At 36.9% G+C, this 1,131,743-nt stretch overlaps 4 protein-coding genes, 2 long non-coding RNA genes, 4 other non-coding genes and 2 pseudogenes across 17 annotated transcripts; 5 read left to right on the forward strand and 7 right to left on the reverse strand.

Annotated features, from left to right (window-relative positions):
* Positions 1 to 2,479: 2,479 nt before the first annotated feature.
* PXDN (peroxidasin) lies at positions 2,480 to 139,947 on the reverse strand. Of its 4 annotated transcripts, none has more exons than XR_013172484.1 (24): positions 139,724 to 139,947; positions 75,151 to 75,222; positions 73,797 to 73,868; positions 69,198 to 69,269; positions 64,406 to 64,477; positions 63,968 to 64,039; positions 61,032 to 61,201; positions 57,810 to 57,927; positions 54,138 to 54,307; positions 51,158 to 51,430; positions 49,792 to 49,908; positions 45,817 to 45,975; positions 44,195 to 44,307; positions 42,457 to 42,613; positions 36,140 to 36,248; positions 35,397 to 35,554; positions 27,426 to 28,929; positions 24,013 to 24,147; positions 23,065 to 23,273; positions 11,012 to 11,132; positions 10,463 to 10,595; positions 7,596 to 7,709; positions 5,458 to 5,641; positions 2,480 to 5,155 (listed from the first exon to the last, which is right to left on the reverse strand). XR_013172484.1 is itself a non-coding variant. In XM_077153060.1 (23 exons), the coding sequence occupies exons 1-23, from the start codon at positions 139,930 to 139,932 to the stop codon at positions 5,522 to 5,524; spliced, it is 4,449 nt and encodes a 1,482-aa protein (XP_077009175.1). In that variant the 5' UTR covers positions 139,933 to 139,947; the 3' UTR covers positions 2,481 to 5,521. The 4 variants fall into 4 exon arrangements, 2 of the variants coding, with proteins under 2 accessions (XP_077009176.1, XP_077009175.1); XR_013172483.1 differs by having other exon boundaries at positions 2,480 to 5,158; XM_077153060.1 differs by having other exon boundaries at positions 2,481 to 5,641.
* On the forward strand, positions 127,880 to 127,985 carry LOC143678502 (U6 spliceosomal RNA). Its single transcript, XR_013173304.1, has one exon. It is a non-coding gene; the product is annotated as a U6 spliceosomal RNA (small nuclear RNA).
* LOC143677269 (uncharacterized) lies at positions 138,846 to 178,896 on the forward strand. The gene is made up of 3 exons (XR_013172485.1): positions 138,846 to 139,255; positions 176,944 to 177,062; positions 178,580 to 178,896. It is a non-coding gene; the product is annotated as an uncharacterized LOC143677269 (long non-coding RNA).
* A 1,142-nt stretch (positions 178,897 to 180,038) lies between these two features.
* Positions 180,039 to 192,892, reverse strand: LOC143677270 (ribonuclease H1-like). The gene is made up of 5 exons (XM_077153063.1): positions 192,688 to 192,892; positions 184,756 to 184,852; positions 183,584 to 183,638; positions 182,449 to 182,533; positions 180,039 to 180,208 (listed from the first exon to the last, which is right to left on the reverse strand). The coding sequence occupies exons 1-5, from the start codon at positions 192,731 to 192,733 to the stop codon at positions 180,054 to 180,056; spliced, it is 438 nt and encodes a 145-aa protein (XP_077009178.1). The 5' UTR covers positions 192,734 to 192,892; the 3' UTR covers positions 180,039 to 180,053.
* Positions 192,893 to 215,943: 23,051 nt separating this feature from the next.
* MYT1L (myelin transcription factor 1 like) lies at positions 215,944 to 841,648 on the reverse strand. Of its 5 annotated transcripts, XM_077153065.1 has the most exons (26): positions 841,574 to 841,648; positions 780,609 to 780,708; positions 655,870 to 655,985; positions 498,441 to 498,587; positions 445,532 to 445,691; positions 412,209 to 412,263; positions 411,994 to 412,027; positions 411,631 to 411,693; positions 377,032 to 377,390; positions 355,194 to 356,171; positions 350,583 to 350,717; positions 345,767 to 345,857; positions 343,878 to 343,985; positions 338,295 to 338,506; positions 329,209 to 329,459; positions 326,767 to 327,003; positions 324,942 to 325,063; positions 323,993 to 324,061; positions 289,079 to 289,141; positions 280,211 to 280,294; positions 278,482 to 278,703; positions 237,744 to 237,835; positions 229,232 to 229,335; positions 219,231 to 219,374; positions 218,769 to 218,903; positions 215,944 to 218,182 (listed from the first exon to the last, which is right to left on the reverse strand). In XM_077153065.1, the coding sequence occupies exons 6-26, from the start codon at positions 412,261 to 412,263 to the stop codon at positions 218,156 to 218,158; spliced, it is 3,585 nt and encodes a 1,194-aa protein (XP_077009180.1). In that variant the 5' UTR covers positions 445,532 to 445,691; positions 498,441 to 498,587; positions 655,870 to 655,985; positions 780,609 to 780,708; positions 841,574 to 841,648; the 3' UTR covers positions 215,944 to 218,155. The 5 variants fall into 5 exon arrangements, with proteins under 5 accessions (XP_077009180.1, XP_077009181.1, XP_077009179.1 ...); XM_077153066.1 differs by lacking the exons at positions 780,609 to 780,708; positions 841,574 to 841,648 and adding an exon at positions 706,516 to 706,618 and having other exon boundaries at positions 355,200 to 356,171; XM_077153064.1 differs by lacking the exons at positions 780,609 to 780,708; positions 841,574 to 841,648 and adding an exon at positions 706,516 to 706,618.
* Positions 306,468 to 326,993, forward strand: LOC143677273 (uncharacterized). Its single transcript, XR_013172486.1, has 5 exons — positions 306,468 to 306,514; positions 320,935 to 320,986; positions 322,693 to 322,829; positions 324,447 to 324,613; positions 326,805 to 326,993. It is a non-coding gene; the product is annotated as an uncharacterized LOC143677273 (long non-coding RNA).
* LOC143676057 (high mobility group protein B1 pseudogene) lies at positions 472,883 to 473,497 on the forward strand (annotated as a pseudogene).
* Positions 706,897 to 708,310, forward strand: LOC143676058 (UV excision repair protein RAD23 homolog B pseudogene; annotated as a pseudogene).
* Positions 841,649 to 881,894: 40,246 nt separating the features above from the next.
* Positions 881,895 to 882,000, reverse strand: LOC143678485 (U6 spliceosomal RNA). The gene has a single exon (XR_013173291.1). It is a non-coding gene; the product is annotated as a U6 spliceosomal RNA (small nuclear RNA).
* Positions 882,001 to 916,899: 34,899 nt separating this feature from the next.
* LOC143678482 (U6 spliceosomal RNA) lies at positions 916,900 to 917,001 on the reverse strand. The gene has a single exon (XR_013173288.1). It is a non-coding gene; the product is annotated as a U6 spliceosomal RNA (small nuclear RNA).
* An 88,405-nt stretch (positions 917,002 to 1,005,406) lies between these two features.
* On the reverse strand, positions 1,005,407 to 1,005,569 carry LOC143678410 (U1 spliceosomal RNA). Its single transcript, XR_013173221.1, has one exon. It is a non-coding gene; the product is annotated as a U1 spliceosomal RNA (small nuclear RNA).
* Positions 1,005,570 to 1,120,539: 114,970 nt separating this feature from the next.
* Positions 1,120,540 to 1,121,813, reverse strand: LOC143677274 (L-lactate dehydrogenase B chain-like). Its single transcript, XM_077153069.1, has one exon. It carries the CDS (start codon positions 1,121,738 to 1,121,740, stop codon positions 1,120,736 to 1,120,738), a length of 1,005 nt encoding a protein of 334 aa, XP_077009184.1. The 5' UTR covers positions 1,121,741 to 1,121,813; the 3' UTR covers positions 1,120,540 to 1,120,735.
* Positions 1,121,814 to 1,131,743: the final 9,930 nt, after the last annotated feature.

Consider the following 1,131,743-nt stretch of genomic DNA (forward strand, 5'->3'; position numbering starts at 1 on the left):
CAAGTATAAAGGCTTAAATACTCAATACCACAAGAAACAAAAATGTAGTTACTGTTCGGTACTTTTGTTATAGTCACCTTGATGATAACGTGTTAAAGGAAGCTTAGGAAAGGTAATTCTATGTGAAATTTTAATGGGAATGAGCTTCTTCAATGAGACAGGTATGCAGTAGTGAAATGAATTATAGCAGGAGCTGGAATTTTAGACAGACTCTTTGTTAAGGTACAAAGCACTGTGCTCTAGAGGATCTATGCTACGACTGGATATCAGATCTGTGTTTTCCTTGCAGTTGTGCTCTTAACTTGGCCTTGTGCAATAACTTTTCCTTTTCCTCTTCTGTATTGCAGAGGGCACAAACAGGATAGTTCTGGAAGCTGTTCAAGCAGAGACTGCCCCAATGTACTGCATGGCAGAATACAGGAATGTTCCGTCATGTCTGATGGTTTCTGGTCTAGATGATCCTCATGGCTGATAACCTTTGTTTTACTCATCTATCTATCCTATCTTCAAGATGCTAGGGTCTCACGGCTATCAGTGTTGGGAGAGATGAAAATGCTGTGATGGTTTGAAACTGTTTGTACCCCAGAAAAGATCCCGTTCTAAAAGTGAGTCCACTCCTGTGAGTGTAGATCTTTTGATTGGGTTATTTCACTTGAGACATGCCCCAGGTGGGCCTTAATCCTTTCACTGGAGTCCTATATAAAACATGAAATTCAGAGAAGCTGAGAGAGAAAAGGCAGGGAAACAAAGAGAGACAGAAGCTAAAAGAGAGAAAAATACACAAGCTCACAAAGCAAGACAGAAGGAGTGGCCAGAGTTGAAAGCAGAGGAAGCTGGGAGAGAAGGACCCTAAGACATCCCCCTGTGCCTTCCTATGTGACAAGGAGTCCCAGATCGCCAGCAGCCTTTCTTCAGGAAGAAGGTATTGTCCTGATGTCTCAATGTGGACATTTTCACAGCCTCAGAACTGTAAATTTATAAGCAAATAAATCCCCTTTGTGAAAAGACAATCCATTTCTGGTACATTTTTTTCATCAACTTTAGCAAACTCAAACAGACTTGTTACATAAATTAAAAATTGCACAAATCAGATAATTTCCTTAAACTTTGTCAAAACACATTTTTTTGGCTAAATATCAAATACATTTAAAATGCATCCAGGGAGGCTCACTTAAACCATTTAAGAATCCTTTGGTGACCCTTTTGATTAAAAATAAACAATTATTTACGGTATTAGCATATCAGTTTTGCACACAGGAAAGTGTTTTTTTTTTAAAAGGCGATAGGAATATTTCTATGCATTCACCCATTTAAAAGATCAAGATTCAAAATCATTTTTTGCTAGTTTTACACTATGCCTTTTGTTTACACCAAATGGCTATGTAGTACTCGTTTCCTGTCCCCACACCCCTGTGTAAAATCCTGGCTAAAAAAGCGTTCAATTTATTGCTTAAGCGGTGAAAAGCAAGTGTTATAGGAGCGCGGGGATAAAATGAACCTCTACGTCCGTAAACGATCGCGTCCGTAAACGATCGCGTCCGACTTCCAGCAGCCTCCGCAGAGCGCAGTTAGACCCGAGACTCCCAGATCTCGCAGAGCACAGCACAGAGGAGCAGAGCAGAGCAGAGCAGAGCAGAGCAGAGCAGAGCAGAGCGCAAGGAGCAACACTCCGCGCTGGAGCCGAGCGTGGTTGCAGCGAGACTGCCAGGGACAGCTCGCGCTGGTCCTTGCAAGTTTCAGGGGCTACGTGCGCTGCTGCGGGAGGTGCGGTTCCAGGTGCTCTAGAAATGAATAAGGCATAAGGTAGCTATCTCTCTGGGGGAAGGAAGAGCAGGCCGGCCCAGCTTGAGATGTAGGACCCGTCTCCACCTCATTCTAGTATTTCTACCCAGTTGGTGGCTGGCATGCCCATCTGTAGCAGCTCAAACCATAAACTCTTCAAATTCAGTTAGTTCGTTATAATTTTAAAATACTCACGCTTAAATCAAACGGAAATCTATTTGCGATTAGTTTCAAATTACCTTAGCCGCTGTGAGGAATGACAGAACTATCGGTCTTCAAATACAATTCTTGAATAATGGTAAGAAATGGTTTTAAATTTATTACCTTCTCTGTGAGCAAAGTTAATCACTGGATGCTGTCTTCCTAGGATTTGAAGAGATCATCACTGAAAAGTATTAAATAATTTTAGCATATAATCTGCTATTAAAAGGTATGCTCATGAAAGCAGCTTGTTTCTCAAAAATTTGGAAACATTTTGGAAAATGTTTAAAATCATAATTTGATTTTTCCCTAATGGTTCATTTTCTGGTGATAATTTTATAATGTAAACGGTTATGAGATTTTCCCCACGCCTTAATCTCCTCTCTTTACCTACAGAACAGCTGCCTCTCTTACACTTGGACCCAGAGCCCAAGTGGATCTAAGGGTGTCACACTGTGTCACATAATCTAGTCACAGGGCCACATGTGAGTATGTTTTTGCAGAGAAAAAGTTTGTCTGCAGTGCCTCAGAGCTTCCCTTACTATGCTGGTTTTTCATCCGTTCACTTTCACTTGGGAAAAGCAGACTGCCCATCATTTACGTCCCAGTGTGAATCTAAGTCAACTTGTGGCACACATTTTTCCTTCTGGCAAATGTCTTTGTTCACACTACAATTTCCATGCAACAAGGGGGGCAGGTGTAGGGGTTTATTTCAAGGGCTCAACTCCCACCTGCCTACCATTAAAAAAAAAAGAAAAAGAAAAAAAAAGCCAGACTTGTCTCTTCTAGTTACTTCCGAGAAAAGAGTCCATTTTAACTAATCCCCACTTCCATTGTTTTCACATTTTTGTATGAAATAATTAGTGACTCTCTAAGACCTCCTTTCCTTTTCATGCTTTTGATCTCACATGGTGAGATTATAAAAAAAAGAAAGCCATTCTCCATTTGAAAATGTGGCCCATTTATTTCAACTGAAAGGCATTATTACACAGTGCAAACACTTCTTTGGTAATGTACTGATTATACTTAATAAAAAGGCATCTGGCTGTTGGCAACAGTTAGAAAAGTAAATAAATATGTACATTTTGCTTCATATTACAGCAATCTCCTTACAGTGGCTACTAAAGGAAAGTTCATTCAGGCACTGCCCACTGTTTTGGTAATCTATAAAAAATTAAACTGGTGATTCTGCAGACATTTCAATTGGAATTACAGAATTTTATTGCAAATCACAGACAGCTTTCCCACCCTCTTCAGTTCACTGACAGCATAATCATTTTGACATCTGCCCAGCCCGGGTTCCTTTCACATGTTTTACCAACATATCCAATGTCTCAGCAATGCCACCACAAATGCACTTCCACTCACATGTTTAGACATCAAATCATTCCCAGAAGACCAATATGTAATCTGCTGACATTTTATACCTGAACAATTTACATAACCATCAGTTTTCCTTAGAGAAAGTCATACATTTCCTAGTTTACAGAAATTCATTCCAATATTTGAATGATACATTTGACTTGATATTTCCGAACATGTTCCGTGACCAATGGAATGCCAACCAGTTTTATTAACCATTTAAAAAACATGAGGATATGAAGTTAAGCTAACCAATTTTATACATAAAACACTGTAAATACACTGTAAATATTCTTACAACTGGAATGTTAAATATATCCCTGGCAGGTGTGGTACAGTCACAATGCACAAAAGCATTTGGTTGTCTCTTAATTGTAAGAAGGATGCTAGCACTAGAATATGTTGAAAGCAAATCATACCAGACCTTATAACTGTGTCCATTATGTGCCAGACATTGCTAGAAGACATGCACACACCCCTCAGCTCCCCAATGAGGGTCTCAAAACAATGCCATAAATTTCGGGCTTCCTTCTGAAATGATTTAATTATGTTAAATTTCACAGAAAAAAATAATAAATCTTCAGGAAGGCTATCTTCCTGCTCTCCACCCCATCTTCTATCCCAAGCCACACTCAGAGGGCCTTTCACTTGTGCTGCCCTCCACACTGCTATACTTAAGGTGGGCACATCAACCACCACCTACAGTCTGTTTATTTTCTTAAATTCCCAGGTCTTTCTCCTGGACCTAGACTGGGAATTCTATGTGGGCAGAGGCAGTTTCATTTATCTTTGTATCATCTATACCCAGCAAGTTACCTGGCACATAGTGGGCACTCTAATACATGCTTATTGAACTCAACATGTATGTTTAATGAAATGTTTCTTAGAACATGCCTCACTTTGTATTGAGAAACGAATGTAAGGTTTTGGTCAATTGAAAAGAGAGAGACCATGAGGTATGATAGTTGCTTTTCACTGAATTCTCTAAGAACTTTTGCATAGTGGAAATGATTTTTCTGCCATATCCAACACCTCAACAAATGGGCAAAATTTCTTTGAACGTAATGCATTTTAAAAATACAGATGAGGTATAGGGATTGATTTTTTTAAAAGCACACACACAACCTGAAATTAGAAAGTACCCAACGTTCAAATTCCTCTCATCAGAAGAACAATCTAGGGAATTGTTCTGGAAAGGTTTTCTTCTGTATACTCTGGTCAGGAAGGGTGCCTTACAAACATGAATAGAGCCACAGCTGTCTGTGGACAGATTCTGGCACCCATTCATTCAGTAGGTATCATCAGATACGAAATGGCATTAGAGAATTTTCACATTCTGTTCATGACTAGGCAATATGTATGCAAGAAATAGATGAAAACAAAACCTGGTTTTGAAATGCGGTCTAATGATCAGTACAGTCATGTGTGAAAGGAGTTTCAAACAAAGAAAGTTACAGGCTTTACATATGCTTTAAGCAAAGGGAATGTTATGTTTTATGATTAAATGCTGATGAGCTGTGAAATGTTACACAGGGAACTGAGACTAGGGAATGCCATCCAATGCTGCTTTCGGGGGAGACAGGGGAGCCCAAATTTTTCTACTGAGACGCTGTTTCACTGTGAACACTCTCGTAAAAGATTCTGTTCAGTTTGCCAAATACTGATTTTCTTTTTAAATGTGGCTTGAAATGTAACCCAGATTTCGGCGTGCTTCCATCTCTGGCAGCTCCATTATTCACACACATCTGCAGGGAACACGTTTGCAAGCTTCTGGTATCAGAACCAAGCAGAGCTAACTTTTAGAGGTATCCTGCTTTATTTAAAAAGAAATGGTGTTATTAGTTTAAATCAATTTAGGAGCCTAAATGATTTAACTGTGCAATTTAATAGTAGCACCAATTTTTTCATTAAAAAAAATTAAATAAAAACCTGAGAAGTCTAACATGAAGTTAGGACAATTTATCTACTTCCCTTCCCATACATTTGCACTATTATTTCTCCTCCATGAACACACTGGTAAAAAGCATCCTGCGCCATATTCTGTAACAGCACCAGTTGAATGTTGTCATGAAATGTCTTGAGTTCTTGATGTTTCCTTCTGTCTGCAGTTACCTGTTTTGGCCATCTGATCTCAAGATGACTTGGCAGAGAAACTCCTAGGAACTTTTTAAAGAACCTAAGGTTTTGTCCCTGTAGTTTTTTTTAAGCAGACTGGGCAACATGCCCCTTTGATTTTCACTGGAGCTGGACAGTCTGCTGGCGGACAGGATTCCACAAAACAGGTGATCTGCCCATCCTGAAGAAGAAAGATGTGGTTCAAAAATATATCGATTCCTTTAATAATTCATTCACACACAGTACTTCACATTTACTTGTAATATGTTATTTTGTACCACTTTTGATCACGTATATACATTTTACCTCTTTTGTGGACTGTATAATAAAGGAGGTATTTTCTTTGCAAAGAGCTAAATAGATAGCAAGACAAAACCTTATGAACAAATAAGAATTTGATGCTAAAACCCATATGCACACCGCTTCTTCCTGCACACCGCTTCTTCCTCGAAGACTCATGTTCCCCAACCTCCATTGCCCTTTTCCCTCTTCTTCCTGACCCTGAGCAGATTACAGTATTCCAGCTGGGCACACCTGCCTTGCCTGGCATCTGGGATAATGACTGATTGTGCCCTGTGGATATCCATACTGAGGAGGGAGGCAGAATTGGACCAGAAGTGGGAGGGGACACAGCTCTTTCTGTTCTGCCTTGTTCGTCTCAATCTAGCACAATAACCAGTGACACTGAAAGAAGTCTCTCCTAGTGTCCTGTTGGACAGGAGGACAGAGTCCAAATTTCCCACACTGGCATTGGAAGCACCCCTACTGACTGGTGCAGACCTTCTTCACTGTCCTCATCTCCCTAGCACTTTCTGCTGAACTTTCTGTGGAGCCTTGGTTGCAGCCAGACTCCTCCACACTGCTGGTCCCCATCGTATCCTCCATCCATCTATGGCTGAGCAGGCTGTCTGTGCCTTAGAGCCTCTGCTGCCTCATCTGAAGAGTCCTCTAACCCTTCTCCTTTCTTCAAGCTAACTTCTCTATTCACTTCAATATGCCTCACACTGTCAGGATCCTCAGCCCTTTGATAATGAATAGTCTCTTGCTGGGCACATTTCCACTTGTCATTGGACACTCTGCATCTGACCACTGTCAATACAGTGTCCCGCAAAGAATCCTGGGCTTAGAGGTTGCAAGGTATGAGGATAAGTCTGGGTCCTATCCAGCCATCCCCTCTGGGATTTTGAACCCCCGGCCAATCTGCATGGTTTGGGAAGAGCAGCCAGGGTTGGATTTCAGCCTCCACTTGCCCTCTCTCCTGGGCACCATGTGCATGACCCTCACAACCATATACTGCAACCCCAGTTTACAAGACTAAGTTCTTCATTCTTAGTCACATCTGGCAAATCACTTAACAGCTCTAAGCTCAGATTTCTCACCTGCAAATTGGAGTAACAATGACCTCATAGGGTGCAAAAACACAATGGCTTAATGGTATCATAAATTATTTCTAGGACATTAGGGTATAAGCAGATGAACAATTTCAAAATAGGAATGAACTTTGTACATACTGTTTTCATTCAGAAATATTTATCAATGTCTTGTCATAGACAACTTTCAGTAGAAGACAATGAGCTGCGGGACAGGGTCTACTTATTACTTACCTTTATAAATGCCCTCATCACCCCCCCACCACCACCACCATGACTGATGTAGAGTCAGTGCATGCAGGTGAATGTTTAACCGGCTCTCTGCGCAGAAAAGAGTCTGTTTTGTAGGTTTCCATGGTGTAAATACCCTATTTTTAGGGTTTCTGCCATGGTCTCTGTGAAGGTACCAATGTGAAGTCACTGAACAGGGGGCTGGGGAGGGAACACACAAGCTCGTTACAGCCCTCCCGTATCTCGAGTAGGCGCCTGCTGCTCACCCTCGTTAGGCATACACTCATGGAGAGATTCTGCACCTACTCATGCTTTCCTCTGTGAGTGCACCTGGAAATAGAGGAGCTGTGCTGGTTTGACCTGGTATTTCTGTGTGAAAGAAAGAACGGGATACAGAGAGATGCCTGGGGAGCAGCTTTGCTTCTGAAACTGGGGCCAGCCCACCTGAGAAGTTACCACCCTTCAGCTTAGTATATACAGCTCTTGGGAATTCCAAGTGTGATTTGCACTGTGAAATCTGATCTCCATACTCACTTTGCATTCACAAACAGTGCAGGAGTCTTTTTTCCACTTTGCATTATTTGTATGAGATTTACCCTCTGCGTCAGTGCATTCAGTTTTACTGAGCCGGGATTCAAGTTTCTTTATCTGCAGCAAAGCAAAAGAAAATACAACAAGGCAGAAGTCGTCATTGCTCACTTCAGATTAACATTTTTATCTCTTGTAGTAAATATGTTTCTTTGTTTGAAATAATGGCTTAAAATTAACAAGGCTTGAGGTAAGAATTCTAAATGACTTCTAGGGAATCTCAAATCTAGATAGTAAACAGGTGATTCCTGTTTGACCAAAATCTTTATGCCAATATTATATGAAGGCTGTCTTATCTGATTTTAAAAGTACATATACTTTAAAAAGGGTGGACAAAGTTGGTGCAATGACAGAGTTCTCACCTGACATATCAGAGACCCGGGTTTGATTCCCGGTGCCTGCCCACGCCAAAAATAAATAAATAAATACTTTTTTAAAATAAGTATCTATACTTTAAAATATGGCAAACATTTATTAAAATAAACTTGGAAACAAAGAAAGTATTTTCACAGGTCTTGTAAACCAAGACCCAATCAGTTAAAGAAAACTTTCTGCACTATATTTTCAAAGGAATTAATGATTGTGACAATTGATTGAAACCCAATATCAAATCTTGTCTATTTCTCTAGGAACAAAACCACTGATATTTATCTGGAAACTTGGTATGCAAGAATCCTCTGAGGCCTAGTGTGGCCAAATTCTGACTGAAGGAATGTGACTTCTTGGTAGTGTCCACTTGAGGTGGGAACATGCCATTCTCGTACCCTTATCCTCCCTCTTGCTGGGAGGGTGGTGGTAGCTGGAAAATTCTTGGGCCTGAGGTGACTTTAGAAAATGAGGCCACACAAAATACAGCAATAAGGGAGCAGGAGCCTGAGTGTCTGAAAATGGGGGAGCACGGCCAGCTTGGGCCCTCCACTTCTAGTCTTATGTGAGAGAAAAATAACCTTCGCTCTCATTTAAACCATTGCTATTTTGAGTTTTCTGTCCCTTGTACCTAAAACTAAACCTAACAGATAAGTGAGGTCTGGAATAGGCAAAGTGTTATTTGTCATCTACATCCGAATACTTCTAATAAACATTTTAATAACCTATGTTTAACGCTGTATGAGATTGTATTCTTCAATAAAGGCATTAGTTGCCATACATAATAATTTTTTAAAGTTCCTACAAGTCTATCTCAATGAAAATATCTTCCGTTTATTTCACACATGTGGTTCTCAAAACCGTCTAAGAGCAAATTATTTTACTTATGAAAAATATTATGCCCCCCAAAGTTGTCAAATTCACCTTATTCCCTGTATTTTTATAATGTTCCACGCCATTGAGAGTCTGGTCTTCCAAGATATTTAATGAAAATAATTTAGGGAAATATCTCAGAAACAGCTTCTAAGTAAAACTATCTTTTCTGCATGAATCATTTGTCAGCATAATTAATATTTAAGTTACCAAACCTTAGCACTATCTAGTCTAAAACATGCAGAAAGAGCAGGAGGATCCCTACTGCTTCAGAAGCAGTGGCACAATATATATATGGAAAGAACTCAAAAAGCTGCAAACTACACCATCTCTGTTCTCTGGAAGCCACCCAGGAGATTCGAAACATTCATTTCAGTATCTGTTGGCTGACTGTATTTTTAAAATTTAAAACCAAAGAGAAAGAATCACATAACTCTGATCTAGTGTTTCCCTCAGAGATAATTATAATAAAATCAAACATATCTGCAGAAACAAGGTAGAATATAACCCTCAGTGCTGCTAGAAAGAAGCTAGGGGGCAAGACTAGAAGATAATTAAAGTCTCTTCCAAACTGAATGACTGAAGAACCCACTTGGAAGAAAAGAACTGAGGATACAAACTTCAAAGTATCACATGGCCACCACTTGCATGCATGCTTCATGGAAATTCCATAGCATGAGTTATCCATATAAATATGAACATCTGCAGTTTGCATACTTTTTTTATTTTGCCTTAAAGAATTCTTTCTATTTCTCTTAAATGAAACTAAAGGGATAACCCCAATAAACAGAATAAAAAAGGTAGAGATAAGTATTCATTATTTGGGGAGGAGAGGGGTGTTAGTAATTTATTGTTTGCAAAACCTCTGAGATAGTCTCAAGGGCCTTCTCACATCCAGAGATACCTTATCAAACTATCAAGCACCAACCTCAAATAGCTCCTTACCATTCCTTGAACAATCATTTAAAAGTTACTGCTAAAGAAGTGACTAAAGAATAGGATTTCGGGTTTGGAGTCCCCTCAAGTGTCCTACTCCTGAGCACATGCATGCCAGGTTCACCCTGCATCAGTGTTTCCAATATGCATCAGGCTGCCCCAGCTGGCACCCCAGAGGAACCTCCCAACTACCACCCGCTCCATCCCCCACCTAATGGTTGGCAACCTTACAGCCAGCAATGCCCCCTTCTTCAGCACTCAGGTATTCTAACATCCCCAAGTGGCTGCAGCCAGTCTCAGAAGAATTGAGGACAACAGTTCAATGTAGCCAGGCTGCAAACAAAATAACAGTCACTGGGGATTTAGTCCATGGAATCTGAAGTATGTTGTTAGATGCTGCAGCCAAATATACACCTTCAGAATTGCCTATGAAACAAAAACTCAAAAATGGACAGCACAATAATACCTAATTGTAAAGTAATCATGTTAAAACACTGAATGAAGCTGCATCTGAGCTATAAAAAAAAAAAAAAGAATTGCCTATGAAGTAAAATGTTGTTTATGAAATATGTAGAATGGATTTATGCCATTGAAAATGTGGAGTTAAAGAAGACGGGGTGGTTTTGACTTCCTGTTACCTGTTTTCTGAGGTCTGTGATGGTCTTTTGCATTTCCAGAACGAACTCTTTGAAGTCATTTGTCCCTGGTACATTTGAGTGCTCATAGGATGCTGAAGTGGCATTATTGAAATGTTTACTGTGTTTTACAACACTGCAGCAAGGAGGGGACAAAAAAAGAGAAGGAGGAGAAGAAGCCAAGTATGATCGCAACAGTTACAGGTGGTGTCATTTTATACAAGTTCAAACCCTGCCTTCTGAGCCCAAAGGAAGAACCAGGTTCTTGAATGGCATGGTCCCTAGTCCACTGGGATGGCTGCCAGGCTCTGAGCTGACACAGCAGGGCAGAAGGAAAAGGACACAGACTGCAGGCCTGTCCTGCCCCCAGCACACCAGAGTGGGTTAATAATACTGGTCACAAGAAGGCCCAGTGGCAACAGAGGCAGCTTGTGCCAAATGAGCAAGTCCCTGGAAGATAAAACAATGGCACTACCGGTGAGACTTGCAGAGTTCTTTCCAGGAGTGTGGGAAGTTGGCTCTATATGTGTTTACCCATGCAATCAACCGTACCTCAGTATTTTCCGTGGTCTTGTATTCTTTGTTGGCTTGTCTTCCCGGTAGCTGAACTCAAGAGACCTCCTGCCTCGGAAATGGTAGGAAAAGACATTAAACTGTCCCCTAGTCCTACAGTCTAAAATGAAAGCATAAAGGGGTATATTAGCTGTAGAATAATCTAATCTTAGGAGAAAATAAGTACATTTTTTCATATATTAACTTAAAATATGGCATTTTTGTGAAAACAAATTATGCTACCTGACACAATGTTTTAGGTGACTAAATATCCTCCCCTCTTTCAGTTTGATCAAACAAAAAAAAACTGGTCTGTTTGGTTTAACTGTCTCCTTTACTCTAGGACCCAGGCCATTGTCTACATTTTCTATGAAGAGTCCTCCTTCTCTGTCACATGTGCTTCCCAAACAGCCTCCTAACTGGTCCCCCTGACTGCAGCTGACTCCACTCAAATACATCCTTCACAATACATCCATGCTAGGTTTGAAAACCCTTTTGTGGTTTACCTTCCCCTATAGATGGTGATCCAAGTACTTAAGCTTTCTGAGAAGTGACTCCATTTATTTCCATCACTGTCCTCTTCACATCGTACTTTCAGAGAACTTTATAATGAAATTCCCATGTACATCACATTGTGTCTTGCCTCTGGGTACTAGTCTTGGGGATGACAGCTGTACCTTTTCCTTCTTTTTCCTCCTGATTCCAGTTCATCATCAAGACCCTGCCAAAGTTTCCTTCTTAGTGCCTATAGACAGAGTTAGGTACCCCTTAACACTGCATCACTCCTGGGTCATGGCTATACATTCCTAAATAAAATGATCTGTCGTCATGTCTGCTTCCCCAACAGAAGGTGTGACCACGCCTTATCTGGCTGGTATCACCAGTGCCTAGGACAGTGCCTGGCTGAGAAAGGGAATTGAGATCAATTACGGCCCTTTGCAAAATTCTAAAGCTCCTAGCTCTTGATCTTGGGCCTCTCACCTATGAAATTTATTCCTGCAAAAGAGAAGTTAAGCATACCTATAATTATGCCTAAGAGTCATTCCCAGAGAACCTCTTTTGTTGTGCAGATGTGACCTCTCTCTCTCTCTAAGACAACTGGGCAAGGGGACTATTGCCCTCTTCTTCTACATAAGGCATGACTCCCAGGAGTGTATATCTCCCTGGCAATGTGGGACAGGACTTCCAGGATGAGCTGGGACCCAGCATCAAAAGACTGGCTAAGCATTCTTGACCAAAAAGAGGAAGAGAGAAATGAGACAAAATATATTTTTGGTGGCTGAGAGATTTCAAACAGAGTTGAGGTTATTCTGGAGGTTATTCTTATGCATTAAATAGATATCTCTTTTCAGTTTATGTTGTATTGGAATGGCTGGAAGGAAAAATTTTAAACTGTTGAACTGTATTCCAGTATCCTTGATTCTTGAACAGGATTGTATGACTATATGGCTTTTACAATGTGACCATGTGATTGTGAAAATCTTGTTTTTACCAAAGTGAAAAAGTGGCTGATATCCAGGATATGAACAGATGAGTAAAAACTAAGGACAAAAATAAATAAATATATAAATAGGCAGGGGATATAAGGTAAAAAAAATTAGATAGATTGCAATACTAGTGGTCAATGAGAGGGAGAGGTAAGGGCTATGGGATGTATGGGTGTTTTTCATTCTTCTCTTTATTTCTTTTTCTAGAGTGATACAAATATTATAAAAATGATCACAGTGATGAATATACAATTACATGATGCTATTGTGAGCCACTGATTGCATACTCTTGATGGACTGTATGGTACATAAAGATATCTCAATAAAAATATTTTTAAAAAAATTCAAAAGCATCATGAAGGGACTGGGGTCAAAGTTTCACAAGAAGATATAGACTCATGTGTCCTACTAATTAACACTACAAATATAAATAAGGCATTGCATGAACTACTGCAAAGGTCTGAATCTTATACAAAGAGTGTATAATTTTGGGATAAAGGGGGAACAGTGTTATTACAAGCTATGGGCTGTGTTTAACAGGAAAACATCAACAGTACCACAACAACACCAGGGGTACATAATGGGGAGAGGGATAAGAATTAAGGGGACGTTTGGATTTTCTATTTGGTGAGGGTATGTTCTCTTAGGAACAATGAAATTATTTAAAATTGAGAGCCCTAATGGACTGTTGACTTTGGACATTATACATGAGGCCCAGTAGATGGAGGTGGCTAAAAGATGCACTGACTGAGAAGTAGATTGGCGAACAATGGTGTAAACATATGATCAAACACAGTGCTGTTACAAAAAGGAACAAAAGCTGTGAGGCATGCAATGATGTGAATGAACCTGTGGGACAACTGTGGGGCAAAATAAACCAGAAACAAAAGAGCAAATATTGTATGATTTCATTTAGAAAATAGAAAACTGGGGCCTAGAGTGTAAGCTCTTAAAGCAGTCACATTAGTCCAGAGTGGTAATTGTTATTTCTGGGTTTTGAGGGGCTGTTTTAAATATGTATAACCTGGTATTTAGAGATAAAAATGTAGCCGATTAGGTCGGGATTAAGGTAACTCAGAACACAGGGGTAAGGAAGACATTGCCTATATTTCAGAACTTCACCTACTCTTTGAGACCAAAGGAAGAAAGTTTTATTATATCCAGAACCTAAATTTTCTGAGGCACATAATCTAACTCAACTTGTCTGGATAGATCATTTAAATAATACAAACACAGGGAGCCCAGAAGAAGAATGAGAGCCTTTACACCTGCATAACCTAACGTAATGCCTGGATACATCCCAGAGATTATTAAGCAGATAATCAAAAAGTATTTGCAAAGGACATTTGATCTTTGATAAGGCAGTCAAGCCAACTCACCTGGGACAGAACAGTCTCTTCAATAAATGGTGCCTAGAGAACTGGATATCCATATGCAAAAGAATGAAAGAAGACCCATATCTCACACCCTATACAAAAGTTAACTCAAAATGGATCAAAGATCTAAACATTAGGTCTAAGACCATAAAACAGTTAGAGGAAAATGTAGGGAGATATTTTATGAATTTTACAATTGGAGACGGTTTTATGGACCTTAAACCTAAAGCAAGAGCACTGAAGAAGGAAATAAATAAATGGGAACTCCTCAAAATTAAACACTTTTGTGCATCAAAGAACTTCATCAAGAAAGTAGAAAGACAGCCTACACAATGGGAGACAATATTTGGAAATGACATATCAGATAAAGGTCTAGTATCCAGAATTTATAAAGAGATTGTCCAACTCAACAACAAAAAGACAGCCAACCCAATTACAAAATGGGAAAAAGACTTGAATAGACACCTATCAGAAGAGGAAATGCAAATGGCCAAAAGGCACATGAAGAGATGTTCAATGTCCCTGGCCATTAGAGAAATGCAAATCAAAACCACAATGAGATATCATCTCACACCCACCAGAATGGCCATTATCAACAAAACAGAAAATGACAAGTGCTGGAGAGGATGCGGTGAAAGAGGCACACTTATCCACTGTTGGTGGGAATGTCAAATGGTGCAACCACTGTGGAAGGCAGTTTGGCGGTTCCTCAAAAAGCTGAATATAGAATTGCCATATGACCCAGCAATCCATTGCTGGGAATCTACTCAAAGGAATTAAGGGCAAAAACTCAAACGGACATTTGCACACCAATGTTTATAGCAGCGTTATTTACAATTGCAAAGAGATGGAAACAGCCAAAATGTCCATCAACAGACGAGTGGCTAAACAAACTGTGGTATATACATACGATGGAATATTATGCAGCTTTAAGACAGGATAAACTTATGAAGCATGTAATAACATGGATGGACCTAGAGAATATTATGCTGAGTGAGTCTAGCCAAAAACTAAAAGACATATACTGTATGGTCCCAATGATGTGAATCAACATTCGAGAATAAACTTGGAATATGTCATTGGTAACAGAGTCCAGCAGGAGTTAGAAACAGGGTAAGATAATGGGTAATTGGAGCTGATGGGATACAGACTGTGCAACAGGACTAGATACAAAAACTCAAAAATGGACAGCACAATAATACCTAATTGTAAAGTAATCATGTTAAAACACTGAATGAAGCTGCATCCGAGCTATAGGTTTTTGTTTTGTTTTGTTTTGTTTTTACTATTATTACTTTTATTTTTTTCTCTATATTAACATTCTATATCTTTTTCGGTTGTGTTGCTAGTTCTTCTAAACCGATGCAAATGTACTAAGAAACGATGGTCATGCATCTATGTGATGATGTTAAGAATTACTGATTGCATATGTAGAATGGTATGATTTCTAAATGTTGGGTTAATTTCTTTTTTTCCGTTAATTAATAAAAAAAAAAAAAAAAAAGAGGCCGTTCATCCTCTCAACCAATCCTGCTGCAGTTGGATTACAGGGTAAGTGAAAAGTCCACAAAATATCCTGCTCTGCTGCTGAGGCTTGAGACAATTGTCCAGTGAATGGGGTCCACCTATTACTGTCCACATGCATGGGGACCCCAAAAAAGACACTTATTTATTACAGGTTTTGTACTGTAGCTCTTTGGTTAGGCTTTCCTACTGGGAAGGCCAGCAGCAGTCCTGTAGCTCTGTTCACAGCCATGAAGGTGTACTTTGCATCTTCAGACAATGGAAGAGGTCTTATATAGTCTACCTGCCTCCAGGTGACCAGGAGCTCCACACAGCCAATGTGGCCAAGTTGATGTGGAAGCATCCTGGGCCGTGTAAAGGAGTGTACCACTTCCTTTAGCTGCTGTTATGTTATAGGCAGCTGAAATTGCTGTGCCAGTTGCTACAAGGTTCAGTATCCTTAGTGCCCTGTTTTTGGTGCAGTCACTTGGCAGCCTCATGTGCTAGGCTATGGATCTTCACCAAATCGTCCACTTAGACATTGCCTGGTAACGAATCAGCATTATGTGTGGAAACATGGAAAAGAGCTACCTTGCATTTATGGCAAGGAGTCCAGATGTCTTCCCATATCGCTTTTCCCCATAGAATGACCGACTACTGTCCACTGCTCTTGTTTCTATGTAGCCATCCACACAGTCAGGCCTTGGTACATGGCCCAGTTGTCAGTACAAATGGTCAGCGCATCTCTGGGTTCATGAACGATGACCATCACACCGCTCTTAGTTCAGCTCTCTGCCTGCTTTGCATAGTTCTAGTCTCCCACCAGATGGTGTGAGTGCTAGTCTGGACAGCCACAGCTGCCTGTGCTGACCCATTGGTGTACCAAGTGGAGCCAGCTAGGCTCCTATGCCCATCAACCATTTGGACTTTTCAAAGGCAGCCTGCTAGGGGACATCCCATTCCCAAGCTTTCCTTTTTTGAACAATATGTACAAAGGTTTTAGGATATGTGCTAAGTGCCGTATGAACGGTCTCCAATATCTTAACAAACTCAAGAATGCCATTAAAATTGGAGCTGAAGGGATATAGACTGTGCAACAGGACTGGATACAAAAACTCAGAAATGGACAGCACAATACTACCTAACTGTAATATAATTATGTTAAAGTACTGAATGAAGCTGCATGTGAGAATGATAGAAGGAGGAGGGCTGGGGAAATATTGAAATCAGAAAGAAAGATAGATGTTAAAGATTGAGATGATATAATCTAGGAATGCCTAGAGTGTATAATAATAGTGAAATGTACAAGGTACAATTTTAAAAATGTTTTTGCATGAGGAAGAACAAAGGAATATCATTATTGCAAGGTACTGAAAATAGATGGTAATTAATATTTTAAAATGTCACCTTCTGTGTGAGACAAAAGCAAAAAATGTTTATTTGGTAGAAAATTAATATTTTGACTAGTGCATTTCCTAATATAACTTATGTAGATAGTTTGATTGAATGCCATAAGTACTTGGAATCTCAGGTAGGACATGAAATGTTGTTGGTTTGTCCAGAGTGATGCCCCAATGAATCCCAGAGTGATTCGATCAGTGAGTGGAAAAGTATCTGCAAAGCCCCCTTCGGGGAGTGGTGAGAACGGGGAGAAATTCAACTTCCCCAAGTTGAAATCTTGATATTCTCACAAACAGTGTGGACAACCAAAGCTATAGGCAGAGCCCCCAGTCTTGGGGTATGTTCATATGAAACTTAACCCCACAAAGGATAGGTCAAGTCTACTTAAAATTTAGGCCTAAGAGTCACCCCCAAGAGAGCCTCTTTTGTTGCTCAGATGTGGCCCCTCTCTCCAGCCAACACAACGAGCAGTCTCACCACCCTACTCCTCTCTATGTGGGACATGACTCCCAGGGGTGTGGACCTTCCTGGCAACGTGGGACAGAGATCTTGGAATGAGCAGAGACTCAGCATCAAGGGATTGAGAAAAACCCTGGAATGAGCTGAGATTTAGCATCAAGGGATTGAGAAAACCTTCTGGACCAAAAGAGGGAAGAGGGAAATGAGACAAAGTGTCAATGGCTGAGAGATTCCAAACAGAGTCGAGAGGTTATCCTGGAGGTTATTCTTAGGCATCAAGTAGATATCATCTTGTTATTCAAGATGTAATGGAGAGGCTGGAGGGAACTGCCTGAAAATGTAGAGCTGTGTTACAGTAGCCATGTTTCTTGAGGATGATTGAATAATGATACAGCTGTCACGTGACTGTGTGATTGTGAAAACCTTGTGTCTGATGCTCCTTTTATCTACTTTGTCAACAGACGAGTTGAACATATGGAATAAAAATAAATAATAGGGGGAAGAAATGTTAAAATAAATTTAGTTTGAAATGCTAAAAGGGGTAAGGGGTATGATAGGTATAATCTTTTTTTTTTCTTTCCTGTGTTCATTTCATTTCTTTTTCTATTGCCTTTTTGTTTCTTTTTCTGAATTAATGCAAATGTTCTAAGAAATGATGAATATCCAACAAGGTGATGATATTGTGAATTACTGATTGTGTATGTTTTATTTTGTTTCTTATTTTTTTAATTAATAAATAATTAAAAAAAGTATTGGCAAAGCCCTGGAGGGATGGGAGAAAATTATGGAACTAATAAACTTCACCACCTGGGAAACCCCAGATACTGTGTCAAACATTAGGGACACCCAAATCAGCAGGCCAAGCCCTGGATCTTGAGACTTGCTCTTATGAAGCTTATGTAGGCATGGAGAAGCTTAGCTTACCTATAGGTATGCCTAAGAGTCACCTCCAGAGACCTCTTTCGTTGCTCAGATGTGGCCTCTCTCTCTCTAAGCCCAATTCTGCAAATAAAACCATTGCCTTCCCCCCTACATGGACTTAACATTGAGAGATGAAAGTGTCCTTGGCAGAGTGGGGGACAACTCCCAGCGATGAGCCTGGCCCTGGCATCGTGGGATCAACAATGCCATCCTGACCAAAAGAAGGAAAAGAAGTGTAACAAATAAGGTATCAGTGGCTGAGAGAATTCAAATAGAGTGAAGAAGCTACCCTGGAGTTCACTGTTATGCATGCTTCAGTTAGACATTGCTACCTATCATAACTTGCCAAACCCCAACCAAAACCATTCCTACCAATCCTAAAAAATACCTAGGGCATTATATAGGATTCTACAGGGGTTCCACACACTAAGGTAACTTTCCAGAACCTACAGCCTCCAGATATGTCCTTGGACCAGATAAGTCCCGAAATGCAGAGGGGCCAGCCTCTCCAGAACATCAACTAGTTGCATCCCCCTATCCCATACTATTAACAGCCCCTTCTAACATGAAAAAGTTAGAATGGGACATAGCCCAAATACCCCTAAAGAGTAGGAGAAAGGTCAAAGGTGATGGTGGAGTTATGCAGAGAAGGTCAAGTTTAACAAATGAGTGTGACTGCTGAATCATTGTATTGATATTTCTGTTGGTTTCCAGTGTCTTAGAGCAGCTAGAAGAAAAAATGAAAAATTGTGGCACTGTAACCCATACCAAACTTTAGAATCTGTTCTATAACTATTTGTTAAAATGTACTTGGAAATTTATTGCTCTTTTGTATATAAGTTATATTTCACAATTTAAAAACATTAAAAGGGTGGGCCTTGGTGGCTCAGCAGGCAGAGTACTTGGCTGCCAGGTTGGAGATCCGGGTTCAATTCCCAGTGCCTGCCCATGCGGAAAAAAAAATTTTTTTTTTTAATTTTAAAAATGTACACAAGAGGAGAAAGCCAACATGAGAATATACTGAAGCAAACATCTTTGCTTGCTGTCCCTGTCCTTTCTCCCCATGAATGGGCTGCTTATCTTTTCAATGATCTAGTGTTTTTTTTTATTTTAGCTAAAAACCAAGTTGCCAGGGTTCTTCAATACCAAGACCTCTTGCCCACTCCCCTACTGCCCAAATAATAAAATTGCTAATTCCAGTAACTGTACTTTAGTTTATTTTAACAGCTAAACATTTGGCATTGGATTCTAATCTAGAATGCTGGATCCATCTCACTATAGTCTGATAATCAATCATCTCAGAAAAACCAAAAAGAATGGTGTTTCTTGAATGGCTCCCTGGGACACAAATATATCAGATCAACAGCAGCAACTCAACTTCAGAGTCACAGCCTCTCACCCAGTAATGTAACGGCCCTCTGATTAGAGCCTGATTCCTTGCCAGAACTTTTCTACCATCTCTTTCGAAGCTAGCCTGGAGCTTAAACATTTCTGTAACAGGAGAAGGATGATTGCTTTCTGCTCAAAACTCCCATTCCAGATTGTGTAAGTTTGGAGAAGCTGCCCTGTAGAAGCACAAATAAAACACTAGAGTACTACTCTGTGAGAACAAGGCAGGGTAGATGCACCCAACTTAACTGCCAGATGCACAAATAACTGCTGCAGGGTAGGCCCCAGCTCCAGATACGACAGCTTTGACTGAAATGTGACCACTGGGGCTTCTGTGCCACTGTCTTGGCATCTTGGCCAGCAGTTTCCCTCCAGCCTCTACCACGCACTATAAAGGTTGCTCAGGCAGGGCCCCTGGCCAGCTTGGACTATTAAGTCATCAGCAGATTGTCTTCCCTGGACCTAGCACTGCGTTATTAACCCAGCCCTCCCGGGTGGTGCTTATCATAAGGACAGATACATCCACAGTGTAATTGCACTAAAACCATTTCATACCTCAGAAAAAGCCTGTAAAATGCAGAAGATGACCAAAGTTCTAAAGCTAAAATCCACATTTTAAGCATCTGTTCACTTATACGAAATAGTACCAGTTTCAATGTGATTTTTAAAATAATCTAGTCCAGATGTACTTTAGGGTTGAAATAAGAATTCATTTTAAAAGAGGAAAATGTTCATCTTTCTAATTCTGAAACATTTTTCATAGCCCATTTTCCCCCATTCCCCATTTTTGCTCAGAAACATACATCCTATTTTAACCAAGTAATAGAAATCAGTATCACCAATAATAGGACAAACTGACACCATGTGCTTCCTTTGATATGTGCTGAAAAGAGAATGCAACATGACTTATGTAGTATTCTGCTCAAAATGCATAACCTGAAACTAATCATGATCAAAAAAGAGAAAGAGAGAGAAAAACAAAAATTGAAGGAAATTCTATAAAAACGATAAGGATAAAGCAAGACTGAAAAAAGGTTCCAGATTCAAGGAGACTAAAGACACATACAAATGAAATGTAATTCATGATCCTGGATGGAATCCTGGATTAGCATATAAAATTATATGAAAGGGGAATATTTTGGATCAATGGGTAAAACATGAATAAGGTCTGTAAATTAGATAACAATATTTTATCTATGCTATATTTCCAATTTTCATCATACACAATGAAGTAAATTACTTAGGGCTATATAGGACTGAAGTAGCATGATACAACTTCCTCAAATGTCTTAGAAAAACCATATGCAATATAAACATATATATGTGCAGACATATATAGAGAGAGAATGGCAAGTGATATATGTAAAATGTTAACAACTGATGTAAATATAGGAGTTTCTTTGTACTATTTCAGTAATTGTTGCAATTATTTCAAGATTAGATGTGTTTGTATTCTTCCCTGTTACCCATTAATCCTCCCAAGAAGCTTCAAAACTTTGGTCCAATCAAATAGGAACTATATCTCCCCAGGAGTTGCCGCTTAGTGTTTATTTAGTGTTTATGGGCACAAGTTTAATGCTTTGATTAAAAAAAAGTGAAATGGTTAAGAGGTACAGCTCAAGAAAGTTTATTTTAAGTCAGTCTTTCTTTAAAGCTGAATTGAAAAGTATATAGCAATCAACATTCAGTCCTGTGAAATCTTAATTTAGTTTTTTTCTTTTTCTGCTGTATTTTAGATATGTCTTTTGGGTTAAAATAAAAACAGATAAAGCTTAGAAAGCATTCTTAAAGCTTTGTCAGCTTAGGGCCATGCCTGCTATTTTGAAAAGGAAAAGTATCCAGAAGAAACTATGTCAGAAGTTTCAAGTAGCTAAATTTCTCAAACAGTCCAAATAACAGTAAGGAAAAGGCTTGTAAAATGATAATGAGACACAGACTGGCTTTAAAGATTAAGTCTTTAAAAAGTGTTTGGATTTTCTGAGCAAAAGAACAGAAAATCTGGCACTACTGCTTCTTAAGCAGCTCAAGGTAACCTGGTAAAGTTATCAGAAAATGAAGTTTTTGCATCTGAGAATAGCAGAAATTGGCTTTTCCCAATGATTTTCACAGAGAACAATTTTCTGCAAAACACAAGAATCGAATTCTCTGCCATCTGTTTCAAAAAGTATTTTGAACTGACTAAACCAGTGAAGAATATATTTTAAGCAAACAAAAAACCAGATCAAGGTTTCCAAGAGATGCAGATGATTTAAAAAACTGTTAACAACCATATGCAATTTTAATTTTTGATTGAATTCTTCTACCATAGTACAAATCCTATTTTTCATAAATACATACATACATACACACACGAGTAGAAGCTGTTAAAATATAGTGCCAATATGTCAAACCGGATTTTGATAAGTAGCATTAAAATAAAAACCCGACGTGAACTACTCCTTCAGGAAAAAAAAGGAGTAGAAGAGAAGACAATCCTGCATTATTTTCTGAACTCTGTTTGTTCTTAAACTACAGATCCTTCAATGGCAACACAAAGTCCAAGGCATGTTGGGTTAGAACCACGGTTCTAGCGCTGTCTTCCCCCCTAGCCAGCTGGGTGGCCTGGATGAGACACTTCATCTTCCTGGGCCTCATTTTCTTCACCCACAAAATAACAGGGTTAAAGTAGATGTGTTTTAAAAGCCCCTTCCAGCTTTAATAGACTATGGATCACTGATCATAGTTTGAATAAAGCCAAAAAAACATTCAAATTAGAAAATGGAAATCTGGATTGACCACAAACGGGATTTAAGAACGTAACTAGGAACTGAGAATATGACTACAGGAGCCACATAAAACTGTCTGCTGGTAGAACAAGCAGCTGACAACTAATGAGCAATGTGGATTGGGGCAAAGCAACGAAACATACATGGGTTGCTTGGATGGGTGAACTTCTCTGACTACTTTTTAAAGAGCTTCCAAACTCATAATGAGACCACCTTATATCTGCATGGCACATTTTACTTCTTTAGAAGACATTTTATAGTATTTTTCTCTGATTACGTAGATCATTATAGAAATTTAGAATACCCAACATAAATTTTTAAAAAGAAAAATTGACATTTGATAGAATTCTTTGGCAGGTTTCTTTTTAAGCACTATCTGTAGGTAAGGATATATGAGCTAATATACTAGTACTCATATTTAGACATATACACATTTTTAAATAAAAATTAGGAATGCACCTTATTAATGTTTTGCTTCCTACTTCTTTTACTTAATATTTTAGTGCCCATGAACATTATCCCGTGTCATTAAAAGTCCTCAAAATCATAAATTTTTTTTCTGGCTCCACAGCATTCCTCAATATGGAAATAATTTAACAAATCCTCTATAACTAAATATTTTGTTTCCCACTTTCAGTATTATGATGATACCTGCAAGCACTTTAGGACACATTAAGAATTCACCAAAACTGGCAATGAAAAAAGAAAAATAAATCAGAAGTGATAACCAATGAATACTTTAAAATACAAACCTTCACAGCAATCCTGCCACATCCTTAGATCAACTTTGGGAATCTCATCACAGCTACCATATCCATGTGGGAACTCCACCACTTTAAACACATCCTTTTGTACACGCGTGATGTTGTCAGAATTGTCGCACAGTATCCTGGCCAGGGACGCTTGCTTGATTTGGGTTAGCTGAGCGGGGGAAAGCACCCCAGGGTTTTCATACCATAACCTGTATTTCCCCAAAATGAAAACAGAATCAGATAATCACAAGGAGTCTCAAAGGTCAGAACTGAATTAAAACAGTCCTCTACCAAGTTTCACTAACAACACAGAAATCACTGGTTTCAATTAGGGAATCAGTTAAAAATGGATTCAAACATGGCTCACTTTCCTTACTCAAAGGGGACAAAAAGAGAACAAACCAAAACCCAAGACTGGAGTACAAACAACAACTGTAAGCAAGTTCAGTTGCTGGAACTAAGGAGAATGGTCTGCCTCTCAAAAAACAGGCATGGCAAATAAGCCATCTAATAAATTACCCAGAAATAGATATTGCCACTAAGACATGATTGTCTTTTCAACATGTTGAACTAAACCAGTAATGATAAACTAATACTGATATTTTTAAAATACTGCTAATAGTTCAAACTCCTCTAAACTCTTGCAATGGATTAACTGTATGGATTTTCCAATAGGTTTCCACGAACAAAAATATTATTAGTATAAATACTTAATATGAGTATTATGAACACATGAAGTATCCTAGCACGGCTATGTTCCAATGCTGTGGTGACAGGTAAGCACACAACAATGTGCAGAGCTGTCCATAAACAATATTAAAGGGTTAAGGCAATTTTTTAATAGTTAGCATGGATGTGGGCCCACCACCAAATTATTCCTCTCTTCCCTGACTTCCCAAAATGGTAAGTTCAAGGACAGAATCTCTTCTCCATTTCGTTCGTCTTTACCTGTCCCCATCTCGCAAGCGTTTGAACTGTGTGCTCAGCAGGCACATCAGCGTCGGCCCAAGTCTGCTACCAGGAACCAAATCCTCCACCATGAGGGCAGGAAATAAATCTATGTTTAATGGTGAACCATATAACCTACCAAAAAACAAAAAGCACAACTTCTTAAATCTATTTGACAGAGTTATATCTGGTCAAAATCAAAGTAAATGTGAAAAAGAGTAATTTTTTTCCTATCACTCTTTTTCATTAATCAAATTTTCACCGAACGAGGAAAATTTATCTTTATTTCTTTAAAGAAAGCATCTATCCATCCTACTTTAGTGGATATACTTTATTATAATAAGTTTTGAAATGCTGTACAATATAAGGAAGAAAATTAAAACCACACCTCTTCCTACTATTCAGAGGGAATGACCCTTCACATTATAGTGTATATCCTTCCAACCTTTTTTCCATAAATATATGAGCACAAAAATTACATAAAGTTACATGTCTATATTTTTAAAAGAATAAAATTGCAGTTTTATATATTGAACTTGTATTTGATCTAAAGAAAATATTTACTAAGCAGATAGGGTATGACAGACCATGATAAGTTTGAAATGCTCAAAAACAAACATTTTTATCAAATTCTGCCAATTCCTTAGAAATACATCCTTACAAGCAAAGACTTGACAATTTTATTACAAATCACTCTTCTCTAATCTTTTATAATATCCTATGAACTCCAAGAGGCAAAAGGTGGTTTAGTTTCAGTTACTATTAAAACTCAAGAAAAAAAAAAACTCAAGAAAATTTTTAAAATATTTATTGTAAAATTCAGACTGTTCTTTTTCAGACAGCTTAAATCAGTGCTACTGGGCTAACATCTATCATCAAAGTAGAAAAACTTGCTACTGAGCTAAGAAGATGTGTGTAGCTTTTATGTCCTCAGTGGCCATTTATCTTACAAGTAAAATAAATACAATTGTGTTTAAAACTAACATGGTCTTTGCTATTAGTTTAAAAGAAGGATACACTAAGCTCATTTTCCTCTAAGTTCAAAGATATTAATATCGAATTTCTAAGAGATCATAAAATATCAGTTATGATGCAAATATAGTTAGAAAGACTCCTGGAAGTCATCTGATCCAGTGACTGGATCTGATCCAGGGAAGGTTGGGTACATCAGAACAGCACATGGACAATTTTCCAAACAAAGCAGCCCTCCTGATCCTGGAGTGGAGAGAGCCTACTCCCTTCCTGCTCCCTGCACCTCCTCCAGAAGCATTCCATCACTACAGGATTGGAATGACCGTCTCATTTAGGCATGATGGGGATTAAAAAACAGGTTTAAACCTCCACTCTAGTTCATTGTGCTACTTTCACAAAGTGAGAAATGGAGATCCTGGGAGGTTGTGTAGCTCCCACAGGTTCACGCAGCTAATAAGAGGCAGAGCTGGCACTCTAAACTCAAGTTAAATTCTGTTCACTTCCCACTTGCCTTCTAACTTTGAAATTAAAAAGTTACATTTTAATTGGGTCCCAGGAAAACAGATGGTTAACTATATGCTTCCCTAAAGTCTGTAAGGAAAAAAATCCAACTTCCTCTTGGAACTCTCATAGGCAACGATGGCCCCTTGATTTATGAACTCATATCATTATTTAACTTTTCATGTATACATGTTTTATTTCCCCGGCTGACCATTCCACTTAGCAAATAATGGGTTGTCATAAGAAAAAATAAATTAATGACTTAATATATGGTAAATAATATTTGAATTCTTTACCAGGGGTCTATAGCAAATGACTGAGCATAGGTTCATAAATCTGCAAGAGACTTAAGCTGGACTGCTAACTCCTTTGAACTTTTTCAAACTAAGTTTGGCAGAGGAGAGAAATGACTGGAAAAAGTAATCCATTTCAGTCTGGACAAGAACAAAGGAGTATATTTAAACACATAAAATATAAAGACAGTTCACATAAATCCTAATTAGGTAAAATTGTGACCAAAAAAGTTGAAAAATATGTGCTACCAGTGGAGTATGTGTACATTTACATTGGCCAGTAATTTAGTACTATTATTGAAATGAATTTGGAACATGTTAAACTTATTAGGACACAATGTTCATTTCTTCATAACTTGCAATAAATTATGAGTAGAAAATCACTTTTCTCTAGAAGGCATAGGTCAGATCTTAATTAGTTACTGCTCTAACGTCAGTGCTAAAAAATTTGAGAGGGTTCAGAAAACATGCTAAGTGAGTCTTAAGCAGGAAATTTTTTAAACAAATATTTCATATAAGAATTAACATATTTAAATTACAACATGGATAGACTTAAGTGCGTGGGCTACTAAGGATCATTATAGTAAAAACTCTCATGAGTAATTCTTTTTTATTTCCAAAGAACTTGGTGTGCATAGCATGAACAACAAAGTTTAATGAGCAAAGGACAGACAGGAAGAGGCTTTAAAAATAAGAGAGCAACTGGAGACCTCTAAAAATATAATTTGTAATTAGATTATTTTAGAGGTTTACTGGAAAGATACTGTAAACCAGAAAACCACAACCTTAATCCCAGCTCTCGTACTTAATAATCAACTGCATAGTGCAGCGGTCTTTGCTTGACCTGTAAAATAAAAGGGCTACACAAAAGGATCCCGAAACTTCCCTTCAGATCTGTTTACCCAGGGGTGGTTTCATCTTCTTGGGGATGAATGGTCCTCTAACGTTTCTTCTGGATTAGACTATAAATGTAGTCCAATGCAATTTACTCCCAGCATGGATTGCTGCTGCTCAGGAGACTGCACAGGTTTGCTGTCTGTGATTAATCAAGGACGATACTGAACTGTTGGGTTACACCATGCACACACGGAAAGGTTACAAGCCATAGGAGTTGGCTTATTTCAGGACCCTACTCTGTCAACACCAAATTCAAGCTCTCCCTCTTCCAGACAGGAGGTGAGAAACCTCTACCCCAAAGCCCAAACACAGACACAGTTTCTGTTCGGGCAGTTTTCCATTCAAATGGTTATTTTTCTCCCTAGTCAGACTCCTTTGCCAGATAAGCATTACTTTTCTCTCTTAACTCATAACTTAGCTCAGTGAAGCTTATCTCATGAGCACAGCTGGATGCATACAGATTTAACTTGATCCATCCTGTACTCACGGTTGTATTCCTTGCCTTTGCAACACGGCAGGGCAACCAAGTCCACCTTACTTGCCAGGTGTGTATTCGAGATTCTCCATCTGGGGCCCCATTTCCTTGACCTTTCTAGACTTCTCTTATCTAACCTCTTTTGAACACAAACAAAAACTTAAATATAGAGACAAACAGTGATAACAACAACAAAACCCCCACCATTTGGGTTTTTCTCCCCTACCCGATGTTTGCATATGAAGATATAAAATTATGGTTTCTTTAGAGCTCACCTTTTCAATTTTTCCCGGATTTCAGGATTCTTAATTTCATTTTTCAGATCTTCAAAAGAATAAGCTGACGAAAGGTTGCAGTAAACCCTGTAGTCGTAATAGGGCGGAATTCCATGGTCCCGGCCTCTCTGGATGTTGATGGCAGCCAGATCCAGGGCCACCGTGTGTGCCATGGAGAAGAGTCTCTCTGTGAGCTCTGTGTTCAGCAGCTGGGAGGGCACACGCATCTTCCCCGCCACCCCAAACAGTCCTCTGAGAAGTGGGTCGATGCCTCCCTCATTCACAATTCGGAAGGGAGAGAAGAAGGCTTTGTGCAGAGGTATGTGGCCTTGAGGGATGGGCTCAAAATTCTCATCCAGTCGATAAAGGAGTGGATTGATGAGGGTGTGGCCAAACCTAAAAGCTGCCGTCGCGAAGGCATTAAAGATTCCAGCATTAATGCCGGGGTCGTACCCTTTATATTCCCCCAGCATCTTCATGCCCACCTCTCCAAGGATCTTAGGCAGCCAGTGGTGATAGGTGATGTGCTGAATCTCCGCACCAACGATCTTCCTTGTCTCATAATAGATGGTGTCTCCATCCCAGTGGGGGTTCAGTTTGAGTAACTCTGTGGCGATGCGATTATGCTCTCTAAACCAGAGTGTGTGCATGCTTGTCAGGCCCAGCTGCTCATTGGCTCGATGATCCCCCGCTAAGAAACAAGGAATTGGACTTTCATTTTCATCTCTCTTACATTCAGTCGGTGGCCCCGTTGCAAAAGGAAGCAGTGGCTTTCCAGATCTCTGCACAATGCCCTGTCTCAAAAGCCCCCGGTGGCTGGCCAGGTCCCGGATTTCTCGTGCCTCGTGATCCGTGCTCCCATAAACATTGGATGCATCAATATAGGAAGTGAGCTGGTTGATCTGTTCCCGAGGGTAGACAGAGTTCATGAGCAGGGAAGTCATGCCACTGCCACAGACAGGGCTGGATCGCACAAAGAACATACAGCGGGCCCCATTTCTCACTCTGGGGTCATTGGGGGGGATCATGACTGAGAAACAAGGAGGATCATTGCTGCACACAGAGCTACAGTGCTGTCCATCTGAGAAGCGTGCCTGACTCAGGGCCACCACTGTGGAGTCCAAGTCATGGTCTAGGAACTGGCCCCACTGCATGGTCATGTGGGTGAACTGCGCATCAGGGGTGATGGTTTCAGTCCCTATAAGAGACGTAGACACCAAGCGGGGCATGGGGAGCACGTACCCATTGTAGAGTCTGTTTGGATTAATACCTCGAGGGGTGTTGAATCCATTTTCGTACACGGATTTTAATAAGCGTTCAAAGGCAGTTAGAGAGGCCCCCCACATAGGATGCTGGAGATTATTGCATGTCCCATCATGTGTCCTGTACTTCTGGTGGAAGCACATATCCGAGCAGTTATTCACACGGCGGTGTGCAGTGCAGCCAGAGAGGTTAGCGATCAGATTCAGGTACTGGGGGGACACGAGGTCATTGTAGTGGTAACCTAAAATATAAAGCAAAAGCAAGACAAAATGTTTTTCCATTGGAACACAAGTATAAAATTTTGGTCACCTCCTAGTTCCTTCTCAATTGCCCCCATCTCTTTCTCTGTAGCTTGCCATGTTACTGAACACACTCTTCCTTGCTGTTTCACAGAATTTCCTCCTTGTCTTACTCTGCTATTTTTCCTTCCCCCAGCTACAAACAAAGGTCTTCTCTCTACCTTGCCTATTCAACCAGTCTCATGATTTCTTTAGCAATTCAACCAGTCTCATGATTTCTACTGTCAACTCTTAATTCCATTCTCCATCACTCAACTCCTAACCACTTTCATGAATCCAAGTTTACTTATTTTCAGTTTCTCTCTAACAATTCCATTGCACTTGAAAATAAAACTTAATATAGCCAAACACGAACAGCCTCTTCTCAAATCTTGCTCCAAGTAGTGCAGGCCACTCACATCACATAGCAAGACCATTGTCCCAGACTTAGATCATCAAAATCTCAATTATCTTTGATATTTCATTCTTCTTTGTTTTCAATATCCCATCAATCGCCAACCCCTGTGTATTATGGCTCTAAATATTCCTCCTCAAAACTGGGCCCTCCTCTCCATTCCTATTACCATAACCCCAGGCCAGATTTTCACATTTCCTTGCCTTAAATTCAAAAAAGCTTTCTAACTAATTCCATGATACTAACTTGTTCTCCAACTGATCTATATGCACTGTTCTGATGAGGTCACTTTCTTGCTCAAAAACCTCAGTCTTTGTCCATAGCTATAGAAGAAATTCTGAAGTGGCGAATTACTCCAAACAGGTATTCCTAATTCAATCTCCTACTCTCCTTTAAAACATCTGCCCCAGTCAAATAGAATATTCCCTGGATCCATATACACTCCCATACTTCTTTGTCTTGCCAGTTCCATTCCTCCAAATGTATATATCCAAGTCCTTCTTTTCCTTCAAAGCACCTTCTCTACAAGGCTTGTTCTAACAGCTTCATACAAAGACACCCTCTCTTGAGTTATGAGTTATCTTCCTTCTAATATATCTCAGAGACGAGGTCTAGCTATCAACACCAACTCAGCACACATTTTTAATGAAGAGAGACAAGAAATAACCCCTTTCATATGTGTGTGGGGGACGCAGTCGAAATACTCATGCAAGTATGCAGGAAAGAACAGGGGGCGAAAATTTTTCACAGGCCGGGGGAGAAGCAATTAGAAATATAATCACCGGTCTGTTGCTTGAGAAAATAAGCTTTGCAACTGCACATATACTCAGCTTTTCTTGGCCATCCAGATATTTGGGACTCACTTGGACTTGAAAGGCTTTAGCAATACACACTTCTCAAGGACTAAACCGGTGAAACTAAAATGTCTGGCTTTATTTTCACAGTTAAACTTTTAGGAAGTCACAGAAAATTCTCAATCTTGAACATCAAAAGAGCCAAGAAAGAAAAGAGCCAAGAAGAAAATTCTTCCTCCCAAATTTTCAGTCTGTGGGCTCAATGACAAATCTCAGTAGTTTTCTTTAAGCACTATCATTTTTTCCAAGGCTTTTAGCCATAGGTTTAATAACACACATGCTGGATGTTAGCAGCCAGGAAGCAGGCAGTAGTACAAATCTTTCACACTTGCTTTCCAGACCTGGCTTCTGCTGTGTGCTTTTGTAGATGGGACCACACAGAGCTCAGGGTATAGAATAGGGTATCCACCAACATATACAAACATGAACACTCAAACAAAAATATCCTTTTATCAAATTAATTATCATTTTTTAGGCTTTATGGAACCAGATAAAGTAACACAGATAATGCTTTACAAACCGAACCAACTTGCAAAATTAGGTAGGGCTGGCTATCCACTGTGCATAAATAACTTCTTGAAAGTAAACTTTTCATCAGGAATTTAGAAAACTGTACTTGCCATTTCAGGCCAATTTTATTCACTCTTAACGTATTGTGCTTTAGAAATAAAAAAAAATCTCAAAATGTAGAGAACTAACAATGGTTAAAGTACTGAAAGGTGAGGGAAGATATCTAAAACTAAGGGAATGGGTCAAATAACTGCTTACAAAATGAAAAATACCATAAATTATTGCTTGTGAAAATTTTTAAAATTGTATTCCTAAATAGTAAATTATTATGCCCAATTTATAGAATAAGTATATGTGCATGTGTGTACAGATACTCCTAAACTTGACCCTCTCTCAATCTTCCCCCTTTCATTAAGTGGAGACTCCATTCTTTCTATCAGCTGCTAAGGCAAAAATCCTAAGGTATCTGTGACTCCTCTCTCTTGCTCCCTACATCCTGGCCATGAGTAAATATTGTCACTTCTACCTTCAAAATACATCCAGAATCCAACCACTTCTTACCATATATACCTGGCCCCGGTCTCCATCATCTCTCACCTGGATTACCACAATAGACACCTACCTAGTTTCCTTGCATCTGCCGTTATCCCTTTATGGCCACATCACACAACAACCTGAAGTTTTAAAATATCAGTCAAAGCATGTCACTTCTCCACACAAAACCCTCTCAAAGCTTCCAATCTCACGTAAAATAAAATAAAATTCTTAAAATAGCCTACTAGGCCCTTACTGGTGGGACAGCCTGAAACTCCTCTGCCCTCATCTCCTACAAACCCACCCTTTCCTCACTCTGCCCCAGCCTCACTCACCTCGCTTGACTGTTCCTCAAATATGCCAAACGTGATCCCATCTCAGAACTTCTGCAATTACTCTTCCGTCTTCCCCAAACTTTCGTCTCTCAGAGAGCTGCATGGTTTACTCCCTTGTTTTTGTCAAGTCTCTGCTCAAATGTCATCTTTTCAGTGAGTTATTTGGTGACCAAACTATATAAAATGGTAGCCCCCATCCCATTCAGCACTCACTCCACATATGACCAGCCCTGTATACTTTAATCAATGTCACCCACCATGTGCTAATTATATGTACTGAATTACCTGCTTATTGTTAGTCACCCGCTAGAATTTTAGATTTTTGAAGGCAGCGATTTCTATGTGTTTTGGTCACTGCTATAACCCCAGATCTGGAACAGTGACTGGCACAGGGTATACACTCCACACATAAATGTGGAATAAATGGATTGATTAGTACATGCATGTATAGTTGACTCCTGCTTAGAGAAAAAGCAAATGCAAAAAGATTATCACAAATTGTCGGGGATTTGGACTGGTTTTCCTTTTATCTTTTTGCTTTTCTAAGCTTCCAAATTTTTCAACAAGTAGCATGTAATTGTATGAAATTAGCATACAATCCCTAACAAAAGCAATTTTCAATCATAGCTTCAAGTCAGGTACGGATTCTAGATTTGCTCCTAGCAGCAGCAGGAGAAATAGGTTCAAGGCATCAGCTACCTGAGGCCACCACAGCAAATGTTTAAAGATCCGAACTATTAACAAAATGGAGAAAAGTAAGCAGGAGCAAGAAGTAATATTTAGCAACTCCTACTTAGTCCTCTACATCAGAAAAGAAGTAAGCTATGCAACAGTGTCAAACCAGGGACTTATGAAGGGAACAGAGAGATGTCACATAAAATATGCCCAATTCACAGGACTAGATACAAAAACTCAAAAATGGACAGCACAATACTACCTAATTGTAATGTAATTTTGTTAAAACACTGAATGAAGCTGCATCTGAGCTACAGTTTTGTTTGTTTGTGTTTTTTATATATATATTTTTATTATTATTATTTTTATTTTTTTCTCTATATTATCATTCTATATCTTTTTCTGCTGTTTTGCTAGTTCTTTTCCTAAATCGATGCAAATGTATTAAGAAATAATGATCATACATCTATGTGATGATATTAAGAATTACTGATTGCATATGTAGAATGGAATGATTTCTAAATGTCGTGTTAATTTTTTTTTAATTAAAAATAAATAAATAAATAAGAGGGGGAACAAATATTAAAAATAAATTTAGTTTGAAGTGCTAGTGGTAAATGAAAGCGAGGGGTAAGGGGTATGGTATGTATAATCTTTTTTTTTCTGTTATCATTTTATTTCTTTTTCTGTTGTCTTTTTTATTTTTTTATAAATCAATGCAAATGTTCTAGAAATGATGAATATGCAACTATGTGATGATATTAAGAATTACTGATTGTATATGTAGAATGGAATGATATCTTAATGTTTTGTCTGTTAATTTTTTTTTTAATTAATAAAAAAATTTAAAAAAAAAAGACCGGAGTGGCTTGGTTCAGGGTAGAGATGGTAAGAAAAGCATGGATTCTGGATGTATTTTGATTATAAAACCAACACAATTTGCTGACAGATTGGATTGTGGAGGACGAAAGAAATAAATCAGTCGAAAATGAAAAAAAAAAAATACGCCCAATTCATCCATGTACCCTCAGCACGAAACCCTGTGTCTAACAAACATTGGTTGAAAGAAAGAATGAGCTCTGACATTTCTCTCCATGAGTGTGACTATGGGGTAAGGCTAGAGATTTGTCTATCAATAAAAGCGGTAACTGTTCAGAGGCCCCAGACCCTGACAATTCCCCACAGGTGATCAAGGGAGGGCCAGGTTACCAAGCCCTTGACAGATCTGAGAGACCAGGAATTGTGGTCTGGACACAGCACTGAACTTGCCAGTGACTATATGTTTAAGCACAGAAACTAGGCCTTAAAATATAACAACATTGAGAAACGGCTCAGAGTAATTACCACAATCCTGTGATAAGAAATCATCCTACAATTTGCATTTCTACATTTCTTTCATCTCACATATTCATATTTAAGGTAGCCCATGACAAACTCTGGGAACTGTTCTGTTCACTGCTTAAGTATACTTTGAAAATTATTGCTTTGTTTTCTTCTTTTCTTTATATATATGTTATATTTTACAACTAAAAAAGGTTAAAAATAGAATATTTTTTACCTTTTATTACAAATTTCAAATTTCAAAAATTTGAAAATATTTACAACATAGCTCACTACTCTAGCAGAGTCGGTATCTGCAACAACGTTTTACGTTATTTTGAGAATGCACACAATTTTGATATTTAATCAAATGGTATTTAAGATACTGTTTAATTTTTAGAATTCAAGTAACTCTGATAAAAGGTATTTGTAAATTTTTTTTCTTCCTTGCTTTAATTTTAAATTGGTTTATGAAACATATCGTACAAACAGGCTTTACAATTACTACTTAGACTTTTTTCTTTAAATATGCTCATGGATAAGCTAACTAAGATACACATTTTAGGTGGTTAGGATTTCCATATGTTAATTGTAAAAATATTTGTATCTTCGTATTTTCGTATTTGTAAGAACTTTCTACTTGATATTTTGAGAGCATTCAGTTTTGACAGGTGATCAAGTGGTATCTAAGTTAGTTTTTAATACTTAGAATTGAAGAACTTTGGTATCCAAGTATGTAGATTTTTTCCTTGCTACCTTAATTTCCAATTGGTTTATGAAACTTACTTTGCCAACACAGGCTTGACAATGATTATATGGATATTTTATTTAAATGTGCATATGGTTAAGCCAACTAAGATATGCATTGTTGGTGGTTCTAAGTATATTGTTTTTCTTAAATAAAAAATATGTAAAATAATAATAATAATACTGTGTTTTTAAATAACTTGTTTTTCCTGAACATACAAGATATCTTCATTGAAGACAACATGGAGAGTACTGAAAAATCATAAAACATAAAATTTTAAATCATCTAGTTCTCTCATTTATAAGAGTAGCTCTTGCTGCCATAATTTCCAGCAGTGTGTGTATATAGAATTTAAAATGAATTTAAAATAAATAGTTGTTGCACAGAAAGTACTGAAAAATGATACTTTATGCAGTAAAAACCAGGTTCTTCTAGAATTTCATTAAGAGTTCTATGACTAATGATAATAACACAATAATGGCAATTCTTATTTACCAGGCAATGGCCATATGGCAAAAACTGAACTGAGTATTGCAAATCACCTCATGTAATTCTTGCAACAACCTCAGAGATACTTTTATTAACCCATTTTACAAATGCCTGGACTCCTAATAAACATTATTTTTAATAGTCACAAGACATTTCATCATATGGCTATAGCATCATTATTAAGTATCACCCTACAAGGACTTCCATTAAATCTCACTTATAATTCAGGGACTGGGCTGCATTGTCACAAGTCTTGCTGTGAAAGCCAACACATAGCCCACTCAGGTGAACATTTTGTGTAGGTTTGCTAGAATTTGAGTAAATTTCATCTGACTAAAAAAGTTTATTAGACCCAAAGCGAGAAGAACAGGTCTTTCATAGCTTGATAGAATTCATATTTTTAAAACTATTTTATAATGCATAAACATTGTAGAACAGAATGTGTTAGAACTTTTCACTAGGGACAGTGTTGAATGAGACATTATTGGGGTGTATTTAACATCTAATACCTAGATAAGGGAAGGAGGAAGGACAAAAATTAAGTACTAACTTGTTCCATTTAAGTCGACCATTAAGCCATGCTGTACATGCTCCTGAATAAGTTGCAATGTCCTTTCAAATATTTCTCCTGCTCGTGCTTGTTCAACAGTGTAAGGATCTCTTGGATACCGAAATAAGGCCAGCAAATCATTTGGAGAACGAGGACGGCTGACAGGAGTTGAGGAGGAGAAAAAGAAAAAACGAAAAATCAAATTAAAGAAATTAAAGTAGATGAAAATTGCTATATTCCAAAAAAATTATTGGCATTTAATATTTCTATAGCTACTTTTTACTGACATGATATACTATACCTTACTTATCTGAAATGGAAGGCAACAAAACAAAACAAAAAGAACAAAACAAACAAAAACCAAAAGATACTAAAAACAAATAATTGTATCAATAGAGAAAAGCACAGATATTCTATTTCAATTAAGATACTGAAAAACATTTTGGAAACACCAACATGAGACAAATACACTAATTCTGTATTTTGTTTTTGCCACATCATTACATAACAGGGCAGCCAAATGCATTGAAATTTCAACAATTTCAGCTTTTGTTTGGAAAATGCATGTCTTTCTGTTATCTTCTCCCCCAGAAAATAATCAAGTATATAGACGTTTAAATTAAAAGTTCCTTCATCAGATAGGAGATATTCAAATCTGAATGCTAGAATTGCACACGTTTTTTAAAATCCCTAAGAAGCTCAGTGCTTTGAGGGTGAGAATTCTGTTTAAATTTCCACAATACCTGTCAAACAAATGTGTACGGGTTGAATTTATTGCTCTGTCAACAGTTGCAATTGCTTCAACAATTGATGTGGCTACAAATGGATCCCCATTTCGACTGACATCAGGAACTAGGAAAACATGAAATCCCAAATTACCAGAAAAAATATATTATACAAGTTACTCATAAAAAATAATGTCTAGACACTACATCATTTAGACTTAAGGCATACTTTTCTCCAAATGTTATTTCTGCTTTTCATACCAAAACTTAAATTACTCTATCACAAATTCTACTAGAAGTTATTTTTAAATGGTACAGAAATTACAAGGCTTTTTAATTTTGGAAATCACGTGACATCCAATAAAAGGACAAGGGAAAAGTTAGTTACAACATAAAATGCTGACGTTTTTATAACAAAGCATGACAGCAGTAACGGGAGGTATTGAGGCCAAGCCAGATGGCAAGACTGGTGAAGAGAGAGCAATCAGTGGTGATGTTTTAATTTTAGGTGGATTTCGTTTTCTCTTATCCTCCCACCCCCATCCCCAACTCATAAGATATCGCTGCCTAAATAGCTTGTAATTTGAACATGTGACCCAGGAACTATCAGGGACTGGTTAACAAGAAAGTACACTCATTCTGCTCCTGTTTCCTACAAACTGCTCTGATACCACCAAATGCTTTCTGCTATTAAGCTCTGAAGCTGGAAGAAATATGTAGTAAAAAAAGAAAACTATAATCGCATTCTCTACCGCCTCGGTCACCGAGGCTCACGGTTCTGGAGTTACCATTGTCCCTCTCCATGGATCAGCCACCAAACGGGTCCAGCCTTCCTTCAGAACATTTTCTAGCTGACCTTTCCTCCCAATCCCGCCATAACCACCCCAGGCCAGGTTTCCTGCCCCTGTATCAGAGACCATGACAGCAGTCTCCCTTCTGACTTCCTCTTGAAATTACTATGCATACATCCGAGCAGAACAATATTGGGGATGGAGGGGAGACGGCAATGCCTGCACATATTCCTTGTGCGATCCCGCAACTCCCAACTCTCGCCTGCAGTCAGCCTGGGTCATGTGACCAGTTTTGACCAATGGGCTACAAGTAGACTTGAAGGTTCAGTTCCAGGTCAAAGTGTTTCGTTCCTGTTGTCAGATTCCTCAGCACTCTCTCCGCTTGCTGTAGGGACCCTGAGGCCTCACGTTATAGAGGTGGGGGTCTCCATTGGGCGCGGGGGGGGGGGGGGCTGAGTAGGCAATTCGGCATGAGTGAGAAATAAGCCTCTGATACATTAAACCACTGAAATTTTTAGGGTTTTGTGTATTACTGAAGCATAACCTCGTTCTCTGCCCTGAATAATACATTGTAGTTGTGTGAAGGTGGGTGCTCAAAATGGAAACGACTTTATTGCTTTTTAAATTTGTTTTGTTTATAAAACTGTAGTAGCAATAAATTTAGCAATGGCGATAATAATGACAGCCAATATTTACTGTAGACCATCTGTCATTAATCCACAAAATTAGTTGTTTCTGTCTTTTGTATTTTTTTTATAATCAATGCATAGGGAACCTTTCAGAACCAACATCCTTGCGTGTTTCAAGTGAATCTTTCCTGCACAATCTTTGTACCTGTTACCATTTGACCCCAGGCCTCCTCACTTTCTTTGAGCAACAAGGCTAAATAAGTAAAATACTATTATCTCCCAAATAACCATAAAGATCCTCCCCTCTTGTTACACATTCCTCACCCACCTTGCTAATCCTTACCTTCAATTCCCCGGGTATAAGAAAAGGTTTCAGCATCAGACAAGTTTGTACTGAAATGCAGGCCCCAGCCCCGAGTGACTTTGAGCAAGGTATTTAATCTCTTTATGCCTTCTGCATTGATAAAATAAGGATGCTGCTGTTTGCCTTATATTCTAAAAATTGTATGAGGCAATGTATGCAAAGATGCAGTTAGTAGTAAGTTCTCCTTCTCCTATCTGTTTATCCAAACTATGAAACTTCAGGGCACTGCTGAGGTTCAGAAATGCTGAACCTCAGATCAGAAAATGCTCAGTGGTCAGTTTGCTCCTCAACCTTGATATCACACAAATTCTTCTCCATCCGGTCTTATACTTCTTCTTTATCTTCTAGAGCACTTGGTACTGTGTAGCAGAGAAAGCCACTGAAGAAAAAAGCACCCAACCTGTTTCTTGCATTTGTTAACTGCAAATAACAAGGGGGGCATTTCCAAGCACTTCCCAAATAACCTATTGCATTTTTCTAGTAAGTTCATTTTCACATTTTCCAGTAAGACCATTGCATGCTCCTTCCCAGACAATCCTTGTCTCTCCCCAAACTTCTTGCACCACCACCACCTTCCACCTCTGCTCCCTGTTCCTTTGGATTGTAATTAATCAGTTTTACAACACCTCATTTTTCCAACTAAATATTAAAGATCTACTTACCTGAGTCTCTTTCCAGCTTTCTTCCTGTCAAAGGCCAAACATTCCATGTATGCACTAGGTCCCAACCCACTCATGTATTGGCTCTTTGTTATCCCAACCCCTCACAGACTAATTTGTACCAATGCTATCAGAATATGATTAAGTCGTAGAACCTCCCATCTTACACACACAGAAACACACCCAATTTTAGTCCCGAATGTCCTGTCCCATTTCTGTTTTCATCTCATTTCTTTTTTACTTTTCACTAAGTGTAAAGTACTTAGAACATACTAAGCACTAAAGTAAGAGTTTACTATATGAAATGACCCTGTTCCAATCTGTCTTTTATCTTTTAGAGTTTACTAAATGAAATAACTCTGTTCTAGTCTGTCTTTCATCTTGGCTCTTGCCAACTTACCAACAATATACATCTTAAGCCCAACGCAATTTTTTCCCTTCAACATACTGGAACTGTGTACAGCATTTCACTCAGTTGAAAATGATCATATTGAATTGCTCCTGGAACATAGTTCCTTCTGACTTTCCTCCTGCCTCACTAGAATTCAGACTTGGTCTCTCTCTTGCTCTTCCTTTATCTTTCTCTGTTTCTCTCTCTTTCTTCTTTTGACTAACAAGAACACAGAATTAGATTAATCATAATTCTTGTTTTGTGATGCATTTTCATCATTGATTCCCCCTCCTTTTTTTTTTTTTTTTTTTTTTTGGTGTCTTTTGGCTGGTTCCTCCTTCTCTACCAGCTCTCTTAATTGCTGAACAATCCCAGGGCACAGCAATCAGTTGTTTTGTCGATCTACAGACACTCCCTAGGTGATTCATCTAATCCCATGGTTTTCATATCATTAAATTTGTATCACCAGCCCTGATCTCTCTTCAGTTCCACACTCAGATATCCAACTGCTTACTCCAGGCATTTCAAATTTATCAACATTTACACAACTATTGATTTTCACCCTCCTCCAAATTGCATTCTCCCCTAATCCTGTCTCTCAATAAATGGCACCCAATTAGCTTAAGGAAAAAAACAGGACTCATCTTTGATTGTACTTTCCCACCCTCTGAAAGTCCATTGATCAGCCAATCCTGTCGGATCTGCTTAGTAATATCTGCAGAATCAGGCAATCATCACTGCCTCTACTGCTGTCAATACTGATTCATGTCACTACCTTTTCTCACTTGAACTAACACCTCAATGTCACCTTCTTCCTCCACTTAACAGTTGCAACCTTTCCACCCACACCAAAGTAATCTTTTAAAAATATAAATTTGCTTACAGAACTCCCCTGCTCAGTCCTTTCCAAGGTCTTCCCATTACATTTAGAATAAAAACTAAACTTGCTTGGGCAACAAGGCCCCACAGGATTGGCTCCTAAATCTCCAATCCTATTTCCTACAACTGCTCCTCTTACTCACCATGTTCTCCCACCCTGGTGGTCCAGCTTGTTTTGATCTCAGGTCTTCACACACACATGCTGTACCCCTAGACTGGCCTGCTCCCCCGCCCTCAATTCCACATGGCTATCTACTCATAATGTACTTGCTGAAGGAAGTCTTCGTGCCCACCCTAACTAAAAGTGACACTCTCCATCTCTCCCTAAGCCCTTGCCCTGCTATTTTTTTATAGACTGATCTCCATTTGAAAGTAACTATTCATTTATTGTTTATTATTTGTCTCCCTCCACTAGCATATAAGCTCCATGGAGACAGCTTCATCTGTCTTGCTCCTTGTAATATTTCTAACACATAGAACAGGGACTTACACTAACATTTTTAGATATTTGTTGAATGAACAAATAAATGAATAAGCACTAGGCAATTATTTGTAATTAACTGAGTTAACCAGAGAACCTTTATGTTTATTATCTTTTACAAAATGCTGTACATTTATCAATAAATCTCACTATCAGTGAACAAAACTAATCCAATTTTCTTTGCTGCTAACATAAGGTATATATATGTATATTTGGTGAGTTTATCAGCCACTTTGAATGCATGAAATATTTATACACTTATAATTCATGAAATTGAAAAGGAATTTTACCTAGACAAGACCCCCATCTTTTTGTGTATCACATACAAGGACCCAATTGCCTCATTTGTTGAGCCTAACATTTTTGTTCCAAGTAGACAACATCAAGGCAGTCAATTTTACATCATTTTGTGCTTCCATTATTGATTCCATTGTTTCATTATTAGTAATGGTTTAAAATGAATTTGTTTTTCTACAAGCAATAATCAGAGATAAATAATTCAAAATCGCTTATCCATGTATACAAGGAAAAAACTGGAAAAGAAACTAACCAAAATAATGTCTTTTTTCTCTTTGGGTAGGAGATGACTTTAAAATTTTATATATAGCTAATTCATGTTCAAAAAACACATATTTTTCAAGTCAAAAATAAATATTTGGGGTGGGTCACAGTGGCTCAGCAGGCAGAGTTCTCACCTGCCATGCCAGAGACCCAGGTTCGATTCCTGGTGCCTGCCCATGCAAAAATAAAGGAAAACACTTTTTTTTTTTTTTTTAGTTATAGGACCCATCAATTAAGTTTTACACATATTATTTTAATGGGAAAATAAGACCATTTACATTTTTCCTAGAATAAGCAGGATTCCAATTATCCACTTATAGCTCAACTTTATTACAGTTCTAACACTTTCTGAATACTATGTGGGATGTTTGACATGCAGATTAATAAGACTTGCTCCTTTCCTTGAGGTATAACAAGTTCAGTGGAAAAAACAGACCCTTTACAAAATAGTAGTAAAAGCAAATACAGAGCTACAAGTGAAATGCTGCAGAAGTTCAGAAGATAGCCTGATTGCCTACCTGAGGAACTAAGGAGATTTCTAGAAAAGGGGGATATCTGAGCCTGAAGGAACTTACCTGGTGAAGTCAGACTTTCCAGTATAGAAGAGAGCGTGAACGAAGGCAAAATGTCACATTGGGCACACATGCTGATGAAGCATGTGGCTAAAACTAAGTGTACAGAGAAAGCTGGAGTGATGGAATATGCAAAAGATGAAGTGCAGGTAGGAGTCAAATCGTAAAGACTTTATATGCAAACCTAAAGCATTTGGATTTTACCCTGGTGGCAACAGAAATCTTGAAGAAGTGCTACCAAAATATATTAAGATTCATTATTTTAGAAAGATGACTCTGGAGGCAGTAAACTAAAATGGTATGAGGCCTATTGCAATAATCTGAACAAAATTTAATGAGAGCCAAAGGTAAGACAGTGCCATGGGGATAGAGGTAAGAGGGAAGAGACCACAGGAGTAGAATAAACACAGTTCTAAGAGTAATGGCTGGATTTAGGGAAAGAGAAGGGCTGACAAATTATCTAGATGTTTATATTGAAGGACACTCAGAATGTAAAACATCCCAGAAGTATGTGTAGCCAAACCCAGAAAAGAGAAGCATAGAACCATTTAAAACACCAACTGTGTGACTTTTGCCAAGTGTTGACTATGAATTATACATTTAAACATGGCAGGAATTAAGTGACCACTAAACCAGACTAGGAAATCACTGAGCAAGGGAAGTTTTGCCAAGTAAATAGACCACATTGGTTTGTAGAATCTCACTACAGTAGAAAAACCAAGAGCTTACGAGTGGGAACTGGGCCACACCACGAAGCTGTATATAACACTGGGCGAGCTACCACGCCAATCTGGGCCCTCAGTTTCCTCACTTGTAAATTAAGGATGTGTCTCTTGTCTGCTAAGGCATTCTAAAAATCCTAAACTAATAAGCACGCAATTACGTTATAGGCTTGTGCATGCTTTTTTGATTTTTGGGTTTTTTTCCCCAGCTGCCTTTCATACCCATCAGGTAAAATATGTTATTCAAGTGCTAAGAAATACTGCTGTGAACATGTATTGCTCTTACCATTTACACTCAGGACCATACTAACTGAGGCATATCCAATAGTGTTCCGGGCCACACATTCATAACGGCCTGCATCCGCCGTGCCAACATCATTGATAGTCAAGAAGCCCTCTGGGCTAATGTGGAATTTTCCACTTTCCGTTACCTGCACCCCATCCTGGCACAAAAAAAGAATAATAATAATGATGATGATGATAAGAATAAGAATAGAAATAAAAGCAGAAGCGGGGGGGAGGGTGGTTTTTATTTTGTTGTGGGTTTTGTGGGGGAGGGGTACCATTTGTTAGGATTTCTCAAAAGCAATGTATTAGGGATTGTCCTCAACTCTGTCCACAATTAGAAAGAGAAGGACATTTAATCCAATTCAACCAATACCAACTCAGCAGAAAAACTTTTCTTATACATTTCTTCATCGCTGAGACAGAGCTTGATGCCAGAGTTACAAAGACAAATAAGACACAGATTGTGCTCCAAAGGATTTTCCAGGTAGTAGGGGTGAAAGAGGGCTGGACACAGAGGGTAACTTCTGTCGGATAAACACTCTGGTAAGGAATGCACAGGGGGTGATGGAAGCAGAGTAATGTGGCACCTGAGCTGAGACTTTGATGATTCAGAGCTAAACAATGAGAGGACAGGTGAGCCTTCCAGGCAGAGGAGTAATACAAATGCACAGGGTGATGTGCAGAGAGGAGGTAATCAGTGTGCTAGTAGAGGAGTAAGGGGTGAGGCAAACACGGTGGATGGGTGGAGGACAGGCATAAGGGAACACATCCTCCCTGCTTAAGAGCTAACACTATATTCATTGGTTGCCAGGGAACCAAACCTGACCAACCCTGTACCTGACAGGAAATCATTTCATATTAAGATACCTGTTTACAATTTTTAAAATACTGCTAAAATTTTTTGCATTGGGTGTAATGGAAACAAACATAGAAAAACTAAACAATAGCTACAAAAAAAACACTTCTTTTTTTCTGTGATTTTTTAAGATTATTTTTTATCAATTTATATTATATATTCACATACCATGTAATCATCCAAAGTGCACAATCAATGGTTCACAATATCATCGCACAGCTGTGCTTTATCATCACTATCGACTTTTTTTTCCTTTTTTTGTGAAAAATAATATATATACAAAAAAAAGCAATAGATTTCAAAGCACATCACAACAATTCGTTGCAGAACAGATTTCAGAGTTTGGTGTGGGTTACAGTTCCACAAGTTTAGGGTTTTTACTTCTAGCTGCTCTAAGACACTGGAGACTAAAAGAAATATCAATATAATGATTTAGCAGTCATTTTCATTTGTTAAACCCCACCTTCTCTGTATAACTCCACCATCACCTTTGATCTTTCTCCCACTCTTTAGGGTTTTTGGGCTATGCCCATTCTAACTTCTTCATGTTGAAAGGGACTACTGATAATAAAAATAACACAACTCTTGGTTATGGGAGTATGGATCTATTAACAGGATTTTTCTTTGCTCGCATCACCGAGAAGAATGTGTAAAGACAAATATTTAGAGTTTCATTATTTTGTTTCATTTTCATAAGTTAGGGGTACCCTCAGAATTTCTTCAATACAGGATGTACAATTTGAACTCTTTTCCTGCCATTGAAAATCTGGAAAAGAAATAGGCAGGTACCACCTACCCTTAATAAAATTTCCCTTAACAGAAGTACAGTCAGAATGCCTCTTCTGTGCTCTGAAGACACCCAGCACCCGAGATTGATTACCTTATTCCATGTTATCACTGGCTCAGGCTCCCCCTGGGAACTGCATGGAATCTGCACATTGGTGCCAACCTCCACTGCCATATCACTTGGAATGCTGGCAAACACTGGTGTAACTGCAAGGCAAGTGACAGGCCGCAGATCAGTGTTACGAATCCATGAAGATTTGTAATTTATACAGAAAAAGTTTAGGTAAAAATGAAACCCCCTCTTTCCTCTCTGACATCCAAGATGCATCTTCACAGAGTAAGAGAGCTGAAGGGGGCCAAGAGATCCACTGTCCAACTTCTCACCCAAATGAGCTGAAGCCTTTGAAAGCACAGCCATATAACTCCTCCCTGCTGAGGAGCACAGAGCCCCAGAGCCTTGGACATGGCTTAAAGACCTCCTGAGTTACCCTGAGTCCTCCAGTACCTCCCCCACCATTCCCCATGGGGAGACTCAGCTGCTGGGGACAGTATCCCAGAGAGGGCTGTGCAGGACACTGAGGAACACAGTGAACTCTGGAGAAGGACTGATTAGAGAAAGAAAATATGTAATTAGACTGAAGGGGTTTTCCTTGTGTGAAAAGTTGAGAACCTTAGTTAAATGTGGCAAGTTTCTGGGTGACCTTTCATGAATTCCATTCTTATGAATGTTCTCTCACTGGACAGGCTGAGTTTTCAGATACCCTAAATCGCAACAATTCAGCCACCTGAAGCAAAGCTGATACAACCCAGAGCCAATAAGGCTGGGCTTACTCTATCAAACAATCTACTAATAAGAGACATGAGAAGAATCCTCTCTCAATGTCCCAAAACCAGGTTTCAAATGATCTTCAGCAAAGGGTCACAAAGGAATTCAAAGACCCCTAATTCTACCTCATTCTTACCACTCTCCTAGTCTCACCAGTTTGACTTTTAGAACAACACGCTTTGGGTAAAAAGCTAGGAGATATGTTTTCATCTTTTTTACCCTGGCTCTGTCAAAAAAGAAGTGAGGAAACAAATGTGGCAAAACATTAAAGTTGGTAAATCTGGGTATCTGGGCAGGGAGTATATTGGAGATTTCCATACTGCTTTTGTATTATTTTTGCAATTGTCCTGTAATTTTGAAATAATTTCAAAAAAAAAAAAAAGAAACAGTTATGAGACAGCAGAGATTCTTCTAGTAGGAGATACAATTCAAATGGCATATCCAAAAGGACCAAAAGAAAACAGGAGTCTTATCAGAGGACAAACAAGGGCAAAACACAATTGGCCCTTAAAAAACACCATTTGGCTTTTATATCCAGGTGAGTGGACATTGCTCACTTAATCATCTTAGAAAAGACAGGTAAGAAACTTTCCTTTTCTAAAGTAATAATGGTTAGCAAAAAAAAAAAAATAAAGATTTGTTTTACTTTAAGAAGTTAGCCTTTTCTGAGTTCAGTACAGGCCATCATTTAAAAAAATCTTTTTACTAACTTATGTAAAGAGACTTTAAGAGACACTGTAAACACCTTGGGAATATAAGTTATGAGTGATGGTGAACAAAATGCCAAAAAGGGAAGAGTGAACTCTTTATGGTCAGCAGTCAAATTCACATCAGCAGAACAGCATTGGAACAAATCAATGGAGGAAGCCTCAACCCACCCAGACGCATACCTCTTGGTTGCACCGTCAGATGTGCCTCCACCCTCTGGGAGCCGATGATATTGACAGCCTGACATTCATACTGGCCCTGATCGTGCAGGGCCACTCCAGAAATCCTCAGCGTTCCCGACGAAAGGACCAGGTGGCGTCTGTCAACAGAGAGCTGACTCCCTGAAAGGCACAGACATTATTTTAGCTGTTTATCCCCCACAGTGCCCAACTGGTTTTGTTTTTTTGGTTTTGTGTTGTTTTTGTTTTGTTTTTTTAACATTTTTTATTGTTAACCACAGCATATACACAAAGGAAAGAAAGAAAAAGCAATGATTTTCAAAGTACACATCAACATGTGGATACAGAACAGCTTTCAGGGTTTGGAGACTAAAAGATACATCAGTATAATGATTCAGCACTCACACTCACTTGTTGAAGCCTACCTTCCCTGTATAATTCCACCATCACCTTTGATTTTTCTCCCACTCTTTAGGGGTATTTGGACTATGCCCATTCTAATTTTTTCACGTTGGAAAGGAGCTGTCGATAATATGGAATGGGGGGTGGAACTATTTAATGTTCTGGAAGGGTTTGGCTTCTCTGCATTTCAAGACTTATCTGGTCCCCTAACTGGTTTTTGATGTTGTTAAAAGGCAAGGATTAAGGAGAACCTTATCTGAGAAAATGCAAGTATTACAGAATGTGTCTGTCAGCATGAGTTACGGCAGAGAGCAATTTAGCCTTGCCCTCCAGTAAGCAAATCATTCATTCATTCATTCAACAAATGTATATTAAATGTCCGTTATGATGCTATATACAAGCTGGGTACGACCAATATAGAGATGAAGAAAACACAGTCCCTGCTTTCCGAGTAAGTCACAGCAAGAGGGGGTGAGAGGGACAGATACTAGAGGCATCTATGATACGACAGTAAGGACAAAATCAGAGTAAGGCAGAAAAACATTGGCTCAGAGGACAGGCTTCAACACAGACCCTGATACTGGGTCAGGGATGGTTTTTCTGAGAGAAATATGTTGAACTGTGTATTTAAAAGCAAACAATAACCCAACAAAGGTCTTGATACATTCTTTTTTTTTAAGGGTAGACCTCCCCAGGTCTCATATATTAATTGCCTGAGAATAAAGAATTTCAGTGTGGATGGTGCACTGCGCATGGCTCCCCCAAGTCTGCTCTTCAGAATTCCTGGAAAGGGTTCCTCAGTGGGACTAAAGGGTAGAGCCAGCCTTGGCAGGCATTTGGATTCATTCCAATGTTCTCGAAGAGGTTCTCAAGGTCACAAGGTTACATAGGCTGTGATCTTTGCTTTCATTGAATCTGAAATAAAGTTCCGTAAACTGCCATTGTTGTAAGCCAAGCAGGTAAAGTGCTTCAGGAGTTTGGTGTTGATGATGTGTGAAACATTAGGTCCCAGGGCATTTTTCCGCTTAATCACTTTCTGAGCTCGAAATCTGATGAGGGTGTCCAGAAACCACATGCATCGGGCCTGGTGATCTCAGCTCTCCTCATTTGATGGCAAAGATTTCAGTGCTTCTATGACAAAGGAGCAGTGGCTGTGCTCGTCAATCATCTTCAGTATGTCTTCTGACTTGACACTCCTGAAAGCTTCAGATGGGCTCTGAAGAGCTTCGTACTCCACGGGGGAAAGAAGATCTTCAAATTTATAAATGTCTTCAGGCCTGGCTGCATCCGCATAGCAGGGAGGGAGGTAGACGTAGTTATCTTGCAAGTCATCGTGGATGGCGTCACTGACCAGGTCACTATACATTTGTTCCAGGGCAGGAAATAGACTGAAAGCTGAAGCTGAAATAGACCCTTCACCACTGGAGTCAGGGCCCCTCTGCCCGCGGGGGCCTGTGGCCAGTGCCGCGTCCCACATCAGAGGCCCAGCGAGTTGTGGTGACAGCTAAAAATGGTTCGCTATTCACTTGACCCAGAAAACCCTACAAAATCCTGCAGATCAAGAGGTTCAAATCTTCGTGTTCACTTTAAGAACATCCGAGAAACTGCTCAGGCCATCAAGGGTATGCATATTCGAAAAGCCACCAAGTATCTGAAAGAGGACACCTTACAGAAGCAATGTGTTCCATTCCGTCCTTACAATGGTGGTGTTGGTAGGTGTGCCCAGGCCAACGGTGGGGCAGGATGCAGGGTGGGTGGTCCAACAAGTGCTGAATTTTTGTTGCACATGCTTAAAAATGCAGAGGGAAATGCCAAACTTAAGGGTTTAGATGTAGATTCTCTAGTCACTGAGCACATCCAGGTGAACAGAGCTCCTAAGATGCACCATAGGACTTACAGAGCTCATGGTCAGATTAACCCACGCACAAGTTCCCCTTGCCACACTGAGATGATCCTTACTGAAAAAGAACACATTGTTCCTAAACCAGAAAAAAGAGATATCCCAGAAAAAAACTGAAGAAACAAAAACTTATGGCTCAGAAATAAATTCAGATTGCAATAAATGCAAATTAAAGTTAAAGCTGAAACAAAAAAAAAGAGAGAAATAGAAAGTTTTAAATATGGTCCACTATTGGTTTCCAGAAAATTCTATCCCACGTTATTAAATTTCCATGAAAATGTTAATTAATTGTATATTAAAAATCAGGGTTTAGAGATTTGGAGGAAGGTGAGCATAAAAAAGTAGAAAGTAAACATGCTCATGTCCTTTCAATAATGAGAGCTCACGTTGGCATTTCATAGAATGATATATGCAAGTAATGTCTTTGTGCCAGTTTGAATCTGTGGTGAACCCCCAAAAAGCCACGTCTTTTAATCTTCATTTGATATTGCTGGGTGGGAGCATTTGATTGTTTCCATGGAGATGTGACCCATCCAATTGTGGATGATAACTTTTGATTAGATGATTTCCATGGAGGTGTGTCTCCACCCATTGAAGGTGGAGTTGCTTGCTTGAATCCTTTAAAAGAGGAAACATTCTGGAGAGAGTCCCTTTGGTAGAGCCATGAGAAAGTCAGCAGATGCCACCATGTTTGCCATGTGCCCTTCCAGCTGAGAGAGAAACACCGAACATCATCGGCCTTCTTGAACCAAGGTATCTTTTCCTGGATTCCTTAAATTGGACATTTCTATAGACTTGTTTTAATTGGGACATTTTCTCAGCCTTAGACCTGTAAACTTGTAACTTATTAAATTCCCCTTTTTAAAAACCATTCTGGTATATTGCATTCTGGCAGCTAGCAAACCAGAACAGTCTTTAATAATGGGAACAAAACAAAAATGGAGGGCATCAGATGTCTCTGTCCCTTTTCCCAGAGCCTGGATCATAGCACATTTAGTCACAGTTTGGCACTGTGCAGAAGTTATTATGTTTTCTAGGCCTAGGTCAATACAGAACTTTTTTCTTGTGTTTATGTACCACAAAAGGGAGTACTGTAGAGAAAATCAAAGATACTCCAGATCAGACATCTTACCTTTTTATATACTCAAAAGAAATGAAGGCGAAGTCTCAAACAGATAACCATACACCAGTCTATGAATGTGCTGCTATGAAGTGGCATCACTCATAATAATGAAAATGTGGAAACAAACCAAGTGTCCATCAACAGATGAATGGATAAACAAAAGGTGGTTTATACATAAAACGGAATATTGAATTATTCAGTTGTAAAAAAGGATGAAGTTCTGACACATGCAACAATTTGACAAGCCATGATGGCCACTGTTGAGTGAAATAAACCACACACAAAAGAACAAATATTCTATGACTTCACTTATTTGAAATACCAAGAATATGCAAATTCATAAAGACAGATAGTAGATTAGGGGTTTCCAGGGGCCAGGAGATGGGAGAAATGAGGAGTTTCTTCATAGTGGCAGAGTTAGCTTCTGCTTGGGTGATGGATAAGTTTTGGTAAAGGACAGTAGTGATGCTGGCATAGCATTGTGTGTATAACTAATGCCACTGAATTGTATGCTTGAAAGTGGTTAAAATGGCTGAGAGAAAAGAAATCTTACCTCCTTTAGTCCATGCAATGACCGGTTGTGGATAACCCTTTGCTTCACACTGGAAATCAACTGTCTGACCCTCGATAACAACTCTGTCTTGAGGAGTCACAGTGAACTGAGGAAGAGCTTCCAAAAGGAAAAAACTCAAATTACAAAAATTTTAAAAGACAGCATTGGGTAAAACTGCCACACATCAAAGTAATTTTTCCCTCACCTTAGGAAATCATACTTCCATTAGTAGCAAGAAAATGATCAGAGTTATAGTAGATCGCCCTACTGCTTTGTGCAATGTTGATGAACAGGTAAGAAAGAAAATTAATCCTCACGAGTCCACAAATAAGTGAAGCAGAAAGAATATTTAATTGTGGGTGTTTTCTCATTGTTATGCTGAAAAAGTATGCAAAATGATGCTATTCATTTAACAACACCACTAGCTATAATACATACACAGTAGGGATAACAACATATTTCAGTCTTTGGAAGCACAGATGACCTTAAAAGATTTGTCTAATTCCTCTGCTTCATATTTACAAATGGTTAAAAAATGTCAGCTTGTGTATCTGTGTACACTGTTAAATTTATTTTATTGTTATTGAGTGAAAAAAGCAAGCTACAGAAGTGAATGTCTAGTACGATTCCATTTTTAAAGAAGTAACAACCATAGCAACACATAAGTGAAAACCACACAATGTGATTGCACATCTAAACGTGCACAGAAAAAACTAGAAGGATGGATGGGAACAAACTGTTAACACAGTAGCTACCACTAGAGGCAAAAATGGCCTTTGGAAAGAAGTGGAAAGGAGGTGATTTCGTTACATTTTGTGCTTTAGAAATGTTTTACAGTTTTCCAATAAATGTTCCATTTTGCAACTTATTTAAAAATGAATACTTATTTTAAAACGAATACTCATTTTACAGCCAATTAAGCCACTTGGAAAAACATGCCAAAGTCTTAAAATATATACATACTCTCGGCATTCTGTGTCCAAAAGTTCATCCTAATAGAGCATTCAAAATGTATGTAAGATGTATTGATTAATTCGATATACACATGCCCACACATATGTGTATACATGCATTTGCTTATTCAACAAATATTTATACAAGCCAGGTGCTCTAAACACTAGGGATACCCTGTCTTCACAATGCTTCTGTTAAGAAAATAAGTAAATTACCAAGTAATAGTCAACGAGTCAAAAAGTTTTAAGTGCACTGGATAAAAATACAAGTTAGGGGCAGCATGGCTGGGGGTGGGAATAGAAGCCAGAGCAAAAGTTGCTTTATTAGAGAGTAATCACAAGGTGACAAGCATGTGACATACTGGGGGAGGGCGGCATAAAAAGAAAACACCTTTACTTGTATTGATATTTACCTTGTACGATGATAAAAGCTGTGGCATGGATGCTGTCAATACTGTTGGATGCAAAACATGTGTACTCTCCGCCGTCTTCCTGTATGACGTTTTGTATATAAAGGCCACCAGAAGGAGTGATATTCACTCGAGGATCAACAGGTAAGGGCGTCCGATCCCCTTTTGTCCAGGTGATGCGTGGTTGAGGGTGGCCCGTGGCACTGCATTCCAAAGTGACACTTTCTCCAACCAACACTTCCGTGTTCTGTGGCTGTATTACAAAAGTGGGTCGAGCTGTCACAATCAAAACAAAAGAAATTCTGAATAAATTTCTTCTAGTTTAATCATAGTCCTTTGCTGGAATTTTTCTGTTTTTAGGCTGCTTGCACTAATTTGTCTCTAAAAATAAGCTAAACAAACAACATTTAATCACACACTGTTCTGGTTTGTTTTCAAAAATGTACAAACAATAAAAATGGTCCACTGCTTTCTGTCAAACAAAATGTACGCAGTCTGAGAACAATAAGCACTTACGTTGGATTGGTTAAGTGGCAGATTTTTTGTCTAAACATTCACCGAACTCTACTGATAATTCTTACTTTTGCGTAGTCTAAAGGCATCATGTCAATTTTGTGAAACCTTGCTGTTGTCTTCTTTGGCCCAAAATACTATTATCAAAGTGTATTTAGAACATATATAAAGAATCAATTTCACTCACAAAAAGAAAAACGCAAATTAAAACTACCCTGAGATCATATTTTTCAATTCTCAATCTATGTATTTGATAATCCATGTATTCAATAATGAATTTTGAGGGTGAGTTTGGGTGGAAACAGAACTCCATACATTGCTAGTGGTAATATATATAGTACAGTCCCTACTTGGACAGTGATATAACCATACATATCAAAATTAAGAATTCATGCACCCTTTTACCCAGCAATTATCTTTCTAGGAATTTGTCACATAGATATACTTACATGCATCTAAATGACAGTACTGTATTATATCATTTTGTACAATGCTGTTGTACAGTATTATATCATTTGCTCACTGTTTTATAAATCTTTGTATTCCCTACAAATAGAGTACAAGTTCTTTATATGACCCGGAGCAGTGTCTCATCTTTGCATAGGCTCATAGCAATCTGATGTTACAAAGAAGCTAAATATTATGTGTTTAAGCTAATGGATATTTGTTAAATTAAGGACTTTTTATTCAGCAGCACTATATTCCTTTTGCTTAGTTTGGAGCTGAAATTTCATAACTAGGTATTCTCACTCACTTAATAAATATTTGTTGTGTCTATCCTGGGAGGTACCAAGCTGTGCTGGTTTGAAAAGGTTTATGCACCCTAGAAAAGCCAAATTGTTATCCTAATCAATCTTGTGGAAGCAACAGTTTCTTCTAATCCGTATTTAGTACTGTATGTTGGAAACTTTAATTAGCTTATCTCCATAGAGATGTGACTCAATCAATGTGGGTATTAAACTTGACTAGGTGGAGACGTATCCCCACCCATTCCAGGTGGGTCTTGATTGGTTTTACTGGAATTCTTTAAAAGCAGATGCACATACCACTGGCCAAGTTGACACATGAACCTGACCATGACACAAATAATACAAAGAAAAGACCAGTTTTTAAGGAGCTAAGAATCCAGATGCAGAAACCAGCACAAAACCACTTATAAGCCATCTGACAGGTTTATAAAGTGCCAGGGAAACATGGACACTAAAGTGACTCATTCCACAGTGGATGAAGTTAAGGGAAGACAGAAAAGCTCCATGGTGGAAGCTACAACTGCAACTTGGCCTAATGAATCTTACTCTGTTGCTGACCTACACACATAAGAATGATACTGTACACCCATCATGAGTCCGAAGAGTGATTTATGCTGTTTTCCCCATTGCCATCATGGATTTAGATCACTCCATTCAACACTTCTCCAAGCGTGCAGCTCCTCTACTGATCAACGGTCATGGGTTAAACATAGATGAGGGCAGAGGTCGCAACCTAGCAGGCTCAGGACAGATTACAGTCCACACAGCTGTGTTTTGGCTGGTTTAAGCAATCTTTTAAAATTATTTTATTCAGTGCAGTATTTTTAACATAGGAATTTTGCAAAAAATCCAGATTTCTGGCTTCTTAAAAAAAAAAATCAAAGACCCCAGCCAAATAGAGAACTTCTGACCAAATGGCAGCAGCAGCACTGCCCCCTTTAGATACGGGGTGAGTGGGTGGGGTGGGGCATGGGTGCTCAGCCCACAGGGCTGGCTTGCAGCATCCTCTGCCTTGACTGTGCACAAACTGAGTTTGTGCACTGGCCCCTTCTGACCCCAGATTAGGGGATGACCATGCCAACAGAGTGATTGTAATGAACCACGTATGACCCTGTGATTCAAAAGCAGAGTTAGTCAACCCTGATACATAACAGGAATTTCAACTTAAGACTTTAATGGCTATTATTATTTTGCTGAGTTGGGGAGCAAGTAAATGAAGGGAATGAGCAGAAAGAAAGATGTTTCTGGAAGAAACTCTTAGTTTTCCAAGGCTGTTGGCAAGAAGGAACCAAAAACTGGTGGCTTAAAACAACAAAAATGTATTGTCTCATTGTTCTAGAGGCCAGAAGTCTGAAACTAAGGTGTAAGCAAGGTCATGGTCCCTCTGAAATCTACAGAGAACATGTCTGGCCTCTTCCTGGCTTCTGGCGGTCACTGGCAATACCTGGCATTTCTTGGCTTGAGGCAGCACAACCCCCATCTCTGTCTCGCTGTTCACATGGCCTTCTCCTGTGTGTCTGATGGTGCCCAGTTCTTCCCTTCTTAAAAAGTCACCAGTCGAGTCCACTCTAATCAGTCTGGCCTCATCTTAAGTAACCCTACTTCAAAGACTCTACTTCCAAAGAGAGCCATGCTCACAGAACCAGGAGGTTAGGATGCAAACATATCTTTTGGGGGGACACATTCACCCCATAACAAAGCCCTTATGTGAAATAACATACCTGGAGACCCAAAGTATCTGAGGGTTACTTCTTGGGTTTTCACTTCTCCTGCCACATTTTTCGCCATGCACTGGTAAATCCCCTGGTCTGTCTCTTGAGTGTTTTGAATCATCAAAGTTCCATCATCCAACAAGTTTAAACGGGAATCTGTTTTCATGCTCAGCTCATTACTAATAAAGATAGAAATCCGGTAGTTCATAATTTTAAAGCACAGGGTAATACCTAATCCCCAGTAAATGGTTTTTGAGTATTAGAAATGGGATTCAAATGTCCCAGAGTATACCATGAACTATTTAGAGAAGGTGGGTATGTCATACTTTTCAGGGAGCATTTTTGGAGAGTTGCCTCTGATTTAATAGGCAATTTCAGAAAAACTACCTATTAATCGTGTGTCTCTGTTTAATTCATTTACTTACCTTCATAATTTATATGTTCAAGCAAGAGCTAATGTTTTTAATACGTCGTGATTCTAAAAGGGAAAAATGTGAACATGGGGGATAAAGTCAGTGGAAACATTTTCCTTTAGTTGCTATAAATTTATCTATGAGAAAAGGCTTTTACATTATTAAAAGCAAATGGTAAAGGGCGGGCCACGGTGGCTCAGTGGCAGAGTTCTTGCCTGCCACGCCGGAGAACTGGGTTCGTTTCCCAGTGCCTGCCCATATTTAAAAAAAAAAAAAAAGCAAATGGTAAATACTGCACTAAACAACATCTAAAAATAAATTTAAAAAAATATCTATAAGCTTCTGATCCCTTCCTTTTCAGGATATACAATAAACCAGAGGTATCGCTGTAGCTGCCATAATAGCTCATCTGGTGGATGTGCAATTCCCAGGACACCAATTCTTATCCTCCCCATGACTTTGGTGAGACTTGCAAACAATCATCATCTCTCGCTGGACAGCTGCCACATCACACAGACGTTACCAATTCCTCGTCCCAGCCAAGAGAGCCATCCAATGACAAGGCCCGTCCCCTGAAATCTTCGTGCCCTGGCCCCTCTGTCCATTGCTGCCCACCCCCCACCAGCTCCCACACCACACCCATGTGAATTGGCTTTCATTCCCTTTGTTCAAAAAACACACGAAGAGGAGACAATCTGGAGTCAAGCTGAGACCATGATACCAGCAGAAAAAAACATACCAGCAGAAAAAACATACCAGTACACATACCAGCAGAAAAAAACAAAGCCAATCTACTGAGCTTTACAGCCCAATATAAAAGGAAGCTCAGTTTTACCAGATCATCAAGTCAGATAAAGCAATTTTAAAAATAAAGCTTCACTTCCCGTAGTTCATGCAATTAATCACCTTCAATGCTAAAAATGGCTCTACCTCATTTTCCTAAGAACCCAACAAAGCCAGGAACTTGTGTTTGATTACATGTAGGGAAGGAACAAACGTGTCATTTTGTGAATGCATTTCCCCAAGGGCAGCATTAACAGTAACCTCAAAGAGGGCTTCCAAATGCTCAGTAAAGATGCTGCCCCATGGTCTCTCCATGTCCTACTCCCCACCCGGTTTCCTCACGCTCTCCCTGCCCCCCATGGCCTCTGGTCACCCATCCACCAAAACCATTTTATTTTTCCCATTCTTAAAAGGTTAATGCATCCTCATTCACAGTTTTCTGGATGGAAGTAACGATGATCTCAATCTTGGTAATCTCCTGACTATACAACCCTGTCTCCTTTCCACAAGCACAGTGAACGAGCAGGAGGGGCTTCCCAGTAGGGACTCACGGGGCAGGGGGGGGTGGGTCGTGGAAGGAGCCCCAATACAAGAAGTCATGCCTTGGAGCTTCGGTTCTGGCTCTGCCATGTTTGGCTCTGGCATCATAACTTTTTTGTACCAATTTGTTCATTTTTTCATTGTAGTTGGGAACCAGCTGAGCCAAATTTATGGCTTCTCTACCTTTTAAGTTCAGAATTCATAATAATCCAGAATTCCTTCCAAGTTATATTCCAGATTTCAAATCTCTTCTACTTCAGAGTTATGTGAGATAAAATCTTCGTAGACTGAGACAGTATCTCGCATTTTTTTCCCTGGACAAACAATTGGGTCCAATGTCCATGTTATTTTACATTTCCAATGACAAAAAAAAAAAAAATCTAGACCAAAAGAAAAAATTCCCTATGTCTTTTTCATTCTGTATCTGACAACTCTCAAATGCCAAGCTCACTATTCTCATCTCAACTTTTTTATAGATATTATTTCCCTCACATGACCAAGCCATATTTGCCTTTGGGAATCTCCCCTCATCTACTAAGGACTGATGACTCAGTGAGTGTCTGAAACATCTGGCAGTGAAAACAACTGGAATCTGTGTCTTCTGAAATGTCTCCCTTGCTCTGTCATGACTAAACATGGCCAGTTAAAGTGAAAATGCTAAAATTAAGATCACAGCGGTGATTTGGTTCAGAAAAATGTGTGTACTGACTTCCTTGTACAAATATATTTGAGAGGGAATGGTAAGGTGGCTTTATTCTTAAGATTTCCTTTTTAGGATTGACTTCATAATTTAAGCTCGCAGCTGTCCCATCTCAACATATAAAACTGTTAGTGATCTGCCCTTAGATCCTTCTTCAGACCAGCTGGCATTGCCCCATATATGCCACTTTTTGGTTCACCCATACCACAAGGCTTCCACTTACAAAATGGGAACTGTCCCCTGCCCCATTCCTTTACACCTTCTCAAACTACTTTCCTCATCTCTCATCTCTACTCTTCTTTCAAGCTTTGCTGACAAACCTCCAGCTCCTTAAAACAACTGGGGTGGGGGTGAGGTTGGGTCACCTCCTACACTTCTATCACAGCATGTAATACACTGTAACAATCAGCTTAGGACGTCCCTCTGTGGTCTGTGAGCTCCTGGGGGCTGAAGGCAAGGGAGAAGGAGCATCTTCTGCCTGAACTCCCAGCACAAAGCACAGTATCAAATTCTTAATAGGCCCCTGCTGATTGTTTGTGAAATGAAACAGGGAGGGGGAACTTTGTTTCAGGAGGCAAATTAGACACAAATAAGAACTCAGGAATAGTTGTTCAATTAAGGGCGTAAGGCTGCAGCTACCCAGGCTCACTCCTGTCTCGCCGAAAATGCTGTCCTTAACAGAGATTCACCAATAACACCCTCATGTGGTCAGGTCTAATCATGAAGCTCTGGATTCAATGACGGTTATATTAACATCAGGGACCAAAACCCTGCAGCGTCTGGCCAGATCGAATCAGCTGCAGCCAGAAGGGAAGTGGAGGATAGAAAAGGAACAATACTGTTCCCTTCCGGTTCCTAACCCCAGGCTGCTTCTTTAATTCAAACCACTGTGTCCCGGCAAGGAGAAAGTGTTCTGCCCTTTATATACGAAGACCTACATCCTCTCATCTGCACTGCTGTGCCTAAGCCAAACCATTTGAGAGAGGTCCTGAAGGCCAGCACAAACTCTGTGTCTAGCACAGTTGCTACTAAAAAGTAGAAAAGATGCAGAAAAGAATCAATAGTTTTTCCCTTAATGTTTTCCCACACGTGGGAGAGGAAAAAAGAAGCAAAGTGGGAGCTGGGAAGTTGATGGGGGTAGGGGTGAAATGCACAGTTCAGTAAGTAGAGTACCTGGATATTATTTTAAGAAACACTATGTGCCAAATGTGGTCCAATGACAGTTCTGCTCACCATCCAACTTACTTGTTTCGAAGCCATATGATTTCAGGTTTGGGGTTGCCTTCTGCTCTACAAGTGAAGTATACTGTGTTCCCAGAGGTCACATCTGCATCCTGTGGTTCTGATGTAATCCTTGGCCTTTCTGTGCCAAACAAAGAAATGGAAACCTTATTAGTTTTCAAGTGTCAAGTAAAATTAAAGAAGATCAAAAAAGCAAATTCCTCATGTTCAAAAGAACACAAAATGTCCAAAAGCGTATCTCAAACACAAATATTTTAGTGCCTTCACAAAAATGACAGATTGGCTTCTCTATAGGGAAGATCATTTTATTGCATGAGTTTTTACAGAGCCTTTTTGTAATGCCTCAGGGATGCCACTCTCTAAGAATCTTATTTAATGTGTTCAGACAAGCATCAAATAATCGCCTTCCATGGTCTATCTACTCTTTAAGACAGTATAACCCCTTTACATAGGGGACACTCAGTTAATAACTATTTTTAAATAAATTTAGTTTGAAATGCTAGTGATCAATGAAAGTGAGGGGTAAGGGGTATGGTAGGTATAATCTTTTTTTTTTCTTTCCTGTGTTTGTTTTATTTCTTTTTCTATTGTCTTTTTATTTCTTTTTTGAATTAATGCAAATGTTCTAAGAAATGATGAATATGCAACTAAGTGATGATATTGTGAATTACTGATTATGTATGTTGATGTTTTGTTTCTTAATTTTTTAATTAATAAATAAATTTTAAAAAATAACTATTTTTATTGAATAAAATTGAAAAATAATGATTTTTATCTAGAAGTCAACCTGCGAGTAAAAATCTATAGAAAGCCTAGTGCAGCGTAGATGACAAAGCTGCACTATATGTCCTTCCTACGTGTCCCTCCTCTAACACCTCTGCCCCCAACAGATATGGGCTTCTCTATAGAAGCCTAAATGCTTCTAAAACCCTCCTGAATGTTCGCTGTTTCCCACACTCTGATGTTCTATGAGGAGATTCTCAGTTGCTTATATAGGTTCCCAATCATTTACCTCTAGTGCAGGGATCTCTCATGAACTCCAAGCCTACATATACAACCACCTCCAGGATAGCTCCCTTTGGCAGACAATAAGAAAATCCAGCATGATCATTGAGCAGACCTCCGTTCAACTCTTGCCTTAGTCACTTACAAACTTCGAAGATTTTTGAAAAGATACTCAACCTCTCCAAGCCTTAAGGTACTCCTTCATGTACCATATACATTTGTGGTGACACATACATGTGTGTGTATGCAGTACACTGCACAATATCTGATGTCTCAATAGTGCAAAATACGGTCAGCAATGTTCTTATTAAATAGCAGTCCCAAAGAAAGTGCTTCAAACTTGACATGTCTAAAATTTAACTCATACTACTCTTGAACAATTCCTTTCCATTTCTAAAGCAGAGAACTGTCTGTGTCCATGCATTCTGTAACCCACGTCAGAAACCTGGGATGCATTTCTGACTCAGGCCTTGCTTCCTACAGTAAGATGCGGGGCTTTCTCAGATCCTCCTGCTCTAAGGCCTTTGGAACCTCTGGGATCCCTGCACCAGCCTTCAAATGTTCTCCCTGCTTCCACTCATAACGCCCTTTGATTCACTCTCTGCACAGCTGCCAAAGGGCTTTCTAGAATATAAACCTCATCCTGTCTTTCTTTTATCATATCTTTCTATGGCTCCCCATCACTATCAGAAAAGAACATTTTCAATAATTTTTTTCATTACTAATTCATTACTCAGACTCTACAACTCTGTGAATATACTAAAAACCACTCATAGTACCCTATAAAAGGTGTCTTTTAGTGGTGTGTGAATTATATCTCAACAGAGCTGTCATAAAAAATAATTGCTAGTTACTCAACTAAACAACCTCAAAATAATGCAACCTCAACAATCTTATATTATGCAACTGTTTTAAAGTTGTTTCATCTGAGAGGGAGTTAAGATTGCAGGATTTTTATTGGGGAGTTTCCTAAGGGGCAATACCTGTGGGGGAATTAGGGCTGCAGGACTGGGTGAAGGGAGAAGTTGGGCTCAGATGCAGTTACAATACTGGTCTCAATTGATGCCAAAAGGAGCCCGGGAACTGGGGTATCCTGCAGAGTTTTGCCACATTGAAGTGAGGGAGGGGAGGCTTTGTAGCCCCTTCACCAACCAACATTTGGACATGGATGTAGATGAGAGAGCAAAACTTGCGGGGGGGGGGGGGGGGGGGCACCTCCCTGCAGCTGAGGACAATTATTGGGAAAAATATATCCACAAACGATAAAATATATAAATGAAAAAAATTATGAAAAATTCATTTACATTATTAGTAAGATCATGTATATTTACTGATTTTTAGATTCCTTTACGTTGTTGTTTTTGGTTTGGGTTTTGGTTTCGGTACATGGTCCAGGAATCAAACCTGGGTCTCCCGCATGGAAGGTGAGCATTCTACTACTGAAATGTTGTTTTTAATATAGAAGAAAAAAAAAGGATGCTTTGGATAAACAATTGAAAACTTAATTACAGCAACAAAAAAAAGGTGACATGTAAGAAAACAAAATGTTGAACAATTCCTTGTGTGTTTATAAGGAAGATTCTGCCCTGCAATCTGATTTTTGTTTCTTTTCTTATGGTAATTTATTTTTATTATGGCATTACATAAGTACAGTAAAGTGCACAAACTTAGTGCATACTGATTGATGAACTTTTACATACATATATCCCCATGTAACCACTACCAAGATTAAGACCCCAAACATTTCCAGCTCCCACCCGGGCTCCCTCATGCCCATTCCCACTTGATATCCATCACTGGGCACCACCCTACAAGTAACTACCACCCTCACTTCTATCACCATCAATTAGTTTTGTGAGTAGGGCAGCTCAGTTCTTAAAAACAGATACTTGGAGGGGATGTGAGGGAGCAGTAGTGGCAGTTTGTTCCATTTTGCTTTGCAATGTCACAAGGGAACCTTAAAGAAGGACCTGAGTATATTACCAAATAGTCTCTTATACATCCTATAGAGCAGTATTTCTCAAAGGAGGCTCCTTATCTGATTCCAGTCATGAAGTGATTTTTAGAAGGACATAGCAAACGAAGAGCTGGGGGTACATCATAAAGCCGTGGTACATCATAAAATCATCACTGGAATGCCAACATACCAAAACAGACATTAAACCGAGATGCCCAATAGAGCTGAGCTCCACCGGCATAAGCACCAAGTGCTTAACTCACCACAGTTAAGCTCTTCTGGGGTGATGGTTGCCACGGATCGTCCCTGGATTCTTCTAGGATATTCACAGGTCGCTGCCGCTTGGGCATTACCAGAGTTGGCATAGGTTTTCAGCAAATCTGCCAGCCACAGGATTTCACAGTCACAGCGAAGTGCGTTAGAGTCCAGCCGCCTTTGCAAAGGAAGATGCAGCCAGTGAGAAATGGAAATCAGTAAATGTCAACCCATCCTAGACAGACAAGGGCCTCTTGATCCCAAAATCACAAATGAACTTGAATCAACAAACCCATAGTGGGGCCTAATGGATATAAAGCTTTGGGATAAGATTATGTTTTTTACAACAAATTCTGAGACAGTCCAGCCCTCAGAACCTTGGACTAGTTGGGGAAGTGAAGTCTATATACATAATTCAATACAAAGAAAAACCCGAGTGAAAAAAAAATGACCTAGAATAACACTAGATAAAGATGGAACAAGGCAGTGAATGATTAAAATGAGTGCTCAAATATATTTTAAGCTCAAGACAAAAGGACAAATATGGGCTGCATCAATCAAGAAAAGTTTTAAGAATGAGATAGGACAGGAAGCATGCAGAAAAACCAGTGATAACAATTACAAACACAAAACTATCACCATCATTGAACTCAACTATCAGGAACTGTATTACTACACATTATCTCACTTAATCCTTAAGCATCCTAAAAGGTAGACTATTACAGTAGAGTTGCATCCTATGCCTAGGGTTTATTTCTAAAGCCATAAGGCAAAAAAATCATATATAAGTGAATTTTTTCTGGGAAATTTCTGATGACGTGTCACGCTGAAGCCTGACATATCTCTCAAAAAAGTATAACATAGGCAGGTAGTTGTTTTGGTTTTGTTTTGATTTTTTGGCCTCCACCATTGGAATAGATTGTTGTTTCTTCAGTTCAACCCCATAAAAAGGTGTAGTAATGATAGAGAAAGGAGTGCTAGAAATAGCTGGACAACACTTAGAAGACACATACTATCATCTGAGTTTTCCATGAATTGACTCATTATCAAAAATCTTATGAGGTAGGTACTAGATCTCCAATGTGGAAATAAAGAGACGAGATCTAGAGAAGTTCAAGTGAATTACTCAAGGTCAGAAAGCTAGGATGTGGCAGAGCCTGGATTTTAAGCTAAGCTATTTCCCTTCACAAAGTTCCTACTCAACACAGCCAAAAGCTCTCACAGTGAGAGAGGAGACTGAGGACTGAGTGAAGTTCCATTTCCCAGCCATGTTTCTCCAGGATTAGCTCCTAGAGTTAATTGACAGAAATTGACCCCACTAATGAAATCGTCACTGTTTTGACAAACAGGTAGAACAATAATCTATTAAGTAAATTGCAGAAATAATGCAATTCCAGTATGGTATGATTTCTACGCTGTGACTTGGAGAGGTTGACTAATTCACACAAGCACAACTCAACAAGCCATGGTGGACCCCATATCTGAACCAGTTCCATGTGACTCTAAAGCCTACTGCTAAAAAATATAACCTGTACATTTCAGTACAGAACTACAGGCTTAAACTCTGATGGGTAAATTAGATAGATGGCTGGTATCTAATGGTCCTTACTGGAGAGCGCCAGAGGAAGAAACACACCAGTCCTGCATGTTTCAGAAATGAGAAAATTGACACATTCAATGAGGCCACTGCTATCAGGAACCCAGAGGGAACAGAGGAGATGGGATGGGTGGGGAGGGCAGCAGTGGATTCACAAGGACAGTTGCAATGCTGGAAGGGGAGGTTAGAGAGTTCTTTGGCACAGATACAAGAACAGGATGCCATGAGCCCTCTCTACCTAGTACTGGTAAAATGTTACCATTGGATCTAAACCTAAGATTTTATAGAGTGAGCCACATAGCTGAGCAAACTGAAGAGAGAAAGGGAAGTATCTAGATAAAAAAGATAGCATTCGTCTAAAAGGAGTTTGCCAAACATATGGAAGGAAGCTGAAAATAGAGAAAAAAGGGCTGTCAGTATATTCAAGATTCTAATTAAACTTCATCCACCTTAAAGTCTTCTTGGTTCTTTTCTGCAGTAATTTATCTGGCAATTTCTTTGCTACTCTCTCTCATCTATCAAATACGAAGGAATTTTATCCTATTGTCCCAACTAGAAAGTAGTTCTTAGTTTGGCTGGTGATTTCTTACCTATCCTAAAGAAAAAAAATCAGAAATAGTCTTAAGGTATATGTCTTAGTTTACTTTATTTCACTGAAGAGAATCAAACAAACAATACACCCCTTTTGGATCGGAGCTTGTTTCTCCAAGTTTTCTATTTTTCTCTTGGGTCTAGTTCATTGAATTCTACAGAGCAGGCACTCAGTAATATCTAACTGAAAATAATGACCTTCAAGATGATGAAGGAAAACACAAAAAAAGATGTCAAATAACTTTCTTTTGATTGTAAGACATTACTTAGTATAAAGAGAACTTTATACTAAGTAATGTCTTATATGTGTGGAGGCCTTTAGAAAATGGATAGTCTTCAGTGTGTTTAATAAATTTTAGTTATATGCACCCTAAAATAAAAGGAATGGAATACAGTATAGAGACTCTCTCTAGACTGATGTTAGGTCTACAAGAGAAATATGCACAACTGCATTAAAAACTAATTTCAAGAATTTAAAGATGGTTCTAAAAAAATGTCTTCCTCTCCTAATTTTGGTGACTGATCTCATGGTCCCTATAAAAAGACTAATTTATCGCCACATTCTGAGTCATCCATGTATTCAGTTTTACATTTTAATTGATTTAATCCGTTCTCCATATGTCTTTACTCTTTCATAATGCATATTCTGATTATTATAAGCACTCCATAATCCCTGATTAAAAAGAATCAGGTAAATGAATAACACAGAGAAATCAGATTTTGCTGAAAAGGGAACACAAAAGGTATTATACTTACAATCTTTTCATAGATTCCAAGTGATTAAATGTTCCTGGAACTAAATGTGTAATTCGGTTGTTATGTAAAAATCTGTTGAAAGAGAGAATACAACAAACCAACTTTTTTGTAGAAAGAGTATAAGCAGCACATTAGCTTTTATTCATAGTTCAGTGATCATATTTACTTAGTAGAAATGAACTTAAAAGCAATGTTAATTAGTTCAGAAAAGAACTTGATTTTTTTATTTACTATCTCATGACCATTCACAAATAGGGAAAATTATAAATCCAAATTCTGACTTGTTAATTAGACTAGCAAGATAGATTTTGCAGCAAAACAGTTTTCAGATATTTTAATAGACACTGACCTAAACTCTACAAAGCAAATGAGCAGAAGCCAGAGACACTAATGACCTTTAAGTAAAAATGTAAAGTTAAAGAGCAAAATACAACTTACAGCCTCTCGAGCTTTGGTAAATGTTGAAATGATTCTGGATCCAAAGTTTCTATCTGATTAAAATGCAGGTATCTAGAGGAGTTTTATAAAAAGAAAAAGAAACAATTTAAACTTAATTATTTTTTCAGATCCAGGTTTTCTGATCAAATTGAAATGTCAATAACTTCCTAGATTTCTTATACTACATGGGAAGCTAATGAAATCATCACATAGGAAGATTAAATAAAACTGAAGAAATGGGCACGGCCTTTCATAAAACTGTTTGGCAATATTTAACATAAAGTAAGGTCTACACACACTGAGTCTCTGTAGCATTTAAGCTGAAAACCCAGTCCTATTGCATTCACTTTCAAAATATATGGATATTTCAGTGGCTCAATATTGTGAATGTAATTCATACCCCTGAACTGCATAATAGAAAGGGAATAAAACAGGAAATTTGGGGTTATACTTATGAAAAAATAGATATTTCATAAAAATCCATCAACATAATCTTAATTGTAGTGCATATAAAATTATGTGACTAACTTCATTTAAATCTATGCCATTCAAGATGTCTCCTTACTTTCAGCAATTTACGCATTTTTGGTATAATTTTGAAAATAACATTTTCACCAATTTTTCTGAATACTGTTTTCTTGAACACTGGTTTTCTCACTTTGAAATTCAGTACACTCCTTTTTTTTTCTTATGTAAAACATAAGCGCTCACCCTTCTAACTGGGTGCATAAATGGCTTACTGCTTTTGTTATGTGAACCTCCTTTCCACATACAGCCAGAAGAGAGGAAGCCATTTCCACATTCACTGCCAATAAGCACAGTTTTTAAATGTTTACTACTTCAAGAGACTCTGGGGACCCAAATGAGTAATCGAATTAAAATATTGACAGTTACAGTTCTTTATCATAAATCGAAACAAAAGAAAGCTTTCTCAAAACTTACTCTCAATGCTATTAGAGATTTGCATTAACTTTTTGAAATAACTGTAAATTTATGGTCACCAGCTGTGGTAGTTAGATTCAGTCGTCAACTGGGCCTGGTGAAGGCACCTAGCTTTGTTGCTGTGGACATGAGCCAATAGTACATGAACCTCATCTGTTGCTGATTACATCTGCAGTCGGTTAGGAGGTGTGCCCTCTGCAATGAATTATGTTTGACTTAATTGGCTGGTGCTTAAATGAGAGAGCACGACGTAGCACAGCCCAAGCAGCTCGGCATTCCTCATCTCAGCACTCACAGCTCAGCCCAGGCCTTTGGAGATGCAGAAAGAAGTTACCCCGGGGAAAGTTGTTGGAACCCAGAGGCCTGGAGAGAAGGCCAGCAGAGACCATCCTGTGTCTTCCCACTAAGAAAGAACCTCAGGTGAAAGTTAGCTGCTTTTCCTCTGAAGAACTAACAAAATAAATCCCCTTTTATTAAAAGCCAATCCATCTCTGGTGTGTTGCATTCCGGCAGCCAGCAAACTAGAACACCAGCCTTCAATTATTGGTGCCTCTGTCCCATTTTAAATCTGGCTCTTTCCCTGGCCCAGACCACTAGACAAAACCACCACACATTTATTCCCCAAGCACCTGAGAACATATGGAACAACACAAAATGTGGCTGATGGGCCTCCAGGACCCACAGGCAGCTGCCCGTTCTTTTTCTCAGTGCCCACAGGGCACTTTTGAGCTTCCCTTTCGTCCCGCTCTCTTCCCTGTCTCCTATGGACCTTTCTGTACTCTCACACCAGCAAACAGGAACGGGAAATGTGAGAAAACATAGGATGAACTGCAGCAGGAAAAGGAAGGAAATGCAAATGCAGTGACTATCACAGGTTAGTACCTGTATCAAGGATTCTGAAGGAGAAGGATTAAAAATAACAATAATAACATGTATGGTGTACTTCCTATGTGCCCGGTAATGTAAAGAAATAAATTATGGTCCTTGGCCTCCTGGAACTTACACACGGTCAGGGGGACAGACACATAAACCAGAGAATATCAACAGAGTATGTGATGCACAGAGGAGACATTTTTCATCTAGCCTGCAACATTAGATAAATCCCGTGCTTAGCCTGGAAAAAAATATATAGGCCAACCGAGAAAACAAAAGGAAGATATACAAGTCCCCTATGCATAGTGGTTTATTTTTTTTAAATCATTCTTCTTGAACTCACAGTAAAGGCTGGGCCAGGAAGGAGACTGAACAGGTGGGCCTTAAGCAATGTCCCTCAAAAAGCATGCAGGGAAAATTACTCTGGGATTTACAGAATCTAGCATTGCTGGAACTCCAAGGAATCTTGGATGCCATTTCATCCAAACCGCTTGCCAGACAGTTGAGGAAACTAAAGATCAAAGATAGGAATTCACTTCCCCAAGTATATTTAGGTCCTTACTGAATTTAAATCCACATTTCCTGACTCTGGCCAAGTTTTTTTTTTTTTTTTTTTTGCATGTGTTTGCTTAAAAAAAAGGGGGGGGGGTTACCAAAGCATTTTATAGTAGAGCATCACCACGGCAGCTCAAAGCCTTTAGGATACACAGATACTTTTGGAGTGGGAACCCCAAAGTGATATGTGACGACGGGCCTCCCAGGGAGCCTCCGGGAGACGCCCGGAAGGCTGCACACCACCGTGGAGCCCCACACGGCCTGCACGCGGGAGGCTCTGACACTGTCCCTCTTGGCTCTGAGACTCGGATTCTTGTCATCCACCTGGCATATCACACACTAAACCGCTTCAGAGAGGCTCCAGGCTCTTCAATTTCCTCCTGAGCTGGCAAGAATGCTCTTCTTGAAGCAGCTCGATTTTGAAGAGGGGGATCAGCTGGGGAAGTCGGATGAGCCCTTCCAGAACCAATGGTCCCTCCTCCTGTCCTCTTGGCACAGTGTGCACACATCAGTGACAATACCTGCTCCGGGTCCTCGTTTACCGCCCCACACACAGTACATTCCTCCACGACGATGATGACAGAGTCCTCATTGTCTCTAGATCTTCTCACTTACTCAACAATCTTCATTGAATGAAATGAAAGTCTCAACTGCTGAGGCTCCTAGCAACCTGATACTGATTTTAAAGGCAGCCTGACTCAAAATACTCTCCTGGGATCATCAAATTGTTCAGTCAAAAAATTCAGCATCTAAGGTTTCCAGGCAGCTGGGTGATGGCATTTCCCTTTTTACAGTTTACAGCTCCTCCTACCCCCAGACCCACTCCCAAAAGGCTTTAACTGCTTTTTAACTAAATGATTTCAAAATAGTGAATTAGCTAAAATTTACGACTTTGAAAATAAACGTCATCCAAATTATGATAGTATGGTATTGATATTTAGCAAAATGTACGACAGATGTAGATCTGCAAATAGCCACGACTGCAAATTCTAATTAAAACTGATCCTTACAAAAGATCAGTTTTACACAAATGCTTATCCAGAAGCACACCATAAACCACAAAATCAAAAGACAATTTCCTCTGCCAGGTACATGTGGAATTGTCTGGCTACGACTATGGAACGACTTCATATATGTTTTTGATATTTCCTCCTATTTTCTTCCCAGACTTTGCCCCTTTCTTCTTTAAAAATTAATGCTCACCTAATATTAGTCTTTTCAGTACATGTAAATTACAGCCATGATTTTATAATTGTCTGCTATGAATATCTTGTTGCCCCATTTTATGTTAAAAACTTGTTGAATACAATAACAGTGCCTTCTAAAAACTCCCTAAATCTAGATGTTTTCTAGATATTCCTATGGGTTTTTGCTAGGCTCTAAACTCTTTGTTTCAGACTCTCTGAAGTAGAAATTATTCAACCCCTTACATATAACTTCTTCTCCTCAAAGTATATTTTATGCCATATACAATAAGCACAGGAAAGCCATTCCTACTTGAATAAATAAATACTTATTTAGATATATAAGCACTCTGTGCATCTCTAAATCACATGGTTTCAGGGAGAGTTCTCCAAAGCTCTTAAATTTTCTGAAAATATGTCTGTGCTCATTCAACCAATGAAACTTGAAAACAAATAAATATTTGCAGCAGGAGAATGTCATACTGCATTACAACACACTTCAGCTGTTTTCCATTCACTTTGGTAAAACTGTACAATAACTTGAAACTTTTCAGAAATTGGCTTAGCTAATTTAGTGAAAGATGATTGGCCAAGCAAACAAACCAGGGGAAAAAAAAATCCTTCAAACAGTATATTCTATTGAGAAATCAACACGCTGACTTCATAGCAAAGTCTGATTTCATTGACAACAAAACCAAAAATGGGGTTTTATTACATCCCATGTATACTAATTATAAATACACAAACTTTGATACATTTGCTTTCTCCAAAGTAATGACACCATAAATGAAGAAAATAAAAGGCATATGTGCAGTCACAAAAAGAAAAAAGAAATAGTGTGCAATAAAACCAACCCCCTCTTCTCCCATTGCACTGGATCCTTCTACCACAAAAGAGCTTTACTTGCTCCCGTTAAATTGTGAGCACCACCAAGACAGGGAATCTGTCTTCTTCTCTGTATCACAAAGGCATAGCACAAGATCTGGTGTACAGTAGAAACCAAATAAATGTCTGCTAAATGGATGTACAGATGGTTGGAGAGAAGGGCACTTTGACAGAAGGATGAATAAATAGTCAATCACTGCTTTTTCATTTTCATGCACATATTACTGGGTTTAGCTATCTCCACCCCATTTAGTATAGGCATGCATCATGCAAAAACAGTTCATGTTCCTATGAGAGGCAAAAAGGCAGATGATATCAAAGAAATTAAAGCTCAGAAGAGAAAGGGCACTTACAGTTGTTCTAGAGAGGCAAGTCCCTTAAATGCTTGCCTGTCAATTGACTGGATTTCATTCTTGTACAAATAGCTGAAACAAGAAACATTGGGGAGGATTAGCACACAAACAAGAGGTAATAACTTCAGGTGGAAAAGAAGAATTAAGTTGACATGTGGAGACAAATTTAAAATTAAGGACTGTATTAGAGTATGAGCAAAACATTTACATGGTAAGTATGGTTCCTCTCACAGAGACTCACCTCCCCTTTCTAAAAAGAAAATCTCAAATGGATCAAAAATAAATGTCTAAATGTTTTGTTAATTTTTTTAATTAATAAAAAAATAAAAAATAAATGTCTAAACTGGAGGTGGTCAAATCATTCCTATTTGTCATTACATAATTTATAGATCCTTAAACTATGACTTATAAATTGTTGATAACACATTTGCTTAAAAGCCCGAACATAATAAAACCACTTCACCAAAAACATGTGCAAAATGTTCATTATAGGGAAAAAAATGCATTGAATATGAAATTCTATAGCTGATATTGACAGAGTGTGAAAATATCCAGAAATGACTTGGGGAGTAAACAACATGAAGACTGAATGGCGTCCTGACTCACTCTTGCACCCAAAGCTTTATTCTTCTAAAACAGAAGCAGCAAGAGCTTTCTAGAAGGATCACATAACTCGGTCTGCCACCTATTGTTGGTTGGCCTGAAAGCTAAGAGTGGCTTTCACATTTTTAAATAGTTTAAAAAGATCAGAAGAATATTTTATAGCATGTGAAAATTATATGAAATTCAGATATCTGTGTCCATAAATAAAGTTGTACTGGAACACAGCCGTACACAACCATATCTATACACTCTATGACTAGCTTTGGGCTTCAGTAGCAGAGTATTTGTAACAAATACCATATGATCCACAAAGCCTAAAACATAGATTATCTGACTCTTTACAAACATCTGACCTCTAACCTAGCAAAGATGAAGGTTTCATAGCAAAGTGTATCGCAATTCCAAAAAGAACTACAAAACTGCATATATTGAAGATACTCATCTATCTCGGCGTGACTTGTGGTTTCGGAGCTGTCTCTCTCATAACACAATTCCGTAGCAGCAAAGATTCAATGAACTCCATAAATTGGGCTTTAAATTATAGAGCATTTCTATACTCAGATACATGGTGACATATAGCGCCATTGGTGTCTCCTATAATCAGTGTGGCTTCATCTTTGATGCAGACAGGTGTACAAATCAAAATCCAAGCTTTTTCTACATTTTGCCTGGAGGCAAAAACTTCTTTACAAATTTGCTTCCCGATGAATGAGTTTTTATGTACTTATCCTGCCAAGCCACATTTTTTGCCTTAATACTTACTATACTACATGTTTTGTAACAGAGGACAAAGTGTTGTAATATATTTTAATTAATAATGTTTGGCACTGAGCCAAATTTAAAGGGACCTGCTCTGTTTCTTTAATTGTTGCAACCCACTAAATGGATCTCACGTCTCCCTCTTTGTACATTTGCTAAGGTTGCCTCACAAAGCCTTGCGAGCCCTTGAACGTGACAGCCCAGTGCCAGCACTAGAGGCACAATATGGCACTTACTTAATCAGGCTGCACGGGTTTGAATCCTTGGGCTGCCCCTTACTAGCTGAGCGATGTTGAATAAGACAGTTAACCTTTCTGTGCCTCAGTTTCTTCTGTAAATGGAGATAATAGCAGTACCAATAGGATGCTTGAAAAAAAAATAATTAATTAATATGTTTAAAGCTCCTAGAATACTTCCTAGAAGAAAGTAACTACTGTTTTGATCTCCATTATTATCAGTGTTCTTAAGGAAGGTAAGTCTGAATGTGGGTTTTTGTACCCAACTTTTTACAAATAAAACAAAAAACAAATATCAATGCTAACATCACATTGCAAGTATTTTTAAAACATCATAGTAAAGGTATTCTTTTAAAGAGTATGTAAAGCAAATGAATCAAACCAATATGAGTGGCTACATGCTTAAAGACACTGGGCAGCCTTTGTTTTCATAAGAATAGTTGGGTATGGGTCATCTATTAACAAATTATAATTTATTTTTTAATTCATCATAGACTTAACCCTTTGAGTGTGTGTACTAACTTGCTCAAGAGTTTATTTCATCATTGGGAAATCTGAAAAACGAGAGAGATTTTTGGATTCAGAAGTAAGTGGGGTTCCTGGAAATATACGAAAATTTAACTTTTAAAAATATACTTTGGTACTACTCACTACATATACAAGGCTGAAATGGTCAATAAAATTCAGAAGAGTTCTTAACAGTATTACACTATCTGCTAGAACGGTGCTTATGAAAATGTGCCCTACCAATGAGACACAAACACACAAAATGTGCTCTACCAATGAGGTCCGCCTCTCCAAGAAGAATGAGATGGGAATTCCAAATAGCTAGGTACGACTGTCACACCAGGATTCTTTCTCTCCTTAGCTCTATTCCCTGCTCTTTGGCTTTTTTAGTCATTGAGGATCATCAATGACTAAAAAATCCCCTTTCTGCCTACTGTGTTATCCCTCCCCAGGATCTGCCCTTTGTATGGTCAGTGGGTATGATGGACATGCTTCTGTAGGACAGAAGGAAGAAAGGTTGCACATGAACGCTTTGAGAGTAAGTGGCCAATAGACAAGACTTTAAAAGTATCCTTTAAAAAAGACTGTCTTAAGTGAAAAACAGAGTATCCAAACTACTTAACATAAAAAAAAGTTTGCAGAGTGAATACTAAGGTGCTCTTAAGTAATTAAAAAGCAAACTAAAATAAAACAAACAAGATATTAAAAAAATACAAAACAACCACATTACAAATGTTGGTATCAGCTAATGCAATCTGCTTTCCAAGAAATGTAAAGCTCCCCTCTGGAACTTGCACAGCATTTAAAATGAAAAATAAAATAATAATTATAAAAAGGCAAGCAAGCAAAGAAAAGCTCAAAGTATAAAGAGAAGGTCTGTCTCTCATTTTATAAATGAGTAACAATAGCTTTAGTAATGGCCAAACAGTATTAAAAATTAGTATAGTATGCCCAAAATGATGGAGAAAATTTATACATAATACTTTCAAACATCTTTTTTGAGGAAAACATTTGAATAAACATTTAAAGTTAGCTCTGTGGCTAACAGCTACTGACATCTAAAATCTTAACTGATTTCAAACCTGTACATACACTAATACAATATTGTTTTTTTAAAAAAATCAACATAAAGTAGTTTAGGTTCACTTATCACATAAATTTTCAATAAAAATAATTGCTATAAATCCTTCATTAAAAATGAGTGCATTGGGTGGGCAACGATGGCTCAGTGGCAGAGTTCTCAGAGACCCAGTTTCGATTCCCAGAGCCTGCCCATGCCAGAAAAAAAAAGCCAAAAAAAAAAAACATGAGTGTTTTTGACCTGAAACCATTGATCTGTATTCCAGTAGCCTTGATTCTTGAAGATAATTGTATAACTATATAGCTTTTACAGTGTGACCATGTGACTGTGAAAACCTTGTGACTGACATTCCCTGTAGCCAGTGTATGAAGAGGTGAATAAAAAATAAGGACACAAAATTACTAAATAATAGGGGATATAAGGGGGACGGTATGTTTCAGGTGTTCTTTTCATTTTCATTTTTATTCTTATATGTATGTTTTAGAGTAATGAAAATGTTTAAAAATTGATTGTGGGGATGAATGCACAAATATATGGTGATACTATTGAACCACTGTACACTTTGGATGATTATATGATATGTGAATATATCTCAATAAAATTGCATTAAGAATGAGTGTATTCAAAAAGATAGCTAAGTTCTAAAACTAAGTACAATTTACTAAAAACACATAACACGTGTTTCTCATCTATCTGGAACCAAGAATTACATCTGAGTGTTTGCTTAATACTTTCTTATTTTTAAATAAGTGCTTCTTAAGAGAATTAAACCAGTACTTCCTGGAGAGGTCATTTCTAAACTACAAAGCTGACTTCATCCAACAGAAGATTTTTAAAATGATAATGAATCAAGTTAGTTTAAAAAGTAAAATAAAATTTAATTACAAAAACATAAGAAGCAGTGCAAACCACTCAGAGAGAGACTAGGAAAATTACCAGGAATTGGCAACATGCCAAAAGGATTCATAATTTACATCTTTACATCTCTCCTACGGCTGGAAAGCTCCTAAGCGATACTGTAATTCAAAACTGCTATGAAAGCTTCTATTTTGCAAAAGGTATGTCAGTTCATATCAGCAAGCAAATGTAAGTTATCATCTTTCCTATCTCAAGAATCCTGATTTTTAGTTCTAAAATGATTTTCAGTAGCTATGCAATTAAAATTGTACTCAATCTATTTTATTTAAGGCTTAAAAGCTAAATACTAAAAACCACGTAACGTAGCACTTTATACTGACAGAAACTCATTTTAACAATCCCAGCCAAAACTGCACTCACCCGAAAATAAAACCTCTTTCAAAACTGAATGTATTTACAATAACGCACAAACAGTTGATAATTTAGCCCAGTGATTAAATAGTCCAAATACAGATAACATATGCTTTGGAGTTAAAAAACTGATCATGCACTTACAGATATTTTAAATTTTCCAAGTCTTCAAATGATCCACTAGGTATCTTCTTGATCTGATTATTGTTGAGAAGCCTATGAAAGAGAAATTCAATAAGATTTTTTTTTAAATCTACATTCTTATAGTCTTGGGAAAAAGTCACATTATTAAGCTGCAGGCCTTAATATCGATGTACACTAAATGCTACATTAACACAAAAAATGTCATTTTTGGTATATAACCCTTGTGATTACAAATTTTCCTGAGTAATGATTGCCCATATCACCCCACATTATTTCACCTGTGCATACAATACAAAAATAACTCTCTCCCATACACAGGAATATATACCTTGATTCTGCTACGTCTTAGATTTTCTACTTTAGCCATGATCTTGGTCAATTTAAAGACAATCATAGAAATATAGGGTGGTCTGGCCAGGTGTGTTATTAAAAGTAGGTCAACTAGTTCAATGAGCGATTCATTTTCACAGATAAGGACACTGATATGCAGTGCAGCTAAGCGATTTGCCCACTGAGGGCACACAGTCAATTGGTGACACGGTACCTGCTTCCCTTTCCCTGCACATTCCCCTTTGCCAATCACTCACCATCCTGGTGCAGAAAAGCAGATTCAAATAAGCTTTCAGTGTGTTAACTGTACTGTCAATCACTCGAGCAGTGGTCCTGCCTCTTCCCCTAGTTTATCTACCTTGGACGTCTAAGTACTGGGACATAAATGAACTGGAGTAAAAAGTCTCATGGGCATGTGCTGGACGTAAGAGGAACACAAATCTTCCAACCTTACCATCAAAGACGCAAAAAAGCATCTACAATCAAACCTCCTCTAACAAACAAAAAATGATGCTATAAGCAGGGTGCAAGGGTACTTCAGTGGTAGAATTCTCACCTGCCACGGGGAAGACCCGGTTCAATTCCTGGTCCATGAACTTCTCAAAAACAAACAAAAAATTCATCCAATGGTACTGCAATAACTGGATACTCATATGGAAAAATAATGAAATGTGACCCTGCCATACAGTATATGGAAAAAAAAAGTGATGCTATAAACAATCACTCAAATGAAGACACTACGTTATGGATTATACCCAACACATAATAGTTAGGTAAATGGATGCCATATAAGATAGAAGGATAAATAAATAAAAGAACTGCTGCCAAGCACAGATTTTCATAGACCTGGCATTTTAATTTGCATATGATTTTCTCCATTTCAGTCTCACTTTTCTTCATTCATATCCACTTACGGTAGGTAATAGGCTTTCGCCATACTAGCTGAGATTTATCTACAGATAAATGGCATAACGATGTCTGTATATTTTCCCCCAGTGGTAAACAATAGACTATTTCAACTTACAATGTATTCAAGTTTTTCAGTCGTTTGAATGTCCCAGGTTGGATCTCTCTAATTCTGTTAAAGCGAAGATCCCTGTAAAGAAACAAGAAATGCATTTATACATGAGAGAAGTCTGTAATCATCACTACTCTGCTTTTCTTAAATATTTAGCTCCAAAGTTTGTTAAGGCATTTTAAAAACACTCAGTTCACTCCTTGGATAAATCATCTCTTTGGGGAGGTTAAGGTATGTATGAATCTATCTGAATGACAGAGTGATGATATGACATTACAGAAATCTGCTTAAACAGTTATTATGGAGAAATAGAAAGTTACGTTAACTTGCTCACTATATGTCCCAACTTCTGCTAAAACATTGCAAAATTTAATACATGTTTTCAGATAATAAACACGGGTTACATATACATATAATCTGGAAAAGGACATCATAATAAAACTAGCTGTGTGACTGTGTAAATATTTTGGCTTTTACTCCAATAATTTTATGAACTGGAATAACTTCATGAGTTATTTATCAACTAACTACCTAGAACAATATTGCGCTAAGGAAGTTGAGACTGAATGTCTGAAAATCACAAAACTAATTAAGTATATGATTCAGGGAATGCATGCATTTTTCTTTCCTTAGTCAAGATTTATTTCAATGCCTGGAAACATTCAGACTAATTAAAATTGTACTACTGTAATTTCTTAAAATACATAAATATAAACTTTTCATAAAAACTTTTGAAAATGTTGACACTCAGTGTATGCATTTTTAATCTACTGTCTCCAAACAGATATTTTAAATATAGTTAAATGTACACTGATAAAGCAATTATTCCCCCCAGCCCCAGGGGCAGAGGGAGGACTCAAACTGCCCAGGAGAGACCAGAGTGCATATAAATTTGACATAAGACATTGAAATGCTGAGCTGACCCTGCAGAAGTGAGAAATGCACTGATTGATGCTTCTAGATTTAGTTCTCTCAGGCAGAGAGAGAGGAGGGTGACACTGCCCATGTGGAAAGCAAAGTCCAGCGATGGGGTAATCAAGTTAAGGTAAAAATAGACATGAAAATAACTTGTCAACCCCCAACCAAAACCATTCCTGCCAATCCTAAAGAACACCCAAGGCAATATATAAGATTCTACAAAGATTCCATGTACTAGGGTAACTTTCTAGAAACCTACAACCTCCAGATAGGTCTCTGGCCCAGATAAATCCTGATCCAGAGTTCTGGAGGGGCCAACCAATCCAGAACATCAGCTAGTTCCATCTCCCCATCTCATATTATCCAAAGCCCCTTCCAACATGAAAAAGTTATAATGGGCACAGCCCAAATACCCCTCAGGAGTGGGAGAAAGATCAAAGGTGATGGTGGAGGTATACAGAGAAGGTAGGGTTTAACAAACGAATGATTGCTGAATCATTATATTGGTATTTCTTTTAGTCTCCTGTATCTTAGAGAAGCTGGAAATAAAAACCTAAACTTGTGGAATTGTAACCCATACCAGACTCTGAAATCTGTTCTACAACTAATTGTTGCGATGTGCTTTGAAATTCATTGCCTTTTTGAATATGTTATTTTTCACAAAAAAGAAGAAAAAAGTTGATTGTGATGTAATAAAAAAGACAAAGAAAAAAAGAATAAACATAGAAAATCTATATATTTTTAAAGCCATGAAAGTAGCTGTGAAAAGTAAAGAAGAACAGAAACTTCTGTTTTAACCCTCCTTAGAAGGCCCATCTCTTGCTTGAGTTAAAAACTATAAAAGGTAACAAGGATGATAGTCACTACGAGAAACAGAAAGATCAGTTCCCTTGTCAAATCAACTTTAGAGAAAAATCAAAATTCCTTCCTCACAGGTCCAAACCATTTATCCAGCCCAACAGGGAAGATGGGGTAACACTAGGTTCAAATCACAAATAAGTCCTTCCATTATGAAATTTACTGAATTCTTTCAATGTTTATCAGCTTTTAAGGAATCTGATTATTTTCAGCCAACTTACTAATTTTAGATGATTTATAGAATTCGTTCTGGTTTATGGTTCAATAAAACGCTTCTTAAAAAGTATTTGTTTGATTCATTAAAAATAATCATGCTTAGCTTAAAAGTCAGCAAATGAATTTGTGGAGCATTCCAGCATTTATTGCATTGATTTGGGTCAAATTCCTGGGAGGGAGGGTCATTTTCCTTTCTGTCTACCCAAGTAATCAAAACACAGAAATTTGACTTGTGTTTCCAAACTGCAGATGCCTCGTCCTTGATTGCTTCCTTACGTGATTCCCTTTATCTATCAATATACATTCTCCATGACCACTCTCTATCCCACACTGACAAGTCTATTTTTAAGTAAATGGGAATGTAATTTATATTCATATACAAAATATCACCTGGAGTTCTGAACTGGGGAGGTGATGAAAGTAAACAAGAAAAGATGCTGATGGAGGAAGATAGAGGAGGGAAAAAAACAACTCATCAGTGGATGAAGATTGTTAATGATGAACTATTCAATACATAAATATGGATCAGGCATTTATAAAGAAAGAATTTTCACTAGCTAAGGCTTCAACTTAAACACAAATGACTAGAAACAGGCTCTCTTATCTCACACAAAATAAAGGTGTGAGTTTCATAGCATTTGAACAGATACACCCTGTACAGACACTGAAGAACATTTTCTCCTGGAATACCACATCACATGATAGATTCAAAAGTTGAAATCAATCTAGTTATTTCCTACTTAAGAAACCAAAACCTTAACTCCAGGGTAAAGATGGAGGGTTACACACACACACACACACCACACACAAATATTTATACATGTCTATTTCCTGTTCCCTGTACAAATCCACACTCCAATGGCACAGAGAAGATAGTGGCAGCAACGTTGTGGAAGCTAAAAAAAGCAGACTGATGGGGTGCGACGGTAATTTATGGTAGAATTCTCACCCACCATGCGGGAGACCCAGATTCGATTCCTGACCCGTGCACTTTCCAAAAAGCAAACAAACAAACAAAAGGTCAACACATGGTGCTGCAATAACGGGATACTCACATGGAAAAAGAATGAACTGTGACCCCCGCCATACAGTATACAAAAAAAAAAGACTGATGAGGGATAAAAGATTTGACAATTTAAAATCAAAACTAGGCAGACTGCACAAAATGCCTCAAACCAATCTTAATTACATGGCAAATTCATTCCCAAATCACAAGCTGGTGTCACCAAATCCTCTGGTTGAAAGTGCCTGACTGTTGATCCTGGATAGAGGGTAAAAGAGAGAGTCCTCTTTCCAAAAAAAGGAGAATCTTAGCAGATAAATTGAAACTATAAAGAAGAACCAAACTGAAATTCTAGAACTAAAAGACAGAAGAGCTGAAATGAAAAAAAAAAAATTGTATAGGCTTCTAACACACCGGATTATAAAGAATGAGGGAGTGAAAGTGAAGGCAGAACATTAAAAAAAATACCATATAATTATATATTTGCTTGTATGTTTTATTTTTCTATCTGATACCACAGCACAAGAAAAGAGCTAGAATGGCTCTCACCGAATTAAAATATGTGTTTGGAATAAACTGACTTAAAATACAGGTTGTGTAATGTACAGACGTCACTTCTGGAGGTCCTAGGGGAGTGACCTCAGAAATAGCAGTCCTCCAGAAAACTGAAAATACAGTAGAAGGAAGGAGAAAAGGAGGGAGGGAGGGAGGAAGGAAAATTTAGAACCAGGTTAGAGGAAACTCCTTTTATGGCAAACAAGAATTCAGAAACTAAGAAAGATTAAGTGATTCGCCTAAAGGCATCCTCTCTGTAAGAAGCAGAACTAGAAGTGAAATTAAAATCAGCCCAGAGAAATTTCCTGAGCCCCAAATTACTCTCGTTGGAGGCCTCCAAGAAGATTTTAATCCTTGCTGTGAGATCAGAATGCACAAGATAGCTCCCTCCCCTCACTCCAGCAACTATGTTCAAGAGTTTTTCAAAATTTTATACTGCTGCTTCTTCTGACCTACTTAAGGAAGTTAGGAAGCCAATAACAAATCCTCTTAGGTTAAAGAATAACCTGGAATAACTATTAAAAATGAAATAAGAGGTTTTCAAATTAGAGTCTCAAAAACAGAACTCAGGTATATTTATATTTTATGTGTTAAAAAACTAGCAAACTTCTCTAAGGCAAAAAAAGTTTTCATTTATTTGATTTTGGTTTTTGCATGTGTTTCATTTTGTTTCGTTGTTGTTCCCAGTATTCCCAAAATCTTGATGGAACCCAAAAGAAAAAAATAATAACTACCAGAAAATAAAAAGGGGGAAGAATCGCACTCTTTGTGATGAAGTATCTAAGCACAAGTTTATTATATGCAATATCGAAATTCATAATTCATTACAGAAACATAGAATGATTAAAGTTTAGAACTAAAAGGAAATTAGAAATCAAAGTTTTACTTTGGAACCCCTTTCACAGTAACATCTAACAGTCAAACCACTCAGTAATGGTTACTAGAAACATAATATTTAATATAATCATAATAAAGTTCCTAGGGGTAAAAATAAAAAAGGAAAGTCAATCATTAAAGACTGTTATAAACTTCGTTTTATTATAATCTTCAATAACATTCATTTTTAAGATATCGTTGACCGTTTTCCTATTCACCAATGGACATGTGCTTTAATTTTAAAAAATACTGTTGTAATATCGAACTCAAAAATTCCTCATTTTAATCACATTCAAGTATGCAATTCTGTAGTATTAATCACATTCTCAATCCTGTGCTGCCATCACTGATAATCCATTATCTCTACTTTTTCATCCCTGCAAACAGAAACTTCACCTTTAAGCTCTAATTCTTCTCTTCCCGCCCATCCCCCATCTCCCACCTTCACCCCTGGCAACCTATAAACCGCTCTCTATCTCCATAAGGTCTGGTTTTTCTAGGGGTTTCGCATAAGCAGGCTCCTACAATATTTGTCTTTTTGTGCCTGTCTTATTTCACTCAACACCAAGTTGAGTGACAAGTGACTTAATTTATTTTTTAATTTAAAAATAACTTAGAATGATCTGTCAACAAATTCAAAATGATACACTCTATTCTATTTGATTTGAGAACCAACAGCAATTCAGTTATAAGCTGAAATTTAACCATGTCAGAGCATCATAACTTGACAAAAATTATGCTTATGACCTGACAGTTAGACCTGTTACATTTTATTCTTTCGCAGATTTATTTTGTATTTTCAGGCTATCTTTCTAACTGATAAGATCCAGCATATTACTAATTATATTGATTCACTTTTAGCATTTATTACGATGTCTTTTGATGCATTGTCTTATGAGGCACAAGATTATGGTTTAATGTCATTCATTCACTTTTTTATTTATCAAATACAGTTGAGCAGCAATTATAAGTTGTTCACCGTAAAATGGAAGCCCACTGAAGGGTTTCAAGCTTGCATCACAGTGGTGGCAGAAAAAAACAGATGGAGAAAGTGGGTGGGTTTGAGATACATTTTCGAAGTAGAATCAATATGGAATGCTGATGGACTGGACGTGCGGTGGGCAGGAAGCAAGGAATTGAGGAAGATTCTTTCTTAGTTCAACTACTGGTGAATGTCAGAGCCATTCACTGAGAACGGAGGGATTTTAAAAATATTTTTTATTGTGAAATAAAACATATATACAAAAAAAGCAATAAATTTCAAAGTACATTTTAACAATTAGCTATAGAACAGATTTCAGAGTTTGGTATGGGTTACAGCTCCACAATTTTAAGTTTTTCCTTCTAGCTGCTCCAAGACACTGGAGACTAAAAGAAAAATCAATATAATGATTCAGCAGTCATACTCATTTGTTAAATCCTATCTTCTCTGTTATGACTCCTCCTTCTCCTTTGATTCTTCTAGAATGGAAGGATTTTGAAGGTTGGGAGGGATGATGGAGAACAGGTTGGGGGACCAGTTAGAATCAAGGACTCATTTAGGGTATATTAAAGTTTGAGATGCCAATTAGACTTCCAAGTCGTGAGGCCAAGTAGAATAGTAGGTCTGTAGCTCAGAGGAGAAGTCCAGCATGCATTTATAAATTTAAGAGCCATTAACATAAATCCAGGAGCTACACTTGAAATAACAGAAGTAGGAAAGTGTGGAGGGAGGACAGGGCAGGGATGGGGAGAGGAGAAAAGTTAAGGCAAGTCCTAGGGAAGTTTTGAAGAACATTAACTTTCAGAGGTAGAGAAGATGGGGAAAGCTAATGAAGGAGACAGAACACAGCAGCCAGGGAGGCGGAAGGATAACCTAGGTCCCTGAAATTGAAAGAGGAAAAGGCTCTCAAGGTGTGAAAACTCAACTCTGAGAGGTTTCTACTGAACCATGCCAAATAACTCTCAACAATGTTTGTTGTAAAATATTTTATCAGGATCCACGGAACGCACTTACGTCCATATTGAAATACATTCAAAACTTCTCTTGTGAGGAATAATTTTATGGAATCTTTGAACAGGAATTTTTTAAAACTCTTCTGAGATTTAATCCAGAACACACTAAATCTCGTTGAAATTTAAACATGTAATTCACAACTGCTCTCCTTCTGAGCCCTTTAAATAAAGTGTTAAAGCGTGATGCAGTCTATTCCCATTACAATCACTCACTTTTAGTGAAATGGTAACCCATAACAAACTCTGAAATCTGTTCTACAACTACCTATTGACGTGTACTTTGAAAATCATTGCTTTTTCTTTCTTTGCTTTGTATATATGTTATATTTAATGATAAAAAGACATTTTAAAAAACAAAAAAATAAATTTCTCATATTTAATATTTGCCACTGAAAAAAGTAAACTCAGTTGTGCTGGTTGTGCAGAAAATGTTAGAATAAGAGTTAACATGTTTTTTTTTTTTTCACAAAAGAAGACTCCATAATATCAAAACACAAAAATGAAAAGAAACTGCCCATTTATAAAAAAATAATAATAATCCAATTCTTAGTTGGAATGTCATATTTCTAAAATCTAATCTTGCAGATTAGAAGGGATGAAATTCTTACCTTGCTGTTGAACATTGGAAAAATATTCTATTATAATGTACATCAAATTTTTAATTCATTAAAAAGTATTTGCAAAGTTGCCTTGGGGGAATGACGAGAAAGGGAGAAAATTCAACTTCCCCCTGTGGAGAATTCCTTATATTCTCACAGGCAGTAGGGACAACCAAATCTTGGGGTTTGTTCATATGAGCCCTCAATCTTGGGGTCTGTTCATATGAAACTTATCCCTGCAAAGGATAGGCTAAAGCTACTTAAAATTAGGCCTAAGAGTCACTCCCAGAGAACCTCTTTTGTTGCCCAGATGTGGCCTCTCTCTCTCTCTCAGCCAGCACGACAAGAAAACTCACCACCCTCCCCCTCTGTACATTGGACATGACTCCCAGGGGGTATTCCTGGCAACATGGGACAGAAATCCTAGAATGAACTGGGACTCAGCATCAAGCAATTGAGAAAACCTTCTCAACCAAAAGGGGGAAGAGAGAAATGAGACAAAATAAAGTGTCAATTGCTGAGAGATTTCAAACAGAGTTGAGAGGTTATCCTGGAGATTATTCTTATGTATCATATAGCTATCACCTTTTTAGTTAAGGTATATTGGAGAGGCTGGAGGGAAGTGCCTGAAAATGTAGAGCTGTGCTCCAGTAGTCATGTTTCTCGAAGATGATTGTATAATGATACAGCTTTCGCAATGTGACTATGTGATTGTGAAAACCTTGTGTCTGATGCTCCTTTTATCTATAGTACGGACAGATGAGTAAAACATATGGATTTTAAATAAATAAATAATAGGGGGAACAAATGTTAAAATACATATAGTAGATTGAAATGCTAGTGATCAATGAAAGGGAGTGGTAAGGGGTATAGAAAAAATAGGAGAAACAAAGGCTAAAATATATTGGGTAGATGGAAATACTAGCAGTCAGTGAGACAGAGGGGTAAGGGGTATGATATGTATGAGTTTTTTCTTTTTTCTTTTTATTTCTTTTTCTGAATTGATGCAAATGTTCTAAGAAATAGTCATGGTGATGAATATACAACTATGTGATGATATTGTGAGTTATTGATTATATAGTAAGAACGGATGATCATATATAGTAAGAATGGTCGTATTTGTATATTATGTCTAAAAAATTTAATTCATGAAATTAGTAATTTATGTACATGTGTCTATTTAAAACTGTATTTCTATTCGAAATTACAAAGGCTATATTCTTTTTTTTGAGACAGAACTGTCAAACAGAGTCAAGAAACCTTGGTTCTAGCTCATGTGAGTAGCCAGGTGACTCAAGCCCAGTTGAATATTTCCTTTATTAGTGAATTTCTTAAAAAAATAAATGAATAAATGTGTTGAAATGTTTGAAATCTTTATCCCAAAGGTAGAAAAGCAGCTCATAGACCAAATCCTGTCTGCACATATGTTGTTTTGTTCACAGAGTTTGGACCCCTATGGTGTTTATTTTGTTTTGTTTTGTTTTTTTGCATGGGCAGGCTGCGGGAACCAAACCTGGGTCTCCAGTGCAGCGGGCGAGAATTCTGCTGCTGAGCCACCATCGCCCACCTTTCCGTGGTGTTTTTTTAAAAATACAAATTAATTGTCAACATTTTTTAAATTGGGATTTATACATTAAAATTGTTCTAATTGTTTTTAAAACTTTTTGAAACAATCTAAAATTACTGAACCTTGCATTTCCAAAAGGCATATTCAACCAGCACTGACAGCTGTCACTTGAGAAAGGGAGGTGTCACAAGACCACACTTTTACTTACACCAATCCACTTCGGTATTTTCAACTCCTGGTCTCTATAGGCATTTGACTTGCAGCCCCAGCTCTAATGCTTAACTCTCCCCAATGCCGAATTAAAATAATTTCTAATGCCTTCAAATATTTTAGTCAAAATATGTCTGGTTGCCTGACCTAAATGGCATTAGGTGTAAGGGGTCATCTAATGGACAAATATTAGACTCTCTCACATGACTGAAGCAGAACGAACAATCAAAGCTTCGGAGAATTGACCTGCACATTACAATCTGCTGACAATACACACTTGAACACTCCGATCCTTCTCTCTTTCCCTCTCCACCTCTTGACTCTGCTTCTCTTTATACACTGACTCCCTCCACAATGTGGGAAACACAGCCTCCGACCTGAAAGACTCCTTCTTCCGTCACATTCAAGCCCCACTGGGGTTGTGTGCAGAGGGGTCAGGGAGCGAGATATTCCCAGGAAAGAAGAGACGCAGGCAGACTACGCCAGAGATGACAGTGGCCTCCAAGGTGACATTTCTTGGGAAATCAACCATCACATTACAGAAAAGCACACACTATCTTATTCATATGTAGTTCTGAGGATTTAATGAGAAAATCTATATGGGGACGAGTAAGTGGCAAAAAAAAATAGCTAAAATTACACAAGGCTTTTTATGATTGCAACAGCATTAACCCAAATGTCACAGGGCATTATCCATTAAGTAAAAATGCGGTATCTTAACACTGCATGTCCCAGTACTCCAAGCACCGACTTGCCTGAGAATATGAAAGTTCCAGTTCACTCCTAAATGATATCTGCCCCATTATAAATACTCTCTCTAGGAAGTCTGGGGGCAGAGTGGGTGATGATGGAGGCCAGCAAAGTGAAGCTCTCTCATAAAAGCACGACTGCAGCCAGGAGTTCTGCTGTGTCTGTGTCCTGGGGAGCTCTGAACAGAAGCCAAGTCACAGCCAATGCCCTGCAGCTATTTTCTCCCTCCAAGGAGAGAAAGAAAACTGCATATGCTGCTTCTGTTTCTTATGACCAGTCAGCACTTTCAGAGGGATTTCCTGCAGTAGAGGGGTTGGGCTGCCAGTGACCCAGTTACTTCCTTTCTATCACAGCCCTTTGCTTGCCTGCCACACCCAGCTCTCTGGTAGGGACAGAGACAGGGAATGGGCAAGTGCGGCTGCGTGCTCTTCCTGAAGTCCCCGACTGTGGACATTTAGCCCTTGTTGCTGCGGCGCCCTGCTGTCTTCTCCAGTTCAGCATCTTTAGGAGCTCCAGGCCATATGACAAAGTCATCGGATCCCCCAACTGTAGGCTGGGTTCAAGTTCTCTCCCACAGGGTTCCTGAGTTCCAAGCAAATTAGGAGAACTGCCTGAGGACCCTTCAGTGAAAGTTAAAGAGCTCCCAGGTTATTTTAGGAATTCAGCGGCTGGTCTGCCCAGAGCATAAATAGGATCTCTGAGGAGCGGCTTTTCCCTGTCATCACTCCTCAATCCAACAGTCTCATATGCAACTAGTATAAAATCCCAGGCTTCTGCTCATCATATCTAATCCTCACAAGAGGAAGCGAGGTAACAATTTTTTAAGTAATGAACAATGAAAATGTCTTGCCTCAAGCAATATAATAACAATAATATCTCGCTGGCATCTCCAGAAGTATAAGCAAGAGCATACCCCATTTAGCACTAAACTACATCTACCCCACTAAAAATAAAAGCCAAAAACAATGTATTTTCAATTGATTACAGATGTTATCTCTAAGTTTTTAAATCAGCTTTCGTATATAAATTAGCAAAAAGCAATTATATTTTAATCACAGATAAGTTTGACTTTTGCTTAAATAATAAACTCACCCAACCCAATGTTTGCTAAACTTTTTTCACGCATCTTCCTAAAACCACAATGCTGCCAAAAAAGCCTTCCAAAATTCAGGTCTGGGGTGAAAATTTTGCATTTCTAAAAAGAGGGGCTTTTCCACTGGCAATAGGTAAAAGTTGTGTCAGCGAAGATGGGGAAAAAAAAAAAGAAGAAGAAAGCATTGTGCTTTGTATAACGCAGTGCATCAAAAAATGCTTTGGCAAGAGAGGGGTAGTAAGGGGTATGGTATGTATGAATTTTTTTCTGTTGTCTTTTTATTTCTTTTTCTGAATTGATGCAAATGTTCTAAGAAATGATCATGATGATGAATATGCAACTATGTGATGATATTGTGAATTACTGATTATACATGTAGAACGGAATGATCAAAAGTTAAGAAGGTTTGCGTTTGTTATATATTTTTTAAAAATTAATAAAAAAAAGAATGTATGTGCTTGTACATTGTTTTATCAATAAAAATTTTTTTAAAATGCTTTGGTGTGGGACATGACTCCCAGGGATGAACTGGGACCTGGCATCATGGAAATGAGAAAGTCTTCTTGACCAAAACGGGAAGAGAGAAATGAGACTAAATAAAGTTTCAGTGGCTGAGTGATTTCAGAGTTGAGAGGTATCCTGGAGGTTATTCTTATGCAATATATAGACATCCTTTTTTAGTTTATAGTGTATTGGAGTAGTTAGTAGGGAGTACCTGAAATTGTTGAACTGCAATTCAGTAGCCTTAATTCTTGAAGACAATTGCATTACTATATAGCTTTTACAGTGTGACAGTGAAGTTGTGAAAACATTGTGGCTGACGCTTCCTTAATCTAAACTATGGACAGATGAGCAAATAAATTAATTAATTAAAAAATAGGTAAATTGCAGTACTAGTGGTCAACAAGAGGAAGGGGTATGGGATTATGTTTTTTTTTTCTTTTTTTCTCTTTTCATTCTGGAGTATGCAAATATTCTAAAAATTATCATTGTGATGAATACACAACTATATGATGAAACAGTGAGCTACTAATTGCATACTTTGGAGAGACTGCAATGAATATGTAGAAATATCAATAAAAATATATTTTTTAAATGCTTTGGACTAAAAAAACTTGTCCTAAACTAGAGAACTATACTAAATTGTTGAAGAAGCAATGTAAAGCTATCTTTCCCATAAAACAATCTCAGCTGGCTTTATAAAAGGAATTAGAACCCCTAATAGTTAAGACTAAAATATGTTTAAGATCTAAGTTTCACCACGCGTTTCAGCTTCCTGCACGAGTCCTCAGACAATATTCTTTAAGGATGTTTAAACTAGCACAAAATGAGAAAATGGAAACTAAATCCAAATAATAAAAAAATACAGCCATTATTCTAGCTGCAACAATAAGCTTTGTCCGGAGACAAGGGGGAACACGTATAGGCCTTCCCAGGCAGTCCTGGCAGGAACAAATGGAACTTCTCGGAAGGTTATCTCCACAATCTCAGAGCTGAGTCAATCAGGGAGCTCATATTTGCTTTGGACCCACTCTTTGTTCTGCATTAAAGATGTCTGGAGGCTGAACTTGTTTGTATGCCTATGCTAAGGTTTAGAAATGAGGTATAATCACTCATCCTTTGTTTCTGTCAGTGCCCGTTCCTAAGAAAGCTGGAAAAAAGAAAGTTACTTAAACACCCCAGTGTGTTTCAGCTGATAAAGCAAATGTAATTCAAGGACAGTGCTTTCGTTTTTAGAGTAACACCTCCTCTTCTTTAATTTAGTAGTCTGGTTTTCTCTACAATTAACTGTGGACTAATGAAAGTATTTTTTGATAGCCTTCCTTCACCTGGACTGACCTTTCTATCCAAATCCTTTCCAAACTTTGCAAACCCTATTTGCATTTTTTCCTGATCAGAATGATAAAAATCTTGAGAACCCAAAATGATCCTGAAAATCATCTTTCCAGAGGCAGAAATTGAGGTAACAGGTTCCACTGCTTACCCAAGATCACAAAAGTAGTGGGAGGTTGTGTCTCCTGGCTCAAACAGTGCCCAGATATCCTGCCCAACCTAGCCTGCAAGACAGAAATCCTCCCAAGAGAGGATACTTACTAAACATACTGTACTTCCAAGCTACAGGATGATTAATCTTTCTTCTTCAAAGCATGTAAGTTATACAAACATAGATGGCATTCAACTCATATAAACATAGTACTTTTTTATTTAAATATATTTCAATCATTTCCTTCTTATGTAAATCATGTAATACTCAAATCACCATGACCACATCATGTTAAGTGTGAATTCCTGTGTTTGTTATGGTCCTTTCTATATTTACAGGTTTTAAGAAATAAGGTATTTTAATAATATGTTGTTGTTTTTTTAATCTTGTATGCTGCATGATCAGGGTCACATTTCATTCTTTTTCCATGTGAATAGGCTGTTATTGCAGCATCACTTGTTGAATTTTTTTGTTTTTTTTTTGGCCGGCGGAGGGGGTGGTGCATGGGCCAGGAATAAAAGGCAGGGCACCTGCATGGCAGGCGAGACTTCTACCACTGCACCTACCCCCTCACACAACAATATGTTTTTGATATAGAATACAGACCCCAAAATACTGTTCTACAGCATCCTGACCATCATTCGGAACCTGATTTTACACTCACAGACAGATGAGTGTTGGGAACGATGGCCAATGCAGGGATTATTTCACTGTTGGGTAGCTCTTGTTATTATCAGGTTCTTCCATTTGTAAAGCCAGCATCTCCTTCCCTGTCACTTCCAGACCTAACCTTTGGAGTCACAAAGAATAGCCCAGTCCTTTTCTGGTCATTCACTCACTAATATTCATTAAGCATCCACCCCATGGTGGACACTGTCCTAGGAGCTGCAGACACAGAGATCAGGAAATTGCTGCCACTGCCCTCCAGGAATCTACAGTCTAGACCAGAGATTCTCAAACTTTAGCATACCTTAGAACCACTAAGAGACTTGTAAAAACTCATTACTGTACCACAGCCCCAGGGCTTCTGAGTCAGAAGGTCTGCGGAGAGGTGAAAAATGTGAATTTCTGAAAAGTTCCCCGCTGACACCCATGCTTCTGCCCAGGAGACACACTTTGAGAACCGCCATTCTAAAAGGCTAGAGAAGCCTACGAATACTTAAGCCATAATTTGGACTACCGCATACAGTACGTGGGAGAAAAGAAGGGTCTAATTATGGCTGGAGGAGTGAAAGGAGGTTGCAGGGAGTAAACGACGCTTGGTTTAAGGTCTGGAGGACGCGCAGTAGTTTGCTAAATGGGTGGAGAGGTTGGTTTAGAAGGGAACGTCTGTGCAAGACACAGAGCTGAGAGTAACCTCTTAGAGAAGCCACATGTATTCCAGCAGAGCCTGAGCACGGCATGCATAGGGAGGAAAGTTTGGGGGGGGGGAGGCGGGGTGCAAAAACAACACTAACTTTAATTTTTTGTTTAATTATATCAAACACAGGAATGGTTTCAAAGTCAAAACTATTAAGACACATCCAGAGAATGTAGCTTCCATCCTATTCTTTACCCTATGCCTTCTCCCTCTTCTGTTAATAGCCATACATAATTATTTTAATTTATTCTTCTTTTTTCTCTTTTTGAAAGCATAAACACAAGTATGTACGTGCATCTATGTACCTCTTTTTCTTACATGAACCGTACATACACTTCTGGGATTTTCTTTTTTCATTTAATATATTCTGAAGCTCACTCCATAGCAGTTTACACACCAGTTGGCATTCATTTTACAGCTGCATGGCACATCACTGTATGGATTATCACAGATTTTCCAACCATCCCCTTACTGGGGAACATCTGAGTTACTTCCAGGCTTTTGCTATTATAAATAGAGCTGCAATGACTAGCACTCTGCATATATCATTTCAAATTTTTTCTAGTGTATTTATGGAATAGATTCCTAGATGTCGGACTGCCAGGTCAAAGGATAAACACTTATAATAATAGCGAACATTTGTTGTGTTCTTGCTAAATGCTGGCCACTCTTACAAATATAAGCATACCTTGTTTTATTATGCTTTGCTTTACTGCGCTTTGTAGATATGGTATTTTTTACAAATTGAAGGCTTACGGCAACCCTGCGTCAAGCAAGTCTTTCAGTGTCATTTCTCCAATAGCACAGGCTCACTTCTTACCAGTGGTACAATTTAATTAGGGTATTATTTTGGTTTGTTAAAGCTGTTAGAATGCAATATACCGGAGACGGGTTGGCTTTTTCAATAATTTTATTAGGTTACAAATTTACAGTTCAAAAGCCATGAATATGTCCAAATTAAGGCATCAAGAGGAAGATACCTTCTCTGAAGAAAGGTTGCTGGCATCTGGGGTTCCTCTGTCACATGGGAAAGCACATGGTGATGTCTGCTGGCCCTTCTCTCTTGATTCTGGTTTCAATAGCTGTCTCCAAGTGTCTCTGGTATTTCTCTTTTGGCTTCTCTGAGCTCTCTGAGTTACATGTGTCTTTTTATCTTCTCACAGTCGACTCCAGCAAGGAGATTAAGACCCACCGTGAATGAGCTGGGTGACATCTCCATGGAAACAACGTAATCAAAAGGTCTTACCCAACAATAGATCTGCCCCCCACAGGTATGGATTGAGAGAACATGGCTTTCGGGATGAGCTGGGACATGGCATCAAGGGATTGAAAAAGCCTTCTTGAGGAAAAGGGGGAAGAGAGAGATGAAACAAAATAAAGTGTCAGTGGTTAAGAGATTTCAGAGTTGAGAGGTTATCCTGGAGGTTATTCTTATGCATTATATAGCTATCTCTTTTTAGTTTATGTTGCATCAGAGTGGCCAGAGGGACATACCTGAAACTCTTTCCTCAAGGGAAGAGATGATGAGTATCTGAGCAGAAACCTGATGTGATCAGATGAATATATTAGAAATTATTCTCATGTGGCGGAAAGGCTGAAAATCATAAGCCTGAAGATAAAAAAAAAGTCAAAAGGCAATAAAAATGTCCAGACGAGAGATGACAAGCTTATACTACAGTAATGGGATTTGTATGAGGAGGAAAGGGGGCAATACATGAGCAAAGAGAAAAGGTGAAACCACAAGCATAAGGTATAATGGCTTACAAGCTCCCGGCTGGGGAGCTGACAGGTGGTGCTATGCACTACAGTAAGGAAAAGACTGGAGTACAGCTGGGGGAATCAACTATTAGATATTCTAGGTGGAAAGGTCAGACAATAGGAAATACAGTCCCTGAGATGAACTGGGCCAGAGATATGCACACATACTGCTCTTACCCCACTTTTATTTACCAAAGCATTTAGACCCCACAGCAATCACATCTCTAAGGCTTACTTCAGTTTGTCTTAAATTATGGCATCAAGAGCACAATGAGATTCCAAGCACAGTCTGCTCAATGGAGGTAACAGTGAGACTAGACTAGGACCCTTGGGAGAAGCAATCTGCCATGCGTACTGAGCATCCTGCATGTTCTTTCCAGGCATGTTAAGAATGTAAGGCTTTCACTCCAATTCAGCCAAGCCATTTTTCAGAGTTGTGTTTGCAAGTAACCTTGAAGAATGAGGTAATGTCTCCTTCCAGTCATGAAGCAGTCTTGCTTACAACAAGCCCTAAAAGTGGCACTTTCCTCCAAGCTCAACATTCCTCTCCTATAATGTAACCCACTGCCTGTGCAGGCAACCATCTAGCTCCACCTGCATCAGCCCCCTTGGGGTTTGAGGAGCATGAGAAAGCAATGTGAGCATGAAGCTCATGCCGCATGCTATGCTGGGAGTAAAAAGCCCTTTTGTCTCTGAGCCAAGAGTCTTCTATCTTCTGTCAGCATCTATGAACCCCAACACTACGTTCCTTGAGCTGAACACTGTTCTTCAAATAAATAAAGCAACTAATTGCAACTGTCCTTCAAATAAACAAAGCAATGAAATTGAATTAGGCTTTCATGGCAGTCATAACATATTTTTATAATGAGTTTGGACAATCAATGTTCATGAAATTTAACCAAAAGAACTGCTTTTCATCAATGCTCTCTCCCAAATCTAGTATTTATATAGCTGATTTTTAAAAATATCATTTCAGTCAATTCAGTATTTATTGAGCAGCTTTGGAAAAAAATGGAGTCAATCTAGAAAGCACAAGACTCTTTTTTACAAGGTATGTTATTATTTTACTAATGTTTTTACAATCCAAACCAGTTAATATTTAACATGATGTGGCTTCTACAACTGAAGTCCTGGGGTATATGATTAATACATTCATAGCAGAGGACAGATATGACTGCTTGCTCTTCAAACAACAGATTCCCTTTACCATTTGTAAAAGTTGAACACACAAAGAAAGAGGAACAATTCATCAACAGCTCCATGCTCAGAAAACAAAAGCACAAGATTTTACTGTATAAAGATGCTAATTTTATTTCTATTTATTTTCATCCCTATCTTCTTCTTTTGACAAATAATTAGAGGCAGAATACAAAAATTACACACAAAAAACAATAGGTGAAATAGTTTAAAGATTCAGGGAAAAAGGAAAACGAGAGTAGAAAAAGAACAGTATTAACATGTAGATGCTAGAGGTTGGATACAAATTTATCTCTAAGTATCCTGGCCACCAAAGCAAGGAGAAAAAAAAATGATCAAGTGTAAGAGTCATTAAATCCAAAGCAATTCTTAGACAGCCATTGAGGAGAAATGAAGCTTTAAGTGATACTAGACTTAAGCAAAATTTTTCTAAAGAATCCTCATGAATATTAGCTACCCTAGTTGTGGTAAATAATATCCTTAAAAACTACTCAATAACCGATTTTATGTGGATGTTTTGGTCTGTCACTGTAAGGCAATGGCCTGAGTTTAATATACAATTCAGTAAAAGCCATTATACAGACTTTATCATGTTTATCTTGGCTCATCGTTTTGGCCTCTAAACGTCTTTCTGGACCCTGTTTTGCATTTGAGAATTAGCTAATCCTCTTGGGCATGTGTTGTAGACATGTATAATTGGCATGCACTCTCTTTATCCAAGTTTCGGAACACACAGACTCACAGACAGACAAGCCCAGATTGGCAAAAGAATAAACAAACATACAGTAATGAAGAGCATGTAAATGGAGGTTAGAAGGCCTTGATTTAGGTACTGGCTGTGTCAGTTTACCATGCATTCCTGGACAGTCCAAGCGATAATGACTGAACCTCCACTTCCATATCTATAGAAAGGGTTCATCAATCTTCGCTTGATTGTCTCAGGGGGTCTTTGTTACGATACTCTCTACAAAGAAAAAAATGGCCCTGGCTTGCCTCCAACTCCTTGAGGAGTTTGCAAGAGCTTCACTTACTCATCACCCCCACCCCCCATGCCAAGGTAACCCCTGAGACACCGCAGTCTGAGAACCACTGACAATCCAGAGTCCACTTTGGGGACCCAGCACACAGTCCCTGACCCAAGCAGGGCAAATTTCCACGACAGCAAGGATGTTTACCATTGACTCGAGCATCTACAGCAATGTTATAAACACAGCAGGTTTCTCAATATCTATTCGTTAATGAATAAAACAACATAAACATCTAATAACACCTTCCCCCCCAAAAAAAGAAGTGCCCCTGGACACTGCACATGGCAGCCACGATATCCTCAGGATACATCTTTTTAAATGCATAATTATTAATGCCCCTTTGGCATCCAAGTGTTTCCTGTTAGCATGAAAAACATGATCATCCAAAGAGACCTATTGTCACCGATCCATAAAAAATTAGTTTCTGGATACATTTGTTTAATATGCTATAAGACTGTGTTACCAGCTAACCAGTCTCCCCTAAGTCCACAAATACCTCCTTTGTAAGATTTTATTAAATGCATACCCACATTTAATAATAAAGCAAGCAATATTATATATCAGTGGCGTATGGATAGATATCAAAAGATATATATGTAAGGAGACACATTTTTTAAAAATATTATATATGAATGGAAAGTATACCACACAAGAGGTCTGAGGACAGGTTGGTGTCCCAGGCCTCTTCACTGTGACATCCTGGCCAAGTCAGCTAACGTCTCTGAATCCCAATCTCCTCAGATAAGAGACAAGGAAAGCCACCCCAGGCCTGCCCTGGGTCTCACACAGCAAGGAGATGAGGGGGAAAAACCAAAACACACAGACACACATACATACATGTGCTATACGTATTACCCATTAGACACGGCTATTCTATTATTTACCTTTTGTTTCCAAATATAAGTAGTAATTCAAGGTGGCTTATAAGTAGTGATTCAAGTAGTACAGTGTCCTGAGCTCTCAAAAACCTTGAGGAAAGCAGAGTTTTAATTTATGCTTTGTTTTCAATTACTGAACAAACCAATGTATATACATTTCTCTGACTGCTAGATTCATAACATTTAGGTCGAATGATATAGTAAATTATTTCTTAAAGAAATGTCTCAAAAAAAAATCAAATATATTCCACACCTCTGGCAATTAACTTTTCATTCCCTTAGTAAGGATGGATACTTCCATTCTGCCTGGTAGATAAACTATGTTTTCATCTCAGTACATTGCAATTCTCCCTCTGAGCAAAGTAAAAGAGAAACCTGACTTCAGAAATTATTGGAAGAGGGGCACTGTCGAAGAATTATAAAATTTGTGGGAACAGGAGTTGTTTTCTTTCCTTTGTTGGACATGTTAAATAAAAAGTAATGGAAACGCTCCTTTCTATTGGCAATTTATAGTTAAGTAGCACTAAAAAGTTGAAGTCATCAGGGATTTGAATGCCCCGGCTGTATGTAGTTCTTAACTATTTCACCCATGGCATGAAATGCTTCACTGTCGATCATGAAACGGACTGAGGATATGTGCAATCATTGACTCAATGCTTTCGGTCAGTGTTTCTCAAACTCTCTACGGAAAAGGACCAATTTGGCTGGTTTTCTTTCCCAGTGCATCAGGGACTGACACTTTTATAAAATATGATAAAAACATGCTTGAGTGTCACACCAATGTCAGGTTTGCTATGTAAGTTTCTAAACGTTTATTTTAAGTTTCTTTCTTTATCTTGTTGCAAACCAGTAATAAGCAGTTTGCACACTAGCACCAGTCTGCAGGCCACATGCGAATCAGTGAACATGGACATAAGCTAATTACTGAGCAATAGTGGCTTATGTTGAAAAGTGAAAAACCAGCACATCTCAGGAATAGTGTTACTCAACTTCGTTTTGGTGGCAGTCCCAGCGAAATATGATGGAAGGGTGGATATTAAAGCTCTTTGCTAAAGACAAGAAATGTACCAGGGTATTAGCATTACCTAGTTTAATCATAAACTAACTTATAAATCACCCTCTGAAGTTAGGTAATTTGCCAAGTTCTCCCAGGTGGGCAAGAGGCAGTGTTGTGATTTAAACTCAGGCCTGCACGAATCGAGGGTTAAAATGAGATAGTTCTGGATCATCTAAGTATTTTATTTCCCATGGTATAGGCTTGAGTTCTCCGTTGTATGTAGCATTCATCCAGATTTCAAAAAAAAAATTGCAGATTTCGAAAAAGAAGACATAAAGATTTAAGAGGCACTTAAGTGCTTGGGATATAATTTTGTCAAATTTCTGATACATTGTTGTCTTCTCCCCTGGAATTTAAGTACCATGAAACTAACAACCATGCCTCTCTTGGCCATCATAAACACAATACCTGGCAAATGGTGAGTTTGGGCTCAATAAATGTCTGCTAAATGAATACACTGGATAAAAGTAGAGACAAATTACTAGAATAACTTTCAGGAAGGGCTGGATCACCGTTTCTGCCCCATCGGAAACCAGCTTCTACTGCAATTAGAAGTCAAAAACGAAAACTATCCTTCTGAAAGTTTGAATAGATTGCAAATTGTTTAAAATAGGGGCTTGATCTTATAAATCTGTTCTCCAATGCCAAACATCATCTTTGAGAAAGAAGATGGCTTTAGAAGGCAGAGAGACTAAATTCCACAGCCTTCTCCATTACCAACACATCCAAAATATGCAGGGACTCAGACAGCTAATTCTGTCTCAGCTTCTCGAAGGCTGGATGCTCAATTAAATTAACTCTTGAGTAATCTTCTGGGAAATAAGATTAGGAATTATTGAAAATTATGATTGGTAATAATGGATATAAATAAAGAGCAATGAGGAAGGCCAAAAAAAAAAAGTCACTTTTCCCTCCAACATGTTCTTAAAAAAAAAAAAAAACAATTCCAAGAGAATGGTAAAAATTATAGAACAGGAAACTTTATTTCAAAAGAAAACTGACTTTTGGATGTAAATCAAGGTACTGGCATATTCAGAAGAAGAATATAATTTTATTAAGGTTTTTTTTAATTAGAAACCTTTCTGGGATTTAGTGGGATTTTATATTCTTCTCCATAAAGGTGGTAATATCACCTTTTGTAATGCATAATATTAAAATAATCATAACACTGTAAACTTTGTTTCATGGGGTTTATATTTTTCAAATCAACCTAAAGACAAAGCACGGACAAGTGCTATTGCAGAACAAACTTTAGAGATTGTGAACCATTGAAAACTATAACTAACAGGGAAGTGGAAAGAAAAGGGAGAACAGAGGGAATATTAATTTGCTAAATTCCTATTCTTTCATAGTAGCGGATCCTCAGGTACAGTCTGTAGTAGAGTAAATTCAGAAATTAATATTCTTATTACTTAAAGGTTGCCAGAAGTACAGCTAAATGACAAAATATTAAAGCGACTCTCTCTAAGGAGTAAGATTACTTGGATGGGGCAGGTGAGGGATTACTTTTTATTTTAGACTATTTTGAAAATTTTTCCTAAGAAGGGATGTCACCTTAATTAAAAATAAATCTATGGGCGGGCCACGGTGACTCAGCAGGCAAGAATGCTTGCCTGCCATGCCAGAGGACCTGGGTTTGATTCCCGGTGCCTGCCCATGTAAAAAAAATTTTTTTTAATAAATAAATCTATGAGTGTCCATCATTCAAAGAATGGATAAATAAAACTTGGTATATACCTAAAATGGTATATTATTCAACTGTAAAAAGGAATGAAGTACAACATAGATGAACTTTAAGGACATTCTGTTGAGTGAAATAAACCAGATACAAAGGACAAATATCATATATTCCATTTATATGAAGCTTCTCAAATAAACAAATTCATAGAGACGAAAAGTAAGTAGAGGCTACCAGGGGCTGGGGGGAGTGTGGGAATGGTATGTTTCTCGCTTAGTAGGTATACAGTCTCTGTTTGGGGTCATGAAAAAGTCTTGGTAATAGACGGTGGGGATAGTTGCACAACACTGCAGACATGATGAATGCCAAATACCACTGAAGAATACACTTAAAAATAGTTAAACTGGGAAACATCACGCTATATATAGGATACCATGCTAAATTTCCTTTTAAAAACAGAGGCAGAGAACTGGATATCCATATGCAAAAGAATGAAAGAAGACCCATGTCTCACACCCTATACAAAAGTTAACTCAAAATGGATCAAAGATCTAAACATTAGGTCTAAGACCATAAAACAGTTAGAGGAAAATGTTGGGAGATATCTTATGAATCTTACAACTGGAGGCGGTTTTATGGACCTTAATCCTAAAGCAAGAACACTGAAGAAGGAAATAAATAAATGGGAGTTCCTCAAAATTAAACACTTTTGTGCATCAAAGAACTTCATCAAGAAAGTAGAAAGACAGCCTACACAATGGGAGACAATATTTGGAAATGACATATCAGATAAAGGTCTAGTATCCAGAATTTATAAAGAGATTGTTCAACTCAACAACAAAAAGACAGCCAACCCAATTACAAAATGGGAAAAAGATTTGAACAGACACCTATCAGAAGAGGAAATACAAATGGCCAAAAGGCACATGAAGAGATGCTCAATGTCCCTGGCCATTAGAGAAATGCAAATCAAAACCACAATGAGATATCATCTCACACCCACCAGAACGGCCATTATCAACAAAACAGAAAATGACAAGTGCTGGAGAGGATGCGGAGAAAGAGGCACACTTATCCACTGTTGGTGGGAATGTCAAATGGTGCAACCACTGTGGAAGGCAGTTTGGCGGTTCCTCAAAAAGCTGAATATAGAATTGTCATACGACCCAGCAATACCATTGCTGGGAATCTACTCAAAAGACTTAAGGGCAAAGACACAAACGGACATTTGCACACCAATGTTTATAGCAGCATTATTTACAATTGCAAAGAGATGGAAACAGCCGAAATCTCCATCAACAGAAGAGTGGCTAAACAAACTGTGGTATATACATACGATGGAATACTATGCAGCTTTAAGACAGGATAAACTTATGAAGCATGTAATAACATGGATGGACCTAGAGAACATTATGCTGAGTGAGTCTAGCCAAAAACTAAAGGACAAATACTGTATGGTCCCACTGATGTGAACGGACATTCGAGAATAAATGTGGAATATGTCATTGGTAACAGAGTCCAGCAGGAGGTAGAAACAGGGTAAGATAATGGGCAATTGGAGTTGAAGGGATACAGACTGTGCAACAGGACTAGATACAAAAACTCAAAAATGGACAGCACAATAATACCTAATTGTAAAGTAATCATGTTAAAATACTGAACGAAGCTGCATCCGAGCGATAGGTTCTTGTTTTGTTTTGTTTTGTTTGTTTTGTTCTTATTATTATTACTTTTATTTTTTTTCTCTATATTAACATTCTATATTTTTTTCTGTTATACTGCTAGTTCTTCTAAACCGATGCAAATGTACTAAGAAACGATGATCATGCATCTATGTGATGATGTTAAGAATTACTGATTGCATATGTAGAATGGTATGATGTCTAAAAAAAAAAAAAAAAAAAAAAATGGTCAGCACAATACTGCCTAACTGTAATGTAATTATGTTGGAACGCTGAATGAAGCTGCATCTGATCTATAGTTTTTTTTTTTGTTTTTTTTCTTTCTCTTATATATTTTTGTACTTTTTATTTTTATTTGTGTTTTCTCTGTGTTATCACTTTATTTCTTTTTCTGTTGTCGTGCTATTTCTTTCTCTAAATCGATGCATATGTACTGAGAAATGATGACCATACACCTATGTGATGATATTAAGAATTACTGATTGCATATGTAGAATGGATTGATTTCTAATGTTGTGTTAGTTAATTTTTTTAATTAATAAAAAAAAAGATAATTGTATAATGATATAGCTTTCACAATGTGACAAAAAAAAAAAAAACACTGAATGTAGCTGCATCTGAGCTATAGGTTTTTGTTTTGTTTTGTTTTGTTTTTACTATTATTACTTTTATTTTTTTTCTCTATATTAACATTCTATATCTTTTTCGGTGTGTTGCTAGTTCTTCTAAACCGATGCAAATGTACTAAGAAACGATGATCATGCATCTATGTGATGATATTAAGAATTACTGATTGCATATGTAGAATGGTATGATTTCTAAATGTTGGGTTAATTTCTTTTTTCTGCTAATTAAAAAAAAAAGAGAGAGAAGGGGTAATTGGAGCTGAAGGGATACAGAATGTGCAACAGGACTGGATATAAAAAATCAGAAATGGACAGCACAATACTACCTAATTGTAATGCAATTATGTTAAAACATTGAATGAAGCTGCATGTGAGGTATAGGTTTTTTTTCTCTCTATTATCGTTTTAATTCTTATTCTGTTGTCTTTTTATTTCTTTTTCTAAATCGATGCAAATGTACTAAGAAATGATGAATATGCAACTATGTGATGATATTAAGAATTACTGATTGTACATGTAGAATGGAATGATTTCTAAATGTTTTGTTAATTTTTTTTAATTAATAAAAAAAAGAAAAACAGAGGCAATAAGAATAAAGTATGAACATGAAGTTGCTAAAAATAAGTCAATGAATAAATAAGGGGCTACCTCTGAGTCCAACACCAGAGACAATTTGGGGCCTGCGATTCCCAATATCTCTGCACCAAAAGACCCTCCTTCTCCCTTCACCCACGCATGCTCAGGGTCTCCAGTTATTCTTCTAACAATTCTCACTCAAGATTTAGGGCTTTTAGAGAATTCCAAGTTCTGACACGTTACCAGCTGTCTTCTATAGGCTGATAGACGCAATTAAAATGGTATGGGTTAGGAGGCAAGGGGCAAGATGGCAGCACAGGGAGGTGTGGAATTTAGTTAGTTCTCTAAAGCAGCTAGTAAATAGCCAGGAACCATCTAGAACAACTGCTCGAGACACGCATCGTAGACCAATCTGGTGTGGGTGGAATGGCCAAGATCACCGTGCAGAACTTAATGAAATTGTTCAAAAATTGATTGCAGTGATAAATGCACAACTATACGCTATACCATAAACCGGTGACAGTACATTCTGGATGATTATGTGGTCTGTGACTATATCTCAATAAAATTGCATAAAAAAATAAAAAAAGAGAACCTGGAAGGGAAGGGAGAGAGCAGGAAACCTGCCATGTGCCTTGTCATGTGATAAACTAAGAATTGCTACCAGCCAGTCTCAGAACACCACAGTCTTCGGGAGAAAGTCAACCAAATTGGAAAGACAGAAGTCAATTTTCACTATTTGCAGCTGACATGATCTTAATAGAGAATGTCCCCCAAAAATCTGCACAAAGCTACTAGAGCTAACAAACAAATTCAGCAAAATGGTGGGGTACAAAATTGACACACAAAAATCAATAGCAGTGTGCTTTGAAATGTATTGCTTTTCTGTATATATGTTTTTATCACAATTAAAAAAATCAGTCGTGTTTCTGTACACTAGTAATGAACAATCTCAGGAGGAAATCAGGAAAAAAAATCCCATTTACAATGCAACCAAAAGAATTAAATACTAGGGATAAACTTAATCAGGGATGTAAAGCACTTGTATATAGAAAACTACAAAACATTGCTAAAGGGCGGGCCATGGTGGTTCAGCAGGCAGAGTTCTTGCGTGCCATGCCGGAGACCAGGGTTCGATTCCTGGTGCCTGCCCTTGCAAAAAAAGAAAAACACTGCTAAGAGAAATCAAGGAAGGCCTAAATAAATGGAAAAGACATCCTATGTTCTTGGACTAGAAGACTAAATATCACTAAGATGTCAAGTCTACCCAAAATGATTTATAGAATAAACATAATCCCAATCAAAATTCCAACAGTCTTCTTTGCAGAAATGGAAAAGCCAATTATCAAAATTTATTAGAAGGGTCAGGGGCCCCAAAAAGACAAAAACATATTGAGAAAGAAGAGCAAAATTGGAGGACTCACAAGTCCTGACTTTAAAGCTACAGTGGTTAAAACACCACGGTACTTTCACAAGGATAGACATACTGACCAAAGGAACCGAATTAAGAATTCAGAAGTAGACCTTCACATCTATAGCCAACTGATTTTTAACAAGATTACCAAGTCCATTCAATTGGAAAACATAATCTCTTCAACAAATGGCACATGGAGAATTGGATATCCATACGCAAAATAATGAAAAGGATCCTTATCTCACATCAAATACAAAAATTAATTCAAAATAGAACAAAAACCTAAATTTAAGTAAAAGGACTATAAAACTCCTAGAAAGAAATGCAGGGAAGCATCTTCAAGATCTCAAGTCAGGCAAAGGTTTCATAGACTTACATTCAAAAGTACAAGCAACAAAAAGAAAAAAATAAATGGGAACTTATCAAAATTTTAAAATTTTGTGCCTCAAAGGACTTTGTAACAAAAGTGAGAAGAAAGTATATGGAAACTACATATCTAATAAGGGCTTAATAACCAGAATACATTAATAACTCAACAATAAAAAGAAAAACAACCCAATTAAGAAATAGGCAAAAGACTTGAATAGGCATTTATCTAAAGAGGATACACAAATGGCTAAAAAGCACAAGAAATGATGTTTAACTTCACTACATTTTAGGGCAATGCAAATCAAAACCACAAGACATCACTTCATGCCCACTAGAATGGCTACTATTAAACAAACAGAAAATTAGAAGTATTGGAAAGGAAGTGGAGAAACAGGAATATTCATTCATTATTGGTGGCAATATAAAATGGTGCAGCCAATGTGGAAGACAATTTGGCATTCCTCAGGAAGCTATGTTTAGAATTATCATTTGATCCAGCAGTCCTACTACTAGATATACAGCTAGAAGAATTGACAGTATTTGCACACTAATGAGCATACTGGCATAATTGCCAAAAGATGGAAACAACCCAAACGTCCATCAGCTGGCGAATGGATAAACAAAATGTGTCTCCAGTTATAACAATATTCCAATGGAATATTATTTGACTATAAAAAGGAATTCCTGATGCATGCAACAACACGGATGCACCTTGAGGACATTATGTTGAGTGAAATAAGCCAGACACAGAAAGACAAATATTGTATGATCTCACTGATATGAATTAATTATAATAAGCAAATTCATAGTTAGAATCTAGATTATAGGTTATCAGGGAACAGATTGGGATTAGGGAACTGATACTTAATTTGTACAGCATTTCTATTTAGGTTGATTGTAAAAGAGAAAGTTAGCAGACATTGCAATGTGCCTTCCCAGCTGACAAAAAAACCTTCAAACATCATTGGCCCTTTCTTGAGACAAGGTATCTTCCTCTGGATGCCTTTGTTTGGAAATGTTTATGGACTTAAAACTGAAAACTTGTAACTTAATTAATTCCCTTTATAAAAGCCAACACTTTTCTGGTATATTGCATTTTCAACAGCATTAACAAACTAAAACAGATGGTGATACAATATTGTGAGTGTAATTAACAGCACTATAGCAGTATAGGTGAATGTGGTTAAAAAGGTAAACTTTAGGTTGTATATGTTACTAGAATAAACATTAAAAGATAAAACTAGGACAGTATAACACAATGAACCCTATTGTAGATGATGGGCTTTAAGCAATAGTACAAGTATAAAAATGTTTTTATCATGAATTATAACAAATGTACAACACTCATACAAGGTGTTAATAATAAACTGGTATATGGGAAAAAACATACACCTAATGCAAACTACAAAAAATAGTTAATAGTACCACTTTAATAATCTTTCATCAATTATAACAAAGGTAACTACCGTTAAAAAAGAGTACAATTACTAAAAAATGCTATCATCAATTGTAACCAATGATCCACACCAAGGCAAGGTGTTGGTGCCGGGTTTGTGTACTGGAATCCTGTACTTTATGCAAGACTGCTCTGTAAACCCACAACTTCTCTAACTAAAAGAAAAAAGGAGTCAGACAGGAGACCTCTGGAAAAGATTTTTTCCTTAATGAAAGGCTAAAATAAATGAAGAAAGCCCTTTCTCCTCACAGCCTGCTTCCTTTTACCCATGAACTCTACTGTGTGAGAAACTGGTATTTGGAGCTACTAAAGTCATCTTGCAAGTATGACGAGACAAGCTGTAGGGAGGCACCTCCAAAGTTCCAAGTTGGCAGAAGGGAGAGATGGATAGAACCCCAGTCCTGAACGGCACCTCACACTGATGATTCAATCCTAAACTGCAGACTTTCAGACTCTTGCTATGTGAGATAAGTGTCAATTGGTCAAACCACTATTAGTCAGATATCCTGTTATTCACAACCATGGTCTCCAGATGTATTTTTTTTTACCATAAAGTTTTTATAACCTCAAAAGAGAAGCAAGAAAACACTTCAGGGTGTTTGGGCAGGAGAAAACAATGGTAGTACTAATAGAGGAAAAAATAGAGAGGAGATTTGAGATTGAACAATTAAAGGAGTGTGATGGCTAGGTTCTGGTGTCAACTTGGCTAAGTGATGATGCCCAGTTGTCTGGCCAGGGCAAGCCAGTGCTACAAGGATATTTCATGGCTGGATGATAAACTGGAAGACTGGTGTATTAAGCCATCAGTCAGTTGATTGCATCTGTGGCTGATCATATCTGCAGTCAACCAAGGTGTGCCTCCTACAAAGAGGCAATCCAATCAATCTTTCACTGCTGCTTCAGCCAGCGAGCCTCTCTTGTGGAGTTCATCCAGGACCTTCATTGGAGCCGCCAGCTTCACAGCTCACCCTATGGATTTTGGACTCTTCCATTCCCATGGTTGGGTGAGACACCTTTATAAACTTCATATTTACATATCTCTCCTGTTGGTTCTTCCTTCTCTAGAGAACCCTGCCTAACACAAGGGGAGCAGCGGCAATCCTATATGCTAAATTGTGCAGGCCAGAGAGAATCATGGAGAGGGCATCGTGAAAGGAGAATAAACCTCAGTCACCCTGAAAATATTATCCAACCTTGACAATCTGTTATAATCTCGGAATTGAACAGTCCTATGTAACCTCTTCCTTCCAAAAAATGTTTTTAAATTATTTATATTAATTTTTACAAAGTTCTCTGGCTCCAACATTAGTTAGCATCTAGGATATTGTTACTTTTTTCAAAATGCCCCATTTACTAGTCTTATACTAACATTCAATTATTCAGTCATCTGTTTATTTTGAATTTACACGTCCCATTTATTATACTCCCTAAAAAGTAGTTGAGGCATCCAAACCAAACCCAGATCAAGCTCCTCCTCCCACCAGAACCCACCATGTAAAATCCATTTGCGCACTCAACCATCTGCCTCAGAACTCACAGACCTGTCACTTTTGCCTGGCCTGCTCCTTATGTGCTTTGAGTCTTGTTTCTCCAAAGTAGACTGAAATTGTTTTAAACAGGGACCCCATCTCTTCTACTTTTAAAAAATCCCACCCCCTTCCTAATTAATACCAAAACATTGCCTCACATCAACTAAGTTCTCAATATCCCGCTGGTTTATTTGGAAGGGAAATGTTCCTCCCAGAAAAGGAGTCAGGTAAATGCCCAGATAATAGATATTGTAGGCACCGCACACCAGGCAACAATTCGGCTCTGCCCTTGTAGTGTGAGCGCAGCCACGGGCAACAGGTAAACGAATGTGCATGGATGTGCTCAATCAAACTTTATTTATGGGGCTGACATTTGAATTTCCACGTCCTGCAATGCTAGTGTTCTTTTTTATTTTTTTCAACCATTTAAAAATGTAAACATACAACTCATAAGTCATATTAAAAAACAGGCAGCAAGCTAGATTTGGCCCCCTGCCCAGCACCTGAAACTAGAGTGAAGGAGAGTGAGGTGCCTGGGGCACAAAATGTAAGAAGGAACTCCCTTTCAGGGGTATGTAACTGCTCACCAGGGGCCATATTTTCCCCACCCTTGACTTAGAAAATCAACATATTTCTAGCTTTATGTTTGGGGAGCAATGCTTTTCAGGCCACGTGCAAGGACAACCAATTGATGCAAAGCCGTCCTTTCTGCCTTACAAATAAGCAATACAAATCTATTAGTTCATGCATATTGTTTCCTCTGGCAAACACACACATACACACATGCTCCTTCCATGATGAGTGCTAAAAAATGAAATCAGTATTTTACCTGCTATTCAGGACAGAAAAAAAGGGGCCAGAATCACATTATCAAACTGACTTTATCCAAGGCCACTTCATTCCTTCCCAGAAAAATCGTCACAGCACAGGGGTTAAGGTGGCATAGCAAGTAATTTAGAGAGCAGAAGAGCCCTCCCTCTCATTTTCTAAGCAAACAAGGAAGTATGCATAATCAGCTGCAAGGAAGAGCATGAAATCCATTATTTCCAACTAAGTGTGTCAATGAAAACTCAAGCAGGCTGACATCTTTCTAATTAGAAACAGCCTAAAAAACAGCAAAGAAATGAGGAGCGAGTTTCAAGCAGAAACATGTAAATGCAATCCTAGGCAATGGGAAACTGGAGCTCTTACTTTCTCTGAAAAAAATTGTATATTTCTTCCTGCTGTGAAAACAGGTCACAGGGGCATATACATGAGTATTTCTTCTCGGTGGAAGAAAATGCAATGGTTTATGACTGGATGCTTTCCCCAATAACACAGAACATGTAAGAGCAGCTCGCTGATAGGTCTAACCAGCTCTGGGGCTAAGTCTGGTTTCCAGCTTCTGGCCTGTGGAAGCCAAACAGGTTAAGGATGTAAACATTCAGGGACAATCAAGAGACAAAGAATTGTGCAGGCACCAAGACACCCTAAGGGAGAACACCAGACAAAGGGGCCAGCCTGCCTCAGGTCCAAGCATGTCAATAGAGGGGCTCTAACCTGCCCCAAGCCCAAACTCGGGCTAGCTGAAATTCTTCTATACACAAAGTTCAGGTACTTTCTTTCCCTTGGGAAAGAAAAAGAAATTGATGTTAGTATATATGCATGCAGACCCATTTTTTCCTTTTTAAATGCAAACTGGAAGCAGGCAAGAGGGTAGCTAGTCTTTATCAAACTCTTCTAAATAAGATAATCAATCTTTTCTATAATTTCACTGCAGGCAGGTAGAATGTTGCTTGTAGAGGAAGCAAGACAACAGCCCTGAAATCAAATCCCAACTCTGTCACTTAACTGTCAATGGTATCTTGGACAAATGTCCTCATCTCCTCATTGCTTCTGAATCTCATTTTTGCTTGCCTATAAAATAAAGGTGATAAGAGTACCTCCTCATAGAGCAGAACTAGGAGTGCACCTCAGATCCATTTTCAGGCCTGTACCCCTGTCCTTTTTCATCCTATGGCATATTCTTGACAGGCCCTTCTCCATGTTACGCTAAAACCAGTGCAATTAACATTTAACTTGTCTAAAGATGCACTGATTGAAATAAAGACTAACTTTACTTTAATATAACCATTGACCTTAAATGCTAAAACTATTCCAAATTTAAAGCTATGAAAACATGGCCAAGTCAAGTTTTCCCCATGCATCACAACAACTGAAACTATTACAGGAAAGGGCACATGTTTGGAGATTCCTTGTCCTTCCTCTGATGACAGATTAGTCCCCAGAATGGCTCAGAGAAGAGCACAAGTGGAAAGTCTGACTGGTGCAAATTCCACAGCTGTCTTTCCGTTATTCAAGACCTCTTTGTTCTCAGTTGATCAACAGATGCCTGTTGATCAGGTCAAATACTACTAGCCTGGGGCTATCGGATTCAACTGCTCTCAGCAGCTTTCACTGACTGGTAAGCTATCAGTAGGGAACAATGGATTCTACACACAAACTGAAAAAGACTTCACCACAACTTTGTACATTCACATTGAGAAATATATATATATATATATATTGCCACAATATACTCACCTAATATAAGAAGCAGGTTGTCAAATATATGATGGGGGAAAGTTCATTTACGGGCAAAAGCCTAATAAATGCAGAAGGAATAACAGAATTGGAATAGCAGTCCCCACCAAAATAATGGATGTAGGCAACGATCAACAATGAGTGCTAAGAGTATTCTTTGAAAAGGCGATGGGGAACTCTCCCTGAGCAGGTCAGACCCAAAACACTGGAAAACAATGCTGGGGCAATACCAACATCCCAGAAAAGAAAGACAACCAAACACTATGTGCCTCCTGATAAAATGCAACAAACACTGCACAACCTAAGAAGGAGACATGCCAAAAATAAAGAATCTGACCTTGCCTCTAGATCTCACCACAGGTTACAGGAACACAGGGGAAAGAGATCCATGTCAGTCACAGAGATGAAATAATCAACATGCAGACTGTGGGAAATCCTATGGGCCAAATTATCTTTTTAACAAATGAAAAAAATAAATACACTAAAATAAAGGATAGGGAGACCAACAGATTAAAATAAACTTAAGTATTCCCGGTGCCCGCCCATGCAAAAAATAAATAAATAAAATAAGCTTAAGTAGTAAATAAACTAAACGCACCTTATAAACTGTCTCTGAATCTGACTCAAACAAACCAACTATTTGTAGACACCAGGCACACAAGTGCACAGGCCCAACATGGCGACTGATACATAAAACACTGACTGGATAGTAGCTGATATTCAGATATTATTATCTTTTACATGTGATAATGTTATTATGCTCATTTTTATGTCCTTATCTTTTAGAGGTACAGAATGAAGTATCTATGGATGAAATGAATAATAAAATAAAGGAGGAGCACAGGCACAAAATGGTGGAGTAAGAAGTTTTACCAATGGCTTCCTCCACTAGAAAAATGAAAAAGCTGAAAAAGAGACTGGAATTGACTAGGTGGTAACCCTGGAACCAGAATGGCTATTAAAAACAATGAAAGGAGTACCAGCGGAAGCAAGAGGCTGCCAAGAGGTAAGTTTTTGCAAAGGAAGGCACAAGCCAGTGACAAGCCCCCACTGCTCAGCCCTACAGTGGCAGCAGCTGCAGAAACAGCTGAGGCTGTGGCAACAAGGCCTTGATGCCAGGAGCAGCAGCTTGGGCAAGAGCTGTCAGGAAACCACCTCCTCTAAAAGTTGAGGTTGTAGGTTGAGTCACTCAGGGGTATACTCGAGGGACCAGCACAAAAGCTGGCCTCAGTTTTCAGCCTTCTGGGTAGCAGTGCTTCCAGCCTTCCACCAGCATCCCCCTGGATGTCAAGAGTTAGTGTGCCTTCTTTGGCAGTCTTTTTTGAGGAAATGGAAAACCAATCCTCAAGTTTATATGGACATTCAAGTGTTCCCAAATAACCAAAACGAACTTGAAAAAGAAGAGCAGGTTTGGAGGACTTATATTTTTCAATTTCATGTTTCATTCAAAGTGACAGTAATCAAAACAGTGTGGTGCTGGCACAAAGAGAGACAAAGAAATCAGTGGAACAGAATTGAAAGTACAGAAATAGACCCACACATCTATGGCCAATTGCTAAGGACATGAAGTGGGGAAAAATAATCTCTTCAACAAATGGGGTTGGGAAAATTGGATATCCACATGCAGTAGAATGAAGTTAGATCCCTACTTTATACCATAAGCAGAAGTCAACTCAAAATGAATAAAAGACCTAAATGAAAAAGCTAAAACTATATAACTCTTAGAACATCACATAGGCGCAAATCTTCATTACCTGGAATTCAGCAATGGATTCTTAGACGTGATACAAAAGTGTGAACAACAAAAGAAGTGAGAGATAAATCTGATTTCATCCAAACTAAAAACATTTTTACATAAAAAGAAATTATCAAGAAAATTAAAAGACAGCCTGCAGAATAGGAGACAATAGTTGCAAAGAATCTAATGGAAGAGGGTTTAATATCCAGAATACATAAAGAACTTTTACAATATAACAACAAAAAGACAAAAAAAAATTTTTTAATGGGCAAAGGGATTGAGAAGACCTTTTTCCAAAGAAGACATACAAACAGCCAATAAACACATGTAAAGCTGCTCTATATCAACAGCTTTTAGGGAAATCTCAATTAAAACTACAATGAGAAATCACTTCAAAAAAGGTGGCTATTACTTTTTTTAAAAAGAAAAATAAGTGTTGGAGAGGATGCAAAGAAACTGGAACTCTGGTGCATTGCTATTGGGAATATAAAATGGTGCAGCCACTGTGCAAAGCAATATGGCAATTTCTCAAAAAAAAGTTAAATAGATAATTACTACCATTCGACCTGGCAATCCCACTTCTAGGTTTATAGCCAAAGGGAGTGAAAACAGAGTCACAAACAGATAATCTGTACACCAATGTTTGTAGCAGCATTTTTCACAGTAGCCAAAAGCTGGAAATAACTCAAATGTACACCAAAAAAAGAATGATTAAACAAAGGTGTAGTGTTTTACACATTGGAATATTATTTGGACATAAGAAAAAACAAAATTATGAGACATGAGACATGCTGCAACATGTAATAACCTTAAACACATTATCCTCAGTAAATAAGCAAGATACATAAAGACAAATATTATATGATATTATTTATAAAGATGACTAGAAACAGCAATTTGCAGAGATAGAGAGCAGATTAGGGGTTACCTGGAGAGGTTTTATGGGGGAAGGGGAAAGAGGAAGTTTTTGTTTATGAAAATAATAAATACATAAATACACATATATGTACATATATAATAAAAACTGAAAACCAAATTTTGAGTTAAAAGGAACAGTTCTCTTACTTAATGTTCAAAAAAATGAGATTACCAGTTCAATATGCAATTATCAGAAGAAAACTGCAATATTCAAAGTAATTACTGTCTCCAACTTTCAGGCTAATAGGTCCCTCTCTCTTCTTCAATTCCTTCCTTACAGACACACACACACATTTTTCTCACCCTAATAACACAATGTCTTGAACTTTCTCTCAAATTCATATCTTACCCCGTTGTCACTGTCATTAAACCACTTATCACCCTCACCCAAGCCATCCACCTTGCTGCTACCAGATAAATCTCCCAATCTTAAGGTAAAACACCTTTCCCTACTTGAGCTTTTCAACCTGAATTCAGAGACCTCCATGATCTAACCTCAAGATCCTTACCCCACACACCTGGCAACATTTCCCCAGTATATCCTTTGCTTTCCAATTTCTGTGATTTTGATTATATAGTTCCTGCAGTGAGTATGTGATTCCACACTTCAAAAATCAAAATCGACTCATTATTCAAAGTCCAAATTAAATAGCCACATTGCCATCTTGACAGGTATATCTCAGAGACAGCATCTAGACCACTGCAATAAAGCAAATATTGCAATAAAGCAAGTCACATTTTTTTTTATTTCCCAGTGCACATAAAAGTTATGTTTACACTATACTGTAGTCATTAACGCGCAATAGCATTACATCTAAGGATACAATGTACACACCTTAATTAAAACGTGACACAGAGACGCAAAGTGTGTGCATACTGTTGGAAAAATGGTGCCCACAGACTTGCTCAACACAGGGTTGTCACAAACCTTCAATTTGTAAAAAGCATTATATCTGCAAAGTTCAGTAAAGCAAAGAGCAATAAAACGAGGTATGCCTGTAAACACTTCTCAAGTTGCCTGGACCAGAGCAAATGTCTTTCTCCTGTATCATCCCACAGCAACTGTCTCGTTACTTGGGACTACTCTGCCTAAAATTCTGATTTTCATTGGAAATATCTTACGTCCTCTATTAAACTCTAAGATTTCCAGCCTCTGAGGTCTCTTAACTCCTCTTGTGTCACCTACAGAGCCTGGTCCAGGGCCTTGCAAAGAACAGGTGCCCAATTAATATTTATTGAATCAAACAATGGCATGGTGTTTGGCTATTCTCCATCCAAAATAGTCCATACACTTTTCCTTAAAATAAAACAGTATTAAGTAAACCCACCTTCAAACATACTGATCAGTACAGTTTTAATCCTATCATTTTTGTTTGCTGTAAGAAAATCCTCAAAAGAGGTGATAGCACATCTATGTGATGATATTAAGAATTACTGATTGCATATGTAGAATGGAATGATTTCTAAATGTTGTGTTAGTTAATTTTTTTTAATTAATAAAAATAAATAAATAAATAAATAAAAATTAAATAAAAATAAAAAAAAAAACTATCCCTATCCAGCATCTTGGTGCAACTATCTTTCTCTTTCTCTTGAAAGGCTGCCTGGGTGGCTCTGTTTTCCCCTGAAATAAAGTCTTTGCTTAAACCCCTTTGTTCCACCTCCTTCCTGGTGACTTTGCAGAGATTATGTTTCATCAAACTGTATAGTATGGGGCTTTAAACTTCAGTTACATACATTACTAATTTGGCAGGGCTTGTTACATTCCCAATTTGGAACATTATGACTATTTCTCATTTTTAAATTGGGCCCCAGATCCCTCATCTGTCTTCCTTGGGTAAGACTTTACTTTAGCCAGGGTCACTATTAACTATGTTAGATTAAGGAACAAAATCCAAACCCCAAATTAAGAAAAATAAAAACCTTTTACCCTCCCCCCCCCCCAAAAAAAAGAGGTGATAGCCTAGAAAGGTTTTTTTTTCCAACGTCACCTATTGCAATATTTACCCACTGTACTCCATAAATAAGAAGTTTCCTTGGGAACTTCTGCAAATGATATGGCCTTGCCCTCCAGATTCCTACAGGTCTTGGACGTTGCATGGTAAGGAAACTAATATCCAGTGTCACACATTTGGGTGAACTTTGATCCAGAGTACTGATCCAGGCTATGTCTGGCCAGACCCAGGACGATTTAGTTTATTCCTATCCTGCCATTCCCATGATACAGACCGAGGTCTGAGAGAGAGAGAAGCACACCCTGGCTGGCCCTCTGATGACTGTCCCGGCAGGTAAGAGGACCCTTCTCCATTTCAACACTTCTTTCTCCTGTCTTCCAACTTACAAGATTCTTAAGCACAACTGATTGCTAAGATAAAATCTAAACACAATCCTTCTTGACCTCAGGAAACTACCTGAGGAGATGGGATTTACGACTTTAGATTTTTATTTTTTAACTGAAGAGAAGCCTTTTAAAAAGTGTAGACTTTCTCCATTACAAACACACATGTGTAAGTACAATACTCTCTACCTTCTCTATGAGTCAGAACCATAACCACATTGCCCAAGTACACAAAAACTATAAATGTTATAATAAATCATCTCGAGAACAAAATTATATAATGGTCACAAATGCTACAAATAACAGTTAACAAACCCAGAAGATAAGAAAGTTATTTAAAATTGTGCATACATAACGCTTATTATTTCTTACACGTCAGGAATTTCTTAATAAAATAGGAAAGATGAGAAAAAGCCAAAAACAAGCAGGGGTGCAAATTTATCCTCTTGGCCTTTAAGAGATACTCCTTTTCATTCAGGAAATGAAATGAACTGATTTTAGGACAACGAAATATGAGCATTTTATCTTTTCAACTTCAGCTCAAAGTTTTGAACATTGGTTAGTCATCCTCTCTCTAGGTTTCCAAGGCACTCTGTTCTTGTTTCTGTGGCAGAACTCTGTACTGAATTGCACTGATGTTCAGATATCTTCCATCCTTCCCACCCTCCCCACCCCACAAACTGAGAACTTGTAGAGCAGGGCATCACGGAATGTATATGCCATCTTCCCCAGAAAGAGCCTGGCTCAGAAAGGTGGATGCCGGATGAAAACTGGTGTAATTTCTTAATGAAATTTCTGCAAATCAATTTCCACATTTAAAAAAGATAATAGATTCAACTCAACAACAAAAAGACAGCCAACCCAATTACAAAATGGGAAAAAGACTTGAACAGACACCTCTCAGAAGAGGAAATACAAATGGCCAAAAGGCACATGAAGAGATGCTCAATGTCCCTGGCCATTAGAGAAATGCAAATCAAAACCACAATGAGATATCATCTCACACCCACCAGAATGGCCATTATCAACAAAACAAAAAATGACAAGTGCTGGAGAGGATGTGGAGAAAGAGGCACACTTATCCACTCTTGGTGGGAATGTCAAATGGTGGAACCACTGTGGAAGGCAGTTTGGCGGTTCCTCAAAAAACTGAATATAGAACTGCCATATGACCCAGCAATACCACTGCTAGGTATCTACTCAAAGGACTTAAGGGCAAAGACACAAACGGACATTTGCACACCAATGTTTATAGCAGCATTATTTACAATTGCAAAGAGATGGAAACAGCCAAAATGTCCATCAACAGACGAGTGGCTAAACAAACTGTGGTATATACATACGATGGAATATTATGCAGCTTTAAGACAGAATAAACTTATGAAGCATGCAATAACATGGATGGACCTAGAGAACATTATGCTGAGTGAGTCTAGCCAAAAACTAAAGGACAAATACTGTATGGTCCCACTGATGTGAACCGACATTAGAGAATAAACTTGGAATATGTCATTGGTAACAGAGACCATCAGGAGATAGAAACAGGGTAAGACAATTGGTAATTGGAGCTGAAGGGTTACAGACTGTGCAACAGAACTAGATATAAAAACTCAAAAATGGACAGCACAATACTATCTAATTGTAATGTAATTATGTTAAAACACTGAATGAATCTGCATCTGAGCTATAGTTTTTGTTTGTTTGTTTGTTTGTGTTTTTTGTTTTTTCCTTTTTTATATATTTTTTTATTTTTTATTTTTATTATTATTTTTTCTCTATATTATCATTCTATATCTTTTTTTGTTGTTTTGCTAGTTCTTTTCCTAAATCGATGCAAATGTACTAAGAAATGATGATCCCACATCTATGTGATGATATTAAGAATTACTGATTGCATATGTAGAATGGAATGATTTCTAAATGTTGTGTTAGTTAATTTTTTTTAATTAGTAAAAAAAAAGAAAGGAAAAAAAAAAAGATAATAGATCACGAGTTTACCCCACGAATGCAAAAGTGGTTTACATTCAAAAATCAATCAATTGCCTGCCATGTGGGAGAGCTGGGTTCGATTCCCAGTCCATGCACTTCCCAAAAAACAAACAAATAAGCAAAAACAAACAAAAAGCCAACCAAACAAACAAAAACGCAACAAATAGTGCTGCAATAACAGGATGCTCACATGGGAAAAAAAATGAAATGTGACCCTGCCATATAGTATACCAGAAAAAAAAATCAATCAAGGTAATTCATCATCTTAACAAACAACAAAAAAGAAAATCCACATTATCCTGGTGAATGCGGAGAATGCTTTTGACAAAATGTGACTTCCGTTCATGACGGCAACTCTTAGAAAACTAGGGATAGAGGGAAACATCTTCAACCTGATTAACAGCGACTGCAAAAGACCTACTAACGTCATGCTTAAAATTATCCCCCCAGAGAAGGGACAGGGCCAGGATGTCTTCTCTTACCGCTTCTATTCAACATTGAACTGGAGATCATAGTGCAATAATGTAAGAAACAGAAATAAAAGACAATAAAAAGACAGACAGGAAAGGAAGACGTAAAACCGTCTTTGTTTTGCTGTGCTATGATCATCGGTGTTACGGGGAAAGCAAAGTAGCCTTCTTGCAAATAAAACTTTACTGAGACACAGTCTGCCCATTTGCATTGTCTGTGGCTATTTCCTTGTTTCAGCAGCAGAGTTGAACAGCTGTACAGACACTGGAGTCTGCAAAGCCTGAAATACTAACTACCTGGCCCTTTTAAGTAAAAGTTTGCCAGCTACCAGTTTATGTAGAAAGTGCTTCATAGATTCTATTACACAGAAATCTACAAAAAGGGAAAAAACAAAACAAAACATGAGAACTAACAAGTGAGTTTATCAAGGTTTAGGATACAAGGTGACTATACAAAAATCAATTGTATGTTTTTGTACTAGCAAAGAACGATCAGAAGTGAAAATTACAAAACAATACTATTTATAATAGTATCAAAAACATGTAATCTTTAGGGAAATGTTTGAAATAAGATGGACAAAACCTGTATGTTGAAAATCACAAAACATCACAGAGAAATTAAGGAGACCTTTCTAAAACAGGACACAAAAAGCACCTACTATAAAACAAAAAGAGCAACACTAAATTGAACAATAAAGATCAAAAATTAAAACTTTTTTTCATCAAAAGACTAACAAAATAGAAAGGGAAGCACAAATTGGGAGAAAATATTTGCAAAACATCTATCTGACAAAGCACATCAATTCCAACATTTAAAGAGACTATATAAGGAAATCTTATAACTCAAGTGAAAAAAAGGCAATCTAATTAAATAGATGTCCAAAGACACTTCATCAAATAAGATATTTGATGGGAAGTAAGCACCAGAAAAGATTCTGGATTAGGGAAGCATTAGGGGTATTCGAATTAAAAATCACAATGAGATACCACTTCATTTCAAAAGACTGACCAAATCAATTGTTGGCAAGAATATGGAGCACTAGAACTTTTATATATATTCATAGTGGGAATGTAAATGTTACCACCCCATTAGGAAACAGTTTGGCATTTTCACAGACAGTTAAGCATATACCTACCATGTAACTCAGGCACTCCACTCCTGATATTTACCCGAGAGAAAAAAAAGTATATTTCCATGCAAAGACTTACATATGAATGTTCTAGTCCAAGCAAAACCAGGAAACAATCCAAAGTACATCAACAGGTAAAGGATAAACAAAAATTCTGGCCTAACTATACGACGGAATACTATAAAGCAGTAAAAAGAAACTATTAGCATACACAACATGGATGAATCTCAAAATAATTGTGTTGCGTGAAAGAGCCAAACAAAAGAGGTCATAGTGAAATATATCATTTATATGATATTTTTAAAATGCAAAATAATCTTTAGGAATAGAAAACCTATCAACAATTCTCCTGGTACTCGGGTAAGGTACAGAGTGAAGGGGGAAGGATTGATTGCAAATGGGTTGCAAGGAAGTATTGGAGGAGTTGGTATAATTTTATTCTTGATGACAATGATGATTACACAAGTGTACACACATCAAAACTGATCAAACTGCACACTTTTCAAAAGTACAGTCTATAGTATATCAGCTACACTTAAATAGAGTGGTGAAAACTTTTAAACAGCACTAGGGTGGACCCACCTTATCCAGCCATTATATATTCATCAACTTCAGTTTTGTGAACTAGAGCTGGGCCAGAACAGCAACTGAACTTGCTCCCTCGGTCAAAGTTTTACATGTACTTCCAACAAAATTGCTCACGTGGTGTCCCAATGCAAAGGAAATTAAAAGCAGAATTTTAGGAGGGGAGGAGGATGTGCAGTTCGCACTGATGGCAGATAATCAGGATCCATGAATGCCTAATATTAGGAAAAATGACAGATAAAATCAAAAAAGCAAATGGAACTTTAAAAGCACAGATGCCTGGAGCCAGTTGATAGAGAAACAAAAAGTGTCATATAACACAACAAGCGGTGAGAATAATCACGTGCAGAATAATAACTTATACGTACAATGATGATCTTAACTTACAAGAGAATAAATAGCATTAGAATATAAAAAAATTACTAAAAAAATATATAGAGAGAGAATGGCAAAACTGTGTGCCTAGATGTGTAAGCCCTGGTTAGCTGGAAACCTCTCTCCTGTGAAATATCCCATCTTTGGTGATGACAATAAGGGTTCCCATGCCTTGAAACATTTACACAGCCTTAGCACTTTATCTTGTAACTTAACAAATCCCCTTTATAAATGCCAGTCCATTTCTGGTATATTGCATTCCAGTAGCATCAGCAAAAACTGAATGTTCCTTCTCCAAATGTTCTCTCCAGGCATCTCTTGCCACATCTTGCACCACTGTTTCTTCTCTCCAAGGCAAACCTTCTCTGCTTCCTAGGAGCTTCCGAGCCTCCTAATAGTGGCTTTTCATGGCTGTCATGATAGGGACTCTGGCCCCTTTCCACAATCACAGCCTTCCCTGTATCAGCTCCCACTGCTAACTGTTTATCGCCTTACCATTTTCTAGTTCAAAGTCCCCAGACAGTGCTAAGCCTGACCCTAAGTAACTGGCCAGCACATGGACCGGCTTGTCCCTGGGTCATGTGCCTATCCCAGTTCCAATCAGCTGGGATCTGGGAAGAAGACAGTCAGATGACATACAACTAGGACACCAGGCAGTGACGGCACTGGACGGGACTGTTTCCTTTGAAGAGGGTGTGAATAAGGCAGGCATGCTGAGATTCTGCCTACTTGTTACAATAAATGTTAAATGTAAACTATTGAACGGGTTAACTGAGGTTATTTCCACAGAGAGACAGTACACAGTCTTTGAGTTCAGCAAAATAAATGGATAAGTCATGTTATCCCACTGGGCACTCATCCAAGACTTAACCAACTAGCCAGCAGAAAATCACACAGCCACAGCACAAAACCGAGCTCAAGAAGTAACTGCTCTTCTAAGGGAGATTTTTTTTTTTTTTAAACATTTTTAATTGTGAGACATAAAAAATAAATACAAAAAGCGGTAACAGTCTAAGCACATTACAACAAGTAGTTATAGACAGATTTCAGAGTTTGGTATGGGCTACAGTTCCACAAGCTTAGGTTTTTCCTTCTAGCTGCTCCAAGACACAGGAGACTAAAGGAGATATCAGTTTCAGTCGTACTCATTTGTTAAATCCTATCCTCTCTGTTACAACTCCTCCTTCTCCTTTGATCCTTCTTCGAATCTTTACGGGTATTTTGATTATGCCCATTCTAACTTTTCTAGTTGGAAAAAGGTGCTGATAATATGTGATAGAGGGATGGAACTAGTTGATGTTCTTGGAGAATCTGCCCTTTCTGGATTTCAGGTTTTATCTGGCCTAGGAACCATCTAGAGGTTGTAGTTTTCTGGAAAGTAATCCCAGTGCATGAAACTTCTTTAGAATCTCAGACAGATCCCTAAGTGTTCTTTAGGGTTAACAGGAATGGTTTTGGTTGGGGTTTTGGTTGGTTAATTAATTGGTAATTAGCAATATTTAGCTGAAGCTTGCATAAGAGTAGCCTTCAGAATAGCCTCTCGATTCTATTTGAACTCTCTTAACCACTGATAAGTAAAACTTAATAGTTCCATATTTTTTCTATAGTCCTTCAGGGGACTTTGTCAATATTTTTTAAGTATCTGCCCAACATACTCTGGGATGTACCTGGGTACTATATAAAGCTATACAGAATTACAAGCCCCCATTCCCATTTTGGGCTCCATGTGTTTGCGTTGTTTAAATGAGCTATGCAGATAGATCGAGTTATAGAAATGTAGGCTTTGGACAAAATAAAGCCTCTTCCTTTGGCGTCATACAGTTAGGTGAAGTTGTAAAATACAAAGTCATCCTTATCCCTGTATTCTGATTTACCTTAGTTCCGATCAGATCGGCTTCATTTTTATCTCGAGCTGAAGCCTGATCTCTTTTTCTGTTTCTTTAACAGTTGTTGTATGCAATAATGCTGACTTTCAGAGCTGGAGAACTTCAACTCTGAGTCTTAGGTTCACACAGGTAGCCAAAGTTCCAGGGATATACAAGGTTATACATATATAGAACAGCATCCCAAAATCTAGAAATAACATTCACAGCTCCAGATTAAATGTGACGGCTATAAGAGTTTACAATTGAAACCACAAATTTTCTTATAAGCATTTTCTATATGAGACTGTACAATATTTGTTCTTTTTCTTTCTGGCTTATTTTGCACAGTATAATGACCCCAAGGTTCATTCACCTCATTACATGCCTCACGACTTCCCTCCTTTCTGTAGCCTCAAAGTATTCCATCATTGGTATACAGCCCAGTTTGCCATTCTTCTTCTCAGCCACTGTATCCTCCAGCCACCCCCTTCCATTAGGGATCATGGATAATGTCCAATGGAAACAATCCATGTCTCACATTATCCTCACTAAGTTGTACAATTGTCAACACACTCAATTTTAGACAATTTTCATTGCTCCAAAGAGAAAAATAACCAATAAATGCACTTTCACCAAATAAAAAGTCTAAAGCAGATCTATTTTTGCTTGTTGCTTTTTTCAAAAGCTCCACATGAGATTGTGTTTTAATCTCCTCTAGTAATGAAATTCATTGTAAAATAAAATCAACAAATATTTATACCAAATAGTTACTCTTTTCCTAAGAGGCATAAGAGTATATAATGTATGGACTTCCTACACACAGAGAATATAGGAATTTTTTTAGGAAGACTAGAAAAGCACATGACAATTACTACATGAGAAAACATTTTTTAAGTGCTAAACGAAATAGTTTCAGCAATCACAGAGTATCACTGGACAATAGAGGTGCAAGGACAGACATGTATAAAAGGAGTTCATAAAGGGTGGGCTGGAGATGAATTGTCAGGAAAGGTTTCATTGAGAGGGGACACAAAATAGAACCTTGTAAAGAGAGTAAAATAAATCAGTCTTAACCAAAATAGTCACTATTGGAAGTTTTCTGCATGAACCTCAATTTTAATTAAGGCTATTCTATCTTACTAGCTTAACTTACCTTACTCTTAACTCCTTAGCTGGGAGTCCTAGAGCAGTCTTCTTTGCACTGAACTTTCAGAGTTCATGTGATCTAACAGTCCTTCTCACATGAGAAAATGAAGGCCTAATGTGGTATCCATCAGATGGAGTTGACTTATCACCAGCATCCAGATAATAGCTAGATAGGATTCTTGGAAGCAATGAAAAAATGTAATCATTTAATTCATTTTCTGATGGGCTTCATTCACTCCAGAACCAGCTGAGAAAGACTATTAGAAACAAGAACTCAGAGAAACCTCAGGGCAAAGAAGCCTGCTCCAAGATTAAGGAAATAATGAGGAAATTGGATTTTAAAATTAGTGCATTCTGAGACTAGGAGATAAGTGGCTTGGGCCTCTAAGTGGGGCTCCTCCCAATGATGTCCTTTTCTATAACTCTCTAATTTGGCTGGAGCAGGGCTGAGGCAGGATAGAGACTGATCTCTCTCTTGGTGCATGCTACACTACTGGGGGTGTTTAACAGTCTGACTCCCCTTCTGGAATGTGAGTGCCCAGTGGACAGGTCATGGCTGACACTTAACAAATATTCAAAAAAAAAAAAAAACCAAAAAACAAGTAATCAGTAATGGTGGATGGATGGACGGAAGGACACAGTCATTGATCGAAGAAAATGACAATTACACAGTCATTGACCTAAGAAAATGACACAATGAAAAAGGTACACACAAGAAAACAAATGCTCAAGATTAATATTTAGCTACCTGTTGCCATGCCAATACAAACATCCCACATGTCTGAATAACTAACAACGAAGTCGAACTGTATCCATATTAATTGCTATTTTTAAAAGTTAAAAAGCGTCTCTGCTGGTAATAGATTTTTAGAAATATTTGCTTCAAGCCAGGAAGCAACACACCTAATTCCTTAAAGGAAGCCAACCGGCTAAGACTAAGATGAGGAGCATATGACCAAGAAAAGTCAGATAAATTGCAGCCTTTGTTTTCCATTGGTGAAACATACTCTCTTGCATTTTGCTTACAAAGTCATGTTTCTTTCCTACACTTCTGGGTAAAGAAATCTTCCTGCTGGGAACTGAAACAGCATTTAATTTTTCCCCCCAGAAAGAGAAAATATTATCTGAGCGTTCCAATCACTACCAAGACAAAATCTTCCCATCACTACCAATGACAGCCTTGATCTGTTATAGAACACTATCTATCTGAAATAAATTTAGAAACTAAGCTTGGAGACTTAATGTAATGCCTGGATACATCCTAAAATATATTAAGCAGATAATCAAAAAGTTTTGACAAAGTCCTTTGAGGGATGGGAGAAAATATATGGAACTATTAAACTTTATCATCAGGGAATCCCGATACTGTGTCAAACATCAGGAACATTCAAATTAATAGGCCTAGCCCTTAATCTTGAGGCTTACTCTTATGAAGCTTATGTATATAATGGAGAAGCTTAGCCCATCTACAGGTATGCCTAAGAGTTATTTCTGGAGGACCTCTTTTATTGCTCAGTTGTGGCCTCACTCTCTTTAAGCCCAACTCTGCAAGTGAAATCATTGCCTTCCCCCCTAACATGGGACATGACATCCAGGGGTGTAAGTCTCCCTGGAAGTGTGGGAGATGAGCCCCAGGGATTTGGGATCAACCGTTCCATCCTGACCAAAAAGGGGAATAGAAGTGTAACTAATAAAATATCAGTGGTTGAGAGATTTCAAACAGAATCGAGAGGCTACTCTGGAGGTCACTCTTATACAAGCTTCAGTTAGACATTGCTACCTATCATAACTTGCCATGCCCCAACCAAAACCATTCCAGCCAATCCTAAAGAACACTTGGGGTAATATATAAGGTTCCATGCACTAGGTAACTTTACAGAAACCTACAACTTCCAAATGGGTCCCTGGACCAGATAAGTCCTGAAACCCAGAGGGCCCAGCCACTCCAGAATGTCAGATAATTCTATTTCCTAACCCAATGTTAGTGACAGCTTCTTCCAACATGAAAAAGTTAGAATGGCCATAGCCCAAATACCCCTAAGTAGTGGGATCAAAAGATCAAAGATGATGGTGAGATTATACAGAGATGGTAAGGTTTAAGAAATGAATATGATTGCTGAATCATTCATTGTATTTCTTTTAATCTCCAGTATCTCAGAACAGCTAGAAATAAAGATCTAAAATTGTGGAACTGTAACCCATGCCAAACTCTGAAATCAGTTGCAACTAATTGTTGTGCTGTGCTTTGAATCTTATTGCTTTTTTGTATATATGCTATTTTCACTAAAAAGAAAAAAAGTCTACTGTGATGATAAAAGAAATAATATTTATTCCTTCTAACTTCCTATGTTCTGGAGCAGCTAGAAGGAAAAATCTGAGAGGATTGTATGGGAGCCCATGACCAACTCTGGGATCTGTCTTGTAATTACTTGTTGAAGAGTGCTTTGAAAACTATTGCTTTGTTTTTTCTTTGTTTTGTATATATGTTATATTTTATAACAAAAAGTTATAAAAAAAAAAAAAACTAAGCTTGGAGATATTTTTCTATTTAAATAAAAAATGTCTGCTTCAATTAAAGACAGCCCAGAAAATAATGCAACAATCAGGTCCTCTGAACTCCCGGAAGTACCACCTGCTCATCACAAACCATCACAAATGCTCCATTTGTACCAGTCTTTCTGGAGTGAAGTAACTGCAAGCTCTCTCTCTTCTCAACTACTTTGGCACTGCTTTCATTTCTCTTTCAGCACTTATATTTAAGTTTGCATGATTCAATACAATCAAAATTATGGTATTTAAACAATACTCCCATTTTAAAAACATCTGTTATATCAGGCACTGTGTTAGATTTTTACATATACACTCTTCATTATTCTTTAGAATATCCCTATAGATGGAGAAATTGAAACTTCAACAGATTAAATAATTTACCCAAGTTTGTGCAACTGAAAAGTAGCTCAGCCAGTATTCTAACACAGTGCTCAACACACCACCCTCTCTGCCTGCTACGGGCTACTGCCATGCAGAAGTGTTTTTTCTTAGGCTTCAATTAGACATTATTATCTTTGAGAGCATATTCTTCTATAGATCGAGGTCTTTATAGGCTTCTCAAGTGCAGCGTAGGCTGTCTTGCAGTATAATTTTTAGTGGGGTCCACCACCCTTACCCACCAGACCACGGCTTGTAAAAAAACAAGGAAACCAACTTATTCCCTTATATCCACAGCACCTACTAGGCGGTGCCTCCATAGTATGTTCTTTATGACTTTTTAAACTGAATAATTAGTTAAAGACTTTGAAGTCAATATAACCTCAAAAGCAAGATACTTTCTCCCAAGAGGAAGATTAGATAGAGACGGGTCAGAATTTTCAGAGTCCCGTAATTCTGCACAGAACAGTCTTAGTTCTGGTTCTTGTCAACTAATATAAACCTTGCAGCACAAATCCCAAAGAAGGTTTTGCGTTAGTGAGCAGGGACTGTCATCAGCTTGCTACAAAGCAAGAGCTTCACAAAGCAAAGTCACCTACCCCTTCAGTTTCAGTGTCTTTATCTGGAGTCGCAGGGTAATAAACATCCCCTCATCTAACAGATGGCAGGGGGTTGAGTTCAATGATGTTTTGAACATTTACACAGTAAAGGATTTGAAGATAGCAGACACAGCTAACTATTGAGCAGGGACCAAGCAAGAAATAGGCGGATCCCCAAATGGGAAATGTCAGGATCCAGGATAAGCATAAAGCTGTCATGTGCGTTTAGTAATGGACGCAAATACTACAATTGCTTTAGTTCTGAGAACATACTGGATATCAAAGCATTTGGGAGAAAATAAGCTAGAATCACCAAAATGCAGTTACTGGTCATTAGTGTGATACCTTTGTTACAACTGATGAATCAATATTAATATAATTACATTATTAACTATAGTCCATAGTTTTTGTTAGTTTCACTTTTCGTGTTGTGAAGTTCTGTGGTTTGTTTTCTTTTTAAATTTATTCTGCTGACATACATATTTCCCACTTTAACCACCTTAAAGAAAATCACTCACAATTCTATCAGAGAAAAACATTAACATTTTTGAGTCTTTCCTTAGAAATGCACATATACAGAAATATTTATTTGCATGCATATGTACATTTAAGTATTTATGTATTTAAATGCATAAATATATATGTATATATGTATTTCCAAAAATTGGGTCACAATACATGTCCTCTAGAATGTACTTTTTAAAATCTAGCAACATACTGTGACCTTTTTTCTATCCCACATTAATGCAAAAATGCTAATAATAGTGAGGAGGGTATAAGGGAACTTGATACTTTCTGCTTGGTCTTTCTGTAAACCTTCAACTGCATTCAAGTTTCAAAAAGGCAATAAAAAATGCTATTTTTCCCAATAAGATTGTGAGTGATTCTTATTTTTGTGCTTTCCTTCTCTATTTCCAAAATTCTCTACCATGAGCATGTACAATTTGCATAAAAATATTTTTTAAATATTTTGTAAAGGGCGGGCCACAGTGGCTCAGCAGACAGAGTTCTTGCCTGCCATGCTGGAGACCCGGGTTCGATTCCCGGTGCCTGCCCATGCAAAAAAATATATATATATATTTTAAAAAGGAAAAATAAACAGGATGGTGCAACTAAATGGGTAAGAGAACAAGTTTCATAATCTCCTTAGTTTATGAGAAAAAAAAGCTGCTCAGCCTTTTCCTTCCAGCAGGAATGGCTAATTTTACATATCTGTTCATTTAACCAAAGGAGTTCATTTAAGCTTCATATGCTTAAAGTAATAAACAGTGATTAACAGTTGAGGGGTCCTGAGAGTGGGGCCAATTTCCAAAGATCTTACAAATTTATACAGAAATTTAGAATTGTAAGAAGTAAACAAGAACAAGCACACACACTCACAAGCACACTTCACATCCCTGGCATAAAGGTATTAGAAAATGGGTAATTTACACTCTAACTGCAAACAGTTGAGAAATACAGTTGACGCCTGATTCGCAGAAGCTAACAATCCAACCCGAGAATTGAAGACTCCTCATTTTCTCCTTCTAGCCCTTCACCACTTCAGCAATTATTTCTGTAATTACCCAGGAGAGACATTGTGTAAAACCTAAATCTATCTGGTCACTTGCAAAAAGTCTTTTGTTAAGCAAGTGGCTTAAAAAACTCTGGCTATGACTTATGGGTTACAACTACTGACACTATTTTACCCTTTCCACAGATACTCTCACTTGGCAACTACATATCCAAGATACAAATTCCTTTAATCCCAAAATAATAAGCAACAAAATTTTTCTTGGAAAAATAGAGATTTTTTTTTAAACCACATTTACCCATGGTGTTATAGTCCCACACTAGGGGCTGAATTGGGTGGAGGGTAAAATCACCCCCATAAATCACAAAGCACAGAAACAATGGGAACTTCAACATGCTAGACATTTGATAGACTTCTCTGATAGAAAAAGCAATAAAAGCTCAGAGCTTGTTTGTATACTTATAGAGCAGCACCCAGTGGAAGAGAGCTCAAAAAAAGAAGTTGAAGGGGCAGAAATGCAAATATCTGATGCAGATCCATGGCGGTGGGGGAGGAGGGTGAAAATGAATTAGTGGAGGAAGCCCAAAAGGAGAGCACAGTTAATTATGCAATATTAAAGTTCAGCGAAACTATGGCAGAGATTGAGATGCTCAAAATTCCCTTCTTCCTCCTGGGCACATACCCAAAACTACACTTCCCAGAGCCCCTGCATTTAGCTCAGCTAGCATGTGTCTAGTTCTCACCAATGCAATGGGTAGAAATGATGGTGTCATTTCCTCATCCAGGAAGTGAAGGGCAAGTGGACCTCCTCTAGGTTCACTTTCCTCTTTTCTCCTTCCATGGCAGCTTTGAGGGCCAAGAACTAAAGGACGGAAAGACCTGGACTCAAGTCACAGCTTAAGAGTAGAGGTTGGCAAACATTTTCTTAAAGGGCCAGAAAATAAATATGTTGGCTTGACACAATTGCTCTGCCTTTGTAGAAGGCAATCATAGACAAAATATAAACACATGGGTGTGACTGGGCTCCAATAAAGCTCTATTTACAAGACTAGGCTGCTAGCCCTCGGCCAGAGTTGGCCAACACCTGGCTTAGGGCAGAATGTCCAAGGACAGCTGCTCAAGCAAGAACATCTGCACTGGATTTGTGAGTGAGAAAGAAGCTCACATTGCTTTAACCCACTGAGATTATGTGATTGTTTATTGTAGTAGCCCCAGCTAAAGTTAAATTACCCTGACAATACATGAGCATTCCTAAGGCAAGGGTTGAGTAGTTTTGATTCTCATTTTTATAAATCTGGACCTTAGGAATTTTAACTCAGTCATTACTTTATTCAAATGGTTATTTATTTTTAATAACTAGCACATTTTGCTCCAGAGGAATTTTAAAAGGTAAAATAAAATTAAGGAAAAAAAAAATTGAGGAATTCCACTTTGGACCAAGATGGAATAATTCCAAGATGGAGCCAACTTATCTTCCTACTGACAATATATATGAAGCAATTGTTTTCAAGAAATTGTACATCAGTCAATGAAGACAGTGATCCCTGAGAGACAGAAAATAAATGAGGTGACCCCTGCAACATCCCCAGCTCACGGCCACAGAATGTTTCCAGGGGAAACCCAGACAGAATCTGACAGATTCCCTGCCCATTAGAGATGCCGCTGAGTCTAGGGAGACCAAGACAGGACAGATACAACAACTCAAGAAAAGCAACTCCAGGAATCTGCCGAGCATCCCCTTTCAGTTTCAGCTGAGTACTGATCAGCATGTGTGGGTGGGAAAACTACCCAAGGCTGGGAAAGGACTGTCCAAAAGGATTAGAGGTTAACAATGCCAGCACTCTCCACAGAGCCAGGAAGAGTACCGATGTCCACCAGCCAGACCGGAAAAAAGCCTCAGTATTCACGTGGCACTGGGTAGAGTACAGAGAAGGGTTTGCCTCAGTAGTAGAAAATATTTAGCCACAGACTGAGCAGTACTTCAGTCCTGCCTAGCAAATCATAAAAAGCGAAACCCAAAAAGCTCAAACTGTTTACAAGTAATTTAACTGCACTGCAGAGCAAAGCTCAAGAGTAATTATAGAAATTCTATAGTGATCATAGAAATCCAGTGTACAAGGCAAAATTCACAATGTCTGGAATCTAACAAAAAAAAAAAAAATGACCAGTCATGAAAATAAGCAGAAAAATGCAAGTCATCATGAGAGATTTAATCAATCAATCAAAACCAATCCAGGACTAACACAGATCACAAAATTAGCAGACAGGAGCATTAAGAGTTATGATAACTGTATATCATAGTTTAAAATGTTAAGGAGAGAAACAGAAGACCCCAATTTTCAATTAATTAAAACTACAACGTCCAAAATTAAAAATGCACTTGGTAGAATTAACAGTTTAGACACATGCAGAAGGAAAGTCTAATGACTCTGAAGACATAGCAATAGAAACCATTAAAAAGAAAGCATGACAGAGTAAAACACCAGTAATAAATACACAAGTGAACAGGGATCAGCAAGCTGTAAGACAAATTCAAGCAACTTAATGTATGTGCAATTTGAATCTTCAAAGGAAAGGCGGAGACAAAAAAATTTGAAGTATTATTGTGCCCACATTTTACAAATGTGATGAAAACACAGACCCAGAGACCCAAGCTTTAAAAATTCCAAGCACAAGAAACATGAAGAATACCATTTGCCATACCACCACCAAATTGCTAAAACCAGTGATAAGAAGGAAATCTTACAAGCACTCAGAAACAAATGACACACCACATAAAGAATAAGGATAAGCAGGGCGGCAGATTTCTCACGGGAAAGCACATAAATGAGAGGACAGTGTGGGGAGGAACTTCTTGAAGTAGTGCAAGAAATAACTGCCAACCTGGCATTCTCTTTGCAGCAAAAAATATCATTCAGAAATAAAGAATGTTTTCGATATACAGAAGCTAAATGATTTTATCTCCAACAGATCTGCACTACCAGCAGTATAAAAGAAAATCCTTGATATATGGATCTGCACAAAGGAACGAAGAGCAAGAAAGAATGGAGCTCTTTTGCTCTTATTATTTAAATCTCTAAAAAGATAATCTACTAGAAAATAATTTTAAAATGTCCTGTGAGATTTATAAATATGTACAAGTAAAGGGTCTGACAGCAATATCACAGAGGTCAGGAGAAAGAAATGGAAATGTATTACTGTAACGTTCCTATACTATATATGAAGTGGCATAATTTGAAGGTAGAGTGATAAATCCTAAAGCAATCACGAAAATAACAAAAATAGTGTTACAGCTAACAGCTAACAAAGAAGATAAAATTGGATTATTTAAAAATGTACTTAAGTCCTTGCTTTGGCAGCATGTATAACTAAGAAATTGGAACAATACAGAGAAGATTAGTATGGTCCCTGTGCAAGGATAACATGCAAATTCAGGAAGCAGTCCATATATTTAAAATTATAAAATGTTCTTTCATCAAGTGTAACAAATGTACCACACTAATGCAAGGTGTTAAGTATGTGGGCACTCTATTTTATACATGATTTTTTTGTAAACCTACAACTTCTCTAATTAAAAAAAAAAAGAGGAAAAAAATCTTGTCCCCCAAAAAAGCATTTAATCAAAAGGAAGGTAGACTTCTCCCCTACGTGGGACATGACGTCCAGGGGTGAAAGTCTCTCTGGCAACATGGGACATGACTCCCAGGGATGAGTCTGGCCCTGGCATCATGGGATCGACAATGCCATCTGTCAAAAAGGGGGGAAAGAAGTGCAACAAATAAGGTATCAGTGGCTGAGAGCATTCAAATACAGTCCAGAGGCAATTCTGGAGGCCAGTCTTAATGTAAGCTTCAGCGAGATATTGCTATCTATCATGGTTTGCCAAATCCCAACAACCATTCCTGCCAATCCTAAAGAACATCTAGGGCTTTATCAAAGATTCTACAAAGGTTCCATGGACTATGATTACTTTCCAGAAACTTAAAATCTCCGGATGGGCTCTTAGGCCAGATAAGTCCTGAAACCTAGAAAGGCCAGACTCTCTAAGAACATCAACTGTTCCATCCCCCATCCCATATTATCAACACCCCTTTCCAACATGAAAAATATACAATTTAACAAATGAGTACCACTGCTGAATCATTATATCGATATTTCTTTTAGTTTCCAGTGTCTTGGAGTACCTAGAAGGAAAAACCTAAAATTGTGGAACTGTAACCCATACCAAACTCTGAAATCTGTTTTATAACTAATTATTGCAGTTTGCTTTGAAATACATTGTTTTTTATCTATACTTTTTGTTTTGTTTTGTTTTCACAATTAAAAAAAAAAGATGGCTGTAGGTATGCCTTGCATTATGCTAGGCTTTCCCAATGCTAGCCAGTGGGGAACTGCATTAAACTCACTCAAAAACTTCTTAAAAATAAGGATTGCAAGGTCCCTTCCCTAGATATTCTTATTAAGAAGGTCAGTTGGATTCTCTTCTAATAGGTGAAGTTCTACTTTCTGTACTTTTTAATCTCTATATATTTTTATATTGTCTGAATTTTTAAGTAATAAGTATGCTTATTTTGTAATTTAAAATCAAGATAAGTTTTTAAATAAAAACGAAAAAGAAACTGAACAAAATCAGAAAAAAAAGAAGGTAGAAAAGTAGGGGGAAAAAAACAAAAAATAAATATGATAAACAGAAAACAAATAGCAAGAGGATAGATTTCAATGCAAGGGTGTCAATTATCACATTAAATTTAAATGCTCTAAATATGTCAGTTAAAAGGCACAGATTGGGGCGGGCCACGGTGGCTCAGCAGACTGAGTTCTCACCTGCTATGCCAGACACCCGGGTTTGATTCCCTGTGCCTGCCCATGTAAGAAAAAAAAAAAAAACTAACCAACAATAGGCATAGATTATTATATAAGCTAAAAACGCAAGACAAAACTATATAGTAACCAGAAGAAATGCACTCTGAATATAAAGACAAATATGTTCAAAACAATAGAAGGAAAAAAATTTTAAAGGATGGAAAATATATAATGTTAATACTAATCAAAAGAAAACTGGAAGGACAATATTAATATTAATATTAGATTTCAAAGCAAATTGCACACATTTTTAATTAATATATTACCCCAAGATTAAGTAAAGTCATTTCATAATGATAAAGGGATCAATTCTTCAACAGAATATAACACTTCTAAACGTTTGTGCACCTAAATAACAGAGTTTCAATATAGATGAGGCAAAAAGGGATAGAACCATAAGGAGAAATAGATAAATCCACAATTGTAGTCTGAGATGTCAATACTTTTCTCTCAAAAATAGAGCAACAGAAAACCAATGAAGATATAGAAGATTTGAACAAATTGAAATCCATAGACTATTCATATAACAGAATACACATTCTTTTTAGGTGTACATGGCAAATTTTCCAAGATAGACAATATTCTATACCATAAAACAAATGTCAATAAATTTAAAAGAATTCAAATTATACAAAATACATTCTTTAGCTATAATGGAATTTAATTAGAAATCAATAACAGAAAGATCTTGGGAAAATCCCCACATATTTAGAAACTAAAGAACACATTTCTGAATAACCCATGGATCAGTGAAGAAATAAAAGAAAATTACAAGGATTGGAGAGGATGTGGAGAAATAGGAACACTCATTCCTCATTGGTGGCAATGTAAAATGGTACAGCCACTGTGGAAGACAGTTTTGTAGTTCCTTAGAAAGTTAAGTATAGAACCACCATATGACCCTGTCATCAAATCACACTTCTAAGTATATATCTAAAAGAACTGAAAACAGGGACTCAAAGAGATATTTGAACACAGATGATCATAGCAGCATTATTCACAAATGCCAAAAAAATGGAAGCAAACCAAGTGTCCATCAATCAATGAATGGACAAACAAAATGTGGAATGTACACCAAATGGAATCTTTTTCAGCTATAAAAAGGAATGAAGTTCTGATACATGTGGCAACATGGATGAACCCTGAAGACATCCTGTTGAGTGAAATAAGCCAGGCACAAAAGGAAAAACAATGAGTGATCTCACTGATATGAAATAATTATAATAAACAAAGTTGGAGAGTCAGAATCTAGAATACAGGTCACCAGGAGATGGTGTGGAGGTAGGGTATAAGGAATAAAAAGGAAAATTATAAAGTATTTTGGAAAGAATGAAAATGAAAAAAAGATGTATCAATATTTGTTGGATGCCATTAAACCTGACTTAAAAGGAAATTTATAGCATTAAAGACCTATTTAGAAAAGAAATGTCCCAAATCAATGACCTCAACTTCTACTTTAATGAACTAGATAAAGAATAACAAATTAAATTCAAAGTAAGTGGAAGACAGGAAGTAACAAAGATCAGAGACAAAATAATGAGACAGAAAACAGAAAAACCAAAGAGAAAATCAAAGAAATAGAAAGCTGGTTCTGTGCAAAGATTAATAAAATTGATAACCCTCTAGTTAGACTAATCAGGAAAAAAAGAGAGAAGAATAAATTTCTAATATCATGAATGAGAGAGGTGATATCATCATTCTTCAGATATTTGAAGGATAATAAATACTATGAACGACTTCATCACAGCAAATTTGACATCTTATATAAGATGGGCAAGGTCCTTGAAAACACAATCTACCAAAGCTCAAGAAAAATAGCTACCATGAATAAATCAAAATCATTGTTAAAAACCTTCCTACAGTTTGTTCATATGAAACTTACCCCTACAAAGGATAGGCTAAGCCTACTTAAAATTAGACCTAAGAGTCACCCTGGAGAACCTCTTTTGTTGCTCAGATGTGGACTTTCTCAGTCAACACAAGCAAACTCACTGCCCTCATTGTCTCTACATGGGACATCACTCCCAGGGGTGTGGACCTTCCTGGCAATGTGGGACAGAAATCCTAGAATGATCTGGGAATCAGTATCAAGGGATTGAGAAAATCTTCTCGACCAAAAAGGGGAAGAGTGAAATGAGACAAAATAAAGTGTCAATAGCTGAGAGATTCCAGAGTAGAGAGATTATCCTGGAGGTTATTCTTACATATTATACAGATATCACCTTTTTAATTAAGGTGTAATGGAGAGGCTGGAGGGAACTGCCTGAAAATGTAGAGGTGTGTTCCAGTTGCCATGTTTCTTGAAGATGATTGTATAATGATATAGCTTTCGCAATGTGACTGTGTGATTGTGAAAACCTTGTGTCTGATGCTCCTTTTATCTATTTTATCAACAGACGAGTAAAACATATGGATTAAAAATAAATAAATAACAGGAGGAAAAAATGTTAAAATAAATTTAGTAGATTGAAATGCTGGTGATCAGTGGAGGGGAGGAGTAGGGGGTATGGTATGTGCGATTTTTTTTCTTGTTTCTTTTTATTTATTTTTCTGGATTGATGCAAATGTTCTGAGAGGTGATCGCAGTGATGAACATACAACTATGTGATTATATTATGAGTTACTGTTTATATACCAAGAATGGAATGATCATAGGATAAGAATGTTCGTGTTTGTATGTTGTTATGTTTTAAAATAATTTAAAAATTAAATAAAAGCTAAATTAAAAAAAACCCTTCCCACAATGACAAATTCGAGCCGAGTTGGCTTCATTAGTAATTTCTACTAAAGATTCAATGAAGAAATAAAAGCATTTCTATATATTCTTTCTAAAACTTGGACAGCAGGGAGTGCTTCCCAATTCATTCCATGAAGCAAGATTTACCCTGATAAGCTAAAACCAGACAAAGACATTCTAAAAGGAAAACCAAAGACCAGTATCACTCATGGACATAGATGCAAAAATCCTAAACAGAGGTAGGGAGAGATTACAGAGGGGAACACAAGAAAACTTTGGGGAATGATGGATGTGTTTATTACTTTGATTATAGTGATGGTTTCAGAGAAACAGATACGTGTCCACTAAATAATGTGTACTTTTTTTTCTCATGTGTACTTTTTAAAATGACAATTATGTCTCAATGAAGCGTTTCTTTTTTTTCAAGTGAAAATTCATCAGGGGAAATAACAAATAAGTGAAGTCACTGGTTAAGCTTCTGCTTCAGATCTTAACATGGAACAAAAGTCTAGATGATCCTGCAAGGAAGGTCTTTGTAAGCCTCTGGAGTCTTCATTCTGTTCGTAATGCAATAGAATGTTCGGGCAGAGTGGATGCTTAACCAATGACTTCAATCAGAATACTTGCCCTAACTATGAACACTGACTCCTCATTCTCTGAGCTCCTCAGAAGGGCTGGGAATAGAGACACAATAAGGCATGATCCTTATCTTCAACAAACTGATCACCCAGTGGGCAATCAAATCTAGAACAAATCACCATTTAAGAAAAAGAAAAAAGAAAGCCTGAAGTAAAACCTACAGGTGAAGACCAGAATGCTCTACAGAAACACAGCGGAAGGTCTGATTATTCTTGACCCAAGATCACTGCACTAAGTTCTCTAGGGGTCAGTATCTCCAAGAGATATAATTCATTAAACAAGTACAGCGCTTTAATTTTCATGCCACTTTCCATTTACATCACATGAATAATCATTAGGTCACGATATTATGGTGGGTTGAATTGTGAGCCCCATTTGGACACGTTCTAGGACTTAGTCCGCATCCTGGGGGGTGGGGAACCCACTGAAATCAGGATCTCTTGACTTTGTAACTTCATTTAAGGTGTCGCCCAATTGAATCTGGTTGGGCTTTAATCTGGATTTGACTGAAGTCCTTAATGAGCAGAAAGAAATTCAGACACAGAGAGAGAAAGCCATGGGAAGAACCCAGAAGTCAAGGGATCCTGGAAATCAACAGAATCCAGAACAGAAAAACGAGGTTGCCACCATATTCATTGTCATGTAACAAGAAAGCCAAGGGCCAAGGAGAATTGGCAGCTTGTTCCAGAGAACCACAGTCTTTGGGGAGAAAACATCGCTTGTTCATGCTTTGATTTTGGACTTCTCCTGGCCTCAAAACCGTGAGCCAATAAAGGTCAGTTGCTTAGGTGTTTTAGCAGCCATGAAGCCAAGACAGTTATTTCTTAGCTTCATCTATTTTGCTCGTGAACTTTGGGGCATTTGAAGAGAAACTAAGTGACTAGGGGGAAAAAAGTATGATTCCATCTTTGAAAGTAAACTTAAAGACAAATAATATATAATTCAATAGAATGATCTACTTGTAAAGATTTTGAAGTTATTGATATTATTTTAAAATAACCAAAGGCATTCACTCACCAATTAACATACTTATGCTGAGCTTCCTACAGGTAATATGCAGCATGCACAGTTTAACAAAGCAACAATCTAATCTTTCATCTTATGGAGCTAATGAGCTAATTAGAGATATTACCATGCCTGTTCAGTTTCACTTGTTTTAAACTGCTTAAAAGAACCATGCCTATTCAGTTTAACTGCTCTTAATTTACCAAACTAATTTACCAAAAGCAGGTACTTTTAAATAAATCTCATTTTCTTCTGTACCCAAAAAAGACATGATTAAAATAATTGGTAAATCTGGAGATTGTAAGGTACAAGGAACCTAACAATTGTGGACACTAAGTACCAGAGATGGACAATTACCCCTCCTAGGTCATAGTCAGGATACAGAATTGGTTTCCCAATTTCCAGTCCTGAGCTTTATCTATGGAGCTCTGCTGGTGGCCCCAGCTTACATGGTCTACCTGCTTTTCTGTTTCAGTTTCTTCTTTGTTGTCAACTCCAAAAGAAAAAGCCCAGCCTCTCCAAACAAAAAGGGTTAAAAAAAAAAAAAAAAAAAAAACCCTCATAATTAGCAAATAGGAATTAAGCATAATGGATGTTAATCAGCCAACTTAATGATTTTCCAGATTAATGAAGAGATTAAGTCTGGAGTCTGTGGACATTTTTGTCTTTGTTTTTCATCATATTTTAAATTTTGAGCCTTTAATCAATGTACTGACAGCACTCATCTAACCTTCTTCTAATAAAAATGGCCTATTTTTACCCCTAGACAACCAGCCCTCTCCCACTTTGGGCCACATATTCAGGAAAAGCAGATTCCAGCCATGGCTCCAGATGGAGGCAGGATCCCCAGGTCTGGGGGTCACCCAGTGATCTGGCTCAGGAATGGGCATGTGACATAGACAATCAGGTCCATTAAAGCTATTCTCCAAAATGTCTATTGTGTACCCAAGAAAGAGTGATTCATTCTCTTTTGGTTGGACTTTGTACTGTCAGAAGATAAGTCCACAGCTACCAGTCATTGCCAAACAGGAAAACTGAGTCAAACCAACAGAGAAGGAAGCTGGGTCAAGCCATCAGGGGGAGAAAACTATGTCATGACAGCAGCATTTGGACCCTGGGTTGAGACCAATTTGAAGTCACAGCTGCCTTCTGGACTTCAGAGTCATGCAAATGAATGTACTTCCTTCTTTACAACCGTAATAATTCTAACTCAGATAGCTAATATAAGGACTATTCCTTAGACATATTAAAAACATACAGGAGGGAGACAAGTTCTTCTAAAAAGCACAAAACTTTCAAATGTTAAATTTGTGGCTGCGTCTAAGCAAACAACTTACTCCTTGAATAACAAGCTAGCTTCCCCAGTAATGCAAATGTTACAGAACACAAATGATGGACTATCTGTGAGCTTATTTTTGAACACTGGGGAGATTCTTCTCCTCTGAACACAGTACTGTGAGTACTTAATAAAGGTGATTTCATCAATCACCACCACACCTACTTCCAACCCAACATTCAAGCGTGATCCCTTCAGAGCTGTCAGTAATGTGAGAAAATATTTAGGTCTGCCTGCCATTTTGGAAAGATAAAGGATCAATACCTACATTTTTTTTAATCCTATGATACTTTTCAAATATGTTTGTGATGTGATCATAAAGACCTCGACTTCATCATAACACTGAACTTAAAAAAGTAAAGAAATAATTTCTTTTACACATATGCCAAAGCCTCAAACTAAAAGACCGCTGTCCATTGCATGCGCCAATGTCTGCTGAGGCCAGATGAGACGTGATATTGCCTCTCACAACTATCGACTTTTGTAAATCTCCTTTGCAAAGGAGGAGAGGTGAGCACTGCCCACGAGCAGAGTGCCTCGGAGGACATGGTCAGGAATGCTGGCAGGAAAAAGAAATGGAGACGGCGCAAGTACTAAAAATGCTAAAAGAGTCCAGCCAGACAGAGCTATTCTACGGCCCACCACACCAGCCCATTCTCCTAATCCCCAGGGAGCACATTTGTACCTCAATCCACTTACTTGTAAGGAGAGCTCATTTCTGTGAAAAGGTAGCCAATTTTACAATGGAAGTTGGCAGGAAAATTAAATTCTCCTTGTAATCAACCAAGTTTGGGGAAGCCACAATGGGGAAGTGGGGATGGGGGAAACTAGCTATAATAGGGTTGGCAAGTCCTGACAGGACAAACGAAAACCCTTCAATGACCCAAAGACTCATGTCTCAACTTGGGTGTCATGATCCCCCACATGGACCTGTGCAGAGCCTGGAGGAAGGCTGGAAACCCATGCAGTATGTAGGATGCAAGCAGCAGCACCGGGACCTTCCACCCATGCAGAAATGGACTACAAGGGCAGCCACTCTGCCCAGAGAACAAAGGTGCCACAGTTTCCAGAGAGTTCTGCCTCCACCGCCTTCATTCCCACAAAGCTCTGTACTTTCCTTTATGGTCCTTCTCATCACACCCCTAGGGATTTCTTCTGACTTCTGCAATGTCCCCTACTAGACCATGAAACCAATGAGGACAGGAGCTACGTGTTTTCAAACTGTGTGGTCACAAAATACAGAACAGGACCAAACACATAGAATGTCATCAGAAAAGAGGTGAATTAGTAAACAAAAAGTCCTTCAGACAGACCCAGGCACCCAGTGAGAGTGCCCTCCTTCATGGCTGCCATGCAGCACTGCCCCTGCTGGTACCACCCCAAGCATCATAGCCTCAGATCTCCTCCAGCTTCAGGGTTCCCTGCTCAGGGGCTGCAGTTTGGCATGACTTCCAAGGCTTTAGAATGATCTGGACTCTCAGATGGATGTTAGTTTTGAAGTGTTGATTTCCATGACCTCAGCAGTAGAGCCAATGAAGAAAAGAAAGGAGGTCAGGAAATGAGGGGTGAGAATGAAGGGTTGAAGTCTTGCATGCCCAATGCCAGGACACGGTAAGGCATGACTTTCAATAAGGAATTTTTAAAATGTTGCTTCCCCGAAAACACTGGGGTAGAGACAAGGTAAAGAAGAGGACAAGGTAAAAACATTACACTTCAATTTTTAGTATTAGCTTTTTAATTATCATTATGGCAAACTCCTATTATAGTCTTGAATATGGTACAGCATTCAAAAGCTAAACAAACATTTCTACGGAGACCTCTGAGCTGAACTCAAGTATTACACCCTGATAGCATTATGAAGTCCTCTTAAATGGTTAGAGAGCAACAAAATCAAACAGAACCCTAAGATGCTAATATCACAGGTTGTCAGGCTGATATTTATTCTAGAACACCACATTTTACTTTTCTACTTGGAGGTGAACTTAAGCATCAACCAAAACCTGAATCACAAGGTGGTCTGGTACCATTGTTTTCTGCCCCAAACCAAAAATCAAAACAATTAATCGAATCAAAATCAATATTAGGTCCTGCTTGAGCGCACTTCTGAAACATCCTGGGAGGAAAAAAAAGATTTGATATTTTCCAGTGTCATCTGAGCAGAGACTGGAGGAAAAAAGCTGAAAATGAAAATGAAATGTTTCTGCGTATATGGGATTTATAAGGCGACTAGGTTCTACCAAGCAACTCCACCCAAGAAACTAGCAAACTGGGTCCCTACCATAGCCACATGATGCTCCTTCCAAGTCTGGTTCTCCTTTCTTTTGCAATTAATAAGAACTAGAAAACAAGTGGCTTTGCCAAGTGTGCACAGAGTTTTCAATATGGGAATTGTCTCTTCTTATTTCAAAAAAATATGCTGCCCCATCACTACTGCCTCTATACTCTTGCCCTCCCAGCCACACAGCTACACATTTCATGTTATCTCAGAGAACAGGCAAACAGCACTCAGCTAGAAAGTGTCCAACCAAGACTCACTTCCAGCTACTCACTTCCAGCTACTCTGTCATCCACTAATTACAGTAATATAGGGACATACTTACTCTTTTTAAGCCTGTTTCCACATCTGTAAAATGGGTATGAGTTCATCTCATTGATAATATACTTAGTTCAATTTGGCCAAAATTCATGAGCTCAAACAAAGTGTTTTCAAAATATTTTTTGAAAAATTCATGAAAACATAAGGTATATTTGTTTAAATAAATATAAATAAATGGGGCAGGCAATGGTGGTGCAGTGGCAGAGTTCTCACCCATCATACCGGAGAGCCGGATTTGATTCCTGATGCCTGCCCATGCAGAAAAATAAACAAATAAACGAATGATTTTGGAACTCTTCCTACGTTCACAATGATGTCACTTCACCCTCACACTCACAGCAGCTCTTAAAAACACTATGTTAAGTTTTAGTGGCGTACCATCCCATGCACCGTGGGGCAGAGGGCCCTGCTTTTTTTTGTTTTTTCCTACAAACCTCATAATTCAGAATTTTTTTTTAAGTAATTAAGATTTGGGGCAGAGCATATTACAGTGTTAGACTTTGGCCAGTGGTGAATTGGCTGCAGTGTCCAAGTTTCGTTCACCGACTCACTAAAAAATAAAAAGCATCCATATCCAGAGAAACCTCAACCTGTCCCATTATAAAAATCCACTGCTCTGTGGTATGCCGCCTGCTTGTATATCAGACATCTGCTGACTATTCAAAGGTAAGAATATTTCAACCGCCCCACCCCCGGAAGAATCCCGCAGGAAGCTGCCTAAAAAAAAAATCCAACGACCGCTAAGGCGCTAAGGCGTTCTGTAGATGTACTTCGTTTTAAATGTAAGAAACACTAATCACACACTTCCTGAATAGTTCACTAAAAATTTTAAAACTTTTGCAGAGCTCTTTAGTCATGCCAAAAGTTCTCTGGCTTAGCTGCGAAAAGTGAAAACTATTCTTGGCATCCAAAGGACAATTGAGGGACACTGAATTATGTACAGCACCTAAATGAATGCCAGCCTCTAAAGATTTGAAAACAGCTAATCAAAGACTCATCAGAACAGGCAAGTCCTGCAGCGAACTCTGGTGGCACTTCCGTAAGGAAGTAAACACGCATTTCGGTAAGGAAGTAAACGATGGGAATTCCTACTTTTTGAGAAGCCCTAAACCCACGCGGAGGTCGGTTTCAGTTTTACGTGTTCTCGGAGGGATCAGGGGAACGTGCACTTTGTAAAACGTTTCGTTAGTGCGGATGTGCACTACTAATAAACTTTAGCACATCAGCTGAACGCAGCAAATCCTGGTTATGACATAAAGGGAAAGGTTGGAGGGAGTAAGTTCTGTATGAGATATCCTGGACCTATTCCAAGTACTTCTGATTTCTTTCCAGAGTGGGTTCTGCTCTTTCGAACTCAGTAACGCGCAGCAAGGTCTCTTCCTGGGAAACTTGGCAGACCGGCTCGGAGGAAAATGAAAGGAAAGTAAACTGAAGACAGCAAGTCCATGCATCCCGCAGGTCACTCCCCCAGGGAAAGGAATCGCTGGACGCGTCTGGGAGGATGTGGTGAAACTGGTTCCAGGAGGGTCTGCAAGCTGCGGTCGCAGGTAAATAAAAGGTCCTTCCAGATTTCAGCTGCGCAGCGGAGGAGGGGCGCAAACCGCGCTCCAGGAGAAATGCGGAGAGCCAGAGGAAGCAGGGAGGAGAGGGATACCGGAGAAGAGGAGGGGCCCAGATGTGAAGGGGTGGATGAAGAAGGCGGGGGTGAGGGAAGGAAGAGGAACGGAGCAGAGAGAGGGAGCAAAGGAGGTGGGGGGAATGGGAGCCGAGCATTGGGGCGGGAGGAGCCAGGCGGGAGGGCAAAGTGGGGATTTCCCTGGCTTTTCCCAACAACTTCCAAATTAAGCGGTGGAATTTGGAGTTTGTAACAAAGGCGGCTCCAGCCCGCCGCCAGCGCGAGGAGCTCGGGCCAAGTTCCGGCTCCGCACCCCGCGCCGCTGCAGCCACCCAGGGACAGACAAAAGGCTGCAGCGGCGGTCCCGACCCTCCCGAGCCCGCGGCGGGGCACCACTTACAGGATGGAGGTCTGCGGCGCCACGGCGGGCACGGTCTCCAGCATCAGATGCATGCACCGCACCGTGGTGCGGAAACACAGGCAGCGGCTGGGGCACCCGCCGCCACCCCCGCCGCCCGGCTTCGGGGAGACCCCCACCAGCACCCCCCAGCTGCAGCACAGCAGGAGCACCAGGCAGCAGCGCCCCGGACCCCCTCTGCGTGGGGCCATGGCCCACCGGCACCGGCACGGACAGACGGACGGGTGGGCTGAAAAGCGGGCGGAGGGGCCGAGGCGGTGCTCGCGGCGCAGAAGCGGGAGCGCCGGGCGCGTCCACCCGGCCGGGTTCCCCCAACTGAGCTGGCTCGGGTGGCGGCGGATTTCCCAGCTGTGGGCAGGGGGAGCGTGGGGGGAGGGGGGCGGCCAGCTGTGCACATGCGCCGTGGCTCCTCCCTGCCGGCCCCCCTCCGACCCCGTCGGGACTCCCAAAAGGCCCGCGGGGCGGAGCGAGGGATGCGAGGGGCCCCAGCTCGGGCGGGGCGGCAAAGCGTCCAGGGGTGAGGACTTCCAAAGACTGCCCGGGACGTAAAGCTGCTCGGGGGTGGAGAGTGAGAGAGGATTTGCGTCCTGGGTTTGAATCCCAGATTCTCTTCGGAACCGGGTGTCCTTGGCAAAGTTGCTTCGTTGCTCTTAACCTAAGTTCCAATCTGTGCAATGATTGTTGTTGAACACTCTTTAGAGTGCTTACTGTGTTCGAGGCACCATTCCAACAAGCTCGCTCGCTCTCTTTCTGCTTCTGTGTGTGTCTGTGTGTCTGTGTTTCTCTGTCTGTGTGTAACCACGTAACTCTCAGAACAGCCCAGCAAATGGCACTATCATCATCCTGAGTGAGGAAACCGAGGCCCACGCCCAAATAGCACAGAAATAGAGAGGAACTGGGCAGGAGCAGACGCCAAGCGCTCGGGCTCCACGAGGCCATGCTATGCTGCCTCCTACCTAACTCAGGGTCCTGTTAGGATATTTAGAGAGAGTTTATGAAGAGTCCTGGGCGCTGTGCAGGACCAGGTGGGTGCTAAATGGCCTTTAAGCCCCACCGTTGCTGGATGGAATGGGGAGAGGAAACCCTTGGTCCACCACCACCCCCCAAGTTGGATTTGTACAGATATAACTTGGAACAGAGGGGAAAAGCTGAAGTTAAGATATATTTTGAATGTCTTTTAACGCTTTACCTACGCGTCCTCGGCCGTTTCTCCCAATGACTCTATTTATCCATTCTTTCCATTTTACAAATAAGTAGTTAGCTCAGAGTCACACAGGGATAGATTCAGAATCTGAGCCCAAGCGCAGTTTCAACAAAACTCCACGTGCTCCCCTTTTGCTATCCTGCCTGTGAGCCCCAGAACCTGGGCAACAGCAAACGGCAAAACATACCTTAATTCCGAAACATTTTGCCTTGAAAGTCACACACATCGCTTTGGCTCACGTTCTATTGGCAAAAACTAGACACCTGGCCACCCCTTCTGTGCAAGTGGGGGTGGGAAATATTGGTTTTGGTCGGACAGCCATTTCCCAGAGAAAATGCTGTTCTGCGGAGTAGGAACCACGACTTTTGGTGGAAAGTAATGAAGGTAAGTTTTGAATCCAGACAATCTGATTCAAGGTCCTATGCTCTTAACCTTTATATCCTACACCTCCACTCTCACGGGGAGTCACAATACCTGCTCCGTGTCTCTGTTTCTTCATGGATCTGAAAAGCTTGTTATACTGGATGCTCAAAGGGTTCCTTTTATTACTACAATTCTAAGATTGTGAGTGAAAACAAAAAATGCTTTAAAAGAAACTAAAACTCTTTCCCTATCTGCAATATCTGGGGCCTTGACATGCTACAGGAGCACCACAAACAGAGGTTGCCTTCCCTTTTCCTTTTCCCTCTTCCTTGCCAAGGAAACACAAGCTTCATAAAGATGTTCATACTTAGGCAAGTGGCAACTATGATTTCATGTGTGTCATTGGAGTTAAAATCCCTGTTACAATGTGTCACCTTCAGAGTCACCTAGAGATCAACCATCGAGGTGTCCTATATCCTAAAGATTCACAAATCTCATTCACAGAGTGCTCCTGGACTGCACATACTTTTCCAGTTATCTTTTAGACATCTTACCTGGACAGTCCACAAGAACTTTCAGCTTAGCATGTCAAAAACCCAAAACATTGTTCTCCCTAAAAATACATGTATTTTTTTTCTCATGAATCCTTGATTTGATCTTCCAAGTGCTTTCTCGTATCTAGCAACCCTGAAGACAGAAGGAAGACTCAACTCATATTTAATCAGTTACAAAATCTTATTAATTCCAGTTGCTCAACATCATTCAATCCATATCTATCCTCTATCCTCACTCCTTATAACCATTGCCTGATTTCTGGCCTTTATCCTCAACCCTGTACCACCGCTGCAGACTCATTATGAATTACCCTGCCTCTGGGATCTGTCCCATCCAGCCTCCACCAGCAGACAAAAACATAGCACAGCTCTGGCCCTGCCACTTCCCTGTACAAACACCTCTGCTGCCTCTTCAATCTAAAGAGCGAAGGGGGAATTTCACACTGCATGCTGACTCAGCAACTCTGACATTCCAGGTCAGCAGTCAGAATTGTCTCCAGAGAGGCTTTTGTTTTGCCTTTGTGATTTTGTTTGTTGTATTTATCTTTGTTCCTGTATTTTATAACGGATGCCCAGCCTTCATCCTAGGCATTCTGATCAAATCTGCCTGCGATGTGGCTCAAGATGTGATGTTTTCTTAGCTCCCCCATCTGCCCTGTGGCCAGGTTAAGGTATTCCCCATCTACCCTGTGGCCAAGTTAAGAGACCCAGGCCTCTGTTTCTAGCCGTTCTGTCTGCCGTTCCTTTACCCAAACCTCTCCTTCCACCTGGAGCCAAGTTCTTTCAACTCTGTTGCCTGGCAAACTCCTACTCAGCCTCTAATACCAGCTCAGTTGTCTGGCTTCTCCCCTGTGAACCATTACAGACCCCCTTTCTGACCTCTCGCTTCCAGCATCTTGTCCCATCGTTATATTTCTACCGCTAGATTCCCTTCATGGCTGTGAGCTCTGGATGAGGGACTAGAGTCCCCTTGCTGAACAAAGGGTGAGTGCTTAGGAAATAAATATTTGTTGAATACCTACCCTGTCCTTTTGCGCAGTGCTGCCCCTTTCCTGATGACCTAAATGGCTTTTGGGCAGCCACGTACTTCCAGATTTATCCTGGCACTGACCTGGGCTAGGTGATCCTTCAGTATTTTCTGCTTTAGGTTTGTTTGGGTTTATGAATCATCATAAAAATTATCACGATGTGGTCTCACTAATATGAACTAATTATAACGAGCAAACTCTAGGAATTAAAATCTAGAGAATAGGTGAACGAGAGATAGAAAAGGGTAGAGAGTGATGATACTTAAGGTATACAGAATTTTTATTAAGGTTGGTTGTAAATGTTTGGAAATGGGTAGAGGTGGTGGAAACACAATACTGCAAGTTTAATTAACAGTTGAATGTGAGTGTGGCTAAAAAGGGAAGTCTAGGATAGTGTATGTCACTAGAGGGAAAGCTAAAGGACAAAATATAAGACTATAACATAGCGAAAACTGTTGTGGAAGATGACTGTAATAAACTATTCAAAGATAAGTAAATTCTTACATGAGCTAGAACAAATGTATGTCACTATTATAAGGTGTTAATAATAAGGTGTATATGGGAAAATATAATTAATGCAAATGAGCAAACAAAACCAAATTCCAAGAGAAGTACATAGCACGTAGCATTTCCTACATTAACCTGATTTCAAAGCCTTTTATCTTGGAGTATTTAGAGAGAATATTTTTCTATATTCTTTTCTTATAGAATACAGAGATATAAAGGGAATAATATTCTATATATTTTTCAATAGAGAACCCATAAGAGTAAACTTTGAGCAATTAATATACTGCACATCTTCAAAACCATCATAAAATATCATTGCTCTAAGCTAGGCTTTGGATAAATATTGCACAGTTAGCATTCTGGAGTCTGGATTTTCATATCTCCCTCACAGGCTGTTTGAGGGAGGCTCCTTGTCATTTAAAAATTATTTGGACTGATGATTTCGCTCCTCTCCATTCTATGGGAAAGGAGTAGCATGGTGGAAGCATGCTGGAAAGATGGCCATCTGACCAACACAGGGCCTTAGAGGGCTGGCAGTGAAATAAATGAACATTTGTTACTTCTGACCTTATTCAGAGTCTTAACTTCAGCCATAAAGGTTCATCCAGATTTGATTGAGGCAACTTGGAATTCTACTCTAAGTTTCTCCTGCAGTAGGAAAAGAAGCAACACTATTTCTTAATTGCTTTGTTGACATCTGGCGGGAACTCTTAAAAATGGGTAACAAACCGTTATCAGGTCATTAAATGGAAAAACTATTTGTTACACACCAGGAAAAAAATTTTTTTAATTATGAAATAGACTTACTTTTTAGCAACATCCAGACAAATCTGAAAATGGGAGAACATCAAATAGTCAAGCCAGTGATTCAATCTAGAATATTGTCTACTATGATTGCCTCTGTACCTGCCTGTCTCTCGCTCCCTTGATAGAAGCTGATTAAAAACTAAAATATCTACATCAAAAGACAAAAAAGAAAATGAACATGATGCTTTATATCATTTTACTTTCTCAACAAAGCTGTTAGTTGAGGATGGGTATCTCATTTGCGATGTGGGGAACCTGAGACTGCAGATACTAAATAACTGGTTAAATGGCCTGGTACCACCTAGAGAGTGGCACTGCTCGGAGTGTGACTTCAGAGTCCCTGGTTACCATCTAGTCCAGTCCTGTTCAAAGGCAAGTGTGCGCATGCATCTCACACTTGACGCCCTCTGAACACCCCCAATTTACTGCCACCCACAGGAGGCAGTTGCATTTCAGGGCAGTGCTGGTTGTCAGCTTTCCTTTTCAAGTCAGTGGCAGTCTTCCAGGCCAGCCACTTGCATGGTATTAGACCAGGAGGTATGGCGGGGAAAATGGAACAGTGAATTAGGAAAGAAAGAACTTAGGTTTTTGTCATGACACTTTTGCTTGTATTGCACTAAATGTGCTTCCTCATCTTTTCCTCGTCAGTTCCTATCTCTGCCCTCTAGAGGTCCCTAGCAGACTAACACTTACAGGATCTTGACCTCCAAATAGGTAAATTATTTAAATACTATCACTGCCACTGAAATTTTCTTTTCCCCAGGGTCCAGGTGAAATATTCCCATTTCTCTGAGATGACCAATTTGCAAACCTCATTATGTGACCCAAATCTTTTTCTCTGTCCCACAGTAAACATTTCTTTCAGGTGCTGACATTCTTTCCCCCGCTACCCTCACTTTCTTTATTAAAGAAGTTGTAGGTTTACAGAAAAATCATGCATATAATGCAGATTTCCTTTATACCACCTGTGTTAGGGTTCTCTAGGGAAACAGAACCAATAGAAGATATCTGTAAATACGAGATTTTATGAAATTGTCTTACACAACTGTGGGTATGCACGAGTCCAAATTCCATAAGGCAGGCTGCAGGCTGTCAACTCCAATGAAGATTTTCAACGAACTCCCCAGGAGAAGCTGGCTGGCTGAAGTAGAGATGAATATTCTCTCTGCTGACCGCTGAAACCATCACTTCTTTTAAAAGCCATCCACTGATTGAATTAAATGTCTCTCATAGTTGAAGACATTCTCCTTATTTGATTGTCTATGTAATCAGTCATAGATGCAATCAACTCATTGATTATTCAAGTCCACAAAATGTCTTTGCAGTAACAGACCAGTGCTTACTTGATTAGACTTGGCCATTACTTGGCCAAGTTTACACATAAACCTAACCATTATACCACCCTATTATTAACACCTTGCATCAGTGTGATGCATTTGTTACATTTCATGGAAGAACATTTTTTTAAATAATTGCAGTATTAACTATAGTCCAAATACTCCACAATAATAACCACATATACAGAACTTACAATGTGCTCAGCTCTATTCTAAGTATTTGTGTATAATAGCTAATTTAGTCCTTAGAGTAATCCTATGAGATCATCATTAGTATTGCCCCATTTTTCATATAACTAAATAAAGGTAAATGAGGATAAGTAACTGACCCTAATAATAAGCTTAATAGATATTAATAAGCTTAGTAGATATTGTGCCATGATTCAAAACTATGTCTATTGACTCCACAATGTATAAACTTGACCTGGATGCTGAATGAACACCCCTTTAAGCTGTCAGCTGAGTGGTGATAAGTGGAATGAGGATACCACCCAGACTGGTGAAACAGTTACCTGAATGGATGAAAGGGAGCAGTGCCCATCATTCACACTAGAATACTACAAGTGTCACATGTAATTGGGTAGACCGTTCAGAATGTCGTCGCCTTGGTAGTAGGGCAAAATTAGTCCTGGATTAAATACTGCACTTGCTTGCTGAACAAATCTTAAAAGCAAGACTTTAAAAGGATCAGACGTTTCCTTAGCAATTTAACTACATCCAAAGCTCAAAGGTCAAGAATATTTACAGGAATGCAAAAATATCCAGTATTTTGCAAGGTAAAATTTAATGACATTCCTTTTTAAGTGCTGATATGCATACAAGGAAGCAAAGATAAGTGAGATAAAAGACACTATCATAGCATTGACTGTCTCTTTGGGGTTCAGTACTATTGAACTAGGTAAATCAGGTCTTGTGGTAGGCACTAGAGACACAGTGAAAATAATAACTACCACTATTTGAAAACCTGCTCGGTGGCAGAAACTGTGATAGGTAGTTAGTTACAAGTATTTTATTATTTGATCCCCGCAACAACCTGTATACAAACATTTTATGATTTGATCTTCACGATGCCCTGTGAAGCAGGTATTATTATCCCCATTTTGCAGTGAGAAATGAATGCTTGGAGATTTTAAGTAGCCTGTCCAAGGACTTGTAGCTAATAAATGGAAGGAAGGAAGGAATAGAAAAGAGAAAGGAAGATAAAGACAAATAGTAGTGACTCAGCATTTACCATCCACCAGACTTTATCTGTTGCGAGAGACCTTGGTAAAGAACCCCATTGCTGGGCTGCTACATCCATGTTCCAGGTGCTGTTAGTGTGGGCTCCTAAAATCTTCTGGAGAATTGTCTAGTTTACCAGGAGCCATTTCGCCTGGAAATGCCTGGAAGCTTAGGCTCCTTCCCCCCTGGTACAGCCCACAGCCGATGATCTACTGATATAAGGTTGGCCTCCTTGCGCCAAGGTTAGACAATACTGTGGTGCCATTCGTGTTTCAGAGCTGATTCTAGAAATCACATCTCTGTTGCCATTTTCCCTTGCTCAGTCTGCACTCCTCACCTCTCAGTGCTCTCTGAGTAAATCACTTGCTCCCAAACCCTGGCTCAGACTCAATTTCTGGGGATCCCATCCTAAGAGGTGTATGCTACTTCACTTGGTGTTCACAAAAATCCCTGAAGTAAATATTCTATAGAACCTGAGACCTCATTTGATTGTCATGGCTTTCTCTATTCGGCTGTTTGCTTCCCCTACTAGATTAAACACTCTTCAAGGGGCTCTAGGAAAAAGAATGTGGACTTTGGAACAAGACAAAACCAGGAGGCAGCCTTATTGCTACTGCTTCCAATTGTGTGACACACAACTACTGTGGGTTGACTAAGTAAGTCAAAGAAAGAATCAATGACTTTCTCACCAATGAACCTTATGGTGTCTGAGTAAACGCTAGTGTCTGGGAAGCATTTGAGCCATTCCCAGACAATGAGTCAGGCTCCCTCACAGAAACTGCCTGGGTCAGACCCAAAGGTTTCCATTCTGCATCCATTTACCCACTTATTCAGTAGATATTTCTGAGTATCTACTATGAACATCTATCTGCTCAGCCTCCTCCAACCCAACTCCAGGTTCTGCGGAAACCAAGTCAGTGGAGGTCCCAGGAACAGGAAACAGTAGCTCTGGGTTCAGGACTGAAAACTGGGAAGGTAAGTGAAAAGACAGCCAGGGAAACAAAACAGAGACAGAATTCCAAGGATGGGTATGGCACTATCAAATTGTGTGATTGCTACCTATCATAACCTGCCAAACCCCAACCAGGACCATTCCAGCCAACCTAGGGCAATATAAAGATTCATCAAGGGTTCCATGCTCTAGTTTAACTTTCCAGAAACCTACAACCCCCAGATGGGTCCCTGATCCAGATAAGTCCTGAAACTTAGAGGGCCCAGCCTCTCTTGAACATCAGATTGTTCCATCTCCCTACCCCATATTAGTGACAGACCCTTCCAACATGAAAAAGTTAGAATGGCCATAGCCCAAACACCCCTAAAGGGAGGAATAGAAAGATCAAAGGTGATGGTGGAATTATACATAGAAAATAGGATTTAACAAATGAATATGAGTGCTGAATCATTAAATTGATATGTCTTTTAGTCTCCGGTATCTTAGAATAGCTAGAAGTCAAAACCTAAAATTGTGGAATTGTAACCTATGTCAAATGCTGAAATTTGTTCTATAACTAATGTGGTGCTGTGCTTTAAAATTTATTGCTTTTCGTATATATGTTATTTTTCATTAAAAAAAAGAAAAAAGGTTGATGGCGGTGATAAAAAATGTTTGCACCTTCTAGCCTTCTATATTCTCGAGCAGCTAGAAGGAAAAATCTGAGAGGATCATATGGTAGCCCACGACAAAGTCTGGAATCTGTCCTGTAACTACTTGTTGAAGAGTGCTTTGAAAACTATTGCTTTTTTATTTCTTTGCTTTGTATATAGGTTATACTACACAATAAAAAAGTTTAAAAAAATTGTGGTCTGAAGTGAGATTTAAAAGACCCATCTACTTCAAGGGTTAGTTAGGAGGCTAATTGAGTAAATAGACTAGAAGAGGACCTAGTTCGTGGTAAACTCTCTATTAGCTTAAGAAAAAATATAGTTGAGGTAAAGGAGGAGGTATTGATTGCAAGGATAAGCTGTTGGACCCAAAGTAAGGAGGCAATGAGAGGGAGATGTCGGATGAGTCCAGAAAACTGTTTATCGATGCACTGCAGTCACATAGACTCCTTGAACTTCTAGGAAATTTAAAATGCTAACTGGGCAGAGTCATCCATCTCTCTAGCCAACCATCCACACACCCACCCATTGGTTCTTCCTACCATGTACTAAGCATTGGATTAGGCACCCAACACATTTTTAACAGTGGCAAAGAAAAAAAGAAACCCTAAAAACCTTCCTCTGTTAAGAAGTCATATCCCAATTGCTTTTTTCCTGGTTGACCTCCAAATTATGGATTATTTATATAAATTAAACTATGAATTTAGATCCACTGAGTTCTGTTTTTTTCAGTGGATTTCTCAGGTCCATGCCTGAGTCTCCACCCCCACCAGGGTTACTAAGGCAGGCTAAGTAAGGCACGTGTGTGGGATAAGAGTTCAAACTTGGAATGTTATTCTCATCAGAGCGGCCCTGGGGCATAGACTGAGCCATTCCCCATCCCCACCAGGACTGAAAAACTGGTCGGGGGCAGGGCCAGGGGCTCACCTCTAACCCTAGTGGAGGCTTCAGGGAATTCCAAAGCCTACCTCATGAGGAGATAGACTGCGTGGAAGCTTCTATGCATGACCATCAGTATCAGTAAGGGTCCCAACAGAAACTGGATGGCACATTCAAAAGGGTTAATTGACGAGAGTTTAATTGAGAGACTCTTTGTAGAGAAGGGGGACAAGTTAAGGGAACCTAAGAAAGCACCAGAGAATTAACCCCACCTCCATAATTCCATCCTGCTAATATATTGGGACAGGTGGGGGAGGAAAGATGCAACCTGTGGAATGGAGCTGTGCTCTTAGGTAGAAGATAGTAACCACCGCTTAACTACTGGGTAGGGAAGGAATAGGGGAGCCATTGAAGATGAGCCACCCAATGTGGGTTCTTTACTTGGCGCTATTTATTTATTTATTTATTTTGTATGTTGTATGGTGGGGGTCACATTTCATTATTTTTCCATATGAGTGTCCTCTTATTGCAACACTATTTGTTGAATTTGGTTTTTTGTCTATTTTGCTTGCTTGTTTGTTTTTTGGGGGAAGTACATGGACCGGGAATCGAACCCAGGTCTCCCATATGGCAGGCGAGAATTCTACCACTGAAGTACCCTCGCACCCCCTCTCTCAGCATTCTTAATGCACAGACACATTGAACAAATGTGTGTGCGTTAAGAGGAAACTTCCCCAATCTGCCTCCCGGGTAGTGATTCTTCTCATGGTTTTTATACACCTTAGAGACAAAAATAGATAATCATCTTGGATAACAAGTAACAGGGGTCTGGGGAAATTCATTAGCTCCTTATCTCAGTTATTTACTACTTTCTTTAAGATTTACATCTTCTGAGATACCTGGGGCACAATGTCTCCAAGTCTGGGTGCATACTTTGCATATTTCTCCTCTGTGAGACAGAAACTCAAATACACAGCTTGCTTACAGTTTTAGGGTTACATTTAAGACGCTAACACTGCACCATCTCCTGTTGATGACTCCCACTGGCTACTCCAAAAGGTAAAAGGGTCTTGGTGTTGCAGTCATTAGAGGGTCCCCTGGACAAAGAATCAATCAAGAAAGACAGAGATCGGATCTGGAGGGCGCAAACAGAATAATGAACATGCCCCTCCTTCAGCTAAGTTGGAAGTGAACAATTAACATAAGGTTTTTTTTTTTTTTTTTTTTTTTTTTTCGGTGCAGGGGATGGGAATTGAACCCAGGAATTGAACTCTGGCATGACAGGCAAACATTCTACCACTGAACCAGCTGTGCACCCTAACACATGCTCTTCATTACGAAAACCCATAATCGATGGCTTATAGGTCCCAGCCTATGAGAAACTCATAATTTGGTGGGAGCTCATAACTTTATAAATAAGTATTTTGGATATAAAGTTATCATTTCGGTAGATTGCCCAGTGAATATAGCTTGTGTAACCCACGTAACCTGTGATGATGATAACAGTAATAATATCATTATGATCATTGTTAATTTTTAATGCAGGCTCAAATCATGTGTTAAGCATTATGGTAAGACCTTTAAAAAGCATTATCCATATGCATTATAGTTATATAAGATATTACCATTGGTGATGATGGAATTATACAGAGAAGGCAGAGCTTTAACAAATGAGTATGATTGCTGAATCACTATATTGATATTTCTTTTGCTCTCCAGTATCTTAGAGCAGCTAGAAGTAAAAATCCGAAATTGTGGAATTGTAGCCCATACCAAATTCTGAAATCTGTTCTACAACTAATTGTTGTGATGTGCTTTGGCATTTATTGCTTTTTTGTATATATGTTATTTTTCACCAAAAATAAAATAAAAACAAAAAAATTAAATATTTTTTTAAAAAGATATTGCCATTGGAAGCTGGTGAAGGGTACAGAGGACTCTGCACTACTTTACAACTTCTTGTAAGCTCATAATTATTTTGCTCTAAACAGCTTTCTAAAGCTTTTTTGAAAAGTAAAAATAAGTAAATACAAAGCATTATCTAAATTAATCTTTACAACAGCCCTAAGGTGGCTTGAATTTGTGTGTACCCCAAAAAAGCATGTTCTTAATGTTTATCCATTCACATGGATGTGAACCCATGTAAGTAGGACATTTAGAGGCTACTTCAGTTAAAGTGTGACCCACCTCAGTGAGGATGGGTCTTAATCCTATTACTCGAATCCTTTAAAAGAGGATGAAATTTAGAAGCAGAAAAACAGCTACAGACAGAGCAGTCAGAAACTAAACACCAGTGGAACCCAAAATTGCTGCCATATGCTTTGCTATGTGACAAACTAAGGACCAAGGCTCCCCGGCAGCCAGCCCCGAAAGCCATAGTCTTCAGGAGAAAGTATTACCTTGATGGTGCATTGATTTAGATTTTCTTTTAGCCTCAAAAACGTACACTAATAAACTCCCATTGCTAAAGCGGACCTATTTCATAATATTTACTTGAGCAGCCTAGGAAACTAAAACAAGCCCTGAAATCTAAATACTATTATTACCTATTTTAATATTTATAGATAAGGAACACAAAGCATAGAAATATTAAGTGGTTGTCTCAAGATCACCAAGGTAGGATAAAATGGGACCATGTTCCATAGTCCTCTCAGCCATTGTGGTATATCATCTCCTCGGGCTGCTTCATTTCTGAAGAAAATGAAATAGTATCTTTTTTTTAATCTCTAAAATAAAATAGTATATATTTTATATGATTGCTATAAGGATTGAGTAAGATAATGCTTTGTTGTTGTTAATGTTTTTTATTGTGGTAAAATGTATATAACATAAAATTTGCCATTTTAACCATTTTTAACTGTGCCTTCAGTGACAATCATTACCTTTACAGTGGTGTGTAGCCATCACCGCTATCTAGTTCCAAGAGATAATGCTTTTAAAGCTCTTTCAAAATAGCTGCCAAGGCTGCACGTGCTCCTTGGCTGTACCTCTTGTCCCCTTTCCAAGCTCCTTTTGTGACATCTCCTGTCAGGCTGTTGTTCTCCTGGGAATTGATCTTCCCGCCCACACTACTTACTCTTACCCCCAAAAATGCTCATCTCGTTCACTTGCGTTGTTCACTGGTTGTTCTAGTTTGCAAGCTGCCAGAATGTGATATACCAGGAACAGAACAGCCTTTAAAAAGGGGAATTTAAGTTGCAAGTTTACATGTTCCAAAGCTGTGAGGATGTCCAAATTAAAGCAACGCTATAGAAATGTCCAATCTAAGGCATCCAGGGAAAGATACCTCAGTTCAGGAAGGCTGATGAAGTTCAGGGTTTCTCTCTCAACTGGAAAGGCACATGGTGCACATGGCAACATCTGCTAGCTTTCTCTCCAGGCTTCCTGTTTTATGAAGCTCCCCCAGGGGCATTTTCCTTATTTCTCTTCAAAGGTCTCTGGCTGCATGGGTTCACCAGCTTTTCCCAAAATGGTTCCTTTTTAAATAGGCTTAGCAAACCCCACCTTGAATGGGTGGAGACACATCTCCATAGAAACCATCTAAACAAAAGTTACTCCCCACAATTAGGTGGGTCACATTTCCATGGATAAAAAGCTCCCATCTAGCAATACTGAAATGAGAACTAAAAAAACATGGCTTTTCTGGAGCATACCACAGATTCAAACCAGCACAGTGTTCCTCACCCTTCAATACTCAATTCTAATGTCATCTCCTTTGAGAAAGCCTTCTGTATCTGACCCACCTGGAGGAACATTTAACTTTTTCTTTAGTGCCCCCATGGCATTTTTCTCTGTTCCTCCATTATAGCCCGTGACATCTCAAATTGTTAATTAACATTTTTATCCCTCACTTGACTGTGAAGGCGTAGACACTAATAACCACTAGTTAATGAGCAAACAGGGAATTAATGAATAAGGAAACAGCAGGCTATACAAAGGGCTCCTGTTGTACTCAGCTGATTGTGAATCTTCCTCTTTATACTACATGGGAGCAGGGGTTCCCTAGCTTATTCAGCATTGTAGCCCCCTGCCCAGCAAGTTTCCTGGAGTGGAGGCTCTGAAAATCTGTTCATTAAATAAATATATAAGACAATGATTATTTTTGTTAAGCAGGCTTCATTGGTTTGAAGCTGTATGTACCCCCAGAAAAACATGTCCTTAAATCTAATCCATTTCTGTGGATGTGAACCCATTGCAAGTAGGACCTCTTGATGAGGCTACTTCAGTTAAGGTGTGATCCGCCTTATTCAGGATGGGTCTTAATCCTGTAAGTGGAGTGTCACGGTCAGGTTCATGTGCCAACTTGGTCAGATGGTGGTAACTGTTTGTCTGGTTGGGCAAGTGCTGGCCTGTCTGTTGCTGTGAGGACATTTCACGGAATTAAATCATGATCACGTTGGCTGCATCCACAGCTGATTTCATTTAGAATCAGCCAAAGGGAGTGTCTTCTTTAATGAGTGATACTTAATCTAATCACTGGAAGCCTGTTAAGGAGAATTCAGAAGAGACAGGCTCTCTTCCTGCTTTATGGACTTCGTCCAGACCCTCCATTGGGATCATCAATTTCACAGCCTGCCCTACGGATTTGGGACTCTACGTTCCCACGGTTACATGAGACGCTTTTATAAATTTTGTATTTACCAATATTTCCTGTTCATTCTGTTTCTCTAGAGAACCCTAACTAATACAAGGAGTTCTTTATTAGAGAATGAAATTCAGACAGAGAGAGAAAGCCACAGGAAGCAAGAAGCTGAAATCAATGAAACCTAGGAGAGTTTCTCCCAAGAAGGAAGCGACCAAGAGATGCTACCATATGCCTTAATATGCAACAGAGGAGCCAAGGATTGCTGGCAGCTGGTCTTCAGGAAGAGAGCATTGCCTTAATGATGTCTTGATTTAGACATTTTCCTAGATTCTGACCATGAGCAAACAAATTCTCATTGTTTAAGCCAAACCATTTCATGGTATTTACTTTAAATAGCCTAGGAAACCAAAACACAGGCCAAGACAGGGAAGCTTTGCCATCATGTTTACCACCTGGAAAAGAGAGAGTATAGGAAGGGTTGAAAGAACAGACTCTGGAGGCAGCTCTGCCACTTACCAAAGGTGTGCTCTCCAGCAAGTTCTTTTTCTTTGTCTCGGTTTCTTCATCTGTAAACTAGTACCTACAACCTAGGGTATTGCAAGGGTTAAATGAGTTCATAGACAGAGAGCCTTTCAAACAGTGCCAGGTACCCAGAAAGTTTTAGCTCTTGTTAACAGTATAAGCCAAGTCTCATTTAAAAGATGCCTTGGCACAGGGCCTTTTGGTGTTTTTTTTTTTTTTTTTTTTTTTTGCTTGTACATCCCCTTTCCCCATGTCTCCTTTCCAAGTAAAAGGACATTTCAAGGTCTATCAAGCATCCTCCCCAGTGTTTCCAAGACTTCCTTGGATGGAAAGACTCAGGTTGTGTCTTTCTGATGACCTCCCCTCTGAGTTTCTTTCTGTGCTCCCCCAGCATATGCCCGTAGCCCAGGCTCTGCCCCACTTTGTCCACGTGACCTCAGCCTCATTTCCCAAAGTGCTACCAGGCAAAGACCATGTATTCTTTTGCCCGACATGCTCAATGACCAATTCCTGAGACACCAGGGTTTCAAAGAGAGAAAGAGTTTATACTAGGCGCATAGTAGGAGAGCAGATGGCCTAGTGGCCCCAAATCTGTCTTCCCGAACTGCAGTAATTCTGATTGTTTTATTAGTGAAAATGATGTACAGAGTTTAGGACAATAAGAATGCGCAGATTGAGTACATGCTTAGTCACAGAACGCATGTAGGAAAATGGTGGGATGAGGTACAGGTGACTTGTAGGTTAAAGTCGAAGCTACTGTGCATGTCAGGTTGGCCCATTTTGATTAGCTCCAGTCTCAGTTATCAAGACAAATTTGGATTTGGGGTGGGTTAGTTCTGGGCTGACCCAGGACCCTTCATTACTAAACATTAGGGACTGTCTTTAGTGCTTATAAGACTCTAAAGTTGAAAAACTGGATAACTGGGTGCAAATGAAGGTTAGTAACAAGGATTTTGCAATCACAGAGGCAGAAGCAAAACAGTCATTATCAGAGATCAAAGCAGTTGGATTACAATTTAGAGATTTCACGAATTTCCCTCTGTCTACTCTAATAAACCAGAAAGCAAAATGGAATATCCATATAATGACTCAGTAATTAAAAATCATCCCTTAAATCCTGATTTCTTGGTTACAAAAGCATCTCTGACACAGGCTGCTTAACGTGGCAGATCGTTTGCAGAGGGTAAGAGAAGTACAACCCGGAGCAGTTAAGTTAATAATTTCTGTTTGTCCCCACCTCAGGGAACTTCTCTCTCCCCAGCCTTATCCTCACCTGTCCCCTTATCCTCACCAGTCCCCAGGCCAACTGCTCCCACTGTTCCATCCCCTGGGATTCCCTCATCTCCCTAAGGAGCATTTTAATGTATTTGAAGCATTTTGGAAACATACTAAACATTTTTGCCGTTAGGCAAAAACACATGTAGTCAGGGCTCCCCCGTTCCTCTGCTCCTTGCTGCTCCTGCTTCCTTCTTGTTACATTAGAAAGGAGTCCAAATTAACAAGTATTTTTGAATGGCTATTTCAAACTGAGCTCAGTGGTGAGGGAGAGGTAGACGTATTCCTGTGTTGTGAACGACCAGTAGGAGTAAGTAAGGTATGTATGTATGTATGTATGTATATGCAGTTCACATATAGTGTAAAGCAGAATATGATCACAACTCAAGTAAATTACCAGAAAAATACTTAGGCAAGGGAGGGTACATACAGCTGGACAAATAAGAGACAATTTCTTGAGTTGGGACTAGAAAGTTTGGTTAGAGTTTTACAATAAGAAAAGCTAAAAGTGCGTCACCCTGGGCTGTACCCTACTAAGAAATATTTCTTGAGTAAATGAATAGCAAAGGAGGCCTTCCACCTTGAGAGAAATGCATACCTCTTTAGAATGTTTTGAGCAGATATTTTCATTCTCATTAGCTTTGCTTTACTTTTTTGATATGAGAAGCACTCATTCAAACTCCACCTCAAATATTCAATCATCATTCCCAACAGGTATTATTTTTTCTACATAAAATGTCATTCCTTCCAACATTCGCTGAGTCCCTACTGTACTTCTGCCATTGGGCTAAGGGGTGGGGTCGGTTGTAGAGATGAAATATGGTTTCATCAGGTAAAAAGACAGATTACTCAATAAGTAATTATAGGTGCACGGGTGGTTTGTGGTAGAACGCTTCCCTGCCATGTGGGAGACACGTGCGCCACTTCACCCCTCCCCCACCCTCTCCCCCCCAAAACAGGAGATTACACAGAGCTCTGGTTGGAAAAACCATTGCTTTTCAAATATTAGCATGCATCAGGATCAACGTGGAGGGCTTGTTAAATCATGGATGGAAGGCCCTACCCCTACAGGCTTTGATTCAGGAGACCTGGCTCGAAGCGCAAGAATTTGCGTTACTAACAAGTTTCCAAGTGACACACCCATGGCTGGTTCCAGGAACACGCTTTGAGGACCACTGTTCGTGATGGGCTTGAAGGGAATGCTGTGCCTCCCGCTACCAGGGGACCAGGCAGACCCAAGCTAAATCAGTGATTGGCATCTCCTGGGGAATTTTTAAAACCTATTTCCCTCCACCGTCTCCACCAGGTGGCAGCGTTGAGCCACTGGTATGGATGGGGTGAGTGAAACTGGGAAGATAAAAAGACTATCACTGATTGAGAAAAACCCTAGAATGAGCTGAAACTCAGCATCAAGGAATTGAGAAAACCTTCTAGACCAAAAGGGGGAAGAATGAAATGAGACAAAGTGTCAATGGAAGAGATTCCAAACAGAGTCTAGAGGTTGTCCTGGAAATTATTCTTACACACTAAGTAGACATCAAGATGTAATTGAGAGGCTGGAGGGAACTACCTGAAAATGTAGAGCTGTGTTCCAGTAGCCATGTTTCTTGAAGATGATTGTATAATGATATAGCTTTCTCAATGTGATGTGTGATTGTGACAACCTTGTGTCTGATGCTCCTTTTCTCTACCTTGTCAACAAACGAGTAGAACATATGGAATAAAAATAAATAATGAGGGAACAAATGTTAAAATAAATTTAGTTTGAAATGCTAGTGATCAGTGAAAGTGAGGGGTAAGGGGTATGGTAGGTATAATCTTTTTTTTCTGTTTTCATTTTATTTCTTTTTCTATTGTCTTTTTATTTCTTTTTCTGAATTGATGCAAATGTTCTAAGAAATGAGGAATATGCAACTAAGTGATGATATTGTGAATTACTGATTAGCTATGTTAATGTTATATTTCGTTTGTTAAATTTTTTTAAATTAATAAATAAATTTTAAAAAAAAGACTATCACTGGTGAGTGGCCTATTTATGACTTTTTAAAAAAGACACTGCATAGCCATCACTAACACCCATGGAGTTCTTACCATGTGTCAAGTGAGTCTGAGTGTTTTATGTGCAAAAGCTCATTGAACACGCACGAGGTCTCTATGAATTATTAATCCCACTTAATAAATGAAGACAAGGGGCAGGTCAGCCAAATCATTTGCCCTAAGGCATGCAGCAAAAATGTGTGGGGGTGGGGGTGTTGCAAATATTTGTACCCAGGTAGTCAGGCTTGAAGGCCGTCCTTATATACCTGCTCTGCTAAATATCCTCCCAGTACACTACAGGAATATGTATGGAATTTGAATGCAAGAATGAGTTGCTTTTCGACATTAAAAACTGCTTTCTGAGCAAAGCTGCAAAGTCCTGCTTTTCAGCAAAGGCCTGAATTGGCTAGCTTTGGCGTGTGCTGGAGCAAACAGCCGAGATCATGCCAATGACTGAGAATTTTTCCAGTCCTTTCTCTTCAGCATAAATTTCTTCATCTACACAACTGCAGTGAAACCCAACAGGACAAGCCAAACACAACAGCAAGGTTATGGTGGGAAAATGTCCTACACATTAGGCTAAAGATGCAAAGGCAGACACCGCGGGAACGCTTAATGCAAACAGCAGGTTAAGGAAAAATCAAAGATCACCAAAGAAAGCGTCCCCTTCGTGACCAAAGCAGCATGAAAAGTGGAATGAGGTCATGAAAAAACTGTGAAACCCACGTCTCCTCAGCAAGGAATGATTTTCATAAAGTACAAAACTTCCTTGGCCAGAAGTCTCAAACGAACCAGCGTACAGTAGGCTGTTACAGACTGCTATTATATGTCTCCTGGGTGGAAATGAATTAGAGCATTTAATAAGCACCCACCTTTCATTTTGGCAAACGCACATACTCTCCAGCCAAAAGTATACAGTGTCACGCTAAACGCGCTTTTGGCTAACAGGGTTGAATATCATAATTAAAGTCCTGCCTTAAAAGCTCTTCTAATGTGTCCAAAGAAGTTGATCACCATAAGGACAATAACGCGGCCAATTTCAACTGCAGCCAAAGTCACTGTTGATTCAGCGAATCCAGTCCCCGTCTTGCAGTCCCTTGATGAATGTTTTCGAATTTGTCAGGTGCTTTTGCACATAATCATTGTAAATATGTATTACAGGACCTAGCAGCATTTACCTGGCAGCCAAGGAATGTGAACCATAACACTGCATAGCCACTGAAACTTGAGCTGCGGATGTGTTTTCCATCCCTCACTATAGAACTAATGAGTTTGCTTTATGAGAAAATTCCAGAACCCTCCTTTGTAAACTCAATACAACTTCAGAAGAGTCTCTTCGTCCACATCATACGAAGTTGCGGCATGTATTTGAGACCTGGCTTCAAAGGCACAGATCCAGCCTCGAGTCAAATGTCCAAATTTCTCATCCCATGACAACCAGACATAGAACTGGCGTGGTGGAAGAAGAAATCTAAGTTATCCTTCACTTATAGTCTGACACTGCCTAAGGATTTGTTCCCACAATACAGACCGGGTAATTTGACACGTCAGAGCGCTTGTCCTCCCTGCCAGGCTTGTATCTGCATTGCAAAGTTATGTTTGACGTTTATACACTTTCTGAATTTTAGTGTGGGAAAATGCTGTTGCTTGCTAAGAGGAGCATAGATTCCGGAACAAACAGATCTGTTTTCAAATCCAGCTCAAACTGCTACCGATTGCCCAAAATTTAGACTCTGTAACCACTCACAGCCTCAGGTCTTCATTTGTGAAATGATAACATAACCCCCCTAGTTAATGTAAGTGCTAAAAATTATTAGGCATGTCATTTGGTTGGAACTCATAAAAGCAAAGGCAATTATTGCTAGTGTTCCACCCTATTGGTGAGAGCTATTATAGTAAATTAAACTTTCCTTCTCAAATAAGGAATAAGGTATATGTACTGTTTTTGGAAGAAAAAAAAGGAATTTAGGTCTCATGTGTATGAAACAACCTCAACTTACATTTCTGAACTCTTGACCTATGAGTCCCATTGTCAAAATCACCTTGATTAACAAGTAAAGCACCCATTAGGATTTTGAATGACATTACCTTCTTTGGTCCAAAATAGTTTTCATGCATATGGAAACTCTGCTTGATTTTATACCCAAACCACACTTCACACCACAAAACCAATAAAGCCATGGGTAGAGAGACATAAATACCAGTACTGGCACCTAATTTGTTTCCAGTTGGTGGGATCACAGCTAATATAATGACACCAGTTGGACGTCGTCCCCAGTAGGAATCCTGGATCAGCCCAATACTAGGTTTCAAACATCACAGAAAGCCCACGGGCCCCTGCTTTAGCTCTCTCACACTTAGAAAACAAATGACCTGATTCTCGAGAGACCACAAAAGGCAATGCGTGAGTGTAAAGGCTGCCGGTGTATTAATTGAATTATTTAGGCTTGTATTATTTTTCTCTTTGTTTTGCCTTTGATGCTAGATGGATCGGAGACTGTATTTGGGCGGTATGTCATCTGAAATACTCTAAGGAAAGCAGAGGAAATAGAGACATTACTTTTTTTTTTTTTAATCTTTGCCAAGGGTCTTAGTTTGCCAGACTATCTATGACAAATACCACAGAATGGCTTAGACAACAGGAGTCTACTGTCTCACAATTTTGGAGGCTGAAAGTCGGACATAAGGTATGGGCAGGGCTTGCTTTCTCCTGGAATGGGTAGCATTCCAGCAATCCTCTTTCTCCTTGTGTCTGATACTCTGGTTTCGCTGACTTCTGGCTTCTACTTCCACGTTCAATTTCCTTCACTTATAAGAACCTCAGCCATATTGGAGCAAGGCCATCCCTCATTCAGCTTGGCCACACTTTACTAACACCCTCAGAGGTCCTACTTACAAATGGGTTCACACTCACGGGAGCATGTATTAAAACTTGAACTTGTTCGTGATTCACTCCTCCCCACTAGGACTGAGCAGTCTTCTTCAGCTTGTAAATCGCTGGCTTTAATACCTGCAGCACAAATTAAAAGTTCAAGCTATTTTATTTTATTTTTTTGTTACTGTTTCAATTAAATGACCGAGATCCCAGAGTAACAGTGACTTTTGCTTCATCTCTCAAATCAGTAATTGTGAGTGTCAGCAATGGATTACTTTAAAGCTATTTTTGCACTCAGAGTGTTAATGAAATTAAACAAATGCCTTTGGATAAACCTGGAATTCCTCAGTAATTTGCAGAGTTTCACAGGCTAGGTGCTCCTAGGATGAAACTCCTAGGAATCCAGGAAGACACTGGTTCTTCCCATGGGATTGTTTAAGGCCTGGAAAAGAATTCCAGGCCTTTACTGTGCGTTTCCCAGAGAGGTCAATGTGTGTGGCCCCTCACCGAACAGGGCCGGTGCAGGCGAGAATGTGATTCCGATTGACCAAGCTTCAGATTTCCTACCAGAGGCCTCCATTCAACCTTCACTTTTATCACATTCCATATGTTTTTGAACCTTCTTGGTATCTTCGCTTCACTCCTTCTCTACCAGACCTTCCTTTTACTCTACTTGGGCCAGTGGCTCAGTAAATTCCCCAGCCTTCTGCTGACTTCTCTCTCGATTACCTTGCTCAGACCTGTGATGGAATTCCCGCCTCTGAACCAGGCAGAGGCCTTCGTAAGTCAATTGTTTGTTAGTTTACTCAGAAAGCAACAGTCTTACCTTAAGGGAGCCAACTCACGGAGAAAGCTTAGGGCCAAGCTTAAGTGTTCTAGCTGCCAGGCAAGGAATCGGTCCCCCCGGCACTCCATCCCATGTCCTTCCACATCCCTTCCCCCACTCAGGTCTCACTCTGGTGTTGTGGGAACAATAGTGCTTGGTAGCAGGAAGTCCCAGGTAGAGTCTAAGTTAAAACCCTGGCCCGCTGTCTCCTCTGTTCTCTCTACCTGTGCCAGTGAGCGGCTCTTCTTCTCCCCCCCGTCCACCGCATCCCCATGCTTTCCACCTCCCACTGTAGCTGCCACCTCTTACTGGCAAGAAAACTCATGTGGCCTGATACTATTGTTGGAAGAGAACCAGCGGTGTCAGCTACTGCACAAAAGCAGTCATAACTGCTGACTGATTGACCAATAATTAGAACAGTAACAGGAACAACTAAAATCTACCAAGTCTTTCTCTGCCAAGCATTGTCCTGCATGAGTCACATGCATTTTTCACTTTGCCCTCATGACAACTTTCCAGGGAGGACCAATTATTACCCATTTTACAGATGAGAAAACAGAGTTGGAGAAATTGAGTAATTAACTCAAGATCCCATAAGAAATATGTGCAAAATCTGGTTTTAGGCCCAGGTCCATCTGACTCAAAAGCTTGAGTGTTAATTGCTTTGTCTGTAAGGATGGGTGGTAGGGTGTAGTGTTGGGCTAGCTCCTCCTCTCTCTATGCTGGTTTGTACCCCAGAAAAGCCATGTCCTTTAATCTTCATTCAACATGACTAGATGGGCGCTTTCTGATTGTTTCCATGGGGATGTGACCCACAGAGCTGTGGCTGGTAACTTTTGATTAGATGGTTTCCAAGGACATGTGTCTACATCCATTCAAGGTGGGTTGCTTACTGGAGCCCTTTAAGAAGGAACCATTTTAGAAAATCTGTAGAGCCACCAGAACCGACAGAGCCAACAAAATGGAAACATCCCGGAAGAAGTCATTGGAGAAGCCTGGAGAGGAAGCCAGTAGACCTCACCATGTGCTTTCCAGTTGACAGAGAAACCCTGAACATCATCGGCCTTCTTGAACCGAGGAAGCTTTCCCTAGATGCCTTAATTTGGACATTCATATAGCCTTGCCTTACTTTGGACATTTTCATGGCCTTAGAGCTGTGAACTTGCAACTTAATGAATTCCCTTTTTAAAAGCCATTCTGTTTCTGGTATATTGCATTCTGGCAGCTTACTAACTAGAACAACCATCTTTTGCCTGACTCATATGAAACCACTCCCCTATTTTTTGATACCATGGGTTAGCATCTTCTCAATCCACAGTCAGCTCTAAATGATGACAGAAGAAAATGAGGAAACAACTGGAAAACCCATCAATGATGGCCATGTCTCACATGGCCTCTCCCTGTTCTTTTGCGAAGCCCTGCTATGTCTGTGTGGCCTGGTTGTTAAAGAGCATATCTATGAGAACAAATGTGCTTTCCCATAACCCTTCAAAGATGCATGGTCCAGTGCCCAGTGAACCATTCATTACGGGAGTAATGATAAATAGTGCAACCGCTACTGCTCACGAAGGTGTGCATAGCCAGAGCCAGGGACAGAGGTGGACATTGTTGAATTGGTTGTGTGTTTTGGCAATGCTCTTATTGGTTTAGTAGGAGCAGTGCACAATTTTCTATAAGGCAGAATTTTATTTTTTTCCGCTTCCCACTGTACTGAGTTGTTTCGCTTCAGCCTCCACCTTCAGCACCAGCGTACCACTCTCCAGCATTCCAAAGGTTTCCACTCATGCAGACTGGCTTGGAATCCACAGCCCACTCCCAGGTCCAGCAGGGTGGCTGCTCCTTTCCCACCAGAACCCCTTGAGAAACTCATCAGCTGTGTGAGACCTGACAGTGTAGGGAGTGAGGTAGCAAGCACTTGCAAACTGACCAAAATGCCGATGGTTTTACAATACTTCTATCCAAACTATGTTCCCGGGCAGTGGCACAAATGAGGCTCGGCCTGTGGCCTTCTCTTTCCACTCTGGCTTAGGAAACCTGTTGAGGTCCTCTAGGTACAAGAATGTCTCTCCCCAGCCCATCACCAAGTTTCACCAAACTGTCCCAGCAGCTCACAGCTGCTCCGTGGGCCTTGGGTCCATGCATGGGCCCTGGAGGTGGCCCTGGTGTTCCTTAGGAAGGGAATCTCAGGTTTCTTTGAACATGGGGGTGACATGGATGCCAGCTGGGAACATCCCGTTGCCCCATGGTTTGCACAGCTCTTGAAAAGCAATACAGCTTGGGTGAGCCAGAGTCTTGGCCTGCAAAAGGCCCAGGGTTGGTCAGTGACCTGAGAGGGGGAGTGAGAGTGCAGATTCCAGAAGTACCCAAGCACCTTACTTTACTGGGCCATACAAGACAAAGGCCAAATAGTGGGAGCTAACCCCTTCCCAAATTATGTGCATTTGTCTATTCTATACATAGATCTAACCTGGAGTAGTCCATTCTTTTATTCAAGGTCAATTCTTTATTTACCCAATTAGAGATCCATTCATTTATTCAGCATTCCTTCAAAATAGCATGCTGGTTTCCTTCTTGATAAATGCAGTACTGATAAGTTGCAGGTTTTTTGTGCCCCTAGTATACAGGTTGGTGAGTTACTTTTAGGAACGGTCATTCCACTAGCCACAACTCCATGGTCTGTGGGAGTGAGTGTTAAGAATGTAAGATGATATAAAGTTTATGTATGTTCTATATTGGTCTTTGGCTGTGTGGCCAGGATTTGATTATATATAAGTGATATGATGTTTAGGATACAAAGCAGTTCATAAAGACACACACCAATTCACACACTTGAGTTCTGTTTTTTTTTGTTTTTATTTCCAGAGGAATAAGGCTTGATGTCATTCCAGAACTATGCAAAAGCCCCCACTCCAGAAAATAGAAACACCATCATAAGCAGATTGCATAATTTCATTATTATGAACTAAGAGGTAACAGATAAATAGGTTAAACACTAGATCTAAAGTCAAAGCCATTATTTGTGGTAAATATCCCCCATGTTAAATTGCAACCTTATATAGTGCCCTTTTTTGGCAACCAGTTTATCTTGGAACTTAGATCCGTAAGTTACAATGCTTAACATTAAATCATCTAAAGATTTTCTTTTTAATTTAATTTTTTAAATGAGATAGATGGCTAGATATACCCACCTAGAGTTGTTTTAGACCAAAATTAATACTATTATGTTTGGGTAGCTTTGCATTTTGGGGCTTTGATCACCTATTTATCTGTGAGTTAGAGCTGACTTAATTGCTTTCTGAATATATATATATACTGAGGCTGCCCTTAAAATAAGCTCCTCACTTTACCTCTACAGGGTCTGGTGGCTTCCATTCAGGGTCATGTCCTTAGCTGGTTCCTCAATGCTCATAAGATACCTAGTCCCATATTCCATTCTGCTAGGCAGCTAAACCCAAGGTTTGGCACTAAACCTAACACATTTCTGAATTCTAGTTATTTGCCAAGGAATATAATCTAGAATTCACTGCTTCTCAATACTTGGAAAAAACTCAGTGGGAGATACGGTATTTATTGACAATTGCCTAAGGACATGTATCGATTCCCTTAGAGGCTATAAATTTTATCCTTTGGATAAACTTAGTCATCAGAGAAACCTGTCCCTGAAACATATCAAAATGTTTTACTTGATTGAATTTTAGGTTGATGCTGCTTGCCCACACTGAGGGGCTATTTAAAGTCAGCTCTATGAACCTGGCTTCTCTTGAGAGCATTGTTCACTGCATTGTGGTGCCTCTACCATAAGGACCCACGGGAGAAATTTCACTCTGGTCTCAGGTCCAAGAATACTTGAGTTTATTTGCACAACTCAATTGCTTGTATCTTATGATTACTTTATATCAGCCAACTGATTGTGTTTCTCTTGTATTTTTTACTAGGAAAACTGAAGCTGAATTTTTTATTTCCTATCAAATGTGCTGGTTCTCATGAAAGTGAATCTGTCAAAACTCTTGTTCTTGTCTTACCTTTCTACTTTTGCTTTACCCTTTAACTGATTTCATAATCAGATTTTACTTTTACTTTTTCTTGTCATAGTGTATATATCTCTGAAAGGTGCCTTTATTCCTTTGTGAATTAAGGTGGGCTACGATAAACTATTTCGTTTGCCTGCAGTATAGTGTATGGACAGGATGAAAAGAGAGAGAGCATAAATAGGTGGTGGGGTCCAATTGACTGTTAGCTGTGCAGATCTGAAGCCCATGAATGAGGTCAAAGTTTGAGATAGAGATTTGGAGATTGTTTATTTATCGATGATAGTGAAACCCATGAAATTGGATGGTTTTTCCAAAAGTGTGTAGAAAAGAGAAAGAAATAGGCTAAGAAATAGAAGTCAAGAAGCTATTGGCATTTAAGAAGATAGTAGAAGGAGGAAGCTTATGAAGGAGAATAGGAAGGAACAGAGGAAGAGATACAAGGAGAAAAAGAGAAGCAAAGAGTTACAATAATAGAGAGTAAAACTTGTAAATTATCAGCAGTGTCAAATCAGAGAAGCCTAATGAGATAAGGATTTGTCAACATGACATTCTTGGCAGACCTTGGCAAGAGTAGTTTCAATGGAGAATTATTGGGTGGCATACCCAGATTTCAATGAGTTGAGAAGCAAATTAGAGGTAAGAGAAGGGGAAAATAAGTTATAGATTAAAAGAGAACATACAGTCAAGGGAAGGTGGTTAGGCTGAAAATACAGAAGAGATAATAGGACTTGATGTTCTTGAAGAAGCAGGGAGTGGGGGCTGTGCTCACGGGCAGATTTGCAAGAGTTTCCTTCAACCAGGAGGAGAGGTGTGCTGGTTTGGAGCTATTACATACCCCAGAAAAGCCATGTTCTTTAATCCTCATTCAGTATTGCTGGGTGGGATCTTTTTTATTGTTTCTATAGAGATGTGATCCACCCAATTGTGGGTGGTAAATCTTGATTAGATGGTTTCCATGGAAATGTGTCTCCATCCCTTCTAGGTGGGGTTGCTTACTGGAGCCCTTTAAGAGGGAGCCATTTTGGAAAAAGCTCAGAGCCACCAGAGCTGAGACAGCCCACCCAGCCAGAGACATCTGGAGACGCAGGAAGGAAACACCCCTGGGGAGCGTCATGAAACAAGAAGAAAAAAGAGAGAAAGTCTTCCAGACATCATCATGTATGCTCCCAGCTGACAGAGGTATTTTGGATGCATTGGCCTTTCTTGAATCAAGGTATCTTTCCCTGGATGTCTTAGTTTGGACATTTTCATGGCCTTAGATCTGTAAACTTGCCCAGTTTAATAATAAATTCCCCTTTTTAAAAGCCATTTCATTTCAGGTACACTGCATTCCAGCAGCTTTCACAAACTAAAACAAGAGGTATCACATCCAACTCCCGAGATGAAAGGGAAGCCTTAGGGTGGTCTTAAGGGAGGTAAATTTACCTCTTTTCTTTAACCTAAATTCTGCAGTGAGATCTGCCACCACATCTGGCAGCTTCTGTGCTGCTATCTGGAGTCAGAAGATAGCCCCCGAGGGAGAAGGACCAGTTCAGCAACTGGACTGCTGTTGAGAAGTAAGAGTCCTGCTGAGAGCCGAGAATTTGAACTTGAAGCAGGCAGTGTCAACAACTTTTTTTCATCAACTAAATGAAATCTCACAACAAGAGCAAAAGAGGTTGTGGAGGTAAGAAGGAGCTTGTGGCCAGCAGGGGGTGCTTCAAACCTACAGTCTTTGAGCTGGGGCATGAGAGTGACTCGAAATCCAGTGCAAGGCTGAACTCTGAGCATTCCAACAGGCAGCCACGTTGTCCTTTGGGTTGAAGAAAGAGGAAGTGAGACTTGTGTGTAGGAAAGGACTTCAGTTTGGATCTGTCAGGAAGCTCAGTGGCTCAGGATGGTCAGGGGGAAAAAAAAAGTGAGAGCCCAGGAACTGAAGTCACTGAGCAAAGCAAGAAAGAGGAGGCAAGCGAGAAGGGGTGTTAAGAAGACACAGACCGAAATGATGAATATGCAACTATGTGATGATATTAAGAATTACTGATTATATATGTAGAATGGAGTGATATGTTAATGTTTTTGTTTGTTGTTAATTTTTTAATTAATAAATAAAAAATAAAATAAAATAAAATAAAAAAAAAAGAAGACACAGACCTCAGAAAAGCCTGTGATGAGTGTTGTTAAATAAATGTGGTATGGCTGGTGCTTCAGAGAACAGGCCAGAGGTTTATAACAGATTTTTATAGTTTATAACAGATTTATATACCATGTCAGCTTTGAGAGAAGATACGAATTGAGCTCATTTTAAATAAATTCAAAGATGACAAACCAGTGGCAAAAATAATGAGAATATTCAGAAGAAAATACAGAACGTTCTTTAAGTATAGAGCACGGTGGTGAATTTGTCTTTCAGCACAAACCAATTATATGTTATTTCTTGTCTCATCTGAGCAGACGCTGTGGGATGTACTCTCTCACTCTACAAGAAACTTGCTTTTGAAATTAAATGCGATAAGAATGCAGTTCTGGCTTATTAGGAGTTAATAATACCCAGGATATGTACATAAAATTTTAATTAGGTTATTTAAAATTTCGTGCAGAGGGGAAAGAAAAACTAGTATTAATGCTAATGATTGACACCTAAACTGAATGAAACGTCAAAAGGTCTGTGGATGATTACATTGTCAAATACAGATTCTCCTGTTTTTCAAATACACACACACATGGTTTATGTGCATGTATACACGTGTGTACACATGCAAAATTTGAAAACTATAGATAGCTGTTGTATTTTTAAAGTGCCTCTTTCCTTACCTCTGCTCATCAGAGGTGTAAATGGAGTGGAAGGGGGTGGGAGCAGGCACGCATCTCCAAATCTCTTGGCAGGTAATTATTTTCAGCTCATTTAGACGATTTTACCCCTTAATGTATTGTAGGATAATTTCACAGTTTATTTTGCATCCACTTAGTTTCCAATTTCCCCAGGAATGTGATAGCTATTACCCGTGATTCACTTCAGGTGGGCCTGTTTTTGGTCTCTTCCAGCTCCTGGCAGACTGTGAAGTGACAGCAATTAGAAGTGGAAATAACATATTCCGGACTCACACAGGGTAATGCAAATCACATTGTTATTCAGGGAACCTCAGAGACAAGTGGATTCCTGCTTCGTCAGCATTTCAAATAGACTCTGAGCTGGAGGTCAAGCGTCTCCTGCCAATGAACACAAGGCTTGATTCCTTTGGTGGGAGACACAAAGTGAGGCAGGAAATCTACGTTATCCCCTTTGGATCTGTCCTCCTATAGTCACTTTGTGCTCTGGAAGTTACAAATGAAGGTCAGAGACACCGTGGGGATTTTCATGGGCAATATGCAAAATCTTTTTAAATTTTCAAAGTAATTAATCATATAGAAAATTCAAACAATGTACACAGAGGAGTCAACCGAAGTCTCTCCCTCATGCCTCTCCATCCCCCTCCAGTGCAGAGGTCGTCATGGTTAAGGATAAGACAGCGATGCTTCCAGACCTTTCTCTATGAATTAACAAACATGTTTTTGGGCTATTTAAACCAGAGAATTCTTAGATCAGGAAAAATATCTTCAAAGATCATTTTGCTTACTAGATCCAAAGCTGGGAGTGCTTGTTGAAAATATAGATTCCTTAGGGGGGACAAAGTGTCAAATAAATTGGGTAGATGGAAATACTAGTGGTCCATGAGAAGGAGGGGTAAGGGGTATGGTATGTATGAGGTGCTTTTATTTTTCCTTTTTATTTCTTTTTCTGGAGTGATGCAAATGTTCTAAGAAATGATCATGGTGATGAATACACAACTATGTGATGATATTGTGAACCACTGATTGTACACCGTGTATGGAATGTGTGTGATTTATCAATAAAATTGATAAATTTTATCAATAAAAATCAAAACAACAACAACAGCAAACAGACTCCTTAGCCCCTTACCCTGATATTTTGAGTTGGTAGCCGTAGGATAGAGAGGGTGGCGGGGGTGGGCGAGGGGGTTGGAGGGGCTGGCATCTGCATTTATAACACACTTCCCAGATGATGGAGTTCTAGGGCTTTGGGAGAATCCATTTAAACCATAGATGGGGCTGAGGAAGGCAGCAGAAGAGGTGTTGACAGATTCGAACCCCACCCAATCCACTGTTCTTGTCATTTTGTCACATTGTCAGAGCCGAATATGAGGAATTAGAATATTATTTTAAGACAAACGGAATGGTGGAAATCAAGACCATTTGGATTATACTGTCCTTTATCACCATTCTAAAAACACAACTTTTTTAAAAATTAAAGACGTTGTGGAGTTACAAAAGGATCATGCACAAAAGACCGAGTTCCCATATACCCGCCCCCCGTTTTTAACTTTGCGCCTTAGTGTGGTGCATTTGTTGCTACTGATGAGAGAATATTATTATGATACACTATTGCTGTAGTTCATAGTTCACATCAGGTTCACTGTCTGGGTTCTTCAGTCCCATGTGTGATTTTAAGATTTTCGTTCTAGCAACATATATAGCACCTAAAATTCCCATCTTTAAGCACAGTCAGATGCAAGATTCAGTGGTATTAATTACAGTCCCAGTATCATGTTGCCATAACGCGTGACTTTTGATGCTGCTTTTTCGGCGATGGGTACATTTTGAAATTCAGCCCACTTTTGGGCCCTGGTGACGGTCACCGTGGATGGCCATAGCCAGCACTCCCCGAAGTGTCACTGACGGCCAAATCTGAGGGAAGTCACTTGCAAACTTTCAGACGTGGGCTCCGAGCCCAGCCCTGCTCTGTCAGCCTGACCCGCATGAAGCCGGGCTCGCGGCTATTGAATGAAAAGGGTCTTTTATAGTAAGGCAAACCATGCCTGACAAAAACCACTGGGAAGCAGCAGCCTTCCCGGACAGCTCTCTCACGGAGCCCTTCTGACTCCCATGGATAGGTTCCTTTTGTTGCTCTTTCTATCATAAAAAATATATGGAGGTACTAATGCACACCTAGATTCCCCCATGACCAACCATATTAGTGGCGCAGTTTTCTTCCAAGAGGAAAATAAATTTCTCAAAAGAATGGGCACTGGTTGTGTAGGTCCCAAGCAATTAGCTTCTAATGATGGAATGTCTGGCACTGCAATATCTGTGCTTGAGATTGGTTTGAGGTCTGCACGGGATGAAGTACATTTTCAAATGCTGGTTTGACTTGTTCTTTTAAACTACACCTTTTGGCTTTAGAAACAAAGCAAAGCAAAAGTAAGAACGACAATGAAAACCACTTCTTTCCTTCTCTCTTCTCATGCAGCTTCAAGCAATCTCTGACTTGAGCTCCCACTTTTAATCAAAGGTCTGAAGCCCTTCCCATCAGGCTCGCTCTCTCTCTTAGGTTTCTCCAAGCCTCAGGACAACCTCCAAGCATCTGCAACACAAAATGTCCAAAACCAAATCCTCACCCACCTCCATCACCAGCACTTTTGCAAGCCTCTCTTTGGGACTGGCATCACCAGCTGCTTCTGCAACAGCTCAACATTCCTCTGTCCTTTAAACAGCCAAGCACTTCTTCCGGATATGTTTTTGCATCTCTCTCCCCTTTCCTCTGATCTCCAATATTGCTTTAACCTGGGATCTTTCTCAATATACCAGATGGTAACAATGACCTGGGATGTTGATTGGAAATGTTTTCCAAACCCCTCTCTGGGAGAACTGGATTCAGTAGGGTTAGGATGGGTCCTGGTGATTCTTATCTACAGGGAAGTTGAGAAACATTCCCGTATTAAAATAGCCATTTAACTGGCCTCCCCCTCTGCTCCGTTTTCTGATCCACGTGCCAGCTTTTCCAAAGCCACAGCTCTGGTTGTATTACTTTTAGTGGTTCCATTGCCTTCAATCTCAACTCCCTATCCTTGGTATATTAGCTTCTTGGGATTCCCATAACAATACCAAAAACTAGGCTTAAAACAACATGAATTTATTCTCTCACAGTACTGGGAAGTTAGAAGTCTGAAACTAAGATGCTGGCATGGTTGGTCCATTTCAGAAGTTCTGAGGAAGTCTCTGTTCCCTGCTTTTCTCTTAGCTTCTGGTGGGTGCTGGCAATCCTTGACCTTACTTGGCTTGTAGACTTCTCATCAATCTCTTCCTCCATTGCCACATCAGCTTCTCTTCTGTGTGTTAATTTATTCTCCTCTCCTGTCCCTTAAAAGGATACTGGTCCAGGATGATCTCGAGTGATTTATTCAATTACACCTGCAAAGAGCTTTTTCTGAAATAAGGTCACATTCACAGGTTACAAATGTGAGGATTGCACATATCTTTTTTTGGATGGTCACTATTGAATTCACTACACCTTTCATTCAAGTCGCTCTAGCCCTTCACTCCAGCCTACCTGCAACCTTTATCTCCTTTTTCCCTTTCAGAATCCTCTTTACAACTACCACTTATGAACAGCTCTTAACTATCAGGACTTGAAAGAACTGTACCAGGATCTTTACAAATGTATTTGCCCATCTTTGTGACAGCGCTTATGTGTGTCTGATTACCCCTACTTGATACATGAGCAAATGGAAATCCAGAGAAACTGAGCAGCTTTCCAAAGTCACAAAGCTGGTAAATGATGGCGCTTGGATTTGAAACCAGTTTATCCCGATACCAAAACCTTTGCTTTTTTTTTTTTCCACTTCCAGACAAGTCTGAGTACTTGCCCTGCCACTTTTTTGATTCATGCTCTTTCCTCTGCTTTCTTACTCAGCTCTACTCATCCTTCAAGATCCAAATGAGGAGTCTTTCCCCTGAACCCTCACTTCCCGAGCTCTCCTTTGGCCTCCCAAGGTGGGGATTTTCTAAGTAGAATAAGTGCCTTTTTTCCTCGCTATTTGGAATTTGGGTGCATGTCTTATTTCCCCTGCTGGACTTTGAGAGCAAGTCAAGGGCACCACCCCCGCCCCCCTCCCGTTTTTTTTTGTTTTTTTTTTTGCCTCACCCGGGGCCTGTCCTCTCTTCAGAATGTTATGAAAAGTGGTCTAAATGAAGTTGACAATTTAAGGAATACTTGGAACTAAACAATGTTAAAAATTTGAAATTGGTGGGGAAGGGAAAAAGGAGAAAAGAAATGTATAAATGTATTCATTACAGTCCCCACCTGTATTAATCCTCTCTTATTCTTGGCCAATTTTCACAAAGCAGCTGAATTTGCAATTGAGGATGCTTGGTGGAATTTCTTTAATTTTTCTCCTTAAAGTCCTGGTGGCAAACTTGCAGAAATACTGTTTCTCACTGGCAAGGAACTGAGCTACTAGACTGTAAGAATGCAAACTAGCTGCCCTCCTCCCTGCCCTGCACTGCTTACACCCTTGCCTGGTTCAATGCTGCCCCCTGCTGGTTGGACTTCAAACTCGTTCCTACGGTTTATTTAAGGTCAGTGCTCAGGTGCTTCAGGTGAAACCACATTCACTGAGGTTTGCGTTGCTCTTCTGGCTCCGATTTGAAGAAATGGATGAGCGTTTGTATTTGTGATTAAGAGAAATATTACTGTTGGGCAGACACTCAGCAACTCGGGTCTTGATCTTAAATTAAGATACAGACCTATTTACAAAGAAAAGATCAACCCACATATTTGAGACCATCTTTGGCAATAGTCAAGATTAATCAGAGAAAAAAACATTCCAAATGAAATCCTAAATTATTGGCCGGCAAGGGCTTTTACGGCACATCTACTGTATTAGGTGGCAACCACCTCTTCCCTCTGCGTGCCAGTGAGGAAGGAGAGGAAAAGACGGAAGAAGCAGCATATTCTGTAAACTCCTGTCAGCGGGGGTACTGTACTGTTGATATCCATGTACCCCAGCACCACTGATAAGGAAAGTTAGGATCAGCGAGGGAAAATGGCTCCCCTAAGTCACACAGCCAAGGGAATTGCTAAGGAAAGAACATCTTCTGACTCACAGTTCAGTCTTTCTTTTCAACTCTGCTGCCTAGAAACTCATTGTCATTTTTAAAGAAAGTGAGCCAGAGGTGACATTTCTTCTGACCGAGAAAGAAGTAGCATGTAGGTTCGAGTCCGACCAAGAAAAGCTGCCACCCTCAGGAATTTCTGGATTCCTGAAGTCTTAGGGAAATCCAGCCAGCAGATACGCATCAACTAGGCTAGGCTTCCCACCCTTTAAAAGTAATCCTTACTTGTATTTTTTCTTAGAACAGGAATGTATGGTCAATGTAGAAAAATGGGTAAATAAATTCAAGCAAAAATTTTTAAAGATCACGCAAGATGACTTTTATATTTTTCTATTTATGATATTATATTGTTTCCCTATTTCCATACTTAGTTTTTAGGACTGCTGTAACACAGCAGCACACACCAGGTGGCCTAAAACAACAGAAATGCATTGTCTCACAGTTGTGGAGCGTATTAGTTCAAAATCAAGGTACTGGCGCAGCCATTCAACCTTTAAGGTCTAGAGAGAAGAATCCATTCCATTCCTCTCTTCTGGCTTCATTGGTATCTTGGCAGGAATTCATGGTCTTCTCCTTCTCCCATCTGTCTGTGTCCGAATTTCCCCTTTCTGTAAAAGACACTAGTCATATTGGATTAAGACCCATCCTACCCCACTATGACCTTGCCCAATTACATCTATTATGACCCCATTTTTTTTTTCCTTTTTTTTTTTTATTAATTAAAAAAAGAATTAACAAAACAATTAGAAATCATTCCAATCTACATGTACAATCAGTAATTCTTAATAACATCACATAGTTGCATATTCATCATTTCTTAGTACATTTGCATCAATTTAGAAAAAGAAATAAGACAACAGAATAAGAATTAAAACAATAATAGAAAGAAAAAAAACCAAAAAAAACAAAAACAAAAAACCTATACCTCACATGCAGCTTCATTCAGTGTTTTAACATAATTGCATTACAATTGGGTAGTATTGTGCTGTCCATTTCTGAGTTTTTATATCCAGTCCCGTTGTACAGTCTGTATCCCTTCAGCTCCAATTATCCCTTCTCTTTTTTTTTTTTTTTTAATTAACGGAAAAAAGAAATTAACCCAACATTTAGAGAGCATACCATTCTACATATGCAATCATTAATTCTTAACATCATCACATAGATGCATGATCATCATTTCTTAGTCCATATGCATTGGTTTAGAAGAACTAGCAACATAACCGAAAAAGATATAGAATGTTAATATAGAGAAAAAAATAAAAGTAATAATAGTAAAATCAAAACAAAACAGAACAAAACAAAAACCTATAGCTCAGATGCAGCTTCATTCAGTGTTTTAACATGATTACTTTACAATTAGGTATTATTGTGCTGTCCATTTTTGAGTTTTTGTATCTAGTCCTGTTACACCGTCTGTATCCCTTCAACTCCAATTGGCCATTATCTTACCCTGTTTCTACCTCCTGCTGGACTCTGTTATCAAGGACATATTCCAAATTTATTCTCGAATGTCTGTTCACATCAGTGGGACCATACAGTATTTGTCCTTTAGTTTTTGGCTAGACTCACTCAGCATAATGTTCTCTAGGTCCATCCATGTTATTACATGCTTCATAAGTTTATCCTGTCTTAAAGCTGCATAGTATTCCATCGTATGTATATACCACAGTTTGTTTAGCCACTCTTCTGTTGATGGAGATTTCGGCTGTTTCCATCTCTTTGCAATTGTAAATAACGCTGCTATAAACATTGGTGTGCAAATGTCCGTTTGTGTCTTTGCCCTTAAGTCCTTTGAGTAGATACCTAGCAATGGTATTGCTGGGTCGTATGGCAATTCTATATTCAGCTTTTTGAGGAACCGCCAAACTGCCTTCCACAGTGGTTGCACCATTTGACATTCCCACCAACAGTGGATAAGTGTGCCTCTTTCTCCGCATCCTCTCCAGCACTTGTCATTTTCTGTTTTGTTGATAATGGCTATTCTGGTGGGTGTGAGATGATATCTCATTGTGGTTTTGATTTGCATTTCTCTAATGGCCAAGGACATTGAGCATCTCTTCATGTGCCTTTTGGCCATTTGTATTTCCTCTTCTGATAGGTGTCTGTTCAAGTCTTTTTCCCATTTTGTAATTGGGTTGGCTGTCTTTTTGTTGTTGAGATGAACAGTCTCTTTATAAATTCTGGATACTAGACCTTTATCTGATATATCATTTCCAAATATTGTCTCCCATTGTGAAGGCTGTCTTTCTACTTTCTTGATGAAGTTCTTTGATGCACAAAAGTGTTTAATTTTGAGGAGTTCCCATTTATTTATTTCCTTCTTCAGTGCTCTTGCTTTAGGTTTAAGGTCCATAAAACCGCCTCCAGTTGTAAGATCCATAAGATATCTCCCAACATTTTCCTCTAACTGTTTTATGGTCTTAGACCTAATGTTTAGATCTTTGATCCATTTTGAGTTAACTTTTGTATAGGGTGTGAGAGATGGGTCTTCTTTCATTCTTTTGCATATGGATATCCAGTTCTCTAGGCACCATTTATTGAAGAGACTGCTCTGTCCCAGGTGAGTTGGCTTGACTGCCTTATCAAAGATCAAATGTCCATAGATGAGAGGGTCTATATCTGAGCACTCTATTCGATTCCATTGGTCGATATATCTATCTTTATGCCAATACCATGCTGTTTTGACCACTGTGGCTTCATAATATGCCTTAAAGTCAGGCAGCGCGAGACCTCCAGCTTCATTTTTTTTCCTCAAGATGTTTTTAGCAATTCGGGGCACCCTGCCCTTCCAGATAAATTTGCTTATTGGTTTTTCTATTTCTGAAAAATAAGTTGTTGGGATTTTGATTGGTATTGCATTGAATCTGTAAATCAATTTAGGTAGGATTGACATCTTAACTATATTTAGTCTTCCAATCCATGAACACGGTATGCCCTTCCATCTATTTAGGTCTTCTGTGATTTCTTTTAGCAGTTTTTTGTAGTTTTCTTTATATAGGTTTTTTGTCTCTTTAGTTAAATTTATTCCTAGGTATTTTATTCTTTTAGTTGCAATTGTAAATGGGATTCGTTTCTTGATTTCCCCCTCAGATGACCCCATTTTTTAAAGGTGCACATTTTGAGCTACTGGGGATTAGGATTTCAGCTTTTTATGTTAGATGGCCTTGATTTGGCCGGGATGTTTTAATAAAGGACCACAAACCAGCTGGCTTGAACAAAGGATTTATATTCCCACAGTTTAATAAAGCCAAGGTTTCCGCAGACCGCCATACTCTGGTGAAAGCTGACTCCTAAGCCTGTCTCCTATGTGTCCAATTTTTTTTTAGCTTTTAAGGACCCCAATCATATAGGATTAAGACCCACTCTGGTTCCGTTAGGGTGGACCAGTGTTTAGCATTTGAACATATCTTTATAAGGTTTTTTTTTTCTTTTAAGAATAAAAAAGAAAAATGAACAGTCCAAAACAACCCATCTGGTTCATTTCAGTGTCTTCACTGCCAAAGCTGGGACAAGGATCACTTCAGTTTCTCAGCCTTCTTTTTGTCTATGATGACCAAGGAATCTGTGGCATTGAACTTTAAATTTCACTTCGTTCTTATTTTTCTTGCTTTTGACAGATTTGGCATCCTTTTGCCTGGCTGTGAGAAGGAAGTCCTTGAGTCCTGCTGGGAGGCAGGCTGGACCAGCAACCCAGATTATATCCCCTTCCCCACACACCAGAGAAACTCAGCCAATGGTAAAACGCATTTTTTCCTTGCCCCATTTTCTAGTTCATGAGTGAGGGAGGCTGGTGTCCTGCCCTGCAAGGCACCTCCTTTGCCCAAGATTTCCCAAAGCAGAGTTTGGAAACCACTGGGATAAGTGATGTAGCCCTCCCAGCTAGTAAGTAGCTAGAGAGCAGGCATATCTTTGGGCCAGATGGAGGTGAACCTCTGGGCATTGCCTATTCCACAAGAAGCCGGGTCTCAGGAAAAGCTTACCTGGCATGAATAAACAGCACTTTGGTACTAAAAGTGAGGCTGCATTAATAAGGAGTGGAGAACATCTGTCTGGAAGGAAGATGTTTCCTTGCCACTAAAAACTCTGAGGAATAGCTCAGCTATTGAATTATTGATTTATCAGTAAAGTATTAACTAGAATCAAATCCAGACTAAAAGGCAGACAGACTGACTCACTAGATCTGGAAAAGTGAAGGAGGCTTTCCCTCTTGTTCCATAGGAATAAAATAATTTTTAAAATGTGGTTCGACTGGTCTTCATCTTTTTCAGAGAAACCTCAAGTATTTAAAAATATTTTTGAATCAACACTTCATCGGATTTCTGCAAATATTTTTGACAGTATTGCAAAATGACGTGATAATTCATAGTACACAGTTAACCTTGCATCAGAACTGAACCTCAAAACTTGACTGTCCAGAAACAAAAAGACAGATATCGTGCCTCACTTATATGTACTAAATAAAATATACAAACTCAAGAGAATAGAAATTAAGAGCATGGGTTATCAGGTTTTGGGGCCTGTTGTAGTTTCCTAGATTGTAACCTCTTAGAGCAGTCACTTCTATTCTGGAGTTATTTATGTATAACCTGGTCATTCCCTGGAACGTTGGGTATTTGTGACACCTGAGACTGAGAATTCTGAAGCTATGAAAGTAATTACTCCATGCAGCAACTGTTAAAAAAAGTTGAAAAAGTGATCAGACTTCAACCAGAGATACGAAGCTGACCAGGATAGGACTAAGGTAAAACAGAATACAGGGTACAGGATATGGGTTATATTTTGAAACTTCAGATTCTGTATGAGACCAAAGCACAAGATGTTTATTTGGTGCAAAATTTTTATTTTGGGTAGCATACTATCAAACTTAACTTGTATGGTTAGTTTATTTGAACACCATAATTACATGGCATCTTGAATAGGAATTGAGATTTTGTTGATTTGTACAGGTGATGCCCCAACACATCCCAGAATGATTTGGGAAGAGAATGAAAGTATTTCCAAGTCCCCTTGGAGGACTGGGGAAAGGAATATTAAACTCCCCCATCTGCGGAATTCGTGATATTCTTGCAGGCAGTGGGGACAACCAATTCAATAGGCTGAACCCTTGATCTTTGGGTTTGCCTCTGTTGAAGTTATCCTTGCAAAGGAGAAGCTACTTACGATTATGCCCGAGTCACCCCCAGAGAACTACTTTCGTTGCTTACATGTGGCCCCTCTAAGTCAGGTGAACTCACTGCCCTCCCCTCTACACAGGACCTGAGCGCCATGTGTAAACCTACATGGGATATGACTCTTAGGGGTGTAAATCCCCCTGGCAACATGGGACACGACTCCTGGCGATGAGCTGGGACCCTGCATCACCGGAATGAGAAAGCCTTGACCGAAACAAGAGAAAAATGAAAACAAGTTTCTCTGACTGAAAGAGTTGAAACAGTCAACAGCTTATTTTTGTGCATTATATACATAGCCCCTTTTAGTCTGTAATGTGGCTAGGTGGAAGTACCTGAAACTGTATTCCAGTAGCCTTTATAACTACAAAGCTTTTACATTGTGAAAACCTTGTGGCTGATGCTCCCTTTATCCAAGTATGGACAATGAGTATATATATATATAAAAAAAAGACAAAAAATATATAGGGGGAATTAAGGGTAAAAAAATGGGTTAATTGCAATACTAGTGGTCAACTGAAAGGGAGGGTTAAGGGGTATGGGATGTATGGGTTTGTTTTTTCTTTTTTATGGAGTGATGCAAATGTTCTAAAAATGAACATGGTGACGGTAACAGTGATGATATTTTGAGCCACTGATTGCATTCACTGGATGGACTATGATGCATGAAAAGGTATCTCAATAAAAATATTTGGAAAAAAAAACCTGACTGTCAACATGAGAATGAAGCAACCAGTAATTAAGTAGAAAGTCTGCTTTTATTACAAATTGTACTTGACAAAGAATTACATCAGTGATACTACAACCTGCATGGTCTCTCACAAACGGAGTTTATCCTCACAAATTGGTGTTCTAAAACTTGCAAAGAACGTAATTAAATAACAGATAAGTTAAAAAAAAAAAAAGCATACTTCTGCTGTGCATTTGACCTGTGCTTACTTTTCTCCTGTAATGCTTTTTCCTATTCCTTTTTTTTTCAATTATCCCTAAAATATTAAGACTTACATGTAGTAGGAAAATAGAATTTTTAGAAAAGTAAATTTGTGTATTAGAATTTCATAGAAGAGAAAATGTAGAAAGGTTGGTATATTAAAATTCATTCGGAAATGACAATTTTCCTTTCCTTAAATAGTATCTTTAAAACAAGTTTTCTGAATTCATTTATTTTTATTAACTGAGTCTAATTTCCTTCCATAGGGATGCTGAAAAGTTAATGAGAAAATAATGAGTTATCAAACTTCTTAGGGAGTGCATGAGTTTTGAAAAGACGTAAAGCCACACACTGTCACCAGTATTAACTTTAATTTTTATTTTAATATATCCTTATCAAGGTAAGGGATGAATTTTTTAGCAACTAGGTCTACGGTAAGCCTACAATGAGCTTAACTCTTGTTGGTTTACTAAGAAAAACCTTTTACTCCATCTCTTACTTTTTAGACCATTTTAAAGATTCATAACAGCATAATTTAGACAGCTTGTCATTAAGATTTAAGTTAGTTAACTGCCTTCCAATGTCATGATAGATTGATATAGCCCTATTATACCTAAGTTAACTTTGGCTATAATAGGAGCAAGTAAGGATTTCTCACCCATTTAATATCCATTCCTTGGGAAGCTTGATCAATCTTCTGAAATTCTGCTTTATTGACAACATCTCTTCCAGAAGCTGTTTTCCATCCATTGTCTTTCCAGTTACCAATCCATTCTGTCATGCCTAAGCAATTGAAAACAGCCTGAGAATAAAATAATTTCCAAAGGCACTTATCCTTTCAGTTTTCCAAAAATTTCCTTATGCTCTCAAAAACTATCTAGTATCTTTTCTTTTCTAAAGTGATAACCATGTTGGGCCATGTAGGATTCTGCCAAGATAAATTCTCTAGAATTTGGAGAGTTCAGACAAAGCACAATGTTATAGATGAAATCAGGAAGGCTAGAAATCTCTCCTGGAAAGGGGAAGACATTATCACCTTTTGTTCTACATTTTATCCCTTCTTGACACAGGATTCAGGAGCTGACATTTCACATGGCTCCTTTCCTTTTATTTTCAAGAGTAGACCTTTGTCTCATGGACAGTCAGACGCAAATTACTTTTCTATCATTTAGAGAATATAAAGCCACAGAGCTATAGATTTGGCTCTCATGTACCTGGTTTTGAATGCAACATACTTGATGCCTATGGCCGAGGATTGAAAACAAATAGCGAGGGTGGGGGGAAAGCTGGTTATCAGTGAAAACTGCTAACTTTCAGATTAAGATGGAAATTGGTGTTAGTGTATGGATGTTCTCTTGGCACAGCTGATTCTACATTTGGGAATTTACCGAGATAGTAATTGGACAAGTATACAAAGAAAACAGGCACATCTCCTATTGAATAATTATTTTCCAATCTCCTATCTATACCTGTTTCATTGTTTAAAGTGGGAAAAATTGAAAGGTCATTAATTTGTTCAAGTGAAAAGAACAGGTAAGTTCATCAAAAGTGAAAATATACTTCATCTAAGACATATGTCTGCTCTGCCAAGTGGGAAACAACCATGACATGTTACTGTGCCAGACTGAAATTGTAATGTACCCCGGAAAAGCCATGCTCTTTTTTTTTTTTTTTTTTTTTTTTTTTTTTTTTTTTTAAGGAAAGACAGAGAGAAGGAAGGAAGGATAGAAGGAAGGAAGAGAGGAAGAAAGGGAAACATCTTTTAAACATTTTCTTGTTTTATTGTATTTTGTTTCTCCGTTTTCGTTACATGGGCTGGGGCCGGGAATCGAACCGAGGTCCTCCGGCATAGCAGGCAAGCACTTTGCCCGCTGAGCCACCGCGGCCCGCCCGCCATGCTCTTTTAATCTAATCTTGTGGGTGCAGACCTACTGTGGGTGAGGTATTTTGATTAGGTTGAGATGTCGCCAAGGAAATGTCACCCATCCAATTCAAGATGAGTCTTAATCCACTTCAAGTCCTTTAAGGGAGAGATGTTGTAGAAGAGCTGAGAGAAGCTAAGAAAGAAAGAAAATGCCCCAGCAGAAGCCAGAAACACCCTCAGGAGCTGAGAGAGCCATTTTGAAGCCATGCGCCTTCCCATGTGACAAAGGAACCCCAGAAACCAGCAGCTTTTCCTTTAAGAAGGTACCCTTCATGTTGATGCCTTAATCTGGACATTTTCACAGCCTTAGGGTTGTACTTTGCATCTTAACAAATCCCCTTTGTAAAAGCCAATGCATTCTGGCAGCTTTAGCAAACTGAAAACTGGCTAACAGGAAAAACAAATCCATATATAGTACACTATTTACAAAAATAAACTACTATGTACAAAGTGTGGAACCTAGAAGCGAATTCCCTTGACACACAGAAACCACAATGCCTTGTTGTATCAATCTATTTATGCTATTCCCATGCAGATTGTGGAGAGCTGCATGCTTATTTGTGGTTTTCCTTAACCGGGTACATTCCCATCCAACATAGATGAGAAAAACAATCCCAAACTAAAAGCCATAATGCTTCCTATTTCCAAACAAGCAGCTGTATGAAACAAGGGCCATTATTGGCCTCGATAGTTTGGACTTCTCATAACCCCTCATGTCATCTTGCTAGGAGATTTGGACACCAGCAGGGAAAAAAAAAAGAGTCAAAGTTAATTCTTTAGACTCCTACACTTCTTTTTAATTTTTATTCTTATATGCATTTTTTGGATAATGGAAGTCTTTAAACATTGCGCTGATGAATGCACAACTACATGATGATACTGTGAGCCACTGATTGTACACTTTGAATGATTATAGGGTATGTGAATAGGTATCAATAAAATTGCATTTAATAAGAAAAATGGGACTATGGAAAAAAAAAAAAAAAGCAAGCAGCCCCTTAGTACCCTCCCATGCACATTTCCTGGATAAAATCAGTAGACATAGCAAGTATGTCTGGCAACCTACCAACTAATCACTGTCCCTCTACTGAAAAAGTACCTTTGATGACAAACTGGCTATCTGTTCCAATGGTGAGTTCATTCATGTTTTGGCTCCTGGCTTGCTTAATGGCTTTGTAGGCTGCCTGTAAGAAAGGTTCTCTATATTAAAACAAATTTAATGTTTTAATTTAACATAAAAGATAACACACAGTTAAACCTGGTTATCCCGGTCTGCATGAACCTACTGTTATGATACCATGTTTTGGGCAGGCCACAGTGGCTCAGCAGGTAAGAGTGCTTGCCTGCCATGCCCAAGGACCCGGGTTTGATTCCCGGAGCCTGCCCATGTGAAAAAAAAGATACCATGTTTCCCATCTGGCTTCTTGATGCAGGATGGCAGGCAGCACCACAGATCTACGAATCCAATGGCTGCAGGGGAAAAGCTTCAAGACTGATGATGCCCGCTAACTGAAAACTCTAGTTAAGTACTACCGTAGGTGGTACTTGGAGATTACCAGCAAGGTGTTGGGAGGTGGGGGAGATACTGTCAGCCTGTGAGCACAGTGTCCTCTCTACAGGATATGCGTAAATTTTGAAAATGATCTTCAACTGTTTATGGGAGGATTTTTGCTGCCCCTTTGTTATACTTCTATGGTGGAACTGGATAGGAAAATCAATGTTTGTTCCATTCATTACTTTACTATATTGGAGGAGGCGGGAAGGAGGGAATGATTCATCTTTAACAGTTAAGAGCTATTAAAATGACAAAAATTGCACAAAGAGCCTGGAAAGGGCCAACAACGTCTGGAAGAGCATCACTACCTTGTTAATGTAGCTCGAGTACAGAATCTAGAGGCAGAAGAAAGTCCAACAACATCAGGATGAGATGGCAATGGGAGCTTTAGGTGCTGAATGCACTCAGAAGGCTCTTTCTAGCTAGACTAAAAGTCTGGGGGCAGGGACCAGGCTCCCACCAACTCTGATGAGACTTCAACACTAAGAGCTTACATATAAATCATTCTCCACAAGTGTCACATTCTACTCCCTTCCCTCTTAATCATTACTTTGCAACTTTTCAGCTGGGAAGACTAGGCCATGAATATAATTCAGATTTTTTCCCTTCCCAAGAATTAAGCATGTAAACACAGAATGCACGACGTCAAGTGACGTGTGTTATTAATAAGGCAACTTACCTGCAGTTCAGCTGTTTGGTTTGTCTGCCGTCCAGAAACCCTCTCACATGCATTTCTGTTTTGAGATTTAGCAATAATTGGTTAAAATTGAATTGCCCATAAAAAGTTCTCATGCACTTCAAGTGTCAGAAACCATTTACATGTTCACAATATTTGAATTCTTTAATCACAAATTATTGCAAAGAATGCAATGTCTTACATCTGAAAATACAAACAGCATCACTATTTTCCATTAATCAACTCTCCAAATGTATCTGGTTGGAATTTTATATCAGGGGCATGAGATTTCCCAGGGATTGTCTGAAGGAATATGCCGCTCTTTGATTTGGATAGCAAAATTTTAGTGAGGAAGCAGTTATCCACAGACATTTAAGTCATCGCACATCACACTTTTAAATGCAACTGATTTGGGAGGTATGGCCATATATTTGAAAAGCCTACCAGTAAGTTCTTTAAGAAAAGAAGTAAATTTAATATACATCGTTTTCCCCCATGAACTTTATGCAAACCCCACAGAATTTCACTCTAATATTTTCTGCTTAATATTTTTTCCTGACCAATTCATCAGAAACAAGTACATAATTTAAAATTTCCATAGAGCTTTTAAATGTTGTTTCTTTTTGGAATTAAGATGATATAATATTGAATGCATCAAGAGATTACAGATTTTGATATTCAATAAAGTATAATTCTATTGAAATGTACTCTAATGAGTTGGATGGCACACTTTTAAAAAAATCTGTGAATGAGTAATATTCACTGTTAATAGAAGGTAGGATATAATATAACTATTTTCTTAAAACTACCCACATGCCTTTGTATATCTTGGATATCATGGACCCCCCCTTAATTAAGTGTTTGGTACCCCGTTCTATAAAATTCATGTGATAAAACTTAATAAAAAGAAAAAAAAGAATGACAAGATTCAACATCATCATGGTCATCTCAGGTGAGAGGAAGAAGACAATGGGATGCTTGCTCACAGGTAGGTATTCTCGTCGATTCTGAGTTTTCCCATATGGCGGTGGGTTCAGCATTAAATAGAAATATACATCTGTGGAAGAATGAGGCCCTTACATGTTCTAATGGTTAAATATGATGAATTCTAATATAATTCTTTAAAAAATTCTGATACAGTGCTTAAAGGCTAACTGCGTTTTTATCTTACTTACAGAGGATGGCCACGTCCCCAGTGGACTCCAATTCCTGCTTCTGCACCATCTCTTCCATTATTTTTGCAGCTGCCATCTATATAAACATCTATCTGATCTGCAAAACATCAATTGCTTAAGAATTATGTATGCTCCCTAAGGGCAAAGACACAAATGGACATTTGCACACCAATGTTTATAGCAGCATTATTTACAATTGCAAAGAGATGCAAACAGCCAAAATGTCCATCAACAGATGAGTGGCTAAACAAACTGTGGTATATACATACGATGGAATATTATGCGGCTGTAAGACAGAATAAACTTATGAAGTGTGTAACAACATGGATGGACCTTGAGAACATTATGCTGAGTGAGATTAGCCAAAAACAAAAGAACAAATACTGTATGGTCTCACTGATGTGAACTGACATTAGTGAATAAACTTGGAATATTTTGTTGGTAACAGAGACCACCAGGAGATAGAAACAGGGTAAGATATTGGGTAATTGGAGCTGAAGGGATAAAAATTGTGCAACAGGACTGAATATAAAAACTCAGAAATGGACAGCACAATACTACTTAACTGTAATACAATTATGTTAAAACACTGAATGAAGCTACATATGAGAATGATAGAGGGAGGAGGGCTGGGGCATAAATGAAATCAGAAAGAGATGATAAAGATTGAGATGGTATAATCTAGGAATGCCTAGAGTGTATAATAGTGACTAAATGTACAAATTTTAAAAATATTTGCGCATGAGAAAGAACAAAGGAATGTCATTACTGCAGGGTGCTGAAAATAGATGGTAATTAATATTTAAAAATTTCACCTTATGTGTGAGACTAAAGCAAAAAATGTTTATTTGGTACAAAATTTATACTTTGACCAGTGCATTTCCTAATATAACTTATGTAGATAGCTTGATTGAACACCGTTAAGTACTTGGAGTTGCTTTGTCCAGAGTGATGCCCTGATGAATTCCACAGTGATTCGATCACTGAGTGGAAAAGTATTTGCAAAGTCCCCTTCGGGGAATGGTGAGAAGGGGGAGAAATTCAACTTCCCCAAGTTGAATTCTTGATATTCTCACAAGCAGTGTGGACAACAAAAACTATAGGTTGAGTATCCAGTCCTTGGGGTTTGTTCATATGAAACTTAATCCCACAAAGGATAGGTCAAGTCTACTTACAATTTAGGCCTAAGAGTCACCCCCAAAGAGATCCTCTTTTGTTGCTCAGATGTGGTCTTTCTCTCCAGCCAACACCACAAGCAAACTCACCACCGCCCCCGTCCACGTGGGACATGACTCCCAGGGGTGTGGACCTTCCTGGCAACGTGGGACAGAAATCCTAGAATGAGCTGAGACTCAGCATCAAGGGATTGAGAAGACCTTCTCAACCAAAAGGGGGAAGAGTGAAATGAGACAAAGTGCCAATGGCTGAGAGATTCCAAACAGACTCGAGAGGTTATCCTTACGCATTAAGTAGATATCACCTTGTATTTCGAGATGTAATGGAGAGGCTGGAGGGAACTGCCTGAAAATGTAGAGTTGTGTTCCAATAGCCATGTTTCTTTTTTTTTTTTTAATTTTTTAAAAATTAAATTAACACAACATTTAGAAATCATTCCATTCTACAAATGCACTCAGTAATTCTTAGTATCATCACATAGATGTATGATCATCATTTCTTAGTACATTTGCATCGATTTAGGAAAAGAACTAGCAAAACAGCAGAAAAAGATATAGAATGTTAATATAGAGAAGAGAATTAAAATAATAATACTAATAATATATATATAAAAAGGAAAAAGAAAAAAACAAAAACAAAATGTACAAACACACAAACAAACAAAAAACCATATTTCAGGTGCAGCTTCATTCAGTGTTCCAACATAGTTACATTACACTTAGGTATTATTGTGCTGTCCATTTTTCAGTTTTTGTATCTAGTCCTGTTGCACAGTCTGTATCCCTTCAGCTCCAATTACCCATTATCTTACCCTGTTTCTAACTCCTGCTGGTCTCTGTTACCAATGATATATTCCAAGCTGATTCTCAAATGTCGGTTCACATCAGTGGGACCTTACAGTATTTGTCCTTTAGTTTTGGGCTAGACTCACTCAGCATAATGTTCTCTAGGTCCATGCATGTTATTACATGCTTCATAAGTTTAGTCTGTCTTAAAGCTGCATAATATTCCATCGTAGGTATACGCCACAGTTTGTTTAGCCACTCGTCTGTTGATGGACATTTTGGCTGTTTCCATCTCTTTGCAATTGTAGATAATGCTGCTATAAACACTGGTGTGCAAATGTCCGTCTGTGTCTTTGCCCTTAAGTCCCTTGAGTAGATACCTAGCAGTGGTATTGCTGGGTCGTAATCCATTCTGCCATTCTATGTCTTTTGATTGGGAAATTCAGTCCATTAACTTTTAGTATTATTACTGTTTGGATAATATTTTCCTCTACCATTTTGGCTTTTGTATTATATATATCATATCTGATTTTCCTTCTTTCTACACTTTACTTCATACCTCTCTCTTCTGTCTTTTCGTATCTGACTCTAGTGCTCCCTTTAGTATTTCTTGCAGAGCTGGTCTCTTGGTCACAAATTCTCTGTGACTTTTTGTCTATAAATGTTTTAATTTCTCCTTCATTTTTGAAGGACAATTTTGCTGGATATAAGAGTCTTGGTTGGCAGTTTTTCTCTTTTAGTAATTTAAATATATCATCCCACTGTCTTCTAGCTTCCATGGTTTCTGCTGAGAAATCTACACATAGTCTTATTGGGTTTCCCTTGTATGTGACAGATTGTTTTTCTCTTGCTGCTTTCAAGATCCTCTCTTTCTCTTTGACCTCTGACATTCTAACTAGTAAGTGTCTTGGAGAACGCCTATTTGGGTCTATTCTCTTTGGGGTGCGCTGCACTTCTTGGATCTGCAAATTTAGGTCTTTCATAAGAGTTGGGAAATTTTCAGTGATAATTTCTTCCATTAGTTTTTCTCCTCCTTTTCCCTTCTCTTCTCCTTTTGGGACACCCACAACATGTATATTTGTGCGCTTCATATTGTCATTCAGTTCCCTGATTCCCTGCTCAAGTTTTTCCATTCTTTTCCCTATAGTTTCTGTTTCTTTTTGGAATTCAGATGTTCCATCCTCCAGTTCACTAATTGTAGCTTCTGTCTCTTTAGATCTACCATTGTAGGTATCCATTGTTTTTTCCATTTTTTCTTCTTTGTCCTTCATTCCCACAAGTTCTGTGATTTGTTTTTTCAGATTTTCTATTTCTTCTTTTTGTTCAGCCCATGTCTTCTTCATGTCCTCCCTCAATTTATTGATTTGGTTTTTGAAGAGTTTTTCCATTTCTGTTCGTATATTCAGCATTAGTTGTCTCAGCTCCTGTATCTCATTTGAACTATTGGTTTGTTCCTTTGACTGGGCCATATCTTCAATTTTCCAAGCGTCATCCATTATTTTCTGCTGGTGTCTGGGCATTTGATCAGATTTCCCTGGGTGTGAGACCCGGCTGGTTGAAAGCTTTTTCTGTGAAATCTCTGGGCTCTGTTTTTCTTTTCCTGCCCAGTAGGTGGCGCTCATGGCGCTCGTCTGTCTGCACGGCAGTCAGCCGGGGAAACCGTGCGTGGAGGCGGGGGTCGCTGGCCGCCGCGGCTTGGGAGAGTGCTGGTCCTAATTGCCCAGCTGGCCCGAGACGCCAAGCGTGACAGGAGGGCCCCGCTATCCAACGTTCCCAGTCAGACCGGGGAGCCACGTGCGTGGAGGGGACCCCAGTTGCCAGCCGCCCCGGCCGGGAAAACGCGCGCCCCTCGGGTATCTCACCGCAGCAGATTCTCCCTGCCCGTTCAGCTGTTCTTGAATGGGGTACGCTGTCTTTTTGGTCTCTGTCGTGGCTCCGGGAGCTGTTTCGTATTGTTTGTTTCTTTAGTTGCTTTTCTGGAGGAGGAACTAAGACCCGCGCATCTTACTAAGCCGCCATCTTCTCCGGAAGTCCTAGGGCAGCAACTTTTAACTGAGGCTCTTTCTTACGTGGGAAGGCACAGGATGGTCTCTGCAGGCCTTCTCTCCAGGCCTCTGGGTTCCAACAACTTTCCCCGGGGTGACTTCTTTCTGCATCTCCAAAGGCCTGGACTGAGCTGCGAGTGCTGAGATGAGGTATGCTGAGTTGCTTGGGCTGTGCTATCGCCATGTTTCTTGAGGATGATTGAATAATGATGTAGCTTTCACAATGTGACTGTGTGATTGTAAAAACCTTGTGTCTGATACTCCTTTTATCTACCTTGTCAACAGATGAGTAGAACATATAGAATAAAAATAAATAATAGGGGGAACAATTGTTAAAATAAATTTAGTTTGAAATGCTAGTGATCAATGAAAACAAGAGGTAAGGGGCATGGTATGTATATATATTTTTTCTGTTTTCGTTTTATTTCTTTTTCTGTTGTCTTTTTATTTTTTTCTGAATTGATGCAAATGTTCTAAGAAATGATGAATATGCAACTAAATGATGATATTGTGAATTACTGATTATATATGTAGAATGGAATGATCACATGTTAATGTTTTAGTTGTTTATTAAAATTTTTTAATTAATAAATAAATAAATTAAGAAGAAAAAAAAATAATTGTGCATGCTCCGATACACAGCATCTTGTGTTTATTCACCTGTGGGTAAAGTGGACAGATCATGGCAGTCATCCCAATACCCCTGGTTTAGGCAGGTGGGTGAGAGTACTGGGCCAAGTGTGATGTGGGATCTGAAGATGCCTTCAACAGAATTACTGGGCTCTTTCTGAAAAATGGCAAATGAGTGTGGCCAGACAGAGCTTTGGAAATCACACCATGTGCAAAGACAATGGTATTGTAGTGGGGCGCGGACAGAAAGACCACACAGTATCAAATTGCAATTATATCAGAGGCATGAGATTCCCCAGGGATTGTCCGAAGGAATAAGCCGCTCTTTGATTTGGATAGCAAAATTTTAGTGAGGAAGCAGTTATCCACAGACATTTAAGTCACTGCACATCTCACTTCTAAATAAATGCAACCGATTTGGGAGGTATGACCATATATTTGAAAAGCCTACCAGTAAGCTCTTTAAGAAAAGTAAATTTAATGTACATCGTTTTCCCCCATGAACTTTATGCAAACCCCACAGAATTTCATTCTAATATTTTCTGCTTAATATTTTTTTCCTGACCAATTCATCAGAAACAAGTACATAATTTAAAATTTCCATAAAGCTTTTAAATGTTAGTTTCTTTTATTGGAGTCTTTATGAGCCGGGCGGTGACTGCCTCAGAAATCTCAAGGAGGAGCTCCGATTCAGAGACAGCACCGTGAGGCTTGCAGGGTGGGCTTATAAAGGCTGAAACCCGCAAGCTTATTCACAGAAGCAGAGAAGTGGCGTTTGTTTCACAGACCCACACCCTGGTTTTGCAGCTGTAAAGCAAGCACACTCATCTACAGAAGCAAAGGGTGCTACTAGCTTTTGCAAAAACAGGTTTGTGTGATTCCCACATCCTGACCCCATTACTGGGTGTTCTTCATGGGTCCGGGGGGGAACTTTCCACTCGGCTGGGGTCGAGCTCCTGATCCCTTACAGTATTAGTGTAAATGCCCTATTCAACGGCCAGTCTTCCCTCTACTCCCAAACTCTTTGGTCCTCACTGGAGTCCAGTCTAAATTAGGTGTTCTTCCTACAGGTTGGTACTTAGCCATTATAGCATTTATTAGAATACACAGTAAACTTATTAATTTCTATGCTGTTTCACACACTAAATCTCAAATCCTGCTTACGTAAATCAGTCTCTACAAGTGTCACATTCTACTCTACATATTCTACAGTCATTGGCTCTTCTTCACACACAAATCCTCCCCTGGGTAAAAGGTGGCTAAATGAACCCAAGCTCTGACCCCTTTTTATCCTTCCTTTCCCAAACCAGTGGTTTTTAAAATTGTTCTGTGAAGTGTTACTATGGTTATGAGATTTAAAATGGCCTTAGGAAGCCATTTAAGAAGTTACTTTTATGCAGGGATAGCCAAATGTCACAAACTGCCATAAGTACTGGAAACTACAGGCAACAAGTTTCTTGTAACTGAGTAATACCTCCTCTATGACTGAAACCAACCACTACGTAAAGAAATCAGTAAAATGTCTAACTTAAAGGACACTGGAAAGCCCCAAATATCCCATCATAATTCTTTACAAACAACTTACATAATCTTTTCCTTAGAAACCACAAGATGGGGGGGGGGGGGCACACGTGCAAGAATAGTATAGTAGGATTCTCCCGCCATGCAAGAGATCTGGGTTTGATTCTGTCCATACACTTCCCAAAAACAAACAAGCAAAAATTTAACAAAGTGTCACAATAACGGAATGCTCACATGAAAAAATAATGTAATGTAATCCTGCCATACAGCATACCAAAAGAAAAGAACCTCCAAGATGGGACACAATTAGGGTTGCTACCTGAATCTGTGCTTCTGGAATTCCATTTCTAAAAGCTTTCAATGCCTTGAAGTTCAGTATGTAATTTCTCAGTCAACAAGAGGTATGTTTGTTTACTTCAGCTTTTAGAACAATGCCTGGCGCCCAGGTGGCTGGTCTGCAATATCTCACTGAAGGACTCAACCATCATTCCATTTGCCAGTTACACACTGCGGGCACAAAACTCTCTTCCTGCCAAGTATTACATCACACACCGCGGGCAGGAGGAGCTGGAGTTTAAAGTTCTTTTCTTTTCTGGTTTTCAAACAGTTCCCAACATCTTCAAGAAAAGGTTAATATGGATGGGAAAAATGTCTTTTTCCCTCAAGCTGAATTGAAGCAGTATTTTTTAACCCCACCTCCAAGCTTCTTCAGCAAGGGGGAGCAAGAACGCAAGGTTTTCACATACTTTGCACCCACACCCACTTCAGTGTCGCCGGGCCCTCTGGTCAAGGGCACTGGAGAGAGCACCATCTAATCCTTTTAAGAAAAATCTCTGCAGATTGTGCATATCAAGGGGGGGCGGGTCACTAGACCCCCTAAGGGATGGTGGTTCAAGTTTCGCAGTCCCTGACACCTGCACAGTTTCCCCGCCCGCAGCTATAGGAGCCTGGACCGGGTTGGTCCGGGAAGAGGTGGAGGGAACGAGGGGATGCACTTAGGGGGCCCTGCAGGGAAGAGAAGAGAACTGACCCGCCAGGCTCGGGACCTGCAGAAACATTTCACCTCCCGAATCCGCCCCCCTCCGCCCGCGTTTCCCAACCGGGGCGCCGCGCAGGGCTGGGCAGCGAGCCCAGGGCCCGGGGGGAGGGGGCTGCGCGGGAGGGCGCGGGGCCCACGGAAGTTCCAGTTGGTCTGGGGACTCCGCCAAGCCGCGGCCCGCTTCGTCTCCGGACAGGCTCAAGTCCACGCCGCCCTTCCTCCACGAAAATCCCCAATTGTTTCCGCTTGGTCGTTTTCCTGTGTGCGCAATCTGGCTTTGCCACCCCTGCACCACGAACCCACTTACACCGATGGCTCACCGAGTACGTAGGTCCCTAGGGACGCATGTTCCTCAGCTAATGCGCAAGACCAACTCGTGGGAACAGCTGTGGGCAATTAAGGGTCTCGGCGAATAAAGGACACGCGCGGGCAGCGACCGTGGAACCCTCCGGACCCTCCGCTGTAAACTTGGAGGCTTCGGAGAAGTAATTTTCCAAGTTCTGACGCAGGACAAGGAGGTCCGATTCCCCAAACCAGTGTCTACAGCCGTCTCGGGAAACCCTTAGGGAATTCGCCCCGGCTCTTACTACGGGGGTTCCCCCCACCCCCCAATTCCCTTCTTCGCAGCGGAGGACGGTCCCCGGCGATCGCGCTCCGCGACGTCTTCCCTTCCCAAAATAGGCTCCGGGGAGCAGAAAGCCCGGCGCCGCGCCGCCTCCCGCCGACCCTGGCTCACCTGAGCCCCAGCCAGAAGCCTGTCCGCGTTGTCTCCAGGAGCTCATGTCGTCCTTTTCCAGTCCCAACGCTCAGCGTCGTCCGGGCTCCAGTTATGGGGTGTCTTTGGTCTCCAGTCGTCTTCGCCCGAGCGCAGTCAGTAAGAGCGAGTTGGTAGGGTCGAGGGAGGAGCTCTCTGGGACCGCCCAGCCTCCCGCCCTGAGCCCGAGGGTACTCCGGGGACACTTGGCTGCCCGCATTTCGCCGCCCCCTCTCCTCAGCCAGCCTGGAGGTTAAGGGGCTGGCCCGGGGCGTGGGGGGTCCCAGTCCACTCCTAACGCGCCCCCATCCCCACCTCATGCTTGGGCGCTTCTGAGATGCCGGGGAGACCCTTTCTTCCCAAGGGAAAGCCCACGGGAGACTTAACTCCTTAAAACTGTTGTATTCCCAGAATTTAGGAGAGCGTCTGACACTGATTTAGACTCTCCTAACATATCTGCTTAACGAATGAACGTGTGAGCGGATGAATGAACTAAGGTTTGCGCTTTAACGGAGCGCGGCGCACTGAGCCGGAGGTCCGGGGGACTCCAGAGGCGGGTGGGGAGGTGCCTGGAAGGAGAAAAGTCTAATAAATGCTCGGCGCCAATACAGTCCGGGACCCTCTGAGAACGGGGTGTGGGGGGGAGGGGGCACCTTCTGGCCACTGTGTGGCCTAGAGGCAGCGGAGAGAGGTGTTGAATTAAACTGCTTTGGATGGATTCAGGAGGAAAACTCAGGTTCCTCATTGTGATGTTTTCTGTGTTATTAGACTGTTGGATTCTGCTGTAGAGAACAAGAGACGGGAGGAATAAAACGTCCAAGTTGAACCCTAGTCAAGTTATTAGTCTGCGAGCATCATTAGTTAAAAGAGCACGTGTGTACACAGAAAAAGCCGGTGAGACCAAGTAAATATTAAATATTTATGATACGCTAAGTAAAGTGAGGCCTTCAATTTTTGTGACGTATGGCAATTATTTGATTAATTTTTTATCTTCCACATGAACTCCTGGACGGCAGGTTAACCAACCTGCACAGCCCCAGTGTCTAACAGTGTATCTGGGACCAAGAACTGATAAAAGTTGGTTGAATAAATATATAAATGAACTACTTGCTCCATGGACTTCTAGAGGTTAAAAGATCAGATAATGGAAGAGGAGAAAAGAGAAAAGTCAGTTTTAGAGTGTGAAACCTCATCTGCTATTAAAGTATATCCTCCGTATCAGACTCACAGATTTTCAGAACCTTGGAGGCAGTGGTCAGAATTTCTTTATTCTTCATTTAAATGCAAAGCACCTTTCCAGAGCCTGGTTGCCACCTTATCCTGGAGCAGTGTTTCCTTCAGGCCGAATTGTATTATGTTTTAATTCCTGCTGAAGCATAAATTTCAGGCTTTTAATTCAATGCAAATTTACTTAAACAAATGGGGCTATTTGTAAATAAATACCAGTTTTTTAAAAATTTGTCACATTGCAAATAAAAAAGGAAACATTTGCAATTGTTAGTGTGGGCACAGTCCCAGAGTTTGGACTGTGAATCTTTTGTTGCTAAAAGATTAGATCAGTGGGTTCCCAATCTGGGGACAGTTTTGCTCCCCAGGGGATTTTTGGCAAGGTCTGCAGACCTCTGTGGTGACACACGTGGGGATGGGTATACAAAGTGCTACTGGCATCTAGTGGGTACGGGCTAGAGGGGTGGCCCCCTGCAATGCTTATCCAGAGTGTCCCCCCAATAGTGCAGAGGCTGAGAAACCAAAAATAGACCTGAAATTTCTTTGAAATCTCTGGTTACAATCAAACCAGTCAATTGCGACTTATGCATGCACTCAGGAGCCCTGGCTGTACCACTGAAACCCCCAAGTATGCTTAAAATATAAAGCAAGTGCAAACAGCCCCTCTGCCTGCCAGGTTGGAGCCCCCGCTTCATAACAGCCCTGTTGTTTCTTTCAAGCCAACGTTATCAAACTGCTGGCTCCACTACTACTGTTGGTGTGACTTTACACACATTACTTAAGTAGGTGCTTGGGTTTCATGGGAAATGGTAATAGTATTTGAGGATCAAGTGAGGTAATCCATGGAAAGCCCTTTGTACCTCGTTAAGGAACCTCCTTCTGCTTCTCCCCCCTCCCCATCACCAGAAGTCCAGTCCATCCCCAAGCTTTGTCCAATTTCCCTCCCAAACAACCCCCAAATATCCACTTACTGTAGCTTCCCCTCTCTGTTGTCCTAACTGCCATCCTATCTATGAATTTGCCATGTCAGCTTGTATTTGGATTTACTGCAGTAGTTTCCTAACTGCTTTCTCTGTTCCTACTTTGGAACTGAACTGTGAAGTTAGAATGGTAAATTGCTTTATATATCATCTTAATTTGCTTCAACTTCCGTTTTTACTCAGGAAACTACAAAGAAGAAACAAAAAGCAACTGAAGCAGGCTAAATACCAACAACCCTTTGTGGTGATAATTTAAGACCCCTGCCTCCCAGAGAAAGGAAGAACTGTGATAAACAAGTCAAAACACCACCAGTCTGCTTATCTTCACTAGATAAGCCCATTCCTACGCCAACATTTTGCCTGGGCAGCTTTTGCAGATTTATGGAACCCAAGCATGGCCTGCTGCAGAGACCACAGATGATTCAGGTACTCCTTGCCTCCTTCTCCCTGTTCCCCTTCACCCTTTCCTCTAAGCAAGTATATAAATTGTTTCCCCGCCCCTTTTCTTTGAGAAGTAACTTCCTTTCAGTTTTTATCTCAATACAGTTATGCTGCACCTTGGTTTTAGAGTCTGTTTTCAATTTAACAGAACCCTCTGATCCATTCTCCACAGGGTAGCTGGTGATTTATTCCAAAACACAAATACAACACTGTTGTTATATTGTAGCAAGCAGGCCCCCCTTTCTCTCCCTTAATTGGGCTGCCTTTCTGTAGAAATCCCCAAACCCCCTCTCCTGACCTTCAGGACTGGGTAAAACTGCAGGCAAGTGAGATAAGACACCTGGGATGGAGACCGTCCCCTAACAGCTCATCTGCTTCTGTAAACTGCTTCGCGCCTTAAACTGACCAATTATTTTTCCTTTAATATTGCTATTTACTGTATTAGGCTTGCCCTATCTGTAGCATGTAATAGTGTCTATAAAAACCAATGTTGCCTTTTGTTCGGGGCTCAGACTTTCGAGGTGACTCGGCTGAGCCCCATGCGCAGGGACTAATAAATTGGATCCGTAGTCCCAGCCTGCTCTAATTTCGCGAAACTTTCCTGGAGGCCTGTGGCCTCGATCCTGGTTTTCGTGCTGAATTTCCTCTTTATTTTACCTGCAGTAAAGAATGTTTCAGTGCCTTCCCATTGTGTTTAGGGTAAAAACCAATATGTAGCCTATAGGACTGTCAGTGATTAGACCCCCTATTTATGTTTCCAGCCTCCTTTCACTGCATTTTTCTTCCAGCTGGCTCTTCTTCAGACAGTCTCCCTTCTGCACTTGGGAGAGAAGGGCTTTGCACATGCTGTTCCACCAGTCTGGATGCTTTTCCTTCTCTTTCATCACTTAGCCAATCCACGGGTCGTCCTACAGATCTTAGCTCCTCTGGGAAGTCTTCCATGACCCTGTGCTCTAAGTCTTAGAGGGGTTTCATGCAGGCTCCCTAGAAGCAGAGTCTGAGAGAGGATTCACGCGCACTTGCCTTATTGAGGAAGTGAGCAAGGAAAGCAGGATATAGAGCCAAGCATAAGCTTGATCCCAGAAGAACCTTTGATCATGAATTATATCATTGGGATCAATCCCACAGCGAGGCAAACATTTTGTACCCTGGGGCTAGTCAGTCACTGGCTGCAAACCAGGGGGAAGGGAGTTGAACTCTTGGAGGCTTCTGTTTGGAGGAGAGCATTCCTCTGGGGAATGGGGGAAAGTGGGTGTTAGCTTAGAATTGTTGCCGCAGTTGCATGATGGACAAGCTTGCCTGGTAAAGGGTGCCTGGTGGGGCACCAGTGGTCCCATCACTGTCATATCATGTCAGTCATTTGTCTTCTCTGCAATACTTGTCAGTTATACTTTTACTTCCTTGCGTGATGATTCTATTTTTTTAGTGGGTTGCATGTTAGCTTATTCATTTTTGTTTACCCATATCCTTACTGTGGGGCTTAGGATAAATACGCAGTCAAAAAATATTTGTTGATTGTATGAATTTGTAGGCCCCCTTCCCCTTTTCCTTCCTCCATCCATTCGGAGAATCTGGATGTGGACCCTTAAATCAGATATGCCAGATGCCAGTTCCAAATTTGCTCATTATTAAGCAGTTACTTAACCCCTCCCTGTTGCTTCCTGTTGAAACGGAGCTCGGAGGATATTAAGGAATGATGAGAAAAAAAGAAAGGAAGAAGGAGAGAAAGAAAGACACAGATGGGCTCAGGGGGTCTGAAGCTTGGGTTTACTTCAGACAGACTTCAGACAATTTTATTCTTAACCAGATCCTGGTTATATACCACAGGATGACAATAGGCATGCATGCATTTCCTGAGGGAACAAAGTTCTTATCTTTCAGTGTTCTTCCTTCCTACTTAAAATAACCATTTGGGGTAAACAAACATTCTCTTCCTCCTAGACTGTCTTACATGAATCAGATAACATAAAGCAGCTTACTGCGGCCACCACCCTAATGCCATCTACTCCCAAGTAGTTCCGCAGGTTTTGTTAATCCTATCTCCTACATTTCCCTTTTTATTTTATAAGCCGAGGTGACCGCGCCTGTCTTAGGTTGCCCTTAGGCTCTGAAGGGTCTTACCCGGCATTGGCTGCCAGTCAAGCTCTCTGACTTTGATTATTTGTTGTTAAACACAGCTGAGGAGGAAGCAAAGTATAAACAGCCCCAAACCTAAGATTATTTAGCTCTTGGGTAAGTGATTGTGTAATATCACCTCCCTAGGCTACATGTAAATTATTCTGAGATAATTCTAATACCCCTTTTTTGTAATTCTAAGATATCAGGATTTAGATCTGTAATCCCTAAAAGATGCCTTTTTACCTTTTCCCATTCTATTTCAGATAGGTTATGTTAAAAGAGGGTAATACAAAAACTGCTCTCATTCCATTTACACTTTAAACTTTGTAAAAAATTTAAATTATACATTTGATCTCTAATATGAACCAATGTCATTTCTATATCATTTAGTCTATTATTAATTTGCTCATCAATGAGATTGTCTATGCCACAGTTCACTGGTGTTTTTCTAACAATGCTGCATCTGTATAGTTTGATGCGATGCAGTTCCAGCGACTGCAGCCACTGTGATGCTTCCAATGATTCCAATGGCAGCTGCAATAATGAGTCCAATTAGTCTCTTAGTCCTTTTTAGATATTCTTTTGCCAAATGGATCAGGACTTGTGTTTCTGGAGAGGATTGCCAGGATCTTGACATCTGCACCAGCAGCCAAATACCTCTTCTCCTTGCTGCTACAATCGTCTCATTTTTCTGCAATATAAATGCTTGGAGACAAGTGAATAGAGAATAATTCTTATAATTAAAAAAAAGTTTGATTTCCCTTATGTATATAGTGTTTATGGTGGCTATTTAGAGAGAAGTTATAGTTACTAGAATACGCTATAAAAATTGGTCCCCGTCCTAGGAAAATTTCCCATAAATTTCTCTGACTAATGTATTTATCATCCCAAATTTTGGCAGAAATCATCCTCTATGTATTAAACTCTGGTTTAGCTTGCCTGTCCATATAATCTCAGTTATCTTCAAGTTAGAGATGGGAGACCCCACAGGGGCCGCATCTCTTACAATTCCATAGGAATCATTAATTGTGATAACTGCTCAATCCATATGACATAACTGCCATCCATTCCAACTTTCTTTCCCATCTAACAGGCAAGTATCCTTTGTATCCATAGAGTTATGCATACAGGTCTTTCTAAAAATGGGAGAATTAAATTTGACGCCAGTTTTCTTCTTACTGGACCTGGGAATCCTAAACTTGTATTCAGATTATTTTGATAAAGTTGGATTGGCCCATGTTAGGGCTCACAGATAAACCCAATAAGTATAAATATGTCCCTGTCCTCCATCAATTAAAATTATATGTCCTATGATATACATTACCCATTTAGTTATTTTTGTCCGGGTTGACATGTCTGGGTTTTATTCTCTTCGAGGGAATCCAAACCGAGGTTCCATCATCTGGAATGACAAGAGCAAATCCCCTACCCCACACCTTTACCATTCCTGGTTTCCATAAATCATCTTTAACATCTTTCCAATAGATTGGCTGCAGCTGCAGTTCTGTTTGGGATATATCATTTTTCTTTTCCACATTGCTAAAATGTTGTTCTGCTGGAGTCTGTGATGAATTATCATAAATGTTTAAAAAATTTAGAGTAAACAATGCCTTTGCTAATTGATCTTTAGGTTTACTTATTTTCATAACATCATCCTCCTGATCATCATCTCCCCCTTTTTGTTTTAAAAGCATAGACTTTAGCGTCCGGTTTGCTCGTTCAATAATTCCTTGCCCTGAGGGATTGTGTGGAATTCCTGTAATATGAGTAATATTAAAAGTAGTACAAAATTTTTGAAATTGTTTTCCTATATAAGCAGGACCATTGTCTGTTTTAATAGATTGAGGGCATCCCATAACAGCAAAAGTATTAAGTAAATGTGATCGAACATGGGAGAAACGCTCTCCAGATTGTGCAGTAGCCCAGATGAAATGAGAACAAGTGTCTATGATAACATGTACATATTGCATTTTGCCAAAATGTGAAATGAGTAACTGCCGCGGTCCAGCCGCAGCAGAGGGAACGGGCTTGAAGGTGTGGAGGGTCGTCGGCACGAGAAGAACACCAAGAGACAGCTTAGAGTGCTCTGAGAAGAGTCGCTTAAATTTATTTTTGCTTAACTGATTTTATACCCTTATTTTTGGCAAAAAACAGGTATCACAGGATCATGGTTACGTCATGGCTTACATTTTAGGTAAGGTTACAGGTTCAGGGAAGCAAAGCGAAAGTACACATTCTGATTTTCTTAGGAACATGTACATAAGATTTCGATAGCAGCAAGATATTAGCTTAAACCGCAGACATTGTGTTTGCAGTTTTTCTGAGTTTAGACTTTCTGTTCCTATTATTCTACAGGTGAGGCTATATGTCAAGACCTATTTTAATCTGGTTTATGATTAAAAGGTTACATTGTCTACTTAGATTTTTTATTGTTTCATTAGCATGGACCGGCACCGTGGTGGGGGAGTGTCATGGTTAGGGACAGGTGTCAACTTGGCCAAGTTGTGGTACCTGTTCATCTGATTGGGCAAGTGCTGGCCTGTCTGTTGCAATGAGGACATTTCATAGGATTAGGTCATGATCACGTCAGCTACATCCACAGCTGATTCCATTTGTAATCAGCCAAAGGGGAGTGTCTTCTGCAATTAGTGATGCTAAATCCAATCATGGGAAGCCTTTTAAGGAGGACTCAGAGGAGACAGGTTGCATTCCTGCTTTGGCTGGTGAGCCTCTCCTGTGGAGTTCATCCAGGCCATCCATTGGAGTCGTCGGCTTCGCATCCTGCCCTGTGGATTTTGGACTCTGCATTCCTACAGTCACGTGAGACACTTTCATAAATTTTATATTGGTGATTGGGTGGTGATAGGTATCAGTTTTTCTTATTCCTTTATTTCCTTTTGAAGTTTTTGGACAGGTTCCCTGAACCAGGGGCAGCATGTTAAACTCCATCTTAACTGTGATTTCACTAATTGTTGTAAAAGATCTCGTTTCGTTTTAGGCCCCAAAAAGACACTAAGGGGGGCTTGCTCTTCTAAGTTTTTCTATAAATGAAAAAGAGTTAAATCTAACGTGCCTACCGTTGACATTTACAATTTTATGGCCATCTTCATTGTAAACTCCTGTGTATGGTAATGGAGGGTCAGGGAATCTTTTCCCATTGACATTAGCTTCTTTAGGGGGTTCCCACCATTTGTCTCCAATTTTGTATTTCACATTAGGTGGTCCTTGCACGGTGGGAAGTAAATTTCTAGGATGGCTCAATGCAGGGTTTTTTAATTGTAATTGTTTATTCTCTATGGGGTACTTTTCTGTGACTTGTTCTAAAAGCACTTCTGCCTGCTGCATCTGCAGCATGACTTGCTTAATGGGGGTATACCAACCTAATTTTTGCCAAACAGTCATTAACAAAGTTTTGCAATTTGTATCATTTTTTCCAGTTCTTAATACAAAATTTTTTGCTTTTTGATTCATTTTGATATAATGCTTGGAGAACAACCAGCAACAAGAAACACATAATTAGTGTCGTTAATCCCAGTATTTTTCTATTACACCATTTTATGCCTCGTCCTCTTTTGGGGCGTTGAAGGCCTTGCCACTGCCCTTCCTTCCAGGGAACTGTGTCAAATCGGGGAGGAAAAAGAGGACGCGACAAGTAACATCCATTTGCCATAATTCATTTGCTTTTTGACCTCGAGGATTAACCCCTGATGCAAATGGGAGTACATTCAAAGGTTCACAGGTTAGACAAGTCCTGTCGATGTCCTGAGCTTGCTGTTTAGATAAAGATGGAACTTTCTTTCCCAGCCCTTTGCTATTGATGTCAATTTGTGAAGTGTTGTGGGATCTTGAATTAAACTCACAAGACTATCTGCTTGCTGATTTTGTAATGACAAAGGACCCGGAAGATTGGTATGAGCTCTTATATGCATGATAAAAAGAGGATTAATTTGACTTCTGACTAATGTTTGTAAATGTAAAAACATTCAGGAGAGTTCATCTCTTTCAAACAAAGAAGCTGTCTCAATGTGAGTAACTGTTTGGCAAACATATTCAGAATCAGAAACAATATTAAGAGATTGTGGAAAATTTTGTAAAACTTGAATTACAGCTGCTAATTCAGTACGCTGGGCTGAGGTATAAGGCGTTTTCCAACTTTTGTTTTCCCCTGGGGTGACATACGCAGCCTGTCCATTGCTACCGTCAGTAAAGACAGTAATAGCTCCCTCGAACGGGGAAGCCCTAACTATTTTAGACAAGATCCATTGTGTTCTTTTTAGAAATTGCAAAAGTTTTGACATAGGCAAATGATTATCAATTTGTCCTTTGAAGTCACTTAATGCTATTTGCCAAGAGGTATTGAAAATATATAGACTTTGAACTTCTTCCTTTGTGAGATCACACACTATGCGATTAGGATCGCAACCTCTTAATTGAAAATATCTTTGGCGACCTCTGGCTATTAAAGAAATGATTTTTTGCAGATATGTATGTAAGTGTTTTTGTTTATTGTTTGGTAAAAAAATCCATTCTAAAACACCATCTTGCCAAAATAGGCCTGTAGGAGATTGTAAGGTAAAGAAAATAATAAAATCAACAGGCTTTTTCTATATCTATTTGAAGAAGCTGTCCTTGGATGCGTTGTTCAATTAATTGTAACTCTTGTTCAGCTGCAGCTGTTAACTGCTTTTTGCTTAATAGATCGGAATCTCCTTGTAAAATATCAAACAAGTTTTGTAACATATAATTAGGAATCCCTAAAGTGGCAGGTAGCAAAAATGAACGCAGAGTGCCAATAGTGACGTGTACCCATAGTAAATGACCAGATTTTTTAAATTGAATTCATTGGATTCATTTAAAAGGAATGCAGGAATGTGGATTCTTTATAATTGGTTGTGCGTTTTGCTAATTTTAAATTTATTGCATGCAGTTTTATAGTGGCCAAATTTCGATTTGCTTACATGACCGGGCCCAATTGGGTCCTCTGGGAACTGGCTAGGGACCAAGAGGAGCTTCCTGGGACCTAGATATCTTTATTAAAGTACACCTCCTTCTGGGGGGATAGCCAGTCCTCCCAGCTAGAGTGTACATTTTAATTATTTCTTACCAAGGTCATGTGATAGCAACATCAGTTGCATGTAATGGCAACATCAGGTAAAGAAAAAGACTCCACAAGTATATTTTTTCCTTGCATTCAGCCCTCAAGTCTGATCTGCTCCCAAAATAAGCCATGGTTATTTTAGGATAAATTTAGTTTATACATATGTAGTTTATATAAAGACTGGACAAAGCCTTACGATATTTTGGCTTAAAGGAATATAGGTATTTATATGATTTGAATATGATTTATCCAGTAATAGATTCATTTATAGTCTTAGTATTTAGATTAATAGATTAAGCCACCTGGTTTAGGGCAAGAAAAGAAGCAGTTTTTGCCAGTATGATGATACCCAGGAGAAAATCAGTATTTTTTATACAGATAACAACATGATAAAAGTTAACATAAGTTATTTTGATAAAACACAGACTCTTTGCTTTTTAACTAATTATTTAGAAATTTTTTTTTATATCTTTTCATTAGAACAGGCTGAGTCCAAGAAAACATTGTCATTTTAGACTCATTAAATCTTTCTTGATTTTAACCATAATTTCTATTTTTACAAACCCTCAGCACTTATTATATTAGTTTAGGCTTTGTCCTATATTTTTCTCATTTAGTAAGTTATTCATTTTAGGATAAAACTATTCTGTTTTCCTATTAATAAAAATACATCTTTCATATTTTTCATACTTAAATCATTACTTTGAACAAATATTTTACCACATATAATTACCATCAAAATTAAATTTGTTAGAATAATGTTAAATACTTAAAATACTTTAATTAATGTTTCAAATATGCATTAACTATCAATATGTAGTTTTTAACAAGAATTTTTCATTTTAAAGTTCTTAAAATATATTTCTTTTTAAAATATGAATAGGAGCTAAACTCATGGCCAGTTTCCAAATTGCTGTTTGTAAAAGGAGATGGGATTACTATTCCCGTTCTTTGCCACAAGGTTTTATTTGTAGCATAGGTATAATTTCAGTAGAATAATTATTTAGATTAAACCAAGGTAACTTAACAGAACACTTTGAGTCAGAACTACAGTCCTGAATTGCACACCCCTTAGGGGACCGATCTATTATAATTCTACAGGAACCATTAATTAGTACTGACTTTTGTTTGGCATGGCATTGTTCCTATTGAATATTTTCTGACTCAGGTGTATATGAATTTTTATATAAAGGCAGCTCAGATTGATGTAAAATTTTTATAATTATGCATCCCATCTTAAGTTATTTATTTGCTTTCCTTTTCCCTTGCCTCAGGTTTACACTTCTGTGTTTCTATTTTGAAGTTTTTTTGTTTTTTTTTTTTAAGAAATAGCTTCTTTCTTGAAGAAGCTTTTTTAACCTCTTTTTCCCAACTAGAGTTACCTTGTCCCTGGCTATTATTTCCTGGCTGTGTCATCTTTATGCTATTAACTATTTCCCTTTACTATTTTCTTCCTAACAACAAGAACACAGTTTCTTTATTTTTCCTAAACTCCCTTCTGTTATTGCCCATGTGGCCTCACTGTATTGTCATGGAAAACTTTTCAATTCAGAACTTTCTTCACTCCTTTTCCCTCAGTGTCTCCCATCTCACTATGGGGAGTCTGCTTTAGACTCTTCTCTGCTTTATCCACAAAGTCTTTTTCTTTAAAATACAAATAACTCTTAAACTTTATTAGAACCTTATTTTAGTAATGACACCCTAATGATGTTTTCAACACACAAACATACAAACATACAAACATACATACTCCATACTCCTCCAGCCGCCTATTATGATTACCCATTACCCTGATGATCCAAGGAAAATGCTTACTTTACCAATATGGCTCGAGTCCTCTTCTATCGGCTGGACACATGTGCCTCTAATGAGACTTTTCCTTGGTTCCTTAATATTGATTTGGAGTCTTCTTCGAGCCCCACGTTGGGCGCCAGATGTTGCTTCCTGTTGAAATGGAGCTCAAAGGATGTTAAGGAATGATGAGAAAAAAAGAAAGGAAGAAGGAGAGAAAGAAAGACACAGACGGGCTCAGGGGGTCTGAAGCTTGAGTTTACTTCAGACAGACTTCAGACAATTTTATTCTTAACCAGATCCTGGTTATATACCACAGGATGACAATAGGCATGCATGCATTTCCTGAGGGAACAAAGTTCTTATCTTTCAGTGTTCTTCCTTCCTACTTAAAATAACCATTTGGGGTAAACAAACATTCTCTTCCTCCTAGACTGTCTTACATGAATCAGATAACATAAAGCAGCTTACTGCCGCCACCACCCTAATGCCATCTACTCCCAAGTAGTTCTGCAGGTCTTATGTTAATCCTATCTCCTACACCTCCCTAAACCACAGATTATTATAATTCTTTTCTTTGGCTTGTATGATGACAATAGCATCACCCATGTGTTAGTTATCTGTTGTGACATAACATATTACCCCCAAACTTTGTAACTTAAAACAATAAACATTTTTTCTACCACAATTTCTGTGAATTGGGGTCTGGGCACAGCTGGGCGAAGTGCCTCTGGCTCTAGTTCTCTCAGGCAGTTGCAGTCAAACCATGGGCAGGTTTGCCGTCCCATTTGATGACTTGACTGGCAGGCAGGACCTGCTTCATAGTCCATTCACACGGTTGTGGGCAAAGCCTGTCTGCCTTGCCGTGTCCACCTCTCCATGCGTCTCCTCACCCATGGCTGCTGACCTCCCCCTGGGCCAGCCACCTTTTATTTATTTATTTATTTTTGTATGCTGTGTGGTAGGGGTCACATTTCCTTATCTTTCCATGTGAGTGTCCCGTTATTGCAGCACCATTTGTTAAATTAGTTTGTTTTGGGGGGAGTGCATCGATCAGGAATCGAACCTGGGTCTCCTGCATGGCAGGCAAAAATTCTGCCACTGAACCACCCTCGCACCCCCTGCAAGCCATCTTTTAATAACCTAATCTCCTAGTCTCAGAGGTGGTATGTCATCACCTCTGCAGGACAGCTCTTCAACACATTCTCCTCAGCACATCCAGCCACGCTGAAGGGAGAGAAACTCAGGAAGATGTGGATACCAGGGGAAGTGGGTAGTTCAGGGTGGGGAACGGGCATCAAAGTGGCTGCCTACCACACCCACCGCGGAGAGTTGTAATGTTTAAATTCAAGCAGGTGGGCATTAACCCTTCTGGAAAAACTTCTTAGAAGAAGTAATGTGTAAATCATCTTTTCCTTAAGATGAGTAGGCACTTCCCAGACAGGAGGAAGCAGAGAGAATAGCACATACCAAAAGAAGCATACAGGGTTAAAAGACTGCTAGTCCTTTCAGGAAACACAATATCCAGACAGGGTAGAGAATGTAACCACTGGGGACAATGGCAAGAGGCAATAGCCCAGGAAGGAAAATTGACCTTGAATAACGAAGTGTTAAGGTTTCTGTGTCCTTGTCCTAGAAACTTGCCCAGCAACCTTTGTCTGCAAAGTGGATGTGACTGTACTGGCAAAGCAGTCCCACCAGCTGTGCTCCTTCAGGGGACACACACACACACATATATGTAATCTTTATGTGTATTTAGGCGTATGTGGGGACAATATGGAACATGCTTGTGTGAATGTGTATTTATGTGGAAAAAGAAAGATATGGTCTCCCTGGATAAATAAAGCAGTCTATTTAGAGACACCTGTACAAGACACTTGGTGCACAGTTTTGCAGTTGCCTGTGGCACTGTTGCTTCCTATGAGATGGAGCTCGAAGGATATTAAGGAATGATGAGAAAGAGAGAGAAAGAAAGAGAGAGAGAAAGAGGGAGGGAAGGAGGGAGGGAGGGAGGGAGGGAGGGAGGGAGGGAGGGAGGGAAGGAAGGAAGGAAGGAAGGAAGGAAGGAAGGAAGGAAGGAAGGAAGGAAGGAAGGAAAAAGAAAGAAGGAAGGGGAAGGGGAAGACTTAGACGAGAGACAGAGGGGATCAGGGGGTCTGAAGCTTAACCTTAACAAACAACAGACAACTTTATTTTGAACCAGATCCTGCTTATATACTGCAGGGTAACAAAAGGTATGCCTGCATTTCCTGAGGAAACAAAGTACTTAACTTTCTTCATACTTAAAGTAGCCATTTGGGGGTAAACAAGCATTCTCTTCCTCCCAGACTGTTCCAAACAAAACAGATAACAATCTCCTCAATTTCCTGTCGACACCCCAATGCCAGCTGCTCCCAATAAATTCTGCAGGTCTTGTTTTAACCCTTTGGCTCCTACATGGCCCCTAGATTCTGCTGTCTCAGTCCTTTAATGGGCTGTGTAGCAAACCAAGTGTCAGTCAAGTTAGGGTCTTTTCCTAACACAGCACCTCCTACTATTCCTTCTTCTGCTTTATGAGTTATATCATCATCCTGCCATAATCGAGCCAACCTCGTTTCTTGCTTAGCTTTGCGGGTTTCCATTGTTGATGATACAAAAAGATGTGCCCAAAGCCCACAACAAGTGGCAAATCAGGCATTCCATCTTCCTATGTTTAATCGCAGATGCAGGGAGACTGGTTTGGTCCTTAGGCTCATGTTTCATGAAGTTTACTTGCAGTGAGCTTTCCCTTTTGGATTTGAGATGTGGAGGTGACCTGCCCCTGCCGGCTGTGCCATTAGCTCTCCTTTCACATTATGTTTTTCAGTGGTTTTTATTGTTCCCATTTTAGACTTACAGGTACCAGATGATTAGAGGATATATTAGTTAGGGTAATATTAGTTAGTGTAACAAATAAATGCCAGTATGTATAATGCACAAATATAACAGAAGTTTTTTCTCTCTCATGTAATAGCCCAGGACAGGACCCGTTTTCCTCTGCATATTAATTTAGTAATCCAAGTGCATTGAGGCTCTGGCATTTTTGAGTTGTGACTTCGTGATAAAACTGTATAGAGGAAGCACTGGGGACCCCTCAGAACTTCATTTCTCCTGCCCTACTTCCTCTTTGAATTGCCTCTTGAGTTTCCTCTTGACACCTTTTGAGATTTGAAATCCCTGCCAAGGTGATCTACAGAGATAGCCAGTCAAGCCTCTAGATCATTACATTTGACCAATACAAAATAAAGCCCATCTCCCATAAACCTGCCCTTAAAAGATGGACAAGCCCTCATCCAATCAATGAGTCAAGCTAACTTCCTTTATATGTCTGTAAAAATCATTTCCCCCGCTTCCTTCCCCCCACCTCCCGCCAGAAGCTCAAAGCTACTTCTGTTCTTGCAAGTGATCTGGGTTCCTTTGTTAGAGCACAACTTTGGTGTCCTGAATAAAATGCAATAGCCTGCAAACTCGACTTCAATTTTTCTTTTGATGTATGGTTGTCTTCATGTTGTCGTGGGGTAAAAGCTTGGAAGAGCACCTCAGAAACTCTTATCAACCAGGTTCAGAAGTGGCACAATCACACCTACTTAGAGTCCATTGACTAGAAGCCAGTCATGGGCTAGACCTGCCTAAGAAAGGAGACATGAAAATGTAATCCGGCTCTAGAACCAGGAAGAAGAGGAAAGCACAGGTTTTGTTGAACAGCTAGCAGTCCCTGTTGTGGTAGATTTCTGTAAATTTTTGTCAAGTCCAGGCTGGGATCTTAGGCTCCACATCTGCGTTCCACAAAAGGAAAGACACGTGTCTGACTCGGTTTCTCCCTAGCAGGCTCTGCTTCACTTCTTGGCCCTGGTGATGGTATGACATCTCGAGCCTTTGATCTCGCAGACATCACTTTCCAGGACTATTGAAAAGAATATGCGTTGGAAGAATGATGCTTATTCTTTCTAATGCCTTATTAATAGTGGTGGCAATTTCGTGATGGTTTCTGGGCAGTTTGTACTGATGTACTGCCACTGTGCGTCTTGGAAAAGACACTTTCACTGGAGACCATTTAGCCTGGCCTCTCATGACAGCCTTGACCATCCAGCACCAAAGGCAGAATTCACCTACTGCAGTTTGTAAAGTAATGCTTTTCAATATAGCAATGCCTAATAGGTATTTTGGGATAGGAGATATGCATATACCGTGTAAGTTTTTTGGGGGGGTAACTGACCAATCTGCATTAACAGCTGACATTGCACGGTTTTAATTCCCTGGCCCTGCATCCTGCTGTAGTCAATGTGAAACCTCTGGTCCATGGCTATTTCTGATATATTAAGGGGTTCACTAATGCTAAAACCCCATGTTCATTGGTTGGGGATCAAAACATGGTTAACTCTGTATGTGGCCTCCAATCCCCAATGTTCTCCAAAACTGCTTTTCTTGGGGATCTCAACATGTCCCTTAATCAAGGGGAAAGGGGGCTTCCCAGACCTCCTCAGCCAGGGAAGTGGAGAAGCTCCTTGTGGGGCATAGGACATCATCATTCTCCTCTAGTGCCCTGGTCTAAAGTTTAGTGAACCTTTGTTTCTTGGGCAGCTTACTCTATAATTTGACTAGCAGTGCATTTGGCTGCCCACCAATATCCTAGGTTCCAGACCCTACGGCCACTAGATTCACCCACTTCTACTGGCATGACAGCAGTTTGGGCCACCACGTCCCTTTGGCACTTGTCCCATGGCCCTAACTCCTGCCTGGTTGCACCACCTCTCCCCCAGATATGTTACTGTCTGAGTGGCCTGTGAGATGGGTGGCTCAACCCTCTGACTGAGAGCTGGCATTAAAGCCCCATAACACTGGTTGAGGGCTGTCTGCAGGTTGCTTCACACATTCCTGTAGCAGAGTTTACACTATTGGCTCCAACAAGGTTGGGTGCAAAAATTGCCTGTTTTATACCTGTAGCATATCTTAGAGCTTGTTAATAGTGTACCACTGGGGAGCTGGGTGCAGTAAATCCCCTTTGCTGGACCACCCTTCCTTACAAAGGAGTACAAGCCAATCAAGAAGTTAGTATGTTTCTAACTTGAGGGCAAGAGTGTGCATGCACTGACAGCAAGGAGTGAGCAGTTGGAAAGCCAGTTTACTTAACTTACTTGACTTATGCCCTGAAAGCAATGTACCATCAGCATCCATGTCCCATAATCACAACAACCAATATGCTAAAGTTTCTTGGGCTTTTACCTATCTTGAAGACCCATTTCTCTTAATTTAGAGGTGGTGAAATCTTGGGAAGTAATGCGTATCTTCTGTTCAGTCTGGGAATCCTCACTGTCTCCCCACTTCAAGACTGTGACCGTTTCAGATTTGATTTTCTTTTGGATCCAAGGGTTGACCAGTTTGCACCTCCCCACTTCCTCTTCCCAGTCCGATTGTGGATCTTCCTCATCTAAGGAAGAAGTCCATGGAGTCTGCACCTTGGGGTCCCATTTGGGGGAAGTAAGGGTACGCCTTACTTGGATCTTATGTAATTTTCATTCCCTTATTCTAGCATAATGACATGCCAAAGTTTCCAAGTCCTCATCCACTAGCTTCAACCTTGTATTTAAGGCCTCCTTCAATTCTGGCTGAGCAATCTGCATAGCCTTTTCTAACTAAGCTCCTCTTGTAGGTGGTGAATGGCCACTTCAGCCTTCGGTGTCTTTTCAGTAGAGGCACATGCCACTTTTAGCAGGGGCCAAGCTACTGCTGCAGCAATCTAGTGGCTTTTCTTTTCCTTATGAAATTTGAGCTGTCCTACGGCCTGTTGCAGGAGGGCTATTAGTCCAGCCAGAGAGTTATAAGCATCTCCATATCCCCTCGGCAGGCCTCATTCATGTAAGAGGTATAGCCACCCCTCCCCACACTGATGTCACAGGCCACCCTGGTATCCCACCCACGGAATCTCCCTTTCCCAAATTCCTGCCATCAGAAGTGGGGACTTCTTTGGTCTCCTGTCTGGTTCTCCAATTGTCCTGGCCCACAAGGGCCTTTCCAGTCAAGAGACCAAAGAAAGCACCAATCATGCACTGAGACATGAACTTTATTATGGAAATTTACTTATACTGGAGTGAAAGAAAGAAATCAATCAGGGAAACAAGTACTCTGAAGGCAGTCAGTTCAGAGCGTGGGTGAAAGTACTCTGCATTTAGGTGAGAATCAACAGGGCCAGTTATAGGGGCCTGAAACTAAGAAATTCCATTGAGTAGGAGGACATGGGTATAGCAGAGGGGTCTCGTGACATGAGGGTAAGATGAATTAATTATAGTTTGTGTTAGTGGGGAAAAGATTATGGGTAATATCTCAAAGTTTCCAGGAAGGGAGAGTAGGGTACAGATTAACATCTTACCCACAGAGAGGGTTCTGGTTTCATGCATACATTGATCACCTGTACATTCTTTGTTTCTAAAGAGGTTAGCTTAAATATCAACTGACCCAGTCATGCAAGCAGCTGCATGTTAGAGTTTCACAAAGACTCAGAACAGCTCAATCCCTGGGCTCCTACAGATGTTAAATAATGTCACTTTGACTCTCACTTCCCAATAGTCTTGGACAGGTTTTTTTTTTTCCTCCTACACATATGTTTCACATCTACTCTTTTCATCTTACATGTAAGGGGAAAATAATTGTTTAAACCTGAGAAAAGTAAAAACCATGTTTACCTAATGAGTGCTGATGCATATTAGATGTTAAACAATTTAACTTCTCAAACTCCTTCCCCTAAATGATCTTGGACGAGTGGCTCCCCCACCCCTGACATATTAAATGAAAGTAAGTTCAATTCCTATTCTTTCAACCTCACACATGAGGAGAAAATAAAATGGTTCTAAGCCTGAGAAAAAGAAAAACCCATGATTGCCGAGTAGTTTTTGTTAGATGCGTTTTCCTTAGCTGTTTTTCCTGCCGTTTGGGGTCTCTGCTCACTGGCCCAGGCTGGCAGGGTCTGGGGATGGAAGGCTGTTTGCTCATTATTTCTGGTTAATGGTGCATGGGTTATCACGACCCAGATTTTATCCTCACCCTTGATAAAGACGGGATTTTTTTGCAGCCCTGGGAAGTGAACCCTTGGGGCTCAGTTCTTTGGTCTCTTTCCAGGCTCCCTAGTTAATGAGTCCAGGAAAGGCTTTGCTGTATATGCAGAATCATGTTTTTATTTAGAAGTTAGCTTTTGATGAAGTAATGTTTTGAAAAAAATCAGTGTCCAACTCATTGATTCAGTTATTTAACTATTAACTTTGAACATCTGTTCAAGATCAATGTTTGCAAATTTTTTCCCCTTGTGGGTGAAGATCAAGTATTAAATCAGCAATACTGCAGAAAACCTCAGGGGCAGAGGTTGAAGGAGGAAAGGGGCGACCTGGTTTAATGCCAGGGGAGGTGCCCCTCACCATGAATGAGCAGGCTTAGGGTGAGGCAGGATCAGGGAGGGGAAATAGTGGGGAAGATGGACCAGCTTCAGTGGGGAAGTCAGAGCAGGACCTTAAGGAATGATAGGCTTTTTACCATACAAAATCATATAAACACATATTGTAGCCCTGAGAACAGTTCTTAGACTTCTTAGACATTCACTAATTATAAATAACTATATTTTCTTAATATTATTTCTCTTTTCAAGCTCTGATATGTCATTCATCTTTCATGACTTCTTTCATGATCCCATTATCTGCTTCTTCCCTCTCCTCTTCTGTCTCATTTTTGTCTTATCATGCCATTCATACAGATATATATGTACACTCATCTTCTGCTTGTCCATACCCGTCTTTGTTTATTTTCTTATCTTGACTTGATCAAAAAATAATTGTGGCAACTGTAAGAGTATATAGAATACTATAGGAATAAAAACCGTGCAAATTACAAAAAGAAGAGAGAAAAATTTGGAAGTAAAGATGGGATCAGAGATTGGACATGATTCTAGTCTGCCTAAACACAGAAGATTCCAGCATCTCCTTCTTTATTTGGCCTAACGTAATTCAGATTTTATTAAGACCAGTTTGCCTGCTCTTTTTATTGAATTAGATGCAAAAAAGAAGTGAGCCCCAAAGCTAGGATATAGCTGTTTTATCATTTTAACAGGTACATTAATTTTGTTTGCACATATTATAATGGGATTTGATCTTTACGTTTGTTCACTTAGCCCAGAGTCTGAACTGCCACCGCTAACTTTTTTTCTTTTGTCATAGATGTTGAAAAATAACGCCAAATTCTAAGAGGCTTTTTTGTTGTTGAAATGCCACAACGATAATCAATTCTTACATTGTGTGGATCTTCCTGTTGACATAGACCAGTAACTGCCCAGGAGCATTCCTTGAGCAGATAAAGCCCTATGGGCAGGCAGTTTGCTTAGGAAAGAAGGCATTTGGTGGGAAGGGAGAGCAACAGTGCATAAACTGTGCTAAGGGCTAGACATCCATTTCTTATATGTACTTGGGAAAACTGAGGTCTATTTCCTGACAGATAGGGAGCGGAAAGAGGGCAATGGGCTCTCCTTTCCATAATAAAGAAATGGAATCCAGACAGAGGCCTGCCATTTGAATCTTGAGTTGAATCTCCTTATGCACTAGTCTGTCTTCAGTCTGCCTGTGACCTTTCTCTAGGGCCTGGCCTGCAACAGTTTTTATCCTGTAGCATCTATTCTCTCTACCTTTCTTTCTGTACTCCTTGTTTTCCTTTTGTTCTGAATACCCAAGAATTTAAGTAACAAGACCTTGGAGTATTTCCACAAGAATGGGAAGCTGTTGGTTGTCTGCATTCACCACCTTATAGCTCAGCTCTGGAGCCGCCTTCTACGTGCTCCAGAAACTTCTCCTTCCATCCTTCCGCCCTTCCTTCCTTCCTCCCTCCTTTCTCTCTTTCTTTTTTTTCCTTTTTCTCTTTCTCTGCTTCTCCTTCTCTCCCTTTTTTCTCTTTTCCTCCCTCCTTCCCTCTTTCTTCCTTTCCTTCTTTCTTTGGTTTTTCTTTTTCCTTCCCTCCCTCCCTTCCTTTTTTTTTTCTTAATAATTCCGTTTCTTTGCTCATGGTGAAGAAAGTCTGATTACTTCTTTTAACACTGTTGCTGTAAGGCAAAATAGATACAGCAGGCCAGTTTTAGACAAAGGAGTCTGGGGAAACCAGGTAAATCTTGCCACTCTTTTTATTATTTTTCTTTGCCCCAAAACTCTTCCATTCTTACCTAACCTTAGGGATGTTTACTTTCTAATTTGGGTTGCCCTGAGTCCCCTGCATCTCCCCTCCTCCTTTTCTGGCAATTAACTTGACTTAATTGAGGCCAGGAGTGTGGTGAATGCATCACTGTCCTCACTGAGGAAGACCTTACCAGAACCCTCCTTAGGCACACAGCTCCTGTGCTGGCTGGGAGGTCACTGTGGGAGCCCGAGCAGAAAGCTGGTCTCTCAGCAATCAGAACACTCATCAGCGTCATCTCAACTTGCTGCTAGTGAGCTGCTTCTTCATATATTCTTTATCTTGCCTCCTGTATTTTTTCCCACAAGCATTTTCCATTTTATTAAAGGATCTTCATAACCATCACTTGTAATAGCTTCATGGTATTCCATAAAGTAAATTGATTATCATTTACTTAATCATTCCTATAAAATTGGACTTTTGGGTTTCTTGGGGGGTGAAGGTGAGGGGATGCTTTTGCAATTGTTTCGGTGAACACCTACAGATTGGTATCTTTAGAGTAGACTTCTGAAATTGAATTGTTGGCTCAAAAGTATTTTATAGGATTTTTTACATTATTACCAAACTGCTTTCCAAGAATGTTTATATCAATTCTCGGCCATATGGCTTATAAGGGCAAATAAATGGCCTTTAATAATTAAATTGACAGAGTTAAGTGTTTGATAAGAGCTCAGTGACATTTACAGCCACCGTCTGCATTAACTTTATTTGTTCTGGAAGATAGAGCTTCCATCCTATGGGTCTAGAGAGAATTAAATGAATGGAATGGAACCTAAGAATATAATGCATAATCATCTCCTCACTTTTATGAGCTCTGGTGAATCATTAACACTTCCAGAAAGTACCACAGTTACATATGAAATACTGACAACATTAGCTTGCAAGAACTACTTGGATGATCTTGAATCAGTAGAAAATTCTGGTGGGAATACATTTTGAAATTCAACAAAGCATATGGGGATTTTGTCCTCAAATTTCGTATTTTAAGGGGTTGTATTTATTGTAAAGGGTATATGATGGTTTGAAGCTGTATGTACCCCAGAAAAGATCATGTTCTTAAAGCTAATCCATTTCTGTGGGTGTAGACATTTTGATAATCATGGGTGGGACATTTTGATTAGGTTATTTCAGTTGAGGCATGCCCCATTTGGGTCTTAATTCTCTTACTAGAGTCCTTTATGAAATTCAGAGAAGCACAGTGAGAAAAGCTAGAGAAGCTGAGAGAGAAGGACACATAGAAGTAGAGAGAAACTGAGAGGAAGTCACTGAAGCCAGAAGCTGGAAACAACAAAACCCAGAAGAGAAGGGAGAGAACCACCAACACTGCCACGGGCTTTGTCATGTTGACAGAGGAGTCCAGGATCTCTGGCAGCTTGTCTTTGAGGAGAGAGAGCATTGCCTGTTGATTCCTTTATTTGGACATTTTCACAGCCTCAGAACTGTAAACTTGTTGAGTTAATAAATGCCCATTGTAAAAGCCAACCCATTTCTGGTATATTGCATGTTGTCAGCCTTAGCAAACTAAAACAGAGGGGTTTTAGAGTTTTTAATTTTGTCTTACTAACAAAGATGATGTGAAATTGGGTAATTCATTGTTGAATCATTTTTGAAGGGTAATTTAAATTTTATTAGTGACTTTGGCACTCAAATTCTTATTGATAATCTGCTGCTCAAATCATCTCCTCACAAATGTTAAGTACTTGTGAATAATTTTAAAGCACCTAAGTAACCCATAATGGGACAAATTGAGAATGTCACATCTTCTATTTTAATATATATTTGAATTTCAAATTTTTTATTTAAATATTTTAATCTAATCCATGAGGGAGCATCAGACAAATTCTAAATTGAGGGAAATGCTGCAAAACAACAGCCTTGAACACTTAAAAAATGTCATGTCATGGGAGACACAGCAAGACCAAGGAACTCTTCTAGAATACTGAGATGAAAGAGGCATGACCACTGAATGCTGCATGTTTCATTTGTTGGATACTGGATAAGGTGGGAAAAATGGATATGGTTGGTTCAACTGTGAAATTTTAGATATGAATGTATGTTAAATAATAACAGTATGATCTTAATTGGGATCATTGTTTTATGGTTGTGTAGGAAAATGCCCCTGTTCTTAGGAGATAACATATTCAAGTATTCAGAGTCTTAACAGTCATTGTGTCCGCAACTAACGGCCAAATAAATAGTTCAGCAGGGAGAGAAAGAGAGAGAGAGGGAGATAATCACAAATGAGGCAAAATGATTTTTTTTAAAGTAAGACAGTGAGGATATTAAACTATTCATAGAGTTTTTCAAACATCATTCAATCTTATATGCCTTAAAGTAGAGAACTAAACCTCCTCTGAAATGGTTTTATTTTACTTTATTTTTTAAAAGAGAGAGAACTAACTTTGGAATGAAACATTCAAAGTGAAATCTGCTGGCTCCATACAGTATTTTCCACAGTCAAGTGAAAATGCAGACCCGATTAGAGAACTACAAATGTGGCAACACCTTTTTTTTTTATTTAGAGTAAGATGTGTTAACATCCAGCATGACAAAATTTGTACAAAGTTCACAATTTTAAAATGAAGTATCACAGCAACTTGTGATTCCACACATTTATAGCAAAATTAAAATGTCAACAAATCCATGCCGTGTAGTACAAAAATAAATCAAACTTCAGTTCCACAGAGAGCACAATAAATAGTTTATACAAAATTCTGTCTTAATAAATGATTACTTAAATTAACTTAGAAATGAATATGAACAATAAGTTATAATAAATAAACTCTGATGACTCACAATAATTCCATATGAAAGGTCAGCATTCTAATATGTGACACTTTTGTGATCCCTATATAATAGTCACAGGTAACTTTTGATTTGATATTATGTACCAACATTAGATGAGCAGCAGATTTGTGCTTAAAATCCCTTTCCATTGTACATAGGTGATAACAATAAGAATCCAAAACTGATACTATCTATTACTCTACTAAAAGCATTACTATATTGGCAAAGAAGCTGCAGACACAATGCAGTGGGGAAATGCATATGCCATTATGAACAATGGGGGGCCCTAAAAGGAGGCTAGGTCCCTAGATGATATATATGGCATCAGGTGAACAACAAGCACCTTGCTTCAGCTCTCAAAAAGGCAATTCTGAGCATGGCAGCTACAACTAATAGCACAACAGAAAGAGGGCGCTGTACAGAGAAGATACTGCAGAGCCCCAAAGTAATTACATAATCTTTTTCCCAGCTAGTTATTAAAGTCCTCGTGGAAAACTGTAAGCTTTTGTACAGTGAACAGTATAAAGTGCCGCTGGGATATACATATATTTATACATATATATATATACCGAGGTTGAGTATTGTATCAGAATATTTGTTGTGAGATCCCTGTAGTCTCCCTTAGCAATATTATTGGATCAGCCGTGAGGGCTTCCTCTATAATTTGTCCAGGTTCAGTGTCACAAGGCTAATGACACAAGGAATTGCACACCTCCGTACGGATATATAGGACAAGGTAAGTGCAAATAGTCAACTGGCACATTGTGGGGACAATGACCCTGTAAGTCCTGTTCTGCTAAAAATATTTTTTTTTTATTTTTACAAAACCCATCTTTTTTTTTCATAACAAAATTTTAAAGTACTTTTGTACTTTCTGCATAACATCAAGACATGGAAGGAAAAGAGATGCTATTTAATGGAAATCAAGTCAACATCAGAAAACACAATACATCATCAAAGGTACTCAAAAGGGAGAAATGCAGCAATAAAAAGTGGTCTTATGCATACATATAGTGCAGTCATTTGGAATAAAACAAACAAATCTTGAAGGTATAAACAAGTCTAAAATGATCTAGTTTAAAGCAAAAGTGCTGAAGTATATTTAGTTACTTTTAAATCTGATTGCATTCATTCTTAGAATAGGTCACAATAAATCAAACGACAAGGCTATGTAAATGCTGTATGGTCAACTGATCACCAACAAAAGTTAAGAACATAAATGTCATTTTAAGAGAACTCTGAATAGGATCAAAAGTTTATTCAAAGTCATAGTTGGGGTGAGGGGGTGAGGAGGGAGAAACTTTACTGAATTGCATTTCCTACCCAAACCAGCAGAAAATTCAGTCCAGTAACACATCATTTTCATTTATCCCTCAAATATATAATGATAACAGTAACAGTAGTAATAATTTTTAAAAAGGGAAAATAAAGGCTCTTAAATTACCTTTTAACTTAAATCGAAAACCCACAAATTCTGTGAGATAAACTACATTGTAATAACAGACAGTTCAGAGGGGCACAAAACTTAGGGGAGATAAGAGAAGGTTGTTCCAAAGTTTATTGAAAATGAAAAAGGAAATCTTCGTGTTGTCCACCTCTGACAAGTTCCTGTCTTAACTGAAGTTTCCATATTCATACCATGTAATGCTTAGGAGTTAATTTAAAAGTGCTGTTTAAGCTGCTTTGAATCTTCTGTCAAGTTTCCATGGCTTGATGTTGTCTTACAATAAATTACTTATTTCATTTCTTACAGTTAATCCATGCCATTTCCTTGGAATTCAAAAAACCTCATTTATTGCCCCCACCATCCACCATCCTCCTAAAACAAACAAACAAAAAGATCACATAATATTTCCAAGCATTGTTCAAAAATAAAGCATTTTTGCAACCAATTCTTGCTATGAAACAATATGCACACAAAATGTATTTCTTAAATTCCATAAAATCCTCCAACATGAGGCAAAATGATAGTGTTTAAAAAGTGGTTGCAGGACTGCAACATTCTCATTCAAAGCTGTGTTTTTTTTGTCCATTTCAGTTCAAAATACTAAAACATTTAATCACTGAAGCATTAAAAAGAATTTACACTCTATTTTGATCAGCTTACCTCTTCAGAAATATATATACCCCAAAAATGTGCATACATTAGCAGCTATAAACATTACATGGCATATCACACTATGTCAGCTTATATGAAAACGTACAAAATGTGAATGTATTCAAAAACTATTCTGCAGTTACTATCTTTAAAGCAAGACATAAAATCATTATGAAGTCTTGTAAGCATAACACTGTTTCAAACAGAAATAAATATATAACACTTTCTGGTAAATTACAGCAGCAAAAAACAAGAGGCATCCTTTTTTTTTAAGCAAGATTTTCATCACTAGAGCAGCTGTTCAGACCTGAATTCCTCTCACAGCCTGCTTTATATTTTCCAGTAGGGCTTTATTTTCTGGACTCTGATAACGATCTTGATTTGTATACATGTCCGTCAAAGTAGTCACGTAAGCATCAAAATTTTGTTCATTGATTGGATCCTACGAGATATTAAATAGTAGTTCATATACAACTTTTATTTTCTTAGTATATTCACATAAGCATAAAATAGTATAATAGCATAGTGCCACCATTTTATGATATTTAAAATGCCTATTTAGGATGTACTTAATTTTAAGGGATTCATTGGAGCAGCCCCACCAAGGTTTTTAGCAGTTAACTTTATGGTTTTGGGGTGAAAACCACAAATATCCAATGGTTGAGGAACCATAAAAACAATAGCAACAACAACAACAAAAGACATCTACTTCATGATGTGAACTGTGGAAGACCGCCAAATTCCTTATCTTGCACTCTCAATCACTTACCATATGTGGCAGCTGGATATTAGCTAGACTATGAATTAAAGACTGGCTTAAATTGGCCAGTTCATGAAGAAGAGACTCATTTTGCTGTTCAATTACTTTGTTCTCCTCTTCTATCGTCTTCAGGTTGCTCTCCATTGTGGTAATCTAAAATGCACAAATTTGTGTAACATGTAATATAAGGCAAGCCGGTAGGAAGCATGCGCTCTTGCAGTGAGTGACAATAGCCCTACCGGATACAAAGAAAGAACCTTTTATTTTTTTCTTAAATAAAAAGGCTTCAAAATTTTTGTCACTTTAAGGGTTTGCTTATATGCTTCGGATTCCTTGCACATGAAAATTTGATAACTTGACTAGAACGGCTTGTCTTTCTGAGGTGGGATTAATGCAGGGTAAGTTCCTGGGCTGTATCAACTAGTACTCAATCTTTTAAACATTTTGTTTGTTGTCACACATAGATTATTCTATGCTTACGGTTTCCTTACACTATTCTCTATGCTGGCTTGAGGGGATCGTGTTATTCATTTGGGTTAGCGTTCAGCTGATTTCCTGCCAACAGTTACTCTTTCTTTCGTCTGAATCTAACTCTGCCGCAGATAAATCCTAAAAATATTAATTCATTTGTGGGGTCTCAGATAAATATCACACAGGCACTGTTTTTATCTACATGTCACAGTATTAATGTATTTGTTTATCAGATACAGGCCTATCATAGTGTCTTGTACCACTCCTTTCTCTAATATGCCAGAGAGAATTTCATTTTTGGCAAAGTCAAGAGGCCTTCAGTGTGGGTGTCTCCCTGACTTCCAACTACAAGTCAGACATCCACAACTAATTTCCCAGATATGGCACAAGAGCTGCCCATATCTACTTGAAGGTCTCTGCAATTTTGCATTACACAGTGTAGGGTCTAACGGCCACCAAGGCATGCCTCTTCATTTGCTCTGGGTTAATCTCCTTGGACAGACCAATTCAGGATGCCAGTAGCTCTCTGGTCTGTCCACCTCATTCCTTCTACTTTTCCCCACTTGTTACTCTTGAATCCATCTAATGAGTGTCTCTTTCCTTCTGCCCCCTCCATTTCACCTTGTCTCATTTTATTATCTTTCTACTGTGCTTGGGTTACCATGATTTTTAAATCTAATTTTCTCTCCCTGTATTTGAGTTCCTCTTATCTGTCATTCACCAGTCATAATCCCAGACACTTTGGAAGATACCCTTCAGGGTGATGTGTTAAGTGTGGGGCTTCTTTTGAAAGGAATTGGCCATCCATGCTGATCTCTGAGTTTAGCTCTGTGGAGGGCCCATCAATACCAAATGGCCTTATTTCAGTGCATTCAAAATGTAGGACTCTCTCATTTGTTTTTCTTATAATTATCACTCAAGTTAATGTTCCTATCCTAACTCCTTGGATAATACTAACAAGCTCCTGAGCTGACTAATGTATAGCCAGATCCACCTAGCCTCTGCAGTTAGGCCACTGGAGTGCAGCTTTTCTTTTTCTTGCAAATTTTCATAGTAAATTTTGTGGCTTTCTACAGGAAGTTTTGTTATATGCACTCAGAGCTGATGGCAGTTGGCCCATTGGGTAAGTTTCTAGAGATGAGAATATCAGTTTAAGCAGATATGAGTTTTTTATGCTTGAAGTATAATTTAGGGAGGTGGCATAATTGTTACAAGTTACAAGAGTTTTAAATTAGAGAAGTGAAGAGGAAACAAACAGGGAGAGGCAGTAGAAGGAACGGGAACAAATATTTACACATTTAGTGAGTGGAGAGTGTATTTTCCTCACCTTTCCAGCAGTGGCAATTCTCCTACATAGCCATGATGTCTTGGTTGTACCTCCAGTTCCTTAGACTCTCTGATTTGTGCTCCCAGTTTCCCCTCAGCCTGCCCAAAGTCCTTCAGGAAGCCTTTCCAGTCTACTCTAGATCTACTGACCTTTTGCCATTAATTGTTCTTTAATTGTTTCATGAGTATTTCTGTGGTGTGACTTCCCACAAGAAGAGAGAAAAAACAAACTTCAAGGACAGGAACCATGCCTTAAGCTAAGTTTCAGGCTTTTTAGTAACTTCACTTAGTGAGGTGACCTTAACCCTTGGTGCTTGTCTGACAGCTTTCCACCAAAATTGGTGGGGTGTAGAGGGCATCATATTTTAGATCCACCTCTCAACTTTTTCAATACTGAAAAATCTAGACCCTTCTGAGAAGTTTGAAATGTTTATATATGCTCAGAAATTTCCATAAATCTAAGAGAAGTTAGGTCACAACTTCTTACATTGCTTGACTAGAATTGTTAGCTAAGGCTCTACACTGGTCTAGGTGAGCCTACTGTTCTTGCATTTTCTTTGCCCTTCTCAAGAGTGGAACAGTCCTTACTTTGTTGGCTCCACTCAGCAGTGGAACACAATATACAGTTTCAACAAATGTATATTCAAAGCCTTGATAATAAAGGGCGCAGGTGCTCCCTGAAGGCCATAAGTGTTACGTCATGCCTTTCATGGTTTAGGAAAATTATAATAGTCTGAACCAGAACAATATGCCAAGCTCATGCTAGTTTTCAGAGGGGATGTCTGAAAACATAGCTTTCACCATTTAAAAAAATAGAACTTCAGATACGAGCCAAATCTCAAAGACTTGGCTTCTTAAAATTGCATCCCCTTACCCTTAAATATTTTGCACATCTAACTCAGACTTAAACTCAAAACTCCAAGCTTCTTATACACGGTCATCCCTGATCATGTTTACTTACCTGATGCCTTTCTCTCAGTAACAAACTGAGAGTCCAAATGGTGCTACTGGCTTCAGCTTTACTAGACTAGTTGGGTAAATTTTATTTTTGCTTTAGTTTTATTTCCCAGAAAATAAAAATAACAATACTTGCCCGATGTACATCTTTTATTTATTAACATATCATTCCATTCTACATATACAATCAGCAATTCTCAATATCCAATGTACATCTTATATAGAGATGAGAAGACTGTTTTACAATAAAAAGACATTCAGTTATTCCTAGGGCTTCTGAGCTAGTCCAAACTACACTAAAGCAAAATCCCTGGAACTACCTGAAGTTGGTTAAGACATTATAGCACTAATAGAAAATAGAGCACTGCTGAGAAAGGAGATGGAGAAAGGAGCATTTCTTTAGTCCTTCCTATAAAGGTGGCCACCATCTGAGAATGGGATGGATCCATGCCTGTGAAGGTTCATGAACGGGGTACAGAACAGGAGAACAGAAGGTAGGCCTCTGTGAATGCCTTACTTTCAAATCCACGGGTATCAGGTTCTAGATGTTGCTGGAACATCTGTTACCCATTTTGCTCTAGAATGGATTTATGCAAGAAAAGGACTGGCATTGTATATAGAGCACTAGACTTAGGTTTATGAGACCCAACTTAGAGTCCTGGGAATGTTTCTCAATAACATTGTGCTCCTCTAACTTTCTTCAGGGAAAAGAAGGAAATTGTTCTCTTTCATTGACATCACTTCCCTTATACTAACCTGAGTCAAAATTTTTGAGGAAGTCTAGTTTTCTGTAGTTAAGAGAGGAACTATCTCAGGAATCAAACTCTGTTCTTGACTCTCTATTTTGGAATTTAAGCCATCTGTGCAGGCTGCTAGCAAATAGATCCAGTGCATATTCTGATCATGTGAGAAGAAGTTGTCATTATTGGCAGGCAGGCTAATCAAATCCTACATTTTTATTTATTTATTTATTTGCATGGGCAGGCTCCAAGAATCTAACCCAGGTCTCTAGCACAGCAGGCAGTAACTCTGCCACTGAGCCACTGTTGCCCACCCCCAAACCCTACATTTTTAAACAGACAAATTTATGCCATCTTTTTTTTTTCTTTTGAGCCTTTACATTTCTTAAGAAGGACAATCTTTGTCTAGATCAGGCACCAGCAGTACAGTCTGCAGGCAGAGCCTCAGAGCCCTCTGCCTGTTTTTTATGGCGCACAAGCTAAGAATGGTGTTTACGTTTTTAATGGCTGAAAATAATTAAAAGACGAATAACATTTCATGATATATAAAAATTACATTAAATTCATGTTTCTGGCCCCATATAAAATTTCACTGGAGGACAGTCAAGCTTATTCATTTATGCTTTGTCTATGGCTATAAAGGGCAGAGTTGAGTTATTGTGACAAAGATTGTATGGTCTGAAAGCCTTAGTTATTTTCAATCTGGTCTAAACTGAGTACCCAGGATGGTGTGATATGTTTTTAAAACATTTTCAGAATAAGCATATTATGTGTAAGAATTCCAAGAAATGAATAATGGGATGGTAGAAGGAAATAAACTCAAGGAATGAGCCCTGATCAAGGAAAATGCCTTCTATATTAGTGTTATGTATATGGACACACATTTTTTGAAGGATGGATATGAATGGGAAAAGGAATAGAAATTGGTGTTTAGGGATTATGAGGAGGCTGTATTACATAGAGACTTAAAGGTCACAGATAGAGCAATCTATAACCTGATAAATGATGAGAAATACTGTGGCCCAAGACTCTAGCCACAGGGCTAACTAGCCTACCAGACTTAGAAGGTGCAAACTAATACAGGAATGCTTGCACTGGTCCAGTTAGTCCACTGTGGCAGTTTGAATCTGGGGTGGACCCCAGAAAAGCCATGTCTTTTAATCCTCATTCAGTATTGCTGGCTGGGAGTTTTTTGATTATTCCCATGGGGATGTAGCCCACCCAATTGTGGGTGGTATGTTTTGTTACCAATTTTTGTTTGTTACCAATTGTGACTCCACCCATTCCAGGTGGGCATTCCAGGTGGGTCTTGATTAGCTTACTGGAATCGTTTAAAAGAAGAAGCATTTTGGAGAAAGTTTGAGGGCAAGAGAGCCACGCGAACCACGAGAGCCCACACAGCCAGAGACCTTTGGAGATGCAGAAGGAAAACGTCCCTGGGGGAGCGTCATTAAACAAAAGGCCTGGAGGGAAGGCTAGGAGATGCCACCATGTTTGCCAGTGTCTTTCCAGTTGAGAGAGAAACCCTGAACATCATCAGCCTTCTTGAACCAAGGTATCTTTCCCTGGATGCCTTAGATTGGACATTTCTATAGGTTTGCTTTAATCTGACATTTTCACAGTCTTAGAACTGTAAACTAGCAACTTAATAAATTCTCCTTTTTAAAAGCCATTCTATTTCTGGTATATTGCATTCCAGCAGCTAGCAAACTAGAACAGCCACCAAGACAGAATCTATCTAATTCTCTTCCATTAAGCAATCTAACCTCAAAATACAATCTCTCTTTTATCTTCTGATATTTACTCCCATCTACTCTACCTCCCTAACAAAACAGCTATATGAATAGCTAAATATGACCAAGTCACCATAGTATATAGTGCCACTGCCACATGTCCCCAACTCCTTCTGCTATTCTTTTGTTCCTGTAGTTCCACAGGCCTAGAGTGTTCTCTTCGCTTTGTCATCTTGCTCTGTCGAAACCCTACTTTTATCTTTGGGTCCACTTTCTTAAAGGCTCCTTTGGAGATTTTGATGACAAGGTGTCCTTCCATCTCTAAAGTCCCTTCATACTTGCCTGGCTAATATTCAGTCCTACTTATCTTACTCTGCCAGGTGTTAAAATGGCTCCCCTGCTTATCTCAGTCTCTTACTTTTCTGATTCTTAATAGGCACTTTTTCTGGACTCTGGTAGCAAGCAATTTTTACATGTCCCATGAGGATGGAGAGTAAATTTTACTCATCTTCGTATTGTTTTGCTTGAATCCATGGTAATAAGTAGTCAATAAATGTTTGTTGGTATGAACTAAGTTGAATTAGGATGAAAACCGATCGTCTTTGGGTGTAAAGAGTTGTCTTGTGGAATCCAGAATTGAGAGGTGAATGCCCAGCATAGGTGCCTGGCATGGCATAAGCACCTAAAAAGTTCAATTAATTGAGACCGGGAAAATGGCCAACCTTAGAAGCAACTGCGGCAAGTCTGCTAGTGTTGGAATGTTACGAAGGTCAGGTCGAATGTAAAAAGTCTGTATTGGGGCAATATTTCTGATCAGCATATGTACTGAGGTAAAAGACCTAGTGAGAGAGAGCCCTTCTCGCTAAACCGCGGAGCATAAGCGTATTTGGATTTTTCAGGTATGTGTTTGTTTTAGTTACAATGACTTGACCCAAAAGACTTGACCCTCAATACTGTTAAACACATTCCAGTTCAGTGAAATCATCTATTCAATTAAACAAAGAGATATTTGTCCTAGATTTGAATTCCTACAACTGGGTGATGAACAAAATACATTTGACATTTTAATAAGAGCTGCTTTTGGGTTAGAAATGGTAACACTAACTCCTTTGTACAGAAAATGGCAGGGAACATCTCACCCTGAACAGATATTTGAACAGATAAATGCTTTGATGGAGTTCCTTCTTTCCCTGTCTGAAAAAGTCTCCCTGTTCTCTAACCAATTTAAAGTATATAAGTATACAAAAATCTAGATAGATAGGGCCTAAGTTAAAAATGAGACTTATAATAGAAATAAACGTAGCTACGAAAGCACCAGTTGATAATATTAAAAATAAAGCTACTTCTTCATACGTTTCTAAACATTTCAGTTGGAAAAACAAACTCTGCTACTTTAGATTTCTAGGGTTTTGGTTTCTCTTTTGCTGCTAACTTGACCCATGACCTTGGAAGCTTTACTCTACTTCACTGGGCCTCAGATACCTCAGCTGTAAAATGAGAGGCTTAAATTAGATTGACAATTTACAGAATTTTTTTAAACAGCATAATATATTTTTAAATTGGAATTTTAGTATATAACTTGAGGCGTACTGGGGAGGCCAGTGCTTCTCTCTGAGGAGGGTCGCACAGTCACCTCTGTGAAGCCAAAGTTCTCAGAAACTGACTCCGAAGTCCTCAACCCACACACTTTAAGGGAGAACTCCACAGGAGTTGTTATTTACTTCATAAACATCTCCCTGCTTGTTTGTGCCCTTAATCTGTTTAGAAAAGCATGCATTTCCTTTGTTACAGTGTGGCTTAAATTTGTTAGATGGCCTCTTAGAAAACTTAACCTTATCTCAGGTCAGATTTGACAAAAATATACAGTGGTGAAGATTCTTTCCCCCTTTCTGCTAATGCAAGTGTGAAAGGGACTAGCAAAGCATTAGGACCTTTTAATTGTACAGCATTTTTCAATACAAGTGGGGAGATAGTGATTAATTATAAAAAGTAAAGCAAAGGGGAACACAGGGTTAATTTATAAACTTGGAAGGTTAGACTGAAATGAATGAACACATTTGACTCTTTATATGGGCAACCTGGTGAGGCATATAAAGAAAGGGAGCTTTTAAAAGCATCAGCAGAAATTATTTTCTATTAAGCCTTTTTTTGGGGGGGAAGGTGCATGGTCTGGGAATCGAACCCAGGTCTCCGGCATGGAAGATGAGTATTCTACCACTGAACCACCTGTGCGCCCTATTTTCTATTAAGTTTTGCATAAGGCTTCACCTGTTTAATGCTAAGACTTTATGTTGACTCGGGTGCCAACTGCCTATCTTAGTATTCGAGAACTATTGACCCTTCTTTAGCGGCATACCTGTCCAGCCCTGCAAATTGCAATGCTTAGGAAATAGGTAGGAACTTGGGACTGCACACTATCTGTTGTTCTTGGCTCACTCTTAAGACAAGGATTTGCCTTTCAGTATATAAGAAGATCCACTCCTGGGCATATTTGGGGAGGTCCTGTCTAAGTAGCTAAATCAGTGAGAATAAGTATTTACCCTTACAATTCATTTTTGACATCAGATGTAAATAAATGCAGTTAGGGGCAAATATTCACTTAGATATATGTATAAAAAAGAGCCAGTGATGATAAACACAGAGAAAAGATGATTTGAGATTTACTGTATAACTCTGGTCTAAATGTCTCTCCAACCAAATTGGATTTGGTGGGATTACATATTCTCTAAGGGTAAATTTAGTTCTAGGTGAGCACATTTATCCTGACTTCGCCATTTGCTAAACTCAAACAGTTGAGGCTTTATTCACAGCTGCAGGGTGAGAGCTGTTTGTGGGAAGGAAGGGTACCAGAGCAGTTTTCCATCAATCAGTGAACAAAGACGTTACAAAAGGGTTTCACCACAGAGGAAGGGATTTAAGTAAGAGGGCAGGAAACATTTCCTGGGCCATTGAAATACACCCCAGGAGATTTAACACCACTGCACAGATGGGAAAATTCAGAATCATCAGGACTTGCTTAGAAACATGTCAAACAGAGGAAATGATTTTTCAGATTTTATACCCTTATGAACAGAATAAAACATCTGACCCAGTCAAACACATCTTTGCTGATTTGGTCATCTAATTTTCTCTACCAGAAAAGGACAGCCATGGAATATTCCAGTAGCCGTAAAGTCCTCTGGGAAGACCAAGAACTTGGCTGGTCCAGTGACTGAGAAAAACCACACAGCTGCTACTTCATTCACAAAAACCAAAGTTTTACAGAAAACTCCAACCTGTATCAGGCCAGCCTTTGGCCTGGACAAACATACAGAATTTGGTTATGGCTTCGGCACAGTTCTTAGGGCCAAGGCTAGAGGGCTGATTGGGGAAATCCCATTCAGTGATTTTGGCCATTGGGGGGTCCCCATGCCTGGAGAAATTGTGCCCACTGGGGGTGGAGTCAAGTCTGCTGCCCACTGTGTGGAAGAGGATCAAGAGGCAGCATGGCACAGCTGTTGATCACTAACTGGCTGTTCTTATAGAACCTTGTGCAAGTTATTTAACCTCTCTCAGCCTCAGTTTCTTTGTCTGTAAAACAGGGACAATTAGAAGACCTATCTCATGGAGGTTAAGAAGGCCACATTAATTAATCCATGTAAAGCACTTAGAATAGGTCTGCTGGAGAGTAAACACTCAGTAAATGATAGCTGCTAATATTATCCTAATCAGCAGCCCTCTGGACTCATTCCCAGCCAACTGAACTAACTTTACAGAGGTTGGGGAAGCATCTCTTAAAAATAATCAATAATGCTCTCCATTGTTGGGAGGGTGGCTTTGCTGTGGATGGGCGGGTCCAAGTTCGTCGCGCTGGATCGGAGGTAGAGATCTTAGCCCCAGTGGAATAAAATACCCCACCTACCTGTGTTAACAAAGTGAAGGAAGTCACTCCATCAGCAATGCAAGTCCACTCCCAGGGCTTACACCGGGTGAGGTGAACTCTAATGCAGCCCTTAGGAAGGCAGCAAGGCCTTCGATAGGCAGAGTGCACAGGACTTGGTTGTCGGAAAGTCCTGAGGGCAAATTCCATTGACTGATTATGTGACCTTGGTTTAGCTAAGGAACCTTATCTCTCTGAATCTTAGGTTCTTTATTTGTAAAATGAGGGGAATAAAACTTACCTTATAGGCCACTGCTGAAGTGAGATTCCATGACTGAAGTCACTCTGACATCTGGCATTTAGTACATACTATAAATGGTTGTTCCCTCCTCCCTTCCTCAGTGCAGACCTCTGTCAGTGTCTATCACTGGGCGTCTCTGCAGCCCTAGGTCTTAGGACCTGAGAATTTGCTTATACGTGGCAGGTTTTTCACAGATAACAGAGACTGAGGAGTTAAGTTCTAAGTAATAGACATTCTCTATTTGTGATCCTGGTAATGTTGGCTGCCCAAAATAAAGTGATTAAATAATATTAAGGGCCTCAAATAATAACTACTGTGCTGCAGGGACAGGTGATCCTTTGAGGATGGTTGTTCATAAATGGTGTTTTTTTTAAAAAAAAACACAAAACAAAGAGAAAAGACAAATAGATGGTCACTCCCTTAAAGCAAATATTGCCACTACTACTATTTCAGCAGATGACCAAGACAAAAGTTGAAAAAAGGAAGAAAGAAAGAAAGAACAACGAGTAAAAAAAAAAAATGAAATGCCAGCTCTTCTAAAGGCTGATTTGACAAACAAATCATACATATATGTATGTTTCTCATACATATAGCTAAAATTTAGGGCTTCGAAAAACTGTTACCTGAGTTCTGAGTTTAATCATATCAGCTTCCATTTGAGAATTGGATTCATTTAACTCCTTGATTTCTTCATCTAACTGTTTGATCTCTTCATCATTTTCTATACCTGCAATGACAAGCATTAGTATGTTAGAACTACTATAGGTGAAAGTTGGAATTTTGAGTTTTGCTTGTTTTTTTCACATTTGGAATTGAATTTGCTGAGAAAATATGTACCTTGAATTAAATAAAAAAGAGTCACAAACTGTGTGGCTTTCTGTCCTGATCCGTACCTTTCTACAACTAAGGTGCCTAAAAAAAGTAAAAAAAAAAATCAACTGAGGGCACACACAGAACCCCTGCACTGAAAGGTCAAAGCTTCCCAGGAAAAATTAATTAGGGCCTCAGGTTCCAATCCTGAGGCCCTGTCCCTGTTCTGGATATTTTTACTAATTTCCTATTCAGTGTCAACCTTAATTCATTGTGCATACACTCATTCATTCGCTTGCTTTCTCACACTTTTACTCTGTGAATGTGCTAAACTCTTAAAAATGTTAAACAACATTTTTAAGCTCTGCAGACATAAAAGGATTTGATCTATTGAGCGGATGAACTGGGACGATCCAAGAAATATTGTATAGGCTGGTTGAATAGAGATAGATGTTTCACTTACTCTCTCCACTTAGATTTCGAAAAGACAAAGAAAAAGAGAAAAGAGTGGGATAAACGGGATTGGTTCTTAGTTTTTAATTTTGTTTCTTTGAGTGAAATGAAAAAGGAAATGATAAATCAGAGTAAGCAATCTCCCAAAAAAAGAATCACGTTTCTTCTACAGTAATCATGTCAGTGTTCAGAGTTCCCATTTAATTATCCTCTCTTCTGAATTATTTCCCCCCATAAATCAAAATCTTTGGGTTAAAAAGGGGGAAGAGCGAAATGAGGCAAAATAAAGTATCAATGGCTGAGAGATTCCAAACAGAGTCGAGAGGTTATCCTGGAAGTTATTCTTACGCATAATATAGATATCACCCTTTTTAGTTAAGGTGTAATGGAGAGGCTGGAGGGAACTGCCTGAAACTGTAGAGCTGGGTTCCAGTAGCCATGTTTCTTGAAGATGATTGTATAATGATAAAGCTTTCGCAATGTGACTGTGTGATTGTGATGAAAACTTGTGTCTAATGCTCCTTTTATCTACCTTATTGACAGATGAGTAAGACATATGGATTAAAAACAAATAAATAACAGGGAGAACAAATGTTAAAGTAAATTTGGTAGACTGAAATACTAGTGATCAATGAAAGGGAGGGGTAAGGGGTATGGTATGTATGAATTTTTTTGTTTTCTTTTTATTTCTTTTTCTGAGTTGATGCAAATGTTCTAAGAAATGATCATGATGAATTCACAACTATGTGATGATATTGTGAGTTACTGATTATATATGAAGAATGGAATGATCATATGGTAGGAATGTTTGTGTTTATATGTTGGTATGTTTAATAAATAAAATAAAAATAAAATCTTTGGGTTAAAGCAAACTTTTCAGATAAACTGAAGTTGGACACGTCAGTGTTTTTCACACTTTCATCAGTTGTGCTTTTGTCATAACCCAGAGGTGTCAGGTGTGGATCCTTAATCTGAAATAATGGGTACCAGCCCCATTAAGCAGTCAAGGCATGTAGGGGGCCAGGGACATAGATCAACAAAGTGTCACTTTTTACCAAGTGCAGCCCCAAAATATTCAAACACATTAAAAAATGCTGCCAATATAAATTTTCCCCTTTCTCAGGAGTGGGACCTGATCTTTTTATTTTTTCCTTTTCTTGTATGTGACCAGCTATTCATGGCCATCTTTCAAAATTAGAAAAATAAAATGGATTGAGTTTATGTATTTGGTGCATAGGAGGTCCTCAATCAAGGTACATCCAATGTAATTATTTTCCTATAATAGAAGTCCAGTTATGCCTCCATGATAAAGGTGTCCAGAACCCAAAAATCTTGATTGTAAAGCAACTAACTCATGAATCAACTTATCATTTAACAAGAATTCATTATAAAATTCCTTTAAATTAAGGTATTCCAAATGCATTTATGAAATGTGTTGTGTAGTCTGAGGCAAGCAGTCCAAAAATATTGAGAACATCTATTGTGTAAACTGAGGCATACAGTAGGTGTAGATACTATGACATCTTCATTTATCAGAACTGCTCTGGGTGTATTTTCCAAGTTTGTTTTTGTTAAACTTTCTGAGAAGTTCTTCCAGTTATAGTTCTTCAATTTTTTTATGTTGCGCTATTTTAGAACTTCTCTTTTTCTAGGGGTGCTTCATATTTTCTGTAACTTATAAATGAGATGTTCAATTATATATTTTCTGAAAAACACAGGAAATCCTATCGCCTACTCTGCCACATCCTGAAGTCTAGCTGACTTTTAAAATTTCTGTACCCTTAAAAATTCAGGCTATTCTTTTCAAATGACTGTTAGTCATTCTAAATTTCTTCTCTTTGAGTGTTACTGAGAAGGAAAACACTTCTTTCAGGTCCTTTAGGAGATGCTCTGTAATCTTTCCATAATGGATAGCTACACTGTGCAATGGAAATGCAATATATAAGAAAAGAAAAACACCAATACTCCTTTAAAAATTAAATTAAAGTGCCTGCCCATGCAAAAAAAAAATTAAATTAAAATTCTAAGTTTTACTTTATATATGATAGCAGAAGGCATTAAAGAGTAGAAACATTATTATATTTAGTGACAATTAATAGTATTGGTCTGTTAACAAGAAGGCAGGTGTGCAGCTTCTTACAGAGCCTTAGACAGTGAACTTCCAGAGCTACTTGATCAAGATATTTAATTGTGAATAATTCTCTATGGGAAGTATTACAAAAAGTTCTATGGGCCTGCTTATTCCTTACATCAAGATTCCTGTTTCCATGATTTCCTTTGGAAGTCTATAAATGAAATAATAATAAAACTATTCAATTTCAGGATAAGCAATTTGAGGTCATTATATTAATATGAAATTCAGAGAATTGTGGGGAAAAGAACAGTGTATCTAACAATTCCAGTTAAATCATTTTAATTGGCTTGTCGGTGAAAGCTTGGAAGATCATTTTACATATTTCCAATTTACATAAAAGAGTGTCCAATAATTCTAATTTTCTATTTAACTTTCATGGAAAATCAATATGTAGACAGGGGAGAGATCCCACATTACCTGGTGAGCACTCACTAAATGGTAGCTAAAGAAAAGGTTAAATATCAAGTATAGCTTGAGATGGCCAGAGTACTGAAGAGCTTGTGTGTCTACAAGCTTACCTATGTCTTCACTAAAAAGTCAAACAAAATCATTTTGGCCTGCTGATGAAGCAATATGAGTTGACAAATAATTAAAAGAACAATACAAGTAAGAAATATTGAATGCAGTCAAGCGTAGTGGGCTTCAATTTATGTTTACCTGTCTAGAATTAAAAACAAAACTGGGGGCGGGGGGATGTGCAATGGTTGCTCAATGGCAGAATTCTTGCCTGCCAGGCTGGAGACCTGGGTTCAATTCCCGGAGCCTGCCCATGTCAAAAAATAAAAACAAAAACTAGGGGTGCACATCTAATTCAGTGGTAGAATTCCCGCCTGCCATGTGGAGGACCTGGGTTTGGTTCCCCACCCCCCCAAAAGAACAAAAAACAAAAAATATTGTGAACAAAATTCCCTATGATATACATATCACATATCTGCTTCTCCATGTGTATATGTATAAATATAGAAATACATATATGCAGGGAGACACATAAAAAAACAAAAAACAAAAAGTTCTCCCTTACAAGTTTTAAAGTTGTTATGCAAAATTTTATTGCCAGTTTAAACAGTTGCCAAAGATAAATATTTCTAGCAAATTATATATTGTAGCATGTTTTAGATATATTTTCAACAAAACCTTGGATGGAATATTTAGTTTATGATAAATGTCCACTGTACAAACTAATTGCAAATCAGGCTTTGTTGTCAAACCAAATCTGCGAAGTCTAACAGAAATCGGATGTCGTTCTACAGTTAAACAAAAATAGCAATATGGGTCCTCATGATAGCGTTTCATTTCTAATTTTTATGTAAGGATGCATGGCTACATGAAGATCAGGGACCTCACTGTGGAGTTTTGGGCTTGATAAGATATGTGGTGCCTTCAATATTTGTCTCTAAAGCTCTCTCAGACCTGCCCTCTCGGGGCTCTGCCTGAGGAACAAAGCATTTTTGAACTGATTCTTTGCTAGGTGCCCTGGAAGTGTTTAAATCCTCAGGCGATTCACCATTGTAAAACCAGGGAGAAGCACGTCTTTCTTCTATGAAGATGGAAAAGAGAACTGGTAGACCACGAATGTGATTCCCAGTCCAACAGATTTCTAAAGAGTACAAGTGGAATTTGAAGAGGTGGATATTAATTTCCCTACAAGTATCCATATCCATGTGCCCTCTAGAAAAATCCTTGTGAAGCCCCACAGCCTGTGTACCCAGCTTGAAGTTCACTTCCGGAGTGGAAGGAGCACCAGACTTGCATGAAAGACCTCTGATCCTGGCTCATCCCTTATTATGGAGCACCCTGGGACAGTGGCTGGGTCTGGAGGAGCTGGTTCCCCAATAACCATGTGTTGCTGTCAAGTTTAGGTGAGAGCTTTGTTACTTGAGAAGTAGGATGCCAATGTGAATAATTACTATTATAATACCAACAGCCAAAGCCCATCTAGGAATAAATAACTTTGGCTCGCTTGTTGGCCTAGAGGTTCCATTGTCTGTTCCTTAGGGAAGTACCAGCTGCAACCTGGCCTGGCTTTTCTATGTACCCTTGGGTTGGAAAATGGTGTTGAACCCTTCACCTTGTAGATGGGTGGGGTAGAAAACATTTTAATAGCTGTTTTACAAAGTACCCTATTATTTTCAGGAAAGGAACTGCCTGTGGAAACTTCCAAAAGATTAAGTTTCTCTAGTAAAAAGTCAGGATTTTGAAATTAGACAACACTGGTTAACTTCACTAGTAACTTTGATCAAATTAATTATTCTCTTTGAATTTCCTTTTCCTTATAGGTAAAATGGAAACAATATCCCATTCTTCAGGGTTATTGTGAATACTAAATATAATAAAATATATAGGGCTGGCAATGGTGGCTCAGTGGCAGAGTTCTGGCCTGCAATGCTGGAGACCCGAGTTTGATTCCTGGAGCCTGCCCATGACAAAATATATATATAAAATCCCTAACAGTACTTGGTGTTGCAAATGTTCAGTAAAAGTTAGAGCACTCCATAGCTTCATTTCTTCTATGATAACAAAAGAAAGAAAAAAGCATAATCTTATTTCTTTCTACACTAAAGACTTAACAACAAAAAATAATAACTTCAGGCAAGAGTGCTAACAGGCATAGAAAAGCTTCTTTTGTGAAAGTGCTCTGGAGGAGAGACCACTTATATACTTTCAAGTAACACTTGGCTGCTCATAGATAGCAGACTACTAACTAATTATATGAGATCACTCAGTGGGATAAGGAAAATGATAATCGCAAGGAAGGGAGAGATGAGTGTAGGCTCATCTCAGAAAAAGAAATGGTATTTAAAAAAAATACTTAGACAAAAAAGTACACTAGAGCCAGAAGGGAGCCTCAGGCATACTTATACTAGTTCCTTTCCTTTTCAGATAAATGCTTGAGAGAAAAAGCTAAAATCCAAAACAGGGAGTAACCTGCCCAAGTCAGCGTTAGCAACACAATGATGGATGTGACCCTATAACTCACACTGGTCTGCTTAAGGCTTCTTGGTATTGTCATCAAGCTAACCCAGGGGTGGGGGTGTGGAAGGGCTGGGGAGGTAACTGTGATTCTTGAGTCATTTGTCTCTTTGATTCGCAAAAAAGCATACAAGTGATTTCAAATAAGATTTTGCATTCATGAAATCCAACAAAAAAGAGAAAAAGGGAGAGAGCCCAAGTGTCTTTTCTACAAACATTGTTAGAGCAACACAAAACCCAAATCCTTTGATTTTTTAGGTGGATATAACTGCAGTGGATAACAGAATATTTGTGTTTCTCCCCCTGAAGAGCAGAAGTACAGTTTCCGCCTGTGCCCTTTAATTAGCAAAATTGCTATAGGGATGATAATTTTCTATATCCTGCCTTACTGCATTTTCAGGAAAAGAAACACACTTCAGGGTTTAGTAAGTGATATGTCTAGCCCCTGTACAAACGGTGCCATTGCAGACAGGATAAAATAAAAAAAGAGAAATCCAGGCTTCCAGCATGGATGGACTTTAGCTTTAGAAAGATCTGAGTTTGAATCTACTGCTGCCACTTCCTCTCCGAATGACCTGGGCAGCTCAGTCTCTTTGTAGATATACATGGGAGCAATAAGTTTCCCAGGAGAAAAGTTTTTTTTTTTTCAGTGATGAATCTTAGAATAAGTAAACTGTGTATTCAGAAACTTGATTGAATCAGAGAAATCAGGTGATAGCTGCCAACAAGCAGCTGGAGCTGGGTTCAGCTGAGTGACCCTTTGACCCATTTAGTGCCTGGGTAAAGGAACCAATTTAGTTGGTTCCTTGTCAGGGGATGGAACCTTGTTGCCAATTCCTCTAATTAATAGTTACAGACAAATTGCTTATTTCTGCCTTTCAAATAACGTACTTGCTCTTTCTGATTAATATTTTGTGTTTGGCAATTTTTATAGAAAGAGGATTCTGAATTTCTGATGCCCTAAATGTTAATTCATACCAATTGCTAAAAAAAAGATGCTTTTTGATGGCTCTGACAGATCCACAACTCTGTGGAATTGTCCACTATCTGCCCATGATTGACTAGTCACTGGTGTCAACATTTCTTCTAGGATATATAAATCTGTTCTCTCATTCCTCCCTCTCTCTCTCTATTCCTTCCATGTTTTTCTTTTCTTTTTTGAACTTGCTCACCATATAACCACTAGTATCTTCATTAATGAATAATAAATGGTGAAATGTTACATAAAGTATTTTGCAACGGGCCTGGCACATCATTGGAGCTCATAAATAATTTTTTCTGGTAATGAATGCTCCTCCTTAATGATTGTGGGTGAAGGAGACATTGGTTGTTCTGGTGTCTCAAAGTTGGGTTCCTTAAGCTGGTCGTTTGGTACCCCAGGGAGAGCAGAACACAGGCTGATCTGAGAACTTCTTGGAGGCAGGGACTCTATCTAATCTCCATTTCTGTAGTAACTAAATGTATGTTGAATAGAAGGAAATCAGTGCTAAGAAATGGAATCTAAGCCTTTAAGATATATAAGGAATCAAGAATCTGTTTATTTTTCTGGTAGGTTGATGGGACATATGTTAAAGAATAGTTTGGACTTGCCATGGACAGAGGAAAACACTTTTTGCAGGCAGGTACATGTTGAACTGGGACAGCTATTGTCGCTCATTCTATCCGTAGGGTCTCAAACTATTAAATGACAGCACTCTCATGACTTTAGCCCAGAGATTCCATACATCTTTATGTTAGGTTTGCTAATCATATTTTGTATCATTGTCAGCTGACCTTTTGAGGAAGAACCAACTCTTGAACAATGTTATAGTGCAGAGGAAGTCATGAGCTCTATCTGAGGACCAGTTTTGTAGGACAGATACATTTATGATAGATTGAGCAGCCTTTAGCCCAGGAATGACCCAGGTTCTGTGGGGCATGAAGAGTAAATATTCTTGGAGTTTCTCTTAAGAATCTAAAAGTAGGTATGGGCTTTGAAAGTGAGGGTTCAGAAGTTTCTGCTTCATTAGTTTCCTGGTAAATCCAGTTTTGCTTAAGGCTCATTCTTTATTTCAATCCTCCTAAGATGGGGAGAATTGGAGGTTAGACTTCTTCTCATTTTGCTGAACGGTTACATGTTAAAATATTTCCAAGGGGAGCAGAATCAACATGGGAAGAAAGAAAGTTGTGTTGTTTTCCTCTGTCCTTCATGCTTTTCCTCAAGTCTCTTAACTATTCTTTCTATAGAACTTTACCACCTTGCTGCAGGTAAGTAGCAACAGATACTTAAGAGGAAGTTGAGTTTGCGGACAGATTGAAGGAAATCAGGCAGCCAGACAATCTGAGAATGAAAGGACACAAGGAAGGAAAGAGAGGATATAATGTTGCTATGTCTTTACTGTCCTGCAGCCCAGTATTCCTTTTATTTTGAACATCTAGTTAAAGCACAAAGAGGAAGACCTGAGGGCCTGAAAAGGGAAGAGGTAAAGAAAGCAGAGACTCTCATGAGATTCATGGGGAAGTTCTTTTGACTCTTGGTTCATAATTCTGGTGAGTAGTGGAGTCTGGGAGAAGACTTTTAGAAAAACTGCTTTCCATATGTGTTGATTACTTTTTAGATACGGCCAGAATTTTTGCTTCTGCTTTCCAAGAAAAGTCATCTATAACTGTCCTATTAAATCAAAGTCCTGGTTAAATCAAAGGATACAAGAGCTGAGGTTTTATTATACAACTGTGACCTTGTTCCTGATCAGTAGATGAAATGAAGAATGTGAAAAGACTGTGGTTACCATTACTGGCCCGCTGTTTGATGGTTAGCATCTGTTCTCCAGACAGCTTTGCTTTCTTCATTGCTGATGTGGCTCTGGGGCATCCTGACAAGCTGAGGACAACAAGAAATGAAATGGCCCATTAGTCACCAGTTTTAGGAGAACCCCAAAGTCCACCAGAGAAGATGGTCATAAATAAGGCACTGTAACAACATTAATTTTATTAGGCTAGTTGCCAGAGAAAAGCTCTCTGAAACTGGGAAACACAAAAAAGTAAAGACCAATGTGTACAGCATGCTATAATGTTTATATCTGTATATTCATATACACTTGTGAATGGATGGATATATAAGAAACTGGTTATGGAGTTGCCTTTGGGAATGAGGTCGGGACCCTGGGTGTTGAGGTAGGAGAGAAACTTCCTTTTTACTGTATACCTTTCAGAGCTGTTTGGGTTTTTTTTTGCATTGACAGGCACCAGGAATCGAACCCAGGTCTCCAGCATGGCAGGCGAGAATTCTGCCACTGAGCCACCATTGCCCCACCCTGTTTGGAATTTTTATTGTTTAAACAGACAATTTAAATATCTCAATATGGAAAATATTAAACTTACACAAAGGTTGAATTTTAAACTTAATTTCAAATTTATTCAAAAGTAGAGAGAACAGAAAAATAACTTTACCACCCCAATTCAGTAATCACCTCTCATGACAAATACTTTTCACCTATACCCCTTCCACATTCCCCTGTCAGATTATTTTGAAGTAAATCCAGATCTTAACACATAACCACATGCCACTGGATTATGTACTTGAAAGTGGTTGAAATGGGAAATTTTATGGTATATATATATATGTTACCACCATAAAATTTTTAAAATACCAACTCCAATATCATTAACTTACCTAAGTTTTTAAAAACTAATTTTAAAACAGACTGTATAATATCAAATATATCAAATGTTCCCAGTTCCCAATTGTCTCAACTATTTTTCTTTAACAGCTGGTTTGTTTGATTCAGGACCCAAAGGCTATCTTTGCATTGCATTCAGTGGATATATCTGTTATGCATTTTAATCTAATGACCCCTCTTCTCTTTTGTGATGTGCATTTGTTCAAGACATCGGGCCATTTGTCCCAAGTATATCTTCTCTGGAGTCAAGTGTATGGGCTTTGTGACAACTTTCTCAGTATTTTAGAGGCTTTCCCTCCCTTACATCTTGGTTCATGACTATATTTGGAAGGACAGCCACCCAGAATCCAGCTAGATTGACTACTGCTAAAATTATGGACAGGGTATAGCACTTAATGTGCGGATGAAATTAAAAATTATATGTATGCATGTATGCGTGTATGTGGGTGTACTACAGTGTGTTAGGGCTATATCTATATCCATCTATCTCTATATATATATACTTACTAATATATACTTTAATATCTCCTTAATAGTTACAGTAATTTAAAGTAAGGCTTCTAATATCTCTCAGACAAAATTTTCCAGCACATTTTGCAGACATTTTGGATAAAACATATTTTGAGTAACAGGCATTTTCACTGTCCTTCATAATTTACATTGAAGGCCTAAGTTGTTGTCTTTTTTTATATGATATTTGTATTTATTAACTATATTAGAATATCCATAAAATACTAAATAATCACCAAATTTGTTGCTTTTCCTAAAACCTTGCAAAGGTGAATTGTGAGTATTTTCTATTGATATTTATAGTGTCAGACGCGGGCAACAACTAAAGCAGTAATCAAATATTTAGAGGAGAAAAGATGAACATGGACTTGAACCTTATGAAATCCTCCATAGCTATGAGGACCAGGTCTATTTCCAGTGACTTCTTCCTTCCCCAAGGAACTACGGAGGCAAAAATACAGGAATAGGGCACCCCTTAGGACTCCCTGGTGGGCATGCTGTGGGTAGGTAAAGTCAAATAGGAACTGTGGGTGCTGCTCCTGCCGCTCTCATTCCATACCTACTGCAGCTCCCAGCTCTGGCCAGGGGTCCCCGGGAGCAAAGGCACTCTCCTAACGGTAGCTTGCTGTTCATGTTTCCTGTTACAAGCTTCCTTTTGTATATTAACGAGGCTAGTATCACATTTATATCTCTGCTTTTTATGGGCTCTATAACCCAGTATGTTGTATTCCTTTTGAAATTTCTGTGTACCTCAAATTCCATTTATTTTGGCCTACGAAATAATTTTCCCCTGGGCTTCTCTTTCAGGCAGTGCTGATGGGGGAAGGCAGAACAAGGTGTAAGTCCTTAAGTGGTGGAGGTCAGAGGAGCCCTGGCGACACAATGCCACAATCACCCCTCGGTCCGGAAAACTCCTTCCGTCTCACTTCATCCCTGGCTCTCCTCTCTGTCTAGAACCTTGAACAACTCTGTGCTGGTTTGAAAAGATGTACGTACCCTAGAAAAGCCATGTTTTAATCCTAATTCCATTTTGTAAAGGCAACTGTTTCTTCTAATCCCTATCTAGTACTGTATATTTGAATCGGTAATTAGATCATTTCCCGGGAAATGTGATTCAATCAAGAGTGGTTATTAAAAATAGAATAATGCTATCTAAAAAGTCTAAAAATACAGCCAAATTAGGATTTCCCATATTGAGGAATTTGGATTTTTCAATTTCAGAATCAGAAGTTTATGGAATCTAAAATCCAGAAATATCCAGTTGTCAGACAATAAATTGAATGCTTCAGCACCATGGGTAATAAAAAGACTCTAAAAATATATTTGTAGTAAAAAAATATATTTTTAGTCAAAGTGACATTTTAATGTCACTTTCTTTGGTAAATTTATGCCAGAGAAAAGTATTCTTTGGCTGTTAGAATTAAAGATTTTGATTATGTGTGTACATTTGCACACATTGTCATTAATGTAGGAAGTCTCTAGCCAACTTCAAAGAATTAAAAATGGATGGTCCCAAATTAGGTGCACAAAACCAGTAGAGTTCTGAACACTTGGATTGGATATGTTTTGGAGTCCTGAGACTTCGAATGAGTTCAGATGCAGACAGGACAGCTTTTGGGTTCACACCTTAGTGAATAGTACCAACCTGAAACATTTCACAGCTTTTTATTCTGGGAAATAATAAGGAAAGTTTAAAAATGTTAAAACTGGCCCTGCAGTTAACTTGAGGTTGTACTTGCTTACTTGAAAAATCTGGTGCTAGGCACATATATCTGCTTCTCCTTTGTAAATACCACCCTAGACTCACCCTTCTTTACTGTTCATATCTGAACTTCACATTCTAATTGAGTCTTAATGTGCTCTAAATCATTCAAAAGTTGTCAAACAAGAACATTGGATAGGTTAGTAGATTTGGTAGGTTAGTTTTTTGGCACTGGCATTAAATACCCCTCCAAACAGAATTCTGGGTACTTGTTCTCTCCCCACCCCCATAAGAACAGTGTTCACTATTGTTTACCTTTTAAAATACACAGAATATGTAGGAATCATACTTTATAAATTTCTAATGTCTGACAAAAAACTCATTTGGAAAGTGAATGTAATTTTTATCTCCTCCCTGCTCCAAGTTTTGCTTCTGCTTTTGGGAGTGGTTTTGTTTCCCCTATTTTTAATCCCCAGGGAAGATTATTTGCACAAATTTAGTCTTTGAAAGTAAAACCTAAAATGAATAGAAAATGGTAAACCCTCCTTAAACAAAAATTGAAATGTGGATAATTCTTTAAAATACTTCTTTACAAACTTTTCTTCAGTTTTCTCTCTGTTGACCATAGTTTTGGAGAATCATGGCCAATCATTTTGGAGAGAAATACCCTTTTGCTGCATTATCTCTTATTTTCTTACTTTTAGTTTTGTTTATTTGTTTAATTTGTTGAAAATAAACCATGCTGTATGCTGGTAAAAAAAAAAAAGTGGTTGTTAAATTGGATTAGGTGAAGATCTGTCTCCACCCATTCAGATGGGTCTTAATTGGTTTACTGGAATTCTATAAAAAAAGGAAACATTTTGGAGAATGCAAAAGATTCAGAGAGAGCAGAGAATGCTGCAGCACCATGAAGCAGAGAGTCCACCAGACAGTGCTTTGGAGATGAAGAAGGAAAAGGTCTCCCGGGGAGTTACATGAAACAGGAAGCCAGGAGAGAAAGCTATCAGATGACAACGTGCTCACCATGTGCCCTTCCAGCTGAGAGAGAAACTGTGACTGTGTTCACCATGTGCCATCTCACTTGAGAGAGAAACTCTGAACTTTGTCAGCCTTCTTGAATCAAGATCTCTCTACCTGGATGCCTTAGATGGGACATTTCTATAGACTTGTTTTAACTGGGACATTTTCTCAGCCGTGGAACTGTTAACTAGCAACTTATTAAATTCCCCTTTTAAAAGCCATTCTGTTTCTGGTATATTGCATTCTGGCAGCTAGCAAACTAGAACAAACTCCCTATATGGAAAGGGAGCAGATTTCAGAGACAACTACTGTCTTCAACAACACTAATGCTAAAAGCAGTGTCTGCCATCAGCGTAGGGAGTTCAGGAAACATCCACTGAGGTCCTGCTCTATGCTAGGCTGTACTCTTCACTATGTGAGGGCCCCTGGCGAGGGAAATGTGAGGGCCCCTGAGGCTTAAATATCATTAACTTCACCATAAATCTGCCTCTGATCATGGGCTTCAATTTAATTTGTAAGATAAAGAGCCATCAAAAGATCTTCTTAGGACCTTCTAACTCTAAAACAGAACTGTTAGATTTTGTGTGTTTGTGTGTGGGCAGGCACCGGGAATCGAATCCGGGTCTCCAGCACAGCAGGCGAGAACTCTACCTGCTGAGCCACTGTGGCCCGCCCAAACTGTTAGATTTTAATATCACTTTCCTTCTTCCTGAAACTGAACACAGATTGAACCCATAAGCACAGAATTCTTTTATCAGGATTTTACCTGGTGTTTAGTCCTCTTTACATTTATATAGCATTCAAGATTTAGGTAACAACATTCAATATGTCAAGATCATAATCAAGTCCAGAACTTACACAATATGCCATCACCAGGTATTACTGTATTGTATTGCATTATAATGTATTATAATGCATATACAGAATATATGACACGATCTAAAAATTAAAAAAATTTGTTGTGTTCACTTACAAAATGGGAATAAAATAAAATATCCATTTTTCAGTGTTTATGAGGTTTAAAAACAATGTGTATACATGAGGCCAAGGATTTTAAAAATATATTTTTTCTTTCAGTGCTATGGCCTCATACTAGAACAATACCTGAAATATATAATAGATTCTCCATTTATATTTTTGAAAGAATGAATATATACAAATCCATTTTGTGATACAAGTAAGTTAGAGTATTTAAAGATATATTTTCTATAGACTGAACAGACTACTTAGAACCAATGGCCTAGATTAGTGAATAAAAGGCCCATATGCAAGTGGAGATAATGAGGTTGTCATAACAACATAAGTCTTGGATGTGCCGGAGATCTTGGAAGATGAAGGAAGTGTCCTGGAAAAGGAAAAGCAAGAGTAATTTTGCCAGGTTCCCAAGTTAAAAGAAGACTCTGTAGCACTGCCAAAGACAGAAAAATGCAGCTGCAACCTCTTGGCTTCAAGAAGGGAGAAAGGTCAAAGATAAAGAGCAACATCAGAAGGACTGGCCTGAGTTCTTGTGTGTTAAGGCTACTATCAGTCTCAGTAATAGTTGAAATTGCTAAGAGAATATGTGTTGCTTTCTGGCTGTGATTCTGGTACAGCTTTGTGCAGGTGTGATCCCCCAGAAAATAAGGGGAAACCCGTGCCTTCTTTGATCCAAACATCTCTGGACATTTTCCCCTGAACCTTCTTGAAAATCACACCACACATGTTTTGAATGACATGGAATGCAGGGAGAGGGGATCAGTCTGCAAAGGCAGGCTCAGCCATTATAAACTAGTTATACTCAGATTCCCCAAAGACCTGTCATCTTTCCATCATCACTGTTCACACAGTGAAGAGTACAGCCTAGCATAGAGCAGGACCTCAGTGGATGTTTCCTGAACTCCCTACGCTGATGGCAGACACTGCTTTTAGCATTAGTGTTGTTGAAGACAGTAGTTGTCTCTGAAATCTGTTCCCTTTCCATTCTTATGTTCTCCAGCCTTGACAAGTCCTTATTACCACATGTCAACTCCTGCAATTATCCCTTAGTTGAGTTCCCTGACCTCAGTCTCTTTCCCTTCCAATGCATCCCATGTACTGCTGTGAAATAATCCTAAGAAGCTCAGTTAGGATCCTGTCACTCCCTCCATGAAAAACTTTAAATGGTTCTCACAGGGCCATGTCTAAATGCTTGAATTATTCCCTAACAGCCCAACATGAAGGCCCTACACTACCTGGCAGGGATCTTGACTCCTACGGCTTTCTGCACTAATTCTTTAGGCCAGCCCAACTATTTTTACACGCAGTTTGGCAAATGTTGCTCTCTGTTTGTGTTTGTGTTCCATGTACTTGTGCCCATGCAACTGACCTCCTAATTCTTCTCTACACTTTTCTGTATATAACAGCACTCCTCCTTCTCTAGGAGACGTCCTTGGCCTAACCCCTTCGGTCCTTTTTAATGTCTTTTTTCTCTTTGAGTTGCTATACTCTTCTTGAGTGTAGCTCTCATTTGACACCTATCATTTTGCTTTAATTAGCTGTCTTTTCATGTATCTAATCAACTAGATTCTAATCTGAAAGCTCATCCTATCCTTCAGAAGTCCTGGCATATTGCTGGTTACATACGGATATTTCAGGAGCATTAGTAGATTGAATGTATTTAGTTAAAACACATATAAATAGAAGATGAAAAAGACTGACTCTATATAGTGCAGAAATCCTAGTTAAACAAACTTAATTTTTCTTCAAGATTCAGCTTTTACAGGACCCTTTCCCTAAATGTCCAACTTTACTGTCCCCTCATTGCTTTCTGGATGCTCTCTCTTTTATAAGATATGCTACAGAAGTTTTGAAGGATCCGTTCATATATGCCACTATATCAGATTCTAAATTTTTTAGGGCAAGCCCAATAGTCTTTATTTATTAATTTTTTTACTTTTTATTTTATAATATATACAAAGCAAAAAAAAAAAAAAAAGCGATGGTTTTCAAAGCACTCTTCAACAAGTAGTTACAGGACAGATCCCAGAGTTTGTTATGGGCTGCCACACCATCATCTCAGATTTTTCCTTCTATCTGCTCCAGAATAAAGGAGGCTAGAAGGGATAAATATTTGTTATCACACAATTGATTTTTTTTCTTTTTTGTGAAAAATAACATATATACAAAAAAAAGCCATAAATTTCAAAGCACAACACAACAACTAGTTGTAGAACAGATTTCGGAGTTTGGTATGGCTTACAGTCCCACAATTTTAGGTTTTTACTTCTAGCTGCTCTAAGACATTGGAGTCTAAAAGAAATATCAATTTAATGATTCAGCAATCATACTCGTTTGTTATACCCTATCTTCCCTGTATAACTCCACCATCACCTTTGATCTTTCTCTCACTCTTTAAGGGTATTGGGCTATGGCCATTCTAACTTCTTCATGTTGGAAGGGGCTGTGAATAATATGGGGTAGGGAGATGGAACTATCTGATGTTATGGAGAGGCTGGGCCCTCTTGGTTTCAGGACTAATCTGGTCTAGAGACCCATCTGGAGGTTGTTGGTTTCTAAAATGTTACCCTAGTGTATAGAACCTTTGTAGAATCTTGTATATTGCCCTAGGTGTTTCTTTAGGATGGCAGGAATGGTTTTGATTGGGGTTTGGCAAGTTATGAGAGGTAGCAATGTCTAACTGAAGCTTGTGTAAGCGTAACAGTGTAGCCTCTAAACTCTATTTGAACTCTCTCAGCCACTGTTACCTTATTTGTTACACTTCTTTCCCCCCTTTTGGTCAGGATGACATTGTTGAGTCCTTGGTGTCAGGGCCAGGTTCATCCCTGGGAGTCATCTCCCTTGCTGCCAGGGAGATTTTCACTCTTGGATGTCACGTCCCATGTAGGGGGATTGGCAATGGTTGCACTTGCAGAGTTGGGCTTAGAGAGAGAGAGGCCACATTTGAGCAACAAAAGAGGTTCTCTGGAAGTAACTCTTAGGTATACCTATAGGGAGGCTAAGCTTCTCTGCTACATACATAAGATTCACAAGACTCACTTTATCTTTTACTGCACCTGTTGGCCTCAGCTACTGAAATCCCAGAAGGATCTTGTCAGAAGGTGGTTTCTACTGTGAAGTGGGCCTGAGGCACAGACAATACTGGCAATGAAATAGGTACTGGTTTTATTTCATTGAAAAGGTGATGTTTCTTGCCTTTACAGTAATAACTTTGAATGTTAACAGACTAAACTTACCAATTAAAAGATGCAGACTGGCAGAATGGATTAAGAAATATAATCCAGCTGTATGCTGCTTATAAGAGACCCATCTTATACACAAGGATACAAGCCGACCAAAGTGAAAGGACAGAAAAATATGTTCCATGCAAGCTGTAACCAAAAGAAAGCAGGGGAAGCTATACTAATATCAGACAAAAATAGACTTTAAATGTAAAGATATCATAAGAGACAAAGAAGGACACTGTATATAATAAAAGGGAAAATGCACCAAGAAGCAATAACAACCATACATGTGTATGCTCCCAGTCAAGGAGCTCCAAAGTACATGAGATGAACACTGGCAAAACTGAAGGGAACAATAGAGATTTCAATAATCATAACAGCAGGAGACTTCAATACACCATTCTCCTCTACAGACAGAGGAACCAGACAGAAGATCAACAAAGAAATAGAGAATTTAAACTATTTGATAAAGGAACAAGACCTAACAGACATACATAGGTCGTTACATCCCAAAGCATTCTTTTCTAGTGCTAATGGAATATTCTCCAAGATAGATCACATGCTGCGACACAAAACAGGTCTTTATAAATTTAAAAACACTAAAATTATTCAAAGCACTTTCTCTGATCACAGTGGAATGAAGGTGGAAATCAATAACCACCAAAGAATGAGAATTTTCACAAATATACAGAAATTAAATAACACATTCTTAAACAACCATTGGGTCAAAGAAGAAACTGAAAGAGAATTCGGTAGCTATGTGAAGACAAATGAAAATGAGAATAAAACATATCAGAACTTATGGGATGTGGCACAGACTGCTCTGAGAGGGAAATTTATTGTCCTAAATGCCTACATTAAAAAAGAAGAAAGAACAAAAATTGAGGACTTAACTGCTCACCTGGGGGAACTTGAGAAAGAATAACAAACAAACCCCAACGCAATAGAAGAAGTGAAATAACAAAGATTAGCAGAGTTAATAAAACAAAAAATTGGTTCTTTGAGAAAATCAGTAAAATGGATGGATCACTAGCAAGGTTGACAAAGAAGAAAAGAGACAGGATGCAAATAAAATTAGAAATGAGAGGGGAGTTGTTACCACAGACCTTGAAGAAAAGAATCATAAGAGGATACTGTAAACAACTATATGCCAACAAACTAGCCAACTTAGACAAAATGGAAAAATTCCTGGAAATACATGAACAAGCCACACTGACTCAAGAACCAGTCACCAATAAAGAGATTCAAATGGTCATCAAAATTTTCCTACAAAGAAAAGCCCAGAGCCAGATGGATTCACAGGGAAATTTTATCAAACATTCCAAAAAAACTAACATCAATCCTGCTCAAACTTTTCCAGAAAATTGAGGAAAAAGGAATATTACATAACTAATTTTATGAAGCTAACATCACTTTAATACCAAAACTGGGTGAAGATGCTATAAGAAAGGAAATTACAGGCCAATCTCCCTAATGAACATGGGTGTAAAAATTCTCAACAAAATACTAGCAAATCAAATCCAACAATACAGTAAAAGAATTATACAACACAACCAAAAGGGGTTTATACTAGGCATGCAAAGATAGCTCAACACAAAAAAATCAATTAATGTAGTACAGCACATTAACAAAACAAAAGGGTAAAATCACATGATCATCTCAATTGCTGCTGAAAAAGGATTCAACAAAATTCAACATCCTTTTCTGATAAAAAAAGATTTCAAAAGATAGGAATCAAAGTAACTTCCTTAATATGATAAAGGGAATATATGAAAAACCCATAGCAAGCATCGTACTTAATGGAGAGAGACTGAAAGCTTTCCCCTGAAACCGATAGCAAGCATCGTACTTAATGGAGAGAGACTGAAAGCTTTCCCCCTAAGATCAGGAACAAGACAAGGATGCCCTCTGTCACCACTATTATTCAGCGTTGTATGAGAAAGTTCTAGCTAGAGCAATCAGGCAGGAAAAAGAAATAAAAGGCATTCAAATTGGAAAGGGAGGAGTAAAACTTTCATTATTTGCAGATGACATGATACCATATGTGGAAAATCCTGGGAAATCTACAAGAAAGTTACTTGAGCTAATAAACAAATTCAGCAAGATGGCAGAATATAAAATTCATGTGCAAAAATCAGTAATGTTTTTATACACAAGCAGTAACCTGAGGAGTGAATTAAGGAAAAAAATTCCATTCAAAATAGCAACTAAAAGAATCAAGTGTCTAGGAATGAACTTAACTAGGGATGTAAAGGACTTGTACAAAGAAAACTACATAACAGTGCTAAAAGAAATCAAAGAAGATCTAAATAGGTGGAAAGACAGTCTTTGCTCATGGATAGGAAGGTTAAATATAGTTAAGATGTCAATCTACCCAAATTGATCTATAGATTCAATGCAGTACCAATTAAAATTCCAACAACCTACTTTTTTCTTTGTTTTTTTGTTTTGGGGGTGCACGGTCCAGGAATCGAACAGTCTACTTTGAAGACTTGGAAAAGCTAGTTACAAATTCATCTGAAAGGAAAAGAGACCCCAAATAGCTAAAAGCATCCTAAAAAAAGAAGAACAAAGTGGGAGGATTAACACTTCCTAATTTTAAAACTTATTATAAAGCCACAGTTGTCAAAATAGCATGGTACTGGCACAATACAGAAGTACTGACCAATGGAATCAAATCTAGAGCACAGAAATAGGTGACCAAATCTATTGGTCAAATGATCTTTGACAAGGCTGCCAAATCCACTGAACTGGGACAAAATAGTCTTTTCAATAAATGGGCATGTGAGAACTGGATATTAATAGCTAAAAGAATGAAAGAGGTCCCTCATTTTACACCCTATACAAAAATTAACTCAAAGTGGATCAAACACCTAAATATAAGAACCAGTACCATAAAGCTCCTAGAAGAAAATGTAGGGAAATATCTTCAAGACCTAGTAATAGAAGGTAGCTTCCTAAACTTTGCACCCAAAGCCACAAATAACAAAAGAAAAAAATAGATAGATGAGAACTCCTCAAAATCAAATGCTTTTGTGTCTCAAAAGACTCTCAAAAAAGGTAAAGAGGCAGCCAACTGAATGGGAGAAAATATTTGGAAATCACATATCAGATAAAAGTTTGATATCCCGTATACATAAAGAAATCACACAACTCAACAACAAAAGAACAAACCACCCAATTATAGAATGGGCTTAAGATATGAAGAGCAAATAGAAATGGCTACAAGGGAAATGCAGATCAAGACTACAATGAGATACCACCTCACACCTATAAGAATGGCTGCTATTAAACAAACAGGAAACTACAAATTTTGGAGAGGATGTGGAGACATTGGGAACATTATACAGTACTGGTGGGAATGTATAATGGTGCAGCCACTATGGAAGACTGTTTGGCGGTTCCTTAGAAAACTAAATATCGAGTTGCCCTATGACCTAGCACTAATTGGTATGCACCCAGAAGAGCTGAAAGCAGTGACACAAACAGACATTTGCACACTGATGTTTATGGCAGCATTATTCACAATCACCAAAAGATGGAAACAATCCCAGTGCCCATCAACAGAAACAGTGGATTAACAAAATGTGGTATATATATATATATATATATATACGATGGAATATCATGCAGCAGTAAGATGAAGTGATGTCCTAAACCACATGACATGAGCCTTGAGGACATAATGCTGAGTGAAATAAGCCAGACACAAAAGGATAGATACTGTATGATTCCACTTTTATAACCATGGTAAGGGAAAAATCAGAGGCTTATAATACAGGATATATGGAAGCTAGAGATGGGTGAACGGTTAGCTAATGAGGTTGAACTCAAATGCAAGCGAATAGATAGAAGTGAAGGTGGTTTATAAGTGGGTCTATAAGTAATATTACCATGCTGAAAGTGAATATAATGGAAAGGGGTTGTATAGACCGATGTGTCCCACCAATTAACTACCAATATAAATAAGTTCTTGCATGAAATACTTAAAAGGTATGAATCTTGTACAAATAGTGTATAAATTCTGGGTATGGGGGGAACTGCTATTGCATGCTACGGGATATGTTTAACAGGAAAACAACAGCACCACAGCAACAAAGGGATAAATAATGGGGGGACAGACAAGAATTAAGGGGAGGTCCCAGGGATGAATCCAGACCTGGCACAGTGGAATCAACAATTACATCCTGACAAATGCGGCAGAAGAAGTGAAATTAATAAAGTATCAGTGGCAGAGAGAGGTTAAATAGAGTTGAGAAGCTACTCTGGAGGTTGTTCTTACACAAGCTTTAGGTAGACCTTGCTACCCATTATAACCTGCCAACCCCCAACCAGGACCATTCCAGCCAATCCTAAAGAACACCTAGAGCAATTTATAAGATTCCACAAGGGTTCCAGGCACTAGAGTAACTTGCCAGAAACCTACAACCTTCCGATGGGTCCCTGCTCCATTTAAGTCCTGACACCCAGCCCAGCTTCTCCAGAACATCAGATAGTTCCATCTCTCTACCCCATATTAGTGACAGACCCTTCCAATATCAACAATTTAGAATTGTCATAGCCTAAATAACCCCAATGAGAGGTATGAAAAGATCAAAGGTGATGGTGGAATTATACGTAGAAGATAGGGCTTAACAAATGAATATGAATGCTGAATCATTAAATTGCTATCTCTTTTAGTCTCCAGTATTTTAGAGCAGCTAGAAGTAAAAACCTAAAATTGTGAAATTGTAACCCATGTCAAAGTCTGAAATACGTTTTACAACTAACTGTGGTGTTTTGCTTGGAAATTTATAGCTTTTTTTGTATATATGTTATTATTCACAAAAAAAGAAGGACAAAAAGTTGATTGCAATGATAAAAAAGTACTTAAGCCTTTAGCCTCCTACATTCTGGAGCAGTTAGAAGGAAAAATATGAGAGGATCATATGGCAGCCCATGACAAACTCTGGGAGCTATCCTGCAACCACTTTTTAAAGAGTGCTTTGAAAACTATTTTTTTTTTTAAATTTCTTTGCTTTGTATATATGTTATACTATACAATAAAAAAAGTTTTAAAAAAAGAGTTAAGAGGAGGTTTTGATTTTCCATTTGGTGAGGGTGTGTTTATTTTTATCTTTCTCTTGAGAAAAATGAAGTTGTTAAAATTGAGAGTGTTGATAGACTGTTGACTTTGGACATTATACATGATGTGTAATGAATGGAGGTGGCTGAAGGATGCACTGACTGAGAAGTAGATTGGTGAATGATGGTATATATATATGATTGAATATTGTGTTACCATAAAAAGGAATGAAGTTGTGAGGCATGCAACATTGTGAATGAACCTGTGGGACATTTGGTGAAACAAAATAAGCCAGAAACAAAAGAGCAATTATTGTATGGTCTCATTTAGAAAATACTTTTAAGAAACAGGGGCCTAGATGATAAGCTCTTTTATCAGTCACATTTAGCCCAGAGTGGTGATTATTATTTCTGGATTTTGAGAAATGTTTTATATGTGTATAACTGGTTTGAGAGTTAAGAATGAAGCTGATCAGGTTGGGATTAAGGTAATTAAAAATAGAGGGGCAAGGAAGACATTGTCTATAATTTAGAGCCTCATCTACTGTTTTAGACCAAAGGAAGAAAGTTTTATTTTGTCCAGAACCTAAATTTTCTGTAGCACATAATCTAAACTCAACCTGTCTGGATAGAACATTTAAACAATTCAAACACAGGGAACCCAGAATAAGAATGAGGGCCTTTAATCTTGTATAGTTTAGTGTGATGTTTGGATACATTGATGCTTGCATACATCCCAGAGTATATTAAGCAGATAATCAAAAAGTACTGGCAAAGTCCCTTGAGGGACTGGAGAAAAAATATGGAATGATTAAACTTCACCATCGCAGAAACCCCTGATAGTGTGTCAAACATTAGGGACACCCAAATCAATAGGCCAAGCCCTTGATCTTGAGGCTTGCCCTTGTGAAGCTTAACTATATAGCAAAAGAGCTTAGCCTACCGATAGCTGTGGCCTAAGAGATACTTCCAGAGGGCCTCTTTTGTTGCTCAGATGTGGGCTCTCTCTCTCTTTAAGCCCAACTCTGCAAGTGAAATCACTGCTCTCCCCCATACACAGGACATGACATCCAGGGTGAAAGTCTCCCTGGTGGCATGTGAGATAACTTCCAGGATGAGCCTGGCCCTGGCACTGTAGGATCAACAATACCATCCTGACCAAAAGGGGGAAAAGAAGTGTAACAAATAAGGTATCAGTGGCTGAGAGAGTTCAAATAGAGTTGAGAGGCTACTCTGAAGGTCCCTCTTATACAAGCTTCATTTAGACTACACATTGCTACCTATCATAACTTGCCAAACTCCAACCCAAACCATTCCAGCCAATCCTAAAAAACACCTAGGGCAATATATAAAATTCTACAAAGGTTCTTTGCACTAGGCTAACATTCCAGAAACCTACAACCTCCAGATGGGTCCCTGGACCAGACTTTCTGAAGTGCAGAGGGGCCAGCCTCTCCAGAACATCAACTAATTCCATCCCCCTATCCCATATTATCCATAACCCCTTCCAACATGAAAAAGTTAGAATGGGCATAGCCCAAATAACCCTAAAGAGTGGGAGAAAGATCAAAGTTGATGGTGGAGTTATACAGAGAAGGTTGGTTTTAACAAATGAATATGATTTCTGAATCATATTGATATTTGTTTTAGTCCCCAGTTTCTTAGAACGGCTAGAAGTAAAAACCTAAGCGTGTAGAACTGTAACCCATACCAAACTCTGAAATCTGTTCTACAACTAATTGCTGTAATGTACTTTGAAATTTATTGCTTTTTTGTATATATGCCATTTTTTACAAAAAAAATTTTTTTCTTCTAGCCTCCATTACTTTGGAACAACTAGAAAGAAAAATCTGAAATAATGGAATGGTAACCCACAACAAACTCTGAAATCGATTCTGTATGTACTTGATGACGTGTACTTTGAAAATCAATGTTTTTTTCTTTTCTTTGTATACATGTTACATTTATCAATTTAAAAAATGTTAAAAAAAATCTATACTCTACTAATATAGATCCAAGACAATACCACAGGATTCAAAAACATAGTACTTCCTCATGCTAAAATGATGTATAAGACGTTAATTAGCTCATTATATATAGATATAATTAATTAGCTAATTAATTAATTAAATTATTTGATGTAGACACCTATACTGAGAAGATATGAACTTTCTTATTGGCCTTCTAACAGTATGATAAAATCCAACCAGACAATATCCAAGCCCTCCCTTTACCCCCTTTTTTGGAAATGGACCGATCTGGTAAACTACATAGTTACTTTCTGTATTTTTTTATTATACTGGCTTAGACTTCTCAAAGTTAAGTTTACTGAAATGTTTATTAATATTTAGCATATGTATACAGAATTGATTATTTGCTGCAACAAACTGAGCTGAATTAATTTTTCAGATGCTATACTGAAAGAACATGTATGCATAACCACTTGAATATGTAACATATCGTTGGTGCAATTTTCATCAGGAAAAAATAGTAATTAAATATCTTTGGAGTAGTTGTTTGCTTTAGGCCGAAATGGAGAATAATCACCACAGCATTCTTCCACAATAAACTCCTGGCCAGTAAGCTGTTTTATCATTAGGGCTCATATTTTAGCACGTTCAATATTGAGCCACCAAGTAATAAATGTTGAATTGGAATTTAAAAAACAAAGTTATGTTTCTTATTGAGTAGATTTCTGAAAACTTTCCTTAGTGAGTGCCTTTAAATATTCATATGCATTATGTATGCCCCCATCAAGAATTCTCCTACCTTGAAAGTAAAATAGTCAGAATTAAGTTACCTGTCATGGCATGGATAGAAAATAATGAAGAAGAATGTTCAAATAAAGCAAAATCTAGTGGAAGTAAAGGAAACCAAATAGATCCATAGATATCTAGACCAGTAGTTCCCAAACTTGAATGTGCAGCAGAGTGACCTATAAGCTGTTTAAAATACAGATTCCTAGAGTCCCTGCTGGGATTCAGTACCAAATTTGATGACAGTCTTATGTTGCTTCTCGTAGCATTCAGTTAATAAAATTGCCCCCTGGGATTAACAAATAACAGCATTGTTAAATGAGTGTTGAGGTTAAGTAGAGTTCAGGAAACTAAGTTAGGGAAGAAAGACTGTTCCAAAGAATCAGACATTTTAACTTAATATCCTGGTATGCAGTTTCTTCCATTCTGATTCAGTGCCGACATTGTCAGTGTGAGGTCAAATTTGGAAGTACATTTTGTTGAAGGAGCTGGCCCAGGCATCTCTGTTTATGTTGCCCAACTTTCCTTATAGGAAGAGGATGCAGCGCCATCTAGTGATGGCTCATGCTAATTTTAACTTTGCTGTCTGCACCGGTGGAGTGAGGTAGTGTGGGGTGGATAGAGCTGGATAAAATTTCTTAGGAAAAACATCTACACTTCCACCTCCTTTCTAGTGATGTAAACCCCAATGATTGTTTCAGTGTAGTGAGAGGGTTAAGTTTTGAAATTAAGATCCAGCAGGCCATAAGAGAAAACCCTACTCTGATTAAATCTAGGATGTTTCTAAGATTAGATCTGGAAAGTCATAACATCTTAGTGATGGGAATTAGGAGTTCTGGGCAGCTGATAGTTAACCTCTCCCTTTCCTGCTTGCCTTGGGCTCCAGACTTCTTGGCACCAGTGGCCTGTAAGTAGATTTCCAAATTAAGGTTCCAGGCAAATCCTTTAGATGGGTTTCAAAAAAAGATCTTGGGAGGCCACAACATATTAATCAGGACATTAGTCTAAAAGGGACTTTTTCCCCAGATGTACATTATAGTTGCAAATACCTAAATAAGTACAAATTTCCAGAGGGGGAAATGGTTAAAAAGGCATTTTGATGATAAGTGAGTGCATACTGCGAAGGAAAATTAGTAATTCAAGAGAAGATAGGGATATAAGTTGTCCAGGAACTTTCCTTCAACTGCCCAGGCAGGGTACAATGGGAGAACTTAGTTGGCAGCAAAGAACCCTGGACAGTGAGAATCAGCGAAACGTACTGTTATTGCACCTAGCATGTCTGCCCTGGATGCATGTGCCACAGCTCTGATCTATAAAGAAGGAAGATCAGGCTGTGGAAGGTGCTGAGATTTGATCATAATGAATAGTCCATAGCAAGCACTCCCTACATCAAGTTCAGCACATCAAGATGCAAAAGTTTCCTTCACACTCACTTTTACTATTGTTATTTATTTTACTATTTATTCTTTTACTGTTACTCTTAAAATACCATTACTATATCATTTTTATGACCCATAATATACTACATATATATATATAATCTATATACATTACACTACTAATACTAATATTATATAATACTATTTATTTATTTGACTACTAACTAACTTATTCACAATCATTGAGAGCATTTTATCACAGGCAAAAACTGGTGCAATGCAATTAGTAACAATCTCTTCTAAATTTAATATCAAAGTACAAAATGTCTTCACTGGAGCAGAAATTGTAACATCTGCTTCTTGGGATTCTAGGGTTTCACAGCAGTGGTACCCCAGGGGTGTGGGGGAGGCTTTAAATCAAATATGGAAATGAAATTTTCAAAAGCACAGGATTAAGCCTTAAGAATGGAAATACAACTTTTTTTTTTTTTTAAACATGGGCAGGCACCGGGAATCGAACCCAGGTCCTCTGGCATGGCAGGCAAGCATTCTTGCCTGCTAAGCCACTGTGGCCACTCGGAAATACAACTATTTTAATGACTAAAATGACTGAAAATTTATGAATTCAAAATAAAACATCATCAAGGGAGTCCATTCCCCAAAGGGAAGAAAGGGTTTGAAAGAGCATGGCTGGATTACCGGTAGTAATTATTAGAAAAATAAGACCATTTCACGTTTATACTCAAGTGAATTGAGACTTCCCAGAGGTGAGAGTTATCTGCATTATTTGTCAGCTCATATAGCAGTGACACTTCCTAGAGATAATACAATGGGCTCCTCTCCCCTCAAAGCCTACCTCAGAGGCCACAACCTGTGCCGGGATGTAGCAAGTGTAGCAAGGGAACTCTATGATTACACAGATTCCCGCACAGCTGCCCCTGGTTCTCGCTCCAAAAGCTGTCTGGCCTTCTGAAGGGGAAAATATATAAGTCAGCTTGTGTCATTTTCATAAACAAATGTCAATCTAAAAGCCAAAAGGGACGATGGGTAAATGCAAATCTCTTCTGTCCAATCCCGAAAACCTGGCCCTTGCTCAAGAGATCAATTTCGGAGCAACTGCTATTCAGTCTCTGTCAAAAATGCTCTTAGGAAAAGAAAGACTGGATAAAAACCAGTTTGAAGAGTCATTCTTGTAGGATGTCTAACTTCACATCTACATTCCTTTATGCAACATTTATTAAGTGCTGTCAAGTACAGAAATAAATGCTAAGAAAAAAATGGATGATAAAATTAATAATAATGGCCAGCCCTTATATAGTACTATGCTTCTTATGCCCCATGTATGTTCTTAGGACTTGACATAATATTCAGTACTTACAATAATACTTAAATAACCCTAAGGATGCAATTACTATTGCTATTCCCATTTTACAGAGGAGAAAAGTGAGGTATAGAGAGGTTAACTTGCCCAACACCACATAGCCAAGCAGTCTAACAGTAGAATTTGAGCTCTTTACCTTTTGTCCTACTTTTCTGTATTCATTGTTTAGTGATAGATGATTTTAATCACAGTCCCTGCCCTTGAGGAACTCACAGGCAAATAAGGGCATAAATCCAAATGAAAAAGTATCCCATGTGATCTGACCACATGAATGGTATACAATGAGAGGGAGAATTTAGGCAAGATTCCATAGAGGATGTCAGGTTTGAGTGGGTATTTAAAGATGGATATTTATTCGAAAGCGGTAAAGAGCAATAAAAGGGCAGGAAGAAGCATGAGTTAGGGAGTGCCAAACAGTTTAGGACATCAGGAACTTCAAATTTGGGCATGGGGGAGACCAAGGGACGGAGTGATAAATGGGGCTGCAGAAATTAGTAGATGCTCTACAAAGGCAACCTTATTTGCCTTGATATGAAAATTAGATTTGATTTCTAGGCAATAACAAAGGATTAGAAGAGTTTAAGATGGAAAATAAATACAGTAAAATTTGCATTTTAGGAAGTTCTACTTGGCAAAAGCATGAAGATGACTGTGATGGTGGAGCGAAGGGTTGGGAAAGGAGGGAGGGAGACCAGTTCGAAGCTCTTGAAATAGGCTCTGTGAAGAAAAATAGGCATTGAACCTAGAGCAGCGGTGGTGAGGATGCAGAAGAGGGGACCAGACTTGGTTGCTAACAGGATGGGCACCTGACTACATTAGCTTAGATCACTTTAGAAATTCTTTCCCTGAATTATGACTTCAAGGGACAGTCATAAATTTTTATTTTTAAAAAATTAAAAAAAAATTTTTAATTAAAAAAAATTTCTTGATTTTTTAAAATCAAAGATCCCAGAAGTTAAATAGCAACATGGCCTTAATAATGAAGAATAGCAAATTCTGCTTCATCTCCTTGTAACCCAGAGTCCACTCCCAAGTGCAATTCTTTTCAACAAATTTTGTAGTTTCTTCTTGAATGTATTTCATGTTTTTACTGCTATGTCTTGATCTTTAAGTTGTAGACCTTATGCTGTTCTTATTGTAGAAGACTGGCGTTTCGTTTTCTTATACCATCCACTCTACTTTTTTTTGCTACCTCCCAGTACAACTGTTGTTCATAGCTCAACCATCCTAATTGTTCCAATGCCGTTCTTTTTATATTTTGGATTACTGTAAAAAATGGTCAAAAATTATTCCCCTAACTTTGTTGAGACTCTGGCAATGCCTTCCTATCCTGACTTTGGGCCAGTCTTGTGACTTGCTTTGGCCAGTTATCACATGCTATGCATACAGAGGCTTGAAAAGCATTAGCATGTTGGGGTTTGCTTCCTTGTAAGTCTTTAGAGCTCTCTGACCACTTACAGGTGAACATGTACAGACTAGCCCTATAAATAATAGCAGACATTTAGCCCAGTTAACATCTGATGTCCCAGCTTGACAGCCTACATCAGCCAAGAGCCAGTGTCCCAGTCTGACAGTTGACTGACTGTTTTAGATGAACCGGCCCTGAGTCCAACCTATTGGCTGAGTGCAGAACCACCTGCTGATATGTAGAATTGTTAATAATAATGAAACAGTGGCTGTTTAAGGCCACAAAGTTTTGGGATACCTTTTTATACCGCAAAAACTAACTGATATCCTTGTTTACCTCTTTCTACCCTCAAATTAATAATTATCTCAATTTTTAGCTTGCTTTGTTTTTATATGTATGTATTATCAATTTATTACCAAGCTATTTGATATAACTATAAAGCACTTTTTATTACAGCCAACCAGATCAGATGATGGCAGGTCTACTTTTTTCTTGAGATATCATTCCTGTAGTTCTTCATTCTTCTATTTTTATCTTACATAGACTGCACTGTCATTCTTGAGTTTCCCTTGCAGTATACTCTCCTGTGTCAGATCTTGCGTTTCTTGGATACCACATGTTTTTCTTTCTTGGTTTACTATTCATTTTGGAGGAGCACACTCTATAGTAGAATTCCCATGCCTATTTGTGAAGTACAGTTTTTGGCCTGTTAGAAAATATCTTTATTTTTTACAATGGTATTTTAATTGGGCAATTAATTCTAGGAGGGTAATCATTTTCCTAAGAATGTTGAAGGCATGGTTCTATTCATTTCTAGTTTCCAGTGTTCTTTTGAGAAAGATAATGTCTCTGAGATTCTTTCTTTCTCTCTTTTCTCTGTGGGAGAATTTTGGGTTTTATTTTCCTTTCTACTCTAGGCTTTCAATGTCTGATGATGATGTGCTTTTGTGTGGGTATCTGTCACGGACAGTTTTAATGTCACTTTGGCTAGATTATAGTACCTAGTCATTCACGCAAACATTAATCTAGTGCTGTTGCTGTGAAAGTATTTTATAGCTGTGATGAACACTTATAATCAGTTGACTTTAGGTTGATGATCTTTGAATATATATGTGGACCTGATGTTATCAGTTGATTGACCTTAATAGTAGTACTGAAGTTTCCCTGAAGAAGAAGAAATTCTGCTTGTGGCTGGCAGCTTCAGCTCCTATGTATATCATCTGTCTCTATGTAATCTACATATCCTACTCTTTTTCTGTTTCTTCTCTGATGGAACCCTGACCAATATGTTATTTGATACAGCATGTGCGATGTGTTGAGATATCTCTTCTAAGGTAAAGGCTGTTGCATCTGTCCCCTCTTACAACCAAAAAATGCCTCTTTGGACTTTGGAAGCAACACATTCCTCATTTGGGTATACTACTCCAGCCCATTTATCAAATGGCCTGAAAAGGTGCTAGTTTTGAGTGGGGTCTAAAATAAGGGAAAGCTCTGCAATAGGTCCAGGCTACTGTACAAGCTGCTCTGCCACTTGGGTCAAATGATTCAGAAGTGTCTGATGGTGCTTGAAAGGTCAGTGGCAGATAGAGATGCTCCTGAAGTAGCTGGTTTAATAAAGTAGTGGAAAAGACTTTTGAAGATTCAGTTATAGTGCTAGATAGGGCTAAAACAACATTCTCCAGAAGGCTAGATGTGCTTTAAATTAACATCCAATAGATGGTATTGTTTCTCCCAAAGCAAGTTATCATGGGTCCAGGGACCCAGTGGAAATGGGAATAGCATGACTCACTATTACCCTTAGTGATTCACTAGCAAACTTTTTGCTTCTTATACCTGCAATCTTATGGACTGCTGGCCCAGAGATCTTAGTTCCAAAAGAAGGAGGACTTCTACCAGGAGACACAACAATAATTCCACTCTACTGGATGTTAAGACTTTCACTTTGAGCTCCCCATGCCTCTGCATCAATAGACAAAGAAGGGGGTTACTATACTGGCTGGGGTGATTGATCCTGAGTACCAAACTGAACTTGCTACTACCCATTGGACGTAATAAATATGTCTGAAATACAGGAGATCCCTTAGGGCGTCTGTTAGCACCACCTGTGCCCTATGATTAATCAATGGAAAACCACAGTGACCCAATTAAGACAGGACTACTAATGGCCCAGGCCCTTCTGCGTGAAGGTAAAGAACCACTAGGCAAAGAACCATGACCAGCTGAGATGCTTGCTGTGTACAAAGGGAGTACGGCATGGGTAGCATAAGAAGTTACTTATAAATACAAGCTGCACCATGCGACCAGGTATAGAAATGAGGATTATAATGAGTATTTCTTCCTTGCTTGTTAAGGATATGTTTGTATACATATATACTAAGCAATTTTTTTTATTTTCTCTTTTTTCATCTAAAATAAGATATGATCATAATAGTTAACTTTACATCACAGTATTTAAATTATAGAATATGGAGAAGAGTGAGTATTACCCAAGAACTTTCCATCCTCTTCTGGAGAAAGGTTTAGTGTGTTTTCAAGATGTATGTAGGAGAGCTGTATTATATTAGGGGGAATTATGGTTTTGTTATTGTCTTTACTTGCAAATTAAGTGTGATTTAAGGAGATGTGCCAAATTGTGTACGGGTAACAAGTGGTGGATTGTGGACTGTGATGGTAGGTTTTATGTATTAAACCTAGGCTATAAAAACAAACAAACAAAAACTAGGCTATAGTACTCTGGTAGAGGATTGCCCTCACCTGTGGGGTTGGGCTGACTTCCAGTAGTTGGAGTCAGAATTGAATTGGGATGAGTTACTGCAGTCTTTGCAGTGCTGACTGAAATTTCTGTTACCAATAGTTTGTGTCAGAAGCTGTTAAAGACATGGGGAAGTTTTAGATACCCGACACACATACATATACATACACGCACACACACACATATATATATACTGCTGGTTATATATATATATATATGGCTCTTCTAGGGTACATAATCCTTTCACACTGGCACAGTGCCCTACCCCACTTCTCCAGGTGATTGCTTCTCTTTTACACTAGCAGAATGAGAAGCTAAACCAGAGGAGCTCTGGTCTGGGATACTCAGTATAAGCAAATTACCAAGACTAGGCTCTGGGAGCAAAGAAGGGAAGAGAGCTGGGGGTTGGTCCTCACCATTTCATTTAATATTCTTTTCTCAGTAAAATAGTTCATGCTTGTTTTTTAAAACAGCTTTACTAGTATCCCAGATCAGAGCTCCTCTGGTTTAGCTTCTCATTCTGCTAGTGTAAAAGAGAAGCAATCACCTGGAGAAGTGGGGTAGGGCACTGTGCCAGTGTGAAAGGATTATGTACCCTAAAAGAGCCATGTTTTAATCCTGATCCATCTTGTGGGGGCAGCCATTTCTTTTAAACCCTATTCAGCACTGCAGTTTGGAAACTTGATTAGATTATCTCCATGGAGATGCGACACACCCAATTGTGGGTATTAACCTTTGATTAGAGGGAGACGTGACTCCACCCATTCCAAGTGGGTCTTGATTAGTTTACGAGAGTCCTTTAACATTTTGGAAAAAGCTTCAGAATTGTGAGAACCACGAGAGCTCATACAACCGGAGACCTTTGGAGATGAAAAAGGGAAATGCCCCCAATGGAGCTTCATGAAACAAGAAGCCTGGAGAGAAAGTTAGCAGACATCACCATGCCTGTCATGTGCCTTTCCAGTTGAGAAGGAAACCCTGCCAGCCTTCTTGAACCGAGGTATCTTTCCCTGAATGCTTTAAATTGGACATTTCTATAACCCTGCTTTAATTTGTACATTTTCACAGCCTTAGAACTGTAAACTTGCAACTTAATAAATTTCCCATTTTAAAAGCTGGTCCATTTCTGGTATATCGCATTCTGGCAGCTTGCAAACTAGAACAGGAACCTTATTAAATTTTTTCAATTAATACTCTGTTTTTAAACCTACTCTTAATTCCTACTTTCAGAAGAATCTGCTGGCTATTATTCATGGATTTTATGGGGCTCTATAATGCAAGTTAGCTCTCTTCTCTTTTTCTTGGTTTCCTTTCCCCACTTCCATCTGTCTACTTCTAGCCCTTTCCCTCACTTTTTTCCCCTTTCCTTCACAATTAAGGTGCTTAGCAGAGTACAGAAAGTTGACACCTGAGTCACTTGTCTAGCAGCTTTATAGCTCCCATCTTTTTTGGATGTCTGTTGTATGCTATTATTTTCTCTTATTTATTTTTCATCTCGTGGAATTATAAAATGAGAGTAAGTCATTTTAGTGGAATCTGAGAGTCACTGGAGATGAATGTGTATTCAATCTGTATAAAGAGTTTGACCAGAATTCTCACTAAAGATACCTACTAAAATTTAGTACTTGGGAATATGTTCAAATTTTTATAAAAAGTATATGCTTCCTTTTTCTCCTTTCATATCAGTCAGTATGGTATGGATTGCAGGTTGTGCCCAATATCTGTCTCCCCTGCATTGATAAAATCCCTAAGTGTGGGCAAAACACATAGCTATCCACACCTTGGGCTAGGTGTGGCCAGGTGGCTAAATGCTGGTCCATGGGAGGTCAGTGGGAGTATTATCTGCAATTCTGGTAAGTGTCCTTAAAGAACGAGCCCTTCTGCATCCATTTCCTGTTTCCTGCTGGTTGGAATTGGGCAAGATGAATGTTGGTAGGGCAGCAAAATAGACCTTGCTGGAGAAGCAACAAGATAAAAAGCAGCTGTGATCCTGATGATCATGGAGCTACCATGTCCACCCTAAACTGCTTGTGTCATGTGATAAAAAATTAAATTTCCATCATATTAAGTTACTACTCAAGTTTGATGACAATTTAACTTAATGCCTAATACAGACAATAAGAAAAATGTTTCTCTTTTGGTACCTTTTTTGCTTGTCTCCCAGGAAGCTCAGAGCTAAATTTAGTATTAATCATATTCATAAATTAATTTTAGATTCTTAGTACAAATATCTTCTCATTTTCCTGTGAGTGCTATATTCTCTTTCTTATATTTGGATTATACCTATTCCATGAATATGAGCCTGAATGACATAAACAGCCTCAAATGATATTTACATATGGGGGGATATAAATTACAAACAAAGAGACAAATATGGCAATGAAGATGTGATTCTCTTAGGAAAGGGGGGTAATACCAGTGATCAGCAATCCTCTTGGTCAGGGGGCAACTGCTATCATCTGCCCTTGGCTTTACTTTCATTGGTTTAGTTCTGTTGCTTCTTACCTGACCTCTTTCACCACCTGACTTGGAAAGAAGGATTAGTTGAGAAGGTGTTGTTGAATGAGTGCAAAATGATAACTGCTAAAACAGCTTGCCATGCAGGTCTGCTAAAATAGGACCAGCAGCCCTATCTTTAGTTACTGGGCCAGCTCTACACATGTTACACTCTGTTGTGTTTCCTAAAAGAATTCAGGAAAATCACTGAGTATACATAAGAAGTTGTAAACAGATTGTATTTTGTCTAGATCTGTAGAATTTAATATAGTAGCCACTAGCCACATGTGGCTATTAATATATGGCTATTTAAATTTAAATGTAAATTAACTGAAATCAATAACATTAAAAATTCTTCTTCTACAGTAACCAAATTTCAAGGGCTCAATAGCTTCCTGTGTCTAGTACTTAATGCACTGGACAGCGTTGGCCTGGAAAATTACTTATGTGCTGCAAAAGTCACATGATAAGGCATGGGAAGAGATGAAACAGTATCACCCACAAAGTAAGGTAGGGGGTAGGAGAGGGGCATGAAGGGTCATGTTTAATGTATTTTAGTTAGGGCCAGGCCTTTAAGATTGGAGGCTGGGAGACAGTTTATAGTTTGGATATATATTTGGAGAATAATACATAAACATGCATTAGAATATGTGCTTGTTTGAAACTTATGCACCCCAGAAAAGCTGTGTTCTTTAAATTGTAATTCAATCTTATGGGGGCAGCCATATTCTTTTAATCCTAATCCAATATTGTAAGGTGGGACCTCTTGATCGGATTTTTCCATGGAGATGGGACCCATGCAATTAGGGGTTTAACATTTTGATTCTCCATGGAGATGCAACCCCACCCATTCAAGATGGGCCTTAATTAGTTGACTGGAATTCTTAAAAGAGCTGACACAGAGAGTAGAGAGTTCAGATGCATGGAGAGCCAGCACAGACACATATGTCTGGAGATGCTAAACTAAGAAATGAAATCCAGAGTTTGCCCTGAAGAGCTAAGAAAAGACCCACAGACGCTTAGATAGAGGAGGCCACCGGAATCAGGGGCTGAAAGCAGTGAAACCTGGGAGCAAAGGGCCAGCAGATGTCACCATGTACCTTCCCGTGTGACAGAGGAACCCAGATGCTGCCTTTCCTCTGAGAAGGTATCCTATTTTTGGTGCCTTAATTTGCATATTTTCACAGGCTTAGAATTGTAACTTGTACCTTAATAAATCCCCTTTACAAAAGCCAATCCATATTGGGTATATTGCCTTCTAGCAGCTTTAGCAAATCGAAACAGAATACAACCACACTGAAAAAACACTTCATAATCCTGAAAATCTACTGTTCATTTAGAGTTGAAGGAGATGTTGTGCTTATCAGAAATGATTTGGAGCAGCTAGAATGCTTGGATTATAATTTGAGTCCCAGACACTAATTATGGGGACATCAAAATTTTTGTTTGTTTATTTATTTATTTAGATTAATTCACATACTGACAACAGCTAAGAGGTCAGATTCTACATTTCTAGTTTATTAGAGATAAAAAAAGCCTTGTTTGTTGGTTTTGCTAATTTTTTTCTTTTACACTGGTGTACTCTATGACATTATAACAAGCTAGTTTTCTGGGAGGCAGAGACTACTAAATTTTTTATTTCTCCAAAGATCCTAGCCCTCTGGTGTACAAGCCTGAAGAATGTCCTCCCTTAAGGGTGAGTGAATTTGATGGGATAGTTGTTTTCCTGAACAGGTTGTGTTATATGACTCCTTGTAGCAGGCCGAAGTGAGATTCTTCTGCTGCTCGTGAAGAAGCAAGCTACCATGTGGTGAAAGAGGCATGTAGGTAGGACCCGAGGAGGGCTTCTAAGAGCTGCAAGTGGCTTCGCTGGTATCCGACATGAAAATGGGAATCTCAGTCCTATACCTTAAGCAACTGAATTCTGCTGAGAACCTGAATGAGACTGGAAGTAGACCCTGAACTTCAGACGAGACTGCAGTCTGCTAACACCTTGTTTTCATTCCGGTGAGACTCTGAGCAGAGGACCCACTTATGTCAGGTTGAACTTCTGAGCCATAGAAATTTTGAGATAATAAATGAGTCTTATTTTAAGCCACTAAGTTTGTAGTACTTCAGAAAATGAATTAGAAAACTAATTGAGAAGACAAATACAGTGCCCATGCAATAAATGATAGTTCAGCTTTACAGGCTGTACTTCCAGGTCATTTTTAAGGTTAAATTTATTCATTCAATATTTGTTGAATACTTATTAGACCCTGGGAATATAAAGATGAGATAGTGAATGTGAAAGTGCTTTTGGAGGAGAAAATTCTGCAAAATAAAACATGGTAGTTGTTCCACCCCTGGTAAACACTATACAAAAATATTTTGTTGTTTCAGGCAGAGGAGGTCTAACAGATGTAACCTTTTGCTTTTAATGCTTCATGGTGCCCTACGGGATTCATAGTTTGAGACAGATGTTGGATCTAAGTCCTTTCCTCCCAAATCCCTTCTGTGAAATAATAAAATATGGATATTCAAATAAAAGAATTGGAACTATGAGATACTTTCAGGAAGCTGTAGCAGCAGGTGGAGACTACGCATTAGAGAACCACATTGAAGGGCACCTGATAAGGGAAACCTCGTGCATGAAGATGCCCATCTGGCCTAGTAACTGAGCAAGAAGCCTGACTCTAAAGGGCAGTCGATTCAATTCAGTTCAAAATCTCTCTCAAACAACCACAGGACCAACAGAGCAAATTATCCAGAGGAAACAGTGCCCAGGATAAACAGTGAAGCCATTTAAATTCTTTCAAATGGGAGGCAGTGAAAAGAATGTGGGGAGTTAAGGGAACTGTGTTTCCTTTACCATCTGCAGTTCATTACAGCAGCCCTAGTTGAGCCTGATCCTCTTCTGGGGGTGGGATGTGGGAGGAGGATGTGGGGGGAGGCGCCTTAAAGCATAAACAACTGGCCATGTGTGGAACTGCTCTGGTTAGAGTGCATGAGGCCCACAGCCCTACGCTCCTTGCCTGGCACAAAAGAGCATAACTATGCCCTCAAATAGCTCTCAGCTTGAAATCTTCCCTTCTTTCCTCACAACACTCTCATGGAGAATAGTCTGTCTTCATGGCTCACATATGAACCCAATTCTCTAGGGCTAATGGTGGCCCTCACCTGCCAAGCCTCCTTTGGCATCAAAACAAATTCTAGGATCACTGTTGGGGATTGAATCATGTCTCTGACAAAGACATATTCAAATCCTAACCCTTCATCCTGTGGGATTCATTTGTGAACTGGATCTTCAAAGATTCTATTTAGATGAAGCAAGATTGAATCAGGCTGGGCCTTCATTCATATGACTGGAGTCCTTATAAGCAGAGGAAATTTCAGGTGCAGTCAGTTGTAAAAGCCAGACAAGGAGAGAGAGAGAGATTGGCATGTGATGGGGGCAGAGTCTGAGCCACCACCAAAATGCTACAGACTCCCGGAGAAAGCATGGACTGTCAAGACATAGACTTTGGATTCTGACCTCCAAAACTGTGAGACATACATTCCTGTTGTTTGAACCAACCAGTTTGTGATATTTGTCAGAGTAGCCCTGGAAAACTAAGAAAATTAGAGAACAGGCCTTGACCAAAGCACATAGCCATTTCTTTCTTTTCCTCCAAACCCAGCAACTTGGTTAGACAATGAAGGGGATGATACCGAAGGGTTGCCAAGTGACATCCAGGAACTAGTAATTTCTAGAGGTAGAGCACAATACAATTACCAATTCAGATATGGGTTGGCCCTGAATGTAAAGGTTTTCCATTCTCTTTCTAGTCCATTTATATCTTCTACTCCTTCATTTGGAACCACCCTCACCTTGACTCTCTCTTCCTTTCCTCACCTCTTATAGCCCACAGAGAACCCCCCAAATTAGGAGATGCTCTTTCTTGTTTTGCAAAATGAAGTATGATTTATTTCAATATGCTTGGGTAAAATAAAAACTACCTCCTGGTCTGAAAAAGCCCCTGGCAATGTCTTCTTCATCCCCTGACCCTTCTACTTGCCAACAGCAGAAACAGGAAGAGAAGAACAGAGAGAAAGCATAGGAAGAGCTAGAAGAGGTTAGTTGGAGAAAAGGTGGGAGTGTCCAGAGAGGGCCTTTAATGAGAAGCTATGAGGAACATTCCCGAGGTAGCAAGGCCCTGGGTTTTCGTCTACTGCATAGACTGCAGTTGCCAGAACTGTGATGTTTTTTATGAACTGACTCTCCAGAATTTGGATTTATTGTCAGAGAAGGTCTTGAGAAAACAATGTCACAGTGTCTTTTGTTTATTTGTGTGGCCTTTGGTAAGGGTGGCCAAGGTCTTAACCTTAAAAGACAGAAGAAAAGTCCCCGCTTATCTCTCTATGCTCATTGTCAGCCAATGGAAACATCTTCATCATGGATGAAGGACAGTAGGGTGTTCCAGCTAGAGAGGACAACCTGGGTAAGGAGAGAGCTGCCCCTACTTGACTTCCCCCTCTAGCCCCAGATAATAGCTGGTGATGTTTCCTATGAGACCAAAATAAGAAATTTATTAGACAAGTTGTAAGCTCTTCATTTAATAACTATTTCTTCAATTCCTGCACTGTGTGAAGTCCTGTGCTAGGTCCTCCAGAGATGCCATTACCCCTGCAAATGAATTAGATGTAGCTGGCCCCAAGGATGAGGTGGAAACTGATGGGGACAGTAACCTAGGGAAATCCCAGCTTTTATACTCACTGGTAGTGTGCTGGGAGGAAAGTGATCTCTATGCATTAATCACCTCATCTCTAAAATGGAGACTATATGGACTTCAGGATGCTGTGGTTGGATGTTTATCTATGTTGTGGTATAAAGCATAAAGTACTATTCAGGGTCACAAAAAGGAAGGATAGTGTAAAGGTTTCCTTTTTACCTTGGGCTCCTGGGTAGACTACATCTCCTGACTTCCCTCACATTTGGTCTATTTTATTCTATGTGACTAAATTCTACCTATGGAATACGAAAGGAAGTGAGGTGTTCCACTTCCAGACCTGGCCCTTAAAAATCTCCTACACGTGATTCTCCATGTTTTTTTCCTTCTCTCTGGCTGGCTGGAATGGAGACAATGCTTGGAAATCATGTGTGAAGTTGGCAGAGCCCTATTATGTTCACTGGCTCCATTCTGAATAAACTTTTACTCTGCTTGCACCACTTTTGGGTCTATTTGCTATAGTGTTTAGCTTATCTTGATATTTATATTACATAAGATGATATCTGATTGAAAGAAACTTCACAAAGTATCTGACACATGGTAAATACCTAATACATGGTGATTTGCTTATACTACAGTTCTATTAGAAAATATCAAACAAAATAAGCATTCTAAAAAATGATATGTCCTTTATACATGATGCCCAGTGACTGGAGGTAGCTGAAGGATGCTCTGACTGAGAAGTAGACTGGCAAACGATGGTTAATACATATGATTGAATAGTGTGCTCCTACAAGAAGGAACAAAGTTGTGAGGCATGCAACATTGTAAATGAACCTGTGGGACTATTTGGTAAGGCAAAATAGGCCAGCAACAAAAGAGCAAATATTGTATGATCTCATTTAGAAAATATTTATAAGAACAAGGGCCTTGAAAAGAAGTGTAATTAATAAAGTATCAGTTGGCAGAGACAGTTCAAATAGAGTTGAGAGGCTACTCTGGAGGTCCCTCTTAACACAAGCTTCAGCTAGACCTTGCTACCTATCATAACCTGCCAACCCCCAACCAGTACCATTCCAGCCAATCCTAAAGAATACCTAGGGCAATATATAAGATTTCACAAGGGTTCCAGGCACTAGAGTAACTTGCCAGAAACCCACAACCTCCAGATGGGTTCCTAATCCAGATAAGTCCTGAAACCTAGCCCAGATTCTCTAGAACATCAGATAGTTCCATCTCCCTACCCCATATTAGTGACAGACCCTTCCAGTATCAACAATTTAGAATTGCCATAGCCCAAACACCCCTAAAGAGAGGGATGGAAAGATCAAAGGTGATGGTGGAGTTATACAGAGAAGATAGGATTTAACAAATGAATATGAATGCTGAATCATTAAATTGATATCTCTTTTAATCTCCAGTATTTTAGAGCAGCTAGACATAAAACCCTAAAATTGTGAAATTGTAACCCATGTCAAACTCTGAAATTTGTTCTACAATTAATTGTGGTGCTGTGCTTTGAAATTTATAGCTTTTTGTATATATGTTATTTTTCACAAAAAAAGAAGGAAAAGCATCGATTGTGATAATAGAAAAATATTTAAGCCCTCTAGCCGCCTATATTCTGGAGCAGCTACAAGGAAAAAATTGAGATGACCGTATGGTAGCCCATGACAAACTCTGGGATCTGTCCTGTAACTACTTGTTGGAAAAAAACTATTGTTTTTTTCTTTCTTTGCTTTGTATATATGTTATACTATACAATAAAAAAAGTTAAAAATCACACACAAAAAAGAACAGGAGCCTAGACTGTAAACTCTGATAGCAGTCACATTTAGTCCAGAGTGGCAATAGTTATTTCTGGATTTTGAGAGGCTGTTTTATATATGTATAACCTGATATTTAGAGTTAAGAATGAAGCTGATCAGGTTGGGATTAAGGTAATTAAAAATACAGGGATAAGGAAGACATTGTCTATAACTTAGAACCTCATCTACTCTTTGAGACCAAAGGAAGAAATGTTTATTTTGTCTAGAACCTAAATTTTCTGTAGCACATAATTTAACTCAACCTGTCTGGATAGATCATTTAAACAATCCAAACACAGGGAGCCCAGACTAAGAATGAGGGCCTTTAATGCTGTATAGCTTAATGTAATGCTTGGATGCATCCTAGAGTACATTAAGCAGATAAAAAGTATGGCAAAGTCCCTGGAGGGATTGGAGAAAAAATATGGAACTATTAAACTTTACCACCACATAAACCCCTGATATACTGTGTCAAACATTAGGGACACACAAATCAATGGGCCAAGCCCTTGATCATAAGCTTGCCCTTGTGAAGCTTAGCCTACCTATACTTATGGCCTACGAGATACTTCCGGAGGACCTCTTTTGTTGCTCAGATGTGGCCTCTCTCTAAGCCCAACTCTGTAAATGAAACCACTGACCTCCCCCTTACATGGGACCTGACATCAAAGGATGAAAGTCTCCTTGGTGGCGTGGGAGATGAGCCTGGTCCTGGCACTGTGGGATCAACAATGCCATCCTGACCAAGAGGGGGAAAAGAAGTGTAACAAATAAGGTATCAGTGGCTGAGAGTTCTAATTGAGTTGGGTGGCTACTCTAGAGGTCACTTTTATGCAAGCTTCAATTAGACCTTGTTACCTATCATAACTTGCCAAAGCCCAACCAAAATCATTCCACCCAATCCTAAAGAACATCTAGGACATTATATAAGATTCTACAAAGGTTCCATGCACTAGGGTAACATTCCAAAAACCTGCAACCTCCAGATGGGACCCTGGACCAGATAAGTCCTGAAATGCAGACAGGGCCAAGCCTCTCCAGAACATCAGTGAGTTCTATTCCCATATCTCATATTATCAACAGCGCCTCCCAACATGAAAAAGTTAGAATGGGCATAGCCCAAATACCCCAAAAGAGTGGGAGAAAGATCAAAGTTGATGATGGAGTTATACAGAGAAGGTAGTGCTTAACAATGAGTATTACTGCTGAATCATTATATTGATATTTCTTTTAGTTCCCAGTTTCTTAGAGCTGCTATAAGTAAAAACCTGAAAGTGTGGAACTGTAACCCATACCAAGCTCTGAAATCTACAACCGATTGTTGTCATGTGCTTTGAAAAATTTTTGTTTGTATGCTGTATGGTGGGGGTCACATTTCATTCCTTTTCTATGTGAGCATCCCATTACTGCAGCACCATTTGTTGAATTTTTGTTTGTTTGTTTGTTTGTTTGTTTTTGAGGAAGTACATGGGCTGGGAATTGAACCTGGGTCTTCTGCATGGCAGGTGAGAATTCTACCACTGAACTAACCTTGCACCCCTCTGATGTGATTTGAAATTTGTTGCTTTTTTATATATATGTTATTTTTCACAAAAAGAAAAATAAGTTGATTGTAATGATAAATGCATAGCTATGTGATGATATTGTGAATCACTGATTTTATACTTTGGATGATTATATGCTATGTGAATATATAATATATACCAGTAAAAATAAATAATTAAAAAAAGATCAAAGGAGAAGGTAGAGTTATAAAAGAGAAGACAGTAAAAAAAAAAAAGGTTATGTCCTCATTTATAATGAACTGTAGAGAGGCGGCAAATAAACAGATTAATTTACATGGTCCAGGTAGAAAAATTTTAAGAGGACTTAGGGTGTGAATTTTTCCATTATTTCTTTTGGTTAAGGCCCAGTGAAAGATAGTATGACTTTCTCTAAATTCCTTAATTTGTAATTCAGAGGTAGAATCAGTGAACTTAAATTTTTCAGAATCTTCCTAAACTTATTTAAAATGGAGTGAGAATTGAGATGACTGCAACTAAGTATGTTTGGTATACTTACATATAAAGAAGTAGGTTCAACAGTTAAAGAAAGCTTTCCCCCTTCTCTCCTCCCCATTTCCTCCCTTGCTCTTCCAACATGTATCTCTTTTCTGAATTTACTGGGAATACAATGTGCATTGCATTTGAGCTCAGCTCTTGAGATTCCCACCTTGCACTTGTTGAAGCATCTTTCCACTAAGATGGAGTATGGCTGATGGCCTCCTGAGTGTGTTCAGACCAGGGAAGCATGTTTTTCTAGCTTCCTCTCTACCTATTCTAGAAACCTAACCCTTTTCACGCCACTGGATCCAGACCTGGAATTTTGTTGTTTTGTACCCTTTCTGCACACGTGGTGAATATTTGTGTCAGATATTAGGTATTATTTCTTCAAATCTGCATCTATTAAACTCACAGCAGCTTTCTATTTTTAACCACAACACTGAAAAATATTTTTTAAAATGTATTGAGTCATTGATACATTACAACATTTCTTAAATACTGATATACACTAGGCACTGAACTAGTTACTAAGGATATGAATGAAAAAAAGAAATGGTCCCTGCCTTCAAGGAGCTGACAGTCTAGTGGGGGCTAATACATGGGAACATATAGTTACAGTACAGTGTAGTGAATACAATATTCAACAGTGGGACAACAAGGAGAGGAGCACTCTACCTAGAGAAATTCAGGTGAGATTTCACCAATTAGATAAAAAAGAGCAGAGCCCAAAGGGGCAGTACAGCATAGAGGAGAAAAGCAATGACCTGGAGAAGTCAAACTGCCTGGGCTTGAACCTTGGCTCTGTAACTGACAGCCTATGTAACCTTGGGTTAGTTATTTAATTTCTATTTGCCTCAATTTCCTAATCTTTAAATCAGGAGGCCTATAGTACCATTTCATTGGGTTGTTTTAAGATTAAAAGGGTTAATATACTAAGGTGCTTAGACTCTGATTCACACATAATAAGCTACAAATTGTCTCAAATAACATAATTTTGAAGGATGAGTAGGCATTAATGAGTCATATGGGGAGATGGGAAAGAGGTGTTCTAGATAATAGAAAAGTACAGAGGCATGTAATGTCATGATGGATATGGAAACCTGCAAGACATTCCTTTTGGTAGCTCAGGATGCCTAGCTAAGAGGGTAGTGGAAGATGATACTGGCGGAAGAAAGAAGGCCAGGTCAAAGGAGAACCATGTATGCATGTTATGAGTTTGGATTGTATTTCTCAATTGACCCATCTGTTGGGGATTGAATCATGTCCCCCACAAAAGACATGTTCAAATCCTAACCCTGAGTCTTGTGGGTGTGACTAATTTGTATATTGGATCTTTGAAAAAATAAGGCCAATGAGATTTGGCCTTAATTCAATATTACTTATGGTCCTTATAAGCACTTATAAGCACAGGAAATGTGGACACAGTCCCTCACTAGAAGCCAGAGAGGGAGAGAGAGATGGTCATGTGACAGAGACAGAAATGCATCCACAAGCCAAGGACTGCTGGCATACCAGAGTCTCCCAAAGCTACTGACTTGATGTAGGATTTATAGCCTCCAAAATTGTGACAGAATAAATTCCTGTTGTTTAAGCCAAAGTTTGTGGTGTTTGTCATAGCAGCCCTAGCAAACTAAGACAGTATCCTAGCTTCTTTGTCTTTTCCTACCCATCCTCGACCTCACACTTGCTCATTTGAATCACATTATAGCCAACATCCTCGATTTCTTCATTCCTTGCCCTGTGTCTCATGTACTCTGAAAGTCTTCAACCCTGATGGCAGAGCATTATGAGAGAAATACTACCTCTCCCTGCTGGCCTGATTAAACCACTACTGATAAAGAGTCCCTGGTTTCAGCTGGGTCCTGCTTAGCATCACCATTATTCATTTTGCTCTACTGTATCCTGTCCCTTTCGCATTGCTCTTACAGACGTTTCCACTTCACTTAATGATGCTGCCCACCACTCTTTTTCTCATCTGTGAGCTGATGTCTTTGTTTCCTGTGATAAAATTACTATCTTCACATATGATTAATGCTAACTTCCTGCCTGCCCTCACTTACCAATGGTTTATAGCCACACTCATTCTGCTTGATTCACACCTTTATCTTGTCCTTGACTCTGTTGTGTTTTTTTTTTTTTTTTTTTTTTTTTACCTCCACCAAGATCTTATTCCATTAGGTCATTTTGACCCCTTCTGTGTCTTTAATTTCTTTCTTCCTCCTGGTTTCTTCTCTTTAGACAATAAGTATATTCATGTTTTTCTCTTCCTATAAAATTCTCTGAACACATATGGCCCCCGTGGCCCCTGTGGCCCTGTAACTCAGCCCCTGCTGGATAACTCATTGCTGCTACTGGTTCGGGCATGGCTGCCTGTGACAAAGTGCTGATAATAACTTGACCTTCAAAATTATTGATGAGATGAAGCCTCCTGATGGGAATAATCTTTCAATCTCAAATACTCAAGAAATAGCAGGCATGAATTTATCATGAAGGGCATGTGTTTTTAAAATGCACCATCTATAATTAGGGAAAAAAGGAACTTCAGTATTTTTTTATTATTTGAGTATCAGTAGCATGTCTCAATAGAAACATCTGTCTGATTTATATTTGATCATTTGGCTTCAAATGTCCTATTTTTCATTTTAAACACTGCTTTTCTAGAAAGGCCTAGCTAATCCCAAAAGACTATATAAAACATTTTTTATTTCTTTTATATCAGGTCTATTTTTATTCAGACACCCCTAAGCTCCAGGGAAAAGGAACTTGGAAAGAAATATTCCTTCCCAATCCTTTAAATATGTAAAAGATATAAAGGACTTCAATTGTTCCAGGAATTACTACAAAGTGAAATAAAAAAAATCACAACTAGTAGGTTACTGTAGATGTGTCAACTGTAAACATCACTGTTTGGGAGAGAGGAACCCTGAAATACCATGCAGCGAGTATAATCTCATGAAAAGGAAATTTAAGTGAGCAGGCTTGATGTACAAAGAAGACCCGGAAGCTATAAGAAACTTGCTTCCTTCTTCCTTTACTGTTTACCTTTTGGCACTCCCTAAGAAAGTAATTCTTTAACCATCTAACTGCATTGTCATAATTTGGGAGAAAGGAAAATGAAATAAAAAGGACTTGTACTTCAGTCTAGTATATCCCTCTGACTCTAAAAGTTGCTTTGATTTCATAGCACATAGGATATGCATCTAAAAGGATGGACACTGGTCTTTTGAGGGGTCTTAAATATCACCTTTAAGGTTGGAGAAAGCTGCCTGTCTGCTCCAAAACATCCTAGCAAGCCCACATTCCTTGCAAGGAAAGAAGAATATTTTAGATTCTCTTATTTTTATACATTTAGCTATGTTTGTGCTAGTAATACAATTACTATTATTAATTATTACTGTTTTTTCTTCTTAATAAAATGAATGAAAATTTGTGCAAACAGATAAAAGCCACAGGTCAAGTGTGCCTACAGGGCCAGATAATCACTTTTACCAAGCATCACTTGACCTCTGCCTTTGTTTTTTTTCACACATGACATAACGCCCTACAGAATGGGGTATTTGTCACCCTACACCAAGGTTTTCAGAAACACAGGTCAACACACAAGCCGATTTCCCTAGACTAAACTGTCTTTCTCTTTCTCTCCTCAGAGATAACTAATGTTAGCAGGTTCAGAGTGTTTTTGGTTGAAACTTCATAGTAAAATAAGGTATCAAGGTCTCCTTGTAGCCCCGCCAACCAAAGGTATGATATCGAATGCACATTAAATCGGAGGTAGTCTATGATTTTTATTCTTTCCAGCTCCATCTTACATGTGGAATAATAATGGTCAAGACTGGCAGCTCAGTGTTCTTTCCAGCACAAGCTGGTGATTCTAGGCTAAGGCTGGTGGTCCTCTTTGCCATGCCCTGTGCTTTGGTGGCCTCCTCCAGGGACCTTGGACACTGAAAGAGGGAGCTGTGTAGGCCTGTGGCAAAGGTACTATGTTAGAATGAAGCAGAAACCCATAGAGCTCTGAAAACACATTATTTGCAGATGAGAAAGGGAGTACAAAGGGGGAATTTCTAGGAAGGAGAGTTCCCTCATGCTGCAAATTGTCTGAGTAACATGAGCCCATAGGTTGTGATTTTCTTCACACAGTATGATCTGAGCTCAAAGATTCCATCAGCTTTGCAAAGATGAGTTGTGTGCATTTGCACAAACTCTCTACTTCACTTTGCCTGAGTCCCTGTTGAGATGCATCCCTTTGGAGAAAGGAGAGCAGGTGAGATGCATAAACCTAAGGAGGTGCTGGCTCAATCTTTTTAAGTATCTGAGCATCAAGTAAAAGAGTAAACAGAAATATGTGGGGATGAGATCCCCATGGTGGCAACCTTTGTTTTGGCATCTGGGGAGAGTCTTTGTGAAAACCACGCAGGGCAAAGGCAGGGAGGATGTTCCATTTGAATCCTTCTGACCCCGAAGCCTGATCTTTTAACTTCTGTGTTGCAGAACTCCCTCACAAATAGTGTTTAGGATATAAATAAGCAATGCCCCTAAACAAGCCGCCTTACAGAATTCAAACGAGTTCGCCCATTAAAGGAGAATGAGAAATACCTTTCTGGAGCAATATAATCTGCCCAATAGAGGCTACTGACAAATTGTTATTTTCTTGACTCTAATTTGACAATTCAACCAAAGTTTTTGAAATGAGTAAATGCCATCTCAAGCAGCTTATATCTACTTTGTAAAATTAAGTGGACAAAAACAAAGCAAGGAGAATAGTTGTCCTAAATGGTGAGACCTCTGTAAACTGTTTAGCTTCATATAGGTGCCAATCTTCTTGAAGAATGAGTTTCTTGAATTCAAGCTATGCATGTATGTAGTAAAATAAATGAAATTTGTTTTTAATGGTGTCAGATTAGCAAAACATGAATATGCTATTATTCATCTATTGTATGGACATATTTTTTAAAGTTTTATTCATCCTTACTTAAAGATTTGGGAAGTGAGAACTTTCCAGAACTTACCTGTCCAAATCTATTCACTTCTAGGAATATATCTAGTGCTTGCACAAGTACATGAAGATGTAGATTATACATAAGGGAGTTTATTGTAGAAATATTTTTAATGTTCAAATTCAGAAAGGCGACATAATGGTATGCATGCCCAATGGATTACCTGTTACTATGAAGAAGAATGAAGTAGCTCTCTGTGTATTAATATGGAAAGGTTTATCTGTCTAAGAACAAATGCCTACTATTGGGCCCTGGGTCTATAAAGGTGAGAAACAGCCAAGGTTCTCGTACTTATTCATTTATCTACGATATATTGTGATCTATTTGCATAAAAAGGAAAAAAATCCTGGTAAGGGGTGTGTGTGTACTTTCATGTACATATGTGCCTATAATTGATGTGTGTGGTTTTATATTTAAAGGCAAGCAATAAGCAAATGACTATTTTTGGGAAGTGAGTTCAGAGATTGGGCCAGGGGAAGAAAATTCCATTTTTCTTTTTAAACCCATTTATATTGTTTGCACTTTCCACATGAGCAGGAATTTCTTTTATATTTAAAATTTTTTATACATATTCTCGTCTTCTGTACGGGAGACCTGTACGGACCCATGCACCCAAAAAAAGAAAAAGAAAAGAAAAGAAATGAATGAATGAACATGCCATTGTTCTTTTTGATTTGCTTATCAACTTTGGCTTCATTCTGTTTTTGGTATGGTTTCACAGACAGATTCAAGTCACATCTATGCAATTTGTGCAGAAAATAGCATGATAAGAGAACAGAAAGGAAAGCGTTACAAAATTTCCCTCAAAGGGCATGACATTTGCACTGTGTATAAGATACATGAACTTTCTCCTGCATATCCTCTCCAATCTGGTTTTCATGAAGCAGGGGGACACCAAACCTCATCTAGTCAATCAGCCACACATGATTTGTCTATACCATACAAAACTCTAGTATAATGATTGTCTAGCACCGTTTGATTCAATGACGCAGGCCTCTTCTAAAACGATTTAATTGCACATATTTCTTTTTTTAATTAAACAAATAAAAATTAGTAGAGTTGATGGGATTTTTTGGAAATTTCTTAATATATTTTTAACCTAGGCATTAAACATGAAGCCACTGGGCCAAATGCCATCCCCTTGCCCAGAGTGTGTCCTGCCTGAGATTTTAAACAAAGATAAAAAACTAAATATACAGCTATTTGTGTGTCTCTCTCTGTGTGTGTGTATGTGTGTATAAAATTAAAAGTTTAGTTATCTTTTTACTGCGGATTATGTTAAAAAAAAAAAAAACTTAAAAACCCCTGTCCTCATATGTGGTTGAAGGAGTTTGTGCTTTAAAAAATATTTTGTGTTTTTTTCCATATTTTTTTACATTTTCCCAAACCTCAGAACTTCACTAGTTAGGTATAATAGTTTTCATTCATTTCTTTTCTTTTCTTTTTCTTTTTTTGGGTGCGTGGTTCATTCGGGTCTCCCACATGGAAGATGGGCATTCTATCACTGAACCAGTCGTGTACCCCCATTGCTTTTCTTTTTAAACAAGAGTGATGATTAGAAGCTGCAAATGTTTACATTATAACCAGCTGTGTTAGAAAGCTTCCAGCAGTGCTATGAAAGAAAACAACCACGAGGGGAACTACTCACCTACGATGTGTGAGGAAACTACCGCTGACGTGTCCTGATCCATCGCATCCTGGAGTGGGACATGACATACCTTCCGTCTTCACTGACTTCCAGGAGAACTGGGAGCCATTTAGGTACCCATCTTTTTGCCTTTTGGCTGCTAGGGGGCACCCCGAAGCACTGCGGTGGGAGGCATACTTTCCAGTTATATGACCCTGACCATCACAACCAGGAACTGGACATCTGGATAGCAGATAGATGAGATAAACTTTATTGTCTTGCCATCATATACCTGGTAGCCTCTATAACAAAGTCAAAATAACCTGACATGAAGAAAAAAAAGAACAATCATGCTCCACTGGCTAAGAAAAAGGTGGGGGGGAAAGGAAGACACCACTTAGTGGAACAATTAAATATTTCATCCTCGCAGAAATACTTATTCCACAGAATGCTTTTCTGGAATAAAATTTCTGTTTTTTTTGTGAGGAATGACTGACTCCAGCATATGAAAAAGAAAAACTATATTGTTACAGCAAGTAAAATACAGGTGTCTGTTTAAAAGACACTGATTTGGAAAAAAAAATAGCTTTTATGGTAGAAAAATGCAAAGTTATAGAGTTGTAGATTAGTTTTTAAAAGGCTATTTCATAAACCCGTGTTTTTCTTAAGAACCAAATACATTTACTTGGTTAGCTGGACTCTCCAAAGGCTATAAAATAACCTTCCAGTTAGAAAATATTTTAAGCATCAGAGATAATATTTAAGTAAAATCTCTTAGTATAGTGTTGGTACAGAGTCCATGGTCAGTATAATTTTGAGGAACAAATGGAAAAATTATTTCCTACAGCTGAAGTTCTACTTGATCAATCAGTGCTTTCCAAACTTTTCTGTTACAGGTTATGTCTAAGAACAGGGGACATAAAATGAAAAACATGAAGCATGCATCTCAAAGAATGCAGCACTATGAAAATGTGCCACTCACATGCTCCAAAGATTGTGGATTTTGGTTGTAATTTTTTTAATGGCAAAGTTTACATTCTACAGAATTTGTATTACTTATTTATTTGAACAAATTTTAATAATTTTATTTTAATGAATTTTCATTAAAAAATGTTCTCCAAAGAAACTGAATAAAATTAAAACATCAAGTCAGGCTCGCACCACATTTATCTTACTTTTTTTGAGACACAGGCATACCAGGTATTTGTACAGAGAGAAAAAAGACCACCATTTGAGCAGCAGGGAGGGTGATATATCTCATGTTCACCATTTGATGCTTAGCACAAACCATCTGTCTCAAGTCCTTTTTATAGATTTCATTTAATTATACAAGCTAACAATCAGTAAAATATTCATTTCCGGTGTTATATTTAAATACTTTCATGAATCTGCTTTTCCTCCTGAATTAAATGGCTTATACCACCAAGGAGTAGAGGTAAGTTCCTTGTGATTTTGGTTACTCAGAACATTAGATGGTCCTTTAGCTTATTAATGGATTCTAATCTTTTGTTGGACATCACCTGTCATTTAGACAATTCCTTTCTGATAATCATCAGGTGCACTTTGGTTTTTGGTTGAAATTAGTGGTGACCTTTTTCTGACTTTCCAGTTTCACGAAATGTCAAGGAATGGCCACTAGGACCTGTGGATTCTTTTCTTTGCTAATGCTCACAGCTTCATTCAAACATTTAAAATTGCCCCCCACTCAAAGTCATGCTGTGTATTTTTCGGTTTCACTGGGCACTCATACCTAATCGGCTCTTGATCTTCTTTGTCTTCTTTGCTTTGTGCTATCCTGATGCCACTTTTCTTTGCTCTCGGGCAACCTGAAAGACTAAACAAGGAAAATATTTTCAGAAAGCAATCATGCATTGTTAATTCTGGCAAGCTTTTTTTTAACAACTAATGTTGCTTTGACTTGATCTCTCCAAAAGCCTTTGTTTCTAGACATGCAAAAAAATATCTGAGGATGAGGGTGCTTTTGGATGCTGCACCTCTGTGCTCTCTCAAAGACTTCAGCCACTGTCAATCCCTTTTCAAGGGGAGTTAAGGGATTAGGGTGAGCTAAGATGCTTTAAACAGATGGAGAAAACACTGATCACCTTGTAGAAACAGAAGCATTCAGGATCATAAGAAAAGAAAAGGAAAGAAGCTGGAGAACATTTTGTTGCGACTAAAGAGAGAGAGAGGGAGAAAGAAACAGGAGTCAGAAAGATGGACCTATCCACACACACACAAAAGGGTTAAGCAAGCAAAAGACAATGTAACTCTCCCTAACTCTTTTTATTAGTTACTTGATTTGTGAGAGCCAATTTTCCAAACCTTTCTTTCATAAACATATGTCTTGGGCAGGAGTGATGTATTCCAATATATTCATGTATTCCTGAAGTACAGATCTCTGCTTATATCTGCAGAAGGCATGGTGGAAGTTGAACATGCTTATTTTATTTAATTTTCAAATTTTGGGGATATAGAGACTCATGTTTATTTAAGGCAAGTTTTGAGCTGGTACAGAATAATATTCATATTCCAGTATATCTTAAGGAGGATATACAGAATAAATGGGATTCTTTGCAAAGAATTAAGAACTGGAAATCAGACTAGAACCAGAAATTAGAAAGTTTATTAATGTGTCCTATGATCATATGGAAATTGAAACACTAATACTGACTTAATAGCTATGTCCCAGGTAGGATATAGGCCATTCTTTTTCTTGAGGTTGCAGCATACCTTTTCTTGTCATTTTTTACCTTTTTTTTTTTTTTTGCATGGGCAGGCGCTGGGAACCGAACCCAGGTCTCTAGCATGGCAGGCAAGACTTCTGCCACTGAGCCACCGCACCACCCTTTACTTCTTTTTTAAACATGCTGGTTCTCAGGTAGAAATGGGGCTTATTCCCCATAAAGGGAGACTTATTTTCCCATTAACCAGGCCTTCACTGTCCTTTTTCCTTAGTGTATCTCAAAGTTTGTGCTGATGGCCTCGCTCCTGTCAGCTGTAAAGCAGCCCTCTCGCACAGGCAGAAAGCTGGGAGCGAGAGGGTATGTTAAGGTTTTTCTGGGACGGAACACGGGTTTTTCTGGAGCTGGGCATGTAATGCATTAGGCATAATGATAAATGCCAGGGACTTACAGCTAAGGACTTATGCTTGTGCTGCTGACAACTGCTGACTTCTTCCTCTCTTAGTCCTTACCATTACCATTTAAATATGTTCAAAACTATCTACTTCATATCTCCCTCCTTCTATTTTACATTGTCTCTTTCTTTCACAAAAAAAGAAAAGGAGAAGAAAATGTGCCTGAGCTTGCCGTTTCCTGTCACCTTTATTTCTCTCCTACCTTTTTCAATTAAAAACAAAAAAATTGAAAGAGACATCTTTGTTGCCTGTACTTTTTACCTTGTGCTTCTAATCCAGACTTCTGCATTTTATTGACTGCTGAACATGTCTAGCAGGATATCCCAATTCCTCTTTTAATGCATCCCATTAAAATCTAAACTCATCCACTTCACCATCCCAAAACTATCTTCAATACTTATTTGTTTCCTCTTAGTGAATGGCATGAACATTTGTTCATTCACCCAAACTGGGTTCATCCCTTGTGTATTCTGTTACCAAGCCTTGTTTATTTTATATTCTAAGTATTTTTACAATTCATGCTTTTTCTTGGCATACTTTCTTTCATCTCCAGATCTTTACATACGTGGTTACCTTTACCTGCTCTTATATCCCTCTTTTGTCTACTTACCCATTTCTATCTGTTTGACCTCAGCTTAGATGTCCCACCTTGCAAGAAAACTTATTTGGCCACCCCACATCATTTTGGGAATTAATTCTGTGTGTTCTCATAGCACTCTCCCCTTGCCCATTTGAGCATTACTCACACTGTATTGTAGGAGTGTATTTACTTATTCATATGCCCCTCTAAGTTGCCTATTACTTTAGCATGTAAACCATGTGTTTGTCCATATAAACCATGAGCATATAAGCCACCTAATCTAATGCCTTGCACAGAGTTAGTGAGAGTCAAATATTTGTTGAATTAGTGAATAACAGAGGAATGGATTAGTATGGGAATTGTAGTATCCACATCTCAGAACCCCTATTTTTCCCACCTTTCCCCCATGACTAAGAGCCTAATTCTAAGATAGGGAAAGAAGCTAAACTCCCATGATTCTGAAACCAAAAAAGCCTGGCTTCCTTATTTTTAGCCTTCATCTTTCACCTTTTTCTCTTCTTCCCCTTCATCATTTCCCATGTACTTAGGAGTGAGGTGTAACATGGAACATCACTGAGACTTGGGTTGGGGGGTGACAATAAAAACAAAACCAAAACAGAACAATTGAACAATGACCATAAACTCAAGTTTTGGCCTGGTTCTGACAATAGTTGTTACTTTGAAGAAGATGACTTAACACGGGGGCTGAACTAGAATCCTAGAGGGCCTTTATTTGTGCTAAGAATTCCATAATCTGACTTTCCATTTTTCTAGAAAGTTGGTGTCTGTCTGTTAGAAGATGGACTGCCATCTCTGCCTGTGAGTTCTGCAGAGGTGTCTATATTGCTTGTGAGAAGGCTCTCTGTGTGGTGGTATGGAAGCTGGGAGGAGCGGTGGCTGTGGTTGCTCTCTCCATGGGCCTCCTTCATTTCTGGGCTGCTCAGTCCTGCTGCTCCACAGGTATCCTTCCCTACCTCTTCTAACTGGCTTTGACTACTGTTTTCCAGCATTCTGCTGCCATCCCATACCTTCTTACACCAGTAGCGTGGCTTTCCCTTCAGTATTAACTTTTCTACAAATCCAAGGAGGGCCACGGTGTCACTGACTGTACCATAAAGTACAGTCAATATTTACTTCTTGTTCATTTTCATGCTTGATGGAAAAAAGAAAACTTTCGCCACAACACCATTAAGTACTATAATGCCAGGAATACTAGAGATAAGAATTACTCAATATTTTAAAACTCTTTTGCCTGCTTAAAACATGGAAATGAAAATCTATTGCTTGCCACCTACCCCAGAACAGAGATCCTTTACAGAATTACTATGCTAGGAGAGGTTCTGGTTAGCCATCTCAACCAAAGATAGCATTGAGTGTAGAAGAATATGAAATGTGATATCAGATGGGCAAACTGAAATTTCAGTTCTGTCACTTACCAGCTGTGTAGTCTTGGACAACTTATTTACCATCTCTGATCCTCAATTACCTTATCTGTATTTTAGGGTTCAAAACATTAAAGGCTTTATATAAAACTCACATCTGAGAGTGATGCAAATGTTCTAAAAAATGATCATGGTGATTAATATACTACAATGTAATGATATTGTGAGCCATTGATTGCACACTACATATGAAATGTTTGTATGTTAAGAATATTCATGTTTGTATGTTGTTTTTGTTTGATAATACAAAATAAATTAAATTTAAAAAACCCTACATCTGATAAAATATATATGGTACTCAATAATTTTAGACATTTTTCTTTCACCTTTTCTCTCTGTTTGTGATTTCTTTAAGGTCCAAATTTCAACACAGCAAAAATTACTCAGACTTGGCTTTCTTCTTCAGTTTTGAGCAATGTAGAAATTCATTCTGCAGAATTGTTCCTGACAGGGTGTGCTCTGTGTCAGAGAGTAACCACATCCTTTGTGGGTGTCTGAGCTGTGGCTCTGAGCATCTGCTTAGGGCTAACATTGAGAATTTAGGTTAACATTGAGAATTTAGGTTTTTAGTATTTGGACCAATCTTCCATTTAAAAAAAGTATTATGTTCTTTTTACTGTAATTATTCTTCCAGTGAGTTCAAATAGAACATATATTGGTGATTCTAAAGCCTTTATTTCTACTCTTACCCTTTCTCCTTTTCTGATCTGGATATAACATAGGAATCTCAAATTTAATATGTGTAGAAAGAATTTGATTCTCACTCTGTCAGGCAGGCTTCTTTATTTCAGAAAATGACATTACTTTTTGCCCATCTGTCCAACTTAAGAATATCTGATGCATCCTTGAGCCTTTCATAATTAATATCTGCCTTATTTGTTCTCTAATAATTATATATGTTTTTTAAGTTGCTGCAAGATACATAACACATTACTGTATATTACATTTATTTGTTTTAGTGTCTCTTTTTTCCATTAGATTATGTAGCCCTTGAGGTTAGAAATGTCTTAGTAATCATTGTTCCTGGTCTCTGGGGCATACTATGTGCTCAATAAAATATTTACTGAATTTACTAGGATTCTAGAATTCTGGACATTTTGGATTATGTTTTAAATAACAGTTTCCTAGATAGACGCTGTATTTATCACATTTGCTATAATTGCTTCTGGGCTCTATTTGTACCTTTATCTGAAATTTTATAAATTTTGGAAACACTTTCAGAATTCCTGTCTTCTTTGGGTGAAAGAATAGCCAGGGGGTTGGAGGACATGTATAGCTCACAGATAGGAAAGCAAGTTCTAGAATTAGAATCTAGAACAATCCAGCAAACTGGAGGATTTAAGAGAAACCAGAGACTTTGGGTTCACAGGAGATGTGGTGTGTTCAAAATGCCTTCTAGACTCCAGATAGAAATGGCGATGTGCAGATCATTAAGCCAGAAACCCAAGGCTGAAGAAGAAGTTGACCACTTCACTGAAACTCTGGCTAAATAAATCTGTAGTCTGTGAGAGGTGACTTCAATGGAGTTAAATCACTGCTGAGTTGAATAAGCTTCTAATAGCTCCTTTGGGGAAGAGTCACATCTTCTGATTTTGTGACAAGGACCCAAGATTTCTCAAATGGGGACTTACTCTCTTTTTTTCCCTTCAAGTTTCATCAAACCTGGATGTTCGTTGTCTTTCATCAGTACATATTGATTTCTCTAATTCATAGCAGGTAAGACCTTTGAGGTCTTTGACTGGACTCCCCCAATCGCATTAGAATGGAGTTAGGTAGATATTGTCAGACCCTTCCGTTGGCATCATAAAGGTTTATATTTTGTATATTATTAAAAGAGTAAAATTAAAGTGCCCCAGGAAGAACATAGGAGTTCAATGTATGGATTGCTTAAGATCTCTGTAGCCCTGTTTCCTGATTTGTAATTAGGATAGTAACAATAATATCATAGGATAGTGAGATTTTATGTGCAAACTTCTCAGGACAGTTCCTGGTACATAGTAAGTGTTAGATGCACTTTTGTCTTCTATTATTATTTAGTATAATTCTACCTTGAGACCATTCTGGACCCTTAAGAACTACAGTTGTTCTCTTAGGGTGTTCCAGTGGGAATCAAACTCATAAGTATAACTATTTGTGAAAATGTAGACTTGTTTCTATACTGGATAACAACTTAAGGACTTTATATCTCTTGCTATTTGTATGATACTATGAAAAAGCTAATAAAAAGAATAAATCAAAGAAAACAAGAAAGGAGTCCTAGGTAAACCCTTCTGCTAAGACCATGCTGAGAAGGCAGTGTTCTGATATGTCTTAGAAAACTGTGGAAGAATAAGAAGGTTTTGGTGAAGTGTCAGAGAAAAATAGTAAAGATGACTAGAAAATATGATTTTTGAAAGAAAGCTTAAGAAACTAATTTTTTGTTGCTGTTGAGACCAGAGACCCAAGATAACATCTAATAATGACTATATGGATAGCCTGATATGTAAGTTGGTGAACAGAAAATATCTTCACTGAAGACAGAAAGGGAAAGGCAAAGCATTTGATGAAGGATTTTGATAGAACATCATATACAGCCTATAAATACTTGTTAAATTGAATTCAGGAAAGTTTCAGATGTTATAGAGAGATGGAAAAACATCACTACCATTAAAAGCAAACACAATTCCAGTCCATTTAAAATAGTGCCATTTTTTCCAGTAGGAAGCAGACTATCTAATCTTCAAAGACTTTCCTGGCCATGTAGTTCTATGATGAGAAATGACTTTGGATTCCATCTCTGCTCCTTAACCTCTTAGATTCTCAGTTTCTTCAAATGCAAAAAGAAATGAAATTACCTAACTTCAGTGTGGCTTTGAAGATTACATACAAAAGCATGCTTTCTTAAGTTCCTAGAACAGTGTCTAGTACAAAGCTGGTGCTAGGTTACGTTTTCTTCTATGACAGTAAAATTAAGGAGTAGTGAACATCCTGGAATTGTGAACAAAATTTGAATTGTGTGCATTTGCCCTGGGAGTGGGAGAGAGAGGATCATAGATATTCACAGATTCTCAAAATGGATATTTGATCATGAAAATATTAAGGATCAATGTTCCATGACTTCTCATTATAGCCTAGAAAGGGAAATGAAAAAAAAAAAAAAAAAAGAAAGGGAGATGAAGACCCCATCGACTCATATAACTGAGGCAAATAATATCACAGTATACTTGACTTTCAATATGCTAAAACTCCCACAGGATTATATATAGTAAAAATATGCCCTAAACAAAGTCAAAGGTGGATTTTCAAGCTTTGTGGATTAACCCTGGTATTATTTACTCCAGGCATAGAGCATAACTTAATTTTAAGCTTCAGTTATAGTTTAAGCACAGCTTATACTATATTAATACTTAACATTCTAAAATATAAATGAAATTAATAAGAATGTTTAAATTATGGCTGAATTTACATGATGCCAACTCCCCTCCTCCCCAAAATAATCAGAACAGAAACAGACATTTGGATATGAAGTGACCAGCAAATATTTACTTTTAAATTGTGTAGACACTAGTTGATACTGGAAGTTCTGGCAATGTGAAGATTGAGACATTTCCAAGATAGATTAAAATAAAGAGTAGTGCAGAATATGCTTGGAGGTTTTATATTTAACTGGGGTTCATTTTAAAAAAAAAATTATTTAATCTAAATCAGTGTTTTACTCTGGCAATCCTTTTTGAAAATTGTTGCTTACTATTATTCTATATTCAAATCACAGCGACAAGCTTTGGATTGCCTAGTAAAACCAGGACAACGTGAAGCTAATAAGACTTCTTTTGACCATATGGTCTATGGTAGTGGTTGTATACTGGGGGCAATTTGCCCCCAGGAAACAATGTCTGTAGACATCATCAGTTGTCATGAATGGGGTGGTGGTGGTGGTGGTGCTACTGGCCTCTAGTGGAAGAGACCAGGAATGTTGCTAAACATCCTGCAATGCATAGGACAGTCCCACAATAAAGAATTATCTGACCCCAAATGTCAATTGTGCTGAGGTTGAGAAACCCTGGTTTAGAGAATGATGCTTTCAATACATAAGTATGAAGAGTTGTCACATAAATCTCCCAGGGTTATAATTCAGTTCTCTTGGTTGGCTGTAACAATTAGTAGACACGTCCTATTTCAACAATGCTCTCAAAAGGTTGAAAAGTGAAAACAGGAAAAAATAATTTACTGTAGGATTGCAATAACGAAACAAACCCGCAATTTGAGTGTTGACTCCCAATTTAAACTGTGTGAGTGAGCCAGGTGAATTGTCCCCCTTACTCTGACCATTTAAATTTAGGCACAAGGGCAGCCTCACCATTCATCCAGAATGTTCTCACTCTGTTCAATCATTTGTGCGAAATGACCTTGCTTCTTGCAATTGGTAGATAGGTTATTTACCATTGACACTTGGTTTATGCATTCATTTTCTTCCTTTCTTTTTTTTCTTTCCCTGTAGGGAAGGTGTTTAAACAGAAGATCTCATCTGCTTTTGGACTGCCCACTTTCTAATCTGAAATTTCCAACAGGGACCAGGAACAAATATTTTATAACCCAGTTTATTTATTTCACTGTGTTTGTAAGATGCAGCAATGTTTTTTTCTGTTGTTAGAGATTTCACTTTAGATGGGTCTTAATTCAGGAATGTTCATGTCCTTATCTTGGCAATGACCTGTTGATCATAACTGAACATGACATAGAAGTTCATTATATAGAGTAGACTCATGTACTGAACCACAAGCTTTAGATCTTAGACCCACTTTTGCATAGACAATGCACCAAAAAATTCTTTCAATTTACTTCTAACTTAGGGCCTGGTATAAAACAGGTGGTCATAACATATTTACTGAATGTCAAACAGCATAATTAAAAAAAATCCTATGTGATTTATTTCTTTGCTATATTTTAGACACTACCTTCTTTTGGTGAGAGAAGTGTCTAGAATTTGTAAGGTTAAGCTGTAGTTTTTTTGTAGAGTTCTTTGCTTATAAAAACTGTACAGCTTTGTGGCTCAAATATTAATATTAAGTAATCAACTCTCAATGGTATTAGAACATTTGTCCTCTCTATGACTGTTCTTGGGGATTTTAACATGTACTAGAGGTGTCTGTTTTCATTCACACTTTCAATTCAGAAAGACATACTACTAGATTACTTTAGAAATGTTTCAAACAGATGAGCCACTTGCACTATAAGAGAGATATCACAAGAGGGGCACTGGTACCAGTGCAGTGATAAAAGTCTGCTTTCTAAGTAAGGCCCTGATTAAGACAGCACTGCTTTATGGCTCCAAGCATCTCAAGCATCTCAGATCCTTAGTTTTACCAGTGAAGTCAAACTTTAGGCCTACCCCAAAGCCCCAGAATATTCCTGTGCATGGATGTGGTGTTGGTTAAATAGGAAAGAATGGTTTTGAAGAGAAGAATAAGCATCTCTACATACCTTCGATGAGAAGCGTAGTTTCCAGTAATATGTCCAGAGCCATCACAACCAGGGGTGGGGCACCTACAATTAAAATGTAAATTGGGTAATTTACTTGAAAGAAATAAAATTCCCCAAACAATTAACTTCTTTATGTATCCAACTTTCTTTATTGCTTAACCTCTCTACTTGAAAGAACCTAAATTGAGTTAAAAGTTCCCCGGCTAAGTTGGAATAGTGTTCATTAATCACAACAATCAGATACAAACCTTTGACTACTTTTTTCCTTCCAAAACCAATGACACTTTCCAGAATGATCATGAATTTCAGTGACTGCTAGAAATTCAACAGTCTCTAGGGCATAGAGCCTTCCTGGTCACTTGGTACTTTTTTTTAGAGTCTCTATTTCCTCCAAGTACCCTATGTTTTTCTTCCCTTATTATTACTTTAAATTCAATCAAACCCAGTTACAGCATGGCTATTATGCCAATCCAAATATGAAGCATGATTTATACATTAAAAGATATACACAGTGGTCCATGAGAAGGCCTTTTTCTGATCTCCTAACATTGGCATTATAAAGGAATTTCATTCTACTTGCTCTTCAGGATATTGGTTGACCTGGTTAACGCCAGGATCCAGTGTGGACAGCATAATTGACTGCAAGAATGAAAGATCAACAACCTTCAATTCTTTCAGGCTATCACTGTGCATTCAGACAGATTTGTGGTTCCTTGGAATCTTTGTCACTTTTAAATAACTTGAGTAGAAGATAGGAGACCACTCTCGATTAACCAGATCAAGACAGTAAAACTACTCAGAAAAGTTTATGTTCATCTACACTGCATCCGTTTAAATACCTATCTATGGAATTCTATCCAGTTTCTTAATTACTACATTGTCATTGCTTTCTTTAGTGGGAGAGATTTTTTGGAAAGAGCTTTGTACTTATTACCCTCCACAATAACTTTCTAAATATGCCATCTCATGAATAATCAAATAAATACTACAAAGACATTTTCACTTTAAGCTATTTCAATTGCATTTACACCCACCATGAATTAAAAGGACAAAAGTTAAGAAAAATTCCTTTTTCTTTCAATTAAATTTTTAACTCTCAAACAGAATAACAAGACCCAGTAATTTACTAGGCCACAGGACTACCTAGTAATAAAGTCAAGTCATGCTCCATCCCCCACATTCTGATTCAATGGACACCTGAATTCCTGTCAAGAACAAAAATCTTAGATTGTAAATATTTAATAAATATATACTATTTCTAGAGATTTCAATGTACTTTCCACTCAGAATATCACCCTTAATATCGAAATATTGAGACCAGGCCAGTAAAATTACTTGCTTATAGACTGACTTTCTCAAGATAAGATGAGAGTATCAAAGAGTGGAATGGAAAATAGAGTGAAATTGTATTAATTTCAAGTGTATGAATGTCATATTTTGACACCTAGATGTGTAAACAATCTTTTGGTATTTAGAAATTTTTCAATTTTCTTTTATTCTTAAGAAAGGGAACATAATTCTAGATCTTGGGGTTTTGAAATTGATATTTACCATGCTGTATTAAAGATTTAAGATTAATTTATGGTCTGTGTCATAGGAGAACAAAAAAATAACTGAATGAAAAGGTGGTAGAGAAATAGTCAGTGTGCTCTTATCCATGCCCTTTTAGCTTAAGTGGAATCATGATTTTTAAAATGGGAGTTTGAAGTAGAACAAAATTAGGTATTTTAAACAATACGTATCATTGAACTGATTTTTGTTAAAGTAACAGCTGTCTATACACACTTGTAAAAAAGCTTGATCATTAAACTGCACACAGTCAAATGCTAAGTAATTATTTCCTAAATAATAACAGATGACTGAATTTAACAACTGCTTTTCTAAATGACACCTCAAATGGATAATCCCCAATTCCAGAATGTTCTCCTGGGGAAGAAAATTTGAAAGCAGTAAAAAGCATTCTATCTTAAGAGGAGCTAAACTTCATGCAGGTTTCTGTTTTGAGAATTTATAAAGAAACAGAAATAATATATACTTGGCATTACTTTTTCCTCGAAAAAAAAATCCTTAAACTCTTCCTAATTTAAGTACTTAGTGCAAATTTATTTAAAATTTATTCATTTTAATATGAGTAGAATTTTTTTCTTTTCTTTTTCTTTTGGCAGGGGGAGGTTGACATATTCTGCTCCAATTTAAAGTGAGGTGTTATAACCAAAATAATACAAACGAAATCAGGTTTTAATACCTATCAAAAAAAGAGGTTTCTCAAAGAAAAATTTTTAATGTGTTTAAGTATCATTTCTCCATCATCTGATAGGGAAAGAGACATTTAAAATGTGCTTCAACATCATCAAAATTTTTTTTTTTAAAAGTATATTGGCTTGGCTCATTTTCAGAACTTTCATTGCTGGGAAAGGGAAAAAAAAAATGTCAGAAAGAGGGCTTTCTTCCCTACAGGTTTGTTGTTACTTTCAGGATTCCAAATTAGGCACATGCAGTTTGAATCTCAGATCTGCCACTTGTCAGCTGTGTGAATCTGGAGAAATTGATTAACCTCATGATGGTTGGCAGTCCACATCTGGGGCTAGAACACCCTGTTTCATCTGTATCATGAGGATGAAAATGTTGTAAGATATGTAAAGTGTTTGCTCTAGTTGTCTCATGGTAGGGCCTACTTCTCTGCTCTTCCTTCATTTTGCTAATCCTGTTGGAAGCTTAAACAAAACAGCCCAGTGCTGCAGTTAGAATCCTTGATTCTCACGTGTAGGTGCGGAATTCTGAATACAGGCTTTAAAGAACCTACTGCATTTATTGTTAGCTTGCCTTTACAATAACCCATACTCTGGTTTTATGAGAGCAGTAATTCAGCTTTCTCATCTTTAGGTGGTGCTTCTGGACCACATAGATAGCTGAAAATTATTTTTCAACTGTGCTTTCTTCTAATATCTCTATGTATTCATTTTTATCTTATTGTCGAAAATTTTAAGGTTTTTTCAAACTCTTAGATTTGCATACAAATTTCCTAGTTTTAAGAAACCTTAACATGCAGAAATACAATTTTTTGAAGTCGATGAGTGAGGAAGTGATTTTTCCTCTAACAAAAGGAATCTTTGCTTCTTCAATGGAGTCAGCTCCAGGATCCTTGGTAATGTGAGCAGTGTAAAATCGATTTACAAAAATTCGATTTGCATCTACCCATCTAAGAGTACATCTTTTCCATAAAGGGAGGCCCATGTGGGATAATCAAAATCCCCTGCGGATAAAATCAGACAGTGGCATGTGCTGCACAGCTTGGGTTTTGAAATGGCAGAAGAAACTGACTGAGTTTCCATGGAAACTGCCCCCTCAACTCCCTTTAAAGAAGGCACAGGCTCCTAGCACTGAAGTAATCAGGCCGCCATAGGGGAAGAATGATGTTTTAAAAGAACGCCACTAACTTAATGGTCCGCCTTGCTTTCCTAGTACTTATCATGAACAATAGCACCAAGTCTATATTAAGTTCCTATGGTTAAGGATATAAAGTAGCATTAAATAAAACACTTGATATATATATAAATTTTTTTCTCTTCAGCTCCAAAGGTACTATTGGGAAAAACACTTGGAGAAAGCAAATGATGAATAGATCATCTCAAAATCTATACTTGCTGCCTCAAGATATAAATATTTCTGGTCTCTAATTCCCTTGCTTTAACTTCGATCTTGTGTGTTGCCTTGGAATTAAAGTAATACGAAGAGAAGAAAAATTTTGGTAGTACATATTATTATATGGCTAGAAATTTGGTCCTATATAAGCAGTTAAGATGGCCATGGAAAAATCATAACAAAACGCTTTACATATTGTTTATGCTCTGGGTTACATGTAAATTCAGGCAAAATCTAAAAAAAAAATAATCAAGATCACTCACAAACTTTTGGTATTCCAATTGCAGTGAGCTAGTCCTTCTCAAGTAGGAACAATCTGTTTCTGTTGCTTTTTGCAGATGTAAGACATCAAAGAACTCTCTAAACCTGAATATCACAGACGTCCCTTTGTGCACATTGTTTTCTTTTTCTTATTCACCATCAAATAACCCCTGCTATTTGTAATGTGAATAATGCTCCTTCCAACTGTGTAGACATTTCGTCTTGAATGGCCCTAAATGTTTCCCCAAACCTATGTATGAATCGTCATTGATTACACCTGCACTGGGGATATAAGATATTATCCCTGAAAACCTATAAAGGATTTTTTGTAGCTGTGTATTAAAATACATTTTGATAAAATGTGATTTCATTTTCACATATCACAAAGATGTGGCAGCACATCAAATCAGTTCTCAAGTTTGCCTCTCATTTGTCCTTCAGCAAGACATATAAGTTATTAATGTTTTGTTTCTTTCTCCCATTTACAAAACCACAATATTGAAACTGAATAGTGGAAATGGAAATTGTTCAGTCGGACTGTATTAGTACTATTGCTTACTTATGAGAATGTCTGAATGAGCTTCCTCCATGTTCTATTTCTCATCCTCCCTCTTTCAGAAGAAAGAATCATGAGGATTAAATAAATGTTTTAAAATTATATCATGGAAGACATTAAAAATATGGCATTTTCTTCACAATTGGACTATCCTTAGGTGCACACACACATTAAAGCACATTTTACTAAACACTGTGGACTAAAATAGATGAATCCATTTTATATCAATCCCTTTAGCAGTAGGAGTTAGTAAACTCCTTGAGAAAGAGTCCAAGACATATCCAACATACATGGAATTTGTTCTCCATTATCAGAATAAGCTGCCAATGTGCTCTTACAGAATACGATGTGGGTTAAACAGCAAGGATTTGTTTAGGTCAATCTCCCTCTTACCATACATCTATCTAGAGAGTTAGCTCATACTAATGGCTGAGAGGGCAACGTGCTCCTCAGAGCTTAGAAGTCTAAGGGCCATTTCCATGTAGTGTCTAACTTAGTGTCTGAACAGAGGCATGCCTGCTAGGTGAAGCTGAGCTATTACAATGTTCAGTATATTTTTTCCCAAAATCAATTTATAGTAAAAAATTATTTTGAAGAGACACATGATCTCTCATCTTGATGGACTCAATTACATACTTTTTTATCTTATAAAGGCTCAAAGCCCTGCCAGCACATTTAAACTATATCTGCTATTGTCTCTGCAGCTGACCTAACCTAATTGAATCAGCCTTACCTAAAAGGTTGACTTTCAGACATTCTATAACAAAATTCAGTTTATGAATGTCTTTTTCATTCATGCATTTGTTTTAAGTCAACTCTATCAAGAAAATTTAATAAGTAAAACACAAAATGTGTAGGAACATATTTTTCATAATGCTCTGTAATTTTCTTCAAAAAGGGAAAGAGACCATGTTACTAACAAGCAACATGCATTGCTTTTGCCCAACTTCCCTAATATATTACTTGACATTTAAGGAAAGAAAAAACTTTTAAAAATCACTTTTCAATTGGTAAGATACTCAAATATTTTCTGTTTTATTTTTGAAATTCAATAGTAGGTATGCATATTTTGAACTTTATCCCACTCTAGAAAAAAGTCACAGACTATCCCAAATTTTACTGTCTTTTCACTTAAGTGCAGCTTCCCCTGCCTTTTCCCTCAGATAGAAACCTAAACCACTCACTTATATGCTCTCTTCTCATGCCTCCTTTTCCAAGGTCTCTTATCAGGAAATACTATGGCAGACATTGGGACTTATCTAGAAATATCAGATAACACAGGAGTACTGGAAGCAAGATCAGTGGGAATAGACAAGTAATAATGGAATTTTGGGTTTTGTGAAGTGCAGGTTTGGGAGTAGGCAAGGAAGACCACTTGAACTGCCATTCATGTCTCCTTTGGATAAGGGTGGCTCAAGATTCCCTCTATTCCTGCTTAATGCTTCCCCCAGCTCTGAGGTCCCACTCTTCTCATAAGCTTGCTCAGACTGCTCCAATTCTTGCATGAGAGAGATTTATCCACAACACACTCCTTAAAGTTTCTCTCATTCTGCTTTGTTCAACGTGAGTCAAAGTGAGAGGACTTGTAAAATGTAAAATTTAGGAAACTCCAGTATTATGGAAACCTATACACTTGAAAATGTAAAATATACTCATTTCTAATAGTAGAATTTAAGTGGAAGATATTCTTTCTGTAAAATGTAAGCACAGAACACCTTCTTCTTCTGGCTCCAACCACTTTTTCTTTCATATCATATTCAAAAATAAGCAAACAAGTACATAAATTAAAAAAACAACAAATAATATTTAAAAATTACCCTTAGCATATTTTTTCTAAACATCTTTTTGATGATTCAGACAACATTTTGGAATAGATTAGGCCTCAGGTTACTAATAAAGCAGAACTGTCATCATGCAAACAAAACTGGAAAGTGTTGATTATAGAGACTTGTGGTTGATAGAATGCCAGAGGATCTGTGCAGTTTCAGGAGCAGTAGGTGAAAATAGGTAGCAATTTGGGAGATAGAGAAGCTTTATTAGTTCCATGATGCCCAATAAGTGTCCTAACCAGAGTATATATCACATTCTATAAAGTTCATTTTGATGACCCACTTATCATATAACCCATTGATACACAGATATTTACAAGCAGGTTTAAATTTTGACTCAGAGGATAATGTGTCTACCATCAGCAATGGGTTTACCCCTTAACATACACTGCATGAAGTCCCACCCTTCCACCCTTCCCACTGATTCTGGTGGTCCCCATAATTTCCTTAGTAGAGCCTTAGAGGTGGTATGCTGAGTTGGCTTTAACTTTGTATAATATATCACAAGGACTCTGGGATACCTGGCCCCCAAATAGAACAGTGAAGAATCTGGTCCTACTCCTGGGTTCATTCTATACAGGATATTTTAAGTTGCTAGTTTGACTGTTTGGGGGAAACAGAAAGGGGGCTGCTATAGCAACTTTATTGTTCATGCTGCATGCAGTTTTTTTTTAATCTTCTTTTTTTTTTAAAATCATGCAGCCTATAAATCTTAACTTATAAATCATCTGTCTTAATAAAGCTACCCTCATTTTCCAGGGGGTGGAAACCTAACTTGGACCCCCTCATTGCCAACACTGTGAACGGCTGCACCGCTGAATGGCATCCCAGATACATCCAGCAAATAAGCTCCTGTCCAGTGTGGCAGAACGTACCTAGCACATCCTGATGTCCCATTCATTTAACGGGATGTGTCCATAGGAAACTGCTGCCAGAGCACATGCACGTCCCAGCAGCAGTGAAGGCAGCTAAACAAGAAGCTGGGACAGCTGGAGTCAGTATTGGAATTGGACTCGAAGGACCCATGCAAAAAAAAAAAATACAAAAGGTGACTAGTGCAGCTGACTCAAGGCAACAGAAACCACCATTTCTAATCTTTTGTCCTTAATTTGACAACTGAATTACATTAAGGGGCCTTTTTGCATTCAACAATAACTTTCATAATGCAGATGGGGCTTCTGATTTGACATGCAAGGAAATTTTCACAGGGCTTGAACTTTGGCAAGGATCTAGGGATAAGAAAGCAGTACTCACCTTTGTTGATTAAATTAATGCTAAGGCAGTTCATATCATTTATATGTAGGGACGAACAAAATTCTAAAGGACTTTTATGCATGCTGTTGTACAGAAATTCTTTCTGGTTCTGGGGACAAGATTCAAATGTCTAAGAATGAGTGCGTCTAGTTTATTTTAAGCGCATCTGTTAGATGGTCCGGAAAAGTTCTCACCAGCGTTCCTTGCCTCTAAGAATGAAAAAGCATTTGTGATGGTATCCAATTGGCCTTTAATGGTAAGTAGTCAAAGATTGAGTGACAAGCCATTTATTGTCAAAGCTTATTGATTAGGAAGGGGACAGCGAGGGGGACGAGGATTCTTTGCAAGGACTATTAGTTTAACAATGCCAATTTTCTCACCACCATGAACCAATTGGATTGCGTTTAAACAGAGACCAACTGATCTACCACAACCACAAGCACTATGCTTACTTCTACGACTACTACTACTCACAAGCATGCACATACAGATTCATACTCCACGCTCAGAAAGGCAAAAAGGGAAAAGTTAGGTGTGGCTGCACATACCAGTACAGTTCATACATTGATTTTTTTTCTTTTTTTCCCCAAGTCTAAACACACTGAGGCCCAGAGAAATTAAAATACTTTTTCTGGTAGTTCAGACACAAACTGTAGCATGAACCTACAATGGAAGTCCCACTTGGCTGGGGACTTGAAGGCTATAAAAGCCCACGATGACACATTTCCCTGTGCACGGATGGTTTAAAACTCCCTTTAAGTTAAATGAAGACAAGAAGTTTATATAAGTTAAAATCAGTTCAGCTTCCTGAAGCTTATAAACTTCAACTAGTGTTAGGAGAATTGGGTCTTCTAGGATAGAAGAAAGGAAGGATTCTAGAGCCTCAGAGTCAGGGGGGAGAGTTGCCACAAATTTTCCTTTTTAGCTTAAATGTTGTTTCTCCTCTGTTTTCCACATTTGACAGAATTGTGGATCTTTTATTTGTAAGTTTCTATTTTATCTCATGGAGAAAGCATTTAAAAAAAATTTAAATCAGGAGAATTGAAAGACCCCATCCTCCATTTTGAGACCCATGTAATCTTGGAATTCTCTGTGATTTCTTACAATTTGAGTCTTCTCTCTTCCTTTCCACAAAATCCTGATGCCTGTCCCATCCTCTTGTTTATAGCTACCTGGTTTTTAAACTTTTTTTTTTTTTTTAGTTTATTTTTGTTCTTTCAGTACTTCCTTTAAAGAACAGAGTTCTAGCATGTTCTCCCTTTTTCGTGATGGCATCTGCCTTTTCCCCTTGTGTTACATCTTGTCTTTTTTTTTCAAATTTACAAACAATTTCACAGACTCTTAGTTTTGGAAGAGGTTTTAGAAATGAACTAATCAAATATCCTTATTCTACAGTCAAGGAAACTGCTCTGAATAGGTTAAGTGTCTTGTTTAAGGTTACATGGAGAATGACAAAACTGAGATTTTGGAAAAATCTCTCATCTTCTATTTTGGTGCTTTTTTACTCTACTGGACTCTTTTAAAATATCCCTGTTTATCTCAACAATTCTCATTGCACAAATCTATTGTACTATCTAGTTCTCATCTCAGGTACAGGTTAATTTAATTTAAAAGCACAAAAATTCATTAGGCTTACATATGACTTTTCTTGTGTCTTACAAAATGGTGAAGAGTGAAGGCACCACTAAGAAGAGTGAAATAAATTTTCCTTAGACTTATGTTTTCAAGGATATAGCCATAACAGCTTTTAAAAATCAAAGTGTCCATCGATTTGCATTATTTTGATTCGATTATTAGGGAGGCAAGCAAGAGAGAAGAAATGGGAAAGTTAGAGCACCTAAAACAAATGCTGTTTTGTATTTGTTGAGCCCAGATGCTGTTTCTAGAATCATTAAAACATGTTCCACTGAGGAAGATACTAGAATCAACCAAAGACTATTCAAGGAGAAGAAAAAAATTAAAAAGGAGAAAGCTGAGTAAGGAAGGCTGGAGGGAATGAAGAAAAGGGAAAAGGGAAAAGGGAGGCAGAGTTGCAAGGAAGCTGCTCATGCACATGTTTTACAATTAACTCCATAATTTTAGAGATGGCTGTATCTAACATGATCCTCACAATACTGTGATTTCCAGGAGGTTGAGAACATGAGGAATGCTGAGATGGACTATCTCCTTTATTAATGAGCAGAATGTCCATATGTGTCCCCGTGGGTAGAGGCCCAACAATGGTGGTACTTGCTTTTTAGGCCTCAGTCCCACTGCTCTAATCTCTTGGAGAGAAAAATATTATTTTCTTGAATAGCTTATGACTTTTCATTAATTTCATTGAATATCCTTAAGATAATTAATTTTGGAGAACTAAGTGGGAACATGCTGTTTTCCCAGCTAGGTTTGAACACTGGTGGCCATTTTCACTTTTTTCCCTCAATGGCTGTTGAAATTATGAGCAAATAATGCAAAAAGCCTGCTAAATCAACTTTGAATGTTTGCTAGAGAAGTATGAAATCTCTCCCATCTGGAATTTGTTTAAAGAGTAATTTTGGGGAAATACACTAAATGAAAAAGATAAAGATATTCTTAAAAGAAAAACAAAAATTAAGCAGTGAAAAAGCAAATGGAAAAGAAAGACTGAAGTCAGACTTGACTTTCTCAAGACCCTGATCTTTGTTGTGACAGAATTTATTTGATATGACTAGATTGCAGAACTCCAGCAGCGCCCCAAATTTACTGCATCTTAAATGTTTTCAGCTCTGTGTCCTAACATCTAAGAGGGATAGAAATAAAATATGCCAGTTACAACATTCCAAGAGCGACCAGAAGGGAAGGACTTGAATTGTGTCATTTGAGAGAAGGAAAAAAAGGAAAAGGAAAAGTACTTGGGGATATTTAGCCCAGAGAAGAGAAGACTGAAGGGAAATGAAGCCATTGCCTTAAAATAACCAAAATGCTTTTGTGAGAACACTGGAAAACCTGTTCTTGTATATTCCTAAGGGGCCAAGGGAAGGGAAGATTCTTCCTGACAGCATAGCTGAACAAAGAAAGAATTGCTTTCCTGGCTGGGTGGCTGTGAGTCAATCTCTATCACTCGAGGTATTCAACATTTGTTTGGAGGACCCCTACGAAGCATGAGGAATATCACAGAGGAAAGGTTAGATCCAATCGCTTGTGGAACAAATGATTATGATTTTTTCCTTAGCACCCGGACTCAGTAGTCACTTTGGGGAGCAGTCACTGTATATCCAGATTTCTGCTCTGAATCTGTTATAGATCAGCAAACTACGTAGGCAAGGATTATAGAACTTGAACAAACTAAAAGTGGATTATAGAAATGGCATAAAGTGAAAGTAGATGAATGCTTTAGTGTATAGACATTGAAGGATTGATTTTGGCTGCTCAGAGGCCTGCTCTAAATTTCTTTTCTTGTTTTCACTTGGATTTCAGGTAGCTAAGAGCATTGTTCATCTGGGAGTTAGAGAGCTTATACTCAATTTAACCTTAGCTTCCTTTCCAGGAAGAGTTTGGTGAGCTATATTTTCCTCTCACTGGATTTCTGCCATCAGCAGCTGTAGCCCCAGAGGCCATCAGTGTATGGGTTCCATGTGCTGGTCCCCAACAAACCACTCTAGGGCAAGAGGCAGGAATGGAGGACATTTCCTGTGCCTCCTCTATTGGTGTCAGCACGTTAGGTAACTAGGCTTTTGCATATGATGTGACTGGGCACAGCTTTGCATGTGTCTCCATGGAGCTAGTTTATGCATATTTCCTAGGTGTTTTTGTGTAGGTGCTGGGTTGTGAGCAAGAGGACTTAATATTTGCTTTGATGTAGGTGCAGGCAAGGGTGAGTCTGCCTATAAAGTGAGATGTGAAAGGCAGGTTGCAAACCTTCCAAGCATAGCATGCAGGCTCATCAGCTGAGTGTTCTTTGTTTCCCATAAGTGCTAGGAAGTTAAAGCTTTGAGGGCTTCCAGTCAACCAGACCTGGGTTTAAATCTAGACTATGCCATTTACTAAGCATATGATACAGAACAACTAACTTAACCTTTCCTTTTTTTTTTTTTTTTACATGGGCAGGCACCGGGAATCGAACCCGGGTCCTCGGGCTTGGCAGGCAAGCATTCTTACCTGCTGAGCCACCGTGGCCCACCCTAACTTAACCTTTCTGAGCCTAGTTGGAAAAGCAATGCCGACCAGCACTCTTAGGATCCTTAGTAGGAGTAAGAAAAGAACTAGAGTAAGTAGAATTCTAGTGAGTGAGCAAACGTGAGAGAGAGCGGGACAGAGAGAGAGAAAGGGAGACTAGGTTACAAAATTCTTAGGCTTCCTGGGAGCTTTTAGCCCATTGCACATAGGCATAGGTGATTGCATAGAGTCCAGTTGAATGCAAATGGGACGGGATAGTATAAAGGATGACTGGTAGCTCCTCTGTGATATTTAATAATTATAACACTTACTCAGTGCTTACTATTTGATGGTTTAAACAATTACATAATAAGAGCTAACAGTCTTGTGTGCTTTTAATGTAGTAGCATTCTAACAGCTTTTATACATATTAGTTCACTTCTCACAGCAACCCCATGAGGCAGAGTCTAGTAAATACCATCAACCCCTTTTTATAGATGAAGCAGGCACAGAGATGCCAAGTAATATGTCTAATGCCATGAGTGCCAAAGCTGGGATTTGAATCCAAATTGTCTAGCTACATCATCAATGTGTTTAACCACCATGCTATGCTGCTCCTGATAGGGATATATTTATGAGAAGATTTAAGCAGGTACAGAGAAATAAGGACAAGCAGAAAATTAAGTAGCTTGGTATAAATAGTTGGGAGAGGAAGACTAGGTCATTGCAATGGGAAGAAGGATTAGGATAACTGGAAGGAAATGGAGCAAATGTAGGTGAAGAACACTTTTATAACAGCTAACAAGGAGGGCATCTTTTTTATGGTTTAAATACAGATTACTTAAAATAGGGGTTAGGAGGAAGGGAGAGTCAGGACAATGAGACAATGTAAAGGAACAGGGAATGTGAGGGTACCACAGATGAATCTAGACCATCCCATTATGCTACTTAGAACTTCTCTGGCTATAGATGACAATGATGGTCAACAAGGAGTGGGCTAGGGAATCTGGGTGTGGGGTATGTTGGAGTTCTGTATATGGGATTTGTTGTATTTTCACAACTATCTTGTAAGTTTGGAATTATTTCAAAATAAAAAGTTTCAAAATATATAGGCATGGAGAGGGATGGTCCTATTCACAGCAGGTACAGAGCAAAAAGCACTAAGAGTCCATACCACATGAATAAGAATGATCTGAATAAAGAAGAAAGGAAGGGGAAGTTGCAGGATGTACAGTCCTCTTATGAAAACATTGGATGATGTTATTATTGAAGTGTTTACATTATTAGCAAGTGAAATTCTGCTGTGCTCCATGGAGAAGCCATGGGAACGCTGTTTATTTGTACTTTCCTGAGACTTTCTAGCATTGGGTCACAATACTCTCAGTACCTGAAATGCATATTCCTTTGCTTCCTTCTATCTAGTGGAAGTACAATCAATGGAGGTTTGGATCAAACATCTGTAAGGTTTCCCTCAACTACTAATCGCAAGTTTGAAGCCAAAGGCTACTGGAATCTGGTCAGGAAGAGAAAGCATAAATTACCAAAAGGAAAATTAGTAGAAAGCAGAATTCAGTGCATGACAGATGTCAAAAGAGTGGCCCCGACAATCAGGACCATGGGACCTCAGAGTAGGGAGGAATCCTTCAATGACGTCATTGGTTATCCTTGAGAGCAAGGGTTTATGTTTCATATTATTTTACTTGCAATTCCTGCTCAGTCCCAGGACACTGCATCGAGTCTGGAATAAATGTTTGGTGATTAAATATAAATATGCTCATTAATTCAAATATGTAAATTCAGGTCATTGTCACCACATTACCACCCTCTTATTAGTTATTCCCCATTAACATGTCTAGTGAAAAATGTTCCAAATAAACGAACATGTTATAGAATCTGCTGATTGTTGAAAATGTAAATATTAACAATGTTTATCTTTATTTACTGTACCTTTGGTGGAAGCTAACTTTGGCACTGATTTTTAAGAAAGCAGGTTTAACATGTGGCTGTCTCAGCATGTATTTCAATACTTCACTTACCCAATTCCAAAAATGCATTACTTTAGAAAAAGAATCGCGTTTTAAAAATGATTATGTTGCGTAAGCTGTAAAGGAAGAACAGGAATGATTTTCTGGAAAAAGGAAGAAAGGAAGAAAACTTTTCTAATTGGGAAACATTTCAGAGGACAAGATTGTGGTAATTTTTAATTTTCATATCTTATTAGCAGTTTGGTTTGAACAAGCCTCTCGGAACCCCATCCTTTCCTCCCAGAAGGCAGGCAGGTATTACCAGTCCTAAGAGGAAGGCTCTCAGAAGGTTTTGCAAGGAGTGGAGAGAATAGTCTGCCTCCTCATTTTCTAAATTCATTCACCCCGTGGCACTAGTTGGGCCTGCCCTGGGACCAGGAAGGGAGGCAGAATGAGGGAGTGGGTTGCCATGGTGACATGGGAGCAGTTCTCACCCTCTTCCTGCAGTTATCCCGGTGGTGCAGAATGATTTTATAATGCACGGGGAAAAAAAGAAAGAAAGAAAACGTGCTTATTAGCTGCTGAGCAGCTGGGAGCTTAGCTGGGAGAGCTGCTATAAGAATCTTTGAGCTGCCCAAGTTTAAGTTAAGTGGGGTAGAAGGTAAGGATGCTGCAGTAAGGGGCAGGGGAGAGGCTTTTCGGCTTGGCTTGGGGGTTCAGTTTAACCTATTTCTTCCCCAGGAGCTAGCAATGTTTAGCTATACACAAGTCTTCTCAATGTTTCTATTAAATCTTGAGCGAAGAGTCCTTGCCGTCAAGCCTGGCCTTTCTGTTGTCATGGGGTCCACCGGGAGAGATTTTAAGTTACACTTATTCACAGTTAAACAGGCATTTTTGTATGTGTCCTGAAATACAGATGAAAATCATGTGCCTGCTATAATCTTCTTTTCTACATACTGTTTTACCTCTACCAAAGACAAAGCATGAACTCCATTATGCAAAGACAGCATACCATTAAGACAGGGTCTTACTGGAAGCTGACCCAGCCTATTGGAAAGAGCACTGATGTGGGAATCATGAGACCCGATACTGAAAGACTGCATCTCACTAAGATTCCCCACTGAATAACAGCTGTGTATGCTTCTCAAAGACATATACAGCAGTGACCTAACAGGAAAATGTGCCTCTTCTGTCTCTAGCTGTGGTTCCAGAGATAATTGTAAAGGGTTTGCTTATGCTCGAACCTTGTGGAAACATCCCAAAAGCTTGCCTTAGTAAGCTGTTTCTCTCTCTTCAGTTTTCATCTTTGGACCAGTCCCTTATTTTAGAAGAAAATGAAAGAGTGTCTTCTTCCTTGATGATCTAGGACCCCAGCACTTACTTGCTTTGCCTGCTAGATAAAAATGGGTGAGAGCCATGATGAACTCTAAATCATCCATCCTGTTCTGTGTGGGTTTCTGGAAGGGGTATTTTATTTGATATATGTTTTTTTGTTTATGTGATCTATCATGCCTACTGTCAATTGGAAATGTTAATCAATATCTTTTTCTCTTCTCATTATAGAAGACTGGGTTAGAAGTTCTGTCTTTGCGAAAAGCAGTTTTGGAATGTTAATTAAAGTATGAGACTCATTTGTAAAAGTCACAAGACACTCAGAGCATTGTTATCATGTTAAAAGAGTTTCCTATTTGGGCAAACAGTTTCAAGTGTGTGGAAACTCATTCCCTTAAGCAATCACCAGATTTTCTGATTGTCATTCCCTTCCATGGATCTTTTATCCATCCTGCCCTCTGCTGTAGCTATTTGTTGTAAAATGGACACCTTAAATATTTTGAAAGCATCACAAAGTCTCCACAAAAAGGTAATGAAAGTGGCAGGAAATGAAGAATAGATAGAACCAACAGATGAGGACATGGTGAATAATGAGACTCTATTTATTAATATCACAGTCCTTCCTGGTTTCTGGAATCTGTTTACATGCATTCCAAAGAGTATAATTAAACATCAGAAAAATGTCAATATTTTGATTAATTGAAATATGAATTCTTTAAGTATTAAATGGAAATCGCCACTGTTCCTAAGCACTTTCCTTAATCCAAAGGCCAACTTCTTAAAATAATATAGAAATTTAAGTGTGCTTATACCAAGCATCTTCATGAGAGCTAATAGGAAGGGCACTGGCCTAAGGTGTCAGATTTGCTTCTAGACCTAGTTATTCTACCAGTAGGTTTGTGATTCTGGAAAAGTCACTCAACATCTTTGTTCCTTAATTGCATTGCCTGTAGAATGAGGGTAATGATCACTTCTCTTTTTGCGGCACTCTAATCACAGTGTGGGTACACCTCTTCTCTGCAATCATGGCCTCTGCAGAGTACTGGACAAAGCATGTTCTCATCTGAGTCCCACAAAACTCTTGCAAAGTTGAGGGGAAGATATTACTGTTAATGTTTTCTAGACAAGAAAACCAAGATTCAGAATATTTAATAGATTTTCTCAAGGTCACATAGCCAGAGAGTGGAAAAGATCTAATTGTGAGGTTCTCTGATCCTAACTCTTACATCTCTCATCACATGGAAAAAGCAAACTTCTGGCCCAACTATACCACTAGGCTAGGGTATCCCGAATGAAATTTCTCTGTCTTGGTCATCTCTATTTTAGTATCTTGAGGTCCTGGCACAAAGAAAATGCTCAAATAAGTACCTGTTGTATGAACTGATTGTGTGTGGGAAATGACAAAAGAACATTTTGAAAGAACTGAACAGCTAGCAAGTATAAGACAGTTATAGATTTGATTACCATTGACAGTAGACAGCATTAAATGCTCCCTGAAATTGAAACTGAGGCCATCTTCAGACATGAAATTAGGATGAGTCAAAATGGATTCTTCATGAAATATGGTATTTGTAGGAAAAAAATACCCCTTCTTTATTGATTGATAAATAATCAAGGTGAACTTACTAAAGTCTCATGAAGGTATAACTGGCATGTAACTAAGAAAATGAATGTCTAATCTGTTGTATAATAGACTGTCTGAAGAAGTAAGGGGCTGGTCTGGCTTAGAATCTCCAAAGGGGGAAAAGAAAAACAAAGAATTCCTCAATGTCTTCAGCACTGTCTAGGAGAAGAGGTGTTCTAACCTACAACAAACAACAAAGGAACAAAAAATTTTTCTATTTCTTTTATGCTAGAATCTGAAAATGCATGTCATCCAAAAAAGGCAAAGGAACTGAAGCAAGAAGTCAAGGTAGTTTGAAAAATAAAGAAATGACAGAGAATAAGATGATCAAAATATGCCAATTGGGAAAATGTATTTAGAATTCAGAAAGGGGGGAGAAGAGAGTGAAATTAGTAAATGTGATTAGATCTGATGTGAATATGATGGGCTGATGGACATTTTTATTTGATGATTTTAAATCTGATTTGCAATTCTGATATAGAGTATTTTTAAATTTTACCATATTAGACAAGAGAGAGAAAAAGACATATTAGGAAAATGGAATCCTTTTATCTTTGAAATATTTTGATTTTAGTTGTTGGAGGATCAAATATAAAAAGTTTGATTTCATTCCTTGTTGGAATTGGGTTACATTTTCAGTGTTGAGTTATTAATTATCTTTGTCCTTTTGTTTTTCCTGATTCTCCCTATCCCCTCAATCAGTCTTATACTACACTAACCCTCAACCCCTTGCCCCCCCATAGTTAAACTCCTTTGGCCTTGCCCAACAGACAGTCACAGGCAGGTTCTTTTCTCTCTGTCTTATCTCAGACTTCATTCTTTTATTTAACAAACGCTTATACAGCTTATACTGGATGCCAGGTATTCTTTTAAGTACTTTACAAATATGAACTCATTTACTCTTTACAATGATCTATCAAGTAAGGAAGGGTATTTTCACCATTTTGTAGACAGGGAAGCTAAAAAGGCTAAACAACTTCCCAAAGCTCACAAAGCTTGTGAGGGGGCAGCATTGTGTTGAACAGGACCCTCAGCAAACCCCCTCCCCTGCACCAATTCAGGTCCATCCAGAACCTGTGACTGCGACCTTATTTGGAAATAAGGTCTTTGCCGATGTAATCAAGTTAAAATGAGGTCATACAGGATTAGGGTGGACCCTAATCCAAGATGACTGGTTTTCTTATAAGGGAAAAATTTGGACACACAGGGGAGAAGCCTGTGTTAAGACAGAAACAGAGATCAGAATGATGCATCTACAAGGTGTTCTGGATTGTCAGAAGCTACCAGAAGCGGGAAGAGGCAAGGAAGGATTCTTCCCCAGTGCCCTTTGGAGGGAGCATGGCTCCGCTAATATCTTGATTCCAGATTTTTAGCCTACAGAAGTGTGAAAGAATTCATTTGTCTTGTTGAGCCACTCAGTTTGTGGCACTTTGTTATAGCAGTCTTGAGAAACTAAGACAGTAGTCAAACCAGGATTTGAGGCAAGGGGGCCTAGCACCAGGGTCTATGTCCTTAAACACTCACTACTCGTTGTTTACTGCCTCTTATCTTACCTCTTATTTTGCCTTTAGAATATTGGGACTTTAGAAGTAATCAGCTATTACTGAGAGGTTGGAAGAGGTTTAACTCTGGATACATTCTGTCTTATATTACATTTTCAAAAACTCAAGGATTTTTTAATGTTTCTTTGCTTTTGGTGAGTCTTGATTAATGCAATCTAAATATTCAGACTAGATTTTTAAAAGAACATTTTTAAAGAAAATAAGTAATAGCTCCCAAATACTTGCAATGAAACAATAAAAAATGATTTTTTACTTAATCTGAAAACTTCCTTCTTTGGTATCCTTGGGGAAGTAAAATCTCAAGTTTTCATGGTGAAAATCTTATAATATGAACAGGATGAAAAAAAAGCAGAAATACCTCAGGGAGATGTCAAATCTTCCAACGCTACATATAGAGAACATTATCAAGTCACAATAGGATTATTCTGACAGTAAGATTTGACTGAACCCAAACTATAAATCAGGTTTATGTTGGCATAATTGGTAAAGATCTCTCTCATGAAAGTTAATCAAAATGACTGAAAGTTAGTGTTCAGTTAAATCCACTAATTATTTATTCAGTGTCCTTGTGTCAGGCACCATTCTGGATACTGGGAATACAGCAGTGAAAAAACTGGTCAAAACCCTAGTTTCATGGAGCTTATATTTTAGTGGGTCTAGGAGTGTTCTGACCCCAAATATGTGACCTTAGCTAAAGTCATGAGAACTAAGCTAAAACTATTACTTAAAACAAACAAAAATATAAAATCTAGCAAACAGATATAGCCTTCTTTGGGAGGCGATAAGCTTTGGGGAACAACGTATACTCAAAGTTTTAGGACTGAAAATTTATCGACTGAAAAACTTCAGATGCTGAACTATCCAATAACTTCAATTTAATAAATATCACAGTGCTAGAGAGGGATGAGGGTGACATTCGAGGGTTGGAAATCTAATGCATGGGCGAGCCCGAAGAGAAGAAAACAACAGGGAGTTTTAAATCAATGGGGAAGGAAGTAAAGGAGAGAGAAAGACAAGAGAGTAGGGCTTACTGGACATGAATGAAGAGGTTTACACAAAGGAATCTAATAATGGAAACAATTTCTGAAAAGCCAATTCTGCTAAGGAACAGGTCCATGTTCAAAATAGCTGTTGTATTTCATTTCATTTCCTTTCATAAACAACCCAGATTTTGAAAACAGGTAAGGTCTGTTTTATTATTTTTTTTTAAGATGAGTTTTAAATGTGGGGAAGTGGATATGAGTTTAAATGACCTAAACAGTACTTTGTTAATGTTGTCACATAAAAAAGGAGCCCAGATGCAATAACAGTCCCCCTTTGGAGACACTAATGAATTTCTCTTTTCTAAGTCTGTTTAATGTCAATCACATCATATACAACCTGAAGGGATAGCTGTTCTCGTTGGTTTGGCTTATTTTACATGGCTTTATAAGATTATTTCTGGAATTTTCAGGACCTAGATTGACTCATACCTGAAGCTTGGGTGTTACCTTGGTAGGAGGTCAAGGAAGGGAGTTAAAATGAACATTTTTGAACAGAGATTTGTTACTGGCAATAATCTAATTATCACACAGTATCTACTTCAACTCCTTGCCATGAGAGCATCCACCCAGATTTAAATCTGGTTACTACTTAACACTTACATTGGGGAGCACTGAAAGAAGGACAGTTAAAATGGAATGTAAATTAAGTAGCCATGTATCCTCATGAAAGAAATACTTCGATTTTTACCTTTAACAAGAAGGACTTAGCACACGTAGATTTGTAGACTATAGAATCTTGTGGACAGAAGACAGCTTAAGAAATCTTAAAATGTATACCCCCTAATTCTTATAATAACCTTTTAAAAATGTATGCATATTTAATGGTACAAGTATTATATGATCTCAAGGGAATTTAATATATAATGACTTTGAGATGCCCTCTCCTTCCTTGACACTTCTGTTTATCAAAGTTCATCCTCTCAGTTTTGGTAACAGATGGTGGCGATGGTGGCACAACGTTGTGAAGGTCAACACCACCACTGAATTGCTTAACTGAAAGGAGATAAAAATGGGACATTTTGGGCTGTATTTATGTTAACTGAATAAAATTAGGAAAAAAAAACCCTGTAGAACTGTACAACAGTTAATAATACAATTACAATAACATCGTTTCATCAATTATAACAAAGGTACCACACTAATGCAAAGTGTAAATAATGGGGAAAACTGTATGTGTGTGCGTGTGTGGGGTGATATATTGGAATTGAGTACTCATTGCATGATTTTCTTAAACTTACAACTGCTTGAATTTAAAAATAAATATTCTATCAAAAGAAACAGAAACAAAATAAAACAAAACAAAAATCTAACCAGTTCACCCAAGTCCCAACTATCCCACCATTTCCACAGTTGACTGAATTTCCTAATTCCTCAACTGAATACAGTATCTCACACTTATAAAATCCTAAGCATTTGGACTTATTCTTGCTACATTGGTGACATTCTACCTTGCTCCTGTGATTATGTGGTAGCTATGGCATGTACTAGAATATAGGTTTCCTTAGGGTAGTAGTCAGTTCTTAATTGTTTTACATTCTCCTCTGCACAAGTCATCAGAGTGTTTTGCATATAGCTGGAAATTCACAGCATTGAGAAAATGAGTTAATGAATACTTGAGAATACATTTAGTTTATTTGTACAATACAACCTTGTAAGGAACTAAGGAATTCTGAATGTAGAACTGTTGAGGGTAATGGACTGGGTCACATACAGGACAGCCACTTGACCCTGGGCAAGTGAGGTCACTTCCCTGGGGGACAGTCTCCTCCTTTATGAAGTGAGGGGATTGGGCAAGACTATCTGAAAGATTCATATAAGTTTGAAAATTCTGTTGCACTAGGTAAAAATGAGGCAATGATAATGTGTGAGTTTTATAATGTCAGTATTTGTATATAGAAGACAGAATGGTATTGGCTGTCATATCTGCAAGTAAATGCAATCTACTTGCTATTTAATATGTCAAACATGAAGTCTCTGTTCTGCACTCCACACAGAGGAGACAAAATAGTAGCATACAGAAAATGATATGGATCCAATCTAGTTCTTGGTGTCCAGCTCATGTTATCATCACCTGAACTAAGACGGATTACTTAGCAAATAATGGAGGAAAGACATGCATCCTTTGCTACTGGGCTAAGAGTTAGAATGGAAGCAATGCCATGGCCCAGCAAGAATGACAAGCTGTCCTTCAGCTGTGCCATTTATCCAAGTTTCAGACTCACAGTAGTGGTCTTCCTGGCAGTGCAGGAGGATCACTATCTAAGAAGAACCGAGAGCTAGGATCTGACCAATGTTAACTAGAGGTCAGCAGAGTTTGAAAATTTTAGTCAATATAAAATACAGCTATCAAAGTATGAAAACGAATACTTTTCCATACATTAGCTCATTTAGTCTTCATAAAAATAGGTAATCTTATTAACTCTATGGATGAGAAACCTAAGATTTATGAGATAAATGACTTGTTCAATGTCTCCAGCTAGGAAGAATTAGACCCCTGCTAAGGTGGCTCTATAATAATAATTGTGCAAATGAAATTCTCATATCCTTAAGAATCATATCTCTTTGTTAATGCATTAAAGAAAAATTAGCATAACAAATTTTAACTAATCCCTGGGTAACTATAATAACTTAAATCATGTACAATTTTGATCTTTGAAATATAATTTTATCTATACACATACTTAAGGGTGAGGTTTGAGGGCTGACAGCCATTGGGTTCTCTCATCAATACACTGAAAATCTTTTATGCTATCTCATCCTTATGTGTGCTCTTTAAAAGTATCTACAGGAGTGTTGTCCTCTATGGTCAGGGAGACATTCTGGAGGGAAAATATCTGTGGCAGGATGCCAAAAATTTGCAAGTATTTTAATTTCAAGAAAATAATCAGACTACCCTAGGACCTTCCCAGGGCACATTAAAACAGAAACCCAGAAGGCCTGAGATTGAGTACTAGTTTTAGGTGGAGTCTGAAAGGTCAGTCCTTGGACTTCTTTTCATTATCTACACTCACTTCCTGGTGATCCTATTTAGCTTCATGACTTTAATATGCTGACAACTTCCGTAGTTATATTTCTAGCCCAGTCTTCCCCACTGGAACTCCATACTTGAAAATGCAACTCTCTTCTGAACTCCTATACGGATGTACAACTACTCTACATCACCACAGGAATATCTAACAGGCATCTCAAATTTACACATCTAACTCAAAACTCGATTCTCTCTCTAAAATCTCTCCTGCAGTCTCACCATTTCAGGTTAATAATAGCTGTTGCTTGAGCTTCGGCTCCAATGCCCACTCTTTCACATACCACATAAATCCTATTAGTTCTACTTTCAACACACACCCAGAATCAGACCACTTCTTAATACCCTCACTGCTATTAACCTGGTATAAATCACCAATACCCCTAACCTGGATTATTGCCTTAGCTTCTTAACTGGTCTTTCTTTTATTTTTGCCATCCTATAATTTATTCTCTACACAGGAACCAGAGTTTTGTAAAAATTTGTAAAAATATGTCAGATGATGTTATTGTGCTGCTGAAAATTCATCTCATTCAAAAGAGAATTAAAAGTTCTACCGTGACTTTAAGCCCTTACTGGATTTGGCTTCCAGCTACCTCTTTGCTTCGTGCTCTAAAATTTTTCCCCTTGCTGTCCCCTCTAGTGGCCTCCTTGGTGACTCTCTAAGCATGCTCTCCCTTCAGCGATTGTATACTTCTTGTTTCCTCTGCCTGAAATACTCTTCGCTTTGCTCACTACAGTATCCCCAGAGACCTTAAAAAAGTGTTTCCATAATAGAAGGAGCATCTTAAAGCAGAGAGGTAGGGTTTTAAGGTTAATTCCATTAAAAAATACAAGACCTTGGTCTAATGTCATTTTTAAAGCTTAGATAAAAGGACTTTAGTTATTCTATAAATTATATATGCATATATATATAATATATATATAATCACACTTTACAAAGTACTTGCACATCTATGGCCTATCTATAATCTTCTGAACTCTGCAAGGAGACTGCCATTATACTACTTTACATATGAGGAATGTTCCTCAGAGGCTATACATGTTTCAAAATGCCTGAATTATTGGAACTGGAGGATTTTTGTTGTTGCTTTTTTTGTTATGATGGACATTGCAAAAACATTTTTTTCAGAAATAGAATGCACTACTGAAATATTGTTACATGATCTATATGTTAAGCAAAAAAGTAGGCCTTAAAATTATAGATGCATCATGATAAACCAAAATGCTAATATTTCTTTTAGAGTGGTAAGGATATACATTTTTTTTTTTTCCTTTTCCCTACTTGCTCAATTTTCTGAAATGGGCTTATATTGGTTTAATTAATTAATTATAAAATCATTTAAAAAAGTCCTTGCCTGATTAATAACATATGTGCCTGTAGTATGTGGTATTGTATATAATATATATATTTTTTTATTAAATTTTTTATTTTGAAAGTATATATTTTTATATAATACTTTCATATGGAATATTTTCATATTAATCAAATAAAAGTACATAATAAAGTAACATCAGTAGTTGACCATAAGAGGATAAAATGAAAAATAAGAAGTGGGGAAATGAGAAATAGTCACTCATACATCTGTGATAGGGCACACAGGAGCAAGGAAGCCATAAGTACTGGGGGAAGTGTTTCAAAAGAACCCAGTAAAAGCATTAAAGCTAAAACTGAGGTGCTTTTTATCGATCCTTAGAGTTATAATGAGCCAAAACAAGTCGTCTATTTATGAACTAAATTAAATTTTTAGAAAATGTATCTTAATGGATCTTCAGGATTCAGACCCTAACTATAACTGGGAAAAGGGAAGTACACAAGCTTACCCCTGTGTAGCAAGCTCTTCTCATAAGTAGGCTAATAAATGGCATAAGCAAGCTTGAAAGAAAAAATATATTTAAAATACTACTGGAAAAATAGTCTTCCTAGAACTTTTAAAACCCCAATTATTAATAATTTATATGCTAATAATAAGTCAGACTTATTTAGACACTAAGTAGGTGGCTCAAGGACCTCTATTTGGCAGCATTTTGCCAACTAAATTTGTATTTCTATATGTATTTGAAAGTGGTAAACTTGAATATCTTTTAAATATAATTTAGACTTTCCACTAATTTATATACATAATTTGAAGCTATTTTGCATCATTCTGAAGCAATTAAATAAGGTACTTTTTCATTACTTTATTCTTTAAATGTCTTGCCTTTCCTTGCTAAAAGGAAAGTTGATATTCTTTTTTTTTATTAGAAAAGTTTTAGGTTTATAGAAAAATCATGCATAAAATACAGATTTTTTCATATACTACACCATTATTACCATCTTGTTTTAGTGTGGTATATTTGTTACAATTCCACTAATTTATATTTAATTCTGCCCTATGCACATGTAATAATTCCACTCTGAAAGCAGTAACACTGTGAAATTTATGCCACATCCAGTTTTAATCTGTCTACAAACCATTTTGAAAAAAAAAGAGAAACTGCACAAAATATAAACATATAAAAGGACTAGCTTATCTGTCAAATGTTGAGAACCCACATGTTGAGAACCCAGATGCTAAAAAGTGATAATAAACTTTTCAGTAACAGAAATAAAATATCTATGAATGTTTATTAGACTGTGCTAAATAATATATATATGTGACAAATAATATATTATATATACATATATAACAGTAGACATGAAAGTCTAAGATTCTATGGGGCACTCCCTGTCCAATATGATAGCTGTATGATACATGTGGCCATTTACATTTATACTGGAATTAATAAAATTTAATACAATTAAAGATTGATTTCCTCAGGTGCAGTAGCCACATTTCAAGTGCTCAATAGAATGGGTGGCTGGTGGCTACTGAATTTGAAAATGCAGCTACAGAACATTTCCATCATTTCAGAAATCCATCCATTTGACAACCCTGTAAGATTCATTTCATAAAGGTAATTGCATTCTCATTTGCAGTATTGGAAAGTATCAGCTCTTAATATTTTTTCTTAAATAAAAATCAGATTTAGAGCATATCTTCTCTCTTTATGCTATTACAACCTTCTCAAATTCTCTTTGATGGTAGACAAGATCTCTCTGTCATAAACAGAAAAAACTAGTAAGCACCTATAGAACCTAAAGGCTTTAAAAAAAAGGTAGACAAATAAATGGAATTCTACTATGTCATGGACATATCTCTTTCTGTAAAAATGCAACAAAGTAATATAACAGATGAGATGTGATTTTCCTTGAAATGTCATGCCTGAAAAATCACATAGCATGCTTAGGAGTAAATACATGGATAAGTTAAAATGCCGTTTATGAGCTTTTCTACTCCCCTGCCCTCTGTTGTGTACTAAATAGCCTTTTAATCCATTCAAAGTCTTTCCAACCTAGAAAGAGGTAGACAAGCTGAGAGCTGCCGTTGCTCACACTGTACACAATGGCCACTCTGTAGAAACAGAGATGGCTGCTAGATAATAGGAATGAGTCTCCCTCCTGAAATCGCCAGGAAAAAAAAAAATGCCCTCCAAAATTCTTTCAATAATTTCCCAAAAGGAGCATCTACTTCGTTTTCAATTTTGTTCATTTTGCTCCAGGGAACTATAAATTAGTTAAGTGTTTACTAGATTAAAACCTCAAATTTACAATTAAAAGCCAATGTAACCTACTCCTTACTGGTCAGACATTTCTGTCACAGAGGGCTTGTTTCTCATCCAGTTTTGTGGTCCAGGGATTTGATACGAGTATGGAGTTCCCTCGAAGTCGATGAGAGGTCATTTCTCAGAATCACCCCAGATGAGCCAAGAATGAGAGGATGAGATGAAAATGGGGCCAGAATTCCCAGTAATTAAGGAGAGGCCATATTTAATTAGATGTGATATATGAAGAGGATTCAAAGACAATTTAAAGTGCTTTAAGAAAGGAAATGTGTTCCAGCTTAGAATCCTAGCCTAGGAAAATATATCTTTAAAACTGAAATTACTAGAAGCATAAGGAAAAGAAAATTTTCATTTTGTTCACCTACGTCAAATATGCTGTATACATCTTAAAAGAAAAGGAACTAATCCAGAGATTAAAAAATAAATTGATTTAAAAAATACTTTTCAAATAGTTTGAATAGGATGTATTATTTTACGTTAGATTTGATGATAAATGATTTTGTTTAAAAATAAGTATCAGAAATATCATTTGCTAGTTTGATGTCTGTATTAAATATTTCATAATTTCAAACTGTGCAAATGGAATAAGAAATATTATTTCATAAGAACTATCTGTCTCATGGCCTTATTCTGAGTTTAAAATGTTCCCCAAGTTTATTACAATTTTAAGAAACCAAACAAACACAAAGCCACCTTTGATTGATTAAGATTTAGAGATTAACTTTAACTTCAGTTCGCTAGGAAGTATTCAGAGCTCCTCAGTCTCAAGTTCAGGCACTGTAGTCATCGTAAACTTCTCTATAAATATGAATTGTTAAAGTGGTGAAACTAATTTAAGTCAGAAAGCCAGTAAAGACAGCAGGTTGAAGGTAAAATAAGATATGAATGTCAGTGGAATCCACACTCTCCTTAACAAAAAAAAAATGTTATAATTCTCCCAGAGTGGAGTTTGTTAAGGTAAGATTCTTTGACTACAGCAACTAATAAAGAAGGTATAGCTCTAGAGAGCTTTTCAATGAGATTTTAATTATTTTGCTATGTAGCTGATTCTGGATCGGGGAATCTTGTCCACTTCATCGTGTTTCATTTAGTATTGATGAAAATGGATGATGATATATCAATGAACAAATTAAAATTTTCATTGTCTTCAAGCAATACAAAGACCAGATTTTCAAGACAAGTGAGGTTTGCAAATCCTTCATTTGGACAATAAGAGAAGCTACAGAGACATGTTCTCTGACAGAATATATGGTCCAAGTAAACATCTAGGGTAATTTTGAAAAACACCCTTGTGACAGGCCTTACTACTTAAGGTTTATTCCAATAAGCCATTATTTTTAACATTGACACTTCAAATGAATCCATGACAATCATAACAATCAAATCTGGCCAACTCGTCACCCCTTCCTGGACTTAACCCCTTCTCCAATCTATCCAGTTATCCAGGAAAGGAACGCTCAAATTTCTCTAGACTCCATGCTCTCCTTTACCTCCTATAATTGATCAGAAATCAAGTTTTACCCCTTTAACTTTCCATCTTTCTTAAATCCTTCCCTTCATCTCTATCCCCACAACAGTAGTCCCAAATATTTCCCCCTATAATGATATCCTATCTCTAACCTTTTCTGATCCAATCTATTCTCTAGACTCTGCCAAAGGCATCTATCTAAAATGACTTGATAATATGATCATTTCAGGATCCTGCTGAAAGCCCTTCTGACTACCCCTAAGCGTCAGGACAAAATTCATTCCTTACTAGCATGTCAGATAAGACTTGTCATGATCAAGTCCCTGCTGCAGGCTTGCCATATGCTTGCGAAGCTATTTGTAATAAGCCAAGCGCTCCCTGCCCTATAATCTCTGCACATTTCTCTCTCCCTTAATTTGAACTCTCTTTTGCCCATTTATCTGTTGCTAGAACAACTCCGACCATCGTTCTAGATTTAGCTCAAGCTTTACCTTTTAGGAGGTTTCCTAATCATCAGACATCTTCCCTGTCCAAATCCCAATTACACTGCAAGTGCCTCCTCTTTACTGGTATATCACCTTGGGAATGTCTAGTATGTTATATATTTTATTTTGGTCTGCCTTAAAGAATTGACCATGAGTTCTTTGAGGGCAGAGACTGTATTTTACCTCTGGGTCCTCACTGGATGTTTTTGAGATATATAAATGAATGAAACCTTACTCAGATTACTGCTTCTTTAAATGTCCTCTCATGGTTTGTGATTCAATCTGGGAATCAATGAACTTAATAAGCTTCAAAATTGCCCCTTTTTAAACAAAAGAACCATGGGGTTACAAATACAGATGCAGAAACTATGTAGATATGAAAATACCAGGTTTTGAACTGTGTATTAAATGGTGTAAGTATACCAAACCGTGAGATTAAAGCAAAAATTATTTTATTTTAGAATACATACACACACGCGCGCGCACACACACACACACACTACGTACATACTATACAAGCACGTCAAAAAGAAATTGGTAGACTAGAAAGATTTCCCAGTTGTTCTAAAATGTATTGGCACAAAAATGTATTTTTTCTTAATCGAAGGATTTAATGTAAAATCTTCCAAAGCCAGAGGCTCAAAAAAATTTTTGAGTGAATTCAAATTCCCTTATTGCCATGACATCAGAAAAGATATTGGGTACAAAGTCTTTAAGAAATTTTAGATAAACTTTTACATATTTCGTTTTTGCATTCAGTTAGTATTATCACAGGGCACCACAAACTAAAAAGAGACATGCAAATTTTGTGCAAAAGCACCGATAATAATAACATCTAGTATATGTTTACTAGTGCTTTATATGGATTATTTTATAATAATTTATTACTAAGTTATATAAATTTTTACAAAACCACTTATTGTGGTAAGTGCTTTATATGGGTTATTTTATTTAATTCTTATGACAATTCTAAGAGGTAAGTACCATTACTGTCCCCAGTTCACAGATAAGGAATCTGAGACTAAAGGTGTTAAATAATGTGGCCAAGTTCATAACTCTAGGATACAAAGGCGTTGAGACTTAAAACCAGACCCTCTGACTTTAAATCCCATTTTGCACAAAGAATCCCTTTATGACAAATAGTATATCTTGATCATTAAATTTAATTCTTATCCTCTCCTGCCTTCTTTTTTTTTTTACTTAACTTCCTTTTATTAATACTCTATGATTTTTTTTTTAACTCAGCAGTGTAGGTAAACCATAACCTGCATCAAAACTTTGAAGGTGGTTGGGCACAGACAGACAGAATAATAAATTTAAATTGTCGTTCATTTATCACTAGAAAACTTCATAAATGCTTTATAAAGCAAAGCATCCTTTATAAAGTGAATGGCTACTGAAGTATTTTTTTTTTTGAGTGTAGATTTGCCTAGTTAAAGGGAATTCACAAATAACCCCAAGCCCAATCACCAACAGCTCTCAGTAAAATTGGGCTACTACCTACTATTCAATGGAGAAAGAAACAGGAAGCATGATTTATACCAGGGATCTACTTAAAAAACAAATGGCCAAATGACTAGTGATCAACATGTATTCTGCCCAGTCTTCATGTTCTCACCACTTGTAGGCCTTTTTATCGAGACTCAGTGGCGTTCACGTGAATGTACTCACTATGGCAATGTCACTACACTTCAGAAACTGATGGAAAAACAAGGCGTTTTTCTAGTGAACTCTCCTTTAACAAGAAACCCAATGATCAAAGTCACTCCATTTCCTAAGAATCCCAGCTTTCTTTATTTGTCACGTTTGCATGTCCATTCATGCATGTATGGGTAAGTGTGTGTACATATAATTTGAGTCATCCTCAAACATTCTTATTTTAGAAATTTTACTATATTGTGCTTACTTGTATTTCCTACAACAGACTCATTTAAAATCAGCCCTATTTATAAAACTGTAAATAAAAATAAATCTGTGACAGCTGTATTTTTAGGGCATTTAAAAAATGCACTTTTCCCAACATTTTACAGATGTTGAACTCTAAACGTACAACTAAGTTCTTGCCAGAGCAAGGACATAGTACATTTAGCTGATTGTGAGAAATTAATGTGAAAGTTTTTATCAGAAGTTATGTTGATAACACTGATTGTGATGTATTTTCTGAAAGTTTCAATATTATTGGACCTGATCACTGGTTTCACACTCTGTGTGGGTGTTAAGAAAATACTGCATGAGACCAAATGTTGAGAATTTAAGAGAAAATATTGATGGCTGTGTTTATAGCCATAGTAAAAAGTATAAACCTTTCACTACTAATTGCAAAACCACACACATGTAAAATGTCATTATTTTTTAAAAGGAAGCATGGTGTGATGTTGTGCAAAAGGTATTTGGTTCAAGTTTTGTTACCACCACTTAGTGTCTATGAATCTTGATTGAGAGATCTAACAAACCTTTGTCTCAGTTTCCACCTCTGTAAAATGGGTCTGACCATACTTGTCCATCTTTTCTTAAAAACTGACTTATCAAATGAGAAAACTTATGCAGAAGCTCTTTGAAAATTGCTAAACACCATACAAATGTGAAGTAAGGTGCTACTGGGAATATGGGGTAGACTCACTAGAATTAAATAATCTCAGTTATCTGGGCAGTACTCACCCATGGTCACAGTGGCTCATTTACATAAGACTGACTATACCAGATGTCCTCAGCCCTTCTTCTCATCCAGACGCATTCATACTCACGCACATAAATGGTCATAAAACACACTCAGGAATTCTCAGGAAAGGGGCTTCAGTTGTAGAATTAAATTATTTTTCTAATAGAAACAAGGATGCCAGTGGGAGGATACTTGAAAGTGAAAGATCATGTCTAGATTTTGCCTCTTACTCTTCAATGTGGAGTCCAGAATGGCACAATAACTTTCTGTCATAGAGAAGCTAATTATACACCAAGGTCAGCTCATTCTTTTGAAAGTGAAAATACAGCTGTCTGTTAAAGAAAGTAGACCTGAATGCAGGGCAGTCGAAATGTTCAAAGCTTGTGTGGATTTAATATTGTAAACTGTGAAGGTAAAAGATTATAAAAATGAGAATTATTTCTGAGAACCTGATGCGCAGTAAAAGCAGATGAACCTCTTGTACCGTAAACAATGGAAACTGGAGGATGAGTTAAAAGTTCTATTAGATTCTGGTAAATAATCTTCCCTGTTGTGTGTATTAGGTTTTTAGCTGAAAAAATACGGTTTAGTATGTTCTGTAAACAAGTAGCTTTTAGCTAAAGGTAATATATTCTAAGTTAAAAATTTTAATTGTTTTACTTGATGTTTATTTTAAAATAAGTAGCATCTGTGTAAAAAAACTGTTTTGGTGAATGAATTTAAAATTCCTATTATGTCTAACCTAAAAAATACCTAGGATAGATGCCTAGGGACTTACAGAATAGGAAAGGGAACATTTTATAGGATAGGGAACCAAAAACTAGCTGTCCTATCCCATTGATAATTAAATAAAAGTTAAAACATCCAGAAAAAAGACAACAAAACAGTGGCCTTAAATTCCTTTACCTGGAAGCAGTTACACTAATGACTGGACTCATGATATTACAACATAAAGATTTGGTTAATAATGGGGTATCTAAACTTAGCCAACCAAAGTATAAATGGAAGCCAAATTTTGGGGTACATTTTAAGAGTTAATTGTCTCTGACCAAAATCAGTTTTGATTTGGTTTAAATTGGGCACCAAGATGGCTAAAACACCTAGATGACATCTGTGTCTGCAATGGAACAAACACCTGGAAGTAGGAATAATATTTCATGGCGATGACAATGTGGTTCCTTAAAAAAAAAGGAGATTGACAACGATATGATTTGCAAGTTCTTTCAAGTTGCCACTTTCAGGTGAGTTTGAGCAATAAAATTTGAAGAAGAAATTTCCCTTCAGAATCAGAGCTCACTTTAGGCAGAGTTCTCACCAAAAATAAAAAGTGAAAGAAAAATTCACTTTAATTTATGCATTTTTATTTTCTTTTTTTTTTTTCTGTTTGACCTGAGGTCTCAATGAATATTACAAGCGAAGGAGGAATCCTCACAACACCCCTGTGAGGTAGGTTGGTGGAGGGTCTGTACAGGATAATTATTGACTCTACCTCAAAGCATCAACTTGAAAGGGCCTGCAAGTCAAAGGAGCTTTCTGAACTACATACAGTTATCCTTGTCTATCACCATGAAGTTTCAGTTTTATTCTACAGTGCTTCCCACCTCACTTTTGAACCAATGAATTGTATTTTCTATATCAAGGGAATCGAGAAAGCATTAGCTCCAGAGTTTGAATAATATTAATGTACACATTAAATTTTAATACATTTTCAGTTTACATAATATAGACAAAAATTTATTATTTTTTTAAATCCTCCACTTGTTGCTCTGGATGAGAATCAAGCAAAGTGTTATCTCAGTAAGTTTAAGCGGCTTGAGGCTTGAGTTTATCTGGCATAACACATCACCTTGTCCATGATAAAGAATGTCCAGTTCATGGTCAACTCTCAAAGTTAAGCAACAGAAAGAACAAAAGGCAAATTTCTAGGAAATTCTGTTCATTAATTGGTTGTAATGGAGAAATTATTATAATTACTATTATTTGAGGTAAATGGGACCCACTTTCTAATATGTCTTTATGAACAGTTAGAGAGTGCTGCATTATAGAAGAAATAGTGTGATCTGGTAAGATATTGCTGCTGGAGGAACTGACCAAACCTCTTAAAAAGTACATAAAGAATAGAATGTTGAAAAGGACACACGCACAAATTATTCTAGAGAAATCTACTGAAAATCTTAAAACAGATTAGTCCATGTTTCTTTGTTATGGGGAAGCCACCCAGTAGCCTTTCTGACTCAGATGAAAAGGTAATTGATGGAGCAGTATCATCTATTAAAAGGTTAAAGGGAAAAAACAGTATTCTTTATGGTTTTCTCAGTTGAGACAGACAAGTTAACTGGTAAAAATTGGTCATTTAAATATTAGACTTCTTATAGTAGCCATTTAATTGAGGATCCATTAATAGAAATGGGCCATTCAAAAAACTGGTGAGGTTTTGATTTCCTAGAAAGAGTTGATCAAAATTTTGCAAAGACAGGTTTAGAAATGGTTGTAACTTTTAGCTTAGCAAAATTAAGGAAAAGCCATCCATCCACTGGAAGATAAAGTCTTGCTTCCAGGAAGAGGGAGAAAGGAGACAAGTGACCAATCCTATACTGCTCTAGAGGATGTGACGGACAAACCACCTCTCTCTGAAGATGCTGATGGTGAAGAGGATCATTACACCCAGCTTCCAAGATGAAACAAGGTAAGAAGGAAGTGCTGAAACTGTAGAAATAGGACCGGTGAGTTTAGCAGGTCTGCTTGGAATTTCAGAGCAACATGAACTTCCAAGCCCAGTGTCAAGGGATGCAAACAAATGAAAACTAAACCAGTCAGACAAATATTCTGGTCCCTGGGGGGTTTGAGACACTAACCAGTTAGTTGAAAGCAATGCTAGGTACAAGTTATACAAAGGCTATTTTCTTGTTTACAGCTGGACTGATGGAACTGGAGATATGCCAAACTTTTGCAAAGTATTCCTCATCAAGAAATTCAAAGGAATGTTGCCATACTCTGATGTGTTGGCCAAGTTCCAACTGCAGTTAACCACGTTTTGACCATGAGGGAAATATGGCTTCATGCCATGAAAAAAGATGCCTTAACAAAGTGGGTTGAATTGTTCTTGCTAATGCTGTCCATTTTGAGATTCTAAAAGCTACTTTGTCCATTAGGCACTGCTTTGGATGATGCTACAGACTTTAAAGCTGTTAAGTAAGAGGATACCCTCCAGGTGTTTAAATTCCATGAAGATAACGCCAAGAGTCTTGTGACGAAATTGCTAGTTCAGGAAGTCACTGAACATGAGCAGGTGATCTATGGCACTAGCGCCTTGAACAGGGATCCTGTAAAAAATGACATGGGTGTGAAACAAAATCCTACACTTTGCGATAACCCTGGTCTATCATAAAGGGATTGGGGGATGTGGGAGTGGGGGCAGGATGGTTGGGAAATGAATCAAATATAGGTTTGAGAACAGCATTTTCTTTACATTGGTAGTTAAGCCTTTCCCAAACAAAATGAAAACCAAGCAATTTGATTTCATCATATTTATAACATGTCACATGTGGAAAAGATCATTAAAGACTATGATATTTGAGACTCTTGGTTTTCATCATGCTGTGGAACTGTCTTTTAAGTTTTGTCCTTCTTTCTTTACATATACTTGGATGTCTAATCCAACTTGAATAGCTGCGGTTTAATATACTTTCTATAACCTGTAGTGACTTCTTCCAAAACATGTCTGGGAACCGAATACAGAGACTGCAATATTAACTGTAGTGGATTATCACACAAAACCCATAAGACCTTAGTCTGGGTAAGAATGGAGGTGATTTAATCATTTTTCTATATTTACATCTGAAATATAGAAAGAATTACAGGCATAGAGGAGATGGAGGGAAAACTATTAGAATTAGATGTGTGTCTGTGTGTGTTGTTGAATACCATGACTACACAGATCAGTGAACCGTAAGTTATCATCTCTCCTAAAGAGTATTAAACTACAACTACAGTGTACTTAAGGAATTAGCTATGGTAGTGGTAGATTTTTGTCATTAAGTGCTATTTAAATATCCATATTTTAAATAATCATATTAAGTACAGACTTTTAAAAATATCAAGTTTAGAATTTTTAAATTGCAATCATTTCCTAAAATTTTGAGTAACTCTGTAAAATTTCCCTTCCGTGAGTAATAAATATCTGAAGCGGAAATAGTTATACTTTAGAAAATTTAAGATAGAAAGCATATGATATGAAAAACTAGAGAAAAATGAAAGGGAAAAAAGCAGAATGGGTTTGCCCTGAAAAGTGGCTAAAATCATGAGGACACAAATTCATGTGTGCTAACTAAAGGCACTGACGTGCAAGAGGTGATTTTTTAAAGACATTTTTCTTTTTAAGCCACATATTTTTGTGAACTATTAAAGTGAATAGATTTTTTAAAAAGGAGAATTATTTTCATTAAATCTTACTTGAGTTCTTGTGAACTGGTGGCCAGCATACTTCGAATGCTTTTGTCAGCCAGTGGGCAGCCAGACAGACTGTAAGACAGGTCAGGATATTCAAGTAAGTCAACCCTCTAATTAGTTTAAGTCTCCCGAACAAACACAACATAAAAATTGAAATTAAAAAGTTTAATGCAGAAAAGCGATGGGGCAAGTGCTGTATATTGAATTTTTGTTTAATAAACTCTGAATATGTTTAAATATAAATTCAAGAAACTTTCTGATAATAAACATTTTTTTTTGAAAATAAGATAAAATATTTGCACTCTTTGATGTTAATGTTTAAGAAAGTACTTTGCAAATTTAGGTAATTTCTTTGAAAATGAAAGACATTATACAACACACAAATTAGCATGCTTTTAAAGGTCAACATATAGCACTTAAAGGGTTGACACATAATTCAACATTTTTACTTTGACAGCATTGTTGAGGTAAGCTGAAAACAATAAATTGAAAAGACAGAATCCACCATGAAAAAAATGAAGTCACACCTTCTATGTGAGGCGTAATTACCAGTCACATGACCACTCCCATCACACCCTGGTGTTGGACATCTGCCACCAAACAAAAACAAAAACAGCCAAAATAGTAAGTATGTTTAAAAAAAAAACTTAAAAAAGTTTCATTGTTTCCAGTTTAGCTGCAATGTCTGCAAGGGATTTAAGCACCCTAAAGAAAAGCTGCAAAATGCACAGGATTAAATGAAAATGGCGTCTCCATACAATAGAGCATCATTAAGAACAAGCAAATACACAGTTAGCTTCTCACTTTACTTGAAACTAGCAATTTGAAACATTTATATGCTGCGAGTGTCGCATGCTCAAACCGCAAGGCATATACAAATCCGATTTTTAAAAATAAGCCAAAGAAAGGGAAAGTTTAGAAGAGTAATAATTTCACCTCACATTATGCTTACGTTATTAAATCCTTTTTGTTCTCCTTGCACTGAGGATACTTGGGCTTGGGACTTGGGATGGTCACTTCCCCAGGATACCTTCTTTCTTCTAGAGCTTCCTGGAATGGATCCAAGTCTTCTGGCTGCAGGCAAAATACAGCTTCAGAGACACATGGATGATCATATAATACATAGACCAAAGTAGGAGGAATTTCCTCCTCTACATTTTCCACTTCTCCCTGCAGACTTTTAAAGATGATTACATATCTTTGTTCTGATGAGGCCCCTTCTGAAAACAACAGCTGGGCTTTGCTCCTTTATATGTGGTGGGCCTCAGTTTCTTATCAACTGTTCGAAACTACTGAATTAAACCACATATTGAACATATGGATGGGGCATGGATTCAATCTTACAGTGGCTGTAATCATGACACTGGACAGGTAAATGACCTGACAACTAGAGAGACCATTTCAAATTTGGTCTTTCTTATCTACTGTGCAATAAATACTTGTTAGTGAACTGTAGTCACTGGTGATACTTTCATCCAACTCATACTTGCAAAAGATCAAACCATACGTTTAGAAAAATATTTTATAGTTGAGTTTTACTAAATATTGGTATTTTACACATATGTGCTTTTAAGATCTAAAGCAAAAGAAATCAAGCAATTTTAAATTATCCTCACGCAGCCAAAGCCCCATCCCTTCACCTTTTTTTTTAAATAGAAAGTGTCTCTTTTTGAGAATTGGGTCCAATTGCAGTAACAGAGAAATCCCTATAGATGGCAATATTCAACAAATGTGTTTCATGAATACATGTACCTTACTCAAGGTTTTACTTCACTGACAGGCTATATGATGAAAATACCTCTGTCTATTTAGGAGGGCTTAATTTTCATTAAAGTCAATTTGGAGATTCAGCTACCATGACTTATTTGGTAGGAGAGTCCATTCTCTTTTACAATGTCTGGATACTTCAATCAATCTGAAGAATAAAATAACAGGCTTTGAGATGTCTTATGAACTGGAGCCTTCCCAACCAATTCTTACATATAGCCAGTGATCTTTTTCTCCACTTTCTTGTTTCAGTTAGAAACTACTGCTTTGATGGTGGTCTCCCTACTGTATTTAAAAGGAATTTTCATTTTCATTGAATAAAGAAGTCATAAGTTTCAGAACTGAACACTGGAGAAAGTCAGTCCAATAAAGAACAAATTAGTTTTCATTTCTTTTCTTAGCCTAAAGAACTATTTTAATAACCTGAATCTCAAAATTGTTAACTACTTCAAAAATATACCTTTGACATATGTGTTTTGCTAATACTGTAGTCAATAACGATTTAGGTGATTGTATTGAAATAATTTATTACAAAGCTGGAGTTAAATATTTTAGGTTTCTGAAATAACATACTGTTGCTAGGTTCAAAGAGCTAGTTAATTAAGAGCAAATAATTAACCATTTAAGAATTTGAGATTTTCATAATTCTCTTCTGGCAAAAAACATCTTGTGTCATTATAGGTCACCCAGACAAATGAACTGTATGTTGTTTATACATTTTTTTAGAGAAATCCTTTGTAACAAAATACCTTTGTTGGAAAATAAAATTCGGATCATTTAGAATACAGTCAATAGTTTGTTTTACTCAAGTCAATGTTAGTCATGAATCTCTTCTGGGTCCAAATAAAAGGTTTATTTATTTAATTTTTTAAGTTCTAATTGGCTAAAGGTCATATTGAAAGAGAAAATATATTTTCTCTTAAGGTGTGCAAATGGGATTTCCTTTCAGCTGAGGCCCAGTTTCAAAGTCTAGGAGTCAACATAGTTAGGTTTCAATGAAAAGGACATACAGTAATTTCTTTGGACTCATCCTCATCTATCCTTCTAGGTTTCATTTTGGTGTAGTCTACTGGCAAATCCCAGCAGTCCCCCTCGTTCAGTTGGAAACACCGATTGTTCATCACTGCCTGTTGTTGGGGAGACATGGGCTCCAGGGGAGTCAAAATGGGGCAACAGCCGTCTCGCGGCCTCTGCTTATTCATGCTGAGATCCAGAGTCCCGTTTTCATCCACCTCCATATCAGGATTCTGTCAAAATAGAAAGATATGGTAATGTGGCTGCGTCTGACTTTGAAACTACGATTTTATCCTGTCTTTTAGCCAATACAGAATTCACAATACTTAAATTCCTCACTCACAATCTCACTAAAGATTACATAACCCCCCAAGGTAAGCAGAAGTGATCTGTTGGCACATTTCTGTTTCTCCATGCTTAGCTGTGATATTGGTTGGAGAATGCATCTATCTGTCATTTATTCAGCTATCTATCATATATCTATCAATCATCTATCTAATCTATCAGTTCAAAAATTCTTTCATTTTGTCAATGCTATAGTTCAAGAATTAGAAAGGAAGAACACAAAAGCATTAGAGATTAGAGAGATAAAGAGGCAGGGAGATAGAACTGGAATTTATTTTTAAATACAAAATCTTAGAGAATTTTCCACCTTAAGAGAGGGCAAAATGCACTTAGTTCAAAATATCTCTACTATAGAGATTATGGTCTGACCCACTCTAAGATTCAGCAAACCTGCAATTTATTCAGGTGGCTTAAAAAAACGTTTTTTTTAAAAAAATGTCTGCTTTGAAACAAATCAAGAATTCTTCATAGGTTGCCTTTTTTGGAGGGAGGATAGAAGGAAGGACACAAGGAGGACAGAGAGTAAGAAAAATAAAAATACCACCAACAACCTCCTTTTTTTTCTCAAAGAGTTATTACTCTGTTGAGAGAAAATCTGATTTCAGAGCTAGTGTGAAAGCTGCTGCCTACTCAAATGTCTAGCAGCTCTCTTTCCTCTGTGTACTAGCTAGCTGAAGGAAGATGCTTGGAATGAAAATTCCATCCCTTAGGCTGTTACCTTGATAAATTATACAGTATTATTCTGCCTGAACTCTTTTTTTTTTGTCAAAGTGCATTCTTGATTGCAGCTTTGATACTAATTTAGGCTTCATAATGTTGGATTTATTATCTCAATCTTAGTTTAATTTTAGTAAAGTGAAAAAAAATTGGAAGGGGTTACTGTCTTTTCTTGTCACAGAATTTATTCATGCTAGTCTCACATTTTAGCAACCCTGATCACAATGAAAATTGCATGCCCCTGACGATTCTCCAATATATAGGAATAATAATTAATAAAAAGAAAGCATTTGCAAAATATAAAATTACTGACCTTTCTCCATTCATAAAATTACAATTACTTATGCAAACTACTGTCAGTGTTGTGAGCTCATGGTGCATAGCCAAGAAGCTTTAGATAATAGAGAAAGAAAACCTTTGTTTTGCTGGAGAAGAGGTGAACATGTCCGCTTGCTCAGCCTCTCCTCTGAGAACACAATACAACTGGCTCCCTGGCACTGCCCGTCTCTCTCTGGCCACCTAGTGGCCTCTCGAGGTAGCTCTTTCTTAGTTCTGTGCATTTTAAATAACTCTTTATCTTCTGCTGTCAGCATGAGGAAACGAGTCGAATGATACAAAAATTAAAAATATAAAACCTTTATAAATACTGCATAACATTTTAGCACACACATATATATTTAGACTAATGAGTGCTGCTTGCATGAATGATTAGTGTGAAAATCAGATTTTTACTTTTTTTGTTTCTCTAGTGCTGGATAATATAATGGGAATGGGAGGGGGGAGGCAATCGCTGGCAACAATGTTAGTATAAATACTAACGTTTAAAGTTCACGCCATAGTGCTTCCTTAGTTTTGTATTCTTTGTGCAATCATTTAAAATGACATGAAAATAATGAGCTATACATTGCTTACAGAAATGATTTTGGACCATAAAGATTAGGTAGGGTCTATTTAAACATAATCTAAAAGACCTAATACTTTATCCTCATTCAGAAAATGAGCACTGTTAAAACAATGGTGCTATATTCAAGCTACTGTAAGCAGAGTTGCACTGCTTTTTTCAAACTAAAAAAAAATGCTTTTATGTAATCATCGAATCTCCAAATTAAAGCAGAATTTAATCAGAGGCTCATATTAGCCCTGTGTTTTTAAGGTCGTCTGGTTGACTTGGATTTAAGTGACTCAGCACCATTATTTTTACTTGACTGCATTTAAAAACAGCTCTAGCTCTTTTTTTTTTTTTTTTTACTGAGGGCAAAGCTGACTTTCAGCCTCCACGCGGGGAAGCCCGTCCCCCTCCCCTCAGTGGCCTCTGCCCTGGGTCGGGCGGGGTGGGGTGGGGTTGTGGCAGCTTCATAGACAAACGGAGCGTTTACCCGGGCTGCACAGAGGTCCTGAGGCTTAGTGGAGAGGTTCTGAGGCATCTCTCGGCAACGGGTGGACAGGTTGAGGATGGCCGTGGCAGCCATGTGGGCCGCCTCCATGTCATGCGTGTAGTCGAAGCTGCTTTTGCTGCAGGTGCTGCTGGCACTGCTGCCGCCCCCGCAGCTCATGTTGCTGCTGCTGCTGGGGGCGTAGCTGCTCGTGGTGCTGCTGGTCGGGCTCGAGTTCTTACAGTACCGCTTATCTGGGGGGAGAGAGCGGGGAGAGAGACAGGACAACAAAGATGACTCAAAAGTCCTGGCACTCCACGCAAGTGAAACCAAACAACGGCCCCCCACCCCGCCCCAAATCCCACTGTCGTCCTCTTTGACCCCTCCAATCTACATCCGAATTCCCACCAGCCCTTTATATATATAATTTTAAACAGGCATTAGTATCAATCTCTGGGACAGGACGGCTTCCTGGTGATGACAATAGGCTTATTCATAGAGAAAAATAACCTCCAGGCCTTTTTTTTTTTTTTTTAAACATTGTGCATGTTTAAATGAGGAGAGAATTGGGTGTGGGCAAGAAAGAGACTATCCTGTGTGCATATATCCCTTAAAACAGGGTGTTTTTTAAGCAGATGCAAACAACTTCATGTATTAAGTAATACATTTTAAGGCATATACCTGGCTAGGATTTACAGCTAGAGTTAGGGAAGGCAAAGAGACAAGGCATAACAGTCTGGTGCTTTCTCACCACTTTAATGCTTGCTTATTAGCTCATTTGGGGACTGGAATCTTCTCCACCACTCTTCTGCCAAGCAACCGGCTGGCCTATCCAGCCAGGGGTGGCCGTGGAGGCCAATCCCAGCTCTCTGGTATAATATGCCACGACCCAGATTCACCAGAGACCTGGGCACCACCCACTAGGCCTGCTGGGACCGAGCATGCAGACCAGGCAATGTGACTGAAACATTCCATCCTTTAAGAAAAGATTTATTCTGTAATTCTAATATAGAGTCAAGTGAGTGAAAGGGAGAGGGAGAAAATAGCATATACCTGTGGACATAAATAAGCTCAACCTAAATTTTACAACAATGTAGAATGGCTATTTAGTGATACTCAGATACATAGGGCACATACCTTATGTGGTACAATAGCTTTTTATATTTAATAGCCTCTCTGTCTTCCTGTATGCTACTCCACATACAGGATTCTGATCGCTTAGTATTCCTTTCTGAATAGCCATCCTCACTAACAGCCAAACAGGCACTTAAGAGCAAGCGTTATTTTTTAGTGCTGTTTAAATATCTCCTTTGGTTCATGGGTGAGAAAATGATCAATGATTTATTATGATGGGTTCTTTTTTTTTACTGACATGTTTATTGCTTTTGCTGGGATCAGTTAAAGCCACGGGATATTCGTTTGCCCCAAAGTCAGATATTTTACTCCAAATCAAGTGGAGTAAGTAATTTCCTACAGGCGAACCCGGAGGGTGTTGACAAAGAACCCCCACTACCCCCGCAAATGCATCTTCCTCGACCATGTCCCAGTACCTTCCTTAGAAAGCCACTCCTTTGTTAAGCATGGCTTCTCTGAGTGGTTTTCTCTTTGAAAATGAAAATATCGGTGAGAGGGTAGCACACTGCTTCTTTCACACCTTATTTCCAAGCCAGGATCAGCCTGCTTCCCTCTGTGAACAGCAGGAGGGCGTGGCCCAGAACTTGATGATAGGGGCATGAGTGGGATGTCACCAAAAGAGAAACATCCACTGAATACAAACTGGGACTGGTTTCCAGTTTTGCTTTGGCAAAGGAAAGATAATTCTGTCAGAAGCTATGATTCTGTCCACCATTGAAAGGTGGTAGGAATGAATCTAGCAACCTCTCCCTGGTCTCTTTGTTGTTTTCAACATGGATATTAACCAGCTCTATAACTGGAGGTCTCCTACCCTTTAGGAGAATGTCCTTAGTGTGTTCCCTCCTCAATTGGGAGGAAAAAGCAAAACAATATAAAACAAAAAAGCTTCTAACACGGCTAACAAGATCATTATGAGAAATACTAAGAAATTACCCCAAATAATATACAAATGCTAAGAAATTACCCCAAATAATATTAATAGTATACAAATAAAAAAGAATGGAGCATCCATCACTGATGACTTTCAATTTTGCATCGAAGAACATGGTTTGATGACATGAAAGAGATTGATTATTTTCACATCATAGAATGGGGGTACTTCTAAAGCATAGACTGCCACACAAGAAGCAGGTAGCTTGCTGGCCCAGAACTCAGAGTTGCCAAGCCCCTCTTCACACCTCAATGTCCCTGCCTAAGACTATAAAGCAAACTGTATCAGCAAGCAACTACTTTACACCCAGTTTCCCTGCATGCAACAAGGGTCAGTTTAACAAGAAAACTATGAAGTACAATCACTAGCTTGTAGACAATGTTTTTTATTGATGGTAATCTAAATTGGCACCACCATACAGAAAAATTAGCCCATTTATTGGGGGAAGGGTACAAGTACTACTGAGAAAAATATCCCAAAATGTGTCTTTTCTCCTTTAGTTGTTAATTTGCCTGCTATAAATAGCAAAACTATTGCTATTGCCCACACACAGGGCGATGGGGTGGGCAATGGTCTCTAACTGAACATGGATAAGCCAGGGGCTCTGAGAGAGCAGCCCTCCCAGCTCTCAAGGTGTGTGCAACAGGAGCTGGGAAACAGATTAGCTTCTGATAGGCCCTTGAAGTGGGCAGAGGAGACTTGGCCTAACCAGAGGGACGTAAAATAGACCCTTGTGAAGTAACCTCTACCATCACTTCATTGAGCCAGTGACTGATAATTTATACTTTGTGGTACTCTGAGGTGGGACTAACGCTCATGGTTTCCCATCTTTCAAAATTCTGTTACCAAAATAGGAGTGTAAAAGTTGTAAGAGAAGTGAAAAGTTACTTATGAGGGACTTTTTTTTTTTTTTTCCTTTTCCTTCCAGTGGAGGACTAGTCAATGGTTCAGGGGAAAAAAAATGTGCTCCACATAAATAAGAAAAATAACAGGGTTTTGTTTTGAAATGAATGAATTTCAATTTAAAAAAAAGGAAAAATGCGTCTATAAAACAAATTGGAACAAACACAGATCATCTCATATTAGGGCAGTTATGTAGCATTGCCCTAATCAGCTCCTATAAAGGATGATTTTACTATATGTGTTGTGGGTACAAAGAGAGAGATTGTGTTCCTTAATTGGAGGGAAATTAGATATTTCATACTATGAAATTCTCTCATTGTTCCTTACGTTGGTATAGTGGCCCTTTACAGAATACCTTAATTGTGAATTGCTCATTTCACAGATGCAAAAGCTAAGGTTTAGCGAAGTCAAAATTAAGGACTAGGAAGAAGAGTCAAGACTGGAATCAAGGAAGTCAGGCTTCCTGATCTAGTCTGGTATTTTATCTATTAAAAAATGCTTTCTCTGTGAAAATATTTTATTAAGATGAATCTTTGACAGTATCGCATTTCTTTCTCTTATCTTACTTGATGACTTTACATTATCTTAAAGCTATAACTATTAAAGAAAACAGACATAATGATACAACTACTTTAACAAATGTTTAAATTATAAGCTTCTACTTTTGGATTATGTCAAGTAGGTAAGACTCTTACAGAACTGTAGCAAGTGACTGAACTGCCAATAATTTGATGATGCACCTATGGACACAAATCATTCAAACAATCAGCTACAGCATAATTTTCATTTGTATCCTTTTTACTAAGGGAAAAAAGTCATTTTTTTGTTTTAGTCAAAATCAAAATAAGAGTTTCTATACTTTAACTCTTTCAGGCGACAAAGGCCTTTAGTTTTAATAATTGAAGCTTAGCCATAAAATGTTTATAAAACTGTTAATCTCAGTAATCGTAATTATGACCACTTCTTACCATTTACTCTGGTTCATGACCTATTTCTCCCCTGTTTGGCAGGCATTGCACTGTGACACCAGGGTGGCTATAGGGCTACAGGGCAGCACAGGATGCTTCTCATGAAGGTCCTGCCTTTCTCATCTTTCCTGCCCCAGGGCTGACAGAGCTCCTACTTTATCAGGTTACAATAGTTTAATAGTAATAAAATGTACTTTCCTTTTCTATAGGCAAACAAAGCTATTTCAAATCAAATCATTTTTCAGTCAAGCAGCTGACAAGAATTTGTTAATTTTCTTACAAGTGCTCAGCCTATCACAGGATATTATGAGAAATAGAATCGCTTCTAGTCTAAAGTGCTACAGTTGCACTGGATAACACCAGGAGTCCATTGGATCTTAAAACATATTGAGAAATACCTCCTCAAGTATTTTATCCCCTCTACTGCAGGACAAAGAAAAACCATATGGGATTTGTACTGATTAAGTATGGCTGTATACATAAATTAAAAATAAACCCACCTTCCAACCAAACCAAGTTGTATTAACCTACTATGCTTGTAAGAGTCTTGTTAAATTTGCATGTCTTATTTTCCTGGACGTCCTCATTTCCTGCAAGGAGCACTGCCTTTTGTGTTTTAGCATCTTCTTATAGATAATAGATAAATATGTCCTTACTATCCTGAATTTCTATGAAAACTAGTCAAAGATGGATGCAATCAAGAGAGATGGATCATGAAGCTTTTGCTATGTGGAACATAGGTAATTTTTAGGCCTATTTAATTTAATTCAGACCTCCAAACATTACAATTTGTAAGACTGATTGTGATAGTTTTTACATGGGCTCATATTTATACCTCACCACAAATAAATTGAGAGATGGATGCAAAAACTCATATGTAAAAAAAGAGCTTTCTTCTAAAACTATCCTTGTTAGACATAATCTTTATGTAAATAGCTTACTTAAATGATTTGAACTTATTTCAAATCTAAGTAAGAATTTTGGATTCCAGTGTCTTGCTTAATCAATCAGTAAGCATTCTTTGCTTGGCCACCATGTGCCTGACCTGCATTGGAATTATAGGGTTCAGAAGAACTTCAAGACAAGGCCCTCTCTCCCACCAGGAGCTTACAATCTAATGAGAAGACAAGACATCCATGCATGAAATTAAAGGACAAGACACAGTGCTATACGGTGGGGTATTTATAGAAGAAAGGCATACTGTTCTACACAAACCGTATTTGTAAAGTAAGTGAAGAGAACTGCAGCTGAATGCAGGCTAGAATATTGCAGAGAGGACTTAATGAAGGAGATGTTTCCAATAGATGTGGGAGAGCTCATGGTCAGGTAAAGAGGAGAGCAGTCAATCCCAGAGGTTTGCATGGAGTGAGGAAGGTGTTTGCAGGGGGGAAGGTTCTGTTCCAGAAAGATGAACAAGTGGAAGATGCTGGGAGGGGAATAATAAGGGGAAACACTGCCTAAGGCATTTACAATGAGCTGAGGCTGACCCTGAATAAAGGCTGTAAGATGGAGAGGTTGAATAATCAGAGTGACAGACATTGTGTGTGAGGAGTGAACAAAGAGGAAGTTCAAAGATGCTCAAAAATTGTTAAATTCTAGAAGATCTAGAATTTGGGAATAATCAAAAGGGAGGGAAGTCACTGGGGAGAAGTCTGGGAGTTTAATGTGTTAAAAGAAGCCACGTGTGATATATTGGCAGGAGATACAAGTGGAGATTTCTCAGACCAGTGGTCAACAAGTTCTTTCTGTAAAGGACCAGATATTAAATATTTTAGGCTTTGTGACCCATAAGGTCTTTGTCACAATTACTCCACTCCGGTCTTGAGTGAAATAGCCCTAGATAATGCATAAATGAATGAGAGTGGTACTCCAATAAAATTTTATTTATGGGCACTGAAATTTGAATTTCACATGATTTCCATGTCTCACAGAATGTTATTCTTGTGTTTCTCCCAACTATTAAAAATGTAAAAGCCATTCTTAGCTCACCATAAAAACAGGTTGTGGGGTCGAATTTGACCTGTGTGCTGTGGTTTAAGACTCCTGCTTAGGACAAGGGGACATGGGTTCAAAGCTTAGGTGAGAGGAAGGGGTCAGAGATACAAAATAGAAACTATTAGTTCTTTCTCATCCTTCCCCCTCTTAGTAATTTCTTATGTGTGGGTTTCCATGTCCTACAGAAGAGAGTCCAAAACTCAGTATGGCAAATGATGTGAATGCAATTGGCTCCCCACCAGTCTCCAGCTGCCTCCTGTTCTTCCTTCTCACGTCTTAATCTAGCCACACCAGACCACTGGAAGTTTCCAGGAAACCATGTGTTTCTCTGTCTTTGCACAATTTCTACTCAGATCTCACGATCTAGTTAAAAATTTTCCACTGCAGCAAAGCTTATGCCAAATCCTCCAGGCAGACAGGACTCTTTGCTTCATTCTGTTGTCAGTATGTGTTTCACTATATTGTATTTATTTTGCAATCTCTTCTCTGAAACTTATTATCAAGAAGGAAAGAATAGAAAGATTGATAGATAGATGGTTGATAGCAACTGGTATGGTGTCTGGAACAATGTAGGTGATTTAATAAATGTTTGTTCAGTGTCTTGACTGCAATTGGTATGACCTAAGAGATGGTTTCCAGAGACTAGGGAAATGGGTTCTGCTTTTTCCGTAGCCTGTTCTGCATGTGCATGATGTTTGGCTCCTTCTTCCCCAAGTCTTATCCCCCCCCCCCCCCCCACCACAACAGACTCATTCCATTGTCCTTCTTTAAGACTAATGACTCAATTATTTGGGCGCTGAAGCAAGGCCTTGGGAAAGCATGTGCTTGGAGAGTAACTCCACACTGCACCAACTCTGTAATATCTACCACCTTATGCCAAGGTATAGCAATGGCTCTTCTCAGCTTATATCCCATTGGTAGCTTTGACCCAGCCAATCCCATTCTTTAGTTGACAGTTTCCTTGATGATTTAAAAATTTTTAGATAAATCTAGTGGAATAGAGTTTGTGGTCTATTTTCTCCTCAATACATTTGGTAAAAGGCTGTTTCTTTTTCCTTTCAGTTTCCTGAAGACCTGAGGTCTTCTTTCTGTATTATCAATGATTCTTCTTTCCTGGTGGCTCAGATGAAGAACATGGCTCTACCTAAGTTTCTGACAAGAGGTATTTTGCTAGGATACATGAAAATTAATAATGATAATGAACATATATTAATTCAGCTCTTTATAGTTGACCAAATGCAACCATACACACCATTTAACAAATTTTCACAACCACCCTATCATACTCCTGCTTTAGTCTGGAGGAAACTAAAGCACAGAAAGGTTAATTTGTTTAACATCATACACCTCATAAATGGTAGAACTGCTAATAGAACCTAGTGGGTTTGACTTCTGGCCCACTAAACTGTATTGTGACCATGAAAATGTGATCACAACTTTACCCAGAAGTTTCCTTTTATTATAAGATTAGAGTCTAGTTTTAAAAAATTAAAATGAAGATAAAATCTATAAAAAGAAATGAGGCCATATAGAAAAAAAACAGATGTGTAAAACTAACATCTAATGAAAGTATTCATTGAATTACTATAAATATCAATTAATTGGAAGTCAAATATGCAAAATCCTCAGATATGTGGATCTAATTTCTTTCAATCCTTCATTTGTAATTGAATACATTAAATTACAACAAAACCTGAAATTAGAAAGTTATAATTACAAAATAAACAACTAAATAAAACAGAAAAAAATTCTTCTGTTATATCCTATAGCTACTCCTTTATTCTACTTTCATCTATGTTCCTATTTATCTAGTTTTGATAACACACAAGGATAATTAATATATGATATGTAAAAGAAATACTAGATTTTATTCACTATACAATAATTAATTGTGACTAGGGCAAGAATAAAAACATAGTTGAAAAAGATGTATAGCAACTAGTAGTGAATTGAAAAAAAGTTTTCACAACTCCCCAAGCATTCAATTAAAATGATATTTTTTCTGTCCTGTAATTTTAGTCAAATATATTTTTCAAAGAGGAGCTCAAAAATCCTTAAAACCTTATCTCCTTCCCTCTGAGATTAAGCTTTTTACATCATCAAAACTTTTACACTCCAAGTCCCAATTCATAAAATTTGCCAACTAAATATATGTATCTTGGAATCTAAAGCAGAAATGTGGTTAGGCAAAAAAAAAGTAAATTCAAAGAAATACAGTCTTACCCTCTAATGTTAAACTACTTACTAAATAGGCTCTATAATGAAATGGTAATTCGTTTACACCATTGATAGCTGGCTCAGATAAGAAAGAGTGAGAAAAAAACCAAAAACAAATACTTATTCTTTCCTGTGAATCCCAGAGTAATTTGTTTCATCACTTCTGTTTTGGTGGTATACTATTGTAGCTATGAGGGCAGCAAGTAACAAAGTTATGCCATAACCTGGCAGCCATGCTAAAACTTTCCTTTTCATCCTTCTCTATTCTCAGACAGAGAAATAGCACAGGATCCTTGAATTGCTATAAAGAGAATACGTAAATCAGCAGTTGTCAACCCTTGACTGCACATTAGAATCAGTGGTAAGCTTTTAAAAATGTCACTGCACAGGGAATACCCTTAGCTATTCGGACTTAATTGGTGTGGGGTGCAGCCTGAATATCAGAATTTGAAAAAATCTCCCCGGATGAATCTAATGTGCATCCAAGGTTGAGAACACTGTGGCAATGTAAAGCTTCTTCAAAAAGCCAAGAACTCAGGGGTTCTAATACTGGCTCTCCTTAAATTATCTCTCTGTGACCATTTATTTAAAAATAGATTATTAATCTAATGGCACTGCCTTAACCAATACCATGGAAACCTGTGAATCAATGACGACTCCATAGCCACACACTGCAAGCTGCAGAAATGTGTTTCTTTGAAAGTATTGAGGGAAGAATATCTTCCTCCATCCCCTATGCAACCCAGGTTCTCATTAACCCGTACTTGTGTGAACCTGGGAAGCTCTAAGCATATGATGCCATGGTGTGAATGTGGTTTTCTTTTGGTACCCATCAAGTGACCACAAAGTGCCCGCCTTATTTTGTAGGAAATGGCTATACACAACAACAACATTATTAAAGGCAAATGTGTCTCTCATGTATAAGAGTGTGCACCTCCTACCATCATATCCTTTGGGGGATATATCCCTGGTTTGCACCTTGGGAGCTATGGCTCGCTTGCCATAAGTATGGTTGTCGTAACTGTTGTACTCAAATGAAGTCTTGGAATATTTCTCAAGCTCCTTGGCCAAGTTGGAACGAGGAGTGGTTGTGGGGACATTGTTTCTGTAGCCATATTGAGGAATCTCTAGTTGCTTTACAAAGCACATTGGCCTGTAAGTAAAACAAAACAACAAACAAATGGTTTGCTTTATTGCAGCCATGTATTAGATATGACTAGAATTAAAATAAGAACATCTTATTTCTTAATTGCATTAAGGAAGCAGAACCTTTCACTAAAATCATAATTGAATTTTCCTGGGAAAAGACAAAATACGTTTTAATTATATAGCACTAAATAAGTTATCTATCCAAAAGATAATTAAAAGGACAAAATTAAAATATTAAGAGTTTTTTTCTTTCTTTCTCTTTTCTTTTTTTTTTAAGAGGTCTGGTATGTGTGATGAAGAGATGAGATATTAAAATGGTCAAATAACTTCACATCCATGGATTTTCTTTTACAGTATCTATAAACAATTGTAGAAGTTACACAAAAATAAAGATAGGTAATAGAAAATTTCCCTTTAAAATAAGAAGAAATGAAAGAAAGACTCACAGGAACATAGAATGAGACAAAACGAGATAAAAATTTATCTAACTGGACAATAGAATGGATTATATGATATGTTTTGACAAATACTAGCACACATTTTCAACATTTTTACCTAGTTAGTATATTTTTCTAACCGCTGGAATAAAATATTCAAATGGAGGAGGACTCAAATATTTCTTATTCATTCATTCATATTCTATTTTGTTTTGTGGGTGTATGTCTGTGAGTATGTATGCATGCCTGTACATAGGCATGTATATTTCATAGGTAGAATTTTTAATCTTTTCATTTGAAATAATTTTACACTCATAGAAAACTTGCAAAAGTAGCCCAGTTCCCATAGACTGTTCACCCAGCTTCCCTTAATGTTAACATATTGTATAACCACAGTACAATGATAAAAATCAGGAAATTAAGAATAGTAAAATATTATTAACAAAACTATCTATTTGGATATCACCATTTTTTCCCATGAAAGGCTTTTTTTCTTTCTCTTCCAGGATCCATTCCAGGATCCATGATGCATTTAATTGTCATGTCTCCTTATTCTCTTCCAATCCATGACTGTTCATCAGTCATTCTTTGTTTTTCATAACATTGACAATACTGAACAATACTGGCAAGTTATATTGTAGAATAGATGAAAATATATGTTGAAACATACAATTTTATAGTCTATTAATCCATTTCCTTATACTTTTTTCAAGGTAAGATATTTATTAAAAGAATACAAATATTTTCACATAAGCACCATCTTTTACACATTACAGCCAGAACAAAATACTGGATTTTAAGGTCAGAAAGTTTTCTGATGATCTTTTATCATTTCTAAATTATACAAAATGTGTTAAAATAAAGACCTACAAAAGGCTAATGCTTTAGTTGGGAAAGTGAATGGTAGTGAATTTATGCATTAGTGTCAGTTTGCTGCCAATTTGTGAAACATAATCATTTTTTTAGTTAGATCCCACTTCTTGATTTCTAGTATCAGATCTGCAAATATTGCCTATACCTCAAACACAAGTGTGAAATTTTAGCAGATTAATGAAATTAGGATACTGGCTGGTACAAATGTCTACTGTGGAGCTTGTAAACATTCTTTGACAACAGATGTGTAAATGATATCTTGCTTTGTTATCCCTGTGGGATGGTAAGGTAAGTAGTTTTAGTCTTTTTTTTTTTTTTAACTTATTTTCCACAAGCATTGTTGGAGTGTGAAATAAATATGCTTTCATTTGGAACATCTCTCTTTCTAAAGGTTGTGCATATATGTACACTCAGAAGATCTACACTCACTTTGGGGATTGAAACATAAAAATAATGTCGTGGGCGGGTCACAGTGGCTCAGCAGGTAAGAGTGCTTGCCTGCCATGCCGGAGGACCCAGGTTCGTTTCCTGGTGCCTGCCCATGTAAAAAAAAAATAAAAATAAAAATAATGTCGTACTTTATATGATTGTGAAAGTAATACGTGTTCATTGAAAAATATTTGGAAGCTACAAAAAGTATTAAAATATTACATAGTTCTCTCTGAGATAAAATTTTTAGAGTTTGGTGTATTTCTACTGGTTTATTGCATTTAAATGACATTTTTTCATCTAAATGAAATTTATTCACTTAGAATCTTACACTTTTACCTATTCTATAATTAATTTTACGAGGTGCTTAATTTTCCTTCCTGTTGTTTACATTTTAAAAGTAGTTAATGGCTGAATGATATTAAAATCAATTATACCACAATTATTTAGTTATGTTCAACTTTTAGACTGCCTTCTGTTTATTTATTTATTTATTTGCTATAACATATTATAGTCTAATAAGCATTATTGCATATAAGTGTTTTTCCCTCTGGTTATTTCCTAAATTTAGATTGGTAGCTCCAAAATTTTAATAACTGGATTTTTAGAAAAGGAAAGTGTTAGCTTTTTTATGTTGCTTAAGAGCATATCTATGCTACTTTTATAGTGTCTTAGTTAATAGATTAGTGTACAATTTATTTACCAGTTCACCAACCCATATATTTTGATTTCATTAATTTAATATACTAATCTCATCAAATTAACAAAATAATACAACAATTATTTGAATGTCTATTATTTTTGAGGCATTTTTCAGGCACTGGGAGAAGGGGATGATACATGAGGAAAATCCTAGGGCAAGCCTTTAGAGATCATGTGGAATGTAATATGTTAACAGACTCAAATTGCTATCAGATTTCTGGGGAAGAAGTAACCTCAGACTATGGGATCCAGGTAAGTTTTAATGGAGAAGGCAGTTAAGATTCAGGGTGGGGCTGAGAATGCATTCCAGGAAAAGAAATTTCCAACTCTAACGGTGAGGCCAGAAAATTAAGAGCATCTTTGGGGAATAGCAAGGAATATGGGAGTTTGTAGCCATATTAGTAATTTATCCATATATCTACTAAGGAAAGTCAAAGAATTTAGGGTGTGAGAGAAGCATACTCCCCAAACTGTGATTAAAGAGAGAGAAGACTGGAGATAGAAGCGCTAGCTAGAAGGCAGTAATTCAATGACAAAACGGAGGCTGCAATGGAGGCCTGGGAAACGGGGTGGTGAGAATAAGATTACAAAATTGAACAATATTGAAAGCATTTACTTAATTCACAGGCTCCTACTGGAAAACTTATTTAAAGACAGTTTTAAAAAATCTTAAGCTGTTAAAAGATTGTATGTTTAAAATTTTGCCTTCTTCTTTCTTTCTTGTCTCTTTTCTTATCCTGTTGAATGAGTACCAGCTGTGTACTGGACACTGTGGGGAATACAATTATGACTAAGATAGAGACCTTGTCCTCAAGGCATTCACAGGCCAGGAAATCAGTGCAAGAGATGAGAATCTTCTGAAATTGGACAACAAATGAGAGTCTTAGAGGCAATGCCAATATGTTAGCTCAGTAGTGAGGCTCCACCTCCTAAAGCCAGAGGCTGTTATAGGACAGTTAGTCAATACTGCCTGAGTTGGCCCCCTGGAGTCCTCCCCAAACAGCTGGAGTAAGTTCATTTTCTTTTTACTAAAGGTCCTATCCCACTCTACTCCCCATGCCCAGGAGGAAATCGTAGATACACAAATTTTGGTTCATGGCCTTCTGATTTGTTGTCATTCCATGTAGTTTTACCTCACATCAACCCAAAGAAAGGGTTCTTTAAGTTATAATGCTAAAGAGTCAATATAAAAGGCTGCTGATTTTAGGCTTTCAAATTAAAATACAGACTTTTGTGTGACCAAGGTGATATTTACAATTAAATATATTTCTTATCAGTCTTAAGCTGACATATGAGAAGTGGAGCTTCTCATTTAAACACATGCTAAATACTGACCCGTGGAAATAGAACTATACTTACATCTGCAGTGCTGGGCACCTCTGGTGAGTTTTCAAAGAAGGGTGCTGAGCATAGGATTCTTTTGAGCTTTCTGGGGATTTGGCTAAAGTTGGCAGAGGAAAATTAATTCTTGTCTACGATTTTCTAAAATTCCCTTTGGTTTATAATTATTCCTTCTCAGGGGTACATATCCCTGAGGGCTCTGAAGTAGGGGGTAGATTCTCATAGAGGCTCAGACAGTAACTAACAGGAGGATGGGGAGAGGAGGAGCTTAGGCCAGTGGTATCACTTATTTATATTCAGTCTTTTCTAAAAAATGTGTGAGTACAGTGATGGAAAAACTGCAATGAATCAGGTACACTGGGAGTATTTTAAATTGGTAACCCATACAGAAAAATCTAGAAGTCCATATACCAAAATTAAAATGGAGGGATTACCTTTGAATGTTAGCATCATAGATGGTTTTTATTTTCTTTTTTTTACATATTTAAGTATTTTACATTTTCTATAAAATTTTAACTTTTCTATTGAGGGAGAAAAGGGAGTTTAATTACTGAGATAAAACCCTTTATGAAAGCTGTGAAACAATATACCGCAAGGACCAAAGAGATATTCCTACCTTTTGCCCAGAGATTTTCACTTAGTGATTCATCTGAAAGAAATATTTTAACAGAAGCAAGATACTATATAAACAAAAATGCTTATTATTGCTCTCTTTTTAATAGCAAAGGTTGCAAACAACTTAAATGCCTCAGCATTTGAAAGCATGTTGCTGGTATGATATTAAGTAAAAAGAATCTACAATGGTTGGCATGATTTTTACATGGACAAGGATTTGAGGAATATGCGACAATGAAAGGATATAAGGGTTTATAAGGGTTAGGGGAGAAGGGATTTCTTCCTCTACCTCCTTGCTCCATTAATCATCCTTCTGTAAATGCAAAAATTAAAAAAAAAAAACAGTGGGTTGAACTCAGGTCCTTTCTTGTTTTAACACTCAGTGATTTCAGGTAAGTCATTTAACCTCTCCGCACTTCAGGTTTTCTTGCTTGTCAAGTAGGGATAATGACGCCTACTCTTGCCTACCTCTCAGGGGTGTGTGAGGGTAAAAGCAGATGATAGCTCTGAAGGCTTTTTATACATAAAAGTTCCATACAAATGGAAGGCGGTATTACCATCACTATTACATTTTCAAGAATATTGGCATCATCTTGTAGGTTGACATTATGCCTATACATCCAAATTAAGATAAAATTAATTTGGGCATATCCTTAATTTTTTAAAGCTTCCTCTCCACCCCCCTACTCATGAAGTATGAGAGTCAGAAAGAAAACCAGAAATAATTCTATCATTTGAAAAATTATACTGAGTAAACTAAGACCCAGGAGGTGAAGTAACTTACTCATCCTTACACAGCCACTTAGTGTCTGAGCTGGGGGTGGGACCCAAGTCTCTGACTCCTAACAACCACCCTTTATTCCTGTCACCAAGTAAGAAAATCAGCCTTATCTACTGTCCAAAGCATGTTGACATCATTTTTTATTTGTTTTAGATGAACTCTCATGAAAAATGATACATTTCATGTTTGGAAAATACCTTAGGACTCGGTCTGATGCCTGATTGGATTTTGATACATCACAGCTCTGGTGTTTTTCTTGAGCCTTTGCCAGTTTCTCTGCTGCAGCAATAGGGCATCCAGAGAGGCTGCAATTACAGAAAAGGAATTTAATTGTCTTGTCTCAAATAGTTTCACAACACACTGATCCAATTACTACCTTCTACCTTCTCTCCGTTAGTCAGCATAACAAGACTCCAAGGGGATGGGCGAGATGGGGAGTGGGGGAGTTTCTTAAACCTGTCACAGGCATTCCTTATAAAATAAATTTGGAGAGGGAGGTTTATTAATTTTTTTTTTGGCACTAAAATAATGTTTCTAGTTTGTATGCTTTCCTTTTGGGTTCCAGCAGACAATGCTGGTGCCAAGGCCAGGTATAAAGTATACTAAATCCTCTTGCATTGCAGTAAGACAAATTCCTTGTCATTCAAGAGAACATGAGCTAGTTAATGTTTTCCATTTAGTGATGTTCAACATTTTTGGAGATGAGACTAGAACAGCATTTGTAGGATGAATTTTTAAGAGGCCCCAAGAAGGGCAATTAAATAATTGGGACCAGAAGATGGAGCTCTAAGCTGATTCTCTGAAAATTATTGCCTGATAGAGCTTTTGTTTGTCTGTTTGACTTTAATGTTTTGTGTTCACCACAGGAAGAGAATCAGATGTGGAGAAGAAATCAGAATAATCCCTAGAATGACAATAAAATGTTTTTTGAAACTAAATATTTTGGGTTTGGTCTATATGGAAAAGCCTACAGACTGACTGAGTTTATCGTTCATCTAACTTCGGTGTCTGCGGTACCTGTATCTATTTATAGATACATCTACACATGTGTACAGACACTCTGTGTAAATGTAGTCTCAAAAATATATGAGTGTGCTAAGGTTTGATGAAAGAACTGATACTGTAAACTTTACACTGAAGAGCACTTAACACAAACCTTACACTATGCCAATTATTTACCATTTCTTCCTTCTGTAGATTAAGCACAGGAAACTTTTTCAGGGGTACAAAGTGGTGATTTGTTTCATTATAAATTTAACACAAGTAACCAAATTTGTCAATGAGAAAAACAAAAATTAAGGCAAAGTGAAACAACAATTTCCTCTATTCAGATAAAATTTTACTTGAGATGGTGAAATTAAAATATAAACTGTAAGACAAAATTTTAGTAGAATCACTTTTTGGCTACTGAAAAAAGGTATCTGATGTGAACTGAATATTATAGGCAACTTAATAATTCTTATAAAGTGTGACTGGGACAGATAAAGAGAACCAGAATTTGTCAAGAAAAAAACTATGATTTTGAACCTGCTTATTTTTAGCAGTCAGGGAAAGTCTATGTACATGGCATGCAGTTATCCAAAATGCTCCCCTAACCAGCTCTTCTGGACTTCTACTAGTATTGTGATGATGTCTTTACTGATGACCTGGAGTTCCAGCACAATCATAGTAAATTACATGCTATACCATTTGACAGTATTGTAATACCTAGCACTGTATCCGTGTTGGATAACTGAAGCTTTACTGCATTGTGCCTAGTTTTGTAAAATGGTCATTGATTTCACTTTAGATATTATAATAATCATGGCCACCTTCTAGGGGACTGTTATTCCACCATGAGAAAGTGAGTGAGACAACTAGAAAAATTCAATCTGCAAAAAAAAAGTAATCTAAGAATTTGTCTTTCCTGTGCAATATATGACAAGAGTCTTCATTCTTTAAAAATGATACAATGAGGACCATCTGTCTCCTCAGGCCTGAAAGAGAGGTGCACATGAAAGAAGGCTCCCTCAGAAGGGTTTGCCAGAGATGCCGCTGTTGGGAGCTGCTTTCCCTCCAGCATAGCGTCCAGTGGTGCTTTGCTTACCTTCTGTGAGAGTTCCTGTTGCTATTTACATGCCCTCGCCCTGTGCAGCCTGGAGTAGGACACTTGAGAACATTTTCATGCATGGCAAGAACTTGACAAGGAGAGGCAAAGAAAACAGCCCAGTATTAAAACATAGAAATGGTCAGAATACAAGAATATGTAATCATTTTACAAAGGCTGTGTTAGTTTTCAATGGACAGTCCTACGAGCGTTTGTAATGGGCATCATCAGGAAAACACAGGTAGGAACAAAAGAAGGTTTGTTTTCCCTTATTCGATTGGCATGCAAAGCAGGGTGTGCAAGAAGAGGATAGTTATAGAGGTTAGGAATGTAATAATTAAATAGTTTCAGATGGGATAGTGAAGCAAGGGGGTCCCAATATATTTCCATATATAAGTACTGAATATAACATGTAACAACACGTAGCTTGGTAATTTAAAGTACATGCCTATTCTTTGGACACACACAGTGTTATGAAAGCATGGTGGTCACAGGTGAATAGAAAATGCTAAACCTTATTTTTAAATAAAGTGAATTAAATAATTACTTTTCCTTTAGGGCTTAAGTACTTTATTACCCTTTAAATAGACTGCATATGAATAGTAAACACTATGCATTTTATCATGTGAGATTAAACAAGTGGGAAAAGCAGCATGGACATTTTCTCATTTATCATATGAAGTTGATAACCAGCCTGCTGTTAGCAGAGAACTGTTTAAACATTCCCAGCAATGAAAACGGACCTGTACTTATTACCCTCCCTCTTTTGAACACTTAGTGGACACTTCACTACCTTGAATTGTGTGAAATGGCTAGTGGGGGCTACAAGTGTGGGTCATGAGAACTGACTCACTTCAGCAAGATGTTTTGCTCATCTGAACTGTTTGCAAACCCCAGAAAAAAGAGTAGCAGGAATACCTGTAGGAGTTTTCCCTGCCAGTAAGGTTTACCTAATGGCATATAGAAGCTATATCAAAAGAGTCTGCCCCAAATAATTACGTAATTGTATTTTCTAAATTTTTTTCCTTCTCAAGACTAAGCTATGTCCCTAAAATTTGGAGATCGCATTGGGCATTGCAACATATTTCCACACGGTATTGTTATTTTTTGAGTCCATGACTAATCTCCTTACTACTGTGTAAGTTTCTAAAAAAGAGTCCATTTTAAATTTCTCTTTATAGCTCCTGCCTAGTCCTTAGATATGGTGGATGTCCAATAAAAGTGATTAAGAATTAGAGTTGACTTTTGATTCATGTTGGGTTTGGGAACATGACTGGAACAGGTTCATAGGTGGCCTCCTTTCTGTGGGAATCTAGCACGTTCCCTACCTCTTTACTCTCCTGTCTCTTCCTTTTCTAAGCAAACTCTTCTGCCTGTGTTCTCATCTGTCCTCTTCCAATTCTTCCAAGACCTTCACTTACTACATGTTTAATTAAATTTTTTTTTTAGTATTTTCCTATACCTTGTTTTAAATACTTTCTTAAACATAGCTTCCCTTTCAATGTTAATAAAATTATCTCTCTTTTCTTTGGTGCTAAACTTTTCAAATATAAAAATTTCCTGGAGAGAGCAAACACCTTGCATGTTTGCCTATGGTATGGATCTCAAATGGATCATGTCTCTCTCCTGCCAAGGGGAGACATGGGCTCCTAGCGAACATCATCAACTGGAATTCACACTTGAGATGAAAGCTATTTGCTATCTTTAGTTTGCACCCTTTGCCTCTATTTCCCAATCCCACAAGTATTTTTCAAACTTCTGCATTCTGGATAGTTCTTGTCATTCACTATTCTTTTAACATTTTTCTCTTACATGTCAATAGTAGTCTTTTAATCAGTAAATCCAATGACATCTTTAATATTTATCTTTTGGATTTCTTTGAAACCCCAGGCATCTCCATGTGTGGAACTTGGTCAGACATACTATTCTCTCCTCGTTATCTCTGTTTCCCCTCTGACTTATTTGCTGCCTTCTCTTACCTCGCCAGCTTCTCTTTCTTCATTTCACCTTTCTATATATTTATATCTAAATGTTTCATCTTGTGGTTTCTCCTTTACTCTCACTTTATACCTTCTTTCTGGACAATTTTAATCTCTGTTCTTGCTGACGTTGCTAAAAGGAGGCTATCTGGATAGATACCTCTGTAGTAAACTTTTTTCATATTTCCAAAATAGTTTTCCTAAATGCCTGCTAGGAATATCATACTGCACTTTAAATTCCAGTGGAAAAAGTCCAAAGCCATTATTTTCCTTATTAAATGTGATTCTATCTTTCAATTCCCTATATATATATTAATGATATTTCATCCATACTAGTTATTGAGGCCAGAGTCTTGGGAGTCACCTAAATTTCCCTCCCTTTCTCTTGCCTCTCACTTACAACAGTCTTCAAGCCCAGCCAGCCTTGTCTCTGGAATTTTCTTGAACCTGTCCCAGAGTTTTCGTTCCCGCTGTCACTGCCTTTTTTTGGGCCCTTATCTCTTGTGTGGACTATTATAATGACCTTTATAAAATGTCTTGGATTCATTCTCTCTCACATAAAACCAGCTAAAGCATTACCTCAATGTAGTCTTATGGATTCTTCCAGAAATTATCAGTCCCTGATTTCTCATTTAAGCTTTAACAGGATGCTGTAAAGTCTCTATTATGCAATTATATTCTGCCCGTGCTCATTTCTCTTTTCTCCACTAGGCTGTGAGCTCATTGAGGACCAGAATTGTGCCCTCTGTGGAGCTCTCACACTGTATTACAAACTGAAGGTACATACTACTTTATTGAATTAAATTCAACAGAAATAATGATTAGGTGAAGCTGGACTAGAGAAAACTAAGAAAAAATCAAAATGCTCCCTATGGAATTCTTTAAATTTCTGTCTACATTTTAATGATATTATAAAGAACGGTATATATGAGCAAATATTTAGAAATGATTCTCTATAGAGACTCGGGAATGGTTTGTAAGACTGGTGTCAGAGCTGAGTTCCTACTTATTTATGGGCTAATGTTACAAGATGACATGCTCTGACCCCAGAGGATGCATGAATATGTCTAATATCCAACTTGTTAGAACACAGTCCATATTTTCTACTACATATTTCCACATATTTATTCATTTTCTGTGAAAATCGGGAGATGGTAGACTTTCTTAAATATTCTACTTTGAAGGGGAAAATGCATGCCTTAAAGAAAAAAAATTGTTGAAAGAAGCTCTTTCTTCTTAAGACATCAGAGCTTGCTCCAAATGCCTTATTTTGCAGCTAAAGAAAGTGACAAACAGAGAACTTGTAACATGCCTAATATCACGAAGCTCATTAGGAGTGAAATTGGAATACCAAACCCAGGCTCAGTGGAAATAGGCAGGCTTGAGCTCTGAACTCTGCTATTTACTTAGGCAAGTTTGTACCTGCTCAGATTAATATTTTAAAATATTGAGCATCTTCAATATTATGCCAGGATCCCTGGAAAAGAGAAGGACAATGGAGTCTGTGATTCTCATTTTCCTCTCTGAAAAACAGGAATAAGACTACCCTGCAGGGTTTCTGTAGGGGATTCAATGAGTTAGTGTATGCTGAGTGCCAGCCCAGCACCTGGCACAGAGTGTATGCTGAGTAAACAGAAGCTAGTGTTAAACCATGCCATCTTCCTGTTCATGTAACACACGGGATCATGTCCATTCACTTCACAATAGCTCTCCAAGTTTATGAACAAGACATTTACAAAAAACATATATATTTATTATTTTCATAGCCATTTGAAAACCTGGAGTTACAATATTTTCTAAAATATCTCATCTGAAAATGTTCAGCTATACTTGGTTTCTAAGCCTCAAATATTAACATTTTTTCTTTGACCTTTCAGATTTACTTCTCAAATATTTCAGAGTTACCTAGTTTAATGGGACAATCCTCAAAGGTCAACTAGTCATCTCTATGCTTCTCTAGAAACTGTCTTAGATAACGAGGAAAATGCTTAACATACCTTAGACTCAAACTCAGGGTCTTAAATTCATAAAATCATTTCTGAAAATGCGCCTTTTCCATAAGCAATCAATTATAATTGGTTTAAATAGTTGTTATACTTTATATGAAGAGCAAAAAATAAAAAAAGGTATACATCTTTTTCAGAACTAAAATAAACTTTAAAAAAATTTATTCCATATTACCAGAACCTAATTAGAAAGAGCATATAAGATTAAACCCCACATGATTTAAACCTTCTTATTTAAAATCTTACAGTGTAGAAATATTGGGACAACTATACCATGAAACAGACTTTACAAGTAAAATGCAATAAAATATTTTACAAAACTATTGATTCAGATGATATAGAGACGTCCAGATGATTGAGCAAGAGGACTCTAAAACCTTTTTCCTCAGGGATTCATAGCAGTTTAGTGCTGGAAGGGACGCCTTAGAGATTATCTAATTCAGTTCTATACTTTTTTAGAAGAGAACTAGAGAAGTGACTTGTGTCAGGTCACAGAGCAGGTAAGAACTGAAACTGAGACTAGAACTCAGGACTTGCTACAAGGGAACCACATTGCAGGAAGATACACTTCGTGGTGAGCTACTAGATTAGGGTTAATCTAGCAGGCAAATGGTACCAAGAAAAACACTGCATGCTGGAGGAGAAGGGTAAGATTACTCTGGCCCATTGATAAATCATCTAATCCTCGCTGAATTGCTCATCAAGATAGGTAGGGCTCTAGCTAAATAATGTTGCACTGAGCCATAAGATAGAAATGACAAAAGGTAAGAGGGATGATATAAACAGATTTATAGATGTTTGTATTCCCAAGGGAAAGTAACATGGACTTACTTTCTGGAGGGACCCTATCTTTGTGCGGGCATCCGGATAAACTGCGATGATGAGGATAAAGCCCAGTTACGTGGCCAGTTCCATCACACCCAGGGGTTGGACACTTGCTCTCTTTCTTTTCTGTTCTTGAGGGATCTAAAAGCGACAACAGGTGTCAAGAGAATGAAATTTTACCAATTGAAGACAAATGTGATTATATAACAATCTGAAGAAACCTTTACTAAATAAAGAAATAAAGCAGGTGTCAGGGGAATAGGCTGTGAAATCAGACTTTTGCTTAGGAAGTTCTCTGATTTTGGGTGATTTTTTTTTTTGACCTCGTACAGTGTAATCATGGTCATAAATTATTTTCGTTTCGCTCTGAAGAAAAAAGAATATCCCTAACCTTAACTCTTGATTAATTATTTTCCCGTGTGTTACATGATAAGCTGTGTGCTCAAAGAAATCAACATAAACAGTGATGAGCCAGTGACCTTCTTAGAGAACTTTATACTGTTACCACTCATTAATTTCTCTGTGAAATTCAACCAGAGAGTATAATGACATTCAAAAACTCTAGCTGAATTTCTTTCTCATTGAGTGCTCTGATTGTAAACACTGTAAGTTACAATTTTTTTTCTGGCATTGAAGTTTACTCTCTCGAGGTTAAGCAACACTGTTCTTGAGCATACCAATTCAGCGCTTTTCTGACCAATAAACTGAACTCTCAGAAGGCACTGTAAGCAAATGACCAAAATGGTGGAAATCCCACCTGAGAGAGATGATGGGCAATCAAAAATGTTTCAGAAGCCGCTGGAGCAATCATTTGTTTTGATTTCTTCATCTGTACTCGGAAACCAGAGGAAGGCTTTTTATAATGCTGTGCATGCATACACAAAATTAAGAGGTAATGGTTTTTTATAGCCCTGTTGGCTTCTTTGCAATACCAGTCAATGGAAGGATTAGAGCAGAAGTTTTGTCAAAAATTTAATGCCAGATGCCAGAAATGTAATGATATTGCTAATAAAATTATTTCTACACCCAGAATTGATCACAATTCATAAACATGCAGTATAATTCCAAAAAAATATTTCTAAGACAAAGCTCAGATAAAATAGTAAATATAAGTGTGAGAAACACTATATTTTAAGCCAGTTTTTGAAAACCAGTTGCTAAGGTCACCAATAGTTAGTCCTTAGTATGGTAACTAAGATTTGGTCCAGAAAATGTTATAGTTAAAATTTCTTTAGGAACTCTACTACGATTGCTAGAAAATATATGTTTTACTTTTAGTTAAGAATTCACTTCATATCAAGAAACAGTTTGGTTTAAAATTTCCTGTACTCCTACAGACTTTCTTTTTAAGTCATTTATCGTAATTCGAAACAGACAAAGGACTCACAGAAATATATAAATGCTCTCATGCTCATTCCCCTCCTTATTTATTATTTTTTTCAAAACTACCAATTTATTCTGCTTAATGTGACTTTCACGTGCTGGAATATTTTAAATTGGTTCTGGTGTTGAAGAAAATATCCTTTATAAAACTGTCATCTATTTGTTTGCCATTATTTAGGGATAATAACCTCTGAGAACAAGTCTAAAACTATGTTATGGTGACTTTGAATATAAAAAGCTATTGAAGTTTCTCTTATGCATACAAACTTAAAGGCTACTATTTTATTGCCTTTTGAATTATTTCAAAATACTATTGATATAATTTAATTAATGTAAATATAAAACAGTAATGGCACAATAACAGTTTCAAAGGACAATACTGATGATTTAAAATCATGAGCTATAAATAAGAGATTTGCAGCTCAATATGAAAGACTTTTAAAGGTAAGAAAAGTAAATTATAACTAACTTGAATAATTAAATAATTTTCACCAGGACCTTATGGTTTCCCAGCAAAATATATTGTTTCAAAGATTTCGTAAGTGTTTTGAAATTAAGTTCAGATTTGTATAAGAAAAATAGAGTTCAAGAGTATTTTATTTTTTTGGAAAGACAACAAGGGTATAATCTCCTCTCGATGTATGGAATCTACCTAAGGTAGGATATGCTGTTTACCTTCACTTTACCTCCCCTTGATTTATTTGTATTCCCAATTCATTTTGAAAGCAAACATAAGCAAATAATAATAACAAAAAAACAGAACAACAAGTTAGCAAACAGACCAACAAGTTAACAAAAACCTTTCAACAACTTACAGAAAAAAAAATTGTGTGTTGAATTTAGCTTGCTCCCCCTTCCTTCTTTTAAAAAATGGACAATTGAAAAGGATAAAGATAGAGGAATTACAGTATTAACTGTTTTCATTTTAGCTCAAGATTGTGGAAATGTTATTTATTCATAATTTCAAATCAGTCTGAGAAGATTGTGTGTGAATGAGAATTGGTTTGCATGTCCTCTCCATCTTCAATAAAATAACAGAATTCTTGGAAATAGAGACTGTTGCTATGCCATGTTATCATAGGAATTGCTCCTTAGCTGTGCTGGTAAAATTTTATTAACACATAACTTAAAAAGAACAAAAATGGGTATTAATCTCTTTGCCCCATCACAATTGTAAGAGTAACTTCGGGTACTTTAGTGGTCTTCTGTGGTTTTGTTTATTTGGTTCTGAATACAACTGTAGACATCTTTAAAAGAGACTTGGAAGCAATGTGTAAAACCTTTTGATACAAAACTGAAATGAACTTTGGTCAGAGAAAGAAGATCAGGAAAAACTGGGGTGGCAGAAAGTCCAAATCCCCAACTCTTCACCCCAATTTTAAGGAATATACACATTTCAGTTATGACTCTTCATTTGCAACCTTGGCCCCATTTATTTAAGGGAAGCAAGCTGTCTGAATTCCATTTCTTGTGGGAAAAAAAATGAGTCAAAATCTGCATAAAGTCACTGAGTTTAAAGGGAAACCAAAGAAACCACAGAAATCAAAGAAACTACAGCAACGTAGAATATGCACTGCCAGATCAGAACACATGTTCATGTAATATATCACTGCATTTCTCAAAGCCAAAAGTCCATTGTAAAAGCCACTCTACAGAATTCTAAAACATACTCTTAAAATACACTTGTTCAATTGAGCAGTTACACTAGAAGAGAACACTATTTCTTCCTAACAGGGCTTATTTAGCTCCTGTATGAATCTAAAAATTTCAACTAAAATTTCTAATACATAATTTTAACACATCTTATTTTAAGTGATCGAGCTATAGCTTTTAAAAAATATATTATATAAATTTCATAGTCTTTAAAACTCCCAAACAAAGCCCTGATGCCATACTAAGCTAAAGACCTTTTTAAAAACCACCCCCTCCATTATATATCACATCTTACACCAGTCTAGTCTTCAACTTTATAACTGAAGCAACTTTCAGGGCTTAAGCACTTGCCAAATCAAAAACCCAAAAGCCTTTGGCTAACGTTTTTCTCCAATTTGGATTTCAGTTATAACAATGCCCAACTTGTCACAGAAGTCATGTGCACACATTGAGAGGAGAATACACACCTATGTCACAATAGAGAAAAATACTGGTTTTCTAATTGTCTGAAATTTATACAGCAACTGATTTTCAAACCAAATTGTTTGACCCTCATTGTTAGATCCCCAGTAAGCAAACTCAGTATTCATAATGAATAGAATAAAATGCAACATTGAAAAAGAATCTTTTTTTTTGGCACTAGTATGGAAGGTTTTAAGGAACTAACCAATTTCATACTTTAAGGAGATTCTTACTTCGTTCAAAAAGAATCTTGTAATTGAGTTATCCACAATGCCAAGATTCTACATGAGGTTAAACTGTAAAGTGCCTTATAGTGAAAGTGGATACCATTGTTATTGCAAACATGAAGTCAATCATTTAGATGGAAAATATATAGTCAACGATACATGTAAATATGTGCCCACATAATTCATTTGAGTTTTTTATATTAGATTATATTGGAGAAAAGAACCATCATCTGTTTCCACAATGGAATGGAATCAGTGAGGTGGAATGAGTATACAAAAGAATTGCTATTGACCTCAGCCTAGGCCACATCATGTCTTGCAAAAAAAATGTTTCCAATACCTTACTATCTTAAGATAATTAATGTGCAGTAACTGCCCTTATCTTATGTAATCGATCATTTGTTACTATCAGAGATGTTTTCTATGGGGGAGGTTTCATCAGTAACTGTCATTAAATCATGAAGCTGCCTAGCCAATTCAGTTTATAAAATATGTACTCCATCTCTGATCGACTAATTGTTACATAGATCCTTGGCACTCAATGTAGATTTTGGTTCTTTTATAATAGCACCCGGCTTACCCTAATATTTTCTATCACATGGTGTAATTTTCCTTAGTACTATCTTCCCAAATAATGGTATTTTCAACTTAAATATTGTATTATTCATCTGCTCTAATAATATGACATTGGGCAGCTTTACGTATTTCTCAGAAAAATATTTTATTTGCTCTTTAGAAACATATTCACAAAATATAATACCGGAATCAGCTCTAAGCAATATGTGTTTGAGATATAATTTAGTATAATTCATACTTTCACTGTAGACTATATGCGACACTTTATTCTAGCTCATGTTTTCATGAGGCAACTTACGTTAGGTAGAAATATTACCTTTACCATAGTATGGCTTTTTGACATGGCTGTCACTGGACTTAGGCTTTCTCTCCTCCCCGGAAAGTTGTCTTGGAGATTGCTCCTCATATGATCTCATATTATCCCTCCTTCCAGCTTCCATTGCCATTTTTTCCCTCATGGCCTTTGCTCTTTCAGTTTCCAAAGCAATAGCTTTCTCAAGAAGGGTTAAATTACCCTTGGTCATATCAAACACTTCTTCAGACCTGTCCGAGTTAACAGAGGTGGTATCGTCATCTCTTTCATGACACCCATCCTCTTTTGCACAACTAGAAAAAGTTCTAGATCTGGGACTCAACTGTTCTTCAAGCCTCATTAAGTTCATCATGTCTGAGTAATTCCTATCCGGTGTTCTTCCGGGGAAGTCGTCCTCTTGCCTGACATGCTGACGGATGTTCATATTCTGCTGTTGATTCCTCTCCTGTGGATTTGTTTCACTGAGTTTCCTGGCCAGATCAAAGCACTGATTCCTCAGGCACTCCAAACTGCTCAGACACACCTCCTCATCACTCTCCTCCACCATTTTTTCCATAAGTCCATTGTTCATGGGCTTCCCTAACATTACATAATTCATATTTCTATTATCTTGTTGTGACATACTGTCTGCATAATTTCTGTCATTAATGTTTTCTGAAAGCACAACACCATGTCCTTGTGCTAATAGTTTAAGGGAGTCCACTGTTTCTCTAACGACATCACTGTCTAAGTCTAAACTTAACTCGCTTTTCCGACCCAGGTTTTCATTTTTGTCACTATCGTCTTCCAGACTATTGGAGGTATTGCTGTTCATTTCTGACTCAGTCCTGGCCCGGTATGCTGCGTCCTCAGCAATTTTGCCGAGATTTAACAATGACTTGGCCACCAGTTCATCATAATTATCATATTCATCATTATTGTTATCATCCTTTTCTGGGTCTTGCATTATTCGAGTATTGTGACAATTCATTTGATGGTCTTCTGCAAAGAAAAAAAAAAGACAAAAAAGAAAAGAAAAGAAAAAAATGGCTAGAACTTGAAGTTTAATTGCAACAGCATGGATAGCAAGTTAACTGCAAGTCAAACACTGTTTATCATATACTAGAACCGTAAGTCCCATTTGCAGCTGGGTTTAAAGTGCTGACATAAAGAAAATGGACTGTGCTAAAAAAACAGGAGGCCATTTAAAATATTTTGCTGTGAATTATTAATTTCCTTAATTAGCCTGAAAAAAAGCAGTAACCATGGTAAATATAATTTTTAAAAATATTGTTTATTATTTCTAAATTTTTAAGAATAACATTTTCTTTATTGGTTTGATTTATAACCAGATGCATAATAATGATATTCATCATGTTATTAGACTTTCTAAGAGTTTATAAACTTTACTTGTTGCCAACTCTTAAACATATGTTTGCAGCAATAGTTTTAAAATTATTTATTTTCACAACAATACTTATTCAACACAAAAAAAGCCTCAGGTTCCTGAGGAATTATGCAGAGATGGCAATACATTGGGAGTTCAGTTTCATAAGCATATGCTTGAGTTGAATTAAAAGTTACTTTGATTGGTACCTTTGAAACATAATTTATCATGATAGACAATGAGGCAACAAGAATTCTAGAGTAAAAGGTAAGTAAGTAAATCAGACCAACTATGATTCATATATTTGTATCTCAGCAGTTTTGAGAGAGTGGGAGGGGAAAAAGCGCACAGTGACCAAATTCTTATAAAAGACAGAATTGAGATGAGTTACAACTGTAACACCTTCAATACGTTGTTTAATTTGACACCGTGTTACTATATTCATCTATCTGACAGTCTCAGAAAAATTTTGGTGAGCTGGTGGAAATTTGTGTGCAAGTGTCATACTAGATTTCAAACATCTATTTAGAAAACTAGATTTCAAAAACGTATTTAGAAAACTCTTAAGTATTTACCTTTATTCACCCTGCTGTCTTGCATATTGCAAGATACAGATAATAATAGATGGATTCTCATGTTTTGACCCTGCACCCCCGTTTTCAATTGGATTTGGTTAATTGTATGCCATTTTCACATCTTTTCTTTGCTTCAACTTAAAAAAAAACAGAGTAAAATAAATTTTTAAAGTTTATTAATAATTTGAAGAAATGAGGTATATTGACTAGTGAAAAATTCCATTTAACAAAGAATCAAGTATATGGTGCCTCCAGTTTCTTTGTTATGGATTTTAGGCTGACCTCTGAGAAAAGGCTTTTGTTAATGAACAGGATTTGGACCTCAATATATCAGTAACAGAAAAAAACTTCATTCTTGGCCTACATACTGTATAACATTTTTAAATATCTGAAACCTTTCTAAATATCAGCAAAACAAATCAATCATTTTTTTTGTCATAAAGCATCATTAAACACGTGAAACAAACATTGTCTCTCTTCTGGATAATTCCCATAAGTTGTTTTCTTTAGTATAAGGATGAACGTGTTCCCAAAGAGCAGCAAGAAGAAAGAAAACCAGTGAATGCAATTAGAAACACTGTGAAAGCATTAATCTGAAACGTGAGCCTTGTCATGGGCTTAGTTTAAACGTCAAGGAATTGTAGTCAATCCTGTTCTAATTTTTTAAAAATATAAGTTTTATTCTCCTCTCAATTAATGCACTTTAATTTTTATATTCATGGGCTGTGATTAGAGAATTATCCATAGGAGAACCAGGTTGAATGACCCCTGTACAAGGAGGCTTGTGATTTCTGATAGCCAGCCCCACCGTACCTCTGAAGAACCAGCATGAAACAAATTGAGAAGTCATAATTCAAAAACAAAACAAACATGCAAAGTCTTGACACATTTTGAGAAGAAACCATGGTAATGTAATATTTACTATTTTCATAAAATTTCAACTAAAGTTCTCTTCTGAAATTCATTCTGCCATCCTGAAGAATGTAGAAAAAAAAGAAATAATGAAAGTGGTGAACAATATCATCTTCCTCATTGTATCTAAACCCACAATACAACCTGTACTTGCAATATGACATGTCTATATTTTGAAGTGTTTCTTGGGTCTTCTTTTTCAAAATTCTTCACCTTCATATCAGACTTGTCATGTACCTAATTATTAGTTAACTCTCCACACTCGAGAATCTCAATATTATATAAAGTTTATTTACCCCAAATAGGAAATAATTTCTGCCTAGTTATTTCTGAGCTTCCCAAAAGCCTTCATATTGCCCCCTCTGCAAACCCTCCTTCCTTCGGGCATTATTACATTGTTAATGATCACATCTCACTTTTTTGATAACCAGTTATTTATTTCATCTCCTCATTCAATACATGGGTTATGTTCCCCTGAGGAGATTAAAACAAAAACGAACAAGTATCTTTACCAGCTTCACAAACATGCAGTGGAGAAAAGGTGAGTACAAAAGAAGGTCTTTTAACCATCTGAAAATTGGGAGGGAGTAGAACATCTCCAACATACAGCCCAGCTTAAAATTCTAATAATGAAGTACAGTAAGGGTAAATTTTGCACATTGCTTTTGTAGTCGTATCTGAATGAATATGAAAACAGATGTCATATTACCTCATCCCCATCATACTTTGCTGCTTATTATTTAGTTATATAACTCTAATAATCCAAACTTTCAGATCCTTAATTAGTTCATCTGTAAAGTGGGGATAATAAAAAACTGTCTGGCACTTCTTAGAGATTTGCTGAAAAAACTCCATGTTAAGTGCTTGGCAGATGTGGTGGCTAGTCATGGTGGCACTGATCCACAGAGCAGATACCTGGGAGAACATCAGGTCATTAGCAGAAGAATTCTGGAAACAGGCAAGAGCAAATGTATTAGCATCTGAATATGCAGCCTTTTGCACTGGGTTAGCTCTTTTTCAATGAGTTACTATGCTTAGTGCCACCACAGTGTCATGACTGACAGCAGTAAACTGTGCAAATGGCTGGTGAAAATGGCATGAATGGCTGAAAATCCTTTCAGGTTAATAGAATTTCTCAAGCTACCAGTATTCAACTATTTCACAATGCATGTGAAATAAAGTCAACTCGTAATTATCTGGATTAATGGAGGGGAACAGTCAATCTGTCAACAGACTTTAAATATCTACTATGTGTCAGTCTTATTTTGAATTCAAAAATCATTTACATTTAGTTTTTAGAATATCTTCTCTGATTTTATAGGATCAGGCCATTTATCCTCTAGTTGCATTTTTGCTGGGCTAGCAATGAAGTGACTCACGAGTGGAAATGGGCTATGAGAGATGTACCAGAGTTTTCTGTGCCAGTCTAGGACTAACAATGTGGAAGATTAGCCCACAAATTACATGTTCCAGCCACAAAAGTTTCAGGAGACAATATTACTAGTTATTCTTCTGGTCAATGTTTTATTAAATACAGAAAATGTAATTGTGATGCAAAAAGCATTTTATCAGGAGAGTTTTTTAAATTACTGATTTATGTTCTAAATAAAAGAGCATAATTACTTAGGTGGATTTTTAAAGCGAAGACCAAAGTATTTCTGTTTTCTTTTTAAATTCTTTTCACTAGCAGAGCTGTACAGTTTTACACGAATATAAACTCTGCATCCCCTGCCCCCGCCACCTTCCCCATAGTAATAGACTAGGCCATGTGTTCAGTATTGGGGTAGAATCACAGAATTTTAACAGTAGAGTGGAAGTCAGAGACAGCATTGTTCAACCACTTCCAGGTGAGGAAACTGAAACCTAGAAAGGAAAAGTGATTATGGGGTTAAGCCCATACACCTTTCCCATGTTTCCATCAGTCAATTACAAACCTCATTTTTATTGCCATCTATTACACGTGTAAAACACACAAATAATTCCTACATAAGCTTTATGAATTGTAAGTCTGAATATTATCTCCTTTGAGTCAGTTTGTCATGAACAATTCATGTTTCACATACAATTAGAAAATGAAATAGTTTTCTTAAAAAAAATGCCATTGTTGCAGGGTGTTTTTTCTCCATTCTCATGACTGGAGTACAGTATGGCTAGGACTTTGTGGATTATATCTATGTGATATTCCTTTATAAATACAAACACTAGCTTCTTAGTAGTTTGTCTTTAAAAAATATGCCTAAGATAAAACTCCTGAAGATTTTCAGATTCTTTAAATATCTATCTTTGATTCAGTTTCTACTGTCTTTCTAACCATTAAGTAGCCCATGGGGAAGCAACTATATAACTGATTTTAAAAGTGTGGACTTTAACAGCAAAAGGAGATATAATTCAAAACAGAATTTCCTATAGTCTTTGCTAAATCAAAGAAGACATGGTCTGGTAGTGCACTAATGAATTTCAGATAATGAAAGACCACCACTACTTTACATGATATAAGATAGTTTTTTTGATTATAGAAATAAATGGATATCAAATATATATATATATATTCACTTGTAAATATGAAAAGATATTTTAATAGCCATTGCAACTAAAAGAAAGAACAAAAAGTGACAATAATTATATATACCTAATTACATGAATAGCAAAGCACAGTATATTCTTGTCTTGTGTAAGTGAAATTAATGAGTACAAAAAAAGAGTTGTAAAAGTCTCAGGGTATGTGGCTATCTATTCTCCAAATGACCCAATGAAATGTGCATTAGAATGCCTATTATTTTCCTTTTATTATAGATGACAATACTGAGTTGTAGAGAGGTTAATGATTATCCCGAGTCACTCTATTATTAAGTGGCAGGGCCAGCATGCCATGTCCACAGTGCAACACTGCCTCTATTTCAACATCAACCAGATCTGTACAATTCTTATAGACCTAGAAATCCAGTAGGCTAATTTCAGACTAGTTCTTGCTAGACTTTTAGCTCTGGGTTAATAGATGTTAACAAAATTCCATTTTGTTTAGCCATTGAGGATTTTGTTGTTGCTGTTTTGTTGTCGTTCTTAGCAATCATCTGATTTCTTCTGCTTTTAATGCTACACGTTGGTTTGATATGATTTGAGGACTTAATTCCAGTGCCAGTCACTGAAACTTCTATTGAAATATCAGCTGGTCAACCACCATCTATGAAGGTCTTGACCCACGGGCACAGAGCCATTCTGATATGGATAGGAGATTTTAAAAATTAGGAAAATCATGGATTATGGACAGATACTGAAGAGAGCACTGGGGCCAAAACTTCAGATAAATGGCAAGCACGAGAGACCTGAATAGGTAGAAAGGCAGGAATGTAGGATGGAGCTATGCAGAGATGGAAAACAAAGGAGCGATAGGACAAACTTTGGCTACCTCATTATTCTGTTTACAATGACCTGTATTAAATGTAACACACATAGTCTGCTTCTTAACACCAGACAGAGATAACACAAGGACATTTCCCCCACTCTTCTGTCCTTCAAATAATCTAGATACACTTTGAGACAAATGTGGTGTCATTCCCTTCATGAGTAAGAGAGCAGTAATTCTACAAACTTTGAGGTAGCCAAAGTTTGTCCTATCGCTCCTTTGTTTTCCATCTCTGCATAGCTCCATCCTACATTCCTGCCTTTCTACCTATTCAGGTCTCTCGTGCTTGCCATTTATCTGAAGTTTTGGCCCCAGTGCTCTCTTTAATACAAGAGCTTCTGCCAGAGACAAGTGCCTAGCCACCAAGGAGGCAAAGGGAGCTGGCCTGACCTCAATTACTCTCCAGTCCAAGTAGAAGTTCGCAGAGGCAGTGTGACAGCCTGGGTTCTGGTAACAGCTTTTCTCCCAACTACTAAGCACTGGGATCCTAGAATCCTTCTCTAAGTTTCCCCTCAGCTGAACATGGATGAGGTTTAATCAAAGAACTCTAAGACCCCTTCAACTTCAAAAGTTTTATAATTTTTCATGGATGAAAAATAAATCTTGAAGATGAAAGTGGAATGGGCATGTCATCTATCCAGAAAATATCAATGTTGGCACCTAGACTTAAAGAACAAATTTTTAGATGAGATCTTAATATACTTGAAACAACAAAGGCAAATGTTGACCTCATGTCCTTTTCATACTTCCCGAGCTTAGGAAATGAGAGGCCAGAGAAGAACATGGTAGAAGTCATGCTAACTAGAAGGCATGTTCCACCCCAAATAAAACCTTCCCCACCAGCTCCCTGACTCAAATGGGTGCTAGAGAGGAACAAAGAACTATAGGTTGGGGACTTCTGCATTAAGTTTCATATGACAACTTTCAGGTGTTTTCTAAGTTAATGTTGCCTAACAATAGCTTACTCCTGGGAGTCCTTGATACTTTAGTTTAAATTTCTAGAGCTTCAGATTATCTGAGAGCATCGTGGCAAGACTGACCCTGCAAACTACTCACAGTGGTTACTAAAAACGCCCTCCCTTCTATAATAGTCAATGTGCTTTTCAGTTTGCTTGACATATGCACACATGATATAATTCTAACTTGATCTATTTTTTCTTATGCTTCTAACCACAAGGTGTTTTCCTACCATAACCATTCCTCTACAATCCCAAAGCTCCAAATGTAAGTTGTCTATTTAAATAACATCATCAGTGACAGAACATTTATATTAAAAAAGCACCACATGTAGATGTGACATGAGGTACTAGGGGCACAGGGATATCCCTATATACTCTACTGTTGAAGGACCATAATGTAGATGGAGTATTTGAATTTTGTCTTTAGATTCTAGTAGAAATACTCAAAACCTCTTAAAGTTGTTTAAAATATGCAATTGATAACTAGCATATGATTGCCCTACTGTTTGTAAACATTTATTTAGAATTAGCTGGGATTGTTTTTTTAACAAAAGAAAGTAGAAATACTGCATTTTAGCATAAACTCCCTTTGTAGAGACAGCATTTCAATGGACACTATGTCTACATATACTGTATCACTTTACAAATCATGTCCCACAGGTTCTTACTTTTTGGAATAACTGAGAGATGCTAATAATTCTTAGAGAAGAGAAAGGTAAAGGGTGACTTGGTGTGATGGTTGGGTTTATGTGTCTACTTGGCCAGGTAATGGTGCCCAGTTGTATGGTTAAGCAAGTACTGGCCTAATTGTTACTGCAAGGACATTTCATTGACGTAAATCATCAGTAAATTGATTGCATGAATGATTGATTACATCTATGATCAAATAAGAAGAGTATTTCAGCAATGAGAGACATTTAATCTAATCAGTGAAGGCCTTTAGAAGAAGAAGTGGTGACTTCAGCAGTCACAAAGGAGAATTTTCATCTCTATTTCAGCCAGCTGGCCTCTCCTGGGGAATTCATTGAAAATTCTCATCGGAGTTGCCAGTTTGCAGCCTGCCCTATAGAATTTGGATTCATACCCTATAGAATTTGGACTTGTGCATCCCCATAGATGGGTGATACTTTTATAATTTTTAATAAGCTCATATTTAAAAGTATCTCCTGTTGGTTATGTTTCCATAGAGAATCAACTTATTGATGAAGGACTGGGTCTATGACCTTCCTTCCATTTTAAACCTCTGCCCTCTATTCCTTGACTGCTCTGTTGGCAGTGCAAGGAAAAGAGGAACTGTTTTAGATGGAAAAGCAAGACACCTGAAGAGAGTAATACTAATGTCAGACATTATCACTCTGCTACTTGGATTTAGAATTACATATAGAGTCACTTATGAAATTTCTTCCACCTCTGACAAAGCCCAAGTACTGTCGGACTTTTCAGTCTCTCTGTTCCTACTTCAGACAGTAGTTTCTATGTTGTTATGGGTGCTAATTGCTGTGGAGATGGTTTGTGTATTATATACAATTACTCACAAATATATTTGCAACCCTTTGCCTGAACTGTATGTTGCTTCCTCTATGATTATTTTTGGGTTTCAGTCTCTTTACCTTAAACATCTGTATGTTGAAGAGGTTGACCTACTTATCCACCAATAGAACTAATTTACTGGATTTGAATTTGTTTGCTCTGTACTATTGTATTTGTTACTGTCTTATGCTTTCTTTCTGTCTTTGTAAATCAATCTACTTTGTGGAACGGTAGCAAATGCTTTCCTAAACTCCAGAGAGGTGTGTACATCATTGCACCGTTGTCTGCCAATTCAGTTCAGTGCTGGGGGAACTCAAGCAAGGGATACATATGCCAGGCACAATCTTCTCTTTATAAATACACGGCGGCTCCTCAATAAATTATGTATTTCTAAAGTGTTTAGTGACTTTGGCTTCTGTCACTGTCTTAATGCCTTCCTCAGAACAGAAATGAAGCATACGGGCTTGACATTTCCCAAGTCCCAAGGATACTGATTGTCTAAAATAATAGCTACCTTAGGGATATAAGCATTGGTTCACATTTTGGAAGATCTGCCACAGCTGATTAAACTGCAGCAACATATTTATCACAACAATGATCTTACACAAGAAACTGAGGCATAGAGAACAATTCTTACTTAAGATGTGAGGCATGTCTGAAATTCATTAGGCATTTGTTTACTCGGGTTATATGTCTCCCTTTCTAGCTATCTTTGTATAACTGCCAAGTGCAAAAAGTTCTCAGAGAGAAATACATTGCAACTGTATCATTTTTTTTATCAAATCACTGATAATCATCACTATTTTGCATAGGCCAGGAAATACTGGGCAAAGGGGAAGTGCCAACAGGAAAATATTTTTTAATTCATTTACAAATATTTATTGAGCAAATGCTTTACAGTTGAACAAGTGAATCAAAGGGACAAAGTCCTTGCAGTCATGGAACTAACACTGTAGTTTGCAAAAGAGATAAAAAGTGAAAAGGAAATAAATATGTAACATCAGATACTGTAATGAACTTTGAAGAAAAGTTTCTATGAAGGATAGGAGGATAGAAAGGGATAGTTATAGGGGTGCTATTTTAAGTTGAGTTATTAGGCAAGAACTCGTTGAGAACTAAACCTAGGGTCTATCTTGGACAATGCTCCATGTGCATTTGAGAAGAGGGTGTTCTGTAGTTGGGTTGAGTGCTCTATATGTATCTATTAGGTCTAGTTGGTTTATAGTATTGTTCAAGTCTTCTACTTCATTGTTGATCTTCTGTGTAGATATTCTATATATTACTGAAAGTGGGGTATTGAAGTCTCCAACTATTATTGTAGAACTGTCCATTTCTACCTTTAATTCTGTCAATGTTTGCTTCATATATTTTGGGGCTCTGTTGTTTTAGTGTATATATGTTCAAAATTGTTATATATTCTAGAGGAATTGACACCTTTATCAATATATAAAGGTGTTTCTATTGTAACAGTTTTGGACTTAAAGTCTATTTTATCTGACATTAGTATAGCTACCTCATCTCTTAGGCAAGATCTCTTTGAAAAGGTAACATTGAGGAGAGGTTTGAAAAGGTGAGAAAGTAGGTGATACTGGGTGAAAAGCATTCCAGGCAGAGGGAACAGCATGAGCAAAGACTCAATTTAGAAGTGTGGTCGGTATGATAAAAGAATAACAAAGGCTAGCTTCCATGCAGACTGTGATAGAAGAGTTGTAGGAAATGATGTTGGAGAGATGGGGCCAGATCATATTAATGATAAATGAAGACGCCACCTCCAGACGTCATCATGAGATGGGGAACATTGGTAGTGATAAAATATGAACAATCTTAATGAAAGCAATAGAATTACTAATCTTAAATATTAATTTCCACTATCTTAAGCACTACTGGAAGCCAGGCACTTTCCTAGGTGTCTCTTGTACATAATATTATCTTCAATTTATAAATGAAGAAATAGAACTCAAGGAGGTTGAGTGTTTTGTTCAAGGTTGTGTGACTAGGAAATGATTCTAGGACTCTGACTCACAACAAGGGCTGCTTCTACTGTCCGATCCATCACTGTCCAGAAGGCTCTTTCTGTGAGGCCTGAGCTCACAGTCCCATGGTGAGTGAAGCTGGTCAGGTCAGCAGGAAAGAGTTATTAATAGCAAAGTAACAGAAACTACCCATGGCTTTGACCATTCTGGAGGAGACAAAATCTCCTCAGATCTCTGTTTCTATGTTGAGAAAGTTCAGGATGCAGAGATTGCTGCCACGTTCCAGTACCAATATGGAAGAAAGAGCCTATGCTAAATAGAACACAGTTTATGTTAAACAAACTCTGAGGGTAAGGTTTCATTGGATTGTAGTTGTTAATACAACTACTTTGTGTCTACTTTGAACAGTAAATAAAATTTATATTCGGGCTCTTTCAGGAGACTGAAACATTTGGAATTCAAAGAAGAGGAGCCCAGGAATTTAACAATTGAGCAAAAAATTTTAAAAAGTTATTTGTCTCATCTAAAGCTTGGGGAAAGAAAAGGCAAGACTAGGACTTGTGTGCATCTATGTGATTTTATATTTAGGTATGAAGAATTTAAAATTTATTCTTTTAGGGTATCAGGAAAAATTACTAAATTGAGCATCAGCTGGACTGGGGGTGTGGGAAGAAGTTAGCAGAGCATGACTTTTCAACAACAACAGAAATGCTCTGCATTCCACACCATACAATAATGCAGCCGGTGGTCACTTGCGGCTATTGAAAAGTGTGAGTATGACTGGAAACTGAATTTTAAATATCATTTAATTTAAAATTATGAAATGTAGTTTATTTAAACTTAAGTAGTCTTGTGCCACTAGGAGTTACTATACTGGCTAGCACAGGGTCGGAATTTGGAAGTTCTGTAAGCACTGACCTCTAATTTTGATTTTTATAGCATATATATTATACATGGGTATGCAAATATATATATAATTTAGACATGCATTTATAAAATTTTTATATGAACCATTTACCAGCAGGCCATTAGGCATGTCTAAAATAATTTTCATCATTTCAGTATATCATGTAGGAGCTTCTTTAGGACTGAAGAGCATTGGTTTTGGAGCATGATACTCTGGTGTATTACAACCTAACCTGAGAAGAGGTACATCGTTTACTCATCTAACAGTTTGAGAGCTACAGTTATGCCTATTTTTTTCTATGATTCTCTCTAGTACATAGAACAGTGCCTGGCATGTAGTAGGTGCTTGATAAATATTTGTTGCTTCAATGAATAAATCGAAGAAAGAAAAGCAGGTGGGCCAATATATATTCCTAAATCAGAGTTACCAAAGAAAAGTCAACTTGTCCTGTGGATTTTGGCAGGAAAAGAAAGTAACTCATCTCTCCCTGGAGTCATTTAGGCACTTACTATAATATCTCTCATCCTGCTGCTTATCATAAAAGTCAGAAATCACACATCCTATTTCATGACTACAGTTAGATCTTGTTGTTATTCAGTAAAATCTCCCTATGTGCTGTAAGCCAGGTAAGGTGGAAAGTGTAGGGAGAATTCTGTTTTAGTAAAAAACACGCATTAAAATTTATAACAAAACATTTAAAGAAGATTACTGACTTCCTGATTTTAACTACTGTCATTTTATAGGCTAAAACATGATTTAAAAATTATCATTAAGATAAATGAAGTAAACTGGAGGCAAATAACAATTTTTCATGAGGGATCTAACTTGTCTAATACTTTTTAATATATAAAATGTGAGTTATGTTTCTTAAAGTTTTACTCATCAGGGATCAAGTTTAATGGAATTCAGTTTTGAGGGCCCTTCTAGTTGGTGACATTTAAGTAGGTGGTTTATTTAAGTTTGGGAATTAAAAAAACCAGGATACTCATATCAGAATTATGACTATTATTCTTGTTGAGTTCTTATATTGCAATTATCACCATTGAGTTAAGTAGCTAAGATTGAGAACAATATGAATAATTATCAGATTTGGATAATTTTTGTTTCAGATACATGCAAATTATCATCAATTTAAAAACTTGTGGTGGTTATATACCATGAACCTGGTGGGTGAATGTGGCTTTCAGTTATTTTTAGAAAATAAAAATTAAAAAATAATTTTATAGCTCAGCCCTGAGTCAGTGATATCAAAGAGTGAGAGTTAAGGTTCTTGATGTAGTTTGGGGTTTTGAATACCACTCTAGTTTGGCTTTTACCTTATTTGATTGCTTCCTTTAAATGGTTTTCTATTCTACTGGAGTAGAGTCAATGATAATGTTTTTATAAAGACAAAGAATCTGCTTTTGGACAAGTGAAACTAGTTTTTTTTAAGGCAAAAATATCTTCGTTTGAAACTGAAACTGAAATTACACCATTGTTAACACAAATTGGATGAATTTATGTCAATAATAAGAGTTTTACAATAAAGTACACATTGATGCTATGCCACATGTAATGCATAGGGTTTTCACCATATCATCTCCTGGCTTAAACATTTACAATGGCTTTCAGCTGTTGTCTGAGTCAAATTAAAACTCCATTTTCTGGTAGTACTTGAGTTACAGCAAGGCAGAAGCTATTTTTATATAGCATTATCTCCTCCTTATCTCTGCCACTCATATCTCCTTTCTATTACTTACAGATGCTATGGCATGTTCCAGCCTCTGATATGCAGCCTTTTCATTTGACCAGAATGCTTTTGCCACTAATGTTATCCAGCCTCAGTTTGATGCATTCTTTAAGGCTCATAATGTTTTCTGGAGATCTCCCTACTCTCTCTCCTCCACCCAGGGACAAGGCATTTAAAATCAATAGCTCTGATATTAAGATGGACTGAAAAATACTAATTATCATACATACAAATACACACACACACACACACACACACACATACACACACACACACATGCACCACTGTCTCCCATGACTGCCCCCACAACAGATAGGTCAAAATGTTACTAAAATAATCGTAATAATTTGAGTATTCATTTATTCATTACCTGGCAGAGATAGATAGTTTCTTTTGCTACTGTTGATAATGTTAAATTAGGTAGCGGAAAAGTCTTTGTAAAAATTCTGCTCCCATTTTCCAGAATGCGTTTGAAATATCTGTGGGTGTGCCTATGAATCTATTTAATTGGGAGGGAACTTAAGGGGGCAGCAGTGCCCCTTTTCTTCATTTCTAGTTAGTCATATTTAATCCCTATCAGATACAAATGAACCTGATCAGTTTTGAAATACCCTTCAGAGACAAAACTACACCTTTCCTTGGTAATCTAATTTAAATGTAACAATCTTCAATATCAGAAAACTTTTTTTTCTTATTTCCAACTCAAATCCTTAAAGCCTCTATTTCAGATGATGATTTCTAATTCTGTCCTTGTAAAGAACCCTCATTCCTTAGCAATGTGGAACATGACTCTCAGGGGTGAGACTGGCCCTGGCATCATGGGATTGAGAATGCCCTCTTCATCAAAAACGGGAAAATAAATGAAACAAAATAAAGTTTTGGTGGCTAATTGATCTCAAATAGAGATGACAGGCCATTCTGGAGGTTACTCTTATGTAAACTTCAGCCAGATATTGCAAATTGCCACAGTATTCCAAGCCCCAAACAACAGTATTTGTGAAAATCCTAAAGACTATCCTGGGCTCTATCTAAGACTCTATAAATGTTTTACTTAGTAAGTTTTTCTATTTTTTCAGAAACTTAAGTCCTCCAGATTGTTTCTAGGCCGGATAAGCATTGAAATCTAGAGGTACCAGTCTCTCCGAGAACATCAACCAGTTCCATTCCTCTATGCCATAAGGTTGACACCTTTTTCCAGCGTGAAGAAGCTAAAATGGTCATTGTCCAGATATCCCTGAAGATTAAGAGAAAGATCAAAGGAGAGGGAAGAGGTGTAACCGAGACATTAGGATTTAACTAATGATTATGACTACTGACTCATTATATAGATATTTCCTTTTAGTTCCTAGTGTATTAAAATAGCCAGAAAGAAATATCTGAAATTGCTGAACTGTAATCCAGTAACCTTGATCTTTGATAATGATTGTATAACTATGTAACTTTTATCATGTGACCATGTGATTGTACAAACATTGCGACTAACACTCATTTTATCCAGTGTATGGGTAGATGATTAATACAATTAAGACATACATGAAAAAAATATATAATACTAAGTCGAGAATATGGGGAAAAATACCCCTACATAAACTATGTACAATAGTAACAGTATAACTTCAATAATCTTTCATCAATTGTAACAAATGTAACTACTGTTAAAAAAATAGTAGAAGTACAAAAAAAGTGCTATCATCAATCGTAACAGATTCTCCACATTAATGCAACTGTTGGTGGTGGTGTGGTGGAATACTGTATTTTATGCATGGTTGTTCTGTAAACTCACAACTTCTCTAATAAAAAAATAAAAAAAACCCACATATTTTTCATAAACACAAACCCTTCTTTCATATTATATTTTGTGTTTCTTTTGGGAAAGGTGGTGTCTGTTTAGTTTTTGAGTTTTCTATGGAACCCAGTGTCCTTCTGAGTACATAGCAAATACATAACTTTTTTTTTTTTTTTTTGCATGGGCAGGCACTGGGAATCCAACCCGGGTCTCCAGCATGGAAGGCGAGAACTCTGCCTGCTGAGCCACCGTGGCCTACCCTCAAGCATTTTTATATACTGTAACTTCTTTAAACTTTGAAACAAGACAGTGTGGTGAGCAAAAGTAAAGTATTACTATATTAATTTTGACATCAAATTTAAGTCCCTTAATGCTAAGTGACTTGCTCAGGATAGGAAATACAACAAGAGAGAGAAAAAATACCTCATCCGTAGGTGTGATAACTGATAAACCAGCACTTGAAATAAAAATTAAAATTGACAAGACAAACCAAATAATTTCTACTCATTCCTCAAAGTGACCTTAATAGCAAATAAATCCTTAAAATGGACCTTAAAAACAAAAGGAATAAAGGGAATAAAAACATAATAGGCCTACCAAATTGTATCTTTTGCTTTTGACTGTCTTACAAAAAACGATTTCTCTGGTTGCTTTATACACGTTATGTGCATCTTCGATGTACATGACATTACATTCTCAGCAATTTTTTGTTTGTATTGAGGCACCTGAAAGTTCATGAGATTTTTATAATTACACAAAATTAAGTTTTGAACAGATAATTTTTATCAGACTGAAAACTAGAAATGTCTAACATTACTCATTCCCAAGGTACAGTGCCTCAACAAACCTGCGTACTAAACTTCCTAAAATAAGGTTTTCATACTTGCATACTAAACTTCCTAAAATAATGCTTTCATGAACATAGAGAAAGATTAATTTTTAAGATGACAAAGAATCATCACATTCTTTCTCCCCACTGGGTCCACAGTCATTCTCAAGTCGAAAACTTGCCTACTAAACATATCATCTTTGTTTCTATGTTGGTCTCAGAACTCATTGCTTTTTCTGCTGACTGCCATAGAAAACTGGTTGGCTAATTCTGATTTTCATAGTCTGCCAGCCTTTCAACTTGCTTCCCACATCAGCGACATTTCCTTGAGAAAGATATAAAAGGATAATTGGCTAATCAATACGGAGAACAACATCATAAAGAGAAGGTGGGGAATCCAAAGGCCACAATACAGACCCCTCATCACATTCATTCTGTCATTCTCTTATGAAAATTCAAGCTTATCTATTACAAATTATTGGAATGCTTTAGCAATTTGTGGAATAGTGCAACATCCTGGTTGAAAGAAAAAATACTCTGAAAGTTTCCCATTTTTTTGTGTTTGTTTCTGTGAGAAAGAATTCACTTTAAAGAAAGTCAAGTTACTGAAAGAGAGGAAATGGCCCCTTAGAAGACAGTCTCATCTGCAGGACAGTTTCATGGTCCAGGCAGTGAGAGTACATCCAGAATTAAATTTAATAGGCATTTATTAGTAGCACACCAATGGTTATTTCAATAGATAACAGAGAAGTCACATAACACTAATTGAACAAAGATGAGCCTTGTTTTGATTCTACTCGACACATTTTTGCTCTGTCTCTGGTCAGTTGAAGTTGTCTTGCTTAGAGTAATGATACAGTATATCTGAAAAAGTTCTTATCATAACTCTTTGCATTTTCCCTTGTCAAACTATCGAATTCCTTTTTGGATGTGAACTTCCAAGGATGCATCAACCATTGCTAGCTAACTGATAAGGAAAATAACATGCTACAGGGAAGCCATAAAACTTTAGTAAAGGAAGGCAGCTATAGTTGACCTAATTTAACCTCATGATAAAGTGAACCGTCCTTCAAAGTTCAATTATCCAAGACTGTCCTCAGATTTAATAATGAGTAACAAAGAAAGAAATTTACATATTTACAAGTACATTTCAAAACAGAACATTTTAAGAAGCAATTATGTATTAAATGTGGCTGTAGCTAGGAAAGTTTTCTTTAGCTCGGTTAGCAAATTCCCATGCTCTTTTTCCTGATGGAATCTTTGTTACGGTCTATAGGGAGATGCAATGTGTGTTTAGGAGTATGGATGTGAACATACATGTACACAAATGTATGTGTATACATATTTTTTTTAAAGATTTACTTTTTTATTGGCTAGAATATGAAAATAAATAATAAAATTTGTTGACATTATTAACCATTTATTCCATATTTCTCAAATCACAAGAAACAAAATGATATTTATCTTAATGTATGAAATCTGTTAGAAAAATCTGTGACTAGAGAATAAGAACTTTCTTAATTTTGAGAACATTAAAAGTTCCCTTAATCAAGGGAACATTTAAAAAAAATAAATTCAGATTATACTGAATAATATATTTCGAAAAGAAAATTCTTCATGTAAAGACCAAAAGACTGTGAGGCTGTCTGCCCCATACAAATTATTTTGATTAATTAAATATGAATTTATATAATCTAATATGAGCCATTCAGAGATTCCTCCCTGTTGTTCAAAAAAAGCATAAAATGACAACAGAAAGAACATAATCTTTGTATTTTTAAAAAATGACCAAAAACATTAGGATTTGAACATATATCCATAATTTTCTGAAATTAGTTTAATCTCTCTAAGCTTTTGTTTCTAGTTAGTACAATGCAAGTAAAATAATTTCTATGCTGCCTACATTACACAATTACTGCAAAGGTCACAGGTATGGACATCTGTGAATATACCCACTGGAGAGGTACTTTGGTTCATGTGCAGTCACAATGCTGGAGGATCCTTGGAATTAAAAGAAATGCTTAATTCTCATATTATAAACAAAGTTTCTTCTATAATCTCTGGGCTCATATTGTGATATCCTGGTGGCTTGTATCATTTTGTTTTATCTAAAATCAAAACCTCTCAATGAACTCTACATTTCAATTTATAATAGAGATAGAAAATGCTATACTTAGTGAGCCAATAGAGTCATCCAATAGTATAAACAGTCTGAAACTTTATATTTACTTTAGAGCTGATGTCAGCTTAATTTTTGTCCATGTGGCTCCATTACGATGCCCTGATTTCTTCGTAGTAGATTATGATCATCTGCTACATGCAGTTTGTGCACGTGCAAGCCAGATGCTTGGCATTGTGTGAGAATGTTCTCCTCTTACTGTTTTCTGACTGCATTGCTTTTCTTTTAAACTTTAGATTGATGCTGCTGCTTTTACTTGCTAAGAAAAATGCACAATCAACCTCAAAAAGAATCTGCTGATGGCCTAGAGACATAATAGTCACTATCAGTGTAAACCAAGGAGAATGAAAGGCCGATTTCAAGATGATTACCCAGTACTCTGGTGGTCAAACATAAAAAAGGTACACTCTACAGTTTTCAGAAATGTACAATTGCCACCAAATCCATTCAAACGGGAAGACAAAAGAACATGCACTATATGGAATATCTTCTACTCATACTATATTTCTCACATTAAAGATGTTTCTATCATGGTAGAAAATTACATTTGTTAATAATGATTTCCACACTAAATTTAGCAGTAAAGTTAAATGTGATGCACTCGTTAAGTGAGGATATGAAAATAGGAGATACATGCCTTTCGAAGACTTATTTTAATAAATTAAACATAACTAGGAATTTGTTCATGTTAAATGACTGCTCAATCATCAAAGCTATACATTTCCTTTGTTCTAGGATCTTCTTGAAGGTTCCTGACTCTGAGGGACTATGAAATACCTGGAGAATAATCCACCTGGAATATCTTCATGTGATACTGTCTATATGGTGTCTTAGAACACCTATTCCAGGAGCTCCTCCAAAGGAGATTTCTCTCTATAACAGAAAAGCTTTGTGAAATAGTTTCCAGACACCAGGTCTCTGAAGTGATTCCTTCTTAGGAGGAAAGCTTTCATTTGCCTTGGAATTCAAACAAGCTGTTGAGGTCTCCCTCCAGAGAACTTGCAGCAATCAAAATCACAGTGAAGGGTCCTCCAAAAGGGCCATTATTTTTTATTCTAAATGATTCCTTGGGACTTAGGGTTTGCATGAGAGCTTATTTGAAAAGGAGTAAATTATTGTACTTTATTGTCAAGGATGTTCAGAAATTGGATAGATTTGACTTATAATGGTAGCAGATAGCCTAATAATCTCATAACCTTTTCACCATGGCAGAAACATTTTTTAGTAGCTCCAGATGATTCCTTTAAAGTTCACATGTTAGATGATTATAGAAAATATTTAGTGAGGGAGCTGGATGTTGGATGTGAATTCTAAAACCAGCATATAACAGTTGATTATTTATCCTTGTCTTGGGTCTTGCTACCTCTAAATTGGTATTTGCTTTCTGGAGTGTATTTCTTTAGAATGCTTCAGATTCATCTTCTTTATTAAAAACTCAAGTGCTAGTCACTATGAAAGATATGGTTAGGTAATAAGAAATACTGGGATCTGAATTAGAATTTTGCAATAATTTGCAAATAATTTTTTATAATTTTGCAATAATTTGTTGCTACTATCATACATCCATTTATTATGTGCACACAGTTTTGATTTGTTATATGACTTTTCAAAATAATTGTTCTTTAAGTGTTCAAGTTGGAATAAACAAACCCTACATAAGCTCAACAGCCACATTCTAAAGCTACTTCAATAAGGTATCTGACACCTCTTCATAATATGTTGCTTTGTACTTTTAAAGATAGATTATTTAAAAGATAGATCATTTAAAAAGATAACTCTAAATCAACTAAAATTGAAAGTTTAATTCTAGCAAATGGAAAACAGAACTCAAGATTCAGTTAAGGCCCTTGGTAGAAAAATACAGACTTAAAATCTCTTCTATACCAATCCAGAACTCACACAAACTTCCACAACTTCAGACACTAACATCTACTGCTTTCCAAACATAGAGCAAGAATATGAAAGAACAATATTTTATACAACTTTTATACTAAGCCATAATCCAGTTATAAATCATTAATCAGCCTCAACAATGAAGGATTTTTGCCAAAACTACACACATTTAACACAGTGTCTGGAAATAATCTGCTGAACTGGAATATTTCCACATATTTTATTACATAGAGCTACTGTTTTTATTTCTCAGCATGAAACTTCCAGTCATCATATTGATGATATGGGGGCATTATGACCAAAGTAGATTTAGTAGGATTAATGGGGACTTTATTTGTATGCGTTCTCATACATCTGATTAGGTTGTCTCCTTATCCTGCTCTATAATATCAAGAGCGGAAACAAATATTTAATTTGGAGACCAAATTTTAATTCATCAAATTTATGTATGTTATTTATATATATGTATACCTATACATACAGGTATGTTTGTTTATATATGTGCATGTGATGAATTATTTTCATCAGAAAATAATAATCTAAGAATATTTCATAAAACTAAGTTTTCATGGTACAAAGCTATTATGACTTCTGAAGAAGGAATGGTTAATTTATGCTTGCTGCTTCGGACTAGTAACAACCAACCCACACCTACCTGATCTAAAAAATCTCTCTCCACTGGCTGACAGCAAAAGTGGTTTTTTTGTATTGAGAAAGGAGCTCTTCTGGAATTCAGACTCTTCAAGAGCTTTTAAACCCAAGGGAGAAATGTAAACAAAAGTTTTCTTCATTTTTTAAACATGCTTTGATATTTCTATGTGGCAAATTCTAAGACAATGAAAAAAGACTATATCTAGGCTCTTCAGAAAACTCCCACTTTTCTTGAGAAATAACTTTTATGGAATGATTATTTTTTAAATCGTATTTTAGTCTCACAGTAACAGAAAAGTGGAAATAAAAGCAAAAATATTTTAACCTTATTGCCTAAAACATCCTCATTGCCCTGGCAGCATGTTCTTTACCTGTAGGTCTTATTCACAAGGTCAGACACCTTAAGTAAGAAATAAATATAGAAACACAACAGTGTGTTGTTTTGTACTTTTAAAGATAGATTATTTAAAAGATGACTAAATCATCTAAAACTGAAAGTTTAATTCTAGCAAATGGAAAAAAGAACCTAAAAAGCAAAACAAATATATTATTTGAGAAACAAATATATTCTCAAATATAGAAGTAAATGACGGGTCAATTAATATTTCATTCCAGTAGTACACTCCTCCATTCCAGTTACACGAAAGCCCCTAAAGTAGAGCTTAGGCAATAGACAGACAAAACCTCTCTTCCGAAATGGTACAACAGTACCAACAGAGTTTCTACATGCCCCTAAAGAAGCATGTGGATTAAAGCCATTTCAACAACACTATTTTGGCTCATAATAGTATCTTCTGGAAGAAACATTCAGGAAAATATAAAATTAAACTCTAAGTATGCTAAATTAACATTCTTCATAAACTTTGCTAAGCTAGTCAAATGTGCACACCAATAATTTCTCAACAAATTACTGTGACAACCAACCTAAAGATCAATTTGACTAAATAAAATCTAAAGTCTTACAGATAATTTGAAGGAATTCTTTAAAACAATAATGATAGATAAAGGGTTATTTTTTTCAGTACAGACCAGGCAGACTTATCGGACAATCACCAATGTGCCATGAATATTAATACCGAGCAATTAATATTGAAAAAACTATCCAAACCAAATCACCATTTGATGCTTTGCTAATATTTTAAAGATTACCATTTTCTTCTTCTTCCTCTTCTTCTTCCTCCTCCTCTTCTTCTTCCTCTTCTTCATCCTCCACATCTTCTCCATCATCATCATCATCATCTTCTTCTTCTTCCTCAATCTCTTCCTCTTCTTCTCGATCTACCTCCTCATCCTCTTCATCCTCATCCCCTTGCTCCTCATTGTCCTCAGAATATTCCTCCTCTTCATCTTCTTCCTTCTCATCCATATCTTCAGTTCCATCACTTTCATAACATTCGTCTACTGAGGAGCTGTCTGCTTTAACTGCAAATGGTTTTCGTTTAGGAGCAGGTTCTTGGGGCTGTTTATCTTGTGTTTTTCTTTTTTTAGCCAAAGGGCAACCATATACACTGTTAAAAAGGGGGAAAAAAAGAGGAGAAGATATGTATTACTATCGCTGAAGGTCAGAGCTGTAGGAGTCCTTGACCAAGACACTGAGGGTTTAGTATGCATACCATCGAGACATATACTGGAAAGATATAATATTCTCATACACACTCAAAAATCTGTTAATGAAATTATACTATATGAAATATAACATGTATTTTCAAGTTAGCTTTAATATTTAGGCTAGAATTCCAAATAATAACATGGAGATCCTAAACAAAATCTTGAGGATGGTTTAAGAAGCATTTGCAAAATAAGCTTATCATGTAGTTAAGTATCAAGTAGTTAAGTTAAATATAATTCTCCAGAATTATAGAAAACTTGAATCAGCATTGAAATTGGCCCAAAGTTGGGTAAGACCTTTACAATAGGGGCAAACAATCTTCCTTTGAGAATGGGAAATTTTCCAAAGCCACACTGCTGATTATAGTTCCTTTCTTTCTAGAAACCTGATAAATGCTACAAGGTATGAAGGAAATAAACAAGCAAAAAAAACCCATCACAACAAAAGCACTGTGGACAAGTATTCTACTTGTTTAAAGTAGGATGTATGATCTACCTCATTAACTGAATGTTTCTGTGGGGGATTCTTGAAAACTTTTAGACCTGGGAGAGGTTAAATGTTCATTCAGTCATGAATCTATTCTGTGCACAATTATTTTGTGATCTTTCTGTATACCAGACCCTGTGCTATGCAGAAAATTCAGAAGTGAAAGGGGCAGATCTTCACTTCAGGGCTTTTATGATTCAATGCAGGACTTGGACAAGTCAATACACACAATTTTAGAATGATTTGCCATGTTATATTATGGCATTCCAAATACCTGGCATGTCATAAACACTCAATAATTATATGTTGAATGAATGGATGACATGTGATAAATACTATGGCAAAAATATATACAGGGTTTTGTGTCATAAAAAAAAAGAGGGACAAGCAGCCACAGGAAGCTCTCTGGGAAGAGGTAATGCTAGAGATGATCTTGAAGAATATATTCACAATATCTGAGAAGGAAAGAGAATATTTTGATATATTTCAAGAAAAATACAGATAATGTACAGTCATGAACTTAAGAAAGGCACAACAGGAATTTAAAAAATGCAAAAAACAAACAAAAAAACATAATTGGAGCTTAGAGTGTGTATGAAGGTGGGAATGGAGATGGGAAAGGGAAGTATGAGTTAAGAGCTGGGTAGAGGTTAGATCAACCTTGTGAGCTAATGTGGGATTCTTGATTTTCTTTTTTTTTCCACATGGGCGAGCACCAGGAATCGAACCTGGGTCTCCGGCATGGCAGGCGAGAACTCTGCCATGGAGCTACCGCTGCTGGGGATTCTTGATCTTTGTGCAGGAAATAGGGTGTTTACTGGAGTTCTTTCAAGCACTCAATATTGTGACCAAGTTTGTGTATTAGAAAGGTAATGGCAAGGAACAATAAGGAGGACATATTAGAGGGAATGTGAGATTGGAGACAGGAAGAACAGAATGCAGTTAATCAAATATCTTTGCAGTGGCAGTGGGATGGAAAAGTATGTTGATTGAGAAAGGTACTCAGATCATCAGACGTGCTGTCAGATAAGAAAGGCCAAGAAGGCAGTTTCTTGAGTTATTCTCTGCAGTACAGTTTTTGGGGCACCATCTTCCAGCAATGAAGTGATGAGCAAAATTAAAACTGTAGTTAGTAGAAGGTGGTGGGGAGAGAAGAAGTGGGAATATGATAATTTTTGTTTGGAAAATGATGAGTATGAATTCATGCAGGTTTTATTGGTTTAGCAACTTTGGATGGTGGTTCAACTTTGAACCTCAGTGTCATCTTTTGTAAAATGAGTAAAATACTCATCTCCCATGCTTGCTTTAAGGGTGAAGTGAAAAGAAAAAAACTGTAAAAGATTAATGCAGTACTTGGGCACATGATAGGCTTTCAATGAGCGATAACTGCGGTTTAATGATAAAAATATTACTGGTATTATTGTTATTATTTAGTTATCTGGTTATCCAGCAAATATTTTTCACCTTACATCTTTGGAAATTTACTATCGTACTATTTGTTTCTACTATCAATACATCTAAGACAATTTAGACTGACCATACTAGAAAAAGAGGATAGCAAACATTTTATGTTTTTAAAACCAATTGATTATATACTTTCCAGTAATGATAAAATAAAAATGCCACCTGTCTCCAGCTTGGCAATGGCAAGTAAACACCCTTTAGATGGTGTAAATACAGCACAACGGTGGGGTTTACTGTTGCACTCTTTCTCCTCTCATTCACACATTAGCTACCCAAACGTCAAGATGTTCACTTGTTGCTCAGACCTTGAGATGATGGTGCTGCAAAATTTAGAGCAGGGTAATGGAGACAGTCCTTTAAAGTAGATGCTGTAATCAGAAGTGAACCTAACTTGGTTTTATTCAGAATAACTTGGACCACTGAGATACTGGAGGACTTGTCTGGCCTAGGAGGACACTTGAGGGGCATGGGCTCTGAGCTGTAGGACACTGCAGTGGTATGTGTTTGGGTTCCAACATCATGAGATGGACATGTCTGGTTCATTAGGATATTAGAAGGCAGGATGTATACGTTTTCTCTCTTATTCAGAGGGGTCTTTCCAGTTGCTCTTGCTGGTCTAGTGCTCATCCAGAGATGGCAAGTCACCCACAACTATAGAGATAGTTCTATTGTTCTGTTCCACATGCCCACTCCCATTTGCATGTTGTGTTTTCTTAACTCATGATACCTGTCATGGTTCCCATTTCCTTAGAACCCTTTAGGGTTGGTGGAGTGGGTGGGTAAGAGGGAAAAAAGAAATAAGTAATAGCACCAAAAAAAGTTGAGTAAAGAGACTGAAAGAACATGATTGTGAGTCTGAAAAGTAGTAATTGGTGTGAGATCAGAAAATCAGATGAGAGGGAATGAAAAGAAAATTAATGAGTTAACCTGTGTTTCTGCCAGTCACATTCTGTGGTATAATCACAATCAAACCAGTTTTTTTAGGTTTTTTTTTTTAATATGTTAAATATTTCACAAACAAACTGAATATATTCAGGATGGACATGTGGAAAGAACGTCGAGTCCAGTGACCTGGATTCTACACTTAGCTTTTCTAACACCTACCTGGGTGATCTGGACCATATCACTTAATCTCTGGGTGGTTCTCAGTCTACCTGTCTGTACAGGAAAAGGGTTGCCCATTCCTTTCTTCTCTAAAAATGTAAATTGTTTAAATTTCTAAATGATTTCCTTCTCTTTGGACATTCCTAGTGAAGTATAGGTTTAAGTATTTTCTAAAATACTTATATTTTTACATGGATTGACTTTACCTTCCCATCTGTCAGTTTATAAATCATTTGGATTCAATTTGTTGACTATTTGGAATTAACTGGCCTCAAACTTCAAGCATCTTTTATAAATTCACATGATTTGATGATCAAACTTTTCTGTATATTCAGTGATGTAAAGTGTAAATAAAATTGGCACCTCCCCCACTACAAACAAATTCCCTTCGGACACTTTTCTATTAATCCATTCTCATTAACTGTCAGTTCCTAGTATCTGCTTTTAATGCAACATCAAAGTTCTAGCTCACAAGAGAGATTTCACCCTATCTGTGTTAAATAATATGTGGTTGAAGAACCGACTCAAATGCACAGATGTCCTTTGGTTCAGGAGACTCAATAGTTTGGAATATTTTAAGGCAATGCCTTGGAAAGCAATTCTGGAGCATGAGATTGGGTGATGAGGATTCTCCTACACCTACAGTCTGTGAACACGTCTGGTGATGAAGTGGGCAGCAAACCTGGAAGGAAAGAATTTTGCACATCTGAAGAAGAGCAGGCTACTCCCCTTCCTCCTCTCCACCTGGCATGTGTTGCAGAGCCAGCTGCTGGATGAGTGCTTGGGTTGCCTCAGGGCTGCAATCACATCCAGATTCAGCTAGGCTTGTGACTATCAATGCATGGGAGACTTTCCAAAAAGGCAACAACAAAACCACCATTCTGGAATGTCACCAGGTTGATAGAAACCAAGTGAAATAAATGGTAGAATCTTATGAACAATTTGCTGCTGGGATCCTAGTGAGAAAGCTAGTGAAATGAAAGGGGCAGAACTGTGAATGGTCCTCAAGCCATATCTTCCATACACAGATAGGATTCAAGATTGATTTATCTTTTGGAATTCGTGTCACTGTCTCATTTCTTTATTCTGCTTTTCAAAATTATACTTAGGCAGCCGCCAGCTGCATGTTCCCATAGTGGCTAGTGATGTCAGGATTATGATAGTTGCTCAATGAATAATGATGAGTGGACAGACCATAGTTTTTTCATTTATTAAAAATGAAAGCACATGAGTCAATGTACTCTTTTTCCTTCACTAGACTGAGAAAGCATCCTGTGTTTAACTGATTCATATATTAGACCTGCAGTATCAAAAACAATAGCTACTAGTCATATGTAGCTATTTAATTAAAATGAAATAAAATGGAAAATTTAGCTCCACGGTTGCACTAGTCACATTTAAGTATCCACACGTGGCCAGTGGCTATCATACTGGACAGAACAAATATGGAGCATTGCCATTATCATAAAATGTTCCATTGGACAGCTCTGTGAGAGCCAGGTACAGTGCTTGGAACATAGTGAGTGCTCAATAAATGTTTGTTGAATGAAGAAATGATGAAGAGGACTAGATACTGCAGAGAAGAAGAGGAGAGTGGGACAAAGGAGGAAAGACCTGAGCTTAGGAAGGTAGCTCATTATTCCAGAACTGTGACTTCAAGAAAGGCCACTCTTCTGCCTCACTCTGAGACTGGCAGCTTAAGAGACTATATTCCACATGGCTACAGCAAAATCAGGCTTTTCCATCCCTGGAAGACAAAGGCAATACTCAGGACAAAGGTCTTAGATGATCTCTATAGATGAGTTAAAGCAGAGGAACTTCCAGTATGCTTCAAAACTGTGGCTGTGTGCTCCTGCACACCTCCGAGTCTTAAGGAGAACCCTCACTGCCAAATAAATTTTCTGCAATATAATTTACAGGCATTTAACATTTACATGTATATCCTTTTCCATATTCAGATCATTTTACATAATATATAATATCTGAAGATTACAACAAGAATCCATTCTACATGAAATAGAATTGAAAACATCAAAGCATTAGTATTATTATTCCTAAGATCACGCTAGCTAACTAGTCTACTGCTGACAAAAATCTTTTCTTGTAATTTTTTCAGATTGTATCTCTAAAATAATTCTTAATGCAAACACAAAGTATGAAAATCAGTAGTGACCTGGTGTTACAGAAAATTATGTTAAATATTCTCCTTACGCTTCATAAAATTTCCTAGTGCTAGTAACAGAAAAGAAAGTTCAAAGCAGCTTCAGCAAAATGAAAAGGGAAATAAATGGCTGGACTAGAAATGAGACAATCTGGGTTTTAAGAATTGTAACCCTGTTTAAGCTACTTGTCTTCCTCAAGTCCCAGTTTCCTCAAGCAAATGGAAGAATAGCATTAAATTATCTCCAAATCCTCCAAACTTTAATGAATATTAATAAGCTCATTTGGAAACCTCTAAATGTCTTTTAGTTGCTGTAGCTTTTAAATTGTTTTTGACATTAACTGGTTTTAAATGATGTTTTTTCTTTTGTATTAGGTTATTTTTCTAGAAAATTGGTTACTTGACATGGAGTTCCTGTAGTGAACCTGTATATTTAAAAGATTAGATATTAAATGCTCTCAAGGTCAGTTTACATGTTTTTTTTTTCTTTTGGGTGCATGGTCCGGGAATTGAACTCAGATCTCCCTCATGAAAGGTGAGCATTCTGCCACTGAACCACCCATGCACCCTACATGCTATTTTTAATGGTCTTTACCTGACGTTTTCATTTATTCAATTTTAATATAAATAAAACAAAGGGTTTTAATGAGTGAGAAATAAATGTGGTAGAATACACTTTGCTCACAAAGCTTTTATTATGGCTGCTAAGAAGAAGCAAAAGTTTGTAGTTTAATAATTGCTTCGTCTCCTGGACTCATACCCTATCTAAGGGTGAATGTTCATAAAATTTAGAATGATCAAACAAAGTAAACTCAGAGGCTTGGACAATCTTCAGGTGGGGTCAAGATCACCAAATAACTCAGTGTGTTATAATCTCTTCTTTTAGGAATGATATTTTGGTTTTGTTTGGATAACCTTAACTGTGCTAAGGTTAAAATAACTATTTTGGAATAATAGAATTTTTTAACATGATTCTGGAGTCCTGAGTTCTAAACTCAGTTGGGGTCATACCAAGACTACTTAGCACTTACTATACATGTGCCTGGTGTTTTCTAAAAGTTTTACATCTATGAACTCATTAACTTCTTACAACAGCCCTATAAAGTAGATACTACTATAATTCCTATTTTGAAGGACTGAGATTTTAAATAACTTGCCTAATGTCACACAGCTGAGTAACACTAAACCTGCTATTTCACCCTTCCTTTCATCTCCCCCAGGTCTTAATTTTGTGATTTCTAAAGAGGAATAGTAATCCTGCCAGTTCCCTGATCCCAACAATATTATGCACTTAGTGGGCCTTGTATCACTTTCCATCTCTCCTATGTTCCTTCAGAAGAACTGTTTTCCTTTCCATAAATCCTTCAGCTGATGAAGTCAAACTCTGATTTATTCAGTATTAATGCCAATATCATCAATAGTGCTGATAAAATATTGATGTTAATGCATATTTGTAATTTTATGCATGATCTGTAACCTATTTCTCTTTAGTCCATAAGATCTCAGAAGATAAAAACAAATTCTTTTTCATAATTGGTCTACAATGTGCTTGATACTTTACCTATATTTTATCTAATCATCATGCCCCCTCCATACAGCAGAACTTATTACCCCATTTTATGGATTAAGAAACTGAGGCCCAGAGAGTTTACCCCAAATCACAAAGTTAGTATATAGTGCACCAGAGATTAGAATTGAGATTGGTTTGCCTTTGAAGCCTAAATGCTTTCCGTGCAACCATGTTGCCTATATATAAAAATAAAACCATTACCTAAACAGTGGGTCAAATCTCAGTGGGAGAAGGGTCACTTGTACAATGAACAATGGCAATGGCATTTTTATTGACTTACCTTTACTGGGTTTATCTGGAATTAAAACTACCCCACTGGATTTTAGTTGAATTTTCATTTTTGTTTTAGATTCTTTCTTAATCTAGGCCACAATTTAATTTTAAGGAATGAAAACAAAATAGACCACACAAATAAATTTAGTATTACAGAACTTTGGGTCCAGAAAGAATTTCTGCAAACTTTCCAGGGTTCTCTGTGCGAAGGATTAATCAGCTTTTCCTCCCTTCCACCTTCCTTCTTTCCTCTCTCCTTTTCTTTTATTTGCACTTCTCTATTTCAGCCACGCATTATCAACCTTGAATTTGCCTCAACAGCAAACAACAAGTGCGAGACATTCTGAACTTTTGCAATGACACTCCCTTCCAGAAGTATCTGTTACACTTAATGAACTTTATTCTTAGATCCTTCTTTGAAAAGCAACAGGCCACCAGACCAAGGAAAGAGAACATGGGTCTGTTCACTTAGAATTGGTATCTTGGAGATACAAAGAATATTGTGAATCTTCTTTCATACTTAGTCTGTCTGACTGATGCTTCCTTCAAACTACCTCACAGATGGAGGGAGACCAAGTGAGGTGTGGAGAAGGTAAGTGGGCTTCTCAGGAAGTCTGCAAAGCTCCAAAGATGCTGAATGGCCTTCCTATTTCCAACTCTGCTCTCCTCTGGTTGTGTTCTCAATCACTCACAGCTGGATTACTCCTTGGCTGGCACTTCTAAAACTTGTCTTCCCCTATTGCTATCATCTTCCTTGACATCAAATACATTTTCTTGAATTACACCTTTTATCAATCACTCCTCTATTCATAATTCCTTCAGTAGCTATTTTCATGCTAAGTCATATTTACATTCCTCTGTTTGATTTTTAAATTTGTTTTTATTTAAACATAATTTAAAGTGTCAACCTGTTTGAAAATCATTGGTCCTCCAAATCTCACCCTCAATGATTTTCCACTACCCGAAAGTAAGCAGTTTCAAAATTTTAACCAATTCTTTTGTTTGTTTTTGTTGCTACTTCTCTAAAAAATGCTTATACTACTACTTATTGATTTTACAATTTTATTATTCCCTACTGACTTTTAACTATAGAAGACGATGATCTCACTTCATATGAAATACCCTCTCACCACCCTCCATCTCTTGCCTTAGCGAACAAGTGAACTTTAGTACTTTCGCTTTCCCAGGATACCTATATTGTTATTTTGTTAGATCACTATGCAACTACTCAATAGCAGAATCAGGCAATATACTATGAGTACTTTTACTCTACTGTATAACTTTTATTTTTTCTGTATCAAGATATCTTTGATTTCTTAATTTTCTTCATATTTTTAATTAATTGATTTCCAAATCGCACCTAGGTGTATAAAATTCCTGTCCATAAGTTCAAATTCATTAGGCATTCTATCCATTTCATTTTTAAAAGGAGTCTCTATTTTGGCCTGCTCACTTGATTTGATTTGGTCTAATTTAGGCCTTTGTTCAGCTGTCATCTTGGAATCCCCCTTTTCCATCTTCACAGGAACGTATTTCACTCCTGTGTTAGATTTCCTGTTCCCTGAATCTCAAGGCTTTCTCTTTCTTATTAGAGTTTCTTAGCTTGGTGAAACAAATCTTCCAGTAGCTTATTAAGGAAGAAGTCCTGGATGGTAAATTTTTTTGAAATCCTGAATATCTGAAAATGTCTTTCTTCTTTACTTATACTTAAGTGATGGTTTGTCTTGGTAAATAATTCTAAATTGCAAAGCATTTTCCCTTGGAATTTAAAGAGTTGTCAGTGTTGACAAACCCAATATCATGAGTTTTGATCCTTTATATGAGACCTGGCCTGTGTTTCCTCTCATTGGAAACTGATAGGGTCTTTGATCCAGTGTTTTGACGTTTCTTAATGAATTCTCTTGATAGATGTGTAAGCTGGGCACTTTGCCGACTGAGAGAATTTGGAAATTCAGTTGAAGAAATTAAAAAAAATTACTTCTTGAATTATTTTCTCCTCATTATTTTCTCTGTTCTTTTTTTCTGGAATTTCTATTATTTAAATATTGGATTTCCTGAACTAGTTCTTTAATTTTCTTATCTTTTCTCATCTACTTTTCTTTAACCATCTTATCCTTCTAAACTGGGAGATGTCTTGAACTTTACATTCAATCCCTCTCTGAATTTTCATCTCTTGCTGTCTTTTATTTTCCTAAATTTCTTAGATCTGTTAATGGCATTATCAATAAACTACTTTCTCATCTCTTTAAGGATATGATCATGATTTTTGAAATTTACTCCCCTATATACGAATCACTGTTTCTTCCAAGTTGTATTCATGTTTTTTTTCATATTCAAGTTTCATATTAGAGGTTTTTTGCAGATGTCTTCTCTTTGCCTGTCTGCATACATTTAAGGGAAGGCCTTGAGGTTGAGTGTGAGCTTCATGAATGCTAAAATGGAGAGGCTATTTTGCCCAGTAATCCATCATGAAAACTTTTTTGTTTTTTCCATGTGGGTTGGTCAGATTCCCTAGAGGAGGCTCTTTGAATCTACTACATGGAAGGTGAAATCTTGGCAAACATCCAAAGCATCTAGTGGGGGAAGATGTTTTGGGGTTTCAACATTCAGCCCACGAATGCCACAAAATCCTTCTGTTTTCAGAAAGATTTCTCTGACCTCAAGTCTATAGGTGACACCAATGATAATGTCTTGACTTATTCTCTCCAGAGTATAACTCTATAGACTTATTAAATCTCTTGGGTGAAAATTGTTTAGTTCGCTAGACAACATAGAACAGAGAAGAAGTCTGGGATATCTGTTACTGAAACTACCTGTATTCAAACAAGATAGGCCAAGTTTCCTGCCTTTAGCTCCATCTTCCCCTCACTTCTAGAAGTACATAATGCACCAATTCTTGGACTTTAGTAAAATCTAAGCTGCACAGTAAAATCAAGTTGTCTCTTAGTTTTCTCCAATGTCAGCTTAAGGTGCATTGTTGTTTTTTTGGGGAGGGCTGCTGGCAGCGGTGGTGGTGATGTGGGGGTGTCCTGCTAAGTCAGACACCATTCACCTATCTGTTTTCCAGTTTGCAAAAATTTGATGCTATTTCCTCCTTTCCTACTATTTTACCCCAGTCCATTTGCATTTTTCATCTTTAAAACCCTGTCATTTTAATAAGCTTTTGGAAGACAGTGGAACTAATAAGTATGTTCAACCAGTCATCTTTAACTTAGACCTTGTTTACTCATTTTTAAAGACCTTTAAAATTTTGTTTACCTTTCCTAAATAATTTGAGATTCCTCTACATGCCCACACTTACCCTTAATGGTAGCCCAACTTTCATCATTTCCATCATACATTTCTATGTTCTGTGTTCACTCATGAGTCCTCTTGCCTGGAATACACTTCTCTATTCCTTGAAGAATTCAACCCAAATATCCATTTGAATTCTACTTTCTCAGTAAAAACATTCCTGATCAGTCTAGAATTTAGTATCATATATCTTTATGAACTCTGTACCACTAGACATTCAGCATCTAAGTGTAAACTACTTATATTGTTCTTGACTTTTTCATGTGTGCTTGTCTTATATTCTCAATTTAACTGTTTTCTCCTTGGTTTTAGGGACATCGTATTATTAATTATTCTAAACGTCACTGTACCAAATGAAGCAGTTGGTATTTAACACATTTATTTCTACGGATTAACCTTATTGGCATATTTGGTACAGGACTAACAACCATTAGGCTCAGTTTTATCAGCATTTGGCTTTCAATGAAATACTTACAGTCTCCTTTCCCTCTATCTATATATATAAATATAAACCATATTTACTATACTTGCCACTTTTAAAAAGACTAAAATGTTGAGAAAGTTATATAACAAAATTATTTCTTCAGTCAATAGACTTCTCAGGAGCAAGGTGGGAAAATTAAGTTGCTACATAAATACCTCTAAACTACTATGGTTCTCTTTAAGTGACTTTATATTTTAGTCAAAAACCTCAGATGGTTAATAAGCCTTCCTAAAATGGCCAGTTTATTTAGAGATAGTGGCATGTGTAATGGAAGACTCTACTTGCCAATGCAATACCCTCAGAACAGAAGAAATTTGAAGGTGGAAAGGAGCTTAGAAGTCCATCTTTTCACTTAGAAAATGAAGACACTAAGCCTGAAAGATTGTGATATACATAAGATCAATGATTCAGTTAACATTGGACTAGATTTCCTGGTATTTAAATGACTGCCTCTTCTACTATGCCAAAATAAAAGTTGAGATAAACAACTGTCAGGAAAAAACAAACGAAAATTTTATAAGGAGGTATATGCTATCCATGTAGTTTTAGTATTCACTGCCTGTTATTTGATTAAAGGAATATATTGGGGGAAAAACAGCTGAAAATGGGCATTGCACATGCAGTAAGGCTGTCAACTTACATATCAATCTTAACTTTCTGAATATTAAACGTTGACATGAAGAGTCTAGGTCAGAAATGTGCAAAGTCATATTTAATGGCAGTATAGACTATCTAGTCTGCATTTGTAAAGAGATGAAGGTATTGAACCTGTTTAGTGTGTTTTTATGCTTGCGGCAGCTACTGAGACATCATTAGCAAATGATCGCTCCACTTTAATACTATTACAATGATTTAATACTGTATTTATTACTATTGTAGCTCTCTTTTCAAAATACTCATGAAGTATTTCAAGTGTAAACAGTACCTGAATTATAGTAATTAAAATTGATAGAAGACCTGAGAAAGAGTCTATATAAGACTTTATGATTCCACCATTTACATCTTTGGCCCAGGGTGAAAATTTACACACTGAAGCAGATGCCTGTATATTATAAGAAAGAAGGAAGGGAAGGAGAAAGTGAAGGAAGGAGAGTGCTAAGAAGGAAAGGATGTTATTTAGGCCTACTTTGTTCTAAGATGCTAGCACAAAGCTAATAAAAGTAACAATACAGAAATATGAAATACAAGAAAAAAAATCCGAAATGCTAAAGATTTCCTACTCTTCCCCAAATACACTCTAGACTCCTCTCCTTTAGATGCTCTAGGACATAGTTCTTTGTTTTTATATGATTAGAAGTTATTCAACTGAGAAATATTAAAATTCTGGTTGTTGGAAGGTTGAAGTGTTCTTGTATTAGAAGGATTAAGATATTTACACCTTCAGCTTGGGGATAGAGGAGAAACATTTGAATATTCCAGAGTAAAAGAAATGTGATCAGTCATATGATCATAAATAAATATAAAAATTATGCATACACACACTCTAGGCAAGGTACGCATCTCTATAGAAATTGTAAGGCTTAAATATATGTTTTCTATTGAGTTACCACAGGTAGAATATAAGCTTTTACTCCACATAGATTTTCAAAGCTATGCCATAGTTTAATGAACAGCTGGCAACAATAATAAGCCTCAAAAATCTGGTTATTTTAAATAGGATTAAAAAATAATTTCTCTGTGATATTTTCTTGATTTTAATTTTTGTGGCAATGGTTAATTACAAGCTGTTATGCCCTTCACTTATTTTGTTAAAGTGTGTAGCTTTAAATTCTACAAATCTGCCTTTATGGTTTCTCACCCAGTGTTTAGATAATATCCCAGTTAGGAAGTGCTATTTTCATTCTATTTATTTACTTGAAAAATAATCATTAGAAAATATTTTTCCAAAGAAAATACATAACGGATTTCTTCATCGTACATGGGGTCCCACTCTAAAATATGCCATGTGGAAACTCAATCTGGATTGCATATTTAATAGAGCTTAATGTTACTGTATTTGCTGTATTTTGACTGGAAATATTATACTCATAGCTATGAATCTACATTTTTCATAGTACAATTTTCTCCTATTTCTCAACTCAGATGACAAGAAGGGTAAGATTTTCTTGTGACACACAACACTAGTTTTTAACAGGCAATGCTTCTTTTCATGCAGTTAGCTAGTAAAAAGCAACGGAAAATTCCCTGTTTGTTTCCAATGGAGGTGAAATCAGAATCTTATGGGAAAGGTGCTTTAAGGACAAGCTCAAAATACTCACTGAGCTGCTACTTTTCAAATTCTCTCTTGTATTATTTGAATACATTATATTTGCCCAATTTGTCAGCAGCCTCTTTACCTTTGTGAACAGGGAGGGTGCTATTCCGGGCATGTCCAGTGCAGTTGTGAAACCCCAGCAAAGATGACTTGAGGCCATAAAGTGGCTCTCTAGAATTTCTAATTAAGAGAAGATTAAGGCAGCAGTGCATGAGATGAGAAGTGTTGGTGCAGTTCACAGCACAGTGTTTTTATTTGGATATAATGCCATTGGAGTATGGTGGCTGGGTGTGGGGTCGTGAGAGATATACATGACAAAAAATACAGTAGTGGGCCTGGTTTGTTTACCTTTTTCATACTAACATTTTAGATATTTGTCTGTCTCTATCAGACAAGTGGAATTGTCCCCAGGCCTTTGAGGAAGAAAAGTGACTTGGCACCTAGTAGATCTTTAGCATGGTTCTTATTTATTTAGTCTTAATGAACACACTTCTCACTTAAACTGAGTACATGAAAAGCTTTGGTGAAAAGGCCTTATATCCATTTCCAACAGATCTCTCCATGGGAGTGTTGTTTTATAAGGCACACAGAGTCTTATTCAGAAATAGCCTCTTTAAATAGTTAAACCAGGTTAGTTCATTGCTCTCATGAATAAGACCTGCATTGTGGATTTTTTTTTTAAAGAAGTACAGTATTGCTTCTTTCATGTCCATGTAGAAACCCTGCTGATGGGGCCTGGGAAGGGGAGAAAGCTATTCTGCATTGAATCTAGGTAGGTGCTACTTCTCTGCTTAATATAAAATCATTAGAATCTGACTCATTAATTGGGTGGATATAAATGATACTGCAACAGAGGTGCCTGAAAACATTTCATCAATCTCCATATTTAACAATACTAGCTAAATAAGAATTTTCTTAGGAACTGCCTACCTCCTCCTCTATGTAAGTAGAACCATAAATCATCATCCTACAAATGCAAATGCTCTCAGACTTCTTAGCAGGGAAAGAACACTGAGGAGATAGAAGATCTGGATTTTAAACCTCTTCACCTATTGTGTGACCTTGACTGAGTCACTGTCACTATGGTTCCCAGGTTCCTCATTTACAAAAGGAAAGGATTAAACAGATCCTCAAGGGTTTTCAACTCGTTTCTGGAGCTAAAGTGATGTCTGTCCCAGGGGTCTCTTTGGAAAGCAAGGAGTGGGCTACAGAACTCCAGCAGCTTTCAGCCACAGCAGATCCACATTTACCTTGTTTTTTTTAAATACCAGAGTTCCATTTTCCATGTAACATGTCTTTTTTTTTTAGTGGGACAAAGGGTTCAACTGACTCACATGAATGCTTAAGCCTTTTTATTCTAGGGTTCTACGTGAATGTGTTTAATTTTTAAGACACTCTTACTGCATTGTGTTTTCTCATGTATTTTTCTGGAAATACGCCAAGTATATATATGTGTGTGTGTGTATATATATATACATACATACACAAACAAAAACCAGACATCAAAAAAAAAAAAAAAAGAGCGTGGATTAGACTACACCCATTTAGGCATGTTAGCTTCTCAGTGCTTGATAGAAGTTAATGTGAGAATTGATAATATGAAAATCAGTAGCAGTTATATCATGTTGCTGGGAAAAATAAAGAACACTGAAACAAAAAGGTCAGCTCCTAAAATGTAACTATAAATTAGAGGACATTCTGTTAAAATGGTGCATACAAAAAAAATGATGCATACTTGGACTCCTGGAGCCACAAGCCTCCAGCTATGACCCAGAAAGTAACTGCATACCCCCTTTGGAGAAGACCAAATGCAGACAGCCCTTATCCATCCCTTTTCAACTCACTGCCTTATGTAGGTCAAGGACTTTGGCCCCCTGAAGCCTGGGTCTGAAGTTCTTGGTCTGATTGACAGTTTGAATTTACTTTTGGCTTGGTTTCAGGAGCACCAGTTGGAACACAGGGCCATGGCTCTGCTGAGGTGGAGGTGCCCTCTGTGTGTGTTCCACTTGAGACCTCAGGTCCTTTGCCGGCATCCCACTTTTAGGGCGTGTTACCCCTTCAGCTGAAGAGCTGAAGCCCACATATAATTTTCTTTGCCTTAAACTGACTTTAATATAAAATTTCTCACTACTGACCTAAGAAATATTTATCAGTTTCATTACTATTTCCAATCCTGCAATAATGATGTAATAACTCTCTGAAGGTGAAAGCACAGGCCAAAAGAAGTTAAAACAGTGAGGTTGGGGCTAGGCAAACTGGTTCAAATTCTCTTGCTGACACCTAATCTGGTTTTGCAGTGGTTGAGTGGGGTAATGTTACCAAAGATTGGTTAGTTTTCTTTGCTATAAAGTTGCTATAGAGTATGGCTGCTAAAGTCCCATGTGGCGACAACCTTTGCCAGAAGGAAACTTGTCCACATGAATATGTTCTTCTCCCATTCTTTTCCTGGAAAATGCTCATATGCTTTGGGAATTATTATACTGTTAGAAATTGGAATGATAAACACTAAAAGAGGATTTGAACTCAGGTATCTAACAGCAGATTAAAATACTGGAAAACTGCAAAACTTAAAATGGTAGTTCTCCAAATGGGTGGCAGCCTCTTGATGCTTCTTCACTATTTATTCGTTATCATTAAGGTTTGCCCACCTTGTTTTTTAAGAGAGAGAGGAGGGTCAATAGTCATGACACCATCTCAGCTTCAGTTAAGTTTACTCAACTTACTGATATATATCTTAACGTCCTGGATCTGCAGCTGGGTTCCATGTTACAACTACTGAAATAAAGAACTATAAAACAGTGGAATTATGGTAAACTGCATATAGGACCAAAAAAATGGTATCATTAAAAGTACATAGGGGGCAGGCTGCGGTGGCTCACCAGGCAGAGTTCTCGCCTGCCATGCTGGAGACCTGGGTTCGATTTCTGACGCCTGCCCATGCAAAAAAAAAGAAAAAAAGTACATAGGATGTGCTCTGCGCAAGTCTAAGTTGCAGGCTCACCACCTTTTCTAATTACTATCTGTTGGACTTTGAGCAAGTCATTTGACTTCATTAAGTTTCAATTCTCTCCACCTAAAATGAAGGCAATAAAATTTCTTATGTATGTAAAAGTATATGCAATTTGCGAATATATTGAGAGTCCACTTTGTTCCACAAAAGGATTTAAGGTTAAAGTGAAAATGACCTGTAAAACATAAATCACTGAATGATAAAATCACATTGTGTTATATTTCCTCTACTTCCTGTACTTTATACTGAACTACATATCTGAGAAAGTCAATAATCTGAATGTAAACTGGATTCTTCTCTTTCCCTCACTTAAGTCCAATCAGTTTTTGAGTCCTATTGCATGTGTCTCCTAAATGTCTCTCGAATCTCTCCTCTTTTCTCTATACCCTGTCGCTGTCTCAGTTCACGTAAGTTACATTTCACCGGGGTCATTGCAACAGCTTCTTCTTCATCTAATACACCTCTGACTGACTGACCACAGAGCTGAAAGGTTGTCTTTCTAAATCATCATTCCCTAAGTCAACATTGTTCAAGATTTCTTTCCCTTTTTTTCCTCTCTTCTCCTTACATGGTAAACAAGCTCTTTCATGATCTGGCCCTACTTATACCATCATTTCCAGGCACTGACATCCTAAAGCCTAAGTTTCAATTACTCCTTATCTGGACATTGGAGGACAGTCCATGACCTGGACTATTCTTATATGAACTGCCTCATTTCTTGCCACATTATCCTATCTCTAAACATCAGTCATGGTGGCCTTTTCTGATCGTACATGCTTTCTTTATCCTGTACATTTCATTCTCCCTCCACCACCCCCGTCATCACCCTGCTCCCTTTATAGACTAATTTTTTGTTCTTACTTTACCACTCCCCTTCGATGACACTGTCCCTGCAAAGGTTGGCCTCAACACCTGGACGGGTGCTACTCATTTTCTGTGTTACTCTGTGCTTAAGTTTTGAGAGTACCTGCTCTTCCTGAAGAGCAGGGTTTGTATCTTGTTAACTACTGTAATCTCAGCACTCAGCACAGGGCCTATCTCATTCTAGGTGCTTAATAGTTTTTGATTGACTGACTCAATGAGTTAGTGAATATGGGAAGCTTTCTCATGCTCTTGATCATACATTTCACTCTTGTGCCTGAAACGTCTTGCTGGCAGATTCCACTTCTCCTTCAAAAGTCCATTTGAGAGTCTCTTCCCTTGTGAAGACTTTCTGACAATTCAGAAAGATGTACTCACTTTTTCTTTCATATTCCATTGCATCTCACACTTAACTCTTTTATAACACTTAGGACTTTGGAGTTTATTTGCCTTTCAGCAGAGAGGCTGCAATTCCTTTAGGAAGGAAATTGCTGTTGTTGCTTTTTGCCTTTCAGCCGAGAGGCTGCAAATCCTTTAGGAGGGAAATTGCTGTTTTTGTTGTGTTTTTTTTCCAGTTATCTATTCCTCTGTGAATAGCCCAATTTCTGATATGCAGGTAGTAGATATTAGGGCCCATCACAGAATAACGCAATAGGTAAGCAAGAGGAATTATTCTAAGGAAAATATATATAATATTTTATAGTGGATTATAAAATTAGATAGAATTAAACCTAACCCACTATGCTTAAATGTAGAAAAGAAATCTACTCTTTAAGGGAAAGTTGTGATGAATCCTTGTGTAAAATGTGTTATTATATAGTAATCTGAACAGTCCAGAATGATAGACTAAATCTCAAAGGCAGCCAGTGTTCATCTGTATTTTACATATTTGAAAATACTGTAGAAAGAGAGGTATGGTGACTTGTCCTAGCTCCTCCAGCTAGTTAGAGCCAAAGTTGGACTATATATAAGTTTCCTACTTCTGTTTTCCAAAATGTTGTCAAAATTTGAAATTTTCTGTCCCAATCTTTTCTAAATTAGTGTGAACATGCAGAGTTCCCATTGCATTTATAACGTATAATGAAAGAAAATGAAAATGATTATTGCCAACAATTTGTTAGCTATCTAAAGTTTTGTCTTCTTGCTTAGTATTTCAGTCATGATGGCAGAGGTCTAATTATAAAAAAACCTTGGTCTGCAACTTAAGAAGTCTTTTCACTGGCTGTTCATTTCTCTGGTACTTCTCTGATGTTTCTTCTTCCTGAGCTTCCTGGACATTTCATCCTGCCTTACATATCACTTTGTACATCTGCTTCTGTTATTTTCTCACACATATCATAAATACCTTCAAGGTGGGAACTGGGTCCTTTTACCTAAACATTATTTCTGGTGTGTAGTTGGCACTAGATAACTGACTATAACAGAATACCTTTTTAGTGCTCTAAAATGTCATGTAATCCTCCACCTGACCACAATAGAGATGATCATTTCAAACTTATATAGTTTCCTAACAAATATTATAATTTTGGAACTAAAGCAATTGGATGAGTTTTCAAATTGGTCAAATGAGGAGCATGATTTGGGAAGTCCAAACCACTCCAATCTGTTTACTCTTTCCTACTCTCATTCTGATGTTTCCAAGATCATATTAACACATCGTGCTATAACAGTCTGTTTGTCTTTCATTTCATGAACATGTGTATTTCTGGAAGCCAGGAACTGTATTTTATGTAGTTTTTAATCAGAACCAGCAGTACTTGATGCATGGTAGGTGCTTAAAAATGTTTGCTGAATTTCTATCATCTGACTGGTTCTACTGATGCTGTCAGGTTGAATTCTTGAGAGCAGCAGCAGTGGAGCTGAAAGGGATTCTAAATAAACGTGCAAAGGCATATGAATAGAATTATGCAGGAAGAAAATGAAAAGACTTGCAAGGTTGTGTTGTAGAATATTTAATTTCTGTCTGGGGCTCAAATTTTTATGATTTTAAAATCCAAAGTCACTTTCATATAAGGTTCAAACCTAGAACCTCAGTATGGCAAAAATTGCTCCAAGAAAATGCTTCTCAACTACTATACTTGTGTTATCTTTTTTTTCCTCTGGAAAAGGGTACAAATTTCCAATTAAAATATTAATTAACTTGATTCATTCTGTATTATTATACATTTGAAGTGATGCAAGAATTAAAAAGAAAACAGCCCACATAAGAAACTTGAAGATGATAATTTTAACACATCAATTATGGACATTTATTATTTCAGTCCTGTGTATCTACAGCCTATAGAACTCACACATTCTATATTCAACATTCATTAAACTGGTACCAATGCTGTGTGAAAGGCTTTATGCTTGGCACTTTGGAGGTGTCTTGGACAAGGTCCCTTTTCTAAAGGAACTTAGAGTCAAGTACAATGAGAAGACTGACAGTCCAGTGCTATGCTGTATCATCATTAAGTGGCATTCATTGGACAATATTTACTGTGCTAGCAAATCTAGCTTATACATTTTACTCTGGTTATAAGGATAGAAATAACTAAATTAACCAGAATGTTCTTGTTGTTTGTAGCAACTACTTATTCATAGTGATAGAGGACAATTCTAAAACCCCAATGGAATAGGCAGGAAAGAGAAATAATATCAAATTTTAAATTTTATACATAAGATAAGTTCTTAGTATTTTTAATTCTTCTTTTTTTTTTTTGCATGGGCAGGTACCGGTAATTGAACCCTGGTCACCAGCATGGCAGGTGAGAATTCTGCCACTGAGCCACCGTCGCACTGTCCCTTAATATTTTGAAGGACAAATTTGACCCAGAGTTTATCCAAATGCATAATAATTGGGAAGGTTTTACCAGAGTTAGCTGAACCCCTGAGTATTTAGAGGGCAGAGTGATGTCTATACCAAGCTTAAAGGCTTGGATGGTAGGGGAATCAGGTTCATGTCTGCCCTGTTCTGTCTTTTGTCCAAACATGTGAAACCAAGAAGATTTTGCTATTTTAAAGCATTACAGGTGATGAGAAGAATGTTCTGCCATTGTTCTGAAGTTAAATGATGGAGAAAGGTCATAAGCTGAGAGGAAAAACAAAGGTATTTGGCACTGTTTACCAATTTGAAATTAAAATCCAGCTAGCAGTTACTGAGTACGTAGAATACCCTCATTCTAGGGTACTTGCTGGCCAATGGGAACAGAGATGACTAGGGCATAGCACTTATTTTCAATGATCTCCAAGTCTAGAGGTGACACACAAATGCATTCAGAACTCAACAAAAAGGAATTGTTGAGGCATACAGAAATCAGGTTGACTGAGGAATCCTGAGACTGCCAAGTTCCTTATGTGCATGGAAGTTACATGTGTGGATGCTACGTGAAGGATTTGGTGATTTGTCCCTTTATTATTGGCTCTGCCCCTAAATGGATATAGTTTGCTTTGTGGCTTTCGTGTCTGGCTACTTGCTTCTTCTCTACTCTCCACTGCTTAGAATGAGAGGCTGTGCAGGCAGTGGGAAGGGAACCATGCCAGGTGACCAGTAGCGAGGATATGTGATCAAACACGTTTTTACCTCCTGCCAGGCATGAAGCATCACTCTCTCTGCCTTGTAATTCGTTCATTTAACGAAGGAAAAAAATATGCATATATTTCTAGGGTCACTGTAGGAAGGCAGGAACTGTTAGGCAAACTCATTTACAAACACTTAAGTAAATGAATTCATGCTTTAAAAGGAAAAAGTTATGGGTTAATTTATTAACCATTCTTTTCCCAGAATTTTCTAGTAATGACACTGTAGAATAAATGATAAATCTTTAAATATCGATCTTCTTAAAAATAAGAAATATTTTTTCTAAAAGTTAAGAAGCAATTATTTAAAAAGTAATTGTATTCTTTGTTAATAAAAGGGTGGTATATGGGAACTCTGTATTTTATGCATGAACTTACAACTTCTCTAATAAAAAAATTATATTCCATTTTAGTTATAGTAGGATGACATGGTAATCCTTATAGGCTGCTGATGAGAATATAAACGTGTCCAATCTTACTGGAAATACAGACTGTTTTTATTGTTTTTGCATGGGCAAGCACCAGGAATTGAACACAAGTCTCTGGCACGGCAGGCAAGAACTCTGCCACCGTGCCACCACTGCCTGCCCAGAAAGACTGTTTTTAATCTTAAGACAGTTCATGTCATTATGTTCTCTGACTTAATAATTCTTTTTTTAATAATCTAACAAAGAGTGATAAATAATTTACCTGCAAAGATAATTACGATACTTTGTTTACAGCATTGGAAGAGTTAAGAAATCTAAATAATTTCAATACGAAGAGGAGAGGTACATAAATTATAATACATCCACAAGAAGGAAGTTAGCCAGCTATTAAAATTAAAATTTAAATATTTAGTGACATAGGTGAAGGTTTATGTTATAATGTTAAGTAAAAAAAAAAGGAAATATACAATTACATCTATGATATGAACCTAATTAAAACAAGAATGGTGAAATGCATAACAAATGTATGAAAAATATCTAGCACTAGTTTATGATCCTCTGGCCAGAGGTCACAGTGTGCTGAGAGGCACCAAGCAACCCTAATGCTATAGATACTAACACAAGGGTGTGCACATTCCATTATTATTTTTCTTTCATAATTTCATTTTTAGCTAGTTTTTCTTTAAGAAAATAAGTATTTTTCCATCTTCAGGGTTAACTTACATTAGAGCTAATGTAGTATTTTTATTGACTTCTTTTTTCTTTTTTGCGAAAAATAAAAATATTTTAAAAAGCAATAAATTTCAAAGCACATTGCAACAATTAGTGGGAGAACAGATTTCAGAGTTTGGTATAGGTTATAATTTCAAAAGTTTAGGTTTTTACTTCTAGCTGCTCTAAGATACTGGAAACTAAAAGAAATATCAATATAATGATTCAGCACTCATACTCGTTTGTTAAACACTACCTTCTCTGTGTAACTCCACTATCACGTTTGATCTTTCTCCCACTCTTTAGCGGTATTTGGGTTATGCCCTATCTAACTTGTTCATGTTGGAAGGGGCTGTCAATAATATGATATAGAGGGATGGAACTATCTGATGTTCTGGAGAGGCTGGTCACTCTAAATTTCAAAATTTATCTGGTCCAGGGACCCATCTGGAGGTTGTAGGTGTCTGGGAAGTTACCTTAGTGTATGAAACCATTGTAGAATCTTATATAATGTTTATTGATTTCTTTTGCCAATAACATCCCCTAGGAAAGCCATTTAAAATTTTAAAAGCAAACTCTTTTTTAGCTTTTCCTAGTCTAAATTACTCCAAAATTGAAAATCACCATAGATTTGTTTTTCTCTTTCTCCCAAGTGAACTGGAGAATGGGAAGGCCTATGTTTTACGATGTCATTTTGAGTTTTCCTGCTGGGGACAGCACATACCAAGGCCCTGTCCCAGCCTTGGCTCAGTTAAAATGAGGCTGAGGAAGCTATCCCTTCAAAGGTGGTAAACAATGCATTAAATTATGCTGATTCATTTCTGGTGTGGGAGAGGAATCCTAGTGCTAGCCCCAGTTAAAAGAAAATCTCCTTTTCCTCTAGGTCTCCACTGTTGCCCCCCCCCCCCCCTCAAGTTTTTTCAATTATTAGAAATCAATTTGGGCTAATTTAAGAAGCTTTCTGACAAAAAACTATATATGCCTCAGGGAAAGTTGAATTCATTAGTCACTGAAAGCACTGTGCCCTATTTTAATAATCTGATTAGCGCTTTCTGAGATTGGCTGCGGAAGGGAAGTAGGAGGATTGACTGGATCTGGAAGGAAGGAAAAGTCATTTTAGAGTGGAAGAGCAACCAGGAATGGAGTGGGAGACTGTCAGCTAAGGGGAAGTGAACGAGAGAGGAGATACTAATGGGGATTAAAGACAGGCTAGAGAACATTGCTTTGAAAATTATAAAGTATTTTACAAATATTAATTGTTATTGTTTTTATGACAAAACATTTTGAAGGCAGGTTGAGAGACCCCCAAAAAGGAGGGGATAAGGAATCAGTTACAAAATTTCCTCACATGATAATTTTACCAAGACTCCCTTGTGGCAGCTGCCATTAAAATCACTGTTATGTCCTAAGGCAAACCTGCTGCAGGTGGCTGATGTCTGGCCTGAAATGAAAAGACAGGTCTATTAGACCATAAACGTCCATCCTTTCTCCTCTAAGCAGTCCAACTTCTATTCTGCTTTCTATCAACTCCTCTCACCCCCATCCTTACTGCATCCCACCTGGAAGAGAAAAGGATGAGGAAATGGAGGAAGGAGTGGTGTGTCCACAGATACCCACCATTACTGGCCCACCATTGGTGGAATTCTCTATTCTCATACACAGAGCTGACTGTGATATGATTAACTTCGACCTGCATCTGAATGAGAATGAGGATAAATCCTGGGTTTCAGTGCAGTGAAACAAGCTACAATTAAGATTCACAGCTTCAGGATTTGCAGTCAGGTAGGCCCTTCAACGAACATCACTGTCTCTTGGCCTCCCTACCCTCTTAGCTCTCAGTTCTTATTCCTGGTATAGGTAGGCCTGACTGCACAGAGCTCCTCAGCACTTCTGATGAATAAATGTAACCATTATTATTCTACTCCTCTCCCTCTCCTGTCTGCCCACTTTCTCTGCCCCAGGCTCTCTGGGGAGCAGACAGTTCATTCAGAAGCATAACAACTCATTTGATTGGCTGAGGGAGATAACGAAGTGATTCAAGAGCATCACTGAATCATAATACACCATTTATAAGTAGAATTTCTTTCAAGATGCCCACCCCTCCTCCCATTTGCTCCTCCCTAGAGTTTTAGGAAATGCATCCACTTATATATGAAGCATATTTCTGGTGATGTCAAAATGTAGCACTAGATAATATTCACAGCCTTGTAGAGTGGCTACTAAATTACAATGAATGGATCTTTTAAATCTGTTGAATTATACAGGTGTAGCTCAGAGATTTCCCTTAACAAGAAAGGGAAGGGTCATTTATCTTAATGATCCATTCAGAGGTATATAAGATTTCACAATAACCCCTACCAGGTCCAGGATGGTTCTTTCTGAATAACAGAATGTAAGAGCCTCAAAGAGTTTTTACACAGTCTCCAGGACATGCCCAGATTATCTTTCAGCTGCGCTGTTTTTGTTCTTTATTGTGTGATACTTGTGTGATATCGGCAATTGGGCTGTTTCACGTTGAGGCTGAAGGGCAGAAAATGGCCAGGTGATCACAGTGCCTAGGTCTTCTCAGACCATATCCTGGCCCTAGGGGAAAGGAAAAAGGCAGGAGGGTATGGCTTGACTGCTCTGAGCAACCCAGAACTCCCAGGCAACAAGTACTGATGGAGCAGAAGCACTGACTGGCCCAATCTTGGTTCTGGGTGAGTTAAAGTCACAGAACAGGGCTGAGCCTAGAGAAGCTGGGTCTTGCATGCCACTGACAATGAACCAAACAGGACTGATCTATCTGTCCCCAAATAGCTAAACTGCATTATTTTAAAATATTTTCAAAGAGGGTAAAAGTTATATAATCTTCCTTGATTATCAGTTCCATAAATCTATGGTGTGAACAGACGTGAAACTGAAGGTAATTCATTTCCAATTATACTGTCATCATAGGTCATTGCTTGCTTTTGTTTTTTCTACTGGTTGAAGGCATCCGAAGTGAAATCGAAGGACAATACAACTGGGGACATCGGCTGAGAGGATTGGGAGGGAGGGGTGTGTCCATCTTCTCCACTTCCTGTGGAATTGTGGAAATGCATCACAAATATGTCCAGAGCTAGTACAGCACACAAAAAGGGTTTAAGTCTATGAGTTGAAATGCCTGAGTTCTCCCTCTGAGTCTGCCAAAATGAGCAGTATGTATTTGGTGATTTATAACTTCCTATTCTGCAATTAAATCTTACATACAGAGCAGGGGACTGGGATAGATTTGTAAGGTAACTCCTGGCACTAAAGTTCTTTGAGGCAAAGTTTTTGTTATTGTGTGTTTGCTTGTATTTGCCTGCCTTTTTTTGTTTTCAGATTCATTTCTGGTGTTGGCTTAGTTTGTTAGTTGCTTACCCAGAACATATTTTGATCTTTTTATTACCTACACAAACAAGCAAACCATTTAGTCAGGTTTACACCCTTTGCCCATGTAGTTCTGGTTCCTTTCGGCAGTGGTTTTCAAACTCAGAAAGCATCAGAATCACCTTGAAGACATGCCAAAACACAGATTACTGGGTCCCATCCCCAGAGCTTTTGATTTAGCAGGTCTGGCACTGAGCCCAATAATATGCATTGTAGCATGTTTCCATGTAAACCTGATGCTGTTGGTCTCGAGACCACTCTTTTGAGATCCACTACCTTAGGGGAAGGTGACCTAACCTCCCAGCTCCAGAGGTAGGTTTTATAGTTAAGAAGATCCCATTAGCTTGTCAGCAAATGGTTCAAGAATGGCTGGGTAGCCCAGTTTGAGTTCTGGGATGGTAAGGAATGCTTGTTAATGGCTTTTTGGAAAGCTCTTCCTCACTTGTCTGAGAGAGCCCCTAGAAATGACTTTAGCCTTACTTTGGACCTTGGGGGCAACTGTTTAGCCAGGAGCTGCCACGTTTTCCCATGAAAAAGAAGGAACACAGAGGAACCAAGGGAATTGAAAGAGCGCTATAGGACAATGTAACATAAGCCACTGTACTGTTAAGCTAGATGCTCACCTTTGAATTTTCAGTTTGGATAAGACTATTAACTTTGTCTTGTTGAAACCAGTTGAGTTGGATTTTCCTAGTTATTGCAAAAGAAAACATCTTAAATCATGCAGAAATATTTCAGATGAAAATAATAAAATTTCATCAAATTGAAACACTATTATAGTTATGGTAGAATTTCTTCCCTGTTAATTTTTGCAGGAAGGTTAGGAAGGTTTTTGATGTTTGGGGTTTCAATCACATTTTGGGGTCTAATATTTTCTTTTCAGGAGAGAAGTCAGTCAGTGAAAGATGGAGGACCCCAAAGTCAAAGACTAGAAGAGAAACAATTGCTTGCCCAATGTCAGTATGCAGAAGGATCACCTTGGTTATTCCTCAGTATCCTCAAAACTTGACTACTACTACTACTACTAATATGAATATCTCAAATATAGATTTAAGGAACTGGATCAGAAAGCTGTTTTAACCAGTAATCATTATTTATGACTGCAGATTCCATATTCTTATAATTTCCACTTGGAATAACCATCCAAACTAACTTAAATGGATGTGAAAAGGGGATTTGCATGCTTTCAGTCCCTGCTTCATTTGCTCTCCTAGCATACCCATTTCTCTAATAAGTAGGGAATGCATGCCTCTAAATATATGTACCCAATAAATGACTGTAGTCAGCAGCTTCTCTTTCAATGAGAATAAGAATCACGTCTTCAACTCAGATTCCATACACATAAAATGGGGAACTAGCTCTTTGTACATCTCCAGAGTCTAAAGCCAATAATATGCAGGTGTATTTTGTTGTTGTTTGTAATTGCACAGCTCGGTCAACTCCCTCTGACATCCTGCCTTTTAATTTTTCATTGCCACATCAGGGTTCTATCTCTTGGCACATCAAGATCTAAAAGCTGCTGTCCTGTATTTGATATAATCCCAACCCAGATGGTGGTAGCTAGGGCTGAACTGTGGTGTTCTGGGTGAGTAAACCCTAGGCAGTAGCTGTACTATGCACTGATTTCTGGTATATAATCTGTTGAATTTTCAGAGCCATGTTTATATATATATATGTTTAATCATTGCAAGAAATCAAAGATTATAACTGGACCAATACAGAGTGTATATATTATAGATTCTCTATCAGATGGTTTATTATTTTTAGAACTTTCTGAAAATACATTTGTTCTGTCTTTTTTAATGTGGAATTATTTAAATATATTTAATTTTGTCAGATATCAAAAATATGCCCTGAAATGCATTACATGTTTGGGTCTCAGTTAAATGCACTGTCAGTCACACTGTCTTCTAAAATATCTGACAGAATAGACAAAGTACAGAGATCTGTCTATTTGGGCAGACACACTGCAAAAGAGAGGTTTTTACTGTTACAATAAAGGTTAACTGCCAACATAGCCCAAAATGAGGTTTGTGTATTTGCACATGCACAATTAATATTAAAGCAAGCATCAGAGGGGTGATAAGTGTGGGAAATCCACTTGTTCTGATTCTTCACTTCACACAAATAAGTCCCTAGATCTCAAAATTTTTGCTCCATGTGCAACTGTGCCATGCAACCAAATTAATGGTAAAATATGTATGCCCTAACTTCTGATTTATAATATCAGTGACAATAGTAAAAAGGACAGTCATGCTATAAAGTTTATGGATGGAGTGATGGCATGCACAATGATGTCTCATAAAGAGGAAAGCAGGAGGGGAGTTATTTGTTCTTGTGGATTCATGAAGTAAAATACAGATAGACTGACTTGGTAGCTGCGTGTGCAGAATTTTTCATGAACATCCCACAGTGCACCCTGTTGTACAGCAGCCATACATTAATTAGAGCATTCAGCAGACACTGCAATGTGTTATATGCACCCAAGTGAATCTTCATTTTTCACATGCAGGGCCTTACTAATTAAAATCAGCTTTGCAATTAAATGTGGAAAATTGTGTTAAACTTTCAAGCGTAGTTACAAAAAATGTAATTATTTTGAGGGTACTCTATTTTAATGCAAATGAAATTTTCATCAAAGTGAAACCGGTAAAAAGGGAGGTATAGGGATTTCTATTTCTCTCTCTCTCTCTCTGTTCCTTCTTCTGCTGCTGCTTCTTGGGTTTTTTTTTTTTTTGGATTATAGATGCTCTTCTCAGTGGCAAGTTGCAATGCTTCACTATTTCTCTGCCAGTGCCTGGCTCTGTTCCAAAGCTTTTAGTGAGTGCTATCTGTCAAGGCATGAATAATACAGCCCCTAGGCTGTTGGCAGAATCCAAATGAGGCATACATCAGGAAGCAAGCACTCAACTTTAGCTCCAGAACATGCTTCTGTGAAGACAGGCAATTATTCACCCGAGGCTGCAGCCATGGCAATCACACTGGTGGGTGAAAAGGTATATGAAATGGGGAAAAAAAGAATCTGAATAAGAAATGGCACAACAAGTCAGAGAAAATCCAATAACTTTCTAATAAAAAAGAAAAGCTACTATTTGAAGCTTTTAATTTTAGAGTTTCAAGATCAAGTGATTTGACTCAGTGTTTTCTAAATTGGGAAAGATTTAGATATAACACCAAAACCCATCATCTAACTTTTGGATGTTTGCTGAGTGTGCAAGGACTCTAAAACTAAATTATATGTCAAATATTTCATCAGGACCCCTTTGTTCAATAAATGAGTAATTAAAAAAATTGCAGCCAAAGGGAAATATAAATCAAATCCACTAAATTTCAGAAGTAAATTCAGAGGGTTCACAAAAGGTACAGAAAAAGAAACAGATATATAAAGAGTGAATCCACTGCTTGTAAACTTCTTGCATTGTGTATGCATGTATATGTTGGGGAGTCCATGGGGGTTCATACAAAAACCTATTTAGGAATAAGTCAGAGAAGCCAGTTAATTTAAGATATTCCAGTAGTATGTTATTACAAGTAAGGCTAAAACCTCAAATTCCTCTGTATTGTTTACTATAAATCCGAAGTAGACATGAATAATTTCTTACTATTCCTACTTCTAGTTTTCATTAGAAAATTTTAAAAAAACTTTATGATCAAGAAATTCACCCAAACTTTGACATAAAATTAGTTTCTACAAATATTCCCTTTCTCAACTTCAAATTTCATCTTATCTTTAACTCAAACACCACATTATATCACCAAGGAAAGAAAAATAAACATTAACTATGAATATAAGCCACTAGAATTTTCAATCTTAGTCAAATGTTCAAAAACATATTTTTGCAGAAATGTGTTAGAATTAGGCTTGTAAACTAATTCCCTAATATCTGTTTCAGTAATATCCTGGATTAAAATAATATCTCTTTACCTGAGATGTGAGCCATACTAAAATGATTATAGTGAAATGTGTGGTTTCTTTCTCAACACATCCCCACTCTCTACAAAGATGTTAATCTTGGGTTTGGATTGCCAACAGGAAATGCAACCCCTAAGAACAGCCACTTGGTTCACCTGTGCTTTCCAGGTATTTGGCATTCAGGACTGAGTTCAGCAGCAAAATCTCCAGACTTCCTGCACATGATGTGGTGGTGCTCACACTTGGTCACATGCTCTATTTGGGTTTGGTCTACTAACTAGACCCCTCTCCTGGAGCCTGCCCTGCCGACAAGATTTTGGGGGAAGGTCACAACAAGAAACATGCCAGTAGCTTCCTAAATTTCAAATTTGATAGCTTCTAAGATTCTGTTTCATTTCTTTTTTTTTCCCCTCAACCACAAAAAAATACCTGCAGGCACATGAGAAAATTTTTTCTCATGGATGTTTTGAATGCTTTTTTTTTTTTTTTTTTTGGCTTTTATAAAGGAGATTTATTAAGTTACAAATTTATAGTTCTAAGGTCTTAAAAAATGTCCAAACTAAGGCATATAGAGAAAGATACCTTGTTTTGAATGCTTTTAAGTCACAAACCTGTTTGTACAATGGGGAAGGAAAGAATTCAGGATTGAGAGAGTGGAGGAAACCCGGGAAGTTCACTACCATGGACTTGGGAATCTAAGAACCAAATTTGGGAAATACTTAAAGGTGATTGGGATTTAGCTTCTGCATCTCTAAAATGAAGGTCTATGATTGGATCCCATGTTTGAGATATCAGTATCTATGTCTATCTGTAGGTATAATTTTTACAAAGTTGTATGCTTGCAGAGTAGTAGAATATATTGAGTCACATGCAGAGCAATATAACAACGAATCAAAATAGAAAGTCAAATCTGCTATGCACATAAAAGCCCAAGTTAATGTTTTTGTTTCATAATATAAGAGTTACTTCAAGCCCTGATTGCAATTTTCATGCTAATAATATAAAGCCTCATTTGGGCAAAACAAATCGCAAATTCATGCATCATGGTATTAATGATATATCTTAAGATAAATATTTGTTATATTTGTTAGCTTAATTACAGCCTGGATTTGATTACTGTGTCAGGGCACAAAAATGTTGACTAAGCTTGGATCCCTGCTGTGCAATATATGGGAATTAAAAAATATATATCTTTGTTGCCAAGAGAGTTTGTTTCTCCTGGGGAAATGATATAATCCTTTTATCAGACAATTGGAACTCTATAGTTCATCCTTTTCATTTTTGCCCATAGTGCCAAGAGATCAAAACAAAATTCAATACTATATCAAAATTGTTGATATATCCTGGGTTTCTGGTATAATTACGTTTCCATTTCCCTTTTGTCAGTCCTAATCTATCTTTTAATTTAAACTGTTCAGATGTATATACATTTATTATCAGCTACCTCAGATTGTTTTTGAACTACTAACTACAATGAACTATTAACACAAACAAAATACCTATGGTTTGATTATCATTTATTGAATGGCACAATTTTTGAATTGAATGTAAGTAATGCACATTAACTCCTGCACACCCCTACCCGAATTTCAACAAGTTCTTGAACTGTGATTTTTTTTCTTCAAAAATCAATGTTCCGGGCGGGCCGCGGTGGCTCAGCGGGCAAAGTGCTTGCCTGCTATGCCGGAGGACCTCGGTTCGATTCCCGGCCCCAGCCCATGTAACAAAAACGGAGAAACAGAATACAATAAAACAAGAAAATGTTTAAAAATGTTTCCCTTTCTTCCTTCCTTCCTTCCTTCTATCCTTCCTTCCTTCTCTCTGTCTTTCCTTTAAAAAAAAAAAAAAAAAAAAAAAAAAAAAAAAAAAAATCAATGTTCCTTTCACAGGAGCTGCCCAATGATTGATTTTCCCTCATTATTCCCAATTTCTTACAAACCCACAACTCTACTTCTACGACACTGAAAAAAATTAAACAATTAGTTCCAGCAATTACCAGAAAGGGACAAAATATTACAGATGAAAAATGATTAACTGCCCAGGTCAGTGTATGTCCTACAAAGCAATAAAATGCTATATTAAAATTCTGATTTATACATAAAATTTTGATTTTCTCAGACATGTTCCTCTGTTAAAAATAAAGGACTAAAATGGCAGGTATCATTTCATCCTTTAAGACACATTATTTAAAACAAATTCTGATTGTTTTACATTGCTGATTTCCCACCTGCTTTAAATTATGTTCTGCACACTCAAATAGATATGTCAACATACTAAATTATTTTTTTTACTTGGTTATGAACTGATGTGATGCTTGAATGAAATTGTGGCCTTTCTTAGAATACATTCATTGAAAAACTTATAATGATTAAAAAGTCCAGAAAATTTCATTAAAAAAATCTTTGGTTGCCATTCTTTTGCCTGATTTGAGGAGGACTGATGGTCTCTGAGTTTCAGCAGGAACTTTAAAGGAAATATAAATATTATAACTGTGTATGTGGAGTTTATGCATGTATTCACGTACATGAGTAGAAGTCAGGAGGAAAAAACTTGAGAAACTTTTGTAGTCAACAAATATTTTAAAACTAGGGGGAAAAAGCCAGATATAATTAAAATCTTACAAATTAAAAATGGCAAGTCATAAAATGTCAGTGCATAGTCTTAGCTATTACAACAAAGGGCAATTTTTCAATTTAAGAACTGAAATGTCACTTTAGTTTAAAATTATTGATAATACATGGATATAAAAAAATAAAACTTAGAAAACCTCACTTGATACTTCTCTTAAAGGAAAGTATATACAGTGACATAATTTTAGAATGATAATGAGTTATACATAACAAAGTCTGCAACTCTTTTATTTTAAAATTGAAGAAATGAAGTCCTTAAATGTTAAGTAACTTGTCTAAGGTCCCTCAGCCAATTAGCAGCACAGGGGAAACTAGAATCTGGGTCTCTTGACTGAGAAATACTTCTTTTTCTGGCTATACCACATTACATCTCTTAATCAACTATTTCTATTAAAATAATTACACACAATATAATTCATAGTAAAAATGATGACAAATTATTTTAAAGTTAAAAAAAATTGTTGAATAAATTTCCAATATGAATTCTCTGTGAATCCTCCTTAAAATATCATCTAATTAGTTCCTTAAGATTCGGGCTATTATATACCTACACATTAGCATCATATCTCAAGAGGAACATGAAGGCTGACCATCTTCAAATCATGCCCAACTTAGCTTTAAGTACTCCATTTTTCTTTTTTGAGCAAGGAAAATGATTTCATATACAGATTTGTATATCCATCACATAGGTAGGGCAATAGATATTTTAATTGTTAAGAATATGAATGTTTGAAATGATTCTTTGGAAACATTATGATTTTCCTGCAAAACTGTGATTATGAAATTATATCTAGTTTCCACTTTTAGCCAAGGATAATAATTTCTTTTGATAACATCATGTATGATACAGTTTTACTGTAGACTAATGAAGAGATGATTGGTGAAAAATTATATTTCATTCACAGTTTACTAACTTGATTTTTATTGAAAACATAAACAATGCATGTTTTTAACTTTCAGATGAAAATTTTAATCACATTCCTTCAGAAAAATATCAATATTTAAATAAACTAATTTAAATCAGATAATTCAATAATTTGCTTTTTATAAAATAAAAGTATTATAAAATATTATATTTAATAATTAAAATTATATAATTTCTTACAAAATATGTAACCACATTTTCTTTGGTATATAACAGATGAAGCCTGATATTACCATGTATGCTCATTAAAAATGTCCTGCCTCCTTAAATGCCAGCATGGGGATTTTTGGAGTAATTTGTAACATTTCCCTTGATTTTACTAAAGACTATCAAAATAATTGCTCTATTTCACCCATAAATTAATATTCAGCTCAAAAGGAAATAAAATATAAGGCAGGAAAAATGGTCACCCTGAGGTGCTGTGGTCATATCTGCTTTTGAATCTGAGTTTTGATTACATGTGCCTGGTTTTTGGTGGTTTGTTAGATTAGGGATTAAAAAGAAGCATAAATGAATTTTAACAGTAATGCCAAAATCCTGCATTTGGTTCTTTATACAAAACCAAGTCTTTAAAGGTTAAATTACATTCTGTAAGCAAGAAATTCCTTAACAGCAGCTCAGAAACAACATAGAAATCTTGATGAAATGTACTACATCATCTACTGATGGTAACATGTGTACTCCAGTCCCTAATGTATTTGCTTTCTTGCCTCTGCTAATCTTCACAAGTATCTCCATAGGACAAGATAATTGTCCTAGTTGTCTGATTTGTGAAAAATTAGCCTAAACTTTATTATCACCTATAAACATTTCCAACTCATCATAATTGAAACCTTCTTATTGAAAGGCAAACTGTATTTATTGTATAGAGAAAAAAATGCTTACCAGAAAAATAAAATAAAATAATCTAGATTCATCTCTACATGACTTTTAGTTATAGGTATGTGAGATATAATTTTTGCTGGGATGCATTTTTAGCAATATTTACCTACAGAATTATCTTCTAGATGTCCTCTATACCCATCATTATTGAAGACCTGAAATCACTGTACTCACGGGGATGAAATAAGCATTTGAGTCCCCACCGCTCGTTATTGTGATCTGTCCTCTACTCTCACCTGCAGATAAAACGTCATCTCGAAGCTGCCTGGGTGCCAAGTTAAAGCTTTGTTTCTCATGATGAACTCTGCTAAATTATAGAAACCACGCTATTACACAAAGGTCAATAAAATTGCGTTTTAATTCACCATCCATGATATACCATCCTGCAGCTACCAGAATGAGAAAATTGGGAAGTAGAAATAAGCCTTCTCATAAAACAGCGGGAGGTTAGTGAGTCGTCAGTTTGCTTATCATATATGCACATGGGGAAAATGAGTGCACGGCTACTCTTAATTTGTGTCATCTTATGTATTATCATACAGTCTACCCTGTGAGATAGTATAGCTTATGTTTTGAGATTCTGTACAAGAGTCAGAGGCTGAGTTTATATGAGAGGAAAAAAAGAATGTATAGTATGTCTCATTTTCATCCTTTGATTTGGATCCCTAAATACGACCACTTGGGACAATGTGGTTATCAAGTCCTTTCAGTTACATCGTGAAAAAAAGTAGGCATTACCTTCTGTGTCTTGCATATTTGCCACTAACATGACCACTGCCATCACAGCCAGGAGTGGGACAGCTGCAACAGGAAAGAATTAATTACACAGGTGTTGGTGTGCTGCAGACAGATTATACTGAAAGCCTCAGCGGGTATCAGAGAGAGTGAGGGCAATAAAGATAGAAAGAGAAATCAAATAACTGAAAGGAGGGGAAAAAATTAGGGGATGCTTTTTATTAGCAAGTCTCAAGGGAATTAATTTCATCAGTGCAGTGGGGCATAAGCAAACCACCAATGAACTTGAAAGTGCATTACAACCATTAAAAGGCACGAATTTTCTAAATTGCTAATGGGGATACATTTTACCCGCAGAGCACTAACCTGAACAGCTCTTGTATGGCTGGTTCCACGGGAACTGCAGAGAGATGGAAAATATATAAAAATTTATCATCTATTACAAGTACCCCTCTTCTATAGAAAATTACCAAAAAGGTTGTGTAAAAGCAGGGGTCAGAATGAATCGTGCAAAAAGATTCTGAAGGATGAAGGTCACCCTGAGCTGAGCCTCCAGTGATTTAGTGGAGCAGCAGACGTACCTCGAACACCTTTGGAGCGTGTGCGATGGCGCTTCTCCTCGGTATCCACCTCCATCTGGGAATAGATTAGCAGGCAGTCAATGTTCTTATCCTGCATGCACAGACTATCAATGCATGGGATGCTACACTCTGCCTGGCATTTTATTGACAGTATTTTAATTCTGTTTTCACCTTCTACAAGGAAGCCATCTACAAAGGCTGGGTGGGGGAGGGGCTGTGGGACTGGAGAAGAGAAGGGTCAGGCAATCTAAATGGATTATTTACAGAATAATAAACTACACCTTCATCTTGAGGGGGACATAAAATCAGGAGACCCCTGTACTCTGTAACAAGATAGGTTTTAATGATCCTTGAAGTGTAAAGTATTTATGCTCTTTCAAAAGATCTGATTATAACAAATTCTGAGTTGTACTTTATGCCAAAAACATAATAGACAGCTGTTAAGTTTGCAAGAAGATAAAATATATATACTTAATGCTTAAATTCTTCTTGTAATTCAAAGGTTTAATATGGTTAAGTACTTAAGAGCGAAGAAGGCAGTTACAGCAGAAGGACACAGTTTTTACCATTGGGTCCTTAGACTCATTGCCTAGGTCCTGGAATCTAATTATCCATCCATGGTTTTCCAAATCGCTAGGCTTATTTTAAAGGATCTAGAGTTTTTACTCGTGGTAATAGATACTTGTTTTATACTTCAGAGATTACAAAGCATTTCCATATATTAACTTGTTTCATCCTCACTACAATTTCGCAAAGAAAGTATTTTTCTTATGACAATTTTATAGATGAGAAAGCTGAAATTGAGACCAACTGAATTGCCCAAGTTCATATGGGTAAAAGGTTTTGGTGTAGGGACCTGAAATTAAGCTACTTGTCATCTTTAAATTACAGGAACACACAGCCACACAGGTGGAATGTACTAGTATATTCATGCACCATGTATTTCCGCAATGTTTGAATAATTTATACATGGCAAAACTGCATAGTAAGAATTCTTTTCATTATAACAGAGGGGCTGATAAGAGATAAGCAGTAAAAATGACAGCTCATCTTGACCTGATTACAGGAATATAACTTTACTGCCCCCATCTGTGATTGCTTTACCCTGTCCAACAGCTACAGCTGAATTCCTAGGCAGAAGACAGGATGCCACAAAAGGTTATATAGGCATACGTTACTGCACCCAAGACATCAAAAACATTTTCCCCACAGGTTGTGAAGATAAAGGTCAGAATGGAGGAAAGAGGACTCGAGTTAGATACACATTGCCCTATTAGATCCCTATTATAGAAGAGAACAGGATAGATCTGCTATTGAAATAAGTTAGTACCCAGGCCCAATTCTCAACAGATTTAATACCAAAGTCTCTTAAAACCACATTGGCAGCTCCTGATTTAATGTTTAAATAAATTTTCCACCAAATATTTATTCATTAATGCTGTGTGCTGAACATGGCATTTGGGTATACAAAAGATACCTGTGATTAAAAATAAGCTCATTTAATAAGCCTGACATCTTAGTGACAGACATATATGACCAGACATGACAACGTGTCAGCTGTAACTATATAAGAATTTCAGAAAAGAAGCCAATGTGGACTGAATCATTCAGGGCATTCTTCTCAGGGAAAGGTGAGGTACTTAAAAAGACTGGCTTGATGGAACAGAGAGGAGAAGGGCTTGCATTAAGGGTCACGCAGAGAGTTAAATAGTGAGAGGAATTTTTGATTGATTCAGCTGAATATACAGCTACTGTAGTTTCCTGAGCATGAGAGTCATTATTACTATGGTAAGTCTTTATTTTAGAAAAAAAATAATAATTTTGCAGCAGTTTGAGAGAGCCTTGAGGGAGAATATGTGTGGAATCAGAAGAGTAAATTAAAAGTAAGGGATATGATAGTGGCCTAGATTAAATATGTAGCTTAGTCTCATTGTTGTCTAATTCCTGGATTGGAATTGTCCAGAGAAGAAAGGAATGGAAAGGAAAAAATGAATTTAAGAAATCCTGGATGGAAGCATCAACATGATGTTGTGGCTTACTGGACCTCTTTTGGGTATTCTGCACATTTTCCATTAGTAGAGCATATGCATAGGGCATTAAACCTCTGACTAGAGGCACACTGTGTGGATATACTGTAAGAAGTAGCGCCCTGGGTAAGACATTAATGCTCTGAAATTGTTATTTCCTGGGGAAAAAATTTCAAAACACTTTGAAATTCTAGCAAAGTGAGATAGAACCAACATGACATGAGGCAAAGGATGTGTTAAAATTTGAGAAGCCTACTGTAATGGAGAAAATCACTTTACATTCTGTAGAAATAGAGCATTTCCTGCTATACAGTACACTCATTATAGAACTGAGGATACAGATAAAACGAGATAGAATACTGTCTCTTAGGAATCTGAAATTGAATAAAAAAACATTATGTTTGAGAAAATACATTGAGAAATGTTCTCAATGTATTATAATGGGAGAGTGGACCAGGAGCATCTGATCCATACTTAGGGAAGTGGAAAGTGAGACTTCCTGGAGCAGTTGAAATTTGAACAGAGCTTTAAAGGTTAATTAAAGGTTTTCAGGTTAAAAAACAAACAAACAAACAAACAAACAAACAAAAACCAAAGGAGGTGGGGACCATGTTCCAGGCAATGGGAATAGATTGTGCAAAGACACGGAGGTCTGAAGGTACTGTGGTATATTCTCCAGGGGGAGGCAAGAGTTGAGTTTCCAGTTAAGAAGGGGAAATGCCAGGATGTTTGCTATAGGGCCTCTTTTAACAGGGCATGGGTTATTCTTAGTTGTCTAGCAGGGATGCCACCCAATCACACTCTCTTGGATAATATGTTTTGCTTATCAATGCTTATACAGCATCTCATTTTAATACTGCTGGGTGCAGGTTTAGTAAAGAATTTTTTTATCAAAAGTGTAGAGAAGGTAACTTTTCTATATATGTATTAAAAATAAAACAGAACTAAAACAAAAAATCCCAAGCCAAAAAAACCTGGCCTCATTAGTAATTGCTCACATGATTAGATAAAAATTATTTTAGTTTTTACATTTAAATTCTTATTCCGTTAGGGATTTAGTTTTTCATACAGGGGGACAACTTTATTTTCTTGTAGATGGACAGCTAATTTTGCCACAAATAACTTATTAAATAAATCATACTTTCTCCACGGCATCAAAATATCCTTCTTTGGGTCTATCCAGTTCCACTCATCTATTTGTTTATTTCCGTGCTACCTCTTTATAAACAAATATTATTTGGATTGCAGTGGGTTTAAAATTTGTTTTATTCTCTGATAAACAAGGTTCCCTTGCTGTAAGTATTAGATGAGGTAATTTATAGAAAATGTGTAGCACAGGGCCCAACATATACTAGATACTAAATAAATGATGGTTCGCTTTTTTCTCCTTCAGCTAATGCAACGAAAACCTGAAGAGCTTCAAAATTTTATTTTTGCACAGATGTTTAAAGATATGCAAAGTGCCAGTGAGGTCCAGGAAGTTTTTCATTTTCTGTTTACACCCAAAAGCGTGTGTGTAAAGATTACCCAACACCTATAGACTTAGTCACACATTTTGCTACTTCATGAATTTCTATCTCTTATTTTCCTCCCCTATTCCTACCTGCCATATAAAAGTTTTTGAAGAGGAACAGCAGGTTTGTTTTCACCTGCAGCTTTCCCACAAATTGATTACTTCTATAACAGCATCAGGTAAGCTGTATTTTTTAGCTAACTTTTCTAGTGCTTCTGAGATTGAAATGGCAAGTGTTTCATTTAGTGAGGTTGTGAATGTCTTGGCAGCAATTTTCTAATGTATCAATTCTGATCTTCTCTAGAACTTAAGAAAGTTAACATCTATTATCACTGCTTCTGGATGTTGTGATTACCTGTCGAGTAATTTACATTTATACAAATTTTACTTAATGCACTACTTTAGCACTAACTCTTTTATTTTTAAGCCCAGTGTTTGTTTTTGAAATAGGAACAGATTTTCTAAGTTGTTTTTTTTGCATAAAAAAATTTATTCAAAAGCCTTGAATTTAAAAATACACTTTGTACCAACAAAAGATATCAGAATGGCTTATTGAAGAGAGAGCAAATGAATTATTTTATAAAATCTATATCTAACATATAGAATCAGGATTTATTTCATTATTTTGATCTTTCTTTCTTCCTTCCAAATAAAATATATCCTTTCCTCAAGTTGACAGTAAAGATAGTACAGTAGTAAGTACTAAATATATCAAAATCTCAAAAACTCCTTCAAACCCTCAGAAGTTACTTTCTGAGACTGAATACTATTTCAGATCACAATAATAAACCTCATCAGAGGAACTGTACTTTGTATCATACAACTGTGAAAGCCCATTACATTCACTTTTTAACATTCTCCAAACCTGGCTCTTCATTCATCCGTGACTATTACTCTCCCCTCCACTGGCAGTCTTTCCAGGAGGGACAGGGACAAAAGGATGTCTGGATCACACTCTAGATTGTTGACAGCTTTCATTTTTACACACAAAAACAGCTCCATTTCCCCCTCCCCTACCACGGTCTTTTTTCAATTATTCAAGAAGTAATTATCCATTTTGTCAATTACCCAGACCCTATCTTTCACCTCCTGCTGCTCAGCTTTTGGTCATTTCACTGCTCATTAGCACCATCAAGAAGAGTGGATTACAGAAAGGACAGAAGCTGAAGCTCAATTTTACTAAGTGTGTGAATGGTAAGAAAGTCTGGGGAAAGGTATAATGAGAAGAAGCTAGAAGCTGCTGGCAAAAAGTGAAGTGTGTAGATTTAACAATATGCAGATTTTATCCTATGTACTTCTTATATCCATTACTTACTTTCTCTTAGGAAATTGAGAACTGACCCTATGTATGTAACTTCACATGACAGAAACTGGTTTAGTATTCCAGTGCAGACTCAAAGAAGTTTTAGCCCATAAAAATTCAACTTTAAAGATCAACAAGAATCAGAAATGTTATATTTTAAGCATAAAATACATTAATATATGCATAATAATATTTACTAAGTAGTATTTAAACTAAAACTCCAACAACTAAAAGTTATTTTCCAAAATTTGATAAATGTCTGTTTTTTTGTTGATCCCAATGTTATGAAAATACATTAAAAATGTAGAATTTCCATCCACTATTCATATTAAAAGGATTGAAAGGACAGGATTATTGTCAAGACATTGCAAAAGAGCTAGAAAGATAATGGTTTAAAGTTCATTGCGTTAGGAATTTAGTTTGTCAATTTCAGTTCTCTTACCTAATGGAACAGAAATAAGGAAAATCTAAACAAACAAAACATAGGGAATAAAATGTCTTGGGTTTTTTTGCTTCTGATTTTTCCTTTGCCCTCTACTCTCTCTTTGTCAATTATGATGATAATCAGTGAAATTATCTTAAGGAAAGAGATGTCCCTTGGCTTCTTCACCCCTAGATCTGCATAGTTGTGTGGGTTTAGGGTGGAGGCAGGTCCCAACAAAGACAAGAGATATTGAATAGATAAAAGAAAAATTCTTTTGACAAAAAATTAAAAATCAAATGAAGAGCAGTTGTTGATCACTTTCTATCTGTGACTTTGGTATAGAGTTTGACATTCTCTAAGGTGAACTGGAAAGTGAAATGATTTCCTTGTAGTCAGGAACAAAGAGGACACAGTGTCATATATATTCTCACCCACGGATGATTATTTTGTGGGTAATATTTTTTTAAAAAATGTACGATAGTATAAGAACTAGTATATTTTAAGTTCATTTGGAATGAGGAAATTTGAAGGCCAATTATTTTATGAACTGCCCAATAAGTGGTAAGCTGCAAATATGTGGTTACAAAAGAATGTAAAAATTCATCATTAAACTATGACCTTATAAAACATGAACTGCACCCAAACAGGGAATAGAGAAATCGTTCTCTGCCCCTCACCCCCCCCTTTTTTTTTGGTTATGGATTCCTTATCAATAAGGAATATAAAAAGCTGTGTGGGCTAAGTCAAACTTTGACTTTTCGACTCCAGTCACCAATCATAGATCCCTGCTAATTATTCCCTAAATAGAAGTCCTGAAGGGCAATAGTCAGGAACTGATATATAACTATAATACCAGGAAGACCTAGAAAACATATAATAAGTATATAAATCCATGTTTGCCTGTAGATTTGCTTTGCTTCTGAGAAAACTCTGGAAGACTAATTTCCATCAGTATATTGTATCAGATATGCCACTTGCACAGGCATATGAAGCATTTTGAGTCTTATGAGGAAAAAAAACACATTTTTCAAACAAAAATTATATATACATGGCCTGACAAATAATACTTGCACCATTTCTTAGGGTAAGAAGTAGTCTGTGAGATATAGCTTTAAAGCCAAATTACTGGAACTTCAAGGATATTTGGAAAATTTGCTGGTATCTAGAAATAAAATAGCTGAAATCAAAACAGTCTTAGAAAATTTAGCATAGGTACTTGCTCTAAATGGCTCAAGACTATAAAACTAAAATGATATAATAAAACAAATATTATCAAGGAACATTAAAAGTAAATCTTATCAACAGCATAGATCAAACTCTTAATAGTTTGGGTTCTAGCCCTTTAAAAATAATGCTACAAATTCTAAGAAAATAGCAATCAAAAGGATGGCAGTTTGGAAAAAAGAAAAGTCCTTTAATAGGCACCCTAGAGAGGAAATCTATCATTTTGACACAGTCAACTTGTGAGAGCAAAATAACTGAGGTATGCTACTAATTAAAACACCATGTACCAGAGGACACCATATTGTACTCTGAACTCAGTGAATGTCCCTGGGCATCTTCACCTTATGACCTGTGCATGTATGGGGCAGGGGGAGCAGGAGGATGAGGGTTAGTCCCATAGAGGCAAGAGACCAGTCGTAATGAAACTGTTTTCTCTCCCTTCATCTTATCACATGATAAGTCTCTGTCTCCAATCTTATATGATGTTAAGCAAAAAAAAAATCATAACTTTTATGCAAAAGTGAGACAAAGAAACTTTTTTCATGATAAATAAAAGGTTATTTTTTTTACTCAAAATTTAATTTTTTGTTTCGAGTTATCAAGTATGTTCTGAAATACTGCAAATAACCACATGCAGACCTATCAAGTAGTATATCCCTAACAGCTAGAAAACAGGCAAACAGCTAATATATAAGCATCTGTGTGTTTTACAAGGTGCCAGCCTCTCTTTTCTACTGGAAATTCCCCTCACCTGGTTTGCTCTCCTACTCTGCTCCACTTCAGGGTATCCTAAGCAATCCTTAACGGCCTAAACAGTTAGTAATTCTTTGAGCCCAGCTCTGACCATTCCACTGCCTAGCTGGTTTTGTGCTTCTCTAAAACCCCAAAGCCATAATGGCCTGAGATGTAAATTCTGCATAGGAGCTGCATCTGAAAGTACTTCCTTGCTCTCTGGTTAAAGCTTTGAAAGGCAGAAATGTGATGCAAGGGCATTCTCAGTGGAAAACACGGAGTGTGTAATATCTGCCAGAGCCTGAGTAGGCTCTAAATGTTCTGGTACTGTCCTTTCAGCTCCACATGGCAGGGCTCTTGCTCCTTTGTTTAAAATGCTTTATTAGAATAGTGCTGGCACATAGTAAGAACTCAACAAATATTTGCGGAACTAATGAATAAATATGGATAAATTTCTTCTGCCTATTCCTTAAGTGACAAGGGCAATCCTTTAAGAAATTGCAGAAGTAATCGTATATTTAAGGTATTATTTTGCTTTTTAGTCATGTGTACTGATTTCTTTAAAGCAAAAGAACAATAGTATATTATAGTATGCTGTTAAATCTGGATTTTAAGAATAAAATCTCAGGTTTACAACTATTGAAATATAAAACATAAAAGTAGATAAAAATGTCAGGAGGTTAGATGAGAAAAAAAGGAACTATTTTGCATTTTTTAATCGTGTTCTTCTGTCCTTGAATGTCCTCTTCCCTTTTCTCTGCTTAATCAAATTCTACCTATTCTTAAAGAACTAGTTCAACCTTACATATCACAGAAACAATTTTCCACTATACCACTTTCTAGAGACCTTCCCTTTCTCTGAACAATTATTCTACATATACTTACTAGTTCTCTAATCATGTGATTTATGTATTTAATTGTTCAACTTAATTTGTAAATTCTTTCAGAATGGGGGTCCAAATATAAAACAAATACTTGCTCACTTTAACATGTCTCATAGGACCCAGTACAATATTGGGTTTTTAAAATACTGATTGATTAAGACAACTAACTAGTAGGAAAGAGAAATGGCTGCTCAAGGTAGGACAATTTTTTTCTGCCTTTAATCATCATGGTAATAGTCTCAAAACAGCAAATTTTATTTATTTATTTATTTAATATTAGGGAAGTTGTGAGTTTTCAGAACAATTGTGAATAAAATATAGGATTCCCATATACGAACCCACCACCACCTTGCATTGATGTGGAATATTTGTTACCATTTATGATAGCATATTTTTATAATGTACTTTTAATTAAAGTCCATGGTTCAACTTAGAGTTCACTGTTTATGTAGTTCTGTTCCATGAATTTTTTAAAAAGTTTCTGTTACCATATATACAATCTAACATATCCCCTTTTAATCATATTCAGATATGTATTTGAGTGCTGTTAATTGCATTCACAATGTTGTGCTAACATCACCATGATCCATTAGCAAAATGTTTCCATCATTTCAAATACCTTTTCAGCCTTAACTTCTTATTACCTGTCCCCAACTTGTCCCCTGGTAACCTATATTCTAGATTCTGACTCTATGATTTGCTTAATTTAATTGTTTCAAAGTAGTGAGATCATAAAATATTTGTCCTTTGTGTCTGGCTTATTTCACTCAAAATGATGCCTTTAAGGTTCATCCGCATTGTTATACGTATCACAGCTTCATTTCTTTTTATGGCTGAATAATACTCCATTGTGTGTATACACTTTTTTTTATCCATTCATCAGTTGATGGACACTTGGGTTGCTTCCATCTTTTGGTATTTGTGAATAATACCACTATGAAAATTGGTGTGTAAATATCTGTTCCAGTCCTTGTTTTAAATTCTTTTGGGTATCATGTAGTACTGGGATTTCCAGGTTGTACAGCAATTCTATACTTAGCTTTCTGAGGAATTACCAAATTATCTTCCACAGCAGCTGCACCACTTTACATTGCCACCAGCAATGAGTGCGTTCCTATTTCTCTGTATCCTCTCCCACACTTACTTTCCATTTTTTAAAAAAACTAAGTAAAAGTAACACTTATCCACTGTTGGTGGGAATGTCAAATGGTACAACTGCTGTGGAAGGCAGTTTGGTGGTTCCTCAGGAAGCTAAGTATAGAATTGCCATATGACCCAGCAATACCACTGCTAGGTATCTACTCAAAGGACACGAGGCCAAGGACACAAATGGACATTTGCACACCAATGTTTAAAGGAGCATTATTTGCAATTGCGAAGAGATGGAAACAGTCAAAATGTCCATCAACAGATGAGTGGCTAAACAAGCTGTGGTATATACACATGATGGAATATTACGCAACTACAAGACAGAATAAAGTCATGAAGCATGTAACAATGTGGATGGACCTTGAGGACATTATGCTTAGTGAGACTGGCCAGAAACAGAAGGACAAATACTGTGTGGTCTCACTGATATGAACTAACATTAATGAATGAACTTAGAGAATTTCAGTTAAGAACAAAAACCATTAGGAGACAGAAATAGGGTAGATATTGGGTAATTGGAGCTGAAGGGATACAGATTGTGCAATGGGACTGATTATAAAAATTCAGAAATGGTTAGCACAATACTACCTGATTGTAGCACAAAAATGTTAGAACACTGAATGAAGCTGAATGTGAGAATGATAGAGGGAGGAGGCCTGGGGGCACAAATGAAAACAGAAGGAAAGATATATGATAAAGACTGAAATGGTATAATCTAGGAATGTCTAGAGTGTATAATGATAGTGACTAAATGTACAAATTTTAAAATGTTTTTGCATGAGGAAGAACAAAGTTATGTCAATACTGCAGGGCTTTGAAAAGAGATGGTGATTAATATTTTAAAACTTTAACTTATGTGTGAGACTAAAGCAAAAATGCTTATTTGGTACAAAACTTATATTTTGACTACTGCATTTCCTAATATAACTTATGTGGACAGTTTAATTGAACACTGTAAGTACATAGAACCTTGAGTAGGGCATGAGATTTTGTAGATTCGTCCAGAGTGATGTCCCGATAAATCCCAGAGTGATTTGAACAGTGAATAAAAAAGTATTTGCAAAGCTCCCTTGGTAGAATGGTGAGAAAGGGGGAAAACTCATCTTCCCCAAGTGGAGAATTCTTGATATTCTCACAAGCAGTGGGACAACCGAAGCACTAGGTGGAGCCCTCAATCTGGGGGTTTGTAAGAAAACAAAAACAAAAAAACGTCACAGGATTTAGTAAAAGTGAGTAGTAGTTGCTTGTTTTCATTTGGTTAGTTAGCACATCAATTTTATTTTATAGGCCTTCCTTTCTTGCTGACCATTCAGGCTTTGATTTTGTCCTTAAAAAGGAGGAAGGTACTGATTTATTAGTCCATATGGTGTTTCATCCCCTTTTGGATGTTACTTCATCCCTGAAAGCCGAGCTGGAAGGTCTCATTAGTGTAATCAGGAACAGAGAACAAACTTTTGAGGTTAAATTATAGCAAACTATGCCAGCAAGGGCTTTTAGGTTTGAAATGAATCAAAGTTGCTTGAGTGAAGTGATTATAATAAATATTTTTTAGCTACCAAAGACTATACTAAGCATTTTTCAACTAAAGGATTATACTGGGCATTTTTCCAACTATCCAACTATCATTTTTAATATTTCTTTTTTCTTTCTGCTCCTCAGCCAAACTCATTTCAAGTGTCCTGTCTTCAAATTCACTGATTGTTACTTCTGCCAGCTCCAATCTGCTCCCTAAAACCCTCTTGGACATTTTTCATTTCAGTGATTGTGTTCTTCAACCTCAGTATTTCTGTCTGTTTCCTTCTTTAAATTTCTATCTCTTTACTTAGACTCTCATGTTGTTCATTTGTTGTTTTCCTGATATCATTTACTTCTTTCTTTGTATTTTCCTTCATCTCCTTAAGTATTTTAAAGATAATTTTTTAAAGGCTTTGTTCAATATGTCCACATTCTCATCTCTTTCATTGGTGTTTTCTGGATTTTTATCCTTTCCCTTTGGATGGGCCACTATTTCCTGTACTCTTGTTTGTCTTCTTTCATTGTACACTCTGCATTGTAATATTTTAAAAGGTTAACTGTGGGATTTGTTCCTTAGGTATCTATTTCTTGATTTTGTAACTAGCTGGTGATTTTCTGGATCTTCAGTCCTTCAATCAGGAAGGTTTTCCCAAGGCAAATACAGTGTTCAGGGTTTTCCCTGTCTTTCTTGGGCCACTGTTTTGTCCTGGGACTTTGATTGTTAGTTGCTTAGGAGTTCCCCTATTTTACTGTCGGTTGTCCCATATTTCCCAGGCGATAATCCTCTCTCTCCTGGGTATCTGACACTGGCAGGCCTTTGTCCTAGATTGGTAACTTCTGTAATTTTCTTTACACTCCTTTCATTGTCTCATATCACTTTTACTCCCAGGGAAAATTTTGGGGGGAGGTTCACTCCTACAAGATTTCCAAAATCAGTCTTTCCCAGCCAAAACAGGGCCAGGGACTAATGAAGTGGGCAGAAACTGGCTCTAAAGCCCTGGTGAGAGGATAAGGAAGGGCTCCAAGAATCAAATGTCTCCAAATCTGAGCTTTCTTGGCCTACACAGCCCTGAGAAGCACTGCATATTTAAATGTCTACAACCTCCACCCCTTTGTGGGTGTAGGATTTGATTTTTAAGTGCTTTACAGATATTAATCCATTTAGTCCTCACAATAATCTTGAATAAAAGGTAATATTCTTGTGCTCTTTTTATCAAAGGAGGAAACCTAGGCACAGAGAGTTTAAAAAACTTGGCTAGATAACATAACATGTAACTAGTAAGTAGCAGAGCCAGAACTTGAACCCATAATTTTAGAATCCTTGCTCTTAATCAAAACTCTTTCTTGTCAATGCTATGGATTGTATGTTGGACTAGGAATGTGATTTTCAGGGCTAGTGTGCTCACACTTCCCAAGTGTCGGAGTTGGCACTCAGCCTTCAGTCTTTCAAATATAAGAAAATAAAATCCACCCCCCCAAAAGCATCTTTTCTTTCAAACACATAGAAACTGTACTAGAAAGTTACCAGCACATAGGCACTTGTAAATTTTGATTAATTGCATGAATGAATGGATGAGTGAGTGAATGAAATAATTACAATGACCTAATGCTTCTCTTGGTTAGCTGCACTGTTAATTGTTATTATTAACTTTATTATAGTTAAAACTTTCATAATACAAATAAAAAGCTACAAGAAAATATTCTCTCTACATGAAGCCAAAAGAGAGACACTTATTTTTACAAGCATGATATGTATGTCATAGGTAGGTTATTATCAACAGAAGGTTAAGTGTGAATGCTATAATGTTACAAAACAATCATTTGATTTTATGCCAGAAAAGGAATTTAAACATTGTGAGAAATCTCACACAACTTCAAAAGAAGCCACAGAAAATTTGTTTTAATGAAATCTTGGATTTCCTTTATCTATGGAGGGATTCTTTACAACTAAATGTAAGCTTGAAGTTCTAATGGGAGATTTGAAAGCACTTTAAAAGTAAATCAAAGTTCAGAAAGCCCCAGAAATGACAATAGAGTAATCAAAGTAATGATCATATTTTAATAACAAAAAAAAGCTGTGATTTTATTCCAGTAAGAGATCATCTAACAATTTATATTAATAAAATGTCTCTCAACCGTTAATGCATAACATAAAAGTTTATAGGCATCAAAAATAATTTGGGGTTAAGTATTATGAGAAAGGAAAGAGAAACTTAATTTACTTTGGAATCTGCTTTTGTAGAGCAAGTCTTCTGCCACTTGGGTCAAGCAGATACTGAACAAGAGAGTGTCATTGGTGACCCGGGGGCAACTTGGAGCTATTTTGAAGCTTTATTGGTTCATAGTAAGAATTAACAACCCAACAAAATGAAGTTTATTTCATATTTCATCACTGTGCTTATAATCACAGTGTGATACTTACTTTTAAATACAGAAAAACAGTTGAGCCTAGAAAGCACCTATTTCTAGAACTTCAGATGAAACACCAAATAAGTTATCATTCAAATTCTAAGCTCTTTTTTTTTGGTAAAAAAGTTATTTCTCTTCTGGCTCCAAGTACAAAAATAATAATATATACCTGTATTTTCATTTAAAAATCTGATTTTCTGAACTTGAATGTGTTTCTCATTACTTCTCCTACCCTGCCAGCAAGTTCTGGCAGAAAACATATATAGTCACACAATTTTAGGACTGGGGAGAGACCCTCACAATCTCATGGCCAGGAAGCTAGTATCCAGCCATGAATACAGTCTGTTAGACTCAACAGTATTTAAAAAATTGAACCATCATTTGGAAGTTTTATGTAAAAATGTATATTTCAGATTTTTCTAGAAAAATATGACAATCTGCAAACACTAGCATTGAATTTCTCTTGGCCACATTTGGCCAAAGGTAAATAGCAGCATTTCATTTAGGGATGATAAGCATTTCTCAGCACCACAGTCCCCCTCCTACCTAAGGTCTTATATCTAATCCATTTCTCGCAGTTATAACAACCACCTACACCCTTCAGGCACTTGACTTCGTTGCTCCTGATCTGGCCCAATCTAGGTCAGAAGACAGGTCCAGTCATGAGACTTACTTTTTCAAGGCTGCAGATGGTGGTTAGTTTATAGTGCATCTTATTCCCTGGATTTTCCTGCTCTAGTGCTCTTTACTCTTGAGTATAACAGATTCTCAGGAAAACAAAGCAGAACATCTAAATTCTAAGGTCTTTAAGTCATGGGAATGACAGACCTAAAATATGTGATCTTTAGTAGGATTTTATATGATTTTCAAATAAATAGTATTCTATCCTAAGTTCAAAATTCAGGATCCACTTAGTTAGGATTTCTGGTGGCAGCAGAGTCCCAAGGTCTGGGACTTCAGAGGATTGGGTTGATACTATTTCCACAAATATTAACAATTCAGAATATGCCAATTTCTCCTAGAGTCTGCTTATGTCTCTATCATATGAACTTTTGCTCAAGGGCTTAATAAAAAGTTTTTGTACATGCCTTCAGCAGATTATCACAATCTTAGCTAAAACAATTACTTATATAGAATCTCTATGGTAGAAATCACGCCAAATCCTGCTCATATCTCTTGCACCTCCCGGAGTACTGCATACACAGCAGGCACTCAACAAATGTCAAACAGCTGCCTATCCGAGATGGAAGAATGAACAGTCAATGTGCAGGCCCATGGTATCACAAGATTTTGGAATGTCTGTGAGTTTGGCTTTCATGGTTTTAGAGGTATGTAGCTATATCCCCTTGAATCCTGTGGCCTTCTAGATTAAAATTTCTTAATATTTTTAGGTTTTTCCATGTCAGCAATTGTTCCCATCATTTGATCACTTGAGATGCACATTTCCATGTGCACTGTGGTAAAAAAAAAAGAACATATTTTTTAGAGGCAGATGGTTGACAGTTTGAATACTGGATCCACATTAACCAACTGTGCAATGCTGGTCAAATTAACCTCTTTGAATCTCAGTCCTCTCAGGTATAAAATTCCTACTTATCTCACTGGGTAGTTGGGAGAGTTGAATTATATGATTTTTTTGAAGAACATAGAGCCTGGTATGTATTACTTGTTGAAAATGCCTTTCTTATTATCGTCTTACAATAATTTTCTAGAGCTATTATATTTTCCCAATGGAATGGAACACAGAAATTCTCATAATATCCAAGGTTTGGTCATAACATATTGTTATATAGGGTAAAATGATGCCTTCTGTTTTTTTTTTAAATTATCTTTTCATAATACCCAATATTTTAGTGGCCTTTTGAGTTTCTGAAACAGTACACTGGGTTAGTGGCCTCAGAGTTTAATCTCTATAATGACTCTCATAGTCTAAAGTTTGGTTGTGGAGTGCAAGGGTAGTTCAGTGGTAGAATTCTAGCCTGCCATGCAGGAGACCCAGGTTCGATTTCCAGCCTGTGTGCTACCCCACCGCCTCACCCCCTCCCCACCCCCAAAAAAAGTTCAGCAAATAGTGCTGCAATAACAGGATAGTCAAATGAAAAACGAATGAAATGTGACCCCCACTATATAGCATATCCCCCAAAAAAGTTTGGTTGTATTTACAATATCTGAAACATTCATGTATATGTGTGTGTGTATCAGGTGAGGTGGAATGCACTATTTTCTTTTCTATTGAAAGTAATTCTTTGGACCCTTAGCAATATCCTTAAATCCAAATAGCTCTATTTTTAATAGACTTTAGACTTCTAAATTCTCTAGACCAGGAAGTGAATAGCTGAGAAAGTCTTCTTAAAAACTGCAATCCTGGAAGCCTGGGGAAATGGGTCATTTCATAGTAGAATTAGCTCTCTGGAGCCATCAACACACCAGGAGAAACTCAGCCCCAATTGCTACAGTTTGTGATATTCTAGGACAGGAACACTGTGTTACTCATCTTTGCACTCTTTAGCTTCTAGCATGGTGCCTGGAACAGAGCAATTTCTTATTAAATATTTGCTGAGTTGTACTAAGCAAAAATACCACAGTTTCCTTAAACATAGAATGGAGGCTGGGCAAGCCTTCTTGACACTAGAGAAAGAAGTTATTTAAGGGTCCCAAAAGATCTACAGAGTAAATAAAAGGAAAAAAAGTGAAACATTTCCTAAAACAGAATATTCCTACATATCATGGGGACACTTCAAAAACATTAACTAAAGAATGAACCTTTGAAAAGGACTAGCTAAGGATCATTTCAGTGCCTTATGTTTGACACTTTTTCAGACAAATGTGATCTGAAATAAAAATCATTAATCTAGGCCTTTGGGCACCTCTGAAATCAATGACCAATAATGTATGGTCAAAGGAAAACAGTATTGGTTTAAGAAGCATGGCTAATATTCTTTTCCTTTCCATCCCTACGCCTTTCCTTTCTTTTCCCTCCCTTTTGCTGAAAAGGAATGAGGAAACATGGCACTTTCCGAAGGAGATGACAGCTGTCTAGTTTTCACACCTCTGTCATAACAGTCTTCACTTTCTATTCTGTGCTATAGTTATTTACAAAGTTATAAACTATTTATAAGCCAGTATATACTTTTGCAGGTAAGATCTTTTCTAATTCATGGTTACTCTCTGAATAGCACTATTTCTGATAATTAAGAGATGCTTAAATAATTGATAAAGAAGAAGACAGAAAACTCAAAAACAAATTATTATATATGATAAGATGAAATAAATACCAAAATTTAAAAATTACTATGCAGTATTATGTAAGGCAGTAGTCAAAGACTTGGGTTCTATAAGCTAAACTTCTAGATCCAATCCTTTCTTTGTCTCTTCTTGGCTATAAAATCTGAGACAAGTTATTTAACCTCAATGTTCCTCAGTTTTCTTCACCTATTAAAATGTGGGTAATAGTACCCATGTAACATCCCAGCAATGTTGGGAGAATCAAAGAAGAGAATTTTGAAATTTTTCTGGAAAAAAGAACAATTCTAAAATCTAAATGAAGAGTTTTAGTATGTAATACTAGGTCCAGTTCTGCTCTTTTAAGTATGCTTTGGTACAGACCAACAAGTTCAGAGCTCTGGGCATTTGGTGCTATAGCTCAGGCTATGAAAGAATCATGCAAAGAACCATAGTCAATGACTTCCTTAGCACATACCACAACGGGCATATCTTGGAATAGTGAAATCAGGTCTGTATATGTACCCTGATGTGCAGCTAGGTGGTCCCTGGATGAACCTTGGCTTCCTTTGCATCTGCCTGCCCATTTTATAGTCGAGGCCCTAGCCATCTGTATGACTAATTGAGACATGCTCTCCTGTCAAGATCTGTACCACTTCCACTATTCTCCCCTCTTAGTAAATGACCTTGCTACTATCTTTACAAATAAGAGTAGAGCCACCTAATTGAGTCACTCATGCTTATCTGGTGCATGTCTCTAACTTGATCTCTTCTTCTAGTTGTCTTGGTCTTTGAGTAAGAAGTCTCCCTCCACAACTCTTCTCATCCAAAAAGCATAACTTGATCCAAAAAGCATAATTGCATTATTTAATTCTTACAATTCTGCATATTGTGTCTGTCCTTTGCATAGATTATCTCTTTTATGCCTTACAATAACCCTTTGTTGGTGGAATTATTGTTTCTACATTATAGACAAAGAAATAAACTTTAAAAGGTTAAGCCACTTTACCCAAGATTAGACAGGCTGGTAAAAACACCAAAGCTAGAATTCATATCCAGATTCCAAAGCCTCCATTCTTAATGATTATCGTATTCCATCTCCCCATTCCATTGATGCTTTCATTAGATTATTTTTCAAAAACGTAACTTCTGAGGACTTGCTAACTTCTTTCTAACGTGTTCAATTTGTTCTTTCCCCTTCTGCTTTTGGTTAGGCTGAGTCCTCTTCATTGAATAAAACTTCTTTTGACTCTGTAGTGCTTTCAATATATGTCACATTTTTCTTTTTTCCTTTGCTGCCAAACTTTCCAGTGTTCTACTCCTATGCATCCTACTCTGTTTCTCATGAAGTTTGAATAGTGTACTGATACCACTTCTAAATTATTTTTTCAATGATCGCCAGTGACTTATTTCATAAGTCCTCAAAGCCTAATCAGTTTTCATTCCTTAAACTCTTTGCCCAAATTAGCATCCCCTTGATTTCATACACCGGTTTTACCATTCAGCATTCTATTCTGAGCCCACTGCTATCATATTTACTCATCTTTCTTTCTCCATCATTCCCTCTTTAGCAATGGACTGCAAACCAGTATCTTTAACCCTAAACTCTCCCTTAAACCTCTGATTCCTTTTTTCTAGAGGCTTATAGATTCTTGCTAGCTCAGATTTAATTGTTATAGCCACATTCTTCTTTCTCTCCAATATAGGCCCTTTGCTGAGCTACCACATTTCTTTATATTACACCTTTATTAATTGCTTTCACCTGTATTCTCCACTAGCATTTAAAAAAATTTTTAAGACATTTTTTTTCTGTATTATGCTAGAATGCTCTGCCTCCATTGGTTTGTAAGCATCTTATAAAGAGTGATTTTGTAATATCTCAGCATCAGTCAGTCGTTTATTAATCTCCCGAATAAACGAAGTAATCATTCTTTTAGCCTTAAATATCAAAATAATACTTGATTTTCCCCTTTTCTTCATTCCCGTATCAAATTATTTATCAGGTTCTAGGCTTTATTGCTCTTGTTTGTTTGTCTTTGCTTTTGCCTTTTTCTTCCATCTCCTTGGATACTACATTAGTTTAAATCCTTATCCTAGTAAGGCTGAATTATTGCAACAGTCTTCTGCATGCTTTTTCCATCCCTAGTTTGCTTTCTTGTCAATCAATTGCTTTTACAGTTCTAATATTATCTCTCATTTCCATCATGACAACCCTTGATGGGATTGGCTCTCTAGTCTCAAGTCTAAACAACAGTGCTTGCTTTGCTTTGCTTTCCTTCTTTTCCATTACTGGGCTGAAAAATACTGAAAGGAGTACACACAGTAACATATCAAATAATGCAATGGGAACGAAGCAGAAGTTATAATCTCCTTCTCCCTCCAACCAATTTCATCACTAGAGGTAACCAGCGTTCTCCACACTCCTAAAACATAATGGATAAAACAGAGTAATTTTTTCACTGTATGTTAATTGTTTACAAAACAGACTCCATTATACATAAAATTTTCTTTGAGTTGCTATTTTTCATTTCAAAAATCAATGTTTCTGCAAGTCAATACCTGTAGATTAAACTCACTTTTAATGGCTGCTTAATATTACTCAGAATGCATATATTATAACTTATTCAATGAACCCCCTAAATTTCTCTGCTAATGAACATTTAGTTTGCTTTATTTCATTTATTTCTTTTGTACCACTAGAAAAAAGTGTTGCAATAACTATCACTGCACATACATTGTTGTATATATTTGCATAACAGCTTTCTAAAAAGAAATTGTCAGTTTACATTAAAAATATAAAAATCCATCTTTTAGTAATATATGATCATGTTTATTTCTCTAACGACTCACACCAATCGACCTCCAAAGTCTTTTTCCTTGAAAGAAAGAAAATATATTATTATTGCTTAAATTTGTTTTCCCTGACCTAAAAGTTCATTCTCACTTTCAGGACTTGAGTCAGTCTCTTTCTTTCTCCATGTTTGCCATGTCCAGCCCAACTTATATTTGACCTTTTCTATGAAATAGCTCACGATGAAGCCAGTCAGCAACAATCTCTCTTTCTCTAATATATACCTATCTCAGCTACAAATATACTACTAAGATGGAGGCAAAAAAGAAGGGATAAAATACATGGAGGCAAGAAAGCAGTAGGTTGAAATAAAGTACCAAGAGAAAACAATCACCAATCAAGAAATTTAAATCCGGTGAGACTGCCTTTCAAAAATGAGGGAGAGATTAAGACATTCCCAGATAAACAAAAACTAAGGGATCATTACCACTAGACCTTCCCTACAAGTAGTGCTAAAGGTAGTTTTTCAGACTGAAAGAAAAGGCAGTGAATTGAAGTGGCATAAAGAAATAAAGACCTCCATTAAAGGTAACCATATGGGTGATCTTAAATGACAGTATCATTGCATTGTATTTTCTGGTATATAACACCAGTTCTTACTTCTTACAGGTACTAAAATGTAAAAGGTTAAAAGGCTTTGATGAATCTATGGTATTGGATATACAGTGTACAAAGATGTAATTTGTAACAAGTACAAAAAAGGTGGCAGGGTGAAGGGGTATAGGTACACTGTATACGTGTGCTAATAAAGTGAAGCTAATAACTAATCAAATGTGATTATAATATATTTGTGATGCTAAATTTCAACCCTATATGAAAAATACGAGAAAGAAATGAGAAGGGACTCTATATGGTACAATGCAAAAAATAAAATAGATATGAAAGTAGGCATTAATGCAAGAACTGAGGCACAAAAGGTATAAGATTTACAGAGACTAAATAAGAAAATGGCAGAGGAAAGGCCTGCATTATCAGTGGTTATTTTAATTGTTAACAGATTAAATTCTCCAGTCAAAAGGCAGAGACTGGAAGAATGTATAGGGACTCGTGGCACAACTATATGCTGTTTATAAGAGACTCACCTTAAATTCAAAGGCATAAGTAGGTTGAAAGTGAAAGGAAGGAAAAAAATATATTTACCATGAAGTAGTAACACAAGGGAGCTGGGATATCTATACTAATAGCAAATTAAATAGAGTTTAAGGCAAAACTGCTATAAGGCATTACATATTGAAAAAGGGGACAATTTAACAAGAAGACACAGCAATTATAAATATATATGCATCTAACAGCAAAGCCCCAAAATATATGAAGCAAATACTGTCAGAGTTGAAGGAAGAAACTAACATTTCTGCATAGCAGTAGGATACTTAAATATACCATTTTTGGTAATGGATAGAGCATATAAAAAGAAGATCAGGAGAAAATAGAAGACTTGAATGATATTCTAAATCAAATGGATCTATATATATATATGTGTGTGTGTGTGTGTGTGTGTGTGTGTGTGTGTGTGTGTGTGTGTGTGTGTGTGTGTGTGTATACACCCTCTCTAGGGTACATGGATCATTCTCCAGGTTAGACCACATCTTAGCTTATAAAACAAGACTCAATAAATTAAAAAATATTGAAATTATACAATGTATCTTCTGTGACCACAATGGAATAAAGCTAGAAATCAATAACAGAGGGGAAAAATTCATAAATATGTGGTTTTAACCAATGTACTCTTAAACAAATTATGGATCAAATAAGAAATCACAAGGGAATTTAGAAAATATCTTAATGTGAATGAAAATGAAAATACTACATACCAAAACTTCTAGGATGCTGCAAAAGAAGTGCTAAGGGAGGAATTTATAGCTCTAAATGCTTACATTAAAATGAAAGATCTCAAACCAATGATCTTATCTAAAAATTAGAGGCTCTACAAAAGTAAGAACAAACTAAACTCCAAGTGAGCAGAAAGAAGGAAATAACAAAGATTAAAGTGGAGATAAATGAGATAGAGAGTAAAAAAAACAAAAGAGAGAATCAATAAAACTAAACGCTATTTCTTTGAAAAGATAAATAAAATTGACAAACCTTTAGTTAGATTGACAAAGAAAAAAAGAGAAAGGAGGACATAAATAATTAAAAACAGAAATGAAACAGAGGCATTAATACCCCACAAAATAAAAAGGACTATAAGAGGATACTATGAGCAATTGTATGCCAACAAATTTGATAACCTAGTTGTAATGAACAAATTCCTAGAAACACACAAACTACCTACACTGACTCTAGAAGAAACAGAAGATCTCAACAAACCAATGACAAGCAAAGAGATTGAATCAGTCATCAAAACCTCCCCAAAAAAGAAAAGTCCAGGATCAGGTGGCTTCACAGGAAGACAACTCCAATTCAGCTCAAACTCTTCCAAAAAATTTAAGAGGAGAGACCACTCCCTAACTCTTTATATAAGGCCAAATCACCCTCATACCAAAGCCAGATAAAGATACCACAGAAAATAATACTACAGACCAATATCTCCTATGAAAATATATGCAAACTGTTCAACAAAATACTAGCAAACCATATCCAACAGCATATTAAAAAAATTACATACCATGTTAGGCCATGCCTAACATCACACTCAATGGTAAAAGACTGAAAGTTTTCCCCCTAAGATCAGGAACAAGACAAATATGCCTACCGACACCACTGTTATTTGACATTGTACTAGAAGTTCTAGCTAGAGCAGTTAGACAAGAAAAAGAAATAAAAGGCATCCAAATTGGAAAGGAAGAAGTAAGCTTTTCCCTGTTTGCAGAAGACATGATCTTATACAAAGAAATACTCAAAGTCCTGAAAAATCCACCACAAAGCCCATAGAGCCAATAAATGAATTCAGCAAAGTGGAAGAGTACAAGATCAACACTAAAAATCAGCAGTGTTTTTTTTTTTTTAACTAGCAATGAATACACAGAAGAGGAACTCAAGAAAAAAAATTCTATTTACAATAGCAACTAAAGGAAACAAATATCTAAGAATACATCTGTGATGGTGAGGTTCTGGTGTCAACCTGGTCAAGCGATGAGGCCCAGTTGTCTGGTCAGGCAAGCAGCACTGGGCCTAACCAATGCTGCAAGTATATTTTGTGGCTGGTTGATAAACCAGAAGGCTGGTATATGAAATCATCAATCAGTTGATTGCATCTGTAACTGATTACATCCACGATCAACTAAGGAACATCTCCCACAAAAAGACATTCTAGGGGCGGGCCGCGGTGGCTCAGCGGGCAAAGTGCTTGCCTGCTATGCCGGAGGACCTCGGTTCGATTCCCGGCCCCAGCCCATGTAACAAAAACGGAGAAACAGAATACAATAAAACAAGAAAATGTTTAAAAATGTTTCCCTTTCTTCCTTCCTTCCTTCCTTCTATCCTTCCTTCCTTCTCTCTGTCTTTCCTTTAAAAAAAAAAAAAAAAAAAAAAAGACATTCTAATCAGCTGAAGGTTGTCAAGGAGGAAGAGAGATTCTTTCTTTGCTTCTTCAGCCAGCAAGCCTCTCCTGTGGAGTTCATCCAGACCCTTCACTGGAGCTGTGAGTTTCACAGCCTGCCCTGTGGATTTTGGACTGCTCCATCCCCACAGATGCATGAGACATCTTTATAAATCTCATATTTATAGATCTCTTCTGCTGATTCTGTTTCTCTAGAGAACCCTGACTAACACAACATCTATCCAAGGATGTAAGGAAATTGAACACAGAAAACTACAAGCATTGCTAAAATAAATCAAAGGAGACATAAATAAATGGAAGGACATTCTGCGTGTACGAACTGGAAAACTAAATATTGTTAAGATATTGGGTCTATTCTACCCAAAGCAATTTACAGATTCAACACAATCCCAATCAAAATTCCAACAACCTTCTTGGCATAAATGGAAAAGACTATCATCAAATTTATATGGAAGGATAAAAGACCCAAATAGCTAAAGCCATATTGAAATAGATGAATGAGGTTGGGGACTCAAATTTACTGATCTTAGAACTTATTACAAAGTAATAGTAATTAAAATAGTATAATACTGGTACAAGGACAGATCTACAGACATTGGAATAGAATTGGGAGCTCAGAAATCAACCCTCATAGTTATGGCCAACCTATTTCTGGACAGGGGTAAAGACCATTCAATTGGAAAAGAATGGTCTCTTCTACAAATGGTGCTGGGAATATTGGATGTATTATGCTAGACAGTGAACATGGACCCCCTACCTCACACCATATACAAAATAAACTCAAAACTGGTCAAAGACCTAAATATGAATCAGAAGTATAACCTCCTAGAATAAAACATAGGTAGCATATTCAGGATCATGTGAGAGGCAATAGTTTCTTAGGCTTCACACTCAAATCACAAACAACAACAACAAAAAAGAAGATAAATGGGACCTTGTCAACATGGAAACTTTTGTTCGTCTAAGGACTTTAACATGAAAGTAAAATGGCAACCAACACATGGGAGAAAATATTTGGAAACCACATATCTAATAAGGGTTTAATATACTGAAAGTCCTGAAAAGTCCACAATAAAGCCCTTAGAACCAATAAATGAATTCAGCAAAGTGGCAGGGTACAAGATCAACACCAAAAATCAGCAATTTTTTTTTTTAAACTAACAATGAACATACAGAAGAAGAACTCAAGAAAAAAATGTTATTTATAATAGTAACTAAAAGAAACAAATATCTAAGAATACATCTGTGATGGTTAGGTTCTGGTGTCAACCTGGTCAAGTGATGAGGCCCAGTTGTCTGGTCAGGCAAACACTGGGCCTAGCCATTGCTGCAAGGATATTTTTGTGGCTGGTTGATAAACCAGAAGTCTGGTGTATGAAAGAAATCTTTCAACTCAACAACAAAAAGAAAATCAAACCGATTTTAAATTTGGGTAAAAAGTTTGAATATGCATTTCTTCCAAGAAGATACACTAATGTGCCAATAAGCACATGAAATGATGCCCAACATCATTAGCCATTAGGGAAATGCAAATCAAAAGCACAATGAGATACTATTTTATATCCACTAGAATGGACCTGTAATTATAACAGTTGGAGAGGATGTGGAAAAACAGAAATACTCCTTCACTGCTGGTGGGAATGCCAAATGGTGCAGCCTCTATGAAAGACAGTTTGGCAGTTGTTCAGAACATTAAGTATAGAATTATCACATAATCAGGCAATCCCACTCCTAGGTATATGACCAAAAGAAGTAAAAGCAGGCACCCGAGAAGATATTTGTATACTGATGTTTATAGTGGCACTATTCACAATTGGAAAAAGACTGAAGCAATCTGTGTCCGTTAACAGATGAATGGATATACAAAATATGCAGATACACACAATGGAATAGTATCCCACCCTAAAAGGTAATGAAGTTCTGATTCATGCAACAGCATGGATGAAACTTGATGAGATCATGTTGAGTGAAATAAGCCAGACACAAAAAGACAAATATTGTACTCTCTCACTAATATGAAACAATTATTAAAGCAAACATATAGAGTCAGAATCTAGAATATAGGTTACCAGGGGTAGGAGTATGGGTAAAGAATAGGGAGTTGAGGCTTCAGATATAAAGAGTTTCTACTTGGGATGATGAAAACGTGTTGGTAATGGGTGGTGGTGATAGTAGCACAATATTGTGAACATACTTAACAGCACTGAAATATAAATTTGATTGCTGTGTAAAGGAGAAATTTTACATTGTGTATATATGTTACTAGAATAAAAATTAAAAACAAATAAATCATGGGACTTTATGATACAGTGAACCCTAAGTTAAATAAGGGAGTATAATTAATAGTACAATTATAAAACTGGAGTTCTATCAGTTGTTAGCAATTGTACCACACCAAATGTAAGGCATTAATAATAGGGTGTTATACAGAATCCCTGTATTTTATGGACATTTCTGTAAACTGACTTCTCTAATAAAAAGAATGAAAAAATCACAACTCTTTATAATAATTATAAAAACCACAAGTGTGAGTAAAGAACTGCTTTTAATAAGTAGTAAACAGCTCTTTACATTCATGAACTGACTTATAAGATTACTTCTGAAATTATATTTGGTCTGTCATTTGACACAGAAAAAACATTACCAAAAACAACCCATTTATATAGGTATTTGTAATTACCATTGTGTCACACTTTTTTAAATTCCAGTTTTAAAAAAATAATTTTTAGCTCTTTCTCCGCCGGCCCGCCCTCCTTCTCCCCTCTCTTTCTCCGCCGGCCCGCCGTGCGGCGCCCATGCCCCGCAGCGGCCGACCCGCCCGCCCTCCTTCTCCCCTCTCTTCCCCCTCCTGCTCCGGCGGCTCTCCAACCACCACGGTGACCTCTTCCGCCGTCACCGGCTCCTCCGCCACCAACCTCGACAGCCTTGCCGCCCTCACCTTTCCTCCTCCAGAACAGCTACTGGGGGAGTGGAGACAATACAGAGCAGCTCCCGGAGCCACGACGGAGATCAAAGGGACAGCGTACCCCATCCTGGAACGGTTGACTGTCTGGGAGAACCAGCTCCGGTGAGAAAACCGAGGGATGCGGGCTTTCCTGGGCGGGATGGCAAGCGGCCGGAGTCCCTCCCTTCCTCCTTCCCAGGCCAGCTGGCAGAATTGGGAAGGCGGTTCCCTCAGGCCGCAGCAGCTGGCATCCCCACCACGCGAGGCCCCCCGGACCAACTGAAAGAGTTGGGTCAGAAATCCCCAGACTGAGGAGAACGGTGACCAGGGGGTCCCTTCCAAACACGTGACTCCCCGGTCCGCCTGGGAACAGTGCACTCTCCCGGGCTGCGACAGCAGGTGCCTTTCCGCCACGCTTGGCGCCCCGGGCCAACTAGGAAATTCGGTCGGGCGCTCTCACGTGCTGCGGCGGCCGGCGACCCTCCTCGCGTTCGGACCCCCGGGCCGGCTGGCACTCTTCCAAGACACTTCGGCTGCCAAACCTCCCCTACAGCGAGAGTTTTCCAGAGTTACAGGACCCACAGCAACTTTTACTGGTGGATCCCATAGACAAACGTGTGCCACGAGCGCCACCTACTGGGCAGGATAAGAAAAACAGAACCCAGAGATTTCACAGAAAAATCTTACAACCTGTGGGGTCCAACACTCAGGGAAATCTGACTAAATACCCAGACGCCAGCAGAAGATAACGGATCACGCTCAGAAAATTGAAAATATGGCCCAGTCAAAGGAACAAACCAATAGTTCAAATGAGATACAGGAGCTGAAACAACTAATGCTGAATATACGAACAGAAATGGTAAACCTCTTCAAAAACGAAATCGATAAATTGAGGGAGGACATGAACAAGACATGGGCTGAACATAAAGAAGAAATAGAAAAACTGAAAAAACAAATCACAGAGCTTATGGAAGTGAAGGATAAAGTAGAAAAGATGGAAAAAACAATGGATACCTACAATGATAGATTTAAAGAGACAGAAGATAGAATTAGTGATTTGGAGGATACAACATCTGAATTCCAAAAAGAAACAGAAACTATCCAGAAAAGAATGGAAAAATTCGAACAGGGTATCAGGAAACTCAAGGACAATATGAACCGCACAAATATACGTGTTGTGGGTGTCCCAGAAGGAGAAGAGAAGGGAAAAGGAGGAGAAAAACTAATGGAAGAAATTATCACTGAAAATTTCCCAACTCTTATGAAAGACCTAAAATTACAGATCCAAGAAGTGCAGCGCACCCCAAAGAGATTAGACCCAAATAGGCGTTCCCCAAGACACTTATTAGTTAGAATGTCAGAGGTCAAAGAGAAAGAGAGGATCTTGAAAGCAGCAAGAGAAAAACAATCCATCACATACAAGGGAAACCCAATTAGACTATGTGTAGATTTCTCAGCAGAAACCATGGAAGCTAGAAGACAGTGGGATGATATATTTAAATTACTAAAAGAGAAAAACTGCCAACCAAGACTCCTATATCCAGCGAAATTGTCCTTCAAAAATGAGGGAGAAGTTAAAACATTCTTAGACAAAAAGTCACTGAGAGAATTTGTGACCAAGAGACCAGCTCTGCAAGAAATACTAAAGGGAGCACTAGAGTCAGATACAAAAAGACAGAAGAGAGAGATATGGAGAAGAGTGTAGAAAGAAGGAAAGTCAGATATGATATATATAATACAAAAGACAAAATGGTAGAGGAAAATATTATCCAAACAGTAATAACTCTAAATGTTAATGGACTGAATCCCCCAATCAAAAGACATAGACTGGCAGAATGGATTAAAAAACAGGATCCTTCTATATGCTGTCTACAGGAAACGCATCTTAGACCCAAAGATAAATATAGGTTGAAAGTGAGAGGTTGGGAAAAGATATTTCATGCAAATAACAACCAGAAAAGAGCAGGAGTAGCTATACTAATATCCAACAAATTAGACTTCAAATGTAAAACAGTTAAAAGAGACAAAGAAGGACACTATATACTAATAAAAGGAACAATTAAACAAGAAGACATAACAATCATAAATATTTATGCACCGAACCAGAATGCCCCAAAATATGTGAGGAATACACTGCAAACACTGAAAAGGGAAATAGACACATATACCATAATAGTTGGAGACTTCAATTCACCACTCTCATCAATGGACAGAACATCTAGACAGAGGATCAATAAAGAAATACAGAATCTAAATACTGCTACAAATGAGCTAGACTTAACAGACATTTATAGGACATTACATCCCACAACAGCAGGATACACCTTTTTTTCAAGTGCTCATGGATCATTCTCAAAGATAGACCATATGCTGGGTCACAAAGCAAGTCTTAACAAATTTAAAAAGATTGAAATCATACACAACACTTTCTCGGATCATAAAGGAATGGAGTTGGAAATCAATAATAGGCGGAGTGCCAGAACATCCACAAATACATGGAGGCTCAACAACACTCTCTTAAACAACAAGTGGGTCAAAGAAGAAATTGCAAGAGAAATTAGTAAAACCTAGAGGCGAATGAAAACGAAAACACAACATATCAAAACTTATGGGACGCAGCAAAGGCAGTGCTAAGAGGGAAATTTGTTGCCCTAAATGCCTATATCAGAAAAGAAGAAAAGGCAAAAATGCAGGAATTAACTGTCCACTTGAAAGAACTGGAGAAAGAACAGCAAACGAATCCCAAAGCAAGCAAAAGGAAAGAAATAACAAAGATTAGAGCAGAAATAAATGAAATTGAAAACATGAAAACAATAGAGAAAATCAATAAGACCAGAAGTTGGTTCTATGAGAAAATCAATAAAATTGATGGGCCCTTAGCAAGATTGACAAAAAGAAGAAGAGAGAGGATGCAAATAAATAAGATCAGAAATGGAAGAGGAGACATAACCACTGACCCCACAGAAATAAAGGAAGTAATAACAGGATACTATGAACAACTTATGCCAATAAATACAACAATGTAGATGAAATGGACAAGTTCCTAGAAAGGCATGAACAACCAACTTTGACTCAAGAAGACATAGATGACCTCAACAAACCAATCACAAGTAAAGAGATTGAATTAGTCATTCAAAAGCTCCCTAAAAAGAAAAGTCCAGGACCAGACGGCTTCACATGTGAATTCTATCAAACATTCCAGAAGGAATTAGTACCAACTCTCCTCAAACTCTTCAAAATAATCGAAGTGGAGGGAAAACTACCTAATTCATTCTATGAAGCCAACATCACCCTCATACCAAAACCAGGCAAAGATATTACAAAAAAAGAAAACTACAGACCAATCTCTCTAATGAATATAGATGCAAAAATCCTCAATAAAATTCTAGCAAATCGTATCCAACAACACATTAAAAGAATTATACATCATGACCAAGTAGGATTCATCCCAGTTATGCAAGGATGGTTCAACATAAGAAAATCAATTAATGTAATACACCACATCAACAAATCAAAGCAGAAAAATCACATGATCATCTCAATTGATGCAGAGAAGGCATTTGACAAGATTCAACATCCTTTCCTGTTGAAAACACTTCAAAAGATAGGAATACAAGGGAACTTCCTTAAAATGATATAGGGAATATATGAAAAACCCACAGCTAATATCATCCTCAATGGGGAAAAATTGAAAACTTTCCCCCTAAGATCAGGAACAAGACAAGGATGTCCACTGTCACCACTATTATTCAACATTGTGTTAGAAGTTCTAGCCAAAGCAATTAGACAAGAAAAAGAAATACAAGGCATCAAAATTGGAAAGGAAGAAGTAAAACTATCACTGTTTGCAGACGATATGATACTATACGTCGAAAATCCGGAAAAATCCACAACAAAACTACTAGAGCTAATAAATGAGTACAGCAAAGTAGCAGGCTACAAGATCAACATTCAAAAATCTGTAGCTTTTCTATACACTAGTAATGAACAAGCTGAGGGGGAAATCAAGAAACGAATCCCATTTACAATTGCAACTAAAAGAATAAAATACCTAGGAATAAATTTAACTAAAGAGACAAAAAACCTATATAAAGAAAACTACAACAAACTGCTAAAAGAAATCACAGAAGACCTAAATAGATGGAAGGGCATACCGTGTTCATGGATTGGAAGACTAAATATAATTAAGATGTCAATCCTACCTAAACTGATCTACAGATTCAATGCAATACCAATCAAAATCCCAACAACTTATTTTTCAGAATTAGAAAAACCAATAAGCAAATTTATCTGGAAGGGCAGGATGCCCCGAATTGCTAAAAACATCTTGAGGAAAAAAAACGAAGCTGGAGGTCTCACGATGCCGGACTTTAAGGCATATTATGAAGCCACAGTGGTCAAAACAGCATGGTATTGGCATAAAGATAGATATATCGACCAATGGAATCGAATAGAGTGCTCAGATATAGACCCTCTCATCTATGGACATTTGATCTTTGATAAGGCAGTCAAGCCAACTCACCTGGGACAGAACAGTCTCTTCAATAAATGGTGCCTAGAGAACTGGATATCATTATGTAAAAGAATGAAAGAAGACCCGCATCTCACACCTTATACAAAAGTTAACTCAAAATGGGTCAAAGATCTAAACATTAGGTCTAAGACCATAAAACAGTTAGAGGAGAAAATGTAGGGAGATATCTTATGAATCTTACAACTGGAGGTGGTTTTATGGACCTTAAACCTAAAGCAAGAGCACTGAAGAAAGAAATAAATAAATGGGAGCTCCTCAAAATTAAACACTTTTGTGCATCAAAGAACTTCATCAAGAAAGTAGAAAGACAGCCTACACAATGGGAGATAATATTTGGAAATGACATATCAGATAAAGGTCTAGTATCCAGAATATATAAAGAGATTGTTCAACTCAACAACAAAAAGACAGCCAACCCAATTACAAAATGGGAAAAAGACTTGAACAGACACCTACCAGAAGAGGAAATACGGATGGCCAAGAGGCACATGAAGAAATGCTCAATGTCCCAGGCCATTAGAGAAATGCAAATCAAAACCACAATGAGATATCATCTCACACCCACCAGAATGGCCATTATCAACAAAACAGAAAATGACAAGTGCTGGAGAGGATGCGGAGAAAGAGGCACACTTATCCACTGTTGGTGGGAATGTCAAATGGTGCAACCACTGTGGAAGGCAGTTTGGTGCTTCCTCAAAAAGCTGAATATAGAATTGCCACACGACCCAGCAATACCATTGCTAGGTATCTACTCAAAGAACTTGAGGGCAAAGACACAGACAGACATTTGCACACCAATGTTTATAGCAGCGTTGTTTACAATTGCAAAGAGATGGAAACAGCCAAAATGTCCATCAACAGAAGAATGGCTAAATAAACTGTGGTATATACATACGATGGAATATTATGCAACTTTAAGACAAGATAAACTTATGAAGCATGTAATAACATGGATGGACCTAGAGAATATTATGCTGAGTGAGTCCAGCCAAAAACTAAAGGACAAGTACTGTATGGTCCCACTGATGTGAACGGACATTCGAGAATAAACTTGAAATATGTCATTGGTAACAGAGTCCAGCAGGAGTTAGCAACAGGGTAAGATAAAGGGTAATTGGAGGGGAAGGGATACAGACTGTGCAACAGGACTAGATACAAAAACTCAAAAATGGACAGCACAATAATACCTAATTGTAAAGTAATCATGTTAAAACACTGAATGAAGCTGCATCCGAGCTAGAGGGTTTTTTTGTTGTTGTTTTTTTACAATTACTACTACTTTTATTTCTCTTCTCTATATTAACATTTTATATCTTTTTCTGTTGTGTTGCTAGTTCCTCTAAACCGATGCAAATGTACTAAGAAACTATGATCATGCATCTATGTGACGATGTTAAGAATTGCTGAGTGCATATGTAGAACGGTATGATTTCTAAATGTTGTGTTAATTTCTTTTTTTTTCTTTTTTTCTTTCATTCCGTTAATAAAAAATAAAAAAATAAAAAATTAAAAAAAATAATTTTTAGGGGGTGAAAATACTGAAATAATAAAGAATAATAATAAATAAATAAAAATAAATAAAAATAAAAAATAAAAGAAAGAAAAAGAGAATAAAGAACAGAAAAATTAGGGAAGCTTGTGCCTACAAATAATAATAGCATTCATAATTTGTGAAGTGTGCCCATGTTCAGGGAAGGTAAGTTACACTGTTACATATAGAATTTTCAGAAATGGAAATGCTTTGAAAACTCTTAAATGTGTATCGTGAATTTTATAGTGAGAGGGATTGATTTGGAATTATTAAAAAATCTATTTAGTTTTTTTTTCCCACTTACTATGTCCCTCTACCTTTTTGAACTTCAGTTTAATCATCTATAAAATAAGAACAATGTTTTGCTTCACAGGCTTAACAAGATCAGATGGGTAAGAAAGCTCATAAGACATGGAAGGACATTGTAAATTTTAAAGTACTTTACATATATGAAGAGTGATATAGTTAGTACTAAGTTGTGCAATTACTTGATATCATACTGTGCAGTAACTATCCTTTCACTGACTAGATAATTATTGTCCATCTGTTCATATGTCAGCTTGTCCTTCTCAAAGAGAGAAATATGCTGCTACTTAAGACACGCCTCTCACCTCAAGGAGCTTTCAGAGTTCAGGAGTTTTAAAAAAAATTGACAGAAGAAGAGCTAGCCGGATGATAGGAAGAAACTCTAAAGAAACAATGTAGAACAGAAGACAGTAGAGGAGCAAAGTTCTGGAAGGGCTCTAGATGAAAAGGAAGAGTATGTAAGTTGTGATGATAAAACCTGGAAGGGGTAGGACTGCATCAAGTCCATTGGCAGTCACATACTGACTATCTCTGGGAAGTGGATGAGCATAGGTAAAATCATCTTGCTACGGTGCTGATGTACAGAAGCCCCACACATCAGATGACAGGATGTAGAACTAGTTGATGTTTAAAATCCCTTCTACCCTCGATGTTCTATGAATTTGTTTCTCAGGAGATCAATGGTGGGTTTCTAGAGAGATGTTTAGGAGAAAGGTAGGAACAGCATTCAAATTTCAACAATGTAGTGAAGAGGTGATAAGAAAGGTTGGGATTTCTCTGTGTAAGACTGGCTTTGAAAGGATAGATTAGTTAAGACATTTGAGAGGGACTAAAGAAAACTTCTCTCTCTCTAACATTCTTTTTTTTTTTTAAATCTCAGGATAGAGTTGCTCTAACTATCAGAGAGGAAGAGGTGATATATATAAAGAGAAGAGGCAACGAAATGGAGTAAGAGAGCTTAGAAGAAGAAAAGTAGAGACGCTTTGAGATAGGATGGAAGGAAGATGGATAAAGGGAAGAAATAGAGAAGTTTTGTGGTAAAGGATGAGGATTCATGTTAGATAAACTTTATTGCAAAGGATTAGTTTACTGGGAATTGTGGCCTGGAAGAGATATTTATTCCATACCATAAAATGTGAGTACTGCTATTTAGTACTTTGTATATACACAGTGTCTAAACCTGTGTATAAAGAGGGGCAGTCCTACTTCACAGTAGACTGCATATAACCAAAAGGGAAGAAGTCACCATTTACCTTGCAGGAAGTCTTTTCTCCTAAGAACGGAGGCAGCGTGACTCAGTGGGCAAGACACAGGCTCGAGAGTCAGGAGTTCTTTCTATGTTTTAATCCTGGCCTTTTCCAGCTTGTGACTGCAGTGAAGTCACTTAATTTCTCTGTGCCTCGATTTCTCCATCTGCAAAATATGAAAAACAGTATCAGGCACTTAGTGTCTAAAACTGACCAATCAGAGAGAAAAATAAATGGAGAGAATCCTTTTTGCAATAATGAAGTCAATAATGAAGCTTCACTTCCTCTATAGATCAAATGCCCCCTTTTATATCCATAAACATTACATTACCTTCTGAATTTACTCTCCTAGATTTGAGTCTTGTTTTTTTTACTCTGAGAAATGATCCCTTCTAGGACATGGTCAGATAGTTCTGTCTGGGGCCAGCTGGCCCAGAAAGTATCATTCAGTTCTGTAGACTGCGAGAGAGTCTGCTCTACATGAAAAGGTTCTTTGAATCCTTGGCTTAAGTGAACCTGTACCTTTGGGGCATTCTTAAGTGAACTCTTGACTAGATCTAAGAGGAACTCAGTCTACACAACAATATCACAGGATAGTCACAAATTGGAACTTGAACTGTGATCTTTGTTCTGTGATTTCTCCAAGAACTTCAGGAACTATAGGACTAGGCTAGTCTCCTTAAAATTAATAGAGCAAAGCATTTTCTTATCCATTACATCATCCAGCCCTCAACCTAGCTTTATCCTAACTTTATGAATGAAGAGAGCGACACCCAAGAGAGTTGAAATATTTACTCACAGACTATTCAGCTAGTCAGAATGGAATCATTATTTAAACTAAAACCTCTTGTCTGCAAATCTATCACTCCTTCCTTTGTAATAATTCCTGTTCAAATTCCTAGGAAGGGGTGAGCTACAGAGCAGGGAATTCAAGTCCTGGCTGTCCTGGAGGAGATTTTGGGTGATGGAGGTGGTGCTGAAGTAAAAGGAAGACAAACTTGCCTCTCACAATTTCTTTATATAACTACAGGTAGTTCAAAAGTTTTCAGTGCTTATTGTGTTTGTGGTTTACTAAAACAAAAATCTCGGGGATTAAAAAAGTATACATATATTATATATATATATATATATATTTTTTTTGCATGTGCAGGCACCAGGAATCGAACCCAGGTATTTGGCATGGCAGGCAAGAACTCTGCCTGCTGAGTCACTGCGACCCACCTTAAAAATATTTTTATTGACAAATCTTCACATGCATAAAGTCTAAGCATGGTATACAATCAATGGCTAACAATATCATCACATAGTTGTGTATTCATCACCATGATCATTTTTTAGAACATTCACATCACCTCAGAAAAAGAAATAAAAAGAAAAAAGAAATCTCAAATTCGCTTTGTGATTCTCTATTTTCTTCCTCTCTGATAGGTAGGAGCATTGTTCCCTGAACATTTAGCTCTCTGATATCTCTTCCTGCTATAAACAAAATGTCTTATCTGTAGTTGGAAGTAAATGCATATCACTTTTGTTGGAAAGATCAGCTTATTCCATAAATGAGAAATAAATAGATATGAAGGTAAAAAAAAAAATTCTAAACATTCATTGTTTTGTTAGTTAAATGGCATACACATCTCTCTGTAGCTTGCCTTTCCAATTTAGTTGAAGAGAGGATTTTGTTTGGTTTGTTTTTGTGTTAATGTAGTCAAATATAAATCTTTACTTTTTGGTTATATCTTTTATATCTTATGTAAAAAACCCTTCCCTAGTTGATGGTCACAAAAATCATCCTCTACATTTTCTTCTAAAAAGTTTGAAATTATTGCTTATAACATTAGCTTTTTAATCCTCTTGTGGGTGTATGGTATGGAATAGGGATCACATTTTATTTAGTTTTCCCGCTTAGATAATCTGTTGTCTCAACAGTATTTATTTTGAATCCCATCCTTATTTCTCTGATTATAATTCCACCTCTGTCATATGTCAAGTTTTCATTTCTGTGTGATTCTGTTATTGGGCTTGCTGACCTCTTCCACTGGTCATTTTGTCTATGTTTGTGCCAAAGCCACAGTGTGCTCATAAAGGTTATAATAAACTTTTTTTTTTTGTATGCTGTAAAATATATATATATATATACGAATCCTTCATCTTTCCTCTTCTTTTTGAGGATGTTTTGGTTATTAGAGTCTTTTGCAATTCCATATGAATTTTTAAGAAGATTTACATTTTTGCAAAGAATGCCACTGGAATTTCAGTTGAGATGGCACTATTCATAGTTATCCATATAGTCATTTAGATTTAATTTTTGTTCAAGGACTGCTGAAAATGAAAACAGCTAAAATTCAAAGGTCACATTGTTGGGAAAAGGCCTTTTTCTTCTTACGCTTACTAGCAGTGTGTATGTAATATACACTAAACATTTAACTTCCCTTTATGATAATAGGTTTATGTTGTATGAGATTTGATATTTAATTTGCAGAAATCACCACTTTAACATTTAATTCTAATTTAGTTTCAGAGTTAAGTTCCTGTGGCTGTATGCTTTGCCTCTTTCAGTCTGAAAGTCCATAAATGCTAAGGTTTTTGTACAAGCTATTATAAAGATTAAACTGGAGGATAAAGTTGTATAACCTCATACTGAGTGTTTACATGGTTTATAAGATGAAAAGGGGCATAAACTGGAACTAGGGATCTTGTGAAACTGTAATTACTTAGTAATATTTGTTCGGCAAATGAATGGATGATTAAATGCATCAACAGATTAAAGATGAGCTGCTCTCATGAATTTGATGATCAAATTTCATATTTTTAGTTCAAAAAATTGTGTTTGGAGAATAAAATAATGAACTTTGTATGACTGCTCCCAGAATTGACAAGTTTTGTATACTTATGGTGTTTAATTCAATAATTTATGTTTATGAAATTGAAGATTATAGAATGTTATAAGAAAAAAAAAAGAAAAAAAAGAAAAAACTCATACATTCAATAACACTTACCCCTCCCTCACTGACTAGTAGTATTTCCATCTACCCAATTTGTTTTACCCCTTATCCCCCCTTTTATCTATCTATCTATCTATCTATCTATCTATCTATCTATCTATCTATCTATCTATCTATCTATCTATCTATCTATTTTCCATATTTTTTCATTCATCGAGTAAATGGAGCACCAGACACAAAGTTTTCATAATCACACAGTTACATTGTAAAAGTTATATCTTCATTCAATCATCTTCAAGAATCAAGGCTACTGGTACACAGCCCAACATTTCAGGGACTTCCCTTCAGCCACTTCAATACACTATAAACTTAAAGGAGATATATATATATATAATGCATAAGAATAATCTCCAGGACAACCTCTTGACTCTGAAATCTGTCAGCCACTGAAATTTTATCTTGTCTCATTTGTCTCTTTCCCATTTTTAGTCAAGAAGGCTTTCTCAATCCTATGATTCTGGGTCCCAGCTCATCTTGGGAGTTCTGTCTCATGTTGCCAGGGAGATTTATACCCCTGGGAGTCATGCCCCACGTAGAGAGGGGGAGGGCAGTGAGTTCATCTGCCAAGTTGGCTTAGAGAGAAAGGCCACATCTGAGTAACAAAAGAGGCTCTCTGGGGGTTAATATTAGGTATAATTTTAAGTAGGCTGAGCCTATGCTTTGTAAGAATAAGTTTCATATGGGCGCACCCCAAGATTGAAAGTTCAGTCTATTGAATTGGTCATCTCCATTGCTTGCAAGAATATCAGAAATTCCCCAAAGGGAAAGTTAATTATTTCCCTCCTTTCTCCCCAGTTCCCCAAGGGGACTTTACAAATACTTCTTTATTCACTGCCCAAATGAATCTGGGCACACTAGCCAGGACAAACCAACAAAATCTCATTCCCTATTCAAGTTTCCACGTACTAATGGTGTTCAACTTAACTGACCATACAAATTAATTTTTAAGGTAATGCCAAAATACAAATTTTGCACCAAATAAACATCTCTCCCTTTGGTATCATACAGAAGTTTAAGTTTTGAAATATGGATGATATCATCCTTTACCCTGTATGCTGAGCTATCTTAGTCCTGTTCAGATCAGCTTCCTTCATATCTCTAGTCGAAGTCTGATTCTGGGATGTTTTAAACCTCCTTATAGGTCCAGTGAAGTAAGAGCCTGGAAATGCTTGGAGATGATGCTCTCTAGAATTTTGAATTTAATATTGACATTTGAGTTAACCAGCTTAAAATAGTTAACCAGTATAACATTTATAACTTTAAAATATTATATCAACTTTCTCTGTAATTCCTTGTCAGAGAAACAAGTTGCTACACAGTTAAGTAAGACACAAAGGGACATATTATAGGATCCTTTTTTCCAGAACTCAGCAATCCCTTCCTCCGAACGTGAAATTGACAATCCTAGTCTTTTTATGTTGACCATTAGGAACTGAACTGTGAATCCTTTCCTTCTATACTTCATTTTCCTAGGGAATAATCTGATCCACCTAAAGAATAAGTATTCAAGCATGTATGTGTTGCCAAGAACATTATGACACAGATCATAGAAGAGTCACACTCATTACTGGTTCTCCAAACCAGACAGGACCAGATTTTTCCTCATGCTTTTCAACTTCTTGAAAAAAGGATGTCTTCCCACCCTTTCCTTTGTCTATAATCATTTTCCTTAAATGCTATTTTGAGCTTTTCATTATTCCAATCCTCTGGACTGTGATGGCTTGAAAGCAAGCAGCATTATTTCTTATTTCTTGGCCGTTATAGACTATGTGCCTGGCATATAGCAGGTGATTAATAAGGCATTGTGGATTTGGTGTTCAAAAGAAAAATCCTATTGCTTGTAGGATTTGACTTGATCAGAAAATGGTATATAAGTGACTGAAGGAATGAGTAAAATGTTTGATGGTTAGAAGATCTGAAAAGAGAAAAAATTGGGTTATTATAGTACTACCACTTACGACCTCATGATCTGAGCAAATTGTTTTACAAACATTAATTTCCTTGTAAGGAATTTGTCAATGTTTAAATTAAATAATGCACATGAAGTGCCTAATTTATCACAAGTGCTCAATAAATGGTAGTAGCTTCTTATAAATTACAGTTATTTATCTATTTATTTATAAATTTATTTATAAATAGATACCTACAAAATTTATTTAAAAATAGATACCTACAGAATATTTCTTGGTTTTAGTTTCTTACTTCTAAATGTGATTTTGTAAACAAACACCAAAAACTGTATGTAAAAAAATCTGGTTCCTTAAAAAGGAATATTAATAATTCAACAAACCAATATTCATCAACGGCTTCCTATTGGCACTTTGGTTAGTCTAGAGTAACTCAGTATAAAACAAGGTAGACAAGATAGTGCTACCTACATTCAAAGGAATGCTCAAAGGAAGAAAAGAGAAAAATGAGGATCCAACAGACTTTCTAGTCTTAAATATGCAGAAAAAATATTCTTTTTGGGTATAAAGAAAAATAGAATATATGAAAGAACAGAAAAAAATGTAAACAACATTTGTGGAAAAACAAATTCCATGGCTATCATTAAATTTATTTAAAAATGTATAAATGAGAAATATAGCATACAATCTATCAAAATGAAAATTTAAATGATTTAATATACTTATAGCAACATTTTTAGTTAATGCTTTGATATATGTAGTATGTTTTACCTTTTTTAGTAAATTCTTTTATAAAACTAGTTACTAAAAGAATTTTGAAGCTAATATTTAATTGAATGCTAGTAATATTAAGAAACAATTAAACAACTGAATGATATATTATTGAGTGACAAGCAAACTACTAATTATGGCCCTACTATTATTAGCATAAATTTAAAATCTGAGTTTCCTATTTACTAAAGCTGTCATGTAAGTGAAAGAATACTCATTTTTGGGTTTTATATTTTGTTAATAATAAAAGATTGTTAGACAATGCTCCTCAAAAGAAAAAAAAAGGAACAGGAAATAATGGAGAGCAATTCTTTGCATGTTAACATCACTTTAATCAGAAGATAGCTTCATGTGACTCTAGAACAGAATAGTTGCACAAAAGTCAAATGCTTCTCTCACTAGAGTAAGAACAGAAACAAACTGGTAGCAACCTCTCCCTGCACAGTTACATCAAGAATTTATCAAATCCTTTCCAGAGAAAAAATTAAGAACCTATCAGAATTCCTCTTCGTAGTTCCTCAATTTATTTTTTTAACATTAAAAGTCAGTAGCATAAATTTTCTCTGGGAAATTTATTTTAAGAAATCAAGGTCTCAGACCTAATTTATTTCTGTTTATGTGCCTTTGAAACACATGCATTCATGAGTGTCCATATAAAGACCTAGAAAATAAAAGAAATGAACTGAAATATATTATTAATACTAATCCACTATACTGGGCACCTTCCCTATCTTAGCTGTTGTCACACTGTGTTTAGTTGCCTATTTATTTGTCATCTCTTGTAGACTATAATTTCCTCGAGGGGAATGGATTTTTAAAATGTTTGATTTTTAAGTCAATTCCACTATTGTAGTATCCCACAATTTTTTCCCTCTTAGATTTCTTTTCTATTATATTGACACACAGCCCCAGGTATTTATTCAGAAGGAGATCTAGAAGTAAATTTTCAGAGTCCAGAAAACATATTTATTTTATCACATACGAAATTCTAAGTACAAAATTATTTTCCTCAAGAACTATAAAGGTGCTGCTTTCCATTTGAGGCCAATCTGAAGTCTTATAGGAAGCCCATTTTTCTCTCTAAACAGCAATTATAATCTTTTCTGTATCCTTGGCTTTCTATATTGGACTAGGCTAGGGACTTTTTTTTAAAACCATGATCCATGAGAACATATATATTTGACATGTTGATCCAGTGTGTGCATATTTTGAATATGATATAAAAAACTGAAACTACAGCTGAAGTATTTCACAAATCAAAATTTGTCTTACTATGTATGATGTCCTATAATATTTTCCATTCTATTTCTTTTTACGTTTCATTGTTCTGAGCTCCCCAGAGATTGATTTCACAACTGACTGATGAGTTGTGAACCACATTTGGAAAAATATGAGTCCAGGCCAACGGAGGTATATTTTCTTCATGATTACTTGACTTCATTATATAGATTTGTTATATTTCAATTGCTATTCATCCTGTGCTACTAACATAATGTGCAAAGCTGCCATGCCACTAAGATGATGGCCCCCTGATCTCTTCTGACCTCATTCTTCTTCTTCATTTATGATAATCAGATACTGACAAAATCATTCCAGATACTAGTCGCAAAGAAAGAACAGTTTTGAATTAATTGCATATAGGAGTAAATACTAATAAAACTTTCCATATTATATTATATGCTTCAGTTGGTCTGCAGTGTGAGACCACTTGTAGGTTTGGGTTACCACTGAGTTTCACATCACCTATGAGACTATTTGGATGTATTTAAAGGACTCCATAGTACATCTCACATTATTATAATAATTGGAAAGAGTCAGATCAATTGACACTATTCATAGCCACAGACACTTTTAAAAACATGTTTTTCAGGAGAAATATTGGGCACAAACACTCTAGCCTTGGGAATTACTAAGAATCAAAACTATGCTTCTATGTTACTCCAAATTAAAGTTTATGTTCTTCTCCAAAATTTGAAGCTACTATCCTTGAGTGCTACACCCACTACTTTACAGTTGAGCTTGGTTTCTTTTCACAACCTTATTTAAGTACTGTGGACCCCTGTATCTTTACCTCTAGTTCACATTTCTCAACTCAGCTCTACATTTAGTTCCAAATTATATTTAGATTTCTCTATTTATTTATTTCAGATATTCCATTAAAGAAAAGCAAAACAGGTTGAAGGACAACTTATCAATACCCATTAAAAACTTCTTTTAGGTTTCTTATTTTTGTGACTAGTAAGATGTCACCTACGTCATCTTTTCCCTAACAACATATCCAACTGTCCTAGGCCATTCAGTTCTACCTAGTACATGTCAATCAAATCTATTTTCTCCTCTTTTTTCTATTTCTTTATTCCTATATCCATAATCAACCATAGTTCATAATTATTGCATCTTCTCTGGTGTCCACAAGGCTTCTTTTCCTGTGGTCTTCACCCAGCTTTCATTCTGTACATTCTCTACATATTTGTAAGATAAACCTTTGTGGAATACAAAGCTGATCACATCTCCTTCTTGTTTATAACATTTTTTTTTTAGTGTTTCTTCAGCATCTTCAAGATAAGTCAACATCCTTGAGTCATGGTACAACAGACTTTCATGGCTTGGCTCCTGCCTACATGTGCCCAGCCCCACCTGAAGCACTGCTTCTCTTAACACCATGATGAACTGTGTCACTTTCCTTCCTTTTCTCACACTGTCTGTGCCTTTGTAAGCATCCTCTGTGTAGATCCTCTCTCTTTCCTCATCCAGTCAATTGTTATCTTCTGGAAGAAGTGTTTGCCTAAGTGTCACACCTCTCATACTGGACTTTCATTTATCATAAAACATCACATTCATCCATTCATTCATTTTGCTTCATTCAGGTTTTCTCTTTTCATATCTGTCTTATTTTAGACAGAAGAATTCATTATTACATCATCTTGTAATGGCTTACTTGTCTATTTTCTCCATTGTATTTTGAAATTTATTCTGAAGCTGTGTAGAAACACTCCTTTCACATTTTGGTTATTTATAGGATAAAAAGGAGAGTGTGCCAAGGTAGTAGTACCCTTACTGGAAGAATTCCTGGGTGGATTATCCTATTTTTCTACTTTTATAGATATTTATCTGCATAGAAAGTGCCAATAGGTGAGAGGTGTAGTCAGCTGGAAATCAAGAAACACCATTTCCATATATAACTCTTCTGGTCCAAGGGAAAAAAAAAACACTTCATTCAGAAGAATAAAATGGGCAGTTTAGGGTGTGCCAAGAAATTTAAGGTAAGAAGTCTGTAAATTGAGTTTCTATTGAAAAATTTTGTAAAAAGCTATGTAGTATGTGGAAGTTAAGTCTTACCTGGCTGCTGGACCAGGGCCTACTGCTTATTGAGGTAGTATTTAAGGATGAAAGGCTCACTCAAGGTGGGCCACTCTGTTGGTGTGCTGCTATTTTACCAATAAATTCAGTACTCATGGTAAAGTCTTGGTATATTCTAGAATCTTCTTGGAATGTCAATGTGTAGTTGGTCCACAGATATAATGGGTGGTTCTAGAGTTAATAAATTCCTCATTTCTGAAATTATCCAATAATAGCTTAACCACCACTTGTCAAGAATGTCATATCCTTGAAAGAGCAAGGATGGAATTCCAGCTCTGCTATTTATTAGCTTTATTACCTTTCAGATTCATAAGCTATCAGGAGGTATGAGTGAATCAACCAAAGTTTCTGTGCACCATGGATCAAACCCACTTCTGCCTCTGATGTCTGAGGTAAGATTCCTTTCAGCTCCCGGCTTCATTTTCTCCTTGAATTTTAGGTGTTAGATTCCCCCTTGAATGATTCTTTTAAATCCCCATTACCAACCCTTAGCCCCAAAAATTGCTTCTCAGTAATTGTACCTGAGAGTATATCCAATTATCACTCACCAAGAAATTGGATTATATCTCTGCCTCATATTGCTAGGATAGTAAGCAAAGCTGACACCCCTTGAGGCCCCAAGAAGAAAAGTTATGCTCAAGATCACAACTTGTTGTATCAAAGATAAATCTCTTAGATCTCAGCATAGCAAGTATTGATGGGCATGTGAGGGCATTTAGACATGTGTTACCTTTGCTAGAATCCTAGTTTGACTATAGCTTTGGCTGTTGATTGGATGCTTCAAGATGAGCCCAATTTCACATCATGTGACTGTTCTGGTGGCCTTTTGGAAGCAGACTGGTCCTCTGGTTCACTTACTCCAGGTCTAGACCAATTGAAGTACTCAGAAATAAGAGATGACTCTTGTAAGAAGGGTTAGAACCCTGCTGGCCTGGGTGGGTGCCAAGAAGAGTAATTAAATTCTGTCAATATAACATGTTCCTGTGGTTTCTATAAAGTGCACACTGGTCTGGTTTCCTTGAGCTACAGAAGAACTGCCATCCTCCCTGCAGATGCTCAATTGTTTCAGGTCACAGGTAAAGTTACTCCTCTATTAACAGTTCAATAAATACATATGTTTAAGAATTATTTGCCAAATACATCATATTATTTGATCTTGCAGGGATTTTCTCTCTATATATATATACATCCAGAGTTTTGGATAACTATTCCTTTAATCTATCTATCTATGAAATGAACTATTAAAGAAGGGCCAGATCAATAATAGATAGCCTCACTGGACTTTGTAAATGAAAATAAACATAAGTAAAGTGCATGATGACTGTTAATGGTTCATTTTTTACCCTGAGGTGGGATGTGAAGGAATTTTGCTTTTTTCTACAGAGCAGTTGGAGAGAGTTCAGCTGCCTTCTAACTAGTGGAAAACTGGGGATATAATACTTTGATAACAAGCTCCTGTACTTCTGAGCCACTTTTCATCAGAGACCTCCTAGTTCCTTACACACAGTGACTTAATTAGTCCTCCCTGCAGCCTTGCACATTAGGTAAACATTACAATACATCCTTCACAGAACTTCAGGAAGGCAAATAATCTTGGAAGGAAAGGAGTGCACTGTAAAGCTTCAAAAACTGTGGATGAGAAGTTAAAGTAAGTGGTTAAAGAAATAGGTGACTCTGGACTTAAGGAAAACTGCATTGTCTCCTTCATCCAGGTTTGCCTCTTCAACAGGGTGAGCAAGCTTCTAATTGTTGGCAGCATCACAAATGTGACAAAATCTGTGTCTGTCATCAAGGACAGACACTTATTTTATTTGTAACTGGGTGACTGAATGCATAGCCTACAGCTCAATAAGCTAAGGAATGAATGTAGAAAAATACATTTAGATAAAAAGATAGCCAGAAACTCACTGTAATGCCACAAAGAATTATAACTAACGGAGAGAAGAGATGCTACAGACAGATGTTTCACCAGGGAAAGCAGAAGATAGGAATTGAAGGAAAGAAGAAAATCATATAGGCACAGAAGATTCTGATGTGCAAGTCGGGGTGGCAAGAACAAAATTGCAGAGCTGGGCAGTAATAGCTGAAGAATAAAATTGGAGATGAAAAGTTGGGGGAATCAGAATTAAACAGTGTGGACTTTTTTTTCCCTTTTAGGTTCAAAGAGCTATTGAATTGTTTGGAGCAAGGCAGTCTTATAATCAAAGCATGTTTTAGGATAAAATTTCTTGGTCATAATTTAAAACAGGTTATTATTTTATATTATTTTATATACTTAGGAATCAACATAGGAGTTAAGCTCCTGGTACAAAACAGATCATAAACATGACAGTGTTTATCTTCCAAAGGGGGAAAGCATGGTCCTAAAAATACTTGTAATGTTAAAGAGGAGAATGTAATGTCAAAGTGTTCTAGTTTGCTAGATGCTGGAATGCAACACACCAGAGACAGATTGGCTTTCAATAAAAGGGAATTTATTTAGTCAAACATATAGTTCTTCAGAGGAAAGGCAGCTAACTTTCAACTGAAGTTCTTTCTTACATGGGAAGGCACAGGGCGATCTCTGCTGGCCTTCTATCTAGGCCTCTGGGTTCCAACAACTTTTCCTGGGGCTATTCCTTTTTGCATCTCCAAAGGTCTGGGCTGAGCTGCAAGTGCTGAGATGAGGTATGCTGAGCTGCTTGGGCTGTGCTATGTTGAGCTCTCTTTTAAGCACCAGTCAATTAAATCAAACATCATTCATTGCAGGAGGCATGCCTACTAGATGTAACTGCAGATGTAATCAGCAACAGATGAGGTTCACCTGCCATTGGCTCATGTTCACAGCAATCGAACTAGGCACCTTCACCTGGCCAAGTTGACACCTGAATCTAATTACCACACAAGGCAAACACTCAGTCTTGCAAAGAATCTTTCGAACTCTGGGGATTTGATAACAGCAATGAAAAACTAAAAGGTATGCATGACTCACAATGTTTACAAACAGCTTTCATGTTCATTATCTCACTTTACCCTTACAAGAAGCCTATGAAGTTGGAGGACTGCTATTTTGATTTGCTAAAGCTGCTGGTATGCAATATACCAGAAAAGGGTTGGATTTTTCAACGGGAATTTATTAGGTTACAAATTCACAGTTCTAAGTCCACGAAAATGATGTGGCATGAGAGAGTAGAAGTCCCACCCTGTCCAAGGGCTTATGTAGCAGACCTGCTCTCACCAAACACTGAGGTGAGGGTTCCAACACCTCCAAGCATTGGTGAGACACCTTGTTCTCAGTCCCACCGTCCTCAAACATCTGGGTAGCAGCCGGAGTCTCTGCCATCTTTGAGACACACTCTCAACCCCCTTAGACACTGGGTGCTGGCCAGCTCTCTCCAATCCCTGGGTAATATGTTTCATCCTGGGGCAGCAGCATTATTCCTGAACAATAGGGCAATCAAGCTTCCCTCAATTACCTAGGCACCTGAGAGCCCTGGGCGGGGTGGGGTGGGGCGGGTAACACTCTTCCTAAACAATAGGGTAGAATTCCCATCTTCTCAGACTTTGAGGTAAACTCACCTTTTCCATATGCATGAATGAGTTCACTCTCCTGGCTCAAGGGTCTTAGCTCCAGACCTTAGTTTTTATGGTTCTGCCTCTGAAGTCATTTTTTCCTTCAATCTGTTTCTTTTCTGTTCCCTTTAGTCCAGACTGGCACTGGTTTCATCCAAACAGATCTCACAAAAAATCTGCTGGTTGCTCATGTAGTACATAGAGGTTCCAACCATCAGAAGAAAGGACTTTCCACAAATCCTTCCCAGCTAACTCCATTTCCAAGCCTGTCATGCACTGAAATGGCTGACTGGTTAAATCCTCACATAGGGTTCTATTCTCTGGGGATTCACTTTCTGGAAGCTCAGAGTTTTCCAAACCATCAATTACTGGCTTCTTTGTACCCAAGAGTTCAGTTCTCAGCTTATCCCTTTCCTCTTGCATTTTACTGTATGCTGCAAGGAGAAGTCAGGTTACATTCTCCACATTTAGTTTGGAAATTTTCTCAGCTAAATATCCAAACTCGTCACCTTCAAATCCTGCCCTCCATCCAACACCAGTACTCAATTTTGTCAAATTCTCTACTACTTTAAACCAAGGATCGCCTTTCTTCCAGTTGGCAATAACACATTCACCATGTCTGTTGCAGGTCTCATTGGAAGGACATTTAGCATCTGCATTTCTATGAAAAGTCTCTTCAAAGCAATCTAGGCCTTTTCTATCAAGCATCTCACAGTTCTTTCAGGATCTCCCCCTTATCCATTTACAGAGCTGTTTCAGCATTTTTGGTATTTGCCAATCACAGTACCCCAACTCTGGTATCAAAATCTGTTTCAGTTTGTTAAAGCTGCCAGAATGCAATACTCCAGAAATAGATCGTCTCTTTTAATGGGGACTTATTAGTTACAAATTCACAGTTCTAAGGCCATGAAAATGTGCACATTAAGGCATCAAGAGTAAGATACCTTCTCTGAGGAAAGGCTGCTGGCATCTGGGGTTCCTTTGTCACATGGGAAGGTATATGATGACATGTGCTGGTCCTTAAACTCCTGGGTTCTGGTTTCAATGGCTTTCTTCAAATGTCTTTGGGAATTTTCTCTCTTTTGCCCTCATAAGGACCCCAGTAAAGGGATTAAGACCCACTCTGAATGGGCTGATCACATCTCAATTAAACCAAAAGGTCCCAGTCAAAATAGGTCTGCCTTCACAGGTTTGGATTAGAAAAACATGGCCTTTTGTTGGGCACATAATAGGCTCAAACCAGAACAGCTGCTATTATCAACATGTTTCAAATATAAGGAGACCAAGGTTCAGCAATGCTGAATGATTTCCTTCAGCTAACTGGGTACCATGGGAATGTTATTTAATCTCTGTGCCTGGATATTCTTGATTATAAAATGGGATTACCACAGCACCTTCCTTGGAGAGTTATACCATTCATGTAAAGCAGTTATTAGAGCACCTGGCACACAGTGAGCATTCAAAACATTATATTAATTATAATTACTATGTTCTTTGCCAAGTCCAGAGACTTACAGCTGCACTGCCTTCAAAATTATTATAGAGAAAAGAAAAGAAGTATGATGAAAGAAAGGAAGAAAGTAAAGGGTGTGAAGGAAAGGGAAGGAAATTTCTAACTAACACTTGTCAGTCATCTATTATGCACTAGAGTCTATACTAGTCTCTTTTTTTTTTTAATATATATTTTAACTTGTTTATTCCTTTCAACATTCCTGTGAAGTAACTAACTTTTGTCTATTCTGCAGATGATGACACTGAGAATCCCAGGTGTTATGTAACTCATACTAGATTACATACCAGTAAACAAATTGGGATTTGAACATAGATATGGTTATGACTCCAGTGCCACGCGGTTCTCTGCAAACAACTGAGGGAAGACCAAAAGAAAGCACTACAAAAAGTCAATAAGAGATTGGCACATAACATCAAGGATAGGGATCATTAACTATTTCCTTTAATGAAATTTTAACCTTAAAAAGAAAATTTACATTTACTTTGGTTCAAATATAGCTTAGTAAACATAGTTCCTTCACTCACTCAAGAAAGAGGTACTGAGACTTTTGTCTCCATCAACATTGTTTTGGGTACTGGGGATATAGCAATGGGAAAAACAAAGTTATTGCTCTCATGGAGCTTACATCTAGTCAGTAAGAAACAATCTAACAAATAAATAGATATCTGATGTGTCAAATGGGGTAAACATTAAGAAGAGAAATAAAGAAAACAGCATAAAGAGATAGAGAGCACAGGAAGATGCTGTCCAGTAGGTTGGCCAAGGCAGCATCTTTGTCTTAAAAATATGGACACAGGAGCAGAGATATTCTTCCTTTTGCCTCTCAACTCCCCAAAAGAAAAGGTCTTTGGAACTTGATAATGGGGAAGTGCCTTGCACCCTAACTGTATAAGTTTTCATAGATGCCATAGCACTATTAGCCTTCCTAAATGACGCAAACTGGGACAATTCCTTGGAAGAGAGGTTTCTATATAATTAATGGGAATTCCATTCCCATACACCAACAAAACCCCTGAATCAGCTGATACAAAAAGCAGCTTTCATGGGCATTGGGAAGACATACATGAAAGAAGAATTAAAAAGAAAAAAAAAATTAGAATTAAGAGTCAGAGAGACTGACCTGCTTCATAAGAAAAGCAAATGAGTAATGCAGAAATATATTTATGTGCACACATCTATATTTAAATCATATGAAAATATGAAATCCCTTAGGACCAACCATTATGTCTATCCAAAATATTTGGATTCCCTCTCTTGTCAAATTCAGCTATGTCATTCTGACAATAAACCAACCATGATACATCTAAAGCAAAGCTTATTTTCCTGGTATGGATTTTACTTCACAGATGGCAATTAAAAAGCACCTACCTGCTTAAATTACAATTTAAAGGAGGTGATATTAAAATCTTGCTAATAATTGAGTCCAAAAGCCCGCCAACAGCTGTGCTGTCTTACCGTTAAAGACAAGCATAAACAGAGGTGCACAGTGTCATCTGGGAGTTCACGTTCAGTCAGTGTCACTGACAGTAGAGAATGGTTTGGGCTATTGTTTTATTCATAGACCCCCAGGAGTCAGAACTGAAAGTCACCTTAGCCATTATTCACTCCGACCTTTTCATTTTATAGATGAGGGCAATAAGGCTCCTTGAGCTTAAGTGACTTAGACAATGCTTTTTCTTCTACGAGACCTCCACCTCAACTTTGCAAAAGATATGCAGGAGAATGAAAAACAATAACATGGGAAATGCTAAATGAGTTAAGATAAATCCACTTCCTAATATGAATGGGACAACCATTAGTTCTGCCAAACAGACTGACGCTCAAGTTTTTGATTGATCAGTTACTAGAAAGTTCCTTGGTCTAGTGGCCAAACTGCTCCCAGTAGCTGTTTCTTCCTTCATAATGGAAGAACAATACCTTCTTCTTAGGTTGTTGGGCATAATAAATGAGGTTATATAGAAAATACCCAGCCTATAACAGTGCCCAATAAATGTCTCTTTCCCACAGTAAAGCATGTAATTATGAAGACTTTGTAGGAATGTTTTAAGTGATTATGACGTAATTTTCAGAAAATAATATAATGAAAAATTATGTCTATTATGATTATAACCATAAAAAGCACAATGGACATGGATAGTTATTGGCAAGAAATAATTGCCAATGTTATAATACCTGTAACACAGTTGCGGGATTTTGGAATATGTGCTTTTTAGCTGCAAACTTTCTCTATTATTGCTATGCTCCATACCTAACCTAATGGTGATAACAATGCTGTTATTCTTGAGATGGCCCCAAAGCATTAATAGATATATTAAATTCTAAGTTCAAAAGAAGACCTATTAATAACTAGATTATCTGTAAATAATGTAATTTAATAATGATATTGGAAATTTTTGTTTTGCTCTATTAAATTTCTCATTAATTAGTATTTATTCTTGTTAGGAGGCAAAATTAGATCATATCCATTGTATTGCTTCTTTTTTATAAAGCATATACCTATAACATATATTATAAAAACATTCAAATGGAACTAGTGGAGGCTCTTGATTGTGTTTTATTTAACATAAAGAAAATCACTCCATTTTCCCCATAATAGTAATGGATTATGCAAAGACTAGTTAGACACTGACTACAATTTATATTTTCATTCTTATTTATGACTTTGTATGGGAAAGTAAAACAGTGGGCATGGATTGAGCCTTGGATTATGAGTTGGAGATAGAAAGGAAGTAAGGCAAATGAACTTAATGCCCCTAGTGTTCTTGCAATAAAAATGAATCCAGCTTACTTTGTGATATCATACTTGAGACCAGGAATCATGTCTTGTTTATACACTTCACATCAGCCACATTCCCTGGCACTTTTTAAGGGGATAAGATACACAATGAAAAGATGAATGAAAGGGTCTCACTCTAAACTGATATTCAGAAGTCCTGCTTTGGGCTGGTCTTGGAAATTATAGTAAATAAGACATCCTTTTTTCCCACATATGTATCAGAACATACTACTGTGTAGTAGGTGCTAAACACAACTTGGTGGATTTAATTGGAATCAGAGGAGCTGCTGTATGGAATGAAGTGTGAAGCTCGTATGTTTTCAGGTGGAGCCCACATAAGTGCTAGATTCCCAAGGCTGAGACATATTTCTATTTCTTTTTATAGTTTTCAACGTTTTGGACATCAAAATTCAATCAAGGATTTAATTTGTTAACTTATTATTTTTATGTAGAAGTCTATGTCTCCTGAAAGTACTAAGAACTTATTACACTAATGAGAGAAGACATTTGTGTTTAGTATACCAATACTTCATCTGTAATATTAACTTTATTTCTCACTATTCATACCTTTATCATATGCACATATTCACATGTGCATACACACATATACAACATACATTTTCCACCTGGAATTCAAAAAGTTAACTCCCACAATATAAGACAATATAGGTTCCAAGTATGATAACTCCATATTTAAATTTCCAAATGACACTGAGAAAGTTAGATTTTCATCTCTTTTCCCCAATCCCAAATATTCCTAGGGCATGACATAACAACAAGTTTTTGCTTTTGTTTTTAATTTTAGTTTTGCTCTCCACCTCTCAGGAACCAAATAAGTTCTTGTAGAAATACAATGAATCAATCCCTTGGATTACAAAAAGAGTCTGATGTGTCCTAGAATTCTTTCACTGCCCCTCCACCAGGTCATTAATCAAAAGAGAGTGAGAGAAGCAGATGGGAGGGAACAAAGGGACAGAAGAATGGAAGGACCTAAATTGTTAGTAGATAGCCACCAGGCTGGGATAGGGTGAAAATAACACTTGAAAATGGAGAAAATCTTTGGGGCAGAAATATTCTGATTGGGTTATATACTGCAGTTTTTATTTTACGTAAAAGAAAAGTTAAGTTTTCATCATTTGGATCAGATTTAGGCCTAGCAAATTGGTTTAGTCTATCTAGTTTTGTGCTTTGATCTGTTTATTGCAATGTACACATTGTAAAGCTGTGTGATGTTAATGACTAATTATTAGTCCTTCAACCCTCAAGAACTAGGAAAGAGCCATAGTATTAATAATGTTTTTCCAGAACCCAGACTGTATTAAGGGCTATCTGACTGAACTTTTGAAAATGGATTCTCCTTTTACACTTGCTGTTTGTATAAGAAATCATCTCCTCCACCTGTCTATCACCTATTGATTAACGTAATGTTTGTACAAGGGGAAACCACATAGGGTAAGCATTGCTTTAAAAATGTCTACATTTGCTCCACTCTACTAAAGCAATCCTGGGATGAGCAGTTGATTTAATTGATTAGACAGATGGATGGCAAAGGTTTTAACCTGGGTTAAGAATTATCTTATTTTAATAAAACATTAAATGCTGACTTTCCGGTAAGGAAAGTTTTATTGTCCTTATTTCTCAAACAAAGAAATTGATTTTGGGGATTGAGAAATGTTAAGTAACAGGCCCAAATAAATTCAAGTTCCTTTTGACCATACCTCCCATCCCTCCCATCCCAGACCCTTCTCTGAATGTAAATGCCCATATTGGTTTTGTTTGCATCTACTATAACTTTCATGTGTTTCTAGGCATACACATACACATAAACAAATACACAAACAACCTTACACTAATACCCCATATTTATTAGCATCACTACGTGTAAAAATACATAGAATTATTTTATTGTAAAAATTTTATACTGTACACATTCTTTTGCAGTTTATTCTTCAATTATAGGTAGAGTAATTTCTATGCTAGTATGATTAGCTACACCTCAATATTTTCAATTGGTGGATATTATTCTGTAATATGATGATAACAGTTTATAAAATGAGCAAATACCTTGATATATATTTATGTTGTTTCCTATTTTTCACTGAACAGGCAATGCTCTAATAAATATTTTTGTATTTGTCTCCTCAAGTGTATATGTTTTTATTCCTCAAGGATAGATACACATTTAAAATTTTAACAGATACTGACAAATGGCCCTAATCTATTTATAATCAGCATATAAAGTACACATTTTCCCTATTTTTTTTGACAATCCTTGGTATTATCAAACTTGCTAATTTGATGGCACATGTATTTTTCAAATTACTTGAATCTGGCCAAATTGTTTTTATTAGCCATTTCTGTATCCCCTTCTATAATTTAGCTAACTGTATCCTCTGCCTTTTTTATTACATTGTTTATATATATATATATCAAATATTTATTCTTCTCATGTTACATATGCAACAAATAATTCTCTGTGTTTCACTGGTCTTTTAGCTTTGTTTATAGTCTTTTCTTCTACCTAAATTTTAGATTTTGATCCTTCAACTTTGTTCTTTTCTTTTTATGACTTCTACTTATTGCATTGCAGATTAGAAGACTTTTCCTACTCTACGGTAAAAGACATACTCCAGATCTTCTCCTAATATGTACATATGTTTTTGAAACATAGATCTTTAATTTAGCTGAAGTTTGTGATTGGTATAAAGTAGGAACATAATTTCCCATTAGTATAGTTCCAGGGACCAAACTTGCCTGTGCACAGCCTCCCTTTTATAGCTACAATTCCTTCAGTTAACAAGCACTTTTGAGCCCCTACTGAATGCCACACCTTGGCCCATGTGCTGCATGCATACTGTGAACAAGGCATAGTCTGAGTCCTCTTGGCTCTTCACCTGGTAAGTTAAGACAGACAAGCAAATGAACACATAGGAAAAGAAGTGACCAGATGATGTGATGGACAGCAGCCAGGAGGGGCTATTTTGGATTGATAAAGTAATCTGGGACCAGAAAGGCATTTTTAAGGATGTGGTATTTGGGTTCTGAACTGAAGGTAGAGACAGAACTGGCTAAGCAAAAAGCTAGTGGCAAATTTTATAGGCTAAGGAAACAGCAAGTCCATAGGCTTGAGGAGAGAAAGGGCTTTTTAAGTTAAATGGACAAAAACGGAGACCATTTTAATTAGAATTTTGTGAGGGAATGAGTGACAGAATGTTAAGTTAGAGGTGTAGATGGGATCAGATCATCTCAGGCTTCTCATGCTATTGAATGGGGTCTAGATTTTATTCTGAGGGTAAAGGGAAGTCACTGAAGATTTTTTCTTTGCTTGTTTTAACAACTTTTTATTGTGGTAGCAAGTATGCATTTCGAAAATTTCCATTTTAACTACTTTTAATTGTATAATTCAGTGTTATTAATTATGTTTACAATATTAAAGGACTTTAAGAAGGGGACTGGTTGGTATATTTTGATTTCTTTTTAAACAGAAACTTCTTGCCTGGTCTTAAATATTCTATCTGGAGAACTGATAGTGGAGGCAAGAGTAGACAAGGACACCCTTTGCAGGTAATAGGTCATTTACTCACTTCTGTAAGACTCAGTGATATTCAGACACTTAGAGAGGAATGGAATATGATTTTTATTTTCATTTGTTAAACATGTAAGTATACTGAGATCCTACTATGTTCAAGACATGATGTTTATGGAGGGGAGTTTTACTAAAATAAATAGTAGTTCCAAAATGTTCTGAGTATAAGCAAGACATAAAATGTATTAAAAATCTCAGGATTCAAGATTTGTAAATTAGGTATCTCAGGCAAATATCTTAACTTCAACTAAGTACTTAGACATAGTCCATTAGTTGTAAATGGAATAATCTTTGAATATTGATTAAATATGGTCTTGATTTGCCTTGTTAATCCCACAGGCATACATTTACTGATAATATCTAGTAATCTTCCAATTTGGGAGTGGCTATTTGCCATGATACAATTTGGGATTCTCTTATTCTCCAAACAGTTAAGAAGACATGTCTTAGCTATAATATCTAACTCCAAATGGTCTGATAAACTATAATTTAAGCTCTGAGTTGGTTAGTATCTTCTCAAATAAATATAAATGCTTTTTATTTTAGCGGGTTCAAGTTTCTCCTTGACACATTCAGCTTCCAATAGCATTCATTTAAAATAGTTTTTGGATAAAAGGAGACACAAATTCAACTAGTTAAAATGTTATAGAACTCACATTAAGAGATTTTTCAATCTCTCCTTTTCCTCCTGATTACTATTCTCTGAAGTGAAAATGATGTACAAGATGTAAATGCACAGGGTCAATCTTATATCCTTAACTAGTCATCCAAAAACAATCATTTCCAGTCTGCAAGCTGATATGATCAAATTGGTCAAATGTGATAAAAGGTGGGTCTTCAAACCAAGTGTGACCAAAATACTGACAGGGATATTTCATCACAAAGTATTATTACTACCTGAGAAGTGAAACCAAGTACTCAAAACAAGCACATCACATTCCATTTACATTCAAGGTTCACTGCTATGCTTTAGGACTGGGTAATTTTCTCACCAACTAGAAAAAGAAACACCTCTCACGATAATTTCTGGATTATCCTCCTACACTACAAAAGAAGTGTTATCAATAATTCTGTAAATATTATATTCCATTAAACCTAATCTTGTTTCTCTACCCTCTGAAAGACTTTTCCCTAATTGGGCTTTTGTGACTAAAGTATATAAACTGGGGATCAAATGAAGATAGCTCCTGGAACCATTTGTGAGTCCCCTTACTCTGTTCTTGGCTCTGATGTCAAAGCCTGGTGTTAAGTAGCCACTGACCACAACCCCCTTTCTGAGGCTATTCATTTGGATTGACCTGATCACCAAGTAAAGTCAATTAGCCACATACTGACTGTGCTGGTTTGAATCTATGGTGTACCCTAGAAAAACCATGTCCTTTACTCTTCATTGAATATTGCTGGGTGGGAGCTTTTGATTGTTCCCATGGAGATGTGACCCATCCAATTGCAGGTGGTAACTTCTGATTTGATGGTTTCCATGGAGGCGTGTCTCCACTCATTCAAGGTAGGGTTGTTTACTGGAGCCCTTTCAGAGGGAACCATTTTGGAAAAAGCTTCAGAGCTGAGAGAGCCCATGCAGCCAGAGACCTTTGGAGATGAAAAAGGAAAACGCCCCTGGGGGAACTTCATGAAGCAAGAAGCCTGGAGAGAAAGCTAGCAGTTGTCATCATGTTCACCATGTGCCTTTCCAGCTGAGAGAGAAGGCCTGAATGTCATTGGCCTTCTTGAACCAAGGAATCTTTCCTTGGATGCCTTAGGTTGAATATTTATATAGCCTTGCTTAATGTGGACATTTTCACAGCCTTAGAACTATAAATTTGAAACTTAATAAATTCCCCTTTTTAAAAGTCATTCTGTTTCTGGTATATCGCATTCCAGCAGCATGAAAACCAAAATGTTGACCATATGGCCTGTTACCCTGATAAAGCATCCCAAGCTGAAGGGCACTCTGAGGCAGAATTCAAACTGTCCCTTTCACTTCAAATGGGTTTCCAGAGCATGTCCAGTTCTCTCTGTTGTAAAGCTGGATATGAGATATAAATAGTACATATCTTGGAATATTATTACTTATATTTTTCTTCCCCACATTTCCTTGTAGGCTAGTCTTAGCTCTCCCCAATAACTGAAGGAGAATTAGTATCACTATAGCCATAATCCAAACTTAAAATAAATTAGTAAATATTCTGCTTTTTAAAAAAAATTTTATTTCTCTAATAAGTCATTGAGTATCAGAACTGAAGGACAGGAGGAAACAGGGTCTGGGGTTAAAGCCATGATAATAGACCAAAAGACAGTAGATAAAACAGATTATTCTACAGCAAATCTCAGGGGGAGACTAGCTGCAGGTTCCCTGGTCTAGAAGAGAAAATAATGAAGAAACAGTGAGCTCCTAGAAAATCACTGGCCTGAAAGGCCTGAGGGAGGAGGCCTAAAGTATTTTTTTCGTGGCGACCTCACAAGCTCCTGGAAACCAGCTGTCTCCCTTAGAATGAATGCTAGACAGCATGAATCCCAAGGAGTCGCATTAGCTGTTTATCTCAGCTGTGTAGTGAAACTACCGCTAAAAGGTGGTGAGGAAGGCTAGTTCATAATCAACTCCCTGAATATTGCCTACCGATTGTTCACAAGCCTTGTGTGCCAAGGCTTGACTGTGCCCCATCTAAAACGGGGTGGACAACCCTCGCCCTTTTTCATCAGGTCAAGAATACCTGTACAAACCCTTTCCAACAAAGCAGGTCAGGTGTTTAATATCCAGAGGGCAAGAAAGGGAAAGTCCCAGCACCTGCAGAAGGACCAGGCAGTAGGAAACCCATCCCCTTTATAAATCATTATCTGGTATGATGACTGAGTACAGCCTCTTGTACAGGTAATACAGTGTTGTTGTTGTTCTTTTTCCCCAAATAACACAGAATACAAAGTAAAGTGGTTAGATTAGAAGAAACTTCAACAGTTCATCTAATTAATCTTCCTTTCAGACTAATCTTGTTCTTCTTTTTTCAGAAGAGAGCTGTGGGACAGTTTAGTCCTTTAAGATAAAAGGAATATTCAGACTCATGTTAACTCACTCTTTCAGCTATAAATCTTAAAATCAATATGAAATGTATTTTCAGAGATGAGATCTTCTTTTGGAGAGAAATATAACGCAGTGATAAGATTGAACACTATTCATTGCCTTAGATACCTTTGAAACAGCCTAATTTAGATTAAATTTAAATCAATTAAAACAAATTCAGGGCAAAAGTTTTCTTGCCAGCTTGCTTGCTTTATATATGAAAACCTGGGCTCTCTTTTGAGAAGATTTTTTTACTCTGATTTTAAAATACTTCCCTCAAAACAAATGTCAATTTCAAATAATCCCCCAAATTTCTATCTTAGCTATAATTTAGAAATTAACATATTATAAATTGTATCTACCTTCTGCCATTATACTTACTAAAACCATTCTCACAAAAGGTACCTAAACTCACCAAAATCAGGAGCATTTCCTCATTCTTCCTTGACCTTTTGTAGCATTTGATACTTTAGTCATTTCATTCTTCTTGAAACTTTCCTCCTATGGCTTTCTGTAATTCACTTTCTAATTCTGAAGTTGATCTTTCTGCTCCCTAATCTACTAAGTCCCCAAGATTCTATTCTTGTGTTCTTGTTTTCATCCTCAGCAATTTCATTCACTCTAGGAATTTAACTTTCATCTCTAATTAAACAAGTTCATGATGCTTTATTTCCAACTCTGTTTTTATCCCTCAAAACTTCTATCTTGGGCCACGGTGGCTCAGCAGGCAAGGATGCTTGCCTGCCATGCCAGAGGACCAGGGTTCGGTTCCCGGTGCCTGCCCATGTAAAAAAAAAAAAAAAAAAAACTTCTATCTTCAGTTTCTAAGTGTCTGCTTGGTGCTCTGACCCCAGATATCCCAGAAATACCTCATACTTAATTTCTTTCATTGTTAACCAGTTAATTCTGACTTCTCTTTTTGGAAATGCCACCATTATTTTCTGTTACTTTTCCTTGAAATCAGAAAATTACTTTTGACTCTTCCCTTTCTTCTTCACATCTTCAATCAGTTGTAGGATTTTGAAACTTTTCCAGTCTTAGTTCTGAAATGACTCTTACACCTTAGCAGTGGCTTCTATCTACTCCCACTATAGCTCCCTGAGTCTAGGACTATCTCAACAACTTTGGGTTGGATCTCTCTTTATGTCTAAACTATAGTCTAAACCACCCTGTGCACTATGATTTTTCACTTGTTCTTTTCTTCCTTTGTTTTTCACTGTGGACATTTTTCATTAAAAAATGTAATAAAGAAATCCAATATATAAAATGGATATCAGTTCAGCTACTCTGGCTGAAGTGTGGGTGAAGAACATGTGGTCTTGACAGATTGAGTTTTGCTTATTCCCTAAGTAGGCCACTGTACTTTTTCAAAGCCCCAGAGATAGCAGGGCATGGTTTGAACACCACTGCAACATACCACTGCCCACAGTTTGCTATTGTGCAAAATTCTGGAGTGGTTCCCACAAAGACAGAGAATGACACATAACACTTTCAGTCTGAGAATGCACTTTCTCTCTGTATTATAGATGATCTTATCACTAAACTGTAAGATCCTTGAAAGTGAGGGCTGTGTTTTATTTACCTAGTACGGTGTCTTATAAAAAAAGTGGCAAGTGATTTTATTTTATTAAGTCAGAACCAACTTCAAAAACAACACATGTAAGAAACACATAAACTGATTTCTTTATAAAAATAACCGGTAAATTAGAAGATAATCAATGTGATTTTTTTCATCAACTGAATAGTCTTTTGAGAAAAGCTATCTAATTGCTTTCAGCAGGGAAATACATATGCTTAAGCATTCTTGAACATGTGGCAATAACACTGAGATCCTCAGTGGACTAACCTGGGACAACCAGCACATTCACCAAACACTCTACTTGCTTATATTAGCATACTCATTTACATAAATTTACTTGCAACATTCTTGTCACACACACACATCAACTCCCAAACTGCACACGGGGTACATTTTTAAAAAGGTAGTGTGACCTATTGCAATTATATTCCAACCCAATATTCAGAACAAGATACATAAAGCAAAACAAATATCTAAACCAATCAATTACATGCCTGATTAGGATAAAGGCAGTCAGAGCTTTAGCAAAAAATTGAAAACTAAATATCTAGCACCAAAGCCTTCACATAATCAGTGATTTAAAATAGCAGTACCAGAACTGACTCCCTTTTCCTTATTTACTGTTCATTTGTTTTAACAAGCATTTGTTGAGCACCACTATGAGCCAAGCTCTATGTTAGGAATTTAACATTTAATTCTAATTTAATCATTATAATAAAATAGTGGCATGGGTATTATTGTCCTCACTGTGAAAATACCTTTTAAATTCCAACAAGCATTTATTGAGGTTCCAATGTATGAACACAGATAGATAAAATCTGTCTCAATCTGTTTATTCAACTCTCTTGCCAAGGATATGAAGAGGAATCTGGGGTGATAGTTTCTGTGGGAGACCTGCTAATAGTGGGTTCTATATTTACCTGCATTTGAGAAGCATGATGAGAAGTGGAGGCTTAGAGAAACTTAGGCAAAAAGTAGGAGTCTGTGACACTGGAAGGAGATGAGAAGGGAATGGTTTGAGATTAGCATAGAAAAGCTTGAATTCTGATCCTGAAATGGTTATAGAGGAATTCTAGGAGGTACAGTGGTAGGAAAAGGGAGACTCAGATTGTAATATAAAAAAGAAAAAAAATACCTAAATTAAACACAAAACAACAATTACAATTAACCACTTCATGCCCTACCAGCCACTAAAAACTTAATGCCTTAGTAATACAACTTCTCAGAACTCATTGATTTTTTATAAACAAGAAGTCCACTACACTGCCCAGAAGGGTTTGTTCTAATCAGAATCTTCTCCAAACGTGGTAAAGTGTCTCTGTAGAGCCCCAGCTATCCAAACCACAGCAGCCTTTGCCGCCATTCCATAATGCACCCAGATGCTGTGGGGAACTTCTCTGACTGTCTTGATTGCCCCTGGTGCTGTAAGCACACAGCTCTTCTGAGGATACAGTAGTGATCTCATCCTGCCAACAGCCACCCCATCATTGTCCTTTCTGTCTGTATGTTCCTAAATGCCACTCCGGATCTTGTTTATAATCCTTCAATGCCAGGAGTAGTGAATTCTAAAAAATAAAAACATTTCCTTTTTAAACTAAGAATTGGAAAAAATTATTAGCCTCTGTGTGTTTACTCTTGGGCAATGAAACGGTTACGTTGAGGTATATGATAAAATTTAGCATGTTTTATAGCTTACAGATTCATATATTGTCTCTAAAGCATTCAATTCTTACCTGTCATTCGTTCATTCATTCCTTCATATATTCCCCTTTCCATAAATACAAATTGAGTGCCTAGTTTTGCCAACTATTGTTTTGCTGCTAAGGATTCATGAAGAGTAAAAGAAAGCAACTGACAACTGAAATTTAAATACATTTAAATGAATTTAAGATATTTTGTGGTTACCTTTATTGGAAATTTATTTGTAAGCTGAAGGTATATCATTAGATATATGATAGTCTTGATATCAAATTTTGTTGTTTGAAAAACTCTCTGAAAATGTGATATAAGTTGATAAGAAAATATGACTGAATCTGTATGATATGATTCCTACATCATTTGAGATAAATTTAATATATCTTGATATCTCTCTACTTTTTGATATTGTTTTTATGTCTGTCAGAATGACTGTATAGCTTAGTCCTCTTTTAAAGTCAGTCTAATTGAGTACAGTTAACTCCATAGAGACAGTGCTGGGGCAAGTGCAGGCTGGGTGGGCGCTGGGAGACTCTGAGCCTCATGGATGAAAAATAACTAGACATGGGCAAAGGAGACCCTAAGAAGCCAAGAGGCAAAATGTCATCATATGCCTTCATCGTGCAAACTTGCAAGGAGGAACACAAGAAGAAGCACCTGGACACCTCAGTCAACTTTTCAGAGTTTTCTAAGAAGTGCTCAGAGAAGTGGAAGACATGTCTGCTAAAGAGAAAGGAAAATTTGAAGACATGACCAAGGCGGACAAGGCCCGTTATGAAAGAGAAATGAAAACCTATATCTCACCTAAAGAGGAAACAAAAAAGAAGTTCAAGGATCCCAGTGTATCCAAGAGGCCTCCTTCGGCCTTTTTCTTGTTTTGTTCTGAATATCGCCCAAAAATCAAAGGCAAACACCCTGGCCTGTCCACTAGTGATGTTGCAAAGAAACTGCGAGAGATGTGGAATAATATCACTACAGATGACAAGCAACTTTATGAAAAGAAGGCTGCTAAGCTGAAGGAGAAATATGAAAAGGATATTGCTGCATATTGGGCTAAAGGAAAGCCTGATGCGGCAAAAAGGGAGTCGTCAAGGCTGAGAAAAGCAAAAAAAAAAGGAGGAGGAGGAGGAAGATGAAGAAGATAAGGAAGGTGAAGATGATGAAGACGATGATGAATAAGTTGGTTCTAGTGGAGTTTTTTTCTTGCCTATAAAGCATTTAACTCCCCTGTACACAACTCACACCATCTAAAGAAAAAAATGGAAATGTAAGGCTGTGTAAGATTTGTTTTTAAACTGTAGTGTCTTTTTTGTATAGTTAACACACTACCGAATGTGTCTTTAGATAGCCCAGTCCTGGTGGTCTTTTCAATAGTTGCTAACCTTGCCTGGTACAGTATGGGGGTTGTAAATTGGCATGGAAATTTAAAGCGGTTCTTATTGGTACATAGCACAAACTAGTTATAAATGGGATGCTAGTTTTTTCATTTTCAGTTGTCTTATGCAGCTTATCGAAAATAATTGTCATTTTGTTAACTGAATACCACTCTGTAATTGCAAAAAAAAAAAAAAGTTGCAGCTCTTTTGTTGACATTCCAAATGCTTCTAAGGAAATACAGTTTTTTTAATTAAAAAAAAGTCAATCAATTATTTTATACTTTTCAGAAGTCAATCTGAGGAACTTCCAGGGAAGATGGCGGAGTAGGCTGCTCCAGGACTCAGACCTTCCACCAAACACCTACTAAACATGCAACAATTGTCTGAAAACAACTATTTTGAAACTCCAGAGGCCAGAGGAACACTGTACAGCATCCAGGCAAAAGCAGAGGAAGAGACAGATAAATTATGGTAAAGAACTGTAAATTTTTCTCTCTGCATGGTGGCAACTGGCACTCATCTCCCACTCTCATGGCAGGCCTCTGCAGGGTCCAGTCCCTGGCTAGCTGCTGGTGACAAAAAGTGATGTGAAAATCCTCTTCCCTAAGAACAGGGGTGGGCACAGCTAATTACTAATTATGGCTTTTGATTAGCAAATTCAGATTGCTGAGTCTCAGCTCTAAGGACAGCTATTGTTTCAACCCATCCCTGACCAAGGCTGTGACATCCATTGTTTAATTCTCTCCAGCCAAACAGGCAGAGGTGGTGGAGATTCCTCAGGGCTATAGAGGATAGCTAGCTGAAGGGCTATATTGCTGGGCATGCCAAGAAAGCTCAGCTTTGAGACACCATTGGAGAAGTTTTTGGAGACCTTCTGTTCCCCTCAGGGCACTTTGGAGTCAGTCTGTACCCCCATCTTAGATCCCTGACCCTGTTGAGGCTAGGAAAGACTAAATTGGGAAAATCCTCTTTGGGGTGACCCTCCTCTCAGAATTTGCCCTCCAGGCAAAAAGTAGTGTGATACATGAAACAAATGTTAAAAACTACAGAGGTGATCGATTTGGGACAAAGGTTGACCAGTGTCAAATAGGAGAGGGCGGTCTGTCTCCTGGGAAAAAGAAGGAAAATCAAACTCATGTAAACAGGACAACTCTGAAACAGCTAACAAGAAAAATCCCAGAAGACAGAGGCCAAGTAAGTCAGGGAAAACTCTGTACATATCATTCACCTTGGGTAGACCCTCCTAATAGGAGCGTAGAAACTCCAGAAAATCTCTGCCCTATTATGACCTGGTTAGAAAACTAAGAAACAGAGATCACAGGGAGTAATTCCAAAAATTAACTTTTTTTAAAAAAAGATTTTAAATTCTTTATTCTTTAATGTAGTGCATGATAATGTTAATTACTTTCATCATATAGTGCTGCACTTATCAAAATCAACTTTTTTCTCTTTTTTGTGAAAAACTAACATATATACAAAAAACAATAAATTTCAAAGCACATCACAACAATTAATTACAGAAAAGATTTCAGAGTTTGGTATGGATTACAATTCCACAATTTTAGTTTTCTACTTCTAGCAGCTCTAAGATACTGGAAATGAAAAGAAATATCAATATAATGATTCAACAATCATACTCATTTGTTACCTCCTATCTTCTCTGTATAACTCCACTATCAACTTTGATCTTTCTCCCACTCTTTAGGGGTATCCGGGCTATGCCCATTCTAGGTTTTTCATGTTGGACAGGGCTGTTAATAATATGGGAGGAGGTAGAACTAGTTGATGTTCTTGGAGATGCTGGCCCTTCTGCATTTCAGGACTTATCTTGTCCAGGAACCCATCTGGAGGTTGTAGGTTTCTGGAAAGTTACCCTAGTGCATGGAACCTTTGTAAAATCTTATATAATACCCCAAGTATTCTTTAATATAGTGAGGAATGGTTTTGGTTGGGGTTTGGCAAGCTATGATAGGTAGCAATGTCTAAAGGAAGCTTGTATAAAAGTGACCTCCAAAGGAGCCTCTCAACTCTACTCAAAGTCTCTCAGCCACTGATATCTCATTTTTTGCACTTCTTTCCCCCCCTTTTGTCAGGACCAGGCTCATCCATGGGTCATTTCCCTCGCTGCCAGGAAGACTTTTACCTCTGTTGGATGTCATGCCCTACGTAGGGAGAAGGGTAATAGTTTCACTTGCAGAGTTGGGGGAGAGAGAGAGAGAGAGAGAGATGGACTCAAAGAGTAGATGAGTTTCTAAAATACAGACAATGTCTTCCTTACCCCTGTCTTTTGAATTGTCTTAATTCCGACCTGATCAGCTTCATTCTAATCTCTAAATACCAGGTTATACATGTATAAAATAGCCTCTCAAAATCCAGAAATAACAATTACCACTCCGATTAAACGTAACTGCTGTAAGAGCTTACAATCTAGGCCCTTGTTTTCTTAAAAGCATTTTCTAAATGAGACCATATTTGTCCTTTTGCTTCTGGCTTATTTTGCCTTACCAAATGTCCCAGAGGTTCACTCACAAGGTGGTATGACTCACTTCTTTCCCTTCTGTAGCAGCACAATATTCAATCGTATCTATACACCAGCATTCTCTAATCTACTTGTCAGTCAGTGTATCCTTCAGCCACCTCCATTCATTGGGCATCATGCATAATATCCAAAGTCAAGAATCCATCAACACTCAATTTTAGATAATTTCATTGTTCCCAAAAGAAAGATAACCAATAAACACACCCTTACCAAATAAAAAACCAAAACCTCCCATTAACTCTTATCCCTTCCCCCAGTATTTACCCCTGGTGTTGCTGGGGTACTGTTGATGTTTTCCTGTTATACACAGCCCATAGCATGCAATAACAATTTCCCCCATACACCCAGAACTTATATACTCTTTGTACAAGTTTCATACGTTTACAGAAGTTCATGCAAGAACTTATTTCTATTTGTAGTGCTGATCAGTGGGACACATGGGACTAAACAACCCCTTTCAACCACGTTCACCTTCAATATGGTAGTATTACTTATAGACCCACTAGTGTACTGCCTTCACTTCTAACAACTCCCTTACATTTAAGTTCAACCTCATTAGCTAATTAAGTCTCCTATATTCTGTATTATAAGCCTCTGATTTTACCTTTAACATGGTCATAAAAGTGGAGTCATACAGTATTTAACCATTTGTGGGTCTGACTTATTTCACTCAGCATTATGTCCTCAAGGCATACCCATCTTGTCATGCGGCTCAGGATGTCATTTTGTCTTAATGCTGTGTATTCCATCATATGTATACACCACATTTTGTTGATCTACTCATACATTGATGGACATTTGGATTGTTTCCATGTTTTGGCAATTGTGAATAATGCTGCTAAGAACATTGGTGTGAAAATGTCAAAGCTTTCAGCTCTTCTGGGTATACACCAAATAGTGCTACTGCCGGGTCATAGGACAATTTGGTATAAAGTTTCTAAGGAACCACCAAAGTGTCTTCCATAGTGGTTGTACCATTATTCATTCCCACCAGCAGTGCATAAATGCCCCAATTTCTTCACATCCTCTCCAACATTTGCAGTTTCCTGTTTGTTTAATAGCAGCCATTCTTAAAGGTGTGAGGTGGTATCTCATTGTAGTCTCGAGCTGCGTTTCCTATATAGCTCATGAAAATGAGCATTTCTTCATGCGCTTTTGAGCCATCTGTATTTGTTCTTCAGAAAAATGCCTATCCGTATCTTTAGCCTATTTTATAATTGGGTTGATTTTTCTTTTATTGTTGAATTGTATGATTTCTTTATGTATAGAGATTATTAAACCTTTATCTGATGTGTGATTTCCAACTACTTTTCTCCCATTGAGTTGGCAAAGTCTTTTGAGTCACAGAAGCATTTGATTTTGAGGTTCTTTCATTTATCTATTTTTTTTCTTTGGTTGCTTGTGCTTTAGGTGTAAAGCTTAGGAAGATACTTCCTGTTACTATGTCCAAAGATATTTTCTTCTAGGAGTTTTATGGAACCAGTACCATACATTTAGGTGCTTGATCCACTTTTTGCACAGGGTGCAAGGTAAGGTCCTCCTTCATTCTTTTGGCTATTGATACCCACTTCTCCCATGCCCATTTATTGAAAAAACTACTTTGTCCCAAATCAGTGGATTTGGGGGACTTGTCAACAATCAGTTGACCATAGATTTGGTGGTCTATTTCTGTGCTCTCAATTCAATTCTATTGGTCAATACTTCTATCTTTCTGTCAGTACCATGTTGTTTTGACTGCTGTGACTTTATAATAAGATTTAAAATCAGGGCGTGTTAATCCTCCCACTTTGTTCGTTCTTCTCTGCCCGCCCCCGCCCCCCCCCCCCCGCCACATGGGCAGGCACCCGGAATTGAACCTGGATCTCCGGCATGGCAGGTGAAAACTCTGCTGGCTGAGCCACTGTGGCCTGCCCTGTTCTTCTTTTTTTAGGAGGGGCTTTTAGCTATTCAGGGTCTCTTTCCCTTCCAGATGAATTTGGTAACTAGTTTTTCAAGTCTTCAAAGTAGTTTGTCAGAATTTTGATTGGTACTGTGTTGAATCTATAGATCAATTTGGGGAGAATTGGCATCATAACTATATTTAACCTTCCTATCTATGAGCAAGGAATGCCTTTCCACCTATTTTGATTCTCTTTCGTTTCTTTTAGCAATTTTATGTAGTTTTCTGTGTACAAGTCCTTTACATCTTATTTAAGTTCATTCCTAGGTACTTGATTCTTTCAGTTGCTATTTTGAATGGAATTTTTTCCTTAATTGACTCCTCAGCTAGGTCATTGCTTATGTATAGAAACATTACTGATTTTTGCACATTAATTTTATATCCTACCACTTTGCTGAATTTGTTTATTAACTCAAGTAATTTGACTACAGATTTCTCAGGATTTTCCAAGTATAGTGTCATGTCATCTGCAAATAATGAAAATTTTACTTCTTCCTTTCCAATCTGGATGCTTTTATTTCTTCCTCCCTGATTGCTCTAGCTAGAACTTCTAGTACAATGTTGAATAACAGTCATGACAGAGGGTATCATTGTCTCATTCTTTTTTTTTTTTTTTTTTTTTTTTTTTTTTTTTTTTTTTTTTTAAAGGAAAGACAGAGAGAAGGAAGGAAGGAAGGAAGAAAGGGAAACATTTTTAAACATTTTCTTGTATTCTGTTTCTCCGTTTTTGTTACATGGGCTGGGGCCGGGAATCGAACCGAGGTCCTCCGGCATAGCAGGCAAGCACTTTGCCCGCTGAGCCACCGCGGCCCGCCCTCATTCTTCATCTTAGAGGGAACACTTTCAGCTTCTCACCATTGAGTACAATGCTGGCTATGGGTTTTTCATATATGCCTTTTATCACATTGAGGAAGTTACATTTGATTCCTACCTTTTGAATTGCTTTTATCAGAAAAGGCTGTTGAAGTTTATTGAATGCTTTTTCAGCATCAATCAAGATGATCATGTGATTTTTTTCCCTTTTGATTTGTTAATGTGCTGTATTACATTAATTGATTTTCTTGTATTGAACATCGTCGCATTTCTGGTATAAATCCCACATGGTCATGGTGTATAATTCTTTTAATGTGTTGTTGGATTCACTTTGCTAGTATTTTGTTGAGAAATTTTGCATCTATGTTCATTAGGGATATTGGCCCATAGTTTTCCTTTCTTATAGCATCTTTACCCAGTTTTGATATTAAATTGTTGTTAGCTTCATAAAATGAGTTAGGTACTATTCCTTTTCCATCAATTTTTTTGAAAAGTTTGAGCAAGAATGGTGTTAGTTTTTTTGGAATGTTTGATAAAATTCCCCTGTGGGCTTTTCTTTATAGGAAGATTTTTTTCTTTTTTCTTTTTTACATGGGCAGGCCTGGCAACCGATCCTGGGTCTCAGGCATGGCAGGTAAGAACTCTGCCAGCGGAGCCACTGTGGCCTGCCCATTTAGGAAGATTTTTAATGACTGATTGAATCTCTTTACTTATGATTGGTTTGTTGAGATCTTCTATTTCATCTTGAGTCAGTGTAGCTTGTTTGTATATTTCCAGGAATTTGTCCACTTCATCTAAGTTATCTAGTTTGTTGGTGTATGGTTGTTCAAAGAATCGTCTTATGATTTTTTAAAATTTATTTCTGATATTTGTATCCTGTCTCTTTTTTTTTCTTTTTCAGCCTTGCTAGTGCTCCATTAACTTTATTAATTTTCTTAAAGAATCAACTTTTGGTTTTATTGATTCTTTCTACTGTTCTTTTGTTCTCCCATTCATTTAACTTGCTTTAATCTTTGTTATTTCTCTTCTTCTATTTGCTTTGGGGTTAGTTTGCTGCTCTTTCTCAAGTTTCTCCAGGTGAGCAGTTAAGTCCTTGATTTTTGCTTTTTCTTCTTTTGTAATATAGGCATTTAGGATAATAAATTTCCTTCTCAGCATAGCCTTTGCCACATCCCATAAGTTTTGATATGTTGTATTCTCATTTTCATTCATCTCCAGATAGCTACTGATTTCTCTAGCAATTTCTTCTTTGACCCCCTGGTTGTTTAACAGTGTGTTATTTAATCTCCATATAATTGTTGCAGTTCTCATTCTTTGTTGGTTATTGATTTCCAGCTTCATTCCATTGTGATCAGAGAAAATGCTTTGAATAATTTCAATGTTTTTAAATACACAAAGGCCTGTTTTGTGCCCCAGCATATGATCTATCCTGGAGAATGTTTCCTGAGCATAGAGAAGAATGTATATCCTAACGTTCTGGAGTGTAATGACCTATATATGTCTGTTAGGAGTAATTCATTTATCAAATTGTTTAAGTTCTCTATTTCCTTGTTTACTAGCTGCCAGAATGCAACATACCAGAATCAGAATGGCTTTTAAAAAGGGGAATTTAATAAGTTGTTAGTTTACAGTTCTAAGGGTGAGAAAATGTCCAATTAAAATAAGTCTATAGAAATGTCCAATCAAAGGCATCTAGGGAAAGATACCTTGGCTCAAGAAGGCCGATGAAGTTCAGGATTTCTCTCTCATCTTTAAAGGTATATGACGAACACAGTCACGTTTCTCTCTCAGCTGGAAGGGCACATGGTGAGCAAGGCGTCATCTGCTACTTTCTCTCCTGGCTTCCTGTTTCATGAAGCTCCCCAGGAGGCATTTTCCTTCTTCATCTCCAAAGGTCACTGGCTTGTGGGCTCTCTGTTTCTCATGGTTATGTTGTTCTTCTCTGTTCTCTCTGCATCTCCTTTCTCCAAAATGTTTCCTCTTTTATAGGACTCCAGAAACTTATCAAGACCCACCCAAATGGGTGGAGACATGTCACCTAATCCAGCTTAACAACTACTCTTGATTAAATCACATCTCCAGGGAGATGATCTCATTACAGTTTCAAACATGTAGTATTGAATAGGGATTATTCTGCCTTTATGAAATGGAATTTAGATTAAAACATGGCTTTTCTAGGGGACATACATCCTTTCAAACTAGCACAATCCCCAAGAGTTAACATTTAAAAATTTTAAAAGGTACAGTATGCAACAAAAGTACAAGAAAAACAAAGAAAAAGTAAATGATGGCTCATTCAAAGTATGTGGATATAAATTCAAAAACACCAATGAAAAAAGTGAGAAAATGGACAAACCAAACAAAGCCTTTAAAGAAAAGATCTTAGAATTGCTTAAAGAGGTGAATGAAAGTAAAGTAAAATAACTAAAAGATATCAGGAAAACAATAACTGAGCAATATGAGGGTCTAAGTAAAGAGACAGAAATTTTAGAAAGGAACCTAACAGAACTATTACAGTTGAAGACCACAATAATTGAGATAAAAAATTTCAAGTGTTTGAAGAGCTGATTGGAGCTCACAGAAGAAAGAATAAGTGAAACTGAAGGCAAGATACTGGAAATGAGTCAGGCTGAAGAGCAGAAAGAAAAAAGGAAATATTAAAAGTGAAAATAACCTGAGGCAGGTATGGGATACCATGAAGTGTACCAATATATGCATTATCAGAGTCCCAGAAAGAGAAGAAAAGAGAGAACAGGGCAGAAGGAATAGTCACAGAAATAATGGTGGAGAACTTTCAAAACTTAGTGAAAGACATGAACATGCACATCAAAGAAGCTCAGAGAATATCAAACAGGATATATGAGAAGAAACTATACCCATCATATACTGACTACAATGTTAAATGTAAAGGAGAAGGAGAGTTTGGAAAGTTCCAAGAGTAAAGTTGGTGTGTTATATACAAAGGAGTCCCAATTAGATTGAGTGCTGATTTCTTATCAGAAACCATGGAGGCAAGAAGGCCGTGGTTTAAAATGCTGAAAGTGTTGATGGAAACAACTGCTATCCCAGTATTTTATATCTGCTTTTATATATGATGAAAGAATTCATCATAACTAGACTAGCCCTACAAGCAATGCTAAAGAGAGTTCTTCAAATTAAAAGGAAAGGACATTAGACAGTGGTTCAAAGCAGCATAAAGAAACGAAAGATCTGTGAGAAGGTAACCATGAATAATTAAAATAATAGCATCACTGTATCGAATTCTTTGGTGTGTAACTACACTTCCTACTTCTTCAGGTACTAAAATGCAAATGTATTAAAACTATTGATACATATATGTTTTTGGAAAGACAATGTATGAAGATATAAGTGGCAACAAGTACTAGAAAAATGGTGGGAGGACAGAGGTGTATAGGAAAAGTATATATGCATGCTTGAGAAGATAATTGGTATCAAATGAAATATAATTGTTACATTTTTAGGATGTTAAATTATTACTTCACGGTAACCTACCATTATGTTAATTTCAGGTTAAAAAGAACTCTCAATTATTAACTGCTTTCTAATGCATTTGGGAAATCACTAATGCTGACACCATCTCCATAGTAACTAATGTGCTCAAAAGGAGGAAAAAATGGGAATAAGACAAAAAGTGGAACAGGATAAAGTAATGGGGAATAATAACATGCTTTTTGTTACATTGCCTTCTCTGGAAAGATATATATGCTAGTAAAACTATGCTTTTCTAAAAATGAAAACCACCTACACTTTATCCTACAAAATTTTCACATAGTAAGTGAACACACAAAATAAATTATTGTTACATTAATAATTTTGTTTTGGCAATTTGACCTTTTCAATTAAGTAATTTTTTTTTTTTTTTTGCATGGGCAGGCACCAGGAATTGAACCTGGGTCTCCAGCATGGCAGGCAAGAACTCGGCCTGCTGAGCTACCATGGCCCACCCTCAATTAAATAAAATTTTGAAGGAAGGATGGAATTAAGTCAAATTATGATATAAATTTATTATTAGCATAAGTTGAGAAAGGCTGTGAAAGTTCCATATTCTGGCTTTGTCTTGGTCTACTGCATATTGAACATAAATCGACTTACTTAAAATATGATGCCTTCTTTTCCTTCAAGAAGATTTTAAACTATATTAAGAGAAGAACTGATATGTTCATCTTTAAATCCTTGCTTTGCTTTGGTCTGCTTGAGGTTGTCCCCCGAAGAGGTGCTCAGTGCATTTTAAGATGAGTTGGAGTTAATTGCAAATTTATCATATTATAATTCTAACTTTAAGAAACTATTCTTTTTCTTTTATCAAGCATTAAAACATTGACACAAGCTCTTCACATTCCCTGGGGTAGAGAGTATTTGGGAGTGTCTCCCTCAGTGCAATGCCAGCCAATAGTGCCCTTTCAGTGGCTCAGCACACATTCCACCCACTGCAGTTGGCTCCCAGGGGAATCCTTTGTCTCCACTCACAGTTTGATTCTTTAGAGATTCTCTGGAAAGAAGGAACGAGTTCCTGGCACCTGTATCTTGCAGCTTAAGCAGATGATTTTTAAAAGACATGTGCAATTGACTCTAGCCAATAATTTCAATGGCAGCCCATCTTTCTCCTTTAATATGGTTACCTTTGAACTTGATGATATTCTGACTGTATAAGAGTTATTTTTTTCTGGTGAGACTGTATGATAAATGTATTTAAGTTCTCATAAGTAAATGGTTTTATGTAGCTTCTTTCCATACCTACTACACCCTTATCAAATAACCTTTGTTTTAGACAATTTTATTTATAGAATTTTGTATTCCAGATGATAGTGCTATATCCTTATGTTGAGCTCTGAAGTTAAAAGCAAACAATAAAAAAACCCCTGCATGATACAGGTGACTATTTATTAATCCTTGAGCAATTAAATTATTTTTGTACTCAAAATGACAGTTATATTAAATTTAGTCACATTAATCCATTTATTTTCCAAGAAACTCTGTTCTAATATATTACCTTTAATTAATATTAATACTAAATTATAATGGGAATCCCATGAAAGTGGTTATTATTTCCTTATTGATTATTGCCATTGGAAAAAAATTTTGAAAAAGGGGGCCTCCAAATTAGAGCTTGGAAAAACTAGAGCTCCTCTCCTGCCTGCCCCCAACCTTAATCTCCAACCTTATCACCACTCTCTGCCCTGAAGGTAGGAGAATCTCTTTACCATCTTTTCCCTATTAAACCTAATGTCATTTTAAACCTAGGATTCTCAAGTCATCCCTTATCTCCTTCTCTAAGCCCCACTTGCTTGGCATATTTCTGAATCTGAAACCCATCTCTCACTCCTATCCTGTGTAAAAGATTCCTTCTCCTCTCCTCTACTCAAGCATATTACTCCAACAATTCTCTCTTCCTTCTCCTACACCATTATCTGTCCCTTGTCTACTGGATTACTCTAGAAAATCAGTATAGGGAAATAGTTTAGAGCAATTAAGAGTCTTTGAAGCTAGAATGCCTGAGTTAAGTCTCAGTTCTGCAATCCATCCCTATGTCCATGAAGAAGTTACTTTGTCTCTCTTTACTTCACGGTTCTAATTCTTAAAGTGGGAATAATAGTCTTGAGCACTTAATAAGTTTGTTACAAGAATTAAATGAGATAATGTGCTTGCCAAATTAACTAAGTTATTGGAAGCTTACAAAATAACACTGTATCTCCCATGATAAAAATAAATTCTATTAATCCTACCTACACTCCAGCTAACATTTCACTTCTCTACTCCCCAATTACTTAAGAACTACTCAAGAGAGTTGTATGATCAATATTTTCATAACTTTTTACCACTATGTGACATTCTATATATTTTATTTTAATATTTTTATTGCTTGTTTTTATCCCATCTTCCTAGAAGATAAGTTCAATAAAGGCAGGGATGGGATTTGTGTCTGTTTTGTTTTCTGTTGTGTCACTGGTATCTAGAACAATGCCCATCACATAATCAGTGTTCAATAATATGTGTTGAAGGAATGAATGCATGAATATCAACAAACAAAAATTTATCAAATTACTAAGATAACGATTAAAATGAATATTAATATAAAAACCACCTCTATTAAAATTAAGTCCAAAATTTGACTAAAGGAGAATTTGACTAATTAGCGAATAAGATAGAATTTTTATCTTTTTGGTTGACAATGTTTCAATACAAAAAGATTTTTTTTCTAGAAAAATGACTAATGAGAAAACCTCAGAAAAGGTACATTTTCTTCTAATCTTAATTGAAGTATCATATCCCTGAATGAAAATTTTAAAGTGATTCTTTTTAGGATCTCTTTTTTTTCTATTAATATAAATACATCTTCTTTTAGCCTATCTTGTCATGGTCAAATAAGGTTCCTTAGGCATTACCATGTTACCCATATGTATATGGACATATACAATGGTAAAATAATATCTGTCCATAAATCACCACATAAGTTAAGTTTCAATTAAAAGGTCTTTATATCACAATACACTGTACTAATCTCTCTCAATCAGAATTAGATGTACATGAAATTATAGAAAATTTTCACCAGCAGCTATATAATTTAGTGTACTTATATCACCTCAAATCCCCTTGTCCCCAACCACCTCCTAACTCCCAGCAACAAACACTCAAAAACTCTAACCGTGGTACTGTAACAGAAATTAGGATTTAAGGGTGAATTTTTTTCATTTTTTTATTGTGTAAAATAACATATATATAAAAAAGCAATAAATTTCAAAGCACAGTGCAACAATTAGTTGTAGAACAGATTTTAGAGCTTGGTCTGGGTTACAATTCCACAATTTTAGATTTTTACTCTTAGCTGCTCCAAGACACCGGAGCCTAAAAGAAATATCAATATAATGATTCAGCAGTCATACTCATTTGTTAAATCCTATCTTCTCTGTTAGAACTCCACCTTCTCCTTTGAACGTTCTCACAATCTTTAGGGGTATTTAACATTCTAACTTTTTCATGTTGGAAAGGGCTGTCAATAATATGGTATATAATAGTGGGATGGAACTAGTTAATGTTCTGGAGAGGCTGGCCCCTCTGTGTTTCGGGATTTATCTGGCCTAGGAACCCATCTGGAAGTTGTAGCTTTCTGGAAAGTAATTGCAGTGCATGGAACCTTTGTAGAATCTCAAATAAAGCTCTAGGTGTTCTTCAGGATTGGCAGGAATGGTTTCAGTAAGGGTCTGGCAAACCACGATAAATTACAATGTCTAGCTGAAGCTTGCATGAGAGTAGCATCCAGTTGAGAGTAGCCTCTCAACTCTATTTGAATGTTCTCAGCCACTGATATCTTATTTGTTACAATCTTTTCCCCCCTTTTGGTCCGGAAGGCATTGTCCATTTGGTGGTGCCAGGGCCAAACTTACCCCAGGAGTCATATCCATGTTGCCAGGGAGACTTCCACCCCTGAATGTCATATCCCACATAGCGGGGAAGGTAATGATTTCACATGCAGAGTTGGGCTTAGAGAGAGAGAGAGGGTGTGCACATCTGAGCAACAAAAGAGGTACTCTGGAAGTGACTTCAGGCATAACTATAAGTAGGCTAAGCATCTCCGCTACATAAATAAGCTTCACAAGAGCAAGCCTCAAGATCAAGCGCTTGACCTATTGACCTGAGAGTCCCTCATATTTGAGATAGTATCAGGGATTTAACTAGTGGTAAAGTTTAATAGTTTCATATTTTTTCTCCCATCCTTCAAAGGACTTTGCTCATACATTTTTTTTTTTTTTTTGCATGGGTAGAATCCAGGAATCAAACCCAGATCTCCGACACGGCAGGCGAGAACTCTGCCACTGAGCCACCATTGTGCACCCTGCCAAAACATTTTAATTATTTGTTCAACATACTTTGGGATATAACTGGGCATTACATTAAGCTATCGAGAATTACAAGCCCTAATTCCCACTCTGGGCTCTATGTGTTTGGGTTGTTTAAATGCTCTACTCAGACAGCTTGGGTGGGCCATGGTGGCTCAGCAAGAGTTCTTGCCTGCCATGTCGGAGATCTGGGTTTGATTTCTGGATTCTACCCAAGCAGAAAAAAAAAAAAATGTCAGAGACTCGGGTTTGATTGCCGGTGCATGCTCATATGAAAAAAAAGATAAAAAAGTCAGACATCTTGAGTTAGATCGTGTGCTAAACTTAGGTTCTAGACAAAATAAACCTCTCTTCCTTTGGCCTCATAGAGTAGGTGAAGTTCTAAAATCCAGATAATGTCTTTTTTACCCCTGAATTCTGATTTATCTTACTTCTAGCCTGATCAGTTTTGTTCTTATCTCTAATTGAAGCCTGATCTTTTTCAATTTCAATTTAACAACTGTTGTATGTGGCAATGCTGACTTTCAGAACTGCAGAACTGCAGAACTCCTACTCTGCATCTTAGGTATCACACAAGTACCCAAAGTTCCAGGGAAATACATATACAGAACAGTCTCTCAAAATCTTGAAATAACAATTACCGCTCCTGACTAAATAAGAGCTTACACTCTAAGCCCCAATTTTCTTACAAGTATTTTCTAAATGAGACTATACAATATTTGCTTTTTTGTTTCTGGCTTATTCTGCATCGCATAATGTTCTGTAGGTTCATTCACAATGTTGTATGCCACATGACTTGTTCCTTTCTGTAGTAGCACAATATTTGATCATATGTATACACCAGTTAGCCAGTCTACTTCTCAGTCAGTGTATCCTTCAGTCACCTCTATCCTTTGGGCATCATGTATAATGTCCAAAGTCAACAGTCTATCAACACTTTCTATTTTAGACAATTTTCATTGCTCCCAAGAGAAAAATAACTGATACACCCTCACCAAACAAAAAATCTAATCCTAACCGTGTTAGTTTGCAAGCTGCTGGAATCTGATATACCAGAACTGGAACAGCTTTTAAAAAGAATTTAGAAAGTTACAAGTTCACAGTTATAATCCTATAAAATTATCCAAACTAAGGCATCCAGGGAAAGATGCCTTAATTTAAGGGAGGCCAATGGGTTAGGAAAATCTCTGTCAGCTGGACAGACATGTTGTAGGCAACTACTGGTCCATTGCTTCTGGGCTCTGTTGCTTTCAGCCTCTGTTCCTGTCGGAGTTCCTCATTTTGCTTCTCTGGGGCAGGCTTTCATCTCTTGGCTTCCCTTAGCTCTTTCCACATTCTGGCTTGCTTAACATCTCATGGCAATGTCTACTGGGCTCCAATCATCTCCAAGCATCCATGTCTTTATCTCTTAAACATCTGTTCTCTGTTGGCTCTGAGGCTTCTGTCATTTCTGTCAGCTCTATGATTTCTAACTCTCTCCAAAATGTTTCCTCTTTTAAAGGATTCTTTTAAAGGATTCCTCTTTTAAAGGATTGAGTCTTACTAATCAAGACTCATCTAAAATGGGGGAGCCACATCTCCCTCTAATCAAAAGTTCATATCCACAATTGGGTGTGTCACATCTGTGTGGAGATAATCAAATAAAAAAGATTCCAATCTACAATATTAAGTTAGAATTAGAAGAAATGGCTACCCCCCACAAGACTGCATCATGATTAAATGATGCTTTTCTGGAGTACATAATATTTTCAAACCAGCACACTCCCCTTAACTCTTTTCCCCTGCCCCCATTATTTACCACTGTAATTGCTGTGGTACTACTAATCTTTCTCTTAAACATAGCCCATTGCATGCAATAGTAGTTTTCCCCCTATACACTGATATTATAAGCTCTTTGTACAAGAATGATACCTTTGAAGTAGTTCATGCAAAAACTTATTTATATTTGTAGTGTTAATTAGTGGAATTCATGGCTCTATATAACCTAAGGGGTGATTTTAATTGCTGAAATCATTATATAGATATTCCTTTTTGCTTTTTGGTATATTGGAGTAGACAGAGGGAAATACCTGAAATCTTGAGTTGCAGTCCCGCTGCCCTGATTTCAGATAATTGTTCTATAGCTTTTATCTTGTGTCCCTGTGATTACAAAAACCTTGTAACAAACCTTCACTTATACCCATTTATCCACGTTTTTAACTTTAGAGTTTGTGATCACTTAAGACAGCCCCTAACATTTATTAACAAAGGGTCCTGGGTCAGTCCAGAACTAACCCACCCCAAGACCAAAGTTATCTTGATAACTGAGACTGGATTTAACCAAAATGGGCCCAATGATGTGTACAGTCACTTAGACTTTAACCTACAAGTCATCTTTATTTCATTATAATACTACAAATCATGATCATCATCATATTAAGGCCACCATTTCCTTACATCCATTCTGTGACTAAGCATGTAATAAATCTGCACATGTGCAATAATTAGATCACCTCTAATTACATCATCCAGGGCCACTGTGCTCATTATCCTAAAACCTGGCCATCTTTTAATTCTATAAAACTATTAGAATTACTGGAGATTGGGGAGACAGATTTGGGGCTGATAGGCCATCTGATCTCTAGCTACATGCCTAAAAATAAACTTTCTCTCTTTGAAACCCCACTGTCTCAGGAATTGGTCATTTGAGTGTAGCCAGCAAAAGAATCCACTGCCTTTGTCCAATAACAGTATGATATGATGGGCAAATAACATACAGGTAAAATAATAAAATATCTATTTAACCAGGTTTCTGGAAAACAGGCACCTTCCATCTTAGGTATATGGTGAAATTAAGCCTATGTTTGGCATTTTCAGATATCCTCTTAGAGTCTCCTTTAGCTCCCCTCTAAATATTTGCATCAATATTATAAATAGATCTGTAGTTATAAGACTTCAGAGGTGGATGGTAATTGAGTGACAGGGGAAAAATCTAGCCTTCCTCGCCCTAAACTCAATTCTAGCTTCATACATAGGCTAGCACTTTAAAAGGAATGGTATCTGTAGTTATGTTAAAAATAATTCAATCACAACAAGGACTCAGTGTTCTTATCCCTCTACCCCCTACCTCTATTTTGGGATGCAAACCCTTTTATCACTGAACAGAATGACATTCACAGCAGGTACAAGTGACACATGGAAATTTGTTGGATCGGTTGCCCTAATTGGATATCTGAATTTACAAGGATGATTGGACAAGGAGGAGGTGTTCAAACATGTAAGTTCAGAACCCCATTTATGGTCCATTTCCATGTAAATGAAGAGAGCCAGCAGCTTAAGTGCAAAACACGTGATAATATGCCAAAGCCATCCCCCAGACTGAAAGAATTAAGCCTTGAGCGAGAAAACCCATAAAAAATCAAAGAAAACTGGGATTTTTCTTACCTTTCCCTCATGTAAGATTTATGCAAGAAACTCCCATTAACACTAATGAGAGTCATGCATGTAAATCTCCCATGAAACGATGGGAAGATTAGCCTCATCAATCACTGATATTACAATTTCTGGGGCAGGCTTGTAGCAGGCAGACTGCTTTGCAAGGATTGGTTTTGCCTGCCTTTCTTAAAGTGCTGGAACAGCAGGCCCTCTTGCAGACAGCAGGGTGGGAAAGGCCCTGGGAGGAACATCCCCCAAAAGAGCAGAGCAGTGGGACATCATGCTAGCTATCTCTGAGTAATTTGAATAATTCAGAGAACATTGGCAAAAACCACCCACCTGCTCCATGATTACATAGTATTAGAAAAACAAAACCAGTGACTCCATATCATGTGGATGGAATCCTTTTTCCCCAACCATCCTGTACTTTAAAATTCTTTCTTAGGAAAGCAGGCAAAATGTTTAAAATAATTTCCCAGAAACTACCTATCCCTGTCGTACTGTCCCATGCTCATACAGTAGTACTATGTATGCACCAGCATTAGAAAAACTATTTTTCTTTTTTTTTTTTCAAGTAAGATTTACGTTTTCTTTTTAGCAACTCTGTTCATGCTAGTGGAAAAATTTCTCTCTTCAATTCTTTTTATCAAATTCGTTTGAAATGTCTGGCTCTCCAAAAACCTTTCTCCTTCTCAAGGTTATTTCTCTGTGTTTGGTGCTGATGACACGTCATCCATTCCTTTCCATAACTCCTTCCCTCATCAATTTTTGTCAACAATTTTGGGGAATGCATCCTAACTTGTCATAGGACTGTCAGATTTTCCAGGGCCACAGTCGCCTTCTGCATTTCTGGTGCCCTTAGTATACTTAACACAGTGACTGGTGCACTGTCTCTCCATGAATATTTGGTAAATACAAACATAAACAATTAATTTTAAGGAAGGAAATGTGAAACATACGCAAAACATTTTAAAGGTATCACAATATATATTGTGAAAAAAAATTCTTCCTCCCCCAACATCCATGTTCCCTTGACATCTATTTCATCTAATTCTTTTACTCTGAAGCAATCACTGTTACCATTTTTTTGTATCCTTTCCTGACAAGCATATACATATAAACAAGCTTTTAAAATATACAAATGATAACACTACACATGCAGTTTTGCACTCCGCAATTTTTCATTTAACAATTTATCTTAGGCTAGGTCCATATCAACTACATCATTAAACAAAATTATGCTCCATTGCATGACCACAACTTAATTTATTTAACCAGTTTCTTATTGACGGATACTTGTTTCCCAAAGCTTGTTCTTACAACTCTACAGTGAATGCAATTATAAAACAGCCAATATTTCTAAATTGTTTACTATGAGATAAATGCCATTTTGATTCATTTAATTCTTACCACAACACTCTAAGTTAGGTGTTAATAATGTTTATTCCTGAGATACAGAAAAGGAAACTGAAGAATATAGAGATCAAATAATTTGCCCAAGGTCATGGAGCAAGTAGAGGTAAAGCCAAGATTTGCTCTTATGCTCTGTGGCTCCAGAAGCCATGCTTTTAACTGCTGCACTATTGCTTTGCAAATACAAGTTTGCTTAAATGTTTTTGAATATTTATTTGCTAAATATCTAGAAGTGAACTTACTAGTACGAAGGGCATATCTGTTGTTCATTCCATTGCCATGGCAAAACTGTCCTCCATAAAGGTGGGACCAATTTCAATACCACTGTCACCAATACTGACACTATCACTCTTTTGACTGTTGTCAGTTGATGGGTAAACAATGCTGTGACATTATAATTTTAATTTGAAATTATGATGTTAATGACATTCAGCATCTTTTCTAACGTAAAAGCCATTTATTTCTCCTCTGAAATCATATTCCATAGCATCCACTCATTTTTAGTTAATATATTTTATTTGTTAAATTTAATATGCTAATAAGTCACTAAATCCATTCATTCTGCTATTTCCACTTGTTTCTTGATCATCTGTTTACTAGTGCAACCCAAAACAAAGCATGCACTAATATTTTCATCTTTTTACATTATTTTGAAAGTGGTTTTTATTGGGGAAGATTTATTCATTTCTCTTTACTTTTAAACTTAGGACCCTTTCAGGTCCTAAATATGTTATAAATAATGCTTTAGGAAATGTCTGCTTACTTCCATCTAAAAAGTTTACCTTGGATTGAAATTATTCATGAAAACTACCTATAAGTTAAGTGCTAATACCATTTTTATTCTAGTCAAACTAAGCTTATGTCCTGAAGGCTGAGGGAAACAATGCACCTAAAGATAATTGTTTTTCTCCCCCAAAAGAAAAATTTTAATTTCAATGGACATTCTAGAATTTTCTATAGAGTATGGTTACAGAAAATTCTCCCAAAAGTATAGGGAGAAAAAATACGTATCATTAAACTTTAGTACTCTTTTGAAAGATACATTTTACAAAGCTTAGCATATTGAATCATTTTACATGGTTTCACTATTTGGAAGGAAATTTAAAAGTTCAACACAGAAGATTTTTATGATAACAAAAATTCATCCAGCTACATATAAAAGGGAATGCTGGCATTAACAAAGAGGTTTATTAAAAACGCTTAAATGGAAGATGCTATTAGTTACTTAAGCCAAATATGCTTCTTTAAACATCATAATAACACTAGATCTTAAAGAGTACACCATCTTTCTGTCAAGCAAAAATTAAGACCCAAGGAAAGGATATAAACTATTATTAGGGAGGAAAAATGAAAGTGGTAAATAAAGTCAGTATTTATTTAAATCAGATAAACAGAATCTCCCAGCAAACTCCGCAGGACACAATTTTACCAATCAGAGATTTAATTTTTTTTATTTATTTATGTTTTACCAGTCAGATTTTTAACAGGTGAAATTTCAATGGGGAATTTGCAAAGTTCCCTCCTGCTTTGTATTGGGCATCCAGAGCAAATCGTCAGACCTTAGGTTGTAAACTACTAGAAGACAGAGATCACAGCACTAAGCTAAATACCTTGCCCACAGCATTTGTTTAGTAAGTGTCTTTGTTTTAATTTTTTTCATAGTCTGATGTTCAAAACAATTGTACCAGTAATTTTAGGAATTACTTTAGCATACTCTACTATCTTCCAGGTTTGGTTTTTTTTCATTAAAATTTATAAAGCAATACTGGTGGGGTCACAAACTGATTTAACTGCTTGAGATTTCTCTGAATTTGAATGTATAATTTGAGCAAAAAAAAGTTATTCTCTCCTGGTGTCTTCATATTTGGAAGGTTCCCTAGTTCTACTGCAAGGGGAAGTAAGAGGGAAGGACAGTCAAGTTCTGAAATTACTGTTTGGAAGATCCAAGTCACCCTGAAGCTGTTATGGAAATGTGGGGAATTATGCCAATGCTGGAGGCCTCCCAAAGTCATCACAATGAGTGATGAGTCATTTGTGGCACAACAAAGGGCTCAGGAAGTTAGATCCATTCATTGCCAGCGGGACCTCAAGCAAAACAAAGAGATATGTTTCTGTTGATCCTCCTCCCTTCCATCCCCCTCAGGTGGCCACTTTCTTTCTAAATACCTTTATAATGTATGGCTCATATCTAGATCTGCCATACCCTAAGTGATCCTTAGTCCCAAATGACCTTGCCCCACTTCCCACCTTTACTTCAATCAAAATTCCCACTGACTTAAGGTGAGTGTTCTCTTTTGGGAGGAAGGAAATGTCATGATTTGCAGTTTCCACCACACTTTAGGGTAGAAGATAGATCAGCACTTTGGTATGCTAGGCTCCAAAAGATTGGTTCCCTAGGACTTTGATAATGCCAAGTCATGCAAAATGTTTTACAACATAATTTAATAAATATAATTATAATGGAGAGTCACAAAAGTCATGAAAATTATCATTTGAGTATTACAAATGAATTACTGAAAACAATTGAAAAGTGTTCTTTCATGAATTAGGAATGATGTTAAGAAAATATGATTTACGATTATTGTTTTCTGGGATGGGGAATAATCATAGAGTGGTGAACTACAAAGTTATATTAATAACATTTGCACTACAAGCAAAACAATTTAATTTGGTAGGCGATCTACCAGTTTTATGAATTTGTGTGTGCGTGTTTATACACAAACATGCACATGCACAATACGTATATACACATACAAAGAATATATCTTATAAATACATATGAAATAGACATAAGAATAATAATATGTAATTCTGCATAAGGCTTTGTAGATAAGGTAGAGGCAGTTTATAATGGTTAACAACTGGCTTGGGATTAAAATGCCTGCATAAGTTTAGATCCCACTGATGTATTTACTAATTGTGTAATGCTAGACAAATTATTTAACTTCTTTATGTCAGTTTGCACTAATATAAATTATGGATAAGAATATGATAAGAATAGTACTACCTCCCCCCCCCAAAAAAATTAAAAAGAAACAAAATAAGAAAGAAAAAAAACCAGTATAACTTCACAGTGCTTTTTCGAGGACTGAGTTTAATATGCTGGACAATACTTTTAGAACCAAGCTTAGTACACAGTACATATGTAATAAATGTTTAGTTATTAATATTGTCATTTGTAGTTTACATTAGTTTCATGTAATCTATCTCATTTGGCCTTCATATAGCCCTTTTATGTTTTTTACAGTGAAAGACAGCCTTAGAAGGGATTTTCCCAAATGCATACAGTTATTGGCAATGCCAAGACTAAAATCTAATGATATTTGTTATTTGACTTTGAGAAAATTCTTTTTGAGGGGTCAAATAAATTTATAAAGTTGGACCTATTTCAGCAGATTGATTTCTCCTGGACACATGATGCACTTTTCTTTAAAATAGTCACCACTCAGAATACAATTCATAAAGTTTTTTGGGGAAGCAGATATTGATTTTATTTTAAGTAAAGTCTTTAGCATGGAAATTGAATGCAGAGTGTGATTTTCTCTTTGGGCTCTGGTTCAGAGGAAATTGGATTTCCTAGAGTGCCAGCTGCAGAGACACTACAGGTGTTCATGGCTCAGCAATCACTGTAGCTAATTGGGACACACTAGGACAAAAAAATGCCCTAAATCTAAATCTTGTTCTATGGTATTTTATTTCTCCCACAAGAACAAGCCCTAAAGTCTTTCTTAACTGGTGATTCTAAAGGAATCTGGCTGCTACAGAAGCCAGAAAATATGACACTTGGGGGTTGGAAGAATCACAGGGTAGGAAGAAATAAGAGTTGTTGAAGGCAGCAGGATTTAGATTGTATGCAACAGTCACTGCTTAAACCAACAGTACTTGGTACTAAGAACCCTTCCATTTGAGAATTTCTGATTCTGAGTGGTAGCCCAAAGGGTAGGATTAGCAGAAGGCCAATCCTGAGAATGTACAGTTTGAAAAACTATGTGATAGCAACTAAAATAGAATCTAGAAACTTGAATACAATAATGTTGGGCATAAGGGGTAGAAAAGGGTGGTTAACAGATGAGTGAAAGGAGTTAGTAATCAATTTCTGGGGTTGAGAAAAGTTATATAAATTCTTATAGTGAACTCTTCTGTTATTTATACCATTCCATTTGAAAGAGTAATGAAATAGAATCACAAACATCATGTCTTCTGTGGACCACAGAAATCATATAGTACACATATTCATTTTATAAATACAAAATCTAAGTCAGGTTGTAAAGAAAGATTTTATAAAGCTTAACAAGTAGCTAACTTTTCTTATGTAAAGAAGGATCTTATAAAGCTTAGCAGTAGCTTATTTTTCCTGCTTAATTTAGCTATTTACATATATTTTAGCTTCTGAATAACAGAAATATCCAGCAAAAACATTTGTGTCATCTTATATTCACTGCTATACATTTGGTGTGAGTTGAAAAGAAAAGAGTTATGGGCCCCATCAGGCTGAAGATAAACAATCCTGGCGCCAAGATTACTTGTTGTAAAACTGTTAAGAAATGCTTGTTGTAAAACTGTTAAGAAATGCTTGTTGTAAAACTGTTCGTTATCTGCTTTTTTGCAAAACAGCACCTGTGACCCATGCTCAACCCCCACCCCCCTCATCTTACCCATTAAAAAGCTTTTGCAAACTCAGACTGGGGCTCTCTGTTCCTGCGTGTTCAGCGAACCCCACACATGTGTGGAAAATAAACCCCTTGCGTGTTGCATGAGAGAACGTCTCTTGGAGTCCTCCTTTGTGTGGCAAAACTCTCGAATTCTTACAAGGTGAGGTTAATTCTCTTGTCTAAGTATGGAGCTGAACATGCCAAGTGTCTTGTGTTCCTCAACAGTGCTTTGATCCCTCCCATCTTTGGATTTTTAATTTTTTCCTACCTAGTAAGTTATTGCCAAATTTATCCATCTGATGAAATAATCTTACAATACCTAGTTCTAGGGTTACTTCCTCTGCAAAGTCCTCTTTGACCTCTCTAATCATAGTTAAGATCTCTTCTGTGTCCTCAGAAATCATATGGAGATTGTGATTGATTCAATCAGTAGGTACTGAACACTTAATATGGACCAGGAAAATATGCTGGGCTCTGTGAATATAGAAAGGAATAACACACAGATTTTGCACTGAAGGAAGGAACATACAATCTTGCCATTTTCATAGTGCTTGCCACACATTATGTGTGTTCGATTTATCAAGTCTCATTCATTATATATCTTCAGAGTCCAGAAGAGTTCATGAAAAAAAAAGTATTCAACATTGTTGAAAGAATGAGAAACCGATGAATAAATATTGTATACCCACATTTATTCTTTGGTTCCCGTGACAATAAAGGTATGGTCTACAAACCCTTTTGTTTGATTTTTCTCATATCATATTCCAATGTTAACTTTTGAATATTTTATTAGGTTTTGAAATAGACCGGGATTAATCACTAAAATTTGAGGACTACTTGGAATTAGTGATTTGTTTTCAATCTAGATCCCAAACAAAATTCCTTTCCATCCTGTTGTAGAGCAGTCTTTCTTTCTATGCCATAGAGGGCTTCAAACACAGACTTGACTATTAATCAATAATGTCATCTTAGGGTAGTAACAAACTCTCTGATCTTTGCTTTATTGATCTCTAAAGTGGAAATAATAATCACATATACTTGCAGAGGATTTAAGTGCTTGGCCAGTGCTGAGAGTTGTTGGGCTCTATCAGGATAGGTTTTATTATATCAAATTCACACATGAGGATGATAAATCATGTATTCAAGCACATGATACCTCTCTATAGTGTTAATATTGACTGTGGTCCTGGATGATGTACCATAATAACTAAGTTTTTGTATTGTATCTTCTGGCATTTCATGACGTATAATGAACTCTTGAATGCTAGAGAAGGTTACCTTTATTGGCAGATTATGTTGAATATTCCATGCCATAGTTAGTATTTTACCTGAGAAATTTTTGATACAGAGAAAAAAAAATTGCTCAGTTTTAAATAAAAAAGAAAACACCTCTTTATCCTCAGGGCAGATTTTGGAAAATTTTGAAAGTTAGCATTCTTGAATAAATGCTTATAGCTCACAGATCAGGTTGAGAAAAACTAGGTAATAAAACGTGAATTTTTTTTCAAACTGACAAATGAACAAGGTAAAAATAAATGCTTAAATTTGGTATGAAAATTCATTAGTAGAAATTATGCAAAGTTCTCTTTGTCTTATTAAGAAATTTAGCCATAAGCTAAAGTTTTGCAAGGAGCACAGCTTTTAAGATTCACAGCGGCACTAAGGGAGTTTTATCAACAGTAATTGACAACAACCTATAGGAACACTGGGCAATGTAATGAAGCCCTAATTAAAGACCTGCTCAATTTCCTTAAAGATGAAACATCCCTAAATAGAATTAATAAGGGAACTAGAGATCTGATTTTAAGGGAGCTTTGTACAAGGGAGTTTTTGTACAACAGCCTAAAGATAAATGAGAGCTAGTAATATGATTATAATTAGGTTTTGGGTAATGTTGTAATTTGATGACAGAAGGCTACTTGGTCTATTTTTAGCAACAGATTCTAAATTTTGACTTTATATTGAATTTGTTTATTAAAATTAAAGGAGCTATTTATCAAATTAAAAAAATGTCCATTCATATAGCTATCTTCATGTTTTTTTTCAAAATAACATTTTTAGGTAAATATGCAAAACCTTTGCCTGCATGTAAAGTATAAAATATGATACAGAACCATTACCTTTATGTGGCTCCTTGGATATCCATATATTTGCGTGACCAACTGGAACCTTTCTTGACAGAATTTTGTGGATAATTTGAGAGATACAAGCACTTGGTTGGATTCAATAACTACATTTTTTTTCTTCTTCCACCAGATGTGGTCACTCTAGAGAAGAATAAAAATGCAAAGTAATGAGGTTTATATTCATAAGGAAGCAAAAATTCTACATGAGGGATATGATTAAGACTTTCATTTGTTTACTTGTTTTTAATGCATTTGTGGTGAGAAGGGTAATAAGAGCCAGACTACACAGACACATGGAGGTGAACCTGGGAGGGATAATGGGATAATCATTTCATATGGCAACCAATTGATTTTATAAATGATTCCTTATAGAAAAGTCTCTTTAGAAAATCACTAAAATAACTGAAGTTATTAAATTACTGTGTGTAATGTAAAAGTTACACAAAATTGTAAACATATTCATATAAAACTGTATGAAAGAATTATTTTGTATTAAGTTTAAAAAGTATTATGAAAGTATAACTATTTAGAAACTAGCTCAAATGAACAATAATGGGGAGCATATATATTTGTACAAGTATTACGTAGTTTTATATTATCAATAGACATATGTGTTTATTTTTGTCCCTCTAGGTTCAAAAAACAGTAAATAAACGGCAGTCATTTCCATCTAAAAGATCTTACAAGAACATGTTATTTGCTAAATAAAAATGGAAACAAAATGTGGCACTTTAAGTAGTAATTTTAAATTTCTTATTTGGGGATTACAATAAAGCAACAACAAAATAAAGTGTTTAAAATGAATTTTATGCATAATCTTCTATGATTAGTATTTATATAGTGGTATAGTTATTTTTAATATGTTCTGAGATATGTACTTACAAAATTGGCTAAGAATCATTCGGATAGCATTCAATATAGTGGTGTTATGAAAATGTAGGATAATTATTTCAGCATATGAAGAACATCAAATAGATAAATTTAAATAAATCTTACAAATGAACCAACTTACAGCAAACTGATTGATTGAGGATACATTATTAGGAAGGGATATTAAATATGATGAAAACATCTCTATTTAATATATTGCCAGCACTTTGTTAAAAATTCAAACTTAAGTTTGAATTTACAGCTTAACAAATTCTCCATTTAAAAGTAAAAACAAAATAAAACAAAACACTGAAACTTTAGTAAAGTATTATTCAGATAATTTACACAACGACTTCCTCTTCTTTATCCTAGAAATTCATCCCCATCATTTTTAAGCATATTATAACATTCTATAGGTTGATTACATGGTTCATTACATTGGGAAAAGTGTTTTTCCTATTTCTCACAGTTCATGGAAGATAGAAAGGAGAAGGACCTATTGATCATCAAGGCCCACGCCCTACTGGAGTTGGCTATAAGCCCTTGACCGCAGATAAATCTGAAAAGAGTCAAGAAAGGACAGATTTTTTCATTAAAGCGATAGCATCTATAATACAGAATTTTGTTACAACATGAAAGATTTGGCGAGTTCCTTCTCTTCTCAAGGCACATTCAGAAATCAGAGTGTTGAAAACTGCTATTTTCATTTCCCTTGTGAAATGTTTTGTACTGCTCTTAGCCTTTCAGGGAGACTGTTCTTCAAATATCACGTCTCTGCTCACACCCCCAGGTGACAGGATGACTCAGCTCGTTTCCTGGTTCCCTTGCCCTCACCAGGAGCTAGGTAGGGTACACTCTCACAAACAAAAGACTCTCCTTTTCTGGAATAGAAAAATTAGGGTAACTTTTACATGCAATATATCTCTCCAATGTGCATTTTCAGTCTGGGTATCATTTATGCGATAAAGATGAAAAAACTTATGGACAAATGGACTATAGGCTAAATGCCTGTAAAGGGTGTTTCAGTTCTCTTCCTAAGTATTCTATTTATCTTCTGATTTAAGACAATTGGTATATAAATTAGAAAGTTGGCTAAATTTCTTATAATCAGAAAAAAAAAATACAACAAAATGGACTGAGCTGATTACTCTTTTAATAAAATGTCCACTTTACAGATGGAATCACCAGACTCTATCGACAAAATCACCAGAATCATCTATTAATGAGTGAGTTATTTCAGTGACATGATCTTACAAAACTTTATCTTTTCCCAATTATCTAGGAACTGTAGGAAGGAATAGACCCCTTCTGTTTGGGGGGCTTAGAGTTTACTGTCACAAATGTTTCTTGTGATATTTTTTAGTGGATTTCCTAGGATAAATTATTAAATGGGGTGCTAAGCAGGTAGCTTAGTTTCTGAATACAAATAAGAAAAGCTGAGTGAGATATCAACCACACTTCTGTCCTTAGCTAAAGCTTCATTTGTACCTTCTCAATCATCCACCATTTTTCAAGTCTGTTCCAGTTTCAGATGAGAAACTATGGAATTTTCTTTATGGCACTTACCATAATCTGAAATTATGCTCTACATTTATTTTGAACTTTTTGTTTTGAGATAATTGTAGCTTCATAGGCAGTTGTAAGAAATAATATTGAGATCTCATGCAGAATATAGTACTTTTTATCACAACCAGGATATTGACACTGATACATTTCACAAATCTTGCTCAGATTTCCCTGGTTGTGCTTCTATTCATTTGTGTGTATATTTATTTTATGCTTTTTTATCACAAGTATAGGTTCATGTATCCACCACCATAGTCAAGATATAGAGTATTGACAACATCACCATATTCCCCCTTTGTTGCCCTTTTATAACCACACAATTCCCTTCCTTCATTCCCCATTCTTCATCCCTGGTAACCATTAATCTGCTTTCCAGTTCTATAATTTTGTTAAGAATGTAATAAAGATAGAATAATGCAACATATAATCTTTGGATTGATTTTTCTATAGAGATTAATCCAGATTGTTGCATGTCTCAGTAGTGCATTCCTTAGTATAACTGTGTAGTATTCCATGGTATGGATGTAACACAGCTGGCTCAACCATTCACCGTTCAAAATACATTTGGGTTACTTCAGTTTATGCCTATACGAATAATAAACTGCTATGAACATTTGTGTACAGGTTTTAATTTACAAATTGTTTTCCAGAGTGGTTATACCAGTTTACAGCCCCACTAGCAATGAGCAAGGGAACTAGTGTCTCTGTATCCATGCCAAAAGTTGTTGTTGTTACCATTTGTTATTTTAGCATTCTGATAGGTGTACAGTTTAGATATCTAATATTTAGCACCTCATTAGAGTTTTAAATTTTCCTTTCCTTAGTGGCTAAAGAAGTTGAATATCTTTACATGTGCTTGTCATCTGTGGAAATGTCTGTTCATATCTTTGCCCATTTTCTATAGCATATTTTTTTACTGTTGAATAATAGTAAAAAAATAGCTCACACACACTTTTGTTTCCAATGTATTTGTCCAATAGAACACAGCAACAGAAAATCAGAAAATGGGGAGAATCTACAGGTTGGGGCTGACAATATCTGTGTGTCTCTGCATCAGGCCACACTTCCTGCCTGGTTTTAAAACCCTTATCTATAGCTACAGCTTCAACTCTCTCTGGGTCTCAATAACAAATTCTTCATCTCTATAGGTCTAAGAGCTGTAACTACTCCACCGTCATTAACTCTAGGGGGCTTCACCATCCCGTGTGGTTTCCCTTAACCCTGTCCTCACAGACCTTTATCAGTTCCTCTATAACCACTCCTTTCAGCATGGCATCTATTTCATTGTGGGACACTAACTGAAAATACTTGTTTTTTTATTTCTAATCTAATTATCTTCACAGCAATCCTACTCTACTTCTGTCTTCATTGGAACTGTACTTACTATTATAAAATAGTTCCTAAGATTGCTTTTTTAATTCTAGATAGAATTATCCTAGCATCATATCTAGCACAGAATAGACACTCAATTAAGGTAGCCACACTTTCCATGATCATGCATCCTTTGTGAATAATAGCATTCAGGTTAGATTCAAATTTAACATATGTGACGCCAGGTTCTTTTTTCTTATTCTCCAATTTATAAATGAATACTTATTTTATTTTTCCTACTGGTCTTTTCAATAAATGCACACTATCTCTTCCCATGCATCACAAAGTAATCCTAAATCATTTTACTCTCCATTAGTATAAATGAGTAGAGCCTTTTAGTCAACAGCCATTTAGGATGGAAATATGTCTACTGTGTATAAATACTAATTCTTGATCAAATGCCTCACATCACAAAGGAAAATAAAACTAGCTGTGCTACTCACCAGGAGGCATTTATTGGGTTAATGACATTTATACTGAAAAGTCCCTTTCTCAAAATTTTTAGGCTCTTTGCCTTTCATAATCACTGAGGTTAAAAAAATAAAAGATTAAGTAGACAGAAAATAGTATTGTTCTTTAGGCTAATAATTATAGGTGAATTATTTTTTTCAGGGTCAAATATTTTATATTTTTAAAACCTCTTTCAACAAAATACACCACATTATTTACAAACTATTTTTTTCTTGATTTAATTTCATCAAAGATACTACATATTTTCTTTTGAAGATAGCAAATTGTTCCTTGAAAAAGCATGGCTGAGCCTCTTGGGTGTGTTTAGGAATCAATTCTCTTCTGACTAAATTGGAATAGAATTACATTTTTAAAAAGTTGATAAAAATACAGAATCAGTGACAATGGACTTGTAGATCAGTGTCCAATTCCTCTGTTTTTTCCACCTTCCACATGTTATCAAACTCCATTTTAGTAAGCTTCTTGTAAAAGTTTTCCATCTCTAATGTCTGCTTTTCTTGCAGTGACAAATCTTTCCTCTGGCAGCTGTTTTGTTCTGCTCCAGGCTCTCTTCACCTTTTTTTTTTAAACATTCTTTGTGTGTGTATGTGTGTGTGTGTGTATGAAATATAACATATATGCAGAAGATAACAGATTTCAAAGTACATTTTAATAGATACTTACAGGATAAACTTCAAAGTATGATGTGGGTTAAAGATCCATAATTTTAGGTATTTCCTTTAAGCTGATAGAAGGAAATACCCCGAAGAATACCTTTCTTCTTTGAAAGAAGATATTTTGTCTTTTAATCTCCAGATTAAAAAGAAATATCAATATAATGATTCAGTAGTCATACTCATTTGTTAAATCTTATCTTCTTTGTTTCAACTCCTTCCTCTCATTTACTCCTTCTCTCATTCTTCTTTTTTTTTTTTACATGAGCAGGCACCGGGAAACGAACCCGGGTCCTAGGGAATGGCAGGCAAGCATTCTTACCTGCTGAGCCACCGTGGCCCACCCTTTCTCTCATTCTTAAGGGATATTTTGGCAGTGAACATTCTAACTTCTTCATGTTGAGAAAGGGTATTGACATTTTGGAGTAGGGAGATACAACTGGTTGATGTTCTTAGACAGACTAGTGCCTCTGGATTACAGGGTTTATCTGGCATAGGGACAATCTGGAAGTTTTAGGTCTAAAAAATAAATTGAGGGAAACTATTATAGAGTATCAGAGAGCCTTGGGTATTCTTTAGAGTTTTCAAGAATACGGATGGTTGGGGCTTGGCATACAGTGGGATTTGCAAAATCAAGCTGAAGCTTGCCCATATGAGTAACCTCCAGAATAGCTTCTCGACTCTATTTGAAATATTTTAGCCACTGAAACCTTATTTTGATGCATTTCTTTTCCTTCTTTTGGTCAAGAAGGCATTGTCAATCCCACAAAGCCACGATCAGGCTCATCCCTGGGAGTCATGTCCCATATTGCCAGGGAACTTACACTCCCAGAAGTCATGGCCCACGTAGTAGGGAGGGTAACGAGTTTATGTGCAGAGTTGGGCTTAGAGAGGGAAAGGGCACATCTGAGCAACAAGAGGCCCTCTGGATGTAACTGTTAGGCATAACTATAAGTAGACATAGTTCTCCATTACAGAAATGAATTTTATAAGAGCAAGCCTCAAGATTGAGGACTTGGCCTACTAATTTGAAAATCCCTAGTGCTTAAGAGAGTATCAGGACTTTCCCAGGTGGGGAAGTTTAATCAATCCATATTTTTATATCTAGTCCTCAAAGGACTTTGCAAATATTTTTTAAACATCTGCCCAACATACTCTGGAGTGTATCAGGGTATTATATTAAGCTATACAGAATTACAAGACCTCATTCCCTATGCTAGACTCCATGTGTTTAGGTTGTTGAAATGAACTAACCAGACAGGTTAACTTAGATTGTGTGCTACAGAAAATTTAAATTTTGGATGAAATAAACATCTCTTCTTCTGGTCTCAAACAGATAGGTGAATTTACCAGAAAGAATCTTCTGTCATTTTCCAGAAAGGATTGGAGGCTGCAATATACCTCCAGTTAAGAGCTTTTACTGAACTTTCTAAATGAACGTATCATACTGTGCTTTAACTGTAGCTTTCCCTATTATTACCTGACTCCACTATGAGATCTTGAAGGAGAGAGGCCAGTATCTACTGGATTCTATATGCCCAGAACCGGAACAATTGTAGACATGTAACCTCTGCTGCATAGAAGTTTACAAATTTAGTAAGCAAACCAAAGAAGTATTAAACTAGCAAACAAATCTCTATCTACCATTTTATGGCTGTCAACCAGTTCATAGGCACATTAAATAATATAGTAGTAGGGAAAGACTACAGGTTTCAGGAATAACTCAACGTGTCTTTAGGGACATTGGGTTTCCTTTCTCAGGGCTCCAAATCATTTCTTCATTTTAACATAGCATATGGTAAAAAAAGATTTTATGTAAAAACTTAATCATAGATTAGTGTATTATTAATGGTTGAATTATAAAATTCATTTATGTTTACTTAATCTTTATTAATATTCATAATTTATAAAAGGCAGATTTTGACTTTTCCTATTTAACAAGGAATATGTGTTCTTTGATTTACTTTTAGTTATGTAGTGAATAAAAAGCATGATTTGTCCAAAACTTTACAATTGATAACATCACATTTGTTTCACAGATGGATTATATACTAATGCCATAATTTAATTATGTATTTTGTGATGAAAAGTTATAAGTTGACCTTCTGTTTAGAAATGCTGCATTTGGGGCTGAAGAAAATCATATTTCTCTCTTTTTTCTTCCTTCCTTCTTTCTTTCTGTCTCTCTTCCCTCCTTCTCTCTCTCTGTCTTCCTTTCTCTATTTCTTCCCTTCCCCTTCCCTTCTTCCCTCATTATTTCCTTTCTTCCTTTACTCTTTCTTTTCCTCTCATTCTTTTAAAAATTTATTTCCAGACTCTGAGGGAGGATAGAATGTTCCAGACTTATGCTTGCAAATACTTCTTCATATATAATACATTATAGATGGTGTTATCTTTAGTCTCAATATATGAAAAATCTTCTTTGGATATAACATTCATTCTATACAATTCCTCCTTTTAAATAATGAAAGATCTAATATTTTTAATGCAGGAATTTTGATCATATGAATGTAGTTTACAGAGCCAGAACAGATAATTTTGAAGCAATTTGCTCCCTGCTAATTTGTATTTTCTTGTCAGTGTTCCTTATGCTTGTTGTTTTTACAATGGCCCATTAAGAATATATAACTTAAACAGTATATGGCTCTGCATTAAAGAAATTCCAAAATTGCAGACTGGATAAAGAGCCACAGTAGTCAGAGTAGTTCATGGGATTTGAGTGAAGGATAGAACTGAGTGACTGAGTCATGAGCATACTCACTGGAACTCTAGTCACTGCCAGGACTACCAATAACTTAAGTCCCTTGGAAGTCCCTCAAAACAGTGCTGTTCATAATGAGACCTAATTTACTTTATCAAGTTTTAAACACAGAAGTTGAAACAGCTGTGTGCTTTGATAAAAGGAAACTTCTTTCAACTACTTTGAAAACTTCTGGGAATTCAATTAACTGCTAGAACTTGTTGCAATAAAGAAATGAACATTGATCAGTTATCAAATGTGTTTCTTACTAAAAGGAAAGGGGGGAAGGATAGAGGCTAAAGAACTTTAATGGGCTCTTTATTTCAAAGACAAAGTTTGTAACTCTATTCTCTTTTACTCCCTCTTCCTGACATGTTGACCACCCAATGGACCTTGAGATATCTGGGTTCTAGGAAATACTTCTTTATGAATTCTGAAATCTGAAAGAGTTCAGTAGCCAGACTCCAGATTGTTTGTAGTCTGAAAGGCTGTAGTTATGAGCCATCATAATGAAAAATATGAAGTATAGATTTTTTAAAAATCAGCTATATGTTTTCATCAAAGTTATTCATGTACATAATTTGAGTCAAATAGCTCTATATGGCTTGCTGCAAAAAACAATATGCCCCAATTTTTAACTCCATTTTATTTCCAACTCTTCAGAAAGAATAACTTTCAAGTCTTTTAGATATTTCTTTTGTTAAATATATTGCCACTTTTACATAGTTTCTCATCATAAACAATTTATTTATTAATTTCCCCCAAAGAGGATAAAGAGGTTGCATTCTTGAATACAAACATCCTTTTCCGTGCCCATTTCTCACACACTTTCTGCCCCCAAACATACTTATATCGAACATTTATTAAATTGTTTCCTTACTGTGAAAATACCTTGACAGATAAATCATGTTATACTACAGTTACTTTTCCTTATCTGCACAATTTTTCCTCCCTGGATTTAGGAATTATTTTTGTGCACTTGCATAATTTTCTATGTCCCTATGAATTCATCTCCAAAATCCACCCCTATTAAGTAACCGCTTCTTACTGCAACCAAAAATATCAGGTATCGATTTTATGCTTTTAATCTTATGCAAAGCTGTCTATGTGCTCCAATTTAACCTGGCACTTCATCTTTGATGGTGCTGAGTGGTCTGGGATGATTTCATCTCATTGCCACCCAAGAATCCCTTCTCTCTCTTATAATGTGTCCCCTATTTACCTCATCCCATGTCTTCTACTTTCTTGATTTACTTCCTCTTTTTGTTGGGAGACATCATGTTGCAGTTTCTTAAGAAAATGTTCTGGGAGATAATTTTTAACTATTTGCATATCTTGAAAAAAATCTAGATTGGTAATAATTCTCCCTTGGACTTCTGAAGGCATTAAACCATTGTTTTCTACCTTTTGAGGATTTTGAACGAATCATTTCCCCTAGATCCCCATACTTGGACGGTATTTGGATTTTCTCTTTGTTTCCAGTGTTTTGAAATTTCACAATAATGTATACATGTGTGGATCTAGTTTCATTCATCATGTTATATGCTCTGTGAATCTTTCAGGGACATTTTCTAGTGTTATTTCTTTAATGGTTCTTTTCTCTTCATTTACTCTGTTCTTTTCATAGAAACTTGCATTATTAAGACAATGGTCCTCCTAACAAGCCCTCTAATTTTCTTTTTCCTAGTTTCAATTTTTTTTTTTTTTTTTTGCTTTTTGTTTTGCTATCAGGTTTTACTCCACTTACCCTATCATCTTCTAGTGATTTTTAAACATTTTAACACTCATAATTTTAATTTCCAATGATCTCTAGGTTATTTGAATCATCTTCACACTCTTTTATTTTTAGAAATATTCAGTACTTTCTTATCTCTGTCAGGAAGTTAATGATAGTTTATTTTTTGGCTTGCATAGTTTCCATTTCCTGCAACTTGTTTTTTACCTTATTATTATCACTTTTGTTTTAGCTTCTTTCATATTAGGGGATTTGCTCAAATATCTGGAGATTTGTGGCTCAAATATCTGCTCAAATTTAATGGGAAATATTAGAAAAGTTATTGAAAAGCTTTTACATGTGGTGGGATTTCTTGACCATATGCTTCTCTGTAGATGTTACAGTAGATTGAATTATGTACCTCAGAAAAAATATGTTCTTAATCTTAATCCATTCTTGTGGGTGTGAAACCATTGTATGTAGACCTTTTTTTTTTTTTTTTTTAACATGGGCAGGCACAGCCAGGCGAGAACTCTGCCTGCTGAGCCACTGTGGCCTGCCCAAAAGGACCTTTTGAAAATGTTATTTTTCTGTTAAGGTGTGGACAGCTGAATCAGAATAGGTCTTACTCCTTTTATTTTCGGGCTTCTAGTAAAGGTTACAGGGAGAAAATCACCAGATATAAGAAGAAGCTGGACGCTGACAGTACCCAGAGGAGAATGGAGATGTTGCTATGTGCACTGATATGTGGTGGGAAAAATAAGGTCTGTGGATCACTTGCAGCAGGCCCCAGAATGCCACAGTTTTCAGGAAAGCATTACCTCACTGACACCTCAATTTGGACTTGTATTAGCTTTAAAACTGTGAGCTTGGGGCACGAGGGTAGCCCAGTGGTAGAATTCTCACCTGCCATGTAGGAGATCTGGGTTCAATTCCTGGCCCATGTACTTCCCAAAAAACAAACAAACAAAAATTCAACAAATGGTGCTGCAATAATGTGACACATACATGGAAAAAGAACAAAATGTGACCCCTATCATACAGCATACACAAAATACACACAAATACACACACACACAAAAAACTGTAAGCCAATAAATTCCAGTTGTTTAAGACAACCCATTGGATGGTATTTGTTTAACAGCCAGGACACAAAAACAGATACTTTGATTAGGTGCTTCTTTGGGTAGTGCCCAAGTCAGTCAAGTGTAGTAGTTAAGAATTGGACTCCAGAGCTGGATGGCATGCATTTGAATTTCAGTTCTACTTATTATCTGTGTGTCCTTGGATAGTTACTTAATTTAGCTTTGTATCAGTTTCCTCATTTGTAAAGTAGTGACAGTGATAGTAATAGTACCCATCAGAGAGGTATAAAATTAAAAAAAAAAATTTGCAATGACCTTGATATTGTGCCTGATATATAGTATGTGCTTTAGAACTTTTTAAAATAAATAATTTGATAAAAACTGAGTCTATGACTTTTTTATCTCTCATCTGAAGGATATCCACCTGTGAGACAGATGGAGGAAGAATGCAGGTATCTCAATATCCAATATCTGAACTTCCCTTAATTCCCAGCTGTTAGCATAGCATCCAGTCCTCAACTATTTCTATTATCTCCCAAAAGATTATATCTGCTTGATTCTTCCAAAGAGTAAAACTTGAGTTTTCTACTGGTATAGGGAGGGTTTGGGGATGTGTAAGTGTGTCTTAATTTTTCAATCAGTTTCCCTGTTTTTAGTCCTAATTTCTATCCCACCTCCCAGGGTACCTGGATCTGTCAATTCTGGAGACTCTGGAAGATTCTCCTACAAAATAAAGTCATTTAAGACTCTGTCTTTATTTTAACTTGACTCTAAGTAAGACTTGGGATTGAGTCATAATTGTATGCCTGTAACCAAACAGCAAAAAGAATTTTCTAACTTTTGTCTCAACTGTATATGCACTGGATCATTATTCCCTATTAATTTTCACTCTATTGCCACTTTTTTCACGACATTTGAACTTATTCCAATCCTACCTTTCTTCCTTTCTAAAACATTCTTCCCCCACCTTTCAGTTCCAACCTTCCCAAGTTTTCCAAACACTATCCTTTAGCTTTTGTTTTATATTCACTTCATTATTTTCCATGACCCCTCTTTTTGGATTTCTCTAATCTACTATTATTACTATATGTTCAAACACTAGATTTCCTTAAAGATAGGGACTATGTCTTATTCATATGCCTTATTTATATTTATATCCTTATATTTGTAGTCATTTATATTTATATATCTTATTTATATTTTGTATAACAAAAAAGTACAGCAGAAAATAAGCAGTTACAAAATTAATATTTGGTAAAGTAAAAGCATTTACCTTACTCTCATAGTGCCTCATCTTTATCTCATCCACATTCTTTTTGGTTTTACCTTAGAATTTAATACTCAATACAATTTGTGTCTAGCTTATTACATTATAAGTTTAATTGCTTGTCTGATTCCTGAGCCCAGACTCATAACTGCAAGTTTATATTCCCCTATTTTCCTGCACTATTTCAAAAGCATTCAGGAGTAACTGCCATGTCTAAAGATGATGTTCAATGTTGGAGGTCAGAGCTAGTTACAGACTTACCCTCAAAGATTTTACAGTCTTAGGCTTGTTGATATTTATACTGTTTTCACATATATAAATTTTGCATATGTTTTGCTTTTTTTAAGATTAAATGTGTTCCAGGGGAAAAGAGGCCTTTGATAATTTCTAACCTATCACCACATCTCCATGCTCAAGGCTAACTACACTACAGACTCTCTTTTTTATTAGAAAAGTTGTTGGTTTACACAAAAATCGTGCGTAAAATGCAGAGTTCTCATACACCCTGTTTTAGTGTGGTACATGTATTACAACTGATGAAACAATATTTTTATAATTGTATTATTAACTATAGTCCATAGTCTATCTTAAGATTCACTGTGTTGTGCAGTTCTATATTATTTTTATTTTTTTAAATTTTTGTTCTAATAACATACAAGCAACCTAAAATTTCCCCATTTAAACACATTTGAATAGATAATACAATGATATTAATTATCTCCAGCTTGTTGTGCTACCATCACAACCATCCATTACCAAAACTTTTCCATTGTCCCAAATAGAAATTCTTTACAATTTAAGCATAACTCCCCATTTGCTATCCCCACCTAGCCTATGGTAACCTATAGTCTAGTTTTTTAATCTACGAATTTACTTATTCTAATGATTTCTTATCAGTGAGAACATGCAATATTTATCCAATTGTGTCTAGCTTATTTCACTCAACCTGATGTCTTCAAGGTTCACCCATGTTGTTGCATGTATCAGGATGCATGCATTACCACTGAATAATATTTCACTGTATGTATATTGTAATGCTACATATTCATGCCATGAGATTAATCTCTATAAAGGATATCAAGAAATGTAGGCTAAGGAATTTTCAACAAATTTTCATTTTAATACCTATTATTTGATGCTAAGGTCTTGGGAGAGATACAAAGGTAAATAGGATCTGGCTTCTACAGAGCTGACAGTGAAGTAGAAGTGAGGAAGGAGATTAGCACAGAGAGAGGTTTTGATGGATGCATCAGGTTTTGATGGATGCATTTTGAATTCATATATGTTGAGCAGACTTCACTTTATTTCTTTTCACTTATAGAACCCAGCACAAGCTGTAGCTTAAAGAGGCACTAAGTCCCTTGCTGGTGAGACTGTGTCCTGAAGACAGTTGGAGATCTAAATCCATACGTTCAGGGCCAGATTAAATGATTTCCAATTGTTAACACCAAAGGAGATGTCCAAGAGAAATTGAGAAAAATTAAATTTAAATGTTTGGAAGAATAGAAAACATTCTTAACTAGCAAGCATGGGGACTTTGTGGCTACTATGTGGGTTTCAAAAGTGATAAAAAAAATGTGATGGGGAGGCTAAGATAATTATTACATCCCTGGAGGTGATTAAAAGTGTATGTTCAGAGAAGAGACTTTAAACTGTCGGTAAAAAGTTTTTAATAGTGACTTTCCTCTCTTTTTCAGTACTGATAATATATAGAACTCTTAATAATTTATATAACTTCACTTTTTGAAAACTTTAAAATTTTTCAGGTAAAACAACTTGTTATGTAACACCTAAAATGTCTAATTAATAAAGTCCATGTAAGAAAACAGAAATATAGATTTTTCCTTTTTAGTAAAATAGATAAATTCAGAAAACCTGGTTAAATTTTTTTTTCACTTAAATAGCATTTCCCTATTGCCTTTCATTAGAAAATATGAAATAGTTCTAGTTTAATATATTGTGGATCTTGAATGTAATAAAATCAAAATTAAGAAAGGAATACACTTCTAAAGACTCATCAAATTATAGAAATAAGTAATATTCAAATGAAAGTATAACAAAAAATCCTTAAATAATTACAATACTCAAAATTCAAGGCTACATAAAAAGTCACATATATATTTAAATTAAAAATATATAGCAATATTAAAACTTTAACAGCACAATATAACCTCTCTCACCTTGCTATATGTTTCAATTCTTTCAAATAAGCATCCTGCTTAGAGTTACTGCTATTTGATTAAAATGATCATCTGACACAAACTACCCGGAAATTTTAAACTATACATCCAAGGTGACCATTTTAATAATCTTTCCCCCAACTTGAATTTACCAGCCTGAATAACTCTGCATTATTTTCTATACTATCCCATAATGGGACATAACAAGGTATAGCCTTGGTTTATCGGTGGGCATTTTGTTTTCCATAATAGCATAATACTTCTCTCTACTGTATTCTATTCCCAAATTGATCAAGCATGACTTACATAACTAGAGCTGATGACAATGTTTCTTGATGAACATGGAAAAATTCTTCTTATTTTGGACCCTAACAGTTTGTTAGGTCTTATCAACCTCTCTCTTTTTTCTCTCTTCCTCATTTCCCTCTCCCTTCCAGCATACACAGAAACACTTGAAATCTAGATTCTAGCTCAAGTTAAAACAGAAAGAAACCATTAGGCATAAAAGAATAGCAAGATAACTCAAATTCTTAATATGCAGAGAAATGATTTATCCTTTTGAGAAGCATGTATGTCTTCCTGCTTTTTGGATGTAATGCCTTTTTTCCATTTCAGCCCTTTCCCCTATAAATCATCTACATTCCACTAGTTTTTCTTGTTGAAACTCTACTCATTTAAAAAATCCAAGCCCTATTGCCTCTTTCTCCAAAATAATCAGTTTGAATTCCTCCCAAAGTAATCTATATTCTTTACATATGAAAACACTCTTTAGATTTCAATATAGCACTAAAATTTTACCTGATTATTATTAGTGATAAACAAATTCTTTCTCCAATTAAACTACATGCTGTCAAAATCAGCATAGAGTAAAAATAATGCTAATGATAATAAAAATAAAATTATTATTAATTATATTATATATAATTATATTATTGTTAATTAATGCTAATGATAATTATAAAAATAATGCTAACTATAAAATTATGAAATGATAATTGTAAATGCTCATATGAAACTTAATATGTACCAGGTATGTCTAAAGTAATTTATATATTTTAATTCATATAATTCTCAGCACAACCCTTAAAGTAGATACTATGTAATCACCATTTTACAGGAACAAACTTTGAATAATGACTCTGCAACTATACCAACTGTATAATCATAAAAATATTCCTTGATCTCTCTAACTTCACTGTATTCATCTTTAAAATGGTGTTGATCATAAAACATTTTCCTTACAGCAAATTTCCTTACTATAAATGTAAATAAGATTTATTTCTCATTCCTATGAAAATGCTGAACTAGCAAGATCACTACCTACACTATAGCACAATCATTTTTAAGAGAAACTATAGAGGACAAATTTCAAGTAAGGAAGCAAATTAGGGTGGAATTGTGGAGGAGACATTTAGATGTGGTTTGTGTATTGGTTGGTGGTTAGGCCTAGAGCAGGAAGCAGACCCTCATAACTATGGAAAGATAAAATGAGAAAGGAACTGCTAGAGTTCAGTTCTTGCTTCTCCCCCATTATTGACTTCAAAAGAATTTACAAACAAATTATTAAAGTTAATACAAGTGTTTATTAATATGGCTGATATATAGTACAGTAGTATGATTCACAGGAGTATCATTTCAAAAAGTACTTATAGTAGTATCAGAGAATGTGAAGTAGCAATTATAAAATGAACAAAAGACATGCAAAACCAAAACTGTATTAAAAGGTGTTAAAGAAGACCTAAATCAATGGAAAGATGTATCACCTAATCACAATTAGGAAGACTTAGAATTGTAATGATGTTAATTTCCCCCAAATTGATATATTCTATGTAATTTCAACTGAAATACCAAATGTGATTTTTAAGGAACTTGACATTTACATGGAAGACTAAAGTGTCAAGAATATCTAAGATACTTGCAAAGAAGAGAATCAGAGAGGGGGACATTGCTCTACCAGACTTCAGGGCTTATTCTAAAGCTGTATCATATAAGAAAGTATGATATCGACTAGGGATAGAAAATTGACCTGTAATATACAGAGTTTGGAAAGAAATCTATGCATGTTGCTGAAACTTCGGTTTATTATAATTTATAAACTTCAGTCTATAGTAGATAAGTCATGCCAATAGTGGAAAAAGGAGACATTCTTCAATAATTGGAGCCATTAAAATGGTTATGTAACAGCAAAATATGAAATTGTATCACTACTTTACATCATATACCAAGTAACCTCAAGATAGATTAAGGAGTCAAATATTTTTTCTTGAAAATATAATAATTATTGTGTTAATTTGTTAAGCTGCCAGAAAGTAATATATCATAAATGGGCTGGCTCTTAAAAAGAGAATTTAATAAGTTACAAGTTTACAGTTCTAAGGATGAGAAAACGTTCAAATTAAGGCACCAACAAGAGGTTACCTTTCCTCAAGAGAGGTTGATGCTGTCTGGAACACCTCTGTCAGCTAGGGAAGGCACATGGCTGCATCTGCTGGTCCCTTGCTCCTGGGATCTATTGCTTTCAACCTCTGCTTCCTGTGATTTCCTCTCTAAGCATCTGTGGACCTTCACTTGGCTCCTCTGGAGCTGGCTTGCTGAGCATCTCGTGGGAAGGCACACTGTGATGGCTGCTGAGCTCTGTATTTTCAAACATCTAGGTCTCCTGTTGACATCTGTGTCAGCTCTAAACTTTCTCCAAAATGTTTCTTCTTTTAAAGAGCTCCAGTAAACTTATCAAAACCTAACTGGAATGGGTGGAGTTATACCTCCATCTAATGAAAAGGTCATACCCACAACTGGGCACGCCACAACTCCATGGATATAATTTGATCAAAAGTTTCTGTTTTATATTGTATTGAATCAGGATTAAAAGAAATAAAATTTGATTAGGATTAAAGCATAGTTTTTCTGGGGTACATAACAGATTCAAACTGGAATAAATATGTATTTAGTTCATAGTGTAAGGTAAAACACATCTTAAAAAAACAATAAAAGTATTGACTATAAAAGAAAAAGATGTAACCAGAGGCACTACAAGGGATGTGGGAGAGGTGGTGGTGATGGCAGGAAACAGCTCGGACTGTGCCCAGGGCTGGAGCCCGAGCCCCTGGAGGACAGCCTTGGTCCCAAAGGCTGAGGAACTGAGAAGCAGAAAACTGGAGCCTAATGCAGAAGCACGGAGCCCACAGGAGTACAGGATGGGGAGACAGGGACTAGGAAGCAAGCTTAGCCACATTCCTTGAATGCTCTACCCTCACCAGTGCAGCTCCCTGACCTGTGACTCACTCCATACCCCACCTACCTGAACACTGTCACCTGCCCCACTCCCTGAGCTCAAAGTGCCTCTGCTCCACCAATCCCCAGCATTGGTAACTGCGCCACGCCCTCACCCCAAGTGCAGCCCAACCCACATCTCTGCACCCCGCCAGAACACCATCTCCTCCGCCTCCCTGATACCTGCAGGCTGTCGCCAGTGCAGTAAGGCTGTGGGCACAAATCTCCATACCCAGGCTATACCCGACCCCCGCCCATACTGTCACACAGCCTCACCACACACACCCCGCCCCAGTACTACACATCAGTTTACAGTACTCCTAGACGTGCATATGTGCATGGCCCCCAATCACATCCTTAACCTCTGGGAAGATAAGGTTATGGCACTCCTAGAAATGCTCATGCGCACACCTTTCAGTCATGCTTCTCAGCTCTGAGAAAACACTGACCTGCTCAGTCAGGTCACATGCGCCCCCTGTCCATGAAAGCATAATGCTGACCCACTGCACATTTCTATGCATGCACACAAAGGGCCCCATGCCCTAGACCAGTGCACATCAGGGTTATGCCCCCCAGATCTGTGCACCCCCACAGCTACATCCTCCCTGGCTGCTAGGTGCCCATGCTTACTACCACCAGCATAAGATCCCCAACCTGCGCATATACCTGCGTTGCAATGCATCAGCATACTGTTGTGCCCTGTCTCGTACCCTGCATGCTGCTACATGTCCACCTTGCAAACACAAAGCTTTAGACTACAGAAGGAAATCAACTCCCAAAGTAAATCGAAGACCACTAAATATATCACAATGCAGACAAATATAGCTCAGCCTAACGACCAAATTAAAAAACCACAGGAGACACAGACATTGGAACAACTAATCAAAGATGTTCATAAAACTCTACTTAATAAAATAAGTGGGATAGCAAATGATATTAGGGTGATCAAGAAGACAGTAGAAGAACATAAAGAGGAATTTGAAAGAATAAACAGAAAAACAGCAGATATCACAGAGATGAAAGATTCTGTTGACCAAATAAAAAACATGCTAGAGTCATGTTCAGAAACACCAGATTTGAAAAGACAGAAGAAAGAGAACAAGATAACTGATTTCGAACACTCAAAAGAGCAAAAGGTAAAAAAGATGGGAAGATTGGAATTGGATCTCAGGGTAATGATAGACAAAACAAAATGCACAAATGAATCATTGGTGTCTCAGAAGGAAAAGAGAGGAGAAAAGGGCTAGGAAGAGTAGCTAAGGATATAATAGGGAAAAACTTCCCAACCCTTATAAAAGACATAAATATACAAGTCAGAGAAGCTCAATGAACTCCAAACAGAATAAATTCAAATAGCCCTTCCCCAAGACACATACTAATCACTCTGTCAAATGTTGAAGAGAAGCAGAAAATTCTTAAAGCAGCAAGAGAAAAACAATTTACTACATACAAGGGAAACCAAATAAGACTGAGTTCAGCCTACTCAACTGGCACTATGGGGGCAAGAAGGCAGTGGTATGATATATTTAAGATCCTGAAAGAGAAAGATTTCCAGCCAAGAATTCTGTACCCAGCCTATCCTTCAAAAACAGAGGGAGAGATTAAAACGTTCACAGACAAACAAATCCTGAAAGAATTTGTCAACAAGAGATTGGCCCTATAAGAAATACTAAAGGGAGTTCTAAGAACTGAAAAGTAAAAAAAAAAAAACAAAAACAAAACCCAGGAGGAGAATGTCTGGAGGAAGGCACAGAATTGAAGAGTACCATAAGGGTAACTTAAAGAATAAAAAGAGAAAGCAGGAAGAAGATATATAGATCTGAAAAATAAAATAAAAAAGATCGTGGGTTCAAGAAACGCTTTTTCAATAATAATTTTGAATGATAACAGACTAAACTTACCAATCAAAAGACACAAATTGGCAGAATGGATTAAGAAATATAATCCAGCGATATGCTGCTTATAAGAGACTCATCTTAGATACAAGGATACAAATAGATTGAAAGTGAAAGGATAGAAAAAGATGTTCCACGCAAACTGTAACCAAAAGAAAGCAAGAGTTGTTATACTATATCAGACAAAATAGACTTTAAATGTAAAGACATCATAAGAGACAAAGAAGGACACTATTAATTAAATATATATTAATATATTAATATATAAATATTAATATATTAATTATATAAATATATTAATTAAAGGGACAATTAATCAAGAAGATATAACAATCATGAATGGATATATTCCCAATCAAGGAGCTCCAAAGAACATGAACAAACATTAGCAAAACTGAAGGGAGCAATAGATGTTTCAATAATAACAGTAGGAGACTTCAATATACCACTTTCCTATATAGATAGAACAACGAGACAGAAGATCAACAAAGAAATACAGAAGTTAAATAACTTGATAAATGAATTATACCTAATAGACATATATAGGTCATTGTACCCCAAAATGCAAGGATATACATTCTTCTCTAGTGTTCGTGGTACATTCTTCAGGAGAGATTATATGCTGGGGCACAAAGCAGGTCTTAATAAATTTAAAAACACTGAAAATATTCAAAGCACTTTCCCTGATCACAATGGAATGATGTTGGATCTCAATAACCACCAAAGAACGAGAACATTCACAAATATATGGAGATTAAATAACACAATCTTAAACAACCAGTGGGTCAAAGAAGAAATTTTTAGAGAAATCAGTAGTTATCTGGAGTTGAATGAAAATGAGGATACAATTTATTACAAGCTGCAGCAAAGGCTGTGCTGAGAGGGATATTTATTGCCCTCAATGCCTATATTAAAAAACAAGAAAGAACAAAAACTGAGGCCTTAACTGTTCATCTGGAGGAACTTGAGAAAGAACAGCAAACTAACCCCAAAGCAAATAGAAGAAGAGAAATAACAATGATTAAAGCAGAGTTAAATGAATGGAAGAACAAAAGAACAACAGAAAGATTTAATAAAACCAAAAGTTGGTTCTTTGAGAAAATCAATAAAATTGATGGGTCACTAGCAAGACTGACAAAGAAAAAAAGAGAGAGGATGCAAATAAACAAAATCAGAAATGAGAAGAGGTACATTACAACAGGCCCTGGAGAAACAGAAGAAATCATAAGAGGATACTATGAACAAGTATACACCAACAAACTAGACAACTTAGATGACGTAGACAAATTCCTGGAAACACACAAACAAGCTACGCTGACTCAGGAAGAAATAGAGCTCAACAAACCAATCTCAAAGAGATTCAACCAGTCATCAAAATTATTCTTACAAAGAAAAGCCTGGGCCAGAAGGCTTCTCAGGGGAATTTTAGCACACATTCCAGACAAAACTAATGCCAATCCTGCTCAAATTTTCCAAAAAATGAGGAATAAGGAATGCTATGTAATTCATTTTATGAAGCTAATATTATTTTAATACCAAAACCAGGTAAAGATGCTATAAGAAAGGAAAACTACAGGCCAATCTCCCTAGTGAACATAGATGTAAAAATTCTGAACAAAATATTGCAAATCAACTCCAACAACACATTAAAAGAATTATACACAATGACCAAATTTGGGGTTTATAAATTTAAAAACACTGAAAATATTCAAAGCACTTTTAATATTTTACACAAGGAAATCAATTAATGTAATACAGAACATTAACAAATCGAAAGGGAAAAATCACATGATCATCTCAATTGATGCTGAAAAAGCATTTGATAAAATTCAACATCCTTTTCTGACAAAAACACTCCAAAAGATAGGAATCAAAGTTTATACCTCAATATGATAAAGGGCGTATATGAAAAACTGATAGCCAGCATCAGACTCAATGGAGAGAGACTGAAACCTTACCCAAGATCAAGAATGAGATGAGGATGCCTACTGTCACCACTATTGTACAACATTGTGCTAGAAGTTCTATCTAGAGCAATCAGGCAGGACAAAGAAATAAAAGGCATCCAAATTGGAAAGGAAGAAGTAAAACTTTAATTATTTGCCATGACATGGTAAAATCCTGAGAAATCTACAGCAAAGTAACTTGAGCTAAAAAACAAATTCAGCAAAGTGATGGGATATAAAATTAATGTGCAAAAATCAGTCACATTTCTATACACAAGCAATGACCTGAGTAGTCAATTAAGGAAAAAATTCCATTCAAGATAACGACTAAAAGAATCAAGTATCTAGGAATGAACTTAACTAGGGACATAAAGGACTTGTAAACAGAAAACTACATAACATTGCTAAAAGAACTCAAGGAAGATCTAAATAGGGGAAAAGACATGCCCTGCTCATGGTTAGGAAGGCTAAAAATATAATTAAAATGTCAATTCTACCCAAACTGATCTACAGATTCAACACAGTACCAATCAAAATTCCAACAACGTACTTTGAAGACCTGAAAAAGCTAGTTACCAAATTCATCTGGAAGGAAAGATACCCCAAGTAGCTAAAAGCATCCTTAAAAAGAAGAACAGAGAGACAGGGAGAAGATGGCGGCTTAGTAAGACGCGCGGGTCTTAGTTCCTCCTTCAGAAAAGCAACTAAAGAAACAGAAACAATACAAAACAGCTCCCGGAGTCACGACAGAGACCAAAAAAGACAGCGTACCCCATTCTGGAACGGCTGAACGGGTAGGGAGAATCCACTGCTGTGAGATACCCGAGGGGTGCACGTTTTCCCGGCTGGGGTGGCTGGCGTCTGGGGTCCCCTCCACGCACGTGGCTCCCCGGTCTGACTGGGAACATTGGATAGCGGGGCCCTCCCGTCACGCTTGGCGTCTCGGGCCAGCTGGGCAATTTGGACCAGCACTCCCCCAAGCCACGGCCAGCGACCCCCGCCTCCACCCGCGGTTTCCCGGCCGACTGCCCCGCAGACAAACGACCGCCACGAGCGCCACCTACTGGGCAGGAAAAGAAAAACAGCCCAGAGATTCCACAGAAAAACCTTTCAACCAGCTGGGTCCCACACCCAGGGAGATCTGATCAAATGCCCAGACACCAGCAGAAAATAATGGATGACGTTCGGAAAATTGAAGATATGGCCCAATCAAAGGAACAAACCAATAGTTCAAATGAGATACAGGAGCTGAGACAACTAATGCTGAATATACGAACAGAAATGGAAAAACTCTTCAAAAACCAAATCAATAAATTGAGGGAGGACATGAAGAAGATATGGGCTGAACAAAAAGAAGAAATAGAAAATCTGAAAAAACAAATCACAGAACTTGTGGGAGTGAAGGACAAAGAAGAAAAAATGGAAAAAACAGTGGATACCTACAATGGTAGATCTAAAGAGACAGAAGCTACAATTAGTGAACTGGAGGATGGAACAACTGAATTCCAAAAAGAAACAGAAACTATAGGGAAAAGAATGGAAAAACTTGAGCAGGGAATCAGGGAACTGAATGACAATATGAAGCGCACAAATATACGTGTTGTGGGTGTCCCAGAAGGAGAAGAGAAGGGAAAAGGAGGAGAAAAACTAATGGAAGAAATTATCACTGAAAATTTCCCAACTCTTATGAAAGACCTAAATATACAGATCCAAGAAGTGCAGCGCACCCCAAAGAGAATAGACCCAAATAGGCGTTCTCCAAGACATTTACTAGTTAGAATGTCAGAGGTCAAAGAGAAAGAGAGGATCTTGAAAGCAGCAAGAGAAAAACAATCTGTCACATACAAGGGAAACCCAATAAGACTATGTGTAGATTTCTCAGCAGAAACCATGGAAGCTAGAAGACAGTGGGATGATATATTTAAATCACTAAAAGAGAAAAACTGCCAACCAAGACTCCTATATCCAGCAAAATTGTCCTTCAAAAATGAAGGAGAAATTAAAACATTTATAGACAAAAAGTCACTGAGAGAATTTGTGACCAAGAGACCAGCTCTGCAAGAAATACTAAAGGGAGCACTAGAGTCAGATACGAAAAGACAGAAGAGAGAGGTATGGAGTAAAGTGTAGAAAGAAGGAAAATCAGATATGATATATATAATACAAAAGCCAAAATGGTAGAGGAAAATATTATCCAAACAGTAATAACACTAAAAGTTAATGGACTGAATTTCCCAATCAAAAGACATAGAATGGCAGAATGGATTCAGCTTTAAGACAAGATAAACTTATGAACCATGTAATAACATGGATGGACCTAGAGAATATTATGCTGAGTGAATCCAGCCAAAAACTAAAGGACAAATACTGTATGGTCCCACTGATGTGAACGGACATTCGAGAATAAACTTGAAATATGTCATTGGTAACAGAGTTCAGCAGGAGTTAGAAACAGGGTAAGACAATGGGTAATTGAAGCTGAAGGGATACAGACTGTGCAACAGGACTAGATACAAAAACTCAAAAATGGACAGCACAATAATACCTAATTGTAAAGTAATCATGTTAAAACACTGAATGAAGCTGCATCTGAGCTATAGGTTTTTGTTTTGTTTTGTGTTGTTTTGTTTTGATTTTACTATTATTACTTTTATTTTTTTCTCTATATTAACATTCTATATCTTTTTCGGTTATGTTGCTAGTTCTTCTAAACCAATGCAAATGTACTAAGAAATGATGATCATGCATCTATGTGATGATGTTAAGAATTAATGATTGCATGTGTAGAATGGTATGATCTCTAAATGTTGGGTTAATTTCTTTTTTTCCGTTAATTAAAAAAAAAAAAAAAAAAGAGAAGGGATAATTGGAGATGAAGGGATACAGACTGTACAACGGGACTGGATATAAAAACTCAGAAATGGACAGCACAATACTACCCAATTGTAATGCAATTATATTAAAACACTGAATGAAGCAGCATGTGAGGTATAGGTTTTTTGTTTTTGTTTTTTTTGTTTTTTTTTCTTTCTATTATTGTTTTAATTCTTATTCTGTTGTCTTTTTATTTCTTTTTCTAAATTGATGCAAATGTACTAAGAAATGATGAATATGCAACTATGTGATGTTATTAAGAATTACTGATTGTACATGTAGATTGGAATGATCTCTAATTGTTTTGTTAATTCTTTTTTTAATTAATAAAAAAAAAAAAAAAAAAAAAGAAGAACAAACTGGGAGGATTAACACTCCCTGACTTTGAAACCTATTATAAAGCCACAGTGGTCAAAACCGCATGGTACTGGCACAAAGATAGAAGCATTGACCAATAGAATCAAATCAAGACTACAGAAATAGACCACAAAATCTATGGTTAACTGATATTTAACAAGGCCCCCAAATCCTTTGATTTGGGACAAAATAGTCTTTTCAATAAATGGGCATGGAAGAACTGGATATCAATAGCCAAAAGAATGAAAGAAGACACCTATTTTACACCCTATACAAAAATTAACTCAAAGTGGATCAAACACCTAATATAAGAACTGGCATCATAAAGTTTCTAGAAGTAAATGTAGGGAAACATCTTCAAGACCAAGTAATAGGAAGTAGCTTCCTAAACTTTACACCCAAAGCACAAGCAACAAAAGAAAAAATAGATAAATGGGAACTCCTCAAAATCAAAGGCTTCTGCACCTCAAAAGACTTTACTGAAAAAGTGAGGAGGCAGCCAACTTAATGGGAGAAAATACTTGGAAATCACGTATCAGACAAAAGTTTGATATCCTGTATACACAAAGAAATCATACAACTCAACAAAAGAATAAATAATCCAATTATAAAATGGGCTAAAGATATGAATAGGCATTTTTCTGAAGAGCAAATACATATGGCTCAAAAGCACACGAAGAGATGTTCATTTTCATTGGCAATAAGGGAAATGCAGATGAAAACTACAATGGTTGCTATTAAACAAATAGGAAACTATAAATGTTGGAGAGAAAGTGGAGAAACTGGGACACTTATGCATTGCTGGAAGGAATGTATAATGGCACAGCCACTGCAGAAGTCAGTTCGGCGGTTCCTTAGGAAACTAAATATTGAGTTGCCTTATGACCTAGCAATAGCACTAATTGGTATATACCCAGAAGAGCTGAAAGCAATGACACAAATAAACATTTCACATCGATGTTCATAGAAGCATTATTTACAATCACCAAAAGATGGAAACAAACGAAATGCCCACCAACATATGAATGGATTAACAAAATGTGGTATATACATACGATAGAATATTATGCAGCAGTAAGACAAAATGACATCCTGAAGAACATGACAATATGGATAAGCCTTGAGGACATAATGCTCAGTGAAATGAGCCAGACACAAATGGACAGATATTGTATGATTCCACTTTTATGTCCATGGTAAAGGTAAAATCAAAGGCTTATAATATGGAATATAAGGGACTTAGAGATACATAGAAGCTAGAGATGGGTGAACAGTTCGCTAATGAGGTTGAACTCCAATGTAAGGGAATAGATAGAAGTAAAGGCAGTTTTCTATTGAGCCCATAAGTGATATTACCATATTGAAGACAAACAAGGTTGAAAGCGGTTGTATAGACCTACATTTCCCACTGATTAATACTAAAATTATAAATTAGTTCTTGCAAGAACTACTTCAAAGGTATGATTCATGTACAAACAGTGTTTAAGTCCAGGGTATGGGGGGAAACTCCTATTGCATGCTATGGGCTATGTTCAAAAGGAAACCATCAGCACTACCACAGAAATAGCAGAGATAAATAATGGGGGGAGGAACAAGAGTTAAGAGGAGGTTTATATTTCCTATTGGGCGAGGGTGTGTTTATTGTTTTTCTTTCTCTTGGGGACAATGAAATAATCTAAGATTGAGAGTATTAATGGACTGTGGACTTTGGGCACTATACATGATCCTTGACGAATGCAGGTGGCTAAAGGATGCACTGACTGAGAAGTAGATTGGTGAATGATGGTGTATACTTATGAATGAATGTTGAGCTGCTACAAAAAAAGGAATGAAGTCGTGAGGCAAGCAATGATGTGAATAAATGTGTGGGACATTTGGTGAGGCAAAATAAACCAGAAACAAAAGAACAACAATGGTATGGTCTCCTTTAGAAAATGCTTACAAGGAAACAGGAACCTAGATTGTAAGCTCTTATAGCAGATATATTTAGTCTGGAGTGCAAATTATTATTTCTGGATTTTGAGAGACTGTTTTATATTTATATAACCTAATGTTTAGAGATAAGAACGAAGCCAATCAGGTTGAGGTTAAAGCAATTCAGAACACACGGGTAAGGAAGACAATGTCTATATTTTAGAACCATACATACTCTTTGAGACCAAAGGAAGAAAGGCTTATTTGGTCTGGAACCAAAATTATCTGTAGCACATAATCTAACTCAACATATCTGAATAGCTCATTTGAACAATGAGACACAGGGAGCCCAGTATAATAAAGAGGTTCTTTAATCCTGTACAGCTTGATGCAATGTCTGGATACATTCTAGGGTATATTAAGCAGATAATCAGAGAGTACTTGCAAATTCCCTTGAGGTACGAGAGAAAAAATATGCAACTATTAAACTTTACCATCAGGGAATCCCCTGATACTGTATCAAACATTAGGGACACCCAAATCAGTAGGCCACATCCTTGATCTTGAGGTTTACTCTTGTGAAGCATATGTGGGTAGCAGAGACACTTAGCCCGCCTATAGATAGTCCTAAGAGTTACTTCTGGAGGATCTCTTTTGTTGCTCACAAGTGGCTTCACTCTCTCTCAGCCCAACTCTGCAAGTGAAATCATTACCCTTCCCCCTACTTTAGACATGATATCAAGGGGTGAAAGCCTCCCTGGTGACAAGGGACATGACTCCCAGGGATGAATCTGGCCCTGGCAGATTCCATCTTGACCAAAAGGAGGAAAAGAAGTGTAACTAATAAAGTATCAGTGGCAGAGAGAGTTCAAAAAGAGCTGAGAGGCTATTTTGGAGGTTGTTCTTATGCAAAGTTCAGTTAGACATTGCTACCTATCATAACTTGTCAAACCCAACCAGGACTATTTCAGCCAATTCTAAAGAACACCTAGAGCAATATATAAGGCAATATATAATATCTATAAGGGTTCCATGCACTAGTGTAACTTTCTAGCAACCTACAACCTCCAGATGGGTCCCTGGTTCGGATAAGTCCTGGAACCTAGAGGGCCCAGCCTCTCCAGAACCTCAGATAGTTCCATCTCCCGACCCCGTATTAGTGACAGACCCTTCCAACATGAAAAAGTTAGAATGGCCATAGCCCAAATATCCCTAAAGAGAGGAATAACAAGATCAAAGGTGATGGTGGAGTTATACAGAGAAGACAGGATTTAACAAATGAATATGATTGCTGAATCATTAAATTGATATCTCTTTTAATTTCCAGTATCTGAGGTCAGCAAGAAATAAAAACCTAAAATTGTGGAATCATAACCCATATCAAACTCTGAAATATAACCTACAACTAATTGTGGTACTGCACTTTGAAATGTATTGCTTTTTTTTGCATGTATGTTATTTTTCACAAAAAAAAAAGATGAAAAGTTGATTGTGATAAAAATATTTAAGCCTTCTAGCCTCCTATATTCTGGAGCAGCTAGGAGGAAAAATCTGAGAGGATCGTATGGTAGCCCATGACAAACTCTGGGATCTGTCCTGTAATTTCTTGTTGAAGAGTGCTTTGAAAACTAGAGCTTTTTCATTTCTCTGCTTTGTATATGTTATACTATATAATAAAAAAGTTAAAAAAAAGAAAAGATGTATGCAAATAAGAATTCGCTCATCAGAAGACACCTTAAAGAGAGTAGAAAGTCCACTTTCAAACAGGGAGAGGGTGTATTCTTGATTTGCATCAAGAATACATAAAGAGGTAAAAATAGATGAGGACATCACATACAATTCAATAAAATTTTGGGCAGAAAACACTAATAAGCATTTTATCCAAAATACATAAAAATATTGTTAATAATTATTGATGCAGAAAATGCAAAGGAAGATGTGATTAAAAAAAAAACTATTCTCCTCCCATCCGATGGCAACACTTTTTTGTCTGACTTGAAAAATACCAAAACCAAGTGTTGAAGCAAGAAGAAAATGACAGGTTCTTAGAGGTTTAATTTTATATCCAGGGGAAATACTAGCAAATACTAAAGTATGAAAGGATCTTAGAACTCTTCTGGATTAATGAATCTAAATTGTGATCTCCGATACGCTAAAGATTTGGAGGAGATATTTTAGAAGCCACCAGAGAGTGGAGAAGTGAGCTGGGGTCCTGTGATGAAGCAGTTCTATCCTCAACTAGAACTCCATTTCTGTTTAATATAGAGAGCTTCCCATAATATATAGGAAAGTTCCATGGCTAAAATGTTTGAAAGATACAGTTCTAGAACAGCATCCTCATTTCATAGATGAGCAAGTCAAAGACCACTGAATTGGACCTAACTTATACAGCAAATCAGCCAAGGCTACATCAGAATCTTGCTACTCATTTTCCTGACACACAGATCCAGATATTTGCCATATCCTTTCATTGAAAGGGAATGAATGTCTTTTTTGTGGATATATTTATATTGACTAAAATTGTAAAGTGTGAACATTTAAATCTCTAATAATTGCAGATTTAATGCATCACTCATTTATAAAGAAACATATTCCTGAACAGTTTACTTTCAGGCAAATATCTGAAAGATACTATTTCTCATTACTTATAATGCCAAAAAATGATACAAAATTCATCTCAAGATGAAAGTTGTATTTTCATATTCATGATTACTTGGTTAAAAATGACACAAATCTTTAAATAAAGCATGAATGTCAAATAATAAAACACTTCACTGAACACTAATATAAAACGGACAGCATATGAATTTAATGTAGTAGATTTAGAAGTCAATTAACAACCTACTTTCCTGACACAATACCACTCAAAAATCGGCAACTATATTATTTTTGACTAGCTTAGAACTCCCTCAACAATCACACAAATTTGTTGGCTTTGGGGAAAGAAGATCTTCATCCAGACCAGAGAGGAGGATATGGGAATTAGGCAACAATGAATTATGTGGCAAAAATTAGACAAAGAAATTTTTATTAACAAAGTGGTGGGTGCAGCAAGAGAACATTTTCAATTTTGAGACAAGTTTTAAATAGTAATTCAAATCAGTTCTCCTCTGTGGAGAACTGTAAATCCTTTAAAAGGGTAACCCTACAAAATTGCTGTATAATTTAACGCACTAGATATTTTCCCTCTCAAGCAAAACGCAGTTTGGAAGAATGATTTCAATAAAGACATAATGTTATGTCATGGTCAGCTTCATGTGTCAACTTGACTAAGTGGTGGTACCTGTTTGTCTGGTTGGGCAAGTGCTGGCCTGTCTGTTGCAATGAGGACATTTCATAGAATTAGATCATGATCGTGCCAGCTGCATCTGCAGCTGATTCCATTTGTAATCAGCCAAGGGGTGTCTTCTGCAATGAATGATGCTCACTCTAATCACTTGAAGCCTTTTAAGGAGGATTCAGAAGAGACAGGCTGGGGTAATGTTCTCCAGGAAGCTGTGTATGCTCTGAATCAGCATCCGCTGTATGGTGTTGTTTCTCCCATAGCCAGAATCCATGGGTCCAGGAACCAAGGGGTGGAAATGTGTGTGGTACCACTCACTATTACCCCTAGTGATCCACTAAGAAAATTTTTGCTTCCTGTCCCTGCTACCCTAAGTTCTGCTGGTCTACAGGTTTTAGTTCCAAAATGGGGTGTGCTTCCTCCAGGAGAAACAACAATGATACCACTGAACTGGAAGTTAAGATTGCCACCTGGCCACTTTGGGCTACTTATGCCTCTGAATCAACAAGCCAAGAAGGGGATTACATTATTGTCTGGGGTAATTGACCCTGACTATCAGAAGGAAGTAGGACTGCAACTACATAATGGAGGTAAAGAAGAGTTTTCTTGGAATATAGGAGATCCCTAAGGCGTCTATTATACTACCATGCCCTGTGATTAAAATCAATGGAAAACTGCAACAACACAATCCAGGCAGGACTACTAATGGCTCTGAGACTTCAGGAATGAAGGTTTGGGTCACTGCACCAGGCAAAGAACCATGGCCAACTGAAGTGCTTGCTAAGGGTAAAGGGAACATGGAATGGGTAGCGGAAGAAGGTAGTGATAAATATGAACTTCGACAATGTAATCAGTTACACAAACGAGGACTGTAATGCTGTTTTGTTCATGTTATACTATTTAAGTTGTAAGATATCAAGTTTAAGAATGAATACTGCCCAAGGATTTGCACCCTATTCTGGAGAGATGTAATGTGTTTCCAGTTATATGCAGGACAGTTGAGTATTATCAGGTAAAAGAAAAAAAGTGTGCTTATTTGTTTTCATTTGGAAATTCAGTATGGTTTAAGGTGATATATATAGGTGCCAAGTTGACAAGGGGTGGACTGTCATGGTTAGGGACATGTGTCAACTTGGCCAAGTTGTGGTACCTGTTTATCTGATTGGGCAAGTGCTGGCCTGTCTGTTGCAACGAGGACATTTCATAGGATTAGGTCATGATCATGTCAGCTGCATCCACAGCTGATTCCATTTGTAATCAGCCAAAGGGGAGTGTCTTCCACAATTAGTGCTGCTAAATCTAATCATGGGAAGCCTTTTAAGGAGGATTCAGAGGAGACAGGCCCCATTCCTGCTTCCGTTGGTGAGCCTCTCCTGTGGAGTTTGTCCAGATCCTCCACTGGAGTCGTCGGCTTCACAGCCTGCCCTGTGGATTTTGGACTCTTTGTTCCTGCGGTTACGTGAGACACTTTTATAAATTTTATATTTGTGAGTGTTCCCTGTCGAGTTTGTTTCTCTAGAGAACCCTGACTAATATACGTTATATTTTAAAAAGTCAGTTTTCTAGACATGCGTGGAGTTATCTGGAATTCTGTGGAAGTACCAGCTTAAATGAACAATGAAACCAACTCCAATATATTCTGGTGGTGTTCCTGAGAACCCCCTTCCTTTCTGGCTTATCCTGGCACAAGTCCAGTCTTAAATTGCAGCCATTTTTGAAAATTGAGCAGATAAATTTTAGGAAACAACTCTTGGCTTTGGTGTTAGTTTTAAAACCTTTTTTTTTTTTCAGTCTTTTTTTCTAATGTTATTTTCATGTCACATTGTAGAAATTATTTTTCTTTTATATGAAAAAAAGTACTAAAATTGCTTTTGAGAAAACTACATCTGATTTTGTCACCTTTTTTAAATGGATGTGTAAACATATATATGTGTATGTGTAAAATTATTAATAATTACTACCTCTCTTTGGTAAGAGGATAAGGTTTATTTTTACAGATTTGAAATGCATTTTGTACTTGTTTGCTGCTTTCTTTCTAACATCTCTCAAGAAAAATAGAAGTAGGAAGGATTGGACATAATAGTAAACTCATCGTTCTTACATATTCTTCCCAGATGAGATGTTCATACTCCTTTTCAAGATAATCTACCTATGTTTCATTTTTCCATCAGTCTATATATTTCTCCATCCACTTACCCATCCATCCATCCATCCATCCATCCATCCTCCCAGTCAGTCATTTGTTCATCACCCTTCTCTAATTTTTGATCCCTTCCTTTGTGTAAAGGCACTCTGCTAAATGATGGTCCCTCAGAGTTGAATAAATCTAGTTCTGCTACTCAGTTAGATCACAGTCTTTTTAGGGATCAAGTTCCTGAAGTGATATCGAGGGACACTGAAGAGCTGCTAAGAGACATTTTCCAGCTAGATTTTGAGATATTTTACTTTATTGCAGTCTCTTTTTTGGATGTGATGTTCACTTTACCCTAGAGAGAAAGATAAAGAACTGTGAATTGTATCTGCTCTAGATATATACTCATATCTATTGTATCAAGTCTAGGCATTGAGCAAATTATAACATACATGTCTCAAACCTAAAATGTTAAAACAAACATCAGTTATGATAATTCATTAGCTTGAAAATAAGTGAAACATTCAATGATATAAATATTTATTTCAGGATACAGAGAAAAGCAACAGGAATGGAGCAAATCTAAGTTTTAAGTTCATTTACATGATTATTTATATAGGTGCCCTTGGAAAAGTCATTTAACATCTATTTAAATAGTCATGTGTGGTAAATCTCTATAATTACATTCAAGTGCATTCCTCGTAAGTTACTTTGAAGTTGAAATGAGACCAAAAAATGATCAAAACACTTTTGAAAGTATGAAATGATACTAATACAATGTAGGAATGATTAATGCAGGGCTGATTAACATCACTAGTTGTGAAGTTAATAATAAGACCAGTGGGAATAGAAGGTATGGGCTAGTTTTTAAAAAAAACAACAGAATGGTGCTTTATAATGCAATGCACAGATAAATTCTGATCCCCCAGTGGCTTTCTGATTTATGCCATGGAAATAAAAATATTAATATGTAGTAAAACCTCACAAATCCTGACTAACCGGGGAAAAGCCAATTCGAATTTATGAGCATTTTTCAAAAGAAATGTAGTTCTATTACTATAAAATGCACATAGTAATATGAGCTACTGGATAATAAAACTGTTGTACAGTCCTTGATTAATAATTAGGTTAGGATAATGTTTAATCATCTTTGATTTATTAATTCAGTCAAATATCTACCAAATATTTGAAAGTTCTATTACATGTCAGGCATTGGGGATAAAAGGGTACACAAAAGTATTAGCCTTTCCTCATAAGTTTACTGTCTAGTGGATGAACTGGAGAAATTAATGGATAATTATCTTACAGTATCATAAAAATTGTTACAATATAGGAAAGTACAGGATGGTTTGGATCACATTGGAAAGACTGCTTTCTATCCTTTGGGAAGGGAAGGAAGGCTTCTCATAAAGAAGTAGCTCTACACTGAGAACTTATGTATCAGTAGGAATAAGTTAAAAAAAAAATGGAAAGATTGTTTGAACTTTGTCCTAATGGAGTGAAAACCATGAAAGATTTTAAAGCATGGAAACTTAGATGATAGAATTTGTATTTTTTTAAATTCACTCTGGCTGCAATGTGAAGAAATGATAAGGAGAAGTAAATTTCGAGGAAGGTAATGTGGAGGCTACTGCAATAATGTAGACATGATGTAATAGTGACCTAAAACCAGAGTACAAGCAGTGAGGGAAAGAGAAGTGTTTGTTGATTTGAGACATATTTTAGCAGAACAATTCATAGGACTGGACAACAGGGTGAGAGTGAGGAATGAATCAAAGATGATATGGGAGTCATGTCTTCGACAACTGAGGGAATATTGATGCCATTTACAAAGAGAAGAATCACTGGAGAATGGCAGGTTAGGAGGGAAAGTTTATTTTAGTTTTGTACATTTTTATCTTGAGATAAATCTGGGACTTCTAGTGGAGACTTGCATGGGGAGCTGGATATACGGATTTGAAAATAAAAATTTTAGCATTTGGGTTCTATGTTACATTAATTGCTATGTTCCTAAAAAATGTTTGCATCAAGATTTTATTGAATGATTAACATAAATAATCCAAATGACATGTTTGTTAACTGTCCCAAATATAAGACATTCCTTGAAATCTACGCAGGCTTCCATGATACCCTTTGACATATCTTTGGCAGACTCTGCTTCTTCTACTTGCCCCTTAAAAACTGCTGTCCTCTGGGATTTCACTGACTTTTGTTATATGTTCTTCTTCTTCTATCTTGACTATCATACCACTTCTCAGAATTTTGCCTATCACTTACGTGCAGATGATTCTCAAATGTAGTCCTGAACACATCAGTCAATTTCATAGATGTGAATCTAAATGTTTCAAAAGTATCTACTGGAATGTTTCATATGCAGTTCAAATTCACCACATTCAAATCTGAATTAATCATTACTCTATTGTCTTTTCTACTGAATATCCTCTTGCTGTTCTATTGTCCAAAGAAAAAATCCATGAAGCATCAGAGATGATTTCTTTCTTCTCCTCATTCTCTTATTCTAATGGGTATTTCTTTACACTGTTCCATCTTCTCCATCATTACTGCCTTATTAGTCCAACCTCTTAAGTTCTGTTAATTAGACTAACAAAGCCAACTAATTGCTCACTCTGCCTCCCATATTTCCCTTCTTAAACTTTTCTCCAAATAGCCATTAACATTCTGATCAAACATCTCCTCTCTTACATTCTTTTACTGGGTTTCTATTTTCTACAGAAAAAAAAAGTTCCAAGTGTTTTGGCCCTCCATTCATTTTTCCACACAAGGCTCATCACCCCTTCTCCAGCTTTTATTTCGTGCAACTGCTTGTCTTGAACAATGTACACTAGTAATTCTAAATGGGATATAGGCCCTGTTCATTCTTTGTTTTTATAAGACAGACAACTGGGTATAATCGTTTGGCCAAACTGAAACCAGAACCTAACCATCACAGTTCACATGTTTATATTTTTTCTACTCCCTGAATGCTTCTTCTTTCTCCCTTTATTTAATTCATCATTTGGTATCATATCCAGGGAAATCTTCTTTTCACCCTTTCCTCATTTCTCCCTGGGTGAGGTAAAAACCCTTTTGTGAATTCCCATGGTTCTCTCCACATAATTTATCATATTTGTGCCTTATGTTGGAATTATTCATCTCACCCATTAGACTCTTAAGACTTGAAAATATGGTATTTTCTTTATATCCTGTGGGCAAGTCATGAGACATTCTATTGAGAAGTCATTCAATGAATATTTGATGAATCGTGCTTTGTTAAAAAATCTTAATAGAAATGCTGTCTATTTGAATGAGGGTTTAAAAAAAATCTGTTCATCAACTGGTCCTATGGATGACTGGAAACTTTTCTGTGAGCCCTGAGACCGTTTCTACCTTCCATAAATTGTGTCAAAGTTCTAACCTATTTTTTAAAAACATGCCAACAATTTTATTTTTAGTTTCATACAAAATTTTATATTCTTTCCTTTAAATTGTGCTTATTCAGTTTTAGTTGCTAGAAATGACAAATACTCTACTGAAGTTTACTAGCTAAGACCAATTAGCTGCCTTAAATTCGAGCCACTATAGGTTCAAATTATTGTAACACCGAGTTGATATGATCACATGTTCTTTACTTCTATAAAATTAGTTGTTATCTTTTATTCACATTAAAAAATGAGTGATAAAGACTATACATGATAGATAAACTCAGAGAAAGGAGGTATCAATGTGTAGATTAAAATGTCAGGTAAGGTTGAAAAACTCACAAAGTAGGTGGGATGTGGTGAAAACTACAAGGGAAATATGGTGAACAGTCCAGGTGGAAGGAATAAGCTAAGCAAAGCGAGAGAGGTGGATGTAAGCTTAAAGGGCAAGGAGCCAAACTGGAGACAGGGGAATAATAGAAACTGATTTAGTTAGGCAAGATATATTCAGTTAAAAAAGAACTTTAGGCATCAGTCTGACAAAGTTTGACTTTATGGAGGAGGCTATGGAGGACATTTGGAGACCTCTGAGCAGTGAAATGGTATAATAATATGAACAAACACAGAAGGCTTATTTTGTGACAGAAACTGTGCTTATTTAATAATTTTGAAACAATCCTGTTAAAGTGGCTATGTAACTATCCCAATTTTGTAGTCAAACAAACTAATTCATTGAGAGGTTAAACATTTTTCCCTATTCATGTAGCTAATTAGGTGGTAAAGCTAGATTTGAAACCTAAGCAATCAGGCCCATGAGCCCACACTACCCTGTGCAAGGGGTATTTATTGAGAGTAATCTTATGGCAATGCACATGAAAGAATAGAGGAATTAGAGACTAGAGGCAGGGAAGTCATTTAAAAGATGATAAAGGCATTGGCTCCTTTGTGTCAGATGAAACATAAAGAAAGAGGAAAAGTTTTTTTCAAGATAGAAATTCTGTCAGAGGTGTTTGATCTTATGTGGGCCAGGCATCCCTCTGAAAATATGATAAAACAATGGGTGGAAAATACATACTCAATTGCTATACATTTAACATTGTGCATACAATGTCATGGAATTCACAGTCACCTGGAGATTCACCATCCTCCTATCTAGAATCCTCATCTTGTTCATAGAAATAAGAGAAAATCATAAGTAGGAATGAGAGTCTTGAGGAATGTTCAGTCTTATAGGAGATTAAAGACTGAAGTCTATCACAATATGAGAAAAATATAAGACCATATATAATCTCAATTGTGAGGTTCAGACTGTAAGAACTATAGGAGGAAGAATAAACAAAGCTTTTCTAAGTGTGATTATTATGTTCTTCATCCACATATGATGTAAAAGGCAGATGGAGCTATATTATAAATGAAATAGCTAAATGTAACGAAAACCTGGAGAATTAAAATCCTACAGTTCAGAAAACAACTAAAATTAACTACTACAGAGCTTTTGCAATTAACCAGTGCCACCAAATAAACTGAAAATTGTATAACCAAGAGAAACTGTTGGTAAGGCAGCAGGTTTCTGTGACATTTTAAGTTGGGCCTATTCCCACCCTTCCATCCTCTCCATCTCTGTGGTATGGTATCCAAAAGCCAGAAAAATTGCAGACAAAGGAGAGATTTGATGTGTTTTGGAGCTTAATAAAACCATCATCTCAGAGTACAGTCAATATTTTGTATAAACTTGTAGCTCCCAGGGATACCTCTATTTGATCTGCTTCTCAGCTCAGCTGGAAGCATAGAGGTAATGAGAATTGGCCTATCTGGCGGACATTATGGAAATACTGTCAAACTGTCAGCAACTCTCAACTACCTAAGGCTGTGATTTCCTTTATGGCAAAGGAGAGTCTGGTTGGGAGTTAAAAGGAAATCCTGGAGAACAAGACAATTATAGAGAGCTTCGAAAATCTCCAACTTATTCCTGCAGATCCAAAGGCTATGCACATGCCCAGGAAACTCATGGAAAAGGTGAACCAGCAGTTATTCACCTTTGGTTTACCTGGAGGCCCTGTGCAAGCAGAAATTGAAAGCTGAGATTGTACTGTAAATTGTCTGAAGTTTGAAAGCATGCTTCCTCAGACAGATCCTCTTGGAAAAGAGAGAAGACCCTGAGGTGACAGTTCTCAAGAAAATTTTCCGACCAATATTTAACTAGCTTATACTGGCCCAGATGTGATCTCAAGGAAACCACATTTAAAGACAAATGAAAAAAAGCAGGAATTAAAAAAAAAAAAAAATATATATATATATATATATATATATATATATATATATCAAGCAGAGAACTCGGTGACCACACAATGCAGGAAATACATATCTACAGAATTGGCTCAGGGAAGTTGCTAAACAAATTAACAGCAAAAGAAAAAAAGTCAACAAAACACAACAACAGCAAAAAATCTTGGAAGGGTGGATGAATCTCATACTAGAAACTGTTAAAATATGTTATCTAAAATCTCTGGCTTTCATTAAAAAATTATGAGACATGCAAAGGCACAGGAAAGTATGGTACATACCCGCAAAAAAATCAAACAACACAAAATGTCTCTGAAGAAGTTCTGATTTTTGGACTTATTGGACAAAGACCTCAAACCATATTCAAAGAATCAAAGGAAGCAGTGGTAAAATATTAAAAGGAAGTATTAAAACAATGTCTTACCAAATATAGAATAATAATAAAGAATTAGAAATGATAAGAAATACAAATACAAAGTCTAAAGATGAAAAGTACAATAATGAAATGAAAAATTCACTAGGAGGTGTTCAACAACAGATTTGAGCTGGCAGAACAAAGAATCAGGGAACTTGAAGACAAGCCAATAGTGATTGGTCAGTGCAAAATGCAGAAGGGAAAGAGAATGAAGAAAATTGAATGGAGCCTCAGAGATACACAGGACACCATAAAGCATACCAACATGCACATATGGAAGTCCCAGAGAGGAAGAGAAAGAGAGAGGGCCAGAAAAAAATATTTGAAGAAATAATGATAAAAAAAATCCAAATTGGAGAAAAATATTAACCTACACATTCAGGAAGTTCAATGAATTCCAAGTAGGATAAACCCAAAGAAAGGTGTACTTGAATATAAATAGCTAAATTCATGAAAAGCAAAGAAAAATTTTAAAGTGGCGATAGAAAAAAGGTTTATCATGTACAAAGGCAGATTCAAATAGAAGTTTGTTTCCTGTCAGAAACCATGGAGGCCAGCAAATAATGAAATGACATCTTCAAAGTATTGAAAGAAAAAGACTGTCAACCAAGAATTCCATATCCAGCTAAAATTTCTTTTAAAAAGGAGACATCACTACTGACTTTACTAAAATAAATGGGAAATAAGGAAATAATATAAACAACTTTATGGCAACTATAGATAACTCAGAATCTTAGATAGGCACAAACTAATGAAATTCACTCAAGAAGAAATAGACAATTTGAATAGACCTATAACAAGCAAAGAGATTAACTCAGTAATATAAAACATTCCAATAACAAAAATTCCAGGCCTAGATGGCTTCATTGATGTATTCTACCACCACTTTTTTAATTGTGTAATATAACATATACACAAAGCAAAGAAAGAAAGAAGCAATAGTTTTCAAAGTACTCTTCAACAAATAATTACAGGACAGATTCCAGAGTCCATCATGGGCTACGATATCATCCTCTCAGATTTTTCCTTCTAACTGCTCCAAAACACTGGAGTCAAGAAGGAATGAAAACTTTTTTTTTATCATCACAATCGATTCTTTTTTGTGAAAAATAACATATATACAAAAAAGCAATAAATTTCAAAGCACAGTGCAACATTTAGTTGTAGGACAGATTTCAGAGTTTGGTATGGGTTATAATTCCACATTTTTAGATTGTTACTTCTAGCTGCTCTAAGATACTGGAGACTAAAAGAAATATCAATATAATGATTCAGCAATCATACCTGTTTGTTAAACCCTACCTTCTCTGTATAACTCCACTGTCATCTTTGAGCTTTCTAATCCACTCTTTATGAGTATTTGGGCTATGCCCATTCTAAGTTTTTCATGTTGGAAGGAGCTATCAATAATATGGGGTCAGGAGATGAACTAGCTGATATTTTGGAGAGGCTAAGCCCCTCTAGGTTTCAGGTCTTACCTGGTCCAGGGACTCATTGGAGGTTGTAGGTTTTTAGAAAGTTATCCTAGTGAATGGAACCTTTTTGTAGAATCTTATATATTGCCCTGGGGGTCTTTAGGATTGCCTGGAATGGTTCTGGTTGGAGTTTAGCAAGTTATGATTATCTACTACACATTTAAAGAAGAATTAACATCAATCCTTCACATGCTCTTCCAAATATTACAAGAGTAGAGAGCACTTCCTAACTCATTTTATGAGACCAGTATCACCCCGACGTTATAAACAAAGATATCAAAAGAAAACACCAGATTGATATCCCTTATGAATACAGAAGTGAAAATTTCAAATAAACACTAGCAAATCACATCCAGTAACATATAAAAATGGTTATACAACATGACCAAGTGGGATTTACCCCAGGAATGTAAGCTTCTTTAATATTTAAATATTAGTTAATGTCATACACCATATCAATACAATAAAATAAAAAAAACATGTTATTCTCAATAAAAGAAGAAAAAGCATTTGATAAACTCCAAAACCCCTTTATGATAAAATCACAACAAAATAGGGACAGGAAGGAACTTTTTCAACTTAATAAAGGATATCTATGAAAAACCTACTAAATATCATTCTTAATAGTGAAAGATTGAAAGATTTCTCCCTAAGATCAGGAGCAAACAAGGATGTTCACTCTCTCTTCTTCTATTTAACATTGTTCCTTTCAGGGCAATTAGGCAGGAAAAGAAATAAAAGACACCATATTGGAAAGGAAGAAGTAAAACTATGTCTATTGAGATATGGCATGTTCTTGTATGTAAAAAATCCTAAGGATTTTCTAAAATAATAATAATAATAAAAGATATTAGAATTAATAAATGAATTAAGCCTGCTTGCAGGGTATAAGATCACTATACAAAAATTAATTGTATTTATATATACTAGAAATAAGCAATAGTAACAAAAAGAGTAAAATATGTATGAACAAATTTAACAAATAAAGGCAAAGCTTCCACACTGAAAACTAGAAGGCACTGGCATTTTTTTAAGAAATTAAAAAGGAGCTAAATAAATGGAAGGACATCCCATGTTCATGGTTCTGAAAACTTAACATTGTTAAGATGGTAATACTTCCCAAACTGAGTTACATATTCAACATAATCTATCAAAATCCCAGCTTTTTTTAAAAATGAAATTGTTAACATGATTCTAAAATCTGCATAGACATGCAGTGACCCAAACATGCAAACAATCTGTGAAAAAAGAAAAGTTGGAGGACTCACAATTTTTTATCTCAAAATTTACTACAAAACAAAAAAGTTAAAGTTATCAAGACATTGTGATACTGGCAAATAGATAAATGGAACAGAACTGAAAAACCAGATGGTCTATTGATTTTCATCAAGGGTGTCAGGAATATTTAAAGAGGAAAGAATAGTCTTTTGAATAAATGGTGCTGGAACACTGGATATCCACATGTTAAAGAATGAATTTGGACTTCAAATCACACCATATGGGCACCAATGGATCATAGAACTAAATGTATAATATAAACCTATAAAACTCTTAGAAGAAAAAAAAAATTAAACCTCATGAGGCTAGGCACTGGTTTCTTAGATACAACACCAAAAATTTAAGTGACAAAAGAAAACAAATAGATAAAATTGAACTTTGTCTAAATGTTTTTCTGACAAAGGACACCACTAAGGAAATGGAAAAAAATATATACAAATTTGGCAAAAGAAAATCTGCAAATTATATGCCTGACAAGGAATTTATATCCAGATTATATGAAGTGCTTTCACAACTCAACAATAAAATGGCAAATAACCCAATTTAAAAATGGACAAATGATTTGAATAGAAATTTCTCCAAAGAAGATGTATAAATGGCCATTAATGACATGAAAAGATGTTCAACATCATTAATCATTAGAGAAATGTAAATCAAATCCATAATTAGATACCACTTAATACAATAAAGAATGGATAAAATCAAATTAAGAGACATTAAAAATGTTGATGAGGATGTGGAAAAACTGGAAACCTCACATGTTGTGGGAGGGGATATAAAATATTGCAGCTACTTTGGGCAACATTTCAGCAGTTCCTTAAAAGGATAAAAACAGATTTAACATATGATCCAACAATTCTAGTTTTAGATATATACCCAGGGGAAATGAAAACATGTCCACACAAAAACTAGTATATATATATCCTCAGCAACATTACTCATAATAGCCAAAATGTGGAAACAACCCATCATTTTCACCAAACGATGAATGGATAAACAAAATGTGGAATAGTTACACAATGAAATAATAGCTGGTTATAAAAAGGAATGAAGTACTACTTATACATGTTACAACATGGATGGACCTTGAAGACACTATGCTAAATGAAAGATACCAATCTCAAAAATCTCCTTTTTTATGATCCCATTTATGTAAAATTTCCAGAACTAGGCAAATCCATAGAGATAGAAATTAAATTAGTGGTTGGCAGTGTTTGGGGAGAGGGAGAATGGAGATTGATTACTAATGGTTACAAGTTTCATTTGAGTGTGTTGAAAAGGTTCTAAAATTAGACTATAGTGATAGTTAACAGCTATAAATATAAACACTGAATTATAGATGAATTTTATACTATGTGAAATATATTTCAATAAAGGTATTCACAAGCAAACTATGGGTTTACACCACAGAGAGAGCAAAGGTAAAGTTTTTTTCTCCTGTTTGTGGTACCTTCAGTTTTAGTTTTTACAATTTAACAGTGGCCACAAAATTGCTCCAGGAGCAGGGCTCCAGGAGCAGGGCAATGGTTCTGTCTTCCTAGTACCTGCACTGCCAGTGTCTTTCTCAGAGATATCTTTCATGGTCAAAGAAGACGTGACCAAACTGTACTTTGATGGGTCTGGTCTGACTAGTAATGAATGCAACATTGTCCTATTAGGGCTGGATAGCTCTTCTGTATTTCAACAAAAGATTAAAAACACACAAAGAAATAGGAAGGGATGGCCCAGGTAAAGTAGATGAATAAAACATTAGAAACCGTCAATGAAAAGGACCAGACTTGGGATATAACTGAAAAAAATGATCTTAAACATACTCAGAGAGCTAAAGGAATACAAAGTCAAAGAACTAAAGGAAATCAGGAAAATGACAGATGAGTACAAAGAGAATATCAGTAGAGAAATTGAAATTATGAAAAGGAATTAGTGCTGAAAATCATGGAAAATAAATTAAAATTCTTTTCTGTGATCACAGAAATGAAATTAAAAATTCCCTAGAGTAATTCAATAGCAGACTGGAATAGGCAGAATAAAAAATCAAATGAATATGAACATTAGACAACCGAAATTATTCAGTCTGAAGAGCAAAGAAGAAAGAATGATGAAAAATGAACACAGCCTGAGAAACCTTTGGGCATCATTAAGAGTACCAATATATCCACTTTGGGAGTCTCAGAAGGAGGAGAAAAGGAGGAAAAAGTGCAGGAGAAACATTCAATTTAATTGAATTCAATTTAATTGAATGTTAATGCTTAATAGCTGAAGACTTCACAAATTTAACAAAAATCCTGAATATACACATCCAAGATGCTCAGTGACCTCCAAACAGTTAAAACCCAAACAGACCCACAGCACAGCATATTATAACCAGACTGTCAAATGTCAAGGATAATGAGTATTCTAAAAGCCACATGACAGTAGCAATGTACTACATCCAAGGGATCCTGAGTAAGATTAAGTGTCAATTTCTCACTGGAAGTCATAAAAGCAAGAAAGTGGTGGGATGGCATACTTAAAGTGCTGGAAGCAAAAACATGCTATCCAAGAATTCTATTTCTAGCAAAACTGTCTTTCAAAAATGAGGGAGTTTCACTATTGCCAAGAGATTTAAACAATACAAATGTTCATCAACAGATGCATGGATAAACAACCTGTGGCATACACATATGATGGAATATTATGAAGCTGTAAAACAGAATAAAGTTATAATCCATGTATGTAGATGGACCTTGAGGACATTATGTTGAGTGAAATCAGCCAGAGACAAAAGGACATTTACTGTATAGTCTTACTAATATGAACTAACATTAATGTGCAAACTTTGAGAGTTAAAGTTTAGAATACAGGTTATCAGATAGAAAGAGGATAGAGATTGGGCATTTAATGCTGAAAGAGTACAGAACATTTAAGAGGACTGATTGTAAAGATCCAAAAAAGGTTAGCACAATATTATCTGATGGTAGCACAATATTGTACATACACTGAATAAAGCTGAGTGAGAGCATGGTTGAAAGAGGAATGCTAAAGGGCATGTATGACACCAGAAGGAAAGACAGAAGATAAAGACTGGGATTATATAATTTAGCGAATCATAGAGTGAACAATGATAGTGATTAAACATAAAAATATTATAAAGATTTTTACGTGAGGGAGAACAAATGAATGTCGACATTGCAAGGTGCTGAAAATGGAATGGTATATGGAAAAATACAATCAATGCAACTTGGTCTATAGTTAAAAGCAACATTGTAATATGCTTCCATTAAATATAACCAAGGCAATATACCAAAGCTAAATGTCAATAAGAAGGGAATATAAGGGAGGATATGGAATTCTTGGTGGTGGTGGTGTTTCTCCTTTTTATTTTATTGTATCTTATTTTTAATTCTATAGCCTTCTTCTTTCTTTGCAGAAGACATGGAAATGTCTTTATACAAATTGTGATGGTGAATGCCTAACTATGTGAGTATAATGGGAACCACTGATTGCATACTTAGGATGTACTGCATGGTGTGTGAATAAAACTGTTTTAAAAATTAACAGAAAGATACAGGTATTGGAGAAAATGTGGAGAGAAAGATGTACCTATTCATTCACTGTTGGTAGGGAAGTAGAATGGTGCAGCCCCCTTGGAGGGCAGTATGATGGTTCCATAGGAGATTAAGTATAGGGCTGCCATATGATCCTGCAACCCCATTATTATATTAGGTATATACTTGGAAAAACTGAAAGCAGGGACAAGAATGGACAGTTGCACACTGAATGAAGTTGTGAGGCATGCCACTAGGTGAATGAACCTTGAGGACTGTATGTTGAGTGAAATAAACCAGAAAAAATTTCACATTATATATAAATATAACACCACATTAATATGGACTAAATATAATGTGCAAACTCCGAAAATTGAATTTGAAAACATAGGTTACCAGAGGAAGGCTTACTCTAAAGATTTCGAGATTGTAAACTTTTATAGCAGTCATATCGATTCATAAGTTGTAATGGTTATTTCCAAATTCTGAGATGCTGAGCTCTTTGTGTATAACCAGGTCATTACCTGGAATGCTGGTTATCTGTATGACACCTGAAACTCAGAGCTAGAGTCCTGCAGCTGTGAAAGTCAGCATTACCCTATACAGCAACTGTTTCAAAAGTTGGAAAAGAGATCAGACTTCAATTAGAGGTATGAATGAAACTGATCCGGTTAAATCAGACTAAAAGCTAAAAGATTATATAGACTGTGTTTTAAATTTCAACTTCTGTGTGAGACCAAAGGAACAGATTTTTATTTGGTGCAAAATTTATATTTTCTGTAGCATACTACAAAAATTTAACTTGTATGGTGCAAAATGTATATTTTCTGTAGCATACTACAGAAATTTAACTTGTATGGTCAGTTTATTTGACATCATAATTACATGGAGCCTTGAATAGGGAGTAAGATCTTCTTGGTTTGTACAGGTTAATGTGATGTCCTGATATGTCCCAGAATAATCTGGGCAGAAAATGAAAGTATTTACAAAGTTCCCCTGAGGGACAGGGGGAAAATGTATAACTATTAACATCTTCACCTGGGGAATTCCTGATATTCTCACAAGCATTTGGGGAATACCAATTTAATAGGCCAAGCCCTTGATCTTGGGGCTTGCCTTTATGAAACTTACTCCTGGAAAGGAGAAGCTAAGCGTACTTGTAATTATGCCTAAGAGTCACTTTTGTTCCTCAGATGTGGCCTCTCTCTCTCAGGTGACTCTGCAGGTAAATGCACTGCCCTCGTCCCTGTGTGAGGCATGACTCTGGGGATAAACCCGGGCCTGGCATTGTGGGACTGAGAAAACATTCTTGACCAAAAGGAGGAAACGAAACGAAACAAAATAAAGTTTCACTGGTTGAGAGATTTCAAATAAAGTCTAAAGGTCATTTTGGAGGTTATTTTTATGTATTGTATAGATATCCCTTTTTCGTTTTTAGTGTATTAGAATAGCTGGAATGAAACTGTTGAACTTAATCCAGTACCCTTGATCCTTGAAGATGGCTGTATAACTATACAGTTTTTAGAGTGTGACCATGTGATTGTGAAAACCTTGTGACTGATTTTCTATATCCAGTTTATGAACAGATGAGTAACAAAATAAAGGCAAAAAAATAATAATAAATAGTGGAGGGATGTTCTGGGTGTGCTTTTTTATTTTTATTTTTATTTTTTCTGGAGTAATGAAAATGTTCAAAGGTTGATTGTCATGATGATTGCACATCTCTGGGATGGTACTGTGGACCACTGATTGTACACTTTGGATGGTTATATGGTAGGTGAATATATCTAAAAAATGAGGAAGTGAAAGGTTAAGACATTCCTAGATAAGGAACAGCTGAAGAAGTCTGTCATCACTAGAGACTAGACTAGCTGTGCTAGTTTGATTCTGTTATGTACCACAGAAAAGCCTATGTTCTTTTGATCCAATCTTGTGGGGCAGACCTATTGTTGGGTGGGATCTTTTAATTAGGTTGTTTCCATTGATATGTGACCCACCCAATTCAAGGTGGGTCTTAATCTTTAGCTGGAGCTCTTTATGACAGAGAGCTCATGGAGAGAAAGAGCTTAGAAAGAAAAATGCCCCAGGAGAAGCCAGAAGGACTCACAGGGGCTGAGAGCAATTTTGAAACCAACTCAGGAGAGAAGGACCAGCAGATGCTGCCATGAGCCTTCCCATGTGACAGAGGAAACCCAAATGCTAGCAACCTTCCTCCTAAAAGAATTTCCTCTCTTTGGTGCCTTAATCTGGACTTTTTTTATGGCTTTAGAATTTAACTTGTAATTTAATAATACTGTCTGTTTTTAAAAGCTAACTCATTTCTGGAATATTGCATTCCTGCAGCTTTGGCAAACTGAAACAGCCTTTGGTACCATTGACGTGGGGAGCTATGAGATGCAAATACTAAAAATGCAGGCACAGCTTTATAAATGGATAAGAGGAAGATTTTGGAGGAATTGTGAGACGTTTGAATAGAGAAAACGCAGATTGTTTTGAAGAGACTGGTGATAGAAATATGGACTCTAAGAATACCTCCAATGAAGCCCTAGACAGAAATGCTGAATATGTTTTTACAAACTGGAAGAAAGGCAACTCTTATGTTAAAGTGGTAGAGAATTTGGCCAAATTGAGTACCGGTGTTGGATGGAAGGGAGAACTTGAAAGTGATGAGCTGTCATATCTAGCTAAGGAAATTTCCAAACTAAATGTGGATAATGCAGCCTGGCTTCTCTTTGTAACTTACAGCAAAATGCAAGAGGAAAGGGATAGGCTAAGAATTGAACTCTTGGGTACAAAAAACCAGACACTGATAGTTTGGAAAACTCTTGAGCTTTTGGAAAGTGAAAGCACAGAGAATAGTGTCCCACGTGAGGATTTAACCAAAAATGGAAGCAGTCAGCCATTTAAGAAAAAGCAAGGATTGGAAATGCAGTTATCCAGGAAGGATTTGTGGAAAGTTCTATTGTCTGAGGGTTGTGATCCCTGTATGCTGTGAGATCTGTATGAATGGTACCACAGCCAGTCTGGATAAAAGAGGACAGAAAAGGGACAAATTGAAGGAAAAATGACTTCAAAGGCAGAACATGGAAGCTGAGGTCTAGCACCAAGCAATCTAAGAAATCTCAGGCCAGGAGAGCAGATCTATCCATGCAGTGGAGAAGGTATTAACCCTGGAGGCAATGCACGAGACTTCCCCCTTGCATTCTGGCAGCTTTAGCAAACTGAAACACTGGCCTTATAAGAAGTGCCAAAGAGAGTTCTTTAGGTTGGAAGGAAAGGACAACAGATGATAGATTGCAGCCTCATGAAAAAATAAAGATCTCCAGTGAGTGTATTTAAACTTACATGGGTAAGTTTAAATACTAGTATTATTGTGGTTTTTTTTGTTTGTGATTCCACTTTTTATACTTCTTACAGGCTCCAACTGGCAAATGCATAAAATGTATTGATAAACCAGTGACTTTTGACTCATAATGTATAAACATATAATTTGTGGCAAGAACTAAATAAAGATGGATGAATAGAGAGGTATAGAATCACATGGCTTATGTGTACTATTGAAGTTAGGCTGGTATCAAAGCAAATGAGATTGTTAGGTTAGGATGTTAAATTTAAGACCCATGGTAACTACAAAACAAAACAAAATATTGGAGAGTATTGAAGCTCAATGACACAGAAATTAGATTACAGGTTGTCTGAGGTAAGGGGAGGAGAATGAGAAGTTAATGCATAAAGGGTGTAAGGTTTCAGTCTGCAGAGATGGGAAAGTTTTAGTAAATGGAAGGTGGTGAGTATACCATGCCATTGTAAATGTGATTAATCCCATTTAATGGTATGCTAGGGAATGGTTGAGATGGGAAAATTTATGTTGTTTACATGTTCCCATTGTTAAAAAGAGAGAGAGAGAGAGAGAGAAAGAGAAACTAAAAAGACAACAGCAATTAAATGCAATGCATAATCCTTAATGGGATCTAGCAAGGGAAGAGAAAAGTCTCAAAGGAACTTTATAGAGGCATGTGAAAAAAATGGAACATAGACTGTAAGCATTTTGTCAATGTTAAATTTCTTGAACTTGATAATTGTACTTAAATGATAAAAAAATAAATATCCTTGTTCTTAGGATATATATATGGCAGCATTAACTGTTCAAGGAGCATGATATATACAATGCACACTGATATGTCCAGAAAACAGATGGATAAACAGTCAGATAGATGGGATTATATGGAAAATGTGGCAAAATGCTGAAATTGGTGGATGTGGGTTTCTGGGAAAGAGGGTAGAAGAATACTGAAGTTATCTGTATGAGATTTTATTATTTTTGTAATTGTCCTATAAGTTTGAAAGTATTTCAAAATACAAAATAAAATTTTAAAAATTATGGCAACATCTATTAACAGGGCTGTTGGGGGATCTAATATTATTAACACTATAAAGTATTAAGTAAACACTGGGGCTTGTTTTACAGATGAAAAACTGAGACCTATGAGTTTGAATCTGTTGTTCTAGTTCACAAAGGCTTTCAAAGGAAATGTCCTTGCTGGTACTGAACCAAGCATCGGTTGACATTATTGACAATTTTAATAGCATAAGAGTGATGTCAAATTTGTTTATTAATCTTTTGCAAAGCGATCAAAATTCTTCTCATTGTTTTCAAGTTTTACCTCAGCAAATAATGAGATCATAAATAGCCATGTCAGTCATTTCATTTATGGTTTAGGCAAGGCCATATATCAGATGTTCTGACAGATACTCTACTATGTTTAATCTACATTGTTTATTATTTTTAGAAGCCACTCAGGAATTATTTTAAGAGTTAATCAGAGAAAAAAAACAATGTTTCCCAAATGTAGTATATAACATTATGACAGTTATATTAATAGGACCATTATGTAAAAATGCTTGATTGAAATTTAGAAAATAATAGTCACACTTGTGAGGGGATATAGTTCCAGAAAGAACACATTATAATTTAATTATAATGCTGTTCATTTAGCAGAAGTTCACATTGGGGTCAAATTATTTCAACCTTTCAGAAACAAGGTAAACTCTCAGAGGTTTTTCCAGATGGAATGGGAATACACTTAATGATTAAAGACAAAATCACTGGCTTTCAGATATGCTGTACAGCACAAACTCTTGTAGCATATCTTCCTATATAGTCTTTTCATCATCCATGCAGAAGAATGTAAAGCACAGGCTGTAGTTGGTGCCTTTTAAGCCAGTCCTTCCTATCTTCTCTTAATCCACGGGTAGCCTCTGACATTGAGCAGTCTCAGTGATAATGTGATTCCTCAGCATAGTCCCTGAAGCATGTATAATAAGAATTTGGAGTACTGAATGTTATCACATGAGCTGTGAGGTCAGATCTCTAGAATGACCCTGAAGTTTCTATTAGGGATAATGGAGAAGATTTCCTTATTGGTTTCTCACACAATGCATTCTACGTCAGTTGAAATACTTCTGCTTTGAGGAAATATATGCCATACCAAACTGCTGTTGCTTTTCCCAAACCTTTAAGGCTATGTGCACACACAGATGAAAATTCCCCCTTAGTTCTTGCCCTGAGCAATACTCAGTTGATTGATGAGTGCTGCCAACTGGTTACATTTCTTGGTATGCAAAATACAGTTGGCCAATACTACAACTGTAAGGATGAGAGAAAAGAAATGATTGACAGTGATTGTGACAATCTGCTATCCCCATTATCGTTATCATTTTATATGGGCAGAGAAAACAAAAGCTAAGCAATAAAGGACCTCTCTTGTGACCTTAGTTTCTAAAACATCTACTTCACAGTCTGAAGTCATTTTATTAACTATGTAAAACTGCTAAACTTCTTCCAATCATCTATAACTAACAGGCAGCTCTCCTTATAAAGGTAGTCACTCTATAGGAAATTAGTTTAACCAGAACCTGGAATTTTGAAGAGTTCAGCAGAAAGGAAATAAAAATGTTGATGAGGATGGTGAGAAAATGGGCACTTTGGAGGACTGATCAGAGAATCAACATTGGTACCAAAGATGTGTGGCAGGAAATTTAAAGAACAAAAGACGAGAATGAGCTTAGAGAAGGTGGTGGACAGGCACCAGACAAATCAATAAATAAGTTGATTTGTTGAACACCTACTATACACAGATTATTTTGCAAGAGGTTGCAAGAGCTAATAAGGAACAGTTCCTCTCTCAAAAATGGTTATAGGCAGTGTCTGTCATGGATTTCAAAGATCCCAGTCTCCTGGTACCTGTGCTATGTTTAAACTACCTTCCTTGAGAGGGGCTAGAGCTGTTGACTTGCTTCTAATGAACAAAATATGGCAAAATGATGTTCTTTGATTAGGTTAAAAAACACTGCAAGTTCTGTTTTGCTGGTATGCTCTCTGGTTCATCTTACAGTGCTTGGTCTGATGGAGAGGGCCACCTTGCAAGGAATTGGGGATGGCCTTCAGACAAAAGTCAGCTGAGGCCTTCACCACAGGAGGAATCAAATCCTGACAACAACCACTGAGTGAGCCTAGAAGCAGATATTGTCTTAGTTGAACTCTGAGGTAACTGACCCTGATCAAACTCAAGAGAAACTATAAAATTCCATGCTGAATGTCTAACTCACAGAAATTGTGAGGTAATAAATGTGCTTTTTATTTAATGCCACTAATTACTGGGGTACTTTGTTACATGGTAATAGGTTACAAATATAAAGATTTAATTGGGGAAAATAAGTAAAATAATAATCTAAATTTAAAAGTATTTTAAATGCTAGAGGAACAAATACAGGTATTATCAAGTGAATAATCATCCTTCATGAGCAACTATATGAATGTGCCCATCAAATTCAGTATGCCCAATGTAGCATTCTTTTATTTATTTTTTCCCAATATAGCACTCTTCAAAACACAGCTCCTCTTTATTATCCCACTGTCCCCACAATGCTCTGTGAAGACAAGAAGCTTCTTTGACTAAGCTTAACATTTGCAACTTTGCCTTACCAGTGGCCAAATTCTGCAGTGACTTTCCTATTTACAGCTTCTTTTCTATATTGACTTTCTTTACCTTTTCTCAGGTTCACATTTTTAACTATCATGAAAGAACTTTTTGCCTCTATCTTCTCTGTTTATTCTGTCCAACACATTATTATCAGATTAAATCTCTTAGAAATCTGTTCTAATTATGTTATTCTCCTTCTGTAAAACTATCAATTATTCTGCATTATCCTTGACTTGATAGGCTCCCTTGAACTTCTCTATCTCTTGAAACCTATTCATCTCAAATACAACCTTCTAGGTAAAGTCCACATTGACCCCCCTCTTCAAACTGATGATGACTTCTCCTTCCTTTGAATCCTTAAAATATTTTGTTTTATGCTTCATTCAGGCCACTTGTTATGTTATACCTTTTATTATGGCTATTTATGTACTTGTTCTTTGCCCTATATATATCTCAAAGTCCCAAACAGAATGAATCTTATTCATAATAGTATCCCTCATGCTTCATTTAGTGCCTGGAATATAATGAAAGCTCGATAAATGTTAGTGGAATTGAATTTGATCCAGTAAATCCGACTGTTTAATGACCTACCCTAAGCCCAAATAGTAAGGCATCAAAGTAGCTCAGCATCTACCACAGGGATTTTGGATTAACCCCATATTTATCTCTGACTTTCATACTCCATGAAGAATTTGGTCCATTTTCTCAGATTTTCCTTTCCTTATCCACTTTAAGTAGACAAAATGTTGCAGTAATGACAGCTGCACCAAAAAGATATATACATACATATATTTATATATGTATATAATATTAAAGATCATTGTTACCATGTCAACAGAAGCACTCTACCATATCACTGAAGTTTCAAACTCATCAATATAATAAGGTATATACATTTAGACTGGATATTAAAATGTATATCACATAGTTTTAAGCACTACTTTCAATAATATAAATTGTTTAATTGTTTACTATGGTTATTTAAGGCAATAGGTGTAAGGCTAAAGCAAAAAATGGAAAAAATATGTAAAGTAAAGCTAGGAATAGAGGCTTAAATCTCTTAAGTCACTCCACTCCATTTCATCTGGAAGTTGCATGTCATACTCTGCCCTTTTTCCTTACCATTTTAATATGCTCTAGAGTAGCATTTTATAATTAATAAAACACAAAACATTTCATAAACAAAGTCATTTAGCAATAGTGATAATCTTCTAGTAGGCATGATTATTCCTATTTAACTGGAGATTGGAGTATTTCCATATGTTTCCCACAGTCCAAGGCTAGGAAAGGAATCCAGGCTTTCTAAACCCTAGTCCTTAGTTATTCTGTGCTGATAGAATCTTAGACAAAGGGCTTAAATCATTTCTTTCAGCTTTTATTTATAAAGGTTCTTTTAATATTTGTTAGAGATCTATGGCTTCTCTTTTTGGCCTTTTGATATTTTTACATAATAAATATTAATATGTATCTCCATTAATTACTACTTCATGGTTCTGATTTTATCTTGTTTTAAAATGCTCCTATTTACATCAAGCGGTTAACAAAATTCTCAAAATAAAATTAATTTATTATGTCTTCAAAAAACCCAAACAGTACTTTTGTGGACAAATTGTCCTTGACTTTGCAAGCCCCAAATGCCCTTCAGGTTGAGAGATGACATAATGCATAGCCACTATGAATTTATGATTCATTTATAACCTCCACTGTTCTGTGCAATTGGGATTTTCTATGATACCAACAGTTGCAGTCCCACAATTTATCACTTGATTGCAACTGTTTTCTATTTTTTGGTTGTTTCTTATATATTACTGGTATTTCCTATTTGTAGGAAGAAGCCAGGTTTTAGAGTACTGGGCAGATAGAAACTTTTAATGCCAAATGAAGTTGAAAAGCACTGTAACATACACCTTATTTTTAAAAAGTCTTAGTGCCATTCTTATTCTTTCCTTAAATTTTCTTTGGAAAACTTTCTCATCACTGGATAAGGGCTGGGCAGCCACAAACTAACAGACAAGCTGAAGCGCCAAGGTTTGGAAACTCCATGGGTCAGATTTCTGAAATTATTGCAAGGGATAGGTGAGGAAGAGACTGGGCCATGAGTACATCTATATTCATCTGTTGCCTGAGGGTATTACAATAGCTTGTGAGCCACTTGTTGGTCTCTCTCATTAACAGCAAAAGTTTGGCATTCCTCATTAACAGCAAAATTTTATGCTATTAGGCAAGGTTGACTTTTCAAAATTATATTTTAAAAAATCTGCAAAATAAGTGCTTAATCCAAAATAAAATATGATGCATATTTATTGGTCTTGGTCCTTAACAACTGCAATGTGCCATGTCAAAGAATTAGATTTAGTACCTATTACATAAATATTACTCATTTACATGGGACTAAACAGATGCTTCTCTGGTAAGAGCTATTTCAAATCAAATAAGCCAAAAGAAGAAAAGAAAAGACTATAAAGTTCAAAATTAATATATAATGGTATCTTTTAAATATTTACAGTATTTAAGAGAGCACGCTAATGTGGAAAACGATGTGCTAGGAAGACAGATTTATTTGTTCTCTCCCACCCCCACCCCAGCTTTGTGATCATGGTTGAATTAGCCACCACTCTGAATTTTGGTTTCTAGAAAATGCATATATAAATACCTACCATACATGGTTATTATAGAAAGTAAACAAGAGATAATGTATATAAAAGCTCCTAGCAGTGTGGCTGGCATATAGTAAGCATTAAACAAATATTACTTATTATAATACTATAGCTAAACCATAAGCAGCACAATCATTTCAAGACCAGAGGGGGGAAATGTCCTGAATGGAGAAGACTTGTTTGTTTCAGCACATGCATCAAGGAAGGTAAAGTGATGAATGGCTGCAATTTCTTTAGAAAGAAGAAAAGAAAACCAATAAGGACAGTCAATAAGAAAGACAGTTGAAATATCATGAAACTTTTTCTGTTTAGAAAGTTATAGCATACAGTCAGGAAAATGAGAAAATTATAATAAGGACTTATATTAAAAAACAACAACAACAACACTCTATCACTTGGGTTTATAGTTCTGGTGATGAGACCTGTTTTTATGATACCAGACGTTAAGAAGACAATCGACCTGGGAGACACTGGGGGAACCAGCTGACTCAACCCATTTAATTGCTACCTAATATGAGAAAATCCTAGTTGCTGGATCATGGATGAAATAGAAAGAGAGTCTGGTGGGAAAAATAATGTCTAGGTACAATCTGTATTAAAGAGGAGGTCAAGTTTGAAGTTGGTTGATTTCCTGGAACAAAATGACAGTTCTAAAAGTAGTATTACCAAAGACAGTATGTATTTTTAGTCTATTTGATATTGAATACATATCACTGTACCCAAAGTGATGTGCTTCTGATCTGAACTACACTTTTAAAGAAAAAGTATAGTCAGCAATCAATTTGAAGTTAATAATTGCAACCAGTTCTATGGGGTTTGTATCATATTACAAACAAAACCACAGGAGCCTAACTCATTTCTCCATTAAACCACAAGGAAACAACCCTCTCAACTACCTTAAAAATACAGATGGAATCCTACCTGGAAAATTTTTTCTAGTTTTTTGTTTTCAATTTGGCAAAAAAAAATACCAAAACCAAAACAAAACAAAAAACCACAACATTTAAAAGAAATTTACCTAATAATGAATATGATAAACAGTGGGTTATTATTGATGTCAAATAGAACAGAAACTACAAAAATAGGTTTTACAAAGAAAGACTCCCCTGTGGAAAATGTGAAATGTACTGTTATTTGGAATTTATAATTAAAGGGTCAGGTTTAAACTATTTAATTTTGAGCGAGTCCTGGGAACTATTTGCAATTTTGTTAAAATAATGCAAATGTCATTTAAAACACACTGAGTTACAACTAAGCATGCAAATGAAAACTGCACGTCAATCCAACAAGAAACACGTATGGAGTGCTTATAGTGTTTGTTATTGTACCTGAAACTGCTTTATATGGGGGAGTTTTCTGGAAGAGTACAGCCTTAGGACATCCATCTATTTTTTTCTCTCTTATTAGGCCTTTCCTAATAAAGCTAACAATTTAGTTAATGAAACAGTTTAGATAAGCATGAGGGAAATAAAAATCATGAGTGTGCTTCATATACAGTATTGGGAGATAAAATCTAGAGAAGAAATTGAAAATAAAACGTTATTTACATAGTAACACAATAAGTTTTTTTAAAAACAAAAACAGCCAATGGTAAGAAATGTGAGAGTTGGGAGCATCTTCAGAATTCCTCAGGTCTAAACCGTTTCATTTTATAGAATTCAGAGATCAATAGTCAACAGTGAATGGTGAAAAGGAAAATAGATTTTAGAGGTCCACAGACCTGGTTTAAATTCTTCTTACTCTCTCTCTCTCCTTACCTCTTTCCCCCCTTACTCCTTACGTATGCTTGGGCCAGTTAGTTTACCTTTTCCTATCTGTGAAAACATTTAATAAAACATATATTAGAATTGCTAAGGAAAATTAAATGAGATAATGGATGAAACACACCTGACACGTTATTTCTGTGTTCAAGTCCTTCTCCTAATAAATTAAATGAGATAAGTCGCTGTGTAGTGAAGAATTTAACCTTGCCCTAAGAGTGGTCTGGACTTTGCTCTTGGCTTCTGAGAAGTAATCTCTAAAGCCTTACAGTCATACCTAATAGGAATGATTTTGTTGGCCTGCGGTACACTTGGGTCTCTGGAGAGTCTAGCAATACAATTTAGGGTGGGGGGTTGGAGTCATACATTATGATCTTACCCTCTGGATGGGCTGGAAACTAAGATCAGCCATATAAGCTCTCATCCATGCCTATATGATGATGGTCTAATAAAAACTCTGTCACATGTAACACTGTCCATGACTCCATAAGAAGACAACTAGAAGCTCCATGTTTTGGAACTTTACTGAACTCTGATCATGTGTCTCTTACCTTTACTCATTTTAATCTGTATATTTTAACTGTAATGAACCAGAGCCATGAGATAACAGATTTCAGTGAGTTCTACGACCCATGAGCGTGCAACTGGGGTCAAAAGGAAAGATGTTCTTGTGGACTGTACCTCTAACTTCACAGTGGCAATCTGAGATAGAATCTGTATTTAGTTCAAGTCTCTTTAAATTATATCACTCTGCAACTTAGCATACATGATAATGAAGACGTGGCAAAAAATCTTTTATTTTCACTACCTCCTTAAACTGCATTTTCATGAGTGTCTTTCATAGTATGAATTCATAATCATTTTTTAAAAATATAAGAACAAACTCCAGAAAATCCACAGCTCTAATATTTATTCATTCTATCATTTGCTGCTTTTGGGCATAAACTAGGTCATTGAGGAACACAGTCTTTGGCATGCTTGCTATGCATTCTTAAATTTGCTCTGAGCACTTAATCATAAAATAATAATACTTGATAATCAAGTCACAAAATCTCATATCTTTTAATAATGACAAAAAAATAAGAAATGAAGAAAACCAATGTGAAAGACAGGGAACAAGAGATAGTGAAGAAGAAGTGCAAGGTTTGGTGTGATTCCAGCAAGTACAACAAAATATGAGGGCTGAGTTCAGTCTTCCAATTCCTCTGAGAAATGGGTTTTCTGAGACACACTAAGGTAGAACACAGGGTAAGTGTTCAGGAACAACTGGGCACTGTCTCTACTGACTTCCTATTCCCTTTCTGGATGAGGATGGACCGTGGTGATTCTAATTTTAGCCTGAGAACCAACAAGGGCTTAGAAGTTTAAAAAAGTTATCTAGCAAGGGTAGCGGTATATAACTTCTTGCAGAATGATGCTATAAAAAGTAAATACACAAGGATTGTAGTCTAGCAAGAAATTGAATTTATCCTGACCGAAAGACAGTGCTTGGGCAGAAAGTACTACTGGCAGTGGTAGCTTCCCTTCCTTCCTCCATTAAGGAAGCTATCCAGAGACTTTCCACCTACTGCAGCTCTGTGTGGTGGCATGGATGAGGTTCTGAATTTCTGCCTCAATTCAGAAAGGCTTCATCTTCCCTTAAAACCTGTGTGTGCTTGTGGTCTCTGCCCACAGATCTATGGACCAAGTGAATCACTGCAGGGGGAAAAAAATGCTGGATTGCAAACAAGAAGTTGGTTTTGATTTCACTTTTTTTTTGTATGCTGTATGGTGGCCTCACACATTTCATTCTTTTTCCATGGGAGTATCCAGTTATTGCAGCACCATTTGTTGAATTTTTGTTTGTTTGTTTTGGAGAAGTGTATGGGCTGAGAATCGAACCTGGGTCTCCCGTGTGGCAGGCAAGAATTCTACCACTGAACTCCCCTCGCAGCCCCAATTTCACTTTTTTTTTTATCAAGAACTATAGCAAAATTACTTAACTGTGAAGGGCATCAGTGTCTTTTGAGCAGAAGAGTTAAGCTAGATTGTTTGCTTGGTTCTTCACATTACTCTGCTCATATATAGTCAACTAGCTTGTGCCACCCTGATGAGTGACTCACTCCTTGATTATATTCTGCCCTCATACTTCCAGTTTAAAATTCTATGATTAGATAATGTCCTCTGAATATCTCAATTCTATCCAAGAGGAAATTACACAAAAAGACAAGAGTGGAGTTTCAGTTTGTAAAGCTGCTTCGGTTCCTATTGAGAAATACTTTGGTGACCTTTGATAGCATGTTATAAGCTCATGCTATAGGCATTAATAAATGAAGGCATTTTCTCATCTGTGGGTTTTAAATACAGTTTGAGCATACTTAATAATTGAATTTATTTATTGACAAATAATTATCACTGAACATTTATTCCTTAATCAAAAAGGAGTGACACTAGCTAATTAGTGATGGTAGAAATAAAAGGCATTGAATCAAGGTTTATATCTTTTTCTCACCAATTTTTATTTACTAAACCATCCAAAGCAGATTGTCCAAGTTTCAGGGTGCTGTTGAAGCATCTAGTGTGTTGTCAACCACAGCTCTCACTCTGCAGTGTGAACTTCTTCGTGGGGTGGTGGTTGGTATCACTCAGGGTGCCATCAACTGGCTTGGAAGGAACCTTAGTGTTGTTGGCTTCTCTCCCTCTGTCGGCTTCCAGAAATTTAGTAGAGATGTGATACCTCCCCCTTCTCTTATTTTTCATGGTGTGCATATATTCAACATTGATTCATTCTTTTAATGTTATTTTAGACCTGGGGCACACTATTCAATAATGTCTTCATCCAGGTTGACACAACATAGACATTCTAAGTAACTGAAATGCTCACTTTTTGTGCACTATAAGCTTAAATATATTTAATTTTTAAACACACACGCATACTCATACAAACAGTAAATAAATATTTTTTGTGTCTTTATTTAGAACACCATGATTATGATGAAATGCTCTTTGGAAGTTGAAAGGGCAAGAGCATGAACATCAGTTTTTGTTTTTTTCTACAGAAAAAAAAATTGTATTACAGATACAGATGGTTTTGTATTACTTCATCCACTAGTTAAACATTTAGTGAGGAAGTCCTGTGTGTCAGGCACTCTGAGAATACATAGATTAAGCAGGGAACCTGGAAACGAGTAACCACTATTCTTAGCAGAGACTGTGGATTTGTTTCTTGGAAAAAAAAATTCCTATTGTCAACTTTCTTGGGGGACTTTCTCCTTTTATAGTGGGTTGCCTCACACTGCCTACTGCTCTGTCTGACTGATGCTAAGTGATCATGATAAAAGTTTTGCCTTTAGAGGTTTCAGAGGTGTAGATGGCGCTTGACTCCTTCCCATCTCTAACAGTAGACAGGGCTGCAGATTTGCTTTACTCTTGTGTGTCCTGGCCCCTCTTTCTGGCTGCAGTATACTCTCAATGTTCTTCATCTGTCCTACCTAATCTCCTCTGCACCCACCCGTGAGTGCCAATCTTCCTATTCCTCATTTCTGTCTCTTTATAACTCAAGTTATTTGCTTTACTACTCCTTCTCTTTCTTGGGTTTTCTGTGGGTGGTTCACGATTTGCAGCCAGAGCAACTAGTGTACTCCTTTCCCTTTACTTGCTGATTTGACAAATCACAGTGAGGTTAGCATAAAGCTGAGCTTTGTACTAACCTAAATAATTCAGTCATAGCTTACTTAAATGGTATAAATTAACTATTAGTGTCTTTTCTTCCCTCCCCAGTACAAATTTTTCCCATTTTGCTGTCATCCTGGATGCTTGTTAGTGCTGAAATTTTGTCTCTGGATCACAGTTACGAGCAATCCAATACTGTCTCTGCAGAAGCAAGTGAAATTTCCATTAGTGAAGTCCAACTTTTCAAAGTTCAGGGTAAAATTTGGATGCCAATGGGATGAACAGAAAAGGCTCTAGGAGTTGGTTACTGCCTCAGGGAGTGGGGTCCAGCCCTTTCAGTGGTTGAGGAGATCAATATCTGTGATCACCGATAATCCAGTTTCCATGGTACATCAGGCAAGAAGACCCGAACAAAAGCGCAGCACTTCCAGGTTGTTAATGCTACCTCTACCACTTTAATCATAATTTTGAGGAAGGAATAATTCCATTAGTCTTATTTTAAATGCAAATGTAATATTTTAAAAGCCATATTGGTTTTTGGTTGGTTAACAAATGATTAAGAGTGGTGCTGTAAAACTCTGTGCCAGACATAAAGGACATTTCTGCAGGCTGTGGAGGATTATGTAGTTTAGCAACTAAATGGCCAAGGCTTCACTTCCCAAATTGAAAGTCTCAGTACATTGCTGGTACTAGTGGAGATGAAACTATTATGGCACAGAATTTTTACAGAAGCCCTGCCCAAACAACCCTTCTTAGCTTATATTATAAACTCCTTCCCATATAAGCTGAATTCTTCTACAGCATGGTAGATAACACACTGCTGAGCAAGATTAGTTGGGGAAACTCTTATTTAAAAATATCTTCAAGGTCTTTTCATGACTCATGGTTACCAAAAGACCTCTCTGGCCCCTCCAGTCCACCAAACTCACTGTCCTCTCTGCATTCTTCTACTTAATGCCCACATAAGTCATCTGACACCTGGTCATATAGTTACCAAGATATTTTCTATTGTTTCCTTGGATCATTTAATTCCTATTATTTACTCTTCATATGAATGTTTAATTTTCTCTATTAAATGATAGGTACCTGAGGACAGATACCATGCTTGTGTTCCTTTTTATCTTATTAGGACCTTCTACATCATCAATAATAGTCATATACATAGGCAATTACTGTTTGTACAGAACTTTATAGTTAACGGAAGATTTTTACACCTTTGATATTTCATCCTCACAATGACCCAAGGAGGGAGCTAGATCATGTATTATGAATATGCACATTGGTATGCTCATATGAGTTCTTAAAGTCCCACAGAGGGAAAGCGGAAGGGCAGAGGTTTGAATACTATATTATGACTTTACAATTTCATGCTCTTTACCTTCGCCACACTGTCTCTCCTATACTTACTGAGTTAGATCATATTCTAATAAATAAACACATCAATTAAGGAGAACTATTGTATTCCTTCTCATACCCTTTATAAAATATTTCTCTCTCAGGAAATAGACATTGTCTTTTTAATTGCACTAAGATTTCATGCTGTGTTTGAACATAAAGAATATGATATGGCAATTAAACCCCTGGTCCACTAGTCTTAAATCACACAATCTTGGAACTTATAATTTTACCTCCCCCAAACACAAGAAAGACAATGTTAAATATACACAACATTGTACTAGGTTATGCTCAACTATGATTCTGTAATGCTCTGGACTAGTAAGAGATTGTGCCTCTCAGGGAACATTTGGCAATGTCTGGAGACATTTTGAGGGTAACACCTGGAGGAAGAGGATGGAATGTTAGTTGCATCTTTTGGATAGAGGACAGGGATGATGCTAAGTACCCTACAATGCACAAGACAGCTCCCACAACAAAGAATTATCTAGCCCATCAATGTCCCCAGTTAACATTGGATGGCCTTTGCAAAAATAAACTAAGAAACAAAATAAAACAAAACAAAGCCTTGATTTGACAATCTAATTAGTGGCAGCTAAATATGCAGTCATGTCAGCAGGGCAAGCCAACAGGGAAAGTGGGGTCTATAAATGTTTTGTTTGTTTGCGCCCCACCACTCCTGTGGAGACATTAAGTAGTATCAATTGCTTTCTTAATGATAGGTACAGAGCCCACAGTGATGGTTCTAACATCTGGGTAACCTGCTGATAACTTCACTCCCAGTACCTCCTGAGAGATGCAGAAGTAGAGTCTAAAATAGGTTCTGAACCTGCAGAAAGCAAGTACAGCCCAGCAGGAACTACAGAGAATTCCACGCAAGAACCAATATGTAGCAGATTAAAAGCATTAGTGATTGGAGAACAAAGAAAAATTCATTGCAAAACAGACCCACCTTAATTTTTCCAAAGATCTAAGGCCCAGTTCTTTTCTTCAATTTTTTTTCAACAACATAATTCCTTTAGCTGAAATTATCACTCCCCATACTTTAAATTACTGTTGTTACATGTTTGATACATTTGTGTTCTTATTTTACTTTCTAATATTCTCAAGACTTTTGTCAAATGTGGTACAGAGTCAGATTTGGTTATCAGGGAATCATCTGTACTTACACCAAAATAAAACAACATTTAGTTTTCAGTCTTTCCAGAGGATTTCATCATGCTATTAGTTTGGACCCATCTGTTTCCCTCATTTGGAAAAGAGAAAGTAGGCATGATAGGAAATCACTGGCTAATACATAAAAGCTTCTAAAAAGTTAATGATAAACAGATCTCATTAGTACCAAGAAAAATAGACATCTCATATAAAATTTCCAGCACTTATCTTTATGTACTTTTCTCAGTAAAAGTTATTAGAGCACTTATTTACGTCTATCCTTAAAAGCTAATTGTTATAAATGTGGTGAGAAGATGGAGATGCAGATATTTACCAACTAAAATCTGCTTTAGTTTCATTTTAAGCTCCAATTAAAATTTCCTATTAAAGAATGAAAATAGAATAGCTGTTGTCTTTAATCCAGGATTGCCAGAAGTTCTGACAGTGTCAAGATAAAGCTCAGTAGATTAAATACTAGTGATCAATGAGAGGGAGGAGTAAGGGGTATAGCATGTATTTCTTTTCCTTTTTTCTTTCTTTTGCTGGAGAGGTGCAAATGTTCAAAAAAATGATCATGGTGATGAATATACAACTATGTGATGATATTGTGAGCCACTGATTGTACACCATGTATAGAATGTTGCATGTTAAGAATGTTCATATTTTTGTTTGTTGTGCACAATAAAAATATTAAAAAAAGATAAAGCTCAGTTGCAAGTCAAATGTATATACAGTTATGATGTATGCTATGAGCTTAATCACCAACACAGAGCAATCTCAGTAAGGCTAACCATCTTAGTTTATTTATTTACTTGTTTAAATGATAACATTTCATTTTACCTTTCTCTGAGAGGGTAGTTTTGCCTATTAGCTTATATGGGAAGTATGGGAACATAAGAATGTTCAAAAGACCTATGATAATATAAGAGAACAACAAGAAGTATCAGTGCCTATTGAGTGGGCAAAGGAACCCCAATCCCTCTGTATCTGAAACTGGATCAGATACCACCATTACCCAGGAAGCCAGTGAGCACCAGGAAACTAGACCTTTACATAACTTCTTGTCTCAAGAATAGCACAATACAGGGGTAAAAATTATTTTCTTGTCTTTTGAATTGAAACAGTTTAGAAAATTAGTGCCAGAGTTATTGTAAAGACAAATCTGGGAGAAATCACCCAAAGAACAAGTATTCTCTATAGAGGCTGGTCAGCTTGATAATATTAGACCAGATATGCTCATAGATAAATGGATGCCTCAATGGATTCTTGAATTTTCTGAATGATGACATCAAGGTCCAGATGGGTTTTTCCTCCACACCTCCTTCTCATTCTCCTTGGTAATCTGAGTCCCTGAGAATTTAGGCAAAAATCTGGAGGAAAAAAAGAAGAAAAGCCCTAGCAGGATGGGGTTTCAAAAGAAAAATTGTTGAAGTTGAGAAAAAACTGTCTTAATACTTATATACACACAAAAGAGACAAGTGAATTCACAATTTGGTTTAGCTCTCCAGTGCCAATTAAGATGTTTCCAATTATCAAACCTTCACTGGCACCATTTCTGTCTTTCAAATTTCTTTTTGCTTCTTAATCAATCCTAAACCATTAGTCTCTTTATGTCCTGTTCAAAACTCATATCAGAGATGTCTCTCCTGCTCAAACTTCTTATATTTTGATGCTCTCAGTATGCATGTATAAAACATTACTTCAGATCTCCAAATGGAAGCTAAACAACATTAAATTTTGACCCAGTTTAATAATATGTCACACTTTTGATAAGAAGAGGAGAAATATATACAACGGTACATATACTTAACATAACATGCTATTCAGATTTCTTGGCCACGTGGAACATATAGGTCATGTCCTCAAAAGCAGTGTATTTCCAGGCCAAATAGGACTGAGGATTCCACTCCTTCAATCTTATTGCTTGGCAGCATTTATTTATTGGCTTTTGATAGAGTTTTGACATAGAATCATTCTAATCTTAAAATAATAACTAATTAAATTTGACTATTTTTTACATTGTGTACATGTGTCTGGAATGGCACTGACAGAAAGTGAGTACCATATTAAAATTCAAAAAACAAAACAAAACACTTTTACAAAGTAAATATACTCTCTCACCAATTGGTCAGGTACCACTAGTATGTCATTTGTAAGTGGTTAGGAGTGGAAGCTTCTTCTCTGAGCCCCATTTTTAATATGTGTAAAATGAAATATTAATAATTAACTGTGAGTTCTTTTGGAATTTAAACTAATTCATTCATTCATTCAATCAGTCAGTTACTTTCAGGGTTGTTGTCAGGATTAAAAGAGATAATTCACTTAAAGTACTTTGTATAATGTCACTTGGACCAGCATCAACTCAATTAATTGTAAAATAGCAGCTATTACTGTTTTATCTCATGTCACAATCTTTCTTTAAAAGCAGTCTCTTTGATTAGGTTTCTCCATTCCAAACACTTCAGTGGTTCCAGATTGCCTAACAAACTAAACACGATTCTTCCTCTTACTGGTGTGCCCTTTCCTGAATCATATAAAGAAATCTTTTTTATTCAATATGGTAGATGGATATCATTTTGTCTATATCTGAATTCTTACAGAATCATACTTATACTATCATGTGAGACTTTTAAATATTTTTTTCATGCCTGTTGTAGTCTCCTGGATTTCCCTTATAAGAAATCATATTGTTTTTGAAAGATTCTGATAAATGCCATGTGCGTAGTAGGTGCTCAAAAATGTTTGAATAATGTTGAAATGTTTAAATAACACCTCAAGCTGTGGAGAGAATTATAAATTACTCATTAATTTGAGAACTACAAGTAAAACATATGCATATTTTCTTTTTATAGGTAGGTTGTTGATGTGGTTTAAAACCAGAAAGTATATGGGGATTTACTATGAACAGTTTTCTTTCCTTTCTAATCCATCATCTGCCTAATTTCTAGCCCTTCTAAATATATAACATTGTTTTTGTTTTTTCAGGTATCTTTAGGTGCTTTTTTATTGATTCTTTGTATGTGTAAGCAAAAATAATCCCATTCCCTTCTTTTTATTACATAAAAAGTGTTCTGCTACATACTGTTCTGCCGTTTGCATTTTTCACTTGACAATATATCCTTAGCATACATATTTCACATTTTAGTATACCTTGTGATACATTTATTTGGTATCCTATATTAAAACATTAAGGCTCTAATTAATTTAATCCCTAAAGAATTGAGTCCCAGATCATTTAAGTCAATTGTCCAAGGTCACAACAGGGGTCCAGATTTCTTGCTTCTCTGTAGAAGCTCTTGGCCCTAATAACTGTAACTCCAGCCTATATCTAGTTATAATACCAATAATAGTTTTCCAGGTAAATATTAATCCATATTGTAGTCCTGTGTGTGATGAATATAAGCAGCTTTTAAAAACGAATGATATCATCATATAACATTGTAATTAAAAAAAAAGCATTATAATCCTTGAAAACTGAATCCTTTGTGCAAAGAAATGCAATACATAACATTGGTGCATTTAGTGCCAATTGAAAATTCCTTCACAGAAGAGCCTTCTGTTGCTATGGACACCACACTCTGGTTTAGAAAATTCCTCCACACCTTTACACATTCCAGGCGAAGTCTGCATATTTTCCCTTTAATTCTTCAAGTAATCTCTGCATGCAGTGACTTACACTTAAGAGTTTAGATGCAAAGGGGTGGGGATTACCCACCACTACAACAATCCATCAATAGAACAAATATATTTACATGGACCCAAATTTGAAATATTAATTCACCCCTGTCTGCCAAACAGTTTATCTCCCACCTCTGCCTGGCCTCCTCTGTAGTGCTTAGTTCTGATGTGTGTCATGAAAATTGTGCACCAGGGTTGCTGTGAAATTCTAAATCAAAGGTATGCCAACCCTCCAGGGCAAGACCTCCTCTTTCCCTAACATGGAAGTCAGCCCAGAGTGCCAGGGAGTCAGTGGGATGATGGCAGCGGGCAGGGAGAAGATGGCCTCAGCCTCTGAGTCACCGCCAAGTTATCAGACCACAAGAGTATAACCAGGATGTCATTTGGATAAACTGGATGCTGCAATATTAGATCAAAAGTATGAACTGTAACAGGGAGCCTCATGTCTTTAACACAGCTTGCAATGGCTTCCACTGTGGAGGTGAGTTTGATATATACTCAAGTACCTTTCCCAACATTTAAGTTAAAAGAGGCATGGCAAACACAGGCACACATCCTGTTCAGTCCCTAGGCCTTTCCCCAGCTCTCCACCCAACCCTTTCTTTCTTATTCATACTTCTGAGTGAAAGCAGATGCCTTGTGGATACCTTATTTTCTCCTTCAAGAGAACACAGAAGCAAACTGTTCTGCCAGGTAGGCATAGCCAGGGTTGGTCTTGATTCAGGTGAGGTAAAAGAGTAACCCAAGGATATGTTCACATGAAATTTCACCTAGGAATATTTCAACATAACAGACAGCTGTGCATACAAGGACAGTGGATTTTCTCCACAGCTCAGTCAAAGGCAAGTACCACTTGTCTATGTGCTGGATGGAGCCTACTAATACAAAATATCAGATGACTAGAATTACCTCTTATCAATCTTTTTTCAGTTATGTGCTCTCAACTGCATTTGTGAGAATTGTCTTAAAAGTTCAGAATATTTAATGCTAACAACCTGAAAATCGGAATTTTTCTTAAATTATAAAAATGAAAACAAATTGTTCTGCTCACGTTTACATTAAACTCACATTATATCCTCAAAATAGGTGCTGTGCAGCTGGGACAGATAACTGATAAGCTCAACATACATGAAATAACAAGGGAAAAAAAGGTATCCCCTAGTAAACCAATAAACAAACAAAATCAGCGCAATGTGATGCATTTCACAGAAGTGTTAAGACTTTCAGTTGACAATTATAAAATCCTTTGAAGGCAGAAAGAAGTTTATTCTGGGCAATATCAAGGTCCTCAACCACTATATTTAAAAAAATTTTTTATCATCACAATCAACTTGTGTGTGTGAAAAATAACGTATATAAAATAAAGCAAATTTCAAAGCACATCACAACGATTAGTTGTAGATCAGATTTCAGAGTTTGGTATGGCTTACAATTCCATAATTTTAGGTTTTCACTATATCTAGATGCTCTAAGATATTGGAGACTAAAAGAAGTATCAATATAATGATTCAGCAATCATACTCGTTTGTTAAAGCCTGCCTTTTCTGTATAACTCCACCGTCACCTTTGATCTTTCTTCCACTCTTTAGGGGTATATGAGCGATGCCCATTCTAACTTTTTCATGTTGGAAGGGGCTGTTGATATTATGGAATACAGGGATAGAACTAGTTGATGTTCTGGAGAGGCTAGCCCCTCTGTATTTTAGGACTTATCTGGTCCAAGGACCCATCTTGAGGTTATAGGTTACTGGAAAGTGACCTTATCAACCACTATTTTAAGGATAGAAGCAGAAAGTTAAAGTTTCAAAGGAAGGTTCAAAGGAGGTTTAAATAATACCTTGAAGAAAACAAAAAAACAGAAGGAAAATATTGGCATTTTGGTAAGTGAATGAATACAGCATACACTTTAAGTTAACAATCACACCCAAAAAGCCCTTAACTAAGGTTAAAGCTCATGTAAACAATGGTGCTGGCACTGAGCTGGCAGGGTAACACCGGCTTCCTCTTAGCTCTAGCATACAGCCTGGAAATTTCTAGTCTTTCTGTTGTTATATATTTGATACTAGCTGCTTTCTATTGGTCTGTTCCAGTTTTTAAGTTATCCTTCTGAAGTTATAAAAATAAAGCCTTTGAATGTTAATTTTTTTCTTTGAATGTTAATTTAAGAAACAATCATCCCAGTTCTTATTCTCTTTGGCATTTTTATCTTTTAGTATAGGAAGAACCTGTAAGGAGAACTAAGGAGAGCCTTCCATGGGCATGGGAGGAGTAGGGGAAGAGGTGAAGGCTTCAGTTCCTTGCCTAGCAAAGTTCATATTGACTTTACTACAATACAGTGTCCTTATTATCATCCTAAATTCTCAATCCTTAAAAATCAGATTCCTGGGTGATGTAACAGTGGCTCAGCGGCAGAATTCTTGCCTTCCATGCCAGAAACCTGGGTTTGATTCCCAGAGCCTGCCCATGCCAAAAAACAAAACAAAACACAAAAACAAGTATCCTACTTTAAGGAGAAATTTTACTATTCAAGGGTAGAGTCTCAGTCATTCAGCCCAATTATAAAATACATCATGGGGAAACATTGTGATGATCACTGAAAATGATTGACCGTATTTATTATTTGGAAATAATATTTCCAAATAATAATTATTATTTGGAAAGTTGAAACCCTATTTATTATTTGGAAATCAACCATTTGTTTTCTTATGTTCGATACTATCATATTCTTTTTATTTATTAATGACTATAGTTTATATCTAAGACAAGAATGATTGGGTTAATCTCCAGAAAATATAATTTAATATCATAGTTTTGCAAAAGCTTCTGTTTGATATCAGCTGAAGTAAATAAGTATTTATATACAGGGCCCATAGCAGTATTTTCCAGCCACTCTGCACTCGGTGTTCCACAGAGGATCCTACATGAGTAAAGTACAGACTAGAAGAGTCAGAGACATGAGGAAGATAACTTATTTTCTCTATCAGGAATTGCTGTTATTGGCATTAAAGCATGAGAAGGGTGTAATAAAGAAAATCTCAGACTGGTAACAGAATATGCTGTATCTTCCTCCCTATTTTGTTATCCGACAGTTTGCAGGAATAATAAGTAAACTTTGTTAATAACATGCTTTGGTTCCTCTTCATTTCTGCCCATGATAGAAGAGCAATTGTTTCTTCGTTGGGTTCAAAAGGTTCCGCTTTTTGGGATCATTTCTCCTTCTTATGACAAAATGTTATTTTTTAAAAGAGTGCATGTCATTGGGGGCTGGGACAATAGTGATTAGAGACAACACTTTTCCCCATAGGGTTTTCAGATCTCTTTAAAGAGATGGCATGGTATTTTCCCAATCATTTATTATAAATCACTTTTGTACTTTTCTCAAATTTGCAAAATGAATAGATACTGGGGAGAGGTAAATTATTCAGAGACTCTGCCAGATTTGAGTGCCCTAACAAATCACCTTATAAAATAGCATGAAATAAAGACAGAATTTTTGTGTGCACTTCCTGTATTTCAATTTAGGAAAAAAAGTACAACCTAATCAATTTCAATAAAAGATTAGACTATATATGTGTGGTTCAGTTTTTATATCAAGAAACATATAATTCAATATGATAACTAGTACTGCGCATTTCTTTAAAGCAATTCTTACTTGAAAACCAAAGTTAAACATATTCAAATTAAAAGCCAACTGTGACTTTTATCAAGTTTGACCAGCCCAGAGTAAACCAATATCCTAGTTTGGAACACCATGTGATCTGGCTCCTTGAGAGAATACAATTTACATACTGAAAGTGATAGTCTGAAGCCCTTAGCAAGAAGAGTGTAAGAACCTGCTTTCTTTAGAAACCTTTCAATTTTTTTATTCTTAGTAGACAGAATATGTCAGAGAGACTGAGATGAAGTGTTTATTGTACTTGGTTGTATTTTTTTTCCTTAAACCATGCTATACATTTAGAACAGCTTATTACTAAATAGGACTCTCATTAAAATAAAATATATCTTCATGAGTGAAACCTTTCATGTTCACAACTCCATGGCTGAAACAGTTACCTTCAACTAGTCAGAACATGTCCTCACAGTTTCTTGAAAAACAAAAACCAAAACTCTAAGCATTCGATGCATCAGATATCCTAGAGGTATTTCAAATTCATATGTCCAATGCTAGGCATAGTATATGCCCCCAAACCTGACCCCATGGCCTGTAGCCAGTATCATCTACTGATTTCTGGGCTTTCCCAGGAAGGCAAGGCATGTGGCTCAGAGTGTGGGCCCTGCAGCCAGACAGAGCAGATGTGAATCTCAGCTTAGGCAGTGTCAGCTTGGATTAGGTTAGGTAACCTCTCAGGGCCTAAGTTACCTCATTTATAAGGTAGCAATCATTTTGTCTATGCCACATAGTTGTAAGTACTATGTTATATTAAACAATATTTATGAAACATGAGACAAGAATCTGGCACATAGGTCAGGAATGTTAGTGGGACAAAAAAAACATAAAACAAATAATAAACAAAATTCAAGCCATCAAAAACAAAGATGCAGGTTTTGGCAGGTATTACAATCACCATGAAGCCATTCCAGTGATGTCAAACATAATCTACCTCAGGCTGAAGTCAAGCAAGAGTCAGCAAATGACTTATGGGCCACTTTGGACCCACAGACTATTTTCAAAAAGTAAAGTTTTTCTTCCACCGGCCCGCCGCGTGGCGCCCACGCCCCGCAGCAGCCGACCCGCCCGCCCTCCTCTCCCCTCTTCCCCCTCCTACTCCGGTGGCTCTTCAACCACCACCATGCCTTCTTCCACCTTCACCGGCTCCTCCGCTACCAGCCTTGACAGCCTTGCCACCCTCACCTTTCCTCCTCCAGAACAGCTACTAGGGGAGTGGAGACAATACAGAGCAGCTCCCGGAGCCATGACGGAGATCAAAGGGACGGTGTACCCCATCCTGGAACGGCTGACTGTCTGGGAGAACCAGCTCCAGTGAGATCACCAAGGGGCGCTGGTTTTCCTGGGCGGGACGGCAAGCAGCCGGAGTCCCTCCCTTCCTCCTTCCCAGGCCAGCTGGCAGAATTGGGCAGGCGGTCCCCTAGGGTCGCGGCGGCTGGCACCCCCACCACGCGAGGCCACCTGCACCAACTGAGAGAGTTGGGTCGAAAATCCCCAGACTGCGGAGAACGGTGACCAGGGGAGGGGGTCCCTTCCAAACACGTGACTCCCCGGTCCGCCTGGGAACAGTGCACTCTCCTGGGCTGCACGGCTGGCGCCCTTCCGCCACGCTTGGCGCCCCGGGCCGACAAGGAAATTCGGCCGGGCGCTCTCCCGTGCTGCAGTGGCCGGCGACCCTCCCCGTGTTTGGACCCCCGGGCCAGCTGGCACTCTTCCAAGACACTTTGGCTGCCAAACCTCCCCTACAGCGAGAGTTTTCCAGAGTTAAAGGACCCACAGCAACTTTTACCGGTGGAGCCTGTAGACAAACATCTGCCACGAGCGCCACCTACTGGGCAGGATAAGAAAAACAGAACCCAGAGATTTCATAGAAAAATTTTTCAACCTGTGGGGTCCAACACCAAGGGAAATCTGACTAAATGCCCAGACGCCAGCAGAAGATAACGGATCACGCTCAGAAAATTGAAAATATGGCCCAGTCAAAGGAACAAACCAATAGTTCAAATGAGATACAGGAGCTGAAACAACTAATGCTGAATATACGAACAGAAATGGAAAACCTCTTCAAAAACGAAATCGATAAATTGAGGGAGGACATGAACAAGACATGGGCTGAACATAAAGAAGAAATAGAAAAACTGAAAAAACAAATCACAGAGCTTATGGAAGTGAAGGATAAAGTAGAAAAGATGGAAAAAACAATGGATACCTACAATGATAGATTTAAAGAGACAGAAGATAGAATTAGTGATTTGGAGGATGGAACATCTGAATTCCAAAAACAAACAGAAACTATCCGGAAAAGAATGGAAAAATTCGAACAGGGTATCAGGGAACTCAAGGACAATATGAACCGCACAAATATACGTGTTGTGGGTGTCCCAGAAGGAGAAGAGAAGGGAAAAGGAGGAGAAAAACTAATGGAAGAAATTATCACTGAAAATTTCCCAACTCTTATGAAAGACCTAAATATACAGATCCAAGAAGTGCAGCGCAACCCAAAGAGAATAGACCCAAATAGGCGTTCCCCAAGACACTTAATAGTTAGAATGTCAGAGGTCAAAGAGAAAGAGAGGATCTTGAAAGCAGCAAGAGAAAAACAACCCATCACATACAAGGGAAACCCAATTAGACTATGTGTAGATTTCTCAGCAGAAACCATGGAAGCTAGAAGACAGTGGGATGATATATTTAAGTTACTAAAAGAGAAAAACTGCCAACCAAGACTCCTATATCCAGCAAAATTGTCCTTCAAAAATGAGGGAGAAATTAAAACATTCTCAGACAAAAAGTCATTGAGAGAATTTGTGACCAAGAGACCAGCTCTGCAAGAAATACTAAAGGGAGCACTAGAGTCAGATACAAAAAGACAGAAGAGAGAGATATGGAAAAGAGTGTAGAAAGAAGGAAAGTCAGATATGATATATATAATATAAAAGGCAAAATGGTAGAGGAAAATATTATCCAAACAGTAATAACACTAAATGTTAATGGACTGAATTCCCCAATCAAAAGACATAGACTGGCAGAATGGATTAAAAAACAGGATCCTTCTATATGCTGTCTACAGGAAACACATCTTAGACCCAAAGATAAACATAGGTTGAAAGTGAAAGGTTGGGAAAAGATATTTCATGCAAATAACAACCAGAAAAGAGCAGGAGTAGCTATACTAATATCCAACAAATTAGACTTCAAATGTAAAATAGTTAAAAGAGACAAAGAAGGACACTATCTACTAATAAAAGGAACAATTAAACAAGAAGACATAACAATCATAAATATTTATGCACTGAACCAGAATGCCCCAAAATACGTGAGGAATACACTGCAAACACTGAAAAGGGAAATAGACACATATACCATAATAGTTGGAGACTTTAATTCACCACTCTCATCAATGGACAGAACATCTAGACAGAGGATCAATAAAGAAATAGAGAATCTGAATATTACTATAAATGAGCTAGACTTAACAGACATTTATAGGACATTACATCCCACAACAGCAGGATACACCTTTTTTTCAAGTGCTCATGGATCATTCTCGAAGATAGACCATATGCTGGGTCACAAAGCAAGTCTTAACAAATTTAAAAAGATTGAAATCATATACAACACTTTCTCAGATCATAAAGGAATGAAGTTGGAAATCAATAATAGGCGGACTGCCAGAAAATTCACAAATACATGGAGGCTCAACAACACTCTCTTAAACAACAAGTGGGTCAAAGAAGAAATTGCAAGAGAAATTAGTAAATACCTAGAAGCAAATGAAAATGAAAACACAACATATCAAAACTTATGGGATGCAGCAAAGGCAGTGCTAAGAGGGAAATTTATTGCCCTAAATGCCTATATCAGAAAAGAAGAAAAGGCAAAAATGCACGAATTAACTGTCCACTTGGAAGAACTGGAGAAAGAACAGCAAACTAATCCCAAAGCAAGCAAAAGGAAAGAAATAACAAAGATTAGAGCAGAAATAAATGAAATTGAAAACATGAAAACAATAGAGAAAATCAATAAGACCAGAAGTTGGTTCTATGAGAAAATCAATAAGATTGATGGGCCCTTAGCAAGATTGACAAAAAGAAGAAGAGAGAGGATGCAAATAAATAAGATCAGAAATGGAAGAGGAGACATAACTACTGACCTCACAGAAATAAAGGAGGTAATAACAGGATACTATGAACAACTTTACGCTAATAAATACAACAACTTAGATGAAATGGACGGGTTCCTGGAAAGACATGAACAACCAACTTTGACTCAAGAAGAAATAGATGACCTCAACAAACCAATCACAAGTAAAGAGATTGAATTAGTCATTCAAAAGCTCCCTAAAAAGAAAAGTCCAGGACCAGACGGCTTCACATGTGAATTCTATCAAACATTCCAGAAAGAATTAGTACCAACTCTCCTCAAACTCTTCAAAATAATCGAAGTGGAGGGAAAACTACCTAATTCATTCTATGAAGCCAACATCACCCTCATACCAAAACCAGGCAAAGATATTACAAAAAAAGAAAACTACAGACCAATCTCTCTAATGAATATAGATGCAAAAATCCTCAATAAAATTCTAGCAAATCGTATCCAACAACACATTAAAAGAATTATACATCATGACCAAGTAGGATTCGTCCCAGGTATGCAAGGATGGTTCAACATAAGAAAATCAATTAATGTAATACACCACATCAACAAATCAAGCAGAAAAATCACATGATCATCTCAATTGATGCAGAGAAGGCATTTGACAAGATTCAACATCCTTTCCTGTTGAAAACACTTCAAAAGATAGGAATACAATGGAACTTCCTTAAAATGATAGAGGGAATATATGAAAAACCCACAGCTAATATCATCCTCAATGGGGAAAAACTGAAAACTTTCCCCCTAAGAACAGGAACAAGACAAGGATGCCCACTATCACCACTATTATTCAACATTGTGTTGGAGGTTCTAGCCAGAGCAATTAGACAAGAAAAAGAAATACAAGGCATCAAAATTGGAAAGGAAGAAGTAAAACTATCACTGTTTGCAGACGATATGATACTATATGTCGAAAACCCGGAAAAATCCACAACAAAATTACTAGAGCTAATAAATGAGTACAGCAAAGTAGCAGGCTACAAGGTCAACATTCAAAAATCTGTAGCTTTTCTATACACTAGGAATGAACAAGCTGAGGGGGAAATCAAGAAACGAATCCCATTTACAATCGCAACTAAAAGAATAAAATACCTAGGAATAAATTTAACCAAAGAGACAAAAAACCTATATAAAGAAAACTACAACAAACTGCTAAAAGAAATCACAGAAGACCTAAATAGATGGAAGGGCATACTGTGTTCATGGATTGGAAGACTAAATATAATTAAGATGTCAATCCTACCTAAACTGATCTACAGATTCAATGCAATACCAATCAAAATCCCAACAACTTATTTCTCAGAATTAGAAAAACCAATAAGCAAATTTATCTGGAAGGGCAGGGTGCCCCGAATTGTTAAAAACATCTTGAGGAAAAAAAACGAAGCTGGAGGTCTTGCACTGCCTGACTTTAAGGCATATTATGAAGCCACAGTGGTCAAAACAGCATGGTATTGGCATAAAGATAGATATATCGACCAATGGAATCGAATAGAGTGTTCAGATATAGACCCTCTCATCTATGGACATTTGATCTTTGATAAGGCAGTCAAGCCAATTCACCTGGGACAAAACAGTCTCTTCAATAAATGGTGCCTAGAGAACTGGATATCCATATGTAAAAGAATGAAAGAAGACCCGCATCTCACACCTCATACAAAAGTTAACTCAAAATGGATCAAAGATCTAAACATTAGGTCTAAGACCATAAAACAGTTAGAGGAAAATGTAGGGAGATATCTTATGAATCTTACAACTGGAGGTGGTTTTATGGACCTTAAACCTAAAGCAAGAGCACTGAAGAAGGAAATAAATAAATGGGAGCTCCTCAAAATTAAACACTTTTGTGCATCAAAGAACTTCATCAAGAAAGTAGAAAGACAGCCTACACAATGGGAGATAATATTTGGAAATGACATATCAGATAAAGGTTTAGTATCCAGAATATATAAAGAGATTGTTCAACCCAACAACAAAAAGACAGCCAACCCAATTACAAAATGGGAAAAAGACTTGAATAGACACCTACCAGAAGAGGAAATACAGATGGTCAAGAGGCACATGAAGAGATGCTCAATGTCCCAGGCCATTAGAGAAATGCAAATCAAAACCACAATGAGATATCATCTCACACCCACCAGAATGGCCATTATCAACAAAACAGAAAATGACAAGTGCTGGAGAGGATGCGGAGAAAGAGGCACACTTATCCACTGTTGGTGGGAATGTCAAAGGGTGCAACCACTGTGGAAGGCAGTTTGGCGATTCCTCAAAAAGCTGAATATAGAATTGCCATACGACCCAGCAATACCATTGCTAGGTATCTACTCAAAGGACTTAAGGGCAAAGACACAAACGGACATTTGCACACCAATGTTTATAGCAGCGTTATTTACAATTGCAAAGAGATGGAAACAGCCAAAATATCCATCAACAGACGAGTGGCTAAACAAACTGTCGTATATACATACGATGGAATATTATGCAGCTTTAAGACAAGATAAACTTATGAAGCATGTAATAACATGGATGGACCTAGAGAATATTATGCTGAGTGAGTCCAGCCAAAAACTAAAGGACAAATACTGTATGGTCCCACTGATGTGAACGGACATTCGAGAATAAACTTGAAATATGTCATTGGTAACAGAGTCCAGTAGGAGTTAGAAACAGGGTAAGATAATGGATAATTGGAGCTGAAGGGATACAGACTGTGCAACAGGACTAGATACAAAAAATCAAAAATGGACAGCACAATAATACCTAATTGTAAAGTAATGATGTTAAAACACTGAATGAAGCTGCATCTGAGCTATAGGGTTTTTTTTTTTTTTTACTATTGTTACTACTTTTATTTCTTTTCTCTATATTAACATTTTATATCTTTTTCTGTTGTGTTGCTAGTTCCTCTAAACCGATGTAAATGTACTAAGAAATGATGATCATGCATCTATGTGATGATGTTAAGAATTACTGAGTGCATATGTAGAACGGTATGATTTCTAAATGTTGTGTTAATTTCTTTCTTTTTTTTTTTCTTTCTTTCCGTTAATAAAAAAAAAAATTTTAAAAAAAATTATAGAATTAAAAAAATCACTTTTTCCCCTAAACTGTGAAAAAGATAGTCAAGTTTATTAAAATAATTGGAAGGATACCATTGTAGAAGATGCTTTTCTCCATTGGTTCCATAAATTCTATTCCAAGAAAAAAAAAAAAAAGTAAAGTTTTATTGGAACACAGTCACACCCAATTACATATGGACTGTGGATGTTTTTGTGCTACAAGTGTTAAGTAGTTGCCACAGAGACAATCTGACTGGCCAAGCCTATAATACTTATTATCTGGCCCATTACAGAAAAAGTTTACTGACCCCTGGTAAAGAGCTAAGTGTCTAAAACAAAACAAAAATGGCTTCTTGAAACCATTGATCATGAAAGGTAGGGACTAAGGAATATGACTAGAGAATTTGTAAAGATTTTTTTCAACACACTGCATCTTCTCAGTATTTCTTAATTTTTGCCCTCAATGTAAATGGTAACAACTATAATAACCAAGTATTCTAAAACCAAAATGAGTTTGTATCCTAGTTTTCAGAGAGAATAAGGACTGTATTTTAATCTGTGGAGAATTTGAAGGGACAAGGAACTCCCAAAGCAGACCCTGGTGGCAACTGGGAAGAGGAGGGAAAAGGAAGCTGTATCCCTAGAATATGGAAGAACAAGGGAACAAGTATACGGCATATCACACTAGTGTTAAAGGTGAACCATGGAGTTTATATTTTGTTTGCCTGAAGGCTTCAGTTCCTGCCTATACAGAAAGTCATTTGTTCTGAATTACAGTACCCAGAATTCTAAAATTGACTGCCTTCTTGAATATCAAATAAGTCTAGAAATTTATTAGAGTCTATGTAGAATAAATTGAGGAATGTGTTTGAATGTTAGCTTAATTACCTAATAATCATGAGATCTACTTTCACCCATGTGGTTAGCATGCTAGTTTGTCATTCTGGGTGGCTTAGCCTGTGTATAAATGCTAAGCGTTTACAATATTTCAACAAGAGACATGACAGAAGTCCAAAGCTACCTTATTTTGAGGATTCTCATGTTATGAATGGCCTTGAATGTAGCTATTCTCGCTTAGCTTCCTAAGGCTGCCACTAACTGGGTGACTTAAAACTAAAGAAATTTATTGTTCACAGTTCTGGAAGCTGGAAATATGAAATCAGGATGTCCGTAGGGCCACTTTCCTCTGAAACTTCTAGGGTGAAATCATTCTTTGTCTCCTCTAGCTTCTGGTATTTGCCGGCAATCTGTGACCTTCCTTGGCTTGCCAAGTGCCTTGGCAGCATGTCAGTCTCTGCCTCAGTTGCCACATGGCATTCTGCCCTGTTGTCTGTCTGTTTCTTCTTTCATTCTTACAAGGATGCCATTCATTTTGGATGAAGCGTGACCTATTACAGCCTGACCTCATTTTGGCTTAACTAATTCCACCTGAAATGACCCTGTTTCCAAAAAGGTTATATTTTGAGGTACTAGAGGTTAGGACTTTAACATAACATATTTTTTTTTGGGGGGGGGGGGAAGGACACAATTAAACCCATAATACATTCTAAACTTACCTGCTACCGGAGTCCTTAAAATACCATCCCTTACCATACTACCACTACTAAAGCATGATTTGTATAGAGGAAGAACAGTGGGAATTGGGAGTAGACTAGTTTACTTTTTATATGTTGAATAAGCTTCTTAAGAACTAACTCATGAAACCAGTCCTCTACCTCAGGCACTTATCATCCATGTTTGGATGACTCTGTTTTTCTCATGCATTTTTTTTAAGTTTTAACTAGCATCTTTTCTGCTGACCTATTTACTTGAGTTCTCTTTGAGTCATACTAAATAGCTTTCCACTGACTACATGTTTTCCAGTGAGTGACTCAGGACAGTTCTAAGACCTTATATCTATGGACATAAGTCTATGGATTTCATTTCACTGGTGCCAAAACTGTTCCTTGGAGATAATTATCATAATTATGGATCATTTTGAGGTACCTTTGATTGCAAAAAGGCATAACCATAAAGATTTGGTCCTCAATAACTGTATTTGTTAGGTATAGTATTAGCACATCCTTTTAAATGTTTGCTACAGGGTAATATAGGAAAGGATGCTCCAGGGATGGTGTCATGGTCAGGTTCATGTGTCAACTTGGCCAGGTGGTGGTGCCTGGTTGTCTGGTTGGGCAAGTGCTGGCCTGTCTGTTGCTATGAGGACATTTCATGGACTTAAAACGTGACCACATTGGTAATATTGCACATGCAATCAGCTAAGAGATGTGTCTTCTGCAATGAGTGATGCTTAATCTAATCACTGGAAGGCTTTAAGGAGGACTCAGAAGAGACAATCACTATTCCTACTTCAGCCGGCCTCTCCTGAGAGTTCATTGAGGACCTTCACTGGACCTGTCAGCTTGTGGCCTGCCCTACAGATCTTGAACTCTTAAATCCCTATGGTTGCCTAGCCAGCTTCTCTTGAGAGTTCACTGAGGACCTTCATTGGAGCTGCCAGCCCACGGCGTGCCCTACAGACCTTGGACTTTACATCTCCACGGTTAGGTGAGACACTTTTAAGCATGCAAAGTAGAAACACACTTCACAGGGAACTTTTTTTCTCTGACAGCTTTTCCAGTCTTAAGAGTACTGTAGCAGCTCCAGTGGGCCCAGGAAATCTGCGAAGTGTCTTTGTAAGACAGGGGCCTCAGAAACAGGAAGTCAACAGGTAGGTTACAAAATTAAGTTAAAACAAGGGAAAGATAAGTAGAGTATCACAATGCAAAGTGACTAAACCAAGCTTTAAAAATCAAAAGGACAAAATTAATGCAATCTTTGAGTTAACACTTTCTTTGTTAATTTTCACAACAGTTTCCAGAGGAAAAAAGGTAAAGAAAAAAAGTCATTTTAAGTCATGTCTCAGTCAATATCAATTCTTAAAGTACCTTGGGTTTTTTGGGGGTGGGGGTGGTATGGGAGAAGACACTGACAGTTAAAGAAAATATCTAGAACAGCTATTGTGATTTTATTTAAAGTTTCAATTAAGAAATTAGTGGACACACAAAAAAAGGAGAAAATATTTGAAAATCACATATTTGATAAGGGTTTAATATACAGATTATATAGAGCAAACCTTCAACTCAAAAACAAAAAGGCAAATAACCCTATAAGAAATGGGCAAAAGATGTGAATAGACATTTCTCTAAGGAAGATATACAAATAGCCAAAAAGCACATAAAAATTACTCAACACCATTAGCCAGTAGGGAAATGCAAATCAAAATGAAAATAACAAATCATGTATCACTGACAGAATGGCTACTCTCAAAAATCCAGAAAATTACAAATGTTAGAGAGGATGTGGTGAATAGGAACTCAAACTTTGTTAGTAGGAATGTAAAATATTGCAGCCTCTTTAGAAGTTTGGCAATTCTTCAGGAAGTTAAATATAGAAATACCACCTGAACTAGAAATCCTACTTCCATATATATACCCAAAAGAGTTGAAAGCAGTGGCTCAAACTTAAACTGATATTTCACACTCATGTTCACAATGGCATTATTCACAATTGCCAAAAGATGGAAGCAATCCAAGTATCCATCAACTGATGGATGGATAAATAAAATGAGGTCTGCACACACAATGAAATATTATTTAGTCCTAGAAGGAATGAAGTTCTGATAATGCAACAACGTGGATGCAGCTTGAAGACATCATGTTGAGGGAAATAAGCCAGACACAAAAGCACAAACATTGTCTGATTTCACTTATATGAAATAATGAGAATAAGCAAATTCATAGAGTTAGAATCTAGAATATAGATAATCAGGGAATGGGAGGGAGATAGGGAATTAAGCTTAAAATGTAAAGTTTCTATTTGGGATGATGGAAAACTTTGGTAATGGACAGAGGTAATGGTAGCACAACATGTGAATGTATTAACAACACTGAGTTATATATTTGAATGTGGTTAAAAGGAAAATTTTTAGATTGTATACATATTAGCAGAATGAAAAAAAATTTAAAAATTCATGCAACCACCCAACAAAAACAAACTCTAAATTAAACTATGGGCTACAGTTAATAATAGTTATAAAAATGTGCTCTCATCAATTGTAACAATTGTACCACACCAATTGTAACAACTGTAAAAATTGTACCACACCAGTAACAACTGTACATGTTTAATCAATACAAGGTGCTAATAATAGGGTGGTATATGGGAATCCTGTACTTTATGCATGATTGTGCAGTACATCCACAGCTTTTATTAGAAAAACAAGAAAGTAATGAGGGCAACTTGATGCGAATGAAGAACTGGCTTTTAATATCCCACCCACACTCATACCTATACATACAACAGAAAAAAAATTTGCTATATGTGGTTATATAATTTCAAGGAGGAAGATTCACAAAAGTACTAATATGTACAGATCTTTCAGAAAAATATTTAGAGCCACAAGATTCTAAATCAATGAATGATTAACAGTTCCATAGCCACAGAAATAAACAGTGAAAATGATTCACGTGTATTTTGGGTTAAACATGTCCCGGATGGTGCTAAGTCCATGCATTTAAAACTATTAGTTTTCTTTGAAACCATGGGCAAACTTAGACCTTCCTTAGCTAGTCATTTTGTGAATATTAACTAATGGTAAGAGGAGAAATAGAATTTAACATGCTTCTATTTGCTAGATTATTCTTATCAATATACAAACCTGCCATCACAAGAATCAAAAAACTTCCCTTAACCTCAGTGTTTCTTTCTAGCTCCATTTCTCTGCTCCCCTTCATAGAAAAACCTTGAAAAAGTTGTCTGTTACAACTTAGTCCACATCCTCACTTCATAGTCATCCTTCAACCCACTTTAACTAGCTTTTCTTCTTACTATTTCATTCAGTTTGCTTCTGTCTGTCAAAGTCACCAATGACCTCCATGTTGCCAAAATCCAGTGGTCGTTTTTCCATTCTCACCTTACTGACCCTCTTAAGTTAGCTTGCTTACTTCCTTCTTCCCTCCCTTCTTCCCACCCTCCTTTCTTCTCTCCATTTAGTTCACCATTTAGTACTTCTCAGTCTTTTTTTTTTTTTTTCTGCTTGCGCATACTTCCTTGCTCAGTCACTTTGTGTTAATGCTCTCTGGAGGTTCTTCATTTTTCTAGTTCTTACATTGAGTTACCTAAAAACATACTCTGAGATAGAGAACTGTAGGCAGCAGATGCAAGGAAGTGTACTCTTGGCAGATATTCCTATAAGGAAGCACAGAAGGCAGATGTGAACAGAGGGAGAAGTTGACCCCAATGTGGTCACAAGTGAGGCTTCAGGCAATCATATGGCAGGCTCTGGAGCTAAAATGGCTCTTCAGAGCTGCCCCAACCTGAGGAAAGAAGATTGGACCCTTCTATCTTTGCACATCAGTCACTGGCCATGGTTGCTCCCGAGAGAGTATATAATCCTTGGAGAGGCACCTTCCTTGGCCAAGTGCTAGGCTCTGTGAAGGGAAGAGCTGTGAGCAATGAGCTGCCTATATTCCTAGCATCTGGAAGATGGGTGTGTCAGCACTGAAGAAGGGATATGGATGTGCCAGTACAATCTATATCTTCTCATTAGGTGATCATATTCAGTGTCATGGCTTTAATGACTCTAAAATGTATAGCTCAATTCTGGTTATTGTCACTGAGTTACAGACTTTCATGGACAACTGCCTCCTTAACATCTCTTCTTGATTATCTAATAAGCATCTCAATTTAGGAGTCCAGATAAGAATGCTTATTCCAAACTTCCCCACAGTATACCTACGCAACAGGCTTCTCTCCCAGTTGTCTTCTCTCAGTATAAAACACCACCATAATGCAGTTGTTTAAGACAAAAAATTAGTAGTAACAATTTACTCCTCTTTTTCACTCTGTTTCCATATCTAATCCATTACCAAGTCCTCTTTGGCTTAACAGTTTTATCTTGAAATAGATTCCCTGATCTATCTACTTTTAAAAAAATGTCTACTGCTACCATGCTAGTTCAAACCACTATCATCTCTCACTTGGAAAACTCTATTAGCCTTCCAAATGGAAACATTGATACTTACCATATAATGCTGCCACCTTTTTGCAACATAGAACTGTAATTCTAAAACTTACATCTGATTATGATATTTCTATGATTAAAATCTTAGTATATCTTCCCTTTGTTCTTAGAATAGTGAGACTTCTACTATAGCCCCCAAATTCCAATCTTCAAACTTTTCTTTCTACTTTGAACATGCTAAATTATTTCCTATGTAAATCCTCTGTACTCAGTGCTCCCTCTGCCTAGAATGCTTTGTTCCTAAGTTTTCACAGGGCTGTTCTAAGACTTATTGCTTACAGTCGTACAAATTGTGCATTGCACAACTTCAGGAGCAACGATTCACCTCAGTAGGAATTGCAGATTTGTATAATTATAGCAATGTTCCTGAAGATGGCAGTAAATGTCTTGAAAAAGAAGAATCTTTTTTTTCTATGTCACACCAAGTCACCAAGAGGATAATGGGGAAATCTGCTGGCTCCTGCTGGTCTATCAGGTCTCAGGTCAAATGTTATCTCCCCAAACTTTCTCACCTTTCCAATATATAGGAACTTGTTCCCTCATTACTTTCCATCAAACATGCTTGCTTTATTTTAAAATGTGTTTGTCACCATCTGATACTATACTGTTTATGTATTTGTTTACATATATATATATTTTTGTCTCCTTTCTAGAAACCATGAGGACAGAAACATTAGCTGTTTTGCTTCTCACTCTGCTTCCAACAGAGAAGCTAGGGTCTGAAACATAGCACACATCACATAGATATTACTGAATAAAATAATTTATTGCTTAACAGTATTGCCACTGATGAGAAAAATAATACAACATGTAGTTCAAACTAATGGTGATTTAATAGGACCAACTTCGTGAAAAAAGAAATGACATTAAATGAGTTATTCCTCTAAATGGGTTTCTTATAAATAATAGTGAAGTACTGGATGTTAAAAAGATGACCCTGATGAAGAAAATTCTGTACTCTATTGTTCTTAAGGAAGCAGAGGAGCTGACATAACAAATCATTAAAATAATTTTCCAATTATGTAAAAATTTATTCATATCAAATACTGAATTTCCCAACAATAAAAAAAGTGGGGTGGCCAGTAAATAAGTCAGTAAATTCTTAAATTAGATCAATCCAGTATTCTTTAGACATCTGAAAGCAAGTGAAAATACAACAATTGGAAATAAAAGCAGTTTTATTTCAGCAGAAATATAAAAACTACAATGTATTTGAGCAGGGACTGAATCAGGAATCAGGAAAGCCAAAGAGAAAAGAGATGAGATGAGACAGAAAATAAAATTTACTCATTGAGAATGACTTAAAAAGGAAGTTAGGTATATATCAATTCAAACAGAAGTTGGCCTAAAGAATGATGGTTCCAGTTGTTCAGAGGAGAATCCTAGCATAGATGAATTTTGAGTTGAAACAAAAATGAATTGCTGAACATCAACTTGAAGTCAATAGGGGAAGCATGAGATGAAGATGAGATAGAAGAAAGATGTAACTAACAAAGGAAAAGCATGAATGAAGTTTAGAAGGCTGGTAGTACAAACTAATGTTCCACTGAAGCATTTTCAGTAACTGAGGCACTGTGTGGGACAAAGAATAAGCATTCAAAGTAATTTAGTAACTGAACGAATGATGGACTAAATAAATGAATGCCAAATGTCTAAACTCTTGAAAATGTTTATTCCTCTTTTAAACTAGACAGAAAACTGGGAAAAAGAGAAACAGTGGGAGAAATAATAAACTTTCATGAGCTTTTAACCTCCAACAAAGAAAATACTCAACTGTTATCATATAAGAAGACTGACTGCCATCTGTCATGAGAAAGAAAAGCCAAAATAGATGATGAGAAGTGGATTGTAGGGAAGTGGAAACAGTAGGAGAGAATTTTAGCAAACCAGATGAATTAAAAATAGCAAGATTTTGTATGTTGAATGAAATGTCAGAGAAAAAAAGACAAATATTGTCATGCCTCAATCATGTGGACTAACTATGATATAAAAATTCGGTGAACTAAAGTTGAGAGCACGGGCTATCAAAATGAGGCATATTGTAAAGGGTTATGAGCTCTTACAGCAGTCACATATATTCAGGAGGTGTAACTGTTAATTCTAAATTCTCGGATACTGAGATGTTTGATTATAACATGGTCTTTCCCAGAAACTTCAGGTATTTGTGATGCCTGAGACTCAGAGTTAGAGCCCTGAAGCTAAGAAAGTCAGAAGTATCCTATACAGGAACTGTTTACAAAGTTGAAAACACAATCAGACATCGAGTAGAGATATGAATGAAGCATATCTGGATAGGACTTAGTTATATAAAAAACAGGGTAAAGGATGATATCATCCAAATTTTAAACTTCAACTTCTATGTGAGACTAAAGGGAGAAATATATATTTGGTGCAAAATCCGTATTTTGGCTAGTGCACTTCCTAATTTAACTTGTATGGTCAGTTTAATTGAACCCATAAGTACATGGAATCTTGAATAGGGCATGAGATTTTGTTGGTTTGTCCAGGTTAGTGTGATGCCCCAATAAATCCCAGAGTGATTTGGACAGTGAATAATGAAGTATTTTCAAAGTCCCCTTGGGGGAATGGGGAGAAAGAGGGAAATATTCAACTTCCCCATTTGGAAAATTTCTGATATTTGCACAAGCACTGGGGACAACCAAATCAATAGGTTGTGCCCATGATCCTGTGGTTTCCTCCTATGAAACTTATCCCTGCAAAGGATAGGATAAGCCTACTTAAAATTAGGCCCAAGTGTCACCCCCAGAGAACCTATTTTGTTGCTCAGATGTGGCCTCTCTCTAAGCTGACATGGCAAGTAAATCCACTCCCCTCCCCTGCTACATGGGACATGACTCCCAGGGGTATAAATCTCCCTGGCAACACGGGACAGAAATCCCGGGATGAGCCAGGACCCAGCATCAGGGGATTGAGAAAACCTTGACAAAAAGAGGGAAGAGAGAAACGACACAAAATAAAGTGTCAGTGACTGAGAGATTTCAAACAGAGTTGAGAGCTTATCCTGGAGGTTATTCTTACACATTGTATAGATATCCCCTTTTTAGTTTATGGTATATTGGAGTGGCTAGAGAGAAATACTTGAAACTGTAGAGCTGTGTTGTAGTGGCCATGTTTCTTGAAGATGAATATATAATATATAGCTTTTACAATGTGTCTGTGTGATTTTGAAAACCTTGTGTCTGGTGTTCCTTTTCTCTAGGTATGGACAGACGAGTAAAAAGTATGGATAAAAAATGAATATATAATAGGGGGGCACAAAGGATAAAATAAATTGAGTAGCTTGAAATACTAGTGGTCAATGAGAGGGATGGGTAAGGGGTATGGTATGTATGAGTTTTTCTTTTTTATTTCTTTTGCTGGAGTGATGCAAATGTTCAAAAAATGATCATGGTGATGAATACACAACTATGTGATGATATTGTGAGCAACTGATTGTACACCATATATAGAATGTATGTATGTATACAAAGAATGTTTGTATGTTCGTTAAGTTTTACAATAAAAATATTTTAAAAAGTAGCAGGGTTTAATGAGAAGAATTATAAAGTATTTACAGAATTGGGAGTCATATTCATCTACCAGTTTTAAGAGCTAATGTAATAACAATGCAATTATTGAAAGTAAAATGAAATTTATTAGATCTTTCTAACAAAGAAAAAAATATATCTAGAGTGGGTATATATAGTCAGTTATACTGTGATACAGTAACTAGATACAGTAGAACAAATTTTCGCACAATACATTTACAATCACATAGAATAAGATAAAGGCCTGAGCAGAAAACTGCAAGAGTAGGTGGATCATGAGTAAACTTTTCACCTTTATATTTGATTTCAAAATGCTCAGAAAAAAAAGCATTAAAGTTAAAAGAGTAAGTAAATTAGACTTTGAGCATTAAAATCCCTATATACAGGGCGGGCCGCGGTGGCTCAGCGGGCAAAGTGCTTGCCTGCTATGCCGGAGGACCTCGGTTCGATTCCCGGCCCCAGCCCATGTAACAAAAACGGAGAAACAGAATACAATAAAACAAGAAAATGTTTAAAAATGTTTCCCTTTCTTCCTTCCTTCCTTCCTTCTATCCTTCCTTCCTTCTCTCTGTCTTTAAAAAAAAAAAAAAAAAAAAAAAAAAAATCCCTATATACAGATCCTTGTTTGTCCATATTCTCCTCAATTTGCTCCCAGTAGGATATTTTCCCCCTTTGGGTAGTGTATAATTTAGATCCTTTTGTCATCAATTATGTGACGCACCATGCCGGTTTGAAAGGATTATGCTCCCTAGAAAAGCCATGTTTTAATCCTGATCCATCTTGTGGAGGCAGCCATTTCTTTTAATCCCTATTCAGCACTGCAGGTTAGAAATTTGACTAGACTATCTCCATGGAGATGTAACATACCCAATTGTGGATGTAACTTTCTAATTAGAGGGAGATGTGATGCCACCCATTCCAGATGTATCTTGATTAGTTTACAGGAATGCCTTAAAAGAGGAAATATTTTGGAAAGAGCCATGACAGCCCACACAGCCAGAGACCTTTGGAGATGAAGAAGGAAAACAACCCCTGGGGAGCTTCATGAACCAAGCAGCCAGGAGAGAAAGCTAGCAGTCTTTGCCATGTGCCCTTCCAGCTGAGAGAGAAATCCCAAGCTTCATTAGCCTTTCTGGAGTGAAGGTAACATCTTGTTGGTACCTAGATTTGGACATTTTCATAGCCTTTCCTTAATGTGGACGTTTTCTTAGAACTGCAAACTTGCAACTTAATAGATTTCCCTTTTTAAAAGCTGTTCCATTTCTGGTATATTCCATTCTGGCAGCTTGCAAACTAGAACGGATTTTGGTACCAGAGAAGTGGGGTGCTGGTGTGATTTGCAAATACCAAACATGTTGGCACAGCTTTTTAAAAGGATAAGGGGAAGATTTTGGAGGAGTTGTGATGAGCTTGATAGAGAAGGCCCAGAATATTCTGAAAAGACTGTAGGTAGAAATGTGGACTTTAAGATACCTCTGATGAGGCTCTAGATAGAAATGAGGTGTGTGTTATTGCAAACTGGAAGGAAGGCTATTCTTGTTTTAAAATGGCAGATAACCTGGCAAAACTGAATAGTGGCTTTGGATGGAAGGCAGTTTTTAAAAGCCATGAACTTGGCTATTCAGCAGAAGAGATTTCCAAATTAAATGTGGAAAGTGCAGCTTCGTTTCTCCTTGTTACTTTTTAGTGAAATGAGACAGGAAAGAGATAAGCTGAGGACTGCACTCTTGGGTATAAAGAAACCGGAAATTGATGGTTTGGAAAATTCTGGGCTTCCAGAAAGGGAGACCCCAGAAATATAGTGCCCCATGTGAGGATTTAACCAAATGTGGAGCCAGACAGCCATTAAGGAAAAAGTTTAGGATTGGAGATGGAGTTATCCAGGAAGCATTTGTGGAAACTCCTTCTGTCTGATGGGCATGATCCGAGCCTACCGCATAGAAAGCCAACAAGAGAGCTATGGGATCTGTATAATTGCAGTTGCTGCCAATCTCGAATAAAAATCTCAGAAAAGGGACAAAGTGAAGGTAAAATAACTTCAGAGGCAGAACTATGGAATCTAAAATCTGAAGTAAAGAAAACTTGGGCCAGGAAAACTGACCTGCCCAAGTACTTGGAAAGGGTGAATTTGCCCCCAAGCCAGAGGGTGGGCCTTCTGCCTTATTGCAGTAGAAGAGCTGTGCTGCCTCAGGCATTGAAGAGGGTGGAGCACATTCTTTGAGGACTGGGAAGAACCTGGCTGCCGCCACATGGAGGGGTTGAGCGTGTGCCCCATAGACGGCAGTGACCCCATGTGCAGCCCTGAAGCTGGGTGAGGGTGGAGCTGAGAAAAAAGTGGTCTCCCAAGTTTGCATTTGGAGAGAGGTGGGCCACTGCTTAGGCCCCTGGAAAGGGAGGGACTGCCATTTTCTAAAACCCTGAAGATAAATGACTCTCAGATTTTGAAGTCTAATGAAGTTTGCCCTACAGGTTTTCAAGACTGCTTGGGTCTCATGACCCCTGTGTTCCTTCCAATTTCTCCTGATGGAAATGGGGGTATTTATCTTTCTTTGTATGTTGGCAGCAAATAACTTCTTCTGGGCTTTACAGGTCCAGAGTCAGAGGGGAATTTTGTCTTAGGACAGACCATGCCTATAGCTAACTTTGGTGAGATTTTGTGCTGTTTCTGACTTTGTATTGCATTTTTATTGTTACTAAAATGGTTTAAGGCTTTCTGATATTGTGTTGGAATGCATGTATTTTGTATATGGTAAAAATATGTCTATTTAGGGTCCAGAGGATGGAATGTTGTAATGTGCCAGTTTGAAAGGAATATGTACCCTAGAAAAGCCATGTTTAATCCTGAACCATCTTGTGGAAGCAGCCATTTCTTTTAATTCCAAATCAGTACTGTAGATTGGACACTTGACTAGTGTATCTCCCTGTGGCATATTTCTCAGGGACTGGAGCCTAGCCATGCTTAAAATTTTTTAATCCTTCTCTCCCTCTCTACATTCACTCTCTGCCCTCTGTACCTGTAACCCCCCTCTCTGTTCCCCCCTTCCCCCTCTTGTTGTAGACCGCCCATTTCCGTAGCTCACCACTAAACCGCAAGCCTTCCTGTTATTCTCTTCACTCCTCTATACCTAACCTAAGCCCTCAGCCTAGCGACTGCCTCCTGCCTTGTGTGATTGGCTGTCCCTTCCTGACGTGTGCGCCCAAGACTCCACCCCTCCCCGAGAGTACTTAAGCCCCACGCTTACCCCGCTCTGGGTCGTCCGAGCCCTGGGGTCTTCGGACCCCAGACGTCTCACTCCTCGGGTTCCCGGGTGGCCCATCCCGGAGTGTAACAATAAAAGCTTAAAACCCGCATCTGGCCTGAGTGACAACTTCTCGTGACCGCCGGCTGGGGAAAGCGCCGGCTCCAGCTTACCCAGGTTAATTCCTGCGAGCTCGCCCCAAACCCACCCAGTGTACCAGTCGCACGGCCCAGCTGAAGCTATCAGCGGCATCTCCCTAGAGATGTGACACACCAATTGTGGGTTTTAACCTTTGATTGGAGGGAGATGTGACACCACCCATTCCATATGGGTCCTGATTAGTTTATTGGAATCCTTTAAAGGAGGAAACATTTGGAAACAGCCATGAGAGCCACGAGAGTTCACACAGCCAAAGACTTTGGAGATGAAAAAGAAAAATGCTGCCAGAGGAGCTTCATGAAACAAGAAGCCAGGAGATAAAACTAGCAGACTTTGTGCCATGTGCCCTTCCATCTGAGAGAGTAACCCTGAACTTTATTGGCCTTTCTAGAGGGAAGGTAGCATCTTGTTGGCACCTTGATTTGGACATTTTCATAGCCTTACCTTAATTTGGACATTTTCAGGTCCTTAGAATTGTAAACATGCAACTTAATAAATTCCGCTTTTAAAAAGCTGTTCCATTTCTGGCATATTACATTCCAGCAGCTTGCAAATAGAATACCCACCATGGGAGAAAAGATTCCTATACCCAAATAAAACCCTTGTGCTGGTTAGAAAGTGTTGCATACCCCAGAGAAGCCATATCCTTTAATCCAAACTCAATATTGTAGGGTGGGTCCCTTTGATTAGATTGTTTCCAATGAGATAAAATGCACTCAATTGTGCCTGTGACCTTTTGATAAGACAGAGCTGTGACTCTGCCCATTTAAGGTATGTTTTGATTAGCTAATTGGAATCCTTTAAAAAGAGAAAAATTTCAGAGAGAGTTCTGAAGTGACAGAGCCAACAGGAGACCCAGATGATTAGAGATACAGAAAGAAAATGCCTCATGGGAGCTGTCTGAAACCAAAAGCCAAAGACCCCAGCAGATACTAGCCATGTGCCCTCCCAGCTGACAGAGATGTTCTGGACCCATCAGCCTTTCTTGAGTCAAATTATCATTTCCTAGATGCCTTAGGACATTTTTATGGCCTTAGAACTGTAGACTTGAAACTTACTAAATTCCCTTTATAAAAGCCATTCAATTTCAGGTATATTGCGGTTCCCACAGCTTCAGGAAAACAAACAACCTGGATTGTTTTCTAAAACACACATACTTAGGATTGCTATTAATCTACCAGCTTCCTGAGAAGTGAATGTCACAGTCAAAGAGAATCTGACAAATGAACTAGAGAGATGAAAGGTAAACTCGATTCACCAAAGATGAGGCAAAGAAGTTCAGGCAAAGTTTCATGTCAGTAAGAAACACAGCCGCCCAGGCACCATTTCAAGAGAGAGAGAAATGGCTGCTCAAGGGTGGCAGGGGATACAGTTTTTATGGCTTGGAGTAGGGAGTTGGCGATAGAAGTTAGGTGGGTTTTCATTGGTGAGTTTTTGGGAGTTGGTGGCCTTCCATTCGTGAAGTTTAAAATTTAAATACTGCCTTAGTTATGCAGGGTTGTAACTGTCAAAGGGTGGAGGTTGAGTAATGGGAGGTTATCGCCACAGGGCAACTGCTGGAGGGTGAAGGAGATGCAAGCTGGCATGGATTGACCTGGGAGAGGCTTTCTGAAATATTTGCCAGGGGTAGGTGACATCATGGGGGAAAGGGTCTTGTCCTCGAGGCCTAAGAGAAAAGTCTACAGAGAAAAATCAAACATTCTGGTTAGCATGGGGATGGGCAGTGAACTAAGTATTCTTACTAAACAGATCTGGTCCAATCTGTTAGCCCATTCAGCACGTTGTGTGTATAAGATGAGCACTAGGGATTGTTGTACTTGAACAGATTTATCAGAAAACAAATACAATTAAACAACCACAGTTTCCCCTTGTTGACCCTGCTGCATGCTTATGCACAGAAAAAAAATGCTCAAAAGGATGTTTTCTGTTTTCAATTCTCATAACGTATCACAAACCAAGGAATTACAATTTCTTTGTTTTCTATATCATAGGAAAGAGGAGCAATGCAACATCCTCTCTATTACCTATTCCTTTTTTTAATCTTGTGTTCCTTTGTCCGGTTAATTTTCTCAATGTTTAGTGTTCTGTTCTCTTTTCCTGAAAACAAAATATTATGTACACTTGTTAAAACAGAGGACCTGTTTATCAATTCCAAGTATAAGCTTCCATGGCCAAATTTCCAAATTAAACAATATAGTATTTATGCCAGTTTGAAAAGCTTTGTTTATGTATCCCAGAAAAGCCATGTTTTAATCCTAATTCCATTTTGTGGGAGCAATGGCTTCTTCTAATTCCTATTCAGTTCTGCATATTGGAAACTTTAATTAGATTATCTCCATGGAGATGTGACTCATTCAAGATTGGGTGTTAGACAATTAGGTAAAGAGGTGTCTTCACCCATTCTAGTCTTGATTACTTTACTGGAATCCTATAAAAGAAGAAACATTTTGGAGAAAGCAGGAGATTCGGAGAGAGTAGAGAAGGATGACAGAATGCCACAGAACCACAAAGCAAAGAGTCCACGGCCAGTGAAATTTGGAGATGAGGAAGGAAAATGCCTCCCGGGGAGCTGGAGAGGAAGACATGTCGTGTTTGCCATGTGACCTTCCAGCCAAGTGAGAAACCTGATTATGTTTGCCATGTGCCTTCCCATTTGAGAGAGAAACCCTGAACTTCATCAGCCTTCTGGAATCAAGGTATCTTTCCTTGGATGCCTTTGATTGGACATTTCCATAGACTTGCTTTAATTGGGACATTTCCAGTCTAAAAACTATTAACTTGCAACTTATTAAATTCCCCTTTTTAAAAGCTGTTGAGTTTCTGGTATATTGCATTCTGGCATCTAGCAAACTAAAATAGTATTCATTAAGTTATTTACAGAACCAAAAAAAAAAGCTGTTAGTTTCTAAAGACCAATCAGTGCTTAAATTTGCCATTCAAAGTGTACCAAAAAAAAGCAAAAATTTAGACGTTAAGAACAGTTTTAAAACTCTATACAATTGTTCATCTAGAACTTACACTTCAAACAAAAAAGTATGATTTTTTTTTTTTTTTTTTTTGGTAAAACAAAACAGAATTTACTGACTTCCTTCTGTAAACAGCTAAGTACACACATAAACATTGCTGTGGGATTTTGGTGTAGTCTGGAGCCAAATGATAAAAATTTCCCAGGCTGCAAACATCAAAAAGTCACTGTTAACTAGCTGAGTCTTCTCAAATCTTAATGGCTGCACAAATCCCCTACAGAACTTGTTAAAATGCAAATTATAAGTCAGTAGGTCCTGGGAAGAGGCCTGGTTTCTGTATTTCTACTAGCACTCAGACAATGCCAATGCTGATGGTCCCTGCACCACACCAGGGGGTTAGTTCATGCTCCTTATGAGACGAACACTCATCTCGTACAAGTTAGTCACTAAGAAAGGTTTTTGTCACTGATCTGTCCACCATATACCCATTCAACAGCCCCGTCTCTCCACTATATATTTTCTCATTTGTGAAAGTGACCAGAGATTTCTTTATGAGCCTTAATAAGCACCTGGGTTCAAATATTGGCTCTGAACTATGTGATCTTAAGCAAACTACCATAATCTTGCTAGATTAAGTTTCATCATCTACAAAATACTTGCAAAAGTAATCTACAATTTAGGGTTGATGTAAAGAATACATGCGTTAATGAATGTAAATGACCTAACAAAATGCCTATAATAGAGCAAGTGACAGAGCAAGTGCTCAGTTAATGTTTGTGGTTGTTGTTGGCACTGCTGTCGCTATTATTATGATGATCATAATGAGGACATCAATGATGATGAAGACGATGACGATGCTGTTGTTATGCTGTCTCCTATTGGGGCCTGAGGGAGCCAAAAAATAGCAGTCCTGTCTCTTTCTGAATTTGGAACGAAACAAAAAATTAGAGTGAAACATACAGATGGAGATCAAATATTGCTTTACCTTTGATAAAACTGAACTGGAGCATGACATGGTATTATAATCAAACAAGCTTCCTAATGATCCAAAAAGTAAAACCTGGACCTCCAAACTGCAAGCCTCCTCTTCCAGGGGCAAAACCTGCTCTGCTAAGACTCTTGCATGGTCAGGCTGAGAATGCATGGCTGTTCTATTAAGGGGATCCTTCAAAATGGAGAAAAAAACAGCTGACATATACCTGCTTCTCCTAACTTTGCCAGTGAAAGAGGTCGGCTTCTTCACCCAAAAAGAGGAACACAAATGCTCTTTCCTTATGTTTCATGAGGGAAATGTGGGCTTCCCCAACACTGCTTACCATACTCTGTCCTATTTTTATGTAGTATGTACTAGTTATGGTGGACCATTTTAAGTTGAAAATTTGCTTTAAGATTTGTTCTAATTGCCAGCTGCTGTGTTGATAATTTTACAGATATTGTTTCATTTAACTTTTACAAAAGTTATGTAAATGCTATTGCCTTCATTATACAGATAAGGAAAATAAACATACAAATTTCATATGTCATATCCAAGAGTAAGAAGGGAACTGGGTCTCACAAGAACTCTCTACTAAGCCACCAACTATATAGAAAGTGGGGCAAATTAGAATTGGACCCTCAAAATCAAGTGCTGCATTTATGTGTAGACCAGAAACAAAAATCCACATTTGACTTTCAATGAAGGTGGTTTTTCTTCTAGCATTCCTCCTCCAACCAGCAAAAATAAGTCCCAAGATCACTGCTGCCAATTTTTCTGAAAATTAATCTTGTCTTAGCAAATACAAAACTTTGGAATCTTTCTCTTTCTCATCCTTGAGGTTTTAGATTAAAAGTGATCCTAATTTGAAAAAGGATTCCTGTAATTCTGGCATACTATTTCTTTCCTTCATGGCATTTATTCCAATTTGTAATTAGATTTTTATTGATTTTTCTTTAGGTGTCTAAAAAATGTTTCTCCTAGGGGATCATAAATGTTTTTAAAGCAGGAAACATGCTTCTTGTTCACTATCATATGCCCATTCTGGAATATAAACATGCTCAATAAATAGTTGTTGAAAAGATGAATAATAATTTAGTGAAGGAACAAATGATACAGGTGTCCAGATCCAGGACTGCTATAAAAAATATAAGGAGTAAAGAAGACCATTGAAATGTAGTCCAAAGTACTCCTTTCTGCTGCAAGTCTACAGTTTCCAGATTTTATCACATTCATAAAATGCAATGCCTACCCTTCATAGCTTCTCACCTTCTTTGCCCTGCCTAGATTACAAGTCCCACCTTCCTGTTTTTATTTTTAATTTAATTAACTTTTTTTTAAATCAGAATATCTACATTTTTCTTCTGGGTTCAAAAGACCCTTCTCCATAGACTGTCATAAACTCCTCTGTACTTCTTTATACAAATGAGGGGCTGCAAGGTGTGTGCACTGGCTGTCGCTCCATCTGGAACACACTTCTTCCGGATATATGCATGACTTGCTTCCTCTCTACTTTCAAGTTCTTGTTTAACTGTCAGCACAGTAAATTGTACACCAACCCTACTATTTAACATTCTAACCTATTCTTCCTGTCAGCACTCTCTATCGCTCTTAACAAGCTTAATTTTTCTCTTTAGCATTGAAATCTCTCTAAACACAATATAATGTATTTCTTTAATTTATTTACAATGTTTATTATCTAAGTACCTCCACTAGGATGTAGATTCCGTAAGACCAGTGGTTTTTTTTTTCAATGTTATTCCCTCTTACATCCCCAACTCTGAAAACACACAGCCCGTACTAGCAAAGCACATTTGTTTTTTAGTATATTTGTTTTTAATAAATGAATTTATGGAATCTCCACAACAAAACTTTCAGCAAGTTAAGGGCAAAGACTATGTCCCTTACAGGTTTTATAAATCCGTAAGAGAGTGCTAGGCATTGAGAAGTACTCATATTTCTATGGTGATTGTTTATAAGGAACCAATTAAAAATCAAAGTGAAAACTCATGGAATGCAACTCTTGCCAATTATTTAAACTTGTACTAAAAAGGTCAATTCAATTCAGTTTCCTAAATATTTATTTAGTACCTACCAAGTGCCAGAGCCTGGGTGATAAGATGCATAAATCACAGTAATTAAGATTCTCTCCTTGCCTTATTGTAGCTAGCAGTCTTGTGTGGAATCTTGATAAGAAAACATACCATGCGGTGATCCATGCAATATCTGGTGAAGTAATTAGAACATTCATTGGAAGGTGAGGAAACTGAAACTTAGGAAGTTGATGTATTATGTCTGGTTGATGAAAATTACGAGTCCCAAAGTTTCTTGACTCATAGATAAAAAATTGTTCAATTCAACATTTGTTGAATGCCTTCTATCTTCAAAAGACCCTGTGCAAGGGGTTGGGAATAAAACTTTGAGTACGATAGGGATCATTAAGTGACTTAAAATCTAATGGAGGATATGTTTTGTCCCATTTTCCTTCTTGAAACTCAACTGACTTCCATGATATTAAGCCCTCCTGATTTCCTCTTACTTTCCAGAAAAAAAAAAAGTTCTTTATTCTTTTCATTGCCACCTACATTCATTTCTCAAATGAAAATGTTTATTAAATCTGTGTCCTTGGCCCTCTTCTCTTTGTCCTCTATACTTGATCTTTGGAAGATCTCAGGTACACCAATGAAGCTAGTAATCCTTGGAGTCATATACTGTGATGTTTAATTCTACATGTCAATTGGTTAGGTTATGGGTCCAGTTATCCAGTAATTTGGTCAAACACTGGTCTAAATATTGCTGTAGAGATACCTCCTAGTAGAGATTAGTGTCCACAATCAGCTGATTTAAAGCAAAAGAGATCATCCACCATAATGTGGGTGGGACTCACATATTCAGGTGGAGAACTCAAATGCAAAAAAACTGGTTTCCAGGCAGAAGAAGGAATTCTGCCTCAAGACAACATCTGCAACTCCTTGCTGATTTTCCAGCCCAAGGAATTTGGACTCAAGACTTCAACATTACTTTTACCCAAATTTCCAGCCTCTAGCCTACCCTATGGAATTCAAACACACCAGTTCTCACAATCATGTGAGCCAATCCCTTGTAATAAATCTAATCTTTTTATTATTTTAAGAAATCTCTCTCTCTCTCTACATACATATATATACATATACACACACATATGTAAACACACAAACATACATATATCTTATCCATGTTGGTTTTGTTTCTCTGGAGAAACCTGAATAAAATATATGCATTTCATCTCTCTTTCTACCTTACATATTCAATTTGTCTACAAATCATATAAATAGTCTTGAAACATGTGTTCCTAATGAACCATGCTTCCTGGTGTTCACACAATTGTGTTGTTCCCTCTCCTTGAATCTTTGCCAGTCTTGTGACTTTCTTTTGATCAATAAAATGCAGTGGAATTGATGCTGTGTGACGCCAAGGACTAGGCTATAAGATGGCTTGCAGCTTACAGATAGGTCTCTTGGGATATTTGCTTCAGGGGAAGCCAAGGCCATTTAACATCTCTGACTACTCCAAGATCATCATGATAGGAAAGCCAAGATAATAATGCTGGAGAGACCATGGGGAGAATGAGCAAGATATGGCCAACCATTAATGGTTTCAGCCTTTCAAATCCAGATGCCAGACATGTGAGTAAAGGAGCATCCAGCCCAGTCAAGTCTTCAGGAGATTTCAACCACATCTACCATTTGACAGAAATTGCATGAGATGCCTCAAGTGAGAAACAAACAGGTGAGTGCCATAATGCACAGAACTATGAACAGTTAAGAATAAATCGTTTAAGGCTACTAAATTTTGGGTGGATTTATACATAGCACCAGATATCTGGAAACACTCTCACTCTATAGTGTCCTTCACACTTATTTATTCTTTCCATTCCTCTGTCTTTAATTTTATTTAAGTCCTCAGGGTCTCACACCTAAACCAGGACAAAAATTTCCTATCTGCTTTTCACTAATGTTCTCTATCTTTAATATACTTCATTAGTATAGCTGCTATCTTCATAAAACCCAGATGTGATCATCCATTGCTTTAAAATAAAAAAATTGATAAAATGCAATTATGAGGAACCATGAAAAAAATAAAACAGATGTTGAAGAGGAAAAGAGAGAGCATCTGAAGCCCATTTGCTTGTTACCAAAGTTACGTCTTCCTCAATGACTCATAGAACCACCAGAAACTTTTTGCACGTTACTTGAATACCAGGAAACTACAGGAAAGAACTATTTTAGGATGGTAGAACAAGTTATTGCTCTCAAGAAATCCAGGAGACCTTAAAGGTTTATGACAAGACACAATTCAATCTAATATAAGACAGAAAATAATGAATGCCATAAGATATAGAAACAAAATTTTATGGGTGCTTCCACTTAGATGTAATTTTTCCTTTAATCCTTAATTATTCTTAAGTAATTATATAGCTAAACTGACAAAAGAGATCATGGATGGGAGAAGAATCATCAGGATAAAAAAATAACAAAAATTAAGAAACGCACTGAAATTAAGAGCTGTGGTTCAACTAGATATCAAAGAAGAAGTTGTTGTTGATAGAAAGATATTGATTCTCAAAATAATGAAACAAGAACTAGTAACAGGACAGAACGAAAAGTTGAAAATCAATAAATGCTTTTCATTTTTAAATGATTCTCATAATTGTTTAGCTTATGTTTATACTATGAATTCTAGACAGTGACAAAATATTATATATGTACATAAACATGTACACATATACTCACATATACAAACACCATGGTTAATATAATTGCTTATGATCAGGATTTTAGTTTATAGCTCTGTTCAATTAATTAAAACATTTTTTGTATCTATCTCACACCAAGTCTACACAAAGAGTTATAATAGAAATTATAGAATAAAAAACATTCCCTTAGAATAGAATGGAACCAAATAAAGTTGGAAAAAATGACAGAGAATGGAAAAACTGACTAGACCTTACAAAGTGTTCCAAATTTCCTTTAAGATACTTGTGAAGAATTGCTTAAAATTTTTTAAGCATAAGTTTAAAGATATTAACAAATGAAATAACTGAGACAATCATATCCTAATTGAAATCCTACTTGACAGTAACAATTAGAATAACTGGCATATAAAAACTGAAATTAGTGAATTCTTCAATATTATTATGAGGCTATAAATAATGCTGGATAAAGATATCAAAATCAATGATTCCAGGAATTCCTGAGGAATACCTACTCAGATATCTAGTAGCCATGTAATCAATTACAGGGGTGACATACTATAAACAGAGAATTATTATAATTGTGGTTATATGGTGTGTCACCATTTGAATTATTTTTAAATTCCTCAAATTTTAGAGATTACAATGAAATAATATCAAACATAGATAAGTACAGCCCCCAGGTACCTATCAGCCAATATAAAATAATTCCAGCTATTTTACTTGGAGTTTTTAAATTATTTTTTAATTTTTAATAAAACTTGTATTGCTACGACCAAAGGAAATACAAACCTAAATTTAGCAATCATTAATTAGATAACACTACTTCCCTCTCCTCTCAAAAAAGAACTACCCTAAGAAGAAAATATCAAATACATTCTCTAAAATAGTTTTAAAAGTTCAGAACACTGATGTTTACATAAGAAAATAAAAGGAAGTAAATATAATTATAAACCATTTTATGGGAGAATGATAACTGAGTTAGGAGCTCTCTATCTATAAATAAGAATATGTATCAGAGTACTGAGTTCCCTCATTTTGTGTGCCATAATAACCTTTAGATTAAATATTCAACCATGCGGTTAAGATAACTTGACAGCAAGCATAATCTATCTAGCTGTTGACTGAGTTCTGAGTTATACTGAAACTTAATGCTAACTCACAGTCACAGCTTCATACTGACAGAAAATTATCATGTATATTTTGCAATGACATAAAAATGTTTGACATAGCCAAATCTAAAATCAGTACAAATAGTGAGGGAACAACTTGGTGGAAAATTTGATAAGAACAAACTAATTATTATAACAATATAGTGCTTTAAAACAAAGCATCTTTTGCATACTTTAATAGGTGATCAGGAATTCTTGCTTATGATGAGTAAATAGCAAACTGTGAAAGATCTTGTGTAAGGTAAAACCTATAAATATCTAATCTTATTTGGGAGTCATTAACTGCTCAGCAATTAAGGATAGCTAAAAATCCAGCTTTTGTGTAATGAATGTATTAAAAATTTATCTCAGGCAAGACACTGGATTGTGTCTTTGAATTCTAAAACATGCTTAAAGAATTAAATTATCATTTTTACCCACCATATGAAAATCTTCATATTAAATCCTGCAGTAGGAGCAGTATGGCATAATAATTTAGTGCACATGTCCTTGACTCATGGCCTGGCTAGCTTTGAACCCCAGTTCCACCACTAATTTTTCTTTCTAGTAACGCTGGTCAAGTTACTTAACCTCTTCACATCTGTATAATGTTATTGTGAGGATTAAATGCAATAACTCATTCAAAGTGATTTAAAACAAAGCCTTAGATATTTTTATTTTCCAACCCATTTTCTCAACAATGCCTCAAAAATAATGATTCACATTTATACAGTACGTTACTATTTTAAAACACACTGTATTTATATATAACATATATTGACTCATTTGATTCTCTCACAAGAGCTTAGTGAGACCGGTATTAGCACAGAGGATACCTGAAGCTGAGAGAGGTTGTGACTTACCAACATCTCTTATAGAGTCAAATGGTGAAGAGAATTTTGGAACTCTAGTAACATCATTTGACATTCCACCCCACTTCCAGGTTAGTGAAGCAAATGTCCTATAACCTTTCTATTCTTCCACAGGATTTGCTTGTCTTCCTTGTTGAAGGTTCAGTTCAAGTTGTCACCTTTTATTTTGCAGGAAATCTTCCTTGATTCCCTCCAAAATTATTACATGGCAGCCTCTCCACTGATAAAAATTGGTTTATATCACTCAATTACAAACATCATCACACTGTATTTTATTTTTTGATTTATTTCTTAGTTTTCCACATTAGCTAGGAACTTCAAGACAGAAGAATTTTGTCTTGTTCATCATTGCATACTTGGTGCTTTGCTGGTGCCTCAGTGGTGCTCCATATATGTTTTTAAGTAAATGAATAAAAAATGCATATGATTGAACTTGAGTTATCTTGATTTGTAGCTTAGTTCCCCTCTTTACTTTACATCTAGACTCAGGATCTAACCATGTCTGAGGTCACAGTGACTGTTTCTAAATGTCAGTAGACACTAAAACCAAAGCTTCTGCTGCCCCATGTTTTGACAATTTGCTTCATCATGTAATTTCCGTTGTCCAACACATATTGAAAAGGTCAAACACTTGGACTTCTGCAAGTTGAATGCTACAGGCAAAGGAACAGTTCTAAATTAAATGTCAGAATCTCTGGAGTAAAGGGTTTGTAAGCAAGAAGGAAGTCCTTAGTGTTCTTGGTGGATTACGGGACCCTTTGGAACAAAGCTTATTCATTAAAGCCCCAGAAACCATTGGTTTGATTGGCAACAAGGTTAGTGGTTAGTTGGGACATTGAGAGGATGGGAGCCTACAAAGATTTACAGTGTGCAAGTCAAAAGGCTTTGCCCGTAAGGATTTATTTTATTTTACTTATTTTTTCCTTCCTCATATTTTGAACTTCCTTTGATTTAGCCCTTAAGTCTTCTATCAGAGCAGTCTGCATCTCCAGATACCTGTGACTCTCGGCTGTGTTCACAAGTGGACATTTATGTAACTTAGGACCCTTTCTCTATTGCTAGGTTCTTCTAGGGTGGCATGCATTTTATTGACCTTGTTGTCCCAATGAAAATTTTAAAATAACAGTTGTGTAGTAAATGCTTAATAAATTCAGTAGGGGCCACTTGAAGGTCTCTTTCATTTTAGAAGCATTTCAGGATGCGAGTTTATTTTATTATCTTAGGAGAAAAACAATTCTCCTTTTAGTTTTTTTTTCTTTTTGAAAATTTTGTTCATGTCCCTGCTCCATTCTTTTTTCCCTTTTTAACTGGGGTTCTGTGCCATCAAAATTCTTCTTTTTTACAGAATAAACCTCTCTGCCTTTGGTCTCATAAGTAGGTGAAGCTCTAGAATGCATACATCCCTTAACCCTGTATTTGAATTTATCTTAGTCTTAACCAGATCAATTTCATTTTTATCTCTAAATGAAACCCGATCACTTTTTTGGTTAACAAATGCTGCAGTGATAGGGTTTTTCTCAGTCCCTTGATGCTGAGTCTCAGCTCATTTAATGTAACACACAATCTACATCAACCTACTTGGATAGCTCATTTTAACAACCTAAACGCATGGAACCCAGAACGGGTACAAGGCCTTGTAATTCTGCATAGCTTAATGTAATACCCACTATGATGATAATTAAAAAGGATTTGTAGCATTCCTTGTGGAATAGAGAAAAAATATGGAACTATTAAATTTCCCCATCTGGGAAATACCTGGTATTCTCTCAAACCTTAAGGACTCCTGAGAAAATAAGCCATGCCACGATTTTGAAGATTACCCATACAAAACTCATTTCTGTAATGGAGAAGCTAAGAATACCTATAATTATGCCTGAGTTGCTTCTAGGAAAACACTTTTGTTGCTCAGATGTGGCCTCTCTCTCTAAGCCCAACTCTGCAAGGAAAACTGTTACCCCCCCCCCACACACACACACACGAGAGATGTTATCCTGAGGTGAAAGTCTCCCTGACAACATGGGACATGATTCCCAGGAAAGAGGCTGGCCTTGGCACCATGGGATAGACGATGACTTCTGGGCCAAAAGAGGGAAAATAAATGTAACAAAATAAGCTATCAGTGGCGAAGAGAGTTCAAATGGAGCTGAGAGGCTATTCTGGAGGCTACTCTTATGCAAGCTTCAGCTAGGTATTGCAAACTACCATGGTTTGCCAAACCCCAACCAACATCATTCCTGTCAACACAAAAGAACACCTAGGGCTCTAACCAACACTCTACATAAGTTTCATGCACTAAGTTTATTTTCCTGAAACTTATAATCTGCAGAGGGTTCCTAGGACAGATAAGTCCTGTATAACCCAGAGGGTCCAGCCTCTCCAAGAATATCAGCTAGTTCCATACCCCAATCCTAAATCACCAATGCCCCTCTTCAACATGAAAAAGTTAAAATGGGCATACCCCAAAGACCCCTATAGGTTGGGAAGACGATCAAAGGAGAAGGAGGAGCTGTAATGGAGAAGATAGGATTTAACAGACAAATACAACTGCTGAATCACTGTATGGGTGTTCCTTTTGGCCTCCAGTGTCTTGGAGCAACTAGACGGTAAAACCTGAAGTTATGAAATGGTAACCTACACCAAACTTTGAAATCCAGTTCTGCAACTACTAGTTAAAATATACTATAAAAATTATTGCTCCTTTTTTGTTATTTTTAACTTTTTGTATAAGTCATATTTGACAATAAAAAATATTTTAAAAAAATTCTTTTTTGTTCTTAGTGGTGATGATGAGTGTGTCAGTGTGTGTCAATGTGTGAAAAACCTTAACCTTTGCTCATGGGATATGCTCACATGACTTACTTTGTTTCTAAGTGTGAGTGAAGGTGTTTTTTTCCAAGATCACCTATTCAATGTCCTTCTTGCCACTATTTCTACTAAAAACACAACTTTTTTTTTTTTTTTTACAAAAAAAGAGTTTATTCTACTGAATTTGGTTATTAATTAAATCACGTTATAGTGGGACATACAGACAACCTGGATTAAAACCCTCTGATAATCAAGTGTGAAGAACTGCTCATCATCCAGATTCTGTAATGAGCTGGACAAATCTCCTAAAAGGCTGACCATGATTTTCCTCACCTGTAAATACTAAATATTTTTAATCATTTATTTAAGATTATTTTATTCTCCTTTACACACACGTGCTGTTTTTTTTTTTACAAAAAGTTTTTTTTTTGTAAAATGGATAAAAAATGCATTAAAAAGTTTTTTACTTTTTTGGGGGGGTTACAGTGTATGCTTCATATGAGGAGTTTTAATTTATGCATTTTTATTCATACAATAAGGATTAAAGGTAGGCATGAAATTCAGGACAGACTGACCATATTAGCATACTAACCACTTCCTCAGTCGGATAGACAATGTAGTGAATAGGGGCATAAGAGAGAGCTTCCCTTAAAACCTGAATTGTAAATTGATAAACTACTTTCAAGGTAAAGTTGCTAAATCACCTCTCCCAATAATATGGATTTTTACCAGATGTCAACAATTTTCATATAGAACATAAAACATTTTCATGGTTTATTAGCAATTAAAGATATTAACTCTGTGCAGGTTATTTTAAACTCTGTGTTTCAAGACCTTAAACATTAACACAGAGAACAATAATACCTATTTTCACATTATTGGAAATAATACTGGAGCTTGTAAATTTTATATAAGCATTTTCTTTCATCTAATTGTGAATGCTTACTTAAAATGCTCAACCTAAATTCCACTCACTTTTATACTATTAACTATAAATTGCCATTTTTTAAAATATGGACTTTCTTAGATGCCTTACAAGGAGATTTAGTTTGCTGAAGTACCTATAGATTCAGAGGGAAAAAAAGTATCTATATGTGCAATGTGTGGGTGGGCACATGTGTGTAAAGGAGAATAAAGGAATCTTAAATAAATGATTAAAAATATTTAGTATTTACAGGTGAGGAAAATCATGGTCAGCTTTTTAGGAACTTTGTCCAGCTCATTACAGAATCTGGATGACAAGCAGTTCTTCACACTTGATTATCAGAGGGTTTTAATCCAGGTCATCCGTATGTCCCACTATAACATGATTTAATTTATAACCAAATTCAGTAGCATAAACTTTTCCTATGAATATTAGTGCTGAACACCATGCTAAGTACTTTCTTCACCAGAACCTCTAAGTGTTCAGTGCACTTGTAAACTCAGTTTAGATAAATCACAAGTCAATCATAATAAGTTATGACTGGAAATTTATTTCATCCATCTGAACTTCCATTTTCTCATATGTAATATATGATTACTCCGAGGATTAAATTACATGCTGTTTGTAAGTTCCTTAATGGGGAGACTATAACTTGTTTCAGAAACAATATTTATCTCTCTACCTTTCTCCCCTTCCACTACATTGAGCTTTCCATTAAGAGCTTTGTTATTGTTATTTGTTTAAAAAAATAATTGTGAAGTCAATACAGTGGCTGTTCTCCCTTTCATTCTCTTAGACCTAAATTATTATGCTCTAAAGGCAGGCTGTTTACATTTGTTAAGAATAGGTATGAGGCTAACAGAAGTAGGGTCTTTACAAAAATAGGGCTTAAATTAAAGAAGATGAAAAACAGAATTTAAATCATAGAAGGTGATCTCAAACTTACATAATTTTTATGCAATTACATATTTCAGATAAATAATTTTTATATTATACAGGATTATATAATGTCACTTATTCCCCCCTTGTGAATAAGAATGCACATATTACACACACATATACACACATAAACACTCACATATCCACACATACGTGAATGTATTATCCTCTTCACTTAATAGAATAGTAGCCTATCGAGCACGGAGTAAGTTTTAAGTATTTATAATAGCTATCTTTTATTGAGTCATTACTATGTAATTCCATTAATCTTGCTTGGAGATTCAACAGTTCTCAGAGCTAATTTGAGTTTTAGATCCACTGCCAACAGGTGGTAATAATTGTCATGGTACAGCCAGATAGCCTAACTATTCTTGGCAACTGGCATATAATTCTTTTCTACTGGAGTCAAGATGTTGTCTTTGTTATTCTCTATCACAGACACAGTCCTAGTCTACCCATGTTCTTCTTTTTCATATTCTTGATTCTTTCCTCCATAAGAGACTAAATGGAAAAAGAAAGAGCTACTTGCTGACACTAACATCACAGAAACTCTCCTATGTCTGTCATTCCATTAATTAAAAGAATCTTACTTTTCTCTTTTTACTTTTCTCCTTTCAAAAGCCTATAGCATCTTCGTCTAGGACCACTTATAGCCAGATTCGTCTCTAGCTTTCGTTATGTTATTTGACAATCTGCTGCCGTTAGCAATCCTTGATAATTAAATCACTGACTATTTACAGCAGACATTTAGAGTATGAGCTCCAGCACCATAATGCCTGGATTTGAATACTAATTCTACCTCTTGCAATCTAGGTCATCTTGGACAATTTATTTAACATATGGCACCTCAGTTTCTTTATCCATAATATGAGAAAAATAATAGTGCTTCCTTCATAGAGAGTGTGGTAGTTAGATTCAGCTGTCAACTTGGCCAGGTGAAGGTGCCTAGTTCTATTGCTGCGGACATGAGCCAATGGCATGTGAACCTCATCTGCTGCTGATCACATTTGCAGTCGGCTAGGAGACGTGCCTGCTGCAATGAACGATGTTTGATTTAATTGGCTGGGTGCTCAACGTAGCACAGCCCAAGCAGGTCAGCATACCTTATCTCAGCATTCACAGCTCAGCCCAGGCCTTTGGAGATGCAGAAAGGAATCACCCCGGGGAAAGTTGTTGGAACCCACAGGCCTGGAGAGAAGATTAGTAGAGCCCTGTGCCTTCCCGTGTAAGAAAAAGCCTCAGTTGAAAGTTAGCTGCCTTTCCTCTAAAGAACTATACATTTTTAAGTAAATAAATCCCCTTTTATTAAAAGCCAACCCATCTCTGGTGTGTTGCATTCCGGCAGCTAGCAAACTAGAACAGGGAGTTTCTGAGAATTAAATGAATTCATGCACATGAGACATCCAGAAGTGTGTTGTGAACTTAGTGAAAACAATGCTCTTTTGCTTTTACCATCGCAGAATACCTATATATATATATCTATATATATATTAAATGAAAAGACAGACTAACAAATCTATGTTTTTATTGGTAATGATTGGAGAAAATATACATTTGCATAATCTACAGCATTTAATACAATGTACAGCAAAGTAATTTCATATACAGGGTCTAAGTTCCTGAAGAACCTGAATCTCTTAAACAAAATAAATATCTAGAGCAAAATGCAAATTACTTGAATATTGTTGTATAATCTTAGGACATGGGCAAAATTTATGAACATGTAAAAGTCAAAGTCTTTTTCTCTTCCTTGTCAAATAGAATGTCAGGTCTGCCATTCAATTTATTGCCCTTTTCCACATCTGAGTAGTTTCTCTGTCAGATTGGCTCCTGGATTTTCAAGCATTATTGTGAGACTTGGAGGGTGTGCTAGGGTTATTGTGTGTGTGTGAAAGAGACCAATAAGCAGAAAACAACAAAAACCATTTGGACAAGGGTTTGAATGGTTTTTGGGTGAGGCGTGGAAAGGGCAAACAAAAAAAGAGGATGAAAGATTTGGGTATAGTTATGCAGGGTAAAATAATGAAAAGTAAGATTTGGGGCAGAGGAGATTCTGACATGTTATTAGAGTACTATGAAATACCTTCTACCCTTTATTTTCGTCCAAGAAATCAGATAAAGTATGATAGATCACTTTTCTTTGACTATACTGCCATATACAGATAGGACTATGAAAGTTCTGGGTTAAAATTCTGGCTTTTTAAATTGGAGAAGCTGTAGGATTACAGAAAACCAAGCAGAAAAAACAGAGTTCCCATATATCCCTTTCATGTACGCAGTTTTCCCTGTTATCAGCACTTTACATTAGTGCAATTGTGAATAATGCCTCTTTTAATATTGGTGTGCAAATAAATGTTTGAGTCTCTTCTTTCCATTTTGGAGGGTACATACCCAGACAGGGGATTAACAGATTATATGATAGTTCTATGCTTAACTTTCTGAGGAGCTGCCAAACTGTTTTCCACAACAGCTGCACCATTTTACATTCCCACGAACTATGAACAAGTGTTCCCATTTCTCCACATCCCCTACACACTTGCTATTTTCTGTTGTTGTTTTTAACAGTAGCCATTCTATTTGGTGTGAAATGGTAAATCATTGTGGCTTTGATTTGCATTTCCCTAAAGGCTAATGATATTGAGCTTCTTTTCATGTGTTTTTTGCCCAGTTTTATGTCGTCTTTGGAGAAATGTCTATTTAAGTCTTTTGTCCATTCTAAAAATTGGATTGTTTATCTTTTTGGTTTGAGTCATAGGATTTCTTTATATATTCTCAATATTAAACCCTTACCAGACATGTGGTTTCTAAATACTTTCTCCCATTCTGTAGATTGGCTTTCCACTCTCATGACAAAGGCCTTAGATGAACAAAAGTTTTGAATTCTGATGAATCCTATTTATCTATTTTTTTTTATTTTGTTGCTCATGCTTATGTTGTAATGTCCCAGGAAACACTGCCTCACAAAAGATGCTGAAAATAATCCCTATGTTTTCTTCTAGGAGTTTTAAAGTTTTGGTTATTATATTAGTTCTTTCATCCATTTACTTTGAGTTAGTTTTTTTATATGTTGTGAGATTGGGGGTCACCTTGATGTTTTACCTATGGATATCCATTTTTCCCTGCACCATTTGTTAAAGAAGCTATTTTTCCCAATTGTGTGAATAGACACCCTTGTCAAAAATCAAGATATTTGGCCATAGATATTGGGGTTTATTTCTGAACACTCAATTTGATTCCACTTGTCTACATACCTGTCCTTGTTCCAGAAAAATTCTGTTTTGATTACTGTAGTTTTGTGATAAGTTTTAAAATCAGGAAAAGTGAGTTCTCCAGATTTGTACTACTTTTTAATATGGTTTTGGCTATTTAGGGGCCCTTAACATTCGATATAAATTCAATAACTGACTTTTCCATTTATGCAAAGAAAGTTGTTGGAATATTTATTGAGATTGTGTTGAATCTGTAAATAGCTTTGCATAAGTTGGCATCTTAACAATATTTAGTCTTCTAATCCACGGACATGGAATGCCTTTCCATTTACATAGTTCTTCCTTGATTTCTTTTAGCAATGCTTTGTAGTTTTCTATGTATAAGTCCCTTATATCACCAGTCAAATATATTCCTAGTTATGTGAGGCTTTCAATTTGCTTTTGTAAATGCAATTTTTTTTCTTGATTTCCTCTTCAGATTGTTTATTACAAGGGTATAGAAACACTACAGATTTTTGTGCACTGATTTTGTACCCTGCCATTTTAATGAATCCTTTTATTACCTCTAGTAGCTTTGTTGTGGATTTTACAGGATTTTCTCTACATATGATCATGTCATCTGCAAATAGGAAAAGTTTTACTTCTTTCTTTTCAATTTTATTGCTTTTTATTTCTTTTTTCATGACTAATTTCTCTGTTTTGAACTCCCTGTGTTTTAGAACACAGTAAATAACATGTTGAATAATAGTGATGATAATGGGTCTACTGGTCTTGTTCCTCATCTTAGAAGGAAAGCTTTCACTCTTAAACCATCTGGTAGGATGTTAGATGAGGGTTTTTCATATATGTCCTTTATCATGTTGAGGAATTTTCCTTCTCTTCCTAGTTTTCCAAGTGTTTGTATCAAAGAAGGGGTGCTGGATTTTGTCAAATGCATTTTCTACATCAATTGAAATGACAAACTGCTTTGTTTTTCCTTTGTTTTATGAATGTGATATATTGCATTAAGTGATTTTTTTAATGTCGCATACCTGAGAGAGTATTTTGTTGAAGATTTTTGCATCTATCTTAATGAAGGATATTGGTCTGTAACTTTATTTATTTGTGGCATTATTACTGGCTTTGGCATTCAGGTGATGGTGGTCTCATAGAGCAAATGAGATAGTACTCCATTTCTCTTTAACGTTTTTGGAAGAGCTAGTACAAGTTTGGTTTTAATTTCTTTTGGAATGTTTGGTAAATTCTACAGTGAAGCCATCTGGTCCTGGGATTTTGTTTGTTTTCTCCTGTTGTCTCCTTTCTTTCCTTGAGCATATTAAAGAACCTAAAAAAATGTTTTTTACACTCTTTGGAATATCCAAAGTCTAGACTTCTTTGTTGATGATGTCTGAGGTTTATATTGTTCCTTGGATGGGACATCACTTCCTGTTTCTTTGTTTACCTTATACTCTTTTGTTATACACTGTCTATTTTAATATTTTTAAATGTTAACTCTGGGATCTAGTCCCCGAGTTGCCTGTTTCTTAAGAGTATATCCAGATATTAATATGAGAGAGATTTATGTAGGTGCCAAGAGTAACAGAAACCAACCAAACAACACACACAAAAAACCAGATGTTTCACAATCTCTGTAAACTGGCTGTCTTGGTTGCTGCTCTCCTTCAGAATTTAGCTGTCCTATCAAGAATTGAGCCAAGAATGTGAAGTGCAGGGTCCTCTCTGTCTTTTCTGAGCCTTTTTCTTGTCCTGGTCTTGCTTGTGGTTTGGGGAATCTCCCTGTTTAGAGGAATTCAAAGGACCCTTCCATTCTCTATGAAACAGACATTCCCCCCTCCCATGTACTCTATTGTATCACATAAAGCAGGTAATGTTCTCCAGAGGCTGCATTGACTGAATTGTTTTTTATACTACTTTAGCTGTATGAAAGCTTCTTTTACCTGTAAGGTTAGTTCTGGGAGGGTGAGCCCATGCTGAGGTTCCCGGTTCTGTACCAACCCCAAATTACCCTTCAAAACTGAGGGAGAGATTAAAATTTTCACAGACAAACAAATGCTGAAAGAATTTGTCAACAGGCGACAGGCCCTACAAGAAATATTAAATGGAGCTCTGTCAATTGAAAAAAAAAAAAAAAAAAGACAGGAGAGGGAGGTCTGGAGGAGGGCACAGAATTGAAGAGTACCTGTAAGGGTAAATTAGGAGATAAAAAGAGAAAGAGGGAAAAGTATATATAGATCTGACAAATAAAATCCAAAAGAAAAGATAGTGGATTCAAGAAACACCTTTTCAGTAATAACTTTGAATGTTAATTGACTAAATTTACCAATTAAAAGATACAGATTGGAGGAATGGATTAAGAAATATAACCCAGTTATATGCTGTTTATAAGTGACTCATCTTAGACACAAGGATACAAATAGATTGAAAGTGAAAGGATAGAAAAAGATGTTCCATACAAGCTGCAACAAAAAGAAAGCAGGAGTTGCTATACTAATATCAGACAAAATAAACTTTAAATGTCAAGACACCATAAGAGACAAAGAAGGACATCATATATTAATTAAAGGGATAATTCATCAAGAAGAATTAGCAATCATAAATGTTTATGCTCCCAATCAAGGAGCTTCAAAGTACGAGACAGACATTTGGCAAAACTGAAGGGAGCGATAGATGTTTTAACAATAATAGTATGAGACTTCAATACACCACTCTCCTCTATAGACAGAACAACCAGACAGAAGATCAACAAGGAAACAGAGAAGTTAAACAGCATGATAGATGAATTAGACCTAACAGACGTATATAGGTCATCACAACACAAAACACCAGAATATACATTCTTCTCTAGCGCTCATGAAACATTCTCCAGGATAGATCATATGCTGGGTCACAAAACATGTCTTTATAAACTTAAAAACAATGAAATTATTCAAAGCACTTTCTCTGATCACAATGGAATGAAACTGGAAATCAAGAACCACCAATGAAAACTTTCACAAATATATGGAGATTAGATTCTATGGGGGAATGGCACCATCCATCCTGGTTGATCAGAAGCCTCAGGTTATACTCTTTTCAATTTAGGCATGGAATTTATTTTATTGATTTGTTTGGGGTTGGGTTCACGCATTCTGAGTCCAGTGGCAGACAGAAAAATACCACCTATACCATCAATCCCACCCTTTACCACTAATTTCCATGGCCAAATCCCTGGAATCTATGAATATATTATCTAACATAGTGAAAGAATCTTTGTAGATGTGATTAAATTAAGGAACTTCAGATGGGGATAGCATTCTGGATTATGAAGGTGGACCCACTGTAATCAAAAGAGTACTTATGAAAAAAAGCAGTCATATTAGGAGATGTGACAATAGAAGCAAACTTGGGGGTGATGCAGTCATGAGCTAAGGAATGCAGGTAGTCTATAAAAGCTGGAAAAGCAAGGAAATGGATTTTCTCTTCAGAAGGAATACAGCCATAACAATCCATTTTAGACTTCTAACCTGTTCTAGTTTGCTAACTGCCTGAATGCAATATACCAGAAATGGAATGACTTTTTAAAAGGGGAATTTAATAAGTTGCAAGTTTACAGTTCCAAGGCTGAGAAAATGTCCCAATTAAAGCAAGTCTATAGAAATGTCCAATCTAAGGCATCCAGGAAAAGGTACCTTGATTCAAGAAGGCCAATGAAGTTCAGGGTTTCTCTCTCAAGTTGAAAGGTACATGGTGAACACAGCCAGGGTTTCTCCCTCAGCTGGAAAGGCACACAGTGAACACAGCATCATCTGCTAGCTTTCTTTCCTAGGGAAGCTCCCTGGGAGGTGTTTTCCTTCTTCATCTCCAAAGGTCACTAGCTGGTGGACTCTCTGCTTCTCATGGCTATGTCATTCTTCTCTGCTCTCTCTGAATTTCTCTCTTTCTCCAAAATGTTTTCTCTTTTATAGGATACCAGTAAATTAATCAAGACCCACCTGAATGGGTGGAGACAGGTGTCTACCTAATCCACTCTTGACTGAGTCACATCTCTGGGGAGATGATCTAATTACAGTTTCAAATATACAGTACTGAATAAGGATTAGAAGAAACAACTGCCTCTACAAAATGTGATTAGGATTAAAATATGGCTTTTCTAAGGTACATACATCCTTTAAAACCAGCGCACATAACCTCTATAATTGGAAGATAATAAATTTCTGTTGCATCTAAATTTGTGGTAATTGGTTACAACAGCAAAAGGGAAAGTAACATAAAGCCCTTTATAAGACTCTTTAAAAAGACCATGTTGACAATTTGCATATTGCTATCATGCTATTTTCATTTGCTTCTTGAGACCTGTTGCCCTAAATAGGTGCACTGACCTCAACTATGCTTGTAATGGTATGGTTCTCCACAAAATTTGGAAATCCAAACACATGAGCCAATTAGCAGGATTAGCAACATTTAATCTTAATATTTTCATAATGTTTTAGGATGCTAAAAACTTTTTTTATATCTGCTTTATTTCATTGATTCCTCATCAATAACATGTGAGGGAGGAACATGGAATGTTTGCCCTATTTATAAATGCAGATATAAACTAAGAAAGATTTACTTTTCTGAAAAAGAAGTCATAGATATAGGACTAATGTTTAACTTCCACTTTATCCCAAACTATCTACTTAATATGCACATAGGGACTCTCTAGAAACATCTTGTATCTCAGAAAGATTGTTAGGTTTCTCCTCCTGTGCTCTTTGTTACATCCTCTATCATTTTTTACTTGGTAACTCTCCTGTAACTATATTTTCATAGAATTTAAACTTTAAACTTACAGTTAAAGTTTATTTAACTAGATGATCAAGCTGAAATAACTAGTCAGAGAAACACAGAATGAAGTCTAAAATATCATATAAAAGTTTCATAGTGTAGGGCAGGCCATGGTGGCTCGGCAGGCAGAGTTCTGCCTCCTGCCTGCCATGCCAGAGACTCAATTCAATTCCCAGTGCCTGCCCGTGCAAAAAAAAAAATGTTTCATAGTGTAGCCACTCTTATACATTCTATCAACAAGTCTGATAAGTTGAGTCTACATAATAAGTCTAACCACTTGCCCCAACTCCCTCACAACCATAAAATCCTAAGCCTTATTTAGTGTTGGACTTTACAACACTAAATTTATTTAGTGTTACCTTCTAACACCAGTATGATTTCTGTAACATGTATGGTTGACCTTATTAAAACCTTCAACAATGCTCCATTGTTTTTCACATTAAAAAAACAAAAACTTCATAGCAGGTTTAGAAAGAACTGTATGACCTAGCTACTACCTGACTCTCCTAGCTTATCATGAGTACGCTGTTCTTTCTGTCATGTTGCATTCCAACTTTCCACCTAATTAGCCTCCTTTTAGTTAATCAATAATACTCTCTACCCTCTTGCATTTTTTGATTCCTTTGCCTGAAGTATAACCCTCCCTCTCTACCCCATAACTTCTATTCATCTTTTAGAGCTCAACTAAGACCCTTCAAACATTGTTGATTAGTAGCAGCAATGCACAGTTATACTATCATATAATCTCTTACATCATAAAATCCATTAAACTTATAGAATCTCTATAGAATACACTTACCAGTGTGTTTCTAATTATATATTGTGTGATATTTTATTTATTTAAAAAATGGCTATCTTGTAAACATAGCAGTTTTGACTTTGTAATAAAAACAAAAAATGGCTCAATGCTTAAGTAATGAAATTATTTATTATTTTTTAAAAATAAAAGCAATCCATGTAGACAATAAGAAATTCTAAATAGTACTTGGATGCACACAGTGAGAAATGAAAGCCTTATCGATCTCCCAAATTGTTTACTCAAAGTAAATCCATGAGTAACTTCTTGTGATCCTATTTAAGTATATATTACCCACTAAACTATACATCACCTACTAAACTGTAAGCTCAATGAGGGTGTGTATTTTTGCTCAGTGTATCCCTGGGGTCAAGTGTTTGTTTCTAGCTCATAAAACCAACTCAATAAATGCTTGTTGAATGAATGCATAATAAGACATCAAAACATATACTATTTAGGTGTTTGAAGACATGTTATAGGAAATCCCCAGTTAAACAAACAAGATGAATTAGGAAAAATTAGAAATGTTATAAAATATTTTGTTTACAAAAGAAATGATTATAAGTGATTTAAAACGGTATTCTTTTCTAATGCACTTTTTTGTTGTCACAGATAATTAAGGAGAATATTGGGAAGAAAGGGTAGAGTACTAAAATGCCCCAAACCATTATAATTAGAAATCAGCCTAAATAATCTCAATCATAAAGCAAGTCCAAAGAGGAATCTGACTGTGTTTCCACTGACTTTTCTAAGCATACAAAGAGATGTTTCCATTCTAGTAACAATGCTACCTATCAAGAATCAACAATAAGAATAAAATGCTTTATGTGCAGTTATAAATTATTTCATATGAAGCCTACTATCTGATTCTTATTATGACTCTAGGACATGGGAAAAGCATAATATTTCCCCTTGTTGACACTGGCAAACCAATAGGTTGGGGAGTATCTCATTTGGTTAGTGGAAGAGAAGGGATTTAAACTGTCTTTTCATTCAAAACACATCACTTGCTCTACCAGCCTTGACATGTTCCGAGTTCACCTGAAACAAACGTTATTTATCTTTCTAGTCAAGCTGTTCTAATGTCACAGTACCTAAATTGATAGATTATTTTGAGATTTTGAAATAGCATGCTGGTTCCGACTAATGATGCTCACTACTAAATAAAGAGCATTTTAATATCTGTATCAGATTTGTTCTGAATTAAAGGAATCCTATAGCTCTAACTATGGAGAATGATTCTATAGTTTGGATAGAACTTTGAAGTAGAGCTGGGGATCTCCTCCACCCATCCCATACTTTCTCTACCATTCAGCAGCCATGGGGTTTGCAGGATTGGTTTTAATAGACGGAATGGGCCCTGATTAGTTTGTGCTTATCAGGATAATTTCAGCACTTTGCCTTATAGTTGGTTCAGGGATGGATGTGCCTAAGTCAATCAAAACAAAGCATTATTCTAATCAAAGAGATAGAGTCAAAAAAAAGAGTGATCGAGTCACTAATGGGTTTGTAACCTAATCTGAGCCAATGAAAAACAAAGAGATGTTTGTTTCTGATGAGCTTCCTTCTAGAAATGGCCTTCTTTCCTACTGTATATTGCAACTGAGGAGGTAAGGGCTGAAACTCCTGCTATAAGAGTATTCTAAATCACAGTTCTTAATTTATGCATTCTATAAATTTGGGTTTTTGTGTACTGAGTTTTCTTACGGCATAGACCACCTAGATAAACATTTATTTATGATTACTGAACTTTTATTTTCTTTGAGTTTCAGAGGATTCATAACCAATATACACTGGTATCTCTGTACCACATGTAGAAAAAATGTTTTCATACATTTTAAACCAACAATACTTCATAATGAAGATCTCCAGATTACTCTATTGCACATGATTGTCTGGGTTCATGCATTTGTAAAAAAAGCTGCACTGCCATGTATCATTAACCAAAGTATTAAATTGTGCTTTAAGTTCTACAGGTATTTTATCATTAGACTTTGCTACATGCACACCCACACGTGCACACACACAGATATACACCAAATGAAAAACTATCTTATAAATAGACAAAGAACCTCCCCTCTATGGAAAAAGGCTTAATTATATAATGGGGTGGTGATAGTCAATAAATGACAAAAGGAACAGAGAATGGACAGGATAATGGTGACAAGAAAAGGTGGAGCGAGTTCTCTTTGATTCTACTACCCACTAGCTGCGTGGACCTGGGCATGCCATTTGCCTTATTTATCCCTTGTTCTACCTAATCTTCTCTGCTATCTCTAGCATTTCATGTTCCTCCAATCTATGACACTGTTAGGAAAAATGAAATTATTGAGCAAAGGGATATAAGCTGTTCATTGCAAAGAGAAAAGTTAGCCACTTCAAGTCAAGTCTCTTAGCAATCATTTCAGAAACTGTATTTTCCTGCCATGTAGTTTGAGGAGTTAATGCGAATTTAAAGAGTGAGGAATTTGAATTCTTCTGCTTCTCACCAACAAGATGAGGTCTGATATCCAGGAAACTGTTAAATTCTTCAAACCAAGACTGAGAATCTTCTTGACAGGCAAATGCATTTCTCAGCTCTAAGTAACAGTTGCTGAGAGATGTAGATATGAGAGATTATTTCTTGCCCTTTCCTTCTCCCTCAAGAGAATTGTGCAAGTCAATCACAAAAGAGGCACCAACCTGATGGTGAATCCCATTTTTTTTTGTTTGTATAAAATCAATACATACCTTTTCTCTATTCATTTTTGGTCAAGAAGCTTTTAACTTTAGTAAATCTGTATAATTTTTACTTTTTAGAGGTTTTTCAGTATCCAGAGAAACCACTAATATATTTTAAATTACTTAAGAAGCTTCTTAGAAAAGAGGACCTTAAGGGATCTTAAAAGGACCTTAAAACCTTCTGTACTTTTCCTGCCAGCACAACAATGGGTATATGCCATTCTTACTGTGCAAGTTAATACATTCATTTCTAACTGTTCACCAGGAATTGTGCAATGACAGGGCATACAAAGTAATCATGTTCTTTCTCATCAAGGAGCTCAAGTTCTAGAGGAAGATAGGTGCACTGATCTGGATGCATGCACTGTATTATGAGGGGAAAAATATGAGTAACTAATCCAACCAGAGAGAATCTGGGAATCTGGAAAAACTTTCTGGAGCAGAGTATGTTAAAGAAGAACAAAACTGTCCTCACTTCTCATACTAGTTTCCTGACCATCAGCATTCCTTTAATAGAAAAAAGAATTAATTCTGGAAAGGCCATTTTCAGTCCTGAAATTTCATTATTTAAACTTTAGCCTACTTGAACCAAGAAGAATATTGGAGTTACAAAAGAATATGCATATTTAGGACCTTAATAATATCTGGGAAGTAACCCTGTGTAAGATAATTTTTTAAATTGTTATAGTTGAAGACTGGTTGAATACAATTAAAAAATATTGTTCTTTCTTCTATCATTAGGACAAATGACATTATCATTTTGAGAAAAATGTTTTCTTGATTAAAGCTACTCACCCTCTCAAGAAAGGAAAATGTATTTGAATTTCTTCAGGTTTCTGCTATATTTTGTTTGTCTTGTTTTTAACTGTATCATTTCAGAGTAGGGAGCCAGGACCAGTCAAAAGTTTTGCATCATGCAATGCAAACTTTAAAGTACATCACAAACTAAAGTAAGAAATGGTATCTTAAAAAAAATACTTTGCTTTTTATTCCTAGTATTTAATCTTCTGCCATAATATATCTTCACAATGAAATGAAAAATTTAAGAGAATATTTTTAGGGACAACACTATTGAACGTAAAATCGTCTCTAACTTGGATTAAAATATAATGTTTTAAAAATGTGCCTACTTGAAAACACTTAAAAATAAGCAACTTACAAAGTTTGTCTGAAAGGCATTTGTACTCATTTGTGTAAAATATTATTGAACAATGCACATATTTGTTTCGTTTAATTCCAAGATAATGAACAAATTGTTTTGAATATCATTTTTGATTGTTGATAATTAAGCAGTTTAGATGATCTAGTAAATTTTTTTAATTATCAAAAACTTATATTTTCAAACAAATAAAACATTTGTTTTATTTAAAAACATCTCAGAATTTTTAATTTTTAATATCTCAAACTTTATATTAATCCCAGTCCTTCTTGCTTTGACTGTAAAGCTAATCTAATGCATACTCTTGCAGAATATTTGAACACTTGGGAGAAGTATAGGAAGGGTATTAAAATCAGTGAAAATCCTAGCCACAGAGTGATAATTACCTTTTTTATTTTATTAGCATCCTTTCATACATCTTTCTCTACACCACACACACATGCACACCAGCATGTATATTCAGGAAAATACATATTTGTGTGTAAATGTGATCATAAATATATAATCTTTATAGCCTACCTTTTTATTCGGAAACATGCTGTTCTACATTTAAATTTATATTAACATTTAATGGCTGCTTGGTAACCACTATGGTTGTACAATGTTTTATAAAGGTATTTAGGATGATTCCTCCCCACATTCCTCTTTAACCAATACTAGAATATCCTCTCTTTTCCCATACTTACATTTGAATTGCATTTTCTCTGAGGGATACATTTCAGGAGTTGAATTTCTACGTTGTTTTCTGCTGGAGTATTATTTCTCTTAACATTGATAGCTGCTGCCAAGCTGCCTACTACTGGTTGCACCAGTTTAATTCCCTAATATCAGTAGGAGATAGCCCACTTAAAAACTTTTAAAATATTCTTCAAGTTAATAATATTCTTTGGAATATCATTAATCTTCATTCTTTGTGGATGTACTTGATAATTTAAAATAGCCAGAAGTCACCTGGAAACATGACTGTGGACTAAGTTGTATGCTAAAACCAAGTAACATGTGCTTCATTCAGTTGCTAGAAAGTATACTGTGAACCAGAGAAAAAGCATAGTGCAAAAGCATCAATTCACTTTCTTAAAGTCACAGAGAAACTTTGAAATATTTCAGAATTTCTAGAAGTTAAGATTGCTGCGTGACTGACGTTTGCGGATTTAATTAATAATAAAATTAAAATAATATTGTCTTCCCTCATTGTTTTGACATACTGGCTTTTTTTCCCCCACTGTCAAATAATTGTTTTATTTCTAGTCAACATAGGGAATTTCCATCTTTCCTCAAAACAGGATTATTTTTGTCTGTTTTTTCTTAAAATATAAAAAAAATCAAGTTTATATTTTTACTGTATGTGACACAAAAATGATATAATCTTTGTATCTATTACCTATTTAAATGTCCTTTTAGATGACATCTGTTTCTTTTCCTAATTTAGCATTTCATCTTACGTTATTGCTGTAACTATTTATTTTAAAGACCAAGTCATTGGCCTTTTCAACATATTCACTGATATAGTGTTTGGAAGCCTGGTCTATATATTACCATGATATTTTTTCTCCTATTATTCTTTAGTATTCCTTTGGTACGACAGTTTTTAATGTACCATTTATTTTTTGCATATCACTAGTTCTGCCAATATTTTAATAGTACATTTTTGCTCATACAATAGTCACCTATTTTTACATCACCATGAAGCAGCACCATTGACTATGTACAACACTAACTTGCCAAATATGAAGTACAGATTCCACAGGAAACATGAGGAAATCATCCTTATTGATATTTGGGACACAGTCTATGTGTGAGAAGTAGCCCAAATGTTCATGCATACAGAGATGCTTTGCAATAAACCTATTGCAATAAATTTACAAAAAGCTTATATGCATTAAACAGTTAGAGACTCTGTTATTACTTTGCAATTCGATATAAGCAAACGAACACTACAGTAGCTCTCAAAAAAGCTGTGGATTTTAAAGCTTTTTTTAAAAAGTAGAAACATATTAGAAAACCAAAGCTAATGGGGATTTGTACCTGAGGAAGGATACCCAGATAGGGAGTGTCGACAAGTTAGGCAACCTGTTCAAAATGTTCTCGTTACATAGCCTGCATTTTTCACTTTGGTGTCATTCCTACTTTTTTTTTTTAATTGATTAAGGATTCATAAGGGAAACTAAAGTTTCTGCTGAAGAATTTCAAACTCTGTAAGGGGGTCAGGAGTATCATTCACTTGCACATCAGTCTCTGAGAAACTGCTCTTCTCCTAACATCTGTCTGGAGGTAGCAGACAGAAGTAATTTTGGAGGCTGAATTATCGGGGCAGGACAGAGGAGAAGGGTTGGGGTCTCATTTGTGCTGGGAGAAGGGCATAACAAGAGGAAGCTTCCAAAAACAAACTTGGTACAATTTAAAATTTTTGTTGGGTTAGGTCTACAATTGCCAAGGAGTTAGGATTGGGATGTTGCACTTGATTCATATTGTGACTGTTGGAGCCAAGGGTTAATAGAAAACCTGCGGAATTTATTGGGAGTGACTGGCTTCAAAGTGGCGTCAACAGTAAACTGTGGAGACTATTATCTGCTTAATTGAAGGACAGCCTGGGAGGGAGAGAATGTTTGTTTTTTCTTAAACCCCAAGGTCTTGTTAGCTATCTCTTGTATGTAGGGAGTAATATACTGAAAAGTAGGCACTCTGTTTTATCACAAAATGTTTGCATGCTTTCAGTCACATAAACCCTGCAGTATATAAGCAGGAACTAGTTAAGAATAAAGTTGTCTGTTGTCTTTACTGCTAAAGCTTCAGACCCCCTGATCCCAATTTCTCTCTCGTTTTACTTTAACATTCCTTAGGGTCATAACAGCGGCCAACAGTGATGAGGGATATGGTGGGGTTTTGTTTTACTTCCTCCTTCCCTGGTCTCAGTGTTCTAGAATTTATATTCGTTCTTTATATAGGAGGAATTTTCTGTTCCCTCTTTCTAAGCATTTACCTTCTGACCACCACCATTACTGGAGAAATTCAAGGGAGGAGAAGTTGCTTATCTAATTTATTAGAGTTTGAGGCACTTATCAATATTTTATAGCAAGCTATAATTAATGTGACCTGAAATCCAGGCTCCAAATAGCCTAACATCTTATTTCTCCACAGGCAGGGGCAAATGTGACAATCCATATGGTCAGACAGGTAAAGATAATTTGAGGAATGACCAGAAGTCCTAGGATCAGTTCCTTGGTCTAAATTGCATTTTCCAATCCATCTTTTATTGAAATGTTTTTCATTGAAAGACGTTTTGTACTTGGACAGTCTATAAATAAATTGCTTTATCATCAATTTATTATTCCCTATACAATCGCTAAATGATCAATAATTACTTGGGGAGTGAATAGTTAAGGTTTACGCATCAAAACTTCACCAGAATCTCTAGTTCTGTGATTCATTAATACTGTGAGTAAAGTGAAACACCAACCTTTATGGGTTAATTTGGGAGTCTGGAGACCGATGTACTATCTCTAACGAAAAACTCATTCTGATTTTCAAACACCTGACATTCCAATGAACTTTTACAGTACAACTTGTTTGAAAATTGGAAATGTCCTATGTATATACATTTACATTTAATGGAATAATTTCTCAAGGACCAAAGGAGCTAGAAAGTTATAAAGTACTTAAAATCTTAATTTTTAATTGACTTTCACAAGCTAGCCAGTGTCTTGCTCCTATTGCTGACTAGAATAAATATTCACAACTTAAGAGAAATGCCACACTTCTCTTGCCCTGAAAGCTCAGAAACGTATGGTCATGAATTACACCTTTAAATACATAATTATTCCAACAAATCTTCTCTAGAGAAAATAAGAAAATCTAGTTGGATGAAAAACTTGATAGTTACCCTAGCAAAAATATTTAAGAAAGTGAGGGCTAGTATCTTAACATTATATGATATATATATAATATACACAAATACATATGCACATATTTTATAGTTTGACCAAAAAAAATTTATGCCCTTAGAAACTTTAAAAAGCTAACTTCCTATAATCTATATAAGCTTGCGTCTGAAAATAAGATCCCATGATACTCACAGCCCAGTAAACGACTTTGAACAAATGACCTTTGGGGAGATTATCACGTAAAAATAAAAGTAAATACTCAAATGACCACATGGTGCCATGGCAGTAGTATTGAATATGTGAAATGAAATCAGTGATACATTTTTCTCTGGCTGTTTCTGAACATCCAAACCTTTTGTGTATGAGACAGAGACCTAAATGGTACTATAGATCAAAGCTATTTTATAAAAATAGTCTGTCTTTATGACTTCCTTTCTGTTGTTTCTGAACTTGCTACACTGTAATATCCTGGTGAGATAAAAAGGGTCTCCATAGGGCCAGATTTAAATCGAAAAAGTTAGGAAGGCTATAGCACATTTTTAAAATGAAAAGGATAGAAGATGATATGGAAAAAAAGGGAAGAAACCTTTGGTCTCCCAATAAAAAAAGAAATACTGCCAGTAAAGCAGAGCTGAAATGACAATTTTTGTCAAACTTAAAAAAAAAATTAGGTAGATTTATAAATTTATCTTCAATTTAATATAAGGTTTTGATAAATGTATGCTAATTATATAAATTTGGAAACTATTTCAGAGGATTCAAGTAAGATGGGAGAATGCCCACACAAGGATCTTATAAAATTATCATTTCAAAAAGTGAAGCATTGTCCAAATGACTCCTATCCTTTCTACTTGGAAAGCAAGGAAACCAAAATATTATATCCAATAACACCGCAGATGCTAACTATCTGGAATATTTATAAGCTTATTTTCTTATCTTAACAAAAAAGTTATTGGTACAATTGTTTCAAGACTTTACAAGGTTAAAAATTGGTTCTAATGACCATTGCTCAAATTAGATTGAAACACATACATCTGTACTACTAAATAAGCAAATTAGATAGGGTTTTGTATTTTTTCAAAGAACTTTTACAAAATATTATGTACTTTGCTTCAGGGATTAATTCATCTTTTTCCATTAGAAATGAAGGAAATAAGTATGATGTATTTGTTGGTGGAAGAATAAAGTAACCGTCCTCTCACACAGGCCATACAAACTCCAGTAGAATACCGCTGAGTAGGCGATATCCTAAGATAATTTATGCAAACAGCAACAATCATCTGTACTAAATGTGAGCTACACTAATGATGACAGAAACATTTTGCAAGCAAATTATCTGATTTTCTATGCCCAGTCTTGCTACCTACTTTTCAATCTACCCTTGGAGACATACAACTGCAGTGGCCTATTGCAAAAAAGACGTACCTCTAAATATTCCTGGGATTATACCCCATGCCCAAACAAGATTCAACATTCTCAGGAACTATTTTTAGGATTAAGGAAAAAACAAATCCAAAATGAACAAGTGTATTCAAATAGCAAACATTTTCCCATTGCTTCTACACTTTCCCTTAATTTTACTGCTGCATTTTCCCTAAATTGATCAATGAGCTAACACCCCACTTAACCATGTACCACGTTAGACATGAGATCATTTTATAATGCATTTTCTTTAGTACCCCCGTAAAAAACTCTTTTGGATACTGCCCAGTGTGACCTTGAACTTACTCCACAGTCACCAGCACTAAATATATAAGGCTCTTAGTTCAATTTGTCACAAAGGGCAGAAAGGAAAGGATCTTAAATATTTGTTCCTTCTCATTTGAAATCATCTTCTAGTCTCGTAATGACTTCAAGATGGCATTTCTCAGCAATAAGATTTGGTGACAAGTGAGGTACTGCAGTTATTAGCATTCAAAAACTATCCAAAGCTGCAGCTGAATTCCAGCTGCCAGCAGGCTTGAAAATATCCTCTCCCTTGCAAATCTCTTAGACAGGAGCATTTTGGAGACTAGCATTCCATGACCAAATCATCTTCCAAATGTAAACTTTTCTTCAAATGATAATGAATAACACAATCAGACAACCATTTCAGCCTGGATATTTTAGAATTCGCATCAGAGTACTGGTGTCAAGCGAAAAACACTGGAAGGATTTCTGATGCATTCATGGATAAGCAACTTTGCAGGACTGAGTGTGTGTGCACACCCAGTGGGAACTTTTTATCATCAGTGATGTGGGCTCCAGGTCCCTGGGCAATATGTTACCTCTGGAGGAGGTAAGAGGATGACTAGCAGAGGATTGTCACTTCTATCAAAAGCTATTTTACCTCTGTCCTAAGCAGTGTTTGCCCTTGTGGAATATGTCAGGTGAATGAGTCACTGGAACTTAAAGCTAACTCTCTGCTCAGGCATAAGTCATTTCCAACTGGAACAGCATATTTTGCAGTTGAAATTTCAGCTTGTGGCCTTAAAGTGACTCGAAAGGAATTTTGAGTCCTTTATATCCCAGAGGACTAAGAGAAGCTTGAGGTTCAGAGGTTGACAGCGTGCCGACATTCTGCCAAACTGCTTATGAGAGCTGAAATGGCAGCCAAACGAATGTTAAGGCAGAATGCCTGCATCCCAGACGAGGACAGCTGGGGCACATAGCAAGTAGCTCCATCCACCTGGGAGTCCCTGCACCAGACAGCAGTTCACTGTCATTTAAAGACATAGGTCCATCTGGTTTCATGTCTCCTGGCTACAGGAAGGATTTCCAATTTTGAATTTTAATACACTCTGCCTTTCATTTTACCCCTCAAGAAAAAGCCACAGACACTAGAGACTTTAAACTCCAGCTGAATCTGTAGTTTTAAGAGCCAGATAGAGCATTCTGTTATAAGCAATTAGTGAAAAGACCACCTGATTAGAGAGTACACCTCTAATTTAAGCAAGATGCAGGATCACACTTCTCTCATCCTCAAGGGGCTAACCAATTTGAATTTGCCTTGTGCCTGAATAAATTATCTCGAATATCTAGGAGAGTGGTAAAAATTTCTAACGATGATTTCTTTTACTAAAAGCATAAAGAAATGGGTGAGGATAATAGGTGTTTCACAAAGTTCCAATTGCAACCAGAAGGAGAAGTTGAGGAGTGGAGGGGAGAACTAAGGTTAGAGAATATGCTTTTCTCTCCATCAGTGTTTCCCTTTCCCTTTTCTGCAGAATATCTAATATTAGTAGATATTAAATAGAAAAAATGCTGGAGTAAAATAAGTTGAAAAGAGTTGGATAAACAATTAATTTGGTTTTCTTCACAGTTTCTTAAATTTTTAAATAAATAAATTAGTGTGACTCTCCATAAGATAAATACTATTTGTATCTCATTATGTACATATATCATTATTTCACTACGGAATCCTTTTCGTGTGGCATAGGTGTTACTAAAAGAACAAAATACTGTGGTCTTGTTCCTTCTTTGAGGAGAGCTACCTCCTTGATCCAGTTAGCTTTACATCATTCTGTTCAATATTCACTCCTGTTCAATGTTATGACAGTGTTTTAGTGGCTGCTTTAAGAAAGTAGGGAAACATCTCTCTTAGATATGTTGTAAGGATGGTTATGCTTCTTCCTCCCTTCCTCTAGCTCACTTTTTCTTCTTACTTTTTTCCCAATTATGGACTTGAAAACAGCAAATTTAGCAACATATAAAACCATCCCTATAGATGCTAGAAAGTGGTAAAGGAATTAAAGGGAAAGTTTATGTATATAAATGCTGGAAAGTGGTACAGGAATTAAGAGGAAAGTATCTTTATAAAACAGAAGAAATAAATAATGAATCCCAGTAACCAAAATGAAAGATATAAATGCCAAATTTTAAGACATAATAATGATAACTAACATTTATTGTATACTTACACAGTGCTAAGCAGTTTATAAAGATTATCAACAATTAAATGAGGCACATATGAGGAAACCAAAAAAATTAACTGGCCCAAAGACACTTTAGCCCAAGCAGCTAAGACATTATTTCAACTCTGATTCTACAATAATCACTTAGCAGATTTATATGTAATTCTGCTTACCAACTCCCTATTCCTTCATGCTAAATTCTATCAAATCTAAAAGAAGATAATTGAAATTGTAGTCTAGTTCAATAAATATACATTTAGGTAATACCTTCTCAACCCTAGTTCCATTTTACTGCAATTAATTCAATCTCTATGTTATTAAAACTGATAATAATCCAAACTGACATCCCAATGTCTGCTAGAATGTGCTTTCCCTTGTTTCACTCACGTCTCCTTGCTCTTCTCTTTTTAAAAATATTTTTATTTAAGAAAACAAACAGTACATTTAGAACCATCAAAAATGGATATCTTAGTTAACTTAACTATAAGCATATTTAAATAAAGTATCCAAATAATCATTTGTAAAACCTGTGTTTGAGCAGTAAGTCTCATAAACCAATTTAAAATTAAGGCAACAAGGAAAAATATCTACAAATTCAGATAACAAAGTTCTTAAATTTTAAACATTAAACACTAACTTAAATACCACTTGATCAGCTGTCAAAACTGTGAATGTTCTCAAAATATCAAATAGAAAGTTATCACAAATATCTACATTGCTATAGTAATATACCTATGTTACTAAACATTTTCCTGATTTCAGGAAAATATGAAGATATGAATGTGTGTGTGTGTGTGTGTGTGTGTATATATATATATATATTTTTTTTTTTTTACATTGGCAGGCACCAGGAAACGAACCCGGGTCTCCAGCATGGCAGGCAAGAACTCTGCAAGTGAGCCATCATGGCTCGCCCGATACAAATATATTTACAACTAACATGAAAACCTTAACCACTTAAAATGGATACTTAGTTAGCTTATCCATAGGCATATTTAAATAAAATATCTAAGTAATCACAGTAAAGCCTGTCTGCACAATATGTTTCATAAACCAATTTAAAACTAAAGCAAGGAAGGAAAAAATCTATAGATACAGATATCAGAGTTTCTTAGACTCTAATATTAAACACTATCTTAAATACCATTTGTTTATAAAAAAGTATGCATTCTCAAAATATCAAGCACAAAGTTATTACCAATATCAACTTTGCTATAGCAGTGACTTATGTTACAAAACTTTTCAAATTTTTTATTTCAGGGGTTTATTTCATCTAATATTACTATAGCTGCTTACAGTTTTTTTAACCAGTTTTCTGTAGTTGTAAAATATAGCATATATACAAAGAAAAGAAAGAAAGAAGCAATAATTCTCAAAACGTACTTCAATAAGCAGCTACAGAACAGGTCCCGTAGTTTGTCATGGGCTACCATTCCCTCATTTCAGATTTTTTCTTCTAGTTGCTCCAAAACACTGGAGGCTTTACCAGAGTCATAATAATGTAATCATACAGTAGCTGTCCTTTTGCGCTCAACTCTTTTCAGTCAGTGTTATGTCCTCCAAGTGCCATGATGTCAGCTCTGAACGAAGGGTTAAAGTTAGGGAACAATGGTCCAAGTCATTAAGTTATTTTTGAGGAAGATGGCTTCTAAAAACCAACTGAGAGAAGGGTAATATTCTAAGGATTCTTTAAATCCTTAGAATAGGACTGACCTATACCTCCAGGAAGCAGAGAAAACACTCAAATAATACTTTCTTTCCAAACGTGCTGACAACTTACGTTTCATCTTAGCATTCTGACATATTTCCAAAATAAGCAAAGACACCCATTACTAAAATCAGTAAGAAAATTCAATTCAGATTTTAGTTTTCCATCTACTACAGTAAATTAGGTTTTATGAAGAGAAATACACTATTTAACTTTCAAAATATAATTTGGAAGCCAAAGTCACAGTTCTGTTTCTTTTTCTACCCTAACTGCATTGTTCTTTTTTCCCAACATAGCCTAGACTATACCACCAGTTTCGATACAACTGAAATCTTTCCTAGAAATAACGTCATAGATCATGAAGATTTAAATTTATTTTGAGCATTAACCTAATAGCATTCACATACCTGCTCCTTCTTATACCTTTAATTCGCTACATCATCATTCTAATGGCATATAGCCCTTTTGGCCTAGTTTCTCCAAAGATCTGAAATGCACAACTAGGCTTTTGATGTGGAAGAAGTATCTTCAACAAAGGAGAAAAGGGAAGAAGGAAGGAAGGAAGGAAGAAAAAAAGAAGGAAATCTGAAAATTTTCAAGGGCTTTGCTGGCCCGAACTAAGAATTAATGTCAGGCAGGATAGCAAAAGTTTAGGAGGGAAGAAAATCTATATTAAGTGCCCTTTTACACTTATAAGTAACTTGAAAGTAGAAGCTTTTACCCTGTACCAAGACAACTCAGGAGGAATCACTTATAACTTGGGCAGCTTTAGTGCGTCTAATTGAACTCTGTGCCCAAAACTTATTACTTAAAAAGAAAATTAAGTTCACTTCCCGGAGCCTGCCCATACCAATATATATATATATATATATATATATATTATATATATATTAAGATTTTTCTGTAGAGTTATAACATCAAAGTGAGAAAAAACATTTCCTTTACGAATACTGGACTCAAAAATATGTTCTCTCTTAAGAAGGACAGAAGGGGGAAACCAAAATGTATAGTCAACTAGTATGTATAAACAGCTTTTACATACTTACTCAGAGGGACAATAATAAATACTCATTGGGTATATATTGTGTGGCATGCAATATAGACTTCGAAGATGAAAGTTGAAAATAGTAATTGTACCTTGCCCTGAAGAAGCTTTCAGTCTAATACTGAAAAGAAGCAAGTTAAAAAATAGAGGAAATGCAATATAATATTTGAAAATGTGTGGTGGGAATTAAGATAATTACCAAAATCAGTCTTGATGGAAAGGGAAGCAAATAGGGAGATGGTTGGATGCCCAGAGGAGGTGACTGATTAAATAAAAAATAAAATAGAAGATTAAATGAACTAATGGCATTCCAGGCAGAAGACAGAAAGTAAATGCAGAGGTGAGAGCAAGGAGTTATCAGGTGTTTTTGGAAGAATATGGGCATTCCCATATAGTGGAACCATCAAGTGTTAAGCACATAGTTTCAAATTGAAACCAGAGAGGTGTAGGCAGGGACCAGATACTTATTTACCTCATATGCCACATTAATTTAATCCCCTAGGTGATGGGAAAGCTTTGAAGCACTTTACATAGGGGAGTGGTATGGATAAATTTAAATTTTATGTAGACTATTCTTAAAGTTTATGAAATATGGATTTTAGAGAGACAAAACTAAAACAGGAAACTTGGTTAGGAGGTTGTTGGATTAGTCTGGGTAAGAGAAAATAAAACTAAATCAGGTGTTACCATGGGAAGGGCATGGTAATCTATTGAATGAGGGAAACAGATTAGAGGGAGGAGACGCTCCCATGATTTTAGCTTAACTGTAGAGATGCTAACATCAGTGACCCCAAAAGAATACAAGAAGAGGCGCAGTCTTCAAAGGAAAGGCCATGGTTAAGTCCAGGTGTTGATTTTGAGGTGTCTGAGCAATAACAAAGTCAAGATGTTCAGTTGGCAGTTAGCTTATATGAACTGAAGTTTAAATGGAACAGTCAGAACTGGGAATATAGATTTAAGACCTCACAGCATATATTCGGTAATTTTACCATGTTAGTAGATGAGATTAACAAGAAGGTAAAGATTGGGATGCAGTGTTGAGATTGGGACACTCAATACATGCAAGGCATACAGAAGATGAAGACAAGAAGTGAAAAGAGTCACAAGAAGCTAGTTTAATGGAAATAAGGAAATAGCACATCTCTAAAAGGAAGTAATCAATGTTAGAGACAGTTTTGGAGGGCCAACAAGATAACTGAAAAAATGACAACTGGATTTGAAAATTAGAAACTCGGTTAGTGACAATAATTAGCCCAGCTAAAATTAGAGAGGTGGGATAAGCCATTTGGTTGAAGACAGTGTAAAGTGAGGAAATGAAGACTGTTTCTTGAGCAAGGTGGACGCACAAAGGAGCTGATATCCAGAGTGGGTCTTGAAAGAAACAGGATCAGATAATAAATAGGTAGATGGAGAGAAGGAAGAAAAAACAACATGCAAGAATACACAGAGGAATGAAAAGAAATGCTGAGACTTGATGTGGCAAGATGGAAGCATGTGTATATAAGATAATGTTGGTAGAAGAAGAGAAGGAAGAGGTGGGTAAGAGTACAAGAGAGAAGAAACAGCGTCTGGTGAAGAATGCTGTATGAAGCAGTATGGATATTGGAATATCGTTTGACTGTATATATTTTACTTTTATAAAGGAATTAAGGGAGGCATCAACAACTGATGGTCATATTTATAACTCTTGTCTTGGGACAATTATTCTCCAAAGAGTATTGGCCTGGTTTTTTATAACTGCTAATAAAAAAAAAGCATCTGCATTATAATTACCAAATATCTAAGGTATCTTAATTTCAAAGGCTCCTGAATAATATCAATGGGATATATTCACCACAAACATAAAATCTGTCATCAGAACCCTTAGATATGAGTCACTTGTACTTTTGAGGTGCTATTTATGTATAAACAAAATTGACGGGAATATTTTTCTATCTATATATACCTATCATTGAAGGCGTAGCATGTGTGACATAGAAATCAGGAATGCTATATATGTTATCTCATTTATCTCACAACAGCCATTACATTGTACATGAAGTAAACTCAGCCAACTAATTTGTCCTGAAATCAAGATTTGAACTCAGGTCTGTCTGAGCGCAAATCCTTTGCTCTTTCTATTAGAAAACATTGCCTTCAATTTCTAAACTTTATTGCACACTAAATTAAATATATTGAACACAATGCAACCTTATGACAGTGACTTACAGGCATCATTATGGGCATCACTTTTTTTAGCCAGAACATAATAACTTCATGGATCAGTCTAGAGTTATTTGTATCTTCTCTCAATGACCACAACTGCTATGTCTTTTTTAATTCTGCTATCAACATTTACTCAATTCTAATTTTCATTTAGTCTTTTACTTTTACAAAGCTGCCAGTATTATTTCTTGTTGCTGTGAATGAGTGTTAGTTTCAAGAATCTGGTAGTTCAAATCCTTGTTCCATTACTTATTATCTATGCAATCTCAGCTATGTGACTTAATCTCTCTAATCTGTTTTTCTTCATATATAAAAAAAGATAATATCTAATTCTAGGGTCATTATAGTGAGTGATACAAGGAGAATATACAATAAATCACTCAGCACAGTTCCTGATGCAGAATGAATGAATGAATATTATAGTACTTAAAATTTGTTCCTTCATAATATAAAGTGTATTTGCAAAATGCATAATAAAACCTGTTAAAGTGGTAAAAAAAAAATTAAATTAAATTAAGAATAATCAGGATTGTGAAGCTCTCCGATGAGGATTTGGTTGAATTTTAGCTCATGGACTCAGTAACATCTATTTTGGTTGCCTGGAACCCATTTATAATTTTATAATTTCCTAAATTTTCAGTTGCAATCTGGAGGCAAGGCTACTGAGTAGTTACGTTTTCTGTCTTGGGAGCAGAGACTATACTAAAGAATAACAGGTCTAAGCACTTATCAATGGGGTTAGAAATAAGTTATCAATCTTAAAGTCAATATAGCTACCAGCTAGATCCTCAAATGACAAGAGAACACAAAATACTGATTTACCAAATGAAAAATGGGTTTTCTGAAAATGCTATCTTCTGTGTCCTTCATAAACAGTGGTCATGAAAGGAATCTGTGAGCAAATCAGACCCCAAAAAGATGAATCTCCTTTCACAGATTTACATAAGCATCTGTAAACAAACTGACAATTATGTTTTCACATAAAATACTTTCAGTAAACCTCACCCTATTCAATTCTCATGAGCAAGTATGAACCAAGTCTAATTGAAAAATTATATGTAAAGTATGCATTATTGTGCTCAATTCACTGAAGCCATTCTTACCAAAGAAGCATGATGCTTATATATTTTTTCTTTTCATATCTATCCTTAAGTTAAAAAAGATGAGGAATCAGAATTAGCTTGCATAGTCTACCTAGGATCATATGATGCAGATATCAGAGGTGGCGGTTTCCAGGGCACTGGGAGTGACTAACATCACAAGAGGAAAATCTCCCACTTTTAAACCAAAGCAGCCAATCTTGGCCAGGGAACAATGAGACTGTTGGGAGAATCCTGATGAGCTAACAAGATCATCAGTAAGATCTTGAGGGAAACTGAGAAAAAACAAACACGTTTTAATTGGACCTTGTCAAGGTTTATAATGAAAATAAGACTGTTTTTCCTTTGCCATTCATTTCTATCAATTTGGGGAGAAATCCCAAGATTTCACTCAAGCCCATTTGGGCATAATAGTTGGTTTGGGCAAATACGTATTCCACTGAAATACATTCTATGATGTGTAGGGACAATTTTTATAACTATGGTTTATTACTCATTTAGAAACAAGAAAGACAGAAACATTTTTATAAAATAAAATAATAAAGCAGATAATTGCACTCACTATCTAAAACCATAAGACAAATTTGTTGTTTTGTTTTTAGGTTTTATCTAGACTTAAAAAAATATTTAGTGGAATTATATAGTGTACGTTAAAGCAATTTAAGAAGGAAAAATGGTATATATAGATATATGCCATTACTATTATTCATATCTTGGCCTCATTAGTTTAACAAGTATATGCCTGGTAGTTCATCATTTTACCAAGTAATTAAGCAAAATTAATATGTCCATGTACTAGACATTAACAATACCTAGTATTGTAATAATATTTAAGATATCTTTAATATATCTCTGATATACCATTTAGTAATATTATCTTATTACTTTGAAGGGTTTTTAAAATCACTTTAAGAAACGGGGTGGGGGCTTGAAGTTATGCTGGATTATTGGCTACTATTTCAAATTTTACTATAATTTTCATGAAGAATGTTAATTTTAACATCATTTTATTGGCAACTGATCGGAGGTCAATAAGAAATTCAGACAGTATATGTGTTGGGCATATGAGGAAAGACATCAGATGAAAAGTTAAGGAAACATATTTTGTGAATATTCCAATACAGGAAGAATCCCATTATTTTCGTTCATATTATACCTTTATCTGTTTCTGATAGGGATGCTTTTCTTTGCTTTCATTTATTTTAAAAGAAAATATCTGTTGCCATAGAAATATGTTCTCATGTTGAAAGTGTTACCACACTGGCTTTTCTTTGGTTTTGTTGTATGTAGCAGTCAGCATCTCTCTTTCGTTTAGATCCGGTTTTATTTTCCCACACTTTCAACTATGGCAGACAATGGATCCACAGTGCCAAGCTCTCCAGAAGCTTAACATCATAAAGATTTCAAATTTAAATAACACACTTAACTCTGAATGAAATTCACACCTGGTTCCTTATTCTATTTCTGGGTCCCTAGCCTTTTCCCCTCTGTTCTCTCCAACTAAACTAGTCCCGGAGACTAAATTCACTGTTCTGGATGTAGTTCAACAGCTCTGATCATTCTGCAATGCATTCAGGAAGTTCTGGTTCACTTAGCCCACTTTTTCTACCATAACATCTGTCCTGCAAGCTAGAAACAGCAATCAAACACATATATCCGGATCACTCTGTATCCATGGCAAATGGGTTTTAGAGCATTATCAGTGAGAAAAACTGACTATCACTAGCAGATGTATATAAAAAAAGAAAAAAAAACTTCTGATTTCCTGCCTTTGTTTCCAGGGAAAAAAATATGTGAGAAAAGCTCTGGCAGATTCATAGTGAGTTATAAAACAGCATGTTTGGCACCAAATCACCTCACCAGTAATTTGCATGTTCCAGGCTGTCATCCCTGGGCTGCTCCTGACAAACCTGCAGGGAAATATCAAAAACGCTCACCATGCAAATCACAGCAGAAGCCTTGAGCTAGGTTTGGTCACTGTCCTGAATCAAGCTGCAATTTACATAAGCACACACATGGGTTTCTTTTTTCAGTTACCACTCCGCTTTCCCCTCTCCATCCCACTCTCAATGTACACACACACACACACACACACACACACACACACGAAACTAGATTTAAAGGCATGACAGCAACATGGATAGATAAGGAAATTGCAACAATTCATGAATATATCCGTTTTTTTGGTGACAAGCTGTTGGAGCAAGGTAAACATAGGGCCTGCTGCTCCGCTGAAGGGTGAGGTAAGCAAAGTTTGAATACCAGACTTTTAGTTTTAAAGGACTCTTAGGAAACAATCAGCCATTTGATCACTCATTCATAGGGCATTCTATTGTTTACCTGTTGTCTTGGAACTTGTAACAGGGAAATTAAAATAGGAGCCTTTATAGAGCAAGAAATCTAATCTAACATCTAAAAGAACTTATTTTACCATAAAAACTTCATCTGCTCATATCTCAGACTAACAACTGAGTGATCACTGTAGCAAACCATTAGACATAGACAACTAGAAAACTCCTGGATACCTCTCCTGCCAAGAAAAATGAAAGGACAGGCAAAATTCGGACCTTCCCCCAGTGCAATGCACAGTGAATCAGGAGGGTTATCAGGATGGTGATCATGGAACCATATTTAGCCAGAGCTAAAAAAAAAAAAAAAGAGAGGAAGGTAATGAGGCTGTCTGCATTAAGTCCTCATGGGAATTGCTGACTTTTAATTTCAAGAGTAAAGTATTCATGGTTTCTTCAGATACTCTAAACTCTTACTTGCCAAAGCTGAATAAATCCATTTTTGCACTGCAAAAATATATATTTTAATTAGCTGCGTTAAATAATGGTGAAAGGTATTCAACTGAAGGTTTTAGAAACTCCTTTTAATTATCCATGCAAAAAGTATGGCATGGGATCTGTAGCCTGACTTCCCTTACCAGCCCACATACGCTCTGGGACATCAAAGAAGATGCTGCTGAGGATAAATGGCTGCATTCAGGCCAGACACCCTCTTTATCCACATGCCTATATTGAGACCGCCAGCAAAGTTGGCAATTAATGTCAGCTCACTGTAAGCAAGTTCTAGCTATAAAAACCTCCAGAAAACCTTTAGCTCATTTAACCAATAATATTACTTTAAACTCTTAATCTATCTTTTAACTATTCTTTTAACATTAAATTGTTGGTAACACGCATTTCTTTCAGAGTATTTTTCTGTTTGCTACTTTTTCTTCTTTTCATCCTTATCACATCAACATGGAAGAAGCTGTCAGTGAATCACAGCCCCCAAATGTTCTTATGTTGGAATGATCTACAGAGTTGAACCACCTGGGATAAAACTCTACTGCTTACCAGCTGTATGACCATGGATAAGCGACAAACCTCTGTGTGTCTATTTTCTCATCTGCATATGGAACTAACAATGGTATCAACTTCACAGAATTACTGAGAAGACTAAAAGAGATAATACATGTGTAGTCTTACCATATGGGACATAATTTGATTTAATAATCAAGATATTTAGTATTTATTTTTAACATCATTAGTAGTAGTATAAAAGTAAGACAGGCTATGTAAGTTTTGTAAGCAAAAAGAAAACCTCAGGGGGTAACAGAAAAAAATGTTCTAATAAACGCTTTTTCAGTTTTTATGGTTTTTACTCCTTATTGAAAGAGAAGGGGGATGATTATTCTGAAAAGTGGGAAAGAAAAAGAGGCATCTATCTTCCTTTATTATGCAAAAAGCCTCTGAATAGCTGATGAGGGAAAGTTTTCTTTACAGAAGTATTTCAGTTAATAAATGAAGAAGGAATGATAGAATTAGAATATCATTTTATAACTACAAAGAATGTTGGATGTAGGTAATGAGCATCATTAACTGCTAAAACCACTGGGGGCAAAGGTTGATGGTAACCTCTGTAATAGATGGATCAGGCTGACAACCTGAATAACACATATACCTATTGATTGATCTAATATTACAGAAAGAGAGACAGCCATCACATATATGCTTCCCTTTGTGAAGCAATGGGAAGATACTCCAAAATCTCATTTCAATCAGATTAAGCCTCTGTATCTAACTACCAATTTATAGGAACAGCAGGGGTCAGAGAAATATATTAAATGACACCATAGGAATGAAATTAGCGAAGTCCAGATAGTGGAATTCTCTACAGGACAAATGACCCAGTTTAAAAGTCAACAAACAAATTACAAGACTGGGAAAGGGAGAAAAAGAAGGAAGATCTATGTAGATTAAAAAAGAGTGACTGAAGACATATCAATCAAATGCACCTGTGAATTCTGATTGGCAGAAACTATCTATAAAAATAATTGTTATGTGTCAATCATGGAAATTTTAATGCTGCTAATATCTGATACTATTAAGATTTTCTTAAAGGTTCATAACAGTATTGTGCTTATGTTTTATAAAATAAAATTTATATTTTAGAAATACACACCGAATTGTTTCTGGATAAAATTATAGACCAACTTGGATTTGCTTCACAATAATCCATTTTTGGGGGACAAAGAATGAGTGGGGATATGAGTTGGGAGATGGATACTAGGGAGTTCATCCTCACTTGTGTGTATGTTTGAAAGTCTCCTTAAAGACCAAAAAAGTAGAAAACATACTTATTAAAAAAAGAAGGATGAGGAATCAAACTTGCCAGGCTTCAGCTGATAGAAGTAAAAAAGATCACTGGGCCTTTAGTAATAAAGAAGAGCTTTTGGTGGGGAAGCCAGCTTCCAGGAAGCCTCATAGAGATGCAACTTCTTATCTTGGTATATTTGCTGCGGTTTAGGGTAGTAGCTCATCATTATTGTGAATATGAATTCTTGGGGCACATATTGAAAGTTTTCATAACCAGGCCCTATTTCTAGAAGTTTTGATTTAATGGAATTTAAATGGAGATCAGAAATACATACATATATTCTACTGTGAACCTAGATCCTATTCATAAAAAAACAAATATATACATATATATATTATATATGTCATATGTATAGACTAACCAGACAGGACACACACTAGGTTATTGTAATGTAGGGGGTTCTGGAATCACTCTTTGAAAAATGCTAGGTTAGGACCAGGTTCTCATGCATAAAGTTTCCAGAGCAGGTACACTAGTGTGAATTACTCTCTCAGGACAGACTCACATTAACAAGTTCACAAACCGGTATTTAAAGGGGGAGGTCAATTTATACATCTCTGAGGGAAACAGAAATGCTATTAGGACCTACAGCCGTAGGTCATAGAGGTCAGCATATTCTTCCCTGGTAGGAAGACCTAGGGTGGAAAGTCAAATCATAGTAAGAAAATTTATTTGGAAAGAATGGGATGAGAATAAGGGAAGTTGATTAGATAAGAATAATGTCTATGGCCACAGCTCATCCATGTTGGTAATGGTCTTGCTCACTTACCAGCGCGACTGATGGCACAGATGTGAGGCTACTGTCTGCACAGCTCCTTCCTGGGCACTTGGGAAGTCTCTACTTCCCATCTGCCCTTGCACTGGGATTTGACTAATGGAATGTATTCCAGCTACATTTAGACTGGTGCAAAATATCCTGCACAATCCTTAAATCTCCTCTCTTTTCTTAAAGGCCAAAAACGTCTGATGACAAGGCCATAAAATGAGGGGGGCCCAGTCTATCCTACTTCAGATGATAATAAATTTTACACGCATTGGAGATTTTCTATTACTCTCCAGTGGTTCTGTATATTTCTAATTTGCTATATGCTTGGGGTAATTTGACTTGCTTGCTACCTTTCCAGCTTCTTAGGGGTGGGGCCACCTCATTACCGCCTTCACATTTGCTAAGAAAGTCAACTCTTATCCTGCATGCTCAAGTTAAAATGATTCATATTTTCTGTATGTGCATACCATTAATTGTGAATTTGTGAGAAAGAATTTTATGGATATATAATTGAAATAGAATATATATTACCTGCTTGTAATAGTAAAACAATAAAAAATCAAAACAAAAAGCAATACAAGCAAACAAACTTTGAGGTCCTATGCTGTCCTGATTTCTGAATATACTCTTTTGCTCAACATGTCAAAGAGGTTTTTAATGGGAGTATATAAAGAAGAAAATGCAACTGTATATAAATTTTATAGCATTTATAAAAAAACACAGCTTGTTTATATCGTTCAATGAGAAAAATAAAATGTTTTTCCTCATGAATTCTCATCCATGAGATAACATCTAATGTAGTAAACACAACCTACATAACTATGTCTTAAGCAATACACTTTTTATTATTTAAAAAATATACACATATTTTATGTAAATGTAATTTCCTTATAGACACTGAGCAAAGCATAGTAGATGTAATTTAAGCCTTTTTGATGAATTTGGTTAATTAAGGTAATTATTTTATATTTTATAATGATTCAGAATACTGTTTGAGGCCATGCAGACAGACTTGTTTATTTGTTCCTTCACATAATTAAGTACATATTATGTCTGTTATTGTTTTTTCTTCTCTATCTCTCACTTTATTTCCTCCTTTCTTCCTGTAGTCTTGTAAGGGACTTTTTAAAGATTTTTTTAAATATACTTTCCCTTAGGTTATCATTTCTTAGTATCATTTGTATTTCATTTTGTTTCTAAAGTAATGCCTTATTTTATACATCCTGTGTGACTTGTAAACAGTAGAATAAAATATATAGGCATTATGACATCACTTTGCTCCTCCCCAGTTTGCCTTTGTGGGTCTTGGTTGATTTAGTGTCCCAGACTTCTAAATAATTGAGAGTGTTTTTCTCTTCTGTTTCCTTTCCTATATTAAAGGATTCATTGATATGGGTCCACAAAGCAGAGATTCTGCATTCAGTGTTACAGCTTGAGGGGTCTGAAAAAACATTAACAGTTTGTTTGGATGGTTGGCTGAAACACGGATCAAAAAGTACCCAACATTACTTGAGGATGAAATACCAGAACTGCCCTGGTATAATACAGATGAGGGGATCCAGAGGCTTAGAGAGATTGGAATGTTAGAGTGGATTTATCATGCAAAGACTGCTCTTACACCCCAGGAATGTCTGGAGGATATACCTTTTACCAGAACTCTAAGAAATAAATTTGTGAGACTAGCACCATCATCCCTGAAAAGGTCTGTACTCGCACTTCTCTGTAGGTCAGATATTACTGTGGGAACTGCTGTCACTGAGCTGGAATCCTTAAATACAATGGGGATGATGGGATCTCGAGTTGGCAGAAGCCAGGTGGCAGCATTTAATCACCAAAGACAAGGTGGATGTGGCTATCATAATAGACAGCAGACTCAAAGCAGGAGTTAAAACAATCTGACTTGCAGAGACTTGTGGCATTGGCTAGTTAATCATGGGGCACCTAGAAGTACAATAGATGGACAGTCTACTAAATTCTTGTCTGAGCTGTATAAACAAGAGTTCTACGTCAAGTGAACAGAAGTCTAACCTGAATTACAAAAACAAAGAATCACAGCCCCTTAATTTCCAGACTTGAGACAGTTTACAGATCAAGAGCACCTTGAATGAGGGGGAGGCCAGGTCCCTTTGGGGGAGGACCCTGTTATTGCCACAAATTTATACTGTTAATATTCCTCCACGCCTTCCCCAAGGAGATCAATGGCCTTTTAACAGGGTAACTGTGTATTGGGGAAAAGGAAATGATCAAATATTTCGAGGATAATTAGACTGGTACAGAAGTGACATTAATTCCAGGGGACCCAAAATGTCACTCTGGTCCACCAGTCAGAGTGGGGGCTTATGGAGGTCAGCTGATCGATGGAGTTTTAGCTCAGGTCCATTTCACAGTGGGTCCAGTGGGCCCCCGGACACATTCTGTATTAGTTCCCCAGTTCCAGAACACATAATTGGAATAGAAATACTGAGCAAATGGCAGAATCACCACAATGGCTCTTTAACTCACAGAATGAGAGCTATTATGGAGAGAAAGGCCAAGTGCAAGCCACTAGAACTGCCCCTACCTAGCAAAATGTAAGTCAGAACCAATACGGATTCCTGGAGGGATTGCAGAGATTACTGGCACTCTTAAGGCCTTAAAGGATGCAGAGGTGGTGATTCCCACCACATCCCCATTTAACTCTCCTATCTGGCCTGTGAAGAAAAACAGATGGGTCTTGGAGGATGATTGGATTATAGTAAGCTCAACCAGGTGGTAACTCCAATTGCAGCTACTGTTCCAGATGTGGTATCATTGCTTGAGAAAATCAATACATCCCCTGGTACCTGGTATACAGCTATTGATCTGGCAAATGCTTTTTTCTCAATAGCTATTAGTAAGGACCACCAGAAACAGTTTGCTTTCAGCTGGCAAGGTCAGCAATATACTTTCACTGTATATATATATACCTCAGGGGTGTATAAATTCTCCAGCCTTATGTGATAATCTTGTCCGCAGGGCCCTGCAGGGACTTTGATTATTTCTCCCTCCCACAAGACATCACACTGGTTCATTATATTGATGATATTATGTTGATTGGACCTAGTAAGCAAGAAGTGGTAACTACTCTAGATTTACTCATAAGGCATTTGCATGTCAGAGGATGATAGCTAAATCCAACAAAAATACAAGGGCCTTCCACCTCAGTGAAATTTCTAGGTGTCCAGTGGTGTGGGGCATGTCAAGATATTCCTCCTAAGATGAAGGATAAGTTGCTGCATCTGGCCCCTCCTATGACCAAAATAGAGGCACAATGCTTAGTTGGTCTCTTTGGATTCTGGCAACAACATATTCCTCATTTGGGTGTGCTACTTCAGCCCACTTATCGTGTGACAGAAAAGCTGTTGACTGGGGACCTGAACATGAGGAGGCTCTGCAACAGGTCCAGGCTGTTGTACAAGCTGCTCTGCACTTGGACCATATGATCCAGGAGATCCAATGGTGCTGGAAACGTCAGTGGCAAATAGTGATGCTGTCTGGAGCCTCTGGCAGGCCCCTACAGAAGAATCACAATTCAGACCCTTAGGATTTTGGAGCAAAGCCTTACCATCTGCTGCAGACAACTACTCTCCTTTTGAGAAACAGCTTTTGGCCTGCTACTGGGCCTTACTAGAGACTGAATGCTTAACCATGGGCCACCAAGTTACCATGAGATCTGAGTTGCCTATCATGAGCTGGGTGTTGTCTGACCCACCAAGCCATAAAGTTGGGCATGCACAGCAGCATTCCATTATAAAATGGAAATGGTATATATGACATAGGACCAGAACAGATCCTGAAGGTACAAGTAAGTTACAGAAGGAAGTGGCCCAAATGTCCATGGTCTCCACTCCTCCCACATTACCTTCTCTTTTCCAGACCAGATCTACGGCCTCCTGGGGAGTTCCTTACAGTGATTTGGCTGAGGAAGGTAAAACTCAGGCCTGGTTTACAGATGGTTCAGCACGATATGCAGGTACCACCCAAAAGTGGACAGCTGCAGCACTCCAACCACTTCCTGGGGTGTCCTTGAAGGACAGTAGTGAGGGGAAATCCTCTCAGTGGGCAGAACTTCAAGCAGTGCACCTGGTTGTTCGTTTTGCTTGGAAGGAGAACTGGCCAGAGGTCTGTTTGTACACTGACTCATGGGCTGTCGCTAATGGTTTGGCTGGATGGTCAGCAACTTGGAAAGACCATAATTGGAAAATTGGTGACAGAGAGGTCTGGGGAAGAGGTATGTGGATAGACCTTTCTGAGTGGGCTAAAAACATGAAGATATTTGTGTCCCATGTGAATGTGTACCAGAGGGTGACTTCAACTGAGGAAGGTTTTAATAATCAAGTGGATAAGATGACCCGTTGTACGGATATCAGTAAGCATCTTTCCCCAGCAACTACTGTCATTGCCCAATGGACTCATGAACAAAGTGGTCATGGTGGTAGGGATGGAGGTTATGTATGGGCTCGACAACATGGACTTCCATTCACCAAGGCTGAACTGGCTACAGCCACTGCTGAGTGCCCAATCTGCCAGCAGTAAAGACCCAAACTCAGCCCCTGATATGGTAGCATTCCCCAAGGTGACCAGCTGGCTACATGGTGGTAGGTTGATTTCATTGGACCACTCCCTTCATATAAGGGGCAGTGATTTGTTCTAACTGGAATAGATACATACTCTGGATATGGGTCTGCTTTCCCTGCACATAATGCTTCTGCCAAAACTACTATCTGTGGACTTACAGAATGCCTTATACATCAGCATGGTATTCCACACAACATTGCTTCTGATCAAGGAACATACTTCATGGCAAATGAAGTGCAAGAATGGGCACATGCTCATGGAATTCTCTGGTCTTACTATGTTTCCCATCTTCCAGAGGCAGCTAGATAGACAGAATGGTGGAATGGTCCTTTGAAAACTCAATTACGGTGCTAATGAGGTGGCAATACCTTGAAGGGCTGGGATAATATTCTCCAAGAAGCTGTGTATGGTCTGAATCAGTATTCACTGTATGGTGCTGTTTCTCCTATAGCCAGGATCCATGGGTCCAGGAACCAAGGGATAGAAATGGGAGTGGTACCACTCACTATTACCCTTAGTGATCCACTAGGAAATTTTTTGCTTCCTGTCCCAGTAACCTTGAGCTCTGCTGGTCTACGAGTTTTAGTTCCAAAAGGGGGAGTATTTCCACCAGGAGAAACAACAATGACTCCACTGAACTGGAGTCTAAGACTGCCACCTGGTCACTTTGGGCTACTCATGCCCCTGGATCAACAAGTCAAGAAGGGGATTACATTACTGGCTGGGGTGACTGACCCTAACTATCAGGGGGAAATAAGACTGCAACTACACAATGGAGGTAAAGAAGAGTTTTTCTGGAATATAGGAGATCCCCTAGGGCATCTTTTAGTACTACCATGCCCTGTGATTAAAATCAATGGAAAACTATAACAACCCAATCCAGGCAGGACTACCAATGGCTCTGAAACTTCAGGAATGAAGGTTTCGGTCTTTCCCACCAGGCAAAGAACCACGGCCAGCTGAAGTGCTTGCTGAGGGTAAAGGGAAAGTGGAATGGGTAGTAGAAGAAGGTAGTTGTAAATATGAACTATGACCACATGATCGATTACAGAAACAAGGACTGTAATTCTGTTTTGTTCATGTTATAGTATTTAAATTGTAAGATATCAATTTTAAGAATGAATATAAGGACTTGTACCCTATTCTGGGGAGATTTAATGTGTTTCCTGTTGTATGCAGGACAGTTAAGTATTGCTAGGTGAGGAAAAAAAATATGTCTTTTTTTGTTTTCTATTTAGAAATTAAGTATGGTTAAAGGAGATGTATGTAGCTGCCAAGTTGACAGGGGATGGACTGTCATGGTCGGGTTCATGTGTCAACTTGGCCAGGTGGTGGTACCTGTTTGTCTGGTTGAGCAAGTGCTAGCCTGTCTGTTGCTATAAGGACATTTCATAGAATTAAATCATGATCAGGTTAGCTGCATCCACAGTTGACTCTACTCGTAATCAGCCAAGGGGAGTGTCTTCTGCAATGAGTGATGTTTAATCTAATCACTGGAAGGCTTTTAAGGAGGATTCAGAAGAGACAGTTTCTTTCTTTCTGCTTTAGCCAGTAAGTCTCTCCTATGGGGTTCGTCCAGACCCTCCATTGGAGTTGTTAGCTTCACACCCTTGCCATACAGATTTTGGACTCTATGTTCCCATGGTTATGTGAGACACTTTTATAAATTTTATATTTACAGATATTTCCTGCTGATTTTGTTCCTCTAGAGAACCCTGACTAATATAATGACCAACATACTTATTATGGACTGGCCTTTACTTTATTTTTTCCATTCTCATCTTTTATATGTTTTCTGGCTCTCTTGGCTCCACCTAGAGAAGAACTGGGCTTCTTTCAGTTCCACAGTGGGACTTACTTCCTATAACCAACAAGTCTTTGTCCAGGCTGTTCCCTCAGCCTGCAATGTTCTTTCAACTCTACCCCATATTGCTGATTTTACCTACTTAACTCCCAAAACAGACCAATACAACACCTTCTAGGAATACCACTCATATTTTACTAGAGAGTAATACATAAACTTCACATCTAAGGTGGACACTTACTACAAATTAGCTGCACAGAGGGTTGGGGGCAGCAGCTAATTTGCAAAAAGTAGAAAAGTAGCAAATAACCTCTAAACAGTTTAAGTTGTCCCTCACTGCTCAGCAACACACTCCCTACCCCACCCCCAACCATTGTTGTAAGAATATTTTGATTTAGAGAAAATATCTCAGACAAGTCACCACTTTTCCTTCATCCTATTTACTTCTCTTTCGCCATTCTATTACAACCATCCCTGCTCTTACTGAGGCACTCATGTGGTTTGAAAATTTTTTAAAAAACCAAAGGACAATAGACATTGAAACACTACCTCCAAGATCGGTTTCATTGAAAAAGCAAAGCTTTTAGAAAATACATGAGCATTTATTAGTAATAAACAAGGTGAGCAGTTATTAAAACAGCTAACATGGATTGAGAGCTTGTTATGTGCCAGGCACCAGTCTAAAGGCCTTTTTAAATATTCACTTATGTAAATCTTTAAGACCCGAGTTAGGCAGGTTCTACTGTGATCATCATGTTTATTGTTATGGAATCTTTATCATCCCTGTTTGATTCAGTGGAAACTTAAGTACTTAAGTTACTTAAGCTTAAGTAATTGGCCTCAGGTCTCACAATTAATCATGATTTGAACCCTCACACTTGGATTTCATTGCCAAACTCTTACCAAGCTTATTTTTTCAAAATAGTCTCCACCCCCATCTTTTTATTTTGAAAAACTTTTAACTTACAGAAAAATTGAAAGAATAATTCAAAACTCATTTACTTTATCTAGATTTGCCAACTATTAACCTTATATATTTTCTTTGTTTCTCTTTCTTCACATACACATATAAACATGCACAATTTTTTTCTCGCCTTTTGAAAGTCGGTGGCAGTCAGGACAATTCATACTACATACTTCACTATTTACTTCTTAAGGGGAAAAAAAAAAGACTCTCTCCTATATAACTTAAGTGTAATCTTAACAAATAAGAAATTTAATATTATTTCAATAATATCATACAATATACAGTCCGCATTCATATTTCCCCAATTGTCCAAAAAAATTCTATTTTAGTTTTAATATAGTCATTTTTAGCTACAGTTGAAAACTTTTACCTTTATTATTTTAAAGAACTTCTGTAATTGCCAGCCATTTTTGTCACCTCATAACAATTTCCTGAATGTTATATCAGAAAATGGTTTCTTTTATTAGTTTTGAAGGTTGGACATTAAACCTTCATTGAATAAATGAATAAGTAATATTTAATATCTTGTTTTATACTCTGTAAAACAAGTTTTAAACCAGAGGATTTTAGAAGAAAAGAGCATGCATGAAGATTTTTAGAGCTACAGGAAAAAACTAAAGTTATTAAGAAGTAATTTTGTTTATTTTATATATATTCTTAACTGGGAAATCCAATAGTATGATTTCTCTCCCTTCTTTCCTTCATTTCTTCCCCTTTTTCCTTCCTTAGTTTTTCAGTTGCTCTTTCCTTCCCCCCTCTTTCCTCCCCTCCTTTTCTCCCTTCCTTATTTCTTTCCAGCATTATGCACAGACGAGCGAGTAAGAATATTGTATTTGCTTTTTATTTAGGTAAGAGCTCTGAATGAACACATTACTTCGTTAAAGAGGGAAATCACTTAAAGCAATATCTTTCTGTCTTTCTGTTCTCTGACCACTTGACCCCCATATCATCACCATTTTAATTTATCTACTCTTTATCTCTTATCTCTGAGTCCAATCAAATAATGTTTCTACATCAATAATAAATAATAAATATGATTCTTAAAGCATAACCACATGTACTGTAAGAAAGGAGAATGGGAGCAATATGAAGGCTTCAGAATCAAAGTTCAAATCCAGATTTGTCATTCACTAACTGTGTGACCTTGATCAAGTTCTGAACCTCAATTTCCTCATTTGTAAAATGGAATTAATAATTCCTTTCCATCTAACACACAAGGGCTATAAGAACAAGTTAGATGACTTATTTGAATAAGCACTATTTCCCCTTTGTTTTTAGTTTAATTTTTTTAATAAGAAATGCATTTATATGATCCAAAAATAAATGAATGAATGAATGAAGAAAAACAATGAAAACTATCCCTCTCAATCTGTATATTTCTGTCTTGTTTCCACACACACAAACATTACCGTTAGTTTCTTGTATGTTCTTCTAGACAAATACAAACAAATGTGTGTAAATATGTATATGTATATTTATATATACACACATACATATATTCACACTTGTGTATATAGTCATATCTTTGATTCTTTTACACATCTTGCTGTCTTTAATAAAATATCTTTGAATTTTTCTACATCAGTACATAGAGTAATTCTTCATTTTTTATACAGAGGCATAGTAAGGGAAGGCATTTTGATTTGAATAGCACAAAGCATAACAGATGCAAACCAAATTACTTATACTTTGATCTTTTATGGTGAAGCAAGTATATTTTAGTTCTTTATGAACAATAATACCAATAACTATAATTTAAAGAGATTGGGCTATATGCTAGCCATTGAGCTATATATTTTATGTGAATTATTTTGTGTAATCTTCTACAACCCTGTGAAGTTGAAATTATTCTCCCTCTTTTATAGATGAAAATCTGAGGTTCAGTTAGATTGAATGTATCATTCTTCTATTTTTTTTTTTTTTTTAAGAGAGAGGGAGGAAAGGAAGGAAAGACAGAGAAGGAAGGAAGGATGGAAGGAAGGAAGGGAGGAAGAAAGGGAAACATTTTTAAACATTTTCTTGTTTTATTATATTTTGTTTGTTTGTTTGTTTTTTACATGGGCTGGGGCCGGGAATCGAACCGGGGTCCTCCGGCACGGCAGGCAAGCACTCTTGCCCGCTGAGCCACCGCGGCCCGCCTCATTCTTCTATTATCATAAGCCTTTGTTTTTCAAGGGCTATGCTGTTAAAATCTCTACAATCACCCCTCCCAGTTGAATTTGTTACCAAGTCTACATCTCATCTTGATTTGGTATACTTGTAGCATGCCATCAACCACTGGTATGCTTGTAGGTCCTCTACTGTCTTCTTTTACCTTTTGTATTCCAAAGATCCTGCCCTAGTCGAAAACAACAACTCTTTCCTGGACTACTTCAACAGCCCCTACTGGGTTTTCTGCCTCTAGTTTTAGGTCCTGCAATCCATCCTTCACACTAACCTTGTTCTAGGAAAATCTGATCAGATCCATGTCCAGCTTGAAACTTCAATGGTTTCTTTTTGTCTGTCAAATATCATCTAAACTCCTTAGTATCCCACCTCCATTTCCACTACCCACTCTCAGGCCTCCGGGCCTTTGCAGATCAGTCCCCATATCTGAAATAACCATGTCTATCTGAAAAAGCATAGGCATCCTTGGAATTTCAGCCCAGGAGTTAATTCTTTATGACCCTTACATGCTTTTCCAGTGTGCACTTGGATTCAACTACTTTTTCGGTTACATAATACTTTATTATTTTATATGCAACATTTTTATAGCTCTTTTCACAGTGTGTGTTCTATTTTTGGGGGGTTGAGGAAGGATATGTGTACCTTCCTCATTACAGTAACAGCTCTGAGGGACAATTCTATAACCCCATTTTAGTGTCTATAATGTCTGCCATGTGGTAGTTGCTCAAAAACATGTGTTAAATAAATGCACCAGAGAATACATTTATGTGTATGCATAAAATTTTCTATTCATACAAAATGTATTTTATTTAAAAAGCAAGAAAAATAAGCATTTATTTCATTTAGATAAAAGTTAAATTTCCTCCCTTCACTTGCACCCACATTAAACATCAGATCAGGAATATTCAACAAAATAGGTGACCTCCAATGATGTGGGGCTGATATTTTTAGATTTATGATTTGGCAATTTTAAGGATGGTGTGGGCCCACAGCAAAGAAACAGTAAAGAAGGACATTCCAGGAGGTACCACGTAAGTCAGGTATTCAATAGAGTAGGCCAAAGATTATGTATATGAATGAATAAATTGTATTTTGTTTAAAAGAATAATACATAAATACAGTAAAAGTCAAACAGTAAACAAAGGCATAATGTGAAAAGTAAATGTTTCTCCTATCTTTGACCTCCAGTAAAAATTATGTGTATTTTTATAACATAAATGTTCGGACACAATAAAGAAAGTTCTGTACCTGGATTTTCATACTTAATAACATTTATTCGTGCTCATTCCATAACAGCTTTATAAATTCTAAACTTATAATAACTACCATCCACATGATAAGATAATTAATTCATGCTCTTTCTCCGTGGGTGGCGCTCCCGCCGCCAGCCAGCCAGCCCTCCTCTCCCTCTTTCTCCGTGGGTGGCGCTCCTGCCGCCAGCCAGCCAGCCCTCCTCTCCCTCTTTCTCCGCCAGCGGCGCTCCCGCCGCCAGCCAGCCAGCCCTCCTCTCCCTCTTTCTCCGCCGGCGGCACTCCCGCCGCCATCTTGCCCTTCTCTTTCCCTTCCTGCTCCGGCGCTCCATCCGCCATCTTATCCATCCCCTTATCCTCCTGCTCTGGTGGCTTTCCAACCACCACCGTGCCCTCTGCCGCCTTCACCAGCTCCTCTGTCACCGACCTCGACAGCCTTGCCACCCTCACCTTTCCTCCTTCAGAACAGCTACTGGGGGAGTGGAGACGATACAGAGCAGCTCCCGGAGCCACGATGGAGATCAAAGAGATGGCGTACCCCATCCTGGAAGGGCTGACTGTCTGGGAGAACCAGCTCCGGTGAGCTCACCGAGGGGCGCGGGCTTTCCTGGGCGGGAGGCAAGTGGCTGGAGTCCCTCCCTTCCTCCTTCCCAGGCCAGCTGGCAGAATTGGGCAGGCGGTATCCTCGGGCCGCGGCGGCTGGCGCCCCCTCCACGCGAGGCCTCCCGGACCAACTGAGAGAGTTGGGTCGGAAATCACCAGACCGCGGAGAACAGTGACCGGGGGGGTCCCTTCCAAACACGTGACTCCCCGATCCGGCTGGGAACGGTGCACTCTCCCGGGCCGCGGCGGCTGGCGCCCTCCCGCCACGCTTGGCGCCCCGGGCCGACTAGGAAATTCGGTCGGGCGCTCTCCCGGGCTGCGGCGGCCGGCGACCCTCCCCATGTTCGGACCCCTGGGCCGGCTGGCACTCTTCCAAGCCATTTCGGCTGGCGAACCTCCCCCATGGCGAGAGTTTTCCAAGGTAAAAGGACCCACAGCACCTTTTGCTGGTGGAACCCAGCAAAACGTGTGCCACGAGCGCCACCTACTGGGCAGGATAGGAAAGACAGAACCCAGAGATTTCACAGAAGGATCTTTCAGCCTGTTGGGTCCAACACCCAGGGAAGTCTGACTAAATGCCCAGACGCCAGCAGAAGATAACGGATCACGCTCAGAAAATTGAAAATATGGCCCAGTCAAAGGAACAGACCAATAGTTCAAATGAGATACAGGAGCTGAAACAACTAATGCTGAATATACAAACAGAAATGGAAAACCTCTTCAAAAACGAAATCGATAAATTGAGGCAGGACATGAAGAAGACATGGGCTGAACAAAAAGAAGAAATAGAAAAACTGAAAAAACAAATCACAGAGCTTATGGAAGTGAAGGATAAAGTAGAAAAGATGGAAAAAACAATGGATACCTACAATGATAGATTTAAAGAGACAGAAGATAGAATTAGTGATTTGGAGGATGGAACATCTGAATTCCAAAAACAAACAGAAACTATCGGGAAAAGAATGGAAAAATTTGAACAGGGGATCAGGGAACTGAATGACAATATGAAGCACACAAATATACGTGTTGTGGGTATCCCAGAAGGAGAAGAGAAGGGAAAAGGAGGAGAAAAACTAATGGAAGAAATTATCACTGAAAATTTCCCAACTCTTATGAAAGACTTAAAATTACAGATCCAAGAAGTGCAGCGCACCCCAAAGAGATTAGACCCAAATAGGCGTTCTCCAAGACACTTACTAGTTAGAATGTCAGAGGTCAAAGAGAAAGAGAGGATCTTGAAAGCAGCAAGAGAAAGACAATCCATCACATACAAGGGAAACCCAATAAGACTATGTGTAGATTTCTCAGCAGAAACCATGGAAGCTAGAAGACAGTGGGATGATATATTTAAATTACTAAAAGAGAAAAACTGCCAACCAACACTATATCCAGCAAAATTGTCCTTCAAAAATGAGGGAGAAATTAAAACATTCTCAGACAAAAAGTCACTGAGAGAATTTGTGACCAAGAGACCAGCTCTGCAAGAAATACTAAAGGGAGCACTAGAGTCAGATATGAAAAGACAGAAGAGAGAGGTACGGAGAAGAGTGTAGAAAGAAGGAAAGTCAGATATGATATATATAATACAAAAGGCAAAATGGTAGAGGAAAATATTATCCAAACAGTAATAACACTAAATGTTAATGGACTGAATTCCCCAATCAAAAGACATAGAATGGCAGAATGGATTAAAAAACAGGATCCTTCTATATGCTGTCTACAGGAAACACATCTTAGACTCAAAGATAAACATAGGTTGAAAGTGAAAGGTTGGGAAAAGATATTTCATGCAAACAACAACCAGAAAAGAGCAGGAGTGGCTATACTAATATCCAACAAATTAGACTTCAAATGTAAAACAGTTAAAAGAGACAAAGAAGGACACTATATACTAATAAAAGGAACAATTAAACAAGAAGACATAACAATCATAAATATTTACGCACCGAACCAGAATGCCCCAAAATACGTGAGGAATACACTGAAAACACTGAAAAGGGAAATAGACACATATACCATAATAGTTGGAGACTTCAATTCACCACTCTCATCAATGGACAGAACATCTAGACAGAGGATCAATAAAGAAAGAGAATCTGAATATTACTATAAATGAGCTAGACTTAACAAACATTTATAGGACATTACATCCCACAACAGCAGGATACACCTTTTTCTCAAGTGCTCATGGATCATTCTCAAAGATAGACCATATGCTGGGTCACAAAGCAAGTCTCAACAAATTGAAAAAGATTGAAATAATACACAACACTTTCTCGGATCATAAAGGAATGAAGTCGGAAATCAATAATAGGCGGAGGGCCAGAAAATTCACAAATACGTGGAGGCTCAACAACACACTTAAACAACGAGTGGGTCAAAGAAGAAATTGCAAGAGAAATTAGTAAATACCTCGAGGCGAATGAAAACGAAAACACAACATATCAAAACCTATGGGATGCAGCAAAGGCAGTGCTAAGAGGGAAATTTATTGCCCTAAATGCCTATATCAGAAAAGAAGAAAAGGCAAAAATGCACGAATTAACTGTCCACTTGGAAGAACTGGAGAAAGAACAGCAAACTAATCCCAAAGCAAGCAAAAGGAAAGAAATAACAAAGATTAGAGCAGAAATAAATGAAATTGAAAACATGAAAACAATAGAGAAAATCAATAAGACCAGAAGTTGGTTCTATGAGAAAATCAATAAGATTGATGGGCCCTTATCAAGATTGACAAAAAGAAGAAGAGAGAGGATGCAAATAAATAAGATCAGAAATGGAAGAGGAGACATAATTACTGACCTCACAGAAATAAAGGAGGTAATAACAGGATACTATGAACAACTTTACGCTAATAAATACAACAACTTAGATGAAATGGATGGGTTCCTGGAAAGACATGAACAACCAACTTTGACTCAAGAAGAAATAGATGACCTCAACAAACCAATCACAAGTAAAGAGATTGAATTAGTCATTCAAAAGCTCCCTAAAAAGAAAAGTTCAGGACCAGGCGGCTTCACATGTGAATTCTATCAAACATTCCAGAAAGAATTAGTACCAACTCTCCTCAAACTCTTCAAAATAATCGAAGTGGAGGGAAAGCTACCTAATTCATTCTATGAAGCCAACATCACCCTCATACCAAAACCAGGCAAAGATATTACAAAAAAAGAAAACTACAGACCAATCTCTCTAATGAATATAGATGCAAAAATCCTCAATAAAATTCTAGCAAATCGTATCCAACAACACATTAAAAGAATTATACATCATGACCAAGTAGGATTCATCCCAGGTATGCAAGGATGGTTCAACATAAGAAAATCAATTAATGTAATACACCATATCAACAAATCAAAGCAGAAAAATCACATGATCATCTCAATTGATGCAGAGAAGGCATTTGACAAGATTCAACATCCTTTCCTGTTGAAAACACTTCAAAAGATAGGAATACAAGGGAACTTCCTTAAAATGATAGAGGGAATATATGAAAACCCACAGCTAATATCATCCTCAATGGGGAAAAATTGAAAACTTTCCCCCTAAGATCAGGAACAAGACAAGGATGTCCACTATCACCACTATTATTCAACATTGTGTTGTAGGTTCTAGCCAAAGCAATTAGACAAGAAAAAGAAATACAAGGCATCAAAATTGGAAAGGAAGAAGTAAAACTATCACTGTTTGCAGACGATATGATACTATACGTCGAAAACCCGGAAAAATCCACAACAAAACTACTAGAGCTAATAAATGAGTACAGCAAAGTAGCAGGTTACAAGGTCAACATTCAAAAATCTGTAGCATTTCTATACACTAGTAATGAACAAGCTGAGGGGGAAATCAAGAAATGAATCCCATTTACAATCGCAACTAAAAGAATAAAATACGTAGGAATAAATTTAAGTAAAGAGACAAAAAACCTATATAAAGAAAACTACAAACAACTGTTAAAAGAAATCACAGAAGACCTAAATAGATGGAAGGGCATACCGTGTTCATGGATTGGAAGACTAAATATAATTAAGATGTCAATCCTACCTAAACTGATCTACAGATTCAATGCAATACCAATCAAAATCCCAACAACTTATTTTTCAGAAATAGAAAAACCAATAAGCAAATTTATCTGGAAGGGCAGGTTGCCCCGAATTGCTAAAAACATCTTGAGGAAAAAAAACCAAGCTGGAGGTCTCATGCTGCTGGACTTTAAGGCATATTATGAAGCCACAGTGGTTAAAACAGCATGGTATTGGCATAAAGATAGATATATCGACCAATGGAATCGAATAGAGTGCTCAGATATAGACCCTCTCATCTATGGACATTTGATCTTTGATAAGGCAGTCAAGCCAACTCACCTGGGACAGAACAGTCTCTTCAATAAATGGTGCCTAGAGAACTGGATATCCATATGCAAAAGAATGAAAGAAGACCCGTATCTCACACCTTATACAAAAGTTAACTCAAAATGGATCAAAGATCTAAACATTAGGTCTAAGACCATAAAACAGTTAGAGGAAAATGTAGGGAGATATCTTATGAATCTTACAATTGGAGGCGGTTTTATGGACCTTAAACCTAAAGCAAGAGCACTGAAGAAGGAAATAAATAAATGGGAGCTCCTCAAAATGAAACACTTTTGTGCATCAAAGAACTTCATCAAGAAAGTAGAAAGACAGCCTACACAATGGGAGATAATATTTGGAAATGACATATCAGATAAAGGTCTAGTATCCAGAATTTATAAAGAGATTGTTCAACCCAACAACAAAAAGACAGCCAACCCAATTACAAAATGGGAAAAAGACTTGAACAGACACCTACCAGAAGAGGAAATACGGATGGTCAAGAGGCACATGAAGAGATGCTCAATGTCCCTGGCCATTAGAGAAATGCAAATCAAAACCACAATGAGATATCATCTCACACCCACCAGAATGGCCATTATCAACAAAACAGAAAATGACAAGTGCTGGAGAGGATGCGGAGAAAGAGGCACACTTATCCACTGTTGGTGGGAATGTCAAATGGTGCAACCACTGTGGAAGGCAGTTTGGCGGTTCCTCAAAAAGTTGAATATAGAATTGCCATACGACCCAGCAATACCATTCCTGGGTATCTACTCAAAGGACTTAAGGGCAAAGACACAAACGGACATTTGCACACCAATGTTTATAGCAGCGTCATTTACAATTGCAAAGAGATGGAAACAGCCAAAATGTCCATCAACAGACGAGTGGCTAAACAAACTGTGGTATATACATACGATGGAATATTATGCAGCTTTAAGACAAGATAAACTTATGAAGCATGTAATAACATGGATGGACCTAGAGAACATTATGCTGAGTGAGTCTAGCCAAAAACTAAAGGACAAATCCTGTATGGTCCCACTGATGTGAACAGACATTCGAGAACAAACTTGGAATATGTCGTCATCGGTAACAGAGTCCAGCAGGAGTTAGAAACAGGGTAAGATAATGGGTAATTGGAGCTGAAGGGACACAGACTGTGCAACAGGATTAGATACAAAAACTCAAAAATGGACAGCACAATAATACCTAAGTGTAAAGTAATCATGTTAAAACACTGAATGAAGCTGCATCTGAGCTATAGGTTTTTTTTTGTTTTGTTTTGTTTTGTTTTTTACTATTATTATTACTTTTATTTCTTTTCTCTATATTAACATTCTATATCTTTTTCTGTTGTGTTGCTAGTTCCTCTAAACCAATGCAAATGTACTAAGAAACGATGATCATGCATCTATGTGATGTTAAGAATTACTGATTGCATATGTAGAATGGTATGATTTCTAAATGTTGTGTTAATTTCTTTTTTTCCGTTAATTAATAAAAAAAGATAATTAATTCATTAATGAAGCTAATATTGGGTGGATGCCTATCCAATACATATAGTAAGCAATGTAGTAAGGGTTGAGAATGCAAATAAGACATCGTCTCTATCTTCAGTAGCTCCCAAACTCTCCCAATGCCAAGTTGACTCTAATTTGCATAAAATTAGTCTCAATAGGGAGTATAAGGCCCCAAATATGTTTTTCTTCAAATATAGATAAATGAAATGGGTCAGCTGCCTGCCAGTGATTCTCCATTTATTGAGAGTTTCTCCTGAGAAATTGAGGCCAGATCCACCTTAAGCGTCTAACTTCTAGCTTCTAACTTCTGCCCACTCCAATTCCCATCTTAAAGCTAGGTGATCCAGTTAGTGATTTCTTTACTCAAGCAGCTACAGTTTTTAAAGGAATCAGGGGTACTGCTGTCTGAAATTTAAAATCATTCTGCTGCCCATTTCAAGAACAAAACAAAGCTGCTCTAAATTCTCAAATTAGAGTGGGTTCTAACCCACCTCCTCATTTTGCCATTGTAATATAGGCCAGAATCTCATTACTAGTATAAAACTTTATTGTTTTCTGTGTTTCAAGGACTAAATTTAGTGCTTTATATACTTTATCTCACGTAATCCTTATAAAGCCTGGCTAAGAAAAATTACTCTGTCCATATCACTGACAGAAAACTGAGGCTCTTATACAAGGTACTTAATAAAATCTCCAAATGTACATAGTGTAGAAGAATTGGGATTGTTTTGCTAGTCTGACTGCCTCTAATATTTTACTCAAAATTCTGCTTTAAACTACTTGTTGGGTTAGCAGACCTTTCTTTTCATAACTTCTTAGGGCAATATGGCAGGCATACATGTCTGTAGATTGTGTTCTTGTCATTGTTCTACCACTCTTTTTCCTGCTTTGATTTATTTGGAAATAATTTATTATCATATAGAGCACCACAATAAAGATATATATATTCTAGCATATGATTTCAGTGGAAAATGTCAATAAGTGTTCTGCACTTGGACTAAATAATTATTTAGTGACTAATTCACATCCTAAATAAGATAAAAAGTTTGAGGCATTTAGAAAATATCCTTTTCTTTTACACTCTATGACATCATTAAATTCCTAAGATTTAAGCTTCTCATGTAAAACCTACTGCAATCTTAAATTATTCCCTTTTGTATTAGATACTTTATTTCCTACGTTCCCTATATTTCCTATAGTTATAGAGAATTTGGGAAAACAGACAGAATGAATTATGTTTTACCAAACTGTGTTGTGTTGAATTCCCTACCCCAGTACCCATACAATCACACTAGATACTAATTTCAGTAGCACTTGTTCTAGAGGGTATATTCTCATTTTGTTGTGTGGGATTTTATACATATAAAGCCCTGTGTATCCAGATGTGACAATTCCCCTTCATACTGGTTTTAATTTAATTTTGTATCTCACAAAATCTTCAAGATGATTTAAGGATTATATATCTTAACAGGTAGGGGGATAGAGCATTGAAAATACTAGAAACTCTTTCTCCTCTCGAAATTTTAGATTTCTTGAATTCTTCTCTCACTTACACAGGCATAACCTAACCACTCTCTTTAACCTTCTTACAGGCTTGTGGCAGCTTCTACCTAAGGGCAATCCTGACTAGCTAGCTCACACATTAAAAAGGGCTTGTCTTTAGATTGGCTTATTTGTGAATAATCATTTTAGATACTACTCTGTGAAGTTTGCAAGTACTAAAATTTTACAAGAGAGTAAGAAATGTTCTCTCTTCCATAAATGATTGTGGCCCAATATTTAGTAACTCTAAATTTAGATCCAAACTACAAGTTGGCAAACTGGGGCCCTCTATCAGCTTGCTCCACATTACTGTAAATAAAGTTTCATTGGAATGTAATATGATCATTTGTTTATGTATTGTCTTTAGCTGCTTCTGTACCATAATGGCATAAAGAAATAATTACTACAGAAACTGTATGGCCCACATGCCCTAAAATATTTACTAGCTGATCCTTTACAGAATAAGTTTGTTCAACCTGATCTGTGTGATATCAGGATTTACAAAGTGTTATTTTATAGGTGATCATGTGAAGATTTACATTTTGTTTCCAGAACTTAGTATTATGCCCATTTTGTAATGTTAATCTGTCTGCTAACCCCAGCTTCCACATGCAGTCATCGTAACTGATATGCGATGGACAGACAGTGGGTGGTAAAGAGCATGATACAGAAAGAGATTAGGGCCTTCTTGAACTTTGAAATCTTATTCTTCCTTGAACAAGTCCAACTTTTCTACCCGTTTTGAAAATGTACAGCTCTCAAAATCAAATGTTATGCTTCAACTAAGAGGTGTACTTAAGGACTGTTTTGGGTGTAAACACATATATCTCTTTCAAAACTAGCTTATTTTTATTTTTATTTATTTCATAGTGAGATTTGTATTTGAAGCTTTATATTAAATTACATTCATAATTCTCATTTAAATGAGAATGAATATGACAATTCAATAAATCTGCATTTAAAAGACTAGACGCATATAAAATATTCCTTTAAACATGCTTTACTTATTACTAAAACTCAATAACATTAGACAAAATAACATAACCTCTATATATGAAACACGTACAACACAGAAACTTCAACTGATTTTAAAGCCAAGTATGAGTTTCTTACTTCAATATTAATAACTTTTTGTTTGTTTTGTTGTTGTTTTTTGACCCTGGGGAAATGTACCATTAAATATAATGCCTTTCCAAAATTGAACCAATGAGTGTGGTGAATTTCTTCAGGGAAAGTGAATAGGGTACAGACTAAAAAACAATTAGAACAACCGTGACCTATTATACCAGTTCATAAAGCTCTTAAAGCTTGCAACCCCCACAAGGTTGCAGCATATGGAAGACAATCCCAACCTCTAATTTCCATGTAGTAGTAAGTGTTTCTATTATCAGACAGGCAAATGGGATCATTGGCAGACAAACAAATTACTATTGCACAGAGAACCTTAAAATGCATGCCAGCGCTTTCCTCATAGAATGTCCTGAGAAATTACTGTTACCCAAAACTTTTTATCTTTCTCTAGCAAGTAGCATGTGTAAAATGTACTCCTGAAATGCAGGTATTGAGAAGATAACACCATGCCTTCTGAAGTCACTTTCACCCACACATTCAGAGGCTGAGACATTTCAGGGCCTGAGTATTTGGTCACATTATATCATGTCACCTCAAGCCATGATATTCCCTATGAAATGTACTGCCAAGTCAACAATCATTTAATATGTGTGAACTCCTAAAATCTCTCAAACCCAGAATTTGTAAATTTTATCAATGAGTTACTTCTGCAGCAAGTGTGGATTCTGCTTTCAATAATTTGAAGTGAAATTTCCATCTAAGAGTCACCAGTATCATTTCCTTCCCTTTAACAATCCTAAGGATTCCTCATAGCATCCACAAAGATGCAGCATTCGTTCCTGCCCTATATAACTTTAGTAGCGAGAACAATATATGCATTATTTAATTTAACTGCAAATGGTTCTTTTTAGTATGAATTGTCTGTTTGGAAAGGATGCATAACAGAACTTTTAACTGCCTCCCAGAAGCAATGAAGCACCAGGCAGCTAAGATCAGACTAGTTACTCAGAGCAGCAAATGGGAAAAAACACAATAGGAAATGAACTTCTTTCAATAATCTCTAGAGAGTGCTGTGCTAAGGTAGGTATACCTGAACTCATTCACTGGGGTATTTGCTCTTAGGTCCCAGCTTTGCTCTCACAGTCCTTCAAGGTTCAAAGATGCCCACTGGATGCGTTTTCACCAATTCTCCTCCGTGTTCATTTTCTAAGGGACAACAGCAACAAAAACATAACTAAGTGAAGAGAGAAGAGACTTTGTGCTATTGTATTTATACATATAAAAAAAAGAGTTAGATTTAAGTATAGGTAACTGCAAATTAGGAAACTAATAAATGATTTTACTCAGACACATCATCATCATGATAAGAAGAAAATGCTTTTAAACATTTTGTTAATTTACTTGGAGATTCAAGATATTTAACCAATAAACATATGTCTAGGTTTGAAGGTAAAATTAAGTGCACTTAATATTTAGACCAATCAATTACCAGCCAATCTGTAAGATTACTGCCTTATTTATTATTTTGATATAATAAGAAGTAATTTAATAAGTATTTTAGATGTGTAACCATTTCTTGGAAATGTGTTTTTGCTCAAAAAAATATAGTCTGTTGGTAACAATGGTGATTCCTACTGTCATCTCATTTTTATCTTAGTAGAAAAACAACAAAAGAAATTATCTCTATTAATGTGAATTTAGAATTTATTCATTCATGATTGATCATGGTTTTCTGCAACACATTGCCTTAGTATTATGAAAGATGGACTACTCCAACTTGAATAGAAAATACCCACAGTATCACAAACAATACTGTAAAAGACAGAATTTATTTTACTTAAAAAAAAAAAAAAAGAACTAGAAAATAATAAACTGAAGAGAGCTAGGTGCCTCAGTTGTTGAAGCTATTGTTTCTGGTGCAGATCTCCAAATTCAAAGATGCTCATTAAATTGAGTCTATGGCAATAACAGACAAAGTGTTAATGGGCAGCAGTGGAGTGTGTCAGGAAAATGAAGAGACCCTTAGGGGCTCTCCATGCTGTTTTTGATCAGCTACATTCAGCAGTATTACCATAAATCCTCTAAAATATACTATGCTCAACTTCTTGCATGTTATCTCGCAATAAAGAAAATATTCAGAGTGCTTAGCAAGTGGGATATGAAATAAGATAACACGTAATTTCCTATGAAGTACACAGGCAGCCTATAAAATGCAGCCATAACAAATTTTATTATTTTTCTTAATAAGACCTTACTAAAACAAGGCCATAAAGAGAAGAATAACTCAAAAATATGCACATCGAGCTAGAAATATTTTTAAATTATCCTGAAAAGACAAGGCCAACACTAGAATGAATGTTAGTATGTTTGTTTTGTGTCAAAGCCGAAAAGAGTTTGGAGTTATTCTGTGATATTTTTAAATACAGTAAGCTTTCAATATAAATTATGATTTGGGATTTCATTTATAGCAGCATACAACCAACTCCACTAGAGGATCTCTGAGAAGAATGGTATATTTTGTTCGCCAATACCCAAACACACACACACACAGACATACACACACATGCCCAAGTGTGCACACACTCACATGCTCACACACATACATGTACAAACACATAACACATCAATTTTTAATACAAGGGCTGATGCAAATTAATGTTTAGTCAGTATACATTCAAAGCTATAAATGTTTGAACACTGGGTATATAGCACTAAGAATTGCTATACAAATAACTTTCTCCCCCAGAAGTGCATCTAAAGCTAAACACTTGCTGTGTATAAGAGTGGATAAAGTCAGTCTTCTCTCCATTCCATCTTTGACTACTCATCACCACTGACCTGAAAGCAGAAGTGGGCAGCTAACATGTATTGGCAGTAAGTGTCAGCAGATCAAGTCGAGTACACTGACATTCCTGCCTTAATTGCTTCCCTAAGATTTCTTATGGTCAAAAAGGTTTTGTTTATGATTTTGCTTTTGTGATGCATACATACACCTTTTTGACAAACTGAACCAGTGCTGTAAGATTAACAAGTGAAAATATTTCTAGCTTTTTTTTAATCCCTAAAAGTTTTATGTGAGATTGGTTAAAAAATAAGGAACATGTTTTAACAGTACCTCTTCCTCAGACTAATGTCATTGAATAATAAGAGCCAGACAACTACCTGACAGAAATCTACTTCATAAACCTCAGTTAAGAGAAGGTAAAATTTCATTATGAAGGTGAACATGATTGAAAGGTGTTGTATAGACCAATGTGGTCCACTGATTAACATTAGAAATATAAATAAGTTTTTGCATGAACTGCTTCAAAAGTATGAATATTGTACAAAAAGTGTGTAAGTGCAGGGTATGGGGGGAAACTATTATTGCATGCTATGAACTATGCTTAACAGAAAAACATCAGCAGTACCACAGCAGCACCAGGGGTAAATATTGGGAGGAAGAACAAGAGTTAAGGGGCGGTTTAGACTATTTGTTGAGGGTGTGTTTATTGGTTATCTTTCTTTTGGGAACAATGAAATTATCTAAAATTGAGAGTGTTGATGGACGGTTGACTTTGGACATTATACAAGATGCCTAATGAATGGAGGTGGCTGAAGGATGCACTGACTGAGAAGTAGACTGGTGTACAATGGTGTATACATATGATCAAATATTACAATATTTGCATATGCATATGATCAAAAAGGAACGAAGTTGTGAGGCATGCAACATTGTGAATGAATCTGTAGGACACTGAGTGTGGTAAAATAAGCCAGAAACAAAAGAGCAATTGTGTATGGTCTTCTTTAGAAAATGCTTATAAGAAAGCAGCGAACCAGATTGGAAGCTCTTATAGTAGTCACATTTAGTCCAGAGCAGTAATTGCTATTTCTGGATTTTGAGAGCCTGTTTTATATATGCATAACCTGGTATTAAGAGATAATAATGAAGCCGATCAGGTCGGGATTAAGGTAATTCAGAATACAGGGGTAATGAATACATTATCCATATTCTAGAACCTCATCTACTCTTTGAAACCAAAGGAAGAAAGATTTATTTTGTCCAAAACCTAGGTTTTCTGTAGCACATAATCTAACTCAAACTGCCTGGATAGATCATTTAAACAATCCAAACACAGGGAGCCCAGAATAAGAATGAGGGCGTTTAATCCTGTAAAGCTTAATGTAATGCCTGGATACATCCCAAAGTGTATTAAGCAGATAATCAAAAGTACTGGCAAAGTTTCTTGAGGGATGGGAGAAAAATATGGAACTATTAAACTTTACCACTGGGGAAACCCCTGATACTGTGTCAAACATAAGGAACACCAAATCAATAGAATAAACCCTTGATCTTGAGGCTTACTCTTGCGAAGCTTATGTAGGTAGTGGAGAAGCTTAGCCTACCTATAGGTATGCCCAAGAGTTACTTCTGGAAGACCTCTTTTGTTGCTCAGATGTGGCCTCAACCCCTCTAAGCCCAACTCAACAAGTGAAATCAGTGCCCTCCCCACTATGTGGGACATGATATCCAGGGTGAATGTCTTCCTGGTGGTGTGAGTCTGACCCTGGTACCATGAGATCAACAATGCCATCCTGACCAAAAGAGGGAAAAGAAGTGTAACAAATAAGGTATCAGTGGCTGAGAGAGTCCAAATAGAGTCGAGAGGTTACTGTGGAGGTCACTCTTATCCAAATTTCAGTTAGACATTGCTACCTACCACAACTTGCCAAAACCCACCAAAACAATTCCATCCAATCCTAAAGAACATCTAGGGCAATATATAAGATTCTGCAAAGGTTCCATGCACTGGGGTAACTTTTCAGAAACCTACAATCTCCAGATGGGTCTCTGGACCAGATAAGTCCTGAAATGCAGAAGGGCCAGCCTCTCCAGAACATCAACCAGTTCTATCCCCTAATTCCATCTTATCGACAGCCTCTTCCAACATGAAAAAGTTAGAATGGGCATAGCCCAAATACCCCAAAGAGTGAGAGAAAGATCAAAGTTGATGATAAAGTTATACAGAGAAGGTAGGCTTTAACAAATGAGTATGATTGCTGAATTATTATATTGATATTTTAGTCTCCAGTATCTTAGAGAAGCTAGAAGTAAAAACCTAAAATAGTGAAATTGTAACTCATACCAAACTCTGATATCTGTTCTATAACTGTTGCATTGTGGTTTGAAATTTATTGATTTTATATATGTTATTTTTTACAAAATAGAAAAAAGTCAATTGTGATAATAAAAAATATACATATTCCTTCTAGCCTCCAGTGTTCTGGAGCAGCTAGAAGGAAAAATCTGAGACGATGGAATGGTAGCCCGTGACAAACTCTGGGATCTACTGTTGAAGAGTGCTTTGAAAATTACTGCTTTTTTTCTTTCTTTGCCTTGTATATATATTAAATTATACTATAAAAAAAGTTAAAGAAAAATATTTTTAAAAAAAGAGAAGGTAAAATATTTCTCAGGGAACTGACACAAAGCTTTAGATGAGACTTACTGTAATTAATCCAAAGGACCACTGAGCATTTTTCCCCCCTGGACACTATTGCAATACTGTCTGAAGTGGAGAACCACTTTTTAAAACGTCTTCGGCATGATGAAATGTGGGATCCATAATTTCACAGCAGTTTTCGCATTTGTCCTCCCTGTGCCTGTACCTGTATCTCCTAGTGTTCTGCTGATTGTTTTAACCTGTCTATAACTATTAAGAGACCAACAGGTCTCATAGAGACTATTTTGAGATGGATAAATGGCTTACACTGACTAGTAAATGGTGGGTTCTCTATCAGTCTTTCCAGATGAACAAAGTGATGATGTTTCCTTTAATTCCAAACTTAGGATATTTCAGAAAACTCATTCCCTTGCTTGCATTCTTTGTTTCTGAATGTCTCGTGAGAGCATGACTAAATTTCTGGTTTGCTGTGAAATTTTAAAAAATGTCCATTTTCAGTTTTTTGAGAAAAGAAAGATGATCATTTTCAGAAGATTGAGATGACAAGATAGGAGGGAGAAATATGTAAGAAAAAAGGTAAAAAAAAATGATATCTTGAGAAAAAATAAAAAATCAGAAGTGATGAATGCAGAATTTTAAATCAGTCTTTTCAATTTTAAATACTTTTGCACCTCTTCTTTGTGTGTTTTGCTATTCAAATTAATTACATATGTGTCTGAGGACTTCAATTATTCAGTGTTATAATTCATTTTTGGACAATTAAGAAGATACAAGTCTAGTTTCTATACAAGGATTTCTCACTCTCAATATTTCCCTTGAACTTTCTATGAAATACTCAGAATGACATCTTTAACTACACTTCTAAATAATGTACACTTCTGAACAATGTACACTTCTAAATAATTCCAACATGAAAGCAAACATCATAAAAATACATTAATAAATGTAATTTATAATTTTGAGCTACTTATAGATAAGTCTTTTTATGCAATTTAACTACTAGCCATGTTCTGATTATTTGATATATTCAAGCTTAGTTAGATGAATAACCTAAAACTAACCATTTCATTCGCTCTAGAAACTAACACTGGAAAGGGAACCATTCTCACCGTGGGTTTTTAGAAAGCACTAGTAGGTGTCTCGATGTAGAGGAAAGGAAATCTGAGGAGATGATGTGGAGAGCAGGACTCTCATACAGAGTTGTGTAAATGTAAATTGGAAAAACTTTGTTGTAGGGAATTTGGCAAGGTGGAAGAAAATTTAATATGTGCATACTTTTTAACCTAAAAATTCCTGTCCCTGGTATTTATCCTACCCAATATATATTAAGTAATCCATGCACAAAGATGCATGTATAAAAATTTCAGTGCAATATTATGTATAATTAAAAATCATCAGTGGTCAAATTATTAGATTACTTATGGTAATAAACAATCAGGTTATGGACTACCTTGTAGATCTTCAGAAGATTAGGATTGTTTTATGTGTATTGAAAAAGCAGGATTATCAAGATGTTTGACAGAGTAATCAAAAGAATGGTGCACACTAGTTTCTTAATGATATATTTTATATCCACATGTGTATATTTGTAAATACATAGAACAAAAAATATTTTAAAAGGATACACAACAATGATTAGCAGAGATTACCTTCAGAAAAGGAGCAAGATTTTGAGAGTTAAGGGAGACTTTCATTTTTTACCTTAAATCTTCTAATTGTTTAATAGTTTACTGTGCAAGTAAATTCATATAATAGTTATGTAATGAAATTTTAGTTATAAGATCCTTTAAAAAATTATGTCATTTGCTGCAAAAAATTAACAAATTTGGTTAAAAAAAATGTATCTTCCTGAGCTCATGTAAAGAATATAAGCAACCTGAACTCCACAGAAACTTAAACTATGCATTGTTTTGCAGTGCAGTTTATAACTGGTCCTGGTATCTGCTTACTGTTTACACACCAATAAACAATATTATAAGGAAATCACATTTAGGCCCAATTAGATCATTCAAGTTCATTAAAAAAAAGTAAGAAACTTCTATATTAAACAAAATGATATAGAAAGGCAATTAAAAACAGAGGCAATTAAAATAAAAGCCAATCAATGATGTGTCAGAAAGGGGATGGCTGCCTTTGACACTTAGAGTCCTTTCTCAGGCATGCCGAGCAAGCATACAATCTATAAGCAATCTGATCATGTGGGAGGCTTTTTTTTAATATCAAATTAGGGTTGGCTATCAGCCTACTACTCATTTATTAAGAATTTATTACCAAAAGGCATGACCCCACCAATAAACAGAGAAATAGAATGACTTCTGGAATCACTGAATATTTGAGCTGAAAGTAATCTTAAAGATGATTTAGCATGCCTCTTCATTTCCAGATTTGAACACTAAAGTCCAGTGAAGCTAAGTAACTTACCCAAGGTTATATGGAAAGTAAGTAGAAGATCCAGGACAAGTATCCAAGTACACTATCTCCTTCCTCTCTCCCCTACCCCATTACATGAAAAAAATTATATAGAAATATAATAATTAGTTTCAGTTAATTTTATTAATAATAACAAGCTTTAGTTTTCAACAAAAATATAAAAATAATTTATGTGACATATAAAGGATTAAGATAAGAATTAGTCAAAAAAGCAGCATTTTTTTTTAAAGCAGCATTTTTGATTCTGCAATTCACATCTTATAGGCATTATTAATCTTGGAACCCTTGGATATGTGAATTTGGATATCGAGAATGAATTTTTTCATGCACATCACTGGCAGGAAGCTATGGGAGTTGGTCCCTAGAAGTGATTTATACCTACTAAGGTTTGAGGACATCATGTACCATCTACCTATGGGGGAATCAAGTGATTCTGAATGTCACTGAAATTAAAGCTTTGCAACAAGTAAATATTTGAATAAATCCGAATCAGATTACTCTGAGACATAAATTTGTCTTTTTTTGCCTTAGAAATTCCTTGGTCCAGATCCCAATTACCACCTACCCACTCCCACCCCACACTGAGTTCATGTAATCTTCCCTACTTGCCTTCCTAATCTTTTTCCCTTCTCCTTCTCTCTTCTCACTTTATGAGAAGAATCTTTAAAAATATTGCCTCTATTAAGCTATGCCTCGATTTAATAATAAACCAACTCCTTATTACTACAGAATCACTATAATTATTACTATTATCATAACTCTTTCCATATTGTACTACAATTTAAAATTAAGAATGTTTTCATCCACAACCTTGTAATGTAGGTAAAATTATTTCCATTTTTATGGATGAGGAAACTGAAGTTCACAGAGCACTGCTTTCAGCAGTAAGGGCTAGTAAGAGGTTAAGCTGGAACTAAAAAAATATCTTCTTTACCTGGTTTTCAAGATCTACTAAAGTTGATTATAAATTCTCTCTTAAATCTTAACTCTCATTAATACCTTGTTGTGACATTTTGCTTATTTATTTTTTCAGTGTCCCTCAAATACAGACTATACTTTTTCACTTCAGTTCATAACATTCTCTTTCTATTTAAATAACAAAGGTTTTTCAATCTTCATATCAAACCCTACCATTTATATATTCAGAGACTTTCAGAGTGATTTCAGATCACTCCAGCCCTCAATAGAAGGCTATTTTCCTCTGAATTATGAATATAGTCACCCTCTACCTAACCCATCCATATGATCATGAATCATATATTGTTAGATGTTTCATTTATGTTATGGATTGAATCATGTCCCCAACAAAGACATGTTCTAGTCCTAACCCCTGGCCAGTGGGTGGGAACAGATTTGTAAATAATATCTTGGAAGATGTTATTCATTAAGATGAAACCAAATTGAATTAGGGTAGGCCTTAATCCAACATGACTTGAGTCCATATTAGCAGAGGAAATTTGGACCCTAGGAAGACACAGGCTATTTAAAATTTTAGTGCAGATTATTCCTTCAGCATTACACTTACTTCTAGGAACTTATCCATTAAAACACTCAGAGATGTAGGCATAGATTTATGCACAAGAATGCTTATCACATGTTTATAATACTGAACAACCAGAAATAATGTAAATTCCAATAATAAGGATTACTTATTAAATAAATTTTAGTAAAGAAACTCAGTGACACAATCGGCAGTCACTAAAATTAGTTTTCAAAGAACAGTTAATACTATGGAATAATGCTTAAGAATTACATTTATTTAACAAATATACATGGAATAAAACTGGTATATTCCTGCAATTTGTGGAGTTTCTGTCTAGTGGGGTGAGAGATGTTACTCAAATCACCATCCACATGAAAAAAAAAACAGGTGTGGTTAGTGCTATGAAGAGGAAGTACATCATGCTGGGATTAATCTTATACAATCTTAGCATCGTGCTAAGAGGCATATTTTATTCTGGTCAGCAGGGAAGATTCCTGGAAGAAGGGGCATCTGAATAGAGATCATGAGTTATTTAGAGGAAATTAAATGAGGAGAAAGTGGGAAAAGGAGAAACAAACTACACACAATGCCACAAAAGTGAATACACACACACACACACACATTTGGAAATGAATGGAAATACATCAAAGTGTTAAACAATAATTGTCTCTAAGTGAATGGAATTATGGCCTACTTTCTGTTTTCTTTGTCTTTAAGTTCCAAATGGTTTTCAAACAAATTATATGCTTTTAACATTAAAACATACCATTGTACTGTATTTCTATGTTTGGTGGTCCTCCAAGGTAATATCTAGATAAGATGGTTTTCAATGTGAAAAGAAAAATATCATCTTCACAAATGCTCTTCATAGTTGTAGCTATTTGTAAAGGTTATCAACATATAGCAATCAAAATCCCAGATTTAGTTTCTTGCAGAGTATCTACTAGAAATACTGTTTGGAAACATAGCTGAAATATGTAGAAATATGCAAAGGTAAAATTTCTGTGGATGTTTTAATTCTGCTTCATAATTTCACTTCTTGAAAAAGAAGAAAGGAAGGAAGAGAGGGAGGGAGGGAGGGAAGGAAGGAGGAGTACAAGCCAAACAAGGTGGTTCATACTGAACTTGCTCACAATTTTTAAAATCTGAAAAACAGTGCTAAAGCTACCTATAGGGAAATACAAATAATGATAAATAAAATGATAACTGCATCTCCAATGCTCATGCATGGAACTGTTTAAAAATTCAAAAGTTCAAAAGAAATGACATATAAAATGTAAATCAGAGTACAAGATAGCATGTAAACACAGATTATAAAATGAAAAATGCTTTCAGTAATACCAAAAGAGATCAGAAGAGAGTATGGAAAGAAGTACTTTGGGTTTCCACCTTATCTATGTTTCTTTTTATGAAAAAATTTTAAATACATAAATTTTTAAATAATGAGGTTATGTGATAGAATAATAACTTTTTTCAATTTTTAAAAATTTGGATTTGTTTAACGGAATTGTTTTACCAATAAAAAACCTCCTGACAAAATTGTCCTACCTACAATTTGCCTAATCTGCTGTCCTCTAGGCATAGGCACAACATTCTTTTAAGCAAGACATCCAGATATTCTGATTGCCTGAACCTCTCCTGGGTATGCACAGCTGTAGATATCACTCTATTAAGAAGAATTCACTAGTTTTGGCGGTGAGCAAGCCACCCTTAGAACTGGCCATGCAGAGATTTTTTTACTCAGTTATGGGGAGAAAAATTCTGGTTCTCCTTGTATGATGATACCTTTCTCCTCTCCTTTAGCTTTAATTACAGAAAAGTAGACTCATGGACTAAATAGATGGTTGGTGCACACACCTCACTGTGTAACCTATTTAGACTTGAAGCTTATAGCAATTAAAGATGAAACCTTGTAGAGATGCCATAACTTAGTACATAGCATGAGGTATTGGAAATACACCAGGGTCAAAGTCCCATTCTATCACTAACTATGACTTTGGGTAAACTTTGCCACCTCTCTGAGTAGCAACTCTGTCATCTGTGAAATGGGGATGATGTTAATAATTGTATCTACCTTATAAGGGTTATTGGAAGAATTAATTGATACAACACAGATAATAAACTTAGAGAGCAGCTGCCATATTGTAAGACTCCCCAAAACCAGTCAATATCTATGTTATAAGTATCCAACAGCCAGTTTTTATTTTGTTCCTAACAAATGTTTTACTCTTACATTCTTCTTTACAAAAGGTCCAACTTTTTAAAAATACTAATAGCAAATGGCAATCATGGTGATAAATACCCAATATATGATGATATTGTAAGCCACTGATTGTATTCTTTGGATGGACTATATGTGTGTGAGGATATCTCAACAAAAATATTTTTAAAAATAGCAAATGAATTGAGGAATTAAAAGTAAATGGAGATTAGGATGTTTTTACATAGAATTTATGTAATATCTGTTACTATTTAATTAAAATACTAATAGCTGCTCATCACTTTAGAGTTTTAAATTTTTTCTTGCATTTTGACAGCTTTAGACAAAAGCAATAAATTACATTGTGTGCAAACAAATATATTCATCCTACTGGGACCCACCTTTGAGTGTATAACTATAGGCCTTAGTGAACCTCCCATTCTTAAATGGTTAGGTGTATTGCTGTTTTGTTTTTCATCTTTTGAAGCCAAGATATTATGCACAGAACCAAAGAAACACAGTTCTTCTTTTTTTGTTGTTGTTGTATGCTGTGCAGTGGGGTTCACATTTCATTCTTTTTCCATGTGAACATATCGTTATCATAGCACCATTTGTTGAATGCTGTTGTTGTTGTTTTGGAGTGAATGAGCTGGAATCGAACCTGCGTCTCCTGCATGGCAGGCAAGAATTCCACCACAGAACTACCTGTGCACCCCAGAAACAGAGTTCTTGCTGGAAAAAAAAAATGTGGCAAATCCCAAGGACCTATCTTGGAATTAAGTTCATAGCTTATTTCCCATTACTATCATCAAATGCATGCAAAAAATAGCACTTTTATACAATAACAATTTGATGAGTCTAGATGCCTGAGCATGAAATTTACATTCATTCTGCAGACCCATCACCTTCCACTGTTTTGTACCATTCATTTTAGTAAAAGAAGATTCTTTGGATCTTTCCTGGGTTCCAAAATTGTTCACATTCATGCAATTTTTATTTAAACATCACAGAATAAAAAATCTATAATAATCTGATCATTACAAAGTTCTGAACAATTACACACTTGCATTTCCATTTGAAATATTGTAAAATCAGTGTTTTAAATTATACCAATGTTTATAATTTAAATTGGTCTGCATCTTGCTCTTTATAGCACTGATAAAAACAACTTAAATGAAGAAAAGCTAGCCTGTAACAGTGGTCTTTTACCAAAGTAATTTAGCAAAAATGAACATTCTACCAGCGGACATTCTACCATTTGAATATTCTGTCTACTGAAAATAATTCATAACTACTTTGCTGAGAAAAAAAAGTCCAGGCACTTGAAAAATTGTTTATTCTCCAATCAACTCATGGGTAAATCCAATAGATATATATATTGGGTAATTTCATAATTATATATATATATAAGCCAACTCCAATAATTCCCATATGAAACAAAAAAAAACACTAATAAGGGTAATTTTATTGGATAAATAGAAAAACATGTAAAGCAAAAGTTAGCATAAGAGGCCACGATTCTTCAAAGAAGAAAAATTAACTTAACTCCCAACTAGGTCAGGAGTTTATAAACGGACTTCCAACCTCCAACTCAACTTTATAGAACTGGCTACTGTGCCAAATAATTATGCCATCATGCCATTTCAGACAATAGGGAGAAGCCAAAGGTGTCTGCTTTAAGGAACTGACTCATGTTGTATTGCAACAGTATTCTTCTAGTTCATCTGTAATTAAGTTTCTCTAAACAGAGATCTCAACAGATTTGCCTCAAAACTTGAGGAGAGACGTAGATGGGTCTGCTGCATAACTTTTTTTTCCTACATATTAATATGACCTGAGTCAACTCATACTCCACGTTATTGGTGTCTAAATAAGGATGTGTATACATGGAGTCCCAACTTACGAGGCTGTGGCTTTGATTTCTTTATCTTTTGTTTATAAACAATGTGAAAAATCCCATCTCATACTTCCATGTAATTATTTTAAAAGTATTTTTGCAAAATAAAACCCAATTTAAAATGTAGACATTTTGATATATTTGTATGAACACAAAAAACTAAAAATATTACCAATATTTCATACTATCACATATTTAAATCTTCTTTCCATGGTAGAAAAAAAAGGAAAGCAGAGAAGTTAAGTGATTTATCCCAGGTCACACAATTTGGTCCAACCCAGAGGTCAGAACTTGTGTTCCATTCTACACCTCCTTTCCATTCTACACCTCTGTGGAGATACGTAAACAACAAAAATTAACCATCAGGCAATGGAGTCTGATTTCTTTTCTCTACGAATGACAATGCAGTAGTAATCAAATTTAAACTGTTTGAGAAAATATAACACATATACAGGGAAAATCTACAGGTACCCCAATTTAAAGATGTTCTTCATTTTAACTACATCCCTACTGGTGTGAACCCATTGTAAACAGGATCTTTTGAAGTTGTTAATTGTAGTTAAAGTGTAGCCCAATTGAAAGAGTGGGGTTTTAATTCATATAACTGGAGTGCAGAAGAAACTCAGACATAGAGAAAGCCAGCAGAAGGAGAAAAAAAGAGGTGAAGAACCTGGAAGAGAAAGAGGCCATCTCCATGTGACAAGAGGCAGGGCTATAAGACAAGGAAACTTGAGGATGACCAGCAGCCAGTACAAGAATGTTATTAGACTTTGGAGAGAAAGCATCACCTTGCTGATGCCTTCATTTCGAAATTTAAGTCTCAAAGCCTTGAGCTAATAAATTCCTATTGTTTAAGTCCATCCATTGTGTGGTATTTGTCATACATAGCAGCTGGGTAAACTAAGACTGAGACCATTATTTACATCACATGAGGATCTGATAAAATGTTGCAGAAGGAGCTTACTGAAGCACTTAGAAGATATAGGTTCGAGCTCTGGTTCTGCTCCTTATGAACTTTATGGTCTTGGACAATTATTTCCCATTTTGAACATCTCTTTTCATATATAAATGACCAGTTAAAGTAGACGATCTCTACAGTCCTTACCAACTCTAAATTTCATAGAAATCATATAAAGTTCTATTACTTTATATATAATGAAATTTGATTGAGACATTAAATTTGATTTATCCAATTTTTAAGCAATGCACTTTATAGAAAAAATATACTGTATCATCTCACGAAAAAGTCCCTCTTACTCTATTTTTTATTTCTTTCCTATACTCCACTTTTGAGAAACAGAGAATTAAAAAAAAATTTTAAGACATTATCCATACCCAGCCTCAAATAGCAATTCATAATCACAAAACCCAGTCCTTTTTTTTTGGATTGCAGACATAAGGTAAAACAGGTTGCAGACACTAGTCTCTTATGTAAAAGTAAATGTCAAAAGAAAAGCCCTGATATTTGGTTGTGGGCTCCCACTTTTCACATAGGCATTTCCTAAATCCATGTTTGATGAGCTTCCCCAGCTATAAATTCTGTCAATTCCCTTTGGAGCAGTACAGAGTGTGCTTCATGAAAATGTCATCTGCCAGGACTGCAATTACTCACACTCCAGCAATCATGTGTACAATGCAGAATGGGTCGAATTCAGGTGAGAATGAGAACCAGCAATCAAGCCTCTGGAATTGAGAACAAAGCCATTTTCTTTCATTTGCCGTCAACACAACCATCAGGCCTTAATTACAAGGCAAGTGTCAAGTCTGGCTGCTGAAAAGCTGATTATTATACAGCTTAGCTTCAAATCAGTTTTGTATTGATGAACTGCAAAAGAGGAAACCAGCTAAGCCCCCAAAGAAAAGAAATGGGACTGAAAGATTAGATGAGTGGCAGAGGGGAAAAAACATTCTAGGGGATTGAAAATATTTTTGGAAAGAAAGGGAGTGAGCAAATACCTAAAATTTAGCTAAAAATAAGTTTCCAAAAGTTAGATATATTTTTAATGTGTCAATCACTGACTTAACAGAAATTTTTTATTTCAATGAGAACTATTTAGTCCTATGACACTTATTTATTTTACTGTTTGAGTTCCTGAAACCATTCTTTTCTAACATTCTCAAGAATTTCCCCCAAAACCATAATATATTCAAAGCCTTCGTTTTTATTCCTAATTTTTAAAATAAGCATTTAAAAAGCACTGTAAAACATATTCCCAAAAGAACCCTCTCTATACATTATATTTATATATCATATTTGTATCTACCTTGAAATATGAAGAGTTCATTTGAAACTCCCTCCAGAGACTGGTATATTAGCGCTCAATTGCAAGCCCTCACTATCCTTGAATAAAGTCCATGCATTAAAAAATAAATGCATTATTTGCTGTTAAGAATTACACATACACACATGTGCACATTTCCTTTCTACATCAAAACATCCATAGCTATATACAAACTAAACACAAAAATGCATTCTTCTCAGTATAGCTGAAATTTCATTATATTACTGACAGCCCCACAATAGAATATGAACTCCAAATGGTTTTGTTTACAGTTCTAAAAAAAAAAAAAGAGAAAGACACTGCTATACAATAGTGCATTCCTCCTGGATATGGGAGGGATATGTCCAATCAAGTTGGTAGGATCCACACTGTCAATCTTGTCGGTCCGACCTCTTGATATATGCATTAACTTATTTGCAAGTAGACATATACTCATGTAGGTAGGAGTCATGTATGAGCATGAGCATTTACAGTACTCAATGCTGAATTATATCATTTAATAGACATTTACATTTTACAATGTATTTAAAATGGCCTATAAAATAGTCACTGGCCCATGTGTCTAGAGTAGGTCTATTAAGAAGTAGGCAGACAGGGTAATGAAAACCAAGCAGAGAACGAATAAGAAATTCAGTGTTTCCTGCATTCTTCCTTATCCCTTTTTGTCTAGGCTTTCATCATCCTAGGGATCCGTTGCAGGCAGATGCTCATATTTTCTTATTGCTTATGTGAAAAGGTAAGAGTTTAAGAAAACCAGATAGATGTTGTCATCAATGCTGATAAATTGTCCAAATGCAGGTGGGTCAAACAGAATCTCATGCAATTTTGAAATCCATTTCAAGGTAAAATTAAAAAGCAAAAGCTTTGTCCTGCCACACAGATATTTAATTTCCTTAGTACAGCTGTTTTTCTGAAGACCTAGGAAGCTGAAGCCCCTCTCTGATACTTTAACACATGCCTGAAAGTGAATATTTTTACTATCTGAGACTATAATGGGAAGAAATAATTTTAAGCCGCTTCCACCATGCCCTCTGGCATAGTTAAATACAAGAGCCTCCTAGGCAGTTTCTCCAAAGCCGTATCTTCCCCTGCTCATCTATTCTCTACCCAGCAGCAAGAATGATCTTCCTAAAATTAAATTAGATCATGCCATTTCCCCAGTCCCTCCCCCACCCACTTCACATCCTTCAGTGGCTTCCTATTGCACTAGATGGCATCCAAAACCTAAGACCCCTATTATGCCTACCAAGTGTCATAAAAACTGACGTTTTCTTACCTTCATTAACTTCTCTTAAGACACTCACCCTTAAGTTCATTATGCTCTACTATAGTAGTTCTCAAAGAGGGGTTCAAAAAACCCTGGGTTTTTTTTTCAAAGACGACCTTTTGAAGGGGTTTGACCCACGAGGAGTTACCATCTCACACCTATAGAATGGCCATTATCAAAAAAACCAGAAAATTACAAATGCTGATGAGGATTTGGAGAAACAGGTACACTCATTCACTGTTGATGGGAATGTAGAATGGTGCAGCCACTCTGCAAGGCAGTTTGGCAGTTCTTCAGGAAACCAAGTACAGAACTGTCATAAGATCTAGCAATCCCATTACTTGGTATATACTTGGAAGAACTGAAAGCAGGGACACAAATAGGCATTTACACTAGTGTTTATAGTGGCATGATCACAAATGCCAATACATGGAAACCACCCAAATGTTCAGCAACTGACAAGTGTATAAACAAACTGTGGTATATACACATGATGGAATATTATGCAGCTATATAGACAGAATAAAGTCATGATCCATGCAACAATGTGGATGAAACCTGAGGACATTATGTTGAAAAAATAAGCCATAAACAAAGGACACAAATTCTATGGTCTCACTAATATGAACTAACTATAATAAGCAAACTCTGAGAGTTAAATTTGAGAGCAAAGGTTATTAGGAGACAGAAAGAGGGCACAGATTGGACAAAGCTGAGTGTGACTATGGTTGAAATAGGAAGGCTAAAGTCATATATGTCACCAGAAGGAAAGTTAGAGGATAAAAACTAGGACTGTATAACTTAGCAAAGCCTAGAGAGGACAATGAAGGTTGTTAATTGCACAAATATAAGAAAGTTTTTACATGAATGAGAATAAATGTTTGCCACTAATACAAGATGTTAAAATGGGATGGTATATGGAAAAATATAATTAATCCATTAGTTAACAGTAAATTGCAATATTCTTTTATTAATTGTAACAAAGGCAATATACCAAAGTTAAATGTCAGTAAGAGGGAGATATAAGGGGAGGGGAGTATGGGAGCATTTCTTTTTAGAAGATGTGAATATTCTCATGTAGATTGTGGTGGTAAATGCATAACTATGCAATTACACCAGGTGTCACTGATTTTACACTTAGAATGGATTGTATGATGTGTGAATAAAATCATTTAAAAATAAATTTTTAAAAGGGGGTTGCAACGTCTTCCCTCATCCAACTACATAATCTGTGAGGTAGGCTTTCTTCACATGCTTAAACCAAACAACTTAATGCAATATGCTGAATGCAGAAGCAATTGAGTATTCAGCTATTTTCTACTAAGCCTGGCATTAAAGAGATTTCATAATGGTGAAACAATGTCTCTCTTTTGCTAATTTTCTTTGTTATGGAATATATGGTTTTCATAACAATATGTTCTTGTATTAATACGAAATGGGTGTATATATGTAATAAATAATTACATAAATTATAGAATACCTTTTCAATGTAATTTTTAATATGGTGGATACAACCATCATAAACACAAACTCTGTGAAGGTCTCAGAATACAAAGAATATAAAGGAATCTTGGGACCAATATTTTGAGCACCGCTGCTATAGAACAGTGATTCACCGATTTTTCAGTTTCTTGCACATTCCAAATTCCTTTTCTTTCTTTCTTTCTTTCTTTTTTTTTTTTTTTGTCTAAAGGTCTTTGTACATGCTGTTTCTGCTACCAGGAACACCCCATCTCATCCTGTTCACCATACTTTCAATAAGTTTAATTCCTTATTACCATTTAGCTATTGGTCTAAATGTCAGCATCTCAGATCAGCTTTCCAAAGGCTCATTCTCTATATCCACCCTGTGATTTTCCTTTATTCAGGACTCCAATTCTCCAATTTATTATTTCTTATTTAATTTTTATATTTCCTTATAAAAATAAAGTTCAATGAAAACAAAGACTTGCCCTTCTTCTTCCCAGGGTATTTCCAGAAAGCCTGGTACATAGGAGGTATTCAGTAAATTCTTGATAAATGAATGAATAAATGAATGTGTAAGATAAAGGCTTGTAATATCTCAAAACACATTATTCAAATAAATGTTTTGAAACTTTTTGTACAGCTTAAAGACTATAGCAGGTTCTTATTTGTCTAAGTTGTTGCAAGTAAGGTCTTACTTGGAGACTGAGGGTAAACATGATTATGTATCATTTACCAGGATATTTTTAGGAAAACATGGGAGTAGATGGATTTGTTCACCTCAGTACTTCAAGACAGAGAGGGTAGAGATGATAATTAGAAAGCCTAAAATTCATGTAAATGTTAAGATCTCTTCTATATGACAGACTGTAAAAAACCAGGTCATTGGAATATATAAAACTGGCATGTCAGATATGAGTTTGTCAAGTAAATACAATCTGCTTTTGATATGGATTAGAAACCCTGGAACAATGCCAAAACCATGTCACTTATGAAATGAAGAACATGTTAGAGTATTTTATGATATATCTGGATCTTCCTATAGCTATGCTATAGGTATAGATATAGATATAGATCTCTAAATAAATGGAGTGTCAACACAAATTTGCCCAAATTTATTGTTATATAACAGGGATTCTCAACTTTCTGCAGAAGGTAGCAAACTTTCACTGCCCTAAAAGAAGAGACAATGAGGCTAAGAGAAAATTCTGATACGTGAAGTTGGGGTTGGGGGTGGGCAGTACTTTCTTAGTTTTGATGGGGCAAAGTTGGGTCAGCAACTGAATGACATGATCCCCGATCCAGCACATGACGGAACATCCACAAACATGTGTTAAAGAAGGAATATAAAAATAAAAGCAGGAAAATCTAGACTATCTGGTTACGAAGATATAAAAGTAGTGAGTTAAGATTTTGGCAATGATACTTGATCTTGTTTCAGAACAATCCTGCAGCTGATAACAATGAGAAAGTATAAATATATTAATAATATATTTTAAGGCATTAGAGAGCTACCCAGCTGTGCTGGTTTGAAAGGATGTATGTACCCCTGAAAAGCCATGTTTTAATCCTAATCCCATTTTGTAAAGGCAGTCGTTTCTTATGTGATTTAATCAAGAGTGGTTGTTAAGCTGGATTAACTGGAAGCAAGTCTCAAGTCATTCGGGTGGGTCTTGATTAATTCACTGGAATCCTATGAAAGAGGAAACATTTTGGAGATAGAGAGAGAGCAGAGGATGCTGTAGCACCATGAAGCAGAGAGTCCATCAGCCAGCACTTTGGCAATGAAGAAGGAAAAGGCCTCCCAGGGAGCTTCATGAAACAGGAAGCCAGGAGAGAAAGCTAGCAGATGATGTCATGTTTGCCACATGCCTTTCCAGATGAGAGAGAAACCCGGATCCTGTTTGCCATATGCATTCTCACTTGAGAGAGGGACCCTGAACTTCTTCAGCCTTCTTGAATCAATGTATCTTTCCCTGGATGGATGCCTTAGATTGGACATTTCTATAGGCTTGTTTTAATTGGGATATTTTCTCAACCTTAGAAACTGTAGACTAGCAACTTATTAAATTCCCCCTTTTAAAAGCCATTCTATTTCTGGTTTATTGCACTTTGACAGCTAGCAAAGTAGAACAGATTTTGGTACCAGGAGTGGGGTGCTGCTGCAGTTTGCAAATATCAAACATGTTAGAAGGGCTTTTTAAATGGATAAGGGGAAGACTTTGGAGGAGTTGTGAGAACCCTGATAGAGAAGGCCTAGAATGCTTTGAAGAGACTGTTGGTAGAAACGTGGACTCTAATGATATCTCTGATTAGGCTCTAGATAGAAATGAGGCACATGTTATTGCAAACTGGAAGAAAGGTGAACTCTGTTTTAAAATGGTGGATAATCTGGCAAAATTAACTACTGGCTTTGGCTGGAAGGTAGATTTTAAAGCCATGAACTTGGTTATTTAGCAGAAGAGATCTGCAAATTAAATGTGGAAAGTTCAGCCTGGTTTCTCCTCATAGCTTATAGTGAAATGCGACAGGAAAGAGATAAGCTGAGAACTGAACTTTGGAGTACAAAGAAACCAGAAATTGATGTCCTTGAAAATTCTGGGATTCCAGGAAGGGAAACCCCAGAGAATAGTGCCCTGTGTGGGGATTTAACCAAATGTGGAACCAGCCAGCCATTTCAGACAAACCTAGGATAGGACATTGAGTTATCCAGAAAGGATTTGTGGAAACTCAGTATGTCTGATGGGCATGATCTAAGGCTACTGCATAGAAAGTCAATGAGAGTGCTGTGGGACCTATATAAACAGAGCTGCTGCCAGTCTGGACTGGGGGGTTCAGAGAAGGGATATATTGGAGGAAAAATAACTTCAGGCAAAACCATGGAGGCTGAGGCCTGAAGTAAAGAAGCCTCGGGCCAGGAGAGTGGACCCACCTAAGCCCGTGGAGAGGGTGAGTTTGCCCCAAAGGCGGAGGATGAGCCTTCCACCTCATTGTAGTGGAAGAGTCATGCCACCTCAGGCCTTGGAGAGGGTGAAGCACATTCCTTGGGGTTTGGGGAGAGCCTGGCTGCCATCACATGATGGGGTTGAGCGTGTGCCCCAGAGATGGCAGAGAGCCCAGGTGCAGCCCCAGTGCTTGGAGAGGGTGGAGACGAGAAAAAGGTGGTTTTCCCCGTGTCCCCCAAGGTTGTTTCGGAAAGAGGCAGGACCCCGTGTAGGTCCTTGGAAAGGATGGGACTGCTGCTGTCAAAAGCCCCAAACATAAATGATTCTCAGACTTTGAAATCTAATGGACTTTACACTGTGGGTTTTCAAAACTGCTTGGGTCCTGTGACCCCTGTGTTCCTTCCTCCCTATGGAAATGGGTAGGTATATGTATCTTATGAGTGTTCCTCCTTTGTATGTTGGCAGCAAATAACTTGTCTTGAGTTTTTATAGGTCCAGAGCCAAAGGAGAATTTTGCCTTAGAAAGACCATGCCTGTAACTAACTTTGATAGGAGTTTGTACTGTTTCTAACTTTGTATTTCATTTGTATTGCTACTGAAATGATTAAAGGTTCCCTGATTGTTGTGGAATGAATGTATTTTGTATATGGGGAAAACATGTCTTTTTTATGGTCCAGAGGGTGAAATGTGCTGGTTTGAAAGGATGTATGTACCCTTGAAAAGCCATGTTTTAATTCTAATTTCATTTTGTAAAAGCAGCCATTTCTTTAATTAATTAAATGTGATTTAATCAAGAGTGGTTGTTAAACTGGATTAACTGGCAGCGTGTCTAGACCCATTTGGGTGGGTCTTGATTAGTTTACTGGAATCCTATAAAGGAGGAAACATTTTTGAGATTCAGAGAGAGCAGAGGATGCTTCAGCACTACGAAGCAGAGAGCCCATCAGCCAGCGCTTTGGAGATGAAGAAGGAAAATCCCTTCTGGGGAATTTTATGAAACTGGAAGCCAGGAGAGAAAGCTAGCAGATGATGCCGTGCTTGCCATCTGCCCTTTCAGGTGAGAGAGAAACCATGACTATGTTCACCATGTGCCTTCTCACCTGAAAGAGAAACCCTGAACTTCATTGGCTTTCTTGAACCAAGGTATCTTTCCCTGGATGCCTTAGATTGGACATTTCTATAGACCTGTTTTGTCTGGGACATTTTCTTGGCCTTAGAACTGTAGACTAGCAACTTACTGAATTCCCCTTTTTGAAAGCCATTTTGTTTCTGGTATATTGCATTGCAGCAGCTAACAAACTAGAATACCAGCTAACGATGATTTGAACATCAAGATACCAGATAGTAAAGATTCCAGAGATAAGAGTCCCATATTTAGGACCACTTCTCTCCTTGAGATATTTACAGATACCAAAGAGATCCATGAGTATACGAGAAGTTGAACAGAGGGTTTGACAGAATTGGATGGCTGGAGGCACAAGATAAGGGTATAGGGACTGCTGAGAAGGAAGTTCTTTGTACATGCCTCAGACTTTCCATTTTTACCCCATAAAGCTAAATCCTAGGAATAAAGTTTAAATCAAAAATATCCCAGTTCTCACAGTTAATAAAGCCTAAGTTTGAGTCACCCCACAACAGCAAGATACACATTTTTCTCAAGTGTTCATGGATTATTCTCAAGGATAGACCACATGCTGGGTCACAAAGCAAGTCTCAATAAATTTAAAAAGACTGAAATCATACAAAACACTTTCTCAGATCATAAAGGAATGAAGTTGGAAATCAATAATAGGCAGAGTGCCAGAAAATTCACAAATACATGGAGGCTCAACAACACACTCTTAAACAACTAGTGGGTCAAGGAAGAAATTACAAGAGAAATCAGTAAATATTTTCAGGCAAATGAAAATGAAAACATGACACATCAAAATTTATGCGATGCAGCAAAGGCAGAGCTAAGAGGGAAATTTATTGCCCTAAATGCCTATATCAAAAAAGAAGAAAGAGCAAAAATTAAGGAATTAACTGCTCACTTGGAAGAACTACAGAAAGAACAGCAAACTAACCCCAAAGCAATCAAAAGGAAAGAAATAATGAAGATAAGAGCAGAAATAAATGAAATTGAGAACATGAAAACAATTGAGAAAATCAACGAAAACAGAAGTTGGCTCTATGAGAAAATCAATAAGATTGATGGACCCTTAGCAAGGGTGACAAAAAGAAGAGAGAAGATACAAATAAATAAAATAGAAATGGAAGAGGAGACATAACCACTGACCCCACAGAAATAAAGAAAATAATAAGAGGGTACTATGAACAACTTTATGCTAATAAAACTTGACAATGTAGATGAAATGGACAACTTCCTAAAAAGGCACGAACAACCAACATTGATTCGAGAAGAAATAGATGACCTCAACAAACCAATCACAAGTAAAGGAACTGAATCAGTTATTAAGAAGCTCCCCAAAAAGAAAAGTCCAGGACCAGATGGCTTCACATGTGAATTCTACCAAACATTCCGGAAAGAATTAGTACCAATCCTGCTCAAATTCTTCAAAAAAATTGAAGAGGAGGGAAAGCTACCTAACTCATTCAATGAAGCCAACATCACTCTCATACTGAAGCCAGACGAAGATAATACAAAAAAAAGAAAACCTACAGACCAATCTCTCTTATGAATATAGATACAAAAATCTTCAACAAAATTCTCGCAAATCGAACCCAGCAGCATATTAAAAGAATTATACACCATGACCAAGTAGGATTCATCCCAGGTATGCAAGGATGGTTCAACATATGAAAATCAATTAATGTAATACACCATATCAAAAAATCAAAGCAGAAAAACCACATGATTATCTCGATTGAAGCAGAAAAGGCATTGACAAAATTCAACATCCTTTCCTGTTGAAAACACTTCAAAGGATAGGAATAGAAGGGAACTTCCTCAACATGATAAAGGGAATATATGTAAAAACCCACAGCTAACATCATCCTCAATGGTAAAAACTGAAAACTTTCCCCCTAAGGTCAAGAAGAAGACAAGGATATCCACTATCACCATTGTTATTCAACATTGTGTTGGAAGTTCTAGCCAGAACAATTAGACAAGAAAAAGAAATACAAGGTATCAAAACTGGAAAGGAAGAAGTAAAACTCTCACTGTTTGCAGATGATATGATACTATATGTCAAAAACCCTGAAAAATCCACAGCAAAACTACTAGAGCTAATAAATGAGTACAGCAAAGTGGCAGGTTACAAGATCAACACTCAAAAATCTGTAGTGTTTCTACACACTAGTAATGAACAATCTTGAGGGGGAAATCATGAAAAAAATTCCATTTACAATTGCAACCAAAAGAATAAATATTTAGGAATAAATTTATCTAAAGAGATAAAAGACCTATACAGAGAAAACTATAAGAAGTTGTTAAAAGAAATCACAGAAGACATAAATAAATGGAAGGGCATACCGTGTTTAGGGATTGGAAGACTAAATATATTTAAGATGCCAATTCTACCTAAATTGATTTACAGATTCAATGCAATACCAAATAAAATCCCAAAAGTTTACTTTTCAAAAATAGAAAAACCAATAACCAAGTTCATCTGGAAGGGCAGAGTGCCCCCGAATAACTAAAAGTGTCCTGAGAAAGAAAAATGAAGTTGGAGGTCTCACACTACCTGACTTTAAGGCATATTACGAAGCTACAGTGCTCAAAGCAGTATGGTACCTGCATAAATATAGATATACTGACCAATGGAATCAAACAGAGTGCTCAGATACAGACCCTCTCATCTACGAACAACTGATCTTTGATAAGGCAGTCAAGCCAACTCACCTGGGACAGAATAGTCTCTTCAATCAATGGTGCCTAGAGAACTGGATATCCACATGCAAAAGAATGAAAAAGGATCCATATCTCACACCCTATACAAAAATTAACTCAAAATGGATCAAAGACCTAAGCATTAGATCTAAGACCATAAAACTGTTAGAAGAAAATGTAGGGAAATGTCTTATAAATCTTATAATAGGAGGTGGTTTCTTAGATCTTACACAGGAAGGAAAGAAGGGAGGGAAGGAGGGAGGGAGGGAGGGGAAAGAGAGAGAGAGAGGGAGGCAGGGAGGGAGGGAGGGAGAGAGGGAGGGAAGGAGGGAGGGAGGGAGGGAGGGAGGGAAAGAAATGGGAACTCCTCAAAATTAAACACTTTCATGCATCAAAGAATGTCATCAAGAAAGTGAAAAGACAGCCTACACAATGGGAGACAATATTTGGAAATGATATATCAGATAAAGGTCTAGTATCCAGAATATATAAAGAGATTGTTCAACTCAACAATAAAAAGACAGACAACCCAATTACAAAATGGGCAAAAGACTTGAACAGATACTTCTCAGAAGAGGAAATACATATGGCCAAAAGGCACATGAAAATATGCTCAACTTCCCCGGCTATTAGGGAAATGCAAGTCAAAACCACAATGAGATATCATCTCACACCCACCAGAATGACCATTATCAATAAAACAGAAAAAGACAAGTGCTGTAGAGGATGTGGAGAAACAGGCACATTTATCCACTGTTGGTGGGACTGTCAAATAGTACAACTGCTATGGAAGGCAGTTTGGCGGTTCCTCAGGAAGCTAAGTATAGAATTGCCTTATGAGCCAGCAATACCACTGTTAGGTATTCTACTCAGAGGACATGAGAACAAGGACACACAAACGGAGATTTGCACACCAATGTTTATAGCAGCATTATTTACAATTGCCAAGAGATGGAAACAGCCAAAATGTCCATCAACAGATGAGTGGTTAAACAATCTGTGGTATATACATACGATGGAATATTATGCAGCTGTAAGTCAGCATAAGGTTATGAAGTATGTAACAACATGGATGGACCTTAAGGACGTCATGCTGAGTGAAATTAGCCAGAAACAAAAGGACAAACACTGTATGGTCTCACTGATATGAACTAACATTAATGAACAAACTTGGATAATTTCAGTTAAGAACAGAGTTCATCAGGAGATAGAAATAGGATAGATATTGGGTAATTGGAACTGAAGGGATACAGATTGTGCAACAGGACTGAATGTAAAAATTCAGAAATGGACAGCACAATACTACCTAACTGTAATACAATAATGTTAGAACACTGAATGAAGCTGAATGTGAGAATGACAGAGGGAGGAGGCCTGAGGGCACAAATGAAATCAGAAGGAAAAATATACAATAAAGACTGAGATGGTATAATCTAGGAATACCTAGAGTGTGTAGTGGTAGTGACTAAATGTACAACTTTAAAAATGTTTTGCATGAGGAAAAACAAAGGGCTGTCAATAATGCAGGGTGTTGAAAACAGATGGTAATTAAGAATTTAAAACTTTAACTTATGTGTGAGACTAAAGCAAAAAATGTTTATTTGGTACAAAATTTATACTTGACTAGTGCATTTTCTATTATAACTTATGTGGACAGCTTAATTGAACACCATAAGTACATGGAACCTTGAGTAGGGCATGAGATTTTGTAGGTTTGTACAGAGCAATGCCTCGATAAACCCCAGAAGGATTTAAACAGTGAATAAAAAAGTATTTGCAAAGTTCCCTTGGGGGAATGGTGAGAAAGGGGGAAAATTCAACTTCCCCAAGTGGAGAATTCTTGATATTCTCACAAGCAGTGGGGACAACAAAAGCAATAGGCTGAGCCCCCAAACTTGGGGTCTGTTCATATGAAACTTAACCCTGCAAAGGATAGGCTAAGCCTACTTAAAATTAGGCCTAAGAGTCACCCCCAAGAGAACCTCTTTTGTTGCTCAGATGTGGCCTCTCTCTCTCAGCCAATACGGCAAGTAAACTCACTGCCCTCCCCCTCTCTACATGAGACATGACTCCCAGGGAGTGTACCTTCCTGGCAATGTGGGACAGAAATCCTAGAAGTGTGCTAGGACTCAGCACCAAGGGATTGAGAAAACCTTTTTGACCAAAAGGGGGAAGAGAGAAATGAGACAAAATAAAGTGTCAGTGGTTGAGAGATTCCAAACAGAGTTGAGAGGTTATCCTGGAGGTTAATCTTATGCATTAAATAGATATCACCTTTTTTAGTTAAGGTGTAACAGAGAGGCTGGAGGGAACTGCCTGGAAATGTAGAGCTGTGTTCCAGTAGCCATGTTTCTTGAAGATGATTGTATAATGATACAGCTTTCGCAATGTGATTGTGTGATGAGTAAAACATATGTACTAAAAATAAATAAATAATACAGGGAACAAATGTCAAAATAAATTTAGCAGATTGAAATGCTAGTGATAATGAATGGGAGGGGTAAGTGGCATAGAATGTATGATTTTTTTGTTTTCTTTTTAATTCTTTTTCTGAATTGATGCAAATGTTCTAAGATTTCTTAGAACATGATCATGATGATGAATATAGAACCATGTGATGAAAAAAGAATGTTCATATTTATGTTGATTGGTTTTATTAATAAAAATTTTTAAATAGACAAATACTATCATGCCTCACGCCTATGGAATAACTATAATATACAATCTCAGAGAACTGAAGTTGAAAGCATGGGTTATCAGGTTGGGATCTACTGGAAAGGGTTCTAGACTGTAAGCTCTTTCAGCAGTCACAACTATTCTAGGATTGTAACTGTCATTTCTAAATTTGGAGATACTGAGCTTTTTGTGTATAACCTGCTTGTTCCCAGAAAATTCATATATTTATGTGACACCTGAGACTCAGAGTTAGAGCTCTGAAGCTATGAAAGTCACGATTAACATATACAGCAACTTTTTAAAAAGTTGAAAAAGGGATTAGAGTTGGACTAGAGATATGAGTGAAGCTGATCCAGATAGGACTAAGGTAAACGAGAACACAGGGTAAAGGATAATATGGTCCATATTTTAAAACTTCAACTTCTGTGTGTGACTAAAGGTAAAGACACTTATTTGGTGCAAAATTTATATTTTGGGTAGCACATTACCTAATTCAACATGTATCGTCAGTTTATTTGAATGCCATAATTACATGGAATCTTGAATAGGGCTTGAGATCTTGTTGATTTGTATAGATTAGTGTGATGCCTCGAAATAGCCCAGAGTAACCTTGGCAGAGAATAAAAAAGTATTTGCAAAATCCCCTTGGGGGTCTGAGGAGAAAGGAGGAAATGTTCAACTTCCTTAGGGAATTCCTGATATTCTAGAAAGCAACGGGAACAACCAATTTAATAGGCTGAGTTCTGGATCTTGGGGTTCAACACTATGAAACTTATTCCTGAAAACAAGAAGCTAAGCTTTCCTATAATTATGTCCAAGTCACCCCCAGAGAACCTTTTTAGTTGCTCAGATGCGACCTCTCTCTCTAAGCCAACTCTGCAGGTGAACTCATTGTCCTCCCCACTATGTGGGACATTACTCCAAATAGCATATATCTCCCTGGCAAAATGGGACAGGACTCCTGGGATGAACCAGAGCCCAGCATCAAGGGATTGAGATGGGGGAACAGAGAAATGAGACTATTAAGTTTCAGAGGCTGAGAGATTTCAGAGTTGAGAGGTTATCCTGGAGGTTATTCTTATGCATTATATAGATATCCTTTTTAGGTTATGGTGTATTGGAGTGGCTAGAGGGAAGTGCCTGAAACTGTTGAACTGTATTCCAGTAGCCTTGATTCTTAAAGATGATTGTATAACTATATAGCTTTTAAAATGTGACTGCGTGATACTGAAAATCTTGCGTCTGATGTTCATTTTATCTAGGATATGGACAGATGGGTAAATAAAAATAAGGAAAATGAATAAACAATGGGGGGAATAAGGGGTAAAAAATGGGTAGACTGAAATACTAGTGATCAATGAGAGGGAAGGGAAAGGAGTTGGAGATATGAGTTTTTTCTTTGTATTTATTTTTCTGGAGTGATGCAAATGTTCTAAAAATAATCATGATGATGTATACATTTATGTGATGATATTGTGAGCCATTGATTCTATACTGTGGATGGACTGTATGTGCATGAAGATTTCCCAATAAAAATATTAAAAAAAAAAAAAAAAGAAAGCATTGCCTAACTAAAGGTCCTGACAATGCTTCCCTATGTTGATGTGTTGGTTTAAAACTGTTATATACCCCAAAAAAGTCATGTCCTTTTAATCCAATCTTGTGGGGGCTGACTTATTGTTGGGTGGGATCATTTTAATTAAATTGTTTCCATGGAGATGTGATCTATCCAATTCAAGGTTGGTCTTAATCCTTTCCTGAAGCTCTTTTATGAGTGGGTGCCAGACATTTGGAGGGGGGAAAAGCAAATGTCCAGAGACATTTTGCAGAGAGCTAATATAGAGAGCAGAGAGATGAAACCAAATGAAGGACAAAAGGGGAAAGAGTAACCATGTCCTGGAGAAGTCTGAAGGACACACAGAGCTCAGAGGTGTCCCTGGAGAAGTAAGCAAGGACCCACAGATACTCAGAGAGAAAGACATTGGAAAGAGACTTAGAGGAATGGAGTCCAAGAGCAAAGTGCAAACACATGTCACCATGCACCTTCCCATGTGAAAGAAGAACCCCAGATGCCAGTGGCCTTCCTTCAGAGTCAAAGCATCTTCCTCTCGATGCCTTATTTGGACATTTTCATGGACTTACAACCGTAAATTTGTAACTTAATAAATCCCCTTTGTGAAAGCCAATCCACTTGTGGTACACTGCATTCCAGCAACTTTAGCAAACTAAACAGTTGTCTTCTAGCAGTTTTATAATTCTGGTTCTTATATCTATGTCTTTGATATATTTATTTCCAATTAATTTTTGTATATAGTATGACTTAAGAGTCTACCTTTATTCCTTTGCATATAGACATCCAGTTTTCCCAGCACCAATTGTTGCCTCTATTCTTTCTCAATTAAGCAGACTTGGAGCCTTGTGAGAAATAATTTCGCCATAGATGTGATGATTTACTTCTGAACTCTCAACCCGATTCCATGTGTCTACTTGTCTTTCCTTGTCCAAAGACCATGCTGTTTTGCTTATTTTAGTTTTACAACAAGTTTTAAAATCATGACGTAGGAGTCGTAAGTTTGCTCTTTTTTTAAAGAAATTTTTAGCTATTGTGGACCTACCATATAAATTTTACTCTTTTTCTTACATGGGAAGGCTCTGGGAATTGAACCTGGAACATTGGCATGGCAGGCGAGATTTCTGCCACTGAGCCACCATTGCCCACTCCTTCCATATAAATTTGATGATTGGCTTTTGATTTTGCAAAAAAGGCTGCTAGAATTTTGAATGGCATTGTGTAGACTCTGTAAACCTCCATTGGTAGAACTGACACCTTAACATATTTAGTTTTCTAATCTATGCATGGAATATCCTTCCATTACTTAGGTCTTCTTAAATATCTTTTAGCAAATCTTTGTGGTTTTCTGCATGTAAGTCCTTTATATCCTTGTTTAAATTTACTCCGAGATACTAGCTTCTTTTAGCTGTGATTGTAAATGGAATTTTTTTCTTGATTTCCTCTTCAGATTGTTCATTATTAGTTTATAGAAACATCACTGATCTTAGAGTGTTGATCTTGTACTCCACCAGTTTGCTGAATTTATTGATAAATTCTAAGAACTTCGTTGTCGATTTTTCAGGATTTTCTTGTTAAAGGATCATGTTATCTGGAAATAGGGGAAGTTTTACTTATTCCTTTTCAATGTGGATACTTTTTATTTCTATTTCTTGCCTAACTGCTCTGATTAGGACCTCTAGAACAATGTGGAAAACCAGTGATGACAATGGGCATTCTTGCCCCTTTTCCTGATCTTAGGGGGAAGGTTTTGTCTTTCGCCAAAGATTATGTTACCTGTAGGTTTTCCATATACACCATCTATCATGTTGAGAAAGTTTTCTTCATTTCCAATTTGCTCAGTGTTTTTATCAAGAAGTGCTGGATTTTATGAAATACCATCTGCCTCAATTGAGATGATCATGTGTGGTTTTTTTTTTCCTTCATTCTATTCATGTGATGTATTTATTTTCTTATGTTGAACCAATTTTGCATTCCTGGGATAAATCCCACTTGATAATAGTGTATTAATTTTACTTTAGTGTTGGATTCTGTTTGCTTGTATTTTGTTGAGGACTTTTACATCTACATGCATAAGGGATATTGGTCTATAATTTTGTTTTCTTGCAGTATTGTTATCTGGCTTTGCTTTTACTGTGATCTGGGTCTCAAAGAATGAGTGAAATAATGTTCCATTCTCTTCAGTTTTGGGGGGAGAGTTTGAGCATGGGTTAACCCAAGAACGACTGGGTTAATTCTTCTTAGAATGTTTGGCAAAATTTTCGAGTGAAGCCAGCTGGTTCTGGGCTTTTCTTTGTTGGGCATTCATAATTCTTATGAAACTCTTTACTTGCTATTGGTCTGCTGAGATTGTCTCTTTCTTCTTGAGTCACTGTAGATAGTTTGTGTGTTACTAGGGATTGTCTATTTCATCTAAGATATTTAATTTACTAGACCACATTTGTTCATTGTATCTTAATGTAATCCTTTTAATTTGTTTGATTGATTTTCATTACAAGCATACCTTGTTTTATTGTATTTGGCTTTACTGCATTTTACTGTAGATACAGCGATTTTAAGAAATTGCAGCTTTGTGTTGATCAAGACTATCAGAGCCATTTTCCCAAAAGCATGTGCTCACTTTGTGTCTTTGTATCACATTTTGATAATTCTTTTTTCAAACTTTTTCATTATTATTGTATCTGTTCTGGTTATCTATGATCAGTGATCTTTAATGTACCTATTGCAGTTGTTTTGGAGTGCAAAAAAACTGCATCCATATAACACAGTGAAATTAATTGATAAATGTTGTGTGTGTTCTGACTGCTCTACCAACCAGCCATTCCCCATCTCTCACCCTTTCCTGAGGCCTCTCTATTCACTAAGAGCCAAAGATACTGAAATTAGGCCAATTAGTAAGATACGGCCTGTAATGTTCAAGTAAGTAGAAGAGTCATGTGCCTCTGACTTTAAATGAAATGATTAAGCTTAGTAAGGAAGGCATGTTGAAAGCCAAGACAGGCCCAAAGCTAGGCCTCTTGCATCAGACAGTTAACCACAGTGTGAACACAAAGGAAAAGTTATTGAAGGAAATTAAAAGCACTCCTTCAGTGAACATGTGAATGATAAGAAAGCAAAACAGCTGATATGGAGAAAGTTTTACTGGTCTGGAGAGAAGATCAAACCAGGCACAACATTCCCTTAAGCCAAAGCCTAATCCAGAACAAGACCCTCTCTTCAATACTCTGAAGTCTGAGAGAGGTCAGGAAGCTGGAGAAGAAAAGTATGAAGCTAGCAGAGGCTACTTCATGAGGTTTAAGGAAAGAATGCATCTCTATAACAGAAAAGTAAAAGGTGAAGCAGCAAGTGCCTATGTAGAAGCTGCAGCAAATTATCCAGAAGAGCTAGTTGATGAAGGTGATTACATTAAACATTTGGCAGATTTTCAATGTACATGAAACAGACTTCTATTAGAAGAAGATGCCATATAGGACTTTTTTTAGCTAGAGAGAAGTTGATGCCTGGATTTAAATCTTCCAAGTAACGGCTGGATCTCTTGTTATGAGCTAACGCAGCTGGTGACTTGACATTGAAGCCAATGCTCATTTAGCACTCCAAAACTCCTAGGGCCCTCAGGAATTATGCTAAATATATTCTACCTGTGCTCTATAAACAGAACAACAAAGCATGGATGACAGCACATGGTTTACAACATGGTTTACTGAATATTTTAAGCCCACTGTTGAGACCTACTGCTTAGGAAAAAAAAAATTTCCTTTCAAAATATGACTATTTGCTATTTGGCAAAGCATCTGTTCACCAAAGAGCTCTAATATTTGGACCGTGAGATGAATACTGTTTTCATGACGGCTAATATAATATCCATTCTGCAGTCCATGAACTGAGGAGTAATTTTTGACTCTCAAGTCTCCTTGCTTAAGAAATACATTTCAAATAGTAAAAGTAAAAAAAAAAAAGAGAGAGAGAAATACATTTCATAAAGCTCTATCTGTCTTGGGTAATGACTCCTCTGATGAATCTGGGCAAAGTAAACTGAAATCCTTCTGGAAAGGATTCACCATTCTAGATGTCATTAAGAGCATTTGTGAATTCATGGAAGGAGGTGAAAATATCAACAATAATGGGAGTTGGGAAGAAGTTGGTTCCAACCCTTATGGATAACTTTGAGGGGTTCAAGACTCCAGTGGAGGAAGTAACTGCAGTGTGGTAGAAATAACAAGAGAATTAGAATTAAAAGTGGAGACTGAAGATGTGACTGAATTGATGCAATCTCCTGATAAAAGTTGAGCAGATAAGGAGCTGCTTTTTATGGATGACCAAAGACAGTGTAATCTACTCATGGTGAATATGATGTGAACATTGTTTAAATGATGACAAATTATTTAGAATGTTGCAGAAACTTAGCTGATAAAACAATGGCAGGGTTTGAGAGGACTGACTCCAATTTTGATGAAAGTTCTACTGTGGGTAAAACGCTATCAAACAGCCTCTCACCCTACAGAGAAATAATTCATGAAAGCAAGAGTCAGTTGACATGGCAAACTTCATTGTTGTATTATTTTTAGAAATTGCCACGGCCTCCCCAACTTCAGCAACCACTATCCTGGCCAGTCAGTAACCATCAATATCAAGGCAAGACCCCCCACCAGGAAAAATGAACATCACTGAAGGTCCAGATGTTGGCTAGCATTTTTTAGCAATAAAGTATTTTATAAAGCAAGGGATGTACAATTTTTAGACATAATGCCATTGCACACATAATAGACCATAGTATTGTGTAAACATAACTTTAACATGCACTGGGAAACAAAAACTTGCGTGTGATTAGCTTTATTGCGATATTTGCTTTGTTGTGGTCTGTAAGTGAACTCACAAGACGTCCTAGGTATTTCTGTATTTGCATCCTCTCTCTTTTTTCCTTTGTCAGTTTAGCTCAAGTTTTTTTTTTAATGTATTAATCTTTTTAAAGAACCAACTTTTGGTTTCATTGTTTATCTCTATTGTTTTTTTCATTCCCTATCTTATTTCCCTCCACTCTCATCTTTGTCATTTCCTTCATTCTGATTGCTTTGTCCTGCTTATTCTTCCTTCTCTAGGTCCTCCAGTTATGAGGTTAGAGCTCTGATTTGATATCTGCCATCTTTTTAATGTAAGTAATTAGAGCTATGAATTTCCCTCTCAGCACTGTCTTTCCTGCATCATGTACGTTTTGGTATGTTGTGTTTTCATTTTCATTTGCCTCAAGATGTTTCCTAATTTCTCTTTTGATTTCTTCTTTGGCTCATTGGTTATTTAAGAGTATATTGTTTAATTTCCACATACTTGTGAACTTTCAAATTTTCCCTCTGTTATGGATTCATTGCATTATGGTTAGAGAAGACACACCATGATTTCAATATTTTTAAATTTATTGAGACTTGTTTTGTAACCTAATATATGGTCTATACTGGAGAGTGGCCCACATGTACTGAAGAAGTATATGTATTCTGCTGTTTGAGGGGAATTGTCCTATAAATATCTGTTCAGTCTAATTCATTTATAGTGTCATTCAGTTCTTCTGTTCCTTTAGTGATTTTCAGTCTAGATATTCTATCCATTATTGAAAATGGTGTAGTGAAGTCTCCTACTCTTAATTTAGAACCGTTTATTTCTGTACTTATATCTATCAATATTTACTACATATATTTTGATACTCTGCTATTAGGTGCAATATATTTATAATTGTTATCACTTCTCACTGAATTGAACCCTTATCAGTATACAGTGACTTTGTATGTGCCTTGTAACATTTTTTTGTTTAACAATTGGTACAACCACCCCAGCTCCTTTTGTTACTGTTTTCATAGTATATATATTTTTCTATTCTTTCTCTTTCAAAACACAAATCTTTTCAAAACAGTTTGTAATTGGGTCATTCCTTTTTAGCCTTTCTTCCAATCTTCATTTTGAGTGGAAAACTTAATCAATTTCCATCTAATGTAGTCACTGACAATGCAGTGGTTACTTCTGCCATTCTGCTATTTGTACTTTGTAAGTTTTATGCCACTCTTGTCCCTCAATACTTCCATTAATATCTATTTTTATACCTTTTGATTTTGTATTATACAATTTTGAATCTTTTTCATATCTTACTATATATACATTTCACATATTTTCTTTGTAGTTGCCATGAAGCCTAAGATCACTCTCCTAAATCTATAAAAATCACATTTGATTTGATATTCACTTAACTTCAATAGCATGCACAAACACAATTCCTCTTTGTCTCTATTCCTCCACCTTTTCATTGTAATTTCACCATAGATTAATCCTTACTTTTTTATACATTTGCAAAAAAATTAAAAAACAATATAAGTAAAAAGTGGAGTTATATACCAAAAATTACAATACAATGATACTGGCATTTACCTTTACCCATATGGTTACTTTTTGTTGAGATTTTTATTTTTTTGTGTCAACCTCAGTCAACTTACTAATGTCCTTTCCTTTCAGTTTGAGGAATTCCCTTTAGCACTGATTGTAGGGCAGGTCTAATGGTGATGAACTCCTTAGCTTTTAATTATTTGGTGATGTCTTAATCTTTCCTTCAGTTTTGAAAGACACTCTTGCTGGTTATTAAATTCTTTGTTAGTAGCTTTTTTCTTTTCACATTTTATAATGTTTTGCCCCACTGTCTCCCTATCTCCATGACTTCTCATGAGAAATTAGCACATAATCTTACTGGGTTTCCTGGCACTTAAGTTGCTTTTCCTTTGTAGCTCTCCGAACCCTATCCTTGTCCTTGTTATTGAAAAGTTTGACTAGTATATTTTTGGACATGGTTTTCTTTGAGTTTATCCTGTTCGGGTTCTTTGGGATTCTTGAATGTTTACATTCATGTCTTTTGTTAATTTGGGGAAGTTTTCTGCCATCTTTTCTTTGAAAATACCTTCTCTCCCTTCTCTTTCTTTTCCTCTGGGATTCCCATAATGGAGATGTTAGTGTGCTTGACGGTGTAACACTGCTCTCTTAAGTTCTGTTCTCCTTTTTTTTTTTCTTTATGCTCCTCTGTCTTAATAATTGCAGTTGCCTTTTCTTCATATTCACAAATTCTCTATTCTACCAGCTCCAAACTGCAACTGAAACTCTCTAGGGAATTCTTTGTGTCAACTACTGTGGTCTTCTTTCCCAGTTTTTCTGTTTGGTTGCTTTTTCTATTATGATATTTTCAATCTTGGTTAGAGGACAAGTGACTACATTACTAAAATGTTAAATGGCAATTACAATGAACAACTGCGGTTAAGAAACAGTGATTTATTCTCAGTTGTTTATGATGAAACTGAGCTTAGAAAAAAAATAACTAATCATTTCAATCATTGTTTATTCAGCAGTAAGAGACTTCAAGTATGAACTAAATGATGAAAAAGGTGTGGTTTCTTATTTCTTACTTCATAATTTGGAAAGGTTATGCGAGTGTGTGCATGTGTGTGTACACAAAATATGGCAGAAAAGGAAATGACTTCACAAAAAGGAACAGATAAAATATCACAAAAGGACCAGTTTAGAAGATGAAAGATCACCTATGGAAAGAGAGATATGTTTAATTCTCACCGATTCAGAAACCTTTTAATTAGACTATTAAAGACAGGCATTAGAAAAGTTGAAAAATGGAGGAAAGCCATCACAAAGAGACCTTTATGAATAATGACTTTTATAAAAAAGTAAAGTCTGGCATAAAACATTTGTGGTTTGTTTTGAAACACAAACACCTTATCAATTTGAAATATTTTAGCATACTAATTTGTTATTTGATTTTTTTAACTACACATATAACACAAAAGTTCCCATCTTAACTATTCTTAAGTGTACATTTCATCTGAATCAGAGAATTAAAGAGAATTAGGAAAACTGTATCTATACAATTTTTGTTAGGCAAAAAACAGAAGTGCTTGCCAATATTCAGGGTCTTCTTTTCTCCCTGGCCACACAACTAAAGCACATTTCATGGCATATCTTGTAGCAATGTTTATCTAGAAGATTGAGTCTGGCCAACGGAATGTAGCAGAAGTTAGGTGCAACACCTCTAGTCTAGCTCATGGATATCTCTCATACATGATCCTCTATCACTTTCTCTATTCACTGACTCAGTGGAGGATGATGGAGCCACACAATAGAAGCAGTGCAGGTCCCAGAATGACGGTGTAAAGCACAACTCCCTCTTGCCATGTAATTACTCATATGTCTTGAGAAATATGCATTTTAGCATGTTAAAGCACTTATATTTTAGGATCGTTTATTTACGATTTATCCAACTCTCAATTAGAATTGGTCTCTACTTGCTCAGGATCTCATTTATTTAGCTCTATTCTCCAACCCACCTGCGCTTATCTCTTTAAAAGTTCTACTTCCTTCTTCCTCCCAGGGACTTCCAAGATAGGTCCTATGTATGCCTAATCTTTGCTCAGCTGCATGAGGAGTGGGTAAGGCACACACATGCATATTACTCATCAGATAGAAAAGCAACACAGATGCCATTATAGAAAAACTTCTAAAATTAAAATAAAGTTTAGAGTGTTTCACTTTTTTTCGTCCACAATTTGGAAATACAGAACTTTGATTTAACTAAGTAAATACATTAGGCGTTTTTTCTTTCCTCCAGTATATGCCTTAATTTATGCAAGGTATTTTGGACTTTACTGTTTATAAAGTTGATATACATAAAATATGTTGTTTGTTTACTACAATGGTTCCATGAAAAAACCTAGGTAGGAATCTTCACCATTTTACATATATGGTGGAAGCTATTTCAAGTAGTATCAGTGACTTACCTATTATATTGGTTTCCTATTGCTGCTTTAGCAAATTTCCACAAACCTAGTGGCTAAAAGCAACATACATTTATTGCCTTGCAGTTCTAGAGGCTAGAAGTCCTAAAGCCAAGGTGTTGGCAGGACTGCATTCATTCTGAAGGTTCTAGGGTAGAATCCGTTTCTTGCCATTATCAGCTGCTAACGGTTGCCTGCATTGCTTGGCTCATGGATCCTTCCTCCATATTCACTGTATATCACTCCAACCTCTGCTTCCATTTTCACATCTCCTTCTCTGACTCTATCCCTTCTTAAAAGGAAGTGTAATTACATTTGGCTCACCAGATAATCCATCATTATATCTCTATCATAAGATCCTTAATTTAATCACATCTATAAAATCGGTTTTTTTTTTTTGTTTTTTTTTTTTGCCATGGAAGATAACATACATATTACAAATTCTGGGGATTATGACACAGACATCTCTCAGGGGACCAATTTTTTGTCTACCACACCCATATATAGTAAGTGGTGGAGTAAGATCTGAGCCTTCTTAGACTGAATCCACTCTCATTTGAAAAAGAAATTCCTCAAATACCAGTAACAACTGAGAAAAGTAAGGTGCCTTCGGTGCACAGTTGGCCAAGTTATGGTACAATAGTAAACTAAGTTTTATCGTTCCTGATATCTGCAAAGCCATCCAGCAGAGTATACAAAGGTGCCAGTGTTAATGTGGCATTCAAGGTTGCTGTCTGGGCTGCATGAATTAGATTACCTTAGAGTATATAATCTATTCAAAATAAAGGAGTCTTAGAGAAGTAAACGAGAGCATTAATTCATATTTGATGGGTAATATATGACATGTCGTGTGCTACACATAGATATCCAGATTCTTTATGAGTGACCTGATATGTTGTCATATCAACCAGTGTAAGCGGGAAAAACACATGAAAAATTTTAAAACCCCTAAATTTGAAGCATACAAAAAAGGTGAGGTGGTGGAATGGAATGCTTATACTGGGTACATAGAGAACCAATTTGAATATCAGCTAACCTATTGCCTTAGAAATCTCTTATTATTATCATTAATGTTTTATTTATTTTAAACAGTTTAAAGTTAACGTTTTTTGAGTGATATTTACAACAAATTCACTCTGGAGTGTACCACTAACGTCAAATTAACGTTCAGGTTTTGAAAATATTAAAACTCTCCTTAGAAATCCTTCTAAGCTCTAAGTTTAGACATTTAGTCATGATTAAAGCAGCAAAAAACAGAATTTTTATTGGAAGCTAAAAGCTAATAGTGAAAATTCTTATAAATGAAGTACAGAAAACAGTTCTCATATACCAAAATTTTCTTCTTGTTTTAAAATTGTAGTTTATTCATGTCTTAATATATAAGAAGTAAGCAATTCTTAAACTACTGCTGTCCCTACCCTGCCCCCAAAATGTCCTTTTTGATTTTAGTAAGATAAAGGTTAGCAACATTTCTTAAATTAGTCATTTGTTATTCCTATAGAAAAGGAAAGACTGTGACAGATATACATGACAAAGCATGTGATACTCTCAAAGGAAACTAAAAACTGAATGAGACTCATTCCTAGATTTCTAGATTATTTACTTTATGCAGTGTCTATTTGTAAAATATTTCTTCCTTCTCTTCATTGCTACTAAAGGTCTTCATCACGATTCAATGGACAATAGCAAGAGCATTTGGTCAGTATCCAAGCCTCTATAACTTCTTCCCAATACTACAGGGGCTATTTTACTAAAGCACATTTCTAATGATGTTTCTCCATGCCCCCTTTTCTCACTTATAAGTTAGAGATCAAACTTCTTAGATCAAAAAGCCAAGGCCCTTTTGAGCTGGTTTTTGCCGATGCTTCCATCCTCAATTTCCTCCATTCCCCACTATTTCCTAAATATATTAAGATGTTTCAATATATTCGTGTCTTTGAACATCAATTTTCACCATCTATCTTGCTTTTTACTTGTTGTTGTCCTAAAGAAGCCTTATTTACCTTCAAAATCTAGCCCTTCTGGAAGCTCTTTTGATAAGACTTCATAATAGCTAAAAATCTTCAATGTTACTTTGTCTACACTTCAGTCAACTCTTTCATCCCATCTCCCTATTATGAGTTTGCTGTGGGAAGACCTTTTGTCTTTATTCATTTGTCTATTCGTAACACCAAACACAATATCTGGGAGATAGTAGTACCCAAAAATCATATGAAAACATGGCAACACAGAGAAAAAAAGCAGAAAATTTCTTAGTTTATTCTTCAACGCAGCACAAAATCCATATAACAAATACACAGTATTGCTTCTCTGAAGTACGTTCTCCATAAAGCCATAGATGAATATAAGAAAGCCTACTTTTCTGCTTAAAACCCAACCCATGTATTAGAAGTAGTCTTTATACTTTACTTTCCCCATATTTGTCCTTTGTGAAGGTGAAAAAGTGTCTTGAAATGCTATAATAGTTTGGAAGCCTGAATCTAATTCAGTCTTAAATGTCATTTATCTGGTATCGTATACTATAATGTTTACTAGAGTGTCTTGACACCTATTTTAAGTACATCCTACCAACTAAACAACTAAGTTTGCTAAATGCTGTTCTTCTGCAAGATAGAATAGAGCAATGGCTTTGTTTTTTTTTTGTTTTGTTTACTACCGAGCCTAAGCCAGTAAAAAATTCAAAAACAAAACTCTGTAAAAAAATGTGGAGTAAACACTGGATACTCTACAGTAATTAAGACTATTTTTGATCATGCTTTCTTTTGAGATACCATGGAGGCTACAGACCCTGTCTTCTTAAAAATACACAAATGTAGAAACCTTCTCAATTTTACATAAATTTCTCAAGGCCCATATATGCTTTCCCTGAAGCAAAGCATATATCCCTGGAAGAAACTTCAATCTCAGATTAAGACTCCCTATGATTGAGAATAAAATTCAAGCACCTAACCCTACATGCAATGAACCTCACGTCCTGGCCCCTATCTCTTGTTAAAATTCTCTTATATTTTATATTTCATATTGCCCACTCTGATTGGAATCCTGGAATGAATCTTCCTTCCCACTTGCCACTACCCCTTTCAATGAGCAAAGACTCCTCTATCATTAGGATTTAGCCATTTTCATTGTCCATATACCCTAAACTTATTATACATGCCAAAATATGGGGGATCGGTAACAGAAACATCACCAATCTACTGTATTTCCATTTGTCTTGTGGCAGAAATTACATTCTCTTATAGTGAGTGGTGACAAGGGCATACACCCAAATGAACCTTAGAATTCGACTGAATTCAAGTTCTACACTTACTACAAATGTGATATCAGGCATGTGACATAAGAAGAATCAATATTTACAATAAAATGTGATAATTCTCGCTTTGCTGAACTGTGGTGGGGGTTAAATGAGATAAGTATTCAAAGTGCCTGTCACACTGCAGGTACATAGGAGGCCTTTCACATTTGTCAGGACCCCCACTTTGACATGGTTTGGATGCTATGCCTTTCAAAGCAGGTTTTCTATACTTTGATGAAGCATCCTTTCAGTATAAAAAAAAAGTAAACGATTCTATGTATATTTATATACTATCAGCACGTACTTTGTACTGACAGAATAATTGTGGTGCATGCACAGTAATAAAAATAAAAACAAAACAATTACTATATTTGTTAACAGTATAAACTTTTTTCTTTGGAAATATATTAAGAGAAATATCCTTAAATATGACATTACTTTTTAAAATCTTATCTGACATTACTTTATGACAGAGCAATTTCAATCTCTAAGTTCAATTTACATTGATTCTTGCTCTTAAGACCTGTTATAGTTGAACAGATACCTCACAAAAACATTTTCATCCAACATGGAAGAAGTGTCTTGGCTACAGTAACTAAACCATGATACTCATTTTTAGTTCTATATGTTGACTACTCCAAGGATTTTACTGAAATTCAGCTAGTCCATTTTCATCATTCCCAATGCCATTCAGTTGCTCTTGCAAACTAATCATTATACACACACACACACACACACACACACACACAATCAAATGGATTTAAAACCCATTGAAATGATTCACTATGACAATTTTTAAAATTGCGTAATTTTTGTTTTCAAATTTTTCAAGTACATAAATCTTATTTTATACCATTTGAAGCATAAAAAATCACATAACAATGACAACATTCCTAAAAATCCATTTTCAAAATATCCTCGCCATAGTACAAGTTTCTTTTTAAAGCTATTCCTTCTCACTATTTGTTAGCACCTCATCTTTACTTGGAAGCAAGATTAAATACATTTTTTCCCAAAGTATCTGCTGGTATCATACTATTTCAGCCACTGTCATCCCAAAATAGCAAATTTAGAACTTGTATTCTTTTGTAAAAGAAAATTTAAACTCATCTTTAAGATTGGCAGCTATTTTAGAACCTGGCTACAAGATAACATGCTGACTTCTTTGTAGTACGATGATTTTCATAGGAGTATCCTATTTCATTACAAACTTTTATAAAATATTATAATATAGTTTACAATCCACTTACTGAAACTCTCGTAAACTACAATATGTAGCAAGGTGCCAAAAGCCAAAGGAAGAGTGGCAATTCTAATGTCAAGTATGCTGCACTGTGGGCTGCTTCTTTCATCTAAAGGAAATCATACGTGACACATTACTAACATCTGGAGAAAATGAGGCTCTCTTTATAAGTTTTATGTTTAGGATGGTTTTCTATATTTATTAATACAAACAATTTCATATTTTTTTCTTATACTCCAATATCTTGGGGATCCCCTGAAATAAGCACATTTCATTTCGGATACCAATCCCTAGAGCGCTATGCCAAATTCCATCAAATGAGTTATTACATAACAAACATTAACTGATAATTTAGGAGAACTAGCTGTGTCTAGCTGAGATCCAAACACAAAAATGATCCTCAATGATTTTTTAAAGTTGTGAATAAAAAGCATGATAAATAGCTAAATTAAAAAATGTTGGTGGTGACACTATCAACATGGCAGTATATGTCATACACTGATAAAGCCTCCCCAGAGCTTAGCAAATAAAAGGACAAATCCCACTTGCTTAGAACTCCCAAGTACACTAGAGACTGGAGGACAAATTCTGAATTGAGGAAAGAGAAAAATATCAGGTAGAAAAATTCTATACCAACTGCTGGTCTGTTCCCATTCTCCTCCCTCTTACTTGGTCCTGTGCAGCTTAGGAGTGGCACAGAGGAAGCACAGGCCAGGTCCTACCATTGCAGACAGAAACTCACAGCAGAGAGATAGAACTCCATGCGTATTTAGGCACAGGGACCTAGGTCCACGGTGAGCCAGACCTGAACACAAGCTGTCAAGGAATAATGTATACAAAAGAGCCCTTGGAGTGGGGAAAGAGAGACTGTGATAGAAATGCTAGCAAGGACCATTGTGTCCTCAATCAATCCAACTGGCTAGACCACCTAAAGACAAAACTGGCTTTTCTGAAGTGATCCAGCTTTCTGGATTGATCCCATCTGGCTACACACAGCAGGATACCCTAACAGGGAAGCATTAAGAGGCAGAAAAGGGTAGGGGTGGGGGTAACTGAGCTGCTGTAAGACAGAATGGGTCACAGATGTGAAATGTGTAAGAAAAATGGGGTACTAAGTAAGGGAGAAAACGGAAACAAATCGTAGGAGCTAGGAATAAAAATCGGCACAAAAACAGAACAAATCAAGATTCCTAGAGAATAAACAAAAAACAGGAAGCTCTATCCCAGAAGTGAAACAAATGCACAAAAAGTGTAATTTTAAAAACTGTACTGTATATTCAGGGCAAGAATCAGGTGAAAAAAAGCTAGGAAAAATACTGAACAGTTAAACACAGGTTATTCTAAAATTCTAGAATAAGTTGGACCAAGCATCAAAGAAAAGCCTTAACAAAAATCGTATCAAAAACAAAATTCTAAGGGTGCATGGTGGTTCAGTGGTAGAATGCTTGCCTGGCATGCAGGAGACCTCAGTTTGATTTCCAGCCCATATTCCTCCCCCCCAAAAAATTTTTTTAATGAAAATAAAACCTTAGCAAGAGGGAGAACTTGGCATTGAGTTAAATTATCAAGATAATCAGATACTTAGACATCAGCAAAAAATTACAGGCCATAGTAAGAGACAGGAAGATATGGCTCAATCAAGAGAACAAACTAAAACTTGGATAAATTAAAACATCACAGAAGACTCACAACTTGGAATAACTAATCAAAGATGTTCAAACAAATCTCCTAAATTAACCCAAGTAGATGAAGGAAAAATATGCACAAAGAGATAAAGATATTAAGAAGACAATTTGTGAGCATAAAGAAGAATATAAGAAGAAACAACAGAAATTATGGGATGAAAGGTACAACAATAGAAATTAAAAATACAACTGAGACATATAACAGTAGATTTGAACAGGTAGAAGAAAAAAATCAGCAAACTAGAAAACAGGACAACTAAAATCATACAGTCAGAGGAACAAATAGAAATAAGAACAGGAAAAAATGAGAAGTATCAGAGATTTGAGTGACAGTATAAAAGGCACAAACATACATATCATGGGTGCTTCAAAAGAAGAAGATAGGGGAAAAGGGGCAGAAAGACTATTTGAGGAAATAATGGGTTAAATACAACTCTTATGAAAGATATAAATATACCTTCCCAAAAAGCATAATGTACTCCAACAAACAGAATAAATCCTAATAGACCTACTCCAAAATATACTAATCAGAATGTCAAATGCCAAAGATTAAGAGGGACTTTTGAAAACAACAAGAAAAGAGTGACTCATTATACACGAGGGAGCCCCAATAAGACTAAGTTCCAACCTCTCATCAGTAACCATGGAGTTGAGAAGGCAGTGGTACAATATATTTAAGATGCTGAAAGAGAAAAACTGCCAACTCCAAATTCTTATCCAGAAAAACTGTCCTTCAAAAATGAAGGAGATAGAATGAAAAACAAACAAACAAAAAAAAAAAAAAAAAAAATGAAGGAGAGTTAAAATATTCACAGTAATCAGAAACTGAGGGAGTCCATCAATAAAAGACCTACTTTACAAGCATTAGGGAGTTCTGCAGGTTGAAAGGAAAAGATAGGAAAGAATGCTTGGAGTAGTATGAAGAAATGAAGATCATCAGTGAGGGCAACGAAAGAGGTGAATGGAAAACCTAATAGTACTGTATCCTCAATATACAACTATACTCTTTAATTCATACACGAATCGGGATACAATTGAACAAGAAAAAGGCATATTTCCTGATAGCAGATATGCAAAATAGAAAGTGGTAAAGTGGAACAAAAAAAACCATAAAGATGGGAAATGGAGGGTTATAGGAACAGGGAACATGTATGTTACTGAAGCTAAGTGTGTATCTTTTCAAATTAGTAAGTTATAATGTAAGTTGTGTAATATAAACCTCAGGGTAACCACAAAGAAAATATTTTTTAAAATATAAAGAAAGAAAAATGAGAAAGGGATTAGTTAGGTAAATCACTAAGAATGACTATACAGAAAAGGAGGTTGCAATAAAGGAAAAGAGAGACCAAAAAAGGACAAAATGGTTGACATACTGCCCTTATATTAATAACACTTGAATGTTAGTGGACTAAACTCCCCAATCAAAAACAGATTGGGAGAATGGATTAAAAAGCATGACCCAACTACATGTTGTTTACAGCAGACTCAGCTTAGACCTCAAAAAACAAATATGAGTATCTGATAGCTAACATTATACTCAATGGTGAAAGATTAGAAAGCTTTCTCTCTAGGATCTGGAAAAAGACAAGGATGCCTACTGTCACCACTGCTATTCAATACTGTACTGGAAGTTCTAGCCAGAGTAAGCAGTCAAGAAAAAGATATAAAAGGCATACAAATAGGAAAAGTGGAAGCAAAACTCACTATTTGATGACAACATAATCCTATTTATATAGTCCTGAAAAATCTACAACAAAAGTGCTAGCACTAATAAATTCAGCAAATTGGTGGATATAAGATCAACATGCAAAAATCAGTAGTGTTTCTACATAGTAGTAATGAGCAATATGAGGAGGAAATTTTAAAAAAATTCCAGTTACAATAGCAACTAAAAGAATCAAACATCTAAGAATAAATTTAACCAAGGATATAACAGGGCCTGTACACAGAAAGCTACAAAACATTGGTAAAAGAAATCAAAGAAGACCGAAACAAATGTATGGTCATTCTGTGTTCATGGATTGGAAGACTAAATATAGCTAAATGTTAATTCTATCCAAAAATGATTTACAGATTCAAAACAATCCCAGTCAAAATTCCAATAGTTCAGAAATGTAAAAGCCAACCATCAAATTTATTTGGTAGGGTAAGGGATCCTGAATAGTCAAAACATCTTAAATAAGAAAAATGAAATTAGAGGATTCATTTCTCACTTTAAAGCATACTGCAAAGCTACAGTGGTCAAAACACTATGGCATAAGGATAGCTATATCTACCAATGGAGTCAAATTGAGAGTTCAGATATAGACCCTCATACCTATGGACAATTGCCTTCTAACAATGCTCCCAAGTCTACTCAATTGGGAAAGAATAGTCTCTTCAACAAATGGTCCTGGGAGAACTAGATGTCCATTTGCAAAAGAATGAGAGAGGACCACTATCTCATCCCATATGCCCAAATTAACTCAAAATGGATCAAAGACTGAAATATAAGAGCTAAGCCTAGAAAACTCCTAGAAGAATATGTAGGGAAACATCTTTAGGATCTTGTGTTAGATAATGATTTCTTAGACTTTACTCCCAAAGCCAAAGCAATGAGAAAAAAAAAAAGGGATCTCTTCAAAATTAAGTTTTTGTCAAGAACTTTGTCAAGAAAGTGAAAAGACAACCTACTCAATGAGTGAAAATATTTGGATACCACATATCAGATAAGGGTTTAATATTCAGAATATAAAAAGAAATCCTACTCAACAATAAAAAGACAAAGAACCCAATTTAAAAAGCCTTGAATAGACATTTCTCCAAAGAGGATATACAAATGATTAAAAAGCACATGAAAATATGCTTAACATCACTAGCTATTAGGGAAATGCAAATCAAAACCACAATGAGATATCATTTCACCTATGAGAATGGCTACTATTGAAAAAAAATTACAAGGATTGGAGAGAATGTGGAGGAATACATTGGAGGAATACTCATAGATTTCTGGTGGGAATGTAAAATGGTGTAGCTGCTGGAGAAGACAATTTGGCAGAAACTAAATATAGAATTACCTGGCAATCACTAGGTATATACGCAGAAGAACTGAAAGCTGGGACTTGAACAGATATTTGCACATCAATGTCTTGGTGGCATTATGCACAACTGCCAAAGATGGAAGCAACCCAAGTACTGCTTTGGCCAAACAAAATGTGGTATATACATACAATGCAATATTATTTACCTGTAAAAAGGAACAAAATCCTAATACATGTGAAAATATGGATGAATCTTGAGGACATTATGCTGAGTGAAATAAGCCAGTCACAAAAGGACAAATATTGTGATCTCACTGATATGAACTAATTATAATAAACAAAATCACAGAATTAGAATCTAGAATATAGGTTACCAGGGGATAGATTTGGGGTAAAGATTGAGAAGTTGATGTTTAATTTTTCAAGAATTTCTCTTTAGGTTGATTTTAAAGATTTGGAAACTGATGGTGGTGATGGTAGCACATTACTGTGAGTATAATTAACAGCACTGAATTACGTATGTGAATGTGTTTGAAAGGGGAAGTTTTGGGTTATGTGTGTTACTAGCATGAACGTTAGAAGATAAAATATGGGACTAACACAATGAATCCCTTTTTGATATTGGATTGGGATTAATAGTACAAGTATGAGAATGTTTTTTCATGCATTATAACAAATGTACAACACTAATGCAAGGCGTTAACAGGGTGGTACATGGGGAAAAATATATACCTAATGTAAACTATGCACTGTAGTTGAAAGTATTATTTTAATATTCTTCCATCAATTGTAACAAAGGTACCATACCAATGCAATGAGTCAACACTGGGGAGAATATGGGAATGCTGTATTTTTTACATAGCTTTTCTGAAAGCCTTCAACTTTTCTAATTAAAATAATAATAATTAAAAAAAATTTGAATCACCTGAATGTACTGGCATGAACAGTACACAGAACTCACACAAGGCAGGGAATAGTGTCTCTCCCAAAATTCAGTCAGTTAAACCTCATAAAATTCATTGCTTAGATGCTGCCTAACAAATTTTTTGTTTTATTTTGTTTTTTGCTTCAAAAACTGTTTTTATTGTATAATATAACATATACAAAGCAAAGAAATAAAAAAGCAATAGTTTTCAAAGCATTCTTCAAAAAGCGGTTACAGGCTAGATCCCAGAGTTTGTCAAGGGCTACCATATGATCCTCTCATATTTTCCTTCTAGCTGCTCCAGAATATAAGAGGCTAGAGGGCTTAAACACTTTTTTATCATCACAATCAACTTTTTTTTCCTTCTTATTTTGTGAACAATAACATATATGCAAATAAGCTAAAAATTTCCAAGCACACCACCACAATTAGTTGTAGAACATATTTCAAACTTTGACATGGGTTACAATTTCACGTTTTTACTTCTAGCTGCTCTAAATTCTGGAGACTAAAAGAGACATCACTTTAATGATTCAGCTTTCATATTAATTTGTTAAGTCCTATCTTCTATGTATAATTCCACCATCATCTTTGCTCTTTCCATACCCCTCTCATTGGGTTGTTTGGGATACGACAATTCTAAATTTTTGATATTGGAAGGGTCTGTCACTAATATGGGGTAGGGAGATGAACTATCTGATGTTCTGGAGAGGCTGGGCTAAGTTTCAGGACTTATCTGGACCAGGAACCCATCTGGAGGTTGTGGGTTTCTGGAAAGTTACTCTAGCACCTGGAACCTTTGTGGAATCTTATATAATGCCCTAGGTGTCCTTTAGGATTGGCTGGAATGGTCCTGGTAGAGGATTGGCAGGTTATGATAGGTAGCAATGTCTAACTGAAGCTTGCATAAGAGCAACCTCCAGAGTAGCCTCTCGACTCTATTTGAACTCTCTCTGCCACTGATACTTCATTAATTACACTTCTTTTCCCCTTTTTGGTCAGGATGTAATTTGTAATTGTTGATCCCACAGTGCCAGGTCTGGATTCATCCCTGGGAGTCATCTCCCACGTCACCAGGGAGACCTTCACCCCTGGATGTTATGTTCCATGTAGAAGTGAGGGCAATGATTTCACTTGCAGAGTTGGGTTTAGAGAGACAGGCCACGTCTGAGTAACAACAGAGGTCCTCCAGTAGTAACTCTTAGGCATGCCCATAGGTAATCTAAATTTCTCTGCTACCTACATAAGTTTCACAAGAGTAAGCCTCATAATCGAGGGCATGGCCTATTGATTTGGGAATCCCTAAAGTTTGACACAGTATCAGCGGATTCCCTGATAGTCAGGTTTAATAGTTCCATAGTCTTTCTCCCCTCCCTCAGCGTACTGTGCCAATACTTTTTAATTATCTGCTTAATATACTCTAGGATGTTTTCAGGCATTACAATAATCTATACAGGATTAAAAGACTTCTTTCTTACTCTGTGCTTCCTGTGTTTCAGTTGTTCAAATGAGCTATACAGATTGGTTGAATTAGCTTATGCATTACAGAAAATTTCAGTTTCAGACCAAATTAAACCTTTCTTCCACTGGTCTCAAAGAGTATGTGGGCTTCTAAAGTATAGATACTGTCTTCCTTACCCCTATGTTCTGAATTACTTTAACCCCAACCTGTTCGGCTTCGTTCTTATCTCTAAATATCAGGTTATATATATATAAATCAGCCTCTCAAAATCCAGAAATAATAATCACCAGTCCAGACTTAATGTGTCTGCTCTAAAAGCTTACAACCTAGGCCACTGTTTTCTTTTCCTTTTTTTTTTAATAAACAAATTAATTAATTTTTAAAACATAACAACATACAAACACAAACATTCTTACCATATGATCATTCCATTCTTGATATATAATCAATAACTCACAATATCATCACATAGTTGTATGCTCATCATCATGATCACTTCTTACATTTGCATCAATTCAAAAAAAGAAATAAAAACGAAAAAGAAAAACAATTCATACACACCATACCCCTTACCCTTCCCTTTCACTGATCACTAGGATTTCAATCTACTAAATTCATTTTAACATTTGTTCCCCCTATTATTTATTTACTTTTAATCCATATTTTTTACTCATCTATCCATAAGGTAGATAAAAGGAGCATCAGACACAAGATTTTCACAATCACAAAGTCACACTGCGAAAGCTTTATCGTTATACATTCATCTTCGAGAAACATGGCTATTGGAACACAGCTCTACATTTTCAGACACTTCGCTCCAGCTTCTCCATTTTACCTTAACTAAAAAGGTGATATCTATATAATGCATAAGAATAACCTCCAGGATTGCCTAACAAATTTTAAAAGTTAGACCAGAAAGGGTCAAATTCTTTCTGAGTAACTGAACTCCATCCAAGAACAAAGTGCGAAACTATTTCCAGAAAAAAAACAAACATACAAGTACCTCAAAAAGGTAAAATTCACAATATATGGCGTTTCATTAAAAATTAACAGACATGGAGAAAAACAAGGAAACAAATCCCATAAGGAGAGGGGTGAAAAATCGGTCAAATCAGACCATTCCATGACTGACACAGACATGACTGACCCGAGAAAAACAATAAAACAATGATTAGAATTGTGTCTCACATAGTCAAAAAATAAAGTGGAGGCATAAATAATATAAAAAAAATTTTTCTATAAACTAAAACTGTAATGTCTGAAATAAAAAAACACACTGGACGGGATGAACGGCAGATTAGACATTGCAGAAGGAAATATTAGTGAATTCGAAGACATTATAATAATAATAGACTATCAAAAATGAAACAAAGAAAATTAAAGAGAATTAAAAACGCGGACAAAGCACCAGCGAGTAACGGAATAACTTCTAGTAAACTAACACACAAGAAACTGAAGCACTCAAAGCCAGTCAGAGAGACGGGAGAGGGGCAGAAAAACGTTCGAAGTCAATGGCTGAAAAATTTCCAACTTCAGTGAAAACTACAAACCCACAAATCCAATAAGCTCAGTGAAACCCTAGGACACGAAACTTGAAGAAAACTATATGTAGCCTATGATAAATTGTCCAAAACCACTGATAATATATATTTAGATAAAGAAACCGACAGAATAAAAACGATGGTGTACGTGAGAAGGAAGAGAGATATTACATTTCTCCTCAGAAACAATGTGAGCAAGACAACAGGAGATTACCGTATTAAAACAAAACAAAACAACAAAACCTGTAAACTTCGAACGATTTACCTAGCAAAAGTGTTTTTCCTCAATGGAGAAGAGCGTCACGACGGTGGCGGCGCAGACGCCGCTATCCCCGCGCGCCCCCTGCAGACTCCGCGGCTGGCGCAGGGCGGGAGCAGGGGAGGGGGAGGTCGGAGCGCGCCCCGCGTGAGCTCGCGGGAAAGACCGCGATCGCGGACGCAGCCGCGAGGCCCGCCGCCAGCGCCGGAAGAGGGCGCTCGATTGAGCGAATGGGACCATCCCCCACCCCCGCGCCTTCCTCCCGGGTGCGCGAGAAGTGCGGCGACCGCCGGGCGGGCAGCGGAGCAGCGCGGGGGCACCGAGCCAGACACTCCCGAAGACCCTCCAGCCGCAGACCTTCAAGGTGGACAGCGACCCCGACCAGAGATGAAAGTGCTGAGAGAGAAGACTGACTATGAAAAGGAGAACGATGGCCTTCCTCTAGCAAGTCAAGAATTAATTTACGCAGGCAGAATGCTTAAGGATGATACAGCTCTTAAATATAAAACTGATGAGACAAGCTTTGTGGTGGTTTGTGGTGGTTGGGATGGCGAAGCCCAAAGCAGTGACAACACCAGCACCAGCTACAACTCAGCAATCAAATCCTGCCATCACTGCTGCAATTCCTTCAGCCACTGCGACCGCCGCGGCGCAGACCCCCAATCACTGCCCCAGCTTTGACTCCCACCTACACACCTAAATTCATCACTCCAGCACCAAGGACAGCATCTTCTGAAACTACTAGTGCAACTAAACAGGAAAAACCTGCGGAAGAACCAGCAGAAATCCCACTGGCTACTACGAGCCCAACATCACTGACAGCACATCAGGAGATTCTTCTCTTGTCAAACCTTTTTGAGATGCAACAAATGCACTTGTGACAGGTCAGTCTTAAGAGAATATGGTAACTGAGATCATGTCCATGAGCTATGAATGAGAACAACTCATTGCAGCCTTGAGCCCAGTTTCAACAACCCTGACAAAGCAGTGGAGAACTTTTTCATGAGAATCCCTGGAGATGAGGAAGACAAAGTCAGGCTGTGATGGACCCCCTCAAGCAGCTAGTATAGGGGTTCCTCGGTCTTCAGCAGTGGCATCACTGCAGCAACCACAACCGCAACAACTCCAGCAAGTACTGGAGGACATTCACTTCAATTTTTACGAAATCAGCCTCAATTCCAACAGATGAGACAAATCACTCAACAGAATCCTTCACTGCTTCCAGCCTTGTTACAACAGATAGGTCAAGAGAATCTTCCATTCCTGCAGCCAACACCAGGAGCATTTTATTCAGATGATAAATGAACCAGTTCAAGAAGCTGGTCAAAGAGCAGGGGGTGGAGGTGGCAGTGGAGGAATTCCAGAAGCTGCATGTAGTCCTATGAACTACATCAAGTGACACCTCAGGAAAAAGAAGCTATAGAAATGTTAGAGGCATTAGGTTTTCCTGAAGGACTTGTGATAGAAGCATATTTTGCTGGTGGGAAGAATGAGAATTTGACTGCCAATTTTATTCTACAGCAGAACTCTGATGAAGGTTGAGAGGGACTTTAAAAAATCTTACACTTCACACTTAGTGAACAATTAGCATTTCACTAATTGTTCACTAGGTTGTGTGGGATGATTTGGGTGCATACCCACAATACTTGATATAAGGTAATAGGTTGTTGGGGGTTGGGAGAGAGGGATCTAGGTCATAGAGCAAGGATAAAACAGTGAATGTCTGCTGCTTCATAGTTGCTGCAGATCCACAAGTGTGTAAAATATTACACAACCAACAAACAGCTTTTGCAGATCTTTATTTCTTTATAGTAGGTATTTTTTCCCCTAGGTTTTACTTATTTTTGGTGTACTAGATCCAGAAATTTAGTATAATACTCTGCTTTATATTTCTTTGACATAACATTGATTTCAGAGAATCTTTGCTGCCTAGAATCTACAGTCTCTATTTCATGGCAATTCTGGATAATAGCTTTGTGAAATTGGGAAAATTTTTGGAGCAACTATAAACAGATATACCAAATTATTGATGGTTATTGCTGCTGTTTCAAATAAGTATATAATTAATGTGTAAGGAAGCACATGCTTTCATGTTAAGTACTTGGAGGAATGAGGGTAGGGGAGAAGGGGTACCTTTACTTAAATAATTACTGCTATTTAAGAATTCTAGATCATTGGATGTGATGAGACCCTTCTAACATAATTTAAGAAGCTGTACAAGTATAGAAAGAGTTATTTTCTTGTTTACATATTTTTGTTTGTTTTTTTGGGTAAGAAAATTGGTAGGTATCTAATTATTGTTTACTTCATTGTTATTTTGCAGCAAAAATTTTAAAACAACCAAAAATATGAAGGTGAAATAAAAGCTTTTTCAGACATGCTAAAGCTGAAATAATTCATCTCATCACCAGCAGGCCAGCCCTATAAAAGACGTTAAGGGAAATCTTTCATGCAGAAATAATATAATACCAGATATTGATCTATACATAGTTACAAAGAGCATCAAAAATGGTAACTATACTGGTAACTGTGGAGTTCAGGAGTTTTCTCATTATTTAAATCTCTTTAAAAGTTAATTGACAGTTAAAACAAAAATAATAGCAATGTGGTATCATTTTTCACATATGTAAAACTAAAATTTTTGATAATAGCAGAAGAGGGAGTATTATATTTGATACTACAATATTATGATAATGGCCATTAGGGAATGTTCTAGTTTGCTAGCTGCCGGAATGCAACACACCAGAGACGGATTGACTTTTAATAAAAGGGGATTTATTTTGTTGGTTCTTCAGAGGAAAGGCAGCTAACTTTCCACTGAGGTTCTTTCTTATGTGGAAGGCACAGGTAGGTCTCTGCTGATATTCTCTCCAGGCCCCTGGGTTCCAACAACTTTCCCCGGGGTGACTTTTTTCTGCATCTCCAAAGGCCTGGGCTGAGCTGCTAGTGCTGAGATGAGGAATGCTGAGCTGCTTAGCAGTGCTATGTTGCAATCTCTCATTTAAGCACCAGCCAATTAAGTCAAATATCACTCATTGCAGCAGACACACCTCCTAGCTGATTGCAGATGTAATTGACAACAGATGAGGTTCACATACGGTTGGCTTATGTCCGCAGCAACAAGATTAGGTATGCTCACCTGGCCAAGTTGACAACTGAATCTAACTAACACAGGGAAGAAATGGAATTACACTACTGGGAGGTTCTTATTCTATATGTAAAATTGTATAATATCATTTGAAGATAAACTGCAAACAAAAAAAGATGTGCACTGTAAACTCAAAGTAATAACTAAACTAAAAGCAGCAACAAAGTTGTAGCTATAAGCTAACAAAGGAAGTAAAGTATCATAAAAAAATAAGTACTCAATCCAACAGAAGGCAAAAAAAATAAGAAAAGAGGAATAAGGAACTGATAGGATAAATATAAAACATATAGCAAGATGGTAGACTGAAACCAAAATATAATAATGGCATTAAATGTAAATGGTCTAAACAACACAATGAAAGAGCCGAGGGTGTCAGGTTAGATAAAAAAGAACATTCTAACTACATGTGCTTACCAAAACACACTCTATATGTATACAGACATCAATAGATTAAAAAATTAAAAAGATAAAAAATATATACCATGCTAACACTAGTCAAAAAAAAAGCAAAGGATCACTATATTACTATCCGACAAAGTAGATTTCATAGCAAAGAATATTACTGGGATGAAGATCATTTCATTAATGGTAAATTCATTGAGGAGATAATCACGCATATGTATCTAATATGAGATGTCTAAATACATAAAGCAAAACTGATATAACAGCCAGGAAAAATAGACAAATCCACAATTATAATTACAGATTTCAACATCCCTCTCTCAATAATTGATAGAAAATCAGTAAGGACATAGAAAATAAAAGCAACACTATCAACCAACTAGGCCTAACTAACATTTATAGAAAACTCCAACATTAGCAGAAGACATTCTTTCAAGTGCACACACAGAATATTCATCAATATAGACCATATTTTAGGTCACAAAATAAACCTCAAATTTAAAAGAATTCAAGTCATTCAAAGTATGTTCTCTGACCACAGTGGATGAAATTAGAAGTCATAGCAGAAAAATCTTTGGGAAATCCCCAAGTAGTTTGAAACTAAATAACACACTTCTAAGTAAACCATGAGTCAAAGAAGAAACCAGAAGAGATATTTGAAAGTATTTTGAACTAGATTAATATTTTAAAAAAACAACAACAACACACACACACACAAGAAAAACAACCAACTAACAGATATCAGAATTTGCGGGATGCCGCTAAAGCAGTACGTAAGGAGAAATTTATAACTAAGCATATGCGCTATTAGAAAAGGTCTCAGATCAATGACCTTAGGTTCCACCCTAAGCAAATAGAAAAAGAAGAGCAAATTAAACTTAAAGTAAGCAGAAGATAGGATATCATAAAGATGAGAGTAGAAATCAATGATCAAGAAAACAAGCAACAATAGAGAAAAACCAATGAAACCAAAAACTTGTTCTTTGGGAAGATCAATAAAATTGATAAGCCTCTAGCCAGACTGATCTGTAAAACAAGAGAAATTACCTAATTACCAATAATAGGAATTAGACAGGGAACAACAATACAGAGTTTATACTTTCAAAGGATAATAAAGGGATATTATGAATAATTGTATGCAATCAATCTAACAACTTAGATGGACTGGACAGAGTTTCTTGAGAGATATAAACTAACAATCTCATTAACTATATATTGCATAGTTCCATCTCTACCAAAGAAATACAAACTGTAGTTTAAAACCTTCCTTTAGAAAAACCCCAAGCCCGGATGGCTTCCCTGGTAAATTGTACCAAACATTTAAGGAATAAATAACAGCAATTATACACAAAATCTTCCTGAAAACTCAACAAAAGCAAAAACATTTAAAAAAATTCTAGGATGCCAGTGTTACTCAGATAACAAAATTAGGCAAAGATACTACAAGTTAAAAAAAAATATGCAGGACAACATCAGTCATGAACATAGATGCTAAAAGTCTAAACAACAAAAAATTTTGACAAATTTAATCTAACAGTATATAAAAAGGATAGTACATCATGCCCAAGCAGAGTATAATCAAGTTTAGTTTAATATTTGAAAAGCAATTAATATAATTTCCTGTAAATAAACTAAAAATGAAAAAAAATACATTATTTCAATAGACACAATGCAACAGTATTTAAAATATATTTCTGGTAAAACACTCAGCAAACTAGGAATAAAAGGTAACTACTTCAATCTGATGAAGGTTATCTACACAAAACCTGCTGTTTGTATCATAGTTAATTTAATGGAAAAAAGAAGTACAACTACCTTTATTTGCAGGCAATATGTTGGAATATATGGAAATATGATGGAATCTACAAAAGAGCTACTAGAACTAATAAATGAGTTTAGCAAGTTTTCGGGAACAAGCTCAATATTAAAATCAATGACTTTTCTACATACTAGCAAAAAATATCAGAAATTAAAATAAAAAGTTAGCATCAAATATATTAAATGCCTAGGTATAAACCTGATAATAACCAAAATCTTAAAATTTTACTGAAAGAAATTAAAGAAGACCTATATAAATGTAATGATATATCATGTTGCTGGTTCAGGTGACTCAATATTTTTAAAATAGCAATTCTCCTTAAATTAAGTATTTTGTAGTTTTAAGGAAATCCCAGTCAAAATCCCATCAGATGTTTTAATGATATTGACAAGTCTATTCTAAATTCATACAGAAATGAAAATAATCTAGATTAGATAAAACCTATTTGAAAAAGAACAAGTTGAAAAATTATCACCACCTGATTTCATAATTTATTATAAAACTTCAGCAATCAAGACTGATGACGGCATAAAGACAGATATGTAAACCAATGGAACAGAATTGAGAGTTCAGAAATGGACCCACATATATATACATGACTGGTTTCTTACAAAAATGAAAAGGCAAGTCAATGGGAAAAGGGTAATCTTTTCAACAAATGATGCTGGAACAAAACATTTTGATCCAAACCTTGAACCATATACAGATCAAGTCAAATGGATCTCTAACTGTAAAACATAAAACATTAACACCCTAGAAGAATGCAGAATATCTTCATGCTCTTAAGAGTCAGGCAGAGATTTCCTGACCTAAAATCAGGAAACTTTAATTGTTAATTTGGACTTCATTAAAACTAAGAAAATCTGTTCTTTAATAGGCATAGTTAAAGGAATGAAAAGATAAGCCCCAATCTGGAAGGTAATATTTGAGAATAAAGGACTTTGATCTAGAATAGATGATGAACTCTCAAAACTCAATAATAATCAAACAAATGCCCCATTTTTAAAATTAGCAAATGATTTGAACAGATCTTTCACCAAAAAAGATTTATGGATGACAAACAAGCACATGAAAAGATGGTTAACATCATTAAAAATTATGGAAATACAAATTAAACACAAATTAAAACAACACCTGTTTAAAGTGTTATAATAAAAAGATTGACTCTATAAAGTGTTGGCAAAAAATGTGGAGGAACAAGAATGCTGCTGGTGAGAATGTAAAATGATAAAATTTGGTTAACAGTTGGACAAACTCTTAATAAGTAAAACATACATCCCCCGTAAGACCTGGTAAGTTCACTTCTAGGTATTTACTCAGAAGTGAAAGTATAAGTTCATAAAAAGACCTCTACATGCATTTTCCATAGCAGCTTTATTTGAAAAAGCCATCAACAAGAGAATACATAAACAAATTGTGTAATATCCGTGCAATGGAATACTACTCAGCAATATAAATTAATGCACTATTGCTTCACACAATGACATGGATAAATCTCAGAATACTTGTGCAAAGCAGAAGTAGAAGAACATGCAAAAATGTACATGCTGTATAATTCAATTTATGTAAAATTCTTGAAAATACAATTTAAGCTAAAAGGGGGCAGAATGCAAATCAGTGATTGCCTTGAGAGAGAAGAACTAGAGAGAGATTGTGAAGAAGCATAAGGAATCTTTAGAGGTTATGGATGTGTCCATCACCTTGATTTGATTCTGGTGGTGTTAGACTGGTATGTACATGTGTCAAAATTTATTATATTATACCCTTTAAATATGTGGTGTTGATTGTATGTCAATTATACCTCAATAACACTGTTAAAACAATAACAAGAAGGGGTGTTCATGAAAAAAAGTCACATTACTTTTTCTTCAGAGTCTATCCTGCCTCCTTTCCTTTCAAAGACCTAAAAGAAACTGAGGGGCTTAATATGAGGGCTAAAAAGACCTAAAAGAAACGGAGGGGCTTAATGTGAGGGCTAAAATTGAGTATATTATGATGAATTCCCAGAATTCCTATCATCACCAATATTTCTGGCCTATAAAAGATCAACTGAATTTTCAGACAAAGAGGCAAGGCTTTTCACTCCACAATTTGAAATAAAAAGTATGAAAACTTTTAATGGGAGGAAAGAATTTTGAGTCAAAACGAAGCTGTCACATTGGTAAGAAAAGCTGGTGAGAAGGAGAGGCTGAGATAGTGAAAACTAGTTTTTAAGTTTTGCTTTTTAAGTTATGTTTCTTTGCATCTTTTTGTTCTTAAAGAAAAGTGTCGGGCTGAGTTCCTACCTGTGGATAACAGCTAATCCTGTAGGCAACTAATTGTAGTACTAGGGTATCAGTATCAGGTGAAAGACTTAAAATTCAAAACTGGGATAAGTTTAGAATTTATTTTCTTTATAATTTTACGAAAAGTACCCTGCCTCCAGTTTTCTTTCCTTTAAAGAGCTTTGCACTAATTCTTCCACTCAAGGACTTAGGGAAGAGAGGAAGGAAATTTCAGTGTGTGAGGGGGGAAAAGGAGAGAGTGGAAAAATGGAAATGAAAGTGCATGGTATTTCTGGTATCCAAAATAATACAACTTTCTTGATGATGAGCTCAAGAATGATGATGACAATTTAAAAGAGGGAGGAGAGAAAAGAGAAAGAGGTGAAATTAAAGCAGAAAATATTAATGGTAAAAAAAATCAGACTGAATAAAACACCTATCAGCAGAGTCAAACAATGGGAAAGTTGTACACCTTAGAATACCTGTTTTTGGTAAATATCTTCTCCCATACCCATTTTTCTTCTGGCTAAATTGTTTCATTGCAGAGATTTTTTTCCTGGAGGCTCTGAAAGACTTTGATCATAGAAAGCAGTCTTGCTTCAGAATGTTTCCTGAATTATTTGGGGGCTAAGCCAGATTACTCTCCAGGGAAAGTGGACTGTGGGATGGCAGTCATTATTTGGTTTGTGGAGCTCTTGGACTGTCTTGACAATAAATTATTAGTTTGAACCTGCTGACTTTTTCCAGGTAACTAAATTTAGGTTCAAGACTATCATCAAGGAATGGCCCCAGAAATCTGACTTGGGTGGAGGAAAAGCATGCTCAGAGCTTGCAGTGGGAAAAGAAAGCATCTAAGGTCCCCTGTTTGGGGACTAGACTGTCTCACAGCGATCCTTGTGCTGCCGCTCTCCAGTCCCAATTTAAGAAGAAAAAAGGTAATGGGGAAAGAAACAAAATAACATGAGAGAGCGCAAGAGAAAGACTGAAAGAGAGCAAAAAGCAGGCAGTGACACAGCAGTAGATGCCAAACTCATTCACTTTCATTTAGTTCTGTGATAGCAACTGGAATTCTAGAAGATCTAAGTGCCTAGCCTATAGCCTATATTCTCTTTTGTTCACTAACCTTTGATGAGAACAATCCATTAATACAAAACAAGCAAATAAACCTAAAGTATGGACGATCTTAAGGTTATATGCATTTTAGAAGAGAACTTTTGAAGAGAGAAAGGCCTTCCATTTCCAGAGGAGTGGAGCTGTAAAGACAATATGATGAGATCCAAAGCATTAGAATCCTTCTGAAAATATCAGAGCATGTCCTCTGGAAGCTCACCTTCCCTGTCAAGGCTTTACAAGGCATCCTCGTGGATTGCATAAAAGCAGACTCTCAACGATGGGTTAAATTATGGACAAATTTTGCAAATTTCTCAACCTTGCCTAAAATTAGCCAATTAAGCCCTGGACTGTATCTTTCTCACACTTTGATTAAATTAATAAATAATCCCCCCCATACTTTCATATGTAAAACAAAACCTTTTTCCTAATGTATTTCAAGAGCTCTTGGACAGGGGGCCTATATTTTGTATATGTATATATTTATATTTATACATGCATACATTTGGGGGCATCAAACCTCCATGAGAAAGAATTCAGTATCTTTTAGAAAGATGTTCCAGTATCTTATATATTTCTTAAATTATGAATGATTTTGAACACTTAGAAGTTAAATGTTTTAAGACAATTTGTAAATGACAGATTATGATGTTGCCAAGTTCATTTTTTGCCGAATCAAGACAATTTTAGAGAAAGATAAGATAGACTCTGGACCATATATTTTTAATATTTCCTCACCTCTTCAAGAGGAAGGAACTTTATACTCTTGGATATCTGATATTTGTACTTAAAAATAAAAATTTAGTTTTGTCATGGCAATTCTTAATATGATGTAATGGTAAATGAAAACATAAGCATCATATTTTTAAAAAACTCTTACAAAACATCTTTAGATTTTAGAATTGTTATAAAATGTTGTGGATTTAATAAAAACAAACTATCACAACAAGATCCAAAACTCAGAAAAAGAATCTTTCATTAAAGCCAGTGACATCATTCTTCCTATCTTCAGAATGGTGCTAAAATATGTTTAACAATAAACATTTTTTGGAGACTATTATAAACTCCGTATATACTTCAATGAACTTCATGTGCTTCATCCCCTGCCCGAGATATCACAGTTAGTAAATAACAGAGTGGGAATTCAAACTCTGAAATGTCAACTAAGCCTGAGCTGTGAACCACTGGTTTATCTTGTCTCCAAATGTGAGCGATTTTTGAAAATCACAGCTGAATTTACTCCTTTCTGAATCAAGACATGAAAAAAAATAATATGTGAAATAACAAGAATACCGAATGAACAAGACCAAGTATCCTATCCTTCCATATACTTTCATACTAATATGGGTTTTTACCAGGATCCTCATAAAAATACATTTTTTATTTAAAAATTTCTCAGTTAAATGAGCTGAGACTCAGCATCAAGGGATTGAGAAAAACCCTAGAATGAGCTGAGACTCAGCATCAGGGGATTGAGAAAACCTTCTTGACCAAAAGGGGGAAGAGTGAAATGAGACAAAGTGTTAATGACTGGGAGATTCCAAACAGAGTTGGGAGGTTATCCTGGAGGTTTTTCTTGCACATTAAATAGATATCACCTGTTTAGTTAAGGTGTAATGGAGAAGCTGGAGGGAACTGCCTGAAAATGTGGAGCTGTGTTCTAGGAGCCTTGTTTCATGAAGATGATTGTATAATAATATAGCTTTCACAATGTGACTGTGTGATTGTGAAAACCGTGCCTGATGCTCCTTTCATCTACCTTATCAACAGATGAGTAGAACATATGGAATAAAAGTAAATAGGGGGAACAAATGTTAAAATAAATTTAGATTGAAATGCTAGTGATCAATGAAGGGGAGGGGTAAGGAGTATGGTATGTATGAATTTTTTTCTGTTTTCTTTTTATTTCTTTTTCTGAATAGATGCAAATGTTCCAAGAAATGATCATCATGATGAATATGCAACTATGAGATGGTATTGTGAATTACTGATTATATATGTAGAACGGAATGATCAAAAGTTAAGAATGTTTGTGTTTGTTTGGTGTTTATTGGTGTTTTTAAAAAAATTAAAAAATTAAAAAAAAATTTCTCAGTTAAAATAATTTGAAAAAAATGTTAGGTGCATTACTTAGTTTTAATTAAGTATTATAATCAGTCACAAATGAAGTTAAATTTATAAATTTCCCATTCTTTTTTACAAAGATAATACACAAATTTTAATTCAAATTCAATCTATTTCTTGATTGGCTCCATACTTATCATGTGGCATTAAACATTTCTAAAAAGAACTGATCCATTAGATTGTGGAGAAATTTTAGGTTTTTAATTATTCCTCCACATGTATCACCATTTGCTTTCATAAATTTTTACATGAATGTATAGGTCAATTTTTATTTTTACAAGATTGGACTAAACAATATAACCAGAAGTTGAAAATCCAAAAGTCTAATATACAATTAGCTTTCAGATGGGAAATATACCTAACATATTTTATTCTTCATTTTCATTTTGGTATGTTTGAAAATTTTCTTCTAAAAGATAATCAAGCATTTCAAGTGTTTTGCAGACATGGTGGAGCTCACAGCTAACACCACCTCACCAACAAGCCTATTCAAAGTGGGCCATTGGAGGAAGATTATGGAATATAAATAAAAGTTTCTGATAACTTCAGAGATTGCATGACACTAAGAGACCCTTTGTTTTGTTTTGATTTAGTTAATTAATCAAAGGTCTGTTTGCCTTCTTTAAGAGAATGGATTAAAAACAAGGCTATTCTTTTTCAGTGTAACTGTGTGATTGTAAAAACCTTGTGTTTAATGGTCTTTTATCTAGGGTTTGGGCAGATACGTAAGAAATATGGATAAAAAACAAACAAATAGTAATGGGGACAAAGGTTAAAATAAATTGGGTAGATGGAAATACTAGTGGTCAATGAGAGGGAAGGGAAAACGGTATGGTATGTATGAGTTTTTTCTTTTTTCTTTCTTTTTCTGGAGTGACGCCAATGTTATAAAAAATGATCATGGTAATGAATACACAACTATGTGATGATATGATATTGTACACCATTGATTATATAGCATGTATGGAATGTTTGTATATTAAGAACATTTGTATGTTTTTATGTTAAGATTTATCAATAAAAATATTTTTAATAAACCAAGCTATTTAATGTTATTTGATAAAAACATAATTAATTAAGCTATTTAAGGAAAACAAGCCAGTTTGATTATATAGACCAACTTCCAATGAATCTTCCACCAATTTGGACCTGAACTTGATCTTCTCCTTTGTTATAGGGAAAAATTCACATCCTATTGTTTAGAGGAAGTACATGGGAACTCTATATTTACTGCATGATTTTCCTATAAATCTACAACTTTCCTAAGAATAAATGAGGGAAAAAAAGCCTATTATACTCCTTTACCTAAAAAACAGAAGGATATAATAACAACAGAAGGTAGCCCAAAAAAGAAGTCCAGCTGAATTTTTCTAACACACAACATGGAAGAAGGTTGATGGGTTTAGTGTCACTGTGTGAAGCTAATATCCCTGAAAAAATAAGAAAGAGAATGAGGTGACTACAATGCTGCAGTATGGGAGATAAGGAATTGTTGCAGATGGGAGATAAGGAATTATAAAGTAACTTCAGTCTCATCCTTTTCCATACCATGCTTATTTTTCTATTAGGGAAATAAACAGAGATGTGTTTGAAATCCTTGAAACAGGTCTTAGACTGAGTTTGGCTTCATGAATGTGTGACCTGTATACATGACATGTATACATGACCTTGAATCTAGAAAGTCCCCCTACTTGGTCTATTGCTCTGTTGCTGCCATCTTGAATTCCTTAATAATGTTTGAAGAAGAGGCTCTACATTTTCATTTACCCTGCAAATTGTGTAGCAAGTCTGTCTTAGCCATGGGTCTTTATAGATGATACCATTTTTTATGTTTTTTTTCCCCTCAGTCTCCTTGTCCCATATCAGAATTACGATCTATCTTGTGAATCCACTCAGTTCCAGCCTTGGAATCTGTTATTGCCTTTACTTTCACCTTACTCCTCCTGACCAATCAATTGCCATGTCTTTTCTAGTTCACCTAGTGGTTCTCAGCCAGTGAAATGGATCATAATTACTTTTCTACCATGACTGTATGTGTCTGAGTCATAGGTATGGCTGGGAAAATTAAGTGTCTCTATGTTTCAAAAGCTCCAATGTTAATACTATTGGGCACTCCCTGACTGAGAATTACTATTTGATTTCTCTTTCCAAACTCTGCTCTTCTCTCTAATTCTATTAACACTACGCTAGTCCAGGACAGCCTCACTTCTGGCCTTGGTTAGTCTAAGAACATTGAAACTGGTCTCCCTGTCCAGCTTTGCTTTTCTCAATTCATTTTCCATAATTCAAACAGAAATCCTATAAAAATGATCTCATTCCATACTATTTCTTTGGGTGATCAGCTTTCTCATAGAACTCGAAAAGACAGGATCTCACAAAAAGAATAGTTGTGCATTTCACTTGGAAGACAATGTTCTAAGTTGTGGGCTCCAGGGTCAGCCAGAATTTTAAGATCTGCGTGGTCAAACACAGCAGTCATTGACTGAAGTGTCACACACATACACTCACAAACACATGGTGGCTGGCCCTATTCTGTCCCCATACTTTTTTCAAAAAGGTATTCCCATAGACAGAGCTTGCCTCAAGAAAGTTTGAGCATGTTTGAGGGTGGTGAGAGAACAAAAAGAGAGTCCTAGAGACAAGCGGGGGGACCATGTTGGTGTGTCTTGGAATGCTGGCAATGAACTTAACTCCAAGCAGAGCACTGCGGTGGAGGTTAGAATTCAGAGGAGAGGCTGAGCTCTAGCAGTGGGGTTTTCTGCCTCAACAATGTGCAGCATGAAAACAGAACCTTTTTACTATGAGAGCCCACTCTGGCTTGCATCAGGAAGAGGTCAATTGCAACCATGATTGATATGGGCAGAACTCTAGAAGAAGTACCCACTAAGGTATTCACCAGTTCAATTGGTGAAAGAAAAGAAAAGGATACTCCATGTGTATCTCGCTATCTAGATTAACATTCCTATCCACTGCATGAGCTCAGAGACTAAATTGCGGTGCAAAATGAGTTTTCTCCCCACTGAAACCAAAACAAATCAAGAAAGCAAATCACCACCAAATGACAACCCTTCTCTCAAAGAAAAATTCAAGTTTGGCAAATGGGCTTATCAGAAATGAATGTGCCACAAGTACTCGACAGTGTAAAATCCTTGGACCATGGTGGATAAGAGGGAGCCCATCATAATTAACGTTGAAATTCTCACCGTCTTAGTGAGTAGGATCTTGGAGCCACTTATAATTTGATTTAAAATAGGAAAGTAATGTTAGTGAAAAAAACCTTTCAGTCACCTTCACTGTCTTCTCTGCTAGACTGTCAGTATAGTTTAAAATTGTCATGGGGATTGCTTTCATTTTGCAAAAGCATTGCATTATGCTTCCTCTCCTATGATACCTGAAGAGATATTTTTTTAAAAGGCTAATTTCACTCTAATCAGTTGAAAAAGAAGGTAAGGAATGCAGGAAAAAATCTTATGATGGGAGACAAGAAAGATTCATTTTTTAGTTTTTTCACCAACAGGTTATATAACCAGTCACTGGCCTTTCCCTGAGTCTTAGTGCCCTTCTCTGGTAAATAAGAGGACCTTATTAGAGGGCCTTTAACTAAATAGATTATGTTCTGTGGCCCTCTAGATTTCCCAGGCCCAAAACACCAGCTGGGATACCCCAGTGAAATTTTTAATGCATTGGTTTATGCACATAGTTACACATACTCTTAAATGGGAACCATCTCCCCCACCCTCCACTAGAATTCATGTCATCATTTTTGCTCATTTGTAAGTTCTCAATGAATAGGAATCTGTTCAAATTGATTTCTCCTGTGCTAAGTAAAGTCTTGCATGGGAGTTTTTAATATGTGTGCATTAACTAGGTATATGCATTAAAAATAAAAGAATATCATGAGGAGGCTTAAGAGGGTAAAATATATCACATGAGGAGGGAGTTGAATATATGAAAATGAAAAGAAACATCACATTTATTTTGCAATCACTATATGGTATTTACTCTGTGCCAGGCACTGTTCCAAAGTCCAAGTACTTAACCACTACATGTTAAGTTAGGCAAAATTACAATGAAGTGAGTGACGATAAATATATAGGCTTTTGGTATTTTTAGTGTCTACTCTTCCTTATACGTGCATCCAAGAGCCAATAACTAGAGGTGGTAATGGAGGAAGAGTGTGAAAGTAGAGTCTAGGACCTGCTGTTTATACTCAATATGCTCTAAAACTTTTAATAATAATGTAAGGACTGATTGTAGAGCTCTGTCAGTGTGTTGGTCTTGTCCATCATTTGTGAAAATCAGTAATACCCTGAAGCACATCTCCCATTGCCTTTGTAAAAACATCTTTAAGATATAACTCATGCACCATAAAATTCATACATTTAAATTGTATAATTCATGTAGTTTTCAGAGTATTCACAGATTTGTGTCCATTGCCTTTTGGGATTTCTATTTCATGTCTCCTTTACTGCCCAGTATTCCCAGATTCACTCTGCCTGCAAACCTTCAAACTTTATTGGCTCCCTTCTGCACATCAGACAAAATGAAGCCTCAATAGTTTGGCCTTAAAAGCCCTCCACAATGTAGCCTCTATCAAACTGTGCAGTTTCACATCCTTCTCTCCATGTGACATACCACATAGTCCACTCACAGCATTCTACTCGATATGGACACTCCTACTCTCACACCATCTCTGTCTTTTGTGTAATCTGGTCTCTTTTCCTGGAATTGTCTCCCTGACATCTTTTTTCAGGTGCAAGCAGACTTTAAGGTCTATCTGTTACAGTACTAGATAGTACTAGATAGACATACTTTTTCTGAAGTTTCACTCTTCTATATTCAATAAGCATGTTGCTTATACAAATCGACTTTGCTTTAGAATTATTTCTAAGTGACAGGCAATCTCAAGCCCTCATCTTACTTTATATATTATCAACATTTGACTCAGTAGATCATTCTTTCTTAAACTTTTTCTCTTGATTTCCAGGATACCCATTCTCCTGGTTTTCATTCTACCTAAAGGGATATTTTTTCCCAAGATTTTTGCTAATTTCTCCTTTCCTCTTCTGTATCTGTATTCTGTATCTTTATTCACTCTCTTGCTGTTCTCATCTGGTCTCATAGCATCAAATACTATCTCTTCAAGTTGAATCTCAAGATTTCTTTGAACTTCAGTCAAATAGATTCAACTATCTACTTGACATCTCCACTTAAGCATCTAAGTGGCATCTGAAATTTCACTATTTCAAAATGGAACTCCTGATGTTTCCCCAAAACTTATACCTCCTGGACCAGGTGCCAAGCCAGAAAGGAGATTAATAGCTAGATGTTCAAATAGGCATTAGATACAGAATGCTGATAGCAAACCCAGGGTTGCAAATTTGAGTTTAAATAGGGTTTTATCTCTTCCTCATTCACCTACCAAAATCAAACCATTGTTTCACAAAGGCATACCCAAAGAGCAGGTTCATTTGGAATGTTGGCCAGCATTGTCTGCTGAGTAATCTCTTGATATACTGCCCTACTTCTTTTTTTAATGCAATTTTATTGAGATATATTATATATTTACATACCACATAATCATCCAAATCATACTGTCAGTGGTTCACAGTTTCATCCTATAGTTGTGCATACATCATAACAATCGATTTTTGAACATTTTCATTATTCAAAAAAAGGATAAAAGTAAGAAGAATACCCAAAACATCCCAAACCTCCCACCCTCTTATTGTTTATTTTTGATCTTTTTTTTTCTTACTCATCTGTCCAAAACTGGATAAAATGTCAGTCACAAGGTTTTCACAATCACATGCTCACACTGTAAAAGTTCTATAGTTATACAATCATTTTCAAGAATCAAGGCTATTGGATTACAGTTCAACATTTTCAGGTATTTCCCTCTAGCTACTTCAATACCCCCCAAACTGTAAAAGGATATCTGTAAATTGCAAAAGAATAACCTCCAGAATGATCTCTCCACTCTATTTGAAATCTCAGCCACTGAAACTTTATTTTGTTTCATTTCTCTTCTACCTTTTCATCAAGAAATCTGTCTCAATCCCATGATGCCAGGGCCAGGCTTATCCCCAGGGATCATGTCCCACCTTGCCAGGGAGATTTACACTCCTGGGAGTCATGTCCTATGTAGCGGGGGAGGGCAGTGAATTTAACTGCAGAGTTGGCTTAGAGAGAGAGAGAGAGGTCACATCTGAGCAACAAGAGAGGTTCTCTGCAGCTGACTCTTAGGCATAATTATAAGTAGAATTAGCTTTTCCTTTGCAGGAATACGTTTCATAAGGAGAAGCCTCAAGATTGAGGGCCTGGCCCATCAGATTGGCAATCCCCAATGCTTGGAAGAATGCTCCATTTCTTTTTGAACTAGGAAAATGACAGCTCCTATGGGGTGATAGGATTTCAAATATATCCTCTATCACTGTTGTTTTAAAACTAGTTCCTAGGGCAGTGCAACGATGGCTTAGTGGCAGGATTCTCTCTTGCCAAGCCAGAGACCTGGGTTCGATTTCCAGAGCCTGCCCATGCCAAATAAATAAATAAATAAATAAATAAATAAATAAATAAATAAATAAAAATAAAAGTCAGTATAAAACTAGTTCCTAAATAATGTCAAAATATGATGTCATCCATGAAGTTAAAATTCATGTATCACATCTTTTTAAAAGGTGGGGATTATAAAAAAATCACTTTACCTTAACTACTATTTGTACTAAGTTATGCTATTAAGGGAAAAATAATCAGAAAAGGAATTAAAATCTGTTAACTTCCTACCATTTGTCAGATATTGTGATCTTTGATTTACGTATTAGCTCCTTCAATCCTTCAAATATCCTGAAAGATATATTTAACTGATGCCATTTTATGAGTTGAGAAAATTTATACTCAGAGACATCAATTAAATTGCCCAATTTAATTAGCTAGTAACTACTAATAAAGTCCCAGGATTGAACACAAATTTGTTGATGTTCATGCCTGCTATATTCTTATGCAAGAATTTGAGACATTATAATTATCGATAGATGCAAAAGATAAGGTAAAGATTAACAATTCTGTAACAAGTATCAAATTTTGACAACTAATGAAATATTCTAATCTCCTAAGTAGCTTAACAGTACAACTGGGCAAAAGTTCATAGTAAGACTTCCAAATCATCACAGATGACTGATTTAAATTTTGTGCAATGAACTTTTCTTCCTTTTTTTTTGCATGGGCAGGCACCAAGAATCAAACCCGGGTCTCCGGCATGGCAGGCGAGAACTCCGCCTGCTGAGCCACTGTGGCCTGCTCTGTACAATGAACTTTTAATGACTTAACTAGAGATGCTTGTTCAATCACCACAGAGTTAAAGTGTAAATGCTGTCAAATAGCAAGTATCTCTGTTTCATCTACTGGGTTTTTGTCTAAATACCAAACATCTTTGAATACTGTTATTCTAGTGAATTAAGATTTCTTATAAAAAAAATCACAGATAAACAGAATTTTAGATTTTCAAGGGAGCTTAGAAATTTTTGTTTTGTTGCCAAACCTTCTTATTTTACGGATGAGGTACTTTTCTTTATATAAATGTTTCTTGAATTGAAAAAGAAAAACTATTCTGAGCTAATAAATTATAATTGTGAAACATAAACTCTCTATAAAGCATTAAATGACCCCGATTATATAATTTTCTTCAACAAAAGTTTAAATCTTAATATTACAGATATCAGTTTTAAGTATGTCATATCATTTTCCTCCAAATATCTTAAACTCACAAAAAAGAAATGTGCCACTTTAGTTGCTTTTTAAAATTAACTACTAAGTATTGAATATTTACCCAACCAATATGTGAAATTGTGCTCCCAAAGTACATTATGGTTTTCATTCTCATTTCCTATGGTAAACAGCTTGTTGAATACTCAGCTGCATATTTTATATGCACTTAAAGACATATCTGTGTGTGTATTTATAAATATGAATGTACATAAATGCATATGTAATATCTGTATTTATATTAGACATTTAATATAAAATATAAATATGCATACATATTTAACAAGACTGTCTTTTCCTTTTATATAAATGGAATTATACTATTTAATAAGTATGAAATGTGTCCTTCACCTAGATACATATATGTGTATATATATATATATGTACATATATGTGACATCCTTATCAGCATTTCTGCTTCATTCTTTTTTTTAAAAGCTTTCTTTTTAAAGCTTCTAGCATCCCATTGTACATGTGGGTTATTATTTATTCTTCTTCTACCCTACATTTGAACTTTAAAAATGGTTTCATTAGTGTAAACATTGTACAATGAACATCCTTATACATATATCCTTGCATACTTATGGATGTGTTTCTATATAATAAATTTCTGTTAGTGGAATTGCTGGGTAAGAGGGTATTCATGTTTAACTTTTGGTAGACCTTGCCAAGTTGATCAAAGGAAAGTTTCTAAAAACTTACAATCAGGAGTGGAAACAATTGGCTTTTTGATTAAGTCATTTGTGGTCTATAAATGATGAATAATAATAGAAGAACCTTCTTTTTAATGTGTACCTATCATAGGTAAGACACTGTCCTAAGAACTTTATATATTTAAATATATATTTATATTTAATTTCTAAACTGTGTAATAACCCAACCAGGCACTTAAAACTAATCTTATTTTACAGCTGAGGAAATAAGCTCATGTGGGGTAGCCAAATTGCTTAAAGTTGCTTGAATAATAAAGTAGAATAAGAACTGAACTTGTATTTGCCTTCCTCCAAAATCTTTGTCCTTTCTACAACAATGCGATATCTGATTGAATTTAAAACAGAAAAGCCAGGCTTACAAGTATATGATTTGTAAATTCCATTGGAGAAAAAAATGTTTTAAAGTATTTGTCATTATTAAGCAAAAAATTGCACCTGATATCCTCTTTATTTTCATTTTTAACTGTTTATTTGCCTAACATAGCTTTGACTTTGAAACAATTCCTCTGTTTCCCTCACTGAAATTCCATTTTGAATTCTATGGTGACTTGTCAGTAGATGGAGCTTTATGACTCACTTGACAAGTCTTTTATATGGTGAATGGTGATTTTTTTTCTCAATATGAATGATCAGCCAATAGACTTTGTTTTATAATTGAACAGCATATTTATAGAAATGATAAGGAAAATCCGACAGATGTTTTAGTAAAGTCTATGATACAGGGGAAAAAACAACTTATAAATTGCTAAATGAACTCAACTCACAGGCAGCATGATATTTCCGTCTTCATGCACTTACAAGATACAGTGTTATTTTGACTGGCAGGGATTTAACTGCAAGCTCTGATTTCTGAGAGTCATTCATTATAGTGTATGCTAAATAATATGTCTTGCTTTTTCCTCATGAATTTATTGACAATCAGAATTCAGAACTATGAATCTCCAATGTATCTGAAACATAGAAGCGCAGTTAAATGACTACTGATGGGTCTTGCTGAGTTGTGATGGTAACACTGGAAAATCCCCTGTGCCTCTGTCCATCTCCAATAGCAAGCTGAATGCCTGCGAGGTGACATGTGACAGAGGAAGCCAGCTCATTACTCAGATGCCAAGCTGTGGAAAATCCCCTTCCAGCAGCAGCATCTGGCTCCTTGGCGGGCTCCACAGGCAGCAAAGCTGACAGCTCTGAAGTTGCCTGTGGGTCTGTCATGTAGTGAGGTTGCTGGCTGGGCTGAAAGATTCCACTTGAAGCCATTTTTCTATGACTTACCTTTGATCCTTAGTTATTTGCATATTGTTATGGACTCTGGGGGAGAAAAAAGTACCTGAGTAAATATCTCTTGAGATCTGTCTGTGCATTCTTGTGATGGAAAAATGTGATACCCTCAGTCCAGATGGGAGTCACATTTCATGTAGTATTATTATGAGGTAATCTTTTCACATGCAAACCACAGTCCAAGAGTTGTGCTATCCAGTCATTCTATCCAGAAAATTACCAAGATCTCACCAGAGTGGGAAAATGGCAAAGGTATTCATCAAATATATCATAATGTGAAGTGAGATTATTCAAATTATGATCATTTCCATTCCTTCTCAACTGGAAGCACAGCTTTCATTTCCCTGCTTTTCATTTCAGTGATTCCCAGACTAGTGAATTGGATTGGGGCAAAAATATTAACACCTAAAATTCAAGTATGAGAGAAATATGTTCCACAGGGGAAGAGTGGAAGGGAAATTCTCTCTTTCATCTCTATATTCACTCATCAATGGAGAAATTGTTTATATTTCTCATCTCTGTTTATATTCATCTGTCTACCATTTATAAATTCAATAAACACTTATAGGTGGCCTGAGTCACTAACCAAGGTGTTCAGTGTTCGTTAGGGGAAATAAAAATAGCACAAACATAACAGTGAAAACTGAATGGAAGAGCCAGTCAGTCGGACTTCTACTCACTTCCTCAATCACTCCCTTTGTCTCATACTTGCACTTGTTTTTTGCTGTTTGCTTTTTGCTCTTGTTTTGTTTTTGAGATTCTGGCTTGCCTTGCTCTTAAAGGTAATTAGAACAAACAACTAGTTGTTGTGATTCTTTTCAGAACTATCAGGAAGGACTGTCTGAACCAGAAATACATGAAAATTGATATCTCAAATGCACTTAACAAAAAAGCAAACTTTTATTCCACAATTATAGCAAAAACTTATCATGCACATATCCCCAAGAGAGGGAACACAGTAACAAATACACAATAAGATGCAAATTGCTGATCATTTAATCCTTTCATGAAAGGATGTGTTCCGTAGTGGAAGAAAATGATGGGCATATAAAAAGTGTCTTTAGTGAGGATGAGGGAATAAGCAGTGTCAAAAGGAAGAAAGAGACAACAAAAAGGATAGTTGGGGCACTGATGACAGACTCTAAGTGCAAGAGATGGCTCTCCCCTCAATCCTGGGAAGCATGGCTTCCCTCCTGAGGTACTGTGGCAAAGTCAAGAAGAATTTGAGTATGCTGGCATCTTGTTCAGACAAAGCCTTCCTGAGACACCTTCTAGGAATATTCCTTACTTCATAAGTTCGTGTTTCAGAGTGAAAAAAAGCATTAGACTTGGAGCCGGTGCTTCCATCTGAAAGGTTTTAAGATATGAGGTGTTTGAGAGAAAGGAAAGCAGAGGAAAGGATTGCAAATGAGCGTGCTTTATTGGGCTAGCTCCGGGCAGAGCTCACCAAACCCAAGAGGGAGTGAGGTGAGGCTGCGCACGGCTCTGGCGAGTGGAGTTTTTAAGGGCAGGGGTTAGGTGATGACATGAAAAGGGCGGCACATTAAACAAAGGATTATTATGCTAGCGAGTTGAGCAGGGGGTGGTTAGATGTCCGTGAATAGATGTTTGCTGCACAAAGACCTTGATTGTAGCGGTTCACCTCCCATTCCGGAGTGACGTCATGATTCCAGCCATAGAGCCCTCCCTTATTCCCCTGACCTAATACCATCTACTCAATTGATTTCTCTTGGTGCATGAGGTTCATATGCGAAACAGGTATCACTATGACTTCTTGGGGTTATTATGAGGGTTTTTTTGAACACCGAACATTATACAAATAGAAGACATTATTTTTTGTGTTGAGTTAGCCTAGACTTGTCTAAAATAAGAAGGGAAACACCAATTTTTTCATCTGACAGTAGGACTCTTCTTGTGAGATTTGACAGACTTAGGGATTGTTTAGTTCCTTTATTTAACTTCAAAGGTGATAATATATGTTTGAAACAGGAGGGCAGAGAGATGCAATGTTTAAGGCATTGGACCCAGAGGCAGTCAGATGTGGATTCTTCGGGGTGCCTCTGTAAAGCAGGAAATAGCATAGAATGTATTTTGTAGAACCAGTGCGCAGGATAATATTTATAAAGGTTTTGACTTAAGCACTCACTAAATATTAGTTATGTGTTCTTTGAATGTGTAGGTACTTACATATTTGTTGAATGAATGAAAGAATTTTTTTAATCTCATATTATATACTACAACCTAGGGGAAAAAACCTTTATTTTTACAAAGCCGAGCCTTCTCAAAGCTATATAACCAGCTAGTTGCTGGGTCAAGACTAGACTTTAATTCTTCTGCTTCCGTGTCCTTTCACTAGTGTATCTTATCTTTATATTTGTTTAATTGAATTGAAACTAATGTTAAAATGAATTCCAAAGGCAATCAGACATTAACAAAGAGGCCTGCAATATTTTCCTTTTCTTTGGTCACTTAAGAGTACAAACTTGCCTGAGTGGATGTCATATTGAGCCTGAGAGCAGCCACCACCCAATTTACCACCCTGTCATAACAATGCAAAAGCAAGGCAGGAGATACAAGGAGGCGGTAAAATATAAAGGGAATCACCAGGATCCAGGACAGTAATGACTGAAATGCCAGAAAAAAATGGCCTAGAATGTGTCACGGAGATTGCAAAGACTGTGGGACAATCTGTTTACTTTATAATGTCAATTTAGTTATTACCTCATTGGTTATTTTATCATGACGCTAACATGGACATTTTCTCTATCTTTAAGGCTCTTTACTCTAATATCTGAAGGTGTTCCCATATCTAACAGAGAATTGGGTTGGATTAGATGACTTTTGGTGACTGCAATCATTCCTGAATCTATACTATGTGAGAAGGGAGGAAAAAACATGACCTTTGACAAACATAATAGAACAAACAACACTATGGAGTCACAGCTCCAATTTGCCTCACAAAGGCAATGATTTTGAGAGGGAGAGCAGAACCAACAGCCTCAGATTTCTAACAGAAAAGAGAATGAACCCAATGGATGCAGAAATTGCTTTTGATAGTTAGGAACCATTTTTAGACCTATATTACTGATCAAAAAATTTATCATAGACTACAAAAAGTTTCCCAGATTCTCATATTGTATTGGTATTTCAATGTTCTGAAATTTGGTTTTATCAAATAATGCTCAGGAAAATAGGAGCAAAAGCTATGACTCAGAATATTTTTACTGTTATGGAGAGGTTTTTCTTTCTTTCCTTCCTTACTCCCTTCCTTCCTCCCCCTGTCTTTCTCTCTGTCTTTCTCTTCTGCATGAGGCTGTGACAGGATTATATATATATGATTATACAGGGCACTGCACTAAATTTAAACCAAGCTTATACCTCTTAGGTAGGTCTATGCTTGTTTTATGTAATAAAATGGAAATTAATCTACTATGAAAGACTATTCTATAAGTTTAAATGGCAACTAGCTTACAATTATCAGTCAAGAAGCTTTGATTTGTCTCATTAATATGAGTACATGATACCACTCATTAAAAATGGAATTAAGCATACAGAAAGTATGATGGTTAAGTTCACATGTCAGCTTGGTTAGGTTATGGTGTCCAGTTATTTGGTCAAGTAAGCACTGGCCTGACTGTTATGGTGAGGGATTTAAATCATTAGTCAGTTGATTGCATTTATGGATGATTTCATCTGTAATCAACAAAGGAGAACACCTTCAGCAATGAGATAAGTCTCATCCAATCAGTTGAAGACCTTAAAGGAAGAATGATGATTTCAGCAGTCAGAAAGAATAATGTCTCAATTTCATCCAGTAAGGTTCTCCTGGAAAATTAATCAAAACTTTTTCTGTGTTCCCAACTTGCCGTCTGCCCTGCAGTATTTGGATTTGCCAATTCCTACTGTTGTATGAGCCATTTCCTACAATATATCTCATTATATGTATGTATACATAGATATTTTGGTACTGAGAGTGGTTCTTAAGAAATAGAATTTTAAGGACAATATTTCTGAGTTGGTTCTAGGGTTTTTGGACTTGATCTTCCAATCTGGTAAGACTAAAACCCACTAGTGACTCTATTTGCCATGATCAAGATGGTACTGACAGCCCATGACATGAATTGGCAAGAGAGGTGTACACAATAAGGTGATTGGATAATGCTACTGAAATGCTTATGAGAAGCAAGCCTCCTCATGACAGTGTATTTGATCCCTTAACAGAATTTTGTGGAGTTAAAAAGTATAATATTGACTGGTTGTTCATAAATATGCTGGATACAGTTATGTAAAAAAAGAATATGCTCAGGTCTTCAAATTCCTAGCTCAAACACCCATGGAGAACATAAAGATTTTTGCATGTGCCCTGAAAGAAACTCATTTCTTATAGCCACAAACTTGAGATTTCTGAAAATGATAACCAGAGTCTCATTCTCTGAGGGCTGAATACAATGTAAATTGAATTACTAAACTTGCAGGGGTCTGCTATTAAAATGGGTGTAGTGACTGGGAGGGAGTGGGATCTTGAAAATTAGAATGAAGACATATGGGCTGATAATGATGACGGTGGGAACATTGAAACCCTAGATTCAGTTTAGTATCCTTTGCCAGATAAACCTGTAACAGTCTGCCCTAAGGAATCAGCCACCCCCTCCATCTGAAGAGTTTAATCCTGCTATGACTCATAAACCTGTAACTGCCTCCCCTGAGGAAACAGTCCTTGGCTTCTTTCTGAGGAGATTAACCCTTTTTCAACTGAGATAGTTGGTTTATAATGAGATGCCTGAGAGAGGTGCCCTGCAAGACACTACTGATTCCTCTCATGACCCACACCCATCACCATAATTTTCTTCCTATATCTAGACTGAAGTCTCAACAGGTCCGAAAAGGTGAGATGCAAATATGACCCATGAGGAAGTATGTCACACTTCAAAAACCTGCATGCGTTTTTCAATTTATATAGACAGAAATAAGAGGAATACATGTGGGAATGGATATTAAGGGTGTAGGATAATGGTAGAAGAATGTAAAGTTGGATCAGGCTGAATTTATTGAAATAGGACCACTAAACAGAGATGCTGGACTCAATATTATAACTTGAGGGGATAGAAAGGGCTGTAACAGTTTATTGGGTGTTTTTTGATGCATGGTTAAAAAAGTGGTCTACATTACCTGAATTGAAATGCCAGAACATCTCTGGTATAATGGAGATGAGGGGATCCAAAGGATTAGAGAGATTATATTGTTAGAGTGGGTCATCATATAAGATCTGATCACTCACCCCAGGAATGCCCAGAAGACAAAACTTTCACTTGGACTCTAAAGAAAAAAATTTATGAGAGTAGCTCCATCATCACTGAAGACCTCTGTGGCCTCTCTTCTCTGTAGGGCAGATATTACTGTGGCAACTGCTGAAACTGAGCTTGGATCCTTAAACACAATGGGGAGGATCAGATCTCAGGTGGGCAGGAGCCAAGTGGCAGCACTTAATCACCAAAGACGAGGTGGGCATGCCCATCATAATGGACAGCAGAGTCAAAGCAGTAATCTGAATAGCCTGATTCACAGAGACCTATGGCATTGGTTATTAGATCATGGTGTACTTAGAAGTGAATTAGATGGACAGTCCACTAAATTCCTACTTGATCTGTATAAGCAGAAGAGTCTTAGGTCAAGTGAACAAATGTCAAACTTGGGTCACAAAAACAAAGTAACAGCCCCTCGAAACAGTCTCAGGCTTGAGATAGTTTATAGATCCAGAACCCCTTGAATGAAGGGTCTTTGGGGGAAGGACCCTGTTACAGTGCCAAAAGTTTACACTGTTAATTTTCCTCCCAGCCTCCTCCAAAAGGACATATGGCCTTTCACCAGGTGACTGTTCACTGGGGAGAAGGAAATGATCACATATTTGGAGGATTATTAAACCCTGGCTCAGAAGTCACATTAATCCCCAAAGCCCCAAAATGTTACTAGGGACTACAAGCAGAGTTGAGGTTTTTGAAGGTTAGGTAATCAATGCAGTTTTAGCTTAGGTTCATCTCACAGTGGGTCCCACACTCATTCTGTGGTTATTTTTCCAGTTCTAGGATGTATAACTGGAATAGACATACTCAATAACTGGTAAAATCCTCTCACTGGTTCCTGCCTTGTGGAGTGAGGGCTATTATGTTAGAAAAGGCCAAGTGGAAGCTGCTAGAACTGCAATCCGCTAGAAGGATTGCAAAGATTACTATCACCATCAAAAACTTGGCTGCCAGAGTGGTGATTCTCATTATATCCCCATTCAAACTCTTATATTTTTCCTGTGCAGAAAACAGATGGATCTTGGAGGCTGACAGTGGATTATCATAAACTTAACTAGGTGGTGACTCCAATTGCAGCTGCAGTTCCAGATATAGCATCATTGCAAGAGCAAATTGATACATGTCCTGGTACCTGGTATGCAGCTATTGATCTGGCAAATAGTTTTTTCTCAATATCTGTTAGAAAGACTACCTTTTTTCAGCTGGCATGGCCAGCAATATATCCTTACTGTTTTACCTCAGGGGTATGTAATTCTCCAGGCCTATGTCACAATCTACTCCCCAGGGAAATTGATTGTCCTTTCCTTCAACAAGACATCACACAGATCTATTATATTTTTGACATTATGATGATTTGACCTAGTGAGAAACAAGTAGCAACTATTCTAAACTTATTGGAAAGGATTTATGTGTCAGAAGGTGGGAGATAAAACCAACAAAAATTCAGGGGCCTTCTACTTGAGTACAATTTCTAACCATCCAGTGATGTGGGACATGTTGAGATATCCCTTTTAAGGGGAAACATGAGCTGTTGCATTTGGCCCCTCCAACAAACAAAAAAGAGGCACAAAGTTTAGTTGGATACTCTGGATTTTGGAAACAGCACATTCCCCATTTGGGTGTGCTATTCCAGCCCATTTATTAAGTGACCCAAAAAAGCTGCTAGTTTTGAGTGAGAACTGAAATAAGAAGAGTTGCTACAGTAGGTTCATGCTGCCATGCAAACTGCTCTGCCACATCAGCCATATGATCCAGTAGATCCAATGGTACTGGAAATTTCAGATGGTTTTGAAGCTAAGAGAAAGTTCAAACAAAGGCATCATCAAAGTGATGCTTTCTTTCCTGAGACTGGTGTTGTGGGGCTAAATGCTAGCAACCCTTGGTCCTTGGCTTCTCTGCCATGTGGCAGTGCACATAGCAGCCTCTCCTGGCCTCTCCATTCTCTTCTAGATTCCATTGACCTTCAACTTCTTGCTTTCCATGGCTTTTTTTTTTTTTTTTTAAAGACAGAGAGAAGGAAGGAAGGATGGAAGGAAGGAAGGGAGGAAGAAAGGGAAACATCTTTAAACATTTTCTTGTTTTATTATATTTTGTTTGTTTGTTTGTTTTTTACATGGGCTGGGGCCGGGAATCGAACCGGGGTCCTCCGGCATGGCAGGCAAGCACTCTTGCCCGCTGAGCCACCGCGGCCCGCCCTCCATGGCTTTTTTTAAATCTGAATTTCATTTCTCTTATAAAGGAATCCAGTAATAGAACTAAGACCCATCATGAATGAGGTGGGTAACACCTTAACTGAAGTAACTTCATAAAAAATTCCTACCTAAAATGTGTTCATACTCACAGGAATGGTTAAGTTTAAGAGCATGTTTTTCTGGTGTACATACAACTCTAAACCAGCACACCCAAGGAGCTCATGAATGAAATGGCCATGATGATAGGAATGGAGGTTATGCATGTGCTCAGCAATATGGACTTCCACTTACCAAGGCCAAACTGGCTACTGCTACAGCTGAGTGCCCAATTTCCAACAACAGAAACCAGCACATAGTTCCCCGTATAGCACCATTCACTGAGACGAACTGCCTGCTACCTGGTGGCAGGTTGATTACATTGAACCACTTTCATCATGGAAGTTGCAGCATATTCTTTTTTTTTGCACAGGCAGGCACCGGGAATTGAACCCGGGACTCTGGCATGGCAGGTGAGAATTCTGCCTGCTGAGCCACTGTGGTCTGCCCAGAATATTGTTCTTACTGCAGTACTCTAGATATAGATGTGCCTTCCCTGCATGCAAATGTTTGTACGAAAACTACCATCCATGGACTTACAAAATGCCTTATCCACCATCATGATATTTTAAACTGTGTTGTTTCTGTTTAAGGAGCCCACTGCAAAGCAAGAGTACAGGAATGGGAACATGGAATTCACTGGTCTTACCATGTGTCCCATCATCCTGAAGTAGTTGGATTGACAGAATAGTTGAATAGTCTTTTGCAGATTCAATTAAACCACTAAATGTGTTGCAATATCTTACAGGGCTGGGGCAATGTGCTTCCAAAGACTGTATATTCTCTATATCAATGTACATTTATAGTAGTCAGGGTTCTCTAGGAAACCAAACCAACAGGAAGTATCTGTAAATAGTATGAGATTTTATAAAAGTATCTCATGCAACCGTGGAGATGCACAAGACCAAATTCCATAGGGCAGGCTGCAGATTGGCAACTAGGATGAAGGTTTTAGTTGAATTCTCCAGGCAAAGCTGGCTAGCTGAAGTAAAGATGAAAGTTCTCTCTTCTAACTGCTGAAGCTATCACCTCCCCCTAAAAGCCTTCAACTCATTAGATTAAGCATCTCTCATTGGAGAAGATACTCCCGCTAGCCCACTGCAGATATAATCCACCATAGATGCAATCAACGTACTGATGATTGAAGTCCATGAAATCTTCTTGCAGCAACAAATAGACCAGTGCTTGCGTGACCAGACAACTGGGCGCCATTATCTGGCCAAGTTGACATATGAACCTAACCATCACAGTACTCTATGGTATAATTTCTCCTGTAACTAAGATTCATGGATCCAGGAACTAAGGATTGAAAATGGGAGTTGCATCTCCACTATTACCCATAGTGTTCCACTAGAAAAAAATTGTTATTTTCTTTCCCCTCAACATTAAGCTCTGCTGGTCTACAAGTCTTAGTTATAAAAGGAGGAGCGCTTCCATTAGAAAGCACAACAATTATTCCACTGAACTAGAAATTAGGACTGGCACCTGGCCACTTGGGGCTTCTCAAGCCTCTGAATCTATAGGTAAAAAAGGAAATTACTGTACTGGTTGGGGTGATTGATCTTGATTATGAAGGAGAAATAAGACCGCTACTACACAGTGGAGATAAAGAAGAGTTTGCCTAGAATATAGGGGATTCCTTAGGGCATCGCTTATAAGTACTATGCCTTGTGATTAAACTCAATGGAAAACTAAGCCAGTAGGATTACTAATCACTCAGACCTATCAGGAATGAACGTTTGGTTCATCCCACCGGGCAAAGTATCAAGACCAAGACCAGCTGTCATGTGTGCTGAGGGTACAGGGAATATGGAATGGGCAGTAGAAGAGGAAAGTTATAAATATGACCTATGACAACATGAACAGTTGCAGAAATGAGGATTTTAATATTTATGAGTATTTCTTCCTTGTTTTGCATGAATATGATTGTGTATATATGTGCATGTGTGTGTAATATATATATACTAAATTACTATGAAGTAATTTAATATATATATATATTAAAAGTATCTTTGTTTTCTTCCCTCTCTTGTCCCCTTATCATATAGAATAAGTTATAATAACTATATGTCATAGTATTAAAGATTCAGGATATTAAGTATAAAGGTAAATATTTCTGAAGGACTTGCATTCTATACTGGAGAAAGGGATAATATCTTTCTCATTGTACATAGGACAGTTGAATAATGTTAGGTAAAGCACAACTGTTATTGTTTTTATTTAGAGATTTAGTATGCTTTAAGGTGATGTGTATTGATGCTAAGGCCATAAGGCATGGATTATGATGGTTACGTTCATGAGTCAACTTGGCTAGGTTACGGGGTCCTGTTGTTTGGCCAAGCAAGCACTGGCTTGATTGTTACCATGAGGGATTTAAATCATTAGTCAGTTGATTGCGTCTATGGTGATTTCATCTATAATCAAAAAAAGGAGAGTGCCTTCAGCAAGAGTAATCTTATCCAATCAGTTGAAGGTCTTAAAGGAAGAATGATGATTTTAGCAGTCAGCAAGAATAATTTTTACCTCTATTTCAGCCTTTTGGCTTTTCCTGGAGAGTTCATAGTAACTTTCATTGGAGTTCTCAATTTATGACTTGCCCTGCAGAATTTGAATTTGCTAATCCCCACGGTTTTGTGAGGCAATTGCTAAAATAAATCTGCTGTTCGTTCCTTTTCTCTAGAGAACCCTCAATTGTTTAGTAAAATAGTAAGGAACAAGAAGCAAATCCATACAGGTTGCTGTTTTCTAGATCATTTCAATTAAAGATGAAATATTGGATGTGCTTATAATTTCATACGTGTCTTTCCTGCTTTGAAGAGCACAAAAATATGAAGGAAATAGTTTACTATACTCTAGAGACAAAAGACATTGAAGACATATGAACACACAGGGTGCTGAATGCAGAGATTTCTGCTATTTTACAAGGTGCTGTAGCAGTTATACGCTTACAATGGAGCAGATTATGAAAACTGTTAGAAATTATTTTTGAATACATACTAGCTGCATTTGTTATTTATTAATGCTGGAGATGGAAAAATTAAACTTATGGGAAAAGTCAGTTTAGCGTGGAGTACATATCGCTCAAGTCAACAATGTTGTTACCTTGTCTACAAAGTCAAGAGCATCTCATTCCCTTAAGGGTGTATTTTGCATAAAATTCCAGTACTTGTGGATTTGGTGATTTCTAAGATTTTCTAAGAAGGAGTGAATTTTTAGGGGTCAGAAGGCTCTACCTTGAATCACGGATTTTTCCCTATGAGTGAAATCTCAGTAAATTATTATGAAGTCATACTCACTTAAATAGATGAGGTGGGAACTCCAAGGACTCAATGTAAATAATTTAGACTATTCTTCAAAAACAGGGTTTGTTTGGTTGCTTGTTTATGGGGAACAAAGGAATGCGCTGCCTTCCTTTAGTTCCTTCTGATATTCATGTCTCTGCTTATAATCTTTGTCACTTGCTGTCTGGCCTTTCACTTCTTTGGACTTCTTGCTTTCTCTTTCTTTACGTGCTCTGTTGTATAATGTCTGTCTACCAAAGCATTTGTCAGAATCCATCAATTTCTCTTTTCTCTCAAGATAGTTTATTTGCTGCCACTGTAGTTTCTTCTCAGAAGTGTATTTCACTCTTGTTTCCAAGTCTCTCAACTTGCAACTTTGTCTTTATCTCTTGAACAGTGTTTCCTCTGAAGGTGTATTTCTTAGTATCTCTGGCCTTTTAAAAAAATCATTCTGCCAGTGTTTGATTGGCTAGACTAAGCACAATGTCATTCAAGGTCCAGTCCCCTCACAATCCCTATAAACCCAACACTGGAATCCATTGCAGCTTTGTCAATATAATAAAACTTCAGATCATTGATTTATTTCCATGGTGAAATTGTGAATTCATATTGCTTTACTCACTTTCAAATGTTTTACAGCGTGCACTCCTCGCCGCATTCTATTTACCCTTTATTCCTAACTAAAGCAAGATATCTGTGCTGTACTAGGAAAACTTGGTTGAAAATGAGTTTTTACTGCAAGAAGGCAGAGGGGATGATAATACATCTTTAGGGAAAGATCAGTGGCTCTATTTGCACTCAATTTGAATTTGTGAGGCAAATACAGTGTATCGTTACAGAGCTTCAAGTTCCTCAGAACCCAAGAATTCACAGGTTACAAGGCAGTCCATTATTATCATAGGGGCAGCTTCAGAATTTCCTTTAGTTTGCCTTAAAACTGCTGAAGACTCACTGGTTTTCTTTTCTCTGAATAAGATATTAGTTTTTGGAAGGAAATATTTGAATATTCTCATCCCACATCTTTGTTCTTTGGGTTCTAATTCCCTCCTCCTTCCTCCTGTTATCCAATCCCTTCCCTGTCCCTCTCCCCTGTCTTAACATGCCTTACTCCCACACTTGCACCCAAACCCATCTGAAGGTTTTGAATATCTACAGCTATACAGCACTTTTAACACAACCCCTGGGAACCTGTATAGAACTTGATATGTGTCAGTTCTCATCTATTCCAAATGATTTTATCACACATAAGCCATAAAATATGACCCCTTCTTTCATAATAAATACCTAAAACTTTCATCACAACACGTTATAACAGTTGCGACAGAAAGTGTTTAGGTAAGGAAAATACTTCTGTAATCCTATTGTCTCAAACATCATTTGTTTCCTAACATAAAGCAATTTTTGGAAGTGTTTTAAATTGCCACGGTGCATGCTCCTTTCTTAACCACCACCTTATCCTAAATGTTGATGGACAGTCGGGGAGAAAGGACCTCTCTTCATAAAATTGGCAATGAAGTGCCACTAGATGAACAGTGTCTGCAGGGAGGACTGGGGGTCACCACGTTGCCCTGAGCACTCACTGCATGGCAGCCCCTTTCACATAAGTTATCTGAGCTCATCTTTATATCACCCTGCAGATAGAAAGCCATTTTTCCAAAGAGGGAGGCCAAGGGAGCTCAAATAATTAAGTTCACAAAGGCTGTAAATTTGTGAGTAGTAGAGATGACATTTAAAGTTAGCTTCTGCTTCACTGCACCAGTACCGATGACCCGCTGTCCAGGTTTGCATACTGAAAGTCCCTGGTCTTGGGAAAACTCTCAGTCCCTGGAAAACTGAGAGAGTAGGTAACTCTACAACATTTATCACTGTACCTTGTTGCTTGTGCAAAAGACAAAATCAGTTCATTTTAAGAGAAGGACATGAATGTAAAAATTGACAACATTTTAATTTTTCATGTTCATGGTCCTTCTAACAAAAAAAGTATATTATTGGTCCACAATGGAAATTGATAAGAGCTTTAAATGTTGAAAGGATGTACAATGCTTTAAGGGTTCTAGGTTGGAATATTCCTCTGCAGACTTTTCTCAGGACCATGGAACATGATTCGAAAAAAATCTGAATAGCCCTACAATGAGCATGACAGACAGAGGTAAAGTCTTACTCACTATCTGTTGTTGATAGACAGCCCTTGCCTAGGAACTCTGCAGTTTTGAATTTCTTGAGGTGACCCTGGGCAAGTTAATTTGCCTCTCTGGGCTTCAGTTTCTTAACTTATAAAATGAGGATGATGGGCTAGATCAATACTTTTCAAACTGTTCTCCGTGAAGCTACTCTCTTCCAGGGTTGAGAAGGAGGTGATAAAGTCTGGGTCACCCCTCACTCTACCCAGTACAGACACAGATTTATCTGACATAAATACAAGACTTCCATAAATGTTTGTTGAAGATAAATGTCTGTTTAAAAAGCACTTGAAGATTACTGCTTACAGTGTTTGAAAAGCAGTGTGCTAGATAACATAAGAGGGGGGCAGTTGCTTTTACCTATTGAGGTGCCCTTCTCTTGTACATGGGGAATTTAGGGGGCAAGTCAGTTTTACTGCCAAGCATCTACAAGCAAAATCATAGTCTAAAGACTTGAAACCTTTCTATAGCACATATCTGAATGTTCCAAGCTGTATAATCACTGTCAAAAGCACTCTTGTCAAGGCAGCCTTGGAGATGAGTTTGTGATAAAAATGTTTTCTGCAAATGCAACAATTGAAAATATAATAAACATGCCTTTACATTTTCCATGAAAAACACAAAGTAAGTCCTGTTAGAACAGACGCTGCCTTTTTCTTAGCAACCCCCTTAGCTATAGCATCCCAATTTTTAAGTTGGTCTTTTATGCTTTAAGAAAGCATGGGCGAGGTGATATGTATTATCACTTGATATGTAAAAGCAATGTTAATTCAAGAGAACCACATGAATGTATCTTACTATTTTAGATTTAAAGCCAATACCCTAGCTGCCTCACAGTATTTCAGGAGACCAATTTAAAGAAATCAAGAATAGCCAGTGCATATATGTTGAGTTGATGAATATGCACACATACATAGCCAGATGGAAAGAAAGGAAAAAGCATCAAATAACTCCTAGGACTAGACCAATAAAATTTTCCTAATGAACACTTTTATAGACTGTCAATGCCTGCTTTATATTCCTCATTGTTTTTGTGGGATACATTGGTAGTAGGTAATCTAATTTCAAGTTAACAGAGAACTTAATGCAACGAAATTCAAAGTTAAGAAACTTAACATATCAGAGACATATAAAAATGCCAGCATCACTCCCAGATGTGATATTTGTTAGTTTGAAAAGAAAATACTTTATATATTACCTTGAGTAAGGTTGCCTACTTGGCTGGATTTTTATCTAGTTCCTAAATCTGCCCTGATCACTGCTGTCATGGCCTAAAAGTATTTTCCCCAATGGGCTGGGGAATTTAAAAACAAGCATCGACAAAAAATGGCAGTTGGGTAATCAGCTAATTAGCATATTTTTGGTGGAACTGAGAGATGAAGTGTCCCAACCCAAGCACAAAGCTGCTTGTGGGTGTCCCTGCTCCACCCTCTCCCACTGACTCCTTTTTGTTGTAATCTCTGTACCTTTCTTCTTTAAGGTTTTCTCTCTCTTTTGTCATTATTTCCTCCATCTTTTCTCTTCTTTTGTATCCATTCTTCCTTATCTCTTACCCCCATACTGATCACCTTATTAAATAAAATTTAAATTTAGCCTGAAGTAAAATATTTCATTCCTTGCTCTAAACACTAGGTGTAATTCCAGGTTTTAATAAAAATGAACAAAAAAAGAGTATATGCAACCATGGGAAGAGATAAATTGGGATGGATATTTACATTAAATGGCAACAATGGTTATCTCTGAATGGTGGGTGTCTGGGTGATTCTTCTATTTCCTTTTTGCTTATTGTCACTTTTGAAATCTTAATTAAAATATAGTATTTTCAGAGCAATACAGATTAAAATATGTGTGCTTAACCTCTTACAAAACTTTCTAAAGCAAAAGGAAAAGAAATCTGCATTTGCATCCATATGACTTTGAATTACATTATTTGAAAGTGAGGATTAGTACTCATTGACATACTGGTTTCCTGGATCCTCTAGATATAATATGGCTTTTTTTTCCTATGGACTACAAGGAGTCTTGAGGTCCACAATAGTTTCACTCTCCCTGCCAGTGTCCAGTGCAGATCCTAGTAAATGTTTAACGCGCACATTTCTTTTCCAACCATTGTCCTACAGTTGTAGGAAGAGCCACAGTTTTAACTACTTAGATAGAGATTTAGGTAAAAAGTTATGCGCTTAAGAATTGGAACAAGAATTCTGTCCTAATTTTTAATTCATAGTTTTGCATCCCTGCTGTTAGCAGTTTAGTCTGAAGGCCCAATGTAGTCACAACTACACATGTCTGGGAGAGATAGAGAGAAAAAAAAAAGGCAAAAAATTATTGTAAAGGCAAAGTGTGAACCCTTTCTATTTCATCTTAATGTTTGATGCTGGGAAGCTGCCAGGAAATTTTTTGGAATTCCTGATTTTTGCACCTCAGTGAGCGCATTAACAAAGTGACAAATTCATACGGCTATTATAGCACATTTCTCAACAAACCTCATTTGAACTTGTTCCTTCTTCTATTCTGTAAACACATCATTGGTTTATTTGACTTTTACTTTATTTCAAGTATGTAGGAAGAATCAGAGGAAAAGGAAAAATAGGGATGAATCCATGAAGACCATGAAGTATGAGATTAGCTCTACTTACCTACACAATCCACCCCAGCCCACCTCTGCCCTGAGCTTAGGTACCAGCTTCTCCATCTTCAATACCCTGCATCACCCTAACCCTCTTACCTACACACTCTTCTGCCTGGTTTTTACCTTTCTATCCCGTTCACTGAAGTTGAACTCTTTGAGGCCACAAACAAATTCAGATATGATTTGTACTATATTCCCTGCTGTACTTACTGGAATGCTCAATATACCTTGATTGGTTGGTTGAAAGAAAGAACTAAGGAATAAAGGAAAGAGGGAGGCAAGGAAGGAAGGAAGGGAGGGAGGGAGGGAGGGAGGAAGGGAGAGAAGAAAAGATCAGCTTGTATTGGTTAAGTAACTGAAAAATCAGAGTTACTTATTACGATACCTCGAAGTAGGTGACACTTTCCAAAAAAGACCCCTGTGACCTCAGAGACTGGAGCTATCTTTTTACTTCTGTAAATTCACGCCTGGCACACTGAGTGAGAAAGACCCAGTAAATATCTGTGAAGTGGATGAATAAGCAAAACTAACATGTTATATGACCTGATATTATTAATATTTTTGTATATGTAACTATGTAACAGTTAATGCTATTTCAAGAGCCCCCCAGAACACCATTCTAAAGATAAATGACAAATTTTCAGTTCATACCATGAAAAAAACTTGATGCTTTGGCTAAAAGAAAATTTCTATATAAGTCCTTTTCTCCATCCTCTCTTACTTTACTTAGAACATTCATTTCATGAAGGCATTGCTTTCTCCATTGTCTGGCACATAGAAGGAGCTCAATAAACAAATATTGTGGGAATAAATTAATTCATGTAATTGCTCATTGATGTTAATTTATTGTACACTAGTCATGCTGAACATCGGGGGGTACTGAAGACGAAGCAGACAGGATCCTTGCTCCTAAACGATCATGTATGGATGCTGAGTTATAACAATAGAATACCATCACAGAGAAGTGAAGGGAGGGAGGATAGGGGGATGGAGGAGAAAGGCTTATTTCAAGATGTACCAGGACCTCAACTGTTTTTGGTCTAATGAGTGGGGAATGTATTTAAATTACAATAATATAAAGTAAAATGTAATTATAGAGGATTCATGGCAGCACATTTTGAGGAACTAAAGAATATAAGAGGTATGCTCTTTTAAGATTTGCTTTTTTTTTTTATGCTGTCCAATGAGGGGGTGGGGTCACATTTCATTCTTCTTCCATGTGACTATCCCATTATTGTAGCACCATTTATTGAAACTTTTTTGAGGGGAGGGGAATAGTGCATAGGCCAGGAATCAAACTTGGGTCTCCTGCATGACAAGTGAGAATTCTACCACTGAACTATCCTTGAACCCCCTTTAGCCTCACATGACATATGCCTTAATCTGGACAGCTAAATATAGCCCTTCCCACACCCTCCCCCCCAAAAGGGCACAAACAGATAGACTTCATTTGAAAAAAAATTCTATCTTTGAACAAATAGCATGTTTTCTAGTTTGCTAGCTGCTGGAATGCAACACACCAGAGATGGATTTGCTTTTAATAAAAGGGTATTTAGTTCATTAGTTCTTCAGAGGAAAAGGAAGCTAACTTTCAACTGAGGTTCTATCTTAATGTGGGAAGGCACAAGGTGATCTCTGCTGGCCTTCTCTCCAGGCCTCTGGGTTCCAACAACTTTCCCCGGGGTGATTTATTTCTGCATCTCCAAAGGCCTGGGCTGAGCTGCGAGTTCTGAGATGAGGTATGCTGAGCTGCTTGGGCTGTGCTACATTGACCTCTCTCATTTTAGCACCAGCCAATTAAATCAAACATCATTCATTGCAGCAGGCACGCCTCCTAGCTGACTGCAGATGTAATGAGCAACAGATGAGGTTGCTCATGTCCACAGCAATACACCTAGGCACCTTCACCTGGCCAAGTTGACAACTGAATCTAACTACCACAGCATGCAAACATACAAATATCCTCGTAGATGAGTTATATATAATGTTTCAGGAAAAAAGGTAAAATTTTAATTGGCATGCCTAATTAAAAAAAAAATACCTAGGTTAGTACTGGAAAGTAGCTAGAATACTATGCATTTCAGTTTCATGAAAATGTTTTTGTTCATAGGAACACAAATGACTTGCGAAGTAGAATACACAAGAATGCAAATATGCACCGTTCTTGTCTATTAACAGTTCTTCAGTCTTTATAATGTGACTAAATGAATTAAACTGTTTTTGGATATTGGTGGGATCTGCAAGCAATATAGTTAACTCATTTTTGGCATCTGAATATTATTCACATTTCAATATATGAAATAGCAATGACTCTCAAGTTAGTTTCTAGTGAAAAATAATGCTCACCTCACAGAAAAAAAATATTCATCCTAATTGACAACATTGTTAGCAGCTGTTTCAGCAGAAAGGCTAGACGCAAGATCAACAATACACTGACAAACTCGATTTTTTTAATGACTAAATTTTAAATACACTCAAAGGCAAATAAATACATACTCTATAATAAAATACTCACATAATCTTGGAAATTTTAATTTCAAATATGTTTCTATTTATGATCGTGTATGTTCGTCTCATAGGAAAATATTGAAGTTTATCAAAAGGTTTTCATATATTGAACTTACTACATACATATACAATAGTCACAGTCTGGAAAACTGCTGTGGTGGTTTGCCTATTACCTTTTCATCTGTATATGGGCTGGGAGACAGCAGGAGCCTTGTTGGGGAAGGTGGGCATCCAAACAACCAATCAATGTTCTCCAGGTTTTGTTTGTTTACATTTGCAAAGCTACACAGTAAATTTTTATAAGATTCTTGATTGATGGACATCTATGAAGAGTAATGGTTTCCCAAAGATGTCCACTTTCTATTCCCTGGAGCCCATGAATATGTTATCTTGCATAGCAAAAGAGCCTTCAGATCTGATTAACTTGATCTTGAGATTGGAAGTTATACTGGGTTATACTGGTGGACTCAATGTAATCACAAGGATTCTTATAAATAAAACAGGGACCCAAGGGAATCAACATTGGAGAAAGACTGGAAGATGCTACACTACTGGCTTTGAAGTCAGACGAAGAGTCCACAATCCAATGAATGTAGGAAGCTTCTAGATGCTGGAAAAGGTAAGAGGACAGATTGTTCCCCAGAGCCTTGAGAATGAATGTAGTCCTGGTAATCTTGATTTTAGCCCAGTGAGGCCCATTGCAGACTTCTAATCTATAGAACTGCAAGATCCAAAGCTTGCATTGTTTTAACACTACCAACTTTGTGATGATTTACAACTGCAACAAGAAACCAATACGGGAACCATGATTTTTCCTTCACCTAGTCTAACCTCACCCACCTGAGATGTTATGTTTGTATGAATTGAGTATTTGAAGAAGATCTAGGAAGACAGTTAACAGTGATAATTAACTTATTAGATTCCATGAAAGGTATTGCTATCGCACAGGAGCTGAAAATTCAAGTGTTTCTAGGTCTGCAATGCTTTCTCCTTGGAGAAGAATTCAATAGGAATCTTGAATATTTATTGTTCAGAGTTTTTCTATTAACCTTCCAGAGACCATTGCAAGTGGGCACTTGGTGGCTGGGGACTGGGCATGGTGGAGGCAGCAAGGTTGAAATGAGATGTGTATGCAGCAATGAATGGTTCAAAAGATGTACTGATGGATAGGTTACTTCTGTAAATGATGAAATGGAAGGGGAGAGAAAGCTTTTTTATCTGTGAAACAACAAGTTTTACAGCATGTGTGAGGTCATTTTCTGTTATTATTATTTTTTATCCTTCTTTCAGGTAGCTCTAGTATTAACTAAATCAAAACAATGACTATCATGGAGTGCCTACTCTATGTAAGCTACTGTGCTGGGCATTTTTACCTTCTTACTTCTTTCAGTTATTATTCATATTATTTATTTATATAATATAATTCACAGATGTCTAAGTAGGAATCAGTCAGAAGAAGGTATTTGATTTTATGTAATATGAGAGTTAGAAGGAATTTTTAAAAATTAGAACTCTCAATTCACTTCTGAACCTGAATTCTACTTAATTATATTCATTACTCACTTATTAGGAGCCACAGTTATCTAAAATTAAGTTACCCCTCAAGTGTTGGATTGCCATTCGTTGCTTTTTAAAATGAACATGGGGCTAGAATTCTGGCACGCGGCTGACAGATTTTGGGTGGTTGAGAGTTTACAAATCATTAGCAAATATCTATTTGTCTTAGACACTTTTGTAGACTTTTAATGGGAATACGAATTGTTGGTACAACCTTTTCAGATATTTATCTGAGAAATTTATCCCAAGTATTCCCCTTTTAAGACTCTATTCTAAAGATAAGCCTTCCTCCCCCAAAAAACCCATAGTATAAAAATTTGAAGAAAAATATTAATAATAGCACAACTTAAAACTGAAAAAAAACCTAAATGTTCAAAATAAGAAGTAGTTAGACAAGGTATGATGTCTATAAAATAAAGTGTTTTGCAGACTCTTAAAATTATGTTTACACAGGACTGTAATGATATGACAAATATTCATGCAATAGGGTGAAGCCCAGAAAAGAATCCCATTAAATGTTAATACATGTTAAAAGCTATTGTCTCTAATACTGAAAATTAGAGGTGATTAAATTTTTGTCCTCATAATTTTATTTTCTGTAATTTGCCTATAATAAGTCAATATTGCTTATGCCATCTAAGAAATAGCAACATAAATTATTTGTAGGTCCTCTAGAAATAGAAATGAGGTGTTCAATGTTTTACCATCCACACATAATTTTCTTCTTGCTGTTGCATTTTTGGATCCCTCTGGAAGCTCTTGTAATGTCTCCTCCCATAAATGCCTATTAATCACGTCACACTTTGCCCACAACACGGCCTTCCCGCATTAGAAACAGCCTGATGAGTTGCTACCCTAGCCCTCCACCCCCTACCCCACTCACCAAGCATCCTCACGTTCTGCTTTTATTAAATTCAGTTATTGCAAGTAATACTTCCAGGAGAAACTCTGACATTTAGGGAGATATGTAAGTCAGTCAACTAAGATGCATTGCCTTTTTATTAGTGATAGATAAAGGCTTATATGATTCATTTATCCTGAACTACTAGTTACCAATTCATCCAATGATACAAGATAAATTACTAGGATCTGAAAGCAGTAATATACCCATTTTCAAGAATACCTTTTTCTCCAATTTACCCATCATTAATTCAAGACAACCTGCTTAGCATCTAATAAGGGCAGATTAAGTAAGGGAAATAAAAGAAAAAATTCCATGGTGTAGATAGAAGGCACTCAAATAGTGCAAACTATGAAAAGATGCTTACCTAAAATCATCCCAATTTTAGCCAGGGACAAATTTAAACTGAAATTCAGCATTCCTTATTAACAAAAACTTTATTTCTTTCTGTGAAATATTCAAATAATTGGGAGGAGGATTGAGCTTATTCTACTCCTACCATGTCTCAATTTACTTTTCTGGTTTTCTGATAAATTGTGCTGAAATGGCCTTGTGGAGGGCACCTCTATCCTGTCCCACTTCTGCTACCTCATTCTCTCTTTCCAGACTGCCTGTTTTCTCTAACCCTTACCTATGCTTCAAATTCTAGATTCAGATTCACCCCTCCCAAGGCCTCTTTCTGAATCCAAATAATTTCTCAGTGATTTAACTTCACAGCCCTTCTCTGTGTTTACTTAGCCCTGCACTGCCCTGTAATAGCTGATATTTTTATTTACCTTTTGTAATGTATGTGGCACACTGTTGATGGAGTTTTGCTCAATTCTACAATCCAGAGGGGATCTCAGAAATATCTCCATAAAGGAGTCAATGTGGAAATCTTTCTTGCATACAGCTGGGGTTCTTATTTTAATTTGAAAACTGAGTTCTAAATTCTTAAAAATGCAAGCAACTATTTATGTAACCACTTTCTTCTTGTGTTGTGAAGCAGACACCACAGGGTGGAAAGCAGTAGCACACCTCCCGGCCAGACCTAAGGCAATAGCAGACAGGGACAGGGCTGCCGGCACAGCCATGCCTAAACCCGAGGCCATGGAGATGAGGACAGAAGAGGTCCACCTCCACGTGCCACGGTCAGTAGCTTTGCCCAGGAAGACCAGTGGCCCCATGTGACGTCTACTTCTTCTGTCACATGCCTGGGTTGTGGGAAGCAGATTTCCACCTTTGTCAGAATAGTTGGGGAGATGAAAGGATTAAAAAAGGGAGTAGGACTGGGGGAGTGGGACCTGACAAATGGCTTGGAAGGTGAAGTACTTATGTCTCCATCATCCTCTCGCTAAAATTAGCACTTTATGGGCAAAAAGAAAAGGTTGCACCCCTCCTACTCCAACCATGGCAAGTGTGTTCTGTGGGGTGCCCTATCTCTTTCTAAAATACCTCCATCCTCTTTTTGCCCCTTCCTGTCTCTGAGTCTTTCTAGAACTCTAGGAACCATAGAAATGTGTCAGTTCAAATAGAATTGAGAGTTTATTCTTAAGCAAGCTTCAGCTAGATATTGTTATTTATCATGGTTTGCCAAACCCCAGCTAAAACCATTCCTGCCAACCCTAAAGAACACCTAGGGCTTTATCTGAAATCCTACAAAGGTTGCATGCACTATGATTACTTCCCAGAAACCAACAACTTCCAGATGGGTTCCTAGGCCAGATAAATCCTGAAACCAATAGGGGCAGCCTGTCCAGAACATCAACTAGTTCTGTCCCATTATCCCATATTATCGACAGTCTTTCCAACATGAAAAGGTTAGAATGGGCATAGCTCAAATACCCCTAAAGATTGCGATAAAGATCAAAGGAGAAGGTGGAGTTATAACAGAGAAGATAGGATTTAACAAATGAGTATGACTGTTGAATCATCACATTGATATTCTTTTAGTTTCCAGTGACTTGGAACAGCTAGAAGGAGAAACCTAAAATTGTGAATCTGTAACCGATACTAAACCCTGAAATCTGTCCTATAACTAATTGCTTTGGAGTGCTTTGAAATTTATTGCTTTTTTGTAAATAATCACAATAAAATATATCAGATCACTCTATCTTTAAAGCCAAGTTTTTAAAGACACATATTACAAATCCTCATTTACATATACAGCTAAGGAAATGTCTGAAAAGGTATTAAAAGAAAAAAAAAGAAAGTATTTAAACCTAATTTCCATCTCTTACCTTAAAACCTTCATTTTCAGGTTTCTCAGCTGACTCTGCAAAATTTTAGAGTCAATCAAAGAGAAGGATACATAAAAATAACCTTGCTTGTGCTAAAAGAACAACATAAATAAACTATTTGATAAAGGGGAAAAAAAAGAAGAAGCTGCTGCCCCAGCTAGGATACTTATAATCCAAAATAACTTGCTAATTCTGTATTTTAGTTTTAGGTGGTACATTTGGTCCCTATTCCTATGCACCTCCTGTTTCTAAGAACAGACACCAACAGTATGTATTAATTGAAAGGGAAGGTCGTGCTGGCAGAACATATAACAACTTTCCTCTGAAGGTGCTGAGGGGCGCGCTAAAGTGCTTTCCTAATTCTTCGACTTTTGACTGAGTCAGCATTTGAAATTTCTGGATAATAGTCAAAACCGAGAATAACACGGTGGGGAATCTTTCTATAATGGTCTAACACAGCGTCACCAACTGATAATGCTGTCACATCTAGTGCTCTATAGGGGAAAGGGGGATGCAATTAAAAGGAAGGATTGGGAACTCATTTGTAAAATGTAGTGCCAAGAAATGCTTATGAAGAAACACATAGGCTGGCAGAAGAGAAGTGAATCAAAGAGACTAAGAGGAGAAATCAATCTAAGTTCATGCAAAGGAAGCTGGAGCATTACAGCAAGTCAGAATTATATGAAAATAATTATTTTACCCATTATCATTCTTCTAACGTTTGACTTCCTATAAACTGGAAATTAACTTTCATCTGATTCTTTTTAAAATACTTGCTTTTGATAAAAAGGTACACAGTCTAAGGGATATGTTCTAACGTACACACACACTACACAATACTATGTATGAAACATAAATGTAAGGCTCTATATAAGTATCGAAGGAGAGTGCAGACAATGTCTTGTGCTCTTTTACATAATGTATACATTTCTTAGAACAGTGGCTGGCACTTAAATCAATAATTCTTAGCTATTATTACTATTATTTAATTATTTTGTTTTAAGTGTCCACAAAAGTGATATAGATTCAAAAGTTTAAGAAATATTTGTTTTATTTTTCCTAAAGAAAATGCTTATTGGGATTTCCATTTCCAGTTTTTCCTGAAGCTTTAGTCATAGTCACATAAATAACTGCCTCTTCTTTCTTCCTAAGGAAATTGCCATTCCAATCCTTTTGCAATCCAACCCACAATTAAATCCCAGTTTTTTTTTCTCTTAGTTCTTCTTTTTCCCAATTTTCCGCTACAAGGAAATAGTAATCACATTGTTTTCCTTTTCCTTCCCCAAGTCTGTAATCTACCCATACCACATCCTTTACCATTTTTATATTTCAAATTTAATTTTCTTTTTTTTCAAAATTATTTTAACTCATCTACGTACAGAAAATATTTGAGCTGACTTAAAAATAAAAGAAATGCAAACAATTAATAATAACAGATCAAAGTGAAAAAGCTAAGAAGAGAGACAATTTCCTAGTAGGAAAAAAAGGGCTAGGCTATGGGATTTAAACAGTATTCCCCTAAACCCAGGATGATCTCCTCTTTCTCTACTGATCTGCATTTATGGTCCATCTTATATCCCGTTTTCCTTGAAACCTTCCTGCACAATCCTATCAACCAGTGATTTCTCATTTCCTTTATATTTCCTACATATATAATGTAGGAGGCATCCATATGTCATTTATTTGTGCATATATTTATACATATAACATATAAATTTATTTTGTATAAATATATTTATACATATAATGGATACATTTATTTTGTATAAATATATTTATACATATAATGTATAAAGAAATGACATCCATATGTAATTTATTTGTGCATATATTATACATATAATGCAGTATATCAAGAGGATGAAATTTAGGGAGTCAATTATTTTTTAACCACAGTTCATCTCTCTGTTCAGCTGGAAGACACTTCACACATACGTCTCTTGCTCCAGAAAAGAACAGCTGTTGCCCGCAGAGCAGAAGTGTTATAAACCAGTCTAGAATGGAGGCAAGAAAGGAAAGAGAATTCTATTCTTTCCACTAGAAATTCAAAATACTTTGAAAACAACAATTAAATCAGTTCCCATTTGCAACTGGATTTTCAAAGGGATTTTAATCAAGAATTCTCTTTTACAAAAGTATGCATCTATTGGGTATAAAAGATTTACAGAATTAAGCTTGGCTCAGTTTCCCAGTTTTTAGCTATTTGTAATACATATAGATGGCTATCATCACTTGTATAAAATATAGTTTCATTCTAATAGTACTCATTAATTATTATACTACAGTGACCAATGTCAATTAAAACAAGCCCAAAAAGGTCATTCATGGTACTGTTGCCTATTGTCCCGTTATGGAAACTGTCCTTCATTTGGGCAGTGGGTAGTCACAACTTACACATATTAAAGAGGGCCAGTGAAAGGGTTAAGAGCTGTGCACACCATTTCCTTTTCTGAGTGCATTAATTCTCAGCACAACCAGGGCTCTGACCCCCCATACTTTGTGTAGCTGTGAAGACTTATGAGCTAGGGAGATGTATTGGAGTAAAAGATTAGCCTGTTTCCGAAGGAGAAAGTCTTCCTGATGTCACTACCCATGGAGGCTAGTGTTAATCACCTCTTTCACTTCTCTCCAACACCCCAAGATGGAAGCAAAGAGAGTAGAAAACTAGAAGTTTACATAATATGAATTCAAGAGGAGTGAGCTAGGTGCTACTTTGGCACATCTGAGTGTGATCTGAGAGTTCAAAGAGACTGAGCTCTAGCTGACCTGGGAGGCTACAGGTGGCACGGCCTTGAAAGATCAGAAAGGGCAGATTGGAATTTCTAAGGAATGTGAGTGGTGGTTTTAGAGCAGTAGACTATAAGCATGGTTCAAATCCTGGCCTACTGCTTTTGTAAACAAGGTTTTAGGGGAAGATAAACACACCCATTCATTTAGATATTACCTATGGCTGCTTTGTGCTACCACTGCTCACAAAATATTTACTGTTTGGTCCTTTACAGAAAAAGTTTGTCAACCCTTGTTTTAGATCATCTTTTCAGGAAGCAGAAGTCCAAAGAAAAGGTAAAGCCTTGAGAACACTTGCATAAAGTGTGCAAAACACCTGAGCCCAGGACAGCAAAATTGCATCACAGTACAAAGTACATTTACAAAAGCGAAAGAGCTGGAGGGTCACGGTGGCTTGGCAGGCAGAGTTCTTGCCTGCCATGCCGGAGACCCGGGTACGATTCCCACTACCTGCCCAAGCAATTAAAAATGAAAAAGTGAAAGAGCAATCATTGCATTGTATGGTGAGGTAATTCTCACAAAAACAGTCAAAGCTATAGAAAGAAGCATAGCTTTATGGCAATAATGGCAAATGGCTTAAGGATTGCATGTGAAGGATGTGCTTGAGGGAACGAATAAAAGTCTGCTAATAGCGTGTGAGTGTGTGCATGTGTAAATTTCATTCAGATATCGACTGACACAAATGCGTTGTATGTATGTCAGTATACATTAAATCATACATACTTACTTACATGGTTACATACACTCATATATTGGGACTTCCTTAGCACTCAAGAAGAGTGATTTTAAACCTTGAGTGTGTATCCAAATCCCCTGGATGGCTTAGTATAAACAGATCACCAGGCCCCACTCCCAGAGTTACTGGTTCAGCATACTGGTTGGCCTTAAAATTTGCTATTGTAACATATTTCTGAGACCTGCTGCTGCTGCTGAACTGGGGACCATACTGAGAACAACAGCTTAAGAGCATCATCAGCTGTTACAAAATAAATAAATCTATCCTGATACCCACGCTGTAGATTCCTATCTTGTGAGAATTAATTCAGATGAAAATCAACTCCTGAAATTTGCCTTTAAAGCTCCCTAGATTTGGGGTGTCAATGTAAAACCACTATAGGTTTCCTTTCTCCACGGTGTCTGAATTCCCTTGGCTTGTCTCTCTTGACTGAGTTGCAGGGCCTCTTGCTCTATGCACTGTCAGTTGCTTTGGAGGTTGACCGTCACTGGGGTGGCCCTCAGTCTGGCCCAAAGTGACGTCTGTACAGCACACAGCTCATATTTTAAGTCAGATCACTCCGAACACACACACCAAATTTGTGGTGATCATTCTAGCTCTCCTCTTGTACTGTGGTATCAGACAAGATATATACACTTGAAGCATCCAACAAAGTTTTTATAAAACAGAAATAAAACATAAGACTGGGTGGCCAGGCTAAACCTAGACTGAAGTGTCATTGTCAGCTTTCTCTTGAAATGTTGTTGCTGATATTATCTATAAACGCTAATGTATTACTAAGCAAATCTCTAGAATGCTTTAGGAAAAATTATAGAACATGGTTCTTTTGGGGGACATTCCTTATTTCTAAATTCTTAATAAAAGAAGTGTTTAAAAAATATAATTAAGGGCGGTACAATGGTGGCTCAGTGGCAGAATTCTCGCCTGCCATGCCAGAGACCCGGGTTCGATTCCCAGAGCCTGCCCATGTCAAAGTAAATAAATAAATAAATAAGATAAAAATATAATAAAAAAAAATCCTGACAATTTCTTATAATAAGAACACCTGAATTTGGTATATTCTATCCACCTTTTGGACATTATACTGGTTTTCAGTCAAGGATGATAAATATACTGAGATCTAGTAGAATGAACCACATCAATGGAATATCACATTGATCAATTAGTCTGGCTTTTGAGTTACACAGAGGGTAATTATGCAGAGACCTTTCCTGACAGGATTTCTCTACAATTCTGTTTGCAAATGAGGAATGTTATAAATTGGAACTTCACAAGTGGGCAAATTTAAGACAAGTATGAATATTCACTGGGTCTCAATTTCCTCTCATGTATAAAGATGCATAGGTTAGTCTTACACTACTTAAGGTCTTTTCTAGGTTTACTCTGCTACCTGAATGTACATATTTGATTCTATTTTCACAGGTGCTCTGGGTTTATTACACTGTCATATTGTGAAAGCTTCTATATATTAGCTTACCAGAATATACAGAATCTAAAAAAATATGTTTTGCATCCAATATTGGGGTATATGCTGATAGAACCAGGATGTCTATCAAAAGTAGCAAACAAACATTAAACTTCATAAGCTAGGATATTTTTTTCACCTACTACTCACAATTTCTTTACATCATTGTTAACTTTATTTCTTAAGAAAATTAACATATCTGTTTGGATGTATTTGCAAAGTATATTTCACAATGGTCAAAACTTTGGGGAATTTGTTTAAATTAAAGTGATAATGATTAATCAAGGAAAAGTAACAAAGTTTTAGACACTGTTCCTATTGAAAAACAAAAGCAAAAGCCAGCCACTCTGTCTTCAACTGTTTATTTTGTCTACTTCACAATAATGCCAGAGCACTGATCAGATCTGAAGATAGGAAAAGTTTGTTGACTGACTCTTGGTTTGCAGACCACAGAGATGGTTAAAAAAAAACAGTGGCACAATCAAATGGTTTAGGTCAGTAAAAAATTGCACATCTTTCCAAAAGATTAAATCCAGAGGTCTTTGCAATAATTGCAACATTTGTGATTGTAGGAAACATCCATCTTCTTTTTCAGACTCAAGAGTCCAGTGAGAAATATGGTAGTTTTACTAAGAGACCTACCTCTTCATAAATAAGGAGCTGAGTGAAAACCAACTTATCACAATCGACCTTTGAATCAGAAAAAAGAATCTACTGAAAGGCATACTGCCTTCCCACCCAGAGTAAACTTTCTTGTTTTTATTAATTTTGCACTAAAATTTGCAGACAATACCACCTCCTAAACCTTCAGATCTGTGAGTCTTCTGAATCTGTAAGGCCAAACAATACTGTCCTTTCTGTAAGTAAATGCTTAAGTAGAGTGGAAAAAGAAGAATTACGTTCTGGAGGGAAATCTCAAACAGACACCAAGAGTAAATTAATCTTTAGGGCCATTATTTCAGCAATTACATAATCTCTTTATTTAATGCTTCAGTTTAAAGTGTTATATTAAAAAGATTAACAATCAGGTAGACATCCAAAAAGTGAATATTTTGGCTTTTAAAAAATCTCTAGATCTTTAGAATCAGTAGGAAAAATTTTCCACGTTCAACTGACCCTTAATCTGTTAGAAATTGTGTCTGGTATTGATCCATTTTCATATATATATATATAATGTGTATTTTTTGGTATGGGCAGACACCAGGAATTAAACCCAGTTCTCCTGTATGCCAGGCAATAATTCTGCCTGCTGAGCCACAGTCATACATCCCTGGTATTTATCCATTTTAATGAAGTTTTTATCATCCTCAGATCTCAAACTATGGGGCAAATCCTTAAAGCTAGGTTGGATTCTGGATGTGGGAAACCTGTGTTTGAATCTTATCTATGCATCTTATTAACTACAATGGCTTGGTCAGGTTATTTTACGTTTTTGAGTTTTAGTTTCTTTTCTCTGGAAAAAAAAAGTGTCAACAATACCAACTTGGAGGTTTATGAGGATAAAATAACCTAATCTTTGTGGAAAATGCTTTGGAAACAGTAAAGTGGCATAATGTAACTTCTCCTCCAACTCACCGTAGGAATCTTGAAGCTTTCCTTAGACAGTGCTACAGAATACGGGAGCAAGAAGGAATAATCTTTCTCACTTAAGGTTGTATTTCCTTCACATTATGAAATTAGCATCGCCTTGCTTTTAATAAATAAGATTACCTTATCTACTTCTTTCCTTAATATTTTCAAATTTATTTAACTAGCAGGGAGAGTATATTACTGACAAGAATAGAATTTATAATTAGAGTAATGAGATTTCACACCTATTTCCTCCTTAATTGCCATGCAATCTGGGCAAATTATTATCTAGTTCTATTTGTACCTCAGTAACTTCACCAATAAAATGGGTTTTCGAAAAATAGCGTTTCACATCATTTTCATGAGGATTAATGGAGACAAAGGATGTGAATGAAAATTTGTAAATTTCAAAAGCCTATACAAACTTGAGTGTGATTACATAACGACACTAAGGATTATTACCCCGTCACAAATGACAATGGCAGGTTTTATAAAATAGTCGTAACTTCCAACTGGAAAGGAAATACATTACTCCTCATCTCGCAGCTTCCAAAATCATTCCTGCTTCTGATTTCTAATGGTTAATATAACAGAATTATGACATACTCTATCTAAGTCTTTTATTTCTTGTTGAGGAACTTTGGAATTTTCTATAGGAAAAAACACACCTTTCTAGATTACAGAACTGAATTTGCTGTAGAAATACTTTTTACTGCATTACACCCAGGCACCAATGTATTTAAATTTCCTAACAGAAATTTCCAATGTATATGGCATAGTCACACAGGGAAGCTTCAGAATCAGGCACTGAAAATAGTTACCAGATCATTTACTTGCTCTAGAAAGGAAGGAAAATGAGTCATTCTATTTTTTTTTTTCATGTCATTTTAATATCTTTTGGGTCAGTGATCATACCATTCCCCTTGGGAAATTCTGCCAAATTTTGAAATGCATTCCTCTTAACAGTCTTACCTTAATATTTTGTCACAATGGTCTTTTCTGAAATTTCAGGCTCTTATTCTAAAAACTAATGTCATTTCTTAGTTCATTGTATTTAGATTAGTCAAAGTAAACACTGCCGAATTCTATACTGGGAATCTCCTTTCAGCCAGCATTCACTTGACCTTCAATCATTTTATTGACCTTTTTCCCTTTGTCATTGACATGCTTTCAATAGGGTAGTATTTTTTTTTTATTTTTTTTGTAGGAGGGGAGTATGGTTCTTTGCAATTTCTTCTCATTTTAGTTTTCTTGGAAACATCAGATCAAAACATAAAACTTTCAAATGCACTTAGATGCATATGTCTTCTGATACTTTTGCTCATTTGCACTATAAATCTGATTATAGTCTTTTAGACAAATCAGAAATGAGGAAAGAATATCATTTGTTAGGAGTATAACTATATCATTTCCTAATGTTAAATAGAAACAGAATCTTTTGAATAGATCTAAGAAGACAATTAACAAGCCCTAGGGATAGCTATAGCATTAGTTCTCTCCCCCAGTTAAGTATGAAATAGGATTATCTTCTGATGCCAGTCCTCAAAACCTTTATTAATAGCGATTTGACTGAAGAAGACCTTCAGACGTGGCCAACTGGGGAGCCAGCAGAATTCAAAATGTGGTGTATTTACAGTCGAAGTCAATTGAAAATAAATCAATAATAGAGTTTTACAGATACGAGAACAACTTTTCTATAACTAATAAACAATAATAGAGTTATAGAGGTCTTTCAAACTGTTAAAATTCTAGGGAACAGTTTAATTTTGGTGTACTTCTTGTAGGATGAGACAGAAAGAGTAAAGCCTATTTTAGGAAATTTAAAGGCAGGTAGTATCATGATCTTTTCTGAAGTCAGAAAAGAGAACCAGCAATTAGAACACCCTACATTACTTAAAATATTAAAAATAGATTTAAAAAATCCATACGTAAACAAAGTGGCAGAATGAGATAAAATTCAAGTATGCTGACTCAGCCTTGAAATTTCCTAGCCAATAATTAATGTTTCCAGAAAGGATGGTTTTACCTAACAAGATTACACGGCAAATAGAGGCCAACTCAAAGAAGAATAGCGAAAATTCTATGATCCTTTGAATATAGCTCCATGAGGCCATGGTTGGTATGTTTTTGTTTGTTTTGTTTTCCATTATTGAATCCCAATACCTGGAACAGTGTCTGTCATGTAGTAGGTACTCAAAATCTTTTTTGTTGAGTGACTGAATAAATAAATGAATAGAAGGATCAGCTTTGGGACAAAATAATGAATGAATGAGACTTTACTATGCTTCATATATTTTCCAAATCCTCTAACTTTCTAAAGTTCTAATAAATTTTCCAATTTTTCTGAGATATCTTGTCAAGGGAAACATTTTTATAAGTTATATAGCAGCACGTTACAAAATTTGATGTTTTTGCTATTTAAACGTTTTTAGCCAACCAAATGACCAAATCAATTCTTCCCAAGTCCAGTTAAACTCATCTTTTTTAATATGTAGCAGTTTTACCCACATATTATGTTATGGACAGAGGTCTTTTTAAATTCAGTGGATTGGATGAATTTTTGATGCCATTACCCAAGGTGGGGAGCCATAAATACATACAGCATGTGTAATAAAAAAGCAATTTAGCACTTTAATAACAACAAAAAATTAGCACAAACACCAAGCAGATAAAATGATTCCCCCCCCAAAGCAAGATAAAAACACAACTAAAATTTTAAATATAAATCAGACTGATGCTAATAACTTTTAAGAGAATTATTATTGCTCTTGGAGAAGGTAAACAGTTGAATTTCATTCTTTCCTGAATGACCAAATAGAATCCCCTTTGTTCATTAATCACCTGTTTATGTTTCAATGAACAGTCCTTTTTCAGCAATAAGAAAATTATGTGTTTATATATATGCCTTGAAAATGGAAGGGAAGCAAAATCTGATTTGCTCTGAGGTTTTTTTTCGTTCTTTTTTTGCATGGGCAGGCACCAGGAATCAAACCCGTGTTAGCAGGTGAGAACTCTGCTACTGAACCACCACCGCCCATCTCAAAATACTGCCATGATTTCTTTCCTCTGAACTTTTTTCTTTTGATATGGGCAGGCTCTGGGAATCAAACCCGGGTCTCCCCCATGGCAGACAAGAATTCTGCTAAGCCACCATTGCCCACCCTGCTTTGAGGTTTTTGACAACAGGTTGAGAGCTTGGAGTTGCCAAACTTTCCCAGCTCCAGGCTTCATGCTTCCCGTCATCCCTGCCACAAGTCCATAAATGGGTGATATGTACAGAGAAAACACAATCATAGAAGGTATTGCAAGATGACGGATATTGTCTCAATGTAAAAATAAATACATAAGCTGTGTGATGCAGATTACCTTTTGTATAGGGGTGCGATCGATATTTCTCAAAAAGAACTTGTGTACAGATATAAAGCAACCTGTTGTATTAATATAACATAACCAGAACCAGAATTTGTAGCAGAATCAATTCATACTTTCTTTCTCTGCTACCCTACCCTTTGTGTACAGTGATTATAACACAATATCATATTATACCTCAAGATTTTTCACCCTTTTGACTGATTTGAGACCAGTCACTAACTCTTAGCTTGCGAATACTTTTTTTTCCAGAACTCTTGAATTTTCCTGACCTCCGTGATACTACATGTTGGAAGGGACACTATTTTTAGATGCTTGTTATACATCAAGCACCATGTTGTCCATTGTACATACCCTTTTTATTTAATCATTATAACAGTATTATGAGGTGGGTCAGATTTCCATGTTTCTAACATGAAAGTATTTGGGCTAGGACCCATAACTGTTAGGCAGTGGACCAGAATTTGAAGCCAGGCCAATTGACTCTGAAGCCCATGCTCATTCCAGTATAGCACCTGGTTTTAATCCCTAGACTTTTAGCACTATATGCTTATACTGTGTTTCTGGGTCTATAGGTTCATGCCTGTCTGACTGGCAGTAATTCTGCTCTCCATGCTCATAATTTGATATTCAGACTCAATGTCTATTGTATTCACTAATCTTCACTGCTACCAATAGCCCTGAAATGCCCCAGGATCTGATAATTGTTTTCTTTATTCATACCTATATAATGCCCTGTGCTATTAATAGAAATATCATGCTTTAATCCTTCACACCTTCCAAAGAAACAGCGATACTCAAATTTACAAGAATCATTCACTGAATGTTACTGTCTATAGGGATAGAAGTAGAACAAAATCAGTTCACAGCCCAGCACCCAAATAACTGAATACTATTAACCAATCAAGAAGAAAAAATAATGTATTAATTTTCCTATGGTCAACTTCAATTGACTCAATTTCCAATTTTTTACAACACAGACATAAGACAATAAATGCAATGGTGATAACTGTATAGATTGCATACTTCCAGGTTGACTACCGCACCTGCAATAAATCAGCAGGAGTGGAATACATGAATGATTTGGTGAAATCAGGTCTTTAATGTTGGATCTTTAATGTCACTGAAAGGTCAGTACCAAAATGAATTCAGGTGGTAGTGAATCATAAAAAAGTCTGAAGAAATTTAACATTCTTTTATGAGGGCATGGGGAAACTACGCAACAGCAAAGCCCAGTGAGCCCAAATCAATTTGGCTAAATTTTTCATTATGAAATTCTGATGTACAAGATACCAGACCAAATACTACAGGGGACAGAGAGGAGAAAAGGAGTTGTTTGGGAAAAGCATGAAATTTGGAGGCAATCACACTTGAGTTCAAATTCTTCATCTGTCACTTATTGACTATAAAATATCAGGCAACTAAAATTCAGTTTCTTTATTTGAAAATTGGAATAATAACATCTGCTTTATGAGATTATATAAGTGAAATGCTTAATACATTGCCTAGCACAGAGAAATATTCAATGAATGGTAGCTTTTATTATTTCAATAACATAGAATCCTTGGGCTCAAGGAGAAGTATCTAATAACATTCAAAGCAGAACACAATAAGAGCTATACAGTAAGTGCAGAATGTGTTCTGTTAGCACTCAGAGGACGTTACCATCATCAGTTGCGAGTTTGACATGATTTTAGATAATACAAGTTCAGAATCTGAAGAAATGCAGCGTTTAAGAGCATGGAATCTACAGCCAGATTGCCTGTGTGCATTACTGGCTTCACCACTTGATTGTATGACCACAGAAAAATTATTTAACATTTTATTGGTTTTATTATCTGTAAAATACTAAGAGTACCTACCTCATAGAATTGTGGTAAGGATTAGATGAAATAACACTAGCACTAAGAGCAATTCATGATGCATAAAAAACAATCAGTGCATTTAGCTTTTGACTATGATAATGATGAAAACAATGGGAAGGACACTGAGGACACTCAGGTAGACTCTGAGAACTTAATGCGGCATTGGTAGAGGAAATGGAAAATTGAAGGATGTTACATAAGGAGTTGATGAGTAGGGAGTGGTATGTTAAACTATCCTAAGTGAGCTTGGTTGATGGGTCTAGCTTACATGGGCTTTAGAATCATAGAATACAGCTCCAGGCATAGGCATAGATCTGCTGGCATTGCATGAGAGCTTTGTATACACAGTCATCAACAGCTGGGCACAACCTTCATCATCCTAAGTAAGTTTCAGGCAGCATCCAAAGAGTTTCACAGTGTTGCTTCACTTAATCTTCGCATAGCTCTATGAGTTAGGTACTACTATTATTCCCATTTTATAGATTAAGTGATTCCAGAGAAGTTATATAACTTAAACTCACCTCAATATGTGCTAGGGCAAGTCTTTTAAACTCAGATCTATCCTATTTCAAAGTCTGTGCTTTCAAAATAAGACAGCGCGCCCTTGGGATTACTTCGCCCCATGTACAATAGAAAATTGATAAAATTCCCATGGGGAGATCTGAATGCTTGCACATTGTAAGAGCTCAATAATTACAATGACTGTGCACTCAGGAAGATAGTGCCTAAGTCCCCAAAGAACTTTTACATGGTTTATGTCTGGAAAATCCTAAAACCTAGTGATAAAAGCATTGGTGGCGTGGGGTGGAGGCAAGGGGCAAGATAATTTAACTGTGGCTGGCACGTGCTACTTGTTTCCATGGTGGAGGCAAATAAAGGTTTTCAGAATGATGGAGGAGGGGTGTGGTAGAGCAGGGTAGGATTAGAAGAAGAAGGGATTGGGATTTCAGCTAGGGTGAACAAAGTAGAAAATGAAAACTACCTTAAGAATACATAGATAAGATTCTGGCCTACAATCATGATGAGGGAGCACAATCCAGGTTGCAAAGAACAGCATAAACCAGGCAAGCTGCAGAATGGAGAGTGCGCAGGGAATATTGGGGAACAGTCACTGCCCAGGTAAAGTTGATGCCTGGAGAAGTAGCTTCGTGAAAAATAAAGCTGGAAAGAAAAGACTGGAGCTAAATCATAGAGGAACTTGAATTTCAGTCCAAGGAATGTGACTTCAAATAGGTATATACAAACAGGAGTGACTAACAGTGTTTGAAGAGGGGAGTTAAAATTACAATAATAATTATATTAGTTGCAATTTATGTGGCACTTACTGAATGATTCACTTGCAATGAAATTTTACCTTGCAACATAGCTGTTTTTAAGGAAGCCTGAGATTTATTTGGCATTTCCCTCATTTTAGGTGGGGAGAAAGAGATTAAGGGAATTCCAAAATTTCAAAACAGGTACTGAACAGAACTGAAGTTTGAACCCACATCTGAATGATTCAAAAGTCTGTACTTTATGGTGCTGCGATAACGGGATACTCACATGGAAAAATAATGGAACGTGACCCCACCATACAGCACACAAAAATAAAAAATCTATGCTTTATACTTTGTTTTAGAAATAAAATTGAAAACCAAATGAGAAGCTGGATATGCCTCTAACCCATATTGCAAGAAATAAGGGAGATGGAGTTTTACATAAGGGGACCAAGGATGAAATCATCCCAGAGAGAATGAGCAGGATTGTATAAGTGACTGAGCTTTTAGAGAAAGGGTAGAGGAAGAGGCAAAGGTGGTTCTGTCATTCTGCACCTGACTGACTTGGAGAAGAAGACCCAGTGGCAACAAGTGTGGAACTCAACAACAAGAAGAGATTTGGTAGGAAAGAGACTGAGTGTGGATTGGGATATATTGAGCTTGAGGTACCCATGGGATATCTAAGTAGAAATATTAAATGCCAAGGGTTAGATTTAGGTGGCTAGAGTTGAAAGTTAGCCAAATGATATAATGATGAGAGTAAATACCTTGAGATCAGATAACCATCCCTAAAGCAGAGTATATAAATGAGAAAAGGGCCAAGGACAGAGCCTTCGAAACTTCCACACCATTTAAATCCCTTTAAATGGATGAATCCAATACTTGCTCTGAATGTCTGACTTGAGAATTCATGCAAGATTTGCCTTTTATTTAATAGCAATAAAGGGTGAGACTTGGGGTGATAGGAGAAGGAAATTCCAAAATGTTAGAGATAAGCTTATAAAATACAATGTAGAGTAAAAGTGAGGTCTTATATTTTCAACTTCTTGAAAACCCATATACATCTTATTCATATACTTTGGATGGAAGTATTTTATTTTCTTGACTCCAAAAATCAATACACTTCTCTGTCACTGTTAATGAGAAATGAAGGGTAATGATGAAAGTATGGAAATAATAAAATGATCCACTTTCACAATGCAGAAATTTAATTTCCATATGTTTTAGTATAAAAAGTTGGTAAGGTGAATGAAATAATTATTTTGTGAATTTATACTTAAGGTGACTATATGGGGAAGGTAGCAGAGAAGACAGAGAGAAGGAACAGGGGTTAAAAAAAAGTGGGATGGGAAACATCTTTAGTTGGAATACAACATATATTATTTTAAGGTCCAATTTTCTACACTCAGACCAAGCCACAGTCTATGAAAATTATTCATGAATTTCTCATCCCCCCAGAATAGCAGCAGATATAGCAACAATCACTTTTCAACACTAGTATGAAACAATTGAAAAAAAGAAGTTTAGAAACCATTATGAAGAACAGTAAATTGACAAATGGCAACCAATGGAAAAATGAATTTAATAGGGAAAATCACACCAGAAAATCCTTAAGCGGGATTCTATTTTTCATTAATTTCCAATACATAATAATCTACCGTCACTGATGTGTGTTTTCAGCCTTGGAGATAACCCATGGCTGTTGTTAATCCTGAGCTGGTTTCCTTTTAAAATACTTTAACAACACCTCTGCCCTGAAATCCAGCATTATATGTTTAGGGAATTTAAACTCATTTAAATATTATCTAAAGTAAAATATAATTATGAAGATAAATCTGTAGGGAAGAGGAAATAAAACAAATAACACATGCAAAGTCAAATAGAAATGACACTTTGATTAACTCCTGGTTTAGTTTATCCCTGAACAAGTTTCCCTTCATTGACATTATTGTATAGTTTAACTTAAATATTAGGAAAGACACATAAAAATTAATTGTGTTATCTCTTATGTAAGCCCAAACACCCATGTACCCTGGGTGAGGCACTGAACTAAAAGTTTAAGGCTGAGTTATCAGTGCTAACAGCTGCTACCAGCAAAATGACCTTGTCTAAATAAATAACTCATTGCTTCTCAAAGTAAAACACTATATTAAGAAAAAAAATCCCATGCAATTATTTTTTTAAAATGCAACAAAGAATTCCTAAAAAAAAAAAAAGATCATGCACTGAATGTTGCCTCAATGCCAAAAATTGCCATAGAGTTTCTAACTGTTTATTTCTCAATGTTTTCTAAACACAGTAGCTCTGCTATAGCTTCTCTCAGATACTCTCCTCTCCTACAAAATGAGGATCAAATTTCCCATCTCTTAACAGTTCTTAAGAGGATTAAATGGGATAATGGATATGAAGGTTTTATATTTAGCTAAATTTTTGGTCATTGCTATTACCTGTTTTTTTCCTTCTTTACTTCCATCTTATTTCTCACTTGGATTATCTGTAGATGCTTTTGCCTTTAAGCTACAGGAGAGATCCCTGACAAATTTACTTTTTCAAAATCAGGCTCTGATCATATCATACCTCTGCTCAATAATCTCCAGTAACCCCTGGATGCCACTTACCATTCTAATTCCTTACAGCTTAGCCTGGCATTTATGGCACTTTAAAATTTTGGTGCTATGTATGTATCATCTTTCCCCACCCCTCCTGAGCACTTTCCTTCTCCATCCTCCAGCAAGCTGAACAACACTTGTGGTTTCTGGCATACCCCAGTCCTTTTATGCTTTGCAGAACCTTCTCTCCACTTCAAGAAGGCAGAATCTCAATAGGGTCCATTTGAATCGTTTCAAGCCTTCATTGATTTTCTCAACCAGAATTATCTGCTGTTACTCCAAACCAAACAATCCTTTATCTGTGCCTCCAAAGGCACTTATGACTTTTAATCTCCCATTAGAAATCTTTTACTCACACAGACACATGCAATAGACTCATGTTAGAAACCTTCATGTGTATGTATAGACTGCAATAATCTGAAAGCTTCCTGTATTTGCATCTGCTTCATTATATTCCTTTGATTATTAGCATGGTAACTAATATATTCACACATTTTTCTATATTCACTTCATAAATACATTTTTGAGCCCCCACTGTGTACCAGACATCAGAATGGAATGAAGAGGAAAGGAAAGTCTTGTCACTTCAGTCACAGATCAGTCAACTGAGGTTTTCTAAAAAAGGTGACAAAACCCAAAAAACAAAATTACAAACAATCTCCTAATTGTTACTCAATTTATGCAGGATTCTTTAAGGATAGCCAGAAAAGGATATTACGGACAATATGCAATCAAGTAGAACTAGTGAGTAAGAAAATACAGCAAGACTATGGATGCCTGCCATACCCATATTGAGTCAGTTCGAAGGCTGCAGAAACATCACTGAACGGGAATGAAGAATATCACGTATGCGTCAACAATATCCTTCTCTTTGTAAAATTAACTGGAGTTTACTCCATTTCATTTTTTTGCTTCTTGGTCATTTAGTTTATTTTATTATGCTAAAATACTGCATGCCAATGCAAAGAATTCAGAGACTATTTTCACCTCTTCCAGCTTCATTGAAGAAGGATGCAGAGAGGAGGAGCCAGTTACTATGGGATCTGGTAGGAAAGCGTTCTGATTATTTAGAAATTACAAGTCTGTGTTGTCTTGTTTAAGATTCTCACCATCAATACATTATATGCCTCACCTGTAGAGTTCTGACGTATAGCAAGGGCTTAAGAAAATTATCTTTTGTTGTTGTTTCAATATTCTAGTGGGATCACATATGAACGTAGTACCTAGAATGTGGATTCTTTAATTAGAACTTTGAGAAAGCTGCCAAAGCATAAAAACTACATTATTGACATGGGCCAAGAAAAACCACTTGGGGACACCTCTATGGAGCTATTTTGATTTATTTATCCCAGTTATTAATGACGCTTGCTTGCTGGAATACAATGTGAGGAATGATGAGTTGAAAAGCTCCTCATCCAGTCATAGGAAGAAAGTCATATTTCAGGCCATGGTATGTCTTTAGAAGTGGATTTGTCATAAATTGCCAGAGGCGAGAACAAGTGGAGCCTCCCCTCCAGCACATAGTAGCTTTCTGAGCTAAGGCACTAAGGTTGTTTGGTAGTATTTTTAGTAACTGAGTGGATACACAGTAGGTTTTCAAAAGAGTCAGGTAGTTAAAAAAAAAGTCTCTTCATAATTGAATATTTTACTATTACTTTTTAAAATTCACAGTTTTGACAGTCTACCCTGAATTCTTCATTATCCTCCCAGTCCCCATTCAACCTGCAGCACTCACCCACTCATGGCACTGACCAGTTGTATTCCATTAGGCAATGGCCCCTATGCCCTACTCAAAGCCAAGGAATAACAGGTCATCCCTTATCACCCAAGAATCTCTTCCCAACACTCCCTCAATTCTGATTCCATCTTTTACCATTCCCCAAATCCATCTATTCTTCCATCATCCTCTGGAAATCATGAACTATTAGTAGAAAAACCTCCTATATCCTCATTCTCTTCTCTTACCATATCCTACTCTTTCTTATGCTAATTGAAACTTGATTACCCTCTGAGGACATAGCTTGCTCTATAGCTCTCTCACACGATGGTTTTACCACAGGCTTGCAAGAGGTACAGGTGTCCTTACACTTTACTATTACTTCCAGACAATTGCTTCTCCATCTTTTACAAAACAAAACCCAATTCCTCTGTAACTCAAACCATCAGGCAACACCAGATATTAGCTTTCTTTGTTGCAAGCATCCATAGACCTGGGGTCATTTTTTTCTGTTTCTATGAAAGTTCTCTCTCTCTCTTTCTCCACTTCTGTTGTAATTTTTTACTTCAGTATGCATGGCCATAATTCTTTGAAAACCTGATGATCCAGCTCTTTCTTCTATTGTGCTTATTTTCTATACTTCCTCAGCCACACACTTCCATGGTCATACTTTAAACCTTGTTAATAACTTTATCCTTTCCACAACCTCAATTTTTAGACATTCTATTCCCCAAATGCCACCTTTTATGTTTGTTCTTCTTGCCCAAATGTAACAGTTCCCTTTTCTTCTGGGATTGATAATGTATTAAATTCACTATCTTTTCACTGTCTCTTACCTTGATCCCTCTTTGCTAGATTACTATTTTATGCCTTCCCTCTCCTTGAACTTCTTTCATCTCTTCCATTCTCTTGTTCACAATTGATAGTCTGGCTTCTTATTTCACTAAGAAATAAGTACCCTATCTCTGCCTTCCTTCCTGGTACAATGAATGTAGCTTCCATGCTCTTATCTAAGGCTACCACTATAGCTTGTGCCCTGGATTCGTCACTTCTAGCCTACTCCAGGAAATGACTCAAATTTACTCCTCATCGCTCTGCATCACTGAGTTTCCTGTCTCTCCTACATCCTTTCTATCCTTATACTCACAGTCAGTGAAATTTCCCTTCTTAACAAAATTAAACTTCCCTGGAACCTATTTTTACCTCCAGAAACAGTCCCAATGGCCTGTTCTCCTTTACAACAGACCTCATAAGAAGCTGTGTATACTCACCATCTCTAATTCCTCTTTACTTCTCCTCAATTTAACTCACAACATACTAGTTTTCATCCCTACCACTCACTCCTGTGGTCAAGGCTTGCAGAATATTTGGTGATAGAACATTACCAAATCCAATGGTACATTTTCACTCCTCATTTAATTCAACTCATTTCCAGCATTGAACACAATAGTCACTCTCTCATTGTTGAAGCACTTTCCTTATTTGGCCTCCAGGACATATACTCCTCATGGTTCACCTCCAGCCTCCCTATTGCTCCTTTATAGTGCCCTTTGCTGGTGCCTTAAACTTCTCACAATCTCCCTACCTTAGAGTATCTGAAAGATCAGTTTTTGATCCTTTTATCTTCTCTATGTAAACTCACTTCTTGGGCTTTAAATATCTTCTGTACTTTGATAATTCCAAATCTTTAATCTCTAGAATGGGTATTTCACTGAATTCCTGAATTGCATATACAGCTATACTTGATTTTTCCATGTGGCTATAAAATAGGTATCCCAACTTAATTTGTCTATAACTGGACTTTTTTTCTCCCTCCCAAACCTGCCTCTCTGCCAGTCTTCTCCAGCTCAGCAAATGGGAATTTTGGTCAACCAGTTGCTCAGACAAAATCTGTCATATCATCCTAGATGCTTCATTTTTTCTCACACTCCCTGTCCATTTCATCAGAAATACTGTTGGCTCTTCATTTCAAATATTTCCAACCACATCTCCCAATCTTCACCATGTCCACCCTAGCCCAAACTAGGATCATCTCCTCCTCTATTATTGCTAGAACCTGTCATCTCATCCTCTATTTCCATACCTGATTCCCTTCTCCACCCTTGTTGTCATCATGATGTCCATACAGTGTAAATTAAATTATAGCACCTCTCTTCCCAAAACTTTCTAATGAAGTCCCATCTCATTCACAGTAGGAGATAAAGTCTCCTTCTTGTCTAGATGCCCCTATTTAAATGCCCCAATCCCTGCTAACTTTTTAACATCTTCCCTTACCTCTCTCATCCTCTTCATTCTACTTAAGTGCCAGTGGCTGACTTACTGTTTTCTTAAACATGCCAACCATGGTCCTGGTTGAGACCCTTTGCCCATCTCTATACTTCCTACTGGGAATGTTTCTTTTGCAGATAACTATGAGGCTAACACCTATATATAAAATAGTGTCTTCTACATATGCCCACGACTGCAATCACTGTATGTTCCCCTTTGCTCTACCTCATTTTACTTCCCAGTCATATCACCATCTGTGATATTTAGGTTCTGGTGTCATCTTGGCTAGTGGATTATGCCCAGTTGTCTGGTCAGGCAAGCACTGACCTGACCATTGCTACAAGGGTATTTCATGGCTGGTTGATAAGCTGGAAGGATGGTGCATTAAATTATCAGTCAGTTGATAGCATCTGTGGTTGATCACATCAAGTCCTGCCTCACAGATGAGATAATCCAATCAGTTGAAGAGACTTTTTCGCTGCTTCTTCAGCCAGCGAGCCTGTCCTGAGGAGTTCATCCAAACCCTTCATCGGAGCCACCAGCTTCACAGCCTGCCCTACAGATTTTGAACTCTTCCATTCCCACAGTTACATGAGACACCTTTATAAGTCTCCTATTTACAGATCTCTCCTATTGGTTCTGTTCCTTTAGAGAACCCTGATAAATATACCACCTAACTCAACATTTATTTGTTTATTTTCTAACTTTTCCAAACATACATATTAAGTCATAATCTATTTAAAGGCAAGTCTTCATTTTCTTCTATGTTCCTGGAGCTTAATATGTGCCATCAAAGTGTTTGAATAAAGGGATGAATAATATAAAGTTGATAATTTTTAAATATTGAGAAAAAGACTAAATTCTGAATGAAAGGGATAAACTAATAAGAAGAGGGATTAAAAATAAGGATTTAAAAGCAAGTAAGTTGACTACTGATAAATAAAATGGTTGGAAACGCCAGCGAACAGTGTGGAAACTGGAGTACAATAGAGAACTCCTCAATGCTATTATAATCTTATGGGATTTGGGACTATTATTTTTTATAACTTCTTAAATGTATCTCCACAGAAGGACTAAAATTATAAGTGGTAAAGGTTTTCACCTCCCCAGAAAATAATCCCTTCTAGAAATCAGTCCTTTGCCTGATGCACTAGACCCAGAGCCATTGCTGAAGAGGGAAAACCATGCACAAAGCAATGAGGGGTCCTCAGCAAATATGCTGACCTAAGTTTAGATTGGAATCTACCCAAAATGGAGGGGAGAGGGCCACTTAGGCCAAGCAGCATTCTGAGGAGTTGCATTGGTAGGTAGTACTAAGCCCTTAAGTCTAATCAGTGGCAAGTTTGAAAGATTACCAAGAGTAAATATGCATAATAGGAAGGAAAAACTCCAGAAAAGACAACTGCTATTATTGCTCTGTGAGCATCAGGAGGTGAGGGAGTTATGTAAAAGTGTAGTTTTCCATCTGTGCACATAAAATATTACTTGTGGCTAAAAATGAAAATTCGTGTTCTTTTAGGTATATTAAATCTTTTGCCTTTCTCATTTAAAATAATATCAAGACCTCACAGAACACTAATCAAATAATCATGAAATGAGTATAGAAAACTGATACGTAACAATATATATGTATATATACTATATGTTTGTATAAATAAAAATGGAAAGAAGGCATGCAGGAAGGAAGTCACATACATTCAAAATGTGCAAACATCAATAAGATTTATTTATCATCTACAGTGAATTTTCTCCCAAAAATTTTTGGGGAGAATAAAGGAAAAGAACATTCTTAATCATTCTTACTATGTGAAAACACTTTGCTTTATATTTTCAGTGATCCCAGATTGTGAGAATTTATATTCAAGGAGATTTGGGTTGGACTTTTTCCTAAAGTACTTTCTGAGTGTAATGGGAGCAGTCTGATAAAGAAGATCTAATGTGATTAAAACACAGCAAAAAAAAAAAAAAAAACAGTAAATAGTGACATCTACTTTACCACTGTAATATTTTTAATAATATTTTGCCTATGTTTTTTTTACCTTTAGGCCCCTTAAAAAGTTTCCTTACATTCATAATCTCACAAAACCCCTAAACTACACTTTGGCAAGATACAAAAGAAAGATAAATGACTGGAAAATGCCCAGCAGAGTAAATTTGTAAACAGAGACAGCGCTTGGGACTAGACTTCATGGCTTCTCATTTCTCCCTGCTGGAATACTCTTCCCCCAGACCCCTATAGGACTCCCTCTATGTTGCTTTTAAAACTCTGCATAGCTTTATTAGAAAGGCCCTCCTAAGTCCCATATACACAAGTAGTACATTCCAAAGCCTCTATTTTGCGAGCTGTTCAGTTCAGCAAACATTTTTCGATCCTACTTGTGTGCGATGAGGGGAGCAGTAACAAAGAAATTGATCGTAATGCAATGAGAGAAGTGCAATATTGTTCTAGGAATATGAAAAAGTGCTATGAAAGAACAGTGGGGAGGTAAGTGCTCTGGCACAGGGTTGGGAGATATGATGGTGTTTCCAATGCTCCGTAGGAGGCTAGGTGTCAGTGTGTGTTGACATTTGGATATTTGAGCTAAGCCTTAAAGGATGACTAAGATTCTATCAAGTAGAGAAGTTTGGAAAGTGCATTCAAACAGATATGATAATAAAGATATGAATACATATGTATATATATATATATATATATATATTAGGGGGATGTGAATATGCAGTATGTGTCTGAGAATTTTAAATAGATGATTGAGGTCATATGATACAGAGATGCCATCAAAATGTTGGTTGAACCTAAATAGAATAAAATCAATTCCATTCAACTCCATTTTATATTCTCTGGCTACAACACTGTAAGCTACTACTGGTCGTAGAGTCATAATTTCCTACCCATGTGATGCTCCAAGCATTAGTATCCCCTAACTAAGGACAGCCCAGTCTTGCCTTTTGGATGATGCTAACAAAATGGTGTCCTTGAGATCATACAACCAGTAGGTGCACTTCATCTTATACTAAGTTGACATATTTAAAACAAAAATACCTCTTCTGGGTAATCTTTTCCACCGTATCAGAGTAATTGGATACTTTTTCTCTTTCTTTCAGTTCTATCATGAATTTTCTCTACTTAAGCACTTAGGCCTATAAGATAAATTCCAAAACTTTGGTCCAGGAAAAAGACCTTCAAAACCTATCTCAGCTTATCTTTCTTCTTTTATCTTGCACACAAAACTACTCTTCCTACATAATTAACATATTCTTTCACAACGTCATGCTTTGTTTTTGTTGATCTCTTACCTCGAAATTTCTTGCCACCCACCCCTGCCCAGAAAAATCCCTACTTATTCTTCAAGACCATTCTGAAATGAATGGTCTTTTCCATTCATTCACCTTTTCCATCTTTTTATGCGCTGAAATGTTTTCTCTACCTGGGAAATTACATTGCAATGGTGTTTTCTATAATTGCAGGTTGTATTTTAGTTATCTGTTTGCATTTGCCCTTCAGAAGGACATGTGCTTGCATTTTAGAGCAGTATATCAGCATGCAGCACATAGTAGGAATTCAGCATGTATGTGTGGAAGTGAAATAAAAGTGTTTCAGGCTTCCTTTCAAAAAGAATGATACTTTTCTGTTCATTAAGGCTCATCTACAAATGTCAGGAAAATTTGACCATTATCTTAGCAACTCTCATAGAATAAATTCTTAAAGCAATGAATGTATGCAGTATGCCACCTGTACCCTGCAACTCCACTGTTGGACTCAGAGCACAAATTCCCACAGACACCAGAAGGCTAAACATCACCTGCTACCACATCCTTTTATCTATTACTGTTTGAAAAGTAACTAATTCAGAAGCACTATAGTTAGTGGGGGGTGCACATTATTTGGCCCCAGTTGTCATTGCCATACTCATTCTATCAGAATTATTTACCTCTATCACCTGATTATTATTACCTATATCACCTGAGGGAACACAGTCATTATTTCAGCTGATGAAAGACAATGCCAGTGGTTTAGGCAGATTTTTGAATCTTAAAAATATGTTAGTTAATTAATGAAGTCCTTTTGCAACTACACAGGAGTAGTTGCAAATCAGAGGATGGGAAATTGGAGAGTGAAAGGGAATGAAGGAAATTATACCAATTATCTTTCTGTAGTTGGTTTATTTCCACTTCCCTTTGGTCATCTTGGCCTTTTCCTATTTGATATAACCTCCAAAAGCTCATACACTTCTCATACACTGAGAGTTAGCTATTGTGCCATAGAAAAGAAGCTTGGGAAGGCAAAATTGAACATTGCCATTGATCCATTTTAGACCCACAGTTCATAGAATCACATTCTCTCTATAGACGTGTACAGAGAATGTCATTTCTATTTCATGTTTTGACCTTTTTCTACCTCCATTTCATGGCTATTTCTTTCCACCATGTCAGATCCCAAACCTGTTTAAACCAGATCCTTCCAAGAAGCCTTCCTAGCTGTCTCCATCACAACAATTGTTCCCTTCCCTTGGACCCTGATAGGATTTGTTCATGATACCGAAATTTGCTTTCTGTATTTGCCTTTATCTCACCTGCTAAATTATGACTAACTTCACAGAAGAATGGATCTTTACTCATTCCACACCTAGCATAATGATTAGTACAGAGTACTTGCTCAAAGAGAAATCTTGTGGAAACCACTGGCACTGTCTTTCACCAGCTGAAATAATGACTATATTCCCTCAGGTGACATAAGTAATCTCAGTGGAAGTAAAGGGAAAAAAAAAAAAGACTTCACACAGAATAAAGATGGAAGGAATGAAATGAAATAGTGGGTATCCATTATTAATGTACTAAAAGTCTAATGTTTCTAAAAACTTTACTTTGTTTACCAGTGAAAATGAATTCGTTAGAAAATACAATTGTCCCTTATTAGCAACAAGCTTGCTTTTCTTTGAACAGCTATGAGTTAGATTTTAAATAATGTAAAATGAAAGGTATTGTAGGATTAAACAATTGCAAGGTTACTATCACTCAAGTGTTATGTAAAAATAAGATTTAGGTGGGCATACAACCATTTTTACTTATAGAAAAAAATGCAGTTATATGCCCTTTGTTGCAGAAAAGAAGGAAGGAAAAGAAATTAGCTATCCAAGACACAAGCAGTTTATTTTGTGGCAAAACTAACTAATCTGTTAAGCTATGTTGATTTGAAGACAAAAACAAAACAAAACTATAATGCGTATAATGGTAAGCTTCTAACTTATATGCTTTCTTTTTTCTGACATGAAACACGGTGTGTTAAAATACAGCAAGGGAAGAAAACATACTTCATTTAAATTTTTAAACTCAATTAAAATACTATTTCTTTAAACTCAATTAAAATACTATTTCTTTAAACACCTTTAGAAATTCCATCCCATAGATATGCCACGGAAAATTCACTTATTATTGAGCCAATTATGCTTTATTTTTAACTTTATTTTTAAACAAAGCCATGCTAGTTTAACACACCTAAAAAATGAATAATTCTTAATATCATACAGTTGATATTTTCAATAGATGATGCATTAAATTCCAGAGGTAAGTATTATGGAAAAGGTACAAATCTTTGGCAAAATGAAGTATGTTTTCTTCCCTTGCTGTATTTTAACACACCGTGTTTCATGTCAGAAAAAAGAAAGCATATAAGTTAGAAGCTTACCAATGCCAAAAAAAGAAATCTTTTTTTTTTCTTATTTTAATCTTCTTAATTACAATTCTCCTTGGCTTGCTTTCATGCTCTGTGATTCCTTTGTGGCAGCATTGGGAATGCACTGGATGGTCCCTGGTCTTCATAAGGACATGTGGTTTTCATCCAGAGCTATCTGTTGTGTGCGCAGTCTCCCTTGGTTTCTACGTCACTGCTGACTTATGTGTACATCGGAGGAGGGAGGAGGGAGCTCTAGAAGCATTTCAGCTGTTGTCTTTCACCCCAAGCTACTTGAAAATAATTCTTAAAGTAGAAGAATATAAGCCACCCTCCCCTCCACGCTCCCAAATGGGCTGTTTGTTACCAGGCTTCTCTAACCATTAATATTTGTAGTATCTTAATGGTTCTGAGTGTTTAGGGCCCATTTTGTGGTTTTGGGTACAGACAACAGAACTTCTTTGGTTCCATGGGTTTAGATTTTAAGAGGACTAAGAATTATTTGCTTTTCTCATAGTTCAGGGTACTCCTGAAGGCCAATGAAGGGTAAAGTGAGGAGTAAAAATTTTATTTTTATGATATCCACTCAACATAAAAGAAGTAAAAGAAAGAGAGAGAGGGGAGGAAAAGACCATTTCTTAAACTTCCATCAACACCTTCTTTCATTTCTTGTTCATTTTACCGATAGTTCAATTTTACCTCCAAGTGCTTTTGTTTATTGGTCTGCTAGTTTGGGACTGAGTAAAAGCTTTCGTTTTTTTTTTTGCATGGGCAGACACCAGGAAATGAACCCGGGTCTCTGGCATGGCAGGAGAGAACTCTGCCTGCTGAGCCACCATGGCCCGCCCCTTCATTGTATTTTCTTTTTGCTGTTCCATGTTTATTTACATCCTCACATAGGCAGAGACTGAAAACTGATAATTTCTTACACTTATTTATTTTATCCAAAGAATGTGAACTTTGCAATTAAGTAGAAAGTTATTGTTCACAGTCTGACTTTGCATAGCTTACTCATGGGACAAGTGGATATATGCATACAACATGAAGCCAAGGATGGGGATAAGAGGTAAATGAAACAAACGATTATATGTGGTAACGTGCTTAAGAGATTTGAAATGGATGAGACGTAAGAAGTAGCAAATATATATATATATATCAGAAAAGTTTAAAATAAAGAAACAAGCAAGAAATAGTCAGAAAACATAAAAATAAAAGGCAAGACAATATACATAAACAAGTAAGCATATTGATGGACGAAAAGAAATTTTTAGGTCTTTAAAGAAGGTTATTTTCATATCAGGAGGATTTCAAGCACACAATGATATCAAATTTGGCCATTTTAGTGAAACAACCATAAAATAAACACCATTATGTATCCTGATTTTGCAGTTCATGTGGATTGATGCTTTGATTTTGTTTCTGTTTTTGCACATCAAAGTTGTCTGTTAGCAGCCATTTATTATCAAGACAAGTGATCAAGAGACAATCAGGGGTTTATAATTTGTGGTAGAGTCATTTAAATCCCTCAATGGAGTATAGACCTTAGGAGCACAGTCTCTGCAGCTACTCTTTAACTCAAGTGCTGTATCTTCTATGTGACATTGTGTAAATTGCATAGGCTCTCTGTGCCCCCATTTCCCCCTCCTTCAAATGAGGATAATAACACTTCCCACTGTAGAGAGTTGTGATAAGGATTAAATCAGTTAGTACATGTACCCCTCCTTGGACTTAGTCCCACCAGCTAAGAGCCAGCGAGATGACTCCGTGTGAGGTGCTGTGTCAGACACTGTCAGGAGATAGGCAGGAAAGTCAAGGCCACAAGAGGTCCTGCTGGCCAATGGATGGGTGAAGAGAGGAATCTTCCAGCAAATGCCACACCTAGCAGTATCCAGGCTCTGAAACCCAATGTCCAGAACTTCCAAGCATGGGATACGGTATTAAAATTTTAGAGCTTCAAGTCCCCTCAGAGATTGTTATAAACTTCATTTTGTGCATGAAGTCACAGAGACTTCATGTACAAAATGATTGAGTGACCTGCCTGAAGTGGCAGACGTGGGACAAACACAGTAAGTTTTCCAAGGTTTAGCTCAGATTTTTCTACTAGAACAAATTTAAACAACCACAGCAAGTCTCTCCTCAAACTACAGCTACCACTACTTTCCTTTCTTTTTTGTCACAAAGTCTGTACAAATTCAGGGTTGGGGAGGGTGGAAGGCAGAAACTTCTCTCCTCCTGGTCCACTGTGGGAATTTCTATAACCAGTGCATGCATGGGGTCAAGAATTGAGACCAAAATTTGTAGCTTTATAGAAAATTCCATGCCACTCCATGCATGCACTTAGCCTGCTTACTGTGAATGGGGTGAGTTATTTAACTTTTGTGCTTAGGAAAACCTGATAATATTTCAAATACATGGGAAAGAAGAGTTAGCCCACTACAGCCAGAACAGTTCTTGAATATAGCAGATCCTTAAAATACATTACTTAAATTGAATTAAACTTGTTTTGTTTCTCTCCAAAGTCTAAAATTAGGAGTAAAAGGTATATTTTGCAGAATGGAATTTCACCTCAAGATATAGAATAATATTTCAATGATTAGCACTATCTAACAAGGTACTCAGCCACCTTACAGGGTAGTAGATGATCCATTCTTGGAAATATTCAAGAAGAGATTAAAAAGCTACTTTTTAGGAGTAGGTGGGGATGAGAACAGGAAAGTTTCTGTAATACTGTATACTGCACAGTACAGTGTAGTGAACATACTGCAAATGCACTCTTTCTATAAAGACTGTGGGTCTTGAAATATTTATGGTTAGATATAAAGAATAATAATAGTATGTTATTCTGTTGATGCTAAGATTATATATTTTTTAATGCAACTGAATTATAGCGGACTTCTTGTTATATACTAAGGGCTCAATATAATTGTCAATTCCATAACTAGAAGTAAACTCTCCCAAAGCATGGGGCAATCCTATTAATTTATATATCAAAAGTGCCTAGCATATTGTCTTTCACATAATAGGTACTTAGTATGTTGAAGTAATGTATGAATGAGAGAATGAAAGAAAAGAGTTTGCACTGAGTTTTGGGGAATTTCAGAACATATATTGAAATAACTTTTTAGCTTTTAAAAAGCTAGATAACATTCTATGAGATTACTTTTTCCTAAAATCAAATTTACAAAAGTTCTATGTGGATTGGCGGACCATTCCCTTATTGGGTGTTTGGCTATGTTGAGAATAAGATAGGACATTTTGTAATATGATAAAACATAAGAACACAGGAAAAAATTTTAAATATTACCCCCATCAAAAGCCTTAAAATATACAAACTGTTCGACCCAGCTATTCTACTAGTAATTTACCTTAGTGAACTAGTTAAGAATATGAAAAGTTTTAGGTAAAATAATGGCCATTAAAGTTTTGTTTATACAGCAAATATTAAAAAAAACATACAAAATTACAGTAGAGGATTGGCTAAGTATATTTTAGTATATCCCCAAAGTGGAATACATTACACCATGAAAAACTGATGTAAAAGAAGTACATTTATTGATAAAATTAGATATGTATATATAAAGTTAAAAAAAGGAATAAAGAACAAAATGTACAGAAAGATTCATCTTAATTTAAAATTATATATGTAAGGATAATTGTGAAGAATTTTAAACAACCATATTATTAGAGATATTCTCTAATAATCAAATTTAGGATTTTCACTGATTTTATTTATTTTTTACTACATATATATTTAATAACTATTTAACCATTTTTTCTCATCTGCATGTACTAATTATGAAAAAAAGGAAAGTTAAAAATACATCTCTCTGGCAGTTAGACATTAGTGGAAATTACAATATTCAGAGAATAATTGCCAATGATATTGTCACCAAAAGTAAGAGAGAGTAAAGAAATAATGTCTTGAAAGTGTATAATTTTTGAACAATTATGAATTAATTGTGTAGTAAATAATATCAGTTCCAACAGATTGGTCCATTCCTCACAATCTTGATGGGAATTAAATTTGTCTTATTTAGAAGAATGAACTTCCTCAATTCCAAGACTCCTGGTTAGAAGGAAAAATAGTTCAAAAATGTAAAACTCCTAAAGTTCACTGAGCAAGGGCAGGACAGGGCAGGAATGGAATTCTCTGGACTCTCCGACCTCCGCTTTGGTCATGGTGTGCTGCTCTTCCACAGAATCGAAAATGAAGGCCATCATGCTTCTAGACAGATTTTAAAAGTGACACAGATGACCATCATGGAAGAAGGGAACTGTAGTTAATTCTGGGTAAATTCTTTAAAATATGTGTCATGGTCAGGCTAGTTCTCTAGCCTTCTTCAGCCTTGGTTTCCTCATGTCTACCAGGGCAATAGTAACAGTTCTTCCACTGGGGTACGTGTGAGGTTAGAAATAGCCTATGCATGGAAGCATATAGAATGTTGTTCAATACAAAGTAAGCATTGAATACAGTCTACATAGGATTATATTAATTATTTGTCTCTCCATGTACAAACCAATAATGAAGAAAGAAATTTACAAAATTTCAGATTTCAAAAGATTTACCATTTTGTTACTTTATGTTCTGAGTCTCAAAAATTCCATTCTAATAGACAAAAAGTATGCCAGAATGTATGGGTTTCATCAGCCAGCTTATATGCTGGAAGTAATTTAGTACTCTCTACCAATTATTTTTCAGGGTTATTGCAGAGGGTCAGATGGAAGAATCTGAGAGGATTTTGAAATCTATAAGGCACCAGGTAAATAAAAAGAATGAGAAAATTAATTAAAAATAGTATATAGCTCTATAAATGTATGTTTTGGAGAATGGTCCCTGCTTGATTTGGTTTGTTTCTAAAATAGTCGGATACTATAATGCTCTCATAAGAGAAAAGATGTAAGAAAATTCATAGCTGATGTCTCAATTTAATATATGTACATTTAATCAGCTTCATAGTAAAAGAAAATGGAAATATCTGAATTTTAAAAACAATAAGAAATAACTGATGGAAAAGAACACAACTTCTCTGTTAAGTTTTACATAATATGGCTTATTTCTCAACAGGCCTAATTTTTTTTCATGCATTCTTTTTTCTTATCAGAGAATTTGTGGGTTTACCCAAAATCATGTATGAAACTTTGGATTGGTGTGGTATGTTTGTTAAAATCAATTAAAGCATGTTTTTATAATTGTATCAATAGGCCTAATTTTACACCAGTCATTACTGTATTCCAAGTTTGGCTTGTTTACAAGTACCATCCTTTACATTCCTAATAAAATTATAATATCCTATTTTTGTTAACATACCACACTCTATGGTTCTTCAAATGGCCAAGTGGATTGGACAGATGTCCAGGAAATAACGGCATGTACCTTGTCCTCTGCAACAGCTTCTGTGTGTTCTTTCCTGCACATAAGAGAGGACATAAGGAATTGTTAGTGAAACTGGTAATCTTTCCTTCTGACTTCAAAAAATTGATTGTTTCTTTAAATTTTGAGTTATTCTCATTAACTTAATGGAAAGTTTACACATACATACACACGCACACACACACTCACTTTAATTCAGCTGAGGACTGATACTGGGGTAAGATACTCATAATGTGTCTCCTCAACGTTGAAGAGCTTTGTAAATAAAAGTCTGCTCTTTAATAAAAGTTAAAGAACAAGGTCAGATGTATAAAACTTGTGTCAGTACCTCAGTCTCCGTCCTCTCTACAAAGAGATCTCACAAAGGGAAATGAATTGAGGACTAGCTCAAATGCCAAGGAAACTACCTGCTCATTGGGCAATGACTACAATAGCCAACCCAAGGTTCTGGAAGAAGGGGAATGCACTGTGGATTCGAAGACAACAGGACATGCTGCTTCAAATAGGGATCTCAGAATCCGAGCTTATCTAAGGCCATGCCATGGCTAATTGGATTATGGAAATAATAGAAAACATCTTAAAAAGTAAAGAAGAATGGAAAGAGGAAAAGTTAGTTTCTGATATTTCTTATGGTCTCCATTTACATGGAAAGACTGGAGTGGTTGAAGAAAAGGAAAATAATTCCTTGGCAACATCAATTGAACTTTTTCTAACCACCAACCATATTAATTCCAATTTTAGCAGCTCTGTGGGAGGAAAAATGAAACATAAAATTCTTCTATGCTTTCAATTTGCATATAATCTTTTGCCTCTACCTGGAATGCTCTTCCCACTCTCTTTCCTGGGATCATCACCTGCCTGCACTGGAGTCACACTTCCTATAGTGTGTGATGTTACTAACGATATGAAGAAAAGTCCTAACTTCACGACAACAGCACAATAGCAAGGGCTACCATCACTGCATCTCTAATGATGAACAGCCAGATTCTATGCTAGACACTCTAGGTTCATTACCTCATTTAACTCTCAAAGGTAAGTATTATCATCCTTTTTGTAACTCCCTGAGACACACAGCTAGAAAATGGTTCATTGGGATGCAAGACCAGATCTTTCCCACTTCAGAGATCTTTCTACTTCTCTAGGCTGCCCTCCAATTTTTCAGCCCCTCCAACATGTCAATCCTATGTTCTTCACTCTTTTAAAATAAAATATTAGGTATTTATGAACATGCTGTATTTCACATATAGAAACAATTCTTTTTGGAAGATGAGCATGATGACTGTTCCAGGGCAATATCATCCTTACTGAAATGTGGAGACCATTTTAGCACATTCAAAATCAAATGAAGAACTTGTGTGATTTGAGAGGAAGACTATTGGTAATGCAGATATCGAGTTTCTGAGGATTGCTAATAAATGGAATAAATAAAACAAAGAAACCATTAGAAGATATTTTTGAGAATTTCAGGCCTTAGAATTTTACTTTGAAAAATGAAAATGACAGTAAATCTAGTTTACACTGGCGTTCCAGTGTATTTGCCTTTTGTGAGTCAGGAATAAACTTTCTAATAGTTTGAAGTGGTCCCAAGTGGGTCACTACATTTGAGCACTGCAGAAGAGGTCATCTGTGGCAAGTGGTGCCCATGAACTTAAGAATATAAGGGTTTGCCTCTGAGAGTTACGCCAGCATGCATATATGCAATATTTTTTTCTCTCTCATGAATGGTTATATGCAGAAAGGGGGTGCATAAAACTCTTGAGTGGAGGAAGGAAATGGACAGATCAGAGGAGCAGACTTGGTATTAAAAGCAAGCTCTGCTAAATTCTATTTTCCACACCACTTAGGAAAAACCAATGAAAAGCAAAATTAATGCTCACATTGCTTTCGTTTGCTATAGAGCTAAAAAAATCTATACGTAGGTACACACACATCCATCCATACACACATATTTCTCATCTAAGTTGCTATTACTCTGATTTGTTTTCATCACATTATTTAATGTATTTAAAACTTTCAGAGAAGTCTGAGGAAGTTTACAAGACGAGGATTTATCAAAACAGATCATTAGATTTTTAAATATTAAGAAAAATTGATTAGACTTTAAAGTTCTTGATATCAGGTTCATTTTATTTAGCACTTCTTCTTAAGTTCTACATCACCAGCCTTCTGGCTCCAATACAGAATAGAAGGTTTAAGAACTGTACAGATGCTCATAGGTCAGTGCTTTCTTTATTTAATTTTTTATTTTTGTTTTTAGAGCTATCAACTAATACATGTCAGTCACAATCTTTTTTTCCCGTCATTCTAAAATAATAAATAATCTAATTATTGCAGATGCAAAAATGACAGTATTTCAAAAGCATGTTTTCATTTGTAAAATGAGGATAATGGATTAGAACTTTAAGGCCCATTCTGACCTCTAGAACTAATCTTATTCGCTAAATTTATATAAAAATTCTAGATAATTAATAGCTATTTCATATTGCCTCTTAAATAAAATAGTAGTTATTTCCACATTGATATTACCAATTTTCAAATAGAGGAGATGAATAGCTTTTTCATGGAAAGAATGACAGTAAGGTAATAAGCATTAATAAGCCAGTCTAACGCTACAACTTTATTTCAACTTTGGAATTTAACACACTGGAGGTTTAAGTTAGAGCAATATCAGAACTCAAAATTCTATGCTAGGGTACACTGAATATTTACTTGTCCCCTTCTATAGCTTTCCCACAGTAGACAGAAGAAATATGATTAGATATATAATTTGGTCTCATTTTCTGACCTGCTAAAATTCATTTCTGGACAAAGGGAAAAATAGTTACAATAAATAAAAGAACACAGCTGTGGGGTAAAAATGGTACCTAATTGTCTCCTTTAATCCTCACTTCAAGGTATGTGCAGTTTTACAGATGACAAAAGTGAGGCATGTAGAAGCTAAATAACTGGTCTGAGATCATGTAATTCGTTGATAGTAGAACTGGATTTGAGCCTTAACAATCTACTTCCTCAGTATGTGTTCATAAACACCACACTAAAACCTCAATGTCATTAAAGTTCTTTAAAAAAAATAAAATCATCACATAGCTAAACAAAGCAAAACCTTGGGAAGAATTAAGTAAAGGTTTCCCATCTGGATCATCTACAACTGTGGTGTGTAAAATGTCAGACACCAGCCACAAGTACTACTGAACACTTGAAACGTGGCTAATTTAAGACTTACGTTGTGATGCATCGAAAATGTGAAATATACACTGGATTTTGATGACAGTGTAAAAAAAAGGAAAAAAGCTCATTAATAATTTTTAATGAATATCTGTTGAAATGATTATATTTGGGTTAAATACATTATTAAAATTAATTTAATCTTTTTAGACAATATTTAATGTGTCTACTGGAAAATTAAAAAAATATGTATGCACATTTGTGATTTGTATTCTATTTCTATTGAACAGCACTGGTCTAGAGTATCACCTATCAGATTCATTTTATGATGAGCTAGATTTTGGATTTTTATTGTAAGAATGACACACACAAATGCTTAGATCAAACATATTACTAGAGGACAATATATAATATGTTCAAGGTGGTCTTCGGTCTTAGGCTGATATTCTTCTTAAAATGTACAGGTTTTGAGCTCAAAGTTGGCTAATAATAAACGTTATTTTCTCTAAGATGATTACACTTTTAAGAACTTTCTATCCCTTTAATATATTATAGGCTTATTCTTTTGCTTTTCTGCAAGCTTCTGTGGCTCAGGAACACAGAGGCAGCTCAAGCTTCCGTCTCCCCTGCGGGAGCTCATGGGGACAAGGCTACTTGTCTGGGCAGACAGAATCCCCACTGGCATCAGTGTGAAAATGAAGATCAAAAAGGGTGGCTGCCTGGCCCTTACCCCAGAGAAAATCCCGATAGGTGCTGTTAGGGTAATGCTGGCATATCCTATCTCACGCCTACAGATAAGCAGGGGCTTTTGGGCATATTAGCCTCAAAGCCTGCTTCTTTATGTATTTTTCTTTAATTTATTTATGTTCTGTTAGAGGTTTATACTATTACCCTTACAACCTTAAGTATAGCAGTAGTATAGTGGTTCAAACCTTTACTTTTCTAAAATTCTCTAGTTGCTTATTATTACTTTTTCAGGCCAGTCTGGCTTCATATAGTGAACTAATTTTCATATCTACCTTATGGAAAAGTTGGGCCTTGATAAGTGAATACATAAATATTTTCGAAGTTATAAGCATATAGCAACAACCTATAGCAACTATAATAGAAACCACAATAATCAGCTAATCACTGGGTTAACTTGGACAGCTCTCTTATCCACGCTTTTTGTTAAACTGGAATAAGAAGATTCCGAGGGCCAATCTTTGATGTTCTCAAACAAATATAACTCTCATTGCTATTACCAATGGAATATAAGCAGGCTAAATGGATTAGAACAGAAAATCCGAATGGGATGAGCACCTGACTGATATTTTATATCATTTGACATCTGAGAAATTATGATTTCCTTAATATTGGCTTAAGGAGACAAAAAGAGAGAGAAAGATTTAGCTATAGATCCAATTAATAGCTGGCAAAGTCAGCAATCCCCAAACTCCAAGCTCACCTGCGTCAGAGCATAAACAGAGCTTCACTTCATCCCAGCACTGAGGGGTTCCTGGGAGACCCAGCCCAGGAGGCAGAGGAGAGAAGACATCAGAGTGTGCACTGGGAGGAAATTTACTCTCTGGAGAAAACCTCTCTGAGTCAGGTGTAGTGCCCCCAGTGGGAGCCAGGGTATTTATGTTCTGACACTGGGACTTGACAACCTTCTGCCACAACACCATCGAATATGTGCATGATATCAGCTGCACAATTTCAATAAATTGGCCAAAAAAATAAAAAAAAATAATGCGGTTAGAGGGAAAGCCAGAATCTCTAGGTTTAAGTCTCTGGCCTTCTATTTATTTTTTAGTCCATTGCTTGCCCTCATTTTCCTTAGCAGTAAAATAAGAACACTCCACATATTATTTACTTTTGAACCATGTTCTGTACACCCAAGTGTGCTCCGCCATTGATTCAACACGCATTCATGAGTTTCAAAAAGGCATGCAAGGGCAAGTGTCCAAGCAGCGAAGGTCCTGGCCCTGCTTCTCCTTCATCCTGGGTAGCTTTACTTTCATCTGCCTTCTCTTGAGGAGTCTTTGCAAGTTTTCATTTTATAAGAGGGTTCTTCAATTAATAAAAATGTGAAAGCCATTGGACTGGATGATCGCTAAAGTCATTTCCCACTCAAAGACCAGGGTGGTATGTGCTTATTGTATCAGGTGTATTTGTAAGGGATAAATCAAGGTTTAATAATACAGTCTGTGTGACTTAAGAACTTAGAAATATAACACTGATATGGGGGCATAAAGATAAAACTGAAAAAGGGAATCACTCAAGCTTAATTACTCACAATGTGTGCATGTCAGTTGGGAGGATATGTAAGGAAAGATAAGTTAAAATGTCAAAATTCTCTGAGTTGTCCATGCACCCTTTCCACAGGAATGGACTATTTTTCTCTCATATATTTCTAACTTCCCAACAGAGAGGTAGTAATACAGCATAAAGATGTGATTGTCAAACCTGGATGCATATTAGAATCACCTAGGGAACTTTTAAAACATACTAATGTTCACCTGCGGAGATTCTGATTTAACTGGTCTGAGATGAAGCCCAGGTATCAGTATTTTTTAAAAAGCTCCCTAAGTGATCCTAAAGTGCATCACTGGTTCAAGAAAAATGCTAAAAATCTATGTGGAAAAAACCCCTAGGTTTGAATCAGTATTATGCCATTTCCCAGCTTTATGACTTTCACAATTCAACCAGTTCCTCTATTTAGTGAAATAGGAAAAAAGATAAAAACAATACCTGCCCCACTAGCATTATAGGACTATTACAAAAATCAATTTAGATAATATAAGGAAAAGGTTGGCAAATAATAAGACACCATATAAATTCTATTTTTACTTAAGGAAGAAACTGGAGAAGTAAAATTCAGATCATGGGACAGAAAAACAAGGCATGGGAGCAGGAGGAGAAATGAGAATGATTGAAAACTCTGGGAAAAGGGTAATATTCTTGCCTTTAGCTACAAAGGCATGACATAATTTTTCTCTCTTGACTATGAAGGTGGTGATTTGTACTTTGAGCTTAAATCCCTTTATGATATAAGTTGTAAGTGTCCTGGATTCAGGACAACGAGATATATAGGCCCATGATTTTATATGTTTTTTATATGTTGAATCTGAGACCGGAAGTCCCGCAAGCCCTTCATTTTAGAACATTTAATCCAGCAGGCGTTCATTCTCTGCAAAGAGCTGAAAGAGGTGACAGGAGGAGATGAGTCTCAAGAGACGGAGCCAAGAGAAAGATGACCAGGTCTTTGCTCATCATACAAACTGGAGAGCAAGTAAAGTGAACCGTATTTGCCAAGAGAACAAAGACAAGGCAGCCATTATATTCTGATATCAGTGAATTAACTTTGCTAAGGCTTAGTGCCTGTCTGTGTATCGTAATAAGAATAAGTGTGTTGCTTGGGGTATGGCAGCTTTACAGTGAGAGTCCACTGCAATTTGAGAGGTGCACTCTGGGCTGTGGTTCCGGATCTCTGAGCTCTGTGGATTCTCCTGGCTCCAGCTCCCTCATCTGCGGAATGCAGGGATGGGGAAGTGGTGCTGCTGGTGGTGGCGGTGTGGTAGACCAGATGGCTCTAGACCATCAGGTTTGGAGAGGACCTTACAACCTTTGAGTCTCATGGTACATTTAATACTTTTCAAGATCTCTACAAGGAATTGTCCAGATTTTTCTTCAAATTTGGAAAAGTGTCTTTCTAAGAGAAAGACAGCAGCACTCAACAAATAGTTAAAATACACAGTGAAGGGTGGGCCTGGTGTCAAAAGGCCCTTCCCAGGCAGGGAAGGAGGGTTAGAAGTGAGGGTGTGTGATTCTGGTTGACTGAACCTAGGCAGTGGGTTGCATTGTTCTCTGCTTCCCTCTGTTGATGTGGAGTGGGAAGAAAGAGTCTTTAGTAAAAGTGGGCAAAAGAACAGCATATCCAGGGGAGGTGAAGGTACCACTGTAATTAGACACAGAGAAAACCAGGCAGAGAGAATGAGTGCTGGAAATAAGGGGCGGGGAAGTACCCACAGCTTTGGGGTTGGTGGCCTGGGGCCTCAAGGAAACCTTCTGCCCTGGCAAGAAAGAAAACCAATCTCAGGCTTTGGTAGAGCTGAATGTTTTTCCTCGTTTATTCTATGACTGTGACTTTTCTCAAGTGGGGGCTGCAACCTCCATGGTATGGGATAACAAAGCAATTATATTCCCAATTGGTTTATGCAAAAAGTAATCTCAAAGTCGAGAAAAATCCTTTCGAAATGCACAAAAGCCTTTTGTTTTGCTCTATGGGAAACTTAGGGTGGAAATTCCACAAGATTTTCTTTGCTATTTTTAATTTACTTTTAAATTTCTGGACAAGCATTAGGACTAGAGCACATAATGCCTTCATAGCTGTGACAAAGGAATGGGGAGGGCACACTGGCACCTTGACAGAGGCGAGAAGGCAAGCTGATGTGAGCTCCTCCAATGCCTGCAAGTCCCGAGGGCCCAGCAAACTGAAAGAAATAAGTAGGTGCTCAGCAAATGGTCCCTGATCAGGCACGTGCACAGTCACAACTTGGCAAGGACCACCTGGCCCTGCTCATGGTCCCACAATCAGAACTGTGCTTGTCACAGGAAGAGCATGTTTGCATTTGTAATTTTAAAACTTGCAAAACGGTGCAGCATTCCAATACAAAAAGAATGCTTGCTTTCAATGAATCAAATGTATTAGATAAATAATATCTGATAAACTACTCTCCCCAAGTAATGCCTCCTATTTTCACCCCATGTCTGTACGCAAAACAAGAGTAGATTTGGGTAAAGAAGAGCAAGGATAGAAGATGATGAACAAAAGGTGTCAAAATCAGTGAAGAAGAGACAAAGGTTTTTTTTTTTAATTGAAACATATAAAAATTTTTTTCTTCTTTCTTGCATATTCCTATGTCATTTGCAAATCCTGCTCACAGAAAAAAATCTGAAGTCATGACAGACAGGATCAAGAAAGCACAGGCAGTAGATTTAAGGCAGAGACTGTTGTCCCAGAGGCAAAAAGGAGAGAGCCTAGAATCCCAGCTTAGCAGCTCTGGGAGGCTGAGCCCCCTAAATCATGGGTGAGATTAGCTGCCAGCAGCATTGTATTGCATTTCCCCAGGATCGCTGTATCCATCCTCTCTGCAATCCAAGGGGCTGAAGGGAAGACTAAGGACAAGGATGACACCAAGGAGGGGAAGGAAAAGTCCTATATATTTTAGGGGCTAGTCTGCCAAGAACTCTAAGGGAGGGGAAAAAAAAAAAAGAAACGTTAAAGATTTCAGAGCATTATCCCAAGAGCCCAGGGTATTACAGAAATAAGATTTCATTTCCCCCATATCGACTATGTTCAATGAGGAGACATCACCATCAGTCAGAGATACAAGTATGCAGAGGGCAAAAAAAGGTGAATGTGAACATTGCTAATTTATAAAATGTGAAAAAACAGAGAACATGGGGAAAACGTCACCTATATTTTCTGATGGAGCTGCCGAGATGGCATTTACAAAGACAAAGGCTTCTAATTGAGGGAGGTCTGGCTGGGGATAAGGCACACATGTGACGAAATAATAAAACTCTTTCAAGAGAGAATCTTCATAAAGAAGAGCAGACTCAAAGAGGCAGCTCTGTAAAGCTGCTGGGGCCGTTCTGTGGCTCGAAGTAATTGCCCTATCAGCCTGGTGAGACAGAAGGCAGGAATATCAGCTCAAATGCACAAGACTCAAGCAGAGATACCTCATCCTGGACTGTTCTAGAGTCAGACAGTTTTAAGAAATGCACATACCAAAAGGAAAGATGTGGGATGAGATCCTTGGAAGGAACTCAGGCTTCTTTATGTTTAGCTCCAAGAATTTCAACCTGCTCTTTTCTTGGCAAGTGTGCATAGGGCACACTTCTGTTTGATGGCAGTGATAAGAAGAAAGCAATCAGCATTGGGGAAATGCTGGAATTTGTCCCGATACTTCCGGTGGAAATTAGATGGGCTAGTTTAAAAAATAGCGATACAGAAAAAGCAAAGAGAAGAGAGAAATAAAACAAGCCTGTATTCAATTAGCTATCCTCATTTTTCTGTGTAAAAAATTAAATTAGTATTCCTCCTCAGGCTACGAGGGGATTACAAGACTGAGATGAGGCCAGAGAGACAAGTGTAGTTGGCAACAGATGATGGAAATTGATTGACAGGTTGTTTTTAGGTCATTAGAAAGCAATTTGTCTTAAAATTTGGTACCCCGTAAGGATACCAAACCCATAATATGTTCTCTAACTTGTATCAAGCATCAAACCAACTAAAAGCCGGTTGTCTTTGTCCTATATTTTAGAATAGTTTGATTTTAGAAGGAGGAGTTGTAAAGAGTTGGCAAGGACCAGGAAAATCTGAAATTTGCCTCGGGCTCAGCAAACTATCATCCAAAAGTCAAATTCATCACTCATACTTTATACAGTGCAATTTAGGCCAATCAGCCTTAGCAAACCTCAGGTGCAGTCATTGAACAAACGATAGAGATTGGATTTCCATTCAATATATAAATGGAGAAGAGGGAGGAAAAGGAAACAGCCTTAGAAATAGGAACTATCTCAATTTTACAGATAAGGGGACCAAAATGTTTTTTTAATATGCTTTATATCTGTTCTCCTTATCGGAGAGGGTAAGAGTATCTAAGTCATATGTAAATATGAATAATCATGCAAGCCAATATTACTCAAGGATAAACAGATGATTATTTTGCCATTTATCATGTAGAAAAAGCAATTATTAAGTAATTGTTGAAAACCTTAATATATGCACTACACTCTGCTGGGTATTATAGGAGATAGATTAGAGACAGGGGTGGGGGGAGGGAGAGAGTGAAAGACAGAATCTCTCTCCTCGGTGAGCTAATATTCTAGGCAAGGAAGCAAGTGGTATCCATGAAATAGACCAACTAAACATAGTTAAAAATGATATATTTCTCTCTTAGCCAAATGGGCCCAGCAGATATGTACATAGCAGGGAAGTTGTAGGGAGAATTCCTGAATTAGGATGGACCTTGGATATGTGAAACCCATCATCCATCTTTTCACTATCAGAAAGTCTATGACCTGATACTTGCAGAGGTCTATGGAGTAGATCTAATAAGAGCTCAGAAAAGAGAAAGTGTGGACTGGAAGGAGTCAGAAGCAGAGCTGGGAAGCAAGAGTATTGTTCACATAAGATGACAAGAATAAGGACATTCTAGGCAGAAGGAAGCAGAGTCATGTGGCATTGGTGGGCAGGGACCATGGACACCCACCGGAAACACAGAGGATACTGAAAACCCGAGTATCTGCTGCGGACCATCTGTTTGACAAAATATATGGTGCCCCCAAACATTAGATCACATCCACTGTTACCTAGCAATCACAGAGGCTCAGCCAGAGCACCAGCGCTCTGAATTAAGGGGGAAAGAAAATCAGATCAATGTGAATACTGCCAGAGAGAGAGAGAGATACTCCTTGCTCTCAAAATCATTTTATTTCAAAAGGATGGCAATCTAAATGCAGAGTATCAAGAAGTTCAAGAGCAGAGTGACATTAAAAACAATACCAACACCACCACCAATAGAAGGATAAATATTGAAAATACAGAAAAAATTTAGTCTGTTTTGCCAGGAGGTGCTTATAAGCAAGTCAGAGTCAGTCAAAAGGAAGCCTTGAATGATTAAGAAGCTTCCCTATAAAACCCCCTTAAGTGCAGACACGGTGGCTTAGTGGCAGAGTTCTTGCCTGCCATGCTGGACACCCTGGTTTGGTTCCTGCCCATGCAAAAAATAAATAAATAAAGCCACCTGAAGTGCAGGAACTTCCTGTGATGGCTCCTGGGACAATGACTATTTGGGAGACAAGAGGGAACCATAGCTGTTTAAACGGAAGGAGAGGAGTTATTTATGACCAACTCCAAATAGTCAATTTAAGAAAGTTTGTCCTGTTTAGTAAACTATTACTATTCCCATGTAGACAATTTTTTTTAAGGGAAGGAATGTGACTTATAGTGACAAATATTTCCATTTTGAGAGGTTTTCCCTTTGTTTCAGAAACTTAAAAAAATATATAAAAGAGCCTGTGATTAATATTAGGATACTTTTTCTGCATAGGACAGGGACATGATTTATTTTTTCATGCTGGTATTTCAGCAGTGATATAGACTCTTTTCTCCCCCTTAGAAATGCTGTCTTGCTAATGCCATTAACTCCAGGAGGAAAGAAAGGAGGGAGTGGAAGTAAGAAAAAAGGCTATAGGTGTCAGTTGATGTCAAAGCAGGGAAATCAGCAGGGGACAAAAGTGAGGAGCCAGGTGCCAGTGCTGTTTGCCTTTGCTGGGAATTCACCAGCTGTATCCGCGGACCCAATGTGGCGCACCTTGGCATTTCTCCATTAGGAAGGGGAGCCTATATGGCCTGTCTTCAGTCTCAAGAGAAACCACTTGCACACAATTCAGTTACATCAAGGACAGTCTTTAACTTTGTATGGGTAGATCATTAGGTTAGAGCCTGGTCATGCCTAACAGAGTGTGTGCAGAGCAGGTAAACAAACTTTGGAGCCTCTCAGACCATACAATCTTCCCTTGATGAACAGGAAAACAAACTACCTCGTCTTCATCCAAGGTCAGTGCCAAAGTGGGGTGAGGCAATGTCCCCATTCTCAGGTCTGTTCTGCAAGAATCTGGAGGACTATTTTAGGGCCAATTGAAACCAGCCACAGCACCAACACACTTTTAAGGAGGGGGCTGGTAAGCTGGTAATAATGTAAATATCAAATTACCCACAATTTTTGCTAAACAAAATATTCACAACCCTTATCCAAGGCAAATTAATTCTGCCTTTCTCTGCTACTCTGCTTCACAAAGTTATCTCAGTGAAGTAGGGAAAGCCGGAATGCCCTAGAAATGCCTTCTGAGTCTTTTTTTTTGTTTTTCCTGCTTAGCTCAAGCCAGATGTATTTCATATTTGAATGGCCCTACAATGTGATGACAAAACTGGGTTACCTTGTTTGGGAACAAAGCTAAACTGGAGTGCCTGGGCAACAGACTTAAACAGAGACCATTCCAGAGAAACTGAGTAGTATGGCTATGGCGCTGTGTTCCAGAAATTGGCAGGATCCACCTGCCCATTATCTCTAAAAATGATCTCAACAAATACATATTTTTCTGCATATGGGTCATGGCAATCATAATCACAGGTTTTGAAGTTACTAACGTACAGATACTTTCACATCTTTCTCCACTCTTCCTTTCTCATCATTTCAAAAGCTTTATGCAATATACAGTTTGCTCAAATGCATTAACAGAAAAGAAAGTTTCATGACTTTCTTAAGAAAGAGCAAATGTATCCATTTATACATTATGGAATATTTTCTTCTTCCTCCTAATCCTTATGACTGTATGAACACTTTCCCAGTGACGGATTAAGCAGGAAAAATAAAGTAAATGCCTTTAGAAGCTATCTGAGCTAGGGAAAAAGGGTCCTAACATTTTGGTAAAGCAAAATTAATTTCTCCTATCTGTATATTAGAAAAAGACATTAAGTGTTTCAAAGCCTTTTGTTCTTTTTCATATTTGTTTCAGTTTCAATGTTCATACTAAAAGCTCTGAGTTGAGGATCAGAGAAGAAAGCAAACTTGAGATAGTTGGGGTAACTTTCTAGAAGGAAACTAAGGGAAGCACATACTCATAAAATGTCCTAAAACATGTTTAGTCCTCCAAATATCCTAATAATTAAACCTATGATCTGTAAGGATTAGTTTTATGTTTGATTAAGACCAGCTTTTAAATCTAGGCTAAAATAAAAATAGAAACATTGATTTTCAAACCAACTGGCACATGCTCACATCTTTTGGTAACCAAATGCAATGGAAAATGCCAGGAGATAATGAGTTTTTTGCTCAAAGAGTTTATGCCTATTTCAGGAGACAAGAGAGAAGTACAAAAGCAGTAAAAACCTATATAACAAACACTCAAGAATAAAATTATTAAATGCAGATTATGTATGTATATTCATTGTGGGATGGGATAGGAAAGCTTGGTAAAGGAGCTTTTGCAATAATAATTTGCTAGTTGCAACTAAGAAACAGACCTTAATAATTTTAAGCTCTGTAAACTTTAATTCAAAGGAAGTGATTTTTCTAAAAGAAGATAAAAAATGTTAAATAATTATTTAACGTTATACAAATACTCTGAGTTTTAAAGATAAATATTTTAGATTTCATTTATGGAATTAAATATCTTACTTCTGGCTGGGGTAAGATAAGGTCATCCATATTCCGGGAACTACAAATATTTATGAGGCCATTATCATGAACATTCTAAAATCTCAACATTAAGATTCATAAAACATTACCCTTGGCATGTGCAGCAGCACCTACTACTAAAAGTAGCAAATATTATACACATGCAGTTAGGTACTGTAGGGTAAATTTCTCACTCTATTCATGATAACTCTGTGTTTTTTGAAAAGTGGTAGGATTTGTTCAGGAAACCAAAAGCATTAGGTTCTTCTCCAAGGATTTGATACAGCAGATCTTACTGAAGCAAAGGAGTCACTGACTTGAGGAAACAGTGGCTCTTCCAGGCAACAGATTTTGTCATAATTTCCTCAAGACTCACCAAAGGGTACTGCCTCTAGAAGACAAGAAGGAAGCTGGAGCTTTACTTTCTTTGCTCTTGTCAGCCAGGATTTCGTTTAGTGTTGGTTGTGTTAATGATGGTTTTGTTTGTGATTTGGGATCTTAAGCGTCCCCCAATCAGTTCAAGATTTCAGATATTACATGTGGGGGTGGGAGGGGCTTGGATGCAAAAGGATGCGAATTTGAAAAGGGCGGTTTCCCATTTAATCGAGAAAAACAGCCACAGGAAAACTGCTGCACCAACTGCATCTGTCAGTGCTTATCAAGTAAACAATATACTACTGGATTTTTCTTTCAAATCAAATCATAATGACTAATGAAAATAAAGACTTCAAACACCTGAATTGTTAATCATCTGTTTTCCTTTAGCTCTATTTTAGCGGACTCACCTGTCCCTTATAAAATTTTAAGAGTACTCACACATGGACTAGAGGAGAGTTTCATTCAAGTGGGTTTTCTTTTTTAAACGTCAAATCCCATTTCCATACTATCACAATCTTTCACTTGTCAGATTCCTAAATCATATTTTGGCACTAGACAATTTTCCACCAGCTTGCTGACGTATTGTATCCTTTTAATTAACTTTAAAGCAAAGGGAAAAAAAATCAATACTATTTTGGTATGTCAATGAGTTTGGAGTGATTCCCGAGCTGTTTAACCTGGCCTGAAGTCAGATTATTACGGAGGATTAGAATGGGACAGTGTAGTTGCATATCAAGGAAAAGTATAAAAGAAGTTAAATAAATTCAGAAATCCAAGTTATTTTATAGGAATGTTCTTCATTGTGTATAATAATTATTTACAAGTTACTGGTAGTAAAACTCACATAATGTGTTTTAAAGACATTCAAATAAATATACACACAAAATATACACAATTGTTTGTATATGTGTGCGTATAGCCATTTCACTTCTGATTGCTTCTGGAATTCCTATTATTTATTACAGAAAATATAGATAATTATTATCTATCTAATCTAGATATCCCTATCTCTCTGCTTCCTAGAGATTGACTGAAGAAAAACAGTATATTATTTCTTATAGTAGCTCTCACTATTGCATAATTAGTTTCAGGTAATACAAAAATCCATTCCTTCAAAGTAATTCAAAGTATAAATAATACAAGAACTTTTCTTTTTATGCCTCATTAGTGGAAGTTATGCATTTCTCCTGGTTATTTACATGTTCAAATTCACCCAGTCTGAACAATACACCATAAATCAAGCACATTTTCCTGAATAATAATAAAGAATTCTTTTTCAGAAAAGTGATCATTTGAAAAATTTCGTCAAATGTATATTCTGAGTTGTCAAGCCCTGGATTGTGGAAGAGGGAAAGTGAGTGGGGAATTCTCAAATACATATTCAGTGCTTCCTAGAAGATTCATAAAAAGTTGACTTCTAGTGAATCTGGTTTTACTTACACTCATAAAATGGCCTAGAGCAGTTGCACATCTTTTCAGATCTTAATGATAATCAGAGATTGGGCCAATAAATCTAGTCCTATTTTCTATTTCATGAGGGCTGCCCAAGGAGGAACTCTCATTTTGCCATAATGTCTACTCTTCTCACATTTTCCTGGGAACTCAGTTGGTTTTTGCCCTTGATTCTCTATTCTAATCCATACGAAAACCTACATTTACCTTAATCTATACCAGCATTTTGTAAAACTTACACAAAGTCCTTTTCTCTGTGTCAACTTTCTACTTTTATCCCCTTTGTGTGCTCTGTATTTCAATTCACGTGCTTTTTCTCTTCCTTTCTGTTTCCTAACCCTGCTCTCCCATGTCTTTTTTTTTTTTTTCCTTTCTCTCATTTTCTATGTATGGAAACTTTATTTGAAGCGGAGTTGGTTGAAAATTCCTTTTGAATGTCCTCTTGCACATAGAGGCTGATAAAATTATCTTTCCATTACTTTATTAGCAAATATTCAACTCATATATTCGAGCCCAACCATGTATCAGGCACTGCTATAACCATTGAATTACGGCAGAAAATAAAATAAGGGTTGGTGAATATATCCATTCTAAAAGTTTTCTTTATTTGAGAGTTTAAATATGGAAATATATAGGTCTACCACAGTGTCTCAAATATTAAACTAGATGTGAATTTAATTGAACACCTAAGAAAATATGTATATTATGTGCCAGCCAATGAACTAGATCATGTGGGCACAAAAAATAAAGAAAACATGATTTTACATGCTCTAAAGAAGGATCAAGCTCACAATGGCTCTCTGTCTTGTTCAAAATTTATCTCCATAGCAGGCTAATTCTACTCTTGACAATTACCTTTAAAGTAAATTAATTTAGACACAGTTCGCAATGACTTAAGAAAATGTGTGTACAAAATATTGGAAAAATAAATTGGTATACCCTTATTTTCAGGAATGTAAAACATGGCAGATACTGAAATAGAAATTAATTCTACAACCAGGTACCCAGCCAGACACAGAATGAAGTTGTAATTGACAAAATAAATGAGCAATTCATTAATTTATTAATCAGTAAGTGTTATCTAAACATTCAGAATGTTTTAGGCCAATTTATTAAAATGCAGAGAAATGGTCTGGCTTTGTTCCTTCCTGTTCATCTGTATAAGGTAAACTTTGGAAATGTGGGACCGCTTTTCCTTTGAAATGGTGAGGAGGAGGGTCTGCTGTACTTCTATTTTTGCCTGACTTCAAGACAAACTTGACTGAGACGTCAAATTGCAATGACTATGCCTGCCAGTAAATATGCTGATATATGCATATTTCTGTAGCTGATGTGTGCTTACAATGAACAATGAGTTCTTTCCATGTCCCTGGAAAGATAGACAGTTTTGTGTGCTCAAATGGCTGGCATTGAAATAAAAGGAGAAACCTGATCAAATACTTGTAACTCTTTAAGTGTTTAAAATGTGCCCTTTTGTCTCATCTCAAACCCTTCTAAAACGAAAATCATTGATTAGATTATAGACATAGTAATCTGCAATGGTCATTTGATATATGAATAAAGTCCTTGAGAGAGGAACCAGCTGACCTCTTTAAAGGATAAGGATTTTTATATGAATATACAAGCAAAGGCACTTCTGACTTTTGGGACTATCCGTGTCCCTCAATCATAACCAGAATGTAATCTCTTTATGGCTAAGTATATGGAAAGTATATTGTGGCTAAGTTAAATATGGAAATATATAGGTCTACTACAGTGTCTCAAATATTAAACTTGATGTGAATTTAATTGAACACCTAAGAAAATATGTATATTATGTGCCAGCCAATGAGCTAGATCATGTGGGCACAAAAAATAAAGAAAATAGAGCATTTTACATGCTCTAAAGAAGGATCAAGTTCACAATGGCTCTCTGTCTTGTCCAAAATTTATCTCCATAGCAGGCTAATTCTACTCTTGACAATTACCTTTAAAGTAAATTAATTTAGGCACAGTTCACAATGACTTAAGAAAATGTGTGTATAAAATATTGGAAAAATAAACTGGTATACCCTTATTTTCAGGAATGTAAAACATGGCAGATACTGAAATAGAAATTAATTCTACAACCAGGTACCCAGCCAGACACAGAATGAAATTGTAATTGACAAAATAAATGAGCAATTCATTAATTTATTAATCAGTAAGTGTTATCTAAACATTCAGAATGTTTTAGGCCAATTTATTAAAATGCACAGAAATGGTGCATTTATTTGCATTTCTTCGGTAAACTTGCATTTACTTAGCATTTACTATTTTCATTTGACACATTGGGCTAACAGGCTCTATCCTCAAGTCTAGGTTTAAAATGGTACCAAAAAACCCACTAACACAGTTATAGTCATCATCACAGTTAGAGTTTGCTGAAACTTTTTCATATTTTACAAGCATTATCCTCTGTTATCCCCCCAGTAACCCTGATAAACATAATATATTTTATATTGCACTCATTTTCAGGGTGGAGACATAATGTCAGACATTAGGTCATTTGTCAAAGAAGTGGATATTCTAGACTAGAGTGTCCCTCTGCTGATTGCTTGTTCAACATTCTTTTAGCTACAACCTGTAATTCTTTATTCTTCCACTGGGCATCTTTGCTTTTTCCTGTTGTTATGTGCTACTCCAAAGCACCAATCACCAGTCATAGAAACTCAATAAAGCCCTATTGACTTTTGTTTACCAATAAAAAGTACAAAGGCCAGTGTAGTCGTAACTTAACATTAAATGCTATATTTTCTTAAGGAATGTGACTGCTCTCTACCTTAAACATGGATTGGGTTGAGAGACCCAGTAGCCTGAGCTCTATGTCACTAGGCCTTCATGGATTATTAAAGCCTATCGACTACAAGTAGACGGCATATTGATCGTGGTAGGACAGTTCTCAACTCGCCAGGCTGTATAAGTAATAAAACCATTGCCATGGGGTGACGGGTGAGTCAGTGGTAGAATGCTCGCCTTCCACGTGGGAGACCCAGGTTCTATTCCTGGACCATGCGCCTCCCTCCCCCCAAAAAAATTGCTATGGAAATGATATTTGCTACTTTACTTCCCAGAAGAACAATGTATGAAACACGACATCCCTCTCAAGAAAGAATCTCTGCAGACTACAGTTGTCCACAAAGGAAAATATCTCACAACAGAACTTCACCAGAATGTCCTAACTTATGTATGGGTGTGACAGCAGCTGGCAGGTATCTAAAACTCTCATCTACTTTTTAAATATATTTCTCATTTTAAGTACCTCTTGAAGACTCTTTTTGCAAGAACCAAAATTTGAGCTGGGGCTATGTAGAAGCAGGAAACAAGCAAAAACACCAAAGGTAAACTGAGGTGTAATAGCCCTACCAGATTTAATAAAATAATAGCAGATTTAATAAAATATTAATGATATATCATACTTAAGTCATAAATCAGTTTAATAATCAAATATCTACTGATCACCTTTTATGGGTATATCACTGGAAAAATCCATGTGGTGGAAATTAATACACTTAAGGTATAACCTTTATTTTCAGGTTGATATAATCTGGAGTCAGGTAGGAAATGAATACATGCATTAACAAGGAGCTTGGAAGGTTAGGTGATTAGAAATTTGATAAATGAGAAGTATAGATAATGTTTGCTGTTAGAGTAAGAGGAGAGATGGATCTCTAGGGATGGATAATGTTTAAGAGAGGAAGGGTAAGATCTTCTGAAAAGAAGATGTCTAGTTAAACCTCAGTATTCTAATTTGAAAAGCACATAGTCTATACCCAATTTCATGTCTATACTTTTTGTATTCATGGTCTCCCCCACTCTATTCACTTCTATTTAATAAAAAGCATTACATGTTCTTCTTTTCTTTCCTCTTCTTCTTTTTTTTTAAAATTATCTTTCTTTCAGCTTGCTTCCTGGAAATGAGATTTCAGAGATTACTTATTTGCACTGTTTATCTAGCAGCCTAAGGGGCTTGGATAAACTTATTCTAGTGACACTTGGAATTTAGACTTTGCACTGGATATCAGGTAAAATTGATTATGAAGACTGCATATCTACATCACAAACCTGTGTATTATCTATAAAACTCATCATATCAAAGAAGAGCCCAATCAGTAAATAGAAAAAATGTTGCAAATTACAATAAAATATTACAGGCAGAATAGGTAAAGAATATTTCACAGTGCACACTTTATTTGACAGGACCAAGGTTATTTTATTCATTTTTCCATTTGACAGCTAAAATGTGTCCCTTGAGCCAACTTTGGGTTTAAAATAAACTGAAATGAAGTTCAATATCTGAGTACATTTCCTTATATAAGTTTAATCCAACAGACATATTATTTAAATTACTAAAAAAAATTTAGTTTTAAAAATTATCATAAAACATGAAGGATTATTTATTGCCTTTTAAGAGTAGACAGTTCATGGGACTGCTTTTAAAATCACTGTTGTAGAAAGAGCTAGTAAAGATGTCAAATACTTGCATGTTTCTAAAAACTATGACTTCTTTAGTGGCCAGTGTCCATCTGTCCTGCTTAAACAACTACAATTATCACCTTCCTTTTAGCATTAGTCATGGTGGCATTTCAGAACCAGAAAGGAAGTGTCAAAGGCTTCTTTGGAAGGAACCTGGGGGTGAATGCTTCCTTAAATTATGTGCCCTGGGCTCCTCCTTCACCTCTTCTTAGCTCCTACCCAGGTGACAGGAAGAATTGAGGAAAGGGGGAAAAAAATCCCTATCCAGGAGTTCAATTTGACTTCCCTTACCATCAACATCGATTGCAGTAAATAAGCATTAGGAGTTTGAGTTTTCAAGGATCTTTCTCAGTTGCTTGAATTCAAGTGGCAGATGCACAACTATTTATTTTTTAAGTGGTATCAAATGGTTAGAATGAGATAGGACACACTCATCACATAAGTAGATAAAGTAAAATGAATGTGAAGAAGGTTAAGATTTTCAAATAGGAGGCTGGTCATCAAACTTATGGAATTTTTCCTCAGTTAGTTTAGAGGCAACATTATGTTTACAGTAAGCCTCCAAGTGAAGAAAGCAAACATAGCAAGTGCACACACTTCCGAGCATGCTAAGCATCTTATGAAATGTTTTCTGTGCAATGACCAAACAAACTTATTTTCCAAATATCAATGTACCCAGTATAACACAGATATAAGATGATCTCGACTGTTGAAAGAAATAAATTTACAGTAAATCAGAATAACCCTAGAAAGCTTGGGAGTGGTCACTGCAATAATCTTAAATAGGTTTATGCATTCAATCTCTCCTCATCAAAGTAACTTGGTATCAGGTAAAATAACACAATGATGACTTATGCATTCATGCATGCATTAATTCATTCAACAAATAGTTACTGAGCACCCACTGGGTCCAAACTTGTGAAAGGAATACAAACACATGAAGAGTCTCATAAGGGAAGTGATAAAGTTGCAATTAAAAAAAAACTAAAAAAATAGACAATGATAACGGCAATAAAAAATATATGTCATCAAAGATCAGAGGAGGAGGGTTAGATTTCATCTGGAAAAAATAAGGAGGGTTTTGTGGAAAAATGTCACTTGCAGTAGCTTTTGAAGGATGAATAGGATATGTTTACCTAGACACCAGGGAAAGCCTTTCCAGCTGGAAGGAACAGCATAAACACTTCCAGAAGGATAGCAAATGGGGGTCAAATTCCTCCTTTCACTGACTATCTGACAGTATTAGCATGATATAAGGGTGAAAGGCAGAGTTTGTGAATTACCTAGAACAATAGGTTAAAGTGTTTGGGTTTCTTACTGTATGAAATGGGAAGACCCTGCCATTCTTTGAGGAGGAAAATGCCAAAACTGTACTTTGGAATAATTAATCTGTAAATGGAATATAGAAGGCATTTACAAGTGTTCCGGGAGGTGGGGGTTGGGAGGTGGTATTTAAGAACACTGTAACAGTCCAGGAGAAAGAGAATGACAGTCTACTCTAAAGTAGTGGTAGAAGGAACGGAAAGCATGAAACATTTGGAAGTGCTATTTTAGAGAGAGAATTGGCAGTATGTAGACCCTGATTAGCTGCCAGATTAATTATCCCAAAGAATAGCTCTAGCCTTGTCACTTAACTACCCAAAAAACCTTCAGTAACTCCCCATTATCTAGAAAATAAGGTGGTAATCTCATCAAATATAGACTCACTAAATGTAACTTTCATGACTGTCCATGACCCATCTCTTACCTGATTCAGGTTTATTTTTCCACCACACCTCTTAAATGCCCTATTCTCTCATCAAAATGGACTCTAAAAAAGCCATATAATTTTTACTATCATATTTTTGCTGCCTAAAAGTTCCCCCTCCTCCATCATTATCTGTCGAAATCCTACTTTTCTTTCAAAGACTATTTTAAATACAACTGTTTTCATGCTCTCCCCATTGACCTAGTCTCTCCCTTCTTTGTGGAATCAAAACACTTAACTCAGTTTATTACCACTTTTTAGCAAATTCCGAATTATTTATCAACTTGCCTTCTCTTCCCTATTTCTCTATAAGATTTCTGAGAACACAACAAGCCAGTTGATTTATTTTCTTATAACCCAGAATCTCTGACATGATAAAGAGTAGTTTGAAGGAAGAGATGAAAGAATAATTATATGAATAATCATACGAATAACTTTCAGATGAAAGGGGACTGACAGCAAATTTCCTCCCCTGAACTAACCAACAAACAAAACTAAATGAAAACTGAACAAAAATAAACTAAAAAAGTAAGAAACTTCCTCCTCCATCCAATTAAACACCTCAAACCAATTGGTTTAATGCTGAATGCTGATATGCTAACATTAGATTTCATAATAATAATAATGACAATAATAATAATAATAATAGTAATAATAATAATGCATCAAGGCTCTCAGTCCTTGTTTTTAGTCACTCCAGACACCCACTCTGAACATGGCCAACAAGGTATGGTTTCATTACTACAAATGACAAGTGAGGAACTTAAGTTTTTTTTTACATGGGCAGGCACCGAGAATCGAACCCGGATCGTCGGGCATGGCAGGCAAGCATTCTTGCCTGCTGAGTCACCGTGGCCCACCCGGAACTTAAATTTTTGATGACCAAGATCACCCAGGAAGTGAGAAAGATGGCATAAGCCAAGTCCAAGTTGATGGTGAATAATAATGAAGATATCTACCATATATTTTGTTTTCTCCAGATCACCTCACTCACATGTTTGTGGCCAACTTATATATACATCCTGACGTCTAGACAAGGAAGTGACTGAGGATCTTGGATCAGGTTACTGCTTTGCCTTTTCTAACAAACATCCTCTGATTCTCTTCAAGTAACTTTGGAAGAGGAACACCCAATTTGAGATGTACAATAAAGTTATATCAGATGGATCTAAGCCGAGAGCCCTAGAAATGTGTGTCTTTCATGAAACGAAGTACCAGATGGTATCATCTGAATAATGGGGGTAAGTCCACCATGTCTTGAACTTCACAGGCCACCACTTGAGGTTCAGTTAATGTGAATGGAGCCCTCTGAAGTTGTGCACATTAAGAGGAAAGGAAAGGTCTCCAGGGCCCTCCAAACACTTGCCTGGACTGGCTCTTGGGTAGAGCTGCATTGCTAGAAGACCGAAGCATGAACAAATGGGGAAGCATACTAAGTCCTCTACCTCCACCCATTAAAAGCTCGGTTCAATTAAATACATATTGTGTGCCTACTTTGCTTCATTCTTCGAGGGTAGCTTTAAGGCACCAGTCCGTAAAAGATTAGACAAGGCAGACAATTATATCAAAAACTAGAATTTTTGACCTAGGAATGGCTAACCATTTCAGTCCAGCAAAAATCTCTTTGAAATACCAATAAATTAGTTTGCAGCGGTTTCCATTTATTAATTGGCTATGTTAAAAAAGTTTGGGATTGCAAATACATTTTCTTATGAGTTAGTCCTTTGGTTAGCCCATGTCTTAGCCTGTTATGTATATGAGTCATAGCACCCAAATACAGATAAAGCATAAACTGTGTAGGTAATAACACTGCTATGGATTTATGGATGATAGTAGAGGAAACTACAGTTCTAGGTCACTAGCGGAGATATTACCTTAAGCTGTATCTCTAAGTATTGGATTTGAATAGGGAGTTAAGGAAAAGAATGGAATAAAAGGAAGAATAAAGGTTACAAAGCAAGGGCTAATATTTCATGTCTGTAAAGCCACTTGGAATATTATATATATCCCTCCCTGGTCATCCCTTTTCCCAACCTGCTGTGCCACTTATGTGGCTCATCTCCTTTCCTACTGCTTCTGACTTCTGACAACACCATGTTGTCTCCTTTCCTTGACCACCAAGAAGCAGCATGTCCATAATTTGTTTATCTCTCCCTCTCTTTCCTTCTCTCTTGCATGCACATGTAGGCAAGGATATAACACTTTGGAGGGTTACTAAGGGTTTTCACTACAAGTAGCTCTTTTAGTAGTTTGGCCTCTACTTTCTATCCTATTAGCCATTTTATTTTTATTTTTTTAATTTTTGGATCCCGTGGAGATAAAGGAACAATCTCTATCAGGCAAAGCAAGGACAGAAGGAAATGTTGATTTCACTCAGGACATTTCATCTGAAAGATGTGGGAGGAGCCTATTATAAGGTTATTATTCTTGGATGGAAATAAGGGGAGTTGGGAAGTTCTATTCAGAATAAGGCTACGAGAAAGAAGAAGAAGATTGTAGAACCTAAGCAGGCTGTAGTAAAAATGAGAAGAAAAGTTCTTTGACTGCTTGGTGAATTAGAGAACGGGTGAGTGGCCTTTGAAAAGAATGAATGAAGCGGAGTATATAAATCACAGGTGTTCTGGGCAAGGAGGAGAAAAAGAAAGGAATGGAAGTAGTATTGAACTTAGAATCTGAAGAAATTACTTACACTTCTACATTCCTTTCAGAACATATATGTATTAAAGATTCCTAATCCACATTCCCTATAGTCAATAAGTTAAATCAATAAAGAAAGGGTGAAGGAAGTAGTTTTTTTCTAAGTATCCTTGACATAGTAGCAACATTTTAATGGAAAATCGAACTGATAAAATTCCTTACATTGCTTTTTTAATATCTCAATTTATATCAAATGGAACTTTGAAAATTGAGTTCAACCAATGGTTTGCAGGCCCTTTAAATTTGTTGTCTCAAATGTGAGCTCTCAGTTGAGCTTTGGAGGTGATGTATAGCAATGCTTTTAAGCATCAGATCTCTGGGATTACCTGAAGCTCAGTAACATAATATCTTATTAATTTAAGTGGGATGAAAAGCAGACAACACATCTGACATTGTGAATAAGAGTTTACTTAAGTATGTTTTAGGTTTATAAATTAGTTTGAATGAACTATTTTTTGAAATGTTAAAAATTGTGTATGAAGTTGGAAATGTGGTCATTTTTCCTTGAAATCAGTACAGGAAAAAGTCCTAAGCTATGTAGCTGGATCTTAAAGAAGCCTTTGCAATCAGGGGTATATTTACTACTGTAATAACTGTGCCAAAGGGTGCAGTTTAATAATATTATTTTGTTTCCTCCCTAAAAAAATTTAAGAAATGTTATTTATATTTTTGGTTTTAGATATTCTATTCATTCTGTGATTCATTTTTAAATTTTATATTAGCACACAAATGGAAGCTATTGCTAATTTGAAGGCCATATTGAAACCCGAATCGTGGCTTATTTATATTCATATATAATTTTATAAACAATGTTTGTTGGGTCCCAACCCTTACTCTATCATAGAGCACCTTTTAAATTTATCTCTATAACGTATCTCCATTTGTGAAAAAAGTCTATATTCATACATTGAGATTCTCAGAGCAAAGAAAAAATAGCTATTTCCATTTTTCTTAAATGTTTTTGTTTAATCATTTTATGAGAAATCTTATGAAGTTATTTTTTGAATCACAAAAAGTCTAAGTCTTTCAGTAAAAACAAATAAACCTCTTGACCTCATATATTTAAATCATAGTAATTAACGATATGTATTTTGGGGAACTTCTAAAAAAGCAAACTAGTCATAACTTTTTTAACAAAACTTTTACACACACACACACACACACACACACACTTGTGTATTTGTGTTTATAACCCCCCAAATACCAGTAAAAATCATTTCAAACCATGGATATTGTAACAGAATGAACAATCACACACTATCAAATATCATTCTTTAATGACAATTCAAAGCATGTCCATTCATTACATTTACTGTGTTTATATCAATAGAGACTTTCTCCCTTTTCCCTACACATTCAAATTACATATATTGTCAAGATCCAGCCCAAATCCCATGTCAATAACCTTCCAATGGTCCCCTTATTTAAAACAACAGCTCACTCTTCTCTATTTCTTATTGTAGGTAGAATACCAAGGGTACACGTGACATTTTCGCTAATGATTTTATTATTCCTAAGATTTTATATATATATATTTCTGCATGGGTAGGCACCAGTAATGGAATCTGGGTTCCGGTATGGCAGGCGAGAATTCTGCCTGCTGAGCTACTGTCACTCTGTCCTCTTTTTGATTTTTGCTTTTTAACCTGTTCTATATTTGCGCCTTGTGTCTCCAACCAGATTGTGACGTATTTAAGGATGATGGTTATGCCTTCTACTTAGCTTAATGCTTGCCCCACAGATATTTAGTAATTGTTTGTTCTATTGAAAACCACTGTTACCAGCCAAACTAAGTACAAAGTTGTAGATATAGAGAGTGGATAAGTATATTCTTATTTTGTATAAAAAAAACTTCGTATTTTTGGGTTTCATTTGTTTTCCTAAACAGTATATACATTTATGGTCTGAACTCTTTAATGGGTATGATATTTTTACCCTTTTCGTGTACAGGGAGATAAAAAATAGTACCAATAACAATTCTATAGACTCTTGTGGGCTTTAAATGATAGACTCCATGAATAGAACATCCATTGCCATGCATTTGAGAACTAAGTTTTAGCTGTCATTTTTATTGCTATCATGGTGTTTTCCTGATTTCATTAGTTTCTCAATATGAAACATAAATAGTTCAGAATTGTATGTGAGAGAGGGTGAATCTTTGTTGCTTAACATTCCTGAATGTTTGATCTCCTGAAACTAAGATTTGTTAGTTGGCCCCTCTTTACAAGCTCCTCTTTTGCTCTCACAGTTTAAATTAGAATTGGAAATATCTTAAGTATATCTATAATGTCTGTGATTTTCTTTCTTTATCCCTACCTTCTTTTTCTCTACACTTTTTGTTCTTTCATTTCTCTATCTCCTTCACCCCACACATGTCCTTGGTGACCTCTCTTTTTCTGCACCTCTCCATTGCTGCTGGTATTAGACAAAAGTCCCACATGTAGCATTTTGAGCTCTTGAAAGACTAATTAAAATGTATCTTCAGTTAACTTTTCACAAAAGAACCTCCTTGGTAGCAGTTACCTGGAAAGGCTTCTCTGACTCAGGTGAGAAGGCCAAATTTCAGGTCTGACAGAGAGAGGTATCTAATTTTGCATATATGTTTCTTGATTTCTCTGTCTTGTTGCTCTTTCCTACAAGGGGGATACTTTTCTTTTCTTTTCTTTATGGTGATATTTGGAATATAATATTCAACCCACTTTTTTGAGTTGGTGAAGAACATATCATTGGGTATGCTAGCTCAAATTAGTATTTATTTGTACCCATTAGTTCTTATTGGTCCTTTTTAGGTGCCTACTGCTCTAGGCTACTAGAAGTAGGACATGGATTGTATAATAGATTTAAACTGCTAAAAATGTGTTCTTACTTAACCTGTGCATACCCTGGCTGTTATTACTAGCCAAACACTGCTTCTTCAAAATAAAAGTAAGACATTAAAGATTCAATAGAATATTTCTGTATGTATCAAGCCGAGTCATATTAATTATATATATTTTATTTACATACATCATGATAAGTTAACAATACCCATAGTAGTCAGATTGCATCAAAAGAAGCAAAGCAGTAATAATACAGCCAGATGTGATTTCCATCAGGGAAACTCACAACACATAGTTGCCATTGTGGTATAATTGCCTGAAGTAAAATAAAAGTGTAGTCATAAAATAAATAAAATTAACAGAGAAAATAATTTAAGAGAAAGTTGGGTGTCAGCTATCAGTTTCAGTTGTCTGGGTTCCACACAGTAAAGTGATTTTTCTACATGATCAGGAAGTTACTGATGATATGAATTGCATGTCATCTGCTGACTTTAGTAATCCTGAATCACATCCCATCAATCAAAGAATGGCATTCACTCTGAATACTCCGTTTTGTTGGGTGTTGGGTGTTATATTTGCATTCTTTACATTTCTCTCCAAATAACAACTAAAAGGAATAAGTAGGATGGATCTTAAAAGTCATTGGTTCTACTCCACCTTTATACAGTAACACCTTTTCATAGCATTTCTTGCATGAGATGCAAAAAAACACAGAATCATATAATATTAGAACTGGAAGAATTTTTAAAACTATGGAGCCCAAATCCCTCATTTTAAATACGCTCACTGAGATATGAAAGATTGAAATGGCTTGCCCAAAGTCATCACCAAATTATAAGGAGAGCTGAACTAAGATAAGATTAAGGTCTTCTAAACTTGGACTATTTCACGTAATCTCTGTATCATTGTCTAGGTCAGCTATATGGAAAAATTCCACTTGGAAAATTAAAAGGTAAAAAAAGAAAAAAATAGCAACTGAAATGTTTAATATTAGGTAAGAGTCTCTTCCTAGAAGTTAATGAAAAAGAGAAGTACCCCAGCATCATTGGTCATTTTTAATATATGGAGAATGACTCAGAAACTTTTGGCTCATGTGCAATCTGGCTGACATAACCCAACCAGGCAGAGCATTTCTGATTGCTCAGAAGAGGCCAAAAACTCTGAAAAACAATTCCTTGATGGGTCTTCATGACTCTGCCCTTAAATGAAAATCCAGGAGTAGGAGCAAATAGGGATGGTAATGCCACCTGAAAGATTCAGTGGTGTCATGTGCGTCAAAACAACATGTTCCCCAGCCATGGAGAATAAGTACAGGAAGAAAGGATGAGTTAGGGAAGGAGTCATATAGGAGGTAGGAAGAGAAGTGTGGAAGTACTGCTTTGACTTCTCTTTTCAAATAGAGACCCATTTTTCTTATGTAAACACCTGATCATCATCTTGCAACTTGCAGCAATTCCTTTGAAGCAAAGACATTTGGGTTTTTCAGCTGCATATATTGAATTTTGAAAATGTAAAGCACCAAATATAAAATGTCATTGTTTATGATACTCCTTACATGCATTTAGCATCTAACCCCTGGAATCTTGATATTTGTAATTTGGAATATTTATCACAGGCTGAGCATATTTTCTAAGTTATCTGAAATTTAAAAAACACATATTGGAATGTCATGTGCTAAAAAAATGAGGAGTTACCTTTTATCTCAAATATTTTATCGTCTTTCCAGTCATTCTAACCCCTTTGATCAGATACTGTTTTGATCATTAACGTTCAAACTAGGTGAACAGGTGGCTCAGCCCATTTGTAAACAGGTGTATTAACTTATCCCTGGAGAACAGATCACAACATTTCCTGGCTTGCACTGTGGATGTGGGTCTCTTAGGGAAAAGGATTGTTTTTGAGCTAACAAAATCCCAGTAACTGCATATTAGCTAAAAAACATTTGGGTGGTGAAACTACCTCCATTCTTGTTCTCAAGACTATGAAAAGAACTGCAAAAAGATATTTTCAGCGGAAAATTCCAAATGTTATTTCAGTACCAAATGTGCCATGTTAACCAAAGAGCAAATAATAAATTGACCTGAAATTTGTCTCAGCAAATTATTAAAGATTTTCTTTCTGTTTTACACAAATGCCTAGCATTGACCAACATTTCTCACTTGTTGTAACTTGGGCTTCTGTTTTAAGCAAAGACATGTGGCTTTTTGATGTCTGAGCCACTTAGATTTCCAGGCACTGAAAGAATTCTAACCTTTCTTTTGCAGGAAAAATGTGCAAAAATCTTAATTCTGAACAGGCAGGTATGTTTAGTCAAGTCAGACTCATTGGAGATGGCATATAGAGTCATCTGAATAGTCTGAAATGCATGGCCAATTTCTAATTTGAATTCTCCTCTCCTTGTCCTTTGATGCCTCTTCAGCCAATGGCAAGCGGGTGACTGACCAATTCTGCCGTCTCCTCCAGCTGGCTGGCCCCTTGGCAGAATTGCTTATGTCACAGTCCCAAGTCAGAGATGAGTGAGCATGAACCGAGCAATCTTCCTGTTTGCTTGGAAGGTGAATCAGTGAATCTAAGGTTTAACCATGCTGTATCCAAATACTCTGTTGTTGATATCTGGGATCAACAGCTTTAAAATTGCAGTTCAGAAATTGCAAAACAGACAGCTGACATTTACCGACGCTCTTTCCTTAAAATAGCATTTTATTTACTGTTTCATTCATTCTCAGGTAAGCAAAGGCTTGTTTCAATTCTCACTCTGCATACAATAGGGGATGGCTAAGTTATACACAAAAACCATGAAAAATGAGGACCCAGTTATCTAGAACCATCAAGAGGTTTAGAGTTTATAGGAACGCAATAAACACAAATCAGATATTTAATTAAGTAAAGAAATATGAATAGACACCGCTGTGCAATGGTGTACTAATTTTCAGCATGATCACCTGGATCCCTGAAGTATGAGTCACCCGAGAAAGGGTCATCAATGTTTTACTTAAGTCAGAAAAAGTGGCTTAATCTAATTAAAAATATGTTCAAGAAAAAGTAAATCTTGAAATATTTGTGACTAGCCTTTATCGGAAATTTGGATATAGCTTTATCTGTCTATCTTCATCTATCTCTATTTATTGACATGTGGGGCAAGAATTTATCTTAACTGGTTCTGTTCCTGGTGTCTCTGCACACAGTAGGTACTCAGTTAAATGTGTGCTGTATGAGTTGTGTAATTAACAGTGCTAAGAATAAAGGGAGGAACTGGTTTGAAAAGTCATACCTTTAATCTTCAGCTTTAACTTTGATGTTTTTCATCCAGGAGCAAATGGTGAGTGGAAGCCCTAACCTGCCCACTATTGTTGCTGATTCCAGCTATTCCTGTCACCAAACTCTTTTAAAATGCAGAGTCTAAAAATAATTAATAAATTTGCAAGTAGGGTCAGAAGGAAGGAGAACAAAAGAGAGAATCGCTAGCCCAGCAGCTGAAAAACCTCACTGGGGTGAAAAGATAATTCCCTGATCTTTAACCTTGAACCATCTCCCTAGAGTTAAATGCAAAAGCCCCAGAGCATCTGCCCTCTGCTGTCCCCATGTCAGCAGTTTGTCAAAGCTCATTGGTGGGTGTTTCATTTGACTTTCTTTTGTAAAATTGGACTTGGGAAAGTGCTCATACAATGAGAGGGATAGACAGGGTTAAATTCATAACATGGTACTTATTCACACCACATTAGCCATAGGAACACTACAATTAGGCATAAAATTTTATGCCTCTGATAATATACTCTGAGTCCTAAAAAGAGCCAGTGAGGAAAGGAATTTCCCTTAGGAAAAAAAAAAAAAGTAAAAACCAAACCAGTCACTCTCGAAGATAAACAACACAGCACTATTCTGGTATCTCTCACCATTCACTCCAAAACTAAGGGTTATAAGGTCAGAAATAATTTGAATCCAGAAACAATTATGGCCCCGCATATTGTCTATTGAAAAATCAAAACTATCTAATATCTCTGTGTAGCACATGCAGTTACTCTATGTACCCAAGTTATTTACAAAGTACAAGTGATTACTGTTTCACGAAGGAAGCCAGCAAGTCTGTCTGCAGAAAAGGCTCATACAGATGAAAGTCCAACCAACTGCCATTAGCATAGACACCAGGACAATTCCTTTTTCTTGCCATCCCCCAGCCTTGTAATGATTTCTTCTCCATTCCTGCAACTGGTGATGAGCAATACTTTCCATGACCCAGACAACAAACAGCTGGATAGGAGCCAAAGGACCATACATCCGTGGTATACCATGCCCTTTTTAATCAACTTCCTAATTAAAAAATGCCATGCTGGCATGAGGTATGAAAGGAGGAGGCTTCAAATACATCACAAAATAGCATCCCCTAATTTTTGAGGTTGTTGAAAATCTGTGATCTTACAGATGTTTATGAGTTTTCCTGATGCAGAGATAGAATCAATTTGCTTGTGCCTGGCCCTCAAGACAGATTAAATTTATCCTGAAGGAAACTGGTTTCTGAAAAGCTCTTGCCCAGATGCATTAGGCAGGTGGGAGTTTCAGGGAACCAGAGGGTCCGCTAGCAGATGCAACATTGATTTCTGAATGTTCACAACCTACCAGACACTTCCAGAGCAGACTTGATTTGATGGCTCTCTATGGGGTGCCCTCCAGCCTTGATTATTTCCACAACCAGTCTGGCTAGCATTGTTCCATGGCGACAATTCTGTGTTTTTAGCTTCTGTTCAGATGGCACAGACTAGTGGAATATATGTACAAGAGAGGGCCGATTGGACCAGATTTCAAGTCAGCCTTGAAGAAGTGTTCATTGTATCAGGGTCCAGTGAAATACCCCTGGTATTGAGAGGAAATGCTGACTTAAAGACAAACAAGCAAACAAACAAACAAAAAACTATTCTATTGAGTTTCAGGAAAATACACTGTTCTGATGCTAGGCTGAGATAATGGCAAGAAGGTGCTTCTCTAACCAGTGGCTGAGCTAAAAATCCTGTTATGAAAATTTGTGTCCATGTACTAAAAGGAGTCTCCCCGCCATTAATTATTAACTGATGAGTTGTTTGGAGACCTATGCCTGACATTTCACACTTGAAAGTTTCTCAAGCAAAAATCCAATATTCTCAAGGTAATTTTATTTAAAACAATCTAGAATAGCATGTAGGTATTTGGATTTTAGTAGAAGGCAGTCAGTATATAGCATTAAGCCAAAGTTCCTTTCAACTGTATTAATGATTGCAATATTTATATAATGATATCTAAAGCAGATTTACATAGTACACATATTAGCCCAATGGCTTAAATATTGTCACCTTGTACACTATATTTTCATCTTGATAGTTAAAAAAAATACATATATTCGTGCATTCACAAAAGCATTGAAAAGATAATTGTACTACTCCTGAGTGCTAAAATATATCATAGTAGAGAATTCTAAGGAAAATAAGGTCAAACAAAAATTTGAAAGAAAAATGATTACAAATATTGAATTAATAATCACTGGGAACACTGCTAAAGCAATGGAATATGTAGCATCCATGACAGAACAGATCTTACTGAGATAACATACGCCCTATATACCAACCACCACTCCCCACACAGAGCAGTTAATTCAGAGTGCTCTAATATTTGAAATCTCATTGATTGCTCAGAAAATCTGCTATGAAAGGATGCTTTTCTTTCTAAAGTTGATACTCAACCTAAGGGCCAAACTGAAAAAAGAAAAGTCCCTTAGAAATCACATTTTCTGTCAGCCCAATGAGGATCACATGCCCACACTTCTAGCTCTGGGACTTTTCATTGTCTTTGAATATAAGCCCTTCTTAACTCAACAGTGCCTGAGCACTAATGTGACAGAAAGTGGCACGAAGCAACTCTACTAACTGGAAGCTAATATGATATAATTTTGGTCCCTTAAAAATAAAAACAAAACAAAAAACTGTAATTTCCTCTAAAAGGCAGCCAAGCACAAAGAAAGAATTGTGGCTAGGTAATGCTCAGATATTTCCTTCTTCTGTTTTCGGATGGACACACTGAGGTTAAAAACTGAAAGCTGATTTTTGCCCTCAAAAAAGTTATGCACTAACATAAAACTAAACGGAGTCATTTTAATTATATAAAACTTGGCTCAACTCTAAAATGAAATATAGCGGTGGAAAATAACAATCATTACTCTTCTGTAGGTAAGACCTCTGAATCTGTTAGAGATCAATGTGATATTTAATACTGTTTGGATGAAAATTTTTAAAAAACTCAATTATTTTCTCTTTCTAGTTTACCAGCGAATTTGACAATGAAATATAAAAAGATTTGATTCATTATATGTGCATGTATTTATATATAGATATATGCATTGATTAAAAAATAGAGAATTCACTTATTATGTAAAGAAGCTCAATGTGAGTGCTCAAGAACTTGAAGCATGAGGGGAGAAATGATCAAAACAAAGTGTCAGCAGTGCCATATGAAGGGTTAATATGTTTTGCAATATGTTGTGTTTGAGGTTTTGGTTCATTGAAAGTAGTTTTATTCCTTTTTTGAAATATGTATTTTTTTAACTAAGGAAAAACAAAAAAAGTTGTGTTTTCTATCAAATATTCAGTTTCATTGTCTAGAGCAAACATCTCAAGTAAAGTAACTCTTTAGAAAGCCTCAAAACAAAGCAAAATAAAAATCACTTGTGATGTTCAATATTCAGAAACTATAAAAGACATCTAAATGATAATATTTTCTCCTTAAGTTCTACCTTAAAAGCAGACGAATTAACTAGGCCAGTTAAAATGAAAACCTTACCTTTTAAAGAGAGTAAAAATTATTAAGACGGATAGAACTATTTATCAGTGAATTCCCGGAGACGGGAGTATATTTAGCCAAATATTAAAACACCCATATTGCAGTACTACAGTCATAGAATTATATAAGAAAAAATGTGTCACAATAGAAAATTAAAATTCCAGCACGCTTTTTTGCTACTCTCCAATAAAATCTTCAGAAGACTGATTTGTAAAAATAATCTCTCTTTTTTCTTAAAATACCTAAGAGTACCAGAGTTTGTGCTAATTTTTATATTTCTAATTGGCAGATTCTACAGATCAAAAGAAACTTCAATCTCTACTAGGTTGCTAGCAAAATTAGCTAAAATCTTCTTCCAGCTAGGAAAAATATATACCAATCAAAACTAATTATGTCTGGGCTTTAATTGAAACAACATTTGCTAATCTTGCTGGTCTGGATACACTGTTTCAGAAAATATTAATTAAACACATTTAATAATGGCTGCTGCAATTTTCTGAAAACAATAATCACTAAACAGTTAATTTTCACTTCAGACATATGCACAGGAAGATGAATGAAGCAGCTACCTCAACCCGGCAGCAAATGCGTATTCTTTTGTTACTGACCATAAGCAGTTGAACTTTGCTCCACTTTGGGAAGAGTAGCAAACACTAAGGAAACAACAGGGAGAGCAGGACATATTTACCTTGAGAGAATATCAAGGAGAAACCTGAAGAACTGCAAAACAAAGTAGTCCAAATGAATTATCTCCTCCTGCAGTCCAATTTGGCACCTTCAGATAGGGCAGAGTCTGACAAGCAATCATTCCAACAGCAGCCACCCCTGCCTTCCATCTTAGAGATTCACCCAGAAAATTTACAAACCTGCTTCACGACTACAAAACTCTTCTAATGCTTTTGAACGCCCACCATTTGTTCTCCATTCATCCAATCAACTTTTCACTGCACATCTTCTCTTTCTATCGGCGCTCAGACACGGGACCACTTCTCATCTGTATGCTAATTATTTTGCCACATGGACAAAAGTCATAATGCTTTTAGACAGGAAACTAACAGGGCTGAAGTCAAAGATGGAAATTAATAAGTTGACACCACTAAACGACAGAAAAGATGGGCATGCGTGCAGCGCGCTGCTTGATGGATCAAGGGTAGCCTCCATTTAAAAGCAGCAGACAGACAGGCGATAGGCTGCAAAAAACCTGCCTGGGTTATATGCATCAAGCACAAGTTCCCTTAGAGACCACATCACTGCAGCAGAATAAAATCAGTAGCATATTGCTGACTTACCCTGTCTCAGGCTGCATCCTTTAAGCAATACAAAACATATCCACTTCCCTAAATCCTAATATGTGGGAGAACTTCATCGCTGAGCTAGGTATTTTTTAAGCTATAGCTGTGGATTAAACCAATAATTTCTAACCTTCCTGTTTATTAAGCTTGCAACACAGTCAGACAAGATTGGGAATGTATGCTGTATGCTTCTTACATTGTACCCACAGGCCCCTAAATCTCTAGAGCAGAATGTGTATCATGTGCAGTGCTGTATTTAATGTAATAGATGAGAACTGTAAATACCAGAGTCAGGCTGCTAACAGCTACCGGCTAGGTAATATATCTACAGATATCCCCTCTATCATTCATGTTATGGTAAATTCATGCTGTGGCCAAAGAAACCTCACAAAAGTCAGCTGAACGTACAATATTTTAAACGGTACTGCTGCTTAACATCAAAATAAAACAAGAGGTTCCTAAACCTCCTTCGCTGCTTCTTAAAATGAGAAAACAGTTTCGGAAGAGTTAACTACAACTGATTCTTAAAATCTCTTTCTGGTTGCCAACAACACTATATTCTGCTTCATTCTGAGCTTCATTTATCTTTTTCTTTTAAAACGAAAAGCATGCAAGTATTAATCTAAGAAAGTTAAGCATTATCAACCTTTTAGTGTTGTTTGAAGAAAAATTTAGGAAAACTTTCCTCTGGAAAGACAAGACCTAATAAATTTTTTAAAATACAAAAGAGAACATAAACATATGACTTTCATTAGCATTTTCCCAGTAAAAAAAAAAAAGTGTTGATTTTATAAATGGCTTCTTGAGACAAGCAATAAATGCTTTTTTTTTACTTTGGCGGTAACTATACCATTCGACTCTTTCCAAATCTCTCTGCTATAGCACTCACCACTATGAAAGGCTGCATTAAATCATAAAGGCGACTTAAACACCTCCCCACCCCTCCTCCGTGGAAACTAGCCTTTCATACACAGACTCATGTTTAACAAGTCCTGGCAGCATGCAGACATATCTTGTACCCCACAATGGTATTGTACTAAAGAAGGCTCCATTGTTGGCTCGTTTGTATACTAAACCATGCGATTTTAAGAAGTATCCTGATTTGTAATGAAAACTGAAGATAGTCAGGCATGCAAGGAAACAATATCTGTGGAAGGACTCACAGAACATTTGAAATCATTCTGAAGAGCTAGGAGTTGCAACAACCAGGCAAAATTAAAAATCATATTTAACCTCTAAAATGAAAGGAAACAGGTACCTTTTTGTAGAAGAGCTGGTGACTAGCCAACAAAATCCCGATTAGCAGTCTACCTCTCCATACACACTGAGCTATTTTTGCCATAAAGAAAGCATCACACGTGTTGATTGCATTTCCCTATATATTTCCATTCTTCTAACCTCTATCCTCTAGAGTCTTCACTCTGTTAGCTCAGTGTCTACAGTGATAGTCTAAGGCAGAACCACCAGTCGTGATAAAACACTGCAGGTTTTCCACAGAAGACAATGCTGAGTGTGGTTTCCGTGGGGAGGACCGACACAAAAGTAGTAAGTTAACAAGAACACCTTATTCTACCTCTCAAAGGTAATTCCTCTTGCCTGACGTGTTGAGACCAGACATACTGGGTACTACAGAGGTTACAATTCCCTTCCCATCTAGCCCTACCAGAAATCACTGCAGTCTGAAATCAAGAAAAGCATAAGAGAATATCCTAAAACATCCTGAGTCTTCTCATTTTGCGATACTCCTCACAGTTAAACTAAAATATTTTCCTTCCCCCTCCCAACTTTTCCGATAATCGCCACGTGGGGAGTAGGGTTGTTGTTTTATTTTTTTTTTAAAAAAACAGATGCATTTTGGAAAAAATTTTCCCATCAGAACAGCCGAATATGGCAATGTTTATCAGTATTGTTTCATACAATAAATACACATTTATGCTTTCTTTCTAGTTTTATAACACCTGACTTATATTTTCTCTGCCATCTCTGATTATTTCTACAGATACCCTGAGGACTCATTATGATGTCAAAGCTTAAAACAGTCTCCTTGTGGAAATATGCATAGAAAAATCATCATGTATGCTTGAACAATGCAGGTGTGAAACACACAGAGATAAGAGAGAGGCAAAAAGAGACAAATAAGGCCAGAGTTAAAAAGAGAGAAGATAAGAAATAGAAAGAGAAGAGAGAGAAAAAAGGGAGAGAAGGCAAGAGGGAGAAGAAAGGAAAGAGAAGGAGAGAGAGGAGAGAGAGGGAGAGACTGGGAGAGGGAGAGAGAGGAGAGAGAGAGAGAGAGAGAGAGAGAGAGAGAGAGAGAGAGAGAGAGAGAGAGAGAGAGAGAGAGAGAGAGAGAGAGAGAGAAGAAAGCAGAGAGGACAAAAAGCATACTCCAAACACATTGCCTTGAAACATAGTCTACTAATGGAAAAAAATATACAGCTTTTGCCTTAAAATATCTGGTGTCAAAAAAATCACACAATAAATTACTATAAAAGTAGACTGCTTAGTATTATTTCTTAATACAAGTTGGGTTCCTTATAAGAAGTATTTTAAGTGTAGGATATGTCAATTTAGAATATTTTTTAGATATATATTGTTTAGATATGATATATCTCCCTCTGCATAAAACCTATACATATTTCCTTCTTAAAGTTTGTGGTATCTTTATTTCTTTATTGTTTAAGTTCAGTTTGGAATAAGTATAGATACATATCAGGTATAATATAGTGGGTGGAGAATCAAGCATGATGAAACTTAATAAGACTATCTTTATTAATGTTAATCATTTTCAAATCTTTGTTCAAGTTAAGTCTCTATTTCCCCTTTCTGAGGCATGCTACCTGATTTTTTTTTAAAAACAGAGGAAATGTTTATGAAAAGGGCTCTTAAAAACTTGAAACAAGAAAATCCATAATGCTATTTCAATTAAATTTAATATAGGGTAATTTAAGTAGAAGAATTTAGCTAAACTGAATATCTTTTTCTGAATCTATCATTAATTTTCTTCCTGGACAGAGTTCTGGTGAGACTTTGCAGCAAAGTAGACTTTATGGCAAAGTACTGGATGCATCTGATTGGAAATTATGGTCCTAAACTAAAGGGGACACACAGCTGAGCCAAACAACTGTAGAGCCTAGCGGTCATTGCCAAACAGCATCTTATAATTCCTTTCTACTCTACTTCGTAGATTTTTAACATAAAATATTTAAAGGTAAATAAAACTTTAAGTTGTTTGACGTTAAAAATGTATCCACTAAATAAGTAAACAATAGTTATTAGATGATAGTATGTATTTTTAAAACAATGCTTCTCCCTCAAATTATATTGGCTTATAGGTGAAGTTGGGTATCTAGTTTATACATGTGATTTTGAAAATAGTTATTCAATAAAATGAACTTTTCCTGAGAAGTCATTGAGTTTCGTGTCACATATGTATGGTATTTTTCAAAGCAAATGAGACAATTATGAGATTATGAAATCTAAGTTTGAGTTTTAAGTACCATTTTAATGAAAAGAAAATTTTCAAAGCTTTGAAACTGAAAAATAACATTTCTTTTCCTTAATCTGTAGAAAGTTTGCATAGAAAACTGATACAAACATTAGACAGTGAAATAATTGTATATATTCAAAGTAAGTATGAGATATAACTATTCTAAGAGAATAGAAAATAAATAAATAAATCGATCTAAAAATAGGACAGAAAGAAACAATTAATGCAGTACATATGAAAAGGCTCACTCTCTGAACATATCTACTTATTTCTGAAATCATGTTTATACTATTTTTATAATCTAAAAGAAGGCTATGCATTCATATTTCCTTAGGAATATTTGTACAACACTCATACATGGTCACAAATTATTAGGCTTTAAATTATGAAATTAGTATAAATTCTGCTGGAGGATGCACGTTTAACTTTAAGTTGAATTTTATGTGTCTCCTCTACTTTTTGCCTTACTGTAAAATCAGATAATCCTGGTTCATCTATTAACCAATGAAATTATATTAATAATTACTTATATTTGGATGGAAATTTTCCATTTGAAAAACATGCCAAAGAGTGTTTATAGTTTTTCAACTCACAATTATACATAGACAAGTCATTTTTAATGAATTCATTAGTTTGACTTAAAAAAATAAGATAAAACATTAATGTAATGGCAGAGATTAGATATCTGTGGTGTCACCACTTTCCATACATCATATTTTGACCATAAAACCTTCTCCTACTTCTACCTGGAGGAGCACAATCACTAAGGTGATGAAAGTGAGCTATTTTCACATTGCCAGTAAACTGGTAGGAAGTCAGTCACTGCTGAATGTAATTGCTATCAGCAGCGGACAGCTCCTGGTGCTGAAAGGGAAAGGCAGAGAAACCTCTCTCACAATAGCTCACTCAACCAGCCTTTGAAAAATCACAGCAAAACTGAATGAGATGGCAAGTGCTCAGGCTGAATAGCACTGTCTACAGAACAATGGCAGCCAACTCCAAATCCTACTATAATCACATTAATGAGATTAATCAGTGAATTAACAGCAGTCAAATGTCAGGGAAGCAAGGAAGAATCCAACCAAGATTGGTAATTAACTTTTTTGGGGGGGAGGGTGGCAGAGGGCAGGAAGAATCAACCGTGATATCACCTAGGCTTTGCAGAAGTTGACAATTTCACTTCAGAAATCCTAAGATTATGTCTACTAAACAAAAGGTAACAGCGTAGCCCTTCATATTGTAATATAGATCTAGGTATCATATAACTGATGCTTAAACTATGGTCCTCTGAGAAAACTAATGTCACTTTAAATAATCTTTGTAAACTATCAAGATTTTATTGTTTTGAACTTTTCAAGTGTGAAATTAAATTGAAAATGAATTTATTTCTATAAAACTCGAGCTAAAATATTAAAAAATGGCTGATTAAAAAAGGAAGGATTATATAACAACTGCTATGTTCATAAGAAGTCTATGATAGTGTGACAAGAGTTTAAAAAGTGCCAGCAAGTGAAATGCTATCATTCAAATATATCAACAAAGTTCTAATTCCCTAATGGAGAAAACTTACTATTATAGTAGAACTTTAAGGAGGATTTAAACCAATTGACATATTGTACTACAGGTGATAGAATCATACTTTCCTTTAAGTAAATTAGAAAAGAAAACTTTCTTTTTTTCTGGAATGTATCACTTACTGCTATTTATAATATATAATCAACACTTTGGAATCAAAGTTCTTGAATGGTAATAACTCATAGGAATGGAATATATTACTTTTCAAAAAGAAATGTTGTGCAGAAACTTTATAATTTTTAAAATATTTTTTATCTATATGAAAGATATGTCTTTATTTATGATTTAAAAGCTACATGACTTTTATGAAGTTTCACAATTAAAAAAAAAATCCCCTTATGCTCATAAGAGTGGTGGTAGTAGGGCTTTCTGTCTGTGAAGTTAATCTTGTTTAGTAAAAAATATAAACATCTGAACACAAAAACCCTTAGTTTGAAAAATATTTTTACTGCAAGAAAATAAATAAGCTAAACATTCTATAGATCACATAGTTTCAGTGGTGCAAAAATTTTTCATGGTTAAATAAGTACCAAATTTAAAATCTCTTTTCTATGTTTTATATAGCTAACTATTAAATGAATATCTGTATATATATATATATATATATATATTACCATATTGTGATCTATATTGAAGCTGAAGAATAGAGTTTGAACTTTTAATTTCATTTAATGGCATCAAAAGGCATGTTTCTGTTATAAATTAAATAGTTTCATTACTATAACTTTAAACATTTAGGCTATGGCTAATAATCTTTATTTGAGTCTCACAGTTAAATTAATACAAATCAATTTTTCTATCAATATGCAAGTATTAAATTACATCAGGAATACCTAAAATATCTAATATTTTTAGCAGCCTTTGTTTAAAATGATCTTCATTATTTGTAATACAAAGTAATCCAGTAAAGTCTCTGAGAAGTTTCTGTTTCAGTATTCTCATATTATTCAAGTACTGTACATGCAGCAAGTTTATATAAACAACATCACAGTAAAGGCATGCAACCTAATACTCATTTTGCTTTAAAGACAGACTTCTGTGCATTATAAACCCTGTCTAGCCCAGGAACATTTCAACTACCAGCCATACTATAAAAATAACTTTAAAAATGAACAAACAATGGGCATTGCAGCATAAGCCCTTGAGCTCCGGTAAAACAGCTCCTGTCCACTAAAGCCCAAAGAATTAACCTAATGAATATCACGTACCTCACAACATCACCACAACCGCTCACAAGTTAAAGACAAGTGCAATTATGGTAACTGCACTGGCTCAAAATACCAGAAGGAAAAGAACACCCTGTTCCACAACAAGTTTGAAAGGATGAGGAACGAGCATACCACCGAGACGCAGAAAAGGTTGTTTTCTTCAGTGAATATTGATATTATACCCCATATTCCAGGGATTAAAAAAAAATCTTAAAAGACACCCACCAACACGGAGCAAAAATCAGGGGGGCTTCAAGAAGACTGCAGGGAAAAGCTCTCTCACTCTGTTTAGTGTGCAGAAGCTTAGGGGAAAAAAAAAATGTCGCCCGGGCAGGAATGACAAATGCAGCGCGATAGGCTCGCAGGCCTAAGGGATCTGTTTTACTTCCACATACATCGCCTAATGCACGCACTCCCACTCATCCTCTCGATATGCTTTTTTTTCCACATTTTTTTCACGAGCTCCAAATCCCCGGCATATGACCTTCTGTTAAATAGATAAAAAAAAAATTGCTTATCAGTCATGCAAATGAGGCTGAATTCATTTTCCACAACAGATGGCCTCATAGATAATGATGATGGAAGAGAGAAAATTGAATGTCTCTCACAAGGTGGCCATGGCAACCGAGAGCAGAATAATATCAATAATAAGCTCACTGCATAATAAGGTTGTCAATCCTACAAATCAAAGTCTCCAGCTAAATCAGGTATACCGCCCCAGCTAGTTATCAGGTAAATAAAAAATATATACATTGTGTTTTACAGTGTTCACGCAGAATACTAGAATTTCAAGCCACTCTGTGGAATTGGGGGTGGAAGGGAAGGGGGGAAGGAATGGATAATTAAATGACAAGGTGACATTTTTATTTTATTTTTTCTTTTCCTTGCATTATATTTGATGTAATGGACTTGGGCTCATGAAGGCTCTTTTAAATAGACATACTGAAATTTGAAATATGGTGTGCTGGCTGAAGTCTTTTCTTCTTCCTTCCCCTCTTTCTCCCTCACTCTCTCTCTCTGATGTGGTGTGCTGCATTGATGCAATAGCAGCTCGCCTCAGGCTTCCACCTTGGTTCCCAGGGGGACATCCTGCAAAATGAATCAGCAGCCATCCTGAGCAGACTGATTAAAATGAAAATGGCAAGGCACATGTCTGGGCGGAACTGGAGCTGAGCTTTGCAGCCTGTCTGGCAAGCATGCTCAATATAGCTCTTGCTAATAATGGCTTACTGCTTTTCGTTTTTTAAAAAGGTATCACCCTCTTTCCCCTTAACCTCCTGGGGCTGGCATATGTATGTGTGTTCATGTATGTGTATATGTGAGATGGGGGAGATGGGAGTGAATTATCTGATTCTTCTGATTTTCTGCTGCTCACACATAGACCGTCCATCTAACAACGCTATTATGGTAAAACTGAACTACTTCAGTCTTTCTTTTGGGAGTAGGGTTCGGGTGGGGATGCGCAGTGATTAGTCTTGGAGTAGAGGGGCCAGTTATAAACTCAAGCTGCCTAAAAGACCAAGGCAACATTTTTACACCCCAGATACAATAATTTCTAACCAAATCCTAGGCAACAGACCTCAAGAGAACTCTCTCTGCTTCACATACTCACAGTTGGACATGCTGAAATGCAGCCTATGAAAAAGCCTATTTTTGTTACAAGCATTTGCAACCAGCCTGCTACTGTAGCCTAGATATTATGCAACACAAGATATTAAAAATAGAAAAATGAAAGCTGACTAACTGATGCAATAATCTGACAATATTTATTAAAAATAAATCTTGAAAGTTTTTCCAAATGACCAGGTATAGTTTAAGACCACCCTCAAATACACTGTGGTTTAAATATCTATGTGAAAATTTTCAGGGATCTTTTTGGAAGGCATTCTGGAAATTCGACCCCCAACTCTCATGAAAAATGGCTTAGATATTAGAAACATGAGTATTTCTTAATTGCTTATACTATACTCTTCCTATACATTGTACTGTAGATTATAAGTAAACTGTCAATTTTGTTGTCTAGATTCCCCCTTTTGGGTTCATTTTGGTAACAGATGCATGATTTTATTTTTATGAGAAGAATATCTATATATCTATCTCTATATTTGCCTTTAGTAATTCCTATTTCTGAGATGTGATTTTTCCCCCTGCACTCCAGCCCTGTTGCTGCAGTGTGAATCAGAAATCAATAGAGCTGCCCTAATGGAGACTCCACTCGGCACGCGGCAAAGCAGCTGCAGTCCCCTCTCACTCTCTCTCTCTCTCTCTCACACACACACACACACACACACTCACACAGAACTAATGACGTCTGTGCAGATTTTTTCAGCTGATTGGGCACCACATCGGATGTTCTGTGGAGCAAAGAATAAGGAATCATTTACAGTTGGTAGAAAAAAAAATGGGAGCATGTATTTTCCTGTCTCTAAGAGACTGATCCTGAGCTTCCCAGACAATCAGCCACGCTGTTAAGGACGGTTCTTCAGGTTGTGTGGTCACTATGGAGTGAAGGATGACTCCGAAAAGATCATAGAACTGTAACTGTATTACAATGGGATTTTTTTTTCCATTTTATAAAGGATAAAGCATTCTTCTGAAAAAGTAAGCAAAATAAAATTTGCATGAAAATTTAAGTATTTAGGTAAAAAAGTGATCTCCTGTGCAATATTTAATGATATAAATACATAATTTAGTATTACATCAAAATACTTCCAAATGGACTATAACAATAACATACAAAGGAAAATGATATTTGATACACACATATATAATAATTATTCCCTATGAATTTCTGTGCTTACCTTAGTTATGTTATCAATGGATTTTGTTTTCTTTTTATTTAAAATTTACCTCCAAATCCCTCATTTTACAGCAAAAAAGAACAAAAGTCTCTAAATGATACCAAGTCACAATATTACATATCACAGATTTATTTATATATGTAAGTATATTTCTTACACATGTGCGTGTCTATGAAAATGCTCTGTATATTAGATATTTGGGTAGCTGCACATTTGCACACACACATACACACAGGCATAAGGTTGCTTCAACAGCAAATGGTTACCTGATGCTGTAGGTATATTTCAGTGAAATGACAGGCCACTGTGTTGGTGAGCATAAAAACTAATGCTTTTCCCTTAAGGTAGGGTATTCCTGGGCTCTGCAGCAATGAAGACTGCCTCTTCCCTCACCACACTGTCAATGCATTTCATTCAACCTCATCTTATTGACAGCAACTGCCCTGGCCCAAGTCTGGCTCCAGTGAAACATTTGTATTCTTTCCACCCATTTTATGCATGAATTTTAGAGCTTGAGATACCAGCACTCAAATGACTTAAGAGAAGGGGTAAAAATGAATGAATCATGAAGCCAGAGAGCACAACAGAGCAGTATTTCAGTCTGCATTGTGCAGTTACTTCTTAGGTGTACTTAATAAATTATGATTTCTTAAAAAGTGAAATCAAGTGCCTTTAATATGATGTAATAAAACCCTTCAGGACATTTAAAGACTGGGGGAAAACTTGAAAGATCTTTTAGATTAAAAATATCTTTGGGGTTTGTGATTACATCACACAACAAAAGATTTTGTCTGCAAACATCTATCAAACTCTTCCTTAAATTATTTTTAATGTACTTTATCCTGCTCTTGGAAGTTTGAACTATAGATTAAAGGCTTTTTGTATTAAGAAATTCATCATTTGTCTCCTTTAATTTTATGTATTCATGCATATATGTATATAAGTATGTATACATGCATTTGAAGTTGGAATATGCAGCTACTTCTAATGGGTATGTCCTCTGATTTAACACAAAGAAAATAAATCTCAGGTATTTTTGTGTCATGCATTATAAAATGCATAGGTTATACACTATAGTATATTTCCAGTTATAGCATACGTGATCTGATCATTTCATCTAACAATGGATCAATCTCTTATGATGTTAGAAGGAAAGTCCTTTTTCTTTCAGATCTCTGCATTTTTCTGCAGAGATTCTGGTTTTAATATGGTGCATATACATGGAGGACCCTATATTTCTTCAGATGCCATGCTATTCTACATCACGTCTCACACCAAGATGAGGGATTTAGGAATTGGGCCTCATTATAAAGAATGATGGTTATTTATGAGAGTTAGTGCAGAAACTCATGACCTGTCCTAAAATAATTTTTTCATTTTTCTTTAGAGTATGTCTGCATCAATGTTGGAGTGATGTGATATGAGAGTAAGTCCTAAATTAACTTAGGACAGGAGAAAACAGCATCAATGACTCTTAATGGGAGTTAAATGGTTAACGCTTTATTACTTCAGACATGGAGAATCCAGATATAATTATATCATAGTATACACTTGGCAAAATTAGGTACTAATCTAGCCCTTCCCACACTCCATCATAAAACTAACTTTCTAAGTTATACATATATAAGGGCTATTTTACTAATAAATCAAACAATGATAAATACGTGAATCCCATTTTCATTACAGTTTATTAGCATCAACTAATCTGTAGAACGCATGTGTAGAATGCTGTAACAGCCAGTTGTTACAAGGAATAAGGCATATATGTGAACTTGAACAATAAATAATGAGAAAGAAATTCGTGGGGACATATCATAAGGAATAGTTGTCGTATTAAGTTTAGTTATGACCCAAAATGGTTTTGGTTGAATAATCTCTATGAACTAGTTTTATGAAAAGGTCAGGTCATGAAATTCTTAAAGTTATTGGATATACTTTTTGCACCCATCTTTGACCAATGATCCTATTGTATATTAACTATTGTATATTAACTGATACAAGGGAAATCTTAACTAAGTAGGAGTCTAATGGCACTTGAGTAGACTTTTCAGAACTGGTCATCTTATATGCACATCTTATATGTACATAAACAGTATCAACCATAACTCTGAAACTTAAAAAAGCATTGAAAATTTAAGGTTAGATAATAACATCTATAAAACTCGTAAAGGATTACGTGCCCTAGAAAAGCCGTGTTTCAATCCTGACCCATTTTGTGGAGCCATTTCTTTTAATCCCTATTCAACACTATAGCTTGGAAACTTACACATTTTCATGGCCTTAGAACTGTACACTTGCAACTTAGTAAATTCCCCCTTTTAAAAGCCATTCTGTTTCTGGTATATCGCATTATGGCAGCTAGAAAACTAGAACACTAGCAAATTTAGATAATCTACAAAAAATATTAATCCCATTCCAAGTCTATAATTTGTAAGGACATGATTTAAAAGTTTAAAAAAAACTAATAATTTTCAATTCACCTTCAGGAGACCGGTAAGTTCACAAATACTTGAGTCTTCCAACAAGTCTTTCTAAACTAGTTTTAAACCTCTGATTCCCAGTTTCTGAATTATACTGCATATGGGTTTTCTGTCACACTTTCTTAATAAAACATTTGCTTAATAAAAGATTTTTAATGGACTTTTCAGTTAACTCTGGGTCCCATCACCACAGTAAAAATAATAAGATACTTATTAACACTTAACTTCATGTAGGGTTGCATTTTTCTTCATCGTACAGAAAATGGCAATAAATAAAATATATAATTTTTATATTATAATGCATAGCACTGAAAATTAAGAGTGTCTAGAAAAATGATGGAAGCAAAAAAACTTAACAGAGATAAACACAAGAAGAAAGATATCATACTTTTTCATTTGCATCATAGCTAACTTTTTTCACTCTTTTTGACTGTTTAGTCCCTGAACTTGTTTAATCTATTCAGAGTTCTCCAAAATTTGAGTTTAATTAGTAGGTAGGAACTGTTTCTCACTATAGTTGCTAAAATTTCTTAATATTCATTTTCTCCAGTTCCCTTTTAGCTAAGACATAGGCACATTACATGTTCATGTCCTAAATTTTGAATTTGTGGAATGGAATGTAGCATACAATGAGCATGCTATAAAACTCTCTTATCTCCTTTAATTGCAAGGCAGAGATTGCCAAAATTCAGGCTCAAAATTTAATTATGAGGGCTGCCAAATTAAGAGTAACATTGGCTCTCTTATGTGAAATTTAGGATACTGATTAGGAATGATGGAAATCTGATAGGTGTTGAGAGATATAATATGGGGAGATTAAGACTTATAGTCTGCGATCCACAAATTTCCTTTATAAAAAGGAAACCTCTCCTCCCCCAATTGATGAAGTTTTTTCTGCCTTACTTGAGGTTCCTGTAATGACGTTTCCTGAAGGATTTACCATGGAAAGCCAATTCTCACATCCTACTCCACTATTCTTATTATGCTTAGACGTTCAAGGAGATCCTTGCATGGCAACGGGGATTAATGACTTTGCTAAAATTTGGGGAAAAAAAGTTTATAAAAAACAAATAATTGTAATATTTGCTCATTCATATCAACAACTACACAGGGAATATGTATTTAGTTTGGATTCTGTGGCTGCTAGACCATGGAGGGAGGCATCTAATTTTAGATCATCTTGATAGGTCTGGGTACATTTACTATGGACCTTGTGTTCAATGTGCCACCTTGAGCAGCTGTGAGTAATACTTAATTGGTTGGTTTACAGAAATCAGGGCTTTGTGATGGACCTTATTAAATGAAGTTGAAATGCCACAAATTCAATATAGTGATAATAATGCTACAAAGTCAATGTAGTGATAATAACCTATAGGTTTTGGGAGATAAGATATTACAGTAGATTTATCATGTAGGATCATCCTATGCATCCATCAAATTGGGTTTACAAAAGGTCCAGAAGTTACTTCCTTTGCAAGGGATTTGAAAATGCATTGTTCAACAAGGATGGGGCAAGATGGTGGCATAGGGAGGTGTGGAATTTAGTTTGTCCTCTAAGGTAACTAGTAAATAGCCAAGGAGTGTTTAGAATAACTGTTTGGGGGACTTCTGTGACTAGTTGCACATCATATAGAGCCTGGAACCAGTAAAAGTGTCAAGATCACAGCACAGAACTGTAAGTAAATTCTTCCATGATGTGGACAACCCCTCCCCCACTGATATGGCACACCGACTTGGAGTATCTTCCCAGTGGGAAACTGAAGCCCTCTCTACTAAGAGCAAGGGATGGAGAGCTCAAGCAAGCTCCAGTTGTGGATCTGATGAATAAATTCAGATTGCTGAATACCAGCTCTGAACACAGATAAATCTACAATGCAAGCAAGAAAGAAACTGGGAGCCAGAAGATCTTTAGCAGTCCTCCTTCCATTAGAGAGGCAGCAGGGCTGAAAACAACAAGAAAAAGGGTTTTTAGAGTTGGTTGAGCACAGAATACTTGAAAAAGTTTGTGCCCCAAGAAAAGGGCATAGAGCTGTGTATCATCTCTGGCTCTTGCTTGGCAAACCTGGGGGGCTGAGGACTGGCTCTGAGAAAGATTATTTTCTAGTAACCCATTAAAGAAAGAAGCAGCCTTTCCAGTTTTCAGGCTGCTCTAGGCAAGGGTGGAATTAAGGAATGCCTGAGAGATAGAGGAAGTAATCAGGTAGAAGAGATAGTTCTCTAAAAGGTGTATCTTCCACAATAAAAGGGTGGGGGGAGTGCAGAGCCCAGCAAAAATGGTGGCTCTCATTCAGAGAGTTTAGACCCAAGGGCTGGGATTCCAGTAGCAGTTTCAACCTACAAAAAATGGAGACCATTCTGCCTCAAACATGCTCTCAACAAGAGGGAAAGAGGGCTCCTTAAGAGAACATGCAACATTTTCAGACTGTAGAGAACAGAAGGCTGAAAAGTGATTCTGCTCCATCACCAAAAAAAAAACAAAAAAAACAAAAAAAAAAACGAGGGAGGAAAGGCCCAGCACAGGTAGTGGCTGTTATTTAGAGATTCAGAGTCCAGGAGTTGGAAAACAGAAATAGCTTAAATCTGTGTTTAGTTTCAGCTTCTGTCTCAGTCATGCTCTTGGCAGGAACAGAGTCTGCTGAGAATTAAAGGTACAGTAACACTTTATGCCTGTGGGGAGCAGTGGGCTGACAATGCCATCTGCTAGGCAGGACAGAAAAAAACAAAGATTAAGAGGTTTCACAGGAAAGAGGGGCACTCTGCTGAGTCTCATCCCTAGGGAAGCTTGGTACTGATTATACACTCTTCATGAGTCCCACACCTATCTTGTCCATGAAAATCTGACTGGAGTCAATGCTATCTGGTGATACCCTCTTTCCAGAACCATATCTCCAGGTAAATGTTGCTAGAGGTAACACAAGAAGTTACTGCTATATATGTCAAAAACATATATAGAAAACAAAACAACAGATTATCATTCCCTGAGGAGGAAGAGTGAAGAGAAAGACTTTTCCTGGGGGTGAAACAGCCACACATACAGAAAGGGCATTTGCAAAAATATTCAATATAGGCAGGGCAAGAATCAAAAAATTAAGAGCAGAAAAACTGATCAGTTAAACAGAAGCTGTGATAGAGGTCTAGAATATATTGAACCAAAAGTAAAAAAATCAGTCAGAGAACAAAGCCAACCAACCAAAAACCAAAGTATAAGGGAGTTATTTCTCCCCCCAAATAAACTAATCAAGAAAAGCAGATGTCCAGACACCAGCAAAAAATGACAAGTTATATTAAGAAGTATGAATATATGACCCAATAAAAGGAACAAACTGATACATCAAATGAGATACAGGAGTTAAAATAACTAATTAAAGATATTCCAACAAATCTTCTAAATCAACTTAATGAGTTGAAGGAAAATGTGGCAAACGAGACCAAGGATATAAACACACTGATTGACCATAAAGAAGAACTTGAGAGCTTACAAAAAAACAATAGCAAAAATTATGGGAATGAAAGGCATAATTGAAGAGATGAAAAACTGAATGGAGACATAAAACAGAAGATTTGAAGAGGCAGAAGAAAGGATTAGTAAACTAGGAGTCAGGACACACAAAAGAAATCTTACACACAAAAGAACAGATAGGGAAAAGAATGTAAAGCAGGGTCTCAAGGAACTGAATGACAGCATGAAGCACAAAAATGTATGTGTTATGTAGGTCCTAAAAGGAGAAAGGAAAGGATGAGGGGCAGAAAGAATAATGGAGGAATGAATCACTGAAAATTTCCCAACTCATATGAAAGACATAAAATTACAGATCCAAGAATTGTAGCATATCCCAAACAGAATAGATCCATTTAGACCTGCTCCAAGACACTTAATCTGAATTTCAAACATCAAATACAAAGAGAAAAGTCTGAAAGCAACAAGCAAAAAGCAATCCATCAGGGTGCATGTGTGGCTCAGTTGTAGAATACTCGCCTTCCATGCAGGAGACCTGGGTTTGATTCCCACATACAAGGGAAGCTATATAAGACTAAGTGAAGATTTCTCAGCAGAAACCATGGGGCAAGAAGGTAGTCGTATGATATATTTAAGATCCTGAAAGAGAAAATCTACTGACCAAGAATTCTATATCCAGCAAAACAGTCATTCAAAAGTTAAGGAGAATTTAAAACATTTACAGATAAATGGACACTGAGAGAATTTGTGAACAATGGAATTGCTCTATAAGATATAACTAAAGGAAGTGTTAAAGATAGATAGGAAAAGACAGGAGAGAGATGTTTGGAGAAGAGTGTAGAAATAAAGATTATCAGTAAGGGAAACTAAAAAGGTAAAAAGGGAGAAAAATATGATGTGACATATAAAATCCAAAGGATAAAATTGTTGAAGGAAGTACAGCCTTTACAGTAATAACATAAAATATTAATGGACTAAACTCCCCAACCACAAGATAAATACTGGCACACTGGATAATAATAGGATCCATCTATATACTACCTACAAGGTACTTGCTTTAGACCCAAGGACAAAGACAGGTTGAAAGTGAAAAGCTGGAAACAGATATTTCATGCAAAAAAAAAAAAAAAACAACCAGAAAAGAGTTGAGGTAGCTATAGTGATATCAGACAAACAGGACTTCAAATATAAAACAATTTAAAAAGACAAAGATGGACACTATGTATTAATAAAAGGAGCAATTCATCAAGAAGAAATAACAATAATAAATGTTTATGCATTGAGCCAGAGTACCCAAAAATATGTGAGGCACACACTGACAACACTGAAGGGAGAAGTAAGCACCTCTACTTCTTTTAATAGTTGTAGACTTCAATAAACCTTCTAACCAATGGATAGAACAGCTATACAGAGGATCAGTATGGAAACAGAGATCTTGAATAATATGATAAATGAACAAGACAACATTTGCAGAGCACTGCACTCTACAACAGCAGGATACACATTTTTCTCAAGTGCTTATGAATCATTTTCCAGATAGACCATATGTTGGGTCACAAAACAGGTCTTAAAAAATTAAAAAGATGGAAATTATACAAAATACTTTCTTGGATCATAATGGAATGAAGTTGGAAATTAATAGCAGGTGGAAGGTTGGATACTTCACAAATACTTGAAGGCTAACCAACACACTCTTAAATACCCAGTGGGTCAAAGAAGGAATTACAAGAGAAATCAGAAAATGTCTCAAGCCAAATGAAAATGAGAATATAACATATAAAAATTTATGGGTGGTGAAGCAATGGTGGCTCAGTGGCAGAGTTCTTGCCTGCCATGGCAGAGACTTGGGTTTGATTCCCAGAGTGTGCCATGTCAAAAACATAAATAAATAAATTATGGGATGTAGCAAAGGCTGTGCTGAGAGGGAAATTCATTGCCTTAAATGCCTATATTAAAAAAAGAGGAAGAGCAAAAATTGAGAAATTAACTGTTCACCTGGAAGAACTAGAGAAAGAAAAGCAAACTATCCCCACAGCAAACAGAAAGAAAGAAATAACAAAGATTAGAGCAAGAAATAAATGAAATTGAGCACATGAAAACAATAGAGAGAATCAACAAAACCAGAAATTGATTCTTTTGAGAAAAACAACAAAATTGATGGAACCTTAGCTAGGCTGACAAAGAAAGAACAGAGAGGATGCCAATAAATTAAATTATAAATGAGAAAGGAATCATTAACTGTTTACCCTGCAGGAATAAAGGAGATAATGAGCAGATATTCTGAGCAGCTATATGCTGATAAATTACTCAATATAGAGGAAATGGGTAACTTCCCAGGAAAGTAGGAACAACCAACATTGACTCAAGAAGAAATAGATGACTTCAAAAAACGAGTTACAAGTAAAGATATTAAATCAGTCACCAAAAATCTCCCAAAAAAAAAAGTCCAAGTCCAGACAGGACAAAGATGCCCACTGTCACCATTGTTATTCAGCATTGTGCTGGAAGTCTTAGCTAGAACTATAAGGCAAGAAAAAAAAAAGGCATCCAAATTGGAGTTTGGAAACAGAGATATTGAATAATATGATAAATGAACAAAACTTAACAGACATTTACAGAGCACTGCACTCTACAACAGCAGGATACACATTTTTCTCAAGTGCTTATGGATCATTCTCATATTACTTATGTAAAAAAACTCCAAAAATCTGCAGCAAAGCTACTAGAGATAAAAATGAATACAGAAAAGTCGTATGACACAAGATCAATAAGCAAAAATCAGTAGTGTTTCTATACACTAGTAATGAACAATCTGAGGAGGAAATCAATAAATCCATTTACAATAGCAAGGCCACAAAAGAGCTATACATAGAAAACTAGAAAACAGCACCAACATAAATCAAGGAAGATCTAAATAAATGGAAGGATATCCTGTGTTCATGGATTGGAAGACTCAATATAGTTAATATGTCAATTCTACTCAAATTGCTTTATAGATTCAATGCAATGCCAGTTAAAATCCCAACAAGTTACATTGCAGAAATAGAACAACCAATAATCAATTTTACTTGGAAGGGCAGGGTACCCTAAATAGCTAAAAATATTTTGAGAAAGAAAAATAAAGTGGAAGGTCCACACTACCTGACTTTAAACACATTACAAAGCTACAGTGGTCAAAACAGCATGGTACTGGCATAAAGGTAAATATCCTGACCAATAGATTGAATTGAGTGTTCCAAAATAGACCATCTCATCTATGGACAATAGATTTTTTTTACAAGGTGGCTGAGTCCACTAAGCAGAGACAGAGCAGCCTCTTGAATGGCTTGCACTTGGAGAACAGCTAAAAGAATGCAAGAGGACCCTTATCTCCCACTTTATACAAAGGTTAACTCAAAATGGATTAAAGACTTAAACGTTAGAGCTAAAACCACAAATCTTTTAAAAGAAAATTTAAGGACAGATCATAAGTACCTTTTGAAGGAAATGGTTTCCTAGATCTTACTCCCAAAGTGCAGGCAATGAAATGAGAAATAGATAAATGGATCTCTTGAAAATTGAATACTTTTGTACATCAAAGGACTTTGTCAGGAAAGTAAAAATCAAAAATCAATAGGGGACAATATTTGGAAATCACATATCTGATAAGGGTTCAATATCCAGAATATATAAACATATCTTACAACTTAACACAAAAAGACAAAACAGTCCAATAATAAAATGAGCAAAAGACATGAATACACACTTTTCCAAAGAGAAAATGCAAAAGGATCAAAAGCATATGTAAATATACTCAACTTCACTAGCTATTAGGGAAATGAAGGTCAAAACCATAATGAGATATCATCTCACACCTATTAGAATGGCCATTTTCAAAAAACCCAGAAAACTGCATGTGCTGGAAATAATTGTTTGGGGAACATCAATGACCAGATACACATCACACACCAGTCTTGAATGGATGGCACAGTCAAGATCCCACGAGATTGTTAGCATCCCAAGCAAGGGAGGCTGGTGCCCCACCCCGCCAGCATAGCAGGCTATCTCAGAATTGGTTCCCTAAGGGTAAAATAAAGCCCTGTATACTAGGATTAAGGAGGTAACCCAACCAAACTTCAATTGTGGAATTAATTAACCAATTCAGATGCTGAATACAAATTCTGAGCAGATAAATCTGGAGCAAGCAGGAAAGGAACCTGAATGCTTTGCCCCAGCAGAGAGAGGGTGGGACTGATAGCCAAAAACAAAATAGAGGCTTTTTGAGTTGGACAAACTGGCAGCTATTTCTTCTAATCCTTATTCAGCATTGAATGCTTGAAACTGTAATTAGACCATCTCCCTGGAGATGTGATTTAATCAAGAGTGGTTGTTAGACTGGATTAGCTGGAGGTGTGTCTCCATCCATTTGGGTGGGTCTTGATTAGTTTCTGAAGTGCGATAAAAGAGGAAGCATTTTGGAGAATGAGGGATTCAGGGAGAGCAAAGCTGGGCAACATAGCTACAAGAAGCAGAGTCCACCAGCCAGTGACCTTTATACATGAAGAAGGAAAATGCCTCCTGGGGAGCTTCATGAAACAGGATGCCAGGAGAAGAAGCTAGCAGATGTTGTCCATGTGCCCTTCCAGATGAGAGAGGAACCCTGACCGTGTTCACCACGTGCCTTTCCAGATGCAAGAGAAACTCTGACTGTGCTCGCCATGTGTCTTTCCACTTGAGAGAGAAACTCTGGACTTCATCGGCCTTATTGAACCAAGGTATCTTTCCCTGGATGCCTTAGATTGGACATTTCTATAGACTTGTTTTAACTGGGACATTTTCTCAGCCTTAGAACTAGTAACTTATTGAATCCCCCTTTTAAAAGCCATTCTGTTTCTGGTATATTGCATTCTGGCAGCTAGAAAACTAGAACAACACTTATTAATTAGATTGACAAATGTCAAAGACAAAGAGAAAATTCTGAAAGTAACAAGAGAAGGCAATCCATCACATACAAAGGAAGCTCAAAAAGTCTGTGTGAATTTCTCTGCTGAAACCATGGAGAGGAGAAGGCAGTGGTATGATATATTTAAGATACTGAAGGAGAAAGAGAGCCAACCAAGAATTCTATAACTGGCAAAACTGTCCTTCAAAAATGAGGGGAAAAAATGAGGGAGAGTTTAAAATATTTTCATACAGCCAGACACTGAATGAGTTTATGAACAAGAGACTTACTCTACAAGAAATACTAAAAAGAACACTACAGGCAGATAGGAAAAGACAGGAGAAAAAGGTGTGGAGAAGAGTGTAGAAATGAAGACTGTCAGGAAGGTAAAAAGAGAGAGAGAAAAAAAATGTGATACAACAAATAAAATCCAAAAGACAAAATGGTTGAAGAAAGTACTGCCTTTATAGCAATAACATTGCATATTAATGGATTAAACTCTCCATTCAAAAGACAAACTGGTGGACTGGATTAAAAAAACCCAGACCCATCTATATGCTGTCTACAAGAAACTCACTTTAGACCCAAGGACAAAAAAAGGTTGAAAGTGAAAGACTGGAAAAGAGGTATTTCACACAAACAACAACCAGAGAAGAGGGGTGGGTAGCTATACTACTATCAGACAAAGTAGACTTCAAATGTAAGACAATTAAAAGAGACATAGAAAGACAATATGAATTAATAAAAGGGACAATTTATCAAGAAGACATAAACATCATAAATATTTATGCATTGAGCCAGAGTGTCCTAAAATACGTGAGGCAAACATTGACAACACTGAAAGGAGAAGTAGAAACCACTAAACTAATAGTGTTTTACACCTCTCTCATCAATGGATAGAACATCTAGGCAGAGAATTAGTAAGGAAACAGAGATGTTGAATGGTGTGGTAAATAAACCAGACTTAACAGACACTACCACCCACAACAACAGGATACACATTTTTCTCAAGTGGTTATGGATCATTTTCCAGGATAGATCATAGGCTGGGCCCCATGGCAAGTCACAATAAATTCAAGAAGATTGAAATTATATAAAACACTGGGATTGTAATGGAATGAAATTGGAAATCAGTAATAGACAAAAAGTCTGGAAAGTACACAAATATAAGTGTAACAGCACATTCTTACACCCCCCAGTAAATATTTTGAGGCAAATGAAAATAAAAACATAACATATCAAAATTTATGGGATGCAGCAAAGGAAGTACTGAGAGGGAAATTTATTGCCTTAAATGCTTACATTAAAAAGAAGAAAGACCAACAATCAAAGAATTAATTGTTTACCTGGAGGAACTAGAGAAAGAAGAGCAAACTAACTACAAAACCAACAGAAGAAATAAAAACAAAGATTAGAGCAGAAATAAATGAAGTTGACAGCAAGAAGCTGATAGAGAGAATCAACAAAACCAGAAGTTGGTTCTTTGAGAAAATCAATAAAATCTATGACCCTCACCTAGGTTGACCAAAAAAAAAAGCATAGGATGAAAATAAATAAAATCAGAAATGGGAGAAGGGACATAATTACTGACCCCACAGAAGTAAAGGAGGCAATGAGAGGTTACTATGAGCAACTATATGCCGATAACTAGACAATGTGGTGAAATGGGCAACTTCCTCGAAAAGCATGAACAACCAACATTGTTTCAAAAAGAAATAGATGATCTCAACAAATCAATTATAAGTAAAGAGATGGAATCAGTCATTAAGAAGCTCCCCCCAAAAGAAAAGTCTAGGACCAGATGGCCTCACATATGAATTCTACAAAACATGTAAGAAAAAATTAGTACCAATCTTGCTCAAACTGCTCAAAAAAATTGAAAAGGAGGGAAAACTACCTAACTCATTCTATGAAGTCAACATCACCCTAATACTGAAGCCAGACAGAGATAGTATAAGAAAATAAAATTACAGAACAATTTTTTTCATGAATATAGATGCAAAAGTCCTCAACAATATACTTGCAAATTAAATCCAGCAGTACAGTAAAAGAATTATACACCCATGACCAAGTAGTTTTTATCCAGGTATGCAAGGCTGATTCAGCATAAGAAAATCAGTTAATGTAATACACCATAAGGAGAAATCAAAGGGGAAAAAGCACAGGATCATCTGGTTTATCACAGAAAAGGCATTTGACAAAATTCAACATTCAACGGATAAGAATAGAAGGGAACTTCCTCAACATGATAAAGGGAGTACATGAAAATCCCACAGCTAAAATGATACTCAATCGGGAAAGATCAAAAGTTCTTTCACTAAGATTGGGAACAAGACGAGGATGTCCACTGTCACCATTGTTATTCAACATTGTGCTCAAAGTTCTAGCTAGGGCAATTAGACAAGAAAAAGAAAAGGCATCCAAATTGGAAAGGAGGAAGTAAAACTTTCACTGTTTGTAGATAATATGATACTATAAGTCAAAATTTCAAAAAATCTACAGCAAATCTCCTAGAATGAGTACCACAAAGTGGCAGCGTATAAGACACATGTAAAGAATCAGTAGTATTTCTATACACAAAATTAGCAGTCAAAATCAAGAAAAATTTAATTTACAATAGCAACCAAAAGAATAAAATATTTAGGAATAAATTTAACCAAGGCCACAAAAGACCTTTACACAGAAAAAACTTAAAAAAATTGCTGAAAGTGTTCAAAGAATACCTAAATAAATAGAAGGACATACTGTGTTTATGAATTGGAAGACTAAATATAATTAAGATGCCAATTCTTCCCAAATTGATTTACAGATTCAATGCAATATCAAATAAAATCCCAACAGCCCACTTTGCAGAAAAAGAAAAAGCAATACATTTATTTGGAAGACAAGGTGGCCTAAATGTCTAAAAATACCTTGAGAGAGAGGAATGAGGTGGGAGTCTTACACTACCTGACTTTAAAGCATATTACAAAGCTACAATGGTCAAAACAGCATGCTACTGGTATAAAGATAGATATTATGACCAATGGAATTGAATTGATTGTTCAGAAATAGATTCTTTCATTTATGGGCAGTTGATCTTTGATAAGGTAGTTGAGCCAATTCAACTGGGAGAGAAGAGCCTCTTCAATAAATGGTGTTCGTAGAATTGGATATCCATATCCAAAAGAATATGTAAAAACCTTTTACAGAAATCAACTCAAAATGGATTAAAACCTAAACATTAGAACTAAGAACATAAAATTATTAGAAGAAAATGTAAGGAAATATCTTAAGGATCTTGTGATGAAAAGTAGCTTCCTAGACCTTACACCCAAAGCACAAGCAATGAAAGACAAAATAGATACATGTAGAATGGGATCTCTTTAAAATTAAACACTTTATGCATAAAAGAACTTTTCCAGAAAAGTAAAAAGGCAGCCTACACAATGCAAGACAATATTTGGAAATCACATATCAATTCAAGGTTTACTATCCAGAATATATAAAGAGATCATATAACTTAACAACAAAAATACGAACAGCTTAATTAATAAATGGGAAGACAACACAGACACTTTTCAGAAGAGGAATTACAAATGGCTCAAAAACATATGAAAAGATGCTCAACCTCACTGGCTATTAGGGAAATGCAAAATAAAACCATAATGAAATATCATCTCACATGCACTAGAATGGCCATTATCAAAAAATCAGAAAACTACAAGTGCTGAAGAAGATGTGGAGAAAGAGGCACACTTATTCACTGTTGGTGAGAATGTAAAATGGTACAAACTCTCTGGAAGACAGTTTGGCAATTCCTTAGAAAGCTAAGTATAGAATTGCCATATGATTCAGCAATCTCATTAGTAGGCATATGTTTGGAGGAACTGAAGGCAAGGACACAAATGGACATTTGCACATTGGTGTTTATATCAGCATTATTCATGATTGTTCAGAGCTGGAAACAAACAGCCCAAATGTCCATCAACAGATGAGTGGCTAAGCAAACTGTGGTATATACATATGATGGACTATTATGAAGCTGTAAGGCAAGATAAGGTCTAGAATCATACAACAACATGGATAAACCTCGAGGACATTATGCTGAGCAAAATTAGCTAGAAACAAATGGACAGATACACTATAGTTTCACTAATATGAAATAACATTAATGAGTGAAGTTTGAGAGTTCAAGTTGAGAAAACAAATTATCAGGAGATAGAAAAAGGGTAGAGATTGGGCACTAGATACTGAAGGAGTATAGGATATTCCACAGGACTGATTAGGAAGATTCAGAAATGGATACCATTCTACTATCTGATGGTAGTACAATATTGTAAGTACACTGATTGAAGCTGAGTTTGATTATGGTTGAAGGAGGTAGGCTGGGGGACCCGGAATGACACCAGAAGGAAAGATGAGGATAAAGACTAGGATAGTATTACTTAACCATGTCTAGAGAGGATAATTATGGTGGGCAAATGTACAAATATAAGGATGTTTTTGCATGAGGAAGGACAGAGGAATGTCAACATTACAAGGGGTTGAAAATTGGATGGTACATGGGAAGATATAATCAATGCAAATGAGGGTCTTTAGTTAACAGTAACATTTAATGTGCTTCCACTGAATGTAACAAAGGTAATATGCCAAAGCCAAGTGTCAGTAAATGGGGGATATGGGATTCTTTGCTGAAGAAATGGAAATGTCTTCATATAGATTGTGGTATGAAGGCATGCCTATGTGATTAACCTTGAACCATTGATCTTTCGCTTTGGCTGGATTATATGATGTGTAAATAAAATTGTTTAAAAATGAAAAAAAAACTACAAATGCTGGAGAGGATGTGGAGAAGTAGGCATTCTTATTCACTATTTCTGGGAACGTAGAATGGTGCAGCTATTTTGGAAGGCAGTTTTGCGGTTCTTTAGGAAGCTAAGTATAGAATTTCCATATGATCCTGCAATCCCATTGCAAGGTATATACTCAGAAGAACTGAAAGCAAGGACACAAACACACATTTGCACACCAATGTTTATAGCGGCATTATTCATGCTTGCCAATGGATGGAAACAGCTCAAATATCCATCACCTGACAAGTGGACAAATTGTTATACGTACATATGTGGAATATTATGCAGCTGTAAGACAGAATAAGGTTATGATCCATGCAATAATATGGATGAAACTTGAGGACATTATGTTGAACTAAATAAGCTAGAAACAAAACGACAAATTCTGTTTGGTCTTATTAAAATGAACTAACTATAATGAGGAAACTCTGAGATTTAAATTGAAGAGCATAGGTTATCAAGAGATAAAAAGAGAGCAGAGATTTGCAATCGGTGCTTAAAGAGTTCAGAATGTCCAATAAGGTTATTTGCAAATGTTCAGAAATTGATAGCATAATACTGTGTGATGGTGGTTCAATACTGTAAGTGTAATTAGCAAGGCTGAGTGTGAGTATGGTTGAAACAGGAAGGCTAGGGTTATATATATCACCAAAAGGAAAGCTAGAGAATGAAAACTGGGACTGTATAGTTTAGCAAAACCTAGTGTTAACAATAATGTTGATTAAATGTACAAGTATAAGAAATTTTTTACATAAGGGAGAACAAATGAATATCACAATTAAAACATATGGAAAATGGGATGGCATTTTGTTTGCTAAAGCTGCCAGAATGCAATATATCAGAAATGGAGTGGCTTTTAAAAAGGGAATTTATTAATTTAAGTTACAAGGTTACAGTTCTAAGGCTATAAAATGTCTAAACTAAGGCATCCAGGAAAAGATAACTCGACTTAAAAAGGGCTGATGGGTCCAGAACACCTCTGTAAGCCAGGAAGGCACATGGCTGATGTCTGCTGGGGTCCCTAGCTTTTGGTTTCAAACAGCCTCCCCAGGGGCATTTACTTTCAGGGGCATCTCTACTCATCTGGGTCTTGTATTGGCTCTGTTGTCTCTCTTGGCTCAGAAGATTTTTCCAAAATGGTTCCCTCTTAAAGGGCTCCAGTAAGCAACCCCACCTCAAGAGTGGAGACACATCTCCATGGAAACCACCTAGTCAGAAGGTTCCACCCACAATTGGGTGGATCACATCTCCATGGAAACAACTTAATCAAAAAGCCCTCACCCAACAATTTTCAACAAGGGTTAAATTTTCAACATGGCTTTTCTGGGTTACGCAACAGTTTCAAACTGGCATAGATGTTGTATGGAAAAATACAATTAATGCAAACTAAGGTCTATAGCTAACTAAAATTGTAATACTGAGGACGTTATGGGCTTTATTGTACACTAGTTTGCCTGTATCTCTGTGATCTAATTCATAAGACTTTATGTTGAGAGGCACTGGTGATGGACAGGCTCAGAAGAGTCTTAAATCCTTCCTATGTTTTCTCCAATTTCTTAAGGGTAGAGATGAATGATACATTTAGCAGTTGGTAGAATCTCTACATTGTAGTCCTAATAAATGGATTAACAAAATAGTAAATCAGAAGCATTATGGCATTACTGGGGAAATCGTGCATTTTAGTGTCCAGACAAAGTCTTGAAGAAACAGACCTGAAGATGCTTATCTTATTTCCTTTCATTCATTGGTTTGGCCAATACAGAAGACAGTGGGGTCTTGAAGAATGACAGGGACCTTAACTGAGGACTGTCTTCTGAATGTAATCTCTGTAGTCAAGCAAACAAACACAGCTCCAAACACAAGAAAATGGATTTTATTCCAATAAGAGGGTATCAATAAGAGTGGCTTTCTTTCTTATCTTAGGAACAAAAGTATATCCTCATGGCTTTGTACCAGATTAAATTAACTCTTCATGTTTGTAGACAACTTGATCACCTATCCATCTGATAGGACATGGGACTGAACCACTTTAGCAATAGCATAATGCTCGAAGGACGTAGAGAGTGGGGCTTAGAATTCATTCTAGATTTCTTGGTAAGATATAAGTGTACCAGAGACTGGGAGGTGAATTCAATGGAAATGCAGTCACATGACACCTTATTAAGTTATTGAGGTCTAATTTTCTGGGGAATGTCTAGGTTTTGTCTACAAAGAGAAGGGCAAGATGCTTTACCTGTATTCCCTACAAAATAGGGCTTAAGGCATTGGATGAGGTGGTAGTTCTTAATTATTAAAGGAATACAGAATGGCTGCTACCTAGCAAAGAAGGAAAGGAGAAATATAAATGGATGAAGGGGGTTCTTTGGGACATCTTTTAATGATGCTATGTTCAGTGGTAAAAGCTAAAGGAATTCTAAACCTGTCCTATGCAGACTGAACACTCAGGACTCATCTCTCTCAGTAAAGACATTTTGGGTCATACTGTAATATAAATAACTCTGACTAGCTGGAGTGGAGGCTGAAGGCAAAGATAATAGGGACTTACTAGAAGAGTGGGAGTGTTATAAACATCAACTATGACAATTATAGAAACAAGAAATATATTTTCTCTCTATTTTTTCTTCCTTGCTGGGTTAAATGAATGTTTATATAGTTTAATTAATTTTCCACTTTCTTCTACATTTTCCCCATAATATTATTACATTGGTAGTCTAGAGTTTAAAGCATATTGACCTAGAACGATGACAGAACTAGAGGAGGGGTGAAGAGAACCTAGAAGTGCTACATTTGGAGCTGGGCACAATGTGTTCAGGTTATTACATTTTGAGGAGAGTGAGGGCAAATTTGTGCATGAGATAAACACGCTAAGATACACCAGAGTAGTTTTTAAGGATGTATGTTGATGTAGGACAGATAAAGAATAGAACATAGTGGACATTTATTCTGCTTTGATCCTTTGTTGGGGAATTCCATCATAAATTTTGGTAGGTGGCAGGGGAGAACTCCCTGGTAGCAGCAGTTTCTGCATCAAGACTGAGGTCCTAGAATGAGGCTTGTAGCTTGTGCATAGAGGATGCAATGATGATATACCGACTGAACTTTTCCAATTGTGTGATGTGGGACATTGATAACAGCTGTAAAGTCCTTTTGCCTTGTTCTTCACTTCTGGGGATTCTGTGAACTCCCAATATCTTTGAAATCAATTGCCTTCTCTCCTTAAATGACCCAATTTGATTCTTCACTTGTACCTAAGAATTATGACAGATAAAAACATGTTAATATAGAACACGAAGACATGTGCTCACAAACAGGCATCATTGAAGGCTTGTTTCTGCAAGATTTGAGCCATGCTAATGGTGTATAAGTGTTTCTCCGGTCTACCTCTCATCATGGCTTTTTTGACATTGTAAGCAACATCTTTTGCCTGTCTTCTTCCCTTTGCAATATCCTCTTTCACTCATTAAAACACTCTCTGAGCCATCCATGTGGAGGTGACCCTTTTCCATGTTAAACACTCTATTATTCTAGCTCAAGAAATATTTTCTTTTCTGCCTACACCATGCACCTACAACTAAATTGTTCTGGATTCTAAATCATTCAGGAATCAAATGAGTAAATAGACTAATAAAAATGAGCTCTTCTTGGCACTGTTAACTTACCTGTCCTTTTATAATATTGAGGTGGAAGAAACTTTTCAAAGAATAACATCTTAATAATGTGTTTTAAATGTGTGGCCTCATTAATTTGTAATAATGGGCAAGTCCTGCTTTATCTTTCAATACACTACAAAGCAGGAATTCTGTTTCTTAATTATGGACTGAAAATGCCATTGTCTTCTATTGCGTTCTACTCTTGAGATCCTACATAGGAGCCATCCAAGCAGGATAAGGGTCAGTAATGCTGGCATCATGTGGGAGCTTGTTAGCAATGCAGAGTTTCAGGCTGCATCCCAGAGATATTGAATCAGATTTGCATTTTAATATAATTCATGGGTGATTTACATGCACATTGAAGTTTAAGAAAAATTGGTCTAGATCAATGTTTTCCAATAGAAACATAATGTGGACTTCCGGAGAAGATGGCGGCTTAGTAAGATGCACGGGTCTTAGTTCCTCCTCCAGAAAAGCAACTAAAGAAACAGAAACAATACGAAACAGCTCCCAGAGTCACGACAGAGACCAAAAAGACAGCGTACCCCATTCTGGAACAGCTGAACGGGCAGGGAGAATCTGCTGCGGTGAGATACCCGAGGGGCGCGCGTTTTCCCGGCCGGGGCTGCTGGCGACTGGGGTCCCCTCCACGCACGTGGCTCCCCGGTCTGACTGGGAACGTTGGATAGCGGGGCCCTCCCGTCACGCTTGGCGTTTCGGGCCAGCTGGGCAATTAGGACCGGCACTCTCCCAAGCTGCAGCGGCCAGCGACCCCCGCCTCCACGCGCGATTTCCCGGGCTGACTGCCGTGCAGACAGACGAGTGCCACGAGCGCCACCTACTGGGCAGGAAAAGAAAAACAGAGCCCAGAGATTTCACAGAAAAAGCTTTCAACCAGCTGGGTCCCACACCCAGGGAAATCTGATCAAATGCCCAGACACCAGCAGAAAATAATGGATGACGCTCGGAAAATTGAAGATATGGCCCAGTCAAAGGAACAAACCAATAGTTCAAAGGAGATACAGGAGCTGAGACAACTAATGCTGAATATATGAACAGAAATGGAAAAACTCTTCAAAAACCAAATCAATAAATTGAGGGAGGACATGAAGAAGACATGGGCTGAACAAAAAGAAGAAATAGAAAATCTGAAAAAACAAATCACAGAACTTATGGAAGTGAAGGACAAAGAAGAAAAAATGGAAAAAACAATGGATACTTACAATGGTAGATCTAAAGAGACAGAAGCTACAATTAGTGAACTGGAGGATGGAACATCTGAATTCCAAAAAGAAACAGAAACTATAGGGAAAAGAATGGAAAAACTTGAGCAGGGGATCAGGGAACTGAATGACAATATGAAGCGCACAAATATACGTGTTGTGGGTGTCCCAGAAGGAGAAGAGAAGGGAAAAGGAGGAGAAAAACTAATGGAAGAAATTATCACTGAAAATTTCCCAACCCTTATGAAAGACCTAAATTTGCAGATCCAAGAAGTGCAGCGCACCCCAAAGAGAATAGACCCAAATAGGCGTTCTCCAAGACACTTACTAGTTAGAATGTCAGAGGTCAAAGAGAAAGAGAGGATCTTGAAAGCAGCAAGAGAAAAACAATCTGTCACATACAAGGGAAACCCAATAAGACTATGTGTAGATTTCTCAGCAGAAACCATGGAAGCTAGAAGACAGTGGGATGATATATTTAAATTACTAAAAGAGAAAAACTGCCAACCAAGACTCCTATATCCAGCAAAATTGTCCTTCAAAAATGAAGGAGAAATTAAAACATTTATAGACAAAAAGTCACTGAGAGAATTTGTGACCAAGAGACCAGCTCTGCAAGAAATACTAAAGGGAGCACTAGAGTCAGATACGAAAAGACAGAAGAGAGAGGTATGGAGTAAAGTGTAGAAAGAAGGAAAATCAGATATGATATATATAATACAAAAGCCAAAATGGTAGAGGAAAATATTATCCAAACAGTAATAATACTAAAAGTTAATGGACTGAATTTCCCAATCAAAAGACATAGAAGGGCAGAATGGATTACGACCCAGCAATACCACTGCTAGGTATCTACTCAAAGGACTTAAGGGCAAAGACACAGACGGACATTTGCACACCAGTGTTTATGGCAGCATTATCTACAATTGCAAAGAGATGGAAACAGCCAAAATGTTCATCAACAGATGAGTGGCTAAACAAACTGTGGCGTATACCTATGATGGAATATTATGCAGCTTTAAGACAGACTAAACTTATGAAGCATGTAATAACATGGATGGACCTAGAGAACATTATGCTGAGTGAGTCTAGCCCAAAACTAAAGGACAAATACTGTAAGGTCCCACTGATGTGAACCGACATTCGAGAATCAGCTTGGAATATATCATTGGTAACAGAGACCAGCAGGAGTTAGAAACAGGGTAAGATAATGGGTAATTGGAGCTGAAGGGATACAGACTGTGCAACAGGACTAGATACAAAAACTCAAAAATGGACAGCACAATAATACCTAAGTGTAATGTAACTAGGTTGGAACACTGAATGAAGCTGCACCTGAAATATGGTTTTTTGTTTGTTTGTTTGTTTGTGTGTTTGTATCTTTTGTTTTTGTTTTTTTTCTTTTTCCTTTTTATATATATATATATTATTAGTATTATTATTTTAATTCTCTTCTCTATATTAACATTCTATATCTTTTTCTGCTGTTTTGCTAGTTCTTTTCCTAAATCGATGCAAATGTACTAAGAAATGATGATCATACATCTATGTGATGATACTAAGAATTACTGAGTGCATTTGTAGAATGGAATGATTTCTAAATGTTGTGTTAATTTCTTTTCTTTTTTTTTTTTTTTTTAAAGGAAAGACAGAGAGAAGGAAGGAAGGATAGAAGGAAGGAAGGAAGGAAGAAAGGGAAACATTTTTAAACATTTTCTTGTTTTATTGTATTCTGTTTCTCCGTTTTTGTTACATGGGCTGGGGCCGGGAATCGAACCGAGGTCCGCCGGCATAGCAGGCAAGCACTTTGCCCGCTGAGCCACCGCGTCCCGCCCATCTTTTCTTTTTTTTGATTAATAAAAAAAATTTAAAAAAAAAAATTAAAAAAAAAAAAAAGAAACATAATGTGGACCTCAAATATACTTTAAAATTTTCTTGTGGTTATCTATAAAAAGGAAATAGAAACATGTAAAGTTAATTTTAAAAATATATTATCACCATCATCTATTGTGGCAACACAACATTGTAAATATAATTAACAGCACTGAATTATACAGGTGTATGTGGTTAAAAGGGGGAAATTTGGGATTGTATGTATTTCACTAGAATAAAAATACAAAAAAAATCCCCACAAAAACCCGAGGACAGTAAAGCACAAACAGTGAGCTCTAATGTAAACCATCGACTATAGTTAATAGAAGAATTTCAATAATATTCTTTCAGCAATTATAACAAATGTACACACTAATGTATGGTATTAATAATAGGGTTATATGGGGACTGTATTTTCTGTGTGTTTTTCTATAAATATACAAAATCTCTAATAAAATACTTATATATATTTTATTAAATTCTCTATATAGAAAACATCATTTCAACATATATTGTACATAAAAGTTTATTAGCAAGTTACCCTGATGGACCATCACAATTTGAGCCAGCTGCATTTCAATTTCAACTGCTCACTCTCCATATGTGGCCAGTGACTGCCCTATTATATCCTCAGATAGAATCCACCAATTTTTTGTTCTATTTCAGACTGCAATAGGTCTGCTGGATTGCTTCCTGTTCAAAGGAAACCATTGTAATAGCCAGTTGAAGGAATGTAAAATAATATTGATAACCAAAGGTCCGGCACATTTTCCACAGGTAAATACAAAAATTAATAAATATTTATGAACTAACTAAATGGAGGAATGATTGAAGAGTGTTTCTCAACACTGATGCAAACTCTCCCTCACTATGGCGCTGGCTGTTTGGAACCTCTTTGGACCGCCCTTCTCTTTTGTGTGCTTCAATATTTGTGCATAATTTTGCTCTGCAATCTTGTACCTTTTGTATTTGGATATCTGTGGTTTATGTGACAGAAAGAAAGGCATGGGATATTCAGCAGTTTGGGAAACTGTTAGTAAATTTTATTTGCTCTATGTTTGTTCTGATCTTCCTTACATTTATTTGATTCCTTCTGTTACTGATATGTGACTTCTCTGGACTGCTTATCTAGTCTGTTTTAGGCCTTGGGTTTCTGTTGAATTTACTCTGCTATCAACTCCCTAACCCTTCTGCAAGTCCAGTGTTGACAACAACATATATTATGGTGGCTTTCGTGTGTTTTACCAAAGTAAACTTTGGAGACCTCTTCTTATAACATTCTTGTGATTGATGGCAAGTTTTACACTAGAGTGGCTCAGATGTGCTTCTTCAGCACTATTTCTGAATGTATGTGTTCATAAGCAGTGTCGTCTTTGCCTTAAACCTCTTTTCAACTTTACCAGTAAATAATTTCAAAGGCTGGAGCTGAATACCCCTCTCAGAGGCCATAAGACATGGGGATTGGATGCCTGGTATCTAAATCTATTTTAAATAGTTGTCTATTTTAGACAACCTACTTTAATTCGTAGAATTGGTATCTCATTGCTTAAATTCAATTACTTTTCAAATAGAAACAAAAGCATAGAACTAGTGTTAGAGTTATAGGAAAGTAGAAGTGAAAAGTCTACCTTAGAGATTTTCAATCTTATAGTGAAAAAACTGAAAGCTAGGGAGGTGATGTGACTGATCCAAAATCAGCCATTAAAATGTGACAGACAGAGGAAGAGGAGAAGAAGAGGGAGGAAGGCAAGGGGAGGGATGGGAAGGGAAAGGGAAAGGAAGACAGAGTGATGACTCACAAAGGGAAACCAATTTGAGACTTTAATATGACATACTCACTGAAGATGACATACTGGCTTCACCGGCCTAAAGGTTTTTCCCTTAAAATCATATGATCTTTAAAGATATATAAAATTGTTTAATTAAAAGTTGTTTCTGGCCTATAGAGCTCAAATTGGGGCATTAAATCAAATGAATAAATGTATCTGCACCAACTATTTTAAACTCTGATTGAAAAATATCATTGAATTACTTTTGTTCCTTTAACTGGGGACCAATAGACTTGGTGAGAGCAGAGACTAATAAACCAGGAGCTACTTTCAACACTTTCCATGCATCATTTTATTTAATTCAAAGTCAGAGAATTTAATTATGAAGTAATATGACTGATTTTATAAATATCAAAACTTAGCACATTCAAAGAACTGTTTCCTTTTAAGAGAACCCCATTTTGTCCCAAACTTTTTTTTTTACTTTTTTATTGTATAATATACCACATATACAACTCAAAGAACAAAAAAAGCAGTAGTTTTCAAAGCACTCTTCAGCAAGTAGTTACAGGACAGATCCCTTAGTTTGTCATGGGATACCATACCATAATTTCAGAGTTTTCCTTCTAGCTGCTACAGAACTTAGGAGGCTAGAAGGAATAAATATTTTTTTTATCATCACAATCAATTTTTTTCTTTTGTTGTGTAACATAACATATATACAAAAAGGCAATAAATTTCAAAGCACAGCACAACAATTAGTTGTAGAACAGACTTCAGAGTTTGGTATGGGTTACAATTCCACAATTTAAGGTTTTTACTTCTAGTTGCTTACTTAAGATACTGGAAACTAAAAGAAATGTCAATTTAATGATTTAGCAATCATATTTATTTGTTAAACCCATACCTTTTCTGTGTAACTCTACCATCACCCTTGATATTTCTATCCCACTCTTTAGGGGTATTTGGGCTATGGCCATTCTAACTTTTTCATGTTGGAAGGGGCTGTCAATAACATGAGTCCCATACTTTTATATTAATTAAGATAAGATAGAAGTTGTTCAAGAAATGTATGGAATACCTTCAGGTTCTTTGGTACATCATATAGAATTTCTTCAGTTCATAAATTCATTGTCTTTTTGAGGATGTACTTCTGGAAAGAGCCAAAATTATTCTAAAGCAATCCCAGTAAATAACATAAATATTATTCTTGTTAATAGCTTTTTGAGACAAAAATCAAATATGGTTACAAGGTAGCAAGTCTAATTTTCAAATGCATGCCTGAAAGATCTCAAGGATAAGCTAACATATGTTGATGAAAGTTATGTAAATACATCTACTCCCTGAAAACATAAGCCTATCAAATCCCTGATGCTCATCAAAATCAGCAAGTGGTGCTCTTTCTGGCTTCCTCTGGTCCCTCTGATTGTGGAAGAATTTTGGAGGTGATTCTAGCAAATTTGATAAAGGCAAAATGAGTCAGAGATATGGAAAATTTCAGACAAAGTATATATGTAGGGAAAGAGAAAAGTAACAGTTATTGCAGCAAATGTCCAGGCCTCAGTGTTGGATAGGTAGTGAGATCCAAAGTGTCAGTGAAGGGTCCACTTGTAGCATTAACTTCAGCCAAGGCTGAGCAAGCAAAGAGGGAAGTTACAGGAAACACCAAGCCAATTTGTTGGAACCCCCCAAACTACTTATATTCAGTAGGTGATACTTACTAGATCCTCAGTAAGAACTTCCTCCTTTCTGCCATTCTTACTATGGAGCATTGTGAGATTACAAATTTCCACAGAGGAGTTAAAGGCACAGCTAGAATGGGAGTAAAGGACAGTGAAAAGGGAACAGAGAGGAGCTGGAAAAAGGAGGATCCAGAATTTCAATGAATTGAAGGTTTTGATAAAATTAAGGAAGAGTAGTTAGACTGAGTTCATCAGGACAGTTATCAGGACAGATAAAAGGTAAACATTTAGTTAAAAAATGATGTGCATTCTTAAAGCACTTTAGATTTTTTATTACACCTTTTCAAATTACAGATGTTTATTGCTATCAATTAGAAAACACGAATAAATGATAAGAAAAAAAGAAACAACATGTAAAATTCCATCAAGCAGCCTGTCATGGTCAGGGACATGTGTCAACTTGGCCAAGTTGTGGTACCTGTTTGGTTGGGCAAGTGCTGGCCTGTCTGTTGCAATGAGGACATTTCATAGAATTAGATCATGATCACGTCAGCTCATCCACAGCTGATTCCATTTGTAATCAGCCAAAGGCGAGTGTCTTCTACAATGAGTGATGCTTAATCTAATCACAGAAAGCCTTTTAAGGAGGATTTAGAAGAGACAGGTTTCATTCCTGCTTTGACTGGTGAGCCTCTCCTGGGGAGTTCATCCAGACCCTCCATCGGAGTCGTCGGCTTCACAGCCTGCCCTGTGGATTTTGGACTCTGCATTCCCATGGTTACGTGAGACACTTTTATAAATTTTATATTTGCGAGTATTCCCTGTTGATTCTGTTTCTCTAGAGAACCCTAACTAACACACAGCCCTAATTATAAATTGTATCTTGTATATGCCCAGAAACTTTTCCAACACTGCATTCTAAAAGTCACACTAATCATAAAATAATAAAAGCCATTAATCTAGCTTTAATTCAGCAACTTCTTTTAAAAAGTAAGACATGTCTGTTTATTTTTAAAGAATTTCAATCATGTCCTCTAATTTTTAGTTCTTATGACCAAAAATAATGAGAACAGAATCATCACCTATTTATTCAACAACACTTGCAAATTTAGAAATAAAATATCATAGAACTTTAAAAAGAGAAATTTAGGAATATTCTAGACACAGTTATCTTTACAGTTGAGGAAACAAAGGCAGGCCCTGAGAATTTAAGAGTGTTACTTTTACTAAGATCTTTTCAGGAATTAGTGACTGGCAGACAATACATTAAAAGATGTAATTATTTACGTATAGTCCCCAAACAATGAGGGAAACAATACAGTTTTGAAGTGAGTGCTTTTTGATTGGGATTTTTACCATTCAACTTTATTCTGGGGGTCCTAATGTATGTGCTATCACAGAAAGTAGGAATAATATAAGTAAAGATTTAAAGGAAGATGTAAATTTACAGTTCTATGCAGACATATAATAGTATATATAGAAAACCAGAAAGAACCTACCAGTGTTAGAACTACAACAAAGTTAGGCCTAATTTCTGACTAAAAGCATATCCTTTCCCCTGACTCACTCCACTTAGCCACACTGGCCTCCGTGTGATTACTTGGATATGTCCAGCACTCACCCAGCCACACTGCCTGTGTCTGAGCATTGGCTCCCTGGTTTCTTAGCTCTGAGACCCTAGGAAGCTACTTAACTGTTCTGTGCCTCTGTTTTCTCATCTGTGAATTAAGGATATTAGTAATATCTGCTTCATGAAGTTGTTTTGGTGATTCAAATAGTTAACATATAAAGTTTAGGAAGCGTATTGGTACATATTTGTTTTGGTTTGTAAAAGCTGCTGAAATGCGGTATGCCAAAACTGGAATAGATTTTAAAAAGGAAAATTTAGTGAGTTCCAAGTTTATAGTACTGAGGAAGTGAAAATGTCCAAATTAAGGCACCAACGTCGCTGGGTCAAGAACCCTTCTGTCAGCTGGGTCGTCACGTGGCTGGCATCTGCTGGCCCCTTGCTCTTAGACTCTGTTACTTCCAGACTCTGGTCCTGTGGGGGTTCCTCACTTTGCTTCTCCTGGGCTGGCTTTCATCTCTTAGCTTCCCATGGCTGTCTCCAGGTCTACTGCTTAACATCTCATGGTGACACCTGCTGGGTTCCAAGCATCTCCAAGCCTCTGTGTCTCTGTTTTCCAAGTGTTGCATCTGTGTCAGCTCTGCTCTGAAGTTTTTATCGGGTCTCTCTCTCTTTGTAGCCTCTGAGGCTTCTGTCATTCCTGACTCTTTTACGAAATATTTCCTCTTTTGAAAGATTCCAGTAAATTAATTAAGACCCACCCAGAATGTTTGGGATCACATCTCCATCTAATGAAAAGGCCACCCCTATGATTGGCTGTGTCTTCTGTGGAGACAATACAATAAAAAGTTTCTGCCCTACCATATTGAATAAGGATTGAAAGAAATGGTTTCTCCCACAAAATTGGACCAGGATTAAAACATGGCTTTTCTGGGGCCCATAATACTTTCAAACTGAACCTTTTTCAACAAATGCTGGAGGATATTATTGTTATTACTGTTACTATTACCATAAATGATGATAGCAGTTTCCTCTGGGTTAAAGGGAGGGAAGAAAGGTAATGGAAATTTGGAGGGAAACAAGGAGAATGAAATTTATATGCAATGCAATATTTACCTTAAAAAATTGAAATAAAAATGGCAAGCTGTTAATATTAGGCAATTTTTGTTGCTATGTACTTCGTGTCTAATAAAACAATCTCTTTACTTCTATGTCTGAAGTTGTTAATATTTTATAGTGTATTTGATATCTGTCAGCATTGCCTCATACCATTTTCTCTCAAATCCTTCCAACAGAACAATATACATCTTAATATCCTTCCAACAGAACAATATAAATGCATAGATTATTTTTGCTCTTTGCCCTTTTATTATAAAATCAAACACAGATGCAGGGAAATGGCACAAAACCAATGAGCTTAATGAATTATTACACTGCTAACTGCCCTGTTAACCTCCACACATGTCAAGAAATAGGACTTTACTAGCCCCTTCAGAAGTCTCCTAATCCCGGTCATTTTCCTCCACCCATCAAAATTAACCACTATCTTGTAGGGTTTCCCACATTTTTCCTAACTACATGAGGCAGTTCAACCAGTTCTTCCGTCCTCTGCACTTCCTGCAATTTGGCTGCTGTGTTGACAGACATCATCAGAATGGGATTCCATGCCTGTGGGATAGCTTTGCTTGAATTGTGTGCTTTCATCAGAAGCACCTCATGTCTGCTTGTATTTTTTGTGATGACATCAATCACTGTTGCTCAGTGGTTAGACATATGGAGTCCATGGAGACTGTGGAGTGATGATTCTAATTCTATATATTTTTTCAATTATTAGCGGGATAAGTCTTATAAGGAGAAGCTTCTCCTCACCTGCAATTTGGTCTATTATATATCCTGCCTTCATATATAAGAAAGACATAAGTGCTTTATTCTTTCTTTTATTGACTATTGTCAGGATAATCAATTTTTTCCCATCCTCCAAAGGTGACCAATTAGATTTTTTTTAAACAAATGAATTTAAATATGAATTTAAATGAATTTAAATATAGTTAATAAGTTATACATTATAGTTTTACTTATTGGAGCTCAAATTGTGCAATCTATGGCCATTTTGAGCCCCTTCAAGTTGACTTGAGTCATTTTGATATGATTCTAGAAGTCTTTGAATACTTTTCTTTCTGCCTGGTGTTAGGACATTTCAGGCTCATTTTGTACCTTTATGGCTCTCTTTTTCTGGAAGGGTCTGGCTTCTTTTAATGGGAAATGATATTTCTCGGCCACTATTTGTGCACTACGGCTGCTCATTGCTAAAGGATTGGTGTTGTTTCAAGCTTTTTTAGTGGACATAACTAGAAGATAAAATGACTTAAAAGTACAAACCAGAACTTTCAACTCAAATTCAGAACTAAAGGATTTTTATTTAATCTTTTCTATATCACATCTTCTTCTTTCTTCTAAACAAAAAATCCATTAAGCACCGAGCAGATAATTGAATTACAGTATCTCATAACTACTTTCTTTTACATTTATCACACAAAACATATTAATCTCAAAGTAATGGTACTGAATACTATCACTACCAAATCATTAAAGTTAAAAAAAATTGTTTTTGCATTTGGTTCTCTCATTCTCCCTCCATTTTTATAGTTGAACTAGAACTACTTTGTCAAAGGATATTTTCTAAATACTACACTCTTTCCCCTTAACCTTAATTACTGTTATTTCTACATGTAACTATATATTTAATGCTCATCACAGTCTTTCTGTTGAAATCTCTCTAGTCCTATTGGTTTATGTAAGCTTCCTCTGTAGGAGACTCCTAAACAAAGACTCAGTGGAACACGTTCTCTAAATTCCCGAGGGTCATTTTCATTGTATTTAACAATACTTGGTTCACATTTTCTTTAACTTGAATATCTTGAAATTGTTATTCAGTTCTCCTGTACAAATTCCCAGAGAGTAACCCTGCTAGTGTTTTTGTTATCTCTGCTTTCACTCCTGCACATCCACACCCAAGAATCCACACTCCTACTCTACCTTCCAAATCCATCGAGACAAACCATTCTCCCAAATTCCTCATGTTTTCTTTGTACTTTATCATCAAATCCTTGTCTTGCCTAAAACTTGGCCCTCACTTGTAGATATTCATCTTCCTGCTTCTCCTTCAAGTAGATGGGTTTCTTTACTCCTAGTCTAGGAGGTGAAGAGCCACCGCTATTTTATTCCTTTTCATAGTAACACTGGTGCTCTAACATCAAACTAGTCAATAGGTAAGTGCCTCATCAATATGTGCTGATTGAATAAATAAGTGAATAAATGAATAAATTTCACAAGCAAGAGTTAAGCACGCAGAGATTAAAACCGGTTAAAAATGGAAGAAGAAGGAAAAATAGTTTTCAGAGCAAGAACAACTTTAGATATTCATCCTTAGGATTCACAAGTGATCAGTGTCTGCTGTGAAATACAGGGATACAATTTTACACTCAAAAGGACAGGGATCTGAAGAGCTACTGGGTCTTTTTAAACAATAGGTTTTAGAATCCTAATTATAATTCCAATTCATATCAATTGATTCCCCTCTTTACACCTCTGGATTCTTAGTCTTCAAAGAAAACAACGAAGAAGGTGAACTCTCCATAAACAGGGGACTTACCTACTCTTCCAGGCTTTGCACATATTTCATATGAGTGCCAATAAACTTGCTTGATGTAGTTTTTCCACAAATCTTCAATTTGTAAAAGGCATAATATGTGCTAAGTGGAATAAGGTGAAGCACAATCAGATGATAAATGCAGTTATACCTGTAATTATCTCTGGAGGATTCACTTGTTTGAAAAGGAGATCAAATCTTTTTATTAAAATTAAATTGTGGCATCTTTAGAGCACCAAAGAGAGGGTATAAAGAAAATAAAGAGAAGACATTCTTTATCTGGCCAGTCTATTATTAGTCTTGAATAATATGATTATTTTTCTATCGATTCAAAGTGAATTATTTTTTTGTCAGAGGTATTTAACCAATTAGAAGACAGAAGAATACATGAATAAGTAAAAAAAGATTTAGGAATAAAGTGTGGTGATTCCACACACAAGATTACCTTTCAAATACCTTATGTTCCTTCCTCTACAAAAAGGAAAACACTTTTATAAATCAAAGACCATCCATGTTTAATTTTTCTATAGTTTATGTATCATCTACACATAATATACTTTTTAAAAATTTTCCATATTTCTCTTAATCAAAAAAATTCATTGAAGAATAAGAACAAGGTCTGAATTCACTAATATCATAGGATATTTTTTCAAATAGATTTGTTCTTTTTTTGCAATTTTTACTGAGATTTAGGTCTTATTTTTTAATGTAGTTAAATTATCATTTGACTTTTTTCTAAAATGAATTTACATTTTTACTTATTTTTCTCTAATTCTTAAACTTATGATATATAGCAATGAGGATAAATTTGGTTTTTTAGGTTTTAAAAAATATTTTCCCAGGAGCTTCCACTTATGTTTGGTAAATTTGAAACATATTGATGGGTTTCACCTTGTATCACTTTTTCCGTAAATTTTGGAATATTAAATGTGAAATAAAATCTATTTTCTATGTTATATCCATAGCTAATAAACTGAAGTCTTAAAAAAATTAAACTGTAGTTCATATTGATGTAGTCTCCTGTCTAACATGGAGAGCCTCCCCTAAATATTTCATGCATAATGATTTTATGATCATATCCTCATCACTTCTCTATTTCTCAGAATTTAGACTAGAGCCTGTCTGACAGCAGGATTACTATAGTTTTTTTTTTTTTTTTTTTACTAGCTATAATTTGTTTTTCTAGTGTCTGGTTCCCTTTTCTATTAGGTGCTCCTCATCTATTTCTTAACCAGACCAACACTGACTTTTCTTATTGTAAATAAATTATCTTCTGTGCCTTCCAAAGTCCCTTTTGTTTCCTGGTATGGCTTTGAGGCTTTCATTGTTCACGCTGGATGTGAACTATGCCTTGCCATGTTCATTACCTTCCCTGAGATCCTCCTTTCATTCTCATTCTTATCTGTAGCTTTTCTTGGCATTTGTTATAATTCTTTAGGATCTTTCTCTATCAGATAGTTTATACCTTGCCTCGTCTCTTTCTAAGTTTTATTTCCTGTTTCAACTACCCTAGGTGGTTTGTACCCGTTTTTCCCTTCCAAGAAAGCCTAAAGTTTAGGCATGCATCACATTCTTTAAAGAATAATAGGAAAGACAATATGGTACATCTGTGTTCTTTCTTTCTTAAATACAGTTTGAGCTTTGCTGCTTAATAAATGTCTGAGTTTCATATATGGGCTTTCTGCTTTACAAAAGTAGAACTGTGGCAAAATGACACGTGTCCCTCTCTGAAGGGCTCTGCAATACAGGACAAAGGAACTCTTCTTAAAGCTGACTCTCACAGTCTGTAATTTGAGGAAATTAGATGGTCCGCTTGTCCACTCAGCTAGGTATTTTAGAGACACTCTATAGGGAGAGGGAGAGAGAGAGAGCTGTCCTATGAATTACTTTCCTTCAGTGGTGGATCTTAATTATAACAACTTTATGCCAGATATCTTAGGCAAAAATATTCAATTTTACTGTATCTAAGCAACTTAGATGGCCAATTCTGAAACCCATTTCTTTATTTTCACAACTTCTAATCCCATTGCCAAGATTTTTTTCCAGGCATGGGCCATTAAATGTGTGTGTTTCAATAATAAAAATAATAATAGGAAAGAAGATTAAGCATTCAAGATAGTCCCTCACCATCCATTGTTTCTCTATGATCCATTCCAACATCTGTAAGAATCGTTAGTTGATGTCAGTTGCCTTCCTACAAAGGGAACAGTTCTAATTTGTAAATGAGAATTCTACCATGTAATAGCTACCATAAAAGAAGACCAGAAGATGGAATATAGGCCAAACCATGATAATAAAATACATTCTAATTTGCATGAATTTATAGGTGAAAATAAAAATAGTTAAAAAAAATTACCTTGTCCCAGCCAGGTGATTCCATTTAAATTGTCTGACAACATCTTTGTATTGAAGACTTTCAATGTGCCAGGTATCTGGATAAGGTCTGTAAAATCCATGTGGTTTTAAACGCTACATATTGTCATAGGTACTTTATATGCATTTATTATCTCACTTCCTCTTCATCAAAAACCTTCAAATTGTGTATTATTATTATCAGCCATGTTACAGTAGAGAAAACAGAAACTGAGAAATTATAAATGCAAACAAGTTTAATAATTGAAGATAATTTGTTCTAAAATGGCTCCGTATAGATTATATTTATTGATACTTTTCTAAGACAAGATTGATCTAATAATCTTTCTCCATGATCTTTTGAATATTTCACTGAAGATACTCTCAATCATTTAAAAATCAGAGCACCATCAATGGATTCCTCCCACAAATTGACCTACCTTGATTTGCAGTGTAATTTCTTAAAGAATTAAATATTTAAAAATATCTCATTATAATGGGTAACATAAGGAGAAAGTGTGTAGTGCCATATTGAGCTTTCTTTTTTATTCAACATCAGCATCATCACAGAAATTTTGTAGTTCACTTTGTGTGTGTGTGTGCTTGTGGTGTATCTGTGAATTTTAGAAAACCACAGCCTCAATTCCTATTGTGGAATATTGTTTTAGTTCTCCTGGCTGTCAAAGCAAACACCATGCAATGGGATGGCTTAAACAACAGGAATTTATTGACTTAGAGTGCCAAGCCTTAGAGAAGTCCAAAATCGTGGTACTATCAAAGCAATGCTTTCTCCCAGAAAACTGTGACACTCTGAGACTGGCTGCCAGTGATCCTTGGTCCTTGGCTTTTCTGTCACATGGCAATATACTTAGCAGCCTCTTCTGGCTTCTTCTCTTCCCACTTCCAGTGACTTTCAGTATAGGTTGCTTTGTCTGCCTCCCAATCTCTTTGTGTCTTTCTCTATAAGGCCTTCAGTAATAGGATTTAGACCCACCTGACTCAGGTGGGCCACATTTGAACTGAAGTCACCTCATCATAAGGTACTATTTATAAGAGTTCACACCTTCAGGGATGGGTTAAGATGAAGAGTATGCTTTTCTGGGATAGATAGCTTAAAACCACAACTATCACAGCTCGTTTGGAGAGAAATATGAACCACAACCAATTCCAGATATATTTTTGTCCCATAGGTTTCTTAATTAATTAAAAACATTGTTTTGCATGAGGCAGGGCTCTATGTAAATGTGTACTCTTTATATTACTGCACAAGTAAACGGTGTTATCTTCAATGTTGAATTCTTTAACCAAATTTACTAGAATCTCCACAATGATGTCAGGTCTTTCACCTTCTGATGCAAAAATGTTATTTTGTTTCTATGAATTAACTGATTTCTCTATTTTAAGTATCAAATGACACTGAAATGAAATTTGTCTCATGTAGCTGTTTGGGTAGTTTCCCTTCAGCTTAAAGAAGCAGCACAATAGCAACTACTGTTTTCCTTCTTGTAAATGTACAAGACGGTTTCTGATCATGAGTGAGAGAATTAATTTATAAGAATAGTTTTTTAACCTAAAATAAATGTTCTGCTTCATTGAGTGACATAAAGATATGCCTTCTGCAACTGCATAACATTCACTATTGTCTTCAGGCAGTCTTCATTTTCATAGAGACCATGAAAGACAAAGAAAGAATGAGGAAATGACACAGATTGGAAGAAACTTAGGATACACAAAAACTATAATATCAATTTGGTACTAGAACAAAAAAGGACATAAAGGAAAACTGGCAAAATTTGAATAAGATTTGTAGTCAATAGTAATGAACCAATATTAATTTCCTGGTTTTGATAATTGTTCCATAGCATATAAGTTGTTAAAATTTGGACCATTTGAGTAAACTGTGTGAAGGGTATATGAGAATTCTCTGTACAAATTTTGCAAATTTTGGTAAGTCTAAAAATCTAGTAACATTAAAAATAGATGCTGATGTTTCTTCAGCAGATGTGTCTTATGGACTTCATATATTGACATCACTAGGGCCCCCTTATTAAATAGAGATGTTCACAAGCACAATGAATAAGTTACACTTTCACAATTCACTTTCTTGAGAAATTGGTAATTTTTTTTTTTATTAAATACACTTTATATTTTCCTCCCTTCCTTCTTCTTTCCTTCCCCCGCTGCCTCCCTTCTGACCTTCCTAATAATAGCTACCAAAAAGTCTATTGCAAAATTTAAAAAGCATTATTAAACAATAAAATAAATAGTTCAAGACTTACATTTTTAAATGAATGCCAAAACCTTTATAGTAAGTGCATCCAGACCCCTCTCTAAATTTTCTACTGAGGTCGGCTTAACTTTATTTGTTGTAAATATTTGTTGTACGTGTTCTTGTACATATTTCACAAACCAGACTTCATGTATCCTACAGGCCACAGCAGAGGCTGGAACACCAAGTGGATGGCAGGGGACACAGCACTGAATAAATACATCTCCAACCACTACCCAGACCAAAGACACGAGTGCTTCCTAACTGCTCCTGTCTGAAAGCATATATATATTTTTATCCATGGGCATGCTGACCCTGAAAAGGAGCTGTTACTTACATTGTATTTAGAAAGTGTAGAACAAAGAAATGGATTAAAACTGTTCATCTCTTATGTTTAACCACACGTGAGGGATCTGCTTATGGCACATGGGCCCCAGACACTGCTTGATGAGGTCATGAAAGACGCTGAAAGGACAAAGTGGAAGTGTCTCAGATCCATCTTGCTCATATAAATTCAGATATGAGCAATAGCACTTCCTGAAAAAAATAAAAATTCCAGGACAAAAAAATAAAGGGGTTGGATGTTGGGAAAACAGACACATACCAAGACTATCCTGCATAAACTGCAAAATATGATCATAGATCTTTAAGGCATACTAAGCGCTTTAAATTCCTGATAGTAGACATTGCAATAGTTACCATATTTACTTCTTTTGGAGGTATCTGTCCTGTAGACAAACGTCAAGCAAGGATGAGAAAATGAAAAGGAAAACCAAGAAGTAGATGAATAGTTAAAGAAGACCTTAAAGAGGTATCAAAGCATTTACTAGCTGTTCTTATAGGATCATTCTTATATAATGGCTTTAGTCTTGGATATTCAGTTTTATTTGTCAGTCAGATTTTGGTCAGGGAAATGGGAGTCATTCTTTATATTCTCAGTATAATGGATATGTATGGAATTGGAGGCTTGAATGACTATTGGAAGAGCTAGGGAAGCAGAAGTCAAGGAAGATGCTGACAAAGGTTGGGCAGCTGCAGAGATCAGAGAAGTTGACATTGAGGTTATCAACCTGCAGTACCAAAGCACATGTCTGGAAACTGCTGCAGTTCTCAAGAATTCATGAGCAGCTCCCTGACTGTCCACACCTGCTGAGTTGAAGCAGGTTCTCAAAAACCTGGGATCTCTCATGTGCCATACACATCTCATTGCGGCTATCTAGAGAACTTCACTTTCATTTCCAGATCTCATGTGAGTTGCTTTTTTGACAAACTCTAACCCTGGGCCATATCTGGAAGGGGATTTTACAAAATTCATTCAGGGCCTTAGATGTTAGGAATTGCAACGTTGTGCTAACAGATCACATGTTTGCATTTGGAGTCACTGGTAGCCATACTGAGTGAATTCACTAAAAGATAAATGATGTCTACCCTGTTTATATGTACATTTTGCCATGAAACGATCATCCAATCTCTTGAATATTTGAGATTGGGTTATCAAAGATATCTGATATCAGAGAATTATGGGGATCTGAAGCACGTGTTACTACCTCTGACACTGTTGTTTCTTCTAATTAGAAAGTTGTCATAAAAAGAAATATTTTAGTTATCTCAGAGTTTCAGAGGAGGACATTTTGAGGCAATGAGCTTCTTATTCAGACATCATCTCCCATGCTCATACATTCAGACCATGTCAGTACAGTAACTGTACCTTCCCTAAACCTTTAACTTCAAAAGCTACATTTCTAACACCACGTTCTACCTTTTCGGCCCACTACCTTTCCCTAGTATGCCTATTCTCACTCATGAGTAGAGGTCTATGCAGACCTGTGTTATATTGACACTGTCATGTGACATCCTCATTTATCTCTCTTCAATGATTAAGTGAATCAATTTTATTTTTTAGCATTTTGGATGGAACTTTCTACAATGCTTTTCATCTTTCTTAAATAGATTATTTTGTAAGGACTTTAACCTTTTATAAATGCCTTAGGCCATCATTATGGACATAACACTATTGTACTTTGATAATAATAGCTAACATTTATTGAATACTTATTATCTGCCAATAACTATGCTAAGTGATTGACATAAATTAAATAATTTATTTCTAAGAAAGCTCCATGAAGCAGGTATTTCTCTTATTCCAATTTACAGACAAGAAACTGAGTCTTAGTTGTGGCCAGCCTTAGTCTACACAAGGCTGGCCACATTTGTCCCTCTGTTAAAAGTATAAGAATACTTTTAGATTTGAAGAAAATTTGCAAAGGTACTATAGAAAATTTGTATATACTTCCTCTCTTATTTTCAACATTTTACATGTCTATAGTACATTTATCACATTTAAGGAACCAACGTTGGTATATTATTATTAACTTAATGTCACAGTTTGCTTAGATGTCACTCGTGTTTTTCTAATTTTTTTTTAATCCAGGGTACCATCTAGATTGCCACATCATACTTAACATCAGATTGCCTTAGGTTCTCTGTTTCTCAGACTTTCTTGGTTTTAGATGACTTTGACAGTTTTGAGGAACGCTTAGTTGAACATTTCATAAAATGTCCCTCAATTTTGGTTTATGTGAGCTATCTTGATTAGACTGGGGTAATGTGTTTATTAGAAGACCACAGAGGTCAAGTGCCCTTCTCATCCTATCATATCAAAGATACTATCAACAAGACTCATCATTGTTGATGTTGAACTTGATCAACTAGCTGAGGTTGTGTTTGGAAGATTTCTCCTCTATAAAGTTACTTTCCCCCTCCTTCCATGCTGTACTGTTTAGAAGCAAATCATTACGTACAATCAGGATTTCAGTGGTGGGAGTTATGCTCCGCATATTTGAGGGGAGATGAAAATCTACCTAAAATTTTTGAAATTCTCCTGCAAGGGAGATTTGTCTCTTCTCTGATTTTTATTATTTATATTTTTGCAATATTCCATTCTATATATATTCATGGAAATTTATTTTACAATTTGTCTTATAATCTAATATTAGTTTATATGTATTTTTGTTCAGAGTTTTCCAATTTTAGTGGTTAGGGACACTTTTTTTTTTTTTTTTTTTGAGTGCCTTCATATTTTCAAGAGAATGGTATTAGAAACTAAGATCTTGGCTGTGTGTGTGCTCACTGCTACTGAGGTGGTTCTGCTTATAGGCTTACTCAGCAGACAGAGCTAGGGAACATGTATGCATATTAGCCCACAAATGCACCCATGTCTATAATTATTTCTGTGTCTAGCCATCTGTTTCTATATTAAGGTAAACAGAAGGTCAAAATGATGTCTTCAAATCTAACTCTAGCACATAGTTCATTTTAGTTTTCTCTGTTTCATTTTAAGATATATTTTTTCTCTCTTGCTAGTTATCCTTTTTCTCTTATTAGAATACTTATAACAGCTCTCTTTATTCTCTTTCCATTTACTATGTCTTTAGAGGAAGATAGTTTTGTAAACTATGTAGCTTGACTCCCAGTGACAGTTTTAAAGATGTCTATGATTAAGAACGTCAAGATAAAAATTTCAGTCACATGTAGTCATTTGGAAAACTTTAGTGTTTGAATTTTTGTTCTCAGCAAAGTTCCAAATAAGCCATTAGGTAATTTACTATTTTTTTTTTAATTTTACTTTTTAATTGTTTATTTTATTTTAATTTTTAAAATTTTAATTGATACAGTGTACATACATTCTTAACATACAAACATTCCATACAGGGTGTACAATCACTGGCTCACAATATCATCACATAGTTGCATATTTATCACCATGATCATTTTTTAGAACATTTGAATCAGTCCAGAAAAAGAAATGAATAGAAAAAGCTCATACATATCATACCCTTTACCCATCCCTCTCATTGACCATTAGTATTTCCATCTAAAAATATATATTGGATAGATGATAATCTACTATTGCTACTGTACAAATTTTGATTTTAATAATGGTAAGTTATTTCCTACAAGAAATCATTTTGTGTTTTCTACTTAAAAGTGAGATTATCACACATTAGTACTACTTAAAATGAATTCTTCAGAAATTATAGATGTGAATAAATGTTTGGTCAGCCTTTACAAATTTTATATGTTGTATGTATTAAGGCAAACTTTAAGACTGGAGAGTACTTACACAAACTCTTTGTCTAGAACTTCAGTTGGACTTCATTATTCATATATTATCTACTAAATTATCTCAAACGTATCTTAATTGTGTCTAGATCATTGTCTGGAGCAAAAATAAGCTATGATATGAAGCTAAGAAAATCTGGAACCCTAAAGAGTGGCACGGAATGTAATCTAGGAAGGAAAGAGGTGACTTTTACAAAACAAGGACATAGACAAGTATTATAGTTCTCAGAGCTGAAGGTAGGATAGAGTTCCAAGGACTTATATAGCCTAGAAAAGGACATATTTTCTTAATTTCCAAGATAAAATGGTATTAGTCAGACTCGCATAGATTGTGAACTCTTCAGGTCATTCGTATTTTCAACATTCTGTCTTATTTCACTGTACTTGTTGAGTATTGCATCCTGATTTGGGTTTCATATTATATGAACACCATGGGCTGATCTCATAATAAAACTCCTGCATTTATTCTGAACTTGGATGAAATAGCTCTTTTTACTTCAGAAAATGCTGAATATTTGACATTTTACCTGTTGAGTAGGAAGGAGGAGTGAAACGAAATGGGGAAAAGGGGAAATAAGAAAATGTGTATTTTAAAGTTGGTAAGTGACTTCAGACTTACCATTGAACAAGATACATTTTGCTAGTTACTCTCAAAACCCAGAAAATAGTAAAGGGATTTTACTAAAATATCATAGCTTCATATCATAGCTTATTTTTACTAAAATCCCTTTCAGTAAAGGGATAAAAAAAAACAAAAAGCATAAAGCTTAAAAAAGGGGACTAGTAAAAGAGAAGAAATACAACAGCATTAGCATTTTAGAATCAGGAAACCAGATAGATAAATGACAATTGTCTTTACAGGTTAAAACCTATGCCACTTTGGAGACGTTTAGAAGCAGGCAGATGTGTTCTCCAGTATCCAAAAAATGAGGACCTGGAGAGATCACATGACAGTGACAATTGAGATGGAGGTATGTTGAAATCACAAGCATTGCTTGCAAGTCTGTCAAAGCAGCAATTAGAGGGTTTTTGTAGATCCATTTGCTCCCTTGCCAGTATGATGAACAATATTTAATGATGGGCCTTTTTTATTTTTCTTTGCATGGGCAGGCACTGGGAATCAAACCTGCGTCTTCTGTATGGCAGGCGAGAACTCTGCCACTGCACCACCATTGCCTGCCCGATGATGGGCCTTTTCACACAAAAAATCAGAATATTAGAGATTTATTTTTAGAAGAGCTTGAACCAAAGTCATAGGACTCAGGGATTCAGACACAATACTTAGTGGGGATTATAGATCTGAGAAGCATGTAGGAGGTCTTCACAAAACTGTATATTAAAGGTGGGTCTCAATGTCTGTTCCCCATTCTACTCTTGGAACCATATGGCAGACAGACATGAACCCCACAGAAGTAGGATTATGAAGGATTCTTCTTTAAGATTGAAAAGTCTGAGACAAAGATATCTTCATATTGCATATATAGTAATACAGCTCAGTCATGTCACTCTACATTAAAGACCACATGTTGACATGTTTATATGATTACACAGAGCTTCAAATCAGCTTTTGGGGGACAAGGATATCCAGTCATCTAAGAATAGCCTCTGGTATGAAAAACAGAAATGAAACCAAACAAAAAATAAAAAAGACTCAGAAACATAGAGGAAACAAAAATTGTAGAAGAGCATTTCAAAAAATAATATTTTTAAGACAACGATAGAAGATAATTTAGACGTTAAGTAAGAACAGGAGTTATATAAAAAGACAGGACATTCAAAGAGCCACATAGAGCCCTTACATATTAATAGCTGACAGCACATATAAAAGTTTCAATGGAAGGATTGGAAGATAATACTCATAAAATTTACTAAAAAGTAAAACAAAAAAAGAGATAAGAAATAGGGGGAGAAAAGGCTATTAACAAATCCATATAAAAGGTGCAATGTCCTAATAAAAAAAGACCAGAAAGAGAGAGTGAAGAAGTGAGAATTAAAAAGTTATCAAAGAACTAAATTTAAAAATACATCCATAACTGAAAAACATGGTTATATAGGCTAAGCAGCCCTATTCAAGGTCCAATTCAATAGCTAAAATGGTGGCACACTAAAGCACATACACTCCCTGAAATTTCAAAACACAAAAGAAAACATGGTGAGGAGAGGTAAAATAAAAAGGCTAAATAATTAGAAACTGCTAGAATTTTATGCAGCAACAATGCAGCCAAATGTAATCCTGATATATAATCTATCTGCTATGCATTCTCTCTTATGAAGATATTTAAAGGATGCTTTCCACCCAAATTTAATAAGTAAAGCAAGAGAGGTAAAAGGGTGGTGGAATCCATGTAGGAATCAAGTTTAGGGGTTCTTCAATACAGTAATGCAAAGGTAAAGTAACGCAAGAAACCTGGAGAGAAACCAGCCTATCTTGAGTCAGAAGAATGAAGGTCTCTAGAAACGATCCCTCCAAAAGAAGGAAGGAATTCAGAGGTTGCCTGATGAAGAGGTGACTCATCTAGTAGAAAAGTTGAACCTGAATTTTAAAAAAGAACAAATAAAATTATGTAAATAAATAAATAAATAAATGACAAAGATAATTATTACCTCCAGGAAAATGAATAAAAATAAAAAAGGAGAGAATGTAATCTTTGTATCCTATATGTCTCAGTTGTGAGCAATATTTATGTAATAAGGATAAACAATGTTTTTTTTTCCCTCAAAATAACAATATTAGATGGTTTTACATATTGAGTGTAGGGGGAGTGCTAGCGTATTTGGAGTTAGGGATAAGAAATCTAAATTCTCATCTTCCAAAAGGGAAAGCAAAATTATAGTATCTCAACAAAAAACAAGAAGAAGTAGTAAAGAAAGTATATTATACAGAAATATGGCAGCAGATAGAATAATTGTAAAATATCAAAATAAATAGAAAAATGTTGAAAGTGGCTACCTTTGAAAATGGAGCAAATGACTGGTGGCTACTCAAGACCTTGTAGAGCTATTTAATTTTTAAAAAATCTAAGTAAATATATAATTTTGAAAAGACAAATAATTTCTAAAAAGGAAAATATTTTAAGAAGTGCCAAATACATTTATGTTAATACCTCAAATTTTCTATAATGAGGAAGATGGTTCCCACTTCATCACCTAGACCAATATCTAATTGTCCAACTGTTTCATTTTAGCACAGTATTTCTAGTCTAATTATAAACAATAAGTATAAAAGAAAAAAGACAAAGTTAAATATCAGATTTCATTGGGATGACTTTTTGAGCTAAATATTTCTAATGTCTGAAACATAATAAAGATGTACAATTAACACCTTTATGTAAAATGACTATGGGGCAGTTGGCCTATTCACAGGAAACTGTCCCATTGAATTGCAACAATTGTGGAAATCCTGAATATTGCTCTTAATGTAAATACTTCAGAGAGGACCTCCACCTTCTCTTTCCAAATCTCTCTTTTTAAAAAAAATGTTTTCTTCATTCTATGAGTTTCACAACACCCAAATCAAGGTGTTGGCAGGGCAGCATTCATTTCTGGAGGCTGTGGGGACAAATCCAAATCCAAGTTCATTTCCAAGGTTGATTGCCAAATTTACTTATCTTCCTGCGTTAGTTTCCTAACTGCCAGAATGCGATATACGAGAATTGAAACAGTTTTTAAAATGAGGAATTTAAGAAGTTACAAGTTTACAGTTCCAAGGAAGTGAAAGTGTCCAAATTAAGGCACCAAGAAAAGGTTACCGTCATGCAAGAAAGGCCAATGGGTCCAGGACAACTGTGTCAGCTGCATAGTCATGTGGTGGCATCTACTGGTCCCTTACTCCTGGGCTCTGTTGCTTTTAGTCTCTGTTCCTGTAGGGGCTCCTCACTTTGTTTCTCGAGGGCTGGCTTGCATCTCTTGGCTTCCCTTGGCTCTATCCAGATTCTGGCTTGCTTAACATCTCATGGTGATGTCTTCTGGGCTCCAAGCATCTCGGAATATCCGTGTCTCTGTTCTCTGAAGCAACTGTTCTCTAAGTGCTACACATCTGCTCTCTCTGCTGGCGATGAGACTTCTCTTGTCTACTCTGAGCTCTCTCCAAAATGTTTACTCTTTTAAAGGATTCCCATAAACAATCAAGACCAACCTGGAATGGACGTGCCACACTTCCACGGAGATAATCAAATCAGGGGATTCCAACCTGCATTATTGAATCAGGATTAAAAGAAATGGTTGCCTCCACAAGATCAGATCAGGATTAATACATAGCTCTTCTGGGGGTACATAATACTTTCAAACCTGCCATTGTAAGACTTAGGTCTCTGTTTCCTTTCTGGCAGTAGTTTTTTGCTCTGAAATGTGGCTCACCTACCTTTTCAAGCTTTCCATGCAACTCCCCTCCAGGAGGGTCAAATCTTGGTCATGCTTCAAATTTCTCCCATTCCTTCTTCTGCTTCATCTCTGCCTACTTCCAGCCACAGAATGTTCTCTGCTTTTAAAGGCTCATATGATTTGGGTAGGTCTATGTTCTAGTTTGCTAGCTGCTGGAATGCAACACAACCAGAGATGGATTGGCTTTTAATAAAAGGGGATTTATTTTGTTAGTTCTACAGAGGAAAGGCAGCTAACTTTTAACTGATATTTTTCCTTACGTGGGAAGGCACAGGATGGTCTCTGCTAGCCTTCTCTCCAGGCCTCTGGGTTCCAACAGCTTTCCCCGGGGTGACTTCTTTCTGCATCTCCAAAGGCCTGGGCTAAGCTGCGAGTGCTGAGATGAGGTATGCTGAGCTGCTTGGGCTGTGCTACTTAGCGCTCCCTCATTTAAGCACCAAACAATTAATTCAAATGTCATTCAGTGCAGCAGGCATACCTCCTAGCTGACTGCCGATGTAATTAGCAACAGATGAGGTTCACATATCATTGGCTCATGTCCACAGTAACAGAACTAGGTCTGTTGCTTCACCTGGCCAAGCTGATGACTGAATCTAACTACCACAGCCTATGTTAAGGTTCCTAACCTAATAATCTGCAAAGTATCATTTGCCATGTAATATAGTGTATGTATGTTCCAGAGATTAGGACATAGACACCCTGGGGTGGGATTGAGAGGCATTATTCTGCCTACCATAAACTGGGATTCAATTTCTGGTCTCTGGATCAAAATTACATACTCTTTCTTTTTTCTACACCACCTTAATTTTAAAGTAGATTGATATACTCTCACTTTTTTAGGAGAACAGATGCTCTAGAATCAGAGACTGTTGGTAACAGGAATAGCCAATATGAGTTGATTTTTCCATTCAGTCACTCATTTGAATGAATGGTCCTAATGCTTTATTTGAGAACAATGAATGGTTGAATTGCTTACAGTATTTAAAATATTTTTCTGCCTTTCTCTTTTGTTGAATAATGCATGCTACAAGTTAAGCATGCAAGTAAAACATGCATATGATATGAATCCATTATATATAGATTGAAGCATTCAAAGTATAAAATGCTCTCATAGCTGCATAGAGGTCATCACTAAAGCAAAGTGGTATTAAATGTTCTTTTGTATTTTACAATTATTGGAAATTCTACTTACAAATAATTATAAAAAGGAACTCCTTTAAGATATCCACGCATGTTTAAGGATATAATTTTAAAATCTATTAATCCAAAGCTCTTTATTACATGTATATTCTTTTTGCCCTTTTATTGTCCAAAGTAATTTTCATCCCAAGAATTTGAGATGGCACTCCAGTTTGTCAATGAACTCTGGCACTGGGTTGGACAACAGCTATTACTATACAGATGGCAAACTGTTAGCATGTGAAAGACAAATGAAAATGAATATTAAAAGTGACAGAAATCAAATATTCACCTGGGCGACTATTATACACCCACTCTTTCTCTAATTATACAACTTAGGAATAGCACAAAGACAGTACTTCTGTGAAAGGTGGATTTTTAGAATAATGTTTTAAGCTTGGGACATAGTTTGTGTCCTATCTTCTTCAGCCTAGGGATTTTAGGGCAAATTTGCCTCTTCAATAAGCCACGTTTCTTCACCCATTTAATTTTTAAAGTATTCAATTAGAGTAAAGCTAAATAGACTTCCACATATATTTTTAAAAGGCACGTTGTATGAACAGAGCCAACTAATATTCACATCTATTTCCAGAATACAGAGGAGAAATCTGGTGAATAAATGAAGTATGCGATATCTAAAAGAATAACTTGAAGGGTTATCATTTGATGGGCTCCACCTTAAAATATCTACCCTAATGCTTGCCATTCTTTCTTTATGAATTCATTATTTGAGAAGTTTATTTTTAAATTGCCTAGAGTCACCTTTTACAGTGTAAATGACCCTAGAATAGAGTTTCACCCCAAGCTAACATAATTACTATAGGACAAACCTTAATAGGGATTAGTTAGCTACTAACTGAGAAATATTAATTACTGTGCAAGCAAGATCTGGATGTGTAAGGTTTGCTAAGAGAACTTATGGGAGGGTACCAGAATAAAGTATTTGTATTTACAGTGTTACAAAGAGCTAGTCCTATAGCTGTCATCCTGAAACAACATCCAAATGAAACTAATCATTTGTCACAACTTTTTCCCCCTACTTTTGTCTCATACTCGGAACGTTCAGCACTTGTTGGGATGATTATTTCACCTTGGCACTCAAACAGAATACAGGTCTTGTACCTACGATTATCTAGTGAGAGAGGAGATCAAATTAGTATTTAGAGACAAAAAGCTTGGGAACATATTATTTGCTAAGTAAACTTAGTTCCCAAAACAGCTCTAGGGAAGAAGAAGTAAATTAATGAAATCATGAATAATGTTTTGAGTATAGGGCCTATGAAGGCTATTATTCAAAGGACAATAATTATAGCAATTTTAAGAATGGCATTCGAATTCTCTGACTTTGAATAATCATAAAATGCAAGTTTTAACTAAATAAGTTTGATTTTGGTTGTACCAATATATATGAGACATAAACATAAAGTAACTTAATGACCATCCTCTCAGAAGAATAAAGAGTATCTAAGAAGATTATATGATTATTCACCAAAGTTAATGATGCTAAACAAAAGAAAAAATAGTTTAATAATCAATCCCACAAAAGGGGATTTTTAAATACAGCATAATTTCATAGATAGATGCTAGAGTTACTTTGATATGTTATAGAAACTGTTGCCACAAGATCAAATCAGTAAAGACTAAACCAAAACAACGCTAACAAACAAAAAAAGAGTTTTGGGACCAGATAGCATTCTTCTATTTCAAATGTAGATTATTTTATTTTTGAGGTGGGATGGGCAGTAAAACAATAGTGATTTGGGATGAATCAAATTAACAAATTCTATATCAAAATGATTCTTAAGGACCAGCTTACTTGGTAATCCCAAATGACCAAATTCCACAGAATAGAAGAAAATAAAAGAAAATATTCTTAAATGATATCAAACAATATGCTGTAGATGGAATATCTGATGAGACTGATTGACCTTTTAAATTCTGGACTCTAAAATGGAAGAGGCTTAACGGGCTTACAACAGCACCATATCTGAGGCGCTCATTAACAGAAAAGTTCAGTTTTCAGAGTTGTCATTTCATAGAGGCACGAGTCATGTACAAACAAGAAAATGATAATTTAAAGCAATAACTGAGCTCCCGTGAGTTAGATTTTTGAATTAAACTTGGCTTTGGCCCAATACCATGACTTCCACTCAGTTTTTAAACTATTTTTAACTCTGTTATAAAATACAGTGCACTGAAAAGCAATGTTGCCGAGCTAGGGTCCGCTTAAAATACTAAAAGAAGTGCTAGACACACCATCTGGAAAATCCAAGGGGCAAAATGAAAAGGAAAAACTGTAAAAGAATGAAAAACGTGTATACAGACCGGTAGGTATGAGAGATAGAACAGGCATCTGGGGTAATGTGGTAGAATTAATGCATTCATTTATTTACTTCCTCATAAAGAAAGGCAGGTGCTCATCATAAATGCATAGGAAAGTCAGAAAAAAAAGTAGAGGATTGGCACATGCACACACAAACAACGTGTGTTGCTTGACTTTACATAGGATACTAATTGGCAAAGACATTTTCATTACTGCCCTGACTCAATACTCGTGTTTGTAGGATCTGCATGTTCTAGAATAATTTGCAACTTATATTTATGTAATTTTTACTTGAAATTTTCAGGTGCTGTCATTCATACAAAGGAAAAAAAATAGTGCTATTTGGTAAAATGTACAGTTCAATGTCACTTGACATATTTGTAATTATCTTGTACGTACAGTTCTCAATAGGCTGTTAGATGCACCCTTTCAAAAGGGCATCCTGTTCTCTCTCAATTTCACTTTTCGTTTTGGTTTAGGTGAATTTCTAAGTAAACAACAAGGCTTTGCACCATGACCTGGAGGTTAAAAGCCCAGTGTTTGAATCAAGAACAGTCTTTTGACTCCTGGGTAAACAACTATCACAGCTTCTTAAATTTCAACATGTAGTGAAAACCCAGATGGGTTGTTCGACCTTTTCCAAGTCTTCCAATTTTCATAAGTACTTTATTGTGTTAGGACTCGGGTCAAATGAAGGCATTGTTTGCAATTTTAGAAATCAAATATGAATAACTAGGAAGACTCCAGTACTATCATAAATATTTCAGATGTACCCCAGACCCAGACAAAATATGAAATACTAAAAGGCAAAACTCAGTGCTTATCAGACCACTAAAGCCAGAGTCAGATTTTTATGTAATTTTGCACAAGTGGACCTGACATATATATATATATATGTAAGTATATGTACATATGTACAATAGATTTATATATATTTCACACTCAAATTTATAAATATTAAGGTTAAATATTTGCTTTTTGTAACACTTTCAATGTTAGATTTTAGGGTCATTAAGAATAGGTGGCATTGACAGCAGAGGGCTGGTTTCCCTATGATACTTTTCAAACAAGGATAATTCTAAATAAACATTGTGTTTGAGAACTGAAAGAAACATTTTGTTCTTTAAAGCCTTAGTTAGAGGTCATAAGGAAGAAATGAGAACATTGAGTTAAGTGCATTAAAGAACTTGATGTTCAAGTCAATTAGATTGCTATTTGTTGACCAAGCCCCTAAAAAGAGTAAAGACTGAACCAGCTGCTTGGGGGATAAAGATAAGTAAACTGCCCTTAAGGGACTTGTAATTTAGAAGATGAAAACAATCCAGAGATGTACAGTAGTAATTAGCAGGTACTTAATGGTATTCTCCATTTGGGAGAGAAGGTAGATGGAGGGTGACCAATAATTATATTGTGCTTCCTCCACATACAACTCTCTCCTCCCCACCCTCCCCTTAACCACACTGTTAGGTAGATACGATTGGTATCCCCATTTTATACATCAGAAAATTGACACTTACGAAGGTTATATGCTTAGCACGATATCACCCTGAGAGGAAGTCAAGAAGGTGAGATTTGCATTCAGGATTTCTGACCCCCCCCACCCCGAAGCAAGCACTTTGCACTACATTATGATGCCTCTCCCCAAAATGAAAAGGAGTGTTGGGATGCTCCAAATAATTTCAGAGTAAAATCAAGAGGGAAGGATTTTAATTAAAATTTGCTTGACATAACCAGAATTGAGCTTAGGTTCTTTCTCCTAAAAGTAGGCCCTTTTCGTTGACACTGCTCAAAATGTGGTCAGCAAAATAGCTATTTAGTATCACCTGGAAGTATCTTAGAAATGTAAATTCTTGGACTCCCATGGAGCCTCACCTACTGAATGAAAATTTGGGTGCGGAAGGGTGGGGGAGAGATTATGGTTTTTGTTCCTGTTGTTTTTAAATTTTTAAATGGTTGAAAAAATCGAAAGAAGAATAATATTTTGTGATACACAGAGTGAAATGAATTCAAATTTTGGGGGTCCATAAGGTTTTTTCTTGAGATATATTATATATTCACAAATATATAATCATCCAAAATGTAAAAATAAAATCATCCAAAGTGTAAAATCACTGGTTCACAATAATATCATATAGCTGTGATTCATCATCACAATTGATTTTTGAACATATTCATTACTTCAAAAAAAAGATTAAAAATAAAAGTAAAAAAGAAAATCCAAAACACCCTATATCCTTATCCACTGCCATTGTTTATTTATTGTTTATTTACTTTTTGTCTTTTTTTTCTTACTCTTCTGTCCATATACTGGATAAAGGGAGTGTCAGTCATAAGTTTTTCACAATTCCACAGACACACTTTTAAAGTTCTATAGTTATTAAATTGTCTTCAAGAATAAAGACTATTGATTACAGTTCCACAGTTTCAGGTATTTTCCTAGAACTACTCCAATATACCAAAAGGGATGTCTCTATACTGCAAAAGAATAACCTCCAGTGTGACATCTTCACTCTATTTGAAGTTTTTCAACCACTGCAACTTTTTTGTTTTATTTCTCTTCCCCCTTTTGGACAAGAAGTCTGTCTCACTCCCACATTGCCAGGGCCAGGCTCATCCCCAGGAGTCATGTCCTACATTACCACGGAGATGTACATCTCTGAGAGTCATGTCTCATGTTGTGAGGAAGGCAGAGGTGGCTTAGAGAGAGGCCACATCTGAGTAAGAAAAGACTCTGGGCTGACTCTTAGGCATAATCCTAAGTAGGCTTAGCTTCTCCTCTAAAGGAATAAGTTCCATCAGGCTAGTCCCAAGATCGAGACTGTGGCCCATCCATTGGCAGTCCCCGAATGCTTGTGAGAATATCAGGAATTCCCCAGGTAGGAAGTTGAATATTCCCAGTATTTACCTTATTCCCTCAAGGGGACTTTGCAAACACTTTTTTAATCATCTGCCCAAATTACTCTGGGATGTACTGGGGGCATCACACCAATCTGTGCAAACCAACAAGATCTCATTCCTTATTCAAAATTCTATGTAATTATGGTGTTCAAATAAACTGACCATACAGGTTAAATTCAATAATGTACAAACAAAAATATAAATTTTGCACCAAATAAACATCTCTTCCTTTGGTCTCACACAGAGGTTGAAGTTTTAAAAATACAGTCAATATCATTCTTTACCCTTTAGTCTGATTTATCTTAGTCATACCCACATCTATTTCATTCATATTTCTAATTGAAGTCCGACCACTTTTTCAGTGTTTTTAACAATAGCTGTAAGGAGTAATGCTGGCTTTTATAGCTGCAGAACTCTAGGTCTTAGCCTCAGGTATCACACAAATTCCTGAATTTTCCAAGTGATGACCAGGTTATATACAAAGAGCTCAGCATCTCAGAATTTAGAAATACTGATTACAACACTGAATAGTTGTGACTGTTGAAACAGCTTACGATCCAGGAACTTTTGCAACAAGCCTTCACTTGATAACTTACGCTCTCAAATTAAATTCTCAAAGTTTGCACAATGCAGTTAGTCTATGTTGGTGAGGTATCATAATAGTTGTCTTTTCGTTTCTAGCTTATTTCACTCAACATACTGTCCTCAAGTTTCATTCACCTTGTTGTATGTATCATGATTTTATTCCCTCTTGCAGATGCTCAATATTCCATTGTTTGTATATACCACTGTTCCCCCTTCCATTCCTCAGTCTTTGTACCCTTAGGCTACCTCCATCCATTTCAAATCAGGAGCACGGTCGCCATAAACACCAATATGCAAATGTCCACTTGTATCTTCAATCTCAGTTCCTCCAAGTATATACCTAACTATGGGGTTGCAGGATCATATGGCAATCCCACACATGGCCTTCTATGGAGACACTATGATGCCCTCCATAGGAGCTGCACCACTCTACTTTCCTACCAATGGTGACAAGGTGCATCTTTCTCTCTACCTTTTCCCCAACACTTGTATCTCTCTGTCCAGTTTCAAAGTTTTATTTTCACATCATGCAATCCAAGTAAGTAAAAAATCTAAGTAGACAATCAATGGTTTCCAGTATAATCACATAGTCATTCCTTCATTACCACAATCTATATGAGGACTTTTCTGTTTCTTCCACAGAGAATCTCATACCCCACTTATTGACATTTAGCTTTGGCATATTGCTGTTGTTACATTTAGTGGAGGCATGTTACAAACTGTTAACCATGGACCCTAGTTTGCATTGATTGTATTTTTTTCCTATACTGTCCTTTTTTCAGCACCTTGCAATGCTGGCATTCATTTGTTCTCCTTCATGAAAAAACATTCTTATATGTATACATTTTATCACTGTTCATGCTAGGCATTGCTAAGTTATACCATCCCAATCTTTATCCCCTATCTTTCCTTCAGTGTCATACATGATCCCAGCCCTTCTCCCTCAACCATACTCGGACTCAGCTTCATTCAGTGTACATACAACATTGTGCTACTGTCAGAGAGTATTGTGATATCCATTTCTGGATCTTTACAATCAGTCCTGTTGAACATTCTGTACTCTTTCAGCACCAAATGACAAATATCTTTCTATCTCCTGATAATCTGTGTTCTCAGCTTTAACTCTCAAACTTCACTCATTAATGTTCATTCATATTAGTGAGATTACAGAATTTGTCTTTCTGTTTCTGGCTAATTTCACTCAGCGTAATGTCCCCAAGTTTCATGTACGTTGTTACATGCTTCATGACTTTATTCTGCCTTACAGGTTTGTAATATAGTCCATCATATGTATATACCACAGCTTGTTTATCCACTCATTCATTGATGGACATTTGAGCTATTTCCATCTCTTGGCAATCATGAATAATGCTGCTATAAACATTGGTGTACAAATGTCTGCTTGTGTCCTTGCCTTCAGTTCTTCTAAATATATACCTAGTAATGGGATTGCTGGATCATATGGAAATTTTATACTTAGCTTCCTGTGGAACTGGCAAACTACCTTCCAGAGTGGCTTCATTATTCACCAACAGTGAATAAGTGTGCCTTTTTCCTCTATATTCTCTCCAGCACTTATAGTTAACTGTTTTTTTATTTTTTTTTTATAATGGTCATTCTAGTGGGTATGAGACGATATCTCATAGTAATTTTGATTTGCATTTCCTTAATAGCCTGTAGGATTGAATATTACTTCATATGTTTTTGATCCACTTGTAACTCCTCTTCTGAAAACTGTCTGTCCATATCATTTGCCCATTTTTAATTGGGTTGTTTGTCTTTTTGTTGTTGAGTTGCAGAATCTCATTATAAATTCTGGATATTAAAGTCTTTTTGCTGTTGAGTTGTAGAATCTCGTTATAAATTCTGGATATTAAACCCCTTATGTGATGTGATTTCCAAATATTTTCTTGTATTAGGTAGGCTGCCTTTTTAGTTTTCTGACAAAGTCTTTTGATGCACAAAACTGTTTAATTTTGAGGAGGCTGAATTTATCTATTTCTTTTTTCATTCCTCATACTTTGGGTGTAAAGTCTAGGAAACCATCTCCTATCACAAGATCTATAAAATATTTTCTACTAAAAGTTTTATGATCTTAGCTCTAATATTTAGATTTTTGATCCATTTTGAGTTAATTTTTGTATAAGGTGTGAGATAGGTGTCCTCTTTCATTCTTTTGAATATAGCTATCCGGTTCTCCAAGCATCATTTATTGAAGAGGTTTCTCTGTTCTATTGGAGTTGTCTTGACTGCCTTATCAAAGATCAATTGTCTGTAGAGAAAGGGTCTGTTTCCAAACTCTCAATTTGATTCCATTGGTTAGTCTATCTATCTTTATACCAGTAACATGTTGTTTTGATCACTGCAGCTTTGTAATGCTCTCTAAAGTCAGGTAGTGTGAAACCTTCCACTTCATCCCTCTTTCTCAAGATATTTTTTGACATTTAGGGCACCTGACTTCCAAATAAATTTGGCTACTGTTTTTTCTATTTCTGCAAACTAAGTTGTTGGGATTTTACTTGGTATTGCATTGAATCTATAAATCAATTTGGGAAGAATCAACATCTTAACAATATTTAGCTTTCCAATCCATGAACATGGTATGTCCATCTATTTATGTAAGTCTTTGATTTCTTTTAGCAATTTCTTGTAGTTTTATGCATATAGGTCTTTTGTGGCCTTGATAAAATTTATTTCTAAATATTTGTCTTTTGGTTGCTATTGTAAATGGAATTATTTCTTGATTTCCTCATCAGAATGCTTACAACTAGTGTATAGAAACAGTACTGATTTTTGGTTGTTGACTTGTATCTTGACATTTTGCTGTACTCATTTATTAACTCTAGTAGTTTTACTGTAGATTTTCAGGATTTTTGACACATAGTTGCACGTCATCTGCAAACAGTGAAAGTTTTACTTCTTTTAAAATTTGAATGCCTTTTATTTCTGTTTCTTGTCTAATAGCTCAGGCTAGAAATTCCAACACAATGTTGAATAAGAATGGTGACAGCGGACATCCTTGTCTTTTTCCTGATCTCACAGGGAAATCTTTCTGTCTTTCCCCATTAAGTATGATGCTAGCTGTGGGATTTTAATATATTCCCTTTATCATGATGAGGAAGTTCCCTTATATTCTCATGCTTTGAAGTGTTTTCAAATAAGAAAGCATGTTGAATTTTTCAAATGCCTTTTTGGCATCAATTGAGATGCTCATGCATTTTTTTCTGCTTTGATCTATTGATGTGGTGTTTTCTTTAATTGTGTTTTTTGTTTTGGATAAGCCTTGCACACTGGGAATAAATCCTATGTGATTATGGTGTATAATTCTTTTAATGTGCTGCTGGATTTGATTTTCATCTATATTCATTAAAGAGATTGGTCTGTAATTTTCTTTTCTTCTAAGTATCTTTGTCTAGCTTTAGTACTAGGGTGATGTTGGTTTCATAGAATGAGTTAAAAAGGTAGCTTTCCTTCCTCTTCTTTTTTTTGGAAGAGTTTGAGCAGGATTTGTACTAATTCTTTCTTGTGTGTTTGGTAAAATTCACATGTGAGGTCATCTTGTCCTGGACTTTCATTTTTTGGGTGCTTCTTGATGACTGACTCAATCTCTTTATTTGTGATTTGTGTCTGAGTTCATCTATTTTTCTCAAGTCAATGTTCATTGTTCATGCTTTTCTAGGAAGTTGTCTATTTTGTCTAGTTTATTAGCATATAATTGTTCAAAGTATCCTTTCATTATCTCCTTTATCTCAGTGGATAAAGTTATCTTTTCTCCCATTTCTGATTTTATTTATTTGCATCCTCTCTCTCTCTCTCTTTTGTCAGCCTAGTTAAGGGTCCATCAGTTTTATTGATTTTCTCAAAAAAAAACCAATTTCTGATTTTATTGATTATCTCTATTGTTCTCATGTTCTCAATTTCATTTATTTTTGCTCTAATCTTTTTATTTCTTTCATTTTGTCTGCATTGGAGTTAGTTTGCTGTTACTTCTCTAGTTCCTCCAGGTGAGCAATTAATTTCTTGAATTTTGCTCTTTTTTAAATATATGCATTTAAGGCAATAAATTTCCCTCTTAGCATCCCCTTTGAAGCATCCCATAAGTTTTAACATGTTGTGTTTTCATGTGCCTTGAGACATTTACTGATTTCTCTTGCAATCTCTTCCTTAACCCATGGTTGTTTAAGAACATGTATTTTAGCCATCATGTGTCTATGTGAATTTTCCAACCTTCTGCCAGTTATTGACTTCCAACTTTATTCCATTTGTTTCATATAATTTCAATCTTTTAAAATTTATTGAGGCATGCATTGGGACCCAAGGTGTGATCTATCCTGGAGAATCATCCATGAACACTTGAGAAAAAAGTTTGTCTTGCTGTTGTGGGGTGTGATGTTCTGTAAATATCTGTTAAGTCTTGTTTCTTTGTCCTATTATTCAAGATCTGTTTGATCATCTGTCTGTATGTTCTATCCATTGATTAGAATGGTACATTAAAGTCTACAGCCATAACTGTAGGGGTGCCTACTTCTCTTTTCAGTGTTGTCAGTGCATGCCTCATGTTTTGGAGCTCTGGCTCAATGCATAAATATTTATGATTATTATGTCTTCTTGATGAATTGTTACTCTTATTAATGTATAGTGTCTTTCTTTATCTCTTTTAATTGTTTTACATTTGAAGTCTAATTTGTCAGATATTAGTATAGCTAACCACACTCTTTTCTGGTTGTTTGCATGAAATATCTTTTCCAACCTTTCACTGTCAACCTAGTTTGTCCCTGAGTCTAATTGAGTTTCTTATAGAGAGCGTATAGATGGTCCTGTTTTTAAATCCATTCTGCCAGTCTATGTCTTTTGATTGGAGAATTTAACCCATTAACATGAAATGTTATTATTATAAAGGCAGTACCTTCTTCCACCATGTTTCCTTTTGGATTTTATTTGCCATGTCTTATTTTTTCTCTTGTTACTTTTATCCATAATATTCATTTATACACTCTTCTCCAGACCTCTCTTTTATGTGTTTTTCTGTCTACCTGTAGTCTCCCTTTAGTATTTCTTATAGGGCTGGTCTCTTGTTCACAAACTCTTTCAGTGACTGTTCGTCTTAAAACATTTTAAACTCCCTCATTTTTGAGGGACATTTTTGCTGGATATAGAATTCTTGGTTGGCAGTTCTTCCCTTTCAGGATCTTAAATATATCATACCACTGCCTTCTCATCTCCATGGTTTCTGATGAGAAATCTGCACAAAGTCCTATCTGTGCCCTACCTTCCCTTTTCTTGGGGAAGAAACACTTGCCCTTACATGTTATGGATTGCTTTTCTCTTGCTGCTTTCAGAATTTTCTCTTTGCCTTTGGCATTTGACAATCTGATTAGTAAGTGTCTTGGAGTAGGTGTATTTAGATCTCTTCTGTTTGGGGTATGCTGTACTTCTTGCATCTGTAAGTTTATGTCTTTCATAAGAGATGGGAAATTTTCAAAGATAATTTTCTGTATTATTCTTTCTGTACCATTTTCCTTATCTTCCTCTTCTGGGACACCCACAACATGTATATTCATGTGCTTCATGTTGGCATTTACTTCCCTGAGGCCTTACTCATGTTTTTCAATTCTTTTCACTATCTGTTCTTTTGTGTGTAGGATTTCAGATGTCCTGCTCTCTCATTCACTAATCCTTTCTTGTGCCTCTTTAAATCTGCTGTTGCAAGACTCCATTGTGTTTTTCATTTCCATAAGTTCTGCCATTTACTTTCTTAAGCATTCATGTTCTTTATGTTTGCCCAATGTCTTCTTTATATCCTTCATCTCTTTTACCATATCTTTCCTCAACCCACTGGAATTTTTTCTCTTATTTGTTTTTTCAAATATAGAATGTTACACAAATTGCATGTCATCTTTGTGCAGAGGCCATGCTAATCTTCTCTGTATCTTTCCAGTTTTTGTATATGTGCTGCCAAAGTGAGCATCATTGATTTGATTTTTTATTAGATTTAACATGTTTGATTGAACACTAATTAGTTGTTTCATCTCCTGTATCTCATTTGAAGTATTAGTTTGTTCCCTTGACTTGCCCATATCTTTGTTTTCCCTAGTCTGACTCATGATTTTTTTTGTACATTGGCAGCTGATTTCCTTGATTAGTTTGTTCTGAAAGTCATTTTGTTCTTTTACCTATTGTTTTCTTGTTAGTTGGCTTTGTTCTCTATCTGCCTTTGGCACTTAGTTCAACTTATTCTAGACTTCTAGCACAGCTTCTATTTAACTGTTCAGAATTTTTCAATTCTTATTTTCCTGGTTCTTATCCTGCCTATATGGAACTTTTTTTGAGGTGGGTCTCCCCAGATTTGATTGTCTCCTCTTAAATTTTCCCTGACAAGGCAGGACCTGATCTCAGGGGGAGGATGTAATTAGTATCTAGCTTTTCTGAGGATGAGACCCAGCATGTTGTCTGACTTTCCTGTGGAGCTCTAGACTCTGTGCCTTTCCTACCCTGCCCAGCAAGTGACGCTTGTCAGCTCACAGTTTCCCACCAGTATAAAGTGATGTGGTTTATTTAATTCTCAGCCTTCCTTGAAGTGGTTGAGACAGAGAATGAGGTGGGAGGCAAGCTTAAGCTGTTTCAGATTCCTAGCCACCAGTTGAACTGTGACCTACTCTCCGTTTTCTTGGGGAAGATATGCCCTTTAGGGAACTATCTCCTTCACTTGACTTGTTACTTTTAACTCTGCCTTTGCCTGGGTCACTGCTGCCAGTTGAAAATGTCTGAGGCTTTCTTTAATGAGCCACTTAGAATCTAAATTCCATGATGTTACAATATGAGCCCTTCCAACCATTCCAGACTGGTGTACAATGTGTGTTCAGTCACAGATGTCCCTCAAACAGTTGTTCCAGACAGTTCATGGCTATTTACTAGCTGCTCTAGGGGACTAACTAAATTCCACATCTCCCTATATCATCATCTTGCTCTGCCTGAGATTGTGGGTTTTATTGGCATGGGCAGGCACCAGGAAATGAATGAAATTGTGCTTTAAGAAGTACTCCGGGTGTTTTTGTGCCCTGGCTTGCCTTTTCTTCAACTCAGTAATTGTCATCATCATCATCATCATCCAATTACATAAAGTTGAAAACCAAGAGCCTTTCTGGACTCTTTTCTCTTCTTCAGCCCTTGTAAAGATTTAATCATCATATGATGCTTATTTTCCAACAAATATTTCTCAAATCTTTCTTTTCTCCTCCATCTCCACTGTGGTACCCTGGTCAAAGTCCGTTATCTGGGCTACTGATTGAGGTCTTCCTATGTCTGCTCTCCACTCCCCTTCATCTCCTCTAAGCCATTCTCCACACATTAAATAGAATAGCTTCCTAACAAACACAAGCAACATTAAACCCAACTCAAAGGCCTTTGCTGGTTTCTTGTTGCTCTTTGGATGAAGGTGAAATGCTTTAACATGGTCTACAAATCTGGCTGCTTTCCATGTGCATGCTCTCTCCCACTTGTCTGCCAATCACAATGAAATGACTGGTTCTGTAACCAAATAACCCATTGTCAAATATATAAGCATAACAGTGTGGGTAGATGCCTACTGCTATGACCACAGACAAATTAAACTACAAATACCAAACCTTGATATGACATGCTACATAGAAAAGTGGGCATGATCAGGATTTTTGAGAGTCATATTTATTATTTAGAGCTGTGTGATCTTGAATAAATTCTTTCATTTTTCAGCCTTGGTTTTCTCATGTATAGACAGACTATCAATAATTCTAATTGTCCTGGTTGCTATGCAGAGTTTTTCTAAAGATGAAGAAAGATTTAAGAAAGCACATGAAAAACTATAAAGTATTTCATAAACTCTCTGAGCTTCAATTTTCTTTCCTGTAAAAAGCAAAGAATATCTTCTCTCTTTGTTGTAAAAAGTAGGTGTAATATATGCAAAACACCTTGCTCTAGACTTGACAATTTTGGGCACTCAATGAAATCACTATTGTCATTGTTGTTTTTGCTGTTATTTTGTTATATAAATATAGCCTGCCTTCTTTGTTGGATATAAACTGAGATTCATAAACATCTGGAATGAAGAAATATCGAGTTAAGAAACTAACTACTGATTTTTTTCCTGCTAAGCATCCATCTGTTGGCATCCACTGATTTACATGAGACATAAAGTTCCTCTTATGAAAAAAAATTAAAACCTTGTCCACTTTAGGGTTTTTAATTATATACAGTTACATCTAGCTGGGGTCATGGTGTGGCCTGGGTGGCCACAGTGGCAAATATTAAGGGCTCATAGCCAACTTATAATTGAATAAAGTTGATGACAAGGTCAGAGGGCCAGAAGTTTGTAATAATTCTGGGGACAGTAGAGCTTCTGCTCCTTGAAAGCATCTTATGTCAAACACTTAGGCTTCATATTTTATTATGGACATAAAAAAATTTTAGATTCATAATAATTGGGCTATGGGGTTTCCCTGGAAGAATATAATACAGAGAGAAGGCAACCATTATCCTTTTAGTTGAAAACAAAGAATGCTAATTAACATGAGTTTTGTAAACAGCAAAGGAACAGGCAAGGTGACTTTCAGCAATTTCTTATCAATAAAGTGGGATTGTATTTCTGACCAACTTGATTCTCACTGAAATCAACTGAGAACACTGGCAAATGTTTTAGAAATACATCTTTTACTTTATCAATGAAGTGGCAAGTCAGAAATATTCAGAAACTACAAACAAAGTGAAAGTGGGAATTCATAGTTCTGTAACAGGCTCTTTTCTGATTTGCTGAATATAATGATATTGAGATGGATTTTTGGGCCAAGAGAGCAGGAAACAAAGTCCAGGTGTGGGTTTGTAAAAGAAGAAAAGTTGGAAATATATGAGCTAAACATCTAAATTAATTAGAGTTTTAAGAAAACCTAGAAATATAATAGTCCAATAAAAGTAGAAACACAGAACTGTAAAGGGAAACAGGCAAAGATAAGAGAAATATTAATGAAATTTAAAAATCTACCAATGAGATTACTAAGAGCCAAAAAGTTATTTATTTAGAAAGCTAAAAAGCTTTTAAAAATTGAGAGCTTCTTGTATTATTGATTAAAAAAGAGATAAGACATAGATAAATACTATTAAAAGTGAAAACATGCAAAAAAAGTGAAAGCATGTAAAACAAAATCTCAAGAGACTGAAAAATAAATTATTATGAATAATTCAATGGCAATAAATTTGAATGAAGAAATATAGAGTTAAGAAACTGTGCTGGCCTGAAATGATTTGAAAAGCCATGTTTAATCCTAACCCCATTTTGTAAAGGCGGTCGTTTCTTCTAATCCCTATTCAATATTGCATGTTTGAAAGTGTTATTGGATCATCTCCCTGGAGATGTGACTCAATCAAGAGTGATGTTCAGCTGGACTAGGTGGAGATGTGTCTCCATGCATCTGGGTGGGCCTTGATTGGTTTACTGGAATCCTATAAAAGAGGAAACATTTTGGAGAATGAGGGAAATTCTGAGAGAACAGAGAATGACATAGCCACGAGAAGCAGAGAGTCCACCAGTCAGGGACCTTTGGAGATGGAGAAGGAAAACACCTCCAAGGTAGCTTCATGAAAGGAAGCCAAGAAGGAAAGCTAGCAGATGATGCCGTCTTCCTCCTGTGCCCTTCCAGCTGAGAGAGAAACGCTGACTGTGTTCTCCATGTCCCCTTCCACTTGAGAGAGAAACCCTGAATGTTATCAGCCTTCTTGAATCAAAGTATCTTTCCCAGGATACCTTAGAGTGGACATGTAGGAGCCAAGGGTTAAAACAAGACCTGCAAAATTTGTTGGGAGCAGCTGGCGTTAAAGTGGCAGCAAGAAATTGAGGAGATGGTTATTTGCTTAATGGAGAACAGTCTGGGAGAGAGAGAATGTTTGTTTTGTCTTAGCCCCAGGTTCTTTGTGGTCATCTTAAGTAAGCACTCTGTATTCTCACCAGGTGCATGCGTACTCTTTGTCACATGAACCCTGTAGTATATAAGCAGGAAACAATTAAGAATAAAGTTGTCTGGTTTCCCTGGTCTGTTATCACTGACCTTCAGACCCCCTGAACCCATCTGTGTCTGTCTTTCATTCTTTTGTCATTCCTTAATATCCTTCAGGCTCCGTTTCATAGGAAGCAACAGGACATTTCTATAGACTTGTTTTGATTGGGACATTTTCACAGCCTAAAAACTGTTAACGTGCAATTTATTAAATTCCTCCTTTTTAAAAGCTGTTCCATTTCTGGTATATTGCATTCCAGCAGCAAGCAAACTAGAACAGAAACTAAAACTGCTTTTTTTTCTGCTAAACTCCCCTCAGTTGGTATCCACTGATTTACATGGGATATGAGGTTCTTCTTATGAAAATAAATGAAAACCTCAACCACTTTAGGGACAAGAAAAATATTCCCAGAAAAATATAATTTCCCAAAATTGACTCAAATAGAAAGAGAAAACTGGAATAGTCCGATAACAATTTAAAAATGCATAAATATCTGCCCACAAACAGAAACTCCAGACTCAAATATTTTTATAGGTGAGTTCTACTCATCTTGAAAGTAAAAATAAATAATTTCAATCTTATCCCAAATATTCCACAACTAAGAAAAAGAAGGAATCATTTTGTCATTTTATGAAGTTAGCATATGTTTGATTAAAACAAAACTATAACACCCCAAGAAGTGCGGTATGAGAAGATCCAATCCTGCTAAGGAAAATGGATAAGAAATTAAAAAAATAATATTAGGAAAAAAGTGCAGCAATATACTTATGTGCATGTCCGTGTGTGTGTGTGCATCAGAAACAGAATCTAGTTGGACTTTTCCTAGGAGTGCAATTTTGTTTATACATTTATAAAGTCAAATAAAATAATTAGCCATTTTAATTGTTTAAAGTATAAAGTCATATGGTCACCTGTATAAATGGAAAAAATTCATTCGATTAAATGTATTATCTAATTATCCTTTAATAAATGAAACCACTACAACCAACAAAATCCTCTTGCCAAGTAAACAAGGACCATCAAATACATGCATTATTATTTTTCTTTTTGCTTTTGCTTGAAACCTCATTAAAATAAGCATAAAGACATCTTTTTTTTTTTAAAGCATAAGTAGAAAACACCAGGGAGAATAAGAGTGAAGACAGCAGTTGGGTGTCAACTGTCCCAATTTGCCTGGGACCATTCAGAATTATGCATGTAGTCCTATTATAATCACTGATAGCCTCCCATTTCACATTCAAGGGACCCTGGTTTGGGTGACAAATTAAAAGATTTCTATTTTGGCAAGAAAACTTGTGTTAGGTGGAGACAGATGCAAGAAAAGTAAATGAAGCAGCTTATTTTTTTTTAATCCTCAAAATTGCCCTTTTTTTCTTTTTTGTGATAAATAATATATATACAAAAAAGGAATTTCAAAGCACAGTACAACAGTTAGTTGTAGAACTATACAGCCCCTTTCAATCATATTCGATTTCAATATGGCAATTTTACTTACGACCCACTAGTGAACTACTTTCACTTCTTTTCCCTTACATTTAAGTTCAACCTCCTTAGCTAACCATTCACCCATCTCTAGCTTCTGTGTATCTCTCTCTAGGTCTCCTATATTCTGTATCATAAGCCTCTGATTTTACCTTTAACATGATCATAAAAGTGGAATCCTACCATAACCTTTTCTATCTGGACTGTTTCACTCAGCATTATGTCCTCAAGGCTTATCCATCTTATGTGCTTCAGGATGCCATTTTGTAAGAAGCTTATTTTAATAAACTAAATTCCAAGCAGCAATGAGAAAAGAGGAAAATCAATCTAATTTACTGTACACTGCCGAGTGTCGAGAAGTCTTGGGAAATGGTGACACCAGTTGACTTTGGAAGTGGGTGGTAGGATTCCTGGAAACTCTGTAAAGCAACAACTTCTTTACTTCTAACAAGCTAGTGGAGCTTCCATCATCTCTTTTGTGCATTGCTGCATTAGCTTCCAGACTGGTTTTCCAACTCTTGCCTTTCCTTCTAGAGCCTTTTTCTCAACAGAGAGACCATAGTGATCTTCATAAAATGTAAGTTAAATCATGCCACGCCTCTTCTTAAAGTCTTAAAGTTTCTTTGTTTCATTTACAATGAGAGTCAAAATCCTCATAATGACCTGCCCCCTCCCCAGCCCTCACACGGCTTTTATCTCTATCACCTTTGTTAACTTCACTCCAGCTCCACTGATCTCTTTGCTGTTCTCTGTCATACCAGACATGCTCCTGCCGTAGATCTTTTTCTCATGTTGTTCTCCCTCGTTGCAATGCTCTTTCCTCAGATATCCACATACTAAACTAACTTCACCTCCTTTAAGTATTTACTGAAATGTCACCTTTTCAAAGAGTCCTCTTCTGACCTCAGTTATCCAGCCTGCACATTCTCAATCTCTCTTATCCTGCTATCTTTGTTTCCACAGAGCTTGTTACCTTCTACCCTATCATCTAATTTATTTTTTAAAATGTTTATCATTTGTGACTTGTCTCCCCTGGCTATGATTAAGTTCTGAGAGGAATGAGGAGTGATTTGTTTTAATCACTGCTCAATCCCAAGTGCCTAGAATGATGTCTGATATTTAGTAACTGATCAATAAATATATTTGAATATGTTTTGAATGAATGGAATCTGCATATGAAAAAAGCTTAATCTCCCTATTCTGCCCCTTCTACCCTGAGGAATCCCTTCCCAAAACTGTTCCTTTTCAACCCTGACAAAGATTGGAAATTAGTTTCCTTGAGATAGCCCAACAGAAGCTCTCACAAATTAGGTCTCTACTGCTGCATAACAAATGGCCACAAATTCAGCAGCTTAAAACAACATGAATTTAGTATCTCACAGTTTCTCTAGGTAAGGATTCTGGGTATTGCTAAACTGCTTCTTGGCTTAGGACCTTACCATACTGAAATCAAGGGATCATTCTAAAGCTGCGTTCATGTCTGAGCCTGGAGGTCTTCAAGCTCGTTCAGGTTGTCAGTGTAATTTAGTTCTCATGGTTATAGAACTGACGTCCTATTTTCTTGCTGTCTGACACCTGGGCTTCCTCTCCGAGAGGCTGCCTTTGAGTCCTAACCATGTGGCTCTCTCCCAGCATGGTAGCTTGCTTTTTCAAGGCCAGCAGGAGACTCTTTCTCCTTTCTGTTATCCCATCATGTTTACGATTCTAGCCCACGCATACAGGGTGTGAACTCCAGGGGGCAGAAATCAAGAAACCAATCTTAGAATTTTGTCTACTACTCTCATGTTATGATTTCCCTTTTTTATAAAGTTGAAAAGCTTGCAAAACTTAACAAATACATTGCATGACAATATAAGCATATATGACAAAAGCATAAAGAAAACCAAGGAAGTGATAAAACTAAATTCACAATAGCATACTGTATATTAGCAATTCACTTCTGAGGGGGAAAGAAGGAGGGTGGGATGGAAAAGGGCTTTTGGAGAACCTCAAAAGTAATTGTCATGTTCTTCAACTGGTTGGTGGGTGACTAGATGCTCATTGAAGCTAATTTTTTATTCTTTGCATGCTTTTCAAATATCATTTTAACTCCATGTAATATATAATTTGAAGACATAAAATTAAGGGGGTCTGTTAGCAGGAATGGTGGGGCAAGGCAAAGGCTATATTTCCCAGGGATGTGGCTCATTCTGTTTTATATTAGATATCCACTTAAGGAACTCCAGAAACATGTTGTTACAGAGAAAACATGAAAGGGAGGAGAGAGCTATTGGCTAGTAAAATCTGAGTTTTAATGATTCATGTAAAGGGGAGCATTTTTGTTCTCACAGCCTGGTGGAATCCAGGGACAACTGGGCTCCAGGCACATTGTTTTAATCACTTTCCTCTCCTATTCACAACATGGTGAGGGATGGATTCCCATCCTGCTGTTATAGGTATAGCCAAACACATGACACCTGGCACTGGACAGATGTGACAGCAGTTTATTAGTCCATATACTAACAGACTGGGAGAGGAGGACACACACCAGGTCATTTGGGGGCTGTACTCAGGAACAGCATAAGCAAGCAGGCACTGTAGGAGACAGGGTTTGTAGTATCGAGAGGGTGGGGTGTTTCCTGTTTCCTGTGGAAGGCTGCTATAACCTTGTGTGAATAATTCCATGGACTTGCAAGGAACTGAAACTCTTACTTAGGGATAAGCAGGAACTTAACCTGGTTCTCTAGATAAGAAGGGTTATGTAGCTCAGTGACCTTATCCACTAGAGCAGAGCTGGAAGGGAACTTGCTATTTGTCCATCCACAGACTTTTTAATTTCACCAATACAAAGGCAGCACATAATATTGGGCCTTAATTTTAGGACTCATAGCACACACATGAGAATAATTATTGTTATGTATTAATATTACTTCTGAGAAAAAATTACTTCTAAGAAATTATAATTAATGATTTAAACTTTCTCATTCATTCACTCATTCATTTAACAAATATCTATTGAGTGCTTAGTCTATGCAATATACTGTGTTAGGTGCTAGGGAAAGAGATAACCATTGCAAACATTAGAAGTTCACATTCTAGCAGGATAGAAGGACGCTAAACAACTGATTATATAATTAATTTTAAATTAATATTGCTCCAAATTCCATGGGTAAGATGTAACAGCTGCTATGAGATCAGGATCCTAACTTCTTATGGGAGAACATGGGAAGAATTCTTGAGACAGTGACAGTTGAGTCAAGAATCCTCATGTGGGGAATCCTTATTAGTAAGGAAGTGAGCAGCCTTCATGTGGTGGAAAGGCTACTAATAATTCCTAATACTAGAGATAGGATGGAACAAGGCATGTTCTATGAACTGAAATCTGGTCAAATGGGTAGAATAACAGAGAAAGATAGAAAGCAGCTAGAAATGGGGGATGTAGAAGTAGTCAAACTATAATAACCATTAAGGGCTTATTAAGGATACTTGTCATTATCGAAGAGCAAAGGGGAGCCCCTGAACATTTTTTAGTAAGGGGGCAATGCCATCAGGTTTTCTTCTTGTTGATATCACTTTGTACTGTACAGATTGGATTAGAGGGACGAGAAAGGATATATGTACGGTGACCAATTAGGAGGCTATTTTAGACATCTAGGTGGTAGACATGATTTCTTTGCCTAGAATAGTGGCAATTTAAGTGGAAAAAATGCATGAGAAGGGGGACATTAAGGAAGTGAAATTAGAAAAATGTAAAAATTGGGTAGATATGGTAATATGGGGGCAGGGGCTAAAATTGAGATTCCTACTAAATTTCTAGCTTGCACAATTGTGAGGGTGGAAGTACCATTTATTGAGATTGGGAATGCTGTGGAAAAAGTTTGGTCAACATAAAAGATGATGAGTTCATTATCAGATATGGATTTGAAGCGACTCTGAGAACCTAAAAGGAAATGTCTAATAGATGGTTAGAAAATGAACGACAGTGTCTGAATAATCCAACATTTGAAGATTGAAGAGTCTAAACAGACAAAATCCATTGATAAAGAGTGGCTATCTAATAATTAATATCTGATTTGTGTTTCATCTATTCTTCTTCAGTTAAAGATATTAAGTAAGAAAAATGTCTAAGAAATGGACAAAAGAAGGACTCTATATCTAGCAGCAATATTAAATAGATAAATGGCTAAAATAGACTAAAGGAAGGAAGATGAGAAGCAAAGTGGCTCAAATAAGCCACAACAGGATCATGAGCCCTTAAATAACCAGTCTGGCATATACAGTTTCTAGCAAGACACTTAAAATCTCCTTACATTCTAATTTGTTAAATGGAGCTAATAATGCTGACCTGCCTCAAGGAGATGAACTGCAAATTAATTTACCATTTGAAATCATTGGGCTAGCACAAGTGATAACTTACCATTTTTATTATTGTTAGTAATATCCAAAGGCCCATGCCAAGAGAATCTGAAACATCCAGAAGTGGAAAGTGAATAAAAAGAGTGCTTTTATACATTGTACTGGGTATCTAAGACTGTGAGGAAAAGAATGATCACTAATGGCCTTTAAAATAGCAGTTGAAATTAACAAATAATCCCTTAATGTAGTTGATATTAACCACCCTTAGCTCTCTTCCTTGTATAGGTAGCCTTTCACTTACATATAGTAGAATTTTGGGCAATGCTTATGTTTAAAATTTTTCAAGTATAGAACAGTGGGTTCTCTGTTTCCATGGGGAAATCCTTATAACTCCAGTAAACAATCCCTTTGAGGTTTCTAGTTCTTAAGAAAATTTACATTCAGATAAGCCAATAATGAAAGTGTTCCTGGAAAAGATCACTGATGACTTCCTAATTGCCAAGTCCAAATATGAAGGCCTTTCATTTCTTATCTTACTTGGACTCTTTACATCATTTAAAACTTCTGTCTTCCTTCTTTTATAAACTTTTTCTTCTCTCAAATTTTGTGATGACACACTCTTCTTATTCTCAGGTGACCTCCATGGTCATTTCTTTCAGTCTCTTATGGGCTACTTGTTCTGTGCCCATACCTAAAATATCACTCTGCCTGAGGACTTAGTCCTTGACTTCTTCCTCACTATAAAACACTGCCTTAGATAGCTAGGAGGTGATAGTCTAGCAGGAACAAGATGTGACAATAAACATCAAAGAAGAATAGAGATAAAAATCGATTAAAAAATCAATTCATGTTTTCAATAGTAGTGCACCGTCTTTCAAATGAAGGGCTCTCAACATACGAGATTCTGAAGCTCTACAACACATTATAAGGCAATCAATGTGGATAATGGTTACCTTGAGCATTCATTAAAAAGTTAGAATATCCCCAGCATATTCTTTTCAGAAAGATTAGAATATCTGTACTATGTTTTCAAAAGATATTTGTATTAATTGGTCACAATTCTTATCCATCTCTTCCAGTGGTATACTTGACATCACCAATCGGATATATAATAAACATACGAGATGTATATTTCCAGAAATGTACTTTTCATATTCTCCTACAACTTTGCTATTTCCATTGTCCTTCCCAACTGTATTAATCGGAATGTCATTTTTCTCACTGTAAAGACCAAAACCCTTCTTTTTCTCCCAAAATCTGTATCAATAAATATACTTTAAAAATATATCAAACGTTTAAATCCCTCATTTCCACATCAACAACTACCACCCTGCATAATACAGCCACTTGTGTTCTTTCCTGTCTGGACATAATGCCTTAGTGATCCCTTTTAAACATTAATCAGACGCATTACACCTCATTTCACTCAAAATAATAGACAAAGTTCTCATAAAGATCTACAAAGATCTTCCATGATCTGGCTTCTACATTCATCGTTGATTTCATATCCTAATATGCTCACTCCATTAACTCTAGCCTCACTAACCTCCTTGCTATTACTCTAGCATGCCAGACATAACACTAACTCAGCACTTTTGCATTTACTGTTTCCTCTGCCTGGAATGATTTTTCCCCTGATACACACACATACACACAAACACACACTCAATCACTCCTTCTTCATGTCTTTGCTCAAATATCTTCTTGGGATGTTGTGGTGATTTAAAGCTGTATATAACCACAGGAAAACAAAACAAAACATGTTCTTAAATCCAATCCATTCCTGTGGGTGTAAACCCATTGTAAGAAGGATCTGTTGATGAGGCTACATCATTTAATCTCATTCTGTTTTATTACTGGAGTCCTTTATAAATGGAATGAATATCTAGAGGGAGAAAGCCACAGAAACAGTAAGCTGAAAGCAAATGAAACCCAGAAAGGAAAGGAGAAACTGGTGGATGCCGTCATGTGGCAGAAGAGCCAAGGATTGTTGGCAACTGGTCTTTGGGAAGAAAGCATTGCCGTGATGATGCTCTGATTTGGACATTTTCTTGACTTCAGATTGTAAGCTAATAAATTCCCGTTGTTCAACCTTAACTATTTCATGGTATCTGCTTTAAGCAGTCTATGAAATTAAAGATGCCTTCACTGATCATTTAATTTAAAATGATGCTTTTTCCTTTGCTAGCCCCTATTCCCTTTGTCCTGCTTTACTTTCCCAAATACCAAGCACTCAGCTTCCAAACAGAAACAGGCTGAATATTATATTGAATGCTTACTAAATGCCAAAAGTTCTCCATTATAGGGTTCCTCACCTTCATCCTAAGTCACACAGCAAATGTGAAGGCTATAGCAGTCAGCTATGAGTCATCTTTATTCTATCTCTCCATTGCCTGTGATCACCTGCATAGACCAGACCAAGGTTGTTGAACTCCTTAGCCTAGTTTCTCCATATACGAAAAGAGTGTTGAACTGGGCAGTCCGTAACATTTCTTCTAGCATGAAGTTTATGTTTACTGAAAAAGCAACACATCATGACAGAATTAGAAGATCTCTCAGCAAACTTTGGCTCCCGTAGAACTTACATTGTATGTCAAAAAAGCTGAAATATGGTACACTTGCGGTTACCATAGGGAACTTTCCAAAGACAACTCTTTGGGCCCAACCTAATTGATCTGTCATTCAGGGATTCCTTATTTAATTCAGCGATGGTAGATCATTAACCTTTATTAGCCAGTGAACTTGCCTTGAGCCACATAATACACATTTTATCAGCTGATGTCCACAGAGATTGAAATCTAAGGCAAAGTGCCTGACAGTAGTTCTGGTCTCTTCATGATAAAAACATTTCCATTTCCTTCAAATGGATAGACCATCTGATTCTTTTCCTGATTCTCTAGCTCTCTATACCCAGAAGTATTGCTAATACTAATAGCATAGACAGCTAATGGTTCCAATAAGACAGGGCAAGAAATCCTAACTACTTAACATTTATTGAATGATTACTAAATGCAAAATGTTCTACATCCGTGACACAAAACCATGTATATCTTATTAGTAATAATGTTGATCTTTTTTTTTTAGCTTTTATACTAATGGTTCTTTGTAGAAAATAAAACTGGTTGCTTTTCTTAGAAAGTTAAAATATATATTTTTTAAGACTAAGAGTATACATTGTCAGAGAAGAACAGTTATACTGTATGTGTCCAAGAATCATAATCCAATGTCCATAAAATGCTTTCATTAGTTTGTTTCTGGGAAAAGAAATTGTTATGGTATCCCTAGATTTCTTACAACTAGGGAACCTTTGCATCAACTTTTGAGAATTATTTAACTAGAAAATTTTCTTCAGCTACTAATAAGAGTACAGCCAAACTCTGGATAATGTACTTATAAATTTACTATTGAAGGAACAGGAGTGTTTAGTAAAGACGATTAGCCCCCATGGAGACAAAAATGAATCATTAACAAACATTATCTGAAGAATTCTGGATTTATTGGCTCATTCATTCAAAAAATATTTTCAGCTTCTCCAGTGGTCACACAGATTAGATTATGAGAAACTAATGGCAAACAAAATCAACGAGCCAGTCCTCATGGATTTTATAGACCAGGATGGAGGTAGACATTAATCAATAAAATAAACTAATATTTAAAATGGGGTGTTCTCCCTTCCCAAGGCTTTCTCAGGTTGTAGTGATTATCTTCTCTAATCTCCTCCTTAGCACCTTCTGGCCTGCAGGCTCATATTAAATTGGATACAAGGAAGGGAAGATGTCAATAAAAAGAAGACAAGAGTAAAAGACTCTTGACATAATAATATATCAAAAATGAGCTACCTAGAGTGGACCAGTAAATGTTACTCTTGGAGATATATTTACTGGGTAGATTGAGAAGAATCATTTTCCTCACCCTATCCTTTTAATAAGAACTAATTTGAGTTTGTGAACTCCAAAGATATTCTGGATTTTGCTGGTAAAATAAAAACTTATGTAGTACAAAACCAAATTACCTCAACTGTTCGACTCATTGACATACTTCTTAGCAGAGACACCCATAAATCCAGTAGAAAGGCAGAAGCTATTTGTCTGTGCTCTGTGTAAGTTGTGTAAACTGTGTTCTGTATAAACAACTCCATTGAATTAGTTGGGATATAGAACAGGGAATTAGCAGAAATCACATATAGGAATCAGAAAGGAATATAATTTGTTGGTGGTTCATAAATGTATCTGAATCCCTTGACATGTAATTTTAACCAAAACTAAGATAGTTTTGGTGGGGGATAGGATGGTCTGTGATGATGAAAGGACCCAAGTCAGACTTAGAAATAGCACTGCTAGCAATAAAAGGGGAAAAGAAATTAATGGACAATTCCTTGTGCTGAAAGCTTGGAAGCTTGATGGAGAATGTGGAAGCTGTTGGTGAGGAAGACTTTAAAACATGGATGAAAGAGTCTTGTTTAATGAGCAGGATAGATAGATTATGCAGAGTCCAAGAGGACCCATTCCAGAAATGATGGGGAGATCAAAGTTAATGGAGGGTTTGCCCAGTGTTTGAATGGCTTCAGGTTTTAGAACAAATCTGCAGAGGAAGCAATGATAATGTTTTTAAACACCAAGCAGTGATTGACTAAGAGACTATAATATGACTTTCAACTCAGAGATGAGATTATGGGACGGGGGTGGGGAAAGTAGGTTAATGTAGAGGACAGGTAAGGAAGCAGAGAGCCAAAGGACCCAATTTTATGGTCAGCCTATACTAGCCAATCCAAGCTGAACATGGGTTTGAAAGTTATTGGGACCCTCCAATTTGGGCAGTAGAGGTGATGAGCTTTGACTATAGAGAACCAAGCACATTCATAAAAAAAAAAAAGCAAAATACAGTAGTTAGAGAAAAGTAATCATCTTAAATTAGTGGAGGGGAAGGGTATGTAGAGGAAGATTCTGGTTAAGCTAATAAGGTTCTCTTCAGCCATGGTATCCTCACTTTTATTACCATTGTGTGTAGGTTGGACATGCACTGATAGAATGCATCCAGCTAGGGAAAGACTCCCTAATGATACAAAAAGATAAGGATGCCCTGGAAGTGTTAAGGAAATGGAGTTGTAGCCCCAGGTCAGAGCTCCATGCCTGAAAGGTGAGAGGTACATTTCCTATCAGAATTGATGAATGAAAGTGTCGGATCATTTTCTCCAAATCAGTCTGGGGGTCTGGGGTGTGGGGATGGGCAGCAAAAAAAAAAAAAAAAAAAGAAAGAAAGAAAGAAAGAAAGAAAATCATAGAAATGAAGGAAGGTTCTTGGTAAGTGGTTCCAGAAAGTGTATTCTCAATCACTAATAGTTTTAAATCACCTTATGAATGTCTCCTGGTTCATTCCTCCCTTTATTCCTACAAAATGTTTTGGAATAAAGTTAGTGCATTCTAAGTTCATGCCTCCCTTATAACTACAAAAGCTTTTTGAGTAAAGTTAGTGAGGACTAAGTATCAAAGATGACCTAGATGAGGAGTTCACTGTGAAACGCTGAACTACAGTTAGAGTTTGTTTATATTCTTGACATGGTGAGCCTGGACCCTGCGGAATTCACTGTGCCCTTTGAGATCATCTCCACAATTCTTTGTATATCAGTCAACTATTTTGTCACAGGCTAAGGCCAATGTTTGACCAAGTTCACGATTTAGGCTCAACAGGTGTAAGCTATCAGTTAAAAGTCTCTGGAAGCAGTTTCAGACTTGCCTGAGCCTCTAAGCTCCCCAAACAAAGATTTAAGTATAATATTAACTTCAGTGCTTTCTTGGTGCCAGAAGGAAGATTACAAAGGAAGTCATCAGCTAAAATTAAGGAGATGTTCCTCCTTAAATGAAAATTGAGCTATTTGAAAAGGGAAACAACCAAATAAAGTTAACAGGATTTGAAATTTTGGGGAGAGAGTGTTCTGGAAGGATTGTTCCCTCAGATTAACAATTAAAGGGGCCATATTTAGAATTAATGGAAACTTTTTAAATTAAAAAAAAATTCAGCTCCATATGCATCCCTGATTTTGTGGTTAACTAAGAAATGTATGACCATTAAGATGCATTTGGAATTGCAGGATACTGAAAAAATACACTAATATAATCAGTAAATTGTACACTAAGTTAATTCTACTGTGGTAAGTACCTGTGATCTGTTTGGTTTTAGTCTTATAAAATATGATGAGACTTGCTTATTACCCAAACAAATGGTATGCTTTGGTAAATGTCCATAAGCACTTAAAAATAATGGTTATTCTATAGTTTTTACGCATAATTTCCTTTATACTATTTTACAAAAGTTTGCTTCTTTAAATATAATTGAGAGAGAGACAGACAGGAAGGTATTTAAATATTAATATAAATATTTACTATTTAAATATTCTATATGATTTTGTTTTGTCTATTTCTCTTTTCTTTTCTTTTTTTGCATGCACAATTATCTTGTCTGATGTTCTCTTAGATTCTTGGATCTGTGGTTTGCAGCCTGTATCAGAAAATTCTCAACCATTATTTCTTAAAATACTTCTGCCCTATTTTCATTCCTTTATCTTTTTTGGATCTCAACTACATATTTGGATCTTTGATAATATTCTCACAGCTCTTGAATGCTCTGTTTCATTTTCATCATTCCTTTTTTCATTCTGTTTTTTAGTTGAGTAGTTTCTATTTGTCTGCTTTTGAGTTCACCAATTATTTCCTCAATTAGTTCAAGCCTACTGGCAAGTGAAGACATTCTTCACCTCTGTTAGTGAATTTTTCTGTCTGGAATTTTCCTTTAATGCTGTCTTATAGCTTTCATCTCTCTGCTAGAATTAACCCACCTGGTCTTGTATATTGTTCACCTCTAGACTAGAGCCTTTCATATACTAAACACCATTATTTTACATCCTTGGGACTGACAGTTCCAGCATCTGCCACAAATCTGTGTATAGTTATGCTGCTTGTTTTGTCTCTTCACACTTTGTAGAGTTTTTTCTTTGCTTTTTATCATATCATAATTTTTTTGTCATTGAAAGCTAATTATCTGGTATAAAACAGCAAAGCCTGGGGGGATAAATAGTTTTTATACCAGGAAATGGGCATGCCTTTCAATATTAACCATGCTCCTAGAATAAATCTAACTAAGGGTGTATGAGAATTCTACAGGAAAAGTTATAAAATTTATTGCGAAACGTTACTGAAGATGCCAATATATGAATATGTACCATTTTCAAGGATCAGAAGCTTCAGTGTACATAAGATATTATTAGTTCCTACATTTATTTAAATATTTGAGGTTATCTCAATTAAAATACCAACAATTGTGTGTGTGTCCTCAAATGTTTAATGCAACATTTATATGGATGGAGAAAGGCCAAGAAAAAGTAATATAATCTTGAAGGAGAAAGAGAGAATTGGCCTACCTATATCCAGTCTTATTTTAAAGCTAAAATAATTAAAAAACTTGAAATTAGCACAAGGATAGACAAATAGAGCAATGGAAGAGAATAGAGAGATCAGAAATAAATATATGCAAATATGGATATGATTTTTGAGGGGGATTATTTTTCAATGTAGTGGAAAAAAATAGTCTTTCTAAAAATATTCATAGGACAGTTTAAAAACATATAAAAACATATGGTGGGCGGGCCGCGGTGGCTTAGCGGGCAAAGTGCTTGCCTGCTATGCCGGAGGACCTCGGTTCGATTCCCGGCCCCAGCCCATGTAACAAAAAATGGAAAAACAAAATACAATAAAACAAGAAAATGTTTAAAGATGTTTCCCTTTCTTCCTTCCTTCCTTCCTTCTATCCTTCCTTCCTTCTCTCTGTCTTTCCTTTAAAAAAAAAAAAAAAAAAAAACATATGGTATGACTTCTATACCATACCATAAACATGTACACACATACACACACACACACAAACCCTTTATGGATTTGGTAGGATTATCTAGAGAAAGAGGATCAGCAAGTAATATCTGTAAATATAAAAATTTATAAAAATTTTGTAACCATGGGGATGCAGAAGCCAAGAACTGCAAGGCAGGCCATGAGCTGGCAGCTCCAATGAAAGTCCTCAATGAACTCTCAGGAGAGGCTGGCTGGCTCCAGCAGGAAGGGTGGTTGTGTCTTCTGAATCCTCCTCAAAAGCTTTCTGGTGATTAGATTAAGCATCACTCATTGCAGAAGACACTCCCCTTAGCTGATTACAAATGCAGTCATCTGTGTGTGCTGCCAGTGTGTTGTGATTTAAGTTCATGAAATGTCCTCATAGTAATAGACAGGCCAGCACTTCCTTGAACAGATAACTGGGCACCACCACCCAGGCAAGTTGACACATGAACCTGATCATGATCCCATAATTCAAGGTAAATGAAAAATAAAAAAACATGAGAAAGGAAATCTAAACTGATATATGGGAGAATATAGTAATTACTTCCCAGAAGCAAAAACTTCTTAAATAAGCCATAAAAGCACCATCTCTAATGGACAACATTGATAAATTCAAGTGCATTAAAATTAAGAAATTTCCGTTAATCAAAAGATACCATTCACAGGGTGAAAAAATAACTTACAGAAATGGAGAAGGCATTTTCAACACATATAACTAAGAAAAGTATTAGCATCTAGAAAACATAAAAATACAACCCAAAAAATCAATCAGAAAAACATAGACAATCCAAAAGAATGAAATGGACAAAAAATATTTGTACGGACACTTCATAAAATAAGAGTGTCTAGTTAATTAATATATAAAATAAAGTTTAACCACACTAGTCATCATGGAAATTCAAATTAAAATCAAAGTCAGGGTGGTGCAACGGTGGCTCAAGAGGCAGAATTCTTGCCTGCCATGCTCGAGACCTTGGACCCTGCCCATGGGAAAATCAGAACAAAATATCTTTTCTGATACTGTGAAATCTTTACACACCCAACCTTTGGAATGTAATGATTCCAAATGTTCGTAACGTGATGTAGAAATGGGCACTATCGTAAAGTGCTGGTATGTGTACGAGTTCATTTAAGAACATTGGAAACCTCTGGAATTATCTAGTAAAGTTGATGAATCTCTATCTTTTGCAATTTATAAATCTAACTTCCAGTTACAAACCCGTTGTACACCAGAACACATGTACAAAATATTCATAGTGGCATTTTTCAAACCACTCAAACCCTGGAAACAACCCAAATGTCCATTAATAGGAAAATGAAAGATAAATGATGCCTATATGTCAAAACATGGACACACCTTATAAGCATATAATTGAATGAGAAGAAATTTTGGAAAAAATCGATACTGATTTACTGACTGAGGGTGTCTTACAGATTCATAGTAGAGGTAATTTGGTTAATATATGTAAAGTGCTCATGAGGGTGTCTAGCAATTCTAAGCTAGAGTTTGTTGTTATTATTATTTGCTTAGGGATGCAAAATAAGAGAGAAATTATAAATAGAGGTGTTGAAATGATTGCCACAGAAATTGAAATAGTGTTTCCCACTAACAGGGGAAAGAGGCAGTTACCACGGAGAGAAGGAGCACATGGGGCTTTTGCTTTACTTATTCTTTAAAATGCTTATTTGAGTTTTGTTCCGTTTTCTAGATGGATATTACATTTAATAAAACTTGTTTTAAAATACATAGTATAAATAGGAGGAAGATACACTGAAGAAAAGGAATTATTGAGCTGGAAAATTAAAGAACTCTCCTCAAAGGCTGCTAGAAAGTCTGAAGTAAATGGCAGTATAAAAGTAAAGAGATTTAAATAGAAGTACAAGAATGTATATCCAGTTAAGAGAAGTCTCAGAAAGTAAGAGAACAAGAAAACGTTGAAGGGAAAAAATTTGAAGAATTAAAAAAAAACCAGATTTTCTAAAATAAAAACAAAACAAAACCAGAAGGGATTAACTACCTAAGATTGAAAGACTAAGGATTATCAGAGTAGATAAAGAAAACTCACACATAGACACACACACTCAAACACATACATACAACACATCCCTAGACTAATTCGGTGAGGTCTAAGAACATGCATTTAAAAGTAGGAGAATTAGGAAAAATTAGAGAAGACAGAGTAGTTCACCTGGAAAGCAAGTCTTATTGACCTCAGTCTCTCAGTAGCAAAGTCATTAGCAACTCAATAGAAAAATATAATTGTACAATTTTTTAAAAATCTGGAATACTAAATCTAATGGTAATATTAAGACTCTATGACACAGGAATTGTTGTAAATGTTTTACTTCACAGACGATCCACACGCAGGCATCCCTCTCTAAACCCTATTTCAGTCTCTTCCACTTCTGCAGCCCCTGTCATTTCAGAAACAAATGACTGATTTGGTGCATAAGAAATGCAGATTGTGCAAAAGGATTGATTGTAAAAATTCAGAAACAGAGAGCACAATGCTACTTGATAGTAGCACAATAATGTAAGTACACTGAATGGAGTTGAATGTGAGTGTGATTGAGGGAAAAGGACTGGGGGCACGTATGAAACCAGAAGGAAGGATAGATGGTAAAGACTGAGACGGTGTAACTTAGGAAAGCCTCGAATGGACAATGATGGTGATTAAATGTACAAATAAAAAATGTTTTGCATGAGGGAGAACAAATGAATGTGAACATTGCAAGGTGTTGAAAGTGGATGGTATATGGAAAAAAGTACCATCAATGAAAGCTAGGGTTTATAGTCAACAGTAATATTGTAATACGCTTCCACTGAATGTAACGAAGGCATTACACCAAAACTTAATGTCAACAGGTATGGGGCACGGGAGAGGTATGGATTCTTTGTGGAAGAAAAAGAAATGTCTTCATATAGATTATGGTGGTGAAGGCATGTCTATATACTTAGGCTGGATTGTATGATGTGTGAATAAAACTGTTTAAAAATAAACAGAGAGAAACAAGTGTTAGAGAGAATGCAGAGAAAGAGATGTCAGTAGGAAAACTGAGAGGTGCAGCCCCTTGGAAGGCAATGTGGTGGTTCCATGGAAGGCTAGGGGTGGGATTGCCATACGGTCCTGCCACCCTGTTGCTCATTACATACCTGGAGGGACTGAACGGGGCGACATAAATGTACATTTGCACACTGGCTTTTATGGTGGCCGTGTTTGTGAGTCACAATGGATGGAGGTGGCCTGAAGGTACAGGAATGGATGGGGAGACTATGGTGTAGACATACAGTGGACTACTGAGCAGCCACAAGAAGGAATGAAGTTGTGAGGCATGCAACTAGGCGAAGGAAACTTAAAGACTGTGTGCTGAATGAAATGTCAGAAACAAAAAGACAAATATTATCAATCTGCACTCATATGGACTAACTATAAGATAAAAACTTGATGAACTGAAGTTGAGAGTATCAGTTATCAGGTTGGGGCCTATTATAAAGGGTCCTAGATTCTAAGCTCTTACATCAGTCACATATATTCAGGAGCTGTAACTGTTATTTCTAAAATCTGAAATACTGAGCTGTTTGTGGATAACCTGGCCCTTTCCAGAAAGTTAGGGTATTTCTGAAAACTGAGACTCAGAATTAGAACTCTGAAGCTATGGAGGTCAGCATTACCCCATACAGGAACTGTTTAAAAAGTTAAAAAAGGGATCAGACTTCAACTAGGAATATGAATGAAGATAATCTGGATAGGACTAAGTTAGATCAGAATACAGGGTACAGGATGATATCATCCATATTTTAAAACTTTAACTTCTGTGTGAGACCAAAGGGAGATATTTAGTTGGTGCAAAATTTGTATTTTGGGTAGCGTGTTACCTAATTTAACTTGTGTGGTCAGTTTAGTTGAATACCATAAGTACATAGAATCTTGAATAGGGCATGAAATCTTGTTGGTTGTCCAGATTAGTGACATGCTCTGATATATCCCAGAGTAACTTGGGCAGTGAATAAAGAAATATTTGCAAAGTCCTCTTGGGGGACTGGGGAGAAAGGAGGAAATATTCAACTTCTCCATTTGGAGAATTCTTCATATTCTCACAAGCAATGGAGACAACCAAATCAATAGGCTCTTGATCTTGGGGTTCGCCCTTATGAAATCTATTGCTATGGAAGATAGGCTAAGCCTACTTAAGAATATGCCTAAGAATCACCCCCCAAAGAACCTCTTTTGTTGTTCAGATGTGGCCTCTCTCTCTGTAAGCCAACTCGGCAGGTTAACGCACTGCCCTCCCCCCTATGTGGGACATGACTTCCAGGTGTGTAAATTTCCTGGCAATGTGGGACAGAAATCCCAGGATGAGCTGGAACCTGGCATCAAGGGATTGAAAAAGTCTTCTTGAACAAAAGGGGGAAGAGAGAAATGAGAAAAATTTTCAGTGGCTGAGAGATTTCAAAGAGTTGAGAAGTTATCCTGGAGGTCATTCTTATGCATTATAAAGATATCCCTTTTCAGTTTATAGTGTATTGGAGTGGGTGGAGGGAAGTACCCAAAACTGTTGATCTCTGTTCCAGTAGCCTAGATTCTTGAAGAAAATTGTATAAAGGCATAACTTTTCAATGTGACTGTGGTAATGTGAAAACCTTGTGTTTGTTGCTCCTTTTATGCAGAGTGTGGGCAGATAAGTAACAAAATATGGATACAAATAAATGAATAATAGGGGGGCTGATGGGTATAATAAATTGGGGAGATGAAAAGACTAGTGGTCAATGAGAGGGAGGGGTAAGGGGTATGTTATGTATGAGTTTTTCCTTTTTATTTCTTTTTCTGAAGTGATACAAATGTTCTAAAAAATAGTCATGGTGATGAATACACAACTATATGATAATATTGTGAGCCATTGATTGTACCTCATGTATGGACTGTATGTGTGTGAATATTTATTTGTCAATAAAAATATATTTTTAAAAAGCATATGACTGAGTGCTCTTCAGTTCCCTCAATTCAATTCCTTCTCTAGTTAGAGAGTATTTGCCTTGCTCTTTCCTTTGCCAATGTCACTAGCTTCTGTCCCCAAACCTGCTTTTTGCCCTGTCCCTACTATCAGGACTGGTGGTAAAAATAGCCTCTAAACTGACCTAGACCAAACTCACATTTTCAGGATAGAGATTGGAGCAGGGGCAATTACAGAAGCTATATAGACACTTGGAGAGATCCTTCAGTGTTTGGGCAGATAGCACCCTTGGTTAATTACCTGTTTGGTGAATTGGTCATTTGTTGAACTGCTATTTAGTTGATTAGCTTTTGGCAAGTTTGGTACCCAGCAACAGAAAAACCGATTTTCTGAAAATTTCTCCAGACTAAAGCCGTCTAATTCATTTCTGGGAATAAGTTGTATCTTTCCACATTTCTAAGTTTTCAGGGAACAGCTAAATGGTTTCAGGTGCCATTATCAACTCTGTAAGGGCAATGAAAGAAAAACCCAGAACTTGAAAACCATTTAACAGCTTGGAAGACCCAAGCGCTCTGAAAAGCAAGGGAAAAACCTTTGAGGATGTTATGATTAACTGGAGATCTGGATGAGCAGGTGTCAGCCTGGTGGAGAAAGACAGGGAAAAGCATTCTTGGCAAAAGTATCAGCAAATGTTAAGGCATCTGAGTAACTTAAGGAAGACAGTGGCTTGGCGAAGAGTAAGTGTAGCAAGAGGTAAGCTAGGACCTTAGCAAAGAATAGAGCCTGTAGACCTGGCAGGTTATATCAAGGATTGTATGCCTTTGTCCTAAAGCAATGAGAAGCCCCTGAATGGTCTAAAAGTTCATATTTTTAACAAAGCACTCTGGATGTCATGTTCAGAATTGATTATCTGGGCAAGGAAAGAGGAGAACGATTTAGGAAGAAATTAGAGTTGTTCAAGTGAGAGTTAATGGTTACTTGGGCTAGAGTGGAGGTAGTGGAGATGATAAAAGGTGGGGAGATTTGAGAAATGTTTATGAGGAAAAGTTGATGAGTCTTGGAGTTGAAATGAATATGGAGGGTGAGAGATGGGATAGGAGCAGGATAATTATGATCTCAAAGATAAGAATCATCATTATAATAACAATAATGATGATGATGCGAATATTTACCGGACATTTTCTATGTGCTAGACACTGTGCCAAAAGGTTTAATTACATGCATTTTCCCATTTCATCTTGAACACTATGACTATCCTCATTTTTAGAGATGAGGAAACTGAGGTATAGGTCACCACTGTCTGTTAGAAATATGTGAACCACAGAAGTAATTTTTTATTTTCTAGTAGTCATATTAATGTAAGTAAAGAGAAATCAGTGAAAATTACTTTGAGAGTATATTGTATTTATATCTAAAACCTCATTTCAACATATAATCCATAAAAAGGTATTAATGAGATATTTACTTTCTTTTCTCCTACTAAGTCTCCAAAACTCAATGTGTATTCTGCACTTACAGTACATGACACTTCAGATGCCAATTTTTTATCAGAAATAGTTTATCTATAATTAGATTTCATAAAATTCACAGTTGAAAAAGTAGATTCACATACCCACATTGCTGCAAACACACTTCAAAGTTTTCTAATAACTAACTCGAGTATCAATTTATAAATTTAAATTAATTATAATTAAATATAACTAAAAATTTAGTTCCTCAGTGGCATTGGTCACATTTAAAATGCTCAATAGTTACATGTGGCTAGTGGACTGCTATATTGGACAGCACAGATCATGAGGATTTAAACAATTTCCCAAGAGCTTTAAATCATAAGTTGCAGGGTTGGTTTTGAAGCACAAGAAGTCTTACCCAAGACTATACTGTCTTTAGGATGGCAGGTCTCTGTGCATCCTTCTAACCTTAGCTCTAGTCATTTTTCTCCTTTCTAAGAGATTCCTAAATTCTGAAATTTTTTTTTTACCCCCTTGTTCTCAAGGTATTTGCACAACATCTTTCCTATGCCCAGAATATTCTTCCTCTATGTACCCTTTGAATGTTTTTCTCTATCTCCTTCTTTACACTGCAGTTTCATGGTCACCTGTTCACTGAGACCTTTCCTGACCACCCAAACTAAGAGGCTTTTCTCTGTCACTATTTATTCAGCACTATGTTCTTTCTTCATGGCACTTATCTAGCCATTTCATAATAAGTGAATATTTTTTGCTTCGTGATTCATGTGGTCTCTTCCACAGAGTGCAAGCTAAATGACTGCAGAGACATAGCACTTAGAACACTACTTGTCATGATATGAGTATTATGCAAATATTTAAAAATAAGAATGAGGTGTCTTTTAGACATCCAAGTGAAATGTAAAATACAATAGGTATGGCCTTTCTCTCTCTAAGCCCAGTTCTGCAAGGAAAATCATTACCCTACTCCACATGTGGGACATGACATCTAGGGGTGAAAGTCGTCTTGGCAATGTTGGACATGACTCCCAGGGACCAGCCTGACTCTGGCACCATATGATCAACAATGCCATCTTGACCAAAAGGGGGAAAAGAAATGTAGCAAAATAAGGTATCAGTGGCTAAGAGAGTTTAAGTAAAGTCAGGAGGCTATTCTGGAGGCTACTCTTATACAAGCTTAGCTGGATATTGCTATTTACCATGGTTTGCCAAATCCCAACCAAAACCATTCCTGTTAACCCTAAAGAACACCCAGGGCTTTATCTGAGATTCTGCAAAAGTTTCATGTACTAAGAGTAATTTCCAGAAACTTACAACCTCCAGATGGGCTTCTAGGACAGATAAGTCCTGAAACCCAGAGGGGCTAAAATATCAGCTAGTTTCATCCCCTTATCCTGTGTTATCAACACCATTTTCCAACATGAAAAAGTTTAAAGGGCAAAACCCAAATACACCTAAAGATTGGGAGAAGGATCAAAAGAGAAGGAGGGATGATAACAGAGAAAATGGGATTTAACAAATGAGTATGACTGCTGAATCATTATATTAATATTTCTTTTAGTCTCTGGTGTCTTGGAGCATCTAGAAGGAAAAGACTAAAATTGTGGAACTGTAACCTCTACCAAATTCTGAAATCTGTTCTATAACTATTTGTTATGATGTATTTTGAAATTTTTGCTTTTTTGTATGTATGTTATATTTTGCCATAAAAAATGTTTTTTAAGAAATAGAATAGATGACTGCTCTGTGGGAATGAATCTCAGAGGAGAGGGCTGGGCTGAACTTGTACTGACATTTAGGCAGATGGTAATTGAAGCCACAGGTGTGAGTGATGTTACCTCAAGAGAATTGTTCAGGAATGCAGTTCTTGGGACAGTTGCTTTGCAGGTTTTACAAAAGTTTTGAAGAAAATCATAGGCTAAACTGGGTATAAAAGATTTATCATACTTCATTAACCTACAGGAAACAATGCATAAGCTTAAAAATATCAATTATGAGGATGTCCTTGAAACCCAACTGAAGGAGCTATAGAGTCTGTATTCATCTAAATCCGTTTCCTGGATGCAATGGACCCAGGTGTAGTGGCATAGAGAAGTCTAGTCCTGTCCAATCCTGTGCAGAATATATCTAGTCTGACAGCAACACTTCCCTAAAGTGGGTCAACAAAGTCAATGACACTGTTTCAAGTAAGCAACTAATGTGTGAAAGAACACACATCTTCTTATTGATATTTTAATGATCTGTTTAGTCTAGTAACCCTTTTAATTGTCCTTGAGGATAAATTAAATGTCCTTAGCCTCATCTGTCTTTTGCTTTATTCTCCATGTATTAGGGCAAATATTCTACCTAGGTAAAATGCATATAAATTCTAGGTAAAGACCTTGTAGTGTTATTATCAAGTTAGCCTTGCTTTGATTGTTTCCTTGGTTCCAGATAGCTGGACATTTTATCTTTAGTTAGATTCGCCCATCCCATTTCTCATATCACATTTCCAGGAACTGGAAACTGATTCAACGTTTTCCTATAGATCAGAGCATTCCTTCTAAGCCTCATTCTCTCTGGTTGGTTCCTGCCACTTCCTTTTGACTTCCTCTAATATGAAATGAAGATCAGTATACATTTTCATTGGTAACTTCTTGGTCAAATTCCCAAGTCTAAGAATGTTAATCTACATTAAAACCCCACAAGGTTCCTCTAAGATCATGGAAAAGAAAAATATTATTTCAACCAAATTCAATATATTTTCATATTCCAGAAAGGACTAAACAAGAATTTACAGGGTTGATTTTTTAATTTACTTTGTTCACTGGTATGGAGAGCAGTGTTTAGCAAATAGTTCAATAGTAAGGTGGTCCCTCAACAAATATTTGTGAAAAATGAGCACAAGTATGTAGGGCCAATGATTAAGTGGCTATTGGATTTCAGAAACTTAATAAAAAATTCAGATTCATAATCACTATTTACAGTGCCCATATGTCCCAGATTGTCTGGGACAGACCTAATATCAAATATTCTGTCCCATTTTCAGACCATTTGTCAGACCATATGTCCACATTTATGTTTAAGAAAATATGGCACTCATATCTTTAATAAGAAAGTAGACCCAAATCACTTGGAAGCCCTTCTAAATCTAAACTCTAATTCTCTCCCTCCCCTCTAAAGATTGAAGGCAAATGCTCCTTGTTCTCTTAGGGGTCAACTGAGACAGCAGCATCTGTGTGAACTGGGACCAAGGTCATCCCGCAGCTAAATGAGGTGCATGCACCAGGTGGGGTGAAGAAGCAATGACTCTGCACTAGCCATTCTGGGAGCCACACAAATAATTTTAATTACTGCCTCCATTTCCCAAATCTTTTTTACACGGTTCAGGTTACAAATATTGAATTAATTTGTAACAAGTTGGGTAAATTCAATCTCTTCTTAAGCAGAATTATCTGAGTATCTTCAGATATTCTTGCAAATTTTGGGTATATTTTCCTGTCTTTTGGGCTGGTTTATGCACATATATACACATTATTGTACACTAACATAAAATAATGGATAAGAAATAGGAAATAATTAATTAGTTCTTTTCCTAATTTATTATATATCTTCTTTTATGCCATCTTCCATAAGGAGTTATTTCTTCATAGCAAGGAACTATTCTTCAGAACAGCTATAAATGACATAGCATGGAGTTATATAGTACCATTCTATAAATTTTATTCTGAGTTCTGAAGGTCAAAATTTAATATCATGAGGTATTTATGTCACCTAACATAGGTCCTAAAATACCACTGGGATCTGTTAACCACCTAGAAAATATGTATTAATAGAAAAACAAAAATGTCATGCCACCATTAGATTAATGTCCAGTGATTTAACAAGATATATAACTAGCTCAAATGTTATCATTTGATAAATTTGTATCTGTATTTATTGAACATTTTCTTATTAAAAGACAGCTGAAATCTGATAGAGATAATCTAATTATACTAATTTTAAAAATGAAGGAAATCACTAAAGCCAGCTTAATGAGTCTTAAATGCTAATTAATATTCAGACACGAAGCTGGGATTTTGACACTCCAGTCATGTAGTAAAAATATAGGAGCACCTAAGCATGCAGGATGTTTTGTCATTTTGAATTTGAAATTCCTCACACCTTCTGCATTGTTCAGATGAGTATTGCGCTTTTGGAAGCTTCTGTTAATCATAATCTAGATCCATCACTAAAAAGCTATTAATGCCACTCACCATGTGGAAATTCTAAAATTAGTTGGAGTTGGGGCCATAAAGATGATTTTAATCAATAATGTGAAAAAAAAGACACGACTTTTCTACAGAAGTAGAAAGAAAACGTCTTGTGAGAGGTGAGTGATCTGGCAACAGATAAATAAACACAGCATATTCATTCGTTCTCTTTCAAAAGTTACAAAGCAGCTGGGTGTGCAGATCAAGAGTCAAGACTTCAGGGACAGACTGCCTGGATGTGATTCCCAGCTGCACCACATATAGCAAACTTGAAGAGGTTGTTAATCTCTCCTTGCCATTCTTTTCTCTTGTGTAAAATATGGATGATAAAACCAATATTGATTTTCTGAGGATACATGAGTTAATATTTGTAAGTCACTTCGAATTTTGCCTAATACTTGCTATATGTTTGTTAAATATTTTGCTTTCGGTTATTTCTTATAGCTCCATGCCGTCCCCTCTTCACTAAGGTAAACCTAATGGCATTATTCACAGTTAACTGCAGAGATGCTTGTGTTACGAGTTCAAATTTTAGAAAATCAGATACTCAGCTTAACCATGGTTGCATATGCCATGGGACCTGACAGCGAGAAAAGTAACAAAGACCTATTATGAAAGTGAATAATGGGGCTTAAAAGGAAAGAATGTGAGGGGACTTACACATTTAATGAAGAAAGAAAACTGAACTCAGCACTGGCACTCATGTTTCTTCAGGCAGCTGATACCAGTACTGTCAAAAACATCATTATTGTGACATTGATCTATAAGAGAAGAGGTGGTGAGTATTACACCAGTTGTCAAGAACTTTAGAAAAGTAGCTTCTTTTTAAACTTATCTAAAACTGGATTTAGGTCATGCCTGGCAGCAACCACAGAACCAACTCATTTTGCATTATTTCTGTTTTACTTGGTAGTCTGAAGCAGCTCATCACCAAACAACAGATTGGAAGGAAAATGTCCATTCATCTTTGCCACTTGGTTAAAATCTAGGTACCACAGCTTTGTGGATGATCCCGAGGAAATTTTAGGATCCCAGGAAAAATGTTTAGTCTCAAAACAATCCTTTCAAATAATATATGCTCACTCTAATCTTGATACAATTAATTTATAAAGTATAAAGATGTGAATAAGTAAGAAAATCCAGTGAGCTGCATTTGATTCTCAGAATCCCAATTAGATAAGCAAATCAAATAGGAGGTAAGCAAGTAGGTGACACGAAGCTAAACCTGACTGTATGGCCTTAGCCTAGTCACTGTAGACTGCAGAAACTTCATTTTTTCCTAAAATTTGAGACTAGATAGGACATAAACTTCTCCCACTTAATTTTCTCTTCCCCATTATAAAAAAAAAAACGCCAAGGCCACTTAAATTTAAAATAAAATAAGGACACTCATGGCAATGTGGCATCTGTTCCACCATTTCATTGAAATTATCCTCACCAAGGTCACGGTGACCTAAGTAATAATAACCCTACTGGGAGCCAACTTCCCACCCCTTCCTATGAATGTCTTCTCTGATGGTCTCTTGATTTCTCTTTTCCTTGGTTTTCCTTTTTCATTTCTAGATCTTCGTTCTCATGTGATGCTCCTTTGTTTCCTCTCTCTCCCATACTCGACACTCACCAATTAATTACCAGTACTTCCTGAGATTTCATTCTGAGTTCTTATATTTTCTGACTATTTATGTACTTCTTAGGTAATTTCATTCACATCCATATCTTCAGCTACCACCTACAGACTGTGAATACCAAATATTTATTTTTATTTCGTATTGCTCTATTAAAATGTAGACATAGCATCTAGCTGCCTACAAGACAGCATCATCTGAATATATACTAGATGCACTCAGGTAAGCAAATGTCCATCATTATTTCCCTATCCCTGACCTCCTCCCTGAAAATAAGAAATACCACTGTCCAAATAGACACTAATTTCAGAAAGCCAGGGTTTTCCTTCTTTTCTATCCTAAACTGTTTTCTAGGCACTTGGTCATCAAGTATTGTCAGCTATGCTGTTTAACTTTTTATGAAATATTCTCTTCCTCAACATTCTCTGCTATGATTTTGGCTTGGACCTTATCATTTCTCACTGTGGTTACAGCAATACCTCACAAAATGATCTCCTGTCTCCAGTCTGCCTTTTTTCCAATTTATTCTTCAGAGAGCTTCAAAGTGACCTTTTAAAATGCATATTTGATCATGTGACTTCATATCTCTCAACGCTTCCCAATTACCTTCCAAGACGAAGCAGAAATTCCTTATGTGAAGGGATTTAGGATAGAGTGTGTGTCTTCCTGCTTCACTTCTCCTGCCACCCTACCAGGAAACACAGCCTCCACTCCAGCAAGTCTCAGTTGTTAGTATGTTCTAGAACAAGCGCTATTATTTAAACATGCTCCTCCTTCTGCATATATTTTGCACACATCTTAAGCATTTTCTCTCACTGAATAATTCCCTGAGATGCCACAATAGCCTGTGTACTTGTGTCATGACACTTTGGGAACCCTACTGTAATTGTTGCTTTCTTGTTTATCTCTCCTCCACTCAAGTGTAATCTCCTTGACAGTAATGATTGGCAGTGTACATTAATTCATATCCAGCACAGCACCTAAGGCTCAGCACAATAATTACTTATTGAATAAAAGAACAAAAATAAAGAATGAAAAATATTCAAAAGAGGTTTATTGAACTATTTTTATGTTAGATGCTCTTCTAGGTACTCAAATGTATCAATGATCAAGGGAGGCAAGGATCCCTGTCTTCATGAAGATTACATTCCTGTGCAGAGAGGATGAAAAACAAGAAGAGATTATAAATATATTGGACATTCTAGGGTGACAAATGTTATGGAAGCAAGAGTTGAGCATAGTAGAGGGAGATTAACCGTGCCAAGAGGAGAGGCTGTAATTTTCACCTGAGTCAGGGCAGGACAGATCTTATTCAAAAAGACTGAAAAGTGTGAGGGAGGGAGCTGCAGTGGAGGAAGAGCATGCCAAACGGACAGAAAAGTCACTACAAAAGTCAAGGGCTAAAAATTGCTTGTCAGTTTCTAAGAATAGCAAGAAAGCCATAATGACCAGCTACTTAAAAAATACTGACAGGCCTTTATAAAGCTACAAAACTAAAGAGGAATGCCTCTGACATAAAATGTGCAGGTCAATCAGTTGCAAAGATTAGAGAGTTTACATGAATAACAAAAAAAAAAAGTCAATAGAGAGGAAAAGCGTTTGTTCTCAACCCATCCAAAAGCTGCAAATTAAAAAGAGGAATTGGTTTTGAACAAGAAATAGGTGACTTAAAATTCATGTACTATCCAGTGTTGGCAAATTATTTAAGGAAAGGAATTATGATATATATGAAAGATAAAACACTACAAAGCAACAATGTATCATGTTAAAAAGGAATAATTAATGCTAAAATGTGTTTACTATTTAATGTTAAGTGACTAAAGAAGACTATACAATAATATACAGAAGAGATTTCCGATTTTATGTTTAAAATATGCATAAATATATTATAATGCTTACAAAAATAAACACACTGGAGTAGGAATACGGTACTTTTTATACGTTCTGGTGTGTTTTCACATTCTGTAAATTTTCTAAAATGAATAGGTACAATTATAATACCAAGAAAGAAAAGAATGCTATTAAAAAGAAATAGAGAAAGTGCTGAAATAGACTAACATATATTAAATGAAATTTTAAGGGAAATCTTGCATAATAGAGAGTAAGAAAAACATTATCCAGCAAACAGTGATGGTAAAATTGCCTATTTGAAATTGAATAAATAAATTATATATAGATCTGTCCCTCACACCATCCACCAAAAGCACATTATCAGTATTATTAAATTGGTAGAAAAAAATAAAATTTACAGAAAATAAAGTTTAAAAACCTTTATATGAGTCTTCTAATAGGTATGGAAAGTTGACCACCTATGCATACATATTCTTTCTAAGACTCTATTAAAATAGTGAGAAATAAAAAAAAGTAAATCCATAGCAACCTAATGTATGAATGGAAAATTACAAAATATAAATGTATGTCATAATTTATTTAGCAAAAATGGGGGAAAGATACAAATAAAATATCTCAATAGTTTGATATGAAAGAGGAGCTAGCTGATTTTCCCAGCAAAACATTTAAAAATCCCTGGAATTGTTGGCACCAGTTACATGGAAGTGAGAACGTGAGGGAAAAGGCTGAAAACAGGTATATCGGTTGAACATTTATGTATGAAAAAGTCATATTCCTAATTTTATGCCCCAACCTTATGCATTTAGGAAAATACTAATTGGCTTTGCCCTTTATCCCATCCATACCTTTAGAGAGTGGGATATAAATTTATTTTATAGTATAAGAGAGTAAAATCAGAGGCTAAGAATAGGTGGTCTTTTAGAAATCATTTCACATAAAGCCCCTATGACAATTTGCTATTAGGCTCCTTGAACACATACCCCAGGATTATACATACAGGTGAGATGTTAGTGAATTATTCCCTGGAGAAACTAAATAGCCAAATTCCACACATTATGTATCACATAATGAAATGGCAGCCTCTCTGTTTAATAGAATTCTATAATGTCAAAAGTCTTGATTAAGTCAAAAATTCTTAATCAAAGCAGTCAGAAATTCCAATCAGTTTATTACTACATTGTTCTCAAATATAAGTAAGTTATCACTTAATATTTGCCCATGGTTTGCAACATGAAAGGAAAAAATGCAATTCAAGTAAATAGAATAAAGGAGTTTAGAGGAAAAAGAGACAATGTGAGGAGAAGAAAAAATTAAAATTCTAAAGGTAGAGAAGTAAGACAAAGACATAGTATCTATAAAACAAGAACAAGTTGCTGTGAAAAGGGAAAAATCAGAAGACAAGAAAATAATTGATCTTTGAAATATGAGAGTGTGGTGTTTTGAAGCTGTGTGTAATCCATTCCTGTGTGTGAATCCTTTGTAAGGAGGACCTTTTGATGAGGTTACTTCAGTCAAGGTGTGACCCACCTCAATCAGATGGCTCTTAATCATGTTACTGGAGTCCTTTATGAGAGAATGAAATTCAGACACAAAGAAAGAAAGCTGTGGAGGCAAGAAGCTGAAACAGATCCTGGAAGAGAAGGGAAAAACCAAGAGATGCTACCATGTGATTTGCCATGTGACAGAGGAACCACCGTTTTTGGGAAAAAGGCACAGCCTTAATGCTGCCTGATTTGTACATTTTCCTGGTTCAAAACAGAAAGAATAAAATTACCACTGTTTTGTTGGATCCATTTTGTGGCATTTGCTTGAGGAGCCCAGGAAACTAAAACAGAGAGTCAATATTAAATATAGATTCTAGTAGCCATTTTAAGGAAAACATTTTATGCGAGATGATAATTGTCATGGTCAGGTTTGTATGTCAACTTGGCCAGGTGGTGGTGCCCAGTCGTCTGGTAGGGCAAGCACTGGCCTGTCTGTTGCTATGAGGACATTTCATGGACTCAAATCATGATTATGTTGGCTCTATCCACAGCTGATTGTGTTTGTAATCAGCTAAGGGGAGTGTCTTCTGCAATGAGTGATGTTTAATCTAATCACCAACTTGGCCAGGTGGTGGTGCCCAGTCGTCTGGTAGGGCAAGCACTGGCCTGTCTGTTGCTATGAGGACATTTCATGGACTCAAATCATGATTATGTTGGCTCTATCCACAGCTGATTGTGTTTGTAATCAGCTAAGGGGAGTGTCTTCTGCAATGAGTGATGTTTAATCTAATCACTGGAAGGCTTTTAAGGAGGATTCAGAAGAGACAGTCACTCTTCCTGATTCAGCCAGCGAAGCCTCTCCTGTGGAGTTCATCCAGACCCTTCATCAGAGTCACCAGCTTCACAGCCTGCCCTGCAGATTTTGGACTTTTCCATTCCCATGATTGTCCAGCCAACCTCTCCTGAGAGTTCATTGAGGAGCTTCATCAGAGTTACTAGCTAAGCAGCCTGCCTTACAGACCTTGAACTCTACATTCCCATGGTTATGTGAGACACTTTTATAAACTTGATATCTACAGAGATCTCCTGCTGATTCTGCTTCTCTAGAGAACCCTAGACAATACAATAATAGAGCTTTATTTTTTAGAAAAATTAATGAGTGTAGCTGTGTCCAATAAAACTTTATTTACAAAAATAAGTGGTGGCTGGATTTGGTCTGCAGACCATAGTTTGTTGAGTCTTGATTTAGATGTACAGTTTTCTCCCCTTTGGATAGGGTGTACCTCAACACCCTAAGGATACTATCTTACACATCTGTCTGTATATCCAAGTACCTACAGGATATTTTAGAATTAATGAGTGAGCAAATGGGTGATTGCAAAAGAGGAAATGCTACAAAAGATTTATGTGATGGGGACAAAGTGATTGTAAAAAAGAACAATTCACCCTACATCAATAATTTTCATTTTCTTGCTTGGCTACTAGATCTTCAGTGCAATGTTTTTGAAAATGTACACATGTGAACAAATAGAAAAAAATATGGAATGCTTCATGATTAGCATGTTATCCTTGTGCAGAGGCCATGCTAATCTTCTCTATATCATTTCAAATAGTATGTGTGCTGATAAAGTTAGCACAATATTTGAGCTTTAATTTCAAATTTTGAAGAAAACTATACTTCCTTCGAGGATTTTATACCTAGCCAAGTTATCAAATGACTGTGAAAAGAGACTGAAAACATTTTCAAAAATTCAAGAATTCAGGATATTTGGTGATTATGTGTTTTTCATATGAAGATCACGGAGAGCATATTTTAGAGAAAGGTGTAAATCAAGAAAAAGAAAAACATAGAATCCAGGAAACTGACTAACACAGGAGAATTAAGCTAAGTTTATGTAATGCAATTGTGTACCAAATCTGACAAAAATCAGCACAGATTTCAAAAGAAGAAAAGAAAGCTCTGTGAAGGAAGTATTTATATAAGTGAAGGGACAGTTTATTTGATATAACAGATCACTTAGAGTAAAGTGATAACTAGTATGGCACAACTGTTGGATCATTGGGGGAAAATCAAAGAAAATATATAGAAGAAGTAATGTAGGCCTAGATTTCTATTGCTGTTGCTATGAATACCATTTACCTAACAAGGTAATCAGTAGTTAGCAATTTAAATAAAATTATGATACAACTATATTTGAAGAGAGATATTAGGAAGGCAATGTGCAAGAATACTCTATCTTTATTAATTATAAAATAAACTTTTAATGCTAAAAATGAAAAATAAACAAATAGCTGTTTACTCATAAATACAAATTTATTGGGTATCTACTACATAATATTGCTTCTATTTATGTGTAATAACGATCAGGGTAGTTTAAATAGAAAATTTAATTTAATATTTAATACTTCATTTAATATATATATATATTCAAAATGAGGAAGTGTACAAATAAAATATAACAGCAGTCATATTGGTGTACTTTGGAAATTCTTTGGAAAATTAACAGTATCTATATTTGACTGTATTTAAAAATGCTCAACAGTAGCATTTCCAAACAGAAATGGGTTCATATGTTCATAAAAAAATAGTTATAAAAATGTTCATAGAACTATATCTATTAGGCCAAAATTGGATTCCACCAAAATACCTTTCCAAAGAAAATAAATGGATACTTAAATCATGGTATATTCACATGATGGAAAACTATATAGCTGACATACACAACAACATGGATGAATCTTACAAAGAAAATTTTCAGCAAATGAAGCCAAGCACAAAAGAATAGATTACGCATGACTCCTTCTCTATGAAGTTCAAAAATTAAATAAAAACTCATCTATGATCTTAGAAATAAGAATAAAGATTACCTTCCAGGAGAAGAGAAGATGTAGAAAAAAGGCATGACAATATGGGGGATTTCAGTGTACTGACAGCATTCATATTCCTTGAGGTTGGTGGTAATTACATAGGTGTAATCACTTAGACATTATTCATTGAGCTGTGTACTTAGGGTTTGTAAACTTTTTTATATATGTGTTAAACTGCAGTTAAAAATAGTATGGCTAGCAGCTACATCATCCTTGCCACCTGAAGTAGAGTTTTATGCAATATTGAAATACAGATGTATTTGTCAACAACAAAACCTCTTGAAATGAATAGGGCTAGCTATTGTCTTTGTCTTTGAAGACCAAGGAACAAAGATTTGAATTTTGGCTCTGCTAGGTTATATTTGCATCACTTACTTCAACTTATTAATCTCAATAGTTTTCTGTTCTTTAATTTGTGGAAGATAATATCTCATAGGGTTTATGAGTATTAAATGAGCTAACAAAAGTAACATGCTCACCAAGGGCCTAGCAGAATGGGTTCTCAACTGGTGCCCCCTTTTTTCTAGGAAACCTTTATGTCAAGCCAGGTGGTAGTGACCATTTCCCCCTTCAGTAAGATGCCCCTTTTTCTTGGCAATTGCTGCAAAGCCTTCACTGTTTTCTGATCTATATTCTATTGTGTGTATATGTGTTTAAAATTTTCTTAAACTCTCTATTTGGTTTTTCTAAGTGAATTAGGATTTGAGATTCTTGAGGCTAGACATTTTTCTATTCTCATAAGCTTTTATCTCTCAAAAATGTGATGAATAATAGTGTTTTTTTAAACTATAAAGCATCCAAAAAGTATAGAGGGTTATTAGTATACATTTTTTATATCATTGACAACACTTAGTAAGTTCTATTCTTGAGGTGCCTAATGCATTTTAGCTGGTGTGATTTTTAATCCAGCTTGTTGGTTCTTCTTCCCTGCTGCTTTTCTCATGGCTTAACTCTATTAACTTTTCTTTTTTGCCTACTCTCCTTTTTGTTCTACTAGATCTTCTCCAAACTGACTAAATGGCACTAAATTTTTATTATTAACATTCTAAAAAAGTATGCAACTGCCACTTTTATTTTTCCCCAAATCTTACAGCAGAATTTTTTTGGCTCATTCCATCTTGCTCTTCCTTTCCTAATTTCCTGTACTGTTTTATATCATATATTTTTACTTTTTCCCTTTGATTTACATGCCCAAGACATAACACACCTCCAGTATCAATACTGGGTTCCTTCCTTCTCTTGATTTTCTATTGACCCTCCATGTGAAAAGGATAGAAATATTCCCCTATGGTTTCCTAAATAGGACGGATTTGATGAAAAATTAACATTTTGCCTAGAGGTTGTGAGAAATGGAAATAAAAATCAGATAGGTTAGGAAAAGGGATAGATCCAGACACCTGAGAGGAGGAATGAATTATATAAAATTGTGATTCTCAATCAGGAGCAATTTTGTCTGCCAGAGGATATTGGAAGTGTTTGCACATGTTTATAGATATCATGACAGTGCTACTGGCTTCTTGTAGGTAGAGGCCACTGTTGATGGGATCACCTCTAACAATGAAGAATTATCCAGCTCAAAATGTCAAAAGTGGTGAGTTTCAGAAACTCTGTTCCTGGAGAATTGGGTGAAGGGTATGGAGATTTTGAGGTTTTTCAAAAAAAGCTTGTGTCTGAATCCAATTTTAATAAGTTTTAATTGTCAGAAGAATCAGATTGCAGTAATTTCCAAGTAGAGTGAAATAAGATAGAGGTTTCTAAAGAGGATCTTGAAGAAGTGGTGCCATATTATACATTTTCTCTGCTAGTTCTTTTGGCTATATATTAGGTATGTATTGAGATAAGCTTTAAGAGAAGATCAGAAAGCCTCATATGTGGCACTAGTTCCACATTCTGTCATTCTGTGTAAGCCTAGAGAAGCCCATAGAAGCCAATGCCAGCCCCAGTGATATGGCCAGTGTTTGTGACTGATTGTTTTCCTCACCCCTGTTAAGAAGACCTAAGATTTCTTGGGCATTCTTTGTTGTGTCTGACAATGACACTCTCTAGTAGTTCTACCTCTTTTAGTGGTCTCCAGATTTTAAGAGATTTCTGTCCTGTGCTTTGAACTCATTTACCCATTTCATGAAATTGTTTATGTTGATCCTAATAGCTGCAGCTAAGCTGTTTGCAATCTTGTCAGAAGAAGGAAGGTTCAATTCTGGCAGCTGAAATTTCATGTTTAATGCAGGCATAATATGAAAAACAACTGCTTAGCAATCAGAAAAGGCCCCAGGGGGAGACATGTGAAAAGAGTAGTTTGGATAGCAGTCACACATGTTAACTGAGACTCTAATTCGTAGATGAGATTACTCTTATTACAAAACTCCAGTTTTTATGGGACTTGCATTATTTTCCCCAAAGGCTTATATTACCCACATTCTTAAGGGTCAGAAAAATCATAAATCAACAGTAAAATTCCAGGTGAAAAGGAAATACATGTAAAATGTCACATCGGTACTTATTTTTTTTGGGGGGGGGGGAGAGAGATAGATAGTCCTTACCCTGTGAGATTGAATTTTCTATTTACCTACGTGGTTAACCCAATCACAGTGTTCTCAGTTCTCCTGCCAGTAACGAGTTTAGGCATGAGCATCTGGCACAAGGCTGGCCAATTAGATGCAAAAGAAGTCTACTGGATGTTTTTGAAAAGAAATTTAGCCTTACTTTTATTAAGAGACCCACTCTTCCTGAGAAAGTTCCATGACATAATGTCTAGGTGACAGTCATCTTGTAAACATGCAGACCATTGAACCAAGTGGTAAGCTCACAGTCTGAGGTAGAGACTGGGTCCTTTAGAAGAGGGTTGAGCCACTGAATTAACTAACAGCAAAGGCATCCTACTTCTGGACTTCTTGTTTGTGCAGATGTTGTTTAAGTTGCTTTGAGTTGAATTTTCCTTTTTTTTGCTTCCAAAAATTCTGATGAAATAATAATATTTGCTGCAGAAGACTCAACATTTTCTTTTCCAAAAAAAAAAAAAAAACAAAAACAAGGTTTAGCAACCAAATATTAGTGAGAAAGGAAAATTGGTCATCCAGCACTGTTTGTGTGTCAAAAACATTTCATTTGGAAGACCACCTGACTTTGATTGAGTTTCTACCACTTAAAATGTAGGTGACTTTGAACAAGCTGAACTTTGCTTTTATGTCATAGAATCTTTGAAATGTAAAGTATTACTCAATATATTTAACTTGATGATGATGATTTTTCCTTTTAAACTTCATTTCAATGTTATTCAAATATCATCTTCAGAAGATACACATACAATTTCTCAGTATCAGTAATAGTCTTCCTTGACCAAATGGGGGGAAATAATTGTAACAAAATAAGGTATCAGTGGCTGAGACAATTCAAATAACGTTTATTAGTTATTCTGGAGGCTACTCTTACACAAACTTCAGCTAGATATCACTATTTACCATGGTTTTTCCAGATCCCAGCCAAAGCCATTCCTGAGTATTAAAATATAAAATATTTTAATATAAATATAAAATACCAGAGTATTTTATATGAGCTCAATATGTAATTTTATACACAACCTTGTATTTTCACGTCAACAGGCATCTGGATGTCTCCTTTAAACTTCATCATCATGATCTTCAATAAAAGATTGAGAATCCAATTGTAAATTCTAATATGTATACAAATATGATGCTTAGATTATAAGAATTGGCAAGATAAAAATGATTATAAACAAGTCAGTAAATTTAGCATGTATTTACTGAGTGCCTACTATCATTTTCACCATTGCTAACACCTCATATTTATATAGCATTTTGGCAATCATAAAGCAATTTTACATGCTTTTCCATTTTAGTCAGCTTAACATATACCCAACACTGAACCAGATGCTTAGGGAATTCAAGAAAAATACAAAACTGGCTTGGATAAGTGAAATTATGCCAAACAAAAGTTTTATTGAAAAGTTATATCTAAAATCAAATATGAATAATGCTGGAACATATTCCAGCCACTCTCCATGTGCTAGCTTGACAGTAATATTGACAAAGGTAAACAAATATTATTTTTCTACATGTGGTTCATGGCACTGTCCTAAAAGCCCAAATTAATAGATTTCATTATTATGAGGTGTCATTAAATGAAATAGGTTATAATTATTATGTAGACATACCTATTTTATACATGTGACATAATCTTAAACATTGCCAGATTAATTACTTTTTTAAAAAAATGTACTTATTTCTATTGTGAAAGATAACATATATAAAAAAATGAAATGAATTTCAAAATACATTGTAACAAGTAGTTATAGAACAGATTTCAGATAAAAGAGTTTAGTATGGGTTACAATTCCACAATTTTAGGTTTTTCCTTCTAGCTGCTCTCAAGACACTGGAGACTAAAAGAAATACCGATACAATGATTCAACAGTCATACTCATTTATTAAATCCTATCTTCTCTGTTACAATTCCTCCTTCTCCTCTGATACTTTCCCCAGTATATTTACGGATATTTGGATAATGCCCATTCTAGCTTTTTCATGGTGGAAAGCACAGTTGATAATATGGGATAAGGGAATGGAACTAGTTGATGTGTTGGAAAGTCTGGCCCTTCTGGGTTTCAGGACTTATCTGGCCTAGGAACCCATCTAGAAGTTATAGGTTTCTGGAAAGTAATTATAATACATGGAAATTTTGTAGAATCTCAGATGGAGACCTAGATGTTCCACAGGGTTGACAGGAATGACTTTGGCTGGGATCTGGAAAAACCATGGTAAATAGCGATATCTAGCTGAAGTTTGTGTAAGAGTAGCCTCCGGAATAGCTAATAAACGTTATTTGAATCGTCTCAGCCACTAATACCTTATTTTGTTACAATTATTTTCCCCCATTTGGTCAAGCAGGCATTGTCAATGCCTCTGTGTCATGGACAGGCTCATCCCTGGAATTCATATCTCATGTTTTCTGGGAGATTTCACTCCTGGATGTCATGTCCCAGGTAGGGGGGAGGGAATGATTTTGCTTGCAGAGTTGGGCTTAAGAGAAAAACTACTTCTGAGTAACAAAAGAGGTCCTCTGCATGTAAGGCTTAGGCATAACTATAGGTAGGCTTAGCTTCTCTGCTACATTAATAAGCTTCACAAGAGCAAGCCTCAAGATCAAGGGCTTGGCCTATTGACTTGCAAGTTTCTGATATTTGAGACAGTATCAAGAGTTTTCCTGGTGGTAAAACTTAATAGTTCCATATTTTTCTCTTGTCTCTCAAGGGACTTTGCCGATACTTTTTCATTATCTGCTTAACATACTCTGGGTTGTAATCGGACATTGTATTATATTGGACAGAATTACAAGCACTCATTCCCATTCTGGGCTCCATGTGTCAGGGTTGTTTAAATGATCTATCCAAACCAGTTGAGTTCGATTATGTGCTACAGAAAACTTAGGTTCCGGGCAAAATGAACGTCTCTTCCTTTGGTCTCTTTTAGGTAGGAAAAGTTCTAAAATACAGATGATGTTCTCTTTACCCCTGTACTCTGATTTACATTAGTCCTGACCCAATCAGCTTCATTCTTTTCTCTAATTGAAGCCTGATCTCTTTTTTGATTTCTTTAACAGTTGTTGTAGGTGGCAATGCTGACTTTCAGACCTGCAGAACTCTTACTTTGAATCTTAGGTATCTCACAAGTACCCAAATTTCCAAGAAAATAAAATATATATATATATATATATGGTATACTTCTCAAAATCTAGAAATAATATTTACAGTTCCATATTAGGTGTGACTGTTATAAAAGCTCACAATCTGGGCCCCAATTTTCTTATAATTATGTTCTAAAAGAGACCATACAATATTTGTTCTTTTATTTCTGGCGTATTTTGCATCACATAATGCCCCCTGTGTTCATTCACTTCATTGCATGTCTCATGACACTTTCTGTAGCCTCACAATATTTGATCATATGTATACACCGCAATGCACCATTCTACTTCTCAGTCAGTGTACACTTCAGTAACCTGTACCCATTGGGCATCATGTGTAATGTCCAAAGTTCATTCCTCACATTATCCTCGCTTAGTTGCACAATCGAGACTGTCAATTTTCATGAAAAATAACTGATAAACATATGCTCACCAAATGGAAAATCCAAACCTCCCCTTAACTTTTGTCCTCCCCCCAATTATTTACCCAAGGTATTCCTGTGGTACTGCTGATGTCTTCCTATTAAACATAGACCATGGCATGCAATAGTAGTTTGCTCCCCTATATTCCTCTATTGTTTACTCTTTGTACAAGATTCATACCTTTGAAGTAGTTCATGAAGAACTTATTAATACTTGTAGTGTTAATTGATGGGATACATGGATCTATATAACCCCTTTCAATCATGTTTACTTTTCATATGGAAATGTTGCTTATAGACCTATTACTGAATTGCCTTCACTTCTCTCCATTTCCTTACATTTAAATTCAACCTCATTAACTAACCATTCACTCATCACTAGCTTCCATGTATCTCTATGTCCCCGACATTCTATATTACAAGCCTCTGAGTTTACATTTACCAGTCTCATAAAAGTGAAATCACATAGTATCATACTATCCTTTTGTGTTTGGTTTATCTCACTCAGTGTTATGTCTTCAAGGTTCATCCATGTTTTCGTATGCTTCAGGACCTCATTTTGCTTTACTGCTGCATAATATTCCATTGTATGTATATACCACATTTTCTTTATCCACTTGCTTGTTTATGGGCACTTGGATTGTTTCCATCTTTTGGCAATTGTGAATAATACTACTATGAGCATTGGTTTGCAAATGTCTGTTTGTGTCACTACTTTCATCTCTTCTGGGTATATATTGAGTAGTGGTATTGCTGGGTTATAAGGCAACTAGATATTTAGTTTTCTAAGGAACTGCCAAACTGTCTTCCATAGTGGCTGTAGTATTATACATTCTCACCAGCAGTGTATAAGTATCCCAATTTCTCCACATTCTCTCCAACATTTGTAATTTCCTGGTTGTTTAACAGCAGCCATTCTTATCGGCAGAAAGTGATATCTCATTGTAGTCTTGATCTGCATTTCCCTTATAGCTAATGTAAATGAGCATTTCTTCATGTGTTTTTTACCCATCTGTATTTGTTCTTCAGAAATAATGAAAGTTTCACTACTTCCTTTCCAATTTGGATGACTTTTTTTTTCCTGCCTCTAGTTAGAGCTTCTAGTACAGTGTTGAATAGTAGTGGTGACACAGGGTTTTATCCTTGTCTTGTTACTGATCTTATGAGGAAAACTTTCAGTCTCTCACCACTGAGAATGATGCTGACTATGGGTTTTTCATAAATGCCCTTTATCATATTGAGGAAATTTCCTTCAATTCTTACCTTTTGGTAAGAATTCAGAAAAGGATGCTGAATTTTGTCAAATGCTTTTTCACCATCAATTGAGATGATCATGTGATTTTTCCCTTTTGATCTGTTAATCTGCTGTATTATGTTGATTGATTTTCTTGTGTTAAACTACCCTTGCATTTCTGACATAAACCCCGCTTGTTGTGGTGTATAATTCTTTTAATGTATCATTGGATTTGATATACTACATTTTGTTGAAGATTTTTGCCTCTATGTTCATTGGGGAGATTGGCCCATAGTTTTCATTTTTATACCATCTTTATCTGGTTTTGGTATTAGAGTGATGTTAGCTTCATAAAATGAGTTTAGGTAGTGTTCCTCTTTCCTCAATTTTTTGGAAGAGTTTGAGCAAGATTGCTGTTAGTTCTTTTTGGAATATTTGATAAATTTCTCCTGAGAGGTCATCTGGCCCTGAGTTTTTCTTTGTAGGAAGATTTTTGATAACTGACTGAATCTCTTTCCTTGTGATTGGTTCATTGAGATCTATTTCTTCTCGAATCAGTGTAGCTTGATCATATGTTTCTAGGAATTTGTCCATTTCCTCTAAGTTGCCTACTTTGTTGGTGTATGGTTGTTCATAGTATTTCTTTAAGATTGTTTTTATTTCTTCAGGTAGTGTGGTAACAACCTCCTCTCATTTCTGATTTTGTTTATTTGCATCCTCTCTGTTTTTTACTTTTCAGCCTGGCTAGGAATCCATCATTTTTTACTGATTTTCTCAAAGAATCAGCTTTTGGTTTTATTGATACTTTCTATTGTTCATTTGTCTCCAATTCATTACTTCTGCTTTAATCTTTGTTGTTTCTCTTGTATTTGCTTTGGGGTTAGTTTTTTAAAGTTACCTGAATGCAATATACCAGAAATGAAATGGCTTTTAAAAAGAGAAATTATTAAGTTGAAGTTTACAGGTCTAAAGTCATGAAAATGTCCAAAGTAAGGCACCAAGAAGAGGCTACCTTCACTCAAGATAGTGATGCCATCTGGAACACCTCTGTCAGCTGGGAAGAAAGGTGGCTGACATCTGCTGGGGTCTTTGTCTTCTGAATACCTCTGTGAGCTCAGAGAGCATGTGGTGACATCTGCTAGCATTCTCTACCCACCTCTTCAAATGGCTTCCCCAGGGAATATCCAAAGTTCTTTGGCTGTGTGGGCTCTGAAGCGTTTTCCAAAATGGTTCTCCCTTAAGGATTCCGGAAAGCAACCCCAACTTGAATGGGTAGAGACACGTCTCCATGGAAACCACCTAATTAAATGGTCCTACCCACAACTGGATGGGTTGCAATTCCATGGAAACAACTTAATCAAAAGATCCCACCCAGCAATACTGAATCAGGGTTAAAGAAGATGGATTTTCTGGGGGTATTCAACAGTTTCAACCCAGCACACTAAAGATCCATTGATTTTATTGATTTTCTCCAAGAATCAATTTTTGTTTTTATTGACTATTTCGATTGTTCTTTTGTTCCCTAGTTCATTTAATTTGGCTTTAATCTTCGTTAATATTTCTCTTCTATTTTCTTTGGGGTTAGTATGCTTTTCTTTCTCCAGTTCCTCCAGGTTGGCAGTTAAATTATCAATTTTTGCTCTTTCTTCTTTCTACTATAGGCATTTTCAGCAATATGTTTCCTTCTCAGCACTTCCTTTGCCACATCCCATAAGTTATCATATCTTGTATTCTCATTTTCATTTGTCTTCTGATATTTACTGATTTCTCTAGCAATTCTTCTTTGATCCACTAGTTATTTAAGAGTGCATTATTTAATCTCTATACATTTGTGAAAGTTTTGGTTCTTTGGTGGTTATCAACTTCCAGCTTTATTCCATTGTGATCAGAGAAAGTGCTTTGAATAAGTTCAGTCTTGTTAAATTTATAAAGAATTTTTTTGTGCCGCAGCATATGACCTATTCTGGAGAATTTTTCATGAGCACAGAGAAGAATGTATATCCTTGTGTTTGTGTGTATATATATATATATATATATATATATATATATATATATATATATAACTGTTAAGTCTAATTCATTAATATCAAGATTTCTAAGTTCTCTATTTCCTTAGTGATTCTCTGTCTGGTTGTTCTATCTACAGAGTAGAGTAGTATATTGAAGTGTCCCACTATTTGTGTTGATGCATCTTGTGTTCCCTTTAGTTTTGCTAATGTTTGCCTCATGTACTTTATGTTATTTCTTCCTTGTTTATTGTCCCTTTTATTAATATGTAGTGTCCTTCTTATGACTTCTTTGTATTTAAAGTCTATTTTACCTGATGTTACTATAGTTATGCCTACTTTCTTTTGGTTACAGCTTACATAGAACATCTTTATCCATCCTTTCACTTTCAATCTATTCGTTTTCTTGGATCTAAGATGAGTCTCTTATAAGCAGCATAAATATAGATCATATTTCTTGATCCTTTCTGCCAATCTGTACCTTTTCATTGGTGAGTTTAGTACATTATCAGAGTTATTATTATAAACACAGTTCTTGAATCTACCATCTTATCCTTAGCTTTTATTTATCAGATCTGTATATTTTTTTCCCTGTTTCTCTTTTTATCCTTTAAATTACCCTTAATGGGTGTGCGGGGATGCAGGATACAGTGGAGCAGGGTAAGGGTTCACATGTGCACGGGGATAGGGGTCAGAGTGTGGGTGCACATCTACACACGCATGGGGGCAGTGCACAGGAGTTGGGGCAATCACAGGTGTGTGCGTAATGGGGGTTGGGGCACAGGTGTCTGAGGTAGAGTGGGGTTTTGCACGTATACAGGTCACGGAGTTCAGGGTCATGGTTGCACATATGCATGGGTTGTGGGATGGGGATGAGCATGTGTGTGGAGGATGCAGTAGGCCTGGACCAGTTTGTGTGTGGGGGTGGGGGTGGGGACTGTGGTGGGATGGATGTGCGTATGTGCACAGAGTGCCAGACTGTATTGGGGCACAGGTGCACACATGTGCTGGATGCAGGAGCGTGGTGGGCAGGAGTAAGTGTGCAGGGTCCAGGTACTTGGGGCATTGGGTGGAAGGACATGGGTGCTAATGGTATGGCAGTTCAGGGCAGTGGGCATGGTATATGTGGGAGCAGTGTGCAGGGATTGGGCACAGGTGCGGTTGGGGAGAGTGGCATATGTGGGCTCATGGGAGGGCGTGGTCAATGAGGATGATTTGGCTTGCTTCCCTGTCCCTGCCTCCATGTCTGTGCACTCTTATGGCCTCCAGGCCTTTGTTTGGAGATGCATGGTAAGCTCAGTCTATTAGTATGGTCTCTATGAGCAGGGAAATCACGTTTATTGGCTTCTGGGTTCTGCAAGGGAGCTCTGGGCTGCAGAGCTGAGGGTGCTGATATTCCAAGCTAGCTGAGGGGGCAAGAACTTTCATGGACATGTCCTCTTATTCCCAGTGAAGTCCTAATGGATCCCTCTCATCTGGTTCTCTGTATTTTAATGCCTCAGCTTTTTCATCCAGGACCTCCCTAAATAGTATAGAAGACCCACTCAGGTCATTCGCATCTGGAACCACAGTCCAAATGATTTTTCTGTCATTTCCGTAGTTGTTCCTTGGAGCGGGGTGAACTCAATCTATCCTATTCTGCCATCTTCCCAGATGTCTGCCAGCCAAATGCTTTTTGACAAGGTTCCAAGACCATCCAGGGGGAAAGAATAGTGTTTACAACAGATGATGCTGGGACTGTTTAATATCTACATGCAAAAGAATGAATTTGGATCCCTTACTCAATATACAGAAAATAAAATATAAATGGTTCTATGATCTAATCATAAGAAATAAAACCATACAACTCTTAGACACAAAGGGTGACATCTTGTGAAGTTGGATTAAGAATGGTTTCATATGTCTAAAACATCAAAAGCACAAACAACCAAAGAAAAAATGGTAAATTGAAATTATTCAACATTTTAAAACAGTATGTTGGTGAAAACATACCACCAGGAAAATGAAAAGACAACCCATAGAATGAAAGAAAATATTTGCAAATCATGTATTTGAAAAGGAATTATAACTAGAATGTAGAAAGTCTAGTAACACAATCGTTCTAGTTTGCTAGCTGTCAGAATGCAATATACCAGAAACAGAATGGCTTTCAAAAAGAGGAATTTAATGAGTTGCTAGTTTACAGTTCTAATGCCAAGAAAATGACCCAATTGAAGCAAGTCTATAGAAAGGTCCCATCAAAGGCATCCAGGGAAAGATGCCTTGGTTCAAGAAGACCGATGAAGTTCAGGGTTTCTCTCTCATATGAGAAGGCACATGGCGAACAAGATCAGGCTTCTTTCTCGGCTGGAAGGGCACATGGCGAACATGGCATCATCTGCTAGCTTTTGCTCCTGGCTTCCAGTTTCATGAAGCTCTGCAGGAAGTGTTTTCCTTCATTTCCAAAGGTCGCTGGCTAGTGGACTCTTTGCTTCATGGTGCTGCAGCATTCTATGCTCTCTCTGAATCTCCCTCATTCTCCAAAATGTTTCCTCTTTTATAGGACTCCAGAAATTTATGAAGAACAACCCAAATGGGTGGAGACATGTCGTTACCTAATCCAGTTTAACAACCACTCTTGATTAAGTCACATCTCCAGGGAGATGATCTGATTACAGTTTCAAACAGACAGTATTGAATAGGGATTATTCTGCCTTTACAAAATGGGATTTTGATTAAAACATGGCTTTTCTAAGGTCCATATATCCCTTCAAACCAGCACAAACATAATGAAAGGACAAATGAAAATTTAAAATGAGCAAAGGGAAATTGTAGGAAGAAACAATTAAGAAAATGACCTCAAAATGCTTAAGAACATGAAGTCAAACTACAGAAAAAGAACTAAATGGTATCAGGAAAATCGATCAATAAGCATTAGTGTCTTACTAAGTATCTACTTGTAAAGAGGTAGAAATTTAAAAGAAACTAAACAGGTTTACTGGAGATGAAGACCACAATAACAAATAAAAGCATTCACAGGAGAATTTCAAGAACAGATTGGAGGTGGCAAAGAAAGGATCAGTGAATTTGAAGACAAAACACTTGAAATGAGTCGGCTGAGGAGCAGAGAGAAAAAGGCAATATAAAAAGTGAAAATAGCTAAGACATCTCTGGGACAATATCAGGCATACCAATATTTGCTTTATGGGAGTCCCAGAAGCAGAAGAAAGAGAGAAAGGGGCCAGAAAGAGTATTTGAAGATATAATGACAGAAAACTTTCCAAACTTAGGAAAATACATGAACATGTACATCTGAGAAGTCCAGAGGACATCAAACAGGGTAAATATGAAGAAAAATATACACTGTCATATATTGATCACATTGTCAAATACGAAGGACAAGGAGAGTATTCTGAAACTTGCAAAAGTAAAGTACCATATTCTGTACAAGGGAATCCAATGATATTGAGTTCCAATTTCTCAACAAAACTGAGAGAGAAAAGCAAGAAAGTAATGAGTCAAAATACTTAAAGTAATGAAAGAAAACAATTGCAAACCAAGAATTTTATATCTAGTGAGGCTTAGTTTCAAAAATGGGGGAGAGATCAAAATATTTGCAGATAAACAAAGGCTGAGGGAATTAATCACCATTATACCTGCCCTACAATCAATGCTAAAGGGAGTTCTTCAGACTGAAAGGAAAGGACACTTAGACAGTGGTTCAAAGCAGCATAAAGAAATAAATATCCATGGTAAAGATAACCATGTGGCCAATTCTAAATGCCAGTATTATTGTAGTTTATTGTTTGGTATGTACTTCCACTTCTTACTTCCAAGAGGTGCTAAAAAGGAAGTACATAGAAAATAATGCTACATCGGCCTCTCCCTCCAGCCAACATGATGAGCAGTCTCACCACCCTCCCCCTCTCTGCGTGGGACATGACTCCCAGGGGTGTGGACCTTCCTGGCAACGTGGGACAGAGATCCTGCAATGAGCTGAGACTCAACATCAAGGGACTGAGAAAAACCCTAGAATGAGCTGAGAATTAACATCAAGGGATTGAGAGGACGTTCTCGACCAAAAGGCAGAAGAGTGAAATGAGACTAAGTGTCAATGGCTGAGAGATTCCAAACAGAGTCGAGAGGTTATCCTGGAAGTTATTCTTATGCATTAAGTCGATATCACCTTGTTGTTCAAGATGTAGTGGAGAGGCTGGAGGGAACTGCCTGAAAATGTAGAGCTGTGTTCCAGTAGCCATGTTTCTTGAGGATGATTGAACAATGATATAGCTTTCACAATGAGACTCTGTGAATGTGAAAACATTGTGTCTGATGCTCCTTTTATCTACCATATCAACAAAAAGAGTAGAACATATGGAATAAAAATAAATAATAGGGGGAACAAATGTTAAAATAAATTTAGTTTGAAATGCTAGTGGTAAATAAAAGTGAGGGGTAAGGGGTGTGGTATGTATAACTTTTTTTTCTCTGTTACCGTTTTATTTCTTTTTCTGTTGTCTTTTTATTTCTTTTTCTAAATCGATGCAAATGTTCTAAGAAATGATGAATATGCAACCATGTGATGATATTAAGAATTACTGATTATATATGTAGAATGGAATGATATCTTATTGTTTTGTTTGTTTTTAGTTAATTTTTTTTAATTAATAAAAAAAGTAATGCTACATACATCTATATTTTGGGATATACAATGTACAAAGATGAAGTGGCAACAAGTGCAAAACTAATGTGGGGGTATGGAGGAGTATAGGAAAATATGTGTGCATTCTACTGAGGTTAAGTTGGTACCAAACCAAATACGATTGTTATATGTTTAGGATGTTAACTTTTAACTCCATGATACCACAAGGAAAATAGAAAAAAATATATCCATATAGAAAAGAGAAAGTAATCAGTATGGTATGAAACCAAAAATAATCACAAAAGTAAGCCTTAACAAAATAATTTTTTATTTTTATTTTTGGAAAAAAATTATTCCAAATAATTTTTTATTTTGGGGGGACAAAAAAGTTATGATTTACAAATGTTAAATTGCAAAATGGCAGAAGAAAGTCCTGTATCATCAGTAATGACTTTGAATGTTAATAGATTAGAGTCTCTAGTCAAAAGACAGAGATTGGCAAAAGGGATGATAAAAGTATGGCCCAACTCTATGCTAAGCAAGAGACTCATCTTTAAAATCAAAGTTACAAGTAGGTGGAAAATTAAGAGGATAAAATAAACCATACAAGTAGTAATCAAAAGAGAGGTAGGATAGTTATATAGTATCAAATAAAACAGACTTTAAGTCAAAAAAGATCTGCAAAGATGGTCATTATATACTGATAAAGCAGAAAATTCAACAAGAAAATTTAACAATTACAAATATATGTGCACCTAACAATAGAGCCCAAAAATATATGAAGCAAATACTAAGAGAGTTAAGGGGAGAAATTGATGGTTCTACATTAATAAGATGATATTTTAATACACTACTCTTAATAATAGAATATTTAGTCAGAAGATCAATACAGGAATATAAGACTTGAATGATTGTCTAAAGCAACTAGACCAAACAGACATATATAGAACATTTCACTCAACAATAAGAAAAAATCATTCATACTGAGTGCATATTGATAATTCCCCAGTATATGCCATACATCAGGTCACTGTTCTAGTTTGCTAGCTGCCAGAATGCAATATACCAGAAACAGAATGGCTTTAAAAAGGGGATTTTAATAAGTTACTAGTTTAGAGTTCTAAGGCTGAGAAAATATCCCAACTAAAACAAGTCTATAAAAATGTCCAATCTAAGGCATCCAGGAAAAGATGCCTTGGTTCAAGAAGTCCGATGAAGTTCAGGGCTTCTCTCTCAAGCTAGAAGGCACATGGTGAACACAGTCACAGTTTCTCTCTTATCTGGAAAGGCAAATGGTGAACACAGTCAGGGCTCCTCTCTCATCTGGAAGGGCACATGGCGAACACTGCTTCATCTGCTAGTTTCTTCTTCTGGCTTCCTGTTTCATGAAGCTCCCTGGGAGGCATTTTCCTTCTTCATCTCCAAAGGTCACCGGCTATTGGACTTCTGCTTCTCGTGGCTATGTCGTTCTTTGCTCTCTCTGAATCTCCTTCATTCTCCAAAATATTTCTTCTTTTGTATGACTCCAGAAACTTATCAAGACCCACCCAAATGGGTAGAGACATGTCATCACCTAATTCAGCTTAGCAACCACTCTTGATTAAATCACATCTCTAGGGAGAGGATCTAATTACAGTTTCAAACATGCAATACTGAATATGGATGAGAAGAAATGGCTGCCTTTTCAAAATGGAATTAAGATTAAAAGATGGCTTTTCTAGGGTTCATGCATCATTTTAAACCAGCACAGTCACAAAACAAATATCAATAAATAAAAATATTGAAATCCTGCAAGGTGTCTTCTCAGACCCCAACAGAATGAAATTAGAAATAAAAAACTGAGGTGAAAATGTGATGTTTATAAATATATGGAAATTAAACAACATAAACAACTAATGAGTTAAAGAGGAAATCACAAGCAAATTAGGAAATATCTTGAGGTGAAATGAAATCAAAATCGAACATTTGAAAATGTGTGCAATGCAGAAAAGGCAGTGCTAAGAGGGAAATTTATAGCTCAAAAGGAAAAAAAAAATGCCTCAGCGACCTAATCTGAAATCTGGATGAACTAGAAAAAAGAAGGAAAAGTAAACCCAAAGTGAGCAGAAGGAAGGAGATGACAAAGATTAGAGTGGAGATAAATGAAACAGAACAACAACAAAAACAATAGAGATAATTAATAAAGAAGGCTAGAAAATAGACAATTAGGTATGAAGACATCTAAGAGAACATGTTGTCAGTAAAGAAAAGAAATTACTGTTTCAAGAACTTTCATCTCTGTTAGATGAGACTTAAATGTTGAGCAAGATGAGGACAAAGAAATCACCATTGAATTTAGAGATACGAAATCATTGGTGACCTTGTCTAGAAAGCAAAGATGCAGTGGTCAGGATAGGTGACAGATAAGAATAGGTTTACTAATGAAAAGGAAGGGGAATAAAGGGAAACAAAGTATCCAAACATTTCATGTAAAAATTTTGCTGTAAATGAGAAACATATGAATAACTCAGTAAAATAGTGTTGTGAAGTTATCCATGAATAATTTAAGGTCCAGACCATAATTGGTGCTAAAAGAATTTTTCAGTGAATAAAAGGACAACAATAATTCTATTGTATGCTTTTCCTATTTTGTAACTCAAAATAATTTCCATAGTCTTATTTTTTCTTCAAAATGCCAAATCAAAAAATAGAAATATAATGTAAAAATTTACATTTGGTGAGTGGCAAGACTAAGATGAGCCCTTATGTCTTACTTAACAAATTTTCCCACTTGAGACAATGAATAACAGAAGTATACAAATATAAAGCAAAGAAGAGTTATTGCAAAGCTACTATGTGAAAAATCAGTACCAGATATAGTGGAATTCATTTGATTTTTTAATATTTATTTTTTTGCCTGTCATATTTAACATAACATGAAATATCTTCTGAAGAAAAAGTTTATAACAAAAAGAGTGTGTCTCCAAAGACCTCACTCTATTATACACAACAATATTGAACTACTAGATATAGATTTTGAGATTGTGCTCATTTAAATATTGTATTAGTTAGGGTTCTCTAGAGAAACAGAATCAACAGGGAACACTTGTAAATATAAAATTTATAAAAGTGTCTCACGTGATCGCAGGAACGCAGAGTCCAAAACCCACAGCCCAAGCTGTGAAGCCGATGACTCCAATGGATGGTCTGGATGAACTCTGCAGGAGGGGCTCACCAGCCGAAGCAGGAATGGAACCTGTCTCCTCTGAGTCCTCCTTAAAAGGCTTCCTGTGATTAGATTAAGCATCACTCATTGTAGAAGACACTCCCCTTTGGCTGATTACAAATGGAATCAGCTGTGGATGCAGTTAACGTGATCATGATCTAGTTCTATGAAATGTCCTCATTGCAACAGACAGGCCAGCACTTGCCCAACCAGATAAACAAATACCACAACTTGGCCAAGTTGACACATGTCCCTGACCATGACAAATATATCTGTCAGCTATTGCTTAAGTTATATCAATGGGCCTTCCAAGCTCTGACAGCATCTGCGAAATTTGATTACACTTTTCCACTTCTGAAATTATCAAGGTGTGTAGTGTTCATTTAGCAACTTTCGTAATTGAGGCCCCTATGCTAACAATGTTAATAAAGATCAAAATAGAGGAAAAATAGAAAAATCATATAAACATCCAAGATTTGTTCTACAATAACTTAGAATCACCATATTATCATTTTATTTGTTGGAAAAATGGACAAAAGACCCTTCTCTTCAGTTTCAAGGTTCTGTTTTGAAAAGGGGGATCATCACTATAAACTGTAAACTAAAAGATACAATTGGATGAACTCTGAATGCCTTTCCATATTCATGTTCTTTCTATGTATTCTTTGTGAAGCCAATGTGAAAATTTTCCATTAAAATATCTATTCATCTTTCAAGGCCAAATCAAATATCATCTAATATTTGACGACTACATTCAGTCTCCTAGTCAGAGTTCAATTCCTTCTTCATGCTTTTACCATTTTCTAAAATGCATTTATTTTACTATACTTCCTTTTAAGGCATATTTGATTTACCTATGTGGTGGGCTTATTTCAAAAGTCACAAAACTCAGGTGGGTCAAACAAAAAGAATAATCTTATTACTCTATAAATTAACTTAGTCCTCATCTTAAATTACCATTCTATCTCAATGCACAAAACTTAATGGACACTTTAGTGTACATTTAAATGGAGTCATCTCCTCATTTTCCTTATCCTTAAATCTTTCCAATGATGTAGAGAAGTCTAGAACAATTTAGACTAGTATCTAGAAATGTTGAGGAGATTTCTGGTTCAAGGATGGCATTTATCTTCTGCTGAACTGTGCTAGGATATAACATCTCTTTGTCTTTGACATCTTGTGAGAAGCCAGAGATAACCACCAAGTCCACATGGTTCACGTTGGGTGGCCTTCACTTTTTCTACTAGGTTCTTGCAAGTCTGTCAGTCCAAGATCAGCAGCTCCCAAGCCCTTCTCTGGCCTATAGGAACATTTCATCTGATATATTTTACCATTTTGGTGCCAAGAAAAGCAAGGGGGTCCTTTCAGACCCTCTTTAACGGTAATATTCACTGTGGTTATGTCAAGAAGGTAGGTGCTGCATCTCCTCTAGTAGAGCAAAAGGATTCTATACAGATAGTTCACATGAATTCAGATGTCTACATTTTCTCTCTCCCTTTGAATCTACTTGTTTTCTAGTCTTGTTCTACTTTATCTAATCTAACGTAGAAATGGTTGAACACACCTATTCTCTCTCCAATCCATTGTTGAGGACATATCAGAGTCTTGTTTTTATAATCTTAAAAACTAGTGTCTGCCTGGATTTTGAGTTTCAAGTCTATTTGAAAACTAAAAATTTGAGGGAAAAGGTCTTAGTTTTATTTCTTTGTCTTCTACGGTAGCAACCTTATTCTGAAATGGTGAAAAGATAATTACAAGGGACATATATACATACATATATGTGTTTATTGCAGGAACTTTCCCTAGCTCCCGCCTGGGGTCTTCCTCGCAGCGAGACGGGGGAACTCGGTAGCCGACCGGTCCCGGGGGGCTTGAAGGTCTGGAGGGCGCGCGAGACGAAGAACGACTCACGGGAACTGGAGGAGCTGGCAAGGGGTGTGCACCAGAACGTTTATTAGAGGAAGTACAGAGCTTTATATAGTGGTGTGGCGGAAATGGGGGGGCAGGGGAGGCGCGCTGCGTGATTGGTGAGGAGGCTAAGGGGTGGCAGCGAGGGATTGGGTGAGCTGAGAGCAGAAAGGTCCAATGGAATAGCTTGAATATGTTGCTAGGCAGAGAGCTAGAGGAACGGGGCCGAAATTACATTCCGCAGTTTATATTTGTAAATTTATGTATATCACTTGTATTATGCCTTATTGCAACAGTTTCAAAAAAATATCATTATATTGCAAAACTCATCTTTTACCCAGAGAAAGCACAAATGATTAGATGGCCTAAAAAACCAAAGAGGGGAGAAAATTTCTCAAGTCAGCCAAAAGTATATTCTTCAATTTGTTAAAGTGAATCTATGAAAAACATACAAATATTGGTATACTAACGTGGTCTTTCCTATTATTGGAAATAAGACAAGAATGTCCACTCACACTCCTATATTCAACAATGGTGTAGATAGGACACTGAGGCAAAGAAAAGAATTAAATGCCCAAAATGTTAGAAAAGAAATAGGAAAGCTGTCTTTATTAAATCTTGTTGGTGTACATAGAAAATCCCAAGATCTCTACAAAACAACTACAATATTTTAGAAGTATAATTTAGAAATGTCATGGAATTTAACGTCAACATGAAAAAAATTAATTTTATTTCCAAATACAAACTATGAACAAACAGAAAAGAAAATTGAAACTTTAGCATTTGCAGTAACAAAACATATATTTAGAAATAATATAACAAAAGATGCTCTACAGTGGAAAATGCAAAACATTTGAGAGAAATTAAAGGAGAATTCAATAAATGGAAAGCTATTTCATGGTAGTGAATTGAAGCCTCAATATTGTTAAAGTGTTCAAATTAGGCTGTGTCTTCAACATTATCCCAATCAAAATACCAGCAAGCTTTTATTATGGAATTCTTTAAGCTGATTCTGAAATTAACAGAGACCTAGAACAGCCAAAACAGCTTTGAAAAAGAACAAGGTGGTGTGACTCACTGTTTTCAGATTGAAGATGCTATAGTGATCAAGACACTGTGTAAGGACAGGGCATAGAAGAAAAGAAATTGATCAGTGGATCAGAATAGAGAATTCAGAATTAGAGTATATTGCCAATTGATTTTAAATAAAATTGCTAAGATAACCAATGGGAAAAGGAAACTTTTCACAAAATAGTGCCGAAACAACCGATTATCCATATGTAAAACAAATAGACCTCCAATCACTTCTACATTTCACCAAACACTTGGTTTGAAGTGTATCATATACCAAAGCTTAAAGCTAAAACTGTAAATGTTATAGAATAGAACATAGAAATTTTTGAAATTTCAGGGTAGAAAATAATCTGAGGCAGAACACAGGAAGAAATAAACATAAAAGAAAAAAATGTTCAATTAGACTTAACTTCATAACATCAAAGATTGCATTAAATAAAATAAATAGGTAAGGTACATACAGGTAGCATATATATATATATATATATATATATATATATATATATATATATATATATATATATATAACTGAGGAGTTGTGTCTAGATTCATACAACTCAGTAATAAAAAATGACTAACCCAATTTAAAAAATGAACAAAAACTTGTATATTTCACACAGGAAGAGATTTAAAATGCCAAAAAGCACATACAGATGTGATGAAAATAAAAATGCAAATTGAAATCCCAATGATTTATCACTTTGTATTCACTACTAAATGAATGGCTAAAATTAAAATAATTGACACCAAATTTTGGTGAAGATGTGGAGAAACCAGAACTCTTATATATTTCTGGGGAGAGTTTGATAAAATCTGAAGACTTTGGAAAAGAGTTAATGAATTACTTTTAATATTAAACATGCACTTACCCAATGTCCCAGAAATTTCTCTTTTACGTATTTACCCTGTGGAAATGAAAGCATATGTCCAAAGAAGTCTTTTGCAAGATTGTTCATTACAGTTTTAATCACAATATCCCAAACTGGATACAATCCAAATGTCCATAAATAGAAAATGGACTTAAAAAGCATAATTATTTCTGTAATGGATATTACACAGTAATGAGAAGGAACAAACTTCTGAAACAAGCAAGATCTCCACAGATATTATGTTGAGTGAAAGAAGCCTGACACCAGAGGGTATATGCTGTTTGATTCCATTTATATGCAGTGCTAAAGTAAGGGTAACTACTCTAAAGTGAAAGAAATGGAGACATTGGTCGCCGTGGAAGAGGGAGGGATAGGTATCACCTGGGAGGGTCATGAGATATATTTGGATTTTCATGGGTTTATTCATTGCCAAAGCTTATCAAAATCTAGCACTTATAATCTTTGCATTTCACTGTGTGCATATCGTATCACAATAAGAAATTTAAAAACTATAAATAAAGTCCAGAAGGTCTACCAAGAAAAAGGAAAAAAAGTAGAGTCAGACTGAGTCTTACTAAAAGTGCAGCACAGCTCCAACCCTGGTGAATTTCTGGTTGAATTTGGAGAAAGTCCTTCACTGTATCTGCTTCAAAGAAGAAAGGTGGAACTCTTTTTAACTGAGGCTAACATCATCATGAACTTCTAAAATTGTTTTCCATTCAACATACAATAAGAGAAAAAAAACTTGCATATGAAGATGCAAGAAGTTATGGTAGCTAATGAAAAGAAATATGTAGAAAATTAATGTGTGACCACAAATTATACTGATATTGGGTTTAATAGGTCATGATTTTAAATGATCTGAGGTTAATATGTCAAAGAAAATAGAGAAAAAACATATAGAATAGATGAAAATAGATAGTTTCACCAGTGTTGCATCTATTAAAAATGAATACAGAATTGCCATACGACCCAGCAATACCATTGCTAGGTATCTACTCAAAGGACTTAAGGGCAAAGACACAAACAGACATTTGCACACCAATGTTTATAGCAGCGTTATTTACAATTGCAAAGAGATGGAAACAGCCAAAATGTCCATCAACAGAAGAATGGCTAAACAAACTGTGGTATATACATACGATGGAATATTATGCAGCTTTAAGACAAGATAAACTTATGAAGCATGTAATAACATGGATGGACCTAGAGAACATTATGCTGAGTGGGTCCAGCCAAAAACTAAAGGACAAATACTGTATGGTCCCACTGATGTGAACGGACGTTCGAGAATGAACTTGGAATATGTCATTGGTAACAGAGTCCAGCAAGAGTTAGAAACAGGGTAAGATAATGGGTAATTGGAGCTGAAAGGATACAGACTGTGCAACAGGACTAGATACAAAAACTCAAAAATGGACAGCACAATAATACCTAAGTGTAAAGTAATCATGTTAAAACACTGAATGAAGCTGCATCTGAGCTATAGGTTTTTTTTTGTTTTGTTTTTTTTACTGTTATTATTACTTTTATTTCTTTTCTCTATATTAACATTCTATATCTTTTTCTGTTGTGTTGCTAGTTCCTCTAAACCGATGCAAATGTACTAACAAACGATGATCATGCATCTATGTGATGATGTTAAGAATTACTGATTGCATATGTAGAATGGTATGATTTCTAAATGTTGGGTTAATTTCTTTTTTTTTCATTAATTTATAAAAAAAATGAATCAAATGGCTAACTCTAATTTTGAAAAATAAAATTAGCAACGGACCCAAAGCAGTATCTGCATCAGAGGCACAGGGAAGAAACACCTGAAGTGTCTAGCAGCTTTACCAAAGTGAGGACATGGAAATCAGAATTTGGGGAGGCTGGGATGGTTGAAAATTACAAGGCAGATATCAAGAAAAGAAGAGGTTACTCAGAAACAGAGCTCCACAAATCTGCTTAGATTTTCTCTGGAGCATTTCTTGAGTGATAGGTTTTGCATATATAAAATGAATCTCCACAAACCAGACAAATGACAACCAGAATGTTGTAAGCAGAACAACCAAGGAAGCTTGCTTGCCCCTTGATGTCACAGGGACAAGCAAGATCCAAACAGGCAAAACGGAGAGTTTTCTGCAATCTCGCAGGGTGTTCAGTTGAGACTTCAGGAGGTCAAGTCTTATTAGTAGGCTTGTACCATCCCTGAGGTAGAGCCACGGAGACCTGCCCTAGCAATGTTTAAAAACATCTTAAAGAGATTAATAAGTGCCATTAAAACTTAACCATCTACCTAAAGTACCCGACATTCTTTAAAGGAATACATGAAAACTAAACTGTTGATAATTTAACATTTATAATGTTAACAGATATCCAATGGAGGTCCAAAGAAGATAGCAACACATGGACATGGTAAAAACACTAATTAATATCACAGTGTCAAGCCTTTATTTTGAAAACTCCAGAAAAACCATTAAAGGAAGAGTAAAATAATATATAACTAAAAACTGATAGAAGTAAAAAAACCCAAACATTTCATTAAAAGAAGCCAACAAAGAAGGAAAAAAGAAACACAAACAGGTGGTCCAATAGAACATGAACAATGGATAGTATTTATAAAGGCAACTAATTCAGTTATGTTGGTAGCATATTGACTGAATGCTCAAAGCAAAAGACTGAGATTGTCATATTCCATTTTAAAAACTGTATGCTTCTTATACTTTATGATTAAAGACTTAGGTTGAAAATAAAATAATTGAAAAATGTATATATATGAGCACACTAACTAAAGGAGAGCTGGTTTACCTCATTTTACATGACCAATATGTTCTAAGACCCTTCCCATTGGTTAAAAATCATAAATAATAATGAACCCCACTGTTTAATGAATATTTCTTATATGAAAATACCTATCACAGCTGTTTTATAAACAAGGCAAATAAAAACTCTAGCAGCAATAAATAAGCAAAATTAATCATAGAAATAATTTTTAAAAATTGTAATTCTTTCTCTGCCTTTGTTTATTTATTTGTTTGACTGCCAATCACATATACCCGAATTCATGTGCGTTGATTCGTGTAAAATGAGGTCCTACTATACTAATATCAGGCAAACTAACCTTTAAAGCAATATACATTATTAGGAATAAAAATAGTAACTTCATAAAAAACAGGTCAATCTAGGGGTGCAAGGGTAGCTCAGTGGTAGAATTCTCGCCTGCCATGTAGGAGGCCTGGGTTCGATTCCCGGCCCATACACTATCCCCCACCCCCCGCCCTCTCCCCCAAATCAACAAATGGTGCTGCAATAATGGGAAAATCATATGGAAAAAGAATGAAATGTGAGCCCCACTATACAGCATGCAAAACAAAAAAACAAAACAAAACAAAACAAAAATGGTCAATCGAATAGGAAAGTATAAGTATCTTCAATCTATATGTGCCAATCTACAGAGCTTAAACAAAATTAAAGAAAAAATTGACAGAACTAAAAGGAGAAATGGACAAATTCATAATCAATGTGAGTGCCTCTGGCATATTCTCTCAGTAGCTGCTAGAAGAGACAAAACTCTAATTCGAACTGTGCCATTACTAAACTTGACCTTCTGCTCTGTGGAACACTGCACCCAACATCGTTTGGATCCAACTTTTCAAAGACATGGAATACTTATCAAAAATTATGATATTCAGGGCCATAAAGAAAGCCTTAAGAAATTTCAAGCCTTTGAAATAATATGGAGTATTTTCTCTCATCACAGTAGTATTAAATTAGAAATAAATAACAAACAGATAATTCGAAAAAAACTTCACATAAATAATGATCTGTCCTATTAGAACTAGTAAGAAGCACAATTAGTGGGATGTAGTTCTTAAAGGGGCATCTATATTATTCAATGCACATATTATAAAAGAACCAAAACTGGAATTCATCACTTAAATTTCTACTTAAAGAAACTAAAGAATAGCAAACCCACCTATGCAAAGTAGAAAGAAAGAAAGGAGGAAAGTAAAAGTGGAAATCAATGAAATATAATGCAAAGGAACAAAAGAAAATATTGGAAAGTGAAAAGCTGATCTTTGAAAAGATGAATAATAAAAATTTAGTCAGAATGATTCAGAAAAGAAGATAAAACATAAATATCAATATGTGAAATAAATAAGGGCATCATTACCAATCTTAAATATTTAAAAATATAGTGAGATTATATCACTGGCAACATTGAATAAAAAGTAAAAAATTCTCAAAAGTAATAGCTACCAAACTGGCTAAAGAATAAACACAATGTCTGAATAATTTTACACTCGTTAAAAATTTTTTAATTAATAACAAACAAAACATTAAGATATCATTCCATTCTACACATACAATCAGTAATTCTTAATATCATCACATAGTCGCATAATCATCATTTCTTAGAACATTTGCATCGATTTAGAAAAAGAAATAAAAAGACAACAGAAAAAGAAATAAAACGGTAACAGAGAAAAAAAAGATTATACATACCATACCTCTTACCACTCGCTTTCATTTACCACTGGCATTTCAAACTAAATTTATTTTACAACTTGTTCCCCCTATTATTTATTTTTATTCCATATGTTCTACTCTTCTGTTGATAAAGTAGATAAAAGGAGCATCAGACACAAGGTTTTCACATTCACAGAGTCTCATTGTGAAAGCTATATCATTGCTCAATCATCCTCAAGAAACATGGCTACTGGAACACAGCTCTACATTTTCAGGCAGTTCCCTCCAGCCTCTCCATTACATCTTGAACAACAAGGTGATATCTACTTAACGCATAAGAATAACATCCAGGATAACCTCTCGACTCTGTTTGGAATCTCTCAGCCACTGACACTTAGTCTCATTTCACTCTTCCCCCTTTGGTTGAGAAGGTTCTCTCAATCCCTTGATGTTAACTCTCAGCTCATTCTAAGGTTTTTCTCAGTCCCTTGATGCTGAGTCTCAGCTCATTGCAGGATCTGTCCCACGTTGCCAGGAAGGTCCATACCCCTGGGAGTCATGTCCCACGCAGAGAGGGGGAGGGTGGTGAGACTGCTCGTCATGTTGGCTGGAGAGAGAGGCCACATCTGAGCAACAAAAGAGGCTCTCTTGGGGGTGACTCTTAGGCCTAATTTTAAGTAGGCTTGACCTATTTCCTGTGGGGTTAAGTTTCATATGAACAAACCCCAAGACTGGGGGCTCAGCCTATAGCTTTGGTTGTCCACACTGCTTGTGAGAATATCAAGAATTCAACTTGGGGAAGTTAAATTTCTCCCTGCTCTCACCATTCCCCGAAGGGGGCTTGCAAATACTTTTCTAGTCACTGATCAAATCACTCTGGGATTCATCGGGGCATCACTCTGGACAAACCAACAAAATCTCATGTCCTACCTGAGATTCCAAGTACTTATGACGTTCAATCAAACTATCTACATAAGTTATATTAGGAAATGCTCTAGTCAAAATATAAATTTTGTAACAAATAAACATTTTTTGCTTTAGTCTCACACATAAGGTGACATTTTAAAATATTAATTACCATCTATTTTCAGCACCTTGCAATAATGACATTCTTTTGTTCATCCTCATGCAAAAACATTTTAAAAATTTGTACATTGTACATTTCACTATTATTATACACTCTAGGCATTCCTAGATTGTACCATCTCAATCTTTATCTATCTTTCTTTCTGATTTCATTTTTGTCCCCAGCCCTTCTCCCTCTATCATTCTCACATGCAGCTTCATTCAGTGTTTTAACATAATTATATTACAGTTAGGTAGTATTGTGCTGTCCATTTCTGAGTTTTTATATCAGTCCTGTTGCACAACCTGTATCTCTTCAGCTCCAATTACCCAATATCTTACCTTATTTCTATCTCCTGATGGTCTCTGTTACCAACGACATATTCAAAGTTTATTCACTAATCTCAGTTCATATCAGTGAGACCATAGTATTTGTCCTTTAGTTTTTGGCTAGTCTCACTCAGCATAATGTTCTCAATGTCTATCCATGTTGTTACACACTTCATAAGTTTATTCTGTCTTACAGCTGCATAATATTCCATTGTATGTATATACCACAGTTTGTTTAGTCACTCATCTGTTGATGGACATTTTGACTGTTTCCATCTCTTTGCAATTGTAAATAATGCTGCTATAAACATTGGTGTGCTAGTGTTCATTTGTGTCTTTGCCCTTAAGTCCTCTGAGTAGATACCTAGCAATGGTAATGCTGGGTCATATGGCAGTTCTATATTCAGCTTTTTGAGGAATCGCCAAACTGCCTTCCACAGCAGTTGCACCATTTGACATTCCCACCAACAGTGAATAAGTGTGCCTCTTTCTCCACATCCTCTCCAGCACTTGTCATTTTCTGTTTTGTTGATAATGGCCATTCTGGTGGGTGTGAGATGATATCTCATTGTGGTTTCGATTTGCATTTCTCTAATGGCCAGGGACGTTGAGTATCTCTTCATGTGCCTTTTGGCCATTTGTCTTTCCTCTTCTGAGAAATGTCTGTTCAAGTCTTTTTCCCATTTTGTAATTGGATTGGCTGTTTTTTTGTTGTTGAGTTGAACAATCTCTTTATAAATTCTGGATACTAGACCTTTATCTGATATGTCGTTTCCAAATATTGTCTCCCATTGTGTAAGCTGTCTTTTTACTTTCTTGATGAAGTTCTTTGATGCACAAAAGTGTTTAATTTTGAGGAGCAGCCATTTATTTCTTTCTTTCTTCAGTGCTCTTGCTTTAGGTGTAAGGTCTATAAATCTGCCTCCAATCATAAGATTTATAAGATATCTCCCTACATTTTCCTCTAACTGTTTTATGGTCTTAGACCTAATGTATAGATCTTTGATCCATTTTGAATTAACTTTTGTATAGGGTGTGAGATACGGATCCTCTTTCATTCTTTTGCATATGGATATCCAGTTCTCTAGGCACCATTTATTGAAGAGACTGTTCTGTCCCCGGTGAGTTGGCTTGACTGCCATATTAAAAATCAAATGTCCATAGATGAGAGGGTCTATATCTGAGCACTTTATTTGATTCCATTGGTCAATATATCTATCTTTATGTCAGTACCATGCTGCTTTGACCACTGTGGCTTCATAATATGCCTTAAAGTCAGGCAGTGTGAGACCTCCAGCTTCGTTTTTTTTCCTCAAGATACTTTAGCAATTCGCGGCACCCTGCCCTTCCAAATAAATTTGCTTATTGGTTTTTCTATTTCTGAAAAGTAGGTTGTTGGGATTCTGATTGGTATTGCATTGAATCTGTAAATCAGTTTAGGTAGAATTGACATCTGAACTATATTTAGTCTTCCAATCCATGAACATGATATGCCCTTCCATCTCTTTAGATCTTCTGTGAGTTCTTTTAACAGTTTCTTATAGTTTTCTTTGTATAGGTCTTTTATCTTTTCAGTTAAATTTATTCCTAAGTATTTTGTTCTTTTAGTTGCAATTGTAAATGGAATTCATTTCTTGATTTCCCCCTCAGATTGTTCATTATTAGTGTATAGAAACACTACAGATTTTTGAATGTTGATCTTATACCCTGCCACTTTGCTGTACTCGTTTATTAGCTCTAGTAGTTTTGCTGTGGATTTTTCAGGGTTTTCAACATATCTTATCATATCATCTGCAAACAGTGATAGTTTTACTTCTTCCTTTCCAATTTTGATGCCTTGTATTTCTTTTTCTTGTCTAATTGCTCTGGCTAGAACTTCCAACACAATGTTGAATAACAGTGGTGATAGTGGACATCCTTGTTTTGTTCCTGATCTTAGGGGGAAAGTTTTCAGTTTTTCCCCATTGAGGATGATCTTAGCTATGGGTTTTTCATATATTCCCTTTATCATTTTAAGGAAGTTCCCTTGTATTCCTATCCTTTGAAGTGTTTTCAACATGAAAGGATGCTGAATTTTATCAAATGCCTTCTCTGCATCAATTGAGATGATCACGTGGTTTTTCTGCTTTGATTCGTTGATATGGTATATTACATTAATTGATTTTCTTATGTTGAACCATCCTTGCATACCTTGGATGAATCCTACTTGGTCATGATGTATAATTCTTTTAATGTGTTGCTGGATTCGATTTGCTAGAATTTTGTTGAGGATTTTTGCATCTATATTCATTAGAGAGCTTGGTCTGTAGTTTTCTTTTTTTGTAATATCTTTGCCTGGTTTTGGTATGAGGGTGATGATGGCTTCATAGAATGAATTAGATAGCTTTCCATCCACTTCAATTTTTTGAAGAGTTTGAGCAGGGTTGATACTAATTCTTTCTGGAATGTTTGGTAGAATTCACATGTGAAGCCATCTGGTCCTGGACTTTTCTTTTTGGGAAGCTTTTGAATGACTGATTCAATTTCTTTGCTTGTGATTGGTTTGTTGAGGTCATCTATTTCTTCTTGAGTCAAAGTTGGTTGTTCATGTCTTTCCAGGAACCTGTCCATTTCATCTAAGTTGTTGTATTTATTAGCGTAAAGTTGTTCATAGTATCCTGTTATTACCTCTTTTATTTCTGTGGGGTCAGTGGTTATGTCTGCTCTTCCATTTCTGATCTTATTTATTTGCGTCCTCTCTCTTCTTCTTTTTGTCAATCTTGCTAAGGGCCCATCAATCTTGTTGATTTTCTCATAGAACCAACTTCTGGTCTTATTGATTTTCTCTATTGTTTTCATGTTCTCAATTTCATTTATTTCTGCTCTAATCTTTGTTATTTCTTTCCCTTTGCTTGCTTTGAGTTAGTTTGCTGTTCTTTCTCCAGTTCTTCCAAGTGGACAGTTAATTCCCGAATTTTTGCCCTTTCTTCTTTTTTGATATAGGCATTTAGGGCAATAAATTTCCCTCTTAGCACTGCCTTTGCTGCATCCCATAAGTTTTGATATGTTGTGTTTTCATTTTCATTCGTCTCGAGATATTTAGTGATTTCTCTTGTAATTTCTTCCTTGACCCACTGTGTTTAAGAGTGTGCTGTTGCACCTCCATGTATTTGTGAATTTTTCTGGTGCTCTGCCTATTATTGATTTCCAACTTCATTCCTTTATGATCTGAGAAAGTGTTTTGTATGATTACAATCTTTTTAAATTTGTTGAGACTTGCTTTGTGACCCAGCATATGGTCTATCTTTGAGAATGATCCATGAACACTTGAGAAAAAGGTGTATCCTGCTGTTTTGGGGTGTAATGTCCTATAAATGTCTGTTAAGTCTAGCTCATTTATCGTAATATTCAAATTCTCTGTTTCTTTATTGATCCTCTGTCTAGAAGTTCTGTCCATTGATGAGAGTGGGGAATTGAAGTCTCCAACTATTATGGTAGATGTGTCTATTTCCCTTTTCAGTATTTGCAGTGTTTGCCTTATGTATTTTGGGGGCATTCTGGTTCGGTGCATAAATATTTATGATTGTTATGTATTCTTGTTGAATTGTTCCTTTTATTAGTACATAGTATCTTTCTTTGTCTCTTTTAACTGTTTTACATTTGAAGTCTAATTTGTTGGATATTAGTATAGCTACTCCTGATCTTTTTTGGTTGTTATTTGCATGGAATATCTTTTCCCAACCTTTCACTTTCAACCTATGTTTATCTTTAGGTCTAAGATGTGTTTCCTGTAGACAGCATATAGAAGGATCCTGTTTTTTAATCCATTCTGCCAGTCTATGTCTTTTGATTGGGGAGTTCAATCCATTAACATTTAGTGTTATTATTGTATGGGTAGTACTTTCTTCTACCATTTTGCCTTCTCTATTTTATATGTCATATCTAATTTTCCTTCTTTCTACACTCTTCTCCACACCTCTCTCTTCTGTCTTTTCGTATCTGTCTCTAGTGTTCCCTTTAGTATTTCTTGCAGAGCTGGTCTCTTGGTCACAAATTCTCTCAGTGATTTTTTCATCTGAAAATGTTTTAATTTCTCCCCTATTTTTGAAGGACAATTTTGCTGGGTATAGAATTCTTGGTTGGCAGTTTTTCTCTTTTAGTAATTTAAATATATCATCCTACTGTCTTCTCACCTCCATGGTTTCTGCTGAGAAATCTACACATAGTCTTATTGGGTTTCCCTTGTATGTGATGGATTGCTTTTCTCTTCCTGCTTTCAAGATCCTCTCTTTCTCTTTGACCTCTGACATTCTGACTAGTAAGTGTCTTGGAGAACATCTATTTGGATCTATTCTCTTTGGGGTGTGCTGCACTTCTTGGATCTGCAATTTTAGGTCTTTCATAAGAGTTGGGAAATTTTCAGTGATAATTTCTTCCATTAGTTTTTCTTCTCCTTTTCCCTTCTCTTCACCTTCTGGGACACCCACAACACGTATATTTGTGTGCTTCATATTATCATTTAATTCCCTGAGTCCCTGCTCATATATTTCCATTTTTTTCCCTATAGTTTCTGTTTCTTGTCAGATTTCAGATGTTCCATCCTCCAGTTCACTAATCCTAACCTCTGTTTCTTGAAATCTACCCTTGTAGGTTTCCATTGTTTATTTCATCCCTTCTACTGTAACTTTCATTCCCATAAGTTCTGTGATTTGTTTTTTTAGACTTTCCATTTCTTCTTTTTGTTCACTCTTTGCCTTCTTCGTATTCTCCCTCAATTCATTGATTTGGTTTCTGATGAGGTTTTCCATATCTGTTCATATGTTCTGAGTTAATTGTTTCAGCTCCTGTATCTCATTTGAACTATTGGTTTGTTCCTTTGACTGGGCCATATCTTCAATTTTCCTGGTGTGATTTGTTATTTTTTGCCAGCATCTTAATTAGTTTATTCTGGAGATTGCTTTCACTTGTCTTACCTAGGGTTTTCTTGCTAGATGAGTTTGTTGTCTATCTGTTCTTTGACCTTCAGTTCAGCTTTTTCTGGGCCTCTAGCTTAGGTTTTGTTTAACAGAGGATAATTTTTCAGTTCTTGTTTTCTTGTTTCTTGCCCTGCTTGTAAGGTGCCTTTTCCCTCCCCACCCTCAGGAGGGTCTACATAGGTATTATAGTCTCCAACCGGGTTTTCCCAGATTAAACTGGCCTCCTACCAGGGGGAAGGAGTCACCTGTGTCAGTTTTCCCTGAGGGTGAGACCCAGCAGGTTTAAAGACTTTGCTGTGAAGTCTCTTGGCTCTGTTTTTCTTATGCTGTCCAGTATGTGGTGCTTGTCTGCCTGCGGGTCCCACCAGCAAGAGATGTTGTGGCTCCTTTATCTTTGGAAGGCTCTCCCCACTGGGAGTGTGTTGGAGATGGAGGAGAGGCTGTAGGCTGGTTTTCATGGCTTCAAATTGCCAAGCCCTGGGTTCTGAATTCCTTGAGAGAGGGATTCCACCTGAGTTGGGCTTCACCCCTTGCCTGGGGAAGGCACAGGCAGGAGACAGCCCTGAAAGCAGTTCGTTTCTGCCTATGCCTGGGGCAGTTGCAGCCCGAGTAGTCCCACCACTGAGTCCAGAGGCAGCCGAGCCTCCATAGAAACTGCCACAAAACCTCCCTTTTGTCCCATTTCCTGTTTTTCGGTTAGCCCAATAAGTGACCTCCGCCTTGACCAGGTTCGCCTGAGCTGGGGGCCTATTTTTAGTAGTCAGAATTTGTTTATTAATACCACAATTGGTGTTTGGTTGGACTCAGTCCCTGCTACTGTTAGAGTGTCTTTCCTTTCCCTCTGGGAAGCCACCTGTGGGGGAGGGGTGTTAGGCGCCAGCTGCCACGGCTTGGGGAACTCACAGTTCTGGGGAGACTTGCAGCCGGTCCAGCTGGTCCAGACTGGGGTACGCTGTGTGTCTGGTCACCATTGTGGCTCCGGGAGCTGTTCTGCACTGTTTCTGGTTATTTAATAGTTGTTCTGGAGGATGAACTAAAACGCACACATTGCTAAGCCACCATCTTGGCCCCTCCTCTTGTTAAAAATTTTTGAATAAGGTGTTTTAAAACCTTTTCACCAAGAAACCACCAAGCCCAGACAGCTTCATAGGTGAATTCTTCAAAATATTTAGGGAAGAAATAACACCAATCTTGATCAAAATATTTCAGAGAACAAAGAAAGAGGGAACACTTTTTAAAAATTAAGTCTGCATAAACTTTATATTAAAAAAACTTGACAAAGATACTAGATTCAAGGAAAAGTACAGAGCAACCTTTTTCATGAATAGAGATGCAGAAATTGTAGACAATCTGTCAGAAATATAAATGCAAAAATTCTAAAGAAATTGTTATCAAATTGAACAAAGTAATTTATAAAAACAGTATAATACATTAGCATCAAATTCGTTTGAAGTGTGCAAAACTGATTTATATAAAATCGGCTTATTTTAGAATCTCAATGTAATTTACCACGTTTCTGTTTTTTAACAGGAAAAAAGAGAACTAATTTTTCTACTATTGAACATGATCTTTAAAATTCTAAGTCCCTTTAAAACTTGAAAATAAATGGTACTTGGTCACAATGTGATTTAATACACTTCAGTAGTTTATTTACAAACATTTTATTTCGTTTTCGTTTTTTTTAACCAAGGTCCGTGGCGTGAATACCCTATAGTTGACTTTGTGTTATCATAGTTTGATTTGGGTATTAATATATTTAATTCCATCAATGAGTTGTGAAATTTTTGGTCTTCCTATTCTCCAGGAGATTTTAGATAGAATGTGAATTGATTGACCTTTGGAGTTATGAGTAACTACCTCAGCCTTGTGACTTTTTAGACAAGGAAAGTTATTTAAATAATGGTGATGATGTAGATGATGATAAGTCACTATTTCATTTTTCCCTTGTGATTAATGATTTATTTCTGCTTTCTACTTATTCTTTGGTCACTTTTGGCACTGTGTCTTTTCTTATAAAATCATCCTTCTCATCTAAATTTTCTAGTTAATTTGTTATTAAGATATGCATACTATTTTCTTATAAATATTTTCAAAATCCATATTAGAGTTATAATCTCTTTGATAGTATTTTAATATCATTATTATAAAATCTGTCCTTTTATTAGATTTGGAACGTATCTATTTTTTATCATATAATAACATATGGTTTTGATGTTTTGATCAAATTTACTGGCTTTTAATATATTTTTTTGGTTTTGCTTGTTATGTTGTGCTGGTAAATTTATTGAGCACTCTCTATTTTTATCTTGTTCATTGAATTGAATGGATAATACATTTGTTTATTGAGCATTCTTTATTTTTTCTTTATTCATTGAATTGAATAGATAATTCATTTTCATTTTCTGATATTCTAATAAATGCATTTCAGCTTAAAATCTTTCACTTTACTGCTGCCTTAGCAGCAATATATAGATTTTGATTTGTAGTGCTTTCATAGTGTGTGACTTTTATTTTGACTTACTCTTTAGTACATATGTTATTTAGAGAGATATTTACTGATTTCCTTTTTACTGTTTTTTGGCTCTATTTTTGTGATTGAATTTTCTTTAGCATCATGATCAACAAAATGTAACAAATAAACATTTTCTGCCTTTTAGTATTTATTGAGGTTACTTTCACTATATGGCTTAATATATGTTCTGATTTTGAAATTTTCTTAATCATTTGCTTATAATTTTGTTGTCCAATTGCATTTATTTTAAGTTCCTCTGTAGATTTTCCTATTTTGATAATTGTGTTTCTATTTCTTGTTTTATGAATGCAATGTCTTCTGTTTGTATGAGGATATTTAACCCTTCACCTTCCTATTTGTTGATTTCATTTGCTTCTTTTTTTCTGTTACTAATTTGTATCAAATACTCAGTAATTCCTGTTTGTTTGCTTAGAATGTATTTTTCATTCGCTATTCTTCTGCAGCTGAGGTAATTTATCTTATTGTCACTATGTCCAGTGATTGAAAAGGTGGGGCAGGACATGCTGTAGTGAGATGAGAGCTATGTGACTACCTGGTCTGGGTGTGGATGCTTCTACATCATATAATGAATTTCGTTCATCATTTCTAGGGATTCGGAGTAAGAGAGGAAACAGGTACATTTGCTCAGTTTGTCATCTTAATCCAATTTCTCACCTTTATTCTTTTGCGCTTTTAATCAATTCACAATTATAAGAACCCAGAGGACCTTAAGCAAAGATCCCTTAATTTTATATCTATCAAAAAAGAAAACTTAAACAAATTCCTTGATTGGCACCCAAAATACGACAAAGAGAACAGCATCCTATTGTAAAAATGTTATTTATTTAATTAAAAAACTCCAGTGTCACAGCCAGCACCTGAGTATAAAATATTACTATTTTCATATTTCATAACAAAAGGAATACACAGATATGACTATTAGTCCTACTGTGTCTTCTGTGTTAACGAACAAGCCTAAGGTTTAAAAATGTTATTTAAAATTTAAATATCTCCAGACATGAACATAAAAGCATTCCTAGATTTTTTTTTCACGAAAATAAAATTACTTTAAATTTACTTCAATCACTTTCTGTTTCTTAAAATCAAACATAAAATATTGTGAAGGGAGCCATATAGTCCTCATCTCTAGGTTCACAAAGTTTTCCACTATTGACCACCAAATGAGGGAAGTATCAGTCAACAACACAGTGGTGTCTGGCCTTTGTATCAATAGCTAAGTACTGGGTTTATAATTTTTGTATATGCTAGATAGGCACATAAGATAAAACTAGAAGATTCATTCAATGTGTCATCTCATTGATGCAGAATAGAAACTAAAATTTGAAGGTTAATTTTTCAAAAGTCTACAAGTAGAAGTCTTTTTTATTTGATCTCCCAAGCTGTGTTTGCATTTCTGCATGACCAGAGCCCCCAAGGTGAGATGTCAGGCCATCAAGTCTTTAAAACTGCTACTTATGAACGAAGGGCAAATCTCACATAAACTCTAAAGCTTCATTTGGTATTTAGTACTAGCAAGCTTATGAACAGTCATTTAAATTCTTAAGTCTTGCCAGTGAATAAGAACTTGCCCAAATATCTTTTTCTCGATTTTTACCTATACATTCAGCAATTAAATTTTAATTTACATAGCTTTCAATATTATCCCTGCTAGAATCCCTTTTTAGCATGCAGATGCTCCTGAGGGTGGTAATATATGGTATCAGCATTGATTCTTTTTTTTTTTTGACTCGAGGTTTTACTTCTCTTTGCATGAAGTTCAATGCTCCCGGTCAGCAGGTAGATCTCCTCCAGGCAGCAGTTGAAAGACACAGGCTCCTTCTACCTTGAAACTTTATCCCCTCCTTGGTTTTCTTCTTTCTCTACATCCATCCCATTCAAAAGTATTTGTCTGGAAGTAACTTCACTTCTGTGTACATTCTATCGGCTAGAACTGGTACATGATAATACCTGGGTGCAAAAGGGGCTGTGAAATGTAGTCTCAGGCTGGGGACTCCTTTACTTGTGCTGCAGTTATTCAACAATCACAGTGAGAAGGATCTGCAGGTAAACCCAGGCTTCCAAAGTAGTGCATTGGCATCAGAAAAGAATAAGTCATCCTCTCTTCTAAGACAAGCCACTGTCCAGAGAGGAGTTCAAAGAGGCTGAAGGGTGCTCCAAAGGAGGCCATGCCAGAAAGGCAGATCTTAATGACTCTCTGCCCAGCTGTATGGTCTGGGCTATCCATGTGTGAGCTAGGAAAATGAATGCACCTGCAGCTCACGCACCAGAGTCTCAGGTGGCTCTTTCATTCAATTGGTTTGTTCAATGTCAGCTCTTCAGAGAGGACTTCTCTTTACACTGTGATGGTTGGGGTGGGTAAGCTTGAGATCCATAAGGCAGGGTAACAGGCTGGAAATTCTGGAAACAGTAATATTGTAGTTTTGAGTGTAAAAGCTATAGGGGAAGCCAGCAGGCTGAAAATTCCAGAAAGAATGAATATTGAATTCTCAAGTGCAAAATCCTAGGGGAGTCAGGCAGGCTGGAAATTCCCAGGGGATCTGATGTTGTAGTCTTAGGCAGAATTTCTTCTCTTTCCATCATTGCTTCTTAACACGTGTTATGTAATTGAATTCATCAAAGTTCATCTAGTCCACTGAAAAAAAAGTTGTTTAAAATATCATGATGTATAAAATATTAAATAATCAGCTACTGTTATTGCATAGTAGATTTAAAGAAAGCAGTTATTTAAAAATCCTATTTTTCAGAAAGATTCAAATGAGATTTAAAAAAGTGATGGGGGAAAGCAAAAGGCTTAAATTCAAATTTTAGGATACTACTTGAAGAAAGTATGTCTGTATGTGGTTTAAGAAATAAGAGAAAAAAGGTGTGGGATACTAATGAGTAAAGAATGAAAAGAGGTACAGAGTGGAGGGTGAGAAATAGCCAAGTAGCACCTTTTCAAAGGTTGAGAGGTATATGCTTTACCAGTTTCTCCCAGGACAAATTTTAACCAGGATGTTTAGTAAACTGTACCATAAAGTATCAACCTGGGTGTTTAAGCCAAAACCCACTGTTTGTCCTCTCACCTCCACCCTTCTAAGTCACTGATTTTCCTTAATAAAAAGAAAAATAAAGAACTATTCTACATGACTCCTGAGATTTCTTCTATCTCTAAAATGTCATTTTTTCTATAATGAACTTTATGTATGCCAAATTAAATCCAACAAATCTTTGAAAGCGTACAATTTGTATAATTCTTTACAGAATGAGACAGATAACTTCATTTTAGTGGGTTTATTTATAGAACTGAAAAAAATAATATGCCTAATATAACCTAAAAAGTTATAAAGGGGGCAGGAAAAAGAACTGTTAGCACATAAAGATCTGAAAAGGATGACACTGCAGATTTGAGAAGTAATCTTACTAATAGGAAAATTAATTATAAGATACATGGAAATAGCATTTATTGACTTTCAATAAATATTTGCTATTATTGCTTGATTTATTTGAATTAATGAAAGATGAATTGAAAACAGAAAAATAGTCATGGTACTCAGAAATAAAAGATACCTCCAAAAAGAAAGGGAAAGAGTGCAAAATAAGAAAATAAGTATCTCAACAAAGACTTTTAAAAATATAGAAACTCCTGCACTGAGATATTAAGTTACTAAAAGGAATAGATTTTAATGTTTTTCCAGTTACTTCAATATGAACATTGAAGTGTAAAGATTACAAATCACTACATGCTATTTTAGTATACTTAATTGAAAGGAAATAATTATCAAAAAGTATTATTGTATAACATAAGGGAATGCTCTAAAAACATTCAGATAGTGCCCAATTTGCCATTTCTATTGCCTTTTCCCTCCCTTACAAAAAGTCTACAAAGATGACAGTAACTAATTACTGTCATTATCTTTTAGCTATTTATCTTCCTCCTTCAAGTTGGTAAGTGACACTGCCTATGAGTATGACTGCAAAGATGTGCGACCAGCAATTCTTCGCCATGCTCATGAGCCTATTTCTTTCTTGTACATATAGCCACCACTTGCAGCCAGGTGCTCCCATCAACTATTCCTTTGTCTCAATTTCTGCCATCAAAGAAAATTACTGTATCTGCGAAAACAGCTTACCAGACTGTACTGTCATCTGTCACTATAGATTCTTAGCATTACAGACATTTTCAGGAGAGCCATATGACTTAGTGTATTTTAAAAATCTCTCTCCTGGTCACTTTGTTTTGGGTGTCCTTTTCTTCAGACAATGTAAAAGAGATAGCTAAGTGGAGGGAAAAAAATATTGTTCTGAATCATGTTAATGAGTTTTCCAAACACTTTGTACTAAGTTTAAGTAAGTCTTGAATAAAAACAAAAGGACTCATTTTGCCTTTTATAATTATTATGCTTCACAGTAATATATAATAGATGAAAGAAAAGTGAGCTTATAAGCAGAATTAATGCCACCCTGACTTCCTGCCCATCCCCCCCACACCCACTTTTGGATTTTGGAGCGTGGTTTCAGCAGCAAAGTGCACTTTAGTTGCTTTGGGCTTCTCCATTCTAGAGCCTGAGGATCAAAGAGGACCACAAGATGGTCACTTTTGTCAGATACAACCCTTCTACAGAGTTTTTCCAGGTTCAGCATTACACATAAGATTCAGACGCCTGAAGCTGACCTTTCCAACCATCTGCTTGTTGATCACCACTCATTATATTCTTGATTACTACAACCAGTCAATTCAAACAATTTCTTTAGAACCTTCTATGATGTACTGCAAAATTCTAGATCCAGAACTTCTTTTCAAAGTCATATATTCAATCAACAAACATTAATTGAATGCCTAATACATGTGTCAGGTCCTGTGGTAGGTATTGGAAACATATCAATGTATAAAATACAGGGCTTGTAACAAAAATTAAACAACTGGGGAAAAAGCTGTAAATAAGCACTGACAATGAAACATGATGTTAGGAACTTCTAGAGTCCTTAAGATCACTTAGGAAGGGGTCCTAACCCTCTCTGGAGTGGTCAGGGGATAGTTTCCAGAAGAATGAAGTGAAGTCTAGACAGAAACCTAAAAGTTGACTTTAACTTCAGGCAACAGGAGTAAGCAAAAGAGAGTTGCTCGTAGAGAAATCAACAGGATGGAGAGGGGTGAGCCTTTTGAGGATTTCAGAAGGGTCAGTATGATTGAAGATGGTGTTGGAGGGATGGAGCGGGAAGAGTTTGGTGGAAAGTGATGCTTTCTAAAAGAAAACAAAAACAGAATAAAATGACTTCTATGTGTGGACTTTGAGATTAAAGATTGTGACTGGGAGATCATTTTAGAAGACTGTAAAACTGCAGAGGACAGAACAAGCCCAGATGGAGACCACACAATTGAAAAAACAGTGTTTTCACTGTTGTTCCAATTTAAATATTTTCTCATTTCCATCGAATTGTTTTTATTTGAAGCATGGGCACTTTGAAATATGTTTTATAATTTTCAAATGTATAGAAGGTTTTTTTTTCTACGGTTTTGTTGTGTGTGGTTGATTTCTCTACTTATTAAATTTTGATCCAGGTATGAGGTCTGTAGAATGTTGATTTTGGGGATGGAGTATTTGTTGAAACACTCTTTGTGCGTAATTTTGGTTTTTCTTCTTATGAACAGTCCATGTATAATTGAAAAGAATGTGTATTCTTTAATTATTGGGTATACATCTATTGGAACAGTAGTATTAATTTTGCTTAAACTATTCTTTGTTTTCCCATTTGCTAGATTTGTCTAGTTCTGAGTCTCGCATGATAAAAATATTTAACTAAGGTTCTAGGCTTTTTCCATTTGTCCTTATAATTTTGTCAATTTTTCTTTCATATTTTTGCAATTATACAGTTAGGAATTTAAAAATTTAAGATTATTATACCTTCCAGATGATAGTTTTTTCTAATGACTATCTTCATACCTCATAAAGCTCTTATACTCAGCCTTTTTTAGTCTACTTTGTCTGATATTAATATTACCAATTCTGATTTCTGTGTTTATATTTGTTTCGTGTTGCTTTTTCCATCTCTTTTCTTTGAACTTTTATGTTACGTTTTAGATATGTCAATTATAAAGTGTATATAGTAAATATCTTTTTTAAAATTGATGTGGGACTCTTTCAATAACAAAAATTTTAAAAAACATTGCATTTGTGGTGATTATTAATGTATTTTGCCTTGTGTTTGCCAATTGTTTTTATTTTCTATTCACTGTGATTTTCCCCCTTCTCTTATTTCTCTTTGTCTTCTGTGACATAGAGATTTCTTTATTCATTTTTCCTATTTTTTCTAAATGTTTAACTAGCTTGTTAAATATTTCATTCTTCTGTTTTTTATTTATTGCCATTAAATTTTAAATACTTACTTCACAGTGTCAGAATTTAATCAGTTTTATCTTCTTATCAAGGAACCAAAGTACTTTTGAGCTATTTAACTCTGATCCTATTTCCTTATGTCTTCTGTTTTATTGTTTATTAGTACTTTCATTAAATATTTTCAAATCTTTGGATATTTGTGTTCTTTCCTAGAATCATGCATTATTTAGTGATTTATCTGTTCATCATTGCTTCTTGCCCCAGTGCTTCCTAATGGGTTCAAAACTTATTTATCAAAGTGTATCCTTGAGCAGTTTTTTTCGGTCAGGGTCAGTATTTGTCTGGAAAATTATTTATCTTTCTCCTTTTGCATTTTATAAATAAAGCACAAAATTTCCCATTTTAACCATGTTTAAGTGTATAATTCAATGGCATTAATTACAGCTACTGTATTCTACTACCATCACCACCATCCATTACCAAGACTTTTTCATGACCCCAAACAGAGATCCTGTATCAATTAAGTTATATCCTTCCAAATGGTCCTGATAGCCTGTATTCTACTTTCTACCTCTACAAATTTGCTTATTTTAGATATATCATATGAATAGCATCATACAATATTGTCCTTTTGTGTTTGGCCTATTTAACTCGGCATAATGTTTTTGTGGTTCATCAACATTGTAGTATGTATCAGAATTTCTCACTTAACCTTTTGAAAAATACAAAATTTTAAGTAGACAATTATTTTCTCTGAGTATTTTGATGATATGTTACCATAATGTTTGGAAATCGACTTTTTGTTGATTAGGTCTGAAAAAATTGTGCAACTTCAATGTCCTTGAGAGGAAAATTTTTGATAAGACTAAATGGAAAATTCCACAAGAAGAGAAAATATTTCAATCTCAAATATAGTGTGCTGGACACAGAGATGTACCCCTTATATCCCCCTTCAGGAATGGACTTGTTCCAGCTGCTCCAGGAATGGACTAGCTGCCTCAGTTTTCTGTGCAAGAACACTTTCACTACAGGTTCCTCTCCAGAATTTCCTTTGTTGGAGAGAGTCAAGTTGGCCAATTCCAACCCTTCAGAGCTGGAGAAGAGGAGAAGATATCTCCCATAATTCTTGAGGTAGTTTTAAGAAACATAAAGGCTTCTTCAGTCCAATGTAGGTCAACAATATATTTCCTCACTGGCTTGCTGAAGCAGGTGTACACCTTGTACTATAGCTTGACTGTTGTCTCTGACTATCCTGCTTCCTTCCTCTCTATTATACAGGTGCTGGTACAAAATCACTTACTGAATAAACATAATAGATGCTAAACTCCATATCATAGACTTCCTATTAGAAAACCCAACCTGTGAACTTTGTATTAGTCAGGGTTATCCAAAGAAATGGAGAATCTACAGGATACATCATATAATGCAACATATATATTGCAATATATGTAATATAAATGTTATGAGATTTATTATAGGAATTGGTTAATGCAACAGTAGGGATGGCCACAAATAATGTAATCCTGCCAGTTGACATTAGCCCATCTTTGACATGGCCCATCCCTGTGATGACATGATGACTACATGAATGAAATGCCCATGGTGGCAAAGAGTCAGGCAACCAGGTCCAAAGCACAGGTTCACACTTACCAAGACTTTTCTAGCTACTGTTGCTACCAATTGTCCAATCTACCCTCCACTGAAACCTCTGTTGAGTCCCCAGTATGGCATTATTTCTTAAGATGACTAACCAGACACTTGGGTGCACATGGAGTAAATTGGTTCCCATATACCCTAGAAGCAATACAATCTATTCTTACAGGAATAGACACATATTCCATGTATAGGTTTTTCTTTCCTATCTGCCTTAGCCAATACACTACCCAAAAACTTATGGGCTGTTTTTTTCCAAAGGTATGGAATTACAGTTTATATTGTATTGGACCAGAGTACCTCTTTCACAAAAAGGAAGTCTGGGAGTGGGCTTGTGACTGTGAGATATACTTATTGTATTACATGCCACACCAGGTGGAAACTACTGCTGGTCTGACAGAGGATTAGAATGATGTGCTAAAGGCACAGATGTAGGCCCAGATTGGAAACAATGCTTTTCAAGGTTGTGATATTGATGCAGTATACACCTTGAACCAAAACCTTTATGTGATGCCATTTCTCCAACAGGAAGGATAGTTGGGCTTGAGAATCATGGGATAAAAACAGGAATGGCCTCACTTACCACCACTTCCAGTGACCTATATGGGAAATTAGTGCCCCCCGTTTCCTCAACTCTGCACTTTGCAGGGATAGTGGTCCTGGTTTCAAAGGGAGAATGCAGGCAAGAAGGGAAAAGTAAATGTTCTATTAAACTTACATCAACTATTACTCTTGCCTGGGTACATTGATTTTCTTGGATGCCAGACCAACCGGCACGAAGAAGCTTTAACATTCTATAAGGGGTAATGGATCCTCATCATCGGGGGAAGATAGAGCTACCCTTAAGTGAAAAACAATTATGTTTTAAATCCAACTGGAAGCTCCTTGGAACTCCCTTGCCCATTTGGGAGTAAATGAACAAGTACAGCAATGCCAGGCTGGGAATGGCAAAGTGACCAAGTGTTTAGATGTGAGGAATGAGGATCTAGGCTGTGTTACCAGAAATGCCACTTAAACCAGAACAGATGCTGACTGAAAGTAAGGGGAATCTTGAACAGGATGGTAGAGCAGAAAGATGATAAGTTTCAGCTGTAGCACCAAGACCAGCTGTAGGGGGAGAGCTCTGGTTAGTTCCCACTAATATTTATGTTCTTTGGCTCCTTCAGGAAAAGAAGCCCACCAAAAACCTAGAGGACTAGTCCAAAACATTTATAAAGATGTAGTTTCCAGCAGTGCAAGGGATGAACTGTGATGAACACACAGATATGCAGACTAGATTTTCCTTCAAGAAGGTTCTTGTTGTCCAGCTTCTAGGAATACTGTCCACAGACAGCTTTTAGCTCTTGGCCCCTTTGAGGATTCCCTCAGTTGAAGCAAGATGCCTTGCCCAAAGGTACACTCTTCCTGTGATGACTCATATGCAGTGACTATTCTAAAGGCCCAAACAGTTCAGTTTACTGTGGGTCAACATGATGGGATATTTTAGCTCCTGAGCTCCCTGTGAAGTTGACCAATGCTGACTTCTGGGGAGACATTGCAGACTGACTTCTTCTGCTTAATCCTTCTTTCCTCAGTGAAATTAGGAATTAGATAGGATGGTCTTTATTTCTACTATTATCTAACTTTTATCTGGAGATATTAGCCAGTGGGATTGGGAAGGAAAGAAAGAAAGAAAAGATATAAGTGAAAGAAGGAAGTGAAATCATCATTATTTGCTAATGCTATAACTATCAGGAAAACGAAGGAGGATCAACAGAATAAAACATTTAAATAAAAAGAAAATTCAAAGAGGGAGGTAAATTTGAAGTTAACTTACAGTTACTGTTTTATACACAAAAATTTGCGTAGATAATGTGATCAGAAAATCTTGCTGTGATGAGAAAACTTTCAAAGTACTAACAGGAAAAAGAAGACACAACCAATAGGACTTTAGGTCGAGTTAATCAACAAGGAACATTAAGTCATAACGAAGAAGGAGAAGTTGTTACAATTTCTAGGACTGAAGGAGAAATACGGTTACCAGAGCCTGGAGCCAGAGGAGACGCTACCCAGTGGAGGGCTCAACCCCAGAAAGATTCAGGCACTGCCAAAATCACAGCAGCAAGTAGGGAGGGAATGAGGAGAAATAGAGGGGCATGTAATTTCCAAAGAAAAGATTTTGGTCTATTTTCTGATGAGTCTCTAGTACCCATAAAAGTGCTTGACGTATAGTTAAGTTCTCAAAAACATTTGTTGACTGATTTCCAATTTTAGAGATTTATCCTAGAGAATACCTGTGTAACCAGTGTTCCAAAATAACATTATCTGTAGTAGCAAAAGACAGGAATCACCCTAAATTTTCTCAATAGGGTATTGTAAAATGCATTTTGGCACATTCATATAATGGAATGAGTTACTCGGTATCCATTAAAAAAAGTGATGATTTTCAGGTTAAATTACTGCTAAAAAAAACAAGCACACAAGTGTGCAAAACAATGTAGTATGCTTCCATATATGTCTGACACATACATACTTTTAAATGTTCCGGAAAACTTCAAGTAGAAGCTAGCAACAATTGTTAGCACTGGGGAGGAAAGCTGGGTAGATGGAATATTGTTTTTTTAACCAAATATCATTTAGCGACATTTCCATTATATACCATGAACTCTTAAAAGTAAAGGGTGTAAAATCTGAAGTTTACACCGACAACCCACCATATCCTAGATATGCACTTTTAAAGTCAGGTCATTTTATTCAGAATTTTAAGATGAGACACTCATAACTTTTTCCAAATGTATTGAATCTTCTCACCCATTTTTAAATTTTTTAAAACTTTTTTTTAATTCTATAGTATAACATATATACAAAGCAAAGAAATAAAAAAGCTGTAGTTTTCAAAGTTTCAGAAAGTGGTTACGGGTTAGATCTCAGAGTTTGTCATGGGCTACCATACAAGCTCTTCATATTTTTTCTTCTAGCTTCTCCAGAATACAGGAGGCTAGAGGGCTTAAATACTTTTTTTACATCACAATTGACATTTTTTTCCTTCTTTTTCTTGTGAACAATAACATATAAACAAAAAAGCTATAAATTTCCAAGCACAGCACCACAATTAGTTGTAGAACATATTTCAGACTGACATGGGCTACAATTTCACAATTTTAGGTTTTTACTTCTAGCTGCTCTGAAATACTGGAGACTAAAAGATATCAATTTAATTATTCAGCATTTGTATTCATTTGTTAAGTCCTATCTTCTATGTATAATTCAGCCATCACCTTTGATCTTTCCATACCTCTCATTGGGGTTTTTTGGGCTATGGCCATCCTAAAGTTTTGATGTTGGAGGGGTCTGTCAATGGTATGGGATAGGGAGATGAAACTATCTGAAACTCCAGATGTTCTGGAGAGGCTGGGCTAGGTTTCAGGACTTATCTGGATCAGGGACCCATCTGGAGGATGTAGGTTTCTGGCAAGTTACTCTAGTGCATGAAACCCTTGTGGAATCTTATAAAATGCCCTAAGTGTTCTTTAGGATTGGCTGTAATGGTCTTGGTTGGGGCTTGGCAGGTTATGATAGGCAGCAAGGTCTACCTGAAGCTTTCATAAGAGCAACCTTCAGAGTAACCTCTTGACTCTATTTGAACTCTCTCTGCCACTGATACTTTATTAATTACATGTCTTTTCCCCCATTTGGTCAGGATGTAATTGTTGACCCCACGGTGCCAGGTCTGGATTCATCCCTGGGAGTCCTGTTGCATTTGCCAGGGAGACTTTCACCCCTGGATGTCATGTTCCGTGGAGAGGGGAGGGCAATGACTTTACTTGGAAAGTTGGGCTTAGAGAGACTGAGGCCACATTTGAACAACAACAGAATTCCTCCAGAAGCAACTCTTAGGCATGCCTATAGGTAGTCTAAGCTTCTATGTTACCTACATAAGCTTCACAAGAGTAAGCCTCAAGATAAAGGGCATGGCCTATTGATTTGGGTGTCCCTAAAGTTTGACACAGTGTCAGGGGATTCCTTGATGGTAAGGTTTAATAGTGCCACAGTCCTTCTCCCCTCCCTCAGGGTACTTTGCCAATACTTTCTGATTATCTAGTTGATATTCTCTAAGATGCTTCCAGGCATTACAATTATCTATAAAGTATTGAAGGACCTCTTATTCTGTGCTTCCTGTTTTTCAGTTGTTCAAATGAGATATTCTGATAGGTTGAATTAGATTATGCACTACAGAAATTTCAGTTCCAGATGAAATAAACCTTTCTTCCATTGGTCTCAAAGAGTATGTGTGGTTCTAAAATATAGACCCTGTCTTCCTTACGCCTATGTTCTAAATTACTTTAACCCCAACCTGTTCTGATTCATTCTTATCTCTGAATATCAGGTTATATATATAAAACAGCCTCTCAGAATCTAGAAATAATAATCACCACTCTGGACTTAATGTGTCTGCTCTAAAAGCTTACAATCTAGGCCCCTGTTTTCTTATAAGCATTTTCTAAAGGTGACCATACCATTGTTGTTTTTGGCTTATTTTATTTCACCACATGTCCCAATGTTAATTCACATTGCTCCCTACCTCACAACAGTGTTCCTTTTTGTAGCAGCACAACCTTCATTTATAAGTACCGCATCATCTTTCACCATTCTACTTCTCCATCAGTGCATCCTTCAGCCACCTGCATTCATTGGGCATCATGTAGTGGGCCCAAAGTTCACAGTCCATCAACATTCTCAAGTTTAGATAATTTCATTGGTCCCAAGAGAAAGAAAAACAATAAACATACCATCACCAACTAGGAAATCTAAACCTCTCTTAACTCTTGTCTCTCACCCCATTATTTACGTCTGTTGTTGCTGTGGTAGTGCTGATGGTTTCTTTTAGAACATAGCTCATAGCATGCAATAGCAGTTTCCCCCCTACACCCCGGATTTAAACACTCATTATGCAAGACTCTTATCTTTGAAGTAATTCTTACAAGAACTCATTCGTATTTCTAGTGTGAGTCAGTGGGACACATAGGTCTATACAACCCCTTTCAATCTTGTTCATCCTCAATATGGTAATGTTACTTTTAGACCTACTAGAGAATCACCTTTGCTCCTTTCTATTCCCTTACATTGGAGTTCAACCTCATTAGCTAATGGTTTACCCATCTCTAGCTTCTATGTATCTCTAAGTTCCTTGTATTCTGTATTATAAGTCTCTGGTTATACCTTCATGATGGTCATAAAAGTGGAATCATACAGTATCTGCCCTTTTGTGTCTGGTTAATTTCACTCAGCATTATGGCCTCAAGGCTCATCCATCTTGTCATATACTTCAGGACGTCATTTTGTCTTACTGCTGCATAATATTCCATCATATGTATATACCACATTTTGTTGATCCACTCATCTGTTGATGGGCTTTTAGTTTGTTTCCATCTTTTGGCGATTGTGAATAATGCTGCTATGAACATCGGGGTGCAAATGTCTGTTTGTGTCATTGCTTTCAGCTCTTCTGGGTATATACCAAATAGTGCTTTTGCTGGGTCATAGGGCAGTTCAATATTTAGTTTCCTAAGAAACCACCAAAAGTCTTTCGTAGTGGCTGCACCATTGTACATTCTCATCAGCAGTGCATAAGTGTCCCAGTTTCTCCACAACCTCTTCAACATTTACAGTTTCCTGATCGTTTAAAAGCAGCCATTCTTATAGGTGTGAGGTGGTATCTCATTGTAGTCTTGATCTGTATTTCCCTTATAGCCAGTGAAAATGAGCATCTATTCATGTGCTTTTGAGCCATCTGTGTTTGATTTTCAGAAAAATGCCTGTTCATATCTTTGGCCCATTTTATAATTGGACTGTTTAATCTTTTGTTTTTGAGTCGTATGATTTCTTTGAATATACAGGAAATCAAACCTTTGTCTGATATGTAATTTCCAAATATTTTTCTCCCATTTAGTTGGCTGCCTCTTCACTTTTTTGACAAAGTCTTTTGAGGTGCAGAAGCATTTGATTTTGCGGAGTTCCCACTTATCTATTTTTTCTGTTGTTGCTTGTGCTTTGGGTGTAAAGTTTAGGAAGCTACCTCCTATTACTAGGTCTTGAAGATGTTTCCCTACATTTTCTCCTAGAAGGTTTATGGTGCTAGTTCTTTTATTTAGGTGTTCCACTTTGAGTTAATTTTTGTGTAGGGTGTAATATAGGGTCCTCTTTAATTTTCTTGGCTATTGATATCCAGTTCTTCCATGCCCAATTATTGAAAAGACTATTTTATCCCAATTCGGAGGATTTGGGGGCCTTGTAAAAAATCAGTTAACCATAACTTCTGTGGTCTATTTCTGCACTCTTAATTCGATTCCATTGGTCAATCCTTCTGTCTTTGTGCCAGTACCATGCTGTTTTGACCACTGTGGCTTTATAATAGGTCTTAAGGTTAGGGAGTGTTAATCCTCCCAGTTTGTTCTTCTTATTTAGGATGCTTTTAGCTATTCAGGGTCTCTTTCCTCTCCAGATGAATTTGGTAGTTAGCTTTTCCAAATCTTCAAGTAGATTGTTGGAATTGTTATTGGTATTGTGTTGAATCTGTGGATCAGTTTGGGGAGAATTGACATCTTGACTATATTTAGCCTTCCTATCCATGAATAGGCAATGTTTTTCCACCTATTTAGATCTCCTTTGATTTCTTTCAGCAATGTTATGTAGTTTTCTGTGTACAAGTCCTTTACATCCCTGCTTAAGTTCATTCCTAAGTATTTAATTCTTTTATTTGCTATTTTGAATGGAATTTTTTCCTTAACTGACTCCTCAACTAGCTCATTGCTTGTGCATAGAAATATTGCTGATTTTTGCACATTAATTTTATATCCCGTTGCCTTGCTGAATTTATTAGCTCAAGTAACTTTGCTGTAGATTTCTCAGGATCTTCCAAGTAAAGTATCATACCATCTGTAAATAATGACAATTTTACTTCTTCCTTTCCATTTTGGATGCCTTTTATTTCTTTGCACTGCCTGATTACTCTAGGTAGAACATGTAGCACAATGTAGAATAATAGTGGTGACAGTGGGCATCCTTGTCTTGTACCTGATCGTAGGGGGAAGGCTTTCAGTCTGTCTCCATTGAGTATGGTGCTGGCTATCAGTTTTTCATATATTACCTTTATCATATTGAGGTCGTTAGCTTTGATTCCTATCTTTTGGAGTGCTTTTATCAGAAAAGGATGATGAATTTTGTTAAATGCTTTTTCAGAATCAATCAAAATGATCATGTGATTTTTCCCGTTTGATTTGTTAATGTGCTGTATTACATTGATTTTCTTGTGTTGAAACATCTTTGCATTCCTGGTATAAACCCCACTTGGTCCTGGTGTATAATTCTTTTAATATGTTGTTGGATTCAAGTTGCTAATATTTTTTGAGAATTTTTGCATCTATGTTCACTAGGGAGATTGGCCTGTAGTTTTCCTTTCTGATAGCGTCTTTACCCAGTTTTGATATTAAAATATTAGCTTCATAAAATGAGTTAGGTAGACTTCCTTTTTCCTCAATTGTTTGGAAAAGTTTGAGCAGGATTGGTGTTAGTTCTTTCTGAAATGTTTGATAAAATCCCCCCATGAAGCCATCTGGCCCTGGGCTTTTCTTTGTAGAAAGATTTTTGATGACTGATTGAATCTCTTTACATGTGATTGGTTTGTTGAGATCTTCTATTTCTTTCTGAGTCAGTGTAGTTTGTTTGTGTGTCTCTAGGGATTTGTCCATTTCATCTAAGTTGTCTAGTTTGTTGGTGTATAGTTGCTCATAGTGTCTGCTGATGATTTCTTTTATTGCTTCAGGGTCTGTGGTAATGCACTCCTTCTCATTTCTGATTTTGTCTATTTGCATCCTCTCTCTTTTTTTCTTTGTCAGTCTTGCTAGTGGCCCATCAATTTTATTGATTTTCTCAAAGAACCATCTTTTGGTTTTATTGATTCTTTTATTGTTCTTTTGTTCTCCCATTCATTTATCTCTGCTTTAATCTTTGTTATTTCTCTTCTCCTATTTGCTTTGGGGTTGGTTTGCTGTTCTTCCTCAAGTTCCTCCAAATTTGCTGTTTTTCTCAATTTTTTTCATGTTTTTTTAATATAGGCATTTAAGGCAATAAATTTCCCTCTCAGCACAACCTTTGCTGCATCCCATAAGTTCTGATAAATTGTATTCTCGTTTTCATTCATCTCCAGATAGCTGGTGATTTCTCTAGCAATTTCTTCTTTGACCCGCTGGTTGTTTAAGAGTGTATTATTTAATCTCCATATATTTGTGAATGTTCTCATTCTTTGGTGATTATTGAAATCTAGCTTCATCTCATTGTGATCAGAGAAAGTGGTTTGAATAATTTTAATATTTTAAAATTTATAAAGACCTGTTTTGTGCCTCAGCATATGATCTATCCTGGAGAATGTTCCATGAGCACTAGAGAAGAATGTATAAACTTGTGCTTTGGCGCACAATGACCTATATATGTTTGTTAGGTCTAATTCATTTATCAAGTTATTTAACTTCTCTGTTTTCTTGTTGATCTTCTGTCTGGCTGTTCTATTTATAGATGAGAATCGTGTGTTGAAGTCTCCTGCTATTATTGTTGAAACATCTATCACTCTCTTCAATTTTGCCAATGTCTGTCTCATGTATTTTGCAGGTCCTTGATTGGGAGCATAAATATTTATGATTGTTACGTCTTCTTGGTGAATTGACACTTTAATTAGTATATAATGTCATTCTTTGTCTCTTATGATGTCTTTACATTTAAAGTCTATTTTGTCCAATATTAGTATAGCTACTCTTGCTTTCTTTTGGTTACAACTTGTGTGGAAGATCTTTTTCCGTCCTTTCACTTTCAATCTATTTGTATCCTTGTGTCTAAGATGAATCTCTTGTAAACAGCATATAGTTGGATTATGTTTCTTAATCCATTCTGCCAATCTGTATCTTTTTGGTAAGCTTGGTCCGTTAACATTCAAAGTTATTACTGAAAAGGCATTTCTTGATTCTATCATTTTATCTTATTTATTGTATTTGTCAGATCTATATATTCTTTTCTTCTTTCTCTTTGTATTTTTAAAATTACCCCTAGTGGTAGTGTTCAATTCTGTGCCCTCCTCCGCACCTCCCTCTCCTGTCTTTTTTTTTTTTTTCCCTACTGGCAGAACTCCTTTTAGGATTTCTTGTAGTGCTAGTCTCTTGTTGACAGATTCTTTCAGGACTTCTGTCTAGAGAGCTTGAATCTCTCCCTCAATTTTAAAGGATGATTTGGCTTGGTACAGAATTCTTGGCTGAAAGTCTTTCTCTCTCAAGGTCTTGAATACATCATACCACTGCATTCATGCCTCCAGGGTGCTAGTTGAGTAGTCTGAACTGTCTTATTTGATTTCCCTTATATGTAGTAGATTGTTTTTCTCTTGCCATTTCAAGATTTTATGTTTCTCTTCAACATTTGACAGACTGATTAGTATGTGCCTTAGGGAATGCCTATTTGCATTTATTCTGTTTGGAGTTCTTTGGGTTTCTTTGACTTGTGCATCTATGTCCTTTATGAGGGTTGGAAAGTTTTCCCTCATTATATCCTCAACTACGCTTCCTAGCCCTTTACTCCTCTCTTCTCCTTCTGGGACACCAATGATTCTTATGTTTGTGTGCTTTGCTTCATCTGTCATTTTCCTGAGTTACCATTGAATTTTTTCCTTTTTTTTTTTCCATTTGCTGTTTTGAGTCTTTGAAGTCAGTTATCCTGTCCTCTATATCACTTATTCTTTCTTCTCTCTCCTCAAATCTGGCTTTTTATGCCTCTAGTATATTTTTTATTTGGTCAACAGAGTCTTTAATCTCTGTGATTTCTGCTATTTTTCTATTTATTCTTTCAAATTCCTCTTTGTGCTCTTCTATTGTCTTTTTGAACTCCTTTATGTTATTTGCTATCCCACTTATTTTATTAAGTAGAGTTGTATGAATATTTTTGATTACTTGTTCCAATGTCTCCTCAGGTGTTTTAATCTGGTCATTAGGCAAGGCTATATATGTCTGCATTGTGATATGCTTAGTGACCTTCTGCTGTCTTTGTCACACATAGATATCTTGATTGATTTACTTTGGGAGTTGATTTCTTTCAGTAGTCTAAGGCCCTGTGTTTATGGGATGGTTGTACAGCAGGGAGCAGGGCATGGGGTAGAGCACTCAGTATGGTGATTTGTTTCAGGGCAGGTATGGGCACAGGTTGGGGATCTTTCACTGGTGCTTGTGGACTTGGGGGCCCAGAGGCCAGGGAGGATGTAGCTGAGTGGGTACACCAGACTGGGGGACATAGTGGTGTGCACTGGCCTAAGGTACAGGGCCCTTTGTGAGTGTGCATAGAGCTGTGGCAGCAGGTTGGCATTATATCTTCATGGATTGGGGGCAGATTTAACCTGGCTATGCAGGTCGGCACTTTCTCAGAGCTGGAAAGTGAGGCTGAGGGCTGTGCATTCATGGTTCTAGGCCAGCTATGAAGTGTTATTTGCAGAACTGAATGACATGAATGGGGGCCTGTGTGCATGCGTAGGCTTGGGAGTGCTGTAAATGGATGCACTGAGTTCAGGAAGGGTGGGGTGAGGCCGTGCGACACTATGGGTGGGGGGCAGGGGTAGCCTACATATGGGGGTTAGTGCCTGCCACATTTATGCACTGGTAACAGCCTGCAGGGAACAGGGAGGGGAAGGTAGTGCTCGGGAGGGGTGCAGCACAAGTGGGTTGGGGTGCACTTGGGGTGGGGATTTGGAGCAGGTACATGTGCTGGGGGCTGGTGGGGTGGGGGCACCTGGAGTGCAGGGAATGGGAGCAGGTGAGGGGGCTCAGGTGCATGGAGTGTGGGGTGAGTCGCCCATCACGGGGCTGTGTAGGTGAGGGTAGCACATCCAGGGAACACAGTCTGGCTTACTTTTATTCCATGTACTCCTGCAAGCTACACCGCTCTGCGCCTCCACACCAGGCTAGGCTCCAGCCTTCTTCCTCTCAGTTCCTTGGCCTCTGCTGAGCAACCAGGGCTGCCACATGTAGTGCAGAAGGCTCTCCCAGGTCCCAAATTGCCACCTCAGTCACCTTCCTGTCCTTTCTCTAACTTTTCCGTGGAGCAGGGCTAATCTCCCATTTTTTAATGTTTAAAGAAGCAAAATATAGCATGTAAATGTGTAAAGATCATAAAAACTTACAGCTTGATGAATTATATTAATAATCTCAAAATGAACACACCCTGCAATTACCATCCAAGTTATGAAATCAGATTTTACAGATAACTCTAAACCAGCCTCCTCTCTGCCCCTCCTACTTATTGCAAAGGAAATTGCTATCCTGACTCCTAATATCACAGATTAGCATAGTCTCATTTTGAACTTAATATAAATAGAATATTTATGTCTGATTTTCTTTATGCTTAACATTATGTTTGTGAGTTTTTCTTATATTAAATGGGGTATAGTCTGTCCATTCTCACTGCTATATCACTGTATTATATTATGTATATCATATCATGTTATAAAAGCATTTGTCCTTCCTAGGGTTGATAGATTCTTAGATAGTTTCCAGCTTGGGATTATAAATAATGACACTATGAACATTTCTGTGTATTTCCTTTATACATTTCTGTTGTTTATATATCTAAGAGTAGAGCTGTTTATGATATATGCTCATATGCATATATCATAAAATATATGCATATGAGCAACATCAATGCATAAGGCTAAATAATTTCTGAAAGTGCTGTTCTAGTTTGCTAGCTGCCGGAATGCAATATACCAGATACAGATAGGCTTTTAAAAAGGGAAATTTAATGAGTTGCTAGTTTACAGTTCTACGGCCGAGAAAATGTCCCAATTAAAACAAGTGTATAGAAATGTCCAATCAAAGGCATCCATCCAGGCTAAGATACCTTGGTTCAAGAAGGCGGATGAAGTTCAGGGTTTCTCTCTCAAGTGAGAAGGCACATGGTGAACACAGTCAGGGCTTCTCTCTCAGCTGGAAGGGCACCAGGTGAACACGGTGTCATCTGCTAGCTTTCTCTCCTGGCTTCTGGTTTCATGAAGCTCCCCGGAAGGCATTTTCCTTCTTCATTCCCAAAGGTCACTGGCTCATAGACTCTCTGCTTCATGGTGCTGAAGCATTCTCTGCTCTCTCCGAATCTCCTTCATTCTCCAAAATGTTTCTTCTTTTATAGGACTCCAGAAACTTATCAAGACCCACCCAAATGGGTGGAGACATGTCATCACCTAGTCCAGCTTAACAACCACCCTTGATTAAATCACATCTTCAGGGAGATGCTCTGATTATAGTTTCAAACATACAGTTTTGCATAGGGATTATTCTGCCTTTACGAAATGGGATTTTGATTAAAGCATGGCTTTTCTAGGGGACATACATCCTTTCAAACCAGCACATGGGGTTATATTCCTATCAGCCCCATGTGAGTGCTTCAGTTACTCCAAATATTTTCCCAAAATTGATATCATGACTAAAAGTTGCCGTACATTCAATCTTGAAGAAAAAATAAGTCATATTCTCATAAATATGTTTGATTTTTTTAAAGGCTTTTAGAATATCTAACATCAAAACCTTCTTGATAACTCTAGTTTAATCAGGTAATTTTCATATATAAATACCCAATAACCAGGGTTTCACTAATTACAGTTGTAGTATATATTCCTTTTCTTAAGGAAAGATGTGCCCAATAGATTCAACACTCCACAAATTTCCTTTGTTATTTTATTTTCTGAGGTGTCAAGGCAAATGGAGGCCTGTTCGTACAGCCAGGCTCATCACTCTCAAGGAAAACACTTTCCAAATCTGGTGTCCCCAGTTGGGGTCAGTATGTACATTACCTCAATTTAGGTTTTCATCTTTCACATCTTTATTTAAACCTTTTATTAGAGAATAGTTAAAGTACTGATGATTTAATAAATGTCTGGCTTTTAATTCCCTGCCTCTTACTGAAATTGAATTTACCCTTATTTTCTTTGATTTTTCTCAAACTGTACTCTATTCCTATTTCTTTTAAAGATTATAAATTTCAAACAAGAGAAAACTAATCAAGAGCTACAGGGGTGAGCTGCACACATCAGAATTCTAGGTCACCATCTTTGCATCAGCCCCTGGTTAATCCGTAGTTATTTTCTATAGAAATGTTGTTTTGAGGTTAAGCTGTCAGCCAGATAATCAGTTAAACTTAGAATTACAATAAAAGTTTCTCTTGGGGTTTCTTAGAGGGTTCATTTTTTAATGCTACCGGAAATGCAATACCAGAAATGAGCTGACTTTTATAAAGGGAGCTTATTAAGTTACAAGTTTACAGTTCTAAGGCCATAAAAATATCCAAACTAAGGCATCCAGATAAAGACACCCTGACTCAAGAAAGGACCGATGATGTTAGAGATTTCTTTGTCAGCTGGGAAGGCACATGGTGCTGTCTGTCAGCTTTCTCTCCTGGCTTCTGTTTCAAATAGCTTCCCTGGGAGTATTTTCTTTCTGCATCTCCAAACACCTTTGTGTCAGCTCTGAAGGTTTTCCCAAAATGGTTCCCCCTTAAAGAACTCCAGTAAGTGACCCACCTTGAATGGGCGGACACACATCTCCATGCAACCCACCCAATCAAAAGATCCCACACACAATTGGGTGAGTCACATATTCATGGAAACAACTCAATCAGAAAAGATCCACCCAACAATATTGAATCAGGATTAAATAACATAGCTTTTTGGGGGTATACAAGAGTCACAACAGTTTCAAACTGGCACACTTAGTATCAACTCCTGAAGAGGTTGAAGGCACCTTACCACAGCCAGCCTTGAAGACCTACTGCATCTAGCGTACATCCTTGTTCTTATGAATATGTGTTGATGTGTTGGTGAAGTAATTAAGAAAGATACAGAAAGCAAGCCCACTATGACAGCTGCTTAAATGTCCATACAGTTTTTTATGGGCTTATTTATTCTTAATGAAGCTGGTACATAGGTTAATATACAACACAGTTAAATATTCAGCTTTTCCTATAAGACTCCTTAGCTTGAATATTTAACATAATCATATTTTGCACTGCTTCGTCCAGTGATTTTAAAAAATGCTACACATCCATACCTGTCCTTTTGACACACATTCCACGTACATACAGTTGTACTCACACATGAGAGTGCCTACCACAAAAACAGAAGCATGCTATAAGCTGTCTTATTGAGTCAGACATGCTCCTATTTGAACCAGGAGAGGGGTCATTTTCTTCTTGATTTTTGACATTGTCTGGTTGATTAAAAATTGATAACATTTGTACAGTCTGATAAATGTGTTTGTAACTAACCGATTCAAAATAGTTGTAGAAAAGTTAGCTATTGTTTTAATTCCTTTCATTTAAATAGATAATCTAGATTGGGGCTATTAATTTGATTTTAAAAATCCTATTTTATTCAATCTACTTAAACCAGGCAACCATCTCTCAAGTTCATTAAAATTAATGCAAATTTCCCTAAGTGAATGTATTCAAAATTAATCACCTCAAAATAGATCTCACTGGGTTGATGGGGTGATGGGTGATGCACTTGAGGACCAAAATGCCTTAACATATGAAACATATCTTATATTGTTAAAAAGTGTTAGATATTAACTATTTTGTGCTCTAAGTTTTCTCATTGCCAGTCAGCTAACATCAGTGACATAGGACTTAGTCATTAAGCCATGCCTATAATCAGTTTTGTATATTCACTCCACGCTTTGCCCAATTAAAATGAATATGAGCATATTTTAATTTGCTGTATGATAGCTGTGATTTAACTGCATCATGACCTAATAACTTAGTGCTCATGTTTACACACAACAGATATTTACTGAGCCCTTGCCATGCTCAGGGCCGCTTGCCAGGTGCTGAAAATAAAGGAGTGAACAAAACAAGACAAATCCCTGCTCTGCTAAAGCTTCTGTGGAAGTGGAGGGGCATCAGAGAAACAGAGAGTGAACAATCAAATAACTGTACAAAAGTACTCGTTGAGATATGCTATGAATACAATAAAATAGGGTAAAGGTTTAGAAAGTGCCTTGGTAGGGGGTGTCTGTTTAGGGGTGAGAGATCAGGAAAGACCCCTCCAAAGGGGTGATATTTTTACATGACAGACAATGTTAGGAAAGAATTTTTATACAGGCAGACTGCATGTATTCCAGAATAGCTTCCTGGTAAATATTGCATCTAATTAAGATTCACTCCAATTCACATTGTGATAGGGGAAATAACAAGGAAAATTAATAATTTAAATTATGTCCTATGCTGAGTTTTTGCTTTTGTTAAACATGCTAAGAAAGTGCCTTCTTTGCAGTAAGTCATAACCAGACATTTTATAATAAATTCTTGCTAACCACATCAAATAACAAAAGAGCACTAACTATACCTTTATTGCAATCAGCCTGGAAAGCTACCTGAACTGATATTAGCTTCTCCCATTTCCTTTTTGAATAAACTAACAAAAAATGCAAAAATCAGCAATTTCCAAAGTATATCTTTGGAATACTAGATCTAAGGAATGGTAAATTTTTAAAGTAAAACAGTTTAAATAAATTTGTGAAAGTCTGACTCAGACAAGGTTGAACAGTTTTTCTCCGCATGCAGGACATTTCAGAACCTTTAATATGCCAATTTCTTTGAAAATTTACATACCATAAACATGATATCAAGCATTTTCAAGCTACTTTGGTGGTAGAAATGGCTGTTCTTGCAGCAGACATCTCACATGGCTGATGCTATACAGGACACACTTTGGAAAATAATGGTGTAGATTTTCCTAGATTCATGTTTTTTTTCCTTCTCTTTTTCGCATTCATATTTGCTCAGAAAGGGATAGCATAGTATTAGAGGATTACACTGAATCCAAAAGGAGACTTTGGGCTCTGGATTTTGGAATAATTCTAACCAGCTGCCTGACCTTGGGGCCTTCGGAAACAGACTATTTTCCGTAAAATGGACAATGAGCCATCAAATCTACCTGCCATCCAAGATCTTTCAATACTAGAATCAAATAGAAAGTATAAGAATTTTTTTTACCATAATCTCACACAGCTTTTGTCGCAAATATGCTTAATTGAACAGTAAAAGGAATTTGGCAAAATATTTTACAAATAGCTTACTGAAACATGAACAAATACTTGTCATGCACAAACTAAGTAGCTGTTCCAGGCAGGCAAAAACCCTGCCCTCTTGGAGATTGTATTTTACTGGAAGAGGCAGGCAATGAGCAAACACACGGACAAATAATGAGATTTTGAATAGTCATACATGGCATGAAGGAAAAAATCAGGGAATGTGCTAGATAATGGGAGACATTTTACACATGATCATGAGGGAAAGATTCTTTGCAGAAATATCTTAGTAGAGACCTGAATGTTGGGAGGTAGTGAGCCCCACAACCATCTAATGGAAAAGCCATGCAGACCTTTACCTGGGATTGTGATAGGCTTGAAAAAGAAGAGGACTATATATCATAAATGCAAGAATTATTTCCTATTATATATCATGGTTCTGACTCAAAACACAAGATATCCATGTTTAAGTCAGAAATGTGAAAATATGAATTTTCTTAATGATTTCTTAATCATTTATTATTACAAACTAACTCTGTAACTAAACAGCAAGTGACATGATGTTAAAATAGGCTGTATAGAGCAGAAAACAGGTACAAATCAATTAAATTCAATACACCATATCCCTTTAGGTCACAAGGATTTGAGGCATTGGATAATTAAGATAAAAAGAGTGACTCATATCTCAGAAAAAAGATATATTAAACACTAACAATAACAAAAATAATACATTAATATCTATGTATCAAAACAGTAACAAAAGATGATATATATTCATAACTAGTGTTGACTTTGCCACTAAAAAGTTACACATACATTTGCCCATTTTCAATTTTGTCAAAAGTGACATAAAATAAGATAACAACATTGGATAGAAACTCTTTTTAAATAAATAACTTAAAGCATTTAAAATTACAATTATGATATTAAAAAGATCCTATTCATTTGTTTTAATTACCAGAATGTTAGAAATAGAGCTAAGGACTCAAAATATCTTGGCTTTTAAATCCTGTGATATCATTTCTCATAACACAAAAAGAAACAAATTTAGATTATATTTATTTTCAAAAGAAGATTATCTTAATTATTGTGACCACATTTCACCTATTGTATAACTATGATTTATACATACTTCACAGTTTATTTCCATGTGGTGATTTTGTTGATGTTAATGTTGTTGAGAGAAAACAAACTCCAATACCTAAACAATAAGCATGCCATCTTTTGTAGTGAGAGGTTGGAAGCCTCAAAATTTCCTCTAACTCACTGCAAACAGAAACCTTGGGGATTAGCTTTTTAGAAGCTTCTCTACATGACCTGTCTTGCAGTTAAAAATGATCACACCTTAAAACGTTAACCTTCTCCTCCTAAATCCCCAGTATCACATTTTTATTCTTATGTTATTTTTTGCTTCCTGCACCTTATCCTAACTCCTTATCATTCATTCCCTTTACTCATTTTTTCCCACTATTTCATTCCCCTTCCCTGCAAAGAAACTTTCTACCACTTCAAACTCTGGTTTGAACATTAATCTGAGTGTCCTTCTTTTGAGTGTAATCTGACTCTCCATCTTTCCACTGTTGTCTGGTCTATCACCTCTCCTGGCTGTCTCCTGGCATTCACTTTTGTCCCCCAACAGTCAGTTTTCCATTTTACAATGAGAGTAACAGTACCAGGTTTCAATGCAAACCAAGACATACTTCTCCTTAAAATCCTTCAGAGACTTCCGATTAGGTAAATAACAAGGCTTTAACTTTCCCTTGGTTGTCCTGTGTGACCCAGTCCTGCTTCCCTCACCAGTCCATTAACTTGATTCTTCACTGCCTCTTCTAGCTCCAGTGCCACTGGTCTTGTTCAGTGCCATGTATGTGCACTGAACACAAGCACAGCTTCATCTAGAATCCCTTCCATGATCTCCACAAAGAATGACCTCCTTCCTCTTGCACATGTCCAGAGTATCATGTTCCTTTCCTTGGCAGTCCTTTATATATTTGTCATTTTACCAGATTTTATACAATCATTTTATTCACATTGATGGTGTCATAAAAAGATATTTTCCTCTCCCCTCATCATACTACTCCAAGCACTTAGAATAATTCTTGGTAATAAATAATAACAAATATTTCTTGAAACCATCCATTTGTCTTCATTGCAATGACACTGCTTTGATTCATGTCCCCGTCAACTCTCACTAGATGACCACAGTAGACTACCATCTGCTCTCCTTGCCTTTAGCCTTAGCACTGTCTCATCCATTCCCCACACTGTGGCCAGAAATATTTTTAAAGCACAAATCTGATAATGCAACTTCCTATTTAAAAATTCTTAGCAGTTTTCCACTCACAAGATATATTCCAAACTCTTTAGCCCCTCTCTCCCTTCCTGGAGCCTTTGGGTCAGGCAAAGACTGGCAATTCCCAATAACCACTGCACTGTGTAACCATTGGTACAATAGCTACTATGGTGCCTCAGTTTCCTCAGCTATAAAATGGGTCCCCATAGCCATTGACGAATGCTTTGGGATGTCAAGGGAAAGAGGCCAGAGCACAAGTCACACTAGAAACTGCTTTTTGTACATTTTATACATGGACCACTTTCTAAATAAGTCTATTTCCTCCAGTCAGTTTTAACGAATCATGTGCTAACACTGCCAGTTCAGGGTGAACATTTTCTAATAATCTTTTCTGATACCAAAAAAAAGTTTATTAGCATAGCATGCAGTAATGCAATACTCTTGATGTTTTATACTTTGCTTATATGTGCAGTTACATATAGATATAGATTATTTTATAAATTTCCAGTATGAATTATAAAGTTCAGATGTACTTATGTGTTACCCAAACAGACCAAGTCAGATAATGAGTAATAAACTCCTTAGAAACAGGAACTTGAAATTTATCGATGAGTCTAGCTTATAGTGACCTGAGACATGTTAGGCTATCCCCTGAAAGATTAAGACCCATTATTGCACTTTATACAACCTAACACAAAAAAAGACGAACTTATTAGGGCCTCTTTGAATTTTGGAGGCAACACATACAGTTTGGAGTGTGTTGCCTGATACATTTACTGAGCAACCCATAAGGCTGTCAGTTTTGTGTTGGACCCAGATTGAGATGTAGCAGATTCAAACCACATAATGCATGCTGCCACATTACTGGGGCCTTATATGGTTTATGAGATATAGTGGAGCTCCAACTATCTGTGACAGATGAAGATATTCTACTGAACATCTGACAAACTCCCATAGGAAAATCAAATGGATGTCTAGGGCTTTGAGGAAAGCCATTCACTCTTCCACAAATAACTATTGTCCTCATGAAAAAATAGCTCCTGTCTTCCAACTGGGCCATGAGGGAGACAGAACACTTGCCCATAGGCCACCAAGTGACAAGCAATCTGAAAAAAATATGTACATATATGTGTATGTGTGTGAGCATATTTGGGCTCAAGCAATTCCTAGAAAATACTAATAAGTTTCACCAGCACATGGTTCACATGCCTACAGAATCTACTTATGCTGTACTGCTTGCTACCTTTCCCTCATCCCACACCCAAGGCCACATGAGGAGCTCCCTATAAAAAGTTGATTCAGTGAAAAAAATACTTGAACCTGGTTCACAGATGGCTCTGTATGATATAATGACACTAGGCAAAAGTGAACTTCTAAATCCACCTAGGAGTATCCCCAGAAATTAAAGGGGAAAGAAAATTCTTCCAGAGAATAGAAATTGAAATGCTGGTTTTCTACTTTTCCTGAAAAGAGAAATGATTAGAAATATGGATGTACATGGACTTATGGGAAGTGGTCAATCATTGGCCTGATGTTCAGAACACTGAAAGAATAAGTTTGGAGGATTGGTAGCAAAATCTGTAGAAAATGTACACAGATGAATTATTCAGAATAGAAAAAGTGTACGAGGATATTTGCGTCCTGTAAAAATCAATAATGCACTCCACAGAGGGGACTTTCAATAAACGGGAGACCAATATAACATGTTGTTTGGAATCAGTCCATCTCCTTCCCCAACAGCTGGTAATCTTTTAGTGGGCACACCTACAAAGTGAGCACAGCAGCAGTTGTGGAAGCTATGCAGGAGCTCAAAAAAAATGGACTTTTTTGTTTTCTCACCAAGAGATTACTGCCACTGCAACGTACCCTCGTGTAGGAAGAGGCCATTGCTGAATCCCTGATATAGCACTATTTCCAAGTGAGAAGGGACTCCAAGCAGCCATCTGCTGGCAGGTTAATTACACTGAAGCATTTCCATCATGGAGCAAGGAACAATCTGTCCTCATTTACTTGCATTTGGATTGACCTTCCCTGACTAATATCCTTTCTGCCAATCCCACCATGCATGGATTTTCAGAGCACTGTATAGACTACCATGTTACGCACTCAACGTTGCTTCTAATTAAGGAATAAATTTTGAGCAGAATAAATAAAACTGTGGACACGTGTCCTTTCATTGATAATAACACATGCTCCATCATCCAGAAGTTCTCATAGAACTTTCATTCTCAGTCGTGAGAAGTCTGTCATACTTCAAGCATCACCTTCATATTTGAAGAAAGGAGAATAAAGTGACAAAGAATGGCATTGCATCTTCATCCACCTTCCCTTCCTCACACACACACATATACATACACAAATTCCTGCAATACTATGATTTGGGTTTCATTGGTCAGAACGTGTCACAAGGACATCCTAGTTAAAAGGGAGTCTGGAAAATGGCAAAATTTTCTTTTTTTTAAATCCCAATGCCCCTTGAATGCTATGATTCAAATGTGATAAGCTATAATTCTTTTTCACCGTAGGGAAGCTACTTTCATGTCTGGAAAGGTTGCTTATGGCAATTTTGAAATAAAACCTGATATTTTCCCATGGAAAACTAATCAAAAAGTAATACCTATTACTCCCTTATTTCCATTTTGAAAAGGCAAAAGCAGAACTCCTTGATGCAAACTATAACAAGAAAATAAATTAAAGAATTTCAATTCGATTGGACACATTTATTTGCAAAGCATTGTGCGCCTTATAGGGAGTGAGATAAATATGAATAAGATATCTTCTCTGCCCTCTAGGATTTCACAGTCTAGTGGGGAGAGAGTTGTCAACTGAGATACCCTGACCCTTAAGATTTACATGCAATTGTCTCAAAGTTCAGTTCCATCTCATCAAGGAAATTACAATGTCTTTCTCAGTATTTCTGCAAATTTCTGTGATGGGAGAGGGGATGAAAAATTTACGTTCACATGTCACTTTCAGTTCCCTGCCTCAACTGAACTCTTGAACACTGCTTGGTAGAAACAAGTTCATGAATCACATCTCTGTCTTCTAGAACGTCATGCACACACACACACACACACATACACATACAGATAAGCTCATACAAAGACTTTTCCATAGTAGCACGCTTTCACAAAGATGAAGAAAGATGAAGTGAATTACATTTAAAAATTCTAACAGACTCATATCCCAGGTTTTATAAGTCTATTGACCATTTTATTCAACTCCTGGCCCAGAATCCTGCAATGCTATATTGCTCTCTCTTTGTTGTTTCCCACCTCCACCTGCTCTTGACAACTTCAAAAAATCCCCTCACTTTATTATAAGAGCTATCTGTGTTTCTCTAACCCCTACACAAAACTTCACATTTCTCTTTGAAGAATAAGCACATCCATTTGTTTATTCATTTGCTCATTCAATTAATATCTATTTATTGAGTACTTACTGAGGGTCAGACAGTATAAAGTGAAAAAGAATAGACATGTTCACTGCACTCATGGAGCAGAGGTAACTGATAATGATAGAGTGGAGATAAGAGATATTCATCGAAGAATACCATAACAGATATAAAATTCTGATAGTGAAAAGTTCTATAAGTGAAAGTTACATGGACTAATGAAAGAATATGGCAGGAGCATTGATTCGTTAAGAGAGTTCTGGAAAGAATTTCTTAAGAATGTAATTATACATAGTCACAGCTGAAGCATGAGAAAGAGCCAACCAAAAGAAGGGATGAGAGAGAAAAAGAATCAGGCAGACAGAATTGCTTATTTAAAAGTCAAGTGACTGGAAGGAGCATGGCATGTATGAGGTACTGAAAGACCAGCATGATTGGGTTGAAAAAAAAGGATGTGTCACATAGTGACAGATGAGGATAAAACAGAAAGAAATGGCCAGACTATGCAGACTTACTTGGAACTTATAAATTATATTGGTCTTTATGAACCAATATAGTTACATGGACTAAACTTTCTTTTATGAGCAAAGAAAAGTGCTTCTAGAGTTTAAAATAGAGGCTTTGAACAATCAAATGTTTATTTTAAATAGGTCATTTATATAGAATATTTGAGATTATACAGAAAGGTGTAAAAAGGAATGCAAAGACAGTAGTCAGGAAGCTACAGTCCAGCCTAGTGTGACAGAAGTTTTATTTAAGGAGGTGGCAGAGGCCAAGGGGAATACAGGGTAGATTTGAAAGCCATTTGTTGGGTGAAAGAGGCAGGAATTGGTGATCTGTTATTGGAGAAATGATGTTGTGAAAAGAGGGAGGTATCCCAAATGATTACAAGATTTCTGTTTCCAAATATTACAGAGTAACTCGTACTTAACAAAAGAATATATGTAAATAACAAATAAACATATGAAATGATCTTAACAACATAGGTCATCAGGCAAATGCAAAATAAAACCATGACGAAATACCAATAAATACCTACTACAATGGCTAAAATTCAAAGATGCAATAATGCCAAGAGTTAACAAGTAAGTGGAGCAACTGGAATATTATACATTGCTGGTGAGAATGTAAAATGGCTCAACTACATTGGAAAATGGTTTGGAAGTTATGCATAAAGTTAGCCATACACTTACCCAGCCATTTTACACTTGAGTAAATATAGGCATTTATCCAAGAAGAATGAAAACATATGTCCACACAAGGACTTGTACACAAATGTTCATAGAAGCTTTATTTATAATACCAAAACAAAAGCTGGAATCAATTCAAATGTATTTTAGCAGGTGAATAGATAAACTAATTGTGGTATGTTCATTCAGTAGCATATCGCTCAGCATAAAAAAAAAGAAAACAGAATAAAAAACAATTGATAAATACAATACATAGATGAATCTCAAGAAAATTTGTTTTATGCCAGACATAAAAAGATCATGTTATGTAATTCCATTTATGTGAATTTTACAACAGGCAAAGTTGTAGATAGACAAAATTGATCATTAAATGCTTGGGGCTGGGTTGGTGTAGGCTGGTGGGAGGAAGAGGACGGAGAAGAGATTCACTGCAAAGACCCTCTAAGGAATGCTTTGTATCTTGCCTGGAGTGGTGGTTACATAGGAATATGCAATTGTCATAACTCATTGAAATGTATACTTAAAATATATCCATTTTACTTTATGTAAATTATACATCAATAAAGTTGATGAGAAATAAATAAATTTTAAGAGGAATATTGATTCCTGACTTGTGTAGCAAAGTATTTGGTGGGATCATTCATTGAGACAAGAAACAGTTGAAAAGGGTCATTCTGGTGGGAAGATCATGATTTCCAATGAGGAAATGAGGAGTTATAAAATGTTCAAGTGAATATGCCAAGTAGGTGTTTGGGAATACAGGTCTGATACTCAAAGCAGTTATGTGTAATAAATTTCTGAGTCTAGGGCTGATTAAGTCTTGCAAAAAGTCAGCTTAAACGTTTAGTTATAAAAGAAGTCTACAAAGAAGAAGTGGTTAGAAAAGTAGAGAAAATATTGCTTCTGTGATGGGTTAAGGGATGATGAATTAAAATGTGCTTGGTTGGGTGGAGACAAAATAAGACAATCTATTTTTGTTTTACTTTCTTTTTTTCATTTAACAGAGTTAGTAATACATAGTTTGCATATCATACAATTCACCCATGTAAACCGTACAGTTAGATGGTTTTAATATACTCAGATATGAACAAACAAAATCACCAAAATCAATTTTAGAATATTTTCATCATATCTTAAAGAAACCTCACACATTTTAGGTATCACTTCATTATCTTCTCTAACTCCAACCCCAAAGTAACCACCAATCTGCTTTCTGTCTCTGTAAATCAGCCAAGTCTGGACATTTCATGTAAGTAGAATCAAATAATATGTGATCTTTTGGTGACTGGACTGATTAACATAATGTTTTCAAGTTCCATCCATTTGGTAGCACATATGAAGTACTTCATTTCTCTTTATGACCAAATAATATTGCATTGTATAGCTATACCACATTTGTTTATACATTCATCAGTTGATGAACATTTGGGTTTCTACTTTTTGGCTGTTATAAATAAAGCTACTATAAACATAAAAAAAAAAAAATTCCCTGGATTAAGTAAATACAAAGGTCATTGCCTACACTTTCATGACCTTTTCAGTAATATTATGAATGTGAAAGTCAATTTGAGATGAGTCAAAATTAAAGCTATTTAAAAAGGAGCTAATGATTTTTTAAAAGTGAGTTGGAAAATTTGACAGTAGTTTAGGAAATCCAGGACAGGATTTGGAGGCATTGTAGGATTAAATAAAGTTTTTGTTTATGTGGAAAAATTCTTATCAATATCTAATAGTCAATGGGAAGGATCCGTTGAAAGAGAAAGGCTGAATATTACTAGCCATAATACAAAGTAAATGAAATAAGAGTCTTCATTTACTTAAAGCACAAATGAAGTAGCTAAGTCTCACTTTAGAGTTAGGGGGGTAGGTGCTTGAAATGGGCTTTGAGTGACTAAGAGGATATAAACAAAAATCCTAACAGGGACTGAATACAAATTTTTTAACGCAAATATTTCCTGCCATTTATACCCCACCTCATAAAGAAAGTGCTATGTTTTCTGCTATGGCAAGAGAAGTGCCTCCTATTTTTCTGGAACTAGAACTGGGAGAAAGGAAGGTACTGGAGAGAGATGAATTGGGAAAAAGAAAGAGAGGTGCTAAAGCATTCTGTATTAAAAGCCATGGAAGAAAGAAATAAAAAAATAAAGAGAGAGGAAAAATTATCCCTTAAGAGCTGAAGTAAAGTGCTAAGGAATGTGGAAGAATTAGGGTGGAAAGGAAAAGGATGTAAAAAGTGCTGAATATTGTGAACTAGACCCTTTTAGTGTTGGAATTCCTGAATAATTATTTTTAGCTATTATACTCTGCTCTAAAAGAGAGCCTGGACCACAAGAGATTTGGATTTATAATCATAATAAGTACATCTAAATAAGTTCAAAATTATATTTTAAGAAATCATGCAATCATACAATCATAATAAAACCCATATAATTGCTTTAAGTTAAAAAAATGAGGTCCAATTTTAAATAAAATGTTTATATAATAGTGTCTTCTTTTATGGTCAAACCAGAATTTAAAGCCTGGCCACCCAAGAAGTGTCACTATTTTAATAAATTGTATGCTACACCAGACAGTTATACAAGAATTCATTCCAAAAACTTTATATAAAAGTAGCTCTGGGGCAGGCCATGGTGGCTCAGTAGGCAGAGTTCTTGCCTGCCATGCCAGCGACCCCAGATCACTTTCCGGTACCTTCCCTTGCAAAAAAAACCAGTTTTACAGAAATGGCTCTGCCTTCTAAATTCCATATTTTGGTCTAGGATCAATGGTAGTCCTAGAGAGAGAAATTATATATATTTTTCCATATTTGGGTGTGAGATAGGATATGTCAAGAGAAACTACAGAAAAAGCTATGACTTGCCAACCGTGCGAGGATTATTCAATTGATTATGCGAATCCTTTTAAGAAAACCCAGATTATGGGCTCGACCACCAGTTATAGTTTCATGGCCGCAGATCACACTGCTTCACCAACCAATCACGTTTTGCAATCCAAGACCAAAAATAAATCTGCTGCCTAAATTGCTCTATCCTACAGCCACTCTCCTGTCCATGGGGCAGGGATCTCTGCTAGAGAGTCACCATCTGCTTTAATCGTTCTCATTTAAAATTTGGTCAGAAATGTTTGCATTTTTAAAAAGGGGAGAATATACCAATTCATTTTATAAGTCCAGGATTTCCTTGATACAAAAATCAATTAAGAGTATTAATAGAAAGGAGTTACAGGTCACTACCAGTCATGAATATAAGGGCAAAACTATTAAACAAAATATGAGCACAACAAATACAGCAATATTTATTTATACCTATAAGAAATGGGTAGAAAATGAAAATTTAAAACAACGTAGCTTAAAATAACATATATATAAAATACTTAGAAATAAATCTAGCAAAATATGTATAATATCTCTATAGGGAAACCACAAAGCATTATAGAAAGAATTTTAAGAAGACACAATTATGTATAGATTATAAAACTCAATTTTATGATATTATTTCTGCCTCAAAAGATTTCTAGATTCAAGGCAATTCTAACCCAAACTCCAGCAGATTATTTTTAATGAAAATATTTTATTTTTATTTATTATTTCTTTTACTTCTTTTTAAAATAAATTGTAGGTCTGTAGAAAAGTCATGCAGAAAATATAGATTTCTTATGTGCTCCCCACATTTTCCTATTATTAACACTTGCTTTAGTGTGGTATCCTTATTATAATTGATAAAACAATTTTATTATAATTATAGTATTAACTAGAGTCCATAGTTTACATTAGAGTTCACTGATTGGGTTGCTTAGGTCTGTTTTATCAATTTCTATACTGATTTTATATACATAAAATATATATATATATATATATATATATATATATATATATAATCTAATTGTTTCCTTTAATCACATTAAAATACAAAACTCAGTGCTATAACTTATATTCAAAATGTTGTGCTACTGTTACCACCATTCATTATCCAAATTTTTCCAGCACTTCAAACAAAAGCTTCATGCCAATTAAACATTATATTCCATTCCCTACCCCAACCCTGACCCATCATAACCAGTATTCTAGTTTCTGACTACATGAATTTGCTTATTCTGATCATTTCATATCAGTGAGATCATACATTATTTGCTATCTTTGCTATCTGGTTTATATCACTCAACATGATATCTTCATGGTTCATCCATGTTGTTGCATGTATCAGAACTTCATTTCCTTTTACAAGAGAATAATATTCACTGTATGCATATACCACATTTTGTTTATCCATTTATCCATTGATGGACAGTTCGGTTATTACCATATTTTGGCAATAGTGAATCATGTTGCTATGAATATCAGTGTGCAGATATCTATTTAATTCCCTACTTTCAGGATTGCCTAGTTACATGAAATTCTATACTTAGTTTTCTGAGGAAACACCAAGCTGTTCTCCATGGTGGCTGCACCATTTTACATTCTCATCAACAATGTATGAGAGTTCCTGTCTCTCCACATCCTTTCCAACACTTGTTATTTGACATTTTTAAAAATATTAGCCCCTCTAGTGGTTATGAAATGGCATCTTATTGTGATTTTGATTTGCCTTTCCCTGAAACTTAATGATAATGTCCATCTTTTCATGTGCTTTTGGCCATTATATATATATTCTTTGAAGAAATGTCTATTCAATTCTTTTACTTATTTTTAAATTAGGTTGTTTTTCTTTCTGTTCTTAAGTTATAGTTTTCTTCATATATTCCAGACAAACCCATATGACAAATGTGATTTCCAAATATTTTCCCCCATTATGTATATTGTCTTTTTATTTTTAGAGAAAGTTCTTTGATGCAGAAAGTTTTCAGTTTTGATGAAGTCCCATTTATCTGTTTCTTTTTTTGTTTCTCATGTAGGAAACTATTGCCTAACACAAGTTCCTGAAGATGTTTCCCTATGTTTTCTTTTAAGAGTTTTATAGTTTTGGTTCTTACGTCTTTGACCAATTTTGGATCAGTTTTTGTATATGGTGTGAGGGAAGGGTCCACCTTCATTCTTTTTCATAGGGCCCTTCAGTTTCCCCAGCATCATTGGTTGAGGAGACTATTTTCTCCCATTGAATGAACTTAATACCCTTGTCAAGTATCAATTGGCCATAGATGTTAGGATTTACTTCTGAACTCTCAATCTAATTCCATTGGTTTAGATGGCTACCCAAGAGCCATTATCATGCTCTTTTGATTACTAGAGCTTTGTAATAAGTTTTAATATTGGGAAATATTAGTTCTTCAACTTTGTTGAATTGAGCAAGATTGATATTAAGTCTCCTTGGACTCTTGGTGGCTGTGGAAATCCTTGTTTTGTTTGTGATCTTAGAGGGAAAGTGTTCAGTCTTTCACCATAGAGTATAATGTTGGCTGTTGGCTTTTCATATATTTCCTTTATCATGTGAGGAAGTTTCCTTATATTCTTACTATTCTAAGTGTTTTTACAAAAGGTATGTGTATTTTGCTAAATGCCTCTTTTTGCACTAATTGAGATGATGTAGGTTTCCCTCTCATTCTAGTAATGTGCTGTACTATAATAATTGATAAATTATAATTGGTTATAATTATAATTTTCTTATGTTTTCCATCCTTGCACAAATAGGATAAGTCCCACATGATCATGTTGTATAACTATTTTAATGTGCTGTTGTACTCAGTTTGTTTATATTTTGTTGAGGATCTTTGCATCTATATTCATAAAGGATATTGATTGATAATTTTCTTTTCTAATAATATGTTTATTTGGTTTTGTTATTAGATTAATGTTGGCCTCATACAGTGAATTAGAAAGTGTTTTCTCCTCTACAAATTTTTGGAAGAGTTGAGCAGAATTGATGTTAATTCTCCTTGCAATGTTTGGTACAATTATCCCCTGAAGCCATGTAGTCCTGGACTTTTCTTTACTGGAGTTTTTGCTTTTTATTTTTTTTTCCCTGATTACTGATTTAATCTCTTTACTTGTTATTGGTCAGTTGAAATCTTAGATTTCTTCTTGAGCCCATTTAGGCATTCTTGTGTGTTTCTAAGAATTTTTCCACCTCATCTAAGTTATCCATTTTATGGCCTACAATTGTTCATTGTTCATGGTATCCTCTTATTATCTTTTTTCTTTTTTTTTGGTATGCTGTATGGTGGATATACATGGTACATTTTCCATGTGAGTATCCCATTATTGCAGTACTATTTGTTGAATTTTTGTTTGTTTGTTTTGGGGAGTGCATAGACTGGGAATCGAACCTAGGTCTCTGGCATGGCAGGCAAGAATTCTACCACTGAACTACCCTTGCATCTCGACTTCTTATTACCTTTTTATTTTCTGTGGAGTCAGCAGTTTAGTCCTCCCTCTCATTTATGATTTTAGCTATTTGTGTTTTCTCTCTTTTTTTTTCTTTGTCTTTCTGGTTGTAGGTTTTTAAATTTTACTAATCTTTTCAAAGAACCAACTTCTGGTTTCCTTTATTTTCTCTATTGCTCTTTTTAATCCTCATTCCATTTATCTATACTTTAATCCTTGTTATTTCCTTCCTTCTGTTTGCTTTGGGTAGAGCTTTCCCTTCTCTTTCTAGATTGTCCAGTTACAAGGTTGGGACTCCGATTTGAGGTATTTCTCAATTTATAATGTATGCATTTAGAGCTGTAAATTACCCTCTCATCAAAGTTAATGGTATTTGCTATATCCCATAGTTTTGGTGCATTGTGTTTTTGTTTTCCTTGATTTCAAGATATTTCCTAATTTTCCATCAGTCAAATGATTCAAACTGACTTGCCTCCCTAACAATATAGGGCTCTGTTCTTTCATCTGTGCCCCTCTCATGCTTCCAACATTCACCTCATAGTCTGAAATTACAGAGTCTGCCAATGGGCCTATACCCAACGTCTGCCTCTCAGGTTTCCTGCATTCCTTTAAGATCAGTTATAAGTACCTCTTTTGGAAGCATCTGATTTGGCCCTTTTAGGATCAGGCCCAAGGACAGCTTTGGGGACCACCAGATATCAATCAGCTTAAGGAACCTGTTGAAATTGTTTTTTCACTACACCATTGAGATGATCACAGTCCTTAAGCATATGAGTTATTAGAGCAGCCTCTCACAGGACGGTCAAAAAGTGAAAGGGGTACCCATCTGCACAATTCAACCATTTGTGAAAATACCTGTTTTTTTTCCTCAGGAAAATGCATTTTGAGGACTTATCTATTTACATAAATGATGTAGTTCTCCACTTTAATTTCTTTGTGTGTCCCTTACCACTCTGCTAAATACCAAAGGTCAATCATTTCTCCTCACTGCTTATGAAACTCTGTTATTTAAGTCAGACACAGTGTCTACACATTAAAAGGAGGAATGCAACAAAGACTAAGTCTTGATCCTTTTCTTGTGAAATGTATTATCTAATTGAGGAGAGAATCCAATCCATAATCTACTAATGCTGACAGCACCAGGCAGTGTCAAATGGTTGCTATGGCTCTATAAACACTAACGGCTGTCATAGTCAGGGAAAGCTTGACAGAGGTGTATTTTCAGATAGATATTGAAGTTTCCATTTAAATAATTTAGAAATGCAATGGTGTGAGCAAAGGCACAGGGGCAGAATGAATGTGGTAAGCTCAATAAGTTCAAAGGCAGGCAAAGAAATTAATTTGATTGAGACTCAGATTTCATATCTCTTCGTTGTGCTAGGTACAGGAGGTAAATGATAAGCCTGAGACTTAAGACAAGCCTGCTCTAACTGGTAACCATAGTGATACAAGAGGCATATCTAAAGTGGAAACGAAGAGAAGTGAGATAGGAGTAATAAAGGAGAGTGAAAGTTGATTGTATCTCTAAAGTGTTTTGTTTGTTGTTCTTAATTGGGTAAAGCATTTTTCAGCTTCATCAAGCTTCTGCAGGTTCCTTGAATTTGCTTTGCATTTCTTACCTCTGGGCATTCACATTTGGTGGCTCCTTGATTGATTACCTCTCATCACCCCCTCCATCCTAGGTGACGTCTAGTTATCTTTTCATGTTCAAGTAAAAAGTCATTTATGAAGCTTTCCCATTTCCAATAGATCAGGTTAAGTTTCCTGTTAAAACATTCTCATAGTCCTTTTTATTCAACCTTTGTAGGATGGAAATGAAATAATTTAAAGTGTAGTTAGTTATCTAATTTATTTTTCCTCCATTAGAACGTAAGCTCCATGGGAGCAGGGAGCATGTCAATCTCAATAGCTGCTATGTCTCCATGCCTCGTATGTGCTTAAACATTTACTGAATGAGTGAATGAATTAGCGTAGCGAATACAAGGAGGCAGAGGGACAAAGCAAAAAAAGAAAGAGTGATGTTCTTGGTTTTGCATACCATCTGTCTAATGTATCTTGGAATACTAGAGAGGTTTCTTCTCATATATAACTGCAAATCTGGCTTTAGTATAACTTCTGAATTGATTACAATCATCTTGCCCACTTGAGGAATATAATAAGGAAATATTTGAAATAAGCCTTGTAAGGGATATATGACAGGAGTAGAAAGAGGATAATGGTGAATATAGTGAGTGACATTGTAGTTAATAGACATTATAATTTTGATTCAAGCTACTTTTCTTTCTTTTTGACTTATATTTATGATCATAAAATCAACTTAAATTTTCACTTTAAATTTTATAGCAAAGCAAGGATCTTATATACAGTTTTGATTGCTTGATTGGTTAAAAAGCACTCATGATCTGACCACAGGTTTGAGTTTAATTTCAGAAATAAGTGATTTAAAGAAATCTGAAATCTATTGAATTAAGCTCATATTTTAAAAAAGCCTAGCCATTATTTTAAAAATCTGGATGGATAAGTCTAATTTCCACCTTGTACTACTTTTTAAATCTGTTAAGTCTGAAAATGTTTCAAAATGAAAACTTAAAAATTAATATTTTTGAGAGAATAGACAATTTGAAGTTTATTATGATGTTCTCTCAAATATTCCTACTAGTGGTCAAACTCTTTTAGTCCTAATCTGTTTTTTTTTTTTGGGGGGTGGGGTACATGGTCCAGGAATAGAACCCGGGTCTCCCACATGGAAGGCAGGCATTCTAAGCACTGAACTACTTACGTACTCCCTACATCTGGTTCTTAATTTTTTATTTTATTGCATCTTTTTTCAAAATTTCCTCTGGCTCTTGTCAATTTATTCATTTCCTACAAGTATTTTTCTCCTCCCTTTCGTTTTTTCCCCCTCTATTTATTAATTGCCTGTTATGTGCAAAACAGTATTAGGCATTGGAAATACAGATTAAGAAATAATACACAGTTTTCTTGACCTCATGTCAAGTAGATTTCAGTTAGGGAACCAAGCCTATGAAAAGACAACTACAGTCCAATATGATAATATTAAGATAAATGCATGCAAATTGCCATGGCCACCCAAAGGGAGAAAGTGGTGGTAGAGGGACATAGGAAAGGAAAGTAAATGGGGTCTGAAATTAATGCAAAACTTTCATAAGCTGTTTCATCATGATTCAGGACAGGCACAATGCCCCCTGTAAAACCTTAATAAAGCCAAAATATTGAAGGAGTTTAGGCTTTCTGATTAACAATTTAAGTCTAAAAACAAAGGCTATGGTATTAAAAGCTGTATTCCAAGGATTTGAGTTTGTGTCACTAGCTTTTGTCCTTCTTCTTAATCACTTTCTGTTTTCTTACAATAAATAACAATGTAAAGACAAACTTTTAAAGTAAAGCTAAATATGACATTGAATTTTTAAGTGTCCCCTTACTGAACATCTCCTGCACTGATAAATAATATTCTACAGAGATAACTTAATCAGATTACTCATGTTTTCTCTTACAGTTGGTTGTTAACTCCCTGCTGGCAAAGACCATGCCTTTAATAACACATTATCATTAGTTTACAATACGTGTTATATTTATTTTGTACTATCTGAAACATTTTCATACATATTGTCTTCTTTAACTCAAGAGATAGGTGCGGTTGGAAGACAATTTTAGACCTTTTTACAGAAGAGACAAGTTATGTTAGTGACTTTCCTGGGTTGAACAGTAAATGAAAAAGAGGCAGAGAGCAAATGCTGAGGCTTCTGCCCTTAGCACTGGTGATCTTTCCACTATACCAACCCACCTTGTCTGTAACAGTTTGGGCTAGAGGGGAGTTTAATAAATTCATGTAACATCTTGTCCTTGGTTTGCTTGAACTGCCTATAAATCCTTAGTCCAACAATATCTGAGTTCAAGGAAAGTTCCTCATATCTCTAAATGAGGGAAAGAGATTGTAAAGAATTCGAAAGCACTGACAACCTCTTTCAAATGTGAACTTCATGGTTCTTGGGAAAAATTGTAAGAAGAAAGACAGAATACCATAGCACATAAAAATATTGTGAGGCCAATTCTCCTTGTGCTTTCCAATCCAGTGCCAAAGACCACTACTGCTGGCTCATAACAAATTTTCTTAACTGTACACTGGGGCTATGATGCTCTCAAGTTATCCATTGACAGCAGTATCCTTTCTCTAGTCACAGTGCCCTGAGAGTATATAGCATATCCAATCGTCCTCTTCCCTTTGACAATGATCGTATCTATTGATGCACATGCAACATTTAAAGGAGAGGAGATGCTGAAACTGCAGTCTGAAGACTATGTCCAAAAGTTTTGAGAGAATTAGCAGGTTGGAAATAAAAGTTCAGGTAGATTTTCAGGTAATAAGGAAAGTCAGAACAGGGGAATAACTTCAGCTGCTTTAAGTTGAACCAGATGTTGAGGTGGAAGTTTGTAATAGAGGCACCATCTCCTGTACATTTCTATAAGATCCATGTCGACCATGAGTACAAACAGTAGATTAACAGCTGCAGCTCCCAAATTGCCTTCATCTCTTGTGCAAGGGTAGCCACAGTGAAGTCAAGAAAGACAGATTAATCTTGTGTTCAAAGAGTCATAGTATTAAAAAAAAAATACTGGTGTCTGGTGCTCAATAGTCTCAATTACTTGTAGGAAATGAACTGGAAAATTTTGGCAAGTCAAGAGTTAAGGGACACAAAAGCTAGTTCAACATTCATTCTGTTTTCAAGAGATCACAATGAATACAATTGTTCTTGTCAGTATGCAAAACAGTTGAACAACATAATGTTTAGCTTTCAGGTTCCTCCATTTTGGGCAACAAAAGTTCTCAAGTGTTCAGAGAACTTGAAAGTAAAAGAGTCTTCCACTGTTAATTAGGTTTTCAACAAGTTTCCAACATTGTAACATATTATATGTTTATTTACACAAAGAAAACTAGAGATAATAGGCTTTAAGGGTGACATATGATTTGTGTATACAGATCATTCTAGAAATGTTGGATTGATCTGCTTAGCAGGTTGAAGGAATCAAATGAGTCGTCTGCTGTTGAGGGATTAAAAATGAGCACTGAGCACCCACACATAAATACACCCGTGTATCACATAGCTTTGTATAGTGAAAGATGATTTGGCCTCTGAAGAATCAACCAGAGACATTTTTATGTGAATGACAAAGGCAAACATGACATGTAAGTCCATGTTTCTATACTCTGTTCATGTGTTTCTATAACCCTACAATGTGCTGCCATCACTCATATTCATCCTTTAAGACTCAGATCCAGTGGCATTTCCTGTGGAAAGCTTTCCTTCCCGTCATCTACACTTCCATAGTAGTTTATTAATGGAAAACTCTATCAGTGTACTCATTACTATTTTTCTAATAGTTAACAGACCATGTGTCCTTCCTCTGAATAAATTATGAGCAGGGGCTCTGACTTTTATTTTATATCCCCAGTATCTATCAGTGTGCTTGGCATATAGTTAGAGATCATTAAATGAGTGTTGACTTAATAGTCTTTGCATTCAAAGCATCTCAAAGATGCTTAATGAATGAAATATCAATTTGTGTAGCAGTAATGATTTGGAAAGAATGGAATCTTACATATAGAACAAATTTTCACATATTTGCAAGTGAACAAGGAAGACAATAAATACATAAGGATCACTTGAATTGGGATCTATAGTAGCTATTGATGTCCATACTGCAATACCTAAACTTTCAGCAAGAAGGATGAATGGCAAGAATAAGGGTGAAACACAAATTTGCTTTACTCAACAGAGAAGTAAAGATGCCAACATACTTGAAAAAAGCATCATTTCAAATGAGTTTCCAGTTTATCCTCCCTGTGCCTCATGAGATATTTAACTCAATTCTTCTCAGATACATCAGCCATCTTGGATTTCCAATATAGTTGCTCACTACAAAATTTAATTTGCTGTCTTTTCTTAAAAGTTCTAAACACTAATATCTCATTTCCTATTAGTAATTTCCAGTTGTATGTTTCACATAAACCTAAGTCTCAGCATAACTAACACAGTCAATCTTCCTGTTTATTTAGCTTCTCTTATTTATGCACTTTCTTTGCGTTTGTGATTCTATTGTTCACTAAATTTTCAGGATTTCAATCCTTTTACAGTGTCCCCATTATTTTTCTCATTCTGTTATATTACCCAATTCAGTCTGCCACCAAGATCTATTGATTATTTAAAGTGGAAAAAAGAATTCTATGGCCAACTTTTTTTTTACAAGGGTGCTATGTCTGCTCAATGAGAAAAGATAGTCTCTTTAGCAAACTGTCATGGGTAAACTGGGTAGCCATAATCAAAGGAATGAATGTGGACCTCTACTTCACATTGTATAAGAAATATTCAGATTGCATCATTATCTAAATATAAGAGCCAAAACCAAAAAATTCTTAGAAGAAAACATAAGGAAATATCTTCAGAAAATTGTGGTAAGCAATGGTTTCTTAAACTTTATCACATAACATGAGCAACAAGAGAAAAAATAGGTAAATGAGACGTCATCAAAATTAAAAACTTTGGGGCACAAAGAACATTATCATTGAAGTAAAAAGACAGCCTACAAAATGAGAGAAAATATTTGTACCATATACCTGAAAAGGGTTTAATAACCAGAATATATAAAGAAATTCTACAATTCAACAACAAAAAGAAAACCCATTTTTTTTAAAAAAGGAAAAATACTTGAATAGACATTTCTCAAAAGAAGACATACAAAGGGCAAATAAGCACATGAAAATATACTCAGCATCATTAGCCATTAGAGAAATGCAAATTAAAAACCATAATGAGATATCATTTTACACCCACTAGAATGGTTAATCTCAAAAAAAAAAAAAAAAGAAGAAGAACAAGCATTAGAGAAGATATGGAGAAATAGGAACATTCGTTCATTGTTTGTAGGAATGTAAAATGGCACCACTGCTGTGGAAAATAGTTTGGTGGTTCTTCAAAAAGCTATGTATGGAATTACCACATACCTCAGTAATCTAACTTTTTGGTATATACTCAAAAGAAGAGAAAACAGGGACTAGGACAGGTATTTGCATGCTGATGTTCATAGCAAAATCATTCAAAATTGCCAATAAATGGAAGCCACCAAGTGTCCAACAACAACAACAGATGAATGGATAAATAAAATGGGGTATGTACATGCTATGGAATATTACTCAGACATAAAAAGGAATGAAGTTCTGATACATGAGACGATATAGATGAAACTAAATGACATCATGTGAATGAAATAAGCTGGATACAAAAAGACAAATATACATTTCACAAAAAGTGAAAATGTACATTTCACTTATATGAAGTGATTAGAATATGAAAATTCAGAGTCAGAAATGAGTATACAGTTTAACAGGGACTGGATGTGGGTGGGGTGAATGTGGAATTAGGGCTTACTTGATACGGAGTTTATGTTTATGATGATGGAAAAGTTTTGGTTAGTGGCGAGGGTGGCATAATATTGTGAAGGCAGTTGACACAGTTAAATTGTATATTTTAAAATGGACAGCCAGGAAAATTTTAGGTTTGGACATATGTTGCCAGAATAAAAATTAAAATAACGAAAAAACACGTAGAGCTGTACAACACGAAGACTGAACCCTAGTGTAAACTATGGATTATATTTTTTTTAAAAAAGAAATATAACCTCTACATCTCTTTTATCTACTCATATTTTCCCATTTCTATGACGTTTCCCCTTGATTAGGACCTGTCTCCTTTCTGTATTTATGTATCTCCCTGCTTTATCTTCAAGTGTTTCTTAAGCCATTGCTTTTCTTATTGAACTTCCCTCATCTCTTTCAGGGTAGTCTCACATTTTTCCTTTTAGTCAATGCTATCCACAGTCTGGCTGTATGATCCTCTTCTTTCCTCTGCTTTCCCAGAAAATCCACCCCCCACCCCCGACGCTACCCACCCCTGCACTCAAGTTGAATCAGACTCTTTTACTCATCATCCCCAGCCTATTGCTTCTGTACCACTAAACTGTGACTCAGGTTATTACTCAACTGGAGAGCTTTGCCCATCCTCTCTGGGTAAATTTTACCTATCTTATAAGTCTCAGCTGAGGTCCTATTTTCTTCAGGAAAAAATCTCCTGACCATTCAAATAAGGACACCATTTTTAAAATGTTTAATTTATAGAGTGCACACACGCACCACTTAATTATGTATTGCCATGTATATATATCTTCTTCTTCTGGTAGGTCTGAGAAGAAAAGATCTGAAAGCCATTCATCACTATGATCTCCACACCTAGCTTAGAGCAAATGCTATGGAAAGTATGCAACAAAAGTTTGTAGAATGAGGGCGGGCCATGGAGGTGCAGCAGGCAGAGTTCTCGTGACCCTGGTTTGATATCCAGTGCCTGCCCCTGTCAAAAAAAAAAAAAAAAAGAAGAAGATTGTGGAATGAATGCATAAATATGTGCATGCCTTGCAACTCTGAATTTAGTAGCTAGTGGAACAATTAGTGTCCCCAGGCTATACTGTTGAAGCAGAAAAAAAGGTATTACCTGAAACTCTCAGTAAAAGTGAATAGAAAAGGGTGAGGCTTGTTAACCTCAAGGGATTTATCTCCATTTCTGAAACAAAACAAAACAAAACAAACAAACAAACAAACAAACAAAAAAATCCTGTGATCCAGGAAGCCTGGAGATGATTGTGGGACTCTTCTCCCACAGTTCTCTTTCTCCTTTGGGGAGTTCTCGAGATTTGTTATCTTATTAAAGAATGATCCATTCCACCTCACCAAGACCTTAAAACTGTCCTCCCTTATCCAGCTCCTCATAGATAGATACTTTCCGAATATGGGAAAGATTTACTTATTGGAAATTTGACACAGGGGCATTTATCTAAATCATTAAGATCCTCTGGAATAAACTTTTGAGGACCCAAAGGCTTCAGAGCCAACAGAGAGGACTCCCTTCACAATATGGCAACACCACTTTTGGAACTATTATATGATGGAGAAGTGGTCAACTATTGAAGGACCCCTTTAAGAATCTCATACACTTTCACTTAGTTTAAATTATGCCTTCTCTCAATTTATATATTTAAATGATTTTTTTCTATTGCATCTCAATTGTCAAACTTCCTGGCATAAAGTTTTTCATAAAATTTACTTATTATCTATTTAATATCTGTAGGACCTGTATTGATGTCTGATAGGGTTTCATGTGATTTTTCCATGCTTATCCTGCCTGATAACCTTTGTCTTTTATTTACTAAAAGGTCAGCAGAAATTTTCGACAAATGGCCATATACAGTCTCCATCTCTCTTTCTTCTTTCTTTTTCTTCTCCTTCTTCCTCTTCCTTCTCCCTCTCTTCCTTTCCCACCTTTTCTCCTCTTTCTTACTTTCATTCTCCTTCTTATTCTCCTCTTCCTCCTCCTTCTTCTCAAGCTGTTAAATATGTAAAAGCAACTCTAACAGACCATATAAAAACTGGCTGTAGACTATATATTTCTCCACAGACTCTAGTTTGCTGCTCCCTGGGTAAGTGTAATCACATGTAATAGAATTATTTAGGTGGTTGGATATAGATCTGAAATTTTGCTTTTTGCTTTGTATTGAATCATCTCTTTGTTGTATCTCTCTTTCTCAATTAATGTTTTCTTTTTTGTGGTAAGTATATTCTGTATGCCGTTTTAATTTCACTACTGTATTTTGCATTATTATTCCTTTCGGGGTATTTTTTGGTTGTTCTGGCTATTAAAATATTTATCTGTGACATTACAAAATCTGTTTCAAGTTAATACTGACATACATCCAATATAACATAAAAATTTCATGCCAGTATAACTCAGTTTCCTCTCACAACTTTGTCTGTTATATATATATATGTACACTCTACATTGCATTGATAATGTTATACATTATAAACCAAAAAATGCAGTTTTTTATAAATTTGGCTATAAATAGTCATGTCTTTTAATAAAATCAAAAGTATCAAAGAGTAATGTATATGTATATATTTTTTATTTTAAGAAAAAAGAAATATAAACTTTTGTATTTTGACTCATCTGTTTACCATTTCTTGTTTTCTAACATGGACCTGAGATTTCATCTAGCATAATTTACCTTCAATCTGAAAGATTTTTTTTGCTGGCAATAAATACTCTTGTTTATAAAAATGTCTTGGTTCGACCTTCATTAATAAATGAAGATATAGATATAAAGTGCTTGTTTTCTGTTTATTTCAGTACTTGGACATGTCATTCCAATGGTTATGGACTCCATTGTTCTGGATGAGAAGTCAACTATTGATTATATTATTGTCTTTCAGGAGTGAATTGTCAGTTTTCTCTCACTTTCAAGAGTTTGCGTTGTCGGGTGAGCCATGGTGGCTCAGCAGGCAAGAATGTTTGCCTGTCATGCCAGAGGACCCGGGTTCGATTCCTGGTGCCTGCCCATGTAAAAGAGAAAAAAAAAAAGAGTTTGCGTTGTCTATGGGTTTTTAGCAGTTTGAATATGATGTATCTAGGCACAGTTTTCAGTGTGTATCTGTGATAATTAATTTCTACATGCCAATTTGGTTAGATTATGGTGTTCAGGTTTTTTGGTCAAGCAAGCTCTGTCCTAAAGGTATCTGTGAAGATACTTTGTGGATGGATTTGTATCTGCAGTAAACTGATTGTATCTATAGTTCACAGGATCTACAGTCCGTAGATTCTCTTTCTCTGGAGAATACTGATCAATACAATATCTTACTTGGGGCCTGTAAGTTTCTTGTGCTGGTAAATTAATACTTTTATTGCATTTTGGTAAATTTTCAGCCATTATAGCTTTAACTATTTTTTATAACTTACTCTTTCTCTCCTTCAGGTACTCCAACCACACAGATGTTGGAAAGCTTAATACTGTTCTACAGACCTTTGAGTCTATGTTCATTTTATTCAAATATTTCTAGCTTTGCTCTTCATACTGGATACTTTTTACTGATCTGTCTTCAAGTGCATTTTTTGTTTTCCTTTTGTATTTTATTTTTCTTCCATCCCAATGCTACTGATGAACTCACCTGATTAATTTCATTTTAGATATATCACTCTTAATCTCTAGTATTTCCACTGTTTTTAAAAATAATTTCCATTTCACCACCGAAATTTCCTGTCTGTCCACTCATTAATGGCATGTTTTTTGCATTATTTAACCACATGTGACTAATTCTTTGAACATATTTATAGTAGGTTTTTTTTATTAATTACCTACTAAATCAAACATCACAGCTCATTCCAAGACAAATTTTCCTGAGTATGAGTTACACATTCATCTTTATTTACATGTACAATAATATTTGGTAGAAAACTGGGATTTTAGATAATGTATTGTGGAAACTCTGAGTTGTTTTTTCTTTGTCGCATTACTAGGTTTTTCTTGTTTGTATTAGTAGACAATTCGCCTATACTTAAATTGCAAAATCTATCTTCCTTTTAGCACGCAGTGGCTGATGTTTCTGCTCATTTTTGAAAAGTCTATCTAGAACCTGTTTTGCGTATATATAGTTTAATGTTCAACCAATGATTTGGTCAGAGGTGATGTCCATACATCTCAAGCTAATAAGGCTTCTGCTCAGGTCTTATGCATATTGAAGAATGCATTGAAAGTTATCAAAAAGTTGCCATTGGGCTCCCTGGAGACTTCCATACATATCTGTAGGATAGCCATAAACCAGGATGCAGAAAGAGCTTATACGTTGCCCCTCCAACTCTCTCCTGTCCTGAATATCCTCATTACATTTCTTGTTGCTTTTACACTCAAACTTTTATCTCTTTGTTTCTATCTGATTTTGGTTTTCATTTAATAATTTAAATATCTGAATTATAATCACCTGAAGGGATGATTAAAAAATCACATCCCTAGGTCCCATTTCAATTATATTATAGCAGTATATATCTCTATATACTATATATCTGTAGTATCTATCTTTATTTCTGGTATAATACATATCTATATGTACAACCTGGGTGGTTTGTATTTTTATAAATCATCTTGGGTAATTCTTTTAATTCTATTCTTATTCTTTGAGTCAATAAATCGCTTGCACTTATTTAAGAAAATAATAAATACAAATCAAAATGTCACAATGCCTAAAGGTATTCATTCAACTTTTTTCCACTCATTAATTGCAGGAAGTTTAGAAACACTTTAAATATCCAGAAATAAAAGAATGGATAAAAATTTATGGTAAAGAAACTTTACGCTACAGGAGAGCCATTAAAATTATACTTATGAAAAACTTGGAAAGGAAATAAACATAACAATGTAAAGAAAATGTAACAAGAAAATTGTATATGTACTGTTGTTAAACCTATGTAACAACATGTAGGAATTGAGTTAAAGACTAGAAAGAAAAATAGAAATAAATTCAGTTATGTTGGTTGTGGTGATGAATTATAAATCATTTACAATATTCTTTAATGCTCTGATACCTTGTACCAATACTTCAAAAGAAAAAAAGAAATTTAAGGCGACCTATTGACTGATAATTATTTTTAAATGAATTCAGTTCACATCTTTTTTTTTTTATAAAGCCTTCTATAAGAATCACCATTTTTCTGATCTGCTATTGAATTTACTAAATGTAACAGTCATTCAGCATTTGCAGAATGAAAAAGTCTAGGAATTACCTTCTGGGTAGAGAAGGAGTGATTGCAGAGTTGGAAAGGGCTGGTATGTCTGAAGCATAGATTTTCTAAATGGCATGAAACTCAAAGCCATGTGGTGGATTAGATCCAATAGTTCAGGACCTTGCCAAAATTAAGGAGTTTGGTTGTTTTTGCTTTTCTTAGAGGCAGGAAGATAAAGTTGTTTTCTTGCATAGGGAAAGATTTAAGCTTGTTTTAAATAGAGGGGGAAGAAGTAGTTGAGAGGCAGAAGCTGACATATAAGATAAGGAAGGGAGCTGATGAAGTATCATTAGTTTTTGCTTGACAGCAAAACTGCTGTCAAAACTATATATGATCATCCTTTATTCAGACTATTCCTACAGAAGATTCAGAAGGCCATTTTCCAAATAGTCTCTTGAGTTTGGAAAGTTGCCAGGCTCCGTGCCAATCTGGACTTCCCTTCAGATTACAACTTTCTTGGAGAAATAGCATGTTTGGAAGTAAGACTTCAGTTATAAAAAGGAATAAGGAAGCACCACTCCTAGCTTTTGATCTTAAAGAGGTACTATTTATCATCACAGCTTAAAAAGAATGTCAATTACCAGAATTTCTAGAAATAGAATATGCACGTGTCCTGAATTTATGGTTATAATTTCCAAGTATTCTCCTGAATTAAAACTTTGCATTTAACCCAATGTGCTCTGCGTTCACAATGCCCTATGTTAGCCACAACACTGCAGTCCTAAAGGGATGGACTACATAATGTGAAAAGAAAAAGACATCCAAGACATCTAAATTTAAAATACTTCTGCATTTCCTTTTGTGTTCAAAGGGGAGGAAACTTGAATCCTATCCTCAGGCAATCTATAAACGTGCACTGAACAGTTACTGTGTCCAAAGACCTGTGTTAGCTACCATGGGATATAGGAAAAAAAAAACAAACACTGTGGTCCTAGGAATCACACAGACCAAAACATAAGCAAATCTAAATGATAATCTAATTGCTATGTAATTCTGTAACATTATATAAATCACTGATGGGGAAAATTATACAAGCCCTACATAGGTAACATCCATAAGAATGCTTTACTTAAAAAAAATAATTGATTACAATTCTTAGATGGGTTTGAACAGGCTTCAGAAGGATTGAACTTGACCTATTACATCTATGGAGCAAATTCCTGTGCTTTTCCACTTTCCTTTATGTCCGATTTCTTTTTCTTCTCATTGCCTTGTTTTCTTCTCTTAAAGACAGAATTGTGCTTACTTTTGTATGCATTGCTTTACTCAGACCAGTCTGCTGGCCTTTTTTCTCTCCTTAATAAAGCCCAAGCCCCTCCTAAATCCATTGCACTTACAATGCCCTACACCTACCCACTCTGTGCAAGTCTGAAACTGTGTCACCAAGTGTTTAAAATTGAAGTCCCCTCCTGGGGGCTGGAATCGTGTTCTTTGTACAGCACAATTCAATCAACTGCTCTGTACAATGTACATTTACTGAGCAACATAAAACATAAATAATAGTTGATATCTTCAGGGTAATGCATAAGAAAATGGCTTGCTACACGTCGCCTGGGCTATCAGCAGGGGCTTTGACAATGGCTTGTCACCTGAGCATTGAGGGTTGTATTTAACCCACCTATGTTTTCCATTATGTGAAATCATTTAAGGAGGTTTATTTCTTTTTAATAGCAAATCGAGACAACTGAATATTTATCGTTTTAAGCATCTTTTTAAAATCAAAATTACTCTTTAATCCCAATTATGGTTATTAACCAATTAGTTCCTCCACGTCTTGCTTAAATAATTTATTGCAGAATATACTCAAGGACAATTCTCAACCCAAGTACTGCTTCAAGTTCACGTAATTACCACAGCATTAAAATAACATACCTTCCAAGAACAAGAGGTTATCAGTTGCTTTGCCTCAATGCCACACAGCTTGTTATGTTTACTTTTTGCCAGGATAGGTGTATATGCATAGCTAAGCCTGGAGTACAAAGAGAATTCAGCAGTTTGCGTACAGGAAACATAACAAAAAACTAGATTACAAGAAATCATGAGTGTGAGTCTCAGAAAAACCTCAAGAATAGAAAGGTTTATAGAACACTTGGGGTGGGAGCAGTGTGTTTGTGTGTGAGTGTGTGGTGTGCACACTGTTGAGGCAGAGGAGAATTGAGAGAACAGGTAAAAAGAGCAACACACTAAAATAAGAAAGAAAGGAATAAAAGGGTTTGGAAGATGTAACTATTTACCGTTTGAGCCATTAAAATTATATAGTAGAATGAGAAAATAAGAAAATCTGTACATTTGTCATCATATTTGATGCATGATCAAAGTAAGATATTTATAGGTAATAAAGACATTTTAGGCTAGACCCATATAATCCTTTTTAAATGGGGGGGGGTGTTGAGAAATTTATGTTTTTAAAATATCTTGGAATTATTGGTTTAACAATACAAAAAGGAAAGTGAGAAATTGAAGAGAGAAGATCTCAGAAATAGGTAATACAATCTGGCTACCCTTCACCATACCTTTTTGCCAGTAAGAAAATTCACCTCTCTTTTGGAGCAGATGCAGCCTCACACAAGGACACAAGGCTCTGCAAGCACCAGGCAGGCTGGTTTCAAGCCCCATTTGCCACGTAGACCAGTTGCCCTTGTCAGGGCACAACTCCTCCAATCAAGGAAGGGTGAGAGGATGTAGCCTTTCCCAAGCCGCACCCTGTTTGTGATAGTGGAGAAAGGAAATGTGTGTAAACAGCAACGTGTTCTGTATTTTGTCATATAATCAAAAGCAGATTTGCAACTACTGGCAGGGAGAGTTTCCTATTTAGGAAAATTTCATATTTCCTCATATTTTTATTTTATTTTATTTTATTTTATTATTATTATTTTTTACAGGGGAGAGCGTGCACGCAGTCCCCACTATCACAAATTATGCAGTCGAGTTTCCCGCATGTGGGGAAATCACAGGGGTCACCATGCCCGCAGTGCAATGGACAAACCTCGCCCTGGGAAAACCACCTTCGTGATCATGGTGTCTCCCCTGCCAGGTAAGTATCCTCCTCATATTTTTATTAACTCCACTTTTCCAAGATGGTGTTGATGAATTTCCTCTTCAATTGGTATTGAGACAGGTCATCTACAAAGACCAAAGTGAAACCAGATTTACAATAAATATATGCCATGGTTTGCAACTCACTCTGGGAGTGTTTAAATGTATTTTTGCCTTTTCATGGCAAAGAAACATGAAGAAAAATGCAATAAAAATAAGACTTTATTTAAAATTAAAAGCAATATTGTGTTGCTATCCTCATGAAATGGTTGAATTCAACTTATATTTGAAGCCTAGTAATATGTTACAGTCTTACAGTCACAGAAGATGCAAAATGGTGAACTTAAATAAAGACCTCTATTTCCAAGTAACTATTAAAATTCAGGTTTCTGTCATGAAATGAGAATATTCAAATAGATTAACACTCTAGTAACCTTTGGAGTTATTTTGGTTAAACATATATATTAAAAATCATTCTGTTTACTCAGTGTCCAATAAAATGTTATTTCCCAAGAACATTAGTAGAGAGAATCAATTCCCATTTACTTCTTAGTCAGGGCTTTGGGCTTTGGGAAGGAGCAAAATGACTTGGGATGGGCCATTTCACCTCTGTCCATGTTCCTGACCCATCTTTTTCAAGGGAAGTAGGTAGAAGAAAGTTAAGAAGAAAGAAAGAGAAAAATTAAGGTGTATAGGAGTGAGAAAACATGGATAATAGGAGAAAGTCAGGGATTATATCTGCTCAGAATCAGGTGGATGATGCTATGGCTTCTTCAAAAGAATGAGGAAATTGATTTTTCTCTACACTTTTCATGCTTAAATATGTCTTATACCACAACTAACAAAAAGGTGGTAAATGAAAGAAAATGTAAGACAGCTCAAAACAATGAAAGATATAACTTAGTTAAGTATAGACAGAGGAAGTGAGAAATAGGCAAAATTTGTGGCAGCAGTGAGGCACAGCGAGGGCTACTCTACCTGCCTTATAAATTACCTTTCTGCCATTTTCCAGCAGATGTTCCCTGGGAATTGTCCCAGAAGGCTATGTGATCTTAAATATTAAAATCTATTATGGACAAATAGAGATGTTATATTTGCATTCTCAAAATGACTGGGCATATGAAACATAGGGTAAAAGATCTGGATTAAAGCATGTAAAAAAAGATTTTGTCTTTGCACTCATATCACACTACTATGAGCCTGTAGTGTGATATGAGTGCCAAATAAATTACTTGTTTTTAGGATGTCTTTTTAATGAAAGTGTAGTTACAGGGAAAGAAGAATGATATCTCCCACTATCGACTCTGGACTGGTCAGGCTCAATGAAAATGTTGAGACCATCTCAAGGTTCAATATCCAGCTGTTTATAGATCAATGACGGAAAGCTGGAAAACATTGCACTTGAAGATCAGACAAGGAAATTGAGGACAACAGTCTTGAGCAGGGTAGGCTCCGACTATAGTGGCTTCCATGAGGAAAGGGGAGTAGATGTATATGTATAACCCTGGAGTAGAGAACAATGAAAAATAGCTAAAATGTAGTAGCAGTGTGTATTTCAAAAAAAAGTCAATCTAATAATCAAAGCCTTCCAAAGTTGATATGAGCAACTTATGAGGAAATGAGTATAGAAGTACATGAAGTTGTAACAAAAATCCAGGCATCAAATAGACAACTGGGATAGATAAGTGTTAAGTTCTACCATAACCAAAACCCCATCACTCTCGGTGTGCTATGAAAGGGTGAATTGGGCTTTTAGTGTCCTAAACCTAGAAACTTTTCTAAGGCTGCTTTACTACTGCATGGAATGCACTTAAATTACTATTTTCATTTTTCTTCTACATTTTTTTCTCCGTATATATTAGAACCCCAGCATGTTTATTAAAACCTTAACTATCTAAAGTTATACACATTATTTCATCTCATTATTGACCTGAAAACATCTATGATTTAATGTTTCCTACTGTTTTTGAAAATGATAAAATATGTACATTATTTCCCTAGTAAAATGCACTTATAAACACACAACAGAAGTGTACATGCAACATAATTTTATAAAAGTTGCAGCTGGCTGACAGTCTTCTGAGATAGTGAGGAACCAAAGTTCAGAACCCTGTTTCAGGGTGTTTTGAGACTTGTAAATCAAGAGTATTCTGAGAAGAGTGAAGAGACAAAGAAATTTGCCACCAACCAAAATTCAGTCCTCAAGTGAAGGGCAAATAAATTCATTGACACAAATGTGATTTAATAAAACTTCTATGGGATCCATATTTTGTGTAAACTGACATTTGAATTAGCTACTTTTCTATTTTACTGAAAACTGTTTTTATACACTATTTCTAGGCAGCAATGTACTCATTTTTAAATATTTCCTATACTAAAGACTATTGTAGAGGCTTGAAAAGGACAGTGGTCAGGGAAGCAGTTCACCTGGATTCCAGCTCCAGGTCTAACCCTAATGATATGTATAACCAGGGGGGAGTCACTTTCTCTTTTAGGACCCAGTTTCTTCACCATAAGTTTTGAATCTGTCCTAAATGTTCTGTGTTATACTACCTAAATCTGAATTTAGAAGACTTTATCATCCTAAGTGCTTGCTGACATGAATACTAGGGCTTCCTAGAGTTCAGCTTCAACCTGGTCCCCACCCTGCAGTCGTTTTCACGTTTATGTTACCTTGGAAAAATGATTCAATCTCAGACGAATCTCAGTATCCTCAAATATTAAGAGAGAATAATTTACTTCCAACATTTGATGTGAGGATTAACTAAAAGAGAAAGAGCAAAGCCCATAGTTATAAGGAGTTCTTTCTTATAGAATATATGTTCAAAAGGAATAAAAAACTCATCAATAGCAGCATTCTTTTAGCATAGACGTAGTTGTACATATTCTTTGACAGTAAGGAGGACTGAAGAAATTGCAGTGCATAGATATATATCTAACTCTATGTATCTATGTGTATTTATATGCATAAATATGTGTGAGTTTTATTTATTATTTGTTTATTTGCTTTGTTTATTTCTTATACCAGTTCTTCTTCATCTTTATTGCTTTATACCCTTAACTCTTTGAATTTCTCAGTTTTGCCTCCTAACTTCTTCACCCCTAATAAAGAACACTAAAGTTATGAAACCAATGTAATTATCTCACAAAATGTTAGTAGTACAGATGTGGATGTCAGATTAAGGTATTCCAGTGGGTTTTTTCTTATATTGATCTTTATTGTCTCTTGCTCATTTTGTACATTTATATCCATTCCATTTTCTTCAGAACAGCAAATGTCAGCTTGTACATGTGCAAACCTGATAATGTTATTCTCTTGTTAAATCCTTCAATAACTGTCCATCCCTTAGAAGATCAACTACTAGTGTCTTCACAGAGTATATCAGGCCATCCATGATCCAAATGCCCCAATCACATCGCTCAGTGCCTCCTTTCTGTACTTCCTGTGTCAGTCATGCCACACACACAGATTGCTGAAAATTCTCAGAGTTTGTATATTATAGTGAGCCCATATGAGTGAGGACTGATAATTTGTCTTTTTGCTTCTGCCATGTTCTTAAGTTTCACATACCTAGTTGCATGCCTCACAACTTCATTCTTTCTTGCAGCCTCTTAGTAGTCCATTGTATGTCTATACCACATTTCCTCCTTCTTTCCCTCAGTCATTGTACCCTTAGGCTACCTCCATCCTTGTGAATTTCCAACACTGCCACCATAAACACCAGTGTGCAAATGTCCATTCCTGTCCACACTCTCTGCTCCTCTAGGTACATACAGAGCAATGGGGTTGCATGATCATATGGCAATCTCACTCTTAGTCTCCTGTGGAACCACCACACTGCCCACACTTCCCTACCAAGAGTGAATAGGTAGGGCAGGCCACGGTGGCTCAACAGGTAAGAATGCTTGCCTGCCATGCGCGAGGACCCGGGTTCGATTCCTGGTGCCTGCCCATGTAAAAAAAAAAAAAGAGAGTGAATAGGTACATCTCTTTCTCCACATTTTCTCTAGCACTTGTTTCTCTCTATTCATTTTTTTAAAAATTTTTATTAATTAAAAAAAATTACAAGAAAGAAACACAAACATTCCCAACACATGCTCATTCCACTGTACACATACATCATCAAGAAACATGGCTACTGGAACACAGCTCTACATTTTTAGGCAGTTCCTTCCAGCCTCTCCACTACATCTTGAATAACAAGGTGATCTCTACTTAATGCATAAGAATAACCTCCAGGATAACCCCTTGACTCTGTTTGGAATTTCTCAGCCATTGACACTTTGTCTCATTTCACTCTTCCCCCTTGTGGTCGAGAAGGTTTTCTCAATCCCTCAATGCTGGGTCTCAGCTCATTCTAGAGTTTTTCTCAATCCCTTGATGCAGAATCTCAGCTCATTCTAGGATTTCTGCCCCATGTTGCCAAGGAAGATCCACACCCCTGGGAGTCATGTCCCACGTAGACAGGGGGAGGGTGGTGAGTTTGCTTGTAGTTTTGGCTGGAGAGAGGCCACATCGAAGCAACAAAAGATGCTCTCTTGGGGGTGACTCTTAGGCCTAATTTTAAGTAGGCTTGACCTATTTCCTGTGGGGTTAAGTTTCATATGAACAAACCCCAAGACTGGGGGCTCAGCCTATAGCTTTGGTTGTCCACACTGCTTGTGAGAATATCAAGAATTCAACTTGGGGAAGTTGAGTTTTCCCCCATTCTCACCATTCCCCAAAGGGGACTTTGTAAATACTTTTCCACTCACTGATCAAATCACTCTGGGATTCATCAGAGCATCACCTGGACAAACCAATAAAATCTCATGTCCTATCCAAAGTTCCATGTACTCAAGGTGTTTAACCAACTATCTACATAAGTTATATTAGGAGATGCACTAGTCAAAATATAACTTTGTACCAAATAAACATTTTTTGCTTTAGTCTCACGCATAAGGTGAAATTTTTAAATATTAATTACCATCTATTTTTAGCACACTGAAGTAATGACATTCTTTTGTTCTTCCTCATGCGAAAACATTTTTAAAATTTGTACATTGAGTCACTATCATTATACACTCTAGGCATCCCTAGATTATGCCATCTCAATCTTTATCGTCTATCTTTCTTTGTGATTTCATTTATGCCCCCAGCCCTCCTCCCTCTATCATTCTCACATGCAGCTTCATTCAGGGTTTTAACATAATTGTATTACAGTTAGGTAATATTGTGCTGTCCATTTCTGAGTTTTTATATCAGTCCTGTTGCACAGTCTGTATCCCTTCAGCTCCAATTACCCAATATCTTACCCTATTTCTACCTCCTGATGGTCTCTGTTACCAAGGAAATATTCCAAGTTTATTCACTAATGTCATTTCATATCAGTGAGACCATACAGTATTTGTCCTTTTATTTCTGGCTAATCACACTCAGCATAATGCCCTTAAGGTCCATTCATGTTGTTACGTACTTCATAACTTTATTCTGTCTTACAGCTGCATAATATTGCATCTTATGTATATGCCACAGTTTGTTTAGCCAATCGTCTGTTGGTGCACATTTTGGCTGTTTCCATCTCTTGGTAATTGTAAATAATGCTGCTATAAACATTGGTGTGCAAATGTCCATTTGTGTCTTTGCCCTCATGTCCTATGAGCAGAGACAGCATATAGATGGGTCCTGTTTTTTAATCCATTCTGCCAGACTATGTCTTTTGAATTGAGGAGTTTAATCCATTAACATTCAGTGTTATTATTGCATGAGTAGTACATTCTTTTACTATTTTGCCTCCTGGATTTTATCTGTCACATTTAATTTTCCTTCTTTTTACCTTTATTCATAGTCTTCCTTTCTACACTCTTCTACACACCTCTCTCTTCTGTCTTTTCATATCTGTCTCTAGTGCTCCCTTTAGTATTTCTTGCAGAGCTGGTCTCTTGGTCACAAATTCTCTAAGTGATTTTTTGTCTGAAAATGTTTTAATTTCTCCCTCATTTTTGAAGGACAATTTTGCTGGATATAGAATTCTTGGTTGGCAGTTTTTCTCTTTTAATAATTTAAATATATCATCCCACTGTCTTCTTGCCTCCATAATTTCTGCTGAGAAATCTATGCATAGTCTTACTGGGCTTCCCTTGTACGTGATGGATTGCTTTTCTCTTGCTGCTTTCAAGATTCTCTCTTTCTCTTTAACCTCTGACATTCTGATTAGTAAATGTCTTGGAGTACGTCTATTTGGATCTATTCTCTTTGGGGTACGCTGCACTTCTTGGATCTGTAATTTTAAGTCTTTCATAAGCGTTGGGAAATTTTCAGTGATAATTTCCTCCATTAGTTTTTCTCCTCCTTTTTCCTTCTCCTCTCCTTTTGAGATACCCACAACACGTATATTTGTGCATTTCATATTATCTTTCAATTCCCTGAGTCCCTGCTCATGTTTTTCCCTATATTTTCTTTTTCTTGCTGGATTTCAGATTTCCATCCTCCAGTTCACTAATCCTACGTTCTGTCTCTCAAAATCTACCATTGTAGGTTTCCATTGTTTTTTTCATCTCTTTTACCTTGCCTTTCATTCCCATAAGTTCTGTGATTTATTTTCTCAGACTTCCAATTTCTTCTTTTTGTTCATTCCTTGCCTTCTTCATATCCTCCCTCAATTCATTGATTTGGTTTTTGATGAGGTTTTCCATGTCTGTTCATATATTCTGAATTAATTGTTTTAGCTCCTGTATGTCATTTGAATTGTTGGTTTGTTCCTTTGACTGAACCATATCTTCAATTTTCCTAGTGTGATTTGTTATTTTTTGCTGGCATCTAGGCATTTAATTACCTTAATTAGTTTATGCTGGAGCTTGCCTTCACTTCACTTCTTTTTACCTAGGGTTTTCTTGCTGGATGAATTTGTTGTCTATCTGTACTTTGACATTCAATTCAGCTTTATCTGGACCTCTAGCTTAAATTTTGTTTAACAGAGGAGACTTTTTCAGTTCTTGTTTTCTTGTTTCTTGCCCTGCTTGTATGATGCCTTCCCCCACCCCCTGCCCCTTAGGAGGGTCTACTTAGATGTTATAAACCCCAGCCAGATTTTCCCAGGCCAAACTGGCCTTCTATCAGGAGGAAAGAGTCTCCTACATCGGTTTTCCCTGAGGGTGAGACCCAGCAGGTTGAAAGACTTCCTGCCCAGTGTGTTGTGCTTGTCTGACTGCAGTTCCCACCAGCATAAGATGATGCAGGACCTTTAACTTTAGTGGACTCTCCCTGCTGGGGGTGTGGTGGAGACTGAGGAAAGGTTGTAGACTGGTTTTAATGGCTTCAGATTACCTAGTCCTGGTGTCTGAATTCCTTGAGGGAGGGATTCCACCTGAGTTGGGCTTCACCCCTCCCCTGGGGAAGGCACAGGCTCCAGATGAGCCCCTAAAGGAGCTCACTTCTGCCTATGCCTGGGGCAGTTGCAGCCTGAGAAGTCCTGCCGCTATATCCAAATGCAGTCAAGGCTTTGTAGAAACACAGTCACAAAAACCTCTGTTTCCTTCTTTTTTTCCCCCTTTTTCTGTTAGCCCTGCCCCCTTGGTGCTGGGGCAAAAATGAGCAACCTCTGCTTTGACCAAGTTCACCTAAGCTGGGGGCCTATTTTTAGTAGTCAGAATTTGTTAATTAATTCCACAATTGGTGATTGATTGTGCTCAGTCCTGCTGCTGGTAAAGTCTCTTTCCTTTACCCTCTGGGAAGCAGCCTGTGGGGGAGGGGCACCGGCCACCATGGCTTGGGGAACTCATGGTTCTGGGGAGGCTCTCAGCCGGTCCAGCTGGTCCAGACTGGGGTACACTGTGTGTCCGGTCACTGACGTGGCCCCAGGAGCTGTTCTGTACTGTTTCTGGTTATTTAGTAGTTGTTCTGGAGGACGAACTAAAATGAGCACATTGTTAAGCTGCCATCTTGACTGGAAAGCCCCTCTGTTCATTTTTAAGGTTTTATTTGCACATTATACAATTCAACCTAAGTAAGTAGACATGACTTCACCACCATAATCTATATGAAGACATTTCCTTTTCTTCTGCATAAAATCCACACCCCTCTCCCATACCCCACACCTGTTGACATTTAGTTTTTGGCATAATGCCTTTGCTATATTCAGTGAAAGCAATTACAATGTTTATTGTTGACTGTAGACCCTAGCTTGAATTGATTTTACTTTTTGCTGTATACCCTCCCATTTTCAGCACCTTGACATTCCCTTGTTCTCCCTCATGCAAAAATGTTTTTATGTTTGAACACTTAGTCACTATCATTACCCACTCTAGGCATTCCTAAGTTATACCTCTAGGTATTCCTGTTATACCATCTCAGTTTCTATCCTCTATCTTTCCTTCTGGTTTCATATGTGCCCTTAATCTTTCTCCCTCAACCATGCTCACATTCAGCTTCATTCAGTGTACTTATGATTTTATGCTACCATCAGATAGTATTGTGCTAACCATTTATGAATGTTTATAATCAGTCCTGTTGCACAGTCTGTATTCCTTCAGCACCATATACTCAATCCCTACTCTCTTTCTATCTCCTGATAACCTGTGTTCTTAAGTGTAACTCTTTAAAGTTCATCCATTAATATTAGTTAACATTAGTGAGACACTACAGTAGTTTTCCTTTTGTTTCTGGCTAATTTCACTCAACATAATGTCCTCAAGGTTCATACACATTGTTATATTCATGACTTTATTCTGTTTTTACAGCTGCATAGTATTCCACCATATGTGCTTGACAGCTTATTTAACCTCTCGGCCATTGATAGACATTTGGGCTATTTCCACCTATTGGCATTCGTAAATAATGCTGCTATAAACATTGGTGTGCAAATGTCCGTTTGTGTCCCCACCTTCGGTTCCTCTGAATATATACCTAGTAATGGATGGTTGAATAATATGGCAATTCTATGTTAGTTTCCTGGAATCATCAAACTGCCTTTGAGAGCATTTATTTTTTTTAAATATTTTAATTTTAATTCTATTTTTTTAATAAAAAATTGTAACTTTTTACAATTTCACCAACAGTGGATAAGTGTGCTCTTATCCACATCCTCTTTAACACTTGTTGTTTTCTGTTTTGTTTTTTTTTTTATAATGGCCATTCTAGTGAGTGTGAAAAGATGTTTCATTGTGGTTCTAATTTGCATTTTCCTAATAACCAGTGAAGTTGAACATCTATTCATGTGCTTTCTGGCCATTTGTATTTCCTCTTCTGAGAGGCATCTATTCATGTCTTTTGCTCATTTTTAAATTGGGTTGTTTGTGTCTTTGTTGTTGAGTTGTAGAATCTTTTTATATTCTTGACACTAAACCCTTATCTGATCCGTGGTTCCAAATATTGTCTCCCATTGCATAGATTGCCTTTTTACTTTTCTGACAAAGTTCTTTGATGCATAAGTGTGCTTAATGTTGAGGACATCCCATTTATCTATTTCTTTTTTCATTGTTCATGCTTTGGGTATAAGGTCTAGTAAACCACCTCCTATTACAAAAGTTATAAGATATTTCTCTGCATTTTCTTCTAAAAGTTTTATGGTCTTAATTCTAATGTTTAGGTTTTGAGATAGTTTTGTATAAGGTATGAGATATGGATTCATTTTCATTCTTTTGCATATGAATAACCAGTTCTCCAAGCATCATTTATTGAAGACTGCTCTGTCTCAGGTGGGTTGACTAGATAACTCTATCAAAGATCAATTGTCTATGGATGAGAGAATCTGTTTCCGTACTTCAATTTGATTACATTGGTTAGTGTATCTATCTTTATGCCAGTACCATGCTCTATTTTTTTAATATTTTAATTTTATTTTTTAAATACAAAAAAAATCAAATAAATGCAAATATTCTTATTTTAATCATTCCATTCTACATATATAATTAATAATTCACAATATCATCACATGGTTGCATATTCACCATCATGATCATTTCTTGGAACATTTGCATTAATTCAGAAAAAGAAATAAAAAGACAACAGAAAAAGAAATAAAACAAAAACAGAAAAAAAAAAATTATACATACCATATCCCTTACCCCTCCCTTTCATTGATCACTAGCATTTGAAACTAAATTTATTTTAACGTTTGTTCCTCTATTATTTATTCTTATTCCATATGTTCTACTCATCTGTTGACAAGGTAGATAAAAGGAGCATCAGACACAAGGTTTTCACAATCACACAGTCACATTGTGAAAGCTATATCATTATACAATCATCATCAAGAAACATGGCTACACAGCTCTACATTTTCAGGCAGTTCCCTCCAGCCTCTCCATTACATCTTGAATAACAAGGTGATATCTACTTAATGCATAAGAATAACCTCCAGAATAACCTCTTGACTCTGTTTGGAATTTCTCAGCCATTGACATTTTGTCTCATTTTACTCTTCCCCCTTTTGGTCGAGAAGGTTTTCTCAATCCCTTAATACTGAGTCTCAGCTCATTCTAGGATTTCTGTCCCACATTGCCAGGAAGGTCCACACCCTTGGGAGTCATGTCCCACGTAGACAGGGGGAGGGTGGTGAGTTTGCTTGCTGTGTTGGCTGGAGAGAGAGGCCACATCTGAGCAACAAAAGATGCTCTCTTGGGGGTGATGCTTAGGCCTAATTTTAAGTAGGCTTAACGTATCCTTTGTGGGGTTAAATTTCATATGACCAAACCCCAAGACTGGGGGCTCAGCCTAAAGCTTCGGTTGTCCACACTGCTTGTGAGAATATCCAGAATTCAACTTGGGGAGGTTGAATTTTTCCCTGTTCTCACCATTCCCCAAAAGGGACTTTGCAAATACTTTTCCACTCACCAATCGAATCACTCTGGGATTCATCAGGGCATCACTCTGGACAAACCAACAAAATCTCATGTCCTACTCAAGGTTCCATGTACTTATGGTGTTCAACCAAGCTATCTATGTAAGTTATATTAGGAAATGTACAAATTTTAAAAATGTTTTTGCATGAGGAAGAGCAAAGGAATGTCATTACTGCAGGGTGTGGAAAATAGATGGTAATTAATATTTTAAAATTTCAACTTATGTGTGAGACTAAAGCAAAAAAATGTTTATTTGGTACAAAAGTTATATTTTGACTAGTGCAATATCATGCTCTTTTGACCACTGTATTCATGATATGCTTTAAAGTTAGGTAGTGTGAGACCTCCCACTTCATTTTTCTTTCTCAAGATTTTTTTTTTTGCTATTCCAGGCATGCTGCCCTTCCAAATAAATTTGGCTACTGGCTTTTCTATTTCTGCAAAGTAAGTCATTGGGATTTTAATTGGCATTGCATTAAATCTATAAATCCATTTGGGTAAAAATGACATCTTAATTATATGTAGTCTTCCAATCCATATAAACAGTATGCCCTTCAATTTATTTAGGTCTTCCATGATTTCTTTTAGCAATTTCTTGTAGTTTTGTGTGTATATGTCTTTTGTATCCTTAGTTAAATTTATTCCCAAATATTTTATTCTTTTGGTTGCTATTGTAAATGGAATGTTTTTCTTGATTTCCTCCTCAGATTGCTCGTGACAGGAACACAACTGATTATGGTTGTTGATCTTGGTCCCTGCCACTTTGTTGTACTCATTTCTAGCTCTAGTAGCTTTGCTTTAGATTTTTCAGGATTTTTGACATATAGTATCATGTTATCTGCTAACAGTGAGAGTTTTACTTCTTCCTTTTAGATGCCTCTTTAGATGCCTTTTATTTCTTTTGCTTGTCTAATTGCTCTGGGTAGAACTTACAGCACAATGTGGAATAACAATGGTGACAGTGTGTATCCTTGTCTTGTTCCTGATCTTGGAGGGAGAGCTTTCAGTCTTTCCCCATTGAGGATGGTGAGCTGTGGGGTTTTCTTATATTCCCCTTATCATGTTCAGGAAGTTCCCTTCTATTCCTATTCTTTGAAGTGTTTTCATCAAGAAAGAATGTTGAATTTTGTCAAATGCCTTTTCTGCATCAATCGAGATGATCATGTGGTTTTTCTGCTTTGACTTATTGATATGGTATATTATGTTAATTGATCTTCTTGTGTTGAACTAGCCTTGCATACCTGGAATAAATCCCACTTGGTCATGGTGTCTATTTCCTCTTGAGTTAGTGCTGGTTGTTTGTGTATTTCTAGGAATTTGCTCATTTCATCTAAGTCCTCTAAATTATTGGCATATAGTTATTCATACTATCTTCATGTGATTTTTTTTATTTCAGTAGAGTCAGTAGGAAAGTCCCCCTTCTCGTTTCTGACTCGATTTACTTGATCTTCTCTCTTTTTCCTTTTCCAGTATAGTTAAGAGTTTGTGTATTTTATTGGTCTTCTTATAGAACCAACTTTTGGTTTTGTTTATTCTATTGTATTTTTATTCTCAATTTTATTTATTTGTGCTCTAATCTCCATTATTTATTTCCTTCTGCTTGTTCTGGGATTAGTTTGATGTTCTTTTCCTGGTTTCTCCAGGTGTGCAGTTAGGTCTTTCATTTTATCTCTTTAACCTTTTTTAAAGCAGGTGTTTAGGGCTATAAATTTCCCTCTCAGCACTGCCTTCACTGCATCCCATAAGTTTTGATGTGTTGTATTCTTATTTTCATTCATATCTAAATAGTCACTGATTTATTTTGCAATTTTTTAAATTCACTGATTGTTTAAGATTGTATTGTTTAACCTTCATATATTTGTGAATTTTCCAGTTATCTGTCTGTTACTGATTTCCAGCTTCATTCCATTATGGTCAGAGAAACTGCTTTGTAAACCCTCAATATTTTTACATTTATTGAGACCTATTTTGTGCCTGAGTATATGGTCTATCCTGGAGAATGGTTCATGAGCACTTGAGAAGAATGTGTATCCTACTGTTTTGGGGTGCAGTGTACTGTATATGTATTTATCCATTTATCACTTTATTCACTTCTCTAATTAATTTATCACTTTATTCAAGTTCTCTGTGTCCTTATGATTCTCTTTCTAGATGTTTTATCTAATGAGGAGACTGGTATAATGAAGAGATGATTGATGAGTATATGTCAGGTGTTATGATCCTGATATTTTATCTATACAATTTCCTTCATAATTTCTTGAAATTTTGAAGATTAGTATTTTCTTTCAACTTTCCAGTTATTATTCTGAAAGACAGAAACTAAATGAAATATCAATTCCTGTCTGGTTCAGAGACTTTAAAGGTATTCTGACTCCAAATTTCTAGACATTATCATTTGCTTGGTATGTTGTAGTAGTGGAGAAAGTAGAAGAGATCAGTGGGGCTACACTTGATAATGCTTCATTACCTAATTATTATCCTGGCCAAAATATCTTTTCATCATTACAGCATACAACTTACTAAAACTCTAGGACTGACTGTATACACAGCATCCTTTCCACTGGGCAAAAGCAATGTTATACTAAACTTTCTCCAGTTTTACTGCTTAATGAGGAGATACAAGGGGAGTCCTTTATTTTTGCTTAGGAACAATAACAACAAAAAGAAATGCTTTCATATTTCACTATATTGTTATGATTGGTGCTTAGTTAATCCTGCAAAAATTCCATGCCAGATAAATATTAAAACTTCAGAGAACATGCTTCTATCATACTGGCTATTGTCAAGCCACCCAAATGAATGCATTTGAAGTTTATCAGCATGGCAGTCCCATAACATTAATATTGCTCTCTGGACCCAGATGCTTTATAACACAGCTTTACAGGTAAGAACTCACTGGGACCCAGCTCTACAGTATGTCATTAATCTCATCCTTATAGTAAAGCTGATTGAAAAATAAGTTGGAACAGAGCAACAAAGAGAAAACAATCTTGTCTGTTTTATAAATCTCCACCTAATTCTAGATAGAGATGATTAGGAGAGTTGTAGAACACATCCTGTTTTGGTTTGCTAAAGATGCCAGATGCAATATAATGAAATGCAATGGCTTTTAAAAGGCTTTTAAAGAGGGAATTTATTACATTACAAGTTTACAGTTCTAAGGCCTTAAAATGTCCGAACTATGGTATCCAGAAAAAGATACCTTGACTCAAGAAAAGACTGACAACTTTAGGGCTTTCACTGTCAGCTGGAAAGGCACATGGCAGCATCTGCTGGCTTTCTCTCCTGCCTTCTCATTTCCAAATGGCTTCCCTGGGAGCATTTCCCTTCTGCGTCTCCAAATGTGTCTCTCTGTGTCAGCTTTGAAGGTTTTTCCAAAATGTTTTTTCTCTTAAAGGGCTCCAGTAAGCAACGCCACCTTGAATGGGTAGAGATACATCACATGAAAACCACCTAAACAAAAGGTCCCACCCACAATTGGGTGGGTAACTTCTCCTTGGAAACAACTTAATCAAAAAAATCCTACCCAACAATATTAAATGAAGATGAAAAAACATGGATTTCTGGAGTACACAACAGCTTCAAAGCAGCACACACCCACACATAAATTTATCTGGAGATGAATTTCTGTGGCTAAAGACAAAAAGATATATCGAAAGACTAAAACCTGGGAATGGCAACCACAAAATTTAGAACATAATTGAAAATCTGAACAATTTTTTTCTTTCTGCCTTATGATCATATAAGTGAAAATAATTGAACACAATGGTGAAAGCAAAGGTGTAGTTTATGCTCACTTATTTTTTAAACTTAGAGGAAGAAAATGGTCAAATATGTTAACTGAAGTGTCAATTACATGCTGATATTGTCAGTGGTCGTTATCAATTTACCTGTAATTAAGACTTGTAAATTCCCAACTATTGCTACACGTATTGCAAGACATTTTGGGGAGTCTATACAGTTCATTCATTTATCCATTAATTTGCTGAGGAAATATCCATGTTCCTACAATGTGTCAGAAATCATAGTAGAGTTTGGAGTTATGCACACAATTATGATACGGTTTTAGGGTACCAAAAGAAAATATAGATGTGTGAGTAGATATTCTTAATCAAGTATTATGATGGGGAAAAATAAAAGAATGGAATGTGAATACAGTGAGGACTTGGTGATGGACAGGAGCATCAGTTAAAAGTGTGTATGGGTTAACAACTGTAGAAGCACACATGGGAGGAGAAAAATCATTTCAAGCGAAATAAGTAGCATAGCAAAGGGTTAAACATGCAATGGGCTTTCCTTGCAAGCTTCCTACAGTTTTAAAATACTTTTTGGATTAACCATAGGAAAGAACCTTTTTGTTGCGTAAAGTTTAAAAACTTGATTTTGTGCATCCTTTGAAATATGAGAATCAATGTCAGGCAAATAGATGTAATTTCTATTCATTGTTCTCAGATGAAAATTTCTAGGTGCTTGAGTGTGCTATGACCAATGTGACATTTTTATCTTCTGAAATATCATTGATATCCCATAAGAAATATCATTTAAAAGCACATAATTAAGGAGTGACTGTCAGTTATGGGTTATGTACAGTTAATTGAGATTTTGTTCCACATGAAGGGGAGGTTTGGAAATTTCCACTAATCAAAATGTTTTCCATTGGAGATAGTATGCATTGCATTCTTGATGACCTAAAGATGGTGTAGTCTTATGCTTCGAAAAATGTTGCCAAGGAGGGCTGTGAGCAGTATACACTGTAAGTCATGGCTGGAAAAATTAAGGAACATCTTGACACTTGAGATTAGAACAAGAGCTCCTTTACTAGTTATACAGATTTTATTGGATAAATGTTTGCCTGACTAATATGTTCTCAGCGCCTCAGTGTAAGTCAACATTTTTTAGGCTATGTATGGTCCCAAAGCCATGTATACACTTATTAGTATATTAATCAGTCTGATCTTTAAAATGTCATAATTATTACAAAGACATCCACACTGCAATACTGTGAATTGCAACCTTTAGCTAGTGGTGACTTCAACTCTATGGAAATGCTTCTTTCCTATAGGCAATGGGAATTTCCAGTAGAGATTTCTTTTCAAGGAATAAAATTGTCAGTTGAGTAGTATGAGAAGACATTTCAAAGAGCTTCAGAAATCCTGAGGAAATTCTATACTGTTGCTTAAAATTCTCTCTGTATATGCCTTATAGTTTGTCTCATTTGAACTATATCATGGGATTTCTAAGGTTAAGTGTCATATATACTCCTTGATGTTTTTTCTATAGCTGAGTACTGCTCTAGGGTTTTAGTAGATGTCTAATAACTATTTCCTAAATTAATTAATGAATAAGTCATGCATGTACCCATGGCCAATGAGTTTTACAGGATGTGTCTTATAAGGAGAATGAATTTTTGTCATTAGATTATGAAAAATAATAGGAGTGTGATCACCCTTATAAGAGAAAATATATTTAAGTGAGGAAAAGAATTTTCAGTGGAACTTATCCAATATTAGTATCTATGGCTAGAAATAATGTTATAGCAATAATGTAGCTAAGTGGCCTAAGAAGGTGACACTGGCAATTTAAATTTCACATTCTTCCCTTTTCTTTTGTATGCCCAATGAATAGGAGCACTGTAGAATGTCCTTACTTTTGTTATGAACAAATCCTGGCTGCGATAGAGCAGCAGCAAAAAATGCTCTGAGTCCTACAGCAAGTAGGATATTCATGGGGCATTGGAATATTGGAAAAACAGCATAAGGTTGACTTGAAGTTCTTAGTTTCATTAATATTGAATATTTCAATGCTCACAAGTTTGAGCAAAGTAAATGTTTGTGAGACAATTCTCAAGAAATAAAAGAAAGGGAGTGGTTGTAGGCACTGGTTATGGGTGCTAGCCTTGTTCACAGGGGACTTTTGGAGGTGAATATGTTCTATGTCTTACCTAAATGGTGGTTACAGGGGTGTCCACATACATAAAAATCCCTCAAGCTATACACTTAAGATTGAATATTTTACTGTATGTCAACTACATCTCAATGATGCTTTAAAAATGATTCTGGGCCAAGTTTAGCATATATTTTCTGCCACCTGTATATGACAGAAATTCATAAATACCCCCATTTGACATTGAACCACATCATTCTCTGATTTACATAATACCTTGTGTGAACATATAGTAATTATTTCTCTGGGTTAATTATATGCATCAACACTAGTTTTCCAGTAATGTTCTTGCTTCCATCTATTATTTATATAGCAATTTTATTAACTTCATTTATTCATATAAAAGAGCCTACTATGCCCAGATATAGTAGTAATGGCTATAGATGAATAAAATTACTGAGACCTGATTCCAGTCTTTGAAACTCACTTTCTAGTCAAGAAGTCAAATATTTAAATAGACAATGACAGCAACTGCACTGAATGCTGCATCTGAGGACCAGCAGAGCAGTAGAGAGGCCAAGAAGAAGGAGATTATCAGGCAGAACATCAGGGAATGGCAGCAGAGGGAGTGATATTTAAGTGACGGATGGAGATAGAGCATCTTAATGACAGAAGTTGGGAATGATTATGTATGCAGACATATACCAACATACATATGAATATACCTATTACATATACACATATACTTATATATATACACACAAGAACGCAAGAACACAGATGTGTACACTATACACATATATATACCCAATACATATACACGTGCATACATAGTTATACATACACATGTATACATATACACATACACACGGATTATGCATATACACGTACATATACACTATTTGTGGTGAGCTCCCCTGACCTCCCAGCTTCTAAGGTATTCAGATCCCTCACTTGCTTGGTCAGGACTTGGTTAGGACTTTGTTATGCTGAGTGGATAAGGAGTAGGAGAGGGGAATGGCAGAAGATGAGAGCAGACCAAACTGTGTTACAAACAAAAGGATGCTAGAGGCAAGTGGTGATAAAGAAACAAGGGCATGTTGTTTTATGAGTGGCAGGAGCTGTTTGATGAGATAAACAGCTGCTATGAGGAGTGGGACTTCAGGAGAGAGAATGGGGTAAAAGGGAGACTAGGGATCCTTTCTGTGTATTGTACTCTCTGACCTGCCTCTCTTCATTGCTCCCTCAAGAAAGAAGGCAGTAAAGGTTTACATTGCTTTTCAGAGTTTGCAGAGGTGTGTTTTACTTCTTTTAGATGCTACTTTGTTGAGTCAGGTCCTAAGGCTGGAGCAAGACACTCAGTTTTATTCAGGTTACAATAATAATTTAGTGCTTTGCAGGAGCTGGCTCCCCTACAGACGCTATCTCTAATTTTCAAAATGAAATTGTGAGGCCAATATCATTTAATTCAATTTTATGGAGGAGGAGATGGAGGCTCAGAGAAATGAACTTGCCCCAAGTGCCACAGATTTGCCTCTTGCCCAAACTCCTACCTTTGCTATCATGTCAGGCTACCTTTTCGAACGCAAACTTTGTTGCTTTCAGAATTCTTACATATGTAGTCACATCAAGAAGTCTTTGTAATTCTGTTTAAATTCTTCATTTTACAAGATACTAGAATTATAATGAAAAATATATGACAATCCTTTCATCCCATTGTCTCGCTAGGCCGTCCTTCTCAGGTAGTCAAGGATTATGTTTACTCTGCGTCACCATCATGCCGTGGGTGCTTCACCTGGGGCCAGACGCACAGACAGTGACAGATGACTGCTTTCAACCCCTCGGCAGTGTGCGAGAAGCTACGACAGAATGCAGTTTCTGCTAGATGCCTTCACATGCGCTATCTCAATAAATTCTCATAACAGCCCTGTCACATAGGAAATGCTATCCCCATTTTATTAATTAGGAAATAGAGATTCACGGCAATTAAGCTATTTATTCAATGCTGCACATCTAACAAGGAACCCTTTTCACTCCACATGTGATATTTCTTTCCCCACACCACACTCTCAAATTTACATTCTCACCTCCCATTTATTATTGGGAACCCATATAAATAGAATGCTTTCTTCAGAGCACCAGGAATGCAGAATTTACATTCACACTCATTTCCTGGTCTTGAAGCATGACTTGGTGCCTTCTGTATTAATATAACAATAAGAACTTCTCTGTATTTAAATCACTGCGGATCAGGCCTTGCGCTGAAGGCTTTCTTTACATCCCCTCATTTTATCTTCACAACAGCCCTGTGAGAAGAGTAATATTACCCCCAATTTGCAGGTGAGAAAACTGAGGCTCAGAAAGACTGTGTAATTTGCCAATGGCCTTTCAGATAATAAATGGCAAGGCTAGAACCCAACAGGTATTTTTGAGTTCACAGATTATGCTCTTTTGCCCCATGTTTGGGGGAAGTGTTGAGACGATGTCCCTGGGAAACTGTGATTCAGAGCCAAGGCTCAATTAAAATTTCCAAACTCTGGGCAATCCCTGCTCCTTGGGAGAAAGACCCTCACATCCCTCCCTGTCTGCAGTAGCCAGCCACAGCCCTTACTGAGGTTGCTTGTGATTTGCTCAGTTTCCTGGCCACAGCATCTCAGTCTCCCTGGCCCACTCTTTCCTGAAGACCTTACAGTGATTCCCTGGCCTCCAGAGCCCCAGAACCATTGTTTCAGACAATTTCTGCCCACCCACTAGCTGCTTTTGCAGGAAGAGTGTGTCCTGCAATCCCCTATTCCAACACCTTCCTTGGAAGTTCTATTTCTTTTTGAGTCAATCGTAGGTAGTTTGTTTTGAATAATTTGTCAATTTCATCTTGATTATCTAATTTATTGGCATACAGTTGTTTCAGAACATCCTCTTAGAGTCATTTTTATTTCACCAGGATTGGTAGTAATATTATCCTTTTTCAATTCTGATTTTCATTATTTGTGTCCTCCCTCTTATTACTTTGTCCGTCTAGCTTGAAGGTGGCAGATGACATCACAGCAGAAGTTGGGGAGGTAAAAGCTGGAGCTGGACCCAACTCAGTGCCTGGCCTTAGCTCTCTGGCCCATTAAATCAGTGACCTAGAATAGATACAGTTAGGTAGCTGTGATTACTTGCTGATTTGTTTGGTTTTAGATCAAACCCAACTCCTTATTATAAAAAGTACAAAAAGTCACATTTTGTATCATGGAGTATGGTCATTTGTTGAGTTGAAAGCAATGAGAGTAAGAGAAAGGCTGTTTGATAGACTCCACATAGAAGGCCAACATTCTACCACAGTGAACACTTTTAATGAATTTCTCATCATTCTGTACACAAGGCATTTTATTCTTCATAACCGAAGATGCTTAATGACATGGATCATTTAAAATTCCCCAGGAAAGAACTTCTGAAGAGGCATTGTGTGAGACATAAAATTGGTGTATTATACACTTAACATCCCATAGTCACACGAAGAAGTCTGAGAAAGATAAATTCTACTGCAATTTCTGCATTTTTTCCCCTGGAACCTGAATTCATTCAGATATCCTTTTCTAAAGAATGCAAAAAAAAAAAAAAGCACCCAAATAGGAAACTCCACCACTGCTACATTTCTAATTACTACATGTTATGTACAGATAGCTCTGAATATTCTTATTTTCGTTAGTAACACATTTAAGTTTCAATCTAAATTTAGAAAAGTCAATTTCCAGTTCAATCACAGAAATAGGGACCCCTACCTAGCAAGAAAGACAAGTGGTACCTGAACCTTTCATATAACTAAAACCAGCCCTGGATATTTTGTTGAGTAACTCCATGAGATGTGTTTAGTCTGGAGGATAGAATATTTTGTGTCTCTATACAATCACCATGTGGAGAAATTCTGAAACTTCCTCAAGAGTGTCTTCAGTTCCCTGTTTTCACCTAGACCTGGTGACTTTCACCTGGTCCTTTGTCTAAGGAATCAAAACTTGAGAGAGCGAAACCTGTGCTTGATTTACAGAACATTATGCTAAGAGAGGTGCCACACGTTCCAAACAGGGACGGCTGGCACAGCTGTGCAGGCAATGAGATTTATCTCTGCCCTGTGCAATTCTGACCCCATCCTCATCTCTAAACATCCTCTGCCCAGGAATAATTTGACGGTCTCTCTCACCTTTCTGTAAAAACAGGTTTATAGGATTTAAGTAATAACAGAGTCTAAGTGGCTGAGAGCTTCAAGCGTTGCCCCCATTAGCCAGGTGTTTGCCTTTAAATAGGCCACATTAGTAGGAAGACTTTGAGACAAAAGACAGCGATGCAAGTGAATTCCAGAAACACCAAATTTAGGATTTACAGAACTCCACTGTATACGTGATTCCCCAGTTTTCACTTTGGACCCATGTTCCCTGATTGGATTATTGATCATGTGAATGACCTAGTAGATTTCTCACAATGAAATACATACATTAAAACCACTCAATAAGGGCAGATTACAGAGTAGGGAACTTCAGGATGCAGCACTTCCTCTAAAACAACTATTAAAAAGGCAGGAGTTGGGCGGGCCATGGTGGCTCAGCAGGCAAGAATGCTTGCCTGCCATGCCTGAGGACTCGGGTTTGATTCCTGGTGCCTGCCCATGTAAAAAAAAAAAGTCAGGATTTGTCTGAACCAACTATTTTGAAACTCTGGAAGCCAGAAGAAGAGCACAGGAAGAAAAGGGAGGAAAAGGCTGATACATTATTGTAAAGAATTGTAAATTGTCCTCCCCGGGAGGTGGGTACCAGCACCCATCCCTCATTTTCACAGTAGGCCACCTTGGGGTCCAGCCCCTGTTTAGCTGCTAGTGACAGAAAGAGATGTAAAAATGCTCTTCCCCAAATCCTGGGGTGGTCATGGCTGATCATGGATCGCGGCTTTGGTTAGTGACTTCAGATGACTAGGAAACAATGGCCGGTTTTGAGGGTGGCCATTGTTTCAAATCACCCTGGACAGGGCAGTGGTGATGGAGACGTGAAGACGTTGCACTTCCTCAGGGGTGTGGGAGACAGCTGGTTGAAGGGCTCTATGTGATGGGCAGGCCAGGGCAGCTCAGCCTGGGGAAGCCATCAGAGGAGCTCTTGGCACCCTTCCTCATACCTTCTCCAGGGCACCTTTGGAGCTAGTCTGTGCCCCTTTCTGACATAGTCTCTGACCCTGTGTGGGCTGGGAAAGACTGTCTTCAGAAGACCCTCTTCAGCATAATGGGCCAGAGAGCTGAGACCAGGCCCTGAGTCGGTTCTCAGCTCCTGCTTCTCACCTCCCCAGCTTCTGCTGTGCTGGGATCTGCCACCTCCAATTCGAATCAAAACCTTCAGCGCTCAAATCCACACCGTGAAGCGAGACCAGAACCCAGCATGGGCCTCTCTCTGGTTGCACCCTACACTCACCTTTATTTTCCCCTTCAGCTCCTGCCTGTGCCCTGTCCAGCACCTTACATTCACCCCCCTTGAACCTGATGCCAGATATTGCTTCTCTGACTCTGAACGTGCTTGCCTTATTCAGCTGCAATTTATAGTTATTACTGGGGAAATGACTACCTTTCTTGTTCTGGGAAATAGGCCACCAAGCTCAGTACACAGCTCCAGGACCTTCCCTTGCCCCCGGCCTCATGGCCAGTATTTTGAAGGAAAACCAGGTAAAATCCAAGAAAGAAAAATGACTGCCTTGCTCGAGCTGAGGATTACTTGGCCAGCCTGAGGAGAAGAACCAGAATTTGCCCTTTTCCCTCCAAAACTATCTTAGCAAGGTGAGATGAATATGGAGAGAAAGACAAGATAGAGCAACTGATAATAATATTTTATGGAATGCCTACAAGGTGCCAGGGTGGGTGCATATAATCCTTAGTCCAAAATGGTTTTGAGTTGAGGTTAAAGAACTGGGTTAGGTTTACGTGGTTGGCAAGTACCAGAAGACAGACCTAAATCAGAGAACATCTGTCACCGAGAGCCCCTCCCATGAAAATCAATCTCCCCAAGGGATCTGGGAATGTCCCCTGGTGATCCTGCGCTTGTTTGCTGTCTGTCCTTTTGTAATAAGATTTCCCTGTTCCTTCTCTTTCGCCTTGACAATGGCTTTTTATTTGTTTTTATTGCTGTTATTCACTGCTGAGAAAATTCCCTGAAGAGCCTCACGATCATTCTGGGAAAAGAGATTCTCTGTAAATCGTCTCAAGTGAGATTCACCGCAGGAGGTGCTTTGGTGATGGACCTGATGAGGACGCCCCAGAGTGAGCATCTCCCCAGAAACTTTCTTTTTAAGAGCTGGAGTTTGTGTGTTTGGCACCACAATCTCACGCTGCAGTCGCCTTGTGCATAGGTAGACAGGTGCAGGTCATAAAAAACAGAGAATGGGAAAGAAAGAAGGAGCACAAATGCCAAAGGGAAGCCTCTCTGGAGCAGCTCTGGCTCAGAGCTGTACTCACATCACACACTGCTGGGTGGGGAAGGAAACATGAAAGGGGAAAAGGGTTCAGAGAGGAAAGTAGGCGGGGGAACCTATAAAATAGAAGGAATTAAATCCTCCTCACATTTCCCTTTCAAATGAGGGCATCTACAGATGGCTATTTACAATGCTCATAAGCCCTCCACAGCTACTTCCATGGCATGAGGGATTATTCCCATTTTACAGGTGGAAGACAGTACATGATTTGCCCTGCTATCACATTCCAAGTCATGAATGACAGATAGGGCTCCAGGCACCCAATTTGCTGCTTCTACTACTGATACAGTGCTCACGCTCTTTGTTGTTGTTTTTTTTTCTCTCCTCTCCCCTGTTGGGAGAGGAGGTTTGTCTTCCATTTTTCATTTTCTTTGATATCCTATTCTCTCTCTTTCCTGGTGTGGAGAGATAAAATGAATTACACACAGAGGTAAAAAAAAGGGGCCTTTCCCCAAACCCGGAAACTGTCTAGCCAAGCATTTGCTGCAATTGCTGTCTGCCAATAAGGGAGAGATTAAAAACACCAGGAAAGGCTTTCTGCACTCTCCTGTAAGAGGCTGAAAGGCAGCTGTGTTGCTGTTCCAGGAACCTACTACCAGGAAAAAGCTAAAAGCTTCTGTACCATCCCTGAGTTCATTAAATGGCTACTGCCGTATTAATCTTTTTGTTTCTACTTAATGGAGGTTACAGTGAATGGGAGGAGGTGAAAGCCATGGGATGTGGGGCTGTGTGTGAAATCACCATGGAAACAGCAGCTTGATCACCAATTGGTGATTAACAACCCAGAGCCCACCCACCCCCACCCCCACCCCCCGGAATCCCATTTCCAAGGAGGTGCATGGTCCAGGTATCACATCACTCATTAGACCAAAGAACCAGAGTGATCTGTGATAAATAGCTCTACAGGTCATCCAGCTGGCCAGAGCCTCATCCGGTACAGAGGTTTGCCCACTTGCCTGCCCACCTCTTCCCTAGAGACTGAGTCAGTGAGAAACAGCTAAGTCAGGAGCTTTCTGTGTGAGCAGAGAGCGAGCCTGCCAGTTCTGTTTTCAAAGGAGACATTTTCAGAGGTTGGGAAGGCGGAGTCCAAACGGCAGAGCGGTGGAGAGTGCCTTCCAATGACCTGGGCAGCTATAGGAACCAGTGTCACTCAGCATCTCCTGGGAGCCTGTTAAAAATTCAGATGATCGGGCCCACCAAACACCTACAGAATCAGACACTCTTGAAATGGGGCTCAGCCACGTGGGTTTTAACAAGCCCCTCAGGTGAGCCGTGGGTTGGTTGCTCAAGTTTGAGAAGCGCTGAATGTTCCGGCACGCCCACCACACCTCCCAAAGGAGTTAAGCGAGTGGATTCAACAGCAGGCAGGGGTCCAAATGGCATGGGACATATACTGATAAATCTGCGCTGAAAGACCAGCTGTTCCAGCCACCAGGACACAACTTTCTATCAGGGAATCTGAGGCTTTATGTAAACAAGATTCACAGAATCACAGGGTTAGAAAGGCAGCAAAAGAAAGGTTTTCTATTCCATTGTCTTTTACACAATGCATGGAATTTTATGTGTGACCTCAGTATGCATGAGAACAGATGGAAGTTGTGCTAGTTGCAATGGAGGCAATGCAGGAAAGGGAGGAAACAAAAATCAGAACTCCTTGCACGACACCTGTGGTATTTTCATGGAAGCCCAGAATTATAAGTTATAGAATATTATAAGCACCATGTTACTGTAATCCCACCTTTATTGCTTAAATTATTCTTTATAACATAGCCAGCAAGTGATCATTTTAAGTATTTAGAGGTTAAAATGACCCAGCTTCCCATAAAAATATATTTTATCTCCTACTTCTAAAAGAAATGTACTTTTGATCTACACAGTAATCACACATTTGAGGCATCAATATGATCATAGATGGAGACCTGGCACTGTCAAAAACTATTCCTTTTAATACTTAGATTGGACTCTGATTGTGTGACCTTGAGGAGTTGGTTCACGTTTCTGAATCTTAACTTTTTTTAATTGTCAAATAATAAGGATAACAATACAGACCTCATTGGGCTACTGAGATAAATAATAAATGATAATAATAAATGAGGTAATCAATTCAAAGTACTTAGTACAGTATCCAGCACATGATGATGTTCACTAAAGTTAGCTATTATTATTATTTTAGGAAGTAATTATTATTATCAAAATGTTCTTATTGAAATGAAATCGGCATTACTGAATTTTCACCAATCCATCTTTGTTGTATCCTTGGGAGCTATCCAGAATGAACATACCAACAAATGGAATTCCTTTGACCATCACAGAGAAATAAAAGTCTTCATTTAAGACCTCTTTCACTTTCTGATCTCCAGATTTATCCAGATGTCTTTCCTTCCTTTGGTCTCAGCTATCTTACCACCTGTGTTTGGTGCTGGGTGGTGCCCGCCTTCTCAGGAACTGTCCTCTGTAAGTAGCTCACACTATCCTAGATTTTCAGCCCCCCTCTCTATAAGCACCCATGAGTACTCATACCTCCTCACGTCTCACACAACTTTAAAAACAACAAAAATTTTCTCAACTCCACATTTATTTGCAGCTCCTTTCCTATCTTGTTCCTTCCCTTTTTCACAAAACTTCTCAAGAAATTTGTCCTCACATGGTATTTCCATTTCCTCAGTTCCTGCTAAGTCTTCATGGGAAGTCCACTGAAAATTTTCCCATCAAACTCACTTTATCGCTAGCCCATGGAAAATATCCAGTTCTTATTTTACTTAACCTTTTAGCAACGCAGGAATATTGATCCCTCTGTCTTTCATAAACAATCTCTTCCCTAGGATTCCTTGACTCCAAATGCCTCTGCTTTTAGCTGTGGTCAGTCTTCTTTGTTAACCTGTTTCCCTGCCTTGGTATTCTTCAGGGTCATGTTTTGGGCTCTCTTTTCTGCTCACTATATGTAGCTTTTGGTCGTTTTGATCCCTTCCGTGAATTTCGTAACCATATATCCAAATGCATGGTAGGCATAGTTCTTGGATATCTGCTTAAACTCAAAATTTAAAGCACTAAAGTTAACATTGCTCCCCAAAATCTGTTATCTGTTGTTTATTTTGTGTTCCACATCTTAGGAGTTCATTTTTCTATCCATTCTCTACCCATAACCACCGGCCAAAAAATATTTATTGAGCACTGTATCTGAACTGTTCTTATCCTCATAGAGTTCACAGTGGAGTGGGCCTGTCTGATTTTAATGAAATAATTTCATGTACAAATGGAAAATTGCATCTATAGTAAGTAATTAGAAGAAGAAATAGACAGGCATATGAAAGCATATATCAAGGAGGTTTGATTATGTCACAATGGAAAGGGGGAGTTTCTATGAAGAAGTGACCAATAGTCTTCACTGCTGATGAAGAGGTAAGTGGGCATGGAAGGGAGAAAACAATGTTCTACCAGAGGAAAGAGCATGTGACAGATCATGGTGAGAGTTCATGATAATATGGGTTGCACAAGCAAGTAGAGGCCAAAACACACAGGGTATTGTCAGACTTGGTGAGGATATTATTTTCTTTGTGTGAAAACTAGTAGGATTCCACTGAAAGACTTTAAGTAATGGGGTGGAATTATAAGATTTTTTTTGAATGATAAATCATTCTGTCTTATGGTAATGCATTAGCGAGGACACACAAAAGAAATGCAGGTAAACCTTTATGATACTGCAATGGTCCAAGTGAGCAATGATGGCGGTTTTGAATAGAGTGATGGTGGTGCAAATGAAGAGATGGACATAAGTTTGAGAGATAGGTGGGAAGTCTTGACAGTAGAAGACTTTCTTTCTTCTACAATGGAAGAAAGAAAAAGATGTCAAAGTGATTCCTGAATTTCTGGCTTTTACAATGATACAATGGAAGAGTTTGGGAGAGAGTTTGCCTTGTAGCTGAGACATACTGGAGGGGATGTCAAGGAAAACTAACATACAGCTTAGACCTAGGAACAAGGCCTGGGTTGGAGATCTAAATTGGTGAGGAAATGCCACCTGATAGTATTTTTTAGTCATGTCTGTAAGAGATTGTCCAGGGAGAGAAAATGCAGTGAGAAGAGGAAAGGATGCAGACCCGAGATCCAAGGAGCTCCAATGCTGAGGCTCTTAAAGGAGTACGAGGCACCAAAGGAAATTCTGAAGGCACATTCTGTATTAGAAGGATAACACAGGAGTTTACTGTTATAGAAGATTTAAAAAATGTGGTCAACTGTGTCTGCTGAGGATTGAAAACTCTGATTGTATTTAGCAACATGGAGAATTTTGTTTGTTTTGGTAAGAGCAGGCACTGAGTCATGATGCAGGGAAAGCTAGATTGGAATATACTAAGGAATGAATGGGAGGTGAAGAAATGGAAATAGCACATATGGAGACCTCTTCCAAGAAGATGCTTTTGACAAAGTAAAGAGGAATATAATGAAAACTGGAGGTAGATGTGGAGTCAAAGGAGAATGGTGTTAGCTATTTTATTTACTTGTTTTTTTAAGAATGCTGTTATAATATTTAGTAGATATTGTGGTAACCACCTCTCAAGAACTAAGCACCTATTATCCCTCCTGCAGAGAGTATTGGTAGCTGACAGTGTTCTCATCTGAGTCACTGCCTAGGCATTGCCCTTGACTGAAGAGAGCTGTTTCTTCAATGCAAAAAAGTTCTGAAGGGCCATCCCACCCCCAGAGCTCCCCAGGGGTGGGTTGCGTCCTCTGTGGCAACTGCCTTGCAGCCCAGTTTCTTTCTTTGCTCAATCCTGCTTCCTCAATTCTCCCACAAGTATTGATCCCGACATCATCACTCCATCTCAAAATCTGTGTTCAAGGTAACCGAACCTGTTTCACCAGGTTAGGCTGTTTCCTCTATCACCTTCAGGTTCCTACCTAGCTCTCACTACCCCAAGGAAGCAGGCACAGATGAAAGTTGACTCGGTGCTTCTCCAACAGGCTATCTCACCTCCTTTACAACCCCTATCATGGAAATTACCCCTCACTGAATACACACAGCTTCATTTATGACCATCTTGCAGCACTGACTCATCAAGATAAAAATTGTTGCTGAATTAATGACATTCCACTACATATGCAGTTTTGATCCATGATGGCTGAAAAAAAAATCACGCGAATGATTTTTTGAACGTGCCACAATGAAATGAAGGGAGATTATCAATCTGCCTGGTAAAGTGAAAGCTTTGGATCTTGAGATGCCTTCAAGTAAATGATCTAAGAGTGAAATCTAGAATAATCAGTAAGCAATTAGGAATTGATAAAAGTCCTTTAATAATACGAAAAGCATCATAAACATCTCTCACTCTGGAAGTATTGACCAACAATGATATAAATTAATGATAAATGGATAAACTAGGGCCTTGGAAAGTTTTATATTATTGGGAATTTAAATGAAAGTAGAAGTTATTGTAAATGTTCAGTTGGATTATTGAAACAACTATTTTTAGGAAAGTTTTTCCTTGCTGCACAGAGTCTATGTGTATGGTTTATTGTCCTTTGACATTAGCTACCAACTCGATTACCAGGTAGTTTTGGAGGGTCAAAATCAGGCTGTCTTGTTTACCTTGTATCCCCCACACCTCGTAGATAGCTCAGCATATGTAAGCGCCCAATAAACTTTACAGGGATGAATAGAAGAATACATGTTATGGATATTTATGCCTAGAATTTTGAAGAATGGTCATTGAGACAAGATGCTAATATCGAACATAAACATTCAAAATAAGTAATGCAAGGGAGGGGCAATGGTGTTTCAGTGGCAGAATTCTTGCCTGCCATGCCAGAGACTTGGGTTCAATTCTTGGAGTCTGCCCATAACAAAAAAATAAATAAATAAAAATAATAATTATGCATATCCTAGGGAATTTTTAGCACTAACATTTTATGAAGAGAGGTAATATATAATCACTATTACATGCTAATACCTTAGCTAATGGCAGAGCTTCATCATGGATGGTGTGTCATTCAAACTGAACCCAGTGATATAGCTCAGAATCCTCTGCCACCGGTTGCCAGAAACATCACCTTATTTGTTTACTCAGTCATTCAATAAACCATCATTACATACTTACAATGAGTTTGATACTGAAATAAATAAGACCTGATTTTTACTCTCATGGAACTTTGATCACGACTAAAAGTTCATCTACTCCAAAAGTTCTACAATTTAATTGCTTTTGTCACACCTTTGATTTTTGTTTACTTTTATTTTAGCAGTACAGTTACTTTCCTTCAGATCATGATTGTGTTGTCTATTGAGATGTTATTTTTCCTTCCTTGTCCAATACTGTAAAGCTTATTATTACTATGACTAATAGTATGACTAATGACTAATACTATAATTTTATCTACTCTTTACTCAGCACTTATTTTGTGTTAAATATTTTGTTAGATGAATTATACACATGCAGAAGTCATCATAACTATAGAGGATATTATTTCACATTAGATGTGAGAACTGAATCTTGGATAGATTGATCTTGTATAGGTAGGAAATGACAGAATAAGCAGTTGAGTACAATCGGTTTGATGCCAAGCTTCGGGTTTTCATAGAAGTCATTTTGCTTACTCTTGGCTAGGTGAAATCGACTTTAATGGGTTGGGCAGTTGGTGAGGAGTGATTGTTATTATAGCACAAATATAGGCACTCTAGGGGCTATAAAAATTAGGTATGTCCCCTACCTACAAGGAGCTTGCAGAAGAGAAGACAAGGCCTAGCCATGAGAAAATTTAGTCATTATTTCTTATGGATTGACAATTTCCTGAGAGTCATTATTTTTAAGACTTGCTTCCAAAAGGAATTCTGCTCAAATATCCAGAGGGGTGGTGATGAATGCCTAATTATAACAGTGTTTGAGTCTAATAGAAGTTCTTACCAAAGTCTCTATCATTTTTCCCAAGTCTTCTTTATCCTTTGTAATGCACTTGCCTATACCAGTACACCTGCCATTTGTTTCCTGGAACCTTAGGTCTGCATGGCCTTATGATAGAAGAATAATCATTTCTGTGACTAGGAAAACCTTCACTTCTGTTGTTGCCATAACCCCAAAATTCAGGACTTCCTTGATATCGCATTCTGGCTTCTTATAGGTAACTGGGGTAGAAGACCATACATTGGATTTGTAATGAAGATCAGGTATTAATGTGGTTCAGTCTACTGCCAGCAGCATTAGTTTGGGAAAATCACTTAACCTCTCATCATCTCAATTTTCTCATTTATTAAAGGATGAGAGTAATATTCACCTGGAAAGGTTGTTGTGACCATGACATAAAATGACATAAATGAAATTGCTTCATAAATTCTATAAATTCAAAAATAAAATGTCATCAGTGTTACCTTTCCTTTGAAGCACCATCTAAATTATAATTTCTTCAGCCAGTAATTGACAATAAAATAATATACTTAGTTCAGTTAGGAAATTGCATGAAGATACATACAATGGAGGTTTTACGTTTAGCCCAAAGTTCCATATTTTAACAAGTCCAACGTCTTGTTCCAACCAATTTAAACAAAATTTTCATAGCCTAAAACCTACATCCTTCCCATTTAAATCCCAGGCACTCTCTCACTGCTCTTTAGAATTGCTTTTTTCCCCCCTTCTGCCCAAGTTAGTTGCTCTGAGTCTACAGCTCAGATCCTGCAGTCACCTCCTTTTCCTAAGGTCTTCTCCAAACTGGGTGTTTCGAATTAGGTCAAACCACCATCAACCTCTCTCCTCAGCCTGGAGACGTGGGAAAATTTGATCAAGAACTGCTCTCAGCCCTGCTGGCCTGACTCCCCAGCTGGAGGGCTTTTCTCCTAAGCCTCCTTTCTCTTATGCAACACCCTTCCTTCTTCCCAATCAAAATAGATCATGCCTTGGGTTGGTTTAGATCTCCTTTCCTGAAGCCCTCTGTCTCTTGCCTCAAGACATTGTCTCCCTTATTCTGCTTATGTGCACCAACCATTAGTACTTAAAAATTAACATTATCGAGATACGTGAACTTATCACTTTGAAGATAACTTTTATCTAAGCCAAATGGGGATATAAATAGAGCATCTGCATAACTGGAGGTGATTATCAGCACAGTCCCCTCCAGCTGAGGGAGAAGAGAGATGTGGCTCTGTAGCATGAAAAGGGAAAACTTCAGTTCCAGCTTCTGACCATGAACATATATTTTTTTCCTCACACCTATTTTAAAGCAGTGTACCTCTCCATGATCATCCCCTTCTGGCTCCAAGTCACTCAGGATTTTCATCCTGAATATAATGCCTACAGACATTTGCTTGTTTAAAAATGGTTATTCCTATTTATGACAGTAACTTTTTCTGGACAATAGATGGACTACTCCAGAGGATGCCAGAAAGACAGTCTGAGCAGTGTAGGAGAGCATGGTACTTCACTGAATTTACTGTCACCACCACAGCTTTGTGGAAAGAGCTCCAGAGAGGAAAGAAGATTCGATGTAGAACCAAAGATGCCACTCATCAGCTGTGTGACCCTGGATAAGTCTTTCTCCCTCTGGGTCTCTGTTTCTTCATCTATGAAATGAAGGCATTGAATTGGGATCTCTCCAATGTCCCTTAACATCCTGACATTGCACGATTGCTGTCAGCTTCCCTAAGAGTACCTCTGTTGAGTGCTGCAGAGGCCTTAAAAATTATATTCCAGGCTTCCTCTATGCATGCAGTGTTAACATAAGAAAAGCACATCCATTCCGGAATAGCCCTTTACGTTTCACAGAATTTCACATTGATCCATAATGCTTTAAATCTGCTTATCTCATTTGATCCTAATAATTATGAGGCAGAAAAAGTTAATATCATCCCCATTCTTGTAGCAGTAAACGGAGGAATAGAGATACTTTGTGTTTTTTCTAAAGCTTCTGTGTAAAACCAAACTAAAATCCAGTTCCAATGGCCATAAGTCCCTCCAGTAACCTGTTTTTCAGGGACTTTTATCCACTTACACATGCTCTATTCTTTTCCTGAGCTTGGAGGAAGTTAGACATTTTCAGACAAATGGAAAGTGTTAAGAGAACAGCTCTGATTCTGAGGGAGCAGAGACACGAGATCCAGAAAAAAGGGAGCGGGCCAGGCCAAGATAGAGAAACACAGGGAATAGGCAGCTGAAAAGGGTCAGGTAAGGAGGGCGTTCAAGGGCACACACCTGTCCTGGCCAATTGGAGGCATGCACGCTTCTCCCGGCATCTCCGACCAGCCTCTGCTGTGAGAGATGCATTGGAGCCATTGGGAACTGTCGGCAATCTGAGGGAGAAACACCTGATTGTCTTTGATTGTTCTGAGACTTTAATTAAAAATCATTCACTTTGCCTGGGTTATTGCTCAAGAGGTTTCTGGAATAGCGGCTTCTTCACCAATTCTTTAAAGTGTCAATGTCCCTCTTGATCCATTCTTGGATAATGCAAAGAAAGACTCATCCCTGACACCCAGTAGGCCTTCATTTTGTGTCCCCAGGGGACCAAGAAATGGGTTAACACTGTATGCATATCGGAAGCCTGGAATATAATTTTTAAGGCCTCTGAAGCACTCAACACAGGAATTCTTAGGGAAGCGGACAGCAATCATGCAATGTCCCCAGAGGACCAAGAAAGGTGGAATGCCTGTGTCAAAAGAATGCTGTGTCTCACCATGCTCTGATCTCCTTGTAGGGGCAGTGTTTGCTGCTTTGTTTTGTTAAGTAGTATCCTGGGCCCACTTCTGGAACAATGCGAGATACAGAAACAAGGACTCACGAGGAACTGGTTTAGCTGTTAGTTACAGAGACATGACCATAGCAGCTTAAAGGTGCATATATTTATTTATATGTTTCTTTGTTTATTTTTGCAGACTGAGAAGTCCTCAGATGGGTAATGACTGACCTTGGTCTGGGGACTCAGAGACATTGAGGTCAGAGTATCTGTGATAAGTCTTGTGGGCTTTCCTTCATGGTGTCAAAATGTCTCTGGAGCTCCATCCATCTCATCTGTGTTGATGCAGCATGAAGAAGTGGGAGGGTGAAATGCTTACCTAACTAGTGACTTTTCTTTGCACGTCATTGGCAATTCCAATCTGCAATTACAGGCTGAGTACATTGCCACTTCTAACAATAAGGGGATTCTGTTCATAGGTGATAATGAGTAGTAGACATGCTTATACCTCTTATTCAGAGGGATAAATTTCTATGACTCTTTCTGTCACTATATAGTAGATAAATTATATTTTAATCACATATTAACTAATTGTGTACATTAATTCCCCTATCTAGAAGTAGACAATAATACCTTCTCTTTGGTCTAGACAGCTAAAATTGGTATCAGGCATATCAATATAACTTTTAAAGATCCACACTTAACACAAAGCTTTTGAAGTACTTTCACATACATTAGGGGATACTTAATTTCTGATCTGAGTTAACACAGTTTATAGTTGTGAACATTTGTTGAATCCTAGCATGCATGAGATATTACACTATGGCACTCTCTGGGAGAATAAGACTCATCAGCACCAAGGAGTTGGAAGGGCACGTTGCTCAAGCTCCCTGAGCTCTTGATTTGCTTCTTTTAGCTCAATGTGGACCACAACCTCACAATACATCATTTCTAAAACCAGATCTAATGAATGAATTCACTGCACAGTGCTAGTGACTTGGTAGTTTACCCTCTCTAAGAACATTTTGCATTTTAAGTGAACACTTAGACCAGGAGATATTGGCATCATAAAAAATAAACTCATGATTGTGACATTTAAGTGTCAGTAGAGGTTCTCTCCTTATTGGAAACTCCTAAGCAAGTACAAGATGTGAATTCAAGAAACCTGAAATCAAAGACCTCTTTGCTACTTGCCAACAGTGTGAGACCCTTAATCCATAGGATGGGCATGAAAATGATAGTGTTGTTATGAGAATCATACAAGGCAATGCATGTGAGAGTATTCCATGATACCCAATTGAGATTGGATGTGTAGCACAGTAAAAAGTGAATGGGATTGAAACATAGGATAGCTTGATTCATGTGCCAACTCGACTACTTACTAATAATATGCTCTTGGGCAAGTCGTTGAGACTGTTTCTATTCATGGATTTCATACAGAAAATAGAAGTAAGCACAGTGTCTATTGCTGTAAATTTTGTGAAGGGTTAAGGTGATGGTGCATATAACAGCTCTGGACAAGCAACAAAACAGCAGGTCATTGTGAAGGGAGAGAATCCGCTGATCACTGGCCGCATTCGCCTGGCTGTGGAGGCTGTCTCATCTTGTTCACAGATTAGAACCTCAGACCTTGGTTCTCGAACCCTGGATCCAATCCTGCTGGGCTCTGGACCAGGCGGCATCCCAGAAGGAATGGCCCTCGGAAGTCAGGAGACTCCGAACTTTCTGATTTTCATGCTTTTGAGGACGTGGCATTTTGCTGGGAACTAAGATTTTCTATCTTCCCTTTCAGGATCCCGGAACAGAAATATTTCACAGAGGAAATAAAATGCAGCAGAACATTTCCTTTAAGTGATGAAATTTAGTGCCCGTGGGATTTTCTGGAGAGTGTACACAGTCACTCACGATGGCAGCTGTTCCCAAGCAGGCTTGTGATAGAATCTCCCTGAAAATTATTAGAAAAAATAATGAGAAAGCCTGTGTCCAGGTGGGTGAAAGACTGGTGTCTTCATCCATGTATGGTGGCAGACTGGTGAGGTTACCGCCGCCTCCCAGGACCCAGCCGGGCTCTACCACCCAGGAGCCCTAATTAAGCTCCGCGCAGAATGAGATTCCTTCAGATGAGGCAGAACTGTTCATTCTGAATGGTTTGCTTAGGAAATGAGCTGTGTCCAAGGAGCTGTCTTCTGCAGAGGTCAAATTCCCTCTGACAATCCCTGCCGAGTGTTCACTGAGTAGAAACAGCCCCTGCTGCAGCCAGTCTGGGAGGCGGTGGAGGATGTGAGAGATGGCAGAGTGTTGGGCAAATGGGAACCCTTTCTCTGGAGGCCCAGGGAAGCCCAGACGCACGCTGCCTGTGGAGGGCCCTCTTTCTGGAAGGAATATATGGGTTCCTTCTGCCACTGACCAGCTCCCGGGTCTGCATCTGCTCACCGGGCAGGAGAGGGCGGGTTGGAAACTATGGACAGGCAGCTGCTCACCTTGCCCATGGAGCACTGTCCTCACTGGCCTTGCCAGAAAGAACAGCTGGGGCTCCCGGGACAGCTGCCCCTCAGCTGTGGGGAGGGAAACTGCCCTGCAGGAAGGTAGCCTCCTTTCGACTCAAAATATGTTTCAGGGACAAGCAACGGGGGATCCCTGGGAAGTTGGTTAGCAATGCAGAATCTCAGGCCCCACCTGGGTTCTATGGAAGGCGAGCCAGCGGTTTAACGAGATCCTCAGGTGATTTGTGTGCACATCAAAGTTTGAGAAGCACTGACCTGGAAGATTTGCCATTGCCCTCCCTCCGGAAAGGGCCGGCTTGATTGGGGATTTGATTTGTCTTTTAGTTGCGCCGCAGTTCTCTGTCCAGACTTAAAAAAAAAAAAAGAAAAAAAGAAAAAAAATTAGCACCGTTTTTCTATTTTAAACCAATGTCACCTTGATGGAAAGTTCACCCTGCCTTGCACTAGATTCTGAGGGCGGTGTGGGAGGAGGAGATGAAGGCATGTATATTTTTTACCCTCTGCTCAGATATTACAAGCGCCTCAGGTGTCTGAAATATCTGAACTCCCCCCTGTGCAAATTGCCAGGTACTGAGCCGCATAATCTGGCGCGGGGCTTGCATTTCCTTCCCGCAGCCGCTCAGCCCGCGAGCGCAGGGAGGCAGGGCTGGCAGATCCGGGTGAAGGGAAGGGGCGGCTGCTCCTTTGTCCTCTTTCCGAGGAGGGTGGGTCTGGGCTGCTGCCCTCTGCCAGCCCTCGGCGCGCTCCTACACGCGGTGCCTGCCCGTTCCGGGCTGGCTGGCCAAGGGCAGGGCACTCAGAGGATAATGAACGAACGGCCTGCGGGGGCGTTTGGGACTGAGCTGGACGAGGCTTGCTCCTTGGCAGACAGCGACGATCTTTCTTCTTAGAAGAAAAGCCGGAGGGAGTTTTGTAGCCGGCTTCAGAGCTTTCACCCTTTCAAATCCCACACGCGCGGCCGTCCTCCAGCTCCAAACTTGCAACCCTGCAGCACCCCTGCCTCCACCCCAGTACACCACCTGCCCCTCTTCCCAGGAGAGCCATTCCGTTTCTCTCACTGGGTGGCACTGTGGCCTGCGAGGGTGCGCCTGGCTTTGCCTTGGAACGTGCCTAGACACAAAGCTGCACTGGCAGGAGGCAGAGGCGGGTAGCTGAACGAGCCGGTGTTGCCCTAGGAAACATACATGGTCTTGGGTTTGAATCCTGGCTGGAGAAGTAGTGCTTTTGAACAAATTGATCAACCTCTGTGAGCTTTTGCTTTGCCTTTATTATTTTATTTGTTTCTTTAAAAAGTCACACAATATTTCCTGTGAGATGACGGGGAGGATTAGCAGAGATAACATATAGAATGTGTGCTGCAGGCTGTCCTGCAACATTTGAATGGAGGAGATAGTGTTTAGTGTTCTCCGTCCCTCTCGCATTCCTTCCCCAGCTCCTCAAGTGTCTCTTTTTCCTGGTCCTTCTCTGAAGGCTCTGCTGTTCTGTAAATAACTCTCTGGACCTCTCATTTCCCATCTCTATGATGATTTGCATAAAAATATTGCCTGGATTTCCTCCTTGGAAGTCATGTGCCAAAGAAGGCATGGACTAACGTTTTTGCATATTTTTGAATCGTAATAAATAAAAATTAAAGTATCCATCCGTCCATTCATCCGTGCACCCAGGTGTTTCTTCTTCCAACTGTCTTGTACTGGGGACTATTCAAGTCCCCAACCCTATGCCAGCCATTATGAAGGATTCAAAGTTAGACAAGACAAAACACGAAACTTCTCTGCCCCTCACATCTGCCTCTGTAAAAGGAAAAGCTGTGATTGGTGAGCTCTAATGCCACTTTCAGCTTGGATGTTTCATAATGCCTTAATAATCCTCGTCAAAAAGCATTTGTGAAAAAAACAGTAACTGGTAGCAGTGCCCTGCCTGCTAAAGAACACTGTATACCCCCTCTCTGCCTTTGGGAAGCTTAAATTCTGAGACAAATGGTTAGCTCCACGAGCAGATAAATTTAAAATAATACATTAATCATGGAATTTTAAAAATAGGATTAGAAGGCATCCTTATGTTCATTTAGTGACAATACCGAGCACTGACTGTGTTGTCTTCTTCTAACATATGTAGTTCATCATTTTATGTAATCCTCACAAAAACCCACCCGAAAGGTCCTTTTTTGGGGAGGGCGGGGGTGGGAGTGTGCATGGCCTGGAAATCAAACCCGGGTCTCCCACGTGGAAGGCGAGCCTAGACCACCAGTGCACCCTGAAAGTTCTTTTTATTATCCCCACTTTACAGATGAGGAAATGGAGAAGGAGAGGTGCCAAACAACTGGTTTAAGTTTCCTCAGCTGGGCTGTGGAGGGCTGGATTCCAGCACCAGGCTTTCCAAAGAGGTCCCGTTCTCCTTGCCTTCCTAGCCCCTAGGTTATGTGGCCACTCCTGGCTCCCTCCCTTTGCAGGCAGACACTGCAGAGTAAAGAAGATGTATCTTTTGCTCATCAAAGGCAAGTCCCAAAGTAGTAAATATGCAGAAGACTAGCTCTGCGAACATCTCCTTTAAGGCAGGGGGCTTCCCCGCCCCCACTGAATTCATTATGATGAAGGTAACACTCTCACCTTTGTCTCACTGACAATAGGAAAAGTAAAATCTTGTTCTTTTATTAGGTTACTTGACTCTGCAATGAATGAATGAATGAATGAATGAATGAATGGATTCAACAACCATTCATCACAGACATTGTTATGGTACACACTAGTGAGAGTCTGTAGAATTCCAAGCCCTGAGCTTAGAGACTGTTTGTCTTTGTAGGAAAAAAAATGTGCTATGTGTGGAGATAAAGCTACTTGATTCCTTGCTGACTTTCCTGCATCTCCCAACTCCACATAATATCCCCCTCTCCTATAGATGCTTGTTTTAGACATTTTTGAGACAGTTATTCTATTCAAACTGTATTGTGCTTATTAATATATACTTCCTGCCCTAACTCCTTACCCCCAAGTCCTACCCAACCCCATTGGATTATGGACTCCTAGAGCACCAAGTTTACAAGCCAAATACTCTTACCCCGCAGTACCCACCCAACCCCTACACACACATACACACAGCACCTAACACACAGACATAACAGGTGTTTAATAAATGTTTGTGAAATAAATGATTGATTTCTACCTGTAAGAAAGCAAGTTGTCATCTGAAAAATTACCGTTCATGGCAGGAATAGATGAGAAAGGAGGCTGCTGGGTATGATCCATGAACAAAAACTGTGGAAGGCAACAGGAGAGATGGAGAAGAAGAGGGAGGAGAGGGAAGTGGGGGAGAAAAAGAGAATGAGGGACAGAGAGAGACAAGAAGGGAGAAGGAAAGAGAGAGTGAGACTGAGGTTTGCTAGGGATTGCAAACATGAAGAAAAAATACACACCATGTGTGGAAACCTTATCCACAGCAAAATGCGATTTTAAAAGATTAATGTACAGATTGGATTCAGGAAGGTAGAGCTGCCATTTTAGGTTATATGAGAGGAACACTTCCATTCCCCATCCGTTCAGTCTGCAGCAACCTTGCCTTCCCTCCCATAGTCTGTCTGTCTCTCTCATGCATGCACACATATGTGCACACACACACACTCTCTACTCCCACCTCAAGCGTGCCCTCAGCTCTTTGCTTTGTGCTCCCTTCCGGCCCTTTCTCTGCAGTCAAGTGCAGGATGAAGATTTATAGTAACTGCATGCACTGCTCCTGCCTCCCAGCACAGAGTCATCCCACACGAAGCTTCTTTATATGGGGTTGTTAGCTCTGCTCTGCTGACTTGGGAGGGTACATATTTTTAATCTTTATTATTTTTAATGCTATACTTCATCCCTGGGCTTCTGGCTCCAACCACATACTGACCTCAGAATACCAACTTCAGTAAAGCCACCGCCATTTGTCACCCCCACGCTGATAGCCTGGGGTTCTTAAATTATAAAGCGTGGGAGGGAACAGATCTTGAAGCTCTTCAGCTCTCAGCCCTCTGAACAGTCTATAAATGCAGGGGAAACGCTGGCACTCGGCTCCTCTGACTGGGAACTGCACACTGCTGGCTGAATTTGTGGACTTTAACCAAATAAAATGGACCTATGTCTGGGCTGTAAGCAGCACATATGCGTAATATAGAATGTGCTTAAAATACTTCTCTAAGGGAAGCCAGATATCTGGAGGAAAAAATGTGCCCGAGTGATGAAACAAAAGGAAAATCAAACACCAATCCTCAACTCCGAGTGTACTTCAGAACTGCTCGTGAAATGTGCCATGCGGTTTGCACGGTGTTGTCACAATCGGCTAGGGAAGGCGTTCGATAGAATTTTCTGCTGTGGCCACAAAGGTCCCATCTCTTTTTCCAGGGCTCACAGCAAGTCCCTGGGACCTTGGCAAATCACTTCTCTGTTTCCTGCTGAGTCTCATTTTCCCCTCACCTCTAACTCATCTGTAACTCAAAGGGTGAGGAGGTATAATGAAATGATATTTCTAAAAAGCTTCCTGAAGGAGGGCGCATTATCAATGGCTGTGCAATATTAATAAGGCTGTAGTCTTGCAGACCGCTTTGTTTGTTTCCAAAGCACTTTTGCACAAGTTGGCTCCTCTGAGTCTCACCGCTGCTCTGTAAAATAGATTTCTAAAGACCCGCTTTGCCCCATTTTGCAGATGAGGGAAAGGGATGCGGAGAGGTTAAATGATTTGCTGATCATTATACAGAAAATTAAAGGAATCATTGCTAAGATGCACCAAACTCTTAACTTGGGGCTCTCTTGCTCCGTGCCACAATATTCCCCCAGCTATTATATGAGAAACTGAAAAGGAAATGACCAGAACCCAGAACTCATCACTCAGCCACCTTTTTCCATGTGACTGGATTTTCTCTTCTTAAATAGAATTTGTATAGTTTGACATTCTGATGAAAATGCAAATCTAAAATTTATGTTCTCCATGTCAAATTATACAATCCTTAGTCCAAAAAGAAGACAATGTCCATTTCTGATCTGGATATGTAAGACAGGGTCTACTTTGAGGGGCAAAAGGAGACAGCCCTTTTGTGGATGGATTTCACAAATGCATGCAAACTCTAATCCTTTGCCCAAAATCTTTCCCACCATCTCTACTAATTGAAATTATTTTTCGTTAATTCTTTAGAATTAAGGTTTTAAAATACTGAGACTACTGAGAAAGGAGTAAACTGTAACCTTATCCTCTATGGATGGCTCAGAGTTTATCCTTCCTGAGAACAGATTTTAAAAAGGCAGATATAGGGCATCCGAAAGGGTGTCCAGAGATACAGTATCATTTCCTACCTCACAATTGTACTTAGGGTGATTGATTGTATTGTAACCAAATTTGAAACACATAACTCCTAAATATTGTTCTGAATACCATGCCTTTGTTTTTCAGTTTCAGTTGATTACCAAAGATGATTCTTATATTTAATGTCTTGTATACTAACCAGCTTGTTTCTCCATAACAACGCCCATTAGATATTTTCAAAAGGCAACTTAACATCCACAACCTCTGCATTGTGCCATACCTCCTCAGTAATTACTAAACCCTATTTTATAATGAAATACAAGAGGTAGATTGCACAAACTATTGTCTAAACCATTGCATGAAATCTTCAGGTATTTGGAAATCTCCCTGCATGGTTTCATATGCACATCAAGATTTGTTAGCTTTAATTTTTGCCTTTAATTGTTCTAGGTCAGAAATACAAATACATAAAGTAAAGAATGAAGTAATAAATAAATAAATAAAACAATCTCTTAGTATTTGATCCATGTATGACCCTTCTGTGAAGGTGTCTTATGGTCAAATTTGGAGGGCACAGGAAACTTTGCATCTCCTCACAAGGTACTCTCTCCTACAATCTGCTCTCCATTCCCACAACTGCAGTGCAGATACCCTCTTGAAGGCCATCAACTTCCATTGCTACATCAGAGAGCCCTACTTTCCATTCTCATTCCCCTTGACATCTTATCTGGGTCACTTTTAACCATGCCTCTTCTGGAAAACCTCTTTTCTTTTACTTCCAGGGCATCCTTCTACTTTAATTTTCTTCTTATATTGTTCATGATTGATTTCTTCTATGGCAGTCCCCACCTCTCTTTTTTTTTTTCTCCTATTTGAGGAGTATGGTTATTGACCAATGGTCAGATTTGGGCTCAGTGCTCTTCATAGTTGCTTACCACAGTTGTTGATTCTTTTTTGTGACTGCAGTTTGGAAAGTGATGGACTTTTCAGCTTCGTCAGAGTTTCATCTGACGTCACACTTTTTCTTTGGTGTCTACTCCATGCTTCTCACCCCATGCCACCCCCATCTGACCCGGAGCATGTTCCAAACTAAACATGTTATCTCTTTTCAAAGTGAGTCGTCCCACATTTCCCATGTTCTCCAGCCTAAATATGTACTAGTTACCTATTAATTAAATAATAAATAGTCTTTATAATTAATGATATTAAGATTGGATTTATCAAAAACACAATAAGTGGGTGGGCCACGGTGGCTCCTGCAGGCAAGAATGCTTGCCTTCTAGGCCAGAGGACCCAAGTTCGATTCCCAGTGATTGCCCATGTAAAAAAAAAAAATACACAGTAAGTCTACAAAATGTTGTCACATATATTACCTTATTTAAGTCTTAGGAAAACTCTGTGATAGGCATTGGGCTAATATTGTTTCTTTTTAAGAAATAACATCAATGCCCAGAGAAGATTAAGAATCGTGACCAAGGACACATAATTAATTAGTGACAAATCAAAGACTCAAACATAGTTCTTCCTTCAATCTTAGTGTTGCATCTAGTACTGTACAGTATTAATAGAAGTGTTCTATTCTATATTCCCTCTGCCTAAATGAACCGTCCTCCTCAACTCAGAGTCCAGCTAAGTTATTTCTAGGGTTACTAATATGAAAAACAAAGGTAATGGATTGTGCCAAATAATCTATCATATCATGAGTGAAATGTGAGATTAGACATAATATATGCATTTTGTGTAATGTGCATTCTAAATAAATGATAGACAGTATTATTATCATCAGCATTATTCATAGTTTCCTATAAGTGGGGATACAGAAATCTGAGCTGCGGAGCCCTATGATTCAGGGGCTGTTTCATATTTGATACTTATTTGAAACTTTGGAAACAATATCATAAATGTGTTAAAAAAAAGAAAACTGGCTGCTTCTCCATGACATGTATAAGGAGTAACTATTATCTGCATTGCACTTTAACATTTCTAAGTGGTTTCTCATAATTTATATCATTTGATCTTCATGACCCTGTGAAAATATATTAATATGATGTTCATTTTATAGTAAGTTGAGGGCTCAAAACTTTCAAAATTACTCAAGGTCAGGTAAGTAACTTTTTGGAGTCACACAGCTGATGTGTCAGTGAAGAGTCTTTAGTTCAAATCAAAGAAGTTAACTGTAGCTAACCTGAGCAAAACTGAAAGAAAGGAATGAACAGACAAATGAATTAACAAATGAAGTCTTGGGAGATGAATTTTGGGCTAAGCTCACAGCACTGAACAAAAATATGACCACTGATCTTTGGGGAAGTTGGGAACTGGGGCAGCACCAGGAGCTTCAAATTAGGGCACTCTCACAAGAAGATTTTCCCATTACCTTTCATATGTGTGCATCTGTGCTGGCTTTAAATTCCAGGAGGGACATTCTAATTGAATCAATCATTTGTGTCCAAGACACAGCCCAGTTAGTACGGAAAGGGCCAATGGGAGAACTGTTGAGATCCAGTTATCCACCCGGATATGCGTACGTTATGGTTAGAAAGAGGTGACACTGGAACTTGCTCCTAGCATCCTTGGAATTGTAAGTGTGTCTTTCACTGTCCTCAGGTAAGAATTTATATTTTAATTGACCACTTTTGGATAGCTTCTCTCTTTTAGATTTGCTGTTTTCTAGCCAGAATCGAAAGTTTTTTTCACCATAACAGGGAAGTGTTTAGAGCTAGTCTGTGAGTTAGCTCATGGGAGAAGCATGCTTGTGTCTGTGGCATTCATCACATGGATTTGAGTGGAAATATGCTACGTCTAGGCATCAGGGCGAGAAGCTAATACTTAACTAGCATTCTGGTATTCAAAACGGGGTAAGGTAGTTTGTGTAGAGCACCCTGTATATAAAACTGTCAAAATGTTAGTTTATATTGGCCTGCACGTTATCTGAAATCCCACCTTGAATATTTACTTATTTAGAATAAGGCCCAGTGTTTTCTTCCTGACTACCAAATCCTTATATGGGATGCCATTATAAATTATTCAGCCTCACGATGAGGTAGCACATCACTTCATCTTTCATCTGAACCAGGAGAGTTGAGGTTTGGCTGATGAAAGCAGTCACACTGTGGTCCTAAACAGTACCTGCCTGCCACGGTTCATGGCGAAGTTTCCATTGGTCTAAGGAAAACTAAAAAAAATATGGACCACAAAATGAGGACTTCATAACGTTAAACAAATGTAGTTTAAATGATGGTCTTTATTGTGATGGGATGCACCCCTACATTTTGGTGTGCATGTGACCTCCTTATGTGAAAGAATGACAATGAGATGGTAATTTTTAAAAACTAGCAATCCAAGATTAGCCATCCTCTACCCTATTGTACTTTTATGAAGTTGTATTAGTTCATTTGATGTTAAAGTTTAGGAACTACTGATTTAAGACACAGCCAAGGATGGTCAAGGATTGAGGTGCTTGGTCTGCCTAGCAAGTAGGCAGAAGACACTGGATACTTTATGGGGGGGAATAATGCTAGAAGAAGTACGACAATGGAGGAGAGATATTTTTCCCCAGTTAGTAGCTTGGATTGGAACTAGTTTCAGATAAGAAATTAAGGTCCATGATCATTTTCTCATATCTCCCAAACATTGCCTCATGTGAATTGTTCTTGCAGGGTGTTCCTTTTTTTTCAACTGAGCATCTTGACAACTACATTCCCCCCCTGCCATGCTGTCACTAAAGATGGACCCTGGGAGAAATTGTGCAATATGATGCCAGCTTTTGCCCCAGGATGCTAATGATACCAGCTGCAGAGTTTCTTGAAATCTTCTCCAAAAGCAGAAATGCTCGTCCCATTGTCTGGCTGCTTTCAGTTGGGGTCAAACTGGCTCAAATTTCAACCCTCCCAGGCCAGAAGGAGAAAAGAATTGGCTGCCCTGTAAGCAGTAGGCCCTGTTATTTACCCAGAATGTCATGGTGGTAGTTATGAAAAAAGCTTCTCTACTCAGTTCCCTGCTGCCTAAGCAGCCAGAATAATGCCTCCTTCCAGTGACACCTGGTCATAGAATCATCCTCTCTCTCTCTGGGGTACATGCAGCTGTGTACACTTGGAGCCACTGTAAGCCTGAAACACAGAGTGCACGCACATGTGAATATAAGCCTGTGAGTGCATGTGTGTGGGCGTGCGCACGTGCATGCATGCCATGTCTGCTAGTGTCATGTGAGAGAAACTTGGTGTGAAAGGACAACCTAAGGTCACTCTGCAAGAATGTGTCCTTTGAATCTCATTTAGCCAGGGCCCATTTTGCAGCCTCCTCCAGCCTGGCACTGACACAAATGGCCACATGGAGGCCACAGCTGGTAGAGAACAGAGCTGCCGGCCTACTAGTGGGAGCTGGCTGCCCACTTCTTGTCTCAGGAATGCTTGGCTATCTCCTCTGGCTGTCGACCCAACCTGAGAGGGACCTGAATGTCTTAGGAGCTGACTAACCACCTAATCCATTTTGCATATGCTCTTTTTGGCTGGCACTGCCACCAACTGGTCCCAGGTTTGACCTGGTTAGAAGTGGAGGTAGGATACTCCAAGGTTGCTCATACACATAAACCAGGTTTTCTGCCTGGACTAATTTGGCTAGAAATTCAGCTTTAGAAAAAAGTTAAATTTCTTGAAATCTGTACACAAACATTTACGCCCAGTGATACCATCTAGTGAGGTCTTCAGATTGACTCTTTTTCTTTTGACTTTCTTTCTTTACACTGATTTAACCTGCCATATGTTGAGAGTAGTGAGAGTAGATACTTAGAAAAAAATAAAATAATTGGCTGAGTGGCTCCAAGGAAACTTTAAATTTTCTGGATCTCATCCCCTCTCCCCCTTTTAATTACAGAATTGGAAAGAAGAGACTAATTTCCTTGAATTTATTTTATCAATTAAAAAGCAAGAAAAACCAGCATTTAATAAAATGAGAAAAAGGCATAGGAAATTAGGCAATGGGTAGAAATCCAACTTAGTTTGGTTCAAACAGAAAGGAAATATATTAGCTCAAGGAACTGAAAAGATAGAGTGGGGCTTGACTGCAGGCGTGATTGGACTCAGAAGTTCAAAGAACATCAACAGAGTTTTCTCTCTATTTCTGGGGTCTACTTGTCTCTGATTATCTCTGTGACTTGGATTTATTCTGTCTTAGTACAACCATAATTGATCCACATGGTCAACAAAAAGCTAAACAAAGGTCAAATTTCTTACCCTATCTTGTCGATGATGACAAGATAAAGAAAGGACCCCTCAAACTACAAGTTGGAAAATTCTGAGGAATGAGTGATTGGCCTTGTTTGGGTCACGTGACCTTTCCAAGCTAATCGGTATGCTTATTCCTATGGACTAAAGAGGTAAGGACAAAAGATTCACTAAAAGCCCTGGGTTTACAGGGAGTGGATGATGGGTGGTTCCCTAGAAAAAAACGTGCTGAGCAAATGAAAACAGCATATGTATGTTGTTAAGGAAATGGACATTAGAACAATTGGCTAAATACATTTTAACCTATCAGATTGGCAAACATTCACACATTTGATAATATTCAATACTGAGCAGGATGTACAAAAATAGGCTGTTGGGGTAAATGTATATTGGAGCAAAATTTTGGAGAAAAAATCTCTATCTATTATTTAAATGATTTTCTACTTTGTCTTAGAAATTCCCCTTCTCAAAATTTATTCTGCAATGGATACATTCTCACAGGTGAGGAAATATATATGCATCTGGATGTTTATTGCTGCATCATAGAATTTTTCAAAAACTTAGAAACAATTGAAATGCTCATCAATTGGTGACAAGTTAAATTATTTATAGTAATCCATACAATAAAGAAAATACAAATTATTTCTTCTGTTATTGATGTGGAAATATGCAGGAGATATGTTCTAGGTGAGCAAGCTGCTCAATAACCTGCATGCAATAATTCCATTTCTGCTTTTCCTTTCCAGAAATCCCTGTTTGTTTGTGTGTGTGTGTGTATGTGTCTGTGTATGGAGAAAAACAAAGAGACAAAAGCAAGAGAGAGTTTACGTGGCCCATCCTTTAATTCGTTACTATTGAACTTTAGGTTGTTTTCTCTTTTCATTATTTTAAATAATATGTTGGATATTTTTGTTAATATATACATGTTTATAACTGTATTAAGTCTGGAGGATAAAATCCTAGTGGCGGGCGGGCCGCGGTGGCTCAGCGGGCAAAAGTGCTTGCCTGCTATGCCGGAGGACCTCGGTTCGATTCCCGGCCCCAGCCCATGTAACAAAAACAAAGAAACAAAATACAATAAAACAAGAAAATGTTTAAAGATGTTTCCCTTTCTTCCTTCCTTCCTTCCTTCTATCCTTCCTTCCTTCTCTCTGTCTTTCCTTTAAAAAAAAAAAAAAAAAAAAAAAAAAAATCCTAGTGGCTATATAGCAGATCAGAGGTTATGAACATCTGTAAGGTTTTTGATACATATTGCAAAAATTACCTATCAGAAAATTTAGAGCATTTAATACTAAGAGTATATGAGATTTCTCTTGTCCTTTTTCTCCAACAAGCATAGAATATTTTGACTAAAAACTAAAAATTGTTATTTATATGGATAGCATCTTGTTAATGGACTTGAGCCCATGTTATTGCTATTTATTTACAATGATAGAAACCCATTTTAAAAATATTTAAACCACACTTTCTTAAGGTGTAATTAATATACAGTATAAATCACACATAATTAAAGTGTACAATTTGATCAATATTGACATTTATGTATATATATATATTTCAAGATCTTGGTCTTCAAACCAAGACCATGATCAAGGTAGTCAGCATATCCACCATATCTAGACATTTCCTTTGCCCCTTTATGATCCTTCCCTCCTGCCCTCCCTATATAGATTAGTTGCTATTTTTTAAAGTTTGATATAAATGAAATCATATAGCATGTATTTTTTTATCTAGTTTCTTTCACTCAGTGTAATTCTTTTGAGATGTAACCATGTTTTTGTGTGTAACAATAGTTTATTCCTTTTTGATTCTTGAGAAGTATTCCATTGTATGAATATACCACAATTTGACTCTCCATTCACCTATTGATTAGTATTGGGATTGTTTTCAGTTTGTGTTATCTTTAATAAAGTTGTTATGAATATTCATGTAAAGCCTTTTTCTAGATATATATTTTCTTACCTCTTGGGAAAACCTCTAGGGAAAATATATATGAATGGAATAGCTAAAACCTAGTTTTAACTGATAGTCATAGTTATGTGAGTGTGGATTGTTTGGGGGAAAATAAAGTATATCAATCACTTTAGGGAAGTCATCCAAATACCTACTATATTTCCTGTTATCAAAAAATTTGGTAATCCTATTGAGAAGAGATATAAAGTTTTTAGGGTGTGTATTTTCTACAATTTTCTTTGTTCATTTTGTTTCAGATAATGTTTTAAATGTTGTGCTAAATCTTCCCTTTTTGCATGGCTAGAATTCTGTTTCAATAAAATTGATAAAAAATTAAGTATTGAAAATTTGCATTTAAAATCCATTAAAATCAATGTTGTCACATGTACAAAGGTGATATTTTGTGATAGTTAATTATTTTAAAAAGTTTGTTTAATTTCATGGAATTTGCAGCAGATCAACTGCATGCTTGGGAAAACACTTGTGGTTGTTAGATTTAGTTGTCAACTTGGCCAGGTGAAGGCACCTAATTTTGTTGCTGCGGACATGAGCCAATGGTACTTGAACCTCATCTGTTGTTAATTACATCTGCACTCGGCTAGGAGGTGTGCCTGCTGCAATGAATGACCTTTGACTTAATTGGCTGTTGCTTAAATGAGAGAGCTAAACATAGCACAGCCCAAGCAGCTCAGCATTCCTCATCTCAGCACCCGCAGCTCAGCCCAAGCCTTTGGAGATGCAGAAAGGAATCAACCCAGGGAAAGTTGTTGGAACCCAGAGGCCTAGAGAGAAGGCCAGTAGAGATCGCCCTGTGCCTTTCCACATAAGAAAGAACCTCAGATGAAAGTTAGCTGCCTTTCCTCTGAAGAACTAACAAAATAAATTCCCTTTTATTAAAAGCCAATCTGTCTCTGGTGTGTTCCATTCCAGCAGCTAGCAAACTAGAACAACACTGTACGATCAGAATGTTTTGAGTTTGTTGGAGACTGAATCGTGTTCCCACAAGACATGTTCAAGTCCTAACCCCCAGACCGATGTACATGAACACATTTGTCAATAGTGTCAATATTTTTCGATAATTGACCTATTAAGAAGAGGTCAAATTAAATCAGAGTGGGCCCTAATCCAGTATGACTCGAGTTCTCATAAGAGGAAAACTAAACAGAGATACAGATGATTGAACATAAGGAACAGAAGCCAGAGGAGAAGAAAGGAGACACTTTTCCATGTGATAGAGGCAGAGATTGAGCTACCACCAGAGTGCTACAGACTTTGGAGAGGTATGGTCTGCTAATACCATTATTTAAGTCTTTTAGCCCCCAGAACTGTGAGACAATAAATTCCTGTTGTCTGAGCCAATTATACTGTGCTATTTTGTTATAGCAGCTCTGGCAAACTAAGGTACAAATGTAGCTTAAAGATATCCTGGAATTCAAGCATATTTATTTCTGCTATACCTATAGCTACACGCATGGAATTTCTCTCTCCCTCCCTTCTTCCCTCTCTCTACTCACATATGCACACACATTCACACACATTTGATATGCAGTTAAATATAAAGAAAGCACTCTCAGCTAAGGCATGGAGGAATAGGTTTCTCTAAGAAGATGGATAAGAATGTACAGAGACCATGGAATATAAGCAGTGTGAGGCAAATGACTAACTTGCTGAAAGGAACCTCGAGTTTTTAATGCAATTATGTCTCATTGCAAAGCATGTAATTAACCCTGGTAAAGGATTTCTCTAAAGTCTGAATAGGGATTCTTGGAGCTAGATCTGTGTAGACTACCCAAGAATATTTGTTGAAGACAGAGCATATTTTGCTGAATCTTCAGGAAATAAAAGGCCCTGCTATGTTTGGGTGCTCAAACAACCTGGCCCCAAACCCAAATGATTACTCTAGTGGTGGAACAATATCAGCAGAGGGGACACCAAGTTTGATTTTTCTTCCCCTTCATTATGACAAGCAATGGGGATCTTGTTACAGCTTTCCTTTTCCTTAAAGCAAATCTTTCATTCAACAACATGCTTCCATAACATCTTGAAAATTACACAGTGTAAGGAGATTCCTGATTTAGATGCCAAAAAGGCCAGTTGTGTGGAGAGAAGCCATTTCTCAGGGATAACAATGACTCTGGGATTAACAGGTGCCAAAAGCACTGAGAATAGTGATTTACATGCCAAATGCAATATCACAGTCAGCGCAATACCTGTCTTTCACAGAGCAGAGCTTCTCTATGAGAGGAAGTGCAGAGAGTGGTCCTGATCCAGGCTAGCTTCTAAAACTTCTCAAGTGAAACCTTTATGGAGCTAAGGCACCCCCGGAGGCTGTGCTGTTGTGGCTGGAGAATGACCACTTAGCTAAGAACCCCAAGATCAGAGGTTCAATGTCAGTGGTGCAGATCCCAACACAGAGTTTCCAGGAAGTGTTCAGAGATTGCTTGTATGAACATAACCTACACACATAGGTTGCCAAAACAAACCCTTTGCCTAACATATTCTCTTTATACCCAAGTGTGCTCACCATTAAAGGCTCAGAACTCCCAATGAACGAGGCCACACCTGCTGTACACAAGGCTATAACTAGGTCTCATATTAGTTCAGCCTTACCCCCAGCTGTTCCCTGCCCAGCAACAACTGAGGATCCCCCAAATATCTCAGGGCCTCTGAAGCCTCACCTAGAGGTTAAAAGTAATGAGGAAAAAATGAGGGAACATATGTAAGTTGTTTAGCACTGGGTCTTACACATAGTAGGGCCTCAGTGGGACAGCATAGCGGCAAATAATTACTATCATGTTTCTAAAAACCTGTTCTATTAGGAATATTTCACCTTAGCTAATCATTTAAAGATATTAATAAAAACAGAACAAAAATAGTATTTCTATTAATTAGATTGACTGCTAAATGGACCTGCTAGCTAGAGATTTTAATGTAATCAAATGTGTCTGTATAAGCAAAGCCCGTCAAAAATAGATTGTTCCTCAGATATAGAGAAAGTCTTGGTATATAGATGCCAAAAGAGTGTCTATGTAAAAGGAATTCCCTGTTTCATCATTTAGAACATGAATTCAGATACAGCAAAGAATAAAGATCAATTCAGAATTCATTTATATATTCAGAAAGGTAAAATCTTAGGTGTTTCTCTTTCACAGGTTCTGATTTCTGTGAATCTTTCTGTGTATTTTCACTAACAATTGCTAGCAATTCTGAAAATTAAGGGATAATTTTAAGCACGCTAGGACACATAAAATCTGTACATTCCCAATAGTTCCTGAGTAGTTACAAATAAGAGCTTGGTCCATGTATTTCTTGTAATTGTGTGAATGACACAGAGCAGTGTGCCCAGTGGTGTCACGACTTCTGAAGCAAGTCTGTGCCTTGGGAAATATGCCACTGGGGCTAGCTCATGTGTGGATATCTGAGTTTTGAATGGGAATGACAATTACGTATGTATAGTGCTTTATAACGTATGGCATTTTGTACCCATTATTGCCATTGAAATTGTCCTCATCCTGTGAACCACATAGGTCAGGAGGAATCACAGAACCTCTGGGCTAAGAAGGGTTTTAAGGACCATTATGCAGTACTCCATCTTTTGCTGTGATTTTTACCAGGATGTTTGCCTGAACTCTTTGGGTTCAAGGTCCAACTACAATTTTAGAGTTTTTTTCTTCTTTTCTCTTTCTCTTCCTTTCTCTCCCCTCCCCACCTCACTCTCTTTCCCTTCCCCTACTCTTTCTTTCTTCCCAAATCTTCCTTCTTTTACATATATCTTTAATGGTGTTCTACACTTGGGGGCTCCTTCCATCTGAACAAATCATAATCCTCTCCCACATGATAACTGTCTTCATACATTTTAAAAGCAATCGCTTGCCCCACCACCATCCCACAGGAAAAGAAAAAAAAAAACTTCATGTCAGGAAAGAGATGCTCAGTTCCTCCAATTCTTCTTACATGTTAAGGAGTGGAGTCAAAAAGAGGAACACCTGTTTTTGAGCTGTTCTCCGTGCAGCCAGTCTATGGTCATCTCCTTAAGTGTGCTAACGGGACCGAGGCTGATAACTCAGTTGCGGCCATGTCCAAGTGGAACACACAAGAGCCTTTTCCTCCCCTGATCTGCAGCGGACACTCAGCAGAATAGCCTGTAGTGTCTGCAGCTATTTCAGCGGGTCAGTATTCTGGTGGGCTGGGAAATAATGACAGGAATGCACGTGAAGGCTTTATGCTCCCCTTGGATTTAAGGCTCAGGGACAAGGCAACCAAAACCCCTTTGGTCAGCAAGTGACAGTGTCTAAAGACAAGGGAACTCAATGCCTCATTCGGTGCTTGTTCCACTAGGCTAGTTTTCCGCCCTAGCCATTCCAGCCCGCCCAAATTAATTCCGCTGTGCCATACTTCATTACTCTCTTTCCCTCCTCCTGCCTCACTTCCTAACATAAAAATTATTGCATTGCTTCTTCTCCCCAGGTAATTCGTAGTCATGCAAGAAATCTTAGAAGCACAGATGTTTTAGATCCATTCTTTGTCTGTCTTAACTTAGTTGACTTTTTCTCTCTTTCATCTGAAGCACATTTGTTTTTCTCTGGTGTAATTGTGAAAGTTGCCTTTGATTTTTTTTGATCCCACTTTCTCTGAATGAATGTGCTCTGCCATTTGTTCCATTAGCAAATAGATGGTGAGATATTTGGGTCTGTGAAAGGGAGGGGCATTTACTTGCAGAGCAAACAAGAGGCAGGACTGGGAAGGAGTTCTTGTATTCTCACATCCTCGCACCTGCTCTGCCTGCATCTCTCTCTTCCCTGCCAATGCCAGACTGGACCCCATTATATCGGCATTTCTGTCTACTTATGTCAACTGATGAGGACCTAGTAGTGGATTAAGGGTTAAATCCTTAAAGTGTTTTGCTGCTTTTAACAATAACAGTGACAATGATAACAATAAGGATTTACACTTGTTTTGCCCTAAATATACACTTTTGAGAGACAGGATAAATGCATAGTTTTATTTGATTCTGGCAGTAACTCTAAGTTATTTTAATTATGTTGACCATTTTATGGATGAAGAAATGGAAGTTCACATTCCATTTCTTGATACTGATCAAGATCTCTTGAATCAGTATCCCTGTTATAGGAACCTCGTAATCTGTTTTTTATTTTATATCAAGCACTCCAGGTGACTTTTATGCATACAAAATTTAAAATGCCCCTAATTTAGAGGAGATTAGAAAGAGGCAATTGTATTTAACAACTATGGAATGGATTATCACGGACCTTGAGTAACCCCCAGTTCAGTGGGACCAAAAGACATACATCCCAAATTTCCCAGCAGTAACACATGATGACTGCTATGATCGAGCAATGACTACAATTTGAAAGATGGAGCAAATAACTTTTGGTTGGATTAGAAAAGAGTTCATGGGATAGGGAGGGGGCTTTGGGGCTGGGAATTAAGGAATGAAAATGGACAATAACAGTGAATTCCCTTGTTCATGATAAACACTGCAGGAGAAATTGTAAGCAGGATCCTTTCATCACAGGCCCATCATAGAGGGGGCTGCTTTCACTTAAAGTATGTGCTTTTTAAGTCGAACAGCCTGCTGGTTCTCAGGCCCCTCTATATACATGGAATGACCATATAATTCAGTTAGAAGTAGGATACATTGGGAGGAAAATGGAGACATTATTAATAATTACACAGGGACTACCAACATTATTTGTTCCCAGCACAACTAGTGCATGCAGTCTGTTCTAATATGACCCTTGCTTTGAAAATGTGAATTTGTTCCAACATGATTGATTAATTAGGGAACAATTTGAGCATAATGTGGAATTTGCCTCTGCTTATGCATGATTTCATCTGCAAGACATATGTGACTGCAAAGCCTGTACCAGCTGATCTGAGCATAGGAGTTTCACAAAACCCACACTCACTGCAGACATCTACCAGTTTCCTCAGTTCACCATGTGTGTTACGAACTTCATCCATCTAGATCCTTTGTGACAAATATTTCCCATCTGGTTTCAGGTAACTTTCCTTCCACTACTTCACAATAACCCACAACTGACAATCTTTTTGACAACTACTACCATAAGCAAAGTTCATGTCTTTTACAAGGTTAAGCATCATATTTATTGTAGTAGATTGTACTTAACCATTTAACCATGTATATAACCATGCTGCTTTTATTAGGTTTCTATCACTTTCTAATGTGTCACTGATGAAGTTTTTAGTGTTGACTCTCTAATTCCATATACAAGCCTTCCAGTTTTTATGGCGGTAATTTTCAAGAATGCATATGTCATGTTGTAGCAAAACTCCCCCTAAGCAGAACCTCTAGCCTAATGCACCACCAACATTTCCCTTTCGCTCAAGGCTCTGCAAGCGGATTCCTTGTAAAAGGAGGCTGAATATTAGCAGGTCACAATGTTTGTTAAACCTTCACAAGAAGAATCTTGTGTTCCCTCAGGAGCCAAATGACCTGGCAAAAGAATGGACAGACAGAATTTTCTGATTCATATACCTCTTCATTACAGAGGAAGATCACAGGGAGAATAATCTAGACCGTGTTGAAAGTAGAGGTAAGAGGCGACAATGGGCCTGGATGCTAGTCCAATTTTATTTTTATGTAAAGACTGGCTGTGCCCTACCCAGCCTTCCTTCAAACATTGTGCTAAGAACTATTGCTGTTCTACCTCAGCAATAGGTCTCACGGGTCTTATCCTTTTTGCTTATTGTCGTATCTCTAGTGCCAAGCACAATGGCTGGTGGGTCTTAAGTGGTCAATGAATATTTGTTGTATAAATGGAACTTCGGACCTCCCACCTGACAGTAGGCTACAGGTAAGTCTCGTCCTGCTGCCTTATTCCAAGTAGTCTCCTCCTGTTGGTAGAAATAACGGTTTGCAGCCCTCTGCAAGGTGTTTCCAAGTCTTGTTTAGGAGCAAAATGGAGTGCCCAAAGATCACTCATTAAGAAGCTGTTTTGAAGTGAAGGAGATTGTCTAGACCCTATTCACAGTAGAAGTCGATTAAGACACCCCCAGTCCATTAAGATAGAAACTGGAAGGAGGGGAAAAAACTCATCTCTCCCTCTTTTCCTTTTTTTCTCCCCATCCCTTCTTTCTTACCACTCTTACTTCCTTAATTTTCTTCCTCTGTTCCTCTCTCTCTCTTTAGCTCCAGCCTATTTTAAAAGTCCTTTACAATATCATAAAGAAAGATGTCACTCCATTTACCTATTGGAATTTCCAGTGAATTGTTTGTAAATTCTATGGTAGAGAACTCCCAGTCCCTACTGGACCATGACAAAGCAAAGTAGAATAGAAGAAAAGAGAGAGAGAGAGAGGAAGAGAAAGGAAAGGAGGAGAAATCTTAGTCTCTGGAGGGAAGGAAAGATAGAAATAACTGCTTATCATTCACCATTGACAGGCACTTGGCTCAGACCATTTACTCACATCACTTCACTTCGTTTTTAGGAATCCTTCACATAGGTATGACTATCTGCAATCTACATTTGAGGAGATTTAAGCCTTGAAATTTAAATAATTAATTTGCCTAAGAGCATAAATACTAAGTGGGAGAACCAGTCACATCGAAAGGCTTACTCATTTAACCATGTTCAGCTGCCTTGAAAAAGGAAGGAGAAAAAGATGTCAATGACAGATTGCTGAGTTTACAAATTTTTACTCATGGTTGATGCTGGTCTTGGCACATATTCAGATATTTCCTGACTTGGAGATTGGCATGATGGAACACTCAAGGAACACTGTATCTAGAAACATGTGCTTCATGGCAAATGGCCCTTATGGCTCATCCAGTCACCAGTGATCTTTGAATGGCAGTGATGCCTTTGAGTAGTTCCATCTCAGCAATGTAGAAAACTACCACAGCAATCGGGCTATGATCCAACTTGGCTAACAATAGCTCTTTCAGAAGTCTGATTTAATGTTTTAGATTTAGCCCTAATTGTGGGCTTAAAATGTAGCCAGGAAAAGTGCATTTTAAGAATGATGTGAAAGTCAACCCAAATGTCTCTCTCTCCCAATCTGTCCCTCATGCCTGACATTCTAGTATTATAAATTTATGCCTTTGAGAAGAATTTCCTAGTGCAAATATCCAAAATCTGAAACTACATTAGCACAAACTAATTCAGCCACCATTATTCTGAGATCTTTTCCAGGAGAATAACTTGACAAGTGAGATATAACATATGTACATGTGTATATGGGCAGAATAAAAAAGGAGAGGGCAAATTCATATAACACTAAGGATGGGTAGGCTTTCCCACTGCAAGGAAAACTATAGGGCTTTGGTTATGAGGGTATGGGGAAGGGAATATGATCACAGGGGCTAAAAATGGGAGGGGGCTATAAGAAATCCTTGAAAAAACTTCTGTTGCCTTTAGATCATTTAATTGCTGTCAAGTCCAAAGAGAAAGAAGAAACAGGCCACAGAGAACAATTAGCAATCCTTTTCAAAATGACATCATATTATCACATTTCAGAAACCCTGTAGGAAAGGAGTTTTGCTCTGGGTGGGAGCTAGAATTAGGTGAACTCAAAGTTCTCTTCCAAATCCATGGGTCTGTAAAGCTCATAATTCAGGCTCCAGTCAGATCATCCACATAAGTCAATTATTTGAGACACCATCCTGATTCTCACTGTTCTAAGGGGAACAAATCAACTATTTGGGGGCCTACCTAAAGTGAAGTACCATTTTATTGGTATATCAATTAGGACTGGGTTCACTTGTCTTTCATAGGAAAGTCAACATTATGCTGGCTGAACAATACAGAAGTTTATCTTTTACATGAAAGCATGTAAGAAGCAGGCAATCTGGGACTGATAGGAAAGCCAGCAGGAGTCAGGACTCAGGCTCTTCTTGTCAAGATGCTCACCCATCCTTGCTACAGACTTCAGGGTCCAAGGTGGCAGCTTAGAATTGATCTTTAGCCATTACATCCACATTCCAGAAGGCAGGAAGGTAAGAAGCATAAAGGGTTTGTCCTCTCTCTTTCAGGACAACTCCCAGATGTCAAATATAACCACCCCTGCTTATATGTCATGATCCAGAACCTAGTTACCTAGATGTATGAATCTAGCTGCAAAGATGTTTAGGAAGGTCTTTTACCTGAGGAGCGATATACTAAGCTGAAATTTTGAGGTTTGGTTTTTTTGAGGAAAAGTTGGCAGTTGCTATTGGGAAGCAACGAATATTACCTGCTACAAAGGAAGCTTTACATTCAGTAATGACCAGTAACTATCACAAATCAACAAATTATTAGGGAATAAAATAATACATTGAATATATACATACAGTTTCCAGAAATCATGTTCAAAACTTTCAACTTTAGTTGAAACACCCGAACCATATACACCTATGGAAGAAAACAATGACTCAAGTAATACAGAAGAGTTGATGGTCCTGAAAAGTAATGCTATTTGATTTTGGGACTACTGTGGCAACAAGGAACATTATAGTGTAATCATTAGGAAGAAGCATTTGATGCCTGAAAAAAGTGTATTTGAATCCTAGCCCTGCCTTCTAGGAACCTGGTGGCCTTGGGCAAGTCATTATCTGTTTAGAGATAAAACTCTATTAAATGGAGATAATGAAATGGACCCCCCACCCAAACTATAAATTGTTACATCTACAGATCAAGAACCATACTTGTATCACCTATTATTGAATCCTTTACATCTAGTATATTGCATGCTTCATAGCAGGAACTCAATAACTATTTACTGCATTATAGCTATAATGGTTTTTATGAAGATTAAATTGAGATAATTTGGTCAAAAGCAAAGCATAGAGTCCACTACATAGTAAGTATTTAATACCCACTGGCTAAGAATTATAGCTCTTGTGGCATTACTGACCTCTAATTTATATTCATTAACAAATGCAGTAAATAGTTATTGAGTTCCTACCATGAAGCGTGCGATATACTAGATATAAAGGATTCAATAATAGGTGATACAAGTATGGTCCTTGATCTGTAGATGTAACAATTTATAGTATGGATGGGGTGGTCCATTTTGTGATGGGTCTCTTTTTAGCTGCAGTCTCAGCAGTCTATTATTTTTCATTCTTTTTGCCTTTAGCCTATTGAGGTCCCCATTACCTCATAGGAGGACCATTGTAGAATGCTCTTAAGAGATTTCCCTGCTCTTCCTGACCTCACTTCTCACACTGCAGTCCAGCTGCTTACCTAAACACTGCCACCAGTATTGCTGCTCCAAAACTTCAATCATTATCACATGGGTCTGCCTCTGATGCCTCCAGGTTATCCCTAGGAAAGCCCTCTGCTACAGCCAGATGCATCATGTTGCATCTCACATTAACCCAGGGCAGACCTGCCTTCACTCGCACCCTGCTCAGGTAAATCCTCCCTTCTCTAAGGCTCTACTCAGGTCTTTATCTCCCTCTCACAGGCTTTCCTGAGCACCCAGCCTATGGGGATTTCCTGCTTTTCTGAACTCAGAGCAGCTGCACTTTATCCCAGGGGCACCTGGGTCCCAAGTGACCTCATGCTTTCTTTCCTCAAATGCTCTCTGGAGTCAGACATAAGATCTGGTCCATTCGTGTAATTTTTCCCTGAAACAGAAACTCCAGGGTGACTAGCTCGGGACTCAGCTCATAACTGTAAGTTCGATAAATGTCTTCATTGATTGATCTCCTGCAAAGGACCCTCTGATCAGCAGGGAACTGCTCTTTGACTTCTGTGACCATATTTCAATTTCAGTTCTTTTTTTCCTCCTGACTCTGCTGTTTTCCAAGAAGCACATTGAAAACTCACTGAATTCTTTTAGCAAATCATGCTTTTCTAGAGGCAGACCCCTCCCTCCACCCCAACTCTGTCGCTTTCAGCAGAATAGTTAGTGATGGGGCAAAGGAATGTTTATAAACCTGTAGTAGCCCACTCCATGGGAAGCTTTTTGGTGGGAACAATTTCCTTCAAATGCTGCTTTTTCTAAGTCTGAGATGGTGCCTGCCACATCTCCATGGCCTGGTGCAATCTTTACATGTTTATTGTCTGCAGCTTCCGGGTCTCCTCCCTGAGCATCCTCATCCCACACATTCCAGAAGCCATGAATGGCTGTTTTCAGCATTTTCCCTGCATCATAGGAAGAGCCTGGGCTCTATACGCTAGAATAGGTGACTCAACTCGATAACTCAGTCAGATTTTCTCCAATATGCTCTCCTATGTTTCAGAGGGCAGGAGAACTTTTTAATACAAGTCGGAGATTACAGTAGATTCAAACCATCATTCACTCCAAAATCCCTAGTAGATGTCCCAGAAATTCAAGTATCCAGGGATGTTTCTGGGGTGCGATAAGCAGTGTTGCACATGAGGCTCCAACGACTCATATGAGGCTGACCCCTTCAAAACAGGATATTCCATGAGACTTGCAGTCTGAGATTGCTCTATGTCATGGTCAGGTGTCTGCACTAGTTTGGTTCAGAATTTTGGAGTTTGGAAGGACTCAGGTGACAGCCAATCTATGGCACTTTTCTTCCCTTATTCCTTCCTCTTATCTTTTACTGCATATTAAGACATCTTTGAACACCAGGGGAAAAAAAACAATAAAAACTTCCTCTCTGAACTCTTAGATAAGAGCAATTTATGTACTTGGTGGGACCCAGGTGCAAATAGTCTAAGGTGATTTAGGGGGTCAGACACTTGTAAATATCTGCTTTTCACAGTTTGAATACAATAGACTCACAACCACCTCTTGTCACAAAGATATGTTCATATTTCAAAGAGGGCTCAACACCTTTCTTCCTAGGGAAGGAAACATCCAAAAATATTGTAAACTCCTTACAAATGGGCCCTTCCACTGGGAAAGCCACCAGATCCCTGAGGAATCTCCCAGCAACCAGAAAAGAGAGTGATATAGAAGACATAGGTCCAAAAATTTAAGGGCCTAAGTTTGATGAGAATTGGCTTCAGGAAAAGCTTTCTTTTCTTTCCCCTTATTTAACATATGTTAAAAATGAAAGTTAAAAAGTAAGTAAAGGCCTCTATTTATTATGAAGTGTGTTAGCATAATGATTAAGAGGGTAAACTGTGAAACTAGACTCTTGGATTCAGAGATATCATTTACTACTCCTGGCACCTTAACCAGCTTATTTAACCTCTATGCCTCAGTTTCTTGATCTATACAAAGGAGAAAATAATAGTACCTCTTTTTTAGCAGCCTCAGACGATTCAAGTGACTTAATACATGTTAGCGGCTTAGAACTCTACCATGCACGCAGGCAGTGCCTTCTGTGTGTTAGTAATCATTAATACCCATATATAAGCTTTCTTGAAGAGACCAGAATGTCTCTGTTGCTTTTTTGGCATTGCTGCAATTCTGAACAACCTTGAACCGCCTGGGAGCTGAGTCGGGGCTCCTCCAAAAATGATCCATAGACAGAGCATATGACCTGTGGCCATCCAGATAGTGCACTGCACAATTCCAGAGACAGAAACAAAACTATGCTGTTTGCTCAGCCCAAGATTCTGAACCAAAGAAGATTTCTTAACTATCATACCCAGAGACAAATCAGCCACTACCTAAAGGGAGGACTTTCAGGAAGAAATGAATCATCTTCCCCTAATCTGCTAGGAAATGGAAACATCGAGCCTCACAAGCTTAGGCTACCATGAAAAGTGCTGTGGGAACTATGGAGTGGGGGACGGACAGTGCAGAATACAGAGCTTCTAAGTGTCTTTTTTGAAGTAGAAGGGGAGAACACGGGAGGATACCTGTGCCGGTAAGCAAGGGTGGGAGGAAAAGGGGCAGGAGATCAAAGTGGGGAGGTCTGACATCCCACTGGGAGGCAGGGCACTCACTTTGAAGACATTGCCATTTTGCTTTAGGCTGGCCTAGTTTCATAACAGAGAAAGAATTAATCCTCAAAAGGCAATGCAGGTATTCCTTTTCTGGACCTCTCCTACTAGCTCCAAAGTGCTTCCAGCAGCTAGAGGAAGCTCCAACCCCAGCTGGTGGATGACTGCAGGCATGGCCCCTGCCTGGTCCCTCTGAGGTGACACCCAGGGTTCACCAGAATTCGGGGGAAAGCTGCAGCTGGGCATTTTCTTTCCTTTGTGCAGGAAGATGGCATCTCCCCTGACTCTGCAGCAGGTTTTGTCCCCACCCTCCCAGCCCCCATCATTAGATGTCTCTGCAATCAATTGCAGCTGCTGTCCTTCACCAGAGTCAGGGTTTTGTTGTTTTTCATTCCAGAAAAAGAACAATGTTGCCACCCATAGCAAATTAAAATTAAATGCAAAGCTATTTCCGGGTCAGTTAAGCACAGCAGGTCACTAGCTTTTCATGGCTCTCAAAGTACGGAGGAAAAATTTCTCAGCGTATATATTGTTCAGTCCTATGAATTTTCACTGAAGATGAAATACATGGATATGGTGTTTGTGTTTGTAAAGTCCTTTATTAGGTAGTTCAAGGCATGGGTTACAGCAATGTGGCTGTTAAATATCTGAATAAAAATCCAACTTATTATTATTGGCAAATAAGAATATCTAGCCTTTTAGTAGAACAGCAGACATGTCACAACCTCTGTTAGTAGTCAAAATTGGTTTGCCTGCTTCTCAAACTTTAATACGTATTTGAATCTCCTAGGGATCTTGTTAAAATGCAAATTATGATTTATTAAATATGTAGGATAAGGCCTTGGATTCTGCATTTCTAACAACCTCCTTGATCAGGAACCCACAAACTACAACTATCCAAGGGCTGACTCCAGCCCTAATCCAATTTTTGTACCCAGTGAGCTAAGGATGACTTTCACATGTTCAAAGGACTATAAATGTAAGCAAAGAGAAATATATAACAGAGAACTTATGTGGCGCAGAAAGCCTAAACTATTTACTATCTGGCCCTTTACAGAAAAATGTTTCTTGACCCTTATCCTAGATGATGATGCTATATGCTCTGTCCATGGATCATATTTGGAGTAGCAATCTTTTAGGATCAGCCATAAGCTACAGCATTTTCTCCTTCATTCCCCAAACCAAGGAAACATCAAATTGAAAAGAATCGGAGATTAAACCTTTGGAGTGGTTGGATAGGCACAAATACTACACACACACACGCAAACATAGTGATGAGACAGTGATAGATTAGATAGATAGTGTTCTAGTTTACTAGCTGCTGGAGTGCAATGTACCAGAAATGGAATGGCTCTTAAAAAGAGGAATTTAATAAGTTGCTAGTTGATAGTTCTAAGGCCAAGAAAATGTCCCAATTAGAGCAAGCTTATAAAAATGTCCAAATTAAGGCACCAAGCAGAGGTTACCTTCACTCAAGAAAGGCCGAAGGGTTCAACGTTTCTCTCTCAACTGGGAAGGCATGTGACGAGCATGATGACAGTCTGCCAGCTTTCCCTCCCAGCTTCCTGTTTCATGAAACTCCCCTGGGGGTGTTCTCCTTCCTCATCTCCAAAGGTCGCTGACTGGTTGGACTCCAGATTCTCTCAACCTCATGGCTCTGCTGTGATTTTCTCATGGCTTTAAAAAGGGAGTCTCTCAAAAATGTTTCTTCTTTTAAGGGATTCCATTAAGTAACCCTACTTTCAATGGGGGGAGACACACCCCCATGGAAATCATCTAATGAAAAGTTACCACCCACAGTTGGGTGGATCACATCTCCATGGAAACATTCAAAAAGCTCCCAGCCAGCAATATTGAATGAAGATTAAAGGCCATGATTTTTCTGGGATCTGCCACAGATTCAAACTGGCATAGATAGATAGATAGATAGATAGATAGATAGATAGATAGATAGATAGACAGACAGACAGATAAGTAGATAGGACAGTAAATAGGAATATGAATACAGGAATTATCAAAGCAAAACTGATTTTATTCAAGCTATTGAAAGAAGAAGAACACACCATTGAAAGATCAGTGTCTTGCCAGAGTGAAATTTTGCCTTAAATTTTTTAAGGAGGAGGAGACAAGTTATAAGTAGAATGATTTACTGTTGAGATTGTTTTTTACTGTCTTATTCTACTGATCAGGAAATGTTTATCTCTCTGTCTAGCTAGTTTCAGAGGAACAAACTCCTAACCTCAGTTCATCCTTTATGAGACAAAGAACCAGGAATTAAAGGTCTGTGTCTGGCCTTTCAGCAGGTTCAGGCAGAAGGGGCAAGATCTGTTTGATTCTGTCAAAGGCAAACATGAGAGTCATCCGGAGTCTTGTGGGAGCCATGTGAAAGGGTGTACAGAGACTTGTCTATAACACACAGAGAAGAGTGGCTCTTTGTGGTGAACCATTTCCCAGAACAACAGAGAGTGGGTAGATTTCTTAACTATCTGTTCAAAGGCTGAGTTGAAGGTCCACATTTTATATATGTAAAACACACACATATATACATCTATAGATATGATTGTATGTTTCTACTTTTTATAGTATTTATGCATAAATCATCTATTTTAATCCTAACAGTTCCATGAGGTATCCTTGTCCTTATTTTCATAGGTATGAAAACTGAGACTCTGAGAAATTAAGAGCCCTGCCCAAAGTCACATCATTGTTTTAATAACAAAGCTGAGAATTGAGCTCTGGGCTTTTGACTATATGGTACCAGGACCACGAATTGCCTTTGCAGTCATTGTACTCACTGCAGGGAAGTGTATCTGGCTTGGAGTTTGATCCTTGTGCACAGGGCACTGCTGCTGATGCTCATCCTCCTGGTGTGACCTCCAGTCCCATGGTCAAGCCATTCTACAACTTACAGCCTCTGGTTCCATTCTGGTCCTGTCCCTCTATGCACTTGGCTGTTCAACCTTTTCCATGGAAAGCTCAGGGGTGGACTTTGGCCACTTTCTGCTTTCTTTCTCTACTTTAGTATATGCAGTAGTTTAAGATGCTCCTTTCAGGCCTGTCCTCATAAAACATTCTCCTTAGCCATATGACCCTACTATTCATAGATCATTTTGCATGAGGATCCTTTCTTTGAGAGCTGTAGTTTCCTGCATTATGACTTGGGACAGAAGTCTACCATTCTGAGACTCTTCTTACAAACTGGCTGCGACTTCTCTCATGCGTCTGCTGTCTATGGACCTTTATCCTTTGTCCAAGGAGAGGTCTTGGGAAGTAGGGCTCCTGACCCTTTCTCACAGGCAATGATTACAACGATAGTTATGTTCCCCAGAACTCCCCTTCTCCTGCTTGTTGGTCAAAACTGTAGGTTCTTTTAGATAGGAATTTGGTTATTAGATCATCAACTATCTCTCCCTACATTTTGGCAGATGATGTAAATACCGATGCTCAGTTTTCCAAGATCTCACAAGCGAGAACCCATAAACTCTTTTATATCCCTCACTATAAAATGGGCTCTTATAAGAGAAGTGTTGCTTTCAAGGCAATTGTTTGTTCTGTAGATTTCCAAATATTTGCCCAGTACATCCATAGGCGTGCTGTGCTCTGTTTTCTACATGGCGCTTCCTTTGAGACCACACATATGGAAAGACATCAGTGCTGCTTGATGGTAGGAAAGCTATGGGTAAAGGACATTGTTTACTATCTAAACTTCATGCTGCTTCACACATATTTCATTTTATCCTTCACTCAAACTCATTGATTTTCAAACTTAGGTGCATAAGAATCACTTGGGAGCTTGTTTGAAAGTATAGATTCTTGATTCTCCAAAGATTCTGATTCAGTAAGCCTGTTTTTAACCAGGGCAGCATGTTTAGATGCTTTTAATATGTTCAGTTTGAACCCAGCCTCTTATAGAAGCTACTTTAGGGTATAAGATTTTAGAGTAGAGACTTTCATTGCATTGGTATTGCTTGCGGCACCTCGATAAAGGGTGGGAATTAAGTATCTGTTTAAATGAAAACTTGTTGATTCAGACTCCTGACTGTACATCCACTTTGCCGTCCTTTGGAGGTTTTAACACAAACATTGTCTGACCTTAGCTGACAGAAATTAAAGAGCCATGGGTAAGACAGAAACATCAATAAGTAACTAAGGAAAATATAAAACCTTTAATATGATCTAAAAGAGCAAGAAAAACATGTGGGCTTGAGTATAACAGTTATATGGCTCCCTTTAATGCAGACAGAGAGGTTACCCCCAAGAACATTGTCTGCCAACATGCAGGAAAGGAAGATCAGAACTCAGGATGGGTCCGTTATCCTGCCCATCTGCTTCTCCCTCCTGCTCCTCTCTCCTGCATCCCCTCAGCGCTCTCCTCGGTCCTCAGCGCTGTGCACATGTGGCCTGACGTCCACAGACCCTTGCCTTCTACAGGGGTCTTCCTTTCCTTATCTTCTACTCAGTCAAAAGAACCTAGCCACTTGCAAACTTAGTTTGCAGAACTCAAAAATAAGATGATAGAGGTGTCAGGGATTTGTAAATCCTGAAAAACATTCAGCAAGTGTCTCCTCTCCTTCCATTCATCTTCCATGTAGCCACCGGAATCAGCAAGCTGAAGAACAGGTATGATTAGACCACTCCACTGATGTGTAACTTTGAATCATTCTCCATTGGCTAAAGTATGAAGTCCAAGTTGATGGTAAAATGTTCTTAAAGACCTTTCATGACCTGGCTTCAATATTCTGTCTTGTCCTTGTCCCATATCCAAAGTGCTCTGCCTCAGGCTTACTGAACCAAGAACAGTGCCCCGCAGATGTCAGGCAGCTACCATCCTCCAGGCTTCTGTCCACGCTGTAGCTTTGCTAGGCTTCCCCTTGCCAGGGGAGCTCCAGCTATTCCACATCACCTTGCACCTGAGGCTTTACCTGCCCACCCAGCTAACCAAGGCACCTCTTCCCATCTCCTCCCATTGCATCTCCCATGCATTGACATGAGAACAGTCTTTACATGTCTTGCAATTGTTCATCTTCTTATCCAATTTTTTTCCTTCCTAGATAGAAACTCTTTGAAGGAAGGAAAGAGCTTGTTCCCTCCAATATTTGGCACATCATAATTACTCCATGACCTCTGCTAAACGGAAACAACAGACAATCATTTCAAGAAGCAACTACTACAATATTAATATGCATTCATGTCTTCTTACAAAATATTTGTTATGCATTATATTTAAATATATGTATATTTGTGTATATGTATATATTCATATATGTATATTTATACCTAAGCATGTATTTATAATATATATAATATAATATATAAATGTGTAATAATATGTTATATATACATATATATGTGGCTTTTAAGTAGCTCTCTGCTTCAGTTTCCCCACTCCCAATACCTAATCAAACCTTATTCATTCTTTAAGTCCCCATTCAAGACCCTCTGCTTCATCAGCCCAAGCTGTGATGTTACTTCTCACTTGAGAAAGCTTGGCCCTGATCATTAGTATGGCACTTTTCACACCTATTTAAACATGATCATCCACAGACTCCTCATGAACACTTATTTAGCTTTTCCCCTGCTTAAGCCTTGTCTCCTCATTTCAATAAAGTACCTTGAGGGCACAGTCTATGTATTTAACTTGTTTCTTACTAGCTCCTGACATAGTTCTAAGCACAAGATAGTTCCCTAATTGATACGGACAGATGAATGGGTGTTGAATGAATGAATGGAGTATTTTGTACTAAAATGCAAGAGATTTAAAGTTAGGTAAATAAGAATTTGAAGCTTAGCTATGTGTGACCTTGGACAATTATTTAAAACTCCTTGAGCTTTAGTTTTATTTTTTTTTTCATCCATAAAATGGGGAAAACTAATATCTACCCTTATAAAGTTGTCATAAGGATAAATGAGATAATGTGTGTGGAACATCTATATACTGGATAGGCCTCAATAAGTAGTAACCCTCTAATATTAATGTTTAAGCCAGTAAATTGATTGTATTCTGGGATTATTTCATCAGTTGTCAATTTTGAGCAGAAGTAGATAACCATGGTAGGACACAATACAGAAAAGAGTATGGAAAACATCATCTAAACTAAAAGGCAAAGCTAGATATACATAAATTGGCTTAAAAACCTCAAAGGCAAGAGCTCCAGCTACTGAGGGGAAAGGCATAAGGAACAATACAACTTCAGGGTGAGTAAAGCAGATAAACTCAGAGCTGTTTTAGGGAACAAAATGTAGTACTAGCCAGCTTGTTAGCTCAGTCAGACAAGAGATAGATGAGCAGAAAGGAGCAGAGATCCACTCTGAGAATGGACTCAGGCATTAGGCAAGGGTCTGGTTTCATCTGGGATGAACAGGGTTTTGGGGATGTGAGTTGACTGCTTTTAATTGTTTGTTCTCAGGTGTTTGACAAGACTTTAGGTTCCCTTGCTGATTGCACAGCTCAGAGAAAGCTGTGTGGCAAACAGTAGGTGCTCAGTAGGTCGTCCTTGAGTGAGATTTTTGGTGATAGATAAAGAAAGGATTTGAGTGCCAGGATAAGAATTTTGAACCTTTATTTATAGTCAGGAAGAAGCAATGAGGGTTCATCTTCAGGAAAACAGTGAAGGGTTAAGAATTGTATTTTTGTTCCAGATGATTAGGAAAGGGTGATCAGTGGTCAATAATGATAAATTGAATTGATGAATGAACTTATCAGCAAATGAATCAATGAGTGAATCAATGACTCAGCATTTGGGAAAGCTATACCCTTGTACCTCCATATGGTTAGATGCAGCCATGTAAGGGGTTAACAACCAATGGGCTGTGAGGGAAGTGGTGTCACTTGCAATCTGAAATGCTTAAGAGCAGGTGTAAATAACAGGGGCATAAAAAAGATATGGGATTTTTTTTCAGATAAATGAGAAGGTTCTCATATCGATTTTGGTGGTACATGCATAACTATGTGATTATAATACTGAATGTACACTTTGGATGGATTGTAGGGTGTGTGAATAAAACTTTTTGTTTTAAAGAACAGATGTAAATCTTCCATATACCTCTTCCCTTTATGAACCTGAAAGCCGTGTGTTTTAGAAGACAGATATAAATATGAAATCCACCTTGATCCCTGAGTTGCAAGTTAGAAGTGGTCTTCCCTGGAGCCCTCAAGATTTGCAGCTGTCTTTGCTGCAACAAATTATGCTGAAATTATGTAACATGCTATGCTAAACTATAAGCTTATATCTTGATTCATCACTGTGATTTCAGAGCTTACTTGTTATCATAACATAACATAACCAAATCTAACTAATCTTGCATGGTATGTTGGATAAAACACTGCACAGGGCAGAAGATGTGCATATTCTAATCTCTCTCTTCTTTGTGAGCTCAGGGCTCAATTTTCTCATGTGTAAAATTAGGATATTGGCATATGAGGGGCCACCAGGCCTGCATTGCTAGTTTGCCTACCACCAGAGATGACTCCCTGACACTTTTTAATCACCCTTCCTCACCACCAGTCAATATGAAACAATCTTAAAAAAAATTATGAAAACAACGATGATGACGATAATGATGATAGTTAATAGTTGATATCTGGTGAGTACTTACAGTGGTTTGGGCACTTTGTATATACTTTGCATGTCTATTAGGATGTTAAATTAGAGACCAGCCAGAATAAGGCAATGAAGATCAGATGTCAAAGTGAATTTAGATGTCAGGCCACTCTATAAGAATTTCAGAGTAAAGAAATCCAAAATATTTACATGACTTATAAAGATCTGACCTGACATTGTCTATTTGAACTGGTGAAAACATTCTACTTGCATTTATATGGAATATTAATATATTTGAACTTCTTTCTGTTTTTTGTACTCTGATCTGTTTCTTTTGCCTCTTTTTATTCTTGTTTCAGATTATTTTTTCAGATTGATAGTATTTTCCTTCTTATTTCCTGTTTTTCTCTCTACTGATAAAAAATTTTTACATTCCACTTTGTTAGTTTTGTGCCCAACTTTGGTAGTTACTATGCATATTATACTTAACAATATCTAAAGTTAAATAGTATCTGAACATTCTTCCCAGAATAGCACACCCTAACTTCAAGCATTTCTACTCGTTATACATGGTTACTTTTAACAGTTTCAAGATCTGTCCTTTTTTAATCGGCAAATTAGTTATTGTTGTTATCCTTAATTTATATAGACAGTATTTATTTGGATTTATATGTTAACCAGAAATGTGTCTCATTTAATTGTCTTAACGTTCATTCTTTTATCTCAGACCCTCTTTTAGGGATAATTTTCTTTATCTGGAAGTACATCCTTCAGAACTTCAGAAATTTTGTGAAGCTTGCTATGAAAACCAACATTTAATTGTGTCTCTCTAACTAGACTACAATTACCTTGAGGGCAAGAACCAGTGGCATTTCTTTTCTGGTCCAACTCCATCTGTCATAGAGCAGGGAGCATTTCACACATTTCTTAGGGAGCAGGTCACACAGGAGTTCTGTTTATTTGCCCTCTGAATGACAAGCAATTGAGCGTAGTGAGCATGATTTGTATTTGCATATTCTGGACATCTAGCACATTGGCTGGTGCAAAATAGATGCATGGCAAATATCTGTAGAGTGAATAAAACATCACTCTGTCTTCAGCAACATAACATTTTAAAATAGCAGCACCACTGCAAAGCTTCATAAAGTATTTCCAACCGGTAACTGGACCCATCGTAGAGTATGAATAAAATGCTGGAGGTGAGATGGTTAAGTTACATAAGATATGTTAGGGTATCTTTTCCCCCACAATTATAGAAAAATGTAAATTTTCCACAGTTGAAGAAAAATGTATGTGTTAGTCATGGTTCTCTAGAGAAACAGAATCTATAGGAGTGATTTATAAAAGTCTCTCATGCAACTGTGGGAATGGAAGAGTCCAAAATCCATAGGGCAGGCTGTGCAGATGGGACTTGAGGTTCCAATGAAGGGTCCAGACGAACTCCACAGGAGAGGTTTGTTAGCTGAAGAAATAGTGAAAGAGTCTCTCTTCTCCCTTAAAGTCTTCAACTGATTGGATTATCTCATTGTGGGAGCCATGCCTTAGTTGATCGCAGCTGTAATCAGCCACAGATGCAATTAACTGACATGATTTAATACACCAGCCTTCTGGTTTATCAACCAGCCGCAAAATATCCTTGCAGCAATGGCCAGGCCAGTCTTTCCTGACTGAACAACTGGGCATTATCATTTGGACAAGTTGACACCAGAACCTAACCATCCCATAGGATATGACATGTTCCTTAATTTCTGTAGCTGATTTCATGTACTTTAAACAGTTCTATCACGCTACTAATATTTTCCCTTTGGAAGGTGGCACCCACATACTAGTCCTCCTTCTCAGCCTCACCCCGATCCTGACCTCAAGTCCCAGCTGCTATATTTTTGTAAATAGCCTTCTTGTAGACAGAGTCCACCTTTTTGACTTCTCTGAGGGGATGAACTTCCCTGGGCACTTCAGCCAGGTATGGAAGGCATGGCACTTCAGACCCAGCATGGGGGCCTCTGCAGTGGAATACAGATGCTCATCTAAGTCATCAGTACCTGGCAGGTCATATGGAGCAGGCATCCATCTGTCTGTAAGTGACACCAGGCCACATGGACAGATGGCACTGGCATAGTCCTGCAGGGAAGTTGTACATTTGAAGTTTAAGTTGTGCACTCAACTTTGGGAAGGGCTCTCCAACCACCTTCCATCTGGGGCCTTGGCCAGTGTGTTTAATGTGCTGCCTTATGAGAAAAGTTTGTTCCACAATAAGAAGCATTGTTAGTGGCCACTGCAGAGGAAGCTGGACCCTGCCTGACTGTGTGGGGGCAGAGCTACCTGAGCAGTTTAAGCTGCCCTGCACCAAGGACAGTGAGAGAGCAGGAAAGGTGGCCAAGTGTTAGGGTGAAAAGGAATTTCTCCTTCTCTCAGGCTATTTCTGCACAGATTGTTTCTGGGAGCTCTCATTGATCAAGTATTTACGATGCACTCAATTATAGGACATGTTTAATCCTATACTAGTGACAAAATTTGGCAGAAACTTAAATATGACTGAATGAATGAAAGACAACTTCAGTCTTTTATATCTGTGATGGCATATAATCCTTGAAATGACCATAGAAGGTAGTTATTGCTGTCTTCTTATAATAGATGAGAAAGGGGAGGTGCAGCAAGGTTCAGCAATTGCCCAAACTCACATTTTTACAAGTGGCAGAGCAAAGATTAAATCCCAATTCTGTTTATTTCCAGTGTTATCACTCTTAATAGTCATGACAAGCCACAAACTTCATTGAGAGTGCCCGGTTTTTAGTGCATCATTTTGATCCCTTAAATATATTAAAAAAACTACACAAAGGCAACAGATAAACAATTCCATTCTACCACTATTAAATATAAATAATAATAACTATTAATATGGTGTTCATGAGCTCTAATGGGAAAATTAGAATGTTTACTTGCATATAGTAAACATTCAATGTCTGATGATTTTTATTTTATTACCTACTATGCAGTAGGCATAGTGCTAACTCCTCTTAGGCATCATCCTATGATATCTTTCACGAATGCCAATTGCTCCATAAGGGAGATGCTCTTCTCTTTTCACAGCTTTGGGGATGTTACCTAATCTTCCCGGAGTCTCAGAGGCAGCGGAGGTTGCAGTGGCATTTCATCAGGACACCTTCAGAATCCAGAGCCCACCCCACGTGTTCTCCACCAGGTGACACAGCCTGTCCTTTTCACCCCTTTCAGCATGTGGTGAGTTTTTAGGTAAATAGTAGAAACTTATTAAGTCTATACTGTTTGATACTATCATGATGTGAATCAGAGTATGGGGGAAAAAGATCTTTCTATTCCTCAAGGCCTAAGTCAATGAAATGTGTTCATTAAGGAATTACTGAATTGTTTTTTTCCCATTTAAGTTCAGATTAAGCAAATAATTAAACTAGGACTGTGTCTATAATCACTGAGCATGATGTTCAGTCAAACTCCTCAGCCGTGGTGGGTGTTGCGTCTGCATGGTTGGTGGTGATCTGGACTGCTATTTTATTATTTATTTGATTTCTGAAATAATGGAAAAAGTTTTAAGCCAGAAGGTGAAAGACATGGGTCCTGTTCCAATTACGAGTTGGTATGGAAGGTGGTATTTGGAGTTTAAAGGTCTGGATTCTGGTATGGACGTACCAGTGGGACCTTGAGCAAATCAACTAACCTCTCAAATCTCACCTGTAGAATGGGTGTGATAATCATGTGTACCTTACTGAGCTCTCAGGGAGTCTCTCGAGACCTCTAGGATGAAATCCTGGAATGTGCAGAGTGCTACTACCCAAAAGGAAGTTGTGGCAATCATTAGGGTCCCTCCTGGCCCCAGACTCCTATATTTCTATAAGAGCAGTCTTCCTCATCTCGCTGTATGCATATTAATTCTAAAGGACCCTGGGCTGGCACCTACTCCCATTTAGATGTCTTACAAATTCGAGCAGCCAAGGTGTGTTTGGGTGAACAGTTCTCCTTCAACCCCAGCCCCCTCCTGAAGACTTAGTTCCCTTCTGTCATTCCAGGCACTTTTGGAGGTTCTCAACACACCAGAGGCAGCATCCCTCTGTTCAGTCTTAGAGGGGGGTGGGGGGCGAGACTCTGTCTCAGACAGTGGCAGGAGCAATTTAGGCCATCTTCACATAAGGCACATACCAAGCTGGGCTCAGGCAGCAGAGCTACGTGAAAGAGTGAGAACCGATCCATAGAGCCAGCAGGGAAGGAGGAAAGGACTGCTCAGCAGAAGCTGGGATTTGGCTTTTCCATTTTGCTGCAGGTGGCTAAAACGGCCCCAGGGGTGAGGACTATTTCTGGGTCTTTTTAAGTAGAGTCAGATACTTGGGTTGGAATGAGTCAAAAGGAATTGCTAACTCTGGGCAGCTTGTATCCCCAAGACATAAGTGAAGTCATGGCTACTACTTACCAGCAAAGCTCCCCAACTAATAATAAATACACTCTGCTTACCCAAATGCCGCAATTGTTCAACTCAGTCACCCAAAGCAAGTATTCTGTAGCGGTGAGCATTATGTGATTCCTTCCTTTGCCACTTTCTAGTGGTATGATTTTGGCCCATTAAAGAAAAGTAGCTAAGCTTCATTCCCATATATGTAAAATGGGGATAACAGCAATAACCAATTTGTAAGCTTACTATAAATATTAAATCAAATAATGTATATAATTTGAATATCATAGTGTCTGTGGGAAGGGTGGGGCTCAAGAAAATGTAGCTCTTTGATGATGATGATGGTTATTTATCATAAAAGCAACATGTCATTTCTCACATGTTATCTCTTTTAATGTTTATGAGAATCTGGGGAGCGATGTGGGCTGGACTCTTATTACTTCCACTTTAGAGCTGGAGACAACTGGGTTCAGAGAGGTTAAGCGACTCTCCAAGTTCCCACTTGCTCCATAAAGGCCCATTATGAGAATGAGAACTATACACAAGTTGGTGGTAACAGGAGAAGTCAGAATACCCTCTTATTTAAATATAAAGAAGTCATTATATTTATCTGCATTTATTAAAAATTTTGTATATTCAGTTCTTTCTCCTTGTTGCTTTTGCTGCATTACATACCGTATCAGAAATTATTTCACCTATGGAACAAACACAAATTATATAGTCTGATATAATGTTTATTCGTCTATGAATACTGGCATCTCTTCATTAACTGGAGCAAGAGGAGGGAAGAAAAAGCAGACAAATAATTTCACACTACAGTTACAATAAAGCTGTAGTCTATTCTCCATTTTTAGAGAGTTGATTAGCCACAGTTGAGCTGTTAAGCTGCAACAGGCACCTGGAACTTAATCACACCCCAAGTGGGTTAAGGAAATTTGGGCAACTCTGCTTAACAATTGGTGCTAATTGCTGCCCCTGCCTTACCCTCTTTCTGTTTATATACTCACCTGCTTTCTACACTCCCCCAGCAAGGGGCAAATATTTAGACCACTTATTATATTTCTAATGGAATACATTCCCTGCCTTGAAAATGTTCCCCTCCTAGTAGAGGAGATGCAATTAAAATACACACACACACAACACATATACCCACAAATGAAAAAAACATATATAGACACACACAAACACAAATGCAGACACACAGATGTGTACACACATGCACACAAACATGCACATGCCTGAGATACTTTGCTATCATGAGTTGATAAGTTTGGACACTGTGCTATGGATGCAGAGGCAGGAGTCACTCTTTTGTGAAGGATTAGTAGAAGGTTTTTCAGAAGTGACTGATGAGCTAGATCTTCAAGAGAGATGGGAAGTTCGTCCAGCAGAGAAAGCCAGCCATCTTCCCACCACAATGGGTGCCATTTGTAAAGTTTGGGAAACTTAAATTGGGCTGTCCCTGAGAAACTGTGGGCTTATGGTTGGAAACATTCAGACCGTGAAAAGCAAGGGCTGAGGGGCAATGCTGGAGAGGCCAGGCAGCCAGGCTATGGTGGTCCTTGCCTGCCTGTCAGGAAGCAATGTGTGCCTAATTCTAGGGACAATGGACAGTCACTGATCTCTTCTCAGGGAACATATGGCATGTTACAGATCACTCTGGTTATTTTGAGGGCATGAACTGGATTTTATGGAGGAATAGGCTGGAAGGGGGCAAGGGAACGTGTAGGATGATGTTTCATATGTGTGTAAGGGTGATGGGGATCTACAGTGTAATTTGTGGGCACCCTGATGTGTTCCTGCGCTCAAGACAATTCCCTTAAGAAAGAAGGAAGCTTGTTTCATGGACTTAAAAGAGAATTAAAAAATACTTGAGTTAGAAAGAATGAGTTCCCTCAAAAATAAAACATTAAAACTGTCATATCTTTTAGCCTAACTATATTTTTTATTCAACTAAATTCTATTGTTTGAAATCACCGTTTCAATAAAGGTTATTTTTTAAAATATATATATTCTCTTGATTCACAGCTATCATATCAAAGAAAAAAATGAGAGGAGTGGGTTGTTTTGTTATATCTAGATATAAGTCTCCAATGTGTATCAGGCATGCCTTTCCTGCCAATTTGTGGCTTATAAATAAATTAGCTCAATTAGTCTTTGTATAAGTTATATTTCTCTTATAATATGCTATTATTAATTCATAGTATTTGAGGAGTGATGGTTATGGTAAACTGCCGGTGAGGTGAAATAGAAGGAATACCATGCTAAGAGTAAAAAGAATTAAGATCCATTAAAACTATCCTAGTGACTTTGGACAAGTCACTTCCCACTGGTGAGCTTTAGTCTACTTGATTGTAAAATAGGAGAGGTGTTCTAGGATCAGGCCCACTGGGAGCCTGTGGGCATGGGGCAGAACGCCCCAGCCCAAACCTACTGAATCAGAACAAGAGTCCCAAGTGATTTGCAACCACATTAAAGTTAAGAAAGCCTGCTAAGCTCAAACATTCATTGACACATTGGCTCCAGTGGCTAAACATTATGTGGCTATTTTCAAATGAAAAGCATACTCTTACTGCATAAATATTATCATTATAGACAGCTAACACTAAAACTATCCAGAACACAATTTTAAAATACATGTAATGATCTGGACAGGCTTTTCTATGTTTCAAAGACATTTACCATGGATGCAAACTTGGATTGCACAAGCCCGTATTCTTAAGAGTAAGGAGAAACCCCAGTTGTATTGCTGGAAGAGAGTCAGGCTGCAAAGTCAGAAGACTAAGTTTGTACATGCAGCAGTGTCATTGGTTGAATTAGTGATAATGGACAATTGGCATACTCCCTGGTTCTCAGTTTCTCTGAATAACTGATTTTTAATACCACTTCAAGCTTTTACATTCTATGGGTCAATGCTGTTGGCTTCATTTTGCAGTGAACTTAGGAAGGTATTTGAAATTACTTTTATGGAACATACTAAAATCTTTTATATGTTATTTGCAGACTATGGAAAAAATAATTTGGTTATGTGAGCTTTCCAATTGTTTTCCTGAAAAACAACTATTTTTAACTCTTGTGAATCTATTCCATGGCATCGACTCAATAAAAAATTATTGAGTAAATTTGTCTTCACCATTTTATTTTTAAAGCTTGGGCTTATTCCAAATGGCCACCCTACATATATAAATGAATGGCATTTAGGTAGGAGCAAGTTACCATATTACATAGAAAATGTGAAATGAAAGTCCATCCATTCTTTCAATGACATTGCTTGAATTTCTACTATGGGCAAAATGGTAACTTAATAGTTTTAAGCAGAACTCTTTCTAGGTAAGTTCTTAATGTAAAATGAATATCATCTTTATTTTTAAACCTCACTGTGATAGGGCCCTACCTGTCAGTCTTTTGTAACTCCTGCCCTCTGTCATGCTGAACAGCTAAACAGAACTGATTATGAGGATCTGGTCATCAAACAAAGGAGTTTATGGTGAAGGAAATGTATCCAGGGTGAAAGGAACCTGATGCTGAATGAGTATCATTAGTGATTCTGACAAAGAAAAAGCCGGCTATGGGGCTTAGAATCAAGTACTGAATATTAAAACATGGAAAACAACCTTACTCTTTAAGAGAGGTAGTAAAAGGAGCAGAAGTTTCATTGAAGTCAACATTCTGCCTTTTCATTAAAAAAAGCAATAACGTTCTCCCTTGCCCTAAGAGGTGAGTAGTAATCTTGCACCTCCCCAAGTCATCTGGTTGGTGGTGCTTATCCTTAGCTGCCTGGTTGGTGATCCGTTTCTTATTATCTCATAACCTTTCTGTTCATGCATTGTTTCTAACCACATGAGGAAACTGTATGGGAATGGAGTTGTCGTCAGCAAAGTTGGAATGCAGGAACCTTACTCCCTCCTCTGTTCATTAACCTTTTCAATGACTACATGTGAATGTCTACTGCTCATCTGGCAGTGTTCCAGGCCCTAGCGATTCAGTCACAAATTAGAGTCTTACCATAAAACTCACTTTCTACTAGGGATGACACATAGAATGAAGCACAAAGTAAATTAAAAAAAAAACAAAAAAACAGTCTACTTCTTATAAATTCTGTAATGAAAATTTAAAGCACACTGATATGCTAAAGCCACTGGTTTAAATTAGACAGCAAAGGAGGTCCTTCTAAGAAGATGACCTTTGATCTGATACAAAAATGTCTACAAGGAGAAGATCTGAAGAAAGAGATGTCTGGATTCAGAGAACTGTTATAGCAAAGGCTTTGCAATAGAAATGAGCTTGGTCAGTTCAAAGTAGAGGCCAGTGTGGCTGGAGCTAAGGGCCAGGGAACAGTGACAGGTACAGGAGCAGAGAGGCAGGGGTGAGAGCATTCAGGGCCTTTGCAGTCACCAGGTGAGCGATGGTGAAGGCTAAGCCCAGTTTAATGGCAGTGAAGAAATGATTAGGTTCAGGATGTATTTTGACAGTACAATCAAGAGAACTCACTGAAGATTGATTATTATTTCCATCTTCCTTTTTTCCCCAGGTTTTCATGGCTCTCCTGTGATAAAATCTGAGCTTCTCTAACTATCAGAGGAAAGAAATTTATTCATGTTCTCCACATATGAATGGGCTGGCCCATCTCTGTGGAATTTAAATTTTCTGGGAAGAAAGCAGGAAGAGGTCTGTACTGAACCCGAAGAAATGTACCTCTAAGAGATGTGTTTCCACTACTCTATGTCAATGTGGAAGAAATTTAGGAGTGTACTGCAAATCAGATTGGATGGTTTACATTAGATATTGCATAATTCTGGATTTACCTACAGGTGGAGAGTTTATCTGTTTTCTCACCACTGCTTATTTTAAAAGCATACTTGTGAAGCATCAGTTCTGTACAATTGGCTGGTTCTATGTGTATAAACAGCACACTCAAGTTTTATAAAAAATAAGAGCTATGTTATTGATGTTATGATATGGGTGGAAGAGGGCTGGGATTTGACTCTATTTTCCAGGATTGCATTTATGACTGTCACATGCCATAAATGAAGAACATTTGCTTTGGAAACTTATAACCCATGAGGGGAACTCCAGCAAGGTGTCAATACGGATGATGTGGTCCCAGGATTTGTCCCACCTGCACATTCTAGTTGGTACTAACATATGAGGGAATGTTTTCAGAGGTTTCTTGGAAATCTGTGGAAAGCAGAATCAAGGTAGCACATGGGGTATAAGGGACTAAGAGGAAAAAGTTTGAGGGTTTTTGTGGAAGCAAGATCTTTGAATCATGATGTGGTGCCAATGCATTGCATGTCAAATGCTCTCCCTAGATCTGAACCACATCCCTAGAATCTTCACCCTGGCTAATAAGCTATAATGGATGGTGGTGCTGAGGAGTAGAAACTAATGTCTTACAAGCTATTATGGTCAATAGACAGCATCTAAAGATCAGAGAAAATATCTGTAACCTTCTGATATCATCATAGCGGCCTCTAGAGTAATTCCAAGGTCTGGGAAGAGGAGAGTCAGTTAGAGAGTCATGCACTGTGTGTTTACCAGAGGGAGTGATTCAAAAAGTTTTCTAGGAAAGTAGCAGGTTAGAAATTCAATCCAGCTTCAACTGACACACAAATATTTAAGAAACTGGATATTTTCCTGGAAGGAGAATGTCTGACTGTAGCAGATAGGCTTAGGCTTGATTCAGTCCTACCTTTTTGCTGCTAGTGATAAGATGGATGCTCGGGGCTGGCTCTCTCAAGTGGAAATAGGATCAACCAGTCTATCCCATGCATCCTCACACTGGAAGACAGGGAATAAAGAAGAAGACTTGGGATTGTGGTCATAACACACCAGTAAAATATTATAGGGACCAACAGATAGAGGAAGTGAAGCAACAGCAATTAATAGGAATGTTACAAGAAATAGCATTAGGAAGTATATGTGGTCTCAAAACCCCAAGTGTCTTTGCCTCTGTGGTAGGATATCTAACAGCACTCAAGTGGGTTTCTGATAATGTGGATAGATGCTGGAATTCTTTTGTCAAGTTTCTAACCACATATTAAGAGGAAGAAGAAATGACCTCTACATGCATGATATTAATAAAGAGACCTTAACAGTGAGCCACTAACAAGGAGCCAGGTATGCAATTCAGAAAACAAGGCTTGGCCAAGGCAAGGTACCCCTGGAGCCACCCCTGGTGAAGCACTACTTGTGAAACTTTGGAGGTTGAAGGGCCTACAATTTTGGCTTGTGGCAATGTTGATTTGGAGTTAAAAGAAGCAGAGCAGCACAGGCTATTCTTAGTAAGCCAGAAATGAGCAAAAGAGGTGGGGCAGGAGACACTGGGGCAGACTGGGGGAGATGAGGAAGGTGTGACAGAGCCCCCTAAGACAGATTCTCAGAAAACAGGACTTTGGAGGGCAGGGATGGGCAGAGATGGGCAGCTTCTCTGTATCTGATCACATGGCTCCTCTAAGAAAGCAGGGATCCAAGGTCAGAGGCTTCGACACTTATTCCCATCATGGAGACTTTGTTCACAATCAAGATTTCTATTATCACTTGAGCTTGTTCCCCCAACAACCCATTCCTCTAAGCCAGTTTGCCTGGAACAGATTCGGGAAAACATAGAAGACTGTCCAGAAATCTATGCAGAGGAAATTCCCATATATTTGATTCATTTATAGTTAGAATGGACGTTTGTGGGGAGCCTGCTGCCATAAAGACTTTACCCTGGTTCTCTGCTCTATGGAATAGTGTTTAAAACCATGGGTTCCAAGGTCAGAACAGTTAAGTTTGAATCCTATATGATAAAATGCATGTTAGTTTTTAGATCAACAACTGGTACATTCAATAATTGGTATCTGTAGTTCTCAAAATGTTCAGGTTGAGAAGTAAGAAATGGACCAGGCTTCATGATAAACATTCAAATTATCCTTTTCTCATAGCGGGCAAGAGACCTCAAAAACAGCAGGTAAACTCATCTTAATAATGTTCTTTCTCATTGTGTGAGTGTCACAGACATGAAAGGAGCCCCCATTCTGAAGGTAGAACTAATGGCCTGGGAATTCAGACAGCTTGGCCATTCCTAATTCTCAAATTTGTCTTGTCTGGTCCAATAACAGTTGCACAGTTTTACAGTCATTTCTGCTACTGCAAGAAGACCCTGTCCTGACTGAGAAGTATAAATCTGATGTGGGGAACTTTTCCCTTTCTCTCAAGCAAAGCTTGAAGCTGTTTCTTAAAAGGGATCTTAGAGGCTAACCCTTATCAAAACCTTGGGAGAAAAAAAAGATATGGAGGCCAATTCCTCAATAAAATAATATATTTGGTCTTCACTTACTCCTTGAAGGTAAAATTTGTATAGAAAAATTGCAAGAGGTAGAAATAATTTGGAGGAGGAAAAAAGAATGAGAACACTTCATTTTTCAGGTTTGCAAGGAAGGGGGTTGGGGAAGTCAGCAGATGTGGCTAAGAAGGACTGAATAATGAGGGTACCAGTGGCTACTTCCCAAGAGACTTTAACTGATACATATAACAGGTGTCTGTTAGTCAGATAGTCAGATAGACAGATGCCCATCATTGGAGGGCTGCTGAGAGTAGGTGAGAGTCAGCATGGTTTCAGAAGCTTAAGCAGCATGCATTGAGGGGCTTCCCCTGTGACAGCACCCTAAAAAGGATCTTTAGTAGACTAAAAAAAATTTTGTGGTAATCAACACAGGGAAGCATCGATTTTCTAAGTGCATTTGGAGATCAAGGCATTAAGCAATAGTAAAACCAGGCAGATGCAGACACAATGCTGAGAGTTTTTGCTCACCCAAATGTGAGAGTAGGACTCGGATCAAGTTCAAGTACATCCCTTAGAAATGTGAGCCATCCTTCACCTCTCCCCCATACCCAATCTATTAGCATGTCCTGCCAGCTCTTCCACCAGCATGCAAGCATTTCCTTCTATCTCTTCTCTCTTCTCTTCATTTGTACGGCCTACACTATTTTTTAAGAATTCCACTAGTTTACCACTTGGCCTTGCTGATTTTACTCTTGCATGCTTCAGATGATTCTCAACATAGTAGCCAGAATAATATTTAAAAAGATACTGAAAGGCATGCTATGCCACCCGCCGCTTAAAACCTAAGATCCCCTCAGTTGCTGAGTGGTATATACTCAGCAAATATTTGTAGAATGACAGAAGGAAAGGAGAAAGGGAGAGCGCAGGGAGGAGGAAGTAATGATGTGCTCTTTGTATTTGCCTCAATCCCAGGGTAGGATTTTTGAATTTTGCTGCCGTGTGAAGAGTCACCAAACATTTGGAGTCAGCTTAGAACCATACACTGAAGGCCTTCTTATCCCTAATGTGTCTTCTCACTAGCTTTTCTAAAAAGTATGTCTGGGAAAAAAAATGTTGCTTCCCTTCAAATAAGTTATTTTTTCTCCACCCATTCCACTCTGTATTTGTTTGCTGCAGCTCTACTGAGGTTGGGCATGCCTCATCCAAAGTCCGTATATTCCTCTCTATTGGCTGGCAAAGCTATGATCCCCTTGGAAGCCTCACCCATTTCACTCATTGCCCACTACTCTTGGCTGCTGCTGGGTTTGAGATGCTGCCCTTTTAGCCTCCTCCTGCAAAGCTGACTTCCCTTCCCATAGTACCACCCAGGCACTGCTCCACACGATTGCCTTACCCGCTGACGTTGCTCACTTGCTACTCATCCCTGATCCCTGTGGAGTCTGCCACCTTGCTTTGCTAATTGTCCCTATGGTGGTCCATTTAAACGTATCTGGCTTTCCCACAAGCACATAATTCTACAACTGTGAAAGTCCAGCCCAACTCACAACTCTTACCCCAAGAATCTTCTAAGCTACGAGCACTCTGAGCTGTTTCAGCTATCTCTTCTTCACTCTTAACTTCCCTGGCTCTCTACTCTGACTTCCAATACCCATATTAGGCCACTCTTGCTTTGAAAATCCATTTTTATATACTTATGGTTTTGACCTGTGCACACATTCTCTTAGACATCTTTTCATGCTCACCTTGTGGCTCCATGAACTTATGACTCCAGCTAAGACATATTTCTGTCAGTTGCTACATCCTGAAGCACCAAAGTGGCTAATCAATAAGATGTTGGAAATCTCACTCTCTGCCACTCACCTAACAGGCTTCGAATGCTCCTTTCCTTTCTATCAGAGCAGGCTCAGTCCCCATACTAACTTTGCCATTACCAGTTTATCTATAAGGTGTGGGTTCTCAAAGTTATAGCTCATATGACCCAAACCCTTTCTGAAAAAAGTTAGGTTGGGATCACTATCTCAGATGTCTGCACAGAAACCAGCCAGAGACTTCTTGGATTCAATGTGCATGGCATGGAGGCAAGACCTTCCATCACAACAAGACACATGGTGTTTTGTCCCCAGGAGCTTCCTGAAAAGAAGGTCCTTTGAGCCCTAGCCCCTAAAACACTTTTTGCCAGTTTCCAAGATTTCCCAGCTTTTCCAATACAGAAATTCAGTATCCATATGCAAAAACATAATACCCTGATAGTCACTTTCTTCCTGGTGACCAGGTATGCCAAGTGCTAATAGAGACCTGATGGCACAAGGAGGGACTTTCCCACATCTGAGCTATCTTTGGGGGATGGATTAAGCTACCTCAGGAGATTATGCATCACCAGTCTCTGAAGACATTCAAGGAATGCTTAGCAGGGATTATACACACCAAGAGGGTGAGGGGTGGGGTTCCATGATGGTAGTGGTCCTTTTCACCTATGAGCACCTAGGATTCTTTATGATATTTTAAAGATAGCTTTACATTTCTGTGCTGTAGCTATAGATGGGGAACCAGAGCCTGGCAAATGGTAGAGAGCAATCCCTGATGGGTTTGGTTACATAGATAAAAAAGGGTTTGCCTAAAGGTTGGGGTTTGAGGGCGATGTCTGGACCCCATTATGCCATAAACTTTTCCCCCAGTGCTATCTTTGTTCTTTGACACAAAAACACTATGAGGCAACTATTACTCCTTTCTTTTTCTTTCTTGCATTTCCTTTTACTTCTCTGCACATTTTCTTCTTCTATTCCCCTTTTTACTCCCTTTTCCTTTGGGTCTACAGTATCTACAGCTATGATATTAGATTACTGACACGACATTGACTGTAAAGCTCTGTTCTAGTCTACCAAAGCTGCCAGAATGCAACACACCAAAGATGGATTGGCGTTTAATAAAAGGGGATTTATTTAGTTAAAAATGTATAGTTCTTCAGAGGAAAGGCAGCTAACTTTCAACTGAGGTTCTTTCTTACACGGGAAGGAACAGAGTAATCTCTGCTGGCCTTCTCTCCAGGCCTCTGGGTTCCAACAACTTTACCCAGGGTGATTCCTTTCTGCATCTCCAAAGGCCTGGGCTGAGCTACACATGCTGAGATGAGGTAAACTGAGCCTCTTAGGCTGTGCTATGTTGAGCTCTCTCATTTAAGCATTCATCCAATTAAATCAAACATCATTCATTGCAACTGGCACACCTTCAAGCCAACTGCAGATGTAATCAGCAACAGATGAAGTTCACATGCCATTGGCTCATGTCCCCAGAAATAGAATACTAGGCACCTTCACCTGGGCAAATTGACACCTGAACTTAACTACCATAAGCTCACCAATGGCTTTACCAGTTTCAGAAACCATTGGGACTTATAGAGCTGGTTTTATCCTGATATATTCACTTTGTTGTGAATATATCCTGCTCCTCCCAATTTTCAGTTTGATTAAACTAAAAATCAAAATAGAATGTCCAAATGCTTGGGTTGCCCATAAAGAATGACCCAGTTGGCAGGAGCTCTGTTCAACCTGGGGTACCTCATCCTTCATACAGTTCTCTCTTTGCTATAAAGCAGAGAAGGATGGGAAGTTCACAGACATTAGCAACCTGACAAGTGTTGACAGCAAATTAGGTTAATACTATCTTCATTTTATATTAAGAGCCTCTAGTTTTCTTTATGTTTTACCCCTGTCCTCCCTTTGAAGTGTCAGAAGGATTCAGTAATGGCTTCAAAGACACTTAAATAGCACATTTCTATAAGTGAGAGAGAAGTTGATTTAAAAATGCTTCTAAGTAATTTGATTGCCAGAATTTTCCCATTGATGGAAAAAAGAGTATACACACATAAACACAAGTGCATAAAACATCTTTCTGAAAAGAAAACTTGAAATAGCGAATATTTCTAACAAACTCCCAAGCACTGAAAACACTATTTTACACCAAACAAAAGTTTTCTGTACAAGTCATATTGATAGATATCTTAGAACAATTAGAAGGATAATTTTTAAAGATCCCTTAACTCAATCTTGTTGAAGGCTATGCCTTAAGTGTGCCATGGTGATTTCATGAAGAACAGATTTAAGTAAGAAAGTGCAGGGTACTGGATTCTTAGCAGACATGCGATGAGAACTCTTAAGTCCAAATGAAGATGTCTAAGGTAACGGGGAATTTGTGTTGCAGCCTTGTGACAATGGACACTGGTGAGTCTCACTCAGTCACCTGCTGCATGGGCAACACAAAACAGAAGAGATTGGAGTTGAAACTTGACTTACCTCCTGGAACAAATCCTAGGAACAGTCTAGGTACAAGCCTGAATGGTCCAAGCCCACAGTTAGGAAAGTAGGCAGAGTCCTAACTGCAGACTAGGAGAAGTTACGTGGGGGAGTCATTGTGTAGCAACAGGACATGCTAACAGGTGAGAATGTCTAAGTGATACAGAGTTCAAGCTCAGATCCTGTTTCAAAACCCCTGACTAAAGAACTAATATGGAATGCCCTTGGGGTCTCAGTCATCAAAACAAGGCTCAGGAGAATCTCAGATCCCTACAAGTAAATTTTGCATGCTTTTGACAGGGACCTGGGCACTGAATCTGTCACCAAGGACAGGATTTGGAAAATCACTGGTAGTTTAGAGCTCCCTACTCCAGAAAAAATGCATTCTTAAACTTAACCCATTCTTGTGGGTGTTAACCTATTAGATGAAGGACTTTTTAATGAGGTCACTTCAATTAAGGTGTGGTCCAACTCAATCAGGGTGGGGTTTTTTTTGCAATCAGTAATTCTTAATATCAGCACATAGATGTATGATCATCATTTCTTAGTACATTTGCATTGATTTAGAAAAAGAAATAGCAAGACAACAGAAAAAGAAATAAAATGATAATATAGAGAAAAACATAAAAATAAAAAATACAAAAAATATATATAAAAAACAGAACAAACAAACAAACAAAAATAACTATAGCTCAGATGCAGCTTCATTCAGTGTTTTAACATAGTTACATTGCAATTAGGTTGTATTGTGCTGTCCATTTTTGACTTTTGTATCTAGTCCTGTTGCACAGTCTGTATCCCTTCAGCTCCAATTACCCATTATCTTACCCTGTTTCTAAGTCCTGTTGGTCTCTATTACCAATGACATAGTCCAAGTTTATTCTCGAATGTCGGTTCATATCAGTGGGACCATACAGTATTTGTCCTTTAGTTTTTGGCTAGTCTCACTCAGCATAATGTTCTCTAGGTCCATCCATGTTATTACATGCTTCATAAGTTTATTCTGTCTTAAAGCTGCATAATATTCCATCGTATTGTATATACCACAGTTTGTTTAGCCACTCGTCTGTTGATGGACATTTTGATTGTTTTCATCTCTTTGCAATTGTAAATAATGCTGCTATAAACATTGGTGTGCAAATGTCCATTTGTGTCTTTGCCCTTAAGTCCTTTGAGTAGATACCTAGCAATGGTACTGCTGGGTCGTATGGCAATTCTATATTCAGTTTTTTGAGGAACCGCCAAACTGCCTTCCACAGTGGTTGCACCATTTGACATTCCCACCAACAGTGGATAAGTGTGCCTCTTTCTCAGCATCCTCTCCAGCACTTGTCATTTTTTTTGTTGTTGATAATGGCCATTCTGGTGGGTGTGAGATGATATTTCATTGTGGTTTTGATTTGCATTTCTCTAATGGCCAGGGACATTGAGCATCTCTTCATGTGCCTTTTGGCCATTTGTACTTCCTCTTCTGAGAGGTGTCTGTTCAAGTCTTTTTCCCATTTTGTAACTGGGTTGGCTGTCTTTTTGTTGTTGAGTTGAACAATCTCTTTATAAATTCTGGATACTAGACCTTTATCTGATATGTCATTTCCAAATATTGTCTCCCATTGTGTAGGCTGTCTTTCTACTTTCTTGATGAAGTTCTTTGATGCACAAAAGTGTTTAATTTTGAGGAGCTCCCATTTATTTATTTCCTTCTTCAGTGCTCTTGCTTTAGGTTTAAGGGCCATAAAACTGCCTCCAATTGCAAGTTTCATAAGATATCTCCCTACATTTTCCTCTAACTGTTTTATGGTCTTAGACCTAATGTTTAGATCTTTGATGCATTTTAAGTTAACTTTTGTATAGGGTGTGAGATACGGGTCTTCTTTCATTCTTTTGCATATGGATATCCAGTTCTCTAGGCACCATTTATTGAAGAGACTGTTCTGTCCCAGGTGAGTTGGCTTGACTGCCTTATCAAACATCAAATGTCCATAGATGAGAGGGTCTATATCTGAGCACTCTCTTCAATTCCGTTGGTCGATATATCTATCTTTATGCCAATACCATGCTGTTTTGACCACTGTGGCTTCATAATATGCCTTAAAGTCTGGCAGCGTGAGACCTCCAGCTTCGTTTTTTTTTCCTCAAGATACTTTTAGCAATTCAGGGCACCCTGCCCTTCCAGATAAATTTGCTTATTGGTTTTTCTATTTCTGAAAAATAAGTTGTTGGGATTTTGATTGGTATTGCATTGAATCTGTAAATCAATTTAGGTAGGATTGACATCTTAACTATATTTAGTCTTCTAATCCATGAACACGGTATGCCCTTCCATCTATTTAGGTCTTCTTTGATTTCTTTTAACAGTTTTTTGTAGTTTCCTTTGTATAGGTCTTTTGTCTCTTTAGTTAAATTTATTCCTAAGTATTTTATTCTTTTAGTTGCAATTGTAAATGGAATTCGTTTCTTGATTTCCACCTCAGCTTGTTCATTGCTAGTGTATAGAAACACTACAGATTTTTGAATGTTGATCTTGTAACCTGCTACTTTGCTATACTCATTTATTAGCTCTAGTAGTTTTGTTGTGGATTTTTCCGGGTTTTCGACGTATAGTATCATATCGTCTGCAAACAGTGATAGTTTTACTTCTTCCTTTCCAATTTTGATGCCTTGTATTTCTTTTTCTTGTCTAATTGCTCTGACTAGAACCTCCAACACGATGTTGAATAGTAGTGGTGATAATGGACATCCTTGTCTTGTTCCTGATCTTAGGGGGAAAGTTTTCAATATTTCCCCATTGAGGATGATATTAGCTGTGGGTTTTTCATATATTCCCTCTATCATTTTAAGGAAGTTCCTTTGTATTCCTATCCTTTGAAGTGTTTTCAACAGGAAAAGATGTTGAATCTTGTCAAATGCCTTCTCTGCATCAATTGAGATGATCATGTGATTTTTCTGCTTTGATTTGTTGATATGGTGTATTACATTAATTGATTTTCTTATGTTGAACCATCCTTGCATACCTGGGATGAATCCTACTTGGTCATGATGTATAATTCTTTTAATGTGTTGTTGGATTCGATTTGCTAGAATTTTGTTGAGGATTTTTGCATCTATGTTCATTAGAGAGATTGGTCTGTAATTTTCTTTTTTTGTAATATCTTTGCCTGGTTTTGGTATGAGGGTGATGTTGGCTTCATAGAATGAATTAGGTAGCTTTCCCTCTGCTTTGATTTTTTTGAAGAGTTTGAGGAGAGTTGGTACTAATTCTTTCTGGAATGTTTGGTAGAATTCACATGTGAAGCCATCTGGTCCTGGACTTTTCTTTTTGGGAAGCTTTTGAATGACTGAATCAATTTCTTTACTTGTGATTGGTTTGTTGAGGTCGTCTATTTCTTCTTGAGTCAAAGTTGGTTGTTCATGCCTTTCTAGGAAGTTGTCCATTTCTTTTGCATTGTTGTATTTATTAGCGTCAAGTTGTTCATAGTATCCTGTTATTACCTCCTTTATTTCTGTGAGGTCAGTGGTTATGTCTCCTCTTCCATTTCTGATCTTATTTATTTGCATCCTCTCTCTTCTTCTTTTTGTCAATCTTGCTAAGGGCCCATCAATCTTATTGATTTTCTCATAGAACCAACTTCTGGTCTTATTGATTTTCTCTATTGTTTTCATGTTCTCAATTTCATTTATTTCTGCTCTAATCTTTGTTATTTCTTTCCTTTTGCTTGCTTTGGGGTTAGTTTGCTGTTCTTTCTCCAGTTCTTCCAAGTGGACAGTTAATTCCTGAATTTTTGCCTTTTCTTCTTTTCTGATATAGGCATTTAGGGCAATAAATTTCCCTCTTAGCACTGCCTTTGCTGCGTCCCATAGGTTTTGATATGTTGTGTTTTCATTTTCATTCACCTCGAGATATTTACTAATTTCTCTTGTAATTTCTTCCTTGACCCACTCGTTGTTTAAGAGTGTGTTGTTGAGCCTCCATGTATTTGTGAATTTTCTGGCACTCTGCCTATTTTTTATTTCCAACTTCATTCCTTTATGATCTGAGAAAGTGTTGTGTATGATTTAAATCTTTTTAAATTTGTTGAGACTTGCTTTGTGACCCAGCATATGGTCTATTTTTGAGAATGATCCATGAGCACTTGAGAAAAATGTGTATCCTGCTGTTGTGGGGTGTAATGTCCTATAAATGTCTGTTAAGTCTAGCTCATTTATTGTAATATTCAAATTCTCTGTTTCTTTATTGATCTTCTGTCTAGATGCTCTGTCCATTGATGAGAGTGGCGAATTGAAGTCTCCACCTATTATGGTAGATGTGTCTATTTCCCTTTTCAGTGTTTGCAGTGTATTCCTCACGTATTTTGGGGCATTCTGGTTCGGTGCATAAATATTTATGATTGTTATGTCTTCTTGTTTAATTGTTCCTTTTATTAGTAGATCGTATCCTTCTTTGTCTCTTTTAACTGTGTTACATTTGAAGTCTAATTTGTTGGATATTAGTATAGCTACTCCTGCTCTTTTCTGGTTGTTATTTGCATGAAATCTTTTCCCAACCTTTCACTTTCAACCTATGTTTATCTTTGGGTCTAAGATGTGTTTCTTGTAGAGAGCATATAGAAGGATCCTGTTTTTTAATCCATTCTGCCAGTCTATGTCTTTTGATTGGGGAATTCAGTCCATTAACATTTAGTTTTATTACTGTTTGGGTAATACTTTCCTCTACCATTTTGCCTTTTGTATTATATATATCATATCTGATTTTCCTTCTTTCTATACTCTTCTCCACACCTCTCTCTTCTGTCTTTTCGTATCTGACTCTAGTGCTCCCTTTAGTATTTCTTGCAGAGCTGATCTCTTGGTCACAAATTTTCTCAGTGACTATTTTTTTATTAATGGAAAAAAAAAAGAAATTAGCACAACTTTTAGAAATCATACCATTCTACATATGCACTCAGTAGTGACTTTTTGTCTGAAAATGTTTTAATTTCTCCCTCATTTTTGAAGGACAATTTTGCTGGATATAGAAGTCTTGGTTGGCAGTTTTTTTCTTTTAATAATTTAAATATATCATCCCACTGTCTTCTAACTTCCATGGTTTCTGCTGAGAAATCTACACATAGTCTTATTGGGTTTCCTTTGTATGTGATGGATTATTTTTCTCTTGCTGCTTTCAAGATCCTCTCTTTCTCTTTGACCTCTGACATTCTAACTAGTAAGTGTCTTGAAGAATGCCTATTTGGATCTATTCTTTTTGGGGTGCGCTGCACTTCTTGGATCTGTAATTTTAGGTCTTTCATAAGAGTTGGGAAATTTTCAGTGAAAATTTCTTCCATTAGTTTTTCTCCTCCTTTTCCCTTCTCTTCTCCTTCTGGGACACCCACAACACGTATATTTGTGCACTTCATATTATCATTCAGTTCCCTGAGCCCCTGCTCAAATTTTTCCATTCTTTTCCCTATAGTTTCTGTTTCTTTTTGGATTTCAGATGTTCCATCCTCCAGTTCACTAATTCTAGCCTCTGTCTCTTTAAATCTACCATTGTAGGTTTCCATTGTTTTTTTCATCTCTTCTACTGTGTCTTTCATTCCCATAAGTTCTGTGATTTGTTTTTTCAGACTTTCCATTTCTTCTTTTTGTTGATCCCATGCCTTCTTCATGTCCTCCCTCAATTTATTGATTTGGTTTTTGAAGAGGTTTTCCATTTCTGTTCGTATATTCAGAATTAGTTGTCTCAGCTCCTGTATCTCATTTGAGCTATTGGTTTGTTCCTTTGACTGGGCCATATCTTCAATTTTCCTGGTGTGATTTGTTATTTTTTGCTGGCGTCTGGGCATTTAATCAGATTTCCCTGAGTGTGGGACCCAGCAAGTTGAAAGACATTCCTGTGAAATCTCTGGGCTCTGTTTTTCTTATCCTGCCCAGTATGTGGTGCTTGTCTGTCTGCGGGTCCCACCAGCAAAAGATGTTGTGGCTCCTTTAACTTTGGAAGACTCTCGCTGCTGGGTGTGTGGTGGAGACAGAGGAAAGGTTGTAGATTGGTTTTAATGGCTTCAAATTGTGAAGTCCTGGGATCTGAATTCTTTGAGAGAGGGATTCCACCTGAGTTGCATTTCACCCCTCCCGCGGGGAAAGTTCAGGTGGTAGAGAGCCCTGAAAGCAGCCTGTTTCTGCGTTCGGGGCAGTTGCAATCGTGTAATCCCAGCGCTGAGCCCAGAGGCAATGAAGCCTCCATAGAAACAGCCACAGAAGGCTCTGTTTCGCCCCCTTTCCTCCTTTTCAGTTAGCCCAATTGGCAACTTCTGCCTTGATCAGTTTCGCCTGAGCTGAGGGCCTAGTTTTAGTAGTCAGAAGTTGTTCATTAATGCCACTATTGGTGTTAGGTTGGGCTCAGTCTCTACTACTGCTGGAGACTCTTTCCTTTCCCTCCGGGAAGTCGTCTGTGGGGGAGGGGCGCCGGCTGCCGCAGCTTGGGGAACTGCTGTTCCGAGGCTCCCAGTCGCGTGTGTGGGATGGGCTGCGGCTGCCACGGTTTGGGGAACCGCCAATCTGAGGCTCCCAGCCAGCCCAGGAAGCCGCGTGTGGGAGGGCCACCGCGGCTTGGGGAACTGCCGTTCCGAGGCTCCCAGCCGGCCCTGGAAGCCACGTGTGTGGAAGGGGCTCCGGTCGCCGGCCACTGCGGCTTGGGGAACCGCCGATCCGAGGCTCCCAGCTGGCCCAGGAAGCCGTGCGTAGGGAAGGGGTGCCGGCCACTGTGGCTTGGGGAACTGCTGTTCCAAAGCCCCCAGCCGGGCCGGGAAGGAGGGAGGGAGGGGCTCCGGCCGCCAGCCACCGTGGCCCGGGGAAGCGCGCACCTCTCGGGGACCTCACCACGGCGGAGTCTCTTAGCCGGTCCAGCCATTCCAGAATGGGGTACACTGTGTGTCTGGTCTCTGTCGTGGCTCCGGGAGCTGTTCTGTACTATTTCTAGTTCTTTATTAGTTGTTCTGGAGGAGGAATTAAGACCCGCGTGCCTTACTAAACCGCCATCTTCTCTGGAAGAGGGTGGGTTTTAATTCTATTACTTCTGTCCTTTATAAGCAGAATTAAATTCATACCAATAGAGAGACAGCCCCTGGAAGTAAGAAGCTGAGAGTCAATGGAACCCAGAAGAGAAAAGAGAGGCCAACAAGTGCACTGTCATGTGACAAGATAGCCAAGGACCAAGGATCACTGGAAGCCAGGCCCAGAATGCTGCAGTCTTCTGGGAGAAAGCATCACCCTGATGACACCATGATTTTGAATTACTCCTAGCCTCAAAACTGTGAGCCACTAAATTCTCATTGTTTAAGCCATACAATTGCATGGTATTTGCTTGAACAGCTAAGGAAGCTCAAACAATGACCCAAGTAAATGACTAGGGCAGAGCTGGGCCTCAGAACTTCCCAGCAAGATTGAAATCCACTGTTGTTATACTTTGCTCTAACACTATTAAAGTGTTAAGATATAATGAAGGTATAGAAATGGGTAGCGCAATACTACCTGATTGTAGCACAATAATAAGTAATGAATGAAAAAAATGTATATATACATAAAATGAAGGATCTTGTCTCAAAATCCTTGCATTGACTTTTGTTTCCCAGTCCAACATATAGAGAAGTTGGAAGTCATCACTCCCATCCTCACAACAAGAAAAAAACTGAACAAAATGAAAATCAACAACTCTTTTAGATCCTTCAGAGAATTAAGATCACAGGACAAACTATCACATCAAAAATTGATGTGACAGAGAATCACAGCATACTAGGAGTGTAAGCTGCTCCTAGAACCATCAATTTGTAGTAAGATTAAAGTATAATTGACTAATTGTTGGAGATCAAGCCATTGACAAGCTTGACAGCTTAAAACTCCTGGGAACCCATCCTTAGAGGGGCCCCCACACTTTCATGACTTTTACCCCCCAGGAGCCCCATCAGGTTTTGGACTGAAGACTGGAGAAAAATTCCCTTGTGATTCTGGAGCAGGGGGAGAAAAGTAACCATTTTGAAACATACCCTGAGAATTCTGTTCTCTTTAACAAAAGTCCGCTCTCAAGAAAAATTATTTTATTGGAGCCAAACTGACTTTGATTTTACTAGACCATCTCTGTTATGGGAGAAGGGACATTTTCATCTTCTTCTAGTCTTCCTGTCTCACTGAAAGGGAGAAAAAATGCTGAGAAGTAATTATAAATGTCACAACCCAGGGGCACAGGCCTACTAAAATACTGAGAACCAATCACGGGATTTTATAACACTTCATCCCCACCCATGTCTTGCCACCACATCACTAGGGCTTCTTTACAACAGAGAATTACAATGGAAAGAACTTCAAAGCTCATATCCTATTTAAGAATTAGTCTCTGTGGAAACACAAAGACAACAGAGGAAATAAAACAAGGACACTAGAGTAAATTTTATTCTCTGATTCCTATAGCTATAGCACACAGTAAACATAGCCTAAGTCCTACTCAAGCAAACATAAAACCTCACCTTAAAGGCCTATTTACCTCAGTTTATTTTACCTGATATAGCATGTATGGCTTTCAACAAAAAAATATAACAAAGCACAATAAAAGGTAAAAACACAGTCTGAAGATACAAAGCAAGCATTAGAACCATACTAATATATGGCAGCAGTTTTCAGATGATCAGACCAGGAATTCAATATAACTGTATGTATGCTAAGGAATTTAATGGAAAAAGTAGACAACATGCAAGAACAGATGGTAGAGAGATGAATATTCTAAGAAGATATCAGAAGGAAATATAAGAAATCAAAAACATTGTAACAGAAATGAAGAATGCCTTTGATGAACTCATCAGTAGACTAAACACAATTGAAGAAATAATTGGTGAGTTTGAAGATGCATCAATAGAAACTTTACAAACTGAAAAGCAAAGAGAAAGATCGAATGGAAACAAACAAATAAAAACAGAATATCCAAGAACACTGGAACAATTTCAAAAGGTGTGACATACATATGATGGGATTACCAGAAGAAGAAAAGAAAGGAAGAGAAGAAATATTTGGAGTGATAATGGCTGAGAATTTCCCAAAATTAATGACAGAAACCAAAGCACAGATCCAGGAAGCTCAGAGAACACTAAGCAAGATAAATATAGAAATCTATACCCATGCATTTTCAAACTGTAAGAAATTAAAAATAAAGAGAACATCTTAAAGAAACAAAGAGGAAAATAAACACTTTACTATTTAGAAGCAAAGATAAGAATTGCATCAGACTACTCTTCAGAAACTATGCAAACAAGTGGAGAGTGGAATGAAATATTTAAAATGCCGAAAGAAGAAAACCCCAGTTTTATATCCAGCAAAATTATCCTGCAAAACTGAAGGAGAAATAGACTTTCACAGACAAACAAAAATTGAAGGATTATTTTTTCAGTAAACTTGCCTTGCAAGAAATGTTAAAAAAAGTTTTTCAGAGAGTAGAAAAATGATGTGGTCAGAAACTCCTTTTTAAAAAGGAAATGTTGGGTGGGCCATGGTGGCTCAATGGCATAGTTCTTGCCTGCTGTGCTGGAGAACCTTTGTTTCCTGGTTCCTGCCCATGTTAAAAAAAAAAAAAAAGGAAATATTAAAGAGGAAATAAATTAGGGTAAACTTTAAAATTTTTTTCTTATTATTAATTGATTTAACAGAAAACATTTTGTTCAAAATAATTAAAGCACTGATTCATTAGGTGTTCATAACTTATTGGTAAATTGGACAAATGACAGCAATGTTATAAAAGATTAGAGGAAGGTGTTGGTAATTCTCTGCTATAAGGTACCTGCATTATCTATGAGGTCAAATAGTATTATTTGAAAGTGAATTTAATTAGTTGTAAATGTATGTTGCAAATTCTCAGGCAGCTACTAAAAATTTTAAAAAGAAGTATAATTGACATACAAAGAGGGAAAGAAAATAGAATCATAAAATACTCAATTAAAACCCAAAGTCAGAAGAAAAGAGTGGAAGGCAAAAAGAAAAATAAAACAAAACGAGAGCAATAACTATAAAAGTTACAAATATTGTAAATAATCCAGTTATACCTATAATCACTTTAAATATGAATGATCTACAGACACTAATTCAAGAACAGAGACTGTCAGAGTGGAGTAGAAAGCAAGACTTAACTGTATATGCTTATTTGAGACCCACTTTAAATATAAGACACAAATAGATTAAAAGCAAAGGGAAGGAAAAAGATACAGCATACTAACATTAACCAAAAGAGAGCTGAAGTAGCTATATTCAAAGAGAAATTTAGCAAAGACAATTATCAGTGATAAAAAGTGGTGTTCTATAGTGATAAAATTGTCAGTTCTCCAAGAAAACCTAACAATTCTTGATGTGTATGTGTGTAACAACACAGTGTTGGAATATAAGAGGTAAGAACTGGTAGTTCTGCAAGACGAAATAAACAAATCCACTAATACAGTTGGAGACTTCAACACCATTCTATCAGTAATTGACAGATACAGCAGGCAGAAAAGCAGTGAAGATATAGTTGAACTTAACAGCATCATCAATCAACTGGATTAACTGATATCTATAGAATACTTCATTCAACCACAGTTGAATACACTTTCTTCTCAATTTCATGCAAAACACTCAAGTTAGGCCACAACCTGGGCTATAAAACACACTGTAACAAATTTAAAAGAATAGAAATCATATGAAGAATGTTCTCATACAATGATGAAATTAAACTTAGACATCAATAACAGAAAAATGACTATAATATTCCATAACATCTGGATATTAAACAATACACTTCTAAATGATATAGGGGTAAAAAAATAAGTCTCAAGAGAAATTTAAACATATTTTGAATGAAATGAATGTGAAAATACACCTTATCAAAATTTGTTGGGTGCAGTGAAAGAAGTGTTTAGAGGGAAATTTATAGTATTGGTCATTTGTTAGGAAAAATGCAAGATCTAAATAGCCACCTTAGGAAACTAGAAAAAAGAGCAAATTAAATCCAAAAGTAAGCACAAGAGGTAAAATAATACAAATCAGAACAGAAATCAGTGAAATGGAAAACAACAGAAAATCAATGAAATCAAAAGCTGATTCTTTGAAAAGATCAATAAAATTACTATACTCTAGCCATGCTAACCAAGACAAATGACAGAAAATGAAAATTACTAATATCCTAAATGAAAGATCATTACTGATCTTATGAACATTAAAAGGATAATAAAGGAATATTATGAATGCTCAAAGCCCACAGATTTGATAATTGAGATGAAGTGTACGAATTTCGCGGAAGACAAAACCTACCAAGGTTCACGCAAGAGAAATGATAATCTGCTAAATAAATTAAGCCAATAATTAATATCCTTCCAAAACAGAAAGTAGCAGATCCACATAGTTTCATGGGTGAATTCTAGGAAACATTTGAGGAAGAAATGATACCAATTCACTACAATCTCTCCAGAAAATATAAACAGAGGGTCCACTCTTAAATCATTTAAGGGGGCCAATATCATCCTAAAATCAAACCCAGATAAAGCCATTACAAGAGAGACTCCTGCAGCTTGGGCTTTCCTTCTTCCATGTCTTCATGCTCACTTCTGCCTTGATCTAAGACTGCACTGCTGTCACCTTGAGCTAGTTGTGGCTTTTTTCACCTTCCTGCCTTTATTTGGGCTGTTCTTTGCGCCTGTAGACTTTCCAAATTCTGCTCATTTTTAAAGGCCCAGCTCATATCCCACCCATCTGGGAGTGCTCTTCCATTCTCCCACATGACGGGGTGAGTTGCTGGCTTTATTAGCCATTGTTTTGTGTATTCGGGAATCCCCTTGCAGAACATACATTTCGTATTCATCACTGGGTTGCCCATAGTTTCTGTCCCAGGACTTAGCATAGAGTGATGACTCCATTGGTGTTTCTTGGATGATACTAGCTGAGTGGTTTTCCTCAGGAGATATGTATTTTGTGAAAGAAAATTCTCAAAAGAGAAAATTATTTTAGAGCCAATGAAAATGATCAAATTCTATAAGTAATTATGAGTGTCAATATTTAGTACAGAGAATTAGGTATTATAGGAAGTTCAAAGATGAATAAGATCGAGTTCTATTCTTATGGTGTTTTCAATATAGCAAAGGAGACAACCATACAAATAATTCACAACTAGTAAGAACACTCTTACCATTTATTTGAGACCAGATTTTCCCAGAAGATACCCCTGGATTCATTGCATTTATAATTTATCATTTTGGTATACTTGATTAAGGGATAAATGACCAGTGGCGCTCTGGGGTTGGTTTGTACTGGTTTACAAGAGGCAACTTAGATTTTAAGGAATTTTTCTAGCCAATTGGCATCATATTAGTAGCTAGAAATCAATCATGTTGGGAGTATTTATACCTCAGAAATTAGCAAATACTATAAATCAGGGTATTTAGAATGGGGGGAGGCAGTTATTAAGGATTCACCAGCACATCACTTATTAACGCATCCATTAAAATTATATTTTTTAACCTCAGAAGTAAACTATTTGCCTGAAAATGAGCCTAAGATCTAGTGACATGATGTTTTTTGGATGATGAAGGATAGTCGACCTCATGTCTCCCGGCCGCCTTCCATAACATCACAATTGCTCCTACCTACTGCCATATACATAAAGTTTGGTGTGTCTTCCCTAGAAATTAGAGAATACTTTAGTTAGAGGGCTTATGACGTATTAAAATCGCTTGTTTATTTCTCAGTCTTCAAACACCAAGTAAGGAACTGATACTGTAAGTAGTTAAGATAGTAAAATGGCAGACAGTGTCATGGATATTAGCCTAGAACTGTGTCCCAGAGCCCTCTGGCTTCAGGAGATGTGCCCAGTGACAGATGAAGTGATGAGGAGCCTCAGAAAATAATGATGTGAGTGCACCTCTGTGCAATGGTGGTGTCCATCCTTGCTCAAGATCCATGTTTTTCTTGCTCTTCCAAACCAACAGTCCTTAGTCTCTGAAGAGTTTCAGTACAAATGAAGAACAGGAGGAACCATGCTTAAAGCAACTGTATCACTCATTTATGGGTTGTTTACCTATCTGATATCCTAGCAGCTCTGTAAATTCCACAAGGGTTTTCTGTGTGTCAGTGTGTGCGTGCGCGTGCTTTATTTTTGTCTCACTAGTACCTAGGACAGAGCTGGAACAAGATAGGATTAGATATTATGAGTTGAATAAATTAATGAATAAAATAAAGATCTAGATATGACAGATATAAGTGATAGCTGCATTTATATAACAGTGAGCTATTGTATAGGAAATACTCATTATATATGCTATTGTACCTAGAAGTGGAAAAAGTTAAAGGAAAGGAAAAAGAAAACAGAAGGAAAATTGTTCTCTGCTGCAACAAAGGTTTTTAAGATAGGGATTGGGAAGAATTTCTTTACTGTAAGGTTTGTTTTAAAGAAAACGATAGAAAATTAAATCAAAAAGGTCATGACTATATTTGAATTTTTTGAAATATTGAATTGTTTGCAGTAGAAGAACTTATCTCACATGCATACACACACACACACACACACACACACAGACAGACACACACACAAGCCTGACTCTGTCTCCTATTCATTAACTCCATGGTTAATCCAATTACCTACATCTAACAAATACATTCAGATTATATCCCAGCTGGAGAGAAACAAACCAAAAAATTAGTCCAAACTTCTCAAAATATCGATGCCCAAGGCACCCAGGAATGGTACCCATAGTATTCCAAGCTAACAACAACAAAAAGACAAAAATGATGGGGATTACAGCCAGACATCTTTTATTTTAGGATGTACTGGGAAAAGAGGGTCTCTGGATTTATAAAGAGACAATAGAAGCCTGTGTTTACTTACTTGCATGATAAGCTATTTTGTCTTTCCCCATAAGCTAGAAAAGAGAATAGATAATTTGGGAGAATATATGCATACTTCGACTGAAAGTATCCAGAAAAAAAGTAATTGAAACATCCCTATCTTAGAATAATGAGTATTAACACTAAAAAGAGAAAAGATGAGGATTTTAAAGTGGTGCATTGCAGGAAATATTGTACTATTTTTTAAAAAAAATCAACATCCACATGGCATATTAAACTTTTTTCTCATGCACTAAATCACACACATTACAAAGCAATGAAACAGCTATTCTTTGCAAAAGGCAGCATAACACCAGTGAACATGCACCTGTATCCCTTTAAATCAATATCTGAAAACAGATATGCTACACAACCCACTGGTGTGCAGTGTAGCCATGAAATTCATTGCCCAAAATGTGCACTTTAAAGTTGAGTTTGTAATCTTTGTTTTTATCTTTATAGTTTTAATTTCCTCTTTACTAGAATTTACCAATCCATAGTGGATCCTGTGGCATTTCTCTGAGATCATCTTAAAGCATCTCATGTTCTGTTCTAATATAAGATTCAAAGCTTAATTTTTAATTAATCCAAAAACACTATTTTGTAATGTCCAAGGAAAGAAGCCAGAAGCACTATAGCGTGCAATTAGTATCATATCCAAACTAGACTAATCTAGAGCCAATCTAGAACAGGCGTATGAAATATTTTCTCTTTCATGATTGAAAAATTGATTATTGATAACTGGATATTTGATGGATAACTTGATATAATAACTTTGAAATACCATATTTTAAGGAATTAGTCCCTGAGTTGTGTGTACATCCGTGTACATTTATTATTTTTTTCTTTTTAAATAAATTTGTATAACAATTCAAGTTAATAAAAATTTCCCTTTAAAGTCTTCTTTAAAAAACTTAAGAGCTCTAGTAGGAATATCCATGCTTATAGATTATATTCTAGTCCCATAGCTCCGTGCTATATGTCTACAAATAGGAAATGTTTTACTTCTTCCTTTTCAATTCTAATGTCTTTTCTTTTTCTTGCCTAATTGGTCTGACAAGAACTTCTTGTATGTTGAATGACAGTGGTGATGGGCACCTTGATTGTTCCTGATCTTAGAGGCAAATCTTTTAATCTCTCACCATCATATAGGATATTAGCTGTGAGCTCTCCATATATGCCCTTGATGATGTTGAAGAAGTTTCCTTCTATCCCTGGTGTTCTAAGTGTTTTTATCAACAAAGGGTGCTGTATTTTGTCAATTGCCTTTTCTGCATCAATTTAGATGATCATGTGAGTTTTATCCAAAGTAATTTATAGATTCAACACAGTCCCAATCAAAACTCCAACAGTCTTCTTTGCAAAAATGGAAAAGCCAATAATCAAATTAATATGGAAGAGTAAGGGACCCTGAATAGCCAAAGTCATCTTGTGAAAGAAGTATAAAATCATAGGACTCACACTTCCCCATCTAGAACATATTACAAAGCCTCAGGAATAAAAACAGCTTGGTATTAGCATGAGGACAGACATACAGACCAATGAAATCAGACTGAGTTCTCAAAAATCAATCCTCACATTTTTCTGCCAACTGATTTTTGATAGGGGACAAAGACCACTCAATTGGGGAAAATTGTCTCTTCAACAAATGGTGCTGGGAAAACTGGACTTCCATTTGCAAATAACAGAAACAAACAAGCAAACAAAAACAAAGAGGACCCCTACCTCATACCTTATACACAAATCTACTCAAATTGGTCAAACACCTAAATATAAGAGCCATAAGTATAAAACTCCAAAAATAAAATGTGGAGAAGCATCTTTAGGAAATTGAAGTAAGCATTGGTTTCTTAGAGTTTACAGCCAAACTTCAAGCTTTGGATATATAGTGCCTTATCAAAATTAATCTTTGTGCTTCAACACTTTATCATGAAGGTAAAATGATAACCTACACAATGGGAGAAAAATTTGAAACCACATATTCTAGTTTGTTAGCAGCCAGAATCCAATATACCAGAAACAGAATGGCTTTTTAAAAAAGTGGTAATTTATTAAATTGCTAATTTACAGCAATGAAAATTGTTTGTAACAATTCTAAGCCCGTGAAAATGTCCCAATAAAAAGCAAGTCTATAAAATGTCCAAATTAAGGCACCAACGAGAGGTTACCTTCCCCAAGAAAGGCCAATGAAGTTCAGGGTTACTCTCTCAACTGGAAAGGCAAGTGCAAAACAAGGCAACATCTGCTAATGTTCTCTCCAGGCTTCTTGTTTCATGAAGTTCCCCTGGGAATGTATTCCTTCTGTATTTCCAAAGGTCTCTGGCTGTGTGGGCTCTGTTTCATGGTTCTTGTTATTCCTGTGGCTCTGTGGCTCTCTCCAAAATGTTTCCCCTTTTAAATGGTTCCAGTAAAGTAATCAAGACCCACCTGGAATGGATGGAGTCACATGTCCTTCTAATCCAAGGTTAATGCCCATAATTGGGTTAGTCACATCTCCATGGAGATAATCTACTCAAAATATTCCAACCTACATTATTGAATAGGGATTAAAAGAAAAGGTTGCTCCCACAAGATTAAATCCAGATTAACATATGGCTTTTCTAGGGTACATAATCCTTTTAAACCATCACACCACATATCCAATAAAACTTTAATTCTGAATAGAATATACAGAGAAATCCTTCAAAATAACAAAAAAAGACAAACAACCCAATAAAAATGGGCAAAAGTCTTGAATAGACAGCTGTTCAGAGAAGATATTAAAAAATGCCAGAAATTGCATGAATAGATGCTTGACATAGCCATCAGGGAAATATAAATCAAAATCACAGTGAGATAATATTTCCTACCCATTGGAATGATTGCTGTATTGGTTTGTTAAATGCTGCTGGAATGCAATATACCAGAAATGGAATGGCTAAAAAAAGGGAATTTATTAAGTTGCAAGTTTACAGTTCTAGGGCCATAGAAATGGCCAAACTAAGCCATTCAGATAGATACCTTCACTCAAAAAAGGCCAATGGGTTCAGAACACCTCTATCAGCTGAGAAAGCATGTAGCTGGCATCTGATAAGGTCTTTGGCTTCTGATTTCAAACAGCTTCCCTGGGAGCATTTACTTTCTGCAGCTCCAAATGTCTGGGTATTGTGTTGGCTCTGTTGCTTCTGATCTCCAAGCATCTGCATTTGAGGTTTCTCCATTTAAAGAACTCCAGTAAACTAATCAGGACACACCTTGAATGGGCAGGGGACGCATCTCCATCTAATCAAAAGGTCACACCTACAATCGGGTGTGTTGCATCTCCATGAAAACAATCCAATCAAAGGTTTCCCACCTAAACAAGAGGTCTAGCCCCACAAGATTGGATCAGGATTAAAACCTGTCTGTTCTGGGGTACATAATAGTTCCAAACTGGCACAACTGCTATTAAAAAAATGGAAAGTTACAAGTATTGGAGAGGGTGTGGATAAATAGAAAAACACATTCATTGCTGGTGGTAATGTAAAACAGTACAATTACGGTGTAAAAAAGTTTGGTGGTTCCTCAGAAAGTTAAGTTTAGTTTACTAACTTAAAACTTGACCTGGAAATCCCATTATTAGGTTTATAGCATTGAAAACAGGGACTTGAACAGATATTTTCAACCACTGTTCATAACTGCATTATGCACAATTGAGAAAAGATGGAAGCAACACAAGTGCCAATCAACCAATGAATGGATAAACAATATGTGGGACATTATATATACAGTGAGTGCTACCCAGTCATGAAGAGCAATGAAATTCTGATACATGTGACAACATGGATGAGTCAGGAAGAGATCATATTGAGTGAAATAATTCAGACATAAAAGGACAAATATTATATGAACTGATTGATTTGAAAGAATTAGAATAAGCAAATGCATAAAGTCAGAATCTAGACTCTGGTTACTAAGGAATGGGGTGGGATATGGAAAGGAAAATTATGGCTTAAAATGTACAGGGTTCCTACTTGGAATGATAGAAGTGTTTTGGTAATGAGTGGTGGTGATGTAGTACAACATCGTGAACATAATTAATAGCACTGAAGCATATATCTGGATATAATTAACAGGGGAAGTGTTAGAATGCATATATGGTAGCAATAAGAATGTTTAAAAATTGATGAACTTACAGCCCTCCAACAGTGAACTATAAGTTACACCACGGGCTACAGTTAATTGTACCATTATAGAAATGTGCTATCATCAATTATAACAAATGTTCCAGACCAATGCAAGGTGTTAATAATAGAGTGATATGTGGAAATTCTGTATTTTTTCATAATTGTTCTGTAAACCCATAACTTATCTATTAAAGAAAAAATGCTTAAACAAAGTTACACATTGTGTGATTGCATTTATATAATGTTCCCAAAGGACAAAATAATAATGATGGAGAACAACTCAATGGTTGCCGTTGGTTGAGTGTGTGACTATGCAGGGGCAACGTGGGGAATCATCTTTGGAGTGAAGGGGCTTGTATCCTGCTTATGATGGCTGTTACATGAATGTATGCATGCAATAAAATGTCAGAAAATTACAGCAATCCTCCAAAGATAATGCTATAAAAATGGGTGAAATCGGAACAAGACCTGTAGCTTAGTTAAGAGTATTACACTGTACCAAATTCAATTTCCTGGTTTTAGCAATTGTTCTACGGTTATGTAAGATATTATAGTTGAGAAATCTGGGGGAAGAGTACATGGAAATTCTGTAGTACTTTTACAACTTCTATGTGACCCTAATATTACTTTTTGAAAATCTTATTAAATTATCACTTTGTCCAAAATCATTCAAGAACATCACATCCTTCTCACCTTAAGGACCAAGCTCCCTTAGCACGACAAACACAGTCCAAGTTCCAATCATCTGTCGCATTCTTCTGCTTATCTCTCACCATGTCTGAAATCACTGGAGCCTCTAGAATTGTATACGTGTTAGTTTCTCTCTATTCCTCTGTCTTGCTGACCCCTAAAGACAGACATTTTCATACGTATTCTCTGAGGACTTCACTGATCACCCCATACCCTGGGTCTTTCTCTGCACTTTTAACCCCCCTGGGCCTATGTCCATTGATAGACTAGCCATATGACATGGTAAAAGCTGATTTACTTTTCTGAAACTTAGTCTATACATGCACAATTGAGGAAAGGGCCATGACTTTCATTTTTATAATAGCGTGATACAAAAAATTTCAATAAATATGAAATGAATGCATATACACAGAAAGTGCACTATAAATATTTGTTGAATAAATAAAACAGCAATACATAACACTAAGACAATAACAAATGCACAGACAAGTGAGGTTAATATAACTACCATGCCTAAGAGTGCATTGCTTAATGGCTAACCCCTAAAGAGAGGTAACAGAGGTGGCTCTATATAGTCCTAACAAGGATAATGAGGAGAGTCTGTCTTCTCTCTCCTTCCTTCCTTCTTTCTCTTCCTTTTAGCCTTTCCAAAATATAACGTTTGAGTATCTACTCCCTGCCAAGCCCCCATTCAAAGCACTAAAGTACATACACGTACAGTCTAATAGACATATACCCAAGGAGACCGTTACCCTGTAGAATGGTAAACCCTACCGGTGACAAATGAAGATATGCACGAGCTACCAAAGGAAGATGAAGAGCCACCCTACCCAGATGGACGGAATAGCACAGTCTGCTTGGAGCAATTGGCCAGGAGATGGGGAAACTGGCATCAGCACTGCACTGTTTTAAATTATTATAGTGGTATCACAGGTTTTAATACCTGATGAACAAGCCCCACATCCCTTTTATTTTTTTCAATTTTTCTTGGATATCCTCACTTGTTTATTTGAGAATCACTAAAAGCCATAAATATCTTGGGCATTTTGGTCAAAATTCGACTTTACAATAAAATATTTGGGGAACGTTAATGTAGTAATAATATTGAAGATTATTATTTGATATTTGGAAAAACTTCCACATTTCAAAGTTCATTATAAACTTAAATGACTAAAGAATGTAAAAGTTGAAAGAAAACTATCATCAATGAAAAAAATTGTCAGCTAGGACATTGCCTAGCATAACAAGAATAATAAACAGATTTACTGATATGCTAGGCACTATGTATTTATTTACAGTGTGCCTGTTAAAACTTCCAGCAACCCCATGGTTCCCAAACCTTGAAATTTGTTGTACTTCCAAAGTTTGCTGTATTCACAATTTTGTTCAAAGATCCTGGGGATCTTTTAAAAATACTGATGGCCAGATCCCACACCGTGATATGATTAGAAAGACACGCTCTCTGGTCTTGGAATTTTTAAAAGCTCCCCAGTTTATTGTAATTTGCAGAACGTTTGAGAAGTACTAATATTAGGCAGCATGGCTTTTATTTTGCCCATATCATAAATGAGAAAACTGAAGTTCATTAACATGTACGGAAGTCCACATGCGTAAAGCCACATTTAGTAGGTCATAGAAATGAGATTCAAACCAGGTTTTCTAATTTCAAAGCACATGCCCTTAATCACATGCTGTATTATTTCTCCAAAGGCAGAGACTCCAACCCTCATCTCAGGTAGAGAATCACTTTGTGTGCTGGTCAATGGGCCAGGATGGAGGCAGAAAGAGTTCAGGCTCTTGACCAGCCAACTGAGAGGCTACTTCAGGATAAATGCTCCAACAGGCTGCAGCTGGCATCTTCAGACGTCAAGATGCTGAAGGGTGGATATGTGCTTCATTCGTCTGTTTGAACTCAATGTCTAGCATTGACTTGTTGCATCAGTAACCAAATGTGCACTGAGGCAACGAACTATCAGATGATCAGGGTAGAGACAAAAACCTATTCAACTGTATCTACAGGACCAGGGCCAGCACTTTAGCAGTGTGGTTTAAATCAGAACAACACCTGTACAGCACACCTGCTATTAATCATAATCCTTTCATTAACCTGCACAATAATTATGGTTCCTCTCAAATAATCCCTTTGTTTCTAATATCCTTATTAGAAAAGATAAATCAGTTTGGTATTGTGTGGAGTCAAAATACCTGAACCCAGATGGCCAGCCAGCCACCCAGATCCTACCAGTGTCCTGGCAGGGAGGGAAATGCTGCTGGGATCCTGAAGGGGTCGTTACACAAATGACTACCTGGTTAGGGATGGGTTGTCCAACCACTGCTCGCCTGGAGACTTCACGCTAAGCCCATGGTGCTCCTCCTGACTATGGGTTGGGGAACTCAGATGGTGCATCAACCTCCCCAGGGGATAATATCTGAGAAAAAATAATTTTTCCCATCCAAGAAGTTGGAAGAGGTGCTTCTCAATTCCTTAGCAGAGGAATAACCATTTATTTATTTGTTATACTAACAGATCCATGCCAGACACTTGGAAATATTCAGTGAACAAATACCAAAGATCTCTGCATAGTGTAGGTTACTGGGGGGAAGAGAAGCACAGACAATAAACCATAAAATATTAAAAATGAGTGAATTCAAAGGATATAGGTCAAGCTTACTTAAAATCAGGCCTAAGAGTCATCCCCAAGAGAACCTCTTTTCTTGCTCAGCTGTGACCTCTCTCTCCAGCCAACACAACAAGCAAACTCACCACCCTCCCCCGTCTACATGGGACATGACTCCCAGGGGTGTGGACCTTCCTGGCAATGTGGGACAGAAATCCTAGAATGAGCTGAGACTCAGCATCAAGGGATTGAGAAAACCCCTAGAATGAACTGAGACTTGGCATCAGGGGATTGAGAAAACCTTCTCGACCAAAAGGGGGAAGAGTGAAAAAAAAAAAAAGAAAAAAAAAGAAAGAGTTCAGGCTCATTGTCCTACAGTGGATACACAGAGCAGAAGGGCTGATATTTAATTGACATTAACTTTGGCTGTGTTTATCAAATCTAAGCTACTTTACTGTTTGGATTAACTTGTCCTTTGTCATGTAAGCCCCCAACTGTCTAGATTGATTGAATGAAGGGCAATTTGCCTTAATTTTTAATTCCCTATTGGATATTTTGGAATCATTTACACCTAAAAATTGTTTTGCTAGAAAGTTGAAAGGAAGAGAAAGGAAAGAGACTTTGACAAAGTTTGAAAGAAATGCCAAGTATGAGAAGCACCCCAGGCAGCCACAGAAGTTCATTCAAATCAGAAAAAGGCGACATGGGTCAAAGCTGTGCTGATATCATCATCCACTGCTGAGGGAATCTCACAGAAAGCAATGGACACAAGTTCTAGAGGCAAAAAAGAAATTGGCAGTCATTTAGATTCTCCACACGGGGTTATCTTATCTGGGGAAAGGTGATTGCAGAAGATTGGTGTGAAGAGACAAGATTACAACTTTCTGGAGAAGGTCAGATATTCTCATGGTCTCGGGTAGCTCTGAGCCAGGGAGGGCTGCACTTCATCAATTATGTATTGAAGTGATTGCGGGGCCAGTGCTCTTTCTGTCTTTTCCTTCAGTTCATACTGAGGGAGTGACTTTGTATCTTCTGGGTTAAAGGTGAGGATCCCTTTAAAGAGAACAAACTTCCAATGAAGCAATAAGTGAAGAAAGAGTGGAAATCAGAATTAGCTGTGCTTAGAGTAAAATTAGCTAAAAATGGAATAAAAATTGCCACCTGCAATGAAAGTATTATTTAAAGGCAGGGAGCACAGACTCAGGGAAACTAAATTCATGCATTTCTGTGATGCTTTTCACAAAACTTTTATCATCTGTTCTTATGCCAAGAACTCAGATGATCATGATGAGACGATTAAGCTAAATGAGATATTGCTCAAAACTCTAGGAGTTAACAGTTCAGTAGAAGAGATGTGCTCAGAAATATCTACAATACAAAATTGCATATAATAAATATGCAAGAAGGATGAACATTATCATAGCTGGGAAGCTAATGATCTTGATCTAAAAGTGTAGTAAACTTTATGTATATGACATTCCTTGACTATTTAGATTAGTTATTGTATCAGCTATTATTTGCATAATAACTTTTCTTAGTTATTTTGTGTCCTTATATTGTATACTATAGTTTCAACAAAATAAAATCAGATATACTGGACTTGAATGTCTGGTGATAAGTTAACATCTGGTATCGCTATATATATTATATATATATATATGCATAAATACACATACATACATATACATATTTTCACGTATATGGCAATATCTGTATCTATACATATGTATAATCTTATTTTCAGTCAGCATCTGGCAATAAATTGGCATCTGGTGTGTACTTTAGGCTTCATACAATTGTTATATGCACAAAATCATTAACTATGTGTAATACAGAATGTGATATAGTTTTCTTTTTTTAAAGCATCAGTTGCATTTAATAACCATTTAATAACCATAAGATTTGTAACTATAATCAGTGGTTACTAATGTTGAAAAAGAATTTCAACATTTATTTTTAAGCAATCTCCCATTCTCAACACTCTTGATCTGCAATTGCATTCTAACATAAAATACATCTAGTTTCAAGGCTATAATGCCAGTTCAGAAAAGGGAGGTATTTATTGCTGTAGGACATAGAAGAGCTCAGATAGGAAATAGCATTTGCAGTAAGACTATCAGACCTTTTATTTCCGTGGGCAAGGTTAGGGAAAGATGTCTGGGAGGGGCAAACAGGATAAAAGAGTATTAAATGGGAGTGAAGAAGCATAGAGATTTCAGGGTCATAAAACATATTAATTTGGCTCAAATGAAAGGTACTTTCAAAGGGTAGGGTAGATAAATTAAGTTAAACACTGGCAATTTGAGTTACTGAGTGAATTGGGTGATCAACTTATTCACAATAGCTGTACTTGTAACTAAAGCCAGAATAATGTTGGAACAATATATGTGCATACAAGTCAAGCTGGTATAAAATAAAAGATGATTGCCATATATTTGGTATGTTAAATGTTAGCCCTATGGTCACCACATGGAAAATATATGAAAAATTTCTTGAGATATATGAGAAGGGTCAACGTGGTACAGCATAAACAATCAAATGAATATGGAAGTAAGCATTAACAGAAGAATTGAGGGACAAAAAGCTATAAGGCTTACAAAGGCTAAATACTAAATGGCAGAAGAAAGTCCAGCATTAGACTTTCCAGTCAAAAGGCAGATATTGGCAGAATGGAGAGAAAAACATAACCCAACTATGCTGTTTACAAATACTCACCCTATGCAAAAATTGAATACTATGCAAGTAGTAACCAAAAGACAGCTGGGGTAGCTATATTAAATTAGATTAACCAGACTTTAAGTAAAAAAGAAACTGTTACAAAGGAGAAAGATGGTCATTGTATACAGATAAAGGTGACAATTCAACAAGGAGCTGTTACAATTATAAGTATATATGTACCTAAGAGGAGAGCCTCAGTAGATATAAAGCAAACATTCACAGAATGCAGGGAGAAACTGACAGTTCTCCATAAAAGGTAAGACACTATATTACACCACTTCCAATGATGGATAGACCATCTAGACAGGTCAATAATGAAATACAAGATGTGAGTGATTCTCTAAACCAACTAGACCTAAGAAATATGTATAGAACCCTTCATCCAACAATGGAATGCCATTCTTCTTGAGTGAAAATGGATCATTCTCCAGGATAGACTCTATCTTAGGTCACAAAACAAGTTGTAATAAATTTTAAAATATTGAACTCATACAATATGTCTTCTCTCACCACAATGGAATGAAGCTAGAAATTAATAACAGAAGGAGAAATGGAAAGTTCACAAATATGTGTAAATTAAAGAACATAATCTTAACCAATTGGTTAAAGAGGAAATTATAAGGAAAATTAGAAAATATATTGAGGTGAATTAAAATGAAAATACAACCTACCAAATCATATGGGATGCAGCAAATGCAGTGCCAAGTGGGAAATTTATAGCTCTAAATGCTACGTTAAAAAAGAAGAAATATTTCATATTAGAGGTACAACCTCAAAACTGGAAGACCTAGAAAAAGATTAAATTAAAAGCAAAGCAAGCAGAAGAAAAGAAATAACAAATACTGGAGCTGAAATAAATGAAATAGAGGGGGGGAAAGAAACAATAGAAAGAGCCAACAAAACCAAAAATTGGTTATTTGAAGTGATCTATAAAATTAACAAAACTTTAGCTAGATTGATGAAGAAAAAGAGGGGATACAAATAACCAAAATGCAAAATTTAAAGGGGAACGTTACTATAGACCCCACTGAAATAAAAAGTAGTATAAGGGGACATTATGAGCAAATATATGCCAAAAATTAGATAACCTTGATAAAATGGACAAATTCCTGTAAATACAAAAACTACCTATGTTTACTCAAGGAGAAATAGAAGATTTTAACAAAGTTATAACTAGTAAAGTAGTTGAATCAGTAATTTAAAAAAATCTCCCAACAAAGAAAAACCCATGACCAGTCAGCTTCGCAGGGGAATTTTATAAAACATCCCAGGAATAATTGACCCCAACCCTGCTTAAATCCTTCCAAAATATTGAAGAAGAAGAAACACTCCATAATTCATTCTAGGAAGCCAGATCAAGTCATATTTACCTCAGGTGAGAAACGGTGGTTCAACATGAGAACATCAATTAATGTAATATACCATATAACCAAAAAGAAGAAAAAATAACTACATGATCAACTTAATTGATGCAGATGTGGCACATGACAAAATTCAGCACATCTTCTTAATAAAAACATTTAGAAACTAGAAATATAAGGAAACGTCCTTGACATGATAAAGGGAATATATAAAATCCCACAATGAACATACTACTTAACAGTGAAAGACTGAAATATGGCCTCCTAAAATTAGAAATAAGACAAGGATACCCAATGATTCCATGGTTATTCAACATTGTACTGGAAGTTCTTGCCAGAACAATTAGGCAAAGAAAAGAAATAAAGGTGTTCAGATTTGAAAGCAAAAAGCAAATCTTTGCCTATGTGTACATGAATGATCCTAGATACAGAAAATCCTGAAAAAATCCACAACAGAGCTCCTAGAGCTAATATATGGATTCAGATAAGTGGTGGCATAGTAAATACACGCTTAAAATCAGTTGTATTTATACACACAATCATTAAACCTTCAGAAGAAGAAATCATGATAAAAATTCCATTTACATTAGGAACTAAAAGGATAAAATATCTAGGTATAAATCTAACCAAGGATGTAAAGGACACATATGAAGAAAGCCACACAACATTGCTAGAAGAAATAAAAGCAAACCTAGGTAAATGGAAGGACATTCAGTGTTCATGGATTAGAAGACTAAATATTATTAAGGTGTCAATTCTACCCAAAGCAATTCACAGATTGACAACAATCCCAATCAAGATTCCAAACAACTTTCTATTGGAAAACCAATCATCAAATTTATATGAACCATTAAGGAGCCAGAATAGCCAAAGCCATCTTAGAAAAAGAACAAGGTTGGAGGGCTCAAACTTCTTGATGTTAAAACTTATTTCTTTGACTTTACTCCAACAGCATAAGTAACGAAAGAAAAAAATTTTCCTCAAAAAAATTTCAAACTTTTATGCATTAAATGACTTTATCATGAAAGTAAAACAGCAGCCTATACAATGGGAAAAAATATTTAGAAATCACATGTCTGAAAAAGGCTAAATATCCAGAGTATATAAAGAAATCCTTCAACTCAACAACAATATACAAACCATCCAATTTGAAAAATGGCCAAAAGACTTGAATAGACATTTGTCCAAAGAAAATACACAAATAGCAAAAAGCACATGAAAAGATGCTTAACTTCATTAGCTACTAGGTAAATTAAAATCAAAGCCACAATGAGACACCATTTCACACCCTTTAGAAATGGCTGCTATTTAAAAAATGAAAACTTGTAAGTGTTGGAGAGGATTTGAAGAAATAGGAACACTCATTCATTGCTGGTAGGAATGTAAAATGGTAGAGCCGCTGTGGAAATTTTGCAGTTCCTGAGAAAGTTAAGTATAGAATTACTGTATTCTTTGGCAATCCCACTTCTATTTACATACCCCAAAGAATTGAAAGGGGGGATTCAGATATATTTTCACACTGATGTTCAATAAGCATTATTCACAATTGCCAAAAAATGGAAGCAACCCAAGTGTCCATCAACAGATGAATGGATAAAGAAAATGTGGTGTATACATACAATGGAATATTATTCAGCCCTAAAAAGAAATGAAGTTCTGATACATGCAACAACATGGACAAACCTTGAAGACATCATGTTGAGTGAAATAAACGAGTCCCAAAATAACAAATATTGTGTGATCTTACTGATGGGAAATATATAGAATAAGCAAACTCATAGAGTCAGAATCTAGGATATAGGTTACCTTGGGATTGATGGTGTAGGGAATAGGGAGTTAAGGCTTATGGAAACGTTTTGGTAATCTATAGTGGTGATGGTAGCACAATATTGTGAACTTAATTAAAAGCATGGAATTATCTATTTGAATGTAGTTGAAGGGGGGAATGTTAGGTTTTATATACGTTACTAGAATAATTTTTTTTAAAAAAAAACATGGAACCACACAACACCAACAGTAAATCCTAATTAAACCATGGGCTACAGTTATTGGTACAATTGTAAAAATGTGCTTTCATGAACTGTAACAAATGTACCACATCACTACAGAGTGTTAATAATAGGGTGGTGTTTCAGTTTGCTAAAACAGCTGAAATGCAATATACCAGAACTGGAATGGCTCTTATAAGGGGATTTATTAGGTTACAAATTTACAGTTCTAAGGCCATGAAAATGTCCAAATTTAAAGCATCAACAAGATGATACCTGGACTCTGAAGGAAAGGCTGCCGGCATCTGGAACACTTCTGTCAGCTAGGAAGGCATATGGCTGGCATCTCCTGGTCCTTGGCTCCCAGGTTGCCTGCTTTCAGCTCCTGATTCCAATAGCTTTCTCTTTGAGCTTCTGTGGATTCTTGTTGGTAGCTCCTGGAGTATTCTGTTTTCAAGTGTCTGCTCTCTGGGTCGGCTCTCCAAGTATCTGTGTCCTCTCCAAAATATACCTGTCTTAAAGGACCCCAGTAAGCAGATTGAGACCCACCTGGAATGGGTGGGGTCACATCTTATAGGAACAACCTACTCCAAAGCTCCCACCCACAATTGGATGGGTCACATCTCCATGGAAACAACCTAATCAAAAGATTCCACCCATAATAAGTCTGTCCCCACAAGACTGGATTAAAAGAGAATGGCTTTTATGGGGTACATAAACGTTTCAAACCTGCACAGGTAGTATATGAGAACACTGTATTTAATGCATGATTTCTTTGTAAATCTGCAATTCTCTAAAAGGGAAAAAAGAGTAATGTTCTTAAACTGACATTTTCACACAGAACCCCTTTTATATAAGGGCATAGATATTCCACTTGGAAATAAAAAGCAAAATAAATATAACCCAGAGCACTGAATTAACCACATATTATCCATGTATTGTTATGGCATATATATGATGTAGTGTAAAAGCATTGGACTAGTTATTAAAACACCATAAGTATTGCCCTGTACTAGGTACTATTGTTTTTTGTGACCTTGAGACAGTCCTTTGGTTTCTTGACTATTAGTTTAAATTCAAAAGATTTGAATTCGATTTTTTTTTTTTTTTGCATGGGCAAGCACCAGGAATTGAACCCTGAATTAGATTTTTTAAAAGTTGTTCTCATTGCTCTATAATGTCATACTCATATAAAATTCTCTTCAATAAACATATAAATTAATAGTCAAATCTCTATAAGCCAATTACTTTACAGATCAAATATTTGCTTCGGCCATATTGACATGAGTTTTGTACTATTTCTTTCGCATCTATCCTTGACACAGTAGTTCTCAATCTTGACTAGATATTAGAATCAATTTTTAAAATGCTAATGCCTGGGCCCCACCTCTAGTGTTTATGGTTTAATAAGTCTTTAATATATCCTAGGTATCTACATTGTTTAAAATTCTCTCAGGTAATGCTAAAGTGCAGCCAAGTTTGAGAACTCTGGCTTAGCCCTTACAGATAGAAAATATACAGTCATGTATTTTCTGCTATGCCTTTTCAAGGTAAAAGTTTTTTTCAACTAAAGTCATACCATTAAAGCAATTAGAGATTTTTCATAAAGCAGTGAGTTCCTATTCTTGTTTAATAATTATAGCAGCAGCCAAATTCCATTGAGAATTTATTCTGTTCAAGGCATTATTTTAAGCACTTTAAATACATTATCAGATGTACTCCTCAAAGATACCCCATGGGCTGTTAAGAGGGTTACATTTTTCCCATTTGACAGATCAACTTGCCCAAGGTCACATAGCTTATAGGTGAAATAGCTACATGATGCCATGATACTTTTGGTGCAAATGCATCCCAAATTGACAGACATATGTCTTCCCTCTCTTCCAGTCTTCCTTCCCTCCCCTGCGTTGTCATTATCCTTCCCTATCCTTTCCTCCCGGACCTATATGCAATTAGGCTAACAATGCTTACTTGCACCCAGAAGCCTTTCATGTATTTCAATTTCAATTTCTTTGAATCTTAAATATTTTCCCTCACTTTCTTAAGGACTTAAGCAATGTTACTTGTGCTGTAATATTTTCTCTTCCTATCTCCTTCTATTCTGCAGTATTAGCCACTGATGCTAAGCTTAGAATATTCTTCATCTGTATGTCTGCTTGTGTAGCTAAATCCATCAGTTCACTTTTTGAACCCCCTAAACAAATAGAACAGAATTGTTACATCCCTATGTTCCTTGGTAGTTTTCAAAATATTTTCACACACATGATCTCAGATTGATTTTGATTCAGAAAACAACTTTGAAGGCAGTCGCAAAAGAATGATGCCCTCATCCACTCCCATTTTAAAGTAGAGAACACCATGGCTCATTTGTGGCATAGTAACTGACAGAGTGAGGACTTGAAGCATGCTTTCCTCATAGCTTCACAATTTTTTCAACATCATTAAAGTGCTTCATTTCACAAGGGAAGACGATGACAAAGTAGGAAGAACACAAAGTGCTTGAATGGTAATGTCACCTTTTCCATTTACTAACTGTGTTATTTTGGTTAAGTCACTGAATCTCTCTGACTCTAAATTTTTTCAACTGTAAAATTAGGATAATAATGCCTACTTTGCAGACTTTTGTGAGAATTAGTTATAATGTAAGGAATATGCCCAGTAAACTCTGCATACTCAATATATTTAGTGATTATTATTTTTTAGTATCAACTGCCTTCTCATCTCTGACGGAAGTTGCCCCCACTTTTGCAAGCTACTCAAATCATATGAATCTCAATTATCTGGTATATTTTCAGAAGGCGAGAGAAGAGAAACTTAGAATGCAAACTGTCAGTTCAACCCTTTTCTCTTAACTCAAAGCTGCTCAAACAATCCCTGCTTAATCTTTGAATCACATGTAACAGTAGCTTAAAGGAAGATGATCATAATCCAATGAGGTGTAGAAAAAGATTGTACAGTTGAGAAAGTACAATGAATTGACATTTTTTTTTAAAAAAGAAATTATCTTTTGGTTATTATCTTTAGTTGCTTATTTGTGTGTATGTATGTGTGGGTGTGTATGTGCTTGAATATGATTGTGCAAGGGAATTTAGGATTTTGTTTTGTACAACTTGAATTAAAATCCTGACCCCACCACTTACTAATTATAGGAAATAAGCAAATAACTTACTGTGCTCTGCTCCAGCTTTTGTGAGGATTAACTAAGATAAAGAACAAGGGAGCTCCTATCACAGATAATTCCAATATATATGCCAAATACATATCTGTTTTTCTTTATCTCCTTTCATTAAAAATGTCAGCACATGGAGGGTCTCTTTATTGCTTTAACACCTTCTTTCTTGCATAGAATTTATTTTTTTCAAAGGCAATAGGAAATGAAATGCCAAAAAAAACAATTTTGCAAGTTTGAAACTGGTATGTACCCCTCAAAAGCCATTTTCTTTCAATCTTTTTTTTTTTCACACTATGATAGTTAATTTTATTTGTTCAAGGGCTCCTATAGCAAGCATTATACCAAGCATTTGCTTTGATTCCGGGGGCCCAGATTCACATATTTAGGAAGATAAAAGCAAACTGTGATTCATGTACATGAATGATAACTAATGGCTCAAGGTTAATCACATTGCAGTTTTTAAATTTCTACAGCCTAGAACTCAAACGTCACAGATCCTTCAGGTCCTTCTGGATGTCCCAGAGGGTATCTGCACTCTTCTTCAGTTGAGCAACTTCATCATCCTTCAGCTTCTGGTTGATAACACTGGTTAATCCCCGAGCATTCAGGATACACGGAAGGCTTAAGAAGACTTCGTTCTCAATGCCATACATCCCCTTCACCATTGTTGACACTGGATGAATCCTGGATAGATTTTTGAACATGGATTCAATCAGATCAGCCACACTTAATCCAATAGCCCAGTTGGTATATCCTTTTAGCTTGATGACTTCATAGGCACTTTCAACAGCCATCTTATGAACTTCCTTCCAATTTTCACTGTCATTGTCTGTTCCCATTTCTGGGTTCAGCTCCTGGAGAGAAACTCCTGCCACATTCACTCCACTCCATACAGCCACGCTTGAGTCTCCATGTTCTCCCAAAATCCATCCATGGCAACTGCTGGGATGAATGCCAAGTTTTTCAGCCATAAGATAACGAAATCTAGCAGAATCCAGATTGCACCCACTTCCAATCACATGGTGCTTGGGTAATCCACTTAGTTTCCAGGTAACATATGTTAGAATATCCACTGGGTTGGAAACCACAATTATAATGCAATCGGGGCTGTACTTGACGATCTGAGGAATAATGAATTTGAAGACATTTACATTTCTCTGAACCAAGTTGAGGCGACTCTCCCCCTCCTGCTGACGGACTCCTGCAGTTACCACCACAATCTTCGAATTAGCTGTCACAGAGTAATCTTTATCTGCCACAATTTTAGTTGTCTGAAGAAACAAGCTTCCATGCTGCAGATCCATCATTTCTCCTTTGAGTTTATCTTCCAAAACATCCACAAGGGCAAGTTCATCAGCCAGAGACTTTCCAAGAATGCTGATGGCACATGCCATTCCAACTTGTCCAACACCCACTACAGTGATCTTATTGTTTGGGACTGTTCCCTCTTCTTCTGCAACTGGTGCAATCAGTTTTTCCTTAAGAGTGGCCATTGTGCACGGGAGGTGGAGAGGGCTCTCAGGACAGCTACACAAGCCGGGTGGCGAAGACAAAGTCGGCTGCGTGCATCTACCATTTTCTTTCAATCTTGATCCAAAAATTTAATGGGCCAGACTTATTGTTTAGAGTGGAAACTTTGATTGAATTGTTTCCATAGAGATGTGACACAACCATTTGAGCATGTGACCTTTTGATTGGATTGTTTCCAGGAGATATGATGCAGCCAATTTGGGGTGTGACCTTTTGATTAGATGGAGATGTGACCCTACCCATTCAAGGTGAGTCTTGATTCGTTTACTGGAGTCCTTAAAAAGGGAAAACATTTTGGAGGAAGCTCCTTGCTTGAAGCTTGGAGAACAGTTGGTATATTTTTGTGAACCAAATAACACAGTTAGTAAATGGAAAAGGTGACATTACCATTCAAGCACTTTGTGTTCTTCCTACTTTGTCATCATCTTCCCTTGTGAAATGAAGCACTTTAATGATGTTGAAAAAATTGTGAAGCTATGAGGAAAGCATGCTTCAAACACTTGGAGAACAGTTGGTTCAGAAGTGACATAGATAAAGACATTTGGAGTTGCTTGGAGTGCTGACAGAGAGAGCAGACACCTATAACATACATTTGGAGATGCAGAAAAAGACATCAGAAGGACCCACAGGATCTGTTACTGTAAGAGCTGTTTGAAACCAGAAACCAAGAGAGAAGCCTAGCAGATGTCACCATGTGCCTTCCCATGACATGCCAAGCAAGCCAAAACCCAGGGTTTTATCCTGGAGAAGCTAAGTGAAGGGCCAGCAGATGTTTAGATACAAAACCACTGGACTCTGTAGCATAAAGCATCAAACCAGGAGAAAGAACCTCAGATACTAGCCATGTACATTCCCAGATGACAGAGAAATCCTGGATACCATTCAGCCTGTCTTGAATCAAGGTATCTTTCTCTGGATGCCTTAGTTTGGACATCTTTATGGCCTTAGAACTATAACTTAAATCCCCTTTATAGAAGCCAAGCCATTTTTTGGTATATTTTATTGCAGCAGTTTTATTAAACTAAAACACCAACCCAGTAGACATTGCTGTCAGGATCTGGCATACACCCTGACCTTTCCCACTTCAGACAAGAGCACTCTTGCCTATAGCTTTCAGTAAGTAGTGAATGCCATCCTAACTGTACTCTAGCAAAAAAAGGTTATTTGGCTTTAAAATTCACTCAAGTGAAGTCCATTAACTATTGGCAGTCACCAGGCTGACACTGCCATTCTTGGGTGAATGCCAGAATATTGCTGTCTTGGATACTTTACCCCAACTCACCAAAGATGAAGCCTTCCAAGCCATTAGTCAGTAAAATTCCCTGGGAGAAACGAGGGTCCAGCTATTCTTATACCCCCTGGAAAACAACTGTAAGGCAGGAAATCAAGATTTGAGATTTTGACTAGCTTCTTTCCAGCCATAAGACCTCATATCTATATAACAAGGGGGTAGGACACACAGATGCTTCCAGATCCCATGAGGAAGCAATAAGGAACTTGTCAATAGTTGAGTGACTAACTTAAGGTAACCAAAATGTTAGTTGTAATTTGGGGGATAAAATGTAGGTCTTTGAGTATAACCATGATGGACACACAATAGCATTGCTATCTTTTTGTTCTGGTTTATTGTGCTTTCATAGCTGCAGGTCACAACATTTCTTGCATCTAACTGGAGTTTTTACATTACTTTGAGATTCACCTCTGGTAGTAAATCACATTTCACTAGACACCCATCTTGTTTTATCTTTCAGTGTGAATGAGGGATGGGCCAAGGTAAGTTCACCTCAGCAGGTATAGTTTTCACTTTGCTAACTTTTCCACAAATAAATTTTCATCCCTAATAGAGATGTGTGCATTTCATTGTTTTAATAATTTAGTTCTGAGATGATTTATGGTTAGCATGTTAATTATGAATACATACATTACCATTTTTATAGCCTATTTGGATATGGATCAGCAAAGAATTAACTGCTACCCTATTGTTTCCATTTATCACTTGTCTTTGGCCCTGAATATTTGTAAAACAGAAGCTGTACTCCAAACAGCAAGAATTAAGCCAACCATTTCTCAAAGTCCCTTTGATTTCATCCAATGTACAGAATGTTGAGCTTCCATCTAAGAGTTATGTCTGGCTAACTCCCCTTGACAGGACCTTTCCCAAATTCTCTCCAAAATATTAGGAAAATATAGGAAAAATAAAGACTCACATACACATTGCAAATGAGGACTTAAAACCTTCTTACTTTCAGAAGCTGAAAGGAACTCCAACAATCAAAAAGACAGTGGAAATTTAATCAAAGAAAATGTTTCCAATATTAAGAACAGCCATCTGTGGGTTGGGAGATGTTTGGCAATCTTAATTTACTTTGAAAACATTGTTTACATTTTCCAAATTTTCTATAACATGTTATTAATTGATTTTATCACCTGTAATATAATTTTAAGGTTTTAATATAATGCACTTAAATTTAATGTTTTCTTTTGTGTTTTTCTAATTTTTTTCTTTAAATTAAGCTAAGTGGCATCAACTACTGCAAGGAGTTAAGCTGATACTATTCCTAATGCCCAGGTGGCAAGGTATTTGCCTGACCACCAAAATGAATCCTTACTCATTGAAAACGAAAGAATTAATTGACTTTTCATGATCCAAATAGACATAGTAAACTTGGTCTCCGCTTAGGATGTTTTTCTTTTATTATGTAACCTAGATATAGTTCTTGAGGTCCAAGCCACTTGAGAGATCTGAGAGCTGCATAAAATTCTAATTTGCTGATCTATGGAAGTTGAAAGCCCACTGTCACATTTCTGCTAATTTCCAGAAAGTTTCCCATTCACTTCTAGCTTCCAAATTCTGCCTCATCTGACATTTCGTTCTTCTTTTTGCATCCTGTCCTGTCCTGCTCTCATTCCAAATGAGGTACGGCCTCTTTTCTAGGATTTCTTCTTCCCTAATAATCACAAGCACGTTAGACAAATTATTGTGTTTCTGAATTTGTGTGGCCAGCTCACCAAAGATTTTCTTACTGATAGCTTCAAACAGCCTCGGTCACTTTACTGGCTCTTCTCTTCCTTGCCTCACCCCTTTACCTCCTTGTCCTTTTTCTCCATTCTTTTTGGGAGAAAAGGAAATGCCTTTAAGTTCTTCATGCAAGGTGACTTGGCCGTAACTTTTGTGGCCTTGGTTTCTGCCCTCTATGCCCTCAAGATAGTTTCCTCTCTTTCTAGGAGGAATTCTAGACCAAGTGAGCTCACTCCACCTCATTAATGGTTTAAGATTAGACTTTATTTTTTCGAAGAACAAGCAAATTCTTTAGAGAACAACATGATGAATCCTCTTAATTTTCAGAAGATGAAATTGAGAGCACAGAAGATAAATAGCATTCCCAAAGTCATAGCATGTTCAAGGTAGTCAAAATTTGTTGAACGTTACCTTGTGTGAGAAATTCTCTGGATTTGTGCTGTCCAGATGGTAGCCACTGGCCACATGTGCTTATTGAGTGTATGTAGTGTAATCAGTCCAACTTATGTTCTACAAATATAAAACCCATTCTGGATTTTGAAGGGTCAGTATAAAAAAAAGTAAAATATCTCAATAATTTTTATGTTGTTACAGGTTGAAATGATAATATTTCAGATATATAGGGTAGGAAGATTATGGGAAGTCTTAATTTATTTTTAAATTATGATTTAATTTTATAATTAATTAAGACTTCCCTATAGCAACATAAAAATCCCTACTCAATATACCCAAATATTATCATTTGGATACTGGGTTAAATAATGCATGCTATTAAAATTAATTTTGTCTGCTTATTTTTAAATGTGACTGTTGAAAAATTTTGCATGACTTATTGGGCAGAACTGCTCTAGATAGTAAGTTATTACTATCTTATTTCTAGCCCCTTTTCTTGTGCCCACCCTTCCCCTACCCCATTCCCCAGAAACTTTGTATATATCCAACTCTTATAACTTCTTCAAAGTCATACTTGAATGACACCTCTTCCAACGAATCATCCTGGATTTCCCATGACTGGTAGAAACCTTTCCTTCCTCTGAACTCCTGCATCCATACCACTCATCACCTTAAGCAGCTTTCTACCACAGATTATGGAGGTTTACAAACAGATATAGATGTCCTACCTCCCTGAGGCAGTGTGGTGTACTGAACATACTTTGAAGGCAGGAAAACCTAGGTTTCAAATCCAGGGTTTACCACTTACTAGTGGCATGGCATTGACCAAATGACTTTAATTTTACTTCTATCATTTGTATAATATATAATGGGGAAAATGACAGCTCCCTTGCAGGATTATTGTAGGGATTACAGGACTATGGTAAGTTCTAGAAAACTGTAGGTACTCATTAAATATTTGTTGAAAGAATTTTGTTAAAAAAATAAAAAAAAGTTAAATGAAACAAAATTCTCAGTATGCATAGCCTTCTATTTTCCCCTGGACTCTTAGCTATTTGGGTGTTGGTTTTGGACTCTTAGCTATTTGGGTGTTGGTTTTGGTAGTGGGTGAAAGGGAGTTGAAAATGCCAGAGACTGACTTTCACAGAACAAGTTGCTGATGACAGTATGAACAAAATGCTGGATGGAGGGTATGGAAAAGGCCATGGAGCCTAAGCTAATGAATTGAAAAAAGGGTGGTGGGGAATTTGGAGACAGGGAATAGAGGCAAGACTAGTGCTTTGTCTGTGATCATTTCCACCCCCCATCCCCACCTCTCTATCATATTTTCAAATATTTTTTCCATGGGGCCAATCTATTGTGTTGTTCACAACTTCATTAACTACATTTTTTTCCTTATTCTGATTTCCAGTCCTTTTTGTGAGACATCATGCTATGGCTTAGTTCTAAGCCTGAGCACCCTCCTCCAACTCGATGCAAGTTATACATGAAGAATGAAAAGCTGGGGAAAACCTGGCCCATGGCATAGAGGAACTAACAGGGCTAAGTAAACAGCTAAGCACAATAAACAGTAGAAAGAAGGAGGTGCTAAACACAGTACAGATGAAGGTGCTAAGGGGCTATGGATCACAAAGATAGGAATGCTGAGTCCTAACTGGAGTCATTACCTGAGGACGGGAGTTGGTTGATGGCAAATGTGTGGCTCCTAAAGCAGTGTCATTCCTATTTCTCTCCTTTCACAACTCACATTCACAGGCCAAACTTTAATTGACTTTTCAGTGAGTTTTGTTCTTTTGTAAAGAAAAAAAAGAGTAAGGAATTTCATGCTAAAGATTAGCCCCCCATATGATAAATTATTTTCTATTTGAATTAACAGCTTTCTGTTTCCCCTGGGCATTTTTTTAGGTGGTACATGAAGAAATGTGCTATTCATGGGGTTCCATATATTTTGGGTTTCTTAATAGAGTCAGACTACACCCTTTCTTCAAAGGTAAACAGCAATTTGGTTAAGCTGTAGGTTTTATGTTCCAACGCACTGAAATTTAGAAGACTAAACCAAAGAAATAACAACAAGAAGGAAAAAAAATCATAGACTTTTAAACAAATCCTGACCCTTTAAGGCACCTGGTCTACCTGTCCCCACCCTTACTCTGCCAAGAGGCCAGAATCCATTAGGAAAAAGACAATCTGAAACCCCCAAACAGCCTTCCTCACCTTATGCTCAGTTTGATTCCTGAAAGATTTTGTCTTGACCCACCATGACCTCTGTTCTCTGCCCTACTTCTTACATTCTCCACTCTGGACCCTTGGTCTTGTTTCCTGCTCACACTTCAGGTGCCCTATAGACATGATGCAGTACATCATTGCCCTGCGGTTGCTGACTTCTAACTTCCCAGTTTTGCAATGATAATTCTCACCCTGCCTCTTTCCTCTTCCAGACCATGGCACAGGGCCCAGATTCATACCAGTTTTCCCAGAGCCTTCTCCCTAGATTGTTTGTTCAAATTCTTTTTCTATAAAGCTATCCTAATGAAAATAGAATGAATGTGTTGCATGGTAGTTTAAATGATGAAGACACTGCTTCTTGGGAAAGCAGCAGCATCCAGCTTAAAGCTGTGTAAATCAACTTAGGACGGGCAAGAGAGAATTGACCTTCCACGTCTTTTTTTCTCAATTGCCTCTTGGAAATGTCAAGAAATACATACATTACTTTTGTTAAGCATTTGAAGTACCACTGCCTCAAAAATCATATTTCAAAAATGAATTGAAGCATAAGGTATATATTCACAAGTAATGTCACCACGGTTATCTTTTTGTTTTGTCAAAACTTTGCAACATTAAGTTAGCACATTATAAGTATCATAACAACCAAATTAGAACAATTGGCCTTCATTCCTGTTTTTTTCCAACAATAAATATGAAATCAGTCTGAGAATGGCCAATTTGGTGATGGCATAGACACAGTAGTTATGAATCTTCAGTGCCTATTCTTGAAAGACAAGGTCTTTTCCAACTAGGATTTGCTGCTTTTGTGCTAGTCAGCCCCTCATTTGATCCCCCAAAGATTCTCACATCCTGATGTTCACCCTTGTATAATCTCCTCCCACACCATACCAGGGTGGGTCTCTGTGACCCTGCAGAGGTAATGGGATGTCCCTTTTGAGATAACATTATAGTGCCTGAGGTTCCTTCTTTGCTGTCCTGAACTTTCACTTTCTCTCTCATTCTCTCCCTTCCTCCCTCCTGCTCCCTTTCCTTCTCTCTCTCCTCTTCTTTTTCTCTCTCTTTCTCCCTCTTGCCACATGCACTGGGCAAAGTTAGTTGACAGGTTGTGAGGACACTGAAGAAGCCTATGGAGAGTCCAAGATAATGAGACCTGCAGACAACTGATAGGAAGGAAATAGGTTTACCAATGACCACACGAGGGAGCTTGAGAGAGGATTCTCTAGCCTCATTCTGTCCATCAAATAAACTACAACCTTGGGGAAGACTCTGAGCCAGAGCCACCCTGAACCATGCCTAATCTCCTGACCCTCAGAAACTGTGTGAGATGATAAATGTTGTTTTAAGCTGCTAAGTTTTGGATTAAACTGTTACACGGCAATAGCTAACTAACACAGCTGTTTATAGTGGAGAAACCTTATGCCTTTGACACTGATTAGTTTTGTGACACTGAACAAACTCCTACGAGCCTTAGTTACATCATACGTAAAATGAAAAGACACCACTGACTCTGAGAAGGACTGAGGACCAAATGTAAATTGTCTTATGGCATCTGCAGAGTGCCTGGTCCTTAGTAGGCAATATGTTAAAAGTCAATAAGTCAATAGATATTTCTCTACTCATCCTGATACAGTTATTTATGGTGTTACTAAAAATATTGAAATGGAATAATGCATTTGAAAAGTCTTTGGCACTCTACAAGTTTAAGTGATGGTGAAGATTATTACTGAGTCATTAATTCATAGGATTAGTTTTTCCTTTGATGAACATGATGGTTCTGCAGGCCTAGAGTGCACCTTGGCCCATCAGGGCACATTAGCTGCTGCAATAGTCAATACCAATTGGCTCCCATCATAGTTATTTCTAGGGAACATTGCCAAATGGATGTTTTGATTTTGCTGTGGTCTAGTTACCCCAAAAACTTTGTCTGTAGCAATCATGTTCTCCAGAAGGAAGTAGAAATACAAAAACTAGAAAAATCTTTCCACTCCAATACAAATAACAGAACAATTTTGAAATCTTGACTTAATGCTCTGGAGGAAGGCTGGAACAGTGGGAATAATCCAGTGCTGGAGAGAAGAAAGAGCAGAAGTTTGTTCTTACTGTACTAACAAAGTATGTGGTTTTAAATATGTCCATATCTTCTTATCTGAAAGACCAAACAAAATAGGCAAATGGGTTTCTTGGAGCATTGCATTCAGTTCTGGATGCTGCACTCTAAGAAGGATGTATACAAATTGGAATATATTTAGACCAGGGTGAAAAGGATGCAGGAACTAAGAAATAATTCAAATGAGAAGGTGTTAACGGGACTAGGCTCAGGAAGAACTTACTAGCCTTTTCCAAATTTTGTGAAGGGCTGCCATCAAGAGTAAAGGGAAAATTTATTTTGTGTGGTCTCAAAAAGTGGACCTAAGATATGTAACAAACTACTGTTTTGCAATAATATAAGTTAAAATGCTTTCGTGACTGTATTAGTTTGATAGGGCAGCTGTTACAAAACACCACAGACTCATTGCCTAACAACTCGCTTAACAATCACAGACTTGTTTTGTTTTAAACAGCAGGAATTTATTATCTCAGAGTTTTGGAGTTAGAAGGCCGAAATCAAGGTATCATCAAAGCCATGCTTTATCTGTAGTCTGGAGCACTATGAGTATGGCTTGCCCTGGTCCAAAACTCAATCTCAGCCTCTGTCACATAGCCCTGTCCTGCCTCTCCCTATCTGTCTCCTACGAACTGTGTCCAAATTTTCTTTGCTTATAAGGACTCCAGTCATATTGAATTAAGGTCCAGCCTGATTCAATTTGGCCTCATCTTAACCAACATTTTCAGGAATCATATTTCCAAATGGATTCCCATTCAGAGAACTAGAGGTTAGGACTTGAACATGTTTTTGTGGGAGACATGATTCAACCTGTAACAGTGATCACATTCAATTAAAAAGATGGCCTTCAATAGGAATCAGAGTTCTTTGTTACAGGGAGCATTCAAGTCTTATGTAATCGTTTGGAAGCGGTCTGAACTTTAAATTGGGGTTTGGCCTTGATGACCATTTCTAGGGACACCTTCTGTAGTCTACAGGATGCATGACCGAACCAGAGGGGATGCTGCTATGTGAATGATGTCCCCTGCAGTTGTGCAACATGCCCTGATCACCTGGCTCTCTTAGCCTTGCGAATATCTCATTTAATTATTCTATCATTCGAAGAGCTCAAAGCCATTCTATAGTCTTCACATCCTATGATATGATCCATGAAAAGATTGTTGCTGCCAAAAACCTGTGTTGGTTCATGTTAGTAATAATGAACCATTATTATGATAGGTCTGGCTTTTTACTTAGACCTATAAAATATGACTTTAAAAATAGTACTGATTGTAAAGGTAGTCAGAATATTATTTTTCCTAAGGAAAGAAAATCACCACCATTTATTGAGGCTCTACCATTTGTCATGGCTGTGTATGTTTGTTTATGTGTCTGTACATGTGTGTATGGAATGAGGATAATCATGATAAAATCAACTTCAATTTAATTTTTTGTTCTGTTTTTGCCACTTTGAAAGTTTTTCAGTGAGAAGAGTCTTCATTTCTCCTACAGGAGAATTCTAGAATGCCCATTGTCTATTAAAGACAATGGTATATTCACAAATCACAGTCTGAATGCAGGTATTAGAATACTGAGGCTGAATGTTAATCAAATTTGCAAATCCACTTTACCATGTCTCCTTTGTTCCAATAGCTTGGCTTGCAGTGGAAAAGGGTGTTGTATTCGGCTTCTCTATTCTGGTTAGTACTCCTCTTGGCCCCCATACTCAGCTTTTAGTCACCTTCTGTCCAGCCCACTGTTGGAGCAGGGAGAAACAAGAGTGGAAAAGGATAAAGACCATTTGTGTTATGATTGTACTGTCATAAGCTGGCTGCCTACTCTCTGATTGGCAGATTTTTGAAGTTGATTTTTCCTCTTGCTACCCTTTTGAGCATTTGCTGGAAATAAGCTTTATCTGTGACTTCATTCCTGCTGTTTCTTTCACCTGACCAAATTAATCTCTATTCTTAGAGGTGCTTATGTCTCCTCCCATAGTCCCTTGAAACTGGTATTCCCCTCCAGCTTCTTGGTGCTGGCATGGCTCTGCCGTCTCTGCAGAACTTTTAAACACCTCCACGGATAGCTATGCCTCAACACTCTCTCTTTTCCACATAGTAGGGGAAAGTCTTAACTAGTTCTGACTCTGATAAGAGTAAGCCGATCTCAATGTAGCCACCTCTGTTCAGCTGCAAAAGGCTGCCATAACACTTAGGAGCCCCAGGCAAACACTAGTGTACTAGCTTTT

This window comes from Tamandua tetradactyla, chromosome 3, assembly GCF_023851605.1.
Source record: "Tamandua tetradactyla isolate mTamTet1 chromosome 3, mTamTet1.pri, whole genome shotgun sequence".
In the NCBI taxonomy this organism is placed as follows: Eukaryota; Metazoa; Chordata; class Mammalia; order Pilosa; family Myrmecophagidae; genus Tamandua; species Tamandua tetradactyla.

What these genes read in the sequence shown, in the direction of transcription:
- PXDN (XM_077153060.1), bottom strand. Translation starts at nt 139,932, where the DNA reads ATGGCCCCACGCAGAGGGGGTCCGGGGCGCTGCTGCCTGGTGCTCCTG. An exon ending in CAGATACTTTGGGTCTCCAG is followed by an intron (nt 51,431 to 54,137) that starts GTATGTTATTTC and finishes TGATTGTGACAG; the next exon opens with CTCGACCCACTTTTGTAATA. An exon ending in ATCCGGGAAAAATTGAAAAG is followed by an intron (nt 24,148 to 27,425) that starts GTGAGCTCTAAA and finishes GTTTTTTGGTAG; the next exon opens with GTTATATGGTTCACCATTAA.
- LOC143677270 (XM_077153063.1), bottom strand. Translation starts at nt 192,733, where the DNA reads ATGAGCTCCTGGAGACAACGCGGACAGGCTTCTGGCTGGGGCTCAG. An exon ending in GGCTTCTGGCTGGGGCTCAG is followed by an intron (nt 184,853 to 192,687) that starts GTGAGCCAGGGT and finishes GATGTTTTGCAG; the next exon opens with ATCAGATAGATGTTTATATA. An exon ending in ACCAAACAGCTGAACTGCAG is followed by an intron (nt 182,534 to 183,583) that starts GTAAGTTGCCTT and finishes CCTTTCTTACAG; the next exon opens with GCAGCCTACAAAGCCATTAA.
- MYT1L (XM_077153065.1), bottom strand. Translation starts at nt 412,263, where the DNA reads ATGGAGGTGGATACCGAGGAGAAGCGCCATCGCACACGCTCCAAAGGT. An exon ending in AAATATGCAAGACACAGAAG is followed by an intron (nt 377,391 to 411,630) that starts GTAATGCCTACT and finishes CCTTTTTAACAG; the next exon opens with TGTATATGGTTGCCCTTTGG. An exon ending in AGGCTGTGAGAGGAATTCAG is followed by an intron (nt 218,183 to 218,768) that starts GTCTGAACAGCT and finishes TGTTTGTTTTAG; the next exon opens with GAGGATGGTGGATGGTGGGG.
- LOC143677274 (XM_077153069.1), bottom strand. Translation starts at nt 1,121,740, where the DNA reads ATGGCCACTCTTAAGGAAAAACTGATTGCACCAGTTGCAGAAGAAGAG.